The sequence below is a fragment of the Nomascus leucogenys genome, chromosome 17 (assembly GCF_006542625.1).
Source record: "Nomascus leucogenys isolate Asia chromosome 17, Asia_NLE_v1, whole genome shotgun sequence".
NCBI lineage: Eukaryota > Metazoa > Chordata > Mammalia > Primates > Hylobatidae > Nomascus > Nomascus leucogenys.
Genome location: NC_044397.1, coordinates 1,349,438 through 2,313,959, shown reverse-complemented (window position 1 = coordinate 2,313,959; position 964,522 = coordinate 1,349,438). Strand labels below are relative to the sequence as shown.

The 964,522-nt window shown below is 41.4% G+C and overlaps 3 protein-coding genes, 2 non-coding genes and 1 pseudogene across 8 annotated transcripts; 2 read left to right on the top strand and 4 right to left on the bottom strand.

Moving 5' to 3' along the window:
• The first annotated feature begins 7,029 nt into the window (after window positions 1-7,029).
• On the top strand, window positions 7,030-24,986 carry GLO1 (glyoxalase I). 2 transcript variants are annotated; one of them, XM_030796186.1, is made up of 7 exons: window positions 7,168-7,235; window positions 12,347-12,504; window positions 13,762-13,844; window positions 16,198-16,338; window positions 17,505-17,572; window positions 18,269-18,358; window positions 23,522-24,986. In XM_030796186.1, the coding sequence occupies exons 3-7, from the start codon at window positions 13,783-13,785 to the stop codon at window positions 23,608-23,610; spliced, it is 450 nt and encodes a 149-aa protein (XP_030652046.1). In that variant the 5' UTR covers window positions 7,168-7,235; window positions 12,347-12,504; window positions 13,762-13,782; the 3' UTR covers window positions 23,611-24,986. The 2 variants fall into 2 exon arrangements, with proteins under 2 accessions (XP_030652045.1, XP_030652046.1); XM_030796185.1 differs by lacking the exon at window positions 12,347-12,504 and having other exon boundaries at window positions 7,030-7,235.
• An 8,919-nt stretch (window positions 24,987-33,905) lies between these two features.
• Window positions 33,906-511,308, top strand: BTBD9 (BTB domain containing 9). 3 transcript variants are annotated; one of them, XM_030796183.1, is made up of 12 exons: window positions 33,906-34,055; window positions 75,930-76,141; window positions 79,702-80,065; window positions 81,185-81,449; window positions 93,704-93,923; window positions 96,435-96,554; window positions 340,522-340,631; window positions 393,007-393,196; window positions 417,850-417,957; window positions 487,452-487,530; window positions 504,640-506,143; window positions 509,321-511,308. In XM_030796183.1, the coding sequence occupies exons 2-11, from the start codon at window positions 75,957-75,959 to the stop codon at window positions 504,835-504,837; spliced, it is 1,839 nt and encodes a 612-aa protein (XP_030652043.1). In that variant the 5' UTR covers window positions 33,906-34,055; window positions 75,930-75,956; the 3' UTR covers window positions 504,838-506,143; window positions 509,321-511,308. The 3 variants fall into 3 exon arrangements, with proteins under 3 accessions (XP_030652043.1, XP_030652042.1, XP_030652044.1); XM_030796182.1 differs by having other exon boundaries at window positions 504,640-506,169; XM_030796184.1 differs by lacking the exon at window positions 33,906-34,055 and adding an exon at window positions 61,185-61,242 and having other exon boundaries at window positions 504,640-506,169.
• Window positions 85,527-86,776, bottom strand: LOC100605500 (annotated as a pseudogene).
• LOC115831043 lies at window positions 468,185-468,256 on the bottom strand. Its single transcript, XR_004026591.1, has one exon. It is a non-coding gene; the product is annotated as a small nucleolar RNA SNORD45 (small nucleolar RNA).
• Window positions 511,309-528,014: 16,706 nt separating the features above from the next.
• ZFAND3 (zinc finger AN1-type containing 3) lies at window positions 528,015-868,189 on the bottom strand. The gene is made up of 6 exons (XM_003276916.4): window positions 867,680-868,189; window positions 757,466-757,506; window positions 624,874-625,056; window positions 604,151-604,216; window positions 565,747-565,914; window positions 528,015-530,396 (listed from the first exon to the last, which is right to left on the bottom strand). The coding sequence occupies exons 1-6, from the start codon at window positions 867,748-867,750 to the stop codon at window positions 530,242-530,244; spliced, it is 684 nt and encodes a 227-aa protein (XP_003276964.1). The 5' UTR covers window positions 867,751-868,189; the 3' UTR covers window positions 528,015-530,241.
• Window positions 771,721-771,890, bottom strand: LOC115831090. The gene has a single exon (XR_004026630.1). It is a non-coding gene; the product is annotated as a U1 spliceosomal RNA (small nuclear RNA).
• Window positions 868,190-964,522: the final 96,333 nt, after the last annotated feature.

Here is a 964,522-nt window from a genome sequence, read left to right as displayed (position 1 = left end):
GGGTGTGGTGGCTCACGCCTGTAATCCCAGCACTTTGGGAGGCCGAGGTGGGCAGATCACAAGGTCAGGAGATCGAGACCATCCTGGCTAACACTGTGAAACCCCGTCTCTACTAAAAATACCAAAAAAAATTAGCTGGGCGTGATGGCGGGCGACTGTAGTCCCAGCTACTCGGGAGGCTGAGACAGGAGAATGGCTTGAACCCGGGAGGCAGAGATTGCAGTGAGCCGAGATCGCGCCATTGCACTCCAGCCTGGGTGGCAGAGAGAGACTCTGTCTCAAAAAAAAAAAAAAAAAAAAATATATATATATATATATATATATACACATATATATATGTATATATTTTTATTTTAATAGCTTTTGGGGTACAGGTGTTTTTTTACGTGGATGCATTGGATAGTGGTGAAGTCTGAGATTTCCAGGTCATCCAGGTAGTGTACATTGCAAGCGATGTGTAGTTTTTTCATCCCTCACCCCCCTCCCACCCTTCCCCTTCTGAGTCTCCAGAGTCCATTATACCGCTCTGGATGCCTTTGCGTAGCAATAGCTTAGCTCCTACCCATAGGTGAGAACGTGCGGTATTTGGTTTTCTATTCTCAAAACGGGGAGTGGGTGTGAAGTCACTTAGATGTCCAGTGTAGAGACTGACAAAGGGCAGTGACTCAGCTGGGGTTTTGAAGCAGGAGTTCCCTGGGTTCAACTAACGGAGGTGGAGGACTGAACTGTAGCGTGGATTCCAGTCCCCTAAAAAGAAGGGAAGTGGGCGGGGAACCCGGCTGCAGCAGGGCCTCCGGGGCAGGGGCCGGCCGCTCACAGCGCGCCCCTACCAGGCACTCACCAGCCGCTCCCCGGGCCCCGATGCCCCGACCACTCAGACCACTGAGGCCGGCCCCAGCGGCTGCGCTGCCCCGGGGGAGCTGCTCCGGCCTCCGCGGCGCGGAGCGAGGCTGACGGTTGGGAGTCCGACACAGGCTCGCTCCGGGGCGTCCCGCGAGGGCTAAGCAGCGCGCCGCTCCCTTCGGGGAGCGACTGGAGGGGCACGGGCAGCCCTCGCGCTCCCCAATAAAGGAGGCACCCACCGAGCCCGAGGACTGAAACATTGTTTAGGGGACCCCAGGCACTGAAGGGCGGCTTCCTGGAGATGGACATTTGGAGTACAGTGCCAGGGGCTTGGGAGGATTCCCGCGTATACGTGGAAATACGGAAATAAATAAAATAATGTTTTCTATGACCTTTACAGTTTCTGAAGTTATTTAGTGTTTTCCGTGAGAACCTAAAAAGTGTTTCCCGGTGAGTCAGTGTGTTCAGAAACCTGTGATTGATGAGAGAGAAAGATTCTGGGGGAAAACTGACTTCTCTCCCAAGTCCACCCCCTCCCCTCTCCAGGACGGTTCTGCTTTTGCTGTAACTGCCTGACATGACGTGAGCGGTCCGTTTTTAGTTGGCTGTGTTAACCAAAGAAAAAAAATCAGTCACTTAAATAATTAACATTAGTTGTATTCAGATGTCTTACTGAGGATTGCAATCCGGGAGAGTCTTTCAGAGACTTTCTGTGAGACTGCTCCAAAGCTTAGGTACAGGTGGTGGCATGTGATGGGAAGTGGCATCAGATGTGCTCAGCAGTTACATCAAATGAGCTCAGCAGTTACATTAGAGCAAAATCTCATCAAGGGTGGGGTTCAAGTGTACATCTGGTTATACATTATAGAGGCATAATCATTAATCCTATCAGCTATTATCTTATTACGTATAGGAAGAGGCATGAGATAGGATCCTGGAACTTTTGCAAGAAAAGATTCATGCAAGAGATGTTATCATCTTTAGGGGCATTCTTCCAGGAGCTGCACTTAGTCACTGAGTTAGGGGATTTGTGAAATTTGGCTGCCAAAGGATTCTCTGACATTCTGCTGGCAAGCAGAATGAGCAAATATAGCTTCTTACATAAACTATTTTGTCTTACAGGTGTGAAAGTCAGTCTTTGAATGTAGAGCAGATCAATGTGGAATGAGGACTGAAAGGTCTGTCAATTGAAAAAAAAAGAATGAATATAAAAAATCACAAATTAAATAAACCATTGTCCATCCATATTAATAGACATCACTCAGTGATTATACAATATAAGCTTATGGGGGCAAGGGAGTCCCTGAATATCCTTGCTGATTGTGCCGAAATGTAAGACCTACCTACCCTCTAACTCTGAGCCACTTCCTTAACTAATCTGTAGGCAACTAAGTAGGCCACAGCAACCACGGCATGAGAAGGCACAACTGCTCACTTCCCAGGGAAGAGGGACTAGCTTGTTTACTGCTCGATACAAAAGATACTAAGCACTTAGCCCTAGATTCTTTACCTGCCCCCCAGTCCACTGCCTGCATCTGGGCCCATGGGGTTGCCCATTGGGACTTGGGGTTGGGGGAACCGGCCTCCCATATGATACTCCTGCCTGAGTATTTTGTATTTTTAGTAGAGACAGGGTTTCACCATGTTGGTCAGGCTGGTCTCAAATTCCTGACCTCGTGATCTGCCTGCCTCGGCCTCCCAAACTGCTGGGATTACAGGCGTGAGCCACCACTCCCGGCCTCTCTCTCTCTCTCCTTCCTTCCTTCCTTCCTTCCCTTCCCTCCCTCCCTTCCTTCCTCTTTCTTTCTTTCTCTCTCTCTCTTTCTTTCTTTTTCTTTCTTTCTCTCTTTCCTTTTCTTTCTCTCTCTCTCTTTCTTTCTTCTTTCTTTCTTTCCTCCCTTCCTTTCCTTTCTTTCCTTTTTTTGAGACAGGGTCTCATTCTGTCGTCCAAGCTGGAGTGGAGTGGTGTGATCTCACCTCACTGCAACCTCCACCTCCCAGGTTCAAGTGATTCTCCCACCTTAGCCTCCCAAGTAGCTGGGATTACAGGCATGTGCCACCACACCCGGCTAATTTTTGTACTTTTAGTAGAGGTGGGGTTTCACCACGTAGGGCAGACTCGGAGCAATTTTTCATATGCCTATATGCTATTGCTATTTCTATTCTCTCTTTTGTAAATTGCCTATTCTTCTTTTTTTGCCATTTTTTTCTATTGAGTTATGTGTCTCTTGCTCATTGATTTCTAACAGTTTTTACATATTCTGGATACTGAACCTTCGTTGGCTATGTGTGTTGCCCATACTTTCTCCTGATCTATGGTTTAACTTTTTACCTTTTAGGGTGTGTTTTAGCTTTCTTTTATACTTCATGCTTTTATATCTCATTAAGAAACTTCTTTCTTTCTTTTTCTTTTTTTTTGGGGGGGGAAATGGAGTCTTGCTCTGTCACCCAGGCTGGAGTGCAGTGGCACGATCTCGGCTCACTGCAACCCCTGCCTCCCAGGTTCAAACAATTCTCCTGCCTCAGCCTCCCGAGTAGCTGGGACTAGAAGCACATGTCACCACGCCTGGCTAATTTTTTGAATTTTAGCAGAGATGAGGTTTCACTGTGTTGCCCAGGCTAGTCTCAAACTCCTGAACTCAGGCAATCCACCTGTCTCAGCCTTCCAAAGTGCTAGGATTACAGGGATGAGCCACTGCACCTGGCCTTCATTAAGAAATTTCTACCATGAACTCACAAAGGCATTTTCTAATATTTTATTCTTCAAGGTTTTAAGTTTTGCCTTTTCACATTTATGTCTGTAATCCTCTTGGACTTATGTTTTCCTTTATGGTATGAAATAGAGATCTTTTTTTATCACATACATAATCAATTGTCCTTACCCCATTCATTGAAAAAATAATCTTTTCCCCACTAGCACTAACATAACATATACCAAATTTATATACACACACACACACACACAGACACAAACATGGTGTGTGTGTATATTGGTTGCCTATTAATGCACAACAACTTATTCCAAAACTTAGCAGCTGAAAACAATAAACATTTATTATCTCACAGTTTCTGTGGTTTAAGAATCTGGGAATGGTCCAGCTAGGTAGTTCTGGATCAGGGTCTCTCACAAGACAGTGATTAAGGGGTTGACCAAAGCAGCAGTCATTTCAAAGCTCCACTGAAAAAGGACCCACTTGCAATTTTACTGTGTAGCTGATGGCAGCTGTCTGGCTCTCACTGGCTGTTCACCAGAGACATTGGTTCCTTGCCACATGCATCTCTCCTTAGTGTTGCTCACAACGTGACAACTTGCTTACCCTCCAAGTGAGAGATCAAAGACAGTGACAGAGAGCTCCCAAGAATCACAACCTTTTCATTCTCTAATCTCAGAAATGACACGAAGTGACACCTTATCATGTCTGTCATGCTCTTTGTATCAGAAGTGAGCCACCAAATCCAGCCCATACTCAAGGTTAGGGAAGCAGACAAGACTGCGAATACCCGGAGATGAGGACCATTGGGGTTATCTTAGAGTGGTCTACCACAGTTTCCATTTGTTGCTCTATACCAGCCTCTCTACCATACTGTCTTTTTTTTTTTATTCTGTTTTAATTACTGTAGCTTGTACAAAGTCTTGTTATCCAGTAGAGAATGTTCCCCTACTTAATTATTATTCAGTATGTCTTTCCTATTTGGGGCCCTAAAAATAGAAATGTAGAATCTGCTTGTTGATTTTAATTTAAAACCCCTGGGCCAGGCACAGTGGTTCATACCTGTAATCACACTTTGGGAGGCCAAAGTGTGAGAATCACTTGAGCTCAGGAGTTCAAGACCAGCCTGGGCAACATAGTGAGATGCTGTCTTTACAAAAAATAAAATAAAATAAATCATCTGGGTTTGGTGGTGCATGCCTATAGTCTCAGCTATTTGTGAGGCTGAAGTGGGTGGATGGCTGGAGCCTGAGAGTTTGAGGCTGCAGTGAGCTGAGACAGCACCACTGCACTCCAAACTGGGCAACAGAGTGAGACCCTATCTCGAAAGAAAGAAAGAAGAAAGAAAAGAAAGAAAGGATGGAAGGAAGGAAGGAAGGAAGGAAGGAAGGAAGGAAGGAAGGACTCTGTTGGGATTTTTATTGGAATTTCATTACATGAACAGATTAATTAGTAAATGAATTGACATTTTATGATATTGAGTCTTCCTATTCATTTACATGCTTTATATCTCACATATTCTGAGAAGCTCACCAGAAAGATTAGTGCAAAAGGGCCGGGAACAGTGGCTCATGCCTGTAATCCGAGCACTTTGGGAGGCCGAGGTGGGCGGATCACCTCAGGCCAGGAGTTTGAGACCAGCCTGGCCAACATAGTGAAACCATGTCTCTACTAAAAATATAAAAATTAGCCAGTGTGGTGGCAGGTGCCTGTAATCCCAGCTACTTGGGAGGCTCAGGCAGGAGAATCGCTTGAACCCAGGAGGTAGAGGTTGCAGTGAGCCAAGATCACACCACTGCATTCCAGCCTGGGCGACAGAGGAAGACTCTGTCTAAAAAAGAAAATTAATGCAAAAGAAGACAATTTGAGTGTCTTTTCAATAATTCAGTGGTAACACACAGTATATGGAGAGTTTGTGTATTGCTCCAATTCCCAAGTTTAAAAGGTTTAAGGTCTAGTTCCATATACAAGTCCTGTAGTTCTAATAGACTGTGATGAAATATCCTCAATAAGTTAGTATGAGGTATGCACAACATTTCTGCTGAAATCCTTATCCTGCCTATCCTTTTGCAGTGGACATCCATGGTTCAGTTTGCCTGGCAATCCTCGCTTCTCATAAGAACATCATCACTCTTCTTTTGAGGAACAGATCCTCCCCAAACACCAACCAGGTGGTCCTAATCCAGGCCGCCAATCACAGTGCTTCAATCACAGGAGTAAGCACAGGTCCTAGGCCAGGCCAATCACAGCTCCTTCTTGGATTTTCCAATTTGATAAAATCCAGGCTGGCTGGATAAAATCCAGAGGGAGAGTTTACTCCCACTCCTAGTGAGAGAACAGCTGCCAAATTTCTAGTCTTATGGAGCTGGTGTCTGATAAACTGAAGCTGAGATGCAGAAAAAAGCTGAGATGAGAGACAGAGACATCTTGGTAGTGGCCAGGTGGCTAGTGCCATATACATCCCTGCCCAACCTCATTTTGGTTAGGTGAGCACCAGTCATTCCCATTTATTCTTTTAACAACAGGAAGTATTTAATGAGCATCTACTATTATGAGCCAATCATTGAAGACACAGTGATGACTAAGCCTTACAGTGAACACAAAATATATGTTAATGTAAAAAGTACTGCAAGTTATGGACATTTGGAACCTAAGTAGGCAAACCATAACTTAAATCTCATTTAGGCTGGGCACAGTGGCTACACCTGTAATCCCAGCACTTTGGGAGGCTGAGGTGGGAGGATCACTTCAGCCCAGGAGTTGAGACCAGCCTGGGCAACATGGTGAAACCCCCATCTCTACAAAAAATACAAAAATTAACTGGGTGTGGTTTTGCAGCCTGTAGTCTCAGCTAATCGGGAGGCTGAGGCCAGAGGACAGCTAAAGCCCAGGAAGTCGAGGCAGCAGTGACTGCAGTAAGCTGAGATCATACCACTGCACTCCAGCCTGGGCGACAGAGCGAGACGCTGTCTTAAAAAATAAGAAAAAAGAAAAAGAAAACTTATTTAATCCTCAACAAATCCTGTTAGGAAGCTCAGAGAGGGTCAGTAATTATTGCAGGCTTCTAGCGCTAATACATAGCGGAACCAAGACTTGAACATAGGTTTTCGACTCAACAATTGTTTTAATTACTCTGTGCTGCGTAAACTGAGAAACCTCTGAATCCTTACAATTTTAAAAGAACAACTTACAGTTTTCAGTTTCCATCAGATTCCAATTTTCTACCAAATTGCAGCCCTGAGGTATGAATGGTTACCAAACTTTGGTTAAACAAACAAAATTAGTTCATTAAATAAAAGAGAAACCACTCCGCCCAGGCTGCATTTTTTTTTTTGTACGAGTTTGCCCTCTTTATGCGCAAGGCTCCTTGGGAGTTGTAGTCTGAGGCATAGTCCTGTGGGTGGAGGCGCTGACTCACTGGGACCCAATCAGCAGAGAGTCAACTTGCTCTCCGCGCAGCGATTGGCTGGAAGTCAGCGGTCTCCCGCCCGCGGCGCCATCGCGCGATCCCTAGTTAAGGCGGCACAGGGCCGAGGCGGAGTGTGGGTGAGTCCTCTGTTCCTTGGGTCCGGTCGTCTGTGATACTGCAGTGCAGCCATGGCAGAACCGCAGCCCCCGTCCGGCGGCCTCACGGACGAGGCCGCCCTCAGTTGCTGCTCCGACGCGGACCCCAGTACCAAGGTGGGCACAGGACCGAAGGGAACCGCTCCCCGAGCTCCGCTGGGCCGGGACCGGGCCGCATTCTATCCAACCCCATCCCGCCGCCGCTGCAGGTCCGCCGGCTTCGGGCGGATGGGAGTGTGCTGGGAAGAGGGATAATGGTGTTCGATGGGGCGATCGTGGGGCCCGCGAAGTGTGGAGGGGATCCGTTGCCTCAGCTAGTTTCAAAGACTGCGACCCTGTTTTGAATTGGCTTGTTTATGTTGCGACGGTGGCTGGAAGCCAGGCCAACCCAGGGTCAGTTTTCCCAAATCAGTCGCCAAGGCCCACGAGAACAGTAGTTTCAGAACTCCCAGAAATAGGTTCAAAGACGCCTGTCCTGTGCCAGTCCTGCCCAGCCTCGTTTTTCCTTACCACCCCGACTCCAGTCTTAACTCCTGCAAACTAATTTGATCACTCTAAGTTTAACCGCGCCCAGAATTTCACTTTTGCTTGCTTGGCCTTTGCTGTGGGTTACAACCGCCCGTCTTGCCTTCCTCATCTTCGTGGGGCCCAGGAGAGATTACAGAATCATAGAGTTTGGATCTGAAAGGAATCTTAGAAATTCCTTCTCTTACCCTCTCGTTTTACAGTAGTGACCCAGTAAGAGAAATGACCTGTTGCATACAAAGCCTTTCACTTACCGAACATGTCTTTACTGAATAAGAATCTGTGTGACTCACTCAGGTGTAGTGTTTCGGTTGCCTTGTTAAGATCAGACACAGTTGGCGGGCGCGGTGGCTCACGCCTGTAATCCCAGCACTTTGGGAGGCCGAGGCGGGCAGATCACGCGGTCAGGAGATCGAGACCATCCTGGCTAACACGGTGAAACCCCGTCTCTACTAAAAATACAAAAAAATGAGCTGGGCGTGGTGGCGGGCGCCTGTAGTCCCAGCTACTCGGGAGGCTGAGGCAGGAGAATGGCGTGAACCCGGGAGGCGGAGCTTGCAGTGAGCCGAGATCGCGCCACTGCACTCCAGCCTGGGCGACAGAGACTCTGTCTAAAAAAAAAAAAAAAAATCAGGCACAGTAACCTCTGTTTATTCCAGCGAAGTCATCAGTGTCTGTAAACGACTTTGTATTTATTTATTTGACTACATAATTTGTAAATTGCTTAAAGATTGAATATGTGCTTCGTGCAGACCTTTAAAAGGGGGGCCGGGCGCGGTGGCTCACGCTTGTAATCCCAGCACTTTGGGAGGCCGAGGCGGGCGGATCACGAGGTCAGGAGATCGAGACCACGGTGAAACCCCGTCTCTCCTAAAAATACAAAAAAATTAGCCGGGCGTGGTGGCGGGCGCCTGTAGTCCCAGCTACTCGGAGAGGCTGAGGCAGGAGAATGGTGTGAACCTGGGAGGCGGAGCTTGCAGTGAGCCGAGATTGTGCCACTGCACTCCAGCCTGGGCGACAGAGCGAGACTCCGTCTCAAAAAAAAAAAAAAAAAGGGGGTAGATAAGTGGTCCATGACTCTAGTCCCTGCTTGTTCTTTACCTTCAGGGCAAAGAGTCAGACACATCTTATTGCTAAAACTTTTGACTAGCACCTGGTACTTGGCTTAGGAAAAATGTTAGTCATTGCAAAATTAAGGGGGAAGGTAAAAAAATTCCCTGTCATGCTCATCTCACTTGTATATCCCTTAATATTAATACCTGGTTTCTTCATATAATGTAAATTGAGTCACTCAGTGTAAAATATTTTCCCAGATAACTAGGGGTTTTATATAATGGGTTTTTCAAATAAAAAGGATTCCAGGGAGATCTTTATAAAATATACTAAGTATATAAATATACTTTTACAGTTTTGTAAGGATTGTATTGTAGGCAGATAGGACATGCACTAGAAACATCCTTGATTGTACCTTTAAAGTTTTCTTGGCTGGGTGCGGTGGCTCACACCTGTAATCCCAGCACTTTGGGAGGCCAAGGCAGGTGGACCACAAGTTTCAGGAGTTCGAGACCAGCCTGGCCAATATGGTGAAACCCCACCTCTACTAAAAATACAAAAATTAGCTGGGCGTGGTGGCGGGCACCTGTAGTCCCAGCTACTGGGGAGGCTGAGGTAGGAGAATCGCTTGAACCCAGGAGGCGGAGCTTGCAGTGAGCTAAGATTGCGCCTCTGCACTCCAGCCTGGGTGACAGAGCGAGAGTCCGTCTCAAAAGAAAAAGTTTTCTTACAGTAGTTTTGTTAATTAAATTTGGAGAATGACACTTCTCCTCCCCCTGAAAAAAACCTCATTATTTCTATTGTCCAGCTTTTGATAAGGCACAGGAGCAAATCTTTGTCACCCAGTAGCCATCCCAGTAAAACCAGATAGTCTAGGCATAAAAGACATCTTATTTTTATTCTAAATTTAAAGCATGATAAGGGAAAGACAAAGTTAAGGACTGTCAGGTGAGACAAGACATGAGCATAGCATAAGTCTTACTTTTTAAAACAGGAGATACATGTATTTTAAACGATATTTTAGAACCATACCAATAAACAGCAATCATTTTTAGGAACTTAACTTTTTAAAACAGGAACTTTTTCTCAAGATCATGCAATTGTTTACAAGAGGGACAGGGAGTTAACAGACTATTTTGGTGATAAAAATAAAACTGTTATCTGAGCATAGAATAACTCGATCATTTTCTTAAAAATAAGCCCTACTTGTTTTTATATCCATTTAACAATTTGTAGCAAAGGATTTGTAAGCCTCTATTTTATAAATAAATTTACTAACATTGAATATATCTTACTTTTTTTGCCACGTATAGACTTTATAAAATGAAAATTTTAATATTCTTTATGTGTATGTGTTTAGGCAGATATAGTACATAGTCCTCTTAATAATAAAGTTAAAGGCTGTAACATTAATTTTAAGATATAATTAATCTCAATAGCATATTAAGTGGTATTTGTTTTCATATGCATGTGTGTATATATATATAATGTTTTTAAAAGCTAATATACTGTTTTATATATTCCCATGCCATTAGACTTAATATACCATCTGTATTTATCTCCGTGCCATTTAATATACCTCTACGCAGCATTTTAAATGTTTTTCATAATATTCTATTATGCCTGTGTCATACTATCTGACTATTCCTTTGTTGTTAGAGGCAGTTAGTGGTTTAAAAGCAAGGACTTTGGAATCAGATTGCTTGGGCCGGAATTTTTTCTCTGCCACTTACTTTCTCAGCAGTAAAATGGGGATGATAATAATATGTATCTCATGGGCTTATTGTGAAGATTACATGGATTAGTTTCTGTGAATCTCTTAAACAGCATCTGGCACATATTGTGTAAGTGTTGTGATGGATGCCTTTGTACATAAATCTTTGTCAGAGTAATTATTTCCTTAGAATTTTAGAAAGAGAACATCTTGGTCAAAGAATATGAATTCTTAGGCCAAGGCAGGCAGAACATGAGGTCAAGAGATCGAGACCATCCTGGCCAACATGGTGAAACTCTGTCTCTACTAAAAATACAAAAATTAGCTGGGCCAGGTGGCGGGCGCCTGTAGTCCCAGCTACTCGGGAGGCTGAGGCAGGAGAATCGCTTGAACCCGGGAGGCGGGTTGCAGTGAGCCAAGATCTCACCCCTGCACTCTAGCCTGGAAACAGACAGAGACTCCATCTCAAAAAAAAAAGAAAAGAATATTAATTCATGCACTACCACGACCGGCTGATTTTTTGTATTTTTAGTAGAGACGGGGTTTCACCATGTTGACCGGTCTGATTCTCGAGCTCCTGACCTCGTGATCTGCCCGTCTCAGCCTCCCAAAGTGCTGGGATTACAGGCGTGAGCCACCGCACCTGGCCAAGAATATGAATTATTGAGGACTCTTGAGATTCTAGTTGTTTTCTAGAAAGATTGTAAGGTAAGGATATGATAGACTATGGGATAGAATAGTTAAGGTTGTCTGACTTTGGCAAGTACTTGGCATGGCATCTATAACAAAAAATAAATTCTGTGCCTAAGATATGTGGATTTGCGTATAGCCTGTATAGTCTGAACGGAAGTAATGATAAAGTTGTTGGTAGTCTAGCAATACTAATGTTGGTACTAGAAAGATGTTGAAGAAACAAAATATAAACAGGATCACTACACAGCAGATTTTAAAAGATAGTTTTTAGATTTCATCCTTTTTTTTAAAAAACTGAGCAACAAATAATGTTGGGTGCAGCTTGGTTGGAAATATATTATCTCATAATTCCATAGGTTAGAGGTCCGACATGGGTCTGTCCCACTGTATTGACAAGACTGTGTTCCTTACTTAGAGGCTCTAGGGAAGAATCTGCATCTAAATCCATTTAGATTGTTCCCTGAATTCAGTTTCTTTCCACTGTCAGACAGGGGTCCCAGCTTCCTTGCTGGATGTCAGGTGTGGATGGGTATGGTGAGGTGGGAGCAGAGGGCGGCTGCCTTTAACTCCTGGCACATGTGCCCCTATGTCTCAGAGCCAGCACCTGCAGGTTGGCCCCTTCTCACACTTGGAATCTGTCCAACTTCCCTTTATGCCACACTCCTCTTCTACTTTCTTTGCGTGCGCACGCTCGCTCTCTGTCTCTTCCCTCTCTCTCCTGCATTTAAGGTCTTGTGTGATTACATTGAATCCACCTCAGTAATCCAGGCTAATCCCATTTTAAGGTCCACTGATGAGTGACCTTAATTCCATCTCAGAGTCTCTCACAGCAGCACCTAGGTTAGTGTTTGAGAGAATAAGGAAGGACATCTTTAGAATTTAGTCCTTGCTTGCACCTCCCTCCAGAGACTGAGAATTAGTGCTGGGAGGACAGGTTTCTCCCATGAGGCCTGCCAGCTAAAGTCTGTGTGATTGTGTGTGGTCAGGCCTGAAGGATCATCCATAAGACTGTCCTGCAGGTGGCTTCCTCAAGCAAACATTGTAACCAATAGAGAAGCAGCTACCACTCATATTAGCTGGGAAAGAAGGATGTTTGTTATTTTGGTAGTGTTCATAGTGCCTTGATTTAATATATACCTAGACCAGAATATGAAGTGGACATGGTCTTGCCGCTTTAAATTTTTTTTTTTATTTTGGTATCACATCATGGCAGCCACAGAGTGACTTTATATATGTTCAACAGGAGAAAACCAAGGCCCAGCTGTGAGTACCAGGCCAGCACCTGGATGTGCAGAGCTACTTTTCTCTTTCTCGGCTGCTTGATAAAACCGAGACCTTTAGGACTGTAGCATCTGACTGGGAAAAGCAACCCAAATGTTCTAGAAACATGTAACCTGCCTGGTATGTGATTATAAGTTGCGAATAAAGAATTTAATTATTATATTTATTAAATTCAGTTTTAATAAGATAAAGTAGTTTTTAGGCTAGTTTTGTTTTAAATGAGAATTTTAATGCTTAAAAGAGTATGTTTCATTTACTTAAAATTTAGCAAAAGAGAAAAATATAATTTCCTAATGATGCTGAATGAACTATATTTGTATTTTATATGATGTGAGTTATATAGGAGAAAGATGGCATGTGGCTCCAAAGGAAGTGGTCAGAATTTTCAGGCCTGTTTTGTCAAGCCATGGGTATAACAGAAAAAAAAATCTGTTAGGAAGCACCAGTGAGGTTCACAGACTCATGGTCTGGAAGGTACATACCAATGGAAAAGGGAGACCAAAACTTAGAGGCCTTAGACAGTTAATTACTCAGTGTCAGCTTCTCATTTACAACATGGGGTATGAATATCAACAGTAATAACCATATAGAGTTATTATACCTAGTTAAGTCCTAAGTAGAATTATTAATGCTATTAATAATCTTAACTCCATGAATTTACATACCTTCTACCCTTTTCTCAGTCAAGCCTTCTGTTTCCTGATAAGTAAGTTGAACAGTTTCCCAAAGGTGTTAGCAACAGTAACTTTTTACCCTTTTAGTTATTTAGGAGTCTAGGATCTTGTGAGTAACTCTTTGCTAATTTGCATGGTCATCAGTAAATGGTTCTAGAAGGGCATTTATGCCTTCATTCAACAAATACTATAGTGATCAACCTCTTTATGTGTAAAATCAGTGTTTTAGTTTGGGTAGCCCCAAAGCAGACTAGAGGGAAAGGTGTGGTTTTCAGTTGTTTGAGAAGAGGTCACAGAGAGCTCTGCAGTTAGGAGCTAGGGAGAGAGGGTGATCATAGGTGTACACGAGTGGATTACCACTGTGGGCAACTGAGGTTCAATCCTGCTGGGGATTCTTTGAGGGACTTTGTAGTACCGGCCTCTGAATTGTCCCACCAAGGGACAGGGATGCCAGGTTTTTTATCGACCATTGGTTGAAGGTCATTCCTGCAGCGGAAACTTTCTGACACTTTGGACTTGCATCACACAGGGGCCTGCAGCCAGAAAATACCACTGGGCAGAGAGCCCTCGCAAGTTGTAGGTGGTAGGTTAACAATTGTGTTATGACGGTGGACTGTCTTTGTATCTTGTTACAGAAAGCACAATTAGTGTTGGTAATAAATGGTAAAAGTGAAAGATGTTTAATATAAATATTTTTCCATAGGATTTTCTATTGCAGCAGACCATGCTACGAGTGAAGGATCCTAAGAAGTCACTGGATTTTTATACTAGAGTTCTTGGAATGACGTAAGTCAAGTACTTATTGGCACCTTAATGTTTAAATATATAGCTTTGCAAATCTAGAGAGTGTTTTCAGACGCATCTTAAAGTTTGTTTCAGAAGTAACAGAAGTTCTTTTGGCCAGGAGTCTGTGATTAGGCATGGCTGGACAGGGCTTCTCTTCTAAGTTCTTTTTCTTCTCTATCCCAGCCAGCCTGAAAGGGCAAAACAAGACACAAATAGTTGCATTTTCTCCAGTCTCCCTTCTCTGAGCGCTCCCATCTAAATCCTTAATGTGTTCAGACCCCTTTTGATGTTCTGGTCACTTTTAGCCCCTTGTTTACTTCAGAAAAGTTATAGATAATAAGAACTTACTACTCAGAAAACCAATGGGCTTACTTAAAAGTGACCATCTGTTCTATTTTTCTAGGCTGTGTTTTCTTTTGCTCAGTAGGTCATATCCACTGATCTTGCAATCCTAAAGCATATTTATTTTTCTAAAGCATGTTTATTTTTCTTTTTTTCTCCAGCTTTACTGAGGTATATTGAGAAATAATTTTGTCATATTGTTGATTTGTTTCCCTAAGTTATGTGAGCATTTTGCTTTTGAGCATATAGATACATGAATAATAAAATAATCTTTAAATTTAGTGCCTAGATAACCTCCATTCACATTGAGAGAAAAACTTAAGTAATATATGTCTATATTTAGAAAATTTGACCAGTTCAGAAAAATACAAAATGAAAAGTAATGGCTTCCCTCCCCAAGTTCTTCTCACCAGAGATAACTGCTGTCCAGTTTCTTGTGATTTTTTTCTAGAAAAAGGTATTATGAATATATTTATGATATATTTAAAGGACAAAATGAAAACAGATTTACTGAACACTTTTGCCAGGCACTTCAAATGTTTTGTTCAGTCTTCACATCAGTCTTAGGAGGTAGCTTTTATCCCCATTTCACAGATGGAGAAACCAAAGCTTAAGGAGATGAAGTTACTAGCTCCAAATCCCACAGTTGGCATATGGCAGGGCTGGAACCTGTATCCATTGTCTGATGAGCTCTAATGTTGACTTTGTGTGCAGAGGTCCCCAAATAGGGTACAAGTTGACAGTAAGCTGGAAGATTCGAACAGCTGAGAAAAGCAAGTTGCAACAGTTTCATTTCCTTCAGTCTCAACGGATTGGTCCATGAGGGTTGTGTAGTCTGCTTTAGTAGGTGCAGAGATTGTTTTTCATGATTGGAGTGTTTGAGTTGTTTGATACTTTATTATAAACATGTTAGAGTAAATCTCATTTGTGATAAGTCAATGCAAGGATCTAAGTGGGCCAAGGTCTATTATATAGCAGTGATGATGAAATAAAAGATTGGAAGCAGAACTCTAGAAACTCCATTTGCTATATGCTTCAGCCGTTTGCTCTTATTGATTATGAACAAGGTCATCTTTGGATAATCTAAAGAAAATCATATATGCATTCTCATGCCACCTTACTCCTTGCCAAATAATCCTATACCATTTAAAGTCACTTAAGGTTCAGGACTTCAGTTATCTTTCTTAAAACCTCAGGATTCATAATTCATTCACTCTTTCTCTCCTATCAGTCTCTTCTACTGTCTCTTTCCCCTCAGAGAAGCGTAAGTCTTCTTTGTTCTAGAATATTTCTTGCCCTCTGCTCCCTTGCCTACCTCCCCGTTGTCACTGCCATGCTTGCTACTGTTTTACCTGCTTACCTGCCTTCTCCCCAGTACAGTGTAATCCAGCTGATGCTTCCCCACGCTGCTGACATTGCTCTCATGGGACCATTCCATATCTCATGACCTCTTCTTAGTCTTAATACTGTTTGACCTTTCTGCAGTATCTGATACTGTTAGCCACCTTACTGTTGACATTCACGTCTTCTGTGATGTTAGTCTGTCCTTCCTCCTTCTTTCTTACCACCTATCCTTAATTTCCTTTCCTAGATGTTTTGGCATATTAAGAACTCAATAAATGTGTTTATTTAACTGAATGACATATTTATATATGTGTTTGTATGTGTGTATATATATGAAATAACAAGGTTCTTTATATTTTTCAATACAAATAAACACAATTCTCTTTTGGAGATAGCCGTTTCTATTTATGAACAAGTACCATAATTTCAGCTAAATGTTACTATATTTAAAGAATTGATGAATTACAGAAGTTTTTATTTTTCAAATATTTACAGATGCATTTTAATGATATTTTTTCACTGATTTTTCCTCCTGCTTATTCTATTAAAATAGGCTTACTACATATAGCTCTCCTTTTTAGTAAAACTTGAATATTAAGTTATGTTGATTATAGTATGAATTAGCCTTTCCTGTTGTTAATGATTCAGGCTTGTTTTTTCATTGCAGACTAATCCAAAAATGTGATTTTCCTGCTATGAAGTTTTCACTCTATTTCTTGGCTTATGAGGATAAAAATGACATCCCTAAAGATAAAGATGAAAAAATAGCCTGGGCGCTCTCCAGAAAAGCTACACTTGAGCTGACACAGTGAGTATGAGTTTCTATATTTATGTATATTCTAGATTTTTTAAGGTAGTTTTTAAAAATCTTTTTTGTTTTGTTTACTTACCAGTATAATTCTGCCTAATCACTTCACATTTGTAGTAATATATTGAAGTGTTTTTCATGCATCTTTTGATCTTTGTATTGTTCTTGGGCAAGTGAGATCTTTTTTTTTTTAGAGACAGGCTCTCTGACGCCTCTAACTTCTAGGCAGTCTTCCTGCCTCAGCCTCCTGAGCACCTTGGACTACACATGTGTGCCACCACACCCAGCTAATTTTTTTTGTTTGTTTTTGGTAGAGGCGTAGAGGCAAGGTCTCACTATGTTGCCCACGCTGGTCTCAAACTCCTGGCCTCAAGTGATCCGCCCGCCTTCGCCTCCCAGACTGCTGGGATTATAGGCATGAGCCACCACGCCTGGCCCATTTGTCTTTTAGATAGAGAATATAAGACAAATTGTAAGATATTTGCCTGATTGTCACTAATTTTTAGGTACTATAATTAGTCTTTCAGCATCCAAAATTTTGTGTTTTTTTATTATTTTGCTACATTTTTGATCCAGAAATGTGATATCATGTGTTCCTTTAAAAACTCTTCAAACCATTTTGTAATAATTAACATTCAAATTTGGTATTTTAAAAACTTGAGCGCTTAAAAATGTAGGCAATTTCTTTACATTGTTTATCTGCACACTTTAACAACTACCAAAAGAGATTGGTTTCAGAGTGTGTGATTTCGTGTGTCCCTTGATTCACAATAAAGCTTTGGAATCAGGCAGACTTAGATATGAGTCTGTGACTCTAAACAAGTAAGTGGCAGTTTCATCAATAAAATGGAGATGTTCACATCTAGCCCGTGGAGCTGTTTTAAGGGTTTAAATGAAATATAAAGTACTTAGCACAATAAATGAGCATTGTTATTATTCTTATTATTGTTCTTGTCCAGTACCTGTATTTACTGTCTCCTTAGTCTAGTTAAAATAATACTTTGCCCATTTGTCCTTTCTATAGTTGAAAACAATATTTTTGTAGCAGGAGTTAGGCCAATTATGTAAAGTAGCATATTAACATGGTAAGATTTCAAAGATGTTACTTTCTTTTCAGAAGATCTATTCCCTAGGACATTGTAGCTATGTTTTCCTTCCTTTTGTAGCAATTGGGGCACTGAAGATGATGAGACCCAGAGTTACCACAATGGCAATTCAGACCCTCGAGGATTTGGTAAGTTTGCCTGTTTGTATGTGATATATGTAGATTTGTGTGATTTTGTATTATGTATATAATTATGATTTTAACATTAATGTCCTAATTAAGTATGATCAATGTATTAGCAATATGATTATTTTTATTTTCCACAAATAATCTTATTTAGGAGCTGTTTAATTTCAGAGTCTCGATCTAAACATTACATTTACTATCTCACCATAATTTACTTTTAAGTCTCAGAATTAATTTCCAGTAGACTTTTTTTTTTTAAAAAAGCTATAGTTAATACTAATCCCAGTTTCTGCTAGCACATACACCTCTGCCTTGCTCTCCAATCTCTCAATCAAGATGACAGTATTGCAGGCTTCAGCTGGCTGCTATAGTCAGTGCCAACCACCTACCTATTAAGTATTGGTAAATGGTTACTGTTTTTTGGTGTAGATTGTCTTAACTGTTTAGACTGTATATGAGCTGATATTGGTTAATTTTAAATAATTTATAATTCAGGGCAACTAATTAACTACTTATACCCAGCCCGTTAGACCTATATTTGTTCTTTAATGTATTATAGATTTTGAACCTACCTAAGTCTATTCCCAGGTGCCTTATGTTTTGAAATAAACAAGTTTTGGAAGCTACTTGTGGTACTTGGACGCCCTGTTGTAATTATTTCTTCCTTCTCTCTGCTTTTTTTGGGGGGTGTCACGGAAGGTCATATTGGAATTGCTGTTCCTGATGTATACAGTGCTTGTAAAAGGTTTGAAGAACTGGGAGTCAAGTTTGTGAAGAAACCTGATGATGGTGAGTCTACTACTTACTGTGTTCAGGCCTGTCTTTAGTTGATATTTACTAACCACCTACAGAGGCCACTGTTGTAGTAAAACCCTTTTGGCTACAAGTAACAGAAGTCTCCACTTCAACCAGAGTTTTAAAAAAGAGAAATGATTGGAAGAATATCTGGGTATTTTAGGGAACTGAAAGACAGCAACTAGGGTGGCTTTCCAAGGGACTAGACACAGGACCTGTGTGTGAGAGCCATCAAAACCCTAGACTCCCTCTCCCACTCCCCGACCCCACCACTTTCTTTCACTGGCCACCAGCTTTCACTATTTCAGTGTATATCTTTCCACCCAAAAATAAGTTCCTTAAAGTCCATTTTATCTGATGCTCATATAACGACACCAGCTCTCTTTACTTTGTAATCACATGGTGTTTCTTTTTCATCTTTTACAACCTTTGTATGTCCTTAAGTTTTAGGTAGGTTTTTTGAAATAGCATATGTATGGATTTTGCTGGGTTTACATGTATTGTTATTTTACTTAGATCTCTTTCCGAAATATTTCAAATTAAAATTGAAATATTAAATAATTCAGAGTCTCAATCTAAACATTTGAAATATTTCACTGTTTAATTTCAATCCTTTTTTAAAAAAAATTAAAATATTTAATATCCAGTGCTGGGCATGGTGGCTCATGCCTGTCATCCCAGCACTTTGGGAGGCCAAGGCAGGTGGATCAGGAGGTCAGGAGATCCAGACCATCCAGGCTAACGTGGTGAAACCCTGTCTCTACCAAAAATAGAAAAAATTAGCCAGGTGTGGTGGCGGGCGCCTGTAGTCCCAGCTACTCAGGAGGCTGAGGCAGGAGAATCGCTTGAACTTGGGAGGTGGAGGTTGCAGTGAGCCGAGATCGCGCCGCTGCACTCCAGCCTGGGCGACAGAGCGAGACTCTGTCTCAAAAATATATATATATTTAATATCCAAATCTTCTCCCCAATAAGAAAGGAATTTGCTTCACTCCATCCTCATTGTGTCACTATTACCTAGAGTGGGATAGTATTGATTTTATTTTTTAAAGATAATAATAAATATATCAAGGTGTTTGATCACTTTTTCTTCATATGTCTCTTGTAATGTCTCCTTTGAGACAGGATCTCACTCTCATCCAGGCTGGGGTGCTGCAGTGGCACTGTCATAGCTCACTGCAGCCTTGAAACTCCTGGGCTCAAACAATCCTCTGCCTCAGCCTCCTCCTAAGTAGCTAAGACCACAGGCACATGCCACCACACCCAGCTAATTATTTTATTTTTTTGTAGAGATGAGTTCCTGCTATGTTGCCCAGGCTTGTCTCAAACTCCTGAGCTCAAGCGATTCTCCCACCTTGGCCTCCCAAAGCACTGGGATTACAGGCGTGAGCCACTATGCCCAGCCTTTTTAGCATCTTTTGGATTTTTCTGTTCTTTTATTTAAATACCTCAACCAAAATGGTCTTTAAAGGGGTTTTGTTTTTGTTTTTTTTTGTTTTGTTTTTTTGTGTTTTTTTTTTTTTGAGACAGAGTCTCGCTGTCGCCCAGGCTGGAGTGCAGTGGCGCGATCTCGGCTCACTGCAAGCTCCGCCCCCCGGGGTTCACGCAGTTCTCCTGCCTCAGCCTCCCGAGTAGCTGGGACTACAGGCGCCCGCCACCTCGCCCGGCTAATTTTTTGTATTTTTTGTTTTTGTTTTTTGAGACGGAGTTTCGCTCTTGTTGCCCAGGCTGGAGTGCAATGGCACGGTCTTGGCTCACCGCAACCTCTGCCTCCTGGGTTCAAGTGATTCTCTTGCCTCAGCCTCCCGAGTAGCTGGGATTACAGGCATGCGCCACCGTGCCTGGCTAATTTTGTATTTTTAGTAGAGACGGGTTTTCTCCATGTTGGTCAGGCTGGTGTCAAAATCCCAACCTCAGGTAATCCGCCCGCCTCAGCCTCCCAAACTGCTGGGATTACAGGTATGAGCCACCGCACCCAGCCCTTTAAAGGGTTTTTAAGGCAAAACTTTTGAGATTCTGTGTAACTGAGGATGATGCCTTTATGTCTGAAGGACAGTTTTATGGAAAAGCCTAGGTTTAATTTCCTTCAGTCTTGAAAATACTCTTCCATTTTCTTTTTGCATATGATGTTGCTGTTGAAAAATCTGTCAATCTATGTTCCTTTGTATATTCTTCTGTTTTATTCTAGAAGCTTTTTATATTATTTCTTTGTCCTTGCCTGCATTCTGGGAGATTTCCTCAAACTGGAATATCAATTAGCTAATTTTCTCCCAAATGTATCTTTTCTGATATTTAATTCCTCTATTTTGTTCTTAAACAGCTGTTATAATTTTGAGCTCTAATTTTCACTTAGTTTTCTTAATATATTCTTTTTGTTTTTTTTCATATTGGTAATATTTGTTTTGAGACGGAGTCTTGCTCTGTTGCCCAGGCTGGAGTGCAGTGGCGTGATCATAGCTCACTGCAACCTCAAACTCCTGGGATCAAGCAATAATCCACCTCAGCCTCCCAAATAGCTGGGACGACAGGCAAATGCCACCATGTATGGCTAATTTTTTATTTTTTTGTAGAGACAGGGTCTTACTATGTATCTCAGGCTGGTCTCAAACTCCTGGCCTCAAGTGATCCTTCTGCCTCAGCCTCCCAAAGTATTAGGATTACAGATGTGAACCCGGCCGGTCATTACTTTTACATGTCTAAATAGTCCTTGGGGCTGGGCATGGTGGCTCATGCCTGTAATTGGACCACTTTGGGAGGCTGAGGCAGGAGGATTGGGAGAATCACTTGAGGCCAGCAGTTCAAGGCTGCAGTGAGCTATGATTGTGCCATTGCATTCCAGCCTGGGTGACATAGGAAGACCTTGTTTCTACAAAAAGGTTTTTTTTGATTATCTGGGCATGGTGGCACATGCCTGTAGTCTGTATGCCTAGCTACTTGGGAGGCTGAGGTGGGAGGATTGGTTGAGCCCAGGAGTTGGAGGCTGCAGTGAGCTATGATCCATTGTACTTCATTTCAGTGTAAATGACAGAGCAAGACCCTGTCTCCAGAAAAAAAAACCGAAAATAGCTATTGGTCCATTATTCTAGTATTTCTTCTGTTTGAATCTACAATCCATTGCTTTTGGGTTTTTTAATGGTTATGTTTCTCAAATTATTATTGTGGCCTCTGAGCTTTTTTCCCCTGCAACTGTTCACTATTCTAACACATGAAGCAGTGTGAATAAGAGAATGGCCAGATCCTGTCCTTAACAACCCACATGATCTCAGGACAATGGGCTGGATAAGCCTAGGCCAGAGATTCCTAGGCACCTAGAAATGAGACTTAAAAATTTCACCTTCCACAAAACAACTCTTCAGGTTGGATCTTCCCACTTCATCCCTCAGGGAAGAGTATTAGTAGGAGACACTTCCGATAGTGTTATTCCCCAGCCCTGGGCGTGGAGAGAGGGCTGGGGAGATCATTCGGCCCTACCATTTTTTCTCAGTTTCTCACAAGTACGAGGCTCCTGCACTGCCCTTGTTTACTGCTAAGGACATCTGAACAAGCGAGAGGGCAGGTGCTGATGCACACGGCAGTGAGGGAGGAGCAAGAGCGAAACTCTGTTCTCCCACGGCCATTATGCACTGCCTTCTGGTCCAGGCCAGAACTACCACTTCCCACACAGCCCAAGTTAAAACAGTCACCCCACCCCATCCTCACCCATTCTCCCCAGCCGTCACCAGCAGGGTTTCTTTCTTTTTTTCCTTCTTTTCTTTTCTCTTGTCTTGTCTTGTCTTGTCTTGTCTTGTCTTGTCTTGTCTTGTCTTGTCTTTCCTTCCTTCCCTCCCTCCCTCCCTCCCTTCCTTCCTTCCTTCCCTCCTTCTCTCCCTCCCTCCTTCCTTCCTTCTCTTTCTCTTTCTCTCTCTCTCTCTTTCTCTTTCTTTTTCCTGCATTTTCCATCTGTGTTCCTCTAGGATTGATCTTGGGGAAAGGAGCCAGAGATAAAAGTCAAACCAATTCAACATATTGGTCCCCAAATAAATTTCTGAGGTCACATTTTTCCGTTTAAGCAGACAGCTCTGACATACTAGACTCTCAGTCTCAGTTATGAATTCCTGGGAGAAAGACTCTCGCAGAGCTTGGATTGCCTAGGATAGTGTTTAAAAGGGTTTGTATGACCCAAGCATCTGGGTCTTTTGGTTGTGGGGGTTAGCCATGCTACCAGCTCCCTTCAGCACCTCCCTATTTTTTTTTCTTCTTTAAAATAAGTCAATTTCTGCAACTACTGAACTGGTAGCGTGGTATCATGAAGGTGAGGCAAATGCCTGATACCTAAAAGATGCAGCCGGTCCCACAGTTTATTTCAGGAGGGCTAGTATTCGCAATGTGTGCAAGATAAGATTTTAGTCATTATGAAAAGTATGACTTTTCATACTTTTCTGACAATAAGAATTTTTAAAATTTAAAACTGTAAACAAAATAATGTACTTCATTAAAATGCAAAGTAAATCTTTTTTTTTTTTTTTTTTTTTTTTTTTTGAGACGGAGTCTTGCTCTGTCACCCAGGCTGGAGTGCAGTGGCGCAATCTCGGCTCACTGCAAGCTCCGCCTCCCGGGTTCACGCCATTCTCCTGCCTCAGCCTCTCCGAGTAGCTGGGACTACAGGCGCCTGCCACCACGCCCGGCTAATTTTTTTGTATTTTTAGTAGAGACGGGGTTTCACCATGGTCTCGATCTCCTGACCTCGTGATCCGCCCGCCTCGGCGTCTCAAAGTGCTGGGATTACAAGCGTGAGCCACCGCGCCCGGCCTAAAATGCAAAGTAAATCTTTAATTAATAAAAGTTTTTAAGGCCAGGTACAGTGGTTTGTGCTTGTAATCCCACCACTTTGGGAGGCAAGGCAGGAGGATTGCTTGAGGCCAGGAGTTTGATAGCAGCCTGGGCAGTACATTGAGATCCCGCCTCTACAAAATCAAAAAATTAGCCAGGCAAGGTGGTGTGTGCCTGTCGCCCCGGCTACTTGGCAGGCTGAGCCCAGGAGGTCAAGCCTGCCCTGGGCCGTGATCGTCCCATGCACTCCAGCCTGACATTCAGAGCGAGACCCTGTCTCAAAGGAAGAAAAACATTTTTGTGGTGTTTTCTTTTTTAGTCTTTTCAATGATGAAAAATTTCATTTTGCAGGTAAAATGAAAGGCCTGGCATTCATTCAAGATCCTGATGGCTACTGGATTGAAATTTTGAATCCTAACAAAATGGCAACTTTAATGTAGTGCTGTGAGAATTCTCCTTTGAGATTTCAGAAGAAAGGAAACAATGTGATTCAAGATATTTGCATACCAGAAGCCTCTAGGACTGATGGGTCACTGTTCCGATTCAAATTATTCTTCAGTCCATTTCCCCTTCCTATTTCAGCTGTTCTTTTTCACCTAACTGTTCAGTCATTCTGGTTTTCAAGTAGTGCTTTATCTTATGTCCTTGAATATAGTTGCATAACTTTATTTTTTAGGTAATAATTAGAACAGTTCCCTTCAGAGGCTGCATTTGTCTTCTGCCTCCTCAATATTATTTCTCTTCAAATCTGCCTTTGAATCATCATTTAAAAAAAAAATTAACATGTTTTTGTTGTGGTTATCTTCTGGGGTTTCAATTCCTCAGAAACAACTTTGTTCACAATGGAAAGTAAAGAACACTGAAACAGTGTTCTTTCAGTAAAGTACAAAGTGTTTATTTTACAAAAGAGAAGGTACTCTTGAGAGCAATTCAAAATCATACTGACAAGGATACTGACAGAAAAAGTAATTTCTTCTTATTATAAAGTACATTTAAAGTTCAAGGACTAACCTTATTTATTTGGGAAAGGGGAGGAGGAAGGAAATGATATGGTACCCAGACACTGGGCTAGGCTGCAACTTTATCTCATTTAATACTCCCAGCTATCGTGTGAGAAAGAAAGCAGGCTAGGCATGTGAAATCACTTTCATGGATTATTAATGGATTTAAGAGGGCATAAATCAGCTCAGCTCAAGATTTCATAATCACTTTTAGTATTTAGATTGTGCCTCGAAGTTGTAGTACCTCACAATACCTCCTCCACTGGTTTCTTGTTGTAAAAACCTTCAGTGAGTTTGACCATTGTGCTCTTGGCTCTTGGGCCTGAGTACCATGGTAGGGGAGTAAACACTAGAAGTCTTTAGTACAAAACTGCTCTAGGGACACCTGGTGATTCCTACACAAGTGATGTTTATATTTCTCCTAAAGAGTCTTCCCTACCCCAAGGTCTTCATGATGCCAGTAGCCATATATGATAAATTATGTTCAGTGATAACTTAGTTATCAGAAATCAGCTCAGTGGTCTTCCCTGCCATGATTCACATTTGATGGGTTTTTAAAAATCAAAGTGATTTTGAAAATCTCTAATGGCTCAGAAAATAAAAACATCCAGTTTGTGGATGACTATATTTAGATTTTCTCTAGTCTCTAGTGGAAGACCTTTGGAAAGGCCATGCCAACCGTGCTTGTACTGCTAGAAGCACTTTACATTTCCTTTTTGGGTGAAATGGATTTATGTGAGTGCTTTAAACAAATAGCAATACTTATAGACTGAAATAAAATGAAACTTCAAATAAGACTATGTTTAATTTGTAAACCTTTGTCCATCATGTCTTTCTTTTTTTTTTTAAAAAAAGAGCTCCCCTTAGGGAGTACTGAAAGGATTTGAAAAGGCTTGTAGGCTCATTCTGAACAGAGAACAATTGTGATTCTGTACAGCCCGTAAAGCGGGTAGTGTCTATGGATAAGGGAGCATGGGAAAGGTGGGAAGAAGAAAGTGAATACGGAATAAAGGATTGTGGTGATAAAGTGCAAACAAGAATATCAAAAGGTAAGGAACTTATGAAGACCGATTTCACATGTTGAGTACTAGAGGTGACAAACGGGAAGGCTAATACATTCACAAATTCAGTAATTTAAGGTTTATTTCTAAGGAAAGAAGCCTTCTCCACTTGCTAAGTAAAACAACAAAAGATAGCCCTTGCTCATTCTTTAAATTCATTCCTATGTGCATTTTTTTTAATGTACAGTTGGCCCTTGAACAACATAGGTTTGAACTCCACTGTTTATTTATACAAGGATTTTTTTTCAAGCAAATGTGGGTTGAAAATACAGTACATAGGGGGCTGACTTTTCATATGCCAACTGTGAGACTTAAGTATGCACAGATTTTGGTATCCATGGGCAGTCCTGGAACCAATCCTCCACATACACCGAGGGACAACTGTATATGGTAACACTACGCCTTGTTAGGGAAAAGAACAATTCACTTCCAAATTCACTTACCTGAGAAGTTGTATGAAAGTAAAAAGTAGGTCACAAGAAGTAAGTTTTCTTATTTTCCGTGATCATGGTCAATGTAAAACAAGTCAGTCTCCTACGAGCCCTACATAGCTAAGGCTAGAACCGTTATAATACAGGTGGTTTGAATGAAAAGCAGATGGCTGAAAGGGAATCACTGGAGGCTTTCCCACACAGTATTTTGACCACGATTGCATAGAGTGTGTCTTAGTTGAGGCAGTTTTAATAAAAATATCATAGACCGGGTGGCTTAAACAACAAACATTTATGTCTCACAGTTCTGGAGGCTGGGAAGTCCCAAGATCAAGGTGCCAGCAGATCCAGTGTCTGGTGACGACCCACTTCCTGACTTGTAGACAGGCACCTTCTCACTGTGTTCTCACACATCCAAGATAAATCATCTCTTAAAAGGGCACTAATTCCATTCATGAGGGTTGTACCCTCATGACATTACCTCCCAAAGGCCCCACCTCCAAATACAATCACACTGAAAATTAGGCTTAAACATATGTATGGGAGGGAGCCACAGGACACAGACATTCAGTGCATAGTACAGTATATATAAATAATCCTCAGCCATACAACTGATTATGAAGAGTGCTATATCAGTAAGGATGCTTGCTATTGGCAATAAGAAAAAAAGCCAGCTCTCTGATACAGCAAGCACTTAAGAGATTCTAAAATGGATTGGTTGGCCAGGCGCAGTGGCTCACGCCTGTTATCCCAGCACTTTGGGAGGCTGAGGCAGGTGGATCACTTGAAGTCAGGAGTTTGAGACCAGCCTGACCAACAAGATGAAACCCTGTCTCTACTAAAAATACAGCCAGCATGATACCTGGCTCTGAAAGAAAATTCTCATGTGATCAAGTGCACAGTAACAATCCTATAGTAAAAGCTATTGGAGCTTAGAAAATGATACCCCAATATATGGCACTTTGAAGTACTAAAGAAGCAGCTTCAAAATCTGACACCCCATTCACCCACATCCCATCTCCAATCTTATCTCTCCTAAAGCTCAGGATGAGGCTGTTCTCTTTAGTTCCCTTATATACCTACAAATTGGACCCATCAAAGAGGAACACAATTGCCTTTGATCCCCTCCCTGAAATTTCATTAACTAGAGATTAAACCTCACATCAGAGGAAGAGACTGAAAATTAAACAACACATGTAGAGCCCAAACTTTGTCCCAAACTATTGTCCCTTTTCCCTTCCCACTCAATTCCCAAAGAGAATCATTTACTAACCACTGCCTGAGCACTGGAGCCATTTATTCCTCCTAAAAATAACTTACTGTCCCTTAAAATTACCACATCTCCCCCATCTCTCCTTCTCTTATGAAGCAGGGTATATAAGCATCTGGACCTCGTTGTGTTACTGGATAATCATTCTCCTGTGATTCCCCTGTGCTTATACATGTTAATAAATTTGCATACCCTTTTCTCCTAATCTGCGTATTGTCAGTTCATTTTCAGCACAGCTTCAGAGGGCAGAGGGGAAGCTTTGCCTATTTGCTCACACAATGCACTGGTGGGCTCTGTGGAGTTGTCTCTTTCATAATTGCTTAACATATGCAGAAGACACAATACTCAAAATACAAGCCATGAAAACACTCTTGGTGGTGGATGAGGAAGGTTTCTGTGTGTGTGCTCAGGACAATATGGTCAGGTATGCAGTGTCCTGATGGACCAGCTAATATTGTGTGGCTGACTAAAGGCAGATACATACTGTTTAGAATTCAGTAATCTAATCAGCAGATGGTAGAGGGCTGACAGCCTTTTGTGAAGAGTGAGTCACCCCATTAAGATTCTCACCTAAATAGGAACATTCCTCTCCATATGGTAGTGAATAGAGAGAGCCCCTGCAGGCAATCTAGGATTTTCCTTAAAAAACAACTCTTCAAAAATAAGAAAAAAATAAGTGTTCAAGACCATCAAGTTCCATCCAATAGAGCAAGAGGTCTGCAAACTCACAGACAAGTCGTGTTTTTCTTTTCTTTAAAAAAAATTCCCATTAGTTACCAATATTTAGAGGTCAACAGATTTCAAATCTGGCAACCTTGGATGCTTATACCACATGGCAACAATCTGCTAGGCTGAGTATAGAGTACTTAACCACCTGCCTGGGCCGTTTAGGCATTAGAATGCTCTGTTGGAGAACGATCAAGATTTGGATTGAAATTTTTCAAAGAAATGATCAGTTGCTCACTCTGACTGTAGGAAAATCTAACTAATGCTCCCATGAAATGTATGGCTTTTAGCAAAGTGGCTGGCCAGTAAATCTACCTGGAAGAATTACTTGCAAAACGTACCCTTAAGTAAATAAATTAATGTGGTATTTAGTTACTGGATCTAAGCCAATTAAATTTGAGGACATGTGCCCCCAAAAATTATTTTAGTTTGGAACAGGTGATCTTGATCCATTCTTTCTGATAAATGGTGAGCAACAAGATCAGCTATAAAGTTTATTATAATAAAATATCATCAGCATATAGGAAGATAATGGATTTTTTGATTTCTAAAGAAAGGGAGCATGTATCCAAATAACCTAAAAGTGGTTTCAAATTACTTAGACATAAGTTAAAAACAAGAAGGGCTACAACTATTTTATGCTACTTAAAATACTTTTTGATCCATCTGAACAATTCTATTGATCTGGACTTTCCAGGTCATATAGAAGTCTTGGTTTTATATGAACCTGGATTCTATATTTAACTCATGCAACTTAACCTGAAACCAGCTCTTATTCACAGAGTCAAAGCATGAGAAATCATTTGAAGCTTCAAACATTCTTTTAAGAACAAAGTTTATTGTTCTAATTATAAAAATTATCATTGTACATTGTCAACAATTTGGAAAATAAAAAAATTTACATTATTTTTCTCTCAACTATTTATTTTTAAAAATTTCAAAGCAACAGAATACAGATATGCAGGCCAATTCACCCACTTACAAATGCTGAGCCAACAAATTTACTCAGAGCTTCTTGGCAAAGTGAAAAGTGAAAAACAGGCAGTTATATAATTCACATTGCCTACAAAGAGAAAACACATCAGTTACTCAAGCGTAGCCCAGTATTTCATGACTTGTGGCTCAGAGAGAAAATTCTCTTGTGTTCATATGAGGAACACAGAGTAACACCACACACAACAACCTGTAAACTATGCCTTCTAGAATTCCTCAGTATAAGGGAAAGGGTACATAGTATGAAGCCTGGGGGTTAAAAGCATGGATTCGAATCCTAGCTTTATCACTTATTAATTGTACCTTGAGTAATTACTTAACCTTTCTATGCCTTGGCTTCCTGTTTTATAAAATATTGTGAATAATATCACCTACTTCAAAGGGCAGTTATGAGGCTTAAATGAACTAATGCCTATAAAACACTTAAACATAGATAACATAGGTGCAGGTACTATATATCTAGTACATGGTAAACATCCTTATTATTAAAGTCAATGCTAAAATGAATGTGTGTGCATATGCTAATAGTACAGAGAGAGGGCACTTAAACCAATTAAGGGCCTGAGGGAAGGTGTCCTGGAAAAAGGATGCTTGTGCTGGGTCCAAATCTTGGTCTACTATGACCTTGGCCAAATTATTTAAGCTTTGTCCTTATCTGCTAAAACAGATACTTTGTCAGTGATCTATACAATAAGCTAATGTCTACAAAATTAAGTGAGATAATATATGAGGATTAGACAAGCAAATGTATCAAAGCATGGCATTAGTGACAATAAATGTTTTCTCTTGAATCTACTGGAAAAATATAAATTATTCTTGCATTTAACTTTTATTTGTGTCCATGTTAACAATTAAACAATTTTAGTTTAGAAACAGTTATATATAAATATTAATTTAGATCACAACAAAACTACCTAGAAGGAATGTTAGGTGACAACACTGGTTTAGCACAATTCTCCTGTTCTTTTTTTACTTCCATGGAAATGCCTTAATATATTTGTGTCCATTTTTGAGGCATACTGTGTTTACCTAACAGTGTAGGTAAGTACAACACTCTTGACTTCCATTAGATAGAGCTAACTGCTCCCTTTTCTGTATCACTTTATATATCCCTCATTTCACTTCATACAGATTCTGTTATAGTATATTGTATTATACTTACAATATATTTATATCTAGCTTTTAAACTTATTTTTTGAGACAGGGTCTCGCTGTTGCCCAGGCTGAAGTGCACTGGCACAGTCATAGCTCACTGTAATCTGGTAATAGCTCACTGTAACCTCAAACTCCTGGGCTCACCCAATCCTCTTGCCTCAGCCTCCCAAGTAGTTAGAACTGCAGGTGTGCACCACCACACCTGGCTAATTTTTAGAAAATTTTTGTAGAGATGGGTGTCTGGCTATGTTGCCCAGGCTGGTCTCAAACTCCTGGCCTCAGGTGATCTTCCCATTTTGGCCTTCCAAAGCACTGGGATTATGGGGCATGAGCCACCACAAGCAGGTCTATCTTATTATTTTTAATTTTTACTTATTTATTTTAATTTTAATTTTTTTTTTGAGACGGAGTTTTGCTCTTGTTGCCCAGGCTGGAGTCCAATGGTGCGATCTTGGCTCCATACAACCTCTGCCTCCCGGATTCAAGTGATTCTCCTGTCTCAGCCTCCTGAGTAGCTGGGATGACGGCACATACCACCATGCCCGGCTAATTTTTGTATTTTCAGTAGAGACGGGTTTTCATCATATTGGTCAGGCTGGTCTCAAACTCTTGACCTCAGGTGATCTACTCACCTCGGCCTCCCAAAGTGCTAGGATTACAGGCATGAGCCACTGCGCCTGGACTTACTTTTTTTTCTTTTCTTTTTTTTTTTTTAAAGAACTATGACAGCTAGTTATATACTTAGTATTTCTCTCTCTCTCTCCAAATTGTGAGTTCCTTGAAAACTGTGTCATAGCCATAGTATCTAGGACAGAAGCTGGCACATAATATACTGATTCTTAATGGTTGGAAAATGGTCTGAGGATTTGAAGTGTGCTGTTATAAGCAAATGAGTCTGATATAAAATTGGAGTGATTGAGCCCAGGGGGTTGAGGCTGCAGCGAGCCAAGATTGCACCACTGCACTCCAGACTGGGCAACAGAGCAAGATGCTGTCTCAAAAATAAACAATAAAAATAAATAAAAGTATTGAATCAAATATGACAAAAAATAAAAAAATAAAATTAGGGGGATTATCTAGGAATTAATGTGAAAATTATAGACTCAGCTTGATCACATCCTTTGCCAGATGAGAAAACCAAAGCCTGGAATAGTTGAGGGATTTGTTCAAAGTTATCTAGCTAGATAATGGCCAGAATCAAGACTAGAATCTCGAAACTCCCATCAAACCAGTCTAGAGGCCAATCCACTATACTGGTCTGCCTTTCAGATCTCAGTGATTTGGTATCTATCTCCACTATCCCACTGAAGTTTGCTATTGTTGGTTACTAATCACTTTTCTGGTGCTAAATCCAGTGAATTCTTTCCAGTTCTTGATATACTTGGACTTTTTGTGGTCTCCGACTCTGTTGACCCCTCTCCATCTTGCTAGCTTGGCTTCAGAGGCATTAGGCTCACCTAGTTTTCCTTTTCTCTCTCTCACCATTCTTTCTCAGACTTCTTTTTGGGCTTCTGCACCTCCTTTTAAAGTGCTCTCCAGGGGCCCTATCCTTGCCTCTCCTTATTATGTCTTCTGTATTTTCTCCCTGATTGATCTCATCCATGCCTCGGGCTTAAATTACAATTATTAATTTATTTCTTCCAAATCTATTTTAACTCAACCTCTTTCCTCATTCACAGACTATAGTTCGAGTGTTTATTGGACATTTTTCTCTAGATGTGGAGGTTCCATTAGGTCACAGTCATATTGCTATAGTCTCTGAGGGGACCTAGTGAATTGTACCCTTCTCTTCCAGGTAATGGAGAAAGCTGCAGGAAACCAACTATTATCTTTATTACTGACTGTATTAGTTTCCTATTGCTGTTGTAACAAGTTAGCACAAACTTGGTACCTTAAAACATACAAGTTTATTATCTCGCAGTTCTAGAAGTCAGAAATCCTAAAATCAAGGTGTTGGCAGGGCTGTGTTCCTAGGGTGCTAGAGAAGAATCCATTTCCTTGCCTTCTCCAGCTTCTACAATTTGCTTGCATTTCTTGGGTCCATCTTCAAAGCCAACAGTATAGCATCTTCAAATCTCTCCGTCTGACCTCTGCTTCCATCATCACATCTCCTTCTCTGACTCTGACCCTGCTGCCTCCAGCCCAGTCAGACAATCCAGGATAATCTCCCTAGACACATCATTTAATCATATCTGCAAAGTCCCTTTTGCCATGTAATATAACATATTCACGGGTTCTGAGTATTAGGCTGTGGTCATCGTTTTTTTTTGTTTTTTTTTTTTTTGGTTGGGAGGATCATTATTCTGTGTAACACAGCTGACAAAGCTGGTATTAAATATTATCTGTGGACAGACAGCTTCCTAATGCCAAACTCCGGAATTAAATACATATACTCTCTTTGTAGCCCCGGACTAGGCACCCTTGTCCCTACCCACAGGCCCTGCTCCAGAAGAAGTGGAAAAGAACACCAGGACAGTTCCCTGAAGATAGTTATCTTTTAAGAGAAAAAGAATGGGATAGATGTCACATGTCCAGTTTCTCCCATTTAAGTTCACCAATCAGGAAGTCACTCCTCTAGGGAAGAGTGAGCTGCGGACAGGTACATGAGAAACCAGGAGAGTATTACACTAATGGATATCATTCCATATGGAAGGAAGACATTGTGAATGGAGAGTAAATGTTTCCCTAACAAACATATCCGTATCTGAACTCATCATCATACTCTACATATCTGGTCATCCTCCTAAGAAATGTCACCATCACTATCTATAATAGTAACTTAGACACTTATGGATAATCAAGACTCATGTAGCTTGCCATCTTGTTAAATGTTACCACTGTCTACCTCAGCACTCATGCTAGAAACCTGGCCTACTCATTTATCCCCACTCAGTGCTGTGAATTCTACCACCTTAATGGTGCTAACATCTACCCCCTCCTCTATTCCCACTGCCAATGCCTTGTTTAATGTTCTTATCACTTGTCTGGAGTACTGCAATGGTCTAAAAATGGGTCTCCTTGCCCCAAGCCTTGCTTTTCCTGACCATTTTCACTTTCTACTTTTACTCATGAAGCTTCCTTTGCCCGGAATTAAGTCCTTCCCAATTTGTCTCCTCCAACAACTGCACGGGCGGTCCCCTAGCTTGCTCCAGCGTCGGGGATAACTGACTCTCCTACATCAGCTAGAGTCAGACCTGCACCCAGATTTCTAGGACTCTTATCTATCTAGATAGATAAATACATTTTTTTGAGACAGTGTCTTGCTCTCACTGCAGAGGCTGGAGTGCAGCGGCGCGATCACGGTTCACTGCAATCTTGAACTCCCCAGGTTCAAGCGATCCTCCCACCTCAGCCTCCCGAGCATTTGTGACTACAGGCGCGCGCCAACATGCCCATCTAGTTTTTGTCTTTTTTTGTACAGACGGGGTTTCACTATGTTACCCAGGCTGGTGTCGAACTCCTGAGCTCAAGCGATCCGCCCACCTCGGCCTCCCAAAGTGCTGGGATTACAGGCTTGAGCCACCAAGTCAAATGGGCTTTAAACTTACAAAGTACCTTTGCATACCTTATTTCATTTTCACCTCACAATTCTCCAGCGTAGGCTGGACCGGTATTATTATGCCCATTTACTGAGAGAGGAAACTGAGTCAAGGCTGGGCCAGTCACACCCTGCTGCGAAATTAACGAGCGTCACTTAGCAGCCTCGACATTAACCGCGCTCGCGCTCCCATCCTTTTCTGGTCCTACTCCTTGCAGAACCTTCCTGCACCTCCAAGAACTTGCCGATCGGGTCTGCGGCGGTCTGGACGAGGTCACTCCACAGGCGCCCAGGACCTTCCCATCCGTAGTGACGCGCGCCGGTGACGCCATACAGTGACGTGTGGTGACGCGACTTACCCGGAGCCAGGTGCCGGCGCGGCAGCCACACCCTGGGGCCCCCTGCTCTGGAGGGGCAGAGGGTCGGGCCGGTGCGAAAAAGCCGCAGAAGCCGCCTTAGGCGACTTTCTGGGCCTGCATCCCTGGACCCAGCAGCCCGCGGTCGATCGGTTGCTACGTGACGCCAGCGCGCAGTGGCGCGTGCGCGGCCACGGCGGAGTGCGTAAAAGCGGACGCGCGCCGCGGCAGCCGGGGCGGCGGCGAGGACGGCGGCCACGGCAGCGGCCAAGGGGGCGGTGGCGAAGAGGGGGGTGCGGAGCGGGCGGAAGAGGCGTCTGTGTCGCTGCTTGGTTGCAGAGGATCATCGCTGGGGTGAGTAGCCGGGTCCCTGCAGGGGAGGTGGGGCCTGGCCGCACCTGCTGAACGGGCCCCGGGCGCGGGGACGCGCGCCCCCGCCGTATCCGCGCGCACCGCTCCCCGCCCCTCTGCCGCTTTTTCCGGGGGCGGGGGAGGAGCTGGGACGGGGCCTGACGAGGGTCATTTCCTGGGCCCGGGTGCTCTGGAGAACGGTAGCCGTCCCTTTCGCAGTCCACGAAGGTGTAGTGGGAAGTAGACGTCTCGGGGATTCGGGGTGGCTCTACCAGCCTCCCAAAGAGAGGAGTTCGAATCAGGAGCAGCCCAGGTTCCCTAGCAGTCTCGTATCCTGTCTGAGACGACGCTGCCTGGGACTGAGGAGGGGAAACCCGGGACCCCGGGGTGGCGGTTTGGAAAGTTTGGGACCGCCCTCATCTCCCCTGCCCTGGCCAGCCTCTGAGTAGGAGCTGGTTGTTATGGAGAGAGTTGTGAATCAGTGCCTGCGTGCGGCATCAGACACACCCACGACCTAGGGAGGGCGACCTGTCAGTATAGATCCGGGGCAGCCAACCTGTTGCCTAGAGTTTCTAACTTCACATGTATGTGCGTGTGTTTCCTTGGCGTTTTAGTACATTGTTGCTACAGATTTTGAGACCAAGGTGCTGATAGGCATCCTCATTTGTTACTTCCTCATAGACTCAATTATCTTGCTGTATTTCCCAGAACCGTGTTGTGCTTTTGTCATTAGTAGGTCCAAGGAAGTATGGAAGCATGTTTTGTTTGTTTTTTCCTAAAGGCAGTACAGGCTGCTATTTTCTGGGCAGAAAATACGGATTCTGTTCACTGTGTGGGCTGGAAAGTGCTGATGATGGGAGAACCCAGCGTGTAAAGGTGTAGCTCATCCTCAGCTCGGTGCTCTCTTCTCAGTGCTCTGGACTCTATCATGGGTAGATGTATAGGGGTTGTGGTTACCATACTTGGGAGCGAGGAGTATTGGAGACAGGGAAGAAGCCAGTCTTTTCTTTCTGTTGATTAAGGCAATGTGTAGAGCCAGTGAAAAGATAGACTGTACTGAAATCTAATGTTTTGTGTAAGAGGATAGAGGAAAATATGCTCAAGGTTCTCATTTAGGTCTAAAATTCTATGATTCCCTTTCGTAACTGAGGATCTGTAAAGTATGTTACCTCTTGGAACCAGTAATAACCTTGCTTTGTAACACTTACTAGATTACTCGGAATTCAAAGTGTCTTCCTCCCTCCACTATAATAGCTTTTAGGACAGGAGTCACCTGTGTTTTCCTCCTTGCCCTGTGTCTAACACATAGGAAAAATGTGCTTGCCACAGAGTAGGCATGTAATGGATATTTGTTATATAGCACACTATGCTCAAGTGGTGTATCTATGTATAGAAAGCATTTAGTTCAATCCATCAAGTACTTAATACATGTGCCTCCCCGCCGCCCAGTATCATGATAAGTGTGGGAGGAGGATTATGGAGTGAAAAATGACATAGAAGACCTGCCTTTTTTTTTTTTCCTTTGAGAGCAGTAGTCTAGCTAGGAGATGTGTAAAATAATTATAAAACCAAGTTAAGTAGCATGTAACCAGTGCTGTTTGAGGACTATAAATGTAGAAAATCAGAAAAGACAGGATGTGTAGACTGAGTTAGGGAACTCTTTGAAAGAGGCAAGATTTGACTTGGTCTCTGAAAGAAGTTAAAATTTGTTAAGAAATAAACCAGGGGCTGAGAAAATAATAATGTAAATTTGGTTGTTGGAGGATATACCAAGACGACTTTTATGTCTGGTAACTGGAGCGGAACGTCTCTTATAGGGGAATACTGGAGAGAGATGGTTTAGCAGGTTGGGAAGGCAAAGTGTTAAGGACTAAGGCGGGTTTATCAGCATCCCACTGTTAACAAGATAGAGCCTTCTTGTAAGGTGGGATAGAGGTTGTATTAATCAGAGTACGGTCTTTGACAAGAATAAGTGTTATCCTTACTTGAAAGTAAAGGATATTACGCTTGAACCAATATCAGGTTGTTAATATACTTTTGATTTCAATTACTGATTGGAATCGATGCCTCACTAATGTGCATGTATTTTAGGTAGTCAGTGATGCATGTCTCATCTAAAATCTACCTGATGTACTTGGGCCGTTGTATTGGAAATTTACTGAAATGATGTACCAGTAGTCATCCAGTCACACTCAGTGACTTAGTTTTGCTTGGGATTATCTCTCTGAGGTTTATCTTTACTGCTGATCCTGTAAAATATACAAATGTTAGTTGGGAAAGGACTCTTTCTGATGAACGATGCTTAATACTGACAAAAGAGATTTCAGAATAATTAAAGACACTGCTGCTGAATATTGAACCCTTGGTCTTTATAACATCTTCTGTTATGTGAAAATTCTTTTGAGTGGTGTGTAAACCTGAAGTTGAATTGCTAACCAAGATGTGTAAAGTTACAACTGCAAATGTTGCATTATTTAACAACTCAGCAAATACTAGGTGCTGGTTATGGTGAGACACTTTGTTGGGTGCTGGGAAGACAAAGAAGTTAAGACACAGTATATCCTCAGCATACTAAGTGTTCATCAGAAGAGATAAACCACTAACCATTATATGCTGTGACAAATTAATCACTTTTGGAATGAATAATATGCTGGGGGAGTAGAGCGCTTTGGCTGGAGAAAAAATTGATAGGGAACATGTTGAAAAGAAGGCGATGGAGCTTAGCTCTGAGGGTTAAATAAAATTTTGCCACATGTAGAGGGGGAAGAGAGCGTTCCAGGGGCCAACATAAGCAAAGTTGCTAAAGATTAAAATTAAATGGCACTTTTGGAAATATCTTGAGTTGTTTTTTGTGGGCAAGAGAGAGGGGAGAGGGCTGAACTCATCTCAAGAACCCATTCCTGAGATAATGAATCCATATCTGCTATAATGGCATTAATCCATTCATGAGGGCCTAATCACTTCTTATTGCATGGTGGAAGTGATGAGGCAGGAAGCTGTTTTTGGAGCCAAATTATGAGGGAGTGTTCTACTTCATCCTAAAAAGTCTAGACTCCTCCCATCCATTGGCAGTGGAGAGCCATAGAAGGTAGAATAATCAGAAAGTTGACAGTTCGTGTGCAGATTGCATTAGAGTGGAGAGGCAGGGAGACTAGAATGTAGGTGAGAAATGTTGGACAATGGGAATGGATAGATTTTGGAGACATTTTTAGATGTTAAAATCTCTACATTTATGACAAGTTAGAGGTAAGGGAGAGTGAGAAGTCAAAGATAGTATGTCTAGTTTGAGCAACTGTTTGCCTATGATGACATTAAGTTAGAAATCACAGGAAGAGGAACAGGTTCGAAGTGGAGAGAAGAAATAATGGCAGTGTTAATTCTGAGGTTTCTGTGGGGAGTTTAAAAAGAGAGATCCACTAAGTAGCTGGAAATGCTACTTGAGAGTTTCTGAGATGGTTAGGGACAATTGTAATATAGATGTCCGCTGAGGCTATGAGAGTAGCGACCTTCTAGGAGGCATGTTAGTATAGTAGTTAACTTAGTGGACTTTGGAGTTAGGAAGATGGCAGGTCAGATCTCTGTTATGCTGTTTATTGGTTGGCTGACCTTTGGCAAGTTATTTAACTCCTCTAAGCCTAGGCTTCTTATCTGAATTAAAGAATTGTTGTGGAGATTATACATGTGCACAGTGATTAACCCAAAGGTACTATGTGCACAGTGATTAACACAATGCCTGTCTTATAAATGCTTGATATGATAAATGGCAGCTGTTGCTGTTATTGTTAGTAGTAGTTATAGATGTAGAGATAGTAGGAGAGGCCCCAATGCCAGAAAAATGAAGAGTGAGAACTGGAAAAGATGGTGAATGGAACTTTTGGACATTTAAATCAGTATTTAAACTTGGATCATGTTCTGGTCTTTATTTTGTGCTGCTATTTCATATTTTATGTTTCATAATAGCAGCACAAAACAAAGACAAGAACTGATCTAAGTTTAATTTATAAAGAATAGTCTGGTTAATTTATAAAGAACAGAAATTTATTTCCTGGTGGTTCTGGAGGCTGGGAAGTCCCAGATCAATGTGCCAGTGTCTGGTGAGGGCCTTCTTGCTGTGTCATAACATAGCAGAAGGCATCACATGGGCTCAAGAGAGAGAGGGAAGGGGGCTGAACTCATCGTGTCAACCTATTCCCACTGTACTGGCATTAATTCATTCATGAGAAAAGAGTCTTCATGGCCTAATCACTAAAGATCCCACCACTCACTGCTGTTGCATTGGGGAATCAAGTCTCCTCTAACACATGGAGGACACATGCAAACCATAGTAGTTCTAAAATTTGAAAATGCATTAGGAAGAGCTGGAGGTGGCCAGGTGTGGTGGCTCATGCCTGTAATCCCAGCACTTTGGGAGGCTGAGGCGGGTGGATCACTTGAGGTCAGGAGTTTGAGACTAGCCTGGCCAACATGGTGAAACCCTGTCTCTACTAAAAATATAAAAATTAGCTGGGTGTGGTGGTGCACACCTGTAATCCCAGCTACTCAGGAGGTTGAGGCAGGAGAATCGCTTGAACCCAGGAGGTGGACATTGCAGTGAGCCGAGATGAGGCCACTGCACTCCAGCCTGCATGACAGAGCGAGACTCTATCTCAAAAAAGAAAGAAAGGAAAAAAAGAAATAGCTGGAGGCCTTGGTAAAGCACAGATTTCTGGGTCCCACCCCCATAGTTTCTGATTAAGTAGGTGTGGACTGGGCCTTGAAAAATTGCATTTTTGAACAAGTTCCCAGGTGATGCTGATGGTGCTGTTAGAAGATAGATGAAAGAAAAGGAACCAGCACTAACAAAGTGGTTGAAGTGTATGGAGAACCAGGAGATAGTTTAGAGAAGAATAAGAATTTAACAATCTCCAGACTCTCTAGGTCCACCAGTCTGATTCCCAATTTCATAGACCTTATCTCATTCTTATTTTTGTTTTCTCCAGAATCTGTTATAATGCCTGATACATAGCAGTAACCTTTGAAGCTTCTTAATACTGTCCTGGTGCATGATTGCATGTACCTCACACATAGATTTCATTTATCCTCTTTTATCTCTGATGAGTCATGGGGAGGATATGACTTCTAATTTTACACACACACAAAATAACTACAGAAAATTTCTTTCATATATCTGATGTGTAGCTGTGTGCATTTGACTTTGTGTTAGATGCCCTCTCCCCCTTTTTTTTTTTAAAAAGCGACAATCCAGTTTGCAAAATAATTGTTAATAATATTTGCGAGGATTCCAGTCTGTGTCCTGTATTAGGCACCTTGAGTCTTACAAGGGAAGCAAATAATGTATTCCCTGTTCCTGGGAAGTTTACAAATAAGATGGGTGAAATGAGCAAAACCCACAGGAAAGAAACAGGACGAGGTATAATCACAGAAACATGGATGTAGAGAATCTGAATCTAAGGACATATTCCTTGCTTGCCAATATTCTTTGGGTTTTACATGTTTCATATACTGAAGACTTTTGGCATATAGCACACATGTTAGTCCTAGTCTCTGAGAGAAAGTTATAAGGGAGTTCCACTATATAAGGAAATAAAACAGTAGCTGTGCAAAATCATAAACACATTTGTAAAGGGAGTGAAATTGGAGTTAAATTGGAGCTTCATGACTGACAGGTTAGCTACTCACTATTCTGCCTAGGTGCTTGTTCTCTCTCATTTATCTCTCAGCTAACATTCATTAAGCATTTACAGTGTGCCAGAAATCAAGTGAAGTGCTGGGCATAGAGAAAATGATAATTGCCTTGTGCACCTCAGTCTGGTTTTACTTGGGGAAATGAATGTGCACACATGTATGCATATTGTCAGGGTGAAGGTGCCTGACTTTTATAATCTTAAGATTATATTGAAGGAAGAGACATTGAGGACTTGAAGTTGAATTCATTCAGCCTTAATGTATTCAAGGGGCCATGACGAGTATAGAGATGGGACCGTGACGAGTATAGGGATGGGACCATGACAAGTATAGAGATGTGTATTTTTTTTTTTAGCAATCAAATTTGTAATTTGATAGAGGAGAAAGAATATATTTGGAGTAATATTAAGAATACGATAAGTACTATATAAATATTGATTACAGACTAGGTACTCTGGCTTCTTAAGTAGCCAAGTGTTCAGTTTTAACAGCAACTCATAAGCTATTGTAATGTTTCAGAAATTTTAACATGTCATAAGTCCACATTAACCTCCTGGGCTGCCTTTGCATCTGAATATGAGACACAAAAATATTCTGGCAGTCTGTGTCCCTATTTTCTTGATTTGGGAAGTATACGCATAATGCATATAAGCAAAAGAGTAATTAAAACAAGGTGCTGTTTATCTAATGGCTACATTATGCAAGGCCCTTTCTATATACTATTTCATCCTTGTAATGACAACCTTGTAAATTTGCCATTATCTCCATTTTACTAATAAGGTAACTGAGTTCCAGATTGGGAACTGTTTGCCTGTAGCTTGTGGCCAGTGAGAAGTGGGACTGGGCTCCAGTACAGACCCAGTGTGGACTCTGCAGCCTATGTTCTTTTTACTTCATGCCAATTCCTTATGTCATCATGGGTCTTCAGCATGTTAGTATCTTGATGAAGAAATACAGTCTCATTTCTGCTGTTTTAGGAAAAGTTAACTGGAGGAAGTTAGAATTTTAGTAACTGCCTAAATGTTTGAAGACAATTTGGTAATATAGTTAGGGATGGAAGGGAATGGGGGCTGGACAATTAATGGCCCCAATGCTGATTCTCCTATGAAGACATGCTGTATTTGACCCCAGTTATTTTTTAGTTGACTCACAGGAGATCTTACATGAATATTCAGATTTCCCACTTTTTATTTATTTTTATTTTTTTTAAATAGAGACAGGGTCTGGCTCTCTTGCCCAGACTAGAGTACAGTGGTGTGGTCCTGGCTCACTATAACCTCGACCTCTTGAGCTCAAGCAATTCTCCCTTCTCAGGCTTCTGAGTAGCTGGGATGACAGGTGCATGCCACCATGCCTGGCTAATTTATTTTTGTTTCTATGTAGACAGGGTCTCACTGTTTGCCTAGGCTGTTCTTGAACTCCTGGGCTCAAGGGTTCCTCCAACTTTGGCCTCCCAAAGTACTGGGATTACAGGTGTGAGTCACTGCACCCAGCCCCACTTCTTTATGTATAGGTGCCAAGTTTTCTAGAGGAAGAACTGTACTTTTTCAAGCTAATGACATTTTAGTAAAGTCAACTCTTTTAAAAAATCCCTTAAAACCTCACCCCAACCAATGGATACCTGAGATTTCCCAGCTAATCTCCCTTCTCTGCACACTACTTATTCCCTCCACTTAGGTGTTTATTTCTAAACCTATTTACAAAATTAATGCATTCTATTTATGGTTCAGTGTAGTTATTCTGACTTGCAAGGTTTTCGTTCCTTGCAGTTTGACTAAGTCACTCTTTGGTCCTATTTTATACATTCCTGGAAATATAGACTGTAACTAGCTTTGTAAATGATAGTTAATTTCAGCTAATTTTGCAAGAAATATTTCTATAAATTTATAATTCTGCAAATGGAATAACTGTTAAATCAAATTCTGTGTTAGTTATCTATTGCTATGTAACAAATTATCCCCAAATTTAGCTGCTTAAGACAATAAACTTTTTTTTTTTTTTTGAGATGGAGTTTTATTCTTGTTGCCCAGGCTGGAGTGCAATGGTGCGATCTCGGCTCACAGCATCTTCTGCCCCCTGGGTTCAAGCCATTCTCCTGCCTCAGCCTCTGGAGTAGCTGGGATTACAGGCAGGTGCCACCACGCCTGGCTAATTTTGTATTTTTAGTAGAGATGGGTTTCTCCATGTTGGTCAGGTTGGTCTCGAACTCTGGACCTCAAAGTTCTGCCCGCCTTGGCCTCCCAAAGTGCTGGGATTACAGGCTTGAGCCACTGTGCCCAGCCAGCAACAAACATTTTTTAATTTTATGATTTCTGTGGGTCAGGAATTCAGAACCAGCTTAGCTGGGTAGTTCTGGCTGAGTCACTGATGAGTTGCAATCAAGCTTTTGACCATTGCTATAGCAGTCATCTGAAGGCTTGACTGGGGCTGGGGTTGGGGCTGGAGGATCTGCTTCCAAGATGGTACGCTCACATGGCTGTTGGCAGGAGGCCTCAGTTCCTTGCTGGCTGTTGGTAGGGGACCTCAGAACTTTCATAGGGTTGCATGAGTATCCTTACAACATGTCAGCTAGCTTCATCCAGAGCAAGTGATGCAAGAGAGAGCAAGGAGGAAACCGTGTGCCTTTTATGTCCTATTTTGAATATAACACTGTTACTCCTTCTATATTTGGTTTGTCATAACGTGGCACTAAGTCTAGCCCATACTCAAGGAGGAAGGCAGTTTTTTCCCCACCTTTTCTGAGGGGAGAGTCAAATAATTTGTGAGCATATTTTCAAACAACCATCAATCCTTTTTCCCATGAAGCCATTTCTTCAGTTGATGTTGATTGTCTCTGTTTTAGCACATGCAATAATTTTTCTGACTTGTATATTCATGGTATTTTCTGGAAATGCTCTGAAGAAAAGGTAGTGGTTTTTAAATTTTAAGGAAAGTTTTCACAGATTACAGATTTGTTGTGGATTCCTTGAAGTTTTATATCCATCACATTAGCTTTAGTACTAATGCAGCCAGAATGTTTTCATTTTTATCCTATTCTGTTCTATACATTTATTCTTATACAATTGTATTCATATTTAATGGTTTTAAATTAATCTAAAGTAGAACCAAACATTTCTAGGTAAGGTAATTCACTTTCCAAACTTTTAGAAGAAAAATGCTTGCTCAACCACTGTCTGAAGGCACGTATTTCAGTTTCCATATGGTACAGTGACATTGGGCTGCATGGCTTAGATGAGTCTGCTAATTTATAATCCAGTCCTTTGGATACTTTACTAACTTTTCTCCTCAAGTAAGGTCCTAAGTAGATCCATTTTATTTCAAGTCTCATTCTTTAGACGGTGTATGTAGGACATAATTGGCTTAGGCAACCTTTTCGGAACATATTGCAGTTAGGTTTATATTTTGGCACTTTATGTCAGATGTTAACTTTAACTATCCTGACCTCTAACAAGTATAAATTACCTGCTTAACTCTTTTCTTCTAGTTTTTAATTTTAATCTAATTTTAGACATACAGGAAAATTGCAGGAATAGTACAAAGAATTCTTTTATAACCTTCACCACATCTCCCAAATGTTAACATTTTACCACATTTGTTTTATCCTTCTCGCTCTCCTTTTGCCCCACTGAACTGTTCAAGAGAAAGTTGCAGATATAATACCCAATCCTTCAGTGTGCATTTCCTAAAAACAAGGATATTCTCTTATTAACTGTTTTATAATCGTTAAATACTATCGTTGTAGCTAACCTATAGGCTTTATTCATATTTCATCAATTATCCCAATTGACTTATCAATGAATACCTTTACAGCAACAAAAACAATAAAAATCCAACACACAAGAACAAAGCGAAACAAAACAAAAAACCAGCCATGTGGTGCATTCAGATTTTCTTTTTTTCTTTTGGTCTCCTTTTTTTTTTTTTGAGACGGAATTTCACTCTTGTCGCCCAGGAGTGCAGTGGTGCCATCTCGGCTCACTGCAGCCTCTGTCTTCCGGGAGCAATTCTCCTGCCTCAGCCTCCCAAGTAGCTGGGATTATAGGCATGCACCACCATGCCTGGCTAATTTTGTATTTTTAGTAGAGACGGGGTTTTCACCATGTTGGCCAGGCTGGTCTCAAACTCCTGACCTCAGGTGATCTGCCCACCTTGGCCTCCCAAAGTGTTGGTATTACAGGCATGAGCCACCATGCCTGGCCTGGTCTCCTTTAATCTAGAATAGTGCCTCAATCTTTGTCTTTATAACACTGACATTTTATAAGGGTTTAGGCCAGTTTTGTTTTTATTTATTTATTTATTTTTTTGAGATGGAGTTTCATTCTTACTGCCCAGGCTGGAGTGCAATGGTGTGAATTCAGCTCACTGTAACCTCTGCCTCCTGGGTTCAAGCGATTCTCCTGCCTCAGCCTCCCTAGTAGCTGGGATTACAGGCACATGCCGCCACACCCAGCTAATTTTTGTATTTTTAGTAGAGACAGGGTTTCACCATGTTGGCCAGGCTGGTCTAGAACTCTTGACCTCGTGATCTGCCCGCCTTGGCCTCCCAAAGTGCTGGGATTACAGGCATGAGCCACCGTGCCCAGCCTATTTATTTTTTTAATAGTATGTCTCTCACTTGAGGTTTATCTGGTTATGATTAGATCCACATTATGCATTTTTGGTGGTAATATAGATGTGATATATTTTTCTCAGTGCTTCATTTGAAGATGCTAATGTTGATTTGTTCTATTATTGGTGATGTTAATTTTGATCACTTAGTTAAGATGGATTCTGCCTGGTTTCTCCACTGTAAAGTTTCTTCCTTTCCTTTGTAAATGGTATCTTCTGGGAGATACTTTGAGAGGATGTAAATATCTTGTTACTCCTCAAACTTTCACCCACTAGTTTTAGGCTCCATTGATGACTATTTCCTGAATCCATTATTGTCATGATTGTTGCCAAATGAAGATTTCCTAATTCCATCACTCCTTTTACATTTATTAGTTGGCTTGCCCCCATTAATTAACTAGTTAATTAATATCTCAGTGACCTCATGGATTCTTATGTTATTCAATGGGTTTAATGTTTTACTATCTTTTTTTTTTTTTTTTAAACTCATATTGTTCCATATTTGACCAGCCTTTTGAAGCTGGGTCTGTGTCTGTCTGTCATGTCCCCTTGATTCTTTGATCACTTTCTTATTTTCTGGCACAACAAGAGAGACCAGGTTTATCTCATATTTTCCCCACCCCTTCCCTGGAATCAGCTATTTCTCCAAGGAACACTTGGTAGAAAATTATATTTAGAAACAAGATCTCAGTGCTAGGTGTGCTCACAGCTACTGAGGTATCATTGCTTCTAGGCCCTCTTAGGAAATAGATGTTACGGGTTGCACGTGCATGTGTGTGTGTATTCCACACCTTTCTATATTTTTGTATATCTATATTAAAAACCATGAGTTCATACTGACACCTCCAGTTTCCATGTATGTGTATTCCACACATTTCTATATTTTTGTATATCTATATTAACCGTAAGTTCATACTGACACCTCCAGTTTCAACCCTACACTACAGAGTTTATTCTACCCATTCCCCTTTTCATGTTTGTAACACCTTTGTTCAGCAGTAAGAACCTGACTCCCTTTATTGACAACATGTTTACTTATTTGTATACTCCTAATGTACCCAGAAAGTAGGTTCAAAATTGTTAGCCCATACCTTTGTGAAAAAGAAACCCACTAACTAGAGGTTAGCATTTTAACAAATGTTAGTGTGGGGACCTGTAGTCCAAATACTGTATTCAGAGTTATAGGAGTTAGCACTTCTCTCCTCCCCTGCTTTCTTCTGTGTGGTTATGTTATTCATTTGAAATACAGATTGGTTCATTTGATTCTGTTTGTGTTTCATGTTAGGTTCCCCTCTCTCTATTTTTGATTTTATTTATTGTCCTTTTTTGAGTATGTGAAATGTTAACATGGTTCCAAAAGGTGAAGTTATTCTCAGAGAAGTGTCACTCCCATGTCTTCTGTCCCTTCTACTTTGTTCCTACCCACTCCCAGGTAGATAATCTGCTCATCAATAAAAAAGTTATAACCCTTTTTGCGCATGCCTCACAAACACACCTTACTTTAGGATGTATGGAATAGTCATATGATAGGCAGAGCTTCAATTTTAGTAAATAGTAGCAAACTGTTTTCTAAGGTGGTTAAACCAGTTAAAATTTTCTAGTTATTATTGATCCTTTTTAGTAACAGCATGAGCCTCACTCCTGTCAAGCCTGCTAATACTTATACTGCAGTTTTCAGTTAGTACCTTGCTAAAGTCCTGGAGATGAAAGTCAGCCTAATAAATCTTTGTAACATCTCATTGAGCAACTCATTTGTTAAAAAAAAAAATCCCTTTTTAAGGAGGTAATTTATAAAAATCGTACACAATTTTAAAATATGAAAGCATTTACAGTGGAGATTCAGTCCCTCTCCCGTCCTGACCCCACAGACATCCAGTTCCCCCTCTTTGAAACAGCTTAGCATTGGTTCACTGCCAACACCGGTGCTGTTCCAGTGTTTGGGGATGCAGGGGTGACTCCTTAATGGAGTGTCCATTCTACTGGGGGAGATTGAAAATAATAAAGTTTCTTGCATATCTATTCAGAAATATGCTGTGTATATGTGACATATTCTAATGTTTATTCTTAAGCCCATATGTATTGTACTGCATCTTGCTTTTCTCTCATTATATCTTGGAGGCTATTCCATATCAGTACCTTAATGCCTACAGAGTACCATGTCATGGATTTCTTAATACAAGCTTGTCCAAAAATGAGCCAGTTTGGGTTATGAGAATTTAATTTTATTAGTTAGACACCCCTAATCTGGCTTATCAGCACCTCGTTTCATGAATGCCACCTTTATTTTCTGACCTACATCATAAGCACCACTGTGAAGCCATCTTTGCTGTGGTGTAATTGGTGGGTTGGTGAAGTTCTCTCAGATACTTCATTTGCTGCTTTAAAGTGGTAATAATCTTGTATGCATTTGCATAGTTTTCATTGATTTCTTTGCTCTCTTTACTGGTCTGTCACCCCTAGATCACAAGTTTAATTACCTAAACATTAAAATATGTATATTTTACTGAAGTAATTATGTGCCATTTATTTCAGTGGTAATTAAATTCTTTTGATGTGGAGAAATCACCAAATGAGTTTTTTAAGGAAGGTTAATTCTCCCAAGGCGAGATGACTGTGTTCTACTACTTCTCTAGCTCTTTGTGGTCAGTGCTTCTTTAGGGCCTTCATTTAATTCTGACTTGTTTATCAGTGATTGAGAAACTTCTAAAATCACTCACACCTTTTGTTTTAGGCTTGATTACAGCAAGGAGCATGTAGTCACTAAGTGGAATGGTGAGTAGTCCCCACTATTTCTAACTTCTTCCATATAAATAATTAAATTCATGTAAGTTGAATTCCAGTATGGTGTGGCTCCTTTATGATAAGAATTGACCAAATTCAGGTGGAGCTGGGAAGGAGATGCCCAGGCAGCTTCTCTTTCGTCCATGCAAACATGTGTTACCTCTTGCTAGGTAATATTAGGTGCTCTGGGTCCAAATGAGAATCATTTGTGGTTCCTGCCCACAAAAAAACTTGTAGTCTAGTAGGAGACGGTTAATGGGTACAAACAAACAACCAAAAAATAAAAATAAAAAGAATGAATAAGACCTAGTATTTGAAAACACAACAAGGTGACTGTAGCCAATAATAATTTAATCGTACATTTAAAAAATAACTAAAAAGAGTATAATTGTTTGTAACACAAAGGATAAATGCTTGAGGGAATGGATACCCCATTTTCCATGATGTGATTATTGTGCATTGCACTCTGGTAGCAAAACATCTCATGTACCCCATAAATGTATATACCTACTATGTACCCACAAAAATTAAATAAGAAAATTTTTTTTTAAGTATATGTGGAGCACAACGTTGAACAGTTGGCTGTAAACTGCATACTCTCAACTCTGGGGACATTGGCTTGGGCTCAGTCCAACAAATTGAAAGTCCTTGAAACTTTTGGGGAGTATAGACTTATGAGAGTTGGGGTCAGGTGCTTCCTCTGTAGCCTTCAGGTGACTCCTATTCCTGAATGGAGTATAATTTGTTGTCAATGCAATATACATGTCAGAAAATGTGAGAAGGAAAATGATAGTATGAAATGACGGTTACATGTGAAGCACTGTATTGTGTCCTTCATGTGTTTTATCTTATCCTCATAGTTACCCTGTAGGGGCAGCGATCATTTTCTAAATGAGGAAGTTGAGATGCTGTATCTCTCCTTATTCTGTCTCAGGTTCTGCCTTTGAATGTTGTGACTTTGAACAAGTCTCTCAGTTTTCTCATCTGTAAAACGTCCTAGTTATGATGCTTGAATTCTTTTCAGCTCTAGGTTCTAGGAATCTGTGAATATTTACTAATAGTGCTCTTATATGGGCAGGAAAAAAGGCTATTCAGGGAATTACTCCCCCTTAGCGAATTAATAACTTAATAGTAACACTGTCAGGTTGTCCAGACCAAATAATTTATTTTCCCATCACAAAGTGAGTACCCATTATGTATGTGGCCTTAGAAGGCTACTGTAAAATAAATCAAGTAAATAGGCTTGGTGACAGGCTCTCCATCAGTTGTTACTAGCCCTGGGCACATGGGCAAATAGCTACCTGCAAGATTGTGTGATAATTTTAAAGTGTGTTATAGGTTAAGTGCTAAGTATTTTTATTAATTTAGGAAGTACTTTGGCATGTGGCCTTTAAAATTACCTTATTATATTATCATAAATCTTGACTAAGGCAACAAAACATGTTTACTATGGCCAACTTCACAGATGGGGTGAAATGGTGAAATATTTTGTAGCATGTATAATGAGCTACTAGATGATGATGATTTTCTCTTCATATCTGAAAAATGTGAGTTGGGAAATGAATTAGAAGCTTTAAAGTTCTACTTAACTGTGAGAATTAATTTCAAGAAATAGTGTCGTGTACCCAGTGAGTACTTAATTGAGGAGGAGAAGGACAAAAGGGAAATTATGAAGCTTTCAAATCTAAGTCCATTTTGGAAAAAGGTTAAAATAAAAATATAATACTAATGTAACTATGAAAACTGCCTTACAACATGATATAAAAAGAAACAAAATTAGCAAATACTAGACATTTTAAGATTAACTATTCTCCTAAATTGGAGTCCATGTATTCTAGGTACACTAATTCTTGAAACCAGTTCTTATTAGACATGGAATCTCCCCTCATAGGACGTGATGAAAATTTATAGGAGTATCTTTGTCTTCTAATGTAATTTTATGAGATAAACATTATTTCATTATAAATTATTTTATTTTGTTTCTGCCTTACAGTGTTTTTTTTTTGGATGAGGAGTAGGATTTTGTGTACCATTTTGTGTACCATTCTGTTGCATAGTGTATTTTTATTTTTATTTTTATTTTTTTACTGTGCTTGATTTTAGCCAAAAGGCTGAGAAGCAATTTTTAATTTTTTTTAAAGATGGGAGTCTCACTCTGTTGCCCAGGTGGGTCTCAAACTCTTGGGCTCAAGCAGTCCTCCTGTGTCCAGAGTTGGTTCCTGCCAGTGGGTTCGTAGTCTCGCTGACTTCAAGAATGAAGCCGCAGACCTTCGTGGTGAGTGTTATAGCTCTTAAAGATGGCACAGACCCAAAGAGTGAGTGGTACCATGGTTTATTGTGAAGAGCGAAAGGACAAAGCTTCCACAGTGTGGAAGGGGACCCGAGCAGGTTGCAGCTGCTGATTGGGGTGGCCAGCTTTTATTCGCTAATTGTCCCTTTTCGTGTTCCATTTCTATCCTATCAGAGTGCACTTTTTTCAATCCTCCCCGCAATTGGCTACTTTTAGAATCTGGCTGATTTGCGCATTTTACAGAGTGCAGATTGGTGTGTTTTACAGAGCGCTGATTGGTGCGTTTTATAGTCCTCTTGTAAGACAGGAAAGTTCCCCAAGTCCCCACTCAACCCAGGAAGTGTAGCTGGCCTCACCTCTCAATCCCCCCTCTAAACAGGACACCCCAACTGCTGTTGGGAACTGGGTGATGACCACTTTAGCTACTTCCTGCTGGATAGGGCAAAGAAGGGGCCCTGCAGTTGTAGTATCCTCCTAAGGGGAACTCTGTAGGCCAGTCAGAGGGCCAGTGGGTCAATCCAGGGGTCCTTGGTAGAAGTTGTGACTTGAGCTCATTTGGGGTTCCATTTGTAAGACTATCTGTAGCTTGATGGCCTCAATCCTGGAGGAAACAAATTTGACAAGGAGTTTAAAAATACAGGTCCCAAAGGCAAGTAATAGCAAGATGACTGTCATGGGACTTAGAAAGGGGAGAAGCCATGTCGCCCAACTCCAGAGGTTGGTATAGGAGTTTGAGAGGCGTCTGATTTCAGAGGCCTTTTCCTGTAAATGCCGGGCAGCGTCTCGTACTGTCCCTTACTGGTTAGTGTAAAAACAACACTCTTCCCCCAAGAAGGTGCAGAGTTCTCCTTTGTCAGCAGTGAGGAGGTCTAGGCCTCAGTGGTTTTGGAGAGTCACTCCTGCCAAAGAGTCTATTTGGGATTGTAGAGTAAGGATAGATTTTGTTATTTTTTTGCAAACTGTCTGAAAAATCCTTTGAGAGTGTGTGGTAGTAGGATAATGAAGTAGATAAACTAGCTATTACGGTTCCTGTAGCAGTGGCCATTCCTAACCCTATAAGTAGGGGTATTCGTTGTATGGCCCTGTGCTGACAGACTTGAGCTTTGAGGGGCACTGATAGAGTCTGATTTCTTGGGCAATGTCAATGTTGGGACTCAGGAAGACTAAGGTGCAGGTGCCTGTCCAGTTGGTGGGGAGGCAGATATAGGTTGATATTCCACATAAGAAGAATATGTCTTAGCTGGGTAGACAGAACTGGTTGTGTATGTTAAAAAGGTGTGTGAGTTTGTCGTTTTCATTTTCCCATACTCCTAGAGTACTTGCCAAGGTAGCTCCGGTGAGTGGCTGGAAAGGGGTGTTGGGAGCAAACTGAGTGGCCCCCTGTGTTCTATTTTCCCATTGGAGAAAAAACTGTTTTGTATCTACTAGGAACCATTCAAGAGAGTAATTGAAAGACAGGATGAGGCCGGGCACGGTGGCTCACGCTTGTAATCCCAGCACTTCGGGAGGCCGAGGCGGGCGGATCACGAGGTCAGGAGATCGAGACCATGGTGAAACCCCGTCTCTACTAAAAAATACAAAAAATTAGCCGGGCGTGGTGGCGGGCGCCTGTAGTCCCAGCTACTTGGAGAGGCTGAGGCAGGAGAATGGCGTGAACCCGGGAGGCGGAGCTTGCAGTGAGCCGAGATTGCGCCACTGCACTCCAGCCTGGGCGACAGAGCGAGACTCCGTCTCAAAGAAAAAAAAAAAAAAAAAGAAGGGATGAGAAGGCATTCATTAGTGGTGGGGGTGCTGCTGCAGGGGGTCCAGGGATGAATGGTCATGCAGGGAGTATGTTTGCCATTACAAAACCCAGACTGTTTGTTAAGCAGGGTGACAAGCCGTCTGAATGGAGCTGTTTGAGTAACTGGGAAGTTACTATGATCAGTTGGGGCTTGAAGTTGTAGGCTGTAATTACACTGATGGGATAGTAGGTGTCCCAAGGGCAGGCCTGATAACAGGTTGCGTTGGATGCATAAAGGGGCTTGGAAAGTTAAGACAGTATTTGTGGTTACAGGGCCATGTATAGGCTTTTCATTGCTTGTGTAATAGGTGAGGTTGGAAATGTAAGAGCATAAACGCTGGATTGCACATCCTGTTGGGTATTTTTGGTCCTATCAGAGATGGGGCCTGAGGATTGTGGCCTCCAGGTGCAGTGAAGGTAATATTGTATCCCTAGTGCCCTGGAAATTCCCTAAGTTACTGTGGCTTTAAAAGCTGGACCATTATCACTTTGTAAGCTTTGGGGAAGCCCAAATCTAGGAATTATTTCATGAATTAGGACTTTAACCACTTCCTGAGCCTTCTCTATCTTGCAGGGGAAGGCTTCTATCCAATTTGTAAAGTTATCAACACGGACTAACATAGTATTGAAATCCCCTTGACTTAGGCATATGGGAGAAATCCAACTGCCAGTGCTCTCCGGGATAGTGCCCTATTCTTTGTTGCCCCAGTGGGGCCTTACGATGGACCAAGGGATTATCCTTTGGCACACTTCACAGGCTTTGACTACTTGTCCGATGGTCCGGAGGAGATTTGGCCTTGTAAATAGGGATTTGGCCATTTGATGAGTGTTCTCAATACCCATATGAAAAGTTTGGTGGAGGGACTTAAGTATTTTCCACTGGCTGGCTTCGGGTATGAGTACCTTTCCCTCTTCTGTCGTTAACCACCCCAAGGGGAGAAAACTATGCCCCTGTGACAGTCCCCATTCTGTTTTGGTCGGGGAATACTGGGGCTTAATCTCTTGGACAAGGTTGTTCCATACCAAGGGTCCTTCCGTAGGTATTTCTATTGGGAGGTTCTGCCTGGCAGCAATTTTGGCCTCAGCGTCTGCCCAACGATTTCCTTCTGCCTTTTCTCTTCACCTTTTTGATGGCTTTGGCAGGGTAAGACTGCCACCTCCTTGGGTTTTTGTACAGCATGCAGTAACTCCATGATTTCCTTTTGGTATTTAGTGGGGGTTCCCCCAGAGGTTAGGAACTCCCTTTCTTTCCATATTGCAGCATGGGCATGTAGGATTAGATAAGTGTACTTGCTATCTGTGTTCACATTTATTCATTTTTTCTTTCCCAGTTCTAAGGCTTGGGTAAGCACCACTAGTTCTGCTAACTGGGTACTGGTCCCTGGGGGAAGGGGCTTACTTTCAGGTACTGTTACATCACTAACTATGGCATAACCTGCCCTTCGTATCCCATTCTCCACAAATGAACTTCCATGAGTATATAGGTTAAAGTCAGGATTAGCTCAGGGGACTTCTAAGAGATCCTCTTAGGTGGCATAAATCTGGGCTACAATTTGTTGGCAGTCATGCTTGATTGGTTCCCCATCCTCTGGGAGAAAAGTAGCAGGGTTGAGGGCCGCACATGTGTGTATTTGAAGCACTGGTCCCTCAAGGAGTAGCCCCTGATATCTAAGCAGGCGGTTGTCTGATAGCCATAAATTTCCTTTGGCACCTAGTATGCCATTTACATCATGAGTAGTCCAGACAGTGAGATCCTTTCCTTGTACTATTTTGATAGGCTCTGATATTAAGATGGCCACCGCCACAACTACCTGTAAACAGTGAGGCCAGCCCTTTGCTACTACATCAATTTCCTTAGGTATGTCACTGGTTGTGGGGTTGTCCTGTGAGTCTGAGTAAGGATTCCAAGAGCTATTCCTGCTCTCTCTCTGGCGTATAAAGAGAAGTTTTGTGCTGTGGGAAGGCTTAAGGCTGGAGCTTGTACTAGGACCTGCTTTGAAGTTTTGAAGGCTGTTTTTGCCTCTCGTTCCCTTTCTACTAGATGACTATTTGCCCTCTGGGTCTCCTTGATTAGAGTATAGAGTGGCCTGGCCATCTCACTGTATCCAGGGATTCATAGTTGGCAAAAGTCGATGATCCCAAGGAACCCCTGCAACTGTTTTAATGTCTTAGGGCGAGGACAAGCCAGTATAGGCTGTATTTGTTCTTTGCTGAGGGCCCTGGTTCCTCTGGCTAAGATTAGGCCTAGATATTTGACTTGTTGTAGGCAGAGCTGGGCCTTCGATTTAGATGCTTTGTACCCTTGATTAGCTAGAAGGTTCAGGAGATCTAGACTAGCCTGCTGGCATGAGGCTTCCAAACTGGTAGCCAAAAGTAAATCATCCACATACTGAAGGACCAGAGTGCCTGGACTTGAGAGGGGGCCTAGATCTTGGGCCAGTGCCTGACCGAACAGATGAGGGCGATCCCTAAACCCTTGAGGCAAGACCGTCCATGTAAGTTGGGATGTGTGCTCTGTGGGATCCTCAAAGGCAAAGAGAAACTGGGAGTCTGAGTGCAGGGGGATACAGAAGAAGGCATCCTTGAGGTCCAGAACAGTGAACCATTCTGCTTCCTCTGGTATTTGAGAGAGCAGGGTATAGGAGTTGGGTACAACTGGATATGGAGGAATTACTGCCTCATTGATGAATCTAAGATCTTGCACTAGTCTCCACTGACCGTTTGGTTTTTGTACTCCTAGAATTCAGGTGTTGCAGGGACTGCTGCATTTCCTTACTAACCCTTGAACTTTTAAATATCTGACAATATCCTGTAATCTTTTATGAGCTTCAGGCCTTAAGGGATATTGCCTTTGATAAGGAAAAGTGGTGGGGTCTTTTAGCCTGATTTGGACTGGGCAGGCATTTTTTGCCTTTCTGAATTGTCCTTCCAGTGCTCTGATTTCAGGGTTGATTCCCTCCTCAAGTAGGGGGCAACAAATGGGCAACTTGTTCCCCATATTCATATAGATAATAGCTCCAGCTTTGGCTAATATGTCCCTCCCTAATAAAGGTGTGGGACTTTCAGGCATAACAAGAAAGGCATGTGAAAAGAGCAAAGTCTCCCAATTACAACTGAGGAGGTGGGAGAAATACCTGGTTACAAGGCTGTCCCAGGATTCCTCAGATGGTAATGGACCTTGGGGACAGCCATTCCAGGGCAGGAGATTAACACAGAAAGCCGTGCCAGTGTCCAGGAGGCAGTCAATTTCCTGGCCCTCAATGGTTAAACTTACCCGGGGCTCAGTGAGTGTGATGACATGAGCTGGTGCTTTCCCCAGTCACCCTCAGTCCTGTTGATGGATTATCTGGTTGGGGGCTTCTGGCCCAGAGAACCTTTGTCCTCTGGGGCAGTGTGCCTTCCAGTGATTGCCTCAGCATAGTGGACATGGGCAAGGGGGCGACTTGTTTCTCATTGGACAATCTTTTTTAAACTGTCCTTGCAAACCACGCTGATAACAAGCCCTATGGGGTGATTGGCCTGCTTCATTTTCTGTCCTCTCTGAACCACCAAGGCTTGTTTGTCTGAGGGCCATGACTAAGGCTGTGGCCTTTCTTTTATTTTGCTTTTCCTTTTTGGCCTTTTCCTCTTGGTCACTATTATAGAACACCAAGGTTGCCAGGTTTAATAATGCCTCCAAATTTTGCTCAGGGCCCAGGGCTAGCTTTTGGGAGCTTTCTCCTGATATCTGTGGCTGACTGGGTAATAAACTTATCTTTTAGGATCAATTGATCTGTGAGGGAGTCGGGTGACAGAGGAGTATATTTTCTTAAGTCCTCCTGTAGCCACTCAAGGAAGGTGGTAGGATTTTCTTCCTTTTCCTGAGTTATGGTGGACATCATTGAATAATTCATGGGGTTTTTCGTAATTCTCCTTCGTCCTTCTAGAACACAGGTCAACAGATGTTTGTGACTCCAGTCCCCATGATCTGAGTCTAGGTCCCAGTGGGGATCCATACTGGGGACAGCTTGCTGACTGGTAGGGAAATTGTCCCTTTCTTCGGCTATCATTCTATCATTTACTTGACTAAGTTACCAGGTATCTGCAAACTCTCGGGCTGCAGCTAAAGCCGTATTCTTTTCATTAAAGGCCAAGGTTTGATCTAACAGTAGCATGACATCTCCCTAAGTGAGGTTGAAGGTTTGCCCTAGACCCTGTAGGACATCTATATACCTATCAGGATCATCTGAAAACTTCCCTAGGTCTACCCTTATCTGCTTTAAATTAGAGATTGAAAAGGGGACATGTACCTGGGTTGGGCCAAATTCCCCTCCCCCTATAGCTTGAAGGGGACATAACCGATAGCCTGGGGGGTTTTGTGGTTTCTTGGAGATTTTTTTGCTTGTTTCTTCCTGGGTGGGGGAGATTAGAGGAGGCTCATCATTAATAGGAAGGGGAGCTGTAGGGAGGCTAGGATGTGGAGGTAAGCTGAGAGGTCCTCTTGTGGAATGTAAATTGCAAGCTTTGCATAGTTGTGGATTATACTTCAGTGAAAAGAAAGCTTGGACATAAGGTGTTTCACTCCATTTGCCTTCCCTCTTACAGAAAAGGTCAAGCTGCAGGATAGTATTGTAATTTATACTTCCCTCAGGTGGCCATTTTTCCCCATGAGAGAGGGAATATTGGGCCCAGGCCTAGTGCAGAAAAAAATAAGCTGCTTCTTTTTCAGGGTCTGTGGGTCAATTTGGTCCCAGTGGCTTAGGATGCATTTCAAGGGTGAGCTTGTTGATACCTGAGTGTTTCCCATCTGAAAGGAAAAACCATCCGTGGTTTTGGTCTGTTTTTTTCCCCATCCAAGAACGCACAATGGTCCCTGGACCCTGCTGTTCAGAATAGTTGCACTCAACTGAAGGAGCAGCGGAAACACTTGTTTTCCTCCTAGACCACAAAGAGGACCGAGGAAGGTTGGATTTAGTGGCCCTTACTGATGCATTCTCAAAAACCTGTTAGTTAGAGTCCCAAGTGTTTTCTCCTGTTGGTGCTGGGACCTTACCCTTGTCCTATGAAGATGATATGCCTCAAAATGGAGTGGAGGGCCATACACTGAAGGAGTGAAGGGTTTCCAGCATTGGAAGAGTGACGCCTTTTGTCCTCACTTGTCATCATATGAATAGGAAGGATATCCCCCCAACTTTGGAGTCTATAATTTCTGAGGCTCCCCATATCCTAGCTTTGGGAATGGCCTTTGTTAGGCCTGCTAGTCTGAGGAGGCATCCAAAAATTCCAGATAGTACCCCCTATGATGGGGCTTTGGGCAAAAATTATGTCTTTCTGATTGGTAAGCCTGGGTGCCTAAAGAAGGGAACAGAGTCCCGAAATTTATGTTAGAAATTATCCTTATAGGAGAAACTAGAAGAGCATCAGGGACACGGAGTGGTTTTTAGAAGCAGGACTAGCTTTGGAGAAGAGAGGTGGGAGGAACTTTGTCTGACAGGTGTTAGGACCCAGGAGGCAAGGGTCAGGATAGATAGGATAGATGGGCGAGTCTTGCTTGGGTGATGTAACCTTGAGAGTTCTGCTCATGGCTGCAGGGTCAACCGACTTTTTGTTGGGACGCCGGAGCTGAATGGCTTTCCTCTCTATCGACCCTCGGCTCAGCCTGGAAGTGCAGGAAAAGCAGAAGCTGGTTCCAGGCAAAGCAATGCTCCCGACTCCAAAGAGTCAAGGGTTGTTAGAGAGCCCTTTCCCAGAAAGCCTGACACCCATGTCTTTAGTCCGGTGGCCGCACTAGTCACTTTTAACTGGCCGACAGGTGCCCGGTGTTTAGCCCCTGAATTCTAAGGAAAAATAGGACAGAATAGCAAGCAGAAGGGGTCTGATGGTACTCACCGCATAGCGATATCCTGGATGAGTCCCCAAGATGTGTCCAGAGTTGGTTCCTGCTGGTGGGTTCCTGGTCTCGCTGACTTCAAGAATGAAGCTGCGGACCTTCGTGGTGAGTGTTACAGCTCTTAAAGATGGCACAGACCCAAAGAATGAGCGGTAGGAAGGTTTATTGTGAACAGTGAAAGGACAAAGCTTCCACAGCGTGGAAGGGGACCCGAGCGGGTTGCCGCTGCTGGCTGAGGTGGCCAGCTTTTATTCCCTTATTGTCCCCTCCCATGTTTCATTTCTGTCCTATCAGAGTGCACTTTTTTCAATCCTCCCTGTGATTGGCTACATTTAGAATCCTGCTGATTCATGCATTTTACAGAGCGCTGATTGGTGCAATTTACAATCCTCTTGTAAGACAGGAAAGTTCCTCAAGTCCCCGTCTGACCCAGGAAGTCCAGCTGGCCTCACCTCTCACTTCCACCTCAACTTTCCGAGGAGCTGGGACTATTAGACATATGCCTGGCTTGCTAGTACATTAAAAAAAAAAAGTGCTTAGTAGGTTATATATCTCTGAATTTTATTTCAGAATAGTAGGGCGTTGTAATAAAATATTTGTTATAAAAAGTAGGTGTTGGGTCTGATAGTATTGATGGCCATTATATAAGTAAAAGTCCAAGCATGGCACAACTGGCTTCTCTGCTCAGGGTCTTACTATGCTGAAATCAAAGTGTCAGCAGGGCTATAATCTCATCTGAGGCTCAGGGTCCTTTATTAAGCTCAGTGATTGGTAGCAGAATTTGGTTCTTGTGATTATACCACTGAGATCCTCCTTTTCTTGCTGGCTGTTAGCTGGAGGTTGCTTTCAGCTCCTAGAGCCCCCCCCCCCCCCCAAGTCCTAGCCAATGGGCCTCTCACAAGGTGGCAGCTTGCTTCTTCAAGGCTAGTTGGAGAATCTCCCTCCAGTCAGCTACAAGACTCTTATATAAAGTTACTGGAATAACTATCCCATCATATTTCCAGGTCCTGCCCACTCTCAAGGGGAGGGGATTATATGGGTATGTGTACCAGGGAGCAGGGATCTTGGGAGGCATCTTACATTTCTGCCTACCACAGCCAACATTATCCCATCCTCATGTGTGTAACTCTTCACTGTCAGTGAAGTGCAGTTATTTGAAAAAGGACCGCAATAATTACTTTAAGCATTCACACAGGCATTGAGTACCTCTATGCCAGGTACTTTTCTAGGCACTGAGGTGAATAGGGCAGAACCCATGCTCTCATGGAGGTTATCTTCTAGGGCGAAGAGCAGTGAAGAAAATCAAATGGAGTAGAAGGTTAGAAATGGTATGGGAGTGAAGAGGGTAATAGGGTATGTAGGGTGGTTAGGGAGTCAAGACCTGAATGGTGAGTGGCCAGTAGTGTGAAGCTTTGGGAACAAAACATTCTGGTAGAGGGAAGGTAATGATAAGGATCCTAAGTCAGTAATAAGCTTTGACTGTGTTTAAGGACCAGTAAGGCCAGTGTGGCTGGAGCAGAATGTGCCAGGAGAGGAGTTGGAGATGAGTTCGGGGCGGTGGTTTGATTGCAGAGCTGTAGATCTTGGTGGAGTATGATTTTTATTCAGCATGAGATAGGAAGGCACTGAAGTGTTTTAAGCAATGGAGTGACTGATCTGATTTATATTTTCAAAAGATTTATGTGGAGAAATGGCATGTAAGGGTGGAAATGTATAAATACAAAGAGACACAATTTGTGAAGGAAAAGAAAAGCCTTCTAAGTGCAGATGACAAGAGCGCTGGCTAGACCCGGGTCAAGGAAGGCTGCATGAGGAAATGGCACCTGAGTTGCACTTGGATGGTGGAAGGTGAAAAGAAGCGTGGTCCCAACAAGGGATCAACTTAAGCCAAAGCCCTGTGGCATCAGGGAGCATGTCAGTGCTAGGGAACGTCAGGGGGAATGATTAGAGTTAGGCAGGGCCCAGATTCCACAGGCCTTGAAGGCCCAGTTAAATGTTTTTTTCTGTGCTTCTTTTACGATAAGAGCCGTGGAATACCACTGAAGGGTTTTAAATAGGGACAGGAGTACTGGAGGGAGAGGATGAGGGAAATGGTTTATACTCAAGTTTTGTAATTTGAGAAATTCTTTCTGGCTCCTGCATGGAGGACAGTTTGGAGGAAGGTCTGAGTGGAAAACGGGAGATCACTTAGGAGCTATGTGAGGGTCCGAGTGAGAGATGAAGGTGGAGTGAACTAGAATGGTGGCATGGAAGTAGCAAAGAAGTAAATTGACTTGAAAGCTCTCTTAGGAGGTAGAAACAAAAGACTTGCTGATGGATTAGGTTGGAAGGTGAGGTCGAAGGCAGTGTCTTTCTAGCTTCCACAGCTGGATTCACTGAGCTAGGGAACATTGCATAAGGACAGGCTTTTACTGGGGAGGGGCACAGAGAGTGTGAATTGAGTTTTGAGGTACCTTTGAGAAAAGTAAGTGCAAATGTAAAGTAGGCAGTGGTAATATAGGGGTCTGGAATTTGGAAAAGAGGTCTGTTAATATCTGTATGGCCTCTTTTGTTAATTTTGGGGTCTTAAATATGCCAGTCACTGTAAGGTGCTGGGGATGTAAAGATAAGTAAGATGTTATTCAGCATTTGTTGAGTGCTTATAGTCTCTATGTTCTGATTATTGTCCTCTGGGAGCTTACTAACCAACAAGACAGGTCTGTAACAAAATCATAGCAAGGTATGATGGGGGCGGTGATGGGGGGAACAGAATCTGACTGAAGAGGTGACCTAGATTGGCAGCGTCAGTGAAGGCTTCTGCTGAAGGGCTTGAAGCTTGTTCTGAGCCTTGAAAGAGGCAGAATTAGCCAGGCAAGGAGAATACAAGAAGTTCCAATAGTAAAAGAGCTGGAAGTATGGGAGAAGAGCATTGACAACTCAGAAGAGCCCAGCAGCTCCATATCCCTGGCTCTCACTAACCAGTGAACAAGGTGAATAAGCAGGAGGGCTCCTCACCAGCAAAGTCTGCTTAAGTTGGATGTTTTTATGGTGGTAAGGGTTCTGGTGAGACTTGACATAGCTGTTTGGAAGGAGAGGAAGAGAATACTCATAGCTGGAAGGGACTTCAGAGAACTTTTAGCCTTGTCTTCTCATTTACAAATGAGATTAACAAAAGCCAAAGAGGACAGCTGATTTGCTGATAGGAAAGTCAGGACCCACATCTCCCAGAGTCCAGATTGAGGTTCCTTACATTACTACAGGAATGTCAGTACCCCTTAACCATTTATTCCCAGGCTCCCTCTGACATTTTTATATTGAAACAAAATGTGCAGGAAATACACAAAATGCTGTCATTGAGTAATACATGTGTCCATATGGGCTGTATTTTTTTTTTTTTTTTAAAGATAAAGTCTCACTCTGTCTTTTAAAGAGATTCAATCTGTCGCCCAGGTTGGAGTGTGGCATGATCTTGGCTCACTGCGGTCTCCACCTCCTGCAATTGTCGTGCCTCAGCCTCCCAAGTGGCTGGGATTACAGGGGCCCGCCACCATGCCCAGCTAATTTTTGTATTTTTAGTAGAGACGGGGTTTCACCATGTTGGCCAAGCTGGTCTCAAATTCCTGACCTTAGGTGATCCACCTGCCTTGGCCTCCCAAAGTTCTGGGATTACAAGCGTGAGTCACCATGCCTGGCCTGAGATTTTAATTCTGGCAGTATGACTTTGGATACCCTTTATTGCCTTTCCTAAGACAATCTCTAAAGCAGCGCTGTCGAACAGCACTATAATGTGAGATACAAATGCAAGCCTTGTATGTAATTTTAAAATTTCTAATAGCTACTCTGATGAAAAAAGTAGAAAGGACCAGTTGAAATTCATTTTAATATATTTTATGAAGACTAATATATCTAAAATATTACCATTTCGACAACTACTCAATAAAAACATGTTTTTTTTTTTTTAGTAAGTCTTTGAAATACAATTTATATTTTACACCTGTAGCTCGTCTCAATTTGGACCTGCTGTATTTCAAGTGCTCAGTAGCCACATGTGGCAAGTGGCCATCATTGTGGCCATTGCAGCTCCAAAGGGACAGGAGAGTTGATGGAAATTAGACAGTGCATTCTACAGCCTCGTGAGCCCAAGAGAGCAAACCTTGCTGAAAATCAGCAGATAAGGCAATTGAAAGGGAAGAAGGTAAGAGTAGTAATTCTTGGGTCTGATAACAGAGAGTGCCCCTGGCCCCTTCATCTCAGACTTGAAGGGGATTTGGGGGTGGGGAGAGTGTGGAGGATGGAAAAGAGTTTGTCCTTTTATTGCCAGGAAGCTAGTAAGATATATTTTTTCTTTCTAAATTGAGACTCTGCATTTCCCCACATTGTTACTCATCATGGTTAATTTCCATAGTACTCCATTCCTTAAGTCATCTCGGGAATAAATAGGCATTTGTGGGCTGGCCACCAGATATTGCAACATTGTTTCTAATGAAAAGACTTACAATTCGAAGGCTTATATATAATTTGTTTTTGGAATGTCATCTTTTGTTGATTGCAAAGGGAGCGTTTGGAGAAGGAATTGCAGTTATCTTTTGCCTATGATCTCTAAGTTACAGCATAAGAGAAGGATAATAAACTTTGTTAGTTAGTATCTGGGTATTAACTGCTCTTTATTCCACTGTGGCTAGGCTGGGCTTGGCTCCGAATAGGCCTTTACCAATTGTTGGCTTGAATATTAGTTGAAGAGCAGACATTCTTGAAACTCAGCTATGTGAATCATTTATTTCATGAACTTCCATTCTTAAACACTTGCTTTTCATAGGTCCTACCCATTATAACTAAACTAACAAACTAAATAACATAGAAGTGTAGAAAGAACAGAGTCCTACCCTTCCTGTGTTCTGAAAATGCACACCTGTGCACTGTCTAGAAACACCTGACCATGAGTTTTATGTTTTTGTGAATGGAAAAATTGAATAGTGATATGTAGAGATTTTAAGGTGTTGATTCTCAGGATAATACCATTGTTAAGGTTTGTTTACATTCCACTCGAAGTATTTATAGACTTGACAGTTGAAAAAGAAACCTAAATCGCTAGAGACTTTGAGAGCAAACACCAAGAAAGATGCAGTATGATAATTAAGTGGTTTTGTAAGTCTAAATATATTTGGAAAAAAATGAGAAACATACAAAGTGTGATAAGGGAGTATAACCTTGGTTAGTAAAGTAGAAATGAGGAAACCAAATACCCACTGAATACAAGGGGAATGGAGAACTTCCTAATGAAAATATTTGATGATAAATAGTTGAGAGATATTTTTACGATGGGTATGTATATTTTATAATCAATTCCTAAGACTCACATGGAGTCTCACATTTGTGTTTAGTGTCATACTTGTTTATTGCATCCTTATGGGACACCAGGAAGAAAGACCTAGTCACTGCCCTCCAGGATTTGCATTTGGACACATATTTAGCTAATTCTAAAAAGTCTATTGTTAACTAAAATTCTGTCTGCATCAGTGTTTGCTCATGTCTCATTGCACTGTTTCTTGGTACAAGTAGGAGGTCATCTATATTTTTAAGAAAATGCATTTTTAAAAATGCATCCTTTTGATAAATATTTCTTTAGTAATTTCCACTGCTTAAATTTTTGAAAATGTCATTTATGTAAAAGAGAAATCCATTCTTGTTCTAAAAGAAGGAAACGCTTGAGAAATACGTTAAGTTTAATCATAAAACTTTCCAATCATTCCCTATCTTCCTACATTCCCACTTCCCTCTCTGGAGGTTACTGCTGTAAACAGTATGATGTGTGTGCTTGGAGTTCTTTTTTTTGTGTCTGTGTTTACTTAATTAATATTTAGGTACCTTCTAGATACCAGGCATGTACATATACATATATGTATTTAAACACACATCCTCACATGTATTCCGTATATTTAAATAAATGGATCCTATTGTATGAGGTCTGCTTGCTCATGTCACTGACCCTGCTTTGGTGCTCAAGTCAGAACATATAGATCTATTCCATTCTTACTGATGGCTATATCGTATAGATGCACTGTAATATATTTTCCATTCACTGTATTGATGGACATTTAGTACCCCCCTCAGTTTTTTGCAGTTACAAGCAATGCTGTAATTAATAACCTTATATATTTCTAAAAACAAAATTGCTCGGCCATAGGAAATGTATATTTAAAATTTTGATAGACTGCCCAACTGACCTCCAAAAAGCTGAACCAGTTTATACTTACAACAGTATATGAGAGCATTGTTTCCTACATACATGATTTTGTTATAGTTTTAGAGCTTGAAGGACTACAGAATGCAGCCTAACCTCCCTTTCCCTTTTTCAAGGGACTTAAAATGATCTGCCCAGATCTTAACCCCCACAGAACTATGAGCACTTCTCCATTTCTGATCTTTGTTCCTATGAAGACATTGTAGTTTAGGCACATTTTATATTGTCAGATTCTACCACAGTGTTTATTTGTTTCTGTCTCTTCTCTGTTGCTACTCAGAACAAACTTCCTTTTCAGTCTCACGTTTTCCATTAGTCTCCTCCCCTTGCTGTGTTGTCTGCATGGAACATCTTTCATTTAATATCCTTAAAAAGCTACCTTCTTTAATTACTTAAATCTCACTTTATCCACAGGGCATATGGGTTACTTTAGATTTACCATGGCTACAGCAAAGAGAGTATTTTATGAATCTTGTTTCGTTATTAGTGGCTGATTCCTGTTTGCCAAGTAAAACATAAACTTCTTGGTTTACATACACTTCGAGAAGATGGCATTTGTCTTTTACAACATTTCTGCTACACTTGATGGCTTTATATTTGTCAAATAATGTGATGCCATTTCAACTAATGAAATCTAACAACATTTAAAAAATTTATTAACCACAATTTATTTTTTCTTTTAGAAATGACCTTCAGAAAGTATTCTGCTTATAAAGTGTAAATAGGTTCTCTTCTTCTTGTGTCAGTATATTTATTTCTAAGGTACCTGCGTTGTAAGCTTCTGTTACAAGGGCATAGTTCCAATATCTTCTTTTGATGGGCTGTGAGAATTTGTGTCAGTAACATCCCAAGTTGGTGCTTTAGCTGAGTTGGTCAAATACCAATATTATGACTTTAGGTAAAGAACCAACTGATGAAATTCTAAGGAACAGAGATCAGCCGTGATGCATATTTCAATCATGATAAAAGAAAGAGAATTCAATATTAGAGGTGAATTAAATTTGCTCCACGAATGTTGTTCAAAACTGAGGATAGCAGTCTAATCATAAGCTCATCAATTATTCATTAGTGTCTTGAGGGTATTAGTGCACAGAATACAGAAGAACCATCCACTACTACCCTTTAGAGTTTTTGTTCTAAAATAGAAGGAAAAAAATATATTCTCTCTCTTTTTTTAATTGGATTTTATTCTCCCACATTGTAGGTGAAGTGTATGTACACACAGAAGAAGGTGAAAGGCAGGCCACATATTTGCTTATTCTTGGGGGTTTGTGGAAGTCTGGTGGTAAAATTAAATTTGAAACATTAAAGGCTGATAGTTTTATAGGAAAAGTCTAGAGACATGGACTTCTTGGACTTAAAATCTTTTTTTTGAGACAAGGTCTTGCCCTGTCATCCGGGCTGGAGTGCAGTGGTGTGATTATGGCTCACTGCAGCCTTGACTTCCGTGGCTCGTGTGAACCTCCTGCCTCAGCCTCCAGTGTAGCTGGGACCACAGGTGTGTGCTACCATGCCTGGCTAGTTTTTTGTTTGTTTGTTTTGAAGAGACGAGGTTTCACTTTGTTGTCCAGGCTGTACTCTTTTTGCCTAAGCTTTTTCTGTTCCTAAAATGAAGTTGTTGGCTTGAGTTGTGCCTGTTCATTCCTTTATTCTTACATACACACTGTAGATTTGGATTTGGAAGAATTCTTGGTCAATTCAGTGGCCCCTTAGCTCACCCAGTCAATGGCTGTAGTTTTTGGACAGTAACTCCTAGACTGCATGGGGATACTTTTTTCTGAGTTTCTTTTTCTTCTGCTGCTTCTTTTTTTAAAAAATCACAGTAGAGAATGTTATGTTGGAGTTAGAATAAAGTCAATGTTCATAAAACAAATGAGGAAGAGGTTATATAGGGGGAAAAAGAGCAAAATACTAGTATTATTTGTGGAACATTTCCTTTAGATTATGTTCTAGAATGGCACAAATAAACTTACAAATCAAGATTTTATGTTGTACAGATTTCTCAGAGTTGATCTTTTTTTATTTTACAATTCCACAGAAAATAGCCAAGGTACTAGGTTTAACAAACAGTAGTCAAAGTGTGCATAGTAGAACATTTTTATAACATTCTACAAATGAAAAGCCAATTCCCTTTACACAGACAGTAATGCAAATGTTCATAGTAGCTTTGCTATAAAGAAATTAAATTGCTGCAATTGATGATTCCACTGCTTTAATGGGAGTTCATGCTATAATAACCTTTATTAATTAGGGAAATATCATATAATTTAAATCTGAGCAAGAATATTACAGACCCATAAGTTGCCGCTGAAGAAATTAAACAGAAATGGCTTGTCTTGTATTTTCAAATATTATTACAACTAATAACCTCTGCACTCATCATGACTTTTTCATTGCTTTTTGGCTGTAGGTGCATATATTTTTCTGCTCCCAGAATACAGATCATGCAGTTTTCAATGGCTTGGGACCAATAAGGCTGACAGTATGGAAAAGGATAGTTATATAATCTCAGATCCTTAAGTGATAGCAACTTCTTAGAGATGCAATCTATGACTTGTCATTCCTAAAAGTCATCTTATTTTATGGGAGATTGCCTTATATGGAGTCACATACTAGAGCAAATGAGAAGTAAGAGACTGAGGGGAATGTTTGGTGGCTGAATAAGGTAGGTTATAGGTAAACATTTAGAACTTAGATTATGAAAATCTGGTAAGTTTTTGTACCTGATCCTTTCTGAAGGGAAGGAAGAAGAAGAAGAAGAAAGTTTCAGGATTTGGGGGAATTTAAAATCAGAATGAAGCTGAGTTGGGTCATTTGATATTTATGTTATTGGAAGATACCTGATTTGAATGATTTTGTTTGTTTTTTCATAGTTACTTGGGAAAGGTTGTTTTAATAAGAGATTGAATCCAGAGAGACTGAAGAGGGTTTGAACTGAAATAAAAATAATTTGGCAAATTATAAATTGGGCCTTTTTTTTTTTTGCCTTGGGAGTCTTGATATTTTGTGATTAAATAATAAATAATAAAGGAGTAGCTTCTCCCAGCCACCACAGAGTTAGTTATTATACAAAGTGAGCCTGGAGCATTTCATAGTCTAGAAGAACACTTCTCAAAAGATGGCCCAAGGCCAGTGGACCAAAACATATTGGCAAATAGCAGGAAATCTCATAGTGTTTCATTTACGTATATCCTTTGGCAACTTACTGATAACCAATCAAGTGAAGCATTAAGAGTATGCAAAATGTGGTGTACATAAACCCACATTAGCATAATACTACAGCTTATAAAGGCTTCTAATTTAAGTTTTCTACTAAGAAGTTTGGATGCTATGCAACGTGTAGCAATGTTGCAAAGCTCCACATATGAACATATGAACACGCATAAGGTGGAATTACTTTACATTTTAGACATATATCATCAGTATATATTGAGTTGAGCTTTTCATTGGTTTCTATTCTTAATTTTTCATTATAAATTACTGTTTAGTCTGTATTTTTCTTATAGGTTGTTCACTTAACCCTGTAGTATATATTGATGCATATTTGTATCAACAGTGTTCTTGTTTTGTAACTTTTAAGTAACTAGATTGTACATTGCAGTTCCAATATGAATTATTCTCTTTGTATTAGCAAAGCACATGTATGTGTAATCTTCCCAAAGAGAATTGAAAAATAGCATTTCATTCTTATCACCCTTGCATATTTTACCTAGTCTGAAGATGGTATGTTAAAGTTTGAGAACTGCTGCTCTGAGGAGTTAGCTGACAGGTCTAGAAGTCAGAGTCAGAATCATTTCTGATATCTTACATTTACTTAGCAAGGTCTTATCAGTTCAGGACCTTGACAAACCCTTTCTGAATCTGCTACTTATTGGGTATGTGCTTGGACAAGTTACTGAATCTTGTCTGTGTCTCAATTTCCTGTCTGTAAAATGGATATTTTAAAAGTACCTACCTAATTCAGTTCTTTGAATATTAAATAAGATGATGTATATAAAAATGCTAGGACTGTGTCTGGCTTATAAGTAAGTCTTCAATAAATAGTAGCCATTATTGTTAGATGAGAAGTACTTTCAGTGTCCCTACTATAAAATGGTTAATTTGTTACCAGATTCTAATTTGGTTTTAAGCTTGTTTTCAGATTAATACATCCAACGAATATATAATTAGTCAACAAATATTTTTGTGTGGAGGTTCATTGTTAATTATATTGTATGTTTCAAATGACTTATTTAATCATTTAAAATAATCAAAGGTCACTTTTTTATAAAATCTTTACTACTAGTAAGTAGTAAAGTTGTCATATTGGCCATTTTCTTATTATTTGCTTGTGTTGACAATGTTATATTATCTTCAGTCAGTGGTTTCATTGTGGGAACCTTTTTTATTTTTTAAGACAGAGTGTATTAGGGTTCTCTAGAGGGACAGGATTGATGGGATAGATGTGTATATGAAGGGAAGTTTATTAAGGAATATTGACTCACACGATCACAAGGTGAAGTCCCACAATAGGCCCTCTGCAAGCTGAGGAACAAGGAAGCCAGTCCGAGTCTCAAAACTTCAAAAGTAGGGAACCCGACAGCGCAGCCTTCAGTTTGTGGCCAAAGGCCCGAGAGCCCCTGACAAACCACTGGTGTAGGTTCAAGAGTCCAAAAGCTGAAGAACTTGGGGTCTGATGTTCGAAGGCAGGAAGCATCCAGCTTGGGAGAAAGTTGGAAGCCAGAAGACTCAGCAAGTCGGCTGTTTCCCTTCCTGCTTTTATGCGGGCAGCCGATTAGATGGTGCCTACCCAGATTGAGGGTAGGTCTGCCTCTCTTAGTCCACTGACTCAAATGTTAATCTTCTTTGGCAACACCCTCACAGACATACCAGGAACAATACTTGGCATCTGTCAATCCAATCAAGTTGACACTCAATATTAACCATCACACAGGGTCTTCTGCTGTCACCCAGACTGGAGTGCAGTGGCATGAACATGGCTCACTGCCACCTCAACCTCTTGGGCTCAAGCAGTCCTCCTGCTTCAGCCTCCCTAGTAGCTGGGACCGCAGGTGCACACCACCATGCCAGGCTAATTTAAAAACAAAAAGTTTTGTAGAGAAGGGGTCTCGCTATGTTGCCCAGACTGTGGGAACCTTTTTATAATTCACTTGTCATTTTGTGAGAGAGAATTTAATTAAAACTAGATAACATTTGGAAAATTCACTTAAGCAAGCACATGTTAACTTAATACTTCCCATGCACAAGTAAGGACACTACCTTCAGCCCTGCATCTTTGTGGAATTCCCACTCTTCTCTCAAGTCACCTATTTATTTTATGACACAAATGATTGTTTTTGACATGTAGATCATGAGAAGGAGGCAGTGCCATCCACTTACTAAGAATTAGTAAAGCTGGCCGGGTATGGTGGTTCACGCCTATAATCCCAAGCACTTTGGGAGGCTGAGGTAGGCGGATCACCTGAGGTCAGAAGTTTGAGACGAGCCTGGCCAACATGGTGAAACCCCGTCTCTACTAAAAATACAAAAACTAACCAGGCATAGTGTCATGCGCCTGTAATCCCAGCTACTCGGGAGGCTGAGGCAGGAGAATCACTTGAACCCAGGAAGTGGAGGTTGCAGTGAGCTGAGATCACGCCACTGTACTCCAGCCTGAGTGACAGAGCAAGACTGCCTTTAAAAAAAAAAAAAAAAGAATTAGCAAAGCTGATTTTTATTCTCATTTTTCTAGGTTAAAAATTAATATCAATCCAGGCATGGTTGTGTGCACCTGTAGTCCCAGCTACTTGAGAGACTAAGGTGGGAAAAGCACTTGAGCCTTAGAGTCTAGCCTGGGCAACATAGCATGACCTCATGTCTAAAATACATAGATACAAACACATCAATATAAGTGTTAATGTTTTCTTTCCGAATTCCTGTGGTTTGTATTGCAGTCTCCCTGGAATATGAGCAGCCCACTTTGGAGAGCACATAGCCAATTATTTGAATATTAACCCTTACTCTCATATTAGAATGTAACTGATAATTTTCTGAGTTCTGTTCATTTAGTATTCTATTTAGCATCTTTGTGGTTGTTTTGGTATGGTACTTAGGGAAGTATTTGACTTTCTAAATTTCATAAAATCATGGGCTGGCCTACGAGTTTTAGAATTTACATTACTTGTTATCTAGTCCTACTTTCCTTAGTAGACAATGAGTTCTTCAAAAGTAGAGACTTTTATTAATCTTTGTGTTTCTGTCGCCTAGCACTGAGCCTGTATTGTAGAGAGAACTCACTAAATCTTTAATTGAATGAATTATACACATATTCAGAAACTAGTTTGTCCATTGGCAAAGAAGTGGAGAATCAATATGTTAACTGGTAATTGGAATTACATGGCATGCTCAATAAAATAATCTTGTCAAGTATTTTTTATGATACCATTCTTTAGTGGTCAAATCTGAGCATATTTATAAACATTTATTTACAAACATAAAATTACGGAATGACAAGACTTTGGAGCTTAACTGGACACTCAAAATTTTCCCAGAGAAGAAGGTATGTCAGGAATCCTGTCATGTGAACTCCAGTCATGTTCTTACGTAGCACTTTACTGGCTGGAGGATAATTCTCTTCTGCAAGGTTTAGAATTGGGTTTGTAAAATATCAGAGTCAAGGTTACATCTAGCAGCATGGTCAGTCTTTACCTGTTCCTTAGACTTTTGGATGACAGGGGCAGAGTATATATCAAAAGTGAAGTATCCTTTCTGTGAGAAGCAGAATGTGATTTTTTTTGGAGAGTGTTTAAGATGCAGACAGGACACCATTTATCTCCCCAAGCGATATTAACTTAAAGTTTAAGGAATACTACTTCAAATTACACACCACATGGGTACCAAGACCAGAAAGAAATTGCTAAACCATATGCTTGTAAATGCCATCTCTTTCCTCAAGAGAAAGATCATTTATATTTTGCAGTTAAAGAGCAGAAGGTCTTTTTTCCCATAAAGGCTTTTCAGTCAGGAAATACACCGGGCAGAGAGGGCTTCCCAGGGGAGATTGATACAGTGTTCAAGGACCCTTTGGCATCTCCACCTTGTGGAACTTTGCTCTTTGACTATTTCCTGATTAAACACTGGAGAATAATCTTTAATTCTAAAAAATGTAGTTAGCCCTGGTTAAAGTTTGTAAACAGTTGTATAAGTGAGCTTTAAGTAAAGAAATTGATGTTTGGGTCAACTTGGTTTTTTCCCCCTTAAGGGGCAATTATAACGTTACAGCATTGTGAACTACATATGGTCCTCTCAGTTTATTGATGGACATTGTTTATTATTTTGGTTAGAACAAATGGGTGTTGGTTCCTTACTGAATAATAAGCAGGCAATAACCCTCAGGATTTTAGTACTGCTGCTTTAGTCATTTTTGATTTTTAGTGCGTTTGAATTCATGAAAGTTAACTAGCCAAGAAAAATAGTATAGTTTCTGTGCCACCATCCCTGGTAAGTAAATTCATATGAGGTCCCAGAATCCAAAACTAATAATTGTGTATGGTACCATGAAAGGTACCATTTCCTGGTTGAGATATTCCTGTCTTCTCTCAGTGTAAGTCCTTCGTCCCCCTGCCTTCCTACTGTTCTTCCCCCCACCTCGAAGGAACAGTTTGAGTGAATAGATTACCCTTGCCCTGTGCTGTGAGGATCAGCAAGTTTAGACTCCAGGACAGTCAGTAGGGGCAAATTGAAGAACACTTTGCATCTGGGAAAATCTGCCTTAAGTCTAGAAAAAGTCAGACTGAAACTCTCTTAGGTGAAGATCTTTAGTTGGGATATATCAGTTGGAGTGTCCTAGTAGGCTGTGCTACCCAGGTGTCTGATTTACCTGTCTTAGTTTAGTGAACTTTTTTTTTCTCTTGCCAGTTTTAGTGTAATGAACTTTATGTCCTTGCCTTCAAGTTGTTAATTAATTTTTCTCTGTGGAGATAATACATAGCCCTTCTGCTTGCCATTTCTGTCTTAGTCACTAAATCAATTTCTATTGCTTATGGCAAATCCAAACACTTGTTGTCTCACAAACAAAGCAATTTATTTTGTAATTTTGTGGCCAAACTTACTGAAATATCTGTTTATAGTTTTACTACAAATAAACATTATAAAATTTGTAAACATTACAAAGTACGTGGCGCACTATGTAAAATTTTCCAACAGCCCCAGTCTAGTGGCTTAACCCTTGGTTAACAATTTGACTTACATTCTTGCTTTTTCAGTGTATTTTTTTAAACAAGGTATTTCACTATACTATTGTTTTGTAGACTGTCTTTTGCATGTAAATACACATACTTAAGATTTTTTTCAGTTCATTAGTATCTAACTTTATTCTTTTTAAATCATTTATGATATTTCATTGTATAGACGTACCATTATTTATTTAACCAATTCTCTTTAAATGGGCCTTCAGGGTTTTTTCCAGTTTTTTTGCTTTACAGAAAGTGCTGAAGCTGACATCCATATATATTTCATTTTGTACTCTTATGTGACTATTCAGCTTACTTTTTTCCAAATGGCTAGCCAATACCTTTTATTGAAAAAAATCCATATTTTCTCCCATTTAATTGAAATGCTATGCTACATTTATATAAATGATGCTCCTAGACTTACAATATGGTTATGTCCTGATAAACCCATGGTAAGTTGAAAATATGGATCTTTTTATAATACTGGATCATTCTATCCCCAAACAACTTATGTCTTTGTATTTTTCTTAAATCTTTCAGTGGAGTTTTATAATTTCCTTACATGTCCTATGAGTTTATTACTACATGTTACATGTGTTTTTTAATTATAAATTGCAGATCTTTTTACTAGTATTTTCTAGCTAGTTGTTTTTGGCATGGAAGAGTGCTAGATAGTTTCATATAATTATTTTATGTGGTCACTTTAGTGAACCCCTCTTATTTTCTCTAATTTTTTTTCAGTTGATTCTCTTGGATTTTTCATGTGGGCAGTCATTATCTGCAAATACTGATTTTTTTGCCTCTTTGTTTCCTAATCCATTTAACTTTAATTTGGCTTTCTTTTCTTTTTTATTTTTTTGAGACAGGGTCTTGCTCTGTTGCCCAGGATGGAGTGCAATGGCACAATCATAGCTTACTGCAGCCTTTAACTCCTGGGCTCAAGTGGTCCTCCTGACTCAGCCTCCCAATTAGCTGGGATTACAGGCTCGTGCCACCATGCCTGGCTGATTTTTAAATTTTTTTGTAGAGACAGGGTCCTGAACTCCTTGTGTCAAAGGATCTTCATATCTTAGCCTCCCAAAGTGCTGGGATTACAGGCATGAGCTACTGTGCCTGGCCAGCATACTTTTTAAAATACACATAGGTAGACTGAAACTATCACTTTGTAGATAAACTATCCCATTGGTGAAACAATACTCATTTTCTGCGTAAAGCTGTGCCATTGGTAACTTTGTTAGTATCTTTTACATCTTTGCAATAAGATTCAAATTAAATTATATCCTAAATAAATTTTTTCTGTGGATTTTTTTTGTATACGTGTACACCTAAGCAAGGGATGGAAACCTACAACAATATAGAGTCTAAATCAGTGGCTGTTTTTCCAGGTTGCTTAGTAGAATCACTTCAGAATGGTGATTCCAATGCCTGGGCCCCATTCTAGACTAATTAAATAAGAGTCTCTGATGAGTGGGACTCAAGCATCTTTTTTTTGTTTGTTTGTTTTTAAGCTCCCTATGTGATTCCAGTGTTGGGCAGGCTCATTGAGAATCACTAGTCTAGTTAAAATTATTTCTGTAGGCCAATAAAATTGTGTTTATTTTATCCTAAGTGGCTATTTTCTGTACACGAAACAGTTTCATGTTTCCATTTGGAAAAACATAATTAAAATGCAAGTTTAGCAAAATGAAAATAGATGTATTGAGAAGTAGAGATCTGGAGAACTTATTATGGTAGATACATACATATGTAATATTAATGTTTATGATATATCAGTTTAAGAATTATAAATTTCCCTTCTGAGCTGGTTAACCAAAAATCAATCATTGTTCATCAAGAGTCATTTAGTAAGTAATTTGAGTATTAGCCATGACCTGGATAAAATATTAAGAAAATATACCAGAAAATATATTAAATATATTTACTGGGTATATACATTGCATTTTTTTCAGTCAGGAAGAGTGTTTTGTTTAGAATCATGCACGATCATTGAAATATTGGAGAATGATGTGAGAGTTTGTATTGAAGAGGTTTTGAAGTCAGGTACCAGTAGCTTTCTGAATTTCCTGACCAACATAGGAAATGATCATAGGAACATCAATTGGGTAACCCAGCAAGAAACAAACAAAAAAACTCCCAGTCTGATCCTTTGCCTAGAGTATAGTCAGTCCTTGATCACGGGGTAGGCCAGGGGCTAGCAAACTATGACCTGCGAGTCTAATCTAGGTCTTTTCTAGAAATAGTTTTATTGGAGATAGCCATGTTTATTCATTTTCTTATTTCCTGTGGCTGCCTTTAGGCTCCTACCATAGAGCTGAATCATTTGACATGGATTGTATAACCTGCAAAGCTTTAAACTATGTACTATCTGACCCTTTATAGAAATTTTTCCAACTCCTGTATTACACTGTTGTTGTATATACACATTAAGACTATTGTATCACATATTACTTGCTCATATTCTCAAATAGATCCTCTTAAGCTGAATTTGGTCTTTCATACACAAGTGACTAGAGATTATTCTGTTTTTAGGGCTTTCAAATGGAGGTTGCAGTTGAGGGAGAGGGATTTACCTTGGCAGTTAGGGGATTATCCTGCTAGTTCTCTGATGTTCCTACTGTGGAGAACCAGGATTTTGCTCACTTACCTGGGGTAGGTGTTTTCTTGCCTAGCTCATTTTCCATGTTCTTCTGCATCACTGCTATTGCTCCCCCTTTTGAGGGTGGGCGTATGGTGGTAGGTTAACTAAAGCAGGCAGATTCGGAACCTGGTCCATGAAGATCTTCCATTGCAGTCACAGAAGAGAAAGACCATTTTTGACACACCTTGCTAATGATCTGGATGTGGGAGTTTAAAGATTAGGAGCTGTTCAACCTTTAAATGTGGTTCAACTGGAGAGCTCAAAAAGGTGTGGAGGTCTAGCAGAGAAAACATATCTGGCTCAATTTCTCTAGTCGCTGATGCAGCAGAGGGGTAGCTGGCTACCTCTGAGCTATCAACTACCCTTCACTGGGGGCATCTGAATGCTAGCCAAGACTCTGACATACTTGCCAGTTACTTACACTTATCTAAGCAGTACCTGCAATTAGCTGGCCATGATGGTGTACACCTGTAGTCCCAGCTACTTGGCAGGCTGAGGTAGGAGGCTCACTTGAGCCCAGGAGTTGGAGGTTACAGTGAGTGGTGATCGCGCCACTGCACTATAGCCTGGGCAACAGAACAAGACCAACTTTTTTTTTTTTTTTTTTTTAAGTATATGCAAGTACACTTGGTATTAAAAAATATAAACATTTTTAGCTTTCTAAGACTATAACCCCCCACTTTCTTACATGTAAAGCTGTTAATCATGTTTTAGCCCTTTGATTTTCAGTTAATTTTGTAGAAAGGCATTGTATACAAAAGCAAGGAAGGTGCCTGGAAATGAGACAAAATATAATGATGTTCTGGTAAACTGGCAGCCTGATCATCAGAGCAACAAGTTTGGAATAGAAGCCACAGTCTTGAGAAAACTGTTGGAGTTACTCTTTTGTTGGATGTGGGGAGCTTAGGATGCTACTGCAAATGTTCATTAATAAATGTCAAGTTATTTTTGTGACTCCAGAAGATTATTATTATTATTATTATTATTTTTGAGATGAAGTTTCGCTCTTGTGGCCCAGGCTGGAGTGCAATGGCGCCATCTCGGCTCACAGCAACCTCTGCCTCCTGGGTTCAAGCGATTCTCTTGCCTCAGCCTCCCGAGTAGCTGGGATTACAGGCATGCGCCACCATGCCCAGCTAATTTTGTATTTTTAGTAGAGATGGGGTTTCTCCATGTTGGTCAGGCTGGTCTCGAACTCCCAACCTGAGGCTGAGGTGATTGACCCACCTTGGCCTTCCAAAGTGCTGGGATTACAGGTGTGAGCCACCGTGCCTGGCCCCAGAAGATTTTTTTAAAATAAAATATTTGAGATGGTTTCGTACCAAAACTTCTTATTTGAAATCTGATTATTTCATTTATTCTGTTTGTAATTTAGGCCTAGATCGGTGCCTGAATGACTTTTCTATTTGGTATAATTGTACCCAACCTTGCTCAATACATCTATGTAAAAGAGAAGTTATTCTGATTGTTGATTTTTCTTTTCCTAAGGTACTGTGAGGAATATGAGACCTGTGTTTGGGCTCAGTTTTCTAGACTGTGATGGCTGCAAGTGCTATTAGTGTTTGGAGACTCTGGCATTTTTGCTTTCCTAGTGTGATAAAGGGAGTACAGTTAAGGGAAGCAGGCTGAATTCCTTCTCAAAATAAATGGGTTAATAAAGATCCCATTGATTAACTCTCTCATAGGAGTTTTTCTAAGCACTTTAAATTTTTACTTAGCTATGTTTATGGTAAGTGATTTTCTACGTGTACTCCCCTCCCCCAACTAACTCTCATTCCTTCTTTATATGATAGATCAACGACTATCGTCTATTCCACAAGATGAGTAACAGCCACCCTCTTCGCCCCTTTACTGCAGTGGGGGAAATTGATCATGTGCACATTTTGTCTGAACATATTGGTGCCTTGTTGATTGGGGAAGAATATGGCGACGTCACATTTGTTGTGGAAAAGAAACGTTTTCCTGCCCACAGGGTAATTTTAGCAGCCAGGTGCCAGTATTTTCGGTAAGTGTGTAGTACTTTTTTTGAAAATTCAGTTCACTTGTAGAAAACACTGGTATTTTCTGCTCTATGAAAAATATATAACCAAGTATAATGACAAAATCTCACAGTCCTTCAATTCAATATCTATAAAGATTTCATCCTTGTAGACTTTGTTATTTTTTGAGAATCACCTTTTCCTTTAGGAGCCATCTTAAAATTAAAGGGTTGGAAGGATTCCCAGACCAAATAGTGCCCAATCAACCATTTTTCAGGTCTCAAGAATGTTTCTCGGGCTGAGTCTTCGTTGCCCTTACCTTCTCCTCCCAGTAGATGGCTAATGGGACTAAAGCTTCTTTTTGTATAGATAGACTGCCCTGTGGACCTGCTAATGGACACATATACCCCTTGGTTTGAGGTCTAGGAGCTGTTAGCAGCCCAGCAGATCTAAGACGTGTACTTGTATGCAGCTGTTGTTGGTTACTTGGGTCCTTAATTTCCAGGGTTATAGATCTTAAGCTGATCTTTAACTACTCTACATTTTACCTAATATTTGTCAAAAGGGAGTCATCACTGAATTACTGAGTGAGTTATAATTTATGCGTGATAATGGATCTTTTTCTATTTTTAAGGATAAAGATGGTTCACAGAGTTATAGATTTATCTGGGAAACTTGGTATCTAAAATGGAGATTCCACTGGCTTAGAGAAAATTTCAATTACCTTGTAGTGATAACTGCAGTCTGGCTTTTATAATCAGAATTAAGCAAGACAGCAACACCTAGAGTCAGACACATTGTGGTAAAGTGTGTCTCCTGGAAATATTTACTCTGTAGCTAGAGCTCCTATGGTTTTTCATGAACTTCCAATCTTACACATGTAAAATGCCACTGTAGATGAAACCGGGAGCTTAGAAAAGTGAGGAGTCTGTTAAAAGTCCTAACACTCCCCTATTCTTCCTAGTGGTCAACTCTGCCAAGGCATCGGACCTTGGTCTAGCCATTATTTGTTATCAGCCTCTGTCCTCTGCACACTTTTCCTTTTATATTTCTTCCCCTTTTTAAAATTTTGGTCCAGTCATTACTATTAAAGTGTTTTATAAGAGCCCACTTTTTTTTGAAACAGAGTCTCACTCTGTCGCCCAGGCTGGAGTGCAGTGGCATGATCTCGGCTCACTGCAAGCTCCGCCTTCCGGGTTCACACCATTCTCCTGCCTCAGCCTCCCGAGTAGCTGGGACTACAGGCGCCCACCACCACGCCCGGCTAATTTTTTTGTATTTTTAGTAGAGACGGGGTTTCACCGTGTTAGCCAGGATGGTCTCGATCTCCTGACCTTGTGATCCGCCCGCCTCAGCTTCCCAAAGTGCTGTGATTACAGTCTTGAGCCACCACGCCTGGCCAAGAGCCCACTATAAGTCAGAACTTCTCAGCCTGTGTTTACTATGTAATACAGTATACCTTGTCCTCTTTCAAAAATAATTTGAAACAACTCTATGAGGATATCTTTTAGGTGTTATTATATCCTTAAAAGAAACTCAAATACTTTGAGAAATTTGAAGATCGTATTGAGTGAATGGAATATACTCCCCCCGCTTATTGACCTTGTTCTTGATGTCTTTGTAGATATTGAACCTTTGTAATATTTGCTGGCTCACTAAGCTAAGCTCAGAGTCTACCTTAGACCATCTTAGAGCTAAGCTCTACCTCTAAGTCTACCTTAGAGCTAAGCTCAGTGCTATCTTAGACAGGTTCTCAATGCTGACAGTATTCATGTGCAAAGGAATGTTAATTGTCAGCTGTCAGAAGAGGCCTAAGTGCTGTCATACTAGCCTATCAATTCCCAGATAAGGAACTGTATAGAAGGAAACTCTTCATAGTAAACATTGAACCTCTGCTTGTCTCCTTGTTGAAGTTGGGCGTTCATATTTATTGTTCCAAGGGAGCCTCATCAAAACCACTTTTAAAGCATTGAGAATCCAGATAAATATCATGGATCATACAGGATTGGGGATAAGTCTTGAGGTCTCCCCAAGAAGGAGAAGTTCTTTAATTTGGTAATTTTAGGGTAATGGTTGGATGCTCTCTGGATTAATGGAAACCTTAAAGGGTACTTTTAGGCAGAGTATAACCCAGTGAAGAAGTATGCTCAGAATATTCATGAATCTTTTCTGGGTGGTTTCAACTGTTTTTCTGGGGCAAGCAAGAATGCTAGGTCCTGGGGGAGGGTGGGACAAGTTCCAGGTAGGTAACCCTGAAATGCTAGTCCTACTCTGAGAATTTTAGCAACACAGAGAATCTCTTTCTTGCTTCCAGTCTCTTCCTCTCACTTTTGCATCTTTTCTTTCTCATTCTGTATTCTTCTCTCCCTTTTCTGCACTTCTCCCTTGTCCTCTTTGTCCTTTCTTTCCTGATAGGTTGGAAGTTTAATTGGTTCATATTATTCCTCTTGATTGATAGAGGTAGAAATTCAAATTCATTACCTAACTGGATTGTCTAATTTTCATTTTTTTAGATAAGCAATAATGTAGGGCTTTTTGTTTAATCTGAAAGGAAAAAAAATAAAAAATCACTGTAATCCTATCAGTAATTTCATTTTTAATTTATAAAGTAACAGATGAAAGTCTTGGTCTCCCAGCCATCTAATACCATTTCCCAGAAATAAGTGATGTTAAGAGTTTAATATGAATTTCCTCTGATTTTTCTTGATATTTAAAGAAATACCGATAGAGACATATGTGCATAAACATGTAAATATTTGGTTATATACTTTTTTCATGCAGTACATATGGATCTGCAATTTTACTTACTCACCTACCATATCCTGGACATGTTTTCAAAACAGTACCTATTGATCTCCCTTGATCTTTCTAATGGCTGCATAGAATGCGTATATTACAGTTTTTTTAACCATGTTGCTGCTGATGGACATTTAGATTTTTACTAGTGTTTCAGTATGTTTTCTTACACATTTTTCTTTACTGTATTACTTCTCTAGAATTGAGTCCTAAAAGAGAGATTACTGAGTTGAAGGGTATGCACATTTTAGATTTGACTAGATGCTACTAAATTACTTTCCATAAAGGGCTGCCATTTATGCTCCTAAAGCAGTGTATCAAAGAACCTGTTTTTCCATTGCTTTTGCAGCACTGATATTAACAAGCCTTTTAATTTCTGCCAGTCTTACAGGGGAGAATGGCATCATATTAGTGTTTATCTGATTATGTCTTTTCCTATAGAGTTTTACTTTTTAAATTGCCTTATTGACCTTTAACATCTTTGTATCAACTTCATTGTACCTCTCAAAAGATCACTCTCATCTTTCTATTTAATATCTATCACATATCTTGAGCTTTCAGAGTATCTCATTAGTTCAGTGGCTTACAGAATTAATTCAAATAGTTTTAAAATCATTCCTCTTGTGTCCCGTAAAGAACCATTTTAAATGATTACTTTGCATTTTTTCACTTGGATCTTTGTGTCATTAAAAAAATTTATATTTGCATAATGTTGATAACTATTATTTCCAATATTTTGTAGCAAATCCTATTTGAGGGTTTCTTCATGTGTTTCTTCCCTGATGTGCAGAGCATTATTGTATGGTGGAATGCGAGAGTCTCAGCCTGAAGCAGAAATTCCTCTCCAAGACACCACTGCAGAGGCATTCACAATGCTACTCAAATATATCTACACTGGGCGGGCAACGCTGACAGATGAGAAGGAGGAGGTGCTGCTGGACTTTTTGAGCCTGGCTCATAAATATGGATTTCCAGAGCTAGAGGATTCTACCTCTGAGTATCTCTGCACCATACTTAACATTCAGAATGTCTGCATGACTTTTGATGTTGCCAGTCTCTACTCACTTCCCAAGTTAACTTGTATGTGCTGCATGTTTATGGACAGGAATGCTCAGGAAGTCCTCTCAAGTGAAGGTTTCCTCTCCCTTTCTAAGGTGTGTCATTTGTCTACAAGTAATTTATAGGCATGCATTGTTTTATTTATACCTATACTGTAGAAGTATAGCAATGGACTAAGAATAATAAAAAAAGTCATTGGTATCATAGAGTTATCATTGGTTATCTGGTCTAGCCACTTGCATCTAGCTACCAGGACTCTAGATCATAAAAGAGAGGGGCTGGTTGGTTGTGTTTTCTTTTAAGGTTCTTCGGGTAAGTTTTATGTGCAAAAGAGACTGTGCCACTGTGTGGTTGTTTTCAAGGTAGTGACAATCAAATAGGGTCCTTTTTGGTATTGCATACTACCTTTTGGTTTTGTTTTTCTCTGACAGAGAGTGTGACTAATAATTCCTTAGAGCAAGTAGGTAAATTCATAGAGGAGATCTGATGCATCATTTGATGTCTTTAAGTCCCTGCTTTTTTTGCTGGCTTAAAATTCAATATTATAGCTAGAGTAAAACTGTTTTGCTCAAATCTTCCTTTGAACTCTGGGTGGTGATTGTCTCTCCATTTCCCTTGTTGTGTTCCTTCTAGAACCTGCATATTTCTAATGAGAAAAACCTATTGAAAAGCTACATATCTTGATTTGAGTGTAAATTAAGATCTGTGTTATCCTATTTCATTTTTTGTACTTAATTTTTAAAGACAATGATCTTTGAGGGTTGCAACATTGTTCCTGGAGGTGAGTTTGGAGATCTGAGAGCCAAAAATATGGTAGTGAAGTAATACTGTGGAAGAAAATTTGAATTTTAAATGCCAAATATATCTTTCTAACTTAACAATGTACACTCTCTTGAAGAATCTGAATGTATTGACAGCTTTTCACTTTGGCATTTTTCTTTTTGCTGTTTTAAAAAAGATGAATGCAGATGTGTTTGGAAAGATTAAATGTTTGATGTAGTGGTACAAGATACCTGAGCATAAAAGAAAGGTGCTACCATCCTGGTTGTTTACATAGCCATGAGTAGGAGAATATGTGGCACAAAGCATAATGGAAGGAGAGGGTCAAAAAGAGTTAATTGGCTAAGTTATACTTGTCCTGTAAGCATTTACTGATTGATCATGCAGTGGTTGAACTTCATATAACTGGAATTTTACCTTTTTATCCTTTTCAGACAGCACTTTTAAACATCGTGTTAAGAGATTCATTTGCAGCTCCTGAGAAAGATATTTTCCTAGCCTTATTAAACTGGTGTAAACACAATTCAAAGGAGAATCATGCTGAAATCATGCAGGCTGTGCGTTTACCTCTCATGAGCCTCACAGAGCTTCTGAATGTTGTGAGGCCTTCAGGACTGTTGTCTCCTGATGCCATCCTGGATGCCATTAAAGTGCGATCTGAGAGCCGGGATATGGACCTCAATTATAGAGGCATGCTCAGTAAGTACCTGTCTATCCTAAACTCAACCAAGAAGCTTGGTGTGCCTCTCATGCCATTAAAACCGCAAAGCTACTACAGAACCGTATAGTGCAGGTGTACATGAAATATGTACGTTTATAAACAGCTAGCCTATGGAATGTCTTTCCCTGTCATTTTCCTGTTAATTCCTCCTGAAATTGATTAGCCTTTGTAGAGCCCCAAATAGGTATTTCTTGCCATTCCTGGACAGATTTCTCAACTGCTCCCCAGAATGTCAGAAATGGACACTTGCCTAAAAAGCTGCTTCTCATGTTAAGACCTTTTCTTCCTTCCTCCATCAAATAAATACTGAGTACATGCTATGTACTTATTATTTTGGGTACCATGAACATGGAGATTCTTTTTTTTTTTTTTTTTTTTTTTTTTTTTTGCCATGGAGTTTCACTCTTGTTGCCCAGGCTGGAGTGGAAGGTGCAATCGCGGCGCACTGCAACCTCGCCTCCCAGGTTCAAGCGATTCTCCTGCCTCAGCCTCCTGAGTAGCTGGGATTACAGGCACCCGCCACCATGCTCGGCTAATTTTTATTTTTAGTAGAGACGGGGTTTCACCATGTTGGCCAGGCTGGTCTCAAACTCCTGATCTCAGGTGATCCACCTGCCTCGGCCTCAGAAAGTGCTGGGATTACAGGCGAGAGCCACCGCGCTCGGCCGAACATGGAGATTCTAAATTTCTAAATGACAGTAATAATAGCTAACACTTATGTAACATACATACATAGTATAGCTAACACTTAACGATATTTATCACCACTTAAGTGGTGATTTTTCTTATTAATGGATTTATAGCAATTAACACTTATGGAGTACATGGTACGTATCAAGAACAGGTCCTACATGATTTAATTCTCACAACTCTTTGAGGTATATACTATTATTGACTCCATTTTACACAATGAGGAAACTAAAACAGAGAAGTTAAATAACTTGCCCAAAGTCACACAGAAAGATGACAGAGCTGAGAGTCAAACCTATGTAGTTTGGCTCCAGAAGTTATGTAATTAACCACTAAACTATGCTGCATAATTGTTAAACATAGTCTCTGCCTTTGATGCTTTTAATTTCATTGTGGAAATAAGACATAAATTCCCATGAAAAGTTAAATACAACAATATTCAAGGGAGTACATGTTATAGAACTTCAGAAGAAGTGGCTTGGAATGGTTGAGGGAGATTTCATGGAGGTTATGAAGCTTGAGTTGAGCCTTGACATTTGATTTGAATAGTATGAGTTGGGTGAATTTCAGATGGGAAGAATCACGAGGTTTATAGACAGAGGTTAGAGCATTTGAAGAGACCATAAATAGAAGAGCTTGATTAGAGTAGAAGGCTTTTATTGATTAATAGCAAAGAAACTGTGTGAAGGTCAGCTTAGGCCAGTTTATGGAAGTCTTGGAAACTAGACTGGAATCACGCTTATATGCAGTGAGGAACCAATTTGAGAGAGGGAGAGTGGCATGCATACAGTGGTGGTTTTGAAAGACTGATCCATAGTGCTGTATTTGAGTGTTTAGAATAGGGGAAAACTGATTCAGAGAGACCAGTGAGGGCAGTATTTAATCTGTGCACAATTGATACTACCTTAAACCAGATTGGCGGCAGGGAAAATGGAAAATAATGGATGATTAGAACGGATACTGTGGAAAAAAATAGATCTTGGTGATTCAAGGGATTTAAATGTGGGGATTAAGTTTAGGAGAAAGTTACCATTTGTTATCAAATCTAAGAAGCCAGAAATTCTCAGGCACCGTTATTTTATGTTCCACTAAGAAAATAAACAATACTGCCAATTAACTGTAACACACTATGATGTCTACACTGCAATTTCAGAAATTTACAAATTTGAACACCAGGTGTGTCTGTAATGAAATACAGTACAGTACTTCTTTGAAGAAGATGCTGAGCTTGTTTTTAGATTGAGTTTGAGGGTTTTGGGGTTGCAAGTTGTAAGTTCTGTCCCAAACTAGTCATTTCCCTGAGTGAGCTCTTCTTGACTATGCCTTTAAACATTCTCTTGAAATACTGATTAATCTTAAATAGATGTTCTTAACAGAATTCTCTCCTGACTTATCAGGTCTAGATTTCTTTTCACTGGGCGTAGGAGAAGAAACATAGGTTTTGGCCCAGACAAATTTGACCTCAAATCCTGAATTAGTCACTTACTAGTTGTACAATCTGGTATTAAATTATTTAAGAAATTTTACCTTTTATATCTCCTAGCATTGTTATGAGACTTAATTAAAATAATGTGTGCAAATAATGTGTGTAAGCTTGATATAGGAAACCATTGTTACCATATATCATTATGATGTGTTTTTTTCTCTGTACATCTGTGTGAGAATTACCACCTTGAACACATTGTTTTAAACATTTTTGTTTACTTGTCTTTGATCCTTGATGGCAGAGATGATCTTTGTAGGCCTTATTGATCTCTATATCCTTAACATTTAACACACTAAATAGCATATAATGGGTAACTGGTGAATGCTTAGTGAATGAATGCAGGGAGAAATGTCTAATAGGAAATAGGAACACATTACTCTTTAGGACCAGTCAAAGCTGGTGATAAAAGAGTTGAAACGTGAGCTGCTAGAGTATAGAGAAAGAAGTAAAAATCAAAGTCTGAAACTTGGAGAAAACCTATAGCAAGGGGACTTAAGGTAGAGAAGGAAGAAGGAAGACATTTGGGATAGAATAGAGTTGCAGAGGACAACCAGAGGAGAGAGCTTTCATATGGATTCAATGGTCAGTGGTAGCTCATGATGGGGAGGTCAAGAAAATTGAGAGACAACTTTTGGATATAAATTGTGATTAGTTGATGAGTAATCTGGACAGAAGATTGGCTGCCAGGGAATTAGGCCATGGATGTTTGAAAAGATAATAGAAATAACATGTTGCCTCTCTGATTTGTGAATTGGATTGAAAGGTAGTAAAAAAAAATAGTATGGTAGCTAGAGAGATCAGGTTGGGGAGGTCCAGGAAGAAATCAGAGGTACTAGAGAATGGTACTAGTTAAGTGTCAGCCTTGGATTAAGTGTGGGAGGATGGCAAGTGAAGAGGTAATAAGATGAGTAATTAGTGTTAGGCTTTTCAAATTATCATGTCGGATCCTGTCTTATATAAGCTCCTTTCCCTCTCTTGCCCTACATTTGATTTGAAGTGCTGAAAAGACCCCAGAACTGGATTCATTATAGGGATAATCTTGGGACATGTTTGCAGGAGTGAGGATTTGTTTTGGACATTTCACATTGGTTACTGGTAGTTTGGAATTGATCAACTGGTCAGTATAAGGGTAGTACCTGGGTTACAAGAAACTCATGAGATTAGTTGCAAAAGGGAGAACTTAGCCAGTTGAGTCACTCAGTTCTGGAATGATATATACACAGATTGTTGTTCATCAATGTTAAATTCTTCACTTTGGAGTGAATGAGGGGGAGCTCAAGGAAGAGACTAAGTAAATGTTTGGGAATCCTTTATCTAACTTCTAAACTTGAGTAATGATTAAGTAACAGTCTGTTTTTCCTGACTTTTAAAGCATATGAATAATAAAATCAATAATATAAATACAAGGAAGCATTACACTTTCCTGTCAGACCCTGAAAAAATAGGTTTTTTAAATTCAATCATCTTTATTAATCTATCAGTCTTACATTTTATACATGACATCTAGTCGTATTCTAAAAGGGCTCTACTTTAGTACATCATGTTAATAGCAGAAAGCCAAGTAAGATGACTAAACCTTACACTAGCATTTTAATATCCTCTGGACAAGGGAAGCTAGAAGGTCAATCACTTTACACACATGTAAGAGTAGTGTTCCAAAATAACTAAGAAGTTGCTACATTTTTAAGCAGGGAGGAAAAAACTTTGATTTTGGTCTTTGTGTTCCAGCAAATTATACTTTCAATTAACAGCAACAAAGATATCATAAAAAATGCTGTACTTTTAAAAGTTGTGAACTTCATTACAGATTAAAATAGTACTGGAGTGTTTTGGGAGGCCAATAGCTAGCAGCTACATTAATTGGTGTAGATGAGCCTCCTTATCGATAACCAGGTCCAGGTTGGGTATAGCCCTGACCAAAGGGAGGACATATAAGGATTAGGCCCAATTGGAGGAGGGGTCATGCTACTTACAGGAAGTGAAGTAAAACCTGAACTTGGTCTATAGGCCCCAGGTTGGCTTGGAGCCATTCTAGGTTGAAAGGCGGGGGCCACAGTATAATTAGTAGGCTGAGAAGTTTGGGTAGTATAAGTTTGTGCAGGATAATTGCTTGCCTGGTACTATGTGGCAGCTGAGCAGGCAGTTGTTGAGGCTGACCAAAAAGGCAGGAGCTGGTGCCTGGGTAGTTGGTTGCTGGCCATATCCTTGGAACTGCTGAGGTTGTTTGGGGTCCAGTCTGCTGACTCTGGCTTTTTGAATACTGAGTACCATGCTGTTGAGGCTGCTGAGGTGGAGCCCACAGATGCTGTGCATCTGTTGCTAGCCTGTTGCTGGTACTGTTGGTACAGCTGCACGTCATAGCTAGCCTGTTGCTGGTACTGTTGGTACAGCTGACTTTCAGTCTGATCTGCTTGTATCTTAGCTTCTGTGTATGGTGGTTGCCGTGGCTGAACTCCTGGTGGGTGAGCTGCTACTGAGGAGGAGGCGGCAATGCTGTCAGATGTTCCTGGACAGTCTTCTGCAGGAGCACTGGGTTGCCCTGAAACCTGATCATCTGTTAAGCCAAATGCCGACGTAACATTATTTTTTATTTCATCTTAGTTTTTTTAAAGGGTCAAAAGCTGACATACTTGCTGCCATAACCTGAATAGACTGTTTTCCAGAAGAATCCGAAGAAGCAGGCTTTTCTTCCCTACCATTCACAGTAACATTTTCAGGAATATTGGTGGAAGGTCCTGGTTCTCCAGGTGGTTCCAAGCTGTCCAATAAATGATTCACTTTATTTCAAAGTTCTGTCAGTTCTCGACAGAGATATTTCACCTGACTTGATTCAAGGGGTCTTGGTTGGCCATTAACAAATAATGTCAATTTCAGTATCCTGCTACACTGAATTGCAAAGGAAAGGTCAGAACTATCAAAAATTGTTAGAAGATCGTCATCTTCATCTTTATACTTTATTGTTACTTCAACATTACTCAGAAGCTTTCCCCTGAAAACTCTTTGCATCATTAGCACTAATTCATCATAAGTAATATTAATATCTTCATTATGAATAGGAATTTTTGGAATATCCTCCCCAAGTTGAGCTTTCATGATTAGCTTCCCGCTTAGGTCCAACTGTCCATTCATGGTGGACTCCAGGATGTTCTGTATATACAACCCTAGAGAAAGAGGGCTTGTGGAGGCCACCACCGCCTCCACAGGTGTCTACTGACTGGGCTGATGTCAGGCCGCCAGGCTGGGGTGTTGCGGGGAGTCTGTGGTCACTGACTCCTCGGTTGCCCTCCATGGCCACTGCACCTCACTTGTAGGCTCATGTGGGCCCACCCAATCGCCAAAAATAGGTTATTTTCTAAGTAAATGTTATCTTTTTTTTTTTTTTTTTTTTTTTTGAGATGGAGTCTCACTCTGTCACCCAGGCTGGAATGCAACGATGCAGTCTTGGCTCACTGCAACCTCTGCCTCCTGGGTTCAAGTGATTCTCCTGCCTCGGCTTCCCGAGGAGCTGGGATTACAGGTGCCCACCACCACGCCTGGCTAATTTTTTTTTTTTGAGACGGAGTCTTGCTCTGTCCCTGAGGCTGGAGTGCAGTGGTGCAATCTCGGCTCACTGCAAGCTCCGCCTCCCGGGTTCACGCCATTCTCCTGCCTCAGCCTCCCGAGTAGCTGGGACTACAGGTGCCCGCCAACACGCCCGGCTAATTTTTTGTATTTTAGTAGAGACGGGGTTTCACCGTGTTAGCCAGGATGGTCTTGATCTCCCGACTTCGTGATCCGCAAGCCTCAGCCTCCCAAAGTGCTGGGATTACAAGCTTGAGCCACCACGCCCGGCCGCCTGGCTAATTTTTGTATTTTTAATAGAGATGGGGTTTTACCAGGTTGGCCAAGCTGGTCTTGAACTCCTGACCTCAGGTGATCCACCTGCCTCAGCCTCCCAAAGTGCTGGGATTACAGGCGTGAGCCACCGTGCCCGGCCAGTAAACGTTATCTTAACATTCATGTCATTGTTTTCTTTTATCAAATTTCTTCACTGTTAAGGGAAAAAAGGATATAAAATTTCAGAAGTGTTCCTGGTCTGATGACTTGAAAAGATAGGTCTGTTTATTTTGAAGTTATTGACAGAATTTGGTTTTGTTGTTGTTGTTCTTCCCTGGATGTAGATTCTGTGTCTTTGGGGACTTTTCATGAAGTGTAGAGAGGTTTTATCTTGGGACTGGGCTATAGAGACAAATGCTTTTTCTTTGAATTTATTATCATTGGTTACTGTAAAGTTTAATTCTTAGAGCTGCATGTTCTAAGGCTTTTACCAAATTACAGGGATTTTTTTCCCCCTTAAAAAAAGAAAGATCCAAACAGTGTTTTAAACTTATCTGTGATGGTCTTTCTGGAAGGTAGTTTAGACTAGTTTTATGCATATATAATGATGAACATTTTTCTATACAGCTGGGGAAAGAGAATTAACTTTTTAATGAATATTTTTTTCTTAGGATATTTGAACTACTTGTACCTCTGCCAAACATTTAGCTTTGTCTTAGCTGTGGAGATATTTCTATCTGTCCTAAAAAGTTAGTGCTTTTTTTGTTAAGGCTGAGTTATATTTCATTTTGTATATCTCAGGTTTTAGATTTGGGGAAAGAGAGTAATTTCTTGTTTCTGCATGTTTATAGTAGGAAGCATATCACAAATTCTATCCTCAAGATATCTTTATTGAATAAAAAGTCAATCTGTTCATAGGGCTGCTAAGTTACATTATTGGTTAACACATAAATATGCGTGTGTGTGTGTGTGTGTGTGTGTGTGTGTGTGTGTGTAGTCTGTCCTGTTTACCCTGTACCTATCCCTGTAGTTTCCTCAGACTGAGGGAGCTTGCAACTGTGATATTATATTTCTTGGTTTGTTTGCTTAGATTCTTATACTAGGTTGAGCTTTTTGAGCAATGTAATTATGTTGTTTTGCCTTTGTTTTTCAAGCACCTACCTAGCACAGTGCCTGAATCTAGACTTTTGTTTTTCTAAGTGATAAATGAGTGGCTGAATGAATCCATCCCTGGCTTCTAAACTAGAATTTAAATTTGTCTCATCTATCACATAAAGACAGTAATAGTAACAGTGAACCTTTAATACTTTCAAAGCTCTTTGAGCTGGGTGCAGTGGCTCACACCTGTAATGCCAGCACTTTGGGAGGCCAAGGCAGGAGGACCACTTGAGGCAGGGGATTCAAGATCAGCCTGGGCAATATAGTGAGATGCAGTCTCTAAAAAAATTTTTTTTTAATTAGCTGGGTGTGATCGTGCGTGCCTGTAGTCCCAGCTGCTTGGGAAGCTGAGACAGGAGAATTGCTTGAAAACAGTAGTTTGAGGCTGCAATGAGCTATAATCGTGGCACCACACTCCAGCCTAGGTGACAGAGCAAGACCCTGTCTCTAAAAAAATACAAGTAAAATAAATAAAACTCTTTGGCTTTGTATCTTCAAAGATAGAAGTGCTATTTGTATCTTCCCAACTATAGTTTATTATGCTAGAGAAAATCTCATCTGTAAATAGGGGGTATATAAATCATCTCTAATGAGTATTCCTCCATGGGAGTGTGTAGTGTTGGTATATGTGCTCTTGTCTCCTGAGATGGTGAGCTCGGGAGGGCTGAGTCTAGTACAGTGAGCAGCACATAGGAAGCACCCTAGGATTTTTTTTTTTTTATTTAATAGGATGAAGGTCCCTTTCAGCTCTGTGATCTGTGTAACTTGCCTAAATTACCAAGTGAATTCAATGCCAGAACTGGAACCAAAGTGCTGGTCTTCTGACTCACCAAGCAAATACTCTTCCATAGATTCTTCTGCCTGGGTTCTTTTTGATTCCCATTTTGTGGTGTCTTTGAGTGCCCGTACTGTCAAATGTGGAAAGGAGGCCTGCAGAGAGTGGGAAAAAGGGGGAGGTAAAGTTAAGGTAAGTTAGGAATTGTCAAGAAAGTCACTTGTAATGCTGCAGTTCTTGGGGATTATTCACAGGAAGGGAGCATCCATACATTTTCTAGGGAAGTTGGGATGGGGAGTAGAAAATGATTTAGGTGACAGAATTGGGTAAGTAGATTGCTTTGGGAAGAGAACTAAGTCTGGATCCGAATAATCCACTGGGGCGAATGACCATGTCAACCTACATGTAATAGAGAGTTCGATAAAAGATAATTAAGAACATAAAGCAATGAAAGAAAAGCACAAGGTAATTAACCCAACACTCCTCTCAGATTTTGGCACTGTGTAGCTAGGGGTACTTTCTGCTTCATTTCTCCTTAATTTTTCCTTCTAATAATTAGCAATCTCTACCTAGCTGTAGAGCTTCAAAGCTTAATATTTTTCTTAATGCTTGTAAAATGCATTAAAAATTATGTGTAAAAAAAGTATGATTATCTACTATCTTGTTTAATCTTTATCACTTTGTGTTTTCAAGACAGAGTCTTGCTCTGTCATCCAGGCTGGAGTGCAGTGGCATGATCTAGGCTCACTGCAGCCTCCACCTCCCAGGTTCAAGTGATTCTCCTACCTTGGCTGCCCAGGTAGCTGGGATTATAGACATGTACTACCACGCTCAGCTAATTTTTTGTATTTTTAGTAGAGATGGGGTTTTGCCATGTTGGCCAGGATGGTCTCAAACTCCTGTACTCAAGTAATCCACCTGTCTCAGCTTCCCAAAGTGCTGAGTTTACAGGCGTGAGCTGCTGCACCCGGCCAGCACTTTGTATTTTTTCAAGAGCTTTTTTTTTCTCTACTGATAGACAGATATAGGCACTAAGAATATTTATGGTTTGATTTATTTTATTATGATTTGAATTTTTGTATGATGATTCTTCCTATTATATTCATCACTTAATTATGGATTTTGCAGAAAAATTCTTGGAGTTATATTTTTATCCAATGAGATACTCATATAGTTACCATGAGAGAATTTCCACTTGTATAGATATTCTCTGTTTTGAAGTGAAAAACACTCTCAGGAAATGAATCTGTCTGTATCAAGAATGGTTAGGAAAGTTTTCAAGTACCCTTGAAATAAACTTCAAAAGAAGACTTAGACTTGTGGTAGAAATTTCATTTCCATTTTAGACTTTAGTCACAATCACTTGAAACTCTTGGGCCTGGTATGTTACCCCTAGCTTCATAGGTTTTTGTGTTGAAGAAACTTATGTTTAGAGAAAATCCAAAGGTGGCATTAGGTTCTAAATCTGAGAGCTTGATGTTCCCGTCTTTGGCCTAGTTTTTTTATTTTTTGTTTTTGAGATAGAGTCTTGGCTGTGTCGTCCAGGCTGGAGTGCAGTGGCATGATCTCACCTCATTACAACCTCCGCCTCCCGGGTTCAAGTGATTCTCCTGTCTCAGCCTCCCAAGTAGCTGGGATTCCAGGCTCACGCCACCACACCTGGCTAATTTTGTATTTTTAGTAGAGACGGGGTTTCATCATGTTGGTCAGGTTGGTCTCCAACTCCTGACCTCTCAGGCAATCCACCTGCCTCGGCCTCTCAGAGTGCTTGGATTATAGGCATGAGCCACTGTGCCCAGCCTTCGGCTTAGTTTTGACTTGTGGTGTCAGGACTGCAGGAGATGGTTCCAGGGATCAGCAGCAACAGACTTTGCACCTCTGCTTTTTATGCCTAGCAAGAAGGGAAAACACGTTTATTTTTACCAAGTAGTTATGCATCATTTATATCTGAAAAGCGTGGATTTCAAGCTTTTGTTTACTTGCTTGCTTATGAAGTACTTCCTCTCTAGATTGGAGGTGTCAGGAGGGCAGGGCCTATCTCTGTCGAGTTCACTAATTCTTCCCAATACCTTGCATGGTGCCTGGCACAGAATGAGTCCTCAGAAAAATGCCTTTTGACTGAATACTGAATGAGTGCTTTATATGTTACTTTAGCATATATTATCTGTAGTGTAATTTATATCTGTAGTGTAATTTTTACAGTAACCCCATGAGGTCAGTTGGACAAAGTATTCTTTTTAGATGAGAAAGCAGATTCAGAGAGACTAACAGGCCTTACTCAAGGGGAGTGAATGATAGAGCCTGAATCTCAAGCTTGGTTTTTTTCACTTTAAATCTAACATTTTTTTTTTCCTATATCAGACTATTTGTTTCTTTCCTCTGGGTCTAAGGCAATCTTAGAGGGAAGTGGGGGTTAGAAAGAGGGAGAAGTTATGGCCATTCATCAGAAACCCTTCAAGAGGGGAGGAGCAGAAGATTATGTTAAAAACAGGGCCCCTGCAGGCAGACTGTTTAGGTTCTAATCTCAGCTCTGCCACTTCCTGGCTCTGTGACCTGGGACAAGTAAGTCTGTCTAACTTTTTTCTGCCTCCACTTCTCATCTGTGAAATGGTTGTAATAATAGTACTGTACTCAAAGGATTATTATGAGGAGTAAGTCAAAGGAATTAATATTTGCAAAGTGCTTAGGACAGTGTCTAGCACATCATGTATTTAGAAGATTTGTTAAATAGGAAGAATATCAGTGATTATCACACGCTAATAGAATTTAGAAAGTTATAAATCGATAGCACTTAAACTTCTGATGGTAAGAGGTTAAGCATAACTAGGATGTTTTGTTTCTTTTTGCTGGGTTGCTACAGTCTTTCTTCTATTTTAGACTTCTATTTTTCAGCTGCAATGTATTGTTCTTTTCTGGTGCCACTCTCTTTACTCATCTTCATTTGAAGTTAAAAAAAATTTTTTCCAGAAATCTGCAATGATGAATTACTATCTTTTTGCCAATAACCTGATTATAGCTCAGACTTTCCCCTATTCAAATCACACAACCAAAATGTATGTGTACTGTGAGAATTCGGTATTTTTTTTACAGTCTGTAAACTTACATAGTTCTCTTATCATGTGCTTTTTAATATGTTTTCTTAATAGTGATGGCTGTATATGTTGAAAATATATATATATGAGTAGAGCTTATAATATGCTTTACAAACATCATCTCATTTAATTCTTAAACAGAAACACCTGGGGGATAGATATGCTCTCCCCCCCGCCCCCCAACCCCATTGAGAAATGGAAATTGAGAGAGGGAAACTTCTTCAAAGTGATGCACCTGGCTAAATGTGGAGCCACTGTTTAATCTCTGACTCTTCAAGCTCTTAACATCTTTCTGCAGCCTCTTGTCTTTCCATGGAGAGTGTTAGTTTTAGAATGTTAGTACCTGGAAGATAGGTTCCATGTCTGTGAAGCATAATTTACATAGAGGACTTCAGAGTCTCAGGCACAATTGGTACTTAATAAATCTAATGTTGGTGAGGGGAGGGGATTTAATAATAACCATAATACTGATTTTGATGACAGACTATCAATTTTCATTTTTAAAAATTCTCAAGTGCAGAAAAAAGGTATCTTCTTTTAAAGAATCTTGTTTTATAAGCTAGATTAATTTCAGCATATTCATATATGACTAACAGCTATGCTATATTGGAACCTTTCTTTTTCTGTTGTTTTAACAGATTTCTGACCTGTTTGCTTTGCTTTTATACATTGTCCTCAGTCCAGATGGCAGGTACAGGTCATCTTACATGCTATTTTTGTTTAGTAGATTTGTTGTTGTTGTTGTTGTTGTTGAGACGGAGATTTACTCTTGTTGCCCGGGCTAGAGTGCAATGGCGCGATCTCAGCTCATCGCATCCTCTGCCTCCCAGGTTCAAGCGATTCTCCTGCCTCAGCCTCCCGAGTAGCTGGGATTATAGGCATGTGCCACCACACCCGGCTGATTTTGTATTTTTAGTTGAGACGGGGTTTTACTGTGTTGCCCAGGCTGATCTCAAACTCCTGACCTCAGGTGATCCACCCGCCTCAGCCTCCCAAAGTGCTGAGATTACAAGCATGAGCCACTGCACCCGGCCTCTGAATGGTGTCTTAATCCTCATAGATGTTCTGTATTTTCTATCCAATAAACTTGTCTATGCGGTTCTTAAATGCAGATAGCTAGAATAAACTGGAATGCTAGAATTGTATTTTTTTCAAAAAATACAGAATAACTTAATAAGTAATCATTAACCTTGCTTTTTCTATTTTTAACTGTAGTACCAGAAGAAAACATTGCAACTATGAAGTATGGAGCCCAAGTTGTAAAGGGGGAGCTGAAATCAGCCTTGTTAGATGGTGATACTCAAAATTATGATTTGGATCATGGATTTTCAAGGCACCCAATTGATGATGACTGCCGTTCTGGCATCGAGATTAAGCTAGGTCAGCCATCCATTATCAATCATGTACGGATACTCTTGTGGGACCGAGATAGCCGGTAAGTGATTAGCGTGACTTAGAAACTGACATTATGTTTGAAATGACTTAACTTTGTGGTCATCTACTTTTGTTTTACAGATATTTATTTGTTTTACAGATGTTTATTTCTTTGTGATCATTCTGCTATCTCTTGAAGGTTGGTTTTGGGGAAGGAGTTAAAGGATACATTTCTTTAAAAGAAATACACCTTTTTGTTTGTTTCTTCTTATAAAAATATGCGTTTATTGTAGAAACCATAGGAAATATAGAAAAGCACATAGAAGAAAATAAAAATTGCTAGTAATATTATTATCCATTATTAATCTTCATATGTATCTAGCATTTTTTCAGTTATGCATGGACACATACACACACAAAACAGAAACCTGCACAAACATAGTTTTATAAAATGAAGATTAGATATACAAAAAGCTAATTTTACTTTTAAATTAATACATTGTGAACGTTCTGCCCTTTAAAAAATATTCCTCTAAAATGTATTTTTAATAGTTGTTTTGTATTCTACCATGAGTTAACATTATTTACTTGACTCATTAGTTTTGGATATTATAACCTTTTAAATGCATTTTACCGTATGGTGAAGAGAAATAATGTCTTTTACTGTGTAGATAAGTATTATCCTCAAAACAAAAGAAATTTGTGAAAAAATTTAATGAACTCCAGTTTGGGAACCCATTTAGTTTCTTGGGGGCTTCAGAATTCTGCCTTTCTTCCAGCCACTATGAGGCTTTCACCCACTGTGGCTTCTAGGTTCAACCATAATGGCAGAAGTACCAGAGCAGTATGAGTGACAAGAACTGAACTGTTTCCTTCATTGCTGTTTATCATAAACCTAAACCCTGCATACCCAGAAACTGTGCCCCACTTATGCCTCTTTAGATCTGGGCATGAAGGGCTTAAATAGTAATGACGATGATGCCCTGCAAACCTTACAAGGTGGTGTGTTTCTTCTGTTAGCACCACTGCCACCACCCTGGCCTTTTAGGCCATTTGAGCCAAGTATGAGGGGAAGCTTTACGAAGTGGGAGTCAGCATTTCCCATGTGCATGATGTGTGAGATCCCCAGGTTGTCTTTTCCTGTTTCCTTTTTATTAAGAATATATTTTCTGATATGTAGCTTATTGGATATAATTTGATGTTTTTAATTGGCAAAGTGGAGCCAATCCACATACCTCATTTCCAAGAGTCTCTGATTAATAATAACAGTATAATAATAATATGTATATGCAGTACTTTCATTACTTTTATGTGGTAGACACTGTTCTAAAAGCTTTACGTATTTCACTCATTTAATAGTGAAGTTATTATAAAAATAATAAAAGAAAAGTTTAGTATGTTTGAGGCAAAGTGGTTGTCATCGTTTCTGTGATGTTAAATATTTATAGGCCACTTTGTGTTAGTATGTTCATTACATTCACAGGGGATTTAACTTTACCACATAACAGTTCTTTTCTTTTAGAAATTGTTACCGTTCTAAGCAAAGGTGAAAAATTCAGAATCTTAAGCCAAAAAGATTCTGACGTGTTGTAAAATTATATCCTGCGTTACTGATAACCCAGAGAAGTTCAATAAAAGGTTATAACCAGTTTGAGACTGAGTGATAAAATGAATGAGAGTGAGGGGACAGCAAAGAAAATGAGGGGATGACACAAAATAAGCTGACCTTTTCTGGTCACAACTGTGGGTTGCAGGATGACATTTATGGTCACCTAAATCTTGCAAGATTGTTCCTGTTGATATTACAGTACAAGTAATAAACGCATCTCAAATTTAAATTTGGCTTATGACAGGGGAATATAGATTTGTTCAGGATGGGACCTGCATGTAATGGTTCGGAGTAGCTGACTAGGGGAGGATGATAGGCTGTTTTCATTACTGCCAGATTATCAGCTGGCAAGTTTTAAGTTGTACGAAACACGCATTATCTCTTGACTGGTGTCATTTATTTTTTTGCAGGTAGCTTGTATGTGGGAGGGTAGGAGACTGGGAGGCGGCAGGAGATAAGCTGCCCTCGGTGGGGGAACCATTCCAAGTTGACTTTCTTCCTTAGAGGGGTGGCCGAACACCCTGGCCAGGGAAGGTAGAGGGAGAAAGCATACTTCCTGCTTCTCCATTTTCTGTCCTTTCTCTCTCTCGTGGCATCATTTATCTTCTAATATGGTATAGGTGAGACATCCTGACCATGTTTGAAACGGAGTAAATATCTTGCATGTCTGATGAGCCAAGCACTGTGTAGGACCCTGGGGATATGAATATAAATACAGGATGGCCTTTGCTCTTAAGCAGCTTATGATTTGAGAAAGCAGACAGACAACCTGAGAGATAATTTCAGTGCATTGTAGGTGAATGCTATAATAACATTCTTTTGTTATTAGAATTTGATTATGTAGAAAATGTAATTAGTGAATTCTGTATTTTTTGTACCTTTTAACACTTTATTAAAGTATAGCTTTGTATTGTTATTTTAATGTGGTAATTTTTTTTTCTGCTTTTTCCTTTTGATTCACAGGTCTTACTCATACTTCATTGAAGTGTCAATGGATGAACTTGATTGGGTCAGAGTGATAGATCATTCACAATATTTGTGTCGTTCTTGGCAGAAATTATATTTTCCAGCCCGTGTCTGCAGGTTAGTTCTCAGTGGTTAATAAATGATTTTTATTTTTATATAAGGAGATTTGGAGTTTGAGAAGCAGAACTGCATTTTTCATCTTGAAAAAAGAGTTTTTCAGGATGTCAACTACTAAACATATCCCAAGTAAAAAACTTAGGAAAGTATGGAAAATTATGCATCTTAATATTTACAGTGTGTTGTGGAACTATTTATACAACATGTCTTGTATAATATATATGTAGTACACATGTGAATGAATGAGAAGGGACAGGGAACATTTGAGAAGTGGAATGCTTTTTAAACTCCGTGCTATACAGTGAATGGTAATATTCATTGTGATACACTGAAAGCAGAATTATTGTTAGGGGGTGCATTCTTCTTATGAAAGCCATGAGAAGTATTTCTGGAGTCTTCCCTGGCAATGGCCAGGGCTGGAGGACATTTTTGAATGCCAGTGTGCATGTTCTGGTTATCTGTTTTTTTCTCTAGGTTAGTGGTTAACAAATGGGATTTGACAGAACAGGTGTTTCAAGTGGGGTTGCATTTGGGGCAAATGAGGCTTAGCTAGTGGGGCTCTAGGCTCAGAGCTTCTCTTCTGCCAGAGCACCTCTGCTTTTATTTTTGTTATGTATTGCAGCCCTCGATATGGTTGTCTTTTAAAAGTATCAAAAAGCTACTGTTTTAATATTTCATATTCTCCTTTTAGGTATAATCCATCATTTAAAATTTCTGAAATTTTGTAAAGCCTGTACAAATTAGTGAATTTGTTTAGGTGGTTAAAGGCCCCCGAAATTTTGTTGCTTTTTTCTGCTGTAGTTTTCTCACTGAAAATTGCCTTTAGATATTCTTTACCTTAAAGTCAAAAGATTAAAGGTAGAAAGTGATTAGTGTGTTCACTCAGGAAGAAAAGGGAGGGGATATGGTGAGTGTACACCATGGAGAATGTGGAGCTGGCCCCTCACCCATGACCCATCTGATCTCCCACTGTGGCTGATTGGGAGCAGATGGGAAGGCACCACAGCACTTAGTCTCTTGGTCAGAAGTTACTCTTATACTTGTGAAACTTATGGTCTAACAGCAAAAGGCTGAATTTTTACCTCCACTAAGGAGCTTCACAAAACCGTTCAGCCTCTGGTACAGTAAAGAACGTTGCCTACATTTTTTTTTATTGGTATGACTGGACACAATATTGTTACCCAGGGATCCTCTTGTGTGAAAATGAAGAAAATCAATTTCATTTCCCCAAAGACAGACTAAAGTGTCTCAGGTCTAGCGGTTGCTCTTTTATCAGAGGAGTTTTGAATGGATTAAAATAAGAGGGACAAGAAATTGAGTGAAGATTCCATATCTCAGAGCTGCCTAGGGATCCTTCCAGAGTGACAGAGGGACCCCCACATGGAGGAGGAGATTGAGTCTGCATTGACTCAGGTTATTACTGTTGTATCTGATTAAAACACAGGCAGCATAACAAAGCATCTGATATGGACTGAAGGACTGTGTGTTTGCATTTAATTTGAAACAACAGGAACATGACTCCCAGAACAAATCATCATGAATATAGTAATACCAGCCATGACAGCCTGTGTGCTTTACCCACCTGAAAGCTCCTGTTGTATGTATGGAAACATGTGCCTTTGATCATGATCTCTGGCTTTTAGAAAATATACTTTACCTTTATATATTAGTGAGCATTATTATACTCTCCTTATTTTGTCTTTCCTGTCTGGCCTTGACTTTGTTGGTAGAGCTGTTAATGTGTTTAGAGACTGGCTGTGTTCATGATGCCAGTTTTTGTCTTGGTATAGCCAGCTCCCAATTCTGGTTGAAAAAAATGAGCAACAGTGATGTTAGTGATAATGATAACAAGAAAAAGAAAGAATCTTGATATCCATGTTAATAAGAATTTTTTAAAAGTTATAGCCACTTTATTATATTAGTTACTACTTTCCTTAGTAAACTGTCTTTTTTACTAGGTTATAATTTTGATAGTATTTAAAAATGAACCTAAGAATATGTCTCTGTAGATTAACTGAGGATGTCTTGGTGTTTCTTATCTTCACAATTATTTATCGTCTACCTAAACAATGTTCTAACTACACTTCTTCCAAGAACTTCACTGGGCAAATAAATTCTTTTTTTTTTTATTATTATACTTTAGATTTTAGGGTACATGTGCACAATGTGCAGGTTTGTTACATATGTATCCATGTGCCATGTTGATTTCCTGCACCCATTAACTCGTCATTTAGCATTAGGTGTATCTCCTAATGCTGTCCCTCCCCCCTCCCCCAACCGCACAACAGTCCCTGGAGTGTGATGTTCCCCTTCCTGTGTCCATGAGTTCTCATTGTTCAATTCCCACCTATGAGTGAGAACATGCGGTGTTTGGTTTTTTGTCCTTGCAATAGCTTACTGAGAATGATGGTTTCCAGTTTCATCCATGTCCCTACAAAGGACATGAACTCATCACTTTTTTATGGCTGCATAGTATTCCATGGTGTATATGTGCCACATTTTCTTAATCCAGTCTATCATTGTTGGACATTTGGGTTGGTTCCAACTCTTTGCTATTGTGAATAGTGCCGCAATAAACATATGTGTGCATGTGTCTTTATAGCAGCATGATTTATAGTCCTTTGGGTATATACCCAGTAATGGGATGGCTGGGTCAAATGGTATTTCTAGTTCTAGATCCCTGAGGAATCGCCATACTGACTTCCACAATGGTTGAACTAGTTTACAGTCCCACCAACAGTGTAAAAGTGTTCCTATTTCTCCACATCCTCTCCAGCACCTGTTGTTTCCTGCTTTTTTAATGATGGCCATTCTAACTGGTGTGAGATGGTATCTCACTGTGGTTTTGATTTGCATTTCTCTGATGGCCAGTGATGATGAGCATTTCTTCATGTGTTTTTTGGCTGCATAAATGTCTTCTTTTAAGAAGTGTCTGTTCATGTCCTGGGCAAATAAATTCTTTATTTCCTTAGCACGTAAGTGTTCAGTTTGCATTATGTTAGTTAATTTGCACGTTTGTATGTCAGCTTTGTTCTTTAGTGTCCTTTGGGTGTTTATCTTGCCTCTGATACTAAAATTACAAGCTCTTGGAGGCAGGCAGTATGGATTCTAATCTTTTATTATTCTTGCACAGTGCTCAGACTGTGACCTTATATGCAGTAGGTACTACATAAATGTTAGCACAGGTTTCATGGTGTCAAGGCAATGACTATGTAATGAAGAGAGATTGAACATTAATATGTGCATATATTCCTTGGGACTTTTTATCAATGTATTCATTAATACATATATGAGTGCTGGAAAATTTTCTGTAATGGTAAATGGTTCTGAACTGTTTGCAAAGGTTACTTTGTTTTTTCTTCAGGAAACTGAATTTGGAGGTTATTCCTGAAGAATGTGAGTGTCATGCATTGATGAAAGATTACATCTAATACATTCACAAAAATGATACCTTATGTATGGGAAATCTGACGTTACCCTGTCCTCTCTCTGAGTTTAGGCTAAACTGCATATAAATCAGAATTGTGTAGTAGAAAAACAATGGGCTGTGGAGTTAGGTAGAGCTCTTCTCAAATCTTTGTTTCACCTCATATTTGTGTTGTGTTAAGATTGTGCCTCTCTGAGCCCTAGTACCTGCATCCATAAAAAATAGGAATACCAGCACCTCTTCATGGGGTTTGATGTGAGAGTTAGATGATACAGCACATTTACATGTGTGGAGCACAGTTCTGGCAGAAAGGAGGGACTCAATAAATGGCAGTCATTTTTATTATTTTTCCTAATTTCGGAAACTCCTGACTGGTGGTTGACCTTCAGAGAGAGTCATCCCTGCCATCCTTGTTGGTCACGGTAGCTCTCACTGTGAGGTGGCTCTCACTCTAACCTCTGAAGACCCTAGTCTTTTTGGTACTTTTTTATATTGCCAATCCACACATACAGTCCAAAACATGCCTTAAACAGTTTTATCTTAACAACCGGCCTATCTTTGTATATGTCTAGGAGTTTTCGTATATTTTGATTGGTAAAATATATATAAGATTTTCCATTCATCTATCTTGTCAAATGTAATTCAGTCAGCATTCACCTCACCAAGATAGTCAATGTTATCTAATGGCAGATAACATCAGGCTTCAAAGCCAGTGTGAACATTCCAACCATGATAATGAACGCAGGGCAATGGTCCGCTTTGCTTTTCTGGACTCGTTTTAGGAATGTTTGTGAGTTAAGTGGGGATTGCTCTATGTAGCCAAAAAGCTTAAACCAGTTATCCCCTTCAGCCTTTAACTGGAGATGGAGAAAACTGACTCATCAATTTATGTTCAATTTTTCATATGCCTTGAGAACCATGTTATGTCTTATCAGCCCTTTCTTTTTCAGGAAAGGCAATTTCTGCTTTACCCATAATCTGTAACCTTCAAATTGTCTTCTTGGTTATCTGGTAAACTCTCTCCCAGTCTTTTCCACAGCTTTCTTAGATGATCGAGCCTAGTACTAAACAGAAAACACTAGTAGTGAATGGTGAATATTGAGTACTCTGGGGGTGCTCTTAAAATTTTGAGCTATTCCTCAACGTGGTGCTGTTAATTTGGCAGCCATATAATATTGCTGAAAAATGAGAAAACTTTAAAACATGAGTGTGAATGGATAGAAGTAGAATTCAAAGTGTGCATGTGACTGGTGGCTGGAATTGCAAGTGGGATCTTGGTCTAAAACCTGGGAGTTGAGAGAGAAGAAAGCAGGGCTAAAAGCAATGTTCTCAAGGTTATGCCCATTGAGAGAGGGAACAAGAGCATAAGTGGGAGAGGTATTTACCTCAGGGGCTGGTCAGAGTTTAGAGAAGGATTAGGAGCATTGTTTACTGGAGACAAGGCCAGACAGGGTGTTGAGATGGGTGTAAATTGACAATTTAGAGTCTGGCATAGGAGAGATGAACTTGGTTAATACAAAACTGGGTTTATTTCCTTTTTAAAAAAATTATCAAAATGGAAATATCTCTCATTATAAAGTTATAATGTATATATTTTAAATGTTGATAAAACTTGCCATCTGGAAATGTTGTACTCAATTTCTACCAATTGCATGTAAAAATGCCCCTTTCTGTGAACCTTCACCAATGCAGACGTTGTCACCATTTTGCCAATGTAACATATAATTTGTTTAAAACAAAAGTCCTATTTCACTTTGAATTTCTTTATTGGTGAGTTAAAGTATCTTTTAATACTGGCCATTTGTTAATTTCTTATTTATGAAAAGCCTGTTTTTGTCTTCTGCATATTTTTCTTCCGAGATAGTTATCTTTTTCTTTTTGTCTTGTGAGAACTTTGTATCAATACATATATATATGACATTATCCTTTTGCCTGTCATATGTGAAATTTGTTACGCATTTTTAGTGTTTTATTGGTACTTTTTGCCATATAGAATTTTACTTTTTAAAAAATGTATTCAAATCTGTCAGTCTTTTAAATTTCTGGCTTGGTATTATGATTAGAAGATTATTCCTCACTCTAATATTAAAGAATGTTAAACTTTTATGTATATATATATATTTTTTTCTACAACTTGCTTTTTTTTTAAAGCCATATTTCTTAAGTATTTAATACAGTCAGGATATTTTGCATAGATCTTTTCAGGTAGGGTTAGTCAGTTGATTAAAGTCATTTATTTAATAATCATTTCTTGCTATCCTAATGTGATCAGCCATATTTATCATGAGCTGGATTCTAGCATATACCCTACTCAGTTCCACTGATTTCTTTGGTTCTTGCTGAAAGTATTTTAATTATTGTAGTTCACTTCCCTCCTTTTTCTTCTTTTCTTAGAATGAGAAATTGTGTGTGCCATATGTGTCACAGAAAAAAGAAAGGATATCATAGAGCATCTGCTAGGCTGTCTTCTGGTTGTTGTAGTCACATTAGAGGCCGTAAGTGATGATAAACATCTCACTAGAATGGTTCTACTTTCACTTACAACAGGAAATTTAGGCATGCTTCACCAGCTAAGGAAATAGATTTTATGTATTCATTCGTCACTCACCCATTCAACAAATAAGCGCCTACTTTATGCTATTGTTGTACTTGATATTGAGGCCACAACACTGAAGAAGATTGCCAAGGTTTCTGTGCTTTTGGAATTTGGGAGAAACAGATTAAAACAAACAAATAATAAGAGCACATCACGTAATTATAAGTGTTACAAAGATGGTACTGTGATAGTAACAGAGGTCAAGGGAGAAGGATTATTTTAAATAGGGTGGTTAGAGAAGGCCAGAGATGGGGTGTAGGTGTTTTAAGCTGAGATGAAGGGGGTGATATTTTCTGGTCATTGTTTTATTTGTTTTTGGTCGTGTGTGTGTGTGTGTGTGTGTGTGTGTGTGTGTGTGTGATTATTTCTTTGTTTTTTAGATGGGCTTGCTCTGTCACCCAGGCTGGAGTGCAGTAGTGCAATCTTGGCTCACTGCAACCTCTGCCTCCTGGGCTCAAATGATTCTTCTACCTCACCCTCCTGAGTAGCTGGGACTACAGGCATGTGTCACCACACCCAGCTAGTTGTTTCTATTTTTAGTAGAGATGGGGCCTTGCCATGTTGCCCAGGCTGGTCTTCAACTCCTGGACTCAAGCGATCTGACTGCTTCAGCCTCACAAAGTGCTGGGATTACAGGTGTGAGACACCATGCCTGGCCCGTTGTTTTAGATATTTACACAACATCTAAATATTTTCTTTGGTGTACATTGAATGTTATTTGGGAGTAGCTGGTATACTGTGGGAGACCTCATTAGATGAATACTCTAACTTTACTGTGTTTTGGTATATGGCATTTTAATCTCATTTATTGCTACTATACATTCTAGGCCCCCCACATTCCTGGTGTCAATAGATACAGCATAATTTTTTTTCACCTATTCTCATGAGATTATAGTACCTACACAGTGCTATAGATCTACATAAAACAAATGAGAAAAGAAGCATTGCTATTTATGGAAGCATTCTTTCCCTGCCATATTAACACTTGTATAATGTATGTCTTCTTTCATTTCTCTTTGGTTCCCTACACCTCTGCCCATAACTGGGCATTGATATATTTATTTACTTTTAAAGGTAGACACTCTTACATTATTCAGTGTTCACTAGATTGCTTTAGAATCCTAGCTAGAATAATGCTGAGCCTTTACTTTCTTCTTATGACTGAAGAGCTTCACAATTCAAGAAATGCCTTATTCAGATGTAAAAGAAACAGGAATAGTTTCATTTTTAAAAAAGTTATCTTTTTAGTTCATCCTTAGTTTGAGTTGTCCATCTACTTACAACCTTGATATTACAATTGAACTAGCAAGAGCAACCCGTATAGAGGAACATTTTCTTCTAAGAATGCAAAGCAAAGTGTAGCCACATGGTGTCACTAAATTATAACAATTTTACTCGAAGCTAAAGAGAATTTAAAAATTGCTTTTTTACACCATGATATTTAAATATAAATTGTTCTGAAAGTCTGTGATTTGTGAAATAACATGTGAAACTATTTGTACTATTTAAGTCTTTCTGCTGATGTGGAGCGTTAATTATGTCCAAAGTCCACAGGTATATATTTTGGTGCTTGCTATCTAGTTCTTGAGTTGTCATCTGTAAGGCATAGGAGAAGTGTGGGCTTCTGTAGTCCAGCTATTCAGTTTCATGCAAATATATATATTTTTAACCTTCCTTTGGAATTTTGAAAGAGAGGAATAACTCAAAGGAGATAGGAGATAGATTCTCTAAATATGTAAAAGGAATCAGAAAACAGAAAAAAAGAGGAATGAGGATAAAGAGAAATGAGGTTACAGGACCTCAGAAGAGGTAGGAAGGGAACAGTCTAACATTTATTGAGCATCTTCTATGGGTCAGGCACATCTCATTACCTTGTGTAATTCTTATAATGGTCCTGTAGGAGAAAAACTGCTACTTAATTTTATAGATGAGGAAATTGAGCCTTAGAAAAGCTAAATTTGTAACCAGGTCTGCCTGACTCCACATTACATTGCTGCTGCAAGAATCAAGGTAAAGAAATAGCTGTACCTTAGAGTAGGAGAAGGAAGCATTGAGCCCTGAAGAAGCTCTTACTACCTCTTTGGAAGGAGCAGTTTCCAGCAATCCTGTAGGGGAGGGCCTGCTGTGGCCAAATTCTACTAGTGCTGGTCACAGCCACCCAGACAACACACACATTATACTAATAATGATGATGAACAACCGGGGATGTTTTCTGTTTTAAAATGCTCCAAAGGGAGTGCAGCAATCCTTTATCTAGGTATGTTTTGTCAGTTTGTCTGTAGAGCTTCTAATTTTCCTGCCCCTTAGTTCTCCATAAAATCATTTTAGAGTATTATTATAGAGTGAACCTAATATTCTTGAATCCTAGCTTGTTTTCATTCAACTGTGCTTAGAAACAAATTCCATGTATTATGAAATTTTTATTTACAAGATCTCATCACATCTTGAGTTGCTTTTTTTTTTTAATTGGGAAATTTTCTGTTTATTATTTTCACCTAGAGCCCTTTTATTGGGGGAAAACACAACAATAGCAAAAAAAAAAACCCCGCCATGTTTTATATTCAGTAAGACCTTTGAGAAATGACTGTTTGTCCTTAAGTTATTCAATTGAATCCAAGCTTCTTTGTTTTGTTTTGTTTAGAGGATAATAACATGTTGAGCTTCTTTTGTGTGAGAAAATAGAACAGGGTTGCCCTTTTCCTTTGCATTGTATTTTATAATTTTAGAATATAAATTAGCGTCCTAATAAGCTTATTGCATGAGATGATGTTACTAACGTTAATCACCTGTTGTTATTACCACAAATAGCCATTGTCTGTTTTTCATTCTGAAAGGGCAAAAACTATCTTTGCCTCTGCTAACAGTTGCTTCCCAAGCAGTTAGGCCCAGGATTAAGTTCAGGTAGCACCTTCTCTGTTGATCATCAAACATCTTTTTTCTCATATTTTTCTTATCAGTACTACTTTATTACTTATGGGATTTATTCATTCAGACATTCATGCAAGAAACATTTATTGAACACGTGCTATATTGCAGGCACCTCATTTAGGTGCCAGACATAAAAAGATGAATAAGTCACAGTGGCCACTCTCAAGAATTTCATGATATATTTTTGCCCTTCCAGGCAAAATCACGTGTATTCAAGACACTTACCTAAGGGAGACTCTACATTGGACTTGGCCAAATCTAAACCCTTCTCTCAAAGCTCTCCATCATTAGGTTCTTCTGCTTCTATAGCATCGTTCTTGGTTCTTACAAAGAATACCTTTTTTTGTCTCACTAATCAAAATTGTCTGTTTACCATCTACCCACCCATAATTCCTACCTATGTCCGTAAGCTCAGAGAACATACATAAATGACAATCTTCTCTTTCTGTGTTACCTTGTATAACTGTGTAAGGTATCTAGGAGTTACTTGGTTTTAGTTAAAGCTATCGCTTTTAAAAGTTCTTTCTGTAAGATTAAAAGACTCCCTGTGAAGAACTATAAATTACGTTGTCACAGAAAACAGTAAAAATTCCCAAGAAGTAAAGAAAGTACTCCTCCCCTCCTTTGGAGGCAGGACTTGAGTTAGTGTCTTTTGCTTAGAAAAATAATACATTTCATAGATATTTCATTGTTGGGTACATGCTGCATGTGAGGAAATGAATGTTAGTCTATCAGTTTTGCTTTGTGAAATCTCCTTCAGGAGTCTGTTTTGGTGTACTGCAACTCTCCCAACACTTATTTATGAAACTTAGGAAATCCTGAAGCAAGGAGGGAATAGAATGCAAAGCCATCCAGGACCTGAGGGCTTCTAAATATGAGCCAAGAGCCTCCAGCACAAGGAACAGAGACAAAAGTGAGCTATGGAACTGGGAATGGAACCCAGGAATTAATGAAACTGGTGAGGAAGAGTTTCCAGGAACTTCAATCCAGCTTCTAAAGTGAATAAGAAAGTGTGGTCAATGAAATAAAACTTCATTGATTGCTTTTTGGATGACCAAGAAGATGGAGGGACAATTAGATCTTGTAGATAAACAAACAAACTTAGATACAGATTTTTTGTGTGTGAGTTACACAGTCATTTTTCTATCCTGCACCTTTGGCAATGGTGCTCTAAAAATGATATTGTTGAGTAGTTAATAATTCTCTCAGTGGAGAGTTAAATCTTGTACATTCAAATTTCACCCCATACTACTTAACAATAATTGCTCTGACCTTTCATAGTATTTATAGCTTGAATCTCCCAATTAGCCATTAATTATGTATCTTGTATACTTTTGAAATCATTTTGCAGTTCCTGGACCTTGCTTTATATTCCTTTGCTGGTAGTGGCTCATCAGGTATCTTGTTGAATCTCTTTAGCTCTCTAAAATCCCTGAATGCAGGTGCCTGGATAATAATCTGTTTTTCTGGAAAATACCCTTTTAATACTGCTATTTTTTTTTGCCAGTGTTAGAAGGAAACGATAGGAAACAAAATTTTATATTTTTTTCCACAGGAAACATGTTTAAAGAAGACTGTGAGTACAAGTCCCATGGTTAGTAAAATCATCAGAGCTTTCTCAGTGATCATTATAAATGGTAGAAGTTCCCTAGATCAGGGTGCTGTCTGTGGATACAAGGTTAGCTCAGGGGAGAGTAGACCAGAAGTAAAACCAGATTGCTTGTCGGCTGCCAGAAAATCTGGGCAGAGTGCCAGGCCTGGTTCACCTTCTAAAAATTCATCTCCCAGTATGAAAATAGAGGGCTCAATCCCTGCAAGGAATGGTGGTAGCACGAACACTTGGACTTCCTTCAGCCCAAAGCACTTTATTGATGCGAAGAAAGGTGGGGGGAGTGGACTGTGGATTGGAGTGGACTGTTGGCATTGACCTCATTTAAGAGCTGTAATATTTTCTTTAGTGGCCTTACTTAATTATGTTTCAAATTATAATTTCGTTAGTTAATAATTGTTCTTCCGAATAATGTGGGTCATAGATACACATGAATATGTCCTTCATGATAAGAAGCTATAGGTTTAATTTCTAATAGTCATAGAAATTCTGTGCACATTATGAAGCTATTAGAATGTAACAGCTGTTTTAGTTCATCTCATTCTGCAAAAGAAATGTGATGCAGACTAAAATGATCAGTAATTATTTTGAAAGCTAAACCTTCAGTTATAGAAAGAACTAATTTACACATTAGTTACTGATAAAACTACAGTATGCTATGAGTTTCAAAGTTAGTGTTATCGCTTGCCTAAGACTATGAAAGAGAAATCTGTGCCAAAAGACATTTTTCCTTCTTTTAAATCCTGTTTTGCATTGCCCATTATAATTTTGGAGTTGCAAATCAACAGTAATGAAAAACTGCTTGATATTTTTCTAAGGAAAAAAATTAGAAGGACTGTTAGAGAGAGTAGGATTTAGAAGGACTTTATTTTATGTCTGTTGATCAGTGACTACCATCTGCCTTCCATTTAATGTTGTAGAAGCATGCATGCGTTTCCCAGTTCTGAACAGATGATGTGCATGGTTTGTTGAGATATATGTGTATTCTGGATGTGTGTGTGTATGTATACCTACAGTGCTTAAAATCACACTTGAAGTGTAAAACAGATAATGAGTCTCCATTTTGGGCTCATTTGCATATTCAGCTCTTACACACAAAAGACTACAATGACACTGATTTTCTTTTCTACTTGAGAATCAGCACTAACCAGCTGTCAACGAATATTTCGATTAAACACTTTTCTTTGTTGGGGAACTTTGGGGCACTTTCTTTGTATAAACATATTGTTTTCTTTGATTTCAAGGGACTTATTTTCAGTATGATTCATGGCTGCATCACACCGGTAAGCTGTCTCACACAAAAGTATATTTTTCTCTGTAAACTTCCTTTTTACCATTGATTTCTCTAGGACAAAAGTATAGTTAAGAAAAAATATTTCAACTCAGGATATTTGCCCGAAATAAAGATGGAGAATATACCTGCTTTAAGTAAACTGAAGATTTTAAAGTATAGATTCATATACTTGACTTCTTTAAGATTTTTCAAGAAGATTTCGCAGTTCCTCTAATATATTTAAAATATGATTTGACTACAGAAATTTTGTTAATATTTTGACGTGTCTTTTAGCCTTCTATGTATAATGATACACAAACTTGTTATTTACAAAAATGGTATTATGTAGTACATGCTGTTTTGAAACCTTACTCATATATCTTTATATTTATTGTGGTTGTTATTCTATATCAATAAAATCTACTTTCCCCTTAAAATTTTTTTTATCTTTAATTTTTTTTAGTCAAGTGCAGTAGTGAGAAGTGGACAAAGAGTAGAATAAGGATTTCGATCTGTAACTGACTGTGAACAATCAATTGAGATAACTCACTACCTTCAGACCACCTACCCTCTCCTTTTAAACAATAACACAGTGTTCTAAATGTATCATTGCTTGTTGCTTACCCGACCAGTCCCCTATTAAGGGACCTTTAGGATGTTTCCAATTTTGCAATTACAGAACAATGTAGTCTTTGCCCATTTGTCTGATTATCTCTAAACAAGCAAGGTCAAAGTATTGTAATCATCTCAAAGTGTGAAACATTTTACTAAATGCTGTCCACAAATATTGTACCAGTTTATTCCTCTCCATGAATGATAGTTTCCATTTTCCTACATCGTTATCAACAATGGGCATTATCATTATTTTGAATCTTTGAACTGACAAGCAAATCATGGTCTCATTTGTTTTATGCATATTTTTCATTATTTGTAAAAATTAAACAACTGTGCACTTGTTGTTGATAGATAACACAATTTCATAGAAAAGATAAAAGTCGAGTTAGCCTCAAAGGATAGTTTGAGTTTTGATCAGATGGTTTTATAGGGCTTTTCCCATGAGGTCATCTCATGGGAACAGTGGTTCTCAACTGGGGGTGAATTTGCTCCCTTAAGGGATATTTGGCAATGTCTGGAGACTGTTTTGAGGGGGTGCATACTACTGGTATCTAGTGAGTAGAAACCAGAGATGCTGTTAAACATCTTACAATGCACAGGACATCTCCCTACAACAAAGAATTATCCAGCTGCAAATGTCAATGGCGTCAAGGTTGAGAAACCCTGTTTAGGAAAAGGTTGCAGTAATTGATTAGTAAAGGGGGCTTGAATTAAAATATCTTTCGTTAAAATGGTGAAAGGAAATAGCTGTGAAAGACAGTTCAGAAGAAAAACCAGTCAAACTTTATGATTGATTGAATATGGAGAAAAAAAATCAAGAAGAATTTTGAAGTTTAGAACCTAAGTGGCTAGGACATGGGATAACATAGGTAGACAGAAGTTGTGAAGGAATCAGTTTGAGCTAGTTGCAGAATTATTATTTAAGAAAAAAATGGTGACATTTGCTATTTTATCTGCTTTGTTTTTATATAGTGAGGTTTGAGACAGTCTTGCTCTGTCGCCCAGGCTGGAGTGCAGCGGTGCAATCTCAGCTCACTGCAAGCTCCGCCTCCTGGGTTCATGCGATTCTCCTGCCTCAGCCTCCCGAGTAGCTGGGATTACAGGTGCCCACCACCACGCCCGGCTAATTTTGTTTTTGTATTTTTAGTAGAGACGGGGTTTCACTGTGTTAGCCAGGATGGTCTCAATCTCCTGACCTAATGATCCGCCCACCTTGGCCTCCCAAAGTGCTGGGATTACAGGCGTGAGTCACCGCGCTCGGCCATATAGTGAGAATCTTATGTTATGCTTGGTGCCAGGATTGAGCTGGATTTTAGATTAAAATATCTCTAACTAGTACCAAACGTGGTCTCCGTTCCTCTTTCTGAAATGTTCTTCTCTCATTCCCACTCCTGAAATCCCATCTATTCATTTAGCAAGCTGAAATGCCACTTCCTCCAGAGAATGTTTGATCTCCCCAATGAAATAAAAGTATTTTTTCCTCATTTATTCAACAAATACATACTGAGTGCCTGCTACATGGCAGGAACTGTACTGGGACTAGAATTACAATGGGGAGTTGAACACACATCCCCCACCCTTAAAGCTTACAGCCTAGTAGGAGAGTCAGATATTAAACACAGTAATTACAAGTAAAGAAAGAAAGCTGTGATAAATGTGGAGCGAGAAAAGCACAAGTGGGCAGTAAAGGTAACACGAATACAGTTTAAACTGGGGAGTCAGGGGAGCTCCTTCAGGGAAGAGATCTTTGAGACCTAAGTGATGATTAAGAGTTAGATAGGCAAGGCCGGGCGCGCTGGCTCACGCCTGTAATCCAAGCACTTTGGGAGGCCGAGGCGGGCGGATCACGAGGTCAGGAGATTGAGACCATCCTGGCTAACATGGTGAAACCCTGTCTCTACTAAAAATACAAAAATTAGCCGGGCGTGGTGGCGGGCGCCTGTAGTCCCAGCTACTCGGGAGGCTGAGGCAGGAGAGTGGCATGAAACCGGGAGGCGGAGCCTGCAGTGAGCCGAGATCGCGCCACTGCACTCCAGCCTGGGCAACAGAGCAGGACTCCGTCTCAAAAAAAAAAAGTTAGGCAGACAAAAGGGGAAAGCGTTTGGAGCAGAGACAGGTAGGGAAATCTTGAGGGAGGAAAGAACTTGGCTTGCTTAAGGAAATGAAAAGACGTCAGTATGCTGGGAGTGGCAGTGAGGTAGAGGGGGAAAGGTGGGTAATGACCAGGTCGTACAGGTCTGCATGTGTGTGTGGGGCACATTAAAGAGCTTGTGGTAGTCTATCAAAAATGCAGCCCCTGGGAAGGTATTGAGGGATGTGACATGATCTGACTTTAGTTTTTAAAAGACTTTTCCTCCTTGTGGGAAATGGATTGAGGTGGGCGGAAGTGGAAGGAGGGAAACCAGTTGGGAGACCTCTGTTGTAGCATAGGAGAGGAGTGGTGGTCTCGTGTAAGGATCGTGGCAGTGGAGTCAGAGAGAAACGAGTGGATTTGAGATGTGTTCTTCAGCTTATGCGACTTCCAGGGAGCATTGTTAGATACAGGCTTGAAAATGGAAATGGAGATCTGGGCTAGAAATAGAAACTGAAGGGTTGTTGTCATAGAGGATGATATTTGAAGCCATGGGAACCAATTAGATCCAAAATAAATAGAATGTAGTAAAGTGTAGAGGAAAAAGGAAAGAGGACCTAGGACTTGAGTCCGAAGTGCTCCAAAATTTGCTCAGGTAGAAGAGAAGTTGTAAAATGAAATGGGGAAGGAATAGCCAGCAAGAAAAGAACAGTCAAGAATGTGTGGCTTCAAGAAAGAGGGACAGGTCATCAATGGCAGATCAAGTAGATGAGGAATGGGAAGTGTCCATCAGCCCTGGCAACACTCAGTGCATGGTTCACCTTGGCAGGAGCAGTTTTACTGATACAGTAGCGGTGGAAGTCAGATTAGAGTGGGTTAAAGAAGGAAATGTATACTTTATAATAAAATTAAACATGCATACACCCATTGAGCCAGCAATCCCCTTGTTGGCAAAATTCATTCCAGGAAAATAGGTATGTAAGCATGCTTATTGTAGCATTGCTTACAGCTTCAAAAAGCTGAAAACTACCAAAATGCCCATCAATAAGGAATTAATTATATCTGTATGAATCGACCTAGAGGGATTTTAATAAAAATTGTTAGATGAAAAACACATATTAGAGATACTTCTTTTGTCAATAAACAACCTTACATATGTATATAAATGTTTATTTGGATTTATATGAGAATAGAGAATGGTGTGGAAGGATACACACCAAACTTTAATATTGATTAAGCAAGTAGTAGTAGATTTGTATTTATCTTTTGTTATACTTGCTATACGATCATTTTTAAAAATAAATAGGGAGTTGAGTTACTTTTTAAAAGTTCTGGGAGATGAGGAAATGAAGAAAAAAAGAATAGATCACTTTTTTTGAGAAACTTCACCGTGAAGGTAAATAAAGGTACCTGGTGGACACTAGAAATGCATGTGCTTTTTAAAGATGAGAGGTGCTAAAGCATGTTTAAATACCTATTAAACAGATCCAGGAGGAAGAAACTGAAGAGGGAAGGAGAAAGACAGTCAATGGAATAAGACACACCTCCATTTTGTGTAACAGAAAGAATGTTATATTTTCGTATTGTGATGACTTCTATTTTTCTGTGCTATCTTCAAGACTGCAAAGCATATGTTTTTAAATGTACCCTACAGAATCTGGGTCTGAAGGAGTCCACATCCTAATTTGATCTTTGCAGATTTTGGCTTCTTAAGAAAAATACAAATTGTTAATATCTTGTTTTGAAAATGGCATTATCTGCAGGGTATTGGTAATAAGGATAGATGCTCTATAGTACTAGGTGCGCTTGCATGCTCTCTGTTTCTCTCTCTCTAATTTCAACTTTTATTTTACATTTGGGGGGCACATACGCAGGTTTGTTACATGGGTATATTGTGTTTCACTGAGGTTTAGGTTACAAATGGTCCTGTCACCCAGGTAGTGAGCATAGTACCCAATAAGTAGTTTTTCAGCCCTTGCCCCCTCCCCCACCAGTAGTCCCCAGTGTCTACTGTTCTCATCTTTATTTACATATGTACCCACTGTTTAGCTCCCACTCATGAGTAAGAGAGTAGTTTTCTGTTCCTGTGTTAATTCACTTAGGATGATGGCCTCTAGCTGCATTCATGTTGCTGCAAGGGACATGATTTCATTCTTTTTTATGGTTGTGCATTATTCCGTGGTGTATATGTACCATATTTTCTTTATCCAGTCCACTTTTGATGGACACCTAGATTGAGTCTATATCTTTGCTATTGTGAATAGTGCTGCAATGAACATAAGAGTTCATGCATCTTTTTTGTAGAACAATTTATTTTCCTTTGGGTATATAACAAATAAAGGGATTCCTGGATTGAGTGGTAGTTCTAAGTTCTTTGAGAAATCTCCAAACTGCTTTCCACAGTGGCTGAACTAATTTATATTCCCATCAATGGTATATAATCCTTCCCTGTTTTTCCGCAGCCTCTCCAGCATCTGTTATTTTTTAATAATAGCCATTCTGTACTAAAAAGTAAACAAATAAAAAATAACAGATGCTGGTGAGATTGTGGAGAAAAGGCAACACTTATACACTGCTAGTGGGAGTGTAAATTAGTTCAACCACTGTGGAAAGCAGTGTGGCTATTTCTTTAAAGAACTAAAAACAGAATTACCATTTGACCCAGCAATCCCATTACTGAGTATATACCCAATGGATTATAAATTGTTCTACCACAAAGACATACGCTTGCATATGTTCATTGCAGCATTATTTATAAAGCAAAGACATGGAATCAACCTAAATGCCCATCAATGGTAGACTGGATAAAGAAAATGTGGTACGTATACACCGTGGAATACTATGCAGCCATAAAAATAGAGTGAGATCATGTCCTTTGCAGGAGCATGGATGGAGCCTGAGGCCATTATCTTTAACAAACTAATCCAGTAGCAAACCAAACGCTGTATGTTTTCACTTGTAAGTGGGAGCTAAATAATGAGAACACATGGACACAAAGAGGGGAACAGTAGACACTGGGGTCTACTTGAGGGGGGAGGGTGGAAGGAGGGAGAGGATCAGAAAAATAGCTGTTGGGTACTATAATGGGTACCTGGGTGATGAAATAATCTGTGCATCAAACCCCTGTAACACGAATTTACCTATATAAACAAACTTGCACATGTATCCCTGAACCTAAATTAAAAGTTTAAAAAAAATAAATTTCAAAAAAGGGAAAGCAAAATACTGTGTAGTTTTTTTAATGTTTATATAAATGATTATATTTAGCGGTAATGTTATGTTTTTATTAATTTGCAAATATTTTGTATACAAAAAGATTTTGAGTTTGCATATATACAAATAAAACATTTTATTGATTTCTGACAAGTCAAAAATAATAGTAATAGCTATAATGATTAATGTGAGATGGTATCGCATTGTGGTTTTGATTTGCATTTCTCTGATGATTAGTGATGTTGAACATTTTTTCATATGTTTTTTGGCTACTTGTAGGTCTTTTGAGAAGTGTCTGTTCATGTCCTTTGCCCACTTTTTAATGCAGCTATTTGTTTTTTGCTTGTTGAATTAAGTTCCGTATAAATTCTGGATATTAGAGCTTTGTCAGATGCATAGTTTGCAAATATCTTTTCCCATTCTGTGGGTTGTTTATTCTGTTGATAGTTTCTTTTGCTGTGGAAAACTTCTTTAGTCTAATTAGGTCCTACATGTCAGTTTTTGTTGCTGTTGCTTTTGAGGACTTAGTCATAAATTCTTTATCAAGGCTGATGTATAGATAGATGGTATTTCCTAGGTTTTCTTTTATGATTTTTATAGTTTGAGGTCTTACATTTAAGTCGTTAATGCACCTTGAGTTAATTTTTGTGTATAATGAAGGGGAGAGGTCCAGTTTCATTTTTCTGCTTATGACCAGCCAGTTATCCCAGCACTGTCTATTGAATAGGGAATTCTTTCCCCCTCACTTGTTTTTGTCAACTTTGTTGAAGATCAGATGGTTGTTGGTGTGTGGCTTTATTTCTGGGTTCTCAATTTTGTTCCATTGAGCTACATGTCTGTTTTTGTACTAGTACCATGCTGTTTTGGTTACTGTAACCTTATAGTGTCATTTGAAGTAGGTAATGTGATGCCTCCAGCTTTGTTCTTTTTGCTTAGGATTTTCTTTAGCTATTCAGGCTCTTTTTTGGTTCCATATGAATTTTAGAACAGTTTTTTCTAATTCTGTGAAAAATGCTGTTGATACTTTGATAGGAATAGCATTGAGTCTCTAGATTGCACTGGGCAGTCTGGCCATTTTCACGATAGTAATTCTTCCAGTCCGTGAGCATGAAATGTTTTTCCATTCATTTGTGTCATCTCTAATTTCTTTCAGCAGTGTTTTGTAGTTGTCCTTGTAGAGATCTTTCACCTCCTTATTTAGACGTATTCCTAGTTTTTTTTTTTTTTCCCTTATGTGTGTGACTATTGTAAATGGGATTGCGCTCTTGATTTTGCTCTCAACTTGAATGTTATTAGAGTATGGAAATGCCACTGATTTTTGTACATTGATTCTGTATTCTGAAACTATTATGAAAACCTGTGTGCACACAAACTAGAAAATCGAGAAGAAATGGAACAATTCTTAGAAGCAGACAACTTCCTAAGATTGAATCAGGTAGAAATTGAAACCCTGAACAAACCAATATCAGGTTTCGAAATGGAATCAGTCATAGTAAACTTAGCAACCAAAACAAACAAAAAAGACCCAAAAAACAAAAAACCCTGGACCAGATAGATTCACAGCCAAATTCTACCAGCCATCCAGAAAAGAGCTGGTACCCATTCTACCCGTTCTACTGAAATGATTCCAAACGATGAAAGAGGAGAGACTCCTCCCTACCTCATTCTGTGAAGCTAGTATCACCCTGATATCCTGGCAAAGATACGGGAAAAAAGAAAACTACAGGCCAATATCCTTGGTGAACATAGATGTAAAAATCTTCAACAAAATACTAACAAACCAAATCCAGCAGCACATCAAAAAGTTAATTCCCCATGATCAAGTAGGCTTTATTCCTGGGATGCAAGGTTGGTTCAACATATGCACATCAATAAATGTGATTTACCACGTGAACAGAATTTAAAACATACCATCATCTTAATAGATGCACAGAAAGCTTTTGGTAAAATCTGACATCTCTTCATGATAAAAAACCTCAAACTAGGCATCAAAAGAACATACCTCAAAATCATAAGAGCCATCTATGACAGACTCATAGCCAGCATCATACCGAATGGGCAAAAGCTGGAGGGCATTCTCCTTGAAAACACTAAAAGAAAGGATGTCCACTGTCACCACGCCTATTCAACATAGTACTGAAAGTCCTAGCCAGAGTAGTCAGGCAGGAGAAAGAAAGAAAAAGCATCCAAATAGGAAGAGTGGAAGTCAAATTATCTCTTTTCATTGACAGTATGATTCTATACTTGGAAAACCCTAAAGCCTCCACCAAAAGGCTCCTAGACCTGATAGATTTTTTTTTTTTTTTTTTTTTTTAGAAAGTCAGGGTCTCACTGCGTCATTCAGGCTGGAATACAGTGGCAAAATCATTCCCCACTTTACCCTGGAACTCTTGGTCTCAAGTTACCCTCTAACCTCTGGAGTAGCTAGGACTGCAGGCACATACCACCAAACCTGGCTGGATTTATTTTTTATTTTTTCTAAGAGATAGGGTCTTATTGTGTTGCTCAGGCTGGTCTCAAACTCCTGGGCTAAAGTGATTGTCCTGCCTTGACCTCCCAGAGTGCTGGGATTACAGGCATGAACCACCAAGAGTTCGTTAAACAACTCTTGGAGGCAGGCTTTATTTATTATCTTCATTTCACACAGCCTCAGAAAGGTTAAGTAATTTCTCTAAGATCTCAAAATCAGAAAAGTAACTTGGCTATGTCCAACTTCACAGTTGGTTGTGTTATACATTGTCACTGAGAAATAACCTACTCTCATATCTAAATAACTTTCCCCCCTTATTTGTAAGGCTTAGAATATATGTGCCTGGTCTGGGACCTCTGTTTTTTTGGGAAGCTTTGTTTATAATATTGGTGTTATCAAGGGATTCTGACAGAGTCCTCATAGTGATATCCTAATACCTTGTTTTTATAAACAGGTAGAACACTTACATTGTTGTCATAATGCCTGGAAGAAGGAGGAAAATTATTTATTAGTTAAGATGTGGTTTATAACATAGATAATGCCCATGATTTTCCAGACACTGAGTATTTCATTTGGTCTTACCCAGGAAATAAGTATTATTGTCCAACTGTTGTATTTCACAAATGAGGAAACTGAGGCTTAGAGAGCATATTGAACTTATAATCACACAGCTAGAACATAACCGCTGGGACTGAAGCTGAGGTCTGTCTGACTCTAAAGGTCTTTTTATTATTTATTTATTTATTTATTTTGAGACTGAGTCTTGCTATTGTCACCCAGGCTGGAGTGCGATGGCACGATCTTGGCTCACTGCAGCCTTTGCCTCCGGAGTCAAGTGATTATCCTGCCACAGCCTCCTGAGTAGCTGGGATTGCAGGCGCCTGCCATGACTGCCAGCTAATTATTGTATTTTCAGTAGAGATGATGTTTTGCCATGTTGGCCAGACTGTTCTCAAACTCCCGACCTCGCGATCTGCCCACCTTGGCCTCCCAAAGTGCTGGGATTACAGATGTGAGCCACCGCGCCTGGCCCCCTTTTTTTTTTTTTTTTTTTTTTTTTTTTTTGGTGAGACGGAGTCTCGCTCTGTTCCCCAAGCTGGAGTGCAATGGCCTGATCTCGGCTCACTGCAACCACTGCCTCCCGGGTTCTAGCGATTCTCCTGCCTCAGCCTCCCAAGTAGCTGGAATTACAGGCGCCCGCCACTACATCTGGCTAATTTTTGTATTTTTAGCAGAGACAGGTTCTCACCATGTTGGTCAGGCTGATCTCGAACTCCCGACCTCAGGTGATCCACCCGCCTCGGCCTCCTAAAGTGCTGGGATTACAGGCATGATTCACCGCGCCCGGCCGAAGGTCTTTTTAAACACACAGTGCTGTCTTTTCCATCTCTGTTTATCATCTTGTGGTATTATTATTTTTTTTTTTTGTGAGGCTTCAAAGATTAAAAAAAAAAGTTTTATTTTGGACTTTGGATTCTGAAGTAATACCTTTTACTCCTGGGTGATGAAATCTCTCTCTCTCTCTCTCTCTCTCTCACACACACGCGCACACACACACACACACACACACACACACACACACTCTTTATAGGACAAGGATAATATCCATATGCTTGCTATATATCTCTTAATCTTCTAAAAGCATTTGCCATTTGACTTTCCAGACCCCTTAGTAGGTCTGGAATCTGGCAGTTGTCAGATATACATTTGAATGCTTAAATTAATAACTCAAGATTTTAATTTTGCTGTTATAGTTAGTGAATGGTGCCAGATTGAAATCATTTTCATGATGAAATAGTGGGATGCATACTAGTTATCATTTTATTTAGTCTATTTATACTGTGATGATAGGCCATGCAGACAGGAAACATTAAAATGTAGAATGTTAGGATGTACCTCTGGGATGTGCTTCTAGTTCCCTGAGAAACCTTTCTAGTTCCCAAAGATAGAGGCATTTCCATGATGACTGTAGCCTTTCATATATGATGCCCTTGTTAGCTGAATATTCATTACCTCAAGCCTTGCAATTTTGAAGGTTGCATAGGGAAACAGAAGTAATCATAGTAAAAAAATGTTCACTAATGAACTGTCCACGTGTAAAATTAGTTCCCACTCAAACATTCATCCCTGTGAATTCTATTCCTGCCCATCCCATTAGTTATAGTGTTTTACTGATTGTTCGGAAGATGTAAAATCAGTGTACTCAATTGCAAAGTCAGATGGCAGATTTTGCAAAAATACGAGAAATAAAGATTTCATGAAATAGGGAAAAGTGAGGTTGAAAAGCTGCCAGACTGACATACAAAGCCATTGGCAAATAAAATTCTGGCAGCATGAGACCAGTGAGTAATTGAAAAAGAGAAAATCCACCAAAATGATGGCATGGTAGGCATTTCAAAAGAAGAATCTGACAATTAAAAATTGAAGGAATGTTGGTGATGTCCAGGTATTTTTGGAAGAATATTCTTCACTGTAATTGTGCTGGGGAAGTTAGGAAATGCTAGAAAAACTAAAAGATACCTAACAACTGTTTATCACTACTACCGCTACTACTACTATTTTGGTTAGCACATCGTTGCATTTATTACATACATTTTGTTAAGTAGAAGATTAAATATATACTTACATTTAATCTCAATTTTTAATGTAATGAAACCCCTTTTCCACATTCACTATGGAATTTTGGTCGTTATTTCAAGTGAGTTCACTTTAAATATCCTTTTTCAGATAACTGTTGTTCTGGAATAATGAGAACCTCCTGTAATGGGTTACATACTTGTCTTTATGTGTCTTTGTGTCTTCCCTCTCCAGTTTTGCTGGTAATGAACAGCAGCAACAAATACTGGCAAGGAGAGTTAGAGATGGGGTGAGTCATCCTTAGTAAAATTGTCTTTTAACCAGTGAGGCAAAGAAACAGAACCTTGATGAGCAATAATCTATTCTAGAAGAATAGCTAACCACCAGATTATACTTTTATCTTGGAGAAAGGACTGCAGGTCACTCATTAAATCAAAAGGCATTACATAAATAAAGATTTCCAGTTTGGGGGTACTGGAGGGGACTGTAGCAATTTTATTTTTGAAGTCTTTGTTTCTCTTTAGTAGCATCACCCATAGCTTTGATGTTACTCACACTTTTAAGATGAATACATTTGGAGCTTCCTAATCCATTTGAAAAGGAAAACGTGTCTGTAACTTTACCAGCCTTAATCTGACCCACTGGTAGACTTGGCAGGCTCCGCTGCAACAGCAAGAGTGGAGTCTCATGTACCCTGCTGGCTGCTTTCACTACATCCAAGGTTCTGGAAGCCCATTATTTCTGAGGATACCATTTTTTTTTTGGATTTTTTTTTTTAAGTCTTAGAGTCTGGGGAATACCCCAAGGTTGTGATAGTATCCAAGAATTCAGTGTTTTGGGGATTTTGAAATCTGTGAAAAGAACATATATCACTTGAAACTACAATGCACAGTTGATTTTCTGGTAACTTCCAAACAGTATGCAAGCCCCGTTCTAATAAAATCAGAAGATTATTTTTTGGGAACTTGAAAAGTAAATGTATACCTTAAAGCCATTTTCTAAATAGAGCTCATTCATTATGACCCACATTTGCATTCATGCCTCCCTTGAACTTAGGCCAGAATATTTATCTACAATTTAAGTAGCAACACGTTAGTTAAGTGCTTGATTTAAAGTAGCTTGCATTTCCATTTATTTTTCTTTTATTGGAAAAGTTCATTCCTCTGAGAGGGGTTGAATTAGTCATTGTGTAGTTTAGATAAGTCCCTTGATCTGGGGACAAAACATTCACAGGATTTGTGTGGCTGTCTATAGTATCTGTGTGACGGGCACATCATGAATATCTTAATAGTTGTGAGATTGCTTTTCACTCAAAAGTATGATGTGTGACTGACTCCTTCTCCTCTATTTTATGGCAAATCATGTAGCTCATATATCATGCTAGCCATAAGTATTAATTTATGTTTGTCCAAGGATTTGACTCTGAGATTTACCTTCTTAGATGCTGAAAATATTCAATACCATATGGTTTCTTTTATTAGTGTGATCAAGAATATGTTTTCATCAAAATGTTGAAAAGTTGACACTGAGATGGCTAAACTAGTAAATAGTGTGTTTTGTTTAATGTCTTTCATGTGCCCAGTATGAAAAAATATATAGAAATTCATTGAACCCAGAACTTCCTGTTCCCAATGGTAATCAGTCTTAGATTTTTTTTTTTTTTTTTTTTTTTTAAGGGACAAGGTTTCGCTCTGTCACCCAGACTGGAGTGCAGTGGCACGGTCATAGGTCACTGCAGCCTTGAACTGCTGGGCTCAACTGATCTTCCCACCTCAGCCTCCCAAGTAGCTGGGACTATACATGCCACAACACTCAGCTAGTCAAAGATCTTTTAAGTTCTATGATTTAGCTAGATTATTAACAAGAAGTCTTGCCATTGTCTCTTTTTTCCCAAGGGTGGAAGGATTATTTCTGTTGGCTTTGGCTCTTATGGCAAAGAGTATCCTACATTGTCTAGAATCTTTTAAAAAGACTTTTTGCTCTTGATCTTTTAGAGAGGTCACGCCTCAACTAGTATTAGGGAATATAGTGTAAGGGATAACCAGTTTGTTCTTTTCCAACACTCAAAACATCAGGCTTAAAGATGCTAGAATTAAGTTAAGCTGGCTAAGATGACAGCTTTGTGTTGGATCTGTTTTAGTGACCAGACTGCCCCCTCCAAATCTAATCAATATCAAGTGAAATTATATTCCCCTCACCACAAGCTTGGCATTAATTTGACTTTCAGATGGACCCATCATGGTGTGGTAATCCAGTTTGTCTTCTGCCCCCTTCATTTTCATCGTACTTAGGGTCTGATGGCTTTTCTGATACAGTCAGCTGTGTGTATCCACACATAGAACCAACTGCAGATTGAAAATATTTGGGGAAAAAAAGGACAATAAAAATAACAATACAATTTAAAAAACAAATATAAAAAACAATACAGTGTACCAACTATATATATAGCATTTACATTGTATTAGGTATAAATAATCTAGAGGTGATTTAAAGTATACAAGATTTGACTGATGTGGATTAAAGAAAAAAATGTGTACAGGAGGTTGTGTGTAGGTTATACTATACAAATGCTATGCCATTTGATGTAAGGTACTTGAGCATCTGCAGATTTTGATATCCTTGGTGGGGGTAAAGGGGTCCTGGAACCAATCCCCCATGCATACAAAGGGCAAACATATATTAACATTATGCTAACCTAATTAGTCAGAGTCCAGGATATTGATCAGGCTATATTTACCATGCAGCCATACAGCCCTCTTTCTTTTTTTTTCTTTTCTGGAGTGCAATGGCACAACCTTGGCTCACTACAACCTCCACCTCCCAGGTTCAAGCAATTCTCCTACCTCAGCCTCCCGAGTAGCTGGAATAACAGGCTCCTGCCACCACACCCGCCTAATTTTTGTATTTTTGGTAGAGACAAGGTTTCACCATGTTGGCCAGCCTGGTCTCGAACTCCTGACCTCAGGTGATCCTCCCAAAGTGCTGGGATTACAGGCCTGAGCCACTGTGCCCGGCCCATTTTTGTTTTTTTATTAATCTTTGAGATTGGGCCAGCCTTGCCATTTTACTCTTCTTCTTGAGAGTGTCTTGCAATGAGTTAGTCCTGCCATTACTTCCTCTTTCTGGACTACTTTTATACTTCCACTTTCCATATAGTCAGTGTGGTAAGTTCAACCAGAACACTTTGTGCAACCCAGGCATTCATTCTGTATCTCATTCTTGTTCTCTCTTTGCATGTAAGCCTAAGTATGCTAGACACTGCTTCCGATTTCTATACTGTGTGGTTGGCCTGAAGATAGGAAAATCCCAAGATACAGAATTGGACTTAAGATACAGAATTGGACTTAAGATAGAGGCCCTTAATTGCATCTTGATCCTAAGCCAAATGTTCCAGTCCAGTTTTACTGTATTCCTGCTTTGTGGTATTTAGATGCTGAGCCACCTCATAGTATCATACTTTGATTTTCAGTCAGCTTGTGATTTCTTATTTTCTGTAAATGTAAATGCATATGGAGAGAATGGTAAATGGCAGAGCAGGAATTCCTGGGTCTTCGGCCACCACACTCTTAAAATCCCTAATAATTTCTACATTCTTGGTGTTTATAAAATCTTCCTGGGTGTCTGTAAAGTCTTCCTTTCTTTATATTGCTGCCTTAAACCCTGCCTTCAACATCTCTATAGCTTGGACCTTGCAGGTCTCTTTACACTTTTCTAATCCGTTCTCCACATTGCTGTGATCCTAAAATGCAGACTAAACCTATTGTTTGCCAGTGTAAAACCTTTGAGTGGCTCCTCCTTGTCTATACCATGAAACCCACGATCCGTAGCACAGAGGCAATATAGTGTATTGGTTCAGGGTGCGGTTCTAGAGTCAGTCTGCCTGGCTTTGAATTTGGCTTTCATTTATTAACTGAGTGATTTTTGGCCAAGTTACTTACCCTCTCTGTGTTCAGTTTGCACATCTATAAAATGGAAATAACAGTAGTGGCTTCTTTGTAGGAAAAGGTTTGCTATGATGTTTAAATTGCATAAGAATAATATAAAGGGATTAAAACAATGCCTAGAGTAGAGTAACGCTTAGTCAGTGTTAGATCCCGGCCTACTTTGCTGGTCTCATTTCCTGCGGAAACATTAAGCTCCAACCAAACCAAACTGCTTCTAGATTCCAAGTGTATACTGTGCTAGTTCGTTGTTCTGTATCTTTAAACATGATATGCCCTTTGCCCGGAGTGAACATCGCCCTGCCTGATGCCTGAGCATTGTCTTCCCTCTGAAGATTCCCAGACCAGTCTGAATAACCTGAGTGTTGTAGGTATTGAAGATTCAGTGAAGTACAGATTGCACAACACGTCTGTCTTCATAGAAATTATGTTCTGCTGGTGAGAGAGACACAACAAAATAAATAAAGCAGGGAAGAGGATGTTTATGGGGTGGGTTTGCAATTTCAAATAGGCAAGGCCTCATTATAAAGGTGACATCTGAGTAAAGACCTGAAGATTAATGAACAAACCAATGTGGGCAAAGAGTGTTCCAGGCTGAGGGAACAGCAACTGGCTGTGGTATGCTCCTGGAATAGTAAGGAGGGCACTAGGGCTGAAGCTGAAGAGAAAGTAGTATAAGACGGTGTCAGAAAAGAAATGGGGTCAGGTTGCAGAGCGCTTGGTTGAGTGAGATTGACAGCCACTAGAGGATATGAGCCAAGGAATCTTGTGATTTGATTGTTCTAACTACTAGGTAGACCATAGGTTGTATAAGGGCAGACACATTCTAACAAGAATAATTTAGACAAAAGGTAGTGGTGGCTTGGATGAGGGCAGAAGCAGTGGAGGTAGGGATTGCTTTAGATTCTGCCATATTTTGAAGGTAGAGCCAGTGGCATTAGCTAATAGATTTGATATGGGATAAGAAAAAAAAGAAAGAGGCTGGGCGCGGTGGCTCACGCCTATAATCCCAGCACTTTGGGAGGCTGAGGTGGGCAGATCATGAAGTCAGGAGATTGAGACCATCCTGGCTAACACGGTGAACACCATCTCTACGAAAAATACAAAAAATTAGCCAGGTGTGGTGGCATGTGCCTGTAGTCCCAGCTACTTGGGAGGCTGAGGCAGGAGAATCACTTGAACCTGGGAGGCATAGGTTGCAGTGAGCCGAGATCACACCACTGCACTCCAGCCTGGGTGACAGAGCGAGACAACATCTCTAAAAAAAAAAAAAGAAAGAAATCAAAGATGATATCAAGATTTTTGGCCTGAACAACTGAAAGGATAGAACTATGTTAGACTGAGATAAGGACAGTGAAGAATGTGAAGAATAGGTTTTGGAGTAGCTCAGTTTGAACATTTTAGATCTGAGATGCCTTTTAGATGTCTAGGTAGAGATGTTAAAGAGGAAGTTGAATATATGTCTAACGTCCAAGGGAGAAGTCTGCGCTGGATACATAAATTTAGGAGTTATTAAGCCGTGAGACTGGGTGAAGTACAGAGGAAGATCCGGTACACAAGATTGAGAAAGAGCTGCCTGTGAGGCAGGGAAAGTGGTGGCTTGGCGAGGATAGTTTCCTGAAAGCCCAGGAGGGAAGTGTTTTCACAGAGGATGGAGTGATCAACTGTGTTGGGTGCCAAGAGGTCATGTAAGATTAAAACTGATGATTGATGATTGGATTTGGCAAAATGGAGATCCTAAATACCCTTGAGAAGCAGTTTCAGAGGAGTGGTAGGAGGAAAGCTGAATAGGAGTAGGTTCGAAACGGAGAGAGGGACTGGGAACAGCATGTATAGACAACTATTTTGAGAACCTTACCTGTGAAAGAAAGGAAAGCAGTACGGTGGCTCCCTACTCTGAAGGCTTAGCTGCACGGTCACTTCTGGTGTCAACTGTCTGGGAAAAGTTATTTTTGCAGAAACCTTGTTATTACCACTAAGATTTTTTTTTTTTTCTTCTCTCCTGACAGCTGTCATTTTGGATTGCTTTTCTCCTTTAGTTTGACAGTTCCTAAGTTAGGACCTACTGAAATCTTACTTTCTTCTTGATTCTCAAATAGTAAGCAAAAATACTGAGCCAGCCTGTTTGGGGACAAACATACTGCCCTCCAAAGTAGGTTGCCAGGGCTCTCAGTTTAGAGACATCACATTTCCTAAGACTTGGGGCAATGCCGTGGGAACAAAGGATAGCTAATATATCTTGAGCGCTTCTGTGCTAGCGCAGTGTTAAGTGTTTTATATCCATTATCTATTTAACCATAATAGCTGGTTGGGTGATAGAAATTCATAAAGAGAACCTTACCGGTAAATAACTGGGATTTAGCATCATGTTTTATCTTACCAGAGTTCATAGCTCATTGGAATACCGAGGGATGTTTTATGAATGTCTCTGAAGTGCGAGGCATATTTATGAAACTGGGCATTAAAAGGAGTCACATTGTAGGTTACTTTTAAAAAATATTATGAACTTCTGGTTAAGAAGATAGCCTTCACTTGTTTATAATGAGAGGCTAGATTTGGGGAAAAACAGCCCAATCTAATGAAAATCCTCTAAAAGATCTTAAATCCTTAGAATTTACAAGTCACCTTTACCCATGGGTTCTCTTGTCCCTTTCTGCAGTTACTGATTTTTTCCTGGTGCCTTTTCTATAATGTCTGCCTGGCTGTATCCATTTCCTTATGGATTTATTGCTCATCTTTTTACATTGCTCTCTTTAGAGGAATACTGTGTCAAACTTTTATCCCTTTTATCAGGTTACAACAATTTAAAAGTAGATTGTGCTCTTGGCCTAAACATATTGACAATGACCCTTAACAATATTTGAATTATAGTGTGGTTTTCAGGTAAACATCTTAGTACACTGTTTCTTTTTATGTATGGACCTCACTTCTGTACCTATTTACATATCTCTAGGGAAAGATTAATGCGTGAGTTGGGAAAAAAATAGATATTTTGCTTTGAAATTGCTCTATTCTTTCTTCCAAGATGCCATCTAGGAATGCACTATTTTGAACTTTGTAGGCACATTTTCATTTTAAAGGAAGAGGAAAAATGACTTGAAAAAATGTGTTGGCAAAACCTGAAAAGAAAGCTCTACAAAAAAAGAAATCTAGCCCGACAAGAGAACAGGAAGAAATGATTACTGATGATTTCAATTTTCAGTAAATTACAAAGCATACGTAATAGACTTCGAAGAGAGATGATTCCTATGGCATACTTCATGCTGCCTTCACAGATAAGTGTGTAAATGAAAGGGAAATGAATTGTTTCAGCCTGGAAAATCTGTACCATTTTGGTGGAGTGAAAATGAGTGAAATTGAAATAATCCTATCGCTTCTTACTGAAAATATAACATATAAAGTTTTTGATGTGTTTCTAGAGAATAGTATACTTATAGATTTGCTGCAAAGAAACATAATTTTGAATCAGAGGTAACTAAATGAGTATAAAAAATAAGGGTATAATAGTGTTTTATGTAATTTACACTGCAAAATTTGAAAATTTGAAGTATTTCCTGTGTGGGTAGGAATGTTTTTCTTTTTAACTCCTTAGAACCTAGCAAAATTTTCACAATGGAAAAGAAACCTCATTCATGTATTCATTTAACACATAATTACTGAAAGCCTACAGTGTGCCAGATAACATTAATAAGACAGAAAAAGTCCCTGCCACTAAGGAGCTTATATTTTAGTAGTGAAGATGGATAATAAATAAGGAATCATATAGCTAATTCTACCATTTCACTTATCATATGATATGTGCTGTGAAGTTTAGGATTCTCTGAGAGGTCCTCCCTGAGGAAATGATGTTTAAGCTGAGACCTGAGGAAAGACAGGAGGTAACCAGGTGGAGGAGAAGGAGAGGTGGTGCAGGATGAAGGAACAGCATGTACGGATGAAGGAACAGCACGTACAGAGACCCTGAGATGAGAAGGAACTTGATGGGTTCAAAGAACTGAGAAAAGCAAAAAGTTGGACAATGTGGATGGAGCAAGTAAACAAGGATAGAGAAGGTGAAATTGTGGATTTTGAACTTTATTATGAGAACAAGGAGAAGCTATTAAAGGATTTGTTTTAGCAGGTTTATATTTATTTTATCTTATTTTATTTTTTTGAGACAGGGTCTTGCTCTGTCACCCAGATTGGAGTGCAGCATCATGATCATGGCTCACTGCAGCCTCGACCTCCCAGGCTTAAGCGATCCTCCCACCTCAGCCTCTTGAGTAACTGGAACTACTGGCATGCACCACCATGCCCAGCTAATTATTTGTATTTTTTGTGGAGACAAGGTTTTGCCATATTGCTCAGTGAGAGATGTGTCACTCTTCCTTTCACTTGAACACTTAGAGGACAATGTCACATTATTAATTGGCCTACTTTCAATATTGTCATGTTTCAGGGAATAGGGAGGCCCAGGGAGAGAGAGGGACATGGGGGAACAGCCAGTTGATGGAGCAATCAGATAAGTGGAGCAACATTTATCCATTGAGTTCACCATTTTATATGGATGAGGCTCGTGACACCCCAAATACAATTACAGTGGTAACGTCAAAGATCACTGATAACAGATCACCATAGGCTGGGTGCAGTGGCTCATGCCTGTAATCCCAACACTTGGGAGGCTGAGGTGGGTGGATCACCTGAGATCGGGAGTTCGAGACCAGTCTGACCAACATGATGAAACCCCGTCTCTACTAAAAATACAAGATTAGCCGGGCATGGTGGCGGGCACCTGTAATCCCAGCTATTTGGGAGGTTGAGGCAGGAAAATCACTTGAACCTGGGAGGTGGAGGTTGCGGTGAGCCGAGATCACGTCACTGCACTCCAGCCTGGCTAACAGAGTGAGACTCCGTCTCAAAACAAAAAAAACAGTATCATAACAGATATAATAATAATGAAAAGGTTTGAAATATTGCAAGAATTACTAAAATGTGACAGAGTTATGAGGCAAGCATATGCTGTTGGAAATATAGTGCTAATATACTTGCTCAAAATAGAGTTGCTGCAGACTTCAATTTTTGAAAAACACAGTATCTGCAGTGTCATAAATCAAAGAGAAATAGAATGAAGTATGTTTGCATTAAAAAATCACCATGTGTGTCAGTTAGGGATACATTTTAGTACAAATCACAGGAAATTTTGGCTTAAATAATTGAGGTGTTTATTCTTATTAGATGATAGATTGGTATAGGAATTCAACAGTACCTTCAGAAGCCAGGTTATTTCTGTCTTTCCACTCTGATATTCTTGGTATGTTGGCATTTGTCCTCATTCTTGTCTTTGTAGATCCATCTCCAGCCCTTTGTCAATATTCCAGGCAGGGAGAACAAGAAAGTCTAACAGGAAGGGGCAAGGCCTATATCAGGAAAGAGAAAACTCATCGGATAGAACCTTTGTGTCATCCTACATCCCTTTTTCTCATGTACCACATCTAATCCATCAGCAAATCCTAGGGGCCCTGCCTTCAGCATATATAGAGAACTGGAACCACTTTTTACCATATCCACTGCTGCTACCCAATCCAAGCCATCACCTTCTCTGTTAGATTATTGCAGTGGCTTGATACCTGCTCTGCCTGCTTCCATTCTCACATTCCTATAGTCTGTTCTCAACCCCTGGAGCATTTTGGGTGTGTGTGTGTGTGTGTGTGTGTGTGTGTGTGTGTGTGTGTTTTAAATATTAAGGCATAAGTCACATATAAAATTCATTGTTTTTTTTTTTTTTTGAGACAGAGTCTCGCTCTGTCACCCAGGCTGGAGTGCAGTGGCTCAGTCTTGGCTCACTGCAAGCTCTGCCTCCTGGGTTCACGTCATTCTCCTGCCTCAGCCTCCCGAGTAGCTGGGACTACAGGCACCCGACACCACGCCCAGCTAATTTTTTGTATTTTTAGTAGAGATGGTGTTTCACCATGTTAGCCAGGATGGTCTCAATCTCCTGACCTCGTGATCTGCCTACCTCGGCCTCCCAAAGTGCTGGGATTACAGACATGAGCCACCGCACCCAGCCTAAAATTCATTCTTTTAAAGTGTGCAAGTCAATGTTTCTTAGTATATTCCCAAAGTTCTGCAACCATCGCCGCTATCTAAACCCAGAGATTGTTCCTTTTTAAACATAAGTCAAAACCTTCTTAAAACTGTCCAATCATGGCCGGACATGGTGGCTCACGCCTGTAATCTGTAATCCCAGCACTCTGGGAGGCCAAGGCGGGTGGATCACCAGAGGTCAGGAGATCAAGACCAGCCTGGCCAACATGGTGAAACCTGTCTCTACTGAAAATACAAAATTTACTTGGATGTGGTGGCACATGCCTGTAATCCCAGCTACTCAGGAGGCTGAGGCAGGAGAATTGCTTGAACCCGGGAGGCGGAGGTTGCAGTTAGCTGAGATTGCGCCACTGCACTCCAGCCTGGGAGATAGTGCAAGACTCTGTCTCAAAAAATCAAACCAACAAACAACTGTTCAGTGATCCCTCATCTCAGGGTAAAAGTCAAACTTCTTGAATGTTCTGCAATGCCCTACGTGATCTGGCTTCCTCTTACCTCTCAGGCTTCATCTCCTGCAACCGTCTCCCCTTATCACTCTTCTTCTTCTTTTTTTTTTTTTGAGTTGTAGTTTTGTTCTTGTTGCCCAGGCTGTAGTGCAATGGCACCATCTTGGCTCACTGCAACCTCCGCCTCCTAGGTTCAAGCAATTCTCCTGCCTTAGCCTCCCAAGTAGCTGGGATTACAGGTGCCCACCACCACGCTTGGCTAATTTTTGTATTTTTAGTAGAGACAGGGTTTCACCACGTTGGCCAACCTGGTCTCGAACTCCTGACCTCAGGTGATCTGCCCGCCTCGGCTTCCCAAAGTGCTGGGGTTATAGGCATAAGCCACCAAGCCTGGCCCACACCCTCATCACTCTTCAACTGCATTGGCCTCTTTGCTGTTCCACAGCAGATGAGCTCCTGCTACAGATCCTGTACAGTTGCTGTTCCCTCTACCTGGAATGCTTCATTTCTCACCTCCCTCCAGTTTTCCTCAGATGACACCCTTTCAGTGGGCCCTTTCCTGACAACTCTGTTTAAAATTGTAGCACCCTCCCCATATACATACATATACACACATACACACACACACTCACTGATACACATTTACAGCTCTCTCTTTCCCCTTATGTTTTTATTCAGTTTTATCAGCTTTTAATATATAGTTGTCTCTCAGTATCCATGGGGACTCCCATGGATACTAAAATCCCCAGATACTCAAGTCTATTATATAAAATGGTATAGTATTTGCACGTAACCTATACATATCCTCCTGTATACTTAAAGTCATCTCTGGATTACTTATAATACCTAATATGAGGTGAATACTATGTAAATAGTTGTTATACTGTAATGGTTTTTAAGTTTTACAATTTTTGTTATTTCTTAAAAATATTTTTGATCTACAGTTGGTTGGTTGAATCTATGGATGTGGAATCCGTGGATATGGAGAGCCAACTTACTATATAATTTACTAACTTTTTTTTTTTTATACTTTAAGTTTTAGGGTACATGTGCACAATGTGCAGGTTTGTTACATATGTATACATGTGCCATGTTGGTGTGCTGCACCCATTAACTCGTCATTTAGCATTAGGTATGTCTCCTAATGCTATCCCTCCCCGCTTCCCCCCACCCCACAGCAGTCCCCAGAGTGTGATGTTCCCCTTCCTGTGTCCATGTGTTCTCATTGTTCAATACCCACCTATGAGTGCAAACATGCGGTGTTTGGTTTTTTGTCCTTGCGATAGTTTGCTGAGAATGATGATTTCCAGTTTCATCCATGTCCCTACAAAGGACATGAACTCATCATTTTTTATGGCTGCATAGTATTCCATGGTGTGTATGTGCCACATTTTCTTAATCCAGTCTATTGTTGTTGGACGTTTGGGTTGGTTCCAAGTCTTTGCTATTGTGAATAGTGCCACAATAAACATACGTGTGCATGTGTCTTTATAGCAGCATGATTTATAGTCCTTTGGGTATATACCCAGTAATGGGATGGCTGGGTCAAATGGTGTTTCTAGTTCTAGATCCTTGAGGAATCACCACACTGACTTCCACAATGGTTGAACTAGTTTACCGTCCCACCAACAGTGTAAAAGTGTTCCTATTTCTCCACATCCTCTCCAGCACCTGTTGTTTCCTGACTTTTTAATGATCGCCATTCTAACTGGTGTGAGATGGTATCTCATTGTGGTTTTGATTCGCATTTCTCTGATGGCTAGTGATGATGAGCATTTTTTCATATGTTTTTGGGCTGCATAAATGTCTTCTTTTGAGAAGTGTCTGTTCATGTCCTCCGCCAACTTTTTGATGGGGTTGTTTGTTTTTTTCTTGTAAATTTGTTTGAGTTCATTGTAGATTCTGGATATTAGCCCTTTGTCAGATGAGTAGGTTGTGAAAATTTTCTCCCATGTTGTAGGTTGCCTGTTCACTCTGATGGTAGTTTCTTTTGCTGTGCAGAAGCTCTTTAGTTTAATTAGATCCCATTTGTCAATTTTGGCTTTTGTTGCCATTACTTTTGGTGTTTTAGACATGAAGTCCTTGCCCATGCCTATGTCCTGAATGGTAATGCCTAGGTTTTCTTCTAGGGTTTTTATGGTTTTAGGTCTAACATGTAAGTCTTTAATCCATCCTGAATTAATTTTTGTATAAGGTGTAAGGAAGGGATCCAGTTTCAGCTTTCTACATATGGCTAGCCAGTTTTCCCAGCACCATTTATTAAATAGGGAATCCTTTCCCCATTGCTTGTTTTTGTCAGGTTTGTCAAAGGTCAGATAGTTGTAGATATGCGCCGTTATTTCTGAGGGCTCTGTTCTGTTCCATTGATCTATATCTCTGTTTCGGTACCAGTACCATGCTATTTTGGTTACTGTAGCCTTGTAGTATAGTTTGAAGTCAGGTAGTGTGATGCCTCTGGCTTTGTTCTTTTGGCTTAAGATTGACTTGGCAATGCGGGCTCTTTTTTGGTTCCATATGAACTTTAAAGTAGTTTTTTCCAATTCTGTGAAGAAAGTCATTGGTAGCTTGATGGGGATGGCATTGAATCTATAAATTACCTTGGGCAGTATGGCCATTTTCACGATATTGATTCTTCCAACCCATGAGCATGGAATGTTCTTCCATTTGTTTGAATCCTCTTTTATTTCATCGAGCAGTGGTTTGTAGTTCTCCTTGAAGAGGTCCTTCACATCCCTCGTAAGTTGGATTCCTAGGTATTTTATTCTCTTTGAAGCAATTGTGAGTGGTAGTTCACTCATGATTTGGCTCTCTTTGTCTGTTATTGGTGTATAAGAATGCTTGTGATTTTTATACATTGATTTTGTATCTTGAGACTTTGCTGAAGTTGCTTATCAGCTTAAGGAGATTTTGGGCTGAGACAATGGTGTTTTCTAGATATACAATCATGTCATCTGCAAACAGGGACAATTTGATTTCCTCTTTTCCTAATTGAATACCCTTTATTTCCTTCTCATGCCTAATTGCCCTGGCCAGAACTTCCAACACTATGTTGAATAGAAGTGGTAAGAGAGGGCATCCCTGTCTTGTGCCCGTTTTCAAAGGGAATGCTTCCAGTTTTTGCCCATTCAGTATGATACTGGCTGTGGGTTTGTCATAGATAGCTCTTATTATTTTGAGATACGTCCCATCAATACCTAATTTATTGAGAGTTTTTAGCATGAAGGGTTGTTGAATTTTGTCAAAGGCCTTTTCTGCATCTATTGAGATAATCATGTGGTTTTTGTCTTTGGTTCTGTTTATATGCAGGATCACATTTATTGATTCGTGTATGTTGAACCAGCCTTGCATCCCAGGGATGAAGCCTACTTGATCATGGTGGATAAGCTTTTTGATGTGCTGCTGGATTTGGTTTGCCAGTATTTTATTGAGGATTTTTGCATCAATGTTCATCAAGAATATTGGTCTGAAATTCTCTTTTTTGGTTGTGTCTCTGCCCGGCTTTGGTATCAGGATGATGCTGGCCCCATAAAATGAGTTAGGGAGGATTCCCTCTTTTTCTATTGATGGGAATAGTTTCAGAAGGAATGGTACCAGTTCCTCCTTGTACCTCTGGTAGAATTCGGCTGTGAATCCATCTGGTCCTGGACTCTTTTTGGTTGGTAAGCTATTGATTATTGCCACAATTTCAGAGCCTGTTATTGGTCTATTCAGAGATTCAACTTCTTCCTGGTTTAGTCTTGGGAGGGTGTATGTGTCGAGGAATTTATCCATTTCTTCTAGATTTTCTAGTTTATTTGCGTAGAGGTGTTTGTGGTATTCTCTGATGGTAGTTTGTATTTCTGTGGGATTGGTGGTGATATCCCCTTTTTCATTTTTTATTGCATCTATTTGATTCTTCTCTCTTTTCTTCTTTATTAGTCTTGCTAGCGGTCTATCAATTTTGTTGATCTTTTCAGAAAACCAGCTCCTGGATTCATTAATTTTTTGAAGGGTTTTTTGTGTCTCTATTTCCTTCAGTTCTGCTCTGATTTTAGTTATTTCTTGCCTTCTGCTAGCTTTTGAATGTGTTTGCTCTTGCTTTTCTAGTTCTTTTAATTGTGATGTTAGGGTGTTAGTTTTGGATCTTTCCTGCTTTCTCTTGCGGGCATTTAGTGCTATAAATTTCCCTCTACACACTGCTTTGAATGTGTCCCAGAGATTCTGGTATGTTGTGTCTTTGTTCTCGTTGGTTTCAAAGAACATCTTTATTTCTGCCTTCATTTCGTTATGTACCCAGTAGTCATTCAGGAGCAGGTTGTTGTTTCCATGTAGTTGAGCGGTTTTGAGTGAGTTTCTTAATCCTGAGTTCCAGTTTGATTGCACTGTGGTCTGAGAGACAGTTTGTTATAATTTCTGTTCTTTTACATTTGCTGAGGAGAGCTTTACTTCCAACTGTGTGGTCAATTTTGGAATAGGTGTGGTGTGGTGCTGAAAAAAATGTATATTCTGTTGATTTGGGGTGGAGAGTTCTGTAGATGTCTATTAGGTCCACTTGGTGCAGAGCTGAGTTCAATTCCTGGGTATCCTTGTTAACTTTCTATCTTGTTGATCTGTCTAATGTTGACAGTGGGGTGTTAAAGTCTCCCATTATTCTTGTGCGGGAGTCTAAGCCCCTTTGTATGTCACTCAGGACTTGCTTTATGAATCTGGGTGCTCCTGTGTTGGGTGCATATATATTTAGGATAGTTAGCTCTTCTTGTTGAATTGATCCCTTTACCATTATGTAATGGCCTTCTTTGTCTCTTTTGATCTTTGCTGGTTTACAGTCTGTTTTATCAGAGACTAGGATTGCAACCCCTGCCTTTTTTTGTTTTCCATTTGCTTGGTGGATCTTCCTCCATCCTTTTATTTTGAGCCTATGTCTGTCTCTGTACGTGAGATGGGTTTCTTGAATACAGCACACTGATGGGTCTTGACTCTTTATCCAATTTGCCAGTCTGTGTCTTTTAATTGGAGCATTTAATCCATTTACATTTAAAGTTAATATTGTTATGTGTGAATTTGATCCTGTCATTATGATGTTAGCTGGTTATTTTGCTCGTTAGTTGATGCAGTTTCTTCCTAGCCTCGATGGTCTTTACAATTTGGCATGATTTTGCAGTGGCTGGTACCGGTTGTTCCTTTCCATGTTTAGTGCTTCCTTCAGGAGCTCTTTTAGGGCAGGCCTGGTGGTGACAAAATCTCTCAGCATTTGCTTGTCTGTAAAGTATTTTATTTCTCCTTCACTTATGAAGCTTAGTTTGGCTGGATATGAAATTCTGGGTTGAAAATTCTTTTCTTCAAGAATGTTGAATATTGGCCCCCACTCTCTTCTGGCTTGTAGAGTTTCTGCCGAGAGATCCGCTGTTAGTCTGATGGGCTTCCCTTTGTGGGCAACCCGACCTTTCTCTCTGGCTGCTCTTAACATTTTTTCCTTCATTTCAACTTTGGTGAATCTGACAATTATGTGTCTTGGAGTTGCTCTTCTCGAGGAGTATCTTTGTGGCGTTCTCTGTATTTCCTGAATCTGAATGTTGGCCTGCCTTGCTAGATTGGGGAAGTTCTCCTGGATAATATCCTGCAGAGTATTTTCCAACTTGGTTCCATTCTCCCCGTCACTTTCAGGTGCACCAATCAGACGTAGATTTGGTCTTTTCACATAGTCCCATATTTCTTGGAGGCTTTGTTCATTTCTTTTTATTCTTTTTTCTCTAAACTTCCCTTCTCACTTCATTTCATTCATTTCATCTTCCATCACTGATACCCTTTCTTCCAGTTGATCGCATCGGCTCCTGAGGCTTCTGCATTCTTCATGTAGTTCTGGAGCCTTGGCTTTCAGCTCCATCAGCTCCTTTAAGCACTTCTGTGTATTGATTATTCTAGTTCTACATTAGTCTAATTTTTTTCAAAGTTTTTAACTTCTTTGCCATTGGTTTGAATTTCCTCCTGTAGCTCGGAGTAGTTTGATCATCTGAAGCCTTCTTCTCTCAGCTCGTCAAAGTCATTCTCCATCCAGGTTTGTTCCATCGCTGGTGAGGAACTGGGTTCCTTTGGAGGAGGAGAGGCACTCTGCTTTTTAGAGTTTACAGTTTTTCTGCTCTGTTTTTTTCCCCATCTTTGTGGTTTTATCTACTTTTGGTCTTTGATGATGGTGATGTAGATGGGTTTTTGGTATGGATGTCCTTTCTGTTTGTTAGTTTTCCTTCTAACAGACAGGACCCTCAGCTGCAAGTCTGTTGGAGTTTGCTAGAGGTCCGCTCCAGACCCTGTTTGCGTGGGTATCAGCAGCAGTGGCTGCAGAACAGCGGATTTTCGTGAACCGCGAATGCTGCTGCTTGATCGTTCCTCTGGAAGTTTTGTCTCAGAGGAGTACCTGGCCGTGTGAGGTGTCAGTCTGCCCCTACTGGGGAGTGCCTCCCAATTAGACTGCTCGGGGGCCAGGGGTCAGGGACCGACTTGAGGAGGCAGTCTGCCCGTGTTCAGATCTCCAGCTGCATGCTGGGAGAACCACTACTCTCTTCAAAGCTGTCAGACAGGGACATTAAGTCTGCAGAGGTTACTGCTGTCTTTTTGTTTGTCTGTGCCCTGCCCCCAGAGGTGGAGCCTACAGAGGCAGGCAGGCCTCCTTGAGCTGTGGTAGGTTCCACCCAGTTCGAGCTTCCCGGCTTCTTTGTTTACCTAAGCAAGCCTGGGCAATGGCGGGCGCCCCTCCCCCAGCCTCGCTGCCGCCTTGCAGTTTGATCTCAGACTGCTGTGCTAGCAATCAGCGAGACTCCGTGGGTGTAGGAGCCTCCGAGCCAGATGCGGGATATAATCTCCTGGTGCCGTTTTTTAAGCCTGTTGGAAAAGTGCAGTATTAGGGTGGGAGTGACCCGATTTTCCAGGTGCCATCTGTCACTCCTTTCTTTGACTAGGAAAGGGAACTCCCTGGCCCCTCGCGCTTCCCGAGTGAGGCAATGCCTCGCCCTGCTTTGGCTCGTGCACAGTGTGCTGCACCCACTGTCCTGCACCCACTGTCTGGCACTCCCTAGTGAGATGAACCTGGTACCTCGGATGGAAATGCAGAAATCACCCATCTTCTGCGTCGCTCACTCTGGGAGCTGTAGACTGGAGCTGTTCCTATTTGGCCATCTTGGCTCCACCCCTAATTTACTAACTTTTGTTTATCATCTGTCCCTCCCTATTAGATTATAAATTCCTTCAGGGCAGGGTTTGTGGTTGTTTGATCTCAGTACTGTGAACAGGTGCAATGTATATTTTTTGAATGAGTAAATGAACTCTGTCATGGCATCTCAACCTGTAAAAAAGGCTAGCCTCTAGATTAGAAAAAATGAGAAATGAATTGTAAATGGTTATTGACCGAGCCCATTGAAAATTGTAAGAGCTCTTATTGTACTGCATTGTTTATTTGACAAACATTTATTACTAAGTGCCAATCACTGGAATTACAATGGCAAGTAAGACATTCATGGTCCCTGCATCATTTACATTCTAGAGGGGTGATATATACAATGGGTAAATAAATCAGTAAGCAAGGTAACGTTAAAGAGCAACGATTGCTGTGAAGAAAATAAGACAAGGTGGTAGAAAGTGAAGGTGGTGAGGGCGGGTTATAGGCTTGGGTGGGGAAGTAGGGGAATACCTCTGTGGTCAGAGGAGGCCTTTTTAGAAGGTCATATTTGAGCTAACACCTGAATGACAGGGAAGAGTCACCCATGTGGATATCTGTGCGAAGAGCCTTTGTAGTTTGGTAACAAGGACAAGAAAGAAGTCTTGTACAGATAGAACATGGTGAGTCAGGGGAGGGGCAGGAGATGAGACTGGACAGGTCAGATTATGTAGGGCCTTTTAGGTAAGAGTTTAGATTTTTATTTTAAGACAATGTGAAGTCATTAGAAGGTTTAATTGGGGAAGTGATATGATCTGGTTCACATTTTAATGGAGTTAAAGAAATAAAATAGAATGTAGTTCACAAACTCATTTGCTTTCAGTGGCCAGGTAGTATAAAAGTATAAAACAGATCCTTATAAGCAAAATAATATTGCATTGATAATAGCAACTTTCTTTGGGCCTAAGTGTTAGGAGGCAATAGAGAGCATAGACCCTGTGTTAAGAGGTGTAGCCTCTCCTGAGTCCCACCCAGGTTAGTGCAAGTGGAATCATATGCTCAGTTTTGCCAGCTTTTTTAATTTTCCAAGAGAAGTAAGCAATCTAGAGTGTTTTGTTAAAGTCTTAAATTTATAAATATTATCAATTAATTTAAGTAGTTTATAAAAATACTATGTGCCAGATGGAACAGCCTTACCGGTCAGATAGGATCTCATAGGTGGCACTTTGCAATCTCTGGATTAGTGTGATGGCAGTGGAAATGCAGGGGGAAAATGAGATTGAGGTATATTTTGAGGGTGGTAATGACAAACGATGGATGGAGTGGATGTGGAAGAGAATGGATAGAGGAGAGAATGAGAGAGGGAGACATCCTTGACACGGGTTTTTGGCATGAACAACTGGGTGAATGGGGGTACAATTTACTGAGATACAGAAACCAGGAAAAAAGACATACTGTGGGTGTGGGAAGACCAAACATTTAGTTGAGACTTGCTAAGTTTGAGATGCATGTGAGTCATCAAATGGAAGTTTCCAGAGAGAGTTGGATACACAAGACTTGTTCTTAGAAAACAGGTCTTGTGTATATACAAGAGATGACAAATTGAGAGTTACTGACATATAGTTCGTTTGAAGCTATTGGGTAGATGAAATCAACTAGGGAAAGAGTAGTGAAGGCCACCTGTCCAGCCATAGAGTCATAACAGTACTCTCTTCATAACCATCTCTGATCTCTCCTCCCTGTGTATTCTCTGTATAAATTTATGGGTTAAATATGTAGTCAAGTTCATATAAGTTTCCTATTTCAGAAAATAAAAACTGTTTTGTCTTTTTAGTAAGCATGACAGCAGTCTTAGGAACCATAGAATTTCTACTCATATACAAATCGAAGAGATGGCTGACTTTATATTAAACTTTCTAGAAGCAGAGGAAGAAAGCGGAGCTTTGACTAATTCTTAGTAGAGATTTCAGTGTGGGTCAATCCCAGAATGCAAATTTTGTTGTTGTTGTTGTTGTTGTTTGAGATGGAGTCTTGCTCTGTCACCAGGCTGGAGTGCAGTGGTGCGATCTCAGCTCATAGCAACCTCCGTCTCCTGGGTTCAAGCGATTCTCCCGTGTCAGCCTCCCGACTACCTGGGACTACAGGCACGTGCCACCATGCCTGGCTAATTTTTTGTATTTTTAGTAGAGACGGGGCTTCGCCATATTAGCCAGGATGGTCTCCATCTCCTGACCTCATGATCTGCCTGCCTTGGCCTCCCAAAGTCCTGGGATTACAGGCGTGAGCCACTGCGCCTGGCCAGAATGAAAATTTTATAATTGGCCTCTATGTCCATGTTCCAGTTATAAAATTCCCTCCCGTTTGAATTCTTCCCTCTTCCTGTTCTTATTCCCGTATTCCCTTCCCTTTTTTTCTCAAATATTTTGAGTACCTTCTATATGCAAGGCATTGTATATGCATAGGTAATGTAATAGTAAAACAAAAAACAAAACCATGAAGTTTATTGTCTATTGTCAGTAATAACATGTTCAAATATTCTATTATTCTGACATTCATTTTTGTCATGCTTTTTATATGAGGGGAGGCCTAAAAACAAAAATTAGAATAAGTATGAATAATATGTACTTCACTTTAGGAGTCTTTCGTCTGAGTTGACCAGAAACATTGTCTTTAAGTTTCTATTCATCATTGCACCTGCGTCCAGCATTAAGACAGCTACTATGTTTTCTTGACTTGATGTCCTTCTCATCAAGCTGTGAATGTATGTGAAAGAGAAGGGCCCTGTTTAGTACAGACCATGGGAAGGTGATGCTGTGTATAAAGTATTGCCACTCTAGCATGTAACATCATAGAACGCAGCATGAGATACATCACAGCTCTGCTTTGCTTTGGAGTTAAATTCATAGCAGTGATTTTATGTTTTTAAAAAATTTATACTTAAGCCCTTAGGTATCTTAACATTCGCTTCCAGTGAGGCACCGCTGAAGCTCTCCTGCTAGTCGGCACAAGTCTTTGCTGTCCAGGGATACCAGTGTTTTCTTGAGATAGACTTTTTATTCTATAAATCTTTATAAAGTTTGCACGTCGGGTTGACCTTCAGGTATAAGACATACTGCCTTTGTTTAGTACTTTAAAAAGAACAAGAAGTAGATCTGAACAGAGCCAGGCTTTCTTTTTCTTAGAATTTTGTGTCTGCTTTTGTACCATATAAGTGCCCAGAGGCATCTTAAGATGGACATGATTTTATCAATCTTAAATAAAAAATAGATGCTTTATAGGTTTGGGATTTGCAAGTGTGTAATATGCTGCAAGCCAGCAGAATCTGTCGTAATACAATAAAGTTTATTGTAACATAAACCAGTTTATCAAAAATATGGCTCATGGATTACTAGCCTATTCCATAAAATTGGACCCCTTAGGGAGCATTTCATATTAATTTATTATACCTCCACCATGTGTATTATTACTTAGCACCTATTACATGCCAGTGATTTCTTAGGCACTGAACAAAATCAAAAGATGGAACTTGACCCAGGCCAAAAAGTTGTTTGATACTTTGGCATAGTAGCAAGGTAGAAGAAGAAAAGTCCTACTTTCCTATATGCTCCCTTTTTGGTGCCTGTGCTCCTAGTATACTTTTGAGTCCTAAACTATCTCAGCCCCATTTTAAAATTTGGAGTACATATAGAAGTGCTTATGATTCACATGTCTCATTCATTTTAGGTACTGATAAAGAACCTTGACTTTTAAGGAAAAAGCACTAATAACATCAACATCCCTGCCCTCTGAGAAACCTTTAAGATCGGTAATCCAACCACCTAAAAGTTTCTAGAAATACTTATTTCTCTTAGCCTGTGAACTCTAATAGAGCACAATTTTTCTTTAGTTGTACATCTGTGAGCCTAATTCCATATAGGGCCTAACATGGAATCATGTTTTAAAATGTTATTTTTAACACCTGTAGTCATTTATCTCTTACAATTGGTTTACTTTCTATTTTATTTGTGGTGGGTTTTTATACCCAAATTGAATTGGTTTAACCACTAGTTTTGCTTTCATCACTTGGCTTGTACCCAAGGAACATAGGTCATTTTTCATATTATTCTGAGAAAAATGTAATCAAATAAATCTCTTTTAAAAATTAATAGACCATTCAAAGCCAACTAGTAGTGGTTTGCAAGTTATTTTTGATCATCTGTGCTTCTACCTTTGGTTAATATCAAAAGTTGTTTGTGGCACAATATGATTCTTGAGCAGAACAGTGGTCTTCTGGTTATAATACTTACAACTTCAACCGTCTGTCCTATATGAATTTACACACCAGAGTCTCAGATTCTTTACTAAACATCTACCTATATTTGAAATTAGTGTTAACCCCAGGTTCATTTGGTTAGAGGAATAAATATACTTAATAAGACTGAAGTTGATATTATTGGGTTGAACTAAGATACTGTCATTAATTAATGTCACATTCGTTGTTGTCATTGAATATGGGAAATGTTATTAAAAATTTGGTAAACAGGTCTGGGTGCAGTGGCTCATGCCTGTAATCCCAGTGCTTTGGGAGGCCAAGATGGGAGGATTGCTTGAGGCCAGGAGTTTGAGACCAGCCCAGGCAACATAGCAAGACTTTATCTCTACAAAAGAAACTTAAAAATTAGTTAGGTTTGCTGTAATCCCAGCACTTTGGGAGGCTGAGGTCGGTGAATCACTTGAGCTCAGGAGTTTGAGACCATCCTGGGCAACATGGGCAAGACCCTGTCTCAAAAACAACAACAACCCCTCCTGCCCCCCCGCGTCAAAATTAGCTGGATGTGGTGGTGTGTGCCTGTAGTCCCAGCTACTCAAGAGGCTGAGCTGTAGGGATCACATGAGCCTGGGAGACGGAGGTTGCGGTGACCTGAGATTGCACCACTGCACTCTAGCCTGAGCTACAGAGCAAGACTCTGTCTCAAAAAGAAAAAGCTAGATATGGTGGCACATGCCTGTAGTCCCAGCCACTCTGGAGACTAAGGTAGGAGGATGGCTTTAGCCCAAGTGTTTGAGGTTACAGTGAGCTATAATTGCACCACTGCATCCAGGCTGGGTGTCTCTTTTGGGGGAGTAAAAATAAGGTAAACAAAGGACTGTTTACTAAGGTAAATTGTGATGAAAAACTAAATCTAGATAATAATTTGGGGGTATTGAAATTACTCCTGTTTATATATAAGAAACGTTAAAAGAAATTGCTCCTGCTTATATATAAGAATGTTAAAATATTATGTAGATAACACCTGTCACTCCCAGAATGTACATGGATTGCAGAATTAAAATCACAATGAATACTTTATCATTTCTCCCACTCCTCCCACTCCCCCCACTCCCATTTGCCTTTTATTATTAGTGTTGACAATGCATGTGTTCCTCAGAAACCCCTTAATTTCCCCAAAGTAATTTGCAATTCTGTCTCTTGGGTTTAACACTATGGACTTAACCATTCCTTTTTTATCTTAAAAAACTAATGAATTCCTAGGCATCAAGTGTGTAGGAATAGATTTATACTGAGATATTCTTTCTGACAAATTAGTACTTCAGTACTACAAATTTGCAAAGAGTGGTTTTGGATTCTAACATGTGGGTCTGATGTTTAATTGGATCAATAACTATTAGTAAGGGTACAGATTAAACAATTGCATCAAAAAGACCCAATGACTTTTATAAAAGTAGAAGGTTATTTTTCTCTCACTTAATAGTCCAGGGCTGATAGGCAGGCTCTTTCTTACGACCTCATGGTACTCAGGCTGGCAAGGTGGCTCTGCCATCCTTCAGGGGTGACTTCCATGGTTCCTTTGGTGGACTCTGTGATAGCAGAGGAGAGTATGCCCAATGTATTAAGACCAAGGCTTGAAAGTGTTATACATCACTACCACTCAAGTTCCTTTGGTGAGAACTTAGCTATGGGCTACACCTACTGGCAAAGGAAAATGGAAAGTGTAGTCTTAAGTTCGGTAGCCATGTACCAGCTAAAATTTGCTGTAGAAGAAGGGAGGACAAGTTTTAAAGGTCTTCCACACAGTCTTTTATCTAATGTTTTCTTTGTGCATAGCATAAAATTCCATGTCATATTGTCAATACCTTGGAGCCAAAATGAAGCACTTTCTCTAACTCCCCATTCTCACCTCTCAAAAATAAGTGAAAATTAAAGAGATATGCTTGCCCTTGTGTTAAAATGGAAGATTAACCAGATACATTAGTTCTGAAAAATCTGCAGAAATTGATAGAATTGTTTCCTGCCCTGCAGGGTCTTTGATAATTTGTGTATATTTACATATCCACAAAAATACGTCCATCGGAAGGCCTGCTGGCCATTTGTGGAAGATAATAAAAAGAAATTCAAACTGAGATAAATTCTGGTGGAGAATCTATCTAAGCACTTTATAGGGGAGTGGTTGTTTCCAAGGTTAAGAGTATGGCTATTGTAGTCGGATGCCTTTGTTCATTTGGATCATTTAACTGTGTTTTTTGGAGTAGAGACTTGTGAAGCACCCCCATAATTCCGTATAATTCTCTATACACAAAACAGTGCAACAATTCTACGGTCTACAAGTATTTCCATTTTTTTTAAAAAATTAATTTTTGTGGGTGCATAGTAGATGTTTATATTTCTGAGTTACATAAGATATTTGATACAGGCGTACAATGTGTAATAATCACCTCAGGGTAAATGGGATATTCATCATCTCAAGCATTTGTTCTTTTCTCTGTGTTACAAACAATCCAATGATACTCTTTTAGCCATTTTAAAATGTGTAATACATTATTGTTGACTGTAGTCACCCTATTGTGCTGTCAAATACTAGATCTTATTAATTCTGTCTAACCAGATTTTTGTACCCATTAAGCATCCCCACTTTCCTCCACCCCCAGCACTCTTCTCAGCCTCTGGTAACCATGATTCTACTTTCTGTCTCCATGAGTTCAATTGTTTTCATTTTTTTAGCCTCAGAAATATGTGAGCACATGTGGAGTTTGTCTTTCTGTGCCAGGCTTATTTCACTTAACATAATAACCTCATCCATGTTTTGCAAATGATAGGATCTTCTTTTTTTATGGCTGAATATTACTCCACTGTGTACCTCATTTTCTTTATCCATTCGTCAGCTGATGGACACTTAGGTTGCTTCCAAATCTCGGCTGTTGTGAATAGTGCTATAGTAAATATGGGAGTACACATAGCTCTCCGATATACTGATTTCCTTTCTTTTGGGTATGTACCTAGCAGTGGGATTGCTGAATCATATGGTAGTTTTATGTTTAGTTTTTGAGGAACCTCCAGACTGTTCTCCATAATGGTTTGTACTAATATACATTTCCACCAACAGTGTACGAGGGTTCCCTTTTCTCCACATCATTGACAGCATTTATTATTGCCTGTCTTTTGGATAAAAGCGATTTTAACTGGGATGAGATGATACTTCATTTCAGTTTTGAATGGCATTTCTCTGATGGTCAGTGATGTTGAGCACCTTTCTTTATACCTGTTTGCCGTTTGTGTGTCTTCTTTTGAGACATGTCTATTCAGCGGATTATTAGATTTTTTTCTTAGAGAGTTGTTTGAGCTCCTTATTTGTTCTAGTTATTAATTGCTTGCCAAAGGGATAGTTTGCAGATATTTTCACCCATTATGTGAGTTGTTTCTTCACTTTGTTGATTGTTTCTTTTGCTGTGCAGAAGCTTTTTAACTTGATGTGATCCCATTTATCCATTTTTGCTTTGCTTGCCTATGCTTTTGGAGGATTACTCAAGAAATCTTTGCCCCCTCCCATGTCCTGGAGAGTTTCCTCAGTGTTTTGTTTTAGTAGTTTCATAGTTTGAGATAGTAGATTTAACCATTTTGACTTGGTTTTTGATGTGGACAGAGTTTCATTTTTCTGAATATGGATATCCAGTTTTCCCAGCACCATTTATTGAAGATACTGTCCTTTTCCCAGTGTATGTGTTTGGAACCTTTGTTGAAAATGAGTTCACTGTAGGTATGTGGATTTGTTCTGGATTCTCAATTCAGTTCCATTGGTCTATGTATCTGTTTTTTAATGCCAGTAACATGCTGTTTTGGTTACTTTAGCTTTGTCATTTAATTTGAAGTCAGGTAATGTGATTCCCTTCAGTTTTGTCCTCTTTGCTTAGGATAGCTTTGGCTCTTCTGGGTCTTTTATGGTTCCATATAAACTTTAGGATTGTTATTTCTATTTCTGTCAAAAATGTCATTGGTATTTTGATAGTGATTGCATTGAATCTGTAGATTGCTTTGGGTAACGTGGACATTTTAACAATATTGATTCTTCTAGTCCATGAACGCGAAATATCTTTCCATTTTTTTGTGTCCTCTTCAATTTCTTGCATCAATGTTTTATAGTTTTCATTGTAGAGATCTTTCACTTCCTTGGTTAACTTAATTCCTAGGTATTTAATTTTATGTGTACCTGTTGTAAATGGGATTACTTTCTTGATTTCTTTTTCAGATTATTTGCCATTGGTGTATAGAAATGCAACTGATTTTTGTATGTTGATTTTCTATATTGCAAGTTTACTGAATCATCAGTTCTAATAGTTTTTGATGGAGTCTTTAGATTTTTCCAAATATAAGATCATATCCTCTTCACACAAGGGTAATTTGACTTCATTTCCAAATTGGATGCTCTTTATTTCTTTCTGTTATCTGATTGCTCTGGCTAGGGCTTCCACTACTACATTGAATAACAGTGGTGAAAGTGGGCATCCTTGTCATGTTCCAGATCTTAGAAGAAATGATTTCAGTTTTTCCTCGTTCAGTATGATACTAGCTGCAGGTCTGCCTTATATGGCTTTTATTATGTTGAAGTATGTTCCTTCTGTACCCAGTTTCTTGAGGGCTTTTCTCATGAAGGGAGTTGAATTTTATCAAATGCTTTTTCAGCATCAGTTGAGATGATCATATGGTTTTTGTCCTCATTCTGTTGATATGATGTATCACACTGATTTATTTGCATATCTTAAACTATCCTTGCATCCCTGGGATAAATTCCAGTCATGATGAATGAACTGTTTAATGTTTTGTTCAATTCCTTTTGCTAGTATTTTGTTGTATATTTTTGCGTCAATGTTCATCAGGGATATTGACCTGTAGTTTTCTTTTTTTGATGTGTCTTTGTCTGGTTTTGGTATCAGGGTAATACTGACCTTATAGAATGAGTTTGGAAGTATTCCCTCCTCCTCTTTGTTTTTTTTGAACAGTTTGAGTAGAATTGGTATCAGTTTTTGTTTAAATGGTAGAGTTCAGCAGTGCAGCCATCGAGTCCCAGGCTTTTCTTTGCTGGGAGAATTTTTAATGGGTTTGATTGCATTACTTATTACTGGTCTGTTTAAGTTTTGGATTTCTTCATGTTTCAATCTTGGTAGGTTTTATATGTCTAGGGAATGATGCATTTCTTCTAGGTTTTCCAATTTATTGGCATATAGTTGCTCATAGCAGCCTCTAATGATCCTTTGAATTTCTGCAGTATCAGTTGTAAAGTCCCATTTTTCATCTCTGATTTTTTTATCTTCTCTCTTTTTTTCTTAGTTAGGTTAAAGATCTGTCAATTTTATCTTTTCAAAAAACCAAGTCTTTGTTTCATCAGTCTTTCCAATTGGTTTATTTGTTTCAATTTCATTTATTTCTGCTCTGATTTTTATTATTTATTTTCTTTTACTCATTTTTGGTTTGATTTGCTCTTTTTTAATTCTTTAAGATGCATCATTAGGTTGTTTATTTGAAGTTTTTCTTTTTTGATGTAGGCACTTACAGCTATAAACTTTCCTCCTACTACTGCTTTCATTGAATCCCATAGGTTTTGGTATGTTGTGTTTTCATTATCATTTGTTTGAAGAAATTTTTCAATTTCCTTTTTAATTTCTTCATTGACTCACTGGTCATTCAGAACATATTGTTTAATTTGCATGTGTTTGTATAGTTTTCAGAATTCCTTTTGTTATTGATTTGTTTTATTCCATTGTGATCAGAAAAGATGCTTGATATTATTTTAATTTTTTGAATGTTTTAAGACTTGTTTGTGACCTAACATATGGTCTATCCTTGATAAGGTTCCATATGCTGAGGAAAAGAATGTGTATTCTGCAGCCATTGGATGAAATTTTCTGTAAGTATTTATTAGGTCATTTGGTCTATAAGTGCAGATTGAGCCCGACATTTCTTTGTTGAAGATCTGTTCATTGTTGGATGTGGGGTGTTGAAGTCTCCAGCTATGATTCTATTAGAGTCTCTCTCTTTAGCTTTAATATTTGCTTTATATATCTGAGTGCTCCAGTGTTGGGTGCATATATATTTATAATTTTATACCCTCTTATTGAATTGACCCCTTTATCATATATAGTGACCTCTTTGTGTCTTCTTATAGTTTTTGTCTCGAAATCTATTTTGTCTGATATAAGTATAGCTACTCCTGTTCTTTTTGGTTTCCATTAGCATGGAATGTCTTTTTCATCCCTTTTTTTTCAGTCTATGTGTATCTTTATAGGTGAAGTATGTCTCTTGTAGGCAACAGATCGTTGGGTCTTGGTTTTTTTATTATTATTATTATTATTATTATTTTTTAATCCATTCAACCATTCTTTGTCTTTTGATTAGAGAGTTTATTCCGTTTACATTCATTGTTATCATTGGTAAGTAATTGCTTACTCCTGCCATTTTGTTTTTTGTTTTCTGGTTGTTCTGTGTTCTTCTCTTCATTCCTGTCTTCCTTTTAGTGAAGGTGCCCACTTTGTGCTCTACTCGCCTGTGGCCAAGGTGGTACTTAAGTGCAAGACAAAGTCCCCCTTACTTTTCCTTTCACTTTTCTCAAGCAGAAGGAGTCTCTCCCTGTAGCCACCACAGCTGGGGATATGCTGAGTCTCACCCAAGGCCCATGGCATACTGCCTGGGTATTGCTGCTGGTTATTCAGGGTCCAAGGGCTCTTTAGTCGGCAGGCAATGGATCTTTCAAGGACTGGGTTTTTCCCTTCAAGGCAGCAGGTTGCCTTCTTGGCCAGGGTACATCTAGACATGTCATCCGAGAGCTAAGGCCTGGAAAAGGGGCCTGAGGACTCTGACTGGTGCCCTATCCTACTGTGGCTGAGCTGGTATCCAAGATGTAAGACAAAGTCCTCTTTATGGTGCCCTTTCCTCTCTTCCAGAGGAAGAAAGGGGTCTCTTTGGAGCAGTGAGCTGAGCAGCTTGTGGTTGGGGAAGAGATGGTGAAAACACTCCCTTAGCTGATGTCTCAGTAGGTCACTTGTCCCCTCAGTCCCTCGGCTCTGAGCCCAGTTCAGCACTAGAACTCACCTAGGAGTATAGTCTCTTGTGGCCTAGACTGCCTTTCAAGTTTATTTAGGATCCCAGAGAACTTTAGCCCACGTTGTTGAGACTTGCTGAAACTCGTTCTGACTGCTGGGATTGACAATTCCCCTCTGGCTAGGGCTGGTCTAAATGCTCCCGCTGTTGTGGCCGTCAGCTGAGTTCAGCCCAGTTTTGTTTTCTGCTATGACAGGGCACCATTGAGTTCAATACAATGCCTTGCAACTGCTGCTGTCGCTCTCCTAAGTGCACAGATTCCTTCTCTGTATCATGTGGCCACTGCCATAGGATGGGGAGGGGGTGGTGTTGGCAATTCAAGACTTCCTCCTATCCTCTTTAGCACCTCTTTCAGGGATATGAAGTTAAACCCGGGTACTGTGAGTGCTCACCTGAGTTTTGGTTCTTATGAAAGTGCTTTTTCTGTGTAGATAGTTGTTAAATTGGTGTCCTTGTGGGAGCAGGAGTGGGGTGATCAGTGGAGCCTTTTATTCAGCCATCTTGCTCTGCCTTCTCCCTGCCTCTCCCTGTTGTAGGTTTTTTGATTTGAGGTTATCATGAAGCTTGAAAATAATATAACCCATTATTTTAAACTGATGACAACTTAATAGTGATTGCATAAACTAATACACAAACATAGAGAAAACTAATAAAAACTCTACACTTTAACTTTACGTCCCTGCTTTTTTTAAACTTTTTGCTGTTTCTATTTATATCTTCTTATACTGTCTTCAAAAGTTGTTGTTTCTATTTTTGATCAGTTCATCTTTTAGTCTGTCTACTCAAGATGTAGGTAGTTTACATACCACAATTACAGTGTTATAGTATTCCATTTTTCTTTGTACTCTCTATCAGGGAGTTTTGTACCTTCAGATGATTTCTTACTGCTCATTAACATCCTTTTCTTTCAGATTGAAGAACTTCCTTTAGCATTTCCTGTAGGAAATGTCTGGTGTTGATGAAATCCCTCAGCTTTTATTTTCTAGGAATGTCTTTATTTCTCCTTCATGTTTGAATGATGATATTTTTGCTAAGTACACTGTTTTAGGATAAAAGTTTTTCTCCTTCAGTACTTTAAATATGTCATGCGACTCTCTCCTAGCCTGTGAGGTTTCTTCTGAGAAGTCTTCTGCCAGACCTATTGGAACTCCTTTGAATGTTGTTTCTTTCTTTATCCTAGACCTTTGGAAGTTTGATTATTAAATGTGTTCAGGTAGTCTTCTTTGGGTTGAATCTGCTTGGTGTTCTATAGCCTTCTTGTACTTGAATATTGATATCTTTCTGTAGGTTTGGAAAGTTCAGTTATTATCGCTTTGAATAAATTTTCTACCCCCACCCCTTAAAGCTTGTAACTCTTAGATTTTTCCTTTTGAGGCTGTTTTCTAGATCTTGTAGGTGTGCTTCATTCTTTTTTGAATTATTTTCTTGTTTGTTTCCTTTGATTGTATACTTTCAAATAGCTAGTTTTCAAGCTCACTTAATTCTTCTGCTTGATCAGTTCTGCTGTTAAGAGACTCGGATGCATTCTTCAGTATGTCAGTTGTACTTTTCAACTACAGAATTTCTGCTTGATTCTTTTTATTTCAGTCTCTTCATTAAATTTATCTGGTAGAATTCTGAATTCCTTCTGTTTTATCTTGGATTTCGTTGAGCTTCCTCAAAACAGCCATTTTGAATTCTCTGTCTGAAAGGTCACCTATCTCTGTCTCTCCAGGATTGGTCTCTGGTGCCTTATTTAGTTTGTTTTGTGAGTATTAGGGGAACCTGCCCCCAATATTTCAACATAGATTCTTTCTATTTTCCATAAGTGTCGGCCAGCTGAGAAATAAACAGAGACAGTACAAAGAGAGGAATTTTACAGTTGGGCCACTGGAGGTGACATCACATATCAGTAGGACTGTGATGCCTGCCTGAGTCTCAGACTAGCAAGTTTTTATTAAGGATTTCAAAAGGGGAGGGGGTGTAAGAACAGGGAGTAGGTACAAAGATCACATGCTTCAAAGGGCAAAAAGCAGAACTACTAATAAGGGTCTAACAAAGATCTCATGCTTCTGAGGGAACACGACAAAGGGAAAAAGCAGAACCACTGATAAGGGTCTATGTTCAGTGGTGCATGTATTGTCTTGATAAACATCTTAAACAACAGAAAACAGCGTTCTAGAGCAGAGAACTGGTCTGACCACAAATTTACCAGGGTGGAGTTTTTCCTGACCCTAGTAAGCCTGAGGGTACTGCAGGAGACCAGGGCGTATCTCAGTCCTTATCTCAACTGCACAAGACAAGACATTCCCAGAGCAACTGTTTATAGACTGCTCCCCAGGAATGCATTCCTTTCCCTGGGTATTAATATTAATATTCCTTGCTAGGAAAAGAATTTAGCAATATCTTCCCTACTTACACATCCATTTATAGGCTCTCTGCAAGAAGAAAAATATGGCTCTTTTTGCCTGACCCCGCAGGCAGTCAGACCTTAGGGTTGTCTTCCCTTGTTCCCTAAAAATCGCTGTTATTCTGTTCTTTTTCAAGGTGCACTGATTTCATATTGTTCAAACACATATGTTTTACAATCAATTTGTACAGTTAACACAATTATCATAGTGGTCCTGAGGTGACGTATATCCTCAGCTTATGAAGATAACAGGATTAAGAGATTAAAGTAAGGACAGGCATAAGAAATTATAAAAGTATTATTTGGGAACTGATAAATGTCCATGAAATCTTCACAATTTATGTTCCTCCGCCGAGGCTCCAGCCGGTCCCTCTGTTCGGGGTCCCTGACTTCCCGCAACATGTGAGATCGTGTTTTCCTGGATGGTCTTAATGCTTGTGGGTGTTCATCAGAGTCTGGACACTGAAATTAGGCATTTATTGTAGTCTTTGCAGTCTGGGCTTGTTTGTATCTGTCCTTCTTGGGAAGGCTTCCCAGGTAGTCAAAGGGATCTAAGTCTTTGCTCACTGCAGCTATATCTGCTTTAGGGGGCACCCCAAGCTCAGTAACACTGTGGGTCTTGCAGACTCCTAGAGGTACCACCCTGGTGGTCTTGGGTGATATCCAAGAGACTTTCTTGTATTACCAGGCAGAGACTCTTCTTTTCTTTCCCCCCAACAAATGGAATCTCTCTGTGCTGAGATGCCTGGAACTGGAGGAGGGGTGATACAGGCTGTTAATTCAGACCTGAAGCCAGCTTAGCAATGGGTCTTGCCCAAGGCCCACAGTGACCACTGCCTGGCTGTGGCTGATGTTCATTCAAGTCCCAAGGGCTTGTCAGTCAGCTTGTAGTGAATGCTGCCAGTCCTGAGTCTCTTCCTTCAGGGCAGTGGGTTCCCTTCAGGACCAGGACAGGTCCAGAAATGCCACCCAGGAGTCAAGGCCTAGAACTGGGGACTCCTGGAGCCCACTTGGTGCTCTATCCCACTGTGGCCAACCCGGCACCCAAGCTGCAAGAGAATGTCCCATTTACTCTTCTCTCTCTTTTTCTTAAACAGAAAGGATCTCTTCCTGTATCCACCACAGCTGGGAATGTGGTGGGTCACACACCTGAAGCCAGCGCAGCTCTTAATCTTACCCAAGGCCCACAATGAGTACTGCCTGCCTGGCTATTCCTGTTAATTATTCAGGGCCCAAAGGCTCTTTAGTCAGCAGGTAATGAATTCTGCCAGGACTGGGTCCTTCCCTTCAAGGCAACAGTTCCTTTCTGGCCCAAGATGTGTTGAGAAGTGTCATCTGGGAGCTAGCACCTGGCATGGGGGCCTCAGGATTTTGCCTGGTGCCATATTCTACTGTGACTGAGCTGTTATCCATGTTGCAAGACAAAATACTCTCTCTTCTCCTCTCCTCTTCTCAAACAGAGGGAAGAAGTCTCTCCCAGAGCTGTGAGCTGTGCTGCTTGGGATTGGGGGAGGGGTGTTGCAAGCACTCCCGTGGCTACCCTGGCTTGTGTATCACTGGGTCACATGCCCCCCAGGTCTGCTGGCTTCAAGCCCAGCACAGCACCAGGACTTGCATAGACATTTAAATCCTTGTGGTCTAGACTGCCTTTCCAGTTCATTGAAGACCCCAGTGGCAGGACTTGCCAGGACTCAGGTTCTGAGCCCTGGGGTGGGCAATTTCTTTCTGGCTAGGGCTGGTCTAAATGCTCCCTCTGATAGATGCCAACTGAGTTCTGCCCAGTGCTGCTTTCCACTGTGACAAAATAGCACTGAGTTCCAATGCAAAGTCCCACAGTCACTACACTCTGCCTCCCTCCAAGTGCACAGATTCTCTCTTTGTGCCACATGGCCACTATTGGGGAATGGGGAAGGGATGTTGTAGGCGATTCAAGACTGTCTTTCGTACCCTCTTCAGTGCCTCTTTCCTTAATATAATATTATTATGATCACTTACCTGACTTTTCATTCTTATGAAGGGGCTTTTTTATGTGGATAGTTGTTAAATTTGGTGTTCTTGCTGGAGGGATGATCACCGGAAGATTCTGTTCGGCTATCTTATTCCACCTCCCCATTTCTGATTTTCATGACAGTGATTTGTCATGATTAAAAAAAAGTGGGAATCATGGTGATATAGTCTTTCCTTTCCTAGGAAATTGGTTTCTGATTATGATTCTGACTTACATTGATGTGGTTTAACTGCAATGTAGAATGTGCTTGTATTAGTCCCTTTTCACACTGCTGTAAAGATACTACCCAAGACTGGGTAATTTATAAAGGAAAGAGGTTTAATTGACTCATAGTTCTGCATGGCTAGGGAGGCCTCAAGAAACATACAGTCATGACAGAAGGGGAAGCAGGCACCTTCTTCACAAGATTGCAGGAGAGAGAGTGAGTAAGAGCAGGGAAAAGTGCCTTATAAAATGATCAGCTCTCGTGAGAACTCACTCACTATCATGAGAACAGCATGGGGGATACTGCCCCTATGATCCAATCACCTTCCTCCTTTGACATGTGGGGATTACAGTTTCCTCCCTTGATACATGGGGATTACAATTAGAAATGAGATTTGGGTGAGGACACAGAGCCAAGTCATATAATTCTGCGCCCCCCAAATCACATCTCTCTTTTTTTTTTTGAGACAGAGTCTCACTCTGGAGTGCAGTGGTGTGATCTTGGCCCACTGCAACCTCTACCTCCTGGGTTCCAGCGATTCTCCTGCCTCAGCCTCCCAGTTAGCTGAGAGTACAGGCACATGCCACCATGCCTAGCTAATTTTTTGTGTTTTTAGTAGAGATGGGGTTTCACCATGTTGGCCAGGGTGGTCTGAAACTCTTGACCTCAGATGATCCATCCGCTTGGCCTCCCGAAGTGCTAGGATTACAGGCGTGAGCCACCGCACCCAGCCATCTTTTCACATTTCAAAACCAATCATGCCTTCTCAACAGTCCTCCAAAGTCTTAACTCATTTCAGCATTAACTAAAAAGTCCATAGTCCGTAATCCAAAGTCTCATCTGAGACAGGGCAAGCCCCTTCTGCCCATGAGCCTATAAAATCAAAACCACGTTAGTTACTTCCTAGATACAATGGGGATACAGGCATTGGGTAAATACACCCATTCCAAATGGGAGAAATTTGCCAAAACAAAGGGGCTACAGGCCTCATGCAAGTCCAAAATCCAGCAGGGCAGTCATTAAATCTTAAAGCTCTGAAATGATATTTAGCTCCATGTCTCTCATCTGGGGCATGCTGATGCAAGGGGTGCACTCCCACAGTCTTGGACAGCTCCTTCATGGGCTGGCGTCCAGTATCTGTGGCTTTTCCAGGTGCACAGTGCAAGCTGTCAGTGGATCTACCATGTTGGAGTCTGGAGGGCAGTGGCCCTCTTCTTAAAGCTCCACTAGGTAGTGCCCCAGTGGGGACTCCATGTGTGGGGGGGTCCAACCCCACATTTCCCTTCCACATTGCCCTAGTACAGGTTCTCCATGAGGGCTCTGCCCCTGCAGCAGACTTCTACCTGGACATCCAGATGTTTCTATACATCCTCTGAAATCTAGGTGCAGGCTCCCAGGCCTCAACTCTTGCCCTCTGTGCACCCACAGGCTTAATACTACTTAGAAGCCGCCAGTGTTTGGAGCTTGCATCTTCTGAAGCAACAGCCCAAGCTGTACCTTGGCCACTTTTAGCTGTGGCTGGAGCTGGAGCAGGTGTGATACAGGGCACTGTGTCCCAAGGCTGCACAGAGCAGCAGGGCCCTGGGCCTGGCTCACAAAACCATTCTTCTCTCCTGGGTATCCAGGTCTGTGATGGGAGGTTTGCTGTGAAGTTCTCTGAAATGGCCTTGGAGGCATTTTCCCCATTGTTTTGGCTATTAACATTTGCTCTTCTTTACTTAGACGCAAATTTCTGCAGCCAGCTTTTATATCTCCCCAGAAAATGGGTTTTTCTTTTCTACTACAGGGCCAGGCTGCAAATTTTCCAAACTTTTACACTCTTATTCCCTTTTAAATATTAGTTCCAGTTTCAGATAATCTTTTTGTTCACACTTATGAGCATACACAATGAGAAGCAGCCAGGCCATATCTTGAATGCTTTGCTGCCTAGAAATTTCTTCCTCCGGAAGAAATCATCTCTCTCAAGTTCAAAGTTCAACAGATTCCTAAAGCAGTAGCATAATGCTGCCAGTCTCTTTGCTGAAGCATAGCAAGAGTGACCTTTACTCCATTTCCCAATAAGTTCCTCATCTCCATCTGAGACCACCTCAGCCTGTACTTTATTGTCCATATCACTATCAGCATTTTGGTCAAAACCATTCAACAAGTCTCTAGGAAGTTCCAAACTTCATCTTCCTGTCTTCTTCTGAGCCCTCCAGATTGTTCTGATCTCTGCCTGTTACCCAGTTCCAAAGTGGCTTCCACATTCTTTGTATCTTTATAGCAGTACACCACTACCTTGGTACCAATTAACTGTATTAGTCCGTTTTTCACACTGCCATAAAGATACTACCTGAGACCCGGTAATTTATACAGGACAGAGGTTTAATTGACTCATAGTTCCACATGGCTGGGGAGGCCTCAGGAAACTGACAATCATGGCAGAAGGGGAAGCAGGCACCTTCTTTACAAGGTTGCAGGAGAAAGAGTGAGCAAGAGCAGGGAAAACTGATTATAAAACCATCAGATCTTGTGAGAACTCACTCACTGTCATGGGAAAAGCATAGGGGAGACTACCCCTGTGATCTAACTAACTTTCTCCCTCGACACGTGGGGATTACAATTCAAGATGAGGTTTGGGTGGGGACACAGCCAAACCATATCAGTGCTGATCATGCCATCATGATATCCCCCATGTGACAAAATATTAAATTAATAAATCATTCTAGAGCCTATGTCAGTCTTAAATGAATTTTACTAAGGGTGAGTCATCTCAAAGGGCCTGATCACCCAGACACTAACCAGCTAGCCAGTTTTGTTGGCTTTCCTTTGTTTGACACTACCACCTACTCCAGATACAGAGAGATAAAGAGAGGAAGGAAGGACAAAAGGAAGGAATGAATTATTCTGATCTCTGTTGACTCCTTCATTGTGAGTCTTGAAAAACTTAGCTAGAGGGCAGAGTTCAAAACTCTTTGTGGGTTAATTTTATAATGTTTATCAAGCAAGGATGGCTTCAAGAAGTGACTGAATTTGTTACTTAAATATTGCCAAAATGAATATCAGCTATGGCAAAACTAAAACCAGTTTCTAAATGGATAGAACTAAATAACCCTATGTTATTTAGTCATTGTGTACATTTTTTCAGAAGACTCATAATGTTGGACTTACTGGACTGCAGTTCTGCATTAAAATCATGTTTTATAAGAAACAACTTAGATAATTTTGTGGTCAAGGTAGCTCATTCATTTATTAAATAAACATTGATTTAATTCTTGCTACGTGCTTACTGTTCTAATACTAATCCATTTCTCTACTTTCAGGCAAGACTACTCAATTTTTTTCTGGGATTTTTTTAACTTCTTATGAATTCTAAGGAGAAGAAAAAATTTTCGGTATATCTTACATTTCATAATATGTAATCATTAGTTTTTTCCTGATACTGTTCTATCGTTTGGAAATGGAAACTCAGCTAAAAACTAGCTTTCCTTTAATTAAACCTTTTGTACTTAAAAATTGTTTGAAGTCACCTTTCAGATTTTAAAATCTTGGCTAGTTACTCTTATTTCTGTCACTTTCTTATATTTTATATTTAATTTATAAATTAATATTTATTGATAGTGATTAGTAACTGTTGAGAAATCAAAATAATTAAAGGTTCACCCTCTGCTGTCTAAGAAATTTGTCTAACTGGGGAGAAAAGACATAAGTATGTCCTGTTACCTAATAATTGAAGAGATATCTCAAAGCAGCTTATTGACAAATGAATAGTATAGTCAAAAATACCAAAGGATTCCATATAGGCAGCAGAACACAGTGGTTTAAGAGCACAGACTTTGGAGCCACACTGCCTGGGTGTGAACCGTGAATCTGTCATTCATTAGCAATATGTCTGAGCAGTTGCTTAGCTTTTCTGTGCCTCTGTTTCCCCGTCTGTTAAATATAGATAATAACAGTACCTAACTTAGAGCATTATTGTGAGATTTAAATAAAGTTAGCTACTATCTATAAAGTGCCTGCTAATGATACAGTGCCTGCTAATGATAATGAAAAAAATACTGTAGGCTAAAATGTTGTTGGAAGAACTTATGGTGGGATTAAGCAGATATTTGAAGGGCAGATAGCATTTGGATCATCTTAGAGGAGGGGAGAGACCTGTCCATGCAAGACAGGGAGACTACAAGGTGTGTAGAGGGCACTGAGTGGATTGGTTTGGTTGGGACAGAGCTCTCTGAAACATGAGGGTCTGAAGGCAGGGCACAAGGGTAGTAGGCTTTGGCCCAACTCTCAGAGACTTCCAAACTCATGAAAGTCCAAACTGTCTGGAGTTTGGATTTGATCTTTGTAAGTGGTATAGTACAAGCAGTATTTTAATTTTAATATAAAATAGATTACTAGATTGGTGGAGACAGATGGTGAGTGGTGGCAGGGTGACCAGCTAGGATGTTATAGCACAGGGCTAGACTGGGGTGGTACAGTAAAAATGGAGAAGAAGAGGTGTCTGCAAGAGGCGTCATCATGGAAAATTCAAAGGATTTTGCCTGCCTCTTTTTTTTTTTAAATGAGACGAAGTCCTGCTCTGTCACCCAGGCTGGAGTACAGAGGCGTGATCTCAACTCACAGCAACCTCCATCTTCCAGGTTCGGGTGATTCTCCTTCCTCAGCCTCCTAAGTAGCTGGGATTACAGGCATGTGCCACCACGCCTGGGTAATTTTTGTATTTTTAATAGAGATGGTGTTTCACCATGTTGGCCAGGCTGGTCTCGAACTCCTGACCTCAGGTGATCCACCCGCCTCGGCTTCCCAAAGTGCTGGGATTACAGGAATGAACCACTGTGCCCGGCCCTGACTCTATTTTTTTGAGCAGATTTCTCCTGCCTAGTATGCAGTCTCCCCACACTTGGTATCTTTCACTACAGAGGGAAAATCAGAATAGGGAGCTGTCTGTGGGTGGGATATCAGACTTTTCAGACATCGTTAGATTGAAAGCCCAATTGGAAATCCCTGACCGGTAGTTGGAAATGGATGGCTGAAACTCAAGAAGAAGGACTGAAACTGAGAAATCAGAACTGGAGTTAGATACGTGGTCACCTCCTTAGAGCTAATATTTGAAGCCATGGGAAGCATCAAGATCTCCAAGAGAGGCAATGGGAAGAGCTGGGTTTATTCGTTGAAGAACATCTGGTTTGAAAGAATGTGGCAAAGCAGCCAAAGAACTGGGAGAAGACCCAGACGGATGTCAAAGAAGCATTTGCAAACAGAGCACATATTCAGCGATGTCAGAGGCTGCAGAACAAACAGAATGAGCCTAAAATAGTTATTGAATCTGGCAATAAGAAGGCCATTAGTAATCTTATTAAGTGAAGTTTCCGTAGAGTATAGGGAACCATGTTGTGGGACTTTAATTTGAGAAGTATAAATGTGAAAGGAAGAAGAAATACAGAATAGCTCTAGTAGGTTCAAATTGTTGTTGTTGTTGTTTTTTCTCAAAAAAATGGCATATGTGTACATTTTCAGCCAGAGAGAGAAAAGCCAGTAGAGAACAAAGCCTTAGCAGGCACTGTTCTAAGCATTTGAAAGATTAGGGAGAGAGAGATGGAATGAACTGGCAAGGAGCTGGAACAGATGGGAAGGATAAGACGGAGCCTGCGAGCTTAGCTTCAGAAAGGAGGAGGCTCACACTCGGGCAATGGGATGTCAGCTTGTGCCTAGGACAGGGCATGACTGGAAAGAGGGAATAGGCTAGGTGTAAAAACTGATACTTAGAAGTAGAGAGAAGGGGCTGGGCATGGTGGCTCACGCCTCTAACCCTAGCGCTTTGGGAGGCTAAGGCGGGTGGATCACCTGAGGTCAAGAGTTGGAGACCAGCCTGGCCAACATGGTGAAACCTGGTCTCTACTAAAAATACAAAAGGTAGCCAAGCATGGTGGCAGGCGCCTATAATCCCAGCTACTTGGAAGGCTGAGGCAGGAGAGTTGCTTAAATCCAGGAGGCAGAGGTTGCAGTGAGCCAAGATTGCGCCATTGCACTCCAGCCTGGGCGACAAGAGCAAAACTCCGTTTAAAAAAAAAAAAAAGAAGTAGTGAGGAGGTAGAAATGAGTGAATTCATAATGCCTGAGGAGTTAAATTCTGTTACAGGTAAGCCTCCCACATCTGAAACTCTGAAATCTGAGTGCTTCCTAGTCTGAAACTTTTTGAACACTGAAACTTTTTGATGCTCAAAGGAAATTCTCAATGGAGCATTTGAGATTTCAGAATTTTAAATTTGGGATGTTCAACCAGTAAGTATAATGCAGATATTCTGAAATCTGAAAAAATCTGAAATGTGAATCACCTCTGGTCTCAAGCATTTCATATAAGGATACTCAACCTGTATTAAAGTAGAAAAGCTGCTAATAAGAATGGTAACAATGATGGTTAACATCTCCTGTGCTTCAAGCACTCTTTTAAATGTTTATATGTATTATTTCATTTATTTCTCAAACTTGTAATAGTAAGGTACTATTTCCACATTTCATAGATGGAGAAATTAAGGTAAAAAAGATTAACTGATTTTCCCTAAACCATACATTCAGTAAAGGGCAGAGTGGTGATTTGAACTGAGGTGGTGTGACTTCACAGGTCATATCTTTGTTTTTTTTAATTATTTTCAGTTTTTGTGGGTACACAGTGTGTGTAAGGTCATGATCTTAACTGCTGGGCTCCTGTGTCCCCAGCCCTGGGAAATTAATGGGAGATTTAAGATACATATGAATATTTAGATCATTTATGGTGGGAATGGTGTCTAGGAAGCAACCCGTATCTTTTCTTCTTTTTGTCTGAGACAAGGTCTCACTCTGTCACGCAGGCTGGAGTACAGTCACGCAGTTATAGCTCACTGTAGCCTCTTTCTACTGAGCTCAAGCAATTCTCCTATCTCAACTTCCCAAGGAGCTGGGACTACAAGCATGTGCCACCAGGCCTGGCTTTTTAAAAAATTTTTTATTTTTAATATTTAGTAGAGATGTGGTCTCTCTATGTTGCCCAGGCTGGTCTCGAACTCTTGAGCTCAAGTGCTCCTCCCACCTCAGCCTTACAAAGTGCTGGGATTACAGGCATGAGCCACCATGCCTGGCCTTTTAAATATTTAATGGCAGTAAATTAATTTTTTAAAACTAACTTCCTTTTTGGTTATTCTACAAATAATATATGGTTATTGAAGAAAACTTAGTAAGTAAAGTATAAATTTGAACAAAATCATCCTAAACCCAGAGATAACCAAAGTTGACAATTTTGTATATTTTTTGTTTGTTTGTTTTTTTGTTTTGAGATGGAGTCTTGCTCTGTCTCCCAGGCTGGAGTGCAGTGGTGTGATCTCGGCTCACTGCAAGCTCTGCCTCTCGGGTTCAAGTGATTCTCCTGCCTCAGCCTCTTGAGTAGCTGGGACTACAGATGCGTGTCACTACACCCAGCTAATTTTATTTCATTTTATTTTTAGTAGAAATGGGGTTTTGCCATGTTGGCCAGACTGGTCTGGAACTCCTGACCTCAGGTTATCCACCCACCTCAGCCTCCCAAAGTGCTGGGATTACAGGCGTGAGCCAGTGTGCCTGGCTGACAATTTTGTGTATTTTCATGTGATTTTTTTTCTGTCAGTTTTTTTCTTTCTACAAAATTGGATCATAATGTATATGTATGTGTGTATGCATATGTGTGTATATGTATATAGTTTTATACATATAGTTTTGTGAGATTTTCATTTAATATTTTATCCAGAGTGTTAATATCATCGAAAACACCATAAAATTGTCACCATTTTTCTTTTATTGAATGATCGGGTAATTTATGTATTTTGTTCTTATAAGTGGTGCTACAGTGGTCATCTTTCTTTGTCTGCAGTGCTTATTGTTGACTCAGGCTAGTATGTTAGTCAAGACTCTGGCTGTAAGCAGTAGGAACTCACCTTGATCTAGCTTAGGTGCAAACCAGAAGTTCTTGGCTTATGTAACAGCTGACATGGCAGGGATGCAGCTAGGCCTCAAGGGTAGCTGGAGCTGGAGACAACTCAGACAACTCAAAACTCTTTGACTCCTTATTCCTGATTCTTTCTGCGTGCTTGTTTACTGAAACCCTGGAAAATATGACCAGAGAGAGCTCCTGAGCTACTGCTCACAGCACTGCCAGCAGAGTGGGACTGCAGCTTGAGTTCCTCCCACACCCAAATTTTGTTAATGAAGTTTTTCAAATGAAAAAGCAAAGTTGAAAGGATTTTAAAGTGACACTTTACTATACTTTACAGTACAAGTATATATAAATACAAGTATGTTACTCTGCTTGCTGTGTCACATAATCTATCAGCCTGTCCCCCATCTGTCACTGCATCTTTAAAAAATTCACTTCAAAATAAATTGCAGCTATCAGTATACTTTCTCCTAAATACTTCAGCATGGGTATTATAGAATTCAATACTTATTTATCTTTTTCTTTTGATACAAAATTTACAAAGAAATGCACAAGTCTTAGGACAAGTCCATACAACAGTGTAACCCGAATCCTTAGGAGCCCTTGTGATCCCAAGTTATAAAAAATCTAAGAAAATGGCTCTGGCTAGCTCACCTTGGGTCTGGTGCCCATCCCTGAGCTCAAACAGAGTGAAGGAAGTCACATTTCCCACATGCAAGAGGATGCTGTGCTCAAGTGATAGAACTATAGATATCTGCAGCAGAAACCTTCCTGGAAGTTGAATTACACTAATTGAATTTAGTGCTGCGCAAAAAGCATATGTCTTAGTTTTATCTCTTTTAGAAAACTGCCTCTAATGTCCTTCACTGATGATTTCTTTATTTTGTGTACCTGTGCTCCTTTATTTTTTCTTTAATTGGTATATCACTTTTTTTCCCAATTTGTTTTATATGTCTTATAAAAAATAGATTGTAAGCTCTTGAGAGTAAAGACCAGTTCTTTTCAAATCTAACCTTATCCCTTGTATAAGGGCAGCTTATAGTAACCATTCACATGCCTCTCCAACCAGCCAGATGCTTTATGCAATTAGTAAAGGTGCTTATAGCTACAAATAAGAGGAAACTGTGACTCAAAGAGCCTTAAATAATAAGGAAGTATTAGACATATCCTTATATAGAGCACAGAGATTGGCCAGCTCAGGGTTGGTTAATTTGGTGGCTTAATGATACTGTCAAGGATCTGGGCTTTTCTGTTTTTTAGACTCTGCCATCATTATGTAAGCTTTGTGCTCAAACTGGATCCTTTCATGATCACAGTATGACTGTTACAGGTCCAGGCATAAGGTCCAAATGCAATAACATCTCTTCCCTTTATTGCTCGAAAGAGCTAAGAAACCTTTCCCAGAATCTCCCTAGAGATCTCCATATACAGTTGGCTAGAACTAGTTGAAATTATCACTCCCATATCAGTCATTGGTGAAGATAATGGAACCATGGTGATTACTATTCAAGATCTATGCCTGGAAAGGGCATTCCTCCTCTTTTCACGTTGGGAGGAGAGAATACTATACAATTAGGACTGATACAATTAGTAAGAAAATTCTGTAGGCAACAACATTTGTTACACAGCATTATTCCTTAATGAAAATGCCTGATCTTGTCCTCTGAAGTTAGTTCGGGGGTGGGAGTGGGGGGCACATTAAAGAAATTCTATATGTAATTATTGTTGCTGCCTGAATGGCTTCTCAATTAGTGACATTTGCTACCGTACTGGCCCTGGTCTTTTAGGTTTTTAGGTGTTTAATATTTTTCTACTTTTTAATATTTGTCATTCTTTGACTCAGTGTATTTTGAAAAGGTGCGTTTTAATGATTTCTTCGTAATTTCATCTGGAATTAATTCCTATAAGCCTAGTGGCTAAGCCTTGGGTTCTCTGGAAAACAGAGCCTGAGATGAGGATTAAGGTGTTAATGCTTTCTTGGAGGGTTGCAGGTCCAAGCAGGTCTATAAGGGTAAGGGCAAAAGGAAGAAGGGAAGGTGCAAAGAAATGGATTTGATGTGTTACAGAGCAAGCTAGCTTTTGCTTTACAACAAACTAAGAAGAGACATGGCAGGTGACTCAGGAAGCATGCAGCTTTTCTCTGAAAGGGTTGCAAGGAGGAACTAAGAGTAGTCCTTGGAAAAGAGAAAGAAGGGGAAGAATTTATCTGCCTGATTTCTTCCTGTCTCCTGTTCCTAGTTAATAGGAGTTTACTCCATAGGAAGCTAATTCCTCTGTATGACCAGGCTATGTCATTCTGGCTCTGTGTGGCTACTTAGGATGCTAGATCCCATGTACTACACTGTGGTTTTTTCATACACGTTCAAAAGTGACTTGGATGGGGCACCAACTAAGAGAAGGAGAGGGGAAGGTTGCCAGGCAGTGGGTGGGGGAGGCAGAGAAGGAGTTGGCTGCACGTAGCTGACAAGATACACAAGGTTTGTGTCCCAATACACCCAAGAAGGTTGAAGTCAAACTTTTTTTTTGCTGTAGCATTACTTTGGTATTTAATTACTCAGAAACATACTAGTTTCAAAGTAAGCCAGATCCTGCTTTTGTTATCCAAAGCTCTAAAGTTTAACCTTAAGAACTGGTTTACTTTCTCAGATCTGGAAATCTCTTATAGGAAGTATTGGCAGTGTTCCAGAGCTCACACATCATCTTGGTTGTTGTGGATGTAGGTCAACATTGACTCCTTTGTAGTCATTCTGAAATATGACCGAGGTAGAGTGGAGTGGCCCTGAGTACCCTTAGATTTTCTAGTCTCTCCAAGTTTATCAGGATTGATGGGCTCTTTGGAGCTCTGGACACTTGGAAAACCTCTGAATATTAGCTTTGAATTCTGTAAGTTCTTACAAGGCCAACTTCATTTTAAAGAGAACAATTTTCACTTTTTATTCAGAGTGCAGTAAGCAAATTGTGTTGAGTTGGTGGCAGAAGAGGCACAATCTGATGGAATGAAGGAAAGAATGTATTCTTGATTGGTCTGGTCTTTGCATTCCTCATATGTGTCTTCCATTTTCTTTTTATTAAATATCTCTTTATTTTTTCAATTAATATACTTTACTCAGATCACTGTGACTGCTTAATAGATATTACACAGTAATGGTAGCTGTTTTCATGTGGGAGATAAAAGGATGAACTAGTCAGAGATGAATGTTAATTGGGTGCATCTAATAAGCCTGAGATTTCCTGCTTCAGTGTCATCATGGGAACTGAGGCAGAGCATTTGGACCTTCCTAGCATGTCACCTACTGAATGCTCTTGACCCGTTCTGAATTGCCTACACTGGGCAGTGCAGGCATGACAGTCTGGGACCAGGTAGCCCTTCAAGCTGCATTGGAGGCATGGAAATTCTTTGCCGGTCTGTAGTTTGTGCCATCCAGATTTTTGAAAGTGTTCTGAAGGAATCTGCGTTCTTTCACCTGATTTTCATGCCTGGCCTTAACTTAGGGACATAAAGTCACAGTAGCTCTCTTGGTGTTTAAACACATAGTTCTACATGTATCTGGTTAGTTGAACCTTTCTTTTTTTTTTTTTTTAATTCATGGAATGGCTGACTTATTTATTTCATTTAACATAATCTTGAAAATACAAAGTATTCTCCCTCCTATTTTCTAGTCCAGTGAAGGTGATCACTTTCCTCTTTCATTTACCTTGGTTACTTGTTTCCTGCCCTGAGGTATGAGGCTACTTGTAGGGCTGATTAAGGTGAGATATTTTCTCCTTTTTGAGGCTCTACTTATGAGCTAGAATCATAAAAATTCAAGAATTGTGCCAAATTTTCTTTTGTTGATGACTGTGATTTAGTCTGTTATGTAACTACAATGTATAATTTACACATCCTGAAGATCATCAGTCTCTGTACAGAGTGACTATATTTAACCCTCACTTCTTTGGAAAAAGAGAACATTATCAATTATCTTTGAAACTGTGTTTGTGAGACAGTGCACATTGATCCACCCTCTGCTCCGTCTCCATTTTAAATTTTTGGTGCGTCAAGTAGTACTTTATGATTTATTCTGTGCTTTTCATGTGTAAAGGCTAAGAAGAGAGAGAGCTTGGTAGCTAGTGACTATATCTCGAGGCCTCCCATTGCTTATTTTGTCTAAACCAAGAATAATAGACATAATATCTCTGTTGTCTCTCTTAATATGCAGGTCCAGAAAGAATAAAAGAGTAAATCTCTTCCCCTATTATCTTTTAGTTGTAGGAGAGGAGTGTGGAGAGAGGATATTGAAATAAATTATTTAATGCTGGATAGTTCTATGCTCAGTAGTAAGAAAATAACACTTCTTTTTTCTATGTCATGATGCTATTAGTTCCTGTGTGATTTGAGGAGTTTTTGAGAAAGAAAATAGTATTAGTTTCCTGGCTTTTAAAGTCAAGTCCAGTTTTAAGCTCAAATTCCATAGTGATATCTTTTAAGCAAATTCGCTTATTTACCACCCAGCATTTTGCCTCATTGCCCTGCCCCAGGCTCTGTTTGTATGAAGTTGTCATGATGTAAGAGGAAATGTTGACTGTTTTCATATAGGACTGTGTTCCCTTAAGAAAGAAAGCCTTGAATAAGAAAATGATGTTCTCATTAAATCCGCTCTTTAAGAGTAGGTGGGAGGAATTGCTATTGATCTAATGGATTTAATAGTTCATATAGAAAGTCTGTGGAATAGAAGTAATATTCTGCAGCTGAGTAACTGTAGATTAATCCATCTTCAGACAGAATTCTGGAAGCATCTGTAAAACTGGAAAATTACCTTTTTTTTTTCCAGGCACAACTGGACTAAATGTATTTCCCACATACTTAGAATTAAATTATATCCACGTAAGTAGGTCTACTAAAAATTATATGAAAAATTGAAGTAAAATCATAAAATATAAATGTTAGGTTCTTCTTGGCTACATTTGCTCTGGTGCCAGTCTGTTTGGAAGGGCTGCAGTGTTGAAGGGTAACCAGAGGTCACTTGTAAAAATTCTTTCTTTGTTAGATGGTTCTCTAATAGCTAGTGGTGGTCCATTTTAGTTTTTAGTTGGGTGAAGTAGTCCTTTTAAGGTGGGTGGTGAAGTCAGACATTTAAGGTTCTCTTCAAGCTCTTCCTTTGACCCTTTTAAAACCTTTTTATTTTATTCTACCCACTGAAAGCACATCACCAAGCCCTCCTTCTTTGTCAGGAAAGGGCAGCTATTTATTTTCCCCTTCCAGCCCTAACCTTTAATGAGTGGTTGGTTCTGTGAAGATACGGGAACTCCCAGGACATACGAGAATTTTAATAGGTATGAGTGACATTTTATGGACATGTTTGTAAGACATGAAAGGGTTGGACTTTGTTCATGTTTCATTCTCATATAAATTACGTATTTCTTTCATGCTTTATTCCTATAAGATACTCAATTTGAGCAGCATATATTGTCTGAAGATTCTTGAAAAAATAAAGGTAAAATAACAGTGGTATTGACAATTACAGCTCTTTATTGGAAATGAAAAAACGGACAAAGAATCGGGACTTTAAAAAATAAGTTTACAATTAAAAGAACAATAGACACATATTAGAAATAATAGCAGTACGATGTCTTTCTGTAGAGCATTGTAGTTTACAAAGCACTTTTACACACAACATCTGAGTTTAGTTATACAATAACAGGAGTGTGTTGGTTGTACCCACATGGTTTCTTTAGCCATCAGATCTCTAGATCACATCCTTTTACCAGCCATTTTAATTGGCATTCTTACTGCACCATAAGACTGGTTGAATAGTCAGATAGTCTGCTATTGGTAGCAGCTCTTCTTCTTCATGTTTAATCCTTTCCTTCTTCTGCTTCTCTCATCACTGTTGCTTTCTGGTTTGAAAGCTAGAGCATATGTAGCCATCTTTATTTACTTTTGTTCTATGCTAGCATTTGCCTTCTACTAAATGAATGATGCCGCATATCTACAACTATCTGATCTTTGACAAACCTGACAAAAACAAGAAATGGGGAAAGGATTCCCTATTTAATAAATGGTGCTGGGGAAACTGGCTAGCCATATGTAGAAAGCTGAAACTGGATCCCTTCCTTACACCTTATACAAAAATTAATTCAAGATGGATTAAAGACTTAAATGTTAGACCTAAAACCATTAAAATCCTACAAGAAAACCTAGGCAATACCATTCAGGACATAGGCGTGGCAAGGACTTCATGTCTAAAACACCAAAAGCAATGGCAACAAAAGCCAAAATTGACAAATGGGATCTCATTAAACTAAAGAGCTTCTGCACAGCAAAAGAAACTACCATCAGAGTGAACAGGCAACCTACAGAATGGGAGAAAATTTTTGCAACCTACTCATCTGACAAAGGGCTAATATCCAGAATCTACAATGAACTCAAACAAATTTACAAGAAAAAAACAAACAACCCCATCAAAAAGTGGGCAAGGGACATGAACAGACACTTCTCAAAAGAAGACATTTATGCAGCCAAAAAACACATGAAGAAATGCTCATCATCACTGGCCATCAGAGAAATGCATATCCAAACCACAGTGAGATACCATCTCACACCAGTTAGAATGGCCATCATTAAAAAAGCAGGAAACAACAGGTGCTGGAGAGGATGTGGAGAAATAGGAACACTTTTACACTGTTGGTGGGACTGTAAACTAGTTCAACCATTGTGGAAGTCAGTGTGGCGATTCCTCAGGGATCTAGAACTAGAAATACCATTTGACCCAGCCATCCCATTACTGGGTATATACCCAAAGGTCTATAAATCATGCTGCTATAAAGACACATGCACACATATGTTTATTGCGGCACTATTCACAATAGCAAAGAGTTGGAACCAACCCAAATGTCCAACAACGATAGACTGGATGAAGAAAATGTGGCACATATACCCCATGGAATACTATGCAGCCATAAAAAATGATGAGTTCGTGTCCTTTGTAGGGACATGGATGAAACTGGAAAACATCATTCTCAGTAAACTATCGCAAGGACAAAAAACCAAACACCGCATGTTCTCACTCATAGGTGGGAATTGAACAATGAGAACTCATGGACACAGGAAGGGGAACATCACACTCCGGGGACTGTTGTGGGGTGGGGGGAGGGGGGAGGGACAGCATTAGGAGATACACCTAATGCTAAATGACGAGTTAATGGGTGCAGGAAATCAACATGGCACATGGATACATATGTAACAAATCTGCACATTGTGCACATGTACCCTAAAACCTAAAGTATAAAAAAAAAAAAAAAAAAGAATAAAAGCTAAAACAAAATGAAAAAGAAAAAAAAAAACGGATGGCATCATGAAAGAACATGGCGTGTTTAGGGAATGTGGCTAGACTGTAGAATTTGTGTGTTTTTGGTGGTGCTAGTGCTGGGAGACAAAGCCAACGGTAGGATTTGCGTAGTAATCTTGGAAATGCAAAAGCCAAGCTCTTGTGGTTCTTGTGTTTCTTGTGGTTCAGAAGTGTTAATTCTATGCCATTTGGTGTGCTGTACACTAGCACATTGCCGGGTAGATTTAGACACTTGATAAATATTTTTTTGATGAAACATGAAGCCGGGGGTAGCCGGCTCTTTGATCAGGATAGGAAAATATGAGTAATGCTTTCAGAACTGTGTTTATTTATCATTTATCAAGCCTTCATTCAACAAATATATACTGAGGCTGCTGTGTTTAGGGCAACAAGGGAAATATAAAGATGTTTCTTCCCTGTTTTGTGCGATGCCTCTTCCCTGAATTCAGTTTTATTAGATTTTTCTTTTCAGAAGCGTTAATTCTATGCCATTTTATTATATTTTATATATGCTTGCTACTAAAGTACTGTGTAGTTATTTTTGTCTCTAAAAGGTTCAGAACCATTTTAACCCACTTCAGTGCGTTATTTCAGGAGTTCTCACTGCGTTTTGAGAAAGTACAGATGCTCAAATAGCTGGTGTTTTTCTGTGACTTGTGCCTTTCCAGCCAGTATTTGTAAGGTCAAGAAGGCAAAGTATGCAGAATTATAGATGTGATAGCTGATTTGTACTGAACTTTTTAGGCCTAACATATCTTAGCTGCCATTCTTTACTTATAGTTGATGCAAAAAGAACATTGTTTAGCAGTAGCAAAGAAAAACTTAACACTGAAAGCAAAATAGAAATTTCATTCTTAAAAATTGCACTCCTGGTAATATGTCCTTTCACCCTTGTGCAGAAGAACATCCCAACCTGCTCTTGAGGATTATTTTAAATGTATAATCATTTCCCCTTTCCCCCTATTGAGTAACCTCCATGTGTCAGCACTATGCTGGGTATTGGGTTACAACAGTAAACATCACACTTCAGTTATCCCTCAATACTGGCTGTGCATTAGCTATACAGGTAAATCTTTAAAAAATACAGATGCTAGAGTCCCTGTCCTGGAGATTCTGACTCACTGGTTCTAAGGTGGGTAGGTAAGATTACTGACAAGTTAATAGGAAATTACAGTTCTCTGAAGTAGGGCTCTGGGATAGTTTATGAGCACAGAAGAGGATTGCCTGGCTTAGTCTTAGAAGATTAGGGTTGATGGAGGGGTGGGAGGGTATGAATACAGAATGTAAGGCAAAAGCCTGTCTTGGATTTGGGTGAATACCATGTATGGACTGCAAGAAGAAAGAGCATGGGAAGTTGGTAGTTTTTTGTGGGTGGAACATAGAAGCGGAGGCAAGGAGTAGTGAGAGGGGAGACTGGAGAAGCAAGCAGAGTCCAAATCATTCAGGGCTTTGTCTGCCAGGCCAAGAAATTTGAATTTTATCCTGTAGACATTTGGAGCCATTGATGAGTTTTAAGTAGTGGAGTGATGTGATAAGATTTATTATGCTTTCATATAATCACTCCTGCTGCTCCGTGAAAAATGGCTTTGAGAGAAATATGAAGAGAATTTGTAGACTTGCAAAAGTCTGGGTAAGAAGTGCCAGTGGTGGGGGAATGAAGAAAAGTGGACAAATTCCAGAAATACTTCATTTGTAGAACACACTGAACTTGGTTAAAAATAAATGCGTCTATTTGGGGGAGGGGTTGAGGGACATGAAGTAACAAAGACTGGGTTCTTAGCCTGGGGTCATGGGAGGGATGTAGGTACCATTCACTAAGATGGGAACATAAGAAAAGGCAAATTTGACAGAGGAAAGTGATAAATTCACTTTAAATATACTGAGTTGGTAGTGGCAAAAAGACATCTAAATAGAGTTGTCGACTAGATATTTGAGCAAATTGTCTGAAGCATGGAAGCAGGATCTGGGCTAAAGATTTGGGTGACATGGCTGGGCGCAGTGGCTCACGCCTGTAATCCCAGCACTTTGGGAGACCGAGACGGGTGGATCACGAGGTCAGGAGATCAAGACAATCTTGGCTAACACAGTGAAACCCCGTCTCTACTAAAAATACAAAAAATTAGGGGGGTGTGGTGGCGGGCGCCTGTAGTCCCAGCTACTCGGGAGGCTGAGGTGGGAGAATGGCGTGAACCTAGGAGGCGGAGCATAAAGTGAGCTGAGATCACGCCACTGCACTCCAGCCTGGGCAACAGAGCGAGACTCTGTCTCAAAAAAAAAAAGATTTGGGAGACATTTTCGTATTGATAGTAACTGAAATGCTCTAAGTACATGAGATGATTTAGTGTGTGTATGTAGAGAGAAAGTCTAGATGGAACCCTTAGAAGCACTAACGTTTCAGGAAAAGAGAAGAGGGGGGCTTACGAGACTGAGAAGGAGTGGTAAAGGTAAGAGGAACATCAAAAGAGTGAATTGTCATTTAAGGCAAGAGAACTTTTTGAGAAGGAAAGAGTGATGAACAGGATTAAATGTCATGGAGAGGTCAGTAAGACATTTCCATTTGCTTTAACAACAAACATGTTATGTCAGAAGGGAGAGCAGTTGGATGGTGTGGAGAGAAGAGGGTTGAAGAGTGTGAAGTAAAATAATCATGAATAGGCAATTGTTTCAAAAAGTTTGAGAAAACAGAATAGACGGATAGGTGGTAGCTGGGAGTGGAGGGGTTGAAGAATTGCTGAGATAGGAGAAATTTGATCATTCTGTTCATTTCTTCCTGGAGTAATCACTTAGTAAGAGTCTTCTGTGAGACACACTCTGTGTTACATGCTGAGAATAGATCCCAGTCCACATGGATCTTAATTCTAGCGAAATAGCTACCCAATAAAAGAATAGCAAATAAAGAATTAGAAGGGCTCTGAAGGAAGTAAGCAGCAAGCTATGGTGAGGAGTAACAGTGAGGCCCTACTTGAGACTGTGTGGTCAGAAAAGGCCTCTTTGAGAAGGTGTCATTTTAAACTGAGATCCGAAGGATGTGAAGGAGACAGGTGTGAAGAGCCTAGGAAAGAGTATTTCATGCAGAGACAGCATCAAGTGCATTAGCTCTGGGATGGGAAAGAGCTTGGGTTATTCTAGAAGCCAGCAGGAACAGGAGGTTTTTATGGCCATAGTGAGGTGAGTTAGGGAAAAACAGTATGATTGAGATGGTGCTGAAGAGATAGGAAACTTTGAGACCAGTTGGGTCATTTATGCCGTGGTATTAATTTATATTTTATTCAGGAAAAATGGAAAGCCTTTGGAAGATTTTAAGCAGAGTGATACAGTCTGATTTACATTCTAAAAAAAGTCACAATGACTGTTTTGTGGAGAATGGATTATAAATGGAGGTGGGTCAAGAACAGAAGCAGAGGGATCAGTTAATGACTGATTGGATTATGCTGGTGGCAATGGAGGTGGAGAAAAAGAGACTGGCTAGTAAAATACAGATAGTCTCCAATTTACAATGGTTCAGCTTAGGAATTTTTGGTGTTACAATGATGTGAAAGCAGTATGTGTTTAGTGGAAACTCTTTGACTTTTGAATTTTCATTTTTTCCCAGGTTAGTGATATGTGATATAATATTCTCTCATGCTGCTGGGCAGTGGCAGCAAGCCCTGCAGCTCAGCCAGCACGGGATCACGAGGGTAACAGCCAAATCTCTGCAGTTTACTTTATTCAGTAAATTATATGAGCATCCAACGCTGTTTATGGAACAGGCTTTGTGTTAGTTGATTTTGTCCAACTGTAGGCTAATGTAAGTATTCTGAACACGTTTAAGGTAGGATAGGCTAAGCTATGATGTTTGGTAAGTTAGGTGTATTAAACATGTTTTTGGCTTACAATATTTTCAACTTATGATGGGTTCATTGGAACTTAACTCATTGTAAAACAAGGATGATCTGTGTAATGTATAGAATCAAGATGATTTGGCTAATGTCTGAGGGGTCAAGAGACGGGGAGGAGGGAGAACTTTGGTGTCTGGTTTTAGAGTCAGCATAGATGGTGGCACCATTTACTGAGGCAGGAAAAACGAGAGGGACCCAGAGTTGCAGCGCAATTTGGAGCTGTGTGGAAATGCAGAATTAAGAGTTCTTTTTTTTTTTTTTTTTTTGAGACGGAGCCAGGCTGGAATGCAGTGGCATGATCTCAGCTCACTGCAACCTCCGCCTCCCGGGTTCCAGTGATTCTTCTGCCTCAGCCTCCTGAGTAGCTGGGACTACAGACACATGCCATCACACCTGGCTAATTTTTGTATTTTTAGTAGAGACGGGATTTCACCATATTGGCCAGTCTGGTCTCGAACTCCTGACCTTGTGATCTGTTCACCTCTGCCAAAGTGCTAGGATTACAGGCGTGAGCCACTGCACCCAGCCCAAGAGTTCTCTTTTTATATATACTGAAATTCAGTTGCATGGGGGATTTTTTTTTTTTTTTCTTGAGACAGAGTCTCGCTGTGTTGCTCAGGCTGGAGTGCAGTGGTGCGATCTCGGCTCACTGCAACCTCTGCCTCCCAGGTTCAAGCAATTCTTCTGCCTCAGCCTCTTGAATAGCTGGGATTACAGGTGCCTGCCACCACGACTGGCTAATTTTGTATTTTTAATAGAGGTGGGGTTTCACCATGTTGGCCACACTGATCTCAAACTCCTGATCCACCTGCCTTGGCCTCCCAAAGTGCTGGGATTACAGGTGTGAGCCACTGCACCTGGCCTCCATAGGGGATTTTTAAGTTGGCAACTGAATGTAGATATGTGGAATGTAGATACGTGGAATGTAGACACGTGGAAATTAGAGGAGAGATTTGGTCTATAGATAGATACTTAAAATTCGTTGGCATGTAGATTTGCTTAAAGCCATGAAAATGAATGAGATCACCTGGGAAGAGGATACAGGCCTAAGCCCTGAGGAATGCCAGTATTTAATGGCCAAAGGAGATATAGCTTGGAAGAAAAAATTGAGAAAGCAGCTTATGAGGGAGGAGGAAACTCAGGAAAAGGTGGTATCGTGGAAGCTGAGAGGGGGTGCTTCAAGAATGAAGGAATAAGCAACTTTGTTAAATGGTTCTAATAGAGTCAGAAAAGTGTCTATGAATTTGGCATCATCTAGATTAATGGTTGCTATTACAAAAGCATTTCCAGTATTTTGGTGGAAGCAGCAGACAAGTGAAAGGAAGTAGAGCCATAGCAATTGCACTGGGATCGACCTAATTCATTCTTTTAAAGACTGTATGATGGTTCATAGATGCTTCTGCCATAATGTACTCAACCTTTCACTGTTGATGAACATTCCCTTTGTTTTCATTTTTCTCACTGAAAATAATACTTCAATAAACATTCTTGTCTCTCTGTCTCTGTGTTCATCCTTACACACTGGTACATGTATTTATATAGAAAACGTTCTAGGAATGGGCTTCCTGGGTTGAAAGATACGTGTATTTTATGTAATTTTTAACTATATTGTTAATAACTTCCCCCAAAGCCTAAAAAAATCCACATTTCACCAGCAGTTTATGAGAGACTGACGATACAGGAGAAGAGGGATCTAACTGACAATGACAGTGCAAAGTCCTCAAAAGGTAAGAGGAGATGTGGTCTAAAGTTCAGTGGAGGGATTGGACTTTCATAGGGAAAGGGAGGAAGGAAAATTATAGATGCCCATAATTTTGTAGTTTGGGTGGTAGTAACATGAAGAAGTTCTGTAGTCTCAGTAAAATAATAGCAAATCATCAGTTAAAGAGGAAGTTACTTAGAAGGCTCAAAGCACAAAAGAATTCCTAGAAAGTAGGAGCGGGAGTGTGTAGTAAGATTGCTGAGCAGTGTTGCATTTGAAATGAAGTCCGATTGTGTGATTTTTCTCTAGCCATATGCAGTTACTTGGGTTTGTGCCCAGAGAAGATAGATGCTTGAGATCATCTAGGGCTGGAGTTTGCCAGGCATGTATGATGTAAAGAGACGGACAGGGAAGTGAGGGCACTCTGCAAGGGAGTGATTATATATAGACCATAGTATCTAAGCTGAACAGAGGAGGGAAATGAGGGTAGAAAGGGGTTGTGAGACTGTGGTGGGATCAGTGGATTAGAAGGTTCAAAGAGGGGCAAGAATTGTTAGCAATGGGGACACTAAAGCAAATGAATAGAAAGGATGGGAAGGGCTGTTAGAGTGTGATATGTTTGCATTTAGATTTTGGCAGAGTTATGATTTTTCTTGAGCAACTGAAGGAGTTGCCCATGGATTTGAATCACTGAGGTATAGCGGAAGAAAGGGTCCCTGTAGTTGAGGAAATGAAGTACCTGGGAGGCCAATATATTGTTTGCATAGTGTACATTATTGTTGGTGTGTGATGCCAGCAGTAGGAGTGGAGGAAAAGTGAGCCAGGAGTATAAGTTTTTAGTTTGGTGGGATGAGTGTGAAGTTGGTAGGTAATGGTGACAGGTGTGGGTGGAGCTAGAACTGTGAAAGGGCAGGGAGAGTTGCAAGCAAAAAGGGATGAAGTGGTATGAGAGTAGTAGGGGGGAACAAGGACAGCTGCCTCCTCTATCTCCTGGCTCTGGGATTTATGGGGCATTAAGAGAAAAAAATAGTAACTTGAGAGGGCTGTTGGGGAAGCATGTTTAACTGCTAGTGATAAGAAATCAGGAGAGAGAGAGGTTGGATAGGGAGAGGTTGAAGAGCAGAGCTGCCTGAGAAGGGAAAACAGGTAAATGGGCTGTAAAGTCTTGGTGGAGAGATTAGCCTGGGCCTTCTCCTGGAGAGAAGGGGGAGGGAAGCAGCCCTGTTTGTGGGTTGTTGGCTAGAGGCCGACCCTCCTCTTTCATTTCTGCAGAAGGCAGCGGGAACAGCTGCTGAGAGTAGGGCAATGGGGGATTGGGTAGGAGACATGAGAGGAATGGAGGAGGTGTGATGTAGCTGCTGTGGAGAATGGAATAATAGAAGTGACACATAGAAAGAGCATCAGGAGATAGTGAGGGCTCAGCTGAGATTGGACAGTGAGTTAGGCATAAACTCACTTCCCTCCCTTTTCATTACACATAGAATGTCAGTTTTCCCCTATTTCCACCAAACTCAATTAATTGCTTTCTCATCTGTTTCCATAGTGTGGAGCACCTGCTTTTATATCACTTATCACATTGCGTTACAGTGATTTACCTGTTTTCCCTTTCAGAGTGTGAGTTCTTGGACGGTAAGGCTTATTTATCCTCTCTTCATGATCACCTAGAATAATGACCGGCATGTAACAGGCACTCAGTTAACGTTCATTGAATTGAATCAAATTGCACAAGTATGGCCATTTTATTTTCCTAATAGCTCTTTCCCTTCATGAATCTGATGCCATATATTCTAAACAACTTATTCATTTCTGTGGGCACAGTGTGCTCATTAACAATAAGCCATCCTATTTCTGTGTTATGCAAGAGTAAGACCTGTGCAGAAGATGGAGATATCCCGCTCATCTCTGCAGGTTTGGTATTCATGTATTTGCCTTGGGGATTTCTGTCAGCAGAATGTTTGCCTCATTATTGACCTTGGTCAATAGGATGTTCTCAGAGTCCTCTTCCCTTAGCATTCTTTCCCTTCAGAGCAAATGGTACTAGTCTTTGTGATTTGAACATGGTAGGAGGCTGGACATGGAAGAGAAAGCTTTTCTTTTTTTTTTTTAATAGTTTTTTTTTTGAGACGGAATCTCGCTCTTTTTATTTATTTATTTTTTTTATTATTATACTTTAGGTTTTAGGGTACATGTGCACAATGTGCAGGTTTGTTACATATGTATCCATGTGCCGTGTTGGTTTGCTGCACCCATTAACTCGTCATTTAGCATTAGGTATATCTCCTAATGCTGTCCCTCCCCCCTCCCCCCAACCCGCAACAGTCCCCGGAGTGTGATGTTCCCCTTCCTGTGTCCATGAGTTCTCATTGTTCAATTCCCACCTATGAGTAAGAACATGCGGTGTTTGGTTTTTTGTCCTTGCGATAGTTTACTGAGAATGATGTTTTCCAGTTTCATCCATGTCCCTACAAAGGACATGAACTCATCATTTTTTATGGCTGCATAGTATTCCATGGGGTATATGTGCCACATTTTCTTCATCCAGTCTATTGTTGTTGGACATTTGGGTTGTTTCCAAGTCTTTGCTATTGTGAATAGTGCTACAACAAACATACATGTGCATGTGTCTTTATAGCAGCATGATTTATAGTCCTTTGGGTATATACCCAGTAATGGGATGGCTGGGTCAAATGGTATTTCTAGTTCTAGATCCTTGAGGAATCGCCACACTGACTTCCACAATGGTTGAACTAGTTTACAGTCCCACCAACAGTGTAAAAGTGTTCCTATTTCTCCACATCCTCTCCAGCACCTGTTGTTTCCTGACTTTTTAATGATCGCCATTCTAACTGGTGTGAGAGCTTTTCTTTTAATAAAAACCCAACAAGCAAAATTTAAAAATCACCTTGCTTCCAAAATGTTGGAAATATTGTACCAAAATGAAGAGAATACACCATGGAAAAAAAATGTGCTGATATTGTTTCGTGGGTAGGAAAATGAAGGTAAATTAAGTGTTATTCATATTCCATGTCAGTAGCCAAAGCTCTGAAAGACTTCTTTAGGTTCCCTCTCAGACAGAATTATAGAATCTTCTGTTAGAACGGACCGTGGTGAGCAGCTGGCCCAGCCACCCAAGCCAACATTTGAATCCCCTTTACAACATCCCCATCTGGCAGGGGTCCAGCATCAGCATCTCTAGGGATTAGCAGAGTTCGTGACAATAGAAACCAGCTTCTCATTGACACCAGGATATTGCAGATTGCTGTCTCTATAACAGTAGTTCTCAAACTTTTGTTCCCAGGAGCTCTTTATTCTCTTAAAAATTGTTGACCCCAAAGAGCTTTTGTTTATGCAGGATATATCAATATTTATTTGTTGTCTTAAAAATACAACAGTAAACCCATTACATGTCAATATAGATATCATTTTTGATGAAAAATAACTATTAAAAAATTAATTTAATGGAGAGAGTAGCCTTGCAAATCTCCTTAATGTCTGGCATGATAAATAGAAGACTGCTGGATTCTCCATTTCTCATTCAATCTGTTGTGACAGAACAGGTGATGGAGCCTGTGGAAAGCTCAAGTGCACAGACATGGGAGGTAAATAACTTCTTTGAATTCAGAAGTTTTGATCTCACAGACCTCCCAGAAGGGTCTCAGGGACTCCCAGGAGTCCCCAGACCACATTTTGAGAACTGTCGCTCTCTTATACACCAAGGGATGGGATTGGTGATGTAAATTGGCAGGGACTACAGTGAAAGAAAAACTAGATGCAAAAAGGGGCCAAGAAAAATGTACTCACATCTATGATCAAAAAGTATTGAGTGTTGACCATGTGCCCAAGTGGAAAGCACTGAAGATACAGGTTGAGTGTCCCTTATCTGAAATGCTTGGGACCAGAAGTGTTAAGGATTTTGAACTTTTTTTGATTTTGGAATATTTGTATCATACCTACTGGTTGAGCGTTCCTAATCTGAAAACCTGAAATCTGAAATGCTCCAATGAGCATTTTCTTTGCACATCATGTTGGCACTCAAAAAGTCAGATTCTAGAGGATCTTGGATGCTTGGATCAGGGATACTCAACCTGCACTAACATTTGCGTCAGGTATTCTCTGTCTTCTTCAATGTGAAAGCTCATTTTGGCCTAAAAAACATTTTAGAACTGTAAGTTAACTTTTTAACTTATAGCATCCATTGAGAAAGTGAACAAAAAGCAACTGTGAATTTTGTTCTCGTTTTGATAAATTTCTGTTTTATTCATCACAGCAATATCTATGGACATTAGATAGAAAATTCATTAGAAAATGAATACTCTATGTTGTATACGTTAAACATTTGGTTTTCAGCCAGTGCTTTGTACCCATGGAGATTTGCAGAACCTTTGCAGATATATCTGTGCTTGGCCTCTGTACCTGCCATGCCGCCTATGACCCACAAGTTGGGAACTGAATTCACTCATCTGTTCTTGTCACTGGCATTAAAGACATTGAGTGATGGATTTGTTTTGGGGTTATTTTTAAGCCTTTAAGACTTTTGGTGCCTTCAATTAGGATGGCCAGGTATCATAAAGAATGTATGCATGCGCTTCCGGGGCTTCTGGTTTTCTTCACTTGTCCTTATCTCGCTAAGAGCAATGGATAGGCATTTACAGATCAGGCACTCTCACCTGCCCTGTAAGATGTTGCTCAGAGTTAATGGAAGAGAATTGTGTTGAGAGAGTTAATATACTGAGTTAGAGAAAAGTGGAAGTGTGGCAGTAGTGCAAAGGGAGGAGTGAGAAATTAAATGATATCTTTTTAGAAGTCTGCCTTATTGCAGTCTGCATTGCTCCTTGGGGATTTTTTTTACTGAGTACAAGAAAATCAGCAAGCACTTTTTGAAAAACCCAGATGAAATTACTGCCATAAATTTTTATTCTTTTTTTCATGGTATAAAACCCTTAATTTAGATGGGGAGGGTTTATTACCAGTGTTTTCTTGGCATGGCTAAGTTCAATTAATTTCAAATGACAAGCTCCAGGTCCCCCCTACTACCACCCCTCTGCTGCCTTTTCCTCCCCCCCATCCCCCAATACGTGGAAAATACAATTTGTTATTGGTTTGCCTTTGGCTCTGGAGACCTCATTAAGGGCCCGAGAAAGAGATTCTATCTCTCTTTCTTTGACACCTTTCTATTTTCTGCTGGATTCAGACCATTTCCATTGCCACATGGAAAGTATGTGTGGTGTGTGTGAGGGGAAGGTTAGCAGACAAGTAGTAATGATTATATCTTTTAAATATTGATTTGAAATGACTATTGCAAGTTAAGAAATTGTTAACTGCAGTATTCAACTAAGATACAGAGCCCAGCTTAAGATGACGTCTCTGAAAAGAATGTGGGTACATTTAGACAGGAAAACTTATTCAGCGCTCTGACAGTTCATATGTAACCTACCTGGTTGTTTGAAAGCAGGAACAAGATGTCAACAGAATATCGTATTTACACTCAGTCCTAAGACAGCATGCTGCACCTTCAAGTTCTTGTTCCTATCAGAATACTGTGAGCAAATGAGGGAAATAATCTATGGTGTTTTGTTTTGTTTTTCTCTGCATGGTAATATAGAATCTATTGTAGTGTGAATAAAAGAAGTCACAAGAGATTCATTACTGTTTGTGAAGTGTACTGTCTGTGTCTTTCTGCGTGGGATTCTTTATTTTACTTACAAAGCAGATATAAAAATTAGAATTGAGATGATAGAGAATATATATTGCATAAATAAGCAATTTAAACAGAAGTTTTACCATTATAACAAATAAATACCCTGCTTCAGAGGTTGGAGATTAGAATCCTGTTACATTAAATGCTTGACAATTAATTAGCTATTGTCTATAAAGTTCCCAAGATGACAAGTTACTTAAATACTATTATTAGGAGTAGCTGGATTAGTAATAATAGTGTTCAAGTGCCATGGGCAACAATGAGGAGATTTTAAAAATAAAGAGAAATGCATGTGATCACAGAGTGATTTGTGTGCTGAATGCAGAGCGGGCGGTCCCTGTGAGCAGTGTTTTCTGAGACCGCCGTGTACAATGGGCAATACTTGGCAGTGTGCTGAGGAGGATGAGACAAAAGTGCTTAATTTGTTAATATTTTTTCTCTGGTTTTTTTTTGTGTGTGTATTGCTTAACCTCTTGTCAAAATAGTGTTCACTTAGCAAAATTAAAGAGAAAATAAGAAAGCTGACAGAAAATAGGCTCAGCAAAAGACCAACTATAAAAGATGAACCTCTCGCAGTTGCTGACAGGCATTGTTTAGACTCCACTTATGTTAGATCATTCATTACTATGGCTTCTTTCTTTTAAATGAGACGTAATTGATGTGGATAAAAATGTGTGGGGATTTAACTTGATTGTACAGGTCTTTGTTCTGCGGAATTTATATCTTTAGGGCTCCATTTGTTTTGAATGTAATTTTGTGAGAAAATCAACACAGAACTGAGGTCTGCCTCAGTGTCAGCTGGGGTGGGGCGTGGGGGGTTACCAAAGTGGAAGGTCCACACATCCTTGGTGTGGATAGTGATGCTTATAGGAGGAGTGGTCCGGGGCTTCTTGGGTTTTAGAATCAAATGATTTTGAAATTGGATGCTGTGTAGAAGTAGTGGTGCTCACTACACGTTTCATGTGTCCCCTTATGTTACCCAGCCTTTGTTGCTGTTGGGTTTGGGCTTTGTGACTTGCCCAGGCCAGCGAGCTATGAGTGGAAGGGATACAGGACACTTCTGAGCCAAGGCATTTAAAAGCTAGTATTCCCCTTCCATCCTTTTCTGGGTTACTTCTTGCCTTGTATTCTTTTTTTTTTTTAGTACTAGATAGAAAAAGATAGAACCATACAAATTTTGAAATATATGTGTCTCTAAATAATGAAAGAAATCTAGCTTATGTGATGTAGAACTGTTTAGTACAGTCTGTGTAGAAATATGCTTAGCATTCTCTTGCCCACGAACATGGAGTGTGGACGGCAGAGTCCGGCTCTGGTGCTGTGACTCATCCTTGATGCCTCACCCGTCCTGGAACAACCTAGTTGTGGAAAAACTGGGATAGGTTGGATTTGGTTTTAGATATTCTAGACAGGTGCCTCAGGCAGCTGAATTTATACAGTAAACCACTTCTGTAAATGATCAGATTTCTGTGTCTGATAATTTGTTGGGAATTGCTTGGATGTTGGTTGTGCTAGAAATTCTTATTAATGTGAAAGACACTTTATAGTTATTGTTTCCATAAAGCCAACAAGATTCAAACATAACAGTATTGAGACCAAGGGGCATCTCAGCCTTAAATCCATTTTTCAGCATGCCTAACACACATTATTCTTATTAAATGCCTCTTTCTATAAACCTAGCTGTTGCTACCTCAGTGGGTTGCTTGCGGTTTGACTGTAGCCTAGCTTGCTTAATTAAGACTTAAAATAATACCTTCGGTTCCGCCTGGGACTTGAGAGAATAGCCAGCTCTGAAGCCTTTGCTTGCTGTAATGGTTGCTCAGTAGTTGGAGTTTTGTAGCAACAAGGTTTGGAAATCCTCTACCATACAATGGTTTTTATTGTTAATAGGTCTAGTTGTAAATGGTCATCCTTTTTGACATCAGTTCCTTCTTGCTGAATACTTTATTCTTCTCAGTTTTCTTTTCCTCCCCCTTCATCTTTTCTGCTCTCTCCTTTCCTCCCCTTCACTCGCTTTCTCGTTCTCTTTCTTTCCATATAATGAACTGGTAAATTTGCAAAAAGGAACTCCATACTGCTGCCATGTGTAGGGTCCGGGAAACCTGATCATTTTGAAGAGCTAGCCTGTTCTAATGCTATGGTTAGGAAACATCTTACTGAATGTTGCATCTTTTGTGATGCGTGAAATGCCAGAGGAAATACAGTTTGGGGGAAAAAAAGTGTATTCTTGGGACCTACATTAGAGAAGATAAATCACAAATCAATATGCAGTTCAGATAATACTAGATCATATACAGCAACTGTCTGTGACAGCAATGGGAGGTGGGAAAAGTCCCCTCCCTGTGTGCATTTTGAGAAATACACTGTTTTTATTTGGTACAGTTGCATATTCATTTCTAACAGACTGCATCCTAAAAGAATTGGACTTTTATAGATTCCATGAATATTCAGAGAGTTACCAAAACCAATTTTGTCCTTTACCTTATGTGTCTAGACCCATCTGTTATTTGCTTGCTAGATGGTCGTAGTTCTATATTGTGGCATTTGCCTTTTGAGAAAAAGGTATTTCCCGTGTTGATAAGGGGCCATGCTGGCACCTTTGTTTCCCTGCTTGCAAGTTTTCACCCTCAGGGTGGATCTTGGTGAGAGCATGTGGCTAGGCCCTGGCTGCTTTGCTGTCTGCCACCAGCTCTCTTAAGCTTTTAGGGCATTGTTTTAGACACTAACGAAGCAAGGGAAGGCATGATGGCTGTTGCCACTAGTAAGTCATCAGGGTACTTGGCAAGCTGGCAAAAGCTAGGAGCCTTCTTCATTTGCATTTTAATTGGAATGACCATTAGCCAAAAGCCTGAATTTTTAAAATTGTCCATCGAGTGCTTTTTCCCTTTACCCTCTCGTTTTCCTGAAGCTGATTTCCGTCTCTCTCTCTCTCTTTTTATTTTTTTAAGAGACAGGGTCTTGCTCTGTCACCCAGGCTGCAGTGCAATACAGTGGTGTGATCATGGCCTGCTGCTGCCTCAACCTCCTGGGCTCAAGCAATCCTCCTGCCCCAGCCTCCTGAGTGGTTGGGACTACATGTGTGTGCCACCATGCCCAGCTAATTTAATTTTTTTTTTTTTTTTTTTTTGTAGTGACAGAGTCTCCCTGTGTTACTCAGGCTGGTCTTGAACTCCTGGGCTCAAGCAGCCCTCTCACCTCAGCCTCCCAAAGTATTAGGGTTACAGGTGTGAACCACTGCGCCTGGCTGATTTGCATCTTTAGAAAAATGTGTTTCTCAACATTTAAAAACTCATGTCTCTTTGATAAACTTAGAAATCTTACATCTCCTTAAATTGTAATAAAAGAAGGCAGTGACAGCCTGAGAAGATGCCCTTTCTTTCCTTCAGTCAGTGAGTCATGTGTGAAAGTGGGGCTGGCTTGCTTGCCCCAAGTGTTTTTCCTGTTCTTGCCAGTGACAGAGCACAGAGGAGGTCATTTTCGCATCAAGCCTCTTCATCTGCTTTGTTTTCATGGTCACAATGGGCAGAAAGCCTGCTTTGCAAATGTTGTGTATTTTATTATAATTTTGAAAATGCTTTTTTAGATGACACGTGTGCCTATCTCTTCCCTCCAAAAGATTCTGATATGACTCCCATACCATTTCTCACCACCTCACTGCTCTTCATACTGAAACATGAAGAGAGAAACAAGAAAGTAATTAAGATGGGACAAGTAAGACATTCTTATTCATGAGCATATTCTGTCTGCCATCATCCCCATGGGGCTGTTATTGCACCTCCTCTTCATTGTCTTACCACCCCCACCCCAGATACACCTGCACGGTCATTTGAGCCCTGTCCTCCAGTCATACTTGGATAAGAGGAAGCCAGCCTCACTGGTTCCATCACAGTTCTAACTGCCGTATAGAGTTCTGTGGCGCCTTAAGTAATACGATTATGTGTAGAAAAGCTGGGTGCAACCAGTGGCACATGAAGCACATAACAAATGCCAGTTCTGTTCCTTTTCCTCCCCTTTCCAGAATTCAGTGTGTTTGCTTCCAGAACCACCTTTGGGTCTTCTAATGTATAATAAAGAAGGACAGGCTTTTCATAGATGAAATTTTGAGTGGGTTTTATTGATTCACCCATGTGACTCCATACCTGCTAACTCTGGTTCCAGTCCTCCTCCTGGTGAAAATAGGTCTTCTGCATTCTTTTGTTGGTAAGAATAGATGGAGAAGAGAACTAACATACTTTGAAGATCTCCTATGTGAGTTTCAGGCAGTCAGGATTAGTATTTCATTTGCATCATTACAATGAATCCTCACCACATTCCCATGAGATGGGAACAATTATCTTCATTTGGTAGATGAAGAAACGAAGCACAGAGATGTTATTTGCCTGTTTTGATTTGTAGCAGTGGAAACAAGATGCAAGGCCACTGCCATTGTTCTTGACATTATATAGAGTTGCTTTGTCGGTTTCAGTGAAAGGAATGCTTCTTTAAAACATGCTTAAACTTTTCTATTCTTTGGGTAGGCAGAAAAGGGAAAAAATAGCTAATTATTATTATCCTTTTGACAATAAACTCCCTCATGCTACCTAGTAACTATTTGGTATAGGATCTGGGGCAATGCTTGTATGCCCCCACATGCCTTGCAGTATTTATTTGGCAGACCAAGAATATTATAAGTGTTTACTCTATGGCAATAGTTATTAAAAGTGGAATTATGATCTCTTTTCATGTGAGAAATCAATGTCTTTTCAAGAATAGGAGTATTTAGATTGGCCTAAGGGAGCTTTTCTGGTAACCTGCAAAGGTAACCAAAGGGTTATCTTTTCCTACTTCCACAGAAAAATATTTGGATCCATTTTAATAGGAGTTGTAATAGTGAAAGAATGTGCATACAGTGAAATCTTTTATACTGTTATTTAAAAACAGAAATGTTCACATATAGAAAAAATGAATAAAAGATATGCTTACAACTTTGAACTCGCCATATGTACTCATCATGATGTATATCAGGCAAAATAGAGTTCCATAATTTGTATGATCTTACTCTGGAGTTTGGATTTTAACACTTACGAATTCATTACTACTACTCTAGTGCTGGCATTCGCCATTATCTAGGGCTTATGGAGGATCCCCTCTCATTGCAATTGTCTGTGTCCACATTAGGTTTGTTTTGTTTCGCTTTGATTTCCTTTTTACTTTTCAGAATATTTCTGAGGAAAAACAAATGAGATTTGAATAGAAGAATTTTAATTTGGTGAGGGAAATTTGGCAATAGAAAGATGGTTTGATATTGAAAATATGTACTGAGATAAACAATTATATTAAAAGAGAAAAGAAAAGAAAAAGAAGCTAATGTTACCAGCTTAACACCATTCAACGTGAAAAGATTTGCTACTGAACTTTGTCCTTTGAAACTGCATTTTGAAATTTGGCCACTGGAGGGCGCTGTGCGACTGCAAACCACTTATTCAAGTCAGAAGTCATCAAATCTCTTCATTTTTTCTTCTCAGTAGAAAGATAAAGGATTTATATTCTTGTAATGCCAAATCAGTTCATACTTAACATTCAGCCTTTAGCTGTGGAAACTTGTTTGAATGACAGTAATGGCTTCATTTCAATTTATTTAAATGTTTAATGCTGTGTAATTTACTCAAATGTGTGTAATCCTTTATTTAACTAGATGAAAATAATATACTGTTAACATTGTTTTTAGCATTAATTAATGTGACTAATTAAAGTTAAAAACACTAAAACCAATTTCCCTGTTTTGTTGCATGATGAGACTGTAGAGTTTTCCTCTGGCCCAGGCTGGTTTGGGTTCAGTGCTCATCTCCCCACAGCCGGCTCCATCCCCACACATATCCCTGATGTTTTTGAGTTAATTTGATTTCAGTGTACCAACGGCTACCCTTGGTAGCAAAACTGACTAACTATAGATCCTTTTCCTCCTAAAACCTGTCTTCGCAATGACAGGAATCTCCTAACATCACTTTATTATTCCAAAATGAATGTAGCAATGACTGAAATCACTAAATTACTACCAGCACTTAAACAGAGAGAAAAAAGACCAAAGCATGTGCTGACATCACTAGTCCTGGCAAATAGGAGTTGAGTGAGACCTCATTTTCCTTAGGAAAAGGGAGAACCTCAGTATTCCTGCCCAAAGACCCTGTCAGCACAAACTTTGTTGCCATCCACTATCAATAACAAGGAAAAACAAAACCAAAAGCCCCTGCTGTTTTCAAAGCCTTAGTCTGGTCTTGGAAATTGAGTATAAGTCAAAACCAGGTAACACGTTTCTGGCCGCCTGTGTCTACTGCTGTGATGTGTTACATTAAAACTACCTATTACAGTTCTGTGTTTGTAGGCATAAATAATTCTTTTTCATTAAACATTGCTCCTCCAGGGTTTCGGAGAAAGGAACATTTTTACCCAGTGTAATTGTTGATAAATACCCTTTATTCAAAGTAATCGGTAGGTTATAGCACACTTTCTTATTATCTTAAACTCTATGGAATTTTTGTGTATAAGTTGGACAATTTTTTTCTTTTTTGCTTTAATGAGTAGTATTGAATGGACAATTTTTTAAGGGTTAAAAATGCAGAAGTATCTCATTTTTAGATCAAATTCTAGATTAGAATTGTCTAGCTTTAAAGAACAGCTATAAACATAATTTGCCAACTCCTTCACATAGTATTTTATATCATCATGTAATTTTTTTATACAGTGGTACTATTTTATTTTGTGAATAAAATCTTAAATCGAAAGTGTACATTTAGCAAAATGCAGTTTTATTATTATTTAGCATATTGACAGTTTTTTGGTTTATCAACAATTTAAGAAAAGAATTTATATGCTATTTGTGCCACATCATAATTTTCCTTACCATAAAATGTCGATATTATGCATACACACAAAATAGTTTTCTTAGTTGATTAAAACAAATAATTGAAACAAAAACTTATGTTTATTCTTACATGTATGCCATGTAGCACTTTTAGGAGATGGGTTTATGAAATTCATGAATGAGAGGATGATGTAAGTTTAAAAATCATTATTTTAGTTGCTTTATTCTTCTATTTTAAATTCATAAATAACACAGGTGGCCTGTATTTTGAAAAGAGCCCTTTCCTCCATTTGAACTTTATAAATACTGAGGCAGTAGGTGTAAATATTATCTCCATTTTATATTGAAGGAAATGGGGCCATAGGAATATGAAAATTACTTTCCCAAGATCATAGAAATAGCATGGGCTAAAGCTAGGGCTGAGCTTCAGTTACCTGCTCCTGGTCAGTGTTCCTTCCTACACATCTCCCTCCTTTAAAAATTTAGGGTGCAGTCCTGAAGGGGTGCCGTTGAACCCTGAATGGAGACTGTGAACTGAGATCCCAGGAGAGGCCTTTGGATGGAAAGGCTGGCCATTGTTTCTTTGTGTATCATAGATTGACTTAGGCTGTTTCTGTGGGCCCATTTTCTCATCTCTAAAGTGGGACCCAGTTAGTCTTTTTTCAATTGTATCCACAACAGAGTAAACAATAATGGAGATTTAATTTATTGAGAACTTTGAGCCTGAAGGTAAAAGCTATTTGTAGTGTAGTTTTTGCCCTTCTGTGTTTTTTGGAAAAGGAAAGTTACTCTTTTTTTTTATTTACATGAAAGACAGCAAGCTTGAAAAAATAAAGTATTGGAAGTGAACAGATGAGCCATCCTTCATCACAGAAACACAAGGAAATATTACTTTAATGATTCTTAATACACTCCATAATTATGCTTAATACACCCTGTTGGGCCCAGTGAAAGACTCAGGATTTGTTTTTCTTCCTTCATTGCTTCCTTGCTTTGTGGTTTCTTCTCATTTGAGAATGAGATTTTTTTTTTAAGAATATATTTATTGGTATGTGATAATAGGCTAATTTTTTAAAGAGATGCAATGTCATCAGTATTTGACTGCTAAGATTAAATTAAACCATAAATTAGGACATAACATTTCCTAAAGACATTTTATGTTTTAATCATTGCTAAAATGGAAAGGATAAATAACTACTAAAGTAGCAATAAAGTGAAGAAAACAGGTGTTATTACTTAATTTATACAAGAAAAAATAATTGTAAAATACACATAAATAAAATACTAGTTAGTTAGCAATGGTAGGTAAGGACTTCAGCTGATTAACGTGATTTCTCATGACCCTGTGTCACCTGGACTCAGGGCTTTGTTGGTGGCACCCACAACACAATGCTACTATTATGTAACTGACACCTCGCCTTTCTTGCCAGCACCTTAATACTTCAAAGCACATATTATTATTTCACAATATTGTGTTTGCGGGTATTTCCAAGGGACAGAGGACATCACTTTCATCTCTATTACAAACCTGCCAAACTGTCTTGAGACCATTTCTTCTATGCTTGAGTTTTGTTGTCTTTCGTCCCTTTTGTTTTTATGATCTGATATATACCAGCCCTCAAAGAGGTCTCTCTCAACATGATGATCCTCATGAACAGCTTTTCCCTTTTACCTCAAAACTTGTACCATTTTTGTCATCCACATCCCTTTTGGATCTTTTTATTCTGGCTTTTATGCCCATATCCAACGTTTATAGTCCCCCAACTGGCTCAGAGGAAGTCACAGTCAGATTACCTGGTGCCTTTTCTGGGAAAGATCTATGCACTAGAAGTAAGCCCTTTTTAAGTTTTGGTTCTCTGCTGCCTTTGACTTTCCAGATCATGCTGATTTACTTGAAATAAATTCTATAAGCCACATGTCAAAAGGGCTGCAAGTTTTCTCCTGTCAGACATTCGTTTTTACCGTCTCTCACCTTCTTCCCTCTTCTCATTGACAGATCTCTCTGGGGTTGTGGATTCTGACTAGCCTGGAACATCTAGCACTGACTTCCCTTCTTTCACGTGTCAAATAAGAGTGAGCATTAGAACTGGATGTGTCGGCCAGGCGCAGTGACTCACACCTGTAATCCTAGCACTTTGGGAGGCTGAGGCGGGTGGATCACCTGAGGTCAGGAGTTCGAGATCAGCTTGGCCAACATGGTGAAACCTGGTCTCTACTAAAAATACAAAAATTAGCCAAGCCTGGTGGTGCACACCTGTAATCCCAGCTACTCAGGAAGCTGAGGCAGGAGAATTGCTTGAACCTGGGAGGTGGAGGTTGCAGTGAGCTGAGATTGCACCACTGCACTCCAGCCTGGGCAACAGAGCAAAACTCTGTCTCAAAAAAAAGAAAAAAAGAAATGGATGTTTCTTTTGAGATTGTAGTGTCCACACCTTTCATTTTGTTGACAGAGGGATATGGTACCCAGAGAGAATGGGAGATTTGCCTAAGGACTTGCAGCAAGCAAGCAGCAAACCCAGGACTAGCATCTGGGCCTCCTGACTTGTAGTCCATCTGGTAGCGTTTCTACTCCACATTCCTTCCATCTGGCCACCACTGAGTGGAACCTCTGCAGGCTGTGCAGATTTGGGGGACTTACACTGGCTGCTTTTTAGAAACTAATAGATCATTAGCCAGCTTCGGTAGATCATCCCTTATATGGCATTACAAAGGACAAATGCAGAGGATTTGACTAGCTGGAAATGCTACATTTCGAGCTTAAAACAACAACAAATTAAAAAGACAAAATTAAAAGGCAAATGGCAAAGTGGGAAACATACAATATTTATGATAGAAGAAAAGGTTAAAATCTTTTCTGTTTGGCTCTTATCATCAAAAAGAAGATGAATACCTCAGAAGAAAAATGGGAATAGGACGTGTGACATTGGGAATAGACAATTCACAAAAGATGGCATATAAATAAATGCCATGTGAAGAAAGGATCAACGTCAGTATGAAACAAAGAGAAACCATTTCGTGCTTATCAAATGGAAAAATATTTTGAATAATGCTCATAGTCACTGTTGGTGAGGGTGAGGTAAAACATTCTGGTCCTGGAAGTTACAGAAATTATTATACATATACACAGTGGAATTGTATAATGTTAAAAGGTTTTAGGATAGTTTACATGACACAAAAATGCTGACATTAAGTGAAAAAAAATACTATAATTATTTACTTATTTATTTTTGAGACAGGGTCTTCTCACTCTTGTCACCCAGGCTGGAGTGCAGTGGCACAATCACAGCTTATTGCAACTTTGAACTCCCGGGCTCGAGTGATCCTCCCACCTCAACTTCCCTTGTAGCTGGGACTACAGGCATGTGCCACCATGCTCAACTAATTTTTAAATTTTTTTATAGAGATGGGGTCTTGCTATGTTTCCCAGGCTGGTCTCAAACTTCTGGGAATATTCTAATTTTTCAAATAGCATATGTGTATCTGCATTTTTTAAAAAGCTATAAGGGCCAGGCACAGTGGTTCACGCCTATAATCCCATCACTTCGGATAGCCAAGGCAGGTGGATCACTTGAGCCCAGGAATTCAAGACCAGCCTGAACAACATGGTGAAACCCTGTCTCTACAAAACATACAAAAATGAACCAGGCATAGTGGAGCATGCCTGTAGTCCCAGCTACTTGGGAAGCTGAGGCAGGTGGATCCCGTGAACCTGGGAAGTCAAGGCTGCAGTGAGCCCCGATCATGCCACTGTACTCCAGCGTGGATGATGACAGAGTGAGATTCTGTCTCAAAAAAAAAAAGAAAAAGTTGCAAGGAAATAATAAAATGTCGAAAATATTTTATTATTGGTTGGAGAGATTATGAATAATTATTCTCTTTAATTTTTTTTGCATTTCCTTATTGAAAATAATTTTCTTAGTGAAAATTCTATAATGAATGTGTACCACTTTTGAAATTCAAAAAAGCATTATAAAAAAAGAAACATTAATTTTTCTTAACAAAATGGGTTGAGACTTCACCTTCAGATCACACATTCTTTGCAGAGCTGCTGGTTTTCGTCTGACCTTTTAAAAAGCTGTCCACCACACCTTGGTTTGCAGAGCATGTCTCTGTAATAAGGTAAAGGCCTCATGGCACAGTGAGAACAGACGTGGCCTAGGAGCCCAGAGACAGGACTGTGCTATGCCGACACATCGCAGCCTGAAGTCACTGCCCTGTCCCTGAGTGTTTCTTCATTTATGAGCTAGAGAACATTGGTCCATAGTTTCTATACGGTTCCTTGCAGCTCTAAAACTGGATAATTCTGATTCTTCCCCAAGCTTCTCAGCATCTTCTTTTTCTTTTTTTGTCCCCTAATATCATCTCATTGATGCTAAGTTGGGAGGCTAGATCCATTTTAAAATCTGACTCTGGGAATCTTTGTTGTTGATATTAAAAAAAAAAAAATCCCTTGGACACTTAAACCTATAGGGGCTGGGCATGGTGGCTCACACCTTTGGGAGGCCGAGGTGGGAGGATAGCTTGAAGCCAGGAGTTCAAGACCAGCAACACAGCAAGACACTGTCTCTACAAAAAATTTAAAAATTAGCCAGAGGTGATGGCATGCACCTGTAGTCCCAGCTACTCGGGAGGCCGAAGTGGGAGGATGGCTTGATCCCTTGTCTCAAAAAAAACAACCTTTAGGGAATTGCTTTTTCTAACTAAGGATTTTATTCTCTATTACACCTATTTCATACTTTGTGCACCAATTTTTAAGATCTAGAGCAGAGGTCAACAAATGTTTTTGGTAAAGGACCAGATAATAAAAATTTCAGGCCTTGTGGGCAGCATAAAGTCTCTGTTACAAATTCTTCTTTTTCTAAACAAAACTTTAAAAATATAAAATTTACTTTTGGCTTGCAGGCCATAGTTTGCTGATCTCTGTTCAAAACCTTAAAGGAGCAAGAAATTGTTTTAGTCATACCTGGTGATACTTGGAAACTCGATTCCCCTCCACTTTTCTTTTTTCTTTTGTTTTCTTTTTTATTTTCTTTTCTTTTCCTTTCTTCTCCTTTCTTCTCTTTTCCTCCTTTCCTTTCCTCTTTCTTTCCTTCCTTCTCTCTCTCTCTCTCTCTCTCTCTCTTGCTGACTCTCTCTCTGTCTCTCTCGCTCTGTCACCCAGGCTGGAATGCAGTGGATGTGATCTCAGCTCACTGCAGCCTCGACCTCCCTGGACTCAGGTGATCCTCCCACCTCAGCCTCCAGAGTAGCTGGGATTATAGGCATGTGCCACCACGCCCAGCTAATTTTTGTATTTTTTGTAGAGATGGGGTTTCACCACATTGCACAAGCTTGTCTTGAACTCCTGAATTCAAGTGATTGCCCTCCTCAGTCTCCCAAAGTGCTGAGATTACAGGTATGGGCTACCACACCCAGTCTACCCCCTTCTAAGATAGGTCTTCAGATTATAAATAAAATAATCCTTCAGAATGACAGGAGATAATTTATGTAATGGATAACCACAAGCACATAATTTTGTCTAGTTCTTCAAATGTCATTAGAACCAAAAGCTCAAAGATGGAATCTACCTTACACAGGACTATTTTAAATTGTTCTTCATATTGTGTCCTTTGTGCTGTTCCTGAAAATATGTTAGAATCCTAGATTTGGGTACAAATCGAATAGTTAGCTCTCATGCTCTCAGCAGGGCCCGTCTAAACTCTCTCTTGTCTCTTGTAAACATAAGTGTTAAGCACAGATTTTAGAGTTAAATGGACTGAATTCGGTCCCAGCTTGGTCATTTACCAACTATCTGACCATTTCAAGTTAAAATGAGAATAGTGCTACAAGCATACCTCTTTTTGTTACACACTGCAGATACTGTGGTGTTTTGTTTTGTTTTGTTTTTACCAACCGAAGGTTATGGCAACCCCATGTTCAACAAGTCTTTTGGCCTATTTTTCCAGCAGCATGTGCTTTGTGCCTATGTCACATTTTGGTAATTCTCATAATATTTCAAAACTTTTCATTATTATATCTATTGTAGTGATCTGTAATCGATGATTTTTGATGTTACTATTGTAATTGTTTTGGAACGTCATAAACCACACCCATAGAAGACAGAATTTAATAAATGTGTGTATTCTGACTGCTCCACCGAATGGTTGTTCCCCCATCTCCCCCTCTTCTCCAGTCTCCCTATTCCCTGAGACACAATATTGAAATTAGGCCGGTTAATAACCCTACAGTAGTCTCTGAGTGTTGAAGTGAAAGGAAGAGCCACATCTCTCTCGCTTTAAATCAAAAGCTAGAAATGATTAAGCTTAGTGAAGAAGGCATGTTGAAAGCTGAGATGGGCTGAAAGCTAAGCCTCTTAAGACAGTTTGCCAGGCTGTGAATGCAAAGGAAAAGTTCTTGAAGGACAGTCCAAGCACTCCAGTGAACACAGGAATGATAAGAAAGCAAAGCAGCCATTGCTGATACAGAGAAAGTTTGAGTGGGTATGGATAGAAGACCAAACCAGCCACAACATTCCCTAAAGCCAAAGCCTGATTCAGAGCAAGGCCCTAACTCTTCAGTTCTATGAAGGCTGAGAGAGGTGCGGAAGGTGCAAAACAAAAGCTTGGAGCTAGCAGAGGTTGATTCATCTTGGATCTAGCAGAGATTGATTCATAAGATGAAGAACAGAAGCCATCTCCATTACATAAAAATGCAAGATGAAGCAGCAGCTGCTTATGTAGAAGCTGCAGCAAGTTACCCAGAAGACCTAGCTAAGATCATTGACGAAGGTGGCTACACTAAGCAGCAAATTTTCAAGATAGATGAAATAGCCTCCTATTGGAAGAAGATGCCACCCTGGACTTTAATAGCTGGAGAGGAGAAGTCACTGCCTGGCTTTAAAGCTTCAAAGGACATTTCTGATTCTCTTGTTAGGGGCTAATGTAGCTGATAACTTTAAGGTGAAGCCAGCGCTCATTTATCACTTTGAAAATCCTAGGGCCCTAAGAGTTATGCTTAATCTACTCTGCCTGTGCTCTGTAGATGGAACAACAAAGCCTGGATGACTGCACATCTGTTTACAGCATGGTTGCCTGAATATCTTAAGCCCACGGCTGACACCTACTGCTGAGACAAAACAGTTCCTCTTAAAATATTCCTGCTCATTGACCATGTAGTACCTGGTCACCCAGGAGCTATGATGGAGCTGTACAAGGAGATGAATGTTGTTTTCATGCCTGTTAACACAACATCCATTCTGCAGCCAATGGATCAAGGAATCATGTCAACTTTCCAGTCTTATTTATGAAATACATTTTGTAAGGCTATAGTTTATAGCTATCGATAGTGATTCCTTTGATGGCAAATTCCTCTGATTCCTCTGATCTGGGCAAAGCAAATTGAAAGCCTTCTGGAAAGTATTCACCATTTAGAGGCCATTAAGAATATTGGTGATTCGTGAGAGGTGGTCAAAATATTAACAGTAGTAAATGTAGTCTGAAGATATGACTGGATTGCTGCAGTCTCATGAAAAAATTTCGATGGTTGAGGAGTTACTTCTTACGGATGAGCAAAGAAAGTGAAGATAGAATTCTTGAGATAGAATCTACTCCTGGTGAAGATGCAGTGAATATTGTTGAAATGGTAGATTCTAGAACAAAAGATTTAGGCTGTCACACAAACTTAGTTGATAAAGCAGTAGTAGGGTTTGAGAGGATTGACCTCAATTTTGAAAGAAGATCTACTATTGGTAAAAATGCTGTCAAACAGCATCGTATGCTACAGATAAATCTTTCATGAAAGAAGAGTCAATAGATGCAGCAGACTTCATCATTGTCTTACTTTAAGAAATTGTCACAGCCACCCTAGCCTTCAGCAACCACCACCCTGATCAGTCAGCAGCCATCAACATTGAGGCGTGATCCTCCACCAGCAAAAAGATTGACTCACTTGAGACTCAGATGATTGTTAGCATTTTTTAGCAGTAAAGTAAGTTTTAATTAATGTATTAATCTGTACTTTTTTGTTAGACGTAATGCTGTTGCACACTAATAGACTACCATACAGTGTAAACGTAATTTTTATATGCACTGAGAAACCAAAAGATTTGTGTGGCTCGCTTTATTGTGTGGTCATAAACTGAACCCATGATATCTCCCAGCTATCCCTGTACCTGTCTCATAGGGTTGCTACAAATGTCAAAGGAGATCAGGCTTGTAAAACAGCCTTAGCAGAGGTCTTGGTACAAAGGAAGCACTCAATTGATAAAGGATTACTGTTATCTCTTTTTGTTTTAAAAAGATATCCAGTATTCTTCTTCAGGAACTGATTATAATCTCAAATAGTAGTCAGACCCAGGAAGTGTTTTCATAAATCTAACCCACATTTTATCTACCCTAGAACTTTCGCCCATCCGCTGAACCTTTAATCCATTTCTTTTTATTTAATCCTCATTAGACATTTAAAAAACAACTAATGATTACCCCTGAAGAATAAAAAGATAATACTTCCTTAGTAATTCTAGTTCTAGTTTCATAGGTCTGATTTCCCTGTGTACTAGTTATTATGTCTCACCTTTACGCTTCTGTGCATGTCTACAGTTGAAGAGCAAAGAGCTGAACACAGGATTCTAAACGAGGATTTCATCGTCATTTCATTTATCCATTGAGTAAAATGTTTACAGAGCACCCACAGTATACTAAACACTGTGCCTGGAAGTAGACATATAGCAGTAAACGAGATTAAGTTGTTGCTTAATGCAGTTTACATTGTAGTAGGAGAGATAGAAAAATGAGATGTAAAGAAATAAGTATGATACTGACTAGTCATATTTTGACAAAATTGGAATGGGGGAATAAGGTAGCAAGTGGTTGAGTTTGGGGAAGGAGCACTTGAGCAGAACGGTCAGGGAAGGCCTTTCTGAGGAAGTGAGTTGAGCCAAAACTTGAACTACAAGAAGTTGGCTATGCAGCAATCTCAGGGAGAAGTGTTCCAGGCTAGTGAACAGCAAGAGTAAAGGCTGTGAAGTGGGAACTAGCTTGGAGTTTTTGAGGAACAGAAAGAAGGCCATGTGTGTCTGAAATCTGGTGGGTAGATAGTCTGTAGGGTGTTGGGAGGAAGGTACGTTTAGCAATGAGGGCAGACAGGTAGACAGGAGCCATGTCCTACAGGGACTTGATAGTGTGGAATTCTAAGGATGATGGGAAACCATAGAAGGGTTTAAACCAGGTGATGGTAGTTTAGATTTTTGAAAGATAACTCTAGCGTGATCCAGTGTGAGAATGGACTATAGGGAGGACCAGACGGCAGGTGGGCAAGGAAAAGTGAATACAAGAGACTGGGAAGGAGCTGCCAGTGAGGCAGGAAGAAAACAAGGACAGCATTTTCATGGAAGTCTTAAAAAGTCAGTCTTTTAGTATGGGGAGGGGAAATGGGAGAGAACAGTAGGTAACAGAAAGTCAACTCCTGGATGCAGCAAGATAGAGCTTAGTGGTGTCCTTTAAGAGCCATTTCAGTGGAGTCAAGGGAGAAGGGAATAGAGGCTGAGGAAGCAGGGGTAGCAATACATGTAGAAGATAAAGTATCACTGGGAGGGGAAGCAGAGAAATGATGAAGAGGATGGAGGGGGACCTAGGGTCAAGGGAGGATGATGTTAAGGTATGTGTGTGTGTGGACTAGAATGATACCACAGGGAGGGAGGATTTGATAATGCAGGAGAGTGGATCTTTGTAGGGGCCGTGTACCTGATTATGGGAGAGGGGCTGGATCTCTAGCTCAAGGAGAAGATTGGCTTTAGGTAGAATTGAGGTTCCTTCTTTTCCTGTAACAGGAGGAAAGGCAGAGTATGTAGAATGGATGTGCACAGATTGAAAGAGGCAAAAATGGAAGCCTTACCTTCATGTTGACAGTGCTTGTGCCTTGCTGGGTCTTTGTGGTATATATGGCCTCAAGCTCGGTTTTTGCAGGTCCACTGAGTTATTTGTGCTATATATATTGTTTTCCTACCCAGGCCATCTATCTCAGATACAGATCTGTTTACATGTCTGTCTCCCCCACTAAACTGGCATCTCTTCAAGAGTAGTTATCTTTGTATCTCCAGACATAGCTCAGTGTTTGGCAAGAACTGAGTTGAAGGGATGACAGCTACATCAGTAGAAGGGACTCGTGTAACAGCTACACAAACATGCGGTAGAAAGGAAAGTAATTCAAGAGCATGAATAAAATTAAGTGTTTATATCTTAGAATAATTAATATGATTTCCCTTTTTTAAGTGGAATACATTGTTACTGAACATCAGAATTGAGGAGTAGCTAAAAGTAAAAAAAGAAAAAAGAAAGAAAAAGGATCACCTCACTACCATTTGGAAGAAGATGGGCTTTTAACAGCCCCTTTGAGTAGGGATGAGTTAGTGCCTGGCATGCTTTGGTGGGAAGCACATTTCTAGGTTCAGGAGAAAGTGAGAATCAAACGTGTCTGGGAAAAGCAAATCCCAGTGTGATCAGCTTGCTTGTGGAAGATTAGCAGGGTTGGGGGCATAGAGGGCTCAGGGCAAGAGTAAATGTTAATGAGAGATGGCCTAAGCAGACTTGTGCCAAAACGAGTGGGAACAATTTGACAGGAAGTTCAGTTGAGCATGTGTAGCTCTTCTCCAAATGCTTTCTTCTTGGACTGGGAAGAAACACAACAAAACAAGTAGTTACTTTCCCCTTCAACATTATACAGCACATTAATGAAACATGACTTTCTGAGTTACAAGCTGCCCCTGGCAAAAAGGCTGGTTATAATCTCAGTGTGTACCCTGAAATTAGTGTTCCATGGGCACTCCAGATTTGTGTGACGTACTGTAAGTTATATCCACCCGAACTGTTCTTTTAACTGCCTGCATTAAGCATCATGAAATAAGTTGCGGTGAAAGGAACCACCTGAATAAAGAAGCTTTTATGCCTTTGTAAGTCCTCACTGCATGACCCCAGGCCACTGCTGTTGAACTTGGGAGCTTTCTCTCCCACTTTTCACTCTCTTGCCTTTAATGGATGGGGGTCTCCACACCAGGTTTTCTTTCTCTCTCATCTGCCAGGTGCTAGCAAATGGTGCTACCAGCCTCATTAGGGGAGAGGGGGTAGTGTGCAGGCAGGCACTGGCCCCTCCTTCATGTGCCCCGCTTCCCAGAGGCCTATGGGATACCAACTGAAAAGAGGTCGTGAGCAGAGCTGCTCACCCTGGAGTTCATTTTCTCTAGACTCATTAAAATGCTGCCTTCATATTTCCCTTGGATTTTTACTTTTCAAAACACTTTACGATGTGCGGCCTCATTTTATTTTACATTAAGCTGACAACCTAACATCTCACCAAGTATCAACTGGGAATACAATTTTGCACTCACTGTGCTGTGCCATCTTGCCAAGTTTTGTCTTTGTTACTCAGCTCTCATTCAGAAAGGAATTAATTTGAATTATATGATGCTATGGTTGTCTCCTTGAAGAAGGGCTGGATTCCTGCACACCTTGGGAAAGTATCTATCTGTGAATGTACTTGAATCTTCCAGGTTATATGCTGTTCTTCTCTCTTCTTTCCCGTTCACATCATCATGGGCTCCTCTCATGTTGGAATAGATCTTTCTGTTTTGCCTCTCCCTACTCAATGGGATTGCCATTGTTTCTGTCTTCACTTCCTTTTACCTGGGAGAAGCTGATACTGAGGGAAAGGCATTTTTTAGTCTAGATATAAAGCTCTTTGTTTAAAGAGCATTTTTAAAAGAAGATAATTTTTACATTGCCAGAGGTACCCAGGTGTTGCCTTCCTTCCCCGTGAGGATTTTGCACAGAGCACACATTCATACCCATTATCTCTTAGTGTCAGCCTGCGTGATGGCTATATGCTGTCTACCAACACTACAGTCTGTTCGGGAAGCGCCAAATCTTGGGTAGGCACTGGATCCAAAACTGGCACTGGAATCATCCACTCAGAGGAAGAAAGATTGAGGTCAGGTGGGGAGTAAGACAGGCAAGTTGTCAGGCTTCTTTTCGGATGGTTCTCAGAGTACACTTCCATTACTCAGAACAGTGGGTTTGGTGGGGGGTTTTGGTGTGTTCTATAGCTGAGCTACAAGCAAAATTAGAGCTTTTTACTTATATACTACTTTGCATGGAGGTAGTCTCAGGCTCCCAGTTAAGGCACTGATTTCTTGAAAAGAGTTTGATGTTCTGGCCCATGCTTAATTTAAGTGAGAGGCTAAAAGCAGATTGTGTAACCCACCAATGCCCATTTGACAGGACTTGCACCAATCTGACCTACACTTTCATAAGAGCTCCTAAGCAGAGTGCTGTACTGTGGGTCTTCTGCCTTAACTCCAGGAATGGCAGAGATGAGCCACTGTTTATTGAGCACCGACAAAGGGGAGGTACTCTGAGTGTTGAATGCATGCTGTCTCTCAGCCCACAAGAGCCCTGCAAAGGAAGTGCATTGTTCCCCGTATTTATGGATGAGGAAGCTGAGTATCAAGAAGCTTGCTCAGAATCATGCAGCTAGCAAGGAGCAAGGCAGGGTTTCAGAGCTACGTTTATCCGTTGCCAAAGAGTACACTCTCCCCTCAATTTCCAGTGATACTTCTTAAGTAAATATTAAGTACTGTATTGCTTTTTTCCTTTCTATTTCTCTTAGCAGTCTATAGAAAACAGCATTTATTTAAAGATTTTAGTGCTCAGCTGGGCACAGTGACTCAAGCCTGTAATCTCCGCACCTTGGGAGGCCGAGGCAGGAGGATCGCTTGAGCCCAGGAGTTCCAGACCAGCCTGGGCAACATGATGGAACCCTTTCTCTACCAAAAATACAAAGGTTAGCTAGGCATGGTGGTGCACACCTGTAGTCCCAGCTACTCAGGAGACTGAGGCAGGAGGATTGCTTGAGCCCGGGAGGTGGAGGTTGCAGTGAGCCGAGATTGCACCACTGCACTCCAGCCTGGGTGACAGAGCCAGATCCTGTCTTTTAAAAATAAAAATAAAAATAAAATAAAAAAAGATTTTAGTGCCCCCTATAACTTGAGACTTGGATTCTGAAGTGAAAGTTGTTGTTCTGAGAGGTGTTGATTGAGCAGTAGTAATACCAACTACATGAGTGGGACTTGGTGGCCCAGTCACACAGATGTGGTCAGAAAGAGAGTGTGACCTCATAAAGCAATGATTCAAGCCTGGGCTTGGATTTTAAAATGTTGGAAAGTTTTGAAGAAATGAGATTTTTTTTTTTCTTCCAAAGATTGTAATAATTTTGCCATTGTACCATTAACATAATCACCACCTCATGTTTGTCATGTAACCAATTTATGTTTTTACTAACATTGAGGAAATGATTTTTTTTAATGCTTCCTCCTTTCTATCTTTCAATTTTTTCCCATCTACACTGTGTGGATTATCAGATAAACAGGAAGGTCGGTGCTCACTTAACCAGGGTTTGGCCAGTGCTCAGTGGGTGGGAAGCTGTCGGGAGAGGAGCTGGAGGGGTTGTGTGTCTGAACCCCTGTGCTCCACATTGGGCCCCTGTCAGGTTCCACTGACTTTTCATTGCATATTTGGAAACTCTCATAGCCAGAGCAAAGCCCAGGGAAATCTCTCTTTCTGTGGTGTTGGTCGCATTCTTGTAGTTTCCATTTGATAACAGCATAGTTTACAGAGAACTTTTTGAGCTTTTGGAGAACTCCTGAGACTTATTTTGTCTTCGCCTGCAGCCAAAATAATTGAAGCATTGTCAGTCTATTTCAGCAGCACTTCTTCAGGTAGACTGTGATACTATTTGGGATGTTCAGATAGACCAAAGAGAACACAGATTGTACCTCCTCCTGGAGCTATAATCCTGGTTTTATATATCATAAAAGTGAAATGGAATTTTAGCTCACAAGACATACCAAGGCGACTTGGTCATTATATAGTAGCAGCCTCGCTTATAATTTCCAAAGTTTCCTCTGAGTTTTAATCTGGTATTTGTTTCTTCCCTTCTCCAAGGAAAACAGGATTTCTTAGCTCTTCCCTGTAGCTGCTGAAATAAATTCACACAGAATTTGAAGGCAAGTGAAGTAGGTCAGAATCCTTCCGGAAGCCAAGAACCCACCTATCTTCCCTCCTTTAGTTTTCTGTTTTGTCTGCCCATCCACATTTCCTCTTAGGTCCTCCAAGGAGAGTATGGGAAGAAAGGGAGTCAAATTCAATGATGCAGAAAGGGTCAGAGAAAGTGGTTGTAGATGACTGATGAGATTTGACACCATCCTCACTGCCGGCCATGTAATTCTCTAAAAAAAATAGGAGACAAGATAGAGATAGTCAAATCATACTAATAAACTGTTTTTCAAGCATCCATATGCCCAGAGATGCTTAAAAGACCAGTAAATGGATGTGTCAGATGATATATATGAGTAAGCTAATATGGTAGTCAAATCAATAAAATAAAATGAAAATATTTTAAAGGTGGCAAAGCTCATGAGAGCCCAGTACTCGGAAATATATAACCTTCCTTTGCACATGTTTCTCCTCACACATATATGCACATAATCAGAGACTGGTAGTAAAATTTTTAATCTTCTGACCCCCTCCCCCTTCCTAGTAGGAAGCAGTTGAGGGAAAAGAGAGGAAACAGCATGTATTGACCACATGCTACTTCCTCTTAGGCACTCACACATGCTTTTTGTCTTACCTAATCCTGTATAACATACATGCGGCAGCAGGGGTATTCTCATTTTTAACAGATGAAGAAATTGAAGCCCAGAGAGGTTGCACCGTTTTTAAAAAGTGATGGGGCCAGATTTCAAAAACGGGTTCCCCTGACTAAAGACCTTGTGTGAATTCTCTTTCCACTAAACCATGCTGCCTCACCAGAGAGCCACTGATGGCTTTACTTGATGTGTTCATGGCATCTTTGCTCAGTTTGAGTTAAGTGAGTAATTCTTAACCGACTCTAGGATAAGAAGACCTCCTGTAGAGGCTTTACAAATTCAAATACCCCCAGTTTATATTGCTTTCATCCTGGCTTTCTTAACTATAATCAGCATTGATTCTTTCCTATTCCCTGATAGCATTAAGTTATGATAACATTAGGGTGACGGAAAATAAAATCAGCACATATAGATACTGCTCATTAGCTCAGTAAAATGTGAGAATTGGCAATAAAGTGGGTCTTATCTAAAAGATATGGACATAAATACAAAGCACAGGATTAGAAGGATTTCAGATAAAGATAACTCTGTTTGCTAAACAAGCTTTTTTAGGTATAAAGGAAAAGACAGTCTTGCTTCTGAGCATCTTATTGTAAGCATGATTCTGCCCCGACATGTCCTGTAGATGAGAGTTTGCTCTTACAAAATAAGCCCTGTCTATTGAATTGTATTCCAATATTACAGCTAGCACATAGTAGGTACTAGGTAACACTTAGTTGAAGTGAATCGCTCTTAGTCTCTAATAAAATGTCTTTTAACTACTTCATTTTGCTTCTGTTCCTTGTACATCTGGATTACTTTACTGTCCTCTAATTTTGACTGTCATCCCCAGTGATTAGAGAAAGAAAGCGCAGATTAAGCTTTCTCATTTCGTTTCCCCAACTTCTCCCTCAGTGGAATTCATGCCATTTCAGGAGCTCTTCCCTTTTAGGAAAGACATCTGTCTTTGTCATGCATCCTCTGGTCTTCAGCCCTTATTAATCTTCAGAACCCCACCCATCCCAGGTGTCACCTCTCTGAAGCCTGAATGTCACTGGCAGGACCCCATGTAGTGTTGTTGTTGTCCTCACTCCCTGTGCATATTTTAAAAATCAGTTAACAAAAGTTTCTATTTAAAAGCTCCAAGGGAAAATTAGGTATAGTAATAACATTTTCCTATGATTATTTGCCATATTGGCATTGAGGCAGAGAAATCTGTTAGAAAAACTGTTTGCTCTTTCCCATGTGTCTATACTGAGTAATATAAAGCTGGATATGCTGTCTCTATTCTGAAGCTGTCATGTGTTATAATAACTGGTTTGACACTTATTATCTTTTTTAATGCAAAGAGGAAATTGTCAGAGTTCACAACAGTAAAATAGATCCTTTGTTATTTGTATTATTTTTACTTGAAAGTATTTTTTACTCTCTTTGCCTTGATAAAACTGAAGTTTATATGGTAAAAGATGACGACATGACGTGAAATGCCAGAATTTGGACAGTATCAGAGCAAAGCAGGATTCAAATGAATCATTAATTGGTATTTTTTAGAACCAATGTTTATAAGCAAAGCTGTCAACTCAAATCACAGCCTAACCTCATAGGATCTTAGAGCTTTATCAGAATAATTATTCATCAGTGACTTTAATATGTCTTCCTGGAGTTGTGAAATGTGTACTTTTCACACTGGCACATAAGCACATGTTATGCACCCTGGCTTCACTCAGGTCTGCATTCATTTATTCCAAGGATGTGAGAAGGGAAAATGTAGCCTCACAAGTACACTGAATTATGCTTTTAATTTTATATCCCTGGGAGGAATTTGTAATCAGATGATTCTGGCCTTTGTGCTGTGCTGCCTTGAAAACAATTTTTAAAGTGCCTAACCGTTAAGCTTAAAAACTACTTTAATTTACTTCAATGAACCTTTGATATTTAACAGTTAAATTATACAGAGTGAAAAACACAATGGCAACCCCAAATTAATTTTTTCTATCCTGCCAAATGGACATTCAGGAAATCGAATGGACATTTCCAGACTTAATTTGTCAGTTTACATTCTTTGAAGAGTTAGGGAGAAGAGCTCTCAGAGTGAGCTGCCATAGAACAGACTGGGAATAAGACCACTGAATCTAGAGCTACTGTGTTTCCAGGCCTGGCTCAGATTCTCTGAGACTCAGAGAATCTCTCTGTACCTTTAGAACTCAGTGTTCATTTCAAGGGTTGAGCTAGACCTGATCACCAGTCTCTTCCCTGCCCTATCAGTCCGTGATTCAAACTGGGAAGTATGGCAGCAGCTTTTGGCTGAAAAACAGCAGAGACCCAAGAGATCATGGTATGCTGTTCTTCTCAGAACCAAATTGTGGCCCTTATATTGGAATAACTTGTTCATTCTGGGCAGTCGACAAATATTACATGCCTGTATAGGACGATGCTGTGCATGGTGCTGTGGGAAAGGACAAAAAACCAGAAAACAGTGAATTGGACAGAGAAGATGAGAGCTAAAGGCAGCATATGTTGGGTCAGATTAGTGCTTTGTGTAGTAAATGTTGAGAGCAGGCTTTGAGATGCTAAGGGAAGCCTCACAGACCCATAGCTGCAGAGCAGGAATATGCTATGTTCAGGCAATGGTAGAAGCTGGGCTGTAGGAAACACAGCCACAGATTTGAACAAAGATGGAGACAGCAATGTGGATCCAGCTGAAGATGTTTTTTCCTTTTAAATGTAACTGTTACTAGGAGATTTTCTGAGAATATAAGTATTACTATTGAAGAAAATTTGGAAAATAGAAAAACATTGAGACGGTAAAAATCACCCATAATCTTATAGTCCGTAGATCACTAATTCTGTACTTCATTGTACTTCTTTTTGGCCATGTGTATGTGTATGTATTCTTTTTAAAATTGGACTTCAGATCATATTATGTTTGTTTTATATTCTGCTTATTTCATTTAACATTGTTTTACTTTTCCCTACATTATTAAATGTTCCTTGAAAACATTTTCGAGGGGCGTATAGTGTTTCATTATATAGAGGTACCATAATTTGACTTTTCCTATATTGAAGCACATATAGTTTCTGTTTTGCTGTTGTAAATAACGCTCTGATGAATATTCTTGTATATAAATTTTTGCTTATTTATCTGATTGAGATTTTTTAAAAGTATGCTTTACTTTCATATGGAGTTTAATGTGGCAGTTGAGTTTGAACTTTAAATTAGAGGCATTAGAGATCATCTAATTTTTTTTGTCATGATGTGGACTAAAAATTTGGCCCTGGAAATGAACATAATTATGTCTAAGAAAGAGACAGGAGGATATCTCTATGCTGGAACAAGTGGAAATACTATTAAAAAAAGAGCTTTGAGAACTGATGCTGGTATTGATTCATTTATTTATATGAACCAAGAGCTGTGCTAGGCCCTGGGAATGAAGATGGCTTTGATTAGTTCAGGTCACTCTCAGCTCTTTCCTTTTTCCCCTCCCCTCCCCTCCCCTCCTCTTCTCTTTTCCGTTCTGTTTTTTCTTTTTTGAGACAGCGTCTCACTCTGTTGCCCAGGCTGTAGTGCAGTGGTGCGATCTCAGCTTCCTGCAACCTCTGCCTCCCAGGTTCCAGCAATTCTCCTGTCTCAGCCACCTGAGTAGCTGGAATTATAGGCATGTACCACCTTGCGTGGCTAATTTTTCTATTTTTAGTAGAGACAGAATTTCACCATATTGGCCGAGCTGGTCTCAAACTCTTGACCTCGGTTGATCCGCCCACCTCGACTCCCAATGTGCTGGAATTACAGTTATGAGCTCCCACGCCCAGTCTCAGCTCTTTCCAGAACTACTGCAGTAGCCCCATAACTAGTTTTCCTGTTTCCATCTTTTCTTCTCTCCATTTTCTACTCAGCAGTTAGAGTGTTCTTTTTAAGACATAAATCAGATCATGTACATAACCCATTAAGCTTCTCATTATATGGAAGTATGAGATAAAACCCAACTTCTTAATATGGTCTACAAGGCCACTGTGCTGCCCATTTATTAAATACTCCAGCCTTAGTGGCCTTTTGTGCATTTTCCTAAAATGTGCCAGGCTCTTTCCTATCTTAGGGTTTCCCCACACATTGCCTTTCTTCCTAGAATACTCTTCCCCTAGTCTTCACCTAGCCTACTTATATGTTATACTTACCCTTTAGTCTCAGCTCAGTTTTTACTACCAGAGAGAAGCCTTTTTGACTACCATCACTCCTTAATTAATTCCTCCATACCAAGTATTTTTCTTTCAAGCACTTATTACAATTTATTATTATATGTTTATTTAATGTATGTCTTCTCTACTAGATTGTAAGCTCCATGAAGGCAGGGATCGTGACTGTCTTGTTCACTTTTACCCAGTACCTATCACTGTCTTTGTCATATGGTAGGGGCGAAAGAATGAATGAAAGGTGAATAAGAGACACCATCCCAGTGTACTTAGGATTTGTATTCTTACTGAGCTTCCGTATTGGTTCTACCGATAAGAGCAGAGTAGGAATCAGAAGTAATGAATGAGGGCTTTAATTTAGATAGTTGGTAGAATTAAAATAGCACTGACAGAAATAGGCAAAGAGATAAGTCAGATTGGGAGAGAAATGAATTGAATTTTAGGCATGTGGAATTTAAGGATGAAAACTGGATAATCCATTGGAAAAAATCAGCATGCCAGTACCAATCTCCTGCCTTAATAAAACAAAGCCATAACCCAAAACTATTGTTTATTTCTTATTTGGGGGCATTATTTATGAATCAGAGAACTCACTTCTTTTTATTGAGGTTCCAGAGCCCATTTTTTTAAAAGAGTATTGCATTTGTCCTACTGAATTGCAGATGGATAAACAGAAGAGAGAAAGCTATCATTTTATTTTCACTTGAAGACATGGCATTCTGCCATCTCTATTACTGAATCCCTGAAGACTTCTTGTTCTGTTTGGAAGAGAAACAGAAATTGGACCTTTTCTTCCTTCCTCACCTCCCCAGCCAATCCTCACTTCCATTATTTTGGAAAAATATCTAAATTACAAATTTAAGGAGCTTCCATGGTGTTTTCACATACGTCACAGGATCCAACCATAGTATCAGGCTTACAATATTAGATTTTCAATACAGTGTTTAAAATCTTGGTATTTGCAGAAGAGCAAAGATGCATTTAAATTGGAAGTTGATTTTCCCCCAAGAAATCATAGAAATATTCTTTGCTCTGTGAAATGTGAGTAATGTAAGAGTGGGCTTGATTATGACTTGAGCAGGATTATAGATCTTAGAAAGGCCTACCTAGATATAAGCTCATCTTTTCACATTACAGGCATAGCATATTTTTAGAAAATGAATGAAAATCCCATCTCCTGTAGGTGCCATTTGGCCTTTTGTCTGTAGAAGTTGCAACATTTTATTCCTAGACTGGTTGGTTATTTTTTACTTGTTTTCAACATGTAGGCTACCCTTGACATATTAGTATGGTAAATCTGGATTTCATATATAATTTTTTTAAAGTTATATAAAAGACCAAGGAATTGTCTTGCTACTTGAGGACCTTTCTACGACAGTGCCCAACTCTCCTTTTCAGTAACCAACTCAGCCTGACACAGTTGTACTTGCTGCTTAACACTCTGTAAAATGTTATTTAAATATTTCTAACTTATTGTTTCATGCTGGGTTTTATGGAACATAAATTTCTATTTAGGCCACTAATTTACAGTAGAAGTTTGTTACTAATATCACTGCAGGCTCCATCCATCTAAAAATATTGCTCATAACCTATGCTAAAAATATGTTATATATTTGCACTGTATGTAAACAGTGTTGTGTTTTATTAGTGTGCAGTGCTTTGTCTATGGAAATGTTGGTATTGTAGCATATATTTAGCGGGGATAGGATACAAGTGTGGTGGAAAGGCTACAGAAAAGTGAAATCCCTGCAGGATGGGATTTATGGAATTTTCAGAGCACTTTGCAGAAAATCTACATATAATATCCACATTTTCTACAGAGGCAAAGTGGAATCTTGCAGAATGTTCAGAGAAGCTCTGTTATTTCATGTATTCCCTGTATTTCTAACTGGCTTATAGAGGCCTGAAATTGCAAATATATTCAGCTCAAAAGAGGCAATCATTATTGCTTCAATGACCATGTTTTTACCTTCAAAAAATATTTATTAAATGGGCCAGAAATAACATAAGTTGGATCTTCTTTTTGGTAATGAAGAGACATAATTCCAAGTAATGACATTTTAGTTTCTTTCTCTGGGTGACCTTGAGCTGGAGGAGATGATTCAGGGATGAAAGGTATAGGACTTTGGAAGAGTTTCTGTGGATCGTTTTGAGCAAACTTCAGTCACAGCCGAGCACAGTGGCTCATACGTGTAATCCCAGCACTTTGGGAGGCTGAGATGGAGGATCTCTTGAGGCCAGGAGTTTGAGACCTGCCTGGGCAACATAGTGAGAACTCATCTCTGCTTAAAACAACAACAGCAACGAGAAAACTTTAGTCAGTACAAGTCACTTAGACTTGTTACCTGTATTTATTCTGAGCTCTAAACCTGCCTTTCATTAGTAAAAATGAGGGAAAGAAGTGGATTGTGGGTAATCTTAGTTATACAAGTTAGTTTTGTTCTTGAGGTCCTAGTTGGTCGGATTCCTTGGGTGAGGCAAACTGTGCACTGACCTCATCTTCCTTGCTTTGATGGAAGCATCACTGCCGAGTACCACCTGGTAAACCCAAAGTTGCTACTTGTTAGCCAGTTGAAATGATTATTGTGCCTTAAAAATAGACTGATTTAAGTTGCCAATTAGGTCACCCAGAGCTGAGCTTTTATCACTTTTCAAGGGTATGTTAAGATTTGATAGCCATTTTTATAAATGGAATACCTTACAACTTGTTTAAAATACATTTACAGAAAATTAAGGCCATTGGTTCTGCCCCTAAAATAGTGATGCTTTGGTAAGTTTACCATCCTCTATTTACATGTTCCCTAGAGCTCCAAAAGTCATCATCTTGTGATGGAGATTTTTTATAAACAACTCCCAAAGAATTATAATGTAGCAAATGAATCTTGGAAAACTGCTCTTTTCTAATTTACTACTTCGTTCAGTGCATGTTAAAGAAGCAGCAGTGAATCGTATAATTAAATGTGATTTTAAAGGCTTCTGAGGTGGCATTTCCAGTTGATACTCACTGGCATTTTGCTTGGCCTGTTGGACTGAGGCAGGAGGGCTTCTAATGCTCCTCTCTTCTGAAGGCAGACTAAGTGTGAATGGTGCTTTATCAGCAGAGTGCTGCTCGTGCTTTAGATGGCTCATGCTATCATCACCTGCTCTGCAGAGGTACACACTCTTCTCTTGTTGAGAAGGCCAGTTCTTCTCTTGTTGGTTGTTTTACTTAGAAACTTCAAAAATGTTCACATAAAAATGCTAAAGCATTTTCTGAAAGCTAACCAGTAGATCACTAGGATAAATGGGATGGAATCTGAAGGATTTCCACAAAGGTCCTTTTTTCTGAGTTCACAATAAAACCAACCCTCCCTAATCAACCTTTATGTCCACAGACAGGACATTATGTGCAATTCCCTGAGTTATAATCCAGTCCGTCTTCAACCTATGCTTCCATTTTCAAGACCAAGACATCTTTTGGCTAGATACACTTCCGTGGCCAGGATCATGGTTGTATTCCCATCTAAGCTCGGCCAGTGCATACACAGACCTGTACTGGCCAGGATGGTAAATGTGAAGATTGGACTGCATTTCATGGCTAGGTTCTCCACTTGGTTATTTTCTGTCCTCCCGTGGTTATTTTTTCTGTTCTTGTAGAAAAGAGAACAAAGCCCGTTTAACAACTGCAAAGCACACAGTCTGCAGAGACCTTAAAGATTACTGGCAACAAAATGTATTTATGTCTTTAATAAGGAATTGAAATTTACCACTCACTAAAATTTTCCTTCTCTTTTCTTTCTCTGTTTTCTCTTTGGAACTTGTTGGTGTTAGAAGGATCAGTCTGGTCTCCAGGATGTTATTTTGATGTCTTTTGTTTTCTTAGGAAGTATTTTACAGTATTTTCTGACAGTGATAAAATTTTGAGGTAATTCTAAATTCTCGTATACATACTCAATTTTGAATTAAGTATTAAAATATTTTGTATGGCTTCCAAGTATCTCAAGTCTGAAAGAGTATGTGGCATATAATAAATGAAAGTGAGTGTGAGAGTTTATTGAAAAGGCAAAAGATGTGGCTGTGGAATAGAGGTGCTGTATTTCAAGGTGAAAATTAAGTGATATTTGTGCAATTCAAATTAAAACTACTCAGATGACAAAATCCTGGTATCTGTGTAATGGTCCTCTAAAAAAGTCTCTTAAATGACAAGGAGGCTACGATGCCATGAATCATACAGGGTCTTTTAAGAGTGGGTTCCTGCCGGGCACGATAGCTCATGCCTGTAATCCCAGCACTTTGGGAGGCCAAGGCGGGCGGATCACAAGGTCAGGATATCAAGACCATCCTGGCTAACACGGTGAAACCCCATCTCTACTAAAAATACAAAAAATTAGCCAGGTGTGGTGGCACGTGCCTGTAGTCCCAGCTACTCGGGAGGCTGAGGCAGGAGAATTGCTGGAACCCAGGAGGCGGAGGTTGCAGTGAGCTGAGATCATGCCACTGCACTCCAGCCTGGGCGACAGAGCGAGACTGTCTCAAAAAAAAAAAAAAGATAGTGGGTTCCTTAAATGCCCTAATCCCCCTTTTTGTGCTCCTCAGGACACATGGTTAAGAAAGTTCCTAGACACTTGTATTGGGAGCTGAGGGTTATAAAAGTACTATTGAAAGTCAGTGAAATATGGTGAGGTAGGCCATCCACTGCTTTTGCCTCATTCAGATTATTTACTTGTTGACCATCCACACATTTCTAAATAGGCCTTTTTTTTTAATGCAACTTTAGATTTTTACAAACATACCAACAAGATTAGTACGACTGACAAATGATATTTTATTTCCTTAGTAAGGATTGAAATTATTTTCATGGGTTTTTCAAAATGTTTTAATAATCCTCTGAGTCCCAAATCTATCCTCTGGGGGTTTTCCCTACATAGTCAAAGTTAAATATTTTGGATGGGGAGTGAGGCTGAGAGAAACTTTGCTCAGAGAGAGGTAAAGCAACCTTTGAGGAGGGATATAGAAACTGTATTTCTGCCTGTAAATGTTATTTTATTAAGAAAGTTTTATATTCTAAGGTTTTGATACTCATTCATTGGTTCATTCATCAAATGAGTATCTTTTCTGGGTATACTGTATATAGTAGATGATTGATCTCTTTTGAGTTGAATTTTAAAGGACTATCCTAGGGAAACTTGAGATTTACAGTGGAGAATAAAACATGATTTCTGCCTTCAAGGGGCTTACAATTTGATAGATGCAAAATAATAAAGCAGTGTATATTAAGTGAGGTAATAGAAGTACAAATGCTCTAGGAGTTTAGAGGAAGGAAGCCCATATTTGCAGGGAAGGTGTCCTAACAATATTTATACTAGGCCTTGAAAGATGCCTGGGATTTCTTTAGACAGAAGAGGCAGAGAAATGTATTTCTGGAAAAAGTTACAGGAGTGAGAAAGGACATATTTAGGAAATGCCAAGTGCTTCAGTTTGGCTGCAATATAAGGTGTGTGCGAGGTGTGTAGGGAATATTAGGAAATAAGGTTGATATATAGGTTGGGGTCAGAATAGAACTTTGAATATGCCACGCAGCAGGGGTTGAATTTACATGATAGTTGATCTTGAAGACTGAAAACGAGGAAATTACCCAGTCAGAACTGGGCTTTAGAAGGATGTGCTGGGGGCTGGGCGTGATGGCTTACACCTGTAATCTCCGCACTTCGGGAGGCCAAGGTGGGAAAACTGAGGCCAAGAGCTTAAGAAAAATGTACTGGAAAGCCATAAGTAAAATAGATTAGAATGAAGGATAGAGGGTACAGAGAGATTGGAATTCAGAAATTCTATTGGAATTACCTATAAAAAACAAAGGCAGAGCCACTTTAAATATGTGCAGTTTATATATGCCAGTAATACCTAAATAAAGCTGTTAAAGAAAAAAAAGTAAGGTATGATAACGAGGCCCTGAACTTGGAAATATGAAAGAAAGTTCAGATTTGAATGACATTTTGGAAATAGAATCTACAGAGGAGGATGGAAAGAGTGAAGAAGTAGGAGTGGAGTCAAACATGATGAAGTTTTTAAGCTTGGGTAATGTAGGAAAATTGTGGAGCCAGAATAGAAATAGAGAAGTCAAGAGGAAGGAGGAGAAAGCACTTTGATGAATTGATGAATCTCTTGGACACATTGTAACTGAAGTGTCTGCAAGATATCAGTGATTTTGTCCCAGAGGCAGGTGAAAATGTGGAATGGTGGTACGTGGCGTAGATCACCTTCTCAGTTGATGCTGTACAAGTTGAAGCAATGGATATGGATGGAATAAATTGCTCAGCAATTTCTTGTAACTGTAACTTTCTGTGACCTGAGTTAAACTATCTCTAGTATACCTGAATAATATATAAGTTGGTATTGTGGCCTAATATGGGGGGAGGTAATTTCTATGATTTTTACATTGGCTTTATTTCTAAAGTATTTGTATACATAGACTCTAACAGAACACAAATTCAGAAACAGATAGTTTTGTATTTGTTCAGGTGAAAATGACAGACATCCTCTCTCTTAGGTGTAGGGGAAGAAATTTTGAGGAAAAGAAGGGTCTGACGGTTTCTGAAAACCAAAGCTAAAAGGGACAAAAATAGAATGAGATCCTTTTCTGTAGCATTCTTTCTCTGTGGTTTTAGGAAATGGTCTTAATAATTTCTTTTAATTCTGTAATTCTTTTTTGTTTGCTTATTTGTTTTAATTCAGGACCACAAATAGGAAAATCTGCCATTTGTAGTTTTGTTCGATCAGCTCTCTCATTAGCACATTCTAATGTAAGTGTTCCCTGATTTACTGAGTGAAGTTTAGTGGATTCTCCATGTATGTTTGGTTATGCTAGACTGGTTGCTGTTAATTGCACTTGAATTTGGGGATTTTTATTTTATCAATAATAGAGCTTCTCTAGGCATGAGTGATATTCCAGATATATAGTTGTCTTGAAAATGTGATTGAGGAAGGGCACGGTGGCTCACGCCTGTAATCCCAGCACTTCGGGAGGCTGAGACAGGTGGATCACTTGAGGTCAGGACTTCGATACCAGCCTGGCCAACATTGCAAAACCCTTTCTCCACTAAAAATACAAAAATCAGCCGGGTGTGGTGGTGCGCACCTGTAACCCCAGCTACTCAGGCATGAAAATCACTTGAACCTGGGAAGTTTTAGTTCAAGACCACAGACCAACAAAAACTCACAAAAAACCCACTTTGCCTTCTTTAAGAAGGAAAAGGGGCCGGGTGCGGTAGCCCATGCCTGTAATCCCTAGCACTTTGGGAGGCCGAGGAGGGCAGATCACCTGAGGTCAGGAGTTTGAGACCAGCCTGGCCAACAAGGTGAAACCCCATCTCTACTAAAAAAATACAAAATTAGTCAGCCGTAGTGACACATGCCTATAGTCTCAGCTACTCGGGAAGCTGACGCAGGAGAATTGCTTGAATCTGGGAGGCAGAGGCTGCAGTGAGCCAAGATAGCTCCATTGCACTCCAGCCTGGGCAACAAGAGTGAAACTCCATCTAAAAAAAAAAAAAAAAGGAAAAGGAAGCATGGAGCTCAGATTTTCAGTCAACTTTAGAAATTCTGACATCAGTACAGATTCCATAGATATTAAAAGACTAACAAAGAATATTATGAACAACTTTATGCTGATAAATTAGACATCTTAGTTGTAAAGGACAGATTTATTAAAAGATAAAAATTATTGGCTGGTTACAGTGGCTCACACACATGTAATCCCAGCACTTTGGGAGGCTGAGGCAGGAGGATCACTTGAAACCAGGAACTTGAAACTAGCCTGGACAACATAGTGAGACCCCCATCTTAGCTGGGCATGGTGACATGCATCTGTAGTCCCTGCTACTCTGGAGGCTGAGATAGAGGATTGCTTGAGCCTGGGAGGTTGAAGCTGCAATGAGCCATGATCACACCACGGCACTCTGGCCTGGACAACAGAGTGAGACTCTGTCTCAAAAAAAAAAAAAAGAAAAAAAAAGATAAAAATTACCTAAGTCACTCAGGAAGAAACAAATAACTGAAATACATACACACACCCACACACACACACACACACACACACACACACATATATATATATTTTTTGAGATGGAGTCTTGCTCTGTCACCCAGACTGGAGTGCAGTGACGTGGTCTCTGCTCACTGCAAGGTCCACCTCCTGGGTTCATGCCATTCTCCTGCCTCCCGGTCTCAGCTCACTGCAAGCTCCGCCTCCCGGTTTCACGCCATTCTCCTGCCTCAGCCTCCCGAGTAGCTGGGACTACAGGTGCCCGCCACCATGCCTGGCTAATTTTTTTATTTTTTATTTTTAATAGAGATGGGGTTTCACGCTGTTAGCCAGAATGGTCTCGATCTCCTGACCTCGTGATCTGCCTGCCTCAGCCTCCCAAAGTGCTGGGATTACAGGCGTGAGCCACCGCACCCGGCCTGAATACCCATATATATTAAATAAATTGATTTTTTGTTTTTTTGCGACAGTCTCTATCTGTTGCCCAGGCTGGAGTGCAGTAGCACAATGAAGGCTCACTGCAGCATCAACCTCCCAGGCTCAAGTGATCTTTTTGCCTCAGCCTTGCAAGTAGCTGGGACTACAGGCACACACCACCATACCCAGCTAATTTTTTTTTAACTTTAGCAGAGATGAGGTCTCACTATGTTGCCTAGGCTGGTCTTGAACTCCTGAATTCAAGCCTTGGCCTCCCAAAGTGCTGGGATTACAGACATGAGCTGCCCCACATGGGCAAGAAATTGAATTTAAAGCCAAAAGATTTTCCACAGAGAAACACCAGGCTCAGATGGCTTTACTGATGAATTCTGCTAAACATTTAAGGAAGAAATGATACCAATTCTACATAAACTCTTCTAGAAAAATTGAACAGAAGGGAATATTTCCCAGTTCAGTCTCTGGGGCCAGCATTACCCTACTTCCAAAACCAGACAAAGATGTTATACAAAAAGAAAATTATAGGCCAGGTGCGGTGGCTCAAGCCTGTAATCCCACCACTTTCAGAGACCAAGGCAGGCAGATCACCTGAGGTCAGGAGTTCAAGACTAGCCTGGCCAACATGGCGAAACCCCATCTCTACTAAAAATACAAAACTTAGCCAGGCACGGTGGCAGGCACCTGTAATCCCAGCTCCTCGGGAGGCTAAGGCAGGAGTATCGCTTGAGCCCAGGAAGTGGAAGTTGCAGTGAGCCAAGATTGTGCCACTGGACTCCAGCCTGGGCAACAGAGTGAGATTCTGTCTCAAAAGAAAAGAAAAGAAAATTATAGACAATATTCCTTATGGAACACAGAATTTAAAAATTTTAACAAATTGAACCCAACAATCCATAAAAAGGACAACTCTTCCAAGTGGGTTTTTTTTTCATGAATGCAAGGCTGGTTTAACACTCAAATGTCAATCAATGTAACTTAGTAAATTAACAAAACTATTAGTTTGCCAGGGCTGCCATAACAGTATATCATAAATTAGATAGATGAAACAACAGAAATTTATTTTCTCATGAGTCTGCAGGTTAGAAGTCCAAAATCAAGGCATTGGCAAGTTTGATCTCATCTGTGTTCTCTCTCCTTGGCTTGCAAATGGCTGCCTTCCTCCTCCCATGGTCACTCCTCTGTGTATGACTGTCTGTGTCATAATTGCTTCTTATAAGGACACTTCTCAGATTAGAGCCTACCCTAATGAACTCATTTTAACTCAATATCCCTTTTTTTTTTTGAGACAGGGTCTCACTTTGTTCCCCAGGCTGGAGTGCAGTGGTGGGATCTCAGCTCACTGCAACCCCTGCATCTCCAGCTCAGATGATCCTTCTGCCTCAGCCTCCCAAGTAATTGGGACCACAGGAATATGCCACCATGCCTGGCTAACTTTTGTATTTTTTGTAGAGATGGGATTTCGCCATGTTGGCCAGGCTGGTCTCAAACTCCTGGACTCAAGCGACCTACCTGCCTTGGCCTCCTAAAGTGCTGGTATTATAGGCGTGAGCTACCATGCCCAGCCTAGTTACCTTTTTAAAGTCTGTCTCCAAATACAATCACTTTCTTAGGTACCAGGGTTTAAGACTGTAACGTATGAATTAGGGGGTAGAAGGAACACAGTTGAGCTTATAACACAAACTAAACATCATGTGATCTTCTTAATAAAGGTAGAATTTTGTAAAATCCAACACCTACTCCCAATAAATATCAGCAAACGAGAAGCACAAGAAAACTTCCTAAAACTGATCAAGGGCATCTCTAAAAATCCAACAACTTAATGTCAAAAGTTACATACTCTCTCCTCCTAACATCAGGACTATATTGGGGATATCCACTTTCATGTCTTCCATTTAGCATTGTACTGGAAGTTCTAGCTAATGCAGTGAGGCAAGGAAGAGAAGTAAAAGGCATCCAGATTAGAAAGGAAGAAGTAAAACTTTTTAATTCTCACACAATATCATTGTCTATGCAGAAAATCCAATGGAATCCACAAAAAAGCTACTAAAACTAATAAGTGAATTTAACAAGTGGCAGGATACAAATCATTGTACAAAAATCAATTGTATTTCTGTATGCTATCCACAAACAATCAACAACTGAAATTTTTAAAAACTCATTTATTATAGCATCAAAACATTTGAAATACTTAGGGGAAAAATCTGATAAAAGATGTGCAAGGCCAGGCTCATTGGCTCATGCCTGTAATCTCAGCACGTTGGGAGGCTGTGGCAGGCAGATCACTTGAGCCCAGGAGTTTGAGACCAGCCTGGGCAACATGGCACCCTGTTTCTACAAAAAATACAAAAATTAGCCAGGTGTGGTGGCATGTGCCTGTAGTCCCAACTGCTCAGGAGTCTGAGGTGGGAGAATAGTGTGAGTCCAGGAGGTGGAGGTTACAGTGAGCTGAGATGGCGCCATTGCACTCCAGCCTGGGCGACAGAGTGAGACCCTGTCTCAAAAAACAAAACAAAACAAAACAAAACAAAAAAAAAGCTTGGAGAAATAAATGGAGAGAGACATTGTATATGGGTCAGAAGACTCGATATTGTAAAGTTTTTGGTTCTCTCCCATATTTATCCATAGACTCAGTGCAATTCCAATAAAATCCCAGCAGGCATTATTGAAGAAAATGACAAGCTTATTTTCAAATTCGTTTAGAAATGCAAAGAAGCCAGATTAGTCAAAACGGATTTGAAAAAAACAAACTAGTGACTTAACGTTTACCTGACTTTAAGATTTATTATAAACCTACCTTACTCAAAACAGTATAGTAGTCATATAAAAGATAATGGGACAGAATAGAGAACCTAGAGGTAGACCTGCACAGTTATGGACAACTGCTTTTCAACAAAGGTGCAAAGGCGATTAATTCAGTGGAAAGAAGAAAATTTTTTCAACAAATGGATATTCATGTGTAAAAATGAACTTAAAATTCATACCTTGTACTATAGACAAAAATTGACCCCAACTGGATTATCGATCTAAATGTAAAACCTAAAATTATAAACTTTCTTTAGGAAAAAGACAACGTAAGAGAAAACCTTTCTCTTGTTTAGGCAAATGTATTTAAGATACACCATCAAAAGAACAATTCATAAAAGAAAAAAACTGAAAAATTGGACTTCAAATGTAAAACCTTTTGTTCCTCTAAAGACACTTTTAAGAGAATGAAAAGATAAGTTACAAACTGGGGGAAAATATTTGCAATCATACATCTAATAAAGAACATATGAAGAATCCTTACAGTTCAACAGCAACAACAAAAACACCTCAGGGGGAAAAAGGCAAAACGTTTGAACTGATACTTCACCCAAAAGGATATATGCGTGGCAAATAAACAGATGAAAAGATTTTCAATGCCAGTAGGTGTTAGGGAAATGCAAATTAAGGCTAAAATAAGATACCACTACATACCTACTAGTTTGACTAAAATTGTTAAAACTGACCATACCAAATGTAGGAGAGGATGTGAAGGAACTGTAACTCTAACACTCTGCTGCTGTGTTGGTGGGAATCTAAAATGATATAACCGCATTGGAAAACAGCTTGGCAGTTTCCTAAAAAGTTAAACATAGCACCTACGTATGATTCAGCCATTTCACTCTTAGGTATTTAACCCCTAGAAAAAGAAAGCATATACCCATACAAAGACTTACACATCAATGTTCACAGCAGCTTCATTTTTAATTTGCAAAACTGGAACCAACCCAGAATGTTCATCAACAGATAAAACAAATTGTGTTATAATTTATTGTGCACAATAAAATACTAAATGATAAAAAAGAATGAACTATTGATTCATGCAACAATATGGATGAACTTCAAAATAATTATGTTGAGCAAAGTAAGCCAAACAAAAAATAATACATACTGTATGATTCATTTATATAAAATTTTAGAAACCTCAGAATAACCTATAATGTCAGAAAGCACTACAGATTGGAAACAGAGGTAGGGAGTGGAGAGATATGGGAGTGAACCATTACAAAATAGCACAAGGAAACTTTTGGGGTGATGGATATATTCATTATCTTGATTGTGGTCATGGTTTTACAGGTCAAAAATTAACAAATTGTTCACCTCAAATATGTGCAGTTTGTTCCCATTAATCCTCAATAAAGTTGTTAAAAGCAAACAAAAACTTCACTTTCATTAAGAAGGGAATGCGAGGTCTGTAACTATAAAACTTACCGTGCCATTCCCTTTACCCCAAGAGGGTAAACAGAGTGAGCGTGAAACGCCTGGTTAGAATCAGGGAGGCGATTTCCTTAAGAACCAAATTTAATTACTTTCATAGTTAGGTGACAAACATAAAATATTTCATTAATTACTAAATTATCCAGCCTTTAAAAAAACCCTGACTGTGGGGTCGGGCATGGTGGTTCACGCCTGTAATCCCAGCACTTTGGGAGGGCAAGGCAGGTGGATCACCTGAGGTCAGGAGATCGAGACCATCCTGGGAAACACGGTGAAAACCCCGTCTCTACTAAACTACAAAAGTTAGCCGGGCGTGATGGCAGGCACCTGTAGTCCCAGCTACTCGGGAGGCTGAGGCAGAAGAATTGCTGAACCCAGGAGGCAGAGGCTGCAGTGAGCCGAAATTTCACTCCAGCCTGGGTGACAGAGCGAGACTCCATCTCAAAAAAAAAAAAAAAAAAACCCTAACTGTGAAATGGTTAGTAACACATTCTATGGGTTGGCTGAGTGTCTGTATGGTATGTGAAGAAACATTTCTTTTTGTTTATTATAAATTCACTAGCTATTAGTGTAGAGTGTCCTATTGTTCTTATATTACACTAGTAAATTCTTTTTTCTCTTGAAAGGGGAAATAAATACGCAACTGCGGTGTGCATAATGATGTTCAGACTAATGTTGTTACCAACCAAAAAACAAATAGGAATGTGTTGTCAGATTCCTGGGTAGAAATGACATAAGGGGCAGACTGGTTTTATCATTTCTCGGATCCAACTGTTTGATGATTGCTGTGATATTGCTAAATTGGAAAGGAAGAAGACACAGAACTTAAATATACAGTACAGAGAAACTCATGTATTACAGAAATGTGATTGTTTACACTTTCTTACTGCCTAAGATTTAGATGCAGATCCTTGGAAGTTTAGTGTTGTAACAGAGAAGTCTGTTAACTTATGTGTTAAAATATAAGCAAACAGATTATCTCCCTGAAATAATTGTATTAGTATTGACTTTCCACTCTATTAAATAGACTGTTTTGCTAGGATTTTCTAATTGAAATTTATATCATAAGCTAGCTTGCGATGATCTTCTAAAATGATGAAAGAAATGAAATAATACAAAGCTAAAACTCTGTTCTCGTAATGTTGTAAACCATGGTAGACAAGTCAATTCTGGAGGTCACAATAAGAAATAAAACGGCTCTTTTAAAATCCAAGGCTACATATTGACTTCTACTTTAAAATAAATGGTCTTTGCAAATAATTATACTGCAAATTAAATGTACATGTGTGCAGTGTGAAGTGGGTTTTTTGAGCAAATTATGAACATAATTTTTAACTGTGAAGGTGTATTGGTAAGGATAGGCTAAGCTGTATTGTAATAACAGCAGCAAAAACAAAATCTCAGTAACTTAGCATAACAAAAGTCTATTTCTTGTTGACATTACACATCTGCCATAGGTCAAGGATTCTGTTCCTCGTAGGCTGTCAGGGACCTAGGCTAATGGAGGCTCTGCTCTCTTATAGCTGTATTGTCTGGAACATGTAGCTTCCTTTAGCACTGCAGCATGGGAAGCCAGAGTTGATGATTCATACACCAGCATTTACATTTCTCAGCACGAAAGTGATATGTTCTTTAACTCACAACCCATTGGCCAGAACCAGTAACATGACTTCATCTAACTGCAAGCTAGCTGGAGAATTGTGGGAGAGCTCATGGATATTCAGTGATAAATGTCTTTGTTATAAAAGGGTGGTCATAGCCAGGCACATGGCTCACGCCTGTAATCCCAGCACTTTGGGAAGCCGAGGCCGGGGATCACCTGAGGTCATGAGTTCAAGACCAGCCTGGCCAACATGGTGAAACCCTGTCTCTACTAAAAATACAAAAATTAGCCAGGCGTGGTGGTGGGCGCCTGTAATCCCAGCTACTTGAAAGGCCGCGGCAGGAGAATCTTTTGAACCCAGGAGGCAGAGGTTGCAGTGAGCCGAGATCGCACCATTGTACTCCAGCCTGGGCAACAGAGTGAGACTCTGTCTCCAAAAAATAAAAATAAATAAAAAATAAAAGCATGGTCAGACTTTTATATAGCATGAATTCCGCTTTGCCTGGCATCTTTGAAATAATACCTTTAATAGAACATTTAATGTCATATAATTAAAGTATTCAACTAGCAAAGATGCTCATAAAATGGCCTTTTTATGTCATACTTAAATTTTTTGTGTATTCTCATTTGTTATAAGGAGGGGGAAAAGAGAATCAATATATTCTTCAATTTACCATTATTCATATAAGTGGTAATTTGCCATTTTTCAAATAATCCAAGATGACCTTGCTTCTGACCACATAGTGAGATTTTGTGTGTGTTGTTTGTGTAGAAATATGTTGCTACAATGAAAACTCAACAGTATGTTTTGAAAACTGCTAGAATGATTTCAGTTATCTTTGGTTAGGAGTTTTTCCTGTTAGGGATCTGTCTATTCTAGTTTTTGCTGAGTTATGATGTTACATTTTTCCTTCCAATAAAGCTAGACTGTTGAGGAGGGGAATCTTATATCATGATAGGATTATCCTGAGCTTTTGTTTAGGCTATTTTCTGAGCCTTTTAGGGAAGGCTATTTTCTGAGTCTTTTGGGAGGACAAATCAAACGTGGAAGGAATGTAGGGCAGCAATGCAGGGACTACTGGGTCCTTTTGCGTTTTTAGGAACACGAGGGGTTGTTCATACTCAGATCATCAAATCGAGAATATTGAGTCTCAATTTACCCTGGTTATCTGACCTATTAGCTTGTAAACTCTAATGAAAGAACTCATTTTGCAGGTAGGAATTTAAAATTAGTAGAAAAGAGAATCCTCAGAATAATTCTAGGTGAAAAGTGATTTCTTTTACTTGCAAACAAGTATTTTAATCTGTTTTGTTTTTTTCCAGTCGTGTTATAGGAAACAATAATCTGCTGTTTTGAAGGGCTCCTTTTTGCTTGAGAGACTAGTTGCCCATCATGGATATGGCAAAATCTGGTGCATAAAGCTTGCTCTCTGGGACTACAGTCTCCTTAGGTTGTTTGTCTTCACTAATCCTTATACACCACATACATGATGATGTCATCTTCCCTTACATATCATGCCTGTGTGAGTTCCACAACACTTAGTAAGCACTTGTTAAGTATCAGGCAATATGATTGGTTAATTACAGATGTGAAGAAGACATGATCTGTGGATCCGAAGAACTAACAGATCAGTTGGGGGAGAGACATGTAAACTGATAATTTCAGTATGATATTGGAGTGCTTAAGAGATTCATCCTGAACTCCCTATTTTCTCTACTTATACTCTCCTTTCTTATACATGTATATGCTTCTAGCTCTCAAATTTAATCTCTCTGGCCAGGCCTCTCTCCCTTGTGTTCTAGCCATTGTCTTAAAATCTCTGTTGTACTATCTCTTAGGCATCTCAGACTTCCCAAATGGAAGTCTTGATTTTTCACTCCTCCAATCAGTTATTCTCCATCCCACTAAATGTCACTATTATCCATCCTATTTTTTGGTCCCCAAGCTTAGGACTCATCCTTGATCCTGCCTTTAAAAAAAAAAAAAATAACTCTTCACATTTCAGTCCTTTGGAGAGTCATATTGGTTTTAACTCTAAAATATACCTGAAATCCCTCTACTGCAATCTGCACTAACACCACTGTAGTTGACACCAACACCATTTCTTGCCCAGACTGTGGGAGCCTTCGAACTGGTCTTCTTGCTTGCTCTTCCAGTAAAGTATTTATGTGGTGGCCAGAGAAATTTTCTTAAAGTTAAGCAGGGTCAAATTACTCTCTGCTTAAAACTCTTCATTGGTGTCTCACCTCCAAACCCCTCCAAGGCCTGTGTGACCTTAAATGGTTTGCTGTCTGCCTCTGCTTCTTTGTCCTCATCTCCTGTCTCATTCTGCCCCCATGACTGAGCTCCAGCCAGGCTGGTCTACCTTCTTGTCCTTGAACTTGCCAACATTTTTCCCACCCTAGTGCTTTCGCTTTGCTCTTCTCTCTCCCTGGATATTCTTCTGTCTGGCTTCTTATCATTTGGATCTTAGTTTAAGTATCACCTCAGAGACTCTTTCCTGATAACTCTATCTTTATCATGTCACTATATTTATTTCCTTCAAAGTGCTTTTTATAATGCTAGGCCAGATAATTTAGTGAAAGGGTATGGCACACTGTTGGAGCAGGGGAATGATATATTTATTTAAGTAGCTGATATTTGAAAAGATAAGTAAAAAAGACTAGTTTAGGGGGGAAGTATTTGCAAACCAGATATTTGACGCAGGGTTTATACCCAAAATATATAAAGAACTCTCAAAACTTAAAAGTAACTAAACAGACAACCCAACTTTTTTTAAGAAAAGAGGGCAAATATTTGAACAGGCACAAAGATATCCAGATGGCAATCAAACACATGAAAAGATGCCCATTATCATTAGTCATTAGGGTGATGCAGATTAAAACCACACTGAGGTAACAAAAAACATAATAAGATAACTATTACCCAGCTAATAGAATGACTTTATTAACAAAACAGCTGATAATACCAAGTCCTGTCAAGGATGGGGATCATCTGGAATCTGCGGTAAGAATGCAATATGGTATAACCAATTTGGAAAAATAGTTGTTCTTACAAAGTTAAACATAAACCTACATATGATACCACCATTTCACTCCTTAGACAAGTGAAATCGTATGTTCACACAAAAACCTGAATAAGAATGTTTACGACAACATTATTAATAGTTCACAAAAACAAGTCGGGCACAGTGGCTCAGTCATGTAATCCCAGCACTTAGGGAGGCTGAGGCAGGTGGATCACTTGAGGTCAGGAGTTTGAGACCAGCCTGGCCAACATGGTGAAACCTCCTCTCCACTAAAAATACAAAAATTAGCAGGGCGTGGTGACGCACACTGGTAATCCCAGCTACTCAGGAGGCTGAGGCAGGAGAATGACTTGATCCCCAGAGGCAGAGGCTGCAGTGAGCCAAGATGGCGCCACTGCACTCTAGCCTGGGCTACGGAGCAAAACTCTGTCTCAAAAGAAAAAAAAGAAAAAAAAAAAAGGGCTAGGCGCAGTGGCTCATGCCTGTAATTCCAGCACTTTGGGAGGCCGAAGCGGGTGGATCACCTGAGGTCGGGAGTTAGAGACCAGCCTGACCAACATGAAGAAACCCCGTCTCTACTAAAAATACAAAATTAGCCGGGTGTTGTGGCGCATGCCTGTAATCCCAGCTACTCAGGAGACTGAGACAGGAGAATCGCTTGAACTAAGGAGGTGGAGGTTGCGGTGAGCCGAGATTGTGCCATTGCACTCCAGCCTGGGAAACAAGAGTAAAACTCCTTCTCAGAAACAAAAAAAACAAACAAAAAATTTGACAAAAACTGGATGTAACCGAAATACCCCTTCAATCCATAAATGGATGAACAATCTGTGGTATATCCATATTATGGAGTACTACTCACAATAAAAAGGAATGAGCAGCTTACACACACAACAGCATATATGTATCTCAGATGTTTTATGCTAAGTGAAAAGAGCGAGATTCAAAAGGCTACATACTGTATGATTCCATTTATATATCATTCTATAAAAGGCAAAATGAGGCCGGGCACTGTGGCTCACGCCTGTAATCCTAACACTTCTGGAAGCTGAGTTAGGAAGATTACCTGAGCACAGGAGTTCAAGACCAGCTTGGGCAATAAAGCAAGACCCCATCTCAAAAGAAAAAAAATAAGGCAAAATGATAGCAATGGAAAGCAGATCAGTGTTTGCCAGGGTTAAAGGTGAGGTGAGAATTTCACTACAAAAAGGCAGCCCAAGTTTTGGGGTAATGGATCTGTTTTGTGATTATTGTGGTGGTAAGTACATGAGTCTCTGCATTTTTTAAACTCATGGAATAGTGCACCAAAAGGGGGACTTTTACTATCTGTAAATTTTAAAATAAACTTAAAATGAAAGCAAAAAGATCATGGACAGTGCTCTTTAGGTATTGAGTAAATATTTATTTATTTATTTTGTTTGTTTGTTTCATTATAATGCTTGTTGTGCTGGAAGGCCAACAAAAATCAGTTTTATTCTTCTTTCCATAACAGAGGTGTCTGGTTATAGGAAGTGTTGGTTCCTCTTGGACAGTCCAGATGGCAATGACTTTCTTTAAGCTGATAATGTTCTATTAATTCTCCTCATTTATACTAGCTTTTGTTAAATGAGTGAGGTTTCATTTTATCATGAACTTGAATTATTATTTCTAAAATTTAATTTAATTTTTTTTTTTTAAGAGACAGAGTCTTGCTCTGTCTCCTAGGCTGGAATGCAGTGGCATGATCATTCATAGCTCACTGCAGCCTCAAGCCCCTGGGCTCAAGCAATTCTCCCACCTTAGCCTCCCAGTAGCTAGGACAACAGGCACACACCACCAAGCCCAGCTAGTTTTTAAAATTTTTTGTGGAGATGGGGTCTTACTGTGTTGCCCAGGCTGGTCTTGAACTCTCGGTCTCAAGTGAGCCTCATATGTCGGCCTCCTAAGTGCTAGGATTACAAGCATGAGCCACCACATATAATATTTAATTATATTATATTTAAGGTGATTAAATATTGGCCCAATATTTAATTATGGTAATGATGCTTCTTAAAAACCACTGTGAAAAGATGTCTTTAAACTTGAATTTTCTTAAGAGTGGAACAATTTTCAGTGCTGTATGATCCAACATTCCATATGTAAACTTTAAACTCTCTAACCTCAAAAATAATTCAGCTAATAAGGTGTATAATAATATATTTCCCCCGTTTTTTAGGAGTTTGTCCTCATATGCAATAAAATAGCTGTGTCTGCCAGAGGACATGAACATTGAGTTAACATTTATCAGACAGTGTTTTGTACTTACCTTCATTATATTTTGTAACAGTCCATTGTTCAAGTGTTAGGTTAATTACTTGAAACCCAAACCTACTTGCTTGAAGAATTTTCATTTTGAAATACATCAGAGTCATTAATCACTGCACCTTTTGATCTCCTTTGAAAAACTTCCTAGCATTTGTTTTTCTATTATCTCCCTCAATAAAAAGGAGCCACTTTTGTCCTGCCGATGCACGACCTAGTGTGTATCGCTCTATTTCTTGAATATATAGAATATACAAGTTTGGATTTGGAATGTGTCTTCAACATTCGCCCACTATTTGAAACTTATCCCTTTTTCCAATGTCTTCTTCCAAAAAGCAGCTTGATTTATTTATATAGCGGTTATTGCAGTTGTAGCATTTTAATTCCCTTTATCATCTTCTCTCTCCATTTGGGATGATAAGCAGAGGGACATTTGATGTTCCAGTTGATATCATAAGAGAATGTTGAAGAGCTAAGTAACTAAGGGCCATTCTTTACACAGAATCTATCCAGTTGTCAGGCTGTCCTCAGCCAGAGGGGTGTTGCTGTAGCTACATCCTCAACTATATCATAGCATTTAAAAAAAACTTGTCATTTAAAAACGATAAAACCAAATACTTAAAAGCACTCTGATGTTTACTTTGCTGAGCCTTACTGGTGATTTTGTTGTTTTACGGAATGCTGTAGAGGAGTCCATTGTTAATCACTTCCTAACCCTATAAAATATGTAACAAGCTGCTGAACAGAATGATGACAACAGAGAACGGAGTTTCATTTGAATTCATGGAAATGTGGAGGTTTCCCAGAAAGCCATTTTAAAAGTATGAGCCACATTTCGAAAATAAAACAAAGAATAATGCCTTGGAATAGAAATCCATAATGAAACCCATATAATAGCTGAAAGATGACAATAAATTCTACGGGGAGAGCTTTCCATTTTCTGTTCCTTTTCAAATTCTAATATTAAACTCTATTAGTGGTCTGTATAAAATAATGAGACATGAAGCCCTGCTGGTATAAAACTATTACTAATCTGTTACTTTGCATAAGTTTTCACTCAAACTATTGACTGTGGTCTTCTTATGAAGGATCTGTTACATGCTTTCTAGCTAAACAGATGAGATCTATTAGCTATTTCCTTTGAATGAATGGTGTTGGAATTTGCAGGCATTGCACTTCTTACAAGTTAGGAAGAGAAAGGGATTGCATACAAGGAAAACACGAGTATTTACTCCAGTTAGAGATCTGTGTTCTTATGTGAATTGATGTGCTTTTCCTCAGTTTCAGTATCACATTAAAGAAAAGGCAGAATGGTGTTTTTACTCTTATTTTAAAGACAGATGTATTAGAAAGTGATCACCTTCCTACATCCAAGTCGTATCATTGTTTTACTTTCAATAATAGTAACAAGAAATTTATTATTTTTCTCCCCCATAAACTCTGATCTTATCCTTTTTTTACCAATTTCACTTCATGGCACCCCTTTTATTTCTTAGTCACATAGACTTACAATTTAAATCAGCTTTGATTCCTTTCTTCTCTTCATATGTTTAAGCAGTTGCCAAGTTCTTTTCATTTATCTCTCATAATTTCTCCTATATTCATCTTTTTTTTTCCATTCCCATTGCCAGCATCCTAATGTAGACCATTGTGGACTCATGCCTAAATTATTACATCTTTAATTGATTTTTCCAACCTCCAGTTAATTTTCTTCTGATCCATCCTGAACATCATCACTAGATTTATCTTACTAAAACATGGCTTTTGTTAAACATAGCAATTTCAAAGTTTCAAAATGATTGCAATAGTAATTGAAGTTATTAATGTTGTTAAGAGACAGCATAGTATAGTGGCATACTGTATTGGCTTTGGAACTAGATATGGGTTGGAATCCCAGATTAATCCCTTAGTAGTGGTGTACTCTTGGGGACTGAGTTACTTGACCTTTTGGGGGCATAGGAATCCTCATTTGAAAATGGAGAGAATAATACAATAAGTCTTATAAAAATTAACCACAGTTTGTAAAATACATAGTTTAGTGACATCAATTAATGATAGTTATTATCAGTAGAAGTGTTGTTCTTGTTATTGTTATCTGTGAGGACAAAATGGAGAAATGGAACAGAGAGTAGAGGATGGAACCAGGTAGAATAGTTCCAATTAAAAGCATTAAGTAAAAGAGCTCTTCTACATTGGAAGGGCTGAGGACTTTTTAAAGTTTTCAAAGAATGAGGACTTTTAAAAATTTGTAGTTCTTAAGATGCTCACATTGTAAAATATATCAGAGTCTTCTCTCCTCAAGTACACTACAGACAATATTTTTCAGGTACATGAACTAAAACTTTGCAAACCCAAGGATCAATGACCACTGGTTTTGATTATTAGAAATTTGATGGTTACTTTTCAGAGTGCAGTTCATAGAACAGTCAGTGTCAGATGGGAATGAAAAAGAGAGGTGGATGGAACAGAAATTATCAAGGATGAATCAAGACTTGGCAACAAATACCAGTAGTAAACATGGCAGTTGGGTACTATCATCGTCTTCATATGTGGTCACCACCATCCTCGTTCTATAGAAGAAAGAGGAGTGTACTCTTTTGCCTCTCTTCTGCAACAATGTTTGCCATTTTCAAACAGTATTAAGATATGCATTTAAGGTGAGTGGGAGTTATAGGAGGTAACAATGGGTACTGTCTGAGACAATTGTTTGTAAAAATTGCTTGTTACCTGAGAACCCTGAAAGAAAATGTCAGTTACTCATAAGTTAGTTTGAGTCAAGGTTTATCAGACCTTCTTGTCTAAGCACTGTGCTAGGACTACAGTGATAGAGATGAGCACCTGTCTTCAAAGAACTTGCACTTTAGTAAGCACAAATTATCTACATTTATTCATTGAGCAAATATTTGTCAAGTTATGTTTATAACACAGTATGTGGCTGGGCAATGAGAATAAAATGGGGAATGAGAAAGAGATCCTTCCCTCAAAGTATTTATAGTGATAGGTGACTATTATTAACTCTAGTGTGCAGTAACAAGTTCCGTTGGCGTGGTACAAAGTAGTGGTACAGAGGTTTAGAGTAATCGGGGATCATATGTGATTGGAAAAGCAGAAAAGAATCACTTATTCATTTTAGCTCATCTTGAAGGAATGGATAGACTTTCAATAGAGAAGAGGTTAGTGAAACCTGAGTGAGGGTAAGTTTCTCACAGAGGCAACAAACAAAGTGATGAAAGCAGAGAAACTATCTGGACACCCCAGTGATATTAGAGGATAAGTGATAGATGAAGCTTCAAAGGTCAACTAGTCTAGTTATTAATCTTGAGTGTACATTAGAATCACCTGGAGACCTTGTTAGAATGCACATTCCCAAGCATTGTCCCCTTCTGAGTCATGGAACCCAGAGAGTGATTCAGGAACTTGCATTATTTTCTGAACTTCTATTATTTGCTAAATTTACATTTTTTTATAAGTTGGTGGTTAATTCAGTTTGTCTTTGAACGACACTTAGAGAAGCACTAACCTGATCCGGACATTCATTTAGTACTTAAATCTCTCTCTAAGCATCTCTGCTAAGTAGTTGTCTCCCTGTTGCCTGAACTGGGACTTTGTCGTCGTCTTCTTTTTTTTTTTCTTTCTTTCTTTTTAATTGACCCATAAAATTGTGTGTACTTATCATGTACAACATGATGTTTTGAAGTATTATACTTAGTGGAATAGTAGATCTAGCTAACTAATGCATTACCTCACATAGTTATCATTTTTGTAGTGAGAACACATAACGTCCACTCTCTCAGTGTTTTTCAAGAATGCCATAAATTGTCGTTAGCTGTAGTCACTGTACTGTACAGTAGAGCTCTTGAACGTATTCTAACTGTAAATATGTATTCTTTGACCAACATTTCCCCTTCTCCTCCTCCCTGCTAAATGCCGCAACCTCTGGTAATCACCATTTCACTCTCTACTTCTATTTGATCAACTTTTTTAGATTCCACATCTGAGTGAGATCCTGCAGTATTTGTCTTTCTGGCCTGGCTTATTTCATTTAACATAATGTTCTTCAGACTTATCCAAATAACAGGATTTCCTTCTTTTTATGGCTGAATAGTATTCCATTTATATATCTATCTATATCACATTTTTTAATCCGTTCATTCATTGATGGACACTTAGGTTGATTCCATATCTTGACTATTATGAATAGTGCTGGAATGAACATAGGAGTGCAGAAGGAGCTTTTTAGTTTTATGTAATCCCATTTGTCTACATTTATTTACCCTTGTTGGCTATGCTTTTGAGGCCATACCTAGAAAATCATTGCCCAGACTAATGTCATGGAGCTTTCCGCCTCTGTTTTCTTCCAATAGTTTTATCATTTCAGGTTTTACATCTAAGTCTTCAATTCATTTTGAGTTGATTTTTATCTTTTTTTTTTCTTTTTAAAAAAAATAGAGATGAGGTCTCACTATGTTGCCCAGGCTGGTCTTGAACTCCTGGGCTCAAACAATCCTCCTACCTTGGCGTCCCAAAGTGTTGTGATTACAGGCATAAGCCACTGCATCCAGCTGAGTTTATTTTTATATATGGTGAGAAATAAGGATCTAATTTCATTCTTCTGCATGTGGATATCTAGTTTTCTCAGCATCATCTTTTTTTAAGAGACTGCCCTTTCCCCATTGTATATTCTTGCCACTTTTGTCGCAAATTCTTTGGCTGTAAATGTGTGGATTTATTTCTAGGGTCTCTATTCTGTTCACTAGTCTATGTGTCTATTTTTATGCCAGTACCATGCTGTTTCGGTTACTGTAGCTTTGTAGTATATTTTGAAGTCAGGTAGTGTGATGCCTCCAGCTTTGTTCTTTTTGCTCAAGATTGCTTTGTCTATTCCAGGTGAGAATCTGTCTTTTGAGGCAGCCTATTCTTTGTTTGAGTAGACTTGCTGCTTAGAAATCTTTTTCCTTTTATCGAGCTGAAATTTCTCTGTCTCTTCTACCTGTGATTTTAGCCCTTCCCCCTTGAAAAACAGTAACCGGGTTTTTCTTTTATGAGAGCCCTTCAAGTGTTGGAAGGCCTCTCTTCTGTAAGCTGAACAGATGCAGGTCCTCACTTGTTTTGGTTTTGAGTTCTTTCTTTGTCCTAAACACTTGCCTCTGAGTGCATTCCAGTTTTTTTATAACCTTTGTAAAGTGTAGCACCCAGAACTAAACACTATTACTGCATGGTCTCTGAGTTGTAATTGAATAGTACCCAGATGGGCCGTGTGGTTATATCAATTATTTTCTCATATGGTCCTCATAAATACTATAATGGAACTCTGGGGACAAGGGGCTGAATGGAATAACCTTTATTAAGAGATTATATGCCAGCAAAAGGGGCCGGGTACGGTGGCTCATGCCTGTAATCCCAGCACTTTGGGAGGCCGAGGCAGGCAGATCACTTGAGGCCAGGAGGTGGAAACCAACCTGGCCAACGTGGCAAAACCCCGTCTCTACTAAAAGTACAAAAATTAGCCAGGCATGGTTGCACACGGCTGTAATCCCAGCTACTCAGGAGGCTGAAGCACAAGAATCGCATGAACCCAAGAGATGGAGGTTGCAGTGAGTTAAGATTGCACCACTGCACTCCAGCCTGGAGTGCAGAAACAAAGCGAGACTCTGTCTCAAAAAAAGAGAGGGATGATATGCAAGCAAAAAAAGAGTGGGATAGGAACTGCCCTTTAGTGTGCTTGGCAGTTGTCAGCTGCTAAATTTTAGAATGGAATATAATAAGCTAGAATACTGTCTTTGTCCTTTTTCCTTCCATGTTTAATTTTACTCTGTACCTTGGCTTACAAAAATATTTATCTCCTACCTTCATCTTCCCTCTTACATTGCATTCTTTCTCCCCTCTCCTCTTTCTTTTACCTTTCCTTTCCTCATTTGATAAGGATTTTGCATGTGTACGGTTAGATAAGTTATCTGTGCTTTCCCCTCATTCCAGGTACTTTCAGGTGGGACAAAATGATACACTATTGTGGAGAATTTTGGTTGCAGAAGAGGGGCTTTGGCTGGGGATGAAGCAAAGTTTGCCATTTCCGTCCCTTTGGTTCCTCCTGTATGTCCCTTGACACACCCTGATTACTGTAACAAGGCTTGAGCTCTGGAGTTAACCAGAGCTGTGACTGAACAAGCTGAATTTAAACCAAAAATTGCCTTTTGGAGAGTTATGTGAATATAGGTCCAGAGATCCGTTGTAAAGCTATTGAATGAGGACCAAACAATGTCCACGTATCTTTCTCCAGTCTTCACTCATCCTATGACTGAAACTTTAATTTACTTTTTGTATCCCACCAGCTTCTTTAAGTTTACCCTGGAAAAGCTTAAATATCAATCGTGTTAAGATGGGATGTTTTTCTGACATGATAAACTATATTGTACAGCCTTCTTCCAATAAAGAGGCTGGTGAATAGGGAAAAAGAAGGAAGAGATACAGCGTTCTTTCTTCTTCTCGAGGCAGGCAGCTGTATATTTTTTCTTGCTTTGTAATCTTAATTACTGAGAAAAGATGTCTAGTAATTAGCTCTTTTGTGTCAAAGTTCAGTATGATGGCACAGAGTCTGTACTGTAACATCCTCGAATTTTTCCACTTTCTTGCTCTTTAGCAACATGCTAAATTGTTGATGACTGTTAGAGCTCTTGTTTCTTCTCCTGCTGGTGTTTTTCTTCTAGAATAAGGATGTCAGCGCGCTTTACATGAACTCAGTCACAGTTTCCAAATATTACTAATGTTTAAGGTTCTTTTTGACTTTGCTGAATTATTTGCAATGTCTTTTGTTCGTTGCTTGTTACATCAGGTGGTTGAAAAGTCCCTTGAGCCTCTTCTCATTTTTCTGATCCCAAAATTGACAGCCGAATTGTAACGAATTGCCTTATACAGTGACCCAAATTCTGTATCTCTAATGGATGGGCCATGCATGTTTCCATGCTGACAAACCAGCAGGATTTTTTTGAGTCTTCACTCTACTGCAGCATTTTCTTTCAGTACTAGCCAACATTTACAGATCTTGATATATTTTCATTTACTTGCTAAACAACAAAAACTGTGGTCAAGTACTCTTGGCAAAAATCTAGGCAATGACAATTGTTTGGTGAGCTGTGCAATGCCATTAAAGAAGAAAAATATGAATGTCGCATTGAAGAATTATTAGTACTGATTTTTTTTTAAACCAAGGAGTTTTGAGGATCATTCAGACTTTCTAATTAGCCATGTGTACAGGAATTTTGCCTGCCCTGGTTTAATTTGTCTAGATTTGTATGCAGGGTTTCACTTTAGGACTTTGCAGTACGTGCTAGAGAGATTGATCCTGCTCTGCCTAGCTGTTTAGTGTAGTATAGTGAGCATTGGCTTTGACGTCCAACAAACTGGGTTCAAGTTCAACTATATGACCTTAGGTAAACTACTTGTTTAAGCCTTAATTTCCCTGTCTGTAAAATATGGCTAAAGCTCGACCCTACCCCATAATTCTTGCCAGGATTAGGTGAAATCATGAATGTAAAAATTTATATCAGTGCCTGGCATAGAGTTACCACTCAATAAATGGCAAGTATCAGTGGTGACTAGGGCCGTTCCATGAAACAATGGGAAATACGAGTGGACGTGCCAAAATAAGGGGAGAGGGAGAAGGGGCAGGGCATGCCTTGTGAAATGAATGTGAAAACACATGACAGAAACAAAAGTGAACAGCTACCTCACAGTCCACTGGTAGAGACAGACTCTCAACAAATCCTTATAAAACTAGTTGATTAGGGCAACCCATTTCTCCGGGACCCCTCTCTGCCTCAGAGAGCTATTCTCTTTCTTTTGCCTATTAAACTTCTGCTCTTAACCTGACTCTTAAAAAAAACAAAAACCTGGTTGTTTAATTATGATTACCTATGCTACATGGCAGAAATACAGGGTGCATTTAAAGAGGCTCCCTTTCTGTGGTCAGTCTCTTGTGATGGTTTACACTGACTGAATGTACTGTGTCTTCAGCTGCCCACATACTTCTGCTAGAAAGTGGCAAGTTCGCAGTTATCTGAGCCATGTGAGTGGAGCCCTCACTACTCACGTGTCTCACTTTTTGTTTTGCTCTAATCTTTTACCCTTGGGTTCAGTGAGAACTTTCCTCAGAGGACCAGTAAGGCCTCTGTCTAGGGGGGATATAAATTGCATTACAAACATTTAATATACTCTTTCAACTACCATCTAAATTATGTGCTTCTAGAAATGAGTTTTCTAATTTCTTTTCCTTTTCAGCAGTACTTGGCATGATATTCTATATTTAACCTCTCAATAACTTATATTAGCCAAGAGATAAGCATGTGGCCTTTTGTCCTTCCCACCATACTCATCTTGCCAGATTATATGGTAACAGTATCAATACAAATGTCTTCTGGAATTGTAAATTCCACATACTCATTTTTAAGTCCTGATGATGACATTTTTTATTTCAATATGTAGTCATTTAGACATTTTTCTTTTTCAGTTCATGTCTGTATTTAATGAAAAAACTGTGATGATACAGATAACGCAAAAAGAAGATTTTTTTAACAAGTCTATTTTAGGAATGTCTTTCATAAACAGATAGAATCACCCATATTTTTGAATGCGTAATACTACAGAATAATAAAATGATAATACTAGACAGTCTGACTCGGAGGAGACTTCGCTGGATTACACTAACTCTCTTTCAGACTGACACATCTTACATTAACTTGATAGCCACTGGTTGGTCACTTCCCTTCCTGGTAGACTTTGACTTTCTCCAGCCTTTTATTAAACTCTTCAGATTAACTCTGGTTAAATATGAGGGTAGTCAACAGAAAAATAGTTAAGACCAAGGAATCCTATCCAGGTTTTCTCTCCTGTGGATTGATTAAGAAAGTAATAGCCTGCAGATGTTACTATATCAGTCAGAATAGGCTAGGTTATACTGTAGTTACAGACCACTCTAAAAATCTTAGTGCCGTATTTCTCACTCATACAACAAATTCAGTAAGAATTGGTAGGGTCTTTGTTCATTGTTGTCACTCAGGGACCCACGCTGACAGAGACTCGATACATGCTTCCATGATCACAGAGTCAGGGGAAAAAGAGCTCTAGAGGGTCTCACTCTAGCAATTCAATATTCCAGCTCAGACAGGACTCCTGCCACTCCTGCTCACAGTTTACATGGCCCCAGCCAGCCAAAGAGGAATAGGAAGTTTAGTCTTCCATGTGTCCAGAAGGAAGAGAACTGGATCTAGGTATCAGTAAGTAGAAAGAATGACTCTAATTATGTATGAATAAATGAATAAATCTTCTTTTAGTTAGTGAAAAGTTACCATGGGGGCAAGTAGCTTTTTAGCACTGTATTTGACGAGTCAGCCCATTTCCATAAAGCTGTTTTAACATTTAAATTGTGGCATACACATAATATAAAACCAAGTAATGATAATAGTAGCCAACACCAACATAACAGTGTATAATCCTCATAGCAGCCCTATGAAAAAGGTACCCTTTTTATCCGCATTTTATAGCTGTGGAGTCTGAAGCACAGAGGGGTTAAGTAAGAAGCCCCAAATCACATAATTAGTAAGTAGCAAAGCCAGGATTTTAACTCGGGTGGTCTGGCTCCAGAGTCCAAGCTCATAATCATTAGGCTGTAGGATACTTTACATTTTTTCACAACAGACCGTTTTCCTTATTAATATTTGTTAACTAATTATTCTATATGCTATAAGAAAGACTCCAGTTCTCTAGAGGAGGAGAATTGAAGTTATTGCAGTGGGCTGGACTAAGTAACCAGGAAATTTCCATCCAGCCATATGATTCTTTTATGATTCTGGAGTAAGTTCACAAAATACTTATCAAGCGTGCCAGGCACTGTGCTGACTCTAGGAATTTACTGTAGTGAATAACACAGACATGACTGATCCCTGTTCTCAGTATTTGTTCCCATGAAATAGATAGTCATTGAAGGAAAGCACAAAATGTCCAATGAAGGCACATGGCCAGGGGATTTAACCTCTTCTAGATGGTTGAGCCTGGCTCTTTGTCATTAGAGCTGAGGAAATAAGGAAAGGCGAAAAGGTATGGACAAAGAACATCCAGCACTTAGTGAGCAGGTACCCAGTGTGAAGAACTGGGAGAAGCCTGTTAAGAACAGAGCACAGAGACCAAAGGCAAGAGCAGATGAGGTAACATTGATGCAGCCTGTAGAGGCAGGAAACCACTTAAGCAGGGGAATGACACAAGCAGATTTGTGTCTTTCAAAACCACTCCGTTTTGAAGAATCATGCCCCTGGGCAGAGGTGTGGAGTGGATTAGAGGGAACTCAGAGTGGACGGGGAGACCAGTAAGGAGACTGTGCAGTAATTTTGGTGAGAGAAGAGATGCTAGCTAGGAGGCTAAGGTCGTAGCAACAGGGGCAGGAGATGTAAATAGATTTGAGAGATTTAGAAGGAAGCCGGTTTAGGACTTGGTGATTAATTGGATGTGTGCATGTGGGTAAGAGGTGGAAATGAGTGAGCGAGAAAAAGAGAGAGAGAGACAGAGTGTGTTCAGGGCCAACTTCCTGATTTCTGGCTTGAGCAGCTGACTGCTTGCTAATCCCTATAATGAGTGAGAATGGTGGAGAAGCTATTTTGGAGGAGAGAGGAGGTGGTAGCACTGTATGCCCTTTATAGTGGGAAATTGGGAAATATGAGTGGATATGCCAGAATATGGGGAGAATGAGACAGGGGCAGGGCATGCATTGTGAAATGAACACGAAAACACATGACAGAAACAAGTGAACAGTTAGGTGGTAACACATCTGTAGGCATTGAGGTGTGGGAAGGTGAGCCAGGGAAAACATATTCTCACCCCTTCATCTAGAAGCAGGACCAGCCTAAACTAATCTTAAGTGTGTTATATATTGGCTTCAGAGGACATTTGTCTGTCAGTGTCAGGGTTTCAGTCTCTGTTGATTCCCCCCACAGCAGCCTGAATTTTTCTTCTCTGGTAAAGTTAGTATAGAATTCTAGTTTTGTTTGTTAAATTGTTCATGTGGTCCATTGTGTTACAAAGTCATACCACCACAATCCATTTGCCTGCCAAGTCAATATTTGCTTCACAAACATAGCAGAAATTAAGATGATTCTGTCTAGCTTGAGTTTCTTACAATTTTTTTTTAAAAATCCTTGATCCTTTTATGTTTAAGAGCACAAATGGGCCGGGCACGGTGGCTCACACATGTAATCCCAGCACTTTGGGAGGCTGAGGCGGGCAGACCACCTGAGGTCGGGAGTTCGAGACCAGCCTGACCAACATGGAAAAACCCCTATCTACTAAAAATACAAATTTAGCTGGGCATGGTGGCACATGCCTGTAATCCCAGCTACTCGGGAGGCTGAGGCAGGAGAATCACTTGAACCTGGGAGGCAGAGGTTGCGGTAAGCTGAGATTGAGATTGCACCATTACACTACAGCCTGGGCAACAAAAGTGAAACTCCATCTCAAAAAAAAAAAAGAGTACAAATGAGTGTTCTATATGACCTCCAACTTTCCTTCTTCACAGGAGGGACATCTGTTGTTAAACAGTGTGGACTGGGTGAAGCTTCTGGGGTCATCGTATTAACTTCTTTGGGTGTATTCTTCCTCTCCATGTACTTAGTACTTCTGTTTTTATTTTAAATATATATATATATAGTAAGACACTTTTGTTTTTTGAGATGAAGTCTCGCTCTGTTGCCCAGGCTGGAGTGCAGTGGCGTGATCTTGGCTCACCGAAACCTCTGCCTCCCAGGTTCAAGCAATTCTCCTGCCTCGGCCTCCCAAGTAGCTGGGACTACAGGCAGGCACCACCATGCCCGGCTAATTTTTATATTTTTAGTAGAGATGGGGTTTCACTATGTTGGCCAGGCTGGTCTCGAACTCCTGACCTCGTGACCTGCCCACCTCAGCCTCCCAAAGTGCTGGGATTACAGGTGTGAGCCACTGCACCCAGCCCAGACTCTGTTATTATAGGAATTCACAGACAAAATGTTGCCCCCACAAAACACCAATGGAGTCTAACAAAAACTGTCTCACCAACATCAGCATTATGAAGGCACTGTGATTTTGTTGTATGTATTTCTGTGCAATCTAGTACTGGGAAGCTATTCTCTCTTGCTGCAGTTTTGCCTAGACCCTTAAAATAGGAACTTTTACCATCTCGGGAATTTTGGGAGGAAGGCTTCATGCATAAGAGAGGGGCTGTAGAACCAGACTGAGTTCTCTCTCAGCTCTGTACTTTCTAGTTGTATACCTTTAGGTATAACTGTATGACTTTAACTTTTGTTTGGGCCATATGTAAAATTGGACTGTTGATAACATCCACTTCATAGGTTGTTGTCAGGAATAATGAGATAATATATGTAAAGCACTTAGAATAGTATCTGGCACACAGTAAAAGCTCAATAAATGCCAGCTATTATTGCTTTCTTAATATCTCCCAGAGGCTGGGTGTGGTGGCTCATGCCTTTAATCCAGTGCTTTTGGAGGCCAAGGTGGGAGGATCACTTGAGCCCAGGAGTGTAAGACCAGCCTGAGCAACAAAATGAGATCTGTTTCTATGAAAAAAATTTTTTTTAACTAGCCAGGCATGGTAGCGTGTGCCTGTAGTCCTAGCTACTCCAGAAGCTGAGGTGGGAACATCTCAGGTGTTCAAGGCTGCCGTGAGCCATGATTGGCTCGCGTTGTCCAGCCCGGGCGACAGACTGAGACCCCTTCTCTAAAACAAAAACATCTCCTAGGACAAGGTGATAAGTTTCTTCTCTTTAACTCTCTATAGCATCTCATATAGGATTCTGTATTCAAAAGCCTCCTGCAACCACCTCCCCATCCCCAAATTTGTGGGAATTGGCAAACAAATGGGGAGGGACTGGGTCCCTCCAAAGGATCTACTACCACCCAAGAGAACACATTCTTAGCCCTTCACCTAGAAGCAGGACCTCTAAACTGGCCCTTTTTGGGACACAGGCTACCTTGGCCAGCAGCCCCACAACACTTTGGGCCTGGAATTGTGTCATCCAGTGTTTCTGTGCTCCTTAGAAGGTTTCTCTTTTACCTTAGTGTTGGCCCTGAGTTCTATGAAATTTACCCTCGGGGTTGTGATTCTCTTTATTGCCTTCATAGACAGTCACCCAGCTTCTCCACTTCTCCACAGGGTGTTTCTGGGAAGCATATGATAAAATGGATTATGTTTTCCTAGAGGAAAAGTATAAGTGCAAATTACTTTGCTAACAGTACTCAATATCAAAAAAAATTCTAGATTTGGCCAATGCTGTATTAGAAAACCCAGATCTCCTGGCTCCCTGACCAGTGTTATATCTACTATAGCTCATTATCTGTGCTTTAAAAGTTTTATAAAATATACATAAATGTTTAATTAGTATATGTGGTACAGAAGACCCTAATGCATTATAAAGTAGACATTCAACACATTAAAATATGTCTATTATGCCATAAATTTGACATACCTAAAAGTAATATGTTACTATAATATACACTAAACATTTAATTAACATTAGTGTTGCTTGCTTTTTACAATTGTAAGGGACTTGATGGAAGAATTTAAAAAGCGTCTCTAAGAATGTTTGAAAAAGAAAGTTGTCCAGAAATGGTTGTGTTCTCTCTGAAACCTATTCCAAACAGGCCTCCCCTCATCTTACACCCTCAAACTGCCATTGTCAAGGTCACCAATTGTTACCACAGTGCTGAGCCCAGTAGTCTCTTCCGAATCCTTGTCTTGCTTCACTTAGCAGCAGCACTGGATTCAGTTGTTAGCACCCTGCTCCTTGAAAGATGTCATTTACTTGACTTCCAGGACACCTCTCTTCTGTGGTTTCCTCCTGTCCCACTGGCTGTTTCTACTTAGTGCATTTTGCCAGTTCCTCCTTCTCCTCCAGCCTCTAAAACTGAAGTGCCTTGGCCTTCATCTGTGACCCTCTTTTCTTTTCTATACATACGCATGCTCAAATTTGGTGATCTCAGTCAAGTCTCAAGGGCTTTAAACTACATCTATGCTGAACACTCCCAAATCTATCCAGCTTGGACTTCCTTGAACCCCAGCTTCATAAATTCACTGGCCTACTTGACACTTTTACTTGAATGTTTAATAGGAATGTGAAACTTAACATAAAGCCATACTCCTGAGCTAGCCTCTACAATCCCCCATCTTCTGCAGTCTTCAGGAGTTTGCTAGGTAGTAATTCCAATGTTTTGCTTAGGCCATCATTCTGTCATATCCCTCATCTAGTCTGCCAGCAAGTCCTGTTAGTTCTTACCTTCAGAATAGTTCCAGAACGTGGAACAGTAGCATATGCCTGTAGTCCCAGCTACTCAGGAGGTTGAGGAGGGAGGATCTCTTGAGCCCAGGAGTTTGAGGCTGCAGTGAGCTGTTAAAATTGAAGCCCAAATTAAAAGTCACAGTTGCGGCCAGGTGTGGTGGCTCATGCCTATAATCTCAGCACTTTGGGAAGCTGAGGAGGGCGGATCATTTGAGGTCAGGAGCTCGAAACCAGCCCGGCCAACATGGTGAAATCCCGTCTCTACTAAAAATTCAAAAATTAGATGGCCATGGTCGTGGGTGCCTGTAATGCCAGCTACTCGGGAGGCTGAGGCAGGAGAATCACTTGAGCCCGGGAGGCAGAGGTTGCAGTGGGCAGAGATTGTGCCACTGTACTCCAGCCTGGGCAACAGAGTGAGACTCTGTCAAAAACAAAACAAAACAAAACAAAAAACAGGCTGGGCATGGTGGCTTATGCCTGTAATCTCAGCACTTTGGGAGGCCGAGGTGGGCAGATCACTGGAGGTCAGGAGTTTGACAGCAGCCTGACTAACGGTGAAACACCGTCTCTACTGAAAATACAAAAAAAATTAGCCGGGCATGGTGGCACACAGCTGTGATCCCAGCTACTTGGGAGGCTAAGGCAGGAGAATCATTTGAACCTGGGAGGTGGAGGTTGCAGTGAGCTGCTGAGATTGTCCCATTGCATTCCAGCCTGGGTGACAAAAGCAAAACTCCATCTCACCAAAAAAAAAAAAAAAAAAAGTCAGTTGCTACACGAACCTACAAGACCCCACATTATCAGGTGTCCTGTCTTCTCTTGGACTGTCTTACTATACTCTCTTCCTTGTTTTCTTCACTCCAGGACATGCTTTGCTGTTCTTGAACACACAAAGGATAGACTTTTGCTGCAGGACTTGCTGTTCCCTCTGTTGGCAGCTTTTTTCTCCAGATATCTTCATGGCTTATTTCCTCACTCCCTTCAGACCTCCACTTCTATTCCATTTTCTTAGTAAGGCCAAACACCCATCTTCCTTCTGTTTTGTTTTTCTGCATAGTATTGATCACCACATAACCAAATATATTTTACTAATTTATTTTGTCTTTTTAATCTGTTGTCTCTATCTTTCCCCACTAAAATGAAGCTCTCTAGCACCTAGAACTGTACCTAGTACATAGTAAATGCTCAATAAATATACTTGTAAGATTGAAAGGATGAACTTTCACCCTTTCGTGTAGTTTCCAAAGGAAAGGAATCTGTCCATTTAATTGAGACCTAAATGACTGAAAGGTTTATTTCCAAGTAGTGTTGAAAATGTTGCCTTGTTGGTAGAAACAGGAGATATTTTGATTAGTACTTTTTATTTCTTCCTCCACTGAACTCATGCACTGTCCCGTCACTCCCATGCCTCTGCCAGAATTATAATTATCTACTTGCCGTCTTAGTTCTGAAAGGCTATCAGCTACGCTCTGCACCTTGTACCATTTCTCCACTTCAGTGGTTTTTCTGCTGCCCAGGCTTATGCTGAGGATCCAAAGTATGTGAAAGCAGTTTTTTATGTACTAAATTGCCATAAGCTGCAATCCAGTAGTAGTCTCTTCCTTCCTTCCTTCCTTCCTTCCTTCCTTCCTTCCTTCCTTCCTTCCTCCCTCCCTCCCTCCCTCCCTCCCTCCCTCCCTCCCTCCTTCCCTCCCTCCCTCCTTCCCTCCCTCCCTCCTTCCCTCCTTCCCTCCCTCCCTCCTTCCCTCCTTCCCTCCTTCCCTCCTTCCTCCTTTCCTCCTTTCCTCCTTTCCTCCTTTTCCTCCTTTCCTCCTTCCTTCCTGTTTTTTTTTTTTCCTGTTTGGCCTTACTGAATCAAGTAGTAGTATTCTTCAAGCTAGATCCTTTCTACAAATGTTTTCAGGCTTCAGTCAGTGCTGTTGATGTGGGTGAAAATATCCTCGCTTCGTATCCCAGGAGATCCCTGGGTTTTGGAACCAGTAGCTTTGTTTAAATTAGAATTCCATCATCAATACTTACATAGCTCTATGTGACCTTGAAACGATTTCTTCAAATCTGAGACTGAGTCTGACATGTCACCTTTCAACATAGGTTACTTTCCTTTTCCTTTCTTTCCCCTTTTCGTCTTGTTTTCCCATTCCCTACCCAGAAAAAAGACTTGACCACTGGATTTTTCAAAGCCTAAATACAGAGATCCTATTTGAACACTGTCCCCTGCTTAAAAATTGTATTTTAGTTTACTCTTGAACATTTCAGTATAATCTTCGACCTTAATTATCATTAATGAAACCTTCTTCTCTACGTGAACTCTGTACTAAGCAGAAAGCCTGGAATCTTTACAAGCATTACAAAGTAAGACAGATATGTCTTGGGTACAAGATTAAAGATGAAACACATCAGAAAACATGTGGAAAGGGCATTACAGTTTTCACAGTCTTTCTCAAAATGTCTTTCTTTTTCAAAGAAATAACAATAAACCCAGAAAAAGACATATATTATTTTCACATGTCTTATTTTCAGTGAATAGAAGTAAAAATTAATAATAATGGGAAAAGAACATGAATCCAGATAAGGTATTTGCATCGTCCTGTATTTCTTCCTCTGAAAACTGTTGTGAGCTGGCAAATCCTGCAGTTGATAAACTCCAGAGCCATGGGGGACAGGGGTAATATACTCACTAGGACCACCCCGCTTCTCTATTGTCAGGAGTTACCAGCTGCCATGACCCTCCCTTCGCTACCCTGAGGCAGTGGCGCACATCCAGGGGAGCTTTGTCATTAGCATCTTTAGTGTCCGCCTATCTTTGTGTCACGTTGACCTTTCGATCTTGAAAATATTCACGTGATCACAGTTGACTCTGTATTTATGTATTCATACTCCTTAAGCCTTAGGTTTATTGTAATTCGTATTAATTAGATGCTTAATATGCATTATCACCAACCCAGCCCTTTTTGATACTGTGTTTGATTGTGCATCATTAGGAGGATAAGGGAAAATCTGGCTTGCTTTAGATATCACAGAAAGCCAGGAAAAAGCTGAGTGATTGAAGAGTGGTGCACATATACATATTCCTATGACTACAACTGTCATCGTTGTAGACTTGTAATTTATAGCACTTCCTGTTTACAGATACTGAGAGAAGCTCACTCTGTGACTTGAATAATGCTGACAACCATCAGTCAGAGATGCTGTTCTTACTGGGGGTAAAGCCGGGGAGTTGGGAGTGCAAGCAAGGCATTCAAACCTGTCCGCTCCCTTCTTTTTATGAAAAACCCCTTGAATGAGAAAGTTGATGTCAACATATATTCAAATTAGAATTTGGGCCAGGTGTGGTGGCTCATGCCTGTAGTCCCAGCATTCTGGGAGGCCAAGGCAGGCAGATCACCTGAGGTCAGGAATTTGAGACCAGCCTGACCAACAGAGTGAAACCCCATCTCTACTAAAAACACAAAAATTAGCTGGGCGTGGTTTCGCACGCCTATAATCCCAGCTACTCAGGAGGCTGAGGCAGGAGAATTGCTTGAACATGGGAGGCAGAGGTTGCAGTAAGCTGAGATCGTGCCATCGCACTTGGGCAACAAGAGTGAAACTCAGTCTCAAAAAAAAAAAAAAAAATTAGAATTGGGGTAGCTATTATTGCTTCATTAGTTTCACATACAGAAGATTCTATAGCCCTTCTTCTCAGTGTTGGACAATGAAGTATTTATAGAAAGTAGAGTGGGAGATTTGGATTTAAGACAGGAAATTGGAATGTGTCTTTTTGGGTGTTCCTCATTCTATTGCTTATGTTGACTATGGGCAGGAATCTTTACCTCTTAACTTCATTTTTTGCATTTAATGAAATGGTACTTTCTGTTTATCTACTTATTGGTACTAGGCAGATTCTGTATAACTTTCAGTTTCAGGATACTTAGGAATTTATGACATTTCATGATTTTGCTCCAAATAGTTAACTTTGTACTTAGAATGTTAATATTGAATGTCCCCTTGGGCCTGTGGTTATACCAGTATACTCTCTGGGCTGGGTGCAGTGGCTCATGCCTGTAATTCCAGCACTTCGGGAGGCCGAGGCAGGCAGATCACTTGAGGTCAGGAGTTTGAGACCAGCCTGGCCAACATGATGAAACTCCATCTCTACTAAAAATACAAAAATCAGCCGGGCACAGTGGCAGGCACCTGTAATCCCAGCTACTCAGGAGGCTGAGGCAGGAGAATCGCTTGAACCCAGAAGGTGGAGGTTGCAGTGAGCCAAGATCACGCCACTGCACTCCGGCCTGTGCTATAGAGTGAGACTCAGTCTCAGAAAGAAAGAAAGAAAAAGAAAGAAAAGAAAAGAAGGAAGGAAGGAAAGAAAGGTAGGTCTGCGAGTTTTTTTGGTGCAAAAGTTGGCTGTTTTTTCTTTTCTAGTGTGTTCTAGATTTTAAGAACAAAACTTTAACCATGCTTTTCTTTTTTTCACTGCAACCTCTGCCTCCCAGGTTCAAGCGATTCTCTGCCTTAGCTTCCTGAGCAGCTGGGATTACAGGCACCGCCACCACATGGGGCTAATTTTTGTATTTTTTAGTAGAGTTGGAGTTTCACCATATTGGCCAGTCTGGTCTTGCGCCATAAACCTAAGCCTGGTCATTCTGATAGAGTAGCCTGCATTAGTCTACTGAGGATATGAAACATAGGGAATATTAGCAATTAACTTCCCCCCCGCCCCCCGAGACAGAGTCTTTCTCTGTCGCCCAGGCTAGAGTGCAGTGGTACAATCTCAGCTCACTGCAACCTCTGCCTTCCAGGTTCAAGTTATTCTCCTGCTTCAGCCTCCCAAGTAGCTGGGATTACAGGCATGCGTCACCATGCCTGGCTAATTTTGTATTTTTAGTAGAGACAGAGTTTCTCCATGTTGGTTAGGCTGGTCTCGAACTCCCAACCTCAGGTGATCCACCTGCCTCGGCCTCCCAAAGTGTTGGGATTACAGATGTGAGCCACCGTGACCAGCCAAATACACGATTTCATATAAGTGACTTGAGCATCTGCAGATTTTGTTATCTGCAGGGGTCCTGAAACCAATCTCCAGTGGATACTGAGGGACTGTAGTATACATATATCTGTCTATATAAAACAACTAAAACAAAATTTAATGCGTAATCACAAATTTCCTGCATGATAGACTACTACTAGGGAGAGTGTGTAAGAGAAAGCTATTTGAATTTGAATTCAGTCTTTTGTTGACAAAAAGAGTCAAACTATGTAAAATATTTGAAGAGATTTATTCTGAGCCAAATATGAGTGACCATGGCCCGTGACACAGCCCTCAGGAGACCCTGAGAACATGTGCCCAAGGTGGTTGAGGTGCAGCTTGGTTTTTTATACATTTTAGGGAGGCATGAGACATCAATCAAATACATTTAAGAAATACAATGGTTTGGTCCAGAAAGGTGGGACAACTCAAAGCGGGCCTGGGAGGTGTTCCAGGCTATAGGTACATTTAAACATTTTCTGGTTAACAGTTGAGTTTGTCTAAAGACCTGGGATCAATAGAAAGGAAATATTCAGGTTAAGATAAAAGATTGTGGAGACCAAGGTTCTTTTGAAGTCTCATAGTGGCTGACCTTAGAGACAATAGATGACGAATGTTTTCTATTCAGACCTTTAAAAGGTGCTAGACTCTGTTAATCTCTTCAGGGTTGGGAGAGCCTGGAAGAAAAAGATCTAGCTATGTTAATAGAGATTCTTTACAGATGCAAATTTTGCTCCACAAATTTTTTTTGCAGGGCCATTTCAGAATATGGCAAAGAAACTTGGGGTAAAATATTTTTATTTTCTTCTTTGTCACATAATGCTATACCAGAGTCAGAATGGAAAGTAAGTCAGAATATATAGTGTTAAGTAAAACTCATCTGCTGAGAATGTATGGTTTGTAGGGCATGACTCCCCAGACCCCTTAGAGAAGAATTTGGCCAGGATAAGAAAAATCAGAGTTTAGTTCTCACTTTCAGCAAATGCCGATTGAGTGCCAGGCACTGTTCCAGTCATGAGTATACAGCAGTGAACTTAACAGACGTGGGCTCTGTTGTTACGGAACTTATATGTCATGGTGGAGGAAGGGAAGACAATAAATAAACAGTGAGATAAACATGGCAGTTTCAGATATGATGAATGCTAGAAGAAAATAAAACATGGTAGATGTCACACGTGTCCATGTGAAGAGACCACCAACAGGCTTTGTGTGAGCAACAAGGCAGTTTATTTCACCTGGGTGCAGGTGGGCTGAGTCCAAAAAAGGAGTCAGCAAAGGGAGATGGGGTGGGGCTGTTTTATAGGATTTGGGTGGGTAGTGGAAAATTACAGTCAAAGGGGGTTTTTCTCTTGCAGGCAGGGGCGGGGGTCACAAAGTGCTCAGTGGGGGAGGTTCTGAACCAGGAGAAGGAATTTCACAAGGTTAATCGCTCAGTTAAGGTGGGGCAGGAACAAATCACAATGGTGGAATGTCATCAGTTAAGGCAGGAACCGGCCATTTTCACTTCTTTTGTGATTCTTCACTTGCTTCAGGCCATCTGGATGTATATGTGCAGGTCACAGGGGATATGATGGCTTAGCTTGGGCTTAGAGGCCTGACATTCCTATCTTCTTATATTAATAAGAAAAGCAAAACAAAATAGTGGTGAAGTGTTGGAGCAGCAAAAAATTTTGGAGGTGGTATGGAGAGGTAATGGGCAATGTTTCTCAGGGCTGCTTCAAGTGGGATTGGGGTGGCATGGGAACCTACAGTGGGAGAAATTCAACTGTAGATTGAAGAAAGATTTTGGGGTAAGGGGTGATATCGTGGGGTTGTTAGAAGGAGCATTTGTCATGTGGAATTATTGGTGATGGCCTGGATGCAGTTTTGTATGAATTGAGAAACTAAATGAAAGATACAAGGTCCAAATAAGAGGAGAAAAACAGGTATTAAAGGACTAAGAATTGGGAGGACCCAGGACATCCAATTAGAGAGTGTCCAAGGAGGTTCAGTGTAATTACTTATTTGGTTGGTGAGTTTTGGGGCTGTATTCTTGACAGAGTCCTTTTTGTTAAGTTGGAGGCTGAGCTTGGTGAGGTGTGTTTTTAAAAGACCATTAGTCCATTCTACCTCTCCTGAAGATTGAGGATGGTAAGGGATACGAAGGTTCCACTGAATACCAAGAGCCTGAGAAACTGCTTGGATGATTTGACTAATAATAGCCGGTCCGTTATCAGACTGTATAGAGGTAGGAAGGCCAAACCGATGAATTACGTCTGACAAAAGGGAAGAAATGGCTGCAGTGGCCTTCCCAGACCCTGTGGGAAAGGCCTCTACACATCCAGTGAAAGTGTCTACCCAGACCAAGAGGTGTTTTAGTTTCCTGACTCAGAGCATGTGAGTAAAGTCAATTTGCCAGTCCTGGGTGGGGGCAAATCCCCAAGCTTGATGTGTAGGGAAGGTTGGGGGGCCTGAACAATCTACTACCCTTTAGGGGTAATAGAATAGCAGATGGAACACTGAGAAGTGATTTCCTTAAGGATAGATTTCCACGATGGAAAGGAAATGAGAGGTTTTAAGAGGCGGGCTAGCAACCTGTAACCTACATGGAAGAGGTTATGAAATGATGATAGAATAGAATGGGCCTGTGAGGCTGGAAGGAGGTATTTTCCTTGGTCCAAGAACCATTTGCCTTGTGTGGGAAGAGATTGATAGGTGGAAGTTTCAGTGGGAGAGTAGGTGGGAGTGACCGATGAGAAGGAGAAAAACTGGCCGCGAGGGACAGAATTTGGAATGCTAGCTGCTTCTTTAGCTACCTTATCAGCATAAGCATAGCCCTGAGCGATGGGATTTGAGGCCTTTTGATGGCTCTTGCAGTGAATGACTCCAGCTTCCTTTGGAAGTAAAGCAGCCTTTAGAAGAGTTTTTATTAAAGAGGGCTTAATGATGGAGGACCCTTGCTTAGTGAGGAAACCTCTTTCTGCCCGTATAACAGCATGGTGGTGCAGGATATGGAAGGCATATTTAGAGTAAAAATATTGACGCGTAATTCCTTTGCAAGAGTGAGGGCTCAAGTTAAGGCAATGAATTTGGCTTGCTGAGAGGTAGTGGAGGGGGGCAGAGTGGCAGCCTCAATGATAGATGTGGAAGATACTATAGCATAGCCTGCCTTTGCTGGTTTGTAGTGATTAGGCCTGGTGGAACTGCCATCAATAAACCAAATGTGATCAGGGTGAGGAACAGGAGGGAAGGAAATATGGGGAAATGGAGTGAATGCCAGGTGCATCAGAGAGACACAGTCATGGGGATCAGGTGTGGTATCAGGAACAATGTGGGAGGCTGGATTGAAGTCTGGGCCAGGAACAATGGTAACTGTGGGGGACTCAACAAAGAGTGAGTACAGCTGAAGGAGCCGGGGAGCAGAAAGTATATGCGTCAGGTATGAGGAAAAAAATACATTTTGGAAGTTATGGGAACTGTAGAGAATGAGTTGAGCATAGTTTGTGATTTTGAGGGCCTCTAAAAGTATTAGGGTGGCGGTGGCTCCCGCAGGGAGACATCATGGCCAGCCTAAAATAGTAAGGTCAAGTTGTTTGGACGAAAAGGCTACAGGGCGCGGTCCCAGTCTTTGTGTAAGAATTCCGACTGCACAGCCCTGCACTTTGGCTGTGTGTAATGAAAAGGGTTGGGATGAGTCAGGGAGAGCTAGTGTGGGAGACAGCCTCTAAAGCTGTCTTCAAGGAATGGAAAGAGGAGTGGGGAAAGGATTTAGGATCTATGGGGTCAGCTAGGTTTCCTTTTGTGAGTTTATATAATGGTTTTGTTAGGATGGCAGAACCAGGTATCCAAAGGCGAAAGTATCCAAACATGCCCAGGAAGGAAAGAAGGAGTTGTTTTGTAGAAGGGGTTGGGGTTTGAGAGATCAGTCGGACATGAGTGGCAGGGAGAGCATGTGTGTTTTTATGAAGAATTATGCCAAGGTAGGTAACGGATAGAGAAGAAATTTGAGCTTTGGAGGTGATACCCAATATCCCTTGGAGAATAAATGTTGAAGGAGCAGGAGGATGTCTGTTGAGAAGATTCAAAGAAGGGGCTACAAAGTAGAAGGTCATCAATAAGGTGAGAAGTGGAGGGGTGGAAAGAAAGTAAATCATGAGAAAGAGATTGCCTGACGTAATGAGGGCTGTCCCTGAAGCCTTGAGGCATGGGCAAGGCTTGTGGGATGGGATACTGGTGTTGAGTGGGGTAAGGGTGATTAGGTTTTAATGGGATAGTAATGGGCATGTGATTGGTTGCCAGGGAGGGAGTAGAGGTGTCGCATACTTACGGGTTAAGGTGAGGGGACATGAGAGGAAGACGCGAAGGAGGCTTTGAGTTGGGAAGAAGGGTGGCAGTGAGATGTGGCTACGTAGTCCAGGAATAATCAGGGAAGCAGATGATTCGGTTAAAATGTCTCGGCCTAATAAGGGAACTGGGCAGGTGGGGATAACTGAAAAAGAGTGCATAAAAGAATATTGTCCAAGTTGGCACCAGAGTGGGGGAGTTTTAAGGGGTTTTGAAGCTTGGTTGTCAATACCCACAACAGTTATGGGGGCAAGGGAAACGGGCCCTTGAAAAGAAGGTAATGTGGAGTGGGTAGCCCCCATATTAAACAGGGGACAGACTTACCCTCCACTGTAAGAGTTACCCAAAGCTCAGCATCTGTGATGGTCTAGGGGGCTTCCGAGGCGATCAGGCAGCGTCAGTCTTCAGCTGCTAAGCTGAGGAGATCTGGGAAGGAGTCGGCCAAGGAACATTGGGTTTGGGCTCCAGGGGCTTTAGGAGCAGCAGTGATGTAAGTCGGACAGTCCAACCTCCAGTGGGGGCCCACACAGATGGGCACGGCTTAGGAGGAATCCCGGGCTGCAGGCATTCTGAGGCCCAGTGGCCAGGCTTTTGGCATTTGAAGCAAGGTCCAAGAGGATGTTTTGAAGGAGCCCCTGGGAGCTGTGGCTTGGATGTTCTGAAGTTCTTGTATGCTGGAGACATGGTTGTGGGTTGTCTTACAGTGGAAGCAAGTAGTTGTAACTCAGAAATGTGTTGCTGTCTGGCTGCTTCTTCTCTATTATTGTACACCTTAAAGGAGAGGTTGATTAATTCCTGTTGCGGGGTTTGAGGACCGGATTCCAATTTTTGAAGCTTTTTTCTAATGTCAGGGGCTGACTGGGTGATAAAATGCATATTAAGAATAAGGCGGACTCTGGCCCCTCTGGGTCTAGGGCAGTAAAGCATCTAAGGGTTGCTGCTAAGCGGGCCATGAACTGGGCTGGGTTTTCATCTTTACCTTGGGTAGTTTCTTTAAGTTTGTCATAATTAACAGCTTTGAAAGCTGCCTTTTTAAGCCCTTCAACTAGGCAGGAAACCATGTAATCTCACCTAGCTATACCTGGGAATCTGCCTGATAGTTCCATTGGGGATCTTCTCAGGGAACTGCTCTAATGCCTTCCTGGAGGTCTGGCTCATGAAGCCAGCGGTTATCAGTGTGAGATTGGGCTAGAGAAAGAAGTCTTTCCCATTCATCTGGGGAGAGGGTAGAAGTTAGGATGACGTTTAAAAGTCACTCCATGTTAAATTGCAGGACAGAGTTAGATATCAGAATTCCTGTATATATTTAGTGGGGTCTGACAAGAAAGAGCCTAAATGCTGGCTGATTTGGGAAAGGTCTGATAGAGAAAAAGGCACGTGTGCCCTGACTATGCCTTCAGCTCCAGCCACCTCTCTAAGAGGAAATTGTTCGGCAGGTCAGGGAGAGCTAGTTGCAGAATGAAACTGTAAACCAGACCAGGTGTGGGGAGGGGAGGTAATAGAAGGGTTATAGGGTTGGGGAGCAGAGGCTGAAGAAGAGTTGGAGCCTGATTCAGCCTGGCGGGGAGTGACCTGAGGAGAAGGAGTCTGGGGAGGAGGTGAGAGGTCAGATGGGTCAGTAGAAAAGGAAGATTCACAAGATTCAGCGACACTTGGGGTTGGGACTGAAGGGACATGCGGGAGGGAAAGGAGGAGGATTTGGGACGAGTCACATTGGGAACAGAGACTAGGGAGGGAACGAAGTGTGAAAAATACCTGGACATAAGTCACCTCAGACCATTTGCCCATTTTTCGACAAAAATTATCTAGGTCTCATAGGATGGAGTAATCAAAAGTGCTGTTTTCTGGCCATTTAGAACCATTGTTGAGTTTGTATTGGGGCCAAACGGTGTTGCAGAAGAAAATGAGATGCTTAGATTTTAGGTCAGGTGAGAGTTGAAGAGATTTTAAGTTCTTGAGAACACAGGCTAAGGGAGAAGAAGGAGGAATGGAGGGTGGAAGGTTGCCTATAGTGAAGGAGGCAAGTTTAAAGAGAAGGGTAGAGACACAGAGAAGAGGGGTGGGGAGCAGCCTTGGGCTGCAATGTGGGTGAGCAGCCAAAGCAGGTGTCCCCGCAATTGACTTGCCACCAAGGGAATGTGGGTGAATGACCAAGGCAGGTGTCCCTGTGGTGATCAGACACCAATGGAATGTGGGTGAATAATCAGGCAGGCATCCCCGCAGTGATTAAACACCAAGGGAAGACTGTCTTCCTGAGTCCGTGACAGGCACTGGAGTTTTGGGTCCATGGATAAAATGTGTCTCCTTTGTCTCTACTAGAGAGGAAAAAGAACTGGAATTGGAAGAACAGCGAGATTGAAGGGTAGCGAGAGAGGCTGGAGAAGAGAGTGAAAAGACCGCTTACCTGATTTGAAATTGGTGAGCTGGTTGGCCTGAGGACCCAAGGTCGTAGGTGGATCTCTTCACGGAGTGAGGGTGAGGATAGGGGACTGGTCACCCGAAGGAGTCCCTCTGACCCCGGTCTTCAGCACCAAATGTTGTGTGTGTCCGTGTGTAGAGACCACCAACAGGTTTCGTGTGAGCAACAAGGCTGTTGATTTCACCTGGGTGCAGGGGGGCTGAGTCCAAAAAAGGAGTCAGTGAAGGGAGATAGGGGTGGGGCTGTTTTATAGGATTTGAGTGGGTAGTGGAAAATTACAGTCAAAGGGGGTTTTTCCCTTACAGGCAGGGGGGGCCACAAGGTGCTCAGTGAGGGAGGTTCTGAGCCAGAAGAAGGAATTTCACAAGGTTAATCACTCAGTTAAGGTGAGGCAGGAACAAATCACAATGGTGGAGTGTCATCAGTTAAGGCTATTTTCACTTCTTTTGTGGATCTTCAGTTGTTTCAGGCCATCTGGATGTATATGTGCAGGTCACAGGGGATATGATAGCTTAGTTTGGGCTCAGAGGCCTGACAGTAGAGGGATGAGAAACTTTGAGTTGGATCATCATAGAAGGTAAAGTTTGAGCTGAATCTTAACTGACATGAAGGAATTAGGCAAGTAAAAATCTCAAGGGGAAGCATTCCAAGCAAAGGGAGAACTTTGCAGAATCCTCAAGCATGGAATGAACTTGGTATACTCAAGGCACAGAGGAAGGCCTGTTTGTGCAAGAGGTAGTGCAAGTGGTAGTATGTGAGGCTGAAGATGTGGCTGAGAGCCTGATCATATAGGGCTATCTTATTCAGTTTTCTGTTGCTATAATAGAGTATCTGAGACTGGGTAATTTATAAAGAAAATAAATATAATCACCCAGTGGGTTCTTCCTACCTGCTGCAAAGAGAAAACCAATTCACTGAGACTGTGCTATTGCAGTAGAGAAAGAGTTTTATTAATGTGAAGCTGGCCATGCAACAGAACTGGAGGTATCACTCAAAGCAGAAATTAAGGTTTTTCAAGGATAGTTTGGTGGGCACAGGACTAGGGAATGGATGCTGCTGATTGGGGATGTAATCATAGGAGTGTGGAAAATGGTCCTCATACACTGAATCTGCCTCTAGATGGGGAGGGTGGGTGCCACAGGACCTGTTGAATCATAAGTCATTAGTCATGAGGTCAGTGGGTTGCCAGAATGCAAAAAGTCTGAAAAACATCTCAGAAGACCAATCTTAGGTTCTGCAATAGTGATGTTGTCTATAGGATCAGTTGGAGAATTCACAAATCTTACGACCTCTGTCCACATGATTCTGAGCAGTAAGGGGATTATAGAAACTATACCTACATTTTAGCAGAATTCAGGACCCTCCCATAATCCAAATCTTGTGGCCTCTCATTAGTCTTACAAATGCTGTCTTGGCCCCAAATGAGGAGGGGATGTTTTAGGGCGGGACTGTTATCATACTTAATTCCAAATTCCTCCCATGGTTAGCTTGGCTTATGCTCAGGAATGAGTGAGGACAGTCAGCGTGTGAGGCTAGAGGCAAGATGAAGTCAGCCATGCAAGAGTTCTCTCACTGTCATGATCTTTGCAAAGGCAGTTTTGGAACTCTATTTGGCTCACAGCGCTGGAGGCTGGGAAATCCAAGGGCATGGTGGCAGCTTCTGGCAAGGGCTTTTTTACAGCATCATAACATGGTGAAAAGCAGAAGGGCAAGAAAGCTTGTGCAAAAGAGACAAAACATGATAGCCTCGTCTCAAAACAACCTACTCTTGAGGTAGCTAATCCAGTCCCGTGAGAGGAAGAATTCACTTACTTCCACCAGAATTAATCCGAAGGAGCAACATTAGTCCCTCTTAAAGATCTAATCACCTCTTAAAGGCCTCACCTCCCCAAACCACCATACCAGGTACGAGATTTCCAACACATGAATTCTGAGGGACACACTCAACCCATAGCAAGACCCCTGTAGGCCATGTCGCAGGGTTAAATTGTATTCCAAATGAGATTGGATGCCATTAGATTTTAAACAGCTTTTTAAAAACTAAAAAAGTGTTTCACTCTTGCTGTAATGGGGATATAGACAGACAAGAGTAGAAAGCAGAGAAACCATTAAGGAGGTACACTGTTCATTTATCACTCTAGAGGAGAAGTGATAAGGGATGTGCATTGGGTGCCAGCAGTAGAAATGAAGACCTGTGGTCAGAGTCAGGTGATATTCAGAATTTGCTGACAGAGTAGATAGAGATTAGGAGAGAATTTTTTTTGTTTGAGCGAGGGTGTGAATGATGGTAGATAAGACAATGGGGAGGAGCAGGTTTGAGGGATGGGAATCTAGGGTTTTTTAAGGCTATCTTGATTTTTAAATGCATGGTTCTGGCATTTATTACTTGTGGAATATTGAACAAATTATTTCAATTTCCTCATCTGTGAAACGGGGTTGGTAATAGTATGTATGCTGTATGGTTTACATGAAAATTAAATGTATTAATGCCCTAAAGCACTTAAAACACAACTGGACACATACTATGTTCTCAGTAAATGTTAGCTATTGTTGCTGCTACTGTTAATATTATTACTATTACCCATAATCATAATATTAGTGTATGTCCACATGAGATATTGAAGAGGCAATAGGATTTATGAGTCTGGAACTCAGGAGAGAAATCAGGACTGGAGATAAACTTTGAGAGTTATTAGCATACAGATGGGTATTGAAAACCATGGGACTGGATGAGATTTCCTATGGAGAGAGGAGAGAAAAGAGAAGAGAAGAGAGACAAGGACTGAAGAATGGGGCTCTCCACCTTTGGAGGTCAAGACAAAGAGGTAGAGTCAACAACGAAACAAGAAGGAGCTGTCAAGGGACAGAAGGGAAACCTGAAGGGTACTGCATCGTGAAAGCAAAGTATAGAAAGCGTTAAAAGACAGAAGTCAACCACATCAAATGACGCTGAGAAGAGTAAGACCAGGACAGACCTGACCATTGGGTTGGCAAAGGATTAATTGATGGCAGCCTTGACAGGAAACATTTCAGTGGAGTGATGGGAATGAAAATCCTCTTGGAGTAGTTCATGCCTGTAATCCCAGCACTTTGGAAGACTGAGGCTGGAGGATCACTTGAGGCCCGGAGTTCAAGGCCAGCCTGGTCAACATAGGCAGACCCTGTCTCTACAACAATTTAAAAAACAAAAATTAGCCAGTAATACTTAGGGTAGTCCCAGCTACTCAAAAGGCCTAGGCAGGAGGATCATTTGAGCCCAGAAGTTCAAGGCTGCAATGAGCTGTGATCATGCCTCTGCACTCCAGTCTGGGCAACAAAGCAAGACCCTGTCTCAAAAAAAAATTTCTTTTTTTTTTTTTTTCCAGCTGCGGTGGGTCATGCCTAGCTCTTTGTGAGGCCAAGGTGGGAAGATTGCTTGAGGCCAGGAGTTCAAGATGAGCCTGGGCAGCATAATGGGACCCTGTCTCTAAATGAAACCCATAAAACATAAGTTGGGTATGGTGTGGCACAAGCCTGTGATCCCAGCTAGTTGGGAGGCTGAGGCAAGAGGATCCCTTGAGCCCAGGAGTTCAAAGCTGCAGTGAGCTATGATCATGCCTCTGCACTCCAGCCTGGGCAACAGAGTGAGACCCTATTTCTAAAAAAATAAAATAAAATAAAAAAGTTTAAAGCCGCATTCTGAATAATAAGGAAAAAAAGTAAGGAAAAGGATAGGCCCTACCTAGGAAAAATCATCTGATGTTATTTGCTATCAGTGACAAAACAGAATTATAATCTCCTACCTTACTTTACTTTTCTTCAGTAAGGAGTTTGGTCTTCAAACAGGAAAGGAAAAAACAAACATGTTTGAGAAGATATGGGAGCCCAGGGTAGGTAAGAGAATCAAAGGGAGATTAAGTGAGTATCTTCTACTTTAAATTAATTCTGATCTCTAGATTCTGCTGAATTACATCCCAGGAAGCTCAGAGAACTTTCAGATCTGATTTTGGAATTTTCATTGAGCATGATTTTTAGCAAGAAGCCTAATATTACATGTGATTGTTTTTTCCCCCAAAAGGAGAAATTCTCTATGCAGAGAGGCTTGGTTTTTATCCCTGGCAGTCATTCTAGAACTAGTGATTAACCTGATAGTTTCTGAGCATTTGAGAAAAAATACACAACACTAGTAACCAACTTGAATTTTCTGAAAATAAGTCATTCCAAAATAGATTTTCCTTTCGGGTTTTATTGTTGGAAAATTGGAGCAACACTGTAGATGCAGTGTAACTTGATTTTAGCCAAGCATTTGATGGAGTTTCTTATGACGTTTTGCAGATAAGAGGAAGGATAGGTTGACATTTAAGTACGTATGTGTGCAAGGTGCTCAATAAGGTGGTAAAATTATATTCAAATCCGTTTTTCTTTTTTTTTTTTTCTTTGAGATGTAGTCTCACTCTTGTCACCCAAGCTGGAGTGCAATGGCACGATCTCGGCTCACTGCAATCTCCGCCTCCTGGGTTCAAGTGATTCTCCTGCCTCAGCCTCCCGAGTAGCTGGGATTACAGGCGCCTGCCACCACGCCCAGCTAATTTTTGTATTTTTAGTAGAGACAGGGTCTCACCATGTTGGCCAGGCTGGTCTCGAACTCCTGACCTCAAGTGATCTGTCTGCCTCAGCCTCCCAAAGTGCTGGGATTACAGGCGTGAGCCACCATGCCCAGCCCAGTTGTTGGTTCTTGAATTAGTGATGCCCATGAGGTATCTAATGGGGTATCACTGGATTTTGCTCTTGGCTCTCTCCTGACCAGAAACTTAGAAGAAAATATAATAGGCAAGTGGAAAGAACTAATGCAGCAGATGACAGAGTCAAATGAAAAATCATTCTGGGGCTGGGCGCAGTGGCTCATGCCTGTATTCCCAGCACTTTGGGAAGCCAAGGCGGGCAGATCACGAGTTCAGGAGATCAAGACCATACTGGCTAACACGGTGAAACCTCGTCTGTACTAAACATACAGGAAATTAGCCGGGCGTGGTGGGCGCCTGTAGTCCCAGCTACTCGGGAGGCTGAGGCAGGAGAATGGCATGAACCCAGGAGGCGGAGCTTGCAGTGAGCCGAGATCGCGCCACTGCACTCCAGCCTGGGCAACAGAACGAGACTCCATCTCAAAAAAATAAAAAAGAAAAAAAGAAAAATCATTCCAATGCCTGAATAAGCTGTATTATTTTAACAGTTGTTTGGGAACCATTCATTGATTCATTCATTTACTCATTTTTATTGAGAGCTTTGTATCAAACACTGTCCTTGGTGTTGGGAATGCATGAGAAAACAAAGAGAAACAAGTTATGGACCCTGTGTCTTCAAGGACCTTATAGAGTGTGCCAAAAAAACGCGTTAATACGGATCACTCGAGCCCAGGAGTTCAAGGCTGCAGTGAGCCCGCGATCATGCCACTCACTCCAGCCTGGGCAACAGAGACCATAGTTTTAGTGGGGAGCGGGTGGGGGTGGGGCATTAATAGAGCAAGTGCTAACATGCTAACACAGGGTTGTGTACAAAGGTTTTTGGGGGCCTAAAGATGGGAGTGGTCAATTCAACCAGGGTGCTTTTCTATTGCAATGCTGCTTTTCCTTTCAAGGGCCCAACTCCTGAAGAAGCATGAGTGACCACTTCAAACTTCTCAGTCCGCTTTTAAAAAGTCCTTCATGAAGCACCTCTTGGTATTTAAATTTCAGGGATATATCTCGTTAATCTTTGTGGCTGTTCTGCCCCACTGTTATCCCCTTCACCCAAAAAGCTCCCTTCCTAGAACTTCCAGCCCTCAGAGTAGCTGCTCTTTGTTCCTCATTCCTTTGAAGGGTCCTGCTTACCTCTTTTTATGAAAATATAGAAAAGTACCTTGACTTATGCAAATGTTGAACATTAACACTTCTAGTGCCCAGGAGCAGTGTTCCCTCAAACATTACAGTGTTCAGGAGTAACTAACTATGAAGGTTAAGCGTACAGGAACAGTTTAATCTTGCAATCAAATAAAACTTACTCTAGTTAACACAGTACAGGTAATAACATACCTCATCGTTATTGTGCTGCATTGTAATTAGTCAAGTAGAGAATGGTTGACCTAAGAGAATGCAATTTGTATTTATTTTATAGGGTGGAAACAGATCTTTGTGGGTTTTCTCTTCTTTTTGTTCTCCATTACCTATAATTATCTTTATTGTTGACGGGTGTTTTTTGAGACCACTGTAATTTTATCTTTTTGGTTCACTGATAAGCACACACACAAACACTTTGACACACAGGTTAGAAAAACAAAACTCCAGCATTTCTAGCTGCAGGGATTTCCTCTTTTCCCTTCTAGGGAGGCGTCTTTTCTGTGCATGGCTAGCCCATGCAGTATATGGTTGCTCTAGCTCCCTGGCGCGTACTTTTGTCAGCTCCAGCTGTGCACTGGAATCATTTCGGAAGCTTTTACAAAAGCCCAGTGCCTAGAGCTCACCTCACAGAGAACCTAATGAAATTGGTCTGGGGTGCATCTGCTATCGGTATTTCTTTTTTCTTTTTCTTTTTCGAAATGGAGGTCTTGCTATGTTGCCCAGGCTGGTCTCAAACTCCTGGGCTCAAGCAATCCTCCTGCCTGAGCCTCCTGAGTAGCTGAGATTATAGGTGGGAGCCACCATACTCAGCATGGCATCAGCTTTTTTTTTTTAAAGCTCCTCAGATGATTTTAATATTCAGCTATGGCTGAACTGCACTGCCATAAAGGGATAGAAGTACAGTGGTTTCTTGGTTATTTGTCCAGGAGAATGGACGTGGGTATCAGGGTGCTGTGGAGGGCAGAGAGGTCCTACAGACCTAGGATGTAGGATACAGAACATAGAGTCCCTACCTGGGAATCTTGGGAGATGGGGAATTGAAGCTTCATTGAGGATTTCAGGGGACACTGGAGGCTGGATGGTCTCTCTCTTTGTCTAGACATGATACTGTTACTGGGGGTCCTTGCTCACAGAGCTTCCAAGATGGTGGCAAGCTGCTTCCAAGATGGTGGCGGGCTGCTTCCAAGATGGTGGCAAGCCTCGTGTTCTCTGACCTGGGGTTCTTGGCCTCAGGGGTTCCAAGGAATGAAATCTTGGGCCATGCGGTCAGTGTTACAGCTCTGTTAGAAGCTGTGGGTCACGGAAGAGAACCGTGGAACCCAGTGACTAGTGTTCAGCTCAATTAGGACGAACCCAGGCACTTAGCCGTGCAGGAACAATGGCAAGCCTTTAGCTCGATCGGCAGTGGCAGTGGGCGCCTCGCTGGATCAGGAGCACAGCGGACACCCTGCCGGATCCGGAGGAATGGAAGTCAGCAGTGGGTCTGCGACGGCGGCAAAACAGCAGTGGTGCATGGCGAGCGAAAGCTCAGCTCGAGCCGTAACAAACACAGACCAGAAGAGTGCAGTTGCAAGATTTAATAGAGTGAAATAGAGTGAAAACAGAGCTCCCATTCAAGGAGAGGGGACCCAAAGGGGGTTGCCGTTGCGGGCTCGAATGCCTGGGTTTGTATCCTGATCCTTGTCCCTCCCGCTGTGCTCTCAGGCAATAGATGATTGGCTATTTCTTTACCTCCTGTTTTTGCCTAATTAGCATTTTAGTGAGCTCTCTGATTGGTTGGGTGTGAGCTAAGTTGCAAGCCCCGTGTTTAAAGGTGGATGCGTCACCTTCCCACCTAGGCTTAGGGATTCTTAGTCGGCCTAGGAAATCCAGCTAGTCCTGTCCTCAATACCACATCAAACATTCTTCATTAATTACTGCATCCCCTGGGAACAGGCTTGAAGCAGCTCTGGACAGCCCCTCCTCTCCACCTGGAGGTCCATCCGGATCCTTTTTGTAAAGACATCAATAATTATATCACACGTAGCTTCTGGGTGGGCTTGCTTTTGTAGTTTCTGGGCTGGGCTTGCTTTTGTTTTGTGTGTGTGCGTGTGTGTGTGTGTGTTTTTCTTGAGATAGGGTCTCACTTTGTCACCCAAGTTGGAGTGCAGTGGCTTAATTATGGCTTACTGCAGCCTTGACCTCCCAGGCAGAAGCAATCCTCCCACCTTTACCTCCTGAGTAGCTGAGACTATAGGCACACACCACCAAGCCCTGCTAATTTTTTTTTTTTCTTTTAGTTTTTGGTAGTGATGGGGTCTCACTACGCTGCCCAAACTAATCTCAAACTCCTGTGCTCAAGTGATTCCTCCCACCTCAGCCTCCCAAAGTGCTGGGATTACAAGCGTAAGCTATCATGTCCAGCCTGGGTTTATCATTAAATAATATGTGATTGCAAGGGACAAACTAGAACTCCCTCTCCTATTCTCTCTCCCTGTATGTACCTTACACGTAGAATCTCAGAGCTTAAAATGAATCCCACATAATTCCTCTCGTTTTTAGATGAGATGTTGAAACTGGTAGAAATTAAATGTGCTGATTACTGTCACGCTAGTGTTATAAGTGTTAGAACTAGGACTGGGCTCGGTGACTTATGCCGCCTGAGTGGCTGAGATCCCAGCACTTTGGGAGGCCGAGGCGGGCAGATCATGAGGTCAGGAGTTTGATACCAGCCTGGCCAAAATAGTGAAACCCTATCTCTACTAAAAATACAAAAGTTAACTAGATGTGGTGGCAGGCGCCTGTAATCTCAGCTACTCAGGAGGCTGAGGCAGGAGAATCACCTGAACTTGGGAGGCAGAGGTTGCAGTGAGCTGAGATCGCGCCACTGCACTCCAGCCTAGATGACAGAGCAAGACTCCCACTCAAAAAAAAAAAAAAAAAAAGGCTGGGCGTGGTGGCTCACACCTGTAATCCCAGCACTTTGAGAGGCCAAGGCAGGTGGATCACCACGACCAGCCTGTTCAACATCGCAAAGCCCCGTCTCTACTAAGAATACAAAATCAGCTAGGTGACGCGTACCTGTAACCCCAGCTACGGGAGGTTGAGGCAGGAGAATTGCTTGAACCTGGGTGGCGGAGGTTGCAGTGAGCCGACATCGTGCCACTGCACTCCAACCTGGGGAGCAAAGTGAGACTCTGTGTCAAATAGTAATAATAATAATAATAATAAAAATAAAATAAGATAAATAGGCTGGGTGTGGTGGCTCACGCCTGTAATCCCAGGCCTTTGGGAGGCTGAGGCGGGTGGATCACCTGAGGTCAGGAGTTCGAGACCAGTCTGACCAACATGGTGAAACCCTGTCTCTACTGAAAATACAAAAAAAAGCCTGGTGTGGTGGTGCGCACTGGTAATGCCAGCTACTTGGGAGGCTGAGGCAGGAGAATCTCTTGAACCCGGGAGGCAGCGGTTGCAGTGAGTCAAGATCACGCCACTGCCCTCCAGCCTGGGCAACAGAGCGAGACTCCATCTTGAAAAGAATAAAAAACTTAAAAATATACTTTTTATAACTTTTGTAACTCATTCAGATTCATACCTAGTAGGTTGAGAGATCTAGCTAATATTTGTGGCCCATAATTGACTAAACATTTACAATGAGCTGGAGCATTGTCATTGAGCCGGTTGTTGGGCGGTATTATATTTTTTCTGTATCACAGAGAATTTCTCAATTGCTTCCACATTTGTTCCTTATAAACTGAATGGACCATATGACCTTGTGAGATGAATTTTCAATGAACTTATGCTGTCTGCTTGCTGATACCTGAAGTTTCTTTAAAGGAACTAGAGACTTTTATTCTGCAATGAGAAGTAAAAGCCTGCAATGCAGATGCCTCGGAAATATAATCCACTTGAAACTCATTCAGTCATTCACAAGTTTTCATTAGTCAATGAATGAGTATAAAATTCATGCTAATAGCCATCACTTATTTAGTTTCTCTTGGGTACCTAGCCTAGATGCTTTGAATACATATCTCCAGTAATTCATACAAAAAGTTGAATGCCAGGATTATTTTCGTTTTGCAGAGAAGGAAACCAAGCCTCTGAAAGGTCAAGTAACTTGCCTATGGTCCTGTAGACAGGAAATGAAAAAGCTGAACATGGCACGGGCCCTGTCGTGAACTATTTAAAAATATAGTCGTTTATTCATCTTAGACCACCAAGACTGAATTGAATTTTTAATTCTGAAGACATTCTTTTAATGCATTGTATCTGACTTACCATTTTTTACTATATGATTTAACTACAAAATCTCAATACTAACTTTTATGCTTTGACCTGGTGGATTTCAAGTTTTGTTAATTATTTTGGGTCTAATTCCCAAAATGAAGGATTTACTTATAATAACCTGTTTGGCGTTAATGTTTGTGTCCTTTGGTCATTTTATGGTAACTTGTAAAGGAGCTGGTCAGGTACAGTTGCTCACACCTGTAATCTCAGCACTTTGGGAGGCCGAGGCAGAGGATTGCTTGAGCCCATGAGTTTGAGACCACCCTGAGCAATATAGTGAGACCTCATCTCTACAAAAAATTTAAAAATTAGCCGAGCATGGTGGCACATGCCTGTAGTCCCAGTTTCGAGGGAGGCTTAGATGGGAGGATCACTTGAGCCTGGGAGATGGAAGGGGCAGTGAGCTGAGATCATGCCACTGCACTCCAGCCTGGGTGACAGAACAAAACCCTATCTCACACTATTTAAAAAAAAAAAAAAAAAAAAAAAGATTTTAATTTTATGTATTTTTTTGGGGGACAGAGTCTCTCTCTGTTGCCCAGGCTGGAGTGTACTGGAGAGATCTCGGCTCACTGCAGCCTCCACCTCCCAGGTTCAAGCGATTCTCGTGTCTCAGCCTCCTGAGTAGCTGGGATTACAGACATGCACCACCAAGCCTGGCTACTTTTTGTATTTTTAGTAGAGACGAGGTTTTACCATGTTGGCCATGCTGATCTCGAACTCCTGGCCACATGTGATCTGCCCACCTCAGCCTCCCAAAGTGCTGGGATTATAGGCCTCAGCCATCACGCCCAGTCTATTTAAAAAAAAATATTTAAATAGAGATGGGGTCTCACTATGTATCTGACTTACCTGGTCACTGTGTTGACCAGGCTGATCATGACTTCCTGGCCTCAAGCAGTCCTCCCATCTCAGCCTCTCCCAAAGTGCTGAGATTACAAGTGTGAGCCACTGCACCTGGCCAAAAAGATTTATAAAGGGGTTAATGGATTTTGATAAAGAACGTCGAAATATACCACTGCCTAGAAAACCCTGTGTAAAATAATTAGGGAGGCAAATCGTGACATCTGAGAAAGTTTTTTAAATGGAGATATTCTCAGTGATTATCTTGAGTTTTATTTTTCATAGAAGATATAATCTTAGAATGTTAGATCTGTATTCTACAGGAATCCCTATTCTACATCTTCATTTCATTTAGAACATTGGTTCTTATCCCTATCAGCACCAATATTCCCTTTTTAAAAGAAATATTATCCAGTGCCCCTTACTGTCCTGAAATAAAATTTATAGAAAATATAACCTGCCCACACACATAAACTTTTTTTAAAAAATCAATATAACCCCAACTGTTTTTAGTGGAATTTAATCAGCTTATTCTAAAATGTATAAAGTATAAAGATTAAAAGTAGCCAAGTTACCTATGAAGGAAAAGAACGGGTTGTAGGAAGGGGCACATGAGGGCTTCTGAGATGCTGGGTAGGAGTTCATTTTACAGTAGCTTGCTAAGTTATTCCTTTATACTTTATCCATTTTTGTATATATTGGTTCTATCACAGAAAGGATGTTTGAATAAATCAATATTATGTTCTAGCTGTACCATAAAGGAGAAATGAAAGGAAATAATTAGACTAGAAGGGCGAAGTGCTCCAGCAGAATCCAGAATGCTCCCCGCAATGATACTTCCCCCCATGAAAACCCCTGATTTAGAAAATTAACTTTGTATGGAGGTTTACAATTGCATTTGAAGGCACTGGATTTTTGTTTAATGAATTGAAAAACTGTTTTTAATTAGTTATCCTAAATCCCTTATGCTTCATTCTGATCCTGTTATCAGTGAACTTAATGGAATCCAAGAGTAACTGATCATTACTTTCAGTCACAGACATGCATATTTTTTGCCAAGTTTTCTGCATTTCATATTTATACTCTCCATTTACTTTTATTTCTTTGTTTCTTTTGCATTACTGATGTACCCTGTACTTGTCATTAATGAACTTAATTATTTCACTGATAATTTAACCTTGGTCAGAACTTCTAGTGTCCGCTAAGGCCTTACTGTTTGTTGTCATCTCAAAATTCAGTGGAGTCGGCCTCTCGTCCATTTATCTGGTCATGGATGAAATGTTAGACGTAGAGGATGATTATGACTAGCTGTATTACTGTGAACCACTAAAATCCGCTGCTCCATGTGCTTTTATCCTGAGGCCAGTATACAGAAGCCCATCTTTGAGATGGACTGTCAGCAGCCTTAGACATACATGTACAAAGGAAGACTGAAGTCAGGCTTAAGAATTATTAAATTATTAGTAGATAAAAATTTTGAAACCAAAACACATGTTCAAAAACAAATGAATAAAATAATCTTGTCTTCTAAATAATCTTGCCTCCTATTACTGTTTTCTTTTTTGTTTGTTTGTTTGTGTTTTTGAGATGGAATCTTGCTCTGTCTCCCAGGCTGGAGTGCAGAGGTGTGATATTAGCTCACTGCAACCTCTGCTTCCTGGGTTCAAGTGATTCTCGTGTCTCAGCCTCCCTAATAGCTGGGATTACAGGCACCCGCCACCACGCCTGGCTAATTTTTTTTTATTTTTAGTGGAGATGGGGTTTTGCCATGTTGGCCAGGCTGGTCTTGAACCCCTGACCTCAAGTGATCCACCTCAGCCTCCCAAAGTGTTGAGATTACAGGCGTGAGCCACTGTGCCCAGCCCTATAACTGTTTTCTAAAACATTTTTATTATTAAATACCCTTTAAGACATCATAAAAGAAAATAAGGATCTTAAAAGCTTTAGACGATCTTATCACTGTAACTTTTTTTACTGTATTTGACAGTTATAAAATGCATATAAGTTATAAAATGTATAGTGTTTTAAAAAATTTGTGCTTTTTCTTATGTAATTGTTTTATTATGTTATTCTAAGATGCTATTATTATTAAGATTATTTGAGACGGAGTCTCACTCTATTGCCAGGCTAGAGTGCAGTGGTGCGATCTCAGCTCACTGAAACCTCTGCCTCCCAGGTTCAAGTGATTCTCCTGCCTCAGCCTCCTGAGTAGCAGGGACTACAGGTGTGTGCCACCACGCCCAGCTAATTTTTGTATTTTTAGTAGAGACGGAGTTTCACCATGTTGGCCAGGATGGTCTTTATCTCTTGACCTTGTGATCCCCCCGCCTCAGCTTCCCAAAGTGCTGGGATTACAGGTGTGAGCCACTGTGCCCAGCCTAGGATGTTATTTTTTTTTTTAAACTTCCCCATGTAGCTATCACAGGTACCAATTTTAATGGCTGCATGATATTCCATTATTTTGAGAAATCCTACTGTTGGATATGGATTTAACAAGTGAGAAACATTCTCAAAGGTCCATGACCCAGGGATTTTATTGATGCACAAGTTTGAGTCACTGCTGATATTACCCCATGTGTGCCGAATGCATTTCTCAGCTTGTGAGTATAGTTCCCTGCCCAGTATAAGCGTTTCAGTGCCACTCTGTTGTTTTCTACTGGTCCTTAATATGCACAATAACCCTTATAAAGTCATTAAAGAAAAATCTCTTCAGAGAGTTAGATAAGTTCCTAGATATCAGTTATCATAGTAATGATCCTGATTAGTGTTCATTTTAGTGGCAAAATTGGCATTATTAGTATTATAAATTGTTGTAGTCTTCTACTTACAGAATAATTAAAAGTTTAGAAAGATTGATTTTTTTTATTACTTATTTGTCAGGAAATGAGATGTCAGTGTTTTTTTCAGAATTTGTAGATCTGTGAGTACCTTGGGATAAATCAGTTTTGACTATTTCAAGTCTAGTATCATTTATTTATATTCCCTTGTTGTTACACATTTAGTTTGTTGAAAGGAAGATTGCTTTGAATAACATAAAAAATGTTAAAATAGTTTCCGTTAGTATTTTTTTTATTTTGTGTGAGATGGAGTTTCGCTCTTGTTGTCCAGGGTGGAGTGCAGTGGCGCGATCTTGGCTTACCGCAACCTCCATCTCCCGAGTTCAAGTGATTCTCCCATCTCAGCCTCCTGAGTAGCTAGGATTACAGGCATGCACCGCCACAACTGGCTAATTTTGTATTTTTATTAGAGATGGGGTTTCTCCATGTTGGTCAGGCTGGTCTTGAAATCACGACCTCAGGTGATCCGCCTGCCTTGGCCTCCCAAAGTGCTGGGATTACAGGCATGAGCCACCGCACCCAGCGCCCTTAGTATTTTTAAGCGAGTATTTTAGAGTCTTCCTACGTTAGCATTTTCCCTTCTTTTATAAATAGATCATATTCTGATTCTTTTAATCACAATGTATTTTAAGTTTCAGGTCAAGTAAGAGATTGACAGGTCTCATATATGAAATGTACAAATATTTTTTAATTATTAGCACTACTTTTTTTAACAGCTTTATTGAGATATAGTTTATATACCATACAACTCACTTGTTTAAAGTATATAATTCAGTGATTTACTGTGCCACAGTAAATTTTAGAACATTTTCATTCCCTCACAAAGCAACCTAACAGGTTTAATATAATAGTGGCCCATGTCCTCTGAGCCACTATTTCAGTAGACCTTAAGTAAAGAGACAGGGTCAACACCTAGAAAGGTTATAAAATACATGCATTAAAATAGTGAACTATTAATAGCAGTATCCTAAATAAAGGTGAATCCTATACTGTAATTTCATCTATTTATTTTCCTTAAATACAAACACACGGCTATTTACTGATCTCTAGCCTGCCTGTCTTGCTATTTTGTAATGAGTTTAGTGATCTTTAGCGTACCTTGCTTCACAACAGTGGTTATCATAGTTGTATCTTCTAGTCCATGCATTCCCTTTTTATTTATTTTTATTTTTAGAGACAGGGTCTCACTTGTCCAGGCTGGACTCAAACTCCTGGGCTTAAGCAATCCTCCTGCCTTAGCCTCCCAAATAGCTGCTGGGACTATAGGCACGTGCCACTGTGCACAGTTGCTATTCTAGTCCATGCATTCTCATCCAAGGTGATATTGCCCCAAGGGAGTAAAAATTCATTCCTGAGGTCTAAAAGAACTTATTCTTTTTATGTATGAAATACAGATATACATATAGTACACAAACGGATACACAGTATAGCAGTGGGACTAAAATTTCTTGAGGGGTAGGGAGCAGTTGGGGAAAAAATGTTTTGAAAAACTCCTTAGGGTGGTCATAATTAAAAACAGGTTGAACAATACTGCCATAAGGAGAAAACTCATCACTTTAGAGGGACCTGAGAAATTTCAGGTTCTATTAGAAGATTTTCCTAAGGTTCTCCTATAGCAACCAGCAAACTCAGTCACTCACTCATCTTGGTACACACATACATTCTCTTCTCCTGTCTGCATCCTTTTTTTCTCTTTGGTGGGGGAGGAGCAGAGTGGAAGTGGTAGAGATAGAGAGGAGAAATGGCCAGCATACACTTCGGTAGGTAAGTCCAGACTGTCTGATTTGTAAAAGGATAGCCTTACATACAATTAGGCCAATTTCAGCATCTGAGCCTTAACACATTTACATGGTAGTTGTGCAACCCTGAACATACTTATTCCTGTATTTAGAGTCAGAAAGAGTGATTTTGTTAATTTATTTCTCTTGGAAGGCTCATCTCGTACCAACACTTTTGTTTCATCAAGATCCTTTATATTTTTCCCTTAAATTTCCAGTGCGGTTAAATCTGACTTTTTATGGGCCATAAGCAAGACATAAATGATAATAGAAAAAAGCATTCTTCAGTTATATGAGGCAAGAATTCTAGGGTATATTGTTCAGCTGCTTTCTTTCCTATGGTAGAAAGCTGATAAATGAATGACTTTTAAAAGGTGTGCCTTTTAAAAAATCTTCCCCTTTGGGAAAAAGTTAGCTATGATGATTGGCTATCCAAAACAAAGACTGCTTCATATTATGGGAAAATGAAAGTCAACTAAAACTAATATTCATATACTTATTTATTTGAAAAATGCCAGTTACGTGTCAATACTTTTTTTTTTCTCTCTCTCTCTCTCCTCGAGACAGGGTGTTGCTCTGTCACCTAGGCTGGAATGCAGTGGCGCAATCAGGGCTCACTGCAGCCTCAACCTCTCAGGCTCCAGTGATCCTCCCACCTCAGCCCCCAAGTAGCTGGGACTATAGGCACGTGCCACCATGCCCAGCTTATTTTTGTATGTTTTGTAGAGACGTGGTTTTGCTGTGTTGCCCAGGCTAGTATCAAACTCGCAGACTCAAGTGATCCACTAGCCTCAGCCTCCCGAAGTTCTAGGATTATAGATGTGAGCCACTGCACTGACCTATGTGTCAACACTATTAAGTGCTAGGGCACAGAGGTGAATAAGACAAAGCCTTACCCTTTAGGAGATTACATTCTAGGCAAGGATATGGATTTAAAAACAGTTAACTGTTACATGCGAATTAGATAAGTGCAATATTAGAGCATGTCCCAGGCAATGTAAGAGTATAGAGGGGGTCACCTGACTTGTCTACAGGGCTAACTACAGCATTACTTCTTAGGAGCTGCCCTTACAAATAGAAGAGGTCAGCGTGGGCAGGGTAGCTCATGCCTATAATCCTGGTGCTTTGGGAGGCCAAGGATCCCTTGAGGCCAAAAGTTTGAGACCAGCCTGTGCAACATAGTGAGACCCTGTCTGCACACACAAAAAAATTTAAAAAGAATAATTAGCCAGGTGTGGTGGCATGTGCCTGTAGTCGTAGCTACTTGGGAGGCTGAAGTGCAAAGCACCTTGTTTGAGCCCAGGAGGACAAGGTTACAGTGAGCTGTGATTGCACCACTGCACTCCAGCCTGGGCAGCAGGGCAAGACTCGGTCTCAAAACAAACAAACAAAGAAACAAAACAAAACCACGAGGTCCTTGGGCAAAGGATGGGACCTGCATGTCACACATAGAGCAATGTAGCTTCCAGATCTAGGGTAGATCAGTAATTTGGCACCCTTTCTGGAAATGTTTAATAGTACTGAGGGCTGGAGAGGAGGACAAGGGGTGAGCCCTTTGGTGACTGTGCCCCAAATTGCAGAGCCTCCTCAGCCATGTTTTGTATTTAAATGCAGAGACTGAAAGATGTGAATAAGGTAAGTGTGACATTAGAGAGTGGCTCCAGGCAATGTAAGAGTACAGAGTGGGGGCTGGGCGTGGTGGCTCATGCCTGTAATCCCAGCACTTTGGGAGGCTGAGGCAAGCGGATCACGAGGTCAGGAGATCGAGACCATCCTGGCTAACACTGTGAAGCCCTGTCTCTACTAAAAAAAAAAAAAATTAGCCGGGTGTGGTGGCAGGTGCCTGTAGTCCCAGCTACTCGGGAGGCTGAGGCAGGAGAATGGCATGAACCCGGGAGACGGAGCTTGCAGTGAGCCGAGATCGTGCCACTGCACTCCAGCCTGGGTGACAGAGCGAGACTCCGTCTCAAAAAAAAAAAAAAAAAGAGTACAGAAGGGGACACCTGACTCCTCCACAGGGCTGACTACAGCACTACCTCATAGAAGCTGTCCTTACAAATAAAGAGATTAGGGTAGGCAGGGTAGCTCACGCCTGTTATCCCAACTATCTACAACTCAACATCTATCTGTGCCACTGAAGAATCTCTTTGGGGCTTTCATTCCACCCTACCCTACCCTACCCACCTCCCAGTGGCTAATCAGAAGTGTTTTTCTCCAGTCTCATAGAGTACGTGGTACTATGGAATTCTGTTAAGTGTAATTTTCCTCTCTTTCTTTACATTTCTAGCAATGTATAGTGCCTTAGCAATGTTTTGATGCTAATGTCTAGCCAGTCTCTCTGGTTCTGGCCAACTTCTCTGGCTCTGATAGGACTTCATAGGCTCTGTTAGGGTGTTTGAACTTGATCTCGAAGTCAGTGAGGAGCCATTTAAAGACATATGAGTGGGGCAGAATTTTTTTTTTTTTTTTTTAAGGACTGCAGCCTGGGCAGCCTAGCAAGAATGGGGGATCAATGGATAGGAATGGAGATAGATGAGAATGCCAAACTCAAGACAGAAACCAGTAGGAGGCTGCGATGGTCTAGATGAAATATTACCATGTTGCAATAATGGGGATGAAGAAGAAGAGGAATTGGATTTGAAAGTTATTTAGGTAATAACTGCTGCAATGCTTAGAGAGTAATTGCATAGAAGTAGAGCATAACTCTCCACCTTCTGCCTTGGGTGCTGTATTAGTTTCCTATTGCTGTTGTAACAAATTACCCCAGACTTCATGGCTTAAAACAACACGAAATAATTATCCTGGAGTTCTGGAAGTCAGAATTCCAAAATGGTCTCACTGGGCTAAAATCAAGGTGTTATCAGGGCTGCATTCCTTTCTAGAGGCTCTAAGGGAGAAAGCATTTTCTTTGCTTTTCCAGATTCTAGAGGCTGCCCATGTTCCTTGACTCATGGCTCCCTTCCCTCTTCAAAGCTAGCAATCTCTGCCTTCCTCTTCCACTTTTAAAGGCCTTTGTGATTACATTGTTCCCAACCAGATAATCCAGGGTAAATAATCTCCCCATTTTAAAGTCAGCTGATTAGCAACTTTAATTCCATCTACAACTTTAATTCTCTTTGCCATATAATCTAATATACTCACAGATTCTGGGGAGTAGGACATGGACATGTTTGGGGAGGGCCATTATGCTATCTACAAAAGGTATGCCTTTGTAGGTAGCTAGGTCTATATTGATAATGATGCCATTTGCTACGTTAGAAAGGGAAAAAAAGCAACTTAGAGTGGGAACATTGAGATAACTTTTATTTTAGATGTTTAGGGTTTAAAGTACCTGTAGAACCTTTTAGGGGAAGTGTCTAGTAGGCAATTGAAAATCTGGGTCTGGAGCTTAGTAATTATTAATTTGGGTGTCAGTAGCTTAAGGAGAGTAGCTAAAATCATGATATAGATGAGTTACCTAGGACAGGTATATAAAGTAAAAGGAGAAAGCCAGGCACAACTCTTAAATAGCACCCATGTTTATGAGACAGCATAAAGGGAGAGGACCATGCATAAAGGAGAAGGATACTGATGAAGAGCATAGGAGAGGCAGGAAGAAAAAAAGAAAGAGTGATATCACAGAAGAATGGGGTAGTCAGTCACATTAAGAGTGCATAGCAGTCAGCAGGGCTGAAAAAAGATCTGAACAGATCCCATGGAGTAGTGGGGGTGGAAGACCAATGGCAGGCAGCATGCTGAGGAATAAGTGGGAAGAAAGAAAGTGGAGGTTGATGTGAAGGAAAAAGAAAAAAGGAGAAAGGGCAGTAGCCAGAGGGAGAAAAGGGTCTTTTTGGTGGTTGTTTTTAAAAAATAATATATGGTTGGGGAAAAATGATGAATTCAAATCATCAGGGCCTTGTGACTTACATCCTTCGTTATTCAGAGAATGAGTAAAATTTATTGGGAGAGCCACTATTAGCTGTTATGTATGAGATGCCGTGGAACACAAAAGACAGCTGTAAGAATGAGAGAATACCTTCTGGATGACCCCAGTAGTTATGGATGTCTTCCTATTCCAGATAGCAGGGAGAATATTACAACATATTATCAAGCAATCCACTTAAAATAAGCACCTTCACAAGCACAAGGTACTGAATAGCAACGATTTTGTTTTTGTAAATGGCGAATTTTGTCAGTTTTCAGTCTCTTTTAGTGATAGTCCGCAAACATAAAGATAAGGTAATAAATGTAACACCTAAACTTCTATGAAACTTCTGGGGGTATTCTGAACTATGTTAAGTGAGCATGTCGCTGCATAATAGCTGCAATAACAGCACTTGTCACTCTGGAAAGTGTATCTAGGTGCCAGGCATTGTGCAGAACACTTTACACATAACAAATCATTCCATCTCCTCAAAAACCCCATCAATAGACACCTTATTACAACCATTTTATGGATCACTATTATTATTATTCTCATTTTATGGTTGGGGAACTTGAAGGTTACACAGTAGGTCAGTGAGACAGAAGGGCTGAACCAGGCATCAAAGTAATAGGTTTCTAATTAGAATATTATTTTAAAAAAATAGTAGTTGTGTGACTGTGGGCAAGTTCCAGCATAGGGTGGGATATACTACTCTTTAAAAAAAGCATGAGGTCCTAGAATGCTTGTACAGGAAAATGACATGTAAAACAGTGTACCAGTCACATCACATTCTTAGAAAATGATGTCCCTTTTTGATCTCTGTATTTTGAAAGTGTTGAGTAACTGGCTGGTCCAGAGAAGAGCAATCTAGATGATTAATTGGTTAAAAAATAAGCCTGCTGAGAAAAGATGTAAAACAGGCCTTACAAACTAGAGGTCTAAACAGTGGCATTTTTGTTTGGCCTATACAGTGTAAGGAAATAGAAATTGGATGCCAGCTCTTAAAAATTGGGAAATTTCTCTTAAAAATATCCAAATCACCAGCTGCTCTTGAAAAATAGGAAACTTTCTCAACATCAGATCCACAGCCCCCGCTGCCTCACTGCAGTGAGTATAAGCATATGTTCTCCAGTCTGTCCTCATCCAGCTCGCATGCCACCCACGTGGACATTTCAGTTTGTCTTTCCTAGTTTAAGCCACGTTACTGAAGAGGAGTCTAAGTTTGGGAAAGAATACTTTTTAAAAGAGGGATGTTATTGTCCTCCCTAAGGGCATAGTTAAGAAAAAAGAAGGAAGGAAGGAGAGAAGGAAAGGATGGAGATGGAAGGACTAAGCTTAATTTGAATCAAAAGAAGAGTTTGGTAGGAAGAAATGATTTCCTAGGGGTTAGGCGGTTGGTAGCAGGGCCACACATTGAACAGTTCCAGTAAGTACCACTTTATATGGTCCCTGTGTAACTACTCATCATACACAACTATACACAGTGGGCTAGACTGGGAATTTCTAAGGCAGTTTACAAAATTTCCAACTGTTTTTTTTTTTTTCTTTTCTTTTCTTTTTTTTGAGACGGAGTCTCACTTTGTCACCCAGGCTGGAGTGCAGTGGCCTGATCTTGGCTCACTGCAACCTCCACCTCCTGGGTTCAGGCGATTCTCCAGCCTCAGCCTCCTGAATAGCTTGGATTATGGGCACACGCCATCACACCCGGCTAATTTTTGTATTTTTAGTAGAGTCAGGGTTTTACCCTGTTGTCCAGGCTGGTCTCAAACTCCTGACCTCGTTTGATCCGACCACCTTGGCCTCCCAAAGTGCTGGTATTACAGGTGTGAGCCACCACACCTGGTCAGACTTTTTTTTTTTTTTTTTTTTTTAATGTAGTCCAAATGGCTGCTGGCTCCTTTGTACACTATTACATAGTCGTAAGACTTCAGCTGCTCCCTCAAATGTCCCCAGTTCTACCCGCAGTGTATGAGAGGGCCTGTTGCCCTACACTCTTACCAACAGAGTATGTTTTTCAAACTTTGAGAGATCTAGTTGGTGAGAGCTTTTCATTTCTGTTACGGAGAAGGAGGTTGAGCATATGTTCGTGTGTTTTGGGGTTGCTTGCCGATCTTTTCTGTGAACTCTGCTCGGTTCTGTCTTCCAGTTTTCTACACAGGCTTTAGTTCTTTATTTTAGGAATTCTTTATATATTAGGAATATTAATCTCTCTGTGATAGAAGTTGCAGGTATTTTTTCTCAGTTGGTTGTTTGTACTTTTGTGTTGCTTTTTTTTGTTTGTTTTTAGTATGTAGAATTTTGTTTTTTATGTAGTCAGATTGACCAGTCTTTTTCCTTTTTGCATCTGGATAATGAGTCACATAGGAAATGTTTCTCTACTTTTAGAATATAGAGGAATTGACCCATTTTAAAATTATTTTATTTTATATATATGTGTGTGTACATATATATGTATGTGTGTGTGTATATGTGTATATGTGTGTGTGTGTACATATATATATATATATATATAGGCAGAGGCGGAGTCTTGCCCTGTTGCCCAAATGACACAATCTCAGCTGATTGTAACCTCTGCCTCCTGGGTTCTATCGATCTTCCCACTTCAGCCTCCTGAGTGGCTTGGATTACAGGTACACGCCACCATGTCTGGCTGATTTTTAATGTTTTTTATAGAGACAGGGTATTGTTATGTTGCCCAGGCTGGTCTCAAACTCCTCAGCTCAAGCAATCTGCCTGCCTCGGCCTCCCAAAGTGCTGGGATTACAGGTGTGAGTCACTACACCCGGCATTTTTTTTTATGCTTAATATTTTTTCATTTTTTATATTTAAGTCTTTGATTCATTTGGAATTTATCCTCATGTACAGTATGAAGATGGATCTGATTTTTTGTTGTTTGTTTGCTTTGGAACTAAAGCACATTGAGAAAGAATGTATCTGATTTTATCTTTTTCCATATGGCTATCTGGTTAACCCAACAACACTTATTAAAAAGTCCATCCCTGATTTGTGTTGTTGCCTCTATTAAATAATAAACATACAATTTCAAATGTAGTTTGGCTCTATATCTTGGGTTTTCTACTCCACACCACTGAGCAGTCAATTTATGTGCCAATACTACATTATTTTATTTATAGAGGCTTTGTAACATGTTTTAATATCTGCTCTTCTTTTTCAGGGTTTTCTTGGCTATTCTTGCATGATTGCTCTTCTAAATTAACCTTATAATCAGCTTATCTAATTTTGGTGGGGAATGGGTTATGGTATTTTTACTGAGATGTTTGTTATTAATTAGAATTAGAGAGTAGTGGCATCCTCTGATCTTTAGTCTTCCTCTCCAAGAACATAGCGTGCAAGTCTACTTTTATGCCATGTTCTTTTTATGCATGTTACCCCTCAGTTTGGGCCAGGTTGAGTTTGAAGAGTTGGTAAGGATATTCAAGTAGAACTACCTGGTCAGCAATCAGAATGTGGGACAGGAGGTCACAAGAGAGAGAGGTTGGGCTGGAGATACGTGCAGGGAACCACTTTCATGAATAATATGTGAATTCATGACATGATATTTTCTTGTTTTTTTAAATTATTTTTTATAGAGACAGGGTCTCACTATGTTACCCAGGCTGGTCTTGAACTCCCAGACTCAAGTAATCCTCCAACCTCAGCCTCCCAAAGTGTTGGGATTACTGGCGTGAGCCACTGTACCCGGCCCTCATGACATGACATTGCACACTCTTGCATTGTTGAGTTAGTCATTCAATATCATTCTCTAAGGAACTTCCTCACTGAAGATGTTTAATTCATAGGTGTTACATGACCAGGTAACATTTTCATGTTTTCTTATCAATGAAAGTTATTTTAGAGCTGTTCATTTAAAAAATCTTCCATAGCACAGTTCTTCAGTTTCATGGAATAAAAAATGCTAAGTTTTTGAGATTATTCCATTAACATTATTTTTTATTCCTTTCTCTTTTGTTTGTTTGTTTTGAGATAAGGTCTCACTTGGTTACCCAGGCTTGAGTGCAGTAGTGTGGTCGTGGCTCACTGCAGCCCCAGCCTCCTGCGCTCAAGTGATCCTCCCCCCTCAGCCTCCCAAGTAGCTGAGACTACAGGTGCATGCTACCATGCCTGGCTAATTTTTAAATATTTTGTGGATGTGGGGGTCTCACACAGTTGCCCAGGCTGGTCTCAAGTGATTACTAGGCCCAAGTGATCCTCCTGCCTCAGCCTCCCGAAGTGCTGGGATTATAGGTGTGAGCCACCATGCCTGGACAACTAGATTTTTGTTTCTAATTCTAAGATAAAAAGATAGATGTTTTGGATTTTATCAACTATGTAAAAATATTCAAATAACTCTTGATATTGTTTAAGTCATTAATTTCTTTGAGCAAGTGGAATGATTTTTTTTAAATAAAAACTCATCGATGTGTTATAGCCCAGAAAATATAACGGTTTAGCTCTAGAAAATGATTACAGATTTAGGTTCATGCTAGGGAGATGACTGACTGGATGAATTAGTTTGAATTATGCCTTGTTTTTGGTTTTATACTCAGGAAATCACACACTTGTACAACCACCCATAAGGTCACATATTTTATTTATTTTATTATTATTTATTTGTTTATTTTTTGATACAGAGTCTCGCTCTGTTGCCCAGGCTGGAGTGCAGTGGCATGATCTCAGCTCACTGCAACTTCTGCCTCCTGGGTTCAAGAGATTCTCCTGCCTTAGCCTCCCAAGTAGCTGGAATTACAGGCACGTACCACCACACCCGGCTAATTTTTTGTATTTTTAGTAGAGATGGGGTTTCACTGTGTTAGCCAGGATGGTCTCAATCTCCTGACCTCATGATCTGCCCACCTCGGCCTCCCAAAGTGCTGGAATTACAGGCGTGAGCCACCATGCCCAGCCAGATCACATATTTTAGAGATAGCCTTTTCAAGAAATCCTTAATCAGTAAACAGGAGTTTATGAACATCTGTTTTCCTGAATTTTAGAAATATAGATTAGAAATAAGTATTTAAAAAACAACTACAGGCTACTCTATCTTACATCTTTTCTCCCATTTCAAAACTAATGAACACTTATTAAGCCCTTATAGAATATCTCAGAAAAGTATGCTGATTAAGCTTGCTTAAAGAATTAAGTTAATTCACATTATGTTGTAGGCGACCAATTATTTCTCTTGGGTTTTATTTTGTTTTGAGATGGAGTCTCTCTCTGTCACCTAGGCTGGAGTGCAGTGATGTGATGTCAGCTCACTGCAACCTCCACCTCCCTAGTTCAAGCCATTCTCCTGCCTCTGCCTCCCAAGTAGCTGGGATCACAAGTGCCTACCACCATGCCTGGCTAATTTTTGTATTTTTAGTGAAGACAGGGTTTCACCATGTTGGCCTGGCTGGGCTCAAACTCCTGGCCTCAAGTGATCCGCCTGCCTCGGCCTCCCAAAGTGCTGGGATGACAGGCATGAGCCACTGTGCCTGTCCACCAATCATTTCTCTTTGGTCTTTTTCTATAGCACTGGTACCTGAAGTAGTACCTAAGCATTAGAATTTCGTATCACTTTCCTTTGGATACTTCCTTTGCGCTCTATGTTTCCTGAGAATGGACTGAGTGAGGGAGGGATGGTGGAAATGCTACTGCTTTTAGCCTTAGTTTTTCGGACAAAGAGGGGTAAAGACAAAATTAATTTGGAAGCCTGTTGTTGGTAAGACTTAGGAAATAGTAAAAGATGTTCCCTCTTTGTATACACTCTTTTTTTGTTGATTCTACACAGAAACTGTTTACTTTGGAGTATTTATAGTTTGTATGTTCAATGGTTTTTCAGAGATTTTTCTTATTAAGCCAACATGCAAATATACTGACCCTAACAACTATATCTCATGATGTAAGGCTAAGGTGTCAATGGGGCAGTCTTGGAATTATTTCAGCCTGAGCAAAGGAAAAACAAACATTGGTGGGTTCATCCCCTATCCATATCACAAAGCTCTGGATTATTTTTGGATTCTCTTCAGTGTATTTAACCTTTGAATGTTAGAATAGTAGGCAAAGGAAGTAAGAGAATATGAAACTGTTTTTTTGGTTTTGTTTGTTTTGTTTTGTTTAGAGACAGGGTCTTGCTCTGTTGCTGGAGTGCAGTGGCACGATTATAGCTCACTGCAGCCTTGAACTCCTGGGCTCAAGTGATCCTCCCGCCTGAGTCTCCCAAGAAACTGGGACTGCAGGTGCATGCCACTACACCTAACTAATTTTTCTATTTTCTTTTGAGATGGGGGGTCTCACTGTGTTGCCCAGGCTGGTTTCAAACTCCTGGCCTCATGTGATCCTCCTGCCTCAGCCTCTCAAAGTGCTGAGATTACAGGCATGAGCCACCATGCTTTGCCAGTGCCATGATTTTAAATCATGTCCTTCAAGTGTTAGTAAGTAAAGTGGCCTAATTTTAGGTTATATATCAGCTGTTTCATTGGGATTCCTTTTTTAGGAAAAATAAATTATCTCCAAAAAGAAAGCAAAAACAGCTTTCCTTTGATCTGATTATACATCAGAGTTGTTCCATTGAGGACCTTGAATGCAGGGATTCTTGAATTTATCTGGATGGAAAGGCAAGCACGATGGATTTTGTTAGTCTTCTAATTGAATCCAGTTTTGATAATTATTTCCATTGCTACTTCAGGATTTACAATTGATGATCTTTATAGTCATGAACATAGGAAAACATTGTGAAAATACCCAGGGAAAATGAAATAGTTTTTGGTTTTTGTTGAAAGCAGTCACTTAGCTGATTTTGTCTTGCATATCTCCCCACATTTAACTTTACCCAACTTAGCTCCCCTTTTCCAAGTTAGAACTGAAGTCTAGCACATTGGGAAAATGACTTTTGTTAAATGCATGACTAGAATTCTTTAAAACCCCAGCCAGACTCTGCAAGGGGCTGCTGCAGGTTGCACACAGGAAGAACTGTGGCTGGTCTGCTTCTCGTCCTGATCCGGGCATAGCCAGGCTTGTACACAGGCATACTGGATAAGTAATTGGTCTTAAATATAACATTTCAAAGAACTAGAACTCAAAAGTGATTCCCTACTGAAAGAACTTCCTCTTTTATTGCTCTGAAATGATCTTTCAATTTGGGCTCATTCTGGAAGTTGCCATTTGAATTGGACTGGGAACAAAAGTTGGAATTTATTGAAAACAACTCATTGCTTAATCTCTGGCAATTTTATTTTATATGTGATCAACAGATGTGTTGCAAGTCGGATTCAAAAGGAAAATAAAAGTTTAAACAGTTAAAATATGGTCATCAAATACTTTTCCAAACCTGTAGGAAAATAAAATTAAAATCTATTTGAGAAATACTCAGGTGCAACATAGATTTTTATTCTGCTTTCTTCTTGTTCACTCCCATTTCTGCCTCCCATTCTCCTTACAAAAAACAGCCAGGAAGTGGAAACAGAACAAGGAATTTGAACTCTGAAGACTTCACTTCCAGACCTGGTTCTGCTACTTACCATGTGAATCCTTCTCAGACTGGTCATTGAGCTTCCTTGAGCATGGTGATAATCATAGCCAGGCATAGTGGCACTCGCTTATAGTCCCAGCTATTCAGGAGGCTGAGGCAGGAGGATTGCTAGAGCCCAGGAGTTTGAGGCCGCAGTGCACTGTGATCGTGTCTGTGAATAGGCACTGCACTCCAGCCTGGGCAGCAAAGTGTGATCCCCATTAAAATATCATAATAATAAAGTACTTTGTCCCACCTTCCTCACCAAGGTGATTATTGATTTCAGATGACACGATACCTGTAGAAACTTTAATTTCTCCAGTGTGATTCTTCTTATTAAGGTTGCATATCCAGGACTAGTCTTTTAATCTTCTAACATTGTTTTTGAGAGTAAGAGTATCAGAAAATTATTTTTCCAATTCTTCTAGTACTACCACCGGGAATTGGGAATGCCAACTCCTTACTGTAAATGAAAATTTATTCCCTAATCTAAGAGGTCTTTTCCAAGTACCAACTCTGACAAGAAATGGAATGGAGATTAAAAACACACACACACAATCAATTCTTGGGCTTTAGATCAAAATCTCAACAGCACTTACAGCTTGGCAAAGAATTTTGCCTTTGGCCTATGCTGATGCTCCTTATGGTTACTCTTTTCTGAGACTCTAAAATGTTAGATTTGTATAGGAGCCAATGATTTATAAGAAGGTGCTAGGTCCCTCTCCTACGGAGTTGTGAAGAATTTCTTTCCTTATCTTCCCTTGCCTTTTACCTAAGGACCTATGAATGTGTGTTGGATCTAAGCTCAGGTTTTGGGTTGAGAGGCCTAAAGTTGAGCCCACTTGAATGGTAGCTTACCAATACATGTGTCTGCTGACGTCATAGCTCGTGAACATTCTCTCCACTGTTGTTGATCTCTGAAGCACCCACATTTCACTGCCCCTCCCCCAGCGTCTTCACAAAGCTTTCACTCCCCCAAAGACATTTTCAAAATTTCATTTGTAACTGTTGTGCACAGCTGACATGGAGAATTATTCTAGGTGCTGAATTGTTTATCACTAGAATATTTAGACCAATGCTAGAAGATCTGTGATCAGTATGGAAACTCAAATAGGCTTTATGGCTGCTTTCCTGATTGCATTGACTTCTATTTATTTGGGAATATTTAGTATTAAAAAATTATAGAACAAATATGGATAAAATAATTTGAAGGTTTTGACATCTCAAAACCATATATCATTTGCACTGAGAATGTAACACTAGCTGGGTATTATTGTTTTTTTTTTTTTAACAATAGAACCAATAAAATGATTAGTATGTGTTTTTGCAGGAGCTCATTTCTCATTATAGCTTCAATATTCAATATTGGAGGAGAGATTGAATTTCTGAATATGAATCTGATTTTATTTAGGACTTCTTTAATTTCTTTCAACAGTATTATAGTTTTCAATGTACTAGTCTTGCATATTTGCTAAATATATTTCTAAATATTTTATTCTTTTTGATGCTATTGTAAATGAAATTGTTTTCTTTTCATTTTTTCATTGTTCATTTATAGAAATATAATTGATTTCGTATACTGATTAGCAATTTTAAAGAACATCTTCTGGTTATAATTTCAAATATATTGGAACCAATATAGAAAGCCACTTGTAGTCTTCCTTGGGATTCTTTTAAAGAGTAGAGTATGTATAGTTAACATTTGTTGAACACTTATTAGGTGTCAGGCATTAAGCTGCTATGTATGTTACAATGAATTATTCTCATTTAATGCTAACTTTTGTCTTCATTTTACAATGAAGAATCCTTGCCCATATTCCTACAATAAATCAGTGGCAGAGCTGGAACTTGAACCCAGGTCACTCACTCCAAAGCCTGTTTTCTTAACCATTTGACTATACATACTGCCTTTTTGTGAATAATTCATAATAGTTCTATCCTGGAACCTAGACAATAGATTAAGCAACATGGAAATATTCTCCAGGTCTCTACTTCTTGTCTCTTTACCAGGGTTGATCATTTCACTTTTGTACAACAATGATTCTGTTCCTCCTTTGGGAAATTTTAATTTCAAAGGATCCTTCAGCAAGACTGTTTGAGCCATTATAGAGCCTGGAGACAAACATAGTAAACAAAAGATGTATAAATACTGCATTAGTCCATTTTCACACTGATATAAAGATACTACCTGAGACTGGATAATTTATAAAGGAAAGAGGTTTAACATTGACTCGCAGTTCCGCACGGCTGGGGAGGCCTCAGGAAACTTATAATCGTGGCAGAAGGCAAAGGGGAAGCAAGGCACATTTTACGTGGTGGCAGGAGAGAGAAGAAGAGAAAGAGCAAGGAAGTGCCACACTTAAACCATCATCTCTCGTGAGAACTCCCTCACTATCATGAGAACAGCATGGGGAAACAGACCCCATGACCCAGTCACCTCCCACCAGGTCCCTCCCTTGACATGTGGGGATTACAATTCGAGATGAGATTTGGGTGAGGACACAGAGCCAAACCATATCAAATACCAATTGTGATACATATGATGGAAGGAAAGAACAGGGTGCTATGACAGAGAGTAATATGATGTCCTGATCTGGAAAGAAGGTCAGGGAAGGAAACGACTCTTGAGCCATGATCTGGCCTGAAGTAATTAGCCTGGTTTAAAGTGGGGGCAAGAGCATTGTAGCAAAAGGAATAGGAGATGTTTATCTCATAAGATTATGGTGAAACTTAAATAAATAGTACACATGAGAATTCCTAACCTAGGCCAGGCACAAAGTAAATTCTTTTAAAAAATTATTTTAAAGTCGTTACAGTGAGCATGAATACTTTTGTAGTCAGAAAGCCAAATAAACGTTTAAAAGCAGTTGATGCTCTGAGAGACTAAACTACCTTGGATTGTGTATTTGCTGAGCCAAGAGGGAATCTGGGCTGGTATCCTAGGGAGTGATCATTGGAGTAAATGAACAAGGATAAGGGTGCAAAAGAACCTGAGAAGGAGTGGTCAGAGAGGCATTAGAAGAGCCCAGGGAAGATGCAACAGAAGGCAGAGGGAAGAGGCTTTTGGGGAGAAGGGGTGGTTAGTCATGCTAGATACCTGTAAGGCTGTCGAATGGGGTAAAAACTGAAACGAGGCCATGGGGTTTGGCCCTTAGAGGACATTGATTTTTCAGATTAGTTTCAGTAGAGCAAAGGAGAAAAGGAACAGATTGAGACACTAAGCCTGTGAGAAAGTGGAAGGTGGGTATAAACTATGGGTTCTAGAAGTTTGATAAGAAAGGGGAGATAAGAGGGGGCTGATTACTTAAAACAGGAGTGTTGTTTAAGGATCTGGGCTGAGAGGAAGTGGCTAGCAGCGAGAGAGCAATTAAAGATACTACAGAGAAGAAATAGCTGATGGGACAGGTGGAAGAAGGAACTGGTGAAGGAAACAGGACCCGATGGGGTCAGGAACATAGGTACAGAGGTGTGCCTTGGAAAGGAAGAGTGACAGGAAAGCCGAAAATAGTGAAAAGATCAGAACAAGGCCAGGCGCAGTGGCTCACACCTGTAATCCCAGCACTTTGGGAGGCTGAGGCGGGCGGATCACCTGAGGTCAGGAGTTCAAGACCAGCATGACCAACATGGAGAAACTCCATCTCTACTAAAAATACAAAAAAAAATTAGCTGGGCATGGTGGCACATGCCCATAATCCCAGCTACTCTGCAGGCTGAGGCTGGAGAATTGCTTGAACCCGGGAGGCGGAGGTTGTGGTGAGCCGAGACTGCGCCGTTGCACTCCAGCCTGGGCAACAAGAGCGAAATTCTGTCTCAAAAAAAAAAAAAAAAAAAAACCCCACAAAGAAAGAAAGAAAAGGTCAGAACATAGTCAGATGGCCACTCCTAGCTGCAAAGGACTTTGGGAAATACAGCCTTTATTCTAGGCAGCTATGGATTCAGCTTAAAAAAAAAAATCTAGGTTGTTTTACTTAGGAAAAAGAGAATAGATGGATTCTTGGATAGGCAGCTCACGGTCTCTGCCATAGATTACCAAACGCATCTAGGGTGGTTGGTGAACCTATATAGGGAATTTAAATTCTTTATTAGTTACTGATAACCTCATTTTATTGACACAAAGTTTAAGCAAGCTTCTGCAGATTCATACAATGAGTAGAAAACATAACAGAAACAAAAGTGTTTATGCTCGCAAGTCCGGCATTCTTTCACTTGCACTGTTGCCTTTCATGTGATTATATGTGTATAGTATTTGTAGTTAATCTAGTAGACAATGTTAAGATTTAGAGATTTACTTCCAGATATCCTAAATGTTCTAAATCTAGGTAGTATTAGGTGCATTGTATTAAAGTCTAGAAAGATTAAGAAATCAGTGGGATTTAGATGTAGCGCATTGAAAGGCTTTTTATAGTGGGTTTAATTTAGTTTTTGTTGAGAAACCCCTTTGACTGTTGAGACACAGTCATTTCTCCGTGTTTTTACAAAGTGTTTGCAGATTCTTCTCACCATAGCACCTGCTATTATATCATAAGGACTGTGAACACTGGTGAAAGCTATTCCTGAACACCATTTATTTTAAAAACAAACCTTTTCCTACTAAAAACAAATGTTTCTCTCTCTTAGTGTTATGAAATGTTTCATCTTAGAAAACCCATGATGGAATTAAAGTAGTGTGATGGCAAAAGGCTCTGAACTGAGGGCAGGGAGCGTATATCTCCACAAGTCACTTCTTCTGGCCACAAATTAAATAATTACATGTTTAATTGGGTATAAGAATAAATTAGGAAAAAATGGTAAGTGCTTTGATGAAATAAAGTTGAAATAAACAGATAATGTTAAACTCGATTTCAGCCATGAGCTAATTTTCTTCTCCTTTGTTGTCATGGCTGACTTCTTTGGGGTTTTCCTTCTTTTCTGGACCTGTGTGCCTATGAAGGGAGGGTGAGTGGGCAATGGAATCGTTAAGAGCCAATGAGCAGGTAGACAGAGGATGGTGAAAGGGCCTGGATGAGGCCACTGCAGGATAATCAGGCTGTGACTTGTATTGTTTCTTTTTAGTTTGGATGGTTCAATGACAGCCCTCAAGGGGGTATTTACTTCCTCCTTCCCATGTATTTTGTCTGAATATGTGACATTGATTCCTTGGTATGGCCTCACATTCCTAACATTCAGGCTTGCCATGCACACAGTTATCTGAGTGTGAATGAGGGGAGGATTGGGACAGAGAAGAGAGACTTGTGAACCTGGCACAAGTACAATTTTATATTTCTCTCACTGATCTTTTAACCATAGACTGTTTAGGTTTAAAGGCCTAGAGAAGTCATTTAATATAGTGTTTTTAAAATTGTGCTTGGTGGAACCCAGTGATATGTCAGAACAAAGTAGGTGGGGCTCCTTGTAGTTAGGAACATGTATCTTGATGAAAGTTGTAAAAATTGAATGAAGTCATGTCACTCCTCTTCTAAAACTTCTCAGGGCTCCTCTTCACCTATGGCATAAAGTCCAAGATCAGCTTAAAATGCAGAGCCTTTCATGATCTGCCCACTTTGTGCCCATGCAGTTTCTCCTGCTCCATTCCTTCTATTCTATTATGTATTCCAATAGTACCACACTCCTGCTCCTTCCATAAACCTGTCAGGCTATTTATAACTTTCTGCATTTGCACTTGACGTTTCTTCCACAAGAATGCTTTGTTTGTCCCGTATACTTCCTTACTCCCATCTCATTTATCCCCAAACTTAACTAACCCCTCAGCCCTATCTCATCACTCACTATCTTGTGATTCTGCTTTATTTTCTATATAACACCTATCACAGTCTAGAATGATATTCTTAATGTGTTTGTTTGTGTTCTCCACTTTTCTCACTCTGAACACTCTTTTTTAGCAATTTCATGGGCTCACATGGCATCTGTTAATAACACGTCTTCATCTCCCGCCTAGTTCTCTCTCCTGTGCTTGCAGATAGCACGCCGAAATATGGCCACTGCATAGCTTCACTAGAGTGATGCACAGGCACCTGAAATTCACAACAGAATGCCTCAAGGTAATTAATCCTACCTTCCAACATGTTCTTCTTCTGAAGTTCTCATCTCAATGAGTTGCCCCATCCACAAAACTGGGTGTCATCTTTCATTCCTCCCCTCTTCCACAGCCAGTCATTTCTATTTGGCAATGCTTTGTCCTTAAATTCTTTTCCAGTCTTCTTTTCTACATCTCCATTGCAATAACTAATTGCCCTTTTCTTGCTTAACTTGTGTACTGTCTTATTCTAGGTCCTCTAGAACAGTGCTGTCCAATAGAAATATTATGTTAAATTTTCTAGTAGCTACATTAAAAAAGATAAAAAGAAGCAAGTGAGGTGGTGCAGTGGCTCACACCTGTAATCCCAGCACTTTGGGAGGCCAAGACAGGCGAATCACTTGAGGCCAGGAGTTCAAGACCAGCCTGGCCAACATGGCGAAACCCCGTCTCTACTAAAAATACAAAAATTAGCCGGGTGAGGTGGTGCACACCTGTAATCCCTGCTACTTGGGAAGCTGAGGCACAAGAATCACTTGAACCCAGGAGGCAGAGGTTGCAGTGAGCCGAGATTGCGCCACTACACTCCAGCCTGGACGACAGAATGAGACCTTGTCTCAAAAAAAAAAAAAAAAAAAGAATCAAGTGAAATTAATAATGTATTTTATTTAATCAATATATTCAAAATATCAGTTCAACATATAATCAACATAAAAGCGGCGTGTTTAAAATTTTCTTTTAAATACTAGTCTTCAAAATCCAGTGTGTATTTTACACTTACAGCTCATCTTAATTTAGATTAACCACATTTCTACCTCTGAATAGGTAACTGTGGGCAGTGGCTACTGCAGTAGTCATTAACAGCTGTGGGATGTAGAGCCTGAAGCAAGAATTAAAGTGCTGACATTTTTTTGGTAACTTCCAGCCCAAAGTGGCAAGGTTAAAGGATAAAGGAAAATCAAGGAGGGAAAAGTATGATATAGCACCTTACCTTGCTGGTCATGGCAAGACACACAGCAGGTTGGTCAGACATGGCTTCACCCTAATTTTCTGTTTCCCATTGACTTCCTCCAACCGCTTGGTAACTGTTTAGAAAGCAGTATGACATTTTATCCAAGTTCACAGGTAGAAGGGTGACTCAGTATATGTTAAAGAGAAAGTTGGTGGAGATTGAGGGAATCTTAGAGACATGGTAGGTTCACATTCAGTACGCTAACTCAGCTTTTTGGTTTTGGTTTTATCTTTCTTCTGTTCAGTTCCCAAACAAGAACAATGTAGCCAGATATTCTTGCTAAATGTAGCTCTGACTGTCATTTCCCTCTTTTAAAACCTCCAGTGACTCCCATTGTTTTCATGATAAAGGCTAATATCATTTCATTAAAATTTTTACTTGATCTGGCCCTGTCTTTTTAGCTTCTTACCTCAGTCACCTTCCTCTCATCTTAAATGCTGTGTATATTAGTTATATATTGCTGTGTAACAGATCACCCCAAACACAGTGACTTAAAAGAAGGCCGGGCGCGGTGGCTCACGCCTATAATGCCAACACTTTGGGAGGCTGAGGCGGGCAAATCACGAGGTCAGGAGATCAAGACCATCCTGGCTAACACGGTGAAAACCCGTCTCTACTAAAAATACAAAAAATTAGCTGGGCTTGATGGCACATGCCTGTAATCCCAGCTACTCAGGAGGCTGAGGCAGGAGAATTGCTTGAACCCAGGAGGCGGAGGTTGCAGTGAGCCGAGATCACACGACTGGGCTCCAGCCTGGGCAACAGACCGAGACTGCATCTCAAAAAGACAAAAAAAACAGTAAACATTTATTATCTCACAGTTTCTAGGGATTAGGAATTTGAGAGTAGTTTAGCTGAGTGGTTCTGGCTTGAGGTCGCTGTCTTAGTCTGTTCAGGCTGTTACTAACAAATACTATTAACTGGGTAGCTTATAAACAACAGAAATTTATTTCTCACAGTTCTGGAGGCTGAGAAGTCCAAGATCAAGGTGCCAACAATTTTGGCATCTGGTGAGAGCCACTTACTCATTTATAGGTGGCGCTTTCTAGCAGTGGCCTCAGATGACAGAAGGGACAAAGAAGCTTTCTCTGGCCTTTTTTTTTTTTTTTTTTTTTTTTTTTTTTAAGCAATCTCCACCTCAGCTCCGATCTGGACTATGTGCAACCATGCCTGTTTTTTTTTTTTTTTTTTTTTTTTTTTTTTGAGCATCTCACCTGTGCCAGCTGGAGTCATGGCCATCTCGCCACTGCAAGCTCCCTCCGGTTCACGCCATCTCCTGCCTCAGCCTCCGAGTAGCTGGGACTAAGGTGCCCCCAATAATTTTTTGTAGACCCCCCCCCCCCCCCCCCCCCCCCCCCCCCCCCCTGTTAATTAAAAAAAAATTTTTTTGTAGAGGCAGGGTCCCACTGTGTTGTTTAGGCTGGTCTCTAACTTTGGGGCTCAAGTAATCCTCCCACCTCAACCTCCCAAAGTATTAGGATTGTGGGTGTGAACCACCACACCTGGCTCTCTGGCCTCTTTTATAAGGGAACTAATCTCATTCATGAGGGCTCCTCACTCATGACCTAATCACCTCCCCAAAGCCCCCACCTCCTAATTCTGTCCGTTGGGGTTAGTATTTCAACATATGAACTTTGGGGGTGGGAAATAAATATTCAGATCATCACAGTCTCTTTTTTCGTTTTTTTTTCCCCTCTCTTTTTTGGTTATATCATCTGTCAGCTCATACCTACAACACAGTCTCTGATAGGATTAAAGGCAAGATGTCAGCCAAGGCTATAGTCATCTGAAGTTATGAATAGGATTGAGAGATTCATTTTTCAAGGTGGCCCATTTGCATGGTTGGCAAGTTGACACTGGCTGTTGGCAGATTTTCCACGTTTTCCTATATAGAGGGCTGCTCGAGTGTCCCTGCAGCATGGTGGCTGCCATCCTCCAGAGAAAGTGATCCAAGAGAAAGCAAAGCAGAAGCTGCCATGCTTTTGTTTTTGTTTTTCCCTAGACTTGAAAGACATTGTCGTTTTGGGACTGACCTTTGTAACCAATAGGATATTAGTATGAGAAGGAACCACATAAAGATATGAATAACGGAAAACAACCATTGGGTGCCATTTTAGAGGCTGGCTACCACTGTATGATGCATCTGTGAAATTTCTTTTTAGCCCCTCTGGCATGCCCTGACTTGTCTCTGGATATTGCTACATGTTGTTCTTTCTTACCACAAAAACCTTCTCCCTTCTGTTTCTCTTATCCTTCCTTGTTTTTCTAACTTATTTTTATCCCTCAAGTTCCAATCTGGGTATGTCTTTCTGTGAGAAAGACATATCCAGGGCAGCCCCTACCCCATCACCACCATCAACACCAATGGCTTACTTATTCTATGCTATTAGAATGCCCTGTCTTTCTCCTTTCATAGTACTTACTACATTTTATTATAGTTGCCTGTTTCCTGGCCTGACTTCCCCAGTAGACTCTTTAAGTTCATGAGGGCAAGGACTACATCCTTCTGGTTTATTGTTATATCCTCAGTACCCAGCATAGTACTTGACAACACGTCACAGGTTCTCAGTAAATAGTTGCTGGTTGGAAAAATGAAGGAAGGGATAGATGGGTGAATGGATGGATGGGTGAATGACCAAACTTCTTGTCTTTTCTACTGGACTCTGAACTCCTAGAGAACTGTGCCCTCATCTTTTCGTTTTTGTATCCCCAGGATATTACATAGTGCCCAAACAGATAATAGGCCCCTATTAAATATCCCTTTCTCCTTTCTTCTCTTTCTCCCAATTCTCCTTAATAGAATGAAGATTTTGAGACGCTCCACATCTCCATCTGTCTGTCATAAGTGGTAAATCTGATTATGTCAAAAATTCACCTTTTGGTTATTTTTATTGTCAAATATTGCAGACATTCCCCTGTAAGTCAACATTGTAATACAATTTCAGATAATTTGTATTTGTAATGAGAGGGTATAATAGCCCTAACATTGTTTATTCAGGCTTTAGCAAGTACCTTGACCATGAAAGGTGTTTTGTGAGTGACTGAATAAATTCAACATATTGCTAAGTGCTTTTTATTGAGTAACTGTGTTGTGGCTAGTACAGGAAGTGAGAAGTTTTTCGTAGATTTTTTTTTTTTTTATTAGACCAAGGAATTACTTACTGGCATAGAAGTTGAATAAGTTCTTTCTGTTTCTGGATTTGAAATTTAAGAGAAAATTGACCTACTATTGTGGCTTCAGTTGTTTCTAAGGCCAGTTCTCTTCTGGCTCTGCTAGCTTTGCGGAAAGGCAGCAAGCAAAAGGGAGACTTGTTGACAATGTTGGCCCCTGCCTCCTCCCCTCAGAATATGCAGAACCCAGAGTCAATTTGCAAGAACCTCCAGAATGAAAGCAATAGCCTTAAATATGGCTACATGTTCCTCTTACTCTTTTTATTCCCATTAAAAATCATTGTCTTGGCTGGTCACAGTGGCTCACGCCTGTAATCCCAGCACTTTGGGAGGCTGAGGCGGACGGATCACCTGAGGTCAGGAGTTCAAGGCCAGCCTAGCCAACATGGCGAAACCCTGTCTCTACTAAAAAATACAAAAATCAGCCATGCATGGTGGCACGTGCCTGTAATTCCAGCCACTCAGGAGCCTGAGGCAGGAGAATTGTTTGAACCTGAGAGGTGGAGGTTGCAGTAAGCCAAGGTCATGTCACTGCACTCTAGCCTGGGCGTTTTAGAACAAGACTCCATCTCAAAAAAAAAAAAAAAAAATCATTGTCTTAAGGATGAGCAAAATGAATAAAATTTTAAAAATCATTGCCTTATGTTATATTTTTCTTTATTTTTGTGCTTTATAAATTAACTCTATATTTTTTGGTGTTTTGGTTTGGTTTGGTTTTCAGTTTCCCTCCTAGAGGTTCATTAAAAGGGCAAGGTCTTTGGAATTAATCAGAACTACATTCAGATTGACTGCCATTTCTTTCTTGCTACGGTGTTGTTGGACAGGTTACTTTATATCTCTGAAACTTTTAATTTTTAGTATGGCAAATGAGGATAAAATTAGCTCCTTCGTAAGATTGTCATCAAGTTCAGTGGGATAGCTTATGTAAACTGCCTAACAAGGTCTTTGGTATAGTAGATGCTTAGTCAAGATTGGGTAGCACCCCCTTTTCCTAGGCTGTATTCCCCGGCTTAAAAAGGAGTTGCTGTGTCTCTGGTCGTGTGATTGTTGCCCCGGGAATGAGGGACTCACTCATTCTAGCAGAGAGGCAGTTCTCTAAGCCATCTGACAAAACTCCTAGTCTGTTCTCTTTCTTGGATCATTTCCCAACTAACCAAGGTAACGCAGTCTGTTTTTCCTGTGATTTTTTTTTCTCTTTTTTTAAAGCATGCCCTTTTCTTCTTTGACTCTGTTTTTCTCTCTTTCTGTCTGTTGATGATTGATATTTTTAACCCTCCTTGCTTCCTCTTGCTGGTCTGTGCCGTAGAATCTAGACTGTGGGAGGAGGACTCTCCTCTTGGAAGCCTTTGCTCCAGAAGCTCAGAGCTGGGATTAGCCATTCTGGACTTTACTTGGTGTCTTGCCAGAAAGTGGTCTATTGCATGATGTGTCCACGTTATTTCCTCCATATGATCCAAAGAGACATCTGTCTGGGAAGAATGTGATGGGCCCCACAAATAGACTGTCTGGGGTATCCAAATCTTGAGTTGTGTGGCCTGTTAAACAGGTCTGTGTCAAAAGTGATGAATAGTTTTTGTGGATTTTGATGAAGTTGCCAATCGATCAGCTACTGTTTAATGAGAGAGGCACTGTAAGAGGAGCAAAAGCCCAGCTGCCTGTTCGGGAGCCACCTGCCTTTTCTCTTTACTTCATTTTCTTGCTAATGAAGGAACCAATTGGTTTAGAGCGATCAATCCGACCTATTAGGATCAGACATTGTTTTGGCATTGCCAAGGCAATTAAATTCAGCAGGGTAAGGATTAGAGAGAGAATAGCTATAAAAAAAAAAAAAAAAGAAAAACAAGCAAGTTTTTATTCAGAAACAACCACTCTGGTGTTTGAGGTATCAAACAGATTAGTTAAAAGAGAATTAATCATTACAGCATTTTCTTTCTTGGTAAAATAATCAGAAGATTTGGTGACATTAGTTCTTGGATGTAAGAAGATAGGAAGCTCTGCTTCACTGATCTGACTTCAGGTATGACCTTCATTATTGCCTTCTTTCCTATTTAAAGCTGTGACCAATCCAAAAAGCCTTCTCCAAGAGACTGTGTATCGTGTAATGGGTACTGTGACCTATATGTGCTAGATTTTCCAGAGCAGCTCTGATTTAAAATAGTCTGCCCCTCATCATTCTATTTAACAGGTGATGTGATTAGGAAATTGTTAACTAAATCTATAACTTAAGACTTGATAAAGAGTATAGGATGTAAAACCCTTGAGAGTAAGGTTCATGAGCTAAGCATCTTGGCACACATTCCTCACCCGAATTCTGTTCCCATCAGCCTGATGTCTTCCTCTTAGATATTCAGTAAATATTTGAGTAAACTGACTGAATGAATGAATAAGACATGAAGTCTTTAAAAACGGGTAAGATTTGAAGCTTTGATATTCCAGGATTAGGGAGACAATATGTATAAGCATATAAAAGCAGGAATGATAGAGTAAATTAGGGAGACCTAAGGTCTTTTCTAGAGTAGAAGGTATGTACTAAAGCAGGAGTTCCCAGACTTTTGGATTTCACAGACCAGTGCAATTTCCAAAAGGAATTTTGCTAAGTAAAGACGTTGACTGTCACTGTTGTTCTATAACACCAAAATGTGGAGTGGATATAATTTTGGCAAAAAAGGACAGTTCTTTAAATTGCTTACGATTGTATTAAGGAAGTGACTAAAGCATCACCATCTACCTCTTTGTAATGAGGGTGGAGCCATGTACCAGTTTAAGCAGTGGTGACAATGTAGGTGATACTGTGCACATTCCTTAGAGTTGTATAATGTCCTGAATTTGGGGGTACTGTCTAGACATCCATGTCTGGTTGATCTTTGATCTTCTATTGGTTTCCCATGCTTTTTGTCTTGATTTCACCTATTAGTGTTCTTTTTTGTTGTTCATGAAGATTTCAGTATCTTGAACATTAGCTGTTATTGTTTCTTCAGAATGCTCTCTGGGGTTTATGTTGGATAACTGCTCCTGAAATTGCAAGAGAACTTTATGCCAGGGGTCTCACAACTTTTTTGGATCATGTACCCATTAGTAAAAAAAATTTACACATGGGCCAGGCGAGGTAGCTCATGTCTATAATCCCGGCACTTTGGGAGGCCAAGGTGGGTGGATCACTTGAGGTCAGGAGTTCGAGACCAGCCTGGCCAACGTGGTGAAACCTCGTCTCTACTAAAAATACAAAAATTAGCTGGGCATGGTGGCATGCGCCTATAATCCCAGCTACTTGGGAGGCTGAGGCAGGAGAATGGCTTGAGCCCAGGAGGCAGAGGTTGCAGTGAGCTGAGATCAGGCCACTGCACTCCAGCCTGGGCGACAGAGTGAGACTCCATTAAAAAAAAGTTACACATGAAGAAGTGATCAACATCATTAGTCATCAGGAAAATGCAAATCAAAGCTCGTGAGATACCACTTCAACCCAGGAGGACGGTTAGAATCAAAAAGTCTGATCCTTGTTGGCAAGGATATGGAGAAGTTCAGAACCCTCATAAACTGCAGGTGAGAATGTAAAAATGGTACAGCTACTTTGGAAATAGTCTGACAGTTCCTCAAAGTGTTAAATATAGAGTTATCACTTGACCCAGCAGTTCTACCTCTAGGTGTGTACTCGAGAAATGAAAACACATATCCACACAAAAACTCAACATGAATGTTTACAGCAACACTAGTCATAATAATAACCAAAAATGGAAACAATCCAAATGTCCACCAATTGATGAATAGATAAATAAAATGTGGTATATCCATACAATGGAATATTATTTAGCCATTAAAATGAGTGAAGTACTGATACATGCTACAATGTGGATAAACCTTGAAATGATTATGCTAAGTGAAAGAAGTCAGTTACAAAATATCACACATTATATGATTTCATTTATATGAAATCTCTAGAATAGGTAATCTATAGGGACAGAACATAGATTAATGGTTGCTTAGGTCTGAAAGAATGAGGAGGTGACAGCTAAAGGATACAGGTCTTTCTGAGATAATTAAAATGTTCTAAATTGTGGTGATGGTTGTCCAACTCTGTAACTATATTAAAAACCGCCAAATTATATACTTAAGTTGGTGAATTGTATAGTATATAAATTATATCTTACTAAAACTATTACAAAGAAGATTTTTGAATGGGGTCCACTGACATATTTATTCATTTACAAATTATATACATGTACTCCTGAACTAATATGTACATTATAAAACATACAAAAATATACGCATTTTAAAAGTATACAATAGAAGTAATGGTAAGATAGATTCTAGTATTTTCTTTTTATAAGCAATGAATCAGAATCTTACAAACCCCTGGAGTGTATGCACCCCACTTTGGAAACCGTTCTCTTTGACCACATGATAGAGATTAGTCTGTGTGAAACAAGCCTTTGTAGGTAAGCTAGGCTTGCCAAGTCCAAAGAGCCTGATGTGTTGGTACTGTGAAAATCTTTGGGTGGCCTGTAATTTCAGCACTTTGGGAGGCAGAGGCAGGTGGATCACCTGAGGTCAGGAGTTCGAGACCATCCTGGCCAACATGGTGAAACCCCGTCTCTACTACAAATACAAAAATTAGCTGGACATGGTGGCAGTTACCTGTGATCCCAGCTACTCAGGAGGCTGAGGAAATCTCAAAAAAAAAAAAAAAGAAAGAAAATCTTTGGAAGTATCTCTACATCCTGAGGAGAATGAAAGCCTTCTGTGTTGTAGCCCAGCACACTCTGAGATATGTGACGGCACCAGCAGAGAGGTATTTTCAGTCACTTCATTGTACCATCAGGAAGAAGTTTGAGTGGCATATGATGACAATCAGTGATGGCCCTATAACCTCGTATTTTATAATTACCACTAGAATATATTCAATATGTATATGGGACCCTACGGAGACAGAAAGGAAAAAATTCTCTTCCCAGCTGCATAACATAAAGCTGTGTTTTTATTAAGAGCTTTGACTGACAATATAAATCATAAATCACCAACATAAAGCTTAAGACACCAGAAGCCAGAGAGAAAATGTAACCTGTAAAATGTACAATACTGGTATAGTTTAATATTCACAGTTCCCAGGATTTTAAAGCAATTACATACCACATTAAGACAGCTGATTTTTTTATTCAATATTTTCTTTTTTCACGTACGCTAGTCTTCTTGAGCCTTTGTGCCATTTCTGTGTCATGTCAGCTGACAATAATCAATTTGGATATCTACGCATTTGAGTAATTCATTCTTGAAAAAAGATGGTAAAAAATTACGGCACATTTGTTGTAAAAATATTTGTATACCGTGAAGTGACTATAAAGCATAGTCAGTTGTGAATGAAAGTGAACGCCCAATGCCATCCAGCCTGGGGCTGTATGTGTAGTGCAGGTGCTTCATACGTGTTTACTGGTGGCATCTTTGATGCTGAAGGGTTAAAGAGAGAGTATTTTGAAATTTCCTAGGTCTTTTTGGAATGTACAAAGAAGACAGTATTGCATTTGCCTGTTTTTTTGATGCAGTAATGTATCATTAACAATTTATTGTGGTGTATCAAGCCATGAAACAGAACACATCTGAGCATATTTCTCTGACAGACAAAGGTGCAGATTTTATGTATTGAGTTAAAGGAAATGAAACTTTCCCAGCAAGGGTAAGTAGAAAGAAATTTGGCCATAGATAAAATATATGTCTTTAAAATGTGGTGAAAATAAGTTTAAAAGATTCTTTGTTAAATCCTCACCTCTATTAGTTAATCACTATACTATAAATTATCACAGATTTCCTGCCAGTTAAAGACAGTTAGATCTAGTAGAGAGTTTGGTACATTCCATAGAGCTAAAAATAAATTATTATTGTCCTGTTGTCATTTTCCCCCTTTGTTTAAAATGCTCTCTTGCTAGTATAAAATCTGTGGTATAACAATACTCAGATTTCTTTCTTGAGAAAGGTTAAGACAGTGGATCATAAAGCACAATTTGTTAACCTCTTTTTAAATGTAGCTTTTATAATGACACTTTAATATTTCAGAAGTCCTGAAGGTTTAACTTTAGTTTTCAGTTTAAATGACCCTCAGGTTCTTGGTATTAGTATTTCAAGGTTAAAGTTTAGAAACAGAATAGGTGTTTTTATACATATACAAAAAACTACTGGCCAAAGGATTGATGGACACTGTCATTTTCAACACAGTTCATTTGAAAATGGCCATATTGAATCTATAAACACACTAAATTCAGTTGATATATTTTCTTTCAGTCAGTATGAACTCTGGTAATACAGTGAGGAGATAGGAAAATCTAATATACCATGTGCAGAAAATACACAAATAGCTCCCTATTCCAAAGCATTTTAGTTCCCTTCTCTTCAGTGGAACACATAAAGCTGAAAACAAATCATTATAAAAGTCTAAGTAGACTGTAATCCTAACAGCTAATACAGGCACTAAGTTATACCAAACTTTCTTTTAAAAACAGAACAAAACAGCCCCTAATATTAGACAGCTAACGCTGCTGTTACTGTACAAGTCAAATAGGAGAGGGGCCATAGTTACCAGCAACATGGTCTGGCTCCAGCCAGTTAAACTGTGAACCTCAAAGCTCTTATAATAAAGTAGACATTTTTTTTTTTTGTTAGGGGCAGTTACACCAGAAGCATTTTTTTTGGAACAAAGTGCATATCTGAACATTTAAATCCAGATATGCTAACAGATGTCTCCTGAGCAAAGCATCATAAAACCAGATTTCACTTGAGTGAGGAAAATACTTATTCCATCATTTTTTATTTTTCACTTGGAGATTACATTTCACTCTAGACTACAGTCCCAGGGACTGTGATTAGAAAGGGTATCTGAGAAGGTAGAATTGGTATATCCTATCAGTGTGAAGTGAGTACATGCATTTCACATTGATGCTACCTAGTTCCGAGAAGATAGAATGCTAATGAAGCGGGTCGTTATTTTTCTCTCTTGGTTTTCAGGCCTCTTTGCCACAAATGTCTGACACCCTGTGAATTAGCTCTTCTCCTTTATGATTCTGCATATGGATGTATTTGGCATCTGGGCAAGTCCTTTTCCCAAGAATTTATCTATTGGCAGATTGCTCCTCTGGGCATGAATGGAACAAAATGAATGATACACTTTTAGAAGGTTTCTCCCAGATCCATATGTTATATATTGTGGCCATTACTCACAATGTCTGCCATACTGACTAGATACCAACTGCTGAATCATGCATATTAGATACATGATGCCTTCATATGGCTTTGGTCTTATTTATTTATTATTATTATTGTTGTTGTTGTCATCGTTTTGGGTTTTTTTGAGGTGGAGTTTTGCTCTTGTTGCCCAGGCTGGAGTGCAGTGGTATTGATCTCATCTCACCTCAACCTCCGCCTCCCAGGCTCAAGCAATTCTCCTGCCCCAGCCTCCCAAGTAGCTGGGATTACAGGCATGCGCCACCACACCCGGCTAATTTTTGTATTTTTAGTAGAGACGGGGTTTCACCATGTTGGCCAGGCTGGTCCCAAACTCCTGACCTCAGGTGATCCGCCCACCTCAGCCTTCCAAAGTGCTGGGATTACGGGCTTGAGCCACTGTGCCCGGCCAACTTTTGTCTTATTATTCTAGACTTACTATAGTCTCTCCCTGTAACAAACAAATATGTACAGATTTATATTCAGAAACATAATTATAGTTGAAAAAGAAACATTATTTGATTGTTTAATTTGAAGTTTCTAGGAAGGTGAATATCGAAGAGTAAATTATTAAGTGCTTCCTTATTCTACCTGCAAGCATCCTTTCTTACTACACAATATAGAATGTCACTTTAGAGATGCATCAAATAAACATTTTGGCCAGATGGGGAATTGGGACCAGTAATATTACCAACACAGAGGGGACTTTTGGGTAACAAGAGTGAATTGGGCCAGACACGTTGGCTGATGCCTGTAATCCCAGCACTTTGGGAGCCCAAGGTGGGCAAATGGATTGAACTCAGGAGTTCAAGACCAGCCTGGGCAACATGGTGAAACCCTGTCTTTACAAAAGAGTATAAAAATTAGCTGGATGTTGTGCATACACCTGTAGTCCCAGCTACTTGGGAGGCAGAGGTGGGAGGATTGCTTGAGCCTGGGAAGCAGAGGTTGCAGAACAGCAAGATCATACTACTGCACTTCAGCCTGGGTGACAGAACAAGACCCTGGCCCCCCACTCCAAAAAAAAAAAAAAAAAAGTAAACTGGAAAATGTATCCCAAATATTAATATCACTATAATTTTATTACATTTATATTGATCAGAATTTTAAAATTTGACCTTATATTGCAGGAACCAGAATTCTGAAACACTCAGCACCTGCTAAATGAGCCTGTGAGCACTATATTGCACATTTGTGACAGTAGACATTCACTTTCAACTGAAGCCTTTGGGAGGAGCAATATATTATATTTTGGAGCATCTCATATTTCTTTAATCTTATGTTATTTTCTTCATTCTTCTTATATTTATTCCGTTTAAATTGAAGATAATTTATCATGGCTGTTGTTATATATTACTTTGGAGTTTTTCCTTCTTATGAAATTTTGGGGTGGCAAAATTGGTATGCTACCTTAAATTTATTCTGACATGAAGATTTCTGAAACAGAATTGTTTCTTGAAACTTGTAGCCTAAGTGGAATGAAATAACAAAAATTAAATAAAGGATTTTTGTTTAGGGTTACAAATAACAATATTCTTACCAAATAATATTATAAAGATTAGAAGTAGGATATTATTGTTGGGCGTGGTGGCTCACCCCGCAATCTCAGCACTTTGGGAGGCCAAGTTGGGTGGATCACTTGAGGCCAGGAGTTTTTTGAGACCAGCCTGGCCAACATGGCGAAACCCCATCTGTACTAAAAATACAAAAATTAGGCATGGTGGCATGCACCTGTAGTCCCAGCTACTCAGGAGGCTGAGGCATGAGAATTGCTTGAACTGGAGAGGTGGAGGTTGCAGTGATCTGAGATTGCACCACTGCACTCCAGCCTGGGCAACAGAGTGAGACTCTGTCTCAAAAAAAAAAAAAAAAAAGTATGATATTATTTAATCTCTAATAGTTTGCCTGTTTTTAAAAAAATTTTGTAGGCATGTTGATTCAAAAAACATATAATGTTCTTCTTAAAGATATCTAGCCAATCTACTATTTCTTAATATTTGTTCTATTAACCTGTCTCCCCATTTATTTGAGCACTCTAGGTTTCATAATTAACTTTGTACAAAAGTTAATGATTTTTATATAGTCACCGTGATTATTGTAACATTTTACTCTTGCAATAATAAATATACATTCAGACTTCAGCTGACTGTTAAGATTTTAATATCAAAAGTACGTAAAGGGCCGAGTGCGGTGGCTCACGCCTATAATCCTAGCACTTTGGGAGGCTGAGGCAGGTGGATCACATGAGGTCAGAAGTTCGAGACCAGGCTGGCTAACATGGTGAAACCCCGTCTCTACTAAAAATACAAAAATTAGCCAGGTGTGGTGCCAGGCACCTGTAATCCCAGCTACTTGGGAGGCTGAGGCAGGAGAATTGCTTGAGCCAGGAGGCAGAGGTTGCAGTGAGCTGAGATTGAGCCACTGCACCCCAGCCTGGGCGACAGAGCAAGACTTTGTCTCAAAAGAAAAAAAAAAGTACATAAGATTTTCACACCAAGTTGTATCTAGTATGCTTACAAAAGTAAGTGAAATAAACAGATATTAACCCTAGATCCAAATGGCATACCTCGTTCATATTTCTGTAGTTACTATGCTAGTTAGATATCTTAGGAACCTATGTGACCACATGGTCACTGATCCTGAATACATTCAGGGATACCAGAATTGACACTGAAGCAGACCTTAGGCTCTCAGCGTCCCTTCAAAGGCTGAGGCTGAAGCCAAATGACAGATAGCTACAGTTAAAGCTGAACTTGATTATATTCCTACACTAACACTGGACAGAACTTGCTTTCCCTGTGTTGTTATTTATGCTAAAAGAATCCTGAACATTTCTGATACAGAGCAAGTATATTTTTGTCAGTTTATTACATACAGGATGAGACAAAATTCCCTCCGCACGCTAGAGGCCTTTTACCCTGGGAATGTTTTTCTAGGCCACCATATTTAAGCATTGTCTTCCTGTGAAATGTTAGGTTATTTAGGAGTTATCACATATTACCCCAATCAAATTGTTTTCTAGTCTTCTGAGGCCTGAAAGCACTGTGGTTTTCCTTATTATGTGACTCTTAGGAAATACTAGTTGTGAAGACCTTCTAATAAGTATTTTACAGTGATGGGTTATTGCAGTTTGTAAGTGCTGACTAGTCTAACTTCTGTGTGAACTAAGCAGGCTTTTGTTGGTGGGATACATTTTGCATATCCAAAAGAACCATTTGCCAAAGGCTTAAGCTCAGAGGAAAGATAAAAAGGGATTTATATCTGATAGCAATCTTTGTCTCTTTTAATACCATTTTATTGAATTCTTCATCAGGTAAAACCTACTCAGTGAGTCTAAAGATATACAAATTAGGCCTAGAGAATCAAGCATATTTGATGTTATAGCAGAGAAGCAGTAAAACTTTATATAATGCAGTGTGTTTTATATTTATATAGCCCAATTCACAGTATCACAAGACACTTTACAGAAAGAATCAATTGTAAGCTTAAAAAGGAAATTTTTAAAGGTGAGATTTAAGGGTGAATATACTCCAGTTTTGCACTTAGCTTGCAACTGAGTCAGAATCACTGTGCCTTATGTGCTACCATTATTAAAGTGAGGCTTCAGGTTTTCCCACCTAGCCCTGTGCTGCCAGCATGCCAAAGGAAGATAATGTATGACTGAGGAGGAGTGCATATTCCCATGCAGCTTGTCAGCTGTCCAATACAAAAGGCACTGTCTGCCACAGCCCACTCAGTCATCCCTGGACTTGGGCAAAATTCTATCCAAAATCACCTCCCCAGTTCCTAAATACCATCAGCTTCAAGGGGTTAAGATGTCGACATATGAATTTGGAGAAGGGGTGGACACAAACATTCAATCTATAGCAATGAGTTTCAATAAAATGAAGACCCATTACTCACCATTTAGTGTAACAGATGGAACGTTACCAGTTCTTCTGGCAACTTTATAAGATTGGATCCTCGTATACGTGAACGTGGTGTGTTCCTCCATCTACTTTGGTCTTCTTGACCGTCATTCAACAAAATTTTATAACTTTCTCCATATCTGCTACATCCTTTGTTAGGTTTATTTCTAGATATAACATCTATTTTTGTTGCCATTTTGTACAGTATCTTTTAATTCAATGTATTCTGCTTGCTTACTACAGAATGTGTAGAAATGCAGTTGAATAGAAGGAGCAATGGTGATCATCCTTCTGAGGTTTGTTAATTTTAAAGGGAATGCTTCTATCATTTTACCACTGAGAAGGACATTTGTTACAGGATTTTGATAGCTGCCTTTTAACAAGTTAAGGAAATTGCCTTATATTCCTGGTTTGCTGAGTGTTTGTTAAATTTTTAAATAGTGGTTGGATTTATCCAATGTTTTTACTGGAAATATTGTGACAATCACAGGGTTTTTCTCATTTAAAGTTAATGTGTGAATTACATTGTAAGATTTTCTAGTGTTGAATATACCTAGCACTCCTGGAATAAACCTAATTTGGTCATGATGATTATTTATATATCATTGAATTTGTTTGGCTGAAATTTTTCTAGGATTTTGCATTTGTGTTTATGAGGTCAACTAGAATTTTCTTGTGCTTGTCTAATTTTGTTTTCAGGTTGTATCAGCCTCATAAAATGTGTTGAGGAGTATTCTTTTTCTTTCCCTGGAGGAATTTGTATATATTAAAATTGTCTGTTTCTTGAATGTTTGGTAGAATTCACCTATAAAACTTTCTGGGCCTTGTGGGAAGACTTTTAATTGTTGATTAAATATCTTAATGTTTATAGCACCACACTGGTTTTCTATTTCTTATGGAGTTGGTTTTGATAATTCAGATTTTTCTAAAAATTTGTTCATTTCAACTAGGGTTTCAAATTTTTTTTTTTTTTTTTTTGAGACAGAGTCTCGCTCTGTCGCCCAGGCTGGAGTACAGTGGCTCAATCTCGGCTCACTGCAAGCTCTGCCTCCTGGGTTCACGCCATTCTCCTGCCTCAGCCTCTCCGAGTAGCTGGGACTACAGGCGCCCGCCACCACGCCCGGCTAATTTTTTTGTATTTTTAGTAGAGACGGGGTTTCACCGTGGTCTGGATCTCCTGACCTCGTGATCCGCCCGCCTCGGCCTCCCAAAGTGCTGGGATTACAAGCGTGAGCCACTGCACCCGGCCCAGGGTTTCAAATTTATTGGCTTAAAGTTATTTATAATTTGTTATCTTTTTAATCTCTTTAGCATCTGTAATTATTTTGTTTTCCTCATGCCTAAAATTGTTTGTCCTTTCTCTCTTTTATCGATTCGTCTTTCTTAAATTTTGTCACCCTTTGCAAAGAGACTTCTTTGGATTTAAAATTATCTGTATTGTGTCATTGTTTCCTGTTTCATTATTTTTTGCTCATATCATTATTATTTCCTCTTTTTACTGCAGTTGTTTTCTTTTTTCTTTTCTTTTTTTTTTTTTTTTTGAGACAAGGTCTGGCTCTGTTGTCCAGGCTAGAGGAGTGCGATGGCACAATCTCACCTCACTGCAACCTCCCCAGGCTGCTGTGACCAATAATTGTGCCTTTGAATGTGTTCTATAAAAGCTACTTGGGAAGCCACCTCCCTCGTGGGAAGGATCTGAGGCTGGCAGAACAAAGGCAAACTCTTGAACTGATCCTTAAGGGAGCTACCAGATAGGTCAAAATCCACAACCACAGTTAGTTGAGATTAAAGTTCTTATTATTCCCTCTGGCACTGGACACCTGCACCAGCAGTACGGGCCGCTGTCCTCACAGCCACCACAAATCTAAGGTGGTGTGGGAGATGGTAGGTGGGCAATTTAAAACACCACAGTGCTGTCTTACTGTAGCAGCTTCCTTCTTCACCAAGACTTCCCCTAATTGTTGAAGGGTTTTAATTAGGTTCCATAATTCTGCAAAAGTTGATTCTGACAGTTTTTGCCAGTACTTTAGTTGATTTTCATTAAGAGATGGAACCCTGGAGTCTTTTACTACACTATTTTTAGTGATGTCATCCCACAAGTTTTAGTAATTGTTATTTTCATTATTATTCTTATATTATCTAAGTATTTTCTAATTTCCATTACTAATTTTTTCTTTGACCCATAGATTCTTTGGAAATGTATTTAGATTGCAGTCGTACGTGTGTTTTTGGTGTTATTTTTAAGGTGCATATGTATGTGTGTATGTAGAGTTGTTATTGTTTTCCAGTTGATTGAGTGTGATCAGAGAAAGTGATCTGTGTGATACTGATCCTTTAAAATTTGTTGATGCTTACCTAGAACATAGCCTTTAAAAATAAAATCCTTTGTGAACTTGAAAAGAATGTATATTTTTCAGTTATTGAGAACATTATTCTCTTCATGTTCATGTTATTTTAATTATGTTGCTCAAATATTCTGTATTTTTTCTGACTTTTTGTCTGGTTGATCTATCAGTTGCTGAGAGAAAGCAGTTAAAATCTGCCACTGATAGTGGATTTCTCAGTTTCTCAGTTTGTTACTTTTTGCTTAGTATATTTTGAAACTATATTAGCTGCATATACACTTAGAATTGTTATATATTTATAATTAAATGAACCTTTTATCAGTATATAGTTACCCTCTTCCTTGAGTAATGCTTTTTACTTTAATGTCTGTTTTTTCTGATATTATTGTAACTTTTGCATCTATACTTGTTATGTCTTTTTCCATACCTTTAGTTTCAGGCTTCCTTTGCCCTTATATTTTATTGTTTCTTGTAAATAGTGTGTCATAGGATTTTAATTTTCTTCAGTTTGGTTATCTGTCTTTTAAACTATAGAATTTAGTCCATGTACATTAATTATGATTCCTAATACATTTGATCTATTTCTCCCATATCATTTTTTGCTATTTGTTGAATTGTTTTAAATTTTACTTCTTTTATTCTTTCCTCCTTTTTTTTTTTTTTTTTTTGAGAGAGAGTCTCACTGTCACCCAGGCTGGAGTGCAGTGGCACGATTTCAGCTCACTGCAGTCTCCGCCCCCAAGGGTTCACGCCATTCTCCTGCCTCAGCCTCCCAAGTAGCTGGGACTACAGGCGCACGCCACCTCGCCTGGCTAATTTTTTGTATTTTTTTTTTTTTAGTAGAGACGGGGTTTCACCATGTTAGCCAGGATGGTCTCGATCTCCTGACCTCGTGATCCGCCTGCCTCAGCCTCCCAAAGTGCTGGGATTACAGGCGTGAGCCACTGCGCCCAGCCTATTCTTTCCTCCTTTTATGTTTACTTTTGTATTGCTGCTTTTCTTCATTCTGGTTTCTGACCCCCCCTTACTATACTGGAAGTTATACATTCTATTTTAGTGGTTATACTAGATTTCAGAAATTTTAACATGCATTTTTAATTTGCTATTCTAACATGCATTTTTAATTTGCTATTCTAAAGTTGAACCATTTCTTTACCCTTTTTCCTTTTCCTTTGTAGAGACAGGGTCTCGCTGTGTTGCCCAGGCTGAAGTGCAGTGTCATGATCATAGCTCACTGCAGCCTAGAGCTCCTATGCTCAAGGGATCCTCCCACCTCAGCCTTCTGAATAGCTGGGACTATAGGCGCACACTACCACTCCCAGCTGTATTTAAACAAAACTCTTTCCTTTTCCTTTTTAGAGACAGGGTCTTGCTGTGTTTCCCAGGCTGATCCCAAACTCTTGGCCTCAAGTATACCTCCTGCCTCAGCCTCCCAAAATGCTGGGATTATAGGCATGAGCCACCTCACCCAGCCTACCCTCTTCTAGACTCAGTAAGGATGTTAGAAGAGAGTTATTTCCCATCACGCTTGATCTGACCTATATGCTGTTCTTTCCTAGAATTTTATTTGATTTTTAACCCACAAGTGGGACAACAGTATTGTTTTATCTAGTCAATGTGTGTTTAGCATTATCCATAAATATTTCCTATTCTTGGCTCACCATTCCTTCTTGCATCTCAGATCTTCCTTCTGGGATCATTTTTTTTTCTTCCTGAAGTATATCTTTTCAGAATTTCCTTTAGTAAGAATCTGTTGATGATGAATTCTTTTATTTTTCTTTGTCTGGAAATTCCTTATTTTGAAATTATGAAAGTTCTATCTTTAACCCATATTCTTGAAAATAATTTCATTTGATATATGTTTACAATTTTTAAAATTTTTATTAAAGTAATACAGGCATATAGTTTAAAAAGTCAAATAGTACTGAAGAGCATATAGTATATAACAAATACAGCAATTCCCACACTCACCTTTTTTCATTTACTCCAGTCTCCATCTCCAAAGGCAATGACTTACCACTCGTTTAGCTCTTTCTTTGGGCATTTATACATACCTATATTTCCTATGTGGGACATCTTTCTTTTGATTAATCAATTGTAGTCACTTTCTATTAATTTCCTATTATGACAATAGATGACTGTTTGGCTCTTTTACACTGCCGTCTCCCCTGCATTCCTTCCCTATCCTCCCAATATAGTTATGTTACAATTTGTAGTAAAAGTAATTTTCACTGTGGTCTTGCAAATATAATTAATATCCGAGCATATGTGGTATGATTGTTTCCCTTCTGGTTTGATTGTTTTTCCTGAAGTTAGTTTTTAATACTTATTGATAATCTTTTTTACACCTTCTAGTAGCATCTAAATAAAGTTTTCTCCCAGCACTCTGTTTCCTTTTTTTCTTAAGAGATATCCTTTCTAGAACCTTCTTTCCCTTCTTGCTTTCTCAGCCTTATGCACAGCTGTCAATCTGAGCCGCTCCCTTGTTGCTATCTTTGGAATTCTCTTCGCCTGTCTCCCAAATTGAATTTCATACTTCTTTGATTTCTTCTCTTCCATTTCTTGGATTAATCCCTTCTTTTTAGTAGAGCAAACCCCCTAGAAGATTTGTCAGATTACAGAGATTACAATGGTGATGAGAGCATTTAACATTCAAGTCTTTTGAATTAAGTTGCTTCAGTCTGAACTGGCTGCCCTCTAAGCTTTCACCCCATTCTTACCTGTATTTCAGCCCTATCACCTGGTATTCTCACCTGTATTTCAACCCCATCTCCTTTTGCAAGATAGATTTCTTTCTTTTTTAAAAGTCAGCCACTAAAAATGTTGCCTTTTGGGAGTCTGGACGTTGTTCAGGAGCCTCTGCTTCAGCATCTCTCCCTGTTTAGACCCCAGGGTTTATTTCCTTTCCCCAAGCCTACATGTGGCCTGTTAAAATCCAAACTGCTACCGGGGATCAGCAGATGATCTCAGGGTAGAGTGATCATATATCTTGGTATGCCTGGAAAATTATTAATTTGCTGTAGCCTAGTTATTCATACTCAAAAATGTCTGGATTTGGGCGATAAATTATATGGTCACCCTACATCAGAGCAAACACCAGCTCTAAGTCTTACTCATCCCTGGGGAATGGTTCCTGTTCAACGATTCTTGCCTCCCCTTTTTTTTCTTTTTTTTTTTTTTTTGAGATGGAGTCTTGCTTTGTTGCCCAGGCTGGAGTGCAGTGGTGCCATATCGGCTCACTGCAACCTCTGCCTCCTGGGTTCAAGTGATTCTTCTGCCTCAGCCTCCCGAGTAGCTGGGATTACAGGTACCCACCACCACGCCCAGCTAATTTTCATATTTTTAGTAGAGATGGGGTTTCACTATGTTTGTCAGGCTGATCTAGAACTCCTGACCTCAAGCGGTCTACCTGCCTTGGCCTCCCAAAGTGCTGGGATTACAGGCGTGAGCCACCACACCTGGCCTTTACTGCCAACTTAACCATACTTTTAAGAGAATTTAAGTGTTTTGTTTAGGGCCAGGTGTGGTGGCTCACGCCTGTATTCCCAGCACTTTGGGAGGCTGAGTGGGCAGATCGCCTGAGGTCAGGACCAGCCTGGCCAACATGGTGAAACCCCGTCTCTACTAAAAATACGAAAATTAGCCGGGTATGGTGGTATGTGCCTGCAATCCCAGCTACTAAGGAGGGTGAGGCAGGAGAATTGTTTAAACCTGGGAGGCGGAGGTCGCAGTGAGCCAAGATCACACCACTCCAGCCTGGGTGACACAGCAAGAGTCCATCTCAAAACAAAAAAAAACAAAAAAAAAAAGAAAAGTTTTGCCTATGATTTTTAGATGTTCTTCATGAGGAGGGGTTTCTCTGCACAGAAGTTAGCTATATTGCTGTATAAGGCAATCCTGTCAATGATAGATGCAGGAGGCAGATAAGGGGGAGGGTTCCCCGAGAGTCTCCGACCAGCCTGTGCACTCCGTTGGGAGGACGGGGTGGAGCCACGGGAAGTTTGGAAGTTCACACTGTTTGCCAGGGGAAGAATCACATGGCCAGGAAAATTCAGACAATGCCGACATATTCAAGGGCGAGTAGAGCAGGATTTTAGCTGAACTAAGGAGCAAAATTCTGCAGCACCTGTATCTTTTAAAATATCTTTTTCAAGAAGGAATCTAAAGATTTCTTTTTAAGGAAGAACTTGGGACATTCCTTTCTTATACCACCCTATTGATTATATAACAATTCCTATATTAGAAAAAGTAGTAATTCTATTAACACGAAAAAAATACAATGTGGAAAATTAATGTTTTGGGTAAATATGATTATGAAAAAGAAGATAGGAACATCTAGTTAAAAAATAACCTTCTCAGATATTGCAACTGGGAATTCCAGCAAGAGTCCAGAGTTATTAAAGTGAGTGAGGGATAGTTTTGGGTAGGTCTGATGAAGGTATGTGTGGGTGTCCGTGTGTGTGTGCATGCCTGTGTGCACATGTGCATGTTCTTAGTTTGTAAGAACCCAAGAGTGAAACGCACAGTAAATTGAGAAATACCGAAGTAGACATTATATCTTGTTCCTTTTATTTGGGTAATAGATTGCTTTGGCCTCAGCTGTAACAGTTGCATACTATCATTGGTTTCTGATATTCTTAAAAGGTACCATAATGAATAATGTCTGTCCTTTCATCCCTGAATAGAGAAGATTTCATTCTGTTGTGAGTAATTGTTTCCAATGGAAACACTAGTCCTAGTCCCAGAGTAGCTTCTTTGCTGTGACCGACATGGTTTCTTCCAAAAAGAATGTATTAGGTAGCAGTATATAGTTAAACTTCAGCTTCTACAAAGGAGTATGAAAGCATTATGTAAAATGTTTACTTTGTATTTATCTAGAAATCGAAATCGACTGGTAACACTTTGAATGAGAAACATGTACTTTCTGAACAGAATAAGATGGTTATAAATGAAATACAGTAGGTTCAGGTAAGTGAACCTGATGAAATACTGGAGACCTCATCCATCAATTAAAGAAATTGGTTTAGATAAGCTTAACTTTGCTCAAGGAACCTATGTCTGCCTTGGAAAGCAGTCTTTAATAACCGGCCAGGGAGAGGGCAAGTGTATCATCAAGTAGGATAATGCACTTAAAGGAAATTATGACATAGTATATTCAAATGGCAGTCATTGTAATTCTAATTATCCAGTCTGTTCAAGGTACTGGATAGCTTTTTACAAGTATAACCACTCCAAGAAGGACAAATATAACATAATAAGCATACAGAGTTCTTGAGTACCCAGAGTGCATAGACTAGCTAAGATGAATGATATCAGAATACATCAGCTTGTCTCCAATTTTCTTTGTACATAATTGCAATAAAATTTGATGTGCATTGCAGGGTGTTAGGAGGTTTCTTAGGGGTTAATGATTTATATAATGATTTCTCTTTTATCAGAAAGTTAACACAGCTTTTGTTTCTGGATTTAGAATAATTTTATTACAGTTTTCATTTTATTTAACTTGAATGTTTATCTGCATACAAGCCTTTATCACTTGAGATGTGTGTATTTTATACATTAACCTCCTTAGGTGGTATTGAGATGACATAGATTGTGAGAAAGTTCTACCATTTAGGATAAATTTTCCTTCTTTTAATTTTATTTGTATTTTTTTCTCAATTTTCTGTTTCCTACCACATTAATATATATTACCCCTAAAATTAATTTTCATCCTAGGAATACTCTTCAGCATTATTTGTAGCGAGCAGGTCCATATTTAGTTGGCCCTTAGTCCACTTGTCTGTGTTGAGCTCTTGCAATCTTTGAGCTTAAATCATTCCCTGTGAGCCTTTCTTCACACACATTTTTACCCTAAATTTTCTTTACTTTGTATAACATCTGTCTTCTGTGGGGGAAAAAATGCCACATGGGCAATTTTTCTTTTGTGGCTTCCTGTACTCATTAAGCAGCAAGGGATAATTCGGAGTTAGCTTTTTGCTCCTAAATTTTGGGTATGCTTTCTGGTTATATTGAACATGACATATAAGACAGCAGACTTAGTTTTATTTTCTTGTCATAGTTATGCCTACACATTTTTTCTTTCTTTTTTTTTTTATTTGTTTGTTTGTAGACTCAAGGTTAATTGCTTTGGGAAAGTTTTAGTTAAATCCAAATTTACATTTTTATTTTAGTAATAAACTGATGTCCAAAACATACTACTTCTATTTTAAAAGAATTAATGTTGCACAGTATGCAGTGTTTGTGTGTTTATCCTTAGCAACCCAACCATAGCTGGATTTTCCAACTTGCCCTTTTCCACAGACCTTGCCTTCTTTGAAGAAATCTATTCAATAATTCAGATAGTTAAATTCCTCTGAGCAAGAAAAGATCTGATATTGTTGTCAGAGTTCAAATATCTGGTAACCCTTCATACTATGGTTAGCAAGTGATAGACAAAAATGTGGAAGATGTTCTCAGACTCAGCTGTCTGACTTTAATACTTGCTGACTTTTCATCCTCTGTAGTTAATGGATGCAATGACTAGAATTTGGTCCTGAAAACTGTAAGCATCTTCAGGGTGCAGACTTTCTAACTCACACTAAAACTTCTTAATGCCAAGCCCCTCACACAATAGCATGCACTTTATGATTGCTTAGTAAATATTTGATGCTGGGGGCAGGGACAGAAGAAAAAAATATTTGATGCTAATAAAAAGCAAGATACAAGCAATTTAGTTGTCCAAATAAACCCTGAGCATGATTTTGACCAAGTCTGTGTTTTATTATTACATTGATTGTCAGTACTTTACGTTCTGAGGAAAAGATCATGGGGACAACTCAGTAGCATTTCTTGCATTAACTTTCCTGGCACTTATCTAGTCCTGGCACATCTTGCCTCCTGACTTCTTCAACGCTGGTTTTATCAAGGGACTTAGAATTCCATAGATGGAAGGAATATTGAGAATGATTCAGTATATACTCCTGCCTTAAAGGCAGAACGTATGAAAGACAACTGTAAGCTTCTTTTTCCCCCCTCAAATCTCCAGAGTGATGGCTATCACATCTCAGCTACGCCTAGTGACTGCCTGGTGTTTTTTGGACATTGTGTTCCAAAGATCACTAAAATGTCGCTGCCAACTCTGACTCCAATTCCTTGCCACTATAGTCAGGGGAAAAAAGCCAATGATACTTCTCTAAGACGCAGTAGGGGTATCCATAGGTCTATCAGTGCTTTCAGGGCCACATAAAAGGTATTGATTTCGTGCTGATTTCTATGCAGGGTTAGTTGTCTCTGAAGGTGTCTGTTGTGTGTGTGCATGAGCTGGGGGGTTGGGTAATGTCTGGATGTATGCAGAACTTTTTTTCCCCAAATAATTTGTTTTAAATTGAAAACACTTCATTAAATGGTTTGTTCATTTTATTGATTATGCTAAAAAAGAGATGTCTCAACTGGGTGCAGTGGCTCACACCCTTAATCCCAGAACTGTGGGAGGCTGAAGTGTCAGGTGACAGTTGTTTTATTAGGACACAATAAGTTAAAATATTTGATTTAAAAATAGCAGTATGATTCTTTAGAAATTTCTGAATATTGATAAATCTACTTCTGAAGTTTACAGAATATAACTTTTCGGTGCTGTCTCTCCTTACTCTTATGTAGTTCGAGTACAGATATATATATATATGTATGTTCTTTTTTTTTGACACAAGGCCTCGCTCTGTCGCCCAGGCTGGAGTACAGTGGCATAGTCTTGGCTCACTGCAACCTTCACCTCCCAGTTTCAAGCAATTCTCCTGCCTCAGCCTCCCAAGTAACTGGGATTACAAGCATGTGCCACCCCCTTGGCTAATTTTTGTATTTTTAGTAGAGATGGGTTTCACCATGTTGGCCAGGCTGGTCTTGAACTCCTGACCTCAAGTGATCTGCCTGCCTTGGTCTCCCAAAGTGCTGGGATTATAGGCCTGAGCCACTGCACCCAGCTGAGTATAGATATTTAAAAAGCTAATTTTTCAGAAAGATGCTAGGCATGGAAGCAGAGTAAAATGTTGCTTGCCTTAATATCTGTATATCCTTTTTCAGTTTTGATTTTTAATGATATAAACTTTTAAACTTGAATTTTAGACCAATATTAACAAGTTTTGCTGGATGAGATGGTGGCTCACACCTATAATCTTGGCACTTTGGGAGGCTGAGGCAGGAGGTTCGCTTGAGGCAAGGAGTTTGAGACCAGCCAGGGCAACATAGTGAGACCCTGTCTCTACAAAAAATAAAAAAGCTGGATGTGGTGGTGCACACATGTAGTGCCAGCTCCTATGGAAGCTGAGCTGGGAGGATTGCTTGAGCCCGGCAGGTCAAGGCTGCAGTGAGCTGTGATCATGCTACTACACTCCAGCCCGGGTGACAGAGTGAGACCTTGTCTTCAGAAAACAAGTTTATATGAACCTCCCAACACTAGGTATAGCAGAATGCCTTCTGAAGTGCGTATTTTATGGTTTTATTACAAAGGAAACTGTCACAGTAAGTTTCCTTCAATATATAATGGGGCTTTAAGTAATATACTAAGAACGTGGGAAATACAGAGATGATTTAATCATAATTCCTATATTCAGTTAACTTAAAATGAGGTTCAATAGAAAAAAATAGATCATGCACAGAATAATATGTCCCAAAAGCAATAGACTGGCATGAACAGTCCATGACTAATTATTTATAATACTACTTGAAATGTACAGTCTGTCTACTAATCAGCTTCATCAGGGATTATTTTGAATCCTAGATTATTTTCGGTGCTGTTCAGGGAATCACTGGAAAGAGCAAATGACACATTTTACTCTTTTGATCTCTTGTGAATATGTAGCCACCAAGGACCATGGTCCTTGTCAAATAGTGGTCCCTAAGTGCTTGCTGCTGGTCACCACACACACAGCCAGCAGCCCTCAAACTGCAGAAAAGCTAATAAAAGGACCTCACTCTGTTCCTCCCCCATAAAAAAGGAAACGCATGCTTGCAGGGCACACAGAGAAACTTAGGATCAGGAAGAAAAACATGGAGAAGGAAACAGGGAGAAAAGTAAGTCCAGCCAAGAGTTTGTATAGAATTTGACAGACCTTTGCTATACATGTTCATGGCACGTATAAGATCCTTACGGTTGGAATGGAAGGCATTTTGATGTGTCAGAGGTGGAAATCATGTCAGATTTGGGAAAATTGTTGGAAGGAAGACTGGAGAGAGGCTGATGTCATCTGAGTGGAGGGTACGGAGGGAAAAGTCAGGAGGTCTGAACAGCCATTCTAGGACCTTCTAGCACCAGATGGGTAGGCCACGGTCTCAGTGCTGAAAACGACAAGAACATAGCCCCTAAAAAGGGAACGTAAACACAGAAAAGTATTAATTTGTTATTCCTGCAAATATGTATGAAAAGAGTTTTATCCTGCTCTGCTTCATACTTAAAAGTGTTATTTTTTTCTTGAAGGACGTGTAGATTGATGGAGCGGGATTTTCTTCTAGTTGCTGTAGCACTGTTTGATTTTTAGAAAATGTGTTATGTCAGTCCATACCAACCCACTAAAACCCCAACTCACAGCTGCAGAAATAGCCTGAGGGAGTGACAAACTAGTGTTCCTCACCATACTGCGATTAGGCTTAACGTCTTTTAATAATGAGTGTGACTCCACATGGCAAGAGAATAAACTAGCAGTTTATACAAAGATTATGTTCCAGGAATTGGGGTGATACTTAAATTTTAATCACTTTAGATTTTGGTTTATGAGTGAGCTGAGGTGTATCTAAAAATGCTCTCATTCAAGGCCCAAAGACATTTGTTTCATTGTTGGCACATGTGACTGATGGCCCAGGAGATGGTGAATTATGTGCATTGTGTGATTCCCATGGGACCTGGGAGGCGTGGTGGGAGGAGGACATCTAATTGAACCTACTTCTTTTACACTGAGTTGTGATTTGTTATAGTTGTTACTCTGTGGGTAAAATTGCCTTCCACTGTTTTATTTGGTTTGTCTAAAACTAGTGTGTACAAATCTTCCCTTCAGTTTTATAAAAATTAGAAATTGACACCGAGGCCATAAAAGGTACAAGAATTTAAAAATTTTATTAATGTCCCCAGTTGTAATTATAGGTTAGATATTGATATAAACGGTTTGGAGACATTAACGAAAAACAGTCACACCATACTTATTGGACTCACTATGGGTCCATGACTTATTTTGTGAGCTGACCTTGTTTACATTATTTTCAATGTGCTGGTGTGCAGATTACAGAAAGATTGGGAAGCTGAGAGATTTATTATTTACAGAAGGTGGACGGTAGAGTCTATTGCTTTAGGAAAACACAGCTCAGAGCAGCAGCCTGGCCGTCATTAATGAATCATGGCGATGGCAGTGACCTTGAGAAGTCATCCATCTCGTTCACCCTGTGCCTCTGCACAGGGCTGTGTCTCACAAACACCACTGGGCAGAATGGGCCTGTCTGTCATGTGCTGGATGAGATCCTGGGAAGGAAGGCTCACGGTCTACCCTAGTCCTCCCAGCCAGTGATCGGCTGGTAATCCTAAGTGTTCTTAGCATCCATCACAATCACACGGGGCTGATTTTATTCATTGCTGCCTGATTGTTGGAACACTTTCAGAGTTTAAATTTCTCTGTCTTTTGGAGGGAGGGCCAAAGTTAAACTCTAACAAAATAAAAGGTCTCATCTGTGCACAATACACAGAATGGTAAATTGTCCCAGGCAGACTGGATTGTCTTTCAGTAAACTAATACTGTTGAGACCCATTAAAGCAATGGGGGGCTGCCAAGTGCTCACATCCCAGACTCATCAACTTGTTTTTTTGCTGACCACTCAGTCAGTCAGCAAGAGCAATGTCATAAGTCCTGGATGATAAACATGGTTCTGTTGCAGAGACAAAATGGATCACAGCAGAGAAGAAAAAAATTCTCAGATGAGAAAAACAAATGCCAGGAGCAAGGTCTTTTTAGGTGAGAGCAAGTTCCTTGAGATCTAAGACAGTCTCATTTCCCATGTGGAAACTGGGAAATGTGGAAAAAAAGTTTTAAAAAATGTCCCACACCAGGCCCCCAGCCTCAGATAACTGCAGGTTTGCAGACATCTCCAGGGAAACCCATGACTCTGTGACATGTTAAGGGCAAATTTCAGTACTTGCTTAATAGAGTAGAGACATTTGTTGCAATGAAATGCAGATCTGCTGTTAGTGTGAATTTATTGTGCTGCTATAGCATCTTTATTATTTCCTATAAAATACAATCTGATTTAAAAATAACTGGTCCTATGACACTTACAAGGTTGAATCTGATGGGATGTCCATTGCAGATGAATAGCTGTGTAAATAATTTATGTCTTTTGTCACTTGTATGTGGATTCTCTTAGACCTATAGTAATTAGCAATAACTTCTGGAGTAAACTGGAGAGTGAAAGTACCAGAAAGTCATATAGGTTAGTGAGTTCTATTGATTCTTTAAAATAATTCTATAGTAACGACCATGGGAAAGAAGCCAGTATCTTTCCAAGTCTGATTAATAGCTCATTTAATTCATAAGCCTTAAAGCCCAAAGCAAAGATTCATTTGTTTTCAATTCTGTTTTATGTTTTTTGGAGCATTGAAGCTTGGATAGTTTATTTAAATGAGGTACATTTATGACTTTTAATATGACTGCCCTACCATTTACACAAAAATAATATATTCAAAGAGGCAGGTTGAGTGAGTAATACTGGGTATCAAACAAAAGAAGGTGATCGGGATTCCATACTGGATGTCACTTCTTTACTAATGCTGACATAATCAAGTCCCTTACATTGCAAGGAGCAGAAATCTGCTCTGACTGGCCAAAACAAACTGGAATTTACCATCAGGATACAGAGATTGTTGGTGGAACCAAGGAAGGAAAGATGGTCAGGCCTTATTAGAGACCAGAATAGGGACTGGAAAGTGGTCACGAACTGATGTTATTTTTGTTGTCCTTCCAGGGCTGTGTAGTCTCCTCTCTCTCATTACTGTTTTATGCACAGACATCCTCTTCTTCAGTAAGAATACATAGCCAATGATAGTTGCCTTCATTTCAGATGTATATTACTTCCCAATTCAAGAAACACTAACCAACTAGCTAGAATCCTGATTGCTAATTCCAAACTCCTGGAAATAGAACCTGATTGGCCCAGCTTAGTCAGGTACCCGAAGAGCCCTGGCCAAGAGAACGGGTAGCCCGGCACCAGAAGGGCAGCAGAGCTAAAGCTCCAATTTTGCCCAAGATATTTCTTGTATTCCTTCTCTTTTCCCCTCCTTGCATACTCTTCTTCTGTGAGTATTACAAACATCTTTCCTTGAAATTACTTTTCAGAGAAGTTTTGTTCACGAGAGCAATCACTTCACAAGGTGCGGAAGGGAAGAAAAGGTGCTGAAGTTGTTTTAGGCAGAGGAAGTGGTGGGAATGTGAAGCTGTACAACGTCTAGAGTGAACTGTCCTCAGATGGATACTAGCAGAGCATCAGGTAGGGAGGGGGATCGCATGAAAAGAAGACTTGAGGGGCAGGTGATTCAGAGATTCTATTAGGAATCTAGGAAGGCCATTTTACCTGGAAGGCCATTTGTATATTTGTGTTTCTTCAGGGGCTTGGTCAATGAAATATTTTAAGCAGAAATAGTCAGATTTTGTATTCTCAGAAGCTTCCTTAGGGAGAAGTTTGAAGAATGGATTTGATGGAGGCGGGCAAGAGTAGAGGCTGAGGTATCATCTGAGTGTTTCAGGTGGGAGATGATAAGCCCTGAACTAGGGCAGAGTGCTGAAAAAGAGGCACAGATCTGAGAAATAACTAAGTTAAGACGGTGGGAAGGACTTGTTGATTGGCTATGAAGTGAGGAGAAAGGAATCAAAGATAACCCAGAATTCTCCCTGAGAAACTAGGAAGGTATGGCGGCATGAATTAAACTGGAATCTGGAAGCAGGTTTGAGTAGAAGATGATGAATTCAGAATTGGACAATTGAAATTGAAGTGTCTGTGGGACATCTAAATGGCTATGTCTTCAGCCTACACATCTGAGCCTGAAACAGAGGTTAGTGATCGAGCTGTGAATTGTGATTGAAGAATACCCAGAAGTTAGAGGGGTGAAAATGTATGCAGTCACCTAAGGAGAGCATGCAGAGCAAGGACCCTTAGCCTGGGGGCCATGGGTAGGCTCCAGGGGATGCAGTGAATGTTCTGATTGTGTATAAAATTTTGTACATATTTTGGACAGGGGGCAAGAAAGGGTTTCATAACTTTCATCAGATTCTCAAAGGAATACATGAGTCAAAAAAAGGTAAAGGCCAGGTGCAGTGGCTCACGCCTGTAATCTTAGCACTTTGGGAGGCCGAGGTGGGTGGATCATCAGGTCAGGAGTTTGAGACCACACCGGCCAACGTGGTGAAACCCCATCTCTACTAATAATACAAAAATTAGCCGGGCACAGTGGCAGGCACCTGTAATCCCAGCTACTCAGGAGGCTGAGGCAGGAGAATCACTTGAACCCGCGAGGTGGAGGTTGCAGTGAGCTGAGATCACGCCACTGCGCTCCAGCCTGGGCAACAGAGCAAGACTCCATCCCCCCCCCCCCAAAAAAAAAAAAAAAGGTAAAGGAGCTCTAGTATAGCGCATGCATCAAAAGGGGCAATGTTTTCCCCCAAAGGGATGGAAATTGGTTTTGGGGGAAAAAAAGTCTCCCTCTTTTTTATGTATAAAGTGCAGATATACATGTGGTACATAAGCAGATATACAGTATATCTGTGGTATTAAAATTTTAAGGTGGGGAGTGATTAAAAATGTCTTAAAAGCTTCCTTAAGGCAGTAATAATGAAGAAAGAGGTGCAAAACATTGGTGTGGAGTAAGAGGTGCAGTGGGTTCTCTTCTGTTTTACTATTAGTGTCTAAAAGCTAAGAACAAAAGGAATCTATAGTTTTTATTGCTGACAGCACTATTGCTATACCACACTTTTCCTCCTTTCTATTATCGCATCACCGTCACTACCACCACCACTACACACATACATTCTCTGAAAAGTTTATTACAGTGAATTGAGTTTACTATGGATACACAGAATAAGGGGAAAACATGGAGCTTTTCAGGCAGGGGTGGTTTCTTTTTTTTTTGCCATTTCTGGTGCAACACTCTTGCAAGATGATATACATAATTGCTTTTATAAATATCTACAGGTAGGAGCACATTTTAAAATCAGTCTTGCACAATAGATGTGTTTAGTTACCCTATCTGCCCATTGATAAAGAAAGCACCATTTGTGGTCTGAGAGGGCTTGAAACTTCCAAGGGTTGTACTCTCCAGGGTTTTTTCTCTGTCTCTTCTTCTATAGCTAATAATTTTCTCCACTGAATAATTACTGAGCCCTCACTGCAAACATGACACCAGATCTAAATGTTGAGTCATTTTACAGAGTTCAAAGAGGGCCTAGTCCAGTCCTTGAGGAGCTTCTCTTCCCCTAAAAGTTGAAACAGCAGTTCCTTTCAGAGGCATGCAGCTGCTATGGTGTAACTGTCAGAAATCATGCTCTGAGTCCTCCTTCTCAAGAAAACCTAAGTCACTATAAAGTAGCAAGAGGCTACCACTCAACTGTGTAATGTATTATGTACATTTCTAATCTTAATTCTTTTATGTGTTGCTTATGAAAAAAGATGGACAAATTAACCAAATTTTACTAATCTTTCCAATATTTTATTTTAATGTAAATTATAGGCCACCCTCAGGGCCGAGCTGAGAGCAGCAAGTTTTGGAAGGGGAAAGCAGGATCAGCAGGTTTCTGGCCACTGTGGTTTATTAAGTCAGAAATCGTTTATCTGTATTAATTCTTGTTCTAAAGTGTTCACATTTTTGGGCTGTCTGCTTTGTGCACTTGAAGAAAAACAACTCGGCCCTTTGAATCTGTATTCACCTTGAAGTCTTATTACTAAAACTGGAGCCTTCATCAGGTCTCTATAGTCAGGACATTGAGAGCGCACTTTGTGTGCTTACCTTACCTAACCGAAGACCGGATGCAGCGAAATTGCAATAGCAACAATACAGGGACGCTAGAAGAAACTGAGCATATATCACGTGAAGAAAAGATCATTCTTCTCTCTATTCCTAGTGAATGGCCGTAAAGCTGAAAGGCTTCCCTTTCTTATTCTTCCAAAAAGGCCCTGTAAGATCGATCACCATTACATTTCATCATTCTTTTCCACTTCTTTCATGGGACCAATCACAGTTGTGTGCTTGATACTGTTTAGGAGCATTTCAATGTTTAGCAGCTTCCAAAATATTTGGTTTTAAATATCTGTCTTTTGGCCTTAATTCATAAACCAACGATTCTGTTTTGTTAAGGAAAGGCCAGGCCTCGTTTTACTCTTAGGTTCTGCCCTGTTATAAAGTATACAGTATATACATGCTTTGTATGACATGCTTAGGGGACAGCTTTCCTTTTCAAAACCTGCTTCTTGTGTCAGCTGACTGGTACCCGCAGTGCTGGGGAAATGGAGTGGTTTCTTGGTGACTCCAGATAGCTGTCAGAATTAATCTATAGACAAGAAAAGATTTTCCTTCAAAGGAAGCTAGAGGCAGAGCAATGCCTGTGTATGTCATTCTAAGGGGACACCTAGGCTATGATGGAAGCAAGGAAGGGGGTACTTATTTTTGCAAATTAAAATCGTGACCCTCTTATCTAGACAAGTGAAAATCAAATTCAATGGATTTTTTAAAATATTTAACTTGTAAGTTCTTTATATTTTGATAAATCAAACCTATATACTTATGAAGTAGGTCATACTCTTCTTTTAATTCTGAGTTAGTAAAGCTGGTATTTCTCACCCTGAAGCACTGGAGAACTAGATACCTTTAGGAAGCAAAGATGAGAACCAGACTTCAATATAATTTCTTCCTTTTGAGTGAGAAGTATCCAGTTAACATGGAAATGAAAATCTCTGTTTTCTGTTCTTTCTTCCAAACATTCTTTTTGAAAACTAGCAGTTGTCTACTTTGTGAGCAGTCTTTCCTTCCAGTTTTTTTTTTATTTTTTATTATTATGCTTTAGGTTTTAGGTTACATGTGCACAATGTGCAGGTTTGTTACATATGTATCCATGTGCCATGTTGTTTTGCTGCACCCATTAACTCGTCATTTAGCATTAGGTACATCTCCTAATGCTGTCCCTCCCCCCTCCCCCCACCCCACAACAGTCCCCAGAGTGTGATGTTCCCCTTCCTGTGTCCATGAGTTCTCATTGTTCAATTCCCACCTATGAGTGATAACATGCAGTGTTTGGTTTTTTGTCCTTGCAATAGTTTGCTGAGAATGATGTTTTCCAGTTTCATCCATGTCCCTACAAAGGACATGAACTCATCATTTTTTATGGCTGCATAGTATTCCATGGTGTATATGTGCCACATTTTCTTAATCCAGTCTATCGTTGTTGGACATTTGGGTTGGTTCCAACTCTTTGCTATTGTGAGTAGTGCTGCAATAAACATACGTGTGCATATGTCTTTATAGCAGCATGATTTATAGTCCTTTGGGTATATACCCAATAATGGGATGGCTGGGTCAAATGGTATTTCTAGTTCTAGATCCCTGAGGAATCGCCACACTGACTTCCACAATGGTTGAACTAGTTTACAGTCCCACAACAGTGTAAAAGTGTTCCTTTTCTCCACATCCTCTCAGCACCTGTGTTTCCTGACTTTTTAATGATGGCCATTCTAACTGGTGTGAGATGGTATCTCACTGTGGTTTTGATTTGCATTTCTCTGATGGCCAGTGATGATGAGCATTTTTTCATGTGTTTTTTGGCTGCATAAATGTCTTCTTTTGAGAAGTGTCTGTTCATGTCCTTCGCCCACTTTTTGATGGGGTTGTTTGTTTTTTTCTTGTAAATTTGTTTGAGTTCATTGTAGATTCTGGATATTAGCCCTTTGTCAGATGAGTAGGTTGCAAAAATTTTCTCCCATTCTGTAGGTTGCCTGTTCACTCTGATGGTAGTTTCTTTTGGTGTGCAGAAGCTCTTTAGTTTAATTAGATCCCATTTGTCAATTTTGGCTTTTGTTGCCATTGCTTTTGGTGTTTTAGACATGAAGTCCTTGCCCACGCCTATGTCCTGAATGGTATTGCCTAGGTTTTCTTGTAGGATGTTAATGGTTTTAGGTCTAACATTTAAGTCTTTAATCCATCTTGAATTAATTTTTGTATAAGGTGTAAGGAAGGGATCCAGTTTCAGCTTTCTACATATGGCTAGCCAGTTTTCCCAGCACCATTTATTAAATAGGGAATCCTTTCCCCATTTCTTGTTTTTGTCAGGTTTGTCAAAGATCAGATAGTTGTAGATATGCGGCATCATTTCTGAGGACTCTGTTCTGTTGAACATTGATGCAAAAATCCTCAAATACTGGCAAACCGAATCCAGCAGCACATCAAAAAGCTTATACACCATGATCAAGTGGGCTTCATCCCTGGGATGCAAGGCTGGTTCAACATACGCAAATCAATAAATGCGATCCAGCATATAAACAGAACCAAAGACAAAAACCACATGATTATCTCAATAGATGCAGAAAAGGCCTTTGACAAAATTCAATAACCCTTCATGCTAAAAACTCTCAATAAATTAGGTATTGATGGGACGTATCTCAAAATAATAAGAGCCATCTATGACAAACCCACAGCCAATATCATACTGAATGGGCAAAAACTGGAAGCATTCCCTTTGAAAACTGGCACAAGACAGGGATGCCCTCTCTCACCACTCCTACTCAACATAGTGCTGGAAGTTCTGGCCGGAGCAATCAGGCAGGAGAAGGAAATAAAGGGTATTCAATTAGGAAAAGAGGAAGTCAAATTGTCCCTGTTTGCAGATGACATGATTGTATATCTTGAAACCCCATCGTCTCAGCCCAAAATCTCCTTAAGCTGATTAGCAACTTCAGCAAAGTCTCAGGATTCAAAATCAATGTAGAAAAATCACAAGCATTCTTGTACACCAATCACAGACAAACAGAGAGCCAAATCATGAGTGAACTCCCATTCACAATTGCTTCAAAGAGAATAAAATACCTAGGAATCCAACTTACAAGGGATGCGAAGGACCTCTTCAAGGAGAACTACAAACCACTGCTCAGTGAAATAAAAGAGGATACAAACAAATGGAAGAACATTCCATGCTCATGGGTTGGAAGAATCAATATCGTGAAAATGGCCATACTGCCCAAGGTAATTTATAGATTCAATGCCATCCCCATCAAGCTACCAATGACTTTCTTCACAGAATTGGAAAAAACTACTTTAAAGTTCATATGGAACCAAAAAAGAGCCCGCATCGCCAAGTCAATCCTAAGCCAAAAGAACAAAGCTGGAGGCATCACGCTACCTGACTTCAAACTATACTACAAGTAACCAAACTATACTACAGTAACCAAAACAGCATGGTACTGGTCTCCTTCCAGTTTTTAAATACAGAAATTATTTTTCCATAATTGTCTTCAAATTATTTATTGTGGACCATGCAGAAATGTTACTTATCAGTAACATTTGGCCTTGAGAGATTGTACCTTCAGTATTTTTTTTTTTTTGAGTCAGGATCTTGCTCTGTTGCCCAGGCTGAAGTAGAGTGTCAAGAGCTTGGTTCACCACAACCTCAACCTCCTGGACTCAAGCAATCCTCCCTCCTCAGTCTTCTGAGAAGCTGGGATTACAGGCGTGTGCCACCACGCCCTGCAAATTTTCTTATTTTGAAAATTTTTGGTAGAGACAAAAATTTTGTCTTCCTGTGTTGCCTAAGCTGGTCCTTGAACTCCTGGACTCAAGCAATCCTCCCTCCTTGGCCTCCCAAAGTGTTGGGATTACAGGTGTGAGCCACCACATCCAGCCTGTATCTTCAGTATCTTGAGTAGCCTGTTACTCTTGCTGGTATGGATGGTACCAGCAATGCCAGATTTTTTTCCTCCGGTTATTTTGACTTCAGTTATAATGTTCTGAAATACAGCCTTGCTGTTCAGCCAGGCCCAAAGCATAGCTCATCACTTCCCAGCTTGTGAGCTTGAATGAGTTAGTTAAACTCTCTGATCATGCCTCACTTTACTCATCTGTAGAATGTGGGTAGTAATAATGCCTACCTCATAAGTTAAGAGAATTTAATGAGTGAAAACAGGTAAGGTGCTTAGCGTAGTGCCTGGCATACACTAAGAATTTAATGTTAATTACTTTTTAAAAACTTGTCATAAATATTATATTATTACAAACCATTCAACATTGCCTCAGTGTTAAAAGTGTTACTGTTTAGCCTAGTCCTAAAAATACCTTTGGAGACTGGGTTACTCACAGTCTCCCCCAAGCACTTTAGAACATCTGCTATCATAGGACTCCCATGTCCTAGGATGTGATTCATTTACACAAAACTAGTACCTGGCTGAATGATTTTGAGGATCTCCAGAAGTCTCAGAACAGAGAAGATCTCTCTTTCTCAAGATCTACAGGGCCTTGTCTTGTTCATCAATCTAGTTGGTTTAGTTTTCTTCCAGTTATGATATGTTAGTGTTTTCCATTTTACCCTGTTAGACACATTAAAAAGTAAGGTTAAAGGATTTGCTTTAGGTTACCTGGGTTTGGTAGCAGAACTAGGCACAAAACCATTTTGACTACTATTTGTTGTGATTTATTATATAAAGTCCCTCCACAGCTAAGGTAACATGGGCTATATCACCTTAGCTGCCAAGGTCAGGCAAGGAATATTGCAGTTTTTTAAATCTCGTGGATTGAATTGCTTAAGTGTTAATTCTAAATACTTTATCATAAATATTTAAAGCAAATAACCAATTTCCACTTAATCGTAAAACACAACTCTTGTTAGTCTGAAAGCATTTGCATAGAAAATTACATATCACTTTAACATATTTTCTGTTTTTGTGTTCATATAAAAATAACAAACTGCAGATGCATGATGACATCATCATCGCTGAACCAAAGGAGGAAGCAGTGGAAATCATTTTGGGAGCTAGGGATTTAAACTATTCCCTGTCAGCATGACAGAGCTTTTCTTAATATTTTTACGAGGGAGTTCCTGTGTGTAGAGGCAACTGCAAGATCAAGGACAGTTGACACTCATTCCTATAAAATGAGCCCCAAATTTAAACACAGTGTCCTCCAAATGTCCCTTGGCACCAATGAATGTGATTTTTTTTTTAATGCTACATTAGGTTCTCTAGTTCATCCCACTCAGCTCCATTGGATTTTCTCTAATGTCGTGTCCAATTTTAAGTGACTTGAATGATGGGCCTTCCATCTTTTACCTGGCTAGTGTAACCCCCAAGTGCCCAGGATTCTCAAGGCCTCATTCCCTGTGACAGCCATACTACAGCAGACCTAAGACAGGAGAAGTGGAGCCCACAAGGTTTAAATTGCTGTCTAATAGGCTGTAGCAATCTGAACATCTTATTAAGAGGGCATTTAAAATTAGCATTATTATTCCAGAAGATGCTTTCATACCACAGGAAAAATCATGCTGAGAGAATCCTGATATGTAACCTAATTTCACCATTTTCTTAATTTCTTCCCATTACTTCTAGTAATATGCCTCTCAAACCATTTTATTTTCTTCTCTTTGTACTTCTCTGATTACATAAATAATTTTATCTCTTCGCTTTCTGTTTTTCCCAAAGTAGTTACAATAAATACAATCCTGCCAATAGAATTGGAGTGTATTACATGCAAGCTCTTCAGAGTTAGAGTAACTTTTTCTTGAGACAGGGTCTCTGTCACCCAAGCTATAGTGCAGTGCTGCAATCAATCATAGCTCACTGCAGCCTCCAGCTCCTAGGCTCAAGCCATCCTTCTGCCCCAGCCTCCAGAGTATCTGAGGCTACAGGTGTACACCACCATGCTCAACTAATTTTTTAGGTTTTTGTTAGTTTGTTTTTGTTTTTGTAGAGACAGGGGTCTCACTATGTTGCCAGGGCTGTTCTTGAACGCCTGGCCTCAAGCAGTCCTCCTGCCTTGGCCTCCCCAAAGGATTACAAGCATGAACCATTGCTCCCAGCCTAAGAAATGTTTTAAAAAGTTGATGTTGGCCAGTGCAGTGGTGCACACCTGTAGTCCCAGCTACTCTGGAGGCTGAAACAGGTGGAATCGTTGAGCCCAGGAGTTGGAGGTGGCACTGAGCTATGATCACACCACTGTCCTCCAGCCTGGGCAACAGAGCAAGATCCTGTCTCTAAAAATAAAATAAAATAAATAAAATAAAAAGTTGATGCTGATGAATTCCATGAAAGCAGGCAATATACACCTTCTCTTAGCAACAATTGGGATAATTTTTATTTTTAGCTTCTTTTTTTCCCGTTTTCTTCTATCATGTGGTTCTGTCATTTCCAGGCCACTCTCTCCTATTACTGAGATTCCCATGAGTGAAAGCCAGATTGCAATAATATTATCCTTCTAGAGAGGAATTTTTATCTCTTTGGTGATTATGTTTGAGCAACTCTGCCATCATATCATGGTTATTTAATTCTGTTGCATTTACAAGCAGTTCTCCAGCCTGCTGACAGTTGTCACTTAGACACTTTACTGGTGGTTTTCCTTTCTTCTGATACACTCATCAAATCCTGCTGCCACTGTACATCGTAATGTTATCCCACCAGTATATGGCTACCTTATAAAAAGGATTTTTGAAGAAAGAAACTGTCTCATTGAGATTTATATGTACCAAGCCTTAAGCATCAAGTTTCATACTCTATACCACTGGGAAAATTATTTGTTCTTTGGGAGTAATTTATATTCTTCTAAGAAATAATTCCACATGAATATTATTTGCTGTGGTGAATCCTAGCAATCTTTTAAAATTATTCTTCAATTCTTACAATGATCGCCATTTGTTTACCCACATTGATTGATTCATTTAGTAAACATTTTAGTGCACTCCGTGTACTGTACCGGACGCTGTATGGGTACTTTGAAAAGGAAAATGAACAAGGAATGGTCTCTGCTTTCAGAAAGAGCAGGTCCAGTAGAAGAAGCTGAAAAGTAGACACTTAACTTTCACACAACATGAGACACACCATAATAGAAGTTATATGAGCACTGTTGAGGGAGAAATTAATGCTCCTTGGGATGAATCAGTACTCATGAGAAATTACATAAAATATGTGTCATTTGAGCTGGGCAAAAGTTATAGTTCACTATGGGAGTAAGGAGAGAAAGGCATACCTAGGAACAGAATCCATATGAGTAAGGCAAGACACCTGAAGTACTTTTGGGGAATTACCCATGATTCAAACAAAGGGCATATGATAGAAGTAGCTAGTAATAGAGCCAGAAAAGCAAGTGGAGGTGTGTTGGGTCCTCTACAGTGAAAAAGTAGACCAGCAGTCCGTTAATCCAAAGGACCTTTAACCTCAAAGTAATTAATCTTTGCTTTTGAAATACATGTGGAGTTTTTTGTTTTTTTTTTTTCCTGTGGTGTTGTTTTTTGTTTTTCTTTGAGACAGAGTTTCACTCTTGTTGCCCAGGCTGGAGTGCAATGGCACAATCTTGGCTCACTGCAACCCCTGCCTCCTGGGTTCAAGCAATTCTCTTGCTTCAGCCTCTTGAGTAGCTGAGATTACAGGCATGTACCACCACCACGCCCACCTAATTTTGTATTTTTAGTAGAAACGGGGTTTCTCCATGTTGGCCAGGCTGGTCTCGAACTCCTGACCTCAGGTGATCTACCTGCCTCGGCCTCCCAAAGTGCTGGGATTACAGGCGTGAGCCACCGCACCCAGCTGTTGTTTGTTTTTTAAAAGACAGGGTCTCGTTCTGTTACCCAGGCTGTAGCGCAGTGGCATGATCTCTGCAGCCTCCAACTCTTGGGCTCAAGTGATCCTCCCATCCCTCCAGCAGCTAGGACTACAGCCATGTGCCACCACACCTAGCTAATTTTGAAATTCCTGTTTTTGTAAAGACAGGGTCTTGGCCAGGCGCGGTGGCTCACGCTTGTAATCCCAGCACTTTGGGAGGCCGAGGCGGGCGGATCACGAGATCAGGAGATCCAGACCACGGTGAAACCCCGTCTCTACTAAAAATACAAAAAAATTAGCCGGGCGTGGTGGCGGGCGCCTGTAGTCCCAGCTACTCGGAGAGGCTGAGGCAGGAGAATGGCGTGAACCCGGGAGGCGGAGCTTGCAGTGAGCCGAGATCGCGCCACTGCACTCCAGCCTGGGTGACAGAGCGAGACTCTGTCTCAGAAAAAAAAAAAAAAAAGACAGGGTCTTTCTATGTTACCCAGGCTGGTCTTAAACTCCCGGCCTCAAGCAGTCCTCCTGCTTCAGCTTCCCAGAGTGCTGGGATTACAGTCACGAGCCACTGCTCCCAACTGAAATCCGTGTTTTTATTTATGTCTGACTGTGGGTGTTTATTATGATTCAGACTAATATAGTCCCCACCCCCTAGCTACATATTAGACTCTCTGCCCCATTTCAGTTAAATGACAGTCTCTAAGGGTAGCATCCATATATTTCCAAAGTCCCCCAGGTGATTCTGATGCACAACCAGGGTCGAGAAACACTGATCCAGACCCCTCAACGCTTGAACAGATTCACAGAGGCACCCAAGGAGACCCTCGTTAAAACCGGAAAGGGATGCCATTAGGTCAGATACTGTTCCTCCCTTACACTGATTGGAAGCAGCAACCTTCATCTCTGTGCTCTTAGCTCTTTACCTTTGCAGCATTTAAACTTGCTAAAATCAATTTTACCTACTAATAAACAAAACAAATCCCTCTTTTGACTCTACAGTCCCCCTCTAGCCATTATCTTGTTGTTCCATCCTGTTGTTCTCCTCACAGCCACACCCTGTGTTCCGCCTTTGCTTCTCCATCCCAGTTGAGTGTAGACTCCGGTCCTACTGTGCTTCCCTGTCTTCCTAGGGTCCTATGGTCATATTCCTAGATTTTGCACATGTTACTCTTCTGCCTGCATTTTCCTTCCCCATACATTTTTTCCTGGCATCCCCCACAACCCCCACTCATCTTTCAATACTTAGCAGTCACATCTGGGAAGCTGTTCCTGGTTGTCTCTGTCTGGATTATGTACCATTCCTATGTGCTATCATGCTATTTGTGTGGAATTTGTATAACAGAATGTACTAATATGTATTGTAATTTCCTGTCTGCATTAAAAGAGGGGGCCTTTTTTAGAGATTGACTTGTTCATATATGTTTTCATAACTAGTGCCTAAAAGTGCTCAGCATATAGTTGTGCGATAAAAATGCTAAATAAATTATGATATATTTATTTAACATTTTTGAGTACCTACTATATGCTAGGTACCATTTATTGAGCACTTAGTATGTTCCTGGTAAAGTGCTTACCACTTAACACATGTACTATTTAATCCCACAAAGTTAGGTACTGTTATTTTCCTCTTTACACATGAGGAAATTGAGAAGTTAAGTGAATAAACCAAAACCAAATTGCTCTTTCTGGTATCTTTCCCAAATTAGTATTTCATACTTAATCTGGATTGGGGGACTTCTTTAATTTAAGCTGTAAAAACGTTAAAGCACAGTATATAATTATCCAATTATATTTATCCTGTAAATTGTTAGCATTACCAGTTCTTTCTAGTGTTTGTCAAATGACTTTTTAAAAAGATAGGATCTTGTATAGTTTGACTAGTACATTTTTTTTTTGTCCAACATTTGTAATTTTGCTAGCATTTCAATGAAAACAGAGGTCCAACAGTTCATTCTGTTTGAGAATTAGGAGAGATCAAGTGATGAAAATGAACAAATCGTGCCACAACCCCCAAAGCTTAATCTTCTATCCCCACCAAAGAACCTCTTGAGCCGGTAGTTTGAACACCCTTCCTAGGAAACCTGCTCATAAATAGAAAAATTGGCTGGTTCAACTTTCCCACACCTTTCCTTCCTCCTCTTCCCTGCTAATGAGCAGTGAAATGGCCTAATGACTGGGGCCAGAGGGAAGGGAGAGCCTGAGTAATCCACAGACTGAATTATCAGCCCCTGTGTAATTGAGTTTTCTTTGGCGTCTTTTTCAGAGTTCAGCATTTTAAAGTTATTGAGGGATGCACTGTTTCTCTAGGCAGTAAGACATTTCTGCCATCATCATTTTGATTCAGTTCTGTTGGGCTAGATGGCTTGTGCTTCTGACAGGGACTCCAGAAGACAAGCTGGGAGAACTCAGAATGACACAGTTGCCTTTCTGCTGAGAGTCAAGCACAGAATGGCCTTTTCATGCTCTCATCTGTTAGACTGAAGAGTGTTAGGGCTGAGGAGAGTTTGTGTGGCAGGAGCACCCTGGAAGAAAAGGAAGGTGCTGTGTAGAATTTGAATGCTGCCCAGTTTCACATAGATCCCAGAATGGGAAATGGCTGTTGGTGGCGTAGGAGGAGCAACTATCCTGGTTTGCCTGAGACTGAGTGGTTTCCTAGGATAGGAGATGTTCAGTGCTAAAACCAGGACAGTTCCAGGCAAACCTGGATAGTTGGCCATCCTGCATGTTTAACTTAACTTTCCTTAGCTTAACAAAAAGGTCACAATCCATTGAAATCATTTATTATTGTCTTTAAATCCTGTCTGACTCATTGAATGACTCAGGAAAGCAAACAAACAAACAAACAAACAAAAAAATAGAGGATTTCATTGGCCTCCCTGGAGTAAGCAATAAAATGGAATGGACCCTTGCTGAAAGCTTTCTTCCTACTCACCTGCGTTTTGCGCTCTACTCCTCTCACTTAGAACCCTTGGCCACCCTGCTCCCCATACCTATGAGGTATTTATTTGTTTTTCCTTCCCCTCCCGTTTTGCTGCTGTGGCAGTAACTCCATGGATTAAAGAGGATGTACAGTATGTACTTTCTCCTACTTTGGCACTCTGTTCCCGTAGCTCTGCTTAGATGCAGCTGGCTGAGCTGGGGCATCAGGAAGCCTACAGGGGATCCACAGCTGAATCTATCAGGTCTTCCTGAAGCAGCTGTTATCTGAAGCAACTGGGCTGTGCCAACAGAAGCAAAGGAAGGGTGCAGTGTGGATGTGCAGGAAGAACACCAGACAAGCCTGTCTCTGCTTGAGAGGATCTAAATCACCCCATCTGCATGTGGAATATAGTGATTGTTCTGGAGAGAGCGAGAAGGGGAGGAGATGGTGTTTTTCCACAGTTATCAAGATAAACAGCGCAGCCAGTGCTGTCTGTGCAGCTGTTTCAGTGTGAGGATGAGCTGAGTTATTTTATTTTTACTCAGTAGGAATTAACACACCCCCTTTCTTTTAGAGAGAGACCGGCTAACAAAATTACTCAATGATTTGAATCTTTCTGCAGAATGGTGATAATTTATGGGAATGTCTGGACATATCCTTGTTTGGAATTTAATTAGTAAAAAAACAAGTTCAGAAGATAAAATAGCTAAGTAATCTAAGATAGCCATTTGAAGACCTGGTAGAAGGAATGGGATAAGGAGGGGGATGGGGGAGCAGCAACAAGGTGAAATGTTATTTTAAGACAAGAAGGAATAAAGAGTTGTAGCCCTCAGGCTGAAGATGGGAAAGGAAATGAAGAGAAATGGTTATCGTCTCCTGTATTGTTGTCCTAGTACTAGACAGTGTCAGTGGTTGTACCCAAGTGATAGCAGCCTGGAAAGGCCAAGATCTCAGACTCAGTACGTCCAGCAAAGACCTCTGCCCAACTTTTTATTTTTACAGGAATAACCAAAGGGATGGGGAGAGTGGAGCAGAGAGCCTGAATAATCCATTTTGCTCTTGTGAAAAATAGTTAAGGTTTCAGGTTATGATGGCAGATTCTTAATCCCTTCAGAACACATCAATTCTCACTCCCTTCAGAACAAAGCTCCACTAAAATAACAGTAAAGAGATTTTCTTTTAGGTGTAAACCCACAAGGATAAAGAAAATGGGAAGAGGAGGCAAAGATGTGAAAGAGAAAAATGTAAAGCAGATGAACAAGTGGTAAATGACTTAACAGGCCCCCAACAAACGGATTCCTAAGCTATTGAATTCTCAAAGGCTTAGGAATTAAAGGCACCAGGTACCTCTGAAACTGTGATGAATGAAGTGGGTAGGGAAGGGCTACTGTGAGGAAGATTGGCTAACTACATATTTATGAAACAATCAAGAGCTCTAGATCCTCTCCCCTATTTCATAGAACTCTGACCGTTTCTCCCTCATCCTGATGGAAAATTGGAAATTTATTCTCTGAGGCGGATAAAACAGAGTGTCTCTAAAACAGGAGAGACAACGTGCACAATTGAGAAAGGTCATACCATAGGAGGATTCAGTGGTCATTTGTTGAGACCCTACCTCTCAGTAACTCAGTAACACCTCCAACACACATAACCACCCTCCCCAGCACCGCCATCCACAAACATGTTCTTCTATCCTGTTTCACCACTTAGCTTCTAGAACTCTGGTAGTCAGGCCCATGCCTTCCATGCAAGGGTTAGAAACATCTTCCTAGGATAATCTGACCATCTTGAGAGGGAAGAGCTAAATAATCTAAAAGTAGGGTTTTCCTAACAGTGAACCCATTTAGGTAATCCTAACATGAAGCTAAAAGTCTATGAGCCTCACTAGATTCTTAGAATCTTTATTGCATTTCTAGTTTTCCTCCTGACAGCCAGACATGTGAGGAAACTAATATGAGACAAAAATGCCAAATAGAGGGAACCTATATAAGGATATGGAAACTTTAAAAAAAATGTTGCTGTCTTTAAAGAGATTGAGGTACATGTGGCAACCCTAGACCAAAAAGAAAGGCACATTTAGAGAATAAGAAGTACACTTGGAAATTTAAAATATTAAAGCAAAAATGGAAAACTCAGGAGGCATCATAGCTGATAAAGTTGAGGAACTCTCCCAGAAAGTAGAACAAGATGACAAAAATACGGCAAGTAGAGAAAATATTAAAATGCAGGTCAAGATGAGGAAGTTCAATATTGAAAACTAAGAGTTTCATAAAGAAAAATTAGAAAAAATCCAGGGGAATAAATTAATAACAGTAATTCAAGAAAATTTGCTAAAATTGAAAACATGGGTTTCAAAATTGCAAGGGCCTTCTGAATGCTCAGCCCGCTGGAGGAAAATAGACTCACAGCAAGTCATGTCATCATTGTCATGAAATTTCAGAATATAAGGGATGTAGAGAAAATCTACATGCTCCCAGAGCAGGACATGGTTTTTTTAAAAAAAGAAAAAAGGAAGAAAATAACCTGATCCAGTATTATAGTGGCTTCTCAAAAGCAAAGCTAGAAGCTTCACAGGCAGTAAAACAATACATTCAGAGTCCTGAAGGAAATCTATTTCCAACTTGAGATTCTGTACCCAGCCAAATGACCAATCATATACGAAGGTAGACTAAGGATAATGTTCAGACCACGTCTTAAAAATTTTATCTCCTTGAAACCATTTCTCAGGAAACTGTAAACGTACTCCACCAAAATGAGAAAAGAGACCAAGAAAGAAGAAAGTGTGAGATACACTGTGCAGGCTGTTCAACACAGGAGAGAGATGAAAGAATCCCTACAGTGATGGTGAAGGTAGATCCCAGGATGATAGCTTGCTTAATAGTGAAACCAGCTTTGTTTTGTTTTAATGAAGAGGCCAAGCAGCACAGCAGTAGCAGCAGTGACTATTAGTAATATGACAGAATCTTCTTGCATATTAAAAGAAAGTCCTGTCTTACAAAGTACACAGTTTACTTTCTGTTCATTCACTCATTAAGTTTTTCTTTTTCTGAATATCTGAAACAAGTGTGAGGATTGACATTTCTGATCACTGGCTTAGCACTAATGCTGTACCAGCAGAGTCTAGGTCATGAATGGTTGAACTCTCAAGAAGCTTTGGGGAGGGGAAAAAACAGCCTTGCCAAACTACTCCCCCTCCCAACCTGCTTGCTAATCCACCAGAAATATGGATTGGAGACAGGCTTCAAAATTGAACTTCAACAGTGCATAGGACTCCTAACACATAAAGTGTACATATGCGGAAATGTCTTTTTAAATGACTGCTAGGTTTGAATCCCATGTCTGCTCAGCCCCTGCTATAAGCAGACTCTGTAGACCACCAAATAGTGCCACTTGGAGCGCCTTGCTATTTTGGTTTCTGTTTTGCTTGCATTAAAGTTCTAACACATTGACAGATTTCAGCAGCAAAATCTCTTATACCAGTAGTGCTGAAATTAGTAATCCTTCATGCTATTTGGAAACTGGAGTATAGGCTTCCACAGTGAAATTGGTCATGCACTTCCAGCTTTAACAATCCCTGAGATAGTGTATTATACATATCCATACTAGTTTTGGCACTTAACACAAAAATACTTGTGTGTGTCTCCTCTCTCTCTCTCTCTCTCTCTCTATTTCTCTCCTGTTATTGTTTGCATTTCTGTGCTGTGGTGAGCATTTTCCTCAAGTTTTCTGCAGTATTATTTTTATTTGCTTTGACTGTTCTGATTCTTTTTGGTAGCTTTATGCATAAGTTTATTGATGCTCAAATTGCATGCTAAGTAAATCTTTGGATTTTTTTCTTTAATGATCCTTTCACTAAGTAGAGGTTCAGAATTTCGCAAGGGGAAAAGGAGGGTCCTTGAAATTTTCTGTGAACATTGAAGCAGTCTAGGGATAGTATGTGGCATAGGTGGGACTTCAATGCATTGGGCTTGTTTTCTATAAATACATTTCAGGTAGTTCTCTGAGAAGCAATTGTCTGGAACACAGGTTTCTTTACATAGCTTGTAGAGAATACAGAGGCTTCAAGGGCCATATGTTCTGTCGAGCTTTGAAATCTCTAGCCTGAAGCTGAACCTGTATTATTATCATATATAACAATACTGTATACATTAGATATATTCATTAGATCTATTATATATATGAACATATAACACAACTGGTTGTATGAGTGTACGGAGTATGGGTTTTCCATGAAAAGAAATAATGCCTGCAGATGCTGTTTGTACAATATGCAGAAGTGATTCGCTTTCATTCTAATTCCAGTGCCAGTTTCTCAGGAGTCTAGAGTAAGGATTTGTGATTTCCTCACTCCCTGTGCTCTCTTTATCACTCTCTTGGTTTTGATGCTTAGTTTTCACTTCTGTTTTTTAAGCCATCTTGGGCAATTCCTGTTCTGATTTCTCAGGGTATGTAATGTTTACATTCTTAGAAGGATTCTTAGATTTTTCTTTGGGGAGAGACTAATTCTTTTTCCTTCTTTTGCCTCTCTTCCTCCTCTATTTAACTCTCTACTCTAAAAGAAAAAAAAAAGGGAAAAACAGATTCTTCCAAACCTTAAACTTTTAAGTTACAATTAATGGCGTATGCCCACCCTAGTCTTAGATTAAAAAAAGGGGAAACTTTCCTTGCCCTGACACTAAGTAGCAGGTATGTTAGAGGTCATAGTCACCACATGAATTCTTATAGATTCATAGGGAAACTAACAAATTTAATTTTGTTCTGCTTTTTCTCTAGTTCACAATTCCATTAGACTCATTTGTCTACATTCGTAGAAATGCATAGCTTATTGGATAAACTGGAAAAGATAATGCAGACATTTTGAAGATAAAACTAGTGAAATTCTCTCCCCCACCCCCAGCATCTTGGGCTAGGGGAAAAGTTAATGAAAAAATTCAAATGTTGAACTTTTGGTAAATTAGTTCTATTTCTTAAAGTATACTTCTTCTTGTTTTCAAATGTTTTATTGAGTAATGAAATTGGTCAAAATTATTCCCATATGGGTATTTGTTCACATTAGCACATAACAGAGACGGAGGAGGGGTTGGTTTGTTCATATTCGTTTTTCTCTTTCTCCCTTGCTCCTCTCTTTCTGTATCCCCCTCCCTTTTTTCTCCCCTGTCTCTCTTCTTCCCCTCTCCCTTATTCATTTTTCATTTTATATACTCCACATCTCATTTTCTCTCTCTATAATCCCTTGAAAATTACAATCTGAAAAAAATGGAAAGAATAAAAAGAAAACTAAACCATGAAATAAGCAAGACATTGCTTGAAATTCAAATCAGTTCCTCTTTCCAGATGGTAAGAAGCCTACTTAATTAGATTTTTGCCTGTGTCCTGCTAAATAGCTATAATAGGTGTACTGTGTCTACACCTCAGACTCATTGACATTATAGCCATGTTCTTAGACAGAGCTAGTTGTAGTTTCCCATTTGACTCTTCTTTTATTCCAGAAGGTAGAAGTTTTATGTCTGTCTATCCTAATTGAGCAACTTTGTCTGTAAAGTTCAGTGCTAAATAGATCACCTATCAATCATTGGATAATTATTTGATTTTTTAATTTGTTGTTTATTTCAACTTTAAATGTAAGTTCTATGAGGGAGGGATTTTATCTGTATTATTCAGTCCCATATCCCAGCACCCAGTAACAATAGCTACCACATAGTAAGTGCTCAGTTAGTATTTGTTGGATGAATCAGTGATCATGAATTGGGAAGAGCAGGTAGGAAGAGAATTAATTCTCCTTTAGCTATGTTTGTTTTATTTTGGTGTTTGAAACAAGAGTAGTTCCTGGGAGGACTTTTAATATTCATATTGGTAAATTCAGTGTTTCAAGATTAAGCTACCATACGTGAATAGGTAATAAGCTCTTAGGTCCTTCTCTCTACCACTGCTACACACGTGGAGCCTGGGATTGAGAAAAATTAAGGAACTTACCCCATTTGTATTATCTAATGCATTATGAAGCTCTGAGTAGAACCTAGGTCTTTCTTTTGATTCAGTTCTGTCAAGTCATATAGTTTGATATGTTTTCGTCTTGCTTTCCAAACTGTATTATAAACTTGTCCAGATCAAGGCTTATGTCTGATCAAGGCTTCTGGCCGATTCCTCATGGGGCTTAGCATTATTTAGTAGACTTTTTTCTTTTTTTCTTTTCAGACAGAGTTTCACTTTGTCGCCCAGGCTGGAGTGCAGTAGTATGATCATGGCTCACTACAGCCTCAACCTCCTGGGCTTAATTGATCCTCCCACCTCAGTCTCCCGAGTAGCTGGAACTACAGGCGTGCACCACCATGCCTGGCTAGTTTCTAAATTTTTAGTAGAAACAGCGTCCCCCTCTGTTGCCCAGGCTGGTCTTGAACTCCTAGGCTCGAGTGATCCTCCCACCTTGGCCTCCTAAAGTGCTAGGATGACAGACATGAGCTGCAGTGCCTGACCCCTAGTAGATTTTTATTAAATCTTGATACTAGCAGATTTACCCAGTATACCTTAAAGGCTATTGTATGGTATATTTGCAGGCAAAAAAAGTGCATGAATTAAATACATTTTAGATCTTATGTCATTTTTATATGATTTATGTAAATATTATAATTATTTTTGTGATATTAATTCAAAATATAATTTCATACACTGAAGGCACATCAGGCACATCGTGGCAGGTTTTAAATTGTGCATATTTGGTGAACAGGAAAAGCCTTCAAAATTCACTTTTCCCCCAAATAAAAAACAACAATTATGGCCGGGGTGGTGGCTCACGCCTATAATCCCAGCACTTTGGGAGGCCGAGGTGGGCAGATCACGAAGTCAGGAGATCAAGACCATAGTGGCTAACATGGTGAAATCCTGTCTCTACTAAAAATAAAAAAATTAGCTGGACGTGGTGACGGGTGCCTGTAGTCCCAGCTACTCGGGAGGCTGAGGCAGGAAAATGGCGTGAACCCAGGAGGCGGAGCTTGCAGTGAGCTGAGATCACGCCACTGCACTGGGTACAGAGTGAGATTCCATCTCAAAAAAAAAAAAAAAAAAATTAAATATTTGTCTTTAGTATTGGAATGGCTTTGTGTATTAGTAATTATTTCTACCCATCTCATCCCTTCCACATAATTGATTCTATATAGTATGAGTTTTCTCTCAAAAATAAGACTTCCTGTTTTGTTTGCCCTTCAGGTTGAATAGTGGAGGTGCCAGGACATGATAGCTCCCTTTGCAGAGCAAATGGTCAGATAACATCAGGCTGCTCTCTGAGACAGTAGCCTCTGCTTAGCCCTGTGTGCAGTGTTTAACCTTCCAATAATCCTTCCTCTCCCAAACAAGCAAATGCTGCCGGGCCCCTTTGCTGAAGTCAGTACAAGAGAATCTATAGCTCCACAGATCAGCCAGAGGGAAGGTTTTCTAAGAGTAACAAATCTTTTTTTGCAACATGCTTTTTCTAGAAGCTTTTTGTCATTCTGGCAGTAAACTTGTTTTCCACTTGCTGCCTTAGCAACAAGACCTGAAGTCATATCCCCTCCAGTCAATGGCTTGATTATAAGAGCACTAACATTATACACAGAACTAGAAGAAAATTTTTTACCGGGGAAACCCACAGGCATTACCTGCTTCTTGGGTTAGAGAATTATTTGTGTATGTTCTTAGTATCTCCTTAAAGGAAAAAGTCAAATAGGAATCTTGGAAATGGTGCATCTTAACCTTGGATGATCTCAAATCTCTAGTGAATGCTGTAGCTTAAGTTCTTATTAGGTGTCTGCCTCTGGCCACAACAAAGAACAGTATTTCTCCGCAGAGTCCTCTATGGTTACTGAAGGAAGAGCCAAAATGTTAAGGTTCCCTTCTTTTGTAACAATCCCAGGCTAACTCTAGTTTTCAGGATTCTTTGTTTAACCCAAGAATATAAAGTTCAATTTGAGAATAAATATTTGTTTACCAAAGAATAGAATTCAGATGGATTTTAGCTTTAGTTAATCCCTTGAGAGCTTATTTAAATATTTCTTACCAAATTCAATTTTATGTTGTAATAAAATGTGCTCAGTACAGAAGTTAGGTGATCACATAACTAAGGCAAAGCTTAAGGATTGACTGTAACCACAGGTAGGCTTGTGCTCCACTAGAACTGAAGACTGCGGAATACCACGGGTTTAAAGTTGGAATGCAGAAGTTGCTGTTTTTCTATATTTTCTTTAGTATGTTAAAGATGTACTGTATGTGCCTTAGAAATTAAATCTAGTAGCATCCTCATAAGCAATGACGGAAAGCTAGATTAAGAAAAGGAACTCATACCTTCCCAGAACAGGCAGAGAATGCTGTGAAATCTCCAAAGCAAAATTTCTTTAGGTCATAGTACTATGCTGTCTCTCTGTAAAGAAATGCATTTTTCTTAACAAATTCAAATTCCTAACTTCCAGGGCTTACAAAAAAAGAACCACGTCACTGGGTATGGTTAGCTGGACCACGTGGCCCTGAGCAGTCTCCCTGGATTTCACATTCTCTGCCAAGAAGGGATCCTGGGTTGGAGGAAGGGAGAAGATACTTTAAACTTTAAACCCAAATATGGGCAAAAGATTGTTCCCTTGCTTCCTCATGCTTAGCTAAGACAGGTCAAGAACATTTCTTAAAGGCTAGAGGATTAAAGTGAGAAGCACCATAGAGCCAGGAAATCTACATTCTGAATGTCGCTTGCTTTCTAGGGCCCATAGCCCCCATACTGTGGTGCCCTAAGAGGAAGGACAAGCCCCTCCCTGTGTTCCTGAAGTATTCTCCTTGGCCTGCCTCTCATTGATGCACCATTTTAACATCGAAAGTCAGTAATACAGTAATCCCCTCCTTATCCTCAGGGGATAAATTTTAAGACCTTCAGTGGATGCCTGAAACTGCATGGTACTGAACCTTATATCTACTGTATGTTTTCCTATGCGTACATACCTATGGTAAAGTTTAATTTATAAATTAAGCACAGTGAGAGATTAACAATAACTAATAATAAAATAGAACAATTATAACAATATACTGTGAAAAGTTATGGGGATGCAGTCTCTCTCCCTCTCACTGTCTCCATATATTATACTGTACTGCAGATAACTGAAACTATAGAAAGCAAAACCACAGATAAGAGGGGACTAACTACTGTACTCTCCAAGACAACCAGCATTCTCAAAGTCCTAACCAAGAAATTCTGCATCCTATAATCTACTCTTTGACTTTCTGTTTAATGGTATCCTACTCTGCCAAGCACTGCATTCGATATTTTCAACACTTGTCTCATTTAAATACCCTGTAAAGTTCGTGTTATTGACCTCATTTTATAGAGGAGGAAACTAAGTTTTAAAAAAAAATTGGGGGGTCAGGTGCGGTGGCTCACACCTGTAATCACAACACTTTGGAAGGCTGAGGCAGGTGGATCGTTTCAGCCCAGAAGTTTGAGACCAATGTGGGCAACATCTCTACAAAAAAATTAGCTAGGCGTGGTGGTGCATGCCTGTAGTCCCAGCTACTTGGGAGGCTGAGGTGGGAGAATCACTTAAGCCCAGAAGTCGAGGCTGCAGTGAGGCATGATCGTGCCACTGCACTTCAGTCTGGGCAACAGAATGAGACCCTGTCTCAAAAAATATATGTATATTTTATTTTTTTCCCTTAAGTGACACACTTAATTAAGTGATGGAGCTGGGCAACAAACCTGATTCTGTTGGATGCTAAAAGCCACATTGTGTCAAAACTCTGTAGTGCCTTTCAGTTTTAGAGTGCTGTCCTTGGAGGGTTTCAGTTTTATTTTATTAAAGAAGACAGAATCTCATTCACCCATAATCTTATAGCTCCTAGAAAATTTCTGTATTGAAACATTCTGTATTGAACTATGTTCAGTATCCAGTCTTTGTCAGCTACTTGAAGACAGCTAACATAGGGAAGGGAGGGGAATATTGGAAACAGACTGTTACACTATGGCTCTCGTGGACAGCGTTCATCCTCATCAGAAATGGCCAATCTGTTGCATATCTGCCTTCCTCTGCACTGTTTTAAGTTTTAATTGTCTTCCAACTGTCTGAGCTGGTGTTGAGGACTTCTGCATGAATAAAGGATATCTGTTCTATTTTTCAGCAGTTCTCCTCTCTACACACTGATGAAGTCACTAGCTGCCACTGCCCTTATTATCTGGTTAAATCAGAGTCTGACTCGTGCTGAAAAGGCAAAGAAATAAATCTTAAACTTTACCTATATTCAGGATTTCTTGTGACAGAGAAAATGTGATACCTACTTCTCCCATTTTGGTGTTATGACCGAGAACCAAGTTTTGTTTTGTTTTTCAGAAAAAGCAAAAAGAGAGAGGACTCTCCCATTCCTATCCCTTGGATTTTTCAATAACTTGGGTAGTAATAACTTCTTTTATCTTGGGATGCTCCACTGTGAGCTCCATTAAGGAAATATGCTCATTATGAAGGATGGTACCTGTGCTCCCTCCTCCCCCTTTCAGTCATTGCTCATGGAGCAAGGCACTACTCCTGTGCTGGACAGGGCCTTTTTTGTTGTTGTGGTTTGTCTTGAGACAGAATCTCACTCTGTCACCCAGGCTGGAGCACAGTGGTGCGATCTCAGCTCCCTGCAACCTCTGCCTCCCAGTTTCAAGCGATTCTCCTGCCTCAGCCACCCAAATAGCTGGGATTACAGGCACGTGCCACCATGCCTGGCTAAGTTTTGTATTTTTAGTAGAGACGGGGTTTCACTGTGTTAGCCAGGATGGTCTTGAACTCCTGACTGATCCACCCACCCAGGCCTCCCAATGTGCTGGGATTACAGGGCCACCACGCCTGGCCCTGAATTCTTAATGTCAGGCCGCTCCTACCAGTCGTTGATGTTGGGCCATTAGTCAAAGCCTTTTGCCATTTCTAGGCTAGATCTTTAGTATGGGGAAAGTCCAGGATATTTACAACTTTTTGCTTGAGAAAAAGGAGCTTGGCTTCTTTCTTTTGATGTCACATTTTTTAAAATGTGTATTTGAGTAGGAACTTTATGCCATTTTTGCAAATTATGCTATAATTTTTTTTCTAGAGACTTAGAAAGCATTGTAGAACTAGAATAATTAAACTTGTTATGAGCATTACATATAATAGGCTGATCAAAAGGTGTGATATATAATGGTGAATTGCTAATTTGACTTCAGGATTATGCAGCAGAGATAACATTATCTTCATTTACACAGAACTTTTTATCTGGAGGCATCTCTCAATGCTTTTCCCACCATATATATTATTTTGTTTGTTATCACAAATACTATCATAAGAGTATAAAATGTATTCCAGTATAACTTTTTATTCTCAGTTGCTTATAACTGCGGGGTGAAGGAGGGGAGGGTTGCACATTTTCTCGCATTCCTAATGTTTGCACTGGGTAAAATATGGGAAATTAGTTATCTAAACTTGGAAAACCTGATTCCGTATAGTGTTTTAAAAAGAAAGAACAGGAGGGAAGGAAGGTTATTGCATCCCTTAGGTCAGCCTGGAATATATTAACCTTAAGAACCGCCATTGGGAAAAGGCCCTGTTAGTCACTTCCTGGCTCTTCTGTGCACAGTAGGAGAGCTGTCTCTCCTTTTGTAGAGACTTGAGCTAGAGAATAGCGAAATGATCTGGTCAAATTCCACTAAACCACATTCCCTCTAAGGTTGCAGACAGCAGCACTCAGGCTGTCATAGCCATACGCAGTTGAAAATGCTATGCTGGTTGAGTTCCTGTGGGTTTAAGGAAATGGACAAAATTAGATTCAGGCCAAGGTGCCAGAATTAATACACCCCTTCCCTTCCAGAAAGCACCAGGGAGACTGTCACTGCCAAAGTGAAGGACAATATAACCTTTACTACCCAGACCAGTAAGAACTTATGTTGAATGAACCTACCCACCCACCCAAACCCAGTAAAATCAGTACCTTCTGTCTGCCTTGAGGGCTCGAAGGAACAGATCAGGGCCAAATTCTTGCTTAACCAGTGGGCTCTGGTACATATAGCAGTTGCCCTGATTCTCAACACGGGAAGAGTGGTGTCTTCCTTGCAGTAGGTGTGAGCACACTGGACAGTCAGTTCAGGACATAGCATTAATATTGGTTATAAAGATGAGTGATCAGCTCATGTCAAGGAGCAGATGGCTAAATGAGGTGCACAGGGAATGCCATGAGAGTCAAGCTTGAAGAATCAGGAAGGACAACAGCCCATGATATAAAAACCCCAAATATAGTCTCCTTAATGTGAATTTTCTAAATCAGCATTTACATTATACAGTTAACTTGGACTGATGAGAAATGTAAGGAAATTACCAAATTAGTGAATAGCGATCAACTCAGAAGTACAATTATATCATCTAAATTGAAGGTTGTTTTACACAGCAGAGGGGAGGAGATTACTAAAACCTTGTCCAGTCTGTCATATTCTAATTGAAATCTGTTCATTTAATATACCCCATCCTTCAGAGTGCATAGTTCATAATCTGGGAGGCGTTATCAGTTAATCTAGTTATTTTTCCTGGTTCTTCCTTTGAATTCCAGTAAGACGGTGTGTGGCACATCCCTCATGGGATTGTGTGACACTCAGAAGAATGAGTTTGTTCATTAACCTGTGAACTGTCAGGTCCCTTTGGAGAGTGAAGAGAGCAAGTTACTCCAAGGTTAATGCTTGTTTGTTGGAGATGAAGTCTCCAGGGAGTTAAAGAGGATGAACAGGCCAAGATGCTCAAGGGCTGCCCAGTGAAACTCTGCACTGTGTGCAGGTGCCAGATTCATGTGGCCAGGAGGGAGGCTGCAGAGCAGGCTGGGCCATCTCTGCAGATCGCTTCCTCTGGTCAGGAGACTTCCCAGCAGTCAAGTGGGGGGCTGGCGTAAGTATATAAGGTTAACTTCCTAATGAAGATTTAGGAGCAGTATTAAAAGAAACTGTGAGTAGTTTTCAGTAGTTTCTGGATTTTTTCTTTTAAACAAGAAAGCAATATTGATTTCATGCGTTCATCTCCAATGGATGAAATCTTCCATTGAGCTGGAAAGCGTTTGCTTGTGCACGTGGGCTCCAGCACATTCCTAACCACAAGGCAAGAGCAGAAGCTATTTGTTATTCTCCGGTATAAATGTCTTATGGTCATGTACCTGACTGACATTCAAGGGTTGAACTGAACAGTACCTGGTTTGGTTTTCTGGGTAAATCATAGATCTAAGTTCTACTTAATTCTCTGCAAAATGACATGTCCCTTATTTTGCTATAATTCTTCTAGGTTCAATTGGAGCTACCCATAAGGAGCAGATATAGGGTCTGAAGTCAAGCTCAGAGTCTCCTTTGGTCTATATCCTGGTGCACTATATGTTTAAGTGACATGTCTTACCCTGTTATCTTTGGATTGGTTGTGGTGGGAGCTCATTTTCAACAGATTTTATTTTCTTTTTACCATCAGGTATATTCGAATTGTTGGGACTCACAACACAGTGAACAAGATTTTTCACATTGTGGCTTTTGAATGTATGTTTACAAACAAAACCTTCACTCTTGAGAAGGGGCTGATAGGTAAGTATTACAATTACATTTTTGTATATATATTTAGATATTTTATCTTCAAATACTTTGTTACTTTCTTATCTTAATCAGTTCTAAGGACTCTAGTTGATTTAAATGCCTTATTGCTAGGTGACATAGGGAATGGCTTACATTTTTTAGAAGTATTCAATATAGTAATTCCAGTGAACTTGAATGAATGTAAATATTGTACTAGTGCTTAAGAATTGAAAATATGTTAGTAATTCATTCAGATTTGCTATGTAGGGAATGTTCGTGATAGGCAGGTGAAGAGTCTCGCACCAAGGGATTTAATGATAGGTGAGTTTGAAGAGAAGTCTGTATGATATTGATTGGATGTTCAGACTTTCCATGGCTGTGCCGGTATTTTGGCCTTTGCTTGGATATGAGTGGTATGCTTAGCTGTGGAGGTATCTTCATGGATATATGAATTCATATTTGCCTGAAGTAGCCTCAAGAAAGTTCAACTCACGAAAGTGCCTCCATATAATTTAAATAAGACCAAAGTGACTGAATTGTCACTTTTGAATTGTCATTGCAAAAGTCAAGTTATTGGGTGGGAAATACTGCCTGACTGATATTTGGAAAGAAGATTTTAAATTTTAGTGTAATCATTTGCTTGGTTGTTTTCTGTCTTGTTTTGTTTTTATTTGCAGTAATGGGTAGTCTGGGCATTGTGCACAGTCCATCCCCGGTCTTGACATTCTAGATACCGTGAGTGGCTTTGCCCATCCATACTGTTTATTCTGCTTTTCTTCCCCCATGCCCATAGGTTTTCATTCACCTACTGCAAAGATCATGCTTAGATCAGTTAGCTCCTTGATTCTGTCCCTTTATTGCAGTTTGCTTGAGAAGGGACTTCATATGTTCCGGTGTGGGGATAAGATGACCCTGCCTTGTGGTCTAAAATAGAATTCTGTACCTTTACAAAGGGACTCATGTCTCCTCTCTTTCCCAAGTTTTGTTCATGTTGGCACACATGTCCATACTGACCTAAAAGCATGGGAATAACTATAATGGGAAAGATGAGTGTAACTTGCAAATGTTTATTAACTCTTTGAATGGTCATAGCCTAAATTTTCGTAACACCTGCTGTGTCTAAAACCTAATCCTTTACTTATGGAGATTTGGGAGAATAATATTAATAAAGTAGCAGGAGTGGAAAATTTTCCAATATAGAGAGTGTTTAGAGCTCAACTGAAATAGCTGCCTTGGTTTTAATTTTGTTATGAACATAATTTTAACATTAAATATAAATATTAATAATTTGTGTGACTTTTAAGTAATTTGAAAGTTATCAACTTTGAAGCATTACCTGATATTATTGTTTTTTAATTCTATAGGCTGTACAGAATTGTGTTGATGGAGGGTTGTGGGGAGGGCATTCTTTTTCACCTGTTGTCCAGGCTCTTCCATAGACTGTAGGCCTCACTGTATATCTGACTGTGTAGTTAGGAGAGCCCTCAGTGAGAAGGATCTTAGAAACCAAGACCCTTCTTATTTACAAAATGTGTAGCATTTGGCTACTCATTTCAGCTCAGTGCACTGCATTTTGAACATGCTGCATGGAAGGTACCGTCTACATCAATCAGCCCCCTCTTCTTAGAAAGAACAGGTTTGTGGACACTGTAATTATTAAAGAAACAAGCCTATCTGGCATGAAACTCAGGATTGGTTGTAATGAGGGGTGCTGTTGTTGGTATGCATGTTTTGTCCAAATTGAGCTAGTCAGCATCATCAGAAGCTGTAACAGTCTCAGGTATGTTGGTGATGAAAGAAAATTACAGAGAAACAAGAAGTGTTTTTGGTGTCTGGTTAAACACTCTTCTTCAAGCACTCTTCCGTGATGCTCACAAGTTTGACTGCAAAGAGCACTGTAATCATCGCCTGTTATTGTCCCTCAGCCAAATGGGAGCAGTGGTGCAGGTAGGCAGATACGTACGTGCGCTTGCCAGAAGATTGCCTGCAATGGAACCCCCTCTGACCCTCCTTGGACCATCCTCACAGCTCAGAGCTGCTCATCCTCGGCAGTGGTGTGAGTGGTGAGGGAGTTCAGGGGGATTTCGTTATCCTCTGTCTGACATTGCAGCTCTGCTTACCTTACAGAGGTGTTTAAAACAGTAATCTCCAGCTTTCCGTGTTGATCATCTCAGGTGCATTTTAGCAGCACACAGGCCTTGGCCAGTCACCCTCCTGGTCCTCGACAGGTCCTCTACGGGGGTACAGGTATGTCAAAATCACCTGGAGTTATTTTTAAATTGCAGATGCTTACTTCTTACACTTTCTTATATCCTGTGAAATATACACTCCCCTCCTGAGAATCACTGATATGAACTCCATGATTTCATGGGGGAAAAAAAGTTAAACTAAGATAATGTCATCATAAGTAATTAGAGTATCAAATCCTACTTTTTTTTTTGTTTTTTGAGACAGAGTCTCTCTCTGTTGCCCAGGCTGGAGTGCAGTGGCACAATCTTGCCTCACTGCAACCTCCTCCTCCCGGGTTTGAGCAATTCTCCTGTCTCAGCCTCCCAAGTAGCTGGGACTGTAGGTGTGCGCCATTACGCCTGGCTAATTTTTGTATTTTTAGTTGAGACAGGTTTTCGCCATGTTGGTCAGGCTGGTCTCGAACTCCTGACCTCAGGTGATCCACCTGCCCCGGCCTCCCAAACTGCTGGGATTACAGGCGTGAGCCACCATGCCTGGCCCTCAAATCCTACCTTTATGTTTCTAGATTCAGAACATTTTTCTTTCATAGTTCCTGGTCTTCTTTTCATAGTGCAGGCTCCTTTAATTATTCTTCTCTAGGCCTTAAAAATCACTTTTATAATATTTATAATTTTAAAAAGTCAGATTCTACTGTTATTATTTAAAATATATAATGATGACAGGAAATAACATAAGTAAAAATAAGCACACCCACTATATGAGATTTTAGTCTTCTTTTCCCACGAAAGGAGTTCTTTCCCATTTTTATGACTGTGTGTCATGCCTCATGCAGCTTCACTTGCACAGACTCATGGGAGGCTTTGACGTCCTCGGGTTCATATAGCCACGAGAAGAGGCCCTAGCTCAACCATGTTGCCCAGAGCTGGGCCTTTCTCCCACCTTTGCTACTGCCACTGCAGCCTCTTGTCATTTGGTGGCTGCATCTGTATCTTGCTGGAATGTATTCTTTCCTGGGAGAGTCAGCCTGTGATGACTGTCTCCTCTGTGTTAGGAGGCATCTGTAAGAAACCCTAACCTGTCTTGCCAGTGAGGCATGGAGGAAGTAATTAGAAGACATGTGACTGCTATTTCATAAAAGTTCAACCTCCTAAAGAATGTATATACTTTGCCTTAGCACTCCACTTTGGTGATACTTGCATAGCATTTGCCAAGTCCTGCTTTTTTGTGATGATTTCCAAATCTTCCTTTTAATCTTGTGTTTAAATTCACTTTTTAATGCCCTACTAGTTGTCCAATTAGAGAGAATAGTACCTATCACCCAGCTTTAAAGAATTATCAATTCACAGCTAACCTAGTTTTATCCGTATGTGATCTACTTTGTCCCTATCAGATTATTTTGAAATTAATCTTGGACATTTTATCATTTCATCTATAAATACTTTATTATGCACATCTAAAAGTAAGTCTTCCTTATTGTAGCCATAAGCACAATACCATCATACTACCCTAAAATTAATTTACTTAAGAGCATTAATTATGCAGTCAGTGTTCCAATTTCCCTAATTGTTTCAAAGTCTGGAGTGAGAATGTGTTTTTACAGGTTGAGTAAATCAGAATTCAGATAAGGTCCATATTATGCAAGTAGCTGTTGTGATTCTTAAATCTCTTTAAATCTATATGTTCTCTTCTATTTATCTGTCTATCTTTGTCTGTTTTTCTCTAATTATTTATTTGTTAAGAAACTAGGCTTTTCTCGTATAGAGCGTCTACCAGTCTGGATTTTGGCCATCGAATTTCCGTGGTAACATTTAGCATGTTTATCTGTTGCATTTCTTGTAACTTGGTAGTTAGAGCCTTAATCAGATTCAACTATTATTTTTTGGTAATAATGCTCCATGGGTAGTGTTGTGTGTATCTATCCAGAAGCAGAGGAAACCTCTAATTGTCTCTCTCTTTTGGATGTTCACATCCATTGATGATTATTTCCTGGATTCATTATTTCGTAATTTCGGATTGCAAATGGTTATTTTCCAAATACCTCATTCCTTCTTCATTTAGTCCCTAGAAAGAGAAAATGTTCCTCAACACTCATTTAGTAACGCTGAGATACAATTCGCTCAGGAAAAGAAGGATAAATGTTACATTCTTTCCCTTTGTTAACCAGTTTTCAAAATAAAGGGGTGGTTCCCTAGCGTCCTTCAAGGGTGACAAAGGTTTGTTTGTGGGATTTGTTAGAGGGAGATAAGTACATATCATTTTGAGTTTGTGGGAATAAACACGATTGAAATCTTTTAATCGCGTGCAGTTATTAGTAACGATATTCAAATCATTGTATCTTTAGCCTCTTCAAATTGGTTTTTGAGTGCTTTTGATAAGACTTTAGTAGTCCTTGATAGTTCCATGCTTTCTGGCATAACAAGATGTACTAGGTTTATTTTGTACATTTCCTGCCCTTGATCTGGAATCAGCCATTTCTTCATGGAGGCTTGGTACTGTATAGAGGAAAATGACATTTGGAAACCTCAGTGTAGATACTGTAGATGATCTTTACCACTGTGTTTGCTGCTATTTCTAGACCTTCAGTAGACAGAACTAGGAAATACATGCACATACACTTAATTATTTATATGACATATATTTAGCAGATGAAATATATCATGAGTATATGCTGACACTTCTAATTCAAATTCAGTACTACAAGATTTTTGTTTAAGCTTTTGATCTTTCTTTCATCTCTTTTTTTTTCTTCATAGGTAAAATCTTGGTTATCCGTGATACATTGCAATATTCATTTGCCCTATCCCCAGTACATACAGAATAGCTATGAACCATATGATTACTGAAAATAGTTTAAAGATTTTTGTTACTGATTTTTAGGTCCTTCTATCTGTAGAAATATACAGTAAAATGACTATGTTTTAAAGTCACTTGCAATGATTCTCTGTGTAGTTATGCCACTATTTCAGTGTACAGTTAGGTTCATCTGTTCCATTTTGCTTTCGATATTTAGGGATTGCCTTTAAAAAACTTTTGTTTCCTAACTATGTGTAATACTTACATTGTTCTAAAATCAAATCTACAAAAGAGCTCTATTCAGAGAAATGAAGCTTCTCTTCCTGCCGCCTCTACCTCTGTAAATAATCTCTTTTCTTCCTCCTTTAGTTTGTTGTTGCTGTTATCCTTCCATGTAAAAGTGGGAAAATAGATGTATTTCTGTATTTACATTTTGCACCCTCCCAATGTCTTTAAATAATTGGTAGCATACTATATACCATACATATTATATATTTTTTACCTTACCGTGCTTCTTTTTCTTTCTTTTCTTTTTTTTTTTTTTTTTTTTTGAGACAGGGTCTTGCTGTATTGCCCAGGCTGTTCTAGAACTCCTGGGCTCTAGGCATCCTCTTGAGTAGCAAATAGGACAGTAGGCATATACCACCACACTTGGTTTCACCTTGCTTTTCTGTACTTAACACTTATTTTGGAGCTAGCCATAGAGAAAGATATTATTTGTTTCTTTTTATAGCTGCATGGTCCTCATTAGCATAGATACACCATTGTTTATTTAACTGATGTTAAATAAACAGTTTTCTATTGATGAACCATTTGGGTTGTCTTCAATTTTCCACTACTACAAATAGTGCTATTGCCTTGTTTATAAGTCTTTTCCTATTTTTGCCAATATATCTTTGGAATAGATTTCTAGAGAAGGGATTGTATGATCAAAGAGTACATGCACATAGAATTTTCCTAGATATTGCCAAATTCACTTTCATAGGGATTATACCATTTTTAAATTCTCACTGGTATTGTGTGATAAAGACTGTTTCCCACAGCCTTGCCAGCAGAGCATGTTGTCAAACTTCTGGACTTTTGCCAGTTCCATAGGTGAGAAATGGTATCTCAGTGCAATTTTAACTGCATTTCTCTTACGAGAGAAATTGAGCATCTTTTCATATGTTTAAGAGCCATTTGCATTCCTTTTTCTTTTTTAAATGGCTCTTCTCTTCTTACGAGTCTTCTAGATGAATAGAGAATATGCTTTTCGTAAGACTTGGGGGAGCAGTAAACACTTTACACTGAGATTAGAGTGTGGCATTCAGCATTACAGAAGTCTGGTTGTGCTTCCTAAGGTCTCCTGGTTCTCCTGGAAAATAGAAGTTCTCATATGTCCCTCTCCATCCTTGTCCCTGGTTCTACGTCTCTGCTTAAGAGATAAGAACTAGGGCATAGAGCTCTAGGTTCAAAATTATGGTTTCTTTAACCCTTTCAAAGAATAGGAATAAGATTCTATTATCAGCTTTAGGCCGTTAAAGTGTTACTTTTGTGTCTTACCAGCATGGATCCAGGAAGACTGGTAACTTTTTGTTCTGTACAGTAGACCCCCTTATCTTTGGTTTTGCTTTCCGTGGTTTCATTTACCTGTAGTCAGCCGTGGTCCAAAAATATTAAATGGAAAATCCCAGAAAAAAACAATTCATAAGTTTTAAACTGCATGCCATTCCTGGTAGCATCATGAAATCTTGTGCCATCCCACTCTGCTCTACTAGGGATGTGAATCATCTGTTTGTCCAGTGTATCCATGCTGTATATGCTAGCTGCCTGTTACTGTGTAGTGAAAAACATAGTGTATGTTGAGTTTGGCACTACATGAAGTTTCAGACATCCACTGGGGATCTTGGAACATATCCCCTGCAGATAAGAGGGGACTACTGAGATTGGATCTAGGGCAACCAAAATCAACAGCATAAGCACAAGAACTCTGTTGCTGAAGCTGCTGGTACACTTACTACTGCCGCCACCACTGGGACTGTGCTATCTGAACAGAAACACCAGAGTCCATATTCACCTGCTGCTACCTTCAGTACCACCAGAAACAAATAGACAAGAACATGTCTTTTTCCTTGCTCCTATATTTCAATCTCCCATCAGTCTCTTCTGTTGGCAGAACAAAAAAACAGGCTAGTAAGGGGAGTCTGGGAAACTGTAGTTTTCAAAGGTTTAGCCTCTGAGATCCAGTGTACAACAAGGGAAGGAATAGAGCTGAAAGCAGATTCCTGGCACAAAGACAGGAAGACAGGCAGTGTAAAGGGGGCTCCTTCCAACAAGAAACTTACCATCTGATTCAAAGTAGCCGGACAGTCACATTGGCAAGATATGGAAATAAGTGGAGTGGAGAACAACAGACAAAGGCATAAACAGGTGTGGAGAAAGGTTAAGTATTGGTTTGGGCTGCAAAGGAACTGAACATGTCTCTTGCCTAGTAAGATAAGGCTTCATGAAGAATGGTATTTTGAGCTAGGCCTTGAAAGATTGAGTAAATATTAAGGAGCATTACAGAAGTGCTAATTTACATAGCAATAGTACTGTTTCCCTCAGAGGAGCTGAAGATAGTAAATAGAAATAGGTTGTCTATGGTTACTACTGTCATTTAAAACTATTTTGAGATTGTAACAATATGTTTAGAATACTGTAGAATTTTTGGGAAAGTAAACAGAGTTGGAAATCTGGGCTGTTAAGGGTTTTTGGCATCCAGTGACCTAGACATATAACACGACTTCTGTGCTTCACAACTGTGTTTAGTAAAGTGAATGTCCTCTGGAGCAGAAACAGATTTGGGAGTGAGGGAGTTCAGTAGCAGATGAAAGTGTTACAATGTGGCAAAGAAGCAAACTTCCTGGCTTAGCAGAGGGGTCTTAAAGGCCTTAATGCATATAGTTTCCTACAATGGCACTAGTGAGTCTGAACTAGTCTAGACCAGGAGGCTGTGCTTTTCCAAGTCCTATTTCTCTAACCAGATGTTAAGGCTGGTTCTGCTTGTCAGTAAAGCTTAACTTCTTTAGCTACTGTAAATTTCTTGGCATTAAGCAGACATTTATTAAGAGGCTGCTGAGTGTATCTTAGACACAGGGCAGAGAAAGACGCATGGGTGTAGTTTCTGCCTTGAAGGATCTTAAGAGCTAATAGAGAAGAAAGACACTTAAACAGAAGGTGACAACTCAGTAAAATAAGTCATGTATCAGGAAGTTTCAGCAGATGTTGTAGGAATGCTGAACAGGGGGCACTAACCAGAGCTGGGGGAATGGTATCAGGAAGACCTCCTAGTGGAGGGTATAAATTGGGTCAGGGATATGGTTTGGCGGTGTCCCCACCCAAATCTCATCTTGAATTGTAGCTTGGCAACAGAGCAAGACTCCCTCTCAAAAAAAAAAGAAAAAAGAACTACCTGGAGGCTGGGCACAGTGGCTCACGCCTGTAATCTCAGCAGTTTGGGAGGCCAAAGCAGGCGGATTGCTTGAGGCCAGGAGTTCAAGACCAGCCTGGCCAACATGGTGAAACCGTCTCTACTAAAAATACAAAAATTAGCCAGGTGTGGTGGTGCACACCTGTAGCTCCAGCTACTCAGGAGGCTGAGCCATGAGAATCCCTTGAACCCAGGAGGCGGAGGTTGCAGTGAGCTCAGATTGCACTACTGCACTCCAGTCTGGCCAACAGAGTGAGACTCTGTCTCAAAAAAAAAAAAATTAAAATTAAAATTAAATAACTACTTGGGACTGGATAATTTATAAATAAAAAAGGTTTAATTGATTCACAGTTGTGCATGGCTGGGGAGAGACCTCAGGAAACTTACATTCATGGAGAAGGCAAAGGAGAAACAAGGCACATCTTACATGGCAGCAGGAGAGAGAAGCAGAGAGCAAGGAAGTGCCACACTTTTAAACCATCAGATATCATGAGAACTCACTCACTATAATGAGAACAGCATGGGGAAATTCCACCCCCATGATCCAGTCACCTCCCACTAGGTCCCTCCCTCAACACGTGGGGTTTTACAATTCAAGATAAGATTTGGGTAGGGACACAAAGCCAAACCATATCAATATGTATCGTATTATCCTTTCCATTTTTTTTTTAAGAATAAAGATTGCCTGGAAAAAATTTTTTACTGTTCTTGTTTTATAGGATTTACTTTATTTTACAGGATTGAATTTTTGGGCTCTACTTATGTATTCCCTTATTATCATAAGGATAGATAGATATAGTAGTATGGATGTGTGTGTCAAGGTAAATGTAAATGTGTACAGCTTGTTTTTGTTTTGTTTTGTTTTTATTTTATTTTATTTTATTTCATTTTATTTCATTTTTGAGATGGAGTCTCGCTCTGTCACCCAGGCTGGAGTGCAGTGGTGCAGTCTCAGCTCACTACATCCTCTGCCTCCTGGGTTCAAGTGATTCTCTTGCCTCAGCCTCCCGAGTAGCTGAGATTACAGGTGTGCACCACCACACCTGGCTAAATTTTGTATTTTTAGTAGAGATGGTTTCACCATGTTAGCCAGGCCTGTCTTTGAACTCCTGACCACAAGTGATCCTCCCACCTCAGCCTCCCAAAGTGCTGGGATTACAGGCATGAGCCACCACGCCCAGCTGTTAAATATAAGTTCTAGTTTCAGATAATCTCTGCGTTCACGCATATGAGCATATGCTTTTAGAAGCAGCCAGGACATATCTTGAATGCATTGTTGTTTAGAAATGTCTTCCTGCAGATACCCTAACTCATCTCTCTCAAATTTGAAGTTCAACACATCCCTAGAGCAGGGGGCACAGTGCTGTCAGTCTCTTTGTTAAAGCATAGCAAAAGTGACCTTTACTCCAGTTCCCAGTAAGTTCCTCATCTGCATCTGAGACCCCCTGAGCCTGGACTTCACTGTCATATCACTATCAGCATTTTGGTCACAACAATTTAACAAGTCTAAGAAGTTCTAAGCCTTCCTTCATCTTCCTGTCTTCTTCTGAGCCCTCCAAGCTGTTCCAACTCTATCTATTACCCAGTTCCAAAGTTGCTTCCACATTTTCAGGTATCGTTATAGCAATGGCACACTTCTCTGGTACATGTTTTCTGTGTTAGTCCACTTTCACACTGCTATAAAGACATACCTGAGACTGGGTAATTTATAAAGAAAAGAGGTTTAATTGGCTCATGGTTTTGTGGGCTGTACGGGCTTCTGCTTCTGTAGAGGCTTCACGAAACTTACAGTCATGGCTAAAGGCGAAGGGAAAACAGGCACATTTTTACATGGCCAGCAGGAGAGAGAGAGAAAGAGTGAAGGAAGAGGTGTTACACACTTTCAAACAACCAGATCTTGTGAGACCTGTATCATCAAAACAGCAAAGGGGAGGTCTGCCCCCATGATTCAGTCACCTCCCACCAGGCCCCTCCTCCAACACTGGGAGTTATAATTTGACATGAGATTTGGGTGGGGAAACAGATTGAAACCATATCATACATATATCTAAGTTTTTACCAGAAGAGTGGAAATACTGCACAAAACTAACTTGTTTTTATTTCACTTCGTAATACTTGCACATTTTACTGATACTCTCTACCTTTGGCTTTTTGATGAATAAGGAAGGACTTAAGAGAAGGGACCTACGGGTGGCCTATCTTGCCCTTTCTTTTTACATCATTATTTTCAGCATGTGTATTTGGCTAATACAGGGTAATAAGAAGAGTGAAAAAGGATATGATAGAAGCAGGAACATCTTTACATGGCCAGCATCTGCATCTGAGATTGGTCATTGGTGCTTCTTGGAATGCCTTTGCCTTCTTTCTACTCCATCGCTAGCCATATTACCAAGAACCATCCACCCCTGACCTACCTCATGCCATTAGAGATGGGATAACGGTCTGGAACAATGGTGGGAGGCAGGAGGCTGATGTGCACTCACAAATTCCGTTGCTATGAAGTGAGCATGACAAGGAGATCTGCTGGAGTTTTTCAGTTTTTTCTCCCACAAACAACAAACGCCTACCTGGGAATAAAGTTACTAAATCCACAGGCTTTAATGTAAAGAAACTATAAATTTTTAAAGAGCACTGAACAATGGAAAGAAATATTCCTGGATAGGAAAATTTAATATTGCAAAGATGTTGGTTCTTCCCATTTTAATGTATAAATTTAATACAGTACTACTACTCAAAATCCCAGTTGTGTGTGTGTTTTTAATATTTTGCTCAGTTATTTAAAAATATTTTCCAAGGGAATAAATAAGTAGAAATATCTTTTCCTTCTCCCTATCCCTTCAAAAAAAGCCTGAAAAAAATAAAAAATAAAAAATGAATGAGGGGTCTATTCCCAGCAGGTGTTAAAATTACTGCTGCATAGTAATGTGGCATTAATGCAAGAACAAACTGGTAGATAAATAAAGCAATCATCCAAACTCTGAATTAGATCCCAGTATGTGTAAGAATGTAATGTGAGATAAAGGTGACATCTCACATCAGTTAAGAACCGAAGGATAACACAGCAAATGATGAGACAGTTAACAATTGCAAACAGTTACATGAAATTTTTTCCTCATACTAGATACAAAAGCATTTTCTTGTTAAAGAAGTAGATTTTACAATGTGACTTCAAAAGAGCTGTAGGAAACTGTATTAATACGTATTTATCTTATCTCAAGGTGAGGAACAACTTCCTCAGCACAAAAGCAAAGGCAGAAACCGTAAACAGAATTCAAAGGTGTTTGACAAACTGGGAAAAAATAATTGCAACATACATGACAAAATAAGTACGAAAAAAAGATGATTCCCTTACAGAAAATGTATACAAACAGCAGTTATTAAAAAAGAAAGAAAAACGTAATAGTCCATAAACTTGAAGCGTTTCGCCTCGCTAATAATTAAGTACTTATTGAAACAGGATACCATTTTTTGGCTTGTTTAATTGGCAAATATTTTTCATTAAAAATGTCTTTTATATATATAAATAAGACAAAGTCATGTCTCATCACAAATCAAACAATACAGAAGTACGTAAGTAAAATATTTCTTTTTTTGCTTTTTTTTCCAAGACAGGGTCTCTGTCACCCAGGCTAGAGTGCAGTGATGCAGTCACAATCACAGCTCACTGCAGCCTTGACCTCCTGGGCTCAAGTGATCCTCCTGCCTCAGCCTCCCAAGTAGCTGGGACCACAGGCATGCACCACCCACCCAGCTATTTTTGTTATTGTTGTTGAGACAGGGGTCCCATTATGTTTGCTCAGGCTGGTCTTGAACTCCTAGCCTCAAGCCATCCTCCCAACTTGACCTCCCAAAGTGCTGGGATTCCAGGTGTGAGCCACTGCACCTGGCCAAAATAAAATGTTTTTGTGTTTCAACTTGCATTAGCCTAGTTATTACTAAAACTGAGTATTTTTAAATATTTCTTGCCCCCCCTTTTTTTCTTTTTGGGAAGGAGTCTCTCTCTGTTGCCCAGTCTGGAGTGCAGTGGCATGATCTCAGCTCACTGCAACCTCCATTCCTGGGTTCGAGTGATTCTTAGATGCCTCAGCCTCCCGAGTAGCTGGGCTTACAGGCATGCGCCACCACTCCCAGCTAATTTTTGTACTTTTAATAGAGATAGGGTTTCACCATGTTGGCCAGCCTGTCTCAAACACCTGGCCTCAAGCAATCCTCCTACCTCGGTCTCCCAAAGTGCTGGGATTACAGGTATAAGCCACCACGCCTGGCCTGTTGCTTCTTTCTTATTATTAATTTGTGGATTATGGATATTTATTCCTTGCCTTTTACGTACATTGCAAATATCTTCTCTCACACTGTTAGTTACCTTTTAACTTTGTGTATGTTGCCTTTTTGCATAGATATTTTAAATTTTGAGTTATTCCTATCAGTCATTTTTTTTGTCGTCTGATTTTGTGATTTGCTTAGAAACTCTCTCCCCAGTTCAAAATATAAAAACATGTTCTTCTGCAGTAGTTGTCAGTGATTTGTTGTTTTTTTGTTATTGTTGGGGTGTGTGTAAGCATTTAGCTCTTTACTCCATTTAACATTTCTTTTGTGTTTGGTCTGAGGTAGGGGTTTAACTTTTATTTCCAAAATTTGTGGCCAATTGTCTTGAAATTCTTTCTTGCTTATTTTATTCTTTGTTTCATTGATTTAAAATAGATATATCATAGATTTGTATATCTACTCTAGCTTCTGCATCATATCATTTAAATCACAGCATCTTCGTCATCTATTTTGCTCTCTAGTGCTGCAAATCTACACTCAGAGTTATTCTAAGTTTTCTAGGCTATTCTTTCCAATTTTCTTTTCCAATGAACTTGAAAATCGGCTTGTCAAGTTTCATTAAGAAATTTTTTTTTTTTAGAGATGGTGTCTCTAATAATTTGGCGGTATTTTATTTTTTATGAGACGAGGTCTTGCTATGTTGCCCAGGCTGTCCTCAAACTCCTGGGCTTAAGTGATACTCTCACCTCAGCCTCTCAAGTAGCTGGGACTATAGGTGAACACCACTGTGCCTGGCTCAAGTTTCATTTTTAAAATCCTATTGGCAAAGGTAGTTTAAATGAAAATACTGACCAGGCGCAGTGGCTCACACCTGTAATCGCAGCACTTTGGGAGGCCAATGTGGGTGGATCACCTGAGGTCAGGAGTTCGAGCCCATCCTGGCCAACATGGCAAAACTCTGTCTCTACTAAAAATGCAAAAATTAGCCAGGTGTGGTGGCACGCCTGTAATGCCAGCTATTCAGGAGGCTGCGGCGGGAAAATTGCTTGAACCCGGGAGGCGCAGGTTGCAGTGAGCCAATATCACCCCACTGCACTCCAGCCTGGGTGACAGAGCCAAACTCTGTCTCAAAAAAAAAAAAAAAAAAAAAAAAAGAAAAGAAAAGAAAAAACGGAAACATGTACCATCCACATCTTGGCAGCATATGAGACTGCCTATTTCTTACCAGCCTCAGTAATACTAAGTATCTTCATTTTTTGAGATGGAGTTTTGCTCTTGTTGCCCAGGCTGGAGTGTGATGGCGCTATCTCAGCTCACTGCAACCTCAGCCTCCCAGGTTTAAGCAATTCTCCCACCTTAGCCTCCCGAGTAACTGGAATTACAGGCGCCCGCCATCACGCCCGGCTAGTTTCTTGTATTTTTAGTAGAGGGAGTTTTGCCATGTTGTCCAGGCTGTTCTCGAACTCCTGACCTCAAGTGATCCGCCTGCCTCAGCTTCCCAAAGTGTTAAGATTACATGCGTGAGCCACCGCACCCAGCCGGTACATGTTTTATAGAAGATAACTTGGCAATATCTAGTAAGAGTCTTTAGGCCAGGCGCCATGGCTCAGCCCGGTAATCACAGCACTTGGGGAGGCCGAATCGGGCAGATCACTTGAGGTCAGGAGTTCGAGACCGGCCTGGCCAACATGGCAAAATTCTGCCTCTACCAAAAATACAAAAATTAGCTGGGTGTGGTGGCACGCCCCTGTAATCCCAGCTACTCTGGAGGCTTAGGCGGGAGAGTCTCTTGAAACCAGGAGGCGGAGGTTGCGGTGAGCTGAGATCATGCAACTGCACTCCAGCCTGGGTGACAGAGCCAGATTCTGTCTCAAAAAAAAAAAAAAAATACATCTTTAAAATACTACTTGATCTACTACTTCAGGAACAGCATTTCTTCTACATAAATGTTCAGCACAGTGTTATTTATAATAACCCCAAAAGAGGAAGATTATGAATGTCTAATAATATGGCATAACAAAATAAATTATGGCACACTCACACATCAAAATTTCTGAATATTCATACATTTCATAATATAGGGAAATAACCATAATAGAATATAAAATAGAAGTAGGATGCCATCTTTATAGCCAGATCGATGCCAGTATTTTTAAATTACACACACACACACACACACACACACATTTTTTTGAGACGAAGTCTTGCTCTGTCACCCAGGCTGGAGTGCAGTGGCACGATCTCGGCTCACTGCAAGCTCCACCTCCCGGGTTCACCCCATTCTCCTGCCTCAGTCTCCCAAGTAGCTGGGACTCCAGGCGCCCGCCACCACGCCTGGCTAATTTTTTGTATTTTTAATGGAGACGGGGTTTCACCGTGTTAGCCAGGATGGTCTCGATCTCCTGACCTCGGGATCCACCCACCTCGGCCTCCCAAAGTGCTGAGATTACAGACATGAGCCACTGCGCCCAGCCCTAAATATATGTATTTTTAATTGCATGTATGAATTTGCTAGGACAGCCATAAAACACACACACACACACACACACACACACACACACACGGTGGCTTAAATGACCGAAATATATTTTTTCACAGTTCTGGAGGCTGAAAGTCCAAGATCAAGATCAAGGTATTGCCAGGTTTGGTTTCTTCTAAGGCCTCTCTCCTTGGCATGTAAATGGCTACCTTCTCGCTATCCTCTCACATAGCCCTTCCTCTGTCTGAGTGACCTGTGGTGTTTCTTCCTCTTCTTATAAGGACATCAGTCATATTGGATTAGTGCCCTACCCTTATGACCTCATTTTACCTTAATTTCCTCTTTAAAGCCCCTGTCTCCTAATACGGCCACATTCTAAGTTAGGGGTGAAGCTTCAGTATATGAATTCTGGGAGGACACAGTTCAGTTCATAATAGTGTGTAAAAATGTAAGGAAGAGCATCAAAATGTTCACACGTTTTCTAGATGATGGGATTACCTGAGATTATTGGGGTTTTATTACATTTTCCTGTATTTATATATTTTCTATGAATGAAAATATTACATATTTTCAGTGAATATGTGTTACTTTCATAATCAGAAAAAAGTTAATTTTAAAAAAGTTATTTCCACATTGCCTATTTTAAGTGAGGGACAAGGCAGGACGTGCAGGGCCAGCAGTGGTGCCTTCTGGTGCTCCTCAGCACTCCATGTGCTCCCAAATATAGCCACTAAACTAAGAAAAGTCCTATTTCTGGGTGAGACAGGGTAATTTCTTCATGAAATGTAATGATACACCTGATGATTCTACTGAATAAACCAGGAGTTGAGAATCTAGATGATAGATACCAAATGAAAAAATATGTACTGTGTGATTCTATTTATGTACAATTCTAAGTAATGCAAACTAATCTGTAACAACAAAAGCAGATCTACAGATCTCTGAAGCTGAGGGGAGGAATTACAAATGGGCAGGGGATGATGGAAAGCTTTGTTATCTGGATTGTGCTGATAGTTTCACGAGTGTCTACATATATCAGGACTCACATTGTACACTTAAAATATGTGCAGTTTATTATATGTCAGTTATGTCTCAGGAAAGATGTTTAAAATGGGAGAGGGCACTGGCAGAGAAGATTTTTGCAGTCTTGGGGGCATTGCAGTATTACTTATTAAAATAGTAATGTGGGGCTGTGCTTTGTGAACCAAAAGAAACCTTTAGTATTTGGAGGCTGTGGGGGCAGACTGCTGTATACGGTTTTGGGAGGGGGCCTCTAAACCTGCTGGCCCCTTCCTGCTTCATAATCCGATGTAACAGGGCTTGGGCTTGTCACTGTTTTGCATAAAAAGAAATGATTGTGTGGGAGTGGAAGCCTGGTGGGTGAGCTAGTCTGGGCCACAGCAATCTCTTTAAATTTATTGGCTCGTTAATATTGTGAAGATGGGTATGTTTCTTTTATAGCTGCATTAGATACTTATTTTTTTTAAGACAGGAATTGGTACAGCGCTACAAGAGGGAAATATACTTAAAAAGCACAGCATTACCTGTGGTAAAATTATCTTAAAAACTACCTAGTGCCCAAGCAGGGGATTCCTTCAGTTCTGCCCCTGTAATGACAGGAAATGGTCCTTGGTGAAGTTGTTTTCCATGAAGCTGTGATGAAATCAACTAAAGTGGTAATAAAGCCGAGTGTAAAAGTGAGGGACTCAAGTGAGGTGTAAAAGTGCAGAAGGTGCTAGAATGTTTGAATTGGAATCTTCAGGAAATGACTCTGTAAAATATCAAACATGAGTTGATTGAGTTCTCAATTCAGAACTGTCCGTACTACAGGCCCCACGGCTGTGGGGCAAGTAGAGGAGGAGGATACCCCTACCCGCAACACCAGCTGTTTTTTTTTTTTTTTTTTTTTTTGCAGTGATTCTTTGATGAATTAATGTTCAGTAGATGCCTGTTATAAAAAGTTGGAAGCACATCTCAGTAAAACCTCAGTAAGCTGTGGAAACACAAGTAAAATATACATGATCAGAGAGATTTTCTAATTATAGAAAACTTTTATATTGATACTATATTCCAAATGACAAATCTGTTCCTTCTTGTCACCACTGCTACCGCCACCCTAGCGCAAGCCACCGCCGCCTCTCCTCACTGTTGTCATTTCTGTCTACTTACTGGTCTCATGTCCTCCCTAGTCTTTTTCGCTGTTCTCCACGCTCCCCCCAGTGTTGTCTAATCAGGACACTCTCTTACGTGAAATCACTCAGAGACTTTCTGTTGCCCTCAGGAGAAAGCTCAAAATCTTCACCATGGCGCTCAAGGCCCTGCATGGTATGGTGCCTGCATATTTGCTTCATCTTGTACCAATTCTCATCTAGCTTTCTATATCCCAGCCACACAGGCCTTTCCATTTCAAAAATACACCATTCATTCTCTGACCACAGTGTCTTTGCACTTCATGTTCGCTCTGGAATGCCCCTCACCCTCTCCTCATCCTTACTCTCACTTTGTCAAACCCCACCCCCTTTATTTAAGATGACCTTCTATTATACCTTTAAATTTAAGATTAATGTCACTTCTTCAGACAAGGCTTCCCTGACCCCCCCTACCCCTACTCTTGGTAAAGTATCTTAGTATGATGCTTATAGATGTGGAGTTTTTTTCTTTCAGAGCACTTAGTTTCATTTGTAACCATACATTTATTTACATGGTTTGATAATAGAAGAGACTGTCTGTTTTGTTCACGGCTGTATTCCCAGAGTTTGGAACCCTGATACTCAGTAGGTGTTGAATGAACGAATAAGTGGAATGATGTGTTGCTTCTGAGGACCAGAAGATCAACCCAAATCCTGGTTTCCACTCTGCTGCTGATTTACGATGAAATAAATAAGACAATCTTTCTGAGCCTTAGATTTCTCAGCTATAAAATGAAAAAAACTAACCTAATGAGCTGGGGCTCTTTTTTGTTTGTTTGTTTGTTTGTTTGGGTTTTTTGTTTTTTTGTTTTTGAGACAGAGTCTTGCTCTGTTGCCCAGGTTGGAGTGCAGTGGCGCAATCTTGGCTCACTGCAAGCTCCGCCCCCCGGGTTCACGCCATTCTCCTGCCTCAGCCTCCTGAGTAGCTGGGACTACAGGCGCCCGCCACCACGCTCAGCTAATTTTTTGTATTTTTAGTGGAGATGGGGTTTCACCGTGTTAGCCAGGATGGTCTCGATCTCCTGACCTCACGATCCACCCACCTCGGCCTCCCAAAGTGCTGGGATTACAGGTGTGAGCCACCGCGCCCAGCGTCTTTGTTGTTTTTAAACAGGTATCCATTAGGTATAGAGAACTGTGTTAATCGTATATGCCATCCTTAGTGGTCCATGCAATACCTTCTCTTTTATTCATATTTTTTCTTCTTTGAACCCTGCTTCTGTTCCCTTCTCTTTGTGTTACCATCTCTAGTGTGTTTATTTCCTTAGTAGACTCCTATTCTTGTAAAATCGATAATATTGGGCAATTTTGTATGTGTGTTTTAATTTTCAGAAATGTTTTTATGTTATAGACCTTATTCTTTTTTATACTTTCTCACCCAGTATTAAGATTTATACATCATGTGTCTTAATGTTACTTAATATTCCATCATAATAGTTACAAATATATTATTAGCAAATTTATATAGTCCTTACCGTGTGTCATCACCGTTCTAAGCAATTTACATAAAGTCATTTAACCCTTGCAACAGTCTCGCAAGGTAGATGCCATTATTTTTCTCATGTTTCATTCATTGATTCCCCTGGCGATGGAAACCTAGGTTGTCTTCAGCTTCCTGTTCTCAAAAACAGGACTGCAATGAATTTCCTTGTGTCTGTCTCCTTTGCACCTGTGTGTTAGTTTCTCTGGGACCTTTATCCAAAAGTGAGATGCCTGAGTACTAAAGTATGCACATATTTAATTTTGCTTCATACTTCCAGATTGTCTTCCTGCCGGTTCATACTCCCAGGGCCAGGAGTACAAAAGAGCCCTTTTCCTCCCATGTACTCTTTGCCATTATGAAGGCCATAAAGTAGTATATCACTGCTGTGATTCCTGGTCAGTTTCTCACCACCACTACTGCTATTACCCTAGTGCAAGCTACCATCACCTCTTCTCCCTGTTGCCATAGTTTGTCTACTCAGCAGGCCCTGCATCTTCTCTAGTCCTCATCCTTCTCTACACTTCAGTCAGAATAATCTTACTAGAACACTCTTTTGCTCAAATCACCGAGCATTTTTTCTTTAATCCACTGAAATGATAGATGTTCTAATGATGATGCATACTTGCATTCCTAGGACACTTGCTACCTAGATATGACGTTTTCTGTAAGTAATTATTGGCTTTGGTTGGCTAATACGTATTTTAGAATTTTTGCATCTGTTTCCTTAAATAAAATGGGTCTATAAATTTATTTTCTTGGCCTATCTGTAAGCTGTTTTTATAAACAAAGCTACATTAAAATGGCTTGAACAGCTTTCCCTCTTTTTCTGTTTTCTGGACCAATGTATAACAAGATATAAATTATCTGTTTCTTGAACTAAGTGCTCCACAAAGTTCTTTCTTCCCTTCCCCGCGCCGCAAGACAGGCTGTCACCCGGGCTGGAGTTCAGTGGCACCGATCAAAGCTCACTGCAGCCTCCACCTCCTGGGCTCAAGCAATCCTCCCACCTCAGCCTTCTGAGTAGCTGGGACTACAGGCACATGCTACCACACCTGGGTAATTTTAAGAAAAATGAAATTGTAGAGACAGAGTCTCCTTATGTTGCGCAGGCTGGTCTTGAACTCCTGGGCTCCAGCAGCTTCCCACCTTGGCCTCCTAAAGTGCTGGAATTACAGGCGTGAGCCACCACACCTGGCCTTTACAAAGTTATTTTTAACTATTAATTTTATGATTTGGTGAATCACTTGCTTGTGAGATTCTTACCAGGCCTTCCCCAGTTGTGTGAATTAGCCAAGCAAATTGACATGTATCTAAGACCTCAGCAATAGTAGGAGGGAGAGTTAACCTACTGTAAGTACAAAATGGTGTGTTTTCTTTCATATGGAAATTGACAACTGTAAACAGAAGTTCAGTAGTCCACTGATATCTATTGTCACTCATTTATTTGTTTTACTAAATTTTTGCCACAAAACATATGATGTGTAAGTTGTATCTAATAGAATATTAAGGAGCATTCCTGACCTCACACTCACCCCCACCCAGCTGACTTCCTTGGCTCTTCTTTCCTTCCCCATGGAGACACACTGCTTTGTTTTACTCCTACTTTATCCCTTCTGTCCCTCTGCACCCTTTTTCTTCCCATCTGTTTGATTTTTATGGCTCTAGAGGAAAACTGAGTTCTTTGAGCCTAAAGGCAAGGGGATTGCCAGAAAGGGTGGGTTTGGCAAAATTGCAAAATTGAAATAGTGGGTAGCAGAGGGAGGGGATTTGGTCTCTGTAAATTTGGCAGGTGATGGGAAAAGATTATCATGCTGCTGTGTAATTTCATGACCCAAAGATTTTAGAGTAGATACATAATGTTATTTTAGACCCGTAGCAGCTTTGGAGAACTTGGGCAGTGCACACCCAATCTTGTTAAACTACTTCAATAAGCTTTGCGTCATGATTCTCTGAATCTCAGTCTCAGCTAGAATGAAATCAGAACACATGACGTTACTATTCAGACACCTCCCATTCTTCTGAGTACGTATTACTTTAAACCATATTAGTAATTTTCATATCATGTTATTTTTATTTTTCAATTGTCTTGAGGATATAGTACATGAAGAAAAGATTATTTATCAGACAGTAACTGTCTGGCACACACAGGCTACATTATGGTAGTTAAGCTGAGATCCAGAGACTGACAAACAAGCTATAAAAGCTAAAAGGCAGGATTTCTTGTGGTAAATCAGTTATAATAATTTTATATCTCAGTGCTTTACATTTGTGACATTTTGCATAATAAACAATTAACTGCCTGCTTTTGACATTTCAAAGTTAATGTGAAGTGAGTTATAAAACAGACGCTGTAAACGTCACTCCCCAAAATGCAGTGGTAAATGGCTTTTGGCCTCTGGGCGGGTAAGACCTAATTATTCCTCACTGTACCCTCTGTACCTTTTTACTACCAGTTGGTGTTTCATTGTCTTTGATAAACAAGATAATTGATATAAATGAATGTGATCCTGTAAAATGGTTCCCCAATTGCAGATTTTCATGCTGGAGGTATAATTTTCCTTATGGCACGTTGCTGTTAATCTTTAAAGGGGTAGGTTAGTAAATCTGCCTTCCACAAGAATGCATTAGGTCAGTCACAGCTGACGAAAATATTAGGTGTAACTAGGGCACAGGAAAAAATGACCAATATCACATTAGTGAGCAAGAGCATGTGGATTTTTAAGCGAGAGGTTTAGAGTTGGAAATAACCGAAGAGTATCTTGGAGATGCAATCCTCCCCAGGAAGAGGACCAAGGCAATGTACAGTGAGAAGGGATACAGCTTGGCTGTCTCTTCTCCTTCCTTATCAGCCAGAATGCTGATTTTGCTGCACTGACTGACTTACAGGCTGAGGATCCTAAACAAAGAAGCCTTAATGTGCTTTCTTCCTTCTCGTTTGGTGGGAAAGGGCCAGGGCTTTGCAAAACTACCATTTTGTCTCATATACTAATACTCAGCATTCTCAACCCTTTGTTGGAAGGCTCTTTTTAGGAAATGGCAAGGACCAGGCAAGCAGAAGAGCAGTGTAAGTTTGCACCCAGTGGGAAGAGTGGGATGAAATCATTGACAGTGCCTGCTTTGAAACAAACTGTTTCTCTTTATATATGTAATATGTAAATATGTGTGGTGTGTAGTTGTGTGTGTGTGTGTGTATAAAACAAGAAAGAATGAATGAGAAAGAAGGTAGGCAAACAGGAGAAAGTGTAATACGGCATACCCATGGCTTCCCTTAGAGGAGTGTTGTGCAACTTATCACTTGGAGTCGTGGCGGTATGAAAAATAATAATCATCATTTACTTGTCTAAGGAGTTCTAATATTTAGTGTTAAAAACAAATTTAAACTCATGGCAAGGAAAACCATAGTGAAATGAGATTTCTTCCAGTACAGTTTTCTTTGGCAGTGTTATCACACAGCCTTTCAAAGATCCAGCATGTTAAGGGTGGTTTGCTGTCCAGTTTAATGTCATCCCTTCACCGAATAAATGGGCTGCTTCCCTCCCCGTCTTCCTCTCTTGAAAGGTTAGCCTTTCTTCAGAATAGTACAGGTTTTTCCTGCAACATCTGTCAACTTGGCAACGAGTACACCCTAAGGAAATTATGAACATTTGAAGACCATCTAAATACTGTAGGGAACCTTTCCTTCTTTCTCTCCTCCCTCCCTCTTCTCCCTCCTGCCTTTCCCCAAGAAGAATAGAGCAGCCACATGGCAATGTCACTGTCTGTCTCACTGGTAAATTATAATCCCATTTGTGTCTGTGATTCGTTTAATATGTTTTGATTTACTCGTTCCTTTGTGATAGCTCTTGAAACCTTAAAGCAGTGACGATCTTAAAAGGCAGACTGTGGGAAGACCCCTTTGTTTAATGAAAAGAGACCTCCCCTAGCCACTGTGCTGTTAGCACAAAGAGGCTACTTTGGTCAAATGACTCAGATGATCTTGATCTGATTCAGAAGGTCAGAAATTGCTGTCCCCAGCAAATATCGACCAGAAGGAACTGCTTTCTCGGTTATTCTGAAACTGCCAGCTGCATATTACGTTAGCAGGTGCTAATAGTTTTTTGCAGGTCGGTAGAATTGTTATGGTTCTTCCTTTGCCTCTTATCCTTTAAGGTGGCTTGTCCCCCATCTTGTGTAATACCCAGATTTATGAAATGCTGGTCCCACCTACCCATTCCACGTGGGGAAAAATCTGGCTTTCTGTGTCTGGGGAAGTGCCAAGCCTAGGTCTTATGCTTCTCTGAAACTCCCAAAATTCTTTTGTAAACATTATCTAACTTATTCTGTCAATATTCATAAAAAGGCAGGGGGAAGAAGGGATTATTATCTTTATAGGTAGAGAAACAGTCACAGAATGGTTAAATGGCTTCCTTGATGTTGCCTAGGAAGCTGTTTACAGAACTGAGGTTAGTTCTCTGAATGCCTGCTTTCCAGTCCATTGCCTTGTCCAGTGGACTTTCAAGCAGAAGCTGGGAAGGGAAGAGCAGCTGTTTTCCTACCGCATAATTAATATGTAGATATGATGGAAAGAGAGTTAAAATGCAGAAATAAGATATTCCTTAAAAGGCAGATATGAAAATATTTATAGTAAAATGTCATTTAAAAATACTTTTATTGAGAAGGAGGCAGAGTAAGATGGCCAAATAGAAGCCTCCACTGGTCATCCTCCCCCCAGGAACACCAAATTTGACAAGTATCTACCAAAAAAGCACCTTAGTAAGAATGAAAAATCAGGTGAGTGGTCACAGTACCTGGTTAACTCAATATCACTGAAAAGGATGGGAATGACAGTCTTGAATTGCTGATGCCACCTCTCCCCTAGTAGCCATGGCGTGGAGAGAGAGTCTGTGCATTTGGGGGAGAGAGAGAGTGCTGCGATTATGGGGCTTTGCATTGGAACTCAGTGCTGCCAACACTGGGCAGAACACAGCCAATGCCCATGGAGGGAGCATTTAGACAAGCCCTTGCCAGAGGGAAATCTCCCATCCCAGCAGTCAGAACTTGAGTTTCGGCATGCCTCACCACCACAGGGTAAAGTGCTCTGGGATTCTAAATAAACTTGAAAGGCTGTCTAGGCCACAAGGACTGTAACTGCTAGGCAAGTCCTAGTGCTGTGCTGGGCTAAGAGGCAGTGACTTGGGGAGTATGCTACCTAGTGAGACACCAACCAGGGCAGCTAAGGGAATGCTCGCACCATCCGTCTCCCAACCCCAGGCAGCACAGCTCACAACAATGAAAGTGACCCTTTTCTTCTGCTTGAGGAGAGGAGAGGGAAGAGTAAAGACGACTTTGTTTTGTACCTTGAATACCAGCTCATCCACAGTAGAATAGGGCACTGGGCAGAATCATGAGGCCTCCATTCCAGGCCCTAGCTCCGAGATGACATTTCTAGTTACACCCTGGGCCAGAAGGGAACCTGCTGTCCTGATGGGAAGGACCCAGTCCTGGCAGGATTCATCACTTGCTGACTGAAGTGCCCTTGGGCTCTGAATAATCAGCAGTGGTAACCAGGTAGTAAACACTGTGAGCCTTGGGTGAGACTCTTAAGACATGCTGGCTTTGGGTGTGACCCAGCACATTCACAGCTGTGGTGGATATAAGGAGAGACTCCTACTGCTTGAGAAAAGGAGACGGAATAATAAAGGGATTATTATCTTTATTTTATAGGTAGAGCAACATCTTGCAGCTTAGGTACCAGCTTGGCCACAGTGAGGAAGAGCACCATGTGGGCTCTTTAGGTCCTCAATTCCAGGTCTTGGCCCTTGGGCATTTCTGGACCTACTGTGGTCCAGAGGGGAGCCTGCTGCCATTAAGGGTGAGTGCCAGGCCTGGCAGCATACACCACAAACTCACCGAAGAGCCCTTGGGCCTGAAGTGAACATCAGTGGTACCCTGGCAGTACTCCCTATGGGCTTGTGGTGGTAATGGTCATGGGGAGAGACCCCTCTGCCTGGGGCAAGAGGTGGGAAGCACTTTGTCTGTGGTTTCACTGCCAGTGTAGTCACAGTGGAATAGAGCACCAGGTAGATTTCTAAGGTTTCTGATTCTAGGCTCTGGCTGCTACACAGCATCTCTGGACCTGCATGGGGCCTGGGGGAACTCACTGCCTCCTGAAGGTAAGGACACAAGACTGGCTGGCTTCACTACCTGCTGATTGTAGAGCCCTAGGGCCTTGAGCAAACATAGGTGGTAGCTAGGTAGTGGTTACACTGGTCCTTGGGCAAGACCCAGTGCTGTGCTGGCTTCAGGTCTGACCTGGCACAGCCCCAATAGTGGTGGCCACACGGGTGTTTGTGTCACTCTTCCCCCAGCACGAAGCAGAGAGGGAGAGAGAGACTACATTTGTTTGAGAGAAAGTAAGGGAAAATAACAAGAGTCTCTGTCTGGCAATGCAGAGAATTCTTCTGGATCTTATCCACAACCACCAAGGCAGTACCTCTATGAGTCTATAAGAACCACAGCATTACTGGGCTTGGGTGTCCCTAGTGTAGATATGACTGCAGTGACCAAAAACTTAGATCAAACACCCAAGTCCCTTAGAATTCCTGGAAAATCTTCCCAAGAAGGATGGGTACAAACAAGTCCAGACTACAAAGACTGTAAGAAATACCTAACTCTTCAATGCCCAGACACTGACAAATATCTACAAGTATCAACACCATTCAGGAAAACAACCTCACCAAACGAATTAAATAAGGCACCAGGGGCCAATCCTGGAGAGACGGAGATCTTTGACCTTTCAAAGAGAGAATTCAAAATAGCTGTTTTGGCTGGGCACAGTGGCTCATGCCTGTAATTCCAGCACTTTAGGAGGCTGAGGCGGGTGGATCACCCAAGGTCAGGAGTTCAAGACCAGCCTGGCCAATATGGTGAAACCCCTTCTTTACTAAAAATACAAAAATTAGCTAGGGCTACGTAGTGGTGAGTGCCTGTAATATCAGCTACTCAGGAGGCTGAGGCAGGAGAATCGCTTGAACCCAGGAGGTGGAAATTGCAGTGAGCCAAGATCGCACCGCTGCACTCCAGCCTGGGCAACACAGCGAGGCTCCGTCTCAAAAAAAAAAAAAAAAAAAGCTATTTTGAGGAAACTCAAATTCAAGATAACACAGAGAAAGAATTCAGAATCCTATCAGATACATTTAACAAAGAAAATAATTAAAAAGAATGAAGCAGAAATTCTGGATTGAAAAATGCAGTGGACATACTGAAGAATGCATTAGAGTCTCTTACTAGCAGAACTGATCAAGCAGAAAAAAGAAAAGCCTGAGCTTGAAGACAGGCTGTTTGAAATTACACAGTCAGAGAAGACAAAAGAGAACAGGATAAAAAAGAATAAAGAATGCTTTCAAGATCTAGAAAATAGCCTCAGAAGGTCAAACCTAAGAGTTATTGGCCTTAAAGAGGAGGTAGAGATAGGGGTAAAAAGTCAGTTCAAAGAGATAATAGAGAACTTCCCAAACTCAGAGAAAAATATCAATATTCAAGTACAAGAAGGTTTAGAACACTAAGCAGATTTAACCCAAAGAAAATTGCCTCAAGGCATTTAATAATCAAATTCCCAAAGGTTTAGGGATAAAAAAAAGGATCCTAAAAGCGGCAAGAGAAAAGAAACAAATAACATACAGTGGAGCTCAGTATGTCTGGCAGCAGACTTTCCAGTGCAAACCTACAGGTCAGAAGAGAGTGGCATGACATATTTAAAGTGCTGAAGGAAGGTCAGGCAGGGTGGCTCATGCCTGTAATCCAGCACTTTGGGAGGCCAAGGCTGGTGGATCACGAGGTCAGGAGTTCGAGAACAGCCTGGACAACATAGTGAAACCCTATCTCTACGAAAAATACCAAAAATGGGCCGAGCATGGCGCTGCACATCTGTAATCCCAGCTACTCGGGAGGCTGAGGCAGGAGAATCACTTGAATCCAGGAGGTGGAGGTTGCAGTGAGCCAAGATCACACCATTGCACTCCAGCGTGGCAACAGAGCAAGACTCCATCTCAAAAAACATAAAAAACTAAGTGCTGAAGGAAAAACCTTTTACCCTAGAATAGTATATCCAGAAAAAAGATCCTTTAAACATGAAAGAGATATAAATACTTTGCCAGACAAACAAAAGGCGAGGGATTTCATCAACACTAGACCTGCCCTACAAGAAATGCTAAAGGAGTTCCTTGGTCCGAAAGGAAAGGATGTTAATGAGCAATACGAAGTCATCTGAAGGCACAGAACTCACTGGTAGTAATAAGTACACAGAAAAAGAACATTTGAAGACTGAGACTGTAGCATATAAACCACTCATATCTGAAGTAGAAAGATGAAAAGATGAACTGATTAAAATAATAACTACTTTTGAAGACATATACAGTACAATAATATATAAATAGAAACCACAGAAAGTTAAAAAGTGGGGAGATGAAGTTAAATTATAGAATTTTTATTAGTTTTCTTTTTTCTTGTTTACGTAATCAGTGTTGTCAACAGTTTAAAATAATGGGTCATATTACTTGCAAGTCTCATGGTAACCTCAAATCTAAAAACATAAAATAGAAACAAAAAATAAAGAGCAAGAAATTAAAACAGCACCAGAAAAAATCACCTTCACTAAAAAGACGACAGAAAGCAAGAGAAGACCACAGAACAACCAGGAAACAAATAATAAAATGGCAGGAGTAAGTCATTACTCATCAGTAATAACACAATATAAATGGGCTAAACTCTCCAAAGGACATAGAGTGGGTGAATGGAAGAAAAAAACAAGACCCAACAATCTGTTGTCTACAAATAACACACTTCACCTATAAAGAAACACATAGACTGAAACTAAAGTGATGCAAAAAGACATTTCATGCCAGTGGAAACCAAAAAAGAACAGGAGTTAGCTATACTTTTATCAGACAAAATAGATTTCAAGACAAAATCTATAAAAAGAGACAAATAAGATCATATATAGTGATAAAGGGGTCAACTCAGTAAGAGGATATGACAATTATAAATATATATGCACCCAACACTGGAGCACACTGATATATAAAGCAAATATTATTAGAGCTAAAGAGAGAGACTCTAATACAATGATAGCTAGAGACTTCAGCACCCTGCTTGCAGCATTGGACCGATCATTTAGACAGAAAATCAATAAAGAAACATCAGACTTACTCTGTGCTATAGACCAAATGGACCTAATAGATATTTACAGAACATTTCATCCAACAGCTGCAGAATACACATTCTTCTGCCCAACACATGGTTTATTCTAAAGGACAGACCATATCTTAGGCTGCAAAACAAGTCTCAAAACATTCAAAAAAACTGAAATAATATCAAATGTCTTCTCTGACCACAATGGAATAAAACTAGAAATCAATAAGAAGAGAAATTTTGGAAACTATCCAAACACATGCAAATTAAACAGTATGCCTCTGAATGACCAGTGGGTCAAGGAAGAGATTAAGAAGGAAACTGAAAATATTTTTGGAACAAATGATAATGGAAACATAACATACCAAAACCTGTGGGATTTAAAAAAACAAAACAAAACAAAAAACAAAATAAAAAAAAACCTGTGGGATACAGCAAAAGCAGTGCTAAAAGAGAATTTGATAGCTATAAGTGCCTGCATCAAAAAAAGAAGAAAAACTTCAAATAAACAACCTAATGATTTATCTTAAAGAACTAGAAAAGCAAGAGCAAACCAAATCTAAAGTTAGTAGAAGAAAAGAGAGAATAAAGATCAGAGCAGAAGTAAAGGAAACTGAAATGAAGAAAACAATACAAAAGATCAACGAAACAAAAAGTTGTTTTTTTGAAAAATAAACAAAATTGACAAACCTTTAGCCAGTCTAACTTAGAAAAACAGAGGACCCCAAGAAAGAAAATCAGAGGCCGGGCACGCTGGCTCACGCCTGTAATCCCAGCACTTTGGGAGGCCAAGGCGGGCAGATCACGAGGTCAGGAGATTGAGACCATCCTGGCTAACATGGTGAAACCCCGTCTCTACTAAAAATACAAAAAATTAGCCGGACATGGTGGCGGGCACCTGTAGTCCCAGATACTAGGGATGCTGAGGCAGGAGAATGATATGAACCCAGGAGGAGGAGCTTGCAGTGAGCCGAGATCTCGCCACTGCACTCCAGCCTGGGCAACAAAGCAAGACTTCATCTCAAAAAAAAATAATAAATCAGAGATGATACAAAGACATTATAACCAATACTGCAGAAATTTAAAGGATCATTAGAGGCTGCTATAAGCAAATATATGCCAATAAATTGGAAAACCTAGAAGAAATGGATAAGTTCCTAACTTAACAACTTACCAAGATCGAACCATGAAGAAATCCAAAACCTGAGCAGACCAATAACAAGCAACAAGATTGAAGCTGTAATAAAAAGTCTCCCAAGAGAAAGAAAAGAAAGAGAAAGAAATAAAGAAAAGCCCAGGACCCAAGGGCTTCACTGCTGAATTTTACCAAATACTTAAAGAAGAACTAATACTAATTCTACTCATATTATTCTGAAAAATAAAGGTGGAGAGAATACTTCCAAACTCATTCTACAAGGTCAATGTTATTCCATTATCAAAACCAGACAAAGACACATCAAAAAAAAATAAAATTCATCCTGGCTAACACGGTGAAACCCCGTCTCTACTAAAAATACAAAAAATTAGCCGAGCGTGGTGGTGGGCACCTGTAGTCCCAGCTACTCTGGAGGCTGAGGCAGGAGAATGGCGTGAACCCAGGAGGTGGAGCTTGCAGTGAGCTGAGATTGCGCCACTGCACTCCAGCCTGGGAGACAGAGCGAGACTCCATCTCAAAAAATAAATAAATAAAATAAAATTACATGTCAATACCTCTGATGTAAACATCCTCAACAAAATACTAACAAACAACAAATGTGATGCTGCTAGTATTTTGTATTTGAAATACATAAATATTTTAAATACAAAATACTAGCAGCATCACATTAAAAGTTCATTCACCAGGCACAGTGGCTCACACCTATAATCCCAGCACTTTGGGAGGCCAAGGCAGGTGGATCACCTGAGGTCAGGAATTCAAGCCCAGCCTGGTGAAACCCCATCTCTACTAAAAATAGAAAAATTAGCCGGATGTGGGGGCATGCACCTGTAGTCCCAGCTACTCAGGAGGCTGAGGCAGGAGAATCACTTGAACCCAGGAGGCGGAGGTTGCAGTGAGCCAGGATGACACCACTGCATTCCAGCCTGGATGACAGAGTGAGACTCCATCTCAAAAAAAAAGATAATTCATCATGACCAAGTGGAATTTATCCCAAGGATGCAAGAATGTTCAACATATGCAAATCAATCAATGTGATACATCATATCAATAGTAAAGGACAAAAACCATATAATTATTTCAATTGATGAAAAAGCATTTGATAAAATTCAACGTCCCTTTATGATAAAGTTCAAGAAACTGGGTGTAGAAGGAACATACCTCAACATAATAAAAGCCATATAAAACAGACCCACAGCTAGTATCATACTGAATGGGGAAAAACTGAAATCATTTCCTCTAAGATCGGGAACATGACAAGAATGCCCACTTTCACCACTTAGGACTTTCAACACAGAGGTGGAAGTCCTAGCCAGAGCAGTCAGACAAGAGAAAGAAATAAAGAGCATCCAATTTGGAAATGAAGAAGTCAAATTACCCTTGTTTTGAAGATATGATCCTATATTTGGAAAAACCTAAAGACTCCACCAAAAAATTATTAGAACTGATCAATTCAGTAAAGTTGTAAGATAGAAAATCACCAGTAGTATTTTTATATGCTTATGGCAAAGAATCTGAAAAAGAAATCAAGAAAGTAATCTTATTTACAGTAGCTACAAATAAAATTAAATATTTAGGAATTAATAAAAGAAATGAAAGATTTCTACAATGAAAACTATAAAACATTGGTGAAAGAAATTGAAGAGGACACAAAAAAAGTAAAGATATTTCATGTCCATGGATTGAAAGAATCAATATTGTTAAAATGTCCATACTACCCAAAGCAGTCTACACATTCAATGCAATCCCTATCAAAATACCAAGGACATTCTTCACAGAAATAGAAAAGACTATCCTAAAATTCATATGGAACCACAAAAGACCTGGAATAGCCAGAGATGTCCTGAACGAAAAGAACAAAACTGAAAGAATCACATTACCTGACTTCAAATTCCGCTACAGAACTGTGGTAACCAAAACAGGATGGTACTGGCGTAAAAACAGACACATAGACCAATAGAACAGAATAGAGAACACAGAAATAAATCCACACAACTACAGTGAACTGATTTTCGACAAAGGTGCCAAGAATATATACTGGAGAAAAAGTAGTCTTCAATAAATGGTGCTGGGAAAACTGGATATCCATATGTGGAAGAATGAAACCAGACCCCTATATCTCTCTCCATATGAAAATATCAAATCATTGGAATGGGTAAAGATTTCTTGAATAATAACCCACAAGCACAGGCAAGCAAAGCAGAAATGGATGATGGGATCACATCAAGTTAAGAAGCTTCTGCACAGCAAAAGAAACAATTAGCAAAGAAACATTCCACAGGAATGGGAGAAAATATTTGCAAAGTACTTATCTGACCAGGAATTAATAACCAGAATATATCTCAAACAACTCTATAGGGAAAACAATCAAATAATCGGATTAAAAATGAGCAAAAGATCTGAATAGACATTTCTCAAGAGAAGACATAGAAATGGAAAACAGGCATATGAAAAGATGCTCAGGTTGGCCAGGCATGGTGGCTCACTCCTGTAATCCCAGCACTTTGGGAGGCCGAGGCAGGTGGATCACCTGAGGTCAGGAGTTTGAGACCAGCCTGACCAATGTAGTGAAACCCCGTCTCTACTAAAAATAAAAAATTAGCTGGGCATGGTGGTGTGCACCTGTAGTCCCAGCTACTCAGGAGGCTGACGCAGGAGAATGGCGTGAACCCAGGAGGCGGAGGTTCCAGTGAGTCAAGATCATGCCACCGCACTCCAGCCTGGGCGACAGGGTAAGACTCCGTCTCAAAAAATAAAAAAGAAAAGGTGCTCAGGTACTCAAAATTATTGATCTTCAGAAAAATGCACACCAAAACTACAATGGGATATCATGTCACCCCAGTTAAAATAGCTTTTATCCAAAAGACAGACAATAACAAATGTTGACAAAGATGTGGGGAAAAGGGAACCCTTGTACACTGTTGGCGGGAATATAAATTAGTACAACCACTATGGAGAACAGTTTGGAGGTTCCTCAAAAAACTAAAAATAGAGCTACCATATGATACAGCAATCCCACTGCTAGATGTATACCCAAAAGAAAGGAAATCAGTGTATTGAAAAGATATCTGCACTCCCATGTTTATTGCAACACTGTTCACAATAGCCAAGATTTAGAAGCAAGGTAAGTCTCCATCAATAGATGAATGGATAAAGAAAACATGGTACATACACACAATGGAGCACTATTCAACCATAAAAAGGAATTCTATCCTGTCATTTGCAACAATGTGGATGGAACTAGAGGTCTTTATGTTAAGTGAAATAAGCCAGGCTGTCACTTACTTGTGGGAGCTAAAAATGAAAACAATTGAACTCATGGAGATAGAGAGTAGAATGATTCTTACCAGAGATTGTGAAAGGTAGTGGGTGGATAGGGGGCAAGTGGGGATGGTTATTAGGTACAAAAAAAAAAAATAGAAAGAATGAATAAGATCTAGCGTTTCATAGCACAGCAAGGTGACTATAGTCAATAATAATTTAATTGTACATTCAAAAATAACTAGAAGGGCCGGGTGCAGTGGCTCACACCTGTAATCCCAGCACATTGGGAGGCCAAGACAGGCGGATCACCTGAGATCAGGAGTTCGAGACCAGCCTGGCCAACATGGTGAAACCCCGTCTCTACTAAAATTACAAAAAAAATTAGCCGGGCGAGGTGGCGCCTGCCTGTAAACTCAGCTACTCAGGAGGCTGAGGCAGGAGAATCGCTTGAACCCCGGTGGGAGGTTGCCGTGAGTCAAGATCACGCCACTGCACTCCAGCCTGGGTGACAGAGCGAGACTTGTCTCAAAAAAAAAAAAAAAAAAAAACTAGAAGGGTATAATTGGATTATTTGTAACAAAAGAATAAATGCTTGAGGTGATGGATACCCTGTAATATTTCATATACCCTGTAAATATATATATACCTACTATGTACCCACAAAAATTAAAAAAAAACTACTGTATCCATTTTTCATTTCCAAAAGCACTCAATGTAGATCATTAAAAGAATTTAAAACAATAGTAAAAGGCTCTTTTAAAATTACCTTTTATTGTACTTTTTTCATCACACATTCAGTTAAGTCTACTGAAAAACACAGCATGATTTTGTTTCCTCAATCTAGATTAATTTTGGCCCCCAGAACGTAGTATAAATTGTATATTTTGCCCAGATTTTTTTTTTTTTTTCTGGTAACTACTTCAGAAGTCTGATTAGGGTCATTCCAGGTGACTTGGAAGACTCTGGCTGCCTTTGAAGGCAAACTGCCCCAGGTCTCCAAGTTCACAGCTCAGGAGGCGTCCTTCACACTCAGGGATTTGCCCAATTTACCCACAGGCCTGGACTCGTGCCTCAGGGTAGAACTGAGAGTGCCCAGTGGGACCAGTTGTTCCCTCAGGCACCCTTTGTGGTTTGATTAAGGAGTCTCAATTCTGAACACGGTATTCAGAAGTTTGTAGTCACTTTTCCCCCTGGTATGTTTCTTCTACATTCCAGTCTTACTTTCACGAAATCGGGAGAGATTCTTTCCTTCCCACACCTCTCACTCAATCCAGGATGGTTTGTGAGGGTTAAGGCACAAGAGATTTGGTGTTATGTCTCACCTTTTTCTCTCTGCCTCCAAAGGCTCTGGCAGGAAGATTCTGCCAAAATAGGATTGTAGGAGCATACTCGCCACAGATCTCATGGGGACATTTTCTCTGTAACATACCCAGCTCCATTTAATGTTTAAACACCTCACTGTTAGTACTACTTTTAGAAAAAAATCAAATTTTATAGTTATTGATGCATTTTAAAGAAAATGTTTGAACCAGATACAGCCTCTAGCTTAAAAAAAAAAAGAAAGGCTACTATTTTATTCTTTATTAAAAGATCGTTAAAAAAAGTATTAAATAGGCTGGGCGCGGTGGTTCACACCTGTAATCCCAGCACTTCGGGAGGCCAAGGAGGGCAGATCACGAGGTCAGGAGATTGAGACCATCCTGGCCAACATGGTGAAACCCCGTCTCTACTAAAAATACAAAAGTTAGCTGGGCGTGGTGGCGCGTGCCTGTAGTCCCAGCTACTCCAGAGGCTGAGGTGGGAGGATCACCTCATCCTGTGAGAGGTCGAGGCTGCAGTGAGCCGTGATCATGACACTGCACTCCAGCCTGGGCAACAGAGTGAGACCCTGCCTCAAAAAAACAGAAACAAAACAAAACTCTGTTGATTTTAACTAGCAATCCTGCAACAATTTGAACATCTTTTAGGGAAGAAGGAAAAATAAATTTATGTGAAACTTACGATACTACTCACAGAAAAAGATGCCCTTTATATTAAAACTTTTTAATTTTTTGAGAAATCGTTTTGAAAACTTGCAAAACCAGTGTAAGTGACTATTTGTATGTTGGTTATTCCTTTTCCTGTGTTTATATAAATCACATGTTATGTTTACAGTGCAGATGTAAAGTCTCTTCCCTGACAAGTTATGTCCGGAGGAAAGAAAAAAATAGAGATATTGCCTATTAGTTCAAACACAGAATTGGATGTTTGGGGTATCTTTTTTCTTTATACCTGGAAATGCCTCTGTCCTCAATTTCAGCCTCACCTTCAGAGTGAATCCCTCTTTGATATACTGCAGTGGTTATTACTGCTAACATCTGATGCTTGATTCTTTAAGGCCTTTGAATTGATTTTCTCAGCTAAAACCTCTAGCATTTAAACTACAGGATTGTCAAAGTACACATAAGAGAGTAAACCATACAGTTATTTTTGGAACGTGCTTTCATTCAAAGGCCCCAGTGTGAGGAGAGAGAGAAAATTCACTGATCCTGGTGAACTTGTACGTTTGAGATCTACTGTTGCCATATCACCTCACTTCTGTCCCTGGGGATAACCATCTCTGATTTCTTCTAGAAAGCAGGCCACTTCCTCTGAAGTGTTTAGAGCTATAGCTTCATAAAATTCACATGTGTTTAAGGGGCAAGAGGTGGAGGGGAACACATCTGAAGTTTAGGGAAGTGTTAACCTCTTCTTATCACTGGCTAAAATGGGCTCAGCATGATTTTCAGAGCCCTTATAATCTTAAGATGTGATTTGGGCAACCTTGGTAATGTAAAAATTGGAGCTAGAACAGGAAAGATCAGAATACTGGATTAATGCCAATTAAACAGACAAAATAGAAAGCAAAGAAAGAAGGAAAAATCGATTAGGGGAAAGGGGCTCCAGTTTTCAGAAGGCATAGCCTGTTTTCCACCCATGGGCTTCACCCACAGGTATGGAGAGGTGGTCAGGACTGAATCCTCTGGAAGTGTGTTCAGAAGCAGCCTTCTCACAGAAGCAGCTGGGGGAAACTTTGGGAAAGGAAAAGCTTAAAAATTGTACACTATATATAACCCCTGGTTTTTCTTTGGTGATGTGATATATGATTGAAAAGTGATTTTCTTAACCTGATAGATAAAAGTAGGAATTAATATAACTAAGTGCCTGTGTTGTAGAATACATTTTTACAGGCTTTTGGTAGCTTCCAAGAAAGATGGGCTTGTTCTCTAATTAGCTATTATTCTTTTACAGCTGTTAAGACAGAACAGCTGTGGATATTTTTTCCTTTTGAATAATTTGACAGAGGGTTGGATTACAGTTGGGTTAGAAGCTTGCCTGATCAGCAACAAATTCCTGTGTAGGCCTGGGGCTAGGCCACTGGTGTGTTTCCTCTTTTAAAAAAAGAATTGATAGGGCCGGGCGCGGTGGCTCACGCCTGTAATCCCAGCACTTTGGGAGGCAGAGACAGGCGGATCACCAGGTCAGGAGATGGAGACCATCTGGCTAACACAGTGAAACCCTGTCTCTACTGAAAATACAAAAAACTAGCTGGGCGTGGTGGTGGACGCCTGTAGTCCCAGGTACTCGGGAGGCTGAGGCAGGAGAATGGCGTGAACCCGGGAGGTGGAGCTTGCAGTGAGCCAAGATTGTGCCACTGCACTCCCGCCTGGGCAACAGAGCGAGACTCGGTCTCAAAAAAAAAAAAAAAAAAAGAAAAAAGAAGTGATAGGTCTGTGGGAGGACATCTAGGTAGGACCTTAAGCTAATAGTTATCTTCTTAAACAGGAAATGCTTTGTATCTCTATGAAAATCTTGGCAATAGAGAATGATCTACTCAGATTATTAACCATTTGTTTGCTGCATGAACCACTGTGCTGTTAGAAAACAATTTTGTAATGAAAACAGCCAGGGAAACATTGAATAAAGCCCAGCAGAGCACAGTGTTTGAAGATGACAGTCTTCCGTAACTGCTAAGTGTTATTTCCTTTTACAAAATCTGCTTCAAGTGGGCTTTTTTTCCCCACCTCTCAAAGGTGATCTCTGGAGACAGTTAAATAACATGTCAGTCTTATCTTTAAATATAGCTGGTGCAAGTGGCCCTCAGGTCATGTCCTACCGAAGTAATGCTGCCTTTTAAAAAATTTATTACTCCTGAATTAAATTTAGTGGCAAGTCATTGGCCACCCCTGGTGCTGTGTGAGAAGAGAGAGCAGTAAAATTGTTTTCAGATCACTTTTTCTGCAGTTCCCTGCAATCTGAGTCATTCCAATATTCATACACTATGCAGAATGTATACACTTTGTTAACATGCAACTTTTGGATTCAGAAGCAGCAAATTAAATTTGTCTGAGCAGAATTGCTATGTGCACAGAGGGGGAAAAGTAATTTCTGTCCAGGTGGTTCCCCTTTGCCCTTTGCTCCTAGCACAGGCTGTTGTAACAGGGATGTAGGTGAGGGATGGCAAAGGAACACCAGAAAGAGACAGACGCAAGACACTGGGTTTTGGCAGCATGGTTTTGTAAACAAAGTGACACAAATTGGGGCAGAAATTCCAGTGGGACAAGGGAGGAAACTGGAAGACTAGAAATACAGCAGAAAGCTCAGTCCCATCCAGATGGTGTTTTTAATAAATTTATCAGACACATATGAAAGACGATAATGAACATTCAAAATGGGGAGTGGCCCAGTCCCTCTGGGAAGAAAAATAGTGTGGAACCTTCTGTGTGCTGCATTCAGATATAGAATCACTCTCTAATTTTTCCCAGTAAAAAAGACCACAGAACTTATTCAAACCATTGAGTAATTGTTTAAGGCAGTCCAACTAGGTAGGCTGAGGTTTGTGTTTCTAGAAAGAAAAGTTCATAATAGAATTATTCCCTGCTGAAATGGAGGATGTGGCCTATGTATATTAGTAAACCAGTGGTGACATTTGGGACAAACATCTTCTGTCACAACTACTGTGTGACTAAAGCAGACATTTCTCCCCCTGGGGCATAAAATACTTTTATAGTCTTTAAGGGTCAGGCATGGTGGCTCACACCTGTAATCTTAGCACTTTGGGACCTGAGGCAGGTGGATCACTTGAGGCCACAAGTTCGAGACCAGCCTGGCCAACATGGTGAAACCCCATCTCTACTAAAAATAAAAAAAATTAGCCCGGTGTGGTGGCATGCGTCTGTAGTCCCAGCTACTTGGGAGGCTGAGCAGGAGAATCGCTTGAAACTGGGAGGTGGAGGTTGCAGTGAGTCCAGACTGTGCCACTGCACTCCAGCCTGGGCAACAGAGTGAGACTGTATCTCAGAAACAAAACAAACAAAGACAATAACCTTTTATAGTCTTTAAAAGCTACATTGTTATCTGCATTCTTCTTCTCACTTTTGCCCCCCAAAATGTTTTCTCCATCAAAAAATATTTTAGTCTACCATGAAAGACCAAACTTTCTGCATGTGGGGCAGACTTTTAGGGGAGAAGTTGAGACAACAGAAGGTGTGGGTAGTGCTTAGATAGCACCTCTTCTACCATGGGCATATTTATTTTCTTTTTAATGTTTAGGTCAAGACCCAGAGATTGATCATGTTTTACTTTTCTAAGAAAACTTCCACTGATAAAGCAATTTTTTTCTGCTTTATTCAGTAACTTTCAGATTTTCTTAGCTTTTGGTGAGGAACTATGTTAAGCAAGGTTAACATCCTTTTCTACCTTTGATTCATTTACTCAGCAAATGTTTACTGAGCGCCTACCATGTGCTGGGCACTGTTTCTTGGCAGTGGGAATACAGCTGCAGAAAAAAAAAAAAAAGTTCCTGCCCCTATGAAACTCACATTCTGAATCTCTGGCTATCAGGTTAGATCAGATTGAAGTACTGATTTGGATATTAAGTGGGACAGTGCTAGAACGATTGTTTCATCCTGGTGATTTACAGAAGGTAAATCCACTGGGCTTGTGCCTTAGGTCCTTTTCTTCTTCTTTCCAGGTGTCAGCATCATTTGGTCATTATACTGTTAATTTGACCTATTAGCAAAAAGTAGGAATCAGAATTAAGAGAAGTCCAGGCACGGTAGTTCATGCCTGTAGTCCTAGCACTTTGAGAGGCCAAGGTGGGAGGATTGCTTGAACCCAGGAGTCTGGGCCACATAGAGACCCTGTCTTTATAAACAAACAAACAAAAAAAGAATTAAGAGAGGTGGTATTCTTTTGATGTTGGTTTTTTGTTTTTTTTGTTTTTGAGACGGAGCCTTGCTTTGTCACCCAGGCTGGAGTGCAGTGGCATGGTCTCAGCCCACTGCAACTTCTGCCTCCCGGATTCAAGCAAGTCTCTTGCCTCAGCATCCCGAGTAGCTGGGATTACAGGTGCCCACCACCATGCCTGGCTAATTTTTGTATTTTTAGTAGAAACGGGGTTTCACTGTGTTGGCCAGGCTGATCTTGAACTCTTGACCTCGTGATCCACCCACCGCAGCCTCCCAAAGTGCTGGGATTACAGGTGTAAGCCACCACACCCGGCCTTCTTTTGATGTTTTGCCTTATGAATTAGATAGTAGAGTTGATTATCAAATTGCTAGTTGATTTCTAGTAAAAGCTGTTTCTTGAAAGGAAATTTAGGACTTGGGGTTGATTTCACTGATATACATGTATCCATATGCATATATATCACTGACATATATACATACGTGTGAGTCTGTGGAGTGTGTCTGGATCTGTCTCTGTTTGGCTCCTTTTGTAGATCCATACTTTGACTAATAAACATTAATGAATAATTATGTCGAGATCAAAGTAGAAACAATAGTATGCTATTCACCAGCACATATATATATATACATATATGTATATATATATATAATTCCTTCTTTTTTATGCCATAAGACTTTTGTAAGAATTCCTTCTTAAAAAGACAATTCTGTTTTGTTTGTTTGTTTGTTTTTGAGACAGGGTCTCACTCTGTTGCCCAGAGTAGGATCAAGTGATCTTCCTTCCTCAGCCTCCTGAGTAGCTGGGACTACAGGCATGTGCCACTGTGTCTTGTATTTTTTGTAGAGATGGGGTCTTGCTATGTTGCCCAGGCTGGTCTCAAATTCCTGGCCTCCAATAATCCTCCCACCTCGACCTCCCAAAGTGCTGGGATTATAGATGTAAGCCACCACTCCCAGCCACAGTGTTCTTTAATGTAGCAGCATTTTAGACCACCTCAAGATTCCAGAGGGCCAAAGGATGATATTACTAGATATTAGAAACTTAGAAAATACGTTAGAGACAGAAATAATCTGTTTAACAAATCTGTTTATAAATGTGTCTGTAGAAAAGGAATTCTGAGTGCTCATCCCAGCCTTTTTTTCCCAAAGAGCTTGAAAGCATATCAGTAATGATTTTGTGATAGTCTGTGATGTTGACGCTCTAATTGAATTAGATTACCTAGGGATAAAATTGTGAAAGAGTAAGGCATAGCGTAGGTGGAAACTGACAAACTAACACAGAGTAAACAGAGACAACTGGTGAGACCAAGCTGTCTACAGAGGATATCAGCATTCAACATAATCATAAAAGGTTTTATACTTTCAGAGGCTTACCATCTTTCTGGTTTTCATAAAAACAGTGTTAAGATGTGTGAAACTTTTAAAAAACCAATATTCCATATGTGCAAAAGAACATAAATACAATATATATAAAGTTTGGTGAGCAGGAACACTCGCATACTCATCATGCAGCCTAAGAAATAGAATGTTACCTATATAAAAATAAACTCAAAATGAATTAAAGACTTAAAAGTAAGACCTGAAACAATAAAACTACTAGAAGAAAACATGGGGGAAATGCTTCATGACATCGGTCTGAGCAAGAATTTTTTGGATAGGACCCCAAAAGCATAGGCAGCAATAGCAAATATAGATAAATGGGATTACACCAAACTAAAAAGCTTCTGCACGGCAAAGGCAACAGTCAACAGAGTAAATAGACAGTTTACAGAATGTCGGAGAATCTATTTGCAAAGTATGCATCTGATAAGGGATTAATATTCAGAATATATAAGGAACTCAACTCAATGGCAAAATAAATAATCCAATGGAAAATGGGCAGAAGATCTGAATAGACAGTTCTCAAAAGAAGACATACAAATGGCCAATGGGTATGTGAAAACATACTCAACATCACTAATCAGGGAAATGCAAATAAAAACCACAGGGATATATTACTTCACCCAAATTAGAATGGATGGTATCAAAAAGACAAAAAATAACAAATGCAGGCATGGATGTGGAGAAAGGAGGAACTCTTATACACTGTTGGTGGTAATGTAAATTATTACAACCATTGTGGAAAACAGTATGGAAGTTCCTCAGAAAACTAAAAATAAACGACCATATGACCCAGCAATCCCACTACTGGGTATGTATCTAAAGGAAATGAAATCTATGACAGAGATATCTTCACTCCCATGTTTATTACAGCATAATTCACAATAGCCAAGACATAAAATCAACCTAAGTGTCCATCAATGTATGAACGTATAAAGAGAATGTGATATATATATACACACAATGGAATATTATTCAGCCATTAAAAGAATGAAATGCTGTCATTTGCAGCAACATGGAAGAACCTGGAGATAATTAAATGAAATAAGAAAGCCAGGCATAGGAAGACAAACACTGCATGATTCATTCTTATGTGAAGTGTAAAGAAGTTGATCTCATAACTGTGAGAGTAGAATAGTGGCTACCAGAGGCTGAGAAGAGTTGGGAGGTAAGGAGAAACTGGTCGACTAGGGACAGAGTTACAGTTAGAGAGGAGGAATAAGTTCTGGTGTTCTGTTGCACAGTAGGGTGACTGTGGTTAACAGTGTTGTACTGTATATTTCAAGATAACTAGAAGAGAGGATTGTGAATGTTTCACTACAAAGAAATGTTAAATTTATGAGACGATATATCCTGAAGACGCTGATTTGATTTTTACACAGTGTATACATTTATCGAAACATCATACTGTACCCCATAAATATGTACTATTATGTGTCATTTTAAAAAGAAAAGAAACTGTGTATTATGAAACCTTTGAAGCCCTCGTGTGTTCCTCCCCGAGTTGTATCCCCACTCTCTTCCTACCTAGAGGTAACCACTGATCTGAATTTTAGTGTCTACTATTGCCTAGCTTTCCTTTCTAATTCATCACATATGTATGTGTCACTGAACAATACAAATGGAATTGTCTTCTATGTATTTTTCTGTCACTTGTTCTTCTTAACCAGTTTTCTTTGTGAGATTGACACTTGTTGATACATGTATTAGAAAAACAACAAACACTTTCTCCTTTCTTAAACAGTGAACACTACACACTTGAAGTCACCAAAATGTGTGTAGGGGAAGTGTTTTCCCCCACATTAAGCAGTTCTCCAGCAGACACCAGCAGGGTGTTCTATAGCTCAATTCAATTATAGCAATAATATGGAATCAACCTAAGTGCCCATCAGTAGAAGAATGAATAAAGATGTTGCTTATATACACAATGGAATACTATTTGGTCATAATAAAGAATGAAATCCTGTCATTTGCAGCACCATGGATGGAACTGGAGGTCATTATGTTAAGTGAAAGAAGCCAGGCACAGATAGACAAATATTATATGTTGTTACCCATAAGTGGGAGCTTAAAAAGTTGATCTCATGGAGGTAGAGAGTAAAACAATAGGCACCAGAGGCGGGGAAGGTTTTGTGTGTGTTTGGGGTTGGGAGGGTGAAGGGATGAAGGGAGACTGGTTAAAGGATACAAACATACAATTAGATAGAAGGAATAAGCTCTGATGTTTGATAATAGAGTAGTGCGACTACAGTTAATAACAGTGTATTGTGTATTTTAGAACAGCTTAAAGAAAGGACGGGAAATGTTCTCATAGAAACAGCAAATACTGAGGTGAAGGATACTCTGACTTGATCATTTACATTCTATGCATGTAATAAAATAACACATGTCTTCCATAAATATATACAAATATGTGTCAAAAATATTTTTAATTGCAAAAATGTGTTAAGGTCTTTTATATTGGTCAGGAGAAGGAAGAAATAATTATTAATTTTAGACATTATTAAATCTGGTATGCTTGCCTAAAATTTAAGGGATGTAAAAGGAGAAAAATGTAATATATATATATAACTTCCAAACCAAATCATTTGGGATAGCTGGTGGGGGAAATGAAATAATCTATCCATTCATAGAAAACTGGAGCAGAGGCCGGATGCGGTGGCTCATGCCTGTAATGCCAGCCCTTTGGGAGGCTGAGGCAGGCAGATCACGAGGTCAGGTGGTTGAGACCATCCTGGCTAACACGGTGAAACCCCACCTCTACTAAAAATACAAAAAAAAAAAAAATAAAAAAAAATGAGCCGGGTATGGTGGCAGGTGCCTGTAGTCCCAGCTACTTGGGAGGCTGAGGCAAGAGAATGGCATGAACCCAGGAGGCGGAGCTTGCAGTGAGCTGAGATCACGCCACTGCACTGCAGCCTGGGTGAACAGAATGAGACTCTGTCTCAAAAAAAAAAAAAAGACAGAAAGAAAACTGGAGCAGAATGGGCAGAAAGGTAAAGGAAACAGCAAAGAAAAAACATGTAAATAGAAAATAAAAGCAAGTTCAAATAAATTGGTAATAACAATTAATGTGAGTCATGTAAATCTGCCAGTTAAAATACACACTGCCAGTTAAGGACACTGAATCTTTTAAAAATCTATTATATGTTATTTACAAGAGACCAGAAAAATAGAAAGTGACGTGATACTAAGGAAATAGTAGAGAATGTAAAGGTGTTATAGTTACTTGACATCAGACAAGATAGACTTTAGGGCAAAAACATTATTAAGAATAAAGAACAATAATACATAATGATGAAAGGTTCAATCTACCAGGAAGATATAATTTCCAAAATGATGTACATGATGATGTGGTCTCAAAATACATAAAGCAAAAATCAACAGAATTGTAGGAAAAACTGACAAATCTATAGTCATAGTCATAGCAGGAGTTTTTGTTTGTTTGTTTGTTTGTTTTTGAGACAGTCTCACTCTGTCACCCAGGCTGGGGTGCAGTGGTGCAGTCTCAGCTCATTGCAACCTCCACCTCCCGTGTTCAAGCGATTCTCCTGCTTCAGCCTCCTGAGTAGCTGGGATTACAGGTGCGCGCCACCATGCCTAGCTAATGTTTGTATTTATGGTAGAGACAAGGTTTCACCGTGTTAGCCAGGCTGCTCTGGAACTCCTGACCTTGTGATCCACCCACCTCAGCCTCCCAAAGTGCTGGGATTACAGGTGTGAGCCACTGCGCCCTACCGCAGGAGATTTTAACAAACATCTCCCAGTAATTAGTAAGCATATAAATATTTGAATAATACAATTGGCAAGTTTGATCTAATAAATATATATAGAACCATACATCCCTCAAATTACATAATATACATTCTTTTCAGGCACACATAAGACAGTAATAAGAATTAGCCATATACTAGACCACAAAGTAGATCTAAGATTTTATGAAGTCACATCGGACACACCACAGTTTTTTTCCACGTTGCAATTTAATTAAAAATCAGTAACAGAAAGATAACTTGAAAAACGATATTTAGAAAGTTGAAAACATACTTCTGAATAATTTGTGGGTCAAAGGAAAAATGATAAAGGAAATTATAAAATATTTAGAAATGATTAACTTTTAAAATACTATATATCAGACAAACCCAAATTGAGGGACATTCTACACAATACCTGACTGGTACGCTTCAAAACAGTAAATATCAAAACTTAATTGTAAAGGTAAAACAGGAGTTAGAAGTAAAATACTATATTAGCTTTAAATACATTTTTTAGAAAAGAAAAAGATTAGTGAGTTAAACATTCATTTCAAGTAGTTAGGAAAAAAATTGAATAAATCCAAAGGAGCAGGAGGAAGAAAATAATAAAGAGAAGACAGGAATTTAGTAAAATAGGAAATAAGGAAAAGAATCAACAAAACCCAACATTGGTTCTTTAAGAGCACTAATAAAATAGACAAACCTGTATAGAACTGGGCAAAAAAGAACGGCAAGGTATAATAAACAATATTTTGAATGAAAAAGAGCTATACTGTGAAATATTGTATGCCAGTATGTTTGAAAACTTAAACAAAATGAAAAATTTTCCTGAAAGGGCCAAGAATATATGACAATGTAAAAGAAAAAAGAAAAGGAAAAGGAGGGGGAGAAGAGGAGCTAACTGAGATTTACAGTTACTTTAAAATTATGGTAATTAAGACAGCATGGTAAAGGCACAAGGCTAGTCAAATCAACCAATGAAACAGAATACAGATCTTTTTTTGTTTTTGTTTTTGTTTTTTTGAGACAGAGTCTCGCTTTGTTGCCTAGGCTGAAGTGCAGTGGCGTGATCTCGGCCCACTGCAACCTTACCCTCCCGGGTTCAAGCGATTCTCCTGCCTCAGCCTCCCAATAGCTGGGATTACAGGCATGCCCCACCACACCCAGCTACTTTGTGTGTTTTTAGTAGAGATGGGGTTTCACCACGTTGGCCAAGCTGGTCTCAAACTCCTGGCCTCAAGTGCTCCGCCTGCCTCCGCCTCCCAAAGAGCTGGGATTATTACAGGCATGAGCCACCGTATCCAGCCTCAGAATACAGATCTTAAACGGAGATGCAAATATATGCAAAAACTTCATATGTGACTAAAGTAACATAAATTAGTGGGGGAAAGGATGGGCTGTTCATTAAATGCTATTGGAGAAATTAGTCATATTTATAAATAAAAGATGAAAATCCCCATCTCACAGCATACTAAAAATAAATTCTGAATAAAGAACCAAACATAAAAAGAAAAAATTGAGAACTTTTAGGAGAAAATTAGGAAAATATCTGTATGAATTTGGTGTAGGAAAGAACTTATAAACAAGAAAAGAAAAGTTTGCCAGGCGTGGTGGCTCATGCCTATAACCCCAGTAGTTTGGGAGGCTGAAGCAGGAGGATTGCTTGAGCCCAGGAGTTCAAGACCAGCCTGGGCAACAAAATCGGACCTTGTCTCTATAAAAAATTAAACAAATTAGCCAGGCATGGTGGCACCTGCCTATGGTTCCAGCTACTCGAGAGGCTGAGGCAGGAGGATTGATTGAGCCTGGGAGTCCAAGGCTGTAGTGAACCATGATTGTACCACTGCACTCCAGCCTGGATGACAGAATGAGACCGTGTCTCAACAGCAACAATAATAGAATTTTTTTGAAAAGGGAAAAGCACAAGTCATAAAGAAAAAGATTAAATATTTCAACTCAATAAATTGACCTACAAAAGCTTGGCATCCTGAAAATCAATTCAAAAGATAATAGAAAAATAGGCAAAAGATAAAAATAGACAGTTTACAGAAGAGAAATTGAGAATGATTCCAGAGGAAAAAAAAAAAGAGAAAAAAAATGTTCAACTTCACCTAACAAAAAAGTTAAAAGTTAAAATCACATTGAGATCCCATTTCACATTTACCTGTCTGACATTACCAGGAGTTGGTGAGGATGTGGAGCAATTAGTTGAGAGTATAAAGGTTTTTTTTTTTTTTGGCACAAAATTTTATTTTATTTTTTTATTATACTTTAAGTTCTGGGATACATGTGCAGAACGTGCAGGTTTGTTACATAGGTATACACATGCCATGGTGGTTTGCTGCACCCATCAACCCATCATCTACATTAGGTATTTCTTGTAATGCTATCCCTCCCCTAGCCCCCCACCCCCTGACAGGCACCTGTGTGTGATGTTCCCCTCCCTGTGTCCATGTGTTCTCATTGTTCAACTCCCATTTATGAGTGAGAACATGTGGGGTTTGGTTTTCCGTTCCTGTGTTAGTTTGCTGAGAATGATGGTTTCCAGCTTCATCCATGTCCCTGCAAAGGACATGAACTCATCCTTTTTATGGCTGCATAGTATTCCACAATGTATATGTGCCACATTTTCTTTATCCAGTCTATCATTGATGGGCATTTGAGTTGGTTCCAAGTCTTTGCTATTGTGAACATATGTGTGCGTGTGTCTTTATAGTAGAATGATTTATAATCCTTTGGGTATATACCCAGTAATGGTATTGCTGGGTCAAATGGTATTTCTGGTTTTAGATCCTTGAGGAATTGCCACACTTTCTTCCACAATGGTTGAACTAATTTACACTCCCACCAACAGTGTAAAAGTGTTCCTATTTCTCCACATCCTCTCCAGCATCTGTTGTTTCCTTTTTAATGATCACCATTCTAACTGGCGTGAGATGGTATCTCGTGGTTTTGATTTGCATTTCTCTAATGGCTAGTGATGATGAGCTTTTTTTCATATGTTTGTTGGCATAAATGTCTTCTTTTGAGAAGTGTCTGTTCATATCCTTTGCATGCGTTTTGATGGGGTTGTTTGTTTTTTTTCTTGTAAATTTGTTGAAGTTCTTTGTAGATTCTGGATATTAGCCCTTTGTCAGATGGATAGATTGCAAAAATTCTCCCATTCTGTGGGTTGCCTGTTCACTCTGATAATAGTTTATTTTGCTGTGCAAAAGCTCTTTAGTTTAATTAGATCCCATTTGTCAATTTTGGCTTTCATTGCCACTGTTTTTCATGTTTTAGTCATGAAGTCTTTGCCCATGCCTATGTTCTTCTAGGGTTTTTATAGTTTTAGATCTTACATTTAAGGCTTTAATCCATCTTGAGTTAATTTTTGTATAAAGTGTAAGGAAGGGGTTCAGTTTCAGTTTTCTGCATGTGGCTAGCCAGTTTTCCCAACACCATTTATTAAATAGGGAATCCTTTCCCCATTGCTTGTTTTTGTCAGGTTTGTCAAAGATCAGATGGTTGTAGATATGTGGCATTATTTCTGAGGCCTCTGTTCTGTTCCATTGGTCCATATATCTGTTTTGGTACCAGTACCATGCTGTTTTGGTTACTATAGCTTTGTAGTGTAGTTTGAAGTCAGGTAGCATAATGCCTCCAGCTTTGTTCTTTTTTCTTAGGATTGTCTTGGCTATGCGGGCTCTTTTTTGTTTCCATATGAAATTTAAAGTAGTTTTTTCTAATTCTATGAAGAAATTCAATGATAGCTTGATGGGGATAGCATTACATCTATAAATTACTTTGGGCAGTATGGTAATTTTCACGATATTGATTTTTCCTATGCATGAAAAACAAATGGAATGTTTTTCCATTTGTTTGTGTCCTCTCTTATTTCCTTGAGCAGTGGAGAAACTCACTCAAAACTGCGCAACTACATGGAAACTGAACAACTGCTCCTGAATGACTACTGGGTAAATAATATAATTAAGGCAGAAATAAATAAGTTATTTGATACCAATGAGAACAAAGACACAACATACCAGAATCTCTGGGACACAGCTAAAGCAGTGTTCAGAGGGAAATTTATAGCACTAAATGCCCACAGAAGAAAGCGGGAAAGGTCTAAAATCAACAACCTAACATCACAATTAAAAGAACTAGAGAAGCAAGAGCAAACAAATTCAAAAACTAGCAGAAGACAAGAAATAACTAAGATGAGAGCAGAACTGAAGGAGATAGAGACATGAAAAACCCTTCAAAAAATCAGTGAATCCAGGAGCTGGTTTTTTGAAAAGATTGACAAAATAGACCACTAGCCAGACTAATAAAGAAGAAAAGAGAGAAGAATCAAATAGACACAATAAAAAAATGATAAGGGGGATATCATCACTGATCCCACAGAAATACAAACTACCATCGGAGAATACTATAAACACCTCTAAGCAAATAAAGTAGAAAACCTAGAAGAAATGGATAAATTCCTGGACACATACACCCTCCCAAGACTAAAGCAGGAAGAAGTTGAATCCCTGAATAGACCAATAACAAATTCTGAAATTGAGGCAGTAATTAATAGCCTACCAACCAAAAAAAAGCCCAGGACCAAAAGGATTCACAGCCGAATTCTACCAGAGATACAAAGAGGAGCTGGTACCATTCCTTCTGAAACTATTCCAAACAATAGAAAAAGAGGGACTCCTCTGTAACTCATTTTATGAGGCCAGCATCATCCTGATACCAAAACCTGGCAGAGACACAACAAAAAAAAAGAAAATTTCAGCCGGGCATGGTGGCTCATGCCTGTAATCCCAGCACTTTGGGAGGCTGAGGCCGGTGGATTACCTGAGGTCAGGAGTTCAAGACCAACCTGACCAACAAGGTGAAACCCCATCTCTACTAAAAATACAAAAAAATTAGCCGGGCGTGGTGGCAGGTGCCTGTAATCCCAGCTACTTGGGAGGCTGAGGCAGGAGAATTGCTTGAGCTGCGCAGACGGAGGCTACATCTCAAAAAGAAAGCATCTCAAAAAGAAAGAAAGAAGGAAGGAAGGAAAGAAAGAAAGGAAAGGAAGGAAGGAAGGAAGGAAGAAAGAAAAAGAAAAGGAGAGAGAAAGAAGGGAGGGAGGGAAGGAAGGAAGGAAAGAAAGAAAGAAGAAAATTGCAGGCCAGTATCCCTGATGAACATCTATGCAAAAATCCTCAATAAAATACTGGCAAACCGAATCCAGCAGCACATCAAAAAGCTTATCCACCACAATCAAGTCGGCTTCATCCCTGGGATGCAAGGCTGGTTCAACATACGCAAATCAATAAACGTAATCCATCACATAAACAGAACCAGTGACAAAAACCACATGATAATCTCAATAGATGCAGAAAAGACCTTCGATAAAATTCAACACCCCTTCATGCTAAAAACTCTCAGTAAACTAGGTATTGATGGAACATATCTCAAAATAATAAGAGCTATCTATGACAAACCCACAGCCAATATCATACTGAATGGGCAAAAGCTGGAAGCATTCCTGTGAAAACCAGCACAAGACAGGGATGAACTCTCTCACCGCTCCTATTCAACATAGTATAGTATTGGAAGTTCCGGCCAGAGCAATCAGGCAAGAGAAAGAAATAAAGGATATTCAAATAGGAAGAGAGGAAGTCAAATTGTCTCTGTTTGCAGATGACAAGATTGTGTATTTAAATAGAACCATCGTCTCAACCCAAAATCTCCTTAAGCTGATAAGCAACTTCAGCAAAGTCTCAGGATACAAAATCAATGTGCAAAAATCACAAGCATTCCTGTACACCAATAACATAAACAGAGAGCTCCCATTCACAATTGCTACAAAGAGAATAAAATACCTAGGAATCCAACTTACAAGGGATGTGAAGGACCTCTTCAAGGAGAGAGTATAAAGTTTTACAACCACTTTGGTGAAAAATTTGGCAATATCTAGGGAAGTTGAAGTTAACTCATAGCCATGAGTGTAAATCCACTTCCACGTACTTAGAAATCTTAAGTATTCCTTTAAGAAACTCTTACCCGGGAATACAAGAAGACATCTTTGTTTGTAATGGCAAAGAAAACAATGGTAACAATCTAAATGTCCCTCAGCAAGAGAATAGATATGTAAATCTTAGAATATTCATACATTGAAATACTTCAAATGCTTGAAACGGATGACCAGATGTACCTGTCTGTTGAATGCTCTTTCATCCAGGCTTCATGTTTGTAGTAGACATTAGATGTTGTTCAACAAATACCCCGTTTTTTCTCCCTGGAGCTTTTTCCAGGCACACAGCAGGGTTGTGCTTTCTAGTCCCCTCTGAAGTTAGATAAGGCCATGTGACTTGTCTTAGGCAATGAAATGTGTACAAAGTGACATGCATTACTTTTGGGAAAGAGTTTTGAGAGCCTGTGCCCAGCTTACCCTCTTCCCACTGCGGCTGTGATTGGGGAAGCACAGGTCAATATGAAGCCTCTGTCACTGGGATCCCTGAGTAATACAATGAGCAGAGCCTCCTGGCTGATCGTCATTGAATACATAGGGTGAGTGAAAAAATAAATGTGTGCTATGTTAAGCCACTGAGAGAGTAGGGGCCTGCCAGTTGCTGCGGCATAACCTGTCTACAGTGTTATGTCTCAGCCCAATTTACTGTACATCTTACACCACTTCCTTTTGTTCTCTCTTCCAAATCAAAGAATACTGCCCTTTTTCCAGGAGATAGAAGTGCCATAACTTACCTTCTAAATATAGTCCACTTATGTTTCTTTCCAAAGTCACAGGGAGCTTCTCTCTGAGCTCCTTCTCTGCCAGGAAACTGTCCTTACAGGTAATTTCACCGGTGTTTGTGCTTGTTGCTTTGGAATTAAGCTTCATAATCAAGGAATTCATCACCAGAAAAATTCATCCTCTCTCTCTCCCTCCTCTCCCTTCCTTTGTTCTCTGTGGGTGGCTTTACTCAGCTACAGAGAGCAAAGCAATTAGTGAAGGCATACGAGATGAGGGCTTAAGTGCAAGCATGTCCAACTTTGGAAAATAAATGAGTTGCATAGAAGATATATGTAAAATTACTTTTTTCTTTCCCAATCTACTTTTAAATTATCTGATGTAAGCTACAAACCTTGAATGTAAGTAGGTTTTGGTTAAATAACTTAAATGTCTGAAGAAAATTAAAGGTTTTTGTTTTAAATGCACAGAAAAGGTCCCAGGGGACTTAAAAGGCCCTTACCTTTTATTCTCTTCTCAGTGTTTAGAGAACTTACATCATAGTGAGCATCCATCATTTTGTGGAAGTTCTTGACTTTTATAAATGAGCAGGTTGATGTAGACTTGAGTTATATAGAGAGAGACTCAAAATCAGAACAGCTGGGTTTTTAAGATGCAGCAGTTCATGAACAATGGGAAGAGCATATATGTTGCAATGCACAGAACAGTAGACAAAATAGAAATGAATCATGGCTGAGGGCAACTGTATATTCTGAAATGGGTTTGGTACCAGGTCCTGGATCGCTTTCCTATTACATGAGTTTCAAAATTCTGAATTTAACATGTTTCTTTAAACAGACTTTCAGAATAATAGATAAAATATCTGCAGCTTAGAGACTACTAATAAGACAAATACCTATGTACTTACCAGCTAGCTTAAGATATAGAACAAGAGCAGTAGTTATTAGACATAAAATCAATTAAAAAAATTTTTTTTTTGAGAGGGAGTCTCACTGTGTTATTAAGGCTGAAGGACAGTGGCATGACCTCAGCTCACTGCAACCATTGCTTCCCAGGCCCAAGAATCCTCCCACCTCAGTAGGCCAAGTCACTGGGACCACAGACATGTGCCACCATGCCTGGCTAACTTTTTGTATTTTTGGTAGAGATGGGGTTTCACCACATTGTCCTGGCTGGTCTTGAACTCCTGAGCTCAAGCTATCTGCCCTCCTCAGCCTCTCAAAGTGCTGGGGTTACAGGTGTGAGCCACCGCGCCTGGCTGCTATTTTTTATTTTCTGTATTAATTTCCTAGATTCCCTTTGTAGTTTTGTGTATATAGCTCTAAACAAAGTATGTTTTAGTTTTGACTTTGTTGAAAACTTTGTATAAATGAATACATAGCCTGTGTTTTTCTATGCCTTGCTTTTTCTTTTTTTCTTTTTTTGGAGACGAATCTCGCTCTGTCACCCAGGCTGGAGTGCAGTGATGCGATCTTGGCTTACTGCATCCTCTGCTTCCTGGGTTCAAGCAATTCTCCTGCCTCAGCCTCCTGAGTAGCTGGGACTACAGGCACACGCCACCACGCCTGGCTGATTTTTTATATTTTAGTAGAGATGGGGTTTTGCCATGTTGGCTGGTCTCAAACTCCTGACCTCAAGTGATCTGCCCACCTCAGCCTCCCAAAGTGCTGAGCTTACAGGTGTGAGCCACCATGCCCACTGGGCTTAACATTTTTTTAAAAAGCTATTTGGCGTGGAAAATGTATTCATATCTGAAGATAATCCAGATGTTCTAATTTTTCTTTTTTATTGATTTGAGATAGCAATTAATTAATTTTGTTCTGAGCACACTATAGTGATACATTTGGCTTCTCTTATCCTGATACCAAATCTTGTTTTTGGATTCACAGTTCCCATGGAGAATGTTGCAACAATTGCTGATTGTGCCAGCGTGATTGAAGGAGTCAGTCGGAGCCGAAATGCCTTGCTGAATGGGGACACTAAGAATTATGACTGGGATTCTGGCTACACATGTCACCAGCTAGGAAGTGGTGCGATTGTTGTTCAGTTGGCACAGCCATACATGATTGGGTCAATACGGTAAGAAGATTCCTCCTCATTCATAAGTTTTAAAATGGAAGATATACATATAGATTGTATTTTGGTAAAATGATAATCCTAATAACTTCAGTGAAGAAATTCTACTGTTCTTTGCTCTAAATATCAAGAAAGGAGTGGGAGCCGAAGGAAGGGACAACAACGAGATATAGCGTGCTTGTTTGGATTTTCCGCTGGGGCAGTACGCTGAAGTTAAACTCATGGAGGAACTAGACAAAAGGCTTCTCCCTGGGTGGCTTATGTCCTTTTCACGTCTCAATTTGTATTGGTTAGAGACTTATAGGATAATGTCAAGATAGGTTATATAGAATGAAAAATCATTTTCAACTTTAATAAATTACGTATGAACCAAACAGATCTGAATTCGAGATCTGGTTCTGAACAATCTTAGTGATCTTTGTGCCTGGGCTTTTTGTTGTTCCTTTTTGTTTTAAGAAGGGAACTTTAACCTTGCTTGATTTATAGGATTATATAATTTTTAAACATGAGACTGGTGATATTCCTCAGAGGATATACAGTCATGCATTGCTTAATGGCAGAGACACATTGTAAGAAATGCACTGTCAGCCAATTTTGTCCTTGTGGAAATATCACAGAGTGTCCTTACACAAACCTAGATGGTATGTAGCCTACCACACACCTAGGCTAGATGGTATGTCCTGTTGCTCCTAGGCTACAAACCTGTACAGCATGTTACTATACTGAAGACTGTAGGCAATTATAACACAGTGGTATTTGTGTATCTGAACATGTCTAAACATAGAAAAGGTACAATAAAAATATAATATACAAGATAAAAAATGGTGGCTGAGCACGGTGCCTCATGCCTGTAATCTCAGCACTTTGGGAGGTGGAGGTGGGCGGATCACTTGAAAGCTCAGGAGTTCGAGACCAGCTTGGGCAACATTACAAGGTCTCATCTCAATTAAAAAAAAAAAAAAGAAGAAGATAAAAAATGGTACACCTGTGTAGGGCACTTACCATGAATGGAGCTTGCAGGACAAGAAGTTGCTCTGGGTGAGTTAGTCAGTGAGTGATGGGTGAATGTGAGGGCCTAGGACATTACTGTACTGTGGACGTTTAAACATTGTACATTTAGGCTACTATATATGTATGTGTGTGTGTGTGTGTGTGTGTATATTTTTGTTTGTTTGTTTGTTTGTTTTTGAGATGGAGCCTCACTCTTGTCACCCAGGCTGGAATGCAATGGTGCGATCTTGGCTCACCGCAACCTCTGCCTCCCAGGTTCAAGCCATTCTCTTGCCTCAGCCTCCCAAGTAGCTGGGATTATAGGCACCTGTCACCATGGCTGGCTAATTTTTGTATTTTTAGTAGAAACGGGGTTTAATCATGTTGTCCAGGCTGGTCTCGAACTCCTGACCTCAAGTGATCAGCCCGCCTCGGCCTCCCAAAGTGCTGGGATTACAGGCATGAGCCACGGCACCCAGCCAACACTAAATTTTTTTAATAAAGTAATAGTGCTATGACATTATGTCACTAGGCGATAAGCATTTTTCAGCTCCATTATATCTTATGAGACAACCATAAATGCAGTTCGTCCTTGACTGAAACATCTCATTATGCAGTGCATGACTATACTTTTAGTTCAAGATTGCCATCTGGGTCTTAAGTAAGCTGCTTTTTCTCTTCTTTTTATTTTTTAATGTTCTAAGAAGGTCTCTGAAGGGCTAATGAAAACATAGAATGTTTATATATATATATGTATGTGTGTGTATATGTATATGTATATGTATATCTTAGCCCACCTGGAGTAAAGGTGTTGGCAAGACATGACTGCCAAGACCCCCATAATGTTCCACCACATTTGCTTCGTTGTTTCCTGTTCTCATTTGAAAGTCAGTATGTATAAAGAAAGAAATAGCACAAAAAATAAGGTACTAATATTCTAATAAGCAAAGATTTATTGATGTTTAGGCTAATAACCACAGAAGTTGATGTTGCTTGCTGGTTCCCCAGGGCACCCTAAGGAGTTGATGCTGGGTTTCTTGGAGAATTCGGACTGTGGATTCTTCATTTAAATTGTTGACTCTTTTTTATAAAGGGCCACATTACAGGCTGAGTACCATAGGCAACAAATCACAGCTAGAGAAGCCTCGAGTTCGTACCACAGGCCAGACCAGCTTACTTTGTGCTTAGGAAGGGAAAGAGACAAGCCACATCAGCTACCTGTACAAATAAACTTCCGTCGAATAGCAAATAACACCCCAGCTTCCTTTCTGTCATCTGTATGCATTAACTAAAGTACTTGTAAACCATCTATTTAATAAGCTATTCTAGAATTTTTGTTAAAGATGATGTGAAACTTACCTCTATATTTTCCATTACAATCTATCCCTTTTTACTTTAAAAATCTGGAAAACAGTTGTCTTTCTTTTGTCTTCTGGCACTCCTGATAGCCTCCACAATTTCTTGAAGATTACCAATCGTGTCTCTGAGATTACATCTGCAATTTCTTTCAGTAGGCTTGGGGTGTAACTCATCTGAGTCAGGAGACTTGAAATCATTTAAATTGACTAGATACTCTCTTTCACTTCACCTATTTGGGACTTCAATTTTCTCTTTATTATGTTTGTTCTGACATTTCTAATTTGAAGACCAGTCTCCTTGCCAATGAAGATTGAAGCAAACAGGAAGTTTAGTAGCTCTGCCCACTCTCTTTTCATGTTCTCCGTTTTCCATTTGCTTACCTGGTACCCCACACCTCCCTCCCCACCACCGCCACCATCTAACAGTGTTCTATGCACATCTCAAACCGAGATGTCTAAAATGGAATTCCATTATCCTTCCCTTCCTGTTCAAGTCACGTCATGTCATGATTCCCCATCTCATTCAGTGGCACCATCCATTTGTCCATTACTTGAGCCAAAAACTTGGGAATCTCCCTGATTTCCTTCCTCTCCTTCACCTTCCTCTCTCATCCAGTCAGCCATAAAGTTCTGTCAGTACAGCCTAAACATCTCACAAATCCTTCCCCTCTTCTCTGTCCCACTGCATTACCATGGTTGCACGATAGTTGCTTCACTTTTCTACCCAATCTTCCAGACCTCCATTGGGCCCCCCAGTTCCCCACCCACAGCCATCCCTCCCACACATCTGATATGGCCACACCCTCCTCTCGGAGGAATCATGATTAGTAGTTCCCTTCAGGAGACAGTTCAGACTAAGGCATTTAAGAGCTATCTGACTTACCTCTGTATATACAGCCTCGTGTCCTGCATGTGCACCCCTCCCCACCCTACCCAACCCTGTGCTACTCTGGACTCTGTCATAGCCTATCCAGCGATAAGAGCATTGCACATGGGTTCCACCCTCTCTTACCCTCCTGCCTCCAATTCTTTGATCATGCTGATATCATTGTTTGCATCTCTCACTACCTTCTCATTACCTCCTTTTTTACCTGGCTCTTTTTTTATTCCCCCTTTTAGGCTCCACTCCTTTGGGAATGCTTCTCTAACCGCCCATTATCTCCTGAACTTATTGATAGATCCCTCTTCAGTAATCCCATATATTTTGCATACAATTTCTATCAGAGCATTTGTATTATAAATGTTCACTTGCTGCCTCCTCCCAGCCATACCTGATACATAAAAGCCTGTGGCAACTCAGAGTACGCTTCCCTTGAAAGATTCAATGTACTGATGAGGTAGTCTATCAAAAAAGAAGGGAAACTGGGGGTGGGGGTACAATAGGAAATCTAGAATCTTAAATCTAGTGTGGACTACATGAGGTTATCAGGGTGACAACTCCAAGAGACAAACAGGCTCTTCGTGTGGCAAGGCCACCTTGGCCTCTAGCTCTACCCAAAGAATCAGAGATGTTGAATCTGACTCCAGAAAAGGCTGTCACTGGGGCGTAAGGCAAGAGAGAACAGTGCCCATTTGGGTTTTTTTAAATGTGGAATGGAAGTGGTTCTCCCAAACAATTTTTCTTTTCCTGACTCAGAGTGGGGATGATGGGCATGAACACACCAAAGGCAGAATTCTGTATCTCAGGACAGTATGAAGCCTCCAACTTCCTTAAGCCTGCTTTTTTCCCAGTAAAAAAAAATCCATGCAATTGAAGCTTTGTATAACTGGCTGAGCCTTCAAAGAGACACGTCTCTGTGAAACTAACATTATGTTGTCAGGAACTGCATTTGCCTCTTCTGTGACATTATTAAGAGGAAAAGGAGAGAGATTTCTTAGCCACCAATGCTTGTGGACACTGGAGATCTTGGCAGGCTGCAGTTAGCGACAGTTGATGTGGCCAGATAGACATTTATTGACAGGAAACTAGATGAGTGGTACCCCTTCATGGGGATGAGTAATTGACCAATGACAGGTCGATTAGTCAGTGACATTTGACCCACAGCTTCTATTGCTTAGGGTGGCTGACTTGCCTTAGTTTAAGACTCATTATCTTTCTACTTGCTAATTGTGATATCCTTTTTAGTGTTTTCAGGCTAGTATGAGAACTCAAATATGCTATGCATTAAGTATACCTATCATCCAGTCTTTTCCAGCTAATAAATGACAGCACTTTGTTGAAACCCTAATTATAAGATAGTCAATTAAATTAACAATTTGTACATTGGTTTGAACGATGTTTTTGCAATTGATATGTGCAATAGTGTAAGTGAAATACCCAAAATATTTTAAATAACAAATAATAGTAAGTAAATGGGCTATCAAAAGATAAGACTGTATAGATAGATGCAGCTAAATAAACCCATTGTCTCTCTGGGTGTTGTGAGTATTAAGAAGTTAATGACACAAAAATATTTTGAGTTCTTCAGTTGGAAAATATTATATAAATGCAATATGTTAGGACAAAAGATGTCTAGCCCAAAGTAGGTTCTTGATGGGTATTCATAATCTCTTTAGTCTGTGGGGTGGAGCTCTTTTTGTTTTGCAGAAGGAAAAAACAATTCTACTACTTTAAAAAGTTAATCTGGCACAGACTGTCTGAACCACAAATCAGTTTATGTCTTGTAGTTATTAAGTAAATAAAAAGAAGTAATAGCAAGTTGATCCTAAAAATAATAATAATAATAAAAGAATTACATATGCCACTGTGGTCCTTATTCATCTGGTATATTTTTCTTTCTCTGTGAACTGTCAAGCCCATGCCGAGTTCAATTGTCCTTTCACTATTGTGTGGCTACAACCAACTCTAGATTATCTATTCAGTTTGTAAATTACCGTGGCCTCCTTTAGACTGCTGTTTTTTCCTCTTCCTGCTGCTTACCACCCTGCCTGACTGTTGCTCATCCACTTCCCTCCAGAAGGGTAAGCACAGAAAAGGAAAAGGAGAGGAACTGCAAAAATGCCATTTTTTTCCTACTTAATAGCCAAATGAAGGCTTAGTCAATAAGGGTGCGTAGAGGAATTGGGGCTAATGACTCAAATAATGTTTTGTAATTATCTGAGTATTTTCTACATCTGTGCTGCACTCAATCTCTAGTAGGACCACAGATAATCTCAAATTGAAGATAGTGATTTTTTAATGTTGTGATGAGCTTGAGTCTGTGCAGCAGTTTCCAAATGCGTAGTATGGTTCCCTGTGCTGTGAGTACTCAATAAACACTCATTGACTAAACTGACAACATAGATGCTAGTGCAACTAAAGGGAGTTCTATCTATCAACTAAATTGGACATCATATTTGCTCAGTATGTCTTATCTAAGTGTATGTGAGGAAACTGCTAAAGATTCGGCATCTCCAGCAAATGACTGAGATTGAGCTCTGGAGTTAGGCTCTGACATTAGCACAGGTGATGACATTAATACAGGGAAGAATGCTTGCCTCACTTGTTCCATGCCGCTTCCATTTCATTCTGAGTGCTGCACAGGCAAGCAGTACATCTATTTACATTAAGACAGCCTTCTTTGCAACCTAGAGAGCTAGAAATTTCCTTTTTATAGCTTGAAAAATACAGCAAACATCTAAATATATGACTCTTCTGGCTTGGATTAAGATTGCCTATAATTCTAGTCAAAATTGGAAAGATATTTTACAAAATTTGCTTCATATCAGTCACGCTGAATGTCGTCTGTCACAGCCCTGAACCAAGGAATTCTTCCTTGTCTTGCTGATCCATGATTTATTACTAAGTGTTGTTTCTCTCTGAGCCTAGCTGCATCACACTAAAGTCTTCTTTTATCATCCTCAGACCTCAGAGCTCTGGTTCCCAGAAAAATCATACAGCAAATAATTTTATCTATGGTTCCCAGTAGGTGCTGAAGTCTGAACTGTGTGAATGCTTAGAGGGCCAGAAATCCTGGATCCTGGAAACAGATAGCAGGATAGTTTGGGGGCATGGTAAATATTCCTCAGCCAGTTTCATCCTAGAGGTATTTCAAGGCCAGAAAGTATTGCTATGGCAACTAAGTTGTGTGTTAAAAATACAGGAGGGGCACTAGAATTCAGATGTTCTTTGGAAAAGCAGGAAAAGTTAAATGCCAAAAAAAAAAAAAAAATATGTTTGCGTGTTCGTGTGTGATTTACCTCACATGTCAACCATTTACCTCTGTTGAATGATTGGAGAACTTGGCAAGTAGTCATCATAAGATATAGCTGGATATATGAAAAGAATCCTTTTAGCTTTCCAAGATTTTAACCCATTAAGAAGACATTTTTACAGAGGATTTCGGCCCCATCTGACCCATTATTTCATGCACACATGTGTGTTTAGTAATTATCTAGAATTGTTAAGAACTCTTTAAAACAAATACTTCACCAGTAGTGTTTATAGCAATCATTTTAAAACCCAGAATTGTTCACCTTGGAAAACGAAATGAGTGGAAAGCATCAGCCTCCTCCTTCTGTGGCAGATGTTTTAATGCTGCTGCCCCAGGATAGGCCACACGGGGCCACAGAAATGCAGCTGTTCTCATGAGGGCTAACAGAAGCATAGAACTTTGAGCAAATTGAAATTTTTACACATTTAATACATCAAATTGCTTTAATATATCTTTTGAGTATTAAATGAATAAAGCTATTCTGAAAAAACTGATGAAGGGTCACAGTCATTTAAGGTTAATTCTTGAATTAATTCAAAGCAGTGATCTACCTTTGAAAATCTTCATATTCTTTCCCCAAGTACCCTTAAATCAGAGACTCTTTTCCCAGGAGCCCAACTTTGTCACTTTGTTCAGATACTTTTGGTACATCTCGATAGCACCTGATATCAGTGTATCTCTCTTTTTAAAAAGCTTAGCCCTTTGTACATTGGTAACCACAGAGTCACTTGACCAAAACATACTTGTGTATCTACTTAAGAAAAAGCAGAAGCACTGAGACCAAGAAAAACTCTTCCATCTCCTCTTCTTGCCTCTCCTCTCTGTCCACCTCCATTTCTGCATTCTTCTTCTAGGAAAGATGATTATGATGACAGGCTGGTTGGTGCCCGTCAAGGACTCCTTTCAGCAACTTTCCTGGACACTCAGGGTCTTAGCTCTAGCTGAGGAATCATTATTTGCCTGCTGCATTGCCTCTTTCAGCAATGTATCAGATTCAGTGTAAGGGGGATTGGTTACATAGATAAATGCAGAGTATGCTTTTACTTCTCCCTGGATTTTCTTTCCTTGCTGCCCTTAAGACTTAATGGTCAGGATCTTCTTTCTTCCTTTTACCTTATTATGCCTGAAACTATATCCCTCAATGGTTATGATATTACCTGCCTTGCCACATTATTCTTTTACTGTAACCAAACACCAGCCAAGAGTGTTTAGACCTTCTGTACAGTTTAATTTTTAGAAATGGCTAATGGTTCTTTTAGTCACCATGTCTTACAGTGGTTCTGGAGCTTTAGCTGCTCTCACTGTCTTCATTTACAAGATGAAGAAATCAAAGCATAGTTTGAGTTTCATCCCTTTCTCTCCATCAGGAGTAGGACAGCACAACCCATGGTAAAACTCCAGCTCCAAAGATTCTAATTTGTTTCATGATCCTGCAGAACCTCCTATAGCCTTAAAAAGAAAATGAGAGGAGCCATCACATCTTATGGTTCAATCCACCCTTGATGTCTGTGGTCATAAATTATAGAAACTGCCATTGTATGTTGCAACTGAGACTTTAATTTGTTTTACTAGCGGTCATTTGCTCCAAAGAAACTTGCATTTGGCTGCAAATAAGAAATAATCTCGTTGAGAAAGACATTTTTTTCGGTTTTATTTTTTGTTTTGTTTGTTTGTTTTTGTGTCACATAACAGAAAGTCCACAGGGGCATGGCTGCCCATACTGGTTCTGCAATTCAGTGATCTCTACAATTTTCTTGGTCTTTTTCATGTGTATTTTGCCCCAGAGAAACAAGATAGGGACTACAGTTTTAGCTACCATGTCTGTGTTTAAGCAGGAAAAAGGACAAAGGGATACAAGGATAAAAGCCTACCAGCCAAGTTTATTCCTTTTTTATTAGGAAAATCCAAAGCTTTATTTGAAGCCCTACCCAGCCAACTTTCACTTAGAATTATTAGGTAGAACTATGTCATACGGTCAGCCCTAGCAAGGTTGGCTATGAAACTGAGGGTCATGGTAAGGGGGATGGCTTATCTAGCCAACAGCTGTGCCACAGGAGACCACCTCCTGCTTGACATTTCACATGTGCTTTGGAATTTTAAGAGATCTCCATATTTCATGTGTTCTTTTTATTTTTTAAAACTACTCTATTGAAATATAATTCACATACCATATAATTCACCCATTTAAAGTATATAATTCAGTGGGGGCTTTTTCCCATTTATTTTTAAAAGCTTCTCTTAGAGTCCACAGCTTCTGGATGTATCTAAAACAGTACTATGATAATAATATTTTCTCTTATTCTCAGCTTCAAAAATGTTCTGTAGCTGGCTGGGCGTGGTGGCTCACGCCTGTAATCCCAGCACTTTGGAAGGCCAAGGCAGGTGGATCACTTGAGGTCAGGAGTTCAAGACCAGCCTGGCCAACATGATGAAACTGTCTCTACTAAAAATACAAAAATTAGCCAGGCGCGGTGGTGGGTGCCTGTAATCCCAGCTACTCAGGAGGCCGAGGCAAGAGAATTGCTTGAGCATAGGAGGCAGAGGTTGCAGTGAGCTGAGATCGTGCCCCTGCACTCCAGCCTGGGTGACAGAGTGAGACTCCATCTCAAAAAAAAAAATTCTGTAAATAAAAGGCTATGTCTGTTTATTGCACAATTCTGACCCAAAATGAGAGGCTTCATTGATTATATATGTTTGGTTTCATATTCATGACACTTCTTGGAAAAAACTTCAAGTTTCTGTTGCAAACACTTAATATACTGGCTTTCTGTAACTGGTCTCCTGTGCTTTGCCAGCACAGTGATAATTCATGCCACGATGAAATCTGGGAGGCAGGGCAAGATTACCAGTACCTCCTGATTGATCAAAATCAGAATAAATTTTATTTGGTTTCGTTTTACTTCAGTTAACTATAGTTTACCATATCCAAACTCTTACCTAAATTGTCAGTTTACATGGAGTCTGTTAACCAGATGTATTTGATCAACCAAAGCAGAGTTGGCTCTTCTTGTATACGTACAACATTCCAAGATCAGAAATTTCACGGCATACCTACATTATTTTGTAGTGACAGATTAATTATATCAAAAGTCCCGCTAGAAATAGTAGTTTCAGTCTTTAAGATCTGGAGTTGAAAAAGTCAAGTCTGTTTGCCTTGGAATGAAGTGATAGATTTTTTTTTAAAAAAGACCTCTTACTTTCAAAGAAGATACAGGCAATGACTGTCATACTACCTCCAGTCTTTTCCTTTTCTAACTTTTTGGTTAACATGGTTGGTTTTTTGGTAGGATTATAATGAGTATTCCTGACTTTGGGGACATTTGAAACAAGAAGTACAGTCTGTGGGAGGGTAATTATAGCAATCCGACAATTTTAAATCTTGGGAGAAGAAGTACAAATACAGTCTGCTTTTCCTTCGGCCATTTCTTCATGCCTTCTCCTATATCCATCTTCACTCCTTCCTAAAATTGTGGGCAAGAAGATGATGATCAGATTAGTCTGTTTGCAGCACTCAGAGCAGTATCAGAATAGTTCAGTGGAATCACTTGTGTCTTTGGTCTCCCACTGGGCCCTAAGTGGCGTGAGCCAGGACCCCTACAACCTAGAAGGAGGTCCTGCCTTCCTGCTTTGTAATTCGCTCTCCTCCATCTCTCCTGACTCTTCTCCTTTATTCTGTTCTTTACAACAAAGTGGTAAGCAGATCCATCCTTTTCTCTCCTTGGATACCCTTACTTTTTATTTCCTAGGGCAGTAAGGGTAAGAATCTTTAATGAAACCAATTTCTAACTCAGCTCAGGGGCAGCTCAGTGCTAGGCAATGGGAGGCAATGGTCTCCCTATGTTTACTCTGATTCTCTGCTATGGTCATCCCCTTTTATCTGTGGTTTTGCTTTCTGTGGTTTTAGTTACCTGCAGTCAACTGTGGTGCATGATATTAAATGGAAAATTCCAGAAGTAAACAATGGAAAAGTTTTAAATTGCATGTCATTATCTCTACTTTTGAACTGCATGACTGTGTAATGAGATTTCGCACTGGCCTGCTCCATCCTCCCTGGAATGTGAAGCATCCCCTTGTCTGACATGTGCAGCTGGACCGTAGTCCAGGAGTCACTTGGTAGCCATCTCAGTTTATCAGATCAAAACAACATAGTATACAAAATACAGGGTTGTATACTATCTGTGGATTCAGTCATCCACTGGGGGTCTTGGAATATACCCCACATGGATAAAAGGACATTACTGTACTACAAAGTATACTGGGTTGATTCTTCCTTACATTATAGTGGTAAGAACCAAGAATAAGCTTTGGATGTTGACAAAGGGACAGAGAAGGCCTCCTGGCTTGCTTTGGTTTGAAGCTGTTCAGGCATAAGCAACTTGGGAACAGGGAGTTTTTCACGTCCTATATACCCTTTGCATTAGGGTTTTGGGCCAAAAATTGTACAAGTACCAACAATAAAGTATCCCTTTGCTTCTCATTTGCTGAAACTTTCCTTGGCATATACTTACCTCAAGAACCTTGTGAGAAGGGTTGATTGGGATCTAGAACAATAGCTCTAATTCCTTTAGACAGTTATATACCATTTAATTGTCCTCTGATGTCCAGTGCAAACCTCTTGTCATTTCTTTTCCTGATATCTGACCTTTCTGTATTCATCTCCTCTCTGAGGTTAAGAGATAATAAAGAGCATATAATCAAGTACTGTTTTTATTAGAAAGTTCATAGGAACCCTGTTAGAAATAGATAAACCATCATCTCTAAAGAATTGTTTGAGAATTGGTGGTAACCAGATAAATAATATCTTGTTGATAATAGCCCTACTAGTAAAATAGGAAAATGGCTTTGTCATGATTGTAGTGACTGTAGTGAGATTTTAGCTGTATACATTAGACTTAGAGACAAGCAGAAAATTCATGGAGATTAGTTGCATCTGTTTGGGAAGAACGTGTTAAACAGTGTCATCCATTTAAAATTGGTTTCATTAATGAGTCTAAAGAGTAGTTCTGTTAAAATGCCAAGTACTATAAGGTTTTCATTGTTCTGTGGTCATAGACTGCCCTGGCCAGCTATCTTGCAAAATGCTTTTTATAATTACAATAGACAGAGCTGGCAGCAGGATAGATCTGTACAAATCCATTTTCTCCTGGTCACCAACAAACAACTCAGCACTGTGTGTGCTTAATTGGTGTGTTTTAGTCGATAGTATCATCTTCCTCTATAACTGATATATTATTATTTTACTACTGTCACATTAGCCGCCTTATCAAAGACTATAAAACTTTATTTTTTTGACATATTGTTTATTGACTTTAAATGTCTCTGTAATTTCTTCACCCTACCCTACTACTTCCATCCCCTTTAGTAGGGATCTAGAGGGTAGTGGTCAATGACTATCTTATCAGTTTGAGAATGTAGCTCCTGGGCACTTTATCAGTTCAGGGAGTAAGGAGGGTTTGGGAATGGAAATGGTTTTCATTTTTAATTGGAGCTGCGGCTGCTGCTGCTGCTGCTGCTGCTTCCCCCCTCCCCCCGCCCCGCCATTTTCTTTGTAGTTCTTTTAGGAGAAATACCAGAAATTTAGGGTGAAAGGCAAGCCAAGAATTGCCACTGCAGTTGTCACGTAACAAAAATGAGATTGTGACTACAGCGCAATCTAAAAGCTCCATGTAGAATTCGCTGCATTAAAATCTATTGAAACAACAGAAGAAAGAGATTTTAGACATTTCTAGGCTAAGCTCAGCCTTAGTTTAAACTGTATACTTATTTCTTACCTTGGCGCCATAACTCTTTACTGCTCAAATAGAACAGCTTTAGTTTTCTGTCTATGCCTGGGGTTGGTAAAGCTTTTCCATAAAGGGACAAGTAGTAGATATTTTAGGTTTTGCAGGCCATACAGTCTCTGTGGTGCAACTATTCAACCCTGCTAAGGGGCATGGCTGTGTTCCAATAAAACTTTATTTACAAAAATAGGCATCCATAGGCCGTGGCTTACCAATGCCTAATCCATTCAGTTCCTTTCCTCACTAACATTTCTGGCCCATACAGGTAAAAGTGAAGAGTTAGGGAAGTTCATTTGCCCCTCATGGTTTCAAAAAAATGTGAATAATAATAATAATCCTGTTATTGAAAGATAGGAATATTAAGATCAGCATTTAGTTTGGGGACAATATATAATACCATGACCACTGGGTTTTTGCTACTGTGTTTTGTTATTGAATGAGCCTTGTGGGCTGCCACAAGGAGGGGCCAACAGGAAGTCCTGGCGGATGAGGCTTCATTCCCCAACTCTGACCTCAGAAGAGCAGTTCTACTTTTATCTGTTTTAGATACTGAGATTCTGCCAAGATGTTGTTTGTAAAAGAGATTCTGCTGCTAAAGAATATTTTTTTAAATACTGGTTTATATTTCTTTGCAAGTTATATAATGCCTCTTTATAATGGATACTTTATAAAAGTGCCAAAGATTTATCATATATCACTTTGTAATTAAAAGGGAAAAATAGACTTGAAAAAGGAATCACAAATCACGTACATTAAAATCCGTCTCCCTCCTTTCCCCTATCCCCCTACCACCCACTTCCCGGATTATAAATCTGAGAGGATACAGTTGTGAAGCAAGACAGAGTCAGAGTTGGGACTCCTGCCTCCCATCTGAAGCCACTGCTATTCATTACACATTCCAAGGAATTGTGGACAGCAGCCTTGTGTCCATCAGAGGCTCAAGGAGAGTCATTGGAACCCTTTGTGGTCCTAATAGGCTAAGGAAATAACTAGTAACTTACTGTTTTCCTCTTACTTGCTCATGCTACCTCTTCCCTTTGGCTGCTAGGAGCCCCCAAGCTCCTCAGTCCCCCCAGGCTATTCATATGTATCCTTTGCACACAGTTCCAGCACCAGCTTCTTGGAGGTTACCTCAGGGATATTTCCCAGCCCCTGACACCCAAACACTCTCATGTGTGACTCAGATAGGCTGGGGTCCTCTTCTGCCCCGCCACAGGAATATCAATGCTGGCTCTTGGGGATTCAGTGCCAGAGTGGGAGGATCCTGAGAAATCTGAGATCTCACCCACCTTTGGCATGACTTCTTTCCTGGCTTGTGAAAATTCCTGATCTTTTTTGTCTCTACCTTCCTGAATGGGAGTCAGGGCAGTGATGCAGAGGGGTAGTGGGGGGTGGGGGGTAAGCTTGCATGTGCATTGGATGCCTGCATGGCACGAGGACCGTGTTCTCAGGATGCGCATGTAGGTCCTATCAGCCAAAATAGAAGAAAGTTAAAAGGGGTCCATCAAAAAGGATTATAAGGCATAGAGGACATAAATGTTTGTTCTTGATGAGGAAGAGTGAGCCGGCTGAACAAAAGAAACAGTTTAATTTGGTGAGTGCAATATTCTAATGAAGCCTCATGCTGTGCTTGAGTCAATGTCACAAGGTCCAGCTGCAGCAGGGCCTTAGCTAGACAGGAGTGATTTATTCATCTCTGCTTCCATCACTCAGATTTCCTTCTCTCAGTCATCCAGTGTCTATCACCGGAAAGTCTGGTTTCTGTATAGGAGTTTACCCTGGTAGCTTGCCTGGAATACATTTTGAAGGATTAGTGTACATGGCACGGAGACTGGCCTCTGTGCCCAGTACACTCTGGTGAATATTCATGTCGGCACCTGGGAGGGTTATTTCTAGAAAGGCAATTCTTGCAGAATACATTCCAAAGAGGGAATGCTTTTCCTGTCTGATGTTCCCTCAACCAAACAAATGTGGAAGAGGGGAAGCTACTCTGCAGTTCTGGGGAGTATTCATGACACAGAAACAACATCCTCACATCTTCTGCAGCAGTGGGGAGAACTGCAGACCCTCCCTTTGCAGAGCCTTTGCCTGGGCCTCCCGTTCAGTATAGGTGATCGCAGGGAAAAAAAAAAGCAACTGCCCATTTAGCCTTTGCTCCTATAACCCGCACCAGTTTGGTTTAATTACAGCTGTTTAGCAGTTAGGAAAGCTAGCGTTATTAATGTTCAGCTGAAAACGTTTGAATTAAAACTTGTGATCCCAGCTTTGAAGACCTGGATGAAGAAAACTATGCTGAGTGGCCAGTGATCAAAAGAATTGCACTGAAAAACTTAATGAGCCATTTTTTTCCTCTAGCTGTTACAAAAAAAAATACATAAAATATTGCTTTATTTTTCTGCTTCTCACCATTCTTCAAAAGATTTATCACACAGTTACATATTAAATTGATTAATTATCTTTTGTTTATAAGAATTTATAGTTGGTAGGGTTTTCACCTTTATATACTGGTGGAGATGTTGCTATTATTTTTCTCATTAATATTCTCTTTTTTAATGTTAAGTCATGTACCACATAGAGAATTATGATTTATCAGACACCTCAGCTTTCAAACAGAATAATGTACTTATTCTAAGTGTTTAAACTGTATAGCACTTGCAACTTATTATAGTTATGTTTTGTGTTTTAGAGGGTAGTTGTTTTCATGTGAAAGCCTTCACAAACTATTTCATGAAAGAAGTCCATTAGAGAAGGAACTAACAGGGAGGAAATTCCAGGACAAGTAGATAGAGAGACAGACAGCATTTCATTGTCCATGGCCCACCAGAATAAACAGATTTGGGAATGCGGTGGGAGGAGGGCAGTAGCAACTTCGCCAAGCGCGAGAACCTGAAGGAGGAATGAGTCGCAGCTCACGCTGGTAGTAAGTCTGAAGGAGGTCTGAATTGGATAGGCAAGTGTTTTAAAATCATTTCTAGCAAGAGCTCGACTTTGTAGATTGTGCTCTGTGGGGAAAAGAAGATGATTTAAAGCTGGAGCAAAGGTTGAAACCCAGATCTGATTTGGGTGAAAAGGTCAGTCTGAGAAGAAAGAGAAAGAGGTGTGGGAAAATAGTACTGGTTGTGTTAAGAGAGACCAGAGAAGAGATTTGGTAAGAACAAAAGTAGAGAGATTACGTGATTGAATAGGAAGAGTTTTGCCGGTCGTTCATCCCTGCTGGAACAGCCTCCTGACTGTAATATTCAGAGTTGAGCCTTCCCACCTGTTTTGCCCTTCTGTTCTTTCCCTTTATCACCAGGTCAAGAGAATACAAAGATCTGCATGTAGCTAAATTGTGAGTTCTCCCACAGACACAGAATCTTGTGAAAACTTGACCCAAGGGAACAGGGAGGAGCCATGGCACTTATTAAATTTCTCTTTGGCGCTGCTTCTTGGTGCGTTGTAGGCTGTGCGTGTGGGCACCTATTAGCATGTGGTCAGCGGATGGGCAGGAGAATAAGCTCAGTGGATGAAATAGCAGTCAGAATGGATATTTTTCATAAATTATCACTTATATGAGACTCTCCAAAATGGTGTTGGGGCTAGGGGTGAAGAACTGGCTGGGGGAGGTTGTTTTTTGCATTGAAACGTAATTCATTCTATAGAACACTGAAGACACGGTACAGGAATAAGTGACCCAGGTTTTTTGAGAGGAGTGATGTTATCTATAGTTGCCTCTCCTCTTTCCATCATAACTCGCCTCTTCTGCTCCCCATTTCTCCTTCGGCTTTTTGTTTTGTTTTGTTTTGTTTTGTTTTTTTGAGATGGAGTCTCGCTCTGTCACCCAGGCTGGAGTGCAGTGGTGCGATCTCGGCTCACTGCAAGCTCTGCTTCCTGGGTTCATGCCATTCTCCTCCCTCAGCCTCCCGAGTAGCTGGGACTACAGGCGCCCGCCACCTTGCCCAGCTAATTTTTTGTATTTTTAGTAGAGACGGGGTTTCACCATGTTAGGCAGAGATGGTTTCTATCTCCTGACCTCGTGATCTGCCCGCCTTGGCCTCCCAAAGTGCTGGGATTACAGGCATGAGCCACCACGCCCAGCCCCTCTCCTTCGGTTTAACTCAGTAGAGCTTATGATGTGTAAGCCATTGTGCTGGGAAATACCAAGGTCATTAGCCGTGCATGGTCCCTGCACTGCAGAAGCATGGTCCAGTGGGCTCTCCTGAATGGACTTGGTCCAAAAAACTGAAGGGAGGGGCCACTGGGTGGTGTTATGCAGGGAACCTGGAGCCAAGGTGACTCTACTCCCTTACCTGTTGGATGAAGGCCCACACTGGGGCCTTTTGTTTCACAGGAGTCATAAATGTTAAGTAAAAATCCAAGAATTCTTAACATTCAGCTGTAGATTAGTATATTTTGAGCTCTTTAATGTGTCTGTCTATTCTTATCGCCCTCCTAATAATTTCATAGAATTGAGGACAGAGAACAGAAAAGCTCACACAAATGCATATTGCCTTCAGGTATTAACAGAAGAAACTGATTCTGGCCTTTTACATTCACAACAGCCCATAATAGCCTTCCTAGCAAATGAAGCTAAAAGCCAGCTGGACCTGATGCCTGGGAGCTAAGCCCTATCGTCTGGGCAGGACCTCGGCATTTCTGCCTCTTACACATCCTTTTCTGATCCTGCTGGTGAGCCAAATCAGGCTGATCGCACTGATTGTATATACTCATCATGAGGAGGAAGCTGCTGGGATCAAGGCAGATGGCCTTGCTGGAGAGGGGAATTGGTGATGCCAAATTTAAACACGGGAGAAGATCTGTAAAAGCTGCATACCTGCCTAGTGTGTCACTGCCCAAAAGGTCTGTAACATATTGTGACTTCACCTTTTAAAATATCATAAGACCATTTGAGGGGTTCCCAATATTTTTGATGCCAACATTTTGCTTAAGGAAGGGGCTGTATTAGAGTCACTTTCCAAACTATAAGAATGCTTTTCTTCTCAAGGGCTGTTTGGCCTGGACAAATTTTTATCATATTTCCACATTGAAAGCATAAAATGAGATAATTTTCTTTTTTTCTTTTTCTTTATTTTTTCTTTCTTTCTTTCTTTATTGAGACTGAGTTTTGCTCTTGTTGCCCAGGCTGGAATGCAATGGCACAGTCTCGGCTCCCTGCAACCCCCTTCTCTCGGGTCCAAGCGATTCTCCTGCCTCAGCCTCCTGAGTAGCTGGGATTACAGGTGCACGCTGCCACACCTGGCTAATTTTTGTATTTTTAATAGAAATGGGGTTTCCCCATGTTGCCCAGGTCTGGTCTTGAACTCCTGACCTCAGGTGATCCACCCACCTCAGCCTTCTAAAGTGCTGGGATTACAGGTGTGAGCCACCGTGCCCAGCCAAGAATTTTCATTAAATTGGACTGTGTAGTATGAAGTCTAGATCATAAGCCTGGGGCAAAATTTATTTGTTAAAAGAAAAAAAAGAGTTTGTCAAGTGATTAAATAATCTGTAAAAGATTGCTTGGGCAGTGCTTAGCCCATGTAAGAAACTTAGGAAAATAGATTTGCGTTGAAAGCAGGAAATGTGCTGATTATAAATTTTTTTTTCCAAATGTGATAATATATGCAAAAACATTTTGAAACTAGTGAGGTCTGTGTGAATGTGAGGTGGGACTGTGACTAATTGTTCACCATTCATTTCACACTCAGTATCTAATGAATATTGCAGCTGCAGCCGTGTATTTGGTAATGTGGTGTTAGCTTTTATGTTATCACCTAAAATTTGAAATTAAAAACTTAATCCTTCTAAGAAGTGAAAAGATGGTCTTAGTTAGTTGTTAAAAGTTGGTCGTTTTAGCCAGGTGTGGTAGCTCACCCCTGTAAGCCCAGCACTGTGGGAGGCTGAGGCTGGCAGGTCGCTTGAGCCCAGGAGTTTGAGACCTATCTGGGCAACATGGCAAATCACCTTCCCTACAAAAAAATACAAAAAATTAGCCGGGCATGGTGGCAAGTGCCTGTAGTCCCAGCTACTTGGGAGGCTGAGGTGGGAGGATCACTTGAGCCTGGGAGGCGGCGGTTGCAGTGAGCAGAGGTTGCAGTGAGCCAAGATTGCGCCACTGAGCTCCAGCCTCGACAACAGATTCAGACCCGGTATAAAAAAAAAAAAAAAAAAAAGATGGGTAGTTCTGTATTGTCTCCAAGTTTTGGAAAGTTTTGCCCCATCTAGCTCTCCACAGTTATATCCTCCAGGCATATTCTCCACTGATATTTTTCCACTTTCAGATAACTTACCTCGATTATACTATATTTCTCATGGTGTGTGGCCTTTAAATAAATACATAATTATACTATATCAAATATAAGATTTCATGAGAAAGAAAATCCCTCCTTAAATATCCCCGTTTCTCAATGAGCCAGCCTACACAGTGGGGCCAAAGTGTATACTTGCCACCTCTCACGTTTTTGTAATCCTGGACTTCAGTTGACTAAACACAGAAACTACATATGCCAGACACCTGAGAGCTTCTGCTTGCCTTTTCTCTGGCTACCTGCAAGAGAATATTGTTAACCAGTGCCATTGTTTCTTCCCCTTTTAGAGAAATCACCCTCCACGTCCCAGATATGGGAGATTAAACACTATGAGACAGTAGGTAGACTCTCTGATGTCCTTTGACTAATGCACTTCCCCAGAATCCATTCCATCTGATGAGCAGCCGGTTTTTCCCTCCTCCTGCTATTAGGAGACTGGTGTTCCCTTTGCCCTGAAAGGTCGTGGCCCATTCAGAGGCAGGCCCCTGCAGTGGCAACACCTCAGGAGTTCTCATGTCTGGAATCTGCAGGGCAGCCGCCTGGTCTACTTCACACACTTTTAAGAAAACATGGTTACTGGGCTCTAGGCTCCTGCTGAGAATCTCATTTTGGACTCGGCGTCCTCCAGCAGCTCTTCTCAGCTGGACCTTGCTCCCCACCTGAGGGTGAAGCCACATCGAACCCTGTGACAGCTGACAATAAGGAGCCCTCTCATCTTTGGGAAAGTCCCTCTTTCTCACCAGCAAAGTTGTTTCTCTGAAGCTGTATTAATTCCTTCTGGAAGCTGTTACAGGCTCCCACCTGCCTCTCAGTAGCAGAGATTAGAATAGGGACCCTAATGTGTTGTTTGTCTTCCTGCTTCTCATCCACAGGAGCAGGAACTGGACTTTTCCGAATTAGGTGAAAGTGCTGAAGTTCCCCTTTGTCACCACAACTCCTTACCTCTCTCCCTCACCTTTACAGTTGTCGCATCTGTTCTTTGCATCATGACCTCCAGTCTCTCTCTGTTCTGAAATTAGTCTACCATCTCCGATCCCACTTACCTCCTCAGAAGCCTACAAGTGGTCATTACTTTTCCTGGCCCCTCATTCCCTGACCCTGGCCTGTATCCTCCTTGTCACTGTTGGCCCTGCTTCCCCAGTGCCACCGCTGAGGAGAGTTATAAACTACACTGATTGTTCCATCTTTGCAAGGCTCTCTCCCTGCAGCTCCACTGATGCCACTGAGCCCACTCCAAAGCCTGTTTTGCCTTGCCACCGTACACCACAGTCTTAGCGCTCTCAGTTTCTACATAGAATCCTCTTTCATAATTGAACGAAAAGATTGCCATCATAAGGGGGGTTTCCCACCACCCCTGCTCTTTACCTCGTTGTCTCTCTGGTCCTGTAGCCATCACGGTATCATTGCCATCCTCACTGCCATAACATCTACTCCTATTGAGTACCTTTTCTGTCCAGTGCACTCCACTAGGAGCTTATCTTTGGCCCTTTTAGTTCCAAGTAACAGAAACCAAGTAAAGATAGGTTAAGCCGCAAATGCTAACTTGATTTAAGTGATTAGAAGATTTCTCATGGAATACTAGGGCAGAAACTCGGAGAGCCCTAGTAGGTTTTGAAACCAGACATTGGAATCTGTCAGTACCCCAGGTAGCCCTCCCTGGACTGCACAGCCTGTGGTCTCTGCTTCTCACTGCAGATATCTTTCTTTGCTTCTGTATGCCTGTGATCAGAGACTCACCCCAGAATGCCTGTATTTTCATCATCTCGTTTTAAGTGAACAGGGCACATTAAGCTGGAATCTCACATAATTCTAAATTTTTGAGAAAGGAAATCTGATTAGCCCAGCATGGATTGGGCAGCTTCCAAGTCCAGAGGATAAACTGAGCTCAGGAATCTCCCACGTCCACCTTGAGGTTGGGCTGGAAAGAGTTGTCAAAGACAGGAATTACTGTGTAACGTACAGACATACCAAAAAAACCTCTGCATATGCTATAACAGAATTATTAAATGTTAGAACTAGAAGAGTGCTGAGAAGCCATCAAATCTCGACATTTAATGTCACAAAGGATGAAACCAAAGTATAAGTAAGTTAAGTGACTTGCCTAATGTTACTGAGTAGTTATTCAGTAAATATTTTTTGAATTGTTGAATGGAAGACAATTATTTCTGAAGAATTTAAAGGATCTTTACCAAATAATATACTGTATACATTTTTGAGATCAGGAGTGTCTTTGACTTTAACTGAAAGATTAGGAATGGATTTGATCGTAAGTTATTGCACTATCACTAATATCCTGGTTGCTGATCTTCCTTTAGTTTGTTTTCACCCAAATGAGAAAATTTAGCAACAGTGGCATTATGGTCCCAGGCCTTCCAGTGGAATTTCCCACAAATGATGGACAGTTAGAAACAGGCAAAACAGGCCCTTGCTTCTGGTCTAAAAGGCACCAATTCAGTGGAGAAGCTGTTGACCTCAACTGTTATACTTCAGCCATTGTTCACAGTCTGGCACAGTATTAATCCCTTAAGAAAAGGATGAAAAAAGTGCCATTCAGCACAACATAGTTTTTCATCGCATGCATAATGCAGACTTTCCAATTAGAATGCTACAATTTGGAAACTTTCTTTACAGACTGATGAGAGAGCAACTATTTTAAAGACTGGAAACCTCAGTCCACTGGGTTTGCCTTGAGTCACTTCTGACTCAAGCCACAAAGAAAAGAGTTTTGAAAACATATTCGCTATTGAATTTTGTATCAAAATACCAGCAAGGAGAGCAATTAGTTGCTGTAAACTGAACCTCTGGTAATCAATGGTATGCAGCCAGCCAGAGCATTTATGGAAGATGTAAGCAAAATCACATCTGCTAATCAATTAAAAAAAAAAAAAAGCCCAGCACTTCACTGCTTTTAGGGAAACTTCACAATGAGAATAAGGGAAGATGGAGGAGACAACATATATAATATCACCAGGCATTTCATGCTGTGCTCATTAGTTAGAGAGGTTTGTGGCAACAGCTAAACACCAACCTGATCTGCATCAATAAATCTTGGCCAGCAACTTCCTTTATTCAGCCCCTTTTGAAAATGGCTTCTGATCTATGGGTGGAAGTGTGCGGTGTATGTTTAAGGAGCTCATTTCAGTTAAGGCCATAGAGAGTGTCTGTCCTGGATGAGCTCACCATGCAAACATTCCCAGCTAGTTTACAAGTCAGAAATAGCTCTCTGTTGTTGCAGGCACAAAGACATAAGAATACACTTTGCTGGCAGCCAAAGAAGTGAAGGGAATTGGTAGAACAAAATTCCTCTCAATGGAAAAGCAGAGGTTGAATCAGTTTTTCCTTTAGTGTTCTTCAGCTGCAGTTGCTTTTTTCAATCAAATCAACAAAGGGGTTTAATTCCTGCCTAAGCCTAAATTCCAAGCAAATGTGCATCCTAGGCATGAGTTAGAAGTCCTCTTTAAAACTTCAGCATGTAGGTTGAGTCTGAGCCCTAGGCTCGATGACCTGAGATCCGTCAGTGTCCCTTTTCCACTCAGGAGTCACCATGACCCCACATCTCCAGTCCCTGGGGACTCTTAATAGAGGACTAGAGAGAGGATGTTTCAACCAGTATGAGCACTTGGCTGCTGTTCAGAAAAAAAGAATTTAGGCCAGAATAAATTACTGAGGTAAAGATCGATAGACTAGGCTAATAAAAATTAATACCTTCAGCATGCAAACTATGATAGGCAGTGGATTAATATCCTTTAAATATCGAGGACATTTTGTAAGTCATTAATAAAAAGATAAATATAAGTAGAAAATGGGTAAAATGTTCAAGCTCAATAAGTTACAAATTGCAGATTAATAAGATATTTCAGCTATCAAATTAGCAGTATTTTTAAACATAATATATAATATTGGTGATGATGCACAGAAACAGGCATTTGTTATGCAATGCTGGTAGTGTTAATATAAATTGGTATAGATTTTTGCTTGGGGTTGGGGCGAATAGAAGTATACAGCTATTTTATAATATATATCAAAGCCTGAAGATGTTATATGCCCTGCTTCAGGAGTTTCACTTACAGAATCATTCAAAGACAATAATCATAGATTTAGCTTAAGAATGTCTATCACAAAATTTTCATAATAGGCTGGACTCAGTGGCTCATGCTTTTAATCCCAACACTTTGAGAAGCTGAGGTGGAGGGATTGCTTAAGGCCAGGAGTTGGAGACTAGCCTAGGCAACAAAATTAAAAATATATATATATATATCAGCTGGGCGTGGTGGTGTGCACCTGTAGTCCTAGCTACTCAGCAAGCTGAGGCAGGAGGATCACTTGAGTCCAGGAAATTCAGGCTGCAGTGAGCTATGATTGTGCCACTGCATTCTGCAGCCTGGGCAACAAAGGAAAACCCTGTTTCCAAAGAAAAAAAAAAGAATTTTCATAACAGTGAAATATTAACTACTTAAGTGTCAAATAATAATAGATTGATTAAATAAAGTATGAGACATCCATACAGTGAAATACTATGAAGTCATTACATATGATGTAGAAGAATATTTGATGATACAAAAAGATATTCATAATAGACCATTAAGCAAAAGTAGCAAGTTACAAACCATATGCACTGTGTGTATATGTTTTAAAAGTTACTGGAATTTCAGATTACCTTCATTTTAAGATAATAATTTGCCTTGAAACAAATTGGAGGACTTTTATAGAATAAGCTACTTACAGAGCATGATATATACAACTTAAAATTTTCCTCAAATATGTTATCACTCCAAGAATATCTACTAGAACATATATGATACTCATAATTTATCCTTCTTTTTTTTATCTTTTCCATATCCCATATCCTCTTCAAGGCAGTCATTTTCCGTGAAATGTTTTGAGATCTGGTTAGGTGCTATCCCAAAAGGGACTGACCATTTTCATTTCAGTCCTCTAGAAACACTAGCTTATGATTATCTAGAAGGATAGGGAATATGATAAACCTGGCTCTTCATAAATAATTAAAAATTCCACTGGGGAAAATAACCTCAACATTATCTTCCAACAACAGTTCTGGTAACAGAACTGTTAAATGAAGAGAATGATTAATTGATTTGAAGTTTTCCCCTACTTTTACTCTACTGCGTCAGAGTTACGAATGATTTCAATCCAGAACATATATGGAACATATGCCATGAACAGAGCCCACATGTTTGAAGGAGAATTTTTAAAAAGAGAAAGATCAAACATCTTTCTAAAGTTCTTATAATCAAAATGAGAGCCAAACATAGGAGCAAAAAATACACTTTTAAAAGTTACTCAAAATAAATATAAATTAGCATAGGCTAACTGCATAAAAGTGCTTAGAGACTAGGATAATATTTGAGGAAATGACCTATAATCTCAGCACTTTGGGAGGCAAAAGTAGGAGGATACTTGAAGCCGGGAGTTCAAGACCTGCCTGGGCAACATAGTGAGACTCTGCCTCTACCAAAAAAAAAATTAAAAAAAAATGTGCACCTATAGTCCCAGCTACTCAGGAGGCTGAGGTGGGAGGATCACTTGAGCCTAGGAGTTGGAGGCTACAGTGAGCCTCCACTGTTTACACCACTGATTACTCCACTGATCACACCACTGCACTCCAGCCAGGGTGACAGAGAAACACCTTGTCTCTAAAAACAAAAATTAAAATTAAAAATCAACTCGAAATTACAGATTCTCCCATGAGCAGTGGTCAGCCGAGCCAACTGGAGAGGAGAGCTAGAAGAAGCTGGAAGGGTGATCTGGGGACATCTTCTGTCTCCTAAACCAGTCTAAAGAACTTTGCCACCAGTGGGGCAGAGGCTGCCTGGGACTGGGGGACTTGTGAAAAAAACTAAAGATTAAAAGCCTCTCACTGCAGACTGACTCTGCCTGTTCTCTTCATACTTTTTTGGGATTCACCTTCTTTATCCTGTTCTAGAAATGTGCTGGACAAAAGGAGGTGGGTGGGAGGGATATGCCCACAGCCTAAGGAAACAACCAGTTAAAATGTTTGCAGCAATCTATGTTTTTCCCTTTGTTCAGGTTACTACTTTGGGATTGTGATGATCGAAGCTATAGCTACTACGTTGAGGTTTCTACCAACCAGCAACAGTGGACCATGGTTGCTGACAGAACTAAAGTCTCCTGCAAGTAAGTTGTATCTTTTCAGAAATTTATTCCTATTGAAAAGTCTTCCCAGTGGATTGGGAGGCTCCAAAGAAGATTCATAGACTCACCAAATTACATTCTTATTTGGAGGTGGAAAACACACTCCAGTGATCTTCTCTTCAGTTTTGACTATTAAATACTTATATGAAATTTACTTGATGTCACCAAACAGGGTTTCTCTATTCTGTGGTGTGAGTTTGACTCACACTTTTGAAAATGACATGTGTGCCTAAATAGCGAAAAAAAAGATACTTTCCTTATGCAATCCTCTCTCAGACCCCCCACCCCGCTCACCCACCATACCCCACACTACTTTTTTTTTTTATATACTTTAAGTTCTAGGGTACATGTACACGATGTGCAGGTTTGATGCGTAGGTATACATGTGCCATGTTGGTTTGCAGCACCTATCAGCTCATCATTTACATTAGGTATTTCTCTTAATGCTATCCCTCCCCTAGCCCCCCACCCCACGACAGGCCCCGGTGTGTGATGTTCCCCACCCTATGTCCAAGCGTTCTCATTGTTCAATTCCCACCTATGAGTGAGAACATTTTGAGGATTGTTTTCTTCCTTAGAGAACTTTGCTGAAGCAATACATACTTTAGTAGTTATTACGGGGCGCTATCCTATTCCCCACACTCATAGCATTCTCAGGGCTAGCGTCAATATTTATTTATCTCATCTCGTTAACTATGCTATTACTCAAACTAAGGAAAGCCTTGTACCTTATTTCTCCACATGCAGACAGAGGCATTTAATGCATATGGCACTGGGGCTGTTTGGACTTGTCTGCTTGCAGCAGAAGATAGGAGGAAGGAGTCTGTGGGTTCTGAGCAGCCTAGAATCATGGTACATGAAAAGAGCTCAGTGCCTCTTTGTGTAGAGGCAGAATCTCTAATAGGCAAGGTGGAGCAAATGCGTTTCTCTTTTTCTTTTTCTTTTTAAAATTGAGATATAATTGGCATACCATAAAATTTATACTTTTTAAGTGTACAATTGAGTGGTTTTTAGTATATTCACAGTGTTGTGCAACCATCACTGCTATCTAATATTCCAGAACATTTTCATCACCCCAAAAAGAAACATCTTCCCCATTAGCAGTCACTCCCCATTTCCCTCCAACTCTCCCAGCCCCAGCATCCAATAATCTACTTTCTGTCTTTTCTTTATGGATTTGCATACTCTGGACATTTCATATAAATGGAATCATAGGCCAGGCGCGGTGGCTCACGCTTGTAATCCCAGCACTTTGGGAGGCCGAGGCGGGCGGATCACAAGGTCAGGAGCTCGAGACCATGGTGAAACCCCGTCTCTACTAAAAATACAAAAAAATTAGCCGGGCGTGGTGGCGGGCGCCTGTAGTCCCAGCTACTTGTAGAGGCTGAGGCAGGAGAATGGCGTGAACCTGGGAGGCGGAGCTTGCAGTGAGCCGAGATTGCGCCACTGCACTCCAGCCTGGGTGACAGAGCGAGACTCCGTCTCAAAAAAAAAAATAAAATAAAAATAAATGGAATCATAATAGTATATGACCTTTTGTTCCTTGCTTCTTTCACTTAGCATAGTGTTTTCAAGGTTCATCCGTGTTGTAGCATACATCCGAATTTCATTTTTTATGGCTGAATAGTATTCCATTGTTTGCATATACCACATTTGTTTATCCATTCTTCAGTTGATAAACATTTGAATTGTTTCCATTTCTTGGCTATTATGAATAATGCTGCTATGAACATTCCTGTACAGGTTTTTATGTGAACATATATTTTCAATTCCTTTGGGTATATATCTGAGAGTAGAACTGCTGGGTCATAGGATAACTCTGCGTTTAACTTTTTGAGGAACTGCCAGAATTTTTCATAGCAGCTGCACCATTTTACATTCCCACCAGCAGTGGTTGAGGGTTCTAATTTTTCCACATTCTCACAAGCCCTTGCTATTGCGCATCTTTCTGACCATAGCCATCCTAGTAGGGATGAAGTAGCATATCATTATGGTTTTCATGTGCATTTCCCTCGTGGCTAATGATGTTGAGCATCTTTTCATGTGCTTACTTGGGGTGGGGGCAGGGTCTCACTCTGTTGCCCAGACTGGAGTGCAGTGGTGCAATCAAGTCTTACTGTAACCTCAAACTCCTGGGCTCAAGTGATCTTCCCACCTCAGTCTCCCAGACCGCTGAGACTATAGCTGCGTGCCACTGTGCCCGGCTAATTTTCTTTTTTTTTTTTTTTCTTGTAGAGACAGCACCTCACCATGTTGCCTAGGCTGGGCCAAGCTTTCTTAACAGTATTAATGATGGCTTGTTTGATGCAATGTCTGACACCATCACCATTATTATTGTAGTAATTATCAGCAATATATATATATCGGTTAGGTTAACTCTTGCTACTGTAACAAATAAGCTTCAGTATTTCCGTGGCTTAATACAATGGTTTATTTCTCAGTCATGGGACAGTCAGTGTGTTCCTAGTTAAGTGATTTTCCCAGAAGTGACAGGAGCCCGGTCAGCTTCTTTCTTGTGGTTCTGCCATCTAGGTCCTCCTCAGCATCAGCGACATTTAGCTGGCAGGAGAAAGAACAGAGAAGGTACACCTAGTTCTGAAAAGCCTTGCTCTAGGGGTAGCATACATGCCTTCCACTCACATGCCACTGAGATGAACTAGTCACATTGCCATACTAGATGCTACTATGGCTGGGAAATGTAGTCAGTTCGTGGTTGGGTAGCCACTTCCCAGTGGAGCACAGATCTTGTTACCATCTCAGCCTCTTCTTCCAGAAGCAGAGCTGAGATTTAAATCCAGGTTCTTGCCACTATACCACATTGCCTCTTAGGACTCAAAACACTGCTCAAGAGGACTGTACCAAGCTAGATGATGAAAAGGGGGAAACAAAGTGGTTCATTTATCCCAAGCTCCTGGAACCCTTTTTATACAACAGGAGGGCCTCCACGGCCCATGAACAACTATGCATTTGTCTTTCCAGAGTCTTTGCTTATTGGGTCCACAGCTCCCAGACCAGACCTTGTACTTCCTTGAAGCTTGTCATCTTGTGCTTGTCTTACCCACCACCGGCCTCTTTTGTCATTTATTGTTGTAAACTAGATTCCTCTTCTCTTTTATGTCCCTCTGTTAAAGGTTGACATGGTTTGGCTGTGTGTCCCCACCCAAATCTCATCTCAAATTATAATCCCCACATGTCAAGGGAGGGACCTGTAATCCCCATGTGTTGAGGGAGGTGACTGGATCATGGGGGCAGTTTCCCCGATGCTGTCCTTGTGATAGTGAGTGAGTTCTCATGAGATCTGATGGTGTTAGAAGTGTTGGGAAGTTCTTCACTCTTCTCTCTCCTGCTGCTTTCTGAAAAAGGTGCTTGCCTCCCCTTCGCCTTCTGCCATGATTGTAAGTTTCCTGAGGCCTCTCCAGCCGTATGGAAGTGTGAGTCAATTAAAGCTCTTTGTTTATAAGTTACTCAGTCTCGGATATTTCTTTATAGTAGTATGAAAACGGACTAACACAAAGGTGCTATACAATGTGGGTGTTTTGTTGTCGTTGTTGTTGCTGTTGTTGTTTGAGACAGAGTCTCACTCTGTCGCTCAGGCTGAAGTGCAGTGGCATGATCTCGGCTCACTGGAACCTCCGCCTCCTGGGTTCAGGTGATTCTCCTGCCTCAGCCTCCTGAGTAGCTGGGATTACAGGTGTGTGCCACTGCGCCAGGCTAATTTTTGTATTTTTAGTAGAGACAGGGTTTCACCATGTTGGCCAGGCCAGTCTTGAACTCCTGACCTCAGGTGATCCACCCGCCTTGGCCTCCCATAGTGCTGGGGTTACAGGCAGGAGCTACCGCGCCTGGCCCCGTGTGGGTTTTTAACAAGAGCTGATTGACTAACTGTTGACCAGGTACATGTCATATTCATTTTGTATTTAGTTAAATGGGGACTTTTTTGGTTTCAAAGTCTCGTTCACTCATTAGATCCTCTTCTAGTAGCTTTGCATTAAATTATCAACATATTTTTCTCTTTTAAAATTTTTTTTTCATTGGTGGATTTAAAAAATTCGTATGTTTTAAACTTTGTATAGCACTTAGATGTGATAGCAGTGTTTTACAAATTAATAAATAAATAATACGTTAGAAGAACAAAAGTAGTAATAAGAAGGCAAATACGCCTGTCAACCTTGTAAGAATCAATGGAACCAGAGGTTATGATTTTACGTTTATAGGCGTAACTTGAATGTATTGTACCTCCCTTTTTAAAGTTAGGTCTTAAGAAATATAGAAGATATGTAAATGATAAAAGACAAAAGGTTTTTCTTTTTAACTAATATGCTACAGAGCAGACCTCAAAAGAGGACTCTATTAGTTTCAAGAATTGTAGTCTGCTCTTTATTGAAATAGAGTGTGTGCGTTTATAAATGAAATTATGTGGAGTTTTGAAAGATCATAGCTCCGCCTCTTGAAAGCATTCTACCTAGTCAAGAAATCAAAACACAGGTTTTGGCTGTCCTCTGAAAAATCCCTGGGAAATGAGGTTCTCCAGTGTCTCTGTTAGTCTCTCTGTTCCAGGAGTGGGATATTTTCCTTCATAGTTCTCTTAAGTCTGCTAGAGTTGGAGCTTCTCTTGGTTTGTTTTCAGGATAAGCAGTCATTTTCTATTATAGATAACTCTGTTTTTATAGTGACTAATTTTTTTAAATTACATTTTACCCCTCTTTCTTCATACAATCTAATCTTGTACCCTTTGACCTGTACCCTTTATTTTCAAAGCTCTCACTTTTTTTTTTTTGTCTTTGAGACAGAGTCTCACTCTGTCGCCCAAGCTGGAGTGCAGTGGCGTAATCTTGGCTCACTGCAGCCTCTGCTTCCTGGGTTCAAGTGATTCTCCGGCCTCAGCCTCCCAAGTAGCTGGGATTACAGGCATATGCTACCACGGCTGGCTAATTTTGTGTATTTTTAGTAGAGATAGGGATTCACCATGTTGGCCAGGCTAGTCTTGAACTCTGACCTCAGGTGATCCATTCACCTTGGCCTCCCAAAGTGCAGGCATGAGCCACCGCGCCTGGCTGAAATATTTTTATAGTCGAGAAGTTTTAAAAACTAAAAAAATTGTTGAAAGCAGCCTGGCCACAATGGCTCACACCTGTAATCCCAGCACTTTGGGAGGCTAAGATGGGTGGATCACCTGAGGTCAGGAGTTCGAGACCAACCTGGCTAATATGATGAAGCCCCATCTCTACTAAAAATACAAAAATTAGCTGGGCCTGCTGGCATGTGCCTGTAATCCCAGCTACTCAGGAGGCTGAGGCAGGAGAACTGCTTGAACCCGGGAGGTGGAGGTTGCAGTGAGCCAAGATTGCGCCATTGCACTCCAGCCTGGGCAACAGAGCACAAGCCCATCTTTAAAAAAAAAAAAAATTCACACCTGTTTTGTTAACAACTTTGCTAACTCCTTGATATAAAACAAATGAGAAATTTAGCTCATTTAACCACTCCTCATTTTTGCTAGTTATGTTTTTTAGTTCTGTTAGTATTTATCTTTTAAAATTAAACAATATACTTAAACCTCTATTATTATTATTTTTTTTTCTGAGACACAGTCTCTCTCTGTTGCCCAGGCTAGAGTGCAATGGCGTGGTCTCGGCTCACTGCAACCTGTGCCTCCTGGGTTCAAGTGATTCTCCTGCCTCAGCCTCCTGAGTAGCTGAGATTACAGGCGCATGCCACCACGCCCAGCTAATTTTTGTAGTTTTAGTAGAGGGGTTTCACCAACAGGGTTTCCCCACGTTGGTCAGGCTAGTCTCGAACTCCTGACCTTGTGATCCACACACCTCGGCTTCCCAAAGTGCTGGGATTACAAGCGTGAGCCACTGCGCTCGGCCTAAACCTCCGTTTTTTGATCCATCAGTTATAGACAATATTTCTCGACTCTTTACTACATTGATGAAGAAATTACCACCCACTACATTTCCCTCTATTTTTCCCGTTCTACTTCTCATCTTCTGTTAGCTGCTTTACTATATTGACATTGTGATAGTTATTTTTTGTTCTATAACTTATAGTTAAATCATCTATGTGTTAACTATAAATTGATCCTGAAAAGGGAAAAACACTAAGAACTCATCATAGTATAATGATTATACTATATATATATATAAAATGATTATACAGCACCAGGGAAGAAATACCTGGTGCTGTCCTGGGGGCTTGCTATGTTTCCCATTCTGTCACCTAGGTGAATCTGAAGCCAATTATGGCTTGTTTGGGTCTGTTGAGCCTGAACATTTAGTTAAAAAGATTGCTATAATCCCAGCACTTTGGGAGGCTGAGGCAGGAGGATTGTTTGAGGCCAGGAGTTCAAGACCAGCCCCAGCAACATAGTGAGACCCTGTCTCTACCAAATAAATAAAATGTGAAAAAAAAAATTAGCCAGATATCATGGCACACACCTGTAGTTCCAGCTACTTAGGAGGCTGAGTGGGGAGGATTGCTGAAGCCAGGAGTTCGAGGTTACAGTGAGCTAAGATCACACTACTGCACTCCAGCCTGGGTGACAGAACAAGAGCCTGTCTCAAAAAGAAAGAAAGAGAGAGAGAGAGAGAGAGAGAGAGAAAGAAGAGAAGAGAAGAGAAGAGAAGAGAAGAGAAGAGAAGAGAAGAGAAGAGAAAAGAAAAGAAAAGAAAAGAAAAGAAAGATCACTCATGGCCATTGCAGAGAACAAATCTATAGGTAATTTTTTTCAGAAAAGGGATATAGAAAACAAATTTTCAGAACCCCAGCATATCTGAATCATAGTTTGGCTGGGTATAGAATTCAGTTTTTTCAGAAGTCTGACAGCTTGGATTTATTGCCTTCTAGTATCTAATGTTGCAGATGAGAAATCTGATGTCAATCTGATTCATGTTCTTTGCAGTAATTTATTTTTCTCTATAGAAGCCTTTAGGATCTTCTCTTCACCCCTGGTACTCTCAAATTTCACAGTGACATGGCTGGATGTGGGTCATTTGTCATTCATCCTGGTCAGTTTGCTTCGGTATGGAAATCTGCCCAGTTCTCCTCGATTTATAAATGAGTAATATTTCATGTGCATATCATTTTCTCAAAATTCACCAAAATTTTTCATTTACTAATGTCCTCTCCAATTTGCAACCTTTTTGAATGTATTCTTTTTGCGTTTCTTTGATGGCATGTCAGTGGTTTCCAGGAAGGGAGAGCAAACTGTGCCTACAATGTCAGCCATCTTGGACCTGAATTCCCAAAAGCACCACGGCTTGCGCTGACTTGTAGTCAGCTGTTGATAGTCCCCAGTGACCCCAAGTCATTTTCCTTACCTTTTGTGTGCTTGGCTGTGCCTCTGCCATGTTATATAGTTGTCTTGTTTCCTGTCAGAGTATACTCCCTCACATATTGTCCTCATTTGCATTCATTTTTTAAACAATTTCTTTGCTTTGTCATGGTCCCATTGAATAGTAATTCTGTCTGCCAAAGTATTACTGACCTCAGCCATCATCTATCCAAAACTGTGCCCTTTGCAAACATTTCGGCAAATACAAACGATTAGATAAAAAGAATTAGGTAATGAAAATTTTCTTTTTCCACTTGAGAATTCTGTAGTCCTAATATGGAACTACCTAGTCTTTCTAGCTTTTAGCTTCTAATTTTATCACAAACTTTCTATTTCCTGCCAGATTTACCATCTAAATTCCCTTCTGAATAAATTTTTCCCCCAATCTAGGTGTTTATTAAAAATGATGCTGCAAAGAGTTTTTTTAATAACTTAAGGAAATACCTAAGATTTTTTAAAAGCAGTGTACAAAATTATAGAAGTATTATCATAAGTAGGAAGAATTATGGAAGAAGAAAACCAAAAGGAAATATGCCAAAATATTAATAATGGTTGACTTTGTATAAGGGATTACGGAAATTATTTCTAATTTTCAACATTTTTCTGACCAATTTACATGTATTTCTTTTAAAATCTAAAAACACTTTACTTGAAAAAAAAATTTTTTTTTTGCTAGAGCCATAAGTGTTTTATGGATGCTTGTCCTTGCCATTATTTGAGTAGCATATGCTGGCAGAGTGGCATGGTTTATTCACTGCCAGCAGTAAATCAACAAAATTAAGTGCTATACATAGCAATATCCCAGCAGCTCTTCAGAACCTTGCCATTTAGCCCAAGCACGAGCTGTGTTTCCCTGGAAAGGACACTCCAGCCACATTTTCCTTATGCTTCTCTCGATGGGCTCCTTAAAGCCCGCTTCTCTGAGAGTACTTTCTTCTGCCTTTCCCTGGGACACCCAAAGTTCATTCCCATCTGAGTTTGCCCTCTCCAAGGGCCCTGGCCTACTTGGCAGGTTGGAGCACCTCCTTGGAGCAGGCAATCTCTACAGCAACCTAATGTTGGGAAGTTTCTCCCCTGTGCCTTCCCTGAGAAGCACCTTGACTGTCTCTGTGTCACCTGGAAAGACCTCTGTGGAGTCCATTCGTCTGCTGCCTGGTCTTCAGCATGATTATATTAATATCCGAGAAGCATGGTGTGTCCCCTTGCTGAATGCACTGCCACTTAGTCCTGGGATCTGTTTCTGTATATGCTATTTATTCCCTAGGAATGGTAGAAAGAGGAACATGTTTCTTCTTCTAAGTGCTGCAGTGGCTGAGGACGACAGGATAAATTAAAGGTGGAGAGTTATAGCCTCAGTAAAGTCTTCCAAAGTATAGCAAGATTGAAAAATGGTACATTTAAACCTAGAGACAATTTACTTTGCCTGTGATTTTTTTTTTTTTTTTTGCATCTTCTTTGCCATTGTTAGTGACAATGTTGAGAAAGGTTTGTTATTTGTTTTTTGCCTGCTTTGTTTCTTTTTTTTTTTGCACACAAAACAATAAACATTTTCTAAAAGTACATACAAACAAAAAGATGCATATCAAACATATTAGGAAGGTTGCACATGGGAAGACGGGGAATAGAAATGGGGGGTGGGAATTAAAGAAAATAAATGAGAGAGGGACTTTGTATGGATCAATGATAATAACTCAGTCCTCTATTTGACAAAGAAGAAGGAGAAGGAAGAGGAAGAAAAAGAAAGTGGGATAAAGGATCAGAAGGGGAGGAAAATAGAAAAAATTAGAGTATGACTCCAGGGTAGACCTGTTTTGTTGTCGCTTTGTTGGTTGGTTGGTTTGTCAGTTGTATTTTTCATATGTTTCGCCATGTTGGCCAGGCTGGTCTCGAACTCCTAGCCTCAAGTGATCAACCCGCCTCGGCCTCCCAGAATGCTGAGACTATAGGCGTGAGCCACCACGTCCAGCCCCCACATTGCTTCTGGCCTCTGTGGTAGACCTCCCAGACGGGGCGGCCGGGCAGAGGCTGCAATCCCAGCACCCTGAGAGGCCAAGGCAGGCGGCGGCTGCAGCGAGCCGAAACCACGCCACCGCACTGCAGCCCGGGCAACACCGAGCACCGAGTGAGCGAGCCTCCGTCTGCAGTCCCAGCACCTGTAGAGGCCGAGGCGGGCAGACCACCGGAGGTCAGGAGCTGGAGAGCAGCCTGGCCGACATAGCGAAACCGCGCCTCCAGCCAAAGGAGAAAAACCAGGGAGGGGTGGTGGCGCGCGCCGGCAATCCCAGGCAGCCCGTAGGCCAGGGCAGGAGAATCACGGGAGGCGGACGCAGGGAGTCTGCAGCGAGCCGAGTGTACTCCAGCCCGGGCCACAGAGGGAAGAAAAGAAAAAGAAAGAAGAAAGAAAGAGAGAAAGAGAGAGAGAGAGAGAGAGAAAGAAAGAAAAAGAAAGAAAGAAAGAAAGAAAGAAAGAAAGAAAGAAAGAAAGAAAGAAAGAAAGAAAGAAAGAAAGAAAAGGAGGGAAGGAAGGAAGGAAGGAAGGACGGACGGACGGACGGACTTAACAAAACTTTGGGTTGGTCCAGGAGGTCACTGCTAACCATGTGATTTGGAGGTTTGTGTAAAGAACTTGATGTCACAAAGAAGATGTAACAGAAAGAAAGCAGGATATAAAGGAGGAGATGTCTTCCTCATTGATACTGATGATGATGAGACATAGTTCATAGTTGGGTGACATGTTAGTTTCCAAGAAGATTGAAGCACCTGACTGTTGCATAAATCCCATATTGGTAATAACAGACAGGGCTGTTGTCCTCAGATTTTTCTGCCCTGCCAGGTTGGAGGAGTATGTTTGCTTGTTCCTTCTAGAAGTGTGAGCCAATTAATGAGCTCTGGTTGTGTAACTGTCACTTTTGAAATGCTCAATGAAGATTTTATTTTTCTCTTTTCATACTTAATTCCATTTTTCTACACAGCATTTGACAGTAATGAAAAAAGCCAGCCATGTTCTTTTCTGTTTTTTTTTTTTTAAAGGGCAAACATTGATGTTAATTTTGTCAAGAGTTTTAGAACTTGAACAATGAAGAAACATGTACCTGTAAGAAGAATGGTTTCAAAAAGCGAAGAATGAAGAAAATAGCAGATTTTAGACAATACACACACACACACACACACACACACACACACACACGTACGTACGCGCGCGCGCGCCAAGTCTGACCCTAGGCAGATCCTTGTGTTAATGATGAGATATCAGCAGGCTTGCCCTATAGAAGTCATCTATACGTTAGGCCACACTTGGAGACACCAGTTACACTTGTTTATGGGGTTATGAAGTACCTAAAGCTGATGCTTATTTTAAAAGAGAAAATAGCAATAAGGAGTCAGCCAGTCATACCTGCACATTTAAAGGGGACTTATCTTTTGTATTGCAGGAAGTTTTTATTAAAAATTTACCCAAACATTGGGAAGCATGTGGAAAGTAGATTTTGATGCTAAGTATGTGAATTGCCTGAGTCCTAAATTTAGAGCTGCCAGCAGATCCTGTGGACCTCCACTGGGAGGCTCCTCTCTACCCAGAACATTTGGAAGTTAAAGGAGCTAGAAGGAAATGAAGTCCTCTTGGGTAGCAAATGATCAGGAAGAAGAATCTGAGAGCTCCCATTTCCCTCTTTCTTACTTAACCCAGGAGCCACGTTATTCTGTGAGGGTAATAATTTTTTCCATGCCTGTTATAAAAAAATGAAGCATACCTCAATAAAACTTCCTCAGTGAGCTGTGTGAGCACACAAAATGTACATGGTCAGAAAGATTTTTATTTTATTATGGAAGTGACTTTCTTATTAATATTATATTCCAAACGATTAAAACTAAATCAAGATCACATTAGTTCACCTACCATCATCACTCACCTGCTCCACTCCACTCTACTGACTGACCTCCCCACATTCCCTCTGTGCCCTCCCGTGAGTTTACTTACTATAGGCAGTGGCACTTTTCAAGCACAACTCTAGTATCGTCCTGTTTAGGACCCTGCACTGCTTCCTGCCGCTCTGTGAATCAAGAACAGAATTCTTTGTGTGGCCTAGAGTGCCCTGCACAATCTGGCCTCCCGCCTCTCCATACTCTCTGCATCCCTCTCCCTGTTCCCATCTCCCTGGCATCTGTTTTCTCACCATCCATCATGCTCTGTCCTCCCACAGAGCCTTTGCGCATGCCATGCTGGTCTCTGTCTGGAGCCCACCCTCTGCCCTTTGTCTCATTAACCACCCCCACTTATCCTTTTCTTCTCAGCTCAAGGGCCACTTTTCAGGAAAGTTCACCCTGACCACCTATCTTGGTCAAATCACTGTGTTATCCCTCTCATAAAACCAAGCTACTTTTTTTCACAGCCCTTGTTGCAGTTTGCAATTGCCCATTCCATAGCATGGTTGTTAAGTTACTGTTCTTCTCCACCAGAAGGTAAGCTCCAGAGCAGGGATTTGGTGTTTTACTCACTCTTTGATCCATAGTAGTAGCCTAGCAAGGACCCAACACTTGTAGGGGTCAGTATGTATTTGATCTGAATGAATAGAAGCATGCGTTCCATTGCTCTGTCTCCAGTCATTTATGCATGTTGGTTTCATTTGTCTTGTCACTGCCTGGAGGTGTCGTTGTCACAAAGCCCAATCAGGAAGTTTGCCCATTCCAGCTCAGATGCTGTCACATGAAGCAAGGAAGAGTTTATGGGAGAGAAGAAGAGTTGCCCCCGATGATGAAGTCCTTGTAAACTACACATGTGTCTTCCTAACTTCTCTGTGTTAACCCATTATTGATCTGTCATCTTTGGCTCATTTATAGCATTATTCCACAAATTTTAATTCAGTATTGCCAGAGGCTCAGTTTTCTTTGGTTTTTACATCTATCGTTGCCCCTCACGTTAGTGACTTGGATCCCCTAGTAACAGTTTATCACTTCAAGTTGGTTACTGGCTGGAAGTCCATTACCTTTATTTTTAACCACTCTTAGAGAGAGTAAAGTTTATTTTGATGGAGGGGCCAAGTGCTTTTAAAACTCTTTGCCAGCTGTGCCCCTTTCAGTTCAGAAATTGATTTGATTTAAAATCCCAAGTTTGTCTGGTTAATGTTTCAATTGCTTCTCTGGATTTTTAAAGTAAAAGGTTAAAAAAAAAAGCCCAACCTTAAACTCTGAAGAGGGACTCTAAACTGCCTGCCAGAGCATCACATGTACCTCTCCCAGCAGGAAGGGGTCCGTTCAACAGAACAGACCTCACTCTGGAATCCCAGAGCTCTCTGTACTTCTCATGGTCTCAGGATGGCTGCAGAGGGTCCAGCCCACCGTCATCCAGAGCGGTGCTCAGTCAGCACGCTTACCACGACCAAGTCTTGATTAACCCCTCCCCTGAAATGGGTGTGCAGACAAGGGACCTGCTGCACATGATCAGTCACATAATCCCAAGGTAGGTAAGCAAACTGAGCAGCAGACACCACAGTAACAGTCAGCATGGGCATCTGCAAAAAAAGGAAAGTAGAGCCTATTTGTTGGTCAGTGAATAAAGATAACAGAAAGGAAAGGCTTGGTAGTTTTGATCTTATCTTCTTAAAGTGACCTGCCTCAGTTTACTAAATTATAATCAGAAGTCAGCAGCCAGCCTCTGGATCTAATGAGAAGGCTCTGTTTTGGTAATTATGCCGTGATTGACGCTTGTTCAGCTCTATCCCAGAGCACTAAGAGGCTCGTGTTTTCTTCTTGTGTTTAAAAAAGAAGGAAAAAGGCATTTTTATGAATTCAGGGGTCCAGCATACACACAGAATCACCTTTTAGCTCATTCTCTTGGCTTCAGCTGTCTCTTTCATTCATATTTTCCATTGGCACCTTCTAGAATGGTTTCTCAAACACAACTTGTCTCAAACTAAACTCATCATTGTCATTCTCCACTCCTTTGGTGTCCCTGCTTTTGTTGTTGTCATTCCCTTCCCCTGGGCATCTCTTAGCCCTTTGAGTCTTTCTTCTTTGCCCTCCACAGTCAGTCAGGTGCTATATCCTTTCTGTTATACCCTTTCATCTTTTATTTCTATTCCCATTGCCTCCATTCGTATTCAGACCTTCATAGTTATTTCCTGGAGTATTTATAGTAGCTTCTAGTGAATTTCCCTCAATACTGTTGCAGAGAATTTCTATACTCTACATCTGTTGCTGTTCTAGAGTCTAGAACACTGTTGCTAGGTTGTTGTTGCCGTGATTCCTTAATCCCTGTACAGGGACCTTCAGTGAGGAAAGCCTCAGATCCTTACCTGGGTCATCTTCTATCTCTACATGACCAGCTCTCCCTAAACATCTCATTTTTAAATATTCTGCCTCCTGTTAAACCACATGTCCAGATTTCAAATATAAAATTACCATATCTCTCTGACTCTAACCAGACTTTCTAACCTTTATTTCTGTAATTCTCTCTTTACAGTCCTTATATTCCTACTTTCCTTTCAGCCTGGCCTAATCACTATTGTTAAATGAGCCCATGCTTTAGGCCAGCTAATTATTTTTATTTGCTCTGGCTGATCTTCAAGTCTCCGCCTATTCAGTGTTCCCTTCAAGACCTAGCCAAATGCTCTGTGAGTTCTTCCTTGAGCTTTCTCCTCCCAAACACAAGTGACTGCTCCATTATGTGAATGTCCACTGTAATTGGCATGCATATAACTTGATACATTTACTATTTCTTGGGTCTGTTTCAGAAAAGGGAAGAAATAAGGGCCTAGTCCAGGAGAAAGGTTACTTTTTAAAAATCTAGCCATTTTTCAAGGTACATTGGGATTTATCCCCTTGGAAGTATAGGACCAGCTTTTCCCAGAGTCATCTCTGTAGGTCTGTAGTCAAATGCACAACTTTGATTCAGTCTAATATTTGTTCAGTGACCCTAGTAGGTAGAGGCTCATCCTATTACTACATTGTGAAGGAAAATTCTGAGGAGACAGGAAGACATTTCTTCTGTGAAGGAACTTACAGGTTATACAGACATTTGGGAACCATCTTGTGTGTGTACACACACACATACGCACACACAGTGTAAAATACAAAACAAGATCCTAGAATCAAACGATATTGTAACTGGTAGAAGTACCTTGGAAATCATAGCCCAAGCCTCCCATTTTACAGATGAGACAGCAGTCACAGGTGCCTTTCTCAAGTTCTCATCTAATGGCAAGCCCTGGATTAGAACCCAGGTCTCCTGATTCTGAGTCCCTTTTTCCCAGAATTTTGCATGGCCTGTAAGACCACAGTAAACATAAAAAATCAGATATGTAGGTACTGTAAGTATATAAACATTATCAGAGTATGGGATGGAGTTAGGGAAATTTTTCTGAAAAGATGCATTTTGAGCCTACCCATCTGCTACTGGCTCATGTTGTGGCTGGGACAACTGGTGATTTCCCAACCCAAGGAGGCGATGAACTTCAGATTTTAAAATCACATAAAGGTACAAGTCAAATATCCACCTTCCAGAAGTATGATGAAGACTATGGATTACAAATAAATCTACCTTTATTTTTATATGATTCCCTACCTCGCTGTCACTACTACTTCCACAGAATATTAATTTGTCCAGCCTATTAGCTGTATCATAATTCATACTTTAAAATTGGTTTTAAAAGTATAGCTTCTACAGCAGTGGTCAAATCTAGATTATCTAGGGGTTCATTATTCAGGCTGTAGAGTATATTAGCCTGTTTTTCTTCCCTTTTCCTTCCTATTGCCTACTTAAAAAAAATCATTACACTGTTCATTAGGCCATTTATTAGACTATTTCCTTCCATGAAAAGAGACTTGCATGTGTGGTTTTTTCCCCTCTGTTTTCAGCCAAGCTCTATAAAGCATATTTTCCCCACAGTTGACATTCTCTTTTCACTATCCCTTGAAATGGAATGTAAGTGAATTTCACCATGGTGTTGTAAATTATGTACTGAGTATCAGTAATAAACATTTCTTACAAAGTTCTAAAGTATAGTTTCAGAGTGGCGATCATCTGGAATTGCACACATTTACCAGCTGCTTTGGAAGGAGTTTGCGAGTGCTTTCTGCTCATACACTTTTCACTTCTTTATCCAAATTTATACAACAGTATGGAGCCCATGTAATAAACCTAAATGGAGCAAAAGAATGTTTGTATTCCTAGTAATGTGGCTTAGCAATCTTGACCTGATGAGTGGTCATCTTGTTCGGCCTTCTACCTCCAGGCAATGTTGCACATTAAATTTGTCCCAGAGAGTTCGTGGTTTTCCTCAGATGAGGAAGACTGGATAATACCCCTTGCTTCCCCATCTCCGGTTCTCAGAGCCTTAGTGTAAATTTCTGCTGTGAGGTGATTCTCAGGCAAAGGAAGATAGCATATGTTGGTACTGCTCTATTAGAGGAGAGAACTTGTTTATATTGTTCTTTTTTCCTTCCTGATTCTCTGGAGAGGTACTGAATTCTCTGTAGGATTTAGCAGTGGACATATAAGCTTAATAGAAATTCTGATGCTGGAGCTTTGAAATGTATATAGTCTTTTCTCTAGGGTATGCTGAGGGTAGGAGAAGGAGGGGCTCCTGGAAGCTTGTTTGTTTGTTTCACATTTCTGAATCTTCAGAATTCGTTTTTCCTAATTAAAATCAAAACCCAAATCTACATTAATCTAGTGTCAGGGTCACAGATTTAAACTAACAGGACTTCAGAGTTAGTGTTCCCAGAGCACCACTGAGCCCCTCCTATCACAGCCTCTCCCTGTTTGAGGGTGAATCTGGTAGGCTAATTGAAAGCCCCAGTTGCCCTGTGAAGACAGAGCCACAATAACATTAAGACGTAATCAAATTTTTAGTTAGACATGGCACGTACTGGGAATCTACAATTACAAATGCCTTCATTTTTGAATTTCTAGTCTGATTTTCAAATTTATACCTTCACATTGCTTTAATATGGTGTTCTTACATTAATATTAATTAACTTTATAAATTTCTGAGGAGACGAGAAGGGAACACAGGGCATAATTTTCTAAGCTTTTCATTTTTGGAGATAGAACCACTGATATTTTCAGGCAGTATTTTCTTCTTTTGCCATTTCCTTAATTAAAATTATCATTCAACTACTATTGAATCATTTCCCTGCCAGGAGCCCTAAACTGTAGGGCATGGGCTTATGTTAACTCAAAAGTCTGGTATTTATCTAGGCATTAATTTAGTGGACGTATTTTGAGCCACTGCTTTAGGTCAGGCTCTGTGCTGGTCACTTCCCTCCTCTCATGGGCTCACTAATTAAGCCTTCCCAATTGGCTCAAGACCAGCTGAGACTGAGGGGCCTTGATCCAAATGCAAATAGAGGCATTTGTGGATTCTGACACATGTAGTTAGACCAAATCTTCTTTGAGTGACTCAGTAGGGATAACATTTATGGGAGTAGGCAGCATGCTAAATCTGGAAGCACTTACTACCTAGATGGAATGGGCCTGGCCTTGGTGGATACATGAAAATCACTCGTTCTCTCTTCAGCCTGCTGGAGGGAAATTCAAGTGTGCCTTGAGCTCAGATCTTCCCAGAGATGGCAGGATAGCAGCCTGCATGCTCAGCCAGTCCACTCCTTTGTTACCTTTTGTATTGCCAACAATAACCTCGGCTATCAGGAGGCTTAGTAAATTGACCGTGTTTTGTTGCACTCCTGTGCCAGTGCCGGCCTGCTCTTTCTGATAAGGTAAGTGTAATGTTCAGTTTGTGGTGAGCACTTGCAGTTTCTGTAAATGTAATACTATATAACAAGCAGTAATTTTCCACTGACCCTTGAAAACAGGAAGTTTCTGTTTGGCTTTTAGTGACAGCCAAAATGTAGGTGTTTTCTCCCTCCACCAATATGATGAATTTCCAGAGGCATCTTTTTTCACAAGATAGATTATTAGCAAGTTGTTTCCTAAGCTTGACCAAAATGTGTCATGGTTAATCTTGCCTTAAAAAAGTCAAAGTCAAATATATTGGCTCCGGAGTAGCCATTTATAATAAAATGACTATATGCATTCTTAAGCTCCTTTTAGCTGTCTCCTGGCTGTGCTTTTTACTCAAGGGTTTGGTATCTTGAAGCTTAGCCCAATAGCTTGGGTGATAAAACTGCCATGTCTCAAGTTATTGTTTTAAATTTCCTATAAGAGATTGTATCTTTTTTTTTTTTTTTTTTTTTTTTTGAGACGGAGTCTCACTCTGTCACCAGGCTACAATGCAGTGGCACAATCTCGGCTCACTGCAACCTCCACGTCCCGGGTTCAAGCAGTTCTCCTGCCTCAGCCTCCTGAGTAGCTGGGACTGCAGACATGCGCCACCACGCCCAGCTAATTTTTGTATTTTTAGTAGAGACAAGGGTTTCACCATGTTGGCCAGGACGGTCTCGATCTCTTGACCTCGTGATCTGTCCACCTCGGCCTCCCAAAGTGCTGGGATTACGGGCGTGAGCCACCGCTCCCGGCCAAGAGATTATATCTGAAGTGTAAAGTGAACTCGCACTAGATGACTTGGTGTCCTTCCCTGAGAGAGGAAGAGGGCCTTTTATGTTGTGTACTCTTCTCCCGAGTCCCATCCCGTTAAGATGGGAAGGAGTAACCATCCGAATGGACCCCTTCTGTCAGCCAAGGGCATTGGAAAGTTAGCCTGAAAAACTTGTTCAGGCCATGATGGAAGCGGGAGTCAGACATGTCTCATTATACCCTCTTCCCTTTTAGAATTCAGGAAAAGCAGACCAGCATTAACATCAACACAGATCTCAAGTCTGATAAGAAACATTTACAGTCTATTCTGTCTGAAGCCTACTACTTGGAGGCGTCACCTGCATGCTAAAACCTTGGTCTCTGCCGGGTGCGGTGGCTCACGCCTGTAATCCCAGCACTTTGAGAGGCCGAGGTGGGTGGATCATGAGGTCAGGAGATCGAGACCATCTTGGCAAACACGGTGAAACCCCGTCTCTACTAAAAATACAAAAAAATGAGCCGGGCGCCATGGCAGGCGCCTGTAGTCCCAGCTACTTGGGAGGCTGAGGCAGGAGAATGGCGTGTACCCGGGAGGTAGAGATTGCGGTGAGCCGAGATCGCGCCACTGCACTCGAGCCTGGGTGACAGAGCGAGACTCCGTCTCAAAAAAAAAAAAAAAAAAAAAGAAACCTTGGTCTCCGCGACCGCTTACCGTGAAGCGTACATTCCTTTCTGTTGATAATAACCTCAACCAGTTGCCAATCAGAAAATTTTTAATGACCTGGAAGCACCCGTCCTTGAGTTGCCCTGCCCTTCCAGATGGAACCAATGTAAATCTTAACATGTATTTGATTGATGTCTCATGTCTTCCTAAAATGTATAAAACTAGGCAGTGCCCCAACTGACCACCTTGAGCACTTGTTCTCAGGACCTCCTGAGGGTTGTATCACAGGCCATTGGTCACTCATATTTGGCTCAGAATAAGTTTCTTCAAATTTTTTGTTTAAAAAAGATTGAATGAGGTGCTTGCTGATTTTGTTTTGTTTTTTAAGAGACAAAGTCCTGCTCTGTCACCTAGCTTTCCAAATCCTAGCCTCAGGCAATCCTCCTGCTTCCGTCTCCCAAGTAGCTGGGACTATAGGCACATGCCACCACCATGCCCAACTAATTTTTCTAATTTTTAAAAATAGAGACAGGGACTCTCTTTACTGCCCAGGCTGGTCTCGAAATCCTGGCCTCAAGCAGTCCTTTTGCCTCAGCCTCCCAAAGTGCTGGGATTACAGGCATAAGCTACCATACCTGGCTGATTTTTTTTTTTCTTAAACATTGGAAAATACCATTGAAAAGGAAACAGACAAATGCTTTACATGGTAACCCTCCTCACCTCTGTTTAAAGTCATCTGTTTATTTTTTCTTGACACTTGGAACACCATAAGATTCAGCACTTTTTTGTAAGGAGTTAAGATTGTTTTTTCATCAGATTATCTTTTCTTCTTTCTGAGATATAGCTGGCATTATCTATTCATTCATTAGTTTCTGTAGGCATTTTGGTAACCATTTACTCCTATCAGATGGCTTAAGCAAGACCAGAAACTGTTGATTTTGTGATATCATGTGATTTTATGAATCATGTTGATGGGAGCCCTGGTACTTCCATGATCACTGGGGACTGCCATTTATCTCCACACAGGTGGCCTTCCTGGTACTTTGGTGCATCTGACTTGCTAAAAACAGGATATTAGTGAATGGTGGCAACTAAGATGCAGGAGTTCTTTGAACTGACCTTACATTTAAGAAATTATTTTGCCCTTTTGGCACAAAAAGTTGGATTTGTTGATCAGAATGATAGATCCCCTCTGTATGTGGAGCTCTGTGTGGAGTTAGGAAGAAAAGAAAAGATAGACTACTTGCCTGTAGTCTGATTTGAAAACAACATACACCTCAAAAAGACTCTCCAATACGCTGACTCTTCCTAAGTGTCACCTACAAAGCAAACTGAAGTTGAATGATTGTTTGCTTTCCGTGTCTGCTTAAAAATTTGTCCAAATCACAGACAAGGGTGCAATTTATGAAGACAGAACTAAAAAGCAAGTGAGTTGCACCTTTACAGAGTTCAGCTACTGAGCAGTGAGGTGTAGGAAAAGTGTGTGTTTGGCCTGAGACCAGGCTTCCCCTGGGCCCCTTTTGCAGTGATGCTCAGGGAAAATGCATCCTGTCCATTTGGCACAGCCATCTCTCATCTCACAGTTCTTTGTTTCCCAGATCTGAACCTGGACACACCATTCAATGACTGTGGGTTTGGGGAGCTATTGTTTTCTTCCTCCCACTGTGCCTTCCATTGAAATTTTTATTCTGCATGCGGAACTGAATCCTCTCTGCACATGAAATGCACTGACCCAGGTGGAAGCAGATTTTTAATCAAATGTCATTAGAACAATCCATTTGCTGCAGAAATCTCTGGAGTCCTCATATTACTGTGCCCACATTTTCCAGTTGTTTACTGGGATTTGATTTCTAGCCCAGCATGTTTCTTTGGGATTTACTTAGATTGGCTGAATTAAATTAGGATTTATAGTTCTTGTGACCCTTTTACTTAGGAATTTTATATGGAGATATCCCCCATTACAGACCTACGTGTGTTGGCTAACTGTCGTAATCCAAATGAGTCTTTCCTTCAAAACAGAAGTGGTCTCCCCTTCACTGGGTTTGTGCATTGTTCTTTAGCCTCTGTTAGGATGTTGGCTATTTGGATTTCAGGTTTGAGGATGGTTTGAAATAATGTCACAGACCAGTAGTCTGTAGAAATGTCTAGGTCATGTGATTTGTTAATTTTACTGCAAATGAAAAGTAAAGTGGGAAATGGGAGCTCTGGAGAACTGAGAATTGTAGTTTCAAAGAGGACCTAAAATCTATAGTAGTGTTGCTAGTTCCTGGTCTCCATTGTATTTGGAAAAGGGGATGAAGGGGAGAAAAGCACCTAAAAGAGGGTATGGAAAAGTAGTGTCAAAGCTGTTGCTGTTCTTACTATTTCTTAAGTGAGGCATTCCTTTCCTACATAAGAACATCTAACTTATGTTTTCTTGAAAAATAAGAGTTCTGGCTGTAAAGAGATCCAGAGTCTCAGTTTCCCGACTCTGATGTCCTGCCCCATACACAGCCCTGTTTTCCCAGCTGATAAAGCCTACCCTTTCTACCTCGGGCCAGGGGTCTTTCGTTGTCACTATGCCCAAGGGGTCTGTGCACACAACTGTACTTCAGTAATATTGGTTTCCTTGTGTGTCCTATTTTATACATTTGAAAACATTCTGAGAAGGGATTCATATGCTTCACAGAGTGCCAGATACCTGGCACAAAAAAGGGAAGACCCAAGGGTCAGCTGAATACTCACATGTGAAAACCTTTGAGTAAAGCAGACATTTCAATGAAAATAGGAAGTGTCAGTTACAGATATCTCTGTTATTGTGTCATTCCTTTACCTGATTTCTGTTGGTCTCCTGTGACCTTTTCCATCTGGTGTGTACCCTACATCTGGGGCCATGAGCTGCTAAGATGAGCACGTCAAGCTCATCTAGCTCGTCTTTGTCACTGACCCCTCCCTATGTTAAACCTTGAAATATGGTGATCTCACTTGTTAAACTTCAGCCAGTGGTACTGGGAGCCAAATGGAGTTTGCAGCAAAACCTGAGCCCTCCTCACCAGCTCAGGTTTCAGAATCATTTCTCTCTTTGTAGCTCTGTTTGCACGTCAGCCCTGAAGGTTGGTTCTAAAAGATTGGGTCTGGGAAATGTGACCAGCCCTTGGCTTTCCTTTAGTCCTTGCTCTGACCCTCCAGTCTTGACTACCTTCTCTCAAGACTCCCATTTTGCTGATAAGAAAATGCAGTATCTACCTGCAGGAAACGTACGCAGACCTTTCTTCACTCATTCAACTCCTTTTTATCAAGTACCTACTATGAGTTCAGTACTGTGGCAGGCAAAAATCTGCCTGACCACAAAATTAAAGAGCCCATGGTGATTGGTGATTGTCACAGTGTAAAGTGCAGGCTCGCTGTGGAACAAGAGCTGCAAACCTCCTGTGGTTTAGCAGTTACTGTGCACCCACTATGTGCTAGAACTTAACTGGTGGAGGGTTCAGAGCCTGTCCCCGGGAGAAGTACAGTGTAATTGCTGGAATAAGGGGTGCGTGTATGAAAGTGAAAATCTGTGTTGGAATTGCTTCTGTTTAATGTAAAATTATTTCAATCTTAGCCTTTATACTAGGGATTGTGTTATTAGACTCTTTACTAGTATTTGCCACCAGCAAGAAAAGTGTGAAATATGGCAGCATTATCTGTACATGAGTGAAGTAAAAAAGGCAAAATAAAAATCCCTGGGCTGAAAATCAGGAGGCCTGGCTCTTAGCCATGGTTCTGCCGCCGATTAGCCGAGCATCCTTGGGCAAGACATTTACTCTCTCTGTGCCTCTGTCTCCACGTCTGTAAGATGCCATTCCTAAAACAAGGCTTGGTGCTGGGCTTCAAAGGCTGTTTTTATTAAAATAATACCGTTTATTATTATTTTATCAGTAAAAGTGTATAATAGTTATGTACGACATAAAATATGATGGATTTACTTCTAAAGTTTCTTCTAATGTGTGTTGCCTTGACAGATGTACAGACACCCACATGCATGAATGCTATATATATAAAATATATGTGTGAGCATTCAACTCTTCCATATGGGGTCCAGCCAACCCCTGTAACTGCTTCTCCCCACCTCCTTAGCCGTTTGAAACTGTCATTAACTGTCACATACCTGGGCCCAAGCAGCTGCAGGGTAATAGATAGCTCCACCTCTAGAGCAAAGCCTGCACCCTCAGATATTCTTTGCAGAAAGTGAGAAAATAAAATAACAAACTGAAATACATTAAACACCTTGAGCTTCCTGGAGATGAAGGCTGTGACAGACATCGTTATATATTTGAAAGAAATAGAGTCATATAGAACAACAAATAGAGGTGCTGAAGCACAAGGTCAGATGAGTTTATATTTAAAGAAGGGTCAGGAAGTTAGTCTTTTCCTTCTAAAATCACAAGGTACATACCTCGTGACTGGAAGCCTTTTCCTAATGAAATATTAACGTCCATTAGATGTTGGGTATGCATTAAAAATGTCTCCACATTTGTATTTTTAGCATGGACACAGTGGTATCAGTTAAAATAATTAGCCCTTGCCTGTAATCTAAAAGCCTTATCTCTTTACTCTTACTTTTTTAGAAGGCAGATGTTTTAAAACTGATTTGAAAATCAAATTTGCCCTTCAGTGATTTCATTTGGAAGAAACAGAGAAGTAAACATTATAAAGAAGGCTTTTCAGTACATTATGCATGCAAATTGTGGCAGCCGAATTCAGGTTCACAAGTGGAGGTGAATGCCTGTCCTGGTTGAGAAAGGTTGAGATGTTTAAATTAATACAAAGGTCATCAACCCTCAGATTGTGTTCTTCTGTCATTTGGTAGCAGGGCTGTTGCTTCCTGTTAAACTCTACCTGACAAAAGGTAAGCACTGAAAGGCGCTGGCAGGCCAAGTAAGGCCACAGTCATAGTGCAGTGGCTGTGTTGAAACTTCCAGGGTAGGCTGCTGCAGAGAACCTTGCTTTCTGCCCAGCCTTGTGTGCTGGATGCAGTAGAACGGGCATAAGGGGTGTGTGCTCTTTCCAGAATACTGCACTGTTAGAGAATTTGGAGGCCATGGTCACAGAAGTTAAATATGTGCCGCAGAGAACTGCTCTGATATATTATGGGTTTATCTGATATCTCTTCAAGGGTCAGGGACTATGTCTTATTCATCTTTGAATCACCACAACTTGGCACAGAGTCTGACATGTAGTAGGAGCTTAAAAATGGTTTCGTTTTTTTTTTTTTTTAAATAGTGAATGAATTTAGGAATGAAGGAGTAAGTAGTTATATTTTGGGAACAACTTGTCTTTTTTAAAAAATTGAATTACAACACAGATTTTGTCCATCTTATAGTGAATTAGATAAAGGTTATCACTAGGGAAGGGCAGAAAATGAGATTTAAACTAATCCAAATCAAATTCTTGCTCACTATCCTGAAGATCAAACACTTGAGCCCTCCCACAGATCTGGAAAGAAAAGGTCTCCCACCAAGGAAGCATGACCATCCTGCCTAAAATTTGAATTAGAAATCCAGTTGGCCCAGCTCCTCAGCGGGTGGATTCTGGAAAGGGATGGTTACCCAGGGTGAACACAGCAGCCTCTGGGAAGGGCTTGCTGGAATCAGCCAGGTTTAGCCTGGGCTATAGGAGGAAGCCTGGCCTCTTATGTGTTACTAATCCGTGATCCAGAGAGACTCATTTAAAAAGGTCTCAGCCAGGCGCAGTGATGCATGCCTGTAATCTTAGCTACTTGGGAGGCTGAGGTGGGAAGATCGCTTGAGCCCAGGAGTCTGAAACCAGCCTGGGCAATATAGCGAGACCTTATCTTCAAAAAAAAAAAAAAAGAGTTGCAAAAGGTTTATGTTAAAAAATAATAATAAAGTAAAATAAATAAAAGTGAACTGTAGCTAGAAAGTCCAGTGACAAATCTTTTGGGAAGATCTTTGTGCTATACTACATCTCTCTTGTATCTTTTAATCTCTTTTCTGCTGAGACAGGCAGATCACGAGGTCAGGAGATCGAGACCATCCTGGCTAACGCAGTGAAACCCCATCTCTACTAAAAATACAAAAAATTAGCCGGACGTGGTGGCGGTCACCTATAGTCCCAGCTACTCAGGAAGCTGAGACAGGAGAATGGCATGAACCTGGGAGGCAGAGCTTGCAGTGAGCTGAGATTGCGCCACTGCACTCCAATCTGGGCGACAGAACGAGACTCCATCTAAAAAAATAAAAGAAAACAGAGACTATGGTACATTTCCAGACCAGGGCTGAAACTACCCTTACCAGAAGGACTGTCCATGCCAGGGAGCAGGGCAGCTCTGTGCAGTCGGAAGGCCCTCACTTTGCCCTGTTTTGTGACCATGAATACTCCAGATTATAGAACCCCTACAGCTTTTGGCTGGCACAAGGGCCACATGCTTTTCATGGGGCTAAACTGAAGCTATGGCAGAGAAACATAACTCCTCTCTGCTTTTTCCTTACAATTCCTTTGAGAAGGAGGAAGAGAGGTGTGGTAAACAGATTCCCTTTTCCCTTCTCTCCTATTTCCTGCCCCTGCCCACCTCTTCCTTATTTCTCATGGTTCTCTCTCCACAAATATATGGCTGGATCAGGGATTACATCTGAAATGCATTTTAATTTATGTGTTCAAATGGAAAGATTTCATTTTATGGGTGAGAGAAGGGCAAAACACAGACCAGAATGCCCTGCTATCATAGTAGAAAATTTGGTCCTGTCTTTCTCCCACGTGGCTAGGCCACAGCACTGCTGGGTGCCAGTGCAGGTTCAGGTGAGTGGGCCCGATGGCTTGGGGTTGATGAGCTGCCAGGCTCTTGATGGGCCATTCTAGCCTCTTTTATGGCCCACTTTGTGTGTTGGCCACCGGGTCAACCGTCTGAGTTCCTACTGTAAATAGAGTCTTCTACTGGCATTGTGATGGAATTCTAAGTAAATGAAATTCAGATTTTTGAAATCAGAATTATCCTTGCCCTTAATGTTATATTGGGCAAAATTATATAGAAATGCAGAAGTTAGAGACGTTGGCGTGAACGTTACCTGATTGAGCAGCAACTCTCTTAAGTGGTTCTTTTCGTATGAAAACAGTCTAATCCTATAGCCACACAGCTGCATGTGAGATGTTAATTCTGCACCAGCAATATGGGGTCTGTCATTGTGCATGGTTTTTAAGTAGCGTGTCTGTGTTATCACACATAATGCATTTCTATTACCGATTATTGTCTGACCTAACTCAATGCTGGTAATTCAATTTGATTCTTTGATGGCATCATAAAATATTGATAACAAAGTAGATAATAATAGTGGTATAAAAATGGAACCAAGAGCCATTTTTATTAATGCAAGTCAGGTCATAGCAAATGTATTTGATTTCTCCCAATTCTATAATTCTCACCATTATGCATTCATTCAACAAATAATAATTGAGCACTTATGAAGTCTTAGGCACTGAACAAGGCAGACAGGATCCCTACTTTCATCAGGTTACATCCTAGTAGGGGGAAATAACAGATAAATAAGGAAGTTTCAACTACTGATAAATGCTATGAAGAAAATGAAATGGAGAGGTAATTAGAGAGTGACTAGGCTGTGGTAGGCAAGAAGCAGCTACTTTAGGCCAGAAAGGCCTTTCTGAGAAAGTGACATTTGAATTGAAATAAGTGATGGATAGAAGTCAGCCTTCCAAAGGCTTGGGAAAAGAGAATCTAAGAAGAGTTAAGGCCCTGAAGAGGGAATTAACATGGTATGTGTGCAGAACAGAAGGATGACTTGTGCTGCCCAAGCCGGCGAAGGAAGCAGAGGATGGGATAAGATGGGATGAAGAGGCCAGTAGATCTCTGATCATATATGACCTTTAGGTTTGGTAAGTAGTGTGAATTTTATTCTAGGAACAATGGGGAGTTATTGGAGGGTTTTAGGCAAGGGAGTAGTAAGAACTTATGTCTGTTTTTTTTTTTTTTTTTTTTGAGTTGGAGTTTTGCCCTTGTTGCCCAGGTTAGAGTGCAATGGCATGATCTCGGCTCACTGCAACCTCCACCTCCCAGGTTCAAGCAATTCTCCTGCCTCAGCGTCCTGAGTAGCTGGGACTATAGGAACCTGCCACCATGCCCAGCTAATTTTGTATTTTTAGTAGAGACAGGGTTTCTCCATGTTGGTTCAGGCTGATCTTGAATTCCTGACCTCAGGTGATCTGTCTGCCTTGGCCTCCCAAAGTGCTGGGATTACAGGCATGAGCCACCGTGCCTGGCTCCTTACGTCTGTTTTTTAAAGTTCATTCTGGTTGCTGTGTGGAGAACAAATCAGAAGGGGGGTAAATATGGAACTGTGAGATTAGTAAGGAAGCTGTTGCTATAACACAGATGAGCGATGACTTGAACTAGGGCAGTTACAGTGGAGATGATGAGAAGCAGCTGGCTATGGAAAATGTATTGTTGGTAGAATGGACTGGGGGTCAGGGTGGGGATGAGGGAGAGGAGAGAAAGGTCTTGTTAGTGTTTCTGACTCTGTCCTTGGTCCTGAACATTTCACCCTTTTTATCAATGCCCTGAAAGGCATGCTTCTCGGGTTTCTGGATGAGACAAAGCTAGGAGGGATGACTAATGTGATAGATGACAGACATGAAATTCAAAATGATCTCTCCAGGCCCTAATGTGAGACCAAACCAACAGGATGGAATTTAATGGGGATAAATGTGATGCTTTCCATTTAGGTTCAGAAAATCAATTCTACAAGTACAGGATGGGAGCAGTCAAGCTTGAGAGAAGTTTATGGGAAAAAGAACTGTGGTTTTGGTTGGCCACAAATTCAATATGAGCTAACAGTTAGGTGGGGCTGCTACAAACCTTGAGCAGTGTTAGTCCACACTGTCTGCCAGGTGTTCATATATCCATATGACCTTCCTCTTGTGCCCTGTGTTGGTCAAGACACGCCTGGGCACCTGTGCAAAAGTAGATGATGGGAGTTCAGGAAACTGTTTCATGGGGGGACCAATGAAAGGAACTAGGGATAAAACAAGATCCAGGTAAACCATCAAAGGGGCTGTAGGGTCATGATAATTATCTTTAAATATAATTTAAAGAGCCGTCTTGTGAGAACCTACATTCTATTAACCCAGAGGTTTGCACTTAACAAAATTTTAATTTATACCTTCAACACACTTGTAGTGAGCATCTGTCTACTCTTTGCCAGTTACTATTTTTTGTGTGTATCAGATGAAGTACCTAATTAATATGTTTTCAGGATTTTTAGAGACTTTTTTTTTTTTTTTTTGACAGAGTCTCGCTCTGTTACCAGGCTGGAGTGCAGTAGTGTGATCTCCACTCACTGCAACCTCTGCCTTCCAAGTTCAAGTGATTCTCCTGCCTCAGCCTTCCGTGTAGCTAGGATTACAGGCACCCACCACCATGCCCGGCTAATTTTTTGTATTTTTAGTAGAGACGGGGTTTCACTATGTTGGCCAGGCTGGTCTTGAACTCCTGACCTCGTGATCCGCCCACCCTAGCCTCCCAAAGTGCTGGGATTACAGGCGTAAGCCACCACGCCCAGCCTAGAGACTGTTTTTGTTTTGTTTTGTTTTGTTTTGTTTTTGTTTTTGTTTTTTGAGAAGGAGCCTCGCTCTGCCGCCAGGCTGGAGTGCAGTGGCACGATCTCGGCTCACTACAACCTCCTGGGTTCAAGCAATTCTCCTGCCTCAGCCTCCTGAGTAGCTGGGACTACAGGCGCATGCCCCACGCCCGGTTAATTTTTGTATTTTTAGTAGAGACGGGGTTTCACCATGTTAGCCAGGATGGTCTCGATCTCCTGACCTCACGATCCACCCACCTCGGCCTCCCAAAGTGCTGGGATTACAGGTGTGAGCCACCGTGCCCAGCCTAGAGATGGTTTTTTAAAGAGCCATTTTAGGTTCACAGAAAAGTTGGGAGGAAGGTACAGAGATTTTCCATATCCCTTCTGCCCCTCTACATGCACAGCCTCCCCAATTATCAACATCCTCCACCAGAGTGGTACATTTGTTGCATTTGATGAACCTACACTGACACATCATAGTTACCCAAAGTCCATAATACCCAAAGTCCATAGGGTCACTCTCTTTCTCTCTCTCTCTCTCTCTTTTTTTTTTTTTTTTTTTTTTTTTGGGACAGAGTCTTGCCCTGTCACCAGGCTGAGTGCAGTGGTGTTATCATAGCTCACTGTAGCCTCAAACAGTCCTCCTACCTCTGCCGCCCGAGTAACTAGGACTATAGGCATGGCCACCATGCCCAGTTAAGTTTTGTACTTTTTGTAAAGACAAGGTTTCCTCATTTTGCCCAGGCTGGTCTCAAACTTCTGGACTCAAGCAGTCCGCCCACCTCTGCCTCCCAAAGTGCTGGGATTACAGGTTTGAGCCACTGTGCCTGGCCAGGGTTCACTCTTGGTGTTATACATTTTATGGGTTTGGACAAATGTATAATGACATCTATTGTTATAGTATCATACAGAGTATGTGCTCCACTTATTCATCCCTACCCCCCAACTCTCCAGTACCAACCTCTGGCAACCACTGATCTTTTTACTACCTCCATAGTTTTGCATTTTCCAGAATGTCATGTAAGTTAGGATTCACTTCTGAATTTCTTCAGAAGAAAAGACCACACAGCATTCCAGAAGTGCCCATTGCCACGGAACTCACTGTTCTCCAGTCTGGCTGCTAATCAGAACACAAGATCCCTGAGTTCTTGGCAAGGAAATACTGCCAGTCCCAGGCCACCTTCTCCATTATACTCTCAGAGCTCTGTCAGCAGCAGAGCTGCACACATAAAGGAAAGTGATCCCTTGTTTCTTCCTAGATATGCAGCTGTGACCTTCTGCAGGAGTCTTTATGGCCTCTCTGAAGCACTCTTGAACCTATTCCTCAGGCTGCCACTGTGGCCAGCCAGCCCTGCCGTCCCAGCCACCTTCTGATCACCTTCCTTCCCAGCCTCATCAGGCGGAAGGGACAGGGACAGTAACTGACATGTTTGTCTGGGGCTCTGCAGCACTTTGCCGAACCTCACTGTGTGCCTCTTTATTCTCCTATTTTTGAGAGGTTCATTGTTTACGCCTTCAAGCATCTTTGGATTAGAGATCTAAGGAATTCAAAACCAACATAGAGAAGAATGTAACCACCTACTAAATATGTGCCCCTAAAACAAGACCAAGTGACAGCACTAATGCCATCAGCCAAGACTTCAAAGTACAAACCCCAAAAGTGGTCTCATTTGGAAGCAAATCAGAATCCCAGAATCCTCAGAAAACTCCAAAGAAAATTTCAGACCTGCCTCTGAACAGTGTTCTGCATCTCCTTTCAGTATAGCGTTTGGTTTCCCTCTCCAGTGACTCCGCACTATGGGGACTTGAGGCACGCAGTGGGTGAGAAAGCCTCTCCAGGACGTACTTGTTAAGTGTAACCCTCACATTGCCCCAGCCTCTGCTTGTCGCCACTGTAAAATCCTGGGTCAAATTGTGGTTATAAAGTCGATTGCTTCCAGAGTAAACCTGCTGTCTTTGGATCTTTGTTTTATTCAGGGCTGCTCTGTCAGCTGTAGGCTTGCCTTTGATAGGCCGCAGTGGTGGTTTTCGTGTCTAACTAGGGTTTTAATGTTTGTGAGAGACTGTAGTTAATTGGATCCCCATGGTACCACAGATGACTTTAGAAGCCTCTTATGTGGGTGGAGGTAACTCTGTGAGTGCGTGTGTGTGTTTGTGTGTGTGTGTACACACCGGTCCTCACCCCTGAGCAAGCACCTTGAGATTTAAGTGTTCTTGTGCCCAAATCTCAGGTTTGAGGGTTTTTAATACTTGTTTTTCCAGAGTCAAAAATCTTGCCATCACCCCTAGATTCTTAACCTTTCTCTTTGCCTCCTCTTCAGTTGTGTGTGTTGTTTTGGGGGCAGTTGGAGCAGAACAGCCAGATTCATCTCAGCCTATGTCTCATCTGCAGTCACAGAGCTAGAGATTCTCTGTGAACCTCTGCCATCTTGCTGGCTGCTGCATGCCATCCAAGCCCCATTTCCTGAATCCTTTTGCAGAGTTGGAGCAGCAGCAAGGAACCTCTGCCCCCACTCTGTCATCACTGTAGTGCTCTGCTCAGTTACTGTAAGAGCTGCTGAGTCCTGCCTGTTGCCCTGTTCTGTCTTGAGAAGGGTGGCCACAGACAGTTGCTTATACACAGGCTTTGAATTGTGCAGGCGCCGGGATCAGGATCTTATCAGTTCTCCACAAAAGAGGTGGTTTCGCACTCCCACCCCCTCTTTGAAACCTAAGGTGACCTATCTTAGTAACGTGAACAAGCCTAACTAACATTCCTATGGATGGAGCAGAGAAACAGAGAGGGCAGGTGAGGGCAAATGTTATTATAAGAAAATAAGCAAGGCACAGAAAGAGCTAAGTACTTTGGAGCAAAAAAGACTAGTGTGCCTTAGGATTTGGGAACCCTGGAAAGTAGAGAAGCTAATCCACCTTTGGCCTTTGGCCTCATAGTTAAGCCTTGCCAATGAAATGTGCTCAGTCATCAAGTACCAGTATTGTTAGTCTTCTCTGTGTGTGTCATATCTGCCTTAATTAAATTGATGCAATGAAAGTAATCTGTAAGTGGTAAAACTCTATACAATCGTCAGATGTCATTAGGTCTCTTTGACTAGATTGTAAGCACCTTGAAGTCCCGGGTTGCCCCTGATGCTTCTTTTTCCTCTCATAGGCAGTCCCTCGTACCCCTGCCCTTACCTGGCTGGTTAAGTGACCCTTTCCAGCCAAGCTAGAGTTGGCCTCCCCTGTTATTCCTTCATAGCACTATATTCTTTTCCTTCATAACACCTGTCACAATTTATAATTTTAAGTTATTTATAACTTATGTTTTCCCATTAGGCTTTAAGTTCGTTAAAAGTGGAGACCATGTCTGCTTTGTTCATATCGACATTCTTAGCACCTATAAAATGCCTGGCACGTATTAACAGTTTTTTATTAATAGTTACTAAAGGAATGGTTCCCCAGGAGGACATTAGTAAGTTTAGGCCCAGAGAATGTCCCTTCTCTCCTATATCTTACCACTGGGGAAGCTTTTGGCCTTCACCCTCAGGTTCTATGGGGCTAGCTTTCTAATGTCTCCTGAGCATTTTGCATCTTCCCATTAACTGTGAATTTCACTGCTGGTGACTTCATTCAAGTGAATCTCAGAGCCTCTAGGACACATCACTAGGCAAGACGTGGCAGCTGCCTTTGCTGATTTGTTTCTATTCCATTTGTCCATGGCATTGTGGGAAAAGAGATAGATGGCCTTGGTTCCCTAGCTAGAGTGAGGTAGGTAAGAGAACTTCTAACTGAGCATTTCTGTCCTTTGAATTTTGGTACTAATGCCTTGAGGGGCACCCACAGAGCGAGCATGCTTTTTCATATCTTCCTGTCCATGGTAAGTGCCCCTCTCATAGGAGAGCTCATTAAGACCTACGTTCACCATCTACCAGCAAGAATTCCATCAGAAGTTAGTTACCTTAAACTAAGTGTGACTTTCTGACTCACATTTATGAATATACCCAATTAGATTGTAGAACTGCAACATCATACTTATTACCTTGAAATTACATCTTTGTTCTGAATGACCAAGCCTTGTAAACAATGTAAGCACTACCTAACACACATATTCTGAAACAAGCTCCATGTTAAGCGTGGGTTTGTAATGGGTGATATTTGGATAGCTCTGATTAAATATGTCAGTTATGAAAATTAGAAGTGGAAAAAAAAGTTACCTTTGTACTTGAACCGGCTACATATTGATCTTTGGCTCAATAATGGATCATTCTCTCTCTTGTAGATCTTGGTCTTACACAAGTTTTTTCTTTTGTATTTTTACTCTTCATGTATGGTTTCCTTACTCTTGTTCAGACCTTTCAGTTGATAGAGCTTCTCCACTGTGTGTATTTTGGATGGTAATCTCTAAAAAGCCTTTGTGTGAGGTTTTTAAGTATTTTTCATCCAACATTGGTTTTACCCCAAGAGTCCTCTTCCCTGAAGCAGTGGCATTGGATTTGCACAGTCCTTTCCTTTCTCATCATAATGAGATGGCCCTCATCCAGAAATATGCTCATGGCCATATCTGAGATTAGAAATTTTGCTCAGGCCAGGCGCTTGCCAACTGAGCCAGGAAAATAGACAAATCCAAGAAGAATGAAAACATAGCAAAAGAGGTTGTGCAGACTATGAGACTCAAATCTTATTACTGAATTGTCCATACCTCATAAGTTTTTTTTTCTTTTGAGACGGTCTTGCTCTGTCACCCAGGCTGGAGTGCAGTGGTGCAATCTCAGCTCACTGCAAACTTTGCCTCCCAGGCTCAAGTGATCCTCCCACCTCAGCCCCCAAAGTAGCTGGGACTACAGGCACGTACCACCTCACCTGGCTAATTTTTGTATTTTTAGTAGAAGTGGGTTTTTACCATGTTGCCTAGGCTGGTCTTGAACTGCTGGCCTCAAGCAATCGGCCTGCTTTGGCCTCCAAAAACTCTGGGATTACAGATGCGAGCCACTGCGCCAGGCCATACTTCATTATTTTAAAGAATTTCTAGTCACTCCAAAAAAACTATAGAAAGAAGTAAACCCAGAACAGGGATTTCTAAAGCCAGATGAGAAACTGGAAAAGTTTAGGGAAGATGTTAGGGCTGGATATAACCAATTTTTTGTTTTTAAAAAAAAAAAAAGAATCCAAAAAGGAAATGAAAGAAAATGTTTGGCAGAAATGGTAAAACTGAATATGACAGCGTGAGGGCAGAGCTGCGGATGGGTGCAGAACTGAGCAGAGAGGAAGGGGACTGATGTTAAATTCAGAACTCTGGCTGAGTGCAGTGGTTCACACCTATAATCCAGCGCTTTGGATGGCCAAGGTGGGAGGATCACTCGAGGCCAGGAATTCGAATCCAGCCTGGGCAACATAGGGAGACCTCATCTCTACAAAAACAATAAATAAAAATTACCCAGACATGGTGGCTCGTGCCTGTAGTCCCACCTACTTGGATACTGAGGTGGGAGGATTGCTTGAGCCCAGGAGTTTGAGGCTGCAGTGCACTATGATTGCTCTGCTGTACTTTAGCCTGGGACACAGAGTGAGATGCTGTCTCTGAAAAAATAAAAATACCTTCAGAATTCCTGCACAGGAAAACCTTTCCATATTTAGAAGGGTGATTATTTAATGCTGTAGTTTCATGGGATTGACTATTAAGATGCTGTTCACTTGTTTGTCGTGATAATCTAAAATCTTCCCCTAGGCCGGGCGTAGTGGCTCATGCCTGTAATCCTAGCACTTTGGGAAGCCGAGGCAGTTGGATCACCTGAGGTCAGGAGTTCAAGACCAGCCTGGCCAACATGGTGAAACCTCGTCTCTACTAAAAATGCAAAAAATTAGCCAGGCGTGGTGGCAGGAACCTGTAATCCCAGCTACTTGGGAGGCTGAGGCAGAATTGCTTGAACCCAGGAGGTGGAGGCTGTAGTGAGCCAGGATCGCACCATTGCACTCCAGCCTGGGCAACAAGAACAAAACTCCATCTCAAAAAAATAAATAAATAAATAAAATAAAACCTTCCCCTAAACTCAGGTTTGGAACTTCTGGAATGGGATGCCAGAAAGAACATGTGTGGCCGCAAACCTCCTTACATGTGTGTAACATGTTTAGCTCTAAGTATGTTTTGCCTGTTTGTCTGTCTACCTTTACATTTATTTTTTTATTTTTGCTAAATAGTTCCCATGCCCTAGCTACCTTTTACTCTTATGTGTAAGCATACAAATGTGAGTATTTCTGTTTTTGAGAGACAGAGATGAGTGTTACATATTCTTCAACTGGAAGCTTTACCATCCCTGGTGCCCTCCCCCCACAGTGATATATAATACATCTCATGTTGTCTATTATTAAAATCAGGGTCTGGCGCGGTGGCTCACACCTATAATCCCAGCACTTTGGGAGGCCGAGGTGGGCAGATCACGAGGTCAGGAGATCGAGACCATCCTGGCTAACACGGTGAAACCCTGTCTCTACTAAAAATACAAAAAATTAGACGAGCGTGGTGGGTGCCTTTAGTCCCAGCTACTCAGGAAGCTGAGGCGGGAGAATGGTGTGAACCCGGGAGGCAGAGTTGGCAGTGAGCTGAGATGGCGCCACTGCACTCCAGCCTGGGCAACAGAGCAAGACTCCATCTCAAAAAAAAAAAAAAAAAAAATCAGGGTTTTTTGTTAAGTAAACAAACTGAATGAATTATTAAGGCTAATTTAGTCCTTCCTCTCTTCACCTATATGATTTTTATGTTTGAGTAGCTAAGAGCCCTGTAATGTAAGACAAATCTTATATTTCAGTGTCAAACATACCCAATTCATGATAAGTACTTAGAGCAGTCTCTTCCTTGGCTGGACTTCAATGAATAATTAGTCCAGCTCCCCCCTACCCTGTAGGGATATTTGGAAGATAAATGAGATCATATCTCTTTTTTTTTTTTTTTTTTTTTTCGAGACAGAGTCTCTTTCACCAGGCTAGAGTGCAGTGGTGCAATCTCAGCTCACTGCAACCTCCCCATCCCGGGTTCAAGCGATTCTGCTGCCTCAGCCTTCCAAGTAGCTGGGACTACAGGCACGCACCACCATGCCTGGCTAATTTTTGTATTTTTAGTAGAGGTGGGATTTCACCATATTGGCCGGGCTGGTCTTGAACTCCTGACCTCGTGATTCGCCTGCCTCGGCCTCCCAAAGGGCTGGGATTACAGGCATGAGCCACTGCACCCAGCCTTTTGAGATCATATCTCTTACAGCATTGCTTACTCTTCAGAGGGAAGTCTGTAATATTGTTATTGGGTTGTTATTACTGTTCTCTTCCAAACTATACCCCACATAATGCTTGTGGCATTCACAGTCTAGCTGGGCTTCCCCTGGCAAAATTATTTCAATGCAGTGGTTCATCGATGGGTGGCACTCCTCAGGCATCACTGTGACATTTTGTGGGCAGGAATTAAGTGGTACTCTTGGCCCGTGTGTCCGTTTATCCGGGATGCTGGGATGTCTCAGACTGAAGAGCAGATGGTGGTGGTGGCTCCCCGGGGGGAGGCTTTTGGACAGGAGGTGGCTGGGTGATTACAGGAAGGCAGGTGCTGATTTACCTTTTTGCCTGTTTATTTTCTTTTGGGAGGCAGTGTTTCGATTTACTGCATTCCTTGGAGGTTTGACATATCAATTAGATGTTATCGACAGTAATAGAGGGGCAGTTGCTGTAGATGTGAAGTTTTTACTGGTAGGCCATGAAGTGCTACCCCAAGGGACTGTAACAGAGTGGCGTGATAAATATGGTGTTACCTGCACATGGGCAGAGGGACTGATTAATAGGGGAGGATGATTCTGTCTCCTGCACTAAAATGTTATTTATTCATTTGCTGTCAATCAAACCTTCTGTTCTAATTGGCTGAAAGGTTAAATCATCAAGATCTGCTCGTAAACCTGGTTGAGGTAGAAAGAAAAGCAGTGCTAAATCATAATCAGTGGCTTGTTTATTTACTGCATTCTTGCATCTGTATGACCTTGGAGAGCCTTTCTCTACTCTCTGGTTACAGTAGCAGCCCCAAGCCTAGACTCACATGCATGGGTGGAGGGAGCTAGAAAGGAGAATATATTTGCCAGGCCTGGTAGTGTCCCAAGAATCTCAAGAAGGCAGTGATGGTGCTTGGTGTGACATTGTCTTCGCATAATTAGACCACTGCTATTCTTTCGGCTGCATTTTTAATGTACGGCTCTTGTGTTGCACGATACTTGTAAAAGGGAGAATTATTTTCGAAAAGACAAATATATTTCCACACTAACAGTTTTATAAAGATGTCAGCGAATAAGTATAGGCATCATTAAATCACATTTTAAAGGCAGCCTTCTCATTGTGATAAATCTGCATTATCAAGTCTCATTTCTAAAATGAATCATACATTGTAAAACTTTATGAGAGCTGAGTAAAAGATCCCTGTTGGCCAGTACAAATATATATTTTCAAACCATGCAGAAAGGATTCAAGTCCTAGTGAAAACACTGATAGGGTTATACCTGTTTCTTAGAAGCTGTATTTCAAGTACAAGCTACTTTGGGGTGGGATGGAGCTTTTTTCACTGCCAAAGTGAATCAGTAGCTTATTCAAAGAAAGCCAAGAGTAAACTCCCATTCAAAGATCCTTTGTATTCAGTTTGGAGCTGTGAGAACACAGCCTGCTTTGCAGCGGGACTGGTGAACATCAGTATTACAGACCCACGGTGCTGAGGAAGGTGGGGCCATGCCCTGAGAGGGCGCGCTCACCATCTAGGGCAGGTCCCCCAACACCATCACCCGCTGCCACGTTCTCAACCTCATGCTCCCTGTACCCACCTCCATTGCCACCAGCCCAGAGACGCAAAACACATCAGCCCAAGAGGTAGACGTGCTTTTTCATTATCTTGATAGTTAACAAATTTACTTCCATGGTTGGTTAAGTATTTTAAGTACAGAAAGCCACATCAACACATGACTCTGATATACCATATTACCATATTAAATAACATGAAATATTACTGATATACCATATTAAAAATGTATCCTCCAAAGAGGGTCTAATTATCCAGCTCTTTGGAGAGGAAAGATGGCAGAGATAGCCAAATGCCCTCCTTAGTGTTTGAAACGATTTATAATTGTATATGTATTTTAGGTCATCATGTTGCAGAAGAGTATAACAAATGTTTATTGGTGGCTTGTATGGCAAAACCAGCCAACAGTATCTGCTTTTTCATCTTTTTAGTAACTGCTGAGTTCATTTTACTATAGGAACACACACTCATCTTGAGACCATCTGGCTTTATTTATTCTTAGTGAATAACCAAATTCTGCTATTGTGTTGTTTCATAATAGCTCAGGTAAGATGCATGACAACCCAGCATCTAGGTGATATGACGTAATAGAACAGTTTTAAGTCAGAGACTCAGAAAGTTGAAAGTGGAGAAGTGAACCTAGGTGGGTGATTCAGTAAAGAGAGAGTATTTAGTCTAAAAAAGAAAAAGTGAGGCCAGGCATGGTGGCTCACGACTGTAATCCCGGCACTTTGGGAGGCTGAGGTGGGTGGATCACGAGGTTAAGAGATTGACACCATCTTGGCCAACATGGTGAAACCCCCTCTACTAAAATACAAAAAAAAAAAAAAAAAAATTAGCCGGGCGTGGTGGCGCGCCCCTGTAGTTCCAGCTACTCAGGAGGCTGAGGTGGGGGAATTGTTTGAACCCAGGAGATGGAGCTGGCAGTGACCCAAGCTTGTGCTACTGCACTCCAGCCTGGCAACAGAGCAAGACTCGATCTCAAAAAAAAAAAATAAAAGAAAGTGATAGTAATGACTTAATATTATCTGTCCCTCTCCTCATCCTCCTTCTGAAGAAATAGACTGGGCAGCACTTGGGCGTGTATTGCTCCTTGCTAGACCCTATACAAAGAGCTAGTCAGTCATCAGTAGCTGTCCGTATCACCAAACCTGGTACACAGCCTGGGCGGGCACTCCAAAAAAGTGTACTGGAGATGGTCTTTCTAAAAGTCACCCCCATAAATGGATTGTTCTTCCCACATCAGATAAAATGCCATGTAGAGCTAGAAATCGTCATTAAATTTTTATGCCTGTATTTTTATATACAGTCAGTTGATCAGTTGGGATTTGAGAATAAAGAAAATTAAGTCAAGCTGACCAGCATTTCCTTTATGAAGTTGCCGCATCACAGCTCAGTATGGCTGTCCTTCTTGTGAGCTTCTGTCCGTGCCACACACACATTCAACTTCAGGGTTTAGAAGCTAGGCAACTAACTAGTGGTAGACATTCCAGACCAGGAAAGTCAGGGCCTGGACATGGGCCACACCTACTGGAATGGCACAGAATATTTGGGAAGGGATCTAAAGTAGAAATGAGTGAAAGTCAGGATAAGAAATCCCAGGGGGCATCTGGCAGGTCCAGGGGGTTGGGTTGTTCGGGACAACAGGTAAATAGCACAGCGTAGAATCTGGCACTTAGGGAGTGTTCCAGGCAAGCGGTAGCAGGTTCAGAAAACAGACTGCAGCACAAAGCGGGTTGGAAAGGTTACAACAGGAACTTAGGCCTTTCAGAAGTTCAGAGGATTGGGTAGAAGAGGAATTAGGGCCAAAGTTGTCCGCAATCTGCTTTAGTACAAAGCTAAGAATGGTTTTTACATTTTTTTTTTTTTTTTTTTTTGAGACGGAGTCTCGCTCTGTCGCCCAGGCTGGAGTGCAGTGGCGCGATCTCGGCTCACTGCAAGCTCCGCCTCCCGGGTTCACGCCATTCTCCTGCCTCAGCCTCTCCGAGTAGCTGGGACCACAGGCGCCCGCCACCACGCCCGGCTAATTTTTTGTATTTTTAGTAGAGACGGGGTTTCACCGTGGTCTCGATCTCCTGACCTCGTGATCCACCTGCCTCGGCCTCCCAAAGTGCTGGGATTACAAGCGTGAGCCACCGCGCCCGGCCAGTTTTTACATTTTTAAAGAGTTGGAAAAAAATAAAAAAGAATGTGTGACAGAGATGTGTGTGGCCTAAAATATTTACTATCTGGCTCTTTATAGAAAACATTTGTTGCCCCTGGGGGTAGGCATAGACTTGAATATAGAATAATTACTGGAACCAGAGGTATGACATACTGGTGAATTATCAGGAAACAGTGAGAGCCAGTTCCTAGGACCCAACTACACAACCAGAACGGGATCCAGAACAAGGCTCACGTGACTGCTGAGCTAGTTCCCATATTCCTCCTTCCTAAGGAGTAGATTGAAGGCAGAGCCCAGGGTAGACTTAGCATGTAAGGGAGGGTCAGTTGGTCCTGCAACAGGTAGGACATCCCTCGGGGACACTGGAGCAGCAGCAGGGTAAGGCCTTACCTTCATAGGGATAGTTTACAGCGGACTCTGCCAGCCTCTGCCTCGTTTGACTTGTGCAGCTCCCTGCAGCATAGGCTTTTCCAGGTGTGACAGCAGGGACTCAAGTGATCAAGTGATTTGCCCAAGGCCATGCAGCCAGTGAAGGGCAAAACCTGGGCCCGTGTGTTGGCTGTCTCTCTCAGTTAAAAAAAAAAAAAGAAGAAGAAAATAATAATGTTTAAAAAACCAAACTGGGCCCAAACCCAGATGTTGTGATTCCTAGTCTGTTAGACATTCTGTTCCATCACAGCCCTTCTCCCATCCTAGTAATCCTGGATTCACAAACCTCTCCGCCTGACCAGGATACCTGTGGAATACTTTTGAGAGCTGCATTTGGAACCTTCTTGCCCATGGTATTATCTCCATGTCAGTCCCTCATCCTCACTGTCACTAAAATTATCTTCCTAAGTCTTACTTACTTTCTTATTCTTAAAGCCTACCTTGATTTTTCCAGTTTGCCGCCTTCTACCTGATGGGGCATAGGCTTGACCACTTTGTTGGAGAATGGGGATTCTTTTTTTTTTTTTGAGATGGAGTCTCGCTCTGTCACCCAGGCTGGAGTACAGTGGCACTATCTCGGCTCACTGCAACCTCTGCCTCCTGGGTTCAAGTGATTCTCCTGCCTCAGCCTCCTGAGTAGCTGGGACTACAGGCACCCGCCGCCATGCCTGGCTATTTTTTTTTTTTTTTTTGGTTTTTTTTTTTTTTTTTTTTTTTTGTATTCTTAGTAGAGAAAGAGTTTCACCATGTTGGCCAGGATGGTCTTGATCTCCTGACCTCATGATCCACCCACCTTGGCCTCCCAAAGTGCTGGGATTACAGTCATGAGCTACTGCACCTGGCCCAGAACAGAGATTCTTAAAGTGTGGCTCCCAGGCCATCAGCATCACCTGGGAACATATTAGAAATGCAACTTCTCAGGCCCCACCTCTCCTGCCTAGTGAATCTGAAACCCCAAGAGTGGACCAGCAGTCTGTGTTTAGCATCCCCCACAGGCGATGCAGAACCTCTGGAATAGCGCATCAGAATGTGCATCAGAATCACTTATGGATGCACACCCCTCCCCCACCGATAGGAAGCCCTGGACTAGGTAGAGCATCACTGGGGTTGTCCAGAAGGTGGTTGCTATATTCGTCATTGACTATGAAGGTGTTAGTGACAGCTGCAACACAGTTCATTGTACAGTGATTCTGTTATGAGGACCAGTGAGAATTTCACTACCATGACAAATCCTTCAGATGCTTTTACTAGCTGCCAACCACTCCTGGTCCACAGGGAAATAATAGAGTTTAGGAGATGGGACATAAACCTGCCATTATACATGCAGAAAATCTACTTCTCCAGGGACTCAGACTTGGGAATTCTAACATCTAAGATCTTCAGAGGGAACGTGTGTTTCCCAAATGCTTCCATTTCTGCAGAAGGCTTGATAGACTTGCTTGGCCACCATAGTCCTAGCCAAGGACTCTGAGGAGTGCTCCACAGATCCTGTACCAGTCTGCTGTCCACGGTCTGTCTGCTAATTAGGGCATTTTGACCCAAAGTTGGGAGTCATGGTTTTTCTTTCTCATGAAGGTTATAAAATTGAAGATAAGAAAATGAAAATCATAAAAACAAAGATGGATACCCAAGGATAGAGCCATCACTCAGAGTAGAGGCCCAATCATGTGCTCTGAGTCAACAAACTGTACAATGTCAAGTTGCATTCTTAACTGAGTGTGTTTCGCCTTTGTGATGTTTTGTTACATCCAGAAGAAATGGCCCCAAAAGAATACTTGTCATATCTAATTACAGAACAGAGCCGTGCTTCTTCACAAGAAGTGAAAGGTGAAAATAGAGATATCCTCCTCAAAGCCTGAAAATTGATATTGAGGGCCTTCCCCTGGGGCAGTATTTAGGCAAGGGATGGAATGGAACAGTGGAATGATTAGTGGCAGTGGCGTGGGGGGGCGCAGGTGGGGAGGGATTGGTCTGATTTTTTTTTTTTTTTTTTCGGTGACTCTCTAAAGGCTCCTCAGTATGGAGTTTCAGATCTAGAGTTCTGCTGACTCGATGGGAAAAAAACAGCTGAATGATAAAACAGCTGAAATTTCATCTGTCTTTACATCTCCTGCCCCACAACCCTCCAGGGCTGCCCAGCAGGACACCAGTGTGATTCTGATGGCAGCCGAGCCATCACAAAGTGGGGAGATGAGTAAATCATCTGATAACTTTAGGAAAATCTACTTTATGCTTTCACACACTCCGTTGAACTTTTCAAAAATACCGACTAAACAACTTGCCAGTGTGATTACCAACAGCTTTATTTGACAATCCTTGACAGAAAGCCAATGGGCATGTGCGACGTCATCCAGTGCTAACAGGGCCTTCATTAGCAGCTCTTGAGGGGATGAGTGCTCTCCTGGCCTGGGAAGAGTGATTCCTGTCCCCTGGTGCTGTTCACTCGCGCGTGGGTAAACTATTTGCTTAGCAAGCCCGGAGGCTGACATTGAAGCTTGCCTGTTCGTCTCCATCACTCTAAGGGCTTTTTATGTTCAGATCTGCAGGAACACAAATAATATTCTTTCTAAGCTGCTCCAAAATACAAGTGATAGAAAATATCATGGAAAAGGTGAATTGCCAGACAGTAAGCCCTCATGACCGAGAGCTTATTCATAAAATGATGACAAATTTATTGCACACATTCACTGCTGGCTTTCTGAGATTAATAGCTGATCCATCTGATTTTAAAGCCTGACAATAGAATCAGAAAGTTACTGGTCAGTTTTTTCACCCATCCCCTTCACCCAGCAACCTTCCTCCTCAAGAAATAATACAGAAAAATCAGCTGATGTAACTTCAGCAAGTGCCTTATGTTATTTTATTGCGAGAGATTTCCATGTGCCAAGGATAACTTTTAACCTGGTTGAATGCAATTTGACTTCTTGGCATCTGCCTTCAACTCTGCAAAACCCTCAGGGCAGGGGACTGGTACGGTGAATAGCTAAGGGTAGACTGAAACAGTCTGAAAGGAAGCCATATTTTCTTGTGTCTTATGGCTGCTTGTTTACTATGAAGTAGTAAAGAAGTCATTGCCTGATATCTTAGCCCTGACGGCATGAACAAAATTCAAAACAGGTGTAAAGAAATACATGGCATCAAACCTTGGGCACACAGGAAGCCCAGGCTGGCAAAATATGGGTTGGGAATCTCTGGGGTTGCTGGTTTGAGGGGAATTAGGATTCCTCACAAAGAGCATGCGACCTCCCTTGCAGCCTCCTTCTCCCTGTTTTCGCTCTTCTGGCCAATTAAAGTGACCTGCAGACTCTCCCTGGCCTGTCACACCTTTGGCCTCTCTCAGTGCCCAGCTGATCCCCCTACCTGTCTCGGCATCTGGTTTTTGTGTCAAATGATTTAAATTATTTAACTTAATGTATGTACTTAACATATGCCCTTGTCACCTGTCCTGTCTCATTGTCCACCTTCTTTGTGAGCTCAAAGGGAGCCAGCGGGCTAGGTCAGTCCTTGCTACACTCTGGCACTGGCATAATGCCACATGGCAGCCTGGCTGAGGGCGCTGAGATGTGTAGGAAAAAGCAGGGTTGCAGAGAAAGCCCATCCTTGCCTGCATCTAGGCCAGTGTATGGCAGGAATCTGAGGGAGGGGCCAGAGAGTGACTTGGAACCAGCCAGTGGGGAGCGAGGGGCCTTGGAGAGAACATGCACCTTTTATAAGCCTGAGAGAAGTTTAGGCCAACACAGACAGACCCGGAAAGTCATCAACACCAGAGAGTGCTAGTGGTGACTTTTTTAAAATCAAGAAAATGTTTGAAAAGAGGGAGAAATTATTATTATTATTATTTTTATTTTTTTTTTTTGAGATGGAGTCTCGCTCTGTCACCCAGGCTGGAGTGCAGTGGCGCAATCTCAGCTCACTGCAAGCTCCGCCTCCTGGGTTCATGCCATTTTCCTGCCTCAGCCTCCAGCTCAGTCCCAGCCTGTAGCTGGGACTACAGGCGCCCGCCACCACGCCCGGCTGATTTTTTTTGTATTTTTAGTAGAGATGGGGTTTCACCATGTTAGCCAGGAGGGTCTCGATCTCCTCACCTCGTGATCCGCCTGCCTCAGCCTCCCAAAGTGCTGGGATTACAGGCGTGAGCCACCACGCCTGGCCATGATTTTTTGATTTTTTTTAATTCAACTTTTTTATTGACAGAAACTGTCCCAGAAGAAAGATTGTTACATGCCACATACTGCCTCACGTTGGCTTGCAGATCATTCCCTGTCTTGAATGCAGTGCTTCGTGTTGAATGTGACAGTTAATGCAGATCCCGGAAAGGGCCTTTATGGGGCCTGCCTCGAAGACTTGTCACCTTTTTATTACAGAACTCATATTCAGAGATTCCAGTGTGTTAAATAGCTCTAGGCTAATCTTGGGCTGCTCCGTGCTAAGGGCAATAGTTTTCATCATAAGAAAACTGTTTTTTTTTTTTTTTTTTACTCCAGAGATTTTTTTAAGCTCTCCCCAGTGCTCCCAACTTCTTGTCTGTTCAGCTGCAAATATCAGGCCCTTAATGGCTGGAGAGGGAGAGTCTATTTTTAAAGTTCTTACTGAATATCTCCCCAGTGTCAGGTGCTGAACGAATTTGGCATGTCATCAGATCTAAAATACTCACAGGGGTTTAGTGTAATTTTTAGGTATGAAATTGATCAGTTTTGATTCTGAGACCGTCTGGTGATCCTTCTGGATCACTCGCTTGCTTAGCTGTGTGTGAGATCAGAGGTCAGGGCTGGGCTTTGTTTTGCATGGGTGTGACATTAATTTCCACAAAAGCAGCCTTAAAAAAAAAAAAAAAAACACCTGAAATTCAGGGGCCAGTTAGTCCTCATTGTATTCTAAATCCCTTTGGTATTTAAAACATTAGGAAATGAAATTGCCAAATTCTTAACATTTGAAAATTGGCTCCTGCCCATGCCTAGTCCTCACATTTCCAGGGTGCTTCTGGGAGGGACTGCACTGCGGGGGGAGAAGGGGCTGGTATTGGACAGCCACACGGAGCCAGGAGGAGGAGTCCGTCTCCTTGGAGGTAGCAGCCTTTTCAGAGCTCACCTGCCCTCCTCACAGGCTGAAAGGAGCTGCTGACATCATTAAATCAATAACTTTGTTTAGCATTGTGTCTCCTGGGGGCAGGGAATCCTCTGGGGAACAGCAGACTGAATTTTCTCCCTCCCCTCACCAGCCTCCAGAGATGCCTGCTGGCAGGGGGTGTGGCCGAGCAGCTGGCTCTGCCATTGCCATTTAGTGGAGACCTACACCCTGGTTTTTGTTATTTTTCAGGCAAATTTCAGCAAAATTCCCAAGCCTCTAAACTAGGTACTAAGAGGTCAAAAGTAGGAACAAGCTTCTGAGCAACAGGGAGCAAATCAAAGTTTGTGAAGCCAGTGCAGGGTCATGCCCCATAGTCCTGTGTCACCCCCTCTCAACCCTCCTGTCCCCCAGCGCAGGCTGGCCCAGAGTAGCCCAGCTTGTTCTGTATAGGAATTTCACACGCATGAAACCACAGCCCCAGACAGGCCCGTCAGCACAGACCAGTGTTGCCCAGTGTTGCGTCCACCTCACTGTACCCAGCAGCCATCGCTGAGGATCGGGAGTGATTAGCCCAGAGCCTGTGCCATGGACGGAGAGCCCCTCCTCAGAAAGAGTTCCAGGCTTTAACGTTCTCCTGGCCACCAAGGGAGGGCCATTCCTGTGCCCCTCTTTAACATCACCAAGGACAGGACCCCACAGCCTCTCCCGGGACCATGTTAAGTGGTTTCTATAATAATTTTTCTGGTGGGTCAACAGGTTACTATGCAGTTGCCAGAATCAGCAAATTGCTGATTTCCCTTCCCTGCATAACCCAGCCATGGGTCGGTCACACGAGAAGGGTCAATTGGTGGACTCAACACAGTGGTGGCAGAATGTTGGTCTAGACACTCTGCCTGGCTCCTGAAATCTGGTCTGAGTGTTTATTTCCAAGAACAGCTAGGAATTTTGGCCTCAAGCAAGTGACAGCAAGAGTTTGTTAACTACACAAATATAGCCCCATATTCCTGTTCAACATCAGACAAGGTTGAGCCAGAGTGATTTTTTTTTTAAGACAGAATCTTGCTCTATTTCCCAGGCTGGAGGGCAGTGGCTTAATCTCAGCTCACTGCAACCTCCACCTCCTGGGTTCAAGCGAGTCTCATGCCTCCGCCTCCCGAGTAGCTAGGATTATGCGCATGCACCACCACACCCCCCTAATTTTTGTATTATTTAGTAGAGATGGGCTTTCGCCATGTTGGCCAGGCTGGTCTTGAACTCCTGGCTTCAAGTGATCCACCTACCTAGGCCTCCCACAGTGCTGGGATTATAGGTGTGAGCCACTGCACGTGGCCCAGAGTGAATATTTTTTTTTTTTTGAGACGGAGTCTCACTCTTTCGCCCAGGCTGGAGTGCAGTGGTGCTATCTCGGCTCACTGCAAGCTCCACCTCCCAGGTTCACGCCATTCTCCTGCCTCAGCCTCCCGAGTAGCTGGGACTACAGGCGCCCACCACCATTCCCGGCTAATTTTTTGTATTTTAGTAGAGACGGGGTTTCACCGTGTTAGCCAGGATGGTCTCGATCTCCTGATGGTCTCGTGATCCACCCGCCTCGGCCTCCCGAAGTGCTGGGATTACAAGCATGAGCCACCGCGCCTGGCCTTATTAACCCATTTCTTATTCCTTATTTGTTCAGAATCTTCTCAGAGACTTGAACTTTACAACATAAAAATCTTTGTACCTAAAGAGCTCAGCTACAATGGCCGGCTTCTCTAGGAAAACCAACAAAGGCTCTGATACCTTTTGCCCAGAATGGGGAGGGGAGGGGAGCTGTTAGGCCGAGGAACTCAGATGTGTGTGACCCACTTGGTGTTCAGGAGGGACTGGGACGCCTGGTAATGTGTAGCAGTGTGTTCAAGACACACTCTCCCTGAAGAGTCCCAGTTTCTCTCTCATACCTGATGGTCTCTTGGAGAAGGCGGATAATAGACAAGGGTAAAGGTCATTAATTAAGATCCAAGTGTGACAGAAACCCTATTGGAAAGAACACATCTCTTCAAAAGACTTACTAGACATGTAGAACTGTTTCAACAGAGTTTAAATTTGGGAGCGAAACCATTAAACCTTGTAAGAAAGAAATGCCAGACAAAGAGGGTGCTTCATAGACACTAATTTGATTGACTAGGCGTCTCCTGTTTCTGTACTACACAAAAGCTCTTGCCCAGATGCAGACACACACACACACACACACACACACACACACACACAAAACACACGCACTCTCCCACCACCACTTGTGTACAAACATGAATACAGAGACAGGAAGAAACGTGATTTTGCTTTTTTTCTGCATGATACTCAAAACCGTTGCGTTTCTAGCACAGCTGCTGCTGCAGGAGAGAGAAAAGCACTTGGCCCCAGAGTCTGTTTATGTGTTTGAGCCGAGAAAGCGATTTTTGTTGCAAGAAGCTCAAAGTGAGACAGAGTCAGAGAATAAGTGAGAGAGAGATAATTATCTAAATTATGTTCGTGCTATTATCGAAGACGAATATAGTTAAAATGTAATTAAATATGACGGGCTAGCAGGATGTAAGCCAAGCTTTGGAATGCTAATCATCAATTACTGCATCCCCTTAGGGGAATCAAGGAGGCTGTATGGCAGAGTGGGAGCAAGGTTGGGGCTGGGGTACTGAGTGAGATGTTGAGCATTAAAACACCCCCCTCCCCTGTCTCCCCATGTAGTCATTCAAACCACCATGGATGTCCCTGGGACACATCCCTTTCTGTAGCTGCCACAGCGTTAGAATATGAGGAGCTGGTGGGAGGGTCCTGCCCCTGTCTTTGAGAGGCAACCCCTCTAAAAGGGAAAATTATGCTATGAGCACGGAAGGCAAAACTCGAGATTGGCTTATGTTAGAGCAGTAGATGCAAGTGCATTTACCAGACAGAAGTCTGAAGTTCCTCGTCTGCCAGAAAGCATCAAATGCTCACCTACTTAGATCAAGGAATCCCAGGAGGGAAGTCAGGCAGGGAGGTGGAAGTGGACTGTAGTCGGGACAGAAGATGCCACATGTCCATGCTAGCAAGCTGCTCCTAACACTCAATTCCCAACCTGAGCAAGGGGCCCGCCTTGGCCACATATTGAAATCACCTGAGGAATTTAAAAAGGACTCAAGCAGGGCCCACCCCCTCAGAGGTTTTGAGCATTAATTGGTGTGGGCTGTGGTCTGGGAGTTTGAAAGTTTAGCTCCACGGGTGTTTCTGATGTGCAGCCAAGGTTAAGACCCACTGGTCCGGTGTAACCAGACTTCTGCTAACCACAGCCAAGGGAAAGGCAGGCAGCAGGAAATGAGGACTGTAGTTAGTTCTTATGTCCTTCCACAAACCTCAGCTGTACTTGTCTCGAGGCCAAGAAGGAAACAGTATAAGGATTTACTTTTCTTAATCCTGAAACATAATTTTTATGTCAGTTCTGGTGCTAAATCCCCAAAGAATTTTGAACCCGATGAGATTGCTGTACAAGAGTCCATTTTAACACCGAGCTCTATCTAAGGCTGGGGTGGAAACTTGGCCACCTCCTTGGACCAGATGGGTGATGTGAGGGAGCAAAGCAGGCCAGGGCAGGCACAGAGAGTAAGAGAGACCACCAAAAGCTCTCCTCATCTCCAGCTGTTGTCAGGCAGGGAAGAGGACTCATGCATGCCAAATCTTCTGGTTTTCAAGAGAAGGGAGGCATCTGTGTTTTGCTGTGAAATCTCCCAATGTTTAAGTGGCAGCTAACTCAACTTTTAAAAAAATACTCAGTCAACCAGCAAAGTATGTCTGTGAGGCTCCCATGTGCAACTTTTGATCTTAGTGAGCCTTTGGCTGGTCAGTGTGTGGCCAAAACAATCACTAATTCCCGTAGCTCCTAACGTGGTTTTCTGCTGCCTCAGGTCTGCAGTCAGGTTAGACCAACTTGGCCCCATTTTTCCTAAGCCTGACACATAGTTGTTGAATGAACAAACAGGGTGAATGGAGTGAACCCAGAATTCCCTGTAAGTCTGGGTAGTGAGACAGCTGTAAAATCCAGTTAAGCATCCTGCAGAACGAGGCCGGGCGCGGTGGCTCACGCTTATAATCCCAGCACTTTGGGAGGCCGAGGCGGGCGGATCACGAGGTCAGGAGACCGAGACCACGGTGAAACCCCGTCTCCACTAAAAATACAAAAAAATTAGCCGGGTGTGGTGGCGGGCGCCTGTAGTCCCAGCTACGCGGAGAGGCTGAGGCAGGAGAATGGCATGAACCCGGGAGGCGGAGCTTGCAGTGAGCCGAGATTGCGCCACTGCACTCCAGCCTGGAGGACAGAGCGACACTCTGTCTCAAAAAATAAATAAAAGCATCCTGCAGAACAAAAGAACATACTCCTGGGGTGCCAGATTAGACAGAGGCCTACACACTGAGTCTTCACTTTATGCTGGTATCAGAGATCTGGGGCCAAGGAAGCCCTTCAGAAGGGAATAAACAGGATCCGGGCTGATTTTGATTCTCTGCCACCTAGGAGACCCTCTCTAGCTCTGCCTTTGGGGACCTAGCGGGGACAGACATGCAGGCCCAGCTTAAGGGCTGTTAAAACACAGTAATTCCCACCTCACCCAGTGTTCTGGAAAATGCTCTCTCTCTCATATCCCCAGTCCATAGATCATCTGTAGATATGATTAAAGAGATGAATGTGGTCCTTGGCCCATCACTACAATGCGCCAGACAATAAGAGTAGCTTGGAGGGACGGCGGGCAGCTGTGGGGTCAGCACAAGAGGCTCACTCATAAAGAACTGTCAGGGGGATCTTCAGGCAAGTCTCGATGCTCACTCAAGGACTTTAATACCCGTCACGTCTCAGTGCCACGCAACTTGGAGAGGGCACCGCCGTCACTGCTGTAAGCTCAGTTGACGGGACAGCTTTTATTATTTCTTCCCTTTTCAAGAATCTGTTCCAAAGGTTCATGCCTGCCTTCCAGCCCTGCTCCCAAAGGCTGTAAATACATATGCTTCCCATGTACCTTTTCCACTCCTTGTCACCACAGGCTCTGCTCCCTTTCTTAGGCTCTGCTTTAATTGTAATTAAAAATATTATCAAAGTTATACATGGACAGTTTTGAGAGTGAAGTAAAACCACAAAACTTTTAACAAAAAGCAGCAGTCCTCTGCTTCCTCTTTCCCTACCCCAAGTCCCATTCTCAGAAAGCAACTGCTTTTCTTTTTCCTCTTTTAAAAAGTAATTTTGAAAAAAACTATACATTCCAAAAAATATATTTAATGTTATTTAAAAATCTAAAACTGTAGACTGAAATGTTTCCCTCCTACCTTTTCCTTCAGAGATAGTTTATGCATAAACAAGTGTATATATTCTCCCCATTTACTTTTTTTTTTTCCTCCAAGGTCTCAGTGTAATTTTATTTTATTTTTAATGTTTGTTTGTTTGTTTTTGAGACAGGGCTCGCTCTGTCGCCCAGGCTGGAATGCAGCAGTGCAGTCATGGCTCACTGCAGCCTTGATCCCTCAGGCTCAGGTGATCCTCCCACCTCAGCCTTCCAAGTAGCTGAGACTACAGGCATGTGCCACCACACCTACCTAATTTTTTACTTTTTGTAGAGACAGGGTCTCACTGTATGCCCCAGGCTGATCTCTTGAACTCCTGGGCTCCAGCAATCCTCCCGCCTTGGTCTCCCAAAGTGCTGGGATTACAGGCATGAACGGCCGCACCCAGCTTCAGTGTAATTTTAGAACTCATATCAACTCTGGATTCAGCGAATACCTGCCATTACATCATTGACCCCATTTTCTTTTAACACAGATTTTTCTGTACCTTGGAGATCTCTCGCGTTTCCTGCCTCTCCCCATCCCCCATCCCCCAGCTCATAGTCCTTCATTATAAGGATAGGGATCTACCATATTTTACTTAACCAGTCCCCAGCGATGAGCATTTAGGTCGCTCTCTTGCTGTTCAAATGATGCTGCAGTGCAATCCCTATTCTTCTTCTTCCCTATGCTGCAAACACATCATAAGTTAAAGTAGTATAAGGGAATTGCTAGCTCTAGGGGTATGTGCATTTAACATTTTGCTAGTTGAGGGTATGTCAACTTGTACTGCCTCTGGCAATATGTCAGAGTGCCTGTGTCACCCTACCTTGTCCAATATAACACATGGTCAGACTTTTAGATTTTGAGGCAAACATATTCATCTCTTTTAGACTTTTTTTTTTTGGTCTGTATCTTCATATTCTAAACTATATGCTTATTCTGCTATTTCCTAATTACATTACTGGAATTATCTATTGTGTTCCTACTTTGAAAGATAAGGATTTAGTTTCATTGCCCTCCCCCCTTGCAAGTACACACATGCACCAGTCTGCTTCATCCTCCTGTTTTGTTAAATCACAGTTTTTCTTTGTATCAGATTTCTTGTTGGCATTAGGATGACTATGTACTATCGTTCAGAGCCAAGCCATGTAGTGTACTACGATCACCTTTTTTTTTTTTTATCATTTGTTTCCCTAGAGTTAAAAAGTGGCCAGGCGCAGTGCCTCATGCCTGTAATCCCAGCACTTTGGGAGGCTGAGGCAGGTGGATCACGAGGTCAGGAGTTCAAGACCAGCCTGGCCAAGATGGTGAAACCCCATCTCTACTAAAAATACAAAAATTAGCTGGGCATGGTGGCAGGCGCCTGTAATCCCAGCTACTTGGGAGGCTGAGGCAGAGAATTTCTTGAACCCGGGAGGTCAGTTCAAGCCTCCTGAGCTGGGAGGCGAGATTGCAGTGAGCCAAAATCGTGCCACTGTACTCTAGCCTGGCAACAGAGCAAGACTCCATCTCCAAAAAAAAAAAAATTGCTTAGTTTTCTGTATACCTATCATTCATTAATTTTCTGTGTACTATCACTGATTCTTCCCCCACAACACAATTTGTGTTGTCAGAGCAACACAAATTCTCATAACCTGGTTACACATCTGGTCAATTAGTTTCTTTTTCTCCCTTGAGATGTTCCCATGAGCTGCCCACCTTCCCTCTGCAGTCTGGACTAGTTGTCCTGTGGTCCTGTTTTACGGCTCTCATCCTGGGATCTCCCATCCCATTATCTTAGGAATTCCTCTTGCCTGTATTCCATTTCACATTCTCTGTTTTGTGGATCCCATAACTTTCTTTCTTTCTTTTTTTTTTTTTTTGAGACAGAATCCTGCTCTGTCACTCAGGCTGGAGTGCAGTGGCACAGTGTTGGCTCACTGCAACCTCTGCCTCTTAGGTTCAAGCAATTCTCATGCCTCAGCCTCCTGAGTAGCTTGGAGTACAGGTGTGCACCACCATGCCTGGCTAATTTTTCTATTTTTAGTAGAGAAGGGGTTTTGCCATATTGACCAGGCTGGCCTGGAACTCCTGGCCTCAAGCGATAGTATCCCATAACTTTCTTTATCTTAAGTTGGTCCTTTGTTTTGGTGGAACACATTTTCTGGTAGTTTCTTGTGAATGCATTGGAGGTGAAGTTTTTATTTTATTATTTTTATTTTTCTTTGCATAAATACAAAGAGAGGATGAAGGTGAATTTTTTTTATGCCTGAATGAAAATTTCTTTATTCTGTTCTCATATACTTCATTTACTTTGTCTGGGAATGGTCACTGATTTTTCCCTCACCATTTGGAAGGAAGTGATCTATTATCTTCTCACCCCCAATGTTGCTTTTGAAAAATTTATGTGAACCTGATTCCCAGGTCTTTGTGATGACCTGCTTTTTCCCCCTCCAGAACTTTTAAGATCTTCTAAAGTTTCTTAATAATATACTTTGGTGTGGATCTTTTCTCATTTCTTGTAATGGTACTTAGTGGGATCTTTAACCTGGAAACCTTTGTCCTTCATATGTGGGAAAATTTGTTGTGTGACTTTGGCACTTTCCTGTCTCATATTTTCTCCGGAACATCAGATTTCTTACTGGAACATCTAATTAGATAGTGGAACTCCTCGTTTGATTCTTTTATTCACTTATACTTTCTCTTCTATTTTTTATCTTTGTCATTTGATTTGACATTCTGGGAAATTTCCTCAACTTAACTTTCTAACCCATTCGTTGAATTATTTATGTCGCTCATAGTTTTAATTTACAAGAGTGCTTTCTTGTTCACTAAATGTTCTTTTTTCATATCATTTTACTTATTCCTATTTTTTTTATATAAAACAAGTATTTTATTATTATTATACTTTAAGTTTTAGGGTACATGTGCACAATGTTGCAGGTTTGTTACATATGTATACACGTGCCATGTTGGTGTGCTGCGCCCATTAACTTGTCATTTAGCATTAGGTATACCTCCTAATGCTATCCCTCCCCCCGTCCCCCAACCCCACAACAGTCCCCGAGTGTGATGTTCCCCTTCCTGTGTCCATGTGTTCTCATTGTTCAATTCCCACCTATGAGTGATAACATGCGGTGTTTGGTTTTTTGTCCTTGCGATAGTTTACTGAGAATGATGTTTTCCAGTTTCATCCATGTCCCTACAAAGGACATGAAATCATCTTTTTTTATGGCTGCATAGTATTCCATGGTGTATATGTGCCACATTTTCTGAATCCAGTCTATCGTTGTTGGACATTTGGGTTGGTTCCAAGTCTTTGCTATTGTGAATAGTGCCGCAATAAACATACGTGTGCATGTGTCTTTATAGCAGCATGATTTATAGTCCTTTGGGTATATACCCAGTAATGGGATGGCTGGGTCAAATGGTATTTCTAGTTCTAGATCCCTGAGGAATCGCCACACTGACTTCCACAATGGTTGAACTAGTTTACAGTCCCACCAACAGTGTAAAAGTGTTCCTTTTTCTCCACATCCTCTCTAGCACCTGTTGTTTCCTGATTTTTTAATGATGGCCATTCTAACTGGTGTGTGATGGTATCTCACTGTGGTTTTGATTTGCATTTCTCTGATGGCCAGTGATGATGAGCATTTCTTGATGTGTTTTTTGGCTGCATAAATGTCTTCTTTTGAGAAGTGTCTGTTCATGTCCTTCGCCCACTTTTTGATGGGGTTGTTTGTTTTTTTCTTGTAAATTTGTTTGAGTTCATTGTAGATTCTGGATATTAGCTCTTTGTCAGATGAGTAGGTTGCAAAAATTTTCTCCCATTCTGTAGGTTGCCTGTTCACTCTCATGGTAGTTTCTTTTGCTGTGCAGAAGCTCTTTAGTTTAATTAGATTCCATTTGTCAATTTTGGCTTTTGTTGCCATTGCTTTTGGTGTTTTAGACATGAAGTCCTTGCCCACGCCTATGTCCTGAATGGTATTGCCTAGGTTTTCTTGTAGGGTTTTAATGGTTTTAGGTCTAACATTTAAGTCTTTAATCCATCTTGAATTAATTTTTGTGTAAGGTGTAAGGAAGGGATCCAGTTTCAGCTTTCTACATATGGCTAGCCAGTTTTCCCAGCACCATTTATTAAGTAGGGAATCCTTTCGCCATTTCTTGTTTTTGTCAGGTTTGTCAAAGATCAGATGGTTGTAGATATGCGGCATTATTTCTGAGGGCTCTGTTCTATTCCATTGATCTATGTCTCTGTTGTGGTACCAGTACCATGCTGTTTTGGTTACCGTAGCCTTGTAGTATAGTTTGAAGTCAGGTAACGTGATGCCTCCAGCTTTGTTCTTTTGGCTTAGGATTGAATTGGCAATGCAGGATCTTTTTTGGTTCCATATGAACTTTAAAGTAGTTTTTTCCAATTCTGTGAAGAAAGTCATTGGTAGCTTGATGGGGATGGCATTGAATCTATAAATTACCTTGGGCAGTATGGCCATTTTCACGATATTGATTCTTCCAACCCATGAGCATGGAATGTTCTTCCATTTGTTTGTATCCTCTTTTATTTCATTGAGCAGTGGTTTGTAGTTCTCCTTGAAGAGGTCCTTCACATCCCTTGTAAGTTGGATTCCTAGGTATTTGATTCTCTTTGAAGCAGTTGTGAATGGGAGTTCACTCATGATTTGGCTCTCTGTTTGTCTGTGATTGGTGTACAAGAATGCTTGTGATATTTGTACATTGATTTTGGATCCTGAGACTTTGCTGAAGTTGCTAATCAGCTTAAGGAGATTTTGGGCTGAGATGATGGGGTTTTCTAGATACACAATCATGTCATCTGCAAACAGGGACAATTTGACTTGCTCTTTTCCTAATTGAATACCCTTTATTTCCTTCTCCTGCCTGATTGCCCTGGCCAGAACTTCCAGCACTATGTTGAATAGGAGTGGTGAGAGAGGGCATCCCTGTCTTGTGCCTGTTTTCAAAGGGAATGCTTCCAGTTTTTGCCCATTCAGTATAATATTGGCTGTGGGTTTGTCATGGATAGCTCTTATTATTTTGAGATACGTCCCATCAATACCTAATTTATTGAGAGTTTTTAGCATGAAGAGTTGTTGAATTTTGTCAAAGGCCTTTTCTGCATCTATTGAGATAATCATGTGGTTTTTGTCTTTGGTTCTGTTTATATGCTGGATCACATTTATTGATTTGCGTATGTTGAACCAGCCTTGCATCCCAGGGATGAAGCCCACTTGATCATGGTGTATAAGCTTTTTGATGTGCTGCTGGATTTGGTTTGCCAGTATTTTATTGAGGATTTTTGCATCAATGTTCATCAAGGATATTGGTCTGAAATTCTCTTTTTTGGTTATGTCTCTGCCAGGCTTTGGTATCAGGACGATGCTGGCCTCATAAAATGTGTTAGGGAGGATTCCCTCTTTTTCAATCGATTGGAATAGTTTCAGAAGGAATGGTACCAGTTCCTCCTTGTACCTCTGGTAGAATTCAGCTGTGAATCCATCAGGTCCGGGACTCTTTTTGTTTGGTAAGCTATTGATTATTGCCACAATTTCAGAGCCTGTTATTGGTCTATTCAGAGATTCAACTTCTTCCTGGTTTAGTCTTGGGAGGGTGTATGTGTCGAGGAATTTATCCATTTTTTCTAGATTTTCTAGTTGATTCTCATAGAGGTGCTTGTAGTATTCTCTGATGGTAGATTGTATTTCTGTGGGATCGGTGGTGATATCCCCTTTTTCATTTTTTTTTTTTTTTTTTTTTTTGAGACGGAGTCTCGCTCTGTCACCCAGGCTGGAGTGCAGTGGCGCGATCTCGGCTCACTGCAAGCTCCGCCTCCTGGGCTCACGCCATTCTCCTGCCTCAGCCTCTCCGAGTAGCTGGGACTACAGGCGCCCGCCACCACGCCCGGCTAATTTTTTTTTTTGTATTTTTAGTAGAGACGGGGTTTCACTGTGGTCTCGATCTCCTGACCTCGTGATCCGCCCGCCTCGGCCTCCCAAAGTGCTGGGATTACAAGCGTGAGCCACCGCGCCCGGCCCCCTTTTTCATTTTTTATTGCATCTATTTGATTCTTCTCTCTTTCCTTCTTTATTAGTCTTGCTAGCGGTCTATCAATTTTGTTGATCTTTTCAAAAAACCAGCTCCTGGATTCATTAATTTTTTGAAGGGTTTTTCATGACTCTATTTCCTTCAGTTCTGCTCTGATTTTAGTTATTTCTAGCCTTCTGCTAGCTTTTGAATGTGTTTGCTCTTGCTTTTCTAGTTCTTTTAATTGTGATGTTAGGGTGTCAATTTTGGATCTTTCCTGCTTTCTCTTGTGGGCATTTAGTGCTATAAATTTCCCTCTACACACTGCTTTGAATGTGTCCCAGAGATTCTGGTATGTTGTGTCTTTGTTCTCATTGGTTTCAAAGAACATCTTTATTTCTGCCTTCATTTCATTATGTACCCAATAGTCATTCAGGAGCAGATTGTTCACTTTCCATGTAGTTGAGCGGTTTTGAGTGAGTTTCTTAATCCTGAGTTCTAGTTTGATTGCACTATGGTCTGAGAGACAGTTTGTTATAATTTCTGTTCTTTTACATTTGCTGAGGAGAGCTTTACTTCCAACTATGTGGTCAGTTTTGGAATAGGTATGGTGTGGTGCTGAAAAAAATTTATATTCTGTTGATTTGGGGTGGAGAGTTCTGTGTGCAGAGCTGAGTTCAATTCCTGGAAATCCTTGTTAACTTTCTGTCTCGTTGATCTGTCTAATGTTGACAGTGGGGTGTTAAAATCTCCCAGTATTATTGTGTGGGAGTTTAAGTCCCTTTGTAGGTCACTCAGGACTTGCTTTATGAATCTGGGTGCTCCTGTGTTGGGTGCACATATATTTAGGATAGTTAGCTCTTCTTGTTGAATGGATCCCTTTACCATTATGTAATGGCCTTCTTTGTCTCTTTTGATCTTTGTTGGTTTAAAGTCTGTTTTATCAGAGACTAGGATTGCAACCCTTGCCTTTTTTTGCTTGATAGATCTTCCTCTATCCCTTTATTTTGAGTCTATGTGTGTCTCTGCACGTGAGATGGGTTTCTCGAATACAGCACACTGATGGGTCTTGACTCCTTATCCAGTTTGCCAGTCTGTGTCTTTTAATTGGAGCATTTAGCCCATTTACATTTAAAGTTAATATTGTTATATGTGAATTTGATCCTGTCATTATGATGTTAGTTGGTTATTTTGCTCGTTAGTTGATGCAGTTTCTTCCTAGCCTCGATGGTCTTTACAATTTGGCATGTTTTTGCAGTGGCTGGTACCGGTTATTCCTTTCCATGTTTAGTGCTTCCTTCAGGAGCTCTTTTAGGGCAGGCCTGGTGGTGACAAAATCACTCAGCATTTGCTTGTCTGTAAAGTATTTTATTTCTCCTTCACTTATGAAGCTTAGTTTGGCGGGATATGAAATTCTGGGTTGAAAATTCTTTTCTTTAAGAATGTTGAATATCGGCCCCCACTCTCTTCTGGCTTGTAGAGTTTCTGCCGAGAGATCAGCTGTTAGTCTGATGGGCTTCCCTTTGTGGGTAACCCGACCTTTCTCTCTGGCCGCCCTTAACATTTTTTCCTTCATTTCAACTTTGGTGAATCTGACAATTACGTGTCTTGGAGTTGCTCTTCTCGAGGAGTATCTTTGTGGCGTTCTCTGTATTTCCTGAATCTGAATGTTGGCCTGCTTTGCTAGATTGGGGAAGTTCTCCTGGATAATATCTTGCAAAGTGTTTTCCAACTTGGTTCGATTCTCCCCGTCACTTTCAGGTACACCAATCAGATGTAGGTTTGGTCTTTTCACATAGTCCCAAATTTCTTGGAGGCTTTGTTCGTTTCTTTTTTTTTTTTTTTTTTTTTTTTTTGAGACGGAGTCTCATTCTGTCACCCAGGCTGGAGTGCAGTGGCGCGATCTCGGCTCACTGCAAGCTCCGCCTCCCGGGTTCATGCCATTCTCCTGCCTCAGCCTCTCCGAGTAAGTAGCTGGGACTACAGGCGCCCACCACTACGCCCAGCTAATTTTTTTTTTTATTTTTAGTAGAGATGGGATTTCACCGTGGTCTCGATCTCCTGACCTCGTGATCTGCCCGCCTCAGCCTCCCAAAGTGCTGGCATTACAAGTGTGAGCCACCGTGCCCGGCCTGTTGTTATCTTTTTTTAATTTTTTATTTTATTGATACATAGTGTTTTACATATTTATGGGCTACATGTGAATGTTTTTTACATGCATAGAATGTGTAATGACCAAGTTAGGTTATTTGGAATACTAATCATCTTGTGTATTTATCATTTCTATGTGTTGGTAGCATTTCAAGTCCTTTTAGCTACTTTGAAATATACAATACATTGTTGCTAACTATAGTCATTCTAGTCTGCTATGGAACATTAGAACTTATTTCTTCTAACTAACTGTAAATTCCTACCCATTCACCCCCCTTTCTTCATTTCCCCTTCCTACCCTCACACCCTTCCCACCCTTTGGCATCTATCATTCTGTTCTCTATCTTCATATGTACCCTTTGGCATCTATCATTCTGTTCTCTATCTTCATATGATCAAGTTTTTAGCTCCTACATGCGAGAGAAAACATGTGGGATTTGTCTTTCTGGGCCTGAATGATATCACTTAACATAATGACCTTCAGTTTCATCCGTGTTGCTGCAAATGACATGATTTCATTCTTTTTTATGGCCAAACAATATTGCATTATGTAAATATACCACATTTTCTTTACCCTTCTGTCCATTGATGGACACTTAGGTTGATTCCATCTCTCTGCTATTGTGAATAGTGCCACATTAACATGTGAGTGCAGGTATCCCTTTGAAATACTGATTTCTTTTTTTTTGGATAGATAGCCAGAAGTGAAATTGCTGGATCATTTGGTAGATTGCATATTTCCAGAAATTTATCCATTTCCTCTAGTTGTACTTTGAGATTTTTAAAAATGTATTTCTCACCTTGAAAAATAGTAGTAGTTTATTGAGAAATCTCAATACTGTTTTCCATGGTTTCTGTACTAATTTACACTCCCACCAACAGTGTATAAGAGTTCCTTTTTCTCTTCATTCTTACCACCATCTATTATTTTTTGTCTTTAATAACAGCATTCTAACTGGGGTGAGATGATATCTCATTGTGGTTTTGATTTACATTTTCCCAATGCTTAGTGATGTGGAGCATTTTTGCATATACCCTTTGGCTATTTGTATGTCTTCTTTTGATAAATGTCTATTCATATCCTTTGCCTATTTTTTAATAAAATTTTTTTTGTACATTCTGGATATTAGTCCCTTGTTAGGTGAATAGTTTGCGGATATTTTCTCCCATTCAACAAATTACCTTATCACTCTATTGATTATTTACTTTGCTGTGCATAAATTTTTAAATTTAATATAGTCCCATTTGGCTATTCCAATATCCTGAACTGGTTTCCCTATGTTTTCTTCTATTATTTTTATAGTTTCAGGTCTTACATTTAAGTCCTTAATCAATCTTGAGTTGATTTTTGTATATGATGAGAGATAGGGGTCCAGTTTGCGTATGGATATCTAATTTTCCCAGCACCATTTATCAAAGAGGGTATCCTTTCCCTGGTGTAAGTTCTTGGTTCCTTTGTTGAGTATCAGTTGGCTGTAAATATGTGGATTTATTTCTGGGTGTTCTAGTATACTCTGTTGGGCTGTTTTTATACTCATACCATCTGTTTTGATTACTATAGCCTTGTACTGTATTTTGAAGTCAGGTAGTGACTTCAAAGCCTCTAGCTTTGTTCTTTTTTAGGATTGCTTTAGCTATACTGGCCCTCTTTTGGTTCTACATGAATTTTAGGATTTTTTTTTCTATTTCTGTAAAAAATGGCATTTTTGGGCTGGGTGCAGTGGCTCACGTGTGTAATCCCAGCACTTTGGGACGCCGAGGCAGTTCATTAGGTCAAGAGATGGAGACCATCCTGGCCAACATGGTGAAACCCCATTTCTACTAAAAATACAAGAAAATTAGCTGGGTGTGGTGCCGCACATTCATAGTCCCAGCTACTCGGGAGGCTAAGGCAGGAGAATTGCTTGAATTTGTGGGGTGGAGGTTGCAGTGAGCCGAGATCGTGCCACTGCACTCCAGCCTGGCAACAGAGCGAGATTCCATCTCAAAAAACAAAAACAAAAACAAAAACAAAAAAAAGACATGACATTTTTGGATTTTTGGTATTTTGATGGGGATTGTATTGAATCTGTATATTGTTTTGGCAGTACAGTCATTTTAATGAAATTAATTATTCTAATCCATGAGCATAAGATGAGTTTCCATTTGTCTGTATTCTCTTCAGTTTCTTTCATCAGTATTTTGTGGTTTTCCCTTAGAGATTTTCCACCTCCTTGGTTAAATTTATTCCTAGGAATTTTTTTCCATGGCAGCTATTGTAAATGAGATTGCCTTCTTGACTTCTTTCTTGGCTAGTTCATTATTGGTGTATAGAAATGCTACTGAATTTTGTATGATGGTTTTGTATCCTGCAACTTTACTGAATTTGCTTATCAACCCTTAAGAGTTTTTGGGTGGAATCCTTTGGTCTTTGTGAATATAAGATGTCATCTGCAAAGAGGGACAATTTGACATCCTCTTTTCCAATTTGGATGCCTTTTATTTCTTTCTCTTGCTTGATTGCCCTGCCTATGACTTCTAGTACTATGTTGAATAGGAGTGGTGAGAGTGGGCATCCATGTCTTGTTCCAGTTCTTACAGAAAAGAATTTCAACTTTTCCCCATTCAGTACGATGTTAGCTATGAGTTTGTCATAGATGGCTTTTATTATTTTGAGGTATATTCCTTATATGGCTAGTTTGTTGAGACTTCTTATTATGAAGGGATGTTGAATTTTATTAAATGCTTTTTCTGTGTCTATTGAAATGATCATATGGTTTTTGTACTCGATTTTGTTGATTTAATGTATCACGTTGATTGATTTGTGTCTGTTAAACTATCCTTGCATCCCTGGGTTAGATCCCACTTGATCATGGTGTATTATCTTTTGGATGTTCTGTTAAATTTGGTTTGCTAGTATTTTGTTGAGAAGTTTTGTGTCTGTGTTCATCGAGGATATTGGCCTATAGTTTTCTTTTGTTGTTTTGTTCTTGTCAGGTTTTGGTGTCAGGGTAATGCTGGTCTTGCAGAATGAGTTAAGGAGTATTCCCTCCTCTTTGGTTTTGGGATTTTTTTTTCACTTTTACTTTTTTTTTTTAGAGACAGGGTCTTGCTCTGTTGTCCAGGCTGGCATGTCATGGCACAATCATAGCTCACTTCAATCTCAAACTCCCAGACTCAAGCAATTCTCCTGCCTCAGCCTCCCAAGTAGCTGATATTACAGGCATGTGCCACCCAATTTTGTAGAATAGTTTGAAGAGGATTGGTATTAGTTCCTTTTTATATGTTTGGTAGAATTTGTCAGTGAATCCATCAGGTCCTGAGCTTTTCTTTGTTGGGAGACATTTTATTATGGATTCCATTTCGCTACTCATTATTGATCTGTTCAGGTTTTCTATTTCTTCCTGATTCAATCTTGATAGATTGCATGTTTCCGGGAGTTTATCCATTTCTTCTAGGTTTTCTAGTTTGTTAGCATATAGTTGTTCAGAATAGTCTTTGATGATCTTTTGTATTTCGGTGGCATCAGTTGTAATGTTTCCTTTTTCACTTCTAATTTTGTTAATTTGGGTCTTCTCTCTTCTTGGTTAGTCTACCTAGCAGTTTATCAATTTTGTTTTATCTTTTCTAAGAACCAATTTTCCATTTCATTGATCCTTTGTATTTTTATGTAGTCTCTATTTCATTTAATTCTGCTCTGATCTTTATTGTTTCTTTCCTCCTGCTAATTTAGGAGTTTGATTTGTTCTTCCTTTTCTAGTTTCTAGAGGTACATTATCATATTGTTTATTTGAAACCTTTCTACTTTTGGGTGTAGGGACTTAAATCTGTAAACTTCCCTCTGAGTACTGCTTTTGCAGTGTCCCACAGGTTTTGGTCCATTTTGTTTTCATTTTCATTTGTTCCCCTGGAGAGGGCAGTGCCACCTTCAGTGACAGTAGCCTAGGCCTGCAGGTGGGAAATGCCCGTGGTGCTCATACCTCAGCCCCTGCTGTGGTAGCCAGCACCTTGGTTGTCCCTCAGCCCTGGGTGCATAGCCTGTGCACATCTAAGCCCTGAGGACAGCAGGCCATGCTTCTCCTGATCTCACGTCCAGCTTCGCTGGGCTCCAGGACAGTGTGCAGTCTGTAGAGGCGGGCCCTAAAATAGAGCTTTGTTTGTGCCTCCACCCCAAGCCTCGAGGATGGTAGCCCATGGTCACCCCTGCCTACATTTTAGGGGCAGCAGCCCAGGCTTTTCTTGCCCCCATTCCGCTTTAAATGTTAGGCATTGTGAAAGCTGGCTGGAAGCTTCTCGTATATGGATGGGTTTGTGGGCTTCACTGAGGGTTATCAGGCAAGGATTAGATGTTTCACTGGGATACCCCTGCCCAGCATGCTGGTGCTTTCTGTGCCTTCTCACTGGGATGCTCTTTCAGATCTGCATGGCCGTGTCCCCCAGTTGTATAGGTGTTAGCTCATTTGTCACCTTACCAAAGAGACCTTCCCTAAATATGTTAACTAAAGCAATGTGTTCCTCCAAGTCTACTTAACACTGTTTTGTGTTTCTCCGTAGCCCCTTTTTAACGCTGATAAATTTGGTTTTTTTCTGTCTCCTTCCCATTAGAACATAAGCTCTTGGAGGGCAGCAGCTTTGTTGTATGCTGTATCCTCAGGGTCTAAAAATGGGCTTATTCCATAGTAAGGACTTGATCAATATTTATGGAAGAAAGGAGAGAGGGACAGAGAGAAGGAATGTCGTTCAGTATCTGTAGCTCTTTCCTCTTGGGCCGGTCAGCGGCTCCCAAAAGGGACTCTCCAGTCTCCTGCCTGGGGTTTAAGACTGTATCACAGTGGCCTGAAAGCCAAAGGAGGGAAGGGAACTGGGGGGTCTCACCATCCGGGATATGACTTCCATGTAACTCCTTTGCTCTCAGCTGCTACAGGATTCTACCCTCTGCTGTGCCTAGGTCCCCAGAGTTCAGATCTTCTCTGTTCATGGTCTCCAGAGGGAAATGTGTGTCTGTGTCTCCTGTCAAGGTGAAGGGATGATTGTCCCCACTATGCAGGAAGGAGGGGAAGGGATTTGAGGAGTGCACCTGCTCCTTTTTCCTTCTTTCAACCAGTCTTCTTGGTTCAGCCACCTGCACACCTCCACCTTCAAAGGCAGCTAGTGACTTGAGGATCAGAGCCGTTCTGGGGTTCTGTGGTGTAATTCCACTTCCTTTCTGTGTGCCTTCCTCTCTGAGGTGCCGATGCAGAGAGATGGTCACACCTCCTCATTCTTCCTCTTTGTTTTGTGGTCATGCATGTGTCTGCATGTATTAATTAATAAATATATAACACATATATTTGATGGGAAACATATATTTCTTTAGTGCCATTTTAGTGGAGAGAATGCATTCTGTGCCATGTGTTGAGTTTGCTGTGTTTACTTGCCAGTCTGGCCCTAGCCAAACACTTTCCTGTCTCTGTCTCCCCAGTGTTCAACAGGTCTGCTGCAGAAAAGTTCTGATATGTGCTTTCCCTTTATAGCATGTGCAGTTGAGTCACATAATTTTCCAGATTCAAGACTAGGCACCCTCACCCTTGCCACAGGATCCTGAATCCCCAGAGAAGGCAGAACAAGGCTCAGGACAGAGAGCTGCTCTGCTGAGCACTATGGTCACCCTTTCTCTCGTCACTTATGGGCCTGTGCAGTGTCCTTATCATGGCAGAGCCACTCACGCAAACCCTCCCTTGCTGATGGCGACCGTACATTCCTCCCACCCGGTGGCTCTCCTGTCCTCTGCTTCTTTCCGATGGTGACACAGCTGGCTGGAGCCAGCAGCACCACCTGCCAGATCCACACTGCTACTGCAGGACCAACTCCACTTCCCCCACTAATTTTTATATTTGTAGTTTAGCTAATTCCATCTCCAGCAAATTCCTGCCCACCTGAACACAGACACTGTTTTAATCCCTTTCTCCTCTTCTGTCTCTTTCTTTTTATTTATTTCAAGAACTGTTTAAAATACATAAGAGAATAAAAATAATATAAGTATTTATTATTTATAAGTATCACATACTTATCCCCAGAATTGACCATATGTAATATTTTTTGCATATACTTCAAGTCTTTTTTATTTTAATCAAAGAAATGAAACATTCTAGTTAATGTTGAAATCTCCTTTGTTCCCCATCAGCGGTCCCAGTCCTCACCCTCTCCTCAGCGAACAATCACTGCCAAGAATTTAGCATCTATCCTTCCAGAATATTTCACACTATTTTACAGACCTGTATGTTTTCCTGAGTCATGCATACAGTTTAGTGTGTGGAATCCCACATTGTACGTATTGTCCTCTAACTTGCTTTTGAGCAAGCCTTCTGTTTTAGACCTTTTTCCATACTGATCTTTTCATAGAGCACCTGCTGAGCCTATTTTCTTTCCAGTTTGCCATATGCGTCAATGTAAAGATGTGAGAGTAATAGCCAGCAGTTAATTTGCTTTCACCACGTGCCATGCTCTTTGTGTTTTCTCCCTGAGTCCTCACAACCCCAAATGGTAAGTACTGTTATCACGCCTACCTCACACGGGAAACGGAGACTTCCACTCGTGTGTATGATCCATATGGTTCTGGCCACTGTGATTTCTGGCCCCGGAGTCATGACACAGACACGTAAATGAGGTGTCAATAATATTCTGGGAGCCAGGAAAATAAAACCCAGCAGACAGTGACTAGTCGGTGCCTTGGCCTCTAAATTATTTGAAAGGTCTTCATCTTGCCCTTTGGTGGAAAGAAACTAAGCTCACAGTCATCAAATCAGGCTTCTATTGCTGACTCTATCCTGACAGCTCTAGGATGTCACACAGATTACTTCTCTTCTCTTTGCCTCAGTTTCCTCGCCTCTGAAATGGGATTCAGATTGCCTGGCTGCCTACCCAAAAGATTGTGCCGGGAACCAAATGAGATAGATCACGACTCGAAGACACTTTGTAAACCAGACAGTGGTCTGTGGATGGGAAAGTCTTTTAGGATGACAAACCTGGCCCGTTATTTTAACTTTCCTTATTAACAGACCGCCTACCGTGTTCCAGCTACATCCCCATGATTTCATTTGCATTACAGAATTTAATCCTCATTCCTCAAGCAGCAGCTTTAGAAAGATTGTTTTAAATCCCTTGTTTTTCTGGCTTGCTTAATTACTACTCTGGCAACAATATCTCTTTTTTTCCTCTTTCACATATACATAGTATTTGAGCTTCATTATGGGTTAAATTGAGTTTTGTGGGTGGGTCTGGGCACCCTCTCAAAATTTATAGCTTTATTTCTATGGAAAAATTGTTTCTAAGCATCAAACAACCAACTACAAGGCAAGTGTTGAAACATCACCTGTTTATAAGTTGGGACCACTGTACTGTTTGCATTGTTCTCTAATGAGTTTGTGGAAGGAGAGCTAATCTCCCTGGTGAGATTACACACTTCTTAAGGAAGGGGCACTACATCTTGCACGTGTCCTCCATAACACCCAGCAGGTGCCATGCGCAAGAACGTATTCAAAACATACTTATTTAATTCTTCCAAAGCCCAGCTGCTTGTCTGCCTCCAAGACATGGGTGCTGATGGGAGTCACCTTGGGTGTCCCAGGAACCTCTGTGGTAATCATTGAATCATATACTGTCAAACTTGACAACTCACAGATGAGGCCCAGGAACACAGTATATCTTGTCCAGACTCACTGGCTGAATGTAATTATAGTGGTAATAACACTATCAACTAATTTTTTTAGTATTTAATATAATGCCAATACTTTCCTAGATGTTTCACATTTGTTAATGTATTTAATCTTTACCAAAAAAATTTAGGTAGTTATTCCTATTATTCCCATTTTACGGATGAAGAGACTGCAGCCTAGAGAGGCTAAGCAACTTGCTTAAGGTCCTAGAGCTGTTAAAAGCACAAAATAAAGATTCAAACACTGGCCGCCAGGGTACAGAGCCCATGCTCTCCACCCCTGTGCCTCACTGCCCCCAGTCCTGAAAGACCAGGAGTAAAGGCTGCTGTCTTGACCGTCACCCGTGATCCTCTCCACTGGAATACTTGGCATAATAATACAGTGCTGGCATTCTCACTGGCTCCATGCCATGTGATCTGCATTATTAAATCCTTGGACAATAGGCAAGATAGGTACTTTGTTTAATGCTTACGTGTATTATACATTCTACCAAGTTCAAACAGTACAGAAAAGCACCAAAGTAAACTAAATGGCTCTTGAAATTCTTCCATCCAAAGCTAAAATCTGGACCAACATTTTGGCAATCATTCTTATAGACATCTGTGTTTTAATACATATGTGTATAGTTCTACACATGTGTGCATGGGAAAGAATAAACAAAAAATAAACAATTTAAATAAGTTTAAAATTTTTATTAAATAAAAAATAATTAAAAATTTAAAAATAATACCTATGTGTATAGATACATATTTAAATTGGACATAATTGGGACCTCATTCTAGATGCGTTTCTGTGAGCAGGTGACCGGTGTTATTTCTGTCAGCATTCCGGAGAGGGTAACGGTTCATCCAGTGAGAGCCAGTGTGGGGTTGGGACATCAATCCTGCATGGGTTTTTTTGTTCTTATTAAGCTTTTTTGTTTTTATTAAGACCATATTTATTTTTTGACAATTCATTGCTCCTGCTCAAACACCTTGCTCTCAGCGCCCAGCCCTGGCTCTGCACTGGGCGGGCTGCCATGCCTCTAGCAGTCTGTTGTCTTTCCTGGAAGTTTTGCCTACTAGAGAAGAGATTCTGGGTACCTGGTGAGTTGGAATATTTATGCAGCTATCAATAAAGCCCAATAAACAGGGCAGTCAAGCTTTTGCATTGACTAAGCAATGCTGGTGGTTTTCTGGCCCTGTGAAATCTCAGCCAAGGCAGCTCCTTTGAGGTTTCACAGTGATTGCAAATGTGGCACAGTCAAGGTGGTGACCACTCTGGTGCCACCTTGTCATTTCCCCTTCAAGCAGCATGGCAAGTTATTCTGAAAAAGTTCAGGGAAAATAGAATCTGATGGGGGGAGACAGATGCTCATTTCCTCGTCCTAACCAACTTCCCTTACTACTGATACTTTGGTTTAGAATTGCTATCTGGCTCTGCTGAAAATGAAATCATATATTCAACTCTCAGGCTGAAGTCCAGTGTGATTAGATATTAATGCAGTGTAATGGAAGATTGGTATTAAATTGAGACCTTCTGATCTTCTTACTCCTCAAAGTTCCCTCCCGCTCAGACTGCTGCCCTGCCAGCCCTGTCTCCCCTGCCTCCCCAAGCAGAAGCAAGGGCAGTGGGGCCAGAGCCCAGAGCCCAGAGCCCTAAGCCTGACATAGGGAGAGGGGAGTGGAGGCAAGAGGAACAGCAAGAGAGAGAGGGGAGGGAGACCCAGGTTCAGGCCAGTTCTGCCCAGGACAGCTCCCAGCGAGATCTCACTGCCTGGGCTCCTCGAACCTCTTCTACATTGTGGAGGGAGGAGTGCGTGGGACCACAGGGCCATGATTCTGGGCCTGCCTTCACTCTCAGAGCCACATGCATGTTGTTGAGGACTAAGAGCTTCCAACTGTCCAGAATCACTTGGACATTTGACAGGCATCGAGCTAGAGAAGAGCAAAATCTCTGCTCAGTTTCTTCCACTCCCGCCGCCTCCCCATGCCAGTGCTTTTTGTGAAACTGACTTGAACCTCATAGCTGTCACCAGCTACTGTCACTCATCCTATTTCTTTTTCTCTTTCTGGAGGTGTGGCCTGAGAAGCAGCCAGTGGGCCAGCTTTAGTGTACTCTTGGCTTCCTTTAGGGACAGGGATGGGACTCTGATGTCCCAAACAGTGTGAACCTTGGCCAGGGGCTGCTCCCTTCACTTCCCCTCACCTGCCGGAGGAAGGACATGAGTGTGTGGTCAGTTCCACTGCTTGGCTCACAAGAGACAGCTAGGCCTGTGGAAACCCCACAGGGCCTGCAGGCCCCCTCTGCCAGCCCACAGGCTGCATCCCATCTAGCAAACCCCCCAAGAGAGCTGGGGGTCTTGGAGGACAGCAATTGCCCACCGAGAAAATAGGCCACCAGCACAAGTGAGCATGGTCAGATGGCGTCACCTTCATGTATGAATAAGAGCATTTTTATGGAGACAGGGATTTTTCTTACTCTGTTTCCAGAACACTGGTTTCAGGGGCACAGACTTTGCACACAAGATGGTAATGACTTTTTAATGACCTTAAGGGGACTGGTGTCCAGGCGGCAGTGAATCAATCTCACTGGGAGGTTCATAGTGAGAGGGAAGATGGAACACCTGAAACCAAAGGGGGAAAAACAAACTGCAAATACATATATATTTTCTTTGCTAACATTACTTGGTAATTAGACAATTACAGGAAACAGCTTCCCAGCAGCTGGCATTTCCACTGTGAGAGCGGAGGAGGGATGGCAGCAACTGTGAACTCCTCACATTTATTACAGAAAATATTATTGGAGTTTACTGTCGTGGGTACCATGCACTCCTCCAGTGTCCAGTGCATTCTGATGAGCTGCTGAGCGTTCAGCCAAGAGCAGAACTCCTCCTCTCAGGGTCTGTTCAGGGCCTGCTCTGCTGAGTCTTAAATGAGCTGGCCTGGCCCATGCTGATGAATGAGGAATTGCCTTGAAAATATCGGGGATGCTTTTGAAACCACCCAGAGTCAGGCCAGTCTTGAGAATAGATGGTGTTGGGGGCAGCGTTTTGGAAGCAGGAAGAGAGGGGGTAGAGGCCTGTGGAGAACTTGCCATCACTCACATGGTGGGGTCAGAGGGTAGTGCAGGACCCCCACTGCCCCAACCCAAGTGCTGGAACCCTGCAGCCTTCCCACATCCCTGCCCTCCTCAAAACTCTCCTCCTCCCAGAAGCCTGCCGTGCTGAGTGACTGCTCCCCCTCGGCTGCGCATCTGATGAGTGACTGAGGTTATTCTGCCGACAGCCGTGGGGTAGGCCCCGTCATGGCCCCATTTTATAGATGGGGAAATGTATTTATAAACTCCTGCCACCGTGATTACATCTATTTGTCTGCACTTTTTTTTTTTAATTATACTCCAAGTTCTAGGGTACATGTGCACAACGTGCAGGCCTGTCACATATGCATCCATGTGCCATGCTGGTGTGCTGCACCCATCAACTCGTCACCTAACATTAGGTATATCTCCCAATGCCATCCCTCCCCCATCCCCCCACCCCTTGTTGTAATGAGCTTGGTCTGCCCTTTGTGCTTGTTTATGGAGGGCTTTGTAAGAACCCTAAGTGACATTCACAGATGGAGAAGAGTGCCTTTTGTGATGGATTGTAAGCTCCTGAATAGGGACACTGTGTATGTCCTGCCTCTCTCAGCCATACATTAGGTGCAGCCCTGCTCCCTGCCCCTCCTATAGTGCAGGTCTCCGAGGACAGGAAGCCCTCCCTTCTCAGTGGACATGACTCCATCGGCCACACTGTCAGAGAGTTAACTGCACCATCTAATCAGGCAAATGGTTGTTTCCTCTCACAGGTCCTGGCAGTCAGTAACTTTTGAAAGGCAGCCTGCCTCCTTCATCCGTATCGTTGGGACACACAACACAGCAAATGAGGTAAGGGTCTCTTTTCATGAGAGGTGTCATGAGATTTCATGATGTACAGGTAAATGCTACATCCTGAGTTAAGTGGAATTGTTTGTTCTGCCTGCTAATGGCCTGTTTTTGAGACAGCTTGGTGTGGAGAAAGTCCTGCAATTGCACAGTGGGGATATCATTATCATTTTTGGATATCTCTTCATTAGCAAATGAAAGCCAGCTCCTATTGCTTTGCTAATTCCTACAGCTCTCTGTGGAATCGGCCAACCACAGAGGCCTTGAGAGGTCAAACACCCCATCCCCTGTCTCTGAGTACTCAGCCCTCCCAAATGACAGCAACTGCATGAGGTTCCTTGCCCCTCTGAGCATGGCGTCTAGCAGGCGGCCGTGCTGCTGACTTATCACTCCCTTGCTGTTCTGTAGTCACACTGTGTCAAGCGTGTGCCTCCGAAGAACCTCTGGTTTAAGAGAGGCAGCATAGGAAATGATGGGTCGAAATGCAACAGGTAGATGAGAAACATAAAAGTGGCAACATTTCTGCAATTTTACCTTTCCGTGATCTTTCTCAGATTTATGCAGGATTGGCTCTGTGGTGTGCCACCAGGACAGTCGCATGGGGCCCAGTGCTTGGGGTTTAATGCTCTGTGGCACCATCTTGAAATGCTTAGGGTCTTTTTACCTTTGAATTGTGTTTTATAAATGAAGCTCCACGGCACAGTGGAACACACACCAGGACCTTGGAGCCTCAGCCCACACACAATCCCGCCTCCTGCCCCTTCCCACCTTCCTGCCATGAGCTGTCAGCCACCCACTCCCTGAGCCAGGATGCCTGGGTTCTGCTTGGCCTGCCCCTCCTCATCTCACCCATGATCACCGCCCTCTCTACCCCCAAAAGGGGCCCTGGCACAGGGATGGACGGGGCCAGAGTCTTGTGTGAGTCTTGAGCTCAAGTCACAGGACAGTGCCCTGGGTGCCTGTGAGGGGCTACGCTGGCTGGCAGGCCGGTGGGGGTGGGGTGTCCCTGTGCCCGAGGGAGCACAACATTAAGTAGCAAATAATAACCAGCATGACAGCTTGAGAGAGAGACCCTAGATGAAAGCAGAAAGGTTTTTTACTGCTTTTTGAACACAGGGCTCCTTGTTTCCATCCAGCAAATGGGCCCTGTGCTTGGGATTCATGCATTGTCTTTATGGAATTAAAATTTCCCCAGAACACATCAAGGTGTTTCTGGTACTTCAAAAAGCATTTTTAAACGTGAAAATATTGTGATAATTTAAATTCATTTTGGCTTTTTATTTATTTAGAATAAAAATGGTCCACATCTACAATGTGTTTCTTGCAGAGAGGAACTCGTAAACAGAAACCTGGAACGTTTCCTCTTGCCTCTTTATTTCAAAACAAATCTGAAAACTATGAAAGTAAAAAAAATGATGTTTTCTAAAGAAAAATTCAAGAATTATAAACACCAGGTCATAAACAATTGAAATTTTTACATAGTAACATATTGAAATCGAGTTCACATTTTTCATTTGTAGTTCTTGCTTTTCATGCACTGCATCCCCCCAAAAATTCTAGATCAGTTTTTTTAATTCCTAAATGGAACCCTGAAATTTTGTATTACAACAGAAGGAATTCTCAAGTCAAAAAAGGCTAAGAAGCAGCAAGGCAAGTCTGCCCAGGGCCTTCTTCTAGGGCTGCCCTCGGTCCCAACCCCGTTACCTCAGTGACCAAGGAAGAAGAAAAGAATCTTGGACTTTTTTTTCAAAGCTATTCTAGATGAAGAATGATTTCCCATTACAGAGCTCTGAAGTTGGAGTGTAAGACCTCTCTTTCATGATGAGTTTCCCAAAAATATCTGTGCCAGGGTCCCCAACCACTTTGGTGGAGATTGGACCAGCCATTTTAAAAGGGTTGGATAGTAGGTCACTAGTTAACTTGTGATCCATCCCGTTTGGCTAGTGAATAACTTGCTCAGTTGTCTTTTTGAATCAGTTATTGATCGGGGGAAAAAGCCTCAAAGTAGTGTTGCCAACTGGGAAACATCTTTTTTTTTTTTTTTTTTTTTTTTTTTTAATACAGAGTCTCACTCTGTCACCCAGGCTGGAGTGCAGTGGCACAATCTCAGCTCACTGCAACCTCTGCCCCCTGCGTTCAAGTGATTCTTCTGCCTCAACCTCTCAATTAGCTGGGATTATAGGTGCCCGCCACCACACTCAGCCAATTTTTGTAAATTTTTTTAGTAGAGACAGGTTTCACCATGTTGGCCAGCCTGGTGTCAAACTCCTGACCTCAGGTGATCCACCTGCCTCAGCCTCCCAAAGTGCTAGGATTACAGGCGTGAGCTACCATGCTGGGCCAGGAATCATCTTAAGTCAGAAAATAAATAATGAACAGGATCTCATTCTCAGAGCACAAAAAAGGCACAATAAGCCAGGTGCGTTGGCTCATGCCTGTAATCCCAACACTTTGGGAGGCTGAGGCCACAGGTTCACTTGAGCCCAGGAGTTCAAGGCCAACCTGGGAAACATAGTGAGACCTTGTCTCTACTTAAAAAAAAAAAAAAAAAAAAAAATGCCGGGCCTGGTGGCTCAGGCCTGTAATCCCAGCACTTTGGAAGGCCAAGACAGATGGATCACTTGAGGTCAGAAGTTCGGGACCAGCCTGGCTAACATGGTAAAACCCCATCTGTGCTAAAAATACAAAAATTAGCTGGACACGTTGGTACGTGCCTGTATTCCCAGCTACATGGGAGGCTGAGGCAGGAGGATCGCTTAAACCCAGGAGGCTGAGGTCGCAGTGAGCCGAGATCGTGCCACTGCACTCCAGTCTCGGCAACAGAACGAGGCTCCATCTCAATTAAAAAAAAAAAAGAAAGAAAGAAAGAAAACCAGTTAGCAGGCACGGTGGTGTGCACCTATAGTCCCCGTTACCCAGGAGGCTGAGGCAGGAGGATCACTTGAGCCTAGGAGTTCGAGGCTGCAGTGAGCTATGATTATACCACTGCACTCCAGCCCTGGGCAACAGAGTGAGACCCTGACTCAAAAAACACAAAATGTACAAAAAAGCTGAACTTTATTGGGCATCAAGAGTACAGCAAACCCTCAGAGAATGTTCTTTACTGCAGCATACTGGGTTCTGGGACATTATTTGAAAAAAGTTTAACACCTATCTTAGAGAACAATGGAAATATGTGTAAGCCAGTATGGCAGAGTTCAGAGGCGTGAGGGACAGGGGTCACATCAGGGAAGGAGGATGACTTGGGCTGGTCAGGCAGGATTCCTGGGAGAGACAGCTCTAGAGGATATGACTGCATGGACAAGAGCACTTCGTGAAGCTGGGGAGGGCCGCAGCATAGGACAGGAGGCTGGAGATGAGAGTGCGGCACCACCCTGATTCACAGTCCCGTGGGAGCCAGAACTGTGCCATCAAAAACAGGGGTCAGGGTACCTCTCTCACTATGGAGCGTGGCCTGGAGGGCAGAGGACGCAGGGTTTCCTCTGTCTGTCCCTGCTTGTTTGCTAAGTAACATCAGCAGCTGTCTCAGCTGGCTATTCCGTTGGCTAAAGTAACACATTGATTTCTTACAGTCCCAGAGGCTGGGAGTCTGAGGTCAGGGTGCCAGCAGGCTCTGGTTCTTGGTGAGGGCCGTCTTCTGGGTTCTGTCCTCAGACGGCCTTCTTTGGTGTGTGCACTTCCGCGAGAGAGAGTGACAGAGGGCGCAGGGATGAGCGCTCGGTCTCTTTTCCTGTAAGGACAGCAATCCCATCACGGGGGTTCCACCCTCATGACCTCCGCTGAACCTGATCACTTCCCAAAGACCCCACTTCTAATCCCATTCCATCAGGGGTTAGGGCTTCCACTGAGGAATTTGGGAGGGACACAAGCATCAGTCCATAACAGTGGGCTTCGTTTTAGTCAGAGCCAGAGAAACACTGTTTCCCTTTAGCTACTCAGCGTTTGTGAACCCAGAGATTTTATGCTAGTTTCAAAAACTATCGATGGAGTTGGTCTATGGCATGGAAAGGTCTGTCTGTCTGTGTGCGCACAATAAAGGGAAATCTGGGCGAACACACGCTTTGCCAAATGGCCCAGGCAGGCCTGTCTTCTGCAGGTGCTTCGCCATCAAGACAGGGGCGGGCAGAGCAGGGACTGGTGGGGAAGCACAGCATAGAGGCTCCTGTGGAAGAGCATTCAAGAGAAGACGGTGGCTGGGCAGTTTGGCAAAAGGTGGGAAGTGGCCTGGGCAGTGTGTAAGTAGCAGCTAGCAGAGCGGCCGGCTGTTTAGAGACACCTGAAGTCATTTTTGGGGGCAGGAGCTCAGTGAGTTGATAGCTCTGCAACAGTGACCGTGGAAACTGCCCCAAACTCCAAACACCCCCGGCAGCTGCTGGAATAGGAGAAGGCGGACAGCAGGCAGTGCGTGGGAGCAGGTCCCCCAGGCTGGCCTGACTGAGCTAAGGCGGACTGGGATTTCTTGCCTGCTGTAGGTGTGTATCTGTCTTGCTCCAGTCGGCCAGGTCTTCCTGCATCCAAAGGCTCAGGCTCCGTCTGCTGCATGCTAATTTTCCCCGCTTCCCTCCTATCCGTCCAGCTCTCAGGCGACAGCGGCCGCGGCAGTCTGTGAGTGTAGATTTCTTGATCACCTGCTCTGGCACGCTTCTGATTTCCTGCGGCATTCCATCCCTCTCCTCTGGGAAGTGTACGTCTGCTACTGGCATTTGTCTCTCATCTTCCTTTGTGAGCACCGCAGCAACGAATTCATTTAATTTTTTAGCTACATTTATGACTTCTGTCAATAAATTCCCCCAATGCTTACCTCTTAAAGACTCCACCACTTCCTTCTGTAACCCCTGTTCCTTGTGTACCCAGCATCATCCTTATCATTTATCTTAACTCCTCAGAGCACTCCACTTCCACTTCCCCCCAGTGTGTGCTTCTGTCGTCCTCTGCTCCCTGCTCACCTGGCTCTGGAAGCTCCCCTGTGCTTGGCCCGGTGCTCACGCATGTCTTTCCTTTACCCTCAAACGCTTCCCCCGACTCCTTTGTCTTCCTCCCATGCTCAGCACTAGATGGCAGACAGATGTCGGTGTGTCTTTCAGCACATCCACCCTCCGCTTCCATTGTTTCCATGCATCTGATTGTCCCCACTGCCTGTGGCCAAGGAGGTCCTTCTTGACCATTTCCTCAGTCACCTTATGGTGGTCTCAGCTGCCAGCTTAGCAAGCTCATGGTCATTCCTTCAATGCTAATCGACTCTGAGCCACTGGGGAGACAGACACTGCTCCTCTTCTAAGTCTCTCATGTCTAAAATAAACTAGACCTTGTCAACAACATTACAAACATCGAGGGAATCTTTAGTTTCAGCCCCAAAAACTGCTCAAAACCACACTGGTTCTGATGTACGGGGTCTCCCAGAAACCCTTCCATTTCATATTATTAATTATCTGAGCAAATAACAGAGGCACATACCTACATCCTTAAATAAACTCAACTGGGAGTAAATAAGATCAATTCTATGCACCCATGAAAATCAGGCAGTGATGTTCAAGAAACAGAAGTTATGCCTGTTTCTTTTTATGGCTTTTATAAAAACGTGGGTTTGAAAGTTCTGGAGTGATTTTTTTCAGTACACAGGGAGCTCAGGGGCCCACAAGCAGTCTTGAGGGTTAAAAAGGACTGTAGGAAAAGGAAACTCACTGCAATGTATTCAGAAAGACAGGGTTTCTGCTCACAAGAACCTACATTAAAGCTTTTACCAAGTCAATAACAGAAACTCAGGATGGTATTGACAGGCTTAGGCAGCTCTCAGGTTCCATTTTACTTACTGAATTTATATAGTGAGGAGAGAGGCTGTGTCATATTCATCTTTGTATCCCTGGCACCTAGCAGGGTGCCTGGCACGTGTAAGCATAGAGGACCTGTTAGCTTAATGAATGGGTGAGTGATCTCATCTGTACACCCATCTCTCCCTCTCCCAGTCAGTCAATCAAAGAAAGCAATAAAGGAAAAGATGTAGTAAATCAACTTTTCATTATCAAGAGGCCGTGGCATTCCAATACAGAGTTTCTATAGTCATATGGAGGATTTTCTTAAACCAGAAACATTTGTAAATGGAAAAGTATGTGCACCAGATATCTCAGCATCTCCTAGCTTAGGACCCTTATAATAATAATCATTATTATTAATCACAATAATAGTAGCTAATATTTGCTGAGCACTTACTGTGTGACAGGTTCTCTTCCAGCCCTTTATATTTATGACATGATTTAATCCTCATATAGGAAGTAGGTTCCACTCTCACCCTCATTTTAAAGATGAGGAAACTCAATACTAAGTGTTGGCAAAATTGTGGAGCAGTGGGCAGTTCTCCTCCAGTGCTGTGGGCAGATGGACCGACCCTGTCACTCTGGAGAAGAGTTTGGTGTTTTGTCCTAAAGGAGCATGTGCACACATTCACCCTGTGGCTGAGCATTCACTTCCACTCCTCTGTGTATTCTCCAACGAAGCTCTTGTGCCAGTTTAGGAGGCAAGAGTGAGGATGCTGTCACCGCAGCCTTGTTCATCCTGAACCCAATGGGACACCACGAGCATCCATCCACAGAGGATGGGCAAGCAAAGCACAGCATCTCATACAACGGGCTGCAGGGACTGTAGGTGGATGAACATAATAGCGTGTTGAAGGACAGAAGCCAGACACCAAAGAGTACATGTACTAGGATTACATTCATGGAAACTTCAAAAGCAGGCAAAGCTTCACTACAACATTCATGCATACACAACTGGTAAAACTGCTAAGAAAAAGAAAGCAAGGGGACGAATCTTATCTGAGCCAGAATTGGGGTTTCCTCAGTGAGGGGGAGGCACCACTGTTTCTTGTCCCACATGGTATTTCTATGGGAAAACTGTGCCTTATAGCATACAGTTTTGGCAGTAGAAAGTTTAGAGGCAACTGAGGCTGAGAGACATTAACTAATTTGTACGAGATCACCCCAGTCTTGAGTGGCAGAATCAGAATGTGAATCCAGGCAGTCTGGGTATAACATCAAGGCCGCTGCGTCTCCCACAAAGGCATAATAGACGGCAATGTGCAAAATGAGCCCAGCTGCACCCTGGCCCACAACTCTGAGTCAGCCATTGATAAGCAGGTGGCTGTGAGCATGCTGTGCACACCAGTTTGTGCTAGATCTTGGGGAGAAACTGAGGCAGGACCCGTCCTTAAGGGGATGGCAGCTTCACCACCTGGTAGAAATGAATCCCCATTAAAAAGCCCCTTAACTCTGGGTGAGATTTCAAATGGCTGTACCTGATTGATGGTAGACACATCAGTGAATGAAGACAGCAGCCAGCCCTGAAGGAGGAGGGTGAGTCCTGATCTGTAAAACGGATCGAGTGATCCTGGCCCTTGGAGTTTGGGAGCCATGAATGAGTTTATATCTGAGAGGACCTGGGAGGGTGGGAGGGTGCAGAGCACTCTGCAGGCTCGCCGCTCCTTATTCCAAGGAGAGTGATCAGCCCACGAGTGTGTCAGAGGAGCATCTGCATGAGCTGACAGCAGCAGGACAGAAAGTCTACAAGTGGCTCCTTGAGCTGCCCTCCAGGACCACTTGGCTCAGGGCCTGGAGTGAGGCAGAATTTATTTACAGGCTTTGGTCAGACCAGTGAGTGGCTCTAGGCTCCCATGCCACCCTCGTTCCCATAGCAACCTGTGGCTGTAGTGGAAAAAAACAAAACAGGGAAACAGACTCTTAAAAAAAAAAAATGAAACAAATGCTCCTTCCTGGCGTGGTGATAATTATTTCTGAGGTCCCCCTGCCCCAGGTCTGATTCCACTCTCTCTGGCCCCGTGAGGACTTCCCCGGCAGCATCCTCCAGAAGACTATCGTCTCAGCCCAGCAGCACCTCAAAGCAGTCACATGCTGGCTCCAGGGCCAGAACTCCCAGTGGGCCAGCAGCAGCATGAAGCAGACGTCCTGGTGGCAGAGCGCAGAGAGAGCAAATGGAGAGGCAGACCCCTCCCTGCAAAAGCTCCTGGTCTGCAGAGAGCACCAGTTCCAGGCTTCAGACTCCACTTCTGTGCGGGAGAGAACCTGGCCCTCCAGGGGCTTCATGTCCCAGCAACTGGAAATGGATGCCCACAAAGAAAACCTGCTTTTTGGGAATAGAAATGATGGAAACAAACTTAGGTTTCAGATGGCAGCACGGAGGCCCTGTATGGTGTATGCCAGGTACTGGGCCAGAGAGGAGGCAGTGCAGGGACAGCCGGGATAGTCAGGCCCAGCTGGCAGCCTGGCACCTGTGGATCTGCGTAATAGTCCTAGCAGGAGGCTCTGACTGGCTCCCCACCACGCTGCAGTTCTTGAGAGCAGAGACTGAGTTGTAGCATCTTTGTGTCCTCAGCACCCAGCCTAGTGCCTGGCACACAGTAACCCCTCCATAAATCAGACCATGGGCCAGCGCATCGGTGCGGGATTCCAAGGGGAATAAGCTCTCAGGAATCACTTGTGACAGCCTGAAGCCAGATGAAGGAATAACTGAAGATGGCATCACGGCTGTGACTGCCATGCCCTTGGAGGATGGCAGAGCTCTGATGGTTATGAGAGAGTCTGGAAGCATTCGGTTGCACAAAAATGTAGGCTGGGGGAGAGGCAGTGAAAGCTGAGCCATCCAAACAAAAACTTGGATTTAAGGATTATACCTGCAGATAATGATCAAAGCCAGGTGCCTCAGAAGAGCCAGGCTAAGAAGAAAGGGGTGTGGAGGCTCTAGAAGCTGGTTCCACGAACCAGCACTGGGCAGGCAGGGAGGCGGACGATGCACTGAGGGGAGCGAGCAGTGAGTGGAAGGAAGGGAGGGGGCCTCGGCACTGGTGCCAGCTTCACCTCCAGCCAGCTGTGTGGCCCCAGTGTCATTTCACCTCCCTGCCTCTCAGGACACTTGCCTTTGAAATAAGGAGAGTGAACTAGATCTTAAAGCTTCCTTCCCAGTGAGACAGGAAAAAAGGCAGAAAAATACTTAGTTTGTTTCATAATTATAAAAGAAGACCTTTTAGGCCGGGCATGGTGGCTCACGCCTGTAATCCCAGCACTTTGGGAGGCCCAGGCGGGTGGATCACGAGGTCAGATCGAGACCATCCTGGCTAACACGGTGAAACCCCGTCTCTACTTAAAAAAAAAAAAATCAGCTGGGCGTGGTGGTGGGCGCCTGTAGTCCCAGCTACTCGGGAGGCTGAGGCAGGAGAATGGCGTGAACCCGGGAGGCGGAGCTTGCAGTGAGCCGAGATCGCGCCACTGCACTCCAGCCTGGGCGACAGAGCGAGACTCCGTCTCAAAAAAAAAAAAAAAAAAAAGACCTTTCATGGGCTTCTTTATATTTAAATGTTTGTTATGAAAGATTTTATTGGAAGAAAAGAGAGGAAATGCAGGACAACATTGAGCACATATGGTTGTTTCAGACACTGCACAATCCTTAGATCTGTCGTACTGGAGCAACAATAATTCTCCATCCTCAGCTGGCCTGGGACAAAGTGCCCCCAGACCTGGGCAGATGAGTACCCAGGAGCCTCCCAGCAGTGAGACGCATGGAGACAGCAGCTTGTGAGGGTCCCCTCAGATGTGTCCCATTGCTGTGCCAGCAGTGAGGGGTGATGCTGGAAGCCTCCACGCAGCTAGAGCCCTGTGAGACAGAAGGTGCATGCAGAGCCTGGTCACACAAAGTGAAGAACCGCCCAGGCAGCCGGAGACACATGGGCCAGCCCTGTGGGGAGAGCAGGGCAATGGCTGGGCTCTCTTGGTGCCTGTCCGGTGTGGGAAGGGGGCCCTGGTGAGGCCACATCTATCAGGTGGGGAGATTCAGGCATCCCAGAAGCCTGCGAACAAGAACACTTCCCTTTTTTTGTTTCTTAGTTTTTCAAAAAAATAACTAAAAGATACCTCTACCACTCTATGGCCGAATCCATTAAGACAAGAAAGTAACTCTCTCCCTGGAACTCTGGAGTGTACACACATAAAAAACAGGGCAGGAATTCCAGGGCTGCCTGGGGTGATAGGGATTGGAAAGGCTCTTCTTCCAGAACCTTCCAAGCATCAGAGTTCCAGTTATCTGTGGATACCTTGGCCTATGTGAATATGAGAAAATGATATTGTAAAGTTTTTTTAAAAGCTGTTGCCATATATAAGCATTGTCACCGAGAAACTTACCTCCATACCTAGTGCAAAAATATTTGGGTATCCTATCACCCTAAGCAATACTGAAAATTTGTTGCTCGCAATTTGGGAATGTCTCCCTATGAAGTAATTCCTGGTTTTGTTTTTTGTTGTGTTTGTTTTTGAGACAGAGTCTCACTCTGTCTTCTGGCTGGAGTGCAGTGGCGCCACCTCGGCTCACTACAACTTCCGCCTCCCAGGTTCAAGCAATTCTCCTGTCTTAGCCTCCCGAGCAGCTGGGATTACAGGCACCCGCCACCACACCTGGCTCATTTTTGTATTTTTAGTAGAGACCAGGTTTCGACATGTCGGCCGGGATGGTCTCGAACTCTTGACCTTAAGTGATCCGCCTCTCTCAGCCTCCCAAAATGCTGTGATTACAAGGTGTGAGCCACCATGCCCAGCCCCTAACTGAAAACAATGTGTTGGGCTGTTTAGATGCACATAAAAAACCAAGGTTTATCAAAAGGGATATTTTGTTGGGGGCACTCGTCTTCATTTTTAAAGAACAAAAACAAAACATCTCTGCAGTCTGTAGATGGACTGTTCTGCTCTGAGGCGAGCATAAGACAGATGTTAATGGTGACCATCGTCAGGATCTGTTATGTCACTGAACGCTGGGTGGGTGTGTGATGCCACCACACCAGCCACTGTGAAAGGGAAATAGGGGATCTTTAGGGGAGTGTAAGTTAGAAGCCATGGCTTTGCATCTGACTTGTGGACAGACATCAAGAGGTAGGTATCTATTTTATAAAGATTCGTCAACTTGTATTTGTAAGTTGAAAGCTTGGATCAGAAATCCTATTTGTATTGGTTGGCATGAAAGCAGTCTGTGGAAGTTACTCAGGAGGAACCAGGAAAGCAAGGCAGAGTCATTGATCAACATTTATTAAATTTCCCCAATTTCTGCTGCAGTTCACAGTGGACTCTTATGCCAACTTGGGAAAATTAGCAAAGGCTTCTGCTTTTAAAAACCTTGAAAATTTGTCAAGCAAATAGTGCTCAGGGAATCCTTCTAATGAGAGGCAGCAGCCACCAAGCAGCTGAGGAATTAGCCTAGTCACCAAGAAGGGGCTAGCACATTTGTGTGCATCCTGTCCAGGGTTCATGGAGAAAAGAACACCCAGGCTATCTCCAGCATGTGGTGAATTATGGCTCCCAGAGAGGCCAGGCAAAGTGATCATAAACAGCAGCTACAGAAAAGGACACCCGATTGTGACTGAGGCTGTGTCGGATTCATACACACGACCACATTCCAAATTAGCCGGCTTCTCTCGGGGGTGAGATCCAGAGGCCATTGAAGACGGTTCAGCGAAGGTGCCCCTTTGTGAGCAGCGGCAATCAAACAGGCTAATGGGATACATGATTGCTGAAAAGGGGAAGGGAGAATGATGCGGCGGCCGGAGTAATGGTTTTGCATAAATCAGTAGTGCGGCTCTGCCCAGTATGTCTCAGCTACTTTTGGTCACATCCTTTCCAAGAGGTATTGCAGTCTTGGGAAAGGTTGGAGAAAAGAAATTGAATCACATGAGCTTCTGAGCAAAGAGAGACTCAGGACTTGGCTGTTCCACCTAGAGGGAGGCCCAAAGGTGCCTGGTGGAAAGAAGTGGGCTGAGGAGCTTGGGGTTACGGTGGGAAGGGGAGGGCCACATGCCTAGTATTTCCAGATTTCCCCCCTACCATGGCAGTGATGACTTCCTCCAAGCTGCCATCACCCTCCTCCAGCTCATGTGTATAAAAAGCACTGCCGCCTCCCTTCCCTCACACTCCTCTCCAAGGGCCGGAGGCAGCTTCACGCCCAGCCCCAGCAGCGTGGCCACCAGTGAAGGTGCCAGTTTCCCCACGACAGGCTTGCTTTTCACTCCCGCTCCCAAGAACAGAATTGGGACCACCCACAGCCCCCCCGCCCCGAATGCCCATTTGCATTGCGTGCAAATCTGAGGATTTCTGGGGTCCCAGGAGAAGTAACCCCAGCCTTGTACACGTTGATGGGCATCTGAGTGGTCCAGGAGCTAGCTAGGTGTTGGCTTACACACTTGCCACATTTGGCTGAAGGCTGCTAGGCTTAAATCATCAACAGAGATGACTGAGGCAGGCACACTGCTCCACAGAGGGGTGACCAGAGTGAACTGCAGACAGGCTGCCAGGAGTGAGGTGCCAGGGCCCAGATCTTTATGTGGAAATCTTCTCCTCGTTCCCTTTGCCTGGAAAGCAGCTCCCCTCCCTGCCTCCCAACCCCTCAAGGCCTCACCTGTGCACACCTTCCTCTCTGTAGCCTGCCCTGACCTCTCTTCCAGGCAAAATTAGTTTCTCACACACCTCTGATGTATGAACTATTACTGATCCCGTGCTGGTAGAATTGTTTGTGTGAGGCAGGCATGTTGATACAGTGGAAAGGTCCAGGCTTAAGGGATGCACAACCCTGAGGTTCATTCCCAGCCTGCCACTTGCCATTTGCAGAAGAGTGAACACAGGCCCCAGCACAGAGGTGCCTCTGCCCCCATCTGCCTGAGAGGTCCTGAGGGCAGGAGCCGTGCTGTGGGCGCACCTGCTGGAGTCTGCACTCAGTGAAATCACTGCAGGGAAGGGGTCTGTGAGAGTCTTTGGCATGAGTGCAGGTCTGAGCTGCTGTGCCTGGAGCCCGGGACCTGCTGCTGCCACTTTCTGTAGCACCACAGTATGCCCGTCCCCATCCCTTCCAGGGAACCCTGACAGTCACTGTGGGCACTTTCTGTAGCACCACAGTATGCCCGTCCCCATCCCTTCCAGGGAACCCTGACAGTCACTGTGGGCCCTTTTCTTTCCTTTATCAGTCTCATCCAGTCTGTTACCAAATTCTGTTCTTTCTGATTTGAAAATGACTCTTTCCTATTGATTCCAAATTGCTAAATCAGAGGATTCCAAGGTTTAAAGGTTTCTTGTCATCCAGACTTTTAAAATACTTGTTATTTGAATTTGTCACCACAAACTTATATTCCTTTTTAAATAACTTTTTTAGTTTAAGAAAGATTAGTTTTTAAAGAGTCTTGTAGGCTGGGCGTGGTAGCTCACGCCTATAATCCCAGCACTTTGGGAGGCCGAGGTGGGCGGATCATGAGGTCAAGAGATGGAGACCATCCTGGCCAACATGGTGAAACCCCGTCTCTACTAAAATACAAAAATTAGCTGGGTGTGGTGGCACGTGCCTGTAGTCTCAGCTACTTAGGAGGCTGAGGCAGGAGAATCGCTTGAACCTGGGAGGCGGAGGTTGCAGTGAGCTGAGATAGCCCCCCTGCACCCTAGCCTGGCGACAGAGCAAGACTCTGTCTCATAAATAGCCTCCTTTGTCCAAGAGTATCAGGATCCCTGCCCAGCTTGAGGCCAGGCCCTCGCCCTGTCCCACTGGGTGTGGCCTCTGCCCCCACCCCTCCACCCCACGCCCTGCTGCTCCCAGGCTCTCCTTGCTCTGTCGCCACCCTTTGGCTTGAGAACCTGTGTAGTTCTTCCTGTTTTCCTTCCACACCAAGTCCCCCCTCCTCCATCCTCTCTAGCTTGGCTGTCTCTTCCTTCCAGACTCACCTCAGATGTCTCCTCCCCCAGGAAGCCTTCCCTGACTCCCTGCCTGGCTGGGTCCCACTCCTCTATGTCCCTGGGGCTCCTTCTCCCTGGCTTATGTGTCTGCTGGCCTCACTGGACCGTACACCCTCTGAGGGCAGCTGGGACCTCGCCCAGTCAGGCACATAGGCGGTGCTTCATGCTTGTGGTATGTGTGTACCTCCTGACCCTGCTCATGCGTGCAGCGTCATCCTCTGGCCATGTCTGCTGCATATGTGACGCTCATCCTGTGCTCTGTTTGTGTGCGGAGGCTCTTCCCTCCCCACCTGTCGCCTGTAGCTTGCCCACTCCCACCCATGGCAGGCTCTGCCTCTTCACCCGCCTATCCATGTGAAAAACACTCTTTTTCGCTTAGAATCTTCGCCACACAGTTTGTGGTTTAATACAGGTAACTCCTGCCTGTGTATTGCCTTTGAATCTGGCAGCACCTGCATGGCTTCGTGGAGATGCTCAGGGAAACTGCACTTCATTTTGTTGGGATTCTGGGACCACAGACGGGGACGCAGCTCTGAGATGGCCCCAGTTCCTGGCAGAGCCACAGGGAGCTCAGTCAGGCAGTTACGGCCTAGGGCTTCCAGGGGCTTCCAGGGTCCCCTAACTCGATGGCAGAGCCTGCCGCGAGCTCTGTGGCGTCCGGGAGAGAGAGTTGGGAGTCTCTTTAGGAGAAATATCCGCAGGGAAACACAGAAGCAGTTGAGATCGGCTGTCAGTCTTGTGAGGTGTGTTAGGAGTAACAGCCATTTGCATTATTATCTGAAAACAAATTGGCTAATGGGCTAAACACAGTTGTGCCCTTAACACTGCGCAAGTCAGACAAGAGATAAATGCAGCTGGAAATGAGAACAGTGAGAACCAGGGCACCCACAGGTCAGGTCGTGCAATGTCTATCACGTGCTCACCACAGACAGCATCTCTTCCCAGGCTCAGTGCAGAGCAGAGACCCGCCCTGATCCCTCCTCCGGTGAGAGGCCGGCTGTGAAGAGCAAGCCGTAGCACTAGGCCACTCTGAGGTCTTTTTTAACTTTATTTCTCAATCCAGGGTTTTTATCGATTTGTTTATTCTTGTGCGAGAACCTGAGCCGGTAGAAGGACGACTAAACCTTGGTCCTTGAGTCAGATCGGAGCTGACAGATCAGTAGAAGGAGGCAGGCTGTGGGGTGGGCCACGGAGCAGGAGGCACCCTGAAGGCTTGTGGGGCCGGTGGGGGAAGAGCTGGCCTGGAAATTAACAGGACTGTGGAGAACCTTGCAAGAGCAAAAGGAGAGAAAAACCATTCAATAGCAGAGGAGCGAGCTCGAGGAACGGTAATAAGGAGTAGGACAAATGTAAGTCAATTCCAGGATTAGTGTCAGCCTGAGGCTCTGGGGAGCGGCCTCCAGAGATAGTGACGGAGCAGGGAGAGCAGGGATTACACAAATAACCGATTAAAGAACATGGTGGGGCCGGATAAAGAGCTCCCGTGTCAACAGGGGGAAGGAGCAGTAAAACGCAGCCTGTCCTGAAAAGTCCTGCGTGTGGGCGTGGGAACAGAATATGGCTCTGGGTCATATTGCAAAAGAGAAGGCGTATTTGCTGGGTTATGAGAAGCTTTAGTGGGGGGTGTGTTGAGACCCGGGACTGCACTCTCAGGGCGTGCCCTGGCCCCGCAGAGCCTGACCTCACCTATCCCTGGGTGTGGAAGGAGGAGTCCTCATAAGGCAAGTGACCCACGGGTGGCCGACATGCCCAGGGCAGTGTTGTTACTGAAAAGCTGCAAGAATGTGAAGCTGATGGAGGAGTGGATTAATGGTTGTCACCTAGAGGATGATTCTCAGATTCACCCAGCCTAGCCCAGGGCAGAGCTGATGGCCCAAATAGTGTTCAGATCTCCACATAAGGCCTTCCCTTAGGACCCAGCCCCTCCGGTTGTTGACTGGTAAGCCCTGCAGATGGACCCACAGAAGGAGATTTTATAAAAAAGGAAGGAAGGAAAGAGGAAAAAGAGACATAGGCTAAGTGGGGGCGGCTTCAGCCGTGAGGCAGTGAGGGGTCTGCAGGAGGCGAGCCCCTGCCCTGTAAGGAGAGAAATCAGCTCCCTCTAAGAGAAAATGGCAGCTTCCAAAACAGTGGACACACCAGGAAGACACAGTGTCAGTCTTCATAGGAGGAAATGTGAAATTGAAAACAGTGGTCAATACATGAATTGAAGTGGGAATATGGAAAAAACAGTGATGCAGGGAGGTAAGCGTGGAATTTATATTTTCAATATAATTCTGCAGTTGATACTACATTTGTCTCTGTGAACTTGATTCTGCAGTAGAAGGGTGTGTGTATGTGTGTGCACACATGCTCGTGCTGTGGCAACGAGAGCCCCCACCCTGCCCTTCTCTCCTGCACCCCACAGCTCACACATGCCTGTCAGGACCCCCTGAAGCACGTTGTCTACTCTCCAGGTCAGGGCCATGGCTCACCCTTGCTTGCGGGGCGCTGAGCTCGGTGCTGTGCCCTGTCTGCATCGTGCTGGCATGCTGTTGGCACGGAGCTCATGGTGCTTCCAGGCTGACCTGCTGTCAGGTATGCAAACTCTTCGCAGCTCCTAGAGGGCGACCGTCGGCCAGGTGGCTGGGCTTCTACACATTGGCGGCGTTTGTTCCAGGCTGGCTCGAGCCACATGAGGTTGAAGTCCACTCCCCAGCACAGCTGCTTAGCAGGGTCTGTGCTCAACCATTGCAGGGCCAGGAGAATTACGCCTCAGGAACCAGCTCAGGACAGGACACCGTCCCATTGCAGGGCACGCTCACACACATTCACACACACTCAGACCGGGACCCTGCAGACACACCAATGAACCTCAAATGCACAGCTTTGGGACGCGGGAGAAAACCAGAGTACCCAGAGACAACCCACGCAGATGCCACACAGACGGTGGACGTTATCTGCAGACCTGCTTTCCACAACCTCACAGAATTGAACCACCACCACCACCACAGTCAACTCCTGTTGACTTGTAACCCAACTGCCAAATACAAAAATTAGAAAAAAAAGCCCATTAGACAAAGGTTAGCAAAAACGGAGTAATCCAGTGTGAACATTTTGTAGGAAGCGTGTCATGGTTTCTGACCTTTTGGGCCACTGGCTCATTTCCTTTCATCCTGACTGATCAAAATGTATTTACAGCATGCTAGTTGCCATCAGGTGTCTGCGCCGGGGCAGGTGTAGGCAGTGGGAAGGACCTCCTCTAACTCCCTCGTGGTAGCCCCTGAAGCTGGGCAGGGCAGTATCCCGACTCGCAGCAGCTCTAGGGCCGTGTGCTGACCCTTCACTCATGGGGTCTTTTCCTTTTCTCTCCCAGGTGTTCCACTGTGTCCACTTTGAGTGTCCAGAGCAGCAGAGCAGCCAGAAGGAGGAAAATAGCGAGGAATCGGGGACAGGGGACACCAGCCTGGCCGGTCAGCAGCTCGACTCCCATGCGCTGCGGGCGCCCAGTGGCAGCTCACTACCCTCCAGCCCAGGCTCCAACTCACGTTCCCCCAACCGGCAGCACCAATAAAGGAGGCAGCGGGCCTGGTGTGACTCAGTGGGCTCGGGCGACGGCAGGAAACGGTCTCCTCCTTGAGCAGGGGGTCTTTGTTTGCCCCCACCCCTGCCCCTTTCCAGGGAGGAGCTGACCTAGCTGCAAAAGCAGACACCGAACAGGTTTTCTCCCAAGGACAGAAAGGGGCTGCTTTGTTCTTCTCAATTTGTCCAAATCAGGCTGGTCTCAAGGGGGAGAAAAATGGGTCTTCAATCTTCATCAAGTCCACCATTAACACCCTACCTCTCTAATCTAGCCCAGGCGCAGGGAACAGGAGGAAGTCATAGGCCTGTGTTGGAATACAAAAATGGCACGCGAGGCGGAGGAGAAAGCATCAGGCCTTTGCTACCTGGAGGCACCCTTTAGGAATGGGCCTCCACAGAGTGATCATTCTGCTGGAATACATTGCCCTGGCAACTAAATGATTTTTTATTTCTTTTAGTTATTCTCCATTCAGTGAATCATAGGTGTTCCAGATCTATTTGAAATGCTCAAACAGCAAATCACTAGTTTTAATCCCTTTTGATGCTATAATTTTCCTTCCTTGGTTTTGAACGGTTCCGCTTAGGGGGACAGAGACCCATCATGCATGTCTCCTAAATGAGACACGGATGCAGCTCATCCTGGCACTTGGGCCACAGAGGAAGTTCCATAAATGCACACGAGCAAATCAACCTGTGGACAATGGAGTTAATAGTCACTCATGTGGCTGAGTTATTCACCTGTCATTCCTGACATGGATCCAGCCTTTAAGCTTGGGAGGCTGACAAGGAAATAGTTACTATGCCCGCTGCTAATTCACTGTTCAGAAGTTCACGTAGATAAACATTTACAGAGTTCTGGCGTGGCCAAACCTGCTGGGGACTGCCGTGGCTTAGCTGCCCCTCCAGTTATGTTTAGCGCAGCATTGAAGAGGCAGCCACCTGCCCATCAGCGTCAGGAACACAGAACTGGTACTCCGTGCTTCCCCCACACCACAGTACTCAACTGGGGATTGAAAAATAGCAGTTCTAAGAAGCTTTTCTCCTAATCCTCATCGAAAGGGCCTCATCTGACGATGGTGGCTTGATCTGGCTCCGTCTCTGACTTAGTGATTTCCATTCCAGTGCTGCCTGCCCTGGGTAACTGCACACATCATTGCCTGCCCCTCTGCTGTTCCCAGAGCTCCGGCCTCTGTCGCCATCAGCATCAGCCTGGGAGTCTCCCCAGGACGGCATGGCACGCGAGCAGCACCGCAGTCCTTGGGTCCTCGGCGCCAACCTGCAACCCTGATCAGAGGAAGGTGAGGGCATGGGAGTTTCCTTTCAGGTGCGTCAAAGATGTATCAGCTGCGCTCTAGAAAGAGCCAGCGGGTCAGCTGCTTCCTCCTAGTTTAACTTGGTTTTGAGTGATTTGTCCATATGGAAATAGTAGGGTAGCATCAAACTGCATGATTAAATTGGAAGACTGTCTTTCCGTGTGAACACAGGATGGCAGACATCAGAGGGCCACCGGGGCAGGGCGGACAGGTTCCTGGGGAGAAGCCAGGGTCTACAGCTCTCCATCCTCCCCGGTAGCTCCAGCTGCAGGGCTGAGCTGCTTCCTATCCCCTCAGCTCTGATCTCTGCCACTTCCCTGTTTTGTGGGTGAGCGGAACACCCCTGGGATGCCAGGCATTTCATAATGGGAGGAGGCTCCTGTAAGGAACGGTGGGCGCCCGCTCACAGTGGAGGCCCCTCCAGCATGGTTGCTGACTCAGCCTCCAGCCCCGGGTTGCCAATTAGCCAGAGAGCTCCTGCGCACTCACAGTTCCTTCCCCAGTGTGTTTTCTACCCAGATGGGGACAGAGGAGCCAGATAATCGTATCAAGGGCAGAGTTCAAACATTTTGAAAGAGCCATTCACGTGCTTCTTTTTAAACATAGGCATCGCCTGTCCAGAGGCCCCTGGCCTGGAGCAGCATGCTGCTGACCTTGGGAAGAGGGGTGGGGGGGAGGGGCTGGAGGAGCTGCCCGGCCCTGCATCTGCAACCCTCCAGTCCCCTGCCCGCAGAGCACGCAGAGCCCTCCTGTGCTCCGGGAACTAGATAGCAGCTTGGCAGCTCAGCCTCGCATCTGAAAAGGAATATGCTGCAAAGCCTCGGCCCTAGACCCACATCTGCAGCTCCCTGGCCTGTGGCGGTTCTTTCCTTTGGGGCATGCCCTTCCAGATCTCTGTCCCTCCTGTCTTCCAGCACTTTAAAGATGCCTCTTATCATCAGATAAAGAGAAGTACGGGGAAGATGGGGTGGCACTAACAGTAGATGTCATTGGTGAGGACTGAGGGCAAAATCTCATTCCCTCACAGCTGCGCTGCCAGCTCGCCTCCCCTCGCTTTGCTGGGAGCCTGCCCTGGACTCCAGAAAGACACGGGGCTGGGGTTCACCTCCTTTGCCAGGCTGGAGGGGTACTGCCCTTCCCCGAGGGGCCTTCCAACTGGGGCAGGAACTCTTTTCGTGTGTCCAGCTGGGCCTGGAGGCCAAGTCAAGATGTGTCACACCACACACCAGGGCAAGGCCCTCATCTCCAGGGAACAGGGACTAGTGAGCGGCTACCAGAAAGTCCCCGGGCAGCCTGGAGTTCCCCAGAGCCTGGCTGGTCCTACAGAGCACTTCTCCCCTGGGCCACCTGGACCAAAGCAACCTAAACACTTGAAGCTAAAAGCAAGTGCTGGTGATGGGATGGGCTGGCACGTGGCTGGGAGGGTTCCTGGGCACCACAGAGCCCTCAGCTGAGTCCGTGGGGAGTGGGGGTTGTGAAGGAGACATGGTCAAGCCCCTGGTTGGGGAGACAAGCTCCCCCATGCCCAGGCCAGCCCCAGGGGCAACAAGCCAACATGAAGAGAGGTGGCAGGTGAGGCTGACAGGTGGGTGCCTGTGGCCCGGGCCCGGGCCCTTGAGGGCAATGGTCCTCAGTAACCAACGGAAAGGAAAGGACGCAAGAGCGCCGTGGTCACCACCACCCAGGCAAAGAAATGGGAGGTGGCCAGCACCCCCACCCTTCACTTTTCATCCTGATTTTTTTTTTTTGGAGAGTAGAAAGGCAACTTCATTGGAGCTTTTGGGGAAAAAAGCCTTCAAAGTCACCTTCCGGCAGCTCTGGAGAGGGTCATCTGGGGTGGACTGAGAATATAGGGCAGGTAGGATGTGTGCCGGACAGCAGCTGTGTCCCTGCAGCCAGCACCCAGCAGGGCAGTCTCACAGGAGCCGCTGTGAGAGCACGTTGGACTTGAAGCAGCTATGAACTGCCCCCCTGCCCCCACCGTCTCTCCCTCACACACACACACACAGACACAGACACAGACACCGTTTTACCGTTTTCTCAGTGCTTTTTCTGCTTTCATTCTTTTGAGTTTAGTTAGAAGCACGAGCCACGATGGATGTGGGACTCTTCTCAATTGCTCTTTAAATTGTCACTTTTTACATCCTATTAAATGAAGTGTCGATTCCTGACAAATATATTAAAAGTGTTTTATTCCTAGAAGAGTTGGGAAAAGAAATTATTTTCAGCAAGAGTAAGTAGGATGTTTGTTAAACTGATTCCTTGGCAAAAAAGAGAAAAAAAGCTTTTGAACTGTGCAAAAAATTGCCCAGTAGTTATGCTGTCGCCCCAGTTGTCAAACTGCTGTGCAGCCGGCTCCAGCCCAGTCAACTTCACCTTCTTTTTAATTTAGAAGATAACAAAATTGTAATCACTTATCCTTTCCAGAGCCAAGGGGGAAAAGGAAGGTATAATCTACAATAAAAAGCGAGCGTTCTGTGTACTGAGGCCACTTGGTAATAAAGAGACGGAGCGCTCCCCTCACAGACTTCAATTAAGAACCTCCCTTTGGACAGGGAAGAAAGGTGTCAAAGAGGAAAAGAAAATTAAATTTGCCTCCTTCCAGGAGTTTTTCCTCATTAGTGCTTGCTTGTTGGTGTTATTATTTTAATCTTGCCTTCTATGTGGTGACCAGCTCCTCCGAGCGATGCCCAGGTCGGGCGCGGGCCGGGCAGGGCAGGTCTGCAGCGATGCCGCGGCAGAGGTGGGCATGCTCCATTTATTTTGGCAGCTGCAGCCACTGATTCTGCATGTCTATACTGACAACAGCCCCGGCAGGAGTTCAGTTAGGAATTTAAAGTGCAGTTCATGGTTCTGTGCCACCGTGGCTTTTATTATTATAATATTAAATTAGAAGTTGTCCTAGTGCCTGGTGTTTGCTCAGAGTTTCCAGAAGAGAGGGAAGGGAAAGGTTTAAACAGCATGCAGGACAACTGGAATGCCCCCATCTCTCTCGCTGACACGGACCCAGTCATACCTGGGGCTGGACAGGATTTGGAGGCCCTGGTCATTTGCAGAGTGAATGGTGAAGGAGGCGGAAAAGGTTTGCTTGGAGGAAAGACCAGTTGCAGAGGCGAGGCGGAGGGAGGAGGGGTGGAGCCAGCAGGTCTTTGTTTCTGGTAGGTCTCTGGCTTCCATCAGGGAGGAGGGAAGAGGCTGTGCCCTTCCTGGCTCTTGGCTGCACCACTGAGGACGCTCCGAGGGACAGCATGCTCGCCCATCCTTTGCACAGTGCCGGCCCCAAGCCCCACGGCCTTCCAGCGAGGACTTTCTGCTGGGCTCATGCAGAGGCAGGGGACAGGTGCATGGAAGAGCTCCCCACCCGACACACCATTGTTTGAAAATCACTGTTCTCTTTACTCACTTAAAAAAGTGTACAGGGCACACCTGTTCCTGGCATAATGCTCCAGCCTCGCAGAAGGGGCCAGGTGCCCTTCATCTGGCTCTGGCTGCTTCTGACCTGGGCCCACGTCATTGTTCACTTCCTCTGTGACCACCACTGGTCACGGTGCTCCCTGGCCCAGCCTCCGGCCCACCCAGCACCCCGGCCTCTCTCACGCCAGTCTGCTGCACCCAGCAAGCTTCCAGTCAGAAGCCAGGCTGAACGGCCCTCCTGCTTCATCGGCTTGGTGTCTTCTTTTTTTTAAAGAACTGAAATATTCCCCAAGAAGCCTCATGGCCTGAGACTCACAATCATCCGCCTGTAATTTATGATAAATGTCTGGGAGCATTTACCATTTGCGTCGTATTTATAGCCCTGAGCGGGGAGGGTGGAGGCGGCCCCACAGCCAGGAGCTACACACCTGTCCCCACTAGTGTCCCCTGCTTGACAGAGCCCCCTCAGCCTCCCCGAGGCTGTCACTGCAGCTTTGACAGCTGAGGAGTGCCGCCTTTGAAAGCCAGTGGACAGTCACTCCACTAGGGGGACGGCGCCAAAGCAGAGGCCCTGGCCCTGGCACAGAGGAGGCGTCACGAGGCGGGACATGGGCTGGAGGGGCTGAGCAGCCTTCAGGGCAGGGACCAGGCCCTGGGTCGCTGGAGACGTTGATATTAGTCCATCTGTCTGCTGCCAAATTGTCTGCTCCCCACCAAGTGAGCCCCAGAGGTTTATGTCCCAGGAAGGCGAGGGTGCCCATCTGAGCGGAATTGGGAGGGGATGGCACCAGCTCGTCTCCCTCAGGGCCTTTGCCTCCCGGTGCTGCCCTGGTGGCTGCTCCTGGACCACAGCCCCTGATGGCTACTGCTAGTCCTAAGTTTCTGGGTTTACCCCCAGCCCACATCTCCCACCCGGGCCTGAGGGTGCGGCCAGTGCCCTGGTCCTAGCCACTACAGGAGTCATTCTGAGACCTGCTGGAGGCCATGGGGTCTTCCCAGGCCCCTCAATCAGCTGCTTCCGGGGTCAGCAGGGCAGGGTGCTGCCAGTAAGGACCGCAGGGAGCACAGCCCGGCCGCCCAGGCTGGGGGATACTGGAGCAGAGCTTTCAGGTCTGGGGGGCCTGACCTTTCCCCAAGGCGCTTCAGGCCGTGGGGCGCCCTCCACAGTGACCTTCAGAGAGGCTGCACCCCCTCGGAAGAACAGCGAGAAATCTCTCCATCACACTCTCCCTGGTCCTTACGTCCCTCAGGCCACCCTTCCCCACCCTCCAGTGCCTGGAGAAGCGAGAGACTGGCCAGGCAGCCTCTGGAGGGGCTCCAGGAAGCCAGGGGTCCTCAGGGCTAGGCCTGGAGCTCGGCCCAAGAGCTGCTTTTGCGAAGCCTGTCTCAAATCCGGATTCACCAGAGAACAAGAGCCTCCCAGCCTTTGGGGTTTCTGGGCCTGTAAAGATGTGTGTACCTCCCAGGCCACTCTGATGCAAGGGCAGGGACCATGCCAGGCCTGGGTTGGGAATGGCTCTGTGACTCCAGAAGCTCCGTCTAAAACTCCAAAGATGCCCAAAAGGCTGTGCTGCTGTGTGGAATGTGTATTATTTGTGAGCACGATGCAGCTTCTTCCTCATTTTGCAGAGCAACCTAAGCGGGCAGATGTACAAACCCTGTGTTCAAAAACCCTAAGTCCATGTGTGTGAAAATGCAGGTTTTCTCTTAGAAATAAAGTGGTGACTTGTGCTGTATTCGAGTCGTCACTCTCTGCAGCAACCCCTCTCCGTGCCCAGGGACAAGCAGGGGGCCCAGGCCAGGGTCAGCCCCTCTGCCCCAGTGCCCTCACGTGGACACTGCCATCCGGCCCTCTCGCAGGCCCAGGCACTCGGGTGTCCACCCAGGCCCCTGCTCGCTTCCTCTGCCTCGTGGAGGGAGGCAGACAGCCCTGGAGCAAAGCAGGCACAGAGAGGCGGGCTTGCTCCAGGGTGGCAGCGCGGGCAGATTGGACAGATTCGGGCCAGCACTGTCACTGGCTCTTGAGGGCCTTCCCTCAGGGTGGAGGGGCTGTCCAGCTCCCTCCTACTTCCTGTGACGCCCTCTCCACCCCGCCCCATGGCCTATTCGGTGCCATTTTTGGGGGGTTAGTAAATACCACCTTGAACCCAGTCCCCTTCCCTTGTCATTTCTCCTGCTCTGAGCTTAGCCCCAACTGCTTTCTTCCTCATGTCTTGCTTCTTCTACCTGACGAGCCCATGAGTATTTGGTAGCAACTTCCCCCATTTATCTTGCTTCCCAGGGCAGACACGGGGAAGGGAACCAGTGAGCAGGCGCTGCCACTCTCCCTGGCCCCAACCCTGAGTCCTGGGTGTGTGAACTCAACGTTGCAGGCCCTGCTGTCTGGGATCCAGTGCCCTCTCCTCTGTGACCCCACAACTGGGCCTGAGTCTTCAGCAACTCTGCTGGTGCATGTGGGGCCCGAGGCGCCATGCGCTGAACATGAGGGCTTGAGGGACCCCGACCACCTGGAGCCTTGGCCTCCTCCTGAGCTGTTGTCACGTGGAAACCAGGCAGGGGTCTGCTCCTCTCAGTGGAATTTTTTCTGGGAACCTAAACTAGGGACTCTCCATGTTTTTGGTTAACTTCCACCTGGTGGCTTTGGCCGAGCACTGGGGCTCCAAGTCAGGTGCTCCATTTCCAAACAATGCAGGCATCCTTTTGGGAGCACACCCACCTAACTTTGATCTTCCAGAACTGACAACTTGTTGCCAATAATTGGCTGATGTGAGTGTTGAACAAAACCCAATCCAGAGAGCACTGGGCTTTGTCCTGCCACCGCCCTGCCCAGGCCACAGGCCACAGGCCACAGCATCCCCCCTACCCCCCCACATGCCGCCCGCCTCCCAAGTGCTGGGGATGGAGCAGGGAGGCTGCCCCTCCTGCCCTCGCTCACCTTCCAGGGAGCAGACACCAGCCCATGTGCAGAGGGAGAAGACGCCTGGCTGGGCGTGCATGTTGAAGTCCGTGGCCCAGGGAGGCTTCCAGAGAAGGTGACAGCTGAGTAAAGCCCTGAGGGGTGGGGAACAAGAGTCGTGGCCCTCTGGGGGAGACTTCCAGGAGGAGGGGGCCAGGGGAAGAAGGCTCGATGCCTCCTGGCTGGTGTGGGGGAGGAGGGGGAGGGGTGGCGGGCCGGGGTGAGGAGGCCTCATGGATCCTTATGGGAAGTTGGGCTTGTCTCTGAGGTGGGAGCCCGTGGAAAGTTCTGAGCACAGGAGGCCCTGGTCGGTTTCACACTGGGACAGGCTCACCAGGCCGCTGCCTGGAGAGTGCACTGGGGGGCTGGCGGGGGTGGGGAGGATGGAGGATGGCGGCAGTTGGGGGTGAGCGGGCGAGGTGGAGGGCTCTGCTGTGCCCCGGGAGGTGGAGGCTCTGCTGTGCAGATGGGGGAGGTGGAGGGCTCTGCTGTGCGGGGGGCTGGGAGGTGGAGGGCTCTGCTGTGTGTGTGGGGGGGAGGTGGAGGGCTCTGCTGTGTGTGGGGGGGGGGGAGGTGGAGGGCTCTGCTGTGTGTGTGGGGGGGAGGTGGAGGGCTCTGCTGTGTGTGTGGGGGGGAGGTGGAGGGCTCTGCTGTTCGGGTCGGCGGGGGAGGTGGAGGGCTCTGTTGTGGGTGGGGGAGGTAGAGGACTCTGCTCTGTGGGCGAGAGATAGAGGGCTCTGCTGTGCTGGGGGAGGTGGAGGGCTCTGCTGTGCCGGTGGCGGGGGAGGTGGAGGGCTCTGCTGTGCGGGTGGTGGGGGAGGTGGAGGGCTCTGCTGTGCGGTTGGGGGAGGTGGAGGGCTCTGCTGTGCTGGGGGAGGTGGAGGGCTCTGCTGTGCCGGTGGCGGGGGAGGTGGAGGGCTCTGCTGTGCGGGTGGTGGGGGAGGTGGAGGGCTCTGCTGTGCTGGGGGAGGCGGAGGGCTCTGCTGTGCGGTTGGGGGAGGTGGAGGGCTCTGCTGTGCGTGTGGTGGGGGAGGCGGAGGGCTCTGCTGTGCGGTTGGGGGAGGTGGAGGGCTCTGCTGTGCTGGGGGAGGCGGAGGGCTCTGCTGTGCGGTTGGGGGAGGTGGAGGGCTCTGCTGTGCGGGTGGTGGGGGAGGCGGAGGGCTCTGCTGTGCGGTTGGGGGAGGTGGAGGGCTCTGCTGTGCGGTTGGGGGAGGTGGAGGGCTCTGCTGTGCGGTTGGGGGAGGTGGAGGGCTCTGCTGTGCGGTTGGGGGAGGTGGAGGGCTCTGCTGTGCGGGTGGTGGGGGAGGTGGAGGGCTCTGCTGTGCGGTTGCGGGAGGTGGAGGGCTCTGCTGTGCGGGTGGTGGGGGAGGTGGAGGGCTCTGCTGTCCCGGGGGTCCCCCGCAGGATTGCTGCACGCACAGCCTGAGAGAAGAAGCAGAGGCAAGGCTGACCCCCAGATGGGATTGCCCTTTCCGGACTTGCAAGGCTGCGGAGGAGCCGCTTGGAGGTGGTCAGTTTTGGACATGCTGGGTTTACCAGAGAGGAGATCAGGGAGCCAGACTTAGAAACCGCAAACACAAACCTTAACAAGTAAAGAAAATGACACAAATTAAAGTTCACACTAGTCTGTTTGTGATGGAAAAACAGCAACAACTTCCTCACATTATCCCAAGCCAGAGGATCGTGTCTTGTGTTCAGACATCAGCAGAGTAAAACCGTTTTAACGCCAGAGTCGGGCCGGGTGCGGTGGCTCACGCCTGTAATCCCAGCACTTTGGGAGGCCGAGGCGGGTGGATCACGAAGTCACGAGATCGAGACCATCCTGGCCAACATGGTGAAACCCCGTCTCTACTAAAAATACAAAAATTTAGCTGGGTGTGGTGGTGCATGCCTGTAAATCCCAGCTACTAGGGAGGCTGAGGCAGGAAAATCCCTTGAACCAGGGAGTCGGAGGTTGCAGTGAGCCGAGATAGTGCCACTGCACTCCAGCCTAGTGACACAGTGAGAGTCCGTCTCAAAAAAAAAAAAAAAACCACTGGGAGTCCCAGTTTGTAGGAAATCATTAAGATTTTATTATTTGGGCTCCAGAACGAGTCAGGATGACCTGATAATTTTGGTTTGGCTCAGGGTGTATGTGTCTGTTTTATTTGATGACTACTAGAACAGTTCCCAAATTGTGTGGTGGGTAAGAATCACCTGGGAACTTGACCAAGTGACATGTCTACACTGCCCGCCCCTACAGGTTCTGATTCGGGGGCTGCTGTGGACCCAGGGGTCGGCATTCTTAAGTGCTTTCCTTGGTTCTGATTCTGACAACCCACCCAGCGCTTCTGAGGACAGCTGGACTAGATGCGCAGTCAGCGGCGAAGACCCATGAGGGCCTCATGGAAGGTGCCAGAACTGTCCCTCCTTCTGCCGTCCACGGCCCTACCTGCACTTCCTGCCCGGGGACGGGTGAGGTCCCAGCTAGAGGGAGGGGTTGGGGGTCACCAGCGTCTCCGGTGTTTAGAACCAAGAGCCTAGAGGAGGGGACCAGGCAGAGGGGCTGGTCCCAGGTTGAGCCCTGGGCAGCCAAGCAGCTGGAGCCTGGGGAGGCGAAAGGGGACAGCGAAGGAGGCTGAGGGCTCCGAGGCTGTCCCCACAGCTGGCAATGCAGCCCAAGGCAGGGTGGGCTCAAGCAAGAGGAGGCTGAGGGCCGGCCAGGCCCACGGGCAGCATCTGGCTCTGGTAGGTGCTCACATGGTTTTTAGAGTTTGGGACAGTCCCTGAGGCTCATTATAAGCTCCTGTGTGGGGTCTGGCACCCCATTTTCCTTTTCTGAGGTCTTTCATTTTGGTAGGGACTGACGACAGACTCTAAAGACACCCTTTGCCCACCTCTAGAGTCTTAGCATTTCTTCCATTGACAGGATTTCCCACCAGTGCCCCGTAGCCACCCTGCGTATTCCATACCGGGATTCACTGTCCCAGGACGTGGAAGGACAGCCTCTTCTGAAGTGGCTCCACATTTCACTGTCTTCTCACCTAGCTGAGACCTCAGAACTTCCAGAACATTCTACTTGTTTCACCTAGTTTAATTTTAAAGATCTTGGACTTTGAATTCCAGGTGGCAGACTGCCAGTTTGGAGGGCAGGTTGACAGTCTCGACTAAAATGGAATGTGTGCAAAAGATAAGCACGTTACACCCCCTTCTCCCCATCATAAGCAATGACCAAGAAGACCAATCGTTTAAAAAGAAAAAAAAAAAAACAGAATGGAAAACAAGAAGGTGCCAGCAGCTCAGGAAATGGTGGAAGCCAAGAGACAGAGGGTGACCCAAAGCCCCAGGCAGGCTGGACTGGACGTTTCCATGTCGAACCCAGTCCTCAGACCCACGAGCAATTCAGAGTGGTGCGCCTCCGCCAGGGCAGGTCCCACCTGCTCCAAGGTAAAGAACGCTATGCGGCTTCCTTCCTTCCCTGCACCTGGTCAGCAGCCTTGGTTTTCTCATCTGTCCAGTGGAGCTAACAGTAGCACCTTTTGGGACTGTGAGGGTTAAATGAGCCTGGGGCGGGGGTTTGGGGAGGTGGTGAGTGTGTGTGTGTGTATGTGTATGTCTGTGTGTGTGTGAGAGACAGAGAGAGAGAGAGAGAGACGCCAGCCGTTCTGATGATGTTAACATTCTCTGGGTCTACACCAGTGGCCCTTTCTGCCTGCATTATTACAACATAGTCCTAACACTGCATTTCACCCTCAGGCGCCTCCGTCCACTCCACTCCTGGGCATTCCTCCCGGCTGTGTCTCCTGTCTTTTCTGGGTCCCCTTTGGAAACGTGGGCTCCTCAGGGTATCTGGAGTCACCTTCCCCCCAACACCTCCACCTCTAGGGGCCTGGTCCTTTGGGAGTGGGCAGGGCCCTGGAGCACCCTGCTGGCCTCCAGAAGCTGTTGGGGAGATACCCAGGGAAGTCTGAGGGGCAGCAGCGCTGGGTACAGGGCGACAGGCCCAAGCCAGGAGGCCCTTCCATGGGACCACAAGCGCCCATCCCGATTGACGACACTGCAGATGTGACCGAGGGCCAAGGGCACTGCTCAGATGCCCTGAAGTGGGCAGGGGCAGCTCAGGAGCCTGCAGGGGTTGAGGGGACAGAAACGCAAGAGGGAAGTGGCAGCCTGGCCACTCCTGACCGCTGGGCCAGTGGGAGCGAGGCACAGACATGGTAAGACGTCTGCCGTATTTGTGCCATTCCCGGTGATGCGCTGATGACCACCTGTCACCACGGCCTTCCTGGGGCAGCAGATCACTAAGAGACAAGGATGCAAGAAGGTAGTGGCTGCTGCTCCTGGCAAACCCGAGCTTCCCCTCAGAGCTGCTGGAGGCCAGAGGTGTGCCCCAGGGCCCTGCCTGGAGGTGGAGGTGCCCAGGGGCCTGTGAAAAGCACCAAGCACCCACGGAAGACAATGACATCATGTGGGGCAAGTCCGATGTCCTCCATCACACACCATTGCCCAGCTTCCATGGGCCTTGCAAGTTTAAGGGGAAAAAAATGGGAAGCCATTTCTGAGAAAATCCACCCAGGACTCGCTCCATCTGCACAACTGGGGCACTCCAGTTGGAGAATGAGTGTGTCACAAGGTTCCAGATTCAGGCTTTCGTGCCTTCGTGCGGCAGGGCAGCAGCGAGGCTGCATTAGGGTGGTGGCTTTGATCTGGCTGCACCCTGGAATTGCCTGCAGCACTTTGTGAGGAGCCACCCCTGACCGGCCACCCCAGAGACTGACTTGGTTTTGGTCTTGGGTGGATTCGGACATGGAAATGTTTAAAAACTCCGCGGGTGATTCTAAAGGCAGTCATGGCTGAGAGCCACCAGGCCAGGGTCTGAGATTGTGGAACCTTCCACATTCACCAGCTGGGGAATGAGAGGCCGCAGCCCCGTTAGAGCTCTCCCAGCCTGTGAGAGGCTGATCTGGCCCAGAACCGCATCCTGACTCCAGGCCCCGGGCTCCCTTCCCTGCTGCCAGAGCTGACCAAGTGGAGTGGGAACCGCGGGGCCTGGAAGGGGCAGGTCTTCCTTTGAGGGCCTCATGGAAGGTGCCAGAACTCTCCCTCCTCCTGCCGTCCGCTGCCCTACCCGCACTTCCTGCCTTGAGTCTACCAGGACTGCTGATGTCACACCCTTTGTCCCTGCTCATGACAGGCGCCCCAGGAGGGCCCTCCCCCTATCCGGTCCCCACACCGCTCTCTAGTCCCATCCTCACCTGGCACAGCCACCTGGGAGGCCCAGCAACACCCTCTGGAACCTGGCTGACTGCGCCCACTCTCAACCCATGACGCTGTGGGGCCGAGAGCTCCCTGCAAGTCCTCTGACATCGCAGAAACACTCCTGCAGGACTTGGTGGCCTAAAACATTTGTTTTGCTGGGGAACCTGTAGTTTGGCCAGGGCTTGAGAGGGACGGCTCCTATCTGCTCCGCTTGGCACCACCAGGTCAGCCCAAAGGTTGAGGTGGGCCATCTGGAGTCTTGCTCACTGGCCATGGGTGCAGCTGGTGCACAGCTGGGCACCTGGGCACCACTGTCTCCGTCTGGTCTCGCCACATGGTCTCTTCAGCATGGAGGCTTCAAAGGAGCAATATTTTTTTTCTTTAATTGAGGTGAAATTCACAGAACGTAAAATTCACCATTTGAAATGAACAATTCGGTGGCATCTGGCACATGACGGTGTTGTGCAATCACCACTTCCCAGGTCGGAACCCCACACCCATTGGGCAGTTGCTCTTATCCTCTCCTCCCCCAACTCCTGGTGCCGGCCCACCTGCTGTCTCTGCCGCGCTGCCTACCCTGCTGTTGCATGTACACGGAACCACACGTTCGCCTTCGTGGCTGGCTCCTTTCACTTTGCAGATTGTTTCCAAGGTTCACCCAGGCTGCTGCTCGGGTCAGCACTTTCCTTCGTTTATGGCCGAACTGCGGGGCTGCACCAGGCCTTGTGTATCCTTCCACCGCCTGACGGACACTTGGGTTGTGTCTACTTTGGGTTATCATGAACAGGGCTGCCTGGAACATGGGGGGACTTGTGTGAGTCCCAGCTTTCAGCTCTCTCGAGTGTGTGCCTGGCAGTGGCATTGCTGGGTCACGTGGTAATTCCCTGTTGCAGTTTTTGACAAGCCAGCAGAGGGTCTACCACAGCGGCCGCACCGTTTTACGTTCCCGCCAGCGACACACAAGCGTTCCAGCCTCTCCACATCCTCGCTGGCACTTTCCACTCTTTGATTATCGCCAACCTTCTGATGTGAATGGCCAGACTTCTTGCGCGTCAGCCCCTGTTCCCAAGGCTTATGTCGCCTGAGAGCGCCCGATGGGTCTTCTCACACGACTTGCAGATGTGGCCTCATGCCAGGAAGGTCATCTCCGCCACACGCGCTCCTGCCCGTGTCCAAGGGGAGAGGCTCCGCCTTTCCACGGGAGGAGCGCCAGACTTGAGAGAAAGAACATGTTTAACAATCACGACATCTCCACGACGTTTCTCATTTGCTCTCTGACCAGTGCCATTCAACGTGTCATCTCATCACAAGACAAGGAGCTTATACCAGAAGAGACATCAGCACGCTGCCCCTTCGTCAGGACAGTATTGTCAGCGGACCCAACTGCGCTGCCTCTCAGGGTCCTGGGACACAGCGAAAGACCTGTGCCCCGCAGGGGTGGCGCTCTGAGCCTCCCCCAGGTTACACGGGGCCGGAAGTTTATACAGTTTGGGAGCCCCCCTTTAAGAAAAAGAGTAAAAATTCTGACTCCCAAATTAGGTACAAAATGGGAAAAGAATTCACAACAAATTACACATTTTAAAGTCGACAAATACCCAGATGTCTGCAGTTCACCCTCACTGGTGGTGACACACCTGTCACACTTTGTTCCTACATTGCTTGGTTGTGTCCTCTTTCATCACCCTTTCCCATGATAATGATCTTGTAATATCATGTAGGAATAGAAAGATTCCTCAATCTTTCCTCGAGCATGGTTAATCTCTGTCTTGAATTATTGATACTTTAGAGAAGTTTCTGTCATCTTCACAACTCTTATTGGCATAGTCATGTAAATTTTTAGAACTGTCGTCAAATGTGGGGCAACTGTTACCAAGTTTCTTTCCTATCTGAGCTGTAAGATTCTAGAACACCCCCAGCATTCCTAAACTCATCTTTGATGCTCTGACAGGAGTGTGGTGGCTTCCGATTGTGCGGCACTGTCGAGCGTGTTCTTGACAAGAGCGAATGTCTGTATCGAGCAGGTATTGATGAGAATCAAGTCTTCCTGGTTTACTTCCACACACCTGCTGGCGGTAAGAATTTTCCACAGACTTCCGGCTCCACACATATCAAGCCTCATCTCTCCTCCACAACCTGTACTCCCTGTTCCAGGTCCCGTAGGACACGTTCCTATCACAATACAACTGTGGCCTTGCTCCCTCCGGTTACGACACCAGGTGTCAGGCAGTGGACAAGAAGCATGTTCTTGAAGCCAGCCCTACCCCAGGATGACTGGCAATGACCTACTAAATGCAGAAGTGACTGTGAACCACACAAATATATCCCACTAACCTCAAATGAATCATGTCCCTAATTCTTCTTACCCTTAGCCAGAACCCAAAAGTACCATGTGGCCTCAACATCACCCAACAGAAGAGGAAGTGTGAAGGAAGGGAAGTTAGAATGGAAGGAGGGAACGGTTTTAACCAACTGCAGTTAAAATATCTCACTTTTGCAAATTTTATAAAATCTTGGGACATGCAAACACATTGCTGAGGCCCAATCACGAGTGAGGGGCCTCAAGCTAAGGCTCTGTCTCCCGGTAAATCCATGCCAGTGCCCCACCAAACGGTTGCTACCCCCTCACCCAACCACACTCACTCCTCGCGACCCTGTTCTGCATGTCCGTGAGAATGCAGAGCAGAAGGATCCCACCCCTGCTTGCCTGCCCTGTGCCCACACCTGCCACCCTGCACTCTACACCCCATCATGGGCATCGATCCCAAATTTCTCCCTCGCTATGGGATCATTCCAACAGCATAAAAACATGCAGCAACTTCTCCTTATTCAAAAATAAACTTCCTCGCCCCCACATCCACTCTCCTGCCCATTTGCTTCCATTGTAGCAAAGCTGCTTGAAGAAGAGGTCCAGCTGGGCAAGCTTTCCAGTCTCCCTCCCCAGGAATTGGTCCCCAGCGCCAGGACGGTTGGTGCCTGGGCAGCAGCAGCTCACAGAAGTGGCCACTCCCTGCTCCTCGAAATGCTCCTTTCCCCGCCTGGCTTCTGGGACTCCCGTCTTTCTGTCTCTTCCTGCTTTACTGGCAGCTCCTTCTAGGTCTCCTCTGCAGGTTCCTCCGTCTCCCTGGATGGCATCCCCAGGCACAGCCTCCATCCGTCTCTTCTACATTTACACTCCCTTCTTTGGTGTCCTTGGCCCAGCTTGTGGCTTTAAATACTAGCTGTATGCAGGTGACTCGAAACTGTGTATCTCATTTGTACACCGACATCCACAGCAGCCTCATTCACAATAACTACAACATGGAAGCAACCCCAGTGCCCACTGACAGAGGGGTGGGCAAGCATGTGTGTTGCATCATACGGTGCAGTAGCATCCACCTTAAGAAGGACACGGACGATCAACGGGGGGTGGAGCCAAGATGGCCGAATAGGAACAGCTCCGGTCTCCAGCTCCCAGCCTGAGCAACACAGAAGACGGGTGATTTCTGCATTTCTGTTTGAGGTGCCGGTTTCATCTCACTAGGGAGTGCCAAACAGTGGGTGCAGGACAGTCGGTGAAGTGCGCTGTGTGCGAGCCGAAGCAGGGCGAGGCATTGCCTCACTCGGGAAGCGCAAGGGGTCAGGGAGTTCCCTTTCCTAGTCAAAGAAAGGGGAAACAGACGGCACCTGGAAAATCGGGTCAGTCCCATCCTAATACTGCACGTTTCCAACGGGCCTGGAAAACGGCACACTAGGAGATTGTGTCCCGCACCTGGCTCGGAGGGTCCTATGCCCACGGAGTCTCGCTGATTGCTAGCACAGCAGTCTGAGATCAAGCTGCAAGGCGGCAGCGAGGCTGGGGGAGGGGCGCCCGCCATTGCCCAGGCTTGCTTAGGTAAACAAAGCAGCCAGGAAGCTCGAAATGGGTGGAGCCCACCACAGCTCAAGGAGGCCTGTCTGCCTCTGTAGGCTCCACCTCTGGGGGCAGGGCACAGACAAACAAAAAGTCAGCAGGAATCTCCAGAGACTTAAATGTCCCTGTCTGACTGACAGCTTTGGAGACAGTAGTGGTTCTCCCAGCACGCAGCTGGAGATCTGAGAATGGACAGACTGCCTCCTAAAGTGGGTCCCTCACCCCTGAGCAGCCTAACTGGGAGGCACCCCCCCCAGTAGGGACAGACTGACACCTCACTCGGCCGGGTACTCCTCTGAGACAAAACTTCCAGAGGAACTATCAGACAGCTGAATTTGTGGTCTCACGAAAATCCGCTGTTCTGCAGCCACCGCTGCTGACACCCAGCCAAACAGGGTCTGGAGTGGACCTCTAGTAAACTCCAACAGACCTGCAGCTGAGGGTCCTGTCTGGTAGAAGGAAAACTAACAAACAGAAAGGACATCCACACCAAAAACCCATCTGTACATCACCATCATCAAAGACCAAAGGTAGATAAAACCGCAAAGATGGGGAAGAAACAGAGCAGAAAAACTGGAAACTCTAAAAAGCAGAGCACCTCTCCTCCTCCAGAGGAACGCAGTTCCTCACCAGCAACGGAACAAAGCTGGATGGAGGATGACTTTGACGAGTTGAGAGAAGAAGGCTTCAGACGATCAAACTACTCTGAGCTACGGGAGGAAATTCAAAACAATAGCAAAAAAGTTAAAAACTTTGAAAAAAAATTAGAAGAATGGATAACTAGAATAACCAATGGAGAGAAGGGCTTAAAGGAGCTGATGGAGCTGAAAGCCAAGTTTCAAGAACTACGCGAAGATTGCAGAAGCCTCAGTAGCAGATGCGATCAACTAGAAGAAAGGGTATCGCTGATGGAAGATGAAATGAATGAAATGAAGCAAGAAGGGAAGTTTAGAGAAAAAAGAATAAAAAGAAATGAACAAAGCCTCCAAGAAATTTGGGACTATGTGAAAAGACCAAACCTACGTCTGATTGGTGTACCTGAAAATGACGGGGAGAATGGAACCAAGTTGGAAAACACTCTGCAAGATATTATCCAGGAGAAATTCCCCAATCTAGCAAAGCAGGCCAACATTCAGATTCAGGAAATACAGAGAACACCACAAAGATACTCCTCGAGAAGAGCAACTCCAAGACACATAATTGTCAGATTCACCAAAGTTGAAATGAAGGAAAAAATGTTAAGGGCGGCCAGAGAGAAAGGTCGGGTTACCTACAAAGGGAAGTCCATCAGACTAACAGCTGATCTCCCGGCAGAAACTCTACAAGCCAGAAGAGAGTGGGGGCCAATATTCAACATTCTTAAAGAAAAGAATTTTCAACCCAGAATTTCATATCCAGCCAAACTAAGCTTCATAAGTGAAGGAGAAATAAAATACTTTACAGACAAGCAAACGCTGAGTGATTTTGTCACCACCAGGCCTGCCCTAAAAGAGCTCCTGAAGGAAGCACTAAACATGGAAAGGAACAACCGGTACCAGCCACTGCAAAAACATGCCAAATTGTAAAGACCATCGAGGCTAGGAAGAAACTGCATCAACTAACGAGCAAAATAACCAACTAACATCATAATGACAGGATCAGATTCACACATAACAATATTAACTTTAAATGTAAATGGGCTAAATGCTCCAATTAAAAGACACAGACTGGCAAACTGGATAAGGAGTCAGGACCCATCAGTGTGCTGTATTCGGGAAACCCATCTCACGTGCAGAGATACACATAGACTCAAAATAAAGGGATGGAGGAAGATCTATCAAGCAACTGGAAAACAAAAAAAGGCACGGGTTGCAATCCTAGCCTCTGATAAAATAGACTTTAAACCAACAAAGATCAAAAGAGACAAAGAAGGCCATTACATAATGGTAAAGGGATCCATTCAACAAGAAGAGCTAACTTTCCTAAATATATATGCACCCAACACAGGAGCACCCAGATTCATAAAGCAAGTCCTGAGTGACCTACAAAGGGACTTAAACTCCCACACAATAATACTGGGAGATTTTAACACCCCACTGTCAACATTAGACAGATCAACGAGACAGAAAGTTAACAAGGATTTCCAGGAATTGAACTCAGCTCTGCACAAAGTGGACCTAATAGACATCTACAGAACTCTCCACCCCAAATCAACAGAATATACATTTTTTTCAGCACCACACCACACCTATTCCAAAATTGACCACACAGTTGGAAGTAAAGCTCTCCTCAGCAAATGTAAAAGAACAGAAATTATAACAAACTGTCTCTCAGACCACAGTGCAATCAAACTAGAACTCAGGATTAAGAAACTCACTCAAAACCGCTCAACTACATGGAAACTGAACAACCTGCTCCTGAATGACTATTGGGTACATAATGAAATGAAGGCAGAAATAAAGATGTTCTTTGAAACCAATGAGAACAAAGACACAACATACCAGAATCTCTGGGACATGTTCAAAGCAGTGTATAGGGAAATTTATAGCACTAAATGCCCACAAGAGAAAGCAGGAACGATCCAAAATTGACACCCTAACATCACAATTAAAAGAACTAGAAAAGCAAGAGCAAACATATTCAAAAGCTAGCAGAATGCTAGAAGTAACTAAAATCAGAGCAGAACTGAAGGAAATAGAGACACAAAAAACCCTTCAAAAAATTAATGAATCCAGGAGCTGGTTTTTTGAAAAGATGAACAAAATTGATACACCACTAGCAAGACTAATAAAGAAGAAAAGAGAGAAGAATCAAATAGATGCAATAAAACATGAAAAAGGGGATATCACCACCAATCCCACAGAAATACAATCTACCATCAGAGAATACTACAAACACCACTATGCAAATAAACTAGAAAATCTAGAAGAAATGGATAAATTCCTCGACAAATACACCCTCCCAAGACTAAATCAGGAAGAAGTTGAATCTCTGAATAGACCAATAGCAGGTTCTGAAATTGTGGCAATAATCAATAGCTTGCCAACCAAAAAGAGTCCAGGACCTGATGGATTCACAGCTGAATTCTACCAGAGGTACAAAGAGGAACTGGTACCATTCCTTCTGAAACTATTCCAATCGATAGAAAAAGAGGGAATCCTCCCTAACACATTTTATGAGGCCAGCATCATCCTGATACCAAAGCCTGGCAGAGACATAACCAAAAAAGAGAATTTCAGACCAATATCCTTGATGAACATTGATGCAAAAATTCTCAATAAAATATTGGCAAACCGAATCCAGCAGCACATCAAAAAGCTTATCCACCATAATCAAGTGGGCTTCATCCCTGGGATGCAAGGCTGGTTCAACATACGCAAATCAATAAATGTAATCCAGCATATAAACAGAACCAAAGACAAAAATCACATGATTATCTCAATAGATGCAGAAAAGGCCTTTGACAAAATTCAACAACCCTTCATGCTAAAAACTCTCAATAAATTAGGTATTGATGGGACGTATCTCAAAATAATAAGAGCTATCTATGACAAACCCACAGCCAATATCATACTGAATGGGCAAAAACTGGAAACATTCCCTCTGAAAACGGGCACAAGACAGGGATGCCCTCTCTCACCGCTCCTATTCAACATAGTGCTGGAAGTTCTGGCCAGAGCAGTCAGGCAGGAGAAGGAAATAAAGGGTATTCAATTAGGAAAAGAGGAAGTCAAATTGTCCCTGTTTGCAGATGACATGATTGTATATCTAGAAAACCCCATTGTCTCAGCCCAAAATCTCCTTAAGCTGATTAGCAACTTCAGCAAAGTCTCAGGATCCAAAATCAATGTACAAAAATCACAAGCATTCTTGTACACCAATCACAGACAAACAGAGAGCCAAATCATGAGTGAACTCCCATTCACAATTGCTTCAAAGAGAATCAAATACCTAGGAATCCAACTTACAAGAGATGTGAAGGACCTCTTCAAGGAGAACTACAAACCACTGCTCAGTGAAATAAAAGAGGATACAAACAAATGGAAGAACATTCCATGCTCATGGGTTGGAAGAATCAATATCGTGAAAATGGCCATACTGCCCAAGGTAATTTATAGATTCAATGCCATCCCCATCAAGCTACCAATGACTTTCTTCACAGAATTGGAAAAAACTACTTTAAAGTTCATATGGAACCAAAAAAGAGCCCGCATCGCCAAGTCAATCCTAAGCCAAAAGACAAAGCTGGAGGCATCACATTACCTGACTTCAAACTATACTACAAGGCTACAGTAACCAAAACAGCATGGTACTGGTACCACAACAGAGACATAGATCAATGGAACAGAACAGAGCCCTCAGAAATGATGCCGCATAGCTACAACTATCTGATCTTTGACAAACCTGACAAAAACAAGCAATGGGGAAAGGATTCCCTATTTAATAAATGGTGGTGGGAAAACTGGCTAGCCATATGTAGAAAGCTGAAACTGGATCCCTTCCTTACACCTTATACAAAAATTAATTCAAGATGGATTAAAGACTTAAATGTTAGACCTAAAACCATTAAAATCCTACAAGAAAACCTAGGCAATACCATTCAGGACATAGGCGTGGCAAGGACTTCATGTCTAAAACACCAACAGCAATGGCAACAAAAGCCAAAATTGACAAATGGGATCTCATTAAACTAAAGAGCTTCTGCACAGCAAAAGAAACTACCATCAGAGTGAACAGGTAACCTACAGAATGGGAGAAAATTTTTGCAACCTACTCATCTGACAAAGGGCTAATATCCAGAATCTAGAAGGAACTCAAACAAATTTACAAGAAAAAAACAACCCCATCAAAAAGTGGGCAAAGGACATGAACAGACACTTCTCAAAAGAAGACATTTATGCAGCCAAAAAACACATGAAGAAATGCTCATCATCACTGGCCATCAGAGAAATGCAAATCAAAACCACAGTGAGATACCATCTCACACCAGTTAGAATGGCGATCATTAAAAAATCAGGAAACAACAGGTGCTGGAGAGGATGTGGAGAAACAGGAACACTTTTACACTGTTGGTGGGACTGTAAACTAGTTCAACCATTGTGGAAGTCAGTGTGGCGATTCCTCAGGGATCTAGAACTAGAAATACCATTTGACCCAGCCATCCCATTACTGGGTATATACCCAAAGGACTATAAATCATGCTGCTATAAAGACACATGCACACGTATGTTTATTGCGGCACTATTCACAATAGCAAAGACTTGGAGCCAACCCAAGTGTCCAACAACGATAGACTGGATTCAGAAAATGTGGCACATATACACCATGGAATACTATGCAGCCACAAAAAATGATGAATTCATGTCCTTTGTAGGGACATGGATGAAACTGGAAACCATCATTCTCAGTAAACTATCACAAGGACAAAAAACCAAACACCGCATATTCTCACAGCTCCCTGAATGTGCTTCTGAAGGCTCCCTTGAAGACCACGGCCCCCTCCCACTCATGGTTTCCTGTTTCTCACGCCATCCAGCAGGAAGGTTTCTGCTTGTCTTCCCACCATCCCCTCTTCTTGCTGTGGATTGTTGTTGAAATAAAAGCCTTTGTGAAGCAATCAGGAAGGAGCTGACGCAGACCCAGTTTCTGCAGACCAGTGCACAGAGCACAGCCCACTGCTCCCTGCAGGCCCGCCTCACACCCAGGCCACCAAGCCCCTCTCTTGCCCTTTGCCCCCGTGCTTGTTCACTGCCACTGGGCCTCTGATTTCCTCTGAGGATTTTCATCACGCTCATGACAACTATGCGCTCAATATCTCTGTCCTAGAAGTACTGGGGACAGGTCCCACTCCTGTGCCTCGCCCCTGCCCTGCCAAATGTTTTTCAAACATTTAAAATATAGTAAGTTCATCCTATACACCAAAGAGTGCCACAGCACACACCTCCCTCCAAGCCAGCCTTCGGGAGCCTTTGTCATCCATCCTGGAGGCCCTTCCTAGGGTGGGGTTCGGGTCTAGGGCATGCTGCCTTCCCTCAGGACCCAGCACCCACCCCACCCACGCCTGGGGCCCTCAGGGCTGGGGCTCGTTTTCTGATCTCCCCCCAGTGTGTAACCTCCTGGCTGCTGGCACAGGCTTGGCCCTGCAGACCCACCTTTACCCCAAGGCCAGCCCTGCAGCTTCCCAGGGCAGAGGCCCCCAACAGAAAGCAATGAAGCGGCTGTTTAGTCTGGACGCTAACTGGACGAGTGCCCCCAAGTACTGCAGACAGTCTCTGCACACAAGGCCCCCATCTCTTTCCAGCCCTGGCCAGGGAGATGGGTCAGTTTTCCCAGCAACCCAGGGGGCACTTAGGAGAAGGGGTGAAACAAGAAAACCAAACTTTCATACGATTGGTTTAATTTTTTTTTTTCAGCAGGAGGAAAAAGAATAAAGTTACAAGATTCTTTTAATATTTTCACAATGTTAAAACTAAAACTGAGCTCTAGGCTATGTGTGTAAGTAAATCTAGAACACAAAAGGGTTAAATAAGATTTTCTCTTTTAAAGATACAAGAATTTAAGCTTTCCTTACATTTAACAAACTTCACAGAACAGATACTGCAGGGGAACAAGCCCCACCCCCCACCCCCCCCAGCTCTAAGTCAGGAAGCGAACATGGGCTAAGCGCTCCCCCAGGCCAGCTCCCCAGGGCTCCTTCCCATGGCTGCCTCCGCGCAGCAGGCAGTGGGCGGGGCCTGGGGAGGGCCGGGAAGGGCTCGCACAGCCTCTTCGGGACCAGAGCTTGGCGGAGGCCTGTGCGGGGCTGCCTCACTAAGGATGGCCCGTATGGTGGCCAAGGGCTGTGGCTTGACAGCAGTGGTAAACGCTGGACAGACCTGGCCCCTCTGCCCTGGGCTGCCCTAGAGCAAGACACCGGTCTGGGTCCTGAAGCAAGAATTAAGGCTGGGGATTTTGCAGCGGGTTCCACTCTGGTGGGTGGAGGGTGGGAAGAGCATGACTTCCTATTTCAGTACGTCGGATCAAAAAACATTTGCAGTTGCAGGTGTTCAGCTGTTAATTTGCAGACAGAGTTGAACCATTTGTTGTTTTACAAAAAGGAAAGTTGCTGGGTTAAACTATTCCAGTAGCCTATGTGTGGGCAGATCCACGCTGCCTCTGCAGGGGCCTCCTGCCCTCACCCACCTGGATCAGATGCGGCACTAGGACCACTGGGACTGCTCACCCTGCCTGGGCTTTCAAGGGAATCCTGATCCTGTCCACCCAGCCCCAGCCCCACCTGACTGGTAGTGATTTCCTAACATGGGGCAACCAGGCCCACTCCCACCCTTCCCCACCTGGCGTGAGCAGCTGCAGCTACTGAACTCCTCTGTGAACATGAGGGGGCACAGGTGGAGAAATGTACCCTCAGGCCCTCACCCACCAGAGCAAATATCACTCTTGGAGCTGGGCCACAGCCACAAACCGCTGTTCTAGACAGATCCAAACCCACTGTCCCTGGGATGTATGCTGCCTTCCCTTACTAAACTTGCTATGTGGTAGATGTGGACTGGGTGTCCTTGGACTATGGGGCTGCATAGAAACGAGAATGGAGGCCACGGCATCATCCTCCTGGCCCCTGGAGGCACGGGCGGCTCCAGCTGGAAGGGGCAGAGCCCGTGGGCAGCAGCTTCCCCAGCTGCTCCCAGCACTTCTACTGATTCTTGTTGGCTATGAAATGTCTTTTTAAAAAACTTCCAATATAGAAATCTGGCTGCAGAGGACAGTGTGCAGACCCGGCCACCGCGCTGTGCTGCCATTCGCCGCATCTGGTCCGTGCCAGATCCCTGCACTGGCGAATGGCAGACCAGAGCCGGCAGGGGCAGGGCACTCTGGCTGCTTCTCGTGACCTTGGATCCCGTGTAGAAAAGGCAGGTCTCATTCGTGGACTAGTCTTGAGTGGAGCTAATTTTCAAAGTGAGGTTACTGTTTCTCTTCTTGTGTGACGAGTTTTTTCATAGCAAGTCAGGTAAAAAAATTTCCATAAGAATCTGTCCCCCACCACCCATTTCCAGCTCTGTGGGAGAGTGAGGCCACCACCCAGCCCAGCCACGTGGCCAATCTCAGCAGCCTCCCGTGGCCAAGGCACACGTGGCCATCAGGTATCCTGGCTACTGGGACTAAGGATAAGTGAAGAGGTGAAAGGCCGAACATTAAACAGAGTTTCTGGCAAAGCCATGTGCGTCGTGGGAACTTTAACACCAGCTTCTACTCCTCTATTAACTCAGAGTCTCCGTCTGGAACACTTTCCACTTAAGGCTTTTTATAAGTTTGACTCCAGCAGTGACAGGTATGTGTTGTTTTAAATCCACTAGCCATGCTCAAAAAAAAAATATTCTTCATGTTTTAATTTTATACAATGGCTAGCAGGCACCTTAGTAACCAGCCAGAAATCAATTTCAACCACCATCAACCCCTAAACTACAGTACCAGGATGGCTGGCTAAAGAAAGGAAACGGACTGGCTGCAGTCTGACGCGTGCCCAGTACAAGGTGTCTGGCTGACTTTGTCCTAAATAAGGCTAACATTAGTGAACTAAGAACAGCGTCATGTGGTGGCCATGCCTGGCCTTCAGGAGCACCCCTCCCCGATGCGCTGGCAGGAGCGCCCCACTTTCCGGTCCAGCTTCACCATTTTCATGATGGCTTCCTCCCGGCCACGGCCCATGTGGTCGAATGTGCAGTCGTGCTGCTCAGGGAGGCGATGTAACATACAGAACACGTAACCTGCAGCAGTAGGAGAAGCAGAGGAAAGAGGGTGTTAGGGTGGCCTCCAAGTGCACAGAGCCTCACGACTGCCTTTGTCCAGAGGATGGAGGGGCATCCCAGTGAGTGGACAACAGTCATTGCAGGGGTTCCTGATGCAGCAGAGAGCTCACTCCAACACCCGCACCCTGTAGCAAGAAGGTCAGCACTTCGCATTCCACAGCTGCTCAAGCCTGTCCGACACCCTCCGAACTCGCGAGCTGTGGCTGCTCAAAGGCTGCCCCTGCCTGGACCCTTGAAGGGTAGAACCCTAAGTTGATGGCTGCAGAGAGACACAGCCCTATCCTTGGAAATGAGTGAGCTCTGCGCTCCTCTCCAGCACCATGCAGGTGGAAGAGCACAGGCTGTCAGCTCAGCATTCTGCTTGGCTCGGGCAAACTGTGATTTCCACCACAGGATGCCCACCATTTCTAGGAGGCAGGAGAAATGATTATGTCTTAAATGACATTCCACCTCCTGTACAGCTGGGGCTTGAGAGGATGGTGGGAGTGATCAAACCACAACCCACAAATGAGTGGGGGCTCTCAAAGGAAAGTGGATTATTTCTAGTGCTAGAAAAGGTATTAGATAGAAAGAGAGGAAAGGACAGCAATGCTGGGCTCCAATCGCCATCTCCAAGGAACCTGATACTTCTAACTCCACTGGGTAGGTGAGAGAGGTTGAGATCCCCACACTTGGGGCCTCCCAACTGTCCTTCCCTCCCAGAAGTGCAGGATGCTACAAGACTCTTTTTGAAGCAGAGAAATCCAAGGGAGACACTGGTCTGGCAAATAAGAGAAAAAGACCAGTGATGAAAGATCAAGAGGCCTATCGAGCACGGAGCTGGCACAGGTAAAGTCACTCTGGGTCGGGAACAAGGAGGGGAGGGCTGCCGGGAGCCAGGAGCCAGGCTCAGAGAACTCAGGGCGCAGCTGCACCAGGGTGTCTCCCATTCCCTCCAGCTTCCCAGGCAATCTCTAGAGCGGCCGATACGCATGTGGAGCACAGACATCTGAGGTCCCCAGAGTCTGCTGGCCACTTCTTTCAGGAACGCTGGGGAGAACAAGATCAGGGCTAGGAAGACACCTGCCAGTGCTGGCTGGCTCCTCACCACCTTCTCATCCCATCAGCATTATCTCACCATAGCCTGGATTATCTCACCATAGCCTGGATCAGGTCCACAGGAGCAAGCTTCCAGGTAAATCTAGATCCATTCCTAAACCTGTTCCCCCTGTCTGGAGCAGGCATCCCACAGCAGCCTGCCCAAGCAAACACTCTCCTTACTTGTTTTCCAACCAACAGCATCTCTTTTCAGACTTCTTTCTTTTAATCCCTCATCCAAGCCATAAAGAACAGGCAGCCACCCCTTGCAAACTGATTCATCCCTCCTCACATCCTCAACTTCTTTTCAGAGATGTAGAGGCTGTGCTTTTAGAAGAACAGCAAGAGCCCAAGCAAGGACGAAGTGGCCACAGGATGAACAGTTTCAACAGCCTTAAGATTTAAGGTTAAGATTCAATAGCCTTAACTTCTAAGATTAACTTCACATATATTCCTCAGCCTGAGGGAAGGAGAGTGTGTGGTGTCCTCAATGGCTGGGGACCAACCAGCCTCAAGGATGTAGCTGGCACTCACACCCTACTAGGAAGTCTTGAGCCCAGGCTGTGTGCAAGGGACATGTACACAGCCTAGGGGGTTGGAGTGACCCAGCTGAGCTTGGGCCATCCATTGTGTGAGAAAACACATTATTAACTGCTTCCCAGGGAGAGCAGGGCAGTATGTTTGACTCTAAATTGGGATTGGGTTTAAGGAAAAGAACAGAGATGCAATTTTTGTCTCCCGAGAAGCCGAGCTCCCACTTGGTCCAAAAGCAAAGTTAAGATTAATGAGCTCATGTGTTATATTTACTGATAAGTTCATTACTCGAAGATATTGGATACCAGTTGTCTTTCTCCTAAAGGATTTTGCAGCAGAGGCATGGATGGCCTCAATATGCATCCTCCATCTAACAAGTAAAATCATCTTTTCATAGGAAAGCCTACCTGGTGAGGGAGAACCTGCTGCCAGTCAGGGCTTAGGGTAGGGGCACCAGCAGGATGGCATCAGGATGTATCTATAGACATTTTTGTCACCAAGTCCTCATATATTTCTGTACTTTCAGCATCTATAATAAGGGGTGGGTGGACCCCTGCTGCCCCTTCCCTTCCCTTTCTTCAAGATACTGGGATGATTCAGAAGGTCCCAGGGGCTCTCCTCTCTTTCTGATGAATGGTGCTGGCTGAATAAAAGCAGCAGGAAATGGATTACCGCTGGAATTAACTTGGCTCCTGGCTCAGCTTAACACCTCATTAGTCAAAGATGGACTGAGGTGGAAGGGAAAGGCTACATCTGGCCCCCCTTCTCCATGTTTGCTTAGCTTGCCTTCCGCCAGCTAGTGAGCAGCCAGCTTGGTGGATGTCAGAGCCCCAGGACTCTGGAAAAAGGAACAGGGAGTGACACCCACAGTAGCTACCCTGATATTCCCTCTACCAGCCCAAAACACCTTATTTCTCTGCCCAGGTTCTGTGTACCTGTTAGACACATCTTGACACTTGGCTTAGATTTTTTTTTTTTTTTTTTGAGACAGGGTCTTGCTCTGTAACCAGGCTGGAGTGCTGTGGTGCGATCCTAGCTCACCACAGCCTCAACCTTCTGGGCTCAAGAGGTCTTCCTGCCTCAGCCTCCCCAGTAGCGCGACTACAAGCACATATCACCACACCTAGCTGTTTTTTTATATTTTATTTTTGTAGAGACAAGGTCTCACTATGTTGCCCAGGCTGGTCTCACACTCCTGGCTTCAAGCATTCCTCCTGCCTCGACCTCTCCAAGTGCTGGGATTGCTGGGATTAGAAGGCACCCTCTAATCCCAGCACTTCGAGAGGCCAAGGCAGGAGGAATGCTTTCAAAAATCCACACCCAGCCAGCTTGCATTTTTGAAAGGTAAAAAACTATTAAACAGCAGATAGATTTTGGGAGCAGCGCTGGTAGCAATGAGAATATATGGCACTGTAATTCACTGGAGAAAAGTTTGGGGGAAACTCTGGAGGGCTAACTTCCCAAGTAGCTGCACTGAGGTTATTAGATGGCATAAATTGAGCTCAATTCTTTCTCCTGTCAGGATCATTCACTAAGAGGAAGTTATGTCTGGAACTTGTCCCAAATGCTGAGCAGATATTATCTACTGACAGCAGCTAATGGTGAAATGCATTTTGGTGTCAGAAAGGGGTTGTCCTGGATACAGGGGATGGCGGGTAGAGGTACATGGGAATGACTGGTGGATGGGATGAATCTTTATCCTCTTTTCTTGGTACTCACAGATCTGTTTCCAGAAACCACTACAAGTGTCATGAACCTTGGGTTGCTCTCTGATTGAATTCTGGGATCCAAGCTGGGTAAGGAGAGAGAGGAGTCCAGGCTGCTACAGAAGATTATTTTCCCTAATTTCAATGATGAGCAGTTTTAAAACACAGAGGATTTATAGTCATGTGAGCTAGGCCAGCCTTAACACTTCCTCTACCTCATTTCTTAGAAATCAATCAGGGCCTTTCCAGAGAGGGCCAAGGACGGTGGCATCCAGGAGGGATGAAAACACTGAGGACACAGAACTGACCTGCTGAACTACGACAGCAGCTCTGGTATTATTACCCAGGGTATCATGTAATTCTTTTTTCCCCAGATTTTAAAAAGTTATATATTAAAATCAAATTCAAATAAAGCCACATATTCATAGCCGTCTGATCTTTGACAAAGCCAATGAGAACTTACACTGGGAAGAGGAAACCCTCTTCAATAAATAGTGCTCAGAGAATTGGCCTGCCCCATGCAGAAGAATGAGACTAGACCCCTATCTCTCACCACACACAAAAATCAACTCAAAATGACTCAAGACTTCAACTCAAGACCTGAAACTGTAAGAATACTACAAGAAAACCTAGGGAAAACTCTTATGGACATTGATCTAGGCAAAGAATTTATAACTAAGACCTCAAAAGCACAGGCAACAACAACAAAAATAGACAAATGAGACTTAACTAAATTAAAAGCTTCTGCACAGCAAAAGAAATAATCAAACGGGTAAAGAGAAAACCTGCCAAATGGGAAAAAATATCTGCAAACTACTCATCTGACAGGGGACTAATATCCAGAGTACAAAAGGTACTTAACAGGAAAAAAAAAAATCTTATTAAAAATTGGCAAAGGACATGAACAGACAATTATCAAAAGAAGATGTACAATCAGTAGGTGTATAAAAAATACTCAACATCATTAATCATCAGAGAAATACAAATCAAAACCACAATGAGATATCTTACCCCAGTCAGTATGGCTATTGTTAAAAAGACAAAAAAATAACAGATCCTGGCGAGGATGCAGAGAAAAGGGAACTCCCACTGTTGGTGGGAATGTCAACTAGGAAAGCCACTATAGAAACCGCTATGGAAATTTCTCAAAAAACTAAGAATTATCATTTGATCCAGCAATCCCACCACAGGGTATCTACCCAAAGGGAAAAAAGTCAATATATCAAAGGGATGCCTGCATTCGCATGTTTATTGTGGCACTATTCACAAAAGCAAAGATATGAAATCAACCTCAGTGTCCATCAAGGGATGAATGGATAAATAAAATGTAGTATACACACACAGGAATACTCTTCAGTCAAAAAGAATGAAATCATGTCAGTTGCAGCAACATGGATGGAACTGGAAGTTATTATCTTAAGTGAAATACACCAGGCACACAAAGGCAAATATCCCATGTTCTCACTTATATTCAGGAGCTAAATAATTTAAACACATGGAGGTAGAGAGTGAAAAGAGAGAGACTGGGAGGGTGAATGTGGGGAGGGAGGAGGATGAAGAGAAGTGGATTAAAGGGTATAAACACATAGTAAGATAGAAGGAATAAATTCAGTGTTAGATAGTGGAGTAGGATGACTATACTTAGCAAAAATGTACTGTACTTGGGTGACAGACACCCTAACCCTGACCTGATCACATGCATTATATACATGTAACAGAATTTCTCATGTACCCCATACATTTGTACAAATAAACAAATTCACTGACTCATTCACATACATACATTCCCATATCTACACTTTCCTTATGGCCCTATCGTTCAGCAGCATGTAATTTTAAAAACATTTCGATTTTTGCTTACTGTAGCTATGTATCATTTGGTGCTTTGAAGGGATAAAGGAGGATAAGGGATAGGGGAATATGGTTAAAAGGATGCTCACCCCCCAAAAAGAGAGGGGAAGAGTCATGGCAAAGTGGTTGAAAATGTAATCTCCCTGCTAAATGTGGTTTAACCTTAGCCCTTTCCCCTGCCAAGTCACATGACTGGCTACCCTGCTCCTTAGAGCCCAAGATTACTGGATTTTCATGAAATACTGGTCCAGGAGGAAGCTGCAGAGCTTCCTTAAGGATGCCTGAGTTGCGTTCAGTAAATCTGCACAAAACACTCAAGAACTTGTGTGGGCGTCCCTTTGCTTGCTGGCACTGAAGAGCAATTTAGGATGAGCCCTCGATTTCAAAGGGAGGGAAAAACAGCAGCTCTGCAGGCACTGTGCTCCGTGACTCCACTTTCCATGGCCCTCTGGACTGAGGCCTCTCTCTGCCTGCCACCACCCTGGCTTCTGACAGGCTGCCCTGGGCACAGGAAAAGAGAGAGCAGGACTAGTGAGGAGGCCCAACCACAGCAGGTAGTACCAGTCACCCCCTGTGATCTGGGGGGAAGGTCTCCCCAGGGTCTCCACCAGCTACACCCTCCATCTGAGAAGACCTCCTTCAAGTGAGCAGACAGCATCACGAGGGGGCACATGGAACAGGAATGGAAGAAGAGGATGCCTGTCCAGACAGCCACAGTGGCTAAACCACCGAAGGCTGTCATCCCGGGGCCCCGCCCAAGCCTGTGGCTTGGCACAGTGATGGGGGCAGAGCAATCACTTCCCTGACTGTCGCTACCAAAGACACAAGATTATGGCAAAAGGCAAAAACACAATTCAAGACCTATCTAAAACTCTGTTCTGAAAGAATCCCATGTGAATGAGAAAAGCAGGAGGCAGTTTTCAGCTCACTCACCTGGAATAGACAGGCGGGGGGTAGGGGCACTTCTCTCGGGAGGACAGGTATTTCAATAGAAACCACTCATAAATATTAAACCAGAACATCTGGACTCAGCCCTCCTGATGCAGAAATGGGGCCTATGGCCCTAATGACCCATGTGCCACATAAACCTGAAGATGCCCAATACCTAAAGGGCCTTAGAAACACATTCCCAGCAGAAAACTGAACTGAGGAGCATTTTTCCAAGACCCATAAAGATCTGACGTGCAGATCTCTAAAACTAATCATTTGGCGGGAACCAAACTTCTAACATGACCCTACAGCTTTTAAAGCTAACATCTGAAATGGATACAATTCATTCAGATGCTCTCATCCACAGCGACACCTCACTTCTGTCTATACAGGGAGGAGGAGTGGGTGTTTTGAGACTAAACCTACATGACTGAGAACAATCTGCACAAATGCCATCATTAGGCAAAGGTGCCATAACATCTAACACTTTGTTCTAAAGTGCTGTGAAAATTTTAACAACATCTCACTCACTTATATACAAAAATCAACATCAATCACTGCCCAAAAGGAACACTCCAAGGTGTAACTCAACCTAGAAGGTCGGGCTGGGTGTGTGTTCTGTGTTCTTTACCTCTAGGCAATGCTGGCAGGCTAGGCACACCTCGAGGGCAGCTGAACCAAGTCAAGTAGCGTCCGCTGGTTCCCTTCCCCCAGTGGCCACAGGGAATGGCTACTGTAAGGGGTCTGGAGAGGTGGGTGGAGCAGGAGCTGGAGGGCAGAGGGAAGGAGCCCACCTTACATCCTGCCTGAGGTGAGGCCTCTACCCTTGGCTGAGGCCCCTGGACCCTATAGGCCAGCATTTCCCTCCAATCGCTAAGAACTGGGCAGGTGTTGAACTGCCCTTTTACACAGCATTTCCTGAAGGAGACAAAGAAGGTGATGCTGAAAGTCACAAAAGTTGAGCCCTTGACATTTTGATTCAATTGGTGCTAGATAGAAATGTTAAATATTGGCTTTATCTTGAAGTAAAAAGTATTATTTCAAGTTGGCAAAACTGGACAGCTCTGTATACTTTTGGACTATAATTAATTAAACATTTGCTTTCTTGCAGATCCCTCACTTGGAAGCTCCCTCAAGTGGCTGTTTTATTAAAGCCACAGACCAGGGAGGGCTGCAGCTCCAGCTGCTCAGGTGTTTTTACCTCATTTGCAAATATTTTACACTTCCTTGCTCATTTAAATTTCAAATTGTCAAAAGTTGAAGGAGGACCTAAAAATACTGATGAGCCTTGGGGATGAGGTACTGTAACACGCTCTGCTGGTGTGCAGCCCGAGGTGGCAGCATGCTGCTGTCTGCGCAGAGGCACCTGCTCACCATCCCCCAGCACAGCGATGGAGCCCAGGCAGGTATATCCGGTTCTTTGGTAAATCAGAGACTATTCCTGTGGATGCACATGAGCTCCAGCAGACAGAAGCTATCCAAGACCTCCCAAAGCATCCTGAGTTGACCCTCCAAATCTCAACTCATTAATCTCAAGTGGTACATCAATTCATGAACCACTTGGCATCTAAAGTGTCTATTTCAAAAATAAATGACAAATATCCCTGACCCATCTTCCTTAAATGATCAAGCAGCCTTATTAAAAATATATATATATCACATTTTTCTAGCAAGGTAATAATTGTTTAAAGCTTAGGACAGCTCACTGACCTCATAGCTCATATGTAAGTACACGCTGGGAACAGCAGGTGGTTACAAGGAAGCTTGTTGTAAAGCATTAGCCATTTATACTCCTACCAGCAGCAATCCCTGGATTATACCACATGTGCTGACCCAATGCCCAAGGCAGAATTTGTAGCACAGAAATATATTATATTAAAGGACCTAAATGCATTTTATTTCATCAGGCCAGGGTGCAGGCAAAGCAGCTGCAGGTGTTTCGGGAATGGAAGGCATCTGCTTTACATTCTCCTCCATCCCTGGCTTTGCATGGTAGAGGGAAAATCATTAGACTCCAATAAACAGAACTGGATCCCAGCTTGCTGAGTTGGCTGACATAGTGCTCTGCTGGGCTGAGAAGAGAACCACTGGATGGACAGAAGTCAGCTGCCCAGGGCGCTGGAACCAAAGCCACAGTGAATCAACAAGCTGGGCATTGGTCTGTCTGCTTTTCAAAGAGAAGGAAAACTTGCAATTTAGAAAAGCCCACGCTCCTCCTCAACAATTTCATAAGAAACACTAAATCATATCGAGACAGCTCTAAAACAGAAGCAATCATCTGCTTCCCCCAAATAAAATATCAGTTACATGCCAGCTAAATGTTAGAACCAAAAGCAGTATGATAGAGGCAAAGATACGAAAGCCTTGTGCAAACAACTCATAAGGCAGCTGTGTGCAGTCAGCGGTGATCCAGAGCCCTTCCTTGGCATGTGCCGTCACATCGCTCTCAGAGAGCCGTCAGCAGTGCAGGCAAGAAAACTGTGCCACAGTCCAGCTTAACGAAGCTCCCCATGCAGTTTGTACACACACCATTTTAAAAGTATAAAAAAATTCACCACTGTTGATGTCCTTTATTATTGTTTCTCCAGACAGCCCCATTCTTGCAAAAGCTCTAATTACCTCTTTCCTCTCCTCTGTGGAGAATGTCGGCTTTGTCCCAGTAATGTCTCCTTCTGTCACCCAGCTCAAGCAGCCCTCACTTTACCTGACAGCCAGAGAACAAACCCTCCATCGCTCACTCTTTTGCCTCCATGTAGGAAAACCTATTTTTGCAACCCAGGGGGTAAGGGGTTAGGAGGCCCACACCATGAAAGATATTGTGACTTATGAGAACTCTCCTCCAAGCAAGCCCTTCAATGCCCAGCCCACAAGGAGACGGGGGCTGGCTGCACGCTCATATGCTAGGCTGTTTTATCTGGAGATGAACATATATTTAAAAACTAAGAGAAAATGGCTCAAGGCAGTTTTTGCCACAAGAATAAGGAAATGACTTGCGCTTTCAAACATCATTTCATTTCAGTAGCTGAAAGCAGGCGGCATTAACCACTTGGTACCTGGGGCAGTCTTTAGGGTCCAAAAACCCCTAAGGAGGCACCTGCAGTCCTGGCGGGCCCCTCCACCTCCTCCAGCCTCTACACGGCTCTCGGGGGAAGAGTGCTGTGCTGCTAAGAAACTTCTGTTTTGGGAATGACCTTATCCTCCTTTCAGTAGGCTCCTGATTTGTTTGGCTTTCTCTTTCAGCATTTCCCAATCCTTTAAAAGACTATCTTCTCAAACAGAGCAGTCTCCTACAAAACCAGCTCCAAAGTTAATGTAGAGATGACAAAAGGGGCTGCACACATTCCATCCAGGAGCTGCTGAGGACACAGCCTGGGCCCATGGGGGTAACTCAGTTGCCAGGCTCCTGACACATGGCTTACTAGGGAGCTATGGCCTGTTTAGCCTCCCTGAAGGCACCTTTGCAGGCAAGAGTCAGTTCATCCAAGTCACAGAATGTCCGAGTGGCAATGTGGTCAGGGGGCATCAGACTATAAATGCCACACATCTCTCTCCAGAGAAACACCTGGAAAAGAAAGGAATATTTTCCCCATCTTTCCCAACTGACCTTTCAATCCACACACTGGGATCACAGGGAGTATGAAGATGAGAAACTGGGGTGGGGAGAGACCTGTGACTTAGTCCCAACCTGCTTCCACAGCAAGTCTCTTAACAGCTAAACTACACATTCTCTTTCAGGATAATACAGCACGGCGTGTGCCCTTTGGACCCAAGTACTGAATTCAGGTTCCCGCTGCCCTGTTTTGACAGTTATGTGGCTCAGGCCGTTTAACCTTGAAGAACCTCCGCTGTGTCTGCTCTAAGATGGGGCTGTTAAGGGCAGAAATGAAAACCGTGCCTGTGAAGCACCCGGCAACGTGCTCAAGGAAGGCTGGTTGGTCCTGGGATGATTCTTCAGGGTGGGGTCATCCCTTTTGCCATTTTGTCCTATATGGTGCAGCTGACATGCTTGGCATTATGACTCTGACACTCTTCCCCCATCATGTCTATTCCTTCCTCCTCCATTCACACCACCTTTTTTCTGCCCCACTTGCTTTTACCTCCCCATCTAGATTCTGGTTCCATTCTCCTTTGAGAAGTCACTGCTGACAAAAGAGAACGAATGTGGAAATCTTCCTCTGAACATATGATGTACAAGTTTCCTCTCTCCCCCTCCACAAGCCTGTCTTTACAGACTATAAATGCATGCTAAGTGACAAGCTCAGTAAAAATTTCTGAAGATATGCAAATTTCAGAAAAATCTGAATTAAATATACAAAGACTACACAGTGCAGCCTGGAAAGTACTCAGTGGTTAGGGACACCATGAAAGGGACACAGAAACTTTCCAAGGACATCAGAGAGGAGCTCCTCTACAGGTACAGCTGAGTATTCTGTAAGCCTCTGTCACAAACAGAGGCAGAGCACGTGTTGCCAAGTTTGGTCATGTACTGATTGTTTGTTGAAAAGCCACATGTCTATTTCCCCGAGACTGTCAGGCTGGGAGCTGTAGTGAAAGGAAGAGCAGGAGAAAGGAATGGGTTGTAGACATTCTGCAAACAATCTATGTTTTCACCCAAACTGTGCCAGCATCACATGCACTTGTTTTATGTGCTTGTTTTAAGAATGAAGTTTCTCTAAGGGCTTCTTGTTTTTACCACGATAACTCAAAAAGGTCATTCCGAGGAGCTTAAAAGTACAAGCATGCTTTTGCCCTGTTTCCACAAAATATGAACTGCAAAGTCAGAAGTCCTACAGTGTCTGCTGTCCACTGTTACAAGACTGTGTGGTGGGGTGGGGGTGGGGGTGGGCAGAGAAGCTGGCTTCTTGATTCTCCATGTTTAAAGTTAGTTTATTTAAAAACACCTGCCCTGAAGGGGAAGAGGCCTACTCAGTGTAGAAAAATATTTTCTGCAGACATGAGTGCAAATCTGAAGTCAGACTACACACTATAGTGAAAGGCCTACTGAATGGATAGCCCACTAAAGGACTCTACAAATCTCCTGTGTGGAAGGTATTAATAACCCCATAGCCCAGTTCCATTTCACTTGGGGGTGTAGGAGAGGGGGCTCAGATATGACTTCACCTAATGGTTACAATTTGGGTATAAAAAACACCCCATGAACAGCTGGGCATGGTGGCTCATGTCTGTAAGCCCAGCATTTTCTGGGGCTGAGGCAGGAGGATCACTTGCAACCAGGAGGTCAAGCTGCAGTGAGCCATTATCGAGCCACGGCACTCTAGCCTGGGCAAAAGACCAAGACCCTGTCTCAAAACAAAACAAAACACCCTATGAATGAAGCCTGAAAATCACTAAATCTAATGGCCCTTTTCAATTCTCACTTAGAACCTCTAGAAAGCTGACTACTCCTGTGGGCTCTGTGACATCTGCTTACCTTGTTTTCCTTCTCTTTCTCTGATGGCTCTTCATCTGCTGTCCTTGAAATATTAGCATTATTCAGTGCTGGACCTTCTTTTTGTCTTAATCCTACACTCTTCACACTCTTCTTCAAGGTTAAAATTCTAACTATGTATGCTAACAATTCTGAAATTTATCTCTCTGCCCCAGACCTCTCTTTGGAGCTCCATATCTGTGTATTCAATTATCTACTTGGCATCTCAGGTATTTCAGACTTGAGATGTCTAACATAGGACACTTGCTACTTCCTCACAAATTTGCTTCTTCTTCATCTCCCATTCTAAGAGAATAGGGCCACCATGCGGCCAGCAGCTCATGACACAAACCTGGAGTCATCACTGATACCTTACTTACTCTTCACATTCAACTACTGAGTCTTGTGGATACGATTTCCAAAAATCAAATCCATTCACTTCTTGCCATCTCTACTGCCACCACCTAGTCAAAGCCACCAGAATCTTTTTTTCCAAGGCTACTGCAATAGCCTCCTTTAGGTGGTCGCCCCATATCAAACCCACCTTCCTCAGAGCAGCCAGCATCATAAGCCGCCACCTAGTCAAAGCCACCAGTATCTTTTTTCTAAGGCTACTGCAATAGCTTCCTTTAGGTGGTCGCCCCACATCAAATCCACCTTCCTCAGGGCAGCCAACATGATGAGATGATGAGATCCAGCCCTGTCTGTGATTACCATGCTCCACTGATTACAATAAAAATTTCCCCACTGAAGCACGATCTCAACCCTGGCTGCCACTTCCCCTTGTGCCATTTACTCCCTTGCATTCTATGTCCCAGACACACTGACTTCCAAAGGAAATTCTTGCTTACTCAGGCCTTAGCTTCAATGACTTCCTCAAGAAGATCTTCCTGGACCCTCAGACTAGGTTAGGGCCCAGTTGGATGCTTTCAAGGCATCTTGAACTTTTCCTTCAATCACTAGTCACAATTTTAATTTAGCGTCATTTGTGGAATTTGTTCATTTAACTTGTCTCCTTGGCTAGATTTCATAAAATCAAGCACCATGCTTCTGTAATTTATCACATATCCCCTATCCCTAAAATACTGCTTGGTTCGCTCAAAATATTTTGGTCAGGTAAATGAATGATAGGTTAGGTATAGAAAGACTGTGTTCTCTGAACCTTAGGGAGCAAGCAAAGGCCAATCAGGTATTCAAGGGGCCAAATCCAATATCCTCACCTCAACCTCTACAGCATTTGTCCACTTTTCTGTTTCTTGAAATACTTTTATTTTTCATCTTCTGTGATGTCACACTCCTTTCTTCCCACCTGACCTACTGTTGCTCCTTGGAATCCTTCATGGTTTCTCCTCTAAAATCACCCAGCATCACGTCTTCCTATCCAGATCCAAATAGGGTATCCATGCTGATGCCTCTTGAACTTATATTTCCATCTATGAATTCCCCTCAAATCCAAATCCCGGTTTCCAATGGCCTACTTGACAAACACTTCTGACTAGAATAATGCTAGGAATCTCAACTGTACCATGTTCAAAACAACTCTTCATCTTCTTGACCTCTCCGTTAGTTTACCTCTTCATCTTCTCTGCCTCAGTGAGTGGCAATATATCCACCCAGCTGCTGTTCAAGTTAAACTGTGGGCTCAACTCTTGACTCCTCTCTTTTCCTTACTCCTCACACTGACTTTTTTTTTTTTTTTTTTTCTCACACTGACTTTATTAGAGGTCTAGTTAGATCTAAATGATGTCCTGAATCGGCTCTGCATCTCTTCTCATGCAAATGTCCTGTGGTAGGAATAAGCTCGGCATGCTGATGGAAGAGAAAGACAGCCAGCAGGGCTGGAATGCGGTGAGGCCAACAGCTCCACCAGGCTGCTAGAGCTTAGGTGTGTTGCCTGCTTTCTGCCTTTGCTGCCCTCCAAGCTGTCCCCCTCCCACCAGTTGGAGGGAACTTCTGGATTTAAAAAAAAAAAACTGACCTGAGATGCACTTGTTTTGTATTTGCTTATTCTTACTTTGCCTATTTAAAGGTAATACATGAATATAATAAAAATTCAAATTGTATAAAATGATATTCGGCAGAAAGTAAGTCTCCCATCCCATTCTGTTACCCTCTCCAGAAGCCCAGCAACCACCACCACTGTCTATTTTTATGTATTCTTGAGAGTCCATGCATCTATGCATACACAACCATGTGTTTCTCTCCCAGAGAAACATATTTTTCTTTTTTTTTTTCTTTCTTTTTTTAATAGAGACAAGGTCTCACTATGTTGCCCAGGTTGGTCTCCAACTCCTGAGCTCAACTGATACTCCCACCTCTGCCTCCCCAGTGCTAAGATTACAGGCGTGAGCTACCGTGCCCGGCTCTCCAGGGGAATATTTTTAAAATTTAAGTCAGATCACTCCTTTGCTTAAAACCATTCAATGCCTTCTCACTATGTTTACAATAATCAGATTCTTTGCAAAGACATGCAAGCCCCCGACTGATCCCTGCTGCGTCTCCACTCTCCTCCCGCAACGCACTGTGCTCCGGCCGGGCTGGCCAGCTTTCTCTTCCTCAGATACACCAAGTTTGTTCCTCCCTCCAGGGCCTTTGTTCTGTCTAGGGCACTGCTCTCCCAGCTCTCTGAATGGCCGGCTCTCCCAGCTTTTATGTTCAGCTCAGCTTTCATGTCCTCCCAGGTGCTGGCCTCCCCCTTCCCTATTTGCAGCTCCCCCTTTCTCTTATCACACTGTCATTTTATTACATCATATCTCCTACTCCCATCAGAAATTACCTTGTTTATCTGTTCCCTTGCTTACTGCATCTCTCCCCTAAAGAATAAAAGCACCAAGAGGTCAGAGACTTTTGTCAGTTTTACTCCTTGCTCTTCCTCTACAACTCAATAAAGATGAACAGAATGAATAAATAAATAATTTGAGCCAACATTTGACTCATTAAAAATAGAAAAATATTACTGAGCAATAAGAGAGAAAAATAGAAAAATATTACTTCTAGCAATATTTAATGCTAGTAACTGTGCCCCTCCCCCTCACAGGAGAACACCATCACCACACAGTTCATCCAGTTACCTGGGTGAACACAAGTGCACTGGGCACAACTGAAAAACTACTGCTGTCTGGCTTGTGGTGTATCCCGTTTTTTGCAGTAGCACGTTTACTTTCCTAATAGTACCTTTCTATTGCTGTTATTCATAGGAGCCTACACTTGCTGAGCTCACTCTTACAGGTAACCCAGAAACGTCCAAGATAGCACTAGATACTCTCCTGGAACTGAAGCTTTGCTGTTGCTCATAATTACAAACAAGCGGAGTACAGACAACACAGAACTGAATGTAACCACACAATTCCCACTGACATCCATTTCCTATTCCACCCTGGTATTTTGGTCAGTTACTCCAGATTCCATGGAAAATTATTCCTGGATTTGAGGGAAGAGCAATTTAACTGATGCAAGAGTGTTAACATAAACCTAGCCCTTCAGTTTGTAAAGCTGGAACCTCCACTTCCTGGGTGAATCTGGAACACTTGGTGCAGAGCTCAGGGAAACAAATGTCATCCTGCACATTCATCACAAGGATGCACAAACTACACGGTGCACTGACTCACAGCTGCCATGGTCCAAGAAAGAACAGCGCTGGGTGTGTGGAGAACAGTGGCCTGCTGTGCACAGCACGTGTCCTTATGACCCTTAGAGTCCTCAAGGCACAGACAGGTGGCTGCTAGCCTGTCTCCTGGACCCACAGGACCCATCTTCACCTGAGGTAGCCAATGCTTGCCACCTCCCACTCTATGGCCTAGAGCAAAAGCAAGTATTTAATACTAATAAAGAAATCTAGTATCGGCATGGAACACACTCAACCCTAGCTCCCTTGCCACCCCAAAGTACTTTTCTGGAGGAGCCGTCAGAGTAAATGAAGCAGGCCTGCCTTGGATCATGCAAAGATCTGTCTTCTATGGAAGACAGCAGTCAGGCAGTACTCCCCACAGGCCAGAGTCATCTGTCTTCCGGTCACCCACCCAGACACTGTACATTTTAGCATGTGCACCAGTTGGTGTGGCTGTGTCCCAAAGCAACATGGGACATTCCCTGTAATCTTCCTTGGACTGTGTCACAGGCACTGTACTGGGGTATAGCAATACACTAGACAGTACAGGTGGCTCTACCTCTCATTTCCACAGGCAACAACAGAGAAAGGGAACACCCTTCAAATCTCAGGAGGAAATAAGCAGTGGCATCCTCAGGCGCTGGCAGCTGTGGCCAAACACCTCTCAGGTCAATGCCAGTGGACTTCCCACACCCACCATCACACCTCCATTTTTGCCTCGCCTCCATTTCCAGACATTTCTAGTCCTTCTCTACTGTGTCTCTTTTCTGTCCAACACATGGATTTCTTTTTACTTGTGACCATTTTTGTTTCTCAAAAAAGGAAAAGGAAAAGGAAATCCACAGCTATGACTGCCTTAATACCTGCTCCACAGAGGAAGGAGCCTTCTGGACTGCAGGCTCAAGGGCAGGCCAAACTTGGTGATGCTAGTAAGTGTCCACACCAAGCAGCTCTTACGTGTGTACCTCTCATCTGTCTACACAGCTCACCAGAAACATGTTTTGTTTTGTTTTTTTATTAAATTGAGATGGAGTCTTGCTCTGTTGACCAGGCTGGAATGCAGTGGCGCGATCTCGGCTCACTGCAACCTCCAACTCCCAGATTCCAGCAATTCTCCTGCCTCAGCCTCCTGAGTAGCTGAGATTACAGGCGCACGCCACCACACCTGTCTAATTTTTGTATTTTTAGTAGAGACAGGGTTTCACCATATTGGTCAGGCTGGTCTTGAACACCTGACCTCAGGTGATCCACCCGCCTTGGCCTCCCAAAGTGCTGAGATTACAGGCGTGAGCCACCACGCCCGGCCTCACGTGTTCATTTCTTAACTGAGCTCTGTCTAACCCTGAATTATGGATGGGGATGCCTGCACAAAACACGGAGATCTAGAAAGGTGAGAAATTTCTTAGAGAAGCCAGTTAATCCAATTATTTTAGGCACTTCTCCAATGAACTACAGGGCTAACACATCCACCCTTTTCAGTTTTTTTGCCTCTGAACTTTGCTGTAGTATTTCATGGTCAGTCTCAACTATCCAGATCTGAAGTGTGCTAGCCCCTTTTCCCAATAGTTAAGAGTGCCACCTCTCAGCGCTTATTCCCAACTTATCCAGGGCTTGTTCCTTTTGAGTCTCTGGGAATGTATCACCTGTCACGCCCCTCATGGGTCCTGTCCCAGTAACCTTAGCTCGCTAAGCAACATGACTTCGAGAGACTGAACAGTTCTAGTGCCCCCTGACATCAAGCACTACGTGAAAGCCAACAACCCATGAAAGCTCCATTCACAGGGATCTGGTTATTGGCAGATATACTGACCTCTAAGGCAGTCTTCTCCATGTCTGCCTTCCAAAAGATGGCAATGCTCTCCAAATGCAAATTCTCTTTTTGTAACACTGACTACAGTATCCACCAACACTAGAGTTTATGCTGGCACAGAATCTTATTCAGGCTCGTGGCTGGCAACAAGACGGCAAAACGTGAAGTGGTGAGGCTTTTCTTAGCCTGCGTCTCCAGGCCCCAGCAGCTGAGGAGTAAGGGCTGTCATGTGGTCTTATCAGGACTTTGGTCTGCTTAGGTAAAAAGCACTTTCCAGAAGCAGAAACAAATTTCATTATATTGATCTTCTCAGAGTAAAGGTGCTATAGAAATCTCATCTAATAAACAAAGGATTCAGGCTCCAGTGTGAGGCTGTCAGTCCAGCAAGGGAAAGAAGCTATCAAGCTCAAGGAGTCAAAAGTATTTATTGGTCACCTGTGTACTGTTTACAGAGCTCTATTCTAGGGGCTGGGTGGAGGAGAAGGGAAAAAAAGAAGTCACTAGTTCCTGCCTTTTAAGATAGCTGGAGACACACGCAGAGAAAAAAAGCTGAAGGTCACAAAGAGCAAAGCAAGAAATCAACTGCAAATAAAATCAATATAATTCAGCAATGTGTAATAAATCGGGAGCACCAAGGGGAAGTCAACTGCAGTAAGGGATCTTGGAAGAGGTAACTTTTCAAGGAATATGAAGATATGAATTAGCACTCAGGAGAACGGAATGTGCATGTCAACAGAATTAAATGCCACTGTGTCTCATATTACCTAAGTACAGCGGGAGACCAAAAGGTGACCATGCTGAGGACCCGGTTTTCCAGAAGTATCTTATCTAGATGTGGCATTCGGGACACAACAAAACACAGTGCACTGGATGACTCATTACCCCATCTTAAGTGGTTCTCACAGTCAGGTACATACATTTTTACCATTCAATAAAAAGCATCTCTGAAATGGGGAAGTGGTCAAGGAATGGGCTAAATTCTGTATGGTTGAAAATATGGACAGTTGATGCTGTAGTCCTCTCCTGTTTTGGGGACCCCATGGGCTAGCTTGGGGATACGAAAAAGTGGTGGGGTTCTGGGAGCTCAACAGACCTGGGCTCAAATCCCAGGTGCTACCTTCATATTTCTAAGCTTCAAAGTTTCAGTTTTCAACTGTGTAAAAAAGGAGGTACCATTTGTCCAACAATGCTTTTTTTTTTTTTTTTTTTTTTTTTTTTTTTTTTTTTTTTTTTTTTTTTTGAGACAGAGTCTCGCTCTGTCACCCAGACTGGAGTGCAGTGGCATGATCTCGGCTCACTGCAAGCTCTGCCTCCTGGGTTCACGCTATTCTCCTGCCTCAGCCTTCCGAGTAGCTGGGACTACAGGCGCCCACCACCACGCCCGGCTAATATTTTGTATTTTTAGTAGAGACAGGGTTTCACCATGTTAGCCAGGATGGTCTTGATCTCCTGACCTCGTGATCTGCCCGCCTCGGCCTCCCAAAGTGCTGGGATTACAAGCGTGAGCCATCGCGCCTGGCCTTGTCCAACAATGCTCTTAAGAGTCAGATGATATAACTCAAGTACAGGTACCCAGGATATAGCAGCTGTTCAATAAAGCTATTCCTCTTTTTCCTTCACCCAGATGATCACAACTGCAAGATGCAGGGATCTCACAGTGCATTCAAGTGTCTATTAATGTGTCACCGCACACCAGGCACTGCAGTAAGAGCCGAGAACCCCAGAAGAATATTGTTAAGTGCTCATGGTCTGGAGAAAGGACAGACATGTAAACAGACGATTTCAATATGCTCTGACATATATATCATAAACAGAGGCCAACCATGGACTCCACAGAAGAGAAGACTGTTGAGCTGTCGCAGGGGGAGATCACCAGATGAAGGGGTTTGTTAAAAAAGACACCAGGTTTTGTGAGGGCCTCAGCTGAGAAAAACTATGGAGACAAACACTGAGTCCAGTCCGGCATTCCTGTTTCTGACCCTGTCCTTGATGTTCCAGTATCAGTTCTGTGGTCTCTGAGAATCAATTTGTTACTGCGGGAGCTGGGCTGCTGGAAAGCTTATATCACAGTGCTCAAATCTGTGAACAGGCTTGAAGAAGAGGATTTGTGACAGATTGCTCCGGAGGGCAGATGAGGGGGAATGAGTATGTGTTCTAGAGGGAGGCCAGTTTAAGCTGGGTAGAGGAGGCACCTAGTCAATCTAAGTTGCCCAGCAACAGGAGATGCCATACACCCTCCATGCAGGAGATGCCACACTCCCTCCATGCACATGTACACAGTGGGACTACCTGACAGGAAACTGCTGATGGGGTTTATGCAGCATCAGTTTAGGGGTCTGGACTGGCACCAGATGGATAGCTTCTAAGATCCCTTCATTACTTGGATTATATGTCAAGGAATCGCAAGTTTGTTAGGCAGGAATCAGAGACTAGTGCGGTTAGGTCTGTGACCTCCGAAGAACCCATGTATTTTGTTTTCTATGAGATAGGGTCTCACTCTGTTACCCTGGCTGGAGTGTAGGGACATAATCACAACTCACTGCAGCCTCAAATTCCTAGGCTCAAGCAATTCCTCTCCCTCAGCCTCTGAGTAGTTAGGACTATAGCATATGCCACCACACTAGGCTTATTTTATTTTTTTTGTAGAGACGGGTTTTTGCTATATTGTCCAGGCTGGTCTTGAACTCCTGGCTTCAAGCAATCCTCCCACCTTGGCTCTCAAAGTGTTGGGATTGCAGGTGTGAGCCACCGCATCCAGCCCACAGAACCCATCTTATTCATGTCCAAGTACTAATACAAACACAGGTTTTATTTGTGCAAATACATCCTTCCCCAAAGTTGAGTTATTTAATTAAATTCATAAGCATACCAAATAATTTTAATTCAATCAAGCAAGCACACTACCCTATCTGACAGTATATATGTCTAGTCTGAATTATTTTCTTCCTCTACCAATAAAAATTGGTAGAGAGGGGGAAACATTCTATCTGGATCTTTTTCTTTCAGCCAAATAATCCACAGGGAAATCCTGAGGCTGCATATGTACCCTGGACCTCAAGAATCTACATGGCTACTGGCCAAGAAATATTCCCACTCAGCTGTGGTTGGGCCTGCTTTCAAACATTATTCCGAAAGGGCTTTCCCCTAATCATAAGCAGCAGGCTCATGAGAACACCACATTTCTTGGACTTTCAATTTTTTCTTGTACGTTATTAGTCACCACTGACTGGGCAGCCACTACAGGCCACATACTCCAATAGGGGCTGTGGGAAGTTACAGAGCATCATGTACTCCTGCCTGCTGAGGATTTTTTGAGTCTGGCAAGGAAGGGGAGAACAGTGGGAGGAAGGCATGTGTTACATACCCACAAGGTATAAATCTCTAAGTGAGAGAGAATGGAAGTGACTGGAACCAACATGAAACCTCATTGATGTGTGTACTACTCATTTGCAATTTCCAGTAATTCTCTTTGGTTCTAAATTATCTTGGTGTTTCCTACGAACAAATGAGTCTATTAAATGTACAGGTAGTATGGTCTAACTTTGGGGTACATTAAAATTACCTAAAGAACTGCATTTTTACTTTCTAAAGAAGGACTCTAAAGTGCTGGGCTGAGGCCCACACTTCTTAGAAGTACTCCTTAAGAGGGGAATCACAAACCCAGAAGAAGAAAAGAACCAATATCAGAGTAAAACTAAATGAAACAAATCACAAAAGATAAATGAAACAAAAAGCTGTTTTTTTGAAAAGATAAATAAAATTCATAGACCATTAACAAGATTAACAAAGAAGAGAGAAAATCCAAATAAGCTAAATAAGAAATGAAACGGGAGAGATTACAACTGACACCACAGAACTACAGAGGATCAATCAAGGCTACTATGAACACCATTATGCACATGAACTAGAAAAACCTAGACGAGATGGATAAATTCCTGGAAAGATACAACCCTCCTACCTTAAATCAGGAAGAATTAGATACCCTGAACAGACCAATAACAAGCAGTAAGACTGAAATGCTAATTAAAAATATATCAACAAAAAAAGTCCAAGACCAGACAGATTCACAGCAGAATTCTACCAGACATTCAAAGAATTGGTACTAACCCTATTAACACTATTCCACAAGATAAAGAGGAAACCCTCTCCAAATCATGCTATGAAGCCAGTATCACCCTAACACCAAAACCAGGAAAGGACATAACCAAAAAAGAAAACTACAGACCAATATCCCTGATGAACATAGATGCTAAAATCCTTAACAAAATACTAGCTAACCAAATCCAACAACATATCAAAAAGATAATCCACCATGATCAAACGGGTTTCATACCAAGGATGCAGGGATAGTTTAACATACTCGAGTCAATAAATGGGATATACAACACAAACATAATTGAAAACAAAAATCACATGGTCATCTCAGTAGATGCAGAAAAAGCATTCAACAAAATCCAGCATCACTTTATGATTAAAACTCTTACCAAAATCAGCATACAAGGAATATACCTCAATATAATAAAAGCCATCTATGACAAGCCCACAGCCAACAAAATACTGAATGGGGAAAAGTTGAAAGCATTCCCTCTGAGAACTGGAACTAGACAAGGATGCCTGCCGTCACCACTCCTCTTCAACATAGAACTGGAAGTCCTAGCAAGAGCAATCAGACAAAAGAAATAAAGGGCATCCAAATCATTAAAGAGGAAGTCAAACTGTCACTGTTTGCTGATGGATGATACAATCGTTCACCTAGAAAACTCTAAAGACTCCTCTAGAAAGCTCCTAGAACTGATTAAATAAATTGGCAAGTTTCTGGATACAAAATTAATGTACACAAATCAGTAGCTCTCAAATAACTCAAGCCCTTTTACAATAGCTGCAAAAACAAAACAAACAAAAAACACCAAAATGAAAACTTAGGAATATACCTAACCAAGGAGATGAAAGACCTCTACAAGGAAAACTACAAACACTGCTGAAAGAAATCACAGACAACACAAACAAATGGAAACACATCCCATGCTCATGGATGGGTAAAATCAATATTGTGAAAATGACCATACTGCCAAAAGCAATCTACAAATTCAGTGCAATTCTCATCAAAGTACCACCATCATTCTTCACAGAACTAGAAAAAACAATCCTAATATTCACATGGAAAAAAAAAAAAGCCCACATATCCAAAGCAAGTCTAAGTAAAAAGAACAAATCTGGAGGCATCACATTATCTGACTTCAAACTAAACTATAAGGCCGTAGTCACCAAAACAGCATAGTAATGGCATAACAAAAGGCACACAGACCAACGGAAAATAACACAGAACCTACAAATAAGCCCGAATACTTAGAGTCAACTGACCTTTGACAAAACAAAAACATAAAGTGGTGAAAGGACACCCTTTTCAACAAATGGTGCTAGGATAATTGGCTAGCCACATGTAGGAGAATGAAACTGGATCCCCATCTCTCACCTTATACAAAAATCAACTCAAGATGGGTTAAAGACTTAAATCTAAGACCTAAAACTATAAATATTCTAGAAGATAACATTGGAAAAACCCTTCTAGACATTGGCTTAGGCAAGGATTTCATGACCAAGAACCCAAAAGCAAATGCAATAAAAACAAAAATAAACTGCTGGGACTTAATTAAACTAAAGAGCTTTTGCACAGCAAAAGAACAGTCACCATAGTAAACAGACAACCTACAGAGTGGGAGAAAATCTTTACAATCTATAAATCTGACAAAGGACTAATATCCAGAATCTACAGTGAACTCAAACATCAACAAGAAAAAAATCCCATCAAAAAGTGGGCTAAGAACATGAATAGAAAATTCTCAAAAGAAGATATACAAATGGCCAACAAACATATGAAAAAATGCTCAACATCATTAATGATTAAGGAAGGGCAAATCAAAACCACAATGCAATACTACCTTACTCCTGCAAGAATGATCATAATCAAAAAATCATAATAGATGTTGCCGTGCATGCAGTAAACAGGGAACACTTTTACACTGCTGGTGGTACAACTACTATGGAAAACAGTGTGGAAGTTCCTTTAAAAACTAAAAGTAAAACTACCATTGATCCAGCAATCTCACTACTGGGTATCTACCCAGAGGAAAAGAAGTCATTATACAAAAAAGATACTTGCACATGGATGTTTATAGTAGCACAATTTGCAATTGCAAAAATGTAGAACCAACCCAAATGCCCATCAATCAGTGAGTGGATAAAGAAACTGTGGTGTGTGTGTGTGTATATATATGTGTATATACACATATATATATATATACACACATACACACAATGGAATAATACTCAGCCATAAAAGGAATGAATTAATGGCATTTGCAGCAACCTGGATGAGACTGGAGACTATTATTCTAAGTGAAGTAACTCAGGAAAGGAAAACCAAACATTGTATGTTCTCACTCCTAAAAGGGAGCTAAGCTATGAGGATGCAAAGGGATGGGAATGACACAATGGACTCTGGGGACTCAGGGGGAAAGGGTGGGAAGGGGGTGAGGGATAAAACACTACAAATAAGATGCAGTGTATATTTCTTGGGTGATGGGTTCACCAAAATCTCACACATTACCACTAAAGAACTTACTCATGTAAACAAACAACATCTGTTCCCCAATAGCCTATGGAAATAAAAGTTTTAAAAAAGGGGAATCACAGGAAGAATCTATTAGGTTGACTAAGAGTACCTAGTAGCAGGTATTTGCATACAATGTGCTTAACATAAATTAGTTTTAACTACACATTAAAGGCTTTGGAAAGGACATGTCTTTGGTAAAACCTCATAATTTATTATTAATCTGAAAGAAAACATTTTAAAAAATCCGATTATTTTGACTAAATACTAACTACTTTGCGTGTGTGTGTATGTGTATGTGCGCGTGTGTGCGTGTTTGCCATAACTGGCCTTATTTGGTGGTTTTGCTGCAAAGGCTCCACACAGGGTCCCAAGTCCTGGGCAAGGTTTTAGAGGCTGAACTAACAAGAAGAAGTTAAGAGAGTCTGGTGAGTTTGGAAGAAAGACCAAGAAATGTGAGTACTTCAGAAGAGATATTCTGGGTTCAATGGAGACTACAGGGCAGTAAGATGTGACAGGGAGGTACAGTGAGTGTGGCTGAAACCTAAGCTGAAGGAAGGGAGGAGCAGGCACTGCCATGAGGGGTCCCAGGGCAGAAACTCTTCAGCAGGCCTTGAAGTTTAGTTCAGGGGCTACATGGAATACCACTATTTAGCACACAGGTGTGATCTGAGGTGAGGGACCACCTTTTCGATCTTGGTTTTCTCATTTATTTAAAAAAAAAAAAAAAAAAGGAGACTAAATGATTACTAAGGCTCCTTCTAATTCTGGTGGTATGTGATTCTATTATCTACACACAAATTTTCATGCCTTTAATTCAAACAAAGCATTTCTAAACATCTCTCACTGTGGCTTGCTTTCATCACCTCAAGTGAGTATAGCCCAGGACAGCTATCTTGGGTGTCTCTTATGATACTGGTTTAAAAATAAGAGGGCCAAGCTCAGGTTGCAGGCTTTCACCACTCTAGACACACACGTGACATATGACTATCAACATAGGGAATATGCTTCATCTGCAAACAGAAATGAGTCTATGGGATGGCAAAACTCTTTAGAACACAGCTTTATTGACCAATCATAGGCTACATGGTAGCCTACCATGGGTTAAATAATCATCTGTTTTTGGTGAACATATTTGAACATTTCCCATGTTTTCCTAGAATGTATTAATCAACTACAACCTGTGGGGGGCAGCTATGAAAAATCTATAGCTGAATCATACTTAGTGATGAAATGCAATGTTTTCTACCTAAGATCAAGGAAAAGGCAAGGATGACTCAACGCTTCTTTTCAACATTATGCTGGAGGTGCAATAAGGCAAGAAAAAGAAATAAAAGGCATATAGATTGGAAAGGAGTAAAATTGTATTTGCAGATGACATGATCACGGATGTAGAAAATCCTAAGGAATCGAGAGCTAACAAGTTAAATTTAGCAAGGCTGCAGTATTAAAAAAGTGATATAAAATGATATATTTCTAAGTGGTAGCAAAAAAAAAATCTAAAAATAAAACTTTTAAATTCCACTCACAATATCATCACAAACTAAAATATTTAGGAATAAATTTAACAAGCTATGCATTGAAAATATAAAATGTGGCTGAGAAATTAAACACCTAAATAGACATATCATATTGATGAGTTACAATATTAAGATAGCAATTTTGTGAATCTTTTTGTAAACATGGTTAAAATTTTAAAGTGTGAACAAACTCTTCATAAAAGTAGATATATGAGTGACCAAAGAACATACAAAAAATATGTTCAACATCATTGGTCATTAGGGAAATACAAATTAATATACCATAATGAGAGACTACTACACAGCCACTAGAATACCTAAAGTTAAAAAGACTGACAATATTAAATGTTGGCGAGAACAGGAAGAAACTGGAACCCTAATGCATTGCTAATGGGAATATAAAATGATGTAAGCTTGGAAAAGATCTTGGAAGTTTCTTAAAACGTTAAAGACACACTTACCATTTAACCTGGCAATTCCATGCCTATATGTATATACCCAAGAGAAATTAAAACACATGTCCACACAAGACTTCTGCACAAATGCAGCTCTATTCATAATGGCCCCAAACTGGCAACAACCCAAGTGTATGTCAACTGGCAAATGGATAAACACATGTGGTATATCCATACAATGAAATAATACTCAGCATTAAAGAGGAATGAACTACTGATATATAATATGGATGAATTCCAAAAACAACATACTATGTAGGTATGAATCCATTGATATTAAAATTGTAGAAAAGGTGAAACTATAGCAACAGAAAGCAGACTTTAAGTGGTTGGCTGGGGCTGGGGTGGGACAGAATATGAATCAACTGAAAAGGGGCATGAGGGAACTTTTTGGGATGATGGAATTATTGTACAACTGAATTTGGTGATGGCTGTACAACTTACACAAATCTACTAAAACTCATTCAACTTCTGAAAAAAGATTTTAAAAAGAAATAAAAAATGTAATAAAAACTAAAAAATCAGGGTCTGAAACAAAATTAAAGAAATAAAAAAGTAATAAAACTCATTCAACTGTAAAATGGGCGAATTTTATGGTATGTAAATTATTTCTCAAAAAGCTGTTTAAAAAACTTTACTAAACAAAGAATTAACTAAAACTACTACTGGAACTAAAATAGAAGACACTAATAATTCACTTCCTTTTATAATAATTTTTCTCCCCATAAAAAAAGGTATTCTAAGCAGGATAACCTATCCAAATAACTTTTGGTAACACTATTATTGTGCTGTTACTGCCATTAATACTAGACTATAGAAGTAGCTGCAAGTCTGCTAAAAAGATGGAAACTTATGCCATGGGATAAGGGTCTTCTGCCATACCTGTCAGTAAGGGATGGGTGGGGATGTGACACAGGCTGCAGCGGATGTGCCCTGCACTTTCGGTCTTGTAAGAAGAGCTCAGTCTTTGATACTCCTTTGCTTAGGGAGGGGGAGCTCTTCATGTTTCTGACATCTCTCTACAGCCCTGTCAAAGAACATATGGTAGGCTGGGTCTCTGGGACAGTCCTGCACTAATGGGCTAAATACATGGAGTTCGTGTTCAGTAAAAGGTTTCATTTGTTTTGCTCTAACATCTCAAGTTGCAATTTACAGACGAGCAGCAGAAGGACTAATCTATTTGGTTTTAGACTGGAACACTTACACCACAAAGATTAAATGGGGAATACAGATAGCATACTTATCTTTAGGTAAAAAGTACAGTGAGAGTGAAAGGAGGAGTATAGCAAAGGAAGAAAATTTTCTCAGAATTTGCTTCAAGATTTCTAATTACCCTTAGCTCTCACATATATAATAACTCCCATCAAAAGGTTGTGGAACTTTTCCTTTTGGGGGGATAGATGGGACACCTCCTTCTCTTGAGTCACAGGTAACATACAGCCCAACTGTTGCTGTCTTAGGAGTATTGGAGAAGCTTTAGTCTTTCATCATCCAGACTCAGCATATAAACAGGAGTTCCTAAAGGCTGGGGTCTTTTGCTTAACCATGCTCTTGAGAGGTGACAGCATGCTGGCAGCCCTCGCAGCCCTCGCTCACTCTTGGCGCCTCCTTGGCCTCAGCGTCCGCTCTGGCCACGCTCAGGGAGCCCTTCAGCCTGCCGCTGCACTGTGGGGGCCCCTCTCTGGGCTGGTTGAGGCCAGAGCCGGCTCCCTCAGCTTTCTGGGAGGTGTGGAGGGAGAGGCGCGGGCGGGAACCTGGGCTGCAGGCGGTGCTTGCGGGCCAGCTAGAGTTCCACATGGGCATGGGCTTGGCGGCCCCGCACTCGGAGCAGCCCCGGGAAGTGAGGGGCTTAGCACCCAGCCCAGTAGCTGCGGAGGGTGCACCAGGTCCCCCAGCAGTGCTGGCCCACCAGCACTGTGCTCGATTTTCACCAGGCCTTAGCTGCCTCCCCGGGGGGCAGGGCTCGGGACCTGCAGCCCGCCATGCCTGATCCTCCCCCTACCCGGACCCCTGCCTTGGGCTCCTGTGCGGCCCGAGCCTCCCCTACGAGAGCCGCCTCCTGCTCCACAGTGCCTGGTCCCATCGACCCCCCAAGGGCTGAGGAGTGCAGGCGCAGGGCGGGGGACTGGCAGGTGGCTCCACCTGCGGCCCAGTGCAGTACCCATTGGGTGAAGCCAGCTGGGCTCCTGAGTCTAGTGGGGACTTGGAGAAACTTTATGTCTAGCTAAGGGATTGCAAATACACCAATCAGCACTCTGTATCTAGTTCAAGGTTTGTAAATACACCAATCAGCACTCTGTATCTAGCTAATCTAGTGGGGCTGTGGAGAACTTTTGTGTCTAGCTCAGGGATTGTAAACGCACCAATCAGCACCCTGTCAAAACAAACCAATCAGCTCTCTGTAAGATGGACCAATCAGCAGGATGTGGGTGGGGCCAGATAAGAGAATAAAAGCAGGCCGCAGCCAGCAGTGGCAACCCACTCGGGTCCCCTTCCACACTGTGGAAGCTTTGTTCTTTCGCTCTTTGCAATAAATCTTGCTGCTGCTCACTCTTTGGGTCTGCACTGCCTTTATAACCTGTAACACTCACCACGAAGGTCTGCAGCTTCACTCCTGAAGCCAGCGAGACCACGAACCCACAGGGAGGAATGAACAACTCTGGATGGGAGGAACGAACAACTCCAGACACACCGCCTTAAGAGCTGTAACACTCACCGTGAAGGTCTGCAGCTTCACTCCTGAAGCCAGCGAGACCACGAACCCACCAGAAGGAAGAAACTCCGAACATCAGAGGGAACAAACTCCAGACACATCACCTTTAAGAACTGTAACACTCACCGAGAGTGTCCGCGGCTTCATTCTTGAAGTCAGTGAGACCAAGAACCCACCAATTCCGGACACATTTTGGTGACCCAGATGGACACACTCTCTCCCTATAACTCATGGTACAGCATGGACTCTCCACACAATGGCAATAATGATAACATTTCACCAGTCAAATCAGTTTTGGTCATAATAAAAGATTTCAGGTGTTTCTCTGCATAACAGGGTTTTCTGGTGGATCTAGGCTAGAACACTGTGAACAGAATAAGGCTTTTTATAAGAACATACTGCCTCACTTTCCTTTAGAGACATAGGACAGAATGCCAAATGTTCCTGACAGGTTCACACTTGGATGAGAATTAAAATTAAGACACAGACACGTGGGCTGATTTCTGATGCTGGTGAAATGGATCAGCCTGGTAATGTATGTCCCCAACATGTGTCCTAATCACTGCAGCTCCTTGCCCCACTCTAGACCTTATGGATATCACTGTTTGTTCACTGTGCAGCCCCCTGCAGTGGCAGCAACAGTTGTGACACATGCATATTCCTTTTCACTCAATCAGTTCACATTCTCTCTAGATCATTCCCTTGAAAAGATTCAACAACCTCCATGGCTTTCCAACATGTTTAATGTTTCTAAAAGTCAGATTAGATCCTGTTGACTGTATTCAAAACTACTGATGGCTTCTCACTATAAACTAACATCCAAACTCCTCAGCCTGGAATCTGGAATCCTTTTCCTCCCTTTCTAACAGTCTGTTCCTCATTTGACTCCAAGACTTCATCCAGCTGAAAAGAGTTCATCTCCTAAATACCAGCTTTGCCCAAGCATCCCCTCATTTCCCATATCTGAGTCCCAACCTTCCTTTAAAGCCCCAATTGTAAAAGCCTGTCCAGAATCTTGAGTTGGAATTAATCTCTCCCTCTCCATATCACTATAACATAGGCTTATACCTTATACTTATACCTTGATAAATGTTTATGGTAGGCTGTTCCAGTTATTTTATGTATGTCTGCCTTCCTCTTGGGCCCAGCAAATACCTACTTGAGTGCCTATTAAAATCACTTTGGGGGTCCTTGGAGAAGTGGCTGATTCCAGGACTGGGGAAATTTAGGGACACATGCTGTTATGCCAAAGAATAAGGGAATGCTCCCAAATCCTCCCCCTACCACTGAAGAAAGATGGGAAGTATGCCACAAGAGCACAGGAGCCAGCAGAAAATAACTTCCACTGGCTAAATCCAGGACAATTTGGGCACCAAAATAATTAAGTCCAGTTGGTTGTCCATATCCATGGGTTCCACACTCAACAACCACGGATCAAAAATGTAGTTAGGCCTATGATGGTTGTGTCTGCACTGACACAGATTTTTTCTTTTTGTCATTATTCCCTAAACAACATAGCATGTAACAATTTACATAGCATTTACATTGTATTAGGTATTCTAGGTAATCTAGAGATGACAAAGTATATGAGGGGATGTACGTAGGTTATGTGCAATGCTACACCATTTTATATCAGGGACTTAGGCATCCTTGAATTTGGTATCCATGGGAGGCTCTGGAGCTGATTCCCCGCAGATACCAGGGGACAACTGTACCATAACAAATCATAAACCATTAAAAAAGATAAGAGCCCATGAGTCCATGCCAGTAACAGATAAATATATGGGGGAGAGGAGGTGGCTTCACTTATAGAAGAATGCTGAGTGCCAAATAGTAAATGCTGAAGGAGTGCTAGAGTTAGTAAATCATCATTTTGCAACCCTCCTAGCAGAGATTGGCTTAGGCAAGAATCATCAATGGATGATGAATCTAGGGAAAATTTTTCACGAGGAGCAGAGCATTTACTTGGTCTTAAGGCGTTTTCCTACAGATTGGTTTATAGGTGCAAGGGGAAAAATAGTAACTACATAGTGGAGAAACCAGGGAATGCCCTGACTAAGTGGGTATATCAAAATTAACATCAACAATGAGGGGTGATGGACATCTGTGCCTCCCATAAAACCCGGAGAAGGATGCATGATTATGTATGTAGCAGTCTGGGTAAGAATTCGTAGCCTCAATCTAATTATGAAGAAATATCAGAATAAGGAGTGTTCTATTAAAACCCCAAATAAAGAGTGTTCTACTAAAAAATAGGTGAGGGGAGGGATAGAGGGTTGTATTCTTTAAAAATGTCAATATCATAAAAAAACAGAAAGGCTGTGAAAACATTCCATGGGAACTTGTTCTACCAAATCAGAACCTCCGGGTGTGGGTCCCAACAATCTGTTTTTAACATGCCCTCCAGGCAAACTGTGATGCTCGCTCAAGTTTTCGTTCTTGTTTTTTGTTGTTTGTTTTTTAGTTTTTAAGAGACATGGTCTTTCTCTGTCGCCCATGCTGCAGTGCAGTGGTGTGACTAAGACTCACTGCAGCCTCGAACTCCTGGGCTGAAAGCCATCCTCCTACTTTGGCCTCCCAAGTAGCTGGGACCACAGGGTTGCACCATCTTGCCTGGCAATAATTTTTCATAGAGACAGGGTCTTACTATGTTGCCCATCTCTACAAAAAATAGAGACGGGCAACAAGCTGGTCTTGAACTCCTGGCCTCAAGGGATTCTCCCACCTTGGCCTCCTAAAGTGTTGGGATTACAGGCGTAAGCCACCACACCAGGCCCCCACTCAAGCTTGAAACCACAGATCTAGACTGTAAGCTCTTAGATTCTGTATTTCTAGCTCCTGTATTCCCCACAAAACCTAAGAAAATGCTTTCTGCATATTCAGATTTCAATAAATGCTTGATGAATTTGGTTTAACAGTGAATGATAAGGTAGCAATGACCACTGAGGCACTTGGAGATGATCAACTACTCCAGAGGCCCCAGCTAACACATCACTTCAGGTTTCTAAAGTGAACAGAAAACTTATTTTGAAAACAATAAAGGATGTCAGATTACTCAGGAGGTTAATAAAAGCACCACTGTTCCCAAAGGGAGCATATCCACTTAGTTTGTTAATGCACCATCAACTGAAAATATGTTAAAACTCACACTCTTCAACTGGTATTTAAAAATTAGTTCTGCAGTTCTAGCTAGCATTGCACAGTGATTAAGAAGCTAAGAAGGCCGGGCGTGGTGGCTCATGCCTGTAATCATAACACTTTGGGAGTCTGAGGCAGGTGGACTGCCTGAGCTCAGGAGTTCAAGACCAGCCTGGGCAACATGATGGATCCCCATCTGTACTAAAATACAAAAACTTAGCCAGGCGTGGCGGCGTGCACCTGTAGTCCCAGCTACTCGGGAGGCTGAGGCAGGAGAATTGCTTGAACCTGGGAGGCAGAGGTTGCAGTGAGCTGAGATTGTGCCACTGCACTCCAGCCTGGGCGACTCCGTCTCCACAAAAAAAAAAAAAAAAAAAGCCAAGCTACGTGTATCACGCAAGATCTGCTCAGAGAACACGGCATTCTTGTGGCTGTGACATGGCCCAGATTTGATGAAGATGGCCAGATTGCAGAAGAACATCCTCTAGGTGTCAATTCAGGAGACAAGACTCCTGCAGTGAGAATGAGCTGATCAATTTGCCTACTGAGTAGAAAATGAAACAAATAGATCCATTTTCAGGCAACTGTTTTCTATCTTGAGAAGTTAAACTATTGAAGATGCTCTAAGATGCAGGATATCATCCCAGCCTCGCAACCACATGCCTTTTCTAATTGGCACCCTGAAAGATTTCACAGGAAAAGGGTGTTACTTTGGTATTGTTGATTTAAAGGTTGTCTAGTCACAGTGAGGCAGAGGAGAATTCCTCTTCAAAATTCCTCCTTATTGAAAGCCCATGGAGTGCCTTGGCAATTAACAATTCCTATCACCTCTAGCTGTTCCCTATGTAAGAAGGCTCAGAACTCGCCTTACAAATTGCTCTTTTGAAGATCAAAGGGAAGCTGAATGTGTCTGTGTGTGCTCTCGATGAGACTGTAATTTAATGGAATTTTTAGAGAAGGCCTCACTGGCAGTGTTTGGATGACAGCCCTGGGGCGGAGGATTCAGGGGAGCTTGGCCACTCTTCCCTTTGGAGCATCTTCCCTGCCTTTAATTGGCACCTCATTAGAAATTAATGAAAATGACATCCTCTGTTCTTCCTGCTCTAGGCATCGAATGCTACAAAAAGGCACATCGCAATTCATAACACATTCAATTTATATAGCAATGGCTCTTAAGCATTATTTATGAGATGTGAATTTCTTGTCAGCAGTTAATAACCTGTACAGAATGGAAGGCAAATGGAAGAAAAGATTGCAAATATATATTTAAAAAAAGATTTTCTGCAGTGAAGAAGTGTTCTGTTTGAGCTCAAACTACCTTCCTGAGTCTTCACTTTCAGTAGTAAATTACCGTGTTATCCCCCCTCTAAAACCTTTCAAGGGCAGTTAAACATCTCTCCAACATCCATGCATCCTCAAGGAAGTAACAGTACAACTCACCCTTTCCTAGAGAGATCCAAGCAGGCAGGAGGAACACAAGAGCTTTTTGTCAAAAACAGTCCCAAACTTTTTTATGGCATGTTCCCATTGTTGTCCTTCATCTTTGGAAGGGTGACAGTTGACTCAGTCATTTTTCTGGGCACATAAGTGTAATGCTCTCAGTGGGTCAAATTGAATGCCCAGCTGTCTCTAGGAAAGTTACATCCTGTTGAGACTGCAGAAAGCTCAGGGCTTTCTTCTCCAACAGAAAAAGTCAAATCTCCCTATAAGCAGACTTTCGGAATTGGGCACAGGCCAAGAGACTACATGTTAGAACATTTAAAAAGGATGCATACTGAAGCAAACCCAATACGCATTTAGCAATCCAGCCTTCTGCCCACAAAGGTTAAGAGCATGGCAGAGTAATCTATATTTACCAGAGATTAGACAAGTTGGCTTTACTTGAGTGAATGTGAAGTCATCTAACATGTAATACTGTTTTTTTTTTTCCTCAGGTGGATGCTATGACCTTAGGAAATTAGGTAGTTTGCATCAAAGCTGAAGGGTAAACTGGGAGACCTGGTTACAACATCTTTAGATCTCAGTGCTAAACTGTGAAATCTCCTGTTTGCCTGACAAGAAGAAGCATTAGCCACTGCCGGGGACAAGACAGCATACTTGATAGACCAATTGCTTGATCTGCTATGGCAAATCCTGTGTTAATACCCAGGATTCAGTTACTTTCAAGGAATAAACAAGAACAGAAGGTTCAGGAAAGTCCCACAATTCTAACTGAGGAACAACCAAAAGCCTACGTTACAAAAGCAACAGCTAAAATGACCAGGTAGGCTCACAACACTGGTAACAGACTGAACTGCTCAAATTCCCCCGAGAGTTCACATGAAGACCAAAGCAAGAATTTGCAGATCACAAAAGATGAGACAGCCTCTTCAGAGTGGAGCGAAGCTGGTTAGCCAGCAGAGCCCAGAGCTTCCTCAGCCATCCACAGTGTCCCTGTCCTACGTCACCAAGAATTTAAAATTGCCTGGCAGGGTTGATCGAAATAGCCTAAGAATAAGGTTTTGAACTTACCTGGGCCATATTGCATGCACGAACACACGGACATCTGAAAACTGCTGTCAACCTCTGTTCCCACCACCTATCCTAACCCTCTTTACAGTTTCCCAAAAATGCTTAGCACTATAACCAAAATGCCCTAAAAACCCTATCTGGTAACATTTAGACTCCCCATGCTGGTTCCGGTTTCTGCAGTTGAATATGCACTTCTAATCGTGCGGAGTACCACATACACCAGAATGTGTAACAAACAGGTATCTGGTCAAAACAGGAATAGGAGTTCTGACTTAGTTTCTATGAAAAGCTAATATCCTCTCTCTTCCTTCCCATTTCCAATAGGGCAGATAATTGAGGAACTGTAGCAGCAAAGGCTGCCGCTTCAGAAGATAGTAAACTTCCAGTGACTATTACTTTATAACTGCTGAGTGAACTATTTAGTCCTGACTGTCAGCAATAGTACTTGTAGGATATCTTCGGCTGCCCCAGAAGTGAAAGGGGGCTTCTAAAGCTGACTTCTCAGAAAGAAAGAAATAGGATTCTCAGAGGCTACAGACAGGTCTCAAAGTCAGCCTGATGACAGCTGAACTGGTCCTCAAACAATTTTATAATATTAGGTTTTAAAACCAGGAAATAAAAACAAGTACAGAAAACTGTAAATCAGTCTAAAATAATGCTGCTACACAATTTCTTTCCTATGTGTCATGATACATGTGGTTAAGAAGAGAGAAAGGGTTGACTTAAGTTTCGTTCCACTGTGGGTAGGCATCCCTGTGCAGCAATTCTAAAAGGTATTACACTACAGAATACAGAAGGAAAGGTGACTGTAAAGCTATTTCAGACTAGGTATATGGTGGCTCATGCCTGTAATCCCAGCATGTTGTGAGGCTGAGGCAGGAAAAAAAAAAAAAAAAAAAAAAAAAAAAAGGCTATTTCAAGGTATTAATTGACTAGATGAACTAAGGTTCAAAGGAAATTTTCTAATCAAAGCTTAATTTAACAGGGATATGGAGAAAAAATCTTCCATTTATCATAAATAGTAAGAAGCTCATTCAAAATTAACTTAATATCTGAATTTTACGGTACGTACTCCAGAATTTTGCTTGTTTGGTAAACTTCTGAAGTCGTGAGAAGAAACCAGAGTAGTAAGTGGTGGGGGGAAGTTGAAAGCACTAAGCAGTGAGATGTAGCTCTAAGGAGATATGCATTAAGAACAGGGGGATGTTTTTGTCTTTTTTGCATGTGTGAGAGTAAAGGGTGTTTAGAGGCAAACATCCTATGCTCCGATTTCTCAAGCCCCAAACCTGTATCGCATGCACTACTGTAGCAAACTTACAGTACTCAGAAGAACGAAAGACTTCAGCCACTTAATTTCCAAAGCTGGGCCAAGGTGTTAAGGATATAGTCTCCATCACGCCACTGGGGGAGATGCTTACCGCAGCGACAGGATCCCAATTCCTGCTGCACCAGCTCCAGTTTGGTTTGGCACTGGAAGCACCGACGTCGACTCTTCTGTTTCGATCGACTGGTTTCCTCGGACCGTTCCGTATTCTCCAGTAGTCGTGGCCGTTTTACTGGTGAAGCCTCATTCTCAGACTGTGAATCTGAGCAAAACAACATATTTTGGGATCAGGATTAGTGCTTGGCCTGGCAAGCACAGTTGATTAATGTATTTCCAGGCATTCTCCTGACCAGGCTACTGCCCTTGTCCAGGAATCAGACCCGTGAGAGCCAGTTCTGACTGCTTGGTTTATACTACACAAACCATGACAAGCATGTTCCTTTAGTGCTGACTTCTAACAAGCTGGGCCTGAGCTGGAGAGGAGGGTGCGGGTGGCTCAACAAAAACCAGTTCTATGTTGTTCTTTTTAAAAAGAGCTGAGATTCTTTGAGGAGACCATTCCAGCTAGAAATGAGGTCCTGTCTTTGTATTCCCTTGCTGGGACCTAGATGCTTACTGCCTGTATTGGTTAGGTATCTTTTCTTGGGCATTTGCTTGTCCTCAAGTAGACCGTAATTCTTTAGAGATGGGACTATGTCTAATGTATCTCTGTATCACTATGCTTTCATAATTCCACCCCCAAAGCCAGCGTTTGATGAGTGATCTGTAACCTTTTATAGTAAAATTACTCACGTTTCTACTCTTAAAGACACAAAACTCAGGTTCTAATACTGACAATTAGTTCAGTTTGATTCATAATGAAGGGGCACCTCTGCTGGTACACATGCAAGCTGCCCTATGACCTCCACCATGGGGTGGTGCAGCAGCAGCAGCACCAGGCACCCCACCTTGAGGTGGAGCCAAAATGGCAGGTGGAGGGGGGTGTACTCTGTAAGAACTGTGTCTTGCACAACCTCAAAAAAGTAATTAAGATGCAACAAAGCTCTTATCACAAGCAAGACTGTAAACGACTCTTGCCTTCAAAAAAACTGGGCAGCCCTCTTCAAGGAGAACTACAAACCACTGCTCAATGAAATAAAAGAGGATACAAACAAATGGAAGAACATTCCATGCTCATGGGTTGGAAGAATCAATATCGTGAAAATGGCCATACTGCCCAAGGTAATTTATAGATTCAATGCCATCCCCATCAAGCTACCAATGACTTTCTTCACAGAATTGGAAAAAACTACTTTAAAGTTCATATGGAACCAAAAAAGAGCCCGCATCGCCAAGTCAATCCTAAGCCAAAAGAACAAAGCTGGAGGCATCACGCTACCTGACTTTAAACTATACTACAAGGCTACAGTAACCAAAACAGCATGGTACTGGTACCACAACAGAGACATAGATCAATGGAACAGAACAGAGCCCTCAGAAATGATGCCGCATAGCTACAACTATCTGATCTTTGACAAACCTGACAAAAACAAGAAATGGGGAAAGGATTCCCTATTTAATAAATGGTGCTGGGAAAACTGGCTAGCCATATGTAGAAAGCTGCAACTGGATCCCTTCCTTACACCTTATACAAAAACTAATTCAAGATGGATTAAAGACTTATATGTTAGACCTAAAACCATTAAAATCCTACAAGAAAACCTAGGCAATACCATTCAGGACATAGGCGTGGGCAAGGACTTCATGTCTAAAACACCAAAAGCAATGGCAACAAAAGCCAAAATCGACAAATGGGATCTCATTAAACTAAAGAGCTTCTGCACAGCAAAAGAAACTATCATCAGAATTAACAGGCAACCTACAGAATGGGAGAAAATTTTTGCAACCTACTCATCTGACAAAGGGCTAATATCCAGAATCTATAATGAACTCAAACAAATTTACAAGAAAAAAACAAACAACCCCATCAAAAAGTGGGCAGAGGACATGAACAGACACTTCTCAAAAGAAGACATTTATGCAGCCAGAAAACACATGAAGAAATGCTCATCATCACTGGCCATCAGAGAAATGCAAATCAAAACCACAGTGAGATACCATCTCACACCAGTTAGAATGGCCATCATTCAAAAATCAGGAAACAACAGGTGCTGGAGAGGATGTGGAGAAATAGGAACACTTTTACACTGTTGGTGGGACTGTAAACTAGTTCAACCATTGTGGAAGTCAGTGTGGCGATTCCTCAGGGATCTCGAACTAGAAATACCATTTGACCCAGCCATCCCATTACTGGGTATATACCCAAAGGACTATAAATCATGCTGCTATAAAGACACATGCACACGTATGTTTATTGCGGCACTATTCACAATAGCAAAGAGTTGGAACCAACCCAAATGTCCAACAACGATAGACTGGATTAAGAAAATGTGGCACATATACACCATGGAATACTATGCAGCCATAAAAAATGATGAGTTCGTGTCCGTTGGAGGGACATGGATGAAACTGGAAAACATCATTCTCAGTAAACTATCGCAAGGACAAAAAACCAAACACCGCATGTTCTCTCTCATAGGTGGGAATTGAACAATGAGAACTCATGGACACAGGAAGGGGAACATCACACTCCGGGGACTGTTGTGGGGTGGGGGGAGGGGGGAGGGACAGCATTAGGAGATACACCTAATGCTAAATGACGAGTTAATGGGTGCAGGAAATCAACATGGCACATGGATACATATGTAACAAACCTGCACATTGTGCACATGTACCCTAAAACCCTAAAGTATAATAAAAAAAAAAAAAAAAAAAACTGGGCAGCTCTTTGGGGCTCTGTATTCCTAAAACAGCTGCTTGCATACCCACGACGTACCTCTTACCAAGTTCCAAAGTTGTTTGTGCTAAATTACCTCTAGAAGGGAGTCTCCTAAACAGTCTTCCTCAAAATAATCCAGATGCCACACCTTCTCACCCCTCTGTCACCCCCACCTTGGTCTAAGCCATTATCAACTCATCAAGCCTACTACAAGAGCCTCTTCACTGGTCTCTCTGCTCATCCCCTTGTCTCTACAGTCTATTCTCCAAATAGCAGACAAGTGACTCTGTTAAAAATCAAGTTAGAATCATGTTACTTCCCTGCTCAAAACCCTCTAATAGCTCCCCTTGTCAGAGTGAAAGTCCAGATACTTAGACTCTCAAATACCCTGCATGTCTTGCCCCACCCTCAGCTCCTGCTGCTTTCCTTCCTTTGCTTATCTACACTAGCCTCCTTATTGTCTCCTACCTGTGGGACTTTGTACCTTCTGTTCCCTGTCTGAAACACTCTTCACCCAGATCTACATGGGATCTTATCTCTTTTATCACCCAGGCCCCCGATGGCGATGATGATAGTTTGCTCACAGTCCCCCAGCCCTGCTGCACTGTACTGGCATATGGAGGCCATGCATCACTCTCTTTTATATCTTTGCTCCAACGTCACATTTTCTTTTAAATTTTATTTTGCAAAGTCACATTTTCATTGAAGGCTTCTTCCCTGATCATCACTTCTAGATCACTGAATCCCTATTCTTAGCACTTCCTCTCCTCTGTTTCCCTTTTATTCCTCCACAGCACTTATCTTTAACATTATGCCCTAAAAGAAAGCAAACTACAAGAGGGCAGGAAATTTCACCTGCTTTGTTCACTGATGTTCCCTCCATGCCTATAGCTCAATAAATATTTCTTGAATGAATGAATCTGTCTCCTAGGCAGTCCTAACGTTCTACTTAAAGCAGCTCTAGTGAGAAGCCACAGCCTGTATGATGTATTTTAGTGAAGGCTGTCTGTATGCCCTTTCCTAGCCTCCCTGTGTGTGAGGAAGATGCTGCACTTCACCCAAGACTGTCCAGTGGACCCCGATGGCGATGCTGGGTTTGCTCATAGTCCCCCAGCCCTGCTGTGCTGTACTGGCATATGGAGGCCCTGCACCATTCTTAGCAACTACAGACTTCATTTTTCATTTCATTTAATTCTTCCAGTCCTACATGACATTTTGCCCCAATACAAACCAACTAAATAAGGCCTCTGATGAAAACAATTGAAGGCAAGTTCAGCCTATTTCCCAGCTCTGCTGAGCAATACCATCTAGGCCCAGTCAGTGTGGTGACTAAGGTGGCCACAGATAGGGCAGGCGCTCTCCCTTCTTCTACAAGAGCAACAAGCAACAATTTAAATATAAATCATTACAAAGCAGTCAGCTGAAAGAAACTCACCTTGTATGAGCCACACTGCTTGGGGGGGGTCCTTTTACACAAACCAGCAGTGGCTCTATTTGTATTAATAACCCTATTTAGACTTTTTTTTTGGTAACAAGAAAATTCTAGAGTAAAAACTGTAACAAAAAATGTTTTTTTTCTGAAACAAAGTCCTAAATTCAAAGCATCCTTATAGGAAGTTACTCCCACTGGGAGGCAGGTGTCAGCACAAGATGGGGAGGCAGCTGAGGCCTTTTCATTATTACTATGATTAAAATCTGGAGGGCCTTGGCACAATGCCAGCACACCTCTAATCTAACACAGAACTGCTCAGACCCTGAGCCCCTTTCTTTCACACCTGTGTCTGAAAATGCAGCGTTCACATTTAGAGCTCTTTCTACATGAATCTATCCCAAACTGTCAAACATGCTGTCCATCTGCAAAGCACCCACCTCCATTTCTAAAACAAATCTTTGCTGCAAGGAGAAGACAATTTAATTTCACTGTGTCAATGAAGCCGGGGGAAAAAATAAAGAAAAGACAAAAAGAATTTCAGTGTGGCAATGTTACCTATAAGGTAACTATGTCCAAATAAGTAAGGGAGTTAGATATGTGAAGAAAATTTTTTTTTAATGTATGAGTCCTATGGCTGAGAAATAGAATTCATATTTACATCATCACAATCATCAGTCATCACCAAACAACCCACTTTGATGGGACCCCCCCCAACCCCTGCCCTGCAAAGTTAGGAGGCCTGTGCAGTCTTGACCTCTTTTTCTCTTAATTCCCCACCTTATCTGACCAATGGGCATTCAATAGCAACACTAAGGAATGTCTACATGATCCCATGCTGAGATTTTCCTTGATCTATTCCATATTAATATAAAGACCACTGAGTTATTTGTTCTGGTAGGCAGTAGGCATGGAATATTCTTGAACAATGAATCCTAAAGGAGGTTTCTGATGCTGCCACAGCTTCTGGTATGATATACTGGTCATCCTAAAAGAACACCATTAAGCCCTAGTCAGTGCTCTGACATTTAATGTCCCAGCATCCATACAAGTCTATGACCAAAGGCATCCATGTATAGAAAGTCTGGGCCCCAGGAAGCAATCCTAGATGATTCTAAAGCAAGGCAGAAGAAATGTCTAACAGAATGTGTTATGTTTTAGAATGAAAGAACTATTCCAGATAGCAAGAGATCCACACCTTTGAAGCTCTGGAATATGCCCACTTACTCTTCCCTAGATGAAGATCTGTTAGATGCTCTCTAATGCTCCCTGCCACCAAGGGTGAGGGTAAATAAGCTTCCAAAACTGCTCACTATCCTCCACAAGCTATTGCCCAAGAAGGTGACTGTGTATGTGTAATTTCTTGGAGAAGCAAACCATTCTCCGGCATTTTCTCACAAGTCAACTTAGTGTTTTAATGAGAAGCTAACGAAATAAATAGTAATCTATAGAACCATCCTCACTTGCATAAGAAATTTACATTTCCTCTGCTAATTAGTTAATGAAACCTTTGTGCCATGGGGTGAGTTGCTTAAATAAGAGAAACAGATGTCCAGGGCAGGGGTTCTAATGACATAATAATGAATTAAATAATTCAACTATTCATTTATAAGTTTTATGTCAATTAGAAAAAGACTATCAGGAAAAAAAAAACCCAAACATGGTTGACATTAAAGCAACCATCTACTACCCATATTTGAATAAATTAACCTGTAATGATTTACTTTTGCTCACAAATATCATTCCCTGTTACCCTGAAGCACTGCCAATTTCCTGAAAACACCTAACAGTCTACTTGCATACTCTGAACTTGGGCAGTAACAGTTAAATGTGGAGAGAGAGGTGACAAGAAATAACTCTTACATGCAGCTTTAACTGTCAGAAGCAGCGAGTCCTTGCAAGGAGCATGCTCATTAGCAGCAGGAGGAACTCCCGTGCCAAGCTGAAAACCATTCCCACCCCAGGAGTTAACAGTGACTTCTAATTAAGGTCCTTCATAAAGGGCCAACAAAGCAGATTCTTTTTTTCCAGTATGCTTTTACTTGAGAACACAATCTAGTGTGGATATACCCACACAGAGCTGCTACTCCCCCATTCCAGGTTCACAATTCTTGGTACTCACCAGACCCCTGCTCTCTCTGCCAATGTTTAATAGAATGAGAAAGATACCACATCAGATGTAGTCAAAGGAAAGTCTGATCAAGAATCATAATGTGATTAAATAAGGAAGGAAAATCTTAAGAAGAAGGATTTTGCCTATTTAGCTTTCTTGGTTTGAAAGTAACTGCTGCTTAATTTTCGACAGAGAGACAAGTACTGCACAGTCCATCTCTCGGTATCCAAGGGAGATTGGTTCCAGGACCCCCCAAGGATACCAAATTCCACAGATGCTCAAGTCCCTTATATAAAATGGCAAAGTATTTGCATATAACCTACATACATCCTCCCGTATACAGCTGACCCTTGAACAACATGGGGTTTGGGGTGCTGACCCCCGTTACAGTTGAAAATTTTCATATAACTTCTGACTCCCTCAAAACTTAGCTAATAATATCCTCTTGCTGACCAGAAGTCTCACTGATAACACACAGACAATTAACACATATTTTGCATGTTTTATGTATTACATACTGTATTTTTACAATAAAGTAAGCTACAGGAAAAAAAAATAAAAAAAACCATACGGAAGAGAAAACACAATTTCTCTTCCTTAAGTGAAGGTGGATCATCAAAGTCTTCATCGTTGTCTTCACGCTGACTAGCTGAGGAGACGAAGGAGGAGTGGGGGGCTGGTCTTGCAGTTTCTGGGATGGCAGAGGCAGAAGGAAATCTGTGCATAGTGGACCTGCACAGTTGAAACCCATGTTGTTCAAGGGTCAACTGTACTTTAATCTTCTCTAGATTACTTATAATCCCTAATACAATATAAATACTATGTAAATAGTTGTTATACTGTATTATTTAGGGAATAATGACAAAAAAATCTACATGTTCAGTACGACACAATCATCCATTTTTTCCCAAATATCTTCAGTCTATGGTTGGTTGAATCCATAGATGAGGAACCCATGGATATGGCGGGCTGGCTGTACAGTAATTTTAAAGACATGGAATCTTCTGAAGAGAGGAATTCTTCTAATTGTACTTTCCTAGCCAATCTCAGAAAGTAGTGGTAAGACTTTCAATTTAAGAACACAGTTTAACTGGAAAGCTTAACTGGAGACAACAAACAGAGCTACTTCTTTTAAAATTCTGTTTTGTCTCTAGCAGAAATTCACATTTGTTCCTTACTGTCATTCTTGTCTTTATTACTCATGTTCTCGCCTGAAGATTTCCAAATAAATTGTGTCAGGCCTGTCAAAGCTGAATCTCAATCTCTTAATCTCCTGTCACCCTGTAGCTGGCAGCCTGCACACACCCCATGCGCTAACCATGGCTGTGGCTTCCTGACATCTCAGGCAGACAGGCTTTTAGGCCTCTGTACAAGCCAACACTCACAATACAGAATAGGAGAGTGGGAGAAGCAATGTGGCAACAAAGAGAAGAAAGCCTTCTGCTATTCCCTTCACCCACACCTTCCCTTACTTCTATGAAAGATGAATCTGTTTAATCTCAGGCTCTATGACAGCTTTTGAGGTACTCAATCACTTTTTTTAGAACCTATCACAGTCTCTTGACAGATTGACATTTATGTTCCCAACAGCCTGTGCAAACATCAGTAAGGGCAATAATTAACGAACCCTCATACATCACTGCTGTTTCTCCTTCGACCATTTAAAAAGAGCTTTAAGCTGGTAAAACCTTTGTCCAAGAAAAATACCACACTCTCACTGGAAAAACTGACAAAAGAGGCTTGAAAAAAACCTGCTTTACAAGTACTTTCTCTCTGTGTTTCTCCTCATGCTTTGCTTTCAGGGTATATGCTGGGATTAGATTCATCTTCTCCTGACATTTTACTCTGTGTGCCATGAAAGACTCTAAGAGAGAAAACACCTTGCTACCCATTAAAAAAAAATTCCCACCTCATTTGACTGGAATTTTCCCTTCCTTTCTTAATGTTCCCAATGACCCTAAAATAATTTTGGAATAACATATCTGTTGAAAAGCCATTGTGTGGACAGAGAATGAGGTTCAAGAGGCCGCTTATTAAAATTTTGTGGAGAATGCCATCATCTGCATTTGACATGGAGACAAATCTAGCTTGAAATACTCCTAGGATGCCATGTCCTAGATCATAAACATTTAAAAAGTCAGTTGTTCACCAACTGCCAGGCAGTATAATTCCTAAGTATTAGTCTCCCTCTCCTCCTGGGAAGACAAGATTGGGAGATCTGGAATGGCTGATCAGGAAGGCTGACCATCTTGGGAGTGCACCTGAGCTTTGAGGTCTTTGTCCTTAGTATGCTCAAAAAACGTACAGCATCAGAAATCTTCTTGGGGCCAACTCTTATCATCTACCGATCAGATTTTGGTCCTCCGGATAGCAACGCAGAAGCTGCCTCTGTGGAGACATTTTTGACTAGAAGACAGCTTAAAGAGCAGCAGAACACACAGAAGCCAGGAGTCATAATAAAATTATCATATGCCCTTCAGGAGATGAGTACCCAAAACCCCAAAGGTATGTTTTAAAGACTGAGATTAGGTTTTTCACTTCCTCACAGCCCATCTTCCCTTCCCCTTCTGGTGCACAGGAACTTGCAAGCTGATTTTGGCGGTACACCATGATACCAGAAACAAGTGACTATGAATTCATCAAAAGATCAAGCAGGAGAAGCTAACAGGCCATGGGGGAACAGCTCTCTATCAAATAGAACAATCTTAAATGAAAGTCATAGCAGGCTGGCCGCAGTGACTCACGCCTGTAATCCCAGCACTTTGGGAGGCCGAGGCGGGCAGATCACGAAGTCAAGAGATTGAGACCATCCTGGCCAACCAACATGGTGAAACCCCGTCTCTACTAAAAATACAAAAATCAGCTGGTAGTGGCGCACACCTGTAGTTCCGGCTACTCAGGAGGTTGAGGCAAGAGAATCGCTTGAACCCAGGAGGCGGAGGTTGCAGTGAGCCAAGATCACGCCACTGCACTCCAGCCTCGGCGACAGAGCAAGACTCCGTCTCAAAAAAAAAAAAAAAAAAAAGTCATGGCAGCAAGTCCAACAGTTTTAGAGGGCAAGGTTTTCCCTCTAACTCTTCTTTCTAATCTGTATGCCTTCCATTTTTTTTTCTTGCCTGTGCTGACTAGTCCTTCTGGTATGATGCTGAATACAAGTGTTGAGAGAGGACAACCTTGGTTTGTTGCCAGCCATAGGAAAAATGCATTTAGTCTTTACCCAACTTTTTATTTTAAAAATTTCAATAAAATTAAAAAATTTCAAACATATAGAAAAGGTTAATGAATAATACACTAAGCACCTGTGTACACTCCACTCCGATTCAACAATTAATGTTTTATCACATTCCTTTAACTCGACTAATAATGGTTAATACTACATGTCAACTTGATTGGACTAAGGGATGCCTAGATGGTTGATAAAGTATTCTTTCTGGATGTGCCTGGGTGTGTCTGCTAGAGGAAACTGACGTTTAAGTTGGTGGAATGGGAGAGGAAGATCCACCCTCAATGTGGGTAGGCACCATCCAATCAGATGCCAGGATGGCCAGAACACAGCCAGAAGAAGGTGGGATAGGTCTGTTTGCTGGTCTTCTGGTCCTCTTTCTTCTTTGTGCGCCAGATGCTTGCTTCTGCTCCTCCTGCCCTTGGACATCAGACTCCAGGTTCTTCAGCCTTTAGACTCCGGAGGTGCACCAGTGGCTTCCCAGGGACTCAAGCTCGGCTGCAGACTAAAGGGTGTACTGTCAGCTTCCCTTGTTTTGGGGCTTTTGGACTGGGACCGAGCCACTATCGGCTTCTCTCTTCCCCAGCTTATGGAAGGCTTATCATGGAACTTCGCCTTGGAATCATGGGAGCCAATTCTCCCTAATAAACTCCTTTTTATAAATATATATATCCTATTGGTTCTGTCCCTCTGAAGAATCCTAATACAATCGCCCCTCCATATTTATACTTTTTTTCTCCCAGAACCATCTGAAAATAAGCTACATACATCAAAATACTTCATTCTGGAATATACAGATATCTAATAATAAGGGCATTTCCTTCCATGACTAAAATATCATACCTAAGAATATTAAGAATGCCCCAATGTCACACAATATTTAATATTCAGGCTATACTGAAATTACCCTCATTGTTCTTAAAGGCATGTCCAATCAAGTTTCATGTGTTACATTTGGCTCTTATGTCTAAATCTCTTTTAATTTAGAACAGTATGTCCCTCAAACTATTTGTTCATTCATTCAAATAACATAAGCTTTTTTTTTAAACAGTCCTTAGTTTTCCTGTGGAATGTACCACCACCTGGATTTATTCTTTCTTTCATCAATCAATCAAGCAATCAATGGTATCCTGTAACTTTTAAGGAGGTGGTTATTTATTCATTCAGGCTAGAGTGCAGTAGCACAATCATGGCTCACTGTAGCCTTAACCTCCTGGGCTCAAGTGATCTTCCTGCCTCAGCCTCTCGAGTAGCTGGGACTATAGGCGTGAGCTACCACGCCTGGCTAATTTGTTGTATTTTTAGTAGAGACAGAGTTTTGCCATGTTGCCCACGTGCTCTCAAACTCCTGGCCTGAGGTAATCCGCCCACCTCGGCCTCCCAAAGTGCTGGGATTACAGGTATGAGCCACTGTGCTGGGCAGGAAGGGAATATTTAATTGTATACTTTCTCTGTTACACATTCAGAACCAGAAATGTAAAACTTCCAGCAGGCACCTGACAAGCCCACACGGCATCGCTGGAGGACTGGCACAAGTAAAGAAGGTGAAGGGCAGGTAGTGTGTAATCAACCCAGTTTCTACTGCACCTTGCAGTTGGGGAGAAGAATGCTGTTCCTTCAGGTGCCTCCACTTCACCTCTTCCACATACTGGACATCAGAATATGGCTCATGTGTGCCTTGGCAAGGAGGAGATGCTTACACAAACATTAAGAGGTAAGCTTGCTACTAGTGCTTTCAATCATGATTTGTTTTAGTCTGATGGCATTCTCTGCGACTGAAATTGAACCCAGCAGGCCACACAAGTCACTCTTCCAATTATCTCCTTTCCAATGGTCTCCTCGTCTTTTTCTGATTGCCCTTTACCTCCTGACTGACACCACACTGCTGTTAGTAGTTGCTGTAAGACATCTCTTCATAGCTGCATTACTCAATTCTCTAAAATTCTTATTTTAAACCTAAGGAAAAAATTCGCCAGACTAAAAAACATAAAGAAAAGCCCAGGAATGTTCATTTGTAAAAATAACCACAATTTCATTTAGTGCAATAATATTCCCAGTTTATTTGATCTGTTTAATTTATATAGGCTTCTAGATTAATGTCTACTCTGTCCAGGGCCATGACAACAGTCAATATCTCATTCATTATTTCATAAGTGCCTACTCTGCAACAGACATTGGGCTTTGAACAAATGAAAACTAAGTACAGTAGTGAGCTGTCCCCTCAAGGAGGCCACAATCCAGAAAGAAAGATATACATATATATATACACACACACACACACACACACACACACAAATACAACTAGGGCCATAGTAAGTGGTATGAGGGGAGTGTTATGAACACACAAAGTAAAAGTGATAAACTCTGGGGGATGGGGTGCTTAAGAAGTAAATGAGAGAAAAGTCAGACAAGGTATCTCCTGGATTTAATTACTGTATTTCAGGCATGTAGACAGATGATTTTTAGCTCATACCTGTCATCCCCACATTCTTTTCTCATAGGCCTGCCTTTAAGAATGTCATCTGTAGGCTGCGAGTGGTGGCTCACACCTGTAATCCCAGCACTTTGGGAGGCCGAGGTGGGCAGATCACCTGAGATTGGGAGTTCGAGACCAGCCTGGCCAACATGGAGACCCCATCTCTACTAAAATGACAAAGTTAACTGGGCGTGGTGGTGCATGCCTATAATCCCAGCTACTTGGGAGACTGAGGCAGAAGAATCGCTTGAACCTGGGAGGTGGAGGTTGTAGTGAGCCCAAGATTGCACCATTGCACTCCAGACTGGGCAACAAGAGCGAAATTCTGTCTCCAAAAAAAAAAAAAAAAAAGAATGTCATTTGTATCTAAGTTGCTACTCATCTACTTTCCTCTCTTTACCAAAAACCATCCACTAAATAGAACATTTCACAGTCTGAGAAGCAAAGCCCCTTGGAGAACACCAGTTTGATTGGTTTTCAGGGAAATGAAGCTGTTGTCTGTCTTCTCCCTCCCTCTGAACCCACGGGGTTCAATTTTTTTCTCGAGGGCCCATGAACATCTCACCAAAATGTCAATGGTCAGCTCAGTTTTCCTTCTGTGATGTTTATTTGCCTTATTTACCTAATATTGGTCTGTCTGTTCAGATATACACATGGCTTTCACTGCCAATTTTTCTCTATTAGGAATGTTCTGAGCCCATTTTCTTTTTATTATTAAATGTTTTGAGGTATCTGTAGGTTCCCATGTAGTTATAAGAAATAATACAGAGAGATCCCATGCCCCCTTCATCCAGTTTTCTTGAAGGGTAACATCTCACAGAACTCTAGTACAACATCACAACCAAGATCCATCTTGATATGGATACCATCAAGACATACAACATTCCCATCGCCACAAGGATTCTTCTTATTGCCCTTTTATAGCCATGTCCACTTCCCTCCCTTCCCCACTGATCCCTGGCAACCTCGGACAAACTAATTTGTTATTCGTTTCCAGAATTTTATCATTTCAAGAATGTCACATATGTGAATATATACATGGAACCATACAGTGTGTACATAACCCATGTGTCCAAACTCATTAAAAAAAACCTTTTTTTAATAGACTGGGTCTTGCTCTGTTACCCAATCTGGAGTGCAGTGGCATGATCACAGGTCATGGCAGCCTCAAGCTCCTGGGCTCAAGCGATCCTCCCCTCAGCTTTTGGAGTAGCTGGGATTACAGGCATGACCTACCATGCCTGGACTTGCACAAGCCTATTTTTAAGGCCACTTATCACGGAAGGTGGATATGACAAAAGAGATTCCTTAAAGTTAAGCTTCCTAATAACTGCAATAATGAACGCTAACACAAAGCATATATTCTTTATCAGCACTTTCTAAATGCTCTTACATATATTAACTGATTTTGGCGTTAAAACAAGGCTATGAGGTAGCTACTACCTGCATTTCACAGATGAGGGAACTGAGGCACTGGTTAAATGAACTGCCCACAGTCACACAGCTAATAAGTGAAGAGTAGCCTGGCCTAGAGTCCTTGCTCTTAACTACTATATATCCTGTCTCCAACAGTTGCTACACTTAAAGATGCTACTTCTGCTTTCCCATAAGAGTACCTTATTACGAAGACAAGTTTCTGCTACTTTCTGAGTATACAAAGACCCAGCTGTCTCTGGGATGAGGACAGGGGACAGATCCTGGGGCAAATATAGGAATGAAAACAAGCTCCTCTATTTCATAAAATCATCTTGTCCAAATATGATTATTAATTTATCTAGGATATATCTCTGTTGAATAATTAATTCTACTTGTCCTCTGCTCTTAAATATGATTTGTAAGACTTCTCATATGATTTTCTTTCCACTCCTGCTAACTCTCTGGATTTCTGTGGATTGTAGTCATATGGTACTTTATTCATTATTTTCTTTTCTGATGTACATCATTCCACTAGTCATATCTTAGGCTTAATCTTGGATTTAGATACTTGCATGTTATTTTTAAAGACTTCATCCACAAAAGTTTCTTTACTGATTACCTGTAGGATACAAAAAAAATTTCTCCCCATTAGCACAAGAAAACCTAGATATTTTCATTTGAAATTTTATTGCTTTTAATAATCAGATAAGGCAAAACATGTCTTCTCAGCTTTATATGGGTCTCACAGGCAGAAGTCAAAGCGTCCTCTTCTCAACCACTCTGAGAGTGTCCTACAGCTCATACGCGAGGTCTCTTTACCAAAAAGGCACAGATGAGGATGGGTTCATTGAAAAACTGCGGCCACCATCCCTGTTTGTTAAGTGCCATTTCCACTGCACTAATTACTGAAAGGGCATTGCCAGGAGCTAAATTCCTCAAAGAGGTGTCTGGTCAGTGGAACCTGTCAGGCTAGCACTACAGTAGTCATCCTTCGTGGCTGATACTTAGCCTAGCACCATTTCCTTGTTTTAGCTTCTCCATATTAGCAAGACCTCTCCTGCCTGCCCAACTGTATTACTTTTTTCTCATAAATTTTTCAGTTCTCATTGTAAATGACAAATCATCCTCAATCGATAACCTTTCCTTTTTATAACATGCGTGGGCATTTTGGAGTTCAACAACATTACAATGCATTGATGTTTAAAAATACTACATTTATAGCATCAGTGGAGTACCAAATAAGGTAGTACTCTAAGGGAAGACACAACAGAGAGAAAAGCAAAACTGAAAAACCTAACAGAAAAATCTACTTCTCAAAGTCCACATGCTCAAGTCCCCTAATTTTAATCTGTTCCTTGGCCCCAAGTCAGTCTATGACCATGAGAATTCAAAGATTTGTACAGTGTTAAGACTAGATAGAACTTCAGTTCTACTATCTTTTGCACTATTTATCAGAAGAGCAAAATCAGCCAAGATTTTTCATCTGCCAAAAGAGAGAAACTTGAGAAGTCCATAAAGTGTGTGTGTGTGTGTATGTATGTATGTATATGTGTGTGTATATACGTATATATATACACGTATATATATTTGTGTATATATATACGTGTGTGTATATATTGTATCACACAATATATACATACGTATATATACACACACACATATATATACACATATATATACACATTTATATATATATACACACACACACAGATTTATTTTCATATACAGTTAAGTCCTCAATGTTGCTGACAGGCTCTCAGAAACTGTGACTTTAAGGAAAATAACATGTAACAAAGCCAGCTTTTTTTTCTCATAACATCATAACCAAATGATGTTATTTGAGGACCTGCTGTCGTTCCCCTTAAAGTCGCAGTTTGAAAGAATCAATCAACAACATTAAGTGAGGACTTACTGTAACTGTGTTTAAGATGGGTAATGCTGTTTTCATTTTCTTAGAACATTCATTTAGAAGTTAAACTTCCAGCCAGGCGCAGTGGCTCACACCTGTAATCCCAACACTTTGGGAAGCCGCAGCAGGAGGATCACCTGAGGTCAGGAGTTCGAGACCAGCCTGGCCAACACGGTGAAACCCCAACTCTACTAAAAACACAAAAATTAGTCGGACATGGTGGCATGCGCCTGCAGTCCCAGCTACTCCAGAGGCTGAGGCAGGAGAATTGAACCCAGGAGGTGGAGGTTGCAGTGAGCCAAGATCGTGCCACTGCATTCCAGCCTGGGGGACAGAGCAAGACTCTGCCTCAAAAAAACAAACAAAAAAGTTAAACTTTCTAAAAATACAGAGTAAGTCTCCTGCCTACTCTGTAGTTACGTGAAGCCTAGAGGTATTTAAATTCTGCCTTATAAAATTATACAACTTTTGGGCAGGTGGATAGTACCTGCAACTGTGGGCACTTCCTCCTACTGTTGACTTATATTTGGACAGGTCTGGAGGGAAGAGACAGGCCAGAAGTCTTCAAATAATGATGTACCCCAACACCTTGGTCTCTAAGCATAGATGACTTGCCCAGGGGTTAACCTAATCTGGCCCTGGGTCCTTTGCCAAAAAGACTGAAAGTAGATTTCCTTTATGGAGAAACACTGAGTGTAGGGGTGAGGTGGGGAAATGGGTAGATGAATGAGACACTAATTCAAGTAAATTTTCTGAATTTTTATTAATAACATACATACAGACAAAAAGTCAGATATTCCCATGTAAATTATCCCACCCCTATGAAGCCTAAGCACCCTACTCGTGGGTGTTTCTGATCTTCCAAAAGTTTTGCCTGTCTGACTTATAATGCAAGCTTCCAGGGCGGGGGCAGAATCAGCTATGTTCAGTACTCTACTGGTACTCAACAATAAGATGAAGATGAAGAAGAAGAAGAAGATGAAGAAGGAGGAGGAGAAGGAGAAGAAAGAGGAGAAAGAAGAAAGAAGAAAGGAGGAAGATGATTTCTGTAACAGGACAAGTTGCTAATGATGGTAATCTAGCAGTGAGACACTGTCATCCTGTGGGATGTGCTCCAGGTTTAATGTAAGGGGGAAATGTTTGAACGTTTATATTTTGCTGTTTAAAAAAATCAGCTTGAATGCATAACTGAGTAGATGCTAAAATTAAATAGCTGATTTGTTTTTAAACTATTTTTGTTTCCAATTTAGCATCAGCTTAATTCAGTTCCTCTCCCTACCTATCATTTAGTTTCTTTCATCCAAAATTTAGTCTTCTTTTTTTTTTTTTGAGAGGGAGTCTTGCTCTGTTGCCGGGCTGGAGTGCAGTGGCACGATCTCGGCTCACTGCAACCTCCACCTCTCAGGTTCAAGCAATTTTCCTTCCTCAGCCTCCCAAGCGGCTGGGATTACAGGTGCCTGCCACCATGCCCGGGTAATTTTTGTATTTTTAGTAAAGATGGGGTTTCGCCATGTTGGCCAGGCTAGTCTCGAACTCCTGACCTCAAGTGATCTGCCCGCCTCGAAATTTATAGTCTTTTGACTCACTGCTCTCAAGACAAATCCTTAAGCTTATAAATAAATAACTTCTGCACCTCATGTGATGTGATGCTAAATCAACCAAAAGTTAGATTTCTTCTGGTATATTATGACAAAGAGTGCCCAGAGAAAGCCTTACACCTTTTCTTCTCCCTGAATGAGTATATTAGGTGTTCCTTATACAGGGTTGTGTCAGTGTTGATGTAGGCACTACTAAGTGTGTAGAACGTTTAGGAGAGCTGAAGAAAGCTGCTTTAAGAAAATGGTTTATATAAAAAAAAGAGAAATAACTCCATTTGCAAAATGAGCTGCTGAAAAATCAGAAGCAAGGAATTCTGCATAAAAACCATTATTATGAAAATTGTCTTTAGTATGTATTTGAAACATGAGAGGAGCAACTATCTAACATTGTAACCTCAATTCAACCATCTTCACTAAAAGAATTATTTATCAAGATGTCCACATTGTGATCCGCCATACTAAAACTCAACTATATGTTATATCAGTGTTAAGTCTGCAATTTTGACAACTGTACTGTAGCTGTGTAAAATAATTCCCTGATTTTAAGAATTATACACTGAAGTTTTGCTATAAAAGGGTGTCATGTCTGTGATTTACTCAAATGGTCAGGGATATGGATATAATACACATATATACATGTATACAGACAGACACAAAGAGGGCGAGAGATAAGGCCAATGTGATAAAATGTTAACATTAGGAAAAGCTGGGTAGGGGGGTACCTAAGAATTTTAGGAAATATTCTTATAACTTCTGAAGTCTGAAATTATGTTAAAAAAAGAAAAATCCATAACTATATTCCAGAGCAGCTATCCTTAGAGATAAGTGGCTAGAGTGCCTACTGAATTCTTTCTCAGAAATGCTGACACTGCTTAGGTCTGAGGGGAAAGTACATGACAACATGTTTGTAGCTGGTAATCAACAGTAGGGTCAGAACTCACGCCTCTCCGGGTTTGCAGTGAAGTCAAAACTTACCTGTAGGTACACTTCAGTGATTACTCACAGACTTTCACTTGTCATCTCTTGGTCCTTACTTCCTCCAACACCAGTAAGAACCTATTTTTCATTGCATTAATTACTACAATGGCTATTCTAGGAAGGATGATGACCAAGACCTTAAGATATGATTTTAATCTTCTAGAAATAGGTTTATCGGCTGGGCATGGTGGCTCACGCCTGTAATCCCAAAACTTTGGGAGGCCGAGGCGGGCAGATCACGAAATCAAGAGATCAAGACCATCCGGCCAACATGGTGAAACTCTGTCTCTACTAAAAATACAAAAACAAGCTACTTGGGAGGCTGAGGCAGAAGCATCACTTGAACCTGGGAGGCGGAGGTTGCAGTGAGCCGAGGTCATGCCACTATACTCCAACCTGGCAACTGGCGACAGAGTGAGACTCCATCTCAAAAAAAAAAAGAAAAAAAGAAATAGGTTTATCAACAGGATGCCAAGGAAAAAGTGGAGCTGAATCTGGTCAGTTACAGGAACTATCAGTTAATGCCAAGCTGGAAAACAAATTCTGCTACAGCTAACACCTCTCATTCAAAATGGTACTACATGAGTTCTCTCCCTGCATACAGCTTTCTTTTAAAAGCCATATTTGGACATATAATTCAAGCTGTAATGAAATAACATTATCTTTGAAGACAGTTGTTTGACTTCCTCTAGAAAAAAAGCAGCAGCACCCAGTACATTTTTCAAGTAAATACATATATACCTTGGGACCTATATTCAAGGTAAAAATTTTAAAGATTGTCTACTATAGTCTTTTTCTTTACCCCTTGCTAAAGTAACAGAAAAATTAACACAATCTGAGTTAAATACCCTATTTTCTTGCTTATATATGTATACATTTTTAGTAAGTTTTGAAAGGCTGGATGGGTGTGGGAAATGCATAGCATGTAACTAATTCCCCTGTCCTATTGAGCTAACGTAGGTGTAGTTTATTTAAAATTCTGAGTTGTGGTTCTGCTATTTGGGAATGGCTTTCTGAAACTCTGTGGGTGGATACTGGTAATGAAACAGAGAATTCAGAATGACGGGGAGCATAAGGCCAAATAAGCTTTTATGACAGAGCATGTGTATGCACTAGAAATAATTATACATATATAGTGGGAGGCTGGTTAACTGAACCCACAGAGGCAATTGGCTGTTCAGATAAGTAATCACAATATTAAGTCCCCCATGACAAAAATGCCTCCAAGGTTAAACTGTCTGATTTTTAATCATAAACCAGCGAATTTATTGGCTAAAGTATCTTCTCATGTTGTTGGTTTGGATGCAACAGCCAGTCTTTCTTACCCAGATTTTAATCGCAAGAAACTATTAACCCTCTGTGGCCCCTAAATTGTGATGTGCCCTAGAAAGAAGAGGAGTTCTCAGTTGTAAGAATAAAAGCTTAGAAACCTCAGGAAATAGGAGTATTTATGTTTTTAAAAGGCAAGCTTGTGAAATCTCTGTTAAGAATTACTTTCCACCAATACATACAGAAATATTTAACTTCCAAGGCCTAGACCAGGAGTTTGAAACTAGCCTGAGCAACCCCATCTCTACCAAAACAAAAACAAAAAACAAAAACCACATATATATATATGTATTGAAGTCACAGTTTCCAAGAACCAATTAACAATGTTAAGTGCGGACTTACTTTAACTGTTTAAGATAGGCCGGGCTCGGTGGCTCATGCCTGTAATCCTAGCACTTTGGGAGGCCAAGGCAGGTAGATCACAATGTCAGGAGATCAAGACCATCCTGGCTAACACAGTGAAACTCCCGTCTCTACTAAAAATAAAAAAAGTTAGCTGGGCATTGTGGCACACACCTGTAATCCCAGCTACTTGGGAGGCTGAGGCAGGAGAATCACTTGAACCTGGGAGGCAGAAGTTGCAGTGAGCCAAGATCGTGTCACTGCACTCTAGCCTGGGCAACAGAGCGAGACTCTGTCTCAAAAAAAAAAAAAAAAAAAAAAGGGCAATACTGTTTCATTTTCTTACAACATTCATTTAGAAGTTAAACTTCTGGCCGGGCACTGTGGCTCATGCCTGTAATCCCACAACTTTGGGAGGCTGAGGCCGGTGGATCACCTGAGGTCAGGAGTTGGAGACCAGCCTGGCCAACATGGTGAAACCCTGTCTCTACTAAAAATACAAAAATTAGCCGGGCATGGTGGCACGCACCTATAGTCCCAGCTACTCCAGAGGCTGAGGCAGAAGAACTGCTTGAATCCAAGAGGCGGGGGTTGCAGTGAGACAACTAAACGCTTGTAGTCCTAAGCTACTCGGGAGGCTGAGGTGGGAGAATCACTCCAGCCCAAGAGGTCAAAAAGTTATAGTGAGCTGTGATGGTAACGCTGTATCCAGCCTGGGCAACACAGTGAGACCCTATCTCAAAAAGCGGGGTGGGGCCAGGCTAGAAAAAAGCAATACAACAAAAAAGGAAGTCTGATTTTCCCAATTCTAATTCTCAATTTTCTTAAGAAAGGACAAAGGGGCTTTCTGAGCTTCCTGTCATTCACAGCGCTCACCTGTTCAAACAAGGGCTGCTATGGCTCTCCCTCCTTCCCTATCTCCACTGACTTCTACTTCCTTTCCATGTCTGCATTCTCCAATCTGACTGGCCTCAGGTGCTTATTACCAGCTTCTGATTCCATCTCTAAGTTCTTTCTCACTTTCCTCTGCACTCCCTCAAGTTTCTCTTCAGTCTCATTTCATTCAAGATTGTCAGGTACCATCTGTCTACATCTCTATTATCCACTGAGCATTTACCAGGCATCATGCTAGTTGAGGTGCTTTAGATAAATTATCTCACTTCCTTCATAATAACTTCATGGCAGCCAGTCCACGTTTTCCTGGTAAAAATCTAGACAGCTCTTCTTCAACTGAATGATCTTGTCTAGGCAAAGCTGTTTCTATGGTCCCTTATAGTCGAATTCTCCTCCTGAATTTGAAAGCCTAACAGCAGGTTCTCAACCTCCTTACCACTAATTCTGCCAGTTAATACCTATACTCACTCCTTCCCACACACAGCCCCCAGTAAAAATTCTCACATAACAAAGAGATATAGTAGAAAACAGTCCTAGGCTGGGTGTGGTGGCTCACACCTGTAATTCTAGCACTTTGGGAGACAGAGGTGGGAGGATCACTTGAGAGCAAAAGTTCAAGACCAACCTGGACAACAAGCGAGACTCTGTCTCTCAAAAAAAAAAAAAAAAAAAAATGAAAAATTAACTGGGTGTGCTGGTGCAGGACTGTGGTTCCAGCTACTCAGGAGGCTGAGGCAGGAGGATTGTTTGAGCCCAGGAGGTCAAGGCTGCAGTGAGCGGTGATCACGCCACTGCACTCCAGACTAGGTGAACAGAGTGAGACTCTCAAAAACCAAAACAGTCCTATCTTCCCCACTCATTCACGGCCTCTTTCAAAGAAGTCAACAGAAAACCAAGCTTTGCCAGGTAAATGAGGAGAATCAGAGCATGAAGAAGACCAAGATAAACAGAAAACCCGGTCTCAAGGTAATCACTGGTAATTCAGAAAACAGAAGAGCACAATGACAAATCTAACCGCTAATAAATATGCTTAGAAGACATTACCATGGAATTATTATATACATAAATAAGGAAAGGACATTATGAAAAAAAATCTTCAGAGAACAAAAATGAGCTCAAAGTATGATTGTTAAAATAAAAGCGTTAGGAGACAAAGTCAACAGAATCATCCAGAAAACGGGAAATGAAGACTCTGAGAAAAGAATTAGAGAAAGATGATCAAAACAGCACTTCCAACATCTAAATTATAAGCATCCCAGAAAAACAAAACAAACAAACAAAAAAAACCCAGAAAGTTGATAGGGGAAAATAAAAGAGTTCCAGCGCTAAAGAAGGGCATCAGTCTTCAGATCTAAGGGACCTAGCAAGTACTCAGCATCTTGAATGGAAAAAAGGGATGCCTAATACACACTTCACTACAATTTTAGAACACTAAGGTTATAAAAACACAACCCTGGCTGGGCGCAGTGGCTCACGCCTGTAATCCCAGCACTTTGGGAGGCTGAGGCGGGTGGATCACAAGGTCAGGAGTTCAAGATCAGCCTGGCCAATATGGTGAAACCCCGCCTCTACTAAAAATACAAAAGTTAGCCAGATGTGGTGGCGGGTGCCTGTAATCCCAGCTACTTGGGAGGCTGAGGCAGGAGAATCACTTAAACCCGAGAGGCAGAGGTTGCAGTGAGCCGAGATCACACCACTGCACTCCAGCCTGAGTGACAGAGCAAGACTCAGTCTCGGGGGGTGGGGGGGACAACAACAACAAAACCCTAATGAGTTCTAAAAGTGAAAAAAATCCAGGTATATTACTCATAAAAATGATAATCAGTGGCATCTGACTTCTTAGTAGTAACATGGAATACTAGAAGACAAGAATGCAGTTACTTTTTTTTTTTTTTTTGAAACAGCGTCTCAGCTCTGTTGCCCAGGCTGGAGTGCAGTGGTGCAATCATGGCTCACTGTAGCCGCGACCTCCTGCGCTCAGGTGATCCTCATACTTCAGTTTCCCAAGCAGCTCGAACCACAGGTGCACACCACTATGCCTGGCTAATTTTCTGTATTGATTGTAGAGACAAAGTCTCACCATGTTGCCCAGGCTGGTCTCCAACTCCCGGGCTCAAGCAATCCACCCACCTCCGCCTCCCAAAGTGCTGGAATTACAGGTTATGAGCCACCATGTCTGGCTGAAGCAATGACTTTCATCCAAGAATTGTTATTCAAATTTTCCACCATAACGGAAGCAGAAAAAAATTTTCAGATATGCAAGAACTCTAACACTGCTTCTTTTAGGCACTAACTTGGGGTGTATTTGGAAAAATGAGGGAATAAAAGCTTGAGCAGTGAAAGGAAATTCTAGGATGGCACCACGGGCTTACAGAATCTAGTTCAGATTGGAGAGGAAAGATGGGTAGGCTCTAGGAAAAAGGTTTCAGGTGAAAGGTGTAAATACAGAGTTAGGAAGTAAGTGGTGACGTAAAACCAAATATTGTAGAGAAAAAAAGAAAGGCAATTATAAATGCCAGGGGTGAGGGGGACCTGTATTAAAGAGCTATAATGCAAATATAAGGCAAACTAAGATGTGGCATGATTTTTGAGCAACTGATGGAATATAACAAAGGATCAATTTGGCTTTGCTGTAGGAACATTCTTTTTCCATGGCTCAGAGATTCTTATGCAATGGCTCACAGATTCTAGCCCTCAAAAGTAAATGAAAGCTTGCTTTCTAAATAGTCACCATTAACTGTTTTCATTAGACCCATAGAAAAAGAAATATATTCTTAGCATATATCACGTTGGTGACCTGACAGGGAACGTTTACAGAGTCATAATAATGTAAATGTCATATATTGGGCTTTCAATTTTTTAGGAACAACCTATGAACATACACAGAGGATTTGCTTCTGGTTACCGCCTGACTGTAAATACAGGTTGAGTATCCCTAATCCCCAAATCTGAAATCCAAAATGCTACAAAATTTTGAGCTCTGGAACATGGTGCTCAAAGGAAATGCTCACTGGAGTATTTCAGATTTGGGATTCTCAGATTTGGGATGATCAACCAGTAAGTATAATGCAAATATTAAAAAATCTGAAACCTGAAACGCTTCTGGTCCCCAGCAGTTTGGATAAGGGATACTCAACCTGTAACTAACAACCATGATATATAAAAATTACAAGTGTAGCCGACCGAAGATATGATAAGTATTTCCAATCAGATGTATTAATATCCTCATTAAGAGATGATGCTGAAAGTTGATGGATCAAGAAACAATGAAAATCAACAATAAAATACCAAACACTGGGATGAGGAATAGTATAGGCTAAATCTTCCTATTTCATGCCAGTTGACATCTCAGAAAGTAGGACTTTAAGCATTATTTTCCTCTCATAATTACAAGGTAACCTACAGAACAAAGGTACTGAAACTGTCAAGAGAGAAACACTGGTCAGCTTTGTGGAGTAGGATCATATCCAAGTTATTACTTTCTTTTCTAAGCTATTCTGTGATATGGTGTGCCACCTACCATATGTTACTTTTATAAAAATGAAATCTTATTAAAAAACAAAGAGAGCACCACTTGTTCTCCTTTGCTTTTTTTTTTTCTTCTGGATTAAATGCAGTATCCATGGAAAGTGTTACTTTGGCCCACTATAAACTACTTAATGACAGCTTGAATAAGCTACTACTTGTAGATGCTATCTTCCCTCCTCAGTCCACAATAGTTCCTTCCTTATACCCTCAGCTCTCTGCTGCTACTTACAACTTACGGTATTATTTTTTCCTTTATTCAGAACATGGCGACCACCTTTTCTAGGAGAAACTCCCTAGTTCATCTTGTCTCAGCTAACTATCTACTCATTTAATGAGAAAATCTCTAACTGCATGTCCTTCCTTACACTCTTAGAAAGAAATAACCCTTCTGGGTTTCTGCCTCTGCTGAGTCTTGCTTGTATGCCTCTTCCATTTCTCCTCTAATCTTTTCTATTTCTCTTCTTGGATACCTTTTCTTTGTACTTTAGTAGGGGCAAAATAGTTCACTATTTTAACCACCTCCACACCAAAAAATGCCTGACCCTGTCTCTCCCTCCAACCACCACTATTTGCTGGTTTTTAATGGTTCAATTAACTCCATAATGAATGATTTCTGTCTGCTGCCTTTATTTCCTTGTTATCAAGGCCCTCTTTAATGATTTCAGGCTTTCATTTCCCACACATTACACAAACTTCTTTCAGGTTTTCCAATGATCTTCTGCTAGCCATGGCCATAGCTTTCCTTAATCCTCACATTTCCTGATCCCTCTTCTCACGCATCTTTCATGATCCTGTGGGAAGCCTTCTCCTTTCTTTAGCTTCCTTAACTCACTGGCTCCTCTTTGTATTTCCTGCCCCGAAACACAGTCCTTACCCCCCATTATTCTTCTTTATTCATTTGCACAGCTTTAATCATTGTTTCTAAATTAGCAATTTCTAAAATAGGCTCGTATTTATAATTTTCTATAGGACTACAATAATTTAAGTTTAACTCATCAGAAACTGAAAATGGTTTCAATCAAGTTTTCTTCCTACTCCTTCCCTGTCAGTTACATCTTTCTTCCCTCAGTTCTCCGGATTTATACTTTGCAGTCTTTCTTCAGCCAACTCTAATCAGCCATCAAATCCTGTCAATTACTCTTTCCAAACATATCTTAATCAGATTTATCTCTCTTTCTCTATTCCACTGGCCACTACCCACAGAACATTCTCTGAATAAATAAGTAGGAACTGATTTTTTTGGCAAGTCAAGTATTACTTTATATGCAAAAGGAAAAACCTATTTACATTAACCCAATGGCAAGGCATTTTATAGACTGAAGGACCCTCCTATAACATTAATTCTTAGTTTATGTAGCTTATACTACTGGGATTATCATGTATCAGGCTTCTTCAAAACTGAGATACCCCTAGGCATACCTTAAGGCATCAGAGAAAAACTACAATATCTCTAACAGTAGGAAGTCTCCTGATAGGTTTTGAGGGTACTACATAAAGATGTGTATTTACTTAAAGGCACAAATGACAAATACATGAAGTACCAGAATGCTGATAAACTCCTGGATGAAACCGGAAAGCCCTTTCCAAAAGTATTCTTCTGTGGCTCTGTTACAGATTTCTCAAAGGTCTCATTACTGTGATTTAGTGACGTTGAGCACTCGAAGTCGAACAGGGCTGTATCTCAGTTTTTCCAAGTACTAGGTGCTCATGTGCTACTCAAAAGCACTGCCAAGTCACATTTGAAGTTTTCCATTCACTGGAAAACACAGTCCTACTCCTAGACTTTCCCTCCACATTCTAGTATCCCTTCATCATTCCCCATGACTCTAAAGTGAATTCTAAGCATTTCACGAGGAAGGTAATTCTTGAAAAGAAAAATACAACATTAGTATTGTATTTGCTCCTAATGATTGGCATAATCTATCTTCCTGTTCTTCACTTTTTGAAATAAACATAAGTTACATCTCTTGCTCGCAAAAGCTGGAATTAGTTGTACTTGTTTCTGTACTTATTCTTTCTCTCTATGGTGTAAGCTCCCAGGGGCAAGATACACATTTATCACTTCTTCTGCATGTTCCTACAGAATCTGCTACAGGACTCTGTCACAGCAGTCTTTTAGTAAAGTGCTGGACTGGCTGCCTAACCACAGTGTCTCAGCTGGTCCTATAATCCACGTAAGCAACTCCTTCTGAGGGTGTGATCTGTAACTATGATGGCAGACAATACAATAAGATTACAACTTTAATCGACCATGATTATGAAATATTTCTGAAGATCCTTCTCGAGGGGGGTGCCTTGGAAGCAGACACAGGTATGAGGAATAAATGCCAGCCCACCTACTGGCGGGAGAGGCAACGGGACCATCTCTTCAGACAGATGAGCAAGCAGGAAAACAGAGAATACAACTTGTCTTGGAAGCTAGTGCAAGATGAGGCAGCAAAACCCATCAGCATACATCATCCTATCATCGCCCAGTGTCATCCCCAGCCTCGATTAGCCCTCGCTGCATCAGCACAAGTCCCAGACACTTTATCCTGTTTATAATTGCTGATGAGCAGTAATAAGGCCTCCATGCCTCAGCTCCATCCGTTCCACTTCGGCACCCACCTATTAGGTAATAACTTTTATTTACAGCCTTGCTTGATGCGCTGTTCTATTAGTAGAGCCAGGAACTGAGTAGGGCCAAAAAAAAAAAAAAAAAGGCTCCTTAATGGGCAGTATCATTGCAAGACTCAGATGATTTATAATGCTGCTTTGTGGCTGTTCTATCCCACTCCTTTTGGTAAGACTGCTTTGGGAAGGCTGTGTTTCTAACATGCTGCCTCCTAACAGGCACACACATGCTATGGAGCAGCACCTGAAAGGCACTCCCCAGATCTATACACCCCCACCAAAAAAAAAAAAAAAAAAATCCTAAAGTTTCAAAGGAGGAGAGGGGAATTAAATTCCCGATAGGCTTTTTAAATAGTATTGGCTCAGGCATTTTGCCCCAGTGGAGCAATAGAACGGCTAATTAATGAAAGTTCAGGGCTCTTTCTCTTGGGTAAGAATGCAACCTATGATAAAATAAATGACTATTAAAAAAAAAAACAGCTGTAACTGCATTTGTGGACTGATGCAAACTGACTTTGTGCAAAGCATGTGAATCACGAAAAGCTCAACAGCAAAGCCTGGACTTCTTACACACACACATCTCCAAAAGGGCAACAAGCCACATGACGCTTCCCTTTCCTTTTTATACTAGAGTGCATTTTTATTTTTCAAGTGCAAAAATTCCTCTTGACAAGACTGTATCCTGGCTTGATATTCCAGTTATTCACTTATATTCAGCCTTTTCTCAGAAAAGGAGCCCCTGCTTCTCCTGAGTAAAGCCCAAACGAGGCCTCGGAAACAAGTTTTTGACTTTAAGTCTAGCAAACTGACACATTATACGTTGTGCTGTAACACAAACACAGGTGGCAATGGGACCTAACTCTCATTTAGGGCTCCAATTACAAAACAGTTAATTTTTCCTCATCTTATCTGAAATCTATACATTGTGTGAGGTGCCTTTAAATCCACCTATTATTTACATATTGAGTATCAAATCATCTAATTATTAGTATATTTTATCTCACTCCTTCATTCTATTCTTCAGCATAAACAATAGAAGCAGACTGATTAAAGTTCTTCCAGGGAAACAAAAAACCCAAGGGAAAGCATTTAGTAGATTATTTCCCTTTCCCAGTCATCCACTGAATGGCCAAAACCCACACACTGTCAGCAAACAGCCACTATGACATGCCATGATAAACTTTGGTGAGAACTGCTTTCTGTGGCAAAACATGGTCAGACGGCACCTTTTTGATTAGAGAAATTTTTGCAATCTTGCCAAATATTTGATATTCCTTTTGTCCCCTGCCCCAGGAATCAAATGAACTCCTTCAGGACCCAAGATGATGAGTGCATAAGGTAAAACATTTATTTAAATAATTTTTCCTTGCCATGACAGATTTACTGTTTTGATCTTTCTTCAATGGTTACATTAAACGCTAATAAAAAATGAAAGATTTATATCTTCCCTAATATTCTCCTGATGGGAACTTGCATACTACATAAGTAGGTCAAATTTCTAATTTTCTGCCTCAAATGCTGACACTGCAGACCTGAGGAAAGAGCTATACCTGAAGGACCAACAAGAAAGATTTGAAAAGTGAATTATACTGTTGAACTCACACCCGAAGCTACCTCCCCCCTTCAAAACACCACAGAACACACCTGTAATCCCAGCACTTTGGGAGGCCAAGGTGGGCAGATCACTTGAGGTCAGGAGTTCAAGACCAGCCTGGCCAACATGGTGAAACCCTGTTGCTACCAAAAATATAAAATTATCCAGGTGTGGTGGCACGCACCTGTAGTCCCAGCTACCCAGGAGGCTGAGGCAGGAGAACTGCTTGAACCCGGGAGATGGAGATCGCAGTGAGCTGAGATTGCACCATTGTACTCCAGCCTGGGCGACAGACCAAGATTCCCTCTCAAAAACAAAAACAAAAGCAAAAACAAAACTCCACAGAGCAGAGGAAGATGTGAAGTCCTCCTTGGAAGAGCCAACTATAGTGTGTAATATTGAAGAATACAGTTCATAGCCACTGACACAACTCTCTAGGATTAAATGTACTGGCTGAAATGTTTCCATGAATATTGACTCTACCAGGAGACAGAACACACAAGTGTAGGTATTACCAAGATTTACGGGGCCACTTCTGATTTAATACCAACACCTTTAGCTTCTGAATCAATTCTAAAAATCTCGTATCTCATATAATCTTTTCGGTAACCTAACAATAAGGAAACATTTCCCTTTAATTGGCTTCCGAACACTGATGTGAAAGTGTTCAGCACATCAATCTTCTCTTAACTTCCAGATGAAGGGGGTTTTCTTCTCTTGTCTTTGCAAGAAGAAACAATATCATAAGCAGGCCGTACAAAAGAAGTAAGTCAAGGCTGGGTGTGGTGGCTCATGGCTGTCATCCCAGCACTTTGGGAGGCCGAGGCAGGTGGTTTACTTGAGGTCAGGAGTTCAAGACCAGCCTGGCCAACATGGTGAAACCCTCTCTCTACTAAATATACAAAAATTAGCCGGGTGTGGTGGCAGATGCCTGTAATCCCAGCTACTTGGGGGGCAGGGGTGAGGCAGGAGAATAACTTGAACCCGGGAGATGGAGGTTGCAGTGTGCCAAGATCGCACCACTGTACTCCAGCCTGGGTGACAAAGCAAGATTCTATCTCAAAAAAAAAAAAGAGGTGAGTCAAGAAAAGGGAAAAACTGTTCTCTCAAAAAAGAGAACAATGAACAATACAAAGCTATTCTAGTTCATGTCACTGTTTGTCACACTGAAAGGAAAACAGGTGACCCAAAATAGGGAGGGAGGGAGGGAGAGAGGGATATAAAGTAAAATTAAATTAACATGCTTCTTATAGGGTGGAAAGATGACACTTTCTGGAAAAACTGCCTTGATATTTAATGGGACAGTTCTTAGTCCCATCTGCTTTAATCTCAGACACTTCTACAGCTCCCTTATGGCCTCACAAATAGTTATTTTATTTGCTGCTCTACTAATTATAATCACATTTTAAACATACACACAGCATGTTTTAACCATCCTTTTTCAAGTCTATCAGAGAGAATATTATCTACTCAACATATGTGCTGGAAGAAGAGTAAAAGTGAACATAGATAGAGCAGAGCAAAAGTCTGTTGACAATACTGTCAAGTCCGCAAACTTGCCTATGAATTCTTTCTTATTTTAATTTCAGAAATAAAAGGACTATAAAATGAAAAGGGGTATCCATTCCCTCAAGCATTTATCCTTTGAGTTACAAGCAATACAATTACACTGTTTAAGTTATCTAAAAATGTACAGTTAAGTTATTATTGACTATAGTCACCCTGTTGTGCTATCGCATAGTGAATCTTATTCACTCTATTTTTTTGGTACCCATCAACCATCCCCACCTCCTTCCCCAACCCTTCAGTACCCTTCCCAGCCTCTGGTAACCAACCTTCTACTTTCTATGTCCATGAGTTCAATGGCTTTGATTTTTAGATCCCACAAATAAGAGAGAAAGTGCAATGTTTGTCTTTCTCTGCCTGGCTTATTTCACTTAACATAATGACCTCCAGTTCCATCTGTGTTGTTGCAAATGATGGAACAGATAAAAAAAAGAATGACTAGATCTCATTCTTATGGTTGAATAATACTCCATTGTGTATAAGTACCACAATTTCTTTATCCATTCATCTGTTGGTAGATACTTAGGTTGCTTCCAATGAATATTGTTTCCATGAATACTGACTCTACCAGGAGATAAAACACCTAAGTGTAGGTATTACTAAGATTTACGGGGCCACTTCTGATTTAATACCAACATCTTTTAGCTTCTGGATCAATTTTTAAAATATCATATAAACTTCCAGTAACCTAACAGCAAGGAAACTTTCATGCTGGAAACATTCTTAGCTATTGTGAATAGTGCTGCAATATATATATGGGAGTGCAGATACCACTTCAATATACTTATTTCCTTCTTTTGGCTATGTACCCAACAGCGGAATGGCTGGATCATACGGGAGCTCAATTATTTGAGAAACCTCCAAACTGTTCTCCATAGTGGTTGTAATAATTTACATTCCCACCAACAGTGTACAAGGGATTCCTTTTCTCCACATCCTTGTCAATACTTGTTATTGCCTGTCTTCTGAATATAAGCCAGTTTAATTGGGGTGAGATGACATCTCATTGCAGTTTTGATTTGTAGTTCTCTGATGATCGATGATGTTGAGCAACTTTCTATATGTCTGTTTGCCATTCATAGGTCTTCTTTTGAGAAATGTCTATTCAAATCTTGTCTGTTTTTTTGATTATTAGATTTTTTTCCTATTTAGTTGTTGGAGCTCCTTAAATATTCTGGTTATTAATCCCTTGTCAGATGAGTGGTTTGCAAATATTTTCTCCCATTCTCCGGGTTGTCTCTTCACTTTGTTAGCTGTATTCTTTGCTGTGCAGAAGCTGTTTAACCTGATGTGATCACATTTGTCAATTTTTGCTTTGGTTGCCTGTGCTTGTGGGGTATGCTCAAGAAATTTTTGCCCAGACCAATGTCCTGGATATTTCTCCCAATGTTTTCTTGTAGTAGTTTCATAGTTTGAGGTTTCAGATTTAAGTCTTTAATCCACTTTGATTTTATTTTTGTATGTGGAGAGACAGGGGTCTAGTTTCATACTTCTGCACATGAGTATCCAGTTTTCCCAGCACCATTTATTGGAGAGATTTTCTTTTCTCTAGTATATGTTCTTGGCACCTTTGTCAAAAATGAGTTCACTGTAGGTGTGTAGATTTGTTTCTGGGTTCTCTATTCCATTCCACTGGTCTACATATCTTTTTATGTCAGTTTGAGGGTGTTTTGGTTAGTATAGCTCTGTAGTATAAATTGAAATCTCATAATATGATTCCTCCAGTTTTGTTCTTTTTGCTTATGATAGCTTTGGCTATTCTGGGTCTTTTATTGTTCCATATACATTTTAGGATTTTTTTCTATTTCTGTGAAGAATGCCACTGGTATTTTGATAGGGATTGCATTGAATCTGTGCCCACTTTAAACATAAAAATATAATGTCATGAAGATAGCCAGCTAAATATCCAAATACCTTCCAAATAAAATTATCTAAAGGAGATGACTATAACTCCAGTTACAGTATTTTATCAGCCGAAGGTATAACTTGACGGTTAGAAAAGAGGAGGGACAAAAGGGAATCTTCTGGTAGTTTGTTGCCAAGGAAAGTGATCTCTTTCCTTCACAAAATACTTGTTCTTGGCAGGAATGTTGTGAGAATTAACTAGGGAACATGTGGAAAACATTCTGAGCTCTCTGAAGAAATGTAAACTCTGTCTAGTAATCTGAAGGTATGATGTGCTTTAACGCACACATTCTAACCAAAAGCAACCTAGGACTTGGCAGTACTTTTTCTTTTTTTTTTTTTTAAATTATACTTTAGGTTTTATGGTACATGTGCACAATGTGCAGGTTTGTTACATATGTATCCATGTGCCATGTTGTTTTCCTGCACCCATTAACTCATCATTTAGCATTAGGTGTATCTCCTAATGCTGTCCCTCCCCTCTCCCCTCAACCCACAACAGTCCCCGGAGTGTGATGTTCCCCTTCCTGTGTCCATGAGTTCTCACTGTTCAATTCCCACCTATGAGTAAGAACATGCGGTGTTTGGTTTTTGGTCCTTGTGATAGTTTACTGAGAATGATGTTTTCCAGTTTCATCCATGTCCCTACAAAGGACATGAACTCATCATTTTTTATGGCTGCATAGTATTCCATGGTGTATATGTGCCACATTTTCTTAATCCAGTCTATCGTTGTTGGACATTTGGGTTGGTTCCAACTCTTTCCTGTTGTGAATAGTGCCGCAATAAACATACGTGTGCATGTGTCTTTATAGCAGCATGATTTATAGTCCTTTGGGTATATACCCAGTAATGGGATGGCTGGGTCAAATGGTATTTCTAGTTCGAGATCCCTGAGGAATCGCCACACTGACTTCCACAATGGTTGAACTAGTTTACAGTCCCACTAACAGTGTAAAAGTGTTCCTATTTCTCCACATCCTCTCCAGCACCTGTTGTTTCCTGATTTTTGAATGATGGCCATTCTAACTGGTGTGAGATGGTATCTCACTGTGGTTTTGATTTGCATTTCTCTGATGGCCAGTGATGATGAGCATTTCTTCATGTGTTTTTTGGCTGCATAAATGTCTTCTTCTGAGAAGTGTCTGTTCATGTCCTTCGCCCACTTTTTGATGGGGTTGTTTTTTTCTTGTAAATTTGTTTGAGTTCATTGTAGATTCTGGATAGTAGCCCTTTGTCAGATGAGTAGGTTGCCAAAATTTTCTCCCATTCTGTAGGTTGCCTGTTCACTCTGATGGTAGTTTGTTTTGCTGTGCAGAAGCTCTTTAGTTTAATTAGATCCCATTTGTCAATTTTGGCTTTTGTTGCCATTGCTTTTGGTGTTTTAGACATGAAGTCCTTGCCCACGCCTATGTCCTGAATGATAATGCCTAGGTTTTCTTGTAGGATTTTAATGGTTTTAGGTCTAACATTTAAGTCTTTAATCCATCTTGAATTAATTTTTGTATAAGGTGTAAGGAAGGGATCCAGTTTCAGCTTTCTACATATGGCTAGCCAGTTTTCCCACCACCATTTATTAAATAGGGAATCCTTTCCCCATTGCTTGTTTTTGTCAGGTTTGTCAAAGATCAGATAGTTGTAGTTATGCGGCATCATTTCTGAGGGCTCTGTTCTGTTCCATTGATCTATGTCTCTGTTGTGGTACCAATACCATGCTGTTTTGGTTACTGTAGCCTTGTAGTATAGTTTGAAGTCAGGTAGCGTGATGCCTCCAGCTTTGTTCTTTTGGCTTAGGATTGACTTGGTGATGTGGGCTCTTTTTTGGTTCCATATGAACTTTAAAGTAGTTTTTTCCAATTCTGTGAAGAAAGTCATTGGTAGCTTGATGGGGATGGCATCGAATCTATAAATTACCTTGGGCAGTATGGCCATTTTCACGATATTGATTCTTCCAACCCATGAGCATGGAATGTTCTTCCATTTGTTTGTATCCTCTTTTATTTCATTGAGCAGTGGTTTATAGTTCTCCTTGAAGAGGTCCTTCACATCCCTTGTAAGTTGGATTCCTAGGTATTTGATTCTCTTTGAAGCAATTGTGAATGGGAGTTCACTCATGATTTGGCTCTCTGTTTGTCTGTGATTGGTGTATAAGAATGCTTGTGATTTTTGTACATTGATTTTGGATCCTGAGACTTTGCTGAAGTTGCTAATCAGCTTAAGGAGATTTTGGGCTGAGACAATGGGGTTTTCTAGATATACAATCATGTCATCTGCAAACAGGGACAATTTGACCTGCTCTTTTCCTAATTGAATACCCTTTATTTCCTTCTCCTGCCTGACTGCTCTGGCCAGAACTTCCAGCACTATGTTGAATAGGAGCGGTGAGAGAGGGCATCCCTGTCTTGTGCCAGTTTTCAAAGGGAATGCTTCCAGTTTTTGCCCATTCAGTATGATATTGGCTGTGGGTTTGTCATAGATAGCTCTTATTATTTTGAGATACACCCCATCAATACCTAATTTATTGAGAGTTTTTAGCATGAAGGGTTGTTGAATTTTGTCAAAGGCCTTTTCTGCATCTATTGAGATAATCATGTGGTTTTTGTCTTTGGTTCTGTTTATATGCTGGATTACATTTATTGATTTGCGTATGTTGAACCAGCCTTGCACCCCAGGGATGAAGCCCACTTGATCATGGTGTGTAAGCTTTTTGATGTGCTGCTGGATTTGGTTTGCCAGTATTTTATTGAGGATTTTTGCATCAATGTTCATCGAGGATATTGGTCTGAAATTCTCTTTTTTGGTTATGTCTCTTTGGCAGTACTTTTCAACTCTTCATTGACTGTGGAGATCCTAGAACTCTACAAAGATGGTAGGGGTGGGGTGGAGTGGGGACAACCACACACCCTTCATCTATCTAATTTCTCTCTGTTTAAATGCCAAAATGATCATGGTGTTGCTTTTTAAATTTTTTTTAATCTAAAGATTAGAAGGAGTTTAACTGTTAATAATTCTGTCTGGCTAAAAGCCATCATATAAAGAAAAGTCTTTCCCATCTATCTCACAAACTGATCTTTCATTTGCTACTACAGCTACTTTTTGCAATCTGCTTCGTACACTCAACAGTGATCACGAAACAATTTCTTAAAAAGAGCTGCCTCTCTCATTTTGATGGTTGTAGACCAACCACTCTACACTGTTGCCCACCTCAGCAGTGTAGAGTACCCTTTACCTGATCAAAACAGTAATTGCTTGAAATACAAATGGTGACTGATTAATCAACCACTGAGGTCTTCACTTACTAAACCACATAATAATAGGTCTAATGCTAATCCTTAGAGCTAATTTTCAAAGTACTAAGAAGCAAATGATCTGTTTACTGAAGAAGTCACTAACCTTTTTAAACTGCACAGTCCTAATTGGCCACGTACCTTTAATATGTATATATTTGTGTATTTGCTGTTTATAAACTGCATGTATGGGCTGAGCGCGGTTGCTCACGCCTGTATTCCCAGCACTGTGGGAGGTCAAGGCGAGGGGATTGCCTGAGCTCAAGAGTTTGAGACCAGTCTGGGAAACATAGTAAGACCTTGTCTTTATTAAAAAATAAAAATAAATAAAAGTGTATGTATGAACACACACACACACATATAATAAAGTGAATTTGCAAAATATAAATTAAGGCTGAGATAAAGAGCTTTTGCTATTTTCTCCACACACCTCAGACAGTACACTGTGTGCCCTTTGTCAGAGACGGCTGACTTAAAGAACCACCTTAGTCTAATCTCAGTATCCTTTTTCTAACAGACATCATTATTAAGCTCAAGGCTGCTTTAGGTCCAACCTTGTATGGATAGATTGGATGAGAGGAGGTAGGTAAGATCTCACTTAAGGTCTCACTCTATGTCTCCTAAGAAATGACACCACTGTAAAGTAATTATTTACTGACCATCTATGCCTGAAGGCCCATGTGGTTTCTGTCTGGGAGACTACCTCATAGCAGAAGCACTGTACAGCACACGTCATAGATATGAATCCTAGAAGAACCTAGACATAAAGGCTACAAGGAACATTCCAGCTAAATAACAATAACAACTGGTGGTTCAGAAGAAAAATGATTGAAATCCCCACCACAGGCAACCTGCTGGCTGCAGGACACAGAGAAAGATGGAGACAAAGACAGTCAACCTGTGGTTCTCAAAATAAATCATTTAATTTACCTCTCAAAATCAGGAAGCTCTGTCCTTTAGAGTCAGGGCCAATATTTAAGGCTGAGACAGTCTGGCTAGCCTAAGAGGGCACAGAACAGTCTTCTTGAAAAGAAGTACAGCTGGCTTAACTTGATGACCTTTAATGTCCATTGCTGAGAAATCTCAATTTTCCTTCAGGCTTTTTAGGAGATGACCTGGCATTTGCATTAATTTCCTTCCAAGCCAGAAATTCTCCATCTTTTTCTAGTTAAGAGGTAGGTATTCACCTAAATGAAGGCCTACAAAGGTATGACTGAGAGCTCAATGCCTGTCATTTCACTAACGGAGATCTAAAAATATTACCACCTTCAACTGCCACTGTAATACTGACATGTAACAAAGAATGTGATGAATATAAAATCAGTTAATAAAATTGAATACAGCAAAGAATGCCAGTACTTCTACTTTACTCTTCTTTCTGCCTAAAATACTCATTGATGTATTTATCAACACCATCTAATGGGTGCTCACTATAAAGATATAATCCTCATTAAGATGATGGAAACTACCAGTAATTGAAGGTCTACTAGGTGAGCATATTCTTTTTTTCTTACACCAAACCTGAGAGATTTATCATCCCATTTTACAGATGAAGAACAAAATTTTGAGATGTTAACTTATTTACTTAAAATCACAACTGGTAAGTGGCTAAGCTTAGATCTGAAACCAGATGTGATTTTAGAATTCACATTTTCAAACTACTTTAGTGTATGCTATATTTCCAAATATATGTTTCATTTTTTCCACATTTCATTCAACAGTCTGCTTGTCCACAGTCTGGTTAGGAGAAGAAACAATTACAATAAAATGTGAAAAGCAGTAGCACGATATAGGGGAAAGCAGCGCAGGCTTCAGTGTCTTAAAGATCCGTGTCCAAGTCTTGGCTCCATCACTTACTAGCAATATTATCTCAGAAAATATACTTAAGTTTAAGTTTATGAGTGCCCACATTTTTTTCATCTGTAAAAGAGGAATAATAATAACTATCTTGCAGAACTGTTCTGAAAATTAAATCATCATGTATATAAAATATACAGAATAATACCTGGCAATGTAGTAAGCATAAAATAAATATGATTATTAGTTTTAGATACACAAAATAGTACAGGATCAGAGAGGAGGAAACAGATCTACCTAGAAGATGGACACAAGTAAATGATATTCACCAGAGTTTCCTGTTTGTTTCAGCATCTGTGTACATGAGTCTCCTTCCCAAACCTCTCAGGATGACCCAGTGTGTTCAAGGTTCAACTCCTTGACTGCTACCTGAACATAGTGGTAGTGCTTAACAGTAAACCCTTCTCTGAGGGCCAAGATTGGAAGAAAAAACAAAAGACTAAAGTACTGTGCATTTGAAGTGCTGGACCTCAAATCAAAGGACTCTGAATGTTTTCAAGCTTCTGGCTGGAGTGGGCAGGTAGTTGGCTCTCTGACTTCCCGCTGGCTAAAATCAGGATTGGTCTATCTCCCTTCAGGCACAGCTCTTTTCTACTTCAGTAAAAAAAAGAAATCTACTCTACCTACTGGAGCTTGGGAACTGGGCATAGGAGGGATAAGAGCATGCCAAGACTATCTCACACCCCCTACCCTACCTCAAAGCTGGTCATTTGGAAGAGAAGAGTACAACTGAGTTCCTTAGAATTCAGTGCCTGGATGTTACTTTGCAACTATGCAAACATGGGCCTGACTGAGACCTAGCATCAAACTATGAGCATTTAAAGGAGCTGAGGTTGCAGTGTTAAGTTTGTACATGGAAACAGTTGGTGCTGTTTCTGCTGGGGAGTTACAAGGATTTTTTAAGTTATGAAAAATACTCTGACTGTGACCTTTAGAAAAACAATATAATTATTTTGACTCTTCCAAATATAATCCTTGAGATGTTTTAAATAGCAGACAGCATTATTAGAAAAGGCAAATATCGCTTAAAATAAATTAAGCTATAGGCGAAGGCAACAATGGGCATTCTGACTGCTCTTTAGAGAGCCACAAGATTCATGACTTCATATTTAATAAAAATGTCACAGATGCACAAAGATGTTTTTGGGATTCTATGCATCTAAAAGAGAAATCTCAGTATATCCATGGCTTTAAATCGAATGACAGAAAATAATTTTCCAAAAATACCAGGATCCTACAACAGTCAATTTAAAACACTGAATTTCTACATTAAAACTATTAAAATTTCAATCTTGGCCCTCAGATTAGCTACATGCTACAAACTGGGCAATGATCTGCATTTCTATTATGTCTTAATAAAGTTCTTCAGATATTAGAAATTATGTATATTTTGATGTCCACCTTCTTGGATCTAGCTGCATTTACTCAGTTAATCTGACTCCCCAAAAACATCATTCTGACCTCTGCTGACACTCCACTGTGAATACTAAGCACATAACATATCACCTCACAACTGATGGAAGAAATCAGAGTACCCTGACAAGCACACCAAGTTAGAACCAGTTGCTAACTTCTGTGAAGAACTGAAATAAGGATGAATTCACACAAGAATGACGTACATACCTGTACCACAGGATCTTTTTGTTGGTGTGATTAATGAGACATGAGCTGTGTCTGTGCATGGCCCACCTAGAAACAGAAAGGCAGGTGCATCAGTCAGAACACATCCTTTACATTCCCATATAGTTGCTTTCCTGAGTAAAGAGAAACTTTAAAAACGAAAAGATCAACCTGAAAATATAATGAGGAGAAGTAGTAGGAAAGACGGTGGTGGTGGTGGTGGTGGGTTAATTCTAAGGACCTAATTTTAGCTCAGCAATATAGAGATGCATAGTCTTTCTACATTATAACATGCTTTTCACAAAAAAAAAAAAAAACAGTCGAGTCTCACATAATGTTAACAAGTTAAAGAATAAAAATTTAATTAGAATTCAGATCTAGGTGAGAGGAAATTACCCAGAAGTTTGGGGAGATGCGTTCTTCCACAAAACGATGAGCAAGAGTACTCTCTCTTAGGTTGGTTTCTCAGCAGTCACTCTAACTTGGAATTTACTGAAAAACTAGCCTTACATAGTAAGAAGGGGAGGGGGCCTCAAGAAACAATAAACTGCTTGTCAGAAGAAATAAGAATCATTTTCATATATAAAGAAAGCATTGCTGACCAAGGAAGAATATCTAGTTTCATTGTAAGAAATATGATATCGAGAGGCCCTTTATGGAATCTTGGTGGGCCCAGAGATCTGATGCATAAGCATAATTCAAGAGTATGCAAGAGATATAGTAGTTGGGTGAGTGAAGGCTTGAAAATCAGTAATTTCATTCTGCAAAATCAAGACCTTCAACACATTCTTAGGTTGATATTGATACATACCCCAACACTCCCCAATGACATGCCCTGGGATGGGCAGTGGTGATCATAAAGGAATAGGACACATAGGCAAATGTTGCACATTTATTTTAAAAAGGGTCCCCAGGTGACTGTGACTAGCAGAAGCAAAAGATGGTTACTTGGCAGAGTTATGTATCTCCTATAACAAGAATTCATATCATTTAAGTTAGTCACTGAAAAGGAGGGAAAGATGAAAGAGCTGTGAGACCTGTTCCTAGAGTGTATAGTGCCGAGATTCATGGGTTTAAGGACTTGCAGAGCCCACCTAAGGAGTTCCCTCTTAGCTTACTCTTTACTATAACAAGGCCATAATAGCAACAACCCTTCGTGAGTGTAAGAAGGCACAGAGGGGAAATTTTAAAAGAGGAAAAATCAAGTAAGTGCACTGCTGACTTCAAAGAACACTTAGCAAATACCTACTATGTGTCACCACACAGGTTAGTCCCACAGTCAGGGAGATCATAATCTTTCTTTAAAAAAAAAAAAAACCTCTGTACATAAATAAAGAACAACACATGACAGCAATAAATAGCTAGACAGAAAGTGGCCAAGTGCCAAAGAACATGGAACAGGTAATAAATGCTATAGGTAATGAGGAAGGAGAACATTCATCATTGGCTTGTATTACTTGGAAATGCAAGAATTTGAAAATGAGGCAAGAATAAATTTGTTTCGAAAGTCAGACCAGACAGCAGAGTAATCTCAACTGAACATTCTTCTACAAATGCCACATTCACCAGAAAAAGTGTAATGGACTAAAATTCCAGAGGTTCAAATGGTAAACTGCGACATGAAAACAGGGAACAAGAAGAGACAATGAGAGACATGCAAAGCTAACACAGCCTCAACATCCTCAAAAACCCTCCCGGCCTGGCTTCTATAGCTCCATAAAATGCTGTAACTTCTGCTTCCATGTAAGGGTTGTTTTTGTTAACTGAAGCCTTCTTATTTCTGGAAAAGTATAGGCTTTTTAGAAGACTGAGTTTAAGTCTGACAACTACTCCCTACTTGCTGAGTAATCTTGGATAAGTGATCCTCAGTTTCTTTAACAAAACAAACAAAAAAATGGAAATAGTAAAACTGCCAATAAGCGACTTTTGATGAATCATCTGTACAGCAAGGTGTCATAAACCATAAAACTTTATATTACGTATTATCACTTTCTCTTCCACTTAATTTTATGTTCCCAATGATCAAGAATCACACTGTTATCTACTATTGGGTCACTGCTATGTAGACAGTGAAAGCTTAATAATGTTCATTAAGCGACTACTGCAAACTATTTAATCAGAAGAGTAGCAGATTGTATATTTATATATATATATTTTATACTTTAAGTTCTGGGATACGTGTGCAGAATGTGCAGGTTTGTTACATAGGTATACATGTGCCACGGTGGTTTGCTGCACCCATCAACCTGTCATCTACATTAGGTATTTCTCCTAATGCTATCCCTCCCCTAGACCCCCACCCTCTGACAGGCCCTGGTGTGTGATGTTCCCCTCCTTGTGTCCATGTGTTTTCATTGTTCAACTCCCATTTATGAGTGAGAACATGCAGTGTGTTTATTTTTTTTTTTGAGGAACTTTTAAAATTAGGGTGTAACATTTGAGAGAATGCAATATTAGAATGATGTGTATAGAACTTAAATGTACATCCTGAGGGATTTTAACACATACACACTATGTAACGACCATAGATCAAAATATTAGAACATTCCCAACATCCAGAAAGTCCTGGGGATCATTTTTTAAAATACAAGTTCCCAAGCCCTGACCCTGGAAATTTTGATGTAAGAGACTGGGGTGGACATAGGAGGAAGTTAGTGTACTTTTCTAAACCAGCTGAGCACAATGTAAATATTAACAGTCCAGTCAGTTCTAATTTCTGATTACCCCTAACTCAGTATCTGGCCAAGATCACTAAGTTCCCATAACACCATGAGCTACACAGTGCACAAGGGTCAGTAACAGCTTAACTAACAAAATGCTTTTTTTAAAGCACATAATTCATCCAGTAGAATTATATAAGAAAGGAGAAACTGTCAAATCAAAACCCCTAAAGAAATCTGGCTGAGACTCATGAATTAATATCCGTATTTACAAATGTTCTAGATGATTATCAAATAAGAGAATCTTTACCTTGTCTTTAGGTTGAGAGTTTATTCTTTTAAAAATTTCTAGTGAATGCATTTCTGTAGGTTTCTGCGAATAAACTTTAAGGCTGCCTAGCATATCTCAACATGCATCATCATGAAGGTGTTCTCCAGAGAGCTTGTTAAACTAACAACCCACTCCAATGTATTCACTATATTACAGTAAAGTACAAATGGAACCATAGCTGAGCCAAGACAAATTGACCGCAAGAGTAACTGGCAGTAATAATATATCCCAGCTTTGATAATTGGGCAATTATAAACAGAGAGCTTAGAGTTAAATTTGGTCTGGCAAACTACAACCTATGAAACACTTTAAAACCCAGAACAGGAATGTGTCAGCACCACACATATATTCTACACTAATTGCACTGTCATCCAGACAATTACAGGTAGTTCCAAATCAACTCTGTTAAAATCAATGCAGGAAATTAAGGGCCACTCACAGAAAATGTTTTCAGGTTTCTGTCCACAACAAAAAAATATATATAACATGGGTAACATTTGGTTACAGCAAACAAAATAGTTTTGAGAGTTGACATTAAGGGTCAAAGTTCCTTTCTGGACTTTCTAATGCCTGAGAGTGTGGCTGGCATTAAGTCCCCATGACTCACTGTAAACTTGGCTCCCATTTTTCACTTTTCTTCTTCTTTCCAAACAACAGGGTAGACAGAGGTAGTAACTAAAGAACAAGGTGAGAAAGCCTCTTCATGACTGTGGGTTCTATAGATAAATGTAGTATGTATGTGTGTGTGTTGACTGGGACTGAGGTTGGGACAATAAACGTATTTCTAAGCACAGAACAATTCAAACCATTATCTTCTAGCCTGTATCAGTGGCAATTGAGTTTGGGTTTATTAATGTCTAAAAAAATTACAAAGTTCCTTGCTTAATACGACAGGTTCTTGGAATTCTGAGTCAGATGATATCAAGATTAACCAACCTGAAATAACTTTTAGCCAATCATCATGAATGCTTTTTGCTTTCTTTTGCTAAAGCAAATTAAATAACTGAATTTTTTCAAGTTTCTTCATTATCCAGAGATATTTATTAACAGACTAACATTTTGCATTTGATATTACATTCAGAGGACTTTTTCCTTAAAAAACGTCAAGTTTCAACAATTTAAAGTTTGGAGTTTGCATGTGAATAAAGCCTCTGGTTACTGTGGTTTGTGACTAGAGAAGAGTAAATATTCTACCTTTTCTTCTAGGGATGTTTCTATTTTTGTATTAAAGGTGTCATACATAATGCAGCACTATGGATCACATTTGTAATTCCACATAAAAGCCATGAAACTATATTCTTCAGCTGTATTCCCAACAAGTAGAAATTGTTACAGCATTTTCAATATGGTAGTACATTCTCCCGGGGAAACAGTACCGACTGCAGCCCTATAAAGCTGAAGACATGGGTCAAATCTGCATACTCACTTCACTGTAACCTGCAAAAACAGGAGTAAATAAAGATACCCCATTAACTATCAACACACACATTTCAAAGTGAAGCACCAGAATTCTTATATTTTTCCAGTCTCCCATGGAGTTACTGAGCATGTCAAAAAACCCAGGGCTACCTACTCATGTAGTGGTCAATCCCATCAGCTAGCTGAAGACTACAACTCAAGGAGGAAGTCAAGAACAGTGGTTTGGAGGATAGCCGCATTTAGCCTTTCATGCACTCAAAATCCACAGCTGAGTAAATACAGAAAAATACCATTTCTTCTTAATCTTGAAATAGAGATCAACAAGCTACTCTGAAAAGTTTTGTTAAAATAGCTGTGATGACTGGTTATTTTTGGCTTCTGGTTCCACTAGCCCTCACTGGCTGCAGTTAATCATGTGCTAAAAACCGTCAACACAGATAATAGCACATCAATTAGAAAAAAATAGACTACCAAGGAGTTGGTCAGCTAAAAATTGCCAGAAGCACAATAATCAAATATTCTACTATCAGTCCTTTCACAGTAACTGTAAAACATTAATACACAAAAATAGCCATTCCTTTTGTAGATTTGTAACACTTCAATTTTCTTAATTAACATGACATTTACATAAAAGTATCTAATTTTTTATCAACTAAAGGCACTGTGGGCTAATTAAAAATGCATCACCCTTTTTTAACCAGCTTGTCAATTCCACTCTATCAAATCTGTACATTGTTTACCTTTGTAGCATCTCACTTTTCCAGGCTCACAGTTCTAAAGGTAATTTTGGACAACAAATTAAAGAGCTACAATTCTCTCCCTTCTGTAGAGATTCAGAATATCTTTTTTTTTCCTCCTAAAGCCTCCCTGGGCAGAGAGAGATTCAGGATATCTTATCAAGAATTTCTTGATAAGGCTTCCTCTAAAAAAAAAAAAGGACAAAATAAACCTCAAAAAATCTATGCAATGGAGATAGTGAAATAAACTACACTGTTTCCTGACGTGTCCATGTTAAGAATGTAAAATTATCTTCAAAAAATTCAAATAATCTATATTTCTTGAGCAGTAAAATATTCCTTCTTTTGCCTTCAATATACACATGGAGATTTAAAATAGCAAAGAATTGACAGTATTTAATGAGTATCAGGTACATAGTAGAATGCACAAGAAAAGTAATCTCTTCAGAAAAGAAAACCCTAATCTCCAATCTCACCCTAAACCTGGAATTCATGAATTGTTTTAATCAGAAAGGGCACACCTAGTCTGTCTATATAATCAAGTTTGAAAAGCCTCATCGATTAAAAACAAGGATACATGTAGTGAGTTGGACTCTAAGTTTACAGAAATTCTTCAACACAGATAATAGCTCTCTTATTTCTCCAAATGAAACTTCCAAATTAAACCATTTACAAAACTTTTTAAGGAATCTAAGTGTTAATCTCCCAGAGTTAGAAGTTCTAATCCTAACTCAGTACATGATCTTTCACACTATTGAGATCTAAATTAGTAATTTATGAAAAGGGAATTTTCAAAGTGGGTCAAAAGTTGCAATTGGTAGCTTATCTATTTTGCTAATAAGGGCGTCTTTCTCAACAAAATCTTATTACCACTCCACCTTAACTCCCCTAAACAATTACAGGCATACTTCAGAGATATTATGGGTTTGGTTCCAGACCACCACAATAAAGCAAATACGGCATAAAGTTCGAGTTGCACAAATTTTTTGGCTTCTCAACGAATATAAAAGTTATGTTTATACTATGCTGTAGACTCTATTAAGTGTGCAACGGCATGATGTCTAAGAAACAACGTACACACCTTAATTTTAAAAAACTTTATTTCTAAAAAAAATGCTAATGATCATCTGAGTCTTCAGTGATTCATACTCTTCTTGCTAGTGAAGGGTCTTACTTCAATGTTGATGGCTGCTAACTGATCAGGGGGTGGTAGCTGCTGAAAACTGGGGTGGCTGCAGCAATTTCTTAAAAAAAAGAAAACAAGGCCGGGCGTGGTGGCTCACATCTGTAATCCCAGCACTTTGGGAGGCCGAGGGACGCAGATCACAAGGTCAAGAGATTGAGACCATCGTGGCTAACACAGTGAAACCCCGTCTCTACTAAAAATACAAAAAAATTAGTCAGGTGTGGTGGTGGGCGCCTGTAGTCTCAGCTAGTCGGGAGGCTGAGGCAGAAGAATGGCGTGAACCCAGAAGGTGGAGGTTGTAGTGAGCAGAGATTGCGCCACTGCACTCCAGGCTGGGCAACAGAGCAAGACTCTGTCTCAAACAAACAAACAAAAAACAACTCTGCCACATCAACTGACTCTTCCTTTCACAAAAGATTTCTCTGTAGTAATGCTGTTTGACAGCATTTTACCCACAGGACTTCTTTAAAATTGGAGTCAATCCTCTCAAACTCTGCTCTTGTTTTATCAACTAAGTTTATGTAATATTCTAGATCTTTTGTTGCCATTTCAATAATGTTCACAGTATCTTCACCAGGAGTAGATTCCATCTCAAGAAACCACTTTCCTTTGCTCAATCATACGAAACAGCTTCTCATCCATTAAAGTTTTATAATGAGATTGTAGCAATTCAGTCACCTCATCAGGCCCCACTTCTAATTCTACTCCTCTTGCGATTTCCACCACATCTGCAATTATTTCCTCTGCCCAAGTCTTGAACCCCTCAAAATCATCCATGAGGGTTAGAATCTACTTCTTCCAAACTTCTGTTAATGTTGATATTTTGACCTTCTCCCATTAATCACAAATGGTCTTAATGGCAACTAGAATGGTGAGTCCTTTCTAGATGATCTTCCATTTACTTTGGCAGATCCATGAGAAGAATCAGTATCTATGGCAACTATAGCCTTGTAAAATGTAGTTCTTAAATAATTATGACTTAAAAGTCAAAATGACTCTTTAATCCATGGACTACAGAATGAATGCTGTGTTACCAGGCATGGAAACATAAATTTCCTTGTACCTCTCCATCAGAGCTCTTGGGTGACAAGGTGTATTGTCAATGAGCAATAATATTTTGAAAGGAATCTTTTTTTCTCAGCAGTAGGTCTATACAGTAGGCTTAAAATATTCAGTGAATGATGCTATAAACAGATGTGCAGTCATCCAGGCTTTGTTGTTCCATTTACAGAACACAGGCAGCGTAGATGTAGCAGAATTCTTCAGTGCCCTAGGATTTTCAGAAGGGTAAATAAGCACTGGCTTCCACTTAAAGTCACCAGCTACATTAGCCCCTAACAAGAGGGTCATACTGTCCTTTGAAGCCAGGGACTGACTTTTCCTCCTGTAAGTCCTGGATGGCATCTTCTTCCAATAGAAGGTTATTTTGGCTATTTTGAAAATCTGCTGTTTAGTGTAGTCACTTTCATCAGCGATTTCAGCTAGGTATTTTTGTTAACTTGCTACAGCTTCTACATCAGCAACTGCTGCTTCACCTTGCACTTTTATGAAGATGGCTTCTTTTCTTAGCCTTATGAACCAACCTCTGCTAACTCCAAGCTTTTCTTCTGTAACTTCTTTACTAGCATTCTAGTCCTCAACTTTTCTGTCTTGAGAACTTTCAAAGCTTAAAAATTACTAAGGACACTAAAAAACTTTTGTTTATGTGGCTTATATCATTGATATTTATCCCATATGAAATTATAACTTGACAAAAATTATGTTTTCATTTAAAATTAAAATAATTGCACGTCAACATAAAAACTTACTGTTTTATAAAAAATAACTGCAACTTAAAAAACAGTGAGAGTGGCCTGGCTTAAAGGAAGATACTTGGATTTTCATGTCTATATCTGTATTTAATCTGTTTATATGAACATGAAGAAAGCGCACTATTACATACATATGTAGTTGGAAAAGGAAAGATCTCATGGATGCCCTAAGAGAGACTTGGGGACCTCTATAGGTCTTTGGACCACATTTGAGAACCACTGGTATAGAACCAGTGAACCTAAAGGTTAATATAAGATCCAATTTCCCCATACTCCTTACGTGCCAACTGACTTATTTCTAGTCTTGCAGAAACCAACTGATGTACTAAGTGTAAATAATAGTAAAAGGGTTTCCCAGTCTCAACAAAATGTGAATATTTAAGTAAATAAAGGCAAGGGATAGTGGAATAAGCTAGTAAAAATTTCAAACCAAGACATTCCATTTCTGCTACGTATGTAAGAAGAGTAAAAACATGTTTCATGGAACTTTCAAAGGATTCTGGGTAAGCAGTTAAATATGTTCAACTTTAGTTTTTCAGATGTAATCTCTCACCTAGAATCCTGTATCTTTCCATATGTTAAGATGCTGACAAACGCTTACCACCGATACTTCAAAATGTGATAAAGTCCAACAGCAATTAACAGTGACATTCTAAGACATCATCACCCTCTTGAGGATAAAAATAGAATAATCCCCATTTTGTTAGAAGTCAAAATATCACCTGGCTAATAAAATCAGTACTAATTTTAGACACTGTTTTGTTTTTCTCTTGTGACAATGCATACTTAATACGAATACAAAATCAGGGGCTGTCACCTCTCCAAGTTAGGCTTCACTTTTGACTATTTACAGGCTTAACTAAGGCTCAACTCCGATTTCTACATTTGCATCATTTGCATTTTACCATCAACACAAGCATGATTCTCATAACAACATTAATGAGACACCACTCAGCACTGGAAGGTTGTTTTTTTTTTTTTTTTCCAAACATAGTTCAGCTAGCAAGAGTATTCTCATAAATCTCAGCCTGCAGCAGCTACTGAAAGAAGGCTGCAACGCTTTCCTTAGAAAGGGAAACGACTGGTGCCATGTTCTTCCTACGAGGCTTCAGGAAAAATGAAAAAAAAAAAAAAAAAAAAAAGACATCTATTCAGGCCGCAGGTACTGTTCCGTGGACTTGTAAAAACAACTTGGAACACAGGTGCCCTTCTTTTCTGCCTCTTTGCTGAGCCTTTCCCATAGCTAGCTGTACCACAGCTGGAATATGATGAGTGACACTAAACGGAAATTACCTTAGTCCAACCGTCTTGCTTTACAGACAGAAGTGAACACTGTCAGGTCTTAATAATAGGATCTCTCTTTGCAACTAATAGTTGAAAATGTCACAATTTCAATTGTGTAGTGAAGGGATTATACTGATATTTTAGAATTTTAAAAATTCCTCACTAAGGTGACAACTTATTGTTTTTATTAAATCTAAAGAATCACCTTTTTGATGGATCACAAAGTGAGATGGTTTATAAAGTAACAGAGGCCATGAATACAAAATGTACAGTTACATAGTCATTTTTTGGCATTGGCAGCTCTGAATTTTCAGAAAGAAGTTCACAAGCACAATTAAAATATATTTATGTAAGCTTAAAATGGCTGCTTCAACACATTCACATAAATGCCATTATGTTTTTTTTTTCAGCCAAACATTTTTGTCATAAATAAAGCTTAGATTTAATTTAAAATCAGCACAGTGTCACATATTACTTGTACCTACACAAAATAAAAATATGACAAGTGCAAGAGCTAAAGCTGTGTGAAGTGTGGTTGTTTACATGACCTTTACTTTCACAGAGAAGGACAGAGCATTTAATTTAATAAGAACATTTAAAGAAATCCATATCGGGGGCAGGGGGGATAATGATGATGTTGCTTGAAAATCTAGTTTGAATATCAGTAATTGTATAATCTCACACGTGACTGAGGTAATCTTTTGGGAAACTAACCTTTCAGATCTGCAGACTTCTTAAGGGACTTTTGAAAATGAGTATTAAAAGCTTGCTAGTATTCTCTCTTGCAAAGGGGATTCTTGAAGAGGGAGATTTAGGTGATAAATACCAACGAGTAAAAATGGTTATTTTACAACAGGCAAGTGCCTGTTTGTACAGAAGAAAGAGACAGAGAGAGAAACAGAAAATGACTCCCATTATTCCGCAAGTCTGAGATGAATTGTTACCACCACAAAGCATCCACATTTTCAAAATCTGGTAGGGACACTGCCTTTTTTTGAGTTGCTTTGTCTTGGGGTTACTGTATGGTACAGAAAATTAAAAAAGAATATTAAGTAGCTATTCAAAAATCAGGTACAGGCAATGAGAAGTCCCTTCTTTAATGTATCAAAACACATACAGTAGGTTTCTAAAAGTAAGAAAAATTAAAAACAAAACTTTTCCTAAATATTTAAATCAGTAACCATTTATTGAGTACTATGCCAGCAGTGTGCTAGGTGTTCTGGGACAGAGCAAAGTAGCATAAAATAAAGCCTCTGCTAATTTGGTGCTTAGTATCTAAACTTGTGCAGAGAGATGACATTCTCTTGTCAAGAACATAGAAGAAGGTTTGAATAAATGAAGACAAACTATATTCCTTTATGAGAGGACCCAAAAGTTTATTAAAATGTCAATTATTCTTAAATAAATCTATATATTCAATATAATCCAAATCAGAAGCTACTGATACATACTATAAGGCTATATTCCAGTTTCAGAAATATACAGGTTGACCAATAAAACAAAATAAAGAGCCTAGGAACAGATCTATGTTTATGTAACAGTATTACATTTTAAACTAGGACTATTCAATGAATGGTTTTTGCATAACTGGTTATCCACTTGGGAAAAAAAAATAAAGGTAAATCTCTATGCCTTAAATACAAAATAAATTCCAGATGGGCTCAAGAGCTAATGATAGAAAAAGATAAACCATGAAAGTATTAAATACATATAGAAAAATATTTTTGTAACTCTACGATTCAGACAGCCTTCTAAGAAAGACAGAAAACTAGAAGACAAAAGACCAACAGACTTAAAGTTTAAAAAATTCTAATGAATACAAGGCACCCAAATGAAAATTAAAAGCCAAGTAACATACCAAAAGAAACTGGCAATATATGTAACAAATACTTATCCGGAATTCTGTATTTTTTATATACATGTAACAAATACTTATCCAGAATTTGTTACATATATATAAAAAAATAAAGAATTCCTACAAATCAGTAAGAAAAAAATAGCTAATAAAAAATAAATAAGCAAAGAACAAAACTGATAGGCAAATCACTGGAGCCTTATAAATTGCTAATAAACATATAAAACAATGCTGAATCTCACTATCAGGAGATGTCTGGAAAACACAAGTTAACATGAGCTATTCTTTTGCCCAACTTATCAAAAAAAAAAAAGAAACAAAGAAAAAACCCACTTAATATTGGTAATGCTGTGGTAAACAATCACTCTCAAACATCATTCTTAGGAATATAAAGTCATACAGTCATTTTGGAGGGTAATATTGCCATGCAAATCAAAATTTTAAATATACATATTCTCTGACTTGTTACTTCCTCTTCTATGTATTTATCATGGAAAAATAACATATGCACCATTAGCCATGTACAAAAATGTTTACTTGACATGGCTTATAATAGTGAAATATTAAAAAGAGCCTCCAGAGAAGAGAGTAGAGAAAAGGATAGTAAAGGCAATATAGAATATTATGCAGGAGTAAGGCAGATCTCCATGTGTAGACTTGGAAAGATCTCTGAAATTTATTAAGTTAAAAAGCAAGTTACAAAACAATATATATAGTATGCTGTCATTTATATAAAAACAAAAAATTTTTTTTTTTTTTTTTTTTTTTTTTTTTTGAGACTAAGTTTCATTCTTGTTGCCCTGGCTGGAGTGATCCCGGCTCACTGCAATCTTCGCCTCCCGGGTTCAAGCAATTCTCCTGCCTCAGCCTCCCGAGTAGCTGGAATTACAGGGGCCTGCCACCATGCCAGGCTAATTTTTGTATTTTTAGTAGAGGTGGGGGTTTCACCATGTTGACCAGGTTAGTCTTGAACTCCTGACCTGGTGATCTGCCCGCCTTGGCCTCCCAACGTGCTGGGATTACAGGCACAAGCCACAGCGCCCAGCCAAAATAAAATCTTGTATGTAAACATGCACACAGCTGCACAGAAAAAATACAACCCAAAATGAATAAATAGTGGTTATTTCTGTAAAAAGTAGGAATTGGGTGGTGGTGACTGATGGTGGTGACGTTAGAATATTTTCATGTTCTATTCTATCTAAACCTGTGTCTTTGTAATTTAAAAACTGAGAATGTAGTCATGTTTTACTTGCATACTTAAAAATAGGATTAAAAGTTTTGAAAAGGAAAAGCAAGCCAGAAAATAAATAACTTAAAAATCATGGTTTTGCTTTAATCTGGTTCTTATTTTGACTACAAATGGAAGGTCAGATGACACTACCAGTACTTAAACAAGTTCCTACCCAACTGACATTATGGAACAGAAAGAATTTCTATAAGAAAACACTGCTGAACTGCTCAAGTCCTGTATTTTGACAGAGATTAACTTAATGATCTCACACATTGATTTTTGATAAATTATGGCTCTTCACTTCAATACAGCATGTAACTGTACATTATTATACTGTACTGCAAAGTATCAATCTTTTCAGAACACAGCCCTAATAAAAGCAGCATGCTTTGCAGAACCAGCTTCGGGATAAACAAATAAATGCACTGGGAAAAAAAAAACACCGCTAAATTAAAATCAAAAGAGACATTTAAAGTTTGGGCATTCTTCTTTATGGGAAAGAATCTTCCACTTTGAGACTATTATATACCAGAAAAACTCCATCTGTTGTATAATTATCTCTGATAAACAGCCTGATGCTTTGAGCTTCATTAGAGAAAAGGGAAGAGAAAGACACACACAGAGAACTGTAAATAAATCTCCCCACCATGTTTCACTTAAAACCAGCCCAGCAGGAAGTCATAAAATATTTTTAATAGGCAATATTTTCTAAATGCTTTACTAGAAGAAACCAGCCTGTTTTGCCCAATATCTGGCCTCCTGAAGTAGGCATAGTCTGAAAAGGGGAACACTGGTTTCATTTAGAGATTATTAGAAATTTAATTGGTAAAAACAAACAAATCAGAAGTTTAGCCGCTTGGTGGCAGTGATACTAAATTTCCAGGGAACAGATTAAGGCTTGTCAGACAGAAATGAAGATATGTAGCCAGTGACGCCCAATGGACGTTCAAAGACCCGGGGCAGTCTAGCAAGGACATCTGTTAAAAGGCACTACCATTTTTTAAAAATCCCTGAGGGAGCTACGATACCACCAGAAACCAGTTTCCAAGGAAACAACGGAAATCTCTGTTCAACCAAATTAATTTAACCAGAGGTGGAGTACGTTCTCCAATTTCTATTTTGGGAATCAGTGTCATATTAAAGGAAAATCCAGTCAGCACCTGGAAATGAAGCTTTAGTCATTAAAAATCCTCACTAACATGCCAGTTAATATGGTTCTCGCTTTTTCTGTATATTTTATTTTACTACAGCGAAAGTGTGTCTTGGGTGCATGCAGTAGATAGGAGTAGAAAGAAGAGAGTCCCGTATTACAGATGCAAAAGGCCCAGAGCTCAGTTGTGGCCCTCTCTTGGGACTTACGGAGGGTCATTATCTAAACCTCCCTTTTTCATCTATAGAATAGGAAGGAGAGTATTTGCCCTACCTATGCTGCACACTGTCAAGATGATTCTAGGAACATGTGTATCAAAGAACTCTGTAAAACAGGGGTTTGCAAACTTTTTCTGTACTAGGCCATTGGGTCTCTACAGCAACTACCCAACTCTGTTATTGTAGCACAGAAGCAGCCACAGACAATACAATAACAAATGAGTGGGGCTGTGTTCCAATCAAACTTTACTTATAAACACTGAATTTGGAATTTCATGTATTTCCCACATTTCACAAAATATTATTTATTTGATTTTTTTCAGTTGTTTAAAAGAGTAAAAATCATTCTTAGCTTATGGGCAGCATAAAAACAGGTGATAGGCTGGATTTGGCCTGTGGGCTATAGCTTGTCAACCCCTGTTGTAAACTATAGTTTTATGTAAGAGCTGGTTGCTGTTTAATTCTTAGTATGTACTTCCACAGAGCTTAGAAGACTGTTTTGTATGAGATAGGTACTCTCTAACTGCTAGTTTAGAATATCAGACTATTTGAAAACAAGTCCATTTCTTGCCATTAATCTTCCCTAGCAGCAGGTATCAGTTCTCTTCCTCTCCTGCCTAGAAAGAAATAGACCAGCCATGACCCCCCCCAACACCTCCATTTCCATCCAATATGCTCGTTGGACTGGGAAGAAAAATGCAAAAACTCAGGCAGACATGCACATCGTGTTACCAAACAGGTCATAAATAGGGATGCTCAGGCCTTTAAAAGCATAACAACAGAAAGGCTGACTTGTATAAAGAGCTAAGAGGGCATTTCCTCATCTTGTGAGCAGTCACCTGCCTGCACTTAAGAACAACAAAACAACAACTGATTCCAGCGTTCTAACTACAACCTGGCATTATCCTTTCTCTCTGCAAAAGTTGGGTCAAAAAACATAACTACAAATCACACCTTATCTCCCTTAGAAAAAATCTAAAAACTGGGAGAACAGTAAATAGGCAGTAGCAAAAGCAGAAAGAAATGTTTTATTCTTTTTAAGAGTTTGTCCAACACACCTTCCACTGTATAGCCCAATTTGCATGCAATGTCCTTTAGATTGTAAATCATGATAGAGAATGGCAGCTACGCTGTGGTGGCAGAGACCCAGGCCCTTGGAGCCAGAGTGCTCTGTGATCTTGGGCAAGATAATCATCCTGTGCCTCCATCTTCACACCTGTGAAATGGATACAATAGAAGTACCTGCCTTACAGGGTAATTATGAAGATGAAGTAGGTTAATACAGTTGGTCCTTGAACAAGAGCAGTTTGAACTGTGTGGGTCCACTTAGATGCACATTTTTTTCAACCAAATACAGATGGCAAATAAGTACTGCCCACATATATGGAGGGTCAACTTTTCATATAAGTGGGTTCCACAGGGCTGACTGTGAGACTTGAGTATGCGCCGAATCCCCTGTGTATAACGAGGGATGATTGTGCATATGAAGTACTTGGAACAGTGCCTAGTACTCAGTAAGGATACTTGTTGTCAGCTGTTACCATTATTACAGCATTTAAATGCTGTAACAAGTCCTTTAGTCACTATTTGAATTTTGTTTACATTATTTTTGGAAAAGGCTTCCAATGGCTAAGCTCCATGGACTCTTCTGCAGACACACACAGTTTGGGAGAGGGAGACATATGTTTATGTTCAGATACAGAAATATCACTTAGAGCTTTTAGATATCTGCTTTATTTACCTGCAGGAAAGTGTATTAAGAAATTCTTTTGGGTAAAAATTAGTCCTGTTTCTAAGTTTTACATACTTTTGTCAATAGTTATTGCTCTATCTGCAGTCTTTTCAAAAGAAAATGTTCCAGACTCTCACCACTTTCTGCTGATATGTTCATAGTTCAAGTTCATGTTGATAGTAAGAAGGTGAAAGTAGATTTAAGCAATATCCATTTTCTTGTATATTAGGAAAAAGAAAAATAAAACCTTCCACAAGCCCCAAACAAAATGTAGCACTTCTAGCTCTATGCAGTAACAATGGATCCATAACTACTAAATAGTTTACAAATTTCACGGTACTTGGATTTGGCATCCCAAATTCATTTTCCAGCAACTGCTACATCTTACTTCTCCACATCTCTTTAGGGGAAGCTAAGAAGGAACCCACAGATGAAATTCTGGTCCCTTGAGGACACTAAAATATCAACATAGGCAATCTCCTGCTGTCTCTTCTGCCATCCTTCGTCACCTTGGCAGATCACAGTTTAAAAAATTTGCAAGATGTAGATGGATCAGGCTGTCTAGTGTCTCACTTGGGTCTTCACTGCTACTAGGTAATCACTTTATCTCCCATTGATTTTTAAAGCATCCACCCTGACAGCTCTTAACAAACTCAGGGTACTTTTCTTACCCCATATTCTCAACCCCCAAATCTGGCACACATCTTCCTCACTCTAGCACAGCTGCTTTCAACCTAGGTGAGGGAGCAAAGCTGACCTGAAAAAGCTTTGCAAATGACATGCCTGTTAACCACTACTAGCTACTTCCTCCCTTCCACCCCAAAATTCTTATGCACCTGTTTGGGAGAACAAGCCAGACTCCCAGGGACAGACATATGTAGTCAAAAAGGTGACCTCCTTATGTATAAAGACCTAATCTTACTAATTTCTATACTCAGCACTTAACTTAGTGTCTAACATATAGCAGGCACTCAGCAAAGATTGCTAAATGAATATACAAACCACTGAAACAGTTTATTAAATAGTTTATTTAGGTAATCCCTCATATGATCACCAAATCCAAGTGCCTCTTTGTCAGTTTACAGCCTCGGTAGCATTTTCATATTGTGACAATATCTTATAGCGACTGAAAGCATAGGCTCTAGATCCAAATTCATGTGTTAAGAGCATGGGCTTCACTGCCTTGCAATAGCTCTATAACTTTTGGCAGAAAGTTAATGAACCTCTCTAAGCTTTAATGTCCTCATCTGTAAAAACAAGCATAAGAAAAGCACCTACCCTAATAGGCTATATTGAAAATTAAATGTTACTGCATCTAAAGAACTTTGAAGAATGTCTAGAATATAGCAAATGTTTCTTAAATGTGAGCTAAAATTATTATTATCTAAACTGAAATTTGTTCTTTGGCTTTTGTGACCTTGCCCACTATCATTCTCCTCCTGACTTCTTCAGTTGCCTCCTCTACCCTTTTTGCTCCTTAAGTGAAGAAGTTTCACTCACAGGTCTATCCTCACTGCTTTTCTTTTTTTTTTTTTTTTTTTTGAGACAGAGTCTCACTCTGTCGCCAGGCTGGAGTGCAGTGGCGTGATCTCGGCTCACTGCAACCTCACCTCCTGGATTCAAGCGATTCCCCTGCCTCAGCCTCCCGAGTAGCTAGCACTACAGGCACCACGTTTTGTACCACCATGCTCGGCTCATTTTTGTATTTTTGTAGAGATGGGGTTTCACCATGTTGGCCAGGATGGTCTCGATCTCTTCACCTCATGATCCGCTCACATAGGCATCCCAAAATGCTGGGATTACAGGCGTGAGCCATATGCCCAGCCCTCCCTGCTTTTCTTTGCTCTCACCCTTGGCAATCTCATTTAACACCTATGGCTTAAACTATCATCTCCATGTGGATGAAGACAATCTTGACTTCACTCCTCTGAGCTCCAACTCAACCTGCCCAGTTGCACACAATACAAACTTAAGTCATCACCATATCTTCAACTGGCAAATCTCATTTCCCTAGATCTGTAGAAACTTGAGGAATTAGGAAAGAGATAGCTTCAGAGAGTATAAGTCTAAGAGAAACATACAATGGTTCAAAGCAATGATGTCACCAAGAAGAGAGAGAAAGGAAATGAAGCTAATAGAACTAGACATCTTTAATCAGGCTGAAGGTATTCATATTAAAAAACAAAAACAAACAAACAAAAAAAAACACAGCAGTCTACAGTGGCCTAAACTGGCAAGTAACTCTTGGTTATGATGTGGATTTCCACATATTTTAATGACAGGGAGAGAAAGCATTCCTCTTGCCCACACAAATATTATTCTCTGTGACAGCTGTATTTCACAATGTGAATTAACTGATTAAAAGTATGAACTCTGAAGCCAAATGCCTAAATTTGAGTCCTGGTTCTGGTATCTACTCGTTTGTGACCACAGGCAAATTACTTAATCTTTTTGTGTCTAATTCCTCATCTATGGAATGAGTATAATGACACTATTTACCTCACTGGGTTATCACGAAAAACAATGAGAAAATATTCATGTAGAATAATGTCTCCTATATAAAGTGCTAATAAATGGTAGCTACTGTTATCTCAGCCTCACATGCATTTTGGTGGCTTGAATTGATTTATGGCGGCCCGATCCTGGTATGCACGAATCCAATCCAGTTTCCATTAGATGAGATCCTGATCAACCTTTTCCTTAGACCAGGAGTTCTTAACCCAAGGGCCATAACAAGCTGTAGAGAAATTTCATGCAAAATTGGGTATAAATGGATGGTGCATATTTTTCTAAGACAAGGGGCCACAGCTGTCATCAGCTCCTCAGTAAGTACATGATCTTGAAAAGATTTTTGAAAACAAAACAAAATCTACTGCCTTAGCATGACCACTACAATTTTCACCATTTTTTTTTTCTCCTCTTATATAATTTCTACACCTGCCTTGGCTTCTATTCAGTAAGTTATAATATTTTAAAAATTGTCTCTTTGCAATGCTATTCCTGTTTAATCCTTTCCATTTTCAATACAACCAAGGTTACCTCTCCAAAGAACTGTAATAATATCACTTCCTCTGCTCAAAAACATGGCTACTGTCTCAAGTCCAAATAGCTTAGCTGGACATTTAGCCTCTATGTCTTGGCCACAACTTACCCTTCCAGCCTTGTCTTTCATTCTCTTCCACAAATGGCCCTAAGACAGTCATTTGCCATTGAGAAACTCCATGCAGCTTTCCTTCCACAGCTCATTCTACTCTGTCTAGTATGTCTCTTCACCACCTTCTATACATCTTTACCACCACTTCCTCAGTAAGTCAATGTCCTTCAACATTTGCTGTCTTTAATACATAAGGACCAACATGGGTGTATGCAAACATGTATCAGGGTTTGTCAAGCTCAGCATTACTGGCATTGGGAGCTGAATGATTTTTTGTTGCAGAGGACTGTCCTATGTGATGCAAGACATTTAGCAGCATCCCTGGCCTCCAGACATCATCAAATGTTCCGGGGCTGTGGGGTGGGAGATCACTCTTGGTTGATAACCACTGATAAACTATAACAAATACATTTAATTTCCCCTTCAAATTCTTTGAGGACAAAGACTATGACCTTGCTTATTTTATATTCTCAATATTACCAAATACAGTAGTTTATGACAGATTTAGATAAGTATTTGTTTTCTGCTAACCTTTCCAAAGTTAGTATACAGAACACAGAACATTCTAACCTACTGTGTTTCTAGATATTCATGAAACTTGAAATACTAAATTTCAACGTGGCTTTCAAAGAAAAAAAAGGCCAGGTCTCACAAGGCTGCAGTGTAATGGTGAGACCATAGTCCACTGTAACCCTGAACTCTTGGGCTCAAGAGATCCTCCTGCCTCAGCTTCCCACGCAGCTGGGACCATAAACACACAGCACCACACCTGGCTAATTTTTTTTTTTTTTTTTTGGTAGAGATAAGAGTCTCACCATGTTGTCTAGGCTGGTCTCAAACTCCTGGCCTCAAGCAATCCTCTTGCCTTGGCCAAGCAGAGCTTTTAAAAGGCTAAAACTACTATGTCATAATATCCCTATAATTTTCAACAAATACTATCAATTATATTTGTGCCCTAAAAGAGATGTATGTTTCACGTACCGCCAGGGATGGGGGATGGAGGGAAGGAGATGTATATTATGACTTTATAAAAATTAAGTAGACGATGGGCTGGGTATAGTGGCTCACACCTGTAATCCCAGTACTTTGGGAGACCGAGGTGGTTAGATCATTTGAGGTCAGGAGTTCAAGACCAGCTTGGCCAACATGGTGAGATCCTGTTTCTACTAAAAATACAAAAATTAGCCAGGCATGGTGGCAGGCGTCTGTAATGCCAGCTACTAAGGAGGCTGAGGCAGGAGAATCACCAGGAGGTAGAGGTTGCTGTCAGCTGAGATGGTACCACCACACTCCAGCCTGGGCAACAGAGTGAGTCTCTATGTCAAAAAAAAAAAAAAAAAAATTAAGTAGACAGTGAACTTCTATATCACCTACATAATAGCATTCCAACACTGAAGACTTACAGAAGAGTAATACCATCTCCTCCTTCCTTTAAATATCCTACGTTCTATGAAGTATAGTGTTATCTCAGTTAAATGCTTAGAAACAGTCAAGGCCCAGTTAGTGACAGAGGTAAAGTTTCAATCTAAGGCTCCTAAATTAGGGTTTTAGGGTTAGAATCCCTTACTGGTCCCTTGCTGCACATTAGAAATCCTCTGCAGAGTTAAAAATAACAGATCCCTGGGCCTCCTTCCAGATCAATTAAATGAGAATGAGGGAATGGTGCTAAAGATTAAAACTGTTTTAAAAACCCCCAGCGGATGCTAATGTGCAGACACAGGTGAGAGCCACTGCTCTCCAGACTGGTTCAAACTTCATGTACTTTGACAGTATAAAAGGCTATTTCTTCAGGAATGGCTGAAACTTATTCTCTAACTTGCTGAGCTTGGGCCTTGTATGTGGACACTTATCTTGAATTAAAAGAAGTGCTGTTTTTTCTGGGGTTAGGCATTACCAAGATGCTCATCTAAAGTTCTTAGGCTGCTCTCTCTACCACCCCTCAGAAGCCAGGCACTTACACTCCTCTTTACTCGGTGAAGTTACATTCAGTTCTGTCGGAAGCGGCTGCTGGCTGGGACTAAGAGTTGGCGTGGTTATCGAGGTATTGTTGTTGTCACTGGTGGTCTCTTCGGAAAACAAATCTGATTGGCTGTTACTTGTACTTGGAGCGGAATCATCGTCTGGCTGTTTCTTTTGAAAATCTGAAGAAAAACAGAAAACGAGCTTAATTAAGGAGTTCACAGCCTCTGAGGATTAGAAAACAATGGAAGTTGTTACAAAAATTAAATGCAACAACAGCAATAATAAAGACTGATCTGGGTGATTAAAAAACCATGGGAGTAAAACACTGGTCAAAAACATTTAAGATTAATAGAAGGTGACTAGAGTTAAAAGTTTTCCAAGGTCCCTTATTATTCAGAAGAATGCTAACATACTGATTTTAACGTCCTGTGCAAAGCCAAAGATGCATGTTAAAAATTTAAGGGTAATCAGAAGGAAAAAGGGAATAAAGAACAGTTTTCCAAACTTTTCAGAAGGAAAGGTCATAAGGAAAAAGGCAGCAGAGAAAACAGCAGAGTAAACAGAAAACATATAACAAGATGGTAGAAATAAGTATAAATATGTCAGTAATGGTAATAAATGTAAACAGACTGAACTTATCAGCTAAAAGACAGAATATTTGGACTAAAGTCCAGTTGTATTCAATTTACAAGGGATATACTAAAAACACAAATATGAGAGGATAAACAAAATGTTAAAGTATAGTTAATCCTTGAACATCATGGGTTTGAACCGTGTGGGTCCACTTGTATGTGGATTTTTTTCAGCCAAATGCAGATCAAAAATACAATATTCACAGGATGCAAAAATCATATATGGAAGGCCTACTTTCCATATACGATGATTCTGCAGTGCACACTGATGAACCTGAGTATGCACAGATTTTGGTACATGCAGGGGAGTCCTGAAGCCAATCCCCCAAGTATAACACAATCGTATATAAAAAAAAAAAAAATGTACCTGGCAAATAAATATAAATGAACAGGCAGGGCACAGTACTCACGCCTATAATCTTAGCATTTTTGAAGACTGAGGCGGGAAGACTGCTTGAGGCCTGAAGTTTGAGACGAGCATGGGCAACACAGCAAGACCTCATCTCTAAAAGTTTTAAAAAATTAGCTGAGGGTGGTGGTGCACACCTGTAGTCTCAGCTACTTGGGAGTATCTCTTGAGTCCAGAAGTAAGAAAGAAAGAGGGGGAAAGGGAAGGGGATCAGGCAGGGGAAGGGGAAGGGAGGACAGGACAGGACAGGAACAGAGAAAGGAGAGAGAGGAGAAAAGGGAGGGGTTGGGGGAGGGGAAGAGGGAGAGGAGAAGAGGAAAAAAAAGAACCAAGAAAGGAAAAGGAAAGAAAAAGAAAAACGGGAGGGGAGAGGAGGGGATGAACAGAAAGTTAGTATGGCTAGAGTACTGTCAGAATATGTAGACTTTAAGTCAAAAGTATTATTAGAGGTGAAGAGGATCATTATAAAATAGTAAAAGAGGCTTCTCCAAGGCCACAAAACACTGTCGTCCCTTAGTATACACGGGTGATTGGTTTCAGAACTCCCACATATACTCAGGTTCCACAGTCAGCCCTACTGAACCAGCGTATATTAAATACTGGTCCTCCATATACACAGGTTTAGCATCCTGTATTTTCAATCTGGGTTTGGTTGAAAAGCTTCATATAAGCAGGCATACAAAGTTCAAACTCGTGGCCAACTGTATTTAAAGCAAAAATGGTTATATTGATGAGAAACTGACAAATTTCCTACAGGGGACAATTTTAATGTAACGCTTACACAAAACAATTAATAAGCATACAAAGACCAAGTATCCAACAATTAGAGAATGAATTATTTCCTTTTTTTCTTGAGACAGAGTCTCACTCTGTTGGCCAGGCTGGAGTGCAGTGGCATGATCTCAGCTCACTGCAACCTCCGTCTCCCAGACTCAAGCAATTCTCCTGCCTCAGCCCCTGAGTAGCTGGGATTACAGACGTGTGCCACCACACCCAGCTAATTTTTGTATTTTTGTAGAGACAGGGTTTCATCATGTTGGCCAGGCTGGTCTCCAATCCTGGCCTCAGGTGATAGACCTGCCTCAGTCTCCCAAAGTGCTGGGATTACAGGTGTAAGCCACAGCGCCTGGCCTTAAACCTTTTCAAAGCCCCCAAATATTAGCATAATTCAGAATAGCACTTAAATCTTAGATTGAGGGAGGGTGGTTTGATGGTGAGAGGCACACAAAAATATCCAAAGACAGGTAATGTCCATTAACAGAAAATTGATCTTAAAATGCTCTACAGTGATTAAATGAATAAGGCTACAAGTATAATAGAAAAATCTCAAAAAGAATGTTGAGAGAGAAAAGCAAGTGAGCTACAGAAAGATATACACGGTATAATAATACTTATATAAAAATTTAAAATATGTTAAGAATACCACATATTGTTTATGGATACATGAATGATAATAATTACAAGACAAAAACATTCAAGGAAATAATATACCAGATTCGGGATAGCGATTACCTCTTTGAGGCCAAGGGATAAGGAGGGATAAGGAGAAAAATGGGTCTTCTATCTTGTTCTGTAATTTTTTATTTCTTAAGCTATTGGTAGGTATCTGAGTGTGATTATTATCTATATTCTTTATATATTTTAAAAATCTAATGCTACTCTATGAAGTACAGATTACATTTTATTATATCAATTCAGAGAAGTACAAGATTCTTACAACTTGACATAGCATTCGAACCACAGGGAAGTGTTGCTATCATACTCTGTAATTTCATCAGAATCACTACCTTTTGACATATTCTAAGCACAAGAATAGCTAGCATTTATGATGCATTTATTATGTGCCAGGCACTGAACTAAATGTTTTATGTGTATAACGTATTTATGTTAATCCTCAGGAAAACCCTAACAAGAAAGGTATAAACAACATCATTTTAATGATAAAGAAATTGAGGTTCAGAAAGTTTAGGTAATTTGTTCCAAGTTAACAGCTAATAAGTAGCAAGGACAGGGTCCATTTGACAACAAAGCCCATGGTCTTCAATCACAACCACAGGATGTGGCACTGTGATCACCAAGATGGCCCGAGGAAGAGACCTCCATGTCAAGCCCCCAGCCATTTCCAGCACCACTAGTGAGTGCAATGAATGTAGCCAGTTAGTAACTGCTAAGGTGATCAGTGCTCTAAAGCCCCTACTGCTTCTTTTCTGTGTATTTATTTCTCCTAGCCACTTTCTTGTTCTTCCATGTTTTGACATTTAAAAATGGCTTATTATCTCAGTGCTATTTGTATAGCACCTTCAAGAAAAAAGTACTATATCAATGGAATAAAAATACTGCAATAATGATACTTTATGTCATGTCATCTCATTAGCTCTCCTATGTCAATAATCATTGTGTCCCTCCCATAACCATCTGTCTACCATTTAATTGGAAATGTTATATGATCCTGAAAGAACTGAAACTGAGTCATCACTGTACCATCTAGCATAATCCCCAATGCTTGGAGACAGATGCACACACAGAAACTTACTCACTCAGGCACAATAAGCCTTTGAAGGTGAAGGATGTTGGTATCTAAAGACAATTATGAATACCAGGTCCCACCCACACACTCTCCAGCCCTTGCTTGCCATGCTACTTTGATGCTCAGGTACTTTCAAGTTTTCTTTTGTGAACTGGCAGTTCAAAAACTTCAGGTTTTCTTTTAGGAATCAGCAGTTGACACAGTGTACCTTCTTTTAACCCATACTCCTTCTGTGCCTTTTCTACACCTGCACAGGGTGATGGTGTCATAACATCATTAGGCTAACATACAAACCCAACTGGCTGCTCACAAAGAGAGGAGTAGAAGCTCTATATATTCTCTGCTTGAATCTGAAAAAGAATCCAGGAATCACAGAATGTTACAACCAGTAATGACTTTAAAAATTCAGCTCAATCCTCTCATTTTACAGATAGAGAATGCAAGAGCTGAGAAAATTACTACAACTCACCAGAAACTGAGTTAGGATTTTCTAACTTCCATGCCAAAGTCTGTGTAATACAAAGAGCTTTAGAGTGAAGACCTGGATTCAAATCCTGGCCTTGCTATTTACTGGGCATATAGCTAAAAGCAAATTGTTTAATCTTTTGGGGCCTTCTGTAAAACAAAGGGAGGTGGTTATTTATACCTCTCAGGAAAATGTGGATTAAATAAGATAAGGTACATGAAGAACCTAGCATATGAGTACTCAACAAATGACAGAATTAAAAAGAAAAGGTATTTTCCTAACTTAAAGAAAGGGGCACTAAGTAAGAGTTATCTCATTTTGGCCCTGATATTTGCATCACGGTTCTTATTGTCTTAGGCCTTTCTTTCTGAACCATCCAGCATCCAACTTCTGATTACTGCCAAAAAGAAAGAAACTCTCAGAAGTCTACTCTGAAAATGAAGGGGAACAGATTTATATTACATGTAAAGAAGTAAACAACAAAATATGAGGCACAGAGCCTGCCTCTCATCATTCTACACTGGAGAGCAGTGCAGATGAAAGGTCCAGAAACAGCCACTGCATCTGATTCAGACACAGTGAAGGTCTGTTCCCTTGATAAATTTTATAATTCTCATATAAATGAGAAAACTAGAAATCTCCAAGCTTATCCACCTCTCTAAATGAGAAAAAAACTTAGGAATAACTAATTTTATAAGTTAGTTGAGTTAATGGTATATCCAAAGGTCTTAAACTTGTCCTTGAATAAAGTTGTCAGCCTGAGAGAGGTTTATGTGAATAAAGCTTTTCCAAAGCAAACTGTTACTTGTAAAAACTGAGTTTAAAAACCTTTGCACTTTAATGGGATTACTGTTAAGAGTGAACAGCAGCCCAAATCTTGGCAACTTACCTTATTATCATCTAAGGGGAAAAATAATTTCTCAACGAAGATATGCTTGAAACCTTTAGTACCCAGAAATGGAATGTCTCCAGAAGATAAAGTGACCTAATGGTGCTAGCAAAGTCAAAATAACCAGTGAAGTCCCTGGACTGGCTACCCACATACTCACTGGCATAGTTTTCTCCACTGTTTTCAGAATGATTTTTCACACGTCAATCTTCTTACTACAAAATGCACCTAAAATACTGGGAGCACTGTGAAAGCACTTTGTCCTGTCCTGCTTCACAAGCCCATTAACCTGGGCAGTCTCTCTAGAACTACTCCCTATCTAGCCACTATGAAATACTCCCTTTGATATGCACATGCCCCATTGTTTATCTTTCAGATGTACAATGCTGATTTGGCAAGATGCTTAGACCCCCCAATCCCACTTCTAGATTATTACAATAATACATCTTTCAGAATGATTTCTTAAAAATATTTAGAAAGAATTTCGCTAATTTTGCTAAACTTTTTCTCTCATTGAAAACAAATTAATTCTTTTTAACCCTGTTCCATAACCTATTTTTTCCTTTTAGCAAGGTATCATGAATGTTTCTGCTTTGTCAGATATAAATGGGTGATCACTAATGAGTACGTGGTCTCATTCATTTATAGATATATGAACTAAACCAATCCACTAGTGTTACACATTTTCATTTACCAACTTTTCACTATTATAAACAAGATTTCATTGAGTTTCCTTAAGTTATATCATAGAAGTAGATCAACTGGTAAGAGAGGACGTACATTTTTACAGCATTTGGTACATATTACCAAATTCTCTTGGCACAGCACTCTGCAATTTCCCATAGCACAAGACTTACTACGGTATATAAGAATCATCCGTTCATTTGTCAGTCTCCTACATTATTCAGGATCCAGGACAAAAAAAAATGGTTCTCAATAAACATTAACTGGATAAATAAGTGGCCAATGCTTTCCTGCAGAAAGTCCATCACTGGATTACATTTAAAAGTATTTATCAATTGTTATTTTAAACCTTTCATAAACTGTTTTGTGTGTCTTTAAGGGTACTCCTAGCATCATGTGGGTCGGCATTTCTAAAAGATAAAGTGCTTAATACCTGTGAATTTCCATTTTCATAATCACTAAGTAGAGGTGAGAAATTCAACTGCACTTGTTCCAACTCACTCATTAGGACTGCTTGGGCTCATAATAAGGCTTCTATCATTATTGTAGACACTAAAGCTGGGTATATAGGAAACAAATTCAAAATAGAAGAGGAACTAAGAGTTAAGCACCTCCTATGAGTCAAGCACTCTGCCAGGGGCTTTGCATTCATTTTCTCATTTAGCCCTCAAAATAAACTGGGCAGTAGATATCATCACCACATGTGAGCAGAGGACAGTGTGTATGGCAAGGTTGGGCAAACCTGCTCCCTCCTTAACAAATGCTAGAGCTAGGGTTTGAGATTCAGCTTTATTTGACTCTTAATGTTTGTGTTCTTCCCACTACAGCATGCACCACTGAAGCAACCACCTCCCAGCTTCCCAAAATGTAGCAGCTCGCAGCCTCCGCAGGGTACACTGCTGGTTCCCACATTTCCACTCTCAGTCTCCAAACCCCATCTGACTATATATCACAGATTACAAATCCATGCACCCACCAGAAGCTTTAGTTTGGTATTTCACACCATAAAATACTTCATGTTTCAAGTAGTCAAATTTTAAAAAATGGAAAAGGTTGCCAGGGGTTTTGTTTCTCAATCCACTTAAAAATAAAAATTCATTTCCTGTATCTCAAGAGTTTGGTTCATACAAGGCACTGTATAAAGGTCTCCTTTAACAGAACAGGGTTCTGCTCACCATCCCCTCTCCACCCAATTTATGTCCATAATAGGCTACAGCTTCTGTTCATAGAAACCTTTCTAGGTTTCTAAAGCTGCATTGTCCCCCACCCCCATCTCAACCGCAAAACTTAAATATCTTATTTTAAAAAGCTACAAAGCCATTAGTAGCCAGCCAATTCATAAACCAGACTTCTAGCCTTCTGATTAAAATCTTAAGAAAATTCTGGTAGTTGGATGTTAATCTGGGTTAACAGCCTCAGCAAGAATAAACTGTTTAAACAGGAGTTAGCAAGAACCAATGCACTTATGGACTTGGTTACTATGAAAACTTTATTACCTTATGTGTATGTTGTAGCTTATGTGGCAAACTGTGAGCTATTGAATGTGGCTAAGTTTACTTAGGTGTCCTTTCATGAATATTATCTTCTAGCTTCTTTAAAAAGCAAAAGCAAAACACCTTTACCCTAACAGATTCTCACCCAACCTCTCATGGCGATTCCTTCTCTTTAAAAATCAGACTATCTTCTTTTTTTAAAAAAATTATTTTTATTAATTTTTGTTTTTCTCTTTCAAAAATTATTTTTATTAATTTAAAAAATCAGACTCTCTTCACTGATCTCAGAATAGACAGATTGAATAACACTGCACTGTTTTTGTGTGCTTCCTTGTTGTTTGTTTTTGTTTTTTTTTTTTTTTTTTAAATTTGAGACAGGGTCTTGCTCGTCACCCAGGCTGGAGTGCAGTGGCACACACATGGCTCACTGCAGCCTCGACTTCCTGGGCCCAAGTGATGCTCCCACCTCAGCCTCCTGAGTAGCTGGGACTATAGGTGCGCACCAACACACCCAGCTACCTTAAATTTTATTTTTATTTTTTTTATAGAGATGGAGTCTCACTATGTTGCCCAAGCTGGTCTCAAACTCCTGGGCTCAAGAGATCCTCCCACCTCGGTATCTCAAAGTGCTGGGATTACAGGTGTAAGCCACCATGCTCAGCCTGTGTCCTTACAAATAAGTTTCAAATATATACATATAATACACACACACACACACACACACACACACACACCCCTACATGTATATATCCTCCTAATGATAAATGACTCCTATCCTATGTTCCCTATTTATGTCCATGAATCTGCAATTTGAGTAATACCTCAAAAAATAAAATAGACCCTGTCTTCTGCCCTTCCTCCCATCTCATGAGATGGTATCAACATTCACCTAGAGAATAAAGTCAGAAGCCAGGAATTATCTTGAACTTCACGTTCTCCCTTCTTAATTTTACATCCCCCAAATTACCATTCTAATCATTTACAACTCCTAAATATCTCTTGAATCCATCTACTTCTCCATTACCACTGTAGTCGAAGTCATCAACATTTATAAGATTCCTTTGATAGCATCTTTTTTAAGACAGTCTCACTCTGCCATCCAGGCTGGAGTGTAGTGGTGCAATCTTGGCTCACTGCAACCTTGGCATCCTGAGTTCAAGCCTCTTGGGTTCAAGCGATTCTCATGCCTCAGCCTCCAGAGTAGCTGGAACTACCAGTGTGTACCACCACGTGTGGCTAATTTTTGTATTTTTAGTAGAGACAGGGTTTCGCCATGATGTCCAGGCTGCTCTCGAACTTCCAGCCTCAAGTGATCTGCCTGCCTTGGCTTTCCAAAGTGCCGGGATTATAAGAATGAGACACCATGCCCAGACTCGATAACATCTTAATTGAAATCTTTGTGTCCTCTCTTGGCTCAGTCTGATCCACTCTCCACAAAGCAACCATGGTGATTGCAAAAAAAAAAAAAAAATTGTAAGAAAACAAATTCTGATAACATCCCCTCCCTGCCTAAACCCTTCAATGGCCTCTCATTGCCTTCACAACCAGATCCAGAATCCTAACCATGGCTTAGAACTCAGAATCAGCTACTGGCTATTTCTTCAGCCACATTTGATGCCACTGCTCCTCCTCTCCCTCTCCTTGCTTTAGCCATTCTCCAGTGCTCTTGGTTTTTCAGACACTCCATGCTCTTTCTCAACATGGAGTGCTATTTTTTTTTCTTTTTTTTTTTTTTGAAATGGAGTCTTGCTCTGTTGCCTAGGCTGGAGTGCAGTGGCACGATCTTGGCTCACTGCAACCTCCACCTCCCAGGTTCAAGCAATTCTCCTGCTTTGGCCACCTGAGTAGCTGGGATTGCAGGCGTGTACCACCACACCCGGCTAAGTTCTGTGTTTTTAGTAGAGACAAGGTTTCACTAGGTTGGCCAGGCTCGAACTCTTGACCTCAAATGATCTCCCTGCCTGAGCCTCGTGCCTGTAATCACGCCTGGATTGCAGGCGTGAGCCACCATGCCCGGCTGTCAACATGGAGTACTTTAATCATGACACATGGAAGATTTTTTATCCTCATATTCACCTTGGTAAATCCTATTCATATTTGAACTCTTAATATAAGCACTACTTCCTAAGGCAAGTCCTTAAGATTATCCATAGAAGGCACTTTATTAAATATTTGTTGGATAAATGAATGTCTTATTCACAGTGTGCCTCAGCCCCTAGCAAAATGCCTGCCACATAATACACAATATAAATTTGCTGAATTTAATGTATTCGATACTGATGAACACACAAAGTTGAAAAATATTAGTTCTCTTACAGACAATTTTAAATGGATTTTAAATTGCTACAAAATTTATTTATAGGAAGCAAGAGTGCTCCTACCTACAGGAGAAATATTAAGCACTCTGTCAATAAGCAGATGTTTGGATTTCATAAATTATCCCCACACATACAAAAATTTCTTCCTTATTATTCATCATGGATAACTGGTCCTAACAGGACTTACAAGGTCTCTCAAGTCACTTCCTGCTTGCTTAGATTTAAATCACAAAGCTTAAGATTTTTACGTGAGGCAAATACAGGTAACATTAGATTGGCTCCCAAAAGCATATCCTGAAATGTGTCTTGCAAAAACAGGCAACAAGAGAATATATGAAGCTGACAAAGCTTACTCTTCTCAGCAATTAAACTTACTTTATAATCTAGTTTATCACTGAAATTATACATTCTCTAGATTCTTCACACTGATAAAGCCAACTGCTCAGAGGTGTGAACTAGCAAAAAAAAATTATTTGGAGTAAGGCTTGTTTCCTATACAGCATTTATTGTGCAGACTATACAGTTTTCCCTGTAACAGTGTTTCATATTCAATATTCATTTACAGGGCATAAATTAACAATGTTAACATTACAGCAAATATCTAACAATCCATTAGTACTACAATAACATGTACATTTACCTCATTTCAGTCTAACCACAAAATATGTCAATTTTTTGAAAACACAGGGAGAAGTTTTCTGAATATTGTGGCATTAATCTAGTTCTAACAAAATATGCACTTTATGCTGTGTGCGCATATATACATACAGTTCTGCCATCAAAATTACAGATAGGGTTTGGCATATTGTGGAAAAACTGGGTAAAGCTGACAAAATAAAATAGGCAAGTTGGAGCCTAAAAACAAAACAAAAAAACTTCTATTTGTTTACAGTTGATCCTTGGTATAATCTAAAGACTTCCCCTCAAGCCATTAGTCCTTAGTGTCATTCATGAATTACTCCAATGGCACAGATGTGGTATGAACATAACTGCTGGAGAGGCTGGAGGCTGCAATATTTTACCCCAAACCTAAGGCTTTAAATGTCCCATAAAGACTTCAATGACAACAGAATAGAAAAGTAGAAAAGTATTTGGGAATACATTAGCAAAAACAGCAGGTTACCACCCCCCTTTCTAGATCACTGATTATTTCTATAATTGTATCCACAGTCCTAATGCTATTAGCCTTTCATCTTACCGTGCAGATGTGACAGGAGAAAAGACAAAAAAAAAATTCCCACTGCACCTCTCTTTTGAGGGAGAGGATGGTGGTGGGACTGGGAAAAGTGTAGGTGGTGGGACTGGGTACAGCGGTGGTGGGACTGCTCTTACCTACCTATGTATGCTCTTACAATCTGGTCCTATTCATTCTTGCTTCCCTCTATCCATAAAGGCAGCTCCTGACTTAAGGGGCTATTCCCACCCCTAAATACTCCCTCAATACTCCCTGAGTATTTCTACTCAGTTCTCAGCCTCATCATCTCCTACCAGGGTCACACACCACCAATCTTCAGGTCTCCTTCATTTAAGCTCTGCTACTAAGCTGACCACTGCAACTGTTTCAGTAAATTCAACTTAGAGTGGTGATATTAACTTTTGAGACACATTTTCCCTTAAGGTAAAACTTGCAAATGTTCAGCTTAAATTCAAGAAATACAATACGCTATATCTTAAGAATGTCAGCTGGGCACAGTGGTGCATGCCTACGGTCCCAGTGTATTAATCCATTCTCATGCTGCTATGAAGAAATACCCAAGACTGGGTAACTTATAAAGAAAAGAGGTTTAATTGACTCACAGTTTCACATGGATGGGAAGGCCTCAGGAAACTTAGACTCATGGCAGAAGGGGAAGCAAACATGTCCTTCTACACAAGGTGGCAGGAGAGAAGTGCCAAGCAAAGAGGGAAAAGTTCTTTAGAAAACCATCAGATCTCGTGGGAACTCACTCACTTTCATGAGAACGGCATGGGGGTAACCGCCCCCATGATTCAATTACCTCCCACCAGCATGACGTGGAGATTATGGGAACTACAATTCAAGATGAGATTTGGGTGGGGACACAGCCAAATCATATCACCTGGCTACTAGAAAGGCTGAGGTAGGAGGATTGTTTGAGCCCAGGAGTTCCAGGCCAGCCTAGGTAACATCTCAAAACTCCATCTCTAGGAGGGGAAAAAGAAGCAAAGAATGAATTGCCTTCTTGGCCAGGCACAGTGACTCATGCCTGTAATTCCAGCACTTTGGAAGGCCAAGGTGGGTGGATCAACTGAGGTCAGCAGTTTAAGACCAGCCTGGCCAACATGGTGAAACCCCATCTCTACTAAAAATACAAAAATTAGCCGGGCGTGGTGGCACACACCTGTGATCCCAGCTACTAAGGAGGCTGATGCATGATAATTGCTTGAACCTGGGATGCGGAAGTTGCAGAAAGCCAAGATTGCACCACTGTGCTACAGCCTGGGAGACAGAGAGAGACTCCGTCTCCAAAAAAAAAAAAAAAAATGAATTGCCTACTCAAAAGTGGTGAATGAAGAGGGGGTGGGGGTGAGGGGGAGGGGGTGGGGGTGGGGGAGGGAGGAGAGTCAATCTCTTTCCCAAAGAGTAAAAGACCAAGTAGTGTTCAAATTTCTAAGATATATTTTTTTGAAGGATGAAATGATGGGCTTACTAACACTTTCTTCTTACATCTATTAAAGCATATCAGGGGAATGTTCAGAGAAGATGACAGTGATCTTCCCAATATTAGGGCTAATTGACTAATTTTTATCCCGTGAATGCAAGGTATCAGAATACATGATGTTTATAGAATTCACAATTCCTAAAAGGTATCTATCTTCATATAAAGGCTATCAACTACTGATACAAAAGCTTTCTCCACTAGTGAGAAAAGCTCATGCACAATTAACCTACATATCCGCTGTACCAGTATGGTGTGTGTAACCAGACTGCCTGAGTTCAAATCCTGGCTCTATTTCTTAATAGCTGTGTAACCTTGGGCAAGTTACTTAACTTCTCTTGCTCTAGTTTTCTCCCTACAAATGAGAATAATAATATGTACCTAATAAAGTTATTTTGTAGATCAGATAATACATGTGGAAGTCTTAGAACGGTGCCTGACATATAGTGAATCTTGAATTAACTATGATTGCTATTCCTCTTCCGACTTTTTAAAAAGTTGCTAGCTTGAGACCAATGCAATGAAAATACTTTCTCTGGTGTGAAATATAGCGAAGTCTTTGGCTTCATTAACAATGTACGCTAACAAGCCAATCCTGGGGATACAAATACGAAAGTTTTCAGGGACCACGTGGGTATCATGAATGTGTGAAGTTAGGTGGCCTAACACAACAGGGAGTGCTAGTCACTGTGGCTAACTGGCAAGTGTAAGTCTCACCTAAAGGCATGTGATTTCAGACGTAAAAACAAAAATAAAAACCTCTAAATACAAGAAGTCTGTGCCTTGAAAGCCAAAAATGTAAGACCCTTGATTTAAACAGAGACAAATGCACTTATTATATAAAAGTTTTGAAAACTGCATTATTGATTCTGCGTATCAGTAAAGAAATGATTGATCAGATATATGTGAAATAAATGCAAGGAACAAACAGGAAAGTTTAGAGGTATAATACACGAAGAATCAGACAGACCTGTTTGAATCCTGCCTAAGCTACTTAGAAACTGCATGACCATAAGAAAGTTACTTACTTTTATTTCAGTTTCCTCAACTGCAAAAATGTTAAAACCTGTGTAAGATTGTTGTGAGGATGGCAGATAATGCAGCTGCCCCTCATAAAACAGGCATTGAGGTTTTTTTTGTTTTGTTTTGTTTTGTTTTTTTTTTTGAGACAGTCTCACTCTGTCACCTAGGCTGGAGTGCAGTGGCGCGATCTCGGCTCACTGCAAGCCCCACCTCCTGGATTCATGCCATTCTCCTGCCTCCACGCCATTCTCCTGCCTCAGCCTCCAGAGTAGCTCGGACTACAGGTGCCTGCCACCATACCCGGCTAATTTTTTTGTATTTTTAATAGAGACGGGGTTTCACCATGTTAGCCAGGACAGTCTCGATCTCCTGACCTCGTGATCTGCCTGGCTCGGCCTCCCAAAGTGCTGGGATTACAGATGTGAGCCACTGCGCCCGGCCTGAATGTATTTTTTAATGACTAATAAAAAATGTTGGGGCCGGGCATGGTGGCTCATGCCTGTAATCCTAGCACTTTGAGGGGCGGAGGTGTGCAGACAGCTTGAGCTCAGGAGTTCAAGACCATCCTGGACAACATGGCGAAACCCTGGCCAGGCATAATGGTGCGTGCCTGTAGTCCCAGCTACTCAGGAGGCTGAGGTGGGAGGATCACCTGAGCCCAGGGAGGGTGAGGCTACAGTGAGCCATGACTGTACCACTGCACTCCAGCCTGGACAACAGAGTGAGACCCTGTCTCAAAAATAAACAAACACACACAAAAAGTAAAAACAAAAACAAAAACAAAAAAACCTAGGTCTAGAACAGATCTTCTTAACCTAGGGTTCTTATTATCAGTCAGCTTAGGCTAATTTACCTGCAAAAACGAATGACCCTAAAATCTACAGGCTTTACAACAATGGTTTATTTGTTTTGATCTATAGGTCTACTGAGGGTAGACAGCAGCTCTGCTCCACATATCTTCATTCCAGGAACCCAGAATGAAGGAGTGGCCCTTAATGGAACACTGCTGGTATCACTGCAAAGAGAAAAGAGAAATGGAACCACATAACAGCTCTTAAAGTTTCTGGTCATAAAAGCCAAATAAATTTTTCATTAACATTTTATTGGCTAAAAGAAGTCACATAGCTGAGCCTGATGATCAGGACAGGGAAGTATGAACCTCACACTGGGAGGGGCACCAAATATGTGGGGACAATAATCTGGGATTCATAACGTGTGTGCACAGAAAACTTTTGCATATAATTTTGAGTAATCTTATTAAATTATATGCAATATTGTATATGCATATAGGCACATTTTCCCTCTCAGATAAAGGAATAACGATACTATATTCTGCAAAGCATCACAGATCACAGACCAAAAGGGCCAAAGAAAAAGTCAGATTGGGTTTGAAAGAAGTAATATTTCTTTTTTTTTGAGACAGAGTCTCCCTCTGTTGCCCAGGCTGGAGTGCAGTGGTGTGATCTTGACTCACTGCAACCTCCGCCACCTGTGTTCAAGTGATTCTCCTGCCTCAGCCTCCTGAGTAGCTGGGATTACAAGTGTGCACCACCACTCAGCTAATTTTTGTATTTTTAGTAGAAACGGGGTTTCACCATGTTGGCCAGGCTGGTCTTGAACTCCTGACCTCAAGTGATCCGCATACCTCCCAAAATGCTGAGATTACAGGGGTGAACCACTGCACCTGGCCAGAAGTCATATTTCAAACATATAGCCATTACTAATTATAATACTAGATGAGTGCACTTTAGTTCTAACTCTGATTTTCCCAGCTGCTGATTACTAAGACAATGTGGGCTGGGATATCAACTGAACTTTCTACCAGGCTATACTAAATTCTGTAATAGCGTTAATAAAAATCTGAGTGTATGAATGCCATAAAACCATATTAAGCAGATACTGACTTATTGAAAATACAGTTTTGTCTGAAACAACTGTATTTCCAAGCAACTAAAATCCTTGTTCTTTATAAAATATCAGATAATCTGACCCTAACTCAAAATTTTGTCTTTTAAATTAATAGGACTATGATATGTTGGTTTTATCTTTTACTTTTTACAAGTCAGGCTCATTCCTGATTCTCAAATGGACACCGGTTACTAAGTCAATGTATTAAATTTTTTTTTTATAGCTCCCTATCAAACAGAGAAAACAAAATTATTACAAAGCCCTTCTTAGGAATGAACTGCCTCATACCTAGTTAATCCAATCTGGTTTGTCTAAATTTCACTTAAGACAAGTGAAATTTGTATAACTAACACATTTTAAAAATATTTTTCATTTGGGAATATGCTTTTTACTTCACTTGCAAGCATGAGTAATTATGTCTTGAATGGAATGGCAGAAGAGGTAGAAGTTATCCATTCTGAAATTATCTTTCAAATATTTAATAGCATGTGATATAGGCAAATTCCTTCAGATAGCACTAAACAAATTAAATGATCAAGTTCTTTGTAGATAACAACTCCCATTATCTCTTACTCTTATTCTATGCAGCTCAATAGGAAGTCTTGTAGATCAAAAATTCTTTATAATTTTTTTTCTCATTTAGGCAATTTATTAGGCTTAGATCTTGCATTAGTCTGAGAGATGGTGCTTACCATTAATTCTGACAAATGGGCAAAAGGAAAATGAGATATAGTTCAGTCATCATCACCGGTACTTACTTTTCAAATATAACGCCCTTGGCTTCTATAATGAGGGATGGTATAAGAAAAGCCACGTAAAAAACACTTTTTGAAGAGCTGTTACTGAGAACACTGTTCGCTACTCTTCTCACTAACCACTTTAGAGTTCATAACACAATGATCTTTGAACTGCTTATACAGTATTTCCATTTTTGCTTTGATCCCTAGGAAGCTCAGATTTCAATCTGCACTGTCTTTAATGATTATACAGATGTTTATGTATGGATTTCTGTGTTCAAATTCCTTATCTTGGTCTTATTACTCAATCTGTACTTTCCCTTTGTCCTGATACCATCATTTAAGAAGAAAAAAACTATTGTAATCTATATATGATATTTTTTACTAAACTACTCTTATTAGAAAGAGGTAGTGTTAAATAAAATACCATAATCTTACTTTTTATGTGGGAGATTTCTTAAAGATAAACATTTGAGATAATATATATTTATATCTGTATCAATATTTAAGTGAAGACTACTGACTAAAAGGAAGAACAATTTCTAGAAAAATGTATATCAAATTAGGAACAAAATTTTACATGAACTGCATTAGAATTCCTATATAAGAAACTATGATTAGATTATTTCATTTTATCTTTCAAGGCAAAGAATGCATGCATAAGAAATATCAACTAATGTATTAGAATTTCTACATAGGAATGGCTGGGCACAGTGTCAAGCCTGCAATCCCACCACTTTGGGAGGCTGAGCTGGGTGGATCATTTGAGGTCAGCCTGGCAAATATGGCAAAACTTCCATCTCTACTAAAAATACCAAAATTAGCTGGGCGTAGTGGCACGCACCTGTAATCCCAGGCACTTGGGAGGCTGAAGCAGGAGGACTGCTTAAACCCAGGAGGTGGAGGTTGCAGTGAACCAAGATCGTGCCACTAACACTTCAGTCTGGGCGACAGAGTGAGATTCCATCTCAATAAATAAATAAATAAAAGAATTTCCACATGGGGAGATGATAGCTATAACTAAACAGGTTTTAAGGCAAGACATGCCAAGTCTAAGTAACAGATCTAAAAACAGGAGGAGTTGAAAAACCACAGACAAACAAAAATCAAGAGAAGATGCTTTGGAGGCTAGCTACAATATTACAAAAGCAGTACAATTTCGTTAACACTTTATACCTCAATTGTCTCAGCAGAAATCATACAAATCTAAAAAGACTGGCTCAAAAAAGAAACAGTAATTACTTTTGCATCTTCTCATGTACTTTGTCAAGAGCAAAAATATCTTCCGCACAAATAGCCCCAAAACTCCCATTTCATGAAAGTGATTTACCATTTCGCTTAGCTCTGTATGTGAAAAACACTGTAGTGCAAACTCAAGGGAAAAAACTAGCATGTCAAGAAAGGCTGCAACATATTCCCAATTTCTCTTTTAATACTGTGTTTATCAATTTGATGGATGTTAAATTCCATTCATCTTTTTTCGTAGAAACAAAAACTAAGAGTGACAAGGAAAATTACCATCTCTGAGGCAAAGTTCTTGCTGAGACATTAAAGATGCCTAGTCAAGAGTGAACTGTGGCTCTAGCACTCAGGAGTTCAAGTTCTTCTGCAAGATGGCCAAAGGACCAATTTCATTCATTTCAGATAGACTAAAAACGTTACCCTGCCAATCTAAAAAAAAAGTGTTAACTAGACTTACTTTTAACCAAATTAAAATCCAGCAATAAATTTTTTAAATTAAATAAATCTTCTCCATTAACTAGTCATTGCCAGAAATAAACGCACCAAAGACAGTAATTAGCGTACTGCTATGGGTGTAAAGAAAAGGGCGAAAAGGGTCAGTTTAAAGGAGAAAACAAAAACACCAAAATTAGCGTATACTAGTAGTGACTATATTCAGAAGGACAGATTAAAGACTTTGGAATGTCTTTTTATTGGATTAGTTTTTGTTGAGATGGCCACAATTACATATACAAGAGAAGCTGTTATTTTTGACTATTCGCCCTGACAGACCTTGTCCCAGAATTTTTTTACTGTGTCATTTAAAAATAGTTTCACAAATATACTCATGTAATTTTGTAGCTGAAGGGCTTTTAGAAATAATCTACTTGGGCTGGGCATAGGGGCTCACACCTGTAATCCCAGCACTTTGGGAGGTCAAGGTAGGAGGATTACCTGAGGCCAGGAGTTTGAGACCAGCCTGAGCAACAGTGAGACTTTGTCGCTAAATAAATAAATAAGCAAGCGAGCAAGCAAGCAAGCTGGGTGTGGTGACATGAGCCTGCACCTTTAGTCTTAGCTACTCAGGAGACTGAGGCAGGAGGAGTCCTTCGACCCTGGAGATCAAGGCTGTGGTGAGCCAAGATCATGCCACTACACTCCAGCTAGGTGACAGAGCAAGACCCTGTTGAAAGGGGACAAGTGGGAGAGGGAAAGGAAGAGAGGGAGGTGAAGGGGAAGAGGGGAAGGGGGAAGAGGGGAAGGAGGAAGAGGGGAGAAAAGGGGAGGGGGAGAAAAGGAGAGAGGGAGGGACGAAGGGAGGAAGAAAAAGAAAAGAAGCTAAAAGAAAAAGGGGGAGGGGAGAGAAGAGAAGGGGAGGGGATAGAAGGGGAAAGAAGAGAAAGGGAGGAGAGGGAAGGGGAGGAGAGAGAAGAGGCAAAAATCTACTACGATTTTTTTTTTTAACCTAAAATCAAGTTCAATGGTATTACCAGCATTTTAAATAAAACAGAATAGAGGGCTGGGCATGGTGGCTCACAGGGTGGCAGTAGAAAGGGAAAAGGGAGACAAGGAGGGAGGAAGAAGGAAAAGACAAGACAAGACGAGAGAAACAACAGAAAAGGAAATATCAGCATGCAGTACACATAGTAAGAAACTGTCTCTTATAAAACTTCTGACTTTGTAATATATATTTATTATGCACACGTGTATATTAGATCACAATAGAAAATATATTTCTTAATGTAGGCTGTAGTCAAAAAGATTATAATACCAATGATCTAATACATTATTTTTTTATCTGAGCAAAGTGAGGCACAGAAGGGAAGATATCAACCTGTCCTGGGCATCCTTGGCAGGAGCTCAAGTGAGAAACATACAAAAATGTCTGATGTGAAAAGGGAAACGTCTCCCACCATGAATGCTAATCTATGACTTTCCCAAGTAGGTTTTTATTACTTAATATAAACGATCTATTTTGTTAACCATCTATTCTTGAAAATACACCCTATAAATCTAGTTCAACCATTCAGATAGTTGTGAACTATTAGTCCTGAATGGCACTGAAAAGACACTCTTCTTTTTCTTACCTTCCTTTCTTGCATATGCTTCTTGTAAGGGCCAATAACGACAAAATTTTCTTAAAAAGAGAATTCTTAAAAAGCAGCTCGACCAGGTGCAGTGGCTCAAGTTTGCGATCCCAGCACTTTGGGAAGCTGAGGCAGGTGGATCACTTGAGCTCAGGAGTTCAACACCAGCCTGGCCAACATGGCAAAACCCCATCTCTACTAAAAATACAAAGATTAGCTAGGCGTGGTGGTGGACGCCTGTAATCCCAGCTACTCAAGAGGCTGAGGCAGAAGAATTGCTTGAACCCAGGAGGTGGAGGTTGCAGTGAGCCGAGATGGCGCCACTGCACTCCAGCCTGAGTGACAAGAGCGAAACTCCATCTCAAAAAAAAAAAAAAGGCAAGCTCAAGAAGGAGTTACATGTTATATGCATAGTTTTATTTTCCTCCTCAAAATGGCGAAAAGTGTGATTTACTTCGTCCATGCATTGTTTTAAATGTATAACCTTTTTAATGCAGCAAATTCTATTTTAAGAAAATCATTTTAAAGAAAACAAAACAATTACAAAAGATATGTATTAGGCCAGGCAGTGGCTCACACCTGTAATCATAGCACTTTGGGAAGCTGAGGTCAGGTCACCTGCAGCCAGGAGTTCGAGACCAGCCTGGTCAACAAGGCGAAACCCTGTCTCTCCAAAAAATAAAAATAAAAAATAAGCCATGTGTGGTGTGCACACTTACAGTCCCAGCTACTTGGGAGGCTGAGGCACAAGAATCACTTCAACCTGGGAGGCAGAGGCTGTGGTGAGGCGAGATTGTGTCGCTGTACCCCAGCCTGGATGACAGTGGCCCAGAGCGAAAGACTGTCTCAAAAAAAAAAAAAAAAAAAAGAAGAAGAAAGAAGAAAGAAGAAGAAGAAGAAGAAGAAGAAGAAGAAGAAGAAGAAGAAGAAGCAGAAGAAGCAGAAGCAGCAGAAGCAGCAGCAGCAGCAGCAGCAGCAGCAGCAGAATACATAAAAAAACAGTGGTGACATCACAAAACAGAAATCAGTTTGAAGGGATGCCCAGGAGCCAAATCTGGGACAATCTGAGCATCAATAATAGTAATAACAATAGAAATTAGTAATGGATAACTTACTAAATAAAATAGAAATCCATGGGTTTATAATGATATAATTTAAGAATGAGCGAGAAGAAAAAGCTCTTACAGTGGAGAAGCAAACTAATAGACACAGAAGAAATTATGCAGTTAACATAAGTCATCAATAGATGCTAAAAAAAACTAGTGAGTGAAATTTCCATGAAGAAAAGGACATTTATATAGTCTCAAAGTATCTTCCACAATTTCTTATTAATTAGTAAGGGAATGCAGGAATTTTATAGTGGAGAGACATGAGGACACTACCTTAATCACATGCTTCCTGATACTATGCACTACAGACACACATTACTTTTGTGATATTGCTCCCTAAAATGCGTAATTTCAATCTAATCATGAGGAAACATCAAACACAAACTGAGGGACAGTCTACAAAATAACTGGCCTGTACCCCTAATACCAAAGGTCAAGAAAAACAAAAAAGGCTAAGGGACTGTCACACACTAAAGGTAACTAAGGAGACATAACTAAATGCCAGAAATGAATTAGACCTTGATGGCAGGGGGAGGGGCACAGGTGGCGGCAGGGAATAGTTATCTTTAAAAACGATATTACTGAGACAAGTGATGAAATTTGAATATAGACTGTGGATCAGATAACGGAAGTGTATCAATATTAGATTTCCTAATTTTGATAATTGTACTGTGGTTAAATTAAGAGAATGTCCTTGTTCTTAGTATACATGAAAATATTCAAGGATTAAAAGGCATGATGTCTTCAACTTATGCTCAAATAGTTCAGAAAAATATGCACGTGGGTGTGTGTACATACAAACATACACACACACAGAATGATAAAATAAATGTGGCAAAACATAAACAACTCCCAAATCTGCATGAAGGATATACTGGAGATCTTGTATTAGTTTTTGCTGCTTTTCTGTATATGTTTGAAATTGTATCAAAATTAAAAGATTTATGTTTTTAAAATGCTGTACTTCACACCAAAACTAAAGTTTTAAAAAGATATGTACATGGAAGAAACTGAAGTGTCCACTGATAGATGAATGTATAAACAAAATGTAGTATATACACACAACAGGATGTTGTGCAGTCTTAAAAAAGAAGGAAATTCTGTCACATGCTACAGTATGAATGAACTTTAAGAATATTAAGTGAAATAAGCCAGTCGCAAAAAGACAAATACTGAGCTGTATAGTTAAGCATTGTTAAAATAGTACTTTTATGTTAAGTGAATTTTACCACAATTTAAAAGTTTGAAAAATATATAATGAATTTAAAAAAATTTTAAAAGATGTGTATGCAAGGATAGTCACTACAACCTTTTCTGTAAGTGTTAACAACCAGAATGTCCTTTAAGAGCTGAGACAGGTATCTACATACAGACAATGAAAAAAGGTAGAAAATGCAGGCTTATAAAGTACTATGCTTTATATACTGACTGTACAAAAATAAAATTTTTCAGTGTTTTTTTTCTAATTTTTAATCCATTTCTCTCCCCAATGTCTCAAGAGATGCATAAGTTTAACAGTAATAATATTAAGGTGGGAGAATGAGGAAGAATAATATTGTTTTCTAAACAATAGTCGGCTTTCTTTTACAGTAAGCATGTATTTTCAAAAATATTAAAAACAAAGCATAGAAAACATGACTAATAACCACTTGGTACACCATTTAGAATTCATTTAAATATTAGTCATATTTGCATTATGCATATAAAATTTTTTAAGTATTATTAATAAAGCTACGGTTCTCCTCCCTAGTGTTTTCCTGCTCTGTAAACACAACCAGCATCATGACTTTGGAATGTCTCCTTGTAGACCACATACTTACACTTTTCCGTGCACTACAGAGTACTGATTTTTAAAATCTACATAAATGGTACTGTACTGCATGTCTTACACTATAACTAGCTTTTCCTCAATGCTAGTTTTTATGTATATCCATGCTGACACATATGCGTCTAATTTATGCATTTTATCTTCTGACTACTACTCTACCTTATGAATATATGTTAAACTCCTCTTGTGTCTCCTTCTGAGGCAAATCCTTGGGAAAATTATAAATCCTTTACAAACCTAGAATACAAATGTGTATAGAAAAGGTTAAAGAGGAAGAAAGTGGCCAATTAGGTCATTCCATGACCTTAGGTATGTTTTAAAGCTGGCTATGAACAATTTTAATCTTCGAGTTGCTAAAAATCATCGACATGAGACAAAACACTGAGATTCTATACACCCTCAGATCATCTCATTCTTTCCAAATAATATTTACGGTCCTGTAAGATTGTCCTTTAGTAAGGAAGCAGATTTTAAGAGGAATAAGACATACCTCGTAGAAGTAAGACCCCATACCTTTTTAAATTTTATTAACAAAACACAAAGAAATACGGAGAAGAGATAACTGGCAAACTCCTTTAGGCCAAGGTTTCTCAAACTTGAGAAATTTTGGAACACTAACAATATGGAACACTAACAATTCTGGAACACTAACAATATAGAAATTTTGGAACACAACAACACTAACACATAACAATATAGTGTAGTGATTCCAGATCGAGGAATGTGATCTAGGTTTATTTCCAACCTATCTGATACTTAAAACAAAACAAAACCTGTTTACTTCAACCTCCATAGTTTTACTTCTCAAAAGCAAAACAGCCAGACCCCAGTTAGCTTGAGCTTCAAATGAACCAGGTTTCAGGATGGGGTCCAACAGCTTCTCAGAGATAGTGTTGCCCCAAGCAGCTTATATGATATAGATTCAGCTCCTTTTTGGTATGCCTTGCTTTCAAAGATCTTTGCATCTAGAATGACATGTAAACATCTGAAGACTAAAGTTATTTGGTAAAGACAAATGACTATGAAAGTCTACTGACCATGAAAAGGTAGAGGTGACAATTCTGAATCTTCCATCTCATGCCAGAAACTTTTTATTCTCTCTCTTAAAAAAATAAAATAAAGCACCAAAGGGGGGGAAACGACTTTCATTCTCCTATATGAATGTCTTTAGAGACCCTGCCTCAGAATATCCTCCTGGAGGCCTAAGGTAAACCCTGCCATTTAAAAATATCTCATTTTATAAACAATTTATCTTGTACAGTATTTCCAAACCCAATTAAAATGGTACATTTGTTTCAGTTTTAGTTGCTAAGATTCATTTAAGACTCACATATTTTTAAATATCTGTATGAAATAAAAGGTCAGAATCCTTTTCATAAAGAGCTAATCGACCACCATGCTAAGCAGAATCTCCTTTTTAATTGCAATCAAAAGGCTGCACTGCATCTATCATCTCTGCCTTTACCATACAGGAGGAAGTAAAATGTATTGTCAACATGCTAGAGGGTAACAAAGCTCTCTAACAGAGCTACTTCTACTTTTAGGATCTTCAATATCTCAATGGCTAAGAGAAGGACAGGATAATATGTGAAAGACTAGAGGCCTCCGGCCAGCTGATTAATCCTTGAAGACTGATTGGCTAGACTGCAGAGCAGCCCTGGAGGCCCTACATGCAGACTGCCATGAAGGAGCTGAGTGTGGCTCCTTAATGCTTTTACCCTCCAATCTCTTTGTTCTTTGGCTAATTAGCTCATGTTCTTCTTCCACACAACCCCCTCATATATAATACATATCAAGATCATGTGAAGGAAAAGTCACTCACTGCAAGAAAGGATTAAAAATGTGCAGCCTGGAAAATTAATCTTTGATTCATACAACTTTGCAGTAAACATTCAGGAATATGATGGGGTTGTTACCAGTTATTTCTACTTGGTGAACAGGCATCCACTTGGCTGGTCTCCAGAACAGCGCATAACCTACACGCCCACCCTTCATTAGAATGACAAAGGTGAGCCTTTTTAAAGGGCCCAAGAAGTCTTCAGCCCAATGAGGGAGTTAGTCGTGGATGTTGCACCCTTTGTGTGGCCCCATCCCAATGGAAGCGCTGCTTGTGTCTCCTACTCTGGGCATGAGTAAGTTGTTTGCTTTATCTACATTAAAGCATGTATACCTTTTACCTGTTAGCTGATGCTTTTCAATCAATTAAATGCTTTTCAGTCACCCAAGTTCACAGACAATCTGAATCATGGAAAAATTTTTATCAAGAAGTTACATACGCATCTACCTCTGAAATGGTGATGGATTGGTGATTATAATGCTTGTTAAATTAGCAGTCATACTTCTCTTAAAACCAAAACTCTAATATGAATTTACAACTCAATTACCCTTTCTAGAAATTCTGTTCTACTGAACTGCTGATTGCTAGCTTGTATCAGACACCAGGGAGACAATAAGAAGGCTACAACACGAATTGGTTATCACTCAGATAACACTAAAAATATTTGCTACTGATGGCCTGTTATTTTATGTTGTGTGTGCTTACCCATTCATTATACCTTACAAACCTTTAAGAGGTTCTAAGGTAGACATGGCCAAGGGATATCTATTTTCTGTTCACTAAAAGATTGAGTAGCTCAAAGAATGTGTTGAGTTGGCAAGATATATGACTAGAGTTTAGATCCTATTTAGAACATGACATTTTTCAAACTCTGAAGCAACTTGGTGTGTTACATAAAATAAGAAGAACTAAATGAAAAAGTGTTGATATATAAGATAAATTCTGATTTTACAGTTTCTGAATATCTCTTCAAATGGTTTACCTTTTAAAATATGTATTTAAGACTGGCCACGGTGGCTCACGCCTGTAATACCAGCACTTTGGGAGGCCAAGGCAAGAGGATTGCTTCAGACCAGGGGTTTGAGACCAGCCTGGAAAACACAGTAAGACCCTGTTTCTACTAAAATTTTTGAAAGAAAAAGATTTTTAATAAAAAATATATACTCATATATTTAGTATTTACATGTTAAAAACATGCTTGCCAAGTTAGTTTCTTAAGTCTCTATTTCTATGTGGATTATTTGTATAATCTCTTTATCGATAATCCCTACTTGATGAGTCTGCAATCATACCTCTTTTATATTTACTTATAATTACATTAATTTTGAAATGTATTTATAATTCGAAATCTTGGTCTAAATCCAACATCTGGGCCCCCTCAAAGGCAATTTCTGTTTTCTGTTTTTATCCCCAGTAGATGGTCACACTTTCTAGTTTTTCTGCACGAATTTCTGTTGAAAACTGGACATTTTAGATAATATAACCAACTCTGGTTATTTACCCTCTATCCACCTCTCCTATTCTATCCCTGTTCTGGTGTTGCTTGTTGTTCGTTTAGTGGCTTGGCTGGAATAATTCTGTGAAGCCTATTTACCCTGCAGTATGCAGCTTCTGATGTCCCTGCTCAGATTTTTTTCCTTGTTTTTATCTTTCAGCCTGGCTTCCTAGGGGTCACCCCTGGGTTCACATAAACTTCTTACTGGTCAAAGGTAGTGCTTAAGCTTCCTTAGCCAGTTAGATTTTCACCCTTTACTAATGAAAGTATGCGGTGCTTGGAAACTGCTATCGCATTTCAGGGAATATATTATTCTGTCCTGTCTTTAGCCAGGGAGAACAGACTCAAGAGTCTGGGAGAGAGGAGACCCTGAATTCTTGGCTGCACTCTCCTGGAGGAGACTTTCCATAACACGGAGCTGGGAGAGGTAATGGATGGGAGCTGGTTGTGGCTCAAATGCCACAGGGTCTCCAGTTCTTACCAAGATTTAGTAGACTTTCTTGAAAGTATTTCTCCATTTGCTGTGTGCCCTTAGGACAATTTCCAGAGACTTTAAATGTTTTGCTTTAAATAATTTTAACTAAATGGCTTTTTCACCTAGAAGGTCAACCAAGCTCCACACACCACCATTCTAGAAATTCCCACCCTAAACAATTTTTGGAAAATTAAAACATGGATATGAGATAGAATCTGCACCTTTCCTAGATTAGTGGTGTTTGCTGAGTTCTTGAATGACTCAATACTGCTTATACAACAGTTCATATTACAGAAAAAGAAAAGGCAGGAATTTGTATTAAGTACAATAAGAGAATTACATTAATGAGGATCTCCCATATGCTAATTAAGCAACTTAAGTTTACTATTTCGTCAGTGTCTAAATATAAACAATACTGATAACTCAGAACATGGGTACATAAGAAAACAAATCACTCTCTCTCCCTTTTTGAGGATTATTTTTAAGACTTTCAAAGCTAAAATACACAATTATTATATATGTATTATCTTGGTTGCTTAGAAACCATGAGGCACATCCTGAATAAGCAAAATTAGAGCAGCATAAGGAGGGAACTCTTTGTTAAAAACAAGTTTAGAGAAAAATGCCTTGGCTATGATTATATATTTTGAAAATGAGACTGCAAAGTAAAGAAACAGAAGATTGGGGATGTCACACGTGAAGATATTTTCTTAAGCAAAATACTTTTAAGTCTTTCTTATTGCTCTTGAGTTACGCACTTCAGCCGTAGTTCACCAAGGAAAAAGAACTTTAATGCATGTATAAAACTTCCACAATCCCATGCATCAAAAAAGCCACCAAGAAAGAAAAGCAGGCCTATATTTATGAACCCCCAAAGCTCAACAGGAAATCAACTCTCCACTAGGCCCAGGAAGTGTAAAAACTTCAATTTCCAGTAAACTGACTATTTAACAGCACAAATTAGATGCAAGACAACCATCAACAATCCTGTACATGTAATAGGAAACTTCTTATGTGCTGCTACTTCCATACTTAGAAAAAATAAAAATAAAACCCTTTTTGGGAAGTGGTATGAGAACAACTGTATTTATCAAATTAAAAGTCAAATTTGAAGTATTAATCAAAAAGGCCTATGGTAAAATAAATACCATTCAATGAACAAGCTACAATTCCTGCTGAGGACTCAATTTCTCTTTTGTCTGGATCAACTTTTTAAAATGCCTAGAAGTCCCTATTTGGGGAGAAGATCCATAACCAGCTTTTGACAAAAAATCTTTTTTTCCCCTTTTTTAAATATTAATTTTGAAGCCACACTGGAAAAAATGATCTTGTTTATTTTTAGTTACATTGGTCAAGAATCTTTCAAAAGATACTGCATATTTTTCAAGACAAGCCAGCAAACACATGATGTGCTCCCTCTGCTGGCTTTGCAGTAGTTCTTTCTTAGATGTTCCCTACATCTTGAACTGGAAATGCAAATACTTTTTTCCTAATAAAATAACTATCAAAGGGTGATACATCCCAGTATAATATATCAGGCGGCTTTTCAGTAAAGCAGGTTTAGCAACAGTCTATTAGGCCAACCCCAATGGACTTTATCCTTTCTTATTCTGCATTATTTTCTTGTATTTTAACATCTCCATTTCTTGCATGGGTTGGAGTAGAGGTAGAGAAGGTAAAAGCTTCATACAAAGAGAAAAGGAAGAGACTAGTTTACTCCACTAAATAAAAACAATGTGGATGCAATCTGGCACATTTGAGTTCACACAAAAGATGAAACTGAATGTAAAATAGGCTTTTTTTAAAAAGCTGAGGAAATCACTGTTAAGAAGCCCAACATTGTACTACCACTTTTTTTCAGATCCCTAAATGGACAAAAGGTTAGAAAATCAATGCACAAGCTAGAAAATATTTTTTCATTAGAAGTCTTTTTAAATTCTAGAATTTTAAGTCATTTGTAAAATACAATTTTGGAAGAGTAAGAAGTACCCTTCTAAACAAAGCTTTAACTCTGCTTGTTTAAATAAGCTATTAATTTTAATTATTTTACCAAGTGCCATTAAATAAATGTCACAAGAGTTATCATAGAGATATCCTGTGATTGACTGACTGACTGAGCTATCCCTGAAAGCTTTCAGAGAGAACGTGAAAATCTACCGCTTCTTGGCTATCAGTAAAATAAAAGATAGAAGGAGTTTCAATTCAAGACACAGTTGCTAATTATGTAACAAGTACAGTCAATTATAGGCACTGACATAGAAAACTAATGTGGATTGGCATGTAAAATTCAGTACAAGTAGAGAAATGAGTAAATGGAAGGGTGAATAATCTTTTCAGACACAGCTGAATTACTGCTTTAAACTACTGGCTGTCACACACATGCTGTTCTAATTACCTGGTTAAAGCAGCCTGCAGACCATTCCTTGTGAACCCGTCTTACAATGCGGTGAGGAGGAGAAGGTTGCAATAAATATAAGTTCTATTAACTAGGTCAAACAAGTGGCTGGTGCAATGACATCAACTCTAGCTAGAGAAACATTTCAACTTGATTTACACAGAGAAAGGCAAAATTTCCTTTTTTAAAAAAATAATGAAGATTGGAAAAGCTGGATTAATATTTTCCAGCCTATTCTTGAATACAACATCCCTTCTCATTATAGATGAGAGTCTATATTATATGATGTTTCTAGAGAGAGTAAACTAAATCCAACCCCTTTCTAATCTTCTTACAGGTCTAAATAAATTATTTCAAACAGCTCTCAGGAATTTAGCTCTTGGATAAGAGTTTACTTGCAGCCATTTTGGTTAATGTGTTTAAATTTTTCAGCTAGCAGGCTTCCATTTTTTTCAGTAAGTTTCTCACTGCCTTCCTAAAGGATACAGCTTTAGCCCACAAAGTAACTATGACAGCCTTTGTATTAGCATTCTGTGAAGGCAATCAAGGCTTGGGTCTTATACAGAGTAGCAACATGGACTCTGCATAGTACATTCATACACACAAAATCAAAACTTGCCTTTACATTTTAGTTCCTAGATTTGAATAAATAATAATAATTCAATTTCAAACACACCACTCAAATCAATGAAATGCTGATTATAAGCAAAGAAGTTTGCTAGGTTCGTGGTAAGATAAGACATGGCATCTACTGTGCAGGCACAACTTCAGCTAAATAAAATTGAGGGACTCTTTTGTGCTTTGCCTGATCACCATTCCCCTCCGGCATTATTAGATAATCAACTCCTCCCAGCTGCTCTTCATGATAGCTTTTAATAAAGAGATGAAGATATTTATCAAATGCCTTTTGAAAACAATTAGACCTCTACCTTTCCCAACAGTTCTTCAGTAAATTTTAAGTAAAGTAGGTGCTCAGAGTTTTATTCTCTTTTGGGTAATGAGGTCCATGTCGTCCTATAATCTGCTTTGACACTAAAGATATTTCCTATCACAGCTCCATGACCACTGAGTAGAGTCCAAATGACATTTCTGATACAACTTAACTGTCTCAAAGACTTGACAAAAATGTTCTCCACAAAATTATTTCTATTGGTGAAACTTTCAAACAACTGATATATTCAATGATAAAATAGTTAAATTATAATACGTCCTTTTAGCCTAGGATTATACCATTAAGAACATTTTCAAATATTATCTTTGCTATAAAATATAAATATTGTAACTACTACATTGATTATATTACAATAATCTATAATAGTATTACTAGCATTCTTATAGTAACATAGATAAATGCTCATAATACATTAAAAAATGCAGGATACAGGCCAGGCATGGTGGCTCATGCTTGTAATTCCAGAACTTTGGGAGGTTGAGGAGGGAGGATCACTTGAGCACAGGAGTTAGAGACCAGCCTGGGTAACATGACCCAGACCTCATCTATACTAAAAATCCAAAAATTAACTGGGCATGGTGCCATACCCCTGTAGTCCCAGGTACTTGGGAGGCTGAGGCGGGAAGATCACTTGGGTCCAGGAGATTGAGGCTGCAGTGAGCTATGATGACACCACTGCAGGGACCTGGGTGATACAGCAAGACCCTGGGACAGCGGGGTGGTAGGGAGGGGCAGAATATAAAACTGTAAGTTGGAGTCTACATATGCATAACAAAGGAGATACATTAAAAGGTATTAATATGTCTACGTGGGTACTCTATTGGGCAATTAAGTGTTACCTCAATTAACCAACAAAACTTTAAGGGGGTTATAATTATTATTATCTTCATTTACAATTGGAGAAGCTAAGGCTCCTAGAGGTTAAGAAATTTGCTCAGAATCACAAAGCTAGGAAGTGATAGAGTCAGGATACAAGTACTCAAGTCTACTGGACTCCAAAGTCTGAGAACTTTCCTCTAGCACCAAAGAAAGATGCCATAACTGAGACAGGTTTGCAAGTATATAATGAATTGAGGACAGGACTGAACATGCTAAAGGGAATTTGTTGTTTCCAGAAGGGCAAAGTAAGAAAATGGCTGAGCATAGTGGGGTCACAGATAAAAGTTTAAGGCATAAAACATAGATCTGCTGAAGATCAGGAGAATGGCTTAATGACAATAGTAGTATAGAAGATTAATCTGAAACTTTATTAAGTATTGAGGAGATGAGTCAGAAGGACTCATCTTTCTTTTTGCTAGAAAGAAACTTCTAGCAAAATCCAGGTATGTGATTACAGAGTAACTAAGTATTTTTGAAAAAGAGGGGACCCAAATACAGAGGCAAACAAACAGGTAGTAGCACCAAGAATGAAGAAGAAACAAAAAACTACGTAGTGAAAAAAGCAGCACCTTGGATACAGAAAGACCTGGGTCCTATTCTGGCTACGTAACCTTAAGAAAGGTTGGCTCTTTCCATTGGTTGTATCCTTGATCTATCACATTCTTATTTAAATTACTTTTACCCCATCTCAGGTACAACTTAGAACCCTAGCAAGCTTTTGCACTATTTATTGCCCTCTTTCCATTATGTTACTGCCATCCATCGTGGTTTTGCATCTATTTTCAACTCCAGAAGACACTAGAATTGCTAGTTTTCACAATCAACATTCATTTAAATTAAACAACAATCTTACTTCATCCTCTGTTCTCCATTCCTTCTACCACTTTGTCTGGCATCCTCCTACCCCCATGAAGTTTTTTTCTTTTTTTTTTATACTTCTTTCAATGCTGACCTGTAGGTCACAGACTCCCTTGGTTTTTGTTTGGATAAAAATGTCTTATTTCCTTTATTTCTGCAGGGTATTTTCCTTGTGCTTACATTATAACTTGACAATTGTTTTCTTTCTCCCCTTTTAAAGATGTCTTCCTACTGCCTTCTGGAGTTCATTGTTTCTGTTGAACAATCAGTTGCTGGTCTTATCACTGCTTCTTGGAATGAAATGTGTCCTTTTCTCTGAATACTTTAGTTTTGGGTAGCTATATTATGATTGTTCCCCAATTCTCTGTGGTCCCACAGGGTCAGCTTTACCATAGTAAGTACTGGTGTGAATTGCTCTGTATTTCATATGTTCTGATGATACAGTTATAGAAAATACCCAAATTGAACTACAATGAGAAAAAAAACAGTGCTTACTGTGGTAAAAATATATGCATATATTTACAGCCACGTACAGTAGATCATGCCTGTAATCCCAACACTTTGGGAAGCCAAGTGGGGAGGATTACTTGAGGTCAGGAGTGGGAGACCAGCCTGGGGAACACAGAGAGACCCTGTCTCTACAAAACAACAAAAAAAATTTTTTTAAAGGAAAGAAAGGAAGGAAAGGAAAGGAAAAGGTAAGTAAAGTAAAAGAAAAGATAGATTAGACATGAAAAAGAAGACCTTCTCAGGCAAAAAAAAAATATATATATATATATTGCCAGCAGAACTACATAACAAGAAATGCTAAAGAAAGTTCTTCAAGGCAGAATAAATTTGATACCTGACAGAATCATGGATCTACACACAGAAATGAAAAGCACTAAATACAGAATAATTTAAGGCAAATATAAACTTCATGTTTTTCTTATTTGTATTTGCTCTAATCAGTAAAAGCTTAAAACAAACATAGTAGCAATGTTTTGTGTGTTTAAAGCATATGCAAAGATAAAATACATGATGATAATTTATACGATTACTGGAAATGCATGAGGATTGCCGTTGCTTCACATCCTCACCAACGCTTCATATTTTCTTTGTATTTCCCTGATGACTAAAGGTTACACATATTTTTCGTATGTTTATGAATATCTCTCCTTTTTAAAGTGCCCAAATTTTTGCCTATTTATCTATAAGGGTTTTTTGAGGGGGAATGTCTCTTCAATTAATATGTAGGTATTCTTTATATGTTTTGGCTATGTGTCCATACTTTAGTCATTGCCTGAGATTATGCCAATTACAACCATAAATGCTGTGCTGTTTCGCTGGTATTAGAGAGATCCAAATGAATACTTAAGAGAAAGAAAAGAAACCACAAGGAAGACATTTCGTTACCCAACTTTTAAAAATTGCTTTGCTTGCTGGTATTTAGTAATACAGAAACTGATTTAGTAGAAATGAAGTCAAAACATAAAACGAAAATCAGAATAGCTATTCTTCCTGAAATCCAAAGGCTGAAAATTTGTATAATCAATTTATTCTAGTCACCCTGAGATCAGCAGTCAGAAAGAAGGGCCACCCACCTGTACTGGTTTGCAGATATGGCCTGATGGAGACATTTCAAAAGTGTTTTATAAGCTGTACTATTTAAATAAGATGAGTAAAGAAGCTTGATGAACTTTTAAATGGCTTTTCTACAAACTTTCATTTTATCAAGGTAAGAGAGTTCAGATAAAACTAAAACAGCTATGCATGCCCAAGACTGAATATTTGGGTTCTACTGACTTATTTATCTTCCACTGGTTATTATGTAAAGTTCAATCAAGACAGTCGAGAAAGACATGATTCTGTAATGAGAGACAAGGTCAACCTCACTGAAAACATTTAATCAGAAGTCATTAAAACAATTTCTTACAAGCAAAAAACAGAGCTTGATTTGGAGTCGACTATTCTGCACCATGCCTTGCTTCACAAAGAAAGGAAAAAGCCAAGTCGCCTAGCTATACTCCGTAATAGAATTCTACATAGAATACAGGAAATGTATCCATGATAGACCAGAAGCCACACCAAGACCCCACAGAATCACTTCAAGCCAAGGTGAAGAGCTACAACTTGGAATTTACTCACTGGCATATTAATTTTGACCTTATTTTGTTGCTACACTGCAAAAGAGAGGTAAGTAGATTCTTTACTACAATAGTACCCTAGGTCAGGCAGACTTTAGTTGCAATGGGACACTACCCCTGGATCTAATCAAGCAGATCAGCAGTTGCCTGAGAAAATTAATTCAAAACAAGGACATCTTGATGGGACAATAAATACAAGCATGGAATATAGACCACTATACATTCAAATTTGTAATTTACCAAGGTTGTGATGAGACACTTAAAAAAAAAAAGATAATGTGAGGGGAATAGAGTATTTCTAAAAACTGTAATACAACACAGAAAATTTGGTGTAATGTGTATCCAAAATTCTCTTAATAATATATCTACTACACTAACATATAGGTCCTATAAACCCTACTCAAAATTTACAATGCAAGCTAGAGACTTGGTTTCTAACTCATATACATCACTGTCTTGTATAAGTATGCCACATAACATGAGCACTCTTAAATCTAAATTTCAATATGAGGCACAAACTACACAACAGAATAAAGGAAGGAAGTGCCTTAGCCTGTTCTTGGAACTGATTGTCATTCTAGGATACTGGCTGAAGGGAGACTTATGAACCATCCATGATATAAGAAACTGAAGACAAATTCCAAATATTCTTGTAGCAAATGTGCTCTCTTAAACAGAGCAGACAACTTGACAAGAGCAAACAACGCCTTGGGGAATGTTGGCTAACCACCTTTAAGCCCAGCCTCAGAAAAAGCAATGTCTTCTCAGTCCCTCACAAATTACAGAGAAACAAAAGAAAGGCTCCATAGTAGGGCAGTCATGAGTTTCAGGAGCACTCGTGCTCAAATGAAATCAGCTGTGCTCCTACCCAAACTGTAGTTGCAGGCTCCCTGAGACATTCTGCTGAGTCAGTCTTCCACTTACCGAACCATACCTCCCATCTGCCTAAGACATCCAGATTGATTTCAAAGCCTCTGCTGAGAGCATCAGCCTTTTGTACAAATATTAATATTTTATACCTACCAAGGCAGCCAGCCGTGAAGAACAGTTTTTCTTCAAAATTTTGCTTTGATTCCTTGCTACTCTCTCTGAGCTTCTGAAAGCTAGATAAGTTACACACACATACCACTGGGTTTTTCAAGCCTTAGTACATTCATTAATATTTTATAGACTTAATTCCAAGGCAGCTAAACAATATATTCTATTAAAAACGCTCTATTATAAAAAAGATGCCTTTAGAAAGGCAAGTTGCAGACTAAAATATACCTACAAAAGGAAAAGGTAACCTTAGAAAAAAGGTTATCTCGATATGCTAGTCAAAGCTCTTTGGTTCTTTTGAGAAGGACCTTAAAGATTCCATAAATCCACCATGGGGTTTCTGAACATGTACTGAATAAGACTATTTGTCGACAATAAGGCATTTAAAAGGCACTTGCCAAATTCATATTTGGGAGAAATATTTTAAAAAGCAAGAGGTAGGATGTCATGCAAGAAAATCATTATAATCTACTCTCGTAACTATTCCTCATTTTGAGAGACAAACATGTTTGTATCCCCAAGACAACATCATTTCACTTGGAGCTAATTGTTTACTATCCATCACTAGAACCTGTGTCCTTAGAGCCCTGTAGGCTCTTGAAGACCTCTCTTCATGGACTGGGGAAAATATTTAAGGAACGGAATAGGAATTTACTTAGTTCCGCCCTCCCCCCACCAAAAAAAGTCAGTAAATCTATTCCTTACTTAGTAAACACTAATCGATTCAAAAACTTAGACCTGGAATTTCATCTGTAAGACAGTAAGTTAGCTAATGTGCAGGCAGGAAATAAAACTAAATTTGCTTCCCAAATAGTGTCCCAAACCTTGAGGGAGATATCTAGTATCAAATTACACACACACACACACACACACACACACACGCACGCACACTCTCTCTCTCTCTCTCTGGTTATTAAAATGCAAAGAGCCATAATATCTACCACATAAGATCCTAAAATTGAATTGGCCAGGCGTGGTGGCTCACGCCTGTAATCCTAGCACTTTGGGAGGCCAAGGTGGGCGGATTGCCTGAGCTCAGAAGTTCAGGATCAGCCTGGGCAGCATGGTGAAGCCCCATCTCCACTAAAAATACAAAAAATTAGCGGGGCATGGGGGTGCACACCTGTAGACCCAGCTACTTGGGAGGCTGAGGCATGAAAATCACTTGAACCTGCAGGCAGAGGTTGCAGTGAACTGAAATCCTGCCACTTCACTTCAGCGTGGGTGACAGAGTGAGACTTTTGTCTCAAAAAATATATATATATATCCTAAAGTAATACAAATAATAAATGCTAGCAGAATCCATAATGTAATGCAGAATGTCAAGGCTGAGTAATCATCCTCTGAGACCTTATATAGTTAGTATTTTCCTGATCGCAGTGCTAAAACAGGGGGCAAAAGAAGGAGTAGTTCTGGACCTTGGGACTAGAGAAACAGAATTTATGAAGAAAAATCATAAAACAATGTATCAAGTATAAAATGATCCAGTATAAACTGGATGTAAGTGTATTTAGGGGACAGAGACATTTAGAGTTTTGCTAAAGAACTTGGTTTAGAAATGGATTTGATAAAGCATTTGTCAATAATTTATATTTTAAGTAATAGGTTATTTTTGTAACAGCTTTATTGAGATACAATTCATGTATTATAAAACTCACCTAAGGTGTACAATAGTTCAATAGTTTTAAGCAGAGTATATTCACAGAGTTGTGCAAGCATCACAACCAATTTTAGATTGTTTTCATTACCCCAAAAAGAAACCCTGTACCCTTCAGCAATGACCACTCATTCCCTTCCAACTTTCCGGACAACTCCCACCCGTGCAGCTCTAGGCAAAACAATCTACTTTCTGTCTCTGTAGATCTGCCTATTTTGGACATTTCATATAAGTGAAATCATACAACATACAGTCTTTTGTGACTGACTCCTTTTACACAGCATGAAAGTTTTCAAAATTCATCTATGTTGTGGCATGTATCAGTGCTTCATTCTTTTATATGTCTGAATAATACTCCCTGTATGGATGAGACTGGCCAAAAGGTGAGTAAGCAAGCTATTTGCCAAACTAGTCTTCTGTTTAAAGGCTAATGTTTTATAGTAATAAATACCACTAATTCAGCATAACTATTTCATTAAGAACAAAACAGACCAAAAAAAAGGAGTTCACGAGATTCAATATTTTCATGTACACTTTTTGTAGTAATGACTCTGTTAATACAAGTTTCAAAAAAATAAAAATTCATAGAAATAATTTTTTCTTCCATACAATTTAAATACCACTTAAATTACTTGGATATTGTGCCTCCTAAAAAAGGGGGGATAAAAACAAATCACCACTTCTAATTAAGAGGTGAAGGTACCACCAGTAATTATGAAAAAGTATTGATGTGACCAAAAAAAGACCTTTGTCTCTCCTTAGTAATGTCCCTTAATAAGAGTATGTGACTTGTGAATTCCTATAGGAAAAATGAATTTTTAATGTTGCCATTTTTACAGCAACTTGATTAAGCCCTGAGTCAGAAAATGGAAACATATTTCTAAAACAAAGGAATGTAATGAATGGATCCAATATTAAAATCTACTAGACATGTGAAATCTGAGAAGAGTAGCTCTCAGAATGATCATGTGACATGAGAATGGATACCAGATATATTAAAGGATTTAACCAAAGGAGAAATAATGAACAATACTTATGTATTTTCTACTTTAGTGAAATTCACAGAACATAAAATTAACCATTTTAAAGTGAATAACTCGGCGGCATTTAGTGCATTTAAAACTTTGACCATTGCCTCTCTCTAGTTCCAAAACATTTTCATCAACCCAAAAGGAATCCTCATACTCATTAAGCAACTGCTCCCCATTCCCTCTCCTATTGCCCCTGGTGACCATCAATCTGAGTCTACCTGTATGGACTTACCTGTTCTGCATATTTCATACAAATAGAATCATATAATATGTGACCTCTTGCGTCTGGTTTCTTTTACTTGACATAAATGTTTTTGAGGTTTGTCCATGTTGTAGCATGTATCATCTGTACTTCATACCTTTTTATGGTAGAATAATATTCCATTGTATGGATATACCACCATTTATGTAATCATTCATCCAATGAAAGAAATAGGCTGCTGCCTGACACCTACTGGCTATTGTGAATAGCGCTGCAACAAACATGCATGTATAGGCACTTTTTTTTTTTTTTTGAGACAGAGTCTCGCTCTGTCGCCCAGCCTGGAGTGCAATGGCACATCTCAGCTTACTGCAAGCTCCACCTCCCGGGTTTATGCTATTCTCCTGCCTCAGCCTCCCGAGTAGCTGGGACTATAGGCACCCGCCACTAAGCCCAGCTAATTCTTTGTATTTTTTAGTAGAGACAGTTTCACCATGTTAGCCAGGATGGTCTCGATCTCCTGACCTCATGATCCGCCCGCCTCGGCCTCCCAAAGTACTGGGATTACAGACCTGAGCCACCACACCAGGCCATATATGTACTTTTTTTATACACCTGTTTTGAATTTTCAATAACTAGTATTGGAACTGCTGGGTTGAATCATACATTTTTAAAGAAAGGAATACTGAACCCAGTGATTTCCACAGTTGGTCAACAGTAGTAACCTGGTTTTGTCTCGTTTGTTTGATTTAAAGAGACAGTATCTCACTGTCTTGTTCAGGTTGGTGTGCAGTGGTTATTCACAGGCTCAATCTTAGTGCCCTACACTGACCTCCTGGGCTCAACCAAGCCTCCTGCCTGAGCCTCCCGAGTAGCTGGGACTACATACACATACCACTGCACCCGACCTGCTTTTAAAAATTGGCCTTTTCCCCTAATAATGGAGTAATTTAGACAGTGATAGGAAGTATTAGAGGCTAAACTGAGTAAGGAAGTGGAAATACCACTTAATTATACTTCAAATTTTTATAAAAGCTATTTCTTCTTCTTGAATTGTTCTGGATTTTTCAAGACAAGTAAAAGACATTTGTCTATAGGTGTATGAAACTGCTCTGACATTTGAATATTTTCCTCTTGCCAAAATGAAGTGTTTCTTCCTTGCCTATGCCAAAAAGTCAGATTACAGGTAGCTTAGAGGCAGCACATTCTAGATTCTAAAACTTTCAAATCTTATTTAAGTTGACCAGTAAAAATTACATAGTCATACACAACATGTTGTTTCAAAATATATACACATTGTGGAATGGCTAAATCAAGCTAATTAACATATTCATTACTTCATATACTTATTTTTTGATCTCTCAAATCTTAAAATATAAAACTTCCATGTTGTTATTGAAATGTCTTAAAATGTTATTAAATGTCTCATGCTAAGCTGTTAGCAATAATACTTCAATCACATCAACTGTCTTCAATGAAAAGGGGTAATGTCTACCTTAAAATACATATTACACACACATGCATAGCTCCTTCTCTAGAGAGGTTTTGTGAATAAAAACTTATCGGAAGGATTAAACCCTCCTTGATTCAGTGTCTGGCTAGCTTTCTTCTGAAAGCTCCTTGTAGCCTTATAGATTCATGGTTAGAGTGTATTGAAAGGTATTACCAACCACTTTTTCTCCCAGTAATTTTTACAAATTGAGGAATTCACAAAGAATAGTACATTCTAGTGGCAAACTTGATTTTCCTTATTTTCAAAGAATATGTATTCTTTGTCCTTAAAGCTAACCACTCCCAACACACATATCCGTTCCTTACCTTTACAAGGGAAAAAGGAAAGAAAACAAAACAGTCATCAAGACAGCTAGTGGCTGAACTATACTAGAGTCCTTACTCCAGCCCAAGGCTGTTCCAATCAAGTTGTGCTGTGCCCTGCAGGATCAAAATAATGGTAATCCTAAAGTTAAGTACATATTACAAGTTAGCAGAAATTACACAATTTACCTATCTGCTCTTGGATAAATTCTGACCAAATGGTAAAGGGATAGAAAAGCAAGGCTAAAGTCTTCAGACTCAAACAAAATCAAGTCTGTACCCCATTAATACTTAGGAGCTACATGACCCAAGCAAGTCACATTAAAATTATTTGTGCCTATTTCCTCATTTGAAAAATGGAGTGGGGAGAGGAGGTTATTTTAAGGATTAGAGCACTGTATAAACTTCGTATAACGTGTGGTACACAGCAAACTCTTAATAAATGGTGGCTGGTGTTATTAAAAGACCAGCAAAGAGCTGACTTATTTCTGTTGCAGGGATTAAGAAGAAATAGCTGCATTTTAAAACAGTGTCTCCAAGAAGATGCACAAACGGCACCAGAAAACATGGCATTGCTATGACATTAAAATCATGATCAGGCTTCCTGTTGGTGAAACAAAAAGCATTTTCTTTCCTTTTTTATTTTTAAAGACTTCTTGCCTACCTTGGAAAAGTGGAAAAGTATAATAGATGCTGATTTTAGAAAACCAGGCCATGGTTTATATCAGAGCTTCTCAAATTTTAATGTGCATTCAAATAACTTGTGGTCTTGTTAAAATACAGATTCTGATTTAGTATTTGGAATGCATGGGGCAGGACCTGAGATTCTGCATTTCTTACAAGCTCTCAGGTGATAAGGAGCACATTTTGAATGGCAAGAGTTTATAGGATATCAAATTCAAAGAGACAACAATAAAAATCAACTGGTCCCGACACCAGACTTGATTTCCAAATCACAAGATTAGGTTTGTGCTAATAAAACTGTAAGTCTGCTATGATATATAAACCTATATTTAAGTATTGATGGTCTCCTAAATACTCATCTAAGCCATTCTTTCTCTGTCAGGGCACTATTTTCACACAGTGGTGCTGGTGCCACTCTCCCTGCCTCACACTGAAGGTCTCAGAAAACACGGGCACATGTTGAATGGGGAAAGCAGGAATTGTCTTGGACAGCCCTACCAAGTCAGGAAATCTAAGGATATGACAGCAGCCCTGCTCTATTTTACCTTCAATGATGCATGCAATGGGTGAAGAGGAAAAGTATTAACTCTACCATCACTAATTTTCACCCATATATCTTCAGACATTTACCACAAGAAGACAGATATGGTACTACAATTAATTCCATGAAAAGAGGAAGAAAATTTCGTTGCTGATTGGAAGAAGGGAGAACCTTCAATGTTACGTAAGAGCAATGTTTCTTTCCTCCGGTTCCACCTTACTTTCCCTAGTCAATGAAAAATTCTAGTCCTGTGGGTATCACTGAAATTTAAAGCTTCCTTGGTTTTATCAAGGGAAAAAAGCTAGGGAATCACTAACTCATACGAAGAAGATAAACATGTAGCTATGAATAGCATAGTCCTCCCTTCTTTCCCACCTCTTCTCTCACCTGTACCTTTTAAAACGGGCACAGTAGCAGACTTTAATGCTCACTGGCTTTCATAGACAAATCATTAATCTTCTCCACATTACTTATCGCGGCAGCTGGGATAATGTTTGCTCTAATCTAACAGATTTTCATTTCAAAACCAATTGTAAAGCTCAGCAGGGTGCTATATACAACTTTAATGAGAGCTTCTTACCCAAGACTCCTCCAATATGTGCTTTTTCTGAATTGTTGAATTTTACTAGTTGGAGGTTGTTAAATGAAGAAAGGAAAAAGGTTAACCAAGAAACAGAATTTTAAAAATGTATTTCCTTTCATATATTTTCTATTCATATAAGTATAAAACACTAATAAATTTGACCCAGCTGATGACAGAATTTGTTTATCTTCTGTGATTTCTAAGCCAGCTCTATGTAACTCCTTTATAGACCATTTTACATAGCATCCTGTGGCTCCCTACAATTAATGCAGAGCAAGAGAGTAGCTCTGTAAACCTGCTAACAGCTGTTTAATAGGAGAGGTGGAAAGTAGTGGACATATCCTGGCAGTGTGCTTAATGGATACACAAACACCACAGTCATCAGCCTGAAGTGATTCTGGCAGAAAATTAACTTAGAGATACAAAACTCATTTGGTGAGAAGATCCACAGCAATCTGGACAATATCAGGCTGTGTAATGGGGAGAGAGGCAAAATAAGAAGATGTATTTTCCTAAACTTCCCTTTAAGGAGGAAGAATTTTAAAAATATTTTTTATCCACATGCCATTACACAGTTGTCTTGCTTTAACACAAAAGCCAGCAGTTGTCTCCTCTTTGGAAAGCAAATGCTACCATTTATTTATAAATAATGCAATAAATAGAGGGATAGAGTTATGTTGGAGACTTGTTTGTTAATACAAAAGTATTACTAAAGCACAGTATTTTTTTTGAGATAATTTGAAACACGTTTGTTTCTTTTTTTAACCACCAAGTGATTCTACTTTAAAAAAAATTTAATTATCTTTCCGATCACTATGATGTTGAAGTCAGATGAAGGAAGAAGGAAGAAAACTAATGTGTGTTGGATTATAACACTGTGCTTTAAGGATATAATTAATATATACATTATCTTCCAATTCTCGTAACTACTCTAGAGGCAGGTATAATTATACTCATTTTACCTATGAGAAAACAAAGTTAGATACATTAATCTGTCTATCTCACACAGCAGTTAGGTAACAAAGCTATGATTTGCCCATGTGCCTGGATCTACAGTCTATGCTATGCAGGCCCATCCTGCAGTTAAATAGCAAAGGCATTATGAGAAAACCAAAATAGTGTTTTGAGGCTGGGTGTGGTGGCTCACGCCTGTAATCCCAGCACTTTGGAAGACGGAGGTGGGCAGATAACTTGAGGCCAGGAGTTTGAGACCAGCCTGGTCACCATACTGAAACTGTCTCTACTAAAAATACAAAAATTAGCTGGGTGTGGTGGCATGCGCCAGTAATCCCAGCTACTTGGGAGGCCAAGGCAGGAAAATCACCTGAACCTAGGAGGCAGAGGTTGCAGTGAGCCGAGATCATGCCACACTGTACTAGAGCCTGGGCAACAGAGTGAGACTCCATCTCAAAAAAACAAACAAACACAAAATGGTGTTTTGATATTAATGTTTAAGATGTCTTTCTTCAAAAGCATAAGCCTAGTTAACTATAAAAAGCAAACCGAAAAAGCATTTTAAGAAAACAAATTTTTCTAAGGGACAACCTTCAAAATGACCCAAAAAAAACCCCAGAAGCCATAAAGGTAAAGACTAATATATTTGACTACGTAAAAATAAAAACTTTCTGTATTTCAACATATGCCATACATGATCAAATGACAAATTGTTGGAGAAAATATTTGCAACACACAGTACAGAAAAAGGACTCATTTTCTTAATGTGAAAGGGCTCCTACAAATAAAAAAGACCCAAAGTCTAATAGAAAAATGGACAAAGAGCATGAACACAAAATTCGCAGAAAAGAAATCTGAATTACTCTTTAAGTGTATTAAAAATGTTCAACCTCAACATATACAAACTGAAGCAAAATAAGATATCATTTTAACAAGTCTATCAGGCCAGGTGTGGTGGCTCCTGCCTGTAATCCCAGCACTTTGGGAGGCTGAGGTGGGTGGATCACAAGGTCAGGAGTTCAATACCAGCCTGACCAAGATGGTGAAACCCTGTCTCTACTAAAAATACATAAATCAGCTGGGCGTGGTGGCAGGTGCCTGTAATCTCAGCTACTCGGGAGGCTGAGACAGAGAATTGCTTGAACCCAGGAGGCAGAGGTTGCAGTGAGCCCAGATGGTGCCACCGCACTTCAGCCTGAGCGACAGAGCAACACTCCGTCTCAAAAAAAAAAAAGTCTATCAGATTGGCAAAAATAAAAAGTTTCTTCTCTGCTGGCAGGAGAATGGACTCTCAAACACTGCCAGTGGGAGTGTAAATTATTTCAACCTCTACAGAGGGGAATTTGGCAATATCAAAATTAAAAGTGCACATACACTTTGACCCATCAATTCTACATCAAAGAGTTGATCTTACAGATATAATCTTGCATGTACAAAGTACCCTATATAGACAGATAATAACTGGAGAGTTGTTTTAGTAAAAGCCTAGGAGGGGGTAATCTAAATACTCCAAAACAGAGAACTGGTTCAATAAATGGCAGTGTAATGTAAAACTATACAGCCACAATAAAAGAATGAGCACTAGTACCGATAGGAAATGACCTCCAAGAAATTCTGAGTAGAAAGAAAAGGGCACAGCAGAGGTGTAAATATGAAAAACAAAATGAGTATAAATATATGTGGATGGGGATCAGGAGCAGGTGGGAGATTTAGCATATACCCTTATACCTTTTTAAAAATTCTGTGGAATGTGTGTACTTCCTCTTCAAAAACTTAATATGTTTTTATGTTTAAAAAAATAAAAAGTTGTATGTTTTGAAAATAAAATGTAAAGAGGAAAACATTACCTGATAATGGCTTTATTGTAATCACTTGTGATAAATTACAAAACAATAGTTTTAGGTTCTTTGTATTTCAAAATGCATACCTAACTAAAATGTTCTTCATTTATTAATATGAGAAGATACTAAAGGAATGTGTAGTATCAGTGGGCCCCTTTTATAATAAAGATTATGGATGATGAGGCTAATGACCATTTTATAAAAACAGGAGTCAGGTTACAGGTGATATTACCTGACCCATCTTATTTCAAAAGCCACATATAAACATGCTAAATTCATATTATATTAAGATAACTGGCACCTCAACTGTGATAGTATAATTTCATTTTAGTCCACCAACAACTGCAAAAGGGAGCTGATCCTCAAAGTCCGCAAAAAGGAGGGAAGGGTAAATTATAAGTAGTTTTCTGGGAACCTAGGAAAAGGCATACTTTTGAGGATGAGATAGAGACTTGGGGGAGGGGACAATACCCAAAACCAGAGATCAAGAATGCTGACATGAATAACATGAATGTTATTTTCTGTAGTTTGAGAAAATATAGTTAACACCCATTTCCATAAAACAAACAGGTCTGTATCATTGCCTAGGAAGGTAAACTGTATAGGGAGTTTCCTGGAAGACTGAAATATACATCTAGAAATACATGATTCTTCGTCTTCTTTTTTTTTTTTTTTAATGGGAGCAGGATTTTCCCTCTCCAGTGAGACACAAACACCAGGTCTCTCCTCTACCCCAACTTTTCAAGTATCAGATATAGAAATTCTAAAAATGTATATTCCCTTTACTGCTTTAAGAACATCGTTTCCAGTTTAGTATTTACAAAATGAAAAGATAAGCTCTGCTAAAGTGCCTTCAGAAAAAATTTGAACAGGGTTTGGTGGAACTAAGCAGATCAAGATTTCAAACTTTATTTTAAAAACACTGAGATACCTCAGAAACGCATGGCTCACTGGGCACACTAATAACTAGCTTCAAATACCAGCTGAAGTCATCGTGGAATGGAAAGGCAATGCTTCTAACTGAACGCCAAACAGCTCCTGCCCAACCTCCTCACATGGGTTCTTTCTCCTGTGCTTTATTCCAAAGCTTCTTGTCCCTCCATAAGCTGTGAGTTACCTTTTGGACTGGTGTTTCTACACGTGATCAATTCACTGGGAGATGTTGGATGAAGATGCTCCATTTCTACCACACAGCTGGGTTTGAAACACTTTTCCCTCACTCTCCTTGTGACACCTGTAGACACCTGCCAAACACCCACAACTCTGAAGTGCCTATAATGCTTTCACTGGGGAGAACTTTTAAAATGAAATCTCATCAGATAGCAATGTATTCTTCCACTTCCCAATGTGATGAATTTGGTCAGAAGGCAAGCAAGCAATGCCAGGTTAGAAAAGGGAAGTTCAAGACATTTGGGGGAGAGAGGTCATCTGCCTTCTTCTGACACATAAAAGAGTTTTCCTCACTATGGATTATGAATATCTGAGCCTGGCTTATGAATATATTTAATAATATTTCTAGAGATCCCTAAGACAGCTCTCAAAGGTCAATTAAAATATATTAATGGTAATTCTGCGCTGAAAATCAAGAAAAGGATCACCAAAAATATAACCTTCACAAAAAGGGATTTTTCCAGTCCAGGAAAATATCATTTCATTTGTTGTACCTATATCTATCTTTACATACCATGTATGTGTTCTTGTTTACCATTTTCACTGGACAAATCCATTAAGAGTGAGGATTTGGGGTTGCTGCAAAATTGTAAGTTTAACTGAACCTATTTTTAAAGGAGCTTTTTCCTTTTAAAAAGCAAGGTTATCCAAGAGGAATGCACAATAACAAAGATAACCTCAACGATCTTTCATAATTAAGTTTGTAGGTGGAACTCAGTACAGAATATAACTCTAGTGTGTTCTCTAAGTTCTGGCACGGTTTGTCTTTTAGAAACTTTTAATTATGCCAGTCATACAGGAAAGAAGCAATATTGTATTTGTAACATATTGTCCCATGGTTCTCTGAAGTATGGTTCTTTGAAACAAGAATTATTTAATCTAGGTGGTTAAAGGCTAAATGATGCTATCATGTATTGAGTGGGTATTACTTGAAGCATACTTTTTTTAAAATCTCACAACCCACCTCTAAGAGGTAAGTTTGATTGTTACTTCATAGATGAGCACACTAAAGCCCAAAGTCAGATGGCTAACAAGTGGATAAGCTGTAATTTAATCCAGGTATATTTGACTCCAAAATCTAAGTTCTGAACTACTGTCTAAGGAACTACTGCCTTAGTTCTCACCTGCAAGACACAGTCTGCTGTTCTATGTTACCACTGGTGACTCAATGTAAGGCCCATTATAAACATACTACCTTCAATGTATCTAATCACATATTTTATAAATATACAGAAAGTTACAGAGAATAACACAACAACTGCACCTACCGGCTAGCTTTGTCTAATCTTAACATTTCACTATATTTGCTTCAGAGTTTTAATACAAAAGAAAACACCACAGGTCAAGTTGAAAATCTGTGTGTACCTCCAACCCTATACCCTTCTCTGTTTCCTAGAAGCAACTGTTATCCTAAATTTGGTTCAGGATTTGCATTCCAATGTATGTTTTAATACTATTTCTACAAATAAGCATCCACAAATGCAAGATTTTGCATGTTGCCCAACTTTATATAATGGTATCATACATATATATCATTCAGAAACTTGTTTTTTAATTCAACCATGTTTTTGAGATGTATTCCTTGCTAACAGCTGCATAGTGTTCTAGTGTATGAACAAACCACAATTAATCTATTCACTTGCTGCTGGAGAGTTGGCTTGTTTCTAAGTTTTCAATTAACATAAACAATGCTATGTTGAATATTCCCGTACCTGACTCCTTTGAACAAGCATTTCCAGGGTACAGACTTAGAAATGTCAGGCCAAAAGGAATGCCTCCTTTATCAAATATTGCCAAACTGTTCATGAAGGCAGTATTCAATTCTTGCACCCACCAAGAGCAGAGCCTACACATCCTCACTAACATTTGGCAGTGCCAGACATTTTAATTTTTGACAATAAAATGGTGTGAAATTACCTCATTTTTGTTTTAATTTGCATTTCTCTGATTAGTAATGAGATTTAGTATATTTTCATAATTACTAGCCACAATCCTTAAAGAAACTACAAAAGCACAGTTAACTAATTAAGCATCCAGGGCATAGTTACAACATAAAAGATTTCCCTAAAAGTAAATATCCCATGTTAAATTCTAGATAATAGGAGAAACAGTAAAATATATACTCCTCCTCCTTGTAGACCTTAAATAAAGTATAAGGTTACATCTACCAGTCTTGGTTTAGTCATCATATTGGTAAAAAGCAGGAGGTTAAATTAAACAATCTAATGTATCTTCCAACTAATGATTATTTTCTAAATTTGCAGAATTGCACCTGTATCACTTTTAAGCATCTTAATGGAAACAGTATTTTGTGCCAATGAAGCAGAAAGAAAAAGAGGCAGAAAGAAGAGACAGAGAAAGTGGGTTGATGCTTAACTCCATACCATCTTCCCTGTATCCTCAAGATTAAATAGGAAATGCCTCCTCCCTTTAGAAAACAGGACCACCCGCCAATCCCACCCGCCAGGAGAAAGAGGATTTCAGTCAAACAGCAACACAAATGAAAAGAGATGACTGAAGCCAGATGTACTCTGTGCACTCTAATATTTTTAAAAATTAAAAACAAAAATCTAGAGCTGGCCATGGTGGCTCACGCCTGTAATCCCAGCACTTTGGGAGGCTGAGGTGGGCAGATCACCTGAGGTCAGGAGTTCAAGACCAGCCTGACTAATATGACGAAACCCTGTCTCTACTAAAAATACAAAAATTAGCTGGGCATGGTGGCGGGTGCCTGTAATCCCAGCTACTCAGGAGGCTGAGGTGGGAGAATCACTTGAACCAGGGAGGTGGAGGTTGCAGTGAGCCGAGATGGCGCCACTGCACTCCAGCCTGGGCGACAAGAGTGAAACTCCATCTCAAAAAATAATAATAATAATAATAATAATAATAAAATAAAATTACAAACAAAAATCTCTATTTCACCAATTAGGGATTTATCTGTATTAACAAATTCTCTCTCTCTTTTTAACAAAACTTTTTAAAAGTTTTACAAACTTACAAAAATGTTGCAAGACTAATATTAGTCAATCCCATACAGCCTTTATAGAATTCAACAACCGTTTACATTTTGCCCCCATTTGCTTTATCATTCTCATTCTCTTTCTCTCCCCTTGCAAACATTTTTTGGGAACTATTTGAGAGTAAGTTGGACAAATACCTCCTTTAACAATAAATACCTGGGCTTAAATAAGCCTGTTAGTTATCTGTAGGTCTTATGCCATCAAAACCTCTTGCATCTGGCTTGAGAAAGGTATTTTCCCCAGAAGCAAAACTTTAAATGTCAGGAGTTTAACTTTAGTACCCATGCAGTATAGATTCAATAGGGTAGTGGTTCATAAACTTTTGCTGAACATCCAAATAACATGCGGTATCTTTTTTTAAAATATTGATACCTGGCTTCCATTCCTATTACTTTGATTCCACTTGTACGGGGTGTGACCTGGACATTGGAGGTTTTTGTTTGTTTGTTTGTTTGTTTGTTTTTAACTCTCCAGTTTTTAAATGTGTGGCGAAGTTTTAAAATCAATATTTTAGGGCTTAGGCACCTACACACCATTTGAAATACTGGTTCTAGGAAAATGTGCTACAATGCCAAGCAACTAATTAAAATAAGTCAAATACCATTACATCACAAACTGAGGCAGGTAGAAGCTTTCAATATATGGTTTTAGGCAAATACTGTGTGTTTCCTATGTGCTGTTCTGGGGCTGTAGGATGCAAAGCTAGGAAATAGGCAATACACATAAATAACTACAACAGACAGCAGTATGTACTGTATCAAACATATGCCAACATGAATAAGAACATGGAATGTATTTATTCTGAAGGTTCACAGACACACTGGTGAGTGGTCCCAAAAGAAGGTGAGATATTCATTAAGCGAGAAAGATGACTTTACTGGGCAAGACTGAAGTAGAATCAAAGCACATTCTGGTAAACAACATCAGCAAGAAGTCTGTGCCACAAAAATGTTAGCAAATGATAGTGTTCCATTAAAGCCCCAAATGAAGGTGAATAAAATACAGGACATAAATTTTGTATATACTAATCAATGTAACTCAAATTCGTGTATTAGGAATTAGGAATGTTATACACTGAGGTGATCAGTGAGTCTTCCTTTTCTATTTCTCTGGCTTAAAACAAAAAGTTGACTACATAAAATTCAGAAAATAAACTCAAGTATAATTATGAAAATAAAATATCCATAATCCTAGTACCCAGATAACCAATGTTGATATTTAAGGTAACTCCTTACTGAAGTTATTCCTCTAGATTACTCTAGATGTTTTACTTTATAATACAAAAAATAATTTTGTATAAACAACAACAAGCCCCTCAGCCATTCCCCCTCCTGATGTACACTTAGAGGATCAACTGAAGTTGCAATATGGTCAGAGCAGCCACTAGAGGGTGGCCAAGGCTGATGTATCCATCACCCTCCCCTACTTTCTCAAAGGCCTTTAATTGCCATTCAAGTTAAGATTTCTGGACCCGAACACCTCATCACATAAAGATTAAAAATTACTATCAGCCAGGCACAGTGGCTCACGCCTGTAATCGCAGCACTTTGGAAGGCTGAGGCGGCTGGATCACAAGGTCAGGAGTTCAAGACCAGCCTAACCAATATGGTGAAGCCCAGTCTCTACTAAAAATACAAAAATTAGCCAGGCGTGGTGGCGTGCACCTGTAGTCCCGGCTACTCGGGAGGCTGAGGCAGAAGAATCCCTTGAACCCGGGAGGTGGAGTCAAGATCATGCCACTGCACTCCAGCCTGGGCGACAGTGCAAGACTCCATCTCAAAGAAAAAAAAAACACTATCAAAAAGAAAGGAGGAAGCTCTTCAGGGTAATGAAGTGTTAACAGTTTGGATATCAAATATGGCTACTCACTTAGGATATCAAATATAGCTACCGATTTGTTAGTATATACAAAATTTATCTGCTATGTCCTGTATTTCATTCAACTATTTGCTACTTTACCAAATGTCTCCCTCGGTGCTTCTTGAGAACACGATGCAACTTCTCCACTAGGAATGGAGATGCTTACATTACACAGCATACAGCAGCATTCTACATTCCACTACTGCCTGCCACACCCCACCCCCACCATTTAACATAACTGATGTAGTGTGTGCTAAACATCTCAATTCTGAATACTACTACAGAATTTGTTTCAAAGTACTATAACATATCCCAACGGTCAAATGTCTAATTTTAAGTATATCTTCTTTTTTATATTTTGAACTTTCATATTACAGTTTCCAAAAAAACAACGACAAGAAATACAGCTACGTATTCTTTAATTAACTGAGAAATAGGTTAAAACCATTTTCCAAAGATTTACGTAAGGTTTTACCTTCCCCGAATCTTCTTAATTGATCAGGTGTGATTATAACTCATACAATAATTTATAGTATTCAATCACGTTTTAAGTGTAATAGAGTTCTGGACAACTACAAAACCAATTAATATAAAATTAATTGTGCTACTGATTATGGAGAATCAAATAATGTTCTGAGAACATACAAGTTACAAACCAAGATGATAACAATCTGAAGAAAAAAACAACTTTCTTCCTCCTTGGTACTTTTAGCATAAATGCCACAAAGTACAAATCCACGAACCAAAAGGAAATGCAAATTAAAACTACAAATTAAAATTGAAAATACAAATTAAAACTACATTCCGCACTCAGTGGAATGACTAAAATTTTTTAAAGATTGACAATACCAGGTGTTGGCAAGGATATGGAGCAACTGGAACTCTCATATACTACTGATGGGAATGTAAAACGGTACGGCCACTCTGGAAAACAGTTTGGCAGTTTCTTATAAAGTTAAGCATACAGCTGCTATACTTTATCATACAACCCCACAATTCTACTGTGTGTATTTATGCAAGAAAATAAAAGCATACATTCATACAAAGACCTGTACTCAAAGGTCTACAGCAACTTAAAATACTCCAATACTGGAAATAACCCGAATATCCATCAGCTCAACAAACTGTGGTAAATTTATGCAATGGAAAGCAATGAAAAGGAACAAACTACTGATACATGCAACAACATGAATGAGTCCCAAATGTATTATGCGAATTGAAACAAGCCAGACACAACTGTATACATCCATTAATATGAATTTTTAGAAAAAGCAAAATGAGCCAGTCAGTGGCATGCACCTCTAAGTCCCAGCTACTCGAGAGGCTGAGGTGGGAGGATCACTTGGGCCCAGGAGTTCAAGACCAGGCACAACACAGCGAGTCCTCATCTCTTTAAAAAAAAAAAAGTTGGGCCCAGCACGGTGGCTCACACCTGTAATCCCAGCACCTTGGGAGGCCAAGGTGGGCAGATCACCTGAGATCAGGAGTTCGAGACCAACCTGGCCAACATGGTGAAACCCTGTTTCTACTAAAAATACAAAAAATTAGCCAGGCATGGTGGCGGGCACCTGAAATCCCAGCTACTCAAGAGGCTGAGGCAAGAGAATTGCTTGAACCCGCGAGGTGGAGGTTGCAGTGAGCCGAGATTGCGCCATTGCACTCCAGCCTAGGTGACAGAGCAAGATCCCGTCTCAAAAAAAAAAAAAAAAAAAAAAAAAAAAACCGACAAAAAAAAAAAAGTTGGGGACAAAAAGGCAAAATGATAGTGACAGAAAACAGGTCCATGTTTGTCATAGACCAGGGCATAAAAAGACTTAACAGCTGAAGACAAAAGCAAGCAACATATCACCAAACCTGAATTAATCTCATCAAAATGATAGTATTAGAAATAAACTTTCAAAATCCCAGTTAAAGTCCTGTACAACGGCTCCTCAAATAACATTGTTTCCTTCAACATCATTTCATTAGAAGGATGGTAAGGGGGTAAAAAATCAACTCCCAACTGGGGCCACTGTCTATATGGTTCACACCTTCTCCCCATGCACACATTTTTTTCTGCATACTCCTCCCACATTCCAAAGCTATGCATGCTAAGTTCACTGATGAGTCTAAACGGTTCCAGAGCGAGTGAGTGTGAGTGCGCCCTGCAATGGGATAGTGCCCTGTCCAGGGCTGGTTCTCACCTGGCACCCTGAGCTGGAATAACTGGGTAAATATTATCTTGTGCTTAGTTTCTGTCTTAAATGTATGTACAGTTCACATTTATGTCAATATTCAACGTTAAAAGTGTTTTGGTCTTTATTTAGACATTTAGTGATGTTTTTGCAACCAGAAATATGCCATAGGAATTTAACTCTGCCAGTTACCTGACAGACATGGAATAAACGTTTTTTTCTCTTGCGCCCCCACCCCCCGCAAATTCTCATTTCAGCAGAAAGGCCAGAACAAGTGATAAAATATCAATTTCAGATTCAAAAGAATGTAATGTAACTCTACCCTATTTGTTAATTCTGGCAAGTGGTTACATACTGTTTATAACTTAAAAGGCAATGGTAACCACCAGTCATAACACTGTCTCTTAAAACATATTCAGATCAAAGCAGAGAGGTTTCTGTATTTCTATGTGAGTATAAGATGAAGGAGGAGACCTAATCTGGCCCAGGAACTTCCTGGGAAACCTCCTTCAATATAAATTAAACCAAATTAAATTTATTCAATATAAATAAAAATTTGTTTTAAATTTACTTTTAAAACAAAATCTGGATGGTGGCTATGTATGCTGGGTTATAGCAGGACCCTGTAAAAATTCAGAATACTGTTTTGGCAAGCTCTTGTAGACTAACAGATGTATAAGAGAGATTTGGAAGATCTTTTTGTCTCTCCCAATATAACCATTTTCAGATATTTACACTGAAGACTGCAGGGTGGGAAATAAACACTGGCTCTTTTCTAACCTGATATTCAGCAGTATTTTGGAACTTACTTGCTGGTCAGTAGAAAGAAGAAATACACCACTAAAAGTACAGGACGTCAGTGAGAAATAAAGCCAAAAGCATTTATCACTTGTTAAGATGCTACGGAAACCTAGTATTTTCTCCCCTTCCACAAAACAGTACCTGGCATCAGAGACCACGCGCTCTTAGTGAAAAAGTTTAGAAAGTTTTCTCTTTAAATTTTATTTAACTATTTATTTGATTAGTAATATACTCAAAGGGCTCAGTTCAAAAGGCACAAAAAGGTATACAATGAAGATGCCCTCTGCTCAGGTCTTCCACTCAGTTTTCCTCCTGAGTGACTTTTGAGGTACTTACCACTGATAACACAGGTCTGCAAGGCAACCAATTTTAGTATAGGAGCTAATAGCTGGTCTGAACAATATGCTCACAAGCAAACTTTGAGGGGATTCTTAATTACCAAAGGATTAATTAAACCCTGGATGTAAGCATAAAAGGAATGATTATATATTTACATACCTATTAGCAGAAATCCCATTGTGATTTTTTTTTTAACAGATCATATCATACTGAACAAATCTAAATCTGTACCCTTCAACTAAAAGTGAGCCATAGTCTTTCAGTACTAAAGTCCTCAAGAAGCTTAAACTCAACCTGGCTAACAGTAAAACAATCCTGCGTAGGGATAGGGAAGAGGAAAAGGAGAAAGAAAAAAGCAATGGGGTGGGGAGAAAGGGAAGAAGATGAGAGAGATGGTGGTAGAGGGGGAGACAGAAGGAGAGAAAGAGAAGAGGTGAGAGAGAGAGATAAAATCTCTCTGTTGTCCAGAGTGGCATTCTCATGCTCAAAATTCTAGCTTTAAATAGAGCACTCAAACTGCTGGGAGAGAAGGGGTGTAGATTACTTCTAAGACAGATTCCAACCTTTGTTTCCATTTCAAAATTCGCACTTCTTAACCACTTGGTCCAAAAATTGTTACATATTTTCCTGCTTAAAAAAAAGTTCCTCTATTTGTGAGTTTACCTGGGTTTTCCTAAATATAAAATCAAGATAGAAAAGAAAAACCTTAAAAAAAGTTTTCAAGCTCTTTAGATACACCCATGTATATCTAACTGATAAGCTAATCATAAGCTATATTATCATTAATGCAGGTCTCAAGGCCTTTCTATATTACCTTTTTTTAAGGCTAGTCTTAATTGCTATTCTAAACAACCTATTTCTTCTAATAATCCTGGTTTTGGAACACTTGTTAATTAGATAAGGCAAAGGCTATGTGAAAGTTACCTAATTGAAACCCTTGTTTTCAGAAAGGTACTCTAAATCAGTATCTTAAACCTGCTATGCATGTGAATCACCTGGGGATCTTGTTAAAATGCAGGTTCTGATTCAGCAGGTCTGGGGTGAGGCCTGCATTTGCAGCAGCTCCCAAGCGCTATTAATGTAGCTAGTCCCTGGATCAGACTTTGGGTAACAAGGCCCTAAATCATTCTTCAAGATTTCAAGTTATCCCTTCCACAGTCTCACAAAAATTGTATTTGTAAATAACATGACAACGTACGCCACCACCTAGCTTTGTGAGTACCTATGGAAACTGATGTGGGTTGCTTTCTCAGTTGTGTTCAAATTTTCCAAAAGCTTCTTTAGTTATTGAACCTAAATTAATTAAAAATACCCCTCTGTGGCTGTGCAGGAATCACATCTTGCATCAGGCAACAATTCACTTAGAGCTGATATAGGCTAATACCATAGTTTTAAATTTAAAATGTATATTGCTAAATTATTCAAGTTAATTATAACTACTTGATTAGCAATTCCTAAATCCTAAGCAACGGAACTACGTGATTTTTTTTTTTAATTCAAACAGGGTCTCACTCTGTCACCCAGACTGGAGTGCAGTGGCACAATCATAGCTCACTGTGGCCTCGACCTCCTAGGCTCAAGTGATCCTCCCACCTCAGCCTCCCAAGAGCTAGGATTACAGGAATATACCATCATGCTTGACAAATTTTTGTATTTTTTGTAGAGATGGAGTTTTACTGGTCCTGAACTCCTGAGCTCAAGCAATCCTCCTGCCTCAGCCTCCCAAAGTGCTAGGATTACAGGCATGTAATCCTCGGCCTCCCAAAGTGTTAGGATTACAGGCATGAGCCACCATGCACCCAGTCAGTGATGAAATTTTTATAGTTAAATGAGAAGCACAATATCAGTTTTCCATAAAGCTAAATATATGCTACATTGTTACATTTGTTATAATTTATTTATAACTCTATGGTGATGATTTTCCTTTTAAATGTCCAAATGAATAAAAGTTGGCAAGTGTATGTCCATCACTTTCTCTTCACTCTTTAATTTTTAAACACTGCATAACCTGATAAAAAAAAAATCTGAGAACTAACAAATTAAAATAACTTCTTCACAGCTCCTCCTTCTCTGAGAACTCGGGATGCTAAACAGAGTATGTGTGTGTACGACTGCAGGAGCACTTGGAACCACTTGTGGCTTTCTTTATTAATTCTCCCCATCAATCCCCAAGTTGTGACTTCATTTATTAATGGAATTGTGCTGATTCTCTTGGATGAGTCTGGACTGGAAGAGGGGCAGGGGTGCAATATTTAGACACACAATATGAGGCAATTCCTAAAGCCCTTGGAACTTGGACATCCTGTGATTTCACGGAATCCACACCATTTCTTCTTCCCTCCAAAGCTTGAGCCAAAACCATCAATTAAAAAAAAAAACCCTGTTCCTCAGCTCAATAGGCTTAGCACATGGCAGTGTTACACAGAAGTTTTCTGAGAAGGATGTAGATGAGTTTTGTATACCCTGCCCACTCTGTGTTATACATAACAGAAAGAAGCCATGCTTAGCTGCATGCAAGCAGGTTGGCTTGCATTAATAATACTGAATGAGGACAAAAAGCACTCGAAACAGCAGAGTTCCAGAAGAAAGCCAAATTTATATTTAATTTAGAAAGGACAGCCTCTAAATTAGGCAAATTTCACATATTCTTTATAAAAAAGAAACAATTAGAAATGTTTAGTGTGAATAAAATTAGTGTGAAATTTCTCACTATCCCAAATTCTATTACAGCAAACATAGAGACATACAACAGCTGGTCAATTTAACTTACATATCCTGTTATTAAACATTACCTCAGGTCCATTAAACTCACTTGCTTCCCTAACTCCTTCCCCACAAAAAAGACTATAAACTGTATACTGCATGTCATAATGGGAAGATGATGACCTTTTTCTGGGGCATGATACATGCAGAAGCTGTTAACTACAAGAAACTGAAGTAAAAGTAACCCATATTATACATCTTCAATGTAAGTCTCAGAGACACACCATGCAGAGAAGAGTTGCTGAAGTCAGCTGGCTCTGTTTTCATCTGTACATACTTAGCACACCATGAGACTTCTCTGGTTCAATTATCTGTGGTTACCTAATTAAGAACTTTTAAAAGAGAAGGACCAGAATTATCGGCTCAAGAAATCTGCCAAATGTCCATGTATGTGCTGATGTCCCCTGAACTGTACATCTAGTTTAGTGCAGATTGATAATAACACTCAAGTAGTCAAATTTTCCTCATACACAGTGAAGAAGTATAAAAACATAGTAATGTTTTCAATACTGTTTTAAAAACTGTTCTAGAAACCTGATGAAATTAAGATTTTTCAGCCATAATATTCTTCTCTTGGCAAGTCGCCCTTTATTAACCATGCAGAATGTAATAACTGTATAATAAATTAACATGATTTTTAAAAATCTGTCATTATAAGAAAAGTGATTCATTCTAAAAACAAACTCTCAAGTAGTTCAAATGACTTGCCCAAGTGGTCAAAACAGAGAGGGAAGGATAAAGGCTTGTCAATCCTACTTAAGAGCTCCTTCCACCACATTACATGATTCTGATCTAGAAAAGTCAGATGCCATTGACAGTGTATTTTGGCAATCAACTGTTAGTTCTTATTGATAATGTAATAATGCACACCTATACTCATTTTATATACTGGCATTATAAATAAGATGTGATTGCAAGGAATTATCCTTAGAAACCATCTGTCATGTCTGCCATCTTTTGGTAAAGATATTAAAACCCATCTTTGAGACTTCAATACTCTTTATCAAAACATGCTTAGACAGATCTGTAGAGTGAGAGTAGATATATAGGATATGCCCATAACAGAGCCCAAAATAAAACCATCATATGTGGAGCTCCTGGGGTTTGAAATGGCACTAAAGAAATTTATCAGAGACTCTCTGCAAATCTGCTGAGCAGACTCTCATTTTTTATCTTACTCATATAAAAACTTCTCAGCCACTCAGAAGCTGATTATCTCACTGAAAATGATCTATCTCTTCTTGTTACAGGTTTAGCATCTCACTATTCACACACACAACTGCATGAATTTGTGATGTCAAGAAAATCACCAACTTTTAGAATCAGAAGAGACCACAGTGATTTTCTAGTTCAACATCTTGGGTTTTAGGTAAGCTCTAATTACTGAGCCCCCCAGAAGAACTGCCACTCTCTCAGTCTGATGTACCTTTGCCACATGATGATGATCTGTGTTATAGCTAGACATTTAATGGAAGAGACAAAAATTCTGACTTTAAATGATTAAAAATAAAGGTTGAAAATTATCTCTTGATTTCATTTTTCCATACCATTCCTACTCTACAACAACATCATGTATTGGGCTAAAAATTCAAGTCTAAAGATTATAAACTTATATTCTGCACATTCTATTATTCAAAATTTAGAAAATATAGGATCAAAGTATAAATGAAAATATTGTTACATTTAATACCGTTCAATCTGAAGACTTATTCATTCACGTGTGTGTGTGTGTGTATGTGTGTATGTAGACAGCTTTAGCATTTCCAAGTGTGTTACCTCTATCAGGACACTGCTGTCCTAAAGAGGGATGGAGACGGGGAGAGGGGAAGCGGGAGAGGGGGAGAGGGGAAGGGGAAGAGGGAAAGGGGGAGAGGAGGAGGGAGAGGGGAAAGGAAAGAAAGAAAAAAGAAAAAAATTTAAAAGAAATAAAAATCCTGCAGAGGAGGAACAGTGACTGTATCACCAAGGCAGGCAATATAATGCTATGAACAAACGTGTTGGAAATCAAATGCCTCCTTGGTAAGATTCTACCGAATATGTATTATCAGAAATCACCTTCAAAGTACACAAGAGTTTTTGACAATCACAAGATCTCAACCTGAATATATCCAAGTTCTGGGACACAAACTGGAATCCCTTCCCATGGCCTCTCTCCATCTTCTACACCAAACCCCATGTGACCAAATTTTTAAAATATAGGACTCCAAAAATCCTCCAAGGGACCACCGTAAAACTTAGAAAGCTGACCCTGGATAGCTGGATAATGGGACTTGGCCATCCTTCAGTTTGATATAAAAGATGACAACATTAATGAGAAAAGCTGAGAAAAAGAAAAGTTGAGTTGCCCCTCAAACAATATTAGAGTCATGAAGAAAAAATCAGTTTTTTCATTCGGATGACAGAAGGTGATGGCAGCAGGTTAGAGCGAACTCACGGTAATAAGCAGTGATTGAGGGGTTCCCTGAAGGCAGAAGGAAAAAGATATACGAATAGCAACGTTAAGATTCTGGACTAGCCAGGCACTGTAGCTCTCGCCTGTAATCCCAGCACTTTGGGAGGCTGAGGCGGGTGGATCGCTTGAGCTCAGGAGTTCAAGCCAGCCTGGTCAACATGGCAAAACCCCATCTCTACTAAAAAAAACACAAAAATTAGCTGGGCGTGGTGGTGGATGACTGTAGTCCCAGCTACTTGGGAGGCTGAGGTGGGAGGATTGCTTGGGCCCAAGAGGCAGAGGTTGCAGTGAGCTGAGATCACACTGATGCACTCCAGCCTGGGCGACAAAGTGAGGCACTGTCTCCAGAAAAAAAAAAAAAAAAAAAAAAGATTCTGGATGGTGTTTAATACTAAAGGTTCATTTACTCAAATTTCATTAATTGCATTTATAATAAAATACAATGTACAAGCTGTTTTAATTATAAACTAAATTAAAATACAGTAGTATAGAGGAGAGGGGGCAGATGACTTATGGTAGTTTATTTGCTCAGTGCATCCCAGAATAGCTTTCATTTCAGGCCTACACTTTGTGTACCCAAAGTCAGAAGCACACTTATGAGATCAATTTAGTTCAGCATGTGGAAGAATGGCATTCAGTGAGCTATGCCATCATGTCACATAAAGAAGATGTAACCATGGCTGCAGAGATTTTGTTGGGTCACTCTAAGCTGTTACCAAGATATGTAACTGAACTGTGGATCCTTTCAACAAATCTCTGTATGAGGGGCTGAATATAGAGAACCAATGAACTAAGATCACTGTCATCTTCCTGAAAGATGAGGAGTAACATTCTTTGCCTATCATCATTGGAGGCAACGTTGATGGCCTTCTGGTTTGGTAATTATAGTCATTCTGTCCAAGTGTGGCATTTTCCCCCCAGCCCTCTTCTCGTGTTAGCAAGGTATGTGGCTTTTTAAAAAGAAAATATCAATAATTGAACTTAACATAGGGAAGGCCCAGATGAAGCCAGCCAATCTGCTCACAGAAAAAAATTAAGTTCTGCTCTCTCATCTACTGGAAGATAATACCAACCAATCCTCGAAATTCTAGAGACTTGGTGTCGTACTGATTGCTTTTTCCTTTAGGATGATCTAGAGTAGCATCGAGCAAATTGTGGACTATCATGAGGTGTTTTCTTTTGTTTTTATTGTTGTTGTTTATTTGAGACAGGGTCTCACTCTTTCACCCGGGCTGGAGTGCAGTGGCAATTGCAACCTCCACTTCCTGGGCTCAAGTGATTCTCCCACCTCAGCCTACTGAGTAGCTGGGACTACAGGCACACCACCGAGCCGGGCTAATTTCTGGATTTTTTGTAGAGACGGGATTTCACCATATTGCCTAGCCTTGTCTTGGATTCCTGGGTTCAAGCAATCCGCCCGCCTCAGCCTCTCAAAGTGCTGTGATTACAGGTGTGAGCCAACATAACTGGCCTAGAATATCGTGTTGTAACCATATATTTTCCCAAAACTGTATTCACTGTGCAAAAAGTAAACCTGGGAAACATTTGATGTTAAACTGTTTTCTTAAAAAAAAAATACAGTAGTATAATTTAGAACTAAACTTCAAGCTTCCTGAGGGTATCATCTTTGTATCCCTTATGTCTTCATTGAGCTTGGCAAGTATTTATTGTTGAACTAAGCCTAGTTTATGTTTATACAGGCTTAGTACGCATGAATATTTATAGTATATCTTCTTAAGGAAAACAATATCTCTTGAGTATTCTATAATTCAGCCTTTTTATTGAATAGGATAAAATCTCAGGCTTTCTGCATTTAAAATGTTCACACTTGACTGTATTTTCACTGGTAAAAACACGTACTTCTCTAGTAATACAATAAATTTGATCAAGGATGCTAAACTCTGTATTCACCTAATATATCAATATTTAGACTAAAAGAAAAGACTAAAAGACAAAAAGAAAAGATATCAGACCAACAGCCATAACTCAATTCTCTTGTGTGCAACTACTTTTTACTCCTAGGGACAGAGGAGTTGTCTTTACTTTTATTCCTCTGACCTTCTCTACAGAGCTTGCCGGAAGCTATGGGAATGCACAAATACATGTTTATCCATGTTCTGAAAAAGGTTTTCCAAGGTGAATAAACCAGACACCTCGCTCCACCAACTACATCATACAAATGTAGTTTATTTACATATGACCAAGGGATGAATTAATGGCTGAAAAAAAAAAGTGCTAACATCAACTCTGTGATTTTATGAAGTAAAAAGTAATTCTAAATACTAGAGCTCTGAACCTTTGGCCAAAAGCCCACAAAAAGATAAGATTGTAATACAGTTTATGTTGCTCTGCTCTGTGCAAAGATCCTAGGAACACAAAATGAACTGAGCAGGAGAGAACACCAGGATGGAGATCATTTGTAACAGAACACAGACTGTCTTACAAGATACATCTGCATCAGCCCTTCAGTTCCCAGTCCTAACTATGATTTCAGGAGCACCTTGTGCCTTCCAGAAGGTCAAACACTAGTAGTAATGGATCTGTGAAGAGGAGGGCGGTGAACCAGTTTCAGAAATAACAGAGCATTGTTTCTAGGGGATTATTATTCAACTGGAAGTTGGGACTGTCCTACTCCAGGTCAAGAGAAAGTAACTTATTTAAGAATAATGAATAAAAATGAGTTAGAATACTTTCTACACTAAGGGTGGTCAGAGTTATTTTGAAGATTTTTAAAAAATCTCCTTTGTAAAAGGATATACAAGCATTCTTGCATTTCTAAATTACCCTGTATTCTTCAACCTATTCTCCTTCAAGTGATTAGAGCGAACTCTGAGCTTTATTCAGTGCATCAGAGGAAGGTCCAGTGCCTATAATTTTCTCATTCATGACTATTTCTACTTCTAAAAAGAAAGAAGCATTAAGCAGAAGGTAGGCACAAGACTCAGTCAGTGATATGGTTTGGCTGTGTCCCCAACCAAATCTCATCTTGGAATAAAAGTAAAGACAACTCCGTTGTCTCTAGGAGTAAAAAGTAGTTGCACACAAGAGAACTGAGTTATGGCTGCTGGTCTGGTATCTTTTCTTTTTGTCTTTTAGTCTTTTCTTTTAGTCTAAATATTGACATATTAGGTGAATACAGAGTTTAGCACCCTTGATCTAGTTTATTGTATACTAGAGAATAATTCCTACGTGTCATGGGAGGGACAAGTGGGAGGTAACTGAATCCTGGGGGCAGATCTTTCCCATGGTGTTCTCCTGACAGTAAATAAGTTAAGTCTCATGATATCTGATGGTTTTATAAAGGGGAGGTCCCTTACACGAGCTCTCTTGGCTGCCACCATGTAAGATGTGTCTCTGCTTCTCCTTTGACTTCTGCCATGATTGTGAGGCCTCCCCAGCCATGCTGAAATGTGAGTCCATTAAACCTCTTTCCTTTATAAATTACCCAGTCTTGGGTATGTCTTTATTAGCAGTATGAGAATGAACTAATACAGTCAGGATCTAAGAAATTTTCACTTTCACAAATTTGTTTGGCGGGCATGGGAAATCTGGTTTCTCAATTTCAGAATTAGATGAGAAGAATTTATAATTAATTAATGGAAGGTGCTTTGGGTCTCGCAAATGATCAATATCAATCTGAGATCAACATCATCTCAAAACCTCTCAGGATCATCACAGGAAGCTTTTTGGTTTGTTTGGTATCTGAATTTGCTTTTATTTTTTTAAAAATTGTTTAAACTCCAATAGGGGGATAAGTAAAAGCAATTCTACTTGTGCCACCCAGAAGTATTTTCCTTTTTTTAAAAAGCTTTATTTATTTTTTCCTTCTAATCAATGGAATCTATAAAGCTTTATTTTTTAGAATAGTTTTAGATTTATAAAAAGGTTGCCAGAATAGTACAGAGAATTCCCATATACTCAGGAGCCAATTTCTCCTATCATTAATATCTTACACTAGTATGGTATATTTGTTACAATTAATGAGCCAATATTGACACCCTATTAACTAAAGTCCATACTTGTTCAGATTTCTTTAGTTTTTAGCTGATGTTCTTTTCCCATTCCAGGATCTCATCCAGGACACCACATTAGATTTAGTTGTCATGTTTCTTTACGTTCCTCTTAGCTGTGATAGTTTCTCAGATATTCCTTGTTTTTGATAACCTTGACATTTATGAAGAGTACTGGTCAGGTATTTTCTACAATGTTCATCAATTTGGGTTTGTCTGATTTTTCTCATGGTTAAACTGGAGTAATGGGATTGAAAGAAGATCACAGAGGCCATTCTCATCACACCATATCAAGGGTATATGCAATCAGCATGAATTATCACTGCTGATGTTAATCTTGATCATCTGGCTGAGGCAGTGTTTGTCAGGTTTCTCCCTCCCTTTCCACATTTGTAAGTCACAGCACAGCCCACAGTTAAGGAACAGAGAGTCAGGCTCCCCTTGCTCCTTAATGGCAGAGTATCTACATAAATTATTTGGAATGCTACATGGCAAATTTATCTCTTTCTCCCCCTTTTAGTTATCTATCACTAATTATATATCAGTATGGACTCATGGATATTTATTTTATACTTTGGGTTACAACTTGTTTGTATTTTATTTTGTTGCTCAAATAGTTCCTTCCAGCTTGGGCCACTGGGAGCTCTTCAGCTGGCTCCTATGTCCCTCTGGCACGTCCCCCTCATTGTGGGGTTTTTTAAAGCACTTCTTTACTTTTTGGCACTATAATATGTTCAAAGCTCATTCTGTATATTTCCTACTCCAGTCCTAGAACTGACCACTTCTCCAAGAGCCCTGGTTGCTTCTACTGGAGAATGGTTATTAGAAACCAGGATCTAGGTGCTACATATAATCACTGTTTGCTGCATCTAGGCCCTCTCAGCAGACAAAGCAAGAAAATATATGTGTATACCAATCTGTGTACACATTCATCTCTGTAAATATTTCTATATGTAACCATCTGTATCCACATTAAGTATCCACATTACTGATCTATCCTTCTCTAATTCATTACCACACAGACCATTCTAGCCTCTTCCCCTTACTCTTCTGTAAATACTCACCCCAACAATGAGAAATCTGGCTTCCACCATCCATTTATTTATTTGCTCAATTCCAGTATACACGTATAACAGTATCAGAACTGTTAACCTGTACGCCCATGAAAAACAACTTCATCAACTAGAATACAATACTCAGGTGCAGGTCCTTTTGCCTTTAGTCTTTCAGAATTCACTTATTTCCAAATTTACTTAGTTCAGCATTTTTTTCTCTCCCCCTCCTCGCCCCCCCTCATTACAGATGTTTCATACATCTGCAATACAGTCTGTTTTAAAACATTCTGCATTCTATCCTGGGATCTCCTAAACATTTTTTTTTTATTTTCAGACATTAAAATTCACTCTTTGTGCCGTAAAAGTTCTGTATGTTTTGACAACTGTCACATACCCACTATTCCACTGGATCATACAGAATAGTTCCATCCCCCTAAAAATTCCCCCGTGCTTCACCTTTTCAATCCTCCTCACTTCCTGAACTCATGGCAACCACTGATCTCTGTACTATCACTTTAGTTTTCCATCTTCCATGTCACACTAAAGAAATTATATAGAATGTAGCCTTTTTGAATCAGGTTCCACTTTGTAATTTGCATTTAAGATTCATCCATGTCTTTTTGTGGCTTGACAGCCTATTTCTTTTTACAGCTGAATAATATTCTACAGTTTGTTTATCCATTCACCTATTGAAGAACATCTTTAGTTACTTCCATTTTCTGGAGATCATAATATAGCTGCCATAATAAACACTCATATGCAGGTTTTTGTGTGAACCTAAGTTTTCAAAGGAAATTTCAATATAGCAGTTAACACCATCCCTTCTTCCTGAACAATCTTCCAATTCTGCTACCTATCCACTGAGGTCACCAAAGTCTCTTCCCACCAAACTGGTGCATCTGCCCAACAATCCTCTATTTCTCTAGCACAATTTTAATTGCACATGTGCTAGCCACTCTTTTCAAAGCTGACCTATGAATTCTACTAAATCGAATAAACATTTACTAAGGGCCTACTATGTGTCAGGCACTGCATATACTAGGATTCAAAGGATGAATCAAACAGTGGTCATGGCCCTCTATGAGGAAAGCAAAGCACCTCCAGTTAATTCACGCAGGAACACAAGGGACCATAGAAGTGCTTCACAGTGCTCGCAAGCTTACTCCAACAGCTATCCCTCCCTCCTTGCAGTGGCTGTCTTAACCTCAAGTAGAAACTAGCTTGGGGCTCTCTAGTGGTATGAACTGCCTGTGTATTTTTATTTGAGTCTTGTCTCTCACACTATGCATGCATCTGAGCTAAGTTCCTAGCTTTCTGTATGAATGACAAATCCATCACAATTCTCATCATCAGAGTCAACAGGCGTTCCTAACCTTTACTCTTCTATCATTACAATACTATTCTTTCCTCCATCCTCATTTTCCTTATAGGGCCTGGAATCATATACCAGCTATACTCCTGAAAATATAGGAACTAAAAGACTATGTCAAAGAAGAAGACTGATATGTTAAAGCACTTCTAATTTAATATTGCCTGTGTCTCCCCAATTCTTACTTTCCCCAATGGAAATAAGAAAATAGTATAAATAACTAAACCCCTTTCTACTATTTATATGCAAAATGACTGGATAATGCAAAATGACTTTACAAGGAATATAACACATTTTATTCTGCAAATTTATTTATCCCTACCTAATTCACATAATAAAGGTACTGCCAGGCAAAAACTAACATATGAAGTTCAAGAGTACATGTGACCCTCCTGGAAATGTATCCTATAAAAATAATTCAAGAGAAGAAAAATATGCTATGCAGAAAATGTTCATTACTATGTTACGTATAATAATGAGAAACTGAAACAACCAAAACAATCCCAAAAGTAAGATGAGCAAATGTGGATAAATTAGGTCAATGGTATAGTATGTAACAATTCAAAATAATTGGAAAACAAAATAGAAACATGGGAAATGTCTCATATTGTAGAATATAAGATTACAAATATATCTATACACTGCAAAAATATGCATATATAGAAAGAACCTGAAAGAAAATATATAGAAAATGATTTAGGTAATTAAATTAACCAAATTTTCCCTTAAATTTTTTCTTACAATATTAGTCTGAAGAAAAGTTAACATATCCCTTTATTTTAGATAGAGTTTTGTAGGTTCTTCCAAACCATACTCAACAGAAAACAAAACAAAACAAAAAAACCTATTAGGGGTTAAGGGGCAGCTAAGAGTAACTGAACTCAGGAAATGTTGGATAAAAGATCGGACTGCTTGGCTTGAATCTAGGCTCTGCTAAACTATTAGTTCTGTTAACTGTGGGATGGTTACTAATCTCTGTGCATCCTCATTTAAATTGAGGACATTTATACTTTTGTGATAATAAAGAAGAAATAAGTACATAACAAGTGTATGATAAATGTAAGTTCTATTATTCCATTCATATATATGTTGATCAGGTAATAATGCTGAAGAGAAATACTGTGAAGACTATCAATATAATCTTACAGCAGCATATATTTTGTGTTCATTATTTGTCTGGTGTTGGAAAATTTTAACCAATGAAAATCTGCACTTAAAATTCATTTTTTTCTGTAAGATAAGAAAGATAAGAGTCTGGTTTTTTGTGGTTTTTTTTTTTTTTTTTTTTTTTTTTGAGATGGAGTTTTGCTCTTGTAGCCCAGGCTGGAGTACAGTGGCGTGATCTCGGCTCACTGCAACCTCTGCCTCCCAGGTTCAAGCGATTCTCTTGCCTGAGCCTCCCGAGTAGCTGGGATTACAGGCACCCACCACCACGCCCGGCTAATTTTTTTGTATTTTTAGTAAAGATGGGGTTTCATCATGTTGGCCAGGCTGGTCTCAAACTTCTGACCTCAAGTGATACACCTGCCTCGGCCTCCCAAAGTGCTGGGATGACAGGTGTGAGCCACGGTGCCCGGCCAAGTCTCACTGTTTTAAATTTCGTTTAAAATTTTTATATTTAGAATAATTTGATAGTTTCCTTTTAAAAACAATCACATGCATTCATTTTACTTAGTAACTGTGTTTGTTTTGCTTTTTGTGCTCATTAAAAGACTTTTTAAAAAATAAAATTTCATTTAAGGAAGAGGCCCTGCTTTACTCATCTTTGTATTTCCCCTCCCCAGGCACAGTACATAACATATATAGGCAACAATTAGTAAGTATCAATTGAATTCTTAAACATTTTTTATTCCCACTGCAAAATTAAATTTTCCAACAACGTGGTGAAGAAATAATGATCATTGCATGTTAATAATGCAATTTCCAAAAGGGTATAGCTGTTTTATTCTAGAACTTCCAGAACCTTTCATTAATAGAAACCCAAAAACTACGTGCACAAGAAACCAAGAGACCGGGCTCTTTAGACATATTAATACCTTGGGTTGCTGAAGACAACTCAGGTTGAGAATTTAATGCTTGAAAACAGTTAAGTTCTTCTAAAATGCTTGCCCCTACAATTATGAATGTGACTGACACCCAAGATTAGTTTCCCTCATTTTAAGAAAGAGGTTAAAATTAAATTTCTACTAAGAAGATCACCTCAAAAGAAGAAGAAAAAAACATGGGGTTAATAGGATCTGTCAAGAGTCAATAGCTGCCTTGACATGGCATACTGCACCCATATAATTAATATTCTCACGCAGATGTCTCCAGTATTATCATGCCACCACCTTTCTGCTTTTATCCCCAACTTTTACTCTCTCATTCATTCACTGACACATTCAAAGGAGCTCTTAAACTGCTACACACTGCCTACAACAAAGGCAGTCAGAACCACTGGATCAGCCAAAGATAACACTCTTGAGCATGATCATTAGGGTCACCCTTTCTTTACCCCCAACCCGGATAAGAAACATCTGGGCTGATCTCTACTGTACACCAGAAATTTGGGGGGACCTGCCTGATATCTAGCCACTAAAGATGAATGTTTGTTTACAAAACACAGAACAGCACCTGCAAAATCTGGCCTTATATCCTTGGTAAATCTTCATTGTTTCAAATTACTCTAGTGAGCCACAAAATAAAACAAACTGCTTAATCCAGCCTGAGTTGTAACTAAGCAGCTGTGCTTTATTGATGGAAACTGGAGAGTAAGAGTTACAAATCACATATTTAATATTATAAAGGCATCTACATTGTATTTGATAAATATAGACACCCTGCAGAAGTAAAGAGCTACCCTACACCCTGCCAAGCATACAACGTCAAAACAATGAAAAATGTTAAGACTGCAGCTCATAATTAGTCATTCTACTACGAGGGGGGTGTTGGCAGGCAATTTCTGAGAGAAAAGTAATGTCTGAGCTTGGAATAAGCAGTCTCCTTCTATCAAAGAACTGGACACTTAAGAACTGCTTCAGACCGCTCATAAATATTCCCATTCACAGGCAGACACCAGGTGGTCTGCCTAACCTGATTGTGAGTAGAAGCCATTCTAAGAAAAATAAAAACCAAACAAAAGAGTGTTTTCTCAGTTCCTTGGTCCACTATGAGTGGGAAAATAAACTGCTGTCCTATGGAAGACACTGAAGGATTTTTCCTACAGTGACTCCATCATCTTCAGGATCATAACATTATAATCGTTAAGTAATCATATTTTTTCTAACAGAAGCCAAAACACACACACACACACACACACACACACACTCCATGAACTTGTTCTTTGAACCACAGACACATAATTCTAGTAAGTAAATGTAAAAATCTTTTTTTTAAAAAAGTTAGAAATCCAATTCTTTTACTGGTCCTATGATATACTCTGTTGGAATGGTAGTTTGATAACAATTTATCTTTATTGGTAACATTCACTCTTTCAAGGATTAGTGTCTTTGCAAAAAATGAAAATATCACAAAGAGCCTAAAGAATTTAGAGTTACATGCTAAATAAACAAAACAAAAATACTACTGTGTTGTATAATGTAAATATATTTAAGCCAATCATTATCATATGACAATTTTGATCTGAGTAAGGTAAAGGCAAGCTATGAAATATTTCAGAAAACTTTTTTTTACTTTAAATTCCTGAGTTTTTAAAGGAAATAATACATGTGCACACATACTTTATTGGTAACAATAAACAGTTCATGTTATCAATAATTTGGAGAAAAACAGTCTCTTTAAATATAAAACAGGCCAGGTGCAGCGGTTCACGTCTGTAATCCCAACACTTTGGGAGGCCAAGGTGGGCAGATCACTTGAGGTCAGGAGCTCAAGACCAGCCTGGCCAACATGGTGAAACCCCCATCTCTACTGAAAATATAAAAATTAGCCGGGCATGGTGGCACGTGCCTGTAATTTTAGCTACTTGGGAGGCTGAGGCAGGAGAATGGCTTCAACCCAGGAGGTGGAGGTTGCAGTGAGCTGAGATCACGCCACTGCACTCCAGCCTGGGTGACAGAGCAAGATCCGGTCTCAAAATAAATAAATAATGAAATAAAAATAAAATCATTTTTAAAGGCTAACAAATCAGCAAAGGTTGTATTTTTAGCTCTATGGTTTCATTATGTTACATAAAGGAAACAAAAAAAATGTGACATAGGCTATTAAATAACCTGGTTTTTTTTTTCCTAGATTGAAAAGACACTTCTTAACGATAAAAATTTTAATCCAAAAGTGAGATTGGACTCACTAGATTACACAGTAATTACAGATGGAAAAATGTATGTGTACAATGAAATCATCTGGTGGTCATCAACTTAAGTACATGATCAAACATGGCAATACCAAGAGAAGCACAATCTGATAATATGGAATGTGATGCAGTAACAAATGCATGTCAACTAATAAAGTATTATTGCCAAAAAATGTTTAGGCTGAACTGAATTGTGAGGAAACCAATTAGATGAATGCAGAATGTTGGACACTGTATAAAACAGACTTTGATCAAGGCTTGAACTCTTCAAAAAAAAATTACAGGAAAAACAAAGAAACAAACCAAAAATTGTCAAAGGAACCAGCGTAGATGAAAATAAGAGAGACATAATAAAACACTTAAACCTAATCTTGGATTAATTTTAAAACTACAATAAAAAACATTTGAGGGGCAATTAAAGATATTTGAATGGGGTTGTATATTCAATGTTATGGAATTATTGATACTTTTCTTAGGTATATTTCTTAATATTGTGGCACTGTAAAATAATATCCTTATTCTTGGGGAGAATAAGCTGAAGAATTTAAGGGTGGAGTGTCAATGTTTGCAACCAGCTGCAAGACAGCAAAAAAAAACAGAGGGAGAAGAAGAGAGGGAAAGCACACGTGGAAAAATGCGAGTAACTGGTCAGTCTCGGTGAAAGACACATAGGAATTCACTGTTCTAGTGTTTTAACTTTCCTGTAGGTTTGAACCTTTTTAAACAAAGTTGATAGAGGGGAAGAATGATTGTTGGAGCTCCATTCTTTTCATCTATTTGCACTACTAGGTTTTGCTTCTATTGCCAAATACACCCAAATCATCATTTTCTCTCAGTAGCAAAAGATAAATTAAATGCTGATACATGATGGGCAGCAAAGATATAAAATTCCTTTTTTTGTAAGCACAGAAATACTGCCTAGAAACACAAATTCAAAAGAGAGCCCTTCAAGGGTGAGTGAATTTAAAAGCCTGGTCTAAGAAACAACACAGTTCCCAAACTTGTTACATAAGTTACAAGAAAAGTCCCAATCAATTTTTTAAAAAGCCAGTCGGCAAGAGTAAAGTATTTTCAAAAAATGCAAATCACATTGCCCATTTATAAATTTAAAGGTATTACCAAACATGATTTATCACCATAGGCAAGAAAATCTTAACATTTCATGTATTTATTTTCAAATGGATTAAATGTCAAAAGAATGCTGAACGAATATAAAAGTTTAATAACCAACACTCTTTCTGGTAGGATTTCATTGAGTAGCTTATAATATAAAAGCTAAAAGATTACAAAACAGCCACTGAAAAATATGAAACTCCAAAATAGGGTCTGTAAAAGCATAAGAAAACTGACAGACACACAGTGGATACTCGGATATTTGCTAAATGAATAGTTAATTGAAGACAAAAGTACACCACATGCCTTTGAAATATGCTACTGTGCAGAAACACAGGGGCAAGTGAAATTTCCCTGTTTAAAACTGCAACAACCCCAGCACTTTGGGAGGTCAAGACAGGTGGCTCACCTGAGGTCAAGAGTTCGTAACCAGCCTGGCCAACATGGTGAAACCCCATCTCTACTAAAAATACAAAAAAAATACCAAAATTAGCCAGGCGTAGTGGCAGGCGCCTGTAATCCCAGCTACTCGGGAGGATGAGGCAGGAGAATCACTTGAATCTGGGAGGCAAAAGTTGCAGTGAGCCGAGATTGCACTACTGCACCGCAGTCTGGGTGACAGAGTGAAACTGGGTCTCAAAGAAAATAAAATAAATAATAAATAATAAAATAAATTTTTAAAATGAAAAAAATTAAATTAAATTAATAAAATAAAAACACAAATCCTAAGGGATCCTCCTTCACAACAGAGTCTCCACAGACACAAAGAGGGAAAATGCCTGTCCAATGAGTCAAGACGCTGAGTTCTGGAAACCAATGTTAGCACACGTAACTAGCTTTTAAGAATCAGGCAGAGTTATTCCTTAGACTCCTGGGGTTTCCAGAGACCCTCCTCCAGTGGGAAATATTCAAACCCACAGAACTTCAAAAAAGAGATCTTTCAAAGGACATTGGGTTATAAGTGACATGACATCCTTAGTGAAACCTGACTCACACAAATACAAACTCTTATCCCTGACTGAACTTTCAAGAGACAGAAAAGCCTGTCAAGGATGCCTGCCATTCCTGGGGTCATTCTTTCTGCATTAACTAAAACAAGCTTACTTCCACGTCTATAACTAATTAGACTAAGAATCTGTAATGGAGGTGGCCAAGAGGAAAGGGTGAGAAAGAGTGCTGGTTAAACTGGTACCATGTGAAACAGCTGTCATTGGCCACAAGTGGCTATTAAGCACTTAAAATGTGACTGGTCTGAACTGAGATGTGCTTAAGTACAAAAGACACACCAAATTAAGTGACTTAGTAAAAAGAAAATAATATTTTAAAACCTTAATACTTTTATACTGATTATATTTTAAAATATTTCATGTATGTTGTGTTAAAATTATTCATTTATTTTGCCTTGTTTTGATTTTGCTTATATGGCTACTAGAAGTTTTAAAATTATGTTACATATTTTTATTGAGCAGCACTGGGTCAGACACTCTAACCAAAAGGAGAGCTCAGTAAAAGCACCAGCAACTCATATTTATTAGGAGCACTTGCCAGGTTTCAATTATGTGCTATTTCAAATACAGTATTTCTCTTTAGTCTTCACAGCAGCTCTAGGAAGTACATACCCTGGGTTCAAAGAAAGCAAACTGTGGCTTGAGGGGAGGGGGAATACACACACAAAAGTCCCCTAAATCATAGCCTAGTAAATACCAGAACAAGAATTTGGATGCAAAACTCTCATTCCAGAGCTTAAGCTCAGAACCCCTAGGCCAGTGATTCTCAAAGTATTGTCTAGGACTATCACCATCACCTGAAAACATACTAAAAATGAAAATTCTCCAGCTCCTACCCAGACCCTAGAGAGTCAAATTCTGGAGGTGGGACTTACTTAGTTATCAGTCTACAGTTTAACAAGCCCTCCAGATGATGCTGATTCAGCCCTAAAGTTAGAGAACCACTGTCCTGGGCTACACCAGTAACAGCCAACGAAATCCTCCCAGAGGATAAATATAAGAAGCATGAGACAAGGCTATTCTCTGTTATGGTACCTTTTCTTGAAACTCTTCGAGAAAACTGCTCCATGTCCCAGATCAGGTGAGCACTGTGCCTCTGGTTCTGCATCCTAACTTTCTAGAGTATTACTTCAACAACCTTCTTCTAGAAACAGCATTTCATTTCATTAACATCCAGATGGATTCCAGATTTAAATGCAAATAAAATCACAAAAACTAAAATCACAAAAACTACCATGCCAGCCAACACTGGCTTTTTGGCTGTTCCTGAACCCATCTTGGAACACTCCCAGTTTCATGGCCCTTGCAATTGGTGTCACCCCTGCCTAACACTCTACCCAGATAACTTATATGGCTTGATCTTTATCTATTGCTATGGACTGAATGTTTGTGTCCCCCCCAAAATTCGTATGTTAAAGCCTATTCCTCAATGTATGGTATTAGAAAGTGGTGACTTGTGGGGCTATTTAGGTCATGAAGGTAGAGTTCTTACGAATGGGATTAGTGAATGGGATCAGTGCCCTTATAAAAAGAAACCAGAGAGCTGATCTCTTTCTCTCTCTCTCTCTCTCTGCCATGTGGACACAGCAAGAAGGTGTCTGTAAACCAAGGAGAAGGTCTTCACCAGGAACCCAATGGCCAGCACGTAATCTTGGACTTCCCAGCCTTCAGTAGTACTATGAGGAATAAATTTATTGTTTTAGCTACCCAAACCATGCTATTTTAAGACAGAGACTTTGCCAGTTTTATTTTCTGCTATATCCCTATGCTAGGATAGTACCTGGTATACCTTAAATGTTCAGCTAGGCTGGGCACGGTGGCTCACACCTATAATCCCAGCACTTTGGGAGGCCAAGGCGGGCAGGTCACCTTAGGTCAGGAGTTTGAGGCCTGCCTGGCCAATATGGCAAAACCCCGTCTCTACCAAAAATACAAAAGATCAGCCAGGCATGGTGGCAGGTGCCTGTAATCCCAGCTACTACTGGGAAGGCTGAGGGAGGAGAATTGCTTGAAACCGGGAGTGGAAACTGCAGTGAGCCAAGACCGCACCACTGCACTCCAGCCTGGGTGACAGAGCAAGACCGTCTCAAAAAAAAAAAAAAAAAAAAAAAAAAAAGGTTCAGCTAAATATTTGTGGAATGATTAAAACTAGACTCTTAAAAAAACATGCGAACAAGCACACCACTCAGGAAGCTGCTCTCTGCTCTATTTCTGGAGACCAAAAGAGTCCCTAACATAGGGCAAATATTCAGTAATGTTGGAGGGAGGGAGGAAAGGAGGAGCTAAGAATCTAAGTTAAGGCCACATCCTTAAATACCCAACAGGAACAAGAGGAACTAGAAGAACTATGAAGACAAATCAATGTTAGATATTTGTTTTAACTCAGAATGAGGCTGGTTTCAAAGACATGGAGCCAAATAAGCATTTAGGAAACAGTATATTTTAATTTTGCAAAACAACAAAGAACAGTAAGTTTATAAACGGAAGCTTTATTGAGAGAAAATGAACAGCTTGAACTACATGGGGGAAAATAATGCATAATGTCAAGAATTGAGAGATACAAAGACAAAATAAAAATTTTTAGAGCAATGACATTTCTGGCAGATGAGGAAAAGTTTGCAACAGATGTAGTGAGATACCACAGCAAGGACAAAGTTTGGCAGGAATAAAAGCATAAAGGTCAAACTGGAGATACATATTGAGACCACATATTTACACAGCTTACTAGGAAAGCAGCATTGAAGTTCATATGCAGTGCTACAGAAAGAATCCTATGTGCTTCCACAGTTGTGAGGAAAAAGCATTAATCACACAGGCCAATGGGGTAATAATAATGCAGCTGTGTAAAGGCAGAGATAACGTTACTATACGAACTTTGCTTCCAGTTTTTTCTACTTATTGGCAAAATTAATATTTTCTTCTAAGGAAGCATTAAAAACTTTTTTAAAAAATTTAATTCACACAGTATTTCCTTCTAACTCCAATAACTTTAACCAGTAGTTTTTAAAGCATGCTTCTGTAAGAGTAAGAATATGCAAGTAATTAGTATAGTTCTGGACTTGCCTGAGAAACTCAGAATTTATTCCCAGAAAATACTAAATCTATTCAAAAGAGATTATTTTAAAGAGGATGTTTCATTTTGAAGGCATGTCCAACGGTAATAATGCAACTTTCTAAAGAAAGGGCAGCTGAGACCAAACAAACCATGACCGAGGGTCACTACATCTGTGCCACTTTCCAGTGAGGAGAGTTGGCATGTCACCCCAACCTGAGTATCTGGCTCCTGCTCCTCTTCCCTCTCTCCATCCCGATTCAACAAAGTGCTAGCAAATGATCTCAGAAATTCTGCGGCAGAACAGCTGTGCTTACACAGGGTTAAGACTTAAGAGTCACTAAGTCTGAGGCAGGGCCAGGGTATTTAAACTTTACAAAGGTTCTGCAGGTGAGTCGGAACAACCATTTGAAAGGGTACAATCACTTCAATGAAATGCCTACTACATTTTTAGATTTATAGATTCAGATTTATAGTCCCACTAACACACACAATTATAGGTATCATCATCTTTATCAGAATAATTCACTCCAGGATCTAAAGTTTCTATAAAATGAATTCTATGCCTACTACTAACTTATTTGATTGTAAACATTTTTGGTAATACTCACCAATTGAAAGAAATGCTAGATATTGGTACTAGGAGGACTTCTTGAGCAAATTCAAAACTGAATCATTTTTTCCAAAATCTAGAAATGTATTCCTCTGAACATCACCACCTGCAACCTCTGACTCATCAGATCACAAAAATGAATTTCTCTCATGCTGAGAGTTCCACTGGCCACTCACTTCTAACTCCACTCCTTTGTTCTGAGTTTATAATGTTTTCTAGAACTGGGATTAAGTTTCACACTTTACAGCAGGTAACACAATCTGATTCAAAGTAAAGTCCCACTCCAGCCTAAATATTCTTAAATATTTTCAAGGCTATTAATTCTCAGAGATAAATCATTGCCCTATATTCAGGAAATGTAAATTTTGACACTGATAAGTTGTGGGCTATCTGAATGAGTCCACGTCTTACTTATCTTTGTATTCCCTGTGCCTGGAACATTTTGTAAACATTCTAGATTTTTTTTTTTCACGGACATAGTTGGCACTTATTAGGTTGGTGTAATTGTGGTTTTAATAAAGTATTAATTGCTTTTTAATACTCAGGCTTCTTAATGAGGGGAAAACACGCTCCTTCCTGGTTAAGTATGGTAGTTAAATAATATAACATTCCTCCCTTCTTCAGAGACTCATCCTTTGCTATAATGATTGAACTTTCCTAAACAGAGAAAGAGTAAATGAACTGCGAAAATGCAAAAATAAATACATAAATGATTTTAAAAGCCAGGTCAACATAAAGCTGGACAGACGGGGTTGGGAGGTAGTCGGGTTTTTACTAATTTAAACGCTTATTTTTATCCACTAAACTAAGGAAAAAAAAAAAAACCAACAACTGTCACTTAAGAAAATTGGGGGTTATTTCTTCACTCCCCAAGGAAGATATTTCTTAGCCCAGCAGGTACTGGTAGTGGCTTACTGAACATAATTTCTGGTGTCTATAATAACATGCAACCACTGCCACCACCCCAAAGATCCATTCAAATCCTTACCTAGGTAACAGCTGATGAATCTCATGAGCGCTCAGTCACTTAACAGACCACAAACTCAAATGTCTAAAGGATAAGGCTGGTAGTGTACGTGAGTAAAGTAAGCTATAGGCTCAGGACAACAGGGAGCAAACTCAAGGATACCTGCCAGTCTAAAGGGCAATATCTACTCAACTCCTGCCAACCAGAGCCACAAAGAAATGTAAAAAGAAAAAAGTAATTATATTTTGTAAAGAGAAGCCAAACTCAGAATTTATGTGACATCTCCCCTACTTTGAAAACACTGCAGGCCAAATCAAACATATCTGCAGACAATGTCTACTCTTGTGTTTTCCTTTTAAAATACAAATGTCCCTGAGAGAGCTGGTTATCTGTCTCAGTCTTGGGACAGCAACAAAATGCTTTTAGCACAGGAGGTGCTCGATAAAGACTTGTTAGATGCATGGATAGATCTGAGATTACAAAATATTTCAGGCATAAAAAGAGACTAGAATAATAAAAAGCAAATTTCACATAGCTTCACAATTTGACAAACATCTGCCTCTCCTGTCTCATCTACCTCTTCTAACTTAATTCTCCTTTATCTGTTCCTCTTTTTACTTTCTCAACTACGTGTGCTTTGTATGCTGGTGGCACTGTGAACCTTAAGTAATAACACCAACCTAAACTTTATTTTTTTTTCTTTGGAGACAGGGTCTCACTGTGTCACCACACTGGAGAGCAGTGACACAATCTTGGTTCACCACAGCCTCAACCTCCTGGGCTCAAGCAATCCTTTCACCTCAGCCTCCTGAGTAGCTGGGACCACAAGCATGTGCCACCAGGCCTGACTGTGTGTGTGTGTATAGAGAGAGAGTTTCGCCATGGTGTGTGTGTGTGTGTGTGTGTGTGTGTGTGTGTGTGTGTAGAAACAGGGTTTCACCATGGGGGGTGTGTGTGTGTGTGTGTGTAGAGACAGGGTTTCGCCATGGGGTGTGTGTGTGTGTGTGTGTGTGTGTGTGTAGAGACAGGGTTTCGCCATGGTGTGTGTGTGTGTGTGTGTAGAGACAGGGTTTCACCATGGGGTGTGTGTGTGTGTGTGTGTGTGTGTGTGTGTAGAGACAGGGTTTCGCCATGGTGTGTGTGTGTGTGTGTGTGTGTGTGTAGAGACGGGGTTTCGCCATGGGGTGGGTGGGTGTGTGTTTGTGTGTGTGTGTGGAGACAGGGTTTCGCCATGGTGTGTGTGTGTGTGTGTGTGTGTAGAGAGACAGGGTTTCGCCATGGGGTGTGTGTGTGTGTGTGTGTGTGTGTGTGTAGAGACAGGGTTTCACCATGGGGTGTGTGTGTGTGTGTGTGTGTGTGTGTAGAGACAGGGTTTCGCCATGGGGTGTGTGTGTGTGTAGAGATGGTTTCGCCATGGGGTGTGTGTGTGTGTGTGTGTGTAGAGACAGGGTTTCACCATGGGGTGTGTGTGTCTGTGTGTGTCTGTGTGTGTGTAGAGACAGGGTTTTGCCATGGTGTGTGTGTGTGTGTGTGTGTGTGTGTGTGTGTGTGTAGAGACAGGGTTTCGCCATGGGGTGGGTGTGGGTGTGTGTGTGTGTGTGTGTGTGTGTGTAGAGAGACAGGGTTTCGCCATGGGGTGTGTGTGTGTGTGTGTGTGTGTGTGTGTAGAGACAGGGTTTCGCCATGTTGCCCAGGCTGGTCTCGAATCCCTGGGCTCGAGCTATCTGCCTGCCTCAGCCTCCTAAAGTGCTTGGATTACAGGCATGAGCCTAGGTTCTTAATGTATCAGTATTTGTTAAACTGAGTTATTTCATTACAAAGAAATGCTTGTTTTATTTTATTTTCTATTTTGCTACGTTGGCCAGGCTGGCCTCAAACTCCTGGGCACAAGTGTTGCTCCTATCTCAGCCTCCTAAGAAGCTGCGACTACAGGCACATGCCACTACACCCAACTGAAATTTTATTTTATAAAAGAATTCCCTTGAGTATCACATTCCTTTAGTGCCTTACATACCTGATGCTCAATAAACTCTCATTGCCTAGTTTACAGATCTTTATTTAATAAGCTAAAGACTGAGAGAAAATAAAACTAAAGTACCGGAAGTCTTATATTGTTGAACAATTAGAAATAAAACATCCCTTTTTAATTTTTTCCGACATTTTTCACATTCAATTTTTTGAGACTGCTGAAAAAAGTATAACTGCTGCAGTAGCCCCACGAACACATAACACACACAGCAACGACCTCTCTGATAATTAACAGACTAAGTCCTAGGCTTCTATAGTCTCAAAAGGGGAGATGCAATGACAACAACTACAACTGGCCCATTCCACTGGTTCAGACCAGCTTAGTTGGATCTAGCTGAAACTTGCCTTAGCCTCTAGGCGAGTAGCTCACTCTTATCGATGAGAGTACTGGACACCTGGATGCTGGGATGTGGAAGTCCACTGGGCTTCAGTAGAAGTCTTAAATAAATCACTTTTAAGACAAAAGTTTCTGCTAACTAGCTTTCGGCAGTGATACACTGCTTTGTTCAAATTATGTAATCAAATACAATTTAAATGTTTTCAGAAAGTACCGTCTTCACATCCTACCATCAACTATAGAGGAACTCATAAGGGAGTGATTGTTGTTCAAATTTTTAGTTTGCTTTCTAGTACCACCTGGGGGAATATGAAAGCTAAGACTGCACATCTGAGCCCCCATTCCAACCCGTGGCTCTGCCACTGGTAATATAGTCCCTCTTCTCATATGTACAGTGGGAAACCTGGACAGTTTTACCTTAAAAGCTCTTAACACTTAGTTCATCTGACTCAATTTTTGTTTTAGTTTCTTTCTCAGCAGTTCTAACTAATTGTAAGAACTGGCATTTCATGACCTTTATTCTTTGAGTCGCTGCAAGAAATTTCATGCTCTATCTTGCAATTACCATATTGGTCCATTAGACTCACTTTATAAATATAAGACACATTATGGAAGTTCAGTGATCTTATTTTTCCTGTATCTTGAAACATGTTAACATTTCATCATCCAGAGAGTTAGTTTACCACCACTCATCAATTATATCCAACTATGCTTTCAAAAAGACTATAACCCAAAAAGAAAAATGATGGAATCACCTACACTGAAGGATGATGCAATCATGAAATAAATCATTATCCTTCAGCTTTTTTTATTGCACTGCCCAAAGTCACATGTTGCTGAACAATGGGGTTATCTTTGGAAAAATGCAATTTCATTGTTGTGTGAACATCATAGAGTGAACTTCCACAAACCTAGATGGTATAGCCTACTATACACTTAGGCTATATGGTATAGCCTATTGCTCTTGGACTACAAACCTGTATAAGCATGTTACTGTACTGAATACTGTAGGCAATTATAAAACAAAGGTATTTGTGTATCTAAACATATCTGAAAATAGAAAAGGCAGAGTAAAAACACCATATAAAAGATAAAAAATGGGGCCGGGGTGGGGGGTGGCTCATGCCTGTAATCCTAGCACTTTGGGAGGCCAAGGCGGGTGGATCACCTGAGGTCGGGAGTTCAAGACCAGCCTGACCAACATGGAGGAACTACATCTCTACTAAAAATACAAAATTAGCTGGGTGTGGTGGTTCATGCCTGTAATCCCAGCTACTTGGGAGGCTGAGGCAGGAGAATCGCTTGAACCCGGGAGGCAGTGGTTGCAGTGAGCTGAGGTCACACCATTGCACTCCAGCCTAGGCAACAAGAGCAAAACTCCATCTCAAAAAAAAAAAAAAAAAAAAAAAGATAAAAACTGGTACACCTGTATAGGACACTTACCATGCAGGGAGCTTACAGGACTGGAAGGTGCTCTGGGTAAGTGAATGGTCAGTAAATGTGAAGGCCTAGCACATTACTGTGGGGTTTATAAACTGTACACATGGTACACCAAATTTATTTTTTAAAATATTTTTTCCTTCTACAATAATAAACTAAACTTAGCTCACTGTAACTTTTATATTATAAAACTTTTAAATTTTTAAAAACTGGGACTCTTTTGTATTAACATTTAGCTTACAACATAAACACAATGTACAGCTGTACAAAAATATTTTCTTTATATCCTTATTCTATATGTTTTTCTATTTTAAAACATTTTTATTTTTTGTTTTACTTTTTAAACTTTTTGTTAAAAACTGCAACACAAACACATACATTGGCCTAAGTCAACACCGAGTGAGGATCATCAGCATCACTGTCCTCCACTTCAAAGATTTTTTCCCACTGGAAGGTCTTCAGGGGTAGTATAGAGCTATCATCTCCAGTGACAACACTGCCTTCTTCCGGAATACCTCCTGAAAGAGTTGCCTGAGGCTACTTTACAGTTAACTTTTTAAAAAAATAAATACCCTAAGGATAGATGGCATAGTAAATACATAAACCAGTAACATAGTCATTTCTTGTCATTATCAAGCATTATGTGGTGTACATAATTGTACTGGCTATACTTTTATACAACTGGCAGCACAGTATACTTACACAAGCATCATCATAAACACATGCGTAATGTATTGTGTTAGGATGGCTACCACGTCACTAGGCAATAGGAGTTTTTCAGTTCCATTATAATTTTATGGGACTACTGTTGTATATGTGGTCTGTCCTTTATGGAAACATTGTTACACATGACTGTATTTGCATCATCTTTCACCCTCTAGAAGGCTGCTCCACTGCTTATGTCATTTACAAATATAAAAATATATATATAATTGGCTACATTTTTATTGTACAACTGTGAAAGGAAAATAAATCTCGGGACCCCAAAATCACTAAGCCAAAGGAAAAAGTCAAGCTGGGAATTACATATGGCAAATCTGCCTCTTATTCTCTCCCTAAATAAGATACATACAAAGATAAAAAAAGCTACATACCTCTCTCACCATTTGCCCACAAGGAAATTCCTTGTGGACAAAGGACAGACAGAAGACAGAACTCAAAGTTGTCCCTCTGCTCACATGAGACAAATGCATATCTGATTGCTTCCTTTGCCCTATTGTTTCACTAAGCCAGATTAAGGCATAAATGACTATCCTTGTAAATGGCGTATTCTGTGAAAGCTTAATCAGAAACTCAAAAGAATGAAACTGCCATTTACCTGCTTATGACCCAGAAGCCCTCTCCCCACTTTGAGTTGTCCAGACTGAACCACTGTAAATCTTACATATATTGACTGATGTCTCATGTCTCCTTAAAATATATAAAACCAAGCTGTGTGTGCCCTGACCACATTGGGCACATGGCATTAGGACCTTCCAAGGCTTTGTAACAGATGCATCCTGAACCCTGGCAAAATAACTTCCTAAATTGAGACTTGTCTCAGACACTCTTCGGTTTACACAACTCATGTTGACCTTCTACAAGGACAAATTTTTAAAATAATATTATTTCCCCACAAGCCACCACTCAGAGTCAAACACCGTATATTTTGGTGTTTCACATCAAAAATATACACATATATATTTACATATTACAAATTTTAAATTTAGAATTTATAACAAAACTTCTTGAGAATTCCATGATCCTCCTACAGTAACAATGAGCATTCTAAAGCACCTACCTAACCATGACCAAAAATCACAATACCCTAAGATCTCATCACAGCAGTCACAGACATGAAGCTGATGATCCTGGCTTCCATATGGGTGAAAACAGTTATTTTTAAAAAAGAATATTCACAGAACAGCATCACTTAGTCCAAATTTGAAACAAAGATAACAGCTGTCTTCTCATTCCAGAGTCCTGAACAAGGTCGTACTGTGATTTATAACTGCTGACCTCACCATGCTGTAGTTTTTGTTTAAGTGCCACAAATGTCTTGAAATACAAGAAACAAGCTATTCCTATGAAGAAAATAGCATCCTAAGTCAGTCAAAATTGTTCTACCTATACATCTATCACCACAAGTATCCCTATCAGCCTCTAGGCTGGAAGTACCAGCTAGGTATGGTTGCCTTAGGCTCAGACCACTGATTTCTCATTTCCCTTTTAGGAAACTCAGTACTTTAAATGTACCCCCTGCTCCTTGCTATGTTCTCCTGGTACCCTCAGAAGTATATTCCAATTGTGCTTTTTTGTGCACAAGAACAAACAGAAAGCAGAGAAATAAATTCCCATTATAAATTTTCCAGCAGGAATCTACTTCACCAAGCTAGGTACTGCTTACCCTACAATTAATTTTAATATTGTAGCAGGGAAGGCTTTTTTCCTTTATGTTTTAATCTGGGGACGAGAACAAATCCAGTAATAGAACGTCAACATTAATTTGAGGGAAGATGAAAAATGACTTAATAACACTGCAGCAGGATTAATATTGTATAATAGATCATGAAGCCATAAAACTCTTGACAAATTCATTTTTGTATCACTGTATATTCTTGCTAATAGGGCAGGGCATATCTGAAAAGCTGTTAATACCTTACTGCACAAATGCCAATCAAATTGTAGTGCAAGCGGATGTATTGTGCAGGAGGTGGAAGAAGAGAATTGTCCTCACCCATTGCAGTTTGCAGTTAAATGCAGCAGAATGAAGAATAAGGGTAGAGTGGTTTCAAGCAGGAAGCTAACCCTTGCTTCAAATCAAGTGATACAATTCAGAAAATGAGTTGATGGTTACCAGGAAAACAAACTGGAAAACAGATCAGCAAATGATACAAGAGAGATTTTACCCAAACAGCTCTAAACAAGGCACCAAGCCAAGAGGCCAAATAGGGAAATCTTTGCCTAGTTTGACACAAAAGCAGCTACAAGGTCCTTAAACAAAATGTACATTAAAAACAACTACATCCAAGCTTTAACAGGGACTGGATTTCTCTTCCTGCCTGAAACAAAAACAAATAAACAAAAACAGACAAAAATTACAATTTTCATCACTCTGGATATCTAGCAAAAAAAAAAAAAAAGACAGTGACCTCTGAGAGATGGGAAACAAAGGAGACCAGCCCTACAACTGTCTTGGCTTATTGCCTTGAAGAGAATTACTGGGCCATGGAACAGAGAAGGGAACGCCAAGTGGAGTCCAGCAGTAGCCCTGGCTTGGTAGGCATGTAACCTGTGCAGCTGCAGCTCAGAAGGGTGCAGTGCTTGGTTTAATGATCTGACTAAAATTAGAATTTTAAGAAACTAAATGATTTTTTAACAAAGGCTCACATTTTCATTTTACACTGGGCCTTGCTAATTATATAGCTGGTCCTACTCAGCAGATGTGCTAAGTTGAGGAAACAAGCTAAGAGGCCTGATGAGAACAAAGCAGCTAGAGTTCACAGAACAGAAAAACATACAAGGAAGAGTTATATATCAGGAGAGGATCCTGATTATTCAGCCAAGTACAGGTCAGCACATGCATACAAAAAAACTATCTGATGCCAGGGAAAGAACCATCGTAATGGATTGTTTTGACAGGGCTTGAGACGCACATAGACAGGGCAAGGAATAGTGCCTGTGCCCAATGTCAGACTGGAAAAACTCATAATTCAGGAGCATTGCATAGAGTACTCAAGAAGGTTTTATCTTGGAAGTAGAGAACAATTAACTCTACATTGAGCACCTCTCCAAACCCACTTTTAAACACACACACACCATAAAAGCACAATTCCAAAAGACAAAATTGCTTCCAAGTAACTTAACTGCATCTTAGAACAAAGCTCAAGATTTGTACATTTACAGAAATACCTGGCACCCAACAAAGTAAATCTCACAGTATCTGCCACCCAAACACAGATAATCAAATACACAAAGATGTAAGAAAACATGACTCACCATGAAAAGAATAATCACAACCAACTCAGAACTGAAAGAGGTGTTGAAATTAGCAGAGATGGATATTAAAACACCACCACAGCAGAATTTGTATGCTGCCACTGAAGCAGTAATGAAGTGAAAAATTTTAGCATTAAATCTTTATTAAAGATTTCAAATCAATAAACTCAGTTCCCACCTTAAGAAAGAAAATAAGAACAAATTAAACTCAAAGTAGAAGAAAATAAAGATTAAAGTGAGAATTCATGAAAGAGAAAAAAAGCCATGAAACCCAAAAGAGGGATCTTTGAGATGATCAGTAAGTTGATAAATGTCTAGCTAGACTGACTAGAGAAAAAAAAAGACACAAATTATCAGTATCAGAAATGAGAGGTGTCTTCACTACAGTGTTATACATATTAAAAGCATAAAATGCTGGCCAGCCTGGCCAACATGGTAAAACCCCATCTCTACTAAAAATACAAAAATTAGCCCAGTGTGGTGGCCGGCACCTGTAATCCCTGCTACTCAGGAAGATGAGGCACGAGAATCACTTGAACCCGGGAGGCAGAGGTTGCAGTGAGCTGAGACGGATGAAATGTTATAAACAACTTTATGCCATAAATACAAGTTAGAGGAAATGGACAAATACACTGAAAGACAAGCTCACTCAAGAAGAAATAGATATTCTCAATAACCTTGTATCATTATCAAAGAAATTGCATTTGCAGTTAAAACTCTGACAAAGAAAACTCCCTGTGTAGATGGCTTCATTTGTGAATCTTATCAAACATTTAAAGAAGAAACAACAGCAACTCTAAACAAACTCCTAACAGAAAATTAAAGAGGAAGGGAATACTTTCCAACACATTCTGTGAGTTCAGAAGTACTCTAGTAACCAAACCAGACAGACATTACAAGATAAAACTACAGACCAACATCCATGATGAAATGCAGATGCAAAAATTCTAAGCAAAATTTTATCCAACAATAGAATGTATCACAACCAAATGGAATTTATCCAAAATTGTATGACTGCTTTAACATTTGAAACCCAACCAGTGTAATTAATTCACTATATTAATGAATTAAAAGAGAAAAACCACATGATCTCAACAGACATAGAAAAAACATTTTACAGCCAGGCACAGTCTCAGTTCGAGACTGGCCTGACCAACATGGTGAAACTCTGTCTCCACTAAAAATACAAAAACTAGCTGGCCATAGTGGTGGGCACCTGTAATCCCAGCTACTCAGGAGGCTGAGGCAGGAGAATCACTTGAACTCAGGAGGCGGAAGTTGCAGTGAGCTTGAGATCAAGCCACTGGACTCCAGCCTGGGAGACAGAGTGAGAAGGAAGAAAGGAAGAAAGGAAGAGAAGAGGGGAGGGGAGGGGAGGGGAGGGGAGGGGAGGGGAGGGGAGGGGAGGGAGGGGAGGGGAGGGGAGGGGAGGGGAGGGGAGGAAGGAGGAGGAAGGGGAGAGGAGAGAGGAAGGAGAAGAGAAGAGAAGAGAAGAGAAGAAGGAAAGGAAGGGAGGGAGGGAGGAAGGAAAGAAGAAGGAAGGCAGGAAGGCAGGAAGGCAGGAAGGCAGGAAGGCAGGAAGGCAGGAAGGCAGGAAGGCAGGAAGGCAGGAAGGAAGAAAGGAAGAGCATTTTACAAAATTCAACATTCATTCTTCATTTGGAAAAAAAAAAAAAAACTCAGCAAATCAGAAATAAAAGGGGGCTTCCTTAACCTAATCAAGAGCATCTGTGAAAAACCTATAGCTAATCTCATATTTACTGGTGAAAGACTGAAAACTTGCCCTCTTAGATCAGCAACAGAAAGGGATGTTTGCTCTCACCACCTCTGTTCAATGCTGTAGGCTGGGTGCAGTTGCTCATGTCCGTAAGCAATCCCAGCACTTTGGGAGGCTGAGGCGTGCGGATCACTTGAGGTCAGGAGTTCGAGACCAGCCTGGTCACCGTGGTGAAACCCCCGTCTCTACTAAAAATACAAAAATTACCTAGGCATAGTGGTGGGCACCTGTAATCCCAGCTACTCGGGAGGCTGATGCACAAGAATCACTTGAACCTGGGAGGCAGAGGTTGCAGTCAGCTAAGATTGTGCTACTACACTCCAGCCTGGGAGATAGAGCGACACTCAGTCTCAAAAATAAATAAATAAATAAATAAATAAATAAATAAATAAATAAATAAATAGTACTGAAGAGTCTAACCAATACAATCATGTGAGAAAAGAAATACAGTTATATGACATAACACAATATTTCAGTCGATGGCAGACCACATATACAATGAGGGTCCCATAAGATTATATTTCTACTATACCTTTTCTACTTCTAGATATGTTTAGATACTAAACTATTTACCATTGTGTTACAATTGCCTACAGTATTTGGTGCAGCATACTCTATGATGTTAGCACAATGATGACATTGCCTAACAATACATTTCTCTGAATGTATCCTCACAATTAAGAGACACATGACCATAAAAGGTATCTAAAGTGGAGAGAAAGAAGTAAAACTGTCTTCATTCACAAACATCATGATTGTCTGGTGATATGGTTTGGCTCTGTGTCCCCACCCAAATATCATCTCAAATTGTAATCTCCATGTGTCCCCACCAGGAAGGGACCTGGTGAAAGGTGACTGGATCATGGGGGTGGTTTCCCCCATGCTCTTCTCATGGTAGTGAGGGAGCTCTCACAAGAGCTCATGGTGTTAAAGTGTGGCCCTTCCTCTTTCTCACCTGCCACCATGTAAGACATGCCTCACTTCTCCTTTGCCTTCCACCATTATTGTAAGTTTCCTGAGGCCTCCCTGCCCGTGCAGAACTGTGAGTCAATTAAACCTCTTTTGTTTATAAATTACCCAGTCTCAGGTAGTATCTTTTTATTTTTATTTTATTTTATTTTATTTTTTTGGAGACAGTGTCTCACTCCGTTACACAGGCTGGAGTGCAGTGGCACGATCTCAGCTCACTGCAACCTCTACTTCCGGGGCTCAAGTGATTCTTCCACCTCAGCCTCCCAAGTAGCTGGGACTATAGGTGTGTGCCACCATTCCCAGATAATTTTTGTCTTTTTTTTGGTAGAGACAGGGTTTCACCATGTTGGCCAGTCTGGTCTCAAACTCCTGACCTCAACTGACCCACCTACCTCGGCCTCTCAAAGTGCTGGGACTACACACATGAGCCACCACGCTTGGCCTCTGGTAGTATCTTTATAGCAGTGTGAAAATGGACTAATGCATCTTTATAGAAAACCCAATGAATAAATAATAAAGTTACTGTAACTAATAAGTTTACCAAGTTTACAGATACAAAATCAATATATGAACCATCACATACTATTTTCAAAGGTTAAATACCCTTTAAAGTAGCATCAATAATATTAACTGCTTAGAGATAAATCTGACAAAACATGTGAAAGACCTATACAACAAAAAATATGAAATTTTGCTGAGAGAAATTAAAGAAGGCCTAGAGAGAGATCACTTCTATCATAGGTTGAAAGACTCAACATTGTTAAGATGTAAATTCTCCCAAGTTAATCTACACATTCACAGCAATCCCAACCACAAATCCAGCAGGTTTTTTGGGAGAAACTGACAAACTGATTCTAAAACTCATATTGAAATAAAAACGACCTAGAATAGCCAAAACAACTCTGAAAATAAAGTTGAAGGATTAACACTACCTGATTTGAATAATTATTATAAAGTTTATGTAATCAAAAGAGGTATTGGCATAAACGCAGACAAACAGATCAATGCAACAGAATATTAACTCCAGAAAAAAAAAAAAAACACATATATGGACAACAGACTTTTGACAAAGTCCCAAACGCACTGCAGTGTGAAGAAAGATAGCCTTTTCAACTACTGGTGCTTGAAAATAAACTCAGATGTATACCTCCATATCATATATAAAAATTTACATAAATCATCAGTATAAATATAAACCCTGAAACTATGAAACTTCCTGAAGAAAATGTAGAAAAAATATTTAAAAGCATAATCTATAAAGAACAAATGGATAAACTGAACTTCAATGAAATGAAAAACTTCTCTTCAAAACTCAGTTACAAAAAAGACAAGTCAAAGGGCAAGAAAAAATCTTTGCAAACATAAATATGAAAAAGATTTGTATCCAGAATAAAGAATATTAATAGTATCAGTAATAAAAGAAAAAAACCCAATTTAAAAATAGGCAAAAAATTTCAACAGTTCAACAAAGAAGATACATGATGGCAATAAGCTCATGAAAAGATGCTCCATGTCATTAGAGAAATGCAAATTATAACCATAATGAGGTATCAATACACACCTATCAGAAGGTCTAAAATTAAAAAGACTGACCATACTAAGTGTTGGTGAGGATATGGAGGAACTGAAACTTCCATACACTGCTGGTAGGAATGTTGAACAATATAACCACTTTGGAAAAGTTTGGCAGTTTCTTAAAAAGTTAAAACATACAACCTATGATATGATCACCCATTTCATTTGTAGGCATTTACTCAGAAGCAAAGGAATATACATCCATATAAAGATATTTATGTGATAGCCAGGCATAGTGGCACACACCTATATTCCTACCTACTTGGGAGGCTGAGGTAGGAGGACTACATGAGTTCAGGAGATCAAAGCCACCAAATATCCATCAACTAATAAATGGATTAGGCAGTCTGTAGTATTACCCACATAATGGAATATTACTTGGCAAAAGAAAAGAATGAACTATTGATACAGACGACACAGATGAATCTCAAAATACACTGAGTGAAAGTAGCCAGACCAAACAAAAGAGTACATACAGTTGGTCATGGTGGCTCACACCCTATAATTCCAGCACTTTGGGAGACCAAGGTGGCACAATCGCTTGAGCCCATGAGTTTGAGACCAGTCTGGGCAGCACAGCAAGACCCTATCTCTACAAAAATTAGACAGGTGTTGGAGCGCACGCCTGTAGCTCCAGCTACTCAGGAGGCTGAGGTGGGAGGGTTGCCTGAATCTAGAAAGTTGAGGCTGCAGTGAGGTGTGATCACACTACTGCCCTCCAGCCTGAACAACACAGCTAGACCTTGTCTCCAAAAAAAAAAAAAAAGAGAGAGAGAGTATATAATGCATGATTTCAGGCCGGGCGCCATAGCTCACACCTATAATCCCAGCAGTCTGGGGAGGCCGAGGTGGGCAGATAACTTGAGGTCAGAAGTTCGAGACCAGACGGGCCAACATGGTCAAACTCCATCTCTACTGAAAAATACAAAAATTAGCCAGGCATCATGGCAGGCACCTGCAATCCCAGCTACTCGGGAGGCTGAGACATGAGAATCGCTTGAACCTAGGGGAGGGGCAGAGGTTGCAATGAATCCAGATTTCTTTTTCAGAGAAAATAATGAAGGTAAAGGTGGCAGGTATGGGAAGTAGCCAAAAGAATAATTATTTGTTGTAGAAAGGCAAAAGCTGCTATTTCTACTTCCAAGTCTGGCAATTTTGAGTACAGCAAAAGTTTATTATTTTCCTGCAGATAGGCAATAAACTCTCAGTCACTAAAGCTGTCTCTCTGAGATACAGAACTAATCAAACCTACAACACAATATATTGGCCACTGTACTGCTTGTCAAAGGTGATAGTAAATGCTTTCTAAGTAGATGAGAAAGAACATTTCATAATTTTCCCAGATTTGAAAGAGAAGACAGTCCTTAAATTATTTCATGAAAAAAATCAAGACAAGTCACAACAATTTCTGACTCCAGGCCATACACAGGCTTTCTTCAGCTTCAGGAAAATCACAAAGGATCACTTTCTCTCAGAAACACTAGCTTAGGTACTCAGTGTAATGCTTCAGAGCTGTGCTATCTAATACAGAAAGCAGTAGACACATGTGGCTATTTAAATTAACAATTAAATAAAATGGAAAATGCAGTTTCTAAGTCACACTAGCCACACCTGAAGTGTTCAATAACACATGTAGCTACCATGTTGGACAGCACAAATAGAGAACATTTCTATCATTACAAAAAGTTGCATCAGACAGTGCTTACTCCACAGTAACCAAGTTTAGAGAAAGATGGTAGCTTTTTAACAACTCTTTAGTTCTTCAGAAACTATCATAAGTGGTATTGTAACAGTTTTATGAATCCATGCTTTTTAAAGTTTAGGTACTGAGGCCACCCACCAATGAAATGAAATTTGCTTCAAACACTATCAACCTAGAATGGAGCATAGAATTTTTTTAATTCCATAAAATTTCCTTTACCTTGGGTGTATTTAACTACTTGCAAAGCACCATCAATAATCTATGGGACTCAAAGTTGTTCTGCCCCCTTTGCAACATTTGAAAACTGACAGAGAAGAAAATAATGACAGTTTTACCAAATCAGCAACTCAGAAACTAAGAAAAAGCAGTGAAACAATCAAAAGCCATGAATATACTGACAGAGTATATTCATGATGACTTTGACAAATAAACTCGAGGGAGGGAAATGCCAACAAAAACTCAGTAAGTGCAAAGTTTTTTTCAAAATAAACTACCACTTTATTAATAGATATAAATGTTGGCAAATTGCATGAATAATTCAGGTCTACTTTCAGTTAAGTGGAATCTTCACTAAAGCCATATATTATTGACTTCACAGCACTTGTTTCTAGTTGACTGCTTAATAAATAAATAAATAAATAAATAAATCTACTCTAATCCCAGTTTACAGCCAATAGTGAAGACAAATATTATCTATCACTCACCCACCCATTTTAAGTACCTTCAGCCAAAATAAAATCTTACCCCAATGTTGTAAAAAAAAAAAAAAAAAAAAAAAAAATTAATAGGCCTGAAAACCTTATAAAGGGAAGAGAGGGCATAAAGTATAGCACCTGGTCCAACTATCAATCTGCTAATAATCTCATTCAAATAAAATAATGGCTATTGTGTGAAACTCCAAGAGATAATCTTGAGTGTTTCAAATCATACCTGGTAAGTCCTAACTCTTTACAGATCCTCAAAATGAACAGTCTCACAATTCCATATACCTACAAGAGTCCAAAAACTACTGAGCAGCCCCATCTGTTATTCTAACACCACACTTAGTGTGGATATTATATCTAGAGATGTATTTTCATTAACAGAAGATTTATCCATTATTTCTGAAGCCTCACAGAGGCAAGTATAAACTTTGAGTGGCTGACAAAATAGAAAGACTGGGTTGGTGAATTAATGCTCTTAGAGTTGGACTTATGTGCTAAACCCAGCTTTATGTGGGCCTTCTGTGTGCAGCTGGAGAACAGCTGCTACCTCAGTCACTTTAAAAAAGCAAAATGGGTAATGTGCTGAGTGAGGTATAACAGCTGGGTCCTACCAAGCCTAATAAATTGCAAACAGGTTAAAATAAATAGGAGAGAGGCTGTTTAACCCAAAGGAAGGAAGTGGGAGAAAAACTCAGCATACACAACTAATTTCGATATTCCATTTTTTCTTTCCCTCCTATGCAACCAAAAACCTTTTTGAAAGCCAGACTTTTATTGTATTTTTATTTTTATTTTTATTTTTTGAGACAGGGCCTTGCTCTATTGCCCAGCCTGGAGTGCAATGGCAAGATCACGGCTCACTGCAGCCTTCACCTTCTGGACTCAAGCGATCCTCCCACTTCAACCTCTCAAGTAGCTGGGACTACAGGCACACACCACCATATTGGGCTAATTTTTTTTTTTTTTAATTTTGTACAGATGGGGTCTCACTATTTTGCCCAGACTGGTCTTGAATTCCCAGGCTCAAGCAATCCTCCCGCCTTGACCTTCCAAAGTGCTGGGATTACAGGCATAAGCCACTGCACCCAGCTGGGAAACAACTAGCTAATAAGGACAAGATCTATCAATGCGAAGAATTTGATACAAATGCAAGATGAAGCCATTGTTTCTGCTATTAAGGCAGAGAAAAAATATGCAAATATGGAAAGCAAGCATTGCTTTTTCAGAAAAAAATCTTAAGTAAACCTTGGAATTAAGTGTGAGACTGCTGACTAGAATGAATGAAGAGTAGATTCAGTCATTGTAGAAGAACGTGGCAACCTCAGGAAATGTGCCGGAACACTTCAGCCAGCCATCAACAACAAATTTACAATGTGTTCCTAATACCATTCAGAAGGCAGCCAAATCAACAAGTATAAGCAAAAATTTAATCTCAACTAGTGAGACACTGGCCAACTTAAGACTCATTCCCCTGCAAAGATACACAGAATAGTATCTCTTCAATTTAAAAATGCGTTCAGTATATACAATAAGAGGGCTCAGTAAGTAAGGGCTGGGGCACGAGACGGCTTAGAAAAAAAGGTCTTAGATTATGGGTTCAAAATAACAAGAACTACAAAAGCACTTTGTTCAATATAAAGCACTTTACAGAGAATGGAGACTTAAAAATTACGATCAAACAAAAACTAAAAGTTATTCCTGATGGTTGAAAGGAATATGCTCAAATCTCTGTGAACAAATACACTTGTATCAACATCACAAACTACATCATCTAAATTTTCAACGCGGATCATCACAGAAAGACTAAGGAAGAATAAATGATAGTCCTAGACCAACACATACTTAGTGGGTTTTGTTTGTTTGTTTGTTTTGAGACGGAGTCTCGCTCTGTAGCCCAGGCTGGAGTGCAGTGGTGCGATCTCTGCTCACCGCAGGCTCTGCCTCCCAGGTTCACGCCATTCTCCTACCTCAGCCTCCCAAATAGCTGGGACTACAGGTGCCCGCCACCACGGCTGGCTAATTTTTTTATATTTTTAGTAGAGACGGGGTTTCACCATGTTAGCCAGGACGGTCTTGATCTCCTGACCTCAGGATCCACCCACCTTGGCCTCCCAAAGTGCTGGGATTACAAGCGTGAGCCACCGTGCCTGGCCCCATACTAAGCGTTTTTTTAAATCACTGGGAGACTCCATTCCAATCCTATTCCAGTCTTTCTGTTTCTTGTCCTGAAATCTGAGTCAAGGGCTCTGACCTACTGGTCCTTAGTGCTAGGACACACTAGGTAATTCTTGCCACAGAACCAAATTCTGTCAATACTTAGTCCCTAGAATGGGCTCCTCTGGCCTCTCAGTACACCAGAAGAAACAGGCTAGAACCTTGACATGCAAAATCTTTTGTGACTTTTAATTTTTACTTAATTTCAAACTTTCAAAAACTGCAAGCATAATTCAAGGATCTGCCATATACCATTTATGGACTTACCAACTTACCATTTTTCTTGTTATGAAAAATCTGACACATTTTTGATCCCTGACCTATATATGTTTTTCTTCTGGGTATGATTTCACATCCTAACAAACCTTCTTTAAATTCTCTGATTTTAATGATACTAAATTATTTTTATATTTATTCATTTATTCATTTACTTATTTATTTTGCTCTGTCACCCAAGCTGGAGTGCAATAGCGCCATTTCAGCTCACAACCTCCGCCTTCTGGGTTCAAGTGATTCTTGTGTCTCAGCCTCCGAAGTAGCTGGGATTTTTGTAGAGACGGGGTTTTCACCATGTTGGCCAGGCTGGTCTCAAACTCCTGAGGTCACTGGCGCCCGGCCTGATACTAAATTAATTTAATAACCACAAGGGGATTTGATTGTTTCCTAAAAATAAACATTGAGCAAGAATCTACTAAGCAAGGTTCCCATCAAAGAAGCAGTTTCCCTCAGATTTTTAGGGAGTAAATATCTCCCAAATACTCAAATCTGGTACAGGGGAACAGAAAAAAAAAATTAAAGCAAATTTCAATAACTACTGAAGCAAGTCCCCTCCCCACACACACAATATTTTAGTTCTTCTGAGTAACTCACTACTTTGACCACTATTGTATACAGACATTCCCTGATGTTCAATGGTTTGAGTTACATACTTTTTCAACTTTACCATGGTACAAAAGCAATACACATTCAGTAGAAACCATACTTTGAGTACTCATCCTGCCATTTTGTTTTTCACTTTGGTACACTATTTAATAAAATATGAAATATTTAGCACTTTATTATAAAATAGGCTTTCTGTTAGATGATTTTTGCCCGACTATAGGCTGTCAGTGCTCTAAGCATGTTTAAGATAGGCTGCAGCCTAAGCTATGATGTTTGGCAGCTTAAGCGTATTAACCACCTTTTTGACTTATGGTATTTTCAACTTACGATGGATTTACCGGGATGTAACCTAATTTTAAATCAAGAAGCATCTGTATTTGATTCCCCTATATACCTTTCTCTTGCTTAAAAATACTCCAAATAGCATAAACGGTCATGTGCCACATTAACATTTCTGTAAATGATGGACCACATATGCAACAGTGATACCATAAAATTTTAATGCTGTACTTTTACTACACTTTTTCTGTGTTTAGACACACAAACACTTAACACTGTATTTCAAATGCCTATAGTATTCAGTACAGTCACATGTTGCACAGGTTTGCAGCCTGGGAGCAATAGCCTATACCATATAGCCTAGGTGTGTAGTAGGCTACACCAACTAGGTTTGTGGAAGTTCACTCTAGGAAGTTCACTCAGAACATATCCTCATTGTTAAGTGACACATGACTGCAGTTTAATTGCACTGAAATATATCTTTAAGAATTTTAGGGGTAGGACTTCATAATGTTCGCAGATTACTGGACACACTCGGGTGTTTCAAAAACAGGGTCAACTGGGCATGGTGGCTTGCGCCAGTAATCCCAGCAACCAGGGAGGCTGAGGTGAGAGGATCACTTAATTGAGACCAGGAGTTTAAAACCAGCCCCAGCAACATAGAGAAAGGGAAGGAGGAAGGGGGAAGGGGGAAGGGGGAAGGGTTTGAATAAATTTGATCGGTTTGGCCTGATGAGAAAACATGAGAAAGTATGTGGTCTTGGGAATGAGTGTGCCAACCTTGCTCACTCCCTGTCCCAGTTCTCACTCTGAAAAGATTTAAAGCCGCTCTCATAGTAACTGCTAGCCATCCTTACTGCTTATTTTCCCCATGGAGCACCACACACCAAATATTACCAATACCACACCCCCATATTAACACCCAGCTTCAGGCTTCCTACTGATCCTCTGTCAGGTGGTCTGGCTTTTCACCCTTCCAAGGAGGAGTCTGCATCTACTATTCGCTAACCCACCTCTCTATCTTGTTTGGCTTACTGAATGCATAATATCCTATCAATGGTTAGGCCTCACCCAATAAGTACTTTCAATAAAAACTTTTTTTTTTCCCATCCATTCCTAGCCCTCTTGCCTCCCCAGGAACATATCTCATTCTACATGATCTACAGAATAGTAAAACTTGTTTTTCTTTTAAATCTCTAATGAGACTTCTAAAGACAGCCCATTAAATCCCAATTTCTTGTCAAAAAAAACAATTCTAGTCCTGTGATCACTTGCAGAATACAAATTATTGACCCAGGATGATCCCAGGAAATGTTATTTTTCAGTTCTAATGTTCAATTCCTCCCATTTAGATATTCTAATTGGTGCTCTCCTACCAGCAGGGCAATCATTTTAGGGAACCTTTAATGTTACAATTTACGTATGGCAGCAAAAACACCAAAACAAGAGGATTATGTTAGTAAAATAAAATCATCAAGTAAATTTACTTGACAGCCCATGTGGAGAGAAAAGGGTGACTACATCAAAAAAGGGTAAGTGTCTGGAATGTGGAGTCAACACTTAAAAAGGAAAAACAGGACATCCATGAAGGGGAGAAAACAGTGTCAAAGATGGGAGGTTGGTAACATACAAGAAGAACAATCATTTAGCAAGTGTATCAAGGATAATGGAAACCAAGTTTCTTGCTGTAAGAGAACACTATAAAAGAAAGTGAAAAAACTAGAATGAATCCTGAGGTATTGGGTTGGAAATGGAGTTATCAGTATTAATTCACAATTTTCAATATATTTAAACATAGAAATAAACATAGAAAATACAGGTAAATGTAAATGTATCCATTGAGAGGATCTGGAAGTAGCAACACCCCAATGGTAATGAGCACACTGCTTACCCAGATCCTGGCTTCTAAATACTTCTTTCCCTTAAAAAGAACCGAGGCTCCTTGGAGAAATGACTGATTATCTAGGGCTGGGATGCAGAAAGTACAAGGTGAGCTTAGAATATCTTTTTTTGTGCCAGAAAATAAGAAACTAACAAAACTACTCAAAATAGACACAGAATGCCTGAAGAGGCTCTTACAGGCCAAATCTAGGACAATTTGAGCATCAAAACCGATAACAGTACAGAAGATCATGATCCACTGAATAAAATAGGAAACCATGAGTATAAGTAGATACAAATTAAATGAGTAAAGTGTCACAAAGATGGATATTCACCTAGTTTAAAATACTTTCCCACAAAATGTTTATCAATTACAAAAACAAGAAGAGTAACTTTACAGTACTAAAGCCCAGCAGATATCACCCTAATAAAGCAGTTAGAGAGGTCATCATTAGTAATGAGTCAAACTGAAAATGTATGCCCTGTAACAACAGAGTACAATAAGAACAACATAATTTACATGATATTCCTGCAAAAGTACACAGCTTGCATCACATGAGGAAATAATAGATAAAATCGAATCAAGGAAAATACAACATATAACTGGTTTGTCATCACCAAAAGTGCCAAGTTCACGAAAATCATGAAAAGACTAGGGAACTGTTCCAGAAGGAAATAAAGGGGCATTATGGGGACATGTGCTATTAAAGACATTATTAAACCTGAGGATTAGATGGTAACAATCTATTAATACAAATTTCCTGGTTTTGGACATTTTGTTTTAGTTACAAAGAAAAGTGCTCTTGTAGAAAGTAAACACTAAAGTACTTGGGAGTGACACAGCATCAAGCTGGCAACTGCTTCTCAAATGGTTCCAGCAAAGTTATTGTGATTTTTTTTTTAAGGTAAATCCAGAAAATCCACTTATGAGAAAATCCAGAAAATTCAACTGTAAGTCTGGCAAACCTAGGTTCAAAATCAGGTTCAGTCACTTATGAACTGCAAGGCCTTGGACAAGTTGCTTAGTCTCTCTAAGTGTTGTTTGCTCAGTGAATAATGAGGATCAATCTGTGGTGAGAATTAAGTGAGAGATATAAGGCACCTTGGCACAATGCCTGGCACTTTGTATGTGCTTTTTAACTGAAAATTCTAATTTCTCTGAAAATAAAATCTGGTACTGTAATGCTTAGTTTTCTCTAAAATAATTGGAAGAGAATACCCAACCCTGGTCACATTCTAGCATTTGTACAGACTTTAGTCATCAATCACAGTTACTATTTCTAGAACCTGCTGTTTGCAATTCTGTATCATGGTCTGTCACTGTCTTTGCATAGAAGGAAAATGCAAATGCCAACCTCTTCTATGATTCATTCCCCCTTTGTCTACAAATCATGCAGTCTGGTTTGCAGTTGTGTAAAGGATCATTAAAGTTATTCTTCTGGGCCAGGAAATGTGGCCCATACCTGCAACCCCAGCACTTAGGGAGGTCAAGGCAGGAGGATTCCTTGAGCCCAGGAGTTCAAGACCAGCCTGGGTAACATGGCGAAACCCCATCTCTACAAAAAATATAAACATTAACCAGGCATGGTAGCACATGCCTATAGTCCCAGCTACTCAGGAGGCTGAGGTAGGAAGGTTACCTGAAACCAGGGAGGCCGAGGCTGAAGTGAGCCATGATCGTGCCATTGCACTCCAGCCTGTGTAACAGAGATCCTGTCTCAAATTACAAAAAGTTATTCTTCTGGCCACACTGCCAGTGATTGCTTCACTTCAGTCCATAAGACAGCAGTATTCAGTATCCTATTCTCAACTACTTAGCACAGCTGATTTGTCCAAGACAACGTATATTTATCTGGCCTTCAGGGAGTATAGTTTCCTCATTAAGTGAAGGGCAAGACAGGAAGAGCAGCACAACTCAAAGGAAAAAAAAAAAGAATGACAACCCTCACCTGGGAAGCAGTGGCGTAACAACCATATAAGGAAGGAATTCCAGAGGTCTCAGATGTCCCTTGTACACTGTCCAGGTCAAGGAATGGATATATGAACTCCCGGCTACTTACTATTAACCTTATAGAAATGGTTGGGGCATTTTCCCCAATTATATGTGTGCGCATATATATTCTGACATCCATGAGATTGTGTCTGTATACACCAGGACAATGCTACTCACAGTCCACAGATCAGTGCCAGTCTGCAAATTGTTACTGGCCTACAAAATAGACCAGTAACTGGTCAATAAGTAGTTACTGGTCTAAACAGAGTAAGTAGAGAAATTAAGGGTGGAATTTAGAAAATTTTATAATAACGTGACAGAATAAGTTTGCTGAATATAATAATTAAAAATCAGGACATATGTCTTTACAATTGGTGCTTTTAAAAATCAAGTTATTTTTATTGTACTTTACAAAATACTGAATTGTCATAGGTTGAGGGAAGAACTGGTCTTTTACCACAGATAGTTTAAAAAGCAATACACTAATTTTCATATCCTACACAATGAGCTAATATTCACTGGGCACTTACTACATGCCCGGTACTGTATGCTGTACACCCAGTATCTCACTAAATCCTCACAGGGATCTAAGTCCTATTACTACCCTCATTCCCCAGATGAGAAAACTACGGCTCAGAGAGGATGCACAACTTGCCTAAGTTCCACAGTAAATGATATGAACTTAAGCCCTTAATCACTAAGCCACAGAGTCCTGAAAACCACATAAAGTAATAAAAGAAAACTGTAAAGTTACTGAGAAATGATGGGAGAAGGGATTCCGGAATGCAGGATAGACCAGTTGGTGTTCTTCAAATATGAGTATTTTGGCTTTGCTCCACGGTATATAAGAGAGTAGTCTACTTAACTAGGCTCAAGTAAAGATAAACTGCACACAAGAATACATACGTCTCATTGGGATCCAAAGGCAGGGATTGAATCAATGTCAGAAACCAAAGATGGCTGGCTGTCTTTAAGGGGCTGTGCAGTCACTGACACTATGAGTGGTTCTGCTTTGTTCTCTTTGCCAAGGTCTTCTTCTTCTTCAACCTGCACAACCAAAGATGGCCCAGCCCAATACACCTGCACATCACCAGTTTAATCTCCCTCTGCCTCTCTCAGAAGTTCACATTTTCCCTAAGAGCCCCACAGGTCAGAAGTTATAGACTGGCTACCTTATGAATCAAGCATCCCTTCTGGTCCTGTAGCATGGTAGGGTAGTCATGTGATACAGAACCTAGGTAAATCCACCTATAACAGCTAGGCATCAGAGCAGGACATCAAAATTCCTATCTCTTTTACTATATTACCTGATCTTTGAAAAGACAGCAATAGTCCAGAAGTCTTGAGGAAAGTTTTGCACTCAAAGATTTATTTTGTAGGAGTTAGGAGAAGGGAGGGCAAGGAAAATCTGAGGGGGGAAAAAAAAGAATGAAACAGAAGGAGAAACAATTACAACAGAACAAAATATGGAAAGGATTATAATATATGGAACACTAGCCCAAGCCAAAAACAGTTGACAATTCTTCCAGAAAAGTAGGATTTGTAAAATAACATACTCATAATTGAGATGTTGGGAATAGTACAGGAAAACGCACAGCTATTTATCTATAATACCTTATGTACCTTCCATTATTGACTTACTCTGTTGCTGTATGAGAGAGTACTATATCCAATAGAGAGCTCTTAGGAGGGCTTGACACCTAGATCAATAGAACATCTTCAAATTCTAGATTGAGAGGAAAAACAGCAGAAAGTCAAAGAAAGAAAGGGAGGACTACATTCAGATGCAGACTGGCAACTATCATAAAGAGAAGGTATTAGTATTGTTGGTGAAGCAGGATGGAAGCTGAAGAACTAGAAACTATTTATTTGGATCTTTTTTTTTTTTTCTTGGTCTGGCTAAAGGTTTGACTCCTTTGCTTAACTTTTAAACAGCCAACTGTTTGTTTCATTGATTTTTTGTATTGTTTCTCATCTCAAATTCACGTATTTCTGCTCGGATCTTTACTTTTTCTTCTACTAATTTTGGGTTTGGTTTGCTCTTGCTTTTTTAGTTACGATGCATTGTTGTTTATCTGAAGTTTTTATGCTTTTCTATGTAGGCACTAATAGCTATGAACTTCCCTCCTAGTACTGCTTTCGCTATATCCCACAGATTTGGATATGTTGTGTTTCCATTATCATTTGTTTCAAGGAATTTTTCCATTTCTTGACCTTTGGGAGCTTCATTATTAAATGCCTTTAAGTAGTCTTCTTTGGGTTAAATCTACTTGGTGTTCTATAGCCTACACGTGTCTGGAATTGGTTCCTTCCAGTGGGTTCTTGGTCTCGCTGACTTAAAGAATGAAGCCGCAGACCCTCGCAGTGAGTGCTACAGTTCTTAAAGATGGTGTGTCCAGAGTTTGTTCCTTCAGATGTTCAGATGTGCTCGGAGTTTCTTCCTTCTGGTGGGTTTATGGTCTCGCTTGACTTCAGGAGTGAAGCCGCAGACCTTCGCAGTGAGTGTTACATGTAGATCCTAAAGGTGGTGCATCCAGAGTTGTTTGTTCCTCTCGGTGGGTTCATGGTCTCGCTGACTTCAGGAGTGAAGCTGCAGACCTTCACAGTGAGTGTTACAGCTCTTAAAGGCAGTGCGGACCCAAAGAGTGAGCAGCTGCAACATTTATTGTGACGAGCGAAAGAACAAAGCTTCCACAGCATGTAAGGGGACCTGAGCGGGTTCCCGTTGCTGGCTCTGGTGGCCAGCTTTTATTCCCTTATTTGGCCCTGCTCACATCCTGCTGATTGGTCCATTTTACAGAGTGCTGATTGGTGCATTTACAAACCTTTAGCTAGACACAGAGTGCTGATTGGTGCATTTTTACAGTGTGCTGATTGGTGCGTTTACAAACCTTTAGCTAGACACAGAGTGCTGATTGGTGCGTTCACAATCCTTTAGACAGAAAAGTTCTCCAAGTCCCCACCAGATCCAGAAGCCCAGCCAGCTTCACCTCTCACATGTACTTGGATATTGATAGTTTTCTCTAGGTTTGGAAAGTTTCCTGTTGTTATCCCTTTGAATAAACTTTCTATGCTTATCTGTATCTCTACCTCCCCTTTAAGCCCAGTAACTCTTAGATTTGTCCTTTTACAGCTATTCTCTAGATCCTGTAGGCATGTTTCATTGTTACTTTTTCTTTGGCCTGACTGTATATTTTCAAACAGCCTGTCTTCAAGCTCACTAATTCTTTCTTCTGTTTGGTCAATTCTGCCATTAAAAGACTGATGCATTCTTCAGTACACCAATTTCATTTTTCAACTTCAGAATTTCTGCCTAATTCTTATTTCAATATTTTAAATTTATCTGATAGAATTCTGAATTCCTTCTGTGTTATCTTGAATTTCTTTAAGTTTCCTCAAAACCGATGTTTTGAATTCTCTGTCTGAAAGGTCAGTTATCTCTATTTCTTCAGGATTTGTCCCGGGTGCCTTATTTAGTTGATTTGGTAAGATCATGTTTTCCTCAATCATCCTGATACTCGTAGACACCCCTCTGTGTCTGGGCATTGAAGAGTTAGGTATTTATTGTAGTCTTTGCAGTCTGGGCTTGTTTGTACCCATCCTTCTTGGAAAGGCCTTCTAGATATTCTAAAGGACTTAGGTGTGGTGATCTAAGCTATATCTGCTTTAGGGGGGACCTCAAGCCCAGCAGCACTGTGTTTCTTGCAGACTCTTAAGAGGTACCACCTTGACGATCTTAGACAAAATCCAAGAGTTCTCTGGATTACTAGAAAAAGACTCTTGTTTTCTTCCTTCACTTTCTCCCAAACAAATGGAATCTCTCTCTCTCTCTCTCTCTCTCTCTGCTCTGAGCCACTTGGAGATGGGGATGGACTGACACAAGTACTCCTATGGCCACCAGCTCTAGGACTTTGCTGAGTCAAACCCGAAGCCAGTATAGCACTGGGTTTCACCTAAGGCCTACTGTAACCACACCCTGGCCGTCACCTCTGTTCACTCAATGTCCTAGGGCTCTACAATCAGCAGGTAGCAAAGCCAGGCAGACCTATGTCCTTCCCTTCAGGGCAACAAGCTCCCCCAGGATCCTGGAGGAGCCAGAGGTGCTATCCTGGAGCCAGAGACTATGGTCAAAAACCTTAGATGTCCACCTGGTGTTCTATTGTATTGTGGCTGAGCTGGCAACCAAACCACAAGACACAGTCCTTCCTACTCTTCCCTCCCCTTTCCAAAGGCAGAGGAGCCTCATCTCGTGGCCCACAGGGAGTACTGCCCAACTACCACCTGGCAGTGACTCTCTTTTTTCAAGGGAGTGGGCTCCCGTCTGGTGGCCCAGGGCAGGTCCAGAAATGCTGTCCAAGAGCCAAGTCCTGGAATCAGAGATCCTAAAAGCACTAATTATTTATTATTTTTTGAAACAGGGTCTCGCTCTATCACCCAGGCTGAATGTAGTACTGCAATCACAGAACACTGCAGCCTCAATATCCCAGGCTCAAGCAATACCCTCACCTCAGCCTCCTGACTACAGGTACATCCCACCACACCCAGCTGATTTTTTTTTTTTTTAATTTTTTGTAAAGGTGGGGTCTCATTATGTTGCCCAGGTTGGTCTCAAGTGCCTGGATTCAAGTGACCCTCTTGCCTCAGCTTCCCAAAGTGCTGGGGTTACAGGTGTGAGCCACCAAAACCAGTCAATTTTTTTTCCCAAGGGGTAGGGAAAGGAGTGGGGAAGAACTCTCAGAACAGATTAATGTCATTTAACTTGGAGATGAGTAAAAATCGTGACGAGAGAAGTTTCTGTACCCAGAATGAATGAACAAGTAAATACACTAACACTTTCTAAACTTCCCTTTATTCCCTTTATTTATAAATGGAAGGCACACACATGGGAAGGTAGCTACAGGATTCTAAGGCAGTTGTTTGAACATCAGCAGAATGTGTACATGCTAAGAGGATGTAATTCATGGAAAGTGAGCAGTTCCACAAAGGAATTAAGTTGCCATGCTCAGGCAAACATCACTGATGGTACTCCCCATTGCCTTCTGTCCAGAGTAAAGGGTGTATGTATATGAATGTGTGCTGCCCGCATAGACTTGAAATGTTTGTCACACTAAACACTTGGCATTCAAGGATCTGACACTTGAGGTTTCAAGGTTCACTGCATATAACAAATGATTTTGCTAAGTATGAATCTGAATTACCTGTGTTGCAGGACGGCTTTGCAGGCATGAGTTACTTGGCTGGTCAGTGTGCCTAAAGCTGACCAGCTCAGTGTGGTTTTACTATTTTATTTAACACAGGATCTCAATTAATCCTCAGAAAAATAAGTAGGGTTATTATTATCCCCATTTTATAGCTAAGAAAGATATATGCTACACTAAGATTTCAGAACACATTTCAGTGGTCTTGCTTGAAATACTGTGTTGCTATTTCAATGCTTATGCCTACCCTCCCCAATTAAACTTTAAGGATTTTGAGAGTAAGTAGTATGTATTTACTTCTCCCTAAAGTGCTTAATGTAAGGCAGTAAACAAAGCAGATATTCAAGAAAATCTTTTGAACAAATACAATTTATTTCCATACAGAATTCGCCTTCTCAAGTTTCATGGGCCCAGGTTAGGTTATAAGTGTTCTCAAGAAGAAAACAGTCTAAACTGTAAGCCTGAGGAACTAGCCTCTATTCAGTCTCAATTTAATTCTGGATCTAGAAGATGAAAGTTATCCCAATTTAACGGAAAGACTTTCAAAGTACAGATACAACCAGGAAACAGCTCCAGAAAATGCTTGGCCATATGAAGCAAGGATCACAAGTGTAAGGTCTTTTATAGTAAGTTCCAATAATGTCTACATCAAATTCTTGTATATTCAAATATTTACATATTTGACAATTTATGTGAAATCATTACCATTTCTATACATAATATGAATCCATATTATTCAAACTGACATTTAGTAAAGCAACAAAAATGGAATACTACCACAACCAATAGAAAACAGGCTAACTATTAATACTTGAGGCTCTAAAAAAAATTAAGTAAAAATCCATTATTGACACTGTTCATACACATAACAATAGTGGACAGAATTTCTAGATTTGGAGCAATCTATGTAATTCCAATGTTAACATTTCCATTTTGATGAAGTCAGACTAAGTGTATCTGCAGGAAACCATCACTACCGTGGAGAGAAATTGCACTGATAGTGTTGAAACATGTTCTATTGTTGCACATTAATGTCACAGAACTAGACTGGAGCCTGATTTACAAACCACTGTGTTGTGTTAGGCTATGCTGCATCCTATTGGTTAAAACCAGCACAAAAGCAAAGTCTTGCATTTAAGCAAATTCAGAAGGTGAAATGGAGGCTGCCAAGAATACCACACCTCAGCTTACTCACTATTCCACTTCTATACCCCAAGGACTTAGCTCTTCCATTCTTCACCAATACTTCCATTGAAGCCAACAAATGGGTAATGACCCAGAGGAAAGATGTTGATGATAAAATCTACGGCAGGAATTTGGTTCCTAAAGCCCTTTAACCATTTTTGTACTTTTGACTAAGGTTCAGACTTTACAGACACATTAATGGGGGCCAGCCATCTTAAGGCTTGGAAAATAAATGAAGCAAGGTTTGGGGAGAAATTTTACCAGAATTCACGTCTATCCCTATGGAAATTTACAATTGTAAAATACAAGCAATGTAAACACAAGGTACATTTTGTCCATCGGCAGGGTTGGGGGGGGGGGGGTGTCCTGAAAAGCCAAGCAAGGTTTTTTAGAAGTCTTAAGTGTGGAAGAAAAGGTGATGTATACATACTCATCCCAAGCTTAATTGCTATGACTATGTAGTTCCATTTTTTTCCCTAAGTCAATTCAAGTGCTCATTATCTTAAATCAAATATTTTGCTTCCAGGATTGCTAATTAGAGTGACGGCAGAAATATAGCATTATTTTTTTTAAATCTTATTTACATAAAATGGTTCAGAATCTACCTAAATGAGAATTTTTTTTTTTTTTTTTGAGACGGAGTCTTGTTCTGTTACTAAAGCTGGAGTGCAGTGGCACAATCTCAGCTCATTGTAACCTCCACCTCCCAGGTTCAAGCGATTCTCCTGCCTCAGCCTCCCGAGGAGCTGGGATTACAGGCGCCCGCCACCACGCCCAGCTAATTTTTGTGTTTTTAGTAGAGATGGGGTTTCACCATGTTGGCCTGGCTGGTCTCCAACTCCTGACCTCAGCTGATCTGCCCACCTAGGTCTCCCAAAGTGCTGGCATTACAGGCGTGAGCCATCACGCCCAGCCTAAATGAGCAATTTTTAAAATCATATTTTTGTACTGAAAATTTACAGATCTGAATGGACACCACTAAAGAATAAAGACAAATATTTTTAAAATTTTATGACTAATTGTCTGTCCATAGTCATATTATAAATTCTTTCCAAGAAAAAAAAATCCAAATTTACTTTTGTTATTGATCTCATTCATCTGGTCCAGTCTATTTGATTTGTGTACACGATTTTTGGATTCAATACAGTCAAACAAATCATAGAGCACAACACCCTCTATGTCACATACACAGCATATTGGAGTTTTTCTCCAAAGGTATATGCATAAATTATCCCACCAGGAATATTTACCAGGGTCCTGCTGCTTTTCCTCATAATTTTGGCCTAGGTCCATATGCAACTAGCATACAAAAGTACTGACAAGTTTCCTAGAGTAGATCGTATCTCCTTGAAAACAACTAAGAGTAGAGTTCTACCACATTTCTTAGCGAAAAAGTAGCTGGCAACTCTTATTTTCATTCCATCCATCATTTTAAATCTGTGCAACAATTATTCCACACCAGCTTCTAGTTTCAAGATACTACAGTCAAATGTTCTGCTTGAGTAAAAAACAAATCTAGATGACCCTAGCATTGCTTACCAATATATTTTATTACACTGTATCTAGTAAGAAACAACTTACATGTATATATGTTGAAAGTTTAGTAAGTGCCTCACTAATTTATTTGATCCTTACAAACCTACTATAAAGCAGGTTAACATCATCCCCACCAAGAACAAGTGCAAACTGAGACTCTGAGACATTTATGTCACTTGTCAAAGGTTATACAATCAACGAAAAGAGCCTTGGAATTCAATGAAAAAAAAAAAAAATTGATGCCAAGTCCAGAGCATGAGACTAAGGATATAAGAAATGGTAAAATGTTTCCACTAGAATTGGCAAGTTATAGAATAATTAGTTCTTCTATAAAAAGATAATTTGCGTTTTTCCTGAAAAGAGGGGAAGAAGGGGGGAGCTTGCTTAACACATGACAGAAAGACTAAAAGACTGAATCATTTCAAACACAGTCAATAACTCTGACCACACCAGAGCTGAAGAGCAGCACAGAACAAGTGACCAGGAAAAGAAGTCAGGAAAGCCATGGGTCATTTCAGTTTACATAAATGAGTACATTTTTTTTCATAGTATCCCTAGAAACTCAGCGAGATGTGAAGACTGTCACAGGCTTAGACCTCCAAGTAAGGAAACTGGACAATTACCAGTCCACTCCCAAAAGTCTTTGCAATCCTGAAGGACTGTTCATATCCACAATTACTTCCTTCTTCCCACGCTTTCCCTCTCTTCACATTTGGCTTCCACACTTAGCACTCTTAATGAGACCATCCATCCTAAAGCAGATGGAAGTGCCTCAATTACTTCAGATGCAAGTGCCTCAATAAAATTCATGAACCTCCTTAGAAATACATGCAAAACTATCAGCACTTGCACATTTTTCTGAAGGAATCCACAGCTTTCATCAGTTTTCAAAGTTCTGTGACCCCAAAAAGATAAACACTGCTCTCCAAAATCACAAATAACAGTATTCATTAAATCCAATAATTATTTCTCATTCATTTTAATCTCCCTACCTCACTTGATGCCATTTGTTACCCAAAGTTGAAATCCTAAAATATCCCCTTTCTATAATCTATGTCACTAGTGTCTTCTAACTCTAATGACTGATGGTTGTGACCTCTGTGACTTCATTTATCTCCTTTTCTTCTTCCTCCTCCAAGGATCTGAGCATTCCTTTGTGTTCTCTCTATTTACTTCCATAAGCCAGTGGTTCTCAAAGTGTCATCCACAGACCACTGCAGCACCTGGGAACTTTTAAGACACACAAATGGTTCCAGCCCCACCTCATGCCTCCTAAATCAGAAACTCTGTGGAGTGTGGCCCAGCAATGTGAGTTTTAACAGCCCCTCTAGGTATATGCTCAAGTTTTAGAAATATTGCCTTGAGCACAGTAAGCTTCAACTCTATTACTTTGTTTTTCAAACGTTTAATGAATACTAGCTATGTGCAAGGACCTCATCTTAATGTGGCTATTTTTCAAAATTGATTTTAGATGTTTCATAGAGTTCCAAATTCTGAGTACCCTACAGAACATATGCACTTCCCAAATTATCTCAAGCTGCATCCAAAACCCAGTTCATCAACAACCCTCCACCCCGACTCTAAACCACCCTCCCCACACCCACAAGCACAGGCAACCAATTTTCTTACTCTGTTCAGTGACTGAAAACCTTATAGTCACATTTATTTCTTCCTCTTTCCTTACATATAATTCCCATAGAGAACTCATGGATTCTTTTATCCGAATGTAATTTAGATTTCACCCTTGCTCCTATTCCCATACTACTGCACTGATCTGGGACTTTATACTGGTGATTTGCCCGGAGGTAAAGTGGCAGAGCCAGGAAGAGGCTATTTGCCTCCAGAGCTCAAGCTCTCACTCATTAAGCTACACTGATTCCTTGGAGTACACCAAAGCACTGGCATCATTTAATTCCCTATTTCAGAGCCTAAGTGGTTTATAATAGTTACTGGGTCATAGCAGAACTTACTACTTTGGCTCTTGCAGCCAAAAAATCGTACCCACTGTTCTCTTCCTATGATCCAACACTGAGCCTTTCTATCCTGGGGTGCTCCATCACTTTAAAAGCTCAAATATAATACTACTGACTTGTGCAGCAGAAATGAATGGCCCATATATCACTAAAGGCCAATGTAAACTGACAGGACAGCGGAAAGTCCCTTAAAAAGCAACCAAACTTTGGTTCCCTTGAGATTTTCTATTTCTCAGAACTAAACAACATATCTTTTAGCTTTCCTACTAACTTTAATCAAGATGATCTGGAGGACTTCCGCTTCTAGCTAAGATGGAGAGAGACTAAGTTCATCTTCCTGTCTTAAACAATCAATAGGCTGCCAAAATGTATCAAACGGTTTTGAATACACTAGATAAGGACAGTGATTCCCTTAGAGACGAAAAAAAAAATTGGTTGAAGAGGCAGAGCTGACAGTCCACAGAGAACAAAGCAGCTAGAATTCGCAGGACAGAGTACTGGAGGAGACAGAACACAGGAGACCTACAGAGGGGCCCCCTTGGAGTATTTAGCTGAGTACTGGGTAAGGGCACCTGTGTGAGGAAAGAGCCTGAGGCTAAGACCCATTTGAAAGGGTTAGAGGTAACTATGCCTGGAGCTCACACAAGGCCAGGGAATGCACCTGTTCCCACAAGGCAAGGTTGAAACTCTCAATTCATGGGACACTGTTGAGTACAGGAGACATCTGGCCTCAAAAGCAGGGAATAATTAGCCCTAGACTGTGAATTGTAGGGCTGCTTAACAAATAATAAATTCAAGACCACAAAAGATAAAACTGTTTCCAAGTAACTTAACTGTATCCCAGAATAAAGCATGGGAAGTTTTTAAGGAATACAAAAATATCCAATGCAACGAGACAAAATACAATAAGAAAAATATCACCAAAAATGAAGGGGGAAAATCAATCAAAACTAATCCAGAATTGGCACAGATAATTGGTAGATACAAACATTAAAACATACGGAATAACTATATTCTTTGTGCAAAAAGCTAGATGGGAGACAAGGACAATATAAAAGACCCAACTGGCCTTCTAGAGATGAAAACTGTAGCATGTGAGACTGAAAATACACTGGATGGGATGAGCAGAAGATTAGAAATTGCAGATGATTAGTGAACATGAAGCTATAACAACTATCCAAAATGAAAACAGAGAAACAAGAAAAAAAGAAGAGCATTAGTTAGCTGTGGGGTAACTGACAGTTCTCAAGTGATGGGGAGAGGGAAGTGTTTAAAAAATAGAAAAAAGGTTTTCTATTTAATGAAATGTATAAGCCCACAGGTCCAAAAATCTCAATGAACTCCAAGCATAGGAAAGAGAAAATTACACCAAAGCACATCACAATCATATTACTCAAAACCAGCCATAAAGAGAAAATTTTAAAAGCACCCAGAGAAAAAAAGGATACGTTAAATATGGAGGAACAAAAAGCCAACAAATTTCTCATCACAAACAATTCAAGTGACAAAACAGTGGAGCAGTATCTTTAAAATACTAAAGAAGAAAAGCTAATTTATAATTCTATACCCAGTGAAAATGTCTTCAAAACAGAGATGAAATCCTTTTTCAAAGTTACAAAAAAAGAATTTATCACCAATAGTCCCCTACCAAAAGAAATGTTAAAGGAAATTCTTCAGACAAAAAGAAATGATACCAGAGAGAAATCTAGATCTATATTGTCAAGAGCAGCAGAAACGGTTATTAAATAGACAAGTACATAAGATATCTTCTTAATTACATCTCTTTAAAAGATAATTGACTATAGTCTAGGGGTGACGATTCACGACTGTAATCCCAGGACTTTGTGGGGTCAAGGAAGGAGGACAACTTGAGCCCAGTAGTTCAAGACCAGCCTGGGAAATATACTGAGACCCTGTCTCTACAAAAAAATAAAAAAAAATTAGCCAGGTGTGATGCCACATGCCTGAGTCCCAGTTATTCAGAAGGCTGAGGTGAGATGATTGCTTCAGCCTAGGAGGTCAAGGCTGCAGTGAGCCATGATCACACCATTGCACTCCAGCCTCAGCAGGAGAGCAAGACCCTGTCTCAAAAAAGGGGGAAAAAAAAAAGATAATTATGCAAAAGTAAAATGTATGACAACAGTGGCATAAAGATCAGGAAGGAAGAAATGAAAGTATATTATTATAAAGTTTATACCACATATAAAGTAATAGAATATCACTTGACAAATTGTGAGAAGTTAAATATATATATATATGATACACCCTAGCCTAAGCATTAATATAAGTCAACAAAGGAGATATGTTAGAATCATTAAAAATGTTCAACTAATTGAAAAGAAAGCAGGGAAAGAAGAAAAAAAGAAGAGATGGGACAAACAGAAAACTAAAACCAAAATGAGAGATTTAAACTTAATTATACCAATAACCACATTTAAATAAAATTATCTAAATGCCTTAACTAAAAGTTAAAGACTTGTAGTACATATCAAAGCAAGACTCAACTACATACTTCCTACAAGAAAAGCATTTTAAATATAAAAACACCATAGGTTAAAAGAATTGAAAAAAACTACGGAAAAAATAAATGGGAGAAGAGCCAAGATGGGCAACTAGACATAGCCAGGAAGAATATTTCTCACCGAGACTAGACCATCAAGAAGACCGGACACTCCAAGCAGATCTGCAGAAGAAAGGCACTGAGAGTGGAGAGAGGGAGGACACAGGCTCTTGGCTAGCGGAGAAGGAAGCTGGGAACCCTGCATGGGGCTGCTGACCACCAGGACTTGTTCCTGACCCACAGTCGTTCCTGGGGAAGGGGTGAGTTAAATTGGTGAGAAGTAGCCCACTCTTACCATGGACCTAGAATCCTAGCTGCAGGAGACCCCAGGACCCCCACAGACATTCGAGCTGACAGGAAGAGCCGTATGGAGAAGTGACAGAAATGGGACCTCAGCAAGAGAGAATATCCAAATAAACACAATCATAAATGACAAGAGGATATTACGACTGACCTCACAGAAATTTAAAAAAAAAAATTCTCAGAGACTATTATGAACACTTCTATGCACGTTTCTTCTAGAAAATCTAGAAGAAATGGATAAATTCCTATAAACATAAAACCTCCCAAGATTGAACCAGGAAGAAATTGAAATCCTAAGCAGACCAATATCAAGTTCCGAAATTGAATCTGTAATAAAAAGCCTACCAATCCAGCAAAAGCCCTGAACCAGAAGACTCACAGCTGAATTCTACCAGACAAATAAGGGATAGCTGGTACCAATCATACTGAAACTATTGCAAAAAACTGAGGAAGACAGACTCTTCCCTAACACATTCCATGCGGTCAGCATCATTCTGATACCAAAACCTGGCCAAGACACACACAAAAATAAAAATTCACACCAATATCCCTGATGAACACAGATGCAAAAATCCTCAATGAGATACTAGCAAACCAAATCCAGCTGCGTATCATAAAGCTAATCCACTACAATCAAGCAGGCTTTATTCCTGGGATGCAAGGTTGTTTCAACATACACAAATCAATAACTGTGATTTATCACATTAACAGAACTAAAAAGAAAAACCACATGAACACCTCAATAAATGCATCTTAATGGTCTCAAAAGGCATTTGATAAAAGTCAACATCGCTTCGTGTTAAAAACCTTCAACAAACTAAGCACTGAAGGAACATACCTCAAAATAAGAGCCATCTATGACAAACCCATAGCAAACATCATACTAAACAGGCAAAAACTAGAAGTGTTTCCCTTGAGAATCAGAATTAAGACAAGGATGCCCACTCTCAGCACTCCTACTCAACACAGTACTGGAGATCCTAGCCAGAGCAATCAGGCAAGAGAAAAAAAATAAAAGGCATCCGAATATGAAGAGAGAAGTCAAACTATCGCTTTCTGGAAATGATATATGGTTTTTTTTATTTTTATTTTTTATTTTTTAGACAGAGTCTCCCTCTGTCGCCCAGGCTGGAGTGCAGTGGCGCAATCTCGGCTCACTGCAACCTCAGCCTCCCGGGTTCAAGTGATCCTACTGCCTCAGCCTCCTGCGTAGCAGGGATTACAGGCACCCACCACCATGCCTGGCTAAATTTTTTTTGTATTTTTAGTAGAGATGGGGTTTCACCATGTTAGCCAGGATGGTCTCAATCTCCTGACCTCGTGATTCACCCGCCTCGGCCTCCCAAAGTGTTGGGATTTCAGGCGTGAGCCACTGAGCCCGGCTATGATATGATTTTATACCTAGAAAATACAATCTCTATCAAAAAGCTCCTAGATCTGATAAACAACTTCGGCAACGTTCCAGGATACAAAATCAACAGACAAGTAACAGCAGCATTTTTACACATCAACAATGTCCAAGCTGAGAGCCAAATCAAGACTGCAATCCCATTTCTATAGTAGCCACAAAAAGATAAAAATAAAACAAAACACCTGGGAATACAGCTAACCAGGGAGGTGAAAGATCTCTACAACAAGAATTATAAAACACTGCTGAAAAAAATCAGAGATGATACAAACAAGTGGAAAACATTCCATGCTCATGGATAGGAAGAATCAATATTGTTAAAATGGCCATACAGCCCAAAGCAATTTACACATTCCATGCTATTCCCATCAAACTACAAAGACATTTTTCATAGAATTAGAAGAAAACAGTACTAAAATTCATATGGAACCAAAAAAGAGCCAGAATAACCAAAGCAATCCTAAGCAAAAAGAACAAAGCTGGAGGCATCACATTACCCACCTTTAGACTACAGTAACCAGAACAGCACAGTACTGGTACAAAACAGACCAATGGAACAGGTTAGAGAGCCCAAAATAAAGCCATACAACTACAACCATCAACAAAGTCAACAGGCAAGGCATGGTGGCTCACCCCTGTAATCCCAGCACTTTGGGAGGCCGAGGTGGGTGGATCACCTGAGGTCAGGAGTTTGAGACCAGCCTGGCCAGCATGGTGAAACCCCATCTCTACAAAAATACAAAAAAATTAGCCAGGCATGGTGGCAGGCGCCTGTAATCCCAGCTATGAGGGAGGCTGAGGCAGGAGAATCTCTTGAACCTAGGGGGCAGAGGTTGCAGTGAGCCAAGTTTGTGCTGCTGCAATCCAGCCTGGGCGACAGAGCGAGACTCTGACTCAGAAGAAGAAGGGAAAAAAAAAAAAAAACCAAGTCAACAAAAACAAGCAATGGAAAAAGGACTCCCTATTTAACAAATGGTACTGGAATAATTGGCTAGAAGATTGAAACTGGACTCCTTCCTTTTACCACATACAAAAATCAACTCAAGATGGATTAAAGACTTAAATGTAAAACCTAAAACTATGAAAACCCAGAAGAAAACCTAGATTTCATGAAGACTCTAAAGCAACTGCAACAAAAACTAACAAGTGGGACCTAAGTAAAGAGCTTCTGCACATCAAAAGAAATTATCAACAGACTGCACATCAGAAGAAATTATCAAGACAACCTACAGAATGGGAGAAAATATTTGCAAACTATGCACCCAACAAAGGTCCAACATCCAGAATCCACAGTTCCTGTCTCATGTTCCCCTACCTTTTCTGATTGTGGGTCTTAAGACCCTCCCATGAGAGGGTCCCACCCTATACCCTGTGGGAAGAAATGATAATGTCATGAAGCTTCCATAAAAACCCAAGAAGAGAGGGTTCAGTAAGCTTCCAGATAGCTGAATATGTGTAGGCCAAGAGGAAGGTGAAGAAGAACTCTTCCATGTGCAGGGAGGGTCGTGCACCCCATCTCCCCAGGGTCAGAAGCTCCAGCGCTTGGGACCTTTCCAGACCTCACCCTATGTACCTCTTTATCTGGCTATTTATCTGTATCCTTTAAAATATCCTTCTTAGTAAATGTGTTTCTCCGAGTTCTGTGAACTGCTCTAACAAATTAATCGAACCCAAAGAGGGGATTGTGGGAATCCCAACTTGATGTGTGCGTCAGAAGTTCCGGAAACCTGGGGTTGCAACTGGTGGGGAAATAACAGAGCAGTCTTGGGGAAGGAGCCCTCAACCTGTGGGATCTGGCACTATACCTCCAGGTAGATAGTGTCAGAATTGAATTGGAGGATACCTGGCTGGTGTCCACTGCTTGGTGGTGGGGAGAGACCCCCCAACACATTTGGTCACGAGTTTTCTTTGCACAAATGACTGCCGTGGTGTGAGAGTAGAGGAAAAACACAGAGTTTTCCCCACACAACAAGAACTTAAATTAACAACCACATAACCCCATTAAAAAAATGGGCAAAGGACATGAACAGACACTTCTCAAAAGACAAATATGTGGCCAACAAACATGAAAAAATGCTCAAAATCACTAATCATTAGAGAAATGCAAATCAAAGCAACAATGAGATATCATCTCACACCAGTCAGAATATTATTAAAAAGTCAAAAAATAGCAGATGCTAGTGAGGCTGCAGAGAAAAGAGAATGCTTATACACTGCTGGTGGGAAAGTAAATTAGTACCACCACTGAAGAAAGCAGTTTGGAGATTTCTCAAAGAACTACGATTTGACCCAGCAATCTATTACTGAGTTTGTATACCTAAAGAAATATAAATACCCAAAGGAGTGTAAATCATTCTATTATAAAGACACATGCACATATATGTTCACTGCAGCACTATTCACAATAGCAAAGATATGGAATCAACCTAAATGCCCAAGAATGATAGGCTGGATAAAGAAAATGTGGTACATACAACATCATAGAATACTATGCAGCCATAAAAAAGAACAAGATCATGTCCTCTGCAGGAACATGGATGGAGCTGGAAGTCATTATCCTTAGCAAACACATACAGGAACAGAAAATGAAATACCACATGTTCTCACTTGTAAGTGGAAGCTAAACATTAAGTACACATGGACACAAGGCAAATATAGAAACGGAGGCCTACTTAAGGGTTGAGGATGGGAGGAGGGTGAGGATCGAAAAACTATTTATTATAAGCATTACTATGCTTATCACCTGGGTGACTAATCTGTACGTCAAACCCCCATGACACATAATTTACCCATGTAACAAATGTGCCCATGTACCCCCTAAACCTAAAAATAAAAGTTGGAAAGAAAACAAAAAGAAAAGAACTATGCCATGTGAACATTAACCAAAAGAAAACTAGCATGGCTACATTAATCTCAAGGTAAACTTCACAACAAATAACATTATCTGCAATTAAAATGATCATTTCATAATGAAGGGATCAATTTATAAAGATGTAAAAATCCTAAATATTTATGTACCTAGTAAGACAGCTTCAAAACACATGAAGCGAAATATGATAGAAATATAAGAAAAAACTGCTTTAATCCATGATTGTATTCAGATATTTCACTATCCCTCTCTGTTACTGACAGAACAAGTAAGCAAACAATCAACAGACATGGAAACTTGAACACTGTCAACCAACCTGACCTGACACTTGAAGAACACACTACTCAACAACAGCAGAATGCACATTCTTTTCAAATACAAACAAAACATTTTCCAAGATGTATTTTGTCATAAAACAAGTCTCAATAAACGAACAAGGGTCATACAAAATGTTTCTTGAGCACAATGCAATAAAAATAGAAGTAACAGAAAGATCTCTGGAAAATCCTCCAGGAAGGGAAAAAAAGAAAGGAAATACTAAGCTAAATGCTCCAATGTCATAATATTTATATACCCATAAAAAACTAAATACTGAAGATTTAACCAAAATTTCACTACAAATATGTTGGGGGGAATAGGAGAGGGTGGTATAAGAAAGCAAAGGCTTTATATATCACAACAAGGTAAAAAAAAATGTGTACAACTGATAAATCAAAAAGTCAGCAATATATGTATATTAATCATAAATATGGAGAAGTATAAATTTAGAAGAAATAGCAGACAGAATTCAGAGTCATTGTTTCCTCTTAATCACTGCATGTGGGGAAACTTGGAGTAGAAAGGGCAGGGCATTTTGTTACATGTAATATTTTGACTTTTCAAACTACATACATGTAGTACTTTAATGAAATACCTTTAAAGAGATTTCATCTATATCATCTAATTTTATTCCCAGGGAAGGAGGTATAGTAACCCCCGATTTGACAAATGAGGAAACTAATATTTCAGGTAAAGTAGCTTGCCCAAAATCTAAGCCACTACAACTTTTTAATCATATAAATAATATAAATTATGCCTGTTAGGGAATCATCTACACAGATAAATATGAAAAGGAAAAAAATTAAATTGTTTTTAAATCTCAGTTTTATTTCTGGAAATATTTTTATTTTCTGCTCTCTACTATAGATGACTAGTTTACTGTCACAGAACAAGATGAAATATTCACACTTAACCTCCTGTTAACAGATTTTTAAAAGATATTTGAACAAAGAAAGATTTTGGCAAATGTAAAGAACAAAACTGTACTCAAAAGTAAACCCTATTTTAATCATTATCTTTAACTGGGGTTGGGTGCACATACATAAAATTTACCATCTTAACCATTTGTAATCGTACAGTTCCAGTGGCATTAAGTACATTCACGTTGTTGTGCAACTACTAGCACTAACATCCATCTCCAGAGCTTTTTTTCCATCTTCCCAAATTGACTTTATCCATTAAACAACTCTCCAGTTCCCCCACCCTCTAGCCCCTGGAAACCCCATTCTATTTGTCTCTATGAATATGACTACTATAGGTACGTCATGTAAGCAGAATAAATAGTATTTGTTCTTTTTGTGACTGGCTTATTTCACTTAGCATAATGTTGTCAAGGTTCATTCACGCTATAGCAAAAACACTTGTTAAAAGCCAGTTTCCAAAACAGCATAAACATCAATTATTTGATAATGCTGTGAGAAATTAAGGCACTGGTGAATTCAAGAGAAATTAGTAAAAAATTAATGCTCCCCTCTCCCCCAACCCTGATCAGGACACCAAAAGGGGGGAAAAAATAGGTCACAATTTTAAACTACTGAGAAAGGGTATCCTGGTAATTTTACAGTGTGCACGAAGGAATGGGGGGAAAAATCGTAATTTTGTGTTTTGAAAACCCAATTACTTTTTTAAGGTTGTTGCTCTTTTGAGTTGTGCAACAAAGGCCTATAGGGAAGGGCGTCTCTAAATGTAAACTGGGTCTGTGTTTTCCTTCTTAAGGGTGGAGCCATGCAAAAGACAAAAGCGCTAATAATGTCAGATGTTCACAAAACCTTGAGTCATGGTAAATATCTTATAAATCAGAAGTGAAATAGCCTCCATTCAGTCACATAGAGATCAGGTAGGAAATACAAGAAACTTGACCTTTACAGTGTACTTTGAAAAGGTTCCCTTGGTTGCAGTTTTTAAAAAACAGACTTGTATGCTTTTACATTCCACATTATTCTCTCACTCTGAACCTCCGCAATGAATACCCTGTATTTATGTCCATCTAAAATTCAGACAGAAGTCCTAGGCAGCCTTTCAATGGAGCCACTAAACAAATCACACCAACCCTTTAGGATACCAAAAACACCACTCTGATGTTAGGGTGGGGTTGTTTCTCTGAATTTTAATTTATAATGCAACTAGAATCACTGACCAAATTTTAATAAGAAGTGGTAACCAGCAGTGCCTCAGGTATCCAGGTGTCTGACAAGCGCTCAAGCAAGAGCTGTGCTTTTCATAAGCTCAGAGTATTGACACCAAAAAAGGAAAAAGTCTGCTAAAACAAAGTCAGGTATTTTATATGACAACTATATAAAACAGTGTTTTAGACAAGACATTCATTTTTGCTTTATAAAGATTAAACCATTTGGTGTGTCCAAAAATAAATTATCACTGATAACTAAAATAAGACTATGTCGGCTGGATGCCGTGGCTCACACCTATAATCCTAACACTTTGGGAGGCCAAGGCAGGCGGATCACTGGAGTTCAGGAGTTCGAGACTAGACTAGCCAACATGGCAAAACCTCATCTCTACTAAAAATACAAAAATTAGCCGGGCATGGTGGTGTAGGGAGGCTGAAGCAGGAGAACTGTTTGAACCGGAGAGGCAGAGGTTGCAGTGAGCCAAGATTGCACCACTGCAATCTACCCTGGGAGATAGAGCGAGACTCTGTCTTGAAAAAAAAGACTATGTCAATGATCTTCCAATGCAAAATTTCCCATTGTCCAAAATTATCTGCCTCCACGTGGTATTTTTCCAGAATACCATATAGTTTCCCCCAAGCCCTGAGACAGGAATAATACAGGGTGGTCGAAGGGGAAAAGAAAATTCCAGGCAGCAGTTTCATATGACTAGCAAAAAGGAAACTGTTGAAATACATATATAAGCTAGGAGCCAAGACCCAGAAAAGCAGAGTGTGGGTTAAGCTAGCTAAGACCAAGTGGACCCAACATGGCACTGGGTTTCACCTAGGACCTCATTATATGCTCATTAACATACTAAATCACACCCACCAATGCCAAGATAGTTCCGGGAGCACTCATACTGGTGTAAAAATGGGCAGCACTAAAGTTGAGAAATTTTCACCTTTTTCCAGAAATCTTCATGAATACTCCACCCCTTGATTAAAGAAACCCATACAGATAGAAGCCAAACCCTGTCTTGAGTATGCCTGCACTCCCCTTTCTTGAGCATGTACTTTTCACTTTGCAATAAATCTTAGTACATTTCACTATTTTCCAATTCATCCTTGAATTCCTACTGAAGACACTGTCAAGAGCCTGAACATTGATCAGAGTTGAGGTCCCACTCGCATTTAGGGACCTTCCCCAGCCCACTGGAATCAGCCCAAAAGAAAAAATATTAAATACCTAGTATTGTCATTACTTAAGTTCTCAAATTGCTACCCAAGTTATAAGAGGCACCTTTCTCCACGTGATACACACTGTAGGTCAAAACACAAGACCTCAGTCATCACAAAAGAAAAATGGATTTAGTAATTTTGCCTTTCCCATTCAATGAAGAAAAATTTTGGCCTAAGGGAAGCATACACCGTTTTTTCTCTTTTCTTTTTTTAGGCTCCTCCTCTTGTAGGGCCGTGTAGGGATTTTGAGAAAAGAATTTTGTCTCTGTGATATTTTATAAACCCAGGCTACTTGACAGAGGGACATTATAAAAAAGATCCATTTCCACAGAGTATGTATCTTAGAACATGAAACACTTTATCATGGGTTTTTTAAAAATCTATAATAAAGATTTTCATCAAGTTTGGGTAAATTTCTTTAAGGTACTAATGATGTAGAAAATGTTTTTGGATGTTTTAGTTCTTCTTTTAATTGCTATATGGTATAAAATCTCATATAAAATCCAACTGTCATATTTAAATAAAAATTTTAATTAAAAATTATAATCAACATATCTAAATAACTGTATGCATGTGTATACACCCACATACACAAAAATACACAAAAATTTGACAACTGTATCAACTCTACAGAACAATGAATGTTTACCTGCAAGACTATCAGTACATGAATTAAGAGACAGTAAACAGAAAAAGGCCTATAATCCTAAAGCAGTATCTACAAATTAAAGGGTTGTTGCAACTTTGTTATAGATTTCTAGTCTCATCTTCAAGATTACTAACATAGCATGTAACACCGGAAGGAGAAAGGAAATTGAGGTTGAAGTATGCAAATAAAAGATGAAATAATAAGCCACTTTACCCTCACCACCTCAGTTTACTTTGAAACTCATTAATTCAGTAGACATTTGGACTGAATACCAGTGTTTTGGATAGAAAAGGGCTCTAAAATTCTTTCCACTCCAATATTCTATGATCATCATTTCCTAATACCACGATTAATGGGATTCGCACTTCTAGACTTCCTAAAAGCAAAGCCAGTGTTTACAAATACTTACGATGTGCACTGAGTAACAGGTATAGGAGAAATGAATAACCCAGCTTTCAGTTGCCATTGGAAGCCTAGGACCTGCATGAAAATAATTTTTGAGAAAGACTTCCTGACATTAATTTGTGCTTCAGGCATGGAAATTAACAGCTACTGGATCCTAAAACATATGAGTTAAGGAAAACACTGTCACTTTATGCAAAGCTGGAAAATTCAGTGTTCTCTACAGATGTCAAACATTTTTAAACAAAATTCAATCTCCTGGACTGTCAGTTTAGCAACAGGTTAAAACAGTGTTAAGGAGAAGATGGAAGCACATTTAAACTTTAATATCTTTACTCAGAAAACTGAACAATTTAAAGTACTAGCAATATGGAGGTTAATCTTCAAATCTGAAGTACAGGGCATTTAGTAATACTGTTACAATGATCGTCTCTTCAAACCATCAGTAGCGCTTGCAAGACTTTCCCAGTACAACGTTAGAAATGCCTATGTTTAGTTTCACTTAGTCCAATTAACTGGCCTCCTCTAGCACAGACATCATTTTTCTAGAAACTTTTTTTTTCCAACATGATACTCCTACATACTTTTTAATTGAACTACTCTACAGAATGCATTCCTTTTGTTCTCTCGTTTGCATAGGTTAATACATGCTATAATGTTGTCTAAACCCATCACCAAGTCTTTCTACGTCTAGCTTTCCCTTTGATGTCTTTATTTCAAAGTTTTTGATACAGTCCCACTTTTTCTTCAAAGTAAGTTTTACGTTTTCCTTATTCCAGTGATGAATTACAGTTTATCTGCTATATCAGCTAAAAAGAGAACTCTATTTTTAGGGTAGATGCAAATACAATAACAGAAGTAACTGATGAGTGCCTCTCTATGACGTGAATTAGTAAACTATTAGCCTATGAAGGTCTATTCAGAAACATCTGTGCTGTAAATGTTTGGTGAAAGTACAGCTAAACTTCCAAATAGCCTTAAGTAATTGATGACTCAAAATTCAATTATCTGAAAATAATATTCCCACAAGATTGTAGAAGCTTACATTCACCTTCATAATTTTTAAGTATCTCTGGGGGAAGGAGTGTCACCACTAAATTGAAAACTTGGCTTGATACATTATAAAAAGAGGCTGACATACCTATTGGTTTCATATACCCTCACCTTCCTAAACATGAACAAATTCAAAATTCAGGAGCAGCCATTGGTTCAATACTCAGAAATTTACAGAATTTTGCTAACATGTCTCAAATGATCACGAAGGAAAAAAGTATATTTTTAATGACAAACTTTCAAATTCATTTAGTTACCTTAAGAATCTTGTAAAACCACATTTTATGGAGGTAAATTTTACCCTTCTTTTCAAAGAAAAAAAAATATATATATATGATCTTTTGTAATGGCTCTTCTTTGTGAGTCAAAGGGTTAAAACCATCTCTTTTATTCCCAAATGAGTGTCAGCACCATTCAGAGGTGCCATGTTTTATTTAAAACATACTCTTACTCAGTAACCACTGTGTTCTAATTGGCAAGGCAAAGCCAGGTCCCTAAAGCACACAGCTCGTTACATTCAGTTTGGATTACAAAAACACAGGATGAAACAAACTGCATCGAAATGTACAAATTAACAGCTCAGGAGTATGGGACAGAGAGGTGGAATTAGATTGTAATATGGAACAAAATCCACAGGGAAGCTGGGGAACAAATCACTAGTGTCTCTATAAACTATACAAGGTTTCCAAATGAGCAAATACACAAAGCAAAGGACAGGCTTTTCCATAACTCAACCAAACTGATAAATATGGATACAACAAAACAGGAGTTTTTTTCCATACTATTATGCACACATGTATGAGAGAACGGGAGTACCAACTGGAAGGTTTAACAAATGAAATCTGCAGGTTGCACAGTCTAAATATGAAATTCATTTTTGCTTTCACACTGACAATGTGCAAACAGCCTTGCAATTAAATCACACTTCCAAACATTTTCAAAAAAAATCTTCTGAGAAGCTAAACACAGGAGACTAAATTAGAAATGGTGCTTCACTACGCAGCACAGAGAGCAAGGTTAATGAGCTAAAAGTCATATGAACAAGAACAAGAAAGATGTTAAGAAATGAAGATCTCACCATCAAAACAGAAAATGTGTTAGACAAAAACACTCCCCCCACCACATATGCACACCTTTTCCTAAATTAGCTACTCTGTGAAGCTTTCAGCAGTTTCTCTGATTATGAGGGGATCTAGAGGCAAACTACAACTGAGCTAAAAGAAAAGAAGAGAAGAGAATACTCCTACACACAAATGCAAAACAATGTTACTGTTACATCCTCACAGTACAATCCCAACTAATCTATTTAGCCTTGGTTTTCACAGTACAATCCCATCTAAGTCTACTACTTTCATTCCTAATAACATCAAATAGTGGAGATTAGATCCAAGTCTAATCTCAGTTCTTTAAAATTTATTTAATCTTGGGAACATGAGTTAACCCATTTGAGTCAATTTCCTTATCTGTAAAATGGAGCTATAAAATCACCAACATTGTGAGAATCAAATGTGATAATATTGTATTAAAGGACTTCATAATATAAAAGGGCTGCAGCAATCTTAGTTACAATTGCAATTATTTCATTTCAGGATTTTACTGCCTTTAAAAACAAAAAACAAACAAAAAAACCATGTAATTGTCCATGCCCTTCCTCTCTTTTTTCACAAAAACTAATTCTTGTTCCACTACTAAAGTATCTGTCTTTCGGCATTCTCCATTTAAGATTATGTGCTATTTTTCTTTTTCTTCAAACCAGAAGTCTTAAGGTATTTTTTCCTCTCTCTCCCCAATATTTAGTTTAAAAGCAAATTAAGAAATGTAAAACAACCTTTGATAATAGTTAAGATTGTCACTCTCTCTTTCTTGCTCCTGCTTTTGCCATGTGACATGCAAGTTCTTGCCTGGCCTTCTGCCATCACTGGGAACTTCCACAGACCTCCCCAGAAGCAGATGCCAGTACTATGCTTCCCGTACAGCCTGCAGAACGGTGAGCCAATCAAACCTCTTTTCTTTATAAATTAAAAAAAATAGTTAAGACTGTTAACATATAGTTAGATCTACTTTACACTGCAAGAACCAGTTAAGCACTGAGGCTTTTAAACGGCATAAAATTTTATAGCATGAAAGATGATATTTTAGTCATACATTAATGGCCCAAAAATAATGTCCAATCTTTTTACTCATCATCCCTACTGTGGACTAAGAATTAAGTACAAGGGGGTATTATATCCAGGAAAAATGTCAAAAAGCAACCTCATCATAATCTTCTAATTCACACACAAAGGCAACAGCCAGAACAAGAATTACGCTAAGTGTCCGAAACTTGGTGGAGCCAAAGCCTCTGAAGCACAAAATAGTCCTGTGCTTTTCTGAGTCTATCTGAAAGTTATCCATATTCCTGACAAGTCTAAAAAGGAGCCCATAATCCTAAGCCTGGTCATTCTGATACAGTAGCCTGCATTAGCCTACTGAGGATATGAAACATAGGGAATATTAGCAATTAACTCCCCCCACTGCCCACCCCCCCCACCCCGAGACAGAGTCTTGCTCTGTCGCCCAGGCTAGAGTGCAGTGGCACAATCTCAGCTCACTGCAACCTCCACCTCCTGGGTTTAAGTGATTCTCCTGCCTCAGTTTCCCGAGTAGCTGGGATTACAGGCATGCGCCACCACACCCGGCTAATTTTTGTATTTTTAGTAGAGACGGGGTTTCACCATGTTGGCCAGGCTGGTCTCAAACTCCTGACCTCGTGATCCGCCCGCCTCGGCCTCCCAAAGTGTTGGGATTACAGGTGTGAGCCACCGTTCCTGGCCTTAACTCTTACACTACTTTTCATGTCACAGAGGCTCGTCTAATTACATGAAAAGAGGCCAACCATATCCGACCCAAACAGTTCTCTAAACTAGAAGTCTCCACGCTTTGATAAACGTGTACCATCAGTATAAAATTTGAGTGCACATCTCTTCCATTTCTGTTTTAAAAGTAGTTACATATTCCTGTAGTGGATTGAATGATGCACCCTGTCCCTGTCCCCACCTCCCAAAATATGTCCACCCAGAATCTGTGAATGTGTTAATTTTGGGGAAAAAAGCTTCTGCACATGTAATTAAGTTAAGGATTTCCAGATGAGATAATCCGGGATAAGACTGAGCCAATGACACTTGTCCTTAGAGGAGACAGAAGAGGGAAAGACAGAGACTCACAGGGGAGAAGGCCATGTGGATGAAGCAGAGACTAGAGTGATATGTCTATGAGCAAAGGAATGCCAAGAACTACTGACAAGCCAGAAACAAGCAGCAGCATGGAATGACTTCTCCCTCAAAGGTTCTAGAGGAAACCAACCCTGCCATTACCTTGGTTTCAGACTTCTGGCCTCCAGAACTGTGAGAGAATAAACTTCTGTTGTTTTAAACCACCAAGTGTATGGCGATTTGTTGTGGCAACCTTACGAAACTGATACAGATACCAATGAGATTATGTATACAGGACAAAAATAAACACAAGTAGGAATTCTAACATTTTCTCTCTAAGCTACAATGGATAACCCTGTCTACCACAAAGAGACTACAGCTTTAGACCAACATGAGGGAAGAAATAAAGCCAAGTGACAGACTAAACTATCTTAAAAAAGACCTAGTAACTACTAAATTTCTTCCATTTTTTCCTATCATACTCTAACACACGGTCGCAATTTTCCCACTTGAGGCCTGAAAGAAGCCACCTCTCAGCTATTTCACAGCACTGAGCACTTCGTTTCCCGTTAGAAATGCGATTATTTTTGACATAATTTCCATAACATCATCATCATCATCTTTAACACACTGCTTCGTATATCTTGACTAGCATAATAATTAACCACACAATTTAAGAATGCTTATTAGTAAGACATCAAACTGCTATAGACTAAGAGATCAGAAAAGGCTGCCACAGTCCAGCACTGCTAATCCGTTAAGGACCTGTTGCCCAAGTCTTGCTTGCATTTCAGGGTAAGGGAGGCTACACCATAAAGAACAGACTTTCCTACAGAAACATTCTTTTAACAGAGTCATGCAAGTGCTGAAAAAAAGAGAGAGAGAGAAAACACAGGATTGCAACTGTGGTATAAAAGTGGCCATTGAAAACAAATGTCCCTCTACAGGGGACTAGATAAATAAATTAGGGCATATTATAATGAAGGTGACCAATTAATGTATCAAACAAATTGGTACACTTACAATTAGTATCAGTTTGGTACAAAGAGGTACTATTAATATTTTCACTGGCACAAAATGCATAAACGGAAATTGTTCTAGGTAAATCTAGACATTAACTATAATGGAATATTATAGCTAAAATGAACAAGAGCAACGTGTGTGTCAACATGGTAAGTTTCTAAAAGCATTATTTAAAAGTATACAGGTTGTAGATTAGTACAAAATACCATTTAAACATTTTAAAAACAGAATCATAACAATATTTATATAAATGCCCATTCATAATAAAAAGTATAAATACAAGGATAAGAAGGAGAGTAGTTGTCTCTGAGATGGGAAGATGATGACTAAGGTAAAAGAAAACTGTGACATTTTAGTGCCCTTTTTAGTGTGATAAGAAAAAAGGCAAAACATTAACATTTGTTACTTCTGGGTGGGTTTGTGTATATTCTGAATGTCAGACACCCAACCATCCACAGATACCTACCAACAGACACATAATGGTTAAGAAGAGCCTGGTAAGTTGAGCTGTCCCCTTTTAACAAACACATGACCAAAATGTGTGTGTGTGTTACACTTGAGAAATCCCTCTTCGGCGTTTGGCTTAGAAGAAATCAAAGAGTATACAAAAGCAATCAAGTCAAAAAGATTACAAAAACAGAGATACTCTATTCAAACACTTCGTCTTAAGAGCAGTAGTTGCTTTTTTTGCTTTTTGCTTTTTTTTTTTTTTTTGAGACGGAGTCTCGCTCTGTCACTAGGCTGGAGTGCAGTGGCGCGATCTCGGCTCACTGCAACCTCCAACTCCCTGGTTCAAGCGATTCTCCTGCCTCAGCCTCCCAAGTAGCTGGGATTACAGGCACATGCCACCATGCCCAGGTAATTTTTGTATTTTTAGTAGAGACGGGGTTTCACCACGTTGGCCAGGATGGTCTCGATCTCCTGACCTCCTGATCTGCCCGCCTCAGCCTCCCAAAGTGTTAGGATTACAGGCATGAGCCACGTGCCTGGCCAACAGTTGCTTTCTTTTGGGAAACGGTGAATTCAAAAAATCAAGGTATGACAAGCTTACAAATTCCACTATCCTGCAAAATTTTTTGTATTGAAATTGGTAATTTGTTTTTACATTATTTGTGCAGAGTTCCTACATTTCTGAAGGGAAAATATATAAGAGCTTAAAATTTGTCAGACTCACTCTGTTCCTCTTACTGTAAAGCCTCAAAATTCAGCTGTAACCTACAACTCTTTGCTTTTCAAAAGTGACTAGAATCAGACCACTTTTACTCTGGTATTCTAACAGGAAATGGAAGCAGGAAGGAGATTAGTATGTAACTGCAACCACTAAATTGCAAGTTCATAAGGAAATATTTTAATTTACTTGGTATGAAATGGGAATTTGTTATCCTCTTCTGGAACTATCATGAAACTCAAGTCACTTTCAAGAAAAATGTTAGCATTTTGGTTTATCTACCATTTCACCCTGTGCCCAGCATTGTTATATCACTCACCTTAGACATCAGCATTTAGATTCCCAATGCTGCAGGCTACAGCTAATTTTATTTTGCTCATTCCAGAAAGAAACGAACCACTTCTAGATTGTATAAATTCACTTCACTTTTTAAACATCTGTAATTTGTACAATTACATTAATACTTAAATCTGAAAACACAGACAAAATTAAAATGTAAAGCTCCCCAATTACTCTTACTCTGAGACCACCACAATTAAATTTTTCATGTGTCATCTTCCAGCTTTATCTCATGCAACTATACACTTGTACATCATATGTGAACCACATATGATAGCAAATTTCTTAAAAGTTAGTCTTAAATGAAACAGTAAGTTTAAATATACCATGTCTACAGTTTATTAAAAATTAAGTATGCACACATTTAAAAGTCCACCGACCAAGTGGTATTTTGTACACTGTGGAACATATATTAAGTTTGCCTTATGATAAGCATCTGTCATCAGTGCTACTCCAACAACCTTCCATTCCTTAAACATATCTTCTGACTCACTCACTGTCTTATAAAGTATACAATGATCAATAGGTTATAGCTACTTCCTAGTCACCATACTCCTCTCTTCTCCCAAAACTAGTATTTCCAAGGGTTTGTGGGGGATAGAGACGATGTCACATTAGTAGAGGAGTTACTTCAGTCAGTTCTTTTAAAATTTCTGCCTTCCCCACTTGTGATCATCCTCTTTGATGCTTCCGCCATCCACACTTCTATTTAGCAGGTCAGCAAAACCATTCTGTGAAAAGCACTGCTTTAATGATAGCTGGCCTTCAATATGCTAGAACAAGAGGTCATCATGAATTAGGTACTAACTATTCCTAAATATTAAACACTGGTCAACTAAAATGCACAAATTCATGAATTGGATTTGCACTCAAACAAAAAATACCATAGGCAGTATCATTTCTACCTTTGTAAGAGGCAGGAATATTCGTTAGACTCTATGCTTGACTTTTTATATGTATTTTAACACTGTAGTAGGCTATCGGGTCTAGTTTAAGCTTCATTTCTAAACTACTCGACAGCTCAGAACTGACAAAGATCACAAGAAATCAACTATTAACCTCTTGCCTGAAGACACAAATGAAATATTCCCTATTTTACATAGCAAATTAGATTCCAAGATTTTCCAAAGCCATACTCCTGCAATGCACTGGGTTTCCAACTTAAAATCGTAATAGTAATATACACATATTTACATTATAACCCATTACACATTATTTTCAATTAACTCAATGTAAGTCAAACAAAGGTTTCACAAAATAACTTTACTATGTGCAATACACTGATATTTTCTATTCTACTCAGAATTTTTTAAATGCTAATCATGACCCATTAAATTGTCTACCCACTAATGAGTGACAATACCCAGATTGAAAAACTGCATTAGAAGGTAGTATTTCAACCAATAAATGTTAATTTGCCATAACTATGCCATAAAATCTTCTTGCTTTCTATATTCATTTACTTATTTAAGTAAAATCATATATAAAACAATATAAAAATATTTAATGAAAGGATAGTATGACAGGTAGAATATTATCAAGGGGGTAAGAAAAGCCAAAATTAGGCCAAAAGAGATCCTCAGACCAGCTCTGATAATTGAAAAGATTTGTGGCAAAATCAATTGATAACTCGTGTCCCAGGGTGCTTACATATCATCCTTTTCAATAGTTTAGAAAGTCTCCACAACTTCAAAATGCAAAGCTGTTAAGCAAAACCTTTCTTTAGCAATAATATAAAAATAATCAACACTCTTGACTGGGAAGAATTATATATCAACTCAAAGGTGGGAGAATCCTTACACAAACTCCAGGAATTTCAGGCTTCTCTACTTATAGAATAGTCTTAGACTTGAGAGATATAGATCCACATTTCCAAACAAATGTACTGAATTGTAATTTGAGAAAAGAAAATACAGAATATGTGAAAGGGGGACTGACGGGGAAGGTAGAAAAATAACAAATAGGAATTCTTACAGGAATGGAGAGAACATAGTATGGTAAGATTAACTCTTGCTTGTCTTTTTTGTTTGTTTTGTTTGGTTTTTTGTTTTTGTTTTTGTTTTTGAGACGGAGTCTCACTCTGTTGCCCAGGCTGGAGTGCAGTGGCACAATCTCGGCTCACTGCAACCTCCACCCACCGGGTTCAAGTGATTCTCCTGCCTCAGCCTCCCGAGTAGCTGGGACTACAGGCATGCACCACTACACCCAGCTAATTTTTTTGTATTTTTTGTAGAGGCAGGGTTTCACCATGTTGGTTAGGCTAGTCTCGAACTCCTGATCTCAAATGATCCACCCACCTAGGGCCTCCCGAAGTCCTGGGATTACAGGCGCGAGCCACCGTGCCTGGCCTTTTTTATTATTATTATTTTTAAATAGACTAAATGACCTCAGATAAAGAGAATCTAGATGAGCAATTTAAGTCCATTTTACCTCAAATCCTAATACTTGAGTCAATCACTTCCTGGTGCTTCCCCAGAATACTTACTGTAAGTGTCCTAGTTATCCTGGCATAGAAAATATTGGATGATAAAGGTTTCTAGGTCAAGGCCTTTCTCTTAAGACTGAGAAAGAAGCATACTTATATGTCTTCGTGAAGAAAAGTCCTTTGGAATCGCCTGAACCTGGGAGGCAGAGGCTGCAGTGGGCTGAGTTTGCACCACTGCACTCCAGCCTGGGCTACAGAGCCAGATTCTGTCTCAAAAAAAAAAAAAAAAAGGCCGGGTGCAGTGGCTCACGCTTGTAATCCCAACACTTTGGGAGGCCAAGGTGGACAGATCACCTGAGCTCGGGAGTTCAAGGCCACTGTGACCAACATGGAGAAACTCCGTCTCTACTAAAAACACAAAAATTAGCCAGGTGTGGTGGCGCATGCCTGTAATCCCAGCTACTCGGGAGGCTGAGGCGGGAGAATCACTTGAACCCGGGAGGCGGAGGTTGCAGTAAGCAGAGATTGTGCCATTACACTCCAGCCTGGGAAACAAGGGCGAAACTCCGTCTCAAAAAAAAAAAAAAAAGAGAGAGAGAGAGATCCTTTCAACAGTCTTAAATGATTTTAGCCTTTAAAGGTAACAGAGGCCAAACCAGGGTTAACGATAAGACAGTTGTCAAAAAAGTTTAAAAAACAAACAAACAAACAAAACCTCTCTCATTTCAAAGAGAGGAATTTTGGTTGAGCTTGGAGTCTTTAGCAAACCCAGCCCAGCCAGGTTGGGCCCTCTTCTACATACATGCAAAGGTCTGATACAAACATTTCTCATTCTAACAATACACAGAAGCATTATTATTTGGTATATAGTTTACCAGCAACTAACATTTCAATGGCTTTTAGCAACTCTCACTCTGCATATACTCATTTCTCCTTTCTTATTCCTTTCCTCTAAATTCAAACATCCCAAGAATATTTTATAAAGGAGAAATAGCTTAAGTAATGATGGTTATTGGGGCAGGTGTGTGCTCACCACTTAGCAGAATATTTCACCAGCAGCAAAACAGTTCTCCAAGTAAACACACACCCCTAGTTCCTAACCTACAAAGTATTCTCTCCGTAAGATTTTAAAGATGTTTTTCCCATTTCATTCAATTTTATGTAAACAAGTTATAACAAACTAATTTTGTCACCACATAGATTTTGAAAAGGAATCTTGAAAAAAAAATTTTTAACCTAGTGGCAAACAATAACTATTTAAAAAGTGATTTTTCCATCTTTTAAAGTACACTGTACATGTTACAATATACTTTAAAAAGAGTCTTTTAAGATCACAGTGGCTTTGACCAAAGTAATCTTTATGTTGTCTTGCAAAACTCATGGCTCTTCTGTAATACTGCATTCACTATACTCTCCTTATGTTCATACTGAGATGACATCCACAAATGTATTTTTAAAGTTCAATGATCTCTTTTCTTTTGAATTTCTAAAGGTACACAAAATTCTGTTTCAGCAGGCAGGATACTAACTAGTCATGCTACACAAATGCAACTGGAGAAAGCAGTAGTGTGTAGGTAAAAAATATAGAGAGAAGCGAATATTTTCTTTAGATACTTGAAAATGTCCTAGTATTTTTATAAAAACAGAAGTGGCAAGGCTTTATAAAATGTAAACAGACACAGATCACGAGACAGATAATTATAAACACAGAAAGTAAAACTGTAACAATTCCAAAGAAACACAAAGACCATTGCTTAACTCTAGCTTCATAGTTAAATTTTTTTAACTTTGTATTCATTTACGGGCACAAGACAGTTCCTTATGAGTATTTGATGTGAACCACCTTATTATTCAAAGGTGTCTGGCCTTCTCCCAAAAGCCATGCTTTACCAAATTACAATGGGATCTCCAGGTGGGGACAAATATACAATCTAATACAGGTTGAGTACCCCTAATTCAAAATGCTTGAGACCAGAAATGTTGGGATTTGTTTTTCTCAGATTTTGGAACATTTGCACTTCGGAGCATTTCGGATTTGGGATTTGGGGTTCTCAACCTGTATACATTTTGTCTCACTGCTACTTTCATCTTCACTATAAAGTTAACCTTTCATCAGTGAGGAAGCATTTCTTCATATCTGTAATTGTAGATACATAAGGTAAGAAGCAGAATACAGTCCTTTTTTTTTTTTTTTTGAGACGGAGTCTCGCTCTGGCTGGAGTGCAGTGGCGCGATCTTGGCTTACTGCAAACTCCGCCTCCTGGGTTCAAGCGATTCTCCTGCCTCAGCCTCCCGAGTAGCTGGTATTACAGGCACGGGCCACCACACCGAGCTAATTTTTGTGTTTTTAGTAGAGACGGGGTTTCGCCATGGTGGCCAGGATGGTCTCGCTCTCCAGACCTCGTGATCCACCCACCTCGGCCTCCCAAAGTGCTGCGATTATAGGCATGAGCCACTGTGCCCGGCCTGAATACAGTCCTTTAACATGGCACAAATACTGCTAAAAGCTGAATAAAAACCCACCAATATTTCTTTTCTTTTAAAAAGCTAAATATCTGACAAATTCCAAATTTTGAACCTATAAAAGCTGTCAGCTTCCCCAATTCTTTCCCACCTAACCCCTAGTTTAGGCCACAAATGTAAAGGTCTAAAGCTTACACCATGATTACTTCCTTGCCCAAATAGCATAATGAATAGATGAAAATTAACAACAACAAAAAAAATCTCTTTAATAAAAATCTAGCCAGCCTCCTCTGAGCCCTCTTCTGGACCAGGCCTCAACCTGGACCTTTAAAAACTACGGACTCTCAAAACAAATGATTTGGTCCACCCCCTCCTTTCACATTAAAAGACTTACACACTACCATTTCTTTTTTTTTTTTTGAGACGGAGTCTCACTCTGTCACCAGGATGGAGTGCAGTGGCGCAATCTCAGCTCACTGCACCTCTGCCTCCCAGGTTCAAGCAATTCTCCTGCCTCAGCCTCCCGAGTAGCTGGGACTACAGGTGCACACCACCACGTCCAGCTAATTTTAAACACTAATATTTCTAACAGCTCAAGGTTACCTCCCTAGGATGACCCTATCTTCTCTTAAAGTGTCTGCCTCTTAAAGCTCAAGGCTGCCAAAGAATCTACTGTTTGTTCTAACCAGCATCTGAAGATAGGCCCTAACTATCCTCTTAGATCATTTAATAAAAAGGGCTTACAACTGTGAATCCTTCCTCTGTCCCTTTGAGCCATACTCCTACAACTCAGGAGTGTCTTTCTCAAGGACCTGAAAGCCATTCCTTTAAAAATGTAACCATCAGGAAAAATACGGTATCTTTTCCTCAGTCACAGTGCCAGCTAACAGGCACAGCTGGCCTAATCCCCATATTTTACCAATCTTTTTAAATTCTTCACTTCTTTGAGTCTACAGATCCCGTTTATCCACCCTGCCAAGTCCCCTGCCATTCTCCCTTTAAAACTCCCAGTCATCTCTGCAAATCGACATTGACTTCATTTCATACTGGACTCTCTTCCCTATTGCAAAAGTGTATTACTGACTAAAATCTGTCCTTAGAACTTTAGCTAGTATGCAGCTTTGTTTACCTTTGACAAAATGAATAAAGAAGGAAAGTTAAACATATCCTAATTAGTAAAGACTTATTTATATAGGATCGCTAGATAGAAAGTTTTTAAAAAAGTAAAAATATAAAAAAGACCTAAAAGTTTCAACTTCATGAAGGAGTCATAATTCTAGAAGTTAACCAATTACCTCTGGGGCTAGAAAAGGACCTTGGCACATGTCAAGCCCAAGTCATTCATTTTATAATGACGAATCCTAAGGTCCAAAGAGATTACGTGACTTACCCGAGGTGATTTCAATGAGGGATCTGCAGGAGTCTTTTTGTTTTTAGAGAGACAGGGTCTCACTACGTTGCCCAGGCTGGTCTCAAACTCCTGGCCTCAGGCAATCCTCCTGTCTCTGCCTCCCAAAGTGCTGGGATTATAGGCGTGAGCCACCATGGCGGCCTCTATAATGGATTTGATGAGGGGCTAACTCAGCATGATTCTCTTCCTGACTCCAACATGAAAATATTCTGTTATATTCTCACTGATAAGAGCAATATTAACCAATAATCATTCAAGTCAAGATGAGCAATGAGTATCTACTACTCTATTAAAACACACGCATTTTTTACAATTCTACTGTACACCAACAACAGTAAACCAAGGAAAGTTTGTTTGGTGCAAGTACATAGGAGACAGGATTTCATTCAAGGAAGACTGTTTCAACCGTCCTAGGCAAATATATGAAGCACCTTGGTAAGGTGAAATTGCTTTCTCACACAAGCTAAGAAAACAAAACCCCATGCATAAATCCTTTAGGGTCAAATGATTTAGTCTTAAAAACAACCAAAAAAAAAAAATGAAAGTAAATTAAAAAACCCTTTTTCTGCACTTACCAGCAAAGCATTTGGAACAGAGATTCATAGTCTTGCTGGACCTGGGGCAAACAAAAAGAAAAGAAAGAAAGAAGAGCTAAAAACTCCGTATCACTCTAATCAAAACATAAGATGTCAGAAATGTAGGCAAAGAACTTTCTGGTCAGGCAACTGAACTAATAAACTGATAAATTAGTAACAAGTCCCTAGCTAGCCACCACTCCCCCCTCAACAAAATAAAAATTAAAAAAAAAAAATAAACACTTGGTTTTTATTTTTATTTTTTACCTGTAAATTAGCCAATGCTTGCTTTTATTTATTGCATATATTAGCAGCTTATATAGCAGCAAGTTCACAAACATTATAAAATGCCCAGAAGATGGTATGGGAGTCAATTTAAACCACATGATTACCACATTCCCTCTTTTCATACTGAAAAACATACGAAGTTATCACTATAAACAACAAAGACTTTGTAAACAGGCAAAACTTTCTCCTCATATACACAGTCATTTATCTCTATAACATTAGTTGAACTTTAATCTTTCCTATTCCAGATCCTAGTCACATTATGACCTTCTTGTTTAAAATTCTTTCTTCAGATACTCCAATCAAATTATTTTTCATGTCCTTTCATCCATTAATAATAGCTACAATTCACTGAATACTAACTTGGATGGGCATTTCACATATATTATCTTATTAATCGTCCCAACATCACTAAGATGGGTATTACCATATTGTTTTGCTTCTAAAACGCACTTTAAAAAAAAAATCACATTAGCATTTCTGTAACAAGGAAATACCTTAGAACTGGTTACAAGCGATGAATAATTTAACCCGTTTATGCCAGAGGTTGGAATTTTTTTTAATTTTTGCAGTGAGACCAGGGCAATGACCTTGAGCAGGATATAAATAATTCCCACATGCTTAGTGTTCCAATAATGGAACACTATGTTACCCCTTCCTCTGCCAAGGCATTATTCAACTTAGAAGGGGGTCTTAGAAATCAAAGACATACAGTCTCATCCCCATTACATAGGTGGGCAGCCTGTTCTAGGTCACAAAGCTAGGAACTATAGAAAAATATCTGACCTTGGGTGTAAGCTAACTCCAAAGGCCAACCCAACATCCTTTGTTCACAACACAGCACCTGACAGCACAGCACCCTAGGGACTACATGGTGGGCAATCAATAATGACTTTTCTGGCCAGGCACGGTGGCTCACGCCTGTTATCCTAACACTACAGGAGGCTGAGGGGTGGGCGGAATGCCTGAGCTCAGGAGCTCAAGACCAGCCTGGGCAACATGACAAAACCCCATGTCTACTAAAAATAGAAAAAACTAGCTGGGAGAGGTGGCACATGTCTGTAGTCCCAGCTACTTGGGAGGCTGAGACACGAGAATCGCCTGAACCCGGGAAGCAGTGAGCCGAGATCACACCACTGTACTCCAGCCTGGGCGACAGGCTGGAGTACAGTCTCTGTCTCCAAAAATAACAATAAAAAATAATAATGACTTCTCTGTTACATTCATCTCACTGCTGCTTCCCTTCCTGATCCTCTCCCAAGCGAACTCATTCTTATAGCTCTTCCTTCCAAAGACCTCCTGGAGTGCTCTATGTTAAGCAAGTTGACCTATTTAAAACTTCATTCCTCAGCAACTCCATTCCCAATATTTGAGCCTTTGACCAGAACTGCCCCTAAAAATATAATAAGCCAACCTTCTTTTGCCCTCTTTACTATGTTTTACAATTAAAGCAAGCCTCCCTCAGGAAGTATTCTCTGATGCTGACTGTTTGTCCCATGTGCTGGAACTGAAGACCTAACAGTAATTGTCACAAGATGGGGGAAAGGGGGTCGTTATTTCTTTCCCAAAAAAGATGCTGTCAACAAGTAGATATTCCTTTAGAATCCTGCTTAATATAAACACAACAGCAATGAGGAAAATTAAGTATCAATAAGTGAATAAGATGAGTAAGTGGATAAAGAGACGTGTTAATGGTAGCATCTAACATTTATTACATGCCTATAACGTGGCAGGCACAATACCAGATACCTTCAACCCCATTTTACCATTGAGGAAACAGAGGTTCCAAGAGGGTATGTAACTTGCCAAAGATTACAGAACTAGTAAGTGAATTAATCTGGTCTAACTCCAACACCTGTATTCTATTCATCATGCCAAACTTCGGCTTCTGCCTCAATATAGAAGCTGAGGGGCATATACCAGTCCAGAACCAGCACTCTGGTGGTTTGTGAGAATGTCTATGGAAATCAAGTCAGCTCCCTGAGAAAGTAAAGCTTCTCATCTGGAAGAAGCACAACTTCTGCACTCCCTGACCCTCCAGGCACATAGAAAAACAACCCAAGATTCCCAGTCATTTCAGTTCCAACGCAAGGAAGAAGTGAGAATGAAGAAAATCCCACGTGCCTGTTTTAACAAACTGAACTTGAACTAGAGGCGCCTCTCCATCCTAAAGAGATGACTAGTATGGATGCAGTATACACACATCTGTGGTTTGCAGAACATTCTCTACTGCCAGAATATTGGGACTGTCCCCTCCCCTCTCATCTCCACTCAACTTCTCTGAAGGGGCCAGAATTCCCTGCCAGAGAAGCAGGCGCCCTTCTGATGTGGTCACTATCTCTTGTCCACGCAATGCCACAAAAAGCCAGATATAACTCATATAACCTCTGCTACTCCCAACTGTCCAGCAGGAATCATGGAAAGCCTTCAGAGAATAACTTGACAACAAGTGTGCCAGTTTTAACATCTGAGTTTCAGAAACCTGGTAAAAAAAAAAAAAAAAAAAAAAAAAAAAAAAAAGGCAAAATGGCCTTTTTCTCAGAGTCCTTTGATCTCTCTTCAGATAGTTTATGTATTTAAAATGCCTACCATACCTATGTATTACCTAAATGACATCCATTCCACATTCTGGATAGAAATTTTTCAGCAACATGGTTGTCAATCAGGTTATAAAAGAAATAATATAACTACTGATATTATTACTCAAAACAGAGATGTTTTAAATCTAAAATAAACCAGATTTTGGCTACTGAAATAAAGGTCACTTCTAAACAATGCCAGCTTGGATCACATGGGTCAAGAACACTGAATCCAAAGGAACTGGCAGAGACTTCCAGGAACTTTGATCCTTTCTCGTGCTGAACATGGGAAACTTGAAGCTAATCACAGGCATACAACTACTCACTACCTAAAAAAAAGCAATGTAATCAACTTGCATGGTCTTGGAACAGGCAACAGAGCTCTCTTTGTGACAGTAAGCATGAAAGGTAAAGTTTCACTGCTCCAGTGAAACTACTCTTATTGAGCTCTCCAATGGGTACCACGTTTCTAAAACCAAGGGGTAGTAGGCTGAATAACAGCTACCAAAAGATATCGAGTCTTAATCCCGAAGTTACCTTACTCGGGTGGTGGAGGGTCCTTTCCAAATTAAGTAATGATTTTGAGATGAGATTACCCTGGATTATCTAGGTGAACCCTAAATGACATCACAAGAGAGAGAGGCAAAGAACATTTTTGTAAGGGAGTAGCAAAGGGAATTCAGAAAGACACCCAGAGTAAACAGCCATGTGAAGATGGAGGCAGAAGCTGGAATAACAGGGTTACAAGCCCAGGAATGCTGGGGCAGCCCCCAGAAGCTGTAAAAGGTGAAGAATGAATTCTCCCTCAGAGCCACCTTGGAGGGAAGGAAGCCCTCCCAGATCTTGGACTTCTAGCCTCCGGAACTTTGAGAAAATAAATTTCGATTATTCTGTCACCAACTTTGTGGTAATTTGTTACAACAGCCTCAGAAAACTAATATACAAGGGTTATGTATCCAATCATAGCATATTCCCTCTCAGTAGCATTCAGTCAGATCCATCCTTCTTTCTGGAACACTCTTCATATGCCTTCATGTCACTCAAATCCCAGATCAAACAACCCTCTTCCACCACAACTGCTCCCATTTAGCCACCTTTGCTGCTGCTCCTCCCCTGCAAAGACCCTTAACTGGAGGTCCAGAAACTCAGTCTCCATTACCTCTACTTCTCATTTAGTAGTGATCTCCCACACTCTCATGGTTTTAAAATACTGTATCTATACACGAAAGATGCACAAATGTTTACCTTCAATCCAAAATCTGTTTACCTTGCTCCAAACTCACATATCTAACTGCCTATTTGACATCTCGACATGTGACTCAAACTTGGTATTTCAAATTAGAATTCTCAGTATTTCCCACAAATTTGCCTGACCCATCTTTTCCACTCATATAAATGGGAAACACCTTCTTCCCAGTTGCTCAGATCAAAAATCTAGAAACCCTTTTTTTTTTTTTTTTTTTTTGAGATGGAGCCTAGCTCTGTCACCCAGGCTGGAGTACAGTAGCATGATCTCAGCTCACTGCAACCTCCGCCTCCTGGGTTCAAGCAATTCTCCGGCCTCAGCCTCCCAGGTAGCTGGGATTACAGGTGCCCGCCACCACGCCCAGCTAATTTTTGTATTTTTTAGTAGAGACAGGTTTTCGCCATGTTGGCCAAGCTGCTCTCAAACTCCTGACCTCAGGTGATCCGCCCGCCTCGGCCTCCCAAAGTGCTGGGATTACAGGCGTGAGCCACCGCGTCCAGCAGAAACCATTTTTGATTCCCGTCCTTCCTGTAGTCTTACAGATACAACACTCAGCAAGATGCATTAGTTCTACTTACAAATAGATTTCAAATCTATGTATTCCTCTCCTTCCTTAATGCTTCTATGATGGCCACCATTAACTCTCACTTAGGCCACTCTAAATAGCTTTTTATTGGTCTTCTCATTCCCATTCTTGACCCTATACAATGATTTTTCCACCTAGCAGCTATGGTCATCTTTTAAAACAAGTTGGAGCATGTTATTTTCTTAACACTATCCAACAATTTCCTATTGAGTATAAAATCCAAACTTTTTACCTGGAGAAAGTTTTTAAAAAAAAAAAAAAAAAAAAAGCCTGGAAGTCTCCTTGTGACCTGACTATGCCTACTTCCCCTCTTCCTCTCTTATCATTCTGCCCCCTCATTCACCACATTTCAACCACACTTGCCTTTTCTCTGTTCTCCGACTGTGCTGTAGGGCTCATGCCCATGCTGTTCTTTGTACCCCCAAATCACTGTAATGCTGTCTCTTTCTTGTTGCTCATGTCCTAGTTCAAACCTCCTCACTGGCCTTCCCTCAACAACCCAATTTATTATTTTTTGTTTTTTTGAGACTGGGTCTCATTCTACCGCCCAGACCTGAGTGCAGTGGCACAATCATAGCTCACTGCAGCCTTGACCTCCTAGGCTCAAGCCATCCTCCCGCTACAGCCTCCCAAGCAGATAAGACTCTAGGCACGCATTAGTCCATTATTTTTTGTAAAGATGGTGTCTTGCTTTGTTGCCCAGGCTGATCTCAAACTCCTGGGCTCAAGTGATCCTCCTACCTCAGCCTCCCAAAATGCTGGGATTACAGGTGTGAGCTACAACTCCTGTGGCCTGACCACCCAATTTAAATCAGTTCCTCTTCCTGTTTTCTTCTTTCACAATACATCATTCTTTGATATCTCACCACATGCCTGTTTGCCTGCTATCTTTCATCACTAGAATGTAAGTGCCATAAGAGCAAAGACTCCTTTGGTCACTCTTGGTTGGTATTTAACAGGTACCCAATAAATGCTTGTTAAATGAAGAAATAAAATCTCTTTTGAAGACCTGAACCATTTAAAAAAAAAAAAAAAAAAAAAAAAGCACTTACATAGATATTCGAAAACACCAGCTAGAAGACAGGTTCTCCACAATTCCTATGGCTGTCAGCCTGTCATCTTTCTGGAGCTCTGTCACAATGCATTACCTATGGCTGGTAGATAACATCATCCTATGTATCTGGCCATGATTTGTCACTCAGGAGATAACAGGTGGTAGACACTTTTAAAAGTTTCTTTCTAATGAGATGGAGTGAGAAATCTGCTTAAATTTTTTTCTTTTTCTAATAAATAATGTTTAATAGTATGTTCTGGTTTTGAAAATACATACCCCTTGAACAGAATGTAGAAAAAAAAACAAAAAGTAAAAACTAAAACTCATTTATAATTCCCCAAAATAAGAAATACTTATCTTTTTAGATAGATATCCATAATTCAGAATTTATTATATTTACAGTATTGGTTGCTGTATGGTATGTTCACAGGTGTTCATTTTATTATGCTTCATACCATATATACACATTACATATAGTCATGCACTGCATAGTGATAATTTCATCAATGACAGTTCACATACACAACAGAAGTTCCGTAAGATTATAATGCAGCCAAAAACTTCCTATCACCTAGTGGCATCACAGCTGTAGTGTTAGAGCAATACAGGAAACAAACCGACTGTGCTGCCAGCATATAAAAGTCTAGCACATACAATTATGTATAGTACGTAATACGTAATAAAAATGATAAACATCTATCTGATTGGTTTGTGCATTTACTATACTTTATATCATTATTTTAGACTGTCATTCTTCTACTTACTAAAAAAAGAAGAGGAAGAAGTAGTTAACTGTAAAGCAGCCTTAGGCAGCTCTTTCAGGAGGTATCCAGAAGAAGGCATTGTTATCATGGAGATGACAGCTCCATACCAATTACTACCCCTGAAGACCTTCCAGTGGGAGAAGATGTGGAAGCAGAAGACAGTGATGCTCCTGACTCTGTGCAGGCCTGGGCTAACTGTGTGCATGTCTGTGTGTTGGGGCCTAACAAAAAAGCTTTAAAAGCAAAAAATAAAATATTTTTTAAATAAAGGTGCCAGGCCTGGTGGCATGCACCTGTAGTCCCAGCTACTCAGGATGCTGAGAAGGAAGAATCACTTGAGCCCAGGACTTTTGTGTCCAGCCTAGGCAACAGAGTGAGACTCTGTCAATCAATCAATAAAGAAAACTTATAGAATAAGGATATAATGAAAATATTTTTGTGTAACTATACAATGTTTGTGTTTTAAGCTAAGTGTGACTACAAAAGAGTCATAAGTTTAAAATTTTTTAAAGTTTATAAGGTAAAAAAGCTATAGCAAGCTAAAGCTAATTTATTATTAAAGAAAATTTTTAAAAATAAACTTAGTGTAGCCTAAGTGTACAGTGTTTGTAACATCCACAGTAACATAATGTCCTAGGACCCTCACATTCACTCACCACTCATTCACTGACTCACCCAGAGCAATTTCCAGTCTTGTAAGCTCCATTCATGGTAGTGCCTGGGACAGGTGTACACTTTTTTGTCTTTCATGCCATATTTTTACCATACCTTTTCTATGTTTAGATACACAAATACAACTGCCTACAGTATTCAATATAGTAACATGTTCTACAGGTTTGTAGCCTAGGAGCAACAGGCTATACCATATAGTGTAGGTGTGGAGTAGGCTATACCACCTAGGTTTGTGTAAGGACACTCTATGATGTTCAACATTGTTTCCACAATGAAACCGACTAACAGCACATTTCTCAGAAAATGTCCCCATCATGAAGCAATGCATGACTATTTTCTTTTGTGTATATATAAAAATTTCATAAAGAAATGCACAATGAAAATCTACAGATTTCATTTTTTCAATTTACATTTACATTTAATATTTATGCCTTAAATATTCTTCAAAATATAATTACATACTAATTACATACTAATACTATAATGTAGTCACACTCTTACTACTGTTGGATGTATAATTGTTTTTCCCCAATTTTTTCTATTATAAATATTGCTATAATGAGCATTTCTCGCCTTAAATCTTTAATCATAAATCTGTATTTGAATGGCTTTAAGACTGATTCTGAGAAGGAGACCTTACTAGATGAAAAAGTATGATTTTGGTAAGTACTGCAAAATTACCTTCCAGGTAAGTTCTACATACTATTTTCAATACATCTTTGCCAACAACATTTATTTTATTTTATTTTATTTATGAGACAAGGCCTGGCTCTATTGCCCAGGCTGGAGTGCAGTGGTGTGATCTCAGCTCACTGCAACCTCCGCCTCCTGGGTACAAGCCATCCTCCCACCTTAGCCTCCCAAGTAACTGGGACTACAGGTACATGCCACCACACTCAGCTAATTTTTGTGTGTGTGGGCTTTTTTTTTTTTTTTTTTTTTTTTCCCAGAGATGGGGTTTTGCCATATTGCCCGGGCAGGTCTCTGACTACTGAGCTCAAGCAATCCACCTGCCTCAGCCTCCCAAAGTGCTGGGATTATAGGTATGAGCCACTGCACCTGGCCAACACTGTTGTACTTTTTAATTTTTACTTGATGGCAGAAATGATTATGTTGTTAAATGTTTCTTCTAAATTTTTTTTCAATTTTGAAGGATATCAATATTTTAATGACAAATAAATTAGCCTTCATGCTAAGTCGTCTTGGGGAATTAATTAACAGTCCTAATTTCTGGGAATTCTAGAAACATCTTATTTATAATATTTTCCTGACACATATACAAGACTACTATCTCTCCCCACTCAGAGAAACATACACATGCAAAAAACTATTTTAATATAAATATGGAAATAAAAAACAACTCTGTCACCATATCAATGTTCCTCAACAACCTTTTTTTTTTTTTAACCCAACTGGAAGGAAAAACCTAGGGCACAAGAAAAATAGAAAAAAGTATAAAAAAAAAGTACCAGCACATAAGTATACCAAGCTCTTCCAGTCCTATGGTCCCTGAACTTCTCTACACTAGACATGTATCATAAAACTAAAAAAATCTAGACTACAAAGAAAGTTCCTTCTTCAGTGAAGGGAATCAATCTGTAAGAACTGTCACATTTCTAAAAACTAGTCTGTAAAAACACAATCTGTAAAAACTAGTCACATTTCCGAATTCAACCTCTTCTAATAATCCAGACAAAGGAGGAAAGGGGAGGGAAGGGTAAGAGGACAAAGAGAAGGAGAAGGGGGCGAGGAGTGGGTAAAGGAAAGGAAGGAAAAAACAAACCACAATACCTACTACACTCTAAAAGTCATCCCAGTTTTCTCAGAGGTAAAATTAGAATATTAAAGACTACTAACAATCTGCTTCCCGCCTCATAAACATATAGCCAGAAAAACTAACTTCCTACAGCAGCTAGGAAGCAGCCAACAGCTCTACTAATCACCACTCTCTACTCACCCTAGGCAAACACAAAAAAGACCAGTTCAAACAGATGACATCCTAGCTGGCAATGACAAAGGAGTCTTTCAAGGGTGCAACCAGCCTGTCCACATCACTCTAAATCATTCAGACCACGTCTGCAAATTTTCTTTTTAAGGAAATATTACGATGGAGAAGATGGAGCTGTTAATAAGGGTATTAGTTTCTATAATGTAGCAATATGGATCCTGCTCACTTTAAAAACTAATTTTAATGTAACAATTTAGATTCCAAGTGGGTTACTGTAATTAGCAGTGGTTTTAGCATTTTATGCCCAAATTCAAGGACAGCAGAGCAAAATGCCTCAATTTTTGTGTGTTTCAAGTACTTGCACTAAAAGTTATAGTGTATAGATGTAAAACTAGTCACATTATCATCTGTGGCCCTGTATATATTACTGAAAGTTTAGTCCAGCACCATCCAACAATTACAGACAAGATGAGGCATGGCCATCAATAAACTAGTCAAAAGAAGAACAAGAAAAATTAAAATATATGAATGAAAGCCCCTGTAGAAAAGGAGAAAAAAAAACACAATGAAGTGAATTAAAATGCCAAATAATTTTTCCACATAAGAGAAACTTAATGAGGCTATCAACTCTAACACACCCAATATATACAATGATTGCAACTGTCCCACTATATATCCCCAAACATAAGGTTTTCTTCCCTAAAGTTATCTTTCAGAAAGAAGGAATTGCTTTACAATTAAATCCTTACTTTTGAGGCACACAGCAATTATTTTATACTAAATACTAACAAGGGCCAAAAAAAAAAAAAAAAAAGCTTCAAAAAAAACCTAGAAGTGAGAAAGAGAAATCCAAGCCTGCAGTCATGCCCAGGGAAATGAATGGTGTTTGGGATTTCAAAAGAGGAATGTAGAGTCACAGTCCCAGAGGCATCTCTCCAGTTAGAGTCTGTGAAATGGCTGAGACAGTGAAGTTTTCATCACTAGTCAGAGACACTGAGGTATGGAAGGATGTCAAGCCAACTCTAATATTGGATACTTTGTCACGGTTACTACAACAAACTAGTTTTATAAAAAGGGGAGGATACAGTTTTAAACACAGATTTAATCCTTATTTCTGGAGAGTGATTACAAATAGTAGCTGCCATTCAAGAAGCCCTCTAAAGATCTTCTAGAAAGCAATGCAGTAACAGCCTTGAAATGTGAAGAAGATCATAAATGACTTCAAGATGATGACAACTCTCCTAATGTTATATGAATGAATTCTTGTGGCTTGGGATAAATTTTCCAGTGACTGCAACATTTACAGATTTTCAAGTGCTTTATCTCAAACAACTTGGAGGCTGAAAAAAAAAATGAATATGATATCCTCTGAAAAACCATGGTCAATAACTTTTAAAACGGCTTGGTAAATATTAAATAATAATTTGGTAAATATTGAAGTCTGATGTCTGTGCAGACATGGAGAATTTAAATCTGTTCATAAATGTGGAAAAAGTAACATTTTAAAATTTATATTAGGAGCATATACAAATTACACATAATTTTATATAATCCATGACCTTTAAATATGCATATGCAGTTACCATCAGAACAAAATGGGTGAACATATATATAAGATCTCTCAGCCAGGTGCAGTGGCTCATGCCTGTAATCCCAGCACTTTGGGAGGCCAAGGCAGGCAGATCATGAGGTGAGGAGATTGAGACCATCCTGGCCAACATGGTGAAACTCCGTCTCTACTAAAAATACAAAAATTAGCTGGGCGTGGTGGTGCATGCCTGTAATCCCAGCTACTCAGGAGGCTGAGGCAGGAGAATCACTTGAACCAGAGAGTCGGAGGTTGCTGTGAGCCAAGATCGTGCCACTGCACTCCAGCCCGGGCGACACAGTGAGACTCCGTCACAAAAAAAAAAAAAAAAAAAAAAAAAAAAAGGCATTTTTCATGTTTTGAAAACACACAGAAAACTTCCCAACCATCTAGTACAAGAGCAAATATCTGAGAATTAAATTGAGAATGACAAATTTAAGAGAGCTAACAGTAAGGTATTCTCTGGCCTTATTTTTCTTCTGGCTAACAATGTTGCTTTCGAAAATAGGTGGGGTTGGGGGAACAAAAACATTTATGGAACTCAGAGTACTTTTTCCCAAAGTGTATCAAAATAATTAAATATTCACCTGTCCTACCCAAGTGGCAAATATTTTTGCTTCATCCACTCAGCTACTCTCATTAAGATAATTCAGGCTTGCAGAGAGAGGCTTTCATTTATCCATATTTATGGTAAATTAAATCAAAGGCATGATAATTTTAATGAAAGATGAAAAGTAACCTAAAGTATTATTATTATATCTTTCTTTGTCAGAAAATGAGACATAAACCTGGGAGATACAGTTACAAGGGTTCAAACTACAAAGTTAAACAGGCTAGCAAGGAAGCTGTATGGCTGAGAAAGAAAAGCACGAGGCACTTCTAGAAGCTGGAGGATATCCAGGAAAAGACACCTACACAGGCCAGGCGCGGTGGCTGACGCCTGTAATCCCAGCACTTTGGGAGGCCGAGGCGGGCGGATCACAAGGTCACAAGATCGAGACCATCCTGGCTAACACGGTGAAACCCCGTCTCTACTAAAAATACAAAAAATTAGCCAGGCGTGGTGGAGGGCACCTGTAGTCCCAGCTACTTGCGAGGCTGAGGCAGGAGAATGGCATGAACCCGGGAGGTAGAGCTTGCAGTGAGCCGAGATCGCACCACTGCACTCCAGCCTGGGCAACAGAGCGAGACTCCATATCAAACAAAACAAAACAAAACAAAAAAAGACTTCTACACGATGCAACATTTCTGTTCATATCATTCAGGTAAGATAAACAAAATATGGAGGAGGAGAAAGCAATATCTAGCAATATGCACATACAAGAAAAATTTTAATGTATACATAATGTCACTGACATATTTTTTAAATGTCGTTTGTACTTCAACATCTTTCATTTGTTCAAATTCCAAACATTTTATACCTTACGTCAATCTACTACGCCATTCTCAGGGAGTTTGTGAAAGGGTCAGGATACCACACCTACAATGAAACTAGATAAAGAATGGTTGAAAGGTGACGGCAGAAAATAAACTGCTTTCCTTATTCTCAGTCCAATGCTCACTGACAAGTAAAGCTCAAAGTTCAAAATATTCATTTCCTATTTTAATTATTCATCACAAAATACAAGATTGACTAGACTTTGCAAAAGAAAATTATCTGGTCATAACCCCCAGCAAAAAAACAGAAGGGAACTCAAGAGTACATCTTTTCTATCTCTGCCTCAAAAAGACTTGAAGTATTCCTGTTCTACAATCACCAGAGATTCTATTGCTTCTTGTGTATCATATTTCATTGCCCTTGTAATCATAAATTTCTAATGTCCAACACATACTCCTCCCACTGTTGTAAACTCCTTTATAATTCTGTCTTCAGGGTAAAAACGGTTGCTACAGGGGTAGTGTTAAGAGCAATGACCTGGGAAGAAAGGGCTTAGCTTGAAGGTGGGACCTCGCAATTGGGTTTTGTCACCCATTAAAATAAAGTGAGCTACTTAGACCAATAACCACTAACATTCTATAAATCTATGATCACACAATGATATACAGTAGTTCCCCATTATCCTTGAGGGATACATTTCAAGACTCCCAGCAGAAGCCTGAAATCATGGATAGTACTGAACTCTATATATACTGTGTTCTTCCTATACAAACAGATTTCCTAATTTATAAATCCGACACAGTAAAAGATTAACAACAATAATTAACAGAACAATTTTAATACTATGTCAGCATCACTATGTTTGTGCTTTGGGGCCATTATAAGTAAAATAGGATTACTTAAACACAAGCACCGAGATACCATGGCAGATACCATGACAGTCTCCCTGATAACCAAGACAGCTACTAACAGGCAGGTAGTGCATACATAGTGTGGCTGTACTGGAGAAGGGGAAGATTTACCACCAGGGCAGGATACAGCAGAACAGCATGAGATGTCATGATGCTATTCAGAATGGTGTGCAACTTAAAGCTTATGTTTATTTCAGGAGCTTTCCATTTAACACTTTCACAACATGGTTGACTGCAGGTACCAGAAACTGCGAAATGTGAAAACATGGATAAAGGGAGACCACTGTAATTATACATGGCATACCTTTTTTTTTTTCTTTTTTCGAGACCGAGTCTTGCTCTGTCACCAGGTTAGAGTACAGTGGCGCAATCTCAGCTCACTGCAACCTCTGCCTCCAGGGTTCAATCGATTCTCCTGCCTCGGCCTCCTGAGTAGCTGGGATTACAGGCACGTGGCACCACGCCCAGCTAATTTTTTTTATTTTTAGTAAAGACAGGGTTTCACTGTGTTAGACAGCATGGTCTTGATCTCCTGACCTCGTGATCTGCCCGCCTTGGCCTCACAAAGTGCTGGGATTACAGGCGTGAGCCACCATGCCCGGCTGGCATACCTGGTTTTATAGCACTACAGTTAACCACACTTTGGAAGTACTGCACTTTTTACAAGTTGAGGGTTTATGGAAACCCTGCATTGAGCAAGTCTTTGTTCCAACAGCATGTGCTTACTTCATATGTGTTTCACATTTTGATAAGGTTCACAATATTTCAAACATTTTCATTATTATTATATCTACAATGGTGATCTATGGTCAGTGTCTTTAATGTTACTATTGTCATTGTTTTGGGACACCATAAACTATGCCCACACAAGACAGCAAACTGTTTTTTTTTTTTTTTAAGTTAAAAAAAAAAACACAGTGGCTGGGCACAGTGGCTCATGCCTGTAATCCCAGCACTTCAGGAGGCCGAGGCAGGCAGATCACCTGAGGTCAGGAGTTTGAGACCAGCTTGACTAACATGGTGAAACCCTGTCTCTACTAAAAATAAAAAATTAGCCGGGCGTGGTGGTGCATGCCTGAAATCCCAGCTACTTGGGAGGCTGAGGCAGGAGAATCACTTGAATCTGGAAGGCAGAGGTTGCTGTGAGCTGAGATCCTGCCACTGTACTGCAGCTTGGGCAACAAGAGTGAAGCTCCGTCTGAAAAAATAAACAAAAAAATTTTTAAAAACGCATAGCATCAGGGGAGAGTGCAAATGCAGCCTCCCACTACCACAAATTAGGCAGTCAAGTTTCTCACATAAAGGGAAAATGGCAGGGGTCTGCACATCCAGAGTGCAATGGATAAGCCCAAGGCAGCAAACTTCATCAATAAATGTTATGTGCGTTCTGATCACTCTGCCAAGTGGCCATTCCTCCATCTGTCTCCCATTTTCTTGGGACAATATTAAAATTAGGTCAATAATGCTACAATGTCCTCTAAGTGTTCAACTGAAAAGAGTCACACGTCTCTTACTTTAAATCAAAAACTAGAAATGATTAAGCTTAGTGAGAAAGGTATGTTGAAAGCCAAGACAGGCCTAAAGCTAGGCCTCTTATGCCAGTTAGCCAGGTTGTGAATGCAAAGAAAAAGTTCTGAAGGGAAATTTAAAATCCTACTCCAGTGAACACACGAATATGCAGAAAGTTTTAGTGATCAAGACAGAAGATCAAACCAGCCACAATTTCCCTTAAATCAAATCCTAATCCAGAACAAAAGCATAACTCTCTTCAATTCTATAAAGGCTGAGAGAAGTGAGGAAGCTGCAGAAGAGAAGTCTGAAGATAGCAGAGGTTGGTTCATGAAGTTTAAAAAAAAGAAGCCATCTCCATAACAAAAATGCAAGGTAAAGCAGCAAGTGCTGTTGTACACGATGGAAAAAGTTATCCAAAAGATCTAGCTAAAATGAAGGTGGCTACACTGAACAACAGATTTTCAATGTCGATGATAGAAAGTGATACTACAGAGGACTTCGAAGTTAGAAAGGATAAGTCAATGCTGGGCTTCAACGTTTCAAAGAACCAACTGATTCTCTTGTTAAGGGCTGACAGCTGGTGACTTTAAGTTGAAGCCAGTGATCAGCTACTATTCCAAAAATCCTAGGGCCCTTAAGAATTATGGCTCACACCTGTAATCCCAGCACTTTGGGAGGCCGAGGCGGGCAGATCACGAGGTCAGGAGATCGAGACCATCCTGGCTAACACAGCGAAACCCCGTCTCCACAGAAAGAAAGAAAGAAAGAAAGAAAGAAAGAAAGAAAGAAAGAGAGAGAGAGAGAGAGAGAGAGAGAGAGAGAGAGAGAGAGAGAGAGAGAGGAGAGGGAGGGAAGGGAGGGAGGGAGGGAGGAGGGAAAAGAAGGAAGGAAGGAAGGAAGGAAGGAAGGAAGGAAGGAAGGAAGGAAGGAAGGAAGGAAGGAAAGAAAGAAAAAGAAAGAAAGAAAGAAAGAAAGAAAGAAAGAAAGAAAGAAAGAAAGAAAGAGAGAAAGAAAGAAGAGAAAATAAATAATTATGGGTCACACCTGTGATCCCAGCACTTTGGGAGGCCAAGGCAGGCTGATCACTTGAGGCCAGGATTTCGAGACCAGCCTGGCCAACATGTCAAAACCCCATCTCTACTAAAAATACAAAAATCAGCCGGGTGTGGTGGTGTACACCTGTAATCCCCGCTAGTCAGTTGGCTGAGGCAGGAAAATCGCTTAAACACAGGAGGCAGAGGTTGCACCACTGCACTTCAGCACTCCAGCCTGGGTGACAGAATGAGACCCTGTCTCAAAAAAAAAAAAAAACTATGCTAAATCTACTCTGCCTGTGCTCCAGGGACGAAACAACAGGGTCTGGAAGATAGCACATCTGTTTACACGATGGTTTACTGAATATTTTAAGCCCACTGTTAAGAACTACTGCTCAGAAAAAAAATTCCTTTCAAAATACTGCTGCTCACTGACAACACACCTGGTCACCCAAGAGTTCTGATGCAGATGTACAAGGAAATGAATGTTGTTTTCATGCCTGCAAACACAACATTCATTCTGCAGCCCATGGATCAAGGAATCATTTCAGCTTTCAAGTCTTATTAAGAAATACATTTCATAAGAACATAGCTGCCAGCCAGGTGCAGTAACTCACACCTGTAATCCCAGCACTTTGGGAGGCTGAGGTGAGCAGATCACCTGAGGTCAGGAGTTCAAGACCAGCCTGCCAACATGGTGAAACTCCATCTCTACTAAAAATGAAAAAAAAAAAAAAAAAATCTGCCAGGCATGGTGGCCTGTGCCTATAGTCCCAGCTATTCGGGAGGCTGCGGCAGGAGAATCGCTTAAACCCGGGAGGCAGAAGTTGCAGTGAGTCAAGATCACGCCATTGCACTCCAGCCTGGGCAACAAGAGCAAAACTCCGTCTCAAAAAAAAAAAATATATAGCTGCCATAGACAGCTGGGCAAAGTAAATAATAGAACATTTTCTGGAAAGGACTGACCATTCTAGTTGCCCTTAAGAACATCTGTGATACCTCTTCATGGGAAGAGGTCAAAAAAGCAACATTCACAGGAGTTTAGAAGTTGATTCCAACTCTCATGGATGGCTTTGAGGGGTTCCAGATTTCAGTGGAGGAAATAACTGCAGATGTAGTGGAAACAGCAAGAGAACTAGAATCAGAGGTAGAGCCTGAAGATGTGAATCACTCCAATGTCATAATAAAACTGAAATGAATGAGTAATGAATGAAAATGGTTTCTTGAATTAAATCTACTTCTGAAGATGCTGTAAACACTGCTGAAATAACAAAGGATTTAGAATATTACATAAACTCAGCTGATAAAGCAGCAGCAGGGTTTGAGAGGATTGATTCCAATTCTGAAAGAATTTCTACTGTGGGTAAAATGCTATCAAACAGCATTACATTCTATAGAGAAATATTTCATAAAAAAGAGGCAATTGATGCAGCAAACTTCATTGTTGTCTTCTTTTAGGAAACTGCCAGAGCCCCCACCCAGCCTTCAGCAACCACCACCTTGATCAAGGGAAAATCCTCCACCAGCAAAAGTTGTGCTTCACTGAAGGTTTGGATGATTGTTAGCAGATTTTTAAGCAAAAATATATTTTAATTAAAGTATGTACATTTTTTAGACATCATGCTATTATACACTTAACAGATTACAGTATGGTATAAACATAACTTTTATATGTACTCAGAAACCAAAAGATTTGTGTAACTTGTGCTATACTGTGGTGGTCAGGAACAAAAACTGCATTATCTGTAAGGTATGCCTGTATAATTTATTAAGAGAATTACTAAACTTCCTAATATTTCTAAGCTAAGTACTACTACAACATTCATCTACAGGACTATTTACTAGTTTTTCTAACAGTTTTCTCACTCAGAACATTTCTTCCTGATATCCCTATCATATGCTTACACTGTGAAATACTAAGTACAGTGAAGCTCTGTAATTTCCATAAGCACCATTCCAATTATATGATTTCTTATCAATGATTTTGAATGCAAAAGCATTATCAGCTTAAAAATAACCCACAACACTTGGACCAACTACAAAAGCATTATCAATGACCCTTATTTAACTGGTTTTTCTTAGCAGTTTGGGATACTTTGTACTATCATGTGTAGTACAAAAACTCTACTCCCATACTAAATTTCAACAACTATTTACTTTCCTTAAGAAAATTATCTTGCCCTGATCCAGCTAAATGCCATATGTATATTCGCCAACTTTCCTAAACCATCAGGTATTCTGAAATTTAATCAAGTTTTCTATTGAGCCACCTATTCAATTTGATGCCATTTCACAATCTTAACGAGCATACTCTGTGTGCTACCATCTAAGACTCTGGTGGAAGTATTAAAAAGCACTGGGATCAGGATCCGACTGACAGAATTCAACTCAGAGTGTATGGTCCCCCTCCTCAGTGCTGGGGGTGATGAGCCACAGGTAATTGTTCTCAGAGGATCTTGATAGTCCTAGGTCAGTCTATCTTCTTAGCCACAAAACTTGCCACCTCTCACAAACATATGCTACCTACACCATCTCACACACACACACACAGATAAAAGACTGTAAGCTGGCAGAAGACAGATCCATAGCAACCAACCTATATTAGGCACCCTAAGATGGTGAATCTGCATCATACTCATCTTCAAAGAAAGCAGCATTAAGTTTTCTTGGAAACACTCTACTCAACTGACTGTAGTAACCTATGCTAGTGAGGCCCCCCATAAAACAGGCTGACATAACCACAGCTTGCCAGATGCCATCTCAGGCAGCAGAGCTATTTTTCAATATACAAGCTCATCTCCACTCCCACCTGTTGAACTGAATGTCTAACAAGAATCAGTGGTTTGTGTTTCCAAATCTGCCTTATAATTATGCCTGTTCTGTTACTGCAGATAATATAATTAGTTACAACCCAAACCAGTAAGTGCAAAAAGGATGCATTATTTCTATAAAATCTATGTTGACTGCTTTGAACAGATCAAAAGACATATTGCCAAGCATGGTCAGGACAACTTAAAGACTGGGATGGATAAAAATCATAAAAATCTGGAAAGATTATACAAAGAAAAGGAAACAGTCAACAAAGACACAACCTGCAGAATGAAAGAAAATATGTGCAAACCATACTTCTGATGACCATACTTCTTTAACATCCAAAATATACAAGAAGCTCAACTCAATAGCAAGAAAACAGATAACCCAATTTTTTAAATGGTCAAATGATCTGAATAGACATTTCCCCAAAGACGACATACAAATAGCTAACAGGTACACGAAAAAGTATTCAACATTAATAATCACCAGAGAAATGCAAATTGAAACTGCAGTGGAATAGTTATCACCTCACTCCTATTAGATGGCCATCATCCAAAAAGACAAGAGATAACAAGTGTTGGCTAGGATGTGGGGGAAAAAGGGAACCCTTGTACACTACTGATTGGAATTAGTACACCCAATATGGAAAACACATATTAAAATTAAAAATAGAACTACCAGTGGAATTGAGCCAGCAATTCCACTTCTGGGTATATATCCAAAGGAATGGAATCAGGATGCTGAAGAGATATCTACACTCCCATGTTCACTGCAGCATTATTCACAATAGCCAAGACATGAAATCAACCTAAGTGCCCATTAATGGATGCATGGATAAAATGTGACATATAAACACAACGGAATACTATTAAGCCTTAAAAGAGAAGGAAATTCTTTCATTTGTAAAAACATGGATGAACCTGGAGGACATCATGTTAAGTGAAATAAGCCAGACACAGAATGACAAATACCACATGATCTCATTTACGTGCAAAATGTAAGAGTCCAACTCATAGAAGTAGGGAGTAGAATGGGGGGTTGGAGATATGTTCATCAAAGGATATAAAATTTCAGTTAGGAGGAATAAATCCATTGTATGGTGATTATACTTAGCAACAATTTATTGTATACTTGAAAATTGCTAAGAGTAGATTTTAAATGTTCCCACCCCCCAAAAATGATAGCTGAGGTGTTAATTAGCTTGATTTAGCCATTACAGTGTACACATATATCAAAACACCAAGCTGTACACCATAAACATACACAATTTGTATTTGTCAGATTTAAAAATGTCTTAATTAAAATATTTTTTTAAATCTAGAAAGAGTACCTTCAGATGGCTTCACAAATGTATTTAGACTCTCATGTCACTTAATGAAACCAAAACTGGACATTACTTAATTAACAATTACTTAGGCACTTACATGCCAGTTACCAACAGGATTAAATGAGTTAATCATTTTAAGCTAGTATGTGTTTGACAATTACTGACTCACTGGTATTATCTGCATTTTACAAATGGGGAAACTGAGGCACGGAACTGTCAAGTAACTTGCCTTGGTTCATATACTAGTAAGAAGAGAGAATAAGGGTTGCAGCCCAGGAGGCCTGGTCTCAGAAGCCACATTCTACTATGCTAAATTATTACAGACAATGTATTATTTGTGTGGCTTATGCAGAAACAGTGTATGGCTCTCAAATCAGTTGATGACATACAAAGAACAAGTCTTAGACCTACATTTAAAAATGCAAATCATGTAAATTTGTTTTAAATTAAACTAAACATTCAAGTTGCTTTTTAAGATCCCATGCTTTAACACATTTTTTTACTTACCTATCAGTTTTATCAATTTGAATAAGAGGCTTCTGCTGTACATTTCCCATGTTCTGGTGTAGGCCAGTCACAAATCAATGATAGAGCAAAGAGCTTCACATTAATTACTGATGTTATTGACATGCTATATTCTCTTTTCCCAGGAAAAGAAATGAAAGTATTTACAGGCTTGAATGTAACATTTTGAGATTCTACCCATGATTAATCAGCACAACTATAGTATAAGCAATTTCAGAAATGCAGAGGACAAAACAGGAAACTCCACCAAAAGCTTTAGCAAAACGTCAAAAAAAAAAAAGAATTCTAAACAAAATTCTTAACATTCAGAAATAAACCTAGGCTGAGCGCAGTGGCTCATGCCTGTAATCCCAGCACTTTGAGAGGCCAAGGGCAGGTGGATCACCTGAGGTAAGGAGTTCAAGAGGAGCCTAGCCAAAATGGCAAAACCCCAACTCGACTAAAAATACAAAAATTAGCTAGGCATGGTGGCGCACATCTGTAGTCCCAGCTACTAGGGAGGCTGAGGCAGGAGAATCACTTGAACCTGGGAGGCAGAGGTTGCAGTGAGCTAAGATCGTACCACTGCATTCCAGCCTGGGCGACAGAGCAAGACTCCGTCTCAAAAAAGAAAAAAAGAAAGAAATCTAGTTTTGTCAGGTGAATATCTATTTAGAAAGTCTTCCCTCTTAATGGATTCCATTAATTTCTCTATCATCTTGCTGAGTGCTAAAGTGCAATCGAGTATCAATGTAAAATCAAAAGCAACTTCTAAAACAAAATCCATCTCCACACTTACTACCATAATAAATTCATAAGTAAATTCCTCTCTGAAAGAGTTAAGCACAAACTACAATGTAACAAGTCAACGAGACATCTGGGGTATATTTACCCAAGTACAGAAACCTAAGGAGACAATGTCAAATGTGTTCAAGTAGTACACAACTTATGAAATTATTTTTTAAGGACCCTGAAACAAGCAGGTAAAAGGTTACTGACGAACAAGATCCCATACGGTTTCATCCTACAAATTACTTAATACAAAGAGAAAGTCATTCCTTTAGAATCTGGCATTCAATACCTCTATGCAAGTGATCAAACTTTTCTACACAAGGGGAGAACTTGACATTTTGTTCACACTAATGGCAATGTACATTTACGTTTTACATTAAAATAAAGCATTTAAGGTATTTTTAGATTCATGCTATAACTCACTTTTTCACTTAATCACTGGTGTGCTAAAATGTACACAACTTCACCTTAATATTAAGAATCCTTGTCAAAATGTTTAACCTAAAACAAATCATTAAAAAACAATGAGACAGATCTAAAATGTGGAAGGCTTGTATTCTTCCAAACCTCACTGACAGGACAAACAAAAAGACGGGGAACCGTTCTAGATTAAGACAGACTAAGAGAAATATCAAACCAACTGCGATTCATAAATCATTTGGGGATGTTACAGTAGAAAGGGCAGGGTGGGAACTACAGAAGACATTTTTGGGACAAGTTTCAATATGGACTATAAAGTAGTTGACATGAGATTACTGCTAATTTTCTTAAGTGTGATAAAATCGTGGTTATGTATGTGAATGTCCTCATTCTTAGGAAATTCATGCTGAAATACATAAGAGATAAAGTATAATATCTACAAATGGTTCTGGAAAAGGTATATTTATAGAAAAAGACAAAGAACAGTAGGCAAATGTTAATAGTGAATCTAGGTGAAGAGTAAATAGGTGTTTGTTATACTACTTACTTCAATCCTTCTGTGGGGTTTAAATTTTTCAAAATAAAAAGTTGAAAGAGGATGTCTTCACAAAGACTTGTACTTGAATGTTCATTATGCATAATAGCCAAAAACTAGAAATGATCCAAATCCCCATCAACTAGTGAATGAATAAATACAATGTGGTATTATCCATAGAATGAAATACTACTCAGTAATAAAAAAAGAACTACAGATACATGCTACAACACAGATGAACCACAAAGACATGTTCAGTGACAGAAGCTAGTCACAAAAGACTATACATTATGATTCCACTTATGTGAAATACTCAGAAAAGGCAAATCAAGAATAACAGAAAGCATCAGTGTTCACCAAGGGGTGGGAACAGAAAATGACTTCCAAAAGGCCTGAGGAAAACTTTTCAGAATGATAGAAATGTTATAATATTGCATTGTGTTAACTGTGGTACAATGCTGTAAGTTTACTAAAAATCACTGAACTACATACAGTTAGAATGGGTGTATTTTATGGCATGTAAATTACACCTCAGTAAAGCTGTCAACAAAAAAGTTGGGAGAGGAATATTCTATGATCTGAAAAAAACATCAATGTAAAACAATGATATTTTGGAAAGGAATAAATCTGATAATTTGTTAGTGCAGACAGAGAGACAGTGCAAGCATGGAATCAGGCATCAGGCTAAGCTATAAAACAGTTTCATTTCTACAAAAAAAATACATTAAAAGGAAGCATCCAATAAAAGTTTACTTAAAAAGTAATGAAGTCCAGTCCTTTCTTTTATACTCCAAAATAAATTTTTATATTACCAAGTATATATTTCCAAATAAGCCCCCTAGAGAAGAATACATAAATTAATTTCATAATCAAAAGACTGCTTTCAACAACAAAAAGACAACCCAATTAAACAGTGGGCAAAGCACTTGAACAGCCATTTCTTCAAAGAAGATATACGAATGGTCAAAAATCACAGGTAAAGATGCCTGCCATTAGCCATCAGCAAAATGCAAATCAAAACCACAATAAGATACACTAGGATGGCTATAAAATTTAAAAAAAAAAAAAAAAAAAAACAGAAAGTAAGTGTTGGCCAGTATGTGGAGAAACTGGAACCCTCATACACTGCTAATGGAGTGTAAACTGCTGCAGCCACTGTGGAAAACAGTTTGGACTTCCTCAGTAAGTTAAACATAGAATTACCACAAGACCTAGCAATTCCACACCCACGTGTATACCCAAAGTGAAAATAGGTGTTCAAACAAAAACTTATACATGCATGTTCGTGGCAGCTCCACTCACACAGCCAAAAGGTGGAAGAGACCTAAATGTCTATCAACTGATGTTTATCAACGGATAAACTTGTTTATCAACGGATAAACAGGCTGTTATATCCATACAATAGAATGTTATTCGGTTATTTTAAAAAAATGAAAGTTATGCAGTAAGATACACACAACAACACGGATAAACCCTGAAAACACTATACAGTGAAAAGTCATTTTTTATTATTTCACTCATATGAAAGAGACTGAATAGATGAATCCATAAAGACAAAAAATAGATTAGTGGTTGCAAGCGGATACAGAGAAAAGAATAGGAAGCGGCTCCGCAATGGGTACAGGTTTCCTTTTGGGGTAGTAAGAATGTTCTCAAACTAGACAGTGATGACTGCACAACACTGACTATACTAAACACCAATGAATGGTTGACTTAAAAATGGTTAAAATGGTTTAAAATGGTTACTGTGTAAGCATTATACCATAATTTAAAAATAAAACTCTGCCTGTGGGTGTACATTTTTAACTTGAACTTAATTACTATAACTTTTTCTACCTCTTTTGGCTTTTATGTATATCATAGATCATATTATAGGTATGTCAAAATATTAAACATTTACTGAACACTTGCTACACTGCTACAAACAAGATGCATGCTAGGAACTTTTTTTGAATTTCAGTTAATCCTAAAAAAAAACTATAAGGTAGGTAGGTATTATCATTCCCATCTTATGCTTAAGAAACCATGGCTAAGAGAAATGAGGCAACTTAACTAATAAGTGGTACACCCTAACCCTAACATTTTTAAGATTAACTCAAATATAAAAGGGAATAAGCTAAATGATTTCTAAGGTAACTTCCAGCAATACAACTCTATGAATATGCCACATTTTAAAAATCACCTTGCGCAAAATGTCCTGACAATAGTTTTCCAGTGAAATATACGAACAGAAAGTCAGCAATAGTCCTAAAAGATCTTTAGTACGACACGTTAGCATTTCTTTCCTTCTACCAGTATAAGTTATTATTAATTACCTTACAGGTTACCATTTCCAGAGAACCCAAAAGGTCCAAGGTGATTGTCACCAAATTTCAAAGTAAATCATGAAAGGTGAGTAGCAGAGAAACTGACTGTATGTAAACACCTACAGAAAGGAAATTATTAAAAAATACAGATTCCTAGGCCCCGCCCCAGGATCTAGTGAATGAAAATCATTGGGTCAATGCCCAAGAATGCTTACATTTTCTTAAAAGTCCAAGTGGGCAGCCCAGTTTGGGAACTGCCACAGGAAACTAAAATTTATATTTTGTCAAACAGGACATATAAGCCCAGTCCAACTATACTGACTTTGGAGTACAAGAGTATAGGATTTATAATCTAGTTATGATGTCAGATCTTTTTACTGAACACTGACATTTCAAAGGACATGATTTACCCCAAAGATACTTGAATCTTTGCATTGATTCATTCGTGATACTCAACATGCCAAATTGTACTTATATTACCTTTAAGAAATCTTTTAGTGATCAATTCCAACTGCTCATATACATAAATGTGTTATATGAAATACACACACGTACACACTAGAAGCCTTACACAACATGTAGCAGGGTTCCTGACAATCTAACCCCAAATAGTTTTTAAATAAACAAACACAAGTAAATCCAACATTGACTGACATCCACATTATGTGCCAGGCACTGTTCTAGGTGCTGTGACTATAGCCAAGAATAAGACATATTCTCACAATACTTATTATTAGCAGGGGCATGAGTCACTAAGCAGGCTACTATGGAAGTAATCACCCCTTTCATCACTTTCCTTATTTTGCTTTTAGAAGTGAACATTCTGCTTCATCCTTCCCTAGGTCATTATATAATTCTCACTTTGTCATATCAATCCCTTTAAATTCCAGTTTTCATTATACATGGGGAAAATGTACAGCCAGGCAGCCTCTGTCACTATTTCAAAGCCACTGGAAAATCCCAGAATCCACATTTTCATTGGGCTGAGACTTTCCAATATGCCTAATAATGATACTTTATGACCTAGAAGTTCCAATGAATTGGTAGTAAGAAAACATTGATTTGCTTCAGTGGCACTGTAATTGGAATGGTGATTAAATGCATCATGTTAAATTTACCCTGGGCCTTTTCCAGTATAGCAAATATAAAATGAGCTATCAGCATCAGCAGAGCCTAAACCACTCCTTCCTTCTAAAATGGTACTTCTCCTGCATGTCAAAGGTGATATGATGGAACTTCCCCCATTAATAATCATGTGGCATAACATGACAAACTGTATACACCCACACAGGCTTCCACAGGATGTACACTGCCCAACATGGTTTATTCTATTTAGCAACTTGGGACAACCTTATGTATGTCAGAGCAGCACATTTGCACCACTATAGTTAATGGTCTGTCAGCATTTCCATTATAAAGCAATTTTCAAAGGTTTATTGCTCAGCTGAAGAATCTGCTCTGAGCTGAAATTTGGCATTCCAGAAAAGCAAAATCTGTAGGCTATAGTTGTTTATTCCTTTCCAAGCAGGCCAAGTAGTTTGTTTCTGTTTAAAGAAAATCTGTCCCTTTATTTCAGAATTTCATCATATAGCCCTTCGAGAATATCCACAGAACAAAAACTTCTCACCTCATAAAGGAACTATTGTTTAGAATAGCAGCTAGCAACTTACAAGGTACAGAGGATAGATTCCAACTTATTTATGGAAAACAATTTTTAAAAAGCAAGCATATTTTTATGAACTGCACGTTTAAAATTTTCATCAGTCCTACCTTAGTTATGATTAAATTATTCATGTTATTAGAGCGCGTGCTCTGCCACTGATATTAAAATCAATGGATGACTTTGAAATTTTCAATTGTTAAACCTCCTTTATCTCTCCCACCCAAGAACCACAGACCATTGACCTAGGGTCAATGTTACATACTCTCACTATTCCATCTTACTCTACTAAACGGAATATGCACTGTAAGTAAAAGCTTGGTAGCAAGAAAGGTGATACAGTAGATAGGAGAAGCTTTGACAGTAATTTAGAAAATTCAGAAAATGGATGATTAGCCCCTGAATGATAAAGTTCCCAGAAATCCAATGTGGTAATCTAGATGACCAGTAAATTAGTGATTAACAATTTTATTCAGTCTCTGGAAACTGCTCTACTAGTCTGAAAGCTTGCCAGAATATTTCATGTGTCAAAGAAGAAATCAAATATTCCTATATATTTTGTTGTTGACTCTAACTAGAAAGCTTAAATATTTACACCTTAAATTATAGGATTTTTCAATTATACAGGTAATTATAATTCCGATACAAGTCTACCCAATAAATAAAGAAGTTTTAACACAAAATTGGTTTTCTAAGCTTAAAAATTCTCATTATGTACCAATAAAGACCCTCGAAACTTTCAAGACTGGTGATCAAAGCAACCTTTTAAAAATGAATACTTTTTAGAGAAGTGTAAAGATCCATCCTAAATTACTGCACACAGCTTGATATGCTTTGCCAGTTTTCCAGTTTTATGTTACTCTGAAATCACTACTATTTAAAATCATCTATGAAACTACTTCCAAACTAAGTAACAACATAGGGTAATGTTTGTAAAATGTTAAGTAAATGGGACATGGCCAGTGCAGTCGCTCGTGCCTACATATAGTCCCAGCTACCTGGGAGGCTGAAGCAGGAGAATCACCTGAGCCCAGGAATTCAAGTCCAGCCTGGGCAATATAGTGAGACATCATCTCTTAAAAAAAAAAAAGTAAGTAAAAGAAGCTTGCTGCTGCATCTCTATCTGAAAAGAAAAAGTCTACATTCAATTAAAATTACTTTTTTAAAAAAGGAAATGGGATCTAATTCATGATTACAGCTATTGGAAACAGACATGGAAGCAACAGACAAGAACTAGAAGGGTCTAACACACCTGAAAAGATATGAACCACATTTTCTTTTATAATTTTTACTAATGTTATATTTGTTTTGTTTGTTTGTTGGTGGTGGTGGTGTTTTGAGACAGGGTCTCTCACTCTGCCACTCAGGCTAGTTTGCAGTGGTATCATCTCAGCTCACCACAGCTGCAGCCTCAACCTCTTGGGCTCAAGCAAACCTCCTGCCTCAGCCCCCCGAGTGCCTGGGACTACAGGGATGTGCCACTATGCCCAGCTAATTTTCGTATTAAAAATACAAAATACAATAATTTTGCATTTTTTGTTTCACCATGTTGCCCAGGCTGGTCTTGAACTGCTGGGCTCAAGCAATCCTCCTGGCTTGGCCTCCCAAAGTCCTGGGATTACAAGAGTAAGCCACTGTACTCGGCCATAATGCTATTATATTCATTTTATAACAAATATTTTATATTCAGATTCCAAATTAACCCCACCTTTACCCTTGGCAGGCAGTATCTATACTTTCCAAATATACAAATACAAACGCTGAATTTAAAAACAGAATTACCAGAGGACACTCAACAAACTAACAGAATATTTAAAATTAACCCTCAATAGCTGCAAGTGTTACATGTTAATTGGTTTTATATACAGCACCAGAGATCCAAGTAAGGAATTAAATTACTTTTATCTTTTGCAATTTTGTTAAAGGCCTCAGCAAGAAGGTCTCTCCAGTACTTAACCTAAGCACCTATGAATCCTTTCAGCTTTTGTGAGAGAAACCTCAAGTCAGTCTGTTAGTGGTTCACATGCAGGAAACAGAACATGGAAGTGAGTATCAAACCTTCACTCAGCCTCACTGCTTTCATTCAAAAGGCTGAAGCCCCTCTAAAAGGCTTAACTGTAACATATTGGAAGTTAGTCATTGATGATTTCATTTCCATATTAGAAAGACAAACACATCCTTTTTCTGTTGTTATTGAAACATGGTCTCACTCTGTCACCCACGCTGGAGCGCAGTGGCACAATGTCAGCTCACTGCAGCCTCAATCTCCTGGGCTCAAGCAATCCTCCTCCTACCTCAGCCTCCCGATCAGTAACTAGGACTACAGGTGTGTGCCACCATGTCTCGCTAATTTTTGTATTTTTCAAGAGAAGAGTTTTCACCATGTTGCCCAGGCTGGTCTTGAACTCCAGTTCAAGTGTTGGGATTACAAGCGAGAGCCACCACACCTGGCCAACACAGCCTTGTTCATGATTTAAAATAACAGTAAAAGGTTTTTCTGGATTTGATAACTCTTCATCTCTTACCCATTTACCACTCAAATCTCTCTTGCTTTCTCAGGATGCCCTTTTCCTTCCTTAATATGCTATCGGTAGGAATACACGATTACAGAACCACATACTACTCGTTTCTGAGTAAGAAGGCCTGGCCACAGTGAAAGCACCAGAATGAATTGCCAAAAATTGGATGGCTTGCTCCCTTGCTCCCTCACCTCTAACACCACAGTAGCCTATCTTTCAATAAAATTGAATTTATTCCAATAAACCTATTGCATGTTAAAAAAAAATTCAGTAGACACAAAAAGTACTAGTGAAACATATGTCTCATTCCCACTCCTGTCTTTCAGACACTCAGTTCCCCTCTATCAAAAGCAACCACCAGTTTCTTGTAGGTCCTTCCCTAAGGTATATCCTGTTTTAAACTCCGAATCTCGGCACTCCATATTCTGCCTGCATGCTTTACTTTTCTCCTAGTATTGATCACCAATAAGCCTGCCAACATATTTTCATTATTTACAATTAAATCAATTATTTTATTCTTGCCCCACCTGAATCTGCAAATCCATAAAAGCTCCATGATGAACTCTTCACTAATATATTTCCATAGCATGGAATTTCCGCTACCTGGAACATAACGGACCTGTGACAAGTATTTGTTGAATAAGTTAATAACCCTGTTACTACAAATACTAACAACAAGCAAGTAATGTATTCTTTACAAAATACTAGTGCTTTTCCAAAAAGGGGAAAAAAAATCTACAGAACTAGTGCACTCTACTTAGAAAGCTAAATCAGTTTAAAAGTAATGAAAATTGCAACAACTCAATATTGCCCATTATTTGATATTAAAATTTTACAATGAATTTCTACACAAAAGGAAGTTTGCTCAAACACCATTTATGAGTTTCTCCTCTTGAAAAAGAGATGTCTTCTGCAAGCCTATTCCAAGAGAGTTAAAATTTTGAATAGTAATTTCTAATTCTCAAAATGAGTACTGAAAGGGTACTTTGCTATGTGATGTTCTCAGAACACAGTATAAAAGAAGTTATAAATAAAAACATTAAGATAACATGGGAAGAAATTCACACACACATGCAGAAAAACTTGTATTGCAAGGGTTTCTGCAGTATTGTTTAAAATAGTTACATAACTAAATAACAGTTAAACAGTTAAAACAAGATTGGTAATAACCTGAATGTCCATAAAAAGAGACTAAAGTATGCTGAATCTATTGAGTATAATATGACACTACCCAAAAGAATGATGTAATTCTACATATACTGATATAAAACAATCTTACCCAAAAGAATGATGTAATTCTACATATACTGTTATAAAACAATCAATAAAACACATCATAAGAAGCTGAATAGTATGTACAGTACATGCTCAAACATATACTGTTTAAATGTATAATGGTTAAGCACAGTACAAAATAGAAGGATACTCCCCATCAAAAACCACCGTGGTTACATAGGTTGCCCTCGGGGTAATGGAACTGTGAACAGAAGTAAAAATATTTACTTTTCACTGTAAACCATTTTGAGCTGTTTAAATTGTTACCATGTGCATTCGTTGTATTATTTCTTCAAAATAGGGCAATTACCGAATTGTAAAGAAATTTTATTTGAAATATGCAAAGATAATAATGAGCATCTCTAATGTCTAAAACATAAGGGTTAAAATTAGATCAATCCTATCTAAACAGTGCTTATTTCAAGTATTAGTTTACATATACAATTTAAATACAAATATACACCTAAATTGGACAAATGAACAATAACTTTGGATCATTAAAGCATTCACGGAACCTCAGAAAAAGTCACAACACAAAAATAAACAGGCTGGGCACATTTTAACAATAATAGTGGCTACTCAGCCACTATTGTTAAAGGCTAACGGTAATAGGTTAATATCACATTAAATGGTGAAATATTGCATGCTTTTCCCCGATGCAGGAAAAAAGCAAGAATGTACACTATCATCACATCTACTCAACATTATAGTAGAGATTCTAGCAAGTGGAATTAAGCAAGAAAAGTCAAATAAGAATCAAAAAGATTAGTGGTGCCAACATCATCAAAAGAAAAAGGAATCTTAAAAATCAGAAATGAATGGCCAGGCATGGTGGCTCATGCCTGTAATCCCAGCACTTTGGCAGGCCAAGGCGGGCGGATCACAAGGTCAGGAGATCGAGACCATCCTGGCTAACACGGTGAAACCCCGTCTCTACTAAAAATACAAAAACAAAATTAGCCAGGCGTGGTGGCAGGCGCCTGTAGTCCCAGCTGCTTGGGAGGCTGAGGCAGGAGAATGGCGTGAACCTGGGAGGCAGAGCTTGCAGTGAGCTGAGATCGCGCCACTAAACTCCAGCCTGGGCAACAGAGCGAGACTCCGTCTCAAAATAAATAAATAAATAATAAGAAATGAATAAGTAAACCTGTCATTATTCATACATAACATGACTGGGTATCATGGAAAGAAATCTATAAATATTAGAATTAACTAATGAATTTAGCAAGGTCATTGAATAAGGTCAACATACAAAAATTAATTTTATTTCCTCATTTAAAATAAACAAGTTAAAAAGTGAAATTTAAATCATAGTACTTACATCAAAAGACATCAAATACCAAGAAATAAATCTAAAAGATGTACAGGGTTGCTACACTGAAAATTATAAAACACTTCTGAGGGAAATTAAAGACTTACATAAATGGAAATATATATACTATGCTTAGATTCAACAGAATTTCAATCAAAACCACAGCATTTCTTTTTAACTGAAATTGACAGTCTAACTCTAAAATTTATATGAAAATTCGAAGGATGTGGAATAGCTAAGACAATCATGAAGAATAATAAAAAACCTGAAGGACTTACACTACCAGATATGAAAACCTATCTGAAAGCTACAGCAATAAAGACAGCGTGTCACTGATGTAGAAACAGGCAAACAGACCAATAGAACAGAATTAAAAGTCCAGAAACAGACCCGCATGTGGCTTAACACTACCACAGCAAATCACTAGGGAAAATGGTCTTTTCAATAAATGGAGCTGGGTCACCTTGATATCAATGTGGAAAAAAAAACGAACTTTCACCATTACTTTACATCACATGTAAATGTGTACAGTAGACCCAAATGCGAAATATAAAACAATAAAACTAGAAGAATGAACTCGAGTGTCTTTTTTAACTCTGTAATAGGAAAAGATATCTTAAAACACAAAGAGTCCTGACCACATAAAACAATGATAGATAATACTGCATTAAAATTGAGAACTTCTGTTCATCAAAAGATAACACTAAGGGAATAAAAAAGTCAACCACAGAGTGGGAGAAGATAGTTGCAATACACATATATGGGGTGTGTGTGTGGGTATGTGTGTAAAATATATAAAGAACTATAAATCAATAAGAAGACTGACTCCCAATTTATTTATTTATTTTGTGTGTTTTTGCTATTCTTTTCTGACAGCTTGCTGACTGTTGATTCCCAATTTAAACTGGACAAGAGACTTGAACAGGCACTTCAAAAATGCAGACATCTATGTGGCCAATAAAAAAATGGAAAACAGTTCAACATCAATAGACATCAGACAATGCAAATTAAAATAAAAATGCCACACCAATATAACTCCACCAGAGGCTAGAAGACTCAAAATATCCAAATTCTGGCAAAGGTGTGGAACACTGAAATACTAATACACTGATGCTGGGAGAGTAAACTGGTATAGCCACTACCGCAAAAGCTTAGCACTGATAACCTATGACTCACCGATTCCCTCTCATCTATATACTCTTGAAATACGAAGCTGAATTTCTTCCAAGAGACATATAAAGCAACATTCACAGCAGCATTATACCTAACAAAGACTGAAGATAAGCCAATGTCTACCCCTAAGTGAATAAATCCACAAACTGTTCTGTATTCACACAATGGGATGAGAATTACTACCATAAGCAACAACAAAGATGAACCTTACAGACATGTTGAGCAAAACACACCAGACATGAAGAAGTGCCTATGATTCTAATTACACGATGTTTAAAACAGGTAAAACTAAAACTACAGTGATAGAGATCAAAATAATAGTTACGTACAGACAAGGCTTTAAGTAGAAGAGGGCAAGAAGGAGCCTATAGGTGTGAAAGAAATATTCGTTACCTTGCTCTAGCTGTTGATTACACAAATATAGACATATAGATAGAAATAAGCATGTATGAAAATTCATTACATTGTAAATTTAACATCATACTTGTTATTATATGTAAATCATATCTAAATTTAAAAAGAGGATATTATCAACAATATCATGTTAATAAATTATAAATTTTAAACTTCTAGGGAAAAAAAACTTAGCAAAACCAAAAAGAATAAACAAAATCTAACCAATCCTACAGTGAAGAAGAAAATAAATCCAAAATTTAAAACTTCATTAGAAATGAAGAAAACCTCAGTCTCAGTTGGCTTTACTGGCAATTTCTACAAAGAGTTAAGAAATAAATCCATCTTAAACACAGCAGGGCAAGAGAAGGAGCACTCATCCACTCACTTGATGAGACCAGCATAACCTTGATGCCAAAACTCAATAAGGGCATTATAGGTATTTAAAACACACACTCACACACAAAACAGAAAGAGGAAGGAAGGAAGGAAGGAAGGAAGGAAGGAAGGAAGGAAGGAAGGAAGGAAGGAAGGAAGGAAGGAGACAGAGGAAAAAAAATTAAGAGACCAGCCTCATTCATGAACACAGATACAAAGAATGTAAACAAAATTTAACAAACCAAAATGGGCAAAAAATACCATGGTACAATAAAGTTGGGTTTTTTCATGGGAGTCCAAGGTTGATTTGACACTGAAACATTTACGTAATAGGCCACATTAAAATAAAGGAGAAAAAAACTTGAGCATCCAATGGATGGAGAAAAATAAATGGATAAAAATTAATATTCATCCATGGTTTTTTGTAAAACAAACAAAATCACAGGCAACAGAAGGAAGCTTTCTTTCAGAAAAAAAGGATACTGTAAAAGAAAAAGAAAAAAGGTTTAAATAAAGCCAACATGGAACATCAAACCTAACGGTGAAAAGCTGAGCTTTCTGTTTCAAATAAGAAACAAAATCAGTATAACCACAACCACTATGATGACATCTGTAAATCTACTCAACGTAAGGAAGGACAAAGACTTCTGAAAATAACTAGAGGGAACAAATGCCATAGCTTACACAGGGCCTGGAATAGTGCGTGTTCCCATCAGTAAGCATGGAAAACCTCACAATTCATAGGACACAGGGTAGAGTGCTCAAAAGGGTTTTGCCTCAGTAGTGGAATAAATGAACCCTAGATTAAATGTTGATTTGGTACACCACAGCCTAACAAAACTTAGAAAGACATGAAATGACTGAACTCTGCCCAAGAAACTTAACACCGTGCCAAAATAAAGTCAGGAATATTTACAAGAATACAAAAATATCTATGAAAACAAGGTGAAGTTCACAATCTCTGGTATACAATTTAAACTTTTAACTAGCATGCAAAGAAGCAGGAAAGTATGACCCAGAGTGACAAGAAAAATCAACTCAATCTAAAATGATCCAGAATTGAAACAGATGATAAAATCAGTAACCAAAGACATTAAAACAATAAATATAACTGTATTCCATATGTTCATGTTTTTTGTACTAAATCAAAAAAAAAAAAAAGAAAATTTAAAAAGTTAAGTCTAGACTTACAAGATATAAAAAAAAAAAGAACCTCTGAGGCAGGAGAATCGCTTGAACCCGGAAGGCGGAGGTTGCAGTGAGCGGAGATCGCATCATTGCACTCCAGCCTGGGCGACAAGAGCGAAACTCCGTCTCAAAGAAAAAAAGAGAAAAAGAACCTAATAGAACTCCTACAGATGTAAACTACATTGAGATGATAAATACACTGGATGAAATTAAGAGCAGATTAAGCACTGCAGAAGAAAAAAGGAACCTGAAGACCTAGCAGTAAATAGTCACAATAAAACAAAAGAGTAAAAAATGAAGGAAATAAAAAGGATGTATGAGTGAGGAAATTTTAAAAGGCTTAATATATGTATAACTGAAGTCTATGAAGAGGTAGAAGGGACGCAAAAAAATTTTTGAAAAAATAATGGCAGAAATGTTTAAAAACTGATTGGAAACATAAGCCCTTTGATCCAAAAATCTCTACAAAACTAAACACAAAAGATACAAAGAAAACTACACCAATGCACATCACATAATAAAGCTGCTTAAAACCAGTGATAAAGACAAATTATTAAAAGCAGCCAGGAAAATCACATTATATATAAACGAAAGAAGATAAGGACAGTGACAGATTTCTCATTAGAAATGTTGCATGCTAAACGACAGTAGAGCAACATCTTTAGGATACTAAAAGAAAAATCCATCAACTTAGAATTCTATCCTCAGCAAAAATATATTTCAAAAACGGAGAAATAAAGACATTTCCAAACATAAAAGCTAAAGGAATTCCTCACGAGCAGATCTGCACCACAAGAAATATTAAAGCCGGGTGTGGTGGCTCCTGCCTATAATCCCAGCATTTTGGGAGGCTAAGGCAGGAGGACTGCTTAAGGCCAGGAGTTTGAGACCAGCCTGGACAACATAGAGAGATTCTGTCTCTACGAAAAATTTAAAAATAAAAAAATTAGCAAGGCATGGTGGCACACACCTGTTAGCTACTCTGGAGGTTGAGGTGGGAAGATCACTGGAGCCCAGGAGTTCCAGGTTACAATAAGCTATGATCACACAGCTGCACTCCAACCTGGGCAACAAACTTAAAAAAAAAAGGGGGGGGGGGGGAAGGAAAGGAAGGATTTCAAGGAGCAGGAAAATTATACCAAATGGAAATATGAACCTACACAAAGAAATGAGCACAAGTAAACAGACTTTTCTAATTATTCATATCTCCTTAAAAGACAATGCTGTATTTTTTTGAGGCACGGCCTGTTGCCCATGCTGGAATGCAGTGGTACTATCTCAGCTCACTGCAACCTCCGCCTCCTGGGCTCAAGCAATCCTCCCACTTCAGCCTCCTGAGTAGCTGGAACTATAGGCACCAGCCACCACGTCCAGCTAATTTTCTGTATTTTTGTAGAGATGAGGTTTCACCACGTTGCCCAGGCTGCTCTTGAACTCCTGGACTCAACGGATCCACTCACCTCAGCCTCCCAAAGTGCTGGGATTACAGGTGTCAGCCACAGCACCCAGCCTAAGACAAATGTTTAAAGCAAAATTAGTAACAGTGTAGTACGAGTTTTATAACATATGGAGAAGTGAAAGTGCATGACAACAATAACACAAAATTGAAGAGATAGAAACAAAGGTCCTGGGCTGGGCGCGGTGGCTCACGCCTGTAATCCCAGCACTTTGGGAGGCCGAGGCAGGTGGATGACCTGAGTTCAGGAGTTTGAGACCAGCCTGGGCAACATGGTAAAACCACATCTCTACCAAAAATACAAAAATCAGCTGGGCATTGTGGCATGCGCCTGTAATCCCAGCTACTCGGGAGGCTGAGGCAGGAGAATCGCTAGAACCTGGGAGGCAGAGGTTGCAGTGAGCCAAGATTGTGCCACTGCACTCCAGCCTGGGCAACAGAGCAAGACTCCGCCTCCAAAAAAACAAACAAACAAAAACAGAAGGTCCTGAAATTGTATAGTATCACTTGAAGGCAGACTGTCATAAGTTAAAGATAAAAGTAACCACTAAAATAACACAGTTAAAAAGTAATACCTAGAAGCCTTTTATCAGATTGAGGAAGTTCCATTCGATTCATAGTTTGTTGAATGTTTTTATCAAAAGTGTTAAGTTTTATAAAATGCTTTTTCTGCCTCTATTGAAATGATGATATAATTTTTCATTCTGTTGATATATTACATTAATTGATTTTCAGATGTTAAACCAACCTTATACTCCTGAGATTATCCCACTTAGTCATGGGATACAATTCTTTTTATGCATCACTGATTTGGTTTACTAGCATTTTGTTAAGGATTTTGGCATACATATTCATAAGAGATATTGGAATGTGATTACGATACTTTACTTTTGGTCTTGGTATTTGGGTATTAATGGCCTCATGAGTTGGGAAGTGCTTTCTCCTAAACGTGTGTGTGTGTGTGTGTGTGTGTGTGTGTGTAGAACTGGTATTAATTCTTTAAATGTTTGGTAGAATTCCTCAGAATTCCATCTAAAGCTAAGTTTTTCTTAAGAGGTAGCTTTTTAATTACTGAATCAATCTCTACACTTGTTACAGGCCTATTCTAATTTTCTTCTACTTCTTGATTCTGTTTCAGAAGTTTAGAGTCTAAGAACTTATGCATTTCCTCTAAGTTATCTAATCTGTTGGTGTACAATTTGTTTATAGTATTCTTTTATAATCCTTTGTATTTCTGTAAGGTCAACAGTAGTGTCTCCTCTTTCATTTTTAATTCTGTTAATTGAGTCTCGCTTTGTATCTTGTTCAATCTATATAAATGTTTGTCAATTTTGTTGCTCTTTCCAAAGAACCAGCTTTTGATTTCATTGATTTACTGTTACTTTTTCTATTCTCTAGTAATTTCTGCTATAGTCTTTATTTTTGTTCTTCTTTCTATTTGCTTCAGGTTTCACTTGCTCTTCCTTTTCTAGTGAAGGTAGAAGGACAGGGTATTGATTTGAGATCTTTCTTCCCTCTTAACACAGGCATTTCCAACTGTAAATTTCTCCGTAAGCACTACTTAAGCTCCATCCAATACATTTTTTAAAAAAATTTTAAGAGAATCTCACCATGTTGCTTGCCCAGGCTGGCCTCAAATTCCTGGGCTCAAGGGATCCTTCCAGCTTAGTTTCCCAAGTAGCTGGGAGTACAGGCACGTGCTACCACACCCTGCTCATCCTATACATTTTGATATGCTATGTCTTCATTTGAATTCATCAGAAAGTATTTTCTGACTTCTTTGACCAGCTAACTGTTTAAGAGTGTGCTGTAATTTCCACGTATTTGAGTTTCCACATTTCTTTCTGCTATTAATTTCTAATTTCATCCCATATGGTCAGAGAAAATGATTTGTATTATTTCTATCCTTTTAAATTTATTGAGGTTTATTTTATGGCCTACTACATTGTCTATACTGGAGACTGTCCCATGTGCCCTTAAGAATAATGTATACTTTGGCCGGGCACAGTGGCTCACGCCTGTAATCTCAGCACTTTGGGAGGGCGAGGCGAGTGGACTGCCTGAGCTCAGGGGTTCAATACTCACCTGGGCAACACAGTGAAACCCCATCTCTACTAAAATACAAAAAATTAGCAGGGTATGGCAGCGTGCACCTGTAATCCCAACTACTCGGGAGGCTGAGTCAGGAGAATCGCTTGAATCTGGGAGGCAGAGGTTGCAGTGAGCCGAGATCCACCACTGCACTCCAGCCTGAGCGACAGAGTGAGACTCAGTCTCAACAACAACAAAAAAGAATAATGTATACTTTGTTGTTAAGTGAAATGTGCTATAAATGTATCAGCTCTAGCTGCTTAAACAGTGTTATGCAAGTCCTCTATTTCCTTGTTTATCTTCTGTCTAGTTGTTCTATTATTTATTTATTTATTTATTTAGCCCAGGCTGGAGTGCAGCAGTGGTGTGATCTTGGCTCACTGCAACCTCCATCTCCCAGGTTCAAGTGATTCTCCTGCCTCAGCCTCCCAAGTAGCTAGGATTACAGGCATGGCATGCACTGTCACACCTGGCTAATTTTTGTATTTTAAAAGGGAGGGGGCCTGAAATCTCCAACTATTTGTCAAATTATCCATTTCTGTCAGTTTTGCTTCATGTATTTTGGTGCTCTACGTTGAAACAACCAAAATGCCCATCAACTAATGAATGACTAAACAAAAAATGGTAACAACCATATAATGGAATTATGTTCAGTCATCAAATGGAGAGCAGCACTGATATGATGCAGGCTACAACACAGATGAACCTAGAAAACATTATACTAAGTTAAAGAAGCCAGTCACAAAAGACCACATATTGTATGATTCTATTGATATGAAATGTCCCAAAGAAGGAAATTTTAGACAGCAAGTGGATATGAGGACTCCAGGTTTGGGGGATAGAGGAGTGATAGCTAAAACATACAGGGTTGTTGTGTGTGTGTGGTGATGAAAATATTTAGTTACTATAACGCTTTGACTATTTTGAGTTTTGATAAAGTTGTTTCTGACAGTTTCTGCTCATCTTCCGATGTTTCTGTAAAGAGATTAGTGTGTTTGGAGCCGCCTGCTCTGCCATTTGGCTGGAGTCACTTTTAACATACTGAAAACTAGGATGAATTGTCAAGACAGTTTAAATTGTTTCAAAATAAAAATTGAATTTAGAATAACTACTGCTGTTCTATATGTTGATATTCAAATCTCAGATTATCAAGAACTCTACAATACCAGAACTGTGTGCTTATCTTGAAATAAACTGATAAAGCAATCTGGTTTTGTGAATTAGCAACAATTATAACTAATGTGATAGTGTTAGTCTGGCCATACTTCAGACACTTTGAGTACCTTTTAATATGTTTACTCCATAAAACTTACTATTAATAATAATATCCACTATATATTTGTGAAATTGTTTAGAGTATTAACTCCATCTAACAACCCAATGAGGTAGAACAATACAGATCAGGTGTTACAGAAAAGGCAACCACATCTCAAAGAAATAAAGGGTTTCTTCGCAGCCATTCAGATAGTAACAGTGTCAGAACAAGAGAGCTGAGGGCTTCTGGCTCTCAGGTTCATGGTCTTTCCATTCAATCTGCAGTCTCTCTATTGAGACCCAAATGTCCAAATATCAGCAATCGGGAATCACTCACGTAAGCATCTCAAATTTGATAATAGTCAACCTATAGGGACTCAAACTGAAGTGCTATTTACTTAAAAACACAAAATTAAACAAACTGTTAACTGGGAAAGGATTTATAAACATACATGTATAAACTTATCATTCAAAATTGTTAATTTCAGAATATTCCAGCAAAGCAATGCTTGTATGTGTTGTCAGCTAGGATATGAACAGAGAAGGAACCATAGGACTCATGCTATTATGCGCAGCTACATGTCCTTTTTTAAAATACCTGTTTTTTCTTACCATCTAAAAGTAAGAATTGAGTGCTAAATGCAAGCAGTAACAAAATACAAAGCCTAGTTGCTCAAATGAAATGTCATGAGAAGTACCCTGAAGATGGATGGAACACGTCTTAACATGCCAAATTATTTTACTTCTCTAACACACTTGCAAAAATAATCAGAAATAAATCGCTGCTTAAAATATGTTACGTAGCTTCTAAAAATGAAAACACATTTGAAAGTCCTAATAATATACATTACACAATAAAGATTATATCAATAACAATAATAATGTTCTATTGTTTCAAAGTACCTGGCCAGTCATTAAACTATGGTTCAAATCAGATACTCTAGCCAGCAGCCAAGTACAGCAATGCCCAATGGCACATTCCAGGACTCACCAAGAGGAGTCATAGTTCAGTATCAAGCACACTGGGTCTCACAGGCTAATGCATTTACTATTTTCCTATCAACTTTGTATGCCTTTCTTAACTATAACACAAAGAAACAAGTTATTAAATTCAATGTCTAAGACACTGACCTCTCTTGTCAGTGTGGCAGTTAATACTTGGTAACATACCTAGCTATTACTCCATCCTTCTCACTAATAAAATCCCCATTTACTTCTGGTGGCCCGACACAGTGCCAGGGGAGAAATCAAAATTGATCTAAGCCAATATAGCAATCCATTATTCCTTTTGGCACACAATTGATGATGTGGCTATGTGACCCAGATCTGGCAAATAACATGTAAACGGAAGTTTTCTGGGAGTCGGAAGTTGGCAAAGTGGCAGATGAGTCACTGGGGAAAGTTTTATTCCCCATTAATATAGAAAATAGAGAAGAAGGAAAGCTTCCTTTTTTCCTCCTCCTTCCTCTAGCTTTGGATGTCCTCATTTGAGGAGGGCATGCTCAGAGGTGTTGTAGTCATTTTTTAACCACGTAATGGAGAAAGACAAGCAAATTGAAGAGCTGCTGAACCCAACCTGGAACCACCAAATCCAGACTTCTTGTTAAGCGAAATAATAATTGTGCAGTTTATGCTTGTGTTACTCAAAAGATGGTCCATGTACTACTGCTAGTCTGCAAAAAAGGTTTGCTTCCAATCCACAGTGGGATAAATACAGGAACAGAGAGCAAACATTTAGAAACTTCACAGTAATTTTATATTGCTGCAGCATTTTTATTGTATTTACAAAATATAAGTTTGCACTTAACTGAATTTTGTTTAAAAAGGTCAATTACCATATAGTAGAAATAGCATTTTTTAGGCCACTTTCAGTTGGGTATTAAGTCTCTTGCAGCCAAAAAATCCAAGGTCTCAGCAACATCGAAGAGAAAGAGATCTATACAAGTCTTCTTATATCCTCACCCATTTTAAGGGTAATCTTTCTGCAAATAGTAAAACATATCCAGGGAAATTAAACAAAAATATAAACTAATGTGATCTGGAAAATGGGATTTTGGTCTCCTGTCTAATCATATTTCCAAGGATTCCAGAGCACCGTGGAAAAAAAGAAAAGGGATATGCAATCCAATGCATATATAATTTCACATAATTTGGATTGCATATACAATCCAAATTACGTGAAAAAATTAAGCTCTAAAAGAATGAAGCATAAATGATTGAACCATTATGTATTCCTATTGATAATGCCATAATTATGCAACTACATTTCAGATGTCAATTCTCTTTAGAATATTATCTGACTTCATTAAACTACTTCAGAGCTAAGTCAAGCTGATCTATTACAGTATCAGAGACTGAGCTATGTGACATTCAAACTTGCAAGTCTGGTTTTAATGACATTCAAACGATGCACAATGAGAAACTTTTTACTCATACATTAAAATTTATTTTTCTAATCAAACCTGCAAAAATTTTAACCATACTCTAATATATAGAAGCTGAAACATACATATAAAAAAAGTTATAGCTGTAGACGTAGGTACTTACCAGAAAGATGTAACACAATTAAGAAAAAAAATCCTTAACTTGCAGTTCCATCTTACAGTTTTGTTTTGTTTTTTTTTCTACTTAGTAAATTAGGAAAATGCTCGAGAAGAAGAGTCTATGAATGCCTTCTTAGTATACTCAAGAATGACGGATAGATGAGAACATACAAGTCAAAAATCTCAACACAATGAAAAGCCCAACTGCACTTGAGATAGCATGATTCTGTAAATGTGTTTGCCAAGGCCATTTGTTTTCCAAAAGGCTATACATTAATATCTCAAAGAATAAACCATATTCCTCCTTCTACAATCAATGGCTAAGAGAACTTGTCCAGAAATTACATATATGGTAGTTAACAAACATTTTCACAGCTTAATTAGATTAGCTCTTGTTGGTTAAATGCCTAACACTACATAAAATAATCATTTAACAGGTAAGATGCACACATGGTATATTTACGACAGCTGCATCTAGCACCAAACCAAAGCTCCCCAATCTAAACAGAAGCAAAACTAAAATACAATTTTACATTTGTATCGGCCTTAGCCTAGATAAGATTCTTCCCCTCAGGGAATACAATTTAAGGTGGATTTTTTTCTTTTTATCACAAGTTAATTCCCAACATCGTAAGTTCTGATTTGATTGTGACTTTCCTCATAATATACATTAAGGTTACCTAACTTGTTTAAAATATATTTCTTTTAATAATTTTGATATAAAACAAATGCTTTAATTGGTAAAAGTACTCATGATTTTGATTTTTAAAAGGAAAGTCAAGATTATTACATGTTTAATACAAATTCTTACATATGCCAACAACAATAAATGCATTTCTTTTAAACTGAGAAGTAACTCTGATGTGTTTTTACAAGAGAATTACTTCCCTTTCTCTGTAATTTCACTGCTTTCAAATCCAAGAGCAAAATTTATACCTAGAATGACATTTAAAAGAAAAGCCAAAGGGGCTTTTATTCATTATATCACAACACTTCTTACTTCATTAAAACATTCTTTATGCTTGATAATTTTCAGATTGATAATACGTTACCAGATTAAGGAATAGGAGTATGATATACAACGATACACCACTAACAGTTTTTGGTTCTTTTTTTGAGACAGGGTCTCACTCTGTCACCCAGGCTCGGGTGCAGTGTATGTGATGTCAGCTCACTGCAGCCTCTGCCTCCCAAGGTCAAGCAATTTGTGTGCCTAAGCCTCCTGAGTAGCTGGAATTACAGGCGTGTGCCACCACACCTGGCTAATTTTGGGGTTTTTTTGTTTTTTTAGTAGAGACTGGGTTTTGCCATGTTGGTCGACCTGGTCTTGAACCCCTGGCCTCAAGTGATCCGCCCACCTTGGCCTCCCAAAGTACCAGGATTACAGGCGTGAACCACCACGTCCAGACAACTAACAGCTTCTTAATTATAAAATCCAAAACATGGAATTCTCACTTGTAGCATATGCATGGATACTCATGCACATGTACCTCAGTACCACCTTCTTAATAGCTTTACTGAGCAACAGTGCTGAAGAGATCAATGTGGAATCAAGGGTCCTTTCTATGATATGACTGTAGAAAATCTCCTGTGATTAGAAATCACTACTTCTGACCCAAACAACTTGTACTATTTTAGGATTCAGCCTTTCAAACCAATTAGGCTTGTGTTCTAACAAATCAAATCTAAATTCCTAATTGTACAGACAGAAAACTGAGGCCCAGAGATGCACAAGTGATTTATCTAAGATCACATTACTGAATTTAAATCTACCATTGGTTTGTCATTAAGACTGCTTGTAGTAATCAAGGTTGAGTAACAGCATATTCTTTGAACTTTTTTTTTTTTTCATTTTTTTGATATAAGAGTCTCGCTCTGTCACCCAAGCTGGGGCGCAGTGGCGCAATCTCAGCTCACTGCAACCTCCACCTCCTGGGTTCACGCAATTCTCCTGCCACAGCCTCCTGAATAACTGGGACTACAGGCACCTGCCTCCACGCCCGGCTGGTTTTTTGTATTTTTAGTAAAGATGGGGTTTCACCATTTTGGCCAGGCTGGTCTCGAACTCCTGATCTCAAGTGATCCACCCACCTCAGCCTCCCAAAGTGCTGGGATTACTGGCATAAGCCACCACACCTGGCCTCTTCGAACTTAAAATAGTTGTTCAGTTGCTTCCGCTCAGAAGTATACTGACTTCTGGCTGGGCTCACACCTGTAATCCCAGCACTTTGGGAGGCTGAGGCAGGAGGATCACTTGAGCCTAGGAGTTGGCAAAGTATACTGACTTTTTCCGCCCCTCTCCCCAAGCAAACAAATTGTATGCCCAATTAAGTGCTGTCTTTTAAAGGAGTAATCTCAAGGAAATAATTCTGGACATCAATGCCATTACTCAAATAAGGTTGAAATTCTTTAGAACTGTCTTCAGCTCTACATCTATTTTTATTTATTTATTTTGAGACAGAGTCTTGCTCTGTCAGTCAGGCTAGAGTGCAGTGGCACGATCTCAGCTCACTGCAACCTCCGCCTCCCAGGCTCAAGCAATTCTCCTGCCTCAGTCTCTCAAGTAGCTGGGATTACAGGCGTATGCCACCATACCTGGCTAATTTTTGTATTTTTAGTAGAAACGGGGTTTCACCATGTTGGCCAGGCTGGTCTCTAACTCCTGACCTCAGTTAATCTGCCCTCCTCAGCCCCCCAGAGTGCTGGGATTACAGACGTGAGCCACCGCGCCTAGCCCAGATCTACATTTATAAACCATAAAAGGGAATTAATATATGTGAAGGTAAACTACAAACCAGGCACTGAGTCTCTTATCTCTCATACCAATCCTATAAACTAGATATGCTTTTGACTTTAGGGATGAGGAAACCAAGGTCACACAAGGCTTGTGACTCCAAATCTCTGGAAATATTCTTTTCATTGCTCTTTATAGTCACCTCAATAGAGACCTTTAGTATCCTTGAACTTGACAATTACCCACCCCTTTTTTCCCAATCTTGTCTCTAAAAAACATGTTAATCACTTCTCCCACCCAAAGACAAATACAAGCTCCAAAAGATGACTGGCCACCAGAGATGCTCTTCAGTCCCTGAGTACAGATTCAACAGGCCCCCAAGACATTCTGAGCAATGATGGTACTGTTGGAAGAAAGAGGCTCAAAAATTAGATTTCTGAAAACAATCATGTGGATGTCTGTTACAAGAGCCTTGTTAGATTTACTCATCTCATTTCCATCAGAAATGGAATTTGAAGGTGGAGGGAAAATATAGATGAATTCAAAATTCCAACCCAAAATTCACATGTGGATTTGGAAACTAGTCCTATCTGGCAAGGGCTAGAGTCACTGAAGTATGATAAATGTTCTCCATGCAACAGCAACTTGAGGAATCCCCTGATATTTTTTCTTCTTCATTCACATCTCTCAGAAAAGCGTTCTGAGTGACATCACTGCATACCTGGAATGACTCTACAATCTAATGTGCTTGGTAATCTTGCCCTCCCACTTGATATTTAGAGTAGCAGATAAATAACAAGCGATTTTCATTTGGTCTTTTGGTCTGGAGTATTTCATTGGTATTTTGGTCTGGAGCTTGAAGCTACACTGGAATTACAGCCTAACAATCTCTCAAAAGACATGCAACCTTATCTGATGTAATTCTTTTTTTTTTTTTTTTTAGACGGAGTTTCGCTCTTTTTGCCCAGGCTGGAGTGCAATGGCGCGATCTCAGCTCACCACAACCCCTGCCTCCCAGGTTCAAGTCATTCTCCTGCCTCAGCCTCCCAAGTAGCTGGGATTACAGGCATGCGCTACCATGCCTGGCTAATTTTGTATTTTTTAGTAAAGATAAGGTTTCTCCATGTTGGCCAGGCTGGTCTCAAACTCTTGACCTCAGGTGATTCGCCCACCTCAGCCTTCCAAAGTGCTGGGATTACAGGCGTGAGCCACTGCATCCGGCCACCTGACGTAATTCTTAATTCTCACTTTCCTGAATCAAGGTACATTTCATTTTCAATCACTTGTAAAGCCCTGATTAGTCCATTAGTCCAAACAATATCAAAACCATTCTAATCTCCCACTTACATGTGATCAAGTTAAAAATCAATGTCTATTAAAAGAACTACATATACATCAGAACTCTAGACATCTTTCCCTACCCAGGAGCTCTAGCGCCCTCGTAAAGCTCTCGGTCATCCAAGTTTTCTCCACCAAGGATGATTATAACCTTGAGAAATTCTGGCTAAAGGTTCCCAGGCCTGGCAAATCTCCTAAACATACATTATGAACTAGTTGGGTGGATGGGAGAAAGGGAAATAGATAATGAAAAGGTATCCATCAAGCTGGGCGCAGCGGCTCATGCCTGTAATCCCAGCACTTTGGGAGGCCGAGGCAGGTGGATCATGAGGTCAGGAGTTCAAGACCAGCCTGACCAAGATGGTGAAACCTCGTCTCTACTAAAAATACAAAAATTAGCCAGGCATGGTGGCGGGCACCTGTAATCCCAGCTACTCAGGAGGCTGAGGCAGAGAATTGCTTGAACCCAGGAGGCAGAGGTTGCAGTGAGCCGAGATTGTGCCACTGCACTCCAACCTGGGCAACAGAGCGAGACTCCGTCTCAAAAAAAAAAAAAAAGAAAAAGAAAGAAAGAAAGAAAAGGTATACATCATTTAGATATGGGGTAGATTTCTAAAGTCTTTGTTATTTAAAAATACCTGCAGACAAAACTCATTTGTAGTCTGCGTACTTTCTATACATTCAACAGCAAAGGGTAGGGGGTCGGGGCCATCCAATGTTAATTCTCTTTACTGTGACAAATAATACTGCTGGTGCAATAAGATAAAACTATCTTAGGATGCTAAACTTACTCTCTGGATGTGCTTTGTACACTGCTTGTACTATGTGTGACTCACATTATTGACTTTATTAACTAGGACTGTAAGATGTTTTAGTTTTGTTTGTGTTTTTGTTCAAAGAGAGTCTCACTCTGTCACCCAGGCTGTAGTGCAGTGGCGTGATCATAGTTCACTGCAACCTCAAACTCCTGGGCTCAAGGGATCTTCCCACTGTAGCCTCCCAAGTGGCTAGGACTACAGGTGCACAACTCTATACCCAGCTAATTGTTTTTAAATTTTTTTGTAGAGATGGGGGTCTCACTATGTTGCCCAGGCTGGTCTTGAACTCCTGGCCTCAAATGATTCTCCTGCCTTGGCCTCTCAAAGTGCTAGGATTATAGGCATGAGACAATGCACCCAGGCTACATGTTTTAAACATAACCATACACTGGATGGTACTAGAGAAACATTAAGCAACCATTGGAATGTCCTGAGCAAGAGAAAATGTTTATGGGATAAACACAAAGAAATTCCAAAGTCCCACAGTGAACAGACATAGAAACAAAGAGGATTTCTGTAAAGAAATGCGGAAAGAAGTGGCCAGCTACTCCCTCTTCATTATCTTTGTATGCAGCCCAGACCAGGTAGTGGGCTAACCTAGTCTGGCCACGGCCCACATCTCTAATATTCAAAAGGGTGGAAGGGTGGGGGGCATAAACACTCCAAGCCAAACAAATGGGGGTGGCGGGGGTTGGGAGGGGCACAGACCAGTGAGGTTGGCATTTCCCAATTATATGGGAATTACATTCATTTCCTTCTCCAAGGGGGAAGTATAGCAGCAGTGTGTGTAGCAGGGACTAAACCCTAGGACTAATCCAGAAAAACATACCTTGCCATGCAATCCTTTCAAGCATCAAAGGGACCCTAGGCCTGGGAGCCCTAACCTTAACAAGTATCCTATCCTTGGGCAAATGAAGGAGGAAGAGAATTGGGGGGGTGGTTATCTCATGCTTCTGATTTGACTACTGCCCACAAAATAAACAGAATCTGAAGAGCCTAGGGGGAGGGGCTTCGTGTGGTCCACTCATACTGACAAGAAACAAATCATTACTAGTCATTTCTATTTCAGGGGAGGTTGGACTGCCTACATGGCAAACAAACAAAGAGTAATACTTTTGCTAACACAAGGCCTACAGTTAAATCCCACGCCCCTCCCACTCCAGCAACATGGCCACCCAACTGGACTACTGAAAAGGACCCTAATGTCAGAGCTGTCTTTGCACGAGACATACTTTAGAGAACCTGGAAAATTCAACATTGGACACATTTTGCTGCAAAATTAAATTGGCTATTAAGAAGTGAAAAGAACAAAATTGTCATGACATAGACAACATGCTGAGCTCTGCACTGACCTATAGTCTTCATGTGATTATACAGGGATGTTTTGGAATTCATTGTACTTCTTACCATATACTAGCATCCAAAGGAATTTTTTTTTTAACTACAATTGTTGAAATTCTAAATACAAACAGCATTCAACTCTACTCTTGCCTACCCCTATCCCTGAAGTCCAGCTCTCAACACTGAACTTTTCTTTCAAACCCTAAGGAGCAAGGAACAAAAATCTCTATGAAGGTCCCAAAGACTAAAAATTCTTATTTTTAGTGCTCTATTGTTATGTTCAAAACCCTATATAGCTCGTACTTTTTGGCTAAGGAGATCTGAAAACAGCAAAGCCCATGCAGCCCAGCTGTTTTCTTTTCTAATTAGTGAAAGAGGAACCTGTGGAGAGATTAAAGATTTGGCCTGCCCCAGAGCTAACAGCCTCCCCTCCAGCAGCAATCCTACCTCCTGCTGGCCTAAGCAGAAAGAAGGAACAGACCATCAAATCTAGATCTCTGGCATTAACAATGACTGACAGTCTTGCCAGCCACTCAACTAGGTCTTTAATTTAAAGACCTATCATAGGCTGGGCACAGTGGCTCACGCCTGTAATCCCAACACTTTGGGAGGCCAAGGCGGGCAGATCACTGGAGGCCAGGAGTTCGAGACCAGGCTGGCCAACATACGGAAACCCTGTCTCTACTAAAAATACAAAAAGATTAAATAAAAAATTAGCTGGGCATGGTGGCGTGCAGCTGTGGTCCCAGCTACTTGGGAGACTGAGGCAGGAGAATCGCTTGAACCCAGGAGGTGGAGGCTGCAATAAGTATAGATTGCACCACTGCACTCCAGCCTGGGCAACAGAGCAAGACTCCATCTCAAAAAAACAAAAAACATAAATAAATAAAAATAAAGACTATCATAATCAGCCTTCCCTTGAAGAGTATTTTTTATGAGGTGCTAGCACACAACAGTAGGTGATTTAATCACGAACTTTTCAGAATATACGCGATAGCACAGTAATTTGTGATTCAGAACCACACAGCTTTAAAAAAAAAAAATACTTTCCATTATCAAATATATCCTTCATGAAAGATGTTTTGTAAAGTACAAAACAGACCTGAAACTAAGTTCTGAATAAACAGGCACTGTTTTCTCAAACCTTGTAATATATATACTTTTTAACTCCTTTTTAAAAATTTGGTTCAGAGGGGCTATCTCATCCTGGAGGACTTCTCCAACTTGATCTTCAGATTCCAACTGGCTCATTCTAGTCAACTTCAGGACATCTCTAGTGAAAGATTCTCACTGAACTCCCTTAGCAAGTTATTCCATTGTTTGACTGACCTCACTGTCAGATAAAATTTTAGTGGGAGATTAGAACATTTTTCTTTTTCAGCTCCAGAACAAAGTAATTTTTAGATCAAAAAGAATTGCTGCAACATCCCTGCTGACACAATAGGATAAAGCAAAGGGGAAAAGCACTGGTTAATACCATACAGCTACTGTAGAGTTTATTTCTAAAGCTGTTAATACAGTTTTGAAATATGAAGCTTCAAGTACCATGACAGCCAGAGTGTGAGTTTTTGTTGCTACATTTTTAAAATTAAGCCCTTTATTGGCTTTTTGTCCATTCACCTTTCTTTTAATACTGAGAAAGGAGAAAAGAAAAACATTTCATGTTAGTAAATGCTTTATTGACCTCTCTTATCTGAACAAAAATGACCCATATCTCACAACCTCTAAAAGCTGGTGAATTTTTTAAGCCAAATATACAAAACATCACACGTAAAGATTTTGCTTTTAAGCCTTAGAATACAGCCAGGTGGTTAGTACTAATGGTTTGTCTCCATGCAGAGTCTATAACGCAGCCCCTTCAAAAGTTCCAAGCCAACATCTTCATGCTATCCTGAAAATAATGCAGTATTCAGTTCAAAAGAATTAAGCACCAGATATATCTGGTTTCAAGTGTTATTCAGTATTTCATACCCTAACTCACATTCTGAAAGTTCTGTAACAGGCAGGATAATATCTTCTACCAATAATGAATTTACTATCATCCAGATTGAGAGAAAGCATGCTCATTCACCCCAGTTACTTGAATACTCTTTTAAAATATTCACCGAATACAGGCAAAATAAAGTTTCAGAAACACACATTTTTAAGTACCTTTAATTACAGTTAATTCATTTAATTGGGTTCTAGTATACAGATATACCTATATATTTGTCAGTTACACAGAGAGAAAACTCCATTTCATAGCCACAAGAAATAATTAACCCAAGTATGCAAGTCCATGTGGGTATCAAGAATAATAAAGATGGTTCCATGCAATTCCCCCCATTTCTAACACCAATCTTCTCCTACCTACTCCCTGCACCACCAACCCCCCGACAAAAAACAAACAACAACAAAAAAAAAACTTCTGCATTTGGAATTAGAGGTGAAGCAGAAACCTGTTCTTGCTGGACCAAAGAAGTGATATATAAAGCATCCCATCACATACAAAGATAGTTCTGAGCACGGTGGTCCCAACCTATTCTCTCACCCTATCCCACTCTCCAGTAATTTCTCCAAGGTCTACTTTGTAAGGAACATAAAACCAACAGTTACACATGTCACAGGGGCTTGGATGAAGGAAAATCAATTTACTCAGGCTAATACTCAACTACATATGGGTTGGGGATAAGGGGCTCTTCCTCTGAGATTCCTGACTCCACTTGTGACCAAGAAGGATATTTGACCCTGGCACAAGAATGCTAAATCAATCCAATCCAGCTCTAGAATTAACTCACAGGGCTGGGAAAGGTCATCTGGAGCAGCTGACCTGTCCTGGAGTAACAGACACTTTCCTAGCTACTTAAGAACTTCACCAGGAACATGGAGATTGGGTGCCTATATAATAAATGACACAAAATTTTTACCTCTCATTCCATCCCTGTGATAAGTGTCTCTTCCTTGCCACTAAAAAACCTGATCAACCAGACTAGGCTAGGACAAATCCTTTCCAGAAACTAAACTAATTCCCAAATCTAACAGCTTGAAGTTGTTTCACTTCTCCTAGTTTCAAGAAACTACACAACCAGCAGGACAAACTGCCTCGGCCAGCAGTCCCAGGCAGAGGAGGAGGCTGTAGCTGCCGGTGGTGGGACTCCTCAGCTGCTCAGCCCCGGGGTGCTGCTGTGGGGTGTTCAGGTCACAGGGGCAGGGCTATGCCCAGCGTGAGGGATCTAGGCCCTGCCTCACCTCTCAGAGCTACATCAAGCGCTAGGGAGCCTACAACACAACCCTCTCCTCAGCAGGGCGTTCAAGGCCTGACCGCAGCTTGCTTCTGTCTGTCCAAGCTCATTCAGGATAGGGCTCACACACAGTGCTGCATCAAGCCCCCTTCATCACTCCAGTGATCTGCCCTCAATCCGTCTCTCCCACTGTCCCACAGATAGTAATGGCAGTGAGCTCCTGGAGTGACTCAAGCTGAGCTAATGACTGTGTGGAGAACCTCCATAAATCAAATAGGGATTGGACTGGATCATACTTTCCCTCCAGTGTCACAGGCTGTCCACATTTGTACGAGTTCCCACACAACTCTCACCGTATTGCAAATGTGTTTCCAATCTGCCTACTTCTCTCCAACTACTGCTGTCACCAATCTTCCAGCCACCATCATCTCCTGCCTGGACTGATACAGTTGTTGTTCTTACCTCCCTTCTAAAATCTATTCTCCACGAAAGCAGCCAGACTGATCTGTTTGCATTGTGTAAGTCTGATTAAGTCATTCCCTGCTTAAAACCCTCCAGTGTCTGCTTCACTTAAAATAAAATTCAGACTTCTTAGCTTGACCAAGACTTTGTCTGGTTTGGCTCTCGCTTCATTCTCTCTCCACATCTCCTCTCAATATTAGTAGTTCCCAGAAGAAGCTATTAATACATAGTACTTTGTAGTGTCTGGAATGCTAGCTTTGCTGTGAGCCTCCCTGGGTTTGAATCCAAGCCCTGCCACGAGTAAGCAATATCAAGCATGTAAAGTTCTTAACAAATTATGTTTACACAGTAGATCCTCCCACCTCAGTAAGTGAAACCATCAACCACTGGGTTGCTCAGTGCTAAACTAGAAACCTAGGCACTATCTCTGACTCCTCTTCTTTCACCTCACATCCAGTCCATCACAAGGCTTGCAAAAACACAGCTCCAAACTGACTACTTCTCACCATCTCCTCTATTACTACTCTAATCCAAGCCACCATTATCTCGTCTGGACTCCTGCTTTTTTCTCTGATACCCTTCAATTCTTTACATGGAAAAAATTAAAAACTACAAAAACAAAAACACTACACAACCAGCTACCAAGGAAACAATCAATTTCCATGATAATCTGAGGTTCATATTAAATATGTACAGGATAAGAAATGACAATGCTGCACTAAGGACTTTTTTTTCCTCACAAGCGTGGAAGAAATACCAACAAAGCAATGCTTCCAAGAAAGAAGTGGTATGATTTGTCCATAATGAGGATAAACAATAAATCACCCACTTTATTGATTCCCACTGGTGAAATAAATTTTAAAAATGTAGCATGCACGTGTGTGTAATTGAAGACCTATACAAAACCCTCCAGCCCTCCTTTCACATACATAAAGTACTTGCATAAATACACAAACATTAAAACCTAGGATCTGTGTGTCACTCAAGGAAATGATTGTTGCAGGCATAGAACTAATTGATACATTTCCAGAGTCTCCGCAGTGGACAAATATCTTCAAAGCAAAGGAATTTAATAGCATAAAAACAACTAAACATCGAAAATAACCTCAATTAGCCAATGTATATGTACATGTATTTTAATCTCACAGGCAAAAAGATCATGAGATGAGTGTCCCAAGCCAAAAGGGTCATGGTTATAAACATTATTTTCCTATCAATATATGCAAAAGAGGCTTACTGCTCTTTCAACCACACTCCAAAATGTCCCTTGCCTTTCAAACAGACTAAGACACACACCATGTCAGCCATTCTTTACAAGTTCTTAAGAGTACGGATTGATATGAAAGACTGACCAGTGATAAAATTAACTATCTCATTACCTCTGATCATTTCAACTACATGAATAAATACAAGAACTGCTACAACGAGAACATATTCCAAATATACAGCCTTTACAACAGCAGGGGCTCTTTCTTTTCTCTATTTTCTTCTATATTTTATTGGCAGTCAAGAAGTACCTTTACTTTAAAGCCTTTTTAGACTTACCTGCTTTGCCGTAATGCTGACCGAGATGACTTCACTTACCACTAACACGTAGGTAAGAAGTTCTCTTACCTTTTCAGGAGCTACCAGTAACTCTACTTCACAGGAAATAATTAAGTTGTATCTACTGAAGTTGAAGGCAGAAACAAATCAGTGCCTACGAGATTCTAAAAGTTGTCAAAGAAATGAAAACAAAACTTGGAATAGAAATTTGAACTGATTTCATTTCTGCTGGTGCCCTCCCCATCAGAATATTAACCCAATTTAAAATAACCAATTTCCTTTATTTCCTGCTTCACCTTTTCCAATTTGTTACATATATTGAATCAGCAATTTTCCAAAGTTTCAAACAGTAAAACTTTCTTTCAAATTAAACCTTGCAAAGAACATGAAGATAAAATTGAAAAAAAAAGTGATTTTAGGGTAAATATATCTCCTAAGTTCAAATGTAAAACATTCACATATTATAAAGCAAATTACTGCTGGGCCTGTAATCTCCACACTTTGGGAGGCCAAGGCGAGAAAATCACTTGAGCCCAGAAGTTTGAGACCAGCCTGGACAACATAGTAAGATTTCATCTTTACCAATAAAAAAAATAAAATAAATTTAAAAATTAGCCAGGCATGGTGGTGCATGCCTGAAGTCCCAGCTACTTGTGAGGCTGAGGTGGGAGGATCACTTGAGCGAAAGAGGTCAAGGCTGCAGTGAACTGTGATTGCACCACTGTACTCCAGCCTGGGCAACATAGCAAGACCAGCCTGACAACACAACAAGACCTCATCTCTATTTAAAAAAAAAAAAAAGAATTATACACAGAAATTAAATATTATATAAATAAGAACTAATATATAGATGACAACCAAGAAAATCTTGTTCACAAACATAAGTTGCTGATAACAGATTTATCTTTATTTTAAACAGTTCACCTCAGAGTTCTAGGATGCTCTTTAAGTAGAGCAGGCCAAAAAAAAAATCATTTACTTTTAAGATCTTCACAAAAATGAATTAACAGAACAGCAACAACTAATGCATTATTGGTAATCATGTACTAAAATTAAGTTTATTTTTTAAATAACATCTAAAATAACATTTTCATCAAATGTTGATAAAATCCTTAAAAGCATCTCTACAAAATGCTGGACAACTATTTCAAATCACTTTCTAAGCCTTCTTTTATTACATTGCAACTCTAATCCACTCCCAAAAATATCTCCAATTGGGGGGCCAAGATGAGTCTATTATTTTTAAAATTAAAAATAACACAAAAATGGTATTTGAACCTGAATTCTAAATGTCTGAGAAGACATAATCCTATACTCAGGTATATCAGTATAAACTGCTATCCTTCATATTCAAAAATGAAACTGATTATTGTTCTTCTGGTGTATCTGAAAGGTCCACAAGATTAGCCATCTCATTCAAAGATACATCTACACAGGCCTTTGTAAGATTTACAGGTATCATCTCTCCTACAATCAGATAAGCCAAGGGCTGACCAAATGCAGCCAGCTGATAAAGTCTAGCCCTCTAGCCGTATTTTTCAGTCCCACAGCTAAGAATGGTGTCACAGAGCCAGGCACAGTAGCTCACACCTGTAATACCAGCAGTTTGGGAGGCTGAGGTGAGAGGACTGCTTGAGTCCAGAGTTCGAGACCAGCCTGGGCAACAAAACGAGACCTCCATCTCTACAAAACGGAAAAAAAAAAGAATGGTGTTATGGGTTGAATTCTGTCCCTCCCCTACCCTGAACCCCTGGCAACAAAAACAAGATATGTTGGAGACCTAACCTGCAATACTTCAGAAGTGACCTTATTTGGACATAGGGTCTTTACAGAGGTAATCAAGTTAAAATGAGATCATTAGGGTGGGCCCTAATCCAATATGACTGGTGTCCTTGTAAAAAAGGGAATTTTTTTTTTTTTTTTTTTTTTTTTTTGAGACAGAGTTTCACTCTTGTTGCCCAGGCTGGAGTGCAATGGCACGATCTCGGCTCACTGCAACCTCACCTCCTGGGTTCAAGCGATTCTCCTGCCTCAGCCTCCTGAGTAGCTGGGATTACAGGCACGCACCACCACACCTGGCTAATTTTGTAGTTTTAGTAGACACGGGGTTTCTCTGTGTTGATCAGGCTGTTCTCGAACTCCCGACCTCAGGTGATCCACCCGCTTCAGCCTCCCAAACTGCTGGGATTACAGGTGTGAGCCACCATGTCCGGCCAAAAAGGGAAATTTGTACAGAGAGACAGATACATACAGAGGAAAGACGATGTGAACACACAGGGAGAAGATGGCCATCTACAAACCAAGAAGAAGGTCCTGGAAAACATCCTTCCTTCACAGCCTAAGGAGGAATCAACCCTGCCAACAAACCTTGATTTCAGACTTACAGCCTTCAGAAAGAATCATGAGACAATAAATTTCTGTTGCTTAAGACATCTAGTTTGCAACACTTTGATACAGTAGCCCTGGCAGATGAATACAAATGGTTTCCACGTTTTCAAGTGGTTGAAAAAAAATATGTTATTCTGAGACGTGAAAATTATATGAAATTCGAATTTCAGTGTAAAGTTTTTCTGGAACACAGTCACATTTATTCCTTATTCGTTTGTGTATTACCTATGACAAACTGCTTTTGTGTTCACAATGTAGGGGTGAGTAGATGCAACAGAGAGCTTGTGGCCCACAAAGGCTAACATACGGCACTTTACAGAAAAGTTTGCCAATCTGAGAAAACCCACTGTGTTACAAAACATCACACCTTATATTGTAGATGCTCCCTAAGAAGATCAATCTGTTATCATTTTCTATCTTCCAGCTGACCTTCACTATTCTGCTTTTCTTCTAAAAATTAGGTCAACAGACAATTTACATATCCCTGGACCATCAACCTGTTAAGTCCACTAATGTCAGCAAGAACTTATGTGACTGATAAAACTATATAAAATACCTCATACAACTCTCAATGATAGATCCAAGAATCACAACCGCATAAACGATCCCAATAAAATTCGATAAGCTCTAGCAAGCAAGCAAACAAGTGATGATGTATGAATTAGGGCTGTGTTTACTTTCTATTATAAAAACACCGATTTATTGACCAAATCCTAGGGGGTAGCACACAGAAAGAATGATTAATTGTGTCTGCATTAACTCCTTAGGTTCCAATTTTCTTTCTTTTTTTTGAGACGGAGTCTCGCTCTGTCACCCAGGCTGAGTGCAGTGGTGTGATCTCGGCTCACTGCAAGCTCCGCCTCCTGGGTTCAGGCCATTCTCCTGCCTCAGCCTCCCGAGTAGCTGGTACTACAGGTGTCTGCCACCACGCCTGGCTAATTTTTTTGTATTTTTTGTTTTTAAGTAGAGACGGTGTTTCACCGTGTTAGCCAAGATGGTCTCGATCTCCTGACCTCGTGATCCACCCGCCTCAGCCTCCCAAAGTGCTGGGATTACAGGCGTGAGCCACCATGCCTGGCCCCAATTTTCTAAAAACTAAAAACTCAATGTTTGTTAATGCAATGAAACAATTAAATTCTGCCACATTAGCCAATCGTTTGGCAGCATGTACTAAGGTTGCAGAAATGCATACACATGTATACCAAAAGACACGTAAAAGAATGTTTAAGCAGTACTTTTTGGAATAGCTCCAGACTGAAAGTAATCCAAATGCCCATCAACAGTAGAAGGGATAAACTACTCATAGTAAATTCACACAATGAAATACTTTTCAGAAATGAGAATGAACAAATTACATGCAACACAGAATAACCTCATAAACACAAAGATGAAAGCCAAACAAAAAGCAAAACCTATGAATGATATCATTTACGTAAATTTCAATAACAAGCAAAACTAATCTGTGGCGCCAGAGTAGGAGAGTGGTACTATGGAGAGGCAAGTGGGAGTAACGACTGAGAAGGGACATGAAGAGAAATGAAAGGGGTTTCTGAGGTTTTGGTAATATTCTATTTCCCTACTGTGTGTGTGTATGATATACTTCAACCAAAAAAGGTTAACAAAAAACAAGTTCCACTTCCAGGAGATACTTCCTAAGATTACTAGAAGTGGAACTGAATATGTTCCTACTGGCCCCACTGTTCCATAGGTAAAAACCATAAACTCTGGACAAAACATAAAAAGTAACTACCTGAAGGCACTGAACAGCAATCAAAAACAGGCAGAAACTGTGAGTCTGCACCAGAAAGTGGGAATTGCATTGAGAAAGTTTCCTTTTTTTTTTTTTGTAAATGGCTTTTTGCCTGAGGGAAGGCCTAGGTAAGCCACGCTAGGTAATAGAATCCAGATAGAAACTACTGTCTTACTGAGATGAAGAACCAGATGACAGAGTTCAGAGTGATTCTATCAGGTGGAAAGTGGAGGGGGAAATCAAGAAAAGGAGAAAGCCAGAAATGGAGAGGTTCAAAGTCTACATATAAACTTGGCCCAAATCTCTAGCTGATCCATGAAATATACATGCATGGGATAGACTACAGCAGCCCAGGTAAGACTAAAAACTGAATAAAGAATTTAGCTGCTGATGATGGTGGGAAATATGGTTTCAATTTTGAGACCATTCAAGTGAAATGCCTGCTAAAATAAACATTAATATTATTTGGAGGTACACAACAGAAACCAGTATTTCTACAATAAATTGTCTACAATGTCTAGGATGCATTTCAAAATTACTAGACATTTAAAGAAACAGGAAAACATGACCCATACTCAAAGAGAAAAGGTGATCTATGCAGACCAACACTATGATAATCTGAATGTGTAATTAGAGAAGGATTTAAGCTACCTTCACTTGGGTTTCTCTAATGTTAGTATCTTACATAACCCTAACATGGCTATAGAAACCAAGAAATTAATGTTGATACAACACTATCAAGGAATTTATAAACCTTATGTAAATTCTGCCAATCAATCCACCAATATCTTTATTCTGGCCCAGGATCCAATCCAAGATCCCACATTGCATTTACTTGCTACATATTCTCAGTCTCCACCAGTCTGAGACAGTTCCCCAGTCTTTCTTTGTAGACAAGAATTTTAAAGCAGCTACTATAACTATGCTCAAGGATTAAAGAGTAAAATAGTCTCTTAATAAATGAACAGGAAATTTCAGCAAAGAAACAGAAACCATAAAAGAACACAAATTCTGGACCAAAAATTACAATAACCAAAATAAGAACATTCACTGGATACAAAATAAAGATGGTAGGAAGAGTCAGTAAACTTAGAATAGTATCTGAACAACACAGAGGGAAAAAATAAGAAAACTGAAGAGTACTGTGTATTACAACATCAAAGGTCTAAACCTACATGTAATAGGTATAATTGGAATTCTATAATCAGAACTAAGAGAGAATGGGGCAGAAAAAAATATTTGGAGAAATAATGACCGAAATTTTCCCAAATGGAGTACAAGATGGAAATTTACAGTTTCTAGAAGATCAACGAAACATAAGCAGGACAAAACACAAGGAAAAACACTTAAGCACCTCATGTTCATGGTCAACAACGAAAAAGACAAAACTGCTAAAACAGAGAAAAATGACAAATCATATAAGAAAACAATCATAAGAATTACTGATTTATAGCGAGGAGTGGTGGTGCACACCTGTAATCCCAGGTACTTGTGAGGCTGAAGCAGATCACTGAAGCCCAGGAGTTTGAGGCTGCAGTGAGCTATAATCGCACCACTGCACTCTAGTCTGAGCAACAGAACAAGACCTGTCTTATTCATTCATAAAAGAATTACTAATTTCTTAGTTAAAAAAATAACTAAGGCCAAAAGACAGTGGAAGGTCATCTTAAGTGCTTTTTTTTTTTTCTGAGACAAGAGTCTTGCTCTGTCGCCAAGCTAGAGTGCAATGGTGCGATCTCGGCTCACTGCAATCTCCACCTCCCACGTTCAAGCAATTCTCCTGCCTCAGCTTCCCAAGTAGCTGGGATTGGTGCGTGCCACCATGCCCGGCTAATTTTTGTATTTTTAGTAGAGGCGGGGTTTCACCATGTTGGCCAGGCTGGTCTTGAACTTCTGACCTTAGGTGATCCACCTGCCTCGGCCTCCCAAAGTGCTGGGATTACAGGCATGAACCACTGTGCCCGCCTTTTTTTTTTTTTTTTGAGACAGTCTCGCTCTGTCGCCCAGGCTGGGGTACAATGGCACAATCACAGCTCACTGTAGGCTCAAGCAATCCTCCCACATCAGGCTCACAAATAGCTGGGACTACAGGCATGCACCACCACACCCAGCTAACAACACACCTCTAAGTAACAACAAACTTCAAAGAAAAAAATCACAAATGAAATTAGAAAATGCCTTGAATTTAATCAAAATAAAAACACAACATACCAAAACTTGTGGAATTCAACTAAATCAGTACTGAGAGAAAAATGTATAGCTTTAAATGCCAATATCTGAAAAGAAGAAAGTTATAAAATCTCCCAAGATTCTGGCTCAAGACACTAGAAAAAGACCAAATTAAACCCAACATAGAAGGAAAGAAAGAAAAATAAAAGCAAACATCAGGGCAAACAAAAACAATAGAGAAAATGAACAAAGGCAAGAGTTAATTTTTTTTTTTTTTTTAAGATTAACAAAATCGAGACTGGGTGCAGTAGCTGACACCTATAATACCAGCACTTCGGGAGGCAAGGCAGGAGAATCACTAGAGGCCAGGAGTTCAAGGCCAGCCTGGGCAACAAAGTGAGACCCCCCATCTCTACAAAAAAAAATTTTTTTAATAGCCAGGCACAATGATGTGCACCTGTAGTCCCAGCTACTCAGGAGGGTGAGGTGGGAGGATTGCCTGAGCCCAGGAGTTGGAGGTTACAGTGAGCTATGACCACACCACTGCACTTAAGCCTGGGTGACAGCAAGACCCTATCTCAAAAAAAAAAAAAAAAAATTAACAAACTTGATAAATACAGATTAACCAATATCACGAATGAAAGACAAAATAACGGCCAGGCAGGGTGGCTCACGCCTGTAATCCCAGCACTTTGGGGGCCCAGGCATGTGGATCACCTGAGGTCAGGAGTTCGAGACCAGCCTGGCCAACATGGTGAAACCCCATCTCTACTAAAAATACAGAAACCAGCCAGGCGTGGTGCACCTGTAATCCCAGCTACTCGGGAGGCTGAGGCAGGAGAACCACTTGAACTCGGGAGGTGGAGGTTGCAGCAGTGAGCCAAGATCACGCCACTGCACTCCAGCCTGGGTGACAGAGCGAGACTCCGTCTCAAAAAATAAATAAAGACAAACTCACTACAGACCGTACATATATTAAATTATTAAATGAATAATACAATGAACTTTATGCCAAAAACATCTGACAACTTAGGCAAAATGGACATATTCCATGAGAAATATAACTTATCAAAATTGACATAATATAGACTAAAAAATCCTAATAGCCCTAACTCTACCAACTGAATTTGTTATCAAATGCGAATATTCACAAAAACCAAACCACAGGTTCAAATGGCAAATTCTCTCAAACATTTAAGGAATAACTAACGTCAATTGAACACTTCCAGAAAAATAGAGGAATAAATATTTAACAACTGATTTTGAGGCAAGCATAACACCTCATATCAAATTCTGACAAAGAAAACATAAGCACATATGCAAAAACCTTTAACAAAATACTGCACTAACAAATGGAGTCTCGTAATATATTTAAAAATGATTCATCATGACCAAGTGAGGTTTATCACAGGAATGTAAGGTTGTTAAAACAACTCAACACCCACACTGCAACACTGCAGGAGAGATCTTTCACAAAAATCTCATCACATTCCTCACTTTCTCAAAACTCTTTGGCTTGGTTTTTGGCTTCCCATAACCACACACAAGACAGAAACCTTAACACAGCATGTAATGCTCCTTTCACAACCCCAGCCCCGCGCTGCAGTCACATCTCTAGGTAGTACCCTCCACTATGTACCCCATATTCCCACTACAATGGCCATGTCCTCTGCCCAAGATACACCACTCTCCTCCTTCCCTCCATCACAAATGCCAAAGCTCCATCTCGGCCCAGTTTCTCTGGAAGTTTTCCTAACTTTATCAGGTTGATTTCATTACTCCTCTCTCTACACTCCCACTGCATCTTTTGTAACCCTCAATTACAACAGATATTACTTTGTTTTTCTTTCTATTCAACTATCACTCCTACAGGGCAGGGAATGCCACATTAACAGAATAAAGAAGAAAAACCATATCATCATTTCAAAAGATGCAGTAAAAGCATTTGACACATGTCAATACACATTTATGAAGGAAAAAAAACTCATCAAATTAAGAATTAAATTTCAATCTAGTAAAGACATCTAAGAAAAATCTAACAATTAACATCATTCTTAACTTTCAAGTATCAGTAATCTTAGTAGCAGGTGTCAACATTTACATGAGCTTATTTATCTCTCACTGGTCTTAACAACTACCCTGTTTAATCATTCTCAGTAAACTATCGCAAGGACAAAAAACCAAACACCACATGTTCTCACTCATAGGTGGGAATTGAACAACGAGAACTCATGGACACAGGAAGGGGAACATCACACTCCGGGGACTGTTCTGGGTTGGGGGGAGGGGGGAGGGACAGCATTAGGAGATATACCTAATGCTAAATGACGAGTTAATGGGTGCAGCACACCAACACGGCACATGGATACATATGTAACAAACCTGCACATTGTGCACATGTACCCTAAAACCTAAAGTACAATAATAAAATTTTAAAAATAAATAAATAAACTTGAAACAAAAAAAAAAAAAAAAGGAGGAAGTTATTGTCCCAACTGGTATAATAGCAACTCTCGGTCAAAAATATTAAATCATATACTCAAGTAAGAAAGCCACGGCAAGAATCCAGTCTTTCACCCAAAGTACTTTTTCACTACAGTACACTATCTCTAATATTCAGGTTCATGTCACAATGGACAATTAGTCCCTCCTACAAAGCACACTTTGGGACCTTTATCAAAGACTGAGTACTGGTTCTTATTGTGACAATGCTCAACATTTTCTAGCAATGCCACTAGTTTAGGTAACTATGGCGAATAGGCAGTAAAATATGCAAACAGTTATTATATTTCATTAGCTGATCAAAAAAATTGGACAAATGACACTAATGTGGAATGAAAAATTTTTAAACCCACATTAAGGACCCATAGAACAACCTCAAATCCCCTTTCCTTAAATAGGGGTGCCACAGAGAGGAAAGGGCATAATCGTTGGTCTGCTCCTTCCCTTTACTAGTCTAAAATGCAGCAGATGCAGCAGAAAAACTGGTAATTTGAAGATGTATTTCTAATTCGCTACCTGTCAGCAGCAAGCTTAGGACCACAGCTCTTTAACAGAGAAACCAGAGTGACATGGCCACTTCTGAGTTTCTGTCTGTGATTCATATGAATTTTTCATGCAGGAAAATATAAATATTGCCTTCACATCATTCCTTCTGTGATTCACCACAGCAAGCAAGTTCCACAATGAGGTTAGATCGGCTTCTTTACTGCACAACATGCACTTCACTATCTAAAGCACACAGGGATATCCAAGTTTCTTCAAATAATGTTTACGGAACTACAAAAAAAGATAGGAAGGATTTTTCTTCTTTAAACTAGCTTTGCCACTCAACCGCCTATAGGCCAATCATTACTATGCATTCTCTTTTGTATCCTTTTGGGTCCCCTAAAGGTGAACATTTGACTTTGAGTCATCACTTGTCTGAGACAAGACATTAAACAATTCAGACAAAATAAGCCTTCTCCACAAACGGAGTTGCCTTCTGTGTGAGCATCCCAGGTCCTTAGCAAAGCAGTCCACATGTTTCATGACAACACAGTGCCCTTTACAGACAAATTCCTAAAAGGCTTCGTGAAGTTCTTACCTGACCTTACCACTGTTGAAAGTCTGTGACCACAGAGCTATCTCTCACTGACATTTACAGTGATTGAAGTAAAAATAAGAACCTCTTTTCAAGTGACACAGAAAATTCAAAGGTCACTGGATAATACACTACCAAGTACAGTGCACCAGTATCTCAGATACTTCTACACTCAAAATGTCTGTTTTCAACAATCTTTGGGAGTGTCCTATGAAAACCACTGGGTAACCTAAATTTTTAATCAAGCAGTCAACAAAACAGCCTTATCATGACTACTTTCTGGATAAGCCAATATTTTAATTTCAAACTTCCCTTTAATTCTAAGAATTGAGACACGTTTGGACAGTCTAATAATGTCTTTAAAATTAAAAAGCCGTCTTTTAATTCTATTCTTATAAATCATCTAAGAAAAAAAGAAGTGGGGGTTATCAAGATAGTTTAGAGTTCTCTCAAATACCACATCATATAACAACGTTGGGCAAACTATATATAGACCAAACCACCTAACTTCACAATACCACCCTCAAATCTAGTTTCAGGAAGAAACAAAAAAGACTGGAAAATAAAAGAATGATAATCTCACCTAACCACATTCTAACATACTTTTTTTTAAAAAGCTTCCCTTTAGCTGAACAATTCCAATCAACTCTCCTACTATCCACCTGGGACAAACAGAGCTGCTGCTATCTCCAGGTTAAGGTAGGAGTTGCCACCACAGAGCCTGGGGCAGCTCACATCTAGCAGTTTGGGAGCCGAAGGAGGAGGCAGGAGGATAGTTTAAGGCCAAGAATTTGAGACCAGCCGGGGCAATATAGTAAGACCTCCATCTCTACAGCGGTGAGGGGCAAAAAGATAGGAGTTGCCACCAGAGATATGGCATTAGGGCACACAGACCAGAAATTAAGTAAAGCAGCTAAAGATTCAGGAAGACTGAAGGGTGAAAGCCCCACTCCTAGCTTCATAGTTGGAAAAGAGAAGTTTTTGCATTTTTGCACCTACCGTTCGACTTGCAACCTACCTATGGACCACACTATTTGTGACCCACTCCTATTTAACCCAGCTCTCCATTCCAAATGGCAACTCCCTTGCCTCTGACTTCCTCTGCACCTGTGAAGCTCTAACACAACTGTCCTTCGTGTCCTGAGTCTACAACTTAACTCTGAAGTCAATTTATTTTGTCCACCCAAACTGTTCAAACCGCTTCCCCAACCCACATAGTCACAGATGTTGCAATGCATGTAAAATATGTAGTTTCTAACTTTTCATCAAAAAAGGGAAATTCTTCAGAGATAAGGCTTAAGTACAATGACAGATATTGTTTGATCTGAGTTTAAAAGGCGTAATTTCAAGAGACGTGTGTGTATCTGTGTGTTCCATATTTTACATACAGTCAGCTCTCTGTTTAATGTGGGTTCTGCGTCCATGGATTCAACCAACTGTAGATCGAAAATATTCGGAAAAAGAAATTGCATCTGTACTGAGCGTGTACAGATGTTTTTTCTTGTCATTATTCCCTAAACAACACAACAACTATTTATACAACATTTGCATCGTATGAGGTATTATAAGTAATCTAGAGATGATTTAAAGTGTACAGGATGATGTATGCAAGTTTATGGAAATATTAAGTTTTTATTTTATTTTATTTTTTTTGAGACGAAGTGTCACCCAGTCTCCCAGGCTGGAGTGCAGTGGCATGCTATTGGCTCACCGAAACCTCCACCTCCCAGGTTCAAGCAATTCTCGTGCCTCAGCCTTCTGAGTAGCTGAGATTATAGGCACCCGCCACCATGCCCAGCTATTTTGTATTTTTAGTAAAGATGTGGTTTCACCATATTGGCCAGGCTGGTCTCAAACTCCTGACCTCAAGTGATCTGCCCACCTCAGCCTCCCAAAGTGCTGGGATTACAGATGTGAGCCACCACGCCCAGCCATATTAAGCTATTTACATCAGGGACTTGAGCATCCTTGGATTTTGGTATCTACAGGAGGTCCTGGAATCAATCCCCCAGGAATACCAAAGAATAAATATAGAGTGAGTGTGTGAGTGTGTGTGTGTGTGTGTGTGTGTGTGTGTATAACCACATATATATATATAAACATACACATATATACATATATACACCCACACACATACATATATTTTTTTTCTTGAATTGGTCTTCATACAAAAATGGCTATGTCCCCTCTCCTAAACATTTCTCATTATGTTCCACAGGTAAAAAGAATCTTCCAGAAAAATCCATAATCCTCATTTAGAATTATGGTTACTACTGCACAGTACTCATATTTAATTAAGAAACCATCATTTTGCTTATCTCAGATCCCCAGATAAGTGTGCAATTATGGAGAAGTTTATCTGTAAGAACAGATAAAGAGAAATTGTCTACACATGTGCATGTAGAAAGAAATCATGGAGATGGATTCAGACCTCAAAGCAAAAGCTCTATTTAATTTGAATTTTTACTTAAATCAAAAGCAGAAATTTTAAATTGTCACTAATCTTAACTGGTCAAGGCATGATGCATCAATCTCATAATCTGGCAAAAACCTGCCCTTAAATAGATCAGGTCAGAAACAGTAAGAGTCTCTATCCTGGTACTCGGTAATATAGAGAGCTCCCAAATAAAATATTTGTATTACAGAGTAATTCAGTCAAATATACAGTCTCTGATTTTCAAATGGCCTATACAAACTTTATGTTCATTAAACATAAGATGCAAATATTAAACACAAATTTTGAGTTGCAAACCCCAATTCACATTCAAACTTTTAGAACAAGCAAAAGCTGTCTAAACAACATATGCTATCCCAGCCACTGTTTGTCACTAGCCTAGTGACAAATCATGGAAATGGATTCAGACCTCAAAGCAAAAGCTCTATTTAATTTGAGCTCTATTTAATTTGCCACTAGATTTAGTCCAGCCACAATCCCTGCCCTCATGGAGCTCAGCGTACGCCCTCATGGAGCTCAGCGTACGCCATCAACCCAATCCATCCACTCATTTTAGAGCAACAATGTGATGTGACAGGATTTGGCAAATTGTCCAAACGCTACTTGTCCTGGACTGGTTTGTCTCCCAGAACAGATGACTGACTGCCTGGCCCTAATTAAGCGGATACTATAATCAAAGCCACGACTGCTTACCCATTTGAAAATATGTTTGAGAAATCATTTTGGTTAAACTGGAAAAGAATAAAAATCGGTGAAACCTAAAACTGTTCAGCAATAACACTAAAACAGGTCATTGTTAAAAATTAAAGAAATCACTAGTTCTATTATCAACCTTTTGGTGTGTCTTTATTGTCATTGGAAGGGTCAGGGTGAAAGACAAGTGATGTAGCACTTCTGTTCTTAATAATTACAGTTTAAACTATCTATAGGTTGGTGCAAAAGTAATTGCAGTTTTTGGTCCTTAAAAGGGACTTGAGGAACCTACCCAGGTTTACAGAAAAGTTTTTTTCCACCTAATGAGACAGTCTGGCAATTTCCTAGTTTTGTATCTGATTCAATAGAAATATTTCAAAGTCATATGTGACCATTTGATGTGGAATGTGGGTTTCCTTCTAATAAATCCCTTTGCCAAATGCAGGGAGTTGCAGACTTGCTTCTGCCAAGAGTAAATAAAGCAAATAGGTGAATAAACTTATCCTGATGTGGGAGCATTCTCCTATTGGAGTTCAGTCTTGATCAAAGTGTCAGTGCAGGAATCAGACTCCTAGGAGGGTTACAGTATCTCCTGACAAGACCTGCCCACCACAGCAATGGTATTGCCATTACTCAATGCCTGCCTTCTGATGTATTTGGGTGAGTAGCTGAGCAAGCCAAGGGGAGGCTGGATGATTAAATAAGAAATAGGAGATTTTTAGTTAGACAAGGCTTCATCTGAGAAAAAAAGTTAACAAATAATCACTTGGAAGTTGATCCAAATATTTTCCCTGGAAAATATGCATTTTTTTTCCCAGCAAAATTTTGTTAGAGGTTATGTTATTGAGAAATGAACTGACATGAATACGTGGAGATGTTTTGTAATACCATACTATGCTAGACATCTGAAGGCCCAGGGCACTTTTTTTTTTTTTTTTTTTTTTTTTTTTTTTTTTTTTTGGAGACAGGATCTCGCTCTGTCACCCAGGCTGGAGTGTTGTGGCATGATCACAGCTCATTGCAGCCTTGACCTCCCCAGCTCAAGCCTCCTGAGTGAGTTCAAGTGAGCCCACCCATCTCAGCCTCCTGAGTAGCTGAGACTATAGGCAAGCACCACCATGCCTGTTCTTTTTTTTTTTTTTTAAAGATAGGGTCTCACTATGTTGCCCAGGTCTCAACTCCTAGGCTCAAGCAATCCTCCAGCCTCAGCCTCCCAAGGTGCTGGGATTATAGCCATGAGCCACTGTGCTCAGCCCCTGCAGCAGATTTAAATTCCAACTCTTGTTATAACTTCTTAAAAGACTATGAAAATATCAAAATGTACACGAATCAAGTTTTAAGATACTGCATGATGAGTGAATGAGGCCATCTACTGTACCATTTCTTTCTTTGAATTCTTAGGCATGGTTTGGCAGTACAACAACTTTGCAACATTAATAAATTCAATAAAAAGTAAACATGGTTAAAAAACAGAAATCAAAATATAACTTAAAAATTAAATTTTTAACATTAAAAAATTCAATAAAAAGTAAACATAAAAAGTAAACAAAGAAAACAAAACACAACTTAAAAATAAAATTTTCTTAGGCTATTTCCTCTTTGAGCACATTTTTAAAAAATAATTCTGAAGTCATAGCCCAACTTAATAAGAAAGAATGTTATGAATCAATTATTCCATTTGCATCAGTGACAACACTGGGGAAAGATTATAAGAAAATGCTTATGATGCAGAGCAGCAAAACACATACAGCATATTTTCTATTTCTACTTGAAATAGTTCAATAAGCTTACAAGGCTCTAAAAACAGTGAAATATTAGAATAAAACTCCAGTTATCTATATGTAATGCTTAAAAAGAAGTATTTCTAAGTAAATTTTGGAGTGCGAAAACCACACATCATAATACATAAGGCTCTATGGTACTAACCAGCTCTCTCTGAAGTTATTGCTAGAGGAGCACAGACTTATCTGCAGCCAGATATATGGAGGATGAAAACCTAGAAGTTTCATAATTATTTCATAATATTTCATAATAGTTTTAACCCCTGTCTTACTTTCTTCACCTGTGAAATGTAGAAACTCACACCACACCAGAAGATTAATGCTGGGATCAAATCCAGTAAGTATGTAAAGCCCCTGAAACAGTTCTTTTTTCACTGTACCCTTAATAAATTACACTAATTTCCTACTCGTCTTTTTTATCATGTTGTTCCCTCAGCCTGGAATGCCTGTCCTTTTCCTCCCCACTCCTGTCTACCTAAACCACATCATTTCTTCAGTGTCCTTTTCTAGTCACTCTTGATACCCACTTTATCTACATTATGATAGCCTTTCTCATCTTTGAAATCAAACTGTTTACTTTCATCATGCTATTTCTTCATTTTTATTTTTTGAGATACAGCCTAGCTCTGTCGCCCAGACAGGAGTGCAGTGGCACGATCTTGGCTCACTGCAACCTCCACCTCCCAGGCTCAAGTGAATTTCTCATGCCTCAGTCTCCCAAGTAGCTTAGATTATAACAGTGTGCCACCATGCCTGGCTAATTTTTTTATTTTTAGTAAAAACAGGGTTTCGCCATGTTGGCCAGGCTGGTCTTGAACTCCTGGCCAAGTGATTCGCCCGCCTGGGACTCCCAAGTGCTAGGATTACAAGTGTGAGCCACCACACCCTGCCTTATGCTATTTAACTAGACACTGCTCTCATTTTTATTTAACATTTCACTGGCATATGGTACAGATTTCCAGCAGAGAAGCTTCAAGCCTTCATGGAGTACCATATCTCATCCTTCTACATCCACCTCAACACCTATCAGTGCTTTACAGAAACTAAGCCACATCCCATAAATGAATAAATGATCAAATAAAGGCACAGAAATTACAAGTTGTTCTTTTTGAAAAAAAAAAAAAAAAAAAAACTGGGTGAAAAAGGTACCTGATGTGGCCGTCACAAACAGAGAAGAGTAAATATATGGTATATACTGTTAACTAAAATCTAAACCTACTTTACAAAAAAAAAAACAAAGTGAATATCCCCTTGGCACTAAACATCACTGCAAACAAGTCACAAATGAGGAAAGACATAATGCAATCAATTTCTTACTCAAAATGATACCCCCTATAACTTTAGCCACTTCTACAGAGAATAAAAAATTTGACAGATATTCTCAGGTCTGAATTAGGATTCTGCTTTTCCTAACTCATTATCTTCCTAAAAAGTCAGCCAGCAGGGGGAGTGCAAATTCATTAACATCATAGTCACAAAATACTTACGCTAACAAATTTTTGAAATTCTGGAATTTCTTTTTAAGTCAAACTTCTGAATATTAGCCACAAAAACTATTGGAGCCCATGCATTTTAAAATCATAATATTTTATAATATTATTCCTCTTTACTATGTAAGTACTCCATAAAACTGCCACTTCTCACCTCAGGTCCTTTTGGGTTACGGGTACATTCCAAAAAAAAAAAAACAAAAAAAAAAAACTCTTTTTGGCCTGGCACGGTGGTTCACGCCTGTAATCCCAGCACTTTGGGAGGCCGAGGTGGGTGGATCACCTGAGGTCAAGAGTTCGAGATTAGCCTGGCCAACCTGGTGAAAACCCCATGTCTACTAAAAATACAAAAAAAAAAAAATTTGGCTGGGTGTGGTGGCAGGCTCCTGTAATCCCAGCTACTCAGGAGGCTGAGGCAGGAGAATCACTCAACCCAGGAGGTGGTGGTTGCAGTGAGCCGAGAACACGCCACTGCACTCCAGCCTGGGCGACATAGCAAGAGTCTTATCTCAAAAAAAGAAAGGAAAAAAAAAAAACAGTCCAGCCTGGGCAACAGAGCAAGACTCTATCTCGGGGGAAAAAAAAAAAAACAAAAAAAAAACCCTTTTTAAAGACAGAAAAATAAATCATTATTCATCAAAATTCAAATGACAATGGAGAAAAGCTACTACATTCTAAAATGTTACACAAACTGATTGAGGTACAAGGCCAGTCCCACAATATTTGCAAGCCATTCATGAATTCAATCCTCACCTATCATTGAAATCAAAGCCTCACCTGAAGGTCTCCAGCCTGCTGCTATCATGCCCCTCCCCAATCAGCAAACATAATTTTTAGCTCATGACCATATGAAAATAGACCATAAGATCAGAAAATAGGTAGGGCCCTGGAAATTATATATTTTGTAATATACAATATACTATTTAAGGAGCAACACAGTCTCTGGTGACAACTACAGACAATCATAGCTACAAATGGTATGGGAGAGCGATGGAGAGAAGAAAGGGTTCAGCAACAGAAGATATTACAGGCCAAGTCCAAATTGCCAAACACAGAACACTGAAATAAAATTTAAGCAAAAGTGTGCCAGGATCATCTGTCTTTAATAGAAAGAATTAATGGATGGATAGAATCTAAACATAAATTTTCTCTCAGCTAAAAGTACTAGTATATACATTAACACACTTGATCCTTACAACCATCCTTCTGTAAAGCAGGTAATGGAACTGAAATAAAGAGAGGTTGTCTTATTCAAGGTAACAAAGCTAACAAGTGGTGGAACCAAAATGCTAACTTGGGCTTTCTGGCTCCAAAATCAAAGTTCTTTACATCACAACATGCTGCTCCTTGTTGAAGCCAGGGCTAAAACATACGTGTATCAGAAATGTAGCTGACCTGCTCCCACAGACACAGGATTTTTTAAAATAAGAATACATGCATATAAGTATGACATGCACAATGCTGGCCCTGGCAGCAAATCTTCTAGCTCTTCTAGTATAAAGAAATGACAGTGCAGCTACTGGTAAAATCAAAAAAGGTGTTTGCAGCAGAGCACTATAAACACGAAAGGGCCAATTAAACATTAATAAGTCCTCAAGGAGTAAACACATTGGTCTTCAAAACGCTGCCCCAAAAATTGTTTTTAAAAACATCTTAACCTTTTATAGATTTTCTTCACCTTGTTTAACAGGTTTCACTCATACTCAGAAATATTAAATACACAGTGTTAGATGAGCAATACATGTCTTTTGTGTTCAAATCAGGAAAATATAACAGGTTGTGTTTTATAGTCAATGCTCCATTTTTCAGTCATCTAGGTGGAAACAGTCTTTTGTTATATATTTGCAAAGTAAATGTTTTATGAAAAAAACTACTCTCCACTGCCAGAAGCCATCCTCTTTGAAAGCGCGTAAAGCCTCAAAAAGGATTTCAAAGCTCTATTACTCCACACCCTACTCAAATGCTAGTTTTCAATCTTATTCTAACCTTTCGGCATGTCAAGCATAACCCTTCTCACAACCACATGTTGGCATTCTGGTGAAGTCTTGAAGGTCCTTAGTACCTGCTACAAACCACCTACAATCTACAATCCCCTCCCCAGGAAAAGTGTCCCAAGAAGTTCTCCCAGCATAAAGTTAACAGTGTCTACCAGTGAAGACAACCCTGATATTCCGGTTGTGCCAGGCTGAGCCAGCTATTGGTGTCCCAGCAAAGGATGCCACAGACTGACTGGACACCTAGGGTCAAACTTGGCTCAACAGGGGCAACTACACAGGAATGTTGGCAAACTGTCCAAAAAGAGCCTCTCACAAACACTATGGCACAGAGACGGCAGGTCACTAGAGTTGACACAGTTTTCTAAGTGATTCTAAGCTCTCTCCATCAAGAGTACTCTAACTCCTAGTCTAGGAAGGAAGAGGACCCAGAGTGAATGCACAATTAATAAACAGACACTATCCTATACTATTGTACACTCAAAGGCCCATTCCTGAAGGTAACATCTCTTCTTCATAACCCTAAAAGGTCTATCTAATACAACTGACCAACTTCTCTAGACATACCAACAAGTTCACTTACCACACCCTCACACACACTGGACCTGGTCATCTGGCATTCAAGCTGTCACATCAACTATTATACTCTTATGGAGGCAGGGACTGGTAAAGTTGAGATTGGACCATATTAGGCTATTACCTACAATTTTCTCTTACTGTAATAATCCATAATAATCTCAAGCTGCTCGACAAGTCACCTCCTCAGGAAGACTTCTACAACTGCTGAAAATGAACTCCTTTACTCTATAAACCCTCCATATGTATAGTTTGTTCCATAAATCACACATCATTTCAATGAATTTTTGAGATTCAATCCAATTTATTAAATCCAAAAAAACTGTTCCATGCTAAATAGTATTTGAAATTTGCTGGGCCTCCAATTTTTTTTCTTTAAAAATAGATACTTTTATTCCCACGCAGTTTGCCTGGTATGTTTACTTACCATTGTTTCCACAGTACCATGTTTTTCAGACTCACTTGTATTCGCTTCATTTGTCTCCCCAATACAAGGTATTTATCATGTTATATGTTTCTGCAGAGCCTAGCACAGTGTTTCATTCTTTTTTTTTTTTTTTTTGAGACGGAGTCTCGCTCTGTCACCCAGGCTGGAGTGCAGTGGCGCAATCTCGGCTCACTGCAAGCTCCACCTCCCAGGTTCACGCCATTCTCCTGCCTCAGCCTCTCTGAGTAGCTGAGACTACAGGCGGCCGCCACCACGCCCGGCTAATTTTTTTTGTATTTTTAGTGGAGACGGGGTTTCACCGTGGTCTCAATCTCCTGACATCATGATCCGCCCGCCTCGGCCTCCCAAAGTGCTGGGATTACAAGCATGAGCCACCGCGCCTGGCCAGTGTTTCATTCTTAACAAACAATTGTGTTGACAAACATAATATTTATCCTAATCAGATTATTATAAAGCACATCTAAAGGTGGACTATTTTTATGATTCCATTATTCTGGATTTTCTAATATACTTGCACAAACATAAAAAGGACAGCTATACATGGTGAAACCCCATCTCTACAAAAAGTAAAAAGGCCAGACATAGTGGCATTTGCCAGTGGTCGCAGCTATTGGGGAGGCTGAGATGGGAGGATTGCTTGAGCCCAAGAGGTCAGGCTGCAGTGAGCTTTGATCACGGCACCGCACTCCAGTATGGGCAACAGAGATCCTGTCTCAAAAAAAAAAAAAAAGATTTGTCAAGAGTTAAACAATAAATAATATTAATCATCTAGATTTTGTGATGTTTATGTGGGTTGTCAGCTTTTTTAATTAATAATTTGTCAAATCTTTCATTTGTAATAAACTTTCACTCTCTTAAAAAAAATAAAAATAAAAAACCAAACGGACAATTATAACCATGCATTTTGTTTTAGGTACAGTATTTGCTTTGTTAATTAGCATTATTAAATACATCCTCACAAAATTATTGTATATAAAAAATAAGAAATATGTATATTTTATTATTTATGAAATACAAAGGTATTAGGCACAGTATCAAGAGAACAAAATCAAATTGTGCCTTGAGGAGTTTAGAACTTAAAAGACGACCTAAAGTAAATACAAACCGCACACAGGTGGAGTGGAGGGTGCCCCTGACTAAATGGAAGGGGAAATAAGGGAAGGTGGAAGTCTGTAGGTGGTATCTGCTTCATTGTGCAGGTGGAATTTTGAGTGTAATCTGAAGCAGTCACAAAAAGCTATATATGCTGAATACTGAAAGAAACAAGTATCTAGCACAGCTAGAAATGGAATATCAGGTTAGCAGAAAAGAGAATAACATGGATCCAAGAAGAATGCTTCTACATGAAGTCAGGTAAGTGAGCCTGACGGGAAGTAAGACTAGAGAAGAAACAGAACCAGCCAGGCACAGTGGCTCATGCCTGTAATCCCAGCACTCTGGGAGGCCGAGCGGGGCAGACCACTTTGAGCTCAGGAGTTTGAGACCGGCCAGGCAACATGGCAAAACTGGGTCTCTACCAAAAATATAAAAATTAGCCAGGACTGGTGGCTTGTGCTTGTTGTCCCAGCTACTCAGGAGGCACAGGCTGGAGGATCACTTGAGCACCACTGCATGCCAGCCAGCCTGGGTGACACAGTGAGACCCTGTCTCAAAAAAATAAAGAAAAGAAGAAAAAAAACCGGAACCACCACCAAGGTTTTATGTCAGGAAATAGGTCTAAAAACGAGAGCAAGGAAATGATGGAGGTTTACAGATCACCCTTGTATGCAACGTCAGCATTCAAGAAAGGTATAATGTAATATTATGCCTGAATTATTAACAATGTCATTATTTTACAAAGTTTCTATGCAGAAAGAAAATTCCTCCTAGTTAATCCTTAAAGACTGAGGCACCAACGAAGTACACTGTGTATATGCAAAGTACATGAAGGTCTACATATGCTCTTCTTTTTCAAAATGGAACCCAGATTTCACAATGGTTAAATCAATGCAGTCCCACTACCTGCCCCCAAAAAGAAAAGATATTAGAGAGAGTACTCACTCCTCTCTTCAAATTTTAACATATTGATTCAAGTGTCCCTGGTAAGAAAAAAATCTCTAACATCAAAACTAAATTCCTCTCCTCTTTCATTAGGTTCAAACCTCTGTCAAAGAATATGGGGTTCGGGGGACTGTGGGGGGGCTGCCCTGAACTAAATTATGGACACAAATTTCAATTGCTGCCAGGCGCAGTGGCTCATGCTTGTAATCCTAGCACTTTGGGAGGCCAAGGCAAGTGGATCACCTGAGGTCAGGAGTTCAAGACTAGCCTGGCCAACATGGTGAAACACTGTCTCTACTTAAAAAAAAAAAAAAAAAAAGTTAGCCACGCATGGTGGCACACTCCTGTAATCCCAGCTACTCAGGAGGCTAAGGCAGGAGAATCGCTTGAACCTGGGAGGTGGAGGCTGCAGTGAGCCGAGATGGCACCACTGTACTCCAGCCTGGGCAACAGAGTGAGACTGTCTCAAAAAAAAAAAAAAAAAAAAATTCAATTGCCACAAAATCCAAAATGACTCCCTTGGCGCTACCTTACTTTTTAGAAAGTAAAGATTTGTTGATATCGGAGGGGATCACCCAGAGTAAAAAGAAGAGGTAATTAGTGAGCAACCATACCGTAATCCAGCAAGATCCCAAATGCCTCACCAAAAAAAAAAAACAAACAAAAAACAAAACCTATTATTTGTCTCCTGTAACCTTTCAACTGATAATAATTTTGCTTCCCAGACTGTACTCATTACTAACTTACTAACTTTAGCTTTTTAGACCAAAGACATATATAACTGCAGAGCTTCTGGACAACCATAATTAAGTGACTCAATTTCAGGTCAGCCTACTTCTTACTAAAAAAAAAAAAGAAAGAAAGGGGCATTTTAGCCTATGTAGTCTCATTAATAAAATACAATAGAGTTAAGAGAGAGTTCTAGAATCAAAACATGGTTGCCTGATTTCAGATAAGGTACTTGTTTCCTCATCTATAAAATAAAGATATTACTAATATCTGTCTCATAGAGTTCTTAAGGAAGAAAGAAAATGATTAATACACATAACACTCTTAGAACAGTGCCTGGCAAACAGAAAATGCTCAATAAATGTTTTAATCATTAGTAACATTTCTCTAGGCTTTAAAATACATTATAATAACCTGGGGACCTGGATCCATCACCACCTCTAACAATCTCTGAAGAGTAAAGGGACTTGAGCTATAAAGTTCTGTAACTTTGTCTTCAAATGTCCAAAACATGTGAAATTAAATCAATAATATGCTTTTCACCTGAATTCATGTCTCCCCTAAAGATGGGACATTCATGAAAATGTTTTATCTGTTGTTTTCCTCCTACCTTGTAGACCTAGAGTGGGTCAGTCCACTAAAAAGAAAGGCAAGCCGGGCGCAGTGGATCACACCTGTAATTCCAGCACTTTGGGAGGCTGAGGCAGGCGGATCACCTGAGGTCGGGAGTTCAAGACCAGCCTGACCAACATGGAAAAGCCCCATCTCTACTAAAAATACAAAACTAGCCGGGTTTGGTGATACATGCCTATAATCCCAGCTACTCAGGAGGCTGAGGCAGGAGAATCGCTTGAACCCGGGAGGCAGAGGTTGCAATGAGCCGAGATAGTGCCATTGCACTCCAGCCTGGGCAACAAGAGTGAAACTCCATCTAAAAAATTTTAAAAAATTTTTTAAAAAAAGCAAAAGCCTTATTTTTATGTGTTTGAGTTTTCTGTACTGAAAATACATTCTTATTATAATCAGAAAATACAACAGACATTATAAGATTAGTGTTTTCCCCCCAAATAGTTTACTGGTAATCAAGAATTCTTATACAATCTACTTATTTATTCAGGTGCCTAATAAAATAGTTTAGATTCTTAGGGGTTTTAGTATTTTCTTCCTACTTCTGTACCTATTACATTGCTCATGAGCAAAGGCTTGCAAACAAAATGCATTTACTAAAACCATATTATATTTTATATATCAGCAGTTCCCGTTTAGAATATAATCCATTTGTAATTCAACTGTTTGGAACTCAGAATCCATTTTCCCTTAAAAACAATGTTGTGAGTATGATTAAAGTTCCTAAGTTAACCCCCAAAAAATATGTAACCATAGTATTCCTGAATTCTAGTAATAAGAGTTACTGGTCCAGATTCTGAAATCCAGGGTCATGCCACCAAAGAGCAAGAATCAGTCCAGCTTCTTTTTTTTTTTTTTTTCTTGAGGCTCAGAAGGGCTGTTGGCAAAATGTTAAAGTAGACAGTTTGTCTTGGTATCTTTCAGCACCCCTATAAGTTTGTGCTCCTGGAATCTCATGTTGCCCCTCAGGCCCACCTATGGCACCCCATCCAAGCCTGATCTTCCATGATGCAATTTAAGCCAATTTTCTTCTCTCACTCATCCTACCAGTGTCACCGATCCCACTTAGATATTAAATACAGAATCAGATGAATGAATCAACTCACAATGAATTCCATATACATTACTATTAATTACCCCTTAATCCTAACATGGAGCATCCGACCATATAACATGAAGTGAAATATTCAGGCCACATCAAAGTAGACATTATTGACCTACAAGGGCACCAGTCGCAATCAGCTTTTCACAATTCTTACCTTCTTCTTTCTAAGACCAGCAGGTTTTGAAAAGTACCAAACCTTCTCAGCAAAGACATCTATAGTGAAGAAAATATTAGCAGCAGGGAATGGACACCCTTTGAGAAACTTAAAACTTAAGAAATATACATAAAGGCTGGGCATGGTGGCTCACGCCTGTGATCCCAGCTTCTTGGGAGGCTGAGGCATGAGAACTGCTTGAATCCAGGAGGTGGAGATTGCAGTGAGCCGAGATCATGCCACTGCACTGCAGCCTGGGCAACAGAGCAAGACTCTGTCTTTAAAAAAAAAAAAAAAAAAAGAAAAGAAAAGAAAAAGAAAATACACGTAAGAATGTGTGAAACTAAAGAACTATGATTAGTCTAAATTAACACAAAATGCTAAGGGAACACAAAAATTATGTCTGGATAAGTTGTAAATAGAAGAGGCGGCAGAAATACATTCCAAAAAGAGAAGAAATAAGAAGGCATGGAGTTTGGAAACGGCAAGATATGTGCATGAGGTGACAGGGACACCACAATGTGATAAAGTAGGACAGAAGCATGGTTTTGATTAGGTAGACTTATGGAGCCAGGCAGAAAAAAAAAAATTTTCAAGCAAACAAGTACAGGTTAGATTTGAATAGACAAAAAAACTGAGTCTCTGCCAGGTAACTGTTGTGGAGGATGTCCTGTACACTGTAGGATGTTTAGCAGTATCCTTGGCCTCTACTGAATAGATGCCATTAGCACCACTTCCCACCAAGTAGTGACAAGCAAAAATATCTCCAGACATTGTCACATGCCCCCTCGGAAGACAAATCCATCCTCCTCACCCCCATGGAGAACCATTTACCTAGTCCAACCCCCTTTATGAGATAAATAAACTGATTTCCTGGTAAGTCACATAACTTGCTACAGTCGCACAGCCTAGTTTGGGTTTTGTTACAGCTAGAATATAAACTAAGCCCAAAAGTACTGGTCACAGTAGGCTCTGTGATATTCCTACATTATAATTAGAATGGCTACCAACAATTCTTTAGAAGTTAGATCAAAATTATTTTTATATGCCTAAGATGAACACTTTTCTGCAATATACAATGTATCAGCTATTGTTTCTGTGCCTTTAAAGAATCAATCTTTAATTAACAAAAACAACAGAAATTGAGCTACTGAGGGAGCTCAAACAAGCAATGTGCAACTTACACTATAATAGCTGGTCAAATTTCTGTGCACCTGAGTATCGTCTGTAAGGAGCCAATTTTTCTTAATGGTTGAAAATCTGTCCCTTTAGATACAAGGTATTTTTTTCCAATTTTAACTCTCTTGGACAGAAATCTTTACTTCTATACATATACTGCCTTTCATTCTTAACAAAAATATTAAAAATAATTAAACTCTATTTTAGGATTCAGGGTCATTATGAAATCCATTCATAACTGTGCTACAACACTTTGAGATCTTCAGAGAATACTGTAAGTAGGGAACAACAATTAGTTTTATGTAGCTCAAATACAGTATATGTGGGAAAGGGCGGGAGATTGGGCTAAACAGGATAGTTTGGAGGCAGACTAAGGAGTTTGATTTTTATTTCAGGAGGCAGACTAAGGAGTTTGATTTTTATTTCAAAGAGTAAGAACTTACCCTTTTTGGTGGGTAAATGACATGAGCAGATCTGTTTTCCAAAGGCCACAAATGAATAACATAGAATGGGAAAAGACTGGAATCCAACAAGAAGCTCTAGTAAGAGGCAACAGGACAATGGCTGGGCGTGGTGACTCACACCTGTAATCCCAGCACTTAAGGAGGCCAAGGCAAGTGGATCACCTGAGGTCAGGAGTTCGAGACCAGCCTGGACAACATGGTGAAACCCCATCTCTACCTGAAAAAAAACAAAAAAACAAAAAACAAAAAACAAAACGATAAAATTAGTCGGGCATGGTGGCATGTGCCTGTCACACCGCTGCACTCCAGCCTGGGTGACAGTGCGAGACACTGTCTCAAAAAAGAAAAAAAAAGAGGCAAGAGGCCAAGCAGGAAGCAGAGGCTCACTGAATTAGGGTGGCAGTGATGGCAAGGAGGGAGAGACAAGACAGATAAAACCAAGAAAATCAATTTGGTGACTAATGGGGTGGGAAACAGAACGGGTATAAAGAGTCAAAGGGCCGGGTGCAGTGGCTCACACCTGTAATCCCAGCTACTCAGGAGGCTGAGGCAGAAGGACTGCTTTCAAGCCAGGAGTCAGAGACCAGCTTTGGCAACACAGCAAGACCCAAGACCCATCACTGCCTCTGTTAACTACAGTCACGCATCGCTTAACAATGGGAATATGTTCTGAAAAACATGTCATTAGGGAATTTCATTGTTGTGCAAACATCATACAGTGTACTTAGAAAAACCTTGATGATATATCCCACTACACACCTAGGCTATGTGGTATGGCCTATCACTGCTGGGCTACAAACCAGTACATGTTACTGTACTGAATTCTGTTGGCCACTGTGACACAGTGGTTAAGTATTTGTGGATCTAAACATAGCAACGGTACAGTAGAAATACAGTAGTATAATCTTATAGGACCACCTTCGTATTTGTGGTCTGTCACTGACTGACATGACTATTACCCATTAGACGTGTCATCCTCATGCAGGATACGTGAGGGCGGTGACTTATTCTCCGTATGCCCAGTGCCTACAGCCATTTCTAGCACAAAGTAAAGAGCAGAATATTTGTTGACTAACTGATTCTCACTCCCAATTCCAGCTTTTAAAAGTCTATTAATCCCATTCTAACCTTCCTCAGATAGGAAAACCTCATCTCTTCCAAAATGCCTCTCCGGACTGGCTCTAAAGAGCTTCAACTGAAATAAAACCACCCTGCTTCTGGTTATGTTTCAGTCATCTGTTTTATTCTTCTCTAGCTTCCAATTCAGATAAGATACTCAAGGGCTACAAGACAGACCTCCTACTATAGTAATAAACCTACTCGGGCTGTGCCCAGGATGAATGTAATGTTCTCACTAATGGTCCACTGCTCGACTTACTGTTGAGATACCACATAGCCATTTTATAGGTACCCGCAGCAAGCAGTGGTGGCAGCAGCAAGGATAGATGGAAGCACAGAGGAAGGGGTACAGCAGAGAAAGCAATCACATTTAGGTGAAACTAAAGGAAAGGACGGGAGATGGTGGCAGAACCCACAGGGCCTCACTCATCCCTTACTCAGGACCATAACATTCCTTCCCAAAAGGGCGCTTAAATCAAGTTCTAGGAAGTCCATCTGCTGCCCTTTAGGACATTTTCCATCTATTATCACAACTCTGTATCATTTTAAAAGGAGTGAAGTTTTAAACAAAAATCAAGGCCAGGGGCGGTGGCTCACGCCTGTAATCCCAGCACTTCGGGAGGCTGAGGCAGGTGGATCACCTGACGTCAGGAGTTCCAGACCAGCCTGGTCAACATGGTGAAACCCCGTCTCTACTAAAAATGCAAAAAATTAGCCGGGCATAGTGGTGGGCGCCTGTAATCCCAGCTACTCGGGAGGCCGGGGCAGGAGAATCACTTGAACCTAGGAGGCAGAGGTTGCAGTGAGCCAAGATTGTTCCACTGCCCTCCAGCCCGGGCAACAAAAGCAAAACTCCGTCTCAAAAGTAAGAAGAAGAAAAATAATAAAAATACTAATGGCACAAGCACAAACTATTATATGATGCAATTCATCTGGGGAAGACAGGTGTTTATAAATTACTTACCTCCCCATCGCCCAAAGAAGAGAGGGGAAAAAGTCAAAAAGAAAAATGGAATAGAACAATGCAACTCTAAAAGGGGAGCTCTGGCTTGAGAATGCAGTGTGTCTATGGTCCTCCCCCGTCTCTCCCATTCTTCTCCATCTTCACTCCAACCTTCTGGCCCCCTGCAGCTCCCCTTGATGAGCAGCAGGAATATAGAATCCAAACTAATTCATCTCAACTTGCGAAGCAGTTTATTTTAATTACCAGAATAACAGAAGACACTATTGGCTTATAGGCCTTAAGACTTCTGTCAAATCTTAGAGTTGATTTTTTATTTCAAATTCCCCTTCCACAGAAAAACATGATGTTTAAAGAACTTCACTTGTCAAACTAGATCAAAGTTTAAAAAGTTCCATACAAAACAGAAGTTTAAAGGAGAAGCTGACAGCTCTCTCAACAATTCTCTTATGCCTGTCTATAATTGTCTTCGGCATCATATAATACCAGACTACCAGCATTGAGACACCAAACATTGTTAAAAAAAAAATTTTGAGGAAGAAAAAAAAACATAAAGAAGCAAACACAACCCTCCCAAATTTTTTTTTTAAACATAACTTCAACAATAAACTCAGTTACATTCTAAGCGAGACAGCTCTCTCTCCAGTTTATAAGTTTCATGGCTAGTTTAAGTTATGACAACTCAAGCAGTTCTATTTCTGCATTTCCTAATTAAAAACTTACCAGAAAAATAGTTTTTAACCAAAGCCAGAAAGAGGTTAGCAAAGAGTAATTTATGATGAGGCTACAGAGACAAAGGAAATACTGCACATAGGCAGAAGAACCATTTTCCCCATTCAGTGCTGCAGCTCCAGGAATCTAATGATTCTCCATTTATTCAAAAATGAAAATGATTATAGAATTCCCTGGTGTTGACGGCAGGTGATTTTTAACTTCACTGCTGCCTGACAGGCACCTACAGGCTTTACCTGGCCTCAATCTGTCCAGTTTGGAACTGCCAATTAGTAGCTTCTCAAAAGCAAATCTCAATGTAAGCTATTTTTAAAAGTACTTTTCAAAGTGCCAAATACAATGGACTAGTCAAGCTCAGCATGTTAGAACAAAATAAAACTTGAGTGCCCAATCCAGGTTGCAATTGTCAAAGCCAAGTGACAAAGAGCAAAGAAAGGATAAAGTTCTCAAAATAGTAACGATATTTGTACTTTCCTACTAAATATAAAGAAGACTGCAGCAATCTAAAAGGGATCATCACTGGTAATCTTAGCCCTTTCTCAGTTGAGGTTCCACAAGGCAGAATTAGGCACTAATGCCCTAAGGCAGAAAAATTAACAAAACTTTCTGTAAGTATTTTAGGCTTTTAGGCCACTACATCTCTGTCACAACTACTCAATTCTGTCACTGTAGCACAAAATTAACCACCAACGATAAGTAAATGAGCATGACCGTGTTCCAATAAAACTTTATTTAAGAACATACCGAATTGAATTTCACGTAATTTTCACACAAAAATACTTTTCCAAGGTTTTAAAAACATAACATCATTCTTATAAAAAAATTCCGAATTCATTGGCCAGATCTGGCCCTAGGCAGTTTACTGACCTATTCCCAAGGCATCCTTTATATGTAACAGATTAACTTCTTTCCTGTGTATCTAGAATGGTACCAATTATGTATCATATTATGGAGAATAGAGAAAATAATCACTCATAACACTTTCTGTGTATCAACAGTACTCTGATTGTCTAATATTCTGCAGAGTCTCACTCTGTCGCCAAGCTCGAGTGCAGTGGCGCGATCTCGACTCACTGCAACCTCCACCTCCTGGATTCAAGCAATTCTCATGTCTCAGCCTCCCAGGTAGCCGGGATTACAGGCACATGCCACTACACCCAGCTAATTTTTGTATTTTTAGTAGAGACAGGGTTTCACCATGTTGGCCAGGATGGTCTCGATCTCCTGACCTCATGATCCGCCCCCCTCAGCCTCCTATAGTGCTGGGATTACAGGCATGAGCAATCACACCCGGCCGATTGATGAGGTTTTTTGGGGCACTTGTTAACTTGAGCAAATAACCTTACATGAGCTAATATTTTAAAATAATTATCAAAATATAAAAAACATAAAAAGTAACTTTCACATGTAGTATATTGCCAATGGGTGATATAAATCAAACTGGTGCAAATTAAATCTCTGGTTAACATATCACCAGAAATAAAAATTCTTTTAGTAAAGCCAATAATTCAACTATCATCTTTCAATCTATTTTGTAACTTCAAATGCAAAACCTACCTGAATAAAAATCACAAGTATACGCCAGGCACAGTGGCTCAAGCCTGTAATCCCAGCACTTTGGGAGGCTGAGGCGGGCAGATCACGACATCAGGAAATTAAGACCATCCTGGCTAACATGGTGAAACCCTATCTCTATTAAAACTACAAAAAATTAGCCAGGCATGATGGCATGCGCCTGTAGTCCCAGCTACTCGGGAGGCTAAGGCAGGAGAATTGCTTGAACCTGGGAGGCAGGGGTTCCAGTGAGCCGAGATCATGCCACTGTACTTCAGCCTGGGTGACAGAGCGAGACTCCATCTCAAAAAAAAAAAAAAAAAATCACAAGTATACATTATAGGATTGCCTCAGATAATTAGACACTAGATTTGAATTCCAGCTCCACCTCTTTCTAGATGAGTGAGCTTCGGCAAGTTCCAGACTCTTTACTGTTAAGGAGTAAATATCTGCAACCGTCCAAGAGTAGTCAAAGCGTGCAATTCAACTTATGCGAAAGGGTCTGTATACTACATAGTACTACAGAAATATCAGCTGCCATTATTAGGTGCTCAGTGACTTTCTTCATAACTTTAATACTATAATTTTCCCTTTTATTTTAAAGGGACAAGGGTCTTGCTATGTTCTCCAGGCTGGACTTAAACTCCTGTGCTCAAGGGATCCTCTTGCCTAAGCCTCTCATACAGCTGCACCTGGTTCAATTTTCCACACTTTTTAATAGCGCTTGCTAGTTTCTGCTAAGGCTTGGGTTCTTAGTGGAATATTGTGCACCTAGGAGTATATCTCATTGAATACATTGAAGCAAAGCATAACGTAAGGCGCTGTGGTGGAACTAAAGATGACTGAAATGGCCTCAACCCTCAAACAGCTTAAAATGAACTCAGACGTACACATATGATGAATCAGGGCTGTAACAGGAACAGGCAAAAGCCAACATGAGTGTCCTACAGGATCAGGAAAAGTTGTACAGGTATTTAATCAGGGCCCGGGTCACAGAGCAATTCTAAGAGCTGAGGTACAGAGATGAGAGAACACTTCACAAATCCCAGGATGCAGGACAGTGCAAGTTCTAAAATTCCAAAAATAATGTTTCATTTTAAAAATCTAACCAGGAAAAGAAAAACTGTACCATTAGTCTTTTGACCTCTAAAAGGTAAGCATCATGAAGGATAAGCTAAGGCTCACTTTAAGCTCAGAAGTCAGGAAAATTATGAACCATGCTGGTTTCAACCCATTTCATCATTATTTCCCAGAACACTTTACAAACATTTTATCTAAGAGAATATGTTCCAAGGACGCTGAGTACAAGGAAGGGACAAGTCCAGCCTAGCAAGTCTCTGAGGGAGTAGAGACTGGCATACTCTGTTCTACTGATGATACATGCAACCTGCTTCAAAAACCATTTTCCTAAATGCTGCAAGTTACCACAGTTCACGGTACGAAAAAGCAATAAAACAAAGTTAGTTCTTGGAAGATTAAGCTATACATGGAGGAAAAGGGGCTAGGAAATCAGACATTCTTCTACAGTTTATTTTCTTATCTGTATCATTAAAAACCTTTTCCCTAACCAAATTTCATTTATGTTTACCCGTCTGCCAACAAAGACAACGAAACAGGTTTACTCTGGAGCTGTGCCTAGGCATGGTAAATTTTAACCCAGAAGAAAATTTAAAAAAAAAAAAGTGATAAGGAGGGTGTATATAACACATTATAACACCTAAAAATGACTGCTGTCTGTAATTCAGTTACGTCTGCCTCCTAAGATTGCCACTGTGCCAGTCACACCATCAGTAGATGATTAAAGATGGCCCCAAGCTCTGTGCTACTCCTCTCATTGAGAAATGGAGTCCAGTTCCCCTTCCCTTGAATCTGGGCAGGCTCCATAACTGCTATGACCACAGAATATGGTAGAAGTGATGCTATGCCAGTCTCCAACTGAGCCCATCAACTGTGAGAGATGATAATTGCTTTTTTTTTTTTGAGACAGAGTCTCGCTCTGTCGCCCAGGCTGGAGTGCAGTAGCGCGATCTCGGCTCACTGCAAGCTCCACCTTCTGGGTTCACGCCATTCTCTTGCCTCAGCCTCCCGAGTAGCTGGGACTAAAGGCGCCTGCCACCATGCCTGGCTAATTTTTTGTATTTTTTTTTTTTTTAGTAGAGACAAGAGTTCCACCGTGTTAGCCAGGATGGTCTCGATCTCCTGACTTCGTGATCCGCCCACCTCAGCCTCCCAAAGTGCTGGGATTACAGGAGTAAGCCACCGCGCCCAGCCGATAATTGCTTTTTAAGACCCTAAGTGTTAAAGTGGTTTGTTCAGAAGCAACAAGTAAGCAGAACCTCAGCCAGCAGACCACAGCTCCAGCTTTCAGGCCTTTCACCGCACCAATAGCCTAAACACTGTTTCACTTAGAAAAGAAAAAAACTTGGCCAGGCGCAGTGGCTCACGCCTGTAATCCCAGCACTTTGGGAGGCCAAGGCGGGCAGATCACGAGGTCAGGAGGTCAAGACCATCCTGGCTAACATGGTGAAACCCCATCGCTACTAAAAATACAAAAAATTAGCCAGGCGTGGTGGCAGCCGCCTGTAGTCCCAGCTACTTGGGAGCCTGAGGCAGGAGAATGGCGTGAACCTGGGAGGCGGAGCTTGCAGTGAGCCAAGATTGTGCCACTGCACTCCAGCCTGGGCAACAGGGCAAGACAAGAAACAAAGAAAGACAAGAAAGACAGAGAAGGAAAGAAAGACAAGGAAAGACAGAAAGACAGAGAAAGACAGACAGAAAGAAAGAATCAATCAATCTTGGCCAGATGCAGTGGCTCACGCCTGTAATCCCAACACTTTAGGAGGTCGAGGCAGGCAGATCACTGGAGCCCAAGAGTTCAAGAGCAGCCTGCGCAACTGGCAAAACCCTGTCTTCACAAAAAAAAAAGGAGAAAAAAAGAAAAAAAGCCAGGTGTGGTGGTCTTGTGGTCCCAGCTGCTCAGGAGGCTGAGGTGGGAGGATCACTTGAGCCCAAGGGGTGGAGGTGACAGTGAGCTAAGATCACACCATTGCACTCCAGCCTGGGCAACAAAGTGAGACTCTGTCCCCCCAAAAAAAGAAAACAATAGAAAAGAAATAATCTTATTGTATTCCGCATTTGTTAGTATTTATTAACTTTGAGAATATGTTCAAATTAGCTTTTCTTTTTTTTTTTTTTTTTTTTTTTTTTAGGAACTACAAGGATACACAAGGACAGAAAACTATCAGAGTGCTGGAAATGTTAAAAGAATATGCAATGTCTGACCTAGAAAAGAAAAGAAAAAGAGGTCTCATTTACCAATGATTGTTGAGTATATTAAAGGTTTTTTAGTGAGGAAAATGCTGAGTAATTGCAAAAACAGGCTCAAGCCATTAAGCAAACACTGGTCTCTGAACAGGAATAATGTGGACCACATAGTTCTCAAAACAAAACTCTCCTATTAGCTCTCAGATCTGATTTCAGCTTCAGAGAAACAGATAGGATTTTACAAAACTGTGTAACAAGCAAAGACAGGAACACTTCTTTTTTTTTTTTTTTTTTTTTTTTTGAGACAGAGTCTCGCTCTGTCACCCAGGCTGGATGGAGTGCAGTGGCGTGATCTCAGCTCTCTGCAAGCTCCGCCTCCCAGGTTCAAGCCATTCTCCCACCTCAGCCTCCCAAGTAGCTGGGACTACAGGTGACTGCCACCACGCCTAGCTAATTTTTTTGTATATTTTAGTAGAGATGGGGTTTCACCGTGTTAGCCAGAATGGTCTCGATCTCCTTACCTCGTGATCCGACTGCCTCAGCCTCCCAAAGTGCTGGGATTACAGGCATGAGCTACCACCCTCAGCCAGGAATACTTAAAAAAAAAAAAAAAAAGGCCGGGCGCGGTGGCTCACGCTTGTAATCCCAGCGCTTTGGGAGGCCGAGGCGGGCGGATCACGAGGTCAGGAGATCGAGACCACGGTGAAACCCTGTCTCTACTAAAAAATACAAAAAATTAGCCGGGCGTGGTGGCGGGCGCCTGTAGTCCCAGCTACTTGGAGAGGCTGAGGCAGGAGAATGGCGTGAACCCGGGAGGCGGAGCTTGCAGTGAGCCGAGATCGTGCCACTGCACTCCAGCCTAGGGGACAGAGCGAGACTCAGTCTCAAAAAAAAAAAAAAAAAAAAAAAAAAAAAAAAAAAATCACCTGAATAGTCAAGGCACAGTGAGCTTAAGAAATTAAGATTTTTTTTTTTTTTTTTTTGAAACCGTTTCAGTCTGTTACTCAGGCTGGAGTGCAGTGGCACAATCTCAGCTCACTGGAACCTCCACCTCCTGGGTTCAAGCAATTCTCGTGCCTCAACCTCCTGAGCAGCTGGCATTACAGGCACAAACCACCACACCTGGCTAATTTTTGTATTTTTAGTAGACACGGGGTTTTGCTATGTTGGCCAGGCTGGTATCAAACTCCTGACCTCAAGTGATCCGCCCACCTCGGCCTCCCAATGTGCTGGGATTACAGGCGTGAGCCACCACACCCAGAGAAATTAAGATTTAAAAGATCAATCACCCTGTAGTAGAAATCACAACATAATGAATGAGATTATTTAAAATTGGGATGCTCATGGGGCCAGGGTATCTCCCAAACTCTAAAAATAAAATTAAGGCAACTAAAAAAGCAAGGATGGAATATAAAGTTATCTAAGAAAATTCTAATCTATTCTAGTCCTTTTCTTGATGTCAAGTAAGGGTGTTTGCTGATAAGTGATTTTTATAGTACTATTATTATTATTTAAAAAGCAAATTAAGGTATATATAAACAGGAGAATAGAGAAACTGGTTGTATAGTTATACAATGAAATAATACTATTTAAAGTATGCAATAATAAAGATGAACGAACTGATTCATACAACACTAATATCAAAAACATTACACTGTGTCAAAGAGTATATAATGCACACAGCATATGACTCCATTTATACGACTTTCAAAACAGGCAAAACTAATCTATGATGGGGAAAAAAATCAGGACCATGGCCGCCTGATAGGGTATGAGAACAGCAGAAGGGACCAGCCTGACTAGGAAGGGGCATGAGGAACCTTTCTGGAGCAAGAGTAGCATTACATAGTATATCTCTTGGTAAAGGTTTGGGTTACGGAGTACTACGGTCTCAATGTTGGTGTCCTCCCCAAAATTCATTTGTTGGAACCTAATACCAAATGTGATAGTATAAAGAAGTGGGGCTTCTAGGAGGTAACTAAGTTATTAAGGCATCACCCTCATCAATGGAATTAGTACCTTTATAAAAGAGGATGAAGAGAGCACCTTAGACCCTTCCGCCACATAAGGACACAGCAAAAAGGTGCCACCTATAAGGAATGGGCCCTCATCGGACACTGAATCTGCCAGTACCTTGACCTTGCCCTCCAGAACTATGAGCAATAAATTTACACTGCTTATAAATTACCCAAGTATTTTGTTATAGTAGCCCAAACTAAGACATACAGGTATATGCATTTGTCAAAACTCACTGAATACTATGCTTGAGAGATGTGTTTTTCACTGTATATAAATTGTACTCCAAAACTTAAAAACGGGCTAGGCACAGTGGCTCACACCTGTAATCCCAGCACTTTGGGAGGCCGAGGCTGGCAGATCACAAGGTGAGGAGATCGAGACCATCCTGGCTAACACAGTGAAACCCCGTCTCTACTAAAAATACAAAAAAATTAGCCAGGCGTGGTGGCGGGCTCCTGTAGTCCCAGCTACTCGGGAGGCTGAGGCAGGGGAATGGTGTGAACCTGGGAGGCGGAGCTTGCAGTGAGCCGAGTTCACGCCACTGCACTTCAGCCTGGGCGACAGAGCAAGACTCCGTCTCAAAAACAAAACAAAATAAAACTTAAAAACAAATGTTAAACTCTAGTTAATGATATGCATGCTGAAGTACAGAAGGGTAAATGTATTGAGTCTACAATTTACTTGAAAAATAAAAAATAAGATTAATAGATGGATAGAAGGATAGAACGCAAATAAAGTAAAATATTACAGAATCTAGGTAGTAAATAAATGGACGTACAATTCTTGATTTCTCATGATAAAATGTTATGAGGGAGGAGAAAATCAGATACTAGAGAAATAGTCTCTCTTTCCATAAAGCTATTACTTAAAGAACTGAAACTTATCCAGAAACCCTTCTTAAAATACCCTCTTTCATTCACTACCCTCTTTCATAACTAAAGTGAAATATTTACTCAAGATCTCTAAATTTCCTCTGTGTTGATTTTTCTGTAACCCAGCAACCCATTAACTGATTACTGATTGTTTCTCAAGTATCTTGAAGTCACAAAGGGGAACTTCTGGTCTGAGACAAATGTATAACAGATTCAAGCATTATGGTTACAAAGCATATTCTAAAAAATTTTAATAAATTGGTCCCTTGCTTTATTATTAAAATAATTAATCTTCCTGTCATCTCTGTTTTTTCTCTTTTGTGTTTGTTTAGCAGAACTGCCTCCCCAAAAGTCTTAGGAAACCTTCAATTTAAAAAAGAGTTTCTGGTTTTGGAAAGCAAAAGACCAGATCACTGTACAGTGAAAACTACAAAATGTTGTTGAAAGAACTGAAGACAGATAAATGAAAAGATATTCCATGTTCAAGGATAGGAAGACTAAATATTGTTAATATGGAGACATTCCCCAAATTCATCTGGAGATGCAACGCAACCCCTACCAAACTCCAAGTTGGCTTCTTTGCAGAAGCTGACAAGGTGATCCGAAAATTCATATGTAATTTCAAAGGACCCAAAACAGCCAAAACACCTTTGATGAAGAATGCAATTGTAGAAGTCACACAATTCCTGGTTTCAAAACCTATTACAAAGGAAGTATTCAAGACAACGTGACATTGGCATAAAGACAGACATTATAGATTAATGAAATAATATTGGCCAGGTGTGGTGGCGCATGTCTGTAATCCCAGCACTTTGGGAGCCTGAAGCAGGCAGATTGCTTGAGCTCAAGAGTTCAAGACCAGCCTGAGCAACATGGTGAAACCCCATCTCTACCAAAAATACAAAAAATTAGCCAGGCAAGGTGGTGCGTCCCTGTAGGCCCGGCTATTTTGGGGACTGAGGCAGGAGAATCGCTTGAACCCGGAAGGCGGAGGTTGCAGTGAGCCGAGATCGCGCCACTGCACTCCAGCTTGGGCAACGAGAGCGAAACTCCATCTCAAAAAAAAAAAATAGATAACCAACTTAAATGTAAAATAAGAGCTAAAACTGTAAAACTATTAGAGAGAACATAGTGTAAATATTTATGACCTTGAATTAGGTAAAGTTTTCTCAGATATGATACCAAAAGCACAAGCAAAAACAACAAAAAGATAAATAAGAATTCATCAAAATTAAAACTTTTGTGCTCTAAAGGACACATCCCAAAAAAACGTGAAACCACCACCTACAAAATGGGAAAGAAATTTGCAAATCCTGTATCTGATAAATAACTAGTAACCAGAATACATAAATTTTACAACTTACGGCCGGGCGCGGTGGCTCAAGCCTGTAATCCCAGCACTTTGGGAGGCGGAGGTGGGTGGATCACGAGGTCAAGAGATCGAGATCATCCTGGCCAGCATGATGACACCCCGTCTCTACTAAAAATACAAAAATTACCCAGGTGTAGTGGCACACGCCTGTAGTCCCAGCTACTCGGGAGGCTGAGGCAGGAGAATCACATGAACCCGGGAGGCAGAGCTTGCAGAGAGCCGAGATCGTGCTACTGCACTCCAGCCTGGCGACAGAGCAAGACTCTGTCTCAAAAAAAAACGACGACAACAACAAAACAACAACAACAACAACAACAACAACGAAAAACAAATAACTGGCCAGGCGCAGTGGCTCACGCCTGTTATCCCAGCATTTTGGGAGGCCAAGGCAGGCAGATCACGAGGTCAGGAGATTGAGATCATCCCAGCTAACGTGGTGAAACCCCGTCTCTACTAAAAATACAAAAAATTAGCTAGGCATGGTGGCACGCGCCTGTAGTCCCAGCTACTCAGGAGGCTGAGGCAGGAGAATCGCTTGAACCTGGGAGGCGGAAGTTGCAGTGAGCTGAGATCATGCCACTGCACTCCAGCCTGGACGACGGAGTGAGACTCTGTCTTAAAAAAAAAAAAGAAAAGAAATTTTACAACTTGCAAATAAAAAGGCATATAACTCAATTTTAAAACATGCAGAGTATTTAAACAGACATTTTTTCAAAGTAGATACACAAATGGTCAATGGGCATATTTAATGATACTCAACATCATTAGTCATTAAGGAAATGCAAATCAAAACACAATGGAGATGCCACTAGGTTGGCTATAATCAAAAAGAGCAGCAATGACAAGTATTGGCAAAGATGTGAAGAAACTGGAGTCTTCATACATTGCTGGTAGGAATGTAAAATAATGTAGTTGCTCAGGAAAACAGGGTGGTAGTTTACTCAAAAGTTAAACAGAGTTACCATATCATCCTGGAATTCCCCTCCTAGGTATTCAAATAAGAGAAGTGAAAACAGGTGTTCACACAAAAACTTGTAAACAAATGCTCACAGCAGTATTATTCATAGTAGCCAAAAACCTGAAACAACTCATTATCCATCAGCTGATGAACAGATAAACAAAATGTGGTATATCCACACAATGGAATATTATACAGCCACAAAAAGACATGAAGTACACTACAACATGGAAGAACCTTGAAAAGGTTATGCTAAGTCAAAGAAGGCGGACACAAAAGGTCATATATGGTATGATTCCACTTATGTGAAATGTCCAAAACTGGCAAATCCATAGAACCAGAAAGTAGATTCACGGTTAGCAGGAGCTGAGGGGAGAAGTGACTCCTATTGGGTATGAGATTTCTTTATGAAGTGATGAAATTGTCTGGAATTAAGACAGTAGTGATGGTTGCGTAAGTTTGTGAAGAGACTAAAAACCACACAGTTATACACTCCAAAAGGATGAAATTTATGGTATGTGAATTATATCTCAATATTTTTTAAATTAAGCAAAAAAAAATTTGAGGAACAAAATAACAACTTTACCTTCCACCTGCAAAAAACTTTCAATCCCTTCATAACTAGAAAATGACAATCCCAAAGCTTCAGATAAGCCAAACATCAGCACTTCAAAGATGCATCTAAATCTGAGCTAGAAGTTCAAGAACAAACTTTCTCATGTTTCTGGGTTAAAATACAGCAAGTTTTCCTTGTCTACAAATGTAGCACCACCCAGATTGCAGTCCTGGGTCTCCCTGTCGGTCCCTATGTTTTAAAACAGAAGGGTGTGAAATCAAAACAGCTTCAACCTCAAAGGCCTCCAGGGATATTCTAAAATAAAGCAACATCAAGTTGCCGTAATATTTATGACACTATTTAAATTGTATCAATGTAATTTTAAACAAACTTAAAGTGTATTTTTGTGTATATTTAGCATATTGGTATACACGCTGTTCTCTATATTTGTTGTTCTTTAATAACAGCCTATCGACCGGGCGTGATGGCTCACGCCTGTAATCCCAGCACTTTGGGAGGCCGAGGTGGGCGGATCACCTGAGGTCAGGAGTTTGAGACCAGCCTGATAACATGGAGAAACCCTGTCTCTACTAAAAATACAAAAAAGTTAGCGGGTGTGGTGGCACATGCCTGTAATCCCAGCTGCTCGGGAGGCTGACGCAGGAGAATCACTTGAACCTGGGAGGCGGAGGTTGCAGTGAGCCAAGATTGCACCATTGCACTCCAGCCTGGGCAACAAGAGCGAAATTCTATCTCAAAAAAAAAAAAAAAAAAAAAAAAAAGCCTATCTATACATTAAAAGGACCCATTGTCTTTGATTACACAGTTCCAATGCTGAAATGTTTAAAATTCCCTAAAGTCACAACAGAGCAGTTACATAGCAAAATACACTGAAGAATGTTTACGGATAATCACACACAGCAAAATAAGATTTTTAGAATATCTGAAAACTACTACTTGCCCTTAATCCTCACACTGTCTCCTCTAATAATTCCAATATGTCCTTTCTTCTTGTGTTATATTGACACATACAGCACATGTCATGAACCAGTATCAGCCAAGAAGTCTGTCCCCTCATCTTACCTCATACTTCACCTAATTTTTCCTAAATATATATATATATATATATATATATATATATACTGAGCTTTTCTTAAGAAATACATTTCATTATCTCCCATGTGAACGCCTTCTTTCTATGACATCCCAACCTATATGGGGGAGGGGGAGAGACAGGGAATATGAATATTAGTATCTTTTCAGCAACACAGATGCACTTCAAAAAGACATAACATACAATTGGAAAGACTTCAGAAAAGATATCTGAATATTTAGAGGAATCAAAGTCCAGACTAAATAATAGGGACTTCTTGCTAGAAAAACAAAAGCTGAGAGAGATGGTTAGGTCTACAAAATTAAGTCAAATATCAAGACAAATGAGGTAAATGCAATCTTGTCTGCCAGAACCTAGAAGACTAAGAAGTTGAAGTTCAAGAGTTTTTTTAAAAACTACCCTAAAAACATATATATTATTGGAAGTGTTAATAGAAGTGAAAATATAGATTCAAGAGAAGTTTCAATTCATGATGGTTAGATTTATGAATCATTAATGAAAGATGTTCATTTCTGGTACACATAGGATGTAATTACAACAATTTTTCACAAAACACACCCTGGTACCATGCTGGGCCAGAATACTGCTGAGAGGCACAAACATGACTTTAAAAGCATTACTCAAGTTCTTCTAGGACCTTCAAGGAGCAGAGATGTCCCAATTACCATCTTAACTTGAGCACTCTTTGCAGCATGACCCTACTGCCATTTCTTCATTGAAATATCACCTCCTTTGGTTTCAGTAACTTTATACTCACATGATTTATTTCCTATCTCAGTGTATCCAGCTTCTTTCCAAACTCATCTTTTTCTACCTGTGTTCCTCAGGGTTCCATCCTTAGTTATCTTTTCACTCTATACCACTGGGTCTCAAAAGGAAAGTGACACTTTTTCAAGGGATGAAAGAAAAACGGTCAAGGATGAACTATCCAAACCTTATCATGGACCCACTAAACTAGGGGTAGGGAAAGCATGAGTAATGTGTTTTTTAGAAAAGACTCCCAAAGTGATTCTGACAACTCCATTTCTATCCCACAGAGAATCACTGATCTAACAATACTTTTTATGTGACTCTACCTGCTCCCTTGGCTTCAGCTATGACAATACGTACTCATGTCACCCTAAATGATAAAGCCCTAGCTCATCCTCTCTCCTAATTCAGACACCTAAGGCATTTTCACACTTAGATTGTCCATAAGCCCTAAAATTCAACATATTTCATGCTACTTTTGTAGCATAATAACAACACTCATCAAGAAGGAACTAGATAAACTGATTACATAAAATCTGGTACATGCACCTACTGGAATACTGTTCTGCCATTTATTATAAAGGATGCTAGAAATGTATATGCTCATTTGGAAAGAATTCCAAGATATGTTAACTAAAAAAACCGAGGTGGTTCCAGAATAGTGTGTCGTATGCTATTTGTGTTACAAAAAAGAACAAACGCAGTACATGAATAGGAAACATACTCGAAAGAACATAACCATGATTAAGTGGGACTAAGGCTATGGTCTCCCAGTAAGGGACTAAAACTAGGAGGGAGACATCCTTTTCATAATATACCCATTTGTGTGTTTAAATTTTTTACCATACGAATACACTCATTTTCTATTTTTTTTTAAAAAGGATTTAAGATAATACAAAACCATGCAGTACATGTACATGCTATCTAAAAAAGGACTCATCCAGAATACATTTAAAAAAAAAAAAAAAAAAAAAAAAAAAAACCTCTTACAGGCCAGGCACGGTGGCTCACGCCTGTAATCCCAGCACTTTGGGAGGCTGGGGCTGGAGGATCACTTGAGCCCAGGAGTTCAAGACCAGCCTGGGCAACATGGTGAAACCCCATCTCTACAAAAAATTTAAAAGTTAGCTGAGTGTGGTGACACACACCTGGGGTCCCAGCTGAGGCTGGGGCAGGAAAATCACCTGAGAGTGAGGCTGAGGCAGGAAGATCACTTTGAGCCCATAGGTTGAGGCTACAATGAGCCATGACTCTGTCACTGCACCCTAGCCTGGGAGAGAGTGGTGAGACTCCATCTCCAACAACGACAACAACAAAAAAAAAAACCTCTTACAAATGAATGAGAAAAAAGCAGATGACCTAATAGAAACTTAAGCAAAATGCTTAAACAGGCACCTCACAACAAAGTTTAGCCAAATGGCCAATGAAAAAAGATGCTCTATTTTGTTAGTCATCAGAGAAATATAAATTAAAAGAAAAATGCAATAACTTTATACAACCAAAATGAAAGTGACCATCAATAGCAAGTACTGACAAAATGTGGACTAACCGGAACTCTCATATACTGGTGGTATGAATGTAAACTGATATAATCATTTTTGAAAACTGGTAGTATCTAGTTTTTTTGAAACATACATGCATATATGCATATATCATAACGATATATGCATACAAAATGAGCATATATCATTATATACGCATAATGATACATGCATATGTATCATACGTCATAGCGTCAGCATTCAACACCACCAAATGCTGACAAGGATATGGAGCAACAGGAACTCTCATTCACTGCTGATGGGAATGCAAAATGGTACAATCACTTGTTAGAGTTTCGCAGTTTCTTACAAAACTAAACATACTCTTATCATATGATCCAGCAGTTGTGTTCCTTGGTATGTATCCAAATGAACTGAAAATTTATGTCCACACAAAAACCTGCACACAGATGTTCCTATCAGCCTTATTCATAATTGCCAAAACTTGGAAGCAATCAAGATGTCTTTCAGTAGGTAAGTGGATAAACTGTAGTATAATTCAGACATTGGAATATTATTGGAATATTATTCAGCACTAAAAATGAGCTAGCAAGCCATGAAAAGACATGGAAGGAACTTAAATGCTTACTACTATATAAAAGAAGTCAATCCGAAAAGGCTACATACTGTATGATTCCAACAATATGAAATTTTGGAAAAGCCAAAATTAGGGAGACAATGAAAAGTTGTTGCCAAAGGTTGAAGAGAAGGGAGAGATGAATAGGCAGAGCAGAGAGGGTTTTTAGGGCAGTGAAATATTCTATATGACATTATAATGGTAGATTCATTATACATTGTCAAAATCCACTGAATATACACCACCGAGAGTGAATCCCACTGCAAACTATGGGCTTTGAGTGATAATGATGTGTCACTGCAGGTTCATCAATTCTATCAAATGTTCCACACTAATGTGAGATGTCGATAGCAGGAGAGGATGTGTGTAGACAGTTAAAGGGTATATGGGAACTCTCTCTTTTTACCTTCTAGTAAATTTTGTTGTAAACCTGAAACTCCTTTTTAAAAAATGAAGTCTTTTTTTTTTTTGACACGGAGTGTCACTCTGTCGCCCAGGCTGGAAGTGCAATGGCGTGCGCGATCTTGGCTCACTGCAGCCTCCGCCTCCCAGGTGATTCTCCTGCCTCAGCCTCCCGAGTAGCTGGGACTACAGATGCTCGCCACCACGCCCAGCTAATTTTTGTATTTTTTAATAGAGACGAGGTTTCACTATGTTGGCCAGGCTGGTCTCTGACTCCTGACCTCAAGTGATCTGCCTGCCTCAGCCTCCCAAAGTACTGGGATTACAGGTGTGAGCCACCACGCCCGGCCATGAAGTCTATTTTTTTTAATCTACCAAAGTACACACTTGAAATGTTTGCAGTAAACTAAGTCATACTTCAATTAAAAAGTAGAAAAACATCTAAGAAGAAAAAAATTGTAAGTAATCTGTGATGGTACAAGTTGGGATAGTGACTACCCTTGAGAGAGGAAGGGAGCAGTTACTGGAAGAGGACAGGAAGAGGGATACTTGGGGGCTGGAAATGCTATTTCTTGTTAGCTATTTCTGGTTACACAGGCATATTCACTTTGTGAAAATTTAGCTATACATTGAAGATTCATGTATTTTTCATTATTTATATTTCAATAAAAAATTCACGATAAAAAAAGATACAATGGTAGCATGCCTGTAGTCACAGCTACTTGGGAGGCTGAGGTGGACTGCTGGAGCCCAGGAGTTCTGGGCAGTACTGCATCATGCTGATCAGGTGTCCACACTAAATTCAGCATCAATATGGTGACCTGCCATGAACAAAGGACCATCAGGTTGCCAAAGGAGGAGTGAACTGGCCCAAGTTAGAAATGGAGCAGGTCAAAACTCCTGTGCTCATCAATAGTGGGATCATGCCCGTCCCAATGTTTTGGGAGGCCAAGATGGGAGGATCACTTGAGGCCAGAGGTTCAAAACCAGCTTGAGAAACATAGAGAGACCCCCATCTCTACAAAGAAAAAACTTTAAAATTTGACAGGTGTGGTGGCATGCACCTGTAGTCCTAGCTACTTCAGAGGCTCAGGCAGAAGGATCACTTAGGCCCAGGAGCTCGAGGTTGCAGTGAACTATGATCCTGTCACTGCACTCTAGCCTCCTGGGCAACACAGCAAGACCCTGTCGAGGAGAGAGGGGAGAGGGGGAGGGAAGGGAAGAGAAAAGCAAAGCAAAGCAAGAAACTGTCTTAAGCTGTCTATAATTCACCAGAAAGTAAACTTAACCTGTCTAAAACTAATCATCTCTCACCATCCATTACCATCTTCTAGTACAGATTCACTGAATCACTTCAAGTTAAGAACTTCCAAAGCATAAACTTTTTCCTACTGAACAAAACAATGCATACCACTGACAGAGGGCGCTACTGGTTGCTTCTCCAATTTCACTTTGGATTTAGGAATAGATGAATTCACAAATGACCTTTCATATCTAGAGTTTGTAAGTGAAGGAACTTCTACACCCACCGCAAGTGACCTGACATCATCTTCCACCCTGCAGTCCGTGTCAGACCCTGCTGCCTCTCTTCTCCTTTACCACCACTCCCCGCATCCAAATCTGTCGCTACTCTTATACTTAAGCCCCCTCTTCATTCCCCACTGCCAGCCTACAACTATTTTCAGCCCCCTACTGCTGCCTTCTCCCAGGGTTACTTTATCTAGGGTCCACAGGCTCCCATGGTCCATAGGCTAACTGGTTTCCTTTGTAATCACAGGTGTTTTGCTTTATGCATTATTCTCAGAAGGGGTCCACAGACTTCACCAGATTGCCAAAGGGACCCATGGTCCAAAAAGGTTTAATTGTTCTAACTGGTCTCTCTGCCTATACACTCCAATGCATCCTCCACATTAACTTTTTTGAAACATATTATAAATATCATCTATTATTCATGCTTAAAATCTTTAAATGCTTCCCAATTGCTTCCTGATCCTTAAGTTCAACAGTGCAGCAATGAAGTATCTTCATAACTGGCCCCTGCTCATCTCCCCAGGTTTGTCTTGCCTCCTGCCATAAACTGCAGCTAACGTATTGAGTTGTGTTTGAAATTCTCTTAATTCAGCACACTTTCCCATTCCTCTGTGCCTCTCTGTACATGCTGTTCCCTCTGCCTAGAAATCCCCTCCTTACCATCTTCACGTGGTTAACTTCTGCTCGTCTTTCATACCTAACTCAAACCCAACTCATGAGAAGCTCTCCTGGCCACCCTCAGTTCCCATCTAGGTAAGCTGCCCATTAAGAGTTCTCATAATACTCAGTGACCTCCCAGAGCACTTCTCTAACAGTGTTTTGTCAGTTTATTGATCCACCTCCCCTTCTAGACTGTGAGCTTTCTCAGGGCAGAAGCCAGACCAAGGTATCTCTAGCCTAGCATAGCTCAAGACACACAATAGAGTGCTTAACACTTGCTGGAAAAAGGACTGGCTCTGCAAAATGGCCAAAGGGGCCAAAGGCTGGTCAGAAACTCCACCAATTAATGAGGTGGCATCAGTCTGGAGATCACTATAAACGCAAATTGCCCATATGAGGTAAGATAGTTCTGTATTTACTAATCTGCCATCAGTGCTCCTTCTTTCAAGTTGGGAAGCTGGCCTTTAATAAATGTAATTACCACAACCAGGCTCTGTGGCAAGGGCTTGAGAAGCATCAGAGCTCATTACATCTCAAAGCCAACTCTAAGATACTACTTTTTTAAAGATAAAGAGACACAGAGGTAAACTCACGTCTTTGATTCCAATCCAGATCTTTGATTCCAAAACCCACGCCTAGCCACGTGGCTCAGTTGGTTTTCTGGAGGTAAGAGATCAGTATGCCCTTCATCTTTGGAGTTTTGGAGGAGTTTGGGATAGACGAGAGAGGGGGCCCTTCATCAGCCTCTCAGCAAATAAGAAAAGGTCCTATGCCCCAGGAAGTACTACTGCTGAATTCTTTAAGATCTAATGTAACTTCCCCATATGTATTCACTGTAAAATCTTTTAAAAGAGAAGGGCTTGTGTGAGTTGTTTTTCTAAAAAGAGCAAGTTAAACAGACGATGGGCAAGACTGTTGAATCCCCCACCAGGCATGGGGGAAAAAGGAGAGAAGAAAAATCAATCCCAAGGAATGGAATTAACAGGTTGTGGCAATACCAATAAAAGAAAGGTAGGTTGAGTCTCCACGGCCTGCTGCAAAGAGAAACCATGAAGCATTTTTCTTTAACTGGCTAAGAAAGTATCTACGGTCTTAGCAGAAGAGCCCGTGGGTTTCTAACACTATGGAACACCAATTTTGCTGAAAGCTGCTGCTATTTCCACTAAACTTTAGTTTGGAATCTGTATCTCAGCTGTCATCCAGTGATCATTAGCACGTTCCTGTAAGGTCCCAGGGGACTCACATACCACATTTCAAGAAAACACAGAACATCTCATTAATCCTAACCACCACCTTTTCACGTTAATTACTCTAGCCTTATAGATGAGACCACCTCTCACAGTTTGACTAAACGATGGTGGTCACAAAGCAACTTCATTCCCAATTATAATCCCACCATTCTACTTCCCTCTGTGTGTCCCCATCCTCATCCCCCTTGCCCCAGTCTTCCCCTTTGACCACCTTCTGTGTCCTTTCCCTTCCAACACACCTCCAAATTACACAGATCTCCATCCAATGACTTTTCTGCACCGCAACTTTAAACACAAAACCAAGTCTATTCCTCCTGTCCCTAACTCCAGCCAAAAACACGCACAATGTAAAAATCTAATTTATTTAGAATGAAAACTATTTAGGTAAATTTGGTGGCTTTCAACTATCAGAATATATAATCCTAGAAGTTTAAAACCAAGTGTAAGAAAATGCAGTGTGTAGGGACATACACTTCCACAGATCAGGATTTTTGAGATCCCCTAAAGAGATGCTACTATACAAGAATGCAGTACTCCACACATTTTCACTCAAGATTTTATCTGTCAGTTGCAAAGACTTTTTCATTTAAGTCAAAGCAACTGTTCCTTAAAAGATCCTGCTCAATATTCCCGGAAGAAGATCATCAGCCTTACAAATAAAATGCACGGTTTAAGCACATATTGGAAGTGCTACAGCATGGATGGGGTTGGGGGAACAGGGTGAGCTAGTTAACAGTGACTGATCCACAGAAACAGGGAACTCAGGCCTCAGAGACTACATGAACATGTCCTCCCAAATCAATTAAAAAATTAAAAGAAAAAGTTTCTACATGCAAGTATTTTTGTGGGTCAATATACAAAAATACTCCTCCATTTATTTTATTTCATTTCATTTTTTCGAGCCAGAGTCTCACTCTATTGCCCAGGCTGGAGTGCAGTAGCGCAATCTTGGCTCACTGCAACCTCTACCTCCTGATTCAAGTGATTCACCTGCTTCAGCTTCCCAAGTAGCTGGGGATTACAGGTGCAGGCTATTAAGCCCAGCTAATTTCTGTATTTTTAGTAGAGATGGGGTTTTACCATGTTGTCCAGGCTGGTCTCAAACTCCTTACCTCAGGTGATCTGCCCACCTCAGCCACCCAAAGTGCTGGGATTACAGGCATGAGCCAGCAAGTCTGGCATCCTTCATTTTTTTTTTTTTTTTTTTAAAGCAACAAAGTCTCATTATGTTACCCAGGCTGGAGTGCAGTGGCTATTTACAGGCTCAAACCCACCGCTGATCAGTCCACAGAACAGTCCTCCACTTGGTAAGAGAATACCTTTAAGTTATATTAAAAGGAAAAAGGCAAACTAAACTGCATGGAGTAAAGTTAAATAATGTAAAAATTTTGTTTGTACAGGCAAAGTTTCACACGCGAACACATAAAGACTTGAAAAACCTGGTTTTTTAGATTTCAGCAGCAACTGAAGAAAAACAATACCACCATCCAGGCTGGGCATAGTGGCTTACACCTGTAATCCCAGCACTTTGGGAGGCCGAGGCAGGTGGATCACGAGGTCAGGAGACTGAGACCATCCTGGCTAACACGGTGAAACCCTGTCTCTACTAAAAATACAAAAAATTAGCCGGGCGTGGTGGCGGGCGCCTGTAGTCCCAGCTACTCGGGAGGCTGAGGTGGAAGAATTGGCTTGAACCTGGGAGGCAGAGGTTGCAGTGAGCCAAGATCGCACCACTGCCCTCTAGCCTGGGTGACAGAGCAAGACTCTGTCTCAAAAAAAAGAAAAGAAAAGAATAATACCATCCATGCCTCCTTAGGCACAGAAACCAAGAAATCATAAATCCAAAAGCAACTCACATTGAAATCACCATACCTTCTCCTACCTCTGGTTTATTTTTTATTATTTATTGCTAGTTAATACTCTTATGACTAGTTTAAGAATAACTATAGCACTCAATGTACTTTATGTGTCTCATCATAAATCTTTTCAGGAGATGATTTTGCCAGCACATTTTTCTGCCGAAAGCATCCTAGAAAGGGCTGCCATTAAAAAATTATGATCTGAAATAGATAAAAGCTTTCAAAGCACAGAATTGACAGCAAAGCCCACCACCCACTCGGTGTTCCCCAACTTCCTGCCTCCACTCTTCCAGTTAGGTACCATAAGCCACAGAAAATTTTTACTTTCTTGTAAAAAATAAATGAATAAAACCAAGTGCCTGGACAAAGAAGCTGACTACAGGAAGAGTATTTGTGATATTCTTGAATGGTCAGAATGTTTCTCCTTCCAGGAAGTGTGGCTGTGTGATTATTTTATGCAACTGCACTTCAACTTATCAGTGTGTAAGAGTCCAAGAAGCAGATAAGACATCAACAGCTGTTACTCCACACCACTCTACTTCAGCAGAAACAAATGAGAAAAGACACTCCCAAAAAGGTCCTAAGTACATCACCAACCTCACTCTGCCAGGTAATTACTAAAGTATCAATAAAGCTAACTAGAGCTTATCCACAACCTGGAAACAAAATGCTCTGGTGTGGCTTGGCCCTCCTCTTCCATCCAAGGCCAGAGCGGTAGCAAGCAGCATCAATGACCTCTCCCAGGACATTCTTCTGCCCCAATAAACTCGAACTTGCCTATGATATGGGACATCTGGTACAGCTAAATGAACAGATGTAGTTAGCTAGTACATCATCCCTCCTTGAGTTAATAGCTGTAGCCAAAATTTCAGGTGCCCAGCACTGTTGCAGCTCTGTCCCTCAGCCTCATGGATGACATGCATTTTCATTCACCTGTGTAATTCTATTAGCCTGGGTGCATCACAGGTCAGTTTGGTTTTGCCCATTACTGCTGGAAATTCCAATATACCCCACCTTTCTTTATATATGGTAACCCGAATTTACCAGAAAATCCAATGCACTTATCCCTAATCACATATAAAAAGCTGCCATGAGATATTGAATACAAATATTTTTCCTCCACAAAAGTCATAAAAGCTAACTAGAGCCTATCTACAACCTATCAACTTTCAAAAAGGTGAGTACCTTCAAAAATTATTTGAACCAAAAAGAAACTGATTGTTAGACCAATACCTCCCTGTATAAGCCGCTGAGGCTGCCAGTTTAACAGTGCTAAAAGAGCTAAAATGCCTGACTCAAAAGTAACACTTCAAAAAAGGTTCAAATTACAGACTACATTTTAATTCCCATTACTGAAATGTTAATTCCCATTCCTGACCAAAGGAACACATCCCAGTAATCTGGATTAACAATAGCATTGCTTCTCCCAGTGGAAATAAACTATGTTAGGGCTGGAAAGAAATTTAGAGCTAAATTAGCTAAGTCCCTCATTTTCAGAAGGTAAGAAAAAAAGGGATCTAAAGAGCCCACAAGAAAACAGACTTGAAAATTCTGGCTGCCCATCAGTCAACATTCTAGAACAGCACTGTCCAACATAACTTTCTTGATGGATGAAAATGTTGTATACCTGTGTTCCTCAATAGGGTAATCACTAGTTACTGAGCTAGTGAGTACTTAAAAGTAGCTACTGTGACTGAGAAACTAAATTTTTAACTTTAATCTGAATTTAAATTGTTACTTATAGCTAATGGCTACCATACTGGGCAGTGCCATTCTAGAATACAGTTTTAGATTCTGATTATTAGACACTTTTTTTTTTGAGACTGAGTCTCACTCTGTTGCCCAGACTGGAGTACAGTGGCACAATCTCAGCTCACTACAATATCCGCCTCCTGGATTCAAGCGAATCTACTGCCTCAGCCTCCCAAGTAGCTGAGACTACAGAAGCGTGCCACCACACTCAGTTAATTTTTTTATTTTTGGTACAGACGGGGTTTCACCACGTTGTTCAGGCTGGTCTCAAACTCCTGACCTCAAGTGATCCTCCCGCCTTGGCCTCGCAAAATGCTGGGATTACAGCCGCGAGCCACAGCATCCAGCCAAGACACTTTAAATAAAGTTCCTTAACCTCCTTTTCTGCATGACACTTACAGGAAATGTCTTATGTTTAAATATCTCACTCAGCAATGTAATCTTGTTACACAGGGACCCAGCCCAGAGCAGGACAGCTGTTCCTCAGAAACCCTAGAAAAATTGAGTAACATCAGTGTCATCCACACAGTTGGAATGAAGGCCCTCTTTCGAAAACCACTCTGCCACAAAGTCCCATGAAATCCAAAAAGCCAGAATCTGGATGATTTTGTAAGCACTGCATTACAAGTGCTGGGTCAAGACCAATCACTTCCTTCAAGTAGCTTTGCTGCGATATCAACCTTAACCTTTCTTCAAAAACAGAAAAGAATTTCTTTTTTTTTTTTTTTTTTTTTTTTGCAAGAGAGGGGACTTTGATAGGCTCTGCTGCTTCCAGCCTCAGCCACAAAGCCATGCAGCCTGCCAGTCCCAGGCCTGGGTGAAAAAGAAAATAACAATATTTAACCTCAATTTTGATCTGTGATTATTGCAGGAATTCAAAATATTACATCACTTTGCGTGGACAGAACCTCCCTATGACCTAATAAAAAATCCAAATGATATTAGTTCTCACCCTCTAAGTATTCTGTTCTAAATAAATAATCTTTTATATACTGTTCTTGGCTTCTTTTTAAGGACTTTATTCTTTTCAAAGGCTTGTTAGTTCTCTGATTTTTAGAGCAAGGAAAGGTTAATTTGTGAAAACTGATGTTAATTTTGATACCATTAAGGATTATAAAGAGATTTTTAGTCAAAACTTTTCAGTATGATTTAAAGTTTAGAATTCTCTTCCATTTTGGAAGGGAGGGGAAAAGTGGGAGACGGTAAATGGAGAAGAGAAGATGATAAAACCAAAAGAGCCATATGCTAACTGGACCTAACTCTAAAAAGCTATTGCCTCAAACCAATAGAAAGAAGACTATGTTTGTTTAAATTTAAAAAAAAATTATTTCCCTGTGTTCCATCACATCAAAGGGACTAATTTCCTATTTTCTGAATCCCCCAAATGTAATCAGGAAAACAGGGCAAGTAGATAAATGAATCGACAGTGAATACTTAATTTAAATCATGTTTTATCTTCAGATGCAAACAACACTCAAAGATGCAAAGTAAACTCCACAAGCAAGCTTTTTTGTTTTTTAAGAGAATGTTTAAGGGGGTTTTACAATCAAGGGATAAGTAGTGACATCAATGGAATGAACATTCTACTGATTAGTGATTCATACTGTGTTCACATGATCTTGAAAGCCCAGGTTAAGCTGGTTAAAGTGTGGCAACATGTTACAATTAAGAGACTGAGACTGAAGAGGTAAAATGAGTGTGAAGTCCACACACTGTGAGGAGGCAAGCACACTAGCTAGATGATCTACACAGTGATGTTCTACAGCAATTCACTAAGCCTGGGCTCAGAGAGAAAAAATATATACATTGATTCTAAACTAGTCAGTATCTTATGATTGCCAAAAATAAAGTGGAATAAAAGAAATCACGTTTTCAATCAACTTTCTAGTAGTACTGATTTCAGAAGTTAAATTTATTTTAGGAGATTACCCCTATCCTTATCTCTACCCATCCCTATCTTAAAGTACATCTTTTATCCAGCCAATTTAGTTTGTAGGCAAAATGCTTCAACAGCAATGATTATAAAAATGAAATACTAACAAAATCTATTTCCCTAAAGAAAATGAACCCATGTGATATTTGCTTTATGTCATGACTTGTTAGAAGAGCTTCTTTTTTAAAATCAAAACAATGAATAGTTTACCTAATAAGCCCCATATTTAACTATTCCATTATTCTCTAAATACCAGACTGAACTTTTATGTCTAGTACGCTGTAAGCTTATTTACAAAATAGTAATTCCCAAGGTTTACATATGTCATCATGAGATTATCTCCAATTGTAAAAGCAAAATATCAATAGTAATTATATTTCTGTACTTAAATAGAATTAGAAAACAATTCCGTCTTCCATCCTAATTACCCTATTATCCTATAATACACATACTGTATTCTTATACTTATTTTTCTTCCTTTCTGTAATATTCTAGGTCTTCACATTTGTGAAGAATCTACACGCCTCAGCACTTTTTAAATGTCTAAATAATTTAAAATGCAGCTTCAACTAATACCACTTATATCTGTATAGTTTAAAAGTGTTTTGGTGTATGTGTATATTTCATCTAAAGAAAGTGTACTAATTGACTATTTCATTTCAGATACAACAATTATCAACAAATACGTTTTTTGCCTGAGTACTGAATGCCTAAAATGTGCCAAGAAAATGTTATTTCACTTAAAGTTTTAAATCTATGTCTCCAGGAAAAATTTGTTTTAATCCTAAAAATATGATGTTAATATATATCGGCCAGGCGCGGTGGCTCATGCCGGTAATCCCAGCACTTTGGGAGGCCGAGACTGGTGGATCACCTGAGGTCGGGAGTTCGAGAATAGTTTCCCCCGTCTCTACTAAAAAATTAGCTGGGTGTGGTGGCACATGCCTGTAATCCCAGCTACTCGGGAGGCTGGGGCAGAAGAATCACTTGAACACGGAAGGCAGAAGTTACAGTGAGCCGAGCTCATGCCATTGCACTCCAGCCTGGATAATGAGAGCGAAACTTCCTCCCAAAAAAAAAAAAAATACAAAAAATATAAATATAATACAAACAACTTGCAACTTTATTATCAACTGGTTAATATTCAACAATTTCCATGGCAGCAAAGTTTCCCAGTGGAGATGGCCTCTATAAAATAACTTAATTACCTGTACACAATTATACAATACAAGCCAAGAGGGAGAGAACTGGAAACTAAGTGTTACAAGCACTAATGCATTTGAATCGTACACTCCTCTTGGCATTCTTCTTTCACTGCATTCTCACAAGAGAATGCAGTTAAAGCTCTCCTATTCAACCAAGCCACACTGATTAGTGTCCTGACTGGACAATGCTGGGCAGCCAGTCCTGCAGCCTGAGTCACTGGAAAGAGCAGCAATCCTAAAGGAACTGCCGTTAGTCTGCCGGAGCCAGAACATTCTGCTGAGAGGCTCCTCAGCAAAGGGCTGGGTGTGGGCCCTGGCTAGCTGACTTTAGACCTAAAGCTTCCAAAGAGTGCAATGCTGCACAAAATTTTTTAGAACATATTCACCTTCATTTTCATGAAGGGAAAAGGCAAAAGATATCTCCTGAATGGCTTTCACTTCTATCTACTTTTCTCTATTCTCCCCAGCCATTACACTGGTTCACGCCACCACATGGCAAATCTGGACTTGGCAACATTCCACGAAAACACGTACATCACATTCATACAGACACATACAATCATACCCACACACCCAAGCCATTCTCAAGAACCACCAATAATCTTTCACATTATAGATATACATCACTCCCTGATCAAAGTTTTTGAGTAGCTCCTCACTGCACTCAGGATAAAAGTCCAAAGTCCTCAGCATTACAATGCTGAGGGCCCTGTATCACCAATTCCTCTCAATTCCCCAGCCTTATCTCTAGATTGTGATGGCCCTTCACAATCTACCAACAGACCCCCCCTTATCTCTAGATTGTGATCCGCCTTCACAATCTATCAACAGACACAAGAAACCTGTTCCTCAAACGTGTAGTGCTCTCGCTCGCATCCCGGCCTTCACCCATGTTAGTCCCACTGCCTGAAAGGAATATTTGTTTCCATACTCTAATTCTACCCTTCCTGCGGGTCTAGGCTAAAGTGTCACTTTCTCCAGGCTACCTTCCTCTACCTCCACCCCAGCTAGGGTAGGTGCCCCTCCCCTAGAGCACCTGTACAACGTATTGCAACTGTCAGTTTACTTCCCTGTGCCCCCTGCTGCAGAGTATGGGGCCAGCACCTCCTTGCCCACCATTATATCACAGGCATTCAAATATCTGTTAAATATATTCTAAGTTTACTCAGTGAACATAATATGAATGTGGCCCATGCAGTAAGGGAAACATGTCCAAAGTCAGTTATGATACGATGGAAACAAGGCAGCAATGTTGTCATGCTTTGGTATAAAATACAAACTACACAATTGTCTACAAACGTCCTTAGGAAAGGTTAAAACATTGCACCAAAAAGAACATTTTTCACCATAAAAATATTAGTTTTGTGGTCACTACTCCTGCTAGGTAAACTGCAGTTCATAAAAAGTATCAGATTGAAAGTATCTAAAAAGAAGCCCTGGTTGCCTATAGGTCAAGTACAACATTAGTGTAACTTTTCCTGTCTGCTGCCACCAAACTCTCTTGGCATTATCAGAACCCTACCGGCTAAAGGTAAAAGGCTGGCCGGGCGCGGTGGCTCATGCCTGTAATCCCAGCACTTTATTGGGAGTCCAAGGCAGGCAGATCACCTGAGGTCAGGAGTTTGAGACCACCTCAGCCAACATGGCAAAATCCCGTCTCTCCTAAAAAATACAAAAATTAGCCGGGCACAGTGGTGTGCACCTGTAGTCCCAGCTACTTGGGAGGTTGAAGCAGGAGAACTGCTTGAACTCGGGAGGTGCAGGCTGCAGTAAGCCGAGATCATGCCACTGCACTCCAGCCTGGGCAACAGAGCAGGGCTCCGTCTCAAAAATAAATAAATAAACAAAGGTAAAAGGCTATTCCATTCCCTTAGTTTCTAAGCCTTGATATAAGTCTTTCGATAAAGATTCCATTCATGATAATAGTCCGAAGGACATAAACGTGCTGCCAGGAAAGAGACCTGGTACATCCTGAGCATTAGCTGCCACTGGCAGCGACTTTCTTTAGGACATATCTCTTTACAATGAGTTACAATCTGAGGCTTGTGACACAAGATTTTTCCAGGGCAGCAGACTGATGTCATAAACATGATGGTACCATGCACTCTAAAGAGCTCACCAGCTCCACCCTACACTCCCTGTGTGAAGGGGCAAATTATCCACCCAAAGCCTCAGTTTCCCCATCTAATAATGAGATAATTGTTCCTACCTAGCAAGATTCTTGTGGGAATTAGATCGTCCATGAAAGCACTTCACAGGCAAACCAATTATTTTCAAATCAAAATGAAGGGAAGACTAGAAATATTTTCACATTTTTAGGACTTTTCATATGCCATACTTATTTTTGACTAATGTCCTTCCACAGGGAAATTTTTGAGAAAGGCAGAAAAATGAGAAAATGAAAATCTACTTCTTTGTCATAACCTTGAGATACGACAACTTCCACAGAAGTCTACATTAAGATCCACTTTCTAATCTTTCTCTGCACTCCCAAAATTACCCTTAATTTCTGTTAATCATTCCTACAATATGGGAGATAGCAAAAGGAAACTACTTCCATACTTCTTCCCAAGATGTCGTCACCAGAAACAATCTTCCTTCCTGCCTCTATGTCTCCAAATACACGGAATCTCTCAAAAAATAAAACTAAAGCAAAACGATAAAAGGGAAAGAGGACTCAAATCACAAAAGCCGGCCTTCAAAGTCTCCAGCTTTCTTACTGCAGAACTAGTCATGTGGTATGATGGAGGCACCTGTTAGGTGGCAATCCATGAAGCTTAAAGTGTTACCAGGAGAATTTAAACTGTAATGGGGGGAGGAAGAGGGAGCTGATTTCCCACCTCACATTTTTTTCGCCTTAACACATGATGGCCAAACAATATATGCTACCCACTGTGAACATTTTTATCATTTTTACTTAAATTGAGAAAGAGGAGAATTTGAGAGCCAACTGAGGAAACTGGATCTCATATTCCCCAATCCAGGCTGACTTCAGGTTTTGTGTGGTTTTTTTCTTCCTTTTTGACAAGGAAATTTTACATATCTCCCAAAACGTGTTTTACAAGAAGGTGAGACCTCAGCAGTCTTATAACTTTACCCCAGCCTGGGTCTGGACTCGGTTTTTACAAACGGGTGACGTGTGAATAGCTTCCTAAAAGCAAATGGGGCACTGGGATATAATCTAGGAAGTGATGATGCAAGTCTCCGGAGGACTGGGAGGAGGGGAGGTGAAAAAGTCAGAGGAAATACCCTCCTAGTGCCTGGGCACCAACTCACGCCCCGGGAGGGAGGAAGGGCTGGCTTCCACATGCCCAGCGAAGGGGCACCCCTGCTCCTCCCGGAGCGGTCAACGCCGCCCCCTCATCCCTCCCCGCCGCCCTGCCCCCCTCACCCGTGGCCCGGGAGGCCCCCGTGGGCCCGAGCTTCAGGCCGGCGAGTCCCAAAAGGTGGCAACGCACCCCCGGCAGGGCCTTCTCTGCCTACCCCCAGCTCCCCGCCCGGCACCCCTCCCCGGAACGCGACCCCCACCCCCTCCCCGTAGGCCCGGGATGGGCCCAGCCTCCAGGGTTCCGGCTTCCCGGGCCCCGAGGCCTGCCCAGGCGGCCCTGGCGTCCGCGCCCCCGGCCCCCGCCCCCACCCAGCCGGGCACTTACCCCCAGAAGCCGCAGGGACAGCGAGGCGGCAGGCTGGGCGCTTTGCTGCGCTCGCTCCCAGCGTCTCCCATGGTGCTCGGCGGCGGCGGAGCTCGGCGGCGGCAGCGGTGGCGGCGGCTGGGCCCGGGCCCCGCTCTGAGGAGGCGGTGGCGGCGGCGTCGGGGGGCTCAGGGCGGGGGAAGGGGGAGGGAGCGGGCGCGCGGGCGGGCGCGAGTCCGGGGCTCGGAGCCGGGATTCCAGGCCGGTCAGCTGGAGGCGGGCGGCACCACTCGGCCTGCGGAGACGGGGGGGCCGGGGAGAAGGAGGGAGCCGAGGAGGAGGGGCGTGCGGACGCACCGAAGACCGCGGGGGAGGAGGGACACAGACGCCCTCGGCGGCTCCCACCGCCGCTTCCCAGCCAGAGAGATGTCCCGTGCGGTGGCGCGGGGAAGGACCGGAAGCCCCCGCCGGCTCCGGAGTCGCAGCGGCCGCTGTGAAGCCCCGGGCCCTGCTGTCTCCGTAACACCGTCCGCTCCCCCGGAGGCTGCGCTGACCGGACAATGGCCGCTCCGCCCCCTCCCCGGCGTGCGCCCCTCCCGAGGAGTCACAATGGTCTCGCCCGGGGGAGCCGCCGCCAAAGCCCAGCAGCTGATCAGCTGGGATCCGGGCGTGCCACTTTGTTCCGCGCCTCAAAGGCGGAGTGCGGGGCTGTGAGAGAAAGCGAGAGCCTCGGGCTGTCGCCCGGCGACGGGCGGCTGAGGCCTTCGTATCCTTAGAACTTTTAAAATCTGAAGCAAACTTGTCTTCCCCCTGTCTGAAGAAGGGGAGCAGGTTTCTGAGTACTCCGGGGCGCGGTGCCTCCCCCTAAACGCGAATGGTGCGCTCCAAGCGGGAGGGGGAGGAGCAGATTAGTTGTTTAGGGTAAATTGGGCCAGTCCCAGAGTGGCGGCGCATGCGCGCGCAGAACCCGTAACCGAGTGCGAGGAGGGGCCTGGGGGAGCGATGCCAAACGCGGAAGTGGAGCTCTGGCTTCCCGGGGACTTCGGAGTCAAGGTCCCTGGAGCTGCTGCTCTTGCTCCTGGGCGCTTCCGGGGAACCTTTCTCCCCAGTTTGCTAACTCTCTGGGAATCTCTCTCTCTTCCTGGTCCCCCCACATCCAAACAACTCTCATAGTTCCACCCTGTATACTGGTGTCTTGACAGGAACTTTTGGGAAATGCCCCTCCCCCAGCCCCTTGTCTGGGGCAAGTTCCTTGTTTCTTCTACCCCGCCGGTGTTGGGGAGTTCCTTGTCTACACGCCCAACCACAGAGCCACAAGTGCATTACCTATGCCCCGGCTAGGAGAGCCGCACTTCTTCCTACAGCTGACACGTTTGGTTTTTGGAGGGGAAAGGGGAGCTGTGGCGGAATCAGTAATGGAAATTGGTAAGTGACCAAAGAAGTTTGAGACACTAAAAAAATTAGTCCTTTAACGCTCCTAGTCCTTGATCCTGAGCTCATTCTGATCTCCAATCAGTCGTGAACAGAGAAACCGATTATTGATGACATTCAGCACGGAGGCAACATCCTCCAGACCTTTTGGAGACCCATCCCTGTGGAAGACTTCCTGGCTCTTAGGAATAGCTGCCGTATACCCTCCCGGCCTGTCGGGTATATCAGAGCCTCAGAGAGGGTATTACCTACATTAATTTGATTACCAAACGTTGCTATCTTACTTCTTTATATACCAAATCACATTTCTGTTTGTGCATACTCTGTGGGTTTGTTAACATTGATGTTTATTTTGGCCTCTAAAGAGCAAGGATCGTATTTAGCTTAATATGCCACAGATGCTGTTGATGGTGAAGTTAATATTGCAAAAATCAAGCACTTAAAGCCAAAACACCCTAAAACGTGAGTGCTGATCGATTACGCACAATATTTAGTTTAAATTTGGTGGATTTTCCAAAGCCTTCAATAAGTATATCTCTAAGAAAGTGCATAGAAAAAGCCGGACGCTGTGGCTCACACCTGTAATCCCAGCACTTTGGGAGGCCAACATGGGTGGATCACCTGAGGTCAGGAGTTCGAGACCAGCTTGGCCAACATGGTGAAACCCCGTCGCTAGTTAAAAAAAAATACAAAAACTTAGCCGGGCATGGTGGCGCGCGTGTAATCCCAGCTACTCGGGAGGCTGAGGCAGGAGAACCGCTTGAACCTGGAGGGCGGGTGTTGGAGTGAGCCGAGATCATGCCATTGCACTCCAGCCTGGGCAACAAGCGCGAGAGCGAAACTCTGTCTCAAAAAAAAAAAAAAAAAAAAGAAAAAAATGCTTAGAAAGGATAAAGCCATATAGCACACCTTGCTCTCATTGGATTCATATTACCCTTAAATCTTCATTTAAACCGACATAAAATTCCCACATGCATGAGATACTTAACAGCCTTTGAGTTTGACAAAGATTAAGTGGGACTATCTCTCTTGGCATCTTGATGATTTTCTTTTATGTACAGAAAAGGAAACTCGACAACTAAAAGGAGAATTCAACATAAAAAGTGATTGTCATTTTCCAAACTGCTTTCCTGTTTGCCAGTTATTCAACAAACATTTATTGAGTACCCAGTATACACAAGGACTTTCCTAAGCACTCTGGCAACTAAAAGGATTAATATTATGTAGCATTCACCAGCAGGTCCCTACATATAGTGTAGATAATTTGGTTCCAGTCTTCCTCTCAGACTTCATTTTCTACTCTTCTCTGTTCACCCTGCGAAGCAGACACTAGTTGCCATTCCTCAAATACACCTTGCTTTCTCACATCTCCATTCCTTTGTCCTTCTGTTCCTGACTGCTTCAGCTGCCTTTCCTCTTTATATGTATACACACACACAAGGAAATAATCTTATACAACCCAAGGACACAGAGAGCAGTAAGATCTCATGAAGCACTGAAATAGGTACCTAATACATCAACAGGAAGCCAAGTGTTTGGTTTTTTTCAGTATCTTTTTCTCTCTGGTTACATGTTCTTCCATCTCTGCTTCTCTCTACAAAGCTGCTTTATAATCTCGGCAGAGCTGTTTTCACTGTTTTTTCGGGAACATAATCCAGGTGTACCCAGCCTCACTTCAAGAACAAACAGAGACTAATTAGTATCTATGAATCCCAATCCCCAGGAGAAAGAAACTGATTGGTTCAATTTATGTCAGCTTGTGTACTCTTGGTACAATCACCTTTGACCAACAGGGCAGTTATGTAGTCAGGTCTCTTTGTTTTGTAATGCAAACATGGCTGCCAGAACCCCATCTTTGTAGGCTATGTTCTCAAAGAAAGTTATGTACTTGGCAAAGATTCCAAAAAATGTCCACCACAGACCATAAAGGAGTAAATTGCAGCTGAACTTCAAAAGCATAAAGAACAATTGACATGTTAAAGATTTTCAACAGACTGACTCCTACTTAAACAAATTCAGACCTGAATTTAAATGGAACTCCTTCAAAGAAGTCATCCCTGACCCAAGCCCCAATCAAAATTAGGTGGCCCCATTATTATCTTATATGGCACTCTTTTTCTTTATAGTACCTATCATAGTTTATAATTAAATACGTGTTTGTGAGTCTCCTCTCCAAAAATCATGTCTGTTTTGTTTACTGTGGTATATGCAATACTCAAGGTGCATTTGGGAGGCATTCAATAAATATTTGTTGCATGAATTAAAAGGCACAATAATTTGTTAGTCAATGTGAGACCCACAAATGGATTGGAGTCATAGTTAGACAATCCTGGGGGAATGTCTTAGTTACCAACCCACCCTCCCTAGAAGACATTGAAGCTCTCTGCTTTTTTTTTTTCTGACCTCGTTCATCACAAGGCTGCCAGCTTTTTTGTCACACTGAAGTTGTATGAGATGAGACAGTATTTAGCTGCTGCTTATGACATTCCTAGCCAGCTAACTCTTTACTCTTAGTTCCCAGTGTCTCTATATATAGACCCCTTGATCCAATTCCTGTAACAAGCCCACTTAGTTGACTGAAAGCTCAGAGAGGACATAAAATTTCAGGGCATCAACAAATTAGGGGAGCAAAGTGTGGGGGTAATTGGCAGAGTGCTTTTGTCATAATTGTCTTGACTATTTTCTATCGTGTATTATATTCCAGATGAACCTGTGATGTGACTCCTGGGAGTAGTTTGCAATCACCATTGGCCCAAAAGGAGCCATCTACATGCTCAGTGGGGTCTAGTAAAGGATAATATTAATTCTTCAGCAGCCAGAGCTTTTGAAGTAGGAACTGAGGGTGTGTAGAAAAGAGCCTGGTATGATTCAAGGTCAGGAGCAAACAATGGCTGCCTTCTTGTTAAGAATTCAAAAGACCTACTTAGTCCTGGAAGACTTTACCAAAAAGAAGGGGCTTGTAGAGACCTGAGAGAAAGCAGATGATCCTCCACTCTAATTCTAATTCCTACCCTTGAAACTCACTCTCAGTTCAAAACCTGTCATCATTATAATCCATCCTAACCTGGTATTAGCCCCAATGTCCAATCCAAACTCTAGACTTAATCCTAATCCTAGTATTATCTGTAAAATTTAATCTCAGATCCCAACTCTAGTTTTATGAGCTTAACAGAGGCTCTTTGTCTTGCCACTGAGTTATTTTCCCTAGCTCCTTTTTCTTGTGTCCCTTGACCCTGACTAATGAGAGCAGAGAACCCTATAACATCCTGGACCCCTGGAGAGAATGAGAGCCACTTTCAATAATCCAGGTTGGATCCAGGGCCTTGGGCTGCCAGGAAAGAGAAAGTGGGGCATCTGTGACCAGAGCAGGAGGCAGAGACCCTGCCCAGTCACATTTCTTGTTGCCTAATTCAGGGACTACTAAGCCTCTGAGAGTCCGGAATACATGCACTCCAAGTCACCTGTGTAGACGCAGGAATGTGAGGTACAGTTGGCCCACAGTGGAAGACCTGAGACCGCTCTGCAAAACAATATGGTTAGATTAGACGAGTGGCTTTTACGCTATGTTCTCAGAGAGCAAGAAGTCTGAGTTTTGCTCTCCTGTTTCATTTGAATTTGGTTTTCCAAGGGGATGAGAGATTTTTTTTCAAAAGGCACTAAACCAGATCCTCCCTAAGGTTCCTTCTGGCCCTTGAGTTTTCTGATGTGCGGTTGATTCTTTTAGTCACTTACGGTCCAGTTGGCATGGATAAACTCTCAGAGCCAAGGGAAAAGAAGGGCAACCAAGCATACCATCTCCAGCCTGTCTCAGGAAACTAAAAATGAATTAAATAAAATGAAGAGTGCGACGGGGAAAAGAGGGGAGGAGGGGAGAAAATGCTGCCATTTCACGTCCCGTGTTCCTCACGTTGTAATTGCTGATTTCCCTGCTGCTCACACCCATCTTGGTGTGAAATTTGATTTTGCTGACTTTTAAATTTATTTTCAAGAATGGAAATAATTGTTTTTCCCAGAAATACTTGACTTTGTGGGGAAAAAGAAATTCAAACAATGAGAAAGCAAAAGTCCTCCCTAATACCGTCGTCCTCCAGAGATACCCTTTGTTAACAGTTGGTATATAGCCCTCTAGGCTTTTCATTTGTGTGTGGTCGTATAAATGGAATCATGTAACACATAGTATACTCTGGCTGATTTTTTTTTAACTTTGAAATATGTCATGGACATCTTCCGTATATAGTTCTGCAGTATAGTCTTGTAGTTAGGGTTCTCTAAAGAAACAGAACCAATGGGAAATTATATATGAGATTTATTATAAGGAATTGGTTTACACAATTATGGAGGCAGAGAAGTCCCAAGATTTGTGGTATGAAGGCCTGGGAACCAGGAGAATCCATGGTGTAAGTTCTAGTCTGAGTCAGAAGCAGGAGAAGACCGATGTCCCAACTCAAAGGCTTTCAGGCAGAGAGCAAATTCTCTCTTGCTTAGCCTTTTCTTCTGTTCAGGCCTTCAACAGAGTGGATAAGCCTGCCCATCTTGGGGAGGGCAATCTACTTTACTCAGTCTACCATTTTGTTTTAATTCATTCAAACTGCTATAACAAAATACCATAAGGGCCGGGCACAGTGGCTCACGCCTGTAATCCCAGCACTTTGGGAGGCTGAGGTGGGCGGATCATGAGGTCAGGAGATCGAGACCATCCTGGCTAATACAGTGAAACCCCATCTCTACTAAAAATATAAAAAATTAGCCGAGCGTGGTGGCGGGTGCCTGTAGTCCCAGCTACCCGGGAGGCTGAGGCAGGAGAATGATGTGAACCCAGGAGGCAGAGCTTGCAGTGAGCCGAGATTGCACCACTGCACTCCAGCCTGGGCGACAGAGCAAGACTTTGTCTCAAAAAAAAAAAAAATACCATAAACTGGGCAGCTTGTGAACAACAAGAATTTATTCCTCACAGTTTTGGAGGTTGGGAAGTCCAAGATCAAGCCACTGGCAGATTTGATCTGATGAGAGCCCACTTTCTGGTTCATAGATGGTATTTTCTTGCCATGTCTTCATATGGTAGAAGGGGCAAATGAGCTCCCTTGGACACTAATGCCATTCATGAGGACTGTGCCTTTATGATCTAATCATCTTCTAAAAGGCTCTACCTCCTAATGCCATCACCATAGGGATTAGGACTTCAACATATAAACTGGGGACTATGTGCGTTGGGGGACACTGTATTCAGACTGTAGCAAATGTTAACCTCAAAGACACACCCATAATAATATTTAACCAAACATTTGGGGACTCTGCGGCCCAGTCAAGTTGACACATAACATTAACTATCACACTAAAATCATGGGCTCCAAACTCAGGCTGCCTAAGTTCAAAATCAGGCTGCCTAAGTTCAAATGTGGGCTCTGCCACCTACTAGCTCAGAGACTTGAGGGAAGTTACTTAGTTGGTCTGTGTCTTAGTTTCCTCATCTGTAACAGGAGGCATTTGTAATGAGCTGTGGTTTTTATCTGCCTGCTTCTCCCTGCTCTTCAGGGATGCACACACTCACTGGTTTCGTCAGGGAGCCCTATCCTTCTGGACACAGGAATTTGGATTGGCTCAGGGAAAGGCAGGGCCCTCCCTAGGGTGACTTGCGAGCTTTGTCTTCTGAGATCAAGTGTCCCAAAGACCATGTAAGCCTGGAGCTGCTGAGGGACCTACCATCTGGAGTGAGGCTGCCTGGGGAATTGAGCCAACAGAAAGGAAAGAAGAGAGATGGAGAGAGAGAGACTAAATAATCAAGACATTGTCTGAGTCCTTGAATCCAACTAAGTCTAACACCAGAGCTACCCTCTGGACTTTTCAGTTACATGGGCCAATAAATTCCTTCTTTTACCTACACAATTTAAATTGAGTTTCATTATGTTCCATGAGAAAATCCTGACCATCTCTAGTAGTATCACCTATTTCATAGGTTTATTGTGATGATTAAAGTGTATAATCTGTAAGGAAATCTTAGCGTAGTATGTAGTGTATAGTACAACTCAGGCCGGGCATAGTGGCTCACACCTGTAATCCCAGCACTTTGGGAGGCCTAGGCAGGCAGATCACTTGAGGTCAGGATTTCTAGACCAGCCTGGCCAACTGGTGAAACCCTGTCTCTACTAAAAATACAAAAATTAGCCAGGTGTGGTGGCACACACCTGTAATCCCAGCTACTTGGGAGGCTGAAGCAGGAGAATCGCCTGAACCTGGGAGGCGGAGGTTGCAGTGAGCTGAGATTGCACCACTGCACTCCAGCTTGGGCCACAGAGCGAGACTCTACGTCAAAAAAAAAAAAAAAAAAAGCTCCCTAAACACGTACTATTGTTATTATTATTTGTTTCTTTTTAATGGCTACTGACTATTGTATGGGTAAATTATTTAAAGAATCTCCTCTTGATTCATTTCTCTCATTGATTCATTTGCTTTCATTTATTCATTCAAAAGACACTTACTGAGTGCTGTATTAGGCTGTTGTTGCATTGCTGTAAAGAAATGCCCGAGACTGGGTAATTTATAAAAGAAAAGATGTTTTATTGGCTCATGGTTCTACAGCCTGCATAGGAAGCATAGCATCAGCATCTGCTCAGCCTCTGGGGAGACCTCAAGGAGCTTTTACTTATGGCAGAAAGTGAGGCGAGATCAGGTACTTTACATGGTGAAAGCAAGAACAGGAGAGAATTGGGGGATGGGAATGCCACACACCTTTTTTTTTTTTTTTTTTTTTTTTTTTGAGAGAGAGTCTTGCTCTGTCGCCCAGGCTGAAGTGCAGTGGCAGTATCTTGGCTCACTGCAAGCTCCGCCTCCCAGGTTCACACCATTCTCCTGCCTCAGCCTCCCGAGTAGCTGGGACTACAGGTGCCTGCCACCACGCCCAGCTAATTTTTTGTCATAGAGATGGGGTTTCACCATGTTAGCCAGAATGGTCTCCATCTCCCGACCTCGTGATCCGCCCACCTCAGCCTCCCAAAGTGCTGGGATTACGGCGTGAGCTTTCCACTTTTATAAACAATTTTACAATGAACATCTTTGTCCATTTGTCCTATTAATGTCTTAGATAAATTTTTTAGGAAAAGAATTTCAGGCTGGGCACGGTGGTTCATGCCTGTAATCCCAGCATTTTGGGAGGCCAAGATGGGCAGATCATCTGAGGTCAGGAGTTCGAGATCAGCCTAGCCAACGTGATGAAACTCCGTCTCTACTAAAAATATAAAAATTAGCTAGGCATGGTGGCAAGTGCCTGCAAATCCCAGCTACTTGGGAGGCTGAGACAGGAGAATTGCTTGAACACAGGAGGCAGAGGTTGTGGTCAGCCAAGATCAGGCCATTGCACTCCAGCCTGGGCAACAAGAGCAAAACTCCATCTCAAAAAAAAAAAAAAAAAAAAAATGGAAGGCTGGTTGGCGCGGTGGCTCATGCCTGTAATCCCAGCACTTTGGGAGGCCGAGGTGGGTGGATCACGAGGTCAGGAGATGGAGACCATCCTGGCTAACACAGTGAAACTCTGTCTCTACTAAAAATACAAAAAATTAGCCGGGAGTGGTGGCACATTCCCATAGTCCCAGATATCCGGGAGGCCGAGGCGGGAGAATCGCTTGAACTTGGGAGGTGGAGGTGGCAGTGAGCCGAGATCGCACCACTGCACTCCAGCCTGGGTGACAGAGCAAGACTCCGTCTCAAAAAAAAAAAAAAAAAAAGAATTTCAATGCCACTTAACATTCATTGTATATGGCCAAACGTCCCTCCAGAAATCTCGTACCAATTTACACTCCCTCCAATAGTGAATGAGAAAGCAGATTTCCCCATACCTCCGTAGCCTGGAGAGATCATCATTCTCTTTAATCATTGCCAATACAAAGGTAAAAAAATGGCACATAATAGATGTTTTAATTTGCATTTTGGGAGTTATTAATGAGGTCTGGGTTTTTTAATGTATATAAATATACCATTTGAATTTGAATTTACTTTTGTATGGCATTATCTGTTTATGTCCTCTGTCCATTTTTCTACAGGAGCTTTTTTTTTCTTATTTAGCTTAAGATATTAATGTTGGTTTATTTTATTTTATTTTATTTTATTTTTTGAGACAGAGTTTTGCTCTTATCGCCCAGGCTGGAGTGCAATGGCACGATCTCGGCTCACTGCAACCTCTGCCTCCTGGGTTCAAGCGATTCTCCTGCCTCAGTCTCCTCAGTAGCTGGGATTACAGGTGCCTGCCACCACACCTGGCCAACTTTTTTACTTTTCGTAGAGACGGGTTTCACCATGTTGGCCAGGCTGGTCTTGAACTCCTGACCTCAAGTGATCCACCCACCTCGGCCTCCCAAAGTGCTGGGATTACAGGCATGAGCTACTGCGCCCAGCCATTAATGTTGGTTTTAAGAATATTAACTCATTGTCATATGCACTGCAAATTATTTCTCTGTCATTTGTCTCTTAATTGTATCTAGGAATTTTGATTTTCTTTTATTATTATTATTATTATTATTATTATACTTTAAGTTCTAGGGTATATGTGCACAACGTGCAGGTTTGTTACATATGTATACATGTGCCATGTTGGTGTGCTGCACCCATTAACTCGTCATTTACATTAGGTATTTCTCCTAATGCTATCCCTCTCCCACTCCCCACTCCACAACAGGCCCCAGTGTGTGATGTTCCCCTTCCTGTGTCCATGTGTTCTCATTGTTCAATTCCCACCTATGAGTGAGAACATGCGATGTTTGGTTTTTTGTCCTTGAGATAGTTTGCTGATAATGATGGTTTCAGAATTTTGATTTTCAAGATATCTAAAATGCAGATGAAATATGTGAATTAACCTTGGCTAATGTTTGAATTGCCTACATGGGCACTCTTTTTAAGTCCTCTATTTGTTGCTTAAAGGCAAAAAAAAAAAGGAGAAAATTAAAGGGGGAAAGACAGGATATTGCAGGGATTGGGGAGCAGGCAGCTGAGAGAAATCTTGCCCCCTCAGCCTGCCCCATCCCACCTCATCTCAGGCAGGCTCAGCTTAGAGACCAATAAATGGCCAATAACTTCATGAATTGGCCCAGCCCATCAGGCTTGATGCCAGCCCTGAGCTCCCTGGGGTGCACCATCCAGGACATGTGCCCCAGCCTTCCCCGTTCTTGTCTAGAGGTTTTAAAAAAGCAGCCGGAAGCCACAGCCAGCCTGCCATGTAACTCTGAGGTCCCAGAGACTGGCCTGAAGTTTTTTATCAAGTCCCTTGCTTGTTTGTACAGATCATTTCTAGGGGTGAATGCACCACGTGTGGCTGGGATGGACTGCAAGAACTGACTCGAGGAGAAGAACCAAGGGTGTTTGTGAAAAACAGAGTTTTAGGATAAAACGGTTAGAATTCATTATTAGGGTGAAATTAGGGAAGGAGCCAGAGTTGGGGAGGTTGGGCTTGAGAGTCAGGAGTAGACATTTCGAATGCCAGATAGAATTAGTGGCTCAAGGAAAGGCTTATGACCTGGAAGGAAGCTCAGATGTACAGGATGAAGTTGAAAGGTTAAGACTGGTGTATTCGTTGCCAGGCACAGTGGCTCACGCCTGTAATCCCAGCACTTTGGGAGGCCAAGGCGGGCAGATCACGAGGTCAGGAGATCGAGACCATCCTGGCTAACACGGTAAAACCCCATCTGTACTAAGAAAAATTAGCCAGGCGTGGTGGCGGGTGCCTGTAGTCCCAGCTACTCAGGAGGCTGAGGCAGGAGAGTGGCATGAACCTGGGAGGCTGAGCTTGCGGTGAGCCAAGATCGTGCCACTGCACTCCATCCAGCCTGGGCCACAGAGCGAGGCTCAGTCTCAAAAAAAAAAAAAAAAAAAAAAGATTGGCGTGTTCGTTTGGGTTTCCCCAGAAGCTGAGCCTGAGATAAGGATTGAGGAGTACAGAGAACACAGCTGGGGATGGCAAGGTGGCCAATAAAGGGTGTATCATCGAGCCAGTTATCATTGGGAGTGACTACAGCTGTGGAGACTGTGCAAATCCTCTCATTAAAGCCATCCCATCTGACTTCCATCAATAGTTGACATAGATCATTGCACTTCAGCCTGCCTTTGCAGGCAAAACAGGCTTCTCTGGTTTCAGAGAAAACCCTCAGGCAAAGACATGCAGAGACGGGCCATTGGAATTTGGTGGGATCACTCAAGTGGTAAGGGCTGAGGGATACGGACCAGACCAGCATCTACAGTGTCTTCTATACCTGAAGACAAGTGTGTGTGTGGATTCGAGAGATGTGATATTTGCTAAAATTATCCAGGGGTTTCTTCCTAAGGTCGTGATTAATCAGGTAAGGCTGGTTGTCTTCTGATTAGAAGTTAAGGAGCAGACTTGAGGTTATAACTGAGATTAGAGAATTAGAGTTCTAGTACAAGCACTCAGGATATTCATCCTGCCCCAAGTTACATAGCTTGGTGAGCCACACAGGTGGTGAACCAGGGCAGGATTGGGGCCTGGTCTGTGTTACTCCAAAGCCCAGTAAGAGGACAGAGGGCAAGATGGCCTGTTATAGGGAGGGCAGTTTCCACAGGATCCTTGCCGCCTGCAACTCCTTCCCCAGCAGCCAGGAAACTGGGCTAGAAGGAGGCTGTGCAGCTGCCATCTGTTCTCCCGGCTCAACTGCCTGGCAACTGCCTGCCCATATCTGCTCTCTGCTCTGGAGGAGGAGGCATTCCTCCACGGCCCATCGGGCAGGACGAGGAGCTGTGCCCTTGCCAAGGCTGCACCACTTTCTGATGTGGGGGCTGCTCAGTCATGTAGCAGACCCAATCCCATCTGGTGTATGTTCTTGACAGGGCTGCTGGAAGAAAAAATCCACATACTGCTCATGCTGGTGGGAGTGTGTGCGTGTATACACATGTACAGGAGGGGTGTGTACACACAGGTATGAGTACACAGGTGTGAAGCTAGATGTGTTTGTATATGTGCATGCACACGCACATACGAGGGGGAACATGAACATTGAGAATTCAAAACTGTTGTGTTCAATTTCCTTCTCAGACATCATTGAGCAAATAAGTCCTTAATAATTAATAATGCTTCTGTTTTCTAAATGCTTTCCACGTGGAGTAACTTAGTAGGTGCTTTATACACTTCGGTTATTGTAGTTAATATAAATCTTACAAGTGCCACACAACAGAAATGTTATCTTCTTTATGCTACAGATGAGAAACCAAAGTTTGTGAGGCTAAATGAGCTGTCCAACACTCAATTTGTAAGTTTCCGAGCCGGGTTTCAAGACCATGTCTCTTATTCCACAGTGCATGATATTTAATTTTCATCCTCTCCTAAATCTTCTCAATGAGAATGAACCAACAAACTACAGCTACACACAACAATAGGAGTGATTTGCATAAAATTAATGTTGAGCAAAAGAAGCCAGACAGAAAAGAATACCTACTACACGATTTCATTTATATGAAGTTCAAAAACAGGCAGAACTAATCTATGATGTCAAGAGTTAGGAGAATGGTTAGCCTTGCAAGGGGCAGGGAATGACTGGAAGGGGACACTGGAGGGACTTGTGGGGGACTAGTAATTGGTAATATTTTCTGTCACCCAGGCGGGAGTGCAATGGTGCAATCACAGCTCACTGCAGCCTTGAATGCCCTGGCTCAAGTGATCCTCCTACTTCAGCCGCCCGAGTAGCTGGGACCACAGGTATGCACTACTATGTTAGGCTAATTTTAAAATTTCTTTTAGAGATGAGATCTCACTATGTTGGCTCAGGCTTGAACTCCTGGGCTCCAGCAATTCTGCATCCAGTCGGTAATATTGTATTTCTTGACCTGGTGCTAGTTCCATGGGTGCATTAAGTTTGTGTGAATTCATTGAGCTGTGTAGGTATGGTTTGTACACTTTTCTGTATGAATGTTTCATCTCAGTAGGAAGTTCAAAATGAAAAGAAAAACCTTGCCAGGTGCTGAGAGGAATTTAGAGAAAGAAAGCACCACTGGGCCTGCCCTTATGGGGCTTCTCTTCTAATCACGGGGACATAGTCTGAGCCTCAGGAAGTTTCTAGGCTGTGGAGTAGGAAGTCTTGAAGTCAGTGGACTCTGAGCTGAGTGTTCCAGGGGAGCTTACAAGACGAATGAGAAGTGACAAGGAGAGTTAAGTCTAAAGACTGGGCCACCAGAGGTGGTCAATATGCAGTGGCCCAGAGAAGATAGCAGCATTGACACCCCAGCTGGATCCTCTACTCCCTATGGGATCTAGAGAAAACTATTCAACCCTTCAGAACCTTGGTTACCTTCCTTGTGCAATGCAGTCACTGGTAGTAAAGGCTCTTTGAGGACTAAATGACACTATATAGTTAAAACACCTGGCACAGAGCATGGTACATGACTGGCATTCAAGTAAAGATGTGTTTGGAAAGTGGAAGAAAAGATGCTCTGGAATCTGAGAGCTTCCTCAAATATCAGAAAGGCTGGCAGATGGAAGATGCCTCACTCACACTGGATAGCTGCGTGGCCAGATCGAAGCGATTTATTACCATGGGGTGAGACCTGGTCTGTGATGGGCAGGCTGGCACAGGGTTGGTGGCAGCAGCTGGGACTAACTGATAAGCTCTACAAGGAAAGTCCCTGGGCTGGGTACGGTGGCTCACGCCTGTAATCCCAGCACTTTGGGAGGCTAAGGCATGAAAATTGCCTGAGCCCAGGAGTTCAAGACCAGCCTGGGCAACATAGTAAGTCCTCATCTCTACAAAAAAATTAATGAATAAAATAAAAAATTAGCTGAGTGTGGTGCATACCTGTGGTTCCAGTTGTGGTCCCACCTACTCAGGAGGCTAAGGTGGGAGGATCCCTTGAGCCTAGTAGGTCAAGGCTGCAGTGAGTCATGATGGTGCCATGCACTCCAGCCTGGGTGACAAAGTGAGACCCTATCTCAAAAATAAATAAGTAGGCCGGGCATGGTGGTTCACGACTGTAATCCTAGCACTTTGGGAGGCCGAGGCAGGTGGATCATTTGAGGTCAGGAGTTTGAGACCAGCCTGGCCAACATAGTGAAACCCCATCTCTACTAAAAATACAAAAATTAGCCGGGCATAGTGGTGGGCGCCTGTAATCCCAGCTACTCGGGAGGCTGAGGCAGGAGAATCACTTGAACTGGGGGAACAGAGGCTGCAGTTGAGCTGAGATCGCACCACTGCACTCCAGCCTGGGTGACAGAGTAAGACTCCATCTCGATAAAGAAAAAAATAAAATAAAATAAATAATAAATAAATACAATGAAAGTTTCCCCGAGAGAGATCCAAGAAAAGGGACAGAGGAAAAGACATAGGCTTAGGGGAGTGAGGACAGTTTCCCAGGTTGGTAGCCCAGTCAGAGAGAACTCTGGGGGAGAGCAGTCTAATTTTATAGAGGCTTATGAAGCTGTGTGCTGTGCAGTGGGAGTTCTTTCCCTATGAAATTGTTTAGAATCCACCCCTCAATTTTTTCCCAAAAAATACAGAGACCAATAATAGAATTTGTTTTGAAAACTTGAAGGGACCTAGTGTGGCCAGACTGAGTGAGTATCAGCAACCTGAAGACAACTGACAGATGAGTTACCCCAGAAAACTTCCTGACTCATCTGCAAACTCAAATGCCAAATACCCCAAGAAGGTTTATTTCCCAATATTCCTCTTAGAATTTTGCACTTTCTTGTTCATGCTCCATACTATACACATTGCATGGCCCAGGGGAACTGGTGCACGAAAAAGAGCCTTGCATCAGTTATTTTCTGCTTATAACAGACACCCCCAAAAACAGTGGCTTAAACACAACAGCAGTTTATTTTGGTTTCATTTTTAAAAAGTCCAGCTGACACAGTGGATGGAGGCAGCAGTGGGCTATGATTGCATTATTGCACTCCAGTCTGGGCAGCAGAGCGAGACTCTGCCTCTAAATAAATACATCAATAAATAAGCAAAAAAGAAAAGAAGTCCATAAAAACTCATGCTTCAAAAGATGCCATCCAAAAAATGAAAAGACAGGCCAGAGACTAGGAGAAACTAATCCAAGATGTACACACACACACACACACACACACACTTGAAACTCAATAATAAAAAGACAACAATTAAAAATGGACAAAAGGGACGGGCACAGTGGTTCATGCCTGTAATCACAATACTTTGGGAGGCTGAAGTGAGAGCACTGCTGAAGCTCAGGATTTCAAGATCAGCCAGGACCACATAGTGAGATAGCGTCTCTGCTAAAAATGAAAAAAACTAGCCAGGCATGGTGGCATGCATCTGTAGTCCCAGCTACTTGGGAAGCTGAGATTTGAACCTGGGAAGCCAAGCCTTCCATGAACTGTGATCATACTACTGCACTCCAGCCTGGGTAACAGAGTGAGACCTTGCCTAAAAAACAAAACAAAACAGACAAAACATTTGAATTGACAATTCACCAAACAAGGTATATAAATAGCTAGTAGGCACATGAAAAGATGTTCAACATCATTAGCCATTATAGAAATGCAGCTCAAAACTACAGTGAGATATCACTTCACATCCACTGGAATGACTGTTACCAAAAAGACATACAGTAACAGGTCTTGGTGAAGATATGGAAAAACTGGAAACCTCATCTAGAATGTAAAATGGTAGGAAACTTCACATGGAATGTAAAATGATAGGAATATAAAATGGTACAGATACTTTGGAAAATCGTTTGGCAGCTTCTTGATAGGGTAAACATAAGTTTATATACAAGCCAGCAATTCCACTCCTATGTATCTACTCCCCAAGAGACATGAAAATATATTCTACACAAAGACATGAACACAAGTGTTCATATCAGTGTTACTCATAATATCCCCAAAGTGGAAAAAACTGAAATATTCATTAACTTGTGAATTGTATAGCCATACATTGGAGTACTACTATTCAGCAATAAAAAGGACAAAAGGTTGGGTGCAATGGCTCACGCCTGTAGTCCCAGCACTTTGCCAGGCTGAGGCAGGCAGATCGCTTGAGTCCAGAAGTTCAAGACCAGCCTGGGCAACACAGGGAGATCTCATCTCTACAAAAAATCCAAAAAGTAGCTGGGCATGGTGGCACGAACCTGTAGTTCCCGCTACTTGGGAGGCTGAGGTGGGAGGATCACTTGAGCCCAGGAGGTGGAGTCTTCAGTGAGCTGAGATCATGCCACTGCACTCCAGCCTGGGCAACAGAGTGAGACCCTGTCTCAAAAGAAAAAGGAGAAAAAGCACAGATACATGTTATAACATGCATGAACCTCAAAAACACTATGCTTAGTGAAAGACCACATATTGTATGATTCCATTTGTGTGAAATGTCCAGAAGAGACAAATCCATAGAGGCAGAAAGTACATTTGTGGTTACCAGTGACTGGGGGTGTGAAAAGTAATGAGGCCAAATGGGCAAAAGATTGTGGTGAGGGTTGCACCATTCTGTAACTTTATAAAGTCATTCCTGCTGTTCCTTATTTTTTGTTTGCGTTTTTTGCTGTTGTTGTTGTTTTAGAGACAAGTCTTGCTTTGTTGCAGACTGGAGTGCATGGCTCACTGTTGCCTCAAACTCCTGAGCTCAGGGCATCCTCCCACCTTAGCTTCTTGAGTAGCTAGGACTCCTGGCATGTACCACTATGCCTGGCTAATTTTTTAATTTTTTTTTTAGATGCAGGCCTTTGCTATGTTGCCAAGCTGGCCTCAAACTCCTCGCCTCAAGCAATCCTCCCACCTTGGCCTCCCAAAGCACTGGGACTACAGGTGTAAGCCACCATGCCCAGCCAATTTTTGTTTGCTTTCATTAAAGTATAATGTATTAGGTCGGTGCAAAAGTAATTGCAGTTTTTGCCATTATATGCAATGTCAAAACCGCAATTACTTTTGCACCAACCTAACACATACAAAAAAGTGCACATGTCTAAAATGTACAGCTAGAAACACACAGAGACCACACCTCTGTATAACCACCACCCAGGTCAAGATGGTGAACATTTCTGGCTGCGCGCGGTGGCTCATGCCTGTAATCCCAGCACTTCGGGAGGTTGAGGCAGGTGGATCACCTGAGGTCAGGAGTTCGAAACCACCCTGGCCAACATGGTGAAATCTCATCTTTACTAAAAAATACAAAAATTAGCTGGGCCTGGTGGCAGGCGCCTGTAATCCCAGCTACTTAGGAGGCTGAGGCAGGAGAATCGCTTGAACCCAGGAGGCGGAGGTTGCCATGAGCCGAGATCCTGCCACTGAACTCCAGCCTGAGTGACAGAGTAAAACTCTGTCTAAAAAAAAAAGGATAGTGAACATTTCCAGCACCCAAGAAGGCTTTTTTCCCTAGCCAGCCCCTCACAAAAGCTATCACCATTCTGATTTCTATCACTATAGGTTAGAGTGTTGCCCGTTCTTAGAACACAGAGCAGGCACTCAACGGTATTGGCCACTCTTTGCCATTGGAGGGGGTCTCTCCTAGGTTCCTTCTTGATCCTGTGATTGCACGTGATTGCACTCTAAGCCCAGTGAGGATCACAAATTCTAAATCCTACCTGGGACAGAAAAGCAGCCGAAGTGGTTGGGTTCAAGGAGGGACTAGGATGAACCATGGAGTCCAGGCTGTGTGAAACAAGGACAGCCATATTCAGCTCCAACCAACATTCCTGAGGTCTGCATCCAGTCAGTGCTATCAGCTGGGAACCCTGGGCTTTTCTCTCTTCTTCTCCTTTCTGGGCCTCCTACCCCGCTCCTTTGCTATGCAAAGCAATTCAGTTCCTCTTAGCCTGGTCTTCTCTTCCAGCTTGGGCCCACACCCTGTCTTCTTTCTCACCAAAATCGCCTATGAAGACTCATCAAGGTGTTTTCCTAAATGAAAGAAACAACTACTCATGAGGTAGGAGGAACCACATCCGCTTCTTAAAACATAGCACACTTTTGTATTTCCTGCTTTTGTTCCATTTTAGAGATGAAGAAACTGAGACCCAGAAAGTTTAAATTACTTGCCCTGATCACAAAACTCATAACTGGTGACGCTGGAAGTTGAATCCTGACTCCAAAGTCCATGAAGTTTGGCTTGTTCATCTCTGTAGCCCCAGAACTTAGCAAAGTGTCAGAACACATGGTCAGAGCTCAATTAGTGCATGTCCTATTTGGATCTAATTAAAGGACGGCTGGCGGGTGCGGGTGGACGAAGAGGTCCTGGGCCTGTGAGGACAACTGGAGCAGAGAGAGGACAAATTGTTTAAGGAGTCGGTGGAGGGTGCTGAAGGGAGAGGGGGCTGGGCCCCCGTGCTGGCTGCCTGGAGCAGGCTGCCCCGAGCAGGCTGCCCCTCCCTGGCTTCTCTCCCTCCTGCCTTCGAGGGGGGCTGGTGCTCTGGGCAGAGGCTGCTGCCATCATTCATCAAAGCCCAGTAGCCTGAGGAAGCTCAGGGGCCATCCTGTAGGGCACTTTCAATCAACTTTGGTTCAATTTATTCCCTCTAAACGACTCTGAAATGTAAATAAAATTAAATTAATGCTGCTGTATTTGTCTCTGGTTAGGGCTGTAATGGGCTTCAGTAATGCTGCCCCTGAGATCAGCTGTGAAGAGAGAAGCTCTGACAGTAGCAGTGTGGCCAGCTTTGTGACCCCCTCACACCATCACCCCTCCATCCTCCCTGCTCTGGAGGGACAGACTACACTCTCCACATTCATCAGTGGGAGGGGCGAGAGGCTGTGGCACCTTCACCTCTTCTTCTTCTTTTTTTTTCAAGATGGAGTCTCACTTTTTCACCCAGGCTGGAGTGCAATGGCACGATCTCGGCTCACTGCAACCTCTGCCTCCCGGGTTCAAGCGATTCTCCTGCCTCAGCCTCCTGAGTAGTTCGAAAAAGTCCTTCTGCCTGTTCTAAAGCTCCAAAAATGTGGACACTGAGGGGGCTGGGGCAGTGGCAATGGGAGTATCTGTGGCAAGCAATCAGGTGGTCCCAGCAGGCTTGTGCTGAGGCTGAAGAAGAACAGGCGGGCCGGATGCAGTGGCTCACACCTGTAATCCCAGCACTTTGGGAGGCTGAGGCGGGTGGATCACCTAAGGTCAGGAGTTCGAGACCAGCCTGGCCAACATGGTGAAACCCTATCTCTACTAAAAATACAAAAAAGTAGCTGGGCGTGGTGGCAGGAGCCTGTAATCCCAGCTATTCGGGAGGCTGAGGCAGGAGAATTGCTTGAACCCGGGAGGTAAAGGTTGCAGCAAGCCAAGATCGTGCCATTGCACTCCAGCCTGGGCAACAAGAGCAAAACTCCATCTCAAAAAAAAACCAATTGATGTCAGGGTGCCAAAATCACCTCTGATTGAGAACCACAGCCCTGCAGGGAAGGTAGGGAAATGAGGGTGCACAGGAGGAGTGGATGACAGAATCCTGCAAGACATGCCCATCTTTCCACTCTCTGTCTCATCTAGCCTGCCCCCAAGACGGCATCTAAAATCTATCAACATTGTTCTAACATAAGTAATAAATGGCCATCTAAGCCTTTGGACTGAACACCAGGAACTCTTCCCTCCAGCAGCCTCCTCCACCCTCTCCCACTCCAGTTCCCCAATGTACCTAGCTCAGCCTCAAGAACCAAAAAGCCAAGAAAGGAGATTCCTTTGGGATTCTCCATTAGCAGTGATGCCCCAGGTGAAGGAGGTTTCAATACATTGAGATCCTCCAAGGAGAAAGAAATTTCTTGCCAAGAGGAGATTTCTGAAAGACGGAAATTCCAAGTAGGAGGCTATTTTCCAACAGAAGTAGGGCCTCAACACTTCTGACTGAGTGGGCTATTAGAATTTGTCAATATCTTTCTAGTATTCAACTGCCCACACCCCCAGAAGGGGCAGGGCAGGGCAGGGGCTGGTGGAAAACTCCCACATTCTGCTCCCTCAAGCTGGGGCAAGAGAAAGCTAGGAAACGTGAGGAGCATTATCTCCCAGGGTTCAAAGGTCCTGGTGACAAAGGCAATGACAATGAATTTGCCCAGGGAGAGGGAGGACAGAGGCGAGTCCCCATCCCCTGTGTCCTTTCACCTCTCACGTCAGCCTCCTCAATTTAGAGAACAAACTGTGGGGAAACGGTCCTGTGACTTTAACTCTATTTATACATCTCCTAAAGCTTTTATGTGGTCCAGAAGAAGGCCTGGCCAGAACATTCCAGTTTACACAGAGGAAATCAAAGAAAATGTTTATAATCACAGGACAAAGCCTGAGCCCAGACATACAACAGGAGCAGGGAAGGGGGATGGGGAGGCACCCCCACCTCCTACTGGATTCGTTATCACAAAATAATTAAAATCCCACCTCCCATCTTTGTAATTCCTCATAATCTGATTTGTGTGTATGTGTTCGGCTATATTTCTGCCTCTTGCCAAAGTCTGTTCCTGGCAGAATTTCTGATTTTGGGAAGTCAGTAAAAAGCCATGGTTCAAAAGTACATTCATAATCTGGAGAATTGTCCATCAACCAGCTTCGTGTCAGTAGGATGTTTATTTGACCCATGGCTGCTGGGCTTATTAACTTACTGTAATGTGCTGCTCCAGATCCAACCGCTCTCGTGCTAAGTCTTTGGACTAATTTTTTTCCTGCTAATTCTGCAGATGATAAAGAATCCAGTGATAGAACAGATGGGTGAGCACTTCGCATATCTTCACATCGTTCTGTTAGCATGGCAGTGACTTCCCAATACAGCCTTCATCCCTTCCAGGTGTACAGAAGAGCCGCTTTGATCGTTCCATACTGGTAGATACTGTGCACCAGCCTCTCAGGACAGATGGAAAGGGGTGGGTTTAAAGTGCAGTGGCAAGGACCGAAGTTCCGCCCTCAGTGACTCCTCCACCTCCTCTACAGAACCCCTCTTTGTATCGCAGTTTCCCTGGGCCCTTGCCTGCCTGCTCCCTCCTGCCTCAGCCCTCCCTGGGTTGTCCCAGCCTCCCAGCTCCAAATGGAGCCTCATCCTTGGGGGCTGGGCCTGGCATACAAAGTGAACTTGATGGACTCTCTCTCCCTACCATGTCCCAGGTTGTGGTCAGGAATAATTGCGGGAGTGTAAGGAACCCAGATTTTCCAGACCCTTGCTGGAGAGCTAAGGTTTGAATCCATGCCGTTTTTACTCCAAAGCCCTTTTAGGACAAATAAGACGAAGCAAGACTCTCTGTCCACCATGGCACTGCCCTCCTACCCTGTCTCCACCAGTAGCAGGTATCCATATCCCCAGCCTTCTCTCCAACTGCCTCCTTCAAGATGGGGGCATTAGCACTCTATTGATGGCACAGAGCTTGGCCACTGTGCCAGCTCCCCCTCTTTGACTGTGATGAATGATGAGTGACTAGAGCGGCGAAGTGTGTGTGTGTTTTCTAAGCAGATGAGGGGAGGTGAGGCAGACAGAAACAGGAGGCAGAACGAGAGGCCCAGATACAAAGGTTGACTGATGAAGAAAGAAAGCAGTGGGTTGGAAGGAGAAGAGAATCAAAATGGGACTCTAACAGAGACCAGGGTAGATTGAGAGGAGCCACAGGAGCTGAGTTTATCACCTTGTGCCTGTTTCCTTGAGCATTTAATGAGAACAATAATAGTACCTACTTCAGAGGGGTATTGTGAGGGTCAAATGAGCTAATATACCTAAAGTGCTGGAACAGTGATAGGTGGCTGGGCCTAGTGGCTCACATCAGTAATCCTAGTGCTTTGGGTTTTTTTTTTTTTGATGGAGTCTTACTCTGTCGCCCAGGTTGGAGCGTGCAGTGCTGTGATCTCAGCTCACTGCAACCTCCACCTCCTGTGGTTCAAGTGATTCTCCTGCCTCAGCTTCCCAAGTAGCTGGGATCGCAGGCACCCACCACCACACCTGGCTAATTTTTTTGTTTTTTTTTTTTTTTTTTTTGAGACGGAGTCTTGCTCTGTCGCCCAGGCTGGAGTGCAGTGGTGCAATCTCGGCTCACTGCAAGCTCCGCCTCCCAGGTTCACGCCATTCTCCTGCCTCAGCCTCCCGAGTAGCTGGGACTACAGGCGCCCACCACCATACCTGGTTAATTTTTTGTATTTTTAGTAGAGACAGGGTTTCACTGTATTAGCCAGGATGGTCTCGATCTCCTGACCTTGTGATCCGCCCGCCTCGGCCTCCCAAAGTGCTGGGATTACAGGCGTGAGCCACCGCCCCTGGCCTGTATTTTTAGTAGAGATGGGGTTTCGCCATTTTGGCTAGGCTTGATCTCGAACTTCTGACCTCAGGTGATCCACCCACCTCGGCCTCCCAAAGTGCTGGGATTACAGGTGTGAGCCACTGCCCCTGGCCTGTAATCCCAGTGCTTTGGGAGGCTAAGGTGGGAGGATCTGTTGAGGCCAGGAGTTCTAGACCAGCCTGGGCAACATTGTGAGACCCTGTCTCTACAAAAAATAAAAATAAATTAGCTCGGTGTGGTGGTGGCGCACCTATAGTCCCAGGTACTGGGGAGGCTGAGGTCGGAGGATCACTTGAGCCCATGAGGTTGAGGCTGCAGCGAGCCGTGATGTGATTGCACCACTGCCCTCCAGCCTGGGTGACAGAGCATGAGCCACTATCTCAGGCAGGATTGGCTTTTAAGGATTATTAAATGCAGGATAGTATTTTAAGCTCTTCTCAGTCATTTACATCCTTGTGAGAATGAGTTTCAGCTACTTTCACCAGAGCAGGTTTTATAGCAGACAAGGCAGAAGGCAAAAGGGTTTGGGACAATTTGGCCTGGGTGTGGTTGGCCCTGAAGTAAGGGCTGATAGAGACACCATGTAGCCAGGGCCAGGCATTTTTTTTCTTTTTTTTTGTTTTGAGACGGAGTCTCACTCTGTCACCAGGCTGGGGTGCAGTGGCGCGATCTTGGCTCACTGAAACCTCCGACTCCCTGGTTCAAGCAATTCTCCTGCCTCAGCCTCCTGAGTAGCTGGGATTACAGGCATGTGCTATCACGCCTGGCTAATTGTTGTATTTTTAGTAGGGACAGGGTTTCACCATGTTGGCCAGGCTGGTCTCGATCTCTTGACCTCATGATCCGCCTGCCTCAGCCTCCCAAAGTGCTGGGATTACAGGCGTGAGCCACTGTACCCGGCCTAGGGCCAGGCATTTTATCCCAGACAGTTTTCTGTGATTGAGCCTGGGCTAGAAGCCAAATAGAAAGTGGCACACATCCGAGTCATGCTGTGCATGCATGTGGGGTCAGGACCAAGGCTCAAACACTCACTTTGGGACACACAGTAAAATCTCCATAACCTGATGGGGGTGAGAAAGAACAGTGCAATGGTTACAAAAGTAATCGGAAACCATACTGCCTGGATTCAAATCCTGGCTTCTGAATGTGCAACCTTGACTAAGATAATAGATCACTTTGCCTTAGTGTCCTCATCTATCAAGTGAGTGTGACGATAATACCTAATTATAGGGCTGTTTTGTTGTTGTTTTAGAGATAGGGTCTCACTATGTTGCCCAGGCTGGAGTGTAGTAGTGGTATCATAGCTGACTGTATCCTGTAACTCCTGGACTCAAGCAATCCTCCCACCTCAGCCTCCCAAATAGCTGGGACTACAGACATATGCCGCCATGCCTGGTTTCACAGTGCTGTTTTGAAGACGAAATGAGCTCATACACTTAAAATGCTTTGAAGAGTACCCAGCAACAAATAAGTTCTCCATATGGCATGGGTATTTTTTGTTGTTGTTTGTTTGAGACAGGGTCTCGCTATGCTGCTCAGACTGGTCTCTAACTTCTGGCCTCAAGCGATTCTCCTGCCTCAGCCTCCCTAGTAGCTGGCGTTGTAGGAGTTCTCCACCATGTCTGGCTATGGCATGGGTCTCATCATTACCATCATTATTCCTACTATTACTTGTAAGACTCTGAATTGAGAATAAGGACACCTTGATCTCATCTTGGTATCTGTGGTTCCTCCTCCTTATCACTTACACTCCTGTGGGGCTAGTTACCCAATCCTCTATTAGTCCCTAAATTGTTCCCCACTCTTTCCTTCTCCAGGGATGGTTTCCCAGGGACCAAGTTAGTTTACTGTGACCCTGGGATTGGATCAGGGTCACCTGCCCAGAGCTTTGACATTCAGAGGCTCTACCTAGGAATTTGAAATTGAGAGAGGCTGGGCACAGTGGCTCACACTTGTAATCCCAGCACTTTGGGAGGCCGAGGTGGGAGGATCACTTGAGCCCAGGAGTTGGAGACCAGCTTGGGCAACATAGTGAGACCCCATCTCTAAAAAAAAGGCCAAGTGTGGTGTGCATGCCTGTAGTCCCAGCTACTCTGGAGCAAAGGTGGAAGGGTCGTTTGAGCATGGGAGGTAGAAGCTGCAGAAAGCTGTGGTTGTAATATGCACTTCAGCCTGGGTGACAGAGTGAGACCCTGTCTCCAAAAAGAAAAAAGAAAAAGAAAAAGAAAAAAAAAGAAATGGAGAGAAAGAGAGAGTGAGAAAGCTGTCTGTAGGGGGCCTGAGTCAGACTCAACTCAAGGCTTGTCCTATAATCTAAGCTCATTTTGGGCAAAGACTATGTATGTTGGGGCCAAGTTGTGATGGTAGCTTTGGATTCCCCAAGACACGCCTCTGTCTTTATAATAATACATTTCCCTCTTTGTCCTTAAGTTAGTTTCCATTGCTTGCAAGCAGAGTTCTAACAAACATTCTTAAGTGTGTGTAATCGTATTCTCTGTTATATTGACAGTTTGCCAGTGTGACTCCCATGGCCTGGGCACTGCTTGAGGGTCATGACTGAACCTTCTATTTCTATATTCCCAGTGCTCAGCATGGTGTTGGACACACAGCAGATGCTCAGTACTGTACTGAATGAGTACAGATATTGGGGTGGGGACAGAGGGCAGGTATTTATTAGCACGTGCTATGAATGCCATGCTCTTTCTGTATGTTACCCTCCTTGATCCTCCTCAGAGAATTACTGTTAAAATGTTATCTCCATTTTACAGCGCAAGAAACTGAGACTTAGAGGGTATATTAGGAATAGGTTCTGTTGCAAGTATCAAAGGCCCTGAGAGAAGTTTATTTCTCGCTTAAGTGAAAGTCCAGAGGTGAGCTGTCCAGGTATTGCAGCTCTGCCGCATCAAGTGCTTTGGGCTCATTGCTCCATTGTCTCTAGGACGTGCCCCTTGTTATCGTGGTTCAAGATGGTAGCTAGAGCCCCCGCCATCATGTCTTTGTTCCAGGTAGAAGGCAGATGAAGGGAGAATGAAGAAGGGAGCAAAGGGTGAATGACTTTTTTTTTTTTTTTTATGGAGTCTCACTCTGTTGCCAGGCTGGAGTGCAGTGGCGTCATCTTGACTCACTGCAACCTCCACCTCCCGGGTTCAAGGGATTCTCCTGCCTCAACCTCCTGAGTAGGTGGGATTACAGGTGTGTGCCGCCATACTCAGCTAATTTTTGTATACTTAGTAGAGACAGGGTTTCACCATATTGGCCAGGATGGTCTTGATCTCTCGACATCGTGATCTGCCTGCCTCGGCCTCCCAAAGTGTTGGGATTACAGGCGTGAGCCACCTCGTCTGGCCAGGTGCGTGACTTTTAAGGAAGCTTTGCTAAAGCTACCACATGGTACTTCTTCTTATGTCCCATTGGCCAAAACTTAGTTATATGCCCACTAAGGGAGTCTGGGAAATGTCTTCTGGGTGGTCATGTGCTAAGCCAAAATTTGGAGGTTCTATTTTTTTAATTTTAATTAATTAATTAATTTTTATTTTATATTTTTTGAGATGGAATCTCACTCTGTTACCCAGGCTGGAGTGCAATGGCACAATCTTGGCTTGCTGCAACCTCCACCTCGTGGGTTCAAGTGATTCTCCTGCCTTCACCTCTTGAGTAGCTGGGACTACAGGTGTGCAACAACATACCCAGCTAATTTTTATATTTTTAGTAGAGACATGTTTTTGTCATGTTGGCCAGGCTGGTCTCGAACTCCTGACCTCCAGTGATCCGCCTGCCTCGGCCTCCCATAAATTTTCATTTTTAAAGATGGGATCTCGCTGTGTTGCTCAGGCTGGACTCAAACTCCTGGGCTCAAGTGATCCTTCCATCTCAGCCTCCCAGTGGGCTGGGATTACAGGTATGAGCCACCACACCCAGCCAAATTTGGAAGTTCTATTGCTGTGGAAGAAGAGAGGCAACCCTAGCAGTCTTTGCCACAGAGAGGTTAGGTAACCTAGCTAAGGTCACACAGTGGAGAATTCGCCAAAGCTGGGACTCAAGCCCATCTCTATGAGACATTTCTAATCAAGAGGATAGGGCAAGGTATTTACAACTTTTTAAAGAGAGGGGAGAGTATGCTAGGAGTTGGAGATAGGAGAGTCCTGAGGTCAAGATCAACAGGAACTTGTGCATCAAAATGCACATGCTGAGTCAGGTCCCACAGGGGTGGATTATCTCTCCTTGAGGGGCTGGCAAATACGCATGATGTCACTAGTTGTAGAGGAAGAGGTTGGGGCAAGTCTCCTAGAAGGACTGAGGTCACTTCTTGGGCAACAGCTTCAAGAGGCAGAATCCTGTAGCCCAGGTTCAGCCAGGCCCCCAGGGAGGACCTGGGAGGGAGCATAGTTTCCTCGTGACAAGACAGTTTGCAGCAGCACTCCAAGGTGGCCCAGTGCTGGGCTATGGAGAGGGCTTATCAGCTGCGAATAGGAAACTGCTGCATTTCGCTCCTAGAATTTAGCCTCAATCGCTTCTTCAGTAAAGGCTTTCAGGCTTAAGCCCTTTGGGATTGGGCAGGGTTCTGTTCTCCTGAGGGGACCCTCCAGTCAAGGGGAGGCACTCTGGCACCAGCAGGGACAAGAAGCAGAGAGCAAGGGAGGGTGTAGCCTAGGCCAGCAGAGGCAAAAGCATTTCCTGCCTAAAGCTGGGTGCAATGAGAAGTGTGGGTGCTGAAGATCGAGGGTGCGAGGATGCACGGATGATGCTGGACAGCTGCTGAATGGGAAGCCTTGGTTCCAGCAGTCTTACATCCTCTTGCAAGTTCTCCCACCACCCTCTGCCTCCAAAAGCATTAACGGTAGTATTTCTAGCTATGTGGCTTTGGGCACAGCAGTTTACCGTGAGCATCAGTATCCATCTGTACATATCTGAGCCTCAGTATCCTTATCTATGTAATGGGCAAAAATGCTATTTTGAGGTAGGAATACAGGTTATCTACAGGGCAGCCTTGACTGGGGCAAAGCATAGGGGATGCTGGAAATGCTCTGTATCTTGATGTGGAGGGTGGTTACACAGGTGTACATACATTTAAAGATTCATCCGGCTGTATGTGCACTTAAGATAAGGGCACTTTACTAACATGTAAGTTATAGCCCAATACAAAAGGTAACAAATAGGCCAGGCGCAGTGGCTCATGCCCGTAATCCCAGCACTTTGGGAGGCCGAGGCGGGTGGATCACCTGAGGTTAGGAGTTCGAGACCAGCCTGACCAACATGGTGAAACCCCATCTCTACTAAAAATACAAAAAAAAAAAAAAAAAAAAAATAGCCATATGTGGTGGCAGATGCCTGTAATTCCAGCTACTTGGGAGGCTGAAAGAGAAGAATCAGTTGAACCTGGGAGGTGGAGGTTGCAGTGAGCTGAGATTATGCCATTGCACTCCAACCTGGGTGACAAGAGTGAAACTCCATCTCAAAAAAAAAAGAAGTTAACAAACAGAAAAGATGCCCCTCATTCTCAAGTCCATCCTAAAAGGTGATTGTGAGGGCTACAGGGTGGGTGACAGCCAAACATTTCCCACAGGGGCCTGCCTGGCACCGCGGTGTTCTCTCATCCCCTATCTGCACCTGGGATGGATCTGCAAGACGTAATCTCAAGAAACGCAGTTGCCCTAAGTCCTCCAGGCGAACAAAACTGGAGTATGACTAACTACCAGGGAGATTTCTCTGACACACAAATTAAGGTATAAACACAAATGAGGAATGAAACATCCTGGTTTTAGGCAGGAGAGGTATCATCATTTCCATTTTGGAATTAGCTGAGGCACAGAGGGTGGCCAGGGTGCAGGAGGCCTGGGAAGTCAGGCCCCTGACTCCCAGTCCAGTGCTCTTCCTGGAACAGGAGTCACCCAGATGGCCAGGATGTCAGGCCTGGCTCCCCCTGCCCCCATGTGGCCAGCCTGGGAACTCTCCAGTTGCAGTGCTGCCAGGACTGCCTGTGCACAGATGGGCGAGACAGGCTGCCCCTCCTCCCTGTAACTCTGCACTCGATGACAACATGACAACTCAGTAATGAGTCATCCCGAAGGATGAATGAGCTGGAGAACAAACCCCGCCTTCTGGAGGCGGGGGCAGGAATCCCAGAGTGGCTCCTCTGCCTGGCTGCTGCACATTCTTTGCAAACTTGCTTGTCCAGCTCCTGGGTCTACAGGAGAACAGGGATGGCAGCGTTATCTCCCAGGTGCCCTGGCTGACCTCTCGATCCAGCCACTATGCCCAGCCCCCAGAGCCCCTACATTTGATAGTCCCAGCGAGACTTCCATTCATTGACCAAATGGTTCCCCTACCCTCCCTTGGGCAGCTACTCCCAAGTCCTCTTTCTCCTTCCAGCAGCCCCTTTCTCCCTGCTCCCTGACATGTACTCTCTAACTCAGCCTGATTGTCTGCTGGGCCCAAACCCTCCTGGCTGAGGTGAGAGCCTGTCAGCGGATCATTCATTACTGATACCCAGCAACCCCATTGTCCCCCACAAGCTGGTTTCTCCATCCCAGTAAATCCCACTTGGTAGCCAGTCTAAATCAAGGCTTGAAAGCAATCTTAGTGTGAATTTCTGGATCTATCTGTTCACTTATCCATTCAACCCTTCAATAAGCATGTTTTGAGTGGCCCCTGTATGCCAGGCATTATGGGGGATACTAGAGGTATAAGACGCAAAGCATTGTCATAGTCCCTAATTTGGCACCCCAAACTGTTCCTTTTTACTCTTTCCTCCTTCCCTTCAAAAGCTTTGTTTCTGAGTTTTTCAGCTTACTAGCTATGTGACCTTGAGCAGAAAACAAACAAGAAAAAAAAAACCATTATTATAGATGCCAAGTGCTATGCAAGGTGATTTACATCTGTTATTTAATTCTCCTGACAGCACTGCAAGGTAAATATTATTATCCCCATTTTTCTAGGTGAGGGAATGGAGGGTCAGAGAACTTAGTTAAACTTGTCTGAGACCACACAGTTAGCAGCTGGCAGAGCCATGGTTTGAACCCAGGTCACTCCACCTCCCCAAACCCCTGTTTCCTCATCTGTAAACTAAATCTGTGCCATACAAAAAATCCAGGCTAGGTACAGGCTAGTGGGTTTAGAAACCCTTTCTGCTTTTCCCCGCCCCTAGGTTCATGGCAAAGACCTTGGTCAGGGCTTCAGCTGTGCCATGCATGGCATGAAGACCCAAGACTGTAGTTGGAGGCTTATAGGGCCCATCCAGGGGGTCCTGAGGCTGCCCTCTTCTCCCACAGATACGTTCATGATGCAGCGTTGTAGTAATCTCATCCCAGCATGGCACAACCCAGTGGAAGGAGGTGGAAATGGTATGTTGCTATTTATTTTAAAAGTCAAATATGTGTCTCAAAATAATGTTAATGAATTATTCAAATGACAGGTACAAGGATGCTCACAGCAGCTTCATTAAGAATAGCTAACAAGGCCGGGCATGGTGGCTCATGCCTGTAATCCCAGCACTCTGGGAGGCTGAGGTGGGTTGATCACCTGAGGTCAGGAGTTTGAGACCAGCCTGGCCAACATGGTGAAACCCCGTCTCTATTAAAAATACAAAAAATTAGCCGGACATGGTGGCAGGCACCTATAATCCCAGCTACTTGAGAGGCTGAGGCAGGAGAATTGCTTGAACCCAGGAGGTGGAGGTTGCAGTGAGCCAAGATCATGCCACTGCACTCCAGCCTGGGTGACAGAGTGAGAGTCTGTCTCCAAAAAAGAAAAAAAAAAAGAAAGAAAAAGAATAGCTAACAAATGGAGACAACACAAGTGTCCACCAGCAAGAAGTTAAATAAATAAGCTGTGATTGGGCCAGGCACAGTGGCTCATACCTATAATCCCAGCATGTTGGGAGGCTGAGGCAGGTGGATTGCTTGAGCCCAGGAGTTTCAGACCAGCCTGGGCAACATAGTAAAACCCCATCCCTACAGTTTTTTGGTTTTTTTTTTTTTGAGATGGAGTCTCACTCTGTTGCCCAGCCTGGAGTGCAGTGGCATGATCTTGGCTCACTGCAACCTCTGCCTCCCTGGTTCAAGCGATTCTGCTGCCTCAGCCTCCCAAGTAGCTAGGATTACAGGTGCGTGCCACCAGGCCTGGCTAATTTTTGTATTTTTAGTAGAGACGGGGTTTCACCATGTTGGCCAGGCTGGTCTCTAACTCCTGACCTCAGGTAATCCGCCCCCCTTGGCCTCCCAAATTGCTGGGATTACAGGCGTGAGCCAGTGCGCCTGGCCTACAAAATTTTTTTTTTTTTAATTAGCCGTGTGAGGTGGCATGTGCCTATAGTCCTAGCTACTTGGGAGGCTGAGGTGGGAAGATCATTTGAGGTCGAAGCTGCAATGAGCTATGGTTGTGCCACTGCCCTCCAGCCTGGGTAACAGAGCGAGACCCCGTCTCAAAAAAAAAAATTAAAATTAAAAAGTTGTGATACACACATGCATATATATTTATACAATGAAGCACTACTCAGTAATGAAAATAATTCCTATAACCACATGCAACAACATGGATGAATCCCACAGACATGATACTGAATAAAAGTAACCAGGTACAACAAAATCACATACAGTGTGATTCCATTTATATGAAGTCCAAGAAGAGACCATATTAATTTATGGCAATAGAAATCATAACTGTGGCTACCTTTTGGGGGATGTTGACTAGGAAGGGGCATATACATTTTGAGGAGCTGGAAATGTGGAAATGTTCTCTATCTTGATCTGGGTGATGGTTACATGAGTGTACACACATGTAAAAACTAATTGAGCTGTACAGTTAAGCCTTATGCACTTTACTGCATATATGTTATATATCAAGAAAAAAAATAATGGTAATGTTTCCCAGGATGTTACATGTGTCTTGCTGCTACCCCAGATCCCCTGTGCACACTCTCAGCCATGGCCACCTGAAACAGGATGGGTAAAGGAAAGCTTTGCCTAAGAAAAGGGCAGGGAGTGCTGAGCAGGTGGACATCAGTGGCTCTCAGAGAGGGCAGGATGGACACTTACTTGTTCCAGACTCCAGCCCCTTTCTAGGAGCAGGTGGGTGCCCTTTTTCCCCAACCATCCCCTAAGTCATCAGTAAGGAATGTTGCCCTGGGCATGCTGGTTTGTGCTCTGGGATTCTCTCCAGACACACTGAACAAATGGCACCACCCATGCCCTCATCCAAAGAATGAGCTGCCATATTTCTTTCAAGAAGAGGTGGTGTTTGAGGCCCTTGCTGGCTCTTTATCTCCTTCAAACCTCCAGGGTTTACTGCAGTTTACTGCTGAGGAAACAAGTCCTGAGGGTTGAGGAGCTTGTAGAAGATCCCCTGGTGAGTTAGCTGGCAGCTGGGGTTAGAGCCAGCCCTCCTCTCTCCTGTTCTCCCTAGGTTGGAGTAGGATACTTTGGGGATGGGCTTCTCGGCTAATCTGGTGACCAAAGCCATGGCATATCAGCATGGGTACCCGCATATGGGAAGGAAGACAGGCAGATGTGTATAGTCACTGGGCTGGTTATGGGGGTATGTGGAGTCCTTTGAAAGTTTTGTCTTTCCCCACATCGCTCCCCAAGGGAGAAGAAACTTGGAAGCTTTCCTTCTTTTCTGTGTCCACGACACCACCTTCCTTACCCTTCCCCCACCCCGCAGACCTCTGCTGGCCACCCTGAGAAGGGCTGAACCCTTTCAGTACAATTTTCCATGTGGTTTTTGCTTTAAGACAATTTCCCATGTTTAATAGCTGGCTGGGAGTGCAGAGGGTAGAAGTTAATGCAGTGGAGACCTGGAGTAAGAGGCAGCAATGGAGAGAGGAGGGAGCAAGGAGGGGTGGACTGCTTGCACTTGATGTGATGCCCTGCAGAACTACGATTATTGGTCCCAGTCCAAGGGAAAGAACACACACAGTTCCTCTACTATGTGGGAAAGAGAGAACAGAATCCCTGCCCTCTAGCCAGCCCCGAGGTACCATGAGAACAGACCACTGAAAAATCGTAGCTCCGCCCTTTCCTTTATTATACAATGAAGTACTACTCAGTAATGAAAATAATTCCTATAACCACGTGGAACAACATGGATGCATCTCACAGACATGATATTGAGTGAAAGTAAACAGGCACAACAAAATCACATACAGTGTGATTCCATTGATTCCATTGATCTGAGAACTTTACTTCTGGGAAGTTCTCTCTGCTATCTAACTTCCATCCCTCCTGTTTGAGTTTCTTCCCAGCCCTCTGTCCTCAGAGGAAGTGGAGAGCCAGCAGGATGGCCCTCCTGTCAGCCTCGGCAGGAGTGAAGGACTTTAGACTTGATCTGTACAGTGGAGCAGGGAGGTAAATGACACTCTCTCTAGGCCCCACCTCCCTGCCTTTCTTCTGAGCCCCGAGACAGCTCTACCAGAGCCTCCTCACTTAGGGAAGACTCACCTGGCTGCTGTCTGCACCAACCCGTAGGGTCCACCTCAGATCTGGGATGGCACCTGGGACACCCTGGGCATCTCAACCAGGGTGACTGGTGACTGGACATCCCAGGAGGAGTGGGTGGCAATGGCAAGTTGCTCCAAACCAAACCCATAATTTCACACTCCAGGGTGTCCAGGCCACCCCTTTATTTTTATTATTATTATTATTATTTTTTGAGACAGAGTCTTGCTCTGTCACCCAGGCTGCAGTGCAGTGGCACAGTCTGAGCTCACTGCAACCTCCACCTCCCAGGTTCAAGCAATTCTTCTGCCTCAGCCTCCCAAGTAGCTGGGATTACAGGTGAATGCCACTGCGCCCAGCTAATTTTTTTTTCTTTTTTTGTAGAGATGAGGGTTTCACCATGTTGGCCAGGCTGGTCTTGAACTCCTAAGCTCAAGTGATCTGCCTGCCTCATCCTCCCAAAGTGTTGGGATTACAGGCGTGAGCCATCGCGCCCAGCCCCAATTAATTATTAAATATTTCTCACTTAGTATTAATCATGTCTTTCTCTCTACTCCTATCTCCACTCACCCAGCTCTTCTCAGAGACAATCATCTTATCAGTTTCTTCAGTCTGCTTGTGAAGATATTATGCACAGATCCATAAATACATGTATATTCTGTTTTATACAAACACACACTGTCCTGAATTCTTTTTTTTTTAGACAGGGTCTCACTCTGTCACCCAGGCTGTAGTGCAATGGCGTGATCTTGGCTCACTGCAACCTCTCACTGTAAGTGATTCTCCTACCTCAGCCTCCCGAGTGGCTGGGATTACAGGCTTGTGCCACCACCCTCGGCTGTTTTTTTATTTTTAGTAGAGATGGGGGGTCTCACCATGTTGGCCAGGGTGGTCTCGAACTCCTGACCTCAAGTGGTCCGCCCGCCTTGGCCTCCCAAAGTGCTAGGATTACAGACATGCGCCACTGTGCCCAGCCTGTCCTGAATTCTTGACAGTGTGTCGTGGTGGTGGCTCCATGTCAGCACACATCAAGCTTTCCTCGCTCGTTCCCTTGAATGGATTATAACACGTACATGCAGCACCTACTAAGTGCCAGGCACTGCGCATTTGCTGAGCAGTGAGGTGGTAACAACAAACCAGCCAAAGTTCCTGCCTTCCTGGGGTTTACAGTCAGGGAGACAAAAATAAGAACACAGACAGGGCCGGGCGCGGTGGCTCACGTCTGTAATCCCAGTACTTTGGGAGGCCGAGGCGGACGGATCATGAGGTCAGGAGATCGAGACCATCCTGGCTAACACGGTGAAACCCCGTCTCTACTAAAAATACAAAAAAATTAGCTTGGCGTGGTGGCGGGCGCCTGTAGTCCCAGCTACTCGGAGAGGCTGAGGCAGGAGAATGGCGTGAACCCGGGAGGCGGAGCTTGCAGTGAGCCGAGGTCGCACCACTGCACTCCAGCCTGGGCGACAGAGTGAGACTCCATCTCAAAAAAAAAAAAAAAAAAAAAAAGAACACAGACAGGTGCCTTTGTCTCCTGGTAAGTTTTATAACGGAAGAACTAGAAAGGCAGAGGAGTGTTGGGAAAGGATCCCGAGGGAAGTGACAGTACAGCGAGGCTGGGAATCTGCCAGATGGGGCCCGAGTGGGCAGGCAGGAGAATTTCAAGTTGAGGGAACTTGCACAAGGCGCAGACATAAGACGCTATGATTCAATACGGGGAAGCGTGGGGGGCTGATGGCCCTCCTGTCAGCCTTGGAAGGAGTGAAGGACTTTAGACTTCATCCATACAGTGGAGAGCATCCAGCGGGCTCAAGTGTGAGTGACGTGATCGGGCTCGTGTTTTGGAAAGATCCCGGTGGCTGCTGTGTGGGAGGAAGATGGATGGGATGAGGGGCCGCAGAAGCAGCAGGGAGGCCAGCTGGGCACTCCAGCCATAGGCCTTGCTGCTCACCTCACCGGCTCAGCAGCCCACCAGGCTGTTCCCATGTGGGCTTGGGGTAATCATGGCCTTTTCTGGCCACATTGCCTCACCTCCAAAATGAAGCAGGGAGACGGATTCACTCAGCCCACAGCTCACTCATGACCTCAGCCTTCTGCTGGGTAGACCCAGGAGTCATCCTGGGTCCCCCGTCCCTGCCTGCCCACCTCTCCAGACACCTTTTCCTACCTAGATGCTTTTATGCAGACTCTGAGTCCCCCTGCCACCAACGCTGTAGCCCCTCATCTCTTATTTTTTTTTTTTTTTTGAGACGGAGTCTCGCTCTGTCGCCCAGGCTGGAGTGCAGTGGCCCGATCTCGGCTCACTGCAAGCTCCGCCTCCCAGGTTCACGCCATTCTCCTGCCTTAGCCTCTCCGAGTAGCTGGGACTACAGGCGCCGGCCACCACGCCCGGCTAATTTTTTGTATCTTTAGTAGAGATGGGGTTTCACCGTGTTAGCCAGGATGGTCTCGATCTCCTGACCTTGTGATCCGCCCGCCTCGGCCTCCCAAAGTGCTGGGATTACAAGCGTGAGCCACCGCGCCCGGCCTAGGAATTGTTTTTCCGAGACTGGGGGCTCTCTCTTCCTAAAGTCTCCAGTCTCTATGGGACTGAGATGGCCTTTCCCAAAGCTTCCGGGAGAACATCTCAGCCGGTGCTGGTTTCTGTCCTCCACTTTGCTTTGTGCCTGGAAGGCTGACCTCTACGACTGCATCACTGGACTCTCTTGCTCTCTGGCTTTTAGTTGGATGCAGGCAATGGGAGGCACTGGCTCTAGATCTGAAGGCAGGAGGAGAGAAAGCCCGGGACGTCTATCCGCCCCCTCCCTGGCTGCCAGGCTGCAGTTTGGGCAGCGGCTGCATTTCTCTACCAAGGCTGTAGGCTGCAGCTCCTGTTGTGGGGGCTGCCAGCTCCCATGGCCACAGCTCCCGCCCTTTCCCCCCCTCCTGGGATGGTAGCCACCCTGGGTGTTTTATCATAGTTTCCTTAAAGCTGCCCCCCACCTCTGTAAATAGCCTCTTCATTTATGCCCCTTCAATGAAACCTTGGCGTGTGTCCTGTGTTCCCTGCCAGGACTGACTGATACACTCCTCAAACCCTCACCCTTCCCTCTCCCTCCACCCTCTTGCGGGGCGAGGGAGTTTGTAGATCTCCCTTGGTCACTGGTGATTCTTCCCTTTGAGCTTGCACAGGTTGCTTCTGCTCTCGGTTTTCTGTTGGGAAAAGTGGGAATAATTGTCCGACTTCATTCCCGGGATGTTTGCAAGGATTCAACGCGTGCTCACGAGTCGCGTGCCCGGCACAGTGCCTGGCCTACGGCAGAGCCTCGGTAACCGCTGGCGCCTTCCCCTTGCGGGGTGGCTTCTTCCCCACACCTGCCTGGAGCTGACCTGGGGAGAGCGCGCGCTCTGAGACGGGAACGTCGGGACAGAGGGAGTGCTCCTGAGGACAAATCCTGGTTAAAACCACACCTGTGACTGCATTAACCGAGAGAGCGCCTCTCCACGCTTCATTTGCCTTTTAAATGAAGAGTGGGGTGGGCTGTGAGTGGGGGCTCTGCTCATTACAGGAGGACAGAAGAGGCTGCGCGCCCTCCCCAGGCCCACGCTGTCCGCCATTAGCGCAGCCCGGCCCGGCGCTGCTCTCACTCCATTAGCCTTCAGGAATAAAAAGAATGATTTCGTTCTTTTCGACCAGCTTTCCTCGTCAGCTCGCTGCTGCGCCGCCTGGGCTGCGTGTGCTGGCTGACAAATTAATTTCTATTATTTATATTGGGCTAGAGAGGAAGCATAGCCCGGGGAAAGGGGAAGCAGGGGGCTGGGGGAGAAATGGGAGATGGAGATGGAGAGACAGGGGCAGGGAGGTGGAGACAGAGCAGCACAGGGAGGGGCGGAGAGGATGGGAATTGCAGAGACAGAGGAAGGGACGGTGCCTGGAGGAGGACGAGGGAGCCGAGGGGCAGGCTGGGTGAGCTCCGGACTTGGAAGGGCTGGGCCTGGGCCCTGGGGGTGTGAGCATCGGCTCTGCTTCCGCACCTCTGGGGCGGGCACACAAGCCGGCTGGAGTCAGCTTCTCCATGAAGGTCTGCCAGGGAGCCGGCCTCCCCATCCTCCGCATTTGGGACATGCTCTGGCATATCATTGAGCATTCAGGGCGAATGCTCTTCAGGACCCATCAAAATGCACAGAAATGTCTCTCTCTCTCCCGGCCTCCCAGCCTCCTGCCATCCCCAGGCCTCCTCCCGGGAAGCCTAAGAAGGTCTCATTGAACTCACCACACCCAATTCAAAACCAGGGGCGGCTTGGAGAAAACGTGCCCCTACCCACGAGTTGCCGGGTGGACACAGGAAGCAGAGCTGCTAGCAAGGTGTGCTGCTGGGGACTGGAAGTTCACACCCCTGTCCCTGAGCAGACTCAGGACCTGTCCCTTCAAAGGGAAAGTGGGCAGGGTCGGCCTCCCCAGCCCCACTTCCTGCCAGGATGCACAGCCAGACTTAACTGAGCTACCCAAATCTTAGACCTGCATCTTTTAAAATGATATATATGACACATTTATTTATTGACTTTCTCTTTTGCTAAGAAAAATCTTAAGGGTAACAGCGGGATGAGTTTTTACATAGTATACACACACTCACATAACACTAACCACTTAGATCAAGATAAAGCACTTCCAGCACCCCCAGAAGGCCCCTCATGCCACAATCACCATGAGCCCAAGCTCATCCCCTCACCACCTTAAGGTAAAGATTATTCTTTTTTTTGCCAGAGTCTTGCTCTGTCGCCCAGGCTGGAGTGCATGGCGCGATCTCGGCTCACTGCAACCACCGCCTCCTGGGTTCAAGTGATTCTCCTGCCTCAGCCTTCCAAGTAGCTAGCTGGGATTACAGGCACCCGCCACCATGCCTGGATAAGTTTTGTATTTTTTGTAGAGACGGAGCTTCGCCGTTTTGGCCAGGCTGGTCTCGAACTCCTGACCTTAAGCAATCCACCCATCTAGGCCTCTCAAAGTACTGGGATTGGCCAGGTGCCAATAATCCCAGTACTTTGGGAGACTGAGGTGGGCTGATCACGAGGTCAGGAGATGGAGACCATCCTGGTCAACATGGTGAAACCCTGTCTGTACTAAAAATACAAAAATTAGCTGGGTGTTGTGGTGCGTGCCTGTAATCCCAGCTACTCGGGAGGCTGAGGCACGAGAATCGCTTGAATCCAGGAGGTGGAGCTTGCAGTGAGCCAGGGTCTCGCCGCTGCACTCCAGCCTGGCGACAGAGTGAGACTGTCTCACAAAAAAAAAAAAAAAGTGCTGGGATTACAGGCCTGAGCCACTGCGCCCGGCCAAAGTAATTATTATTCTGACCCCTACTACCACAAATTAGTTTTGTTGATGAACGTCATATAAATAGAATCATGTAGTATATATCTTTTTATGTTGGCTTCATTTGCTCAACTTATGTCTGTCTATTGTCCATGTTGCTGTTTGTATTGGTAACTCATTATTTTTCACTGCTGTAGACTACTCCATCATATGAACATTCCACAAGTCATTCAACCCTTCTCCTGTTGATAGGTAGCTGGATTTTTTTTTTCAGTTTTTGGCTATTATGAATAAAGCTTCATGAACATTCTAATACCTGTAACATTCTGCACAGTAAGAACAGTGTGACCTTGGGCAAGCTGCCTAACTTCTCTGAGCCACAATTTTCTCATCTCTAAAATGGGAGGGAGGGAAGGTATTAGCTATCACATTAGGAAATCATGAGGGTTAAATGAGATAACACATGCAAAGTATCCAACACAATGCCAGTAGGTGCTTAATAAATGTCATTTCTTCTATCCCCATAATCTGTGGGAAGCTGGGAAAGAAGGTTGCTATATAGAATTTCCAGCCTGGGACCTGAGGTCAGAAAGACATCTCAAAAGCAACCACCACCAAATCAGCTGGGCATTGTGTCAGGTGCCTGTAATCCCAGCTACTCACGAGGCTGAGGCAAGAGAATCACTTGAGCCTGGGAGGTGGGGGTTGCAGTGAGCCGAGATCGCACCACTGCACTCCAGCCTGGGCAACAGAGTGAGACTCCGTCTCAAAAACAAAAAACAAAAAACAAAGCAATCACCACCACCACAAAGTAATACTAAGAGTACCCATGACCATTTCTTGAGCACTGCCACGGCTGGTACTGTGCTGCAGAATCGTATTATCGCTTCTCCAATCTGTGAATCGTCTGCATCTGTGGCAATAGGCAGCATCTGTGGCTGCTCCCTGAGACTTGATTCTCTGTGGCCTTTCAGGCTTCCTCAGCATCGGATCAGATTCCCATCTTAAAGATGTGGAAACTGGAGGCTGGGCATGGTGGCTCACACCTGTAATCCCAACACTGTGGGAGGCTGAGGTGAGCAGATCACGAGGTCAAGAGATCAAGACCGTCCTGGCCAACGTGGTGAAATCCCGTCTTTACTAAAAATACAAAAATTAGCCGGGCGTGGTGGTGTGCACCTGTAGTTCCAGCTACTCGGGAGGCTGAGGCAGGAGAATCACCTGAACCTGGGAGGCAGAGCTTGCAGTGAGCCGAGATCCCGCTGCTGCACTCCATCCTGGCAACAGAGCGAGTCTCTGTCTCAGAAACAAACAAACAAACAAACAAAAAAACAAGATGGGGAAACTGAATCCCAGAATACTTTAAAAGATTTGCTGCAAATCACTCCATCCATTTTGATCAGTTATTTACTGAAAGTAAAACACATGTCTTTCACACCTGGGCCTTCTCACACGCAGCAGAGGGTCTGGCTCAGGGTGGGTGCTCCTGTTTGTAGAATAGGTGAAAACTGCAGCCTCTGTGCCGGATCCTTCCTTTTGGGCAGCCTTTATCAGGAAAGTATGGCTGCTGCCCACCACCCCACTCTGCACCTGATTTCTCACCGAGAAAGTCCTCTTTGGCCTTAAACTGCTGTGACAAACAACAGAGAGCTTTACAGCCTGTCCTGAAAGTGAAAGAGGTCGGGTTCAATGTACTAAAGAACCCCAGCATCCTGGGATGATGGGAAACTCCCAGAGGTCATCCCATTTGGCCTCTGGCCTGGGGGTCAGTCCCAACTGCATCAGTGGCCTGCCTGCCTTCCAAAGCCCTTAGAGAAAGGGCTGCCTTTCCCCATGTTAGGGATGGAGGTAGAAGAGACCTGAGGTTAGGAGGCTACAGCCGACTGCAGTTCAGCTGGTCCCGCTGCCTGGGTGGCCTCGGGCAAATCACTCAGCCTCTCTGGACCTTGCTTTCCTTGTCTAGGACAGGGCCTTTCTAGCTAAGGGGAGTACTTTGGAAGAGAGGCAGGAGCGGCTTCACTCCACTTCAGAGATTTGGTGAGGGGTGTGGTGGGGAAGCAGTTCAGGCTGCAGTAGTTCCACTCAGGGCCTTGGGCTGCTCTCCTCCCTTCCTGCAGCCATTTGGAGGAGGGGCCACTAACTGTGAGGTGGAGGGCTGCTAATGAGCCCCCTACGGACCTCAGAGACAGCGCTGATGGCACTAAAGGGCTTCCCTGAGTTTCCTTAAAAGCCCTGATGGCAGAGAAGCCTCCATTAGCAGAAGGATTAATTATCAGACAGATCTTGGCCACTCCCTTCCAAGGTGCCCCTAGCTGCCCTTGCTGTGCCCTCAAGTCAGAGAGGATGGAGTTTGGACGTTCCCACCCATGACCTGCCCTATCTGATCCCAGGTGAGAGAGCAGGGACAGGAGATGGGGGTCTGTGGGTCTGGGCCTGGAGGAAATAGCAGGGAGACAGAGGGACAGGGGATGGGGGCAGGGGGAGGGGCCTGTAGGGAGCGATTGCAGAGAGACCCCCCAGGAGAATGTAAAGTAAATGCAAAATATGCAAACCATTAGTGATTAGTTGTGGGTCAATCCCTCAGGTCCTCTGAGTCGTAAGTTGGCAGCTGTGCACTCCAAGCCTCTGATTGGGCCCAGGGGAGGGTCAGCTGGCATGACCTTGGGGGGCCTGGCCCAGGACCTCCAGCCCCTCAGGTCACCAGCCCTTCTGGGCAGCCTCCCAGGCCACCACCCCTGGGCAATGAGGGATCCAGGCAGCTGGAGGATCAGAGAAACCTCTGTTCATGCTACAAACCGCCCCACCTGCTCCAGAGCCCAGGCAGCCCTCAGCCCCAAGGTGGCCATGCCAAGCTCGTCCACTGAGGGTACTGGGGCCAAGTCTCTTCTCCTCCCCTCCCCTTTCATGGTGTGCAAATTTCCCTTCTTCCCTCCCCCTCCACCCTACCCTTTTCCCTCTGGCCTCTCAGCCTCTGTCTGAATAGCCCCACTTCCTCCCTCTCTCCACCTGTTAATGATTTCCGGTGACCTTGCCTCAGTACCTTGGATGGGAAATACCAACTTCAATGCCTTTGTGCCTCAGTCACTTAATCTGCACCTGGTTCTCATTTGACACATTCAGGGGGCTCAGCCAGCCCTGGGGCAGGGAGGGAGAAGGGACACCTGCTCCATCACCTCACTTCATTGAGAACCCCGGCAGCTGCTGATGGGAGCTGGCAGTCACGCCTGCCTCTGAGGGCAGCTTGTCCATCTTGCTACCTCCCACCGGGCCATGCTGGGCACATGAGGAGGGCTTTCCATGCTGGCAGGACCCAGGGAGATCCCATCACCTTCTGAATACCTGAGCCTGCCCCCAAGACCCCTTGAGGGGGAAAATTCTTCCTGGGGTCTCTGCCACGGCAAGGGGAGAGAAGTAAATTAATACTGTATTTGCCAAGTTCCTGCCATGTGGCCGGCAGTGTTCTGGGTACAGTGCTATAAAATGAAGTGAAGGAGTGGGCGCAATGTCTTCAGAGAAACCACCTTTTCTGAAACCCCCTTCCTCAATGTGCCCTGCCAGCAAGATGAGGTCTGTAGGCCTGTGGGCCTGAGTGGGGAACTCCATCTCTGGGGCATTCTCTGGGAAAGTGAGGGGCCCCTGAAGCAGGTGGTGAGGGAGACCCAGAGGGTAGAAAGAGGAGGCATCTGGCCCAACCTTTGCCCCAGGGGACGGGGTGGCAGGGGCCTGAACCAGCGACACTGGACCCCACAGTCTGGCCCTCAGTAGTGGTGGATGTGGGTAGCAAGGGGGCACCAGGCGGTTCTGCGCAGTTATGGATGGAGGACAGTAGGGGAGGAGCCCCTAAAATCCTCGTGCCATTTCCGTGGAGCGCTGACTCCAGGAGGGTGAGTCGAGCTTGGCATTTTCCTGCAGAGTAAATTCCCGGGGTCAGACACTTTGTTGTTAGGGTGGCAGTGGTGGTGGTGTTTGTCTCTTATCTGGCCCAGGGACCCTCACCTCTTCCCCAGTTTTCTCCATCACACTCCCTTTCCTTCTAGGAATAGAGGCCAGGAGGCAAAGAGGAAGACCTGGGAGATGTGGGGGCTCTCTGAGCCATGATGAAAGTGGGGAGTCATTGCATGGAGTTTCCTCATGTGTAAAATGGGGGTGCTCCTGCCTGCCTCCTGGGGTTGAGGCGGGAATCGGGTGAGAATGTTGAGGTGCTCTGGGGACTTGAAAGGGCTATGTAAGGGTAGGGTCTCAAGTGCATGGCCCCCCCATGAGGGTGGCTTTGCGGACTCATGGAGAGGTGTCAGTTACGGTGGCATGCTGGTTCTACCTGCCCTTCTCCTTCTGCCACCCCCTCCCCACCTTCCTGAGAACCAGGTGCGCACTGTCTCCATTGCAGAACGTTTGGTAGCCACTCCCCTTCCCCCACAGCTGCAGGAAGACCCACTCCCCTCCCAGTTTTCCTCTCCCCTCCCAGTCTTCCCCCTGCCCCCCTCACAACACAGCAGTCTCCTTTATGACATTGCTAGGATGGCCGGGAATCAGACCCTCTACCTCCCAGGGGCCTCTCCAGTGTGACAGCCACATCAGCTTTCCAGTATCCCCCACTGTGGTGGCCCAGACACCCGCTGGCTGCCCGTGACCTTCAAGCGGTGCTAGGATCCTCTTTCAACTCTCCTCCCCGTTCCCCCAGCTTCAGGCCCCACTGCTTGTGGCCAGCCTTAAGGCTGCTGTCTCTGCAGCCACCAGGGGAGGATCAGGTGTGTAGTGACTGGGGCCTGATTCCTCCCTGGGGCCCAGGAGAAATCGAACATTTTCTCTTCCCATCTTTGACTCAGCAGCCTGAGAGCCTGAACCCCCACTTCTGAAACTGGAGCAGAGAAATGGGTGCGGTTGGGAAACAACCTGCAGAACTTGGCTGGATCCTGGGCAGCCCCAGGTGCAAGATGCTTGGCTGGGCTGGGCTTCAGGATGGAAGGGGTGGGCCAAGAAAGAAAGATAGACAGGGCCTGGATTAGGGTGCCTCACTCACCTAAGGCATCAAATTTTAGGGGTGCCAAAAAACTCAGCAATTAAGAGCCTTAATATTTGAATGAGCTAGTTTTAAAAATCAAAATTAATGCAAAACAAGATCCGTGATTGTGGCAGGCAGAATGATGCCCCCCTCCTGAAGAGGTCTACATGCTCTAAAACTTGTGAATATGCTAAATTATATGGCAAAGGGGAGTTCGGGTGCAGGTGGAAGAAAGGTTGCTAATCAGCAGACCTTAAGGTAGGGGGAGGAGCCTGGGTTGTCCAGGTGAAGCCAATGTAATCGTAAGGGTCCTTAAAAGCAGAAGAGGGCGGCAGAAGAGTTGGAATCGGGGAAAGAAATGTCATGGCAGAAGTGGAGTCAGAGCAATATGACGTGAGAAAGACTCGCCTAGCTTTGAAGATGTTCGGGGGCCACTGCCAAGGACTGCAAGCAACCTCAGGAAACTAGAAAAGGCGAGAAAGCAGATGTTCCCCCAGAGCCTCCAGAAAGAAATGAAGTCCTGCTGACGCCTTGTTTTTAGCTCAGTGAGACCAGTGTCAGACTGTGACTTACAGAACTGGGAACTAATAAACTTGTGTTGTTTTAAGGCACTAGGTTTGTGGCAATTTACAACAGCAGCAATAAGAAACTAATACAATGAAGAACCGAATACCAGCCTTTTACATAAAGACAGGATCAGGAGATGATAGGCCCCCGGCCTGGGGACAACAGCCTTCGTGCTCATGCCCACTCAGTTCAGCCCTTGAACTGCAGGTGAGATCAAGGGGGCAGGGACGACAAGCCAGAGCTAAGAGGGGAGTTGGGGGCACTATAGCAGCTCCCGAGATTCACTGACTGGCAGGGGCATGGTCTCAGGGTGTGGTGGGAGTGGTGAGATAGGAGGGAGTGAAGAGAGGAAAGAGGTGGGAAGAGGATAGAGGAATAAAAGAGCATTGAGGCACAGCTAGAATCAGGCACAGAAGACCCAGAAGGCCGGGAGTGGTGACTCATGCCTGTAATCCCAGCACTTTGGGAGGCTAAGGTGAGCAGATCACTTGAGGTCAGGAGTTCAAGACCAGCCTGGCCAACATGGCGAAACCCCGTCTCTACTAAAAATACAAAAATTAGCCGGGCGCGGTGGCTCACGCCTGTAATCCCAGCACTTCGGGAGGCCGAGGTGGGCGGATCACGAGGTCAGGAGATCGAGACCATCCTGGCTAACACGGTGAAACCCCATCTCTACTAAAAATATAAAAAATTAGCCGAACATGGGGGCGGGCGCCTGTAGTCCCAGCTACTCGGGAGGCTGAGGCAGGAGAATGGTGTGAACCTGGGAGGTGGAGCTTGCAGTGAGCCAAGATTGCGCCACTGCACTCCAGCCTGGGTGACAGAGCGAGACTCCATCTCAAAAAAAAAAAAAAATCTTAGTTTTTTCTATATATATCACAAATTTGACAAATTCTTTTTTCTTTTTTCTTTTTTTTTTTGAGACAAGTTCTCACTCTGTTGCCCAGGCTGGAGTGCAGTGGTGTGATCATGGCTCACTGCAGCCTCGATCTTCCCACTCAAGTGACCCTCCCACTTCAGCCCCCAGAGTAGCTGGGACTAACAGGTGTGCACCACCATACCTGCCTAATGTTTTAATTTTTTTTTTTCAGAGATGGGGTCTCCCTATATTGCCCAGCTAGCCTCCAACTCCTCAACTCAAGCAGTGCTCCCACCTCAGCCTCTCAAACTGCTGGGATTACAAAATGAGCCACTGCACCTGGCCCCGACAAATTCTTTAACACTTTTAAACACATCAGATGATCTAACCATTTTGTTTCCTTTTTAGTGATATCTTTCTGGAATTGCCCTGTCCTCCACTCAATCTGGATGGATTCTTCTCTGGGACTGCTGCCCAGCTCTCATCTTGGGAGTTCCCTTTACACTTATCTGACAAATGCCATGTACCTTTTGCCTGTGTTGCATTCCTTCTTTCCTGGGCCATAAAATCTTCTCTTTCTTGATTGACTTCCTCCTTTTAGTAGAGCATATTTTCCAAGAGAGATTTGAGAAAGGGTCTGTAGGAGACATATATGTTGAGATCTTGCAAGCCTGAAAATGTTTTTATTCTACCTGCCCTTTGGTTGATAGTTTTGTTGGGTATACAATTCTAGATAAAAAACCATGTCCTCAGAATTTAAAATGCATTGATAATTGTCTTCTAGCTTCCACTCTTATGGATAAACAAAATCTGAGTTCATTCTGGCTCCTTTTCTTTGCAAGTAACCAATTTTTTTCCCCTCTGCAAGCTTTTAGGGTTTCTTTTTTATTGCTAGTGTTTTGAAATTTCATAATGATGTGTGCTTTGTAGTGGTCTCTTTCTGTTCGTTGTTCTAGATAATATCAAAATGTATTTTAGTGCTGGAAATTTTTCTTTTATTATTTCTTTCTTTCTTTCTTTTTTTTGAGACAAGAGTCTCGCTGTGTTGCCCAGACTGGAGTGCGGTGGCACGATCTCAGCTCACTGCAAACTCCGCCTCCCAGGTTCATGCCATTCTCCTGCCTCAGCCTTCCGAGCAGCTGGGATTACAGGTGCCTGCCACCACGCCCAGCTAATTTTTGTATTTTTAGCAGAGACGGGGTCTCACCATGTTGGGCAGGCTGGTCTCAAATTCCTAACCTCAAGTAATCCATCCGCCTCAGCCTCCCAAAGTCTTGGGATTACAGGCGCGTGAGCCACTGCATCCACCTCTTATTATTTCTTATTTTTTCACTCTATATAGTCTCAGTTCTTTTTCTTACTTGCTTACTTGCTTATTTAGAGATGAGGTCTTGTTATGTTGCCCTGGCTGTTCTTGAGCTCCTGGGCTCAACCAGTCCTCTCTCCTCAGCCTCCCAAAGTGCTGGGATTATAGGCATGAGCCACTGCTCCCCAGCCTGTTCTTCTTTTTCTGATATTCTTATTAGTCCTGTGTTAGACTTCATTGACTGATTTTTGGATTTTTTTATTTTTTTCTCTCATATTCCCACTCTTTGTTTTGTTTTGTTTTTTTTCTATTTCACGGAAGAGTCTCACAACTTTATCTTTCTTTTTTTTTTTTTTTTTTTTTGAGACAGAGTCTCGCTTTTTCACCCAGGCTGGAGTGCAGTGGCTCAATCTCGGCTCACTGCAAGCTCCGCCTCCCGGGTTCACGCCATTCTCCTGCCTCAGCCTCCTGAGTAGCTGGGACTACAGGCGCCCGCCGCCACGCCCGGCTAATTTTTTTTGTATTTTTAGTAGAGACGGGGTTTCACCGTGTTAGCCAGGATGGTCTCCATCTCCTGACCTCGTGATCCGCCCACCTCGGCCTCCCAAAGTGCTGGGATTACAGGCGTGAGCCACCACGCCCGGGCTGAAATTAATTTTTAAGAGCACTTCTTTTCTGTTTCCTTTTGTATTATTTTTATTTCATGGATGCAACATAGTCTCATCTCTCCACAAATAATGTTTATATTGCTTTTTTATTTTGTAAGTTTTAATCTGCTTCTTGCATAATTTCTGTTTTCTCATATTTCCTTTTTGTCTGTTTGTTTTGGTCTCTGTCTTTCAAGTTGGAGACCTTCTGTACCCATGTGATGATCCCTGCTGTCTGTTCATATTTAAAAGTGGGTTACTAGGAAATCATTTGACAGCTCCATGGGAAAGCTGTCAACTCTGTGGGCTTCATGGAAGGGTGATCAGGTGGGGACCCAGCTGCTTCCTTGGCAGATGCCCAGTGTCAGTATATACACCCTTTCTCTTGAGCCAGTCAGTTTCTCCAAGGAGAGATTCTCCAGTCTCCTGCCTGAGGCTATAAATCCGACTGCCAGCATACTGAGAACTGAGCAGAGGGAGAGAGCTGTAGTTCCACTATTCAGAATGCAGAGTTTTACCTTATCACCTTTTCCAGCAAAGTATCTGCAGTGGGCTGAATGGTGACCCTCAAAAAGATATGTCCATGTTATAAACCCTGAAACTTGTGGATTTTTTTTTTTTTTTTTTTTTTTTGGAGATGGAGTCTCACTCTGTCGCCCAAGCTGGAGTGCAGTGGCACAATCTCGGCTCACTGCAAGCTCCACCTCCCAGTTCACGCCATTCTCCTGCCTCAGCCTCCCAAGTAGCTGGGATTACAGGCGCAAGCCGCCACGCCCGGCTAATTTGTTGTATTTTTAGTAGAGACGGGGTTTCGCCGTGTTAGCCAGGTTGGTCTCGATCTCCTGACCTCGTGATCCACCCGCCTCGGCCTCCCAAAGTGCTGGGATTATAGGCGTGAGCTACCACGTCTGGCTGTGGATGTTTTAATATAAACCTTTTTTTTTTTTTTTGAGATGGAGTCTTGCTCTGTCACCCAGGCTGGAGTGCAGTGGTGCAATCTCAGCTCACTGCAACCTCCACCGCCCGGGTTCAAGCGATTCTCCTGCCTCAGCCTCCTGAGCAGCTGGGATTACAGGTGTGCGCCACTATGCCTGGCTAATTTTTGTATTTTTAGTAGGGATAGGGTTTCACCATGTTGGTCGGGCTGGTCTCGAACTCCTGACCTCGTGATCTGCCCGCATGATCTGCCCGCATCAGCCTCCCAAAGTGCTGGGATTACAGGCGCGAGCCACCGTGCCTGGCCTAATATGAACTTATTTGGGAAAAGGGTCTTTGTACATATAATTAAGTATCCTGGATGAGGTCATCCTGGATTATACAGGTGGGCTCCGAATCCGATGACAAGTGTTCTATAAGCAACACACAGGAGAGAGACACAGAGAAGAGGAGAAAGGGCATGTGAAGATGGAGCCAGAGATGGGAGTGATGCAGCCACAAGCCAAAGAACACCTGCAGCCACCAGAAACTAGAAGAGGCAAGGAATGGCATCTCTTTGGAGCTCCTGGAGGGAGGGCAGCTCTGCCAACACCTTGATTTCAGACTTCTTGCCTCCAGAACTATGAGACAATACATTTCTATTGTTCTAAGCCACCCAATTTGTGTTAATTTGTTATGGCCATTCTTGGAAACTTATACAGGGGCTGAGCATGGTGACTCAGGCCTGTAATCCCAGCACTTTGTGTGGCTGAGGTGGGCAGATCACTTGAGGTCAGAAGTTTGAGACCAGCCTGGCCAACATGGCAAAACCCTGTCTCTACTAAAAATACAAAAATTAGCCCGGGTATGGTGGCACGTGCCTGTAGTCCCAGCTACTCGGGAGGCTGAAGCACGAGAATCGCTTGAACCTGGGAGGTGGAGGTTGCAGTGAGCCAAGATCATGCCATTGCACTCCAGCCTGGGCGACAGAGTGAGACTCTGTCTCAAAATAAATAAATAAAATAAAAGTAGCCAGGCATGGTGGTGCTTGCCTATAGTCCCAGCTACATGGGAAGCTGAGCATTGCTTGTGAGGATTGCTTAAGCCCAGGAGGTTGAAGCTGCAGTGAGCCGTGATAGCGCCTGGACTCCAGTCTGGGCAACAGGGCAAGACCCTGTCTCAAAAACAAACACACAAAAAAACCCTGTCTCAAAAAAGACCCTAAGCAGTGGCTCATGTCTGTAATTACAGCACTTTGAAAGGCCGAGGTGGGCAGATTACTTGAGCTCAGAAGTTCAAGACCAGTCTGGGCAATATGGCGAGACCCCATATCTACTAAAAATATTTTTAAAAAGCCAGGTGTGATGGTGTGCACCTGTGGTCCCAGCTGCTTGGGAGGCTGAGGTGGAAGGGTCGTTTGACCCCAGGGGACATAGGTTGCAGTGAGCCAAGATTGTACCACTGGGCCAGGCACAGTGGCTCATGCCTGTAATCCCAGCACTTTGGGAGGCCGAGGCGGGCAGATAACCAGGTCAGGAGATCGAGACCATCCTGGCGAACACAGGCTAAAATACAAAAATACAAAAAAATTAGCCAGGCATTCAATCTCTTGAACCGGGGAGGCGGAGGTTGCAGTGAGGCGAGATCATGCCACTGCACTCCAGCCTGGGTGATAGAGTGAGACCCTCTCAAAAAGAAAAAAAAAACCCAGAGTGAATTTGCCCTTCCTCCATTGTTTTGTTCAATTTTGGCCCATGATAAATGAAATGATGTCCTCCCTCCTTAGTCTATCAATTCAAATGCTGATCTCTTCCGGAAACACCCTCACAGACACACCCAGGAATGTTTTATCAGCTATCTGGGCATCCCTTGGCCCAGACTAGTTAACACATAAATTAACCTTCATGCTACCCATCCATCAGCTTTCCAACTTCCAAAATTGTAATCTCTCTCATCTTTCACTGTTTTGTGTGGTTTTGCCTTTATTTAAAAACACCTTTAACTGCCATTTAGTGGTGTTTTAGGAAGGAGAAGAGATAAATGAGTATACTCAATTGCTTTAATCAGGAGACTCACATTCTTAATTTTAATTATTTAAGATTGGTTGCTGTAAGGAAACTCATGCACTGTCTAGTGTGCCTCAGGCTTCCCCACTCCCTGCAGTGCTGCCCAAAGTCTGATTTGCACATTTATGTTTTCTACCTGGCTTCCTTCTGCAGTTATCACTGCTTGAGGTACCCTCTAGAGATCAGGATTCCAGAGAACCATGGCACCATGGCAAAGGGGGTATTTGGCAATGTAACTTCTGCCTAATTCTTCTCATTAAAAATATCCTGGAACTGGGCTAGAGAAGTAGAATGAATTAGAGTTAGGAAATTGGGCTAGGAGAGGAGGGAAATAAGGCTGGCTCACCTTAGCTTGACTTTCTGATTCCTTAGTCGTGTAATCTACTGGCTCCTGTTTTCTTTTCTACTGCCTCAGTTTTCCTATTTGATTAATAGGCACAATCATCAATGCCCAGTGGAATGAGGTTGGCACAGTGAAATAAGACGTAAGAGCCGGGTGTGGTGGCTCAAGCCTGTAATCCCAGCACTTTGGGAGGCTGAGGCGGGCAGATCACGAGGTCAGGAGAGCGAGACCATCCTGGCTAACACAGTGAAACCCCATCTCTACTAAAAATACAAAAAATTAGCCGGGCGTGGTGGTGGGCACCTGTAGTCTCAGCTGCTCAGGAGGCTGAGGCAGGAGAATGGTGTGAAGCCGGGAGGCGGAGCTTGCAGTGAGCGGAAATGGCACCACTGCACTCCAGCCTGGGGGACAGAGTGAGACTCTGTCTCAAAAAAAAAAAAAAAAAGGACATAAGAAGCCTCTGGCCGGGCAAGTGGCTCATACCTGTAATCTCGGCACTTTGAAAGGCCAAGGTGGGAAGATCACTTGAGCCCAGGAGTTCAAGACCAGTTTGGGCAACAGAGTGAGACCTTGTCTCTACAAATAATTAAAAATTTTTTTGAGACGGAGTCTGGCTCTGCTGCCCAGGCTGGAGTGCAGTGGCACAATCTCGGCTCATTGCAACATCTGCCTCCCCAGTTCAAGCAATTCTCCTGCCTCAGCCTCCAGAGTAGCTGGGATTACAGGTGTCCACCACCACACCTGGCTAATTTTTGCATTTTTAGTAAAGACAAGGTTTCGCCATATTGGCCAGGCTACTCTCGAACTCCTGACCTCAGGTGATCTGCCCACCTTGGCCTCCCAAAGTGCTGGGATTACAGGCGTGAACCACAATGCCCGGCCAAAAGAAATTTTTTTAAAGACATAAGAAGCCTCAACAGAAGGAAAGCTGGGGGCTTGGCTATTTTCACTTTTATCTGCAGTGCAACATGTTATCTTGATTGGCAATGAATTGTATTGCTCAGATATATCTACTCCTCCCCATTGCAACTACCTACCTGGGCTCCACTGTTGGAAGGAGAGATCTTTATACTGAGACAATGATTTGGGAGTCCTGTTTTTGGAATTGGTGTCTCCAGCTGGGAGACCTGACCACTGCACCCTGGGTTCCTCAGCAGTCCCCATACTCATCTGCTCCAATAGTGGAGGGTGTGGGAATTTTTCAGCTATGAAAGAGACAAAAGGCAGTAAGATTTGTAATCTTAGTAAGGATTCCAGGAGGAGCTACAGATGCAGAGGTGGTTGAGGCTGTTGAAATTATGAGGGGCCATTGTTCTGGACTGAGCTCCTGCACCAGGCCCCAGCAGACCAGCCCAAACCAAAATGGAGTCACTCATGCTAAATGGCATATAGTCAAACTGCAACTTTAAGGAAGCAGATCCCAAAATATACCAGTCTTTCTCTGAAATCAGGAGATTCCATTCTACCTGAGTCAGCGTAATAAGGAAGCACCTTCTACTTTGCCCCTTACAGAAAGGTAACATGAACTAATCTGATGTTAATCAATTAATTTATTTCTATTGTTCTGTTTCATTGTTCCCACTTTACAAACCCACTGTTCTGCCATTGCCCAGTGGGAGCTCTCATGCTGTTTTGTAGAATGGAGTCTCCCCTGATTCATGACTTGTGAATAGAAGCCAGTGCAATCTATAAATCTGTTGTAATTTTGCCTTTTGACAAAGCCAGGGTCTTCGCTCATCTCTCTCTGCCAGGAGGCTTCGAAGGTGATGCTGAGCAGTTGCTTTGTGTGGGGAGGGGGAGGGAGGTGGAACTTGCTACAATTCTCCAGTGAGAACAAACTAAGCAATTGGCAAAATATTCAGCTCCTTTTTCCATCCCTCCCCTTCTCCCTAAAGCTCCAGGGGCCCCTGACAGATCTTCATACAGTGTAGGATGTCTGATCAGCAGTTTATTTTTGTGTTTTTTGTTTTTTTTTAGATGGAGTCTTGCACTGTCACCCGGGCTGGAGTGCAATGGCACGATCTCGGCTCACTGTAACCTCCACCTCCGGGGTTCAAGGCTCAGCCTCCCAAGTAGCTGGGATTAGAGGTACCCGCCCCCATGCCCAGCTAATTTTTTATTTTTTTATTTTTTGTAGAGATGGGGTTTCACTATGTTGGCCAGGCTGGTCTCAAACTCCTGACCTCGTGATCCACCCGCCTTGGCCTCCCATAGTGCTGGGATTACAGGCGTGAGCCACTGGGCACGGCCGGGTTGTTGGTTGGATTAAGTTGAATGGCTGCAGCCGGACCTTCCCTGACCTCCCAGGGGCTGGGACCCAGGGAAACAGGGTCCAGTAATTCAGACCACAATTGTTCTAAAAGGTCAGCCGGGAGCACCCATATCCTCACTGTCCCCAGGGCTGATTCCCCATGGTGCTGGCCTGGGAAATGGGGGGCCAGGGGAAAAGCAGAATCTGACAGCCCCAAGGCCCTGCCACCCCTTCCTCTTCTCTCCCGGTCTTCCCTTTCCTCTGCCCTTCCTCCACCATCCCCCAGGAAGCAGTAGACACAATCAGCAACTTTTTTTTTTTTTTTTTTTTTTTTTTTTTTTTAAATAAAAAGGCACTTTAGGGCTTTTATGGAGGAGGCTGAGGCCCATTAAGACACAAATTAAATCTTTGTGGGAACAGCCAGAGTGTGATTCCCTGTGTGAGGAAGGCCCCTCACTGGTACCGCTGCCCCCAGCCCCAGGTTTCCATTGGCCTTGGGCCCGCCACCCTCCTCTCTCCCCCCAGGATTAAAGTGCATCTCAGCAGCAAGAGGGGAAATTAATCAGTCTTTGTATTAAGTAGGTTATAGGGTAGGGCCAGAGAGTGGTAGGAGGAGAGAGAAAGAAGAAGCAGGTGAGGGAGCCAAGGAGTGAGGGGAGGGTGGAGGAAAGGAGTGGGGCCCTCTGCCAGTCTACTGCTTTATTTAACTCTCTCACCAAGTGCAGGAGGGAGTTGCTATTGCTAGCCCCACTTTACAGATAGGGAAAACTGAGGTTTCACTAAGTTAAGTGACATGACCAAGGTCATGCTGCTAATGTCAGCTGGGATTTGAATCTCCTTTTAGAGGAGAGGGGAGAAGAAAAGGAAGAGAGAGAGGGCTGGGTGCAGTGGCTAACACCTGTAATCCCAGCACTCTGAGAGGCCGAGGCAGGTGGATCACCTGAGCTCAGGAGTTTGAGACCAGCCTGGGCAATATGGTGAGACCTTGTCCCTGCTAAAAATACAAAAATTAGCCGGGCGTGGTGGTACATGCCTGTAATCCCAGCCACTTAGGAGGCTGAGGCAGGAGAATCGCTTGAACCCTGGAGACGGAGGCTGCAGTGAGCTGAGATTGCGCCTCTGCACTCCTGCCTGGGTATCAGAGTGAGACTCCATCTCAAAAACAAAACAAAACAAAAAGCAAAGGAGGGGAATACACACATTGTCCCCCTTTCCTCATCCCATCCCTCCATCCCAAGAGCATTGCTCTGCAGCTAGTTCAGGAGCTGGGAAGTCCTCCCTTCTTTCTAACTGCCCTTCCCTGTGACCAGTCACTCTTGAGGGGCCCACAGAGAAGGTGTGTTTTATCTGGGCGGAGCACTGGATGGGTAGGAGTGGGGAAGGGGCCATTAGCCAGTCTACCCAAGTAACCCCTTGGGAGCTGTGCCGGGTGCTGGAGTTTGGACAAAGGGGAAGGGGTAGAGATGGAAAAACCGTTGTCCTTGGAGGCTCCTAGGTGAGGGAGTCGGGAGCCAGTGTGAGGTTGAGGGGCTGGGCTCCCTTTGCCTTCCTCCAACCTGTGCTGACCTGTCATTCATTTGTTCAACAAATGTTTATTCAGCACTCGCTGCGCTGCCGGTGGGGGGCTAAGTGCTTCAGTTACAGAGCAATAAGAATGAGAATAATGCCATATTTCTTCTTTCTAAGAAGCATATTTTTCCCACAATTTTAACATTTCTGAAACTAGGAAGTGCCTTACAAGCAGCAAACGTTATATTTCCAGCAGTGTTATTTTTTTTTTCTTAGACATACATAAAGTCATGGTGTGTCCAAACCATGACAGCTTAGATTTAATGAAAATTGGCAGTAGCTGTGCTTATAGTACTTACAACACACCAGTGACTGTCCTAACTGCTCTACATGTATTAACTCACTGGGTCTTCCCAGCCATCTGAGGTAGGAATTATTACTGTTTCCATTTTAGAGATGAGGAAACTGAGGCACCAGGAGGTGAATTCTTTTTTTTTGAGACAGGATCTCACTCTGTTACCCAGGCTGGAGTGCAGTGGTGCAATCACAGTTCACTGGAGCCTCGACCTCCCAGGCTCAAGCAATCCTCTCGCCTCAGCCTTAGAAGTAGTTAAGACTACAGGTGAGTGCCACCAGGTCTGACTAAGTTTTTCTAATTTTTTGTAGAGACGAGGCTTTTGCTATGTTGCCCAGGCTGGTCTCGAACTCCTGGGCTCAAGTGATACTCCAGCCTTGGTCTTCCAAAGTGTTGGGATTACAGGCATGAGCCACTGCACCTGGCCAAAGAGGTGAACTCTTATCTCCCCATCAGAAGCAGACAGCCCCATGGACTCCCTTGCAAACACTAATGCCAGGCTTGTAACCAGGCTTGTACAGGGCAACAAAGAGAACACCAGAGAGGATACCCACCCTGGAAACCTCCCACCCAGAGAAGGCTGAGGGGCCCTTCCAGTCCTCCCCTCTGTTCGCCCCTATTCCCTTCTCCTTGGTATGTGGTCTGCAGTGATTAATCACAAAAGCACCTGTCACTCCTCTTAGCTTGACAGCTGTCAGCTCAGCCCAGGAGAGGATGGGATGGAGAGTGGGGTGGAAGAGCCATGGAGAAACTCAAAGAGCTGGAAGCGGAACATCTCATCATTCCTGGTCCCTTCTGGAGAATGGGCATGGATGAGGTTTCTCCTGGTCTGTCTCAAGCTGGGAAGGCACCTGCTGATGGGGAAGATTTACAGTAGAGAAAAGAAAAGGGGAGGTAAGTTACCAGAAATCCCTCTTCCCTTACCACCCACACTCCAAAGCAGGCCAAAAGCCAACTTGGGAGGCAAAGGGCTGGGATGTTGCTCCTCTCTCCACCAAACCTATGAGCCTAGGCAAATCTCCAGCCCTCAGTTTCTCAATCTGGACAGTGGGATAAATTCTCCACATGGAAACCCTAGATGACAGCCTAAGAAATACCAGTTTTCCAGGCCTTTCTTCTGCCTGCGTCTTCTCCCTCTAGACTACTCCTCCGCCCTGCACTCCCCACAACCTGCAACATTCAGTTCTAACCCCTCCCCAGCCTGACTCTGCCAAGTGCTGGGAAATGAAGATCTCACCTGCCAAAAGGAACTGGGAGGGGTGCTGAGGGCCCTGCCAGCAGCCCGGAGCTGTCAGGATGGCGATAATTAATTAATCAATCCATCCGGGGAGGCCCACGGCAGCCTCTCCTGGACACAGCACAGCAGACACAGACAGCAGCCACTGCAACCAGGTTGCAGCCAGGGAGGCCCTGCCAACCCAGACCACATGAACCTCGGACCCTGCAGTCTGAGCTGGGTAGGGGGAGTAGAAAGAAGGGGCTTGTCTTCCCATGCCTGGTGCATCTCACACTTGCTTATTCACTCAACAAATACTACGAAGCACCTGCTCTATGTCTTGGATCAGGTTTCCTGGAAGCAGAACCTGAGACAGGGATTCAGACACCTTTGCTTCCTCAGGGAGTGCTCACTTCTCAGGAACCCCTGGCAGAGGAGGAGGCCAAGCAAGGATGTGCTCTCAGCTAAAGTCTAGCCTGGGCTTGATCCACAGAGGGCTCTGGAGCATACGCCACACTGCAAAGTTTTCTCCCCGTTTAGGAAGAGGGCCAGCCCTTCCCACTCCCTCCTCAGTTGGTCATTACCTGTGCGCTGTTGCGGGGTGGGTAACCTCCAGGGCAAGGTGCTTCCCATCAGCAGATGGTGAGACCCCAGCAAAGGGGCAGCTGGGAGCCATTAGCAGCCAATATCCACAGTGGCTGAGGGATGGGTGCACCCCCGTGGGTGCAGGGGCTCCAGGCATGGTATCAGCAGGTTGCACTACACCAGTGGTTCTCCAAGTGTGGCCTCTGGACCAGCAGTATCTGCATCCTGTGGAAAATGAAAAATTTCAAGTCCTATCTCAGAAATCCTGAATCAGACACTCTGGGTGTGGGACCCTGCAGGCTCTGTTTTAGCAGCCCCTCCTGGTGCTTCTGGCACTTGCTCACTTTGGAGAACACTGAACCACAAGGTACAAGGGTCATAGTCTCAGTGCTCGTGGGACTTAGAGCTAGTGTGGCTGATCGGCAGGTTGCACATGAGGCTGTTTATGGGTTTGTGGACCCAGGTCTGGGGCTGGTAGCTCAGCTGGTTTGACCAGGTTTTCCACATAGTGGGATACTCCCGACAGCTCCTGCCAGGGACCTTCATGCTTGAAGTCGCGTATAGCCTAGGACCCCTCTCATTACACCCATTGTACCGTGTCCTTCCCTCAACACCCCACCGTGGTGCCACTATGAGGGGAGGACAATCGTATTTCGACCAATGTATTCTGAATCTCTTCTGGGCTCTTTCTTATAAGCTATGTCTTGGATCCCTCCCGGCTCCTGTGTTGTAGACATTAGCATCCCCATTTCACAGCAGAGGAAACCGTGGCTCAGGCCAACTTGCCTAAAGCAGCACTGATAACAAGGGAAGAGGCCAGGCATAGTGGCTCATGCCTGGATTCCCAACATTTTGGGAGGCCAAGGTGGGAGGATTGTTTGAGGCCAGGAGTTTGAGACGAGCCTGGGAAACACAGTGAGACCTTATCTCTATAAAAAAAATACAAAAATTAGCCGGGCATGGTGGTGCGTGTATGTAGTTCTAGCTATTCCTATCCACAGAGTGACACTCTGTCTCAAATAAAATAAAATAAAATAAAATAAAGGGAAGAGAAATCAGGACTTTTGAATCCAAGCTCAGCTAGTGCGTTCTGCTAGAAATAACTTTGGCAGAAGTCAGTAACGTGGGTAAGCTTCAGGTGAGGGTATTGGTGGGACGAGGGACACGGGAGACTTCTGGGGCACTGGAAGGACCGTATCTTGATCTGGGTTGTGGTAACACACATGTATGCACAGGTTAAAAATTCACTGAGCTTTACACTTAGGATTTACGCATTTTATTGTATGTAAATTATACTTCGTTTTTTTAAATGCAGAAACCAAACCCTAAACAGTCACAAAAAGACAAATACTGTATGATTTCACTTACTGAGGCATCAACAGTGATCAAACTCATAGAAACAGAAAGCAGAATGGTGGTTGCCAGGAACTGTAGGGAGAGGGGAAGGATGAGTTGTTTTTAATGGGTACAGAGTTTCTGTTTTACAAAATGAGAAGGTTCTGGAAAGTGGTTGCTCAGCAATATGCGTATACTTCACTGAGTTGCACACATAAAAATGGTTAAGATGGGACAGGCCTGGTGCCTCACTCGTGTAATCCTAGCACTTTGAGAGGCTGGGGCAAGTGGATTGCTTGAGTCCGGGAGTTCAAGACCAGCCTAGGCAGGAGGGCAAAACCCTGTCTCTGCAAAAAATACAAAAATTAGCTAGGCATGGCTCAGAAGCCGGAGGTTGCAGTGAGCTGAGGTCACACCACTGTACTCCAACCTGGATGACAGAGCCAGAGCCTGTCTCAAAAAATAAAAAATAAAATGGTTAAGATAGTAAATTCTATGTTGTATGTATTTTATCACAATTAAAAAAAAATTTTTTAAGTCCTTAAAAATCTTGCTTTGGGATGCTCCATGAAGTCAAGGCACTAGATGATAGATGGCTGCCCTTTAATAGCACCGACTGGGGATTCACCTCTTGAATGAACTGGTTAGAACTTTAGACTCTTGAAGTCAGCGAAGGCAAGCCTGCTCTCCTATACCCCTGGTGAGTGTTTCATCCTGTGCGTAAACCCCTTCTAGTGACGGGAGCTCACTCCATCCATGCTGAAAAGTAATGCAAGGTAATGCTGGATACTTAGAAGACACAGACAAACATGAAGAATGTCTGCCCTTCTTTGCATAGCTCTATTAGAAAGTCTCCTTGTATGCAGCTTCTCGGGAGTCTGCGGCAGGAGGATCGGTTGAAACTGAGATCGCGCCACTGCACTCCAGCCTGGCGACACAGCGAAACTCCATCTCAAAACAAAAACAAAACAAACAAAAAAAGAAAGTCTCCTTGTATGAAGCCCAAAACTCTGCCCTTGGTCCCTGTTCCGAACCTTAGCGCCATGGAGTATGAGTAACACCTCACACGGGACCAACCTGCAGGGTTTTGTTTTGATTTGCCCTGGTTTTCCAGCCCTGCACATTTGAAACTATTTCTTCTTTGCTAGGCACATACTTCCAGTGCCAGGGAGGGCAGAGTCATACGGAGATCTGACCTCTGCCTCTGTGTCCTGTTGCCCAACGAGTCAGTCAGCACAGTGGGTGTCAGGAGTATTCCTTAGCTGACATGGAAGTGACTGCAAATCAAATAAACATATCCAATAAACCCAACCTAAATGGATCTCTTACTCAAATTCCCCGGAGCTGGATCCCATAAATGTCCGTAGCCACTCCAGTACCACCCAACACAAGGGAAAGTGTGATGAAGAGAAAGTTAGAGTGGAAAAGAGACAGGGATCTTACCTGATCATGGCTGAATTTTCTACATTTGCAAATTATACAAAGCCATGTGACCACGTGCACATGTTTGCTAAAGCCGTTCCAAGGATCTTGGAAGGGGCCTATGTAAGTGAGAGGCCCTGAAGCAGAAGCTACATCAGCTACATGGCGAATCCCGTTCTGTCCATGGACTATGAGACCGTGGAGGATGGAGCTTCCCTGAAGGTTTTTGATGCTGATCCTCTTCATCCCTGCCCCTATCCCCAGGTTTCTCTTTTGCTGGGTAAACATGACCAGTGCCTTCTATGATTCCTCAGAAACAGCTCCCTGCTTCTTATCTGACCTGGTGGTAGTTTGTCTACATTCCTTTAGAAGGGCCCGGAACTGAGTGACAGCTTGCTGATTGCATCTGCCAGAGCAGGATATTCAACTCCATGCATCCACTGATTCCCTCAAATGGCCTTGGGACCAAGGTGTCACAATTAGGCACTGCCCATCCTTCATTCATGGACTAACCTGGCAACAATTTCAGAGTGTTTCATTTGCGCCAGACCCCGAGGTAGGCCCCGGGATGCAGAGACAAACAGGAGAGTCCCTGCCCTTGGGGAGCTTATACCTTCCACTTGCATAGCTGTAGCTGTAACCTCCTGACTCCCTCTGCCCCCATCCTGTTCCCACGAAGTTAGCTTTTAGCCCCAATCCCAGAGCCTTGCATAGATCTTCAACTCAATTTCATCTTATTCGATTTGCTCCATTTGACCATTCTGCCAAAATCATTTTGGATCTTGTTTCTGCGTGCCCTGTCCTCTCTCTCCCTCCTGGCTCTGTGTCATCCGCGAAGGTGATAAGCCTGCCTGTTATGTCTTCATTGCAGTCCCTGATAAAAGTGTTCGACTGCCCAAGCCGAGGACAGAGCCTGGAGGCACTAGAAGTTTCCCTCCAGGTGGACACAGATTCCTTAATCAGTACCCTTTGGGGACAGTGGTTCAATCCACCTAATTACACAGTCACCCAGGCATGTTTGTCCATTTGTTCTCAAGGACATCACAAGGGGCCTTGTCACATTTCTCAGCGAAGGCAAAGACACATCACATGTGACATGGTTTCCTTTTTGTCAGTCTGGCAACCCTGTCAAGAGAAGAAGAGTGGATTCTGTTTTCCAGCCACCAACACCAAACTTTTTTTTCTCAACTTTTTGCTGAAGAATGTATTTGGAAAAGTCCCCATATCATAACTGTACAGCTTGATGACTTTTCACAAAGTGACACACCATGCATTCATCACCCAGATCAAGAAATGGAACAATACCACCCTGCCCCTTGAAAGTGCCTTCATTTCTCCTTTCTGTCACCTCCCCTTGCCAGGAGTAGCCCTCATGTGACTTCCAACACCATAGACTAGCTTCTCCCATTTTTGAACTTTGCATAAATGGAATCACACAGAATATATTCTTTTGTATCTGCCTTTTTTGTTCAACATTATATGTGAAATTCATTGTATGCTATCATAGATGCTTACTCTCATAGGTGCATAATATTCTATTATATGAATATGCACAATTTATTTATCCATTCTACTGGTGATGAGCGTTTCTTCCAGTTTAGGGCTATTATGAGTCATGCTGCTGTGGACATTTTGTTATTTATAACGTGGTGCATGTAGGTACTCCTATGTTGAGTCTGTACCTAGGAGCGGAATCTCCGGGTCACGATGTATCCATTTTGCAGCTTTGCCAGAGTTTTGGAAAGTAGTTGCACCATTTTATATTCGCACCAGCAATATACGAATCTTCTCACCAACATCTGGTGTTGTTAGTCTTTTAAATGTTATCCCTTCTATAGCATGAAGTGATATCTCATTGGATTTGTATTTTCCTGATGACTAATGATGTAGGGCCCTTTCCATGTGCTTACTGGCCATTTGGATGGCCTCTTTTGTGAAGTGTCTGTTTAAATCTTTTGCTCATTTTTCTGTTGGGTTGTCTGCCTTTTTCTTATTGATTTGTAGGAGTTTCTTTTTTACATTCTGGATGTGCACTGACTCTACTCTTAACCTCAGCCAATTATTTTTGCAAATGAGTATATTTGATGGCAGGAGGCAGCTGGAGAGTGAGCATCCCTTTAGTGAGAAGCTGAATCACGGAGGAGCTGGTGATTCCAGTTGTCATTGTTCATAATCAGGATGCCACGTTTTTCTTTAAGAGTGATGAGGCTGTGTGCAAGATGAAAGAATCCAGGAACAACATGTTGAGGGTAACAGGGCAAACCCAATAAGTTGGTGGGGTGAGATGGCAGGGGAGGGCATCATAGTGTCATGAAAGACTTTGAGATTAGTTGTCAGAAATGCGGAGCTCGGGCCCTGGCCTTACCACTTCTGGATGTATGATCTTGGATAAATCACTTCACCTTTTTAAGCATCTGTTAGGGGATTCTGGATAATAGATAATAATACCCATTTTACAAGGTTTTCTGAGGTTAAATTAGAAAGCTTATAAAAATGTAATATTTTATGCAAATGTCATATATAGCTTGCAGTTGGGAGGACCGCACAAGTCTGGCTTAATCTAGTAGCTGCTCAATAAATATGCATTGTTATGTTTCTAGGGTATACCAGGTAGACAATCTAGTGATAGAGACTCTGATGTCAGATTACCTGGGTTCAAACGCAAGTTCTGTCACTTATTAGCTGTGTGTCATTAGGCAAATAGCATTTTTGTGCTTGTTTCCTTAGGATAGGATGGTATCTAACCACACAGGATCTGTGTGAATTAAATGAGATAATTTATATAAAGATAAAAAATAATTTATGTATTGACCCATACCAGGCTCATAGAAGGCACATGAATGTTAATTATTGATCAGGAGCTTACTTATATCATCTCACATTTTCACCTGAACGGAGCAGAGTTTGTGCTGTCATCGCTTTGCAGACAAGGAGAGGTTAAGACAACTGCCAACATCACGTGTCCTGTAAGCGCTAGAGCTGGGATGTGAACCCAGGCCTCTGTGGGTCTGTTGCAGTCCAGTGCATCTAATTGGACTGCTATCCAGCTCATATTTGTCCATCCTATTTCCAAGAACACCAGGAAAGTCTTTGTCAAATGCCTCCCTAGATTTCCCAGGATGGAGGGAGGGAGGTGAAAGAGTGGATGCAGCTGCAGGGTGGGTTGGGCATGACTGGTCTGGTGTGTGGGAGGGGCGGAGAGATTGAAGCTGGTGATTGCACGAGCCCTGAGCTGCAGATTCGTCAGGAGCCCCGGTTCGGAGGGCTCTCCTGAGCCCCAGGCCCTGCAGCCTGGGATGGCCCCGAAGCTTTCTGTAATGAGCTTGCCACATGGCTGGACAGAGACTTATGACTTCTGGTGGCAGGACTGCCTCCTCCCGCTTGTCCTCCCTGGTTATTTATCACATTTGTTCCTCTGGAGAGGCAGGGCCATCGCTTACACTGTCCAGAACAGGGAAAGCAATAAAGCCAGTTCTGCGGGAGGCTCTGAGCCCTGCCCCCTTCACTGAGGGTGGGGAGGGGGCAGAGAGGCCCTCCTGGTGGGGGTGAGGGAAGGTCCCAGCAGCAATGCCAGCCCGAGTCTAACTACCCAGGAGGTCTCTAGCAGCATTGCCACCACTGCAGTGATGGCCATCACTCTCCCCTCCAAGCTAACCTGGCCCTAGCAGGATCACTAACAGCATCCCAACACCCACTCATGCTATTACACCCACACCACCCTGGGCACTGCCACCATCAATAAGACCAATGGTGTCACTGCTGACATCACCATCATCCTGCTGCAGTCAGCTTCACCACTACCACCATTATCACCCACAGGAAGGTAACCACCAGCTTGGCTTCATTATCCACTTTAGCTTGGCTCAGACAAACAAACAAATCAGAATTTTCACAGCTGTTTCTGCCTCTACTCCCAACTTCTGCACCATGAGGGACCTCCGCAGAAGGGTCCTGAAGGCAGTGTCCTCCTTGTCCGGCATCCCTGGTTCTGTGGAGGCAGACTAGGGTCGTGAGAAGAGCTAGACTCTAGACAACCTGACCTTGGATTCTTCTGTGCCACCAACTGGATGAGAAGCCTGGAGCCAGTGCCTCGGTAGTCTTATCTGTAAGGTAGGGATAGTGAAATTCACCTCACTAGGTTACTGTAGGGATACATGTTAAGTATATGGTACATAGTGGGTGTTTAATAAGTGGCACATACAATGATGATCATAGTTATCATTATTCCAGGGCAAAACTGCTCTCCTAGACACTCAGTTCCCCAAATGGCAGCCTCCTTGCCTCTGCCCAGAGACTCTCCTGAGCCTCCCGCTGTCCTGGTCACCTAGCTCAGGACAATGACTTCTCTCCCCATCTCCTGCCGCCTGACCCAGTTTCTGTGAAAACCCATATTTCTCACGGAGCAGAAATGGCAGAGTCACATCTACAGGTCTGATCTTCCTATTAGGGCAACATCAGGGTAAACATTAGTTATTCACAAACCCAATTACATTTTGATTAGTCTGACCCAAGTCAGATTGGGGTTACTCTCACTCCACATTTATTTTTTGGTACAAGCTTCTTAAGTTGCCAGGAGAGGAAAACAACCCCGCTGCCTTCCACTCTACCCAGGCAGGAATCTTCTCCTGGGTTCCTTATTTTCTTCTCCTTCCCTGTTCCTAAATACAGCTGTATCTGGGCACTTGGCCATTCAATGGGGAGCAGAAGGGGCTGGTCCAAGGAGAGAGGAAATTTCAGTTAGAGTGAAGGGAGAACTTCCAACAGGGAAGGGGCAGGAGAGGATGGGAGGAGAAGTCAGAGTGTCTTTGCCCAGCTGGGAGACTTGGGAGCTGCGTGCATTCGGGGCCAGGTAGTGGGCTGACCTCCCAAAACCTGGGATGCACCGCCACATTCTCCACTGTGCCTCTGGTTGACATGTTCGGACTTGAACTCTGGATCTTCTGTGAAACCTGCCTCTCCCATAGCCTTCCCCATCTCAGTAAAGCCTTCCAGTGGCTCAGGCCAAAACCCTTGGTATCATACACAGCCCCTTTCTTTTTTGCTTTTTCTTTTTATTTATTTATTTATTTTGAGATAAGAGTCTCGCTCTGTCACCTAGGCTGGAGTGCAGTGGTGTGATCTCAGCTCACTGCAACCTCCGCCTCCTAGGTTCAAGTGATTCTCCTGCCTCAGCCTCCCTAGTAGCTGGGATTACAGGCACACGCTACCACACCCGGCTTATTTTTGTATTTTTAGTAGAGACGGGGTTCCGCCATGTTGGCCAGGCTGGTCTTGAACCCCTGACCTCAGGTGATCCGCCCATCTCAGTCTCCCAAAGTGCTGAGATTACAGGCGTGAGTCACTGCTCCGGGGCCACAGCTCCTTTCTTTCACTCCAATGCACTAGCGAATCCTTTGGCTCCACCTCAACCTATGTATCTCACCAGCTCCATACTCTCACCGGCTGGTCTAATCCACTGCCAGATGACTGCAGTCCCCAGGTGTCTCTCCCATGACAGTCTGTTCTCAACACAGCCACCAGAGTGACCGTTTTCAGTGTGTGATGACCAAGTCACTTTGCCATTTGAAATGCCACAAGGGGTTTCTTTCTCTCAGAGGAAAGCCTGAGTCCTTGCAGTGCCTCCCAGGCCACCCCTGGCTCCTTGGCCAGGCCCCCCACACACCCCTGCCTGCTCTCTGGCTTTGCCTCCATGGCTTTTCCCTCACGCTGTGCACCAGCCCTGAAGATGCCAAGCACAGTCTGGCCTCTGGCTTTGGCACTTGCTGTTCCTGTGGTTGGGACACTTTCCTCACAAATAGCCACGTGTTTGTGCCTCCCCTGCTTCAGACCTCTGCTCCAGAGTCACCTCACCAAGGAAGCCATCTCTATCTGCCTGGTCCCAGCAGAAAGCAGAAGGCCACATGGCTTCAGATCCTGTGAGGAGAGTCCACACAGGTGTGGGCAGGGGGTTTGGAACCCACAGGGATAGTGCAGGACCCCCAGGCAATTGACTGGGGAGGGGGTTCAAGAAGGGTGGGTGCAGCTGTTGCAAGGCCAGACAGGATGGGGAGGTTGTGGGTGGCAGCTATTAGAGAATCCCAAAATAAAAAGGGCTGCCTGGAAAGGGTGACCTGATAGAGGCTGAGATCCTAGGTCAAGGGAAGCATCCAGCCCTTTGCTTCTGGGCTTCTCAGGGACTCCGCACTGGCTGAATTCCATGGAAGCCAGAGGGCAGGGTGCCGGGTGATACAGTCCATGCAGGCCAGGCTCCCAGGGCACAGACCTGGGTGGAGAAGAGTAGAGAGTGGGTCTGGAGGGGCAAAGGAAGGATGTTCAGGTCATCATCTGAATAGTGACCACATTATTTAAATACTACCCCCAGTACTCCATCCCTCTTCCTTATTTCTCTCTTTTTTTGGGATGGGATCTTGCTATGTTGCCCAGGCTGGTCTCTAATTCTTGGGCTCGAGCGATCCTCCCACCTCAGCCTCCGGAGTAGCTGGGATTACAGGCATGAGCCACCATGCCCAGCTCCTGCTTGTTTTTCTGTATACCACTTAACATCTTCTTAAAATATCCATAATTTTTTCCTTACTCACTGGATTGTAAGCTCCACAAAGCTGGGGATTTTGTCTGTTTTGTTCATGAATGCATCCCCAGTGCCTAGAACAATGCCTGATATATCATAAATGCTCAATAAATGTGTGCTTGAGGAGTGAATGAGTGACCAAAAGAGGGAGGCAGTAGCGGGGAGGAGCCAGGTGAAAGCTAATGTGGCCCGAGGTCTCTTCCTACAGCCCAAGGTCTCTGGGTTTCACTCTGGAAACTGCCATTCGTAATAGAGAAAGAATGCATTTGTTGTTCAGGTAATTGGTAGTAACTGACAGTAATTTCAAGTAATTAAACACTAATTAATTCAATGAGTCAGTAATGTATTTATTTATGGTATCTGTGTTTGTTCCCTTATAAATATTGGTATTACTTTTGTCAGGTAATTAAAATCCACTGGGAAAGTCACTGAGGTCCCAGGAGATTGTGGAAGTTTGGTTTGGCCTTGGCCAAGAATGAGCACCGGGACGGAGGTTGGATGAAGGCCCCGGGTTGGAGCTCATATAGGACGGGCTTAGATACTGGTGAGGGGCTGTGTGAGTGTTTAGCTGATGTTAGTTTGGGGCCAGGGAATGAGACGATCAATCACAAAATCCTTTCCAAGTTCTTGACTTCGTCTTTTATTCCTCTCCCCAATTCAAAAGTATTCTTTTAGGCTGTAATACATGAGGTTCACTGGGGACAGTGGCTATAGACAGTCCTCTCCTCCCCAACTTCTTTTCCAAGGAAACAGCAGTGTCCCAATCCCCTGGATTGCTGCCCCGGGGTCTGATCTCTTGGCACTAGACCACCCAATTATGGGCTGGATAGAAGATGGAGAAGGAGAGGAAAGGAGATCTTGAAGGACTCAGAGCAGGACCTGAAGGGGGTGGGGAGAGCAGAGGAGATCCTGATCTCAGAAGAGGCAAGCCTGAGGCTTTGGGGGTCTCGATGACTTCAGGCCAGGCAGGTCCCGTAGATGGGCTGGCCTGGAAGGACAGCATGATGGCACTCACAGAAGCCATCACCCCAATCTTTCTAGATTCCCAGCCCACACTCCCCCAATACCCTCAAACTAGCAGTGTCAAATGTTAGGGTTTCTCAGAGGCTAGGGTTTTATAAGCCCCCCAGAACTGCTATTCCTTTTCCCAGTGTGGCCTTTCCCCCTCCACAGTGACAGTGGGGAGGCATTAAGGCACAGACTGTGGAGTCAGATGACAAGGGGTCAGGTGCTGGGCATGATGTGTTGGACAAGTGATTTAACATTTCTGAGCCTCAGTTTTATCATCTGTGAATTAGGGATAATGATAGTATCTGCCCCACAGAGTTGTTAAAATGTTTAAATGTGCTTATGCCCCTAAAGCACTTAGCCCACATGGCCTGACCCGTAGGAAGTGCTCAATTCACATTAGTTATTAGAATGGCTGATGTAGGTGACTGGCCCCCGTGACTCACCTTTTGTGTTCCAGTTTGACCTCACCTCTAACCTCAAAGAAGCTTCTATCTCTGTTGGTCCTGACCAGTCTTAAGAATATTGCTTCCAAGGACTCAAAAGTTTCCCCACTTCTTTCCTTCTAGATCTGCAGTGGGCACCTTCTTAACAGCAGACCTCTACTCCTGGCTCCTAAATGTCTGCAGAGATTCTCCTTCCTCTGCTCCTGCACCTCCCCTGCTGCCCAGCCTCTGGTGCCCAGCTGCACAGTGCCCTCCAGCTTCAAGTTTCTTTTTTCCTTTTTTTTAAGTTCTGGGATACATGTGCAGAACTTACAGGTTTATTACATAGGTATATATGTGCCGTGGTGGTTTGCTACACCCATCAACCCGTCATCTAGGGGTTTTTTGTTTGTTTTTGGGTTTGTTTGTTTTGAGACAGAGTCTTGCTCTGTTGTTCTGGCTGGAGTGCAATGGCCCGATCTCGGCTCACTGTGACCTCAGCCTCCCGGGTTCAAGCGATTCTCCCACCCCAGCCTCCTGAGTAGCTGGGATTACAGGCACCCGCCACCATGCCTGGCTAATTTTTGTATCTTTTTTTTTTTTTTTTTTTGAGACGGACTCTCGCTCTGTCGCCCAGGCTGGAGTGCAGTGGCACCATCTTGGCTCACTGAAAGCTCCGCCTCCCGGGTTCACGCCATTCTCCTGCCTCAGCCTCCCGAGTAGCTGGGACTACAGGCGCTCGCCACCACGCCCGGCTAATTTTTTTGTATTTTTAGTAGAGACGGGGTTTCAGCATGTTAGCCAGGATGGTCTCGAACTCCTGACCTCAGGCGATCCACCCGCCTCAGCCTCCCAAAGTGCTAGGATTACAGGCGTGAGCCACCGTGCTCAGCCCCATCATCTAGGTTTTAAGCCCCGCAAGCGTTAGGTATTTGTCCTAATGCTCTCCCTCCCCTTCAAGTTTCTTGCTGCATCTCTATGACCCACCGCCCCCAGCAGTCTTGCTCAGTCCCTCTGTCTCTGTCGCCCTATCTCTGACTCTGTCCCTATCTTCTTTGTCTCTCATTTCCCCTCCCCTCTCCCACTTTGTTCTCTCTGTCTCCCTTAATTAGCAATACTCTGGAACAGAAGTGTTTTTATTATGTTTTATTTATTGAATGGCTTTCCGTTTCCTGTTCTTAATTTAAAAGGCAGATCAATAAAATGCTTTATATTCCTTGTTTAAAACAAAACAAAGCTAAGTTAAGTTGTTCTTTGTTCATGTGGCTCTTCTTTGCTTCTTTCTTTCTCTGTAGGAAGAAAAGGTTCCTCACCCACGGTCTCTTAATTGACAAAAACACTTAATTCACTCACTGGTTCATTCACTCAGTAAATTATTCAGTAAGAGCCCCAGTCGTGGGCCAGGCACTGTGCTGGACTCAGGGAGTATATTAATCTGTTTTCACACTGCTATAAAAAACTGCCCAAGACTGGATAATTGATAAAGGAAAGAGATTTAATTGACTCACAGTTCAGCATGGCTGGGGAGGCCTCAGGAAACTTAAAATCATAGTGGAAGGCAAAGGGGAAGGAAGGCATCTTCTTCGCAAGGCAGCAGGAAGGAGAATGAACACGGGAGGAACTACCAAACACTTATAAAACCGTCAGATCTCGTGAGAACTCATTATCACAAGAACAGCATGGGAGAAACCACCTCCACGACCCAATTACCTCCACCTGGTCTCTCCCTTGACATCTGAGGATTGTGGGGATTGTAATTCAAGATGAGATTTGGGTGCGGGCACAAAGCCTAATCATATCAGGGGACATAGAGATAATACAAAGCAGTATTCCTGTCCTCAAGTGCTCCTATCTAGCTAGGGAAACTGATTTGGGCACCAGTACATGCCAGAAAAATTTAGAGCTGCTATGTCAATGTGTATGGTGTTGGATGTGGTGCAAGGGGGTGGGGAAGGCTTCCTGGGGGAGAGCAAGATGGGCCGAGAATTCAAATGTGAATAGATGTCTTGACTTGGGTTCACCCAGAAGCAGATCCTAAAACAAGGAAATGAGTGCAAGTAGTTAATTTGGGAGGATCCCAGGGAGTACTGGCAGGGGAATGGGGAAGAGAGACCTGGAGGAAAGGGAGGAAGTCAATACAGAGTACATCAATGAGAGGTTGCCATTTCGGGCAACTGGGGCTCAGTTCCTCTGGGATCCTTTGGGAGACTGTGCAGAACATACCTTAGAGTTATCCCAACTGAGTGGTGAGGGAGTTGGGGTATTTACACTCTGGTCACCTGCCATCCATCACTGATGAGGGCTGTCTTGGGGAGGCATTAATTACCCCATACCCCTGGCCTGCTGCACAGATGGCAACATGGACTCTGGTGGCCAGAGAGAGACTTCAAGCAAAAAAATGCAGGTTGTAGCAGTTGGGAGTCAGGCTAGTATGCACTGAAGCCATAAGAATGAAGGAGTGTGGGCTGGGCACCAACATCACCTGCTATGGCAGGTGCTGGGGGAAGGGATGGGCATTCCAGACAGGTGGAAAGTGTGATTGAGGGCAAAAAATGTGGTGACCCCAGGAGGCCACGCATCGTTTTGTGTGGTTCCAAAATTCAAGTTCAGGAAATCTGTCTTTGTGCAGCCTGGGCCTCAGCTCCCTCATTTACAGAAAGGTGATAAAAATACTTTCCCCACTCATCCAAGATGATTTGCACAAAGCCCCCAGCTTGGACCCTGCAGAACAGAGCCCAATGCAGCCCTTTCCTTAAATTCCTCCACCTCATCTCCTGCCAGCCTGCAGGCCCTGGATATGCGAGGCTATTTATGATGCCCTGTCGATATCTGTCTTGGCGGAGGAGCGTGGAGGGGACGGATGGAGCCTGGGGTCCTATCCATCAGTCACTTGGCTGCAATCTCTAAAGAGATTTTAATTGTGAGCTCAGATTTACTCCAGTCATCAGCAGTGCCCGCCTGCCTCTTTACCAGTAGAGAGTGGGGCCTGCAGGCCCTCTGTGGTTTGCCAAATAGACGTCTTGTAGCAACGCTGAGGAAATATTTGCTGCAGTGAAACAATGTGCCTGGTGGAAAGCAATCGCCCTAAATCGCCCCCTGACAGCCTGCCAGAGCCCTACCAGGGGCTCCTTCCGCTATGCGCTCAGCTTTTTCTCCAGAGTTGTGCTTCTGCTACCTGCCCAGGGAAGAGGATGATGGCCTCAAACCTGAATTGGAGGGAAACTGAAGCAGGGGCAGCTTTCCCCTCTTCTGGGCCATGTGGCAGAAGGGACAGTAGAAGAACAAGGTGGCAGGGGTGGAGGGTAGTGTGGGAGCCCTGGGTTAGGAAGACCTGGACCAGGCTGGGTGCGGGGGCTCACGCTTGTAATCTCAGCACTTTGGGAGACCGAGGCAGGCAGATCATGAGGTCAGGAGTTTGAGACCAGCCTGGCCAACACAGTGAAACCCCGTCTCTACTAAAAAAAATACAAAAATTAGCCAGGTGTGATGGCGCACACCTGTAATCCCAGCTACTCAGGAGGCTGAGGCAGAAAAATCGCTTGAACCAGGAAGGCGAGGGTTGCAGTGAGACGAGATCATGCCACTGCACTCCAGCCTGGGTGACAGAGCGAGACTCCATCTCAAAAAAAAAAAAAAAAAGCAAGACCTGGACCAGGCCCATTCTGAGCCAAAGGTCCAGGGGATGTTAGCCCCTTTCATAGCTAACACCTCCTGGGTTAAGAGAAGTGAGCCTGAGTTTGTGCAGCAAGCGACGCCAGGAATCTCAGCTTTGGCCCTCTGGGTTTTTGCTTAAGGTTCTGTCTTTGGCCCCCCAGAATCCCTTTCTGAACTCTCTTTCCTATGCCTCTGCAGGGGACCAGGGCCCCTTCACCACCAGGGTTTGCTTTGGGGAAATGACCTACTTCCAAAACTTGTGCCTCTGAGTGAGTTTCAGTGGCCTCCTCTCCCAGAGGTGGCCAATGCCTTCTCTCCACCTGTCGGGTCAAAGTGCTTATATCCTGATAAAATGAGAACCTCTGGGGGAAAGGAGGATGAGGAAGAGGGGATGGAAGAGGAGGAGGAGGAGTTGGGGCAGGAGTGGAGAAGAGACCCGTCCTAGACTGGGAAGTCACTCAAGGATCTTCCTTTTCTGCCTTCAAGGCAGAATGGCCTAAGTGCATATTCCCTTTAAAGCAGCAACCTATTTTTGTAGAATTTATCCAACAGAAGCAAAACAAAATAGAACAAAACCACCAGCCCATAAGAATAGCATACTTGATATCTATTGTCACATTGCTGGTGATAGCAAAAACCCAGAAGCCTGAATGTCCATTGATAGAGGCATGGTTGAATAAGTTTTTATGGTCCAATTTTTGAATATCATGATGCTATTAAAAAGGAGGTAGGCCTGCTGCAGTGGCTTATGCCTATAATCCCAGCACTTCGGGAGGCTGAGGTGGGTAGATCACTTGAGCCCAGGAGTTGGAGATGAGCCTGGGCAACATGGTGAAAACTTATCTCCACAAAAAATACAAAACATTAGCCACGCGTGGTGGCATGCACCTACGGTCCCAGCTACTTGGGAGGCTGAGGTGGGAGGATCACCTGAGCCTGGGAGGTCAAGGTTGCAATGAGGGATGATTGTGCCATTGCACTCCAGCCTGGGTTACAGAGTGAGACTCTGTCAAAATAATAATAATAATAATAATAATAATAATAATAATAATAAATTAATTAATTAAATTTTAAAAAGGCGGTATATCTAACTGTTGACTCACAAGGTTGTCCATGAAAAAATCAAGTTGCAGAGTGTTAAGTGTGTTTGGGTCCCATTAAAAAAATCTGGGCTGGGCGCGATGGCTCACTCCTGTAATCCCAGCACTTTGGGAGGCCGAGGCAGGTGGATCACGAGGTCAGGAGATCGAGACCATCCTGGTTAACACGGTGAAACCCCTTCTCTACTAAAAATACAAAAAATTAGCCAGGCATGATGCAGGCTCCTGTAGTCCCAGCTAATTGGGAGGCTGAGACAGGAGAATGGCATGAACCCGGGAGGCAGAGCTTGCAGTGAGCCAAGATGGCGCCACTGCACTCCAGCTGGGGCGACACAGTGAGACTACATCTCAAAAAAAAAAAAAAATCTGTATGTGGCTGGGCGTGGTGGCTCACGCCTGTAATCCCGGCACTTTGGGAGGCCCAGGTGGGTGGATCACCTGAGGTCAGGAGTTCGAGACCAGCCTGGCCCAACATGGTGAAACCCCATCTCTACTAAAAAAACAAAAATTTGCTGGGCGTGGTGGCAGTCACCCGTAATCCCAGCTACTGGAGAGGCTGATGTTTGAAGCTGGGAGGCGGAGGTTGCAGTGAGCTAAGATTTTGCCACTGCACTCTCCAGCCTGGGTGACAGAGTGAGACTCTGTCTCGAAAAAAAAAAAAAATTCTGTATGTTTGTGGATAGGTAAGGAAAAGCACAAACATGGAGGAGAGTCATATAAAGATTAGGCTCAGCTGTGAATAAAAGGAAAAAAAGACCACAAAACAACAATGTTTAAACAAGATAACATATTTCTTATGTACCTCTTCTTTAACCTTCTGGAGGTGAGTGGTTCGGGGCTGGTGTGGTAGTTCTACTCCAAGAAATCCTCCAGGTTCCCTCTATCCACCATGAGTGGCCTCTATTCCCAAGGTTACCTTATGGCTCAAGATGGCTGCTTCGGCTTCAGCCATCACCTTAACATTCCAGCCAACAGGAAAGAGGAAGGCACCAACAGTAGCATGTTCCCTCTTCTTAAAAGGTCACTTTCTCAAAGTCTCCTATATTATTTTTGGTTATATCTCATTTGCTAGGACTTAATCTTATAGTAACAACCTAACTGCTGGCTCACGCCTGTAATCCCAGCACTTTGGGAGGCCGAGGTGAGCGGATCACGAGGTCAGGAGATCGAGACCAGCCTGGCCAATATGGTGAAACCCCGTTTCTACTAAAAATACAAAAATTAGCTGGGCGTGGTGGTGCGCGCCTGTAGTCCCAGCTACTCGGGAGGCTGAGGCAGGAGAATTGCTTGAACCCGGGAGGCAGAGGTTGCAGTGAACTGAGATAGCGCCACTGCACTCCAGCCTGGCAACAGAGTGAGACTCCTTCTCGAAAACAAAAACAAAACAACAAAAAAAATAAGAGGCCGAGGCAAGAGGATTACCTGAGTCCAGGAGTTTGAGATCAGGCTGAGCAACATAGCGAGATCCTGTCTCAAAAAAAAAAAAGAGAGAGAGAGAAGAAAAGAGTATTATTTATATTACTTCTGAAATTTAAAAATCCCTGATAACATAGTCTTATTTTTTAATTATTTATTTTTTGCCCCATTCTAAACGTATTCTTAAAAATCTCTTGCATGGCTCTTACTATTCTAGTATGAATTCTAAATCTCCTAGCCTTACACCTAAGGCCTTCTCGGATCTGTCTGGGTCATCCTTTGAGCTTCCTCCTTCCTCCCTGCAGTCTTAATGCAGACACACTGATTCCCTCACTTTTCCCCATAAACTCCCTGCCTCTGTGACTTTGCATCTGGTTCCTGTGTCTAACATGCCCTTCCTGCTCCCCATTTTGTCTTTACAAACGCCACTCGAAAGTTGTTTCCCAGGAGGAATCTTCCCTCCTTGCCTGGGCAGTCCTCCTCTGCCTGCACCTCTACTGTCTTCAGCACTTTTTTTTTTTTTTTTTTTTTTTTAGACACAGTCTCACTCTGTCACCCAGGCTGGAGTGCAGTGGCTTGATCTCGGCTCACTGCAAGCTCCACCTCCTGGGTTCACGCCATTCTCCTGCCTCAGCCTCCCGAGTAGCTGGGACTACAGGCGCCCGCCACCATGCCTGGCTAATTTTTTTTGTATTTTTAGTAGCGACGGGGTTTCACCATGTTAGCCAGGATGGTCTCGATCTCCTGACCTCATGATCCGCCCACCTCGGCCTCCCAAAGTGCCGGGATTACAAGTGTGAGCCACCGCCCCCGGCCCGTCAGCACTCTTTCTGAGCACGCACTGTGTGGTCCGGTGGTTTATTTCTTCTGCATCCACTTTCCCCACTAGACCAGGGGCTCCTCCAGGACAGGGACTGCCACTCATTTGTTCTTCTCCTTGGGCACTCGTGATAGCACCTGTTATATAGTAGATGTTCAATGAATCTGCCTGATGCTCTCTGCAAGCATTTCTCTCATTTGTCTTCACATCAGCCTGTGAGGTCAGTATCATTATTGCCCCATTTTACAGGAATGGGCGGCAATATTGTGCAGTGGTTATAGATGAGAATCAGCAGCCTTGGGTTCCAGTAATATTTGGGTAAATTACTTAATTTGCTAAAGTCTCCGTTTCCCCGCTTATCAATTGGAGTTCAGGTCAGCATGCCATAGGCACTCAATACATGGTAGAGATTCCTAGTAGATGCCTGGGGCTGGGATCTTTCTCTTTTCCCCGCACTCTTTACCCCTCTTCCAGTTGGGTAGAGTCATGTCACCCACATCCCCTGCCCAGCCCTGTGGCCAGTTCCCAGGTCATGTTAGGCCAGGCCCAGCCCATCCTCCCACCAGCCCTGATGTGGAAACTGGAGGTACAAGGGAAGAAGGAGGAGGGTGGAAGTTTGATGGCCCTTAAGTGACCTAACCCTCAGTGCATCCTCCCAGAGGGCACAGCCTATGCATTGTCCCTGGTACTGGCTCTGGTTCCCTTCCTATTGATCAGAAGGGATATCCTACCTACAGGACGTCACATCATCCTTTTGGGATGGGATGAGCACTGGGCAGAAACAGTTCTTCAGGACCCTGAAGAGAACAGGTGACCAAAATGGGGAGAGACCTTTACCCCACAGCCCCCAGTGTCGGCTGATGTCCACTTCAGCAGCCTGCTCCGCAGCCTCTGGCTGGGCAGCCCTCACCCATCCTCAGGTACCCATTCACTGGGTCTGCCACCCCAGGAAGAGAGAAATCATCCTGAACTTTGGGGAGAGGGACACCTTCAAGAAGAGTTTTCCATGCAGAGGAACTTTAGTGGAGGAGGGAGATCCAGGTCTGAGTGCAGGAACCCTGTAGACCTGCCCTATAGATGTGTAACTGGACTCTACATACACAAGCTAGCAGTGGCCTCTTGGGAACCCCTTAGCTCCTCTACTGAGTCCTGTGTGGTCAGAGGACATCAAGCCTCCCACCCACCTCGCATACATTGTAGGCTGTGGGGAGAAAATGGCTGTCCTCTGGCATCGGCTGTGTCCAGAATCAGCTTCTCATTCAGTGGTACCTTCTGTGCTGGGTGAAGTGGCAGTGAGCAAACTGCAACCAGGTTCTGACTTTGGTCACACACACCCCCTGCCACCAAACAAACATGAGCAGAGGCATTTGGGAGACAGGACTGGGGGAATGAGCACGAAGGATTCTGGAAGGATCCCCTTTCCTCCTCTCAGGTGGACCATGGCTCTGCAGCTGGGAGTACTGAGAAAATTGTCTGTTCATCTCCTCCCCTCCCCTCCCATGGTCTTTGGGTGAGAGAGGGGTGAGAGGGGAGCCAGTGACCTGAGGCAGGTGACCCTTAACTGGCTAACTGGATGACTTTTGGGTTCTGTGCTTGGAAGCCCTGGCTGCCACATGTCACCCTCTTTTGTCACTTGTTTCCCAGCTTCTGAGATTGTGTCTTTTTTTTTTTTTTTTTTTTGAGACTGAGTCTCGCTCTGTCGCCCAGGCTGGAGTGCAGTGGTGTGATCTCGGCTCACTGCAACCTCCACCTCCCGGGTTCAAGTGATTCTTGTGCCTCAGCCTCCTGAGTAGCTGGGACTACAGGCATGTGCCATCATGCCTTGCTAATTATTTTGTGTTTTTATTAGAGACAGAGTTTCACCATGTTGGCCAGGCTGGTCTCGAAGTCCTGACCTCAGGTGATCTGCCCGCCTCGGCCTCCCAAAGTGAGCCACCGCGCCCAGCTGAGGTTGTGTCTTAACAGCCAAGCCCTAACTGTTCCTCCAGGGTGCCCCTCAGATGGACAGGGGTGGCCTGGGTGTAGGAACCTTGGCCTCCTCTGCCGGAAAGCGGCCTCCTGAAGGCCAGCATCTGTGTCCTCTGGCAGATGGGAAACCCAGCAAAGGCTGGGAGAGGACAACGCCTCCTGTCACACTGGACACTAATTCCCAGAGGATGAGCCTTGCCTGCCCCAACAGACTGGACAGCCAGCTTGGCCTCAGGGGTCCCCCAGCTGGGCTGGGGTGGTTTGGGCAAGAGGAGGCAGGAAGGGGGCCCCGGCCCCTGTCCTCTGTTCGCAACCAAATCGCCTCCTTCACCTTTCCCAGGTTGTGTTTACCTTGTCCTCCTCCCCCTGCACTGTTCTCCCAGCCGATCTGATTGCTGTAATTAGTTAATCAGTAACTGGCATAATTTCCCCCTGATTAATGCAGGAATAATCACCCGCCAGGGCTGCCAGCAATTTGCTTATCAGAGTCACTTTGAAACAGCTTTGAAAATGAACGATTGGCACCTTCCTCGGGGTTAAAATTAGAGCCCAAGGAGGCCGCCCTCTGCCGTGGGCGTCTGGGACCGTCGGGACCAGCAGGGGAGTCCCATCCCCAGTGTCGGAGCCAGGGAACACCCCGGTTCCCATGTCTGGCTGGCTCCAAAAATGTTTGCTGAATGGGGAGAGGATGGATACTGTTTCTACCCGCTGTGCACCGGCTACACGGGGTTCCCAGGAACACAAGGGAGACAGGTGGAGGTGCTGGGGGTCCCTCCGGGATAAAGCCAGCAGGTAGAGACCAGGACAGGAGGCTTGTCCTGGAGCAGGAGGAAAGGGCAGTTGATAAAAGGGGAGAGTGATAGGGCCAAAAGGAGGGTCTAGCTCTAGATAGTAATAATAATAATAGTAATAGCAAAATAGCATCATTCCCACCTTTTATGGAGTAGAGGAACTGTACTAGTTCTTCATATACATTATCTCATGTCCGCCCCCCCCCCTTTTTTTTTTCATTTTTTATTTTTTAGGGAGGGTCTCACTCTGTCACCTAGGCTGGGAGTGCGGTGGTGTGATCTTAGCTCACTGCAGCCTCCTCCTCCCGGGATCAAGCAACTCTCATGCCTTAGCCTCCAGAGTAGCTGGGATTGCAGGCATGCGCCACCATGCCCGGCTAATTATTTTGTAGTTTTAGTAGAGATAGGGCTTCGCCATGTTATCCAGGTTGGTCTCGAACACCATGCTGGTATTATAGGCATGAGCCACTGCGTCTGGCCTCATTTAATCTTTATGCAATAATAATAAACACTTAATGAGCACATACTATGTAACAGTACTGCTTCACTTTTACAATTTTATTTCCCCCCTACTTTTTTTTTGAGATAGGGTTTCACTCTGACAACCAGGCTGGAATGCAGTGGTGTGATCATAGCTCACTGCAGTTTCAACCTCCTGGGCTCAAGTGATCCTCCCGCCTCAGCCTCCCAAGTAGGTGAGACTACAAGTGCACACCACTCCATGCACCAACACACCTGGCTAATTTTATTTTACTTTGTAGAGACGAGGTCTCACTATGCTGCCCAGGCTGGTCTGGAACACCTGAGCTCAAGATATTCTCCTGCGTCGGCTTTCCAAAGTGCGGGGATTATAGGCATGAGCTGCTGCATCCAGCCTAAATTTTTATTTTTAATTATGGAAAATTTAAATAAAAAGAAAAATGCAATAATAAACTCCTATGAATTCAACACCCAGTTTCAAGTTATCCACATTGTTTTAATGTTGTTTTAGCTTATCTCGCCCTCCATTCTTGTCCTTTTTGTTATTCAAGTATTTTAAAACCAGTCCCAGACATCATCTCATTTCACCTGTAAAATGAGATGCAGGTAGTAAGAGCCTCTTCCTCATAAGACTGTTAGCAAGGATTTAATGAGATCGTGCATGCTCAGATCATAAGGCACACAGACACTCCAAAGGTATTGGTTATGATTATTAAAGCAGTGGGGGAGTGTTAGTTTGCTTGCTTGTTTAAATCTGTAGGGCCTAGAGGAAAAGTGAAAGACAGCCAGGGTGTGCAGCAGGTATCCTGTGCACTGGTTACTTGCCCAAGTTTGGTGAGACAAAGCACTCACACGCACAAGTTACATGAGGCAGGTTTATTACTTACAGATAGGCAGCAGGGGCAACAGAAGCCCAGGACCCATGATGAGCTGGTCCCCCAAGACCCAGGAAAGCTATCCTGGGTGGATGGAGTCTTGTTTGTGTATGCCGCACTTGCACCATAGCTGAGAGATTCCAGAAAGCAGCCTGCCCTGGGTTTTATATCCTGGAGGATGTAGCAATCGCTGGGCTAAGCAAAGACGGGCATCCTGTTTTTAAGAGGGACCCAGCTGGTCTAGCTAGTCCCTCCTTTTCTCAGGATGTTGCATTCTCAGCACATTCTGCAGTTATTTTTGAGAACTATGAGGAAGAAAGGGGAGAGAACTTGTTGGTCCAAGGCCACCCAGAGAACAATCCTACACAGGCATGTGCAAGAATCTCCAGGTGCTGGTGCAGGAGTTGCTCAGATAGGTCTTGGGGGTAGAGAGAGGCAAGGCTGGTGTGATTGTTATTAACATTTCCTGTGCCTGTGGGTTGTTGCAAGGATTTAATGAGATCCTGCATGCCGAGGTCTGCAGTGGAGCTGACTGGTGGAGCTGTGATGGGGGACCAAGGGAATGATCACAGAGGATGCTGCATCCTCACAGCTGAGCTATGGCCCCCAGCGTGTTCCATTTGGCTCATGATGTACATTCCTTTATCTCTAGCTCTCCTTCATTGGCTTGAAGAACTGAGGGATGAGGGATGGGCTGGTAATCAGAGACTATGGAGGACTAGTTTCAATTCTCTCAGATGGGGGCATCATGGCATTAAGTTGGGAAATCTGGGCAGTCCATTGGGTATCTCTTTGTGCTGGAGTGCTAGAGGTGCTGTGTTGTATTTGCTCCCAGGTACACTGCTGGGTAATTAGGGAGATGAGAAAGAGATGATGGAAGCTGTTGCCCCTGCCCACATGGAGCCCACAACCTGGCTGGAACACAATGAGTTAAGCAGTGATCTATACCAAGACAAGCATGATCACGCGGCGATGTGTGATTGTCTGTCAGTTTCTGCACCTGGCCTGCTGGGGCCCTGACCCCTGAGCATGGGAATGCCATGTGTGAACGTCTTCGTGTGCATGTGTGTGTGCGTGCATGTATGCACACACGTGGACTCACACTCCTGGCTTGCAAATGAGCTGTCCTGTGCACACATCATCAAGGAACACCTGTCACAGAGAAGCTTTTGTCAGGGTGAGAAATAATCAGAAGTTAATTTAGAAACACTTCTCTGTCAAATAGGTGAGACTATGACTAGCTGCATTAAAAAAATAACTTAAACTCCACAAAAGAATTTAAATATGGCCTTTATTTTAAATGAATCAAGCTGTTTTCTGTGCTCGGGAGCTCCCATGGCCAATTTGCAGGGAGTACAGGCAAATAAGCCTGAGAGACTAGGCACGGGAGCCAGTGTCTCCCCAACCCTGGCTAAGCCACACTTTTCATGGGCAAGGAGCTGGGTTTGCCCACTCCCTTTGCACAGCATTGGCATATTGTATCCATCTTCTTCCTTGTTAAAACCTGACCCCCTCCACTTTGTGGACACGAACTCATTCACTTCTTATTCTTCTTTTTTTTTTTCTGTCTTTGAGATGAAGTTTCACTTTTGTTGCCCAGCCTGGAGTGCAATGGTGTGATCTCGGCTCACTGCAATCTCTGCCTCCTAGGTTCAAGCGATTCTCCAGCCTCAGCTTCCCAAGTAGCTGAGATTACAGGCATGTGCCACCAGGCCTGGCTAATTTTGTGTTTTTAGTAGAGACGGGGTTTCACCATGTTGGTCAGGCTGGTCTCGAACTCCTGACCTCAGGTGATCCGCCCTTCTGGGCCTCCCAAAACCCTGGGATTACAGGCATGAGCCACCCCACTTGGCCTGAACTCATTCACTTCTCCTCGTGCCTCTTTGATGGCTCTTCCCTACTAGCTCCTTGCTCTGTCCTCCCCTTAAATGCAGGCAGCCCCCTGAGACTCTATCCTCAGCAGAGTTCAGTTCCCGCACCAATGCCCCCTTGTGTGATCTCTTTGATCCTCTTGTCTTCCAAGTCTTTTATTACCATCAAGCAGACAACACCCAAATAATTCCCTACCCCTTGTTCTGATCTTTCTCCAAGGACGCCAGACAGCAGTTCCCCTTGTGTACTGGACACTTCCACTCGCTGTCCTGCTGGAAACTCAAATTCAATTTGTCTGTATCAATTTGTCAGACTCTTCCTCTGCAAATTAGATTATCCTTCTGCAATCCCCACGCCTTCAACCAGCACCAACGCCCTTTCAGTCTCTCAATCCAGAAACGTGGGAGTCCCACCCTGTCCCCACCATAACCATGGGGGTTCCATGGGGGTTCAGCTCTTAAATATCTCTTTCTTCTACCCCCTTCTCACCTTCCCCACTGAGCAATCTCCCAGCTGGAGTCTCAGACAGCGCACAGGGACTCTGCCTCTCATCTCGTCCTCCTCCCATCCACCCTTCAAACCCTAACCAGGGTATCAAGTCCAGGCCACTCAGGAAGGCAGGTGTGAGCTCTCTAAGACTGACCCCAACCAACTCCGTCCCTCATCTCCCTGTACTCACTCCCCTCTCCCTGAGCCCTGTGCCCAGGCATCAGCCGTGTGTTTGCCCCCTCCAAATCTCATGTAGAAATTTGATCCCCAGCGTTGAAGATGGGGCCTAATGGGAGGTGTGTGGCTCCTGGGGATGGATTCCTCCTGAATGGTTTGGTGTCATCCTCACAGTAATGAGTGGGTTCTCGCTCTATTAGTTCCCATGAGAGTTTTATCCAGAGCTGGTTGTTAAAAAGAACCTGGCGCCTTCCCCTGCCCTCCCTTCCTCTCTCTCACCATGTGACCTCTGCCCAAACCTGCTCCTTTCCCTTCCACCATGAGTGGAAGCAGTCGGAGGCCTCACCAGAAGCAGACGCTAGTGTCCGCAGAACTTTGAGCCCAGTGAAGCTCTTTTCTTTATAAATTTCCCAGCCTTAGGTATTCCTTTATATAGCAATGCAAAACAGACTAAGACACCCTGCATGTGGCAACTTTCCCAGAACACACCAGGCATCTGCATACATTTGTCCCTCAGCCACTGTGATTTCTGCCTATCCCATTCCTACTCTTTTGTTAGTTAGCATTAGGTTCAGCTGCCAGCAATAGAGACCCCCAAATAATAGTAACTTAAGATAGATGCTATTTCTCTTTCATATAAAGGTCCATATAGTCCTTAGGGACCCAGGCTTATTCTAGTTTACTGATGTGTCTCAAGGGTATGGTTCCCATCCTCATAATCCAAGATGGTGGCTAGGGCTCCAGCCATTACCTCTGTGTTCTTTTTTAAAACATTTTTTAAATTAATTAATTTCTTTATTTTGAGACGGAGTCTTGCTCTGTCACCCAGGCTGGAGTGCAGTGGTGCAATCTCAGCTCACTGCAACCTCCACCTCCCAGGTCCAAGCGATTCTCCTGTCTCAGCCTCCCAAGTAGCTGGGATTACAGGCACCCGCCACCATGCCTGGCTATTTTTTGTTTTTTTGTTTTTTTGTTTAATAGAGAGAGAGGTTTTCACCATGTTGGCCAGACGGGTCTCCAACTCCTGACCTTACATAATCCACCTGCCTCAGCCTCCCAAAGTGCCGGGATTATAGGCCTGAGCCACCACACCTGGCCTAACTCTGTGTTCTAAGCATCAAAGAGGACAAGGGCATGTGTGGCTGCTTTTAAGGAAACCTACCCAAGGAACCATGCTGCATTTTCACATACATCCCATTGGCCAGCTGCAAAGAAGTGGTGTGACATTTAGTCTTTATTCTGAATCATGTACCTGGCTAAAAATCTGATCTGGGATTGTATTACTATGAAGGAAGGAGAGAGAGCATATTAGGGAACAACTAGAAATCTCTAATGTCACTTGATAGAGGCCCATTCAAATGCCTCTTCCTTTAAGTGACTCCTCAGATCCCCAAATGGAATTAGTCACTTCTTCCTGAGCCCTTGCCTGCAGTTTTTACCAGATCCCTCTGTCATCTACTGCAGTCAGTTCTGGAGTTGGTTTCCCTCCCAGGTTATAAGCCCCTGGGAGACAGGAGCAGTGCCTGGTGGAAGGACCTCTTCATTTTCCCCTAGCCCAGTGGTTCCAGAGGGCCATCAGTCAGAGTCTAAATAGGAAAGCAGAAGACACTTCAGATGTTTCCAACAGGAGGAATGCGATACAGGAGATTGGTTATACAAGCGCTGGGAGCATGGAGAAGCCAAATAACGGATGGAGACTAGTGAGAGTAAGAAACTCTATGGCCCCGAGTCTGCAAGACAAAGGGAGGAAGGTATTAGTGGGCCCCCAAAGAACCACAGCAGGCCTGTCGGGCAGCAGTTGAAGCCACGAAGGAGATGCAGCAGCTGCTAAAGATGCCATGCAAGACAAAGTGGCGGGGGGACGGGGGAGCAAATACCCGGCGTTTCCCTTCTTCTTGTCTTCCAAGCTCATCAGCGCCTCCTATTGCCCCAAAGTGGCAGAAAACTAGTTGGCACAGAGCCTGATGAATGCAAGCTGCAGTGTCACCCCCTGTTACTGAGAACGGTGGGGGAAGAAATGGACATTAAAACAAAAATTTGCTGGCCGGACACAGTGGCTCACGCCGGTAATCCTACTAGCACTTTGGGAGGCTGAGGTGGGTGGATTGCCTGAGCTCAGGAGTTCAAGACCAGCCTGGGCAACACGGTGAAACCTCATCTCTACTAAAATACAAAAAAATTAGCTGGGCATGGTGGCATGCACCTATAATTCCAGCTACCTGGGAGGCTGGGGCAGGAGAATCGCTTGAGCCCAGGAGGCAGAGGTTGCAGCGAGCTGCGATCACGCCATTGCACTCCAGCTTGGGCAACAGAGCAAGACTCCATCTCAAAAAAAAAAAAATTGTCATGGGACAGAGATTGGGCTGGGAGGAAGGTCATTGCCCCCAGGCTCTTGTCCTGGCTTGGGACCGAGAAGGGCCAGCATGTCCAAGACTGAACCACAGAGGACACCCTGTGTTCTCCCAGACACCAGGGAGGCCCCTCTTTCCAAACCTGGTACTGAGACTAAGCCCAAATTATACAGCTTTGGAGCTAGACCTTCTGCCAACTGGCTGTGTGACTGCCATCAGGTCACTCAACCACTCTGATCTCTGGTCTCCTCAGTGTCAAACATAGGGCTTGGACAAGACAGCCTCCTGGGTTCTGCCCATCTTTAGTATCCTTCAATGTACAACTCAACCAGACTGTGAAGGAGGAAGAAGTACCAGATGGGCGATCTGTAGGTGGAGAAATGGGTGGGCAAGAAAGTGGGGCCAGGTTCCACCCGTTTATCTGTGAAACAGGGTGTGTAGGCAGGTTGCTGCAGATCACAAGCCTCTGAACCTCAGGCCTTTCTTGGAAGGGTCCATGGAGTTGTCTTCTCTCTGGAGCTATTATCCAGGGCCAGGAGCTTTCTCTGGAGGGAGAAGAGTCCCAGGACAGTCTACCCCGTGGCCTCTCCTCTTAAAGACATAGAGAGAGCTTACAGTCTGAGAGAGGGGACCATCTGACTCTAGAGGCATTTGCGGTGATCTCAGGGAGGGGAATAGAGGCTGGGAGGCAGATTCAAGGGGCCCTGAGAGATTTAAAGAGATTGAAACAGGGATGTGAGGAGGGAGCTGGACCAGAAGTTGTCAAATGTCTCAGAGGCCTGGAGAATTTCAGGGCTGGAATACACTCCCTACCTAGTGCAGCACTCTTACTGTACTGATGAGGAAACCAAAGTCTAGAAAGGGAAGGTGACTTGCTTAAGGTTCCTGATCTATTTCTAACCAGCCTCTGGACTCCCAGCCTGGTTCTTTCCTGAACGAGAGCTGTCTCCCACATCAAACCCAGATCAAAACTCACTTGTTCTGTCTCATTCTGTCACAGCATTTAGGCTGTGCTTTGGATTACCTGATGCTCTTGCAAGTGAACTGAGCAGTGAATTTTCATCAAAACATGGGTTTAGGCTGGGCACAATGGCTCACACCTGTAATCCCAGCACTTTGGGAGGTTGAGGTGAGAGGATCGCTTGAGCCGAGGAGTTCAAGACCAGCCTGGGCAACATAACGAGACCCTGTCTCTACAAAAATTTTTAAAAACTTAGCTGGGTGTGGTGACAGGCACCTGTAGTCCCAACTGCTTGGGAGGCTGAGCTGGGAGGATTGCTTGAGCCATGCAGGTGGAGGCTACAGGGAGCTGTGATAGCACCACTGCACTCCAGCTTGTGGGGCAGAGTGAGACCCTGTCTCAAATGAAACAAAACAAAAACAAAGACAAAAACATGGGCTTACTGTGCAGTGCCACTAGAATATCAGTCCCATGAAGCCCAGGATATTATCTGTTTCGTTTCACACTGTATTCCTAGCACCCAGAACACTGCCCAACACCTCAGAGGAGCTCTATCAGTGATCCCCTCTTGGAAATCAGAAGGCTGGTGAAGATGGTGTTCCAGACACAAAGTGCATCCAACGGTAGATGTTTCAGGTTTTGGTTGGGGAGTTATTTGAGGTTTCCCTCCCAAATCAGGAGGGCTATGCTCTCCATGCTCATCCTGAACACCCCGCCGGTGACCCCTGGGAAGACGGTTTGGTCCTTCCACAGTCTGCCTCCCTCAATATCTCAATATCCTCATCTTAGAATTTTTCCAGCTGGATCTGCTCCATCACAAAGAACGTAAAGAGTGTCCCTCTTCTCTTTTGCTCTGTCCTCCTGCCAAATGTCTCTTTTGCTCCGTCCTCCCCACGAATGCAGAGGATTAGGAGGGCAGTAAAAGACCCTCCCTCCCTTTTGGCCACAGCCTGGCACCACCATTGGAGCTTTTTCTTCTGAAGATGTTATTTTCTTTTTTATTTTTTGAGACGGAGTCTTGCTTTGTCGCCCAGGCTGGAGCGCAGTGGCGCAATCTCTGCTCATTGCAACCTCTGCCTCCCAGGTTCAAGTGATTCCCCTGCCTCAGCCTCCCAAGTAGCTGGGACTACAGGCACATGCCACCCCGCCTGGCTAATTTTTTTCTGTATTTTTAGTAGACACGGGATTTCACATGTTGGCCAGGATGGTCTCAATTTCCTGACCTCGTGATCCGCCTGCCTCGGCCTCCCAGACTGCTGGGATTACAGGCATGAACCACTGCGCCCGGCCTGAAGATGCTATTTTCAAGCTGCAGGTCTGCATTCTCAAATGCCCGTTCAGCATCTCCTCCTGCAGGGTTGCTGTGGGTTGAGTTGTGTCCCCAAAAAGATACGCTGGGGGTACCCATGAATATGACCTTATTTGGTCAAGTTAAAATGTGGCCATACTGGATTGGGGTGAACCCTAAGCCAATGACTGGCATCCTTATCAAAAGAGAGAAAGTTGGACACCAACTTGGACACAGACATAAGGAGAACCCCACGTGTCCACAGAGGCAAAGCCTGGAGCGACGCATCTAGAAGCCAAGGAGAACCAAGCGGTTGCTTCTGGCAACCATCAGTGGCTCGGAAGATGCGAGGAGGGATTCCTCCCTAGAGCCTTTGGAGGGAGGATGGCCCTGCTGACACACCTTGATTTTGACCTCTAGAATTGTGAGATAATAAGTTTCTGTTGTTTTAAGCCACTCAGGTTTGTGCTGTTTGTGATGGCAGCCCTAGGGAACCCATACAATAATCTGCTGGAACCTCAAATGCAACACATTCCAGAGACACTTTCCTTTTCAAGCCCGTGACTCTTGAAGCTGCACTAATTCTTTTCATGACATCCTCCCTGGCCTTTACCCAGGCTTGAAAGATCTCAGCTCCATCCTCATTTATTCTTTGGCAAATCCTTGCCAAGTCTTGCCCTTTTGTCCCAATCATCTGTCTTTGTTCTCCCTCTCCCCTACCGCTCTCTCCGTTTAGACTCTTAATCTGGACTCTTATAATCCCAGCTTCAAAGCATCTCACATAAGAGTGAATAAATAACTTTCCATCATATAACTGTCATGTGATGCCCCGCTGCCCCCAGCTGAAACCCAAAACAAACGCCTTTGTAGGGGCCCCTGCTGATGGCCCACCGGCTCGCTTTTACCTCGCGGGGGTGCTTGTGCCGCTGCTGTGGATATTGACTGATAACAACGCAGAACTGCTCCATCTTTGGGGAACTGCCCTGGACCCTGGGACCCATCACGTCCTGGAAGTTATGCACCCCCTTGGGGGCGGCCTACAGCCAATGGGGCACACAAGACTATCTCTCTTGCCTCAAGCAGGGCTGAATCTGTGATGGAATTCCTGCTCCAGAGCTCCCTGAGGAATGGGGCTGAAGCCAGACTCCCCGGGAGACCACATCCTTGCTTAGCCCCTTCCCCTCCCTCCCCTGCTTCCCTTCCTGCCCTTCTCTTGAGAGTTCTTCCTCAGCGATCACATCATGTGAGTACCTGTCTGAGGCTTTGCTCTTGGGGAGTCCACCTAAAAACACCATCAATAGAGCAATGGGGTTCCTTAGTAAAACCTGCACTCCTTCACCTGGCACTCAAGGCCCTCTGTGGTCAGACCCAGAGCACCCAGTCTCCCCACCTTGTCCTCATGTCCCTCTTCCTTTGGTCTAGGTGCTGAGCACAGTAGATCATTGAACTGCATACTGAGATGGAAACTTGTTCCTCCACTTCTTACCTCCAGCCTTTGCTATGCTCTTCCTTCTGTCTGACCTTCCTCCTCTGCCTCCCTCATCCATGCACATCGAGGGTAGCAGGAAGTTAAATTGTATTATTTCTGTCTCAGTTGAGGTCCCAAAGTCAGCAGGTGCCAACTAGTCCACAACCAAAGTGAGGTTAGAGACAACCCCAGCAGCACTTGCAAGGAAGGTGCCGAGAACTGGGACTCCTTTGGACTATTCACCTCTAGGCCATAGAGAAGTTGGGAGGCACTGGAGCTGGAGGTTCTGAAGAGAGAGGTATTGGTGAGCCGAGCCTCATCTCTCCATGTGCAGAAGGTGAGATCTGCTGGCTGGGTTTAGGACTCATGCCTGGGAAACCTAAAGGGTTGGGGCTGCACCTGGCCACCTGCTTAGATGGCAGATGAGTCTGCCTTTTTAGCAACAAAGGGTGCCAAGGATTTCTCATGGAGCAACTGGGGGCTGGTTGGGGTTGGCTTGTATTCATTCCAAAGGGGTGGACCAGCAGGTGCCAAGATTGCAGGCAGATGAAATGACAGCTGGATAGTGCCACACCCAAGTCTCGGACTGATGACAGGCGAGAACACTCAGCAAAGCATTGGGAGGGGCTGTCTCCAAAGAACCTGTGAAGGCCCCCATGAGAGGACAGGGCAGCGTTATCCACATGCCGAGCCCACAGAAAGCCTCGCTAGAGTGTGTGACCGTACCAGGCAAGTAAAACCCCTCTTGCTCCATCTTTCATCCCAAACTTGGAGGGGCGGAAGTGGCCTGGTGGGTGGGAAAGGGGAAAAGAAGCTATATTGGGGAAAGTGAAGAGAAGCAGGGAAAACATATCCCTCCGCTCCCACAGCAGAAGGCTGGCCAGGTCAGCCCCCACCTGGGGTGGGCCAACAGGAAGACCTTTGAATTCATATGAAGGGGTCCCCCGGCAATAGGTAGACTGTATTTTAAAAAGCAGACAAGCAGCCGGGCATGGTGGTTCACACCTGTAATCCCAGCACTTTGGGAGGCCGAGGCGGGCAGATTACCTGAGGTCAGGAGTTCGAGACCAGCCTGGCCAACATGGTGAAACCCCCTCTCTACTAAAAATACAAAAATCATCCAGGCATGGTGGCTCACTACTGTAATCCCAGCTACTCAGGAGGCTGAGGCAGGAGAATTGCTTGAGCCTGGGAGATGGAGGTTGCAGTGAGCCGAGATCATGCCACTGCACTCCAGCCTGGCCAACAGAGCGAGACTCTATCTCAAAAACAAAAACAAAAACAGACAAGCTTTATCATGGAAAATTTCAAACACATCTCTGAGTAAAGAGAATCCTATCACGGACTGGTATATTCCAGGGCTCAGTGTCAATAGTAACCAGCACATGGCCAGTCTTGTTTCATCTGCACCCTACTTTTTCTCCTTCCTCTTCCCTTAATGGATTTTTTTTCTTACTTTTTTTTTTTAAGATGAGGTCTCGCTCTGTTGCCCAGGCTGGTCTCCAACTCCTAGGTCTAAGCAGTCCTCCCACCTTGGCCTCCCATAGTGCTGGGATTACAGGCATGAGCCACCACACCCGGCTTAATGGATGTCTTAATTACCAAATGAAATAGATTTTCTCATTTTTTATTATTTTGAGACAGGGTCTCACTCTGTTGCCCAGGGTGGCGTGCGGTGTCACAATCTCGGCTCACTGTTGCCTCAACCTCCCGGGCTTAAGCGATGTTTCCATCTCAGCCTCTTGAGTAGCTGGAACCACAGGTGCATACCACCATGCCCGGCTAATTATTGTATTTCTAGTAGAGATGGGGTAACGGGGTTTAACCATGTTTCTCAGGGTGGTCTCAAACTCCTCAGCTTAAGGGATCCTCCCACCTCGGCCTCCCAAAGTCCTGGGATTACCGGTGTAAGCCACTGTGCCTGGCCTGAAGCTTTTTTTCTTTTTTTTTTTTTTTGAGACAGAGTCTCTCTCTGTCACCCAGGCTGGAGTGCAGTGCCACGATCTTGGCTCAATGCAACCCCAGCCTCCTGGGTTCAAGCAGTTCTCATATCTGAGCCTCCTGAGTGGCTGGGATTACAGGCTTGTGCCACCATGCCCAGCTAACTTTTGTATTTGTAGGACAGATGGGGTTTTACCATGTTGGCCAGGCTGGTCTCAAACTCCTGGCCTCAAGTGATCTGCCTGCCTTGGCCTCCCAAAGTGCTGGGATTACAGGTATGAGCCACCATGCCTGGCCTGAAACAGATTTTTTAAATGCAAGTGAATAAAGGGTTTTTACTGCCTATGAGTAGTTTTGTCTCTGTGTGGCCAAGGGATAGTGGCTTCTCCTCTCTGTGCTGTAGTTAACTCAAGGTCATGATCCCTGCCCTTCTGACCTCACGTAAGAGGCTGGCCATGGACCAGCATCTTATGGTCTTGTGCCAGGTGGATGGGTGAGGTGGTGATAATGACAGTGATGATGACAATGACGGTTACCAGGATCAGAGAGTAAATGGATGGTATACGGGTGGCATGCCGTTGGTGTGGGTGGCATGTGAATATGACGTGTGTGTGTTGTGTTGGTGGTATGTGGGTAGAGTGTGGCTGACATGCGGTTGTGTGCTGGCATGCGGTTGGTATGTGGGTGTCAGCCAGTTCTCCTGGGCTCAGGGTGTGTAATGATTTATCTGATTTGCCTTCCCCTGTGCCTTCCCTCCCAGCAGCAGCCGACTGCATTTCATACATACCAAGGTTCTTATCACATCAAGAATTCATAATCATCCCAAAATATTCAATGGGGATATGAAATATTTACACATGAGGCGCCAGACGATGAAACGAGCCTGTCCCCAGACCCTGGCAGAAACCTCTCTCCTGCAGGGACAGGAATGAGGCTGGGAAGGGGCTGGGGCTATCCTTGTGGGTCCCCATCTCTGGGGCCTCTGCAGCACACACTGGGTGTCTTTGTTTGGTGGGGGGCAATCAGATCTCCGGCCTCCTCCCTGCCCCTTGTGTGGCCTCCACTCCCTTACTCTCCCACATGGGCAAGATGCCTCTGCTTGGCAGGGCATGGTTGGGGGGAGCGGTGAGACAGGAACAAAGAGAGGGGCTTGACCTAGATCATAGAAACCCAGAATCTTGGAAATGGAAGCAATCTCAGAATTTATCACCTCTTTCCTCAAAATACTGCAGGGATCCTTGTTTATCTGCTTGCTTAACTCCAACAACAGAGAGCTCACTCCCCTCATTTAATAGCTGGAGACTTGTGGTTAGGAAACTCTCCCTTGCACTGCAGTGCCTACAGACTCCACTTGCCAGCCCTCTTCAGCCCCTCTGAGGGGTCACCTTGTCCATCCCCCTGCCAGTCTGGGTCCTCAGTGTCTTGAGACCCCCAGCCCTCTCTGCTGCACGGGGAGACACCGGAACACAGATGGGCCCCTGAGCAGCTGTAATGGTCTTGTCTATTTAATTACCATGTAATTAGCCTAATGCATATTTTAACATCGCACCAGAGCTGCTCATCAATCATCTGCAGCCGGAGACAGACAGACAGACAGACAAACATATAGTCAGCCTGCAGAGTCTGGAGGAAGAAGATTTTGTCAGTAACTTTTCAGGGGCTCAGCACCCCCAGAGGGTTAAGGAGCAGCCTGGAGGGCTGTGCCATTGTTGAACATACTAACCTGCTTTCCTCCAGCTTCTGGGGTAGGAAAATGAGGCCCAGGCTTCTGTTTCCCCATTGCAGCCCCACCCCAACTTGGGCCAGCAGAATTGCTGTGGCTTCCTGCTGGTAATCTCAGCTCCCCAGGGACGCTGTCTCCCCCAACAAGCTGGGAATCCTTTGAGCACACAAATCCTGTCTTCTCTTTCTTCTGTCTTTTCCCTACTCCACCTGAATCCAGCTAAGCCAACGATGATCCAGAACAGGAAGGGCATTGGACTGGGAGTCACTGAACGCATGTGTTATGTTGACTGAGCCATGTCTTCTGGCAGAATGTGTTTTCACCAGAGTGGAGTGGAGACAACAGTGGCTTGCGAGCTGTGTGATCCATTTCAGCTCCCCCACAGCCTAGCTAAGTGACCTTGGGAAAATGTCTCAACCTCTCTGAGCTTCCATGACCTCAAATGCAAATGGTTCTACTAATATCTACCTTATGCAATTGGTAGAGAATTAAATGAGTTAACACTGGGCCAGCACTTATACTTAAGACACAATGCTTTCCTCCCTCCTTCCCTCTGTTCTATCTGACTATTGAATTCACAGGTCTCTTCATGGACTCTGGCCACTTTGCTGGTGGGTGGGGAGATTTCCAGAGTGCACAGGACCCTTGTTGCCAGTGCTGGGTGCAGCCCCGAGTGGGGAGAGCTGGGGAGATCTGGGGTTTGTGCTGAAAGGTGAGGTGCAGCCTTGGGTGGGTAACGCCAAGCATTCCTTATGGACACATCTTCCATGAGGATAAACTGGAACGTGACACTGATGCTGTCAGACCCTGAGCAGCCGAACATGGAGGAGCCTAAATATTTCATGATCAAATTCATCAATAATGGAGACAGAGACTAAATTACATAACTGTCACCTTTCCGTTAAATAATATTTTCTGCAGGGGGCTGGGCGGGGCCATAGGCCTTTATTGCAAGTCATGAATGATTTAAGCCAGCAAATAAAGGGGATCAGGAAGAGAGAAAGAGACAGGGATTCTTCTAAGATCATGACACATCACACGGGAATGGCTGGAGGGAATCTGCAAGGTGTGAGGGTCGCAGGGAAGGGGTACTGCGGATATTTACAGGGAAGTGCTGGGGGCTGGGTCCACATCTTCCAGAGCTGGGCAGGTGATTAATAGACCGTCTCTGACTCTCACTGTCACATTGTTCATTTTACATGGACATGAACAGAAAGAAGCTGGGAGACAATGAGAAAGCAGGGGCTATGTCTCCCTATCAAATAGAAGGGAACTCTGTTGTAGGGCCCAGTCCACCCCACCAGACCAGGGGCTTCCTGAGGGCAAGAGGTGTGTCTTCTTGGTCAGAGTTGAAGCCTCTGTAGACAGGAACTGTGTTTTTCCCCATTACATTGGGGACTTCCAGAGCCAGGGCAGGGGCTGTACCATCTCTTACAGACCTGGGGCTTCCCGAGGGCAGGGCATGACCTGAGTGAAGGCACTTTGGAGTACAGGGATTCCTGCAGGCCGAGTGTCTGTCCTTCCCATCAGAGCGGGGCCCCTGCTGGCAGGGATGGTGTCTCCCGTGTTAGACTGGGGCAGGGGTGGTGTCTCCCGTGTTAGACTGGGGCAGGGGTGGTGTCTCCCGTGTTAGACTGGGGCCTTCCTCAGGTCTTGGCCTGTGCCCTCTCCATTGGCTCTGGGAAGCCCTGAGGGCAGAGGCGTGTCCCCCTACTCAGACTGGAAGCTCCAAGGAAAGTGCCTAAGTCCTTTCTCGCTTTTCCTTTGCGTGGTGGAGGAAGGAAGGGATGAGGGGAACTGGCGCTGGGTCTCAGCAGCCAGCCAGCCCTCCCCTCCCCAGAGAGGGAGCCTCGGCGAGCATGTGTGCAAACTCACCCTGCACCGCCAGCCCTCCGTGGGAAGGGTGAGGAGCGCTGTGCCCGCTAAGTGTATAATTACACAGTACTTGGGGTAATTTTCCTCTTCCTCAAGAAGCGCACGTTGGCCCTGATTTTCCTATCTGCAGATTGTAAGCTTGTAATTAGCAGCAAATTACCCACACAAGTGACAAATTTTTGTGCTTTCAAGTAAACAGACAAAATACCCACAGTTCATAAATTGCCTGTCGGTGCAGCAGGCACCTGGTTCCTGGAGGTGCCCAGCCTGCCCACACGTGTCAGAGAAGTGGGGCGGAGAGCCAGGGTGAGGGCCGAGGCTGCAGCCAGCGGGCTTACGGGTTGACCAGCTGGTCTCTAAAGTTGGACCTTCCTGCTTGCTGACCAGCACCCACAGAGCAGAGTCTTTGGCCCAGGTCAGCTTCAAGGTCTCCGACATGGATATGGAGTACTAGCGTGGCAGCACCAGCCTCGAGGATGAGAAATAGATCCCCACGCCCCTATCTGTGTCCCTGAGGAGCTCATGGAAACTGGCTCTGCGTCTTAGTCAGTACCACTTCTCTGGACACCAAACGCCTCTTACTTGCTTTTGAACGTGATTCTTAACTTTGTTTGAGTCACGGACCTTTCAGCCTAGGGAAGTCTCAGAACCTCTTGTCAGTATAATATTTCAAATGCATAAAATAAAACACACAGGATTACAATGTGTTGAAACGCAGTTCTAGCCTCATGCCCGGGGTTGGAACCCTGCCCCAGAGCAACTTCTTGCCCTAGTTCTAGCATTCAAAAGAAGCCTAAACTTCAGCATCTGGTAGATTTGGGTTCAAACCCTGACTCTGCCACTTTCTGGCTGTGTGACCCCGGGTGAGCCAGGTAACTTCTCTGAGCCTGTTTCCTCCGAGGCGAAACAGATAATAGTAGAGCCTGGCTGGACACGGTGGCTCACACCTGCAATCCCAGCATTTTGAGAGGCCAAGGCAGGCAGATTGTTTGAGGCCAGGCGTTCGAGACCAGCTTGGGAAAAATGGTGAAACCCCATCTCTACAAAAAATACAAAAATTAGCCGGGCATGGTGGCACGCACATGTAGTCCCAGCTACTCGGTGGGAGAATCACATAAGCTCGGGAGGTTGAGGCTGTGGTAAGCTGTGATCACGCTACTCCACTCCAGCCTGCACGACAGAGCAAGGCCACCCTGTCTCAAAAAAATAAAAAAAAAAAATAAAAAAAACAGCCTCCCACATAGGACTATACGGATTAAATGAGATAATGTATATAAAATTTCTACCAGAGTCTCTAGCACATAGTAAGTTCTCAATGTTAAGTATTAATAACAATAATAAGGGTTCAGGATTTTGATGATTCAGTTCTTATTCTTCTTGACCTTCCTCTTCGTGTTCATTCATGTCATTCCCCACCACACTCCCAGATTTGACGAGCACAAATTTAGTAAGAACTGATTTCCTGTGCTCCTGGATACACTCAAGTTCCCTAATCCCATCTGAAAACTACAGTGCTCCTACCCTCCTGGAGAGGAGACGCCTCATTACCAGAGGCAAATAGGATCCAAAGCTTCCACTCTGCCACCCTTCCTGAGCTCAGCGAACTCACCACTAAAATGGGGTTAATAACACCTACTTCACCAGGCTGAAAAGGGGTAATATTTGCAAACTGCCTGGTAAAACGTCTGGTATACCTGGTGGGCCACTGGAACTGTACCTGTGATTAATGTTATTGTCCCTGGTAATCTGTTACTTTGGTGGCCCCCAGTGAAGCACACCTTCCAGTATTCAAGCCCTTGTGTACGCCTCTCTCACATTGATTCTGGGCTGGCCTTGAGCTCTGCCTTAACCAATAGGACATGGCAGAAGTGATGTTGTGTCAATTCCTGGCCTGAGCCTTAGGAAGGCCTGGCAGCCCTGGTGTGATGGAGCTGGCTTATACCAGCTTGCAAGAGCTGACAGTTAAATTTTCTCGAATTTTATGAGCATATTAACATCAAGTTGGTAACTTGAAATTAGTACTGGGAGAAATATTTACACCACAGAGATTGACAAATACTACACATCAGGGATCTTTCCTTCCTTTTTATTTTCTTTGTTGTAAAGTCAGATACCAGCACCCCATTGCCTGGTAACTTTCATTTTAGAACTCTGGTGAGCTCTGAACCACGACCTAAGACGCTCTGCTATTTTTTAGGAAAGACTACCCATGGAAAAGCCCAGTGGAGGGGAAGAAGACCTGAGACCACATGGAGGAGAACCAGGGAACCCAGATACATCACCCAGTAGAGCCATTCCAACCACCCATCCGTGAATGAAGAAATCATGAACTTCCAGCTCTAGGAGACGTCACATGGATCCAAGATGATCTGTCCCTACTGTTACCTGTCAGAATTCTTGAATCACAGAATTCTGATCAAACAAAACACTTACTGTTTTAAACCATTACGTTTTGGGGTGCTTTACATGTGGCATAGATAATCGAGCCATCTATCCCTGAGGCAGAGAACCAGGTGGCCCCACGTCTCCTGTGATGGTCTCTTCATTCTGTGACTTCTCATCACTTTCTGCATTACGTGGGTTCCAGAAAGCCCAAAAGAGAGGTTCCCCAGCTCTCTCACTTCAACAGGTGCAGCCTCCCTTGCCCCTGAGCCACCCTGATCTTCTAGGGATCCCAGGAAGTGTCCCCGCCCACACACCTCCCCCATCCCATATATGCAGACAGGGAGACGTGGAGCGAGGGATTCTTCTGGGGAGACTGGTGTGGAGCTGAGAGAGGAACAGAGCCCCCCTCCCTTCCCTGTTGACATTTGAAAAGGACAAAATTGGAAGGAAGGTAAATGCTACTCTTCTCTTCTCCCAGGGAAGGAAGTGGCAGACACCCAGCGTTGTGTTTGCTTCAAGTTTAGCAAGGGTACTGGGGTGCTAGGCACCTGGTCGCACCCTGACGGGGTGGCCGCTGGTGGGCTTGGCATCCTCCAACCGAGGTTGCCTGGGGCTGGTGTCTGGCAAAACTGCCCTCCCTATCCATCCAGTGCCCCTGTGCCTGGGTGAATCCAGTGGTCCCAACCACAGGGGATTCCACAAGTCTGCACAGTGTTTTCAAATTTCTAAGACTAATTTGGGGGTTTGGGGAATGAGAAACTGGAATCACTAAAAATTCTCGGGAACTTTTGAAATCATATGTTATTCTGTATTTCTCATAACACTTTATTTTACACGTTTTATTTTATTTTATCTTATTTTATCTTTGAGATGGAGTCTCACTCTGTTGCCCAGGCTGGAGTGCAGTTGTGCGATCTTGGCTCACTGCAGCCTCCACCTCCCAGGTTCAAGCGATTCTCCTGCCTCAGCCTCTCAAGTAGCAGGGACTACAGGTGCACACCACCACACCCAGCTAATTTTGTATTTTTAGTAGAGACGGGGTTTCTGTTGGCCAGGCTGCTCTCGAATTCCTGACCTCCAGTGATCCACCCACCTCGGCCTCCCAAAGTGCTGGGATTACAGGTATGAGTCACCTCACCTGGCCCATTTTACACATTTTAAATAATGATGATTATTATCATTATTAATGACTGTGGGCCAAACATGGTGGCTCACGCCTGTAATCTCAGTGCTTTGAGAGGTCAAGGTGAGAGGATCACTTGAGCCCAGGAGTTTGAGATCAGCCTGAGTAACAGCAAGATGTTGTCTCTAAAAAATTTTTAAATTACCCAGGTGTGTTGGTGCATACCTGTGGTCCCACCTACTTGAGAGGCTGAGGCAGGAGGATCACCTGGGCCCGGGAATTTGAGGCTGCAGTAAGCCATGATTGCACCACTTGCTTTCCGGCCTGGGTGACAGAATGAAACTGTGTCTTGAAAAAATAAATAAATAAATAAACAAAATGATTGTAAATAACGAGTGACTGTAAATAATAAATAGTAAATCATTTTTCTGTGATAGGGTTATGTTAAAAGTTTCAAAGGTCTTTTGTTTATGAAAAAGATATATTAAGTGCATGAATTATTATTTCTATGAACCAATATATTTTGACAAGATTATATATTTTAATAACATGCAAATTTGCTCCCTACCTGATGTAGACATTTCATAAGCAAAAACATTAAATTAAGGGAACATTAACACAAAATTAATGCCAAATAAAAATCATTAAAAAATTGAAAGCTAACACAAATATTTAATATTAAAATTTTTTCATCTTAAATGAAAATTCTATTTTACTTTTTTTTTTTTTTTTGAGACATGATCTCTCTCTGTCACCCAGAGGGAGTGCGGTGGCATGATCTCTGCTTACTGCAACCTCCCCATCCTGGGCTCAAACCATCCTCCCACCTCAACCTCCCCAGTAGCTGGGACTACAGGTATGCACGATCATGCCCAGCTAATTTTTGTATTTTTTCTAGAGACGGGGTTTCACCATGTTGCCCAGGCTGGTCTCAAACTCCTGAACTCAAGCAACCTTCCTCCCTCGGCTTCCCAAAGTGCTGAGATTATGGGCATGAACCACCTCACCCAGCCTAAAAATGAAACGTTTAAAACACACAAAGCAATAATTAACCTAACAGTCTTTTAAAAAAGTTTTTATTTTATTTTATTTTTAGAGACAAGGTCTCACTTTGTTGCCCAGGCTGGGGTGCAGTGGCGCAATCATAGCTCACTGCCATCTCGAATTCCCGGGCTCAAGTGATCCTCTTGCCTCAGCCTCCTGAGTACCTGGGACTACAGGCATGGGCCAGCATACTCAGCTAAGATTTTAGCCTGACACTCTTGATCTTTGTTTTGTAACAAATATCCCAGATATGGAAAAAATATTTTGTGTTGATATGGGTTGAATCATTAAGAATGTGTCTAAATGCATCTTTGATTTGGGTGTTAGAGCATGCTATATGTTATATGCTTCAAATAAGTTCATTTATTTTTTA

What these genes read in the sequence shown, in the direction of transcription:
- GLO1 (XM_030796185.1), top strand. Translation starts at nt 7,152, where the DNA reads ATGGCAGAACCGCAGCCCCCGTCCGGCGGCCTCACGGACGAGGCCGCC. An exon ending in ACTAGAGTTCTTGGAATGAC is followed by an intron (nt 13,845 to 16,197) that starts GTAAGTCAAGTA and finishes TTTTCATTGCAG; the next exon opens with ACTAATCCAAAAATGTGATT. An exon ending in TTCAGACCCTCGAGGATTTG is followed by an intron (nt 17,573 to 18,268) that starts GTAAGTTTGCCT and finishes GTGTCACGGAAG; the next exon opens with GTCATATTGGAATTGCTGTT.
- BTBD9 (XM_030796183.1), top strand. Translation starts at nt 75,957, where the DNA reads ATGAGTAACAGCCACCCTCTTCGCCCCTTTACTGCAGTGGGGGAAATT. An exon ending in TACATGATTGGGTCAATACG is followed by an intron (nt 393,197 to 417,849) that starts GTAAGAAGATTC and finishes CCCTTTGTTCAG; the next exon opens with GTTACTACTTTGGGATTGTG. An exon ending in AGAACTAAAGTCTCCTGCAA is followed by an intron (nt 417,958 to 487,451) that starts GTAAGTTGTATC and finishes TTCCTCTCACAG; the next exon opens with GTCCTGGCAGTCAGTAACTT.
- ZFAND3 (XM_003276916.4), bottom strand. Translation starts at nt 867,750, where the DNA reads ATGGGAGACGCTGGGAGCGAGCGCAGCAAAGCGCCCAGCCTGCCGCCT. An exon ending in CTGTTCCAAATGCTTTGCTG is followed by an intron (nt 625,057 to 757,465) that starts GTAAGTGCAGAA and finishes GTTTTTCTTCAG; the next exon opens with ATTTTCAAAAGAAACAGCCA. An exon ending in AAAAAGATCCTGTGGTACAG is followed by an intron (nt 565,915 to 604,150) that starts GTATGTACGTCA and finishes TGTTTTGCTCAG; the next exon opens with ATTCACAGTCTGAGAATGAG.